General features: G+C 39.6%; 5 protein-coding genes, 4 long non-coding RNA genes, 1 other non-coding gene and 3 pseudogenes across 14 annotated transcripts; 6 read left to right on the forward strand and 7 right to left on the reverse strand.

The window, feature by feature from the left end:
* Nucleotides 1–19378: 19378 nt before the first annotated feature.
* LOC105498963 (putative synaptogyrin-2 like protein) lies at nt 19379–20044 on the forward strand (annotated as a pseudogene).
* Nucleotides 20045–27275: 7231 nt separating this feature from the next.
* Nucleotides 27276–75651, forward strand: LOC139358296 (uncharacterized). Its single transcript, XR_011613035.1, has 3 exons — nt 27276–27362; nt 74196–74324; nt 75462–75651. It is a non-coding gene; the product is annotated as an uncharacterized lncRNA (long non-coding RNA).
* Nucleotides 75652–127367: 51716 nt separating this feature from the next.
* On the forward strand, nt 127368–448783 carry LOC105498714 (G protein subunit alpha q). Its single transcript, XM_011770985.3, has 7 exons — nt 127368–127807; nt 244551–244735; nt 351212–351366; nt 368710–368838; nt 371764–371893; nt 437575–437728; nt 444595–448783. Exons 1-7 carry the CDS (start codon nt 127672–127674, stop codon nt 444783–444785), a joined length of 1080 nt encoding a protein of 359 aa, XP_011769287.1. The 5' UTR covers nt 127368–127671; the 3' UTR covers nt 444786–448783.
* On the forward strand, nt 127814–174165 carry LOC139358101 (uncharacterized). Its single transcript, XR_011612427.1, has 2 exons — nt 127814–143841; nt 145046–174165. It is a non-coding gene; the product is annotated as an uncharacterized lncRNA (long non-coding RNA).
* LOC139358100 (uncharacterized) lies at nt 391922–424342 on the reverse strand. The gene is made up of 3 exons (XR_011612426.1): nt 424269–424342; nt 422307–422436; nt 391922–391956 (listed from the first exon to the last, which is right to left on the reverse strand). It is a non-coding gene; the product is annotated as an uncharacterized lncRNA (long non-coding RNA).
* Nucleotides 440982–495185, reverse strand: LOC105498715 (uncharacterized). Of its 2 annotated transcripts, none has more exons than XR_011612425.1 (4): nt 495066–495185; nt 491132–491252; nt 488278–488410; nt 440982–441111 (listed from the first exon to the last, which is right to left on the reverse strand). It is a non-coding gene; the product is annotated as an uncharacterized lncRNA (long non-coding RNA). The 2 variants fall into 2 exon arrangements; XR_011612424.1 differs by lacking the exon at nt 440982–441111 and adding an exon at nt 454629–454766.
* Nucleotides 495186–504755: 9570 nt separating this feature from the next.
* Nucleotides 504756–726440, forward strand: LOC105498712 (G protein subunit alpha 14). The gene is made up of 7 exons (XM_011770984.2): nt 504756–506022; nt 625788–625972; nt 715259–715413; nt 718293–718421; nt 720783–720912; nt 723799–723952; nt 725364–726440. Exons 1-7 carry the CDS (start codon nt 505899–505901, stop codon nt 725552–725554), a joined length of 1068 nt encoding a protein of 355 aa, XP_011769286.2. The 5' UTR covers nt 504756–505898; the 3' UTR covers nt 725555–726440.
* Nucleotides 572577–572970, reverse strand: LOC139358102 (nuclear transport factor 2 pseudogene; annotated as a pseudogene).
* Nucleotides 726441–727981: 1541 nt separating the features above from the next.
* LOC105498962 (vacuolar protein sorting 13 homolog A) lies at nt 727982–974952 on the reverse strand. 4 transcript variants are annotated; one of them, XM_071077637.1, is made up of 72 exons: nt 974723–974951; nt 949750–949793; nt 948329–948371; nt 944320–944415; nt 943658–943759; nt 940214–940323; nt 939037–939096; nt 936898–936957; nt 936615–936695; nt 935539–935596; nt 929819–929946; nt 929517–929623; nt 928531–928702; nt 923555–923617; nt 922948–923080; nt 922062–922156; nt 920971–921113; nt 904633–904822; nt 904438–904552; nt 895380–895516; nt 892537–892669; nt 890402–890519; nt 882800–882938; nt 870142–870226; nt 867529–867683; nt 866939–867095; nt 863257–863336; nt 861575–861634; nt 861219–861372; nt 860010–860126; nt 859827–859930; nt 850009–850176; nt 847651–847955; nt 840166–840313; nt 836556–836709; nt 831567–831694; nt 831013–831182; nt 830223–830440; nt 829285–829517; nt 828010–828102; nt 827159–827515; nt 826110–826211; nt 824518–824676; nt 824094–824349; nt 822621–822781; nt 813650–813753; nt 808548–808830; nt 806176–806571; nt 805805–805909; nt 805533–805679; nt 801802–801930; nt 801211–801344; nt 794658–794787; nt 792437–792669; nt 789051–789204; nt 788093–788239; nt 787499–787580; nt 786542–786611; nt 785307–785412; nt 780019–780132; nt 778656–778801; nt 777398–777479; nt 776121–776234; nt 775208–775283; nt 774957–775120; nt 774602–774647; nt 774372–774495; nt 765979–766090; nt 745705–745790; nt 742720–742843; nt 741134–741208; nt 727982–733476 (listed from the first exon to the last, which is right to left on the reverse strand). In XM_071077637.1, the coding sequence occupies exons 1-72, from the start codon at nt 974820–974822 to the stop codon at nt 733426–733428; spliced, it is 9525 nt and encodes a 3174-aa protein (XP_070933738.1). In that variant the 5' UTR covers nt 974823–974951; the 3' UTR covers nt 727982–733425. The 4 variants fall into 4 exon arrangements, 3 of the variants coding, with proteins under 3 accessions (XP_070933738.1, XP_070933739.1, XP_070933740.1); XR_011612428.1 differs by lacking the exons at nt 727982–733476; nt 741134–741208 and adding an exon at nt 758173–758268 and having other exon boundaries at nt 742820–742843; nt 974723–974952; XM_071077638.1 differs by lacking the exons at nt 727982–733476; nt 741134–741208; nt 742720–742843; nt 745705–745790 and adding an exon at nt 762884–763471 and having other exon boundaries at nt 974723–974952.
* A 57839-nt stretch (nt 974953–1032791) lies between these two features.
* Nucleotides 1032792–1033358, forward strand: LOC105498961 (small ribosomal subunit protein uS9-like). The gene has a single exon (XM_071078863.1). It carries the CDS (start codon nt 1032972–1032974, stop codon nt 1033290–1033292), a length of 321 nt encoding a protein of 106 aa, XP_070934964.1. The 5' UTR covers nt 1032792–1032971; the 3' UTR covers nt 1033293–1033358.
* Nucleotides 1033359–1046340: 12982 nt separating this feature from the next.
* LOC112423011 (U6 spliceosomal RNA) lies at nt 1046341–1046447 on the reverse strand. Its single transcript, XR_003013459.2, has one exon. It is a non-coding gene; the product is annotated as a U6 spliceosomal RNA (small nuclear RNA).
* Nucleotides 1046448–1091227: 44780 nt separating this feature from the next.
* LOC105498710 (ATP synthase subunit f, mitochondrial pseudogene) lies at nt 1091228–1091489 on the reverse strand (annotated as a pseudogene).
* Nucleotides 1091490–1108887: 17398 nt separating this feature from the next.
* On the reverse strand, nt 1108888–1111622 carry LOC105498709 (forkhead box B2). The gene has a single exon (XM_011770982.2). It carries the CDS (start codon nt 1111589–1111591, stop codon nt 1110296–1110298), a length of 1296 nt encoding a protein of 431 aa, XP_011769284.1. The 5' UTR covers nt 1111592–1111622; the 3' UTR covers nt 1108888–1110295.
* Between the last annotated feature and the right edge of the window lie 4330 nt (nt 1111623–1115952).

Below are 1115952 nucleotides of genomic sequence, written 5' to 3' on the forward strand. Positions count from 1 at the left end.
ACGCCTATAATCCCAGCAGTTTGGGAGGCCAAAGTGGGCAGATCACCTGAGGTCAGGAGTTTGACACCAGCCTGGCCAACATGACAAAACCCTGTCTCTACTAAACATACAAAAAATTAGCCAGGAGTGGTGGCAGGTGCTTATAATCCCAGTTACTCAGGAGGCTGAGGCAGGAAAATCACTTGCACCTGGAAGGCAGAGGTTGCAGTGAGCCGAGATCACGCCACTGCACTCCAGCCTGGGGAATAGAGCAAGACTCTGTCTCTAAATAAATAAATAAATACATAAATGTCCTTTTCTCTGGGAACTTCCAGATCCCTGGTGAACACCTGCTCCCTTGAGTATTGAGAATAGATTTGAAAAGAGTGAGGGGCCGGGCGCGGTGGCTCAAGCCTGTAATCCCAGCACTTTGGGAGGCCGAGACGGGTGGATCACGAGGTCAGGAGATCGAGACTATCCTGGCTAACACGGTGAAACCCCGTCTCTACTAAAAAATACAAAAAACTAGCCGGGCGAGGTGGCAGGCGCCTGTAGTCCCAGCTACTCGGGAGGCTGAGGCAGGAGAATGGCGTGAACCCGGGAGGCGGAGCTTGCAGTGAGCTGAGATCCGGCCACTGCACTCCAGCCTGGGCGACAGAGCGAGACTCCGTCTCAAAAAAAAAAAAAAAAAAAAAAAAAAAAAGAAAAACAAAAAAATAGTGCATCAAGTATAAGCCTGATTACTTCTCCAAAACTGGCTGGACAGATTCCAAGTCAGATCACCGGGGTAGGGCTTCCAGGTGTGCTAACAGGCTGCGGCTCCTCTGACTATGTCAATAGAAGAACTTCAGGATTCCAACAGCCACCTGGCAACACCAGTGTTTTCTCTGGAGTAATCTGATCCTGCCATAACACAAGTAAGTAGCAACAATAACTAAAGCCAATGCAGATACAAAGACTCTGGAAGGAGACACAGCAAAATGTTAACTATTGTTTTCTCTAAGAATTAGAACTAAGAAGGAGTTTTGCTTCTTTTGTTCGTAAAACTTTCTGAATTGTATGACTTTTTTCTTTTTCTTTTCTTTTTTGTTTGTTTTTTTTTTTGAACAATAATAGGTTTCTATTTTAAATCAGACAAATAAAGGGGTCTCAAATTTGTAAGGCAACCACTGTCACCCAACTCAATGTAGAGAATGGGTAATATGATGATTTAGCTTAACCAGAAAGAAAATTTCTTGATTAGCTGGTAAATAAAAACAAAATAGAAAAGTGGGCATTTATCTGCCCATTTTACTAGCATTGATTATTAGATTGCTGTGTTCATTACAAGGCTGCAGACTATAAGCTTATCATGGATATACTGAAAAGTTTCTATGGTTCAAGGTGCAGAACATATGACTAAAATGGCTTAAATCATAGAGGTTTATTCTCACATAACCAGAATGTGCAGGTAAGGAGCACTAGCTTCAGCTTCTCTGCTATTCTTTTGGCCTTTCCTGATGGCCTCAAGCTCCCCACCTTGCTGGGGGTCCTGCTGGGGCACACGTCTGCCCTCCTGCAGGGTGCCCAGTCCTCAGCACACTCCTTGTTCAGAGTCTGTGCAAACATTGGGTCCCTCCGCATCACCCAGTTGTGGGAAGGAGGCTCCCTCTGCCTGGTCGTGGTCTGGACTGTTGTCCTCTGCCTTTTGTAGATACCTGGATAACGTGGTCAATGTGACGAGCTGATGGGTGCAGCAAACCAACGTGGCACATGTATACATATGTAACAAATCTGCACATTGTGTGCTTGTACCCTAGAACAACTACTGTGGTCGTTCCAAGCCTTATGCTTTTGTCAGGGAAAAAAGCAAGAAGAAGGGGAGGGCTTCTACATTATTGAAGAAGAAAATCGTTCCTAGAAGCTTTCCTAGCACATTCCTCTCAGTTCTTATTGGCCAGAATTGGGTCACTTGCCCATTCTCTGACAGCAAGGGATGCTGGGAAACAATATCTGGCATCTTCCGTCTGTGGTAAAAAGCAGTCTCTTCCCACTAAGGGGCATCATGAGCACAAAGAGCAGAGAACTTGGAGGAGGGAATCCAGAGATAAATATACCCACAAGTATTAAGTCCTTTATAAAATCTTTTATAAGCATCTGAAATGTCTTAGCCTGAGTAAAAGAAAACTAAAGATCAGATTAATAACATGCTTCAACGGTTTGACATTTTTATATCATAGTTATCTGCCCACTATCATATGCAAAGGATGATTCTTAATGCTTTAAAAAAATATGAAAGTGTGAATAAGGGAAGGAAAAATAGCTACTACATGCTCACCCTAAGTCAGGCACTGTCGCAGGTGATTTAAATATTTTATTTCAGTGACTCCTTTAAAGGAGCTACTGGATTTATTTTATAGATGAGGAAATGGAAGCCTCAGGGAACTAGAGCATTTTTGCCACGTTCCCTTCCTGGGACTTTACACCTCCTACCAATTCTACAACTAGCAAGACCTCTTCTAGGAAAAAACGCAACCAGATTACACAGGTATACATAGAATATGACTAAGTAAAACTGTGAGTTTATGCATTGATAAAAGATAGTGGAGGTAAATATGAATGATCTCAAAGCTGGTTAGGCTTTGATTATTCTCCCTTTAAATATTCTCAATCCAGGCCGGGCATGGTGACTTCAGGCCTGTAATCCCAGCACTTTGGGAGGCTGAGGCAGGTGAATCACTTGGAGTCAAGAGTTCGAGACCAGCCTGGCCAACATGGTGAAACCCTGTCTCTACTAAAAATAGAAACAAACAAAAAATCAGCCAGTCATCATGGCACCTGTAATCCCAACTACTTAGGAGGCTGAGGCAGGAGAATCACTTGAACCCAGAAAGCAGAGGTTGCAGTGAGCCAAGATCACACCACTGCACTCCAGACTGGGTGACAGAGTGAGACTCCATCTCATAAATAAATAAATAAATATTCTTAATCTTAATGATGTTTTAAGAACTTGTCTGGAGGTTCTAGCAAGGGAGTACAGCTACTCCCTTGACAGAAGCTATACCCTTGACAGTAGTACCTAGACAGTAGAGCTATACCCTTAACAGAAGAATGGTCCTCCTCCATAGAGGATCAAAGCCCTGATCAATCCCAGGGCTGTGGTTGGGAGGCAGCTGGAGCAGTAGAAATGGGACACCCACCTAGCTAGCCAGATCAGCTGAATCAACCCTGGCAATCAATGAGGTGACAGATGTCACAACCAGATTGCCCTCACATCCCTTAATGGTGTTTTGAAAGTTGAAAGAACTTTTGGAAGTTTTTGTATAGGTCCAAGCTAAGTTGTAAAAGCACTGGAATACTATGCAGCCATAAAAAAGATGAGTTCATGTCCTTTGCAGGGACATGGATGAAGCTGGAAACCATCATTCTCGGCAAACTATCACAAGTACAGAAAACCAAACACTGTATGTTCTCACTCATAGGTGGGAATTGAACAATGAGAACGCAGGGCAGGGAACATCACATACCAGGGCCTGTCGGGAGGTGGGGGCTGGGGGAGGGATAGCATTAGGAGAAATACCTAATGTAAATGACGAGTTGATGGGTGCAGCAAACCAACATGGCACATGTATACCTATGTATCAAACCTGCACATTGTGCACTTATACCCTAGAACTTAAAGTATAATAATTTTTTTAAAAAAGACGTAAAAGCACTGTGCTTGGCTAACTTGAATAGTTTATTTCCATATTTACGTTGTTTCAATGATTTAAAAATAGGAGTTGTTACCTTATATACATTATGTTCTTATATTCATTAGCATATGATACATCCCATTATTAATACTTTAAATTAGTTTGATGAACAGTTTAAATATATACTTTTTGCCCAGATAAGTAAAATACAGTTGTTTAAAAGGTTGAAGTATGTTATTTTTCCTCTTAAAAATGTATTCATGTAAATTATAGAAACTTTTGCAATTAGAAAGAAAAAAAATCATCCATTTCTTACATGATATGAAGATACTGAATTTATCCAGAATTTTATTTTTAGTTTTTTATAAAAGACTGTTTACTTTTTTAATAAAATAAAACATCTATAATGTTTATAAAAACAGCCATCTACTCCCCACACTTCTACTTCCCAATTTTTGTTCCCCAGGTGCAATTCTTCTAAATTTAACTTTTTGTCTTCTATTTTAAAAGAAAGGTTAGATATTATCTGTTGACTTTCTCCTATGGAAGACAAAAGCTCACACTTTTGTTTCTTTCCTGCTCCTTGCCTCCCAAATATGCACTTCTCCTCCCTCAATTATCCCAACAGAATTATATCACAGGTCAATATGTATATTCCATATGTATATTATTATGATTGTGCAAATATATTCACAACTAAGCCATGAAATTAACTTTGATTACATTTTCTTTATTGTACAACTTTTTGTATTACACAGTGTAAATATTTTCCTTGATTTTCTGCTTGCTTCATGTTCTATGTTATCATTAAAAATTTATTCTTAAATTATCTGAAAGAAGCATAATCTGAATTTAATTAATTACAGCAGGAAAATCTGTCCACTTCTTTTCCTTTACTCTTTTCTTTTCCTTATTTTGTTGTTTTTGGAGTCACTCTTCCTGAAGCCCTTTGTCCTCCACCTCCAATCTAGACTCCCTGGTCTCCTTTCAACTGATATTTGGAATGGGTATAAAATTCTAGGTTGAAAAGTCACTTTTCCTTAGAATTTTGAAGACACAGTTTTATTATTTTCTGGCTGCCTTCTAATTCCCATTTGTATGTATGGACCTGATTTTTCTCTCTGAAAGCTTTTAGAATTGTAGTTCTACCCCTGATAATCTAAAACTTTGTGATGATATCTTTTGATGTGGAACATATTTTTCATCTGAACCCCCCAGTTTGCTGGGCACCCCCCAGTTTGCCCTTTCACTCTGAATTTCTATCCTTCAATTCTGGAAATTCTTATTTGGATAATTCCTTAATAATTTTCTCCTCTTTACTTTCTCTGTTCTCTCTTTCTAGAATGTCTGTTAGATGTCGAATGTCCTGTCTGATCTTCTAATTTTCTTATCTTTTCTCTTCATTTCTGTCTCATTGTCTTTCTGTCCTAATTTCTAGAAGATATCCTCACTTTTTCTGCAGCCATTCTATTGACTTTTACATATCAGCTATTGTTTTTTGTTTTGTTTTGTTTTGTTTTGTTTTTTGAGACGGAGTCTCGCTCTGTAGCCCAGGCTGGAGTGCAATGGCCGGATCTCAGCTCACTGCAAGCTCCGCCTCCCGGGTTCACGCCATTCTCCGGCCTCAGCCTCCCGAGTAGCTGGGACTACAGGCGCCCGCCACCTCGCCCGGCTAGTTTTTTGTATTTCTTAGTAGAGACGGGGTTTCACCGTGTTAGCCAGGATGGTCTCGATTTCCTGACCTCGTGATCCGCCCGTCTCGGCCTCCCAAAGTGCTGGGACTACAGGCGTGAGCCACCGCGCCCGGCCCATATCAGCTATTGTATCTTTAAATTCAGTACAGCAACCTGACCCCATTTTGAATGTAATAACTTTTCTCCTATCTCTGAGGATATTAATGATTTGGAGTCTTCTTCTGGTTTTGGAATTGACTACTTTTGGTATTTCTTTTTATTCGCATTTGAGCTGGTCTCTATGCTTAACTGCAGGGGTTGTTGTCAAATGGCTGGTGATTCTTGGTTTTCCAAACATGTTAATATGTGAAGGTCTCAAAAGCTGACTGGAAGCTCTTTGTGAAAGTGGGTGATGGGCTTTCCTAGAAGACAGCCTGGCTATTCTGTGAGGGAATCTCCACTTGTCAATATCTTAGGCCTTTTTTCATAAGCCAGAATAGAGAGGAATTCAGCCTTCAGTCTTAAAAAAGTATATGATCTGACAAGCTGTGTTCTTGGAGATAAGTAGAAGAAAATAGAACAGGAGTGCTCTTTCAGTCACTTAATAGCTCTCTTTTTCCACTATGGCCCATTTGATAAATTATCTGAATACCTTGACTTCCTCTAGTTTAACTTTCTTCTCAATAAATCTTGTCTTGTACTAGGGATTGTCTCCTGACTATGAAGGTAGCAAGGATACATAAAGGGTCTAAATGTTTTTAAAATAGACTTTTAAGCAATTCTGAACCTCTGCCATCAAAGATGATCAGCTTTATCAATTCCTCAGCCTTTATAGAGTGTGGAGGCATGAACTGGCCTCCTTATTTCTCCCTTATTTCCTCAGCTTTCTCTGGTTTTTCAATTCAGTTACCCTATCTGCTTTCCAGAATCTAAAATTTAAATAAAGTCTCTCATCTTCTAGCGTCTCTAACCACATTTTCTTTGACCTCTTGGTTTATTGTTTGTTTGTTTTTAAACAACTATTTTATTGTTATTTTAGTCTGGTTTCAAGAGGCAGCAGGAAAATGCTCGCGTTCAGTTTATAATATTTAACCAGAAATCTCATCTAATATTCCATATGCTTTTGAGTTTGGTTTACACAGTTTTAATCATATCGAGGAATACAATTTAGTATCCTGCTTTTAAAATGTATCATTTATCATGAGCATTTCCCAAGATAATGTGTCAATACTTTTTGAATGCTAGGATGACATAGGATATTTATAAAATTCCTTCTTATTTCAAGTATATAGCTAGTCTAGTCTCTAATAAGCCACTGTGTTCTTCTCTCTCTCTCTCTCTCTCTCTCTCTCTCTTTCTCTCTGGGAGTGTGTGTGTGTGTCTGTGTGTTAGATATGCACAATGGTGTGAGTAATGCTACCAAATCATTTGAATATGGCCAATGAGTTACAGAATATCAAATAATAATCTCCCGTCTGTCGTATAGTATCATGGAAATAATGTTCATGTTCCTTGAAGAGGGAGAAATGAATTTCAGTTCATTAAGCATTAGGGAAAAAAGTGATCTCTTGGCCGGGCGCGGTGGCTCACGCCTGTAATCCCAGCACTTTGGGAGGCCGAGACGGGCGGATCACGAGGTCAGGAGATCGAGACCATCCTGGCTAACACGGTGAAACCCCGTCTCTACTAAGAAATACAAAAAACTAGCCGGGCGAGGTGGCGGGCGCCTGTAGTCCCAGCTACTCGGGAGGCTGAGGCCGGAGAATGGCGTGAACCCGGGAGGCGGAGCTTGCAGTGAGCTGAGATGCGGCCACCGCACTCCAGCCTGGGTGACAGAGCGAGACTCCGTCTCAAAAAAAAAAAAAAAAAAAGTGATCTCTTATCTAAGAAAAAAACCTCACACTCAGTAATTAAAAGCAACCATGAACTTGCCCTTAATGATACGGGAGTGGTGAAACCTACTAATTTCACTACTTTGCTCAAACACATGGAGAACTTTCTATACATTGAACATATTTCTGAGTTTGAGCAAAAAAAAAATCGAAAGACAGACTAAAGGTCCTGTTTGGCTTTTAAAATATCCAAATTAGCACACAGGTTGCTTAAATATCAGTATCAATTATGTGTGTGTGGCAAGAGGTGTAAAGGTTTCTGGTCTTAGGCTCTTTTGTAAAATAAACTCTGTATTTTTGTACCCACTTTAGTTTTCTGCTCTGACTGCTCTCTGTGCACCAATCTTCCAATCGGCCTGTTAGCATTTGGTCCTTTCACATTTGATATATAGGACACACACAACCAGATACTTTTTAATGCAGATGTATACAGTCCTTTTCTATAAACGTCATATACATTCCCAGGAGTCAATATGTGTCTGATATAAAATTATGGTCATGGAACATCTAATACAGCTTTCAAATCATTAAGACTCACAAAATTCTAATCAACAATAGAAGCATGGACCCTGTTTATATTTACCAGATGCCTGAAAACAACTGCTTCCACTCCTGTTTTCCTCCATTTACATGAACAAACCATCTTTCCTAAAGTCTGAGACTTTTTCCTCCTAATCAAAGAGGTGGTGGCTGTTGGCAGTGTTGCCTGTATTTTGCTGCCTTACGCTTGCCACGTAATATAATAAAGGGCAAGAGTTCTGAGGAAAATAACAGACAATCTTTATTCAACTGTGTCTTCAATGATGACACATTGCTATCTAGAAAGAGCTTTATTCCATACTAAAGCTATTTACATATGTCTGTTCCGTCAGTCAACATCAGTAAAATGAATTCAGAAGTCATTTGGATGAAATTAAACAAAGACACAAATAGGGTGAATGTTATAAGAGAATATATTTTACAAACTGCCTCAAAAATGCTTCCCTCATGCAGATTACAAAATTGGACTAGAAACAAGGTATAAAAACGATGGGGAGCTTCTCGCCGAGCAGACACATGTCTGTTCAATGTCCCATTCTTCTAAAAACAGAGCACTGGCAAATTCTGCCCTGTTGATCACTTTCTTTCAAAGTGGGCTGTGGAAGAAATGAGGGGAAAGACTAACTTGGACCTAATTCTTAAGAACAAGGAAAAAATTATCATGAAGTAGAATGATAGAATTCTGAGTACTATCAATGTGAAGAGTATCAGGATGGAGGACGGGAAAGCTGAGAAATAATCATGCATATCCCTTAAGACTATAAGAAAGTAGTTTAAAAAGATAGAAAAAGCTGGGCGCAGTGGCGCACGCCTGTAATGCCAGCACTTTGGGAGGCCAAGACGGGCAGATCACGAGGTCAGGAGATTGAGACTATCCTGGCTAACATGGTGAAACCCCGTCTCTACTAAAAATACAAAAAATTAGCCAGGTGCGGTGGTGGGCGCCTGTAGTCCCAGCTACACAGGAGGCTGAGGCAGGAGAATGGCGTGAACCCGGGAGGCAGAGCTTGCAGTGAGCCGAGATTGCACCACTGCGCTCCAGCCTGGGTGACAGAGCGAGACTCCGTCTCAAAAAAAAAAAAAAAAAAAAAGACAGAAAAAAAGATAATCAAATGCCCAAGGAATAAGGGATTCTATAAATAATTTTTTTTCCTGTCGAATCTGGAATGTTTTTAATGCAAAAGAAAGTTCTTAAATATACTTGATGGTATAGAAAGCCAATTGTGAGTTTATACTTTAAAAGAATATGTAGAGAAGTTATTTCCCTTATAATGCTTGAATTCCAGGAAGGTGAGACATAGATTAGTACACAATTGCAACAGTCACACTTCTTACGTTAGGAGTTTTTACTAGTTATTAAAATATCCTCCTCATTTTTTTTTCCGGCCATGAGGCACTAAGAGTCTGCAGTTAACCTCTCACCACAAAAAACTAGGAAGAGGAATGAAATTTAGGAAATACCTATATTCAGACATTCAACAAAAGTAGCAATGAATTTTGATTCCTGAAAAAAGAGAAATAAAAGAAGTGAACCCTACCACTGCCTAGATTTTTGTTTGTTTGTTTTTTGTTTTTGAGACAGAGCCTCACTCCGTCCCCCCGGCTGGAGTGGGTGACGATCTCAGCTCACTGCAAGCTCCACCTCCCGGGTTCATGCCATTCTCTCGCCTCAGCCTCCTGAGTAGCTGGGACTACAGGCGCCTGCCACCACGCCTGGCTAATTTTTTTTTCTTTTTTTTTTTTTTTTTTTTTTTTAGTAGAAATGGGGTTTCACCGTGTTAGCCAGGATGGTCTTGATCTCCTGACCTTGTGATCTGTCTGCCTCGGCCTCCCAGCACTGCCTAGGTTTTTTCTCTCCTTGAACTGTGACACAGAAAGAGTTTGGCAATCTTCATTAATTAAGGAGACAGAGATTATATTTCAGGCAACTAGAATTTGTTGGGCAGAGTACCCAAGAGAACAGATATACAGAGAGAATAAACTCTATAAATTCACGTAGATGTTTCCTCACATTTTGACAAAATATTTATCTGCAAATGTATATGATGAGACCCCATGGAGCCAGGAAAGAACAGCTCTGGAGGAAGAAATAATTACTGGGGAACAGTAAGATGAACAATCCCCAGACTCACGCATAAATTATTAGTGTTTCTTACAACCAAACTGGAGAGACACCGTTGAGTACGTTTAGTACCACTCAGATACACCTCAGAAATGGGATGAAAGAAATTAGTTCCAGAAAAAGGCTCTTCTAGACCCCCTCTGAAAGAGTGGATCTTAAAACAACCTCAAAAAGTTAAAGCCACATTGCCAATAACCTATCTATCAGAAAGAAAATATTCAACATTTTTAAAGGAATACAACATTCAGCCTTAACTATATAAAATTTACAACGTCCAGCATCCAATCAAAATTACTAGACATACAAGGAAGCCCAAAAATGGGAACTGTGTAACCAGGAGAAAAATTATTTACTAAAAATAGACTCATAAATGGTAGAGATAATATAATTAACAGAGTAGAAGATTAAAATAGCTATTAAAAATGATCAATGTTAAAAAAGGTAACATACAAACATGATTAGGAGAGAAATTGATAATATATAAAAATAAATTAGTCCGGGCGCTATGGCTCCCACCTGTAATCCCGGCACTTTGGGAGGCTAAGGCTGGCGGATCATCTGAGGTCTGGTTTGAGACCAGCCTAACCAACATGGAGAAACCCCATCTCTACTAAAAATACCAAATTAGCTGGGCGTGGTGGCACATACCTGTAATCCCAGTTACTCGGGAGGCTGAGGCAAGAGAATTGCTTGAAGACAGAAGACAGAGGTTGCAGTGAGCTGAGATCATGCCATTATACTCTAGCCTGGGCAACAAAAGTGAAGCTCCATCTCAAAAAATAAATAAATAAATGAAACAACTATAAATAAAATCAAAGCAAAAATCACATTGAAAAATATATTAGATAAAATTAACGGATTATAGACATTGCAGAAGAAAAAAATCAGTAAACTTGAATGCAGGCAAGTTTTTTGGAGCACAGAGAGTACAGAGAAGACAAAAGTACCAGGAAAAAAAATGCACAGAGCATCAATGAGCCCTGGGAAATATAAAAAGACTAGCATATATATAACTGGATTCCAAAAAGAAGAGGAATGGAAAAGGAAGAAAAAATATTGAAAGAAACTTTAGTCAAAATATTTCCAAACTCTGTAAAAACTAAAAACTATAGTTTTAATAAAATCAATGGACAGCAAACAGAATAAAAAAAACTACCATGAGGCACATCAGAATCAAATTGCTGGAAACAATTGATAAAGAAAAAAATCCAAAAAGCTGCTTGAGAAAAAAAGACTCTGTATGTACCAAGGATCAAAGATCAGAATGACCTCAGATATTTCTTCATATGTTCTGCAAGCCAGGAAACACTGTAGCAACATATTTAAAACAAGTAAAACACTGTCAACTGAGATTCTATAACCAATGAAAATATCTTTCCAAAATGAAAACAAAATAAAGGAAGTTTCAGAAAAGCAAACGCTGAGAGAATTCACTGCCATTCGTGAGGCTCTTGCTATATGCAGGAAGTTGTATGATATTTGAAGGTAAAATGTGACAAGATAAATATTTTATCGTAAACCCTAGAACAACCCTAAAAACATAAAACAACATGTTATGTTTAATAATCCAATAGTGGAAATAAAGTGGAATCATAAAAATACTAAACAAAAATGTGCTGCCAAGAGAAGGCTGGAAAAGAGGGAAGAAATAAGGAACATATTTAAAGAGAACACAAATAACAAGATGGTAGATTCAGATGCAATCATATAATCAAATGTAAATGATTTTAAAACTTCAGTTGCAAATCAGAGATTTTAGACTCCATAAAACAAATCATAGGTATCTACATAAAAACTACTTTAAGTATAAATATACAAATAAGTTAAAGGCAAAAATTTGGCAAAAGATAAACCATATAAACACTACTGAAAAGAAATTTGGAGTGGCTATATTAATATGAAAGTACATTTCCAAGCAAAGATAATTCTGCGGATAGGAAGCAACATTTTATAATGATAAAGGGATCAAATCAACATAAATACTTAGTAATATTAATGACTATGCACCTACAATTAGAGACTTAAACTATGTGAACAAGAAACTGACAGACCTGAAAGAAAAATAAACAAATCCACAATTCTATTGGATGTTTTCATAATTAAGTAATAAAACAAGTAAAATATCAAAAAGGCTATAGGGGAACACTGTTAACAACTTGACCTAATTGACATTCATAGACTATTCTACTCAATGACAGGAGTAGAATGTTCAAATCAGATGGAACATTCACCAGGAAATAACATTTCCTGGGCCATGACGCAGGCTTAAAATTTTTCTAAAGATTGAAATAATACAGTGCATATTCTCTGACTACAAAGCACTAAACTAGAAATCAATAAAAGAATGATAGCTTAAAACAACACCCTTTTACTAACCTATGGTTCAAAGAAGAAATCACAAGGGAAATTAGCAAATATCCTGAACTGAACATTAACAGACGCAACATAGCAAAATGTATGCAATACAGTTAAAACCCTGTTAAAGGAAAATTTTAGCATGAAATATTGATATTAGAATAGAAAAAAAGGTAACATCAATTATTGAAGCCTCTATTTAAAGAAACTAGAGAAAGAAGAGCAAATGAAACCTGAAGAAGGTTAAGAAATAATAATGAGAAAAAAACAAATGAACTAGAAGACAGAAAAATAATAGAAAAATTGAACTAAACCAAAAGTCGATTCTTTGAAAATATCGGTGAAATAAACATCTAGCCAGACTAACCAGAAAGAGAGAAACCACAATTGTTCAATATCACAGATGAAAAAAGGGACATCCCTACAGATGCTAACAACCTTACAATGATATCAAAGGAATATTGTGAATAATTTTATGCCAATAAATTAAATATCTTAGATGAAATGTACAAATCATTTGAAACACACAATTGCTAAAGCTCACTCAAGAAAAAAAAGAATAACTTCAGTAGCCCAATATTAATTGAAGATATTAAATTTATAGTTTAAAAATCTTCATACAAAGAAAACTTCAGCCCCAAATTGCTTTACTGGTAAATTCTACCTAACACTTTCATTAAAAATTTCACCAATCCTACCCTAACTATTCCAAAAACTAGAAGGCACACTTCCCAACTCATTTTATCAGGCTAGCATCTGTTATCCAAACTAGACTGCAGTATTACTAGAAAAGAAAACTACAGTCCAGTATTCCTCATGATCATTCCCTAACAAAATATTAGCAAACTAAATTTTAAAAAGGAAAAATAATAGTTCATTACCAAATGAGGTTTATTCCAGGAATGCAAGGTTTGTTTGATGTTTGACAATCAACCAATGTAGTTTACCAGGTTAATATATTTCAAAACTCATGTAATTACCTTAAGATATACAGAGAAAGTATTTGACAAAACTCAACACCCTTCATGGTAAAAACTGTCAGCTAACTAGGAGTAGAAGGGAACTTCCTCAACCTGAAAAAGGACATCTTAAAAACACCTATAGCTAATATTACATCTAGTGGCAAAAACTGAAAGCTTTGCACCCAAGACTGGAGAAAGGTAGAGATGTCTGCTTTTACCATTTTAATTCAATTTGGTTTTGGAAGTCTTAATGCCATAAAACAAGAAAAAGAAAGAAAAGCCATACAACTTGGAAGGAAAGAATAAAACTGTCATTATTTGCAAATATTATCATGCTCCTAAGGAATCTTAAAAATTAAGAAAATATATTACTTAATATAAAGTATGATTTTATGTTGTAAATTACAATTTATAATTGTCATATATGAGCAAAACATCATATATTACATTATAAAATTAATGTTAAATAATTATAAAAATATAAATAATTATAATTAAAATTAATAATAGGAAATTCTTTTTCTTTACTTTTATTTTAGGTTCGAGGGTACATGTGCATGTTTCTTAGATAAGTAAACTTGTGTCACAGGGGTTTGTTGTACAGATTATTTCATCACCCAGATACTAAACCTGTATACCTAACAGTTACGTTTTCTACTCCTCTTCCTCCTCCCACCCTCCACCCTCAAGTAGGCCCCAGAGTCTGTTGTTCCCTTCTGTGTGTTCATGAGATCTCATCATTTAGTTCCCACTTATAAGTGGGAGAGCACACAGTATTTGGATTCTGTTCCTGTGTTAGTTTGCTAACGATAATGGTCTCCAACTCCATCCATGTTACCACAAAAGACATGATCTTGCTCTTTTATATGGCTATATGGTATTCCATGGTGTGTATGTACCACATTTTCTTTATTCAATCTGTCATTGGTGAGCATTTAGGTTGATGTTATGTCTTTGCTGTTGTGAACAGGGCTGTAATGAACTTTCATGTGCATATGTCTTTATGGTAGAATGATTTATATTCCTCTGGGTATACACCCATTAATGGGATTGTTGGGTTGAATGGTAGTTCTGTTTTCAGCTCTTTGAGGAATCACCATACTGTTTTCCATAATGGTTGAATTAATTTACTTCCGCCAACAGTACTTTTCTCCACAGCCTCACCAACATCTATTTTTTTTTTTTTTACTTTTTAATAATAGCATTCTGACTGGTGATAGATGGTATCTCACTGTGGTCTTGATTTGCATTTCTCTAATGATCAGTGATATTGAACTTTTTTCATGTTTGTTGGCTATATGTATACCTTCTTTAGAAAAGTATCTGTTCATGTCCTTTGCCCACTTTTTAATGGGGTTGTTTATTTTTTCTTGTAAATTTGTTTAAGGTCCTTACAGATGCTGGATATTAGACCTTTGTGAGATGCATAGTTTGCAAATATTTTCTCCCATTCTGTACATTGTCTCTTTGCTCTATTAATAGTTTCTTTTGCTGTGCAGAAGCTCTTAAGTCTAATTAGATCCCATTTGTCAATTTTTGCTTTAGTTGCAATTGCTTTTGGCATTTTCATCATGAAATCTTTGCCCATTCCTATGTACAGGATAGTATTGTCTAGGTTGTCTTCCAGGGTTTTTATCATTTTGGTTTTATATTTAAGTCTTTAATCCATCTTGAGTTGATTTTTGTATATAGTTAAGGAAGGGGTCCAGTTTCAATCTTCTGCATATGGCTAGCCAGTTATCCCAGCACCATTTATTGAATAGGGAGGTGTTTTTTTCCCCCACAATGCTTGTTTTTATCAGCTTTGTTGAAGATCAGATGGTCACAGGTGTGCAGCATTAGTTCTGGCCTCTCAGTTCCATTGGTCTGTATGACTGTTTTTGTACCAGTACCGTGCCATTTTGCTTACTGTAGCCCTGTAGTAAGTTTGAAATCAGGTAACATGATGGGCCCAACTTTGTTCTTTTTGCTTAGGATTGCCTTGGCTATTCAGGCTCCTTGTTTGACTCCATATGAATTTTTAAATGTTTTCGTTTTCTAGTTCTGTGAAGAATGTCACTGGTAATTTGAGAGGAATAGCATTGAATCTATAAATTGCTTTGGGCAATGTGGACTTTTTAATGATATTGATTGTTCCTATCCGTGAGCATAGAGTGTTTTTCCATTTCTTTGTGATATCCCTGACTTCACTGAGCAGTGCTTTGTAAGTCTCATTGTAGAGGTCTTTCACCTTCCTGATTAGCTGTAATCCTAGGTATTTTATTCTTTTTGTGGCAATTGTGAATGGGATTGTGTTCCAGATTTGGCTCTCAGCTTGGCTGTTGTGGATGTATAGAAAGGTTATGACTTTTGTACGCTGATTTTGTATCCTGAAACTTTGCTGAAGTTGTTTATCACCCGAAGAAGCTTTTGGGCTGAGACTGTGGGGTTTTCTAGACATAGAATCATGTTGTCCACAAACAGGGATAGTTTAAGAAAAAAATTGTAAACGCACCAAAACGTATGAGTTTCACAAGGTTAATATGTGAAAATCAATATTATTTCAACATAAGATCAATGAGCAATTAGAAATGGAAATTTCTTTAAAAATAGCATTAACTATAGCGCAAAAAACATGAAATACTTAAAGTTAAATGTAATAAAATATGTTAAAACCCATATAAAACTTGATTCTTTGAAAAGATCAATGAAATAAATATCTAGCCAGACTGATCAAAAAGAGAGAAAGCACAATTTTTCAGTATTACAGATGAAAAAGGAGACATCACTACAGGTGCTAATTACCTTAAAATTATAATAAGGGAATATTATGAATACCTTTATACCAATAAATTTAAAATGACAAAAAATTACTAAGTTAAGAGACCTAAGGAAAAGGGGAGATATACTATGTTCATGAATCAGAAGACTCAGTATTATTAAGATGCCAATTTTCCCTAAAGTGATCAATAGATTATCTCCAAACACAATAAAAACAGCAGTAAAATTTTTGGTAGGGATATTAAGCTGGATCTAAATCTTATATGGAAACACAAGAAACAGAATAAGCAAAAACGATTTTGAAAAAGAACAAAGTTGGAGATATATTACCTGGCTTAAGGCTTACTATAAAGCTTCAGTAACCAAGACAATGTGGTATTGGCATAAGGATAGACATTTGTATATGTCTAAATATTTATATCTGTATCTATCTATAGCTATACATCTTCACAGAACAGAATACATACCTGTCAATCGATGTCTATCTACCTACCTACCTACCTGTCTACCTAGTTATCTATCTATCTAACTATTCATAGAACAGAATAGAAACTCCAGAAATAGACCTATACAATTGATTTTGGGGGGGGGGGCAAATGTTCTAAGGTAATTCAATGGGAAAAGTATAGTTTTTCAACAAGTAGTAATAATAATTGGGTCCAAAAAACGAGCTTCAACCCTTATCCTCACACCATATACCAAAAATAATTCTATATAGATCATGGAGCTAAATGTTAGAACTAAAATTATGAATATAGGCTGGGTGCAGTGGCTCATGCCTGTAATCCCAGCACTTTTGGAGCCCAAAGCAGGTGGATCACTTGAGGCCAGGAGTTTGAGACCAGCCTGGCCAACATGGTGAAACCCTGCCTCTACTAAAAAATACAAAAATTAGTCAGATGTGGTGGTGCATGCCTGTAATCCCAGCTACTCAGGAGGCTGAGGCATGAGAATCACTTGAACCCAGGAAGCAAAGGTTACAGTGAGCCTTGATCATGCCACTGCACTACAGCCTGGGTGACAGAGCAAGACTCTGTGTCAAAAAATAAATAAATAAAATAAAATTATAAATATTCTTGAATAAACTACAGAGGGAGATTTTGTGATTTGGGGCTAGGCAAAGATTTTTGGTAGGACACAAAAAGCATAAACTTTATAAGAAAAAATGGATAAGTTGGACTTTTAAATGTTTGCTTCTCAAAAGACTTTGTTAAATACATGGAACGACATACCACAAACAGGCATGAAATCTTTACAAAATATATATGTGATAAAGAATCTGTATCCAGAATTATGCAGGACTCTTACTATTCAATAACAAGAAGAAACTAGTTCAATTTTTTTTAATGTACAGAAGATTTGAACATACGCATCACAAAAGCTATACAAATAACAAATGAAAAGACACTCAATTTCTTCAGTTATTAGAGAAATATCAACTAAAACCATAATGAAATACCATTACATATTCATTATAATGACTAATTTTTTTTTGAGACAGAGTGTAGGGAAAAGAAAGCACTCAGACTGTTTCTGTGTCTATATAGACAGAAGTAGACATAACAGACTCCATTTTGTTCTGTATTTGAGATGCTGTTAATCTGCAACCCTACCCCCAACCCTGTCCTTGCAAGAGACATGTGCTGTGGTGACTCAAGGTTTAACGGATTTGGGGCTGTGCAGGATGTGCTTTGTTAAACAAATGCCTGAAGGCAGCTTGCTGGTTAAAAGTCATCACCATTCTCTTAATCTCAAGTACCCAGGGACACATACACTGCAGAAGGTCACCGGGACCTCTGCCTAGGAAAGCTAGGTATTGTCCAAGGTTTCTCCCCATGTGATAGTCTGAAATATGGCCTCGTGGGAAGGGAAAGACCTGATCGTCCCCCAGCCTGACACCCGTGAAGGGTCTGTGCTGAGGAGGACTAGTATAAGAGGAAAGAAGGTCTCTTGGCAGTTGAGATAGAGAAAAGCATCTGTCTCCTGCCTGTCCCTGGGCAATGGAACATCTCGGTGTAAAAACCCGATTGTATGTTCTATTTACTGAGAAAGGAGAAAACTGCCTTAGGGCCGAAGGTGGGACATGCTAGCGGCAATGCTGCTCTTTATGCACTAAAAAGGTTTATGGAGATGTTTGCATATGCATATCAAGGCACAGCACTTTTCCTTAAACTTATTCATGTCACAGAGATCTTTATTGATGTCTTACTGCTGACCTTCTCCCTGCGATGATTCTATTATCCTGCCACTTCCCTTTTTCTAAGATGGTAACGATAATGATCAATAAATACTGAGGGAATTCAGAGACCGGTGCCGGCGCGGGTCCTCTGTATGCTGAGGGCCGGTCCCCTGGGCCCACTTTTTCTTTCTCTATACTTTGTCTCTGTGTCTCATTTCTTTTCTCAAGTCTCTCGTTCCACCTAACGAGAAATGCCCACAGGTGTGGGGGGGCAGGCCACCCCTTCAACGGAGTCTCTATCTCTGTCTTTCAGGCTGGAGTGCAGTGGCGCAATCTAGGCTCACTGCAAGCTCTGTCTCCCAGGTTCAAGCCATTCTCCTGCCTCAGTCTCCTGAGTGGCTGGGACCACAGGCGCCCACCACCATACCCTGCTAATTTTTTGTATTTTTAGTAGAGAAGGGGTTTCACCATGTTAGCCAGGATGGCCTGGATCTCCTGACCTCGTGATCTGCCGGCCTCGGCCTCCCAAAGTGCTGGGATTACAGGCATGAGCCACGGCGCCCAGCCAATAATGACTAAAATTTAAAAGGCTGACAATAACAGCATAGGCAGGAATATGGTGCAATTGGAGTTCTCAGACATGGCTGGTGGAAATGCAAAGCCACTTCAGAAAACAGATTGGTCATTTCTCATATATTTAAACATATGCTTACTACATCACCCAGCAATTTCACTATTAGGTATTGACCTGACTTAAATGCATACAGATGTTCATACAAAGAATGTAAAGCTTCACAATGGGCTTTATTCATAGTAGCTCCAAACTAGAAGCACCCCAAATGTCCAACAGGCTTAATGAACAAACAAATCTTGATTATTCACAAAATGGAATACTAGTAAAGAACAATAAAAAACAATATGATTTATGCATAAACATAAATAAATCTCAAAACCATTAAGCGCAGTAAAAGAAGCCAGACTCAAGAGACTATCTACCTTATGATTCATTTTTATGACATTCTAGAAAAGGTTAAACTATGGTGACAGAAATCAGATCAGTGGTTGCCGAAGAGTGGAGGTGTGAGAACAGAGTCGAATGTTATGTGACAGAAGGCAATTATAGTGAGTGATTAACATATGCTATACCTTGACTGTGGTGGTGGCTACATGACTACATGCATTTGTCAAAACTCATCAAACAGTACATTTAAAAAACATGAATTTGGCGGCGGCGACGGCGACATGGAGAGCGGGGTCTACTGTGTGGCCAACGCGGGCGGCTCCTTCCACCTGCGGCGCTTCCTGACGCAACCGCAGGTGGCGGCGCGCGCCCTGTGCAGGATCTTTGCCTTGATCGTGTTCTCCTGCATCTATGGCGAGGACTACAGCAAGTCTAAGCAGATGTACTGCGTGTTCAACCACAACGAGGACGCCTGCCGCTACGGCAGTGCCATTGGGGTGCTGGCCTTCGAGGCCTCGGCCTTCTTGGTGGCCGACGCGTATTTCCCCCAGATCAGCAACGCCACTGACCGCAAGTACCTGGTCATTGGTGACCTGCTCTTCTCAGCTCTCTGAACCTTCCTGTGGTTTGTTGATTTCGGCTTCCTTACTAACCAGTGGGTGGCCACCCAACCGGAGGACGTGCCGCTGGGGGCCAACTCCACGCGGACAGCCATCACTTTCAGCTTATTTTCCATCTTCTCCTGGGGCGTGCTGGCCTTCCTGGCCTATCGGCGCTGCAAGGCTGGCGTGGAGGACTTCATCCAGAACTACATCGACTCCACCCCAGACCTCAACACTGCCTATGCCTCCTACCCAGGTGCATCTGTGGACAACTACCAGCAGCTGCCCTTCACCCAGAATGCGGAGACCACCGAGGGCTACCAGCCGCCCCTGTGTACTGAGTGACGTTCGGGGTGGGAAGGGGGGCAGAGAGGACCCTCCCCTCTGCCCTGGACTTTCCCACGAGCCTCCTGGAACTGCCAGTCCCCCTCCTTCGCCTGTCCCATCCTGTGCAACTCAACACACAGCTAAGGAGCCTCCCAGCCTGGAGGGCTGGCAGAGCCACAGTGCTTGCACCCAGGGGGCTTTAGTCAGACACACTCTTCCAGGGCACTTTTAGGAAAGGGTGTTTAGCTAGTGTTTCTCCTTGCTTTTAATGACCCCAGCCCTTCCTGGAGTGGCTAGAAGCCAGCAGGCACCCATGTGCTACTGACAAGTGCCGCTGCTTCCCCCCAGCCCAGGTCAGGCTGTGGGAGGCGCTGTTTTCTGCCAAAGACGCGAGGGAGCCCTCACACCTGCCCTGTGCAGTGGGGCAGGACCAGGCTCCTGTGTCCTCACTCAGGTTTGCTCCCCCTGTCCCCACTGCTGTATGATCTGGGGGCCACCCTGTACCAGTGCTCTCTGGTCTGCCTCCCATGGCGTGGGGGTGGGGCTCGAGACCACAACACTTCCTCCTTGCTCCCTCTCCTGGCAGTAGGGAAGGGCTTTGCCTGACAACACCCAGCTTTATGTAAATAGTCTGCAGTTGTTACTTAGGAAGCCTGGGGAGGGCAGGTGCGCCCCATGGCTTCCAGACTCTGTCTGTGCCCAGTGTATTATAAAGCCTTGGAGGAGATGCCCGGCCCTGGGATGCTGTTTGAAGATGGAATAAACGTTTCCTCATTCAAAAAAAAAAAAAAAAAAAAGAACAAAAACATGAATTTTATGTTTTGTAAGTTATACCCAATAAAGCTGATTAAAATTTCTAAAAATATTCTGTTCATTTCTACCTTTTACTCCCTCACATTCTGTAGTAGTTATTAGTGCTGTTCATCAAAGATTCCCAGCTCCCACTTTCCAAGCACATAATAGGTTTGTACTTCTTGGTTCTCTTCTGATTGGATGGGGCCATGTAACTAATTAGGGCCATTGAGTTGTGAGAGGAGTAATATCACTTCCCTATGGGAAAGCTTATATGACCATGCAACAAGTTCCAGGACCCTCCCTCTCCCCAGGCCAACAACCAGCAATTTTGAGATTATGGCTGCTCTATCAGCATGGGCTTTGATAGACTCCAAAGACAAAGTTTCCTCCTGAGCTAAATAGATATGAAACATGAATAGGAAATAAATTCTTGTTGTTTGAAGCCACTGAGATTTTAGGATTGTTTGATGCCACTGTATAACTTTTCTTTTCCAGGATGATAAAGAAAATGGTACCCAGAATTGCTGGGGGTGCAATTTAAAGAATTATATACAAGTGTACATATGTAGATAGATACTACTTATATACATGCTTAGGAGAGGCAAAGAATTTTTTTCCAGTATGGGAGAATGCTTTCCAGATTTATGTGAGGGGGAAATATATGTTTAACTGTTACCTAAGATAACTTGGAAGGTAGATTTGTGTTCTGAATTAGTTCATAGGCCTGGGGAAGAGGTTGAAAAACAGAAAGCACTTGTTAATTATTGTTATTATTATTATTTTTATTTGAGATGGAGTTTCACTCTTGTCGCCCAGGCTAGAGTGCAATGGTGCGATCTCGGCTCACTGCAACCTCCGCTTCCCAGGTTCAAGCAATTCTCTTGCCTCAGCCTCACCAGCAGGTGGGATTACAGGTGCCTGCCATATTAATTATTATTAAATTAATTTGAGAAAACATTAAAATAAAGGCAAGAGTTCAGTTTATTAGAAGAATAAAAGAGAATAGAGAGAGTTCAGAAATTCAGGGACTCGCAGATTTTGAAAAAGTAACTCTTTCTCATCTGCAATTGGCGAAAGAAGAAAGCGGGAAGACCTTTGGGTGAAAGTCCAAACAAAAATTTGACACCTCAGTTTCTTTTAACTGAATAATAAGGCTCAGGAAAAAGATAATGAAAGCATGACTTTCCCACCAGAGCCTGACAGACTCATGTACCCACAAGCAAATTGAGAGAGTTACGAGAATGAGAAAGCCTAGGAATATTGCAAATGTAACATGCATGTCTAGAAAATAACTTGAGTGTGGCTACTGGCACATTGGTGTTGATAGGAGTCAAAAAGATAAATAGTTTGCTACACTTTTGGAAGCATCATGAAGCAACAATTTGGTTAGGGACTTGTTCTTCACATAGAGGGCACATGGAACACTGATGTAGTAGACACTTTGGAGTATGCCTGTTAGGGCAGTTCTATCATATGGCCACACATTTTTTGACCCTCTTTTTATCTGTGCTTGTTACTGCTTCGACCAATAAAGCACAGCAGAAGTGACACTATGTTCCTTGTTCACTGGAATACTCATTTTTAGAGCCCTGAGCTGCCGTGTAAGAGGTCCATCTTACCTGAAGAAGCCCAAGTCAAGGAGAGGCTACTCATCTAGCTGTTAGGTCGACAGTGCCATCTAAGCACATCCTGCAGCCATTTCAGCCCAAGCATAGAATATATGAGTGAAGAAACCATCTCAGAAGTGAATCCTGCAACCCAGCTCTTTATCAGCACCCCGTCATTCCATCCATCCCAGTCCATCCCAGTCCATCCCAGCTGAGACCCAGACATCATGGAGCAGAGAAAAGACTGGCACACAGTGCTCTTTCTGGACTTCCGACCTACAGAAACCATGAGCAGAGTGAAATTTTGTATTTTACACCATTTGTTGAAGTGATTTGTTAGGTAACAATAGATGTTATGGGCTGAAAAGTGTGTCCCTTAAATTTATATGTTGAAGCCCCTAGTACCTCTGACTGTAACTGTATTTGGAGATAGGGCCTCTATAGAGGTAATTAAGTCAAAATGAGGCCATTTGGGTGGGCCCTAATCCAATTTGACTGGTGTCCTTATAAGAAGGAAAGATTAGGGTGCGCAGAGAGGCACCAGAGATGAGTGAATACAGAAGAAAGAGCATGTGAGGACACATTGAGAAGGCTCCCATCTGCACGCCAAGGAAAGAGGCCTCAGATGAAACCAAACCTGCCAACGCTTTGATCTTGGACTTTCATATAGTTTGGATATTTATCACCTCCAAATTGCATTTTGAAGTTTGATGCCCAGCCAGCCAGCATACTTGTACTTGACTTATACTTGTAATCCCAGCACTTTGGGAAGCCAAGGCGGGAGGATTGCTTGAGGCCAGGAGTTTGAGACCAGAGTGAGCAGCATGGCAAGATACCATCTTTAGAGAAAAATTTAAAAATTAGCTGGTCATGGTACCATGCACTTGTAGTCCTAGCTACTTGGGAGGCTAAGGTGGGAGGATGCTTGACGCCAGGAGTTCAAGACTTCAGTGAGCTACGATTGCACCACCACACTCTAGCCTGTGTGACAGAGCAACACCCTGTCTCAAAAAATAAAAAGAAAGAAATGCAGCCAGGTGCAGTGGCTCACGCCTGTAATCCTAACACTTAGGAGGCTGAGGCGGGTGGATCACTTGAGGTCAGGAGGAGTTCAAGTCTAGCCTGACGAATATGGTGAAACCCCATCTCTACTAAAAACACAAAAATTAGCCAGTCATGGTGGCATGCACCTGTAATCCCAGCTACCTGGGAGGCTGAGACACCAGAATCACTTGAACCCAAGAGGCAGAGGTTGCAGTGAACTGAGATCGTGCACCACTGCACTTCAGACTGGGCAACAGAGCGAGACTCTATCTCAAAAGAAAACAAAATTTTTCCTCAATATGTGAGGTCACGATGAATGGCTTGGTTCCGTTCTTGTGGGATTGAGTCCTTATTCTTAGTTCCTGTAAGAGATAGCTACTAGAAGGAGCCTGGCATCTCCTTCTCTCATTCCCTCCCTTGCTTCCTTCCTCTTACCATGTGATGTCGGCTCCCCTTCACCTTCTGCCGTGAGTGGAAACTCCCTGAGGCCCTCACCAGAAGCACATGCTTCCCGTACAGCCTGCAGAACCATGAGTCAAATAAATTCATTTTCTTTATAAATCATCCAGCCTCAGGTATTCCTTTATAGCAACACAAAAAGACTAAGACAGACTTCTAGCCTCCAAACTGTGAAAAACAAATTTCTGATATTTAAGTCACTCAGTCTGTGATACTTTGTTATGGCAGCCCTAGCAAACTAACATATACAGATAAGTGGAACCACTGCCAAGCTCAAGAAAAATATTTTCTCCCCCATTTCCAGCCAACTCTGCCAAAAACACAGAGACTCCCGTATCCTTTCTTTTTAAAACTGTGACCTTCATCCTTAACATTTACTTAAAATCTAGGCTTGGGCTCATTACTAAAGCCTAAAGAATGGGATCCTCTCAGATGGAAATTGGTTTTAGGATTCAGAGAGAACTAGGGAATTTCCTCACTGTGGGCCCAGGAGTAGAAAAATCAGAGGTGAGCTCACGGAGCAGACGCTAAGGAATAAGCAGGTAAAACTGACTGGGCAAGTTCTGTAAGATTTTTCCATTTTCTAATCTAGAAGAACTTTTTTGAGGGGCAGCTATATTCAGTCTCTTCTGAGAGATAGCCGAGCGTCCTTATTGTAAACTCTCAATCTTGATTAAGTTAGCTCAAGTTGGTTTCTATGACTTGCAGTCAGGAAATCCTAAATAATCCAAGTGCCAGTTTGAGCCCAATAACTGTGGACATCCTTGGGATGGAGGCCTGGACAGAAGCATGTGAGGGGACCCCTATTCCCAGCTTTCAACTCACCCCTAACATGCCCAGAAATGACTGGAGAGACCTTTGGGGAGGTCAAGAGGTCTTACATGAGCACTTGGGCAAGATGGGTCAGACAAATATCAGTTATTACGGTAAATGTGACCTTATCCTCACAGCCTTCAGAGGCCTGAGGAAATTTGAGTTACAGAGAGATAGACGAAAACAATTGCAGAAATCTGTGACAAGAGTGCCAGGCAGACCAAAACCCAGAATGAGCTGTGGTTTCCAAAAAGTGCTGAAGAAAAAAAAGTCACTTCAGGAAGAAACACAAGGCAAATTGAATCCTCTGGCAGTGTACTATGAAATGGCTGACCACAACGAAAAATAAATCAATCAATCAAAAAGTTTTTCAGGAAGAAGCTTCATGAGCCAAAAAGGAAGGCCTCTGATCCAGCTGCTAATAGGAGAGGAAAAGGAAGCAGACCACAATTATTCTTTGTCAAGCCTGACCTAAGGCTGGTCAGGCTACAGCAGGCCCAGACTCCACAATGGATTGGTTCTGTGATGGGATGAGGAGAAGGAGAAATGCTGGAAAGCCTGGCTTGGAGAGAATCCAGGAGGTCAATACACTAGTCAGCAATTCAGTCCTAGTCAATGACTCAGAAGCTTCTTGTCCCTATGCAGTGACACATATATCCTGATAGAGAAGCAAACATGTCCTGATAGGCACATAGACCCTGATAAAGAGCTACATATTTCCTGATATCAACAACACATATGGTAAATTTAATGATCATCCCTGAATACTCACATCCTAAAGAGGACAATATTTTTCTGCACCACTGATTCCAGGCCAATCCATGAGATTAGCTCTGGCCAGTGAAGTGTAAGCAGAAGTGGCATGCGTCATTTACAGACAGTCACTTTTAGACCTGGTGTGTGATTTGCTATTTCTCCCTTTTCTCAACCACAAGACTGGTAGTGTTCTAGATAAAGGCCTATCCATCAGCCTGTGTCCCAGGGTGAAAGGAATATGAGCAGAGCTGCAATGATTTGTAATAATCATGAAATGTAATGAGAAATAAATCTTTGTAACAAGGCATTGCAATTTGGGGGATTATTTGTTACTGAAGCATAACCTTGTGTATTAGTCCACTTTCACACTGCTATAAAGATACTACCTGAGACTGGGTAATGTACAAGTAAAAGAGGTTTAATTGACTCACAGTTCCTCATGGCTGGGGAGACCTCAGAAAACTTAAAATCATGGCAGAAGGCAAAGGAGAAGCAAGTGCCTTCTTCACAAGGCGGCAGGAGGAGAGAGAGTACAGGGGAAATGCCAGACACTTATCAAACAACCAGCTCTCGTGAGAACTCACTCACTATCGTAAGAACAGCATGGAGGAAACTGTCCCCATGATCCAATCACCTCCCACCAGGTTCCTCCCTCAACATGTGGGGATTAAAATTCAAGATGAGATTTGGTTGGGGACACAGTCAAACCATATCACCTAGCCTCTCCTGCTCTTACAACCTGCGAAATCAATAGCATAGCACGGTGATGAGAATAGAGCATTTCTCATTACCGAGAGGAATCTGCAGGCTTCAGGGGATGGCAGGAAAATTGTATTACAGGAAGTACTGGGGCAGCCCATCAGAAGTTCAGGAATAAGATACACGTGAGAATTTGTTTGTAAAAGCACAGCATCAGAAATCCCCTGAATAGCAAATATATTATTTATTTTTACTCCAACTGGAAAAATAATGGGCTGATGAAGTCGAATAAAACAGAGGTTATATTGTATTACTGAAAAGGATTTTGTTTGTTTTGCTTTGTTTTTTAGCTAGGTTTCAGGCCAAAAGGAGATAAAGTAAAGATTAACCTTACTTAATTGAGGAAGAAGCTAAATGGTGACAGATTATGAGAAACAAACTCACCCGTTTAAAACCAAAGAATGGACTCAGAGACCCAGAGAACAGTGAAAGTAAGACTTTTAATGACAGTTTTGCAAGACTGGGTGTTTGATGGGCAGGCACACCCAGCACATTTTTTTCGTTTTTTTGTTTTTTTGTTTTTTTTTTTTTGAGATGGAGTCTGGCCCTGTTTGCCCAGACTGGAGTGCAGTGGCGCAATCTTGGCTCACTGCAAGCTCTTCCCCACCCACCCCGGGTTCACGCCATTCTCCTGCCTCAGCCTCCCGAGTAGCTGGGACTACAGGCGCCCGCCAGCACGCCCGGCTAATTTTTTTGTATTTTTAGTAGAGACGGGGTTTCGCCGTGTTCGCCGGGATGGTCTCGGTCTGGATCTCCTGACCTCATGATCCGCCCGCCTCGGCCTCCCAAAGTGCTGGGATTACAGGCGTGAGCCACCGCCCCCGGCCCAGCACAGTTTTAACAAGCACTTTATCCCCTAGTGTGCAAGTCCCTCCCCCAGTGCCTTATAGGCTGAGTACTATGGGGTCACAATCCTCCCGGATGTTGCCTATTGATTGTTGGGTAGGGGCTTTAGGTATTTTCTTTAGGGTTGTCTTGCTGCATTTTGTTGCAGCCCACAATGCATTGTGATCCTAGTTAGCTCAGAGGCTCTTTAAGTGTTTGACTTACACCTAAGTAGCTGGGCAGGCTGATAAGAACAGAAAAAGTGAGCTATTTTGCAGGTTAGTAAACTTTATCTTAGACTAAACTGTTTTGGTTTGGGTGACAGCAACCAAGGTGGGGGCTGGGAGCTGACAAGCAGGCATTGGCTAGCCGAGCAGGGGCCTAGTATATCTTGTTTCCTCTGTAGTTTGCTGACTTAAATTGATTTAAGGCACTTTGTCTTGGAAATGGACCGCTGTATGCATTGTTTCCTTCACAGATGTACCCACAATCCCTATAACTACTGTTGGTTTTGGATATAGTCTTTTGGATGTAGGACTCAGGTAGTCCATTGGGTGTGACTCCTTTTCACATACAGTTTCTGTCTCCATTATCAAAAAGCCAGTTCTGGTTCCCTATTTATTTTTCTATTCTTCACAGCAGACTTACCTTGCTTTAGGCTGCTCCCTTTCTGAGGACAGGAAATGTGTCCCTGAACCTTTGCTTGGGGGCAAGATCCCAATTTCCCTGGGTCCAAATGTCCCTTTGCTGTCTAGCTGCCTCTTGGATTCTGATGTCCCACATCTGGCTTACTGCCCACTTGTGAAGACACCAGTACCATCTTGGAACCTTCTGTCTTCCATCTCCTTGCTGGCCCTTTGCCTGGAATGAAACAGAAACGGTTGGGACCCTAGGTCACCATTCTTTCCTTGCTAACCTGAGACTCTGTATTTGTCTCAACATTCAATCTCCTCTGTGTTGCTCCTACCCAGTAGTAACTCTTGTTTCCAGCTCTTCTCTACCACTATGAAGCTGTGCTTGTCACAAATCAGAATGACAGCTGATCTAAATTAATGGGAGACTCAATCTTTAAAATGACCTCAACTCGTTTTCATAAGTTATCTAAACCAATAGAAAAGAAAAGACTCCAACAGGAAAGTTTACCTTTTTTTTTTTTTAAGAGATGAGGTCTCACTATGTTGCCCAGGCTGGGCTCTAACTCCTGGATAGAAGTGGTCCTCCCATCTCAGCCTCCCCAGTAACTGAAACTACAGGCTTGAGCCACCACATCCAGCAATGAGGAAGGTTTTGTAGGCACACTCAAAAGTGGAATGCCATGACTCCACGATGGGGAAGATCCGGCCTATCTGTTGTTCATAAGAAATGGGCCTGAGGTATAATTGGATTGACCACAGGAACCAGTTGTGTAGCTGCCAAAAAGCTTTCCAAAGAAAACAGGAATTCATCTGTCTTTAAAATATTTTTGCCTATGTCTGGAGGAGGCTGTAGGCTCTTACTTATGAGGTTGAGGTTGGTCAGAATGGCTCGATTAAAACATTGAGACCAGTCATGGTGGCTCATGCCTGTAATCCTAGTACCTTGGGAGGCCGAGGCACCAGATTGCCTGAGCCCAGGAGTTTGAGACCAGCCTGGGCAACATAGTGAAGCCCGGTCTCTGCTAAAAATACAAAAAATTAGCTGGGCATGGTGGTGCACGCCTGTACTCCCAGCTACTCAGAAGGTATGAGAATCGCTTGAATCCAGGAGGCAGAGGTTGCAGTAAGCCGAGACTGCACCACCGAACTCCAGCCAGGGCGACAGAGTAAGACCCTGTCTCCAAAAACCAGAAATAAAAAATAAACATTAACTTGAGCAATGCCATAAAATTCACATAAAGTTGGAGGAACTATTCTAGATTAAAGAGTCATGAAAAACAAATGCAAATGTGAGATCCTTTATTTGATTCTAGATTTAAAAAATAGCAGAAAGCATTATTTGCATAATAGAAAAATTGTATATGGTCTGTACCTTATATATTATTAAGTGTATTAAATTACTGTTAATCTTCTTAAGTGAGATAATGATATTGTGGTTTTGAAGACAATGTCCTTGTTCTTAGAAGACACACACTGATGTGATTTAGCATGAAATGGCATGATGTTAGCAATTTACTTTCAAATGATTCAGCAAACATTTTATATATGTATCTTATATATGTATAAAATCTAGGTGAAGGGTATATAGGTGCTCATTGTACTAGCCTTCACATTTTTTGGCAGGTTTGCAAATTTTAAAGGGAAAATTTTATCTTGAGAAACCGTTAAGAGATAATTTTTGCTTAAAGAAATGAAGAATGGAAGAAGTTAAGATTGCTCTGTTTAATTATGTGGGGAACTACATCAGAAAAAAAGGGATGAGATTTCAGAATGTCTCCAGAGAGCAGAGGTAGCATCTAGGCACGGGAGAAACCAGAAAGTAGATTTCGGCTCAAAAGAAAGAAAATGATGTAATAAGACTCTTGCTCCTTGGCTACAGCCAGGCACTCTAGTAGCAGAAGAGAAGACATAATTTTAAAGTGAGAATGTGTTTGTCACTAAATATGATCTTTGCATTTTTATTACCCAAGAATGACCAGAAAAATCATGGGAGCTGCCTGATAATTAAGGGAATAATTTCCCCACTGAATAAGTTAAAGAAGCAGTGAATATTTGATATGGTTTGGTTGTGTCCCCACCCAAATCTCATCTTGGATTGTAATCCCCTAATCCCCATGTGTCAAGGGAGGGACCTGATAGGAGGTGATTGGATCATGGGGACTGCTTCCGCCATGCTGTTCTTGTGAAATTGAGTGAGTTCTCACAAGATCCGATGGTTTTATAAGGGGCTCTTCCCCCTTTGCTTTCTCTTCTCTCTCCTGCTGCCATGTAAGACATACCTTGCTTCCCCCTCACCATCCACCATGATTGGAAGTTTCCTGAGGCTTCCCCAGCCATGCAAAACTGTGAGTCAGTTAAACCTCTTTGGTTTATAATTTACCCAGTCTCAGGTGAAAGTGTAAAAATGAACTAATACAATATTCTAAAAAATATTCTTGAGTAGAGCTTGTTCAAAATACTGAAAGCTTTTGTTCATAATTTAATTATTATACACTACATTAACTGATTTTCAAATGTTAAGACAACATTGCATTTATGGGATAAATGCACTTAATCATGATGTATAATCACTTTTATATGTTGCTGAGACTCATTTTCTAATATTTTGCTAAGAATTTTTCCACCTATATGCGTGAGAGATATTGATCTATTGCTTTATTTTCTTGTCTTTATATACATACCACTTTTTGAGTTGGAAACAATATTATATATGTGCACCTTGAGATCAGGAATACAACAGTGAATACCATAGACCTGGTTCCTACCCTCAAGAAGTTTACAGTCTTTTGGGGAAAGTCAGAAATAACAAAAGAAAATAAATGTATGTATTTGTACATTTGCAATTACAGTTGTGATAATAGTATAAAAGAAATAAATGATGTTATATGATTTTTAAAGTGATGGAACCAAGTAGGGAGGGGTAGGGGGACTCTCTTAAAGGGATGATAAAGAAGATCTCCCCAAAGGAAACTAAAGAATGGGTCAGCTGGGGCCAGGCATGGAGGCTCACGCCTATAATCCCAGCACTTTGGGAGGCTGAGGCGGTGGATCACTTGAGGTCAGGAGTTCAAGACCAGCCTGGCCAACATGGTGAAACCCCATCTCTACTAAACATACAAAAAATTAGCCAGATGAGGTAGTGGGTGCCTGTAACTCAGCTACTTGGAAGACTGAGGCAGGAGAATTGCTTGAACCCAGGAGGCAAAGGTTGCAGTGAGCTAAGATCACACTACTGCCCTCCGGCCTGAGTGACAGAGTGAGATGCTGTCAAAAAAAAAAAAAAAAAAAAAAGAATGGGTCAGCTGGAAAAGGAAAAGGAAGTAGGGGTGTGAAGTGTTTCAAACAGAGGTAACAAAAGGTACAAAGGCCCCAGGCAGGAAAAACCTTGCAAATTAGAGAAACTGGAAAAGATGTGTTTAGACCTTAAGACAGATAGAGAAGGAAAGACAGACAGCTCAGGAAGGACATTCTAGGCCACAAAGGATTTTATATTTTATTCTAAGTGTTATGGGAATCCATCAGTGAATTCAGAACAGGAATGCGGTTGGCAGAGTAGGTTTAATTATTTTCATCTTACAGATTATGTTACTGAGTCTCAGAGAGGTTGACTCATTCAGGATCATAGAGTAAGTGGCTGAAAACAAAAATAATTCAACTCCTAATGCAACACTCTTTGGACTATTACATTTTGATTATTGTTCTTTTTTTTTTTTTTTTTTTTTTGACAGAGTCTCGCTCTGTCGCCCAGGCTGGAGTGCAGTGGTGCGATCTCAGCTCACTGCAAGCTCCGCCTCCCAGGTTCAGGTCGTTCTCCTGCCTCAGCCTCCCGAGTAGCTGGGACTACAGGTGCCTGCCACTGCGCCTGGCTAAATTTTTTTGTATTTTTAGTAGAGACGGGGTTTCACCATGTTAGCCAGGATGGTCTCGATCTCCTGACCTCGTGATCCTCCCACCTTGGCCTCCCAAAGTGCTGGGATTACAGGCGTGAGCCACCGTGCCCGGCCTGATTATTGGTCTTAATGATGACCTCCACTTGATGCTGGGGACTCAAACTCGAATTTGTCATATCTGCCACTTGTGAGCCATTTGCTTAAAAGGCCCACATAGAGAGGAGCCTGAAAGCTGGTTACAGTGAGCCTTGGCATCGTCTGTAGATTTCACTTATCCATTCTGCCCCCAGAATACAGAACTAAGCACTTTTCAGGAAAAGATATAGATGGATGAAGGAGATGATCTTTATAAAAATTAATAATAAAATACAATTTTTCCTTTAATGGTGAAATCAACTTAAGATTTATTTTCCAAAATGGTAATCCAGCACCAACATAGGAAGATAGAATTTTGAGTATTGCAGGCATAAGTGTATTAAGGGCTGTGTGAGTTTATGGGGACTGTTAGGGGCAAGACTTGGGAAGATGAGCTATTTTTCAGACCTAAAGATTAAAAAGCTCTTTATTGAGGGCACAAGAAGAGAAAACTGGATTTTGCACTTAGGAAATTTAGACTTTGTCAAATACCACAGGAATGCTATGAGGGACCTAGAAGGAAGGCACCATGGTGGCATTATCAGAAAAGTGGTGATTTGCTTCTTGGGAGGCTACAGCTTTCTCAAGAGACTGCAGGTGAAACGCTACTGGACCAAAGGTCAGAAAACCAGGAGTCCGAGTAACCCTTCCACCAACCAACTGTGTCACCTCGGGCGAGTTTTCTGGTCTTGGCTTTCTCATTTGTAAAGCCAGAGTTTCAAAATAGTAGGTCTTTGAAGATTTTTTCAGGTCTAATATACTACAATTTAGAACTTAGAATTCAGTTTTCTAGCCTGTATATTCAAACCATACTGTCAAGTCTAATTTTTTTTTTTTTTTTTTTTTGAGATGGAGTCTTGCTCTGTCACCCAGGCTGGAGTGCAGTGGCGCGATCTCGGCTCACTGGCAGCTCCGCCTCCTGGGTTCATGCCATTCTCCTGCCTCAGCTTCCCGAGTTGCTGGTACTACAGGCACGCGCCACCACGTAATTTTTTGTATTTTTAGTAGTAACGGGGTTTCACCATGTTAGCCAAGATGGTCTTGATCTCCTGACCTCGTGATCTGCCCACCTCCACCTCCCAAAGTGCTGGGATTACAGGCATGAGCCACCGCGCCTGACCTGTCAAGTCTAATTTTTCAAACAATAGAAGAATTCAATAATTATCTAGTGATTTTGAGCATAACTAGCTAACCCAAATAAATGATGGCAAAATGATTGATTGAATGTTTCAGACTGCCACTAATGCTTGCTCAAGTCCCGGTATTACTTTAGCTAAATAGTAAGTTTCAACTCAATTCAACCCCAAATCTTCAATGTTATCCTTTGTTTCTTCTTCTTCTTGCAAGGTCATCCCAACTTCTATAACTATTTCATTTGTAGAGAATAGAAATGGAATTGGAAATATCTGTGGGAATTTAAAAATAGAAGTGGCACTTTGGTTTCCTTTATTTTCACATTATTTAAGACACAAATATTTACTGCAACCCCTTCCAAAACACACAAAACATACATCTATATACACACGCATTGACCAACACCTAGATCTCTTCATATTTAGTAAAACTTAACCTGTTCAGTGGTCATTAAAAGATTTCAGAGCCAGAGACATGAATGATTAACGATTGGCCTAGAGGGGATATTCGACTGAAAGTTTGAAAGGCCCTACTTTATATTCTAAAAGGTATTGAATTTTGCCCTGAGCAAAATGAAAGTGCTAACTGAAGAAGTCAAATGGTTTCCTGGATGGAAAGATAACTTCCTATCCTGTCTCCTATGTCACTGTGTGGTTCTTAGAGGCCAAATGAGATGACACATTGACAAACATTGAGACTGATCTGACCAAAAGTGACTTAACAGATTTTTCAAACATCATACACACTTAAGCCCAAATAAGGGAAGCCTGCCCACTACTATTTGCTGGAAATTCTTGTATAAATAGTTCAGTGTGGCTTTTATTCTTTGATGCTTCTAAGGGTTTTCCTGGCACTTGAGGAGTTACATACCCATTCATCTGTCAAAACTGTAAGAGGAACATTATTCAAGAGAGTGTTCACATGTCTGAATAAATGCAGCAACATAAGACAAGTGAAAAATGGCTCAGTCCTAAATGCCCTAAGCATTCTGGGAAGCGTGTGTACATTTTAAAACTGATTGCTTTTTTAATTTTCTGTGTATCATGTTCATGGCTTTTTAAAAAATTTACTGATTTTCTTGATGAAGAGTTTAGCAAATGCAGAAATTGAATCTTACTTTCCAAATGCTTTGATTGCTTCTAATTGCCTTTAGTTTTTTTATGTGTGTTAGTTTAATACCACAGAAAGCTTTAGAATCATTAGCTCTAGAAACATAAGCCTGCCACTTAATCACACAATGAGTGAATCACTGGCATCCAGGCTGACCAGAGAGCCAGACCTGGAGCTGTCTGTTCTAAGGCTCAACTGGGAGATTCACCTGTCTTAGACTGCTCAAATCACCTCTTGTCTTAGTGGAAATTTTCAGAATGCCCTCAGAGCTATAGATTTCCAACATGGTATAGAAATTCATTAGCCTACCACAACTGACTATTCTAGGGAGTGGAAGAAGTTTTAGTTATATTCATTTTCTGAAACAAAAAGAACTCTTAATGGCCTCATGTCTATCTATCTCCTCTCCTTTGCTACCCTACCCAAGAGCAGCAATGGTATAATGCGAAGATAGCCCCCAAAATTACATGTACCAAAGATTATGAATTAGTCTCGTCTTAAGAGCACAAACCTCAAAATTAGACCTGGATTCAAATCCAGCCTCCCCACTTTTAGTTGTGGGCCCTAGGAAAAGTTGTTGACTCTCTGTTAGCCTCAGTTTCTTCATCTACGTAATGGAGGAAATAATCTCCACTTCAAGTGGTTGGTATAAGAATCAGATAAGATAATATATAAAAAACAGACAGCTCCTGGCAGGGACTAAGTGCTTTTTTATTTATTTATTTTTTTTCTTTCGAGACAGGATCTCGTTCTTTTGCCCAGGCTGGAGTTCAGTGGCATGATCACAGCTCCCTGCAGCCTTGACTTCCTGAGCTCAAGGCATCCTCCCACTTCAGTCTCCCTAGTAGCTAGGACTATAGGCACGCATTACCATGCCCAGATAATTTTTGTATTTTTTGTAAAGACGGGGTTTCTCCACATTGCCCAGGCTTATCTTGAATTCCTGAGCTCAAGCAATCTGCCACCTCAGCCTCCCAAAGTCCTGGGATTATAGGCATGAGCCACTGCGCCCGGCCATAAATGCTTATTTAATGGGAAATATTAATGTTGTTGATGTTGTTGCTATGGTTGTTGCTAAGTTCTACCTGCGAATTATTCTACACTCCCAACAATCAATGCAAGTCTTTGAATCTTATCAGTGGAAAGGAGTTTAAAAATCTTATCCCCCCAATCCACTTAATTAACAGATCAAGAAACTCATGTTTCTGTAAAATATTCAAGAGGCCACACACTTGTCCAAGGTCACATAGAATGACCTGCAGGATGGCAAAGTCTCTTGATTTCCAGACCACAGTTTATTCTGCATGCAGTGCTCATGTATGATACTTTGATTGTTCTTTGGTACATGCAGTATTATTTCTCCTACTTTCATATCTTTCTGATCACTTGCAGTTTTAGTTCCAGCTTGCTATTATGTGGAATCTTAGACCAATATATGCATCTGAAAAAATTTGAAAACAGTGCAAAATAATTAGAAGGCAGAAAACCTAATCAGAAGAGAAACATTTTGAAAATAGTGTGTAAACAGTGCAAAATAATTTAGAATACCTATCCAAAGAACTGTTGTAGGAGAATAATGACTTTGTTATGAATAATGATAAACGGTTTTCTTTTAGATTTTCTAAAGAAATATTTCCAGGAAAAATGGTGTTAGATGCAAAGTCTAATATACATTCTCCATACACGTATCTTTGTATATATTACCAAAAAAAAAACTATTTTTAAAGTTTCATTTTTTCTTCTAAACGTTTCAGCTAAACAAGAATGAAGGTTTTGGAGAGAGGAAGGAAGAGAAAGGGACCTAGTGTTATTTTTCTCCTGCTACAGGAGGGAATTTACCAAGAGATAGAAAATAGATGGCTTATTATTGGATTCTGGCTAAATAGTTCTCATTGCTGGAAGGACTTCCACTGAAGCCCAAAGCAGAAGAGGGAATTAAGTAAGTGATTCTTGCTTAAGCTGAATCTCAAGTATCTTGCTGGTAGCTAGAACATTAAAGAGGGAGTCGAGGAGAAGCTATGACTCCACGCTCCTCTCTTGTGCTAGCACTGGCTCAACTTTGTTCTCTTTGGCTGGCAGCCTCCTGCCCTCAGTGCCTCTAACCCACCCCTGCCCTGGGAGAAGGGGCATTGCCGAGGATCTCTTTTAGCCTATAGGTGCCCCCTAGGAAACCTTACTGGACACAGGACAACAGTCATAATACCGCTATGGTTCCTGGATTCTATTAAGAAAGATTCCTTTTATTCTTATTCATACAGCAAAATGTGCTTGTCATAAATAATATAAATAATGTGAAACATGTTATAGAGAGTAGAAAGCTAAGTACTCTTTGGCCACAGTACTTAATGTTTGCTTTTTTTCACTTGACGTATGTCTTGGAACCCTGTTCCATAGTCAATAGAAATCTACCTCATTTTTAAAATAATTTTTTTCAATACTTACTTTCAATATAGTATTCCATAATATAAATGTGCAATAATTCATTTAGTCCTTTCCTGATTGAGACAAATTTCTGTTCCATTCTTATTTTTCTTTACTAAAAATAAAGCTGCAATGACCATCCATGTTTATTTACTTTACAAACATGTGTGAATATTTAAAATTCTTAGAAATGGAATTTAAGGACTTGAAGGATATGCTTATTTTAAATTTAGATAGATATTTCTAAATTATTGTTTTAAAAAGCTTGATTTACACTCTTGGAAGCTGTGTGTGAAACTGCCCATTTCCACCTGATAATACTGGTAGCAATCTATTGGATTTTTAATGAACTGATTAGTTGGTAATAAAGTGTATCTCACTGTTTATTTTGCATTTTCTTTATCACTTTTGAAATTAAGCATCTTTTCATATTTTATTTCTTAATTTTTTGTGAATTGTCTCTTCGTTTCTTATGCTAATTTTATATTTTTATATCTTTTCATGATAATTTTAGGTGCCTTTAGTATATTTTGTATATTATATTTGGTTTCCTATATATTACAAAGACTTTCACGGTGACCTTTTATTTTGGTGTCTTTTGTCATGCAGATCTTTGCATTTTTTTTGGCATGAAATCTGTTGGTCTTTTACCAGTGGCTCCTGGAATTTGTGTCTTTCTTAGGACAGCCTTTATCAACCCCCAACATTATAAAAACTGATGTGCAGTATCTTACTCTGGTTCCTTTCTGCTGTGTGTGTGTTTTTTTTTAATTTGATGTTTAGAATTTAATTCATTTGGATTTTTGCATATGATATGATATAGGTATCTATTTTTTTTTTTTCAGTATCTACAAAGTTCTCAATATTTTGTGTGGTTTTTTTACTGCTGTTGTTTGTTTGAGACACAGTCTCACTCTGTCGCCCGGGCTAGAGTGCAGCCACATGATCATGGCTCACTTCAGCCTTGACCTCCCAGGTTTAAGCGATGCTCCCCTCTCAGCCTCTCAAGTAGCTGGGATTATAGGTGCGAGCCACCACACCCAGCTAATTTTGGATTTTTTGTAGAGAGAGTTTCCCTGTCTCTATATGCCCCAGGCTGGTCTGGAACTTTTGGGCTCAGGCGATCCACCCACCTCATCTCAAAGTGCTGGGATTACAGGCGTGAACCAACATGCCTGGTCTCAGTATGGTTTTTGAACCGTCTGTCCTTTCCATGCTGAGTTGAAATGCTATCTTTTTATATTCTAAGTGTTCCTTTATGCATAGCTTTGTTCCTGAATTGCTTTTTTGGTTCCATTTGTCCATGTCTTTATTCTGAGCCAATAAAATATTGTTTAATTAATAAAACTGTATATTTTGATAACTGAAAAGTCAGGTTTTCCCTTGTTTTTCTTTTCTTTTTGTAAATTTGGTTGCTTGTTCTGAGGTATTCTCCGTTTTGAACTCTAAAATCAGCTTTTCAAATTCTATAACTCTCCTGGTTAAGATTTTTATTAGGATTGCATTGAATTTATGGATTAATTTGAAAAGGTGACATCTTAGGAATATTCACTCTTTCATCTGGAAACATATGTAGCTTTCTGCCTTTTCAGGTCTTCTTTTATGTCTTTGATAAGATTTTATAGTTTTCTTCATGCAGACCTTGCACAGTTCTAGGAGATTGTTTTTTAAGTCTCTATTGCCATTGGGAATGAGATCTGTAGAATTTATTTTTCTGAAGAGAAAGGGGTAAAAGAAGAAAAAGAAAGCAGGAGTTGAAAGAATATGATAGAGAAGAAAAGAGAAAGAAAAATCAAAAGGGGAAGATGGAATGGTACAAAAAAGGAAAGAGGAGAAAATTTTATTTTTATTGAGTATCTATTATGTGACACACAATGTGTTAGAGGTGTTCACGTGCATCATCTTGTGTGTACTTTCAACCAGCTGGCTTGTTTGACAAAACTGAAGTTTAGAAAGATCAGCAAGGGATTAGGGAACAGGAAATGGAAAGAGAACAGGTTTGGAATGAGACCTGGGAACGGATCCCAGATTCTGCTCTCACCAGCTGTGTGATCTTGCTCCCTTTACCTAATTACATTCCACATTTGTAAAACTTGGATAATAGCTGCTGAGGTGACTGTGAGGACCAAGTGAAACAGTGTATCTAAAGTGCCTGCCACATAAGGAACTCACCATAAATGCTGGTTCCCACCCATCAATCATCTCTTCTGACCCTGTGGCCTTTCTGCCCCTTGCACCAGCCTGCCATGGAAATCCAAGTCTGCCCAGGACAACATGGAGCCTTAATATAAATGTGCTATGAGATGTTGATTCCATGAGTGCGTAACACCCAGGAACACATACCAGCAGTTCTTAAGAAACACGATAGGAAAGACAGTTGTTACGAGTTGTGATTTGATTTGAAAAAAAGTCACATAAGCCTGAAAAAAATAAATCACCCATTACAAAAGAAGGCATTGTTGAAATGTGGATCCTTATTTGAGCCTAAATCCCCATTGAGAAACACCCTCTATTTCTACTCAAACAATAGTTTCTTGTTTGGGAGACAATGCTGGCTGCATAGTCCTGGAAAGCATCAAATCCCCATGGCAATGGCAATGGTCTCTCCTGCAACACTGAAACAGTGTCTGGAGGAGCAACTGCACCACCTGGCCGGGACCTCAGCCATTGGACAGAGGCTCCAGTCTCAGCCTGAGCTGCAGGAACACAGAACTGGCCCAGACATCTTGGCTACACCTTATATTTGCTGCAGGGATCTGACCATCCAGAGGAGTTGTGCTCATGAAATGGGAGCATGAAGTAGAAAGAAAGATAAAAATAAGACATAACTGAAATGCCCCACATGAATGTTCTCTTGGAAGCATGTACATTTGTTCCCAACACCTCTTGATCATGAAGACAATTCATGAGCCAGCCTGGATTTAAATCCTCCCCCTCTGCAGCTGGAGGCTCTTGAGGAAATTTGCTCACCTCTCCAAACCTCATTTACTTCATCTGAAAAATGGGGTTAATAACACAAACTGCAGAGAATTGCTGTGAGAATTAAATCATACAAATATAAAAATGCGCTCTATAAAACCAGAATTGTTCTTTCATCATATAGGGAATTGCATTCAGAGCCTATGAATGTCTTCAATGCTTCTGGGTTTCACTTTTCAGGGAGAAATTTGATTTCTTTAGTAGCCAAATGCCATATGATCCTAGGACTAGTAAATGATGTATGTGATAAAATGTTTTTAATTTTTTTTAAAGAAGTGAACTCTCTTAAATACTGAGCCTGGTTTCCATACATGACTTGTAGCCTGATATTGACCCATTTGGATCAAATTGTATCCAGAACCTAATCACTTCTCACCACCTCTTCTGCTACCACCTGGTCATATCAAAGCCATCACCATCATATTTTTCCTGGATTATTGAAAGTAGTACCCTAACTGATTTCCCTACTTCTACTCTTGCCAGAAACATATTTTGAGCAATGGCAGTATCCTTGGAATAAATGTATCATCTCCCCAGAGGAGAGCCTTGGTCATCATTGATTGAGTGTTTATCTATTCAACAAATATTTATGGAGCCTCAACCAGATGCCAGCACTGTTCAGGCTCTGGAAAAAAAATACAGCAGGAATCGCAACAGGCACATTGTGGAGCCTTATGGAGCATACATTCTTTTTTTTTTTTTTTTTTTTTTGAGACGGAGTCTCGCTCTGCCGCCCAGGCTGGAGTGCAGTGGCCGGATCTCAGCTCACTGCAAGCTCCGCCTCCCGGGTTCCCGCCATTCTCCTGCCTCAGCCTCCCGAGTAGCTGGGACTACAGGCGCCCGCCACCTCGCCCGGCTAGTTTTTTGTATTTTTTAGTAGAGACGGGGTTTCACCATGTTAGCCAGGATGGTCTCGATCTCCCGACCTCGTGATCCGCCCGTCTCGGCCTCCCAAAGTGCTGGGATTACAGGCTTGAGCCACCGCGCCCGGCCGGAGCATACATTCTTGAAGGGTGCAATGACCAATAAACAGACAAACAAGAAAAGCATACCCTGTGCCAGATGGTGATGCGTGATGTAGAGGAAAATCATGCGGAGTAAAGGGAGGAGAGGGGCACAGGCACAGTGAGTGGGAAGTAGGGACTGTCATTTTAAGTATAGTAGCTGGAGAAAGCCCCCTCTAACAAGCTGACATTTGAGTAGAGACCAGAAGGAGAGGAGGGAGTGAGCCCTGTGGTCAGGTGGGAGGAGGGAGAGGGGAAGGTGTTGTAGACAGAGGAAACAGCAGGTGCAAAGGCCCGGAGGCAAAACGAAGGGGCCGGAATGGCTGAGGCACAGTGAGTGAAGGGAGAATAGAGAGAAAGGGGCTTACACAAATGGGAAAGGGATCAAGGTGGGCCCTGCAGGCCATCACAAAGACTCAGGATCTTACTGAAATGAGTTGGTAAAGGCACTGGGAAATTTTGAGGGGAGAAATGACCATGATCTGATTGACTTTTTAAAAGAATTATTTGGCCACTCTATAGAGCAGAGGTTCGCAGACTTGAGCATGCATCGGGACCATATTGGAGGTCTTATTACAACACAGATTGCTGGACCCCAGAGTTTCTGATAGACTAGATCAGGAGTGGTCCAGGAGAATTTGCATTTCTAGCAAGTTCCCGGATGATGCTGATGCTGCTGGTCTGGTGCCACCCTGTAAAGACCACTGGTGTAGATAATCATTTGTAAGGGGCAATCGTAGAAGCAGGGAAACCACTTAGGGGGCTATTTGAGATAATCCAGATGATGATGGCTTTGATCGACCAAGTGGTAGCAGAGGAGGTGGTGAGAAGTGACTGGATTTGGAACACAATTTAAATATAGAGCCAATGAGATTTGCCAAATGATCAAATGTGGGGCATTATGAGACAAAGAAATGAATCAAGAATTCTAGATTATGCAACTAGATGAATAGAATTGCCATTTAGTGAGATAGGCAAGAAAGATGGTTGGGGTGTGGAGGAAGAATTTAGGAGTTTAGTTTGGGAAATGTTAAATTTGTTATGCCTGTTAAAGATACCCAAATGGAGGTGTCAAGTAAGCCTTTCTTTAAAGGAGTCTGGAATTCAGGGGAGAGTCCTGGTCTGGAGATAGAAATGCAGAGATCGTCAGCATACAGATGGTATCAGAAAGCCTGAGCTCATCTCTGGAGGGAATGAAGGTAGAGAAAAGGTTCAAGACTGAACTCTACGACAATCCAATGGTTAGAAGTCCGGGTGATGAAAGGAACCAGTAATGAGAGAGAAGTGGCCAGAAAAGTTAGAGGAAATCCTGGACAATGTGATGCCCTGGATGTCAAGGGAAGCAAGTATTTCAACAAGTTCAGGCTTCTTTGCTACAAAGCCATCCTGGCATAACAATTACCACCAAGAATCCACTGTGAAGGAGGCACTACTGGCTGTGATAAGCTATGCTACATTTTGACCTTATGAAGAAACAATTCTAACCAGAAAAGACGGTCACTAAGATAGAGATTTATTTTCTTTTTCTTATATACTTTTGAGCTGATTTCATTTTGGCAACCAAAAAATACAGCATTGACCCAATTTAATCACTGAAATAGACTGGACTCTTCTTTCACCTTCAAGTGTTCTTTGTAATTGACATTTTTCCTTGAAGCAAATACTCCAATTCTGAGAGATGGAGCTATAAATCTGAGTGGTTATATTTGTGGTCAGACTGCTGGGAATTTGTATGGGTAAATTTGATAAATGCTTCCAGAGGTACAGTGCAGGCACTGTTTTTCCTACCCTTCTCCTTTTATTCTCTGACAGTGGTTCTTGGAATTCTCTGTTTATTCAACAGTAAAAACAAATTAATATTTCAAATTGCTCATTCATTATCTCTGTGCAATCTGGTCTTTAATTTCTTACTTTTTCTAAACAGGTTAGGAGCAGCCATGCCTGTAATGGCTGGGGAAGACTAGAGGTGGAGCCTGGATGGGATTTGGGGTTGGTGACAATAGGTGGGAAGAACAGGATCTGGATTTCTTTTGGAAGCCTGAAGCTTTGGGAGCAATCTACTATCAGGGTTGAGATGGGTTCTGCCATCTATCCATGTGGGTTGGTCTAGCCAAGTAGAGGACATGAAGAACACATGGCCCAGAGCCCCATGCTGCTCATCCCGATGAGATACAACTATAAGCACATCAGCTTTGCTCTCCACACTGAGGCCCCAGCGTTCTCACCACAAAGAACTGTCAGGCTTGCTTCTTGTGAAAAATACAATTGCTGGCAACTCAAGATGCACAAAGCAGGACCATTTATTGCATCTCTTATCAAGGCATATCTGATGACAAGTCAGCCTTACTCAGCAAAATCTCATTACAGAAAATTCATCTCACACAATTTTACACTCCTTCATTTTGTGAGTTACAACTTCAGGGGACACATCTTTAAATTTAAGTAGTATATAAAAACATACACCACAGACCATGTATTGCTTCTCACTGTAAGGAAAAATACCACTTGTTAAGTCAGCTTTGTTTCCCCCAAGTAAATTAGGTAAATAAGACAATGCCCAAATCTGTGCATTGCAACTCTGCAGGTGATACAACTGCTGGGGACTTGACTTCAGAAGAAGGGGATGAGGACAGCACATTGCTGTATGCTGTTTCTCTGGGGAACGGTAGGTGCTGGTATTCGGCACCGCTGCATATAGAAGCTGCACAAGCACAGGCTTCATGGAGCTATAGTTTGCTTCTCTATAAGGAGAAAACAACTGTTTGTTATTCAGGTTTTCTTCTGAAATGAGTTATTGAAATACTTACGGCTTGACATGCAATCTCTCCATGTCTTGTTCGTTCAACAGGCAATTCTTTTACATGTCAGACACTGATCTATGTATTTGGAATATGTTACAGAAACATAGAAAGATACAAAAATTCTTGCTGCCTTGGAGTTCACGTTGGGGGAGAAAAAGTAATTAAAAATGTAATAAATAGTTAAATTATATAACATGTTGGAAAGCCATAAAACACCATGGGAAAAGTGAAGCGTGATAAGAAGTTTGGAAGTACAGAGAGAGCAACAGGTTGCAATTTGAAGTAGAGGAGACAGAGTAGCTTCATTGAGAGGGTGACTTTCAAGAAAAGATTTGTAGGAGGTGAAGTAGTAAGCTAGGTGGATTTCTTGGGGAAAATGCTCCAGGCAGATGAAAGAGCCAGGGCAGAAACAAGTTAGGCACATGTTAAGAAGAGCATGGAGACCAGTATAGCTAGAGTGGAGTGAATGAGGGAGAGAATAACAGGAGTTGAGGTCAGAGAGGTGATGGGGCCCTGCTTGTAGAGGGCCTTGCTGGCCATCTGAGGGACTTGGCATTTAGTTTGAGTGAAATGGGAAGCCTTGGAAAGATTTTAGGCAGAGAGATGATATGATCTGAGTTACATTTTAAGAAGATCATTCTGGTTTCTATGTTAGAAATAGTCTCTTGGAGCACAAGTTTGACAGCAAAAAGACTAAAAGGAGGTGGTAGCAATACTCTAGGTGAGACAGGGTGATGACTTAACCCAGGGTGGGAGTGGAGGCAAGTGGTACGAGTGAGAGGGAGGTCAACAATGACACCAAGGATTTTTAGTATGAGCAATTCGGAGCTTCTGTCATCTGAAGTGGGAAAAGCCTCTAATAGAGTAGATTTGTGGGAGAAGATGAGAACCCCATTTTTGGACATGTTAAGTTTAAGGGGTCTCGGAGAAATCTCAGTGGACATATCAAGTAGGCAACTACATATATGAGTCAGGGATTCAGGAAAGATGTTGGTTACAATATAAGAAATTGGAGTTCACTGGCATATTGACAAAGGAGTTTATTAAGAAAGTGAGTACGGGGTAAAAAGAAAACCAAGGACTGATTCTTGGGGCAATCCAAACGAACTGATCTGGGAGAAGAGGGAACTACAATGAAGACCAAGAAGGAAGAATCAGTGAGATATGAGGTAAATAAGAAAGAGTGTGATGTCCTGGGAGCCAAGTAAAAAAAAAAATGTATTAAGGAAGAGGGTGATCAGTCATGCCACTGGATTTGCAGATATATATCCTCCTCTATAAAATTTAGGTCCCATGTTATTTGGATATTGGGGTACCCTGTTTAAATAATTTCCAATTAAAAGCTTTTTATTCATTAAAAAATAAAATAAAGGCTGGGCACAATGCCTGACACCTGTAATCCCAGCACTTTGGGAGGCCGAGGAGGGCAGATCACCTGTCAGGTGTTCAAGACCAGCCTGGTCAACATGGTGAAACCCCATCTCTACTAAAAATACAAAATTAGCCAGGCATGGTGGTGGGCACCTGTAATCCCAGCTACTCGGCAGGCTGAGTGAGGCAGGACAATTGCTTGAACCTGGAAGGTGGAGATTGCAGTGAGCCGAGATTGTGTCATAGCACTCCAGCCTGGGCAACAAGAGTGAAACCCCGTCTCAAAAATAAAAATAAAGTAAAATAAAATGCAGGTAGTGATAGTGTCTGCCTGATAGGCTTAAATAAGATACTGTATGTGAATTGCCAATCACAATACCTAATGCTAGTATGGGCTAAACTATACCATTTATTATTTTTATTCCTAACATCTCCGAGAAATCACTTATCACTATAAGGCTGTTCACTTGCCAAGCTAGCCCCAAGAGGGCGCTCAAAGCCTTTCCTTCTTCCCCATTACTTTTCTTACAAAAGAGAACTCAAATTTAGATGTAGGACAAAATGGACTCTCATTGGCAACTGAACAGTTTTGCAGCAAAGACTGGAAAACACAATGCAGCAAGTGTCAAACTTCAGTGTGGATAAGAGTTACTCGAGGAGCTTGTTAAAATGCAAGTCCACGGCAGGCCCAACAGATCAAATAAATCGGAAGGGAACTTGTTTTCCCACCCCAGATAATTCAAATATATGTATTCTCCTGATGCTCTAGTATGGGGCGGGGGGTGGGGGTGGTAAAAATAATAACTAGCCTGGAGTAAAACTTCTCTTCCTCTTTTCTTCTTGGGACCTTGAAATGAGTTTTGCTCCTCCTTTTTTTCCTCTCTTCCATGTAGCCAGTGAGATAAGCCATCCCTGGTGCTTCCTTGGACTGGGAGGTCCTAGCAGGACCAAGATGTTTCTACAAAAAGCATACATGGAGAGGGCGGCTTGGGCTAGCTTTTGGGTTATCGCCATCAGAGGACACAAAGTGATGCCTGCCAGTCCACATCTGGCCCCCAGATCTGTTTTATTTGACTTGAACAGAATTGGCCCATCTTTAATAAAATTTGAATTTGTTTACAACATTTAAAACTCAGGAGATTTCACATACAAACCTAGATTTCCTGCTTCTCTGGAACAAGAAGAAGATGTGAAACCTGGCCCCGTGTTCCTACATGGCAAAGCTGCTTCCTTTAGATGGCCCTGGGCTCTGGAATCTGCTGCCATCCCCTTCATTCCTTATTGTTCTCCCCAAAGTCAGGTGTCAGTTACTATTTATCATCATACGTACACTCCTTTTTTCCTTAAAGTTGGAGAAAAAGAAACATTTCTTTAGAAAATGAGGATATAACAAGAGGAGCTAGTGTTTTCAAAAATAAATCTTCTTATACCAGACTCCTTCTCTTGTTTACGTTATTGGCCTGGCTTCTCTAGGCATTTAAGTTTGCTATCTCAAGTCTAGCTCTTAATCCAGAGTTGAAAAGGTGTCCTTATATTAAAGAATGATGTGGAATACTACAACAGTAAAAAGGAGCAGAACTAGTAATGCACAGCAAAATTAATGAATCCCAAAAGTTAGGCTGAGCAAAAGAAGTCAGACACAAAAGCATAATACTATATAATTCCATTTAGATGAAAAATTCTAGAAAAGTTGAAACTAAGCTATAGTAACAGAAAGCAGAGCAATGGTTTCCTAGGACAGAGGTTGGCTGCAAAGGGCATGAGAAAAAGTTTCTGGGATGATGGAAGTGCTCTATCACCTAATGGTAGTGGGGCTTATATACAGAGATATATATTTGTTAAATCTCATCGATGTGCACTTTATATTATATTATTATTATTTTTTTTTAGATAGTTTCTCTCCTGTTGCCCAGGCTAGAGTGCAATGGCCCGATCTCAGCTCACTGCAACCTCCGCCTCCTGGGTTCAAGCAATTCTCCTGCCTCAGCCTCCCGAGTAGCTGGGATTACAGGCATGTGCCACCATACCCAGCTAATTTTGTATTTTTAGTAGAGACTGGGTTTCTCCATGTTGGTCAGGCTGATCTTGAACTCCTGACCTCAGGGAATCCGCCCACCTTGGCCTCCCAAAGTGCTGGGATTACAGGCGTGAGCCACCGCGCCCGGCCTGATGTACATTTTAAATAAATGTTTTTCTTGCACGCCCATTATACCTAATAAAGTTGATTTTTTTGTTACCTGATAGAATTGCCCAAGGAAAGAGATGAAATAAAATGGGCCCTTGCCTAGGGCTCTCTTTTGCATATTGCTGTCCGGAATTTACTATAATAGGTGGCAGGACATGATTCAGAATTTCAAGATTCATAGGCATTGTGACCAATATTTATGTCTCCTGGAGATGTAAATAACATTTGGCAGAAGGCAGCTGACCCAGTTGAGAGTTGAGTTGGTAGAGGAGGTATGGATTGCGGCACAAGTTCCCCGGAGACTTTAAACTGCTGCAAGACCTGCTATTCAGCCTCCTTCCAAGTGAAGAGAGCCTCCCGGTGGCCCTGGAAGAGGAGCTAGTAAGCTGGATGAGGTGCTGGCAGAAATGTGGGGGCTTTTCTTTGTTCCCTTCTTTTCTTCCTCCTACTCCTTCTTTGATAAACTCACACTCCGGAACCTCAATCCACAAAGGCATCTTTTATTCGTAGTGGGCGACATTCCTTTGTGAGAGCAAAATCCGGTCTGGGCAACCCTGGACATCCTCCTGGAGGACCAGGGCAGGCTCACCTCCAAATACACAGGGCTTTGGGGTGTAAGCTTTTGGCTTGGTTGTATCTGACATTGCAGGCAAATGCCCCATCTTTCCTCCTTTCTTGTGTTTCTTAGTCAGGATTGAGAAACTGACTTGCACTGTAAAAAATGCAAAGCAATAGAATTTTTATGGTTGACTTGGCCAACTTACAAGAACTTGACAGAGCTCTCAGTAAATTCAGAACTGAAGAACTCATTACGTGGGAGTATTAACAGATGCTATGGGTACCCCACCCATATTCTCTTGCCCTTACCACTTCCTCTTAAGCTGTTTGCTTTTCTTTGCCTGCATTTCTTTGCCTGAGGGTTTTCCAATGTGGTTGTACCATTGTGCATTCCCACGAACAATATCTGAGAGTTCCAGTTGCCCCTCTTCTTCAACAGCACTTGATATTATTGTCAGGTTCTTTTTTAAAGTTATTCTAGTAAGTGTAGCATTGTCTCATCATGGTTTTAATTTGCATTTCCATAATGACTAATGATGTTGAGCACCTTCCATGTTTATTGGCTACCAATATATCTCCTCTAGTGAAGTATCTGTTCAAAACTTTGCTATTTAAAAAAAAAAACAAAAAAACTTGGTCTTTTTTCTTGAGTTTTGATAGTTCTTCAAGTCTTCTGGCTTCAAGTTTGTTGTCAGATGAGTGATTTACAAGTATTTTCTCTCGTCTGTGGCTTTTCTTTTCTTTTTCTTTTTCTTTTTTGCGTTTTCTTTTTTTTTCTTTTTCTTTTGTTTTTGAGACAGGGTCTCACTCTGTCTCCCAGGCTGAAGTGCAGTGGCTCAGTCTCGGCTCACTGCAACCTCCACCTCCCAGGTTCAAATGATTCTCCTGCCTCAGCCTCCTGGGTAGCTGGGACTACAGGCACATGCCACCACACTCAGCTAATTTTTGTATTTTTAGTAAAGACAGTGTTTTGCCATGTTGGCCAAGCTGGTATCAAGCTCCTGAGCTCAAGTGATGTACCTGCCTCAGCCTCCCAGGGTGCTGGAATTACAAGTGGGAGCTACCATGCCTGGCCCATCATTTTGTAACGTCTTTCATAGAGCAAAAGTTTTGCATTTTGATGAAGTTCAACTTATTGATTGTTTTCTTTTATGGCTGTGCTTTAGGTATCAGATCTGAAACTATTTGCTTAATCCAAGCTCACATCCAGATTCAACACCTGTTTTGGATTCATTTTGAGTTAATTTTTGTACATGGTGTGAGAAATGAATCAAAATTCATTTATTTGCCTAATTCTTCCAGTTATTTATTGATTATATATTTCATATAAGTTCTTTTTCCACCATTACTCCACTTGTTTCTCCTTTCTTTGCTCCCCAGGCATAACCAGTCTCAAGAATTTTATGCATATCCTTCTGATGCAGCTTTTACATATTTGGGTATAAATATGTGTCACTAAATACATATAACATAGTATTTATTTTTACATGTTTTAGCTCTATTCATCTTGATACACATAGATCTAGTTTATTCCTTTTAACTGCCATATAATATTGCATCATATGAGTGTACCACTTCCATCTCTTTATTGATGGACATTAAGGTAGAATCAATTTTTCACGAGTACAAATGCTGCTACAATAATCATCCTTGTACATGTTCCTTGTGCTCATGTAAGAGTTTGTCTAGGATATATAATGGAAATTCAGTGGCTAAGTGCTAGGATGTGGGTTTTTACTAAAACGGCTGAACCAACTGGCAATCCCACAGCACAGTATGATTTATAGTTCCACAGCTTCACCAGATCACAAGACTCTGAAATCACTGCCAGTACAATAGGTATGAAATAGGTTTTTTAAGAAACTGGCATTCATCTGATTACTAGTGAGATCAAGCATCCTTTTAAGTGTTTATTGTTCATTTCTGAATTGGCCTTTTCTGTAAGTTTCTTTCTCACGTAAGTTTTTAATTTTGGTAGATATTTCTCAGTATTTTTCTATATAGAACTTTGTATATCTTGTTTAAGCAATACTTTTCTACTCTGAGCTCATAAACAGATTTTCTTATTTTTTCCATATATAATTTTTCAGTTGAGTAATTGCCCCCAAAGTTGTCTACTGAGATAAATCTTCATACAGTGAAATACACAAACCTTAATTACAAAGTTTTGTCAGTTTTGACAAATATATACTTATGTAATCCATACCTCACTCAAAATATAGAACATTTTCATCACTCTAGAAATTTTCCTTGTGCCCCCTCCCAGTAACCCCATTCTCTGAAGCCACAACTGTTCTGATATTTTTCTAACATATATGCCTATTCCAGAAATTAATGTTTAGAATCATATAATATCTACTATTTTGTGTCTGGTCCAGCTTTTTTCACTCAATGCAATAGTTTTGAGATGTATTCATATTGATGCATGTATCAGTATTTTATTCTTTATTGCTAAGTAAATGTATAGATGTATTAGTTTGTCCTGCTGATGGACATTTGGGCTGATTCCAGTTTGAGGCTGTTATGAATAAATTTACTATGAACATTCCCATACAAGGTTTCTTGTGGACTTAGTTTTTTTCTTCCCTTACATAAATATTTAGGAGTGAAATTGCTTGGTAGCCACTTGCATTTTAAGTTCACAGGTGATGGTCACTGGGCAAATGGCTTTGACTGATAGCACTTGGTAAATAAAAACCAAGAAGTTTTCCTCTCTTTTTCTCTTCATTTTTTTCTGCCTATTCCTGTCTCAGACTCCCTCCCCTCCAAGGCCAACAGCTATAACAGCAATGTGATTCTAGATTATAAGACATTTATTGGAGTCTGGGAACACTACTTCAACTTGGAAAACACTGTTTTATAAGGCAACAGTTTTCAAAGTTTTGCAAAGGGAGTGAAACCTGTTTTCCAAATGAAATCTTCTGAGGAGCCCCAATATTTAAAAAATGCTTTGTAAATACGGGGCTACTTTAGTTTTGGGGGGATGCCACTCTGCTTGTACCTACCATACCATCCTTGTTAAGCAACTCCTTAATTTCTATAGAACATATTTTGAAACACTTTGATCTAAAGAAATTCATACTTAGGCTGTGGCTAATTTTGTGTTGTCTGAATTTTATGGGTGTGGGTTGTTATGATATTTTATGTGTTCAGCTGATACTGTGAACGTTTAGAAAAGTGACATACATGAGAGAATTAAAATTGGAATTCTCTAACTCTGGAGATTCTGAAAGAGCGACTTGTTTCTAATGGAAGTTTCCCCTGGCTACAGCTGCTCAAATAAGAGAATTCGGTGTTTAAGTGGGACTCCTCTGGATTTTGTAAAACTTTAAATTTTCTATGATAAAGAGAAATGGAATCGTCAATGAGATGTATGTGTGGGTGTGTTACTGAGTTATCTTAATGCTGTAACATCATACTCATGAAGACAATATATTGTTTTGCTGTAAAACCTAATCAAGTAATTTTTTTGTTATGCTTAGTAGATGGGAAAGAGACTGGAAGGGCCTCTTTTGTTTAGTGCATAACATGACTTAAAGTCCATAATGTGACTTGAAGTGAATCACATTCGAGAGCATATTTCAGATACATTAAAGCCTCATTCACATATGGATTTGACAGCCTGAGTTGTCCAAGTCGCCGGTCTCAGATAAACAAGAAGACTGATGGTACAGGTTAAAAAAAGCTGTTCTCTTTTGACATTCAGCTGATATTCCTTTGTGAGGTAGTAGCAACCATGTCAACTCTGGTTGGTCTACAGTGCAGCTGGGTTAGTCCAGGAAAGATCAAAATAGAGGGAATATTAGCGCCACATGCAAACCCCTAGGGAGCACTGAAAGTTTTATATCTTCCCTCACCACCTCATTATCCCCTCTAGGGGGGGATATAGGTCAAGGACAAAATATAGGTGGATATAGGTCAAGGATAAAATGGACACCAAGGATGAATTTAAGTCACTGTACTAGGGAACAGAGTTCTAGTGGGAGGAGAAAAGGGATTATAAATAAAATAGAAGTGAGGCAAACACACTCTTGGACCTCTTTGGGAGTGTTTTACCTTAGAACTCATAAAGATACATGGTCCTTAAGCTCCTTTTTATGCTTGAAAAGAAGTGCCCCACCTTTGAAACATGGTCTGCCTATGCGCCCACTTGGCTCCCATTCAGTTCAGCTTTTTGCCTAGGGTTTGTCCTTTTCTGTTTGTCTTATTCCTTGTTCCTGCTCTTTGCTCACTTATCTTGATTTCCCTGACATTCCTCTACATTCTTGACGACTCAAGTTTGGGTTCACTCTTCTGAACCTCTCCTTTCCTTGTCAACTCAGGAAGCAGCTTCAATTCTACTTTGTTCCCCTCTCCCTGACCTCAGACACTGGCATTAATGCACCTGCATAAATGCCTCACTTGCCTGACTCTTCTTGATTTAGACACCAATAGGGACTTCAAATTCCATGAATACTTGTAGCAAATTTTGAAAAATAAGCACTGTCATTGCCCTTAAAGGATTACAATAAAATACCAAAATAAAAGATTGAGTGTGACATCAGCAAAATCATGTAAAGCAATTCTTTCTTTTTTTTTTTTTTTCCTTTTTCATGAAACCCTGCTCTAGCACAGGTAAAGCAATTCTTATTCAGGGTAAATCTAACCTGGTTCACTAATCCTAGAGTTATCTGAATTCATTTATTGCCTTGGACTCATAAGATAGCTAAAATTAATTAAATACTTAAGTAAACTGGCATTGTGGTAGCATTTATTCGAAAAAAAAATTTGATCTGTAATTTCAACACATAAAAAAAGTTAAATTAGAGTTATAGCTGTATAGCAGAAAGGATTCTTTGAAAACACTTTTAAGGAAAAGGTAATTCTCAAATTTAGATTTAAATCAACAGAGGATGTATATCAGCATTCAATTATTAATTTAACGAAATGACAAATATAATATTATTTGGGTTTTGTGGGGTTTTTTTGTTTGTTTGTTTTGTTTGTTATTGTTTTTGGTAGGGACAGGGTCTCACTATGTTGCCCAGGCTGATTTTGAACTCCTGGCCTCAAGTGATCTTACCTCGGCCTCCCAAAGTATTGGGATTACAGGCATGAGCCACCACATCTGGCAGATAATATTATTTGTGATTATTATTGTGGGATCAAAAAAATTTATCAAATTCATCTAGCCCTTAGATGAATCTCTTAGCCCTTACAACAGACGTTGGTAATTACATGACACACTTTGTCAAATTGAAGCTTGAACACAGGTTCTCCTCCTAAAACCAGGAAAATTAGAGCTACTAATATGGTCTGTGATGATTATTTACACAACTAGGTGCAATGAAATGAGAGAAAACCATTTGGAACTAAATTTACCGATTATTTTCGAGATGCCATCTAGCAAGTTATATTTCTCCTCCCCCTTTAGTTTCACCTAAATTAACATGCATTCTGAATTTTCGATAAAATCTTCTAACGATTTTCTGTAGGCCCAACTAAATAATGATAACTAACTCCAAATATGTTATTTAAGGTGCAATATAGACTGGGTGCAATGGATCTCACCTGTAATCCTAGCATTTTGGGAGGCCGAGGTAGGCGGATCACTTAAGGCCAGGAGTTTGAGACCAGCCTGGCCAACATGCTGAAACCCTGTCTCCACGAAAGATACAAAAATTAGCCTAGTATGGTGGTGCATGCCTGTAATCCCAGCTACATGGGTGGCTGAGGCACAAGAATCAAGTGAGGTGAGAGAATCACTTGAACCAGGAGGTGGAGGTTGCAGTGAGCTTGAGAATGCACCACTGCACTCTAGCCTGGGCAACAGAGCACAGACCCTGTCTCAAAAAAAAAAAAAAAAAAAAAGGTGCAATATATTTGCTCCCAGGATACTACTAGAAGATCAGAGAGTTGAATCACAGCCTTATGTCTAATTCCTGAACTGTTTCAAGTCAAAAGAATTCTAGCAGCCTATCAACCCAGTTTCAACTGGTTTATACCAGGTTATCTCGGAAAAATCTCTTCTCTATTCAGTTCTTGTTCAAAAAGACTCCTAAATAATGATTCAAGCTCAGTTTGAGGAGGAACACCATGACCATCTGGACTGGTTTTCCGTTCAAACCCTCATTTAATTTCATCTTCTCCCTCACATGCTGCAGGACCTTTATTAGCTAACCAAATAGACTTTAAGCTGTTGAACAAACATGAGGTTTCAAGTATCATAAAAGATAAATCAAGTGCTCGAAACCACAGCATTCAATAATTTTTGCAAGCACACATTAGAAAAAACAATACACTTGCTTGTTTTTCTTTCCCATGTATTTTTTCATGAACTGTCTCTTTCACCATTCATAGAAATTTGCTTATCAACTTTGATTCTAGTTAGAACAATTTGTCTAAAATTTGTCTAATCTTTTTACATCTGCAGTGTCAACCACCCCTATTTTTCTTATAGTTCAAACATTATAAAAGATACTAGCATGTGTTATCTAATTTCCTGATCTTTCTCATTGTGACATCCTGTAATAATTGCAAAATCATAGCTAAATACCAATATTATGATGCCATTTATTGCTTTACAGTTTGTTAACTTGGTGGTACAAAAAACATTTCCAAAAAAATATATCTACCTACAAAGTTAAAGAGCAGTCACAGGGGTGTAGAATTTTAAAGTAAGACAAGACCTTACAAAGAGCAGTGAGTCCAACATCCGCATTTTACAGATGAGAAAAATGAACAGAAAGTGTAAATGACTGGTTGAAGATCTTTCAACAGTCTTCAAAATATTCTTTATTGTATCCAAGAAAGTTATAGCAGCATCTCAACATAGCCCAGCTCACTCCTTAGTTTCAGCATCTCCCCATGCCTAAGATTTAATCCATCATTAGATCTTACTCATTTCACCTATTGATATCTCCCAAATCTGTCTCTTTTTTCCATTTTCAACATCACTATTACATTTTAGGTCATCATTGGCTTCAAGATAATGTCTACACTGCTTACCTTAGTAGGAGCCTTTTGTGGGCTTATTCTTGTCAATCTCTCTACTTTTATGTCTTCACCTCCCTCTTTCATTCTATACCCCCAAAAATGATTAACTACTTACAGTTCTTTGAGTAGGCCATATCTTTTTCATTTTAGTTCCTTGTACTTGTTTTTTCAACATACAGTTGCTTCATCATCTTCTTTCATCCATTTATCGTTTTGGTCTTAGCTGAGATATCTCTACCATTCAACCTATTCTCATTTGAGGCCCTTTTTATGTATTCTCATGACACCTGTATTTTTCCCTCTTACAGTATTCAGGACAGTGTATTGTAATGATCAGGTAGCTTATCAGATCTACATTTAGACAAGGACAGATTACATCTTGTGAGTTGTTATGCCTTCAGAATCTAACCTAACCAAAAACAAGTAGATATTCAGTAAAGAATAATAGCAACCACATCAATAACAATAGCTAATTTTTATTATTTATTTCCTGTGTAAGACACTGTAGGAAACTTGCTACCTGCATTATCAGTACTGCTTTCATGATGGTTAATTTTATGTGTATAGTTGGCTGAGCCATGGTGCCCATATATTTGGTCAAACACATCTGAATGTTGCTGGAAGGTATTTTTTAGATGAGATTAACGTTTAAATCAGTAGACTTTGAGTAACAAATGTGGGTTGGCCTCTACAACATGTGTTGGCCTCATCTACAGTTGAAGGCCTTAGGAAAAAGATTGATCTACCCCTAGGTAGAACTGCAACATCCAGTTCTTCCATGAGTCTCCAGCCAGCTGGACTACCCTGTAGAGCTTGGACTTTCCCAACCCCATGATCATGAGAGTGAATTCCCTAATATAAATCTCTCTCTGTCTCTCTCTGCCTCTCTCTATGTCCTCTCTCTCTCATTCTCTTTTCATGTGTATATACACACACACTACATATATACATCCTTTTGATTATCTAGAGAAATCTAATAGACATTTCCATAGCCCTGTGATGAAGATAATATTATTGTTTTCATTTAGAAATGAGAAAACAGAGCCACAAATAGGTCAATAATTTAATTTTCCAAGGTCATTTATCTAGTGTGTGGAGAAACCAAGACCTGAATCAAAGTCTATTTGACCATAAAATTAATGATCTTATCTACAGTATGCTAGGAATAAATGAATTATTAAATGAATGAATCAAACGCTAAATGATACTAGCTAATTACTCATGTCAACTTCATAAGTAGTTAAAAGTAATATTTCTAATTGCTGTAATGATTCACAATCTTCTATCTGAAATATATCTACAAAAAATCATCTAGCCACTCAATCTGTTGTTTTACTGATGAGAAAACTGAGGCACACTGTTGCTATCCAGTTAGTGAGTTTCTTGAGAGTTATAAATTACAGGTCTCTTGAGGGTCAATACTAGAATCTTTCTATTAGGTCAACACAACCTCTTGCATAATAACATTTGGTCATCAACTCCAATTTTCTATGAGAAATCGATGATGTAAGCAGATGTTTTTGGAGCAGGATCCTGGGGCCACCATGCTGCTCAAATCCAGGGAGCACCATTTCTTCTCGTCTCTCCAAAAACAACCAAACCAGAGATCTAATACATGAGAATTCCAACGTAGCCAAGGCATCCCTCAAACCACATTATGGTTTAACATCTGGGGCAAAACAATGGTGTAAAGAGGAAGAAACTTCACAATACAAAATTGGACTCACTGAATTCTTCACCCACAGTTGATAGCTTCCCTTGTTCATTTTCCACAGACCTTAGAACAGAACTCTGAAATTTTATCCATCACAAAGGCTTTTCATCTTTTGTTGACCATTAGTGTAATGGTGCTTAATGGTGCCTGTGACATTTTCAGTCTTCACAAAATATACACTCAGTGAATATTTATTCAACAAATGCCTATTCGGAAATGATGGTTGAGCCTATTTGACTGATGGAGGTTTCAATACAGCAGGTAGTTTCACCTTGACTCCCCAAACATGTTTTTTCTCTCACAGCCATCAACATGAGTGCCTTAAAGCTGCCCAAATATTAAGGAGAACTCATGAAGATATGCCAGGAGGGGCATCTTCTCTGCCTTCTAGAAAAACACATTGCGATATTTTCTTCCTTGATTATTCATTACAGTGCTCTTTTCTATAGTATAATGAGATCTCTGGTCTTTGTGTTTAAGAGATAATGTAAGTGTGGTGGGAACAATGAGATGCAGTTACGAGAAGAGGAAAACTGATAGCAGTTTGAACTCTGGGGAGAGAAACAGGAACTATCTCAGGGGAAATTTTATCTTTCCTTTAGAAAGATGCTTCCATGTTTCTGTTGGTGGTGAAAGAGACTAGCAGGGATGGAGATATTCCTGAGCATAAAGAGGAGGCTCAATTCCTCTCCATGATAAGATAATAGTGAAATCCAGATGGGCTCCTGGTACTTTGAGAGAAATAATTGGGACAAAGGCTTACAGCAGAAATGATAGGTTCCCAGCCTGAGTAACATGGCAAAAGCCCGTCTCTATGAAAAAATACAAAAATTAGCCAGGTGTGGTGGTGCCTACCTGTAGTCCTAGCTACTCCGGAGGCTGAGGTGGGAGGAATGCTTGAGCCCAGGAGGTCAAGGTTGCAGTGAACCATGATTGTGTCACTGCACTCCAGCCTAGGCGACAGAGCAAGACCCTGTCTCAAAAAAAAAAAAAAAAAAAAAAAGAAAGAAAAAAAAAAAGGAAAGAAAAGAAAAAGAGAAAGAGAAAGAAAGAAGAAATGATAGTTCCCAACGCATAGCCAACATAGCAGTTGACAGAGATATGAAAAGTGGCAGCCTGAAAGAGATTCTCTCTGTCAGAGAAGGGCAAGGATTTTAAGACCAGTGATATCCACTCTCCACTGTTGGTTGTTTCTTATCCTGAGGTATAATTCATCTCCATTATCCCTACCCTTAATAAAACCTGAAGCACACAGAGTATTGTGATAGTTGTGCTTCAGGGCCTGATGGAGAGGGAATGAAAGAACGTGGAAACACAGAGCTGCCCAGAAGCAAGCAGAGGGCATGAAAGGGAGGCCAGAACATCATCTCAGAAGGCAATGTGAGTGCATCACCCTGGTAATCACTCTCCAGAATTCACAGGAGGTGTGGGACATTTCACCATTACCCAGGAGAGCTCAAGTATAAATAAGGGTTACTCGAGCTGCCTGGAGACCTTGAGGACTTTCTATCTAGATACCACAAAGTATCAGTTAAGATGGCTGTATTAGTTCATTCTCACACTGCTATAAAGACATACCTGAGACTGGGTAATTTATGGAGAAAACAGGTTTAACTGACTCACAGTTCCACAGGCTGTACAGGAGGCATGGCTGGGGAGGCCTCAGGAAACTTACAATCAGGGCAGAAGGCAAAGGGGAAGTAGGCATGGCAAGAGCAAGAGAGAGAGAGAAAGTGAAGGGGGAGGTGCTGCACAACTTTCTTTTCTTTCTTTCTTTCTTTCTTTTTTTTTTTTTTGAAATGGAGTCATGCACTGTCACCTGAGCTGGAGTTTAATGGCATGATCTCGGCTCACTGCAACCTCTACCTCCCTGGTTCAAGTGATTCTCCTGCCTCAGTCTCCCAAGTAGCTGGGATTACAGGTGCTCGCCACCACACCCAGCTAATTTATTGTACTTTTAGTAGAGACAGAGTTTCATTATGTTGGCCAGGCTGGTCTCAAACTCCTGACCTCGTGATCTGCCCGCTGCGGCCTCCCAAAGTGCTGGGATTACAGGCATGAGCCACCACGCCCAGCCACAACTTTCAAACCACCAGATCTCATGATAACTCTACCTTGAGAACAGAAAGGGGGAACTCCACCCCCATGATTCAATCACCTCCCACCAAGCCCCTCCATCAACACTGATAATTCTGATTCAACACGAGATTCGGGGTGGGGACACAGAGATAAATTGTATCAACGACTATTGCAATTTAAGGCAGAATTCTGGGTAATTATTTACTTGTCTCACTCCACAGCAGTGAAAAAAAAAAAATCCTTCCACTGAGAAATAGAGAAACAGGCAGAGACTCGCAGAGAGAGACAGCTAGGGAGAGAGAATATTCCCTCTTAGGGAGCTTGGGGGTCTCTCTTGCCATAGGAGAAACAGGGATTCCTTTCTGCCCATGGCCCTCACTTTCTACTTAATAACCAGAAAACTTCTCATCTTTCTCTCCTATAAGAGAATGATAATACCTAAGTGCAAGATTGTTGAAAGAATTAGAGCTAAAATACTTTTCATAATGTTTGGTACAAATAGATACTCAATGAGTGCTATCTAATGTATTTTCTAGTACCATTTCTAAATAAAATAATAAAAAAATAGCAGTCTGGCCTTCTGAGCATGAAGAGAGCTGAAGGAATAAGAAAAAAATATTTCTTTGCTTGTTTCTGGAACCTCTTTTTGTCCTTTGGAACAATTAAGGAAAATAACAAAGAAAGGGACGGGGTGGAGGGGAGGCACTCTAGAGTATTAGGTATAGTGAGTTTAGATTCTAGTTTCCAGGAGTTGCTGTGAAATACTTCTGTCCTGGGTTCACACCATCAGTCTCATATTCACTAGGCCAGATCATCTCAGTTTACATAGGCATTATTCTTTTGTATTTCTGCTCTACTTCTCTCCTTGTTGGGGTTGTAATGCTGGCCAACATTTTCAATTAGCTTGAACAGCTATTAAAACTCATCCATTAAAATTCACTTCCCCACAGAGCTAAAGAGTAATTTTCTGCATAAGCTTCTTAGGGTTGTTACAAGGATCAAATTAAAGAAAGTGTGAAGAAGCCTTGTGCAGGCTGTTCTACTGAGAGGGCAGAGAAGTAGAACATGACCTTTAGAATCAGAACTCCTTTATTCAAAGCCTTCTGATTGCTTCCTTTGTAGTCTATTCCTTGATTTTCTTGCTTAAAAAAATAATGATAACTACCATTTATTGGATGGCTTCCATCCCATTGATTAAATTCTGATCACGCTATATGGGTCAGATATATCATTTGGCACTCACACTCTTCCTAAGAAGCATGGTTCTAATACTTTTTTAGGTTTACAAATGAAGAACTGATGGTCAGAGAGGTTAGATAACACTTAAAATCACATAGCTATTGATACAGCCATGAGTCCAACTTTGATTTAGCTGGACTTCAAAAAGTCGTGTTGCTTAGTCCGCTGTTGTAAAGACCAAGTGAAATAATGTATGTGAAAGGCCATTTTAACCCGCAAAACTTTATGGCCTTGCTAGCAATTATTATTCTAGTTGAAAAAGCTTATCCTCAAGTGAAACAAGGTATTCAGAATCAGCCCTGCATAGGCAGAAGGAAGAAAGAAAATTCAAACTAAAAGGTCCTGTGCCTTAAGTTAGTTTATATAAAAAACAGAAGAACTCTGTCTTGCTGTAAGCAGGTACACTTTTTAAAAGTCATAGATTCATTATTATCCCATTGAATGAATATTCACTGTGCCGCACACTGTATGAGATAGTGTAGGAAATGGGATCTAGTTAGGAGAGAGGACAAGCAAATAGGAAAAACACAGGGATCTGCAAAACAAAGCAAATTTTCATAACACAATGCTAAGGCACACACAGTGAGGCCAACTTTGGAGGATTAATAACGATGTCTTATGGAAAATTCTGGAAGGTTTTGAACAAGGAAGGTTCAGTGTGGGAAATTGTGGACATGGCATTGGGCACACAAAATGGCCCATGTCCCAACACCGGGAAGATGAAGGGATGGAAGAAGGGAGCTGATATATAAGAGCAGCTAGGATGAGTTAAACATTGTAATGTTTGCTTTATTTGTGTTGTCTCATATATATTTCATGACCACCCAGGAGGCAAATGTGTTCATTAATTCATCCATTTTCCTAACAATTATTTATTAATGTCTATTATATGCCAGGATTTGTGTGAAGTATCAAAATATATAAGATGGATAAGAAACAACTTCAAGAAACAGCAAATCTAAACACATAAGATTTATTTTGATATCTCCATTTTGATTTTCTCCATTTCCAACGAGGAAATTGAGGCTCAGGGAAGTTATATAATTTGCCCAAGTTCACCCAATACTGTAAATTATTGCCCGAACTAGGATTAGAACTGATGCTCACATCTTCATTTTCATGAACTTAATGTGAGCAAGAACTTATGCCATGGTAAAAGGTGAGGTGCCTGCCACTTGCTTAATGGGGCGAAGTGTGAGGATTCAGCAACACTTGGTGGTGGTAAAACAAGTATTCCTTCCTTATTCCCAATAATTGTGCTCTGAAAGGTTACATAATGAAGAAGATATTTTTAAAAGTCTACTTGGTAACCTCAAGTACAACCTGGAAATATTGCCTTGATATCATGGATCAAGTGAGTTAATATCACCAGACATCTGCTGTTTAAAATAAGGAAAGCATTCGGTTTCTGTTTCTGAGAGAGGATCTAGAATGATATGGCTTTAGATTGACTAGACTTAGAGTAGTTTCCTGAATGGAATGAAAAACTTGTGATCATGGGCTCTGTGGTGAAACGAGTTCCACTGAATGCAAGTGACAGAAACTCATTTCAACATACATTAAGCAAAAAATGAAAGATTATTTGCACACATACTGGGACATTAGAGTGAATCCAGGGACTCACCTGATGTTCTCAGGACTATTTTTCTTCTCTTCTCTAGTTGGCTTTAATTTCTCAATCTAATTTTTACACAGCAGGATTTCTCTAGAATGGGGAAAATGGCTGCCAGCTTTCCCAGGTTTTCATCATCACAGCTCTATATCCACATATCAAATCTACTGATTGGCTATGCTAGGATCGTATGCTTTCCCTTGGATCAATCACTATTATCCAAGCAATGTAGCACCATAGTTGATCAGGCCTGGACATCATGCCCACTACTGTGACCATTGGTGATTGAGAGCCTCACCAAAATTTCATGGAGATCTTGTCCCAAAGAAAGAAATGATGGGAAGGAAAATGAACAAAACAAAACAAAAAAATCTATTAAAAAATCTCTCTTCAAATACTATGGCCTTTGAGGCCGAGCACTGTGGCTCACACCTGTAATCCCAGTGCTTTGGGAGGTCGAGGCGGGCAGACCATGAAGTCAGGAGATCTGGACCGTCCTGGCCAACACGGCCCCCTCTCTACTAAAATTACAAAAATTAACTGGACATGGTGGCGCGTGCCTGTACTCCCAGTTACTCGGGAAGCTGAGGCAGGAGAATCACTTGAACCTGGGAGGCAGAGGTTGCAGTGAGCTGAGATCAGCCACTGCACTCCAGCCTGGAGGCAGAGTGAGACTCCATCTCAAAAAAACAAACAGGCTGGGCACCGGGGCTCACGCCTGTAATCCCAGCACTTTGGGAGGCCGAGACGGGCGGATCATGAGGTCAGGAGATGGAGACCATCCCGGCTAACACGGTGAAACCCCCTATCTACTAAAAAAATACAAAAAACTAGGCGGGTGAGGCGGCGGGCGCCTGTAGTCCCAGCTACTCGGGAGGCTGAAGCAGGAGAATGGCGGGAACCCGGGAGGTGGAGCTTGCAGTGAGCCGGGATCCGGCCACTGAACTCCAGCCTGGGCGACAGAGCGAGACTCCGTCTCAAAAACAAACAAACAAACAAACAAAAAACGATGGCCTTTGAAAGTTTGATTTAGCTAAAGGTGAGAGAAAGACTTCGGTGACTTGAGATTTGCTGATTTTTAAAAATTTTGTAATGTTTATGAACTGTAGGAGGGAAACTGCTATACAACTCAGGGGCACCATTCACATGATCTGCAATGAGTTATATGTTGACTAACACGTGATTTGTGTCCCCTGAAGTTACGCAGTGTGATGGACCTGAACTAGAACAAAGTGATTAGAAATGGGTCCAATTGAGGTTTGAATCTTTGTTTAGCTGCTTGCATATACACATAAACTAAACATGCTATTTGTAGCTTTAGTGCATTTGATTGGTTGTTGACAATAGTGTTTACATCCTGAGAGAGCAGAAGAGCAAATTGTTGCATAAATTGCTGTCAAGTCTGACTTATTCTAGCAGCCGAGTTATTTATTGACTATAAAAAAATCTTGCTATTTCCATCTGGTTATGTCTGCTTGATGAAACATATTTCCAAATAAAATGTAAGCAGAGGAAAATCCCTTTTGTTCCACCTAAAAAACATCATTGGCTTCTAGAACATAAATACTACGCTCACGTGTAAACCTGCTCCAAGGGATACATCTGAAGATGGTTATTTAATAGCTTTAGCTTTAGAAGAACGATTAGGGTGGCCAATAGTTTTCAATATTTCAAGCACAACTCTTTTAAATAGGTATCAATCTCAAAGCAATGTAGAAACTACCCATTTTCTTGAACTTTTGTCTCAATCAATGCTGTTTAAAGTATTTTAAAAAATAAATTTCATAGAATATGAATTAAGTATTAAGTCAAATGATTTGCAGGGCATGAAGGACTTTTATGCATTTAATAATTTGCTAAGATGAGACTATGATTTACTTGGTAAAAAAAAATTATAGCCCACGAATCATTGGGTTACCATTCGCAAGTTATTATTGACTGTGTTAGGATAGTATTTCACAGAAGAAAAATATCATGACTTTCACAGTAAAGTAAGCATTACAGTAAGAATGACAATTTGTTCATGAAAACTAGTAGCAGAATTGAAAAGGGCCTCTGGGGCAATTGAGTTTCTCCCCAAATTTGTTGACTGAACAGCTGCCATTATTCTTCAGGGCTTTCTCAACTGGTGGCTGTCAGATCTAGGTCTGCATGCTATTTCTGACAGCATTTCTTCAACATCAGCCAGCATCAGGCCCCATTATCTTTAAATCTTTATAAACTTTCTTTCCTTCAGCTTCAAAATTTCTTGCATTAGTTCATAGTCTTTCTTGCTTTTACAGGAAAATTCCAGATATCTCTTTTTCCATATCAAATTGGATCTGTTGATAACATATAGCATGTACATATTTAGAATGTCATCTTCCCCTTGCAGACTTTCAGTAAATATTTTATTGTTAAGGTTTGCCCACAGTTACACCTATCCAAATCTGATTAATCGACTTGCTGAATGGTACGCACTATGAAAACTTGGTCCTGAATGTTGAGTCTTTAAAAAAAAATTGTCTAGTTATTTGCCCATTGATTCACCCCTGCATTCTCTCACACACACTCAGAAACTGGCACACAAACTGCATACACAGTTTCTAGAGGCTTGGAGGAAGCATCAGTTAGAGCCTGCTCCCCAGAACTGCCTTATGTTGTGATGGAGACACACATCAAGTTTAGAATCAAGAATGTTAGAGCTGAAAGTAGCCAATGGAAAGCTAAGGTCCAGACCTGTTACTGTGATGTGCCTGAGCCATGGTCACGTTGAGTGAAATCACGTTGAGTGCACCTCACCTTCTAGGTTAGTGCTTTGTCTTTCTGCTCCCCTTGTTTTCCTATGTGAATTTGATCTTGAAACTTAGCTATGTGTGAAGCAAGCCTAAATCAACCCTCCTCTGTAAAATAGACAAGGTGAATTCAAGATTACTGTGGCTCAGCTCTTAAATTCTGTCATTTAATGATCAACATTTCTGTGAAGTAAATAATTACTCCTTAATTCATATTCTTCTTCTTTTTTTTTTTTTTTTGAGATGGAATCTTGCTCTGTTGCCAGGCTGGAGTAAAGTGATGCGATCTCAGCTCACTGTAACCTCCACTTCCTGGGTTCAAGCTATTCTCCCGCTTCAGCCTCCCAAGTAGCTGGGCACTACAGGCATGCTCCACCACACCTGGCTAATTTTTGTATTTTTACTAGAAAGGGGTTTTCACTATGTTGGTCAGGATGGTCTCGATCTCCTGACCTCGTGATCCACCCGCCTCGGCCTCCCAAAGTGCTGGGATTACAGATGTGAGCCATGTATTCTTTTTTAAAAAATAGAATTGTAGTTTAGAACATCTTTCAATGTACTTAAGTTTTGCAAAGATAGTACGGAGTTCTCATACACCCCACACCCAATTTATTCTATTACTAACATCTTTTCCTGTGGTATATTTGTCACAATTAAGAAGTCAATGTTGATATATTATTATTAATTTTATCTTATTTTGTAACATTATAGTTTGGATTTACATTAAGGGAGATGTGCTATCATTTTTGAAGGGAAGGTATAGTCTTATCTGATATGTTAAATGAAAAGTATCAGCAAGTCATTATTATTTAACATTATTCTTCATATTTCTGACCTTGTGTCCTTTTTTCCAATGTACAAAGCTTTCATCTATTTGTTAATCAAATACTTATGTTGTGTTTACTGTGCATCAGACACTGTTGTAGGTCCTCTATAAACAGTAAACATTTAATCCTCATAACATACCTACGTATTATTATCATCCTCAGTTTGCAGATGGGAAACTGATGCTCAGAGAAGTAACTTGCTCAAGGTCACATGGTGCAATCTAGCTCCAGAGTCATGTTCTTCATCTCACATGTGCTCCTATGCTTCTTCTCTAGGGGACAGAATCCAGCCTTACCTTGTTTATTTCTATAACCCTTTGCCAACTCCTGCACCATAACTTGCAAGTGGTATGGTAGATGTATTACTCCACTCAAGCTGCTGAAACAGAAAGCCACATGCTGGGTAGCTTACACAATAGAAATGTACTTTCTCACAGTCTTAGAAGCTGGAAGTCCAAAATCAAGGTGCCAGCAGGGCTTGTTTCTGGGAAGACCTTTTTTCCTGGCTTGGAGATGGCTACCTCCTCTCCATGTCCTCACAGGGCCTTTCCTCTGTGCGTGATGACTCCTGATATCTCTTCCTGTTCCTGTAAAAATGCCAGTCCAAGGCTGGGCACAGTGACTGACACCTGTAATCCCAGCACTTTGGGAGGCCGAGGTGGGCGGATCACAAGGTCAGGAGTTTGAGACCAGCCTGGCCAACATAGTGAAACCCCATCTCTACTAAAAATACAAAAATTAGCTGGGCATAGTGGCACATGCCTGTAGTCCCAGCTACTTGGGAGGCTGAGGCAGGAGAATCGCTTGAACCCAGGAGGCAGAGGTTGTGGTGAGCCGAGGTCACGCCACTGCACTCCAGCATGGTCAACAGAGCAAGACTCTGTCTCAAAAAAAAAAAAAAAAAAAAAAGAAAAGAAAAGAAAAGAAAAAGAGAAGACAGTCCTTTTAAAATAGGACCCTATACTTGAGCTCTCATTCAACCTTAATTACCTTTTTAAAGGCCCTATCTCCAAACAGTCACACTGAGGGTTAGGATTTAGGGCTTTAACATGGATTTTGGAGGTGGGAGATGGGGGTTGGAACATAATTCAGTCCATAAAAATAGGCAATCACAAATGTCTGCTAAATTGAATTTACATTTTGAAGCAATGCACCCAATATCCAGTAAAGCAGGCAGTTTTTGTTGTTGTTGTTTTAGTTTCTTTTGAGACAGCGTCCCACTCTGTCACCCAGAGTGAGGCACATATCACTATGCCCAGCTAATTGTTGTTTCTTTTTTGTAGAAACAAGGTCTCCTTATGTTGCCCAGGCTAGTCTTGAATTCCTAGGCTTAAACCGTCCTCCCACTTCAGCCTTCCAAACTGCTGTGATTACAGGCATGAGCCACTGTGCCCAGCTAGTTGTTTTTGTTTTTAATCACCTCAGATCCGTATTTGCAATAATATTACAGTTATATCCCAAGTCTTTTATTCTGCACACCATCATCTTCATAGTTTATCTCTTATTCTTCCCAAGTCGTTTCCAATAAACAAGACATTTGCTATTGAAATTATTGTTACAACCATGTGCATTTGTAATATTTTTCCCCATAAGCTTTTGTAAACACATCATAGTGAGATCAAGGCAGTTAATTTATCATTATAAAAAAAAAATCGCTGGGTGCAGTGACTCATGCCTGTACTCCCGGCACTTTGGGAAGCCAAGGCAAGTGGATCACCTGAGGTTGGGAGTTCAAGATCAGCCTGACCAATATGGTGAAACCCACTCTCTACTAAAAATACAAAAATTAGCTGGGCTGTGGTGGTGCATGCCTGTTATCCCAGCTACTTAGGAGGCTGAGGTGGGAGAATCACTTGGACCTGGGAGGTGAAGGTTGCAGTGAGCACCACTGCACTCCAGCCTGGGGAACAAGAGCTAAACTCTGTCTCAAAAAACAACAACAACAACAACAAAAATCATTATACTGTCATTTAAAGCAATTCACTTTTGTATTTTAGATGCTAACTGATGATTTATTTACTTATTATCTTTAGGAGCCATCTTTACATTTCAAAGGTAATGAATTGCAAACAACTCAGACAATACAGAAAAATGTAAAATAAAATATGTCATCCTTCCTCATTGTCTCCATCCCACCCTTACCAAATTTTCTCCCCTATTTTAACCACTATTAACAATTGGGTGGCATTCTTCCAGATTTTTCTATGCATGCTACATAGATAGAGAGATACATACATACATACATACATATAGTTTTATTTTTAATCTTTTTTAAATGGTCATACTACACTTGTTGCTCTATCATTTATTAATCAATGATACGTCAAAGCAATGGTCCCTGTCATCACGTAAAGATCTGTAGAGCAGGTTATCTGAACCAGCCCTAAGCACATGTCTGTGGATTCTATTGACCACACATTTCTTTTCCAAACCAGAATGTCAGGATCTGTAAGGTAGGTAAAAAAAACTCTTAGAGATTAAGGTCCCTACAGACTTAAAATCAAATTTGTTGCTTTATCCTGCTCCCCGACACCTCTTCCAAATTTTTCATGTATTTAATTATTTGTGGCTTATGTATATATGTGTGTGTATTTAAGTTTCACTTGCTTCACAAATGATTTTTATGAAGCTTGTTCTCACTTATCATGGAGAGCAGACTAATTCCAGCTTCCAGAGCAATTTCACCTTCCGCACTGTGTACTGCCACAGAAGGAGGTGCAATACGGAGCAATAGGAACCAAAAAGCATTTAATTATCACAACAATATACCTCTTAATTTGACTGCTGCACAGCTGTCAAAGAAATTGCCTAGAAAAATAGGAAACAAATTTAGCGTAGATAGAAAGCTGAAAGGCATGAACAGATCAGGGCATCTCTTTTCTGCTTAACAGCAAGACAATGAGTCATTAGCGGCAATAACCAGCCAGTTCTCTCTCTCTTTTTCCCTGCCTGATGCTCACAAACCCCCTTTCTTGTGGAAATGCAGATGTAAGGCAAATTCACGGAAGAGGAACTGATGAATAGAAATGAAAGTGGCAGCCTCCAAAAAGCAGAATACTGCCATCAACTTTGGAGTAGATGGTTATGGATTAGCAAATTGTATAGCTTATGATATTCTATGAATCTACTCCAAGGTGGTGATATCAAGCCATCCACACTCTTTTGAATGATTCTTCCGCTCTGCCAGGGGTGTATTGTGCTCTTAGACCTTGTGTTTTTTTTCTACTGCAGTTCCTCTTCCCCTGTAAGTTTCCACAAAGTTCAACATTCTGTTAGAGTCTGTGTGCTTCAACTCCGCTCCATCTGATGGAGGTATCTCTGTTTTCCAGATTCATAGCATAAGTTACCTATACCAATCACTTGCCAAGTATGTAAGCATTTTTTGACATATATAGTTGTCTTGTAATGGGATTTAAATTTTACCAGTTTTACTTAATTCCCTAACTATGAAATGAACTTTCTTAAGGCTTTGCACTGTGTGTTTTAGAAACTTCTGACGGTTTCCAGCGGGCTTCCTCGAGGACCAGCTCAAAAAGTATATTTTCTGTGAAGACTTGCTCAAGCAGTATGGTGAGATTCATGGCTTCCCATTTCACCAGTGTGAGCTTGAACAGTCCTTCTGAAGTAGGAAATGAGAAATAATTGTATTTTTCTTAAATGCTTAAAGATGTCAAAGTTTAAAGTTGGCAAAGTAGAATGATTCTTGGCTGCCATTTAAGGCTAACACCTAGTGAAAGCATGTAGTAAATGAGAAATTCTGATTTAATGGGCAGCTAGTCAATGAAACACACAGACTTGCAGACTCGGAAGCGGGAGATAAAGATAGAACCAATGTGTTCCATTAGTACACAGGTGGCATCCACTAAAAGAAGATCCTGCTGTTTATCTTAGGACCATGTTTCCATGAACAGTAGTCCACTTACAATTAGATACCATAATAGAGTTGGGCCGTATCTCAGCTAATGCGGTAGAATTTTCTCCAGTTTTGATCCCTTCCTATTTCTTCATGGTACATAAATATATGAGCTTAGAAGTGTCCCCCCACACACATACTTGCATACTTACACGAATACACATATATATTCTAAATGGTCATCCTGTAACTTAATCAAATTGAGTCATTTTCTCCCGTTGTTTGACAATTTACCTTGTCTGATTACATAATTTCAATGATTTTCTTTTATCTCTGAAAATATGAACAATTTTATAGCTTTTTAATATGCAGCTCTCATGTAGAGTAATTCTGTATATATCATAGGCACACTAAGATAAAAGAAAGCATCCTAGATCATTTACCCTCTAAATTATGGTTTTGTTTTGTTTTATTTTGTTTTGAGATGGAGTCTAGCTCTATTGCTCAATCTAGAGTGCAGTGGTGCAATCTCAGCTCACTGCAACCTCTGCCTCCTAGATTCAAGCGATTCTCCTGCCTCAGCCTCCCATGTAGCTGGGACTACAGGCACATGCCACCACGCCCGGCTAATTTTTGTATTTGTAGTAGAGACAGGGTTTCTCCATGTTGGCCAGGATGGTCTTGAACTCCTGACCTCAGGTGATACGCCTGCCTCGGCCTCCCAAAGCGCTAGGATTACAGGTGTGAGCCACGGCGCCCAGCATTACATCATGTTTTTTAAAACTTCTTGTTTAAAACAAATCACAAAGAAAATCAAGTGTCCCTCCTCTGAGAGCATACTGCTGAATTACACTTACTGAATTATAGTTCACAGGATTTAGTAGACCCTCAGTATTCAAGAACATTAACATTTGTGGTTCTAAATACTTACAAGCTTTGGGAGGTTGAGGCAGGTGGGTCACCTGGGGTAAGGAGTTCAAGACCAGCCTGGTCAACCTGGTGAAATCCCGTCTCTACCAAAAATACAAAAATTAGCCGCACATGGTGGCTTACACCTATAATCCCAGCTTCTCGGGAGCCTGAGGCAGGAGGATCACTTGAACCTGGGAGGCAGAGGTTGCAGTGAGCCCAGATGGCACCATTGCACTCTAGCCTGGGTGACAGAGTGAGAATCCATCTCAAACAAACAAACAAACAAAAACTTACAAACAACCCTGAACCCTGAAAGTCTGTGACCTGTAACTATTTATCATTTTATCTGACACACAATTTTGACTTTTGAGAGTGATGAGCCTGGCACCCAGAATCAAATTATTTAGGTAATCAGTGAGATTAACCAACACTCAACACTGTTGTTTCCACATGACCTCATGGTTTTCTACTTAGTACAATTGCCCTGTGTGATTATTCCTTTCAAGTAGGTGTCTTTGTTCATTCTGGCTGCTATAAAAAAAAAAAATGCCATAGACTCATAGCGTATAAACAACAGAAATTTATTTCTTACAGTTCTAGAGGCTAAGAAGTCTAACATCAAGGCGGTGGCAGACTCAGTGTCTGGTGAGGGCCCTCTTCCTGGTTCATAGATGGGCCATGTTTTTGCTGTGTTCCCACATAGTGGAAGGGGCAAGGGCTCTCTCTGGTGTCTCGTTTGTAAGGGCACTAATCCCATTCATGAGGGCTCCACTTTTCATGTAATCACTTCCCAAAGACCTCATCTCCTAATACCATCCCACCGGGGATTAGGCTTTAACATGTGAATTTAGGGGAACACAAACATTCAATCTAGAGCAGTGGAGTAATGATACTTCCAAAGTCTAGGACATCTTAAATTCCAAGGCTCTCTTATTTCTCTTGTTACTGGAAGGTAAGTTCCTTTAATGTAAATGTATTAGGCTTTAGCACTACGGGAACCCCTGGTGCTTAGGACACTGCCTGGAATATACGTGTTGGAAAACTAACCTCAGCTTCCAAAAGACACACAGTGGTGCTCACATGCACATTTGTGCACACACACACTCCCACATAATCCGTATATAATAGAACCATGATTTCAAAATAAGCTGCTCTTTTGGAATCTATGTGCCTCTGCTTTATTCCATTAGGATGGACTATTGAGAATTGATTTAACATTGCCAGGTATGATTATTTGCATTGCTCAGCATGTTGTTATAAGGCAGTGGTTCTCAAACATGGCTGTATGTTGGTGCTACCTAGGAAGTTTTATAAAAATCAAGTGTTTAGGCTGTACCCCAGATCAAATAGTCAACTTCTCTGGGGACATGACCCAGACATTAGTATTTTTAATGCTTTCCAGGTGATTCCAATATGCTGCCAACATTGATCACTGCTATAGTAGAGATTCTTTCATAACAAGTGGAAAGAAACGTAAAGGCAACATCTGGAGTGCTGGAAAGAATGCTGAAGAGAAGCTGGATCTAAGCTCCAACTCTACTGACAAGCTGCACGACATTAGGCAGTGATCCAGCTGCCTGCTCCAGTGTAAAAACTACCCCCAAAATCAGTCAAGTAAAACAACAACCATCTCATTATGCTCAGAAATCCCATGGTTGGGAATTCAAATAGTTCACTGTAGGCATGGCTTGTCTCTGCTCCAGAATATCTAAGGTCTTGGTTGGGAAAACATAAATAGCTGGGACTGGAATCATCTAGAGGCTTCTTCACTTACTTGCTGGCTACCTGGGCTGGGACTCAACTGGGGCTTTATACTGGTTCCTCAATGGCTTGGGCTTCCTTATGGCATGGCAGCCTCAGGATAACTGGACTTTGTACATGGCAGCTCAGGGTTTCAAAAATCAGTACTATTTCTTTCTTTCCTTCCTTCCTTCTTTCCTTCCTTCCTTCCTCCCTCCCTCCCTCTCTTTCTTTGCTTCTTTCTCTCTTTTTCCCTTCTCTCTCTCTCTCTTTCATTTTTTATTTTTTTGACAAGGTCTTGCTCTGTCACCCAAGCACAGTCATGGCTCACTGCAACCTCAACCTCCCAGGCTCAAGTGATCCTCTCCTCTCAGCCTCCTGAGAAGCTGGGACCACAGGCGCACACCACCACACCGAGGTAATTTTTTTGTTAGTCTTATTTTTTGTTGAGATGAGGTCTCATTACATTGCCCAGGCTGGTCTCAAACTCCTGCACTCAAACAATCCTCCTGCCTCGGCCTCCCAAAGTGCTGGGATTACAGGCAAAAGCCAATATGCCCAGGCCAAAAGTGAGTATTTCAATCAAGGTAGAAGCTGAATGGCCTCCTACAACTCAGCCTTGGAAGTCATATAGCATCACTTCCAGGATAACCTATTGATGAAAGTAATAAAATGCCTGCCCAGATGCAAATAAAGGGGACATAGAACTCACTCCTGGATGGCAAGAGTGTCAAAGAATTTTTGGCCATGTTTTAATATTTCCACAGATAGTTTACACTCTGCCTCAGTTTATCTCTGGTATTCGTTATCTATTGCTGCAAAACAAATTGCCACAAATTTACACATTTGTTAGATGTTTATGAAACAATACACACTTATTATCGTGTAGTTTCTTTGGGTCATGAATCTAGGCAGGACTTAGATGGCTTCTGTACTTCAGGGTCTCCCACAAGCTGTAATCAAGTATTTGGCTGGGCTGTAGTCATCTCAAGGTTTCACTGGAGAAGGATCCACTTCTACGCTCACATGGTTTTTGGTAGCATTCAGTTCCCGGTCATGAGGACCTCCCCAACACGGTAGCTTGCTTCCTGCAAGAATGCAAGCTGAGAAGCAATGAAGAGAATCTGCTTCTAAGACAGAAAGCACAGTCTTTTCTAATCTAATCATCAAAGGGACATGCAATCACCTTTGCTATATTCTTTTCATTAGGTATAAGTCCCTAGGTCCAGCCCACACTCAAGGGGACATAATTACACAAGGACATAAATGCCAAAAAGTGGGCATCCCTGGGGGGACAATCTGAGAAGCTGACATGCCAAACCCCTCTATAAAATGCAATATTAACCCTGGGCCTGCCCAACTCACGGGGTTTTTCTGGGAATCCAGTAAGCTGGTATGTTTGACAGTGCTTTTCAGCACGTGTGTCACTATAGAAAAGTGAGTACTTTTCAACAGAGAATAGATTGTGACTGTCTCACATCAGCCTTTCATCAGACGGGGAGGGAGTCTCTCAGTGTGAACTGGCACAGTCAAAGAGTGGGAAGGGGATTTAAGTTCTGTTTTAATCAGTGATTTCTGTGTGATTTTCTTTTTACTTATAGCTACCTAACATTGTTCTATTAAAGAATATGACCTCTTATCCCCAGGAGAAATGGAATTTATTTTTTATTAAAAGTATTTACTAATGCTAAGATCCATCATATCTTGTACATTTCCAAAGCAAACTTAGCGAAAGGTCAATGTAAATGTTCCTATGAATCAAATTCTAACATGTTCACATCCTATAAAGGCCAATCTGGAGATAAAATGCCGAGAAATTCTTGTTTTAAAAAGTGGGCCTTTCTAGTTCTTAAGCTAGAGAGAATTTCTGAGGTCCAGAAAATATTGACTAGTATGTTTATGTGTGGATACCTATTTTTAAAAGGTAAATAAATTCTTCATTTTTTTTTTACTCAATAGCTCTATTTGCAGATGTCAAATGCCATTAATAAAATGTTATGCAGTGTGTAAACTGAAGCCTAAAAGTCAATCTTTAAATTTTTTTTTTTTTTTTTTTTTTGAGATGGAGTCTTATTCTGTTGCCCAGGGTGGAATGCAGCGGCACGATCTCGGCTCACTACAACCTCCGCCTCTCAGATTCAACAGATTCTTCTGCCTCAGCCTCCCAAATAGCTAGCATTACAGGCATGCGCCACCATGCCCCACTAATTTTTGTATTTTTAGTAGAGATGGGGTTTCACCATATTGACCAGGCTGGTCTTGAACTCCTCACCTCAGGTGATCCGCCCACCTCGGCCTCCAAAAGGGCTGGGATTACAAGCGTGAGCCACCATGCCTGGCCTAAAAAAATTTTTAAGTGAAAATCAGAGATGATAAGGTATAAAAACAAAGTTCTGCATTAAGATATACCACATGATTCTAGTATTTTACAAAAAGTAGATTTAACTTCTATCTATACATAGGCAAGATAGACACCAAAATGCTAAAAGTGATTATCTCTAAATACTATAATAAGGTGTTGGAATATTTTTATTTTATTCTCTTTGTCTTTTTGTGACTTTTCTACAAGAAACACTTTTATTTTTATAGACACAGAAAAACTGTAAAAAATTAAATGGAAAAGAATCTATATGTTTCCAATTCTAAAGTAATCGTGTCTGGTCAGAGCAGTATGGTTACAGAATGATGCAGTTTCCCCCATGGTGATGGAAAGAGGAGTAGGCTTTAGGCCCAGGGCACTCCTGCCCTCCAGAAGGCCTGGGGGACCCTGGCTGTAGCCTTGGGATGCTTCTCAGCATGGGTTAGAGCCCTGTGCAGGCAAACCAGAGCTAATAAGACTGAAAAATACCACCCCCGTCCCTTTTTTGATTCTGATTTGGAAGTAGACTTCTGAAAGCACTACCACGGAAAGAACTACCTCTTGAGCCACTTCTGGTTAATACTTAAAACTCTGAGTTGCATTCATTTCAAACATCTCTGAAGTTGAAAACGGGTAAGATAGGTTTACTCCGGGTGGCTGCTGTTCCTTCTCTAGTATCTATAGGGATAAGGTGATTTGTTTCACATCTACTCCAAAATCAGGCCACAGCAAAGCCTAGCCCCCTCTTAAGGTTACTCCTTGCTACTGTATGGTAACTGCCTTGTTAATTTTGTTTCCCCAAAGGACAGCTCTAGATTTGAGAGGTGAGAGAGCAGAATGTGTCTGCTTCATAGAACAGGATCAACTGTCTCTCAACACCAATGAGCCGTTCTCCGCCACAGATATCTCTCCCAGGCCATGACTCTCCACCAGGTTAGTCATTCTCCTCTTTCTTCCCAGCTGCCCTAGCACAACCCCCAAACGTCTATTTATTGTTTCATATAAAGCAGTGTCACCCCCAACTACCTCACTGCCCTAGCAGCACCCCTGAGTCCAAATTGGTTTTCAGGCCCACATTTGCACATTCGAAAGCATTGTAACATACCAAGAGTCACTTGCTCTCTGTCCCCATCCTTAGCCGTACAAAGAACCCAGAATAGCTTTGAAATTAGTGGGGCATCCTTTTACTTAATTCACTTTGGGTTTTTGCTGGCTTGTTTGTTTTAATTTTCTTTGAGATTTTTTTCACCCCAATAATGTATATACCTGGATCAAATTTGCACACAGACCTCCCATCCCATCCTGACAAAGAATAGATCCCAGTGGTGAGGGTTTCTCATCACTGTATAAGCTTTGCTTTCTTTCCATTGCATGAGCTCTTTCTGATGTGACTAGTAAGTCAAAAACCTTTAAATAATAATAACTACAACAAATATTTTTTGAGCATTTACAATGTGCTAGGAATTGTGCTAATCCTGAAAATGACCCTAGAGGTTAGACATTACTACTTTGGGTTTCCAGATGAGGAAAACGAGAACAGAGAAGTCAATGGACTTTCTAAACCACAGAGATTCAGTAAGAAAACTTGAATCCTGGATTGTCTAACTTCAAAGCCATCACTCTTCTATGACATCAAATTTAATCAGAAAGTAATTATGGGATTGAGGGTCCAAATTGAATTCCTTTCTTCCTTCCAACCACATCTTACTGAGAGGATGTGAACCTTCTCCCTAAACCTCTCTACAGCTAATTAAACCTGTAGAACTCCACTCTTGGTGCATAAAAGATTATCCTATGGTTTCAGTCACCAGCATGAACCCTGTACCACATCAATTAATTACCATGAGATCCTGCTCAGCATAGCCGTGTGGAATCCTGGGTTAAACTCTAGAGCTAGTTTCAAGATGATTCCTTCAGGGATAATACCTTAGGATACTCAGTTAAGCGACTTGCACCTTGAGTTCCTCATCTGTAAAGCCGGGTTTCCGGATAATGTCTAAGAACTCTAGTTGGTCTTGATTTTGTGCATTTCATTTGCATAATAAGTAGTTATTCATTCTGTTTCCCAAGGTCATTGTTGTGAGAGAATTCTATGTACCCCTGGGGGTACTTCGCAAGAAAGACTTCACAAGAAAGAAATACTTTCAATTTAAAACCCAACAGGATGATATTGAGCGGTCCCCTTCCAATGGGACGGACAATAAAGAAAACAAGGAGCTCAGGCACTGTTCACAACAGTTAAAATACTAAATGTGTTAGATTAAACTATATTATATTGCTGATAGTCATTTTTTATTTACAAAAGTAGCAATTTCATACAGCTCAACCTAATAGTGAGATAATCATATCAACAATGATAATCATAATAGCTTATGTTTGCTAAGGGCTTACCATGTTCTAGACTGTGCTGGGAGGGTGAATTCCAGCAAGCCTGAAATCGCCGTGACTTGTATTACTGAAATAGGAAATACACTTGCACAATGCTAATGCCTGCCCCAGGCATGAGTTGTTTTTTTGTTTTTTGTAACTATGGGTCTGAGGAATTTGGGGGCTGGCTTGTCAGTATTGTTTATTGCTAATAATGAGATAGATTATTTGCATCTAATCTTGGTGAGATACCCACCCTATCCTGCTCACCACCACTGTAATACACTGATTTGCATTTCTCTGATGACCAGTGATGATGAGCATTTTTTCATATGTCTGCTGGCTGCATAAATGTCTTCTTTTGAGAAGCGTCTATTCATATCCTTTGCCCACTTTTTGATGGGATTGTTTGAAATTTTTCTTGGAAATTTGTTTAAGTTCTTTATAGATTCTGGATACTAGCCCTTTGTCAGTCCATTTTCACACTGCTATAAAGACATACCCAGGACTGAGTAATTTATTTAATTAATTATTTATTTATTTTTATTATACTTTAAGTTCTAGGGCACATATGCACAATGTGCAAGTTTGTTGCATATGTATACATGTGTCATGTTGGTTTGCTGCACCCATTAACTCATCATTTACATTAGGTATTTCTCCTAACACTATCCCTCCCCCAGCCTCCCACCCCACGACAGGCCAGAGTATGTGATGTTCTCTGCCCTGTGTCCAAGTGTTTTCATTGTTCAACTGCCACCTATGAGTGAGAACATGAGGTGTTTGGTTTTCTGTCCTTGCGATAGTTTGCAGAGAATGATTGTTTTCAGCTTCATCCATGTCCCCACAAAGGACCTGAGCTCATCCTTTTTATGGCTGCATAGTATTCCATGGTATATGTGTGCCACATTTTCTTAATCCTGTCTATCATTGATAGACATTTGGGTTGGTTCCGAGTCTTTGCTATTGTGAATAGTGCCACAGTAAACATACATGTGCATGTGTCCTTATAGTAGCATGATTTATAATCCTTTGGGTACATACCCAGTAATGGGATCACTGGGTCAAATGGTATTTTTCTAGTTCTAGATCCTTGAGGAATCACCACACTGTCTTCCACAATGGTTGAACTAGTTTACAGTCCCACCAAGAGTGTAAAAGCGTTCCTATTTCTCCACATCCTCTCCAGCACCTGTTGTTTCCTGACTTTTTAATGATCGCCATTCTAACTGGTGTGAGATGGTATCTCGTTGTGGTTTTGATTTGCATTTCTCTGATGGCCAGTGATGATGAGCATTTTTTCATGCATCTGTTGGCTGCATAGATGTCTTCTTTTGAGAAGTGTCTGTTCATATCTTTTGCCCACTTTTTGATGGGGTCTTTTGATTTTTTCTGGTAAATTTGTTTAAGTTCTTTGTAGATTCTGGATATTAGCCCCTTGTCAGATGGGTAGATTGTAAAAATTTTCTCCCATTCTGTAGGCTGCCTGTTCACTCTGATGGCAGCTTCTTTTGCTGTGCAGTAGCTCTTTAGTTTAATTAGATCTCATTTGTCTATTTTGGCTTTTGTTGCCATTGCTTTTGCTGTTTTAGTCCTGAAGTCCTTGCCCATGCCTATGTCCTGAATGGTATTGCCTGGGTTTTCTTCTAGGGTTTTTTTTTTTTTTTGAGACGGAGTCTTGCTCTGTCACCCAGGCTGGAGTGCAGTGGCCGGATCTCAGCTCACTGCAAGCTCCGCCTCCCAGGTTTACGCCATTCTCCTGCCTCAGCCTCCCGAGTAGCTGGGACTACAGGCGCCCGCCACCGCGCCCGGCTAGTTTTTTTTTTTTGTATTTTTAGTAGAGATGGGGTTTCACCGTGTTAGCCAGGATGGTCTCGATCTCCTGACCTCGTGATCCGCCCGCCTCGGCTTCCCAAAGTGCTGGGATTACAGGCTTGAGCCACCGCGCCCGGCCTCTTCTAGGGTTTTTATGGTTTTAGGTCTAACATTTAAGTCTTTAATCCATCTTGAATTAATTTTTGTATAAAGTGTAAGGAAGGGATCCAGTTTCAGCTTTCTACATATGGCTAGCCAGTTTTCCCAGCACCATTTATTAAATAGGGAATCCTTTGCCCATTTCTTGCTTTTGTCAGGTTTGTCAAAGATCAGATGGTTGTAGATGTGTGGTGTTATTTCTGAGGCCTCTGTTCTGTTCCATTGGTCTATATCTCTGTTTTGGTACCAGTACCATGCTGTTTTGGTTACTGTAGCCTTGTAGTATAGTTTGAAGTCAGGTAGTGTGATGTCTCCAGCTTTGTTCTTTTTGCTTAGGATTGTCTTGGCAATGCAGGCTCTTTTTTGATTCCATATGAAATTTAAAGTAGTTTTTTCCAATTCTGTGAAGAGAGTCATTGGTAGCTTGATGGGGATGGCATTGAATCTATAAATTACCTTGAGCAGTATGGCCATTTTCATGATATTGATTCTTCCTATCCATGAGCATGGAAAGTTCTTCCATTTGTTTGTGTCTTCTTTCATTTCATAGAGCAGTGGTTTGTAGTTCACCTTGAAGAGGTCCTTCGCATCCCTTGTAAGTTGAATTCCTAGGTATTTTATTCTCTTTGTAGCAATTGTGAATGGGAGTTCACTCATGATTTGGCTCTCTGTTTGTCTGTTATTGGTGTATAGGAATGCCTGTGATTTTTGCACATTGATTTTATCCTGAGACTTTGATGAAGTTGCTTATCAGCTTAAGGAGATTTTGGGCTGAAACAATGGGGTTTTCTAAGTATACAATCATGTCATCTGCAAACAAGTTCAATTTGACTTCTTTTTTTCCTAATTTAATACCCTTTATTTTTTTCTCTTGCCTGATTGCCCTGGTCAGAACTTCCAACACTATGCTGAATAGGAGTGGAGAGAGAGGGCATCCCTGTCTTGTGCCAGTTTTCAAACGGAATGCTTCCAGTTTTTGCCCATTCAGTGTGATAATGGCTGTGGATTTGTCATCAATAGCTCTTATTATTTTGAGATATATTCCATCAATACCTAGTTTATTGGGAGTTTTTAGCATGAAGGGCTGTTGAATTTTGTCAAAGGCCTTTTTTGTGTCTATTGAGACAATCATGTGGTTTTTGTCTTTGGTTCTGTTTATGTGACGGATTATGTTTATTGATTTGCATATGTTGAACCAGCCTTGCATCCCAGGGATGAAGCTGACTTGATCTTGGTGGATAAACTTTTTGATGTGCTGCTAGATTCGTTTGCCAGTATTTTATTGACGATTTTTGCATCGATGTTCATCAGGGATATTGGCCTAAAATTCTCTTTTTGTGTGTGTGTCTCTGCCAGGCTTTGGTATCAGCATGATGTTGGCCTCATAAAATGAGTTAGGGAGGATTCCCTCTTTTTCTATTGATTAGAATAGTTCCAGAAGGAGTGGAACCAGCTCCTCTTTGTACCTCCGGTAGAGTTTGGCTGTGAATTCATCTGGTTCTGGACTTTTTTTGGTTGGTGGGCTATTAATTATTGCCTCAATTTCAGAGCCTGTTATTGGTCTACTCAGAGATTCAACTTCTTCCTTTTTTAGTCTTGGGAGGGTGTATGTGTCCAGGTATTTATCCATTTCTTCTAGACTTTCTAGGTTAGTTGCATAGAGGTGTTTATCGTATTCTCTGATGGTAGTTTGTATTTCTGTGGTATCAGTGGTGATATCCCCTTTATCATATATTATTGCGTCAGTTTGATTCTTCTGTCTTTTCTTCTTTATTAGTCTTGCTAGCTATCTATCAATTTTGTTGATCTTTTCAAAAAACCAGCTCCTGGATTCACTGATTTTTTTGAAGGGTTTTTTGTGTCTCTATCTCCTTCAGTTCTGCTTTGATATTAGTTATTTCTTGCCTTCTGCTGGCTTTTGAATGTGTTTTCTCTTGCTTCTCTAGTTCTTTTAATTGTGATGTTAGGGTGTCGATTTTAGATCTTTCTTGCTTTCTCTTGTGGGCATTTAGTGCTATAAATTTCCCTCTACACACTTCTTTAAATGTGTCTCAGAGATTCTGATATGTTGTGTCTTGGTTCTCATTGGTTTCAAAAAACATCTTTATTTCTGCCTTCATTTTGTTATTTACCCAGTAGTCATTCAGGAGCAGGTTGTTCAGTTTCCATTTATTTGTGCAGTTTTGAGTGAGTTTCTTAATCCTGAGTTCTAATTTGATTGTACTGTGGTCTGAGAGACAGTTTGTTGTGATTTCTGTTCTTTTACATTTGCTGAGGAGTGCTTTACTTCCAACTATGTGGTCAATTTTGGAATAAGTGTGATGTGGTGCTGAGAAGAATGTATATTCTGTTGATTTGGGGTGGAGAGTTCTGTAGATGTCTATTAGGTCTGCTTGATGCAGAGCTGAGTTCAAGTCCTGGAAATCCTTGTTAACCCTTTGTCCTGTTGATTTGTCTAATATTGACAGTGGGGTCTTAAAGTCTGCCATTATTATTGTGTTGGGGTGTAGGTCTCTTTGTAAGTCTCTAAGGACTTGCTTTATGAATCTGGGTGCTCCTGTACTGGGTGCATATATATTTAGGATAGTTAGCTCTTCTCGTTGAATTGATCCCTTTACCATTATGTAATGGCCTTCTTCGTCTCTTTTGATCTTTGTTGGTTTAAAGTCTGTTTTATCAGAGACCAGGACTGCAACCCCTGCTTTTTTTTGTTTCCATTTGCTTGGTAGATCTTCCTCCATCCCTTTATTTGGGCCTATGTGTGTCTCTGCATGTGAGATGAGTCTCCTGAATACAGCACACTGATGGGTCTTGACTCTTTATCCAACTTACCATCTGTGTCATTTAATTGGGGCATTTAGCCCATTTACATTAAAGGTTAATATTGTTATGTGTGAATTTGATCCTGTCATTATGATATTAGCTGGTTATTTTGCCCATTAATTGATGCAGTTTCTTCATAGTGTCAAAAGTCTTTACAATTTGGCATGTTTTTGCAGTGGCTGGTACCGGTTGTTCCTTTCCATGTTTAGTGCTTCCTTCAGGAGCTCTTGTAAGGCAGGCCTCGTGGTGACATAATCTCTCAGCATTTGCTTGTCTGTAAGGGATTTTATTTCTCCTTCACTTATGAAGGTTAGTTTGGCTGGATATGAGATTCTGGGTTGAAAATTCTTTTCTTTAAGAAAGTTGAATATTGGCCCCCACTCTCTTCTGGCTTGTAGGGTTTCTGCTGAGAGATCTGCTGTTAGTCTGATGGGCTTCCCTTTGTGGGTAACCTGACCTTTCTCTCTGGCTGCTCTTAACAGTTTTTCCTTCTTTTCAACCTTGGTGAATTTGACAATTATGTGTCTTGGGGTTGCTGTTCTCAAGGAGTATCTTTGTGGTGTTCTCTGTATTTCCTGAATTTGAATGTTGGCCTGCATTGCTATGCTGGGGAAGTTCTCCTGGATAATATCCTGAAGAGTGTTTTCCAGCTTGGTTCCGTTCTCCCCATCACTTTCAGGTACACCAATCAGATGTAGATTTGGTATTTCATATAGTCCCAAACTTCTTGGAGGCTTCGTTCATTTCTTTTTACTCTTTTTTCTCTCAACTTCTCACTTCATTTCATTAATTTGATCTTCAATCATTGATACCCTTTCTTCCACTTGATCGAATAGGCTACTGAAGCTTGTGCATGTGTCACGTAGTTCTCGTGCCGTGGTTTTCTGCTCCATCAGGTCATTTAAGGTCTTCTCTATACTGTTTATTCTAGTTAGCCATTCATCTATCCTTTTTTCAAGGTTTTTAGCTTCCTTGCAATGGGTTTGAACATCCTCCTTTAGCTCAGAGAAGTTTGTTATTACTGATCTTCTGAAGCCTACTTCTGTCAACTCGTCAAACTCATTCTCCATCCAGTTTTGTTCCATTGCTGGCGAGGAGGTGTGATCCTTTGGAGAAGAAGGGGCTCTCTGGATTTTAGAATTTTCAGCTTTTCTGCTCTGGTTTCTCCCCATCTTTGTGGTTTTATCTACCTTTGGTCTTCGATGATGGTGACCTACAGATGGGGTTTTGGTGTAGATGTCCTTTTTGTTGATGTTGATGCTATTCCTTTTGGTTTGTTAGTTTTCCTTCTAACAGGTCCCTCAGCTGCAGATCTGTTGGAGTTTGCTGGAGGTCCACTCCAGACCCTGTTTGCCTGGGTATCACCAGCAGAGGCTGCAGAACAGCAAATATTGCAGAACAGCAAATATTGCTGACTGATCCTTCCTCTGGAAGCTTCGTCTCAGAGGGATACCCAGTTGTATGAGGTATTGGTCGGCGCCTACTGGGAGATGTCTCCAGTTAGGCTACATGGGGGTCAGGGACCCACTTGAGAGGGCAGACTGTCCATTCTCAGAGCTCAAACACTGTGCTGGGAGAACCACTGCTCTCTTCAGACCTGTCGGACAGTGACGTTTAAGTCTGCAGAAGTTTCTGCTGCCTTTTGTTCAGCTATGCCCTGCCTACTGACGTGGAGTCTATACAGGCAGTAGGCCTTGCTGAGCTGTGGTGGGTTCCACCCAGTTCGAGCTTCCCAGCTGGTTTTTTTTTTTTTTTAGTAGAGATTTTTTTTTTTTTTTTAACCTATTCAAGCCTTTTTTTTTTTTTCTTTTTTTAAAGTAGAGACGGGGTTTTGCCATGTTGGTCAGGCTGGTCTTGAACTCCTGACCTCAAGTGATCCACCTGCCTTGGCCTCCCAAAGTGGTGGGATTACAGGCATGAGCCAGTGCACTCAGCCATATGTGCAATTTTTATAAGTCGTTTTTTAAAAAAGGAATTCCCCAGTGAGATTCCACATCAGTTGGCCATAGTGCAACCTGTTACATAGTCTGCCTTTTTTTTTTTTTTTTTTTTTGGCTTCATTCCCTTAACTGTCTCACTTTCACACTCCCTTACTGATGGATCCTGGAATCACCTCAAACAGACTACCTGAACTCACATCCCATGACAGCACTTTTTCTGGGAGAGAAAAAACCTAAAATAGAAAACTAAAGGAACAAAATGCTCCCGCCAATGGGTGTAGCAAATCGTGTCTAAGGCACCGGCCTAGAGAAGGGACGCTTAGCAAAATTTTGCTTACAAGTTTGAAAAATATACTCAGCACTAAATAGATGCTCCCACAACTGACGTGGCTGCCTGTTGCAGCCAGTAGTCCTCTATTTTACAGCCACATCAGTTGCCTTGGATTATGTCATCTGTGGTGATAGAGGCTGCAGCCATTAGGTTATGCTGTCCATGTGGCTTAACTAAGGTAAAGGGATCCAAGTCCCAGGCCATTGCTGTCTGGCTAAATTTTTGTTTTTGATCGAAAATTGTTCTGAAACAAAAGACAAAGACCAGCAAAGGAAATAAGATAACAAACAGTTATGTGGTTTTTTGTGACAGGAAGAGGGCAAAAGTGTCTTTGAAAGGAAGATTCAAAGCATGATTCATATCTCTAAGCTAAGTAGATGATGCAGCTCCTGGCAAATGCTTTCCATTTAGGACAACTCCACGAATGTTTGCTGAGTGAGTGAATGAATGGATGAGGGGATGTGTGAATTCATAAATAAGTGAATGGATGTTTGCTCTGCCAAAGAATCCCTCTTATTGCCCATTCCTGGAAGATGAAGGAAGGAGGAAAGAGCATGGTTACCTTCACAGTTAAAGTCATGTAGGAGGCTTTATGATGTATCTCAGGGCAGGGTAGAGTTGAAAGCTCTCTCTCATCTTGATAAGGCCAGGGTCGATGTTCACAGAGTATAGAACCAAACTTCTGAGAATAAAAAAAAAAGTTGAAAACGTAAACCTGACTCGACATGGGAACAAGTTGTAAGAAAACCTTGAGTAATGAGCAGTGCATGACTTCAGATGTTCTAGAGGAAACTTTATGGACTTCTGGACAGTGAAGAGCTGTAACTGGAGAAATAATCTTTTTGATCCTCTGATGCTACCTGTAGAGAAACCAGCCTCACAGATTACACTTAAAATAGTTTTCATCTCCCAACCTAAACTATTTCTCCCCACTTTTCCTCCCTCCCTGCTTCCCACCCAGCTTCCTTCTTTCCCTCCCTACTTCCTTCCACCTTTTGTTGCAGTTCCCCTCTTACCATCCGCCCTCCTTTCTTCCTTCCTTCCTGCAAATAGTTAAATTACAGTTAAGAAAAGTGGCTGTTGACTTAAATGAGATGTCAAAAGAAGAAGAAACCGTGCTTTCGAGAGGAGCAGTAGATTAGGAAAGAACAATTTATAGAAAAGTCATTTGAGGGGATCATCAAATAAAAGTTCTAAAGGGAGGACCGAGGAAGGGAATTACAGAAGGAAGTGCTGAGTGTGCAAAGGAATGGAGGAGCTGTCCAGGCACAGGCTGCTCCACGTGGTGAGAGTAAACAATGAGCGTGGGTAGGTGCACAGGATGATGTCAGAGAGTTGACAGGAGCCAGATTTTTAAAAGGCTCACGCCTGACACCATCAATAGCTGTTCCCAAATGTGAACAACTCCTGATCCACTCCCCACCAAATTCCCTTGTAAGTGTACAAACACATGGACTGGCACACCCTTTTATCCATATGACCGATACAAATTCATATACTATTCCTGATGTCAGGGCACCTTGGATTTTGCCATCTATGGTGACTGAGGCTGTAGCCATTAAGTGATGCTGTCCATGTAGCTTAACTAATGTAAAGGGATCCATATCCCAGACTATGACCCAGCAATGCCCCTCGGGTCACATGTTTATGTGTCAGGGAGGAAGGGCCATGGAATGTCTCTCCATTGGGGTGGGGTTGGCCTTTTGATCCATCTATTGTCCCTTGTAATTTCTGGCAGTGACATCAAAGATCAGCAGCTCAGTCAATGGAAGGATTTTATACAGGAATTTGATGTAATCAGATTTGCATTCTAGACAGAAAATTTAAGACAGTTGAGAGAACAGCAACTTTAGTTTAATTTACGCTCAGACTTTAGAACTGAATCCCCTTGTAATATGTGACTTCTTAAACCGCAACAAGAAAGAAAAAAATCTCCTGGCATGTATTAAAGGTACAGAGGTTTAATATTAATGAAACCAAATAAACACTTTGGAACGCCCCACCCATTTGCCATCAACACACAAGAATCGATAGTCATCTTAAAGCTAGCCTGGCATGACCACTCGGACATATGGACTTTCTTTTCTTCCTGCTTTGATGTTAGCTCAGCGGTTCTCAAACTTTCGTGTTTAGTTAGATTGTATATGCAAAACCATATATGCTGTGCTAGATGGGAAATGTTTGAGTCATTTTGACTCTTTGAGACCTTTGCATTATATACTCTCTAGCCTCTCCCCTAAGTTTAAGTTTCTCGTCTCTAGTCTTGAGCAATGGTCCAGGAAAGAGATAAGAAGAGCAGAACTCAAGGCAATGGCTGCAGGAATGTGAAAAACATCTATTCAGGAAACTGGAGCTTTGCTTCCTAACTCTGTCTCCTGCTCTCTAGTTTCATCAGTCCCACTTCTTGCTTTTGACCTACATTCCCTGTGCCTTCACTCTGCCCCACACTTGCTAGCTGTTGGGTTAGATAACGAGCCCTGATGTGGATACACATTCATTTTTCTGTCCCTTCTCTCTGTAGAAACCCGATGCCTATGGCAAATTCCTGACCTCAGTGGGTTGACTCATCTCACACAGATTAAACTAAACTGGAATGGATCTCCCACAATAAGTATAATCTTTTTAAAATTTCTTTTCCAATTTCCTCATTGATGAGCTGGGCATAATAATAATAGAGACTTCGTGGTTGTCAAAGGATTAAACTGCATGATGAAAAGTAACATTTTTGGCATACTAACCAGATAGTAAGTTCTCAATACATCTTCGCTACTTCTTCTGTCCTAATGTCTAGGAGTTTTTACAGAATAATATGCTTATTATTTTTTATTTAAAATTTTTGTAGATATGTAGTAGTCACACTGCACTTATCTTTAAGTTTATGCAGAAGAGTAATATTTTCAGATAGTGAATATAGATACACTTATGTTGACTTCTGCCTTGATATTCTGCCAAAATTTGCTCTTTGGCTCTGGTTTCAATCTTTGTCTTTGGAAAGCTGAAAAGCCGATTGCTCTTTTCACTCTCATTCCTCATATTTTTAAACTTGTCAATGACCAATGATCATATATTCAGGTACTTCACCATCACACATAACCAGCATAACAACTTCAGTTATTCCAATAAGACCTGCCACTCAGATTTTTTTTATGACTATCTAAATATTTTCTTTCATTCAACATGTAACTTAAAGTGAAAAGTACCCTTATGTGCTTTATATATTGGAATTTTATTAGTTGAAATAAATGCATATTTATTACAGTAAGTTAACATGCTATGAGAATTAAAGACAACTGTTAAAGTCACTAAAATTATGTACCAAAGTACAAAACAATTTTTAAATACTTAGATGAACAGGAATATAGACTGATATTTAAGAATATTAAGAGAGGAAAATAGCTGGAAACATTCAAGAAGAGTATCATACTTTTTGAGCCAACATATCTTATAAAAATTTAAATAATAAAGAGTATAATATTCAAGATTAGATTAGACCATAATTCAACATATGATTCTTGTTTGAATCTGAACCAATGCCTTTGAGATTATCATGGAATTTTAATATAAACTTAGTGTAACATAGCATTAAATATCATTGTTAATTCTGCAAAATTGTTTGATATACTTTCATTTATAACTTTACAGAAAATAACCTTAAGTTATTACATTCTTAAATTCTTGAGAATTGGATGTAATCCAATCCATTTTCATTTGGGCCATGAATATATACAGGGAGATTCTTGCTTATGAATTCTTCTCATCTTACGGGGGAAACTAAAAGTAGAATACTGACTTTACACTTCAACATTTCACAGATAAGAACATTTTAAAATTATATATAATTACACCCATGATGAGCCAACTTTAATTCCAGAGGTAATAAAGAATATAAAGAAGAAGGCCGGGCATGGTGGTTCACACCTGTAATCCCAGCACATTGGGAGGCCGAGGCAGGTGGACCACCTGAGGTCATGAGTTAGAGACTAGCCTGGCCAACATGGTGAAACCCCGTCTCTATTAAAAATACAAAGCCGGATGTGGTGGCAGGCGCCTATAATCCCAGCTACTCAGGAGGCTGAGGCAGGCGAATCACTTAAACCCAGGAGGTGGAGGTTGCAGAGAGCCAAGATCGTGCCATTGCACTCCAGCCTGGGCAACAAGAGTGAAACTCTATCTCAAAAAACAAAAAAGAATATTAAGAAGAGAAGAAAGCAGCAGAGAAAATGCCTATTTACAGATCCCCCACAGTGAATGGCACTACCTAGTATTGTGTAGTGTATAACCTGTGCAACTGTATATGGTGGTCATATATGTTCAGAGTCAAAAATGCAGACTAGTGACAGGCTGGCAGTGCTGAGAAACTTTCATGCCTACACTGTGATGTCAAACATTTTGATTACTAAGATTGTTTAAAACAAAATTTTCATAATAATGACTTTTAAGTTAATATTTTTGGATTTATTTTTAGAGGCCAGAGGTTCATCCTGAACTATGATTGCTGTCCTCAGCAGAATATCTATTTCACCTCATGGCCATTTGGCAATTAGCCAAAATGTGTATTCAGCATACCTCTAACAACATGAGGATTTATTTTCTGTATTCTTTTTCTTGTTACCATGATGATAATCATACTTCATCTTAATGTAATACTTATGTGCAAAAATGTGATTCTTTATTTTTCTCCAATCAAACTGAGCCCAGCTCATATGAGCTTTGATTACTTCTAATAGAAGAAAAGGTAAACTGACCAGTTCAAAGCAAACACAACTTCTTCTAGGTTAAAATTTCAGCTTCTTCCAAGAAAGTAATTAGTCCAGTTGCAGGCTTCTATACTCTCACCTCTTCTTTTCTTCCTAGGAAAGAGCTGAGATCTAGAGTACCATTTGGCAATGCTCAGGATTAGCCAATTGTCCACACTAGGACTCAGGGTTGCCCGGTCATCTCACATAATGAGAGAAGGTGGTGATCTAGAATTTTATATAAAAATGCTTACAGCTGGGTGTGGTGGCTCACGTTTGTAATCTCAGCACTTTGGGAGGCTGAGGCAGGTAGATCACCTGAAGTCAGGAGTTTGAGACCAGCCTGACCAATATGGTGAAACCCTGTCTCTGCTAAAAATACAAAAATTAGCCAGGCACTGTGGCGGGTGCCTGTAGTTCCAGCTATTCGAGGGGCTGAGACAGGAGAACTGCTTGAACCTGGGAGGCAGAGGTTGCAGTGAGCTGAGATCGTGCCTTTGCACTACAGCCTGGGCAACAGAGCGAGACTCCGTCTCAAACAAAACAAAACTTGCATTTGTAATTCTGGATCAGTTTCTGCTCCAGCTCTGTGTCGGGAGGCTGGCTTTTAGGGATGGCATCAATGGACTTCTTTGCCTGCTGGTTTCCTGTTGGGCTCCTCCTGTGGGAGTCATCAGTCATGAGTCATGCAAAGGTAGAGGACACTGAAGCAGGACCCTCTCTGCAAGGCATTGGGTTGGACTGGGCTGGCCATGACTATCTCCTCTACCATAGTCTTCTGTCCAAAGCCCTTCCAGACATGGGGGTTGTGATTGCTCTTGGCAGTTACAAGCACCAAAGCATTTTTGCCATACTTTGCTGTCTTCTCTTAACTCTGTTCATACCTTTAGGAAGAGCTTGTTTGAGAGTGTCATCTGTTTCCTACCAAAACCCAGACTGATTCACAGACTACTTACTATTTTCTTTTCTTTTCTTTTTTTTTCCACTCTATGGGTCAAATAACACATAAAAAACTGGGTGGGCCAAGTAAAACCATGTCTATAGATCAGATTTAGCCCATGGATTATAAATATTTTATTTAGAGCACCTCCTAAGACATATTCTTGCCTTAAAAATTAATCTGAATTCAGTCAGAATGTACATCTACCTTCCAGTTTAGGGGAAATAAGAGAGAGAGAGGAACAAGTTAAGTGACATCTGGAATATGGGACATTGCTCTACAGGGCAAATGACTCCGCTTCTCCAACAAACCCAGGACATGGGAAAAGGAAAGTTGGGCAAGAATAAAATATAGAATAAAAGACATTTCAGCGACAAAACTACCAAAATCAACATGTGATTCTTGTTTGAATCTGAACCAATGCCTTTGAGATTATCATGGAATTTTAATATAAACTTAGTGTAACATAACATTAAATATTATTGTTAATTCTTCAACTTACTTACCAATTAGAGATACTTAATAAAGAACCAGCTAGAGATGTGTGATGAAGAATGTGAAATGCCTGATGTATGCTGTGACCTTTAAAATACCCCAGCAAGAATAATAGATGAAAAAGTAGGCGCAGGATAAATGAAAGAAGAATGGCAGAATTGTGACAATTGTTGAAGTGAGGTAATGATACATGAGGGGTTATCATTTTCTTCTCCCTACTGTTCTGAGTGTTTGAAAAATTTCAAAATAAAATGTTTTTGGAAATGGGAAACAAAGATTTATTTGTTTGTACTCAAGCAAAATTCCGCTAGAGAACAATGTCATAATCCACACTCTGTTCCAGCTTTCACTCTTTGTAAGAAAGGTCCCTGTGTGCCCCACAGCTCAGGGAAGCCTATTCTCCTTCCATGCAGCTTCCATTCAAAATTTGCTCCCTCAGCTCTGATGTCCCATATCATATTCTTTTGTTTGCTACCTTGCTTTCACTTCTCTGCCCAACTCACTGAACTGACCTTTCTCTCTGTCTGGCTTGATTCTGGGCTTATCCCTAGATATTGGGTCTTCCTACACCTTGACCTCTACTATTTGGGGCAGGAGTTGGAAAATACCATGTAACCTAAAAGGCTATCAAGTTAGCAGGAAGCTACCAAGTTAGCAGGAAGCCATCAAGTTAGCAGGAAGCCATCAAGTCTTTTCTTTCTGGGATGATGGAGACTTCCCCATCGATTTTTATGACACATTCATTTTCTTGTATTAGCGTGCAAAAATCAGTATCATCTTCATTTTATAATTGGAAAAATGATAAATATAGCAAAAAAATAATAAAAAGCTTGACTGAAGACAACAAATAAATCTTTGGAAATGTTGACGTAAGTCAAGATGCTTTAACCATCAGGCATTATTTATAATCCGATTTTAAAAATCAGTAAAAGCCAAGATCTACTCCTTAAGGGCACTGCCCAGTAAAATTTAAAGCTGCACAGTTTTATACACACATGATACACACACACATGCATGCACACACAGATGCACGCACACACACACACACACACACACATACACACACATATCTTTTACCCTCCCTTCTAGTTCAAGTAGCCTTTTTAAGAATATATTTTTACTCTTTGAAATATACCATTTTAAAATTTTCTATACAAAGGTCATGTTATTCATAAAATATTATTTCTACAAAGGCAACCTGATATAGTTTGGCTTTGTGTTCCCACCCAAATCTCATGTCAAATTGTAAACCCCAATGTTGGGGGAGGAACCTGGTGGGAGGTGATTGGATCATGGGAGCAAATTTCCCCCTCACTGTTCTCATGACAGTGAGTTCTCACAAGATCTATTATTTGAAAGTTTGTAGAGCTTCCACTCCCACTCCCGACTGCTGGCCATGTGAAGATGTGCCTGCTTCCTTTTTGCCTTCTGCCATGATTGTAAGTTTCCTGGGGCCTCCCCAAAAGTAGAAGCCTGTATAGCTCTCAAAACTGTGAGTCGATTTAACCTATTTTCTTTATAGATTACTAAGTCTCGGGTAGTTCTTTATAGCAACGTAAGAATGAACTAGTACAGAAAATTGGTACCCGGAGAGTGGGGCATTGCTATAAAGATACCCGAAAATCTGGAAGCAGCTTTGGAACTGGGTAATGGACAGAGGTTGGAACAGTTTGGAGGGCTCAGAGGAAGACAGGAAGATAAGAGAAAGTTTTGAACTTCCTCGAGACTTGTTGAATGTTTGTGACTATTGACCCAAAATATCTCACATGGGTCTCAGTCAATTTAGAAGGTTTATTTTGCCAAAGTTAAGGACGCTCCTGTGACACAGTCTCAGGAGGTCCTGATGACATGTGTTCAATGTTGTCAGAGCACAGCTTGGTTTTATACATTTTAGGGAGACATGAGACATTAATCAATATATGTAAGATATGCATTAGTTTGGGCCAGAAAGGCAGGACAACTCGAAGTCGGGAGGGGGGTTTCAGGACATAGGTAGATAAGAGACAAACAGTTGCATTGTTTTGAGATTCTGATTAGCCTTTCCAAAGGAAGCAATCAGATATGCATTTATCTCAGTGATCAGAGAGATGACTTTAAATAGAATGGGAGGCAGGTTTGCCCTAAGCAGTTCCCAGCTTGACTTTTGTGTTTAGCTTAGTGATTTTGGGGTCCCAAGATTTATTTGCCTTTCACATGACCAAAATGCTGATAGTGATATGGACAGTGAAGTCCAGGCTGAGGAGGTCTCAGATGGAGATGAGGAACTTAATAGGAACTGGAATGAAGGTCACTCTTTACTATGCTTTAGCAAAGAGACTGACTGCATTGTGCCCCTACTCTAGAGATCTCTGGAACTTTGAACTTGAGATGATTTAGGGTATCTGGCAGAAGAAATTTTTAAGTAGCAAAGCATTCAAGATGTGGCCTGGCTCCTTCTAACATGTAAGCTCATGTGTGTTCAAAGAGATTATCTGAAACTGGAACTTATCTTTAAAAGGCAAGCAGAGCATAAAAGTTTGGAAAATTTGCAGCCTGATCATGTGGTAGAAAAGAAAAATCCATTTTCTGGGGAGGAATTCAAGCCAGCTGCAGAAATTTGCATAAGTAAAGAGGAGTTGAATGTTAATAGCCACGACAATGGGGAAAATGCCTCCAAGGCGTTTCCGAGAACTTTGTGGCAGTCCCTCCCATTACAGGCCTGGAGGCCTAGGAGGGATGAATGGTTCTGTGCATCAGGTCCAGGGCCCTGCTGCTCTGTATAGCCTTGGGACATGTGGCTATAAAGGGCCAATGAATAGCTCAGGCTATGGCTTCAGAGGGTGCAAGTCCCAGGCGTTGGTGGCTTCCATGTGGTGTTAAGCCTGTGGGCAGAGGGCAAGAGTTGAGGCTTAGTGGCCTCTGCCTAGATTTCAGAGAAGTATGGAAATGCCCTGATGTCCAAGCAGAAGTCTGCTGCAGGGGCAGAGCCCTTTTGGAAAACCTCTGCTAGGGCAGCATCAAGGGGGCATGTAGGGGACTATGCTCTCTGGATTTAGCCATGCTTTGCCACATTACTATATTTGATGACACTCTACAAAAGTCATTTGACTTGGGTCAGAAGAATTCAAGCTTTGGTTTTGCTGATTAGCAAATATGAAATACCCACGCCTATGATATGACATTGGGCATGTTCTTTGACCAATTTTTCTTAGTTTCTACATCTATAAAATGCAAGTATAATATAATATGTCCAACATTTAGTTAAAACACAAAAGGTGTTTGGCGCTTTGGAAACACTCTCCTGTGTAACTCTTAGCTATTATTATATATCTATGAGTTAGTCTTTTCTTTGAATCTCACTTTTCATCATGGCAATGAAGACAACACCTCCTTTACTTGTTAAGAACTAAATGAAATAACACATAGGAAAGTATGCCATAAACTATATTTGCTCTGAAAATGTGGGTTATCATTTTGATCACATGCCAAGATTCATGCCCAAACATGTCTTTGACAGTATTTTCTGCTCTGAGGAAAGAGAGATAGAGAAATTGAGAAGGAGGATTTTTTAACCAAACACTCAAAACACCTTTTGTAAACCAAGCCTAAAAAATGACCAGCCATGTTGTCTCTTAAGTGATGAGTGTTTCTAAAGCAATGCCTTGCTGGAAGATACATATATATACATGCATACAAGGGAGATGTGGACTGGTTTTGGTGGGGAAGGGTTGAGTTGGTCTGTCTGAGTCAAAGAGTTTACAGAGGAAGTAAGTGAGCCCATTGATAACATCAACATCTGCTTTGAATATGTACATTCAACATGACTCTTTGAATTGCAAGTGGCACAAGCCTACCTAGCTCAAATTGGCTTCAACAACAGGAATTTTTATTGGCTTATGTAACTGAAAAAGGCTACGGTTAGCTTATCTGTAAGCATGACTAAATCAATAGAGAATAGTTTCCTCGAGGAAAATCAGCAATCTGGGCACCAGAAGATTGATGAACAAACACTGGGGAGCCAAAGCAATATATGTCCATGACAATAAGAATTCCAGAAATGGTTTAGAATGAGAACAGTGGAACTCCTACTCTATCAATATATTTGATGGACACACTGATATTTAAGTCTTGAAGCCCTATCAAAGTTCTCATGAGGACGTAGATTCCATGATGATATCATTGGGACAACTTTTATTTTAGAAGACACAAATATTCTCAGGATAATAAGTACAAATTGCCTAGTACAAGACTTGGTGCATCATTATATAATAGTATATTTTCTTCCTTTCTCACCCTCTTCTATGCTCACTGGAAACAGATTTGCTTTAATAATAAAAAAAAAAGTCAAAGACAATACTTTTGGTTACAAGCATCAGAAAACCAACATGGCTAAAGATAATTGTGCCACAGCTCGCAATAATTTTCATCTTCTCAACTCAAGAGGCCAATTCAGTTCTGAAATGGAAATTTCAGCCCCAATTCCAAATGACCAGGAAAGCCTCCGACTGGCTGTGTAAGTACAGAAGCTAACAACAATCCACCAAGCAGTGATGGCCAGGGAGACTGGGTCACATGCTATGAAAATGACACACATGCCCACCTTTAGGCCCCTAAGTGGAAAAGAGCAGATATATTCAGAGAAGTGGAAATCATTGTGAGAGGGAAACACACGCAAAAGTGTCTGTGGGAGACTATTTTTAAATGCTAATGAGAGACTCCTCTAATGAGGCCCTGTCCCTTTAATACTTCGGACATATCAATGGATTCAAAACAGGGACTGGCAAGGATACCATCAGCATTTCTCCTCCATTTAGCTACGGAAATCTTCAGGCTGTGAATTGGCCTAGGAGAGTTAGCAATCTGCCATATCCAGGAAGGCAGCCAATTCACTGGTCAAAGGCAACTGAATGCCAAAGAGTCAGAGAGACAACATGGCAAGAGAAAACATAGCGTTGTATCCAGGGGACCTGTAAATACTCCATCTGCTGTACCCAGAAACTCTTTTACTGCAGTGACCAATCTTATAACCTAGAAATAGATGACAAATAACCTCTTTTTTACTGAGTAAAGGGCAAAATAATATAAAAACAAATGGAAAGCAAAAGCGAATCACCTCCTTTCCTAAGTCCTAGCTTTTAAAAATTGAATTATTTGTTTTAGAATAGTTTTAGATGGATGAAGCTGGAAACCACCATTCTCAGCAAACTAACACAAGAACAGAAAATTAAACACTGCATGTTCTCACTCATAAGTAGGGGTTGAACAATGAGAACACACGGACACGGGGAGGGGAACATCACACACTGGGGCCTGTTGCGGGATGCGGGACTAGGGGAGGGATAGCATTAGGAGAAATACCTAATGTAGGTGACAGGTTGATGGGTGCAGCAAACCACTATAGCACGTGTATACCTATGTAACAAAACTTCACATTCTGCACATGTACCCCAGAATTTAAAGTATAATAAAAAAATTTTAACTTCAAAAATAAAAAAGAATCATTTAAATGTACAGAAAAATTGAAAAATAATAGATAATTTTCATGTACTCTGTATCCAGTTTCTCTTATTTTTAATGTCTTACATTAGGATGCTATGTACTGAATGAAGTCCATATTTTATTCACATTTCCTTAATTTTTACTTCATGTTATTTGTCTTAGAATCCCACCAAGGATACCACATTACATTTACTTGTCACATTTTCTTAAGGTTTCCAAGACTGACAGTTTTTCCAACTTTCCTTATTTTTGATAACTTTGACAGTCTTGAGAAGTTCTGGTCACAGATGATGTAGGATGTCTATTTTGTGGTTTGTCTGATGTTTTTCTCATGGTTAAGATGAGGTTAGGGTTTGGGAGAGGAACACCACAGAGGTAATGTACCATTCTTATCACATCATATCAAGAGTTCATACTATCAACGTGGCTTATCACTCATGATATGAAACTTGCTCATGTGGCTGAAGTAGTGTCTGTCAGGTGTCTCTACTGTAAAGTTACTCTTTTTTGCCTCTTTTTTCTTCACTTTTTGGGAGGGTGTCTCCCTGTGCAGCCGATACTAAAGGGATGGAGAATTAAGCTATCCTTTCTTGAAGGGGCAGTATCTACATAAATTATTGGGGATTCTTCTGTACAAGAGATTTAATTATTCTCCTTATTTGTTTATTCATTCATTCAAACATTTATTTTGATGAGTATGGATTCCTGGGTATTTATTTTATAGTCTGGGTTGGATTGTGTCATAATCCAACACTACCTTATTTATTTTGTTGGACAAATTGTTTCAGCCTTGGCTATTGGGAGTTCTTTCAGTTGGCTTCTATGTTCCTTTGACATACCCCCATCATTTTGGTATTGTTTTTGGCACTTTGTTACTTTCTGGCACTGCAAGATGCTCCAGGCTTATCTTGTGTATTCTCTGCCCCAGCCCAAAATCAGTAATTTCTCCAAGGAGCCCTGGTTATTGGAAAATGGTATTAGAAACCACGACCTGGGTAGTAGATGTGCTGGTTGCTGTTGGGGTGTTATTTCTAGGCCCTTCAAGTGAACAGAGCTTGAAAATACGTATGTTTGTCCTAACTTGTGTATATACACATATCTGTAGTTACTTCTGTATTTAGCCATCTGTACGTTATACTAAGCTAAATGTGAGTTCATGCTGATGTCTTCAACTCTAATTCAATACCATATGGTTTGTGCTAGCCTCCTCTGTGTGAGATGCCTCGCTACCACTATTTATTCTTCATTTACTTATTGTTTAATCCCAAGTTCACATTTGAAAATTAAAAATAAATAAATATACACTCAGATGGGAGATGAATATTGGCTCAAATAGGCCTCAGAAGTCTGTCCTGAGGAAGGAAGTTTATTTGTTCTCATTCTTACTGCTTAATCTGAAATTTTCACAGTTCTTTTTTTTTTTTTTTTTTTTTTTGAGATGGAGTCTCACTCTGTCACCCAGGCTGGAGTGCAGTGGCATGATCTCATCTCACTGCAACCTCTGCCTCCTGGGTTCAAGTGATTCTCCTGCCTCAGCCTCCCAAGTAGCTGGGATTACAGGCATGTGCCACCACGCCTGGCTGATTTTTGTATTTTTAGTAGAGATGGGGTTTCACCGTGTTAGTCAGGCTGGTCCTGAACTCCTGACCTCAGGTGATCTGCCTGCCTCGGCCTCCCAAAGTGCTAGGATTACAGGCATGTGTGACGGCGCCTAGCCAGAAATTTTCATAATTCTTGACCTTCCAAAATGTGTTGTGGAAACAAATTCTTAATCAGAGGGCAACTGGTTATCTGATGACACTCTTAGTTTTTAACTGGAATAGAGTTGAAATTGAGCATATTTACTTCTTTTTGTTTTGTTTTGTTTGTTGCTGTTGTTGTTCTGAGACAGGGTCTTGCTCTGTCACCCAGGCTGGAGTGCAGTGGTGTGATCATGGCTCAGTGCAGCCTCAATCCTGGATTCAAGCAATCCTCCCACCTCAGCCTTCTGAGTAGCTGATACTACAGACACGCACCACCACACCCAGCTAATTTTTGTATTTTATATTTTTATTTTTGGTAGAGATGGAGTTTCGCCATGTTGTCCATGGTGGTCTTGAACTCCTGGGATCAAGTGATCCACCTGTCTCAGCCTAACAAATTGCTGGGATTACAGGCATGAGCCACTGTGAACAGCTCATATTTACTTCTAATTGGACCTCACAGGGCAGCCAGGAAATCAGTAAATGTGCATTCTAGAGATATCTTGGTCACTACTTACATGACTATGATAGTCACTTTACCTGCCTAGGCCTTAGTTTTTGCATCTGTAATTCATTCACTTAACAGACATTTATTAGGTGACTATTCTTAGTCATTAACTGTGTAAGAAGCTCTGCAGAGAAATGTAATGGAAGGCCCAGTAACGTGGCACTCAAAAGGTTTAAGCTAGGAAATTGCCGTTTTAATCTTGTTAGCAAAAATATTGAAAAGGTAATGTCCCGTGAACCCAGCAATTTCACTTGAAAGTATCTGCCCTAGAGAAGCTCTTCAAGGACGTTCACTGCAGAATTGGTTGTAAGAGAAAAAAAAATCGAAACAATGTAATTATTTATTGTTAAAGTACCAGATAAACAGACGTTTAATTGTGCAGTAGAATACTATACAGGAGGTAAAATGAATGAAATATATAGATATATATGAACATGGCTATATCTTAAAAACATAAAGTTGAAAGGAAAAAGCCATTTTCAGAACAATACATACAGCATAATGCTATTTCTGTAAATGATAAAACACATAGAACACCACTATAGATGGTTTATGAAATAATTCATTTGTCGTAAAAGTATAAAACTCTGGATAGGGAGAATACAGATCAAGTCCAGCTCAGTGGTTACCTCTGGGGAGAGAGGAGAATGAATTCAGGAAAGAGAACAGAGGGCTTCTCACTAGCTCTGTAAAAAGGTATATATTAAAAAGAGTAAAGTTCAGAATAATACAGAATTAGATGTTGATAGCTGTTACTTCTGGGTTGTGCACGTACATGTATATTTAGTGCTGTTCTCTACACTTTATTCATTTGCTATGTTGAAATATTATTTTCCAAAAAGTATCATACAGTTTGCTTCAAGAAATGGGAATTCAAGTCACCATGGAGACGATTTTTTGTGAACATCTGAAGTCAGCCGTGAAGATCATCTCATTGTCCCTTCATCTCAAGAAGTGCCCATTTTCTGCCACCTGTTTGGCTCGTCTCTCTGGACTCTCCTATCTGCTCCCTCTTCCTCAAGAGCCAAAAACAAATTTCCCTTCCTTTTTCTTTTTTTTTTCTTTATTATACTTTAAGTTCTAGAGTACATGTGCACAATATGCAGGTTTGTTACGTAGGTATACATGTGCCATGTTGGTTTGCTGCACCCATCAACTTGTCATTTACATTAGGTACTTCTCCTAATACTATCCCTCCCCCAGCCCCCCACCCCTTGACAGGCCCGGGTGTGTGATGTTCCCCACCCTGTGTCCACGTGTTCTCATAGTTCAACTCCCACCTATGAGTGAGAACGTGCCGTGTTTGGTTTTCTGTCCTTGTGATAGTTTGCTGAAAATGATGGTTTCCAGCTTCATCCATGCCCCTACAAAGTATATGAACTCATCCTTTTTTATGACTGCGTAGTATTCCATGGTGTATATGTGCCACATTTTCTTAATCCTGTCTATCATTGATGGACATTTGGGTTGGTTCCAAGTCTTTGCTATTGCGAATAGTGCCACAATAAACATACGTGTGCATGCGTCTTTATAGTAGCATGATTTATAATCCTTTGGGTACATACTCAGTAATGGGATTGCTGGGTCAAATTTCTAGTTCTAACTCCTTGAGGAATTGCCACACTATCTTCCACAATGGTTGAACTAATTTACACTCCCACCAACAGTGTAAAAGCATTCCTATTTCTCCACATCCTCACCAGCATCTGTTGTTTCCTGACTTTTTAATGATCATCATTCTAACTGGCGTGAGATGGTATCTCATTGTGGTTTTGATTTGCATTTCTCTGATTACCAGGGATAATGAGCATTTTTTCATGTGTCTGTTGCTGCATAAATGTCTTCTTTTGAGAAGTATCTGTTCATATACTTTGCCCACTTTTTGATGGTGTTGTTTGTTTTTTTCTTATAACTTTGTTTAAGTTCTTTGTAGATTCTGGATATTAGCCCTTTGTCAGATGGATAGATTGAAAAAATTTTCTCCCATTCTGTAGGCTGCCTGTTCACTCTCATGATAGTTTCTTTTGCTATGCAGAAGCTCTTTAGTTTAATTAGATCCCATTTGTCTATTTTGGCTTTTGTTGCCATTGCTTTTGGTGCTTTAGTCATGAAGTCTTTGACCATGCCTATGTCCTGAATGGTATTGCCTAGGTTTTCTTCTAGGGTTTTTATGGGTTTAGGTTGTACATTTAAGTCTTTAATCCATCTGGAGTTAATTTTTGTATAAAGTGTAAGGAAGGGATCCAGTTTCAGCTTTCTGCATATGGCTAGCCAGTTTTCCCAGCACCATTTATTAAATAGGGAATCCTTTCCCCATTTCTTGTTTTTGTCAGGTTTGTCAAAGATCAGATGGTTATGGATGTGTGGTGTTATTTCTGAGGCCTCTGTTCTGTTCCATTGTCTATATATCTGTTTTGGCATCAGTACCATGCTGTTTTGGTTACTGTAGCCTTGTAGTATAAGTATAGTTTGAAGTCAGGTAGCGTGATGCCTTCAGCTTTGTTTTTGTACTTAGGATTGTCTTGGCAATGCAGGTTCTTTTTTGGTTCCATATGAAATTTAAATTAGTTTTTTCCAATTTTGTGAAGAAAGTCATTGGTAGCTTGATGAGGATGGCATTGAATCTATAAATTGCCATGGGCAGTATGGCCATTTTCATGATATTGATTCTTCCTCTCCATGAGCATGGAATATTTTTCCATTTGTTTGTGTCCTCTCTTATTTCCTTGAGCAGTGGTTTGTAGTTCTCCTTGAAGAGGTCCTTCACATCCCTTGTAAGTTGAATTCCTATTTTATTCTCTTTGTAGCAATTGTGAATGGGAGTTTACTCATGATTTGGCTCTCTGTTTGTGTGTTATTGGTGTATAGGAATGCTTGATTTTTGCACATTGATTTTGTATCCTGAGACTTTGCTGAAGTTGCTTATCAGCTTAAGGAGATTTGGGGCTGAAACGATGGGTTTCTCTAAATATACAATCATGTCATCTGCAAACAGGGACAATTTGACTTCTCTTTTTTCTAATTTAATACCCTTTATTTCTTTCTCTTGCCTGATTGCCCTGGCCAGAACTTCCAACACTATGTTGAATAGGAGTGGTGAGAGGGTATCCTTGTCTCGTGCCAATTTTCAAAGGTAATGCTTCCAGTTTTTGCCCATTCAGTATGATATTGGCGGTATGTTTGTCATAAATAGCTCTTAATATTTTGAGATACATTCCGTCAATACCTAGTTTATTGAGAGTTTTTAGCATGAAAGCGCTGCTGAATTTTGTCATGGGCCTGTTCTGCATCTATTGTGATAATCATGTGGTTTTTGTCATTGGTTCTGTTTATGTGATGGATTATGTTTATTGATTTCTGTATGTTGAATGAACCTTGCATCCGAGGGATAAAGCTGACTTGATCTTGGTGGATAAGCTTTTTGATGTGCTGGGGGATTTGGTTTGCCAGTATTTCATTGAGGATTTTTGCATCAATGTTCATCAGGGATATTGGTCTAAAATTCTCTTTTTCTGTTGTGTGTCTGCCAGGCTTTGGTGTCAGGATGATGCCAGTTTCATAAAATGAGTTAGGGAGGATTTCCTCTTTTTCAATTGATCGGAATAGTTTCAGACAGAATGGTACCAGCTCCTCCTTGTACTTCTGGTAGAATTCAGCTGTGAATCTCTCTGGTCTTGGACTTTTTTGATTGGTAGGCTATTAATTATTTCCTCAATTTCAGAACCTGTTATTGTTCTATTCAGAGATTCAACTTCTTCCTGGTTTCGTCTTGAGGGGGTGTATGTGTCCAGGAATGTATCCATTTCTTTTAGATTTTCTAGTTTATTTCCGTAGAGGTGTTTATAATATTCTCTTATGGTAGTTTGTATTTCTGTGGGATCGGTGGTGATATCCCCTTTATCATTTTTTATTGCATCTATGTGATTCTTCTCTCTTTTCTTCTTTATTAGTCTTGCTAGCAGTCTATCAATTTTGCTGATCTTTTCAAAAAACCAGCTCCTGGATTCATTGATTTTTTGAAGGGTTTTTTGTGTCTCTATTTCCTTCAGTTCTGCTCTGATCTTAGTTATTTCTTGCCTTCTGCTAGCTTCTGGATTTGTTTGCTCTTGATTCTCTAGTTCTTTTAATTGTGATGTTACGGTGTCGATTTTAGATCTTTCCTGCTTTTTCTTGTGGGCATTTAGTGCTATAAAATTCCCTCTACACACTGCATTAAATGTGTCCCAGAGATTCTGGTACATTGGGGCTTTGTTCTCATTGGTTTCAAAGAACATATTTATTTCTGCCTTCATTTCATTATTTACCCAGTAGTCATTCATTCAGGAGCAAGTTGTTCAGTTTCCATGTAGTTGTGCAGTTTTGAGTGATTTTCTTTATCCTGAGTTCTAATTTGATTGTACTGTGGTCTGAGAGAGAGTTTGTTGTGATTTCTGTTATTCTGCATTTGCTGAGGAGTGTTTTACTTCCAATTATGTAGTCAATTTTAGAATCACTGTGATGCAGTGCTGAGAAGAATGTATGTTCTGTTGATTTGGGGTGGAGAGTTCTGTAGATGTCTACTAGGTCTACTTGATGCAGAGCTGAGTTCAAGTCTTAGAAATCCTTGTTAACCCTTTGTCCCATCGATCTGTCTAATATTGACGGTGGGGTCTTAAAGTCTGCCATTATTATTGTGTTGGGGTCTAGTTCTCTTTGTAGGTCTCTAAGGACTTGCTTTATGAATCTGGGTGCTCCTGTATTGGGTGCATATATATTTAGGATAGTTAGCTCTTCTTGTTGAATTAATCCCTTTACCATTATGTAATGGCCTTCTTCGTCTCTTTTGATCTTTGTTGGTTTAGTGTCTGTTTTATCAGAGACCAGGATTGCAACCCCTGCTTTTTTTTGTTTTCCATTTGCTTGGTAGATCTTCCTCCATCCCTTTATTTTGAGCCTATGTGTGTCTCTGCATGTGAGATGAGTCTCCTGATACAGCACACTGATGGGTCTTGACTCTTTATCCAACTTACCATCTGTGTCATTTAATTGGGGCATTTAGCCCATTTACATTAAAGGTTAATATTGTTATGTGTGAATTTGATCCTGTCATTACGATGTTAGCTGGTTATTTTGCCCATTGATTGATGCAGTTTCTTCATAGTGTCAAAGGTTTTTACAATTTGGCATGTTTTTGCAGTGACTGGTAGTGGTTTTTCCTTTCCATATTTAAGTGCTTCCTTCAGGAGCTCTTGTGAGACACACCTGGTGGTGACAGAATCTCTCTGCATTTGCTTGTCTGTAAAAGATTTTATTTCTCCTTCACTTATGAAGGTTAGTTTGGCTGGATATGAGATTCTGGGTTGAAAATTCTTTTCTTTAAGAAAGTTGAATATTGGCTCCTACTCTCTTCTGGCTTGTAGGGTTTCTGCCGAGAGATCCGCTGTTAGTCTGATGGGCTTCCCTTTGTAGGTAACTCAACCTTTCTCTCTGGCTGCCCTTAACATTTTTTCCTTCATTTCAATCTTGGTGAATTTGACAATTATGTGTCTTGGGGTTGCTCCACTCAAGGAGTATCTTTGTGGTGTTCTCTGTATTTCCTGAATTTGAATGTTGGCCTGCCTTGCTAGATTGGGAAGTTCTCCTAGATAATATCCTGAAGAGTGTTTTCTAACTTGGTTCCATTCTCCCCATCACTTTCAGGTACACCAATCAGATGTAGATTTGGTCTTCTCACATAGTCCCACATTTCTTGAAGGCTTTGTTCATTTCTTTTCAGTCTTTTTTCTCTCCTCTTGTCTGCTCACTTTATTTCATTAATTTGATCTTCAATCACTGATATCCTTTCTTCCACTTGACCGAATCGGCTACTGAAGCTTGTGCTTGTGTCATGAAGTTCTCATGCTGTGGTTTTCAGCTCCATCAGGTTAGTTAAGGTATTCTCTACACTGTTTATTCTAGTTCGCCATGTGTGTATCTTTTTTCAAGGTTTTTTAGCTTCCTTGTGATGTGTTAGAACATGCTCCTTTAGCTTGGAGAAGTTATTACTGACCTTCTGAAGCCTAATTCTGTCAACTCATCAAGCTCATTCTCTATCCCGTTTTGTTCCATTGTTGGTGAGGAGCTGCAGTCCTTTTGAGGAGAAGAAGCTCTCTGGTGTTTGGAATTTTCCACTTTTCTGCTCTGGTTTCTCCCCATCTTTGTGGTTTTTATCTACCTTTGGTCTTTGATGTTGGTGACCTACAGATGAGGTTTTGGTGTGGATGTCCTTTTTGTTGATGTTGATGCTATTCCTGTTTGTCAGCTTTCCGTCTAACAGGCCCCTCAGGTGCCGGTCTGTTGGAGTTTGCTGGAGGTCCACTCCAGACCCTGTTTGCCTGGGTGTCACCAGTGGAGGCTACAGAAGAGCAAATATTGCAGAACAGCAAATATTGCTGCCTGATCCTTCCTCTGGAAGTTGTGTCCCAGAGGGGCACCCGCCTTTATGCGGTGTCTGTTGACCCCTACTGGGAGGTGTCTCCCAGTCAGGCTACATGGTGGTAAGGGACACACTTGAGGAGGCAGTCTGTCTGTTCTCAGAGCTCGAACGCCATGCTGGGAGAACCACTGCTCTCTTCAGAGCTGTCAGACAGGGATGTTTAAGTCTGCAGAAGTTTCTGCTGCCTTTTGTTCAGCTATGCCCTGCCCACTGAGGTGGAGTCTATACAGGCAGTAGGCCTTGCTGAGCTGTGGTGGGCTCCGCCCAGTTCGAGCTTCCTGGCCACTTTGTTTACCTACTCAAGCCTCAGCAATGGCAGACCCCCTTCCCCACCAGGCTACGGCCTCACAGGTCGATCTCAGACTGCTGCACTAGCAGTGACCAAGGTTCTGTGTGTATGGGACCTGCCAAGCCAGGCATAGGAGGGAATTCTCTGGTCTGCCAGTTGCTAAGACTATGGGAAAAGTGTTGTATTTCGGTGAAAGTGTACCATTTCTCCAGATACAGTCTGTCACGGCTTCCCTTGGCTAGGAAAGGGAAATCCCCTGACCCCTCGTGCTTCCCAGGTGAGGTGATGCCCCACCCTCCTTGGCTCACCCTCCATGGGCTGTACCCACTGTCCAACCAGTTGGAGATGAACCAGGTACCTCAGTTGGAAATGCAGAAATCACCTGTCTTCTGTGTTGATCTCGCTGGGAGCTGCAGACCGGAGCTGTTCCTATTCGGCCATCTTCTCTCTCCTTTTTCATGCCCTGCAATTCAGCCATCTCCTGTGTACCCTTGACACCAGCTCTCAGTGTCTCACCATTAACCCAACAGATTTTCATCAGATTTTTCCATGACAATTTCCTCCTATGAGGAATTTTGGTCCAAATTGTGAAATAATAAATATTTTACCAGCTTTGCATTTGCATAAGAAAATTCATCAGAAGGAGCACTTTTTAATATGTAGGTGTGCATACAATCACTGCTCAGGGAGAAGGAAATATCCAGAACTGTTCTGCCATAGCAAGTGCCCCAGGTGGCAGCTCATAGAGAGAGGGAGCTGTGGTAGCCATGATGAGGCACTACCCAGTCCTTCTTCAAGGAAAGACTTGCTGCTCAGCTTCTGAGAGTACTGTTGTCAGTGTTCTGCTGTCAGCTTCTTCAAAGACTGCATCAGCTGCAAAAAGCCACCTCACCCAAGGTCACACCCTTTCTGAAGCAGCTCTCTCACCCACTGACTGATAATGGCAAGTGTATAAAGGCCTGGTCACTTGGCCGAATGTGGAACATTACTTATGACCCATTTTATCTCTAGAGCTCCCATGAAGACAGCTGAGACTGTTGTCAGGCTGGCATTTTAGTTTCACCTTTTTCCCACACCCAATCCTGCTTCCTTATCTCCTATCCACAAGTGTTGATCCCAAGGGAACTCTAATAAGCATCTTGCACACAAGACTTCATCAGGTACCTTCCTCTCTTTCCTCCATACTCACTAGTTATAGAGTGCATTGGTCAGCTATTGCTCCACTAGTGTTGAATAACAAACAACTCCAAACATCTCAGTGGCATATAACAAGAGACATTTATTGACTGTCATCAGTCTGGAGATCAATTTGCCTTTGCTGGGATTGTTGATCTTGATTGGGTTTAGCTGGACTTGGTTCCAGGACACCATTCAGTTTCAAGTCTAGTCCACTGATCTTTCATTCTAAAAGCTAACCTAAAGGAGTAACAGCTACTTAGGGCATGTCCTTCTTGTGAATGGATGGCAGAGCTGTTGGAGGAGTCATAAGATATCAGCTCAGGCTGGGCGTGGTGACTCACACCTGTAATCCCAGCACTTTGGGAGGCCAAGCCAGGAGGATCACTTGAGGTCAGGAGTCAGAGACTAGCCTGGCCAACATGGCAAAATCTCATCTCGACTGAAAATACAAAAATTGGCCAGGCATGGTGACATGTGCCTGTAGTCCCAGCTACTTGGGAGACTGAGTCAGGAGAATCACTTGAACCCGGGAGGCTGAGATTGCAGTGACCTGTGGCACTATACTCCAGCCTGGGCAACAGAGAAAGACTCTAAAAACAAAACAAAACAAAAAAAACCTCAGCTCAGAGCTGAAACTGTCACTACTATTATTTTTGTTCCATTGGCCAAAACAAGTATGGCCAAGCTCACCATCCTTAAGGATGGGGAGATATACTCCACACTTAGCAAAGGAAGGCAGGAACAAAGGACTGTGAGCAAAGAATGCTGTCTACCACAAGGAACCTGAGAGATGGGCAGATTTTCCTAAAACCAAGGAGCTTTCTGGGAAAAGAGGGGTTGCGAGTCAGGCTTCTTTACTTGGAAGATTCAGAATTACTAAAGCACTATGGGAATGAACTGGGATGGTCCTAACGAAGGCCAGGTGAAAGAAGGGGCAAAAAGTCTCCTTATATAAAAGACCATAAGAATAGAAATAGATGAGATTAGTGGAAGCTAATTCTATGTACACATTTGGCCACTACTAGAACACTTCCTGAACATCTTGGGGGGAATGGTTCTTTCTATGTGTATAAACTGTCCCTAAAGTACCTTTCACATCGGGAGTCCCAGCCCATCTTCTGCATCCCAGCACCTGTGGAGAACCAGGCAAGGCTAGTATGATTAATGGTGATGTGGGTATCTTGTACCCTCGGTGACACCACTAGGCAATGAAAAGACCCACAGAGATCTGGCTGATTTTCCCTTTCTACTTTTTGAGGCAATAGTAAGCTAAATTGACCCCTTAGCATAGTAAGCACCACAACCCTAGAGTCTTTGGCCTTAGCATGAAGGACTTGGGGAGCAAAGACATGCTTGCAAAACAAGAGACTTTCCTTCTCAGAGGGGTTACAGTGTAAAGAGTATAAATTATTTTGCATGACAAGTACAAAGAAGCAAGTCATATTGATTAGGTTAAAATAAATAAGACATTTTCCCTACCCTCTAGAATTTTAGAGTCTTTATAGAAAATAAGAGTGCAAGTATATACATTTAGCATCTCTTCCAGCTCCACGATTCTATAATCTTAAGATATGCTGCATCTTCTCTGTATAATACTTGTTTAGCAGGCCAAATGTGCGGCGGAGTGCCAAATTTAACAAGCTGTTTCATGCCAATGTCAGCACTCCCTATAGGATAAAGATTTGAGTATCTACTGATCTAAAACATCAACTACCTGATTGCAACATCCAACAGCAAGCTGGAAGGCTTGCCAACTTCTATGAAAAAGTACCTGACATTTCAAAATGTATAGCTCTGGGCAAGGCTGAATCCAAGGTCTGACATCTAATGGGATTAATTGCTCTTATGACAGTAGACAAGTCCCTGTTTTACTCTATCGACTGAATTAGTATTTTAACACCAGAAAAAGAGATGTGTGAAAACAAAGGCAATATTATTATCAGTCCTCTGCTTCTTGGCATTGTCAAGGCTCAGTCAGTCCCTCAGTCGTTTGGGAGCACAGCAGTGAATTCACTACAATCTCCATCCATGTCAAAAGTGGGCCCACGAGCTACTGTGTTTGCTCTACAGAAAGGTCTGACTTTCCATTACTTTGATTACTTGATTCCTCTCTAGGTCCTCTGAGGGGACTTAGGTCTTAGGCTTAAGTCCATGCCATTTGCTTGGTCCCCAGCTCTGTCCAGCTTCCTTTCTTCAAAAGTTAGTTCCAACTGTCGTAGTTCCCGGTGATGAATAATATTCTGCTGAAATTCAGAAGCTTCGTCAGCCCATGTATCTTTGAGTAATAGTGCTGCAAGGATGTGCCTTCTGTAATATTCTTCTACTACCTGAGCAGATCCCTTGGAGGGAGAAAGTCTGAATCAATACTGAATTAGCCACATCACTCTTGACTCTTCTATCCAATAATAGGGGCAAACAGTATGAATAGCAGAGTCCTTCCTAGTCCCGGGGCCAATACTGAAGTCCCAACATGCTTCCAAGCAGACCCATTCAAGTTGGGAAAACCACATCAGTGTGTGTCTTCACAAAGAAAAATAAATATACTCATGTTAAATACATACAATGCCATTGGCATCTTATTTTTTCTTTTTCCTAATGCTGTGTTAGCATCAGAAATGACAGCCCTCTTAAGATTTATGCATGTGACTGTTTTTGCCCCTGGATTCTACTGAAACATTTATTAGAATCTTGAGAAGTTAGATCCCCAAATTGCATATGGATTATTTATTAGGATGGTGAAATTATTTAATCAAAATGTAAAAATGATGAGACTTGGGACTCTTACTGAATCAGTGATCAAATTACTGTTACATAATATGAAAATTATCTGCTTGAAAATTTCTAGAGGTTGCTGTCAGGCACTTCATGCAGCATGAAGAAACCAAGGGGTAATTGTGGAAATGAACATTTCAAAAGCGGAACTATGGCTGGGAACAATGACCTTTGTTTTGGTTAATAAATCTATTTTTTCTGTGTTTTAAAAATAAGCCAATAGCTGGGCACAGTGGCTCACACCTGTAATCCCAGCACTTCGGGAGGCCGAGGTGGGTGGATCACTTGAGGTCAGGAGTTTGAGACCAGTCTGGCCAACATGGTGAAACCCCGCTTCTACTAAAAATACAATATTAGCTGGGTGTGGTGGCAGGCGCCTGTAGTCCTAGCTACTTGGGAGGCTGAGGCAGGAGAATCGCTTGAACCCAGGAGATGGAGGTTGCAGTGAGCCAAGATTGCAGCTACTGCACTCCAGACTGGGTGACAGAGCAAGACTCTGTCTTAAAAAAAAAAAAAAAAGAAAGAAAAAAGCTAACATTGATATAGCATTATTAACTAAAGTCAATAGCTTACATTAGGGCTCATTCTTTGTATTGCACATTTTGTGGGTTTTGACAAATGTATAATGATATGTTTCTCCATCCTTACAGTATCATACAGAAAATTACATTAACCTAAAAATACCCTGTGCTCCACCCATTCATCCCTCCCTTCCTCCCCTGAACCCCTGGCAGCCACTGATCTTTTTACTATCTCCATGGTGCTGACTTTTCTGGAATGCCATATACTTGGAATCATATAGTATGTAGCCTTTCAGGTTGGCTTCTTTCACTTAACAATATGCATTTAAATTTCCTTCATGTCTTTTCATGGCTTCATAGCTCATTTCTTCTTAGTGCTGAATAATATTCTATTGTCTGGAGGTACCAGAGTTTGTTTATCCATTCACCTGCTGAAGGACATCTTGCTCACTTCCAAGTTCTGGCAGTTATGAACAAGGCTGCTGTAAACATTCGTGTGCAGGTTTTTGTGTGTACGTAACTTCTCAACTCATTTGGATAAATACCAACAAGAGCAATTGCTGGATCATATAGTAAGACTATTGTTAGTTTTGTAAGAAACTGCCAAGCTGCCTTCCAAAGTGACTGGACCATTTTGTGTTCCCACCAGCAATGAATTAGTTTCTATTACTCCACATCCTCGCCAGCATTTGGCGTTGTCAGCATTCTGGATTTTGGCCATTCTAATAGGTGTGTAGCATCTCATTGTTTTATTGTGCGTTTTTCTGTTGACATAGGATGTGGAGCTTCATTTCATATGCTTGTTTGTATCTATATATCTTCTTTGGTAAAGCGTCTGTTCAGATCTTTTGCCCAGAGTTCTCTTTTTGCTTATTCTTAAGAGTTCTTTATATATTTTTGGATACCAGTCCTTTATCAGATATGTGTTTTGTAAATGCTTTCTTTCAATTTGTGGTTTGTCTTTTCTTTCTTTGTTTTTTAACTTTTTGAGACGAAGTCTCGCCCTGTCTCCCAGGCTGGGGTGCAGTGGCGTGATCCCAGCTCACTAAATCCCTGCCTCCTGGGTTCAAGTGATTCTCATGTCTCAGCCTCCCAAGTCGATAGGATTACAGATGTGTGCCACCATGCCCAGCTAATTTTTTGTATTTTTAGTAGAGACGGGGTTTCACCATATGGGCCAGGCTGGTCTCAAACTCCCAACTTCAGTTGATTCACCTGCCTCGGCCTCCCAAAGTGCTGGGATTACAGGCTTGAGCCACTGTGCCTGGCCCGTGGTTTGTCTTTTCATCTCTCAACAGTGTCTTCTTCAGAGCAGAAGTTTTTAATTTTAGTGAAGTCCAACTTTTTCTTTCATGGACCACACTTTTGGTTTTGTATCTAAAAAATAATTGCCAAACCCAATGAGGTCACTTAGATTTTCTAATAAATGTCTTTTTATTGTGATAAAATATACATGAATGGTTACCATTTTAACCATTTTTAAATGTACAGTTCCATGGCATTGAGTGCGCTCACCTTACTGTGCATCTAATAAATGTTGGGTTTTTTTGTTTGTTTGTTTTTGTTTTTTGAGATGGAGTCTCGCTCTGTCACCCAGGCTGGAGTGCAGTGGCATGATCTTGGCTCACTGCAACTTCTGCCTCCTGGGTTCAAGCAATTCTCTGCCTCAGCCTCCTAAGTAGCTGGGACTATAGGCACGTGCCCAGCAAATTTTTTGTATTTTTAGTAGAGACAAGTTTCACCGTGTTAGCCAGGATGGTCTCAATCTCCTGACCTCGTGATCCGCCTGCCTCAGGCTCCCAAAGTGCTGGGATTACAGGCGTGAGCCACCGTGCCTGGCCAAATGTATTTTTAAAAATTTATTTGGCGGAGGGGGCAGGTGTGGTGGCTCACACCTGGAATCCCAGCAGTTTGGGAGGCCAAGATGGGGGGATCACCTGAGGTCAGGAGTTCGAGACCAGCCTGGCCAAAATGGCCAAATCCTGTGTCTACTAAAAATACAAAAATTAACTGGGTGTGGTGGCATGCGCCTGTAATTCCAGCTACTTGGGAGCCTGAGGCAGAAGAATTGTTTGAACCCATGAGGCAGAGGTTGCAGTGAGCCTAGATCGCACCACTGCACATCAGCCTGGGTGACAGAGTGGGACTCCATCTCAAAAAAAAAAAAAAAAAAAAAAAAATATATATATATATATATATATAGGGGTATTTTTCAAATTTCAAAAGTAAAATGGTTTTATTTTGAACAAAAAATACAGATGAGCAAAAAATATAAAGTAAAAATTAGCCACAATCACCCTCCTGAGAAATACAGCTGCTGATATTTGATGCACAGCCATCTAAGCACATGTACATACTCCTATTATGTATATGTGTATATGCAAATTTTTAGAACATAATTAGGATCATCCTTTCACATCATTTGATACCTACTTTTTTATTTAACAAAGAATTTTATCTGACATTACTTTTTCCACTATTGTTAGGTATTTTTTATCTGGCATGATAATTCATGGTTACTTCATATTCCATCGTATGGATATGGTATAATGTATTTAGCTAATTCTTTAATATTTGACTCCTGGGTTGTTTCCATATTTTGTGTAATCTGTTTTAATTGTGATAAACACTCCACAAATAAATATTTGTTCACATCCTGTTTATATCCTTCAGATAAATTTCTAGAAATGTCATTGGTAGGTCAATGGGTATGTGTATTTTTCAGGCTTTATTTTTCTGTTGCCAAATTTCTCTCCAGAAAAGGAATGCCAATTTATAAGATAAGATGATGCCCATTTCTTCATACTGTCACTAATACTTGACAATTAATTTAAAAAGAAAAATAAATCTCCACCAAAGATTATGAATTAATACAGTTTGCAAGATGAGAATAGGAGGGCGGGGGGTTATATCCAGGAACCGGGAGATCAAAATTAAAATAATCATCTTCTAAAAGCACCAAAAAAATGGAAGAAATTAAAAACCTCAGCTGAAAATATGCGAAATAAGAACTATCCCCTTTAAATAAGAAGATATTTTTAAGGAAAGCCTTACTGCATCAGTCTTTTAAATGTACTCAATTTTTGATTTCTTGGCTATAATTAGCCCGTATTTTAAAATCTCCAATGTTTTAAGCTGTATCTTTTTCGACAAAGCACTGAGCCATTAAAATACAGAGCCATGGGAAATGTTATGCCTTTTGAGTTTGTTGATGCTCCTAACTACAACTACATTCTCAATGAATTGGGCATAAGAGTGTGACACAAAACAAGATTTCATTGTCTCCAATTTTGCAACAATTACTATGAGATGGCTGTGTCATCATTTTCAGTCCCTGCTTGAGAAGAAATGATGCCAGAATTGCTTTTCTAGTATGAACAATATTTGTTACATGAAGATAGAATGTCAGCAAAATAAATTATAAAGTATAAGACTTTCTACTTTTGGTCAAATTAACTGAATTGACCATTGACAAGTAGAAAAAGGCCTCTGAGGGCATTTTTTTTTCCCCCTTTTAAAGACTTCCTAAGATTTGCAAGAAATTCATCACAAAGTTTTTCTGGAAATACATTTGTATTTCTTCAAATTTTTAATAAATGTCAAATATTTTATTTTTATCATACACATCTTCTTTTGAAAGAATAAAATTTATAACAGTTCTTGTAGCTGAGCAAGAAAGGGAATTAAATGTTTTAAAGAACAAAGTACATTTCTAGGGCTCTTCATTTTCTCACACTTTGTTAAAATATGCAAACACTTATTACTTGGCTCACAGTTATTTAAATGATCCCATGCAGACAGAAATTGAACCACATACTTACTTTGGTCAAGCAGTTCACCACAATCTATTCAAGAAATAAGTGAAGTGTTGACCATGAAGCCTGTTTTCATAACCCTAACCTTTTGCAAATCAGTTAAGAAGCCTGACTTGTAGACTGTTAATTAGCCAAAATATATCCCATGTTGGAGAATGTTTCTAGCTCATACTTTCTGCTGGCACTGACATGACATTTGCACGGTGCTACAGTAAAATAAATAATTCCTGCAGAATTTACTTGCTTCTTTCCCTCCCCTCTCTTTAGATTGGTTGAACTACATCTAAGTTAGAAATCTCTTCATTTAGAAAAGCTTATTATGGAGAGAAAAGCCACACGCTTCTTTCCTGTTAACATGCATGTGAAACCAGCATTTTTCTGAAACTTTCTAAGATCCTCCAAATTTGAACTATGTTTAAAATAAATGTCTTGGTAAGTGAGCACTTACTTTCTCTTGTCATTTTGCTGGTATGACTGCATCATTGCTGAAGGTCAGGAGCTGCACCCTGCACAGTCCCAGGAGCACAGCAGATGCCCTACAAATACTTAGGCATTATAAAGTGCCCAAGAAGCCCCTCCAGAAACTAAGAGTCTGTCATTTTGTCCACCAGGAGGAGATGACAGGGTGGCTTTTTACTTACCTTACTTAAAACTAAATTTCCCAAATTCATCTGAGATAAACATGCCGTTTGATATCATTCAGCTGTTTGACATTATTACGTATTTGAATGCACACAGATGCCTTTATCCCCCCAGGAGAGCTAAATTGTAATAACTCTGCTTGGGGAGTGTCAGTTTGCCAACAAGTATCTAAAAGTATGAATTTGAAGAAGGGTACGAATTTGAAGAAAAGTACAAATTTGAAGAGAGGTAAGATGACCACCCTAACAGCCAGGGCATGCTTAGAATTCCTTGGATTCAGTCATGAGCTTAAGGTGCCACTGCTGTGGAGCTTCTGTAACGACACCATCCCACAGAATCAGCCCTGTCATGTCCATGCTCCTCCTTCTCAAGCTCTCAGTTGGAACAGGACTGCTAGTCTGCTGAAGATTAAGCCCCATCAGAATTTCCAGAGAAATAGAAGCTTGGACTCCAGGTGAAGTTATAGTTAAATGCCTTGAATTTTCTCCCCTTGACAGCATCTCCTCTTTAGAATTTAGCATTTGTCATTACCTGGTAGCCACTGCTAATGCTCACGGAAATTCTCATTTCTCCTGTTTCCAGTCACATGGTCCACTGAAGTTAAGCATGGCCATGTGACTTGCTTTGGCCAAGGAAATGTGAGCAGAAGTGAATGCATCCCTCCCAACTAGAGCATTTAAGTGTCGGTGCTGCACTGTCCAGTTCTCTCTTTGCCCCCTGCCTCAACTATAGATGATGTAGATCATTAACCTGGGATTCCAGGGTGAGGACAATGTGGTTTGGAACCCTCCTGTGACATGCGGTGACCAGGCAGTGGAGGAAGAAGTATAATTTTGTTGTAAGCTATTTAGATTTCAGGGTTATTTATTACCGCAGCATAGCCTAACCCAATCTAACTGACATGCCTCCCCCTAACTGGGATTTGTACTCCAGATCATTTCTTCATTTATGTGAGCCCCAAGTCAGCACTTTTTCTCATTCTGTAAGAGTGGGCCCAGGCCTAAACCTGTTTCTTTGCTTCCTTGTCTAACTCTAGCCACTTCCTGTTTGTACAGGCTGGCTCCCTGCTTCTGAACTCTAGTCTGAGCTAACCCTATGGACGATCTTATGTGTAATTCTTGTCTACCTATTCCCTCCAGAGTACTCATTCTGGATTCCACCCAGCCAGCTCCTTCCATATGCTAGAGCAATGCTACCTTTATTTATGCTCCTGTTCCTTCCCATAGCCCTGTACGGTCACAGCTCCTGCTGTGCCCGGGGGATGCTGAATCTGATCATAGCTGTGCCTTTATGCTCAGTCATGCAGCTGGAACGGCTCCTGCAATGCACACCTAGTGTCCTTTAGTGGTTGCAGGTCTGGGCCTTGGCTTCCTCTGCTGTTTGCCCTATGCTACCAGGTGGCATTTCTTCCAGAGTAAACACCGTAAGTGTGGCAGTGGCCAGGCGGGAGGAGAAGACCAACACAGCAGGCTGTGGCAGACGGTAAGAATCACGGAGTTTGTTTAAGATGAAGAAACAGGACTATCTCCTCTATTTTGGTAAATTTCCAGTTTTGAAATAAGTCTATAAAAGTATTCTTTGTTATGATGAGAATCCCCTGTCCTACTCATTACAGTTCTGACTGGAATATCAATTCAGGGATGCTCACAAAGATTTAAGACAAGGGGCTGGGTGCAGTGGCTCACACCTGTAATATCAACACTTTGGAAGACTGAGCCAAAAGGTTGACTTCAGCCCAGGTGTTTGAAGCCACCTGGGCAACATAGTGAACCCCCACCTCTACAAAAACTAAAAAAATCTAGCTAGGCATGGCGTATTCCTATAGTCCCAGCTACTCTGGAGGCTGAGGTGGGAGGATAGCCTGAGCCCAGGAGGCCAAGGCTACAGTAAACTGTAATTGAGCCACTGCACTCCAGCCTGTGTGAGGTAGCAAGACCCTGTCTCAAAAAAAAAAAGATTTTAGACAAAAGATATCCGTGATAGTGTGTGCTACTTATAATAGTGAGAAGAGGAAGGGCATGGCGACTCGCACCTGTAATCCCAGCACTTTGGGATGCTGAGGTGGGGGGACCACCTGAGGTCAGGAGTTTGAGACCAGCCTCAACAACACGATGAAACCCTGTCTCTAATAAAAATACAAAATTAGCCAGGCGTGGTGGTGAATGCCTGTAATCCCGGCTACTTGGGAGGCTGAGGCAGGAGAATCGCTTGAAACTGGGAGGCGGCGGTTGCGGTGAGCCAAGATCACGCCATTGCACTCCAGCCTGGGCAACAAGAGTGAAACTCCGTCTCAAAAAAAAAAAAAAAAAAAAAAGTGAGAAGAATAAGTCAATGTGCACCAAAGGGAGAAAGGTGAATATAGATTATTAAATGCTCATACGATGAAATAACATCATGTTATAAAATATGGATAAGAAAAAAACATGTTAGATTACTAAGTAAAAAGAGCAGAAATTCAAAATATGTATTTAATTATATTTTTAAAAATTCATGTTTACTTTGTAAGCATATAACAAGAATAAGATAGACAAGTGATATATATAGCAAAATACTGACCATGGTGGTCTTCAGTGTATTTCATTTTCCTCCTTAATACTTTTTGTATTTCCCAAATTTTGTATAATTAGCATGTGCCATTTCTAATCAGAAAATCCTGTTATGCAATATGATAGGAAACATGGTATTTACTTTGGATATGGTCTCCACTATTATGCTGAGACTTACTCCCCATCTGCCCTTCCTTTACAATCAAGTATCATCAGATATTCTAACAGGTTCCTTTCCTTGTGTGTGTGTGTGTGTGTGTGTGTGTGTGTGTGTGTTGTTCCACTTTTCATAAGAAAATTTTAAAAAATTACTATATACTAACAATTACCATACATAATAAAATATGGAGAGTTCCAGAAATGTTTTTCTGGGGTTGAATTTTATATCCTGGAAGCAATATTAATACTTTTGAAACTTCATGTTTTTTTTTTTTTTTTTTTTTTAAACTCACCTATAAGTAAAGCTTTGGAACAATACATCCATTTGGGTTTGGTACCTTTTTAGCCCAGAAATGTCTTTATTTGGAGAAAAACCAAAAGGTGAGGACCAGGCGTGGTGGCTTATGACTGTAATCCCAGCACTTTGGGAGTCAGAGGCAGGTGGATCACTTGAGGTCGGGAGTTTGACACCAGCCTGGCCAACATGGTGAAGCCCTGTCTCTACTAAAAATACAAAAAGTAGCTGGGCATGGTGGCACATGCCTGTAGTCTCAGCTACTCAGGAGGCTGAGGCAGGAGAACCCCGAATCCCTTGAACCCAGGAGGTGGAGATTGCAGTGAGCCGAGATCGCACCACTGCATACCAGCCTGGGCAACAGAGTGAGATTTCGTCTCAAAAAAAAAAAAAAAGAAGTATAAATGTTTAATATTGAAGAAATCTAAAGTCTTTGGAAACTTGTTTTAAGTCAATCCAGAACTAGTACTTACTAAGCTGACCGTGCTTGGAAAGGGAAGAAAAGAATTGTCAGGCACAGGTCCTTCTGCCAGCTTCCTCCAAACAGCACATGGGGCCATTTGGTGCCCAGTGCAGGTATGGCCCATCTCCAGCTCCCAGGACCAATTCAGGACTGTCTGACTCTAGTCCTGTTTTCTGGGGATCAGCATCAGATTCACTGTGATGAATCTCAACTCTGAGGTAGTGCACCAGATTTGGCCCCTACCTGTTAGTTCTATTCTGCTAACCTGCCCTGCCTTGTGGCCAACTTTTTTTTTTTTTTTTTGAGACAGAGTCTCACTCTGTTGCCCAGGCTGAAGTGCAGTGGCGTGATCTCAGCTTAATGCAAGCTCCGCCTCCTCAGTTCACGCTATTCTCCTGCTTCAGCCTCCCAAGTAGCTGGGACAACAGGTGCCTGCCACCACGCCTGGCTAATTTTTTGTATTTTTAGTAGAGATGTGGTTTCACCATGTTAACCAGGATGGTCTCGATCTCCTGACCTCCTGATCCACCTGCCTCAGACTCTCAAAGTGCTGGGATTATAGGTGTTAGCCACCACGCCCAACCATGCTCAACTTTCTTGATACTGACTTGAGTCCTTCCGATCACAGACTTCTTCCTCTGAATAAAACGACTTCATACATCCATGAATAAAAAGAATGAATGGGGTTATTGGAGCTGTAAGCTCATATGGTTGTAATCCTTACACACTGTGTAACACTGAACTGCTGTGGGCAGAATCTAGAGCAGGATCTATCTTGTCAGGCCTCAGTGGGCAAAGTAGCATGATCCTCGACTGCTGTTGAACTCTCTCCCATTATCTTGATACTAAGTCTACTGGGTCCTAGTAATCCCATAGTTAGGTCAAGGAGTTTGAGGTTTCTTTGCAAAGAAATGTCTATTTTAGTCTAAGTTGACAGATGTGGCCTAAGAATAAATAACATTAAATCATTTGAATATGCTGCATTGGGGAGACACAAGTTATTTCCATTTTACCAATATTCAGCCTTGTATATAGTCAGGGCACCAACCTCCTGCAGATCGATCTGACATTGAGGTATTTCTCACGGAGAAGAGAAGAGAATGATCCTGGAATCCTCAGATAACCTTTCTTTTTCTACTCCTGCCTTGAAGAAGTTTAGAATCTGTAGTCCTGGAATTGCAGTTAGTGGAATTGGCAGCCTTGCACCTATCCCTGTAGAAAGATGTACACTGAAATAAATACCTTTGGCACAATGACATGGCTTAGATGGCATTTCAGAGCTAACAACAGGCATCTCAGCAATCTGCCATCTCATTGACATTCCACCACATGCCTCAAAATTCTTCAGGCAGGCCCTACTAAAAAATCTTGCAAGGCATGTACTTCAGGTAAATTCTAACCATAATTTAGGTGCATTTGAGTGATTCCAGATCTTCAGATATTCATCACTTGGCAGGACAAAGAGTCCAAAAGAAATAGTGTGTGATGACTTTTAAAAGACTTGAACAATGAATGGTCAGGAAGAGTTCTCAGGAAATTGCTTTACTCTTACTTAATCCAGCTCTTAGTTTTTAAAATTAATTCAAATGTACTATATTTGAAGATTTCCTCTACAAGTACAGTAGTAGCAAATGCACAGCATGTAACCTGTGACATAACAAGATAGATACTAAAAAGGACTCTATATCTTCCTGGGGAGCAATTTTTCCCCCAAGTAATTGGTAACATCCTTTTCTTGATCTCTGCAAAATGTCACCATTGAGATCTAATCTTCACGAAGCTGAGCACTTTTCTTGAATTCCCTGTGAATGAATGAAAGGGAAGGTTTAGCCAGTAGAATTTTTATTCGCTTTGGGCAAGCTACATTCCTAGATGCAAAGAGTTAAAAGGGTATGTGGGGCATCTGCAGAATAAAGTTTTGGAAATGCCTATAGAACAAGATCAAGGTTTTCTTAAACTATAGGGTCTGGTGGATTTGCATTAAAAGGAAGCCTGGAATATTTTGGATTGTACTGTCAAGCAGACTTTTCACTGAATTATGGGTTTTATTAGAACGCCCCAAAATAAAGAGCAGCTCGTTCTTTAGACTTCCAGCTTTTAAAAACTCAGCTTATGGTTTACAATTTAGTTATAATAAAATCCTGGTTACAATGATTTGTAGATAGACACATAGATTTATAAAAGTCTCCGAAATTATTAAAGCCTCAGAGTAGTTTATAATGATGGAAAAACCTCCCAAAATTAGTTAGAAAAAAATCACCAGCATTTTGACACAAACCCATTCATAATTTTAAAATCAGTACTTGTGTTTTAGCAAAGATGGGGGAATGAGACTTTTTATATGTTGCTGGTGGGTATAAATTGCTACCAACTTTCTGGAGAAAAATTGGCACTATATATCAAAAGCTTTAAAAAAGTGCATGTTCTTTGGCCCAATAATTCTACTCTGTGGAATTTATTTTAGGGACATGAAGATACACACACAGATTGATATACAAGTATTATTCATTGCAGCATCATTCATAATGAAAAAGAATTGAAACAACATAAATGTCTAACAAGACAGTATTGTTTGAACAGATTATTATAAATTCAAGCAATGGAACACCAAGCAGGCACTAAAATAATCTTGGAAGCATATTTAATAAATAAAAAAATCAGGGGAAGAACAAAGGACTAAATGCATAAATATTTATTATAGAAGTAATACTCGAAACAAATATCTATCAATAATGGACTGGTTGGGTCCCGAAGTTTGAGGCTTGAGCCCAAGGGTTCGAGACTACAGTGAGTTACAGTTGTGCCACTGCACTCCAGCCTAGGAAAAAGAGCAAGACCTTGTCTTAATAATAATAATAATAATAATGGACTGCTTAAGAAATTGTGGGGAATCTGTAATAGAATGCTATGCAGTGTCAAAAAGAAAGAGTATATGATAGGGACCCATCTCTGATACATTGTGAGTAGAACAGTAAATTACAGAATAGGTTGCATAGTATGCAACCATTTGTGTAACAAAAATATACATTTATGTCTGTCTATGCACAGGAATTTCTGGAAGTCTGCCAAAGAAACTAGTCACACTGGCTGCCTCTGGGGAAGTGAGAGGTGTGTTGGGGGTGGGAGGGAGACTTACTTCTTGTGTAAAATTGAAAAAAAAAATTGAAGAAAATGATGCAGGGGGAAAAGCACATAAAAAATGTCTCAAGGTCTAATGGGACAGCAGGTGAGGAAGGAGAGCTAGCTTGGTTCTAGTGAGCACTGAGCCTAGTACTGGCCTAGTCCTAAACGGGACTGCCTTTACTTCCCTGTCTGGATGTGTAATTATGGCTACATCATCCACTTACTGGCTGAGGCTTGCACATGTAATTAGTTTTATTGCTGTAACTCAGTTGTTCTCAATCTTGCTTGCATATTGGAATACCTGGAGGCATAAAAAAATATAAAAACATACCAAGCTCCACCCCAGACCAATTAAATCCAAGTATCTGGGGTAAGAATCTGGCATCCAGTATGGTTTAAAGGCTCCCCAGGTGATGCTAATGTGCAGCCAGGGGTCAGAATCATTGTTTTAATCTGGGGCCTTGATTTGATTGAAAATGCAAATGCTCCTACAAGGTCTCTGTAATTTACTATCAGTAAGTTATGGACTTCCTGAGAATAGGTAAAAGGTTAAATGAACACTGATCCTTTCAAAAAGATGAACACAAATGTTGAGGTCAGGAAAGGTGGAGACCAAGGAAGGGGAATCAGGAAAAGAAAATTCAGAGTGAGATAACCCATGTCCTAGTCTGGCGTCTGGCACTTCTTTTTATTTTTAATTTTTTCGAGACAAGGTCTCACTCTGTCACCCAGGCTGGAGTGTAGTGGTGTGATCTCAGCTCCCTGCAGCCTTGACCTCTCAAGTTCAAGCAATCCTCTCACCTCAGCCTCCCGAGGAGTTGGGACTACAGGCACACGCCACCATGCCTGGCTGATCTAAAATTTTTTTTTTTTTTTTTTGTAGAGGAGAGGTTTCACTATGTTTCCCAGGCTGATCTCAAACTCCTGGGCTTAAGGGATCCTCCCACCTCAGCCTCCCAAAGTGCTGAGATTACAGGTGTGAGCCACCACACCCAGCCTCTGCCACTTCTTGGCTGCACGGCCTAGATCAATTTATAGACCCTCTCAGTGTGATCCTCTGTGGCAACTGTATTAGTGCAGAGGTTTTGAAAATGGCCTCAGAGAAGAGGAAAGAGGAAAGACGTGGGGATTCCATGTCACCTTTACCCTTTTGTAGACTGGCTTTTCAGTACACTTTACTTTTAATAAATGATTGCCAGATTTAAAAAAATTCCTAAATCACATAGCATCTGATGTCTCTTTAGTCTAAGATCTTTGCTTCTAAATGTAAGCCAAATAGTGAGCCTAAATGTAATGCTTTCTGTATTTTTCTCATCATTTTGAGTGTTGGAGAGACTGTGGAAACTTCTACTGCTTTCATTTGGACAACCAATGGCTTTTCAACCAAGTTCTTTTGTTCTAGTTCCATAGACAGCAATAATATATATTTTTAAGCGGTAAAGAATAAATAGCCCCCCACTGCTCATTCCTTCCCTAGAGTGAGAAGTTCTCCAGTTTGTAGGCCAACTCATGCATAACTTCTATACCAGAGCTGGGACCGGGTGAGGCATTTGCCTTGGGTGCAAAATATAAGTAGCATCAAAAATCTCAGTAATCAGGATAGGTAATATTTTAATGTAATACTTTAAAAATCTATATTAATGCAAAAACCCCATGATAAACAAATAATCAACATTTTATTTATTTGTCTTTTGAGACAGGGTCTCTACCTGCCCAGGCTGGAGGCGGGATCTCGGCTGTCTGCAACCTCTGCCTCCTAGGCTCAAGCAATCCTACTGCCTCAGGCTCCAGAGTAGCTGGGACTACAGACATGTGCCACTACGCCTGACTAATTTTTAAATTTTCTGTAGAGACAGGGTTTCACTATGTTGCCCAGGCTGGTCTTGAACTCCTAGGCTCACATGATCCACCTACCTCAGCCTCCCAACATGCAGGGATTACAGGCGTGAACCACTGTGCCCAGCCCAACATTTTAAATAGAGACAAGATCACTAACAGTTCTGTGCCGTAACAGACAAAGCCTAAGCCAACCAACCAACCAACCAACCAAACAAAAAATCTTCACTCATCTCATCTTCTTCCAGACCCGATTCCATATTGTCCAATGCACTCACCTCAAAGCTAACATTTAGGAATTTGTATAAGAATGTATAGCTGGAAAACATTAACAAGTTTGGAAGAAGTATTCGGAAATTTTGTGGCTCAAATAGATTTTGGTAGGCCGAAGAGAGAGAAAAAGACAAGAGAAAAAATAAAGCAATAGAGAACACTTTGGTATCTAAATTTGTGGTTAGGAGAAGATATTTTATATTTATCTAAAATTTAAAAGCGATTACCTTTTTTAACATCTTGATAAAATTCAGAATGGGAGGTTGAAAAATTTAGGAGGATAACAAACTGAAAAATTCATATTAAGACCATTTCAATCATTGAGAAGGCGGAACAGGCACTTTAATTACTTATGTGTTTTCCATCAGCACGTGCTGTGTTTCATTAATTTATCACACACTGAGCAATTAACAACTCTGACTATGTATCTTGTCAAGATCTTCAATGTATAACCTGCATGTGGTCTGAAATGAATTGGTGATAGGAATATCAACTTTCCTACAAAGTTGATTTAGGTGGAATTAATATAGGCTTTCATCTGGGTTTTGAACAAAAATATTGCTTCCCAACTTTCTGAATACTCTAGTGATGGCTAATTTTCCTTGGTGAACTCATTGGAGGCAAGATTTTGAAGCACAGGGTGGAAGAACATTTTACAGAGGGAGACAAGCTTTGGTGCACACCATCTGGCTAAGAAAAAAAAAAAAGAGAGAGACAGACTGTCATGTGGCCAACATGTGGCTTCTTTTACTGGACGATCTAATTTTCATTCATTTAACAAATGTTTATTAAGCATCTATTATACTACTGGCATTGTTCTAGGTGCTGGATTCAGGAGTGAACAAAACAGACAAAAATCTTAGCCTTATTGAGCTTTACATGAGAAATCATCAAAAGGAGATGAACGTAATGGGATAAATGATTATTTGATTTAGAAACATACAACAAAAACTGAGAAATAAATCAATTCCCTTGATCAACCTGACATGAGTAATGCCCAAATCCAGTCCTCTTCCAGCTCACTGTTTTAGGTCAGAGGCCCACTTCCAATGTCCACAGGTATGGCATGTTACTAAAAGCAGAGTATAAATTGATCTAAGTGGTGCTGAAATGGGAAGTAAATTAGGCTGGTGGGAAGCACTGTCATTGGAATACAAGCCTGGGCTTGCTAGATCATGACCAATAACTTCAGATTTTTATGTGAATCTCTTGACATTTTTGTGCTGGCAGCTAATTAAAAAACCTCAATAGTACCACTGAATCAAAAACAACACTTCTGCAGGCTAAAGACCACGAGTTTACACTCTTGGTCTTAGGTTTGAGTTCAGCAAAGCCGGAAAGTCTTCAAGGATAGGGGGGGTCCAATTTGTAGTAAGTGCAGGGCAGTTAAGAAAACTCCTAAACTAGCTAAATCATCCTTGATCTGCTGGGTCCCAAATAGATGTTTTTTAAAATTTTTAAATAAAAAGAGTCCCACTGTCATCCAGCCTGGAGTGCACTGGCACGATCTTGGCTCACTATAGGCTCTGCCTCCCGGGTTCAAGCTATTCTCCCACCTCAGCCTCATGAGTAGCTGGGATTACAGGTGTGCGCCACCACACCTGGCTAATTTTTGTATTTTTAGTAGAGACAGGGTTTCACCATGCTGGCCAGACTGGTCTCAAACTTCTGATCTCAAGTGATCAGCCTGCCTTGGCCTCCCAAAGTGTTGGGATTACCCACCACACCTGGCCCCAAATAGATTTAGATCATGATTTTGGGTGACCTGACATCTTACTCTCTGATTTTAGTACATATTCATTCATTTGTTTATTCATTCATCAAACATTAGCTTCTCTGGCTGAAACACTATTCTACTCAACTTAAAATGAGCTCCCATCTGACAAGCCTCTTAGAGTCTTCCAGTCTCCTGGGACTTTGGTGGCCCTTCAAACTGTAAAGTACAGTGCTTCCCTTGATATTGCCAACCCTGGATAAGCACAAGATAGATATATTTGATTGGAATAAGAGTATTACCCAGGTGCATTTTCTGAGCTTGGTAAAGGAAAGATGTCATTGAGGTACTATGCTTCATTTAGATTCTAGAATATCTGCTACATGACTTGTAATGTGGATATTTTCTCTTTTAGAAGATGCTTCATCCTAGTTTTTCATCTTCAACATGTTGGCCCTGCTCTTCTTTCCACTGGACAGTTCCACTTAAGAATCTCAGTTTTTCTGCTGTTACAAGAATGTTCCTGTAGGTGGTGCCATTTGCAGCTCTCAGCGTCTCCCTGTGTCGGCTTCTCTTTCTTTCCCAGGAGCAAATCCACTTTATTACTTGGCCAGACAGCTCTTTCCCAGCTCTTGTAGGGTCTACAATGCTCTTCAGGCTGATTTCTAAATGGTCTTCTGGGTGACCAGCGTGTGTCTCCTCATACTTTGGGCTAATTTGAATGGCAGCTTAGGGAACTGCTTCTCTTGAACTCTGCTAGCAATCCATTTTCCGTACTGTATGTTAGCAACGAGTGCTTCTCATTTTGTATTGTTTATTCTTTGAAGCGCATGGCCCGTCTCACCAAATAGATTATAAAGCCTTTAAGGGCTTTGTATGCCTCAGGCATCTGGGATAATACACTGCCTGGGACAGGCAGTCTGCAAGTGTGTGTTTGTTGACGATGTAGGTGGTAGCATTCTTTTGTTTATTCATTATTTACTGAGTAGCTGTTCTAGGCTAGGCTCTCTTTCTGGTGCCTTGCAAACAGTTATGAAAAACAAGGTCCCTGCTCTCAAGAAGCTCCTAATTCAGAGGGGGAGAGGGCAGAGAGAAAGAGAACACTAGAGAATGACAGTGAGATGGTGCATATGAAGCAGCCATGCTAAGTGACTGGGAACAAGAGAGGTACTGTATATTGCCTGTGTCTGATTACCTCTATGGGCCTTTCCTTCCCCAGGAGATCCTTTTAGAAGAGCACAGCCTTTTCATTCTTTGACTGCAGAACCACTCCTTAAAACTAAACTATGCCTTTTACTGTTTTTCTTTTCCAATCCCCAAAGGACAGGGTGATACGATCGTGGGGTTGGAGATCCATCTCAGGATACCATAGAAAAGGTGACAGTCTTCCTATTTTTCTCTGAAGTTCAATGTTCCTTGGGTATTGCAATTTGCTTTTCAGCTCATTAGTCCTTGAATTCTCAAAATGGTTTATCATCTTACTGTCTGTGTGAGGTGACATGGAATTGCTGATTTACTTTAAGGTGATGTAGGTACCTATTTATTGAAAACCTTTTCATTCTTTAACATGCATCTCAATGCCCCTTTTCCTGCCATATCTTTTCCAGTTCTCCCCTTCCTTTTTATACCTTTATATTGTTACTTGTATCCCAAATTTTATACAAATTTTTAGTCTTTCATTATAGCTGCTTAGAGCCTCATTCTAAGACTATAAGCCTATGGAGGGTAAGGACTGTATTTTATTCATTTTAGTATCACTCTTATCCTGCACCTTCACCTGTTATTTACACATAGTAGGCAATGAATAAATGCTTGTTGTCTGAATGAACTGGGATTTTGTAACGTGATCCTGTTTAGTTGCATGTTTTAGAGTATGTGCTTGTAGAACATGGTCAACTGTCAGTTGTTTCTGCATGGGTTCTATTTGTTTGACTTAGTCTGTAGGAATATTTGCTTGGCAAATGCTCTCCAGATAATATGAAAAGGTTTTTGGATAGATCTGGGCTCAGACTTGGAATTTCTTTTCCTGTTTCCTTCTTGACACCCATATATGGCTTTATCACTGTAGCATGCTGGTTTTTCTTACTTCCTGATTTCTCCCCAGTATTTGAAACATTCTCCTATTGATTCATTGTATCCATTCAAGTATCTAAGTGCCAGGGAGTGTTTCTGATGTTGGGGGGAAACAGGGGGAACAAAACAGACTCTGACTGTATCTACAGCCTGCTGAAACAGGCAAATTCATCAAATAATAGGACAATTCAGTAAAAACAGATGACCTGATAGCCTGATGACTCATTTTAAAAGACATTTTTGAAAGTCTCAGAGGATCCTTGGGTAGGAAACCAGACACTTGAAGCTTTCTGTCACTTGGTTTTTCATTGTTTTGTGTCTCTCCAAAGCTCATATACAGACATATATTAGGAGGATGCAAACTTAAAATTTTTTCTCCTGAAGCTACTATTTTTGCACACTGAATTTCAATCTTTAATTTCTTTAGTCACTTGATTTTAAATTTTAATTTCATTGCAAGTCTAGCTGTTCTTTGTAGGCATTCACATACAAGGGTTGAGGTTTGCCCTCTCTGCTCTCCAGGCCAAGGTGAAATTTAATTATTTTCTAGGTTTTAAAGAGAGAACCTAAAATGTACATTTTGTATCTTGACTTGCTTGATTTAAATTCTGGTTTAGAGTGTGTGTATGTGTGTGAAAGGGTGGAGTAATGGCAAATGAAAGAAAGAAGGAAGTTACACACCTGTTGTCTAAGAACCCTATATGAATTCTTGATCTGTAGCAAAAGCAAAGTCATGACCATACCTTACACTCTGGATCAGCAGGTTGCACCAGGGACACTTCAGAGAACACATGAAACGTGAAAAAGCGGTTCTCGTCATAAAAGACAATTTTCTTTGAAGATCTCAGGTTCCTTTAAGGCAGGAAGCAGTATGAGTTTCACCTCCTGGACCTGATTGAACGAGATTATTTTCGTGTGCTATTTATCAGCAGACGATCACAATGAAATATGCACACGACACTTAACTGCCTCAATCAAATATTGCAAACCAAAAAAACTAGAATGCCACTTTGCTGGGGCCACCTTAGTTTCTCTTCTATTTCATTGTTTCCTTTCCGTTTATTTCATATTATTTAACATTTTCCCATAAGTCATCCATAATTCAATCTCAGTCTAGAAGGGTAAATTCGATTACTCGGCGGTTAAACATTGTGTGCCTTGAAACAAGAGAACTTGTGAAACAAAAACAAAAACAACTTAAAAAAAACAGAAACAACCAACAACCACCAAAAAAACAAAGGCATGAAAAGTTGGAACCTATCGGGAGGCTGCTGGAAACTTGGGCAGCTTCCTTTCTCTGCTCAGGATTTAGATTTCTATCTCTCGTTACTTTGCGGACAGCTTCGCCTGTGAATCTCCCCCTGTGCCTCCGGGCACCGGTGCCAATTCCTTCCCTTCCCCAGTTGCCCCCCACAGTATAGAGGATCTTATTTTCTAAGACTGCACCGGGGTCAGAGGTGACACGAGAGTTTCTAACCGAATGGCGTTTTAGAAATAGGAACGGGAAACACAGAAGCGGCTGAGGGGCGTCCCCGCGGAGCACACAGGCACAGCGCGGGAGCCGCGGACGCCAGCGCCGGCGCCGCAGGGAGCGCGTGCGGGGCTCCGCGGGGCCGCCTCCCGCGACTTCAGCAGGGGCCGCGGCCGCGCTCCCGGGCCGGTGGGCTGAGGCAGGCAGAGACCGCCATTTTCCCGCCTCACCACGCCCGGCCGGACGGCAGCCTCAGGTCGGCGGCGGTCCTAGCACGCAGCGGCGACCGCCGGCTCGGGCTGCACGTCGGCGGCCGGGGGCGGCCGTGACCGCGGCGCCAGCGGGCTCTGCCGAGGGTACGGGAGCAGTGGGCGTCCGCAGAGCCCGAGAGAGCCGGCCCAGCCCGGGAGCCGCGCGGGCGAGGCGAGAGCCGCACTGGGAGGCGCGCCGCGGCGGCCGCGAGCCCAGGAAAGCCTTCCAGGAGGGGCCGGGCGGCACCGCCTCCCGGCTCCCCTCCTCCCGCGCCCGTCCCCTCCGCCTCCTCCCCTCCTCCTTTCGCCGCCGCCTCCTCCCTCCCGGATCTGTGCTCCAGTTCAGAGAAAGAAGAAAATGTGTGTGTGTGGCGAGGGGGAGGGCGCGCACTGAGCAGCCGCTCCGCGCCTGGCAATCGGGGCAGGGGGTGGGCGTCTGGCGGGGGCGGAGGCGGAGGCGGAGGCGGAGGAGCGCGCGGTTGCCGGGCGGGCCGGGAACCGGGTCTGCGCGCGAGCCGGGCGGTGGGCGCGGACAGGGCCGAAGGCGCCCGGGAGCCGTGTCAGGCGGCGGCGAGGAGCGGGCGCGCCGGGCGCGGGGAGCCGTCGGCGGCCGCTCGCTGCGGGGACACCCCGGTGGATGAGCTCTCGCCGCCAGGCGCACGGCGTAGGGGAGCCTCGCAGGCGGCGGCGGCGGCGGCGGCGGCTCGGGGGGCGAGGCGGGCCGCCCGTTCCTGGGGAAGGAGGCGCGGGCGTCTGAGCGAGGCCGGGCGCGGCGGCCTTCTCTCACGCGCCCCCCGAGCCAGCGCCCGCCTCCCGCGCCCGCCTCCCGCGCCCGCCTCGCTTCTCCCGTCGGCCCAGGCCATCCGCTCCCACCGCGCCCCCGGCCCACCTGGTGGCTCCGGCTCCGGCCGCTGCCCCCGCAGCGGTTCCCGGAGCTCGTCCCGGCCGCGCGCCCGGGCGGCGGGGGCTCGGCGGCCACCGCTGCCTCGGGGGAGCGAGGGCGGGAGGGTGTGTGTGCGCGCTGTGAGCAGGGGGTGCCGGCGGGGCTACAGCGGAGGCACTTTGGAAGAATGACTCTGGAGTCCATCATGGCGTGCTGCCTGAGCGAGGAGGCCAAGGAAGCCCGGCGGATCAACGACGAGATCGAGCGGCAGCTCCGCAGGGACAAGCGGGACGCCCGCCGGGAGCTCAAGCTGCTGCTGCTCGGTGAGTACCGCCCGGGGCCCCGCCGGGCCTCTGCGCCCCCAGCCCACCATCCTTGGCCCTGCGGGACAGCTGCCCTCTCGGCGTCCCCCGCCCCCCGGCGCCCCAGGCTAGCCCCTACCCTCCCGGGCGCGCCCCCGGCCACTGCCTTCACCCGCGCGGGCGCGCGGGCGCGTTACACACACACACACACACACACACCCAGATACTCACACTCAGGCGCGTTACACACACACACACACACACACACACACACCCAGATACACACCCAGATACACACACGCAGCAGAGGGGTCGCGGCTGCCCTGCCGGGTGTCTCGGCTTTTTTCTTTTTGGGTCCCTGAGGGCTGTGCCTTATCTGCTGTGCATCTGCTAAATGGCAGATCACTCCGGCCAGAGGCGCGGGGGTGGAAAGGTGGGCAGAGGGGTTGAACTTCCAGTGTCGTGGCCGCGGCATCCCATGGGGTGGTGGCGCGGGGAGCCGTGTGTGTGGCCCAGCGGGTGGCGAGCGGAGCTGGGGCACGTTGGGAGATGGCCTGCGGTGGGGTGGCCGGTGTGCATCCATTATCAGTGCCCTCTGGGGTCAGGAGGGAATGGGGGAACGGTGGGCAGATTCGCAACTGGATTCCCGGAGCACTGATGATGAGGAAGCCAAGTGGTTGGCCCTCCAAGGAAAGGGCCTGTGTATTGGGGGCGGGGCGGGAGGGCGAGCCCAAATGTGTCACAGAAGTGCTGTTCTCTAGCCACCAGACGATCGAAAGAAGGGAGCCTAGAAGAGTTTCTTGGCTAGTGGATGGTGACAGGCGTGATTCTCGTCTGCACCATTGCTTCTAGATAAAGATGAGGGTAGGGGAGTGTTGTGCTGTGTGGTTGTTGACAGCGACCGGTATCTTTTGTTTAATGAGGCAACCCAGATGTAGGCCTGAATTCACAATAGTTACTGCCGAAAACCAGTGCAGTCTCTCAGTTACTCTCTTGGCAACAAATAGAAACCTTTTGTTTAAAACACATAGCATTTTAATATCTTTGGAATCTGGGCTAGAAGGAAAACGGGAAGCATACAGGAAAAATTTTCCTCTAGTCTTGAAAAAAAATTCTGCTTTAGCTCTAAGTTAGCAAGAAAATGCCATTTCTCAAATAGAAATTTATTGATGGTTATCTCAGAGAGGATGTTCAGAATCAAGCGATCAGGATTCACATACAAGCCACAGTGACAGAACCCTGAGCTATTGTGGTGGGAAGAGCAAACAGCTTTGCAGTAACAGGCCTGAAAAATGTCTTGTGTTCTGGATATTTGCATGTATAATAAATGTGTTTCTCAAACATTTCTGTAAGAAAAGAATATTGTACTGTCAGTTGGTGTTTGAGAAGCATGCATTTTCTTTCTTATCTTGAGCATTCCATTTGCTGGCTCAAGGAACCAATTGCCTTTGGGAATGAACTGCTTATGTACTGGATCATTTACAAGCAGGAACAAAATATACTGATCACACACATAGTTACTAATAGTTAATTCACATGACATGCTTTATGTCTTCATTTTGAAACTCAGATAAATGGGCACATGTTTATAAAGAACTGAAGGTGAAACACTAGATGAAAGAGGTGGGCTTAGGGGAATGAAGCCAGGGAGGAGGCAAACTGCAGTTGGAAAGTAAAGATTTTTTTTTTTTTTTTAATTCTCATTTTGAGCTACTTCTAATGGCTGAAAACAGGCAGTTGAATGTTTTCTGAGTTCTCAAGATTGAGAAGAAAATAAAGAACAAAAGAAATATGTAGAGTGTTTAAGTGCATGATTAAGGGGAAAAGCACGTATTTTAGAGAGACTTGTTTTAAGAATTGTTTTGTTTCTTCTGTTGCCCTGTTGACAGTCTTTGTTTCTGTTTAACTGTGAACTGGGCAGTTGAGGTCTCTCCAGCCAACCCTGTTTGCCTGAAAAGTGACAGCTCTGAGTTTCCCAGCAGCTAAGAGTTGAAGCCCGGGGAACCGGTTTGTCAATGGGCCTAGGTTTGAATGTTTAAGGGAAATACACTTACATGGATGCTTAATTCCATACTGTGTGTTTAAATAACACTGTGCTTTTAAAAATGAACTTGGAGATAATTTTCTGAGAAAAAGTGTAAACCAGTTTTACTGCTAAAGTGGTGGTAGTGTGGAGAACTTTTTTTTCCTCTTATTCGCGGAACATCATGCAAGTATTGTTACTGCTTCATGTTCTTGGTATGTTGCCTTTGCAACATAAATACCACAATACACTATATAGTAATGTACGCTAAATGTGGATTTGTGCGTGCATGTGTGTGTATGAGTGTGATTTCAGGAGTTTTTGAATCCAGGATGGTTGATTTCAACAAGGAAGATATTAGGGAAGGATTTCATTTGAGGAATTCCTGATTTGCTGCTTTGATGAGTAGACTGAATGTTCTGGTTCCTTCTATCATTTAAACAAAACCTGTCCAGAGGAGATTATAGAATGTATCCATTCACAGTTTAAAGATCTACTAATATTTTTAACCAGTTTATGGAGGAATAACTGTATTTTGAAATGAAATTCAGTATAAAATTGTTTTCAAAGTAAATTTTAGTTCAAGACTTGATGCCATGTTAATGGAAAAGGATTTGTTTGACAGGGATAAAAGTGGGTACCCTTGCATTTGCTCATACAATTATTTACTTTTGTATATTAATAATATGGAGACATTTAAAAAGGCAAGTAGTAGGTACCTGACTAGATGAAAGTATGGCAGTAAAATTTGGGCTATTTTGATTTATATTCGGCAACTGTGCTAATCTTCCAAATTTATTCCATATGCTTATATATTATATATTTTATTTTAACTTTAGAAATGTGAACCCTGAAATCTACCACTATAAGAATATTACATTAAATTTTGAATTATTTTCTTGTTGTCTTTTAACTTACTCATTCTTTGAATTCATTTATATTAGTGTTTATTTTGACACTCAAAACTTAGTCTCTGCATTCAATGTAGATACACAAGAGCATACTTCATTTTTACTTGGTTAATGTTTTTGTGTATTTTGTAGGTGTAAAGCACATATTTCCTTTAATTGATTAATTTTCATGAATATTCACTAAATATTTCTATTGGTGGTACGTAGATAACCTCATTTAATGTAATTTGTCTGTAAGTCTGTGTAATACAAATGGCCTTGAATGCCTGCTTCATGTTACATATAGTTATCCTGAAATTTTTTTCAGTTCCTAGAAGAAACATTTTTTTCCTGTTAACCTGTTCTTATTTTACATGTTTTTGAAGTCTTTTACTCTTTAGATCTTAATTATCAAATAGGATTTAGCAAACCCCCTTTAATTGATTGAATTATCGCTATTGAAACAGGCAAAGTTTAGGCCAGTCTTTTTTTTTTTTTTTTTGAGATGGAGTTTTGCTCTTGTTGCCCAGGCAGGAGTGCAATGGCTTGACCTCAGCTCACTGCAACTTCTGCCTCCCAGGTACAAGCGATTCTCCTGTCTCAGCCTCCCGAGTAGCTTGGATTACAGGCATACGCCACCACGCCTAGCTATTTGTTTTTTATATTTAGTAGAGCTGGGGTTTTACCATGTTAGGCTGGTCGCGATAGGCCAGTCTTAAATGGAAGACCTTAAATGCTCTTGGAATTCTGAACTGAATTTTGTATATGAGCATAGATTTTCTTCCTGTTGTACACTGCAGACATATGAGAGTATGAGTTGTGTCTGTTTTACTCACTATTAAATCCCAGCTTCAAGCACAATATCTAACTCGTAGAATGTTCTCAATAAATATTGGCTGAGTAAATGAATTTATTTATTACCATCCTGCTGGAAATTAGAACAGACAATAATGAATACATTTATAGCAACATAGGAATATATAGTGTTTTTATCTGTGGCAGATATAATCAGGATCTTAAAAAAATTGTGCGTAACTCTTTGAGCCAATTGATTATAAATGCATTCCAGGATAGGAAGTGTTAATGTAAGATGTTGCATCACACATTAAATCAGTGTATTACAGTTCTGTACTGGATGCATTTGAGAATGGTAACAGTCATGCTTAAAGCATGAAAGTTTAAAGAAAAGAAAAGCCGTTCTATATTTTTATTACTTTTTATCGTGTAGAGGCTAGTTTAACCCTCTCATCTTTTTACCATACAGTTTTCTCCATGGTACAGGGCTCAGTGAAGTTTTAATATTCTGTAGACCACAGGTGATGCCTAACTGAGTGTGTGTGATTGACCTATACAATAACATGAGCAAACCCACCATAATTAAATACAGAATTTCAGGAATTGCAGTTAAAACATTTTTAATATGAAGGATATGCATTTGTACTGAAAGCTGTACAGTTTTAGACCAAGAAAGGGCTTGGAAGGCTGGAAATGCTGTAGCGAATTTAAACTGTATGGGGAGTTAATTTCTAAACATCTGGAAAAGAGCACGCTTTCCACTACCCCTCAGTAAAGTTCACTGGAGTGGGTGTGTTGATTGCCTGGATTAACCTAGAGGTCAGTGCCATCTAGGATGGTGACTTAGAATCGTTGAATGAAAGCCTTGGTCTAAGTAGCCTCAATAACAACAGCTCCCTAGAAATAGCAAAATAATGGTGTTTATGAGACTGCTTTAAGGACTAACAGGTTTTATTTTTTGCTACTCTTTTAGTTTCCAAGTGTTGAATATGTTTCTGAATGTCAGGATTTATTTGGATACAGTTCCCTTTTTTTGTTGTTGTTGAAACAAAGTACTTATAGTTTATATCAGAAGAGCAAAGTGGGAATATCCTCCATAAAAATCAAAACTGTGGCTCTGACTGTGTAACAAAGCCTTCAGAGTAAGATTTTTGCATTGAACTATGTAGATTCATTGTCTGGATCTCCATATAATGTCCCATCCTGTACCCCTATATGCTATTTCTTCATATGGCAAATCTGGCACAAATTAAAACCCTGCTGAACAGTGAAAATATTGCAGGTTTATCTATTCACATATTTTAAAGTAAGTTTAGAAAGGAGAACCAGAAGACTAATTCAGTAGCTATTTTGTTTAATACAAATAAATTTGATATAATCTTTTTCATTAAAAAAGAAAACCAACTCAGCTCTACTTTAGGAGAAATGGCTTATGTTCAATTTTCAGAAGTGCCTATTGAAAACAGTTACGATTTTTATTACAGATGAATTTTTTAGGACCTGAAACAGGCTTTGCAGTTGTGAGGCTGCGTGCTATGCTAAACTTAGCAGAAAAAAGGAACAGATTTTTCTTTATGATCCAGGCAAACTTAACTTGAAAAGAAATTAACAAGATTTTCTAAGAAAGGTTTTGATTCCAGCATTCATATTAATTTTTCCTTAAGGGGAGTTATTCGTTCCGTTAATATTAGTGGAAATGTTGATTGGATGTTGTAGAGGGAAAATAGGGAGCTCAAAGGGTACATCTTGGAAGAGAGAGAAGCCATTTTATAAGGAGGTTAGGATTGCTTTCTCCCTGAGAAGGTGGAGGGAATCTGTTTCCTCTGTATTGGGTTGAGGAAAATACAAGTATGTGAAGCAACAAATTTAAAAGTCGAATTTCCTGGTTGGAGCGGGAGGCAGTCACATTTTTCAAAGGAAAACTTTTGTAATGCCTTTTAAGTCATGTTAAGATCTCTGTAGACTTAATCCTAGGGAAGTGTGAAATAGCACTAGAAGGTAAAATGTGCGATTGTTGGTAATTAAATCTGTGGCAATAACTGACTACAGTAAACCGTGAACGTTTACTCTTGTTCTGCCAAATGGAGTAACATTAAAGAAAGAGCTCCCCTCAGACCCAAACACAATTTTGTGTGAATAGCTGTTACTAATAAAATTATAGGAAGTTGTTCAACAAGCACCTTTGATTTGTTACATTACCGATATGTAAAAATCTGTCTGATTTCTCATCTAACATGTAGTAAAAAGGACCTAGGCATACTGACGAAATTAGTTAACACATCCTAGGTGGTCATCAATGTAGGCTTTACAAACAAAAATAAATGTCCATATTGCGGTGCCGAGAATCCCAAATTGGATTCACTATGCAGCTGTGTTGTTAACGTTTATACATAGCCATAATCAGTGCAGAATATTTTGTTAAAAACCTTTATGGTTAATTTTAAAGAACAAAATTAGTATTATTTAAAAATCAAATTATGAAGATATTTCATATCCATTTTTTCAACATAACACTTGTCAGTTATTAAAAAATATTTCTTCTAATTTTTTTTTTTTTTACCAGGCATAACTTAACAGTTTCATGACAGAATGCTAGTCAAAGGAACAAATATGAGCACCTAGTATGTGCCAAATAATGTGCTGTATGAAATGCTCCTTATGTCTTATTTGCCAACAGGAAAGACTAAGCACTTTGCACAGTTCTTGTTTTGTAGCTGATGTCCTCATACTGACATGCCCTTCTGACTTTTATCCTTCCTGGCTTTGGCTTTTCTATTGGCATACACAGAAAAAGACAGAATAGTCTGAAGGCCATTGTAGGAGCTTCCTGGGGATCACAGGACTGGGGAATGCGGATGATCTTGAGAATCTGAACTCTGTCCTTTGGAATGTATCATTTTTTGCCTTTATGCATGAGAAACTGCTTATGACCACTTACCTTGTGTTTCTAAGTGGATTGGAAGCTCCATGAAGGCAAAGATCCTTGTTCCTGTATCTTTATCTCAGTTGCTGATGATTCTATTATCAGTAACTAGGGATGTGTGTGGAAAACTGGATTTCAAAACGAATGGAGGGTAATCGGAGGAAGTGAATTTAAATTCCCTGCTTTCTTCTAATAGGCATCATCCATATGTTCTCCATTTTCCACTCCTCTTTGCTGTTTTGTGGGCCACTGGGGGCACAGTAAAAGGAATTCTGTTTTAAAGATGGAATAGTTTTTGTCTTCTTGCCTGCCTCTCATTTGTTCTCTAGGGACAACGTTTCAGTTGAACATTCTCAGTGTTTCCAGTTAAAAGCCAATAGCAATTGATCCAGCTGTTTCAATGGAAAGCTGTTACACACACAAGTGTTTTGAAATTTGACAATCCGTGCACCTAATTTTATTACAGGATTAATCATGGATTGTGAACTATATGTCTGCTTTAGAAATAAAGTAGTTGTTTTCAAGGAAGTGTGTAATGGATTGTGGTGCAGTTGGAAAAGAAAATGTTACTAATGCCGTTATATTGTGTGTGTGTGTGTACACATAATAATTGACCCACAAATTAAAGAAAAAGAGATCTAGCCAGACTTTCTGGTTCTGATACCAAAAGCGAACAGTGATGTTTAGAAACATAGTTATATGTATTTCTAGGAGATAGCCTCATGTTTTTTCCCTTTGGAAAACTAAAATCATGAATTAATTGTGCTTTCCAAGAACCCGACTTTTTTTTTTTTTTTTTTTTTTTTGATCAGCATCACTTTCTAAAAAATAGAAATAGAATTTTTGTTTCTTTTATGTTGAAAGTTTTTTTTTTTTTCATTTTTATTGTTTCTTTTCTATATTTTCTTTTACTGTAGGGGCAACAGGGTGATTGGTGACATCTTCTACCGGCATGTAGTTACTGATAACTGCAGGCATCTAGTTGCTTCTAAAGAGGACTGCTTCTGTGATTTACCCACTTACTTTTCAGTCTGCCAGTGATTTCTGTAGCCCCCCTACCCATCCCTTCCATGTGAATACCATCCACCCATTTAATTCCTCATCAGATCTTTCTTAAATAAATGCTAAAGAGATTCCTCAGATTCTCTGACTGGCACATTTCCTTATGATTTAGAGAACTTCCAAGTTAGTGCTTCTGTGAGACATCATGTGGCTGTGAGCTGGTGAGAGGGGAAGTTGGGTGCTTTAATACATTTCAAAGGAAGGAATTTGTGAATGTGTGTTTAGGAGATGATTAACTTTCTTTTGCAATACTTACTCTGGTCTGCAAAGCAAAAATAAATTGTTACTGAACACAATGTAAAATTCTCCTTCCTTTTCCAGAGGGCAGGGACTTGAGATTGGTTCATGATTATCAACACAGAGTTAGTGAGCCCGTGCTGGATAATCTATCACAGGCCAGTGGGTTTCAGAATTGGATGCAGTGCATATGCTGGAAGAGGGGAGAAGGTGCTGTAGGCATGTGTAGGCATCTTTCTCATTTAATGATTTGAAAATCCTTTTCTCATATTTTCCTGATTATATTTCCATACAGGTAGTTAAGGGTGATGGCAGTAGCAGTGGCCTTTACTTTCGTTATTCCCAATCAGCCTGAGCACATTTTTGGGATGGGTTTGTTTTGATATTTTCTTGCCATGTGAATTGATATTTAGGACCTGCGCTTTGCAGAGCTCCTTCATTATAGTATGCGTTCTTTCTGCAGATGGCAAATGCAATTTTCCCCTTGTCCTAGAGAGATGACCCATTTCCTGTGACTTGTTCTAATAATACAAGATGACTTTAATTCTTGTTCAGTTTGCCTTTAAAAGATTGCCAGGTTTAACTCTCTTGTCTCCGTAACTCTTGTGATACATTTTTGAGCATTGGTAAGTCATGCAATAATTTAAAAACGATGGCAGACTGGTTTTGTGAAAGTTTTTTATGTTTAATTTTTGGCTAAATAAGCACCTTCTATGGCTGTGCATTTTGGATTTGTTACATACATCTTTTCTAAAATCTGTGACTGAAAGTGGGGTGAAGTATTCCTACCCTGCTTATGGAATCTTTTTTTCCCACAGAACTAACCTCAGGGTATTTTGATCATTTGCTTTTTCTATAGAAACCTGTAGATGAAGAGATTTCACCAGATGATCTCTAAGGACCATTTGAACTTTGAAGCTTTTTCTCCTTCTCCTTTGCGGCTTTGGCGTCTCGGCCGCTTTCTGCCCAAACTCACCCCTGGAGGAGGGGTCTGAGCTTGCTGCCGTCTCCAGCGGTGATGGGCTCTACCAGGAGGCATTGCCAGGTCTGGTGGCTCCTTCAGACTGGCCTGGCTCTTCTCTTTGCCCTCTGTAATAACTCCGAGTGCCCTGCAGTGGGGATCACTTTGACGGGGGCCTGTGAATGAAGCCTTAGTGAGTCTGTGCGGAGCTCCCCTGGTGCCGCCTGGCGTGCTGCTGATAGTTGCAATGTCTTCACAAGAACCGGTATCAGAAACCTCCTGTCATATCAGCATGGGTCTCTTGCTTCCTGCGGGAAGGGCGATATCCTGGGAGGCACAGAGGTGGAGCCCAAGAGACGCAGTGTTCCATCGCTGCTCGGCTCAGGACTGGGTCTTTTCTTCCGTATCCTCACGCAGCTTCCTTTGACTTACTACTGCTTTTTGTTTGTTTTTTTTCTTCATTGGTCATTAAGCATTGCTTCTCTTTAGTGTATGTGTGACAGAAGCCAAGCACAACATTGCTTTTCCTTTGCCTACAAATAATCTTGTTGCCCAAGCCCATCTCTGCCATTTTCAGTGATAGCTGGTTGGCCAGTGAGCCTGAGCGCTGGGAATGCCCAATAGGGCACATCTAGGGGGCAGCTTTATAGTTGGAGCTAGCAGGTCTCTTTTCTAGGAATTTCTAGGAAAGATTTAGAATTAAACATTGGATGGATCTTGTGTGTTCATTTCTTTTTCCATCACTGTGCCCTTAACTTTCTTGGGGCTTTCATTAAAACCAGAAAAAAAATAATGGTAGAAACATCTATAGCATGCATTCAAAGAAGTAAAGGATTTTTATAATTTTTTGCTTTAAAATATATCTAATGCTATGGCCTCTGAGCCATCCTCCGTTGGCATGACCATGATCAGAGAAACCTTAAGAAATCAGCTTTGCCAGGTGTGATGGTTCACGCGTGTAATCCCAACACTTTGGGAAGCCAAGGCAGTGAGATCGCTTGAGCCCAAGAGTTCAAGACCAGCCTCGGCAACATGGTAAGACCTGGTCTTTGCCAAAAATACAAAAATTAGCAGGGCGTGGGTGCTTATGCCTGTGGTCCCAGTTACTTAGGAGTCCGGATGGTCAAGGCTGCGGTGAGCTGTGATCGTGCCACTGCACTCCAGCTTAGGTAACAGAGTGAGACCTTGTCTTTTAAAAAAAAAAAAAAAAAAAAGAGGCAGCTTTCTGTGTCCCTCATTTGCATTCTGGACAAAGACTCTGTGGCCAAAGAAAGAGCAGCTGGACTCTCATGCTAGTTCTGGAGAAACTGTAAGAAAAGCTTAATTCCGCTGGAGGTGCCAGGCAGGCAATTGGCATTCCTAGGCCCACTTTACTCCTGGCCGAGGGCCTTCTCCTCATCATCTTATCAGCGTTGGGCTTCCTTACCTTGATCTCACATTAGCAGTTGAATGGGTGCCAGGGAAAGGAACAGGCTTAGATAGGGTAGAGTAATAGGCAGTCCCATGGGGCTTGGAAGGGCAGAGGGTGTTGATGCCAATAGGGGTAGCGCTGTTGTGTCTTTGCTGGGCTCTGGAGAGGAGAGAAGAGCAAAGGAGAGGTGCCTCATGCCTTGGATTGATGTTCTCAGTCAGGAAGAGCCAGACCAATGCTGCCTCTTCTGGCCGCCTCCACCATCCTACCACGTGTTTTCATCCTCATTGTCAAATCCACTGTGCCCTTCCTCACCCAGATGGTGGGTTGGGAGAGGAGCAAGTAAGTGTAGAAGCCTTGGTGGGATGGGAGTAGTTTGTGTTGCATGTACTCATTCCTGTCCTTTTGTTCCCAGAGGTGGTTAAATAGGTAAGTGTAGAACTCTCAGTAAGCTGTGTCCTGAGAAAAACCGGTGACAGAGTATAAAGAAAATTTGCAACATGTTTCTTCCATTTTTTTTTTTTTTTTTTCTGTCAGCTGTTTCAGGTGATAGAAATGCATCTATTACTGTTCTGAGAACTCTGCTAATCCTGTGATGGGTTATGAGATGTCTCTTGAGACATCCTTGCACAGGAAATCTGCTTTTGCTTGACTTGCATCTCCTATAGTAAAATAGCTTTCAGTTGCCCACGGCAATAAATAAATAAGCAATATCATGAGATATTCTTGCCAGGTAGAGTCATGCAAAGTGGAGGCATATAATGTAGAAATAACACCTTTTAGCTGAGAAAAGGCACCTATCAATTGAATGTATGCTCTTGTGTCTTGTTCATATTCTGGGCCATTACATCCAAGCCTAAGAGTAGACTTTTTCCCTAGGATTTTTAAAGGTTCCTAAAGTCTCTTTCTTTTCTTTCTTTCTTTCTTTCTTTTTTGAGTTGGAGTCTCACTCTGTCACCCAGGCTGGAGTGCAGTGGTGCGATCTTGGCTCACTGCACCCTCCGCCTCCTAGGTTCAAGTGATTCTCCTTCCTCAGCCTCCCAAGTAGTTGGGATTACAGGCGCCCGCCACCACACCTGGCTAATTTTTTGTATTTTTAGTAGAGATGGGATTTCACCATGTTAGTCAGGCTGGTCTTGAACTCCTGGTCTCAGGTGATCCACCTGCCTTGGCCTCCCAAAGTGTTGGGATTACAGGCATGAGCACCGTGCCTCGCCTAAAGGTTCCTAAAGTCTCTTTCTAATTATGACTGATATTCAAAATGAAGCTGCATATATTTTGGACAATTTGAATAATTTTTTATAATTTGAGAGAAAAACTCGGTAATGCAGAAACAAAAGGTACTTGAAATGAAACTTTATATTTTTATTTATCAATTACTTCCTAATGGTCCAAGAATTAATGAATTGCCAAGCATTATCTCCTTTTGGAGTCAAGTTTGGCTCTGACATGGAGTATGGAGATGGAAGGTTCTTGCTGTCTTCAAGGGCTAATGAATGGATGTCCTCAGAACATTCTACTTTCTCCTATTTTGCCGTGGGTTACCATCTAAGATGTTATCCAAATCACATTAGAAACGATTACAAATTTTGTGCACATACCACTTCTTGTAGTGATGAGTCCCATGCATTTTCTCATCTTATATGGGAGAAAATACCTGTATGTTGCTTTATCATTTTCAGAGAAACAGTTTGTGTTTCCTTATCCAATACATCTTGGTAAAGAATGGCATTGTAATGGAGGAAATTATAGGACTTCATCAATATTTTGTTAGGGAAATCCTGATTCCAAGTATATTTTCATCAAAATCACTAGCTCTGTCCTTTGAGAAATGTATTTTCTGTAGGGCTTTCTACTCTAGGCCATGCTTCTTAGGGGAACAGATTCTTCTGTAGTAGGTGGGAAGATGTTTCTAAACCCCTGGAGTCTACCTGTGAATTGCTACTCAAATTACAGTGTATCCATCTCAGAATTAATTAATGTGTTGTTCATCCCTAGTCCTTAATTGTGGGTTGACACAATGATTTCTATTAAAAATATTCTTTATGTTTTATACTATAATGTATCTTTAAGCAGTATGCTATGGCCTGAATTTACGTTGTCTTTTATTCTCTTTTTGGAATGACGTAAGAGCACCTGAGATACTGTCCTTTGGTGGTTTGGTTGTTTGTTAAAATAGTAAGAAAAAAAAGTTTAGTAAGGAGAAAAACTATTGTGCTTAATAGACAGTCCAAGTTTGAGTTGAGAAGAAATGTTTATTTTCTTCCACTTAAGAATTTTCTGATGTTCTTAAGAAATACATTATGTTGTTTTCATGCTAGTCTTTGAAAGAATGACAACCCACATTCTGTTATTTAATTACATTTTTTATAGCCTGTTTTTCAGTGATTTTGAAATTTTACAAGTAATGCAAATTTTTTGCACAAAATTTAATAAAGCGTTTTAAAATGTATTCATAAATTTATCAAAAATATACCAGTCTAACCTAAGAACCGTGCTCTCTTTTTGCACATTCCTTTATAGTCTGTTTTATTTTTCTGTTTTTTTTACATAGATGTGATCAATTTAACATTAGGTTGTAAGCATTTTTTATGTGACTATGTAGACTTCATATTAGCATTTGAAAGGACTGTATAAGATTCTTTTGAGAAGATATGTATTGTTTACTCTTTTTTTTTTTTGTACATTTAGGTTTCTCCCAATGATTTCGTTTTAAAAATAATGCTGTGATGAAGTTCTTGGTGGAGATAGCTTTTTAAAACATGCACTCAGACAATTTTGTTAGAATAGATTCATAGAAATGTTATTTCTAGGTCTGAGGATATGAAAAATTTTACAACCTTGGTTATACATACCCAAAACATGTTCTGAAATGATTTTATACAGTTTGCAGCATCATGAACAATATTATTAGAATACTAGTAAGTTAGTAGGCAAAAATGGTACATAGTTCTAAATTTTGCATTGATTTGATCATTTTCCTGTATGTTTGTTTCTAGTTGAATTGCTTCTTTTATGAATTGTTTCATTTCCTTTGCCTATTTTTGAGCTCCAGACCTAGAAATGAAATTAGCCTTTTGTCATTTTTATTGCCAAAAACGTAACGCCAGTCTGTTGTTTTTCCTTTTCTTTGTTTTGTATTATTTGATACAGAAGTTTTTAACTACTATAAGCCAAAACTGTTGATCTTTTGCTATTCTGTTTTAAAATAAAAATCATGATCTGCTTTAGATATTCCATGAAAGCTAGATTTACTGCCATTGTTATGGGCAAAACTAGGTTGAATGTAGTGTGTTATACGTCACTGATGTATGGTTCTTTTTCTTTCAAAATAAAGATGAAATGTACATATAAGTTTCAGTGTCACAGATGACACAGCGTAAGCTGTTCTATGTGTAATAGGATTTTTTCATTCAGTAATACGTAGAATGTCTTGCCATGTTAATATAAATATTTTGGATCCTATTTATGGCTTTTTAGTGTTTCCATGCATTTTGAATCATACAGTGGTGTGATGCAGCTAGTTTGTACCTGCTCACAAAAGCCAGTTTTGAACATTTTTCTGTCTCAACTCTACATTTAGTGAACGAACTTTGGTAGCTTGAAATCAGACAAGGTGCTAGGGTTTACAACACAGAAATTGGCAGATAGAGATTAGGGCTTACTCCCGTCTCTGGAAGACCTCATTGTTAAATACCAGCACACTGCCATTTATACCTGATACCTTTTAATGAATATTTACTTTGATTCTATTAAGAAAATGTTATAATCAGTGCTACAGTGAACATTGTTGGGTATTTTTGCATGCTTGTATGATTGTTTTCATGCACATTTTTTAGAGTTTGATTATCAGCTGTTTTGGTCCATAACATAACATAACGTAACATAACACAACGTAACATAACACAAATAAATAACAGTTTTAGCTGTCATTGGATTATGTCAATTTAATGGGTAAAAAAAAAGACATCTCGTGTTTATTTGCATTTTATTGAATCAATATTCATTTTACAGTTTTTTCTAAACTGCGTACAAAATATACTAACAAAATCACAAAATATGCCTACAAAAATAATTAACAGATGCCTCAACTTATCATTTGAATTAGATTTTCTGTCACTTTTAGCTTTCACTTTTTTTCTATATTTCTTTTTTTTTTTTTTTTTTTTGAGACGGAATCTTGCTCTGTCGCCCAGCCTGGAGTGCGGTGGCGCAATCTTACCTCACTGCAACCTCTGTCTCCCAGGTTCAAGTGATTCTTCTGCCTCAGCCCTCCCGAGTAGCTGGGACGACAGGCACCTGCCACCACGCCTAGCTAATTTTTTGTATTTTTAGTAGAGAGGGGGTTTTGCTGTGTTAGCCAAGATGGTCTCAATCTCCTGGCCTCATGATCCGCCCACCTCAGCCTCCCAGAAGTGCTGGGATTACAGGTGTGAGCCACTGTGCCCGGCCTAATTTATGTATTTCTAAAAATTTGATGGTTTTCTTTATGGAAGGATGGAGTGCCCTAGGACAAATGTCTCCAAGGGGGAAAAAAACAGAACTGATAAGATTAGATGATAGATTTGGCTATATGCAGAATTGTTCTGAAGCACAACAGTTTTAAATGGTGATGAAGTCCAGTTTATCTACTTTGTAAGACTTGCTTCTGTTTTTTGGTCTCATATGGAAGAAACCATTGGAAAAATCCAAGGTCACAAAAATTTACCTCTCTTTTCTAAGAGTTTGTAGTTTTAGGTCTTACACTTTGAGTTGATTTTTGTATATGGTGTGATGTGAAGTTTCAACATAATCCTTTGCGTGTGAATATCCAGTTGTCCTATGTTGAAACAAACGTATTCTTTTCTCATTGAGTTGTCTTGGTATTCTTGTTGTTAATTAATTTTTCTTATCTTTATTACTTTTTTCTTGCAGTTTTTCTGGATTTATTTTTTACTTTTTCTTGAATTAAAGTTCTTAGATTTTTTTTTTTTCGAGACGGAGTCTCACTCTGTCACCCAGGCTGGAGCGCAGTGGCGGAGCGATCTCAGCTCACTGCAAGCTCTGCCTGCCGGTTCACACCATTCTCCTGCCTCAGCCTCCCGAGTAGCTGGGACTACAAGAGCCCGCCACCATGCCCGGCTAATTTTTTATATTTTTAGTAGAGACGGGGTTTCACCATGTTAGCCAGGATGGTCTCCGTCTCCTGACCTCATGATCCACCCGCCTTGGCCTCCCAAAGTGCTGGGATTATAGGTGTGAGCCACCGCACCCGGCCAATTCTTAGATTATTTTAAAAAATACTTTCTCAATTTGAATTAGTAATGTTTAAGGCTTTGTGTTTTTTTACATGTCTCTGTGTAGCATTCTTATCCTTTTACAGATATTCTAAAATTACAATTTCTATTTTTATTTTTGAACCAGGATTGTTTAATATATTTTAAATTTTTCAAGTGGTTGTGATTTTTTTTCAACCTTTGTTATTTATTCTGAGGTCATTTTGATAGAATATGGTCTGTACTGTTTTTAATTTTTGAAATTTATTGTAGTCTAATATATATAGTCAAGTTTTATTTCATGGGTACATAAAATGCATACGTGTGTATGTCTTAAAACCATAAATATATGTGTATTATATAATTTTATTACTTAGATTTGCTGCTAATCTCCTTTATATTGTGTGTGAATCTGCCGAGTACTGAGAATTCTGCAGAAGTCTTTCATGACTCTCGTGTTTGTGGCATTTTCTCCTATTTCCAGAAATTTTGCTCTATGTAAGTACAGTTACGCGTTGCTTAACAATGGGGATACCTTCTGAGAAATTTGTGGCCAGGTGTGAGCCTTCTAGAGTGTACTTACACAAATCTAAATTGTATAGCCTACAACACACATATAGGCTGTGTGGTAAAGCCTATTGCTCCTAGACTGCAAACCTGTAAAGCATGTTATTGTACTGAACACTGCAGGCTTTTGTAGCACAGTGGTAAGTATTTGTGTGTCCAAACATATCTTAACATAGAAGAGGTTCGGTAATAAAAGATAAAATATGGTATACATAGATTGCACTTACCATGAATGGAGCTTGCCGGCTGGAAATTACTCTGGGTGTCAGTGAGTGGTGAGTGAATGTGAGGGTCTAGGACATGACTGTACACTTTTGTGCAACTGGCAGCTCGGTAGGTTTGTTGCACAAGCATTACCACAAACACGTGAGTAATGTGTTGTATGATAGCTACGATGTCACTAGGCGATAGGAATTTTTCAGCTCCATTATAATCTTGTGGGACCACAGTTATTTATGTGGTCTGTTATTGACTGAAACATTGTTATGTGGTGTATGACTGTATTCTTATCAGGAACATAAAAAAATCGATGATAATTAAAAGTTTGTCATGACCACATTACCTTTTATGTAAGTTAATGCTATTATATCTTGAACTCAGCATTGTTGAGTATTATTATTGTTCTTTTGTTTGCATTTACTTGTTGTATGTCTCTCATTTATTTTCAACTATTCTTTGTTTTTGCTACCCTCAAAAGTTTGTTTTTTTTTTTTTTTTTTGAGACTGAATTTGGTTCTGTTGCCCAGGCTGGAGTGCAGTGGCGTGATCTCGGCTCACTGCAATCTCTGCTTCCCGGGTTCAAGCAATTCTCCTGCCTCAGCCTCCTGAGTAGCTGGGATTATAGGCATGTGCCACCACACCTAGCTAATTTTTGTATTTTTAGTAGAAGCAGGGTTTCACCATGTTGGCCAGATTGGTCTTGTGATCCGCCTGCCTCGGCCTCCCAAAGTGTTGGGATTACAAGAGTGAGCCACCACGCCCGGCCTAAAGTTTTTGTTTTTTTAAACCTCAGCTTGAGTGAGTCTTTTCCTAAAATAGTTGAGTTTATTCTTCTTACACTTGATGTATGATGAATATGGTTAGGGTTTATTGGCATCTGATTTCTGTTTTCTGATTCTTTTTTGATTTCTTGCAGCTACCCCTATTCCTCTTTCTCCATTGTTTCCTTTTGTCTTTCTCCTTTGGGATTTGTATTGGGTTTGTTGTGCTTTCCACGCTGATAATTTGAAAGGTATGTACTCTGCTTTTAATTTTACTATTGGTAGCCTATATAACTTTCAGTAGTCATATTCAATCTACGTTTCTCAGTTTATCATCTTCAGAGACCAAATGGTATTATATGTCCCTCCCCTGCATGGGAGGGAAATTTTTTTTACCCGTACCGGGGATCATCAGCAAACTTTAAGGGTTAGATAGTAAATATTTTTGGCTTTTGGGCTATATGGCCTCTATTAGAACTACTCAACTCTGCCACAAACAGTTTGTTAATAAATGAGTATGATTATGTTCAAATGCAATTTTTTTTACAAAAACAAACAGAAGCTGGATTTGGCATTCTGGCAGGTATTTGCCAACCTCTGATTACTCCATTTTCCGTTTTTTCTGGTATTTTATTTTCATGTATTAACTTTTTTGTTCCTGTCTGTTATAGACAAATTCGCAATACCAGCCTTAGAATGGTTCTCTAAATCTTCGTGGTAATAACATCAACACATTTTATTTTATATATTTCTTTAACAGTCTTCTCAGAGGCAACATTGGATATATCAGATGATAAAAGTCTTGTAAGAAAAACAAAATTGTCAGTGGCTAAGGGCGTCTTTCTGAAGTCTAGGATTTATTGATGGTTATTAAAAGGCTAAACATAAAATTGAAATTACCTTAATTTGAATATAATATGGGTATTTGTGTCAGATGGAAGGAGAGGTGTTTATGGTGTTCAGATCACTTCCACATTCATTGCTCTAATTTACATTTCCTTTATTCTGTTCTTCCTCCTGATTATAGATTCCTAACTATTCCCCTACATCTGCCCTCTTAATCCTGCAGTAATTTGCTCTTCTTTCCACTTACGCCGCCTTTCTTCACTCTTTGTTCATCTTTGCTGGCATCAAGTTAACATTTGATCTTGCAGCCAATGTGATCTTTAATGTTTTGAAAGTGATTCTGTAGTAGTCTCAAATTTCATACCTAGAGTTTATTTATTTTCACACTTTCTAAAACTCTTAATCCTCTGATTTCATACTGAATATGTGGGATGATCACAGGGAATCATAATTAAACCTAAGGAACCTCATTTAAGTATATTGTTATTTATCGCTTTTTTATTCTGTTTTCTTTCAGAAATTGTGTACATATATGTGTGTATATATATATTTGTGTCTGCAATTAAGATGCATATTTAGCATTAGTTCTGTGTTTAAATGCTTATCATCAAATATTTCTTCTCTCAATTTAATTATATGCTTTTATTTATTTTTATTCATCTATGAGTTGGCTAGATTATACCTTCAGATAGGTTTTTAAATGATGGGTCCATGGGTGATATATTTCCTGAATTCTTGGGTATTTGAAAATTCCTTTCTGAGGCCAGGTGAGGTGGCTTACACCTGTGATCCTAGCACTTTGGGAGGCCGAAGCAGGTTGGATTACGAGGTCAGGAGTACCAATCTGGCCAACGTGGTGAAACTCCGTCTCTACTAAAGATACAGAAAAATTAGCCAAGTTTGATGGTGTGCATCTGTAATCCCAGCTACTTGGGAGGCTGAGGCAGGAGAATCACTTGAACCCGGGAGGCGGAGGTTACAGTGAGCTGAGATCGTGCCATTGCACTCCAGCCTGGGTGACAGGGTGAGACTCTGTCTCAAAAAAACAGAAAATGCCTTTCTGTGGCATGCATATATTAATAACAACTTGCATGGGTATAGAATTCTTGGATTAGATCTCTTCTTTACCTACCGTGCTTGCCCTGTAGTAGATTTTTCTCTGTTGTTTCTCAGCAGATAGATTTGATAAGTCTCTGGCCAGCCTGAATATTTTTTCTTCGTGATTTGCTTTTTTAAAAATTTGGTTATTTGTTTCTTTGTTTCCATAACATGAAAGCTTAACAACTACTCCAGGTCATGCTTCAGTGTTTTATAGTTTTTGTTATTTATCTTGAAGCACTGAACCCACTCCATCTCTATGATATTCTTTCATTTCAAGAATCTTCCCCGTTTTATCATTGAATATTTTTTTTATATTCCACAGGAATTGTTTTTCTTTTTCTTTTTTTTTTTTTTTTGTGAGACGGAGTCTGGCTCTGTCGCCCGAGCTGGAGTGCAGTGGCCAGATCTCAGCTCACTGCAAGCTCCGCCTCCCGGGTTTACGCCATTCTCCTGCCTCAGCCTCCCGAGTAGCTGGGACTACAGGCGCCGCCACCTCACCCGGCTAGTTTTTTGTATTTTTAGTAGAGACAGGGTTTCACCGTGTTAGCCAGGATGGTCTCAATCTCCTGACCTCGTGATCCGCCCGTCTCGGCCTCCCAAAGTGCTGGGATTACAGGCTTGAGCCACCGCGCCCGGCCGTTTTTCTTCTTTAGGTACACCAATCATTCATAATTGAATTTTTGTTGTTTCTCTGCCAAAGCTGTCAGCTTCCCTCTAATTGCTGTATCTCTCCATTATTTGTATGGTTTGCCCAAATCTTGTGTCTGCAATGCTGATTTGGCACTGTTTGGAATATAAATGTCAAGTGCCAGTAAGTAGGTATCAAATGAATGAAGTGCCTGCTGTATCTTTGATGCTTCAGATTCATTTTTAAGTTCTGCAGTATTGTTTTTTCTCATTTCCTTTCTTAGCTCTGATAATTTTTGTTTCACCTTATTTTCTAGAATGTCCTATTTCAACAATGCACATTTTGTTACATTTTCTTGATATAGTGCAAAGCAATTATAGTCCATTTTTTTCTTCTGTTTTCTAGAGTAAACCTTTCAGAGCGTTCTCTTCATTTTTCTTTTGCATGTCCTTCGCCTTGTCTTCATTTGTGCTTAGGAATGCTCCAAATTTTGTCTGGCCCTCGTATTTGTCCAAAAATAGGGTGGGTGGAATCTCATTGACTTCCTTCCCTATTTGTCTTGGGTCTGTTTGTATCTTTCCCTTAGCACCTGAGCTGGAGGACTGGAAGATGATGGTATATATTCTATTTTTAGCTGTTCAGTTGTCTGAGTAGAGTGGTAGGGAGGGCTCTCTGGCAGTGGCTACTATGAACTTTGCTTCATCTCACAACTGATTCTGTTTGTTCCTTCTCTTTTGAGTGAGCCAGCCACTTTGATGAGAAGTCATTCAGAATGGAGCCTTGCTGTTTTGGGGATTGTTTTTGCTATGCATCTATAGGGTCTTTTTCTCTGCATTTCTAGACCACTTTACAAAGTAGTCTTGATTTTGGCCCTCACCTTTTCCAGTAAATAAGTCAGGTCAGAGGGGAAAACAGATCTGTTGGCTATGTTGTTCCTCTTTAGCCCCTTCATGGCTAGAATAGGTTGGCATGTGAGTTCTAATGAGACACTACTTGTTCCTTGAAGTTGGGGGACATAGGGAGTCTTTGAGAACCTTTGCCACTTATTTCCCTCAACACTGTACTGTTTTTACAAGCAGAAGAGCTCTGTGTAGACTCCCAGCCGCTTCTGTTTGGTCCATTTGTATTACTTCTGGTTGATAGGTCCATTGCTATTGTTAATGTAGATGAGGTTTTTCCTTATACTTTTTTTTTTTTTTCTTTTTGTTCATCTTGAGGGGTAGAAAGGAAGTTTCTGTTTTTAGAGGGCTGCCATCTTTCCAGGAAGTGTGCTTTATGAGTCTTGATGACTGTAATTAACACATGTGAAGTCTTTCATAGAGAGTTATAATTATAGAATCTCAGGTAAGAATGTGCTTTAAAGTCCAAGCATGCACCCCATACTTGAGTGGCTTCTGTAACATCCCCAATTTGTCATTAAGTCTGTTCCCCTCTACATTCAATGATGAGAACATTACCCCCCAATTAATTCCATCTTCAGTTATCTGTGTTTATTAGAAATCTTTCATTGAGCTGAAATCTGTGGGTTCTGTTCCTGGGGAACACGGAGAGACTGGAACCCACTGGAACACATCTTTTTCTCCCAGTAATTGAAGTTGGCCTCATGACACCCTTGGGGATAGCTTTTTTCCTTTTATGAACCATCATGAGTTCTTGCCATCATTTCTCATAAAGCAGGAATAAAATCTTGTTCCTTAATACCCTGATTGTTCTTATCTTTTAAAAATTACCTATAATGAAACCCAACACTTGATGTGTGCCTTGATGAAGTCAGAGTAGATATTTCTGTCTTTCCTCCCTGAGATTCGTGTGACTCTTGAAATCTTTGTCTTTTTGTCTAAATAAGTAATCCCAAGAATTACAGCAATTTTTGTGCAAAGGGCACTCAATAACTTTCTCTACCAGTACCAGTTCATGTTTGTTTCATTTTTCTTGATACAACATTGCACTGCTAGTCCTGTTTTTGATCTGTGGTCATCTGTGATGTGTACATAGTCTTCTGCATTTTTCCTTTTCCCTTTATCATGTATTTGCATGGAATTGTTTTCAATTCTGAGAGTTCTTATTCCTATTGAATTTCGTACTGATTCTGTGGGGACATCCTTCCAAGATCAGATTCATTTACACTTTATTCTCAATTTCTAGCATTTGTAATTCTACCCAGTTCATTCTCTAAAGGAAAGTAGAGGGAGCTATTACAATAAGATTCGTAGTTACATCGGGGAAAAACAAGTATTTTTGTTAATACTGTCAGTAAAGATATGGAAGTTTTTAGATTTCAAGAGGGATTGCCATAGTCTGTCATTCCGTATCAATCTCCAGTTGATTCCAAGGCTTTGTTTGTTACTTTGTTGTTCACTTAATAGGCATGAAGCCAACAATAGGTTACCCACATTTGACTTTGCCACTTAACTTGTCTTGGTATAAAAGAGAATAGAGAAATCAAGAGAGAGGGACGTCTGCTCTTGGCTGTGGCACAGTCTCCTGTTGTAGGAGGAAATCAGATTGGCCTTCTGGAGTGGGCTTGTTACATGTCACAGCTGTGGTGGTAGTGGTGGTGGTGGCAGGTGAAGGGGTGGCACCCTTGGCAGTGCACATTGTTGGTGAACTGTTTTAGTCTCTCCTGATAACCTGAAGTTTAGGTTGCCAGCCAGTTGATAATAGCCATTATTGTTAAGGAAGGAAGAAGTATTTTCTTTTTCCTTGTTTTCTGTGAATATTAATTTCCATGTAGAAGAAAAAGAATATTTAGGAAAAGCGAACTTCGTTTGGTGCCTATTTACTTTACAGCTAAATAGATTTAATCTCCCTTTATCCTCCTCTTCCTAAGGCAAGTGATTCTTAAAGAGAGAAAGCCAGCTTAGAAATCTGTATACTTTATTTGACAGTATGCCCACATTTTTAGCAATAACATTAGCTAGTGTCAATGTTTAAATTTCTCCTTTAAGAAATTCGATAATTGGCTGGGCGCAGTGGCTCACACCTGTAATCCCAAAACTTTGGGAAGCCGAGGCGGGCGAGTCATGAGGTCAGGAAATCTGGACCATCCTGGCTAACACTGAAACACTGTCTCTACTAAAAATACAAAAAATTAGCCGGGTGTTGTGGCACACACCTGTAGTCCCAGCTTCTTGGGAGGCTGAGGTAGGAGAATCGCTTCAACCTGGGTAGCGGAGGTTGCGGTGAGCTGAAATCGTGCCACTGCATTCCAGCCTGGGCAACAGAGCAAGACTCCGTCTCAAAAAAAAAAAAAAAAAAAAAAATTCAATAGCTAAGTGAAAGTTGTATTATTCAGTGTATACGTATGATTATTTAACAAAATTGAGAAAGGATCTTGCCCTCCCTCCTTTTACCCCATTCCCTTGACCCCATCTCTTAATTGAGTCTGACCTGAGCCCATGTGGCTGGCCACCACAGGTGGAAGGACCTTCTTCACAGCAGATGTATGATGATTCCTGGACAGTGGTCAGGATATTGCTTTTTTGTGGAACTTTTAACAGAAAAGGTGCCTGGGTGAAGGTTTGAGCATGTCCCCTTTACAGGGGCCATCTTTCCTCCACCTGTGTAGATGTACGTGGGTCTTCCGAAGGCTCAAACAACACACCTGAGTGTCGTTGAGTCTCACCTTGTTGTGAGTGTTGCTTGTAAGCAGTGTTGTCACTAAATTTATTTCTTCTTTAATTTGGTAATTTACCAGAATATCTTCTTTTCTAGCCTCAATGATTATTATAGCTCATTGAAATGCCTGAAGTCATTTTTGTTTTCTTCTCTCTCGCTCACGAGAATTATTCCAAAAAAAATTTTGGCCTTCACACCAGTGTTTAAAAATTGTTCTGTACCTTGGTTTATAGTGGGGGTACACCGTCTTAAATCTAGTTATGGTTAACAAGATTTATTTTCTTTTCTGGAGAGTTCAGTCTTGGAAGCCAAACCTGAGTTTTTAAAATGTGCTGACTGCATGTGGATAAATTATTGCCCCGTTCCCAGATGTCTGGGATCTCACAAGATGGGGATTGGATGGAGAAGTATCCCTGATTTGTCAAAGTGCTAGTCTAAGAGAGCTGCCTTTGTTGTAAGTGTGCTGCTTGTGTAATTTCAATGATCAAGATTCCCTTTGAGAAAAAATGTGGTTGTACTGACATTTACTTTGAGCAAATGAAGCATAATTCATATCTGTTGAAATTGAAATTAATAATGCATGGCTATGGCTATGTGAGTACTTTTTTCAACCTTCTTTGTATGTTCTTGCATATAAATTTTTAGAACCCGTGGTAAATCAGATGGTGTAGAGGCTGTTTGATTTTTTTTTTTTCCTTCCTTGTTTTCTAGGGGGTGACTTGCTTGAGCAAGGGAATGCAGTGAATAAGTTTATCAGCATTAGAATCTGTGTTTATGAAGTTATATCACTTATTAAAAATTAAATATTTTAGTCAAGGTTTTTTTTTTTTTTTTTTTTTGAGACAGAGTCAAGGTTTTTAAGTGTCCTTTGCAAAAAAAAAAAAAAAAGCTTTTAGATTGCTCTTTACTTGTTCTTTCCCAGCTGAAAAGGAAAGGTAAGGGACAAATATTAGTATCAATTCTTTTATTTGCATGCGTTTTCTCTAATGGTTGTTCCTTGCCTTTTAGTCCTTGTGTGATGAATACGTTAGAGGCAAATCTCACCTATCTTGAAACCATAAAGACTTAGTTTCTGTACTACTGCTTTTTAGGTACAAGTGCAGTCTGACTTCTGAATGTAGAACCAGTCATCAGAATAGCCCTGGATTGCACAGTGGGAAGAATCTGCATTGGCTAAGTACTCTGGTGAAGCTGAACAATTCCAGGTTGCAAAGAGTACTTGGCTTGTCTCTCATTTTCATGAGGACTAACATCACACACAATGCTAAACTTCACTAGAAAAGAAGTGAAATGTACTCCTGACAGGCCAAGAAATGCATCCAGTAACCTCAAGTGATCTTTTACCCCATCAAGCCAAGGCCATATCTCTGAGGTTAAGAAAATTGTGCATTACATTGCAAAATCTTGTATTTGTGAGTTAGAAGTCTCAAACCCGACTTTGTTACGTTTAGACAGTTCTAAGTTAGCACACATATGTAAATGACTCAATTTTCATCATAACTTTGCAGTAAATTTCCAAAAGGCATATTTCAGGAGACCTTAAGATAAGCATTGTTTCTGAAAGCATGATCAAATAAAGGAAAAGAAGGAACAAACACTATCCTAGTTTCAATGATGCTTGGAAATGTTTTAGTCCTGGGATTTCAGATGATTTAGTAGTACCAATTAGGCATATGCTGAGAATGGGGGAAAGCAACAGTAGGTTTACTTCTTATTGCCTTGTCGAGTATTTTTCTCTAGGATTTTTTTGGTGTGTGTTTACAAAACAATGTTTTTGGTTGGTTCTGTGTCTCAGTTGAAGACAGTCCTACTGAACTGAGATCTTATGGGTCAGGGGGCAGTATATTTCCTTTTTATTGACATAATTGCAGCCAGATAGAAATAGGTAATTATATTTCTTATCACACACATAATGGATTTGTTTCATATTGTGTTATTCTCTGAAATTAACTGACAGATTAGAACAGATTGTATGTATATTTCACATACCCAACCTGTACTAACTCCCTCAGATTCCTATTTATGACAGTTTACCTCTGGGAATTAGCTATAGCATTGAAATCAATAGCAGGATTAAAACTCAAGGTCCAGGAATCCGTTTATGACCCTGTACAGGAAAGAGTTAACATAGTAAACCTGCATGCAATAACTTCCCTGGAAGACATTTCATGTTTATTGTCACAACTGGTTGTTGGCAGCATTAAGTGTGACCCTACTTGGAGAGGACTCATGGAAGCTTGTGTCTGGTTTCTTCCAGACTTCACCCCATATCCTTTTCAGTTTGCTGATTTTGCTTTCTTGTAATACATTGTAGCCATGATAAGACTATATACTGAGACTGGTGAGTCTTCCAAGTGAATCATTGAGCCTGGGGGAGTGGTCTTGGGGACGCCTAACACATGCCCATCATCAACTGCTGAAGGCCTCCACTTGGTTAAGGTGGAGTGCTCTGGGCACTGCAGCCTTGACCCATGCACTGCTGCACCAAGTTTGTTGGGAGGAGCACATGGGATGGTGTTGGTAAAAGCTCCTTGAAAACACCACATCACTATCCAGATGCACAGTGATGTGATTATTATTTTGCTTCTTCCATGATATGTTTTGGTAACGGCTGTGAGTAAGACATTATTATGCACACATAGAACACTCAGTTGTTTACCCTTCGGTTAGTATTGGGCCTCCTCCTTCACATGAGGCCGGGCAAACTCCCACTTCCCCAGACAATAGGGAGCACTCTAGACACTAATTCCCCACCCTTCCTACATTTTTCATGTTGCTCTCTGGTTACTTTTCTTAACCTACGTTAATTACAGTTGGCTGGGTACAGTGGCACATGCCTGTAATCCCAGCATTTTGGGAGGCCGAGGCGGGCAGATTGCTTGAGCCCAGGAGTTCAAGACCAGCCTGGGCAACATGAAGAACCCCATCTCTACAAAAAATACAAAAATTAGCTGGGTGTGGTGGTGCACACCTGTTGTCCCAGCTACGTGGGATGTGGGAGGATCGCTTGAGCCTATGAGGTGAAGGCTGCAGTGAGTCGTGATCACTCCACTGCACTCCAGCCTGGGTGATAGAGCAAGAGCCTGTCTCAGAAAAAGAGAAAAATTGTGGTTTTGTCATCTGTCTAAACCATTAATTACTTTGCGTTCGTTGTGAAATAAAGGCCAGATATCTTTATCTGTCAGTCAAGTTTGTCTGATCCTACCCCGCCGTCTAGCCTTATTTCTTACTGCTTGCCTTCAGGTATTTGACACTTTGGCTGAACTAGGGCACTAACCCTTTTCCTTCCCCTCCTCACATATTTGTTGCTTTCCTCTCTTCTTTCCCACCCCTAGGATGCTTTTTCCTCCTTCGCTCCCTGTGCAAATCCTACCATGTTTCAAAACCCATGTTAAATGGTGCGTCTTTCTCATTGTCTTTTCTGATCCCTCTAGTGGTCAAAGTTTCTGTTGACTCCTATGACGTTTTATGTTTGTTTATGTCTGAGTTTTTTTGATATGTGCAGGAGGTGTTGGTGTGCAAGTGGAGAAGTGAGATAACTAAGGGAAGGCAGCCAATAAAGGTGCATTATTAAACCACTAATGGCCTTGGACTGTTGGAGGTCAAGCCTGGGGAGAAGCTCTGGGAGATGATGTCATGCAGGACTTCTCAAACTTCCATGTTCATGAGAATCTAATGCAGGTTCAGACTCAGGTCTGGGGTGAAACCTGAGAGTCTGAATTTCTCGTGAGCACCTGGTGATAATGTTGCTGTTGGCATGGGTCCAGAGACCCCGCTTTGGGGAACGGTGATGCTATAAAGTTGTCCCACCTGAAGGGTAAGGTAGCTGGAGCATTTAACTTAATTTAATTATTATTATTATTATTATTATTATTTTTTGAGACAGAATCTTACTCTATCACCCAGGTTGGAGTGCAGTGGCTCAGTCATAGCCAGCCGGAGTATTGGTATACCAACCTTGGATGGTCGTTAGTTGGGGACTCTTTGGGGGCTATCAATTCCTGCCACCTTTGGCTTCTCAGGTGGCCATCCCTACCTTGGAGAAAAGTCCTCAGGCAGAGAGGTGCAGATATCTGTAGTTGGAGGTCAGCTTTGGGTGGTTTGGGCAAATTCAGCCCCATCTTGTAATTGTGATGATTTATAGACATTTGTTCCTCCATAGCAATCTATCAGATCCCTGAAGGCAGGATATGTAATTTGTCTTGTGTTGTAATAGCATTTAGCACATATTATGCTTTTTTTGTGTTTGCTCAGTGAGTGAGTTGATTGTTGGTGCTTTCGACTTTGGCAAAGTGTTACAAGTGCAGCTTATGGTACAGTTCAGACTCCAGCTTTTTTTTTTTTTTTTTTTTTGGAGACAGTCTTGCTCTACAGCCCAGACTGGGGTGCAATGACGCTATCTAGGCTCACTGCAACCTCTGCGTCCCCGGTTCAAGTGATTCTCATGCCTCAGCCTCCCCAGTAGCTGGGATTACAGGCGTGCATTACCACACCCGGTTGATTTTTTGTATTTTTAGTAAAGAAGGGGTTTCGCCATGTTGCCCAGGCTGGTCTTGAACTCCAGGTCTCAAGTGATCTGCCCGTCTCGGCCTCTCAAAATGCTGGGATTACAGGTGTGAGCCACTGTGTCCGGCCGTAGCTTGTCATTTTTAGTCTCAGTGTCCAAGATAAAGATTCTACAACACAAAAGCCTTCTTCCTGGTTCGTCATCTCTAAAGGTATCAGTGGCCTTGTCCTCACTGGTCAGTGCTAACAGGTACAAGAGAGAAGAATACCATGGAAGAAAGCAAAAATTCACCCTTCAAGGACTTCTGGGTTCTGTTTATTTTTAAGGTGAAGATAGAGAATGTGACTCAAGAGAAAGAATTCTGGTGAGAAACTTTGGGGATAGCTAGTGCTCTCCGAATTTTCCCTCTTGAAGGCACTTTTCATTCCTTGAGGGATTTCTGTTCTTTCTTTTTTATTTTTGGATGTGTTCCTTTATATTTGGATGGATTTCCCATACTATAGACACAAATTTGATTTTCTAATTATAAGGCTAAAACAAATCTTTTAACTTGGTTGCTGAATTTCCTCTACCTTATCAAAGCTCTTTTTATTTTGAGTACCCTTTTCCAAATTTCATTTTTTCTTTGACTCATAAAATCTAGTGTTTTAAAAATTTCTTACATGGAGCTTTCCTTTGATGTTTTATATGAAATAACTACTATGTATTTATTTGAGACCTCCTGTGTATCTAGTTCTGTACTAGGTGCTGTGATAGACTGAAAGGAAATGTGACGTTTTCTACCGGCCCTCAAAGAATTAGTCATTTAGGTGGGGAGAAAAGGTAGTTGATATGATGATAGAAAACCAATTGTAAGTGTTAAGGGATATCCAATGACAGTTGGATGTCTTTGAATTTTTTTCCATTCAGTCCTAATTTCATGTATTCCTTCATGCTGTCATACTGTTTAAGTTGTGGGTTCAGATCCTAGTTGAAAAGATGCAGTCCCTGTCAGATGTAGAAACTTACCTGCGGGTAAGATTGTGGGTCAGTGTGGTTAGGGAGTATCACAGAGAATGTACAGTTTTCTAGGTCATCCTTTGAAAAGTCAGCTGACTTAGAAAAGGCCACGCGGAGATCAAGGACCTTGTAGCCATTGTTCGGCTCTGTACCCAAGGGCTGGTTTGGTGTCCGGAGGGGCCCTGAAGTTAGTGGGAGAGGCCACTGTCTGCTAGGAAAACCAGCAACCAGATGAGAATTCTTGATTCTTTTTCAGCGTATCTTTCTAGTGGTTGTGTGTCTCAGTGTGTGGGTGCGTTCTTCTCTTTGTGTCTGTAAATATTTTAAATATTAATTTCACAATCCTATTGACTTTGACTCCTTTCAATCTTTGACAACTGGTATAATCTCTGTGCATAGATTCTTTCTGTGAGGTGGCTTAGGGGAGTAAATGATAAGGGGGTTATTTCTCAGTTCACTTGGGGAGGAAATGTGCCTTCCTCTGATTAATTCACATCACTTAACTGAATAATGTGTGGAATGGTTGACTGCTAACGTCAAAGGAATGTAAAGAAAAAAGTGCACATCACAGAAAAATGGTATCAAGTTTCTTCATTCATGGCCTTATATTGGCAAATCTTTATCTTCTGGATGAATTTACAACCCTTTTACTTTATGACGCCCTTTCACAAGTGTGACTTCATTTGAAATAGAAAATAGTGATGAAATAAGCATACAGTCCTCATCTAAAGTGACCTGGAGAGGTTGTATGAGCTTGTGTAGTAGAATCTTCCTAGTTGAAATCTTAGTGCTATTACTTATCAATCTTGGAATGTTGGTTAAATTTAAGGCCTTGAAACATAGCTTCTTTATTTGTAAACTAAGGAAAAATAATACCTTCTTTTATGGGTTGTAAAAAATAAGACAGTGAGGCTGAACTCATGAGAGGGTCTCAGTAAACATTCCTTCTCCTCTGGTCTAAGATTCCAAGTACTAGAATCTGAGGCCAGAGGAAATCGGCGTTTAACTCAGTCCGTGACTTCTTAAAAAAAAAAAAAAGTACCAAGAGGTATGAAAATTCAAAGTAACATTTACTTTTATAATTCTGCTGACTGAGAGTATCTTGTGATCATTGGTAGAATCTCTACTTATTAAATGCATTCTAATGATCCACCATTTGGGGATATATCTTGGTGCTGTAGCCAAACTTAGGGGCACTACTTCCTATTTCTTTTTTTTTGAAACGGAGTCTCGCTCTGTCACCCAGGCTGGAGTGTGCAGTGGTGTGATCTCAGCTTGCTACAGCCTCTACCTCCCAGGTTCAAGCAATCCTCCCACCTCAGCCTCCTGAGTAGCTAGGATTACAGGCATGCACTACCACACCTGGCAATTTTTTTTTTTTGTATTTTTGGTAGAGATGGGGTTTCACATGTTGGCCAGGATGGTCTCTAACTCCTGACCTCAAGTGATCTGCCTGCCTCGACCTCCCAAAGTGCTAGGATTTACAGGCGTGTGCCACGGTACCCGGCCTTTCTATTTCTTACCAAAACCCAAGGCCCTTAGTTCCTTGTTTTATAGAAATTGTTGTCAAGACAGAAATGCCTTTGTTTAATTTCTTTATTTGCTGTTTTCTGTGAGATTTGCGTGCTGCTCTGATACCTAGCTAGTCACAAGGTTACTGCAAAGTTATGTTTTTGATTTTTAATCTTGTGTTTATTATGATTGGTTAGTGCATTTGTTCTGATTGGAAGATGTGTACTGTTTGTTTATTAAATATTTTGAATCTCACTGGGTATTACATATTTTTAAACATTTTTTTTCTTTGAGGGTTTTTGGATGTGCCTTTTAAGAGAGAAGGTTATTTTAGTAAGTTCTACCAAATTAAAAGATGAATGTAAGAATTTTCTAGTATCCTGTTTATGGCTGAATCTGAGCAAGCGTTTACAGTTATTATCTAAAATAATCTTGAGTTAATGTTAATGGAACTATGTATTATCAGTCCCACACTGGAAAGCTAATTATCGGTATGTAATCTTAGCAGAATTATTATGCTTGTTGGTGTAATCCATGTCAGCAAGGTGACACATTATAATTATGTATTCATTTTCCGCTTACTTTTCTCATCTTCTGCATGTATCATCAGACAAGCTTTCTTTATTACAGATGTGGTTATTTTAGGGGCAACCATTTTCACTTGAATTGACATAAAAACCATCCCTCATCTCTGGGCCACATGGTCTTTCCTGAGACATAAATGTGATGTAGTATCTGCCACATAATCTTTCTTAATGATATGTGTGTAGACACCCGAATTCGCTCCTTTTGTTTCTGTGTCTGAACTGTTAGGTCATCAGCCTGCTTACCAGAGGACTGACATGTTTCTTCAGGTTCTGCTGGCATTAACATTTGGGGCCTATTTTTCACCGCTCTACATTTGATTTCCCTATAGTTTTCAATTCAGGAAAAAAAAATTTGAATTTTTGATGCTAATTACCCTCTTTTTAATTCTATCATTTGTAATTTAAGCTGATATATTAGATTTTGGACATTTATAGTTTATGTTCTCTAATATTTGAAACTATTAGATGGTTTTCGGTAACAAGTGTCTCATGCAAGTACATTTCTCTTTTAATGTGTGGTTTTAGTACTTTCTGTGCATATTAACTTCGTATTTTCTTAAGTTATGATCTAAAACTGATGAGAAATTAACCTGTTTTGGCTCAGAGAAGCCTAGATACTCACTAAATGTTACCCTAAATTAAAGCTTTAATAACATTTTTTCCTGCTAGGGTACTAGCACTGTTACAGGAGGTTATTATTTCCTCATTTTTATTGGCCTCCAGGTTTCCATATTTGGTGATTTTTGGCAGGGTAATATATGAAATTTGATTTTAGTGTTGGCTTAGAGCTTCAGTAAGAACAAATCATTTCTTTGTTAATCCTGTTCATCCATATATCGTCAGCTCCTAGCACAGTCCTAGGCCCAGCATAGATGGTCAGTAAATGTTTGTTGAAATAAGTAGCTTCCCAGAAGCTTGCTTGAATCTTTCCCTTGTTCAGTCACCTGGGAAGAGAATGAGATCTTTATACTGATTTTATCTTAGGAGGCCTAATTCCTTAGTTCTTGTGCAGATCGGCATTATGTAATTTTTCCACTATTAGATAACATTTTCTGTGACAGCTGACTCCTTTGGGTGAATGAATTTCTCTATCAGATGTTGAAGTACTGAGTTTGGGTTTAGAAAAATGCAGAAACATTTGTCCATCAAGCCTAAAGAGATTGTTTAGCACAAGAGAGGGGAAGTATTTAAATTATAAAAATTTGCTTTCTATTTCAGATTCTTCTTAACCCTCCAGGCTGGCCGTAACTTGCTGGATGGAGTAAATTCTTTTGTTAGATGACTAGAATTGAATCGTATAAGCCAAAATTATTTTGCATGCTGATTCTGTTTGAATTTTATAAGAGAGGATAATTCTAAACATTTATGGGTAATCTATAGTTGTGCCAGATTGACTCTCTATTACAAATTCAACTTTTTCTTTAAGTCTTTTTTTTGTTTGTTTGTTTTTGAGACAGAATTTCGCTCTTGTCGCCCAGGCTGGAGTGCAGTGGCATGATCTCAGCTCACTGCAGCCTCCGCCTCCTGGGTTCAAGTGATTCTCCTGCCTCAGCCTCCCGAAGTAGCTGGGATCGTAGGTGCCCGCCACCACACCTGGCTAATTTTTTTGTAGTTTTAGTAGAGGTGGGGTTTCACCACGTTGGTCAGGCTGGTCTTGAACTCCTGACCTCAGGTGATCCACCCGCCTTGGCCTTCCAAAGTGCTGGGATTATAAGCTTGAGCCACCGTTCCCGGCCCTTTAAGTCTTATTGCAGTGGTTATTAAATACAGTTGGTAAATATGTTTGTCTTTGGTTTCACATAGTATAAAAAAAATACTAATAGTTTTATTCATCAGTAGTTCTGTGAACCTCATTAATATTTTGGTTTATTTTATCTTATGTAGTGTGTACTTTCTGTTCATAGATATTGAAGCAATGGGAAATAATTTCTAAGTAACTGCATTCATTAGGTAATTTGAAGACTTATTGATAATGGAAGTGGTATATGTGCACCTTTTATAAAATCAGATTCAGCTGTTTGCAGTGACAGTCCAGATGTGAAGTAAAATGGAACATGGAGAACAGGGATGTTGTTACCTTTTTCTTGCATAAGAACTGGAGCATAGATTTAGGAAGAATCGAGGGGTGCTGTTCAGCATTAGGCAATGGTTTATGCAGTTCATGATTTGGGTATTTCATAGAAACCAAATTCTCACTTCAAATCTGTTTGAAAAAGTAGGTATCATGTAAATTATATTTTTTAAAATGCTGCAGACAAAAAAGGCAGTATGAGAGATGCTGTTGCCCTATCTCTCCTCATTTGTTGTCTGCTCTCGCCAGTGAACTGTGAGTGTATCCTGCTCAGTTAGTGGGAACGCCTGAGGCGAATTTCAACAGGAAGCTGAGCAGCTTGACCCTGCCCTTCCTGCACATGGGCATTGGAGGGCTTGGTGCTCTGGTCCTGGACCCTCGCCAGCGTGTGTGTGTGTGTGTGTGTGTGTGAGAAGTGGGGAAGAAAGGAGGAGGAGAGAGAGCAGTTGATGGATTGATTCTGCTGGCTGTTGTCAGTGCCTTCAGTTAAGGAAATACAGCAGTTCTTTCTTTCCGCCAGCTCCTTGGCCCAAGGCACCTGATGTGGCTCATCCTCTTTCTGATGAAGTCACTAACCATATTTATTAGTAGTGTAATGATCATTTACATGAAACTCTGCAAACTCTCTTGAGATGCCCTTTGGGACGAGACACAGTGGTGCCTAGGGACTGCCCTTGCCCGCTGGGTGCCCGTGATTAATGGCTTGGAATGATAACACTGCGAATCTGGGTCTCCAGGGAGGATCTAGGCCAGTTCCAGCCTTGAGCTGCAGACTGCTCCTTCAGGTCCTACATTTATTGATGTGGCAGAGCAGCCTCCTGCTTGGGGCCCTTGTACAGAGAATCAGGCTGGCGTGGCTCTTGACCACAGGAAGGGGATCCTTTTCTGAGCACCTCACCTGACTTACCTGCACCTATACCTGACTTTACTTGCACCTGTACCTTACCTGCTAAGGTGTAGATGCCAAGCCCTGATGGGGAAAAAGCACAGCAGCATCAGGTAGAGAGCAAGAGGCAATTGGAGACAGAAAATTCGATGGCAGAGGAAGTTGGAGCTGGAGGTCACAGAGCAGCAGTTAAGCCCTGAAGAATCTCTGGAGATATGAGAGTGGGTGGGAGGGCAGGCATGCTGATTGAATGTAGGAGGGGGCCGAAGGCCTTCTAATTGACATTTTATAGAAAAGGGTGACTGTACAATATGGAGGCCTTGAGGATACTCATATAAGTTACCTCCGTGTTACTGTTAACATGCTTGCTGGGGCAGCTCATAAATTATGTTTTAGGATGAAAGAAGCATGATGGCTAAAGCTATGGGCGCATGCATCACCTAACCTGGGTTTGAATCTTGACTTCAACATTGTCGTCTCTGTAATAAAAGATAAAAGTCACTTTCCAAGCTCAGCTGCCTTATCTGTAACATGGGAGGTAAATCACAGTGATTGTTACAAAGAATAAATGAGGTAATACATATTGAATATTTTGCACAGGGCCTAGGAGTAGTAAATACTCAGTAAAAGCTAGCGGTTGTTGATCTTTAATGCTATGTATGTCTGACTAATGTCCATAGAAGGGAAGAACCAGTAACAATTGTGGCAGACACTGCTTATTTGTTAGTTTAATGAGATCAGAACAGTGTGGACTTCAGCCTGGATCCTGTGGAATATAAGGGTTGCAAAATTAAATTTTGTGTGTGTAAGCAAAGAAAAAGACATCTTAAAATCTTAATTTATCTGACCCTTGCATTGTTTTTTTTCTTTTTTCTTTTTTTTTTTTTTTTGAGACGGAGTCTCGCTCTGTTGCTCTGGCTGGAATGCAGTGGCATGATCTCGGCTCACTGCAAGCTCCACCTCCCGGGTGCAAATGATTCTTCTGCCTCAGCCTCCTGAGTAGCTGGGATTACAGGCATGTGCCACTATGCCCGGCTAATTTCTGTATTTTTAGTAGAGATAGGGTTTCACCATGTTGATCAGGCTGGTCTCGAACTCCTGACCTCGTGATCCACCCGCCTCGGCCTCCCAAAGTGCTGGGATTACAGGCGTAAGCTACCGCACCTGGCCAATTGCATATTTTTGATAGCTGACAATACCTGTGCTTGTCATCAAGTTTGTTGTGAAAACCAGTGCATTTTTGCTTATAGTACACTCCCATCAAGTTGTAAACTTATCAAAAGATGAAGTTAAATAAAACAAAGCTCTAAGCCACCTCTAGCCCCAGTTAATTCAAGATAAGTAGGTAGAAAGTGGTTCTGGGAAGAGCAAAGCATTTTTAGGTGCATGTTGAGGAGCTCTCATGTCCTACCTCCCAAGTTCTGCAGCCTCCCAAGCCCTGTGTACTCTGCTTCTCTGAATGGTGCCATTTTATATGGGTTCCTGATTCTGTGGTGATAGAGGAATTGCTAGATGTGCATAAGGGGACACCCCTCCTTTATAAGTAAGTTCTTTCTATACACAGTCTTTCTATATGCAAACAGTATGTATGGCAAAGACTTGGCTTCATATATTCCTTAGTTTTTTACTTCCAGGGAATTTAATTTATCAAATTGTATCTTCTAAATGAAAACAAATTTTCATTCTGTGAAACTGAAGTGTCTAATGAATTCTAAAAATGAAAATTCTCTGTAGCCTGACAAGTTTAGGCCTTTATATAAGAATGTTACTTTGGACCAGGCGTGGTCATGCTTGTAATCCCAGCACCTTGGGAGGCTGAGATGGGAACATGCTTGAGCCAGGAGTTTGAGACCAGCTTGGGCAGCATAGTGAGACCCCATCTCTACAAAAAGTTTTAAAAAATTAGCTGAGTAGGTAGCTCCCAGTTACTTGGGAGGTTAAGGTGGAAGGATCACTTGAGTCCAGGAGTTTGAGGCTGTGGTGAGCTGTGATCCCACCACTGCACTCAAGCCTGGGCAAAAGGACACCTGTCTGGAAGAAAAAAAAAATATGTTAATGCTTCTGCCCTCACCGTCTCACCTTAATATCCTACCCTGAATTGCTGAAGATTTTTTTTGATGCCTTTCCTCAGCCTCTTCCCTCACCTCTATCCCCAGTTGTACCAGTCGTAATTCTTGGTCATTAATACTGTTTGTATTGTAAAAATTAAGAGAAGTACTGTAAGACAGTGGTTAAGAGTGTGGACCCTAGAGTCATAGAACCAGAGTTTGAATGTGAGTTTGCCGTTTAATAGCTGTAGCATCTTTGAGGCTTCAAGGCTTCTCTTTGCCCCAATTTCTTCATCTGTAAATGGGGGTATTATTATTAATAGTGCTATCTCATACAGTCATATATGTAGAGTACGTAGAGTACTTAGAATTTGTTTGGCACATGGTAAGGATTATGTAAATGTTCTATTTTAGAGCATTGTAATAGGGTAATATGAGCTGCTATAACACACATACCCCATATGACTTAATTCACTAGATTATTTCTCACTTTATAAAGTGTAAAAGTGATGTTCTCGACAGGTGGGTACTTACCAACCCAAGTGACACTTTTTACTATTAAGATGTTACAATATCTACCTAGAAAGTGGAGAAATTTAAGATAATTTGAGCTAATCCTAGCATTAGTCATATGTGGCCCATATTTAGGCCAAGAACAGAAAAGCTGCTCATAATGATTTATAATATAGGAATGTTTTGAATTTTCAAGTAGAGGTTTAGGCTTTATAGGAGGTAACTAATTATTTTTAATGGGGCAAATGAAGTAAAAGTAAGCTCAGATGCAGCAGAAACATAGAAGTAACTCAGGCTAGATAGGAAGGGAAAATTGGTTCATGTTAAGCACAGGAAGAAAGAAGACCTTTGAGTGTGGAGCATTGTTAGTGATTGAGGTGGATCATAAGTGAATACAGCAGTAGGAGTTGATGAAAGTTAATATGGCCGCCGGAAACCAGTAACACATCATGAAATGGATGAATCTGAGATACTAGTAACCCAGTAGGAAGGATGGATGAAGTGTTCCACAAAGTTCTGAAGGAATAGTAACAGATTCCTAAAGCAGATAGAATGATAGGGCTAATTAAAGAACATTCACATATTCCTGGTGTTAAGAAATAACTATAGATATATCTTGTTTGTTTAGAACACATGTGGCTAGATGAGGTGACTCACGCTTGTTATCCCAGCACTTTGGGAGGCCAAGGTGGGAGAATCACTTGAGCCCAGGAGTTAGAGACCAGCCTGGGCAACATAGTGACACCCATCTCCACAAAACATTTTAAAAGAATTAGCTTGGCAAAAAAAATTAGCCAGGCATGGTGATGTGCGCCTGTAGTCCCAGCTACTCTGGAGGCTGAGATGGGAGGATCACTTGAGCCCAGGAGATCACAGCTGCAGTGAGCTGTGATCATGCCACTACACTCCAGTCTGGGCAACAGAGTAAGACCTTGTCTCAAAAACAGACAAACAAAAAACCAAAAACCCCTCAATATATTTGGGTTTACAGAAAATTATGAAATGGTTTTTCATTTCTTAAGGATTTTACTGTAGATTTTTTTATACCTCACTAGTTAAAACATGATTTTATTACCTATTTTAGCTCTATATAAATCATTTCAAAATGATATTTTACAGTTATATGTTCATGTATCTAAAGTAGTCTTGAAATGTCATTTTTTAATTTTTCCTTTTGGAAGGTTTCAAGCACTATTGTGAGTACCTTTATAATAAATTATAATTTATCTGCACCTTTTTTTTTCTTTCTTCCCCCGAGATGGAGTCTTGCTCTGTTGCCCAGGCTGGAGTGCAGTGGCCCGATCTTGGCTCGTTGCAACCTCCGCCTCCTGGGTTTCAGCAGTTCTCCTGCCTCAGCCTCCGGAGTAACTGGGGTTACAGGCGCGTGTCACCACACCTGGCTAATTTGTTTTGTATTTTTGGTAGAGATAGGATTTCACCTTTGTTGGCCAGGCTGGTCTCGAACTTCTGACCTCGTGATCTGCCCGCCTTGGCCTCCCAAAGTGTTGGGATTATAGGCGTGAGCCACCACGTCTGGCCTATCTGCACTTTTATATTCTTTTTTCTTCTTCGATTAATGCACATAAATCAACAGTGTGTTTATATTCCATTTGTTTGCTTTTTTTACTTATACTGAAGACAAATGCTAAAATATCTGATAGAGTCTCTATGTATTATGTATCAACTGTTAATATTTTCTGACAGCTAATTAAAAAATTGAATACCAAAGCATATTTCTCCATTAAAGAGAAGGCATACCATAAATTTTGTGGTTTAGACCTTTAGAGCCTATTTAGAGCTGAATGAAGTGGACTTGCACTGAATTTAATTAGTTTCAAATCCAGAACAAAGGCACTGTGTTTTATGTATAAGGTTGCCATTAAGATAGCCAGGTATTTTAGCTAACATTATTGGAATGTGTTTTGTAGAGGATAGGGAATGTTTTGATATTAGAATAGAAAAATAATAAAAATGAATTCCTCCTAATATCTATATTTTTCCTTTTTTTTTGTTTTTTGTTTTTTGAGCTGGAGTCTCGCTCCTGTTGCACAGGCTGGAGAATAGTGGCTTGATCTCGGCTGACTGCAACCTCCACCTCCCGGATTCAAACGACTCTCCTTCCTCAGCGTCCCGAGTAGCTGGGATTACAGGCATGTGCCACCACGCCTGGCTAACTTTTGTATTTTTAGTAGAGAAGGGTTTTCGCCATGTTGGCCAGGCTGGTCTCAAACTCTTGACTTCAGGTGATCCACCTGCCCTCAGCCTCCCAAAGTGCAAGGATTACAGGCGTGAGCCACCGTGCCCGGACATCTTTCCTCTTTTGTTTCAAATCTGCTAGCTTTTCAGAAATTATGTAGAAAAAATAAGTTATTTCATACCCTTTGTAGAGGTTACTTGGATCAAGAATTTTCTGTCTTTATTTTTGAGGAATTTTTTTTTTTTTTTTTTACATTTTTGGTCCTTTAGAGAGATCCCTGTCCTTCTGTCTCTCAAAAGTCCAAGAAGCTTTAAAAAATTAAAAAAAAAATTTCCGTATTTTGTGTTCCTTCTTTTCAGAATAAAAATCCTGCATATAAGGCATTATAACACTTGGTGACCTTAATCTTTCCAGTCCACGGTTAACTTGCAAGTGATGTAAATGCCAAAAGTTGAATCAAAACGTTTCTGTTACGGAAATTAAGGTAATTGGCTAGCCAATTTTAAATGTTTCTTGCATGGTTCCACTTACAGGGAAATTATAGAAAAATGTGAAGAGAGAGGTAAAACAAGAGGGAACACTCTGAAACACTGCCAGTGGGAAGGTAAACTAGTACAACCACTGTGGAAAACAGTATGGAGATTTCTTAGAGAACTGAAAGTAGAACTACCATTCGATCCAGCAATCCCACTACTGGGTGTCTACCCAAAGGAAGAGACGTCACTGTATGAAAAAGATGCGTGCACATGCATGTTTATAGCCACACGATTTGCAATTGCAAAAATATGGAACTAGCCTTAATGCCCATTAGCTAGCAAGTAGATAAAGAAAATGTGGCATATATACCCCATGGGATACTACTCAGCCATAAAATGGAACAAAGTAACAGCCTTTGCAGCAACTTGGATGGAGCTGGAGGCCATTATTCTAAGTGAAGTAACTCAGGAATGGAAAACTAAGTATCATATGTTCTCACTTTTAAGTGAGAACTAAGCTGTGAGGATGCAGAGGTATAAAAATTATGTAATGAACTTAGGGGGCTTGGAGGGAAGCATAGGAGGGGGGTGAGGGATAAAAGACTGGGTACAGTGTATACTACTTGGGTGATGGGTGCACCAAAATCTCAGAAATCACCTCTGAAGAACTTAACTACATCACCAAAAACCACCTGTAGCCCCAAAACTATTGAAATTAAAAAAAGATTGTTAAGAAGGAGGGAGGGGAATACTGAAAGGAGTTGAAAAGGGAATGAGCAGGGCTGTGGAGATGTGGAGGTAGAATATTAGAAAAGACAATCTCGTAGTCTTCCTGTTTCCTGGTGTGGGTTAGCATACTGGTTCTAATTAAGGACTGTGGTATTGTTGAAATGTGACTAACGTTAGGGCTTTTCTGGTATTTGTGGCCATTCCACGGTGGTTTCTATCTCTTAAGTACATTCTATGTGCTAAGGTGAAGAACATCACCGAAAGGACACTAATAAAGCAGAAATAGGTCAACTGATAGTGCTGGATCAGTTTAGTTTGAAGTTACCACATGAGCCTCTGAACATCTAAATTCCTTTTAAACCCACCTGCTTTGCTTTGAAGGGTTCTCTGAGTGAACAAATGATATGTCAGTTGTCAATGGCAAATACGCTCAAACTGGTGTAGAAGCAGTTTTGTCACTAAGGTTTATTGTTTCACTTTGTGCACCTTGTGTCATGGATACTTGAAACTTGAAAGCAATTGCTGTAGTTGGAATATATAAGTTGCCTTGAAATCCGAAATTAATGTGACACTATTAAATACATTTCGAAGAAATTTTATTTGGCATTGAGATAAGTGACTCCAGTAGAGAGTCAACACAGAGTTACCCAAGGAATGCATTCTTAGGTCATGTGCATCTGAGAGAGCAGGCAAATAAACATCTCCTTGTGTGCTGAGAGGGAGAAACTGCTCTTTATTGGCTTACCATAACTACACTCAACTTTTATGAAACCATTTTATAGGAAAGCAGTCTTAATGAAATGGTTAGGCCAAATTTTTGATTCCAACACTCTTTTTTTATACTTAAGCTATTGTCTCTGATAACATTAGATTCACATACATGTGTGCTTGTATATATACACACATACACATACATATATTCAAATTTGCACACATATCCACCCCAAAGGGTTCTTGAGATACTAACGGAGGGTAAAGTGTGAAAAGCCTGGAGCCTTTGACAAGAACTCTGGAAAAGGCCTAAAAGAGGTTGGATGTAGTGGCTCAGGCCTATAATCCCAGCACTTGGAGAGGTTGAGGCGTGAGGATCACTTGAGCCGAGGAGTTCAAGACTTATTCCAGCCAACATAGTGAGACCTGTCTCTACAAAAAAAAAAAAATTAAAAATTAATGGGCCGTGATGGCATGCTCATTTCGTGGCCCAGCTACTTAGGAGGCTAAGGCAGGAAGATTGAACCCAGGAGTTCAAGGCTGCTATTATTGTGCCACTGCACTCCAGCCTGGGTGACAGAGTGAGAGCATGTCTCTAAAAAATTAAAGAAAGAAATAAAATAAAGATCAATTTTTAACAAGAATCCTCCAATTCCATGAAGCACTGAATACTTACAGAATGAAAGCACAGGTCAGAGGTTGCAATAAATCTTTCCAGCCTTCTTATTATCGGAATACTATGGGCTTATGTAGTCATGGAGTTTTCTTTAGCTTTTGTAAATAACTACAAAACCAGAGTAGATGTAAGTTTAATAAAAATGAAGATATTAGTTTTTAAAAATCTCAGACTTTACTCAGTTCATTTATGAAATTTAAAAGTGATTTTTCAGAAGGGAATATGTATTATACTTATCAAAAGAAGTAAATAAGAGGGGAAAGGTCATCTGTTTATTCATTTGTGCAAATGTGATGTCATTTATCAAAATAAATTTTCAACTGTAATACTGGATTAAAAGAAATTAATAATCATCTATGAAACAGTGTTTCAACAGGCTGCTGGTAGCAGAAACACCGGATTCTAATTGGTTTCAGCAAGAAGGAAATGCATTCCTTCATGTAAGGAGCAGTCCAGTGGTAGGGAAGGCTCCAGATGTCAGCTCAGGGCCCTGTCCCTCTTTGGGATTCTGTTGCCTTAGGCCCTTAGCAAGCTCGCCACAGGGCTTCCAGCTTCATAGCCATATGCAGTCAGACTAGAGACAAAAAGGTCTCTCACTTGCAGTGTTTCCTTCTTGGAAGCAAGGAAAACTTCCCCAAAGCCCTTCTAACAGGCTGCCAATATCACATGGCCACCTCCAATATCAGTTCTTCCCTGAGTCTCACAGTCAGAACTGCTGTAGGCTCAGCTCAGTCACTAGGGGATTTGGACTTGCAGTGATGGTTCAATTCAGGATTCAACATTCAAGTCTGAACTGAGGGCAGGGACGCCATCCTTTGATATACGTGAGGGGATGGGTGCCTAACTGATTTGGGCCTTTGCTGGCAAGTGTTTAATGAAGACGGGATGTTGGGTAGGCAGCCAGAGGTATTTGCTTTTATAAACAGAAAATGATGGATGAGAATGGATTTTTGAAAAGAATATGAAACATGTCTATCAAATAAAATACTTGGTTTTCAAGATTTTTAAAAAACATTTGATTTCTGTAAAGACAATGTTGCTAATAAGAACTAAAGAGAATTTTACTAAAAAAATGTTTTAACAGAGAATTTATTTAGAAAAATAAAGTAGTTATCCAGGAATTCTTGTGTAATCTCTGGCATAGGGCTTGAATTGAACAGCGTTTTATCTTTATCACTAGGAGTATTGGAGTTCTAAGTCCATAGCTGACACTGATCTCTGATCTTCTTAGGAGTTACTGCCATCCTTACTAAATCTTATGAAGTAATAGTCTGATGAAATATGAGTATTTAGACTTGCATTAGCTTTCAAAAAAGTCCCCAGTATTTGAAGAGGGTATTTCCTGTGGTTGGTTTGGCAGTTGAGATTAGTAAATGAGGAAGATGCTACTGTCTTCATTGACCTTATAACATGTGTTTGACAAAAGCCTTGAGTCTTCTATAATAACAACAATGGTAATAGCCATTCTTTGTCACTTGCATACTCTGCCAGGCCCTATGCTTAATGGGTAGTATGTTAATCATATTTATTTATTTTAAAGGGAAGACATAATGTGTACCATGCTTCCCATCCCATAAGTGGTGCAAGATGAGATTTGGAACCAGATCTGTCTGCCCCCTGAATCCTGTTTTCGATATACTTCTTCAAAAGAAGAAAGATGAGAAGGCAGCAATTATGTGCTTCATTGATGGAAGATAACAGATCAAATGCTTTGGCAGATTATCAGCCTAATCCCATATCCCTTTAGGTTGCAGTGTAGGACCCAACCTATACTATTTCCAGTGTAGCAAGTACTAGAGGAAGTTCTGGTGTGCAGCCATTTTCCTGGTATTCTTTCTGCAGCAGTCAGTTATCCTGCTAAAGCATAAAGCAACTATGTTGTTATTCTGTGGAGAACCTTGGATCTGTCTCTGAGTTGAAGCTAAAATTGTAGAGGGCCTGCTGGCCCTGTACTTTCTCTTGCTGTTTCCTTCCATTCTCTGACATCATCTCCTTCTGCTCTTCTCTTTATTGACTCCACTCTCTGCTCTGTCCTTGCTGTTCCTTGAATCTACTAACCTCTTTTTTTGTCTCAGGGACTTTGACCTTGAGGTGCGACTGTCTGGTTTGCTTTCCCCACCAGGAATCAGCATGGCTCATTCCCGCCTCTCTTTTCAGCCTTGACTTAAGTTGTCTCAGTGAGGACTTCCTGACCACAACAGCATCCCCCACTCATGGGATGCTCTAACTTCTTTCTTCTTCTTTTCTTCCTAGATGTTTTTAGTATTTTCTTTCTTTTTTAGAGATGGGGGTGTCACTGTGCTGCCCACGCTGGACTTGAATGCCTGGGCTTAAGTGATCCTCCTGCCTCAGCCACCCAAATAGCTGGGACTGCAGGTTGATGCCACTGTGCCCAACTGGTTTCCATATTTTATATACTGTACATTTATTTTCCTAATACTAGAAGCTCCCTGAGAGATTTTGTCTATATTGTGTATTGCCAGATCCTAAGTACCTAGAACGGGACCTGGTACGATGTTGCTTAGTAAATATTGCTGACCGGATGAATGAGTGAATGACTCATGCATAGATTAGAACTCTGGCTGTGATCAAGCAGGTGGACTGCCGAGAGATATTCACAAGGACATAGTGTTACTTAATTGCAAAACTGCTTAGATGCTTCAATTAGATTAGTGGTGTCCAGTCCTTTTCTGTCATCAAAAGAGTGAATCAGAGTGTCTGGTTTTATTCAGCCTGTGTTACTCTGATATGCCTCAAAACATGGGAATTATATATAATTCTCAACCACAAGGATTTTTTTTTTTTGGTCTAACTGACTCCTACCATTTCAGAAGTCCTTGAAAGCAAGCACCCAGAGGCTTTCATGTGCCAACAACTCTGCAGACCCAAAGAGATACTCGAGATAATATTGACACTTTAATAGTCTGCATGGTGCTGCTTGCAGATGATAAGCCTACATGCCATAAAGCAGAACTTCATATGGAATTAGTATTGTTTTTGCTTTCCCAACAGCATGATGACAGGCAAAGAAAAGAAAACGAAGGAAGAACAAGTGGTCCTCACATGCCAGACCAGAATGAAGGTGCATGTAGTGATGGTAGTAACCAGTTTGCACCTTTAAGATCTTGGATTAATTCCATCCCTTAGGAACCATGTCCTTCATATGTATGATGTGCAGGTGCTGTGCTAGGCCTTATCAATAGAATGATAAATGAAAGAATAAAATCTTTATCGTCATAGAGTTTCCAAACAAGTAGAGAACAGTTACTAATACACTCATATGTAAATATTTTAAAAACCCTTATCAAAACTCTGAAGAAACGGTTTAAAAAGAAAAGAAAAGAAAAGAAAAAAAAAAAGGGCCAGGTGCCATGGCTCACTCTTGTAATCCCAGCACTTTGGGAGGCCAAAGTGAGAAGATTGTTTGAGCCCCAAAGTTTGAGAGCAGCCTGGGCAACATAGTGAGACCCTCATCTCTACAGAAATAAAAAAAGTTAGCTGGATGTGTTGATGCATACCTGTAGTCCAGCTACTTGGGAGGCTGAGGAGGAAGGATCATTTGAGCCCAGTATGTCGAGGCTACAGTGAGCTGTGATCGCGCCACTGTACTCTAGCCTAGGTGACAGAATGGGACCTTGTCTCAGAACAAAGAAACAAACAAAAACTCAACAGGCACTGTGAGAAAGAATGATGATAGGAGGAGCCAGGGTAGACATCTCTTAGAAACTGACACTTAAGATTTGAGCTTTGATTACATTTGAGGGTTGCTGCTTTTATAGAGATTATTTTGTTGTTACATTAGCAGCAGTCACAGTTAACCTCAAATGTCAAATCCAAATCTCTGGACCAGGGTGCACAATAATGTGAAACTCAGTAAGATTCAAAGGTTACTTAGAAAGAGAATGGCTGTTTCTGTTAGGTTAATAGTGTTGCTTAGAGCAACGTGATTCTGTTGGATGGGAAATCTGTATGTAAACAGCAGGTATGAGTCGGATATCTTGCAGCAGCTATGTGGCAAGGCAAAGGTGGTGGTGGCTATAATCTGCATGGCTGAAGAATAAGCAAATATTGATGTGGGACTTTAAACTATGGCAATGCTAGGAAATTCTAGGAAGAAGCAGCAACAGTAGAGGTGGATTGTACTTTCTAGTTTGGGTATCTTTCTGACTGCTTCAAATATTAAGGCTGTATACAGTCAAACTGTCCAGAAAAAGGAAAAGAAAAGTCTTTGTGTCAAGAAGATCAAAGTTCATTTAAATTTGAATGACAGCTAGTTTTAAAAAATCATACTTAGGCCAGTTGCGGTGGCTCGTGCCTGTAATCCCAGCACTTTGGGAGCCGAAGTGGTGGATCACCTAAGGTCAGGAGTTGGAGATCAGCCTCACCAACACGGTGAAACCCTGTCTCTACTAAAAATCCAAAAAATTAGCCGGGCATGGTGGTGCATGCCTGTAATCCCAGCTACTCAGGAGGCTGAGGCAGGAGAATCACTTGAACCCGGGAGGCGGAGGTTGCAGTGAGCCGAGATCACGACACTGCACTCCAGCCTGAGCCACAGAGCGAGACTCTGTCTCAAAAAAAAAAAAAAAAGTTGTACTAATCTAAAAACACACAATCAGTTACTATATTTTAAGCTGGGAAGCTTAACACCTTGTACTTTGTTAGGGTATGTAATATTTAAATGACATACAACTTTATCCTCTACTTGGGGAACAGGAATTTCTGCAACAGTGACTGCTCACAATTAATGTCTTCAGTCTCTTCCTTTATGATGTGATGTGGATCCCCGTAAGAGGAAAAACAAAACAAAACAAAACTCCACAAACTCTTTTGTTTGTTTGTTTGTTTTTCTGAGATGGAGTCTTTCTCTGTCACCCAGGCTGGAGTGCAGTGGTGCGATCTCCGCTCACTGCAAGCTCTGCCTCCTGAGTTCACGCCATTCTTTTGCCTCAGCCTCCCATCCTGTAGCTGGGACTACAGGCAGCCACCACCATGCCTGGCTAATTTTTTGTATTTTTAGTAGAGATGGGGTTTCACCGTGTTAGCCAGGATGGTCTTGATCTCCTGACCTTGTGATCTGCCCGCCTCGGCCTCCCAAAGTACTGGGATTACAGGCATGAGCCACCACCACCCCGGCCCACAAACTCTTTAGAAAACCACGTAGGAGGAACTAGTGTGTGTCCATGCCATAGAATTGCCGTTTCCTTGCCATAGTATTGGAATCCTCAAATAGTAGTCCATTTTGATTTTGTAATTCTCTGCTTTTCTCCTCTCAGCTCTTAAATACCTGAATAGATGTTGGAGGATTGCTCCATTCTTCACTTGGGAGCCTGGTCCCTTTGTCAATGATAATAAGCGAATCAGGGAGTTTCTCTCTCTGGCTGTGCTCTGTGCATTGTAAAGCAGAGTTTCTCAAAATGTGGAATGAACCCCTGCATTAGAGCACCTGCACTGAATTGCTGGGGACACTTCTCTTAAAACTGCAGGTTTCTGGTTGTATAATGTTTTATGAAGGGAATTTTTACAAAGATAATGTTTAAAAAAGATCCTTCAAGACAATAAGGAGCTATTTGTTTGTACAAGAGTTCTACAGAAACCAAAAATTATGTGAATTCATACTTTTGGGAATTTTATCTTTTCCAAGGACTTTGTTAATTATTTCATCAACTCTAAGGCAGTTAAGAATAAACACAGTTAAACAGGTACTTCAGGCTGAACGTGGTGGCTCACGCCTGTAATCCCAGCACTTTGGGAGGCTGAATTGCTTGAGTCCAGGAGTTCAAGACCAGCCTGGGCAACATGGCAAGACCCCATCTCTACAAAGAATACCAAAAATTAGCCACGTGGTAGTACATGCCAGTAGTCCCAACTACTCAGGAGGCTGAGGTGGGAGGATCACTTGAGCCCAGGAGGTCGAGGCTGCAGTGAGTCGAGATCATGCTATCGCACTCTAGCCTGGGTGACAGTGAGACCCTGTCTCAAAAAGAAAAAATAGCAAAAAAAATCTCAAAAAGCTACATACTTCAACTAAAATTCAAAAACTTTCTGCTTGTGCCCTACCTGCCTAGATGACCAACTTCATCTTAGGTGAAAATTTTTTTTTTTTTGTCTCCAAAATTCTACTTGCATATGCAGCAAAAATCCAGAATGACTTTCGAGGAGAGAGAGAGAGTCTTTGAATAAAAGCACAGAGTGTTAGAACTTTTATTTCTGTATCCCTCAGTTCTGAGCAAAATGACCACACGGTGGGATCTCAGTAAATCTTCCTGTCTGTTGGAGTGGACTTCCTTTAGGATACAGCAAGTTCTGACTGTGACTTCCTAGGAAAGAGTCCTCCCCACTAAAAGAGTGGAATAGAGTCAGTGGTCATTTCAGTCACTAAATTCTCTGGCTGGTGATGCCAAAGCCAAGGCTAGATCTGCTAGTGATGCTGATTTTAAGGGCACGAGTCACTGTTACTTTGCTGTGTTTCCATAAATGCCAGAAAATGAGTTGCTCAGCCAAACCCTGTGCCACACAGTAAGGGGAACCTTGAAAGAAAGAAGCAAAAGGCACATACACCAACTATGAGGAATAAGGCAAATGGCTCTTTGAAGAGGCTTAAGGCCATACTAGTCCTCTCGGTCCCAGAGGAGTCATCTCCCAGCAGGGTGAGAACCAAAAGGTTGGTGAGATACTAAGGCTACCCATGGAGGAATTTGGGAGGGAATAAACAGCTACATCCAAACAAGTCCTTTAGAAGATTTTTAGCAGCAAGAGCTGGCTACTAGTAGGCCAGCCCTCTCTTAGCTAACATGATGCAGTTGCTTTCTGTGAAAGTATGATTTTGATGTTCAGCACTCCACAGATACGTACTGTGTAAATGTTATCGCCATGCACGAGTTCATACTGTTGCATAGAACGAGCTGGCAAGTGAGAAAGTGCCAGTTTCTATGTAGGCAGTCTTTCCACAGTCACTCCAGCCCTGTCTACCCCAGGACAGCAGAATTCTGGGTAGTGTAAATAATTGACGAATTCAAGTGTTGGTACATTATATAGGGGCCAGTTAGAGACCCATGTAGGTATTTTCTCTGTTACACTTCTAAAAAGATTTTTATCTTGTTAATACTTACTGGTTTTGACTTAAAAAAAAAAAAAAATATGGAATCAAAAGTTGGACACAGGTAGAGGATTCATTAATGAGAATGCATCTTTCACTACTGTGCAATGAATATTTGATGGCATTTTTATTCCCCCAGAATGTTCAGGTGCTGTAAATACTTCTGAAAAAGCTTTTCAGTGAGTTCACATTACGTCTCAGAATAGGCTAGTGTTGGTTTGTATCATAATTCTAAGATAGGACTGTGGTCTCCCCGTCCCCCATGTTGTCTGTCTCTCTCACATAATCTGACAACCCCGGAGGAAAGCTGTAGAGAGATTCTCCATGTGGAAGATTCCTATGAGGTTTCAGAAGCCCATAACACTATTCCCATAATTGATTGGTCTTTAACTTGCCATTCTTAGGTGAGAGGATTCAATTAAAAAAAAATTTTTTTTTTTAAATTTTGCCAACATCAGTGATCAAGTGTTTCTCTCATTTGTTTTGAACTGTGTGTCAGGAGTGGAATTTGAGCCCACACCTCCCTACAAAGACCAGAATCATTTCTTTTTTATAAAACTGAGAATAGTGATACTGCTTTGCCAAAAATGAAAAGACTTTCTGTAAGCACATAGACAAACATGATGACTGGGTATGAAATGCTTACCAGTAATGGTGATCACAAGTTGTGTAATCTTTCTGTGCTAAGAGTTACCAGTAGGTTGGCTAGTCATTGGCCTGGGATGGCTTGATGTGACCCAGCTTTCAGGTAAGAACCTGAATCAGATATCAAGAGACTTTTCTACCTCAGGAACCTAAACACAGAACAGAGCACCCTCCTCAAATCTGTCAAGTCAGTTAATTGTTAAATTCATAATTCCACAGTTCATAATCACTCTTATGGATGGTTAGGCAGTTAACTAGCCATATGGAAATGATAAGGAATTCCAATCAAGGTAAAATTGGGCAGCAGAGTGAAAATGCAGCAGCTTTCTGGTTTTTATTCTATATGAGAAAATGAGTTCTGGAGCTGCGAAGAACACCTGGTTATTCAGTTCTTGAGACATGCCTAATAGCTTTTCCCTGAGGCTAGGGACAGGAGAAATAATCATGGAATTTGAGAGAAAGGAGATTTAAGATAAGGTTGTCAAAAGGGATGAGTATTTTAAAGCCACCTCAGCCCACTGGACTTTTGGTTGCATACAAAACAGAATATACACCCTGAGAGTTGACAGCCAGCTATGAACTTCCTGATTCACAGTGAATGTTATTTTTTGCCTCTGCATGCACCTCCCTCGCTCTGACTTGCCCTGCCATGCTGTGGCCATCCACACCTTCTGCATGACTGGACTTTGCCTTCATTGTCTTCAGATGGCCTGTAGGGCACAGCCTCTTGCAAAGGAAGTGCTCAGAAGGTATACTTAGAAATGAATTTCCTAAACAGTTGAAAGTATCCTTCATAAGCAAAAGGACTGATTATATTTTTTCCTCTCTTTTTTTTTGATGATTAAAAGCATTTTAAATACTATTTTTTTTTTGTCCCAATTGATTAAAGGAAATACTATCTATGGCAGAATATTGGCAGTGAGTAGAAATACAAAGCAGGCTTAATATTGACCTTATGGAGAGACGGGGAAAGGCCAATGAAATAATGAAAGTAAAGGCTTACATAATATTGTATACTAATGTAATTAAATGTGGAAAAATTCATGTATTTAAATGGGGGGTCTAAATCTAACACCTCACCACTCACTTTCTAATAGAAGCTATTTTTGTAAGTGTGTAGGAGTCTGGCAATATCCTTTTGGATAGAAATCGTTGTAGGTTTAAATCACTGATATAGCATGGATTAAGCAGATGAAAGCAATGAAGGAAGAAACTGTTTAGATTCCAGAGAATAAAATTCATAGAACTGTGAGAGGTGGAGCTTGAAATACTGCCACAGTTTTGAAGTTGTTTTAGTGACATCATGTTTCTATGCATGATTCTTACATATGTATCAAAGTGTGGGAGTATTCATCTTCCAGAAGTCTAGAATTCATGATTTTGCAATCTAGGCTATCAAGTGATTCATATACAAAGCCTTTCTTTTTTCCTGAGCTGTTGAATTTGGATAAATTGTGAATTGTGGGTTTTTTTAAACTAGTAAAGTGCTATCTTTTGGAATTGCTTCTTAATTGTCTATGGTAAGGCATGAGGCTTGTTGCATGTTGCTTGTCAAAATAGCTTGATATGATAAGGTACAGTTCAGAATTGTAATAAAAGAAGGGGCTATTTTTAATATCCCAGAGCGTTTAATTATAAAATAATTCTGTAGTAACATGATCTTTGACCAAATTTCTGTCTATCATTGTAGATCTTCATTTTGTGTATTTTCTTTAGTTTTATGACAAGAATAATAATACTCGTCCCCCTCCCTGTATTTTCTTAGGACCTGAATAAGTATTACAGCTTGATGCTCAGTCCTCCCTTATTATGGCTAATTTGAGAGACACTTGATACTGAAATGCAAAATCTGGTGTTATTCAGCACTGGTTTATGAGCATCAGGGACTATGCTTTTTGCTGTATACACATCATGGTTTGCCTTCATAGTATCCCTACAGGGGAGCTGGTATTGTGCCTGTTGTACAGGTTAAGAAACAAAGGTTCAACTTCAGTAACTCTTTGAGGGCTTGAAGTCACATCACAAAGAGAGTAGTTTATCCAGGATTTGAATTCAGCATTCTCTTACCCCACAGCCATTGCTCTTTCTGTTGAGAAGCATTTTTTCTTTTGTAACTTTGTGTATTTTCATAAATTATCTCTAGGAACAAGCAGCTTTCTCTCTTCTAGATGTTATGACCTATTTTCTGTCTAATAACATGGCCAAGTACATAATTTGAGACTGTGTTTTTTATTGTTTGTCTTACATTGTTTTTCAGCAAATAAACATTAACCAAAATCAGGTAGCCAAGATGCCAAATCATGTAGCAAACCTACACATAGGGGGAACAAAGAAAAACTGAACATGCTAAGTGAGCATCTTTTCACCTAGCATCTTAATTGTAAGGCATATGTTGCACGTTGCTTGTGAAAATATCTTAGTATCATAAGATGCAGTTCAGAATTGTAATCAAAGAAGGGGCTACTTTTTAATCTTCGAGAGAGTTCAGTTTCCGCGCTTGGGCATGCACCTTGGGGCTTTGGGATCTCAGAGGTTCTTTTTATTAGCTTAATTGTTTAGCTCAATAACTGTTCCCTTGTGCTTTCCTAGTAATGGGCACTTCCCTACTCCGGATAGTATTCAGGTCATATGAGTGTAGTTTTGATTGAAAAAAACCAAGAACAACATGTTCATAAATATTGGCCATGACAGGTAGATATCAAATAGTGGTTTCATATATTTATTTTAATTTTAATTTTTTAAATTTTTTTTTTTTTTGAGACAGAGTCTTGCTCTTGTTGCCCAGGCTGGAGTGCAATGGCGTGATCTCGGCTCACTGCAACCTCTACCTCCTGTGTTCAAGCGATTCTCCTGTAATCAAACGATTACTCCCAGCCTCAGCCTCCTGAGTAGCCGGGATTACAGCCCCCCGCCACCATACCTGGTTAATTTTTGGATTTTTAGTAGAGACAGGGTTTCACCATGATGGCCAGGCTGGTCTCGAACTTCTGACCTCAGGTGATCTGCCCACCTCGGCCTCCCAAAGCTCTGGGTTTACAGGCGTGAGCCACTACTCCCCGCCAAGTTTTTATTTTTGAGATAGAGTCTCACTCTGTCACTCAGGCTGGAGTGCAGTGGCACAATCTAGGCTCACTGCAACCTCTGCCTCCCAGGTTCAAGTGATTCTCATGACTCAGTCTCCTGAGTAGCTGAGATTACAGGCCTGTGCCAGGACGCCCAGCTGATTTTTGTGTTTTTAGTAGAGATGTGGTTTTACCATGTTGTCCAGCTGGTCTTGAACTCCTGACCTCAATTGATCTGCTCACCTCGCCTCCCAAAGTGCTGGGATTATAGGCATGAGCCACTGCACCTGGCCCATTTTTTTTAAAAGTAAAAAAGCAAACTAAAGTGTGGTATAGTTTTGAACATTTAGTGGAGTGTAAGAAAAGAGAACCCATTTGACTCTTTGAGGTTCACTGATAGAGGGTTCTGTTTCCTTTTCTAGGAGCTGAGCATTGCTCTTGGTTTTGTGGGAGGTAATATTTACAGTTATACCGTTGTGGATGTAGCTAAATAGTGTATTGGTTAATCCCCACACAAGACAGGAAAGATGTAATTATAACTACAGAGAGAAAACAATCACCAAGGTTTTAAAATCTAGCAATGTGAAGGGAGTGGAAGAGCAGACAGAAGCCTGAGACTAGAAGGCAGGAAAAGTGGCAGGAGAGAGAGGGATCTCGGTACTCATATTCTTCTCTTACATGGTGGGATGTAGAGAAATACCATGTAATGCTGCTGAAACAGGAAACAGAGCTAACCAATTGAAGAACTAAAAATAGTATAATCAAGAAAAGTAGATACAAAATAGAAGTGAAGTAAGTGTGAATGAGTTAGATATGGGGAACGCAGTAAGTCCAGTAGATACTGTCGAGGTTGACAAATCAGGGATAGAGGCCTATCATTTAGTTAAGCTGATCACCATAGAAGGACTGTAAAAGCAATAATGGAAGGGAGTGGAAATGGGGAATATGGGCTCAGAGACACTTACTTTCCACTTTTTACCGTGGTTCTGTTTAGGACAACTTATCTGCACGTATATTACTTTTCATATAATTTAAGAAAAAGGAAGAATTTCAGCAAATTGTAGATGTACAGTGTCAGGAATAATTTTCCATGCATACTTGTGACATTACTGTTATTACTAGGGTACTAGGGACTGCTATTGCCACTGGTGGAGGGTTCTGGTTTCCAAAGAATCAGGACAAGGGTTAAGTTGGGGCAAGGTGACAGTAACTACACCCATGATCCCATTCAAGTATTCAACTGGTTTCATGGTTGGATCCTGATGAAAATATGGCAGAAGTCTTTAGATACAAGAAACATAAAGGAAAGAACCCCACTAGCCTTCTTCAAACGTGCACAGTGAACAGGTTCCTCCTATCAGGGGCTGCTGGGGAAGCCCAGCACCCTGGCTAATGCTCCAGGGCTGCAGGACCCTGCTTCCTGTTCTGGGATGCCGTGGCCATTCTGGAGAGTGCATGTCTGCGTTGCCTTTGTTTTCTCTGGTCTGAGGAGTGGCTGAGCTTCAGGGCACTGACTTCCTCCCAGGAACTTCCTGAAAGAGGAAATTTCGACTTTGCTGTATGAACACTGAATGCCTGTGGGTTGAAACAATGGCAGCTGCCGTTTTTTTCAAGAGGGAGCTCAGTTTTGTTTTGACCTTGGAAAGTGTGGATAGTTGTGTTCATGGCGCCTCCAGGTGGGCAGTCAAGGAAGAGAATCTTGGGGTAGGAGCCTTTGGAGAATGAAGACTTGAGTGTTTGATTTTTGCTTTTGGCCTTAATCTGTGTTGTGGTGGAGACAGCAGTACTGAGATGGGGTTAGGGTGGGGAATGGAGTGTGAGAAGGGCCAGGGAAGGAGCTAACTAGAGAGTGAGTGCCAATAGCTGAAGGAAGCACTCTGCCTTAGGAGGCTTTATAAATAGATGCCTTTATCCAGTGTGTCTCATTTTGCCTCTCTCAGGCCTAATTTCTAAATAATCCCATTTTTCAAGATAAAGGAGATAAAAAGGGGTACTCTGAGATTCTCCCAGCAGGTGTGAAATCCTGCCTAATAATTGTAGCTGCAGATTTCTCTATCAGGAATTGATTTGCTGTTAATGTAGTCTAGTGTTTGCAAAGTCATATTTGGGATTCAGGCAGGTGGTTTTAAATGAGTGACACTGGGTGGGACCTCTGGCCAACTAAAACCTTACGGCTCATTGAAGCTGTTGTTCAGCTTTGAATGTTGCCATGTATGGAGAGCAGGTTTTTAGGGTGGCCAGAGCTTCCAGTTTTTCCAGATAAATAAAGTATCTGCTTTTTATGTGAAATCTCTTGGATTTTAAATGTTGCCAACTAATTGAAAAGCTTAAAAACTATTGTCTAGAGTTAAAAAACAAGCCTGGGCCGGCCGCGGTGGCTCACACCTGTAATCCCAGCACTTTGGGAGGCCGAGGTGGGTGGATCACGAGGTCAGGAGTTCGAGACCAGTCTGGCCAATATGATGACACCCCGTCTCTACTAAAAAGACAAAAATTAGCCAGTGTGGCGGTGTGTGCCTGTAATCGCAGCTACTTGGGAGGCTGAGGCAGGAGAATCACTTGAACCTGGAAGGCGGAGGTTGCAGTGAGCTGAGATCGTGCCACTGCACTCCAGCCTGGGCGATAGAGCGAGACTCTGTCTCAAAACAAAACAAAACAAAAAAGAAAACCCCAAGCCTTTTGGGTGGATAGTTTCTGGCTGCCAATTTTTACCACTGGTTAGGACTCTTTAACACCTGACCCCAATTGTTCTTCAGCCTAGATTGTTGAAAATGAGCTGAACATTTACTGGGCACTTTGTTTGTGTTCTACCTTTTTCTAAAAGCATTTAAAGATGCTTTGTTAAATATAAACTAATACATTAAAATTAGAAGCAGGTGGAAGACAAAAAGTTAAAACAACTGCAGGATAGTAAATGGAATCAGAATGAAATGATACATACACATAATGTCAGCGGACCTCAAACTGGGCATGGAGCTTGCTGGCAATTGGCATAACACAGAAGCCTCATCAGTTATACCACTTGTAGTATCTTTAAAACAAACTGTTTAACAGTGACACAGCTCTTCCTGATGCCAGGATCAGAAGGACACCTCTCAGAAGGGTCTTCAAAAGAACACACTGAATCCTATGACTCTCACTACAGTGAGAGCTTTATAGGATTGTTCTTCCTGTTGCTCTCCATTAAAAGGCTGATAGTGGGGCTGGGGGCGGTGGCTCACGCCTGTAATCCCAGCACTTTGGGAGGCTGAGGCGGGCGGATCACGAGGTCAAGAGATCGACTATCCTGGCCAACATGGTGAAACCCCGTCTCTACTAAAAATACAGAAGTTAGTTGGGCGTGGTGGCGGGTGCTTGTAATCCCAACTACTCGGGAAGCTGAGGCAGGAGAGTTGCTTGAACCTGGGAGGCGGAGGTTGCAGTGAGCTGAGATCGCGCCACTGCCCTCCAGCCTGCTGACGGAGCGAGACCTCGTCTCAAAAAAAAAAAAAAAAAAAAAAAGGCTGATAACAGTAAAAGTGCAGTCTGGGAAATGAGATACTAGCAGTGGGACCTTTGGTAAGTTGCCCTATTTTTCTAAACCTGTTTCCTTATCTGTGTAATGAAGATAATTATATTAATATAAAGCAAACACTCTCAAAGGACCGTTGTGAGGCTTAACTGGTACAGTTTGAATAAAGCACTTACTGCAGTTCTTGGTATCCAGTAAGCATTCTGTAAAAGTTGGCTGTGGTGAGTTAGAGAATTGCTAGCAGTGAGAGCTTATTTGTCAGAATGATTTAAATGTGACTGTCCAAGATTTATTTACGGCACTTTAATGTTTTCGTTTGCCACAATGCAGTTTTTTATTCCACTTAATCTCTGGTCACCAAGAAAGTGTTGAGTTACTTATGTACAGAAGATTTTGCAAGGCTCTAGGGGATGGGCCCTGCAGGAAACTAGGTAAAGACACAACACAAGACAGGGAGCACCAAGGGCCATCTGAGCAAGGCTGAGTCGATCCATTGAGGGGTTGTCACAGTGGGCTGATACCAAACTAAGACTTCACAGTGATCCACTTTATTATTTGGCAGGTAGAATTTTATAGTTTGAATCATTCCAAACACTGTACAAGAATATTTCAAGCTATGCAACAAAGTAAAATGAGGATTTACCTGAGTATTTTTTATGAATCATTATAGGAGCGAGGTGAACAGCAACAATTAGTCATGCTTTGCAATTTGTATTAATTAAACCTTAGAACGTGGGGTAGTTAGGTTGAGCCATCCTTTGCATATTTTTTCATTACAGAGAGTCTTCTCAGCTGGCCTTGGGGCATACAGAGAGATGGAGATCTGCGTAAGCAGGTACAGCACTAGGCAGCCTTGCATCCTGGGTGTTGAAAGTGCAGGCCATTATCCTCCACTCTGACCTCCAGGATGTTAGGTGGCCTTTCTGTGCCTCAATTTTATCATCTGTAAATTGGGTGTGATTATACTAGTGCTTAGTACATAAGGAGTGCTGCAAAGATTACATGAGTGTCTTTAAAGTCCTTACAACAGTATCTCACACATAGTAAGCATGGCATATGTTAGTTACTATCATTAGTCCCTCTTGGAGCAATGTATATTAAAAATTTAAAGACAGCTCTCTGGTCAGGATTGGACATGCAGTCTGTAGTTTCAGAACAGAATGCAGCTGACTGTGTACATGGGGATAACTTGATGATGCTCTGGACCTCATTAGCTCATGGCTGTGGAATGGATGGGGGCATCTGGAGGGTCCCTGTTTCAGACCCAGAAATTGAAAGCTCAGCCCCAGCCTCAGCTCCAGCTCACTTGCTCTGTTGATATATGGCGAGTTCTTCAGTGTCTTAAAGTTTCTTTGTGCTTATAAAACAGGCTTAACCCTTCCATTCTTGGTGTACGCTAAATTTTCATAAGAAATTCAGGAATATAATGGTTGGATGAATGAGTTATATTTTAAAGATTCTGTTAAAAATTAAAGGAGATGCAAATGTAACAACTAAATATTATTGCTTTGACTTCTAGGTTTTTGTAGGAATCTAAATATATGGTACTCACCATATGAGAAAATTAAGTTTTGCCTAATTATATAATAACACAATAAGGTCTTTAATTGTTCAATTAAAAAAAAAATTTCCTGGAAATCTTTAAGATTGAGCATGAAGACCCAGAAAATGACTTCATTGCCCCCTATGTTGAATCTTACTCTGTTGCCCAGGCTGGAGTACAGTGGCACAGTCTCAGCTCACTGCAGCCTCTGCCTCCTATATCCAAGTGATTCTCCTGCCTCAGCCTCCCAGGTGGCTGGGATCATAGGCACACACTACCATGCCTGGCTAATTTTTGTATTTTTAGTAGAGGCAGGGTTTCATCATGTTGGCCAGGCTGGTCTTGAACTCCTGACTGCAAGTGATCTGCCTGCCTTGGCCTCCCAAAGTGCTGGGATTACAGGTGTGAGCCACCGCACCTGGCCATTGCTCCCTATTTCTATGTTTTTCTCAAAGAATTGACTTGAATCTCAGTGTGGTTGTGAACTCTTCCTAATCAATTTCTGCTCCTTGTGCTGACAGCATTTTCCATACACGTTAGACCTGCTTTTTTGGGAGAGTTGCTCTGAAGTGAGTGGTTCACAGAGGTGAGGGCATACACCGGCTGCGTGTCAAAATATGCCCCTGCCCTTACTGCTGCACATGCAGGGACAGGGATTGGGGAGCCTTGCAGTAGAGCCAGGTGCTCAGCCTACTTGTGTCTAAAGATGTGGGGCTGATGTCGTGAGTTCTGTTTAGGAGTAGTTCATTTCATGTTCTCCTTAAAGGATAATTCTTGGCCATTTTCACACATTTATTTTTCACATAATATTAAGAATCATTTGTTAACCTCTAAAAAACCCCATTGGTTTTGAATGTGATTGCAATAAACATATAGATTAATTTTGGGGAAATTTATACTTAAAGTCCAGTAATGTGGTATGTCTTGCTTTTTTTTTTTTTTTTTTTTCTTTTTAAATGTCTTCTCTCTTTTACCTCAGTAAAGGAATTATTATTATTTTTTTTTTTGAAATGGAGTCTCGCTGTTGTCTCCTGAGCTGGAGTGCAATAGTGCGATCTCTGCTCACTGCAGACTCCACCACCCAGATTCCAGCAATTGTCCTGCCTCAACCTCTTGAGTAGCTGAGATTACAGGTGCCCACCACCATGCCCGGCTAATTTTTGTATTTTTAGTAGAGATGGGGTTTCACTATGTTGGCCAGGCTGGTCTCGAACTCTTGACCTCAGGTGATCCACCTGCCTCGGCCTCCCAAAGTGCTGTGATTACAGGCGTGAGCCACCGTGCCTGGCCAGTAAATGAAATATTGTCCTTTTATTTATATGGGTCCTACATTTCCTGTTAAATTTATTCCTAGATATTTTATATTTTGTTTTTGATTGCTGTAGTGAATAGACTGTTCTCAAATTGTATCTTGTAACTAGTATTTACTTATTATAGAAAAGCTGTTGGTTTTCTTACATTTATTAGTGGGCTTATGAAGCCCATTTACTGAATTGCCTCAAAATGGAACTGATGTTACCTGCATTTGTTTTGTGAACAAGGGAAAAAAAAACAGTATGAGAAACGTATATTGTAATTTTATTCTCTGTTAGACTCTAAAGTACATCCTGGGTCCCTCTTTTTTTTCATTTTTGTGTCCCTAGTACCTGCTTCAGGATTTGCCATGGTGCATGCACAATTAATATTTGTAGAATGTTTCTTAACTTTCTTAATTCCATAATAGCTTTTTCTCTTGGCTTTTTTAGAGAAAAGCAATTATATCATTCCCCAATACTAATGATTTTGTTTTCTTTCTAGTATTTTTTTCATTTTAATTGTTATTAGTTTGGCTAGAACTTTCTGTGTAATATTCAATGATAGTCACCGTACGTAGACATCCTTATTCAGTCCTGATTTTAATGGGAATAACTTTAATGTTTTACTCTTTAATGTTTAATGTTTATAACTTGTTTCTCCATATCTTCTAGTATTTTCTTCAATTGCTAGAAAAATCCCTGTTATTCTGGTAATCTGTTACTGAATTTAATTTCTGTTTTTCTTATGATTTTGTTTGTACTCACATTTTCTTTATTATTTTTTGTTTATGCTAGCCTGATAAAGTGAATTTAAAATTTTTCCATTTTTTTTCAAAGAGTATAAATCATGTAGGAATTATCTGGATGGTCCTTGAAGGTTTCGCAGAACTTACCTATAAAACTGGCATGACTGGCAGCCTTTTATTTATTCTTCCTTCTTTCTTACTATTTAATGCTGTACAAGTATTATAGGAAGAAAATTTAGAATGTGGCAGATGACTAGTAAGTAGACAGATTACCTGAATTTCGACTCCCCTATGAAAAACACTTATGAACATTTTGATTTATGTCCTTCTAAGCATTTTCCCCATTCATGAATACACATAAATAAATATATAAATTATATTTTTTATAATTTTTAAAAGATTATATTTTTATAATATAAAAATTGTATATATATTTATATATATAAAAATTTATATAAATTATATTTTTTATAATTTATATATTAAATTACATAGGTTGTCTTAAAGAATGTTATTCTATGTTATGCGTTATTTTGTAACATTTTGAACATCTTTCTACATCAGTTAAAATAAGTCTACATCATTTTTATGGGCTGCATAGTATTTCATTACATAAATATGTAATGTATTTAGCTAGTTTTCTCTTAATGAGTATTTTGTTTCCAGTTTGCTTTACTACATAAAAACTTGAGTGATTGTTTTTATTTAGACATTTTTTGCTTAATTTATCTGATTTTCTTATGGCATAGTGCTACAATTATAATTACTGGATCAAAAGGTAACGAATATTTTAAAGTACATTTGGCAAATTGCTTTCTAGAAATGTTACATTTACAGGTATCAATTACAGGGTATCAAGGTATCATTTACCTTTAACTGTCACTGAAAGATTTCTAAAAGAAAATTATCTTTATTTTTAGAAATAAAGATTTCTAAAAAGAAAATGATAATTTGACATGTGATTGCAGCGGGGCTCATTTTCCTGACTGGGATGGGTGAGGAAAACCTGGAGTATTGCAGGCACTGATATTCACCGTGTTAGTCTAATTAAGTACATTGCACTTAGGCAGGTTTCAGAGGCTTATGGACTGGTTGCCAGTTCCACACTCTTTTCCCTTTTGTCTGAACAAGGGCTAAGAACCCACATTTATTGTATCTCTCTTGCCACCCTCCCTGCCCTGAGAATGCCAGAAGGAAAAGCCAAAACTTTGGAGTAACACTTTAAAAATTCTAGGTTGAGTATCCCTTATCTGAAATGCTTGGGAACAGAAGTGGTTAGGATTTTGAATTTTAGATTTTGGAAAATTTCTTTACATACTTACCAATTGAACATGTCTAACCCGAAAATCTGAAATCCAAAAGGCTCCACTGAAGATTTCCTTTGAGCATCATGTGGGTGCCCAAAAAGTTTTGGATTTCTGAGCATTTTGGATTTTATGTTCAAACTATTTTTTTTAATATCAAAATAAAATGTATTACATGTGAAAAAAAAGTTCAAGGAGTACAAAGGCAAAACAGAGATGGAAAATTTCAACTCCAGTTTCTAGAAACAAACTACCATTTGCAATTTGTTTTCTACCATTCCAGGCCTAGGTGGCTGGTTGCTTTTGTTGGCTGGCTGCTTTCTCCTCAGGAGCATCAATTGGGGAAGTGTCATTTTATCTTTGTATCTATGTTGCCATTGACAGCAGGGGAACTAACAGGGACTGAAAAAAAAGGCTTTGTTTACTTTGTTGTATTTAATTTCATAACATTTCTCCTACTAACATGCTATTTTACATTTGGAGAAATGGGAAAGAGTTTAAATAGCTTATGTAAGGTGGATAGATAATAAGTGGCACAGTTGGGATTTGAACCTAGTTTGTTTTCATGATACTTGTTCCACTATCAGGAGCCTCGTTTGCCCAAACTTTTGCTAATATGGTAACCACTAGGCACATGTAGTAGTTTAAATTTAAAGCAACTAAAATTAAATAAAACTTAAAAATTCAGTTCCTCAATTGCACTGCATTTCAAATGCCCAATAGATACATGTGACTAGTTACTATTAAATAACATAGATAAAGACCAGATAGATAAAGAATATTTGCATTATTTGGAAAGTTCTATTTGACAAAGATGGATTCACTAAAATCTGAAAAACACGGATATGATAAAAATCATGGCTCTTTTTAAAAATTTAAGCTCTATGCTAGCACATTTAGGAGATCTGTATGTTCTATATTTAGAAAGATAGTTCTGAAAAACCTAGTTGTTCTAGAAATGGGCAAACCTGCTAGGTCCAAAATTTGTTTAATTTTTAAATTTTTCCACACATTTTCTTTTATTCAATATTCTTTATATTTGAAGTGGATTTCTTGTAGAGAGCATATAGTTGGCTCTTGTTTTTTGATCCATCTGATAATTTGTCTTTTAATTGGTTTATTCAGTCCATTGATGTTCAAAGTGATTTTTTATATAATTGGATTACTAGCTTCATATTTATTACTAGTTTCTATTTGTTGTGCTTGTTTGCTTCGTATTTTTTTGTCTTCCACTGTTTTTCTGGCTATTGTGATTTTAATTGAGCAGCTTATCTGCTGTTTTCTCTATTAGCATATTATATTTCTTTTATTACTTTTTTTTTATTATACTTTACATTCTGGGTTACATGCGCAGAATGTACAATTTTGTGACATAGGTATACACGTGCCATGGTGGTTTGATGCACCCATCAACCCATCACCTATATTAGATATTTCTCCTAATGTTATCTCTCCCCTAGCCCCCCACACCCCAGAGACCCCAGTGTGTGATGTTCCCCACCCTGTGTCCATGTGTTCTAATTGTTCAACTCCCACTTAGGAGTGAGAACATGCAGTGTTTGGTTTTCTGATCTAGTGATAGTTTGCTGAGAATGATGGTTTCCAGCTTCATCCATGTCCCTGCAAAGGGCGTGAACTCATCCTTTTTCATGGCTGCATAGTATTCCATGGTGTGTATGTGCCACATTTTCTTAATCCAGTCTATCATTGATGGACATTTGTGTTGGTTCTAAGTCTTTGCTATTGTGAATAGTGCCACAGTAAACATATGTGTGCATGTGTCTTTATCGTAGAATGATTTATAATCCTTTGGGAATATGCCCAGTGATGGGATTGCTGGGTCAAATGATATTTCTACTTTAGATCCTTGGAGGAATCACCACACTATCTTCCACAATGGTTGAACTAATTTACACTCCCCCCAGCCGCGTAAAAGCGTTCCTATTTTTCCACAGCCTCTCCAGCATCTGTTGTTTCCTGACTTTTTAATGATCATCATTCTAACTGGCATGAGATGGTATCTCATTGTGGTATTGATTTACATTTCTCTAATGACCAGTGATGAGCATTTATTCATATGTCTCGTTGGCTGCATAAATGTCTTCTTTTGAGAAGTGTCTGTTCATATACTTTGCCCACTTTCTGTTGGGGTTGTTTGCTTTTTTCTTGTAAGTTTGTTTAAGTTCTTTGTAGATTCTGGATATTCGGCCTTTGTCAGATGGATAGATAGCAAAATTTTTCTCACATTCTTTAGGTTGCCTGTTCACTCTGATGATAGTTTCTTTTGCTGTGCAGGAGCTCTTTAGTTTAATTAGATCCCATTTGTCAATTTTGGCTTTTGATGCCATTGCTTTTGGTGTTTTAGACATGAAGTCTTTGCCCATGCCTATGTCCTAAATGGTATTTCCTAGGTTTTCTTCTAGGATTTTTATGGTCCTAGGTCTTACGTTTAAGTCTTTAATCCATCTTGAGTTGATTTTTGTATGAGGTGTAAGGAAGGGGTCCAGTTTCAGTTTTCTGCATATGGCTAGCCAGTTTTCCCAACACCATTTATGAAATAGGGAATCTTTTCCCCATTGCTTCTGTGTGTAAGGTTTGTCAAAGATCAGATGGTGGTAGATGTGTGGTGTTATTTCTGAGGCCTCTGTTCTGTTCCATTGGTCTATATATCTGATTTGATACCAGTACCATGCTGTTTTGGTCGCTGTAACCTTGTAGTGTAGTTTGAAGTCAGGGAGCATGATGCCTCCAACTTTGTTCTTCTGGCCCAGGATTGTCTTGGCTATGTGAGCTCTTTTTTGGTTCCATATGAAGTTTAAAGTACTTTTTTCCTGTTCTGTGAAGAAAGTCATTGGTAGCTTGATGGAAATAGCATTGAGTCTATAAATTACTTTAGGCAGTATGGCCATTTTCATGATATTGATTCTTCCTATCCATGAGCATGGAATGTTTTTCCATTTGTTTAAGTCCTCTCCTATTTCCTTGAGCAGTGGTTTGTAGTTCTCCTTGAAGAGGTCTTTCACATCCTTTGTAAGTTGTATTACTAAGTATTTTATTCACTTAGTAGCGGTTGTGAATGGGAGTTCACTCATGATTTGACTGTCATTGTTGTATAGGAATGCTTGTGATTTTTGCACATTGATTTTGTATCCTGAGACTTTGCTGAAGTTGCTTATCAGCTTAAGGAGATTTGGGGCTGAGATGATGGGAGATTTGGGGCTGAGATGATGGGGTTTTCTAAATGTACGATCATGTCATCTGCAAACAGAGACAATTTGACTTCCTCTTTTCCCTATTTGGATACCCTTTATTTCTTTCTCTTGCCTGATTGCCCTGGTCAGAACTTCCAATACTGTGTTGAATAGGAGTGGTGAGAGAGGGCGTTCTTGTGTTGTGCCGGTTTTCAAAGGGAATGCTTCCAGTTTTTGCCCATTCAGTATGATATTGGCGGTGGGTCTGTCATAAATAGCTCTTATTATTTTGAGATACGTTCCATCGATACCTAGTTTATTGACAGTTTTTAGCATGAAACGCTGTTGAATTTTGTTGAAGGCCTTTTCTGCATCTATTGAGATACTCATGTGGTTTTTGTTGTTGATTTTGTTTATGTGATGGATTACGTTTATTGATTTTTGTATATGTTGAATCAGCCTTGCATCCCAGGGATGAAGCTGGTTTAATTGTGGTGGATAAGCTTTTTGATGCGCTGTTGGATTCGGTTTGCCAGTATTTTATTGAGGATTTTTGTGTCGATGTTCATCAGGGATATTGGCCTAAAATTCTCTTTTTGTTGTGTTTCTCCCAGGCTTTGGTATCAGGATGATGCCGGCCTCATAAAATGAGTTCAGGAGGATTCCCTCTTTTTCTATTGATTGAAACAGTTTCAGAAGGAATGGTACCAATTCCTCTTTGTACCTCTGGTAGAATTTGGCTGTGAAACCATGTAGTCCTGGACTTTTTGATTGGTATGCTATTAATTATTGCCTCAATTTCAGAACCTGTTACTGGTCTATTCAGAGATTCACCTTCTTCCTGGTTTAGTCTTGGGAGGGTGTATGTGTCCAGGAATTTATCCATTTCTTTTCGACTTTCTAGTTTATTTGTGTAGAGGGGATTATAGTATTCTCTGATGGTAGTTTGTATTTCTGTGGGATTGGTGGCGATATCCCCTTTACCATTTTTTATTGCATCTATTTGATTCTTCTGTCTTTTCTTCATTAGTCTTGCTAACGGTCTATCAATTTTGTTGAAAAATCAGCTCCTGGATTCACTGATTTTTTTTTTTTTGAAGGGTTTTTTGTGTCTCTATCTCCTTCAGTTCTGCTCTGATCTTAATTATTTCTTGTCTTCTGCTAGCTTTTGAATTTATTTGCTCTTGATTCTGTAGTTCTTTTAATTGTGATGTTACGGTGTCGATTTTAGATCTTTCCTGCTTTCTCTTGTGGGCATTTAGTGCTATAAATTTCCCTCTATACACTGCATTAAATGTGTCCCAGAGATTCTGGTACATTGGGGCTTTGTTCTCATTGGTTTCAAAGACATCTTTATTTCTGCCTTTATTTTGTTGTTTACCCAGTAGTCATTCAGGATCAGGTTGTTCAGTTTCCATGTAGTTGTGTGGTTTTGAGTGAGTTTCTTCATCCTGAGTTCTAATTTGATTGTACTGTGGTCTGAGAGACAGCTTGTTGTGATTTCTGTTCTTTTACATTTGCTGAGGAGTGTTTTAATTATGTTGTCATTTTAGAATAAGTGCGATGTGGTGCTGAGAAGAATGTATATTCTGTTGATTTGGGGTGGAGAGTTCTTTAGATGTCTATTAGGTCCACTTGGGCCAAAGCTGAGTTCAAGTCCTGGATATCCTTGTTAATTTTCTGTCTCGTTGATCTGTTTATTACTGACAGTGGGGTGTTAAAGTCTCTATTATTGTGTGGGAATCTAAGTCTCTTTGTATGTCTCTAAGAACTTGCTTTATGAATCTGGGTGCTCCTGTATTGGGTGCATATATATTTAGGATAGTTAGCTCTTCTTGTTGAATTGATTCCTTTATCATTATGTGATGGCTTTCTTTTTCTCTTTGATCTTTGTTGGCTGTTTTATCAGAGACCAGGATTGCAACCCCTGCTTTTTTTTTTTTTGCTTTCCATTTGCTTGGTAGATCTTCCCCCATCCCTTTATGTTGAGCCTATATGTGTCTTTGCATGTGAGGCAGGTCTCCTGAATACAGCAATCCGATGTGTCTTGACTCTTTATCCATTTTGCCAGTCTGTGTCTTTTAATTGGGGCATTTAGCTGATTTACATTTAAGGTTAATATTGTTTTGTGTGAATTTGATTCTGTCATTATGATGCTTGCTGGTTATTTCGCCCATTGATTGATGCAGTTTCTTCATAGCGTCAATGGTCTTTACAATTTGGCATGTTTTTGCAGTGCCTGGTACCGGTTGTTCCTTTCCATGTTTAGTGCTTCCTTCAGGAGCTCCTGTAAGGCAGTCCTGGTGGTGACAGAATCTCTCAGCATTTGCTTGTCTATAAAGGATTTTATTTCTCCTTCACTTATGAAGCTTAGTTTGGCTGGATATGAGATTCTGGGTTGAAAATTCTTTCCTTTAAGAATGTTGAATATTGGCCCCCACTCTCTTCTGGCTTGTAGGGTTTCTGCTGAGAGATCTGCTGTTAGTCTGATGGGCTTCCCTTTGTGGGTAACCCAACCTTTCTCTCTCACTGCTCTTAACATTTTTTCCTTCATTTCAACCTTGGTGAATCTGACAATTATGTGTCTTGGGGTTGCTCTTCTCGAGGAGTATCTTTGTGGTGTTCTCTGTATTTCTTGAATTTGAATGTTGACCTACCTTGTTAGGTTGAGGAAGTTCTCCTGGATAATATCCTGAAGAGTGTTTTCTAACTTGGTTCCATTCTCCCTGTCACTTTCAGGTACACCAATCAAACGTAGATTTGGTCTTCTCACATAGTCTCATATTTCTTGAAGGCTTTGTCTGTTTCTTTTTACTCTGTTTTCTCGACTCTTGTCTGCTCACTTTATGTCATTAATTTATCTTCAATCACTGATAACCCTTTCTTCCACTTGATCGAATCAGTTGTTGAAGCTTGTGTATGCTTCATAAAGTTTTCATACTATGGTTTTCAGCTCCATTAGGTCATTTAAGGTCTTCTCTACACTGATTATTCTAGTTAGCCATTTGTCTAACCTTTTTTCAAGGTTTTTAGATTCCTTGAGATGGGTTTGAACACACTCCTTTAGCTCGGAGAAGTTTGTTATTACCGACCTTCTGAATCCTGCTTCTGTCAACACGTCAAACTCATTCTCCGTCCAATTTTGTTCCCTCGCTGGCGAGGAGTTGTGTTCCTTTGGAGAAGAAGAGGCGTTCTGGTTTTTGGAATTTTCAACCTTTCTGCTCTGGTTTCTCCCTGTCTTTGTGGTTTTGTCTCCCTTTGGTCTTTGATGTTGGTGACCTTTGGATGAGTTTTTGGTGTGGATGTGCTTTTTGTTGATGTTGATGCTGTTCCTGTTTGTTAGTTTTCCTTATAACAGACCAGCCCCTCAGCTCTAGGTCTGTTGGAGTTTGCTGGAGGTCCACTCCAGACCCTGTTTGCCTGGGTATCACCAGCGGAGGCTGCAGAACAGCAAATATTGCTGCCTGATCCTTCCTCTGGAAGCTTCGTCCCAGAGGGGCACCTGCCTGTATGAGGTGTCAGTCGGCCCCTACTGGGCAGTGTCTCCCAGTCAGGATACCCGGGTGTCAGGGACCCACTTGAGGAGGCAGTCTGTTTATTCTTGGAGCTTGAACGCCGTGCTGGGAGAACCACTACTCTCTTAAGAGCTGTCAGGCAGAGAGATGTAAGTCTAGAGAAACTGTCTGCTGCCTTTTGTTCACATGTCCTGCCCCCAGAGGTGGAGTCTAGAGAGGCAGTAGGTTTTGCTGAGCTGCGGTGGGCTCCATCCAGTTTGAGCTTCTCTGCTGTTTTGTTTACATTGTGAGCGTAGAACCGCCTACTCAAACCTCAGCAATGGCGGACGCCCCTCCCCCCACCACACTTCAGAGTCCCAGGTGGATCTCAAGGCTCTGTGGGCCTGGGACCTGCAGAGCCAGGCATGGGAGGGAATCTCCTGGTCTGCCAGTTGCAAAGACCATGGGAAAAGCTCAGTTTTTGAACAGGAGTGTATCGCTCCTCCAGGTACAGTCACTCATGGCTTCCCTGGGCTAGGAAAGAGAAATCCCCTGACCCCTTTGCTTCCTGGGTGAGGCGATGCCCCGCCCTGCTTTGGCTTGCCCTCTGTATGCTGCACCCACTGTCCAACTAGTCTCAGTGAGATGAACCAGGTAACTCAGTTGGAAATGCAGAAATCACCCGTCTTCTGCGTCGATCTCACTGGGAGCTGTCGACTGGAGCTGTTCCTATTGGCTACCTTGGAAGTGACCCCTTGGTCCAAAATTTAAAGTGAATTAATTATTGATCACCTGTTTTTATCCCAGTGGGATTGGGATACACATGTTTTAAGGAACATGTTCACTGGAAAGTTTGGACAAATCTGTAAGTGGGACATCCAGAGCAAGAATGTCCCCTTTTATCTTTATTTTCCCTGAAAAAAGTAAAGGTGATATATATTAATATTTTCCCTACTGTATGTATATAGCCTCTTAACCAAGTGTTAATCTGTGTTTTTAAAGGTAATGTTTTAAGGGTGAATTGGCATAATGGGAAGACTGCCTCTGCCTTCAACCCCAGGTTTTGTTTATAGCCCACACTACTACCTTTGAAAAGCCCTAAGTGCCTCTCTTCCTGATGTGTGTGTGCAGTTGGACTGTTGGGTAACTTTTGATAACGCTGAATCAAGTTGGGGAAGAAAACTTGTGTCCAGGGCTGATGTGATGCAGGTTTGCGTCGTGGAACTGAGCATGAGCATGGGGCAGAGTAGAGAGGAGGAGTTTGTGACTCAGTCAGCTTTCTTTTTTTTCTTTTTTTTTTTTTTTTTGTGGAAACAAAGTCTCACCCTGTCGTCCAGGCTGGAGTGCAGTGGCATAAATCTGGGCTCACTGCAACCTCCGTCTCCTGGATTCAAGTGATTCTCCTGTCTCAGCCTCCCGAGTAGCTGGAATTACAGGCATGTGCCACCACACCTGGCTAATTTTTGTATTTTTGGTAGAGACAGGGTTTTACCATGTTGGCCAGGTTGGTCTCAAACTCCTAACCTCAGGTGATCTGCCTGCCTCGGCCTCCCAAAGTGCTGGGATTACAGGTGTGAGCCATCACCTTCATAGCAAGGTTCAGATCCTTGGCTTATGAAGTTGCTCATGAAGAATTTGGTGGTGAGTTAGAGAAACGGGTACTGGTCTCTGTGTCTACAGAATGCATGCCTGAGACTAAGAAAACACTTGGCTCCTTTTGCCTTACATTTAGTAGTCATGTATTACATGCCTGATGAATATATGAATCTGATGCCTTTACATATTTAAAGAAGGAACTGCCCCCAATTTCCTGGAAAATCCATAGTGTTGAACTGTTGATGCGGCTAGAAAGTAACCTGGGTTGTTTTCCAGTGCTCTTCAAACTACTGAAAATTTTGCTGTGCAATATTTAAAACTGTTAGTGCTATTAGTAAAATTCATAGTATGTACTAATATATATATAACATACATTAGTATAATCTATATTATATATAGATTAGTGTAATCCCTCTTCCATCATCTGCATTTTATGACTTTTTATTTCTAAGTTGGCCTTAATTGTATTCTTCCATGTCAGGAAATGTTAAATTGGCTGTCACATCAGGCTAATTGTATAGGGAGGCAAGATGTTGGGCAGTAAACAAGATAATTCCTGAGTTTAAATTGGAAACGTTGATGATTGCATTAACTTTCAGTCCAGCAAAAATTCTTAAATTGATGCTTTAGGGTGCTGGATGATAATTCGGGTGTGTTAGAAAATTACAGGGAATCACAGGAATGTGAAATCATTAAGAAAACCACAGTTGTATTTACCACCTGCCAGGTGGCAAGGCCAGAGGGAGAACTGGGGTGTTGAATAAGACTGAATGGGCCGCTTGGCTGTGTTATGAAGGAGTTACTGTATCTCCCTGGGTTAGAAATAACAGACCTAGGGGTGCATGCAGACCAAGGGCAAACCTCAAAGAGTAAATATACTTTAATTTCTTCAGGGAGAAAGTGAAGTCCTACCATGACTGGTTGAAAATATTTTTATCTGGACTAAGCTTTTGGCTCTGCCATCACACATCACTAGGGAGAGGAGCACTGTCCATTAAGGTGCCCTCACCTGGGTGCATTTGCTGGTGGCATCACTTCCCCCAGACTCTCTGGGAGCAGAATCAGCTTGCCACAGGAGGTGATTTCCCATAAAATCCCCATACTTAGGGATTACTTTGCCAGTGAATGCTGGCTTTGGTGTTCTCTCTGAGTTCCTCTTTAAGAGCCCTGGCATAATTGTGTCTCTGTTTTGGCAAATGACACTATCTTGCCTTTGGTTTGGTACACTTACGAAAATTAATTTGGAATGAAATGTAATTGAAGGCCATTTACATCTGATGGCCAGATCTATTAGAACAGAGCAGTGTTGTGGATTGGGAAATGGAAAGCATTTGAGATAGTGCTTTCCACTATTGAAATACATTCAATGCATAGAATGTCCCTGCCTTGTCTAATAGCCTAATTTAAATTACTTTTTTGCTTTGCTATTGCATTAGGTTGTTCCAGGTAAACTGTAGTTCAAGAGGAAGAAAACTGATGGTAAATAGTTAGGTATCCTGATACATCTATTATCATTTGTATAAGAATTGGAAAACACTTTAATGAAATTTGTAGTTTTTGATTCCTCTGATGAAAAAAGAGGACTATAATTCACCTTTTGAATTTATTGGTTCATTTAGCCTGTAGGGATTTAATTTCATCTAAAGTGGTCCTAAAATATTTTATTCTAAGCAGACAACATCCTTGGTGTTTTTATTTCTGCCTTTCTACAGTTTCAGTTCTTTATCTTTAAAAACAAATTTGAGATATAATTTACATAACATAAAATTCACCATTTTAAGTATACTCAGTGATTTAAGTATACTAATCACTGAATTATAAAGTGATTGTAATATATACAATTCAGTGGATAGTATACTCACAGTGTTGTGCAACCATTACCACCATCTAATTGCAGAATATTCCTATCATCCCAAAGGGAAACCTAAACAGTTTATTTTCTTTGTTTATTATTATTGTTTTTTTAGATGGAGTTTCATTCTTGTTGCCCAGGCTGGAGTGCAATGGTGCGATCTTGGTTCACTGCAACCTCCACCTCCCAAGTTCAAGCGATTCTCCTGCCTCAGCCTCCCAAGTAGCTGGGATTACAGGCATGTGCCACCATGCCCAGCTAAGTTTGTATTTTTAGTAGAGATGGGGTTTCACCATGTTGGCCAGGCTGGTTTCAAACTCCTGACCTCAGGTGATCCACCCGCCTCAGCCTCCCAAAATGCTGGGATTACAGGTGAGAGCCACTGTGCCCAGCAGACCTGAACATTTTAACAGTCACTCCCCATTCTTCCTTCCCCCACCCCTGATAACAACTAATCTACCTAATATGCCTATAGATTTGCGAGTTTTGGACTTCTCAAATAAATGAAATCATACAATATGTGGCATTTTGTGGCTGACTTCCTTGAGTTACCATGATATTTTTAAGGGTTATCCATGTTGTAGCATGTGTCAATACTTGAATTCCTTTCATTGGTCTTCCAGTGGCTAAGGAGGGAAAACTGAGCACAAGAAGAGGGCGCTTTGAGCACAGAGAAAGCTGGACCCAAAATCTACCAACAAGAGCAGAACCTAAATCTTGATGGAGAGTGGCTGATTCTAGGCACAGCAGGTGGCAGAAGCCTAATAGTTGTGCAGGTGATTTTATAATGTTAAAAGCATGGAGTGACCACGGTTGGATCTGACCTTGGGAACTGAATCTTTTCCTCCATGTGAGAGCTGTTGTCAGCCCACCAGGGGTATAAATGTACCTGGCACAGGGCAGCTTTCCATTCTGCAATAGTGCATGATATCGTTTTCCTGAGATGCGTTCAGGATTAAAGAAGATAGTTCACCTACACGTTAGATTTCTCATGGAGATGAAAAGTCCAAGTTTTGAAAAGCAGAAGGAGTTCTAAAAAGAAGTGAAAAACAGCCATGGGGAGAGTGATGAAATGAGTTTCTGAGAAAGACTGTGAAGAGTGGGTCAAAGCGGCAGCTGATGGACTGCCCGAACCTAGGCCAACAAAAGACCTGGGGCAAGAATTGATGTTGACGGTGGCAGAGGCGGTGGACCTGGTGGGCAGCACAGAGGAAAAGGAAAAGGCCTTTGGCTTGCTGAGAAAGCTCTTCCAGAGACTGAACAAGAGCATGGTTTGTTGGAGAATGGAGAGGTTCACAGTCCATGTCCTGTGCCAAGGATTAGTATTTCATTTCAAGAAGCAATTTGGTAGTCATAGACTGAATATTATTATTTTACACAAATTCATTGCCTCTTTCCCCTCATGGGTATCTTAGCATTGAATTTCCTGACTTTATGATGAATAAACTTTGTTTTAGTGTTTATTAATGCCCTGTTTACTTTCCCCTGGGTGAAGTTTTGGCTAGTAATAAGATTCCGTGTCTCTGCTGTAGTGAGGCGTTGCTGTAGTAAGCCAGATCTAAGAAAAATGAATTTTGTTCCTTTGGGGAAGCATAATTACCTTTAAAAAGTTTAAAGTGTGGTTTTCAACTTAGTAAAATCCTATTATAAAGAAAAACGTATATAGCAAAAATTTTGCTTGTAGGTAATACGATCCTAGTAAAATAGAATTTAGATTGTCCCTTATAGTTTGTTGTAATAACATTTTGTAATAGCAGTTTTTTTGCAATGTAATTGATGCCCAGTAAGTGGCACATATTTAATATGTAGAATTTGATGTTTTGTCACTTATATGCGTCTGTGAAATCATCACCACCATGAAGGTAACGAATATATTCATCAAACCTGAAGGTTGCCTGTGCTTCTTTGTTATCCTCCCTCCCACCTATCTCCCCCTCCGAACACTGATCTGATTCCTGTCACTGCAGACTAATTTGTATTTAAGTTTTACACCTAAGGGACCATACAGTATGTCCACTTTGGCCTGCCTTTTTCCACTCAGTCAAGTTATTTTTATATTCATTTATGTTATTGCATGTCAATAGTTTGCTCCTTTTTGCTGAGACATATTTTGTTGTATGAATGTACTACATTTTCTTTATCCATTCATCTACTGATGCAGACTTGGATTGTTTCCAGCTTTAGGCTACAACAAATAAAGCTGCTGTAAACATTCATGCATAGGTCATTGATAGATATGTGCCTTTTTTTCCTCGGAGTAAATCCAAGGACTGGAATGGCTGGAACACATGGTAGGGGTATGTTTTACTTTTTAAGAAACTGCCAAGCTGTTTTCCAAAGTGATTTTTAATATTGTACACTGTATGAGAGTTCCATATCCTTGCTAGCACTTGGTATAGTCTTTTAAAAAAAAATTTTGCCATTTTAAATGGGTGTGAAGTATCTAATTGTGGTTTTAATTTGCCTAATGACTGATGTTGAGTAATTTCTCATGTGCTTTGCCATCTGTATAACTTTTTTGATTAAGTGTGAAACCTTTTACTGATTTTTTTCCTTTGGATTACTTGATTTCTTATTTTTTTCCATATTAATATTTTCTGGGTACCTGTCTATATGTATGCTTTGCAAGTATTTTCTCCTTGTCTGTGGTTTGTCTTTTTATTCTTCTTTCAGTGTCTTTTGACAAGCAGCTTTTAATTTTGATGAAATCCAATTTTGGTGTTAATTTGATGGATAGCAGAGTATGATGGGCTGGTGGTCGTAGCTGATTTTAATAGTATGGGAAGTTGAATGATTTTTGAGGGTGAGGAGACAGGGTTGATTCATGAGGATTCTGTGGGTGGGGGTGCTTTATATAATTATGGGTGTTGATTGGTGGTAGTTGCTGGTTGAGCATTGTTTATTGGTGTTTATGTTGTGATTGAAATTACTCAGGGTAACAGGTTAGATAATTAAGAGTAAAGTAAAAAAAGGGTGGAATAAAAAAAGAGGACATAAAATTTAATTAGGCCTTTTTGAGTAGTTACAGTAGTGGAGGCTGTGATCTGGGTTTGTGAAATTGTTTTTGGTATAGACTTTTCTAGTCATATTAGGTCTAATAGAAGTGATACCAGGTTTTGGCTTGTGGATAGACTTGAGTGAGGGGTTGTACAGTGTATTGTAATTGCGTAAAAGCCCAGTATATTAGAGAAGTTGAACACTTGTAATGGGTATTTTATCTTAAGATTATTAGTTATAAAAATGAGTTCTGTATTTTTAAATACAGGTGTCTGGTACCTGTTTCCCTCTAAGTACAATGTCAGTGGTATTTCACACTTAATATGTTGTTTTCATTGTTACTTAGTTTCTAATACTTTCTAATTTCTCTTTTGATTTTTTTCTTACATGTTACTTAGAAGTGGTTTTTCTTGTTGTTTTTGTTTGTGTTATTTTTAGTTTGCAGATATTTGGAGATTTTTCTAGATATCTTTCTGTTACTCATTTCTAATTCCATTGTAGTCTGAGACCATATTTTATATGACTCTTCTAAAATTTATTGAGACTGGTTTTATAGCCCAGAATATAGTTTATCTTGATAAATGCTTCATGTGCACTTGAAAATAACGTTTTTCGGCCGGGCGCGGTGGCTCAAGCCTGTAATCCCAGCACTTTGGGAGGCCGAGGCGGGCGGATCACAAGGTCAGGAGATCGAGACCACAGTGAAACCCCGTCTCTACTAAAAATACAAAAAATTAGCCGGGCGCGGTGGCGGGCGCCTGTAGTCCCAGCTACTCAGGAGGCTGAGGCAGGAGAATGGCGGGAACCCGGGAGGCGGAGCTTGCAGTGAGCCGAGATCGCGCCACTGCACTCCAGCCTGGGCAACAGCGTGAGACTCCGTCTCAAAAAAAAAAAAAAAAAAAAAAGAAAATAACGTTTTTCATTCTTGTTGAAAGCAGCCTATGTCAGTTTGGTGAAGTGGTTAACAGGGTTGTTAAAGTGCTCTATATCTTTGATGCATTTCTCTCTACTTGGTCTATTGCTTTTCTTTCTACTTGACCTATTAAGTATTGAGAAAGGGGTATTAAAATCTCTGAGTATGATTGTAAACTTGTCTGTTTCTCTCTGCAGTTCTATCGTTGTTTGCTTGTCATATTTTGAAGCTTTGTTATTGGATACATAAACATTTAGGATTGTTACGTCCTTTTGATAAGTTAACCAGTTTATCATTATGAAATGATTGTTTTTATTTCTGGTAATATTATTTGCCTTAAAATCTACTGTTATTAATATGAGATGACTTCAGAAATTTTGTGGAAATATTGGTTAAAAGATAAAAAGTATTAACTTTATTTCCCAACATAAGCCCCATCAAGTTTGAAACACTTTTGTAAGCAATGATACTAGCCACGTAGTGCATCTCTAAAGAACTGAGGGTCCTGATGATTTAACCATGTCAAGGCAGTCTTTTTTACATTATTAACTGTAGAAAAATGGGTGCCTTTTAAATATTTTTTTTAAGATTAGAAAACAGAAATAAGTCAGAAGAAGCCAAATCAGGACCATAAGGTGGATGCCTAATAATTTTCTGTAAAAATTCTCACAGAATTGTCCTTTTTTTGATGAGAGGGAACAAGTAGGAACATTGTTGTGGTGAAGCTTTCCCAGGCATTTTGCTGTTAAACTTTTGACTAACTTTCTCAAACCACTCTCACAATAAGCAGGCGTTGGTGTTCTTTGGCCCTTCAGAAAGTCAGTGAGCAAAATGCCTTCAGTGTCCCCAAAACCTTTTGTCATGACCTTTGCTCTTGACCCTTCTGCTGCATTTGCTTTGATTTCCACCTGTTGGTAGCCATTGCTTTGATTGTGCTTTTTTTTCAGGATTGTACTGGTAAAGCCATGTTTCATTTCTTGTTATTCAAATAAATGCTTCAGGCTCTTGATCCTACTTGTTTAAAATTTCCACGGAAAGCTCCACTCTTGACTGTAGCTGACCTGGGCACCCACTGAGTGAAAAGTTTGCTAAACTTTAATTTTTCAGTCAGAATTATGTAAGTTGAACCAATCGAGATTTCTGTGGTGGTGACTGTTTCTACTGTTAATTGTCAGTGCTTTTCAATTAGGGCAAGATTAATTTTTTCCCACAGATTGATGTGGATGGTCTGCTGTTGTGGGCCTTATCTTCAGCATCATTTCATCCCTTCTTAAAATGAGATATATCCACTTATAAACTGCTGATTTCTTTGGGGCATTGTCCTCATAAACTTTTCATAAAGCATCAGTGATTTCACCATTCTTCCATGCAAGTTTCACTATAAACTTGGCCTTTGTTCTTGCTTCAATTTTAGCAGAATTCATGTTGCTCTGATAGTGGAATTTTTCAAACCAGTATCTTATTCTTCTTAGTGCCTCAAACTAGATCCTGTTCAGATATGTTATAACAAGTCTGTATGAGTTTATTTTTGGTACAAACATTTTTGAAATCCATGCATAGTTTTTTCATAATACACATTTTCCATGCACTCCATGCACCCAGGCTGGAGTGCAATGGCGTGATCTTGGCTCACCGCAATCTCTGCCTCCCAGGTTCAAGTGATTCTCTTGCCTCAGCCTCCCAAGTGGCTGGGATTACAGGTACCCGCCACCACACCTGGCTAACTTTTTGTATTTTTTTAGTAGAGATGGGGTTTCACAATATTGACCGGGCTGGCCTCACACTCCTGACCTCAAGTGATCCGCCTGCCTCGGCCTCCCAAAGTTCTGGGATTACAGGTGTGAGTTTCCGTGCCTGGCCTTCCATGCACTTTTTGAAGACCTCTTGTATATATCCACTATAATTTTCTTCTGATTAGTGTTAGCATGGTGTATCTTTTCCCATGCTTTTATTTTTAAGCCATTTTAATTTTCATATTGAAAGTGTGTTTTGTAAGCAGTAAATAGTTGTGTCTTTCCATGTAAAGTGTCTTTTTCTCTCTGGCTGCTTTTAGGATTTTCTCTCTGTTACTGGTTTTCAGCAGGATGATTATGAACTGCCTCGTGTGATTTTCTTTGTTTCTTCTGCTTGATGTTTGTTGAGGGTCTTAGATTGGTAGTGTTATAACTTTCATTTGATTTGGAAGATTTTCAGATATTGTTTCTTCAAATATTTTTCATTTTACATTCCTGCCTTTCTCTCTTCTCCTTCTAGTACTCAAATTCCAAGTATATTAGATAACTTGATTTTGTTCCACACTGAGACTGCTCTTTTTTTTTTAATCTTTTTTTCCCGTTGTGCTTAATTTTTGATAATTTCTATTTCTGTGTCATCAGGTTCACATATGTTTTCTTTTCAGTCTCATCTGCTCTTATTTCCATCTGTTGTATCTTTCATTTTAGATACTGTATTTTTAATTGCCAGAAGTTCATTTGGGACTTTAAAAATATGTTCCTTTCTCTTTTCATCATGTTTATGTTTTCCTCTACATTCTTGAAGTGGTGGAACTTAATTAGTACTGCTTTTTAAAAAAACATCCTTGTCTTCTGGGTCTAAATTTATTGAGTTTTCTTGGAGTTATGGGTCACCTTTTCCTGTTTCTTTATTTGCCTGATAGTTTTAGATAAGATGCCAGACATTGTGAATCTTACATTGTTGATTGCTGGATATTTTGGATTCCTTTGAAAAGTGGTGGACTTTTTTCTGTCGTGCAGCTAATTTACTTGGGATCACCTCAATAATTTTTAGTCTTGCTTTTAGGCTTTGTTAGGGTAAGTTTAGAGCAGCCTCTCTTCTATAGTTACTTAAACTTCACTATTACGTTGATACCTTTATGAAAACTCACTGCTTCCTTCTTTGTGGTGCACATGAACCTGTGTGAACCTTTGGAATTGTTCAGACTGCATTTTCCTGTGTTTCTTTCTCAAGTCCCCTGGAGATTCACCCCACTCACGTGTAGATCGTTATTATTGAGCTTCACGTTCGAGGGCACCCTTCTGCACATCTCAAGAGCTTTCTCTCTGTTCAGCTCTCTCCTTTCCAGCATTCTGTCATGCACATTTTAGGCTTCTAAGCCTTTCTCAATTCTGATCTCTGTTTTTTCAACCCAGTTTAGAGCACTGGGTTCTTTTTGGGGTCCTCCTTGCCGTGTTGTTGTGTGGAAACTGAAGCCGCGTGGTTATGTGGAGACAGTCCTAGGATTTACCTTGTTTGTATGCCTGTGCTCCCTGTTGTCCAATGTGTTAAAACAATTGTATATTTTATTTGATTTCCTGGGCTTTTTCCCTCATTTTATAAGTGAATGAGTATAAATTCAAAGTCTGGTAATATCCATTAGGTTCTTTCCCCCCATTTTATAAGTGAATGAGTATAAATTCAAGTCTGATAATATCCATTAGGTTCTAAAAGCATCTACTTTTGTTATTTTAATTTTAAATACAAAAGTGTTGCCAGACATTACTTTTAAAGGGAAGAGTAAATGGTTAGAATTTGAACTGTTCTGTTTGTTGGAATCCAAACTATGTGTTTCAAATAATGAAATGTATTAAGGATATGTCATACAGGGAGTGATCTCATATATCATTTATGAAATGGTTGCTTGTGCAGAGTGATTTCCAGGCCCCCTGTGCTCGTTAGTATTTTATTTAAAAGATAGCCATGAAAAATACAGGAAAGGATGTAAACTCTTAAGTGTCTGATTTTTCTGTTTATTCTAGTGCTAGTGAATAGATCATTTTTTTACAGTTAAAATGATATTTTAGATTATTTGTGGTCTTAATTTAGCTAGTTTTTTGCATCTTTTATAAATGATATTTTGTATTGACTGTATTTTCTTATTTTCTGTATTCTCGATGATCCGGCATTTGGGGCTTTGCTAATCCTGAAGACTCTGCCCTCTCTGGGCTAGCTAATTCCTAGAGTTAACAAGTGACTCCCTGCAGTGCGCCTTTCCTATGCAAACCAATCAGTCCAGAGCACACACCCACCAACCACTTCCTTTAACTCTCAGAGATTGACCTGGGCTCTCTCTTCTGTAATATCACTCCAGGGCCGGGGTAACAGGGCAACTAAGGACAATCCCTACATACCATAGTGCACTGAAAATATTCAAATTAACTAGTTCTAATACTGCGGACCTTGCTTTGCCTGTTTCTTTCTGAAAAAACTACAATAAAGGCCCTGATCCATGCCTTCCCCTCTCTCCCTCTGCCTCCTGACCCGTTCTGGTATCATGACCAGCCAATATCAGTCCTTTTGTCAATTTCTTACTTTCTGAGGTGGCTGGAAGAGAAGGAAATAAAGATAGTAGAAAAAATACAATACAAAAATAAAATACAATAAAAGAAAGATGAGCAGGGTGATTCCAGTGAGCATAGAATTAAAGCTTCCTTACCCCTAGTAACAAAACTAAAGCTGTACCCGTTCTCTTGGTTAAAGAAAATTATATGAATAAAAAAGAAAATAAATGGTATTGAGTGAAAAGGCAAGGAATCCATTTATCATCTACTGTCATCCTGTTTTCAGAGGATAGAGGTGACATAGCAGGTCCAACTTAGCCTCCACGATTTGGATTTTACAATCCAAGGGGCTGAGGCATGGGTGGAACATGCAGGATTCCTAGAATTGTGGTGCCACCTTTTTGGGGGGCCTGAATCTTGACATCCTAAGTTTCAAAAATTTTGCTGTAGAAAAACTGATTAGCATATAGATTTGCAGCAGTTGTTTGGCAAGGAGACTCTTCTGATTTTTTTTTATACTTTACTTTGAATAATGGTAAAATATCAAATATTGTGCAAGGTAGGAAGAGAAAAACTCAATGATTTTTAGCAATTAAAGAGATAAAAATAATTGAAGGAATAAAACAGTGAGTGAACGAAATATACTGTGCTACAATGTTTTGATAAAAATATTCAAAACTGACTTATGTTTTTCCTCAAAAACATACTTTCATGCAGATTGAAATTTGCAAATGATAGTTTAGAAAATTTATCTACAGAACTATTTCTATAAAATCCTGACTTGCAATGGCAGTCTGTTTTTATTTAAAGATTTATTTGTGTTTTATGGAGATTTAGAATATCACACATTTACTACTTATAAATTTCACATTATTTCTGAGTATGAAGGATGAACTAAAACATATAAAAATAAAAGTTATATGTGGAAAATAAGATAAAACAGTTGATTGCAAACTAATGATTCTTTGGATTAGAATACACCAGAAGAAAAGAAAATATTTTATCATAGACTGAAAGTTGGGATATGTAAATGAAGCAAGAGACTTTGGAATGACAGGACAATGTGAGTAGAACAGAAAAACTTTACAAGGTAAATTAATTATTTTAGGGAGAAATGCGTTCTCTTTAATGCGTGAAGAATCACCTGGAAGCTTACTAAATATTGAACTCTGGGGCCCTCTCCCTGCATGATTCTGATGGAGATGTTTATACACCACACCTTTCAAATGGGCCACACCTTTGAAGAACAGTGATATTGAAGCTTATATGCACAATAAAATGCTCGTTTCTTTCGTTATCTCCTTTTCAATGAATTGTCTTAGTAATTATACTAGTATCAGTTTGGAGTACCTCTGAGTTGGGAAAAGGGAAAAATCATGAAAGAATTGAGGAGTTTGTCAAGGGTTGCAAACTGCTAGTTTTGGGGTTGAAATCAGTCTGCAAATGTATTTTGTTTTGCATAGCTGGTGGTCCCCCCTCCTCCATTGCATTTGCTTGGCCACAGTCCATACTACTCCCTGCTACCCTACACTGCACCCATGGCTTCATGTATTTCCTTCACCTGCCTGGTTGTTAATGGTATTAAATTGTGGCTGACCATAGAGGACCTCAGTGACAGACATCTTGGCAAGGAAATGATGGCCCAGTTAAAATAATGTGTCCCTAACCTTAGCAAATAATTTAACCTAAACTGGTTTCTTGAAAAATATTTGTCAGTTTTATGTATAACCATTCTTACATTCTGTCAATTTTCTAACTTTCAAAAGAAATCCTAAATTTTCCCATTAGTGAATAGGACAGAGCAATTCACAATATTGAAGAATATGAAAAGTCATTTATTGTTATTTTAGCAGTGCATTTCATGGCTGGCAGCTATAGATGTACTTTTCTAGTTACTTTTTTTTTTCCTTTTCTGGTCAATTTTTAAAACTAATCTTTATTCTGTTCATATTACCTGTCGGATACAGTGGAGACACAGCCCATAACTGATCATGGAAAAAGTACAGCTATATGTAGAGTTTTAAGTTCCAGTCCTTGAAGGGATTTTGAGAAATAATGAAAAATAGAAAGCAAAGCCAGCATTTACTGATAATTTACATCATTCCAGACACCAAACTGAACACAGTATTTGTGTTTTAACCCTCCCAACAGATTTATCAGTTAATAGCTACTCTACTATTCCTGTAGATGAGGAAACTAATGCTCAGAAATGTTAAGTAATTTGTCCACATTGCCTTTGTAAAGGCAAAATTTGTCTTTTAAGAAACATTTGTAAAGGTGACCATAGACGAATAATACAGTATTTGATCTTGTAAGAAAAATGCCTGCCTGCCATTTAAAATGTGGCTTATCTTTAAGTTGCCACACTATGTAAGTTGCCAGGAGATGGACATATCACATAGGCCAGCAGAAATTGTAGCAGGACGAGCTGCAGACAAAACTCCTCAGACACTGAGTTAAAGATTATTCGGCCGGGGGCATCGGCGATTAGTAGCGAGAAGCACGTGCCTAAACATGCCCTGCCCTCTCGCTTTCTGACTGGACTTTGCCCCTGCACTTCCACAGTTCCCTCCCTCCAGCAGGTGCAGAATGGCCTGTTCCTCCTTCATCCTATGATGCTAGTGACCTTCATCCTATGATGCTAAATAAGATGGGCTCCCTTTTGCCTGTAGCCTCCTCTTTCCTTACTTCTTCAGCTTGCAGATATATCTGACCTTTCTTTCACTCAAATTACTCATGAAATCCCATTGCCTCCGTGAATCTGACCTAGTTGGAAAAAAAAAGCAAATTCCCCTTGCTTTTCTCCTGCTGTCAGAGTGTTCACTTCTCATCAGTTGCTTGTCATGCAAAGGTGATTCTGTGCCTTCCTTTGTGTAGTGCAAAGTTACATGATGAATGCCTCTAGGGACTGGGCAAGCAAGGGCTGTAACTGATGTGGATATTATTATTAATGTTTTTTTGTTTTGTTTTGTTTTGTTTTGAGACTGAGTCTTGCACTGTTGCCTGGGCTGGAGTGCAATGGCGCAATCTCGGCTCACTGCAACCTTCACCTCTCGGATTCATGCAATTCTCATGTCTCAGCCTCCTGAGTAGCTGGGATTACAGGCACACACCACCACACCTGGCTAATTTTTTGTGTTTTTAGTAGAACTTCTGACCTTGTGACCGCCTGCCTTGGCCTCCCCAAGTGCTGGGTTTACAGCCGTGAGCCACCACACCCAGCCTACTATTAAGTTTTTACATTGCCAGCATTTATTTCTATCATTCTGTTCCCAGCTGTACTCTTAAATGAGACTACTTTATTAGTTATCCTAAGTACTGCTTCAGAATATTCTTACATGGTCCCTTTGCTTGTCCATCTGGGTCACCTAGACACATTACTATTTCAAACCCCAAATAAATGATGCTTCCTTGAATTTGGCTTTTTGTATTATTCAGGTGTTACAGAACTGTCTCACCTGCTGTCTTTAAGGAAAGAGACAGTGTGTCCCTGGAGCCCCGCAGTGCACAGGAAGGGCTCTCACTCAATGTTGAGTACATATTGCATATGCAGAGGAAATGGTCCCCTCCACCTCCATGCCCCTGCAGTTAGTTTACTCAAGTTCTCTTCCTTTAGCTGAGTTGGGAGCAGGTGTTTTCCCTCCTCCCGCTTCCTGGGGCTCTGAACTCACCATTGAGGAGAGGCTATATATTAGAATTTGGAATACTAAGAAGAGACTCCATGACTGAGGCAGTGCTAATCCAAGAGGGTTGCATTGTCTGCCCCGGGATTCATGTTCCTTCCCTTAGGATATATGGCTTTGAAAGTGAGGGATTCTACACTAAAAGGGTAATACTAGTGTTCTGGATTTGGAAGCCATTTTCCCAGCTCTTCCTGCATTCCAAGGACATGAAAAAGGAAGCTGGGCATTTGTAGTGAGTAACAGGATCGTGACAGGGTCATAACAAGATAGCTAGGAATCTTAAATTTGTACAAATAATCAAGAATTGTTTTTCTAGTGGTTCCCTTCATATTCCCCCTCTTTAGGGCCTGTACATTTTAGCTTCAATTTTGGGGTCTAATTAGTGTTAAGATGAAATGATACTGGATTTCTATGTAAAATAGTAGTATTACCTAACTTGATAAGGTTCTAGGGGGGGTTATATTAATTAACATATATAAAACACTTTGGAATAAGTCCTGGTAAATAGAAAGTGCTCAGTATACATATTATTGCTATTACTATTTAATAACAGAAAAGATAATATTTCTTTAAAAAACTTAATCAAAAATGTTTCAGATGTAGGTTTTGATTTATTATGTATGTGCCCTATTCATAGACCCACTAAGATAACCAAGAAATTGCCGTGGCAGGAATTGCCATCGGAAGAGAAACATCACCTCTTGGTCTTGAATGGAAATAAGTGATTCCTGTCATCAGTGTGTCAGACAGCTTTATGTGATAATGATTTTGGACAGACCTAATGCAAGAAGTCTGCTGAATATTTAGTCAGTTACTACTAGAGAGCACTTTAAGTCCTGTAAATCTAAAGGTTTAGACTTAATGTTCCTGTAAAGCTAAAGGTTTATAATAGCTATAAAAAGAGTTTAGATTAATTCATAAAATTAATCTACTAAGTGATTTGAAGTAGGCAAATTAAATACTTATTTTGATCTTTTCATATTTATACTAGTCAAAATTTAATGAATTGATTTGAGCTTTTTGAGAATTACTGAACAAAATTCTTGGTTTACCAAATTTTGCATTAATAGAACTCTTAATGTTACTATCACTGAAATTTGTTTTGCGTAGGAGTAGAAACCAAGTATAGCATTATGTATAAAAAGTGCTTAAATGCAGTTATATAACTTTCTTATTTTCTTTCATGATTTCAGTCAGGAGTAAAGATTCTTGGCCGGGCACAGTGGCTCACACCTGTAATCCCAGCACTTCGGGAGGCCAAGGCAAGTGGATCACAGGGTCAGGAGTTTAAAACCAGCCTGGCCAAGATAGTGAAACCCCTTCTCTACTAAAAATAAAAAAATTAGCCGGGCATGGTGGCGTGAGCCTGTAATTCCAGCTACTAGGGAGGCTGAGGCAGGAGAATTGCTTGAACCTGGGCGGTAGAGGTTGCAGTGAGCCAAGATAGTGCCACTGTACTCCGGCCTGGGCGACAGAGTGAGTCTCTATCTCAAAAAATATATAAATAAATAAAAATAAAAGAAAGAAAATAAAAGATTCTTGAAAGCCTCCCCACTCCCACTTATCTTGGAGCAACTGCTGTGGAGTTCAAACATTCTTAGCTTTGCCAATGTAAGCATGTCATACCTGCATCTTTAAACTACTTCAGGCTTATGATCTGGCCAGCTATTATTTGATGGTTATGCAGGAGAGACCTGGTTTAACAGAAATCATGCAGTGGTCAGGAACAAATTTAATGAAAATTGAACATGTTACCCAGAGTGCTAATATGGCATTTTCTCTGGTCACCAGTATTGCCTTCCTCAGAAGGTTTCTGTTATTGTATTGGTGGTTAACACAGCAATGACTGGTGACGTTTTGTCAGCTTAATAGCACCTTTGCAAGATTCAAGAGACCCTTTTGCCAGGCCATTAGCCAGCTCGAGGATGTAGTCTGATCTCTTAATAGCTCTGTGCCTTAGCTTATGTCTTTAATAAATGAGGAATTCAGGTAGAGGAACTTGAAGGCCTTTTGCAGCTCTGGAATCTCAATTTTGTGTCATTAAACTCTAACATTCTTTGAAATATAGCATGCTTTGTTGAGTGCTGATCTGAATTAATTAGGATTTGATGTTAAACTGGCCAGGAAATTCTGAGGCATGGAGGAGGTGACACAGAGGGTGTGCCCAACAGCATGATTCTTTGTATCATTCTCCTGTTTTGTCAAGCATCAAGATGCTTCTGAAACACAAATCTAAAAATTGTAGTGCTCTCAGTTCTTCTCTTCCTTAAGCCCTACTATGGTGGCGCTGTGCCTAGGTTGACAATGTACTAGCACACCTTCCTTTGCTTTGACACTTACTATGTGAAAGGAAGATGACTTTCCCTTAACAGAAATTCTCTGACACCATTTGGCACATGGTTGAGCTGAACAAATTGGGAAGGAAAAATAGTCCAAAATATTCCAGAGAGCATAGTAATCTTGTTACAGTGCCTCTTGCAGTGAAACGCAGCTGAATGCTGTGTACGTGATGCCATTACTTACTTCCCGGTATCAAATGTGAGCAAAGGGTGAAATTGGACTTTTCAGGATCACATGATAAATGGAGATGATAAGGAAGTGAAACAGTTTTCATGGTGGAGTTTCATCTTAAACCTTTTTCTGGAAGAAAATACAATGTTTTTATGCCACTTGGTAAAGTGGGATACAAAATATTTGTGACTTGATTTTTTAATTTGATAGGAATAGATAATTAAATATTTGATCAATGAAGGAAGATAACAGTGTTGGGGATGACAAATTCTAGGGGCCAAATTGTCTGTGCTGCAGCATGTCGGCAGAAGGCTGGGTCACCTGTGCAGAGTTCTTTGTAATTGTTACTTGGTTCTCTTTGCCAACCAGCTGTATTTGATTTACTTCCTTAGTTTTGATAGCCACAACATTTATGATCTGTTCAAATGCTGGCAGATTAAATACCACAAGAGGATTACTTAACAGAGCAGTCACAGATGAAGTATCTGTTCATATTTTGTTTTTGTGTTAAGAAAGGCGGCCTGCCACTAGGTTTGGGTGTGCAGGGATTCATTGCCTGGTGTGCATGTTGGGAGACCTTCGCCGGGCCCTTGAAGCCATTTCTAATTCCGGCTCATCCCTTTCACATATGTATACAGCAGGGCTTGCCTTCATTAGATTTTGTTCTGGGAAAGGTCCAAGAGGAAAACACACCTCTCCTCCATGCAATTTTGTAATCCAATTTACACCAATGTTTGGATATTGACTTAAAGACACTGAATGATTTTCAAAGCATACAAATCATTTTCTTTATTTCATAAACATGAAAATAACATAAACACCCAGAGATGATTTTGTTGAGAGACATGAACTAATTAGGGGTTCTTGCACTTAAATGCACTTTCATATCATCTCAAGAACTTGTGTAAATAGACCTGTTCCTACATCTCCTGGGATGGGCTGTGCTGAGGTCACCTTTCAGATAGGCTGGGTGTAACTCCCAGACCAGCAGCTTAGCAGCACTTGGCCTTACCTAACCTCTTGGGACCTCTGTTTCTCCACGTCCAAATGGTTAGCAACGATTTCCAGCTGGTAGGCTTCCCAGAGATGCTGTACTTGGAACTGAACAAAACATGATACTTTATTGGATTGTATTATTTTATCCATAATGTAGCTTGAAAACAAGTTTTCTGTGTTTATCAAAACCTCTGTATAGTGAATTAACAACAACAATTGCTGATGTTTATAGGATTCTCAAAAACATACCTAATATTTGTCTGCTTTCTTTTTTGGAAGTGTTTTTCATGTTTTCCCAGTTTCATTCTTGTCTTTTGATATGAGTCACTAGCATGAAACCTGATATTTTGTTTTATTGTTTATTAATGGGCTTCTTAGACACTTACCAATGAATAATTAAACAATACAAGGAGTGAAAGAGATGTTGGGTTTAGTAGTCAACTGACACTTTCTGATTTATCATGGTAAACTGAATTTGGAAGATGGTGGATAAACACCTAATGACTATTTTGCATTGAAATTTAATAACGAGTAACTTTATGAAAGCTAAAACTTAACTTTTTTCTGCAATTCTTATTTTTTCTTCATTTCTTAACTGTTCTAAGGCAATCATTTGAAAACAAAATGTAATAAACTTAAGAATAAAGTTTGGAATAACAGCACAGTTGGATACTGCTAACATATTTAATTACTTTTTTATTATTTGTGTGTCATAAATATTTTTGTTATAGAATGACTAAAAGTTGGAAGATAGAAGTGACAACTTCTTGTAAAACAAGTATTCTTTGTACTGTTTTTATATTAATTTTGATTTTGACATATGCAGGGAAAAGTTTTGAAAGTACAATGAAAAAGGTTTCTTCCATTTCTTCTCTTTTGTAGAACTGTTGGGTCATACTCCACTCCTGTGTGACTTTAGAACAACAACAACAAAAATGTTATTTTAAATATAAAAACTGAGTATATTTCCTGCTTTGAGTCAACCCACCTTTGAGCGTATTTTCTCACTTTGTTAAGTGGGTTAGAGAAATAGAAAATACAGATACTACCTAAACCTCAATTTCAGGCTTCCCAGGAAATGTTTTTTAACAACAGGGAATTGAATGTGAGTTTTGTCTATTTGCCCACTCATGATTATCCTGCTGGTCATCAGAATGCCTTTCGGCTGAAGCTAGACGGAATGAGTGTAAGGAGCAGACATTCCCTATAGTTGAAGGCCTGAGATTCGTGGGAATGAATGCTGTGTGCCTTGTCCTAGGTCTGTAGACCTGCTTTGCGTCACATGCACTAATCCTAGGGACAGAGTGAACGTTGAAGAAGCTTATTTAGGAAAATTTGAAATGTGAATTTTGAGATCATTCACATCTCTTGGATCTGATAACTCATTGAGATGACCCCCTTCACCACCTTCCCACAAATGGAACAGAGAGAATCATAAGGTTAGGTGGTAGAGAGGCCTTGGAGCTCATCTATGCAGCCTCTCCTCCTTAAAGTAACCCCTTCTCTGGTGTTCAGATTGAGGGACCTATTCCAACCATGGACTGAGAACAAATCAGACTTTACAAAAAGAAGTTGACGATATACATGATTACATTTTTAGGTACACAGCTAAGTAAATAAACTATAAAGTTGACTAATTTGTCTTGTAAAAACAAACCAAATAAGTAAATAAACTATAAAGCTTGACTGATTTTCACAAATACCCGTGAAGGTGTTTGTGAAAGATGAGTCCAAACATGTCTTTAGCAATGGCCAATTTATTAAAATAAGTGAATGGGCTGGATGAAGTGGCTCATGCCTGTAATCTCAGCACTTTGGGAGGCCAAGGTGGGCAGATCCCTTGAGGCCAGGAGTTCAAGACCACCCTGGCCAATATGGAGAAACCCCGTCTCTACTGAAAATACAAAAATTAGCTGGGCATGGTTGCGTGAGCCTGTAATTCCAGCCATCTACTAGGGAGGTTGAGGCAGGAGAATCACTTGAACCCAGGAGGCAGAGGTTACAGTGAGCCGAGATCAAGCCACTGCACTCCAGCCTGGGTGACAGAGTAAGACTCTGTCTCAAAAACAAACAAAAAAAAAACCACTTGACTGTGTTCAGTATTCATATTTTATAAATGTGCCCTAAACAAAGTATACTGGGGTGAAGATACAGGATGTACATCTTGGCCTCATAGTGTTTTTAATCTTAAGAATGTAGCTTTTTTTAAATTAAAAAGTTATTTTATAACCTTTTAAAATATATTATAGATGTTTGCAATGACAATATAGTATTTTTAGCAGGTCCCCAGTATTATGTTTTATAGATGTATTCTTATTTATTATATCAAGGCGCTATGTATTGATTGATTTAGGTGTTTCCGGTTTCTACCTATAATTTTTTACCCTGTTTTTCCTCCAGTCATGAGAACATTGTAGTGATTATCCTTGTACCTATGTTTTTTACACTAATTAACTGGTTTCTTTCGTAAAAAGTGTTTAGTGAAAAACAAATGCTGTACATGCTCATTAAAATTTCAGATGGCACAGAACTGTATGAAATGAGAAGTGAAACTTCCTTCCCTTTCCCCATTTCCTCCCTAAAGATAACTACCTGTAAACATTTTCTTGTTTATCAGTACAGATGTTTTTTTTTATCATACATGAGAAAGCAGATATTGGAACTTCAGTAGATGGGCAATAAGGTGCAGAAACGGGTGTGGGAAAGTAGCTGTATGCTGAATGGGAAAGGCTTGTGGGAGCAAACGGCTGCTGGTGTGTGTGGAGTTGAAGGATGGGACAAAAATGTGTTACAACGTGTTTTCCTGCATCAGGTAGTGACAGCCATGTAGTGTGGAGGCACAGAAGCACTGAGAAGTGAGCAAGCTTAATAACGTACTGCAGCTAGAAAATGAGTTACTTCCCCCAAATGGGAAATTCTCTTTGTAAGGAATTGAGAATTTGGTGATGAGTTTAGAGCTGACCAGCCCATGGATATGAGCTTAATGGAATCATTTCCAGTTGCCTCCAGAGAAGCAGAGTTTCAGGAAGGGAACCTGGTAAGAACATTATAGTAAGTAGTTTAACCCAGATATGGTAAGTTTTTTGATAAGAAAAGAGTCAGGGTAAATAGGAAGGTTCATCTGTAAGACATAAAGTACAGGAAGAGAGAATGGAGCTGGGGGAGTGGGGGCATTATGTGAGGGTTGTTTTACACCAGATAGGGCAAGACGTGGCCACGTGAATCTGGAATCTTTTTTGAGGATAGCTTCCTCCAAGAATTCAAGACAAAAATCAGATTGCAGGAAATTCGAGGGGGAATTGGAGAGTAGGATTCTGAACCAAAGTGGAGCTTTCATTGAGTTGGAATATGAGTAAAGATATGGAAAATATGGAAAAGTTTCCTGCCCACGAGGAGAAAGCGCGTGTGAATCTCTCATGTTTCCCTTTAAAAATAAAATGAAGCTCCCAGCTCTGGTAGACCTGGTGTTAGCCCCACGTCTTTTCCTGCAGACAGAGCAATAGGTCTTTCCCTTCCCCTAGCTCACCTATGGCAATTTTCCAGAGCTGTTGGGGCTAGGGCTGAGATACTGGTTGTGGCTCTGCCCCAGCTGCTGCTGTTCCCTCATGGCTGCAACCAAGGGCTTTAGGACTTGCGTGGCCAGTACTGCTGCTCACTCGTGGTGGGGACCATGCTAACCAAGTTCATCTCTGCTGGGAGCCCTCTCTAAGCCCCAGGAGCATTCCTAAGCCCCCCTCCCTCCCAAGAGATTCAGAATTTGAATTCTGCTTTGGTTCCCATTGTGGGATACTGCTGTAACAGTCTGTCTCACCCCTCAGTGGCCTCTGAACCTTGTGTTCCCACCACACTCATTTCTGCCCCTAAGGACTGAAGTTCCATCCTTTAACTTGCCTCTGCACCAGGGCTGAGCTGTCTTTGCTTCTGGCCTCATGGTGTGTGGCTGTTGCTCTGTGGCCTGGTGGTTTCCTGGGTTCGCATACCAGTTTTGCCAGTTAGTATTTCTTTGGGTTCAGGCCAGGTATTTAACCTCTTAGTGTCAGTTTCCTCATTTTCTATTTTAATAATATGAATTTTCTGTCATAAGAAGAAGCTGCTTCAGTAAATGCAAGGGAATTGATTGAACACAGGCCTCGAGGCGTGTGTGAGATCCTCTTGGGGAAATCCTGGGGTCCCTGAAAGGAGTTACAGTCCTGTGAGAGAAGTGGGCTGTGTGTATCAAGACATTGTAGGCAGAGGAATCAACACCAAGTTCCAATGTGACTCCCAAATGGAAAGTATCTAGGGGCAGCTGCTTCACACGGAGCTGTTGGTTCTTGGTCAGGTGTTTGCCTGTTCATGTCCTGAGGGTCCAGGTTCAGTGGCTGTAGGAATATTCATTTTAAAAGGGTAATAAATCTCCTAAACAATGCTAGGGAGTCTTCCCAGGCTGCAGAATCAGGAAAATAAAGTGTACCTCACAGGGTTATTTATAGGACGAATGGCATGATTTGGGCCTGACGAATAATGGATGTTCGGTCAACAGTAGTGGTCGTTCTTTCTGCTGTGCTCTGCCCGCTTCTTAGGACCCTGTGTTAAGTCTTGCATGCACAGGCCTAGGCTGCCCTCCTGGCTGAACCCCACAGTCATCGGCCCCCACTCTGTGTCCTCCTTCATCCATGTCCTCCTCCATCCCTACCTCTAGGTCCCCCACCTTCTGAGTAGTCCTGTGTCAGGCCTCAGTCTCCCTTTCTTTGCTGGAAAAGGGTAAAAGGCCATCTCTGGCTGATGAGTGCCAGCAGTTTGTGTCCTGTGTTGGGATAGTGAACCTGCAGTCCAGTGAGGTTTCTGCGAGGAGCAAGATTTGGATGCAATTCTTCATCGGTTTAAAATGACTATAGTTTTAAATATTATCTGTCTTTTACTACAGTTAGGTCCTCTGAGGATTTAAAATAGGTACTATTTTGTTAATTGTTCATACTATCTTATAAACATGTTAATTTATTCACAAATAACATTTTATTCAAAAGCTTTAATTTATGCTGTTTTGAATTGTTCCTTTGTATGATAGGTTCAGGAGATATTCAGAAATAAATATTAATAACAGTAGTTAACACCTGTCTAGCACTTTCTTGTGCCACATATTCTTCTAGCTAACTTCACACATGTTCATTCATTTAATCCTCAAGAACCACCCTGTGAAGTAGGTGCTCCTATTTTCTCCTTTTTATGGGTGGTGGGAAAAGAGGCCCAGAGATTTTAAGGAAGTTACTCTAAGTCACACAGCTGTTAAGTAGCTGGGCTGTGAACAGAGGCCTTACGCTCTGACACCTGTGCTCTGAGACCCGGCTACTTCCATGGCGCCAAAGTGTTGGCATCACCTGGCCCCTGGTTAGACATGCAGAATCTCACGCTCCATCCCAGAACTGCGGAATCAGAATGTGTGTTTTAATAATGTTCCCAGGAGATTCGAATGCACAGTCAAGCTTCAGAAGCACTGCTCTAAACCACTCTGCCTACTTACTGTCTCTCCGCCATGAGAATTTCATTGTCGTGGGGGAAATAAGGAGACATGTGTGGGTAATAGCTGCCCTTCTGACATTTTGGTGAAACAGATTGAACACCAGTTGAGTGCTTTAGACATTTCAGATTCCTTCCCAGATAGCCTCGTGTCACACACTTTTGTTTCTTGTACCCACACATGGATACACAGCCAGTCACACATGGCTTTTGTGAAGTTTAGTGAATTTAGAGACAACATGGGATGGCACTGGCATAGGGCAGAGTCATGCTTGTGGTGTTTTGAAAACTTGTCCTCTCTTCCTTTTAGGTTGGGGCCCTTCCCACAGCCTGTGCCCCTGGGAAGTACAGCCCAGCCCAGGGCTCACTGCTTGCCTCTTCGTGGAAATAGCTTGGATAGGCTGGTCCTCGCCCTTCCCCCTCATTCCAGTAAATAAATGTCTGTCTCATTACATAAGTAATTATAATCCAAATGTAATCACATAATAGACATAGAAGGAGCAGCCAGCCTGCCTCTGGGGAGTTGGCCAACTTAAAGGACAAGAATGAGGGAGGTTTTGCCCGGCAGAGAAGGATATTTGGGGAAAGGGAAGTAAAAACCCTGAAGGTCTGAAAGAACATAGCTTGTTACTTGGGAGAGTTGGTCGTAGCCTGGAGAGGACAGATGAGGCTTTATTGTGAATGGCTTTATTTGTCATAATAAGTTACAGCATTTATTTTGCGGCAGTCACTGCTAAGGGCTCTACCTGTATTTTTTGCAAACAAACCCTGTGAGCTAGGCATCATTATCCTCATTTTGCAGATGAAGAAAAGAAAGTGACAGGTTCCTTAACTTGCGCAAAGCTACCTAGCTAGTAGTAGTACCTGAATCTGAAACCCTGGGCTTTAACTCATGTGTTACTGTTGATCAGTATAGCAACTGCTGTAAGGCATCATAAATACAGGTACTGTGTAAAACAAAGACTGCCATTAACAACAATGCAGAGAAGGTTTTATTTTATTTTATTTTTGTTTTATTCTGCATTGCCTATTTGAAGAGACTGGTTTTTCCAGCTGTCAGTGGTGGAGCATATGACTGCTGGGTCATCCGCCCAGGCTTTGCACATTGGTTTGCAGGCTGCAGGCACTGACTGACTAGTTCTAAGATGTATGTGCTTTTGATGGAGTTTCCTTTGCCTAGGTGTTTTTGGGGTTTTTGGAAATGTGGAATCTTAAGAGGATGAAAACACATTATTTGTAGAGCTGGAAAATGTTCTGTTTATTCTCAATCCTTTATTGACATAGTGGTTACTCTGCTGTTTTGGTTGGCGGTGTGATTCTATCTTAGTTTCAGCAAAAATTTCTTTTGTCAACAGGTAGATTACTAATAAGGATATTTTACTCACCATGAAATTCCTAGGAACCTTTTTTCTGGACACATCAGACTTCACAAAATGTTTCTGTTTTCTTTAGTTCCTGTTGCTTCTCTCTTCTTGCAGTATCAGCTAGCAGCCTGGTGGTTGTTCTGTAGGTAGTGATGTTACCATCTCACCATTTGGTCCTCTCTCCTCTGCATCAGTTAACTTCCCATCTAATATTTGCTTCTGTGAACTATTCCAGGAATGATTATCAAGCCCTCGTCCTCCACTTAAAGTAGCAAGGCATGCTAGCATTTTCTGTTTAGGACTGAAGAAATGCCTGCAATTCAGGAAGTGTGGCAACCTTATAAGTAGTGGGAAAGTTAGAGGATGTAAACGTGGGTGATTCGCATAACTTCAGTAGACCTCAGTTTCCTCATTTATAAACAAGAAGGCAGTCAAGAGCCTTTAGATGAGGCCTTTAAGTGTCCCTTGGATGAGGTGTAAAGTTCATGTTCTCAGGGATCTTCACCACTAGTACTTGGCTGCGTTTAATAGGTCTTAAAACTTCTGTAAATTTAACTATATTATCCCTTTGCCCATTTACAATTTATTAATAGCTTTAATGAATTGTGAATGACAGTTTAATTAGATCATCCATGTATAATTAGGGCAACCGGGTTTTTTTCCCCTAAGAGGTGTATTTTTCATCCGTGAGTATGTAGCTTACCTCTAACCTAGGTAATTAAGCGTTTTAAGGCGTTTTCCAAAATAAGAAGGCTTTTTATGTTTTCCTGATAAACACTTTATTGAAAAGACACATGCATAAAATATGGAGGGCAGTTTTGGTCTAGGTTTTGCGTGTAATCATAACCCAGACAGACACAACCTGAGGCAATACATTTAGTTTAGTGGTAACAAAGCAGTGTGGAATTTAAGAAATCTCTCTCTCTCTCTCTGTCTCTCTATCTCTCTCTCGCTCGCTCGCTCCTCGCTCTTTTTTTTTTTCTTAAACTACTTGTTTTCTTGCTTTTTGAGTAAAGCAACTTTACAGATACTTCATATCTGTTTCAAGTGCTAAATTTTCAAAGCTGGCAAATAGATTTTTAAAGTGTTATCTCTTTTGTGAAGGTGCCACATTAAACACATAAAGAACATCAGCCTTATCTGATGGATGATCCCCAATTAATAGCCCAAGAACCAATTTGTATTTGGCTTTGTGATGTGTTTTTCTACTTACATTTGAGTATGGGTGTGCCTGATATTCTCGGAATTTACAGTACTTCAAACAAATAAGGAAGTTGCCCTGTGAAGACAGACTCAAAAGGAACTGGAAAGCTGACAGATAGACCTTTGTGCTTCCCCAGCCGCCTTGCTAAGTTCTCTGGGGTGGGCTGAGGCCCCTGGTGTTCTGGGATGGGACAGCCCACATTAGCAGAGTGGCTCTCCCTTGTTTCCTTTGCTCTCTGGATTTATACCCTTCCAGAACTAGATGTTTCATAAAGTATTTAGACTCTGAATACTTGAATTATTCAGATCTTCTTGTCACTCCAATCACAAACAGGTAATTATGGAATCACAGCTGCTTTAAAGAGGCAGTGTGTCATCTTGTGTTCCTTGAGTATTTGTACTTCACACAGTTAATTTCACACTGGGCAAGCTAAGTTAGTGTCAAAGTGGCAGACCAGATTTGTCTTGCGTTACAATGAGTGACAGAGGTTGGAGCAATGCCTCAGTGGAAGAGATGGTGGTTCAGAGTTATGCGAAGGGCGCCATGAACTTCCACCTGCTCCCAAACATATTTTCTACTGGGCCTGACCAGAGGGGCCTCCGAGGTTGTTGAATGCTAAGTTTGGTGGAGGAGGGAATAGGAATGGTTTGGTTTCTGGTCTAAAGAGGATATATGGGGTGAGGTGGCTTGATGGTGCATGAATGATTGAGTGTTTTTAATGAATGGTTTAAGTGACAACCTGCATCTTGTATACACAGCTTCATGAAACAGGCTCTTACTGGTTGGTTGATAGAGCCAGATGATCTGTTATGGCTGAAGATTTGTGAGCCCCATTGGAATAATTCTAAAATGCTTTTATTATAGTTTTTGATTATGAAAGTAATTTATTTTCAAAATGTACCAAGTTTTTAAAATACAGAAAAGATTAAGAAAAAAAGTACTAGTATTGCCATTAGCTAGATATCCTATTGTTAATATTATATGTGTATTCTGAATGAATCAGTAGATTTTGAACAGGTATCATTCGTTCATACTGCCTACCTGTTTTCTCCTCTAATATATGAGGAACATATTTTCTCACTATTAAATGTTCTTCTAAAGCAGTATTCAGGTAGTTGCCTAACACCACATGGGACAATTTTAAAGAAGTTAGTCACTGGCCATGCACTGTGGCTCAAGCCTGTAATCCCAGCACCTTGGGAGGCTGAGGTGGGTGGATCACTTGAGGTAGGGAGTTGGAGACCAGCCTGGCCATCATGGCAAAACCACATCTCTACTAAAAATACAAAAATTATCCAGGTATGGTGGTGTGTCCCTGTAATCCCAGCTACTCTTGGGAGGCTGAGGCAGGAGAATTGCTTGAACCCGGGAGGCAAAGGTTGCAGTGAGCCAAGATCACGCCACTGCACTCCAGCCTGGGCAACAGAGCAAGACTTCGTCTCAAAAAAAAAAAAAAAAAAAGTTACTTCCAGGATAAAGGTACTTTATTTTTTTTTCCAATTTGCATAGTAGAGGAAATCAGACTTTAATTAAGGGTGGTCTCACATGAATGTGCATACTAGAGATTTATATCATTATAGAAAGAGAAGATACTTTTGAGTTTATCCAGTCTGACTCTCTTGTAAATATGGGAGAATTGTGACCCATATTTTTCCTGGACTACTGAAAGTCAAAACATTTTAATTGCAGAAAAGGGACTAACATTCCCAATGTTCTTACCCGTGTCATGTTATATTTGAGAAATCTGATGTAACATATTTTTCCATTTCTCAAGACACGTTGAACATGTGTCAGTATATACTGTAGTTAATATCTCTTAAGTTTCTTTTGTGGTTTGTAGCTTGGCTTTAAATTGATCTTGAGGCTCAAATTTGGCTCATGAACCAAAACCCCTGAGGGGAGCCCTTCCCTTGGTTCCCTGGGTTAGAATAATCTTCAAATCTATGTTGACCTGAGAGCTTTTGAGGTTAGAAATGGGTTCTGCAATGCCCAGTATCTGCCATGTGAGGTTATTAGTCTTATGTGCTAACTGGGACTAGTGGAACTTCTAAAAATAGTATTTTTTTTTTTCACGGATTTTGTTTCTATCCATTAAGAAGTCATCACTCCCACCCTATTTGATGATAAATGAAACCCAGAAAGGTAAATTCACTCATTTACAGTCACATAACCAGTTGGTTAGTTATTGGATCCAAGTGCAGCAGATTTGCAAGGATTGCAAAGATTGCTTAAAATTTAATTTAATAAATGCTTGTTAGAAATTTGTAAAATACAGACAAAAAGATCATATAACTTGTATTTTTACAAGCCAGACACAGCTATTGATCACATTTTGGTAGATTTCAAGTGTCTTTATTTTTCAAAGTTTTCTACGCACGGATATTTGAAGGGGTGCAATTGAGATAATTATGTATTACCCTTTTTTCTTTGAGCCTCTACTGTGTTTAGGGTCCTGAGGTCAAGGACTAAGAGGAATATATGTAGTGGGGGTTGATTGATTTTCTACTTTTTGGTGAGTTTCCCAGTAAATCCATTGGGAGTGCCCTATTTTTTGTTTCCATTGATTAGGACAAGGGTTACTAACGTAAAGACTGTGGTTTTCATCTAGCACGCCAGTTCTGTTTCTGCTCTGTCCAGCCAGCCATTTTGCAAATATATCATAGTACTTACAAAGCAGAGTGATGGATGGATCACTGCAGAATTAAGAAAAACAACTCAACCCAAAACATGTTCTGTTAATGGCTCACTAGTAAAATCATTCCATTATATAATATTCAAATTCCTTTATATAATACTTGACCACTCTCTGACATTTTCTTATATATTTTATCTCAGTTTTATTGTCACAAGGTTGGTCTTAGAGGAATTCCAAGTACAGCCCCAAACCACCTCACCTTAGACATCTTCTGACTTAAAGAACATGATCTTTTAGCTCTATTACCAGTTTTGTTACATCTTTGACATAAAGTTCTTGTAAGGGGATTTAATTTTTTTTTTCCAGTTTCTTAGCAACTGTTTTATTTTTACAAAATATACCATTTTAATTTGTTAAATTGGGAAAATATAAGTTAGCAATAGGAAAAAGAGAAGTTATTCATCCTACCATCCAGAAATAATCACTTTCAACACACATAAATTTTTCTACCCTACCTCTTTCTATATATTTTGTGTTTGTGTGTGTGTGTGTGTGTGTATGTGTATAAGTATGTGTGTATGTAAGTGCACATTTTCGAGAACTAATATAAGGTTTACATATGAATCTGCAGTCCACTCTTTCCATCTGGCAATATATTATCCACAGTTTTATTTAGTTAAATGTAATAAAACACTTTTTATTTAGTTAAATGTAATAAAACGTTATTTCTCATAGTTGCATAGTCTCCCATCATATGAATGGACTATCATTTATGTTCCCCATTCCTTATTGTTGAATGTTTAGGTTTTGATTTTTTGATGTTTTTAATCAACTATGAATACACGTCCTATAGCTAATATTTGCAACATACATGAGCATTTCCTTGGGGAGAGTTGCTAAGAGTGGAATCACTGGAGCAGAAACGTATACAATATTTTAAGATATGGTAGCTATTGGCCGGGCACAGTGGCTCACGCCTGTAATCCCAGCACTTTGGGAGGCCGAGGAGGGTGGACGAGGTCAGGAGATGGAGACCATCCTGGCTAACACGGTGAAACCCCATCTCTACTAAAAATACAGAAAATTAGCCGGGCGTGGTGTTGGGCACCTGTAGTCCCAGCTACTCAGGAGGCTGAGGCAGGAGAGTGGCATGAACCTGGGAGGTAGAACTTGCAGTGAGCCAAGATCGTGCCACTGCACTCCAGCCTGGGCGACAGAGCGAGACTCCATCTCAAAAAAAAAAAAAAAAAAAGATATGGTAACTATTGTTGAGTTTTTGCAGAAAGCTTTGTGGCTGTTTGTATTTCCCACATTGGTGTATAGAATTCCAGTTTTGCCTTAGATTTCCACATCCTGAATATGAGCATTTAAAAGCATCTTTGCCAGTTTACTACTTGAAAAATATTATGTCATTGCCATTTGAATTTGTTAATTCTTTTAATACTTGTGAGGCTAAATTATTTTTCAGTTGTTACTTTTTTTCCAGTTGCCCTTTTCTTTATTGGGAGATTAAAAAAAATATGACTTGCAAATTTTTAAATACATTTCACTATTGACTCTTCGTACTATTTTACAGATATTTTCTCCCAGTGCGTTAGATCCTTTTTAAAATTTAATTTAATTTTTCTGTTTTAAGAGATGGGGTCTCTGTCACTCAGGCTGGAATGCAGTAGTGTGATCTCTGCTCACTGCATCCTTGACCTCCCAGGCTCAAGTGATCCTCTCCCCTCAGCCGTCCAAGAAGCTAGGATGCCCACCATGCCCAGCTAATTTTTTAATTTTTTTGTAGAGATGGGGCTTTGCCGTGTTGCCCAAGCTGGTCTCAAACTCCAGAGCTTAGGCAATCCACTCACTTTGGCCTCCCAAAAGTGCTGGGACTACAGGTGTGAGCCACTGTGCCCAACCTAGGTCCTATTTTTAAAGGATTGTTTGTTATGGGAGTTCATACACTTTTTATAATCTGTAATATGTACTGTAAGGGGTATTAGGACTATGTACTCCTGCTAATATTCAGATTTTTTTCCATGCCCTATATTCTTCACCTTTATAACTTCTCTTCAGCTTTTTAAATGCTCTTTTACAACCTTCTTCTATTCTAGAATACTTTTAATAGGATCATATGTATGTCCCAGTTTGCCTAGGACTATTGTGGTTTACACATATTGTCCTAGTATAATTTTTAATAGTACCCCTTTTACTCTTAGAAATTATCCTTTTAGGATGATAAATTATATGGTCACCCTAATCATTAAGTGTCAGGACATCAGCGAGTACATAACTGTGAGGTAATTCAATCAGAATCACTTTCTTGGATTTGGTTAAAAAGGGGAGGCTGCAGAAATCAGGTTTGGCACACAGTCTTGTATTCTTAATATGCAAAAGAGTTCAATGGCCATGTTTCAAAACATGCAACATTTTATGATTATAAAATATTCTCTATATGGCATTGTCTGTTTGATTCTTACTGATTCTTGGACAGAATAATTACTTACTCTAAAATTAGGTTGAAATCAAAGTTCCAGAATGAGTTTTTTCACCCAATTGATTATCTGTTATGGCTATTGACTTGTGGTTTGTATTTTTTCTATTTTTTTCTTCGCTTTCTGTGTTACTCATTTCTGGAGATGAGTTGGGAGAGAAAAGGGGGGAACTTATTTAGTATTTTAGAATTATTCATGCTTTATGCTATCTCAAGGTGGTGAAATTTATGAGTTTATAGTCAGCAATAGGTTGGAACATCAGCTGTACTCTTCAATTTTTAATAAATTAATTTTCAGTAAGGTGACTAAAATATTCCTAGTGAGTTTTGAGTAAACATATTTAGTTCTTCATGATGCAGTATCAGAATTTTCGTATCAAACTGAAGGCACATGACTCATGCCTAGCCGTTGCATGTATTAACAGAATTTGGAAATTTACTTCTGGCCCAGTGGAGGCTCTGAGGTAGAGTTTCATGGCCATTGCCATAAAAGACTTGTAAATGTGTGTATTTATTCAACATTTCTAGAACCTTCCTTGCCCCTTATTCCATATCCTTAGGAAGGTCATGGGGACACACCTGATATAAGAGAACAGTGAGAAAAAGGTGACACTGGAAGGTGGGATAAACTTGATTTTGTACCCGTGTCTCTCCCAGGTCAGCCTGGGCAGACCCTCACCCACAGAGAACCCTCAAAGCTGCCCTCTCCTCCTTCATGCAGCCATTTGCTACATTGCAGAGGAGCAGGGGGCCCTCTCAGTCCCGTCTGTCAAGTTCCACTGGTCCTCCCACCAGATCTGAAACCTTGCATCAACCAGTATCCAGATTATTTTGTTTCCTGCTTTGAATATTCAGCTGTGCATGCTTAGCAGCGTTTCCCTTCCAATGCCACAGGAAGAAACTTTCCAGAATTGAGATTCTAGCCTCTACGACCTGGAAATGCATTAGACAATGTAACACAGCTAAAAGTGGCCTATCAACTTCACCCTTCACCAGTTTTCCTTCTGGACCCCCCGGTGGTGCTAAAGGCGCTCCCATTTTCTTGGACTCCCAGGTTCAAGCCGTGCTTCTTTCTTGGTCTCCTCTTTCTCTCACTGCGGCACAGACTACAGCCACAACCTGCCTGTTCTATCTTTTCAATATTAAGTCCTTCCTTCTTGCCCATTTTCACCACACAATTTCAGGCTCTTACCTCCTACGTGGGCCTTGCGGTAACTTTCTTTGGTCCCATTTCTTTGTTGTGTTTCTTCCCTGTAAAATTGAACTCTGTTTGTGCCATGCCACTGTCTTCTTCATGAGTCCTATGATGAAGTTCCTACCTGCTCAGAACTTTTCAATAGCATCTCGTAGGCTACTGGATCAGATCCAGACTCTGTCATGTGTTACACAGAAAAAGAACAAAGCAGTTAGATCAGAGCCCCCATACAAATATATATAGTTGGCCTCCTGAATCCATGGGCTGTGTGGATTCAACCAACCTCGGATGCAAAATACTTAAAAATAAGTAACAATAAAAAATAACATAAGTAACTACAGTATAACAACTATTCACATACCATTTACATTGCATTAGGTATTGTAAGTAATGGAGAGATCATTTAATGTATACAGGAGGATGTGTGTAGTTTGTATGCAGATGCTATACCATTTTATGTATTAAGCATCTGCAGATTTTGGTATCCATGGCAGGTGTGAGGTTTGTCCTGGAACCAATCCCCTTGATACCAAGGGACAACTGTACTTGAAAGCCAGAATAAGAAGGAATGCATTTAGCAGCAAGCTTTTCTATCTCTTTTTAAATTTTATGTATTTATTTATTTTTGAGACAGAGTTTCACTCTTGTTGCCCAGGCTGGAGTGCAGTGGCGTGATCTCAGCTCACCGCAACCTCCACCCCCCAGGTTCAAAGGATTCTCCTGCCTTAGCCTCCCTAGTAGCTAGGATTACAGGCACACGCCACCACACCTGGCTAATTTTGTAATTTTAGTAGAGATAGGGTTTCACCATGTTGGTCAGACTGATCTCAAACTCCCGACCTCTGGTGATCCACCTGCCTCGGCCTCCCAAAGTGCTGGAATTACAGGCGTGAGCCACTGCGCCCAGCCAAATTTTTCTATCTAAGTAGTGTGATGTTTTGAGTACTTAGGTATTTGACAACTCCTTAAAAGTCTCATTACCCAAATGAAAATGTTCTAAAATGGCTTGTGGTGATGCTTGCACATATCTGTATATATACTAAAAATCATTGAACTCTACATTTTATTTTATTTTATTTTATTTTATTTTTGAGATGTAGTATCTCTCTGTCTCCCAGGCTGGGATGCAGTGGCGCAATCTTGGCTCCCAGCAACCTCCTCATCCTGGGTTCAAGCGATTCTCCTGCCTCAGCCTCCCAAGTAGCTGGGATTACAGGCATGCACCATCACGCCCAGCTAATTTTTGTATTTTTGGTAGAGACGGGATTTCACCACATTGGCCAGGCTGGTCTGGAACTCCTGACCTCAAGTGATCTGCCCGCTTCAGCCTCCCAAAGTGCTAGGATTATAGGTGTGAGCCACCACGTCCAGCCAGAACTCTACATTTTAAATGGCTGAGTTGTAGGGTATATATGTGATATCAATAAAGCTGTTATTTAGAAAAAAGTTAATTACCTGTACTTTATAAAATTCCTGTGGCATCTGTTATAGTACAAAACAAGCAATAAGTAATGACTTAATTGTCTCAGCAGTAATATTTATTAAGAAGAATATGTGGAAAAGAAAGAAGAATACTTCATCATTGGAAATTTTCCCACCTCTATATTCTCAACTCTAGTTTGTGGAAGATCTAGAATATTGTAGCAGTCATTTCATTTAGTATGTAGTGTATTGACAGGCTCTAAAAAAAGAGTTGATGGTTAGTATACTTGGGAAAGCCTAAGTACACAGCAGGATAAGAAAGGAATCATTCTGGGGTCAGCATTAGGCTGCAGCTTTTGGTTTTTGAAGCCCTGCCCCAACTCGTGTGTGGGTGTGAGTACGGGGGTATGGGTGTGATTTCACAAACTCCTGGAAATATCACCCAACTTAGTGATGCCTAGTGATTCAATATTTTCTTTTTTTGATTTGTTAAAGTGTTTTGCATTTAGTTGATTTAATTTCTGTTAACTTCCTTAATGGTTCAAGTAAGCAGGTATAGTCTATGTGAGCCACTGTTTTCATTAGATGCCTTAGTGACTTTTTTATCTTTTCTATGATGAAACATTTCAGGGGAAAGGTTGCATAAAAGACAACTGGTTTCTGATTGTTTTTGAAAAAACAGAAACCATGTTTATTATGCTTCCTCCAATGTTATTTTTATGTAGTATTGGGTCAGTGTATTAAAAATAATGTCTGAGTATATACTGCTATAATTCAGATAGCATTTGTTGGGTCATGAGGCCTAAAACAAGAACTATTCCAAGAGCCATACATTATATCTTGGATTATGATGTCTCTTCCCCTTTAACTCTAGTTTCTGTTTCTTGGATCACTTCCATGGGTTGTGGAGCAAGAGGAGAGGCTCAGTTTAAATTAAGAGGCTAATTGGTTTCACTTCCTCATTTTTCAGGCAAATGGTAGGAAGTCATCATATGTGCAGGCTTTACTAAACATTAATAAAATGCACCATTGTATTTTCTTTAATTTTACTTTCTCAAGGAGTAATTCTGGTTGTAAGAGTGTCCTTTCTTCTTTCCTGCCTGCTTGTTATACATTTCAAGGTGTGGTACTTCCGAGCAAAGAGATCCTTCGCTTTGCAGGAAGAAGGCATATTTCCATGTGCAATTTATTTAACAGTAAGGAAACCCGCATTTATTTATTTTAGGCTCAGGTTGACTATTGCTATTTCTGAAGAAATTGAAGGGGAAAGATGGGAAGAGAGACTCTTGCTCTGTTACCATTTTGTTGCATATCTGTTCCTGTCACTGGATTGAATACTGGAGGAACATGTGGCCTTCAGGTGAAATAAATTAGAGGACAAAATTTAAATTAATGAAACAGACCATAGTGTACCTTTTTTAACTGACTGGTGAAATTGTCTTGACATCAAAATTGATGGTGCCAGACGTTTCACCTCTCTTTTGGACAGCACATGTGAACACACAAGAAGCATCATTGGACTGCTTTGGAGTAATTACAACCTAAAAGAACAGGGACATTTCATGTACCTATCTTCGAAGTCCTCTGAGCATTCACTACCAAGGGGCAACTTCTTATCTCCAATGGCAGATGTTTCGGCTTTTTACAAAAGCTGAATCTTAAAAATTTTTTTGTTTTAGGAGAAGTGAGAACCCAAATGATTTCCTAATGCATCTCTTTATGACGTAGTTGGATTCTGCCAAGTAGCCATTTGGAAATGATTACTTTCAAGAGTCCTTGCTGAGTGGTTTAATGCCAATAATGAGACCCCCAGCAGGTACTGTGGTTTTTGATCAACATCAACATTTCCCCCCAAGAGAGAATTTTAAACTTTAAAATGTGAACAATGCACAGATTTGGCTTGCTTGTACGTGTGTGTTTTAATCATGTTCTTTTTCTTCCTTTAAGAAAAGGGAAATATTTCTTTGAGTATAATTTTCCTTTTCTTTCTTTTTTTTTTTTTTTTTTGGAGACAGTGTCTCACTGTGTCGTCCAGGTTGGAGTGCAGTGGTACGATCTTGGCTCACTGCAACCTCTGCCTCCCGGGTTCAAGTGATTCTCCTGCCTCAGCCTCCCGAGTAGCTGGCACGACAGGCCCATGCCACCATGCCTGGCTAATTTTTGTATTTTTAGTAGAGACGCGGTTTCACCATGTTGGTCAGGCTGGTCTTGAACTCCTGCCCTCATGATCCACCTGCCTTGGCCTCCCAAAGTGCTGGGATTACAGGTGTGAGCCACCGCGCCCAGCCCTCATTTTCTTTTTAACTGACTGTTAGATGCCACATGAACAGTGGACTTCTAAAAGTCCTTAAAGGTCAGTAACTGCTCTGCATGTGCAGATTCAGTAGCTTTTGTTTTCCATGATACTTTCTGTCTTCCAGATCCTTTTGTGGTTTTATGCGTATTAGGCACACTTGGAACATATATAAGTCTTTCTTAGTATTCTCAATGTCATTATTCGAAATTACTGGGATAATATTAGCCCAGAAAGCATGCCATGTTCTGCACTCTGAAAATCTGCGTATTTTTTGAGACTTCACAGATCATTGCTTCTCTTAACTGGGGCAGTACTTGGCTGGCTCCCTCTAGCACCTTAATTCCCCTACCTCGAAAGATAATTATTTTTAGAGGCTCAGAGTGAAGAGCCACGTGAGTAAAAGAAAAAAAAAATCTTGACATATTAACCTTGAAAGACTACTGTAGTTTTTAGTCAACTTATTTGGATTATTATTTGAACATATACTAAATATGAGGTGATATTCTTGTGAGAAATTTAATAGTTTTTAATGCTGTATAACAATATACAGAGAGGGAAAATGATCATAAAATCCAACGCTGGAGAGAACCCTTGAGGTTATCCAGGCCAATTTGCTCATCCTCAGCTCTCATTGGCCAAGTGGCTATGTGCGGATCCTTGTCTCCTGAGGGCAGGGCTGGGGGGTCCCCTGACTTCAGCTGGTGTTCTTTCTGTGCCACACCTCTGCCTGTAGTGATATCTTGATGAATATGCAATAAGGTGGAAAATGGCATTTCAAATCCATCTTAGGCCTTTTCCTCTGTTATAAATGAAATTCGTTGTTCTCTTTTGAGGAGGGCCACATGAGCCGTTCTATCCTGAGGAAGTATTTGCAGGGTTAATAAGGACTTCAGAGTGCTTTTCAAAAGTGAGTCTCATAATTTCCCAGCCACTGCATTTTTAAAGTGTGCAGTTTATCTTTATGTGTGACCTAACAATCTGGATTGCGTGTGTCATATTTTTTTATTATCTGCAAAAAAAAATGTTAAATTCTGTGGGTGGTGTATTAAGTTTGAAGGGTTCTTGCTGCTTAAAATCTGTTATTAGTATGACTTTATATTTTTATATCTTCCTGCTTCCCAAATAATGTACAGTGAAGTCCCAGTTTTCTCTAAAAGAAGCGTGCATGTAGCAATGGTGCCACTTTTTTTTTTTGAGACAGGGTCATCCTCTGTCACGCAGGAGTGCAGTGGTGCAATCTCAGGTCACTGCAACCTCTGCCTCCAGGGCTCAGGTGATCCACCTCAGCCTCCGGAGTATCTGGGACCACAGGCGTGCACCACCCCGTCTGGCTAATTTTTGTATTTTTAGTAGAGATGGGGTTTCACCATGGGCTGATCTCTAACAATTCACCCACCTTGGCCTCTCAAAGTGCTGGGATTATAGGCATGAGCCACCGCTCCCGGCCAGATGACTTTTTAAATGTGTGTGTGTGTGTGTGTGTGTGTGTGTGTGTGTTAAGTGTAACTTTAGAGACCAACAAGTTTCTTACCTTTTCTTTAGCTATGGAGATTTATCTCATAGGAAGTGAAATTGCAACCCAGGTTTTGCAGCCTGCTCTGACTCACACATTAGCAGATGTTCAGTCATGTCTGTGTCCTTGCCTTTGAGGCCCAGAGAATGTAGGAAACAAATCGCATCCTCTGTTTCATCCTACGTGGGTAGCCTCCACGTCGATGCAGTGAATCTTCTAGGTGTACAAGAGTGCTTTTTATTGGGATGAACACACATTTCAAACTTAACGTCCTCTCGTTGCAAACCCTTTCCTCCACAGGCTTCTCTAAGAAGCTAGTGCCTCCATCCATCAAGCCAGACATCAACGAGTTCTCCCTATGCCGTCTCCACCCTTTTTCACTTCATCCATCTCCAAACTATCCCTCCCCTTGTCAGCCCCACACACACTTTTTTAAGGATTATTTTTGTTTGTTTGGGTTGTTGGAATACCCTATTAACTTGTTCTTAACAGTCATCCATTCTTTATTTAGCATAAATCAAGGCCTATTACTTCCCTGGTTCATACTTTCCAAAGCTGTCCAGTGCACTTAGAATAAAATCCAACTTGTTTCGTGAAATATAATGCTCCAGGTGACTTGGCTGTTGCTTCTGTAGCCTGTGCTCCCGCCTTGCCCCCTACCTCTGCCATCCACAACCACACTGACCCTCTTGTTGTACCTGCAACATGCCAGCTAAATATGTTCCCACCTCAGCCTCCAGATCAGCTGGTTAACTGCTTGAAATGCTGTTTCCTTCTAATTTTCTTGTTGCTGGTTGTTGATTATTAGCTTTAATGTACCTTCTTAAGAGGGTCTCTCAAAGCGGCAGTCAGGTCAGTCTGTATTTCATTGTCGTTTAATTCTTTAATGCATAGCAGCCATCTCCATTAGATACTTTATTATTCATCTATCAGTGAATCATCTGCTCACACTTGCGTGTTACCTTTGTGACAGTAATGACTGTCTCTGTCCTGTATCCTTGATACTGGAAGAATGTCTGATATGCAGTCTATATCCAACAAAATTAAGAATAAACAAGCTAAAAAATCTCCAAACACTGTGAATGTAAGTACTGAAATGCTGGTGATGGTTATCTCAGTTATTTTGAGAATGGAGAATTTGAGTCAGGGCTGAGACTAGATAAGGTGAAAAAAAGCACTTGCCACTGGATCAAAACCAAAGGCAGCTTCTCAGTTGCCAATATGGTGCAGCATAGTACTGTTAATGATCCTGTCTTTATTTTGTTCTTTGTGGATTTGGGGTATTAATTTTGACTTTTAAAAAATTACATTAAAATATTATTTCTCTTGACTACTGAGGTTTTGTTGTCCCCCCACCCAACCCTGCCCTATAGCCTTTTATCAGACTATTCTCTCATTTTTGCACTTGACCTTGCATTGTAAATTATAGCTAACATTTATTATCTATTTCCTACCAGGCACTGCTTTACTTGGATTAGCTAATTGAAAACTCAGAGCAGAGCTGTGAACTAGGTGATGGTATTTGCAGACCAGGAAACAGGCTTAGAGAGGACAGGTAATTTACCCAAGTCCACAGGGCTATTAAGAGGAGGAACTGGAGTAGGTAGCGTATGCATAACATGTAAGTAGGAATAGATGTATAAAGTGGAAGAGAGTATTTAACATCCTGGAATATTTTCACTACTGTTCTTGAGAGTTCTTTTTTTGTGTGTGTGTGTTGGAGTCTCGCTCTGTCACCCATGCTGGAGTGCAGTGGCGCGATCTCAGCTCACTGCACACTCCGCCTCCTGGGCTCATGCCGTTCTCCTGCCTCAGCCTCCCGAGTAGCTGGGCCCACAGGTGCCTGCCACCATGCCTGGCTAACTTTTTGTATTTTTAGTAGAAACGACGGGGTTTCACTGTGTTAGCCAGGATGGTCTCGATCTCCTGACCTCATGATCTGCCCGCCCCAGTCTCCCCAAGTGCTGGGATTACAGGCGTGAGCCACCGCGCCCGGCCAGAGTTCTTTAAATAAATTGGCAGTGAGCAAAAATCTAATGCTTAGGGATGGAAATGCGGACCTGCTGGTTGTGTAAGGAAGAGAAGGAGGGAACAGAATGAATGTCATTGAGATGCTTGTAGGACAGTGGTCCCCTATCATTTTGGTACCAGAGACCAGTTTTGTGGGCAATTTTTCTAGGGATGGGGGTCGGGCTCGGGGGTTGGTTTCGGAATGAAACTGTTCTACCTCAAATCATCAGGCATTAAATTCTCATAAGGAACGTGTAACCTAGATCCTTCGCATGCACAGTTCACAGTAGGGTTCGTGCTCCTATGAGAATCTAATGCACAGGAGGCATAGTTCAGGCAGTAGTGCTCACTTTCCTGCCACTCACTTGCTGTGCAGCCCGGTTCCTAACAGGCTGGTGACTGGTGCTGGTCTGTGGCCCTGGGGGTTGGGATACTCAATATGCTTCATATATTTTTTTGATCACCATTTAGGGGCACATTAGAGGATATGAAAAAAATTCCTGTTGAGGCCAGACACTCCTGAGACCATGTGACCTTAAAGTATGTAATGACTTTGAGAAAAAGTTTTTTAGTAAAAAAAAAAATCACTGCATACCACACATCAAAATATGTGTTTTTATTTTGTTAGTTAATTGTAAAAGGTAAAACCTTGAAAGCTAGAATAAAATATATATGTTTGAGCCCTTTTTAAGACATAAATGAAAGAAATCACTAAAGGAAAGCTTAGATGAATGACTGTAATCATTTCTTTCATAGTGCAAATTTATGCATCAGTTTTGTCAACAATGAAAATAAAATGACAAATTGGGGAAATATTTGTAAATGAGCATTAATTTTGTGTTTAAAAACTACATTGTTTTAAAAAACGAATAGGAAAAACAGCAAGTCCTGAAATGAAAAGGGCAAGTTCATAGAAGAAATAAAAATGAACAAGAAAAGTATGAAGCATGTTTCTTCTCAAAAGTAAAGATGTAAATTAAATTTAGTTCTGTCTCTCAGATTTGTAGGAGTTAAAAAATACAGTATTTTCAAAAGTGGGATGGGGGATGGGTCTGTGCTTGAGTCAGCTGGTACAGTTACAGGACTGCCAGATCCTTCACAAAGATTACATCCTTGGGCTAATACATTTCTATGATACTCTCCTAAGGAAGTAGAGATTGAGGCAGAGATTTTTGTTTAGGGATGTTTACCAGAGCATTATTCACAAAAGCAAAAAATTAGAAACGCTCAAAATGTGTTATGACGGGGTAATTTTTAAATGATCACACATCTTTATGATTTTTTTTTCAGATAATTATTAACCATTTCTGAAGAATAATTAGTATCAGAGAATAATTGTCACAGTATATTAAGTGAAAAATAACAAAGTACTGTTGCAGGTTTAAAAAAAAATGTTTTTTTGTAACAGGGTCTTGCTTTGTCACCCAGGTTGGAGCGCAGTGACTCGATCTCTGCTCACTGCAGCTTTCGCCGCTTGGGTTCAAGCGATTCTCCCCCCTCAGCCTCACAAAGACACTACAGGCGCACATCACCACACCGGGCTAATTTTTTTTTTTGTATTTTTAGTAAAGACAGGGTTTCACTATGTTGCCCAGGCTGGTCTCGACCTGACCTCAAATGTCCCACCTGCCTCGGTGTCTCTCAGTGCTGGGATTATTGGCATGAGCCACCACGCCCAGCCTGTTGCAGTTTTATTTTAGAACTAGAACAGGAATAAGTACATTTACCTAGAAAAAAAAAAAAGACTGGAAAGAAATACATCAAAATGTTCAAATTTTAAAATAATATTCTATAACAAATACTTGTAAGTTTTATTAATAGGAAAAATGTTTAGTGTATGAGGACACAAGATCAGGAGCTCTGGACAGATAAGAGACCTTGGTAGGTTCCAGTCTTATCTTCTCCCTCATTAGCTGTCAACCAGCAGAATCTGTGAATGAGTCAGTTCCCTCCTTTATAAAATCAGTGGGTTCAGGGCTTCTCAAACCTTTTGTCCAAAATACATCCAGAGGCAGAGCAGGTGAACATGTACTCTTAGGGGGAAAGAATGGGAATAAGTTGAGCAGATTGGCTCAAAGTAACTTGCTGAACAAGTTTTAGCATGAAAACTCATGTAATCTTCCTGTTCTCCAAATTATACTGATGCTAGTTTTAAAAAATTTAAAACTTGAGATATGTATATACAGTAATTTACCATTTTATTTTTATTTATTAGAGACAGAGTCTCACTCTTGCCCAGGATGAAGTGCAGTGGTGCGATCTCAGCTCACTGCAACATTCACCTCCCTGATTCAAGCGATTCTCCTGCCTCAACCTCCCGAGTAGCTGAGATTATAGGCGCCTCACCACGTCTGGCTAATTTTTATATTTTTAGTAGAGACGGGGTTTCACCATGTGGGCCAGGCTGGTCTTGAACTCCTGACCTCAAGTGATCCGCCCACCTCAGCCTCCCAAAGTACTGGGATTACAGGCGTGAGCTACTGCGCCGGGCCTAAAACTTACCATTTTAAATGTACAAATTTATGTTTTTTAGTATATTCAGGAAGTTCTGCAATCAACTGATGTTAGTTTTTAATACACAAATGTTTACTACCGGCACTGCAAGAAAATGCTCTCATACCTTTGAGTAACCTTGGATGATCAGGTGACTCTTCTGGGAGGATTGTACCACACTGAGAAGTCCAGGACTACATGACCTTCTGATACATTCAGTAAATGAATTTTCAGTGTGTTTTGCCTATCTTTTCCTTTAAAACAACTTAACTGGATTAATTATCATTAATAGTCCTGGTTACTACTAAATTAATGTCCAGTTTCCACTTGTAGTTGGTTATACTAAATTCAGTTCTGTTCTGTGTTACATTTTAGAAATTGTCTCGGATCTTCTGCAAGACCATGGTGGGGACAAATGGTTAACTGTACTCAACTCTTGCCCTCAACAGACAGTCATTAAAAGATGGGAAGTTATGGCGACTTTAGTCTTAGAGCTGCTGTGTTTCAAATGCAGGTTTTTAATCTAAGTGGAGGAAAATGTGCAGAAAACAGAATACAGATATTTTAAAGGAGATATAGCCTGGAATGTGGACAACACATGGATTGAGTTTTGACTCAGTGCTATTGAATACTTTTATCTTTGCAGATGTGGATTGATGATGTGCTTATTGGTAGAAAATTTCTCCTTGAAATTTCTAGTTCTGCTTTTTCCGAGTGTATGTGAAAGTAGCCCAAGTTCAGATGAGGTGGTGCTGAGATTTCATGTTTCAAACTGTTAGCTTAAACCAGTGGACCTGAAGTACAGTTACTCTATAATTCAGCTCTGTGAGTCTTGGGTTTTGTTCTTGGCTGTTGTTTATCTGGGTACTGGCCAGTTAAGAGAGTGGGGCGGGGACATTTGTCCTGAGCTTCCCATTCATTAAGGTCTTCAGATTAAACTTCTGATAGTTTGACAATATATTCAGATATAGTCATGAAAGGCCCTGGCAGTGTGAAATAAATACATTCATTGTATAGCTTTAAATGCCACCGTTTTGGTAACTGTTTTGGCATAACAGAGACCCTTGGAAAAAAAAAGTAGAAGTGGTACAGGCTTCCCTCAGTCTGTGAGAGGCCCTGGTAAAGTGTGTTTTCTGCCCCCACCCCCTTTTTTTATTCTTCAGAATAAAGATGATGAACCATGTAGACCCTTGAAGTTCCTGGTAGTATTCAGTGATTGTTTTCAGGGCCCTTGTATGGAAATGGGCACCAACATCCTTCAGAGCAGTGGCAGTAATAACTGACATTTTTTAAGCATTGAGCAATGCTTCTGCATATGTGGTTTGGCCTTGGCAGCTCTTTTGATAACATAATAGCCCAAGCTTGAAGCTAGTTCAAGTGAGAGAAAGAACCAATAAGTCCGTGCTTTCAACAATAAATGCTAATTTATTACCGTTAAGAAGGTAACATGTAATTGGATTTAAAATGGTCATTTTTGACAACTATTTGCAGACTACATCATGCAAATAGGCAAAATTATCAGTGTTAACATATATATGGTTTATGTGAATCAGACACATAGAGTAAATACAGATTTGTGGCAGAACTTGTATGTGGGAATCCTGTTGTGTTGAAAAGATCTTGGGGGGATTAAAAAAGGCCTAAAATGGAAGCATCAGATTGTGTGAGAGGGTGTGTGCCTAATGTGATGTATTCTTTTTTTTTTTTTTTTTTTTTTTGAGAAGGAGTCTTGCTCTGTCGCCCAGGCTGGAGTGCAGTGGCACAATCTCCACTCACTGCAAGCTCCGCCTCCCGGGTTCATGCCATTCTTCTGCCTCAGCCTCCCGTGTAGCTGGGAATACAGGCGCCTGCCACCGCGCCCGGCTAATTTTTGTATTTTTAGTAGAGACGGAGTTTCACCGTGTTAGCCAGGATAGTCTCGATCTCCTGACCTCGTGATCCACCCATCTCGGCCTCCCAAAGTGCTGGGATTACAGGCATGAGCCACCACGCCTGGCCCTAATGTGATGTATTCTAACAGTTTACAAAGTGATACACTGTATCACAGTATATTGAGTTTGTGTTTGATGTTTGTTCTGATGGAAGGAGATATGAAATGAACTGGGGATTGCTGTCTGTGCTTTATCCTGATCTGGCGAGTAGGGAAGAAAAATTAGTATTCCTTACAGCCAATTATGCACACTGGATGAAGTGGCCTTTTTCATAGCATGGTTCTTAAATAGTCTTATTTCTGGGTAATCTCATTTCTGGGTATTTAGATGAGCTGGGATAAGGAAAGGCAGAGTACTTGCCTGAAGGTACAAATAACGTTTATGGGGATATTTTCAAGTCATATTTATATAGACCATTGAAAGAAAGAGCAGGGTTTTTCCTGGGACTCACACCCTTGTGTGTGTTCATTTGCTTGTTAAAGTTATTAAATAACTTGATAGGGGATATATTTAAACTAGCAAAAATGGGATCCTTATCCCTCCGCCAGACTTTTTATGTAAGGGCTTGTCGCTAGATTTTATAGTACCAGTGGTCTTGGAAACAGAATCATATTTCTTTAGATTGGTCAGAGTTATTTGTGCTTTTCATTGCCCTATGCTGTGAAAAGACGTTAGTCATCACTGCATTCTTGAAATAATCTACTAGTAGAAAAGTCTGCTTTTTTTCATTCAGAGATAGAGAATTGTGAAGTCTCTTATACTTTTCCTTTTCATGTGGCCTTAGGAAACAACATAATTTTATGTAATTTGGGAACAGCTGTTTTTTTATTATACCAAAATTTTTCATACTAATCAGGACTAGATTGTTAAAATGTCCATTTCAAACTCAGAGTATTGTATAATTCTATAAAAATAGGAGAATGACACATGAAATTTGGCTTATACATTTGTTAAGAATAATTCATTTATCTGTCATAGAACTGTATGGAACAAAGAAGCTGAGATTTTTTCTTTGTTGATGTTTTAGTCCATATGCATTTGGCCTTCCCTATTTGCGGGTTCCATATCCGTGGATTCAACCAATGTTGGATAGAAAATATTGTATAAAAACCATAAAAACAATACAACAGTAAAAATAATACAAATGACAATACAGTATGACAGCTATTTACATAGCATTTACATTGTATTAGGTATTACAATTTAGAGATATTTTAAAGTGTATGGGGGATGTGTATAGGTTATATGCAAATATTATACCATTTTATATCAGGGACTTGAGCACCCTTGGGTTTTGGTGTCCAAAGAGGGGAATTCTGAAACCAATCCCTTGTGGATACCAATGTATGACTGTGCTTTTTGGCTGAATTCTGTTCTAGTGCCAAATAATACCTTAATTTCCTACTTGTATTACTCTACCTACAATATGTGCATCATGCAGATTTTTCTTACGCGAAGGTTTGCCTTCACTTTGAATTCACAACATTTGTATAATAAAATCAAAGTGTAAACATTAAGTTCTTGAGTGAAATTTACCTGGAACTTAGGGCTGGTCAATTGGAAGATGGCACCAAGATTCAAAATGGGTTCCTTTAATTGAAATAGTATTCAGAAATTCGAAATTAGCTTAAAGGGAGAAAAAAATGGGTTTAGTCAAAGCCCGGATGAGATATTTTTAAATTGTGGGCAATAGAAGTGAATTATCCTGGATTTAGGATAGTTGTGAAAATCATGCCCAGCCCTGTTTCTTTATCATGATTGGCTTCCAGAAGTGTGTCATGAGAATGAGTTACTGAATAGAAAACACTTTGTAAATAAAAGATTTATAGAGAACAGGACAGAGGAGAAAGAGAGGATGCCCTCCATTCCCTTGTATTCCTTGTCCTTCATCTGATTGGTATTTGTACTAGTCAGAGTTCCAGAAGGAAGCGGATGGCACACTCCAGTGTGGGGATTGAGGAGTGGAGTAGGTGTAAGTAACTTGTATGAGCTGGTGCAGTTACCTGGGGCCAAGCAATAGCTGGACAAGGCAGCAGTTGTTGGAACCCAGAGAGAGCAGCGGTATGGAGAGGGCCACCCAGCAGGAGCTGGAACCTCTTGAAGTCAACATAGCACACCTGTGCTTACTGCAGAGCGGAAGCTAGGAGAATAAATGCCCTTTCCTTTTTCTCCTGCTCTCTGGTTTCCTGTTGGCTAAACCCAAGCAGAAGGCAGAGTATAACAAAGCTGTTGAAATCCCTATTGGTCAGCCTCCTGGGGGTACCCAGCAAGATGAGATGGTGGAGAAAGGATCCCTGGGCGTGTTTCTGGCAACAGGAAAATATCTTAGGGTTGATTGTTTGATTGTTTTTTCTTTTCTTTTAATTTCTCCTAATTCACTTATCAGTCACATGTTTGGCCCCTACTTGGAGTCTACATTAGTGTGATATCCAGTGTGTGGACAGTGCCCAGGGACTTGGTGACTAGATCCAAAGAAGTGCCAAATGTTGACTGCTCTTGCCCAAAGTGATTTCAATTAACCACATACCAGTGTGCTTATACTTCATGTGATACTTTCTCTTTTTTTGTGGGGGTAGGGTAGTTACAAGTATATGCAGGTGACCAGGAGAAAAAAGGTCCTGTTGCCTGATATTAACCTCACAAATCAGGATTTCTTCTGTTTTTATTGTGAATTAATGGTTGTTTACACTTAGGCCCTCAGAGCAAGCCTTTGGCTGTGGGATCGTGATAATAAAGAAGCAATCTATGGGAGAGTAAATATACTAGTTTCTCTAGTATATGACTAGCAAATCATTGGTTGATAATGAGAAACAATTTTAGTAGCTTCATTTCTATTAGAGAAATGGTAGGTTTCAGCCACTTTATGTTTTTGTCCACTATTCATGGTTGGAATTATAAAATACTCATTTTAAACTTTCTGAATTAATCCTGTTAAATTGGGGTGATAGCATTCACATTACAGCTGTTAATTTATATTTCTACAAGTTCCAGATCACTTTACTAAAAGTAATAGGGAAATTATTATAAAGGAATCAGCCACTGCAGGACTCTATGGCTAGAAATACCTTTCATTGTAACTGTGTGAGGGCTATGTATTTACCAAGACATCTGCAGTCATTTAAGAGGCTTCTATGAAAACTGTAATACTTAATTGAAATTTTGTGATTGTTTATAAAGATAGTAATGAAATCCAACCATCAGAAAAACAAAATGAATTTAGGACAGATGGCGTATTACTAGCTTTTATTTTTTTTCTCCCTCCTTCCTTCCTTCTCTCTCTTCCTCCTTTCCTTCCTTTCTCTCTCTCTTCCTTTCCTTCCCTTTCTTTCTTTGTTTTTCTCAGCTTTGTAGTGAGGAAATGGCATTAAGGACCCTGGTGATAATGGCCATTGTGTGTTTCATTCTGTTATTCCGTCTTTAATATCCAAATTGGCACTTTTATTTTCTTCATATTTTTGGGGTAAGATAAAGACTGTTACTGTTTTGGAGATCTCAAGGAAATTTGAGAGGGAGTGAGAAACAGGCCCTGAGAAAGGACACATGAAAATGACCACTTACATTTAGAAAAATGAAGTTTTTCGATTTGGATTCATTGTAGAAGAAATATGCTGTCATTTTGTGAAGTGATCCCATTTTTCTGTCTTGTCTTCTTCCCAGCGACATGCATAGCTCTGTTAGGGATTACCTTCAGGCTTATGGTAACAGAAAAGTAATATTGAAGATGTGAAAAAGGAGATAGCACAGAAGGAAAAAAAGCTAATCACAATAAAAAGAAGGAAAAAAAGCTAATCACAATACATTTCTATATAATGTTACTAGTCAAGAATGGGGAGAGAGAAGAAGAACCACCGTTGCTTTCCTGAATTAGGTGATTCCTTGGAATAACTCAGTCAACCAGCCCCCTACCAGAAATAAATTCAGGGGATATGTGGTATCTAGAAAAATGATTCTTCTTCTTGCCTTACCAGGATACTGTGTTCTTATGCCTCATTTTAATATTGGAGAAAATGGGCTGGGTGTTGGGAGGCAAGGCTGGTGCACCCCTTGAGGCTAGGAGTTCACAGCCAGCCCAGTCAACCTAGTGAGAACCTGTCTCTACAGAAATTAAAAAAAAAAAAAAAAAAAAAAAAAATTAGCTGGGCATGGTAGTGCATGCTTGTAGTTCCAGCTACTTGGGAGGCTGAGGTGGGAGGATCAAGAGACTGAGATGCGATTTCTTTATCTTAGGAGTTCAAGGCTGCAGTAAGCTATGATCACACCACTGCGTTCCAGCCTGCGTTACAGAGCAAGACCCTGTGTCTAAAAAAAATAAAATAGATAACGTGTCTAGAAATTTTTAGGCCTTTTTTTTCTTGTCTCTGTCTGAATACCTTTTGTGTAAGTGCACTGTCATTTCCAGATTCAAATCCTGGCTAATCAACCCAGTGTCCTGGAAGCGTTTCAGATATTCTCCAGGGAACAGAGCTTTATCAGGTTTTACCATGTTCAAAAGATGCTGTTGTCATTGTTTCTTGCAAGATACATGGTTACAAATGACTATCAAAATTCAGTGCTGAGTGGTTTCCAAAGAGGTGACAGGTTTGGGTTTTTTGTTGTTGTTGTTGGAGGTCATCTGCCTTTGAAATATACTCTCTCCCTCTAATTTTGCTGAATGTTCACCATAGGTAGCGTTTCCAATTCTAGAATTGCTCCTCTCAGCAGGCCATCTGGGGATGCTAAACCAAGGCATGGTATTTGGTTTAGTTATCTGAGAGACTGAGATGGCGCTGTGGTCTGATAAGCTGCTATTGTTCCTCTTTCAGGGACAGGAGAGAGTGGCAAGAGTACGTTTATCAAGCAGATGAGAATCATCCATGGGTCAGGATACTCTGATGAAGATAAAAGGGGCTTCACCAAGCTGGTGTATCAGAACATCTTCACGGCCATGCAGGCCATGATCAGAGCCATGGACACACTCAAGATCCCGTACAAGTATGAGCACAATAAGGTAGGTGCGACTCTTCATCGGAGCAGTCGGCTGAATGGTCCAGGTGTTCACAATAGTGTGACAACACGAGTAGTGTCTTCACATGTCTGGAGTGCATAGGGGGATTTGGAAATATACATTTTCCATCCCATCATAAATGAGACTTTTAATAGATAATAAGTTTTTGATAAATGTCTTTTTCCTAAACCTCTAGAGTTACACCTATAAAAAACAGATTTTTATTTTTAGTGATGTCAATGAAAGGCATATTTGGATGTTCAGCAATAAATATTTTCAGGTTTAAAATTTGGGGAAGCACATTATGTTAAGGAGACAGTTTGTTAAGTATCATAAATTGGCCAAAGTCAGGGATTTCAAAGAGGTGGTGGTGGCCTTGCTTTTTAACAAATTGAAAAAAGAATGAAAACAACTTAAAACCATTCAGTCTGGTTTAACTTTGAATTTTGTGATTTTCTTTCAGTAGTACCACAGGCTTCATTTGATTTCAAAATAGGCCCATCGATCACTTCCAATAACCTTTCCAACACATTTCCCTGCCATTGTGTTAAAGTAACAGAAACTTCTAAAACCACTTGAAAAAGGATTGGGGGAAAAACCCCTCAAAGTTTAGCTTTTTAGAAAATAAGCACACTTCCAGTATCCTCTAGCATTATTTCTTGGTTGAAGTAAAATACCATCCCCCTTCTCCCCAACATGAAAATAAATGCTATAATTGCTCATCCTCTAAATATTAAAGAGATGTAATACCAAACAAGATTGGTATATCTGAGGGTTGCCCATGTTTGAATTTATGCTGCAGTTGTCCTGCATAAAGCTCGTAGGCAGGACCTGGACCTGCACCCAGGGTGTGACTGTCTGTGCTGAGGCCCCCAGCCCGAGGGAAGGGATATCCATTTGGAATTTGTTAGAAATGTCTTTGTTGTCTTCAGAAGTCTTCATTGCCTTCCTGTTAATCAATACATCCCCCATAGGTGCAGTCTTTGCTCCTCAGGGATTTTAGGTATGCTGATCCTGTAAGTAAGCCTTGCCTTTTGTTGATAAAACCCTGCATTTATACCTGTAATTATTTTAGAGTCTTCAATAAGAAATTTTCATTCTCTCAGTACTTTTGATAAATCTACTGTGAAGGATGTTTCCATGTACCAAGATAAGTAGGCAATAGCAAGAAGTTGGGATGTCCAGTGGGACTCATAGATTTAACTCACAAAATGAACCCACAGCTAAAATAAGGCAGTTCTGTATACCTTTGCCTCTGTTACCATCCAAAGGCTTCTATAATAAAGTACCAAATCATCTGAAAATCAGGCATTTGTTTTTCGTAGATGGTTCCTTGAAATTAACACTGGTTTCTTACCTAACTGATACTTTCATACCTGGTTTTCCAGTGGCAACAGGAATCTTTCCACAAATAGCAAAGAGACCTACCACAAATAATTCCTCCTGCTTTTATTTTCAAGAGTGAAAAAGAACTGGGCAAGTTTTTGAGCCCAGGAACATGGTAATTGAGCCAGAGTAAGCTGCATGGATACATCTAAGTAGTCTGAATTTGAGAGAATCAGGGTTCTCCCTGCCCCAAGAAATCTCAGTGGTTTTTGAAATCGTTAGCATGCTTGTTTCCTTGTAGTTGTAATTGTGTTTATTTTGTTTGTTGTTTATTTTTTTAATACCAGCGAGTTTTCCAGTTTACAGTCAGTTGGTAATACGATGATCTTATGAATTCTGCCTGACTTACCGTATGTGTGCTGTTGTTTTTTATATATACACACCATAGTGCCAGTTTACACACTAAAATATAATCTCCCTGAATTTTATCCCCCAAAATCTTATTTCTTAGATGTTCCAGAAGAATCCTTCAGGACCTTGCCCTGTTGGTAGATTTTCATATGAAGATCATTTATTATACAGTCATGTAGATGTTAAAGATGGGGTGGAATTTATGCCTTATTCACGTAACACATTGAAGAATATTTAACACTGTGTGTTATTTGAACTTTTCATGTCAATTTTTTTTTTTTTTTTTGGGACGGAGTCTTGCTTTGTCATCAGGCTGGAGTGCAGTGGCACGATCTCAGCTCACTGCAACTTCCGCCTCTCAGGTTCAAGTGATTCTCCTGCCTCAGCCTCCCAAGTAGCTGGGACTACAGGCGCGCACCACCACACCCAGCTAATTTTTGTATTTTTAGTAGAAACGGGGTTTCACCATGTTGACCAGCATGGTCTTGATCTCTTGACCTTGTGATCTGCCTGCCTCGGCCTCCCAAAGTGTTGGGATTGCAGGCATGAGCCACCGCGCCCGGCCTCATGTCAGTTCTAATTGAATAGACATTACTGTGTTGAATAGTATTTCAGTTATAAATTGACATCATAAAAAGTTACAATATATGAGTTTTCCTCGGATACCATAATTATCCTCATAAATCCTCCTACATATCATGACTTTAGTGTTTGATGACCTCCCAATTTCCCATGTTTAACCCCCTTTCATTCATGATACAAATGACTTTCACCTTTGTTTCTTTTTCTTTATATCATATACATGTTCTAAAGTGTCACTCTCCCCTTGCTTCATCCATTAACTTTCTGAACTCTGCCCACTCCTTGCCTTTGTTTATGCTTGTTAAGGACATCATGTCTACTCCTTCCTGTTCAGCATAGCGACCTCTTCTTCCTAGAGTTCTGTAATCACCTGCCAACCCCTCATAGTGTTAAGTAATCCTACCCTTCTTTAGCATATCCATAGTGAAGTGTTGGTAATTGCCTAGCTTGTATTGATTATGGTGACTTGGGTGTTGATCTTATTTTCATCACTAGATTCTGAGCTCCTTGAAAGTCAGTCTTCATCAGTTCCATCTTTGCATTCTTCATTGTCCCTGGCATTATATCTTGTACATAGTAGGTGCTCAAAAAATACTTCTTTTTGAATAGGTAAATTATTTGTGGCCAGGTATGGTGACTCACGCCTGTAATCCTAGCACTTTTGGAGGCTAAGGCGGGCGGATCACCTGAGGTCAGGAGTTTGAGACCAGCCTGGCTAACATGGTAACCCCGTCTCTACTAAAAGTACAAAAATTAGCCAGGCGTTTTGGCACATGCCTGTAATCCCAGCTGCTTGGGAGGCTGAGGCAGGAGAATTGCTTGAACCCTGGAGGCGGAGGTTGCAGTGAGCTGAGATCATGCCACTACACTGCAGCCTGGGCAACAGAGCAAGACTCCATCTCAAAAAAAAAAAAAATTATTTGTGAGCTTAACAATTGAGAGTCTCTTCGTCTGCCCCAAAGTTGTCAAAATGATTATTCAAATCAACAAATAACTCTTGACATCTCTATGCATAAGGGAATAAAGGCTATATACTGTCAGGGATGCAGAAAAGTTCCATCAGGGCTGGACAGAAATTTACAATCCAGAAAGGGAGAAGGGCAGATCTGAGGGAGGGACACATTGGGGAGAAGGAATGGCTATAGTAAATGATCAGAAGGGATTTGCATGTGATGTAGATATCTGCCAATTTAGCTTGAGTGGAATTCTTATAGAGGAGGACTAGAAAATGGTTTAGGATGTTTCATGAACGATTTTGCATCTGGGCTAAATTTGGCTTTTATTTTCTGTGTTTATTATCTTAATAATAATATTTTATGTTTTGGTTAGAATTTTCTGTAGAAATTTCTGTTTACAAAGGTATATTATAATTTATAAATAGTCTAAGGAATTTGGTGTATATTTGATTAACAGTTACATGGAGGTATCACATTCTGATTTATATTATTGTGACACTAAAGATATAAAATAAATAACTATTTTGGAAATTTGGCTTTAAAACAACCATTTGATTTTTTTAGTAAAGCTTCTCTGCACCCACCATCACGTTGGCCATAATCTATAGTAGCATAAATGAAGATACTTTCTAACATTGTCCAGCATAACTTTGTACTTGGCTTTTGAGCTCCTGTATTTTATAAAGCAAAGCATGGCCTATACATTATATGAGCTCTTCTGAACTGGGGAAGTGTTCAGTTTTGTTTGCTGTGACATTGGTTCTGACTTTAGGAATGCCACCCCAGAGTAACTGAGGTTTCATTTGCTCCTGCTTCCTTGTTATTGCTTGAACTGATAGTCCTGCCTGGTTAGCTGGCCGGAGGATGCTGTGGTCAGGGGGAGTCCAATCCACAGTCTCTGGACAAAATGGTGTGACATTGCATGCCCTTTGTCAACAGATTGCAGAATTAGTAAGGAGCTTGTAATTGCACACTTTACCAAAAGAAATATGAATTCTTCCCCGAGTGTGTATCGGTTGTCCTGTTCTTGTACTTTTTTTTTTTTTTTTGCCAAACAAGCACTGTTTATAGGTGAGCTGCTTGGACTCAGCCCAGGTGAGAGAAGACATACATCTTAGGACTTCTGAATAGTCTGTGAACTAGGGCTTTTTTATTCCTAAATATTATTTTGCATTTTCCCTGAACACAAATATTGATAACTAGTGATAAAAAGGGATTAAGTATTTGTCACTCAGTCAAATCAAAAGCCATATTTAAGGCTCCATTAGGTGCAGGGCATTTGACTGTGAGATAACTCTGTCATTTCTTAGTTTCCAAAAGAAATAATTTTTATCCCTGTTATTTTATGGCTTCCTTTTTTTTTTTTTTTTTTTTAAGTTTATTATTTGAGAACTTTTTACTTTAGGTTCAGGGGCACATGTGCAGGTTTGTTAAATAGGTAAGCTTGTGTCACGGGGGTTTGTTGTACAGAATATTTTGTTACCCAGGTACTAAGTCTAGTACCCAATAGTTATTTTTCTTCTTCCCCGCAACCGCCTTCTACCCTCTTTATACCGATGTGCTTTTCTGATGAATGTTTGCTTTGGTATTGAAATCAGCTCTTAATTAAAAAGGGAAGGACATTAAGTGCCTGTGTTTATATGGCTAAGGAACTGTCTTGAGTTACAGCTGAGGGAGTGGATCTCAGGGTTTGGAATCCCTGATTTTTTACTGTCTGCACCTGGCAGTTGGGGTGCTTCCTGTGTTGCCTGTTATTAGTTATTTCACATTTTTTTACCTTATTTTCTCAATCAGATTGAAAATTATCTTACACTAAGCAAGCTTCTTCCTTTATAATTCTTTATCTCCTCCATAACATGCCAGATATGTTGTAGAAGCTTTTGTTTATTGAGTGAATTACTCCAGATAGCGGATCATAGTATCCTTTGATAGTTGGCTTATAATCTCTGTGAACTGTGAAATAAGGGTGGTATTGTGGCAATTTGAAAGTATTGATAGGCCATTGCTCCCTTTGCCAGTCCTGGGAAGAGAAAAGAATCTGATACAATGCTTCTTCATGTAGTGAATTTTAAGACAGTTGTCCAGGAGAACTCAGCCTCACCTTTGTTGAATGTTGAGTGGACAGTTGCACCTTTTTTTTCATAAACCAGTTTTTCCTTTTAGACTTGAAAGTCCTGATAACCAGGGCTCATTTAGCACTTCAGCTGCAGCTGTCTCTGACTAAATAGCCAGGCGTTTTGAGGCCTGACACCTGTGTTTCCCTTTCGCCTAGCATGGAGGGGATATGAGACGATGTATTGCTACAGTGCCTTTTGTCCTCTCTGAGCAATTCTGAGAAAGAACTTGTCACAGGAAAGTACCTCGTTAAACACATTTGGCACTTTCTGAATTTTCTGTACTTCTTGAATAATCCAATGTCCCAGAAGCCATTTTTCATTTTTCTGAAGAAAAATGTAGCTAAGATTCTGGAGAATTTGCCAACTTATTGTTGCCCTTGATCCAGGAATAAAACATTAGTACTTTGTTCAACATGAGTGAATTTTCTTAGCTTACAAAATGCCAATAGGCTGATTTCATTTTAATATTTCCCGCCTATGTAATAGATACATAATAGAGGCAGAATTAATAAATACATATTCTTATCTACCCCTCTGAAGAGCTGTATCAGTTAAGGTTCTCTGCTTGCAAGCAACAGAAACCAACACTGGCTAACTTAAGTAGAAAATGAATTTATCTGAAAATGGACTCACTGGGAGAAAGGAGTAGAAGCTGAAGGATGTGCTCTTAGAAACTAGGGCAGGCTCAGGGAACTCATCTGTGAAATGGATGAATTCTGACCATTTCCAATCTTCTGTCGCCCACCCAAGATTCAGATTTCTGGGAAAAAGTGCCGATTTGGAGCAGCCTGGATTCTTTGCTAACTCTTTAAACAGGGGAAGGCTCAACAATATGATTGACAGCCCCTGAGGGAAATACCGGTACAGTTGGTGGAAGAAGGGGAATGATGGTGGCACAAATTACAAATCTTCACTGTGAAAATACACAGCTTGAAAAATCAAATGACACATGAATTCTTCATAGAAGCAAGCCCTCTGATTTTACTTAGCATTTGCTAAGTCTTTGCTAAAATAAATACTCTGGATGGAAAGAAGTAAAGGGGTTAGTGACTTAGTTATATACAAAGTAGCTAGCTGAATTTGACCCTAAGGATTGAATATAATAACCTTGGGATTATTCCATTCCCCCTCAGCCTCAGTTGTTTTAACTCTCTAAGCCTTGAATTTCTCCATCTGTAGAATGGGACAAATAATAATAGGATTATTTCAAGGGTTAAATAGATAATGTATGTGAAAATGTCTCATAAATGATTTTTGAAAGTTTGGAAGTTATAAAAGGAATTGTCATTGCGTAGAGAATGAATACTACTAACCTTCCATCTTTTTAAAGAATAAAACAAAAAAAACAATGTGACCAGATTTAGGAGGTATTTAAGGAAAACCTCAGAGTCACTTCAGAGTGACAGTCATTGAAATGGGATACCAAAAGAGGTACAGAAATCTCCTTTTCTGACTGTGTTCAAAATAGAATGTATTTTTAACATGTGAATTTCTTTAAAGCACTTTTGCTAAAATAAAGCTAGGAATGTAGTAGACAACCTCTAAAATTCTTCTCAACACTGTTTTTCTTCATGTTGATTTTCTAATTCTAAATCTCTAAAAAAGAGATGAAGCTGTTATTAAAATTATTTTCTTATATTTTGAAGCTTCTGCCTTTCTTGAACTTTGTCCCTTCTATAGCACCTATGAAAAATTTTTAAAAAGACAATAAACAACAGATTTGCTTTGACAATGGTCTCCAGCCCAATAGAGATTTTTTTCTTTGTATCTAAATCCCATACGTGATTGCGTGATTGCAGTGATTACATCTACGTTGATTTTTTTTTTAAGTGTTCAAAAGTTCAATATCAGATTTTTTTTTTTTTCAGTGTTTAGACATTCAATATCAGATGAAGGTTTTTGTGGGTGACAGTGATTTTAATTGGATTGTTGGCCACAGGGTACCAAAACAGCCTGTGCCTTTTCATAGGGAAACTTTCTACTCCTGCTTCTGTGAATCTTTGAGAGTTTTCTCATCTTTTTTTGTTTTTGGAGATGGAATTTCGCTCTTGTTGCACAGGCTGGAGTGCAATGGCGTGATCCCGGCTCACCACAACCTCCACCTCCTGGGTTCAAGCGATTCTCCTGCCTCAGCCTCCCAAGTAGCTGGGATTACAGGCATATGCCACCACGCCTGTCTAATTTTTTGTATTTTTGGTAGAGACGGGGTTTCTCCATGTTGGTCAGGCTGATCTCGAGCTCCCGACCTCAGGTGATCCGCCCGCCTCAGCCTCCCAAAGTGCTGGGATTACAGGGGTGAGCCACTGCGCCCGGCCTCTTGGCTTTTTAATAGTCTAAAGGAATCTATGGACTTTTCATGGCCAATTTGAAGAGTCAGCCACCTCTTTTTCTAAGATTGGTTTACTGCTTTCTCCCTTCTTTCCAGGACTCTTGGGAGTTGAATCACCATGGAGTCTCTGGTAACTATATCAACTTTCAAAATCCCTTTCAATAATTTCTTTTCTCTTTTAATATCTTGCAGATACTTCCTAGCCACATTTTCTTCTCCTTTATCTTTGCAGTTCTTTATTCATTTTATACCCATGATGGCCATGTAAAAATAGCAGATGAATATGAGATTTTTAAAATTATTTGTTTTCTTGGCTAAAGTTAATCCGTAATCCCAAAGCATGCCATATTGCCTATCTAGGATGTACATCTAAGTTCATTTTCATCAGAGGAGGACTCTGAAACAAAAGAAGACTTCAGCAGTAGACTGAGACTGATTTTTTAAAAATTTTTGATAATAAAAAGATTTCAGAAAGATACAGAAGAGTTGCACACATCATCAGTATTGAGTCTCGTGTGTTTTTCCGTTGTCAATACATGTGTATCTAGATTTTTTGATCTGGATCAATATGACCATAACCTCAGAAGACTCTTCACGCTCCCTTCCAGTCAATACTCCCAAGTTCTGAAGGATGACCACTATCCTGACTTCTAGTAACATAGATTAGTTTTGTTAGTGTTTGATCTTGGTATGAATAGAGGCATACAAAATATATATTCCTTTGTCTCTGGTTTATTTTACTCAACATTGTGTTTGTGGAATTCACCCACTTTGTTAACTTGTAATTCCTTTATTCTCGTTGCTATGTAATAGCAATGCCTGACAGAACTTTCTATGGTGATTAAAATGCTTTCTATCTCTTCTGTCCAATACAGTAGCCACTAGCTACATGTGACTATTGAGTTGTGAAATGTGCCTAGTATAACTGAGGAACTGAATTTTTACTTTTATTTAATCTTATTAATTTACATTTAAATTTACATGTGACCAGCAGCTACTGTACTGGACAGTACAGTTGTATGACATTTCATTTTATAAATATACTATAATTTGTTTTATATATATATATATAAAATTATATCCTATTATAAATTTGGGCATTTCTGGCTGATAAAAATACTGCAAATATAAACATTCCTGTAGCTGTCTTTGGTGAACATAAGTATGCATTTCTTTGGAGTATGTATCTAGCATTTGGAATTCCTGAGTCAGAAAGTATGCATATAATCAGTTTTAGTACGTAGATACTGCCAAAGAGTTTTCCAGGGTGATTGTACTACTTTACATTTCCACAAACTGTGAGAGTTCTAGTTGCTCCACATCCTTGACAACAACATTTGATATTATTATTTTTGTTTTAGTTATTCTCATGGCTGGTATTACTAGTTTTGGTTTGTTTTTGAGACTGGGTGTCAGCTATGTTGCCCAGGCTGGTCGAGAACTCCTGGGCTCAAGCAGTCCTCCCACCACAGCTGGGATTACAGGGGTATACCACCTCACCCAGTAGTCTTTTTAATTTAGCTATTCTGATGACTGGATAGTGGTATCACATTGTTGTTTGAATTTGCATTTCTTTGATAACTAAGTGTCCTGAGCACTTTTTAAAAATATGTTTACTGACTATTTGGTTATCTCTTATAAAATTAATTTTTTACCCTTTTTCCATTGGCTTGTCTGATTTCTCATCATTGTTTTGTAGGAGTTTCTTTTATATTAAGGACATACATCTTTGTTGAGTAAATGGATTACAAATGTCTATTTTGTAGCTTTTTATTTTCTTAATGGTTCTTTAAGTGAAAGTTCTCAATGGTAAGATTGCCCAGTTTATAATTTTTTCCTCTTCTAATAATTACTTTTTTGTGTCCTTTTAAAGTAATCTTTGCCTACTTAAGGTCATGTAGATAATTTGCTGGATTTTCTTCTAAGTTCTTTATTGTTTTACATTTTACATTCAGACCTAAAATCCATTTCAGGTGGATTATAGAGTATGGTATGAGGTAAAGGTCAAGTTTTTGTGTTTTTTATCTGGATATCTAACCCAATTCATTTATTGAAATGACCAACCTTTACCCACGGCAATACGGTGTCACCTTTGTCACAAATCAAGTGAATGTATATGTATGAGTTTGTTTCTGGACTCTCCATTCTGTTCCATTGGTCTATTTTGTATATCTTTGTGCCACTACTCTATTAATGTGCTCTATTAATGCCTAAGCCTTGCAATGTTTTAATATTGGGCAGCAGTAGAAGTCATTCAGCATTGTTTTCCTTCTTTGGGATTGCACAAGAGCTGAATTTATTCCTGTGTACTTTTAAGGAAGAGCATTTTTTTAAACTGGCAGGTAGATTTCCTAGGGTTAATCCAAATGTATTAATTGTTCTCTCTAATGCAAACATCTTCCTTTTTCTTGAGGCCTCAGTTTATTTCCTTATCCAGACTGTGTTAGCTGCATAGCTCAGTAAAAGGACTTTTATTTCTCCTAGTTTGATAATATGGTTTTCTTTCTTAGATCAGTGTCCTTATTGATGAAGGGTGATGGTGGCTTCATTATTATTCAGTGATGTTCTTTCTCACTTTAAACATTTCCTCTAACAAGAGTTGGAACTGGACACTGAGTGCAGTGGAGTTCTACAAATTCCCCTTCCACTAATCACTTTTTGGGCCAGCATGGCTCTACAGCACCAGATTTTGCATCAGAATCCCTTCAAGTTTCCTATCTTCACCATCTGTAGCATTTAGATTGAAAAGGCTTACCTGGGTTTTCTTTTTTTGTATTTTGTGATCTCAAGCTATTGGAAGTAGACCAATTCGTGTGGCTCAATATGAGTGCTAAAGTTACATTAGAAGGTAATGAAAACTGATTTTGCCATTTTATTTGCTATAGTATTTTAATCCTGGTATGTAAAATTGTTATTCATTTGTGCCTAATGCTGATAATGGGAAGCAGCTCACTGTGGTAAGAGTAGGGGCATTAAGCACAGGTGCAACTGTAAACATATGTATCCACATACACACGTGTGTACACAAACTCATGAATGCCAGCAATGACCTTTGGACACTACATTGTATATATATCTAGGAATAAAACTGATGGAAGTCCAGTATTATCAGTAAATTGTACACATGCAATGACTGTCTTTGCATAATGTTCCCCCAGCTTATGCTTGGTGGCTTATCTGCATTGTTATTCATCTCATCTCAAAGTAACCTAGCTCAGCTTGTCTTCAGTTCATTCACAGCTTCCACATCCACAGCTCAGTTCATCTTCAGCTAATCCACATCGTTTAAAATTGGATGAAAGGAAGAGAATTAATACTTGAGGGCAGAGATTGGGCCTTAATTACTTAAACCTAGTTCAGTATTTGACATATGGTTCTACTCTGTTGGATGAATTAATGAGTGAACATTTGTTGACTGTGATGGGTTTTGTGTACTTTGTGGTATACACACAAGAGCACAACTACTGGAGTCACACACGACTTGGTTTGAAACATACTCTACAACAAAACCATTGTGTGGTATTAAGCAAATTAATGTCTCTGAATTCCAGTTTTCTTATTTGTAAAATAGTGGTGATTCTAATGCCTGTTTCACAATGTGTTTTGAGAATTACGTAGTCTGGAAAAGTTGAAAGTGTTGTCCATTGTTAAATGGAGATGATGTTCTTTAGTCATTCAACAAATGTTTGCTAAGTACTTCCTATGTTGTAGTTAACAGAAACTGATATGGCTGATCTTAAAAAAAAAAAAAAAAAAAAAAAAAAAGCACTCCAAGGAACATTACTGATCAGTCCAAACACATGAGCGAACTCTGCGTTAGCAGTCTGGCTCTAAACTGCTCTCAGCTGCTTAGGCTAACCTGCGCAGAATGACCAGGAATTGACAGCCACCATATAAAACACATGTGGCATAGTTTAATGCATTTTAGTAGGAAGTTGTGAAGCTGGTCATTTGGCTGTTCTTGGTTAACTCCTGGCAAAGCATCAGATGGATACTTTTCTTGTTCTTTTAAACCAAATAATGTATTGTTTTCCCTTGTTAATTTTAAAACAATGCATCTATTTTCAACTAGAGGCAGAATATATTTGTTGGAGCCAAGGAAAGTGAATGCCTGAATAGAGGTCGAGGGAGGGTGTGAGAAATGCTGGGGCATTTCCTTCTCATTTTTACGCCACTGGAGAAGTCATCTCAGTGGTGCACTTAGTTTTTGCTATTGTAGAAAATTAGGGTAGTGCTTACTTAATATTTAGTGAAGCAGTAGTTTCCTTCATTTTAATAACATGTATCAAAACTTAAAACTCTTGTTGCTTCTCAAATTGTAGTCTTATTCTTTATTATATTGTTTTACCCTAAATTACTTAAACCTGCTATGCAATTATGTTTTTAAATAGTATGTTGTTTACCTACTCATGATTTTCATTAGTACAAGCGTGTATATCCAAACATGAATATCAGCAATAAATGCACTTTAAAAAGTGACTTTTTATGTCATTTCATGTTATATTATGCTTTTCCTTTCAAGAGAGAAAAAGCTCTTCATTAATAGCTACAGTTACTCATTTTGGCTATTCTCATATAAATTTATGCTTTTACTACCTTTATTTTCCTGATTTTATGTTTCTTAAAGTGAATTTAAGAAGATACCTTTAAGTTATTGCTACCACTTTGTAAGATGTATATGCAATTTTGTTTGTTTGTTTGTTTTTTTAACTGTCTTGTGTTACTTGTTAAAACTGAAATGTAACAGAGAGGACTGGCATATATCAAGAAATGTGATATCCCTGCTGAGATGAGCAGTAGTATTAGATTGGCTGGTAGGTTATCTGCTTCTGTCAATGTGCACACTTCCTTTGTGGTTAAAAAAAAAGTATAACGGTTTTGAACTAAAAAGAAGACTGTACCGAGTGTTGTCGACATTGGCCTGTCTGTGAGGTGGTGAAAATTCCTTAAAGACAGTGCTTCTGTGGAAAGAGTTCATCTAATTAGGTGATTGTGTATGCATTCTCAAAAGCACTAGCCTAGTCTTTGGTCTCTTGACCGTCTTTAAGCCATTTTACTACCAGGCAGCTGGTGGATTGCAACAGGATGAGATTGTATAGCTGTTTGATCGTATTAATGGAACACTGCAGTCAACGTACCTCACTAAAGTTGGGGATTAAAATACTTCCAGATTCACTTGTCTTTTAGTTGACCTTGATCCTTGGCATAAAATAATCAATACCATATGCTTTGTGGGTGGCCTGCATCAGTGTTGTGCAGTTTTTTGCCAGCCATGGAGGAGAATGGTGGCCCAGAGGAAGGGGTGCCTTTTTCTCTCGACAGCACTCTCTTTTTGCCAGACTGTATACACAGAAAGTGGAGAGGTGGGTACATTATTCTAATATGCATAGAAGTGCCACATACTCCAGTGACAGCTTTGGGTCTTCCTAACTGAATGTGAGGTTGAGAAGAGTGATTTTGTGTTCTAGAGTAGTTCTTATCGAACTTGAATATGTGTAAAAGTCATGTGAGGCTCTCATTAAAATGTCTCTCTGTATTTCAGTGGATCTGGGGTGGGCCTGAGAGTCTGCTCTCCTCACAAGCGGCCCGAAGTAGTGGCCTCTTGGAAATAACTGACTCTCTGCCACCAGAGGCAATATGAAATCAGTAGGCTACCTTTTATAGAGAAGATCCCAGAAATTATACTTCAATAGGATTTTGGCCATGAGACATTCAGCAATTTATTTAAACTCTCTATGCTATGCCTTCCTTGTAGGAAATGTGAGGAGATAATAGTGTTCACTTTGTATGGTTAGTGGGAGCGTTAATGGCAATATATAGTTGCAAAACTTTTGGGACAGTAACATCAACATAGTCAGTATCTACTAAATGGTTGTTGAATTCTTCCCGGAAAGTGCTAGGTCAGGAGAGATATGTATCTGTTTGAAGAAAGTGCACAATATTTGAGAAGAAATTGCTTATTGTTTAAAGACATAGAAGAAGCTATGATCCAAGAATGAGACTTGGGTTCCCATGATCAGGTGCAGCAGTGGTTTCTTGGGAGCAGCGGCTGGCCTCTGGTCGGATTTAAGGCATCAGAATGTAGATGAAACTAGGGGCCCTTCTGAAGGGGTTCATCGATTTCTGTCACTGCTGAGATAAAGGAGTCTTCACTTTTCTCTAACCGTCGAAGTGTCTTGTTCTCTTGACTTCAGGGTGTTTGTAGGGTAAGGAAGGAGGCAGACAGTTGAATAACGAAAAAGGCAAAGGGACAGAAGAAAAAGGGGGAGAAATAACTTTAGCCAACCACTTCTGGGCCTTTTTTATTTAATGTGCTTCAAAATGTGAGGTAGGTAGTAGTATTCTAATTCTACAGATGAAAAATGTTTAAAATACATGCCCCAAATAACTCAATTTGTAAGTGTATGGGACTGGATTAAGCCCAGCCCAGAATTAGGCTTAATTCCCTAAAGGCAGCTCATACACTTGACTCCTTAAACACCTTTGGCACCTATGACACATGTATTTAATTTTCTTGTGCAAAAGAGTAAATGGAGTTACCTGTGGCTACTCCGGCTCTCTTTCCACCACTTCAGCCAGCTAAAGTTACTGCTGTTTCCCCAGGACCTAGCAAAGGGCCTGACCCACAGTTGGGCTCAGTAAATACTATGGAATTAATGAGTCCGTATTTAATCAGAGAGCTGTTCACATGATACCACTACTATTATGGATCTTTTAAACTTTTAACTCTGATAACCACCTATTTGATTTCCACTTCTTGACTGTACACCCTTTTTACTTGTTCTTTATGTTTTTTATTAATCCACACACTTCATATCTACTTAAATAATTTTTAAAATCCCACCAAGTATTTTTTCATTTCTCTTCGAGCCAGAGGAAGTGTAAGATGTGTACTTTGCTTATGGGGATTTGCAGTCTCATTGGAGAGGCAAGATACTTAACAAAATTATTTAGTTCTTTAATGTACAGTCAAGGCAGAGTTTCTATAGGAAAGCTCATATATTCTTTCTTTCTTTCCTTATTTCCCTTTCTTTGTCCCCCTTTCTGCTATTCTGGATTTGGTGCATGTAGTGATGCATCTGGCAGCGCTGGGGGTTTGTCCATTTTCTGACCATTTCCCACAACGGTATCTTTGTTAGGAGCCAGGGAAGGCATCTTAATTACTGCTGCAATCTTGGGATCATGAAATGCGCAACTCTATGAAAAACTTGGTCACAAATCAAGAAAGTGATTGGAAAGCTTATGCAGCAGAAAAATAACTTGCCCATGAATTATTAAACACCTCTGGTATGAGAACATAGCTGTAATACTTGAAATTAAGAAGCTTGTTTCCATAAATACTAGACCCATTTTCCTTTTTCTCAAATAGAAAAACATTTTTATAAATATAAAGATAAATGTGTTCATTGTGAAAATTCAGATAACATAGAAAAGCAAAAGAAGAAGGTAAAAATCACTTGTAATCTCACTGTGTGAGAAAGTGACTGGATTTTATGGTATATTCACATACTGAGATTTAACTGCACGTATAAATGTAGGTTCACTATCCCGCATCTAAAACTTCTTGGGACAGTTTTCTTAGATTGTAGAAAGATAATGTGAGAAAACCCCCACTGAGGTTTGGAGTTGTACTGTGTAATCAAATACATTAACATTTCAGCAGCAAAGTATGTTAATATTTGCAATTAGTGGAATAAATGAAGATTGTAAATAGCTTTGCAGCAAGTCACGTTTCCCATAAAGTAATTACAAAAAAAAGTCTTTTCAGTTCTTGGAAATTTGGGGATTTCAGCTAATAAGTAAGGGAGTATGGACTTATATACAAAATATTGACTTTTTTGTATCAAGTATGCATCACGAGTACTTTTTTCTGACTTGTTTTCTCACATATGCCATAATGAACATCATTGCAGGATAAACTGCTGGTAATGGAATTGCTGGATCAGAACATGCACACATTTTTGAGGCTTTTGATAAAGATTATGACATTGCCATCCAGAAAGATCATACCAAATTACAGTGTGGGATCTGAACTTGCCTGTTTTTACCACGTCTTTACCAACTCAGTTTTATTAGTGTTTTAGGTGTTTCCAATCTAATTGGTGAAAGTGATACTTTAATCTACATTTTTGAATATTGATGATGTACTCCATTTCATAAATGTTTGGCTGTAAAATTTCCTCTAGATTCATTCCAGAGATTAAGATATTTTCAAATCATTAAACTGGGGCTATTATCTTAGGTTGTTTTGGAGATGCTAATTACATGTCAGGTAATAGCAATTGCATTGGTTATTTTATCTAGAAATTCATGTATTTTAACTTTAAGTTCCAGGATACATGTGCAGAAAGTGCAGGTTTGTTACACAGGTATACATGTGCCATGGCGGTTTGCTGCACCAGTCAGCCTATCATCTAGGTTTTAAGCCCTGCATGCATTAGGTATTTGTCCTAATGCTCTTCCTCCCCCTAATAGCTCCCAGTATGTGATGTTCCCCTTCCTGTGTCCGTGTGTTCTCATTGTTCAACTCCCACTTACGAGTGAGAACATGTGGTATTTGGTTTTCTGTTCCTGTGCTAGTTTGCTGAGAATGATGGCTTCCAGCTTAGAAAGTAAGTTTTGATGAAGAGCAAATGTTTCCGTAAGTGCCGGCAATCCTGAAGGACTCTTCCAAGAATCATTTGGACAGAATTTTTCTGAATATGAAAGCAGTATTTAATGGCATTGACAGCTAAAGGCTTCAGCTTGAATTATCTCCAAGTGTATGATCAACTTTTAGGTGAGAATAAGCAAGTTTATACCTCATGTTCCTGTGCAGTTATCTCATGCAGTTTTCTGACAATGTAAAAATATTACAACCCCCACTGCATGCTTTAAAAGAGAAATTTTGAAGTTTTATTCTTTCATTTTGTAGAGTCTGAAAAGTTTTCCCCTAAGCCTGAATCTGTGGAAAGCTTTGGAATCACCTGGGGGGCTTAATTATCATGCAGACACCTGAGCTGAGCCACCAGAGACTCTAATCCAGTAAACCTTAGACAGTCTTTTGAGAAAGGTAGCTCAGCTCTGATTTTAATCAGATTATTAGAACAATAGTAATACTCATAGGAGTGGTTTTATAGTTGTAAAAACAGGAATTGTGGCCGGGCGCGGTGGCTCACGCCTGTAATCCCAGCGCTTTGGGAGGCCGAGGCGGGCGGATCACAAGGTCAGGAGATCGAGACCACGGTGAAACCCCGTCTCTACTAAAAATACAAAAAATTAGCCGGGCGCGGTTGTGGGCGCCTGTAGTCCCAGCTACTCGGGAGGCTAAGGCAGGAGAATGGCGTGAACCCGGGAGGCGGAGCTTGCAGTGAGCCGAGATCGTGCCACTGCACTCCAGCCTGGGCGACAGAGCGAGACTCCGTCTCAAAAAAAAAAAAACAAAAAAAAAACAGGAATTGTTACTATAATAGCAGTACTAATAATTGTAAAAATTTCTATTAGTGGTAATATTATGAATCTTTTAAGTATATCTGATAACTCAGTGATGTTCATATTACTATCCACATTCAATGAATGAGCAACTTTCGGATTCATCTTTCTTAACATCTAACTTAATTTCATTTCTTGGTAATAGAGAATGAGTACTTGAAATAAGGGCCATTCTTAACTTTTGAACACAGAGAAAACTTTTTTTTATCACAAAAAGGCATTTTGGGAGGGAGAAATTAATTTTCTTTAGTTGAACAATAGACTATTACAGACAAACCAGAAATTTTCTTATTGCCATTATGTCACTTTTGTATAATTTATTATGTTTTGTATTTCCTTCCTCTGTGTGTGTGTGTGTGTGTGTGTGTGTGTGTGTGTTTCTTCGTGTGTCTTCTTTTAAAATGATCCTGTATAGAATCTAGCTGTTTTAAGCATTGTTCTGACCAATTTATACAAAAAATAACAGCTGCATCATTTTCAAACATGTTGATGTGGTTTAGCATTCTGGAGTCAAAGAAACTGAAAAGAATGTTAGGCTACACCAGCTTTAATTTCGATCAACCCAGAAGACCTGCTAATGATTTTATCTAAGCACTGATTATTTTGTGAACCTTATTCTTAAAACATAAGCAGGTGTGAACTTCTGTTAACTCCACTGCCCATATCTCTTTTGTTCTAGAAATTGATTATTTACAGTCTCCACGTCAGCTTTTTGCTAAAGTAAAAGTGTAAGTATCCCAAAATGTTGTACAAGAGAGCAGGCTTATCATCCAAGTAGAAGCAGGATAGATCATTAATCTTCCACACACTTGCTCCAGCACGTGTTCAGCCTACCAGGCAAAAGGGCTGGGCTGTATCTAAGATCAGCAAGTCTGATCCAGCTTGCCAGAAAGCCAGATTATCCAAGGTGATATGGAAATTCCAAAAGGCATCCCATCATGTCCTTATAAGGGCATTTACATTTTGCCTAATTTGAGAGTGATTTCATAAGATTTTTTTGTGTGTTTTGTTTTAGGGTTTCCCTAAAATATGGAAGGTAGCCTGGCTGTCAGGCATGAGGAAACAGAGGCGTGGATTTTAGGTGACCTCCCAGAAGTCACACACAACCCTGGAGTGGCAGTTAGAAAACTGGGAGTTCACTTCTGAGCATTTTCTTTCTTTCCATTAAAAATAAGGTGTGTATATATGTGTGTTTGTGTGTGTGTGTATATATAATATATATATGTATAAAATTATGATATATATTATGATATATACACACACACACACACACTTGTGCTTTAACGAAAGCTTTGGGCTAGAAATGCTAGTGTCAGAAATTATTTTGCTTTTCACCCTTTTTAATCCCAACTTCCCACAAGAGTGTCACTTGCCTGCCTATCAACCAGATAGAGCCTGCCTGGAAGAGTCACCTTTAGCCCCTGGGGAAAGGAAGGGAATTATCATTTAGTGAGAACTTCACCCTTGCTGGGCTGTCCGTTCCCCTTGAGATGTTCTAGGATCTTCCTTTAAACACTTAAACATTTTCCATTTTCCTCCTTACAGTCCCTGCTACTATTCTCTCCCTTCCATAAGTGAGGAAACTGAGGCTTTGTGAGGTGAAATACAATTCAGGTTGCAGAGTGAGGATGAGGCATCTCTAACATCCAACACCCAGGCTGCCTTCCCTAGGGAATAGCTTCCATCGGGCAGCTGGGCATTCAGGTCCATCCTTGCGGCATGAGTCTGTGACCAAGTCCACTTATGGAGTAGGACCTGGGGCTCCTCAAACTTTAATCTTGTATATCTAGTCTACTTCTCCTCCACAAGTTCTGATCCTGCCATTCTGGGCTGACCTCTCTTCTAATGACCTGTGTTGCTCATGAGATCTTCCCGCCCCTGCCCTGATTAGCTGAGATACCAGGCACTCCTTCCAGGCTTTGCTCACCTCTTCATCTAACAGATCATTGACACCTGCTTGGAGATTGGTGACAGCTACAAATTTTACTTACTCCTAAGGTTATAAGTTGCCTGTGATACTAAGACCTGGCCCAAATTGCAAAATTATTAAAGCAGAAACTCCAACTTGCATGTTGAAGGGATAAGTGAAGTGAAAGAAAGCTGTGAAATAGGCTAACTCAGTTACCCTGGCTTATGGTTAAGGAAGCTGCACCAGCTGATTGGGAAGCAGTTGCACACTCTCTAGGACCATTAATGTCATACTTGGGTGAAGTTTTGCAGTCTCCATTCAAATTTATCCTGTTTTGTCCAAAAACAAATTGGCGTTCATTTTTCTAACTTGGGTTAGGTTTTGTAAACCCTGTTCTGAAGACTAAGATCAGAACTCATTATCCATAACAGTTTGTGGATTCCTGATTTTATGAAAACCATCTTGATCTTTCTTCCTTTATTATTTTTAGCATTCTTGTTTTCCTTTTTAGTATTTTAAAACTAAACATTTTAGCTGATATTCCATGTCAAACCAAGTATCTCATCTTGTGATGTTGTAATCTGTTAAGACATTCCTCTCAACTTTGTAAGCAAGGCTTTTATTATGTAAGTCAGCAACAAAGGTGGGATTTTAGATTAAGGAGGATGCTAGTGCTAATTGCCAAAGTAATCATATTGAAAAGCATTCTTGTTGAAACTTAGACATATACCACAAGTATGAGAAAATGGTATTCTTCATCAGATGAAATATTTGGAAATTAATTATGATGATAACAAATGAAAAGCAAATAAAGTACTCCTTACAAATATATTTTTACAAATTTATATCTTGTTTAAGGTGTAAGAACATTCTGAAAGTGTCATTTTGCATCATCCAGTGAGTTTTAATGTAATGCTAGGACATGGAGGTATTGGTAACCCTATTTATGATAAATATAAATTCAGAAGAGTTAGGTAACTTGTTATGGTCTGAATGTGTGTCCCATCAAAATTGGTATGTTGAGATCCTAACCCCTAAGGTGATGGTATTGGGAGGGAGGGCCTTTGGGAGGTGATTCAGTCATGAAGGTGGAGCCCTCAGGAATGGGATTAGTCGTCCTACAAAACAGGCCCAAGGAAGCTTGTTCCCTCCTACCCAGTGAGGGCACAGCAAGAAGCTGCCATCAGTTGATTAGGAAACTGGCTCTCAGCAGACGCTGAGTGTGCCTGTGCCTTGATCATGAACTTCCCAGCCTCCAGGACTGAGAGAAATAAATGTTTGTTGTTTATAAGCCACACAGTTTATGGAATTTTAAAATAGCAACCCAGAAGGACTGAGACTGTAACTAGACTGAAACTGTAGAAGTATAGGATGGTAGTGTTCACACCACGATTTCTGGGGTAGCTGTGTGAGGAGTGCAGAGGTGAGTGAGGTTCTTTGCCCCCAAGGTATGTGCCATTTTGTGAGGGACACAGACACTTACAAGACATTGAGGGAGCCTAAAAGGAAGAGTAGCTCCAGCTCTGCCTAAGGAGGAAGAGGCAGGATGGCTCTGCCAGGTGATGATATCTGTACTGCTCTTGAAGGTGGAAGGGTTTGGACAGATGAATGGGAGCGGAGTGAAGGCAGAGAGTAAGAAAGTACAGGAACAGTCCCAGGAAAGTTGAGTAATTTAGGGACTAAATACACCAGATGGGCCAGGTTTTGTGGTGAGAGAGAAGGCTGTAAAGGTGTAGTAGGGGAATTGGATTGTAAAGAGCCTCCAGTTCCACATCCTGGAGGTTGATTCTTACCACTGTGGGGGCTGCCCAAGAGCCATTGGGCAGGAAAAGGAGGCGATGGGAGTTTGTGTTTTTGGAATACAGGTGGCATGAGAGTGTGACAGTGTGGTACTACTATCTGGTACTACCCAGGTGGTACGAGGGTGTGGTACTGTCTGGAAACAAGATCCTGACCAGGACTGAGGAGCTGGAGTGAAAGGATGGACATGGAGGAGAAATGGCAGCTTGAGGATTCAAATAAGTGCTTTTATTTTGGTTTGCTTGTTTGGTTCTTTAACCTCAGTAGAGAACCGAGTGTGTTTGTTGGTCAGTGGAAATTTGCTGGTAAAGAGGGAAACTGTTTGACAGTATACAAACAATATAAAATATAAAGATCTGGAGAAGCAGGACATTCATTGCTTTGAAACTGTTGGGAGCAAGCAGAGAATTGGTGAAGTTTGAAGTTTTGAGAAGAAGGCAGCTTTTAACAGTGCTAGTCAATTGTGTCTGAACTGGTAGGGTCTTCTGCCAAGAAAGAGGGGTAAGTGGAGTATGGGAGTAAGGATTGTGGGAAAACATGAAGGAAAAAACTGCATGGAGAAGCCAGGTGTTGTAGCACACACCTGTAATCCCAATACTTTGTGAAGCTGAGGCAGGAGGATAGTTTGATCCTAGAAATTGGAGTCCAGCCTGGGCAACATAGCAAGGCCCCATCTCCACTGCATGGAATGTAGATAATTGGGAATTAGTGAAAGGGAGTGAACCTGAGATGAATAAAAGAATTGACTGTGTATCCAGTATCTAACCACAGGTAGATATTATCAGCCTGCCTTACTGGCTAGTGAGATTCTGTATAGTTATCCCACAGTTTTCCATGATAGTGGAGAACATGTATAACATGAATAATTAAAATCTCTAGATGAGCTCTAAATCTCATTTTAGCAATAAGCTTCTATTGCAATAAAGTGTCTTAGTGTCTCCTGATGGAGTGCCAGAAGGATCTTTTTTGACTGTGTTATTCATACATGTGGTTCTGTTAGAATGTGGAATACCTCTGGCCTCCACATTCTGAATTTCCTACTTATTGAAACTTAGACATATACCACAAGTATGAGACATACACCACAAGTGTGAGAACAGCTCAGCAGTCTTAGATATCTCAAAGACCCAAGGATTACTGATTGACTTACTAAATAACTGTATCGGGCCAAGGAAGCCTGATTGAGTCAAGAAATAGCTTTGAGTACTCTGTTAACTTGGTGAACAGGTGGACTCTGGAAGGGCTGAGTACATTCCAGAGTGGACAGGTTGGCACCAGGTAACAAAATGTAAAGGGCATATTCTCTTTCAGGTAGCAGTTCCACCCTGAAGAATTTGCTCTGCTAGAATGCAAGCTTTGAGGCTGCAGGGATCATGTCTTTGTTCTTGCTCAATCAGCAGCACCTAGCACAGTGCTGTACATTTGATATGTGCTTAATACATATTTGTTAAATATGTGATTGAAACACTCACAAAAGTGCAGAGATACCATTCTCTACCCGGGTTCTCTGAGGTGCAGCCAGATGGTCTTTTGCCTCTGACCTCTGCTGTCTTTCCTCCTGCACTGCCTTTGCCCAGGCCACCGACCTCTTCATTCTTCCAGGTTCTTTTATGAGATACTTTCATATGATTATATTCCTTTTTTCTCCTAGTCGTGTTGACCATTTTTTGATTATATTTTTGTTAATGTGATTCTTTAAATAATGCCTGTCTCTCTCATTAAGTGTGGGATAGTATCCACTCACTCTTATATCCCTAGAACAGGGCCTGGTAAAAAGCAGAGTATACACACACACATACACACATGCACGCACACATTAGTGAATGAGACCGGGCTCGGTAGCTCACACCTGTAGTCCCAGCACTTTGGGAGGCTGAGGCAGGCAGATCGCTTGAGGCCAGGAGTTTGAGACCAACCTTGCCAAGATGGTGAAACCCCATCTCTACTAAAAATAAAAAAAATTGGCTGGGTGTGGTGGTGCATGCCTATAATCCTAGCTACTTGGGAAGCTGAGGCAGGAGAATAGCTTGAACCTGGGAGGTGGAGGCTGCAGTGAGCCCAGATTGCACTACAACACTCCAGCCTGGGCGACAGAGCAAGATCTTGTCTCAAAATCAAAAAACAAAACAATTAAACAGGTAAGTGAGATTTGGTACAGCATTGTTTATAATAGTGAAAATTTGGAAATAAGCCAAATGTCTATCAATAAGGAAGTAAATTATAGTACAGCTACTCTTTGGAATTCTTTTCAGCTGAAATAAACAATGAAGTAGAACTATATGTCCTAATCTAGAAAGTAATGCATGATATATTAGGTCTTTTATAAAGCACGTTGCAAACTATCAGGTATAGTGTAATCCTGTTTTAATAACAATATATGCAAGAAAGAACCTCAAAATGTATATGTTGTAAAAAATACTAGATGGATATAATAAACTCTTAATAGCAGTTTATTTCCGGGTTGTAGAATCAAGGATCAGTTTTTATTTTGTTTCCCATTTGTTTGAAAAAAACTCACTTTTTCCTGCTATAAATTGTATTCTCTACTCTTTTCACTTGTTCTTCCATCTATCCGTCCGTCCGTCCATCCATCCATCCGTCCATCCATCCATCCATCCATCCATTTTTTCATTCATTCTTCATCCATTCATTCCAGATATTTAAGGAGCACCCATGTGCCATGCATTGTGCTAAGCAATACATCTATAACTAACAGATAGGTTACTCTTGAATTGCCAACCTGCTAGCTGGGGTACAAGCAAGTCCATAGGCAATTTATAATACAGTGCAGTAAGTGTTACGGTAGGAGAAACTATAGCATACTCTGAACAGGCGATAGCCTAGAGGGGAGGGACAGAGAGGCTCCTTAGGACTTACTATTTTTATTATTTTAGCTAAAAATGATATTTATTGAGTGTCTACTCTGTCAAAGCTTTGGGTTGATTTAAGCCCAGTCACTTTCGCCTAAGAGCCCAAAAGCTGTTGGAGAGGGATGATGGCAAGCTGGTAATGTATTATGCCTTTTATTAGCATTAAGTAACAGCAATGCACAGCATGTGGGATAATGACTTCAGATTGTAGAGAAAGAGGGAGAAAAGCCTGGATTATCCAGTGACAGAACAGTTGCCCTCTTGGTAATTAAGAATGGTTCCATTGTTTCTACAGATATTACTTGTCCATAGACTAAGGGTATGTGATAATTCTGAATAAATTTTATCATCCCACTTTCTTGGCCCTTCTTACAATTCACTTTATTTTAAATGAAGTATTTCTTGCATTGCTTTTTTTTTTTTTTTTTTTCTTCTTCAGGGAAAGGCTTTTAAAAGTTAGTAAACAAAAGTTCACTAACTTTTGTTGTTGTTGATAATAGTAATTTCTGAACTAAAATAATGGGTTTGAATGACTGACGTGGGGGAACAGGGAGTGGGGCAGGGGAAGCCCCAGCACCTTCCAGCCTCACATTGTGGCCCCTGGCCATCTTGGCACTTGCAGCAGCTGCTCAGATCCTGAGTGGCCTCTCTTCTCTCAAACGTACGTTTTTTTGGTGTTTCAGTTTGTAGACTATAAACCAGGAGCATAAGAAGGAGACCGTCTTAATGAGAATCTTAGGGGACACCCCCACCCGAAGTTTTGCCCGGGTCCTACTGTGGAGGCTCATCAGCCTGTGGCAGGAACCCAGTGCTGAAGGGCAAGCTGGGCGAGGGCAGGCCAGGGAGAAGCTGCATCCTATGAAAGCAGAGGCCGTTCCAGCATTGTGCTGCCCCTGGTGGCTTCACTGTGAGATTAAATTGAATTTGCCATTCGAAGTTGGCCAACTCTCACTTTTTTTTCTATAGCCCTGACAGTCCTTGCTGGTTACAAAAAGCCCTGGCTCCCTCACCGTGCTCTCAGCAAAGATTTAATAGCTGTGCTGTGCTGCAGCGAGGTTTCATGTTACTAAGACTTCATTATTATTACAAAACATTCAATAGAGCTTCATCATAAATAATTTTAAAACCCCTGACAAAGAAGATGAGCTGAGCACATTCTGTGATCCAGGAAACTGATTTTCCCCTGCATCATAGTCGTCTGTTAGCCTACTAATTCCCCAAACTCCATAATTAACAGTGGGCAGCTCTGTTCTGCAGAGAATTACCCTGGTTTGGCACGGGTGCCTCCTTTGTAATGGGGCAAAGGGGTGGGTTGGCAGGGTTCCTACCAGTCTCTCAAATAGGACTTAAGTGTGTTTCCCATTATAATTAAGTATCATTGTAATAACAGACATGGTTAGTCCTTAGTAGTGTAGATAACTTCTGGAGGACAAAACACAGCTGCCCATGCAATGTGTCATATGTTGTGATTTTCCTCTTTTATGACGAATAGTAAGGGAACAGAAATAAGTATTTGAAGCTAGAAGGTGTCAGCTTGATCCACTATGTTCTGATGTGCATAGTAAATAATTAGGGGCATGAAATGAATAAAAATGTTTGCAAAATTGAGCTAGTACCTTCATGGAGCTAATGGCTTGATAAAAAGGGGAAGTTGAGGAGGAGCTGTTCTTTGTTAAAATCTAGAAGAGACAAAATGTTGTTAGTGCATGTCCTTTGTTTGTATCCTGATTTGAACAAAGAAACAAGAAAAAAGAAAAGAAAGATAATTTTTAGGTAATCGGTGAAATTTGAATATGGACCAGGCTTGATACCAATAAATTATTCTTTCTTTTGTTAGGCATGACAGTGGCATTGTGGTGGTTTAAGAAAATGTCTTTCTATTTTATTGTTCATATTAAAGCAGGTAGGGATGAGGGACAGCTTTACGACAAATAGGACTTCCTCTGAAATACTTCAGCAAAACAGTTTTAAAACGTAGAATAAGTGAAGCAAATAGTGTAGTATGGTAAAATCTTAGTGATTTTTGAAAGGTTTATGGGAGTTTATTTTACAATTCTCCAAACTTTGATGTATGTTTGAAATTATTCCTGCTGAGTGTTTTAAAGTGACTGAGTTCTAGAAGGAAATAGCGACTGAAGTTTGTTAAGTAATTCACAAGTGTTCCAGTTTTGCTTCTTTTGTTTTAAGTTTCTACTTTTAAAAATGGAAATCGTGTATTAACTAGATAAGTGCTAGTAAACTGCCCTCCTCCCCACAAGATTTGAAAGAAAATCTGTGAGTAGGTTTATATCCAGCATGTCTTCTACCACTTTGTAACTAAACGCAAAATTTTAGGTATTTTCTAATTTAGGAATTGTATTAGTCCATTTTCATGCTGCTGATAAAGACATACCCGAGACTGGGCAATTTACAAAAGAAAGAGCTTTTGTTGGACTCAGTTCCACATGGCTGGGGAGGCCTCACAATTATGGTGGAAGGCAAGGAGTAGCAAGTCCTATCTTTCGTGGATGGCGGCAGGCAAAAGAGAACTTGTGCAGAGCAACTCCCGTTTTTTAAAACGGTCGGATCTCATGAGACCCATTCACTATAATGAGAACAACACTGGAAAGATCCACCCTCATACTTCAGTCATCTCCCACCAGGTCCCTCCTGCAACACATGGGGATTATGGGGGCTACAAGATGAGATTTGGTTGGGACACCAAGCCAAACCGTATCAGGAATGTTCTGTTTGCGTTTTCCAGTCTGTTTCTTGTATCTCTCACAAGGAGGAAGAGAGGGTATCAAGAGCTGTACTCCAACTTAAAGGCCATGTTGGACTCTTCTGAGGGCCTCAAACCCTGCAGACCAAGAGGAGGTTCTCTGTAGGGTGTCTCCACCTCCCTCCTCAGCTCTAAGGCTTCCTCTAACCATCTGTGTAATTAGAGTCAGTTCCCTCAATTAGCAGCAGGATAGTACAGAGCCTAACACTGCAGTCAGAGTCCCTTCACCAAGACTGGACCTCAGCACCACCACTGAGTAGCTGTGATCTTGGGCAGATCACTTCCATTCTGTGTGCTTCGTATTCTCCGCTATTAAAGGGGAATGATGAAAATAAATAGGTAAGTCACAGGGTGGGTATTAAATGAACTAATACCTGTGAAGCAATGACCAGAGTGCCTTGCACAGAGTTGATGTTTGCTGCCATTCTTTTTTTTTTTGAGATGGAGTCTCGCCCTGTCACCCAGGATGGAGTGCAGTGGCGTGGTCTTGGTTCACTGCAAACTCCGCCTCCCGGGTTCATACCATTCTCCTGCCTCAGCCTCCCAAGTAGCTGGAACTACAGGTGCCCGCCACCACGCCTGGCTAATTTCTTTTTTATTTTTATTTATTTATTTATTTATTTATTTATTTTTAGTAGAGACGGGGTTTCACTATGTTAGCCAGGATGGTCTCAATCTCCTGACCTCGTGATCTGCCTGCCTTGGCCTCCCAAAGTGCTGAGATTACAGACGTGAGCGCCTGGCCGCTGCCATTCTTTTTTTAGTTGATTGTTATTTTACTTAAGAAAAAATATTTTATTGAGGTATAATTAACATTCTTCTTAAGTTTATTATATAAATAAACACTTCTGGAAAATAATGCTCTTGATCAATGAAAACAATAATAGTTATTTATTCTCACCATCTTATCACAAGCAAATCCATTAAAAAATATTCTATTAAAGGCTGGGGGCAGTGGGTCACGCTTGTAATCCCAGCACTTTGGGAGGCTGAGGTGAACGGATCACAAGGTCAAGGGATCGAGACCATCCTGGCCAACATGATGAAACCCTGTCTCTACTAAAAATACAAAAATTAGCTGGGCATGGTGACGCGCACCTGTAGTTCCAGCTTCTCAGGAGACTGAGGCAGGAGAATTGGTTGAACCTAGGAGGCAGATGTTGCAGTGAGCCTAGATCGCGCCACTGCACTCCAGTCTGGCGACAGAGCAAGACCTTGTCTCCAAAAATATATGTATGTATTTTTTTCTATTAAATATATATATATAATATATTCTATTAAAACTGTATTATTAGCAATACTGCTTCTTTTATGACTTAAATGAAACCTTTTAAAATTTAATTATATTTTAGGAATACTGTAGTACCCTTATCTGTGTAGTACAGATAACAGAGAAATAGCATGAAAGACATGGCATTCTGGAAAGAAGAGTTTACAAACCAGACATCTTGATTGGAATGCTAGCTTTGTTACTTATTTGCCATGTGAGATAATTTCTCTAGGCCACATTTTCCTCACCTCTAAAATGGGGGACACTGGAAGAGCCCTGAAGTCCTCAAGCAGTGCCTGGTATGCCGGAGCCGTTCTGAAAACATATCAGAGAAAATGTATTTCAAGAGTTCAGCATGGTGTCCGCAGGTGAGAGTGGGGAGGAAAAAAGGTGTCAGACAAGACTGGGGCTCCTGCGGGGAGAGCAGACTTCACCTCTGATGGATGCTGAGGCTGTGCCCTCTAATGGCTTAGTTGCAAGGACCTGATTTCCTTGAATTCTTCTTAAGGTGCCAAATAGACAAAAATCCATAAATTTACTTAAAGCTTGTACTTTAAGTACTTGTATGACCTACTAGTTCATCTCTTTTCCTTACAACTGAGCTTTTCTTCATTGTTACCAGAAAGGGGTCCCCATCCAGACCCCAAGAGAGGGTTCTTGGAGCTCGAGCAAGAAGGAATTCAGAGTGAGTCCACAGAATAAAGAGAAAGCAAATTTATTAAGAAAGTAAAGGCATAAAGAATGACTACTCCATAGGCAGAGCAGCAGCACGGGCTGCTCATCTGAGTATGCTTATAGTTGTTTCTTGATTCTATGCTAAACAAGGGGTGGATTGTTTATGAGTTTTCTGGGAAAGGGGTGGGCAATTCCCAGAACTGAGGGGTTCTCCCCTTTTCAGACCATTTAAGTTAACTTCTGGACGTTGCCATGGCATCTGTAAACTGTCATGATGCTGGTGGGAGTGTCTTTTAGCATGTTAATGTATGATAATTGAGCATTGAGGATGATCAGAGCTCAATTTCGTGGACATCGTAGTTTTGGTGGGTTTTGGCTGGCTTCTTTACCACAACCTGCTTTATCAACAAGGTCTTTATGACCTATATCTCGTGCTGACCTACTATCTCATCCTGTGACTTAGAATGTCTAATCTGGGAATGCAGCCCAGTAGGTCTCAGCCTCATTTTACCCAGCGACTTCAAGATGGAGTTGCTCTGGTTTGAAACCCTGTGGCATCATGACCCTGCTGGAGCTTTCCAAGCCTAGTAGATTATCCATAAAGTGAGCAGTTTACCCTTAGATAATTAGGTAATGGACGGAACAATAAAACCCTTTGACATTTTGATAGAGTTATCTTATCTACTACATTCAAATATGCATATATTCCCCCATTCTTTTTAAATTTTATTCCTATTCAAGAGGTGAAGGAAAAACTTTGAGGAGCCTCTTGTTTACAAAACATGACAAGGGATTTTCTTTCTTTTCAAAGTATGTATTATTTACTAGTTTCCAAAAAGGACCATTCAGTGTTTTTAATCTCACAGATTCTTATCTGTGCCCTATAAATGAAGCTTTATTCCAGTGAGAATGAGTAGCATATGTTTGATTTCCACATCATTTATGCCACAGAATAAAGCCCAGGTCATGTTAATATTCAATAATGCTCTTCAGCTTCTATTTTTAACAAAACGTTGCTAATGACTATTGTTAAAGATCACTCGCAGCACCGAGGGCTTCACTTCTCTGAACGGACTGTTTTTATGAAATTCACTCTTGTAAGATAGAACTTTATTTATGTATTCTGAACACTGTCCATGTAAGTGGGCATTGACCTGGAAGAATCCAGTGTGCGTGTGATAGAAATCAGTATTGAACCCATGAGAAATCCAAGACAGTGTCCTTCTTTGTGTTTATTTTGTGTTTGATGATCAGTTGCAGTGGTTGTGGGCGGAGCTGGGAGCCTACTTAATGCATTTACATGGCATAGGGAGTGATAGGAGGTACATGTGAAGGGGAAAGAGCTGCAGAGGAGTGAGGAGGGTGGGTTCCACATTAGGGCTGAAAAGCCTCATGAAGGCAAAAGCAGGGGAGAGAGGCCTGAGTGTGACAGATAATGTTTCAGAAGAGCTCAGTGAACTCAAAATCCATATGCTAGGCTAGAGTTAAGAATCCCTAGATGCCACAGAAGGACAACTGAAACTAGAACCTAGTATGTTTTAAAATAATAATATAATTTGCTGCTCAAGACCTATTAGCAAACAAACAAAAAACCTGGGGGTTGCTTTCTGGTTATAGAATCTTGGCTTTTGAAAAAAGGCAGGGTTTGGTGAGATTAGTATTTAAAGGCTTATTTCTCATCTTGTTTCATGCCTGGGGCGATGACCTGGCTTCAAAGCTGTAGTTCAAAGGGGTTTGTCCACAAGGATCAGTTGCTTAGAGTCTAAAATGTACTTGAAGGGGAAAAAGAAAAAGCTGAGACACTAAAGGGAATACACGCTAATGAAATCACACTGGAAGAGTGAACAGCAAGCACTGCTCACAGTTGTCTGGTTTGTGTTATTGGTATGGAGGCCTAGCTAATGAGAACTAGTATGCCTTTCAAAGCTCTGACGTTACATATCCAATAGGGCAAGCAAAATGGGAAGACAAGCTATACTTGGGGCAGTGAGTGGGCCTCAAAGAAATGGCAGAGGCAGGGCCCTGAGGCTGGGGTGTTGATGAAGTCCTTGATGACAATCATATAATATATTCATATAAAGACAGAGCAATAGCAACATGTCCTTAGCCTTACAAAAGGAACTTAAACGTGAAGTTTTCTTCCAAATTATGTGGTGGCAAGGTTAGTAAATTGCTTTATTTTTAAGATGTAAAATTAAAATAACCATTTCCCGATCTCCTACTTCCTCCCCTCCCCAAAAAACAACCTATTTTAGGTAAAGGAAGTAATTCAACAAAAATATACAGAAACCCTTTAAACGTGCAGAGAAAAGATAAGAACTGCTGCTACAGAAGAGAGCAAGAGATGGAGAGAGAACGTGTGATGGGGCTGGCTACTGAGAATAGGCAAGAAAAGAATAATTTAGATGAGAATATGTATGAGGATATATAAATGCCTAAATGGATACAGTAAAAAAATCAAAATAAGGAAAACTAAAGGTTCTCATTTTTGCTTAAGTGCTGACTTCAGTGCATTTTATCTTTGAATATTATGTTAATGAATTAGAAAGTTAAGCTCTGAAACAAGGATACATAAAGTAAGAAACAGATTATGGAAATTTAAAACACTCTCTTGTTATACCATATCTTTTGCATTTCTTCCTTCTCCTACTCCTCCAGGGAGACAGGGTCTCACTAGCTTGCCCATGTTGGTTTAGAACTCCTGGCCTCAAGTGATTCTCCTGTCTTCGCCTCCCAAAGTACTGGGATTATAGCCATGAGCAACCGTGCCCCACCTATACCATGACTTTTGAATAAGATACTCCCATTTGACCAGTCTCTGGGCAAATGATTGAAAACTGAGTATCCCGGTCATGTCTCCTCAATGCATTTTTGATGGAATTTTTGTTACTACAGCTATGCTGTGGTTTTTTTAGACGGAGTTTCACTCTTGTTGCCCAGCATGGAGTGCAATGGTGCGATCTCGGCTCACCGCAACCTCCGCCTACTGGGTTCAAGTGATTCTCCTGCCTCAGCCTCCCGAGTAGCTGGGATTACAGGCATGCGCCACCATGCCCGGCTAATTTTGTATTTTTAGTAGAGACGGGGTTTCTCCGTGTTGGTCAGGCTAATCTTGAGCTCCCGACCTCAGGTGGTCCTCCCATCTCGGCCTCCCAAAGTGCTAGGATTACAGGCATGAGCCACTGTGCCTGGCCCTGCAGTGCTGTTTTATGACATGTTTCTAATTCTGATATTTCTATGCCCCCTCTATTTTCAGGATGAAATAAGAACATTTAGAAAATGACTGCTACTAAAGCTTTCTTAGGCACAGCTTAAGTAATGCCAGATGGCTTTGATAAATTTATGAAATCTTTCAGTCAAACTCTCAAGTTCTTTAGGGGTCTGAAAGAAGTACTATGGAAGATTCTCGGAGTATGGTATGCCTACCCAAATAACCAATACAAAGAAATGCGCAAATCGACAATTACATTGGGAACAGAGTTAAGATACATTATAACTAACATAAATTATTTCAAAATTTAAACTAATTTTTTAATAAAGTAGAAAACCTACAAACCCATGTCTATTTGGAGGATTAGTTACTATGTGTTTTGTAAGCAAGTAGATAAAAGGAACAACTAATTTGTAGTTTTACTTGTTTTTAGTATGCATGCTTTATAATGTCTGCATGTAAAATTAATACAATTTGACTTTGACAAACATTTCTGATAACTGGAAAGATCAAGGCAAACGCTTCATTTGGGATGAAATGTCAGTTTATTAAAATTTCTAGGCCATGATAATTTAAGAGTTTGGTTAAAAAACACAAAAGAACAGCTATAAAGATAGTTGTGCATTTGGTTAGAAATAAGCAGTGACGTATTTTGACAAAGAGAAGCAAACTAATTGAATGCAGTGGACAGGACTCATTAGAGACTGTGATAATAAAGGGAAGAGAAAAAGCAAGAAACATTTCTGCCTGATATCAAGGACTTAACACAGACAGCAAATTGGAAATGAACTTGCCGCAGCACTGGGGATCTGGATCAACATGTGTCCAATAAGCATTGGATAGTTGATCCTTCTTTGAGAATATTCTGAAAACCCTGCAATTTACAGACAAAAGCAAGATACTAGAAACAGATCAGAAATGGATAAACATCATAGTGAGACATTAAATGGATGAAGGATTTTTTTTTTTTTTTGAGACAGGGTCTGGCTTTGTCGCCCAGGCTGGAATGCAGAGGCAGGATCTTGACTCACTGCACCCTGTGCCTCCCAGGCTCATGCAATCCTCCCACCTCAACCTCCTGATGAGTAGCTGGGACTACAGGCACGTACCACCACACTGGGCTAATTTTTTTTTTTTTTAAAGATGGGAGTTTGCCATGTTGCCCAGGCTGGTCTAATTCCTGAGCTCAAGCAATCCTCCTGCCTTGGCCTCCCAAAGTGCTGGGATTACAGGTGTGAGCCACCATGCCCAGCCTCAGGATTGAGGAATTTTTTGAAATGTTTAATTCGGTATGTATGGCATGACTAAGTAAAGTGAAGGAATCAAAAGTTGTTTTGAGGTGTATTTAAAAGATGATATATGGTGATTCAAAGGAAACTGGGCATTCAAGATGTAGAATGACAAAGGGGAGTTCAAGCTTATGGGAAGAATGAAAAATTTTTTGATTTTCTAATTTGATTCTAAATGTCATGCTGAAAATGGAATCTCTTCCATGTCCTCTCCTCTACTCTGAGGGAGCAAGTGGCTTTAGTGCTTTGATGCGTCAGACACTCAAGGGACTTTGCTGAACTAGTTGTTAGTGAATAATCCAGAGGCTTCCATTCTGCTGCTCTGATTTACAGCAATGATTATTTTCCTCATCTTTCTCATAAACCTCACTTTTTTCCAAAAGCTGACACTCCTCTCAGCCAGTGTTCCACGTGAAGAATAAACAGACTCAGTATGGATTTTTCAAGACTCAGAGTACTTTTTTTAAGGCAAGCAGAACTCCAACCTTAGGAAAACCCAAAATAAGATTTAAATGGTAAAGATTCATCTTGTCCTGAGGCATTAGGGGATTGTGACAATGAATAGACATTTTAAATATTTTCACTCTTACAGCAAGCCACTTTTCTCCTGCATTTACCCCGCTCTACTCAGGAAAGTTGTTTAGTGAGCTATTACTGCTGTACTTTCCTATTTAGGTGTTTTCTCTTTGAACACTAATTTTGAAGGCCGAGAATTCCAGAAGTCGTTCAAGGATTAGTATTCTGAAATCTGTGTGGTAGCAGGAGGAATTATTGCCAGTGATCTGGAATGAGGATTCTCAAGTGTTTCAATCTTAGCACCTCTTTACACACTTAAAAAATTATCATAGATTCCAATTATGAGCTTTTATTTGTATTTATTTTATTTTAATGTCTATTGATATTTACGTTATTGGAAATTAAAATTGGGATTCCAGCAAAACAAGTGTGTGCAAACACCCATTCCATTAGCCATCAGAAGGATGGCATCATTGCATGTCTGGAAACCCCATTGCACAGCCATGAGAGAATGTGAGCAGTAAAGGCACAAAATGTCTTAGTGTTAGTGTGAAAGTAATTAGGCCTCCCATACCCCCTTCAAGGGTCTTGGCAATCTCTAGGAGCATCCCAACTTTGAGAACTACTGATCTAGAATAATTGCTAAAAGAATTATTCATGTGCCAGTACTCGGCTCATAATGTCTTTAGTAAATATTTATTGAAAGGGTGTGGACAAAATGATAAAAGTAAGAGTGCAACAGAAGCCTTGGAGAATAATAGTATGTGTATATATGTATATTAAAAACTTATGTTATATATTATACATTAATATGACATCTAATATATGATTTATACTTTTAATATTTCTAAGAATATATGATAGAACAATAATATGAACATTCTACTTTAACTGGGGGGATTAGAAGATTAATATTCTCTGAATCACAAGCAGGGACTGCTGGAAGTTCGCTAATAGCGCACTCCAGCAAAATGCCTACAGTTTATCTGGTGTTCCTTACCTATGTCCATAGACACAAAACTACATATAGAACTGCAGAAACTCTTACTGTCTTTTGAGATAGAAATGTATGGAGTAAAGCAAGCAAATAGTAAAGCAAGCCTAATAGGCTGGGGCTTGGCCCTAAAAACTGTTTCCTTATTTTCTTTGATAAATGAAGGTAAAAGGCGTATTAAATCCATTTTGGGTTTAAAATTATAGACTAAAAGAATAGGTAAATTTGCTTTACTATCTTCACCCTGAAGTATATAAAACGAGTCTTCGGTTTTTAGTAACATTGAATGTATCTGCCATTGTTCAGGAATTGTGATTCCTTAAATCATCAGTCAAAGCAAGCTCAGAGCTATTTCCCAAACATGGGAGACCCTGCTCAGCCTCTCTAAGCAACTGCATATGTTATGTTATGTTATGTTATGTTATGTTATGTTATGTTATGTTATGTTAGAGACAGAGTCTCTCTGTGTCATCCAGGCTGAACTGCAGTGGCGCGAACTTGGCTCACTGCAACTTCCACCTCCCAGGTTCAAGCGATTCTCCTGCCTCAGCCTCCGAAGTAGCTGGGAGTATAGGCACCGGGCACCATGCCCAGCTATTTTTTGTTTGTTTGTTTGCTTTAGTAGAGATGGGGTTTCACTATGTTGGCCAAGCTGGTCTTGAACTCCTGACCTTGTGATCCCCCTGCCTCAGCCTCCCAAAGTGCTGGGATTACTGGCATAAGCCACCATGCCGGGCCCCATATTTTATTTTTTTGAATGGCTAACGTGCTAAGCGCTATCCATAGCTTGAGCCAGATAGTTAAAAGGTTCATGGGCTGGTAGCTTTTCTTTACAGTGTTTTTTTTGTTTATTTGTTTGATTGCTTTTATTGTTGTGATTGTACAGCCAAAGATGATATTCAGTTCACAATAAAGTTTATTTTACATCATTTACTCTTTCATTTGTCTTGTAAATACTGTATTGTCAGATGATAGAAATTTGACTGTCCTACTAACCAAAATATTTCCTGCTAACTAGCTGCCTTTGTTTTAATCCAATAGAATCCTCTTTTTTAAAAAAATCAGAGCTCATTCCAGGAGTCTGTGGGGCATTCTTTTTGAACTATAGCTCCCACTTTCTGGGGAGAAATGGTTGGAACACTAGAGATTAACCACTAAGATGGTTTTTTTTTTTTTTTTTTCTTGAAGAGCATAGTCACTGCTCTAAACTTAAGAAATCAATTTAATAAATCAATTTAATAAAATTGTGTAAATATATTTTCTGACAGATTTCTCCAGATTTGTTTAATTTTACAAGTTAAAAAATGGCTGTGACCGGGCGTGGTGGCTCACACCTGTAACCCCAGCACTTTGGGAGGCCAAGGCAGGTGGATCACCTGAGGTTCAGAGTTCAAGACCAGCCTGGCCACCATGGTGAAACCCCATCTCTACTAAAACTACAAAAATTAGCCAGGCAGGTGCCTGTAATCCCAGCTACTCAGGAGGCTGAGGCAGGAGAATCACTTGAACCCAGGAGGTGGAGCTTGCAGTGAGCTGAGATCACGCCACTGCACTCTAGCCTGGGTAACAGAGCAAGACTCTGTCTCAAAAAAAAAAAAAAAAAAGGCCCTGCCTTTCTTTTTAAATGCTGGGGAGACTGTATTAGAGCATTTTAATAGATCACTAAATTATATTAGAATTTTAAACCTTAAGGGGAAGGCTTTTATTTTAATATCAGCGTTTATTGAATTTGAATGTAGTTTCACCAAAAGACAAATTTTTCACGTTGATAATAACACTTCCTTTTTTTTTTGGTTCTTGTCCTTGTTCTTTCTCTTCCTAGTTTTCTCTTTCATTCTCATTAACAAAAAAGAAGTTTTAGGAAAGTGTAAGTTGTCCAAAATTATGAGTGATTTTTAGTTAATTCGGAAAGAGGCTTTTCTTTCCATCCCTACTGAGACGGTAACCTCAGATTTGGGGCCTGGTGTTTCAAAATCATAAAAGCAAGGGATTGTTTTTGTGGGCTATAAATGTAGAATGCTGTAGCTACTGGGAAAGTTAAACAGAAATCCCATTTATACTTTTTTTTTGTCTTTTCTCCCTTTCTGAACTCAGTTGCTAAAGCACAGTTAACTCTCGGATAGTTGTGCTGGACAGGGATGACCATGTTGCTGTGTGTTTGCTTTTTTCTCCCCTTAACAAACAGAAAATAGTTCATTAAACTCTACTGGACCCTCACTTTTCAGCAGAGCTCACTTAGAATTCCACTTTGTTCTTGGGGTTTTGCCTGCATCCTAATTTTCACCTGGCTGTGTACCTGGCTGGGCTCAGCCTTCCCTAGCTCCTTGAGCTTGCTGACTTCCTGAGCTTGAGTAGAGTTACACTTCCGTCAGGGTACTCCTGCGTGATGAGGCACTGGGAGGTTCCGAAAAAGACCACGACTTTGGGCACATTTCTTCATCACCCTTACCTTTGGTTTTCTTAGCTATAAAATGAAGATGTGGGACAAATATCTGTAAAACCCATCCCAGCTCTGTTATTACTGTAACCGTAATAGTCCCTCACTTTGGACAGCTTGGTATAGGCTAGGAATCTGTGTAGCCTTATTTAGTCTTTAGAAACCCAGCAGGTGGGTTCCATTATTTTCTCCATTTTACAGATAAAGCTTTGAGAAATGGGTGTATTTCCCCAAGATCACAAAGCTACAAAGGAGAGTAGTACTTTCTTTTCAAAATCTCCCTCTCTGAACTCTGACACCTACTACAAGCGATTGCTGATTCTCGACCAGTTTCTTAACTCACAGTGCTCTTGGGGCATTGACCTCTCCCAGGTAAAAGGAGACATTTATAGTTAGGGGAATGCTGATTGAAATTTAGACTATGATGGGGTGGATGGGTGTACTGAGATGCAAACTATACTTCACGAGCGAACAGCCACAGCCTGTTCTGCTCAGGAAAGAAACCTTATTAGAGCAGCCACCAATGATGACAACAGGTATAGGTGTAGTTTTAGCTTCAGTTTGAGGGGGGTGGGGTGGAGAACTTATTCTCCAGGCATCTCTGGCTTTGCAGCTAGGATTCCTGGCTCAGATTCCTAACTCCTTACTCACCATTATGGGAAGTCGCACTTTTGTTGCAGCTTGCTTCGTTCATTGTTTTCTTTCAAGCTTTAAAAATTTTTCCTGCTTGAAATAAGCCTTCTTTTGGTTTCCTAATAATCATTTGCCTTTTCTCTTCCTCTGAAATGTAGCAGAACAGAGAAGTCAGGCAAAATGGCCAGCAGACCGATTACAGACAACTGGCACATAGTGGTCCTCAAGGCAGCTGGCTCAGCAGGCAGATTGGATTAGAACAAGCCTTCACACCCCCACAGGGGCTTGCCAGAAGCAAGTGCTGGAGGAGAGGAGTCACCTACACAGCTTCACAGAGAATCTTTTTTCCCCTCCCAGTTCCAACCCTGAAAGTGTTTCTAAAGCTACAGAAACGCTAGTAGCTCTGAGCATCTTCTTGGGCTGGCTGTCTCTTTTTGTCAGTTGTTGCATTATTTGCTTCTCACCCAGAGCAGCCACCCATCCTGAGATTTTATCTGCAGTTAGAGAATTCTCCCTCCATTTCTGTTTTGAGAGCATACTTGTTGGTCAAAGACATCTTCTTGTCTTCAGTTAAACCTGTTTTTCTGAAATACCAAAATCTTGAGAAGAATTTGAAAGCCCATGATAGTGTTAAATCAACTTGGCAGTTTCTATTGGATGAATTATCAAAACTACTTTGGTGGGGAATGGACAGGGAGCAGGAACTAGACAGTTTGGATTTGGAGTAAGTGGAGGAAGGAAAGATAGGGTGTGACCACATGGAACAGAGCACATTTTCCTAGAGATCAAAAACTCTGATTGTACCCTGGTTCACAGACTCAGTGCAGAAGCAGGTATATTAAAACCCAAGCCTTATAGTAGACACTGGGAATGCCAAAAGCGAGGAGGGTGGGTGCGGGGCAAGGGTTGAAAAATTACCTATAGATTCAATGTTCACTAGTTGGGGAATGGATACACTAGAAGCCCGATCCCCGCCAGTGTGCCATATACCCATGTAAAAACATGCACATGTACTCCCTGAGACTAAAATTAAAACAACAACACAGAACTAAGGCTTTGAAGAAAAAAAAATAAAACTACCCCCTTCTTTCTCTATAAGAAGCAACCACTGTTCCTCAGCCTACATAGAAAAGCAGTCTGTTCTGATTCATGGTTTCTTTTCTCTAAATCAGGCAATGAGAATGAAGGTGCATGAGGTGTCTGGATGTTTTCGATGCTGCTGTCACCATCTGGAGACTCCCATATAGGGCCCAGTGTCACTTCCCTGGCTGCTGGCGGAGGCTACGCTAGCTGGGGACACACTGGAGAGAGTCAGGGTAAAGACTGTTATTTACAGAGAGAAATGGAGAGATGGGACATCAGTTATATTTCAGTTCACCGCTGGAACACGTCCCTACTTAAACTTCCAACGACTGTGTTTTTCCCAGTGACTTAAACAGTTTCTTTCACTAATCACATCTGTTCTCTTGTAAGATGGTTTCTAGGGTTAGTAAGCTGTGAACTGAAGTGTTTACATTTTGATTTTAAGAATTTGATTTTTTTCTCAGAAGGGAGCTAACCCTGTTTGATATGGCTTTGATATATGTGTATGGTAACAACAGTAGACTTATTGGTATGGCAATCATGGGAATAAGTTAAGTGCTCAGATAGTTTCACTCAGAATCAGTAACATATTCCTGTGTATCTCATCTGCACAAGGGCACTTTAAAAATAGTTTATTACAAAAATAATTTAGAAAACATAGACAAGTGAAAAAGAAAAAAAAATCCCATCAAGTGTCATTTCTTGATAGGCTTATGAATACTTCTAAAATAGCGTCTTTCTAGTTTTTTTTTCCTGTGCTTTTTTTCTGTCTCACCAAAAATTGGATCTCAGCACATCATTTTCATGAGCCTCGTAGTGAATACCTTTCCATGTCATTTGGCCGTCTTCTCTAGCCCTGTGTTAGTGACTGTGGACTTTCCCATTGTATATCTTTAAACAGCTTTCATAGTCAACCCAGGTTGTTGGACATTTGGATTACCTCTGGTTGTTCACTGGTATAAGCAGTAATGCAGTGGAATTCTTGAAAACCTTTTATCTTGCTTGTTTGCAACCTTTAGTTAAATTCCTAGAAGTGTAATTTTCTGGGTCAAAGGTTTTGCCAAACTGCTGTCCAGATGGCTTATTTTTTTAAGATTCTGGGTTCAATTTGGGTTATTTAAATACAAGATCTGGAACAGTAATTCTCATCTCCCATTTTATGTACCACTTTTCTATGTTTGGGGAAACAGAAAGGACCTCAGATCAACTCATATATCAGCAGGGTCTTCTGGTTTTCATAGAATTATGTATAAAGCTATGACCATAAACTCATACTGCCATTTTTTTGTTTGTTTGTTTTTTGTTTGTTTGCTTGAGGGGGAGGGAGTCTCGCTCTGTCTACCAGGCTGGAGTGCAGTGGCTCGATCTCAGCTCACTGCAACCTGTGCCTCCCGGGTTTAAGCAGTTCTCCTGCTGCAGCCTCCCAAGTAACTGGGACTACAGGCATCCGCCACCATGCCCAGATAATTTTTGTATTTTTAGTAGAGACGGGGTTTTACCATGTTGACCGGGATGGTCTCGAACTCCTGACCTCAAGTGATCTGCCCGCCTCAGCCTCCCAAAGTACTGGGATTATGGGTGTGGGCCACCATGCCTGGCCCATGGTGCCATTTAAAAGAATTCTTGGCAACTGATTCAGTCAGCAGCAGTTTTCAGACTTTGATCCTCTGTACACCTTTGGTTAATACCCATAAAAACTCAATGAAGGACCAGAATTGGGCAGAACACAGGTTGACTGAAAGGGTCAACCAGCTGTTCTGTTAAAAAATAATCAGCCAGCCAGGCATGGTGGCTCATGCCTGTAATCCCAGTGCTTCGGGAGGCCAAGGTTGAGGGACAGATTGAAGTCAGGAGTTTGAGGCCAGCCTGGGCAACATACTATAGCAAACCCCTGTCTCTACAAAGAACAGAACAATTAGCTGAGCATAGTGGCATGTGCCTGTAGTCCCAGCTACTTGGGAGTCTGAGGTGGGAGGATCACTCAAGCCCAGGAATTCAAGACTGCAGTGAGCTATGATAGCTTGCTGTACTCCAGTATGGGCAACACAGCAAGACCTTGTCTCTTAAAATAATAATGATAATATTCAACCAATGGGACACTTTTCATTCATTCACCAATGAGCTTTTGGCCCTGGCCATGTGCCAGGCAGTGTTTGGGGTGCTTGGGATACGTCAGTGAACAAACCAGACAGTGGCTGCCTGCCCTTGTGCAGCTGACATTGTAATGTGTGTCTGTGTAGATGTGAATATATTGCCCCGGGGCAGGGAGGGGCGGCATAAAATAAATGATAAATATAATTTGTGTAGTATGTTAGAAAAAGGTCTATATTATGGGAACAAAATAGATAGCAGTGTCAGGGGCTTGGGACATATACAGAATGAAGTAAGATTTCAGCCTCACTGAGATACTAGCATTTGGGCCAAGACTTCCAGTTGGTAGAGAGGGAGCATGCTAACTCATATGGTGAGGCTGGCAGGGACGTGCTGTGGTCCAGAACTTCAAGGTCTTCAAGCTATTTTTGCATACTCATAAGCATAAGCCCCAAAAATATTCAGTCCCAGTTCCTTCATTGCTCATGGTCCTCTAAAGCACTGTCTTCAGCCTCAAACCTGTCATGCAGGGACAGACCTTGGGAAGCATGTCCTTTTCATGCAGTGAAAAGTGCAAAACACACTCCAGGCATAACCTGTATCAACAGGGGCAAACTAACAGAAAATGAATTGGTTCCAGAAGGAACAAAACATACTTTGTGATGACTGAAAATTGTTTTTCACACTTAGCTAAATAGAATTTGGGATGTGGGGTGCCATGTGCAATTAATGAAGTAGGCTTTCTCAAATGAAAATATGCCATCCTGGGCAATATAATGAGACCCTGTCTCAAAAAAAAAAAAAAAAAAAACATCCTGGTGTGGGGCACATATCTGTAGTCCCAGCCATTCAGGAGGCTGAGGTGGAAGGGTCGCTTGATCTCAGGAGTTCAAGGCTAAAGTGAACTAGGATCACAACACTGCACTCCACCCTTCCAGTTTGGGTGACAGAGTGAGACTGTTTCCAAAAAAGAAAAGAAAATATGGTCCAGCAAGATACCTTGACTTACTGGCTGTCTTACCTGTGTGAGAAAAGGTATAAATAATTCCACTGGAGAGTGGAACTACAAACATTGTTACAAATTCCTAAATGCTAAAGGATCAGACAGGACATGTTTCTGAACTCTCTCCTTTTTTATGGTGGGGAAACTAAGGCCCAGGCAGTTTAGTGAACAGTTCAGCTGTTTCTCACACCAGGTCCCTCCTGGGGCCATGGTGTTGCCATCAAGCTTCCTTGTTCATTAGAAGAGCTGATTGATTAATACTTTTCTAAATACCATCAGTTATGAGATAATTTCCTATCACCTTTCTTTGATGTGATAATTGACTTTCTGCTCACTAATGTGCTGTGTGGCATGCTTGGACACTAAATAGATTACTGAACTTTGTAATTTTCTTGAAGGAAATGTAATGCACACATAATGAAAACCAGACAGGGACTGTAAAATAGAGCTAACTGGGATTTTCAAGCCTCGCCACATTTCAGAACCAAAAGGGCAGAATTTACCTTTAACCTTAGTGAACTGGTTAGGTGAGATTTTTCAGATATGGTCTGTTTTGTTTCTAGCCAAAATCTAAGTCTTTCTGTTGAATCTCACTGTATCATATCTGCCTCTGAAGGGGCTACTTTGCAATACAAAGGCATTAAGTATAATTTTAAAAATATTTTAGGCCTTATTCACAAATATCCATTAGATATCAAGTGATTGTCAAGAAAATAATCAACAAAAGTAGAAGATATGCCCTTATAGTAAGTCTGGACAGATATTACTCATACATCCAGTAAGAAAAATCCAGCGTCGGCTGGGCGTGGTGGCTCATGCCTGTAATCCCAGGACTTTGGGAAGCCAAGGTAGGCAGATCACTTGAGGTCAGGAGTTCGAGGCCAACATGGTGAAACCCCGTCTCTATTAAAAATACAAAGCCAGACATGGTGGTGGGTGCCTCTAATCCCAGCTACACTGGAGGCTGGGGCAGGAGAATCACTTGAACCCGGGAGACAGAGGTTGCTTAGATGGCACCACTGCATTCCAGCCTGGGCAACAGAGCAAAGACTCCATCTCAAACAAGAAAAAAATTAAAAAAGAAAAATCCAGCATCCAGTAAGAACAATTTCAGGGTGACAGACAATTCTTAAAAAATAGTCCTTTTTAAAATTATAATTAAAACTAGTCTTTTCCTGTATTTTTTTCTATTTTTCAGATGCTCTTAGTTCATTATTACTTTCCATTCTCATCATTATCCTTATCTTATTTTTTTTATTTTTTGGTTTTTTAAATTTGTTTATTTTGTTTTTTTGAGACACAGTCTTGCTCTGTCACCCAGGCTGGAGTGCAGTGGTACAATCTCGGCTCACTGCAACTTCCTCCTCCTGGGTTCAAGCGATTCTCTTGCCTCAGCCTCTTGAGTGCCACCACACTCGCTAATTTTTGTATTTTGGGTAGAGACGGGGTTTCGTCATGTAGGCTAGGCTGGTCTCGAACTCCTGACCTCAAGTGATCCACCCACCTTGGCCTCTCAAAGTGCTGGGATTACAGTTGTGAGCCACCCTGCCTGGCCATTTTCTTCATCTTATCCCAAATATCTTACCTTTAAAATGTCTGTCTCAAATATTTAGTTTAAAAGCACCAAAACACATCTTAATTTTTACCCTCTTTTTTTTTTTTTCATGAACCTTATTACCCGAATTTCTTTAAATCAAATAATTAAAGGTTGAAAATGCACCAACATACTAGGTGCATTTTATGGCCCAGGAAGTGCATTGGCATTTTATATACAATGCATTCAATTTCAAAAATCGTGCTTATTAGGTGTTACTAGGTGATATGATCATCTTAGAGATGAAGAATCCAGCCCAAGAAGATGAAATTGCCCAAGTCACAGATGTGTAAGGCACAGAGGTGGCATGTAAACCTTGGCTATTTTGAATTCAATCCTTTCTCCTGCCCTTTCTGCCATTACCCTGGGCCATTTTCCCTAAACTGAGTTTTAAATTTTTGAGTTGGATTGTAGGTTTTTTGTGTTTGGAAGCGTTCCCCCCCCCCCCAAAAAAAAAAAAAAAAGACACCAAATGCCTTTTCCACTTCTTTGCGTAACTCCTACCAGAGAGCCATCTGATATTCCTGGGAACTGGCAGTCAAGGTAGAGACTAAACAAAAACAGTAATTCATTCAACAATTACTTGTTGAACATAATGCAACTAAAAACTCTGCCGGTTGCCAGCAGTATGAGACCTATCGTGTTCTATCTTCATGGAGCACGCAGGCTAGTGGGAAAGAGGGACATGGTAATTGAAAGTGTGGTGGACAGTTCAAAGGGGAAGTAAATGGTGTTAGGGAAGAGGGCTAGACATTAGGTTTTAGTCAGTGGAGTGGACTGAAAATGGACTGGGCATTCGGGAATGGAAGTAGTTGGGGCAAACTTGTTGGAGGTACTAGAACTTGAATGGCAGGGCCATCAATAATTACAATAACAGAGAAATGAGCATTGCAGATGGGGCTGCATTGTTTGCCATGCAATTTAAACCTATTTTCTCCTGCCCTTGTCTCATAAAAGTGGGTCATTCCTGTTAGCCAAGAAGAGATTATACTATTCAATCAAAATCTTTTGAATTTGTTATTTTAAGTACAGAATGGGATCATATACTTGTATGTGAAAATCAGTAATTGTAAGTAGGTTATAGTAATTGTTTTCATACTCCTCCTCAAAAAGCATAATTTGGTGGAAGATATACATTTATTACCCACCTATATTTTTTCCCTAATTTGAAAAATAAATACAAGAGTCTCAATAAATGTGCAGAATCCGTGTTTGAAAATATGTGAACTTGTCTGTCAGCAATTCAGCTTCGATTTTCAAGTGTTCTTGAAAAAAACTGATGAGTTTTTACCTATTCTCATCATTACATGGGGTGGTGAAGAAGCTATTTCTGTCTCTGAGACTATTGTACTTAGTATTTATAATGCTAATACAAAGTTCATGAAAACCAATAATACCCTTATAATGATAGTTTCTATGACATGGAATAGGGAATATAAACAAATTATATGAGTACAGAATCTTTGAATATTCTTTGGGGAGAGTTGGTTTACAAGACAAGCATTGGAGGCATTATTAGGTGTAGAAAAATGTGACAGAGTAATTGCAGTTACCCATTCATTCGTAGGACTTTCTAATCATTCTTGGGAACATCCCTATTGAAAATGGATAGTCTCAAATGATTCCAAGTATGAGTTTTTTGGTTACTGTGTTGAAAATCTAGTTGAATGATTTGTTACATTACATTTAATTGATGATAATAATAGATATGGCCATCTGTTTTAACTGATTTTTCCTCAGTTACTCTGTGTGGAGAATTTTGACCTTTTAAGGTTCTATTTTGTGGCTAAGAGGTAATGAAAGTCAAATTGAGACTATCACTGTTGTAGATAGCTCACACTCCTACAGCTCTCCACAGTTTTTAAATGCTTTCTCAGAGACTGGAGTTGAAGCCAGCTCACTGATTTATTACTGAGTGACCTGGGGCAAGTCGCACTTTCTTCTTTTGTAAGTAGGGATCCTAATAATACTTACCATATAGGGTTATTGAGAGGCTCAAAGAGATAAGGATCAAATGAGAATTAATGTCCAGTGCTTAGCATAATGCCTAGCACCTAGGAAGCAAATCCCTTAATAAACAGTGGCTAAAAACAGTGGGTTTAGGGCGATCCGGTGAAGGAGATATGTTTGCTTATCTTCATTTGAGGGTTAAAACAGCAGCAACAACAATTATAATAGGTCCCTTTCATCCAGCAGGTAAAGTGCTAAGTGCTCCATGTACATTACTGTATTTCATTTGCTCTCTACAACTACTGTAAAAAGGAAATTTGTTGTCATTCAGTGGAATAGAGTGATTAAGCAACTTGCCTAAACTCCCCCAGACAGGGATGCGGTTGGTGCTAGAAAGTTAACCCAGGTCTGGCTGACAAGGCCTCTTTCTCCATCAGCCAGTCAAAGGAACAGGAGCCCTGCATCCTGTCCTGCTCAGTAGGGGAGGAAAGGAGACAACTCCTCCTGGGAATTTAGAGGAATTTGCGTTCTCTGCCTGAGCTGGCTTGGGGCCAACTTTGTGGAATCCTGGTGCCAGTTCTTTTTCTGTTTCAGGGGCTTTAAAAAAAAAAAAAATCAATAGTTACATTTTATGTTTACCAATAGATTTATATAGCAAATGATATTTGTTTTTTATTTAAAGCCATAATATCAAGTGTCTTTTTAAAATATAAGGTAAATAATAATCCTCATGGTATGCAGATGTAGCAGAAAATTGTGCAGGCGGTATGTGGGCAACTGGATTTTGGGAAATGCTGCTGCATGTCGTGCACCTCTCCATATGTAGGTTTTTCTTCTTTATTTTCTCCCTCTTTTCAGCAAAACTCTCCCCTCTACTTTCCCACTGAAAAATAGCAATGGTGAGTTAAACTAGTTAGTCTGATCATGGTGTGGGCAATGGGTGGGTGAAGATTCTTACTTCATTTGATTTGTCCATCAAGGCCGTCTTGTTATATCACTGACTTTGAGTGATTCCCATTGGGTGCATGATTGAAGTATAAAGGGATGCCTTTAGCATTGTGGCTTCTGTGATTCTCCTAATTTCCAGGAAAAGGGCGACCAACTCATGAGCTCAAATTCTGAAGCTCTTTAGTGGCATTAAACCTGGCTCTGATCTATGAAAGTGGACGTTCCCAAGGCGTTTTTCCCATTCCTGAGAGCTCCGTGGAGATCATATTTGCGGGAAGCAAATCCATAAAGTCATTAGCAGATAAGTAGATGGACCTGCCTGTGGTGAACACCCAGGCTTTCAACCTAATAGTTTGTTGGCCTGGTTCATGGTTCCTGCTGAAAATCTTTGGGGATAATTGGCACAGCTGACTGTTGCTGAGCCAGGTAAAAAGTTAAATTATATTTATGTTTACACTTATTCCAGTGGCAAAGATACGGACTCATGTAACTTCTTGCCTTTGACTAAAGAGGTTCATTTAGTTTGTGTAAAGGATTTAATTTCTTAAAAAATCGTGGTGTTTAATTTCATTCTAGTAGTTCTAAGATGCAGGGTAACCAGCATCTTTAGATTTGAGGAGTATGAGGGAAGTTAGTTACCAGAAGCAACGATGAAGTCATCTCTGACATTCTCCTTTGCATTTAGCGTGCTGTTTACTCAAGCCTAACCAGAGAATTGGGTTTTCAGAATCTTAGTGGGTCAAATAAATTACACTGAACCCGATAGAGGTGGGAGGGTTCTTCACTATCTCATCACCACCCCCAACCACTTCCACTTGGTCATGACCTTTCCTTCATCTGAGAGGGTTATTTTAAACTTTAGGTAAAAATGTGTGAGGTGGTTCACATGTGTAATCCTAGCACTTTAGGTGGCCAAGGCAGGAACATTGCTTGAGTGCAGGAATTCAAGCCTAGCCTGCCCAACATGACGAAACCTCTACTAAAAATTCAAAAAATTAGGCATGGTGGCACACACCTGTATTCCCAGCTACTTGGGAGGCTGTGGTGGGAGAATCACTTAAGCCTGGGTGGTGGAGGTTGCGGTGAGCCAAGATCGCGCCATGACACTCCAACCTAGATGACAGAGTGAGACCGTGTCTCAGAAAAAGAAAAAAAAACTTCAGTTGAGTTGCTTAGCTTAATCATCCTGAATGTAAGTAGACATGGCAGCTTCCAGAATTCAAGGGACTTTGAGGGACATGGGGAAGGATTGTTGCCCCAAATTCTCTCTCCAGACTCCTTGAAATGACCAGTTCCTTTCTTTTGAAGCTCCTGGTATCTAATTTTATCAGCAAATTCTTAGGCTAGTGGGTTATAATAGAACAGATTGAGATGGGGTGGGAGATATAAGGATGTGGAAGGAAGAATATCTTGGAACGTGGACCAGTGCCCCAAGAGTTCATGCCTAGGCCGGAAATAGGTAGGAGATTCCACAGAAGACAAGTGGGACCAGGAGGAAAGACTCGTGTGCCTTTTTTATGGACTTACCCAAGGGACGCCCAAGCCTAATAAGCTGTGTGAAGTACCCATCACGGACTACCTGTGTTCTATACTTACGAAAAAGGAATGCCAAGAAGACTTTAGATATATTTTTTTCCTTTCTTCTTTTTTTCTTTTTCTTTTTTTTTTTTTTTTTGAGATGGAGTTTCACTCTTGTTGCCCAGGTGTAGTTCTATGGTGCGATCTCGGCTCACGGCAACCTCTACCTCCCAGTTCAAGTGATACTCCTACCTCAGCCTCCCGAGTAGCTGGGATTACAGGCATGCACCACCACACCTGGCTAATTTTGTATTTTCAGTAGAGACGGGGTTTCTCCATGTTGGCCAGGCTGGTCTCCAACTCCCAACCTCAGGTGATCCCCCTGCCTTGGCCTCCCAAAGTGCCGTGATTACAGGCATGAGCCACTGCGAAGGCATTAGATATATTAATGAGAACTACCATGATCATGAAATCTGAATGCAAACGCAATAGATGTTTCATTTATGTCCTTAATTCACTCATTGCCTATGCACAGAGCTGCTTTTGGATATCTTGCTTCCCCTCGTTGCCTGGCCCAGAAGCAGTGTTGTGGCCAACTTTTGCTGTCTTTCTCCAGGTATCATTTATTCTTCCCTGGCTACGCACTGCCAGTCTTTCCCACCCCTTCCTCCCCCTTTCTACTTCTTGCTACCCCTTCCTTATTATTATTTCTCAGGAGATGTCACTGAAACAAGGACACCTGCCCACAAATGCCTAAATACATTATTTACAGTACGGAGATCAGCTTAGTGATTGGGTTCCTATATATACTTTCATGCGGGGTCAAATTTTCAACTCCTGAGAGCACTGCAAGTAAATACAAAACAAATAGGCATCTTTGCTATTAGCCCTATTAGAGAATACGTAAGCATTTATTTCCCTTGGGAATAAAGCTAAGCCTAAAAAAGGATAATAAATATAATAATGTAATAAGGTTCATTTCCTTTTTGTGCCCAACCACCTAGTAGGTATTGGCTGTTCTATCTTGCATGTGCAAACAGAAAAAGATATTTCATTGTGCTAGTAAACATCTGTTTGCCACCGTTATTACAATTCTGTTTCTATTCTTCAGCTAGCTTCGGCTAAGTGGAGTGTTTGAATGTTGTAACATCTTGAAGATTAGACCCCAGGGGATGAATACAAAATCTTATTGTATTATACTTTCCAATACATTCTTCTTTCCAGCGAAACAAATTTGCTTGCTATTCCTTCCCTCTAGTGTCTTTGTGGGAACATTCTCATGACCTAGAATATCCTCTTATTTTCCTCCAAGCTAGATCTTCCTTCTGCCAGACTCCACCTTGGACTTTCTGTTTTTCCTTTCAAATTGGTCCTTACCCAGGGAGAGTGCACTATCAGTTTGTAAAACCTTCAGGTGTATTGTGTTGGTTTCTATGTGTACTTAAGCCCCTTTCTTGTGTCTGTGTATTGTATCCCTGAAGAGGCTGGTATGCTATTAAAAATACAGAAACAGGAGTCAGAAACCCTGAGAGTCTTGGTGTGTGAATTTGGACTTTGTCTTTGTTTCTCTGGGCTTCAGCGTTTAAATCTGTGAAATGGAAGATAATCTCTTCCATGCCAGTCACACACATTCGTAGTCAAGAACTAAGTGTGCTGAGATGTGTTAAAATGTGCTTTATATTCTATACCCTGTTATGAAATATATGTTTGTATTGTGGGTTTCTTGAAGGCAGGAGCAGTTTTTTATACAGTAGAGCTGTATATTATAAATTTATATGTATATTAATTATAATTTAGCACATGGTAAATTCAGTTTACACATTGTGTTTCCTCTGAAGCTAAACCTTGGCTTCCATTGCCCCAGGGAAGAGAAAGCTACAGTTGAGATGCTAACAGAAACAAAAGAAATGATTATTTTTTGTCTTTTAAGCTTCCAAGAACTCAGATCCTAGTAGTTTAATGGTAATTTGACAGTGATGTTAGGAATTTTCACATGGTAATTTGACCATATGTAATTTTTAAGTGCTGCTTTACAACCAAACCACAATGCATTTGCACTGCATATTGCATAGTTGCAATTACTTACCTCAGTGCTGAGTGGATGTTCAAGAAATATTGGAGAGCATATAATAAAATATGGTAGAAAGTTATAAGAATTTAACAAACAAATGATAGCATTTGCCATTCAGGAAATTTTGGATGCACATGCTACCTATTATTTGATTTGGAAAAACTGCTAAAACATTTATCTTATTAGCCCTGGAATAAGAGTCTGAATTCCATGTACATGAGATAATAATTTAGGGCATAGCAATGTTTTGTCCAAAGTTTCGGTCTCTTCCCTTATGCCCTTGCATATGGTCATTTATGAAACCATACCTCTCCCTCACCCCATGAAAATCCAAGTGCTGCACAATCAAAAGAATATTAAGTTGTCGTATAGGAAGATTTTTCTGTTATGCCACTTGTCCACTTAGGAAGTAAAATTCTGCAATTCTATTAAAAATCAGAAAAGAGTGATGTTTTTATAGTACACTTTGAGCAACTGACACATCCTTATTGCTCCATCTGGGAGCTGCTGGTGGAACAAAGCAAAGTAAGGATATGGGGAGGAAGCCACCAAAAGACAGCATTTAAATCCCTGGCCTTTGAAGAACATATTGAAAGGGATCAGAAAAGCCCACCACTGTTGAGGATCTCTCTGAGATTTCATAAGAAATCATCCCACCTTCCTACCCCTAAAATACAAAACACAAACCATGTCTGTGATTTAGAGAAGCAAGGAGTAATTTAAACCAGTCTGGGTGTTTTGAAAATAACCTTTCTCAGCTTTATATTTAATCTGTCTCACCTGAGTAGACTGGTGGGCTGGCTACTCTTATCCCTGGATCCTAAGTAATGAGTACTAATTGTGATTTGGAAAGACAGTGCTGGGTAAAGGAGTATTTATCTTCCAGAGAATCCAGAGGACTATACCTTAAGAAAATAGTCCCATAGACTACATCTTAAGAAAATTGCCAACTAGATTTTAGTTTCTTTAGCTACCATGTGTAATTGTAATATGGATTATGTTGGAGGCAGAGTCATAACCTTTAAAAAATGTTTAATTGACTTTATTTGAAATATAATTTGCATTCAATAAAATATTGCCTTTTCCGGTGTACAATGTGAGGTGTTATGACAAATGTATGAACCATGCACCCACCACTACCATTAGCATGTAGAACATTTCTATAACCCTGAAAAGTTCCCGTGTACATTGCAATTAGTCTCCTCTCCCTAGACAACTAATTGCTTTCTGTGATGACAGATTCATTTTGCCTGTTCTCAAATTCCATAGGAATGGAATCTCATAGTATCTATCATTTGTGTTTGGCTTCTTATATTCAACACAGTGTTTTTGAGGGTTTTTTTTTTTTTAATGTGCTTGTATCAGTTTATTATCCTTTTTTATTGGTTAGTAGATATTTTATTTGGAATGTACCACAGTTTATCCATTCACCTCTTGATGGACATTTGAATTGTTTGTCATTTTTGACAAAACAAGTGTTTATCTCAAGAGGAACGTGACTGGAGTGAGACCTAGCCATTGGTGGGTAAAAAGCTAGCACCAAAAAAAGGCGTCAAGCTTTCTTGAGGTTTCAAACTGCTTCCTGTAACCTCATTTATATGTAACAAGTGTGTTTATCAATATCACATAACTAAATTATCCCCAAAAGAAATTACTCAAAGATTCTCTATTAGCTGATAAAGCTCCCATAGCCTTCTCAATGTAGAAGATCACTTTGTGTCCCAGTCTTGAAAACTGTCAGATCAGCGTACTCGTTTATTACCTTAAAGATTTATTTAAAAGAACCAGGTGATAGATGGAAGCAGTTATTTTTCCTATTATTCTGGCTGTATTTCTGATTGCAGGTGATTCAAAGACCTTAAAGAGAAAGTCCCTATTATGAAGACGTTATCTAGAAGAGAATCTATGTCTATACGCATGTAGATATAAACATTATAAAATTTTCACATACTTATCCATTTACCTATCAAATTAAAAATTCTAAATGTTGCCAGAGTTCAGTGTAGCTGCAGGGCAAGAAAAGGCTAGTAGCAAAGGAGACCTTGTCAGGCCTTGAGGACTGGGGAGTGGGGAGGGCATTCCCAGGAGATGGATTTGACTACAGGCAGGGCAGTGAGGACCACTTAGAGGAGAGTAAATCAGGGCAGCAGATCGTAAAATTATGTAGGCAGGAAGTGGCCAAATTAAGGAGTATTTTATAGGCTGCATTTTAAAGTTTGGATTTTATCCTAGAAGCATTTGAGAGCAGCTACGAATTTTTCTAGAGAATAATGATGTCATTAGAGTAGTATTTAGGAAGGTCTCATTCCTGTCTTCATCTTTACTTTTTTATATAGCAAATATGGTTGTTTACCAATTCTGGTGACTAAATTATCCCAAGAAGGAATAATTCAAAATTCTGCATAAGCTGATTGCATTTATTTAACCTTTTTAACACAAAAGATTGTTTTATTATACACCCAGTAAGCGTAGCTTAGTATGACTTATTAATTTCATCAATATTCTTCTGACATTTTCTTCTTATGCACTGGGGTTGGGGCTAGTTTTTTCCACTGAAATGAAAATGGCTCAAAATTGAAGAAGTGGAGAAAACATAGGTTTTTATTTCTTTCAATCAGTTTTGTCCTATTAATTAGACAGCTAAATTTCCCCTCTACAATGTCAATTTTTTTTTTTCCTATTGAAATGATGATAGAATGAATAATTACTTACATGATTAGTTTATGTAGAAATCAAAATTTTATGTAAATATTGACAAAGACAGTGGAGAGACAATTGAAATAATGTTGTTTATAATATGAAATATATTGACTGAGTCCCTAAATTTAACTTGTCCCCTGGTATTTAGCATTTATATTTCTTCCCCTCTTCCCGCCGCAAGACAGAGTCTTACTATGTTGCCCAGGCTGGAGTGCAGTGGAATGATCTCGGCTCACTGCAACTTCCGCCTGCTGGGTTCAAGCAATTCTCCTGCCTCAACCTCCCGAGTAACTGGGATTACAGGCATGCGCCACCATGCCTGGCTGATTTTTGTTTGTTTGTTTGTTTTTTCTTTTTTGGTTTTTTGTTTGTTTTGAGACGGAGTCTCGCTCTGTCACCAGGCTAGAGTGCAGTGGCCCGATCTCGGCTCACCACAACCTCTGCCTCCCGGGTTCAAGTGATCCTTCTGCCTCAGCCTCCTGAATAGCTAGATTACAGGCACGTGCCACCGCACCCAGTTTATTTTTGTATTTTTAGTAAAGATGGGATTTCACTATGTTGGCTAGGATGGTCTTGATCTCTTGACCTCCTGATCTGCCCGCCTCTGCCTCCCAAAGTGCTGGGATTACAGGTGTGAGCCACTGCTCCCGGCCAAGCATTGGTATTTCTCAAAGAGTTAAATTTTATATTTAAAGCTGATTTTGGGAAATGTCATCATTCCAGGAGAAATTTAATAAACTGCTTCCTTATTAAAGGTAAGTCCATTAATTAAACTATGCCACAAATTGTTAAGTATCCTCTGATTCATGATTGATAATGTTTGGTCTATTTCTACAAGGGTTGGCCTTTTGCTTGGAAAGGTTTATTGCACATGTACAAAAGTGACCATTAATATTGAACACCAAGAATGTTTGGATTGGATGGAGTAGGTTATTTTGAAAAGTGTAACCATTTGCTATTATTTCTATTACTAAGTATATGTCTGTTTAGCATACACAGAGGAATACTGTATTCATATGCTATATGCTGTGATATACACATGTACTTATAAAGTCTAAAGTATATGCCAGTATATACTGATGCTTCTCCTTATTGCATCTATGACAAGGGATGATCATAGATGCATATAATTGACCACCCTTAAGCAAAATCGGCTTTACTTAGGTCAAGGAGGGCTGATATTTATGCTGGTGGGCTGGTAAATTTTACATTGCAAAGCTAAATTGTTTGCCAAGTTTGATAAGTTGTTTATGCTCATAGCATATTTGATTTCTTCGAAAGGGGCTTAATGATGATGTGGCCTTTGAAAAGCTTTATTCCTGCATGTCTTTTTATACCTGTCTCTAGTCCTCTTCCATAATACCATGGTTTGGAATAATCCATATTAGATGGGCCAGCTCTTAATGGCATGCAGCCTCACTTCTTAGAAAGGACTGCAGTTGAGAATCCAGATTGTTTTCCTGCACATATGTACTTGCATGTGATGCTTCCATACACAGTTACTGTTGCTCTTCCTGAGGGCTGCATACGGAAGGATTGGCGCCTAGGTTTAAGCCTAAGCATGCTCTCCCTCTTTGTGACTTTACTCAATTCACACACTTTGGAGTTTGTTTCAGATGAATATATAATCTTAATAAATTATGATTTGACTGCAGAATTTTAAATCAATCACTTAATATTATAATAATGTTATAATAATCACTTATAATGTAAGACTCTACCATATATTTAGGGCACAGCCCTGGTCCTTTTTGGAGATCTTTAATTTTGTTTTTATACTTTGCCTTGATCTAAGAGGATTTTAAGTAGTTTATAAGGAGCAATGTAAGTTGGAAGTATTATAGTTTAGAAAAGGAAAGCAGTAATTTGGGGATCTGGTTCAGGCTTCTATAGAATTTTTCGTTTACTTGAGGAAATACAAATTAATTTTTCAAACAATAAAAAATCCTTCTGTGTTGATTGGCTCCAGTGAGTTAGCACAGTGAGCACTCTTTGAGAGTCCAAGAGAGTTCCCAAGGCGGTGGAAAGTGGGGGCCAGGGGCATTGTAGCTGGGATGCTCAGGCAAGGAGATGGGGTTTGAGCTGCGTCTTGCAGTGAAGGGTAGGGAAGATGATGCAGTCGATCTCTGAACAGTGATAAATGTAGAAAGGATGTTCAGAACACACTCTGTCTTACTAAAGGAGCTCTGTTTTCAACTGGTACATTTTTCAAGCTCAGTAACTACCTACTTTAAAATTCAGTAGGGAAGCATCTTTTAATTCTCAGCTTAAGATGCAAAGCATAAATATATTTCTTTAAAGACAGTACATTAATTAACTGTAGAAAATAATAAACTCCAGATGACGATTACCTTTTAATAAAACTCATAACTTTATATACCTTCATTTTAAAAGGTGTATTTTAATTTAGACAAAATATTGTCTAAATTTTATAACAGCTAATTTCCAAGCTTATTTTCATTTTCAACTCAAGATAGTGCTGTTTAGTTTACATTTCAAGAATACTCAGTTTTTATTTTTATATTTTTTTATAACTCATTGCTGTATGCATCTAAAGTTACTGTGTTAAATTTCTAGAGAACTACTCCTGATTGGGTTATTTTGTCCATCAATATGATTAGTACATGTGACTGATAATTTGGTAATTTGCTCAGCTATAGCTTTTGTTAAAGACTGACAAGATATCACAAGTAACCCACTTAGCTGTGATGATTTGGTTTAGTTTTAATTTTTAATTTATTATTTATTTATTTATTGAGACAGTACTGGGCTCACTGCAACCTCTGCCTCCTGGGTTCCAGCCATTCTCTTGCCTCAGCCTCCCAAGTAGCTGAGATTACAGGCACCTGCCACCATGCCCAGCTAATTTTTGTATTTTAATAGAGACGGGGTTTCACCACGTTGGCCAGGCTGGTCTCGAACTCCTGACCTCAAATGATCTGCCCACTTTGGCCTCCGAAAGTGCTGGGATTACAGGTGTGAGCCACCACACCCAGCCTTAATTTTTATTTTTTTAAAATCACTGCTCAACTTTAATTTTACCAGCTAGTGATAAATATTATGAAGCAGAATTCATCAAGTATGGTTGCTTCCTTCTTTCTAGGAATATTAGAATGAAACACAATTGTCTGAGTCCTAACTGAACTTCTGTAAACATCGATTATAGCAACTTTCACAGTTTAATATATATTCCTCTTCTAAACAGTAAGCTCTTCAAGGGTAGGGATACTGTATCTTAATCATTAGGTATCTTAATCATTATATTCCTAGCACTGGAAACTGTAGCCAACATAGAGTAAATCTTTAGTAACCATTGACTCAGTGAAAGCTTTAATGAGCATTGCTACAACTAATTATAATCAGCCTCACCCAACTCCATATTACCATTTTGCAGCACTTGCCAACTCAGTACTTCATAGACTCATACAACACGAGAGATGGAGTGATTTTTAAGGTGACCTAATTTCCTTTTTTAAGGATGGAAGAAAGCTGAGATCCAGAGAAAAGATTGACTTGCCATGGGACAGACAGCCTGCGACTGGCTGAGCTGAGCCTGGAATTCTGGGCACCTTGTGGTCAGGCCTGTCCTTATGCCACTCCTTGCTACTGCTTACTGACCATTCAGCCACCTTTCTCCAGCAGTTAAACTTGTCACATGGTCGGTGACGCTGCTCTTTACACATAACAGCTCCACGGACTTTGCTCTTTGGTATTTACAGTGTTTAATTGGGTTGCTTTGAAATAACATTTTTCTGACAAAGGCTGATATCTAACCTAGTCAGAAATTTCCTAAAGTTTCAGGATACAGATTATATGATGCAGATAGCTTTCTTACTGCATGAGTTTAGTAATTTCATAAAAATCACATAGGTAAGGAAGAAGAATGACCCTTTATTCCCGTAATACTATAAGTCACATGTAGTTTCTTGAAATGATATTCTGAAAAAAGTGTGCCCCAAATGCCATCATTTCGAACTGACTTTATACTGACTCTTGATTTGATGATTGGCCTTGATGGCCTTTTAGGTAGGAAAAGAAGTATGGAAGAGCAGAGTGAGCTGTTTGTTAAGTTCAAAGAAATTCATAGATTACTAACAAATGTGGAGGCATTCTAGGTTTTAATAAATTTGGCTCCATTTGCAGCTTAGGATGAAAGGGGTTAATTTTCTTTTAGTAGGTGAAAAGGTGTTAATTTTTTTTTTGATGGGGAAAAAGCCAAATGATAACGTAGGAGGGATACGTGATTCCAAATTCCAACAAGGGCACACTCAAAGTACCCTAGAGTAGGGTTTATTTGTAAAGAGGCTGTCTACAAAGGCATGGGTACGGGAACTACCAAGGAGATTTCATGATGTGGTACAAGACAGTTTGTTTCCTCCCCAGGCCTGAAAGGAGAACAATGAACAGAACCAGAAAAGAGTGTGTTCATTTCCTATTCTTGCTGTAACACATTACCACAAGTTTAGTAACTTAAACCATTGGAGACTTCTGGAGGTCAGAAGTATGAACTGGTCTTACTGGCCAAAACCCAAGTGTCACTGGGGCTACATTCTTTTTTGGAGGCTCTAGGGGAGTGTCCATTTTCTTGTCTCTTCCAGGATGGTCCCACATGCATTCCTTGGCTTGTGTCCTGTTACTCCATCCTCCCAGGCAGCAGCAAGAGTCAGGTCCATCTCACTTTGCATCACTCTGACCCCCTCTGCCTCCTTCTTCCACTTTAAGGATGCTTATGATTACATTGGGCCCACTTGGATAATCCAGGTTAACCTCCTTATCATAAAGTCAGATGATCAGCGACAGTAATTTCATCTGCAACCTTCCCTTTGCTATGTAAAGTAACTTCTATGGTTTGGATATGGTTTCATTGCCCTTGCCAAGTCTCATGTTGAAATTTGATCCCAAGTGTTGAGGTGGAGCCTCATGGGAGGTGTCTGGGTCATGGGGGCGGATCCCTTATGAATGGCTTGGTTTCCTCCTCTGGTAATGAGTGCATTCTCTGTTAGTCCCTGAGAGAACTAATTGTTTAACAACAACAACAACAACAACAACAAAAACCTGCCACCTTCCTCCCCTCTTTCTGCCTTCTTCTCTTGCCGTGTGGTGCCTGCTTCCCTTTGCCTTCTGCCATGAGTGGAAGCAGCCTGAGGTCCTCCCCAGATGCAGATGTGGTGCCATGCTTCTTGTACAGTCTGCAGAACTATGAGCCAAATAAACCTCTTTTCTTTATAAGTTACCCAGTGATATGGTTTGGCTGTGTCCCCACCCAAATCTCATCTTGAATTCCCATGTGTTGTGGGAGGGACCCAGTGGTAGGTAATTGAATCACAGCAGCAGGTCTTTCCCATGCTGTTCTCGTGATTATGAATAAATCTCATGAGATCTGATGGTTTTAAACACGGGAGTTTCCCTGCATAAACTCTCTCTCTTTGCCTGCTGCCAGCCATGTAAGACATGATTTGCTCCTCCTTGCCTTCCATCATGATTATGAGGCCTCCCCAGCCACGTGGAACTATAAGTCCATTAAACCTTTCTTTTATAAATGGCCAAGTCTCGAATATGTCTTTATCAGCAGTGTGAAATGAACTAATACAGTAAATTGGCACCAATAGAGTGGGGCACTGCTGAAAAGATACCCAAAAATGTGACAGCGACTTTGGAACTGGGTAACAGGCAGAGGTAAGAACAGTTTGGAGGGGTCAGAAGAAGACAGGAGAATGTGGGAAAGTTTGGAACTCCCTAGAGACTTGTTGAATGACGTTGACCAAAATGCGGATAATTATATGGACAGTGAAATCCAGGCGGAGGTGGTCTCAGATGGAGATGAGGAACTTGTTGGGAACCGGAGCAAAGATTACTCTTGTTATGTTTTAACAAAGAGCCTGACAGCGTTTTGCCCCTGCCCTAGAGATTTGTGGAACTTTGAACTTGAGAGAGATGATTTAGAGTATCTGGTGGAAGAAATTTCTTTCTTTCTTCTTCTTCTGCTTCTTTTTTTTTTTTTTTTTTTTTTTTTTGATATGGAGTTTCGCTCTTGCTGCCCAGGCTAGAGTACAATGGTACAATGTCAGCTCACTGCAACCTCCACCTCCTGGGTTCAAGCAGTTCTTCTGCCTCAGCCTCCTGAGTAGCTGGGATTACAGGCATACACCATCACACCCAGCTAATTTTGTGTTTTTAGTAGATGGAGTTTCTCCATGTTGGTCAGGCTCACCTCAGGCCCATCTCAGATCAGGAGTGGGCCCAATGGAATCACAAGAAATTCTAAGAAATTTCTAAGCAGCAAAGCCTTCAAGAGGTGACTTGGATCCTATTAAAGGCATTCAGTTTTATAAGGGAAGCAGAACATAAAAGTTCAGAAAATTTGTAGTCTGACAATGATAGAAAAGAAAATTCCATTTTATGAGGAGAAATTCAAGCCAGCTGCAGAAATTTGCCTAAGTAACGAGGAACCAAATGTTAATCCCCAAGACAGTGGGGAAAATGTTTCCAGAGCATGTCAGAGACCTTCTCAGTACCCCTCCTATAACAAACCTGGAGGTTTAGGAGGGAAAAATGGTTTCATGGGCCTGACCCAGGGTCCCTCTGCTGTTTGCACCCTAGGAACTTGGTGCCCTGTGGCCCAGCTACTCCACTAGTAGCTGAAAGGGGCCAAGGTACAGCTTGGGACGTGGCATCAGAGGGTGGCAGCCTCAAACCTTGGCAGCTTCTGCATAGTGTTAGCCTGCGTGTGCACAGAAGTCAAGAATTGAGGTTTGGGAACCTCCACCTAGATTTCAGAGGATGTATGGAAATGCCTGGAACCAAGGCAGAAGTTTGCTGCAGGGGTGGGGCCCTCATGGAGAACCTCTCCTAGGGCAGGGCAGAAGGGAAATGTGGGGTCTGAGCCCCCACATAGAGTCCTTCCTGGGGCATCGCCTAGTGGAGCTGTGAGAAGAGACCCTAGTGGAGTGACAAGAGATCCTCTAGATCCCAGAATGGTAGATCCATCAAGAGCTTGCACCATGCACCTGGAAAAGCTACAGACACTCAACATGTGCCTGTGAAAGCAGCCAGGAGGGGGGTATACCCTGCAAAGCCACAGGGGCAGAGCTGCCCAAGACTGTGGGAGTCCATGTCTTTTTTTTTTTTCCCAGACAGAGTCTCGCTCTGTCCCCTAGGCTGGAGTACAGTGGCCTGATTGCAGCTCACTGCAACCTCCGCCTCCCAGGTTCAAGCAGTTCTCTTGCCTCAGCCTCCTGAGTAGCTGGGATTACAGGTGTGTGCCATGCCACCATGCCCGGCTACTTTTTGTATTTTTAGTAGGGACAGGGTTTCACCATGTTCGCCAGGCTGTTCTCGAACTCCTGACCTCGTGACCCCCTGCCTCAGCCTCCCAAAGTGCAGGGATTATAGGCATGAGCCACTGCGCCTGATGTCATGCATCATGTGTCAGCATGACCAGGATGTGAGACATGGAGTCAAAGGAGATCATTTTGGACCTTTAAGATTTCACTGCCTTACTGAATTTTGGTCTTGTATGGGGCCCGTAACCCTTTGTTTTGGCCAATTTCTCCCATTTGGAACAGCTGTATTTACCCAATGCCTGTACCCACGTTGTATCTCGGAAGTAACTAACTTGGTTTTGATTTTACAGGCTCATAGGCGGAAGTGACATGCCTTGTCTCAGATGAGACTTTGGACTATGGACTTCTGAGTTAATGCTGAAATGAGTTAAGACTTTGGGGGACTGTTGGGAGGGGATGATGGGTTTTTAAATATGAGGACATGAGATTTGGGAGTGGCAAGGGGCAGAATGATATGGTTTGGCTGTTTCCCCACCCAAATCTCACCTTGAATTCCCACGTGTTGTGGGAGGGACCCAGCCAGAGGTAGCTGAATCATGGGGGCAGTTCTTTACCGGGCTGTTCTTGTGATAGTGAATAAGACTCATGAGAACTGATGGTTTTAAACACTGGAGTTTCCCTGCTCACGCTCTCTCTCTTTGCCTGCTGCCATCCATGTAAGACATGACTTGCTCCTCCTTGCCTTCCATCATGATTGTGAGGCCTCCCCAGCCACATGGAACTGTAAGTCCGTTAAACGTCTTTCTTTTGTAAATTGCCAAGTCTTGGGTATGTCTTCATCAGCAGCATGAAAATGGACTAATATATCCAGCCTCAGGTATTCTTTTATAGCAGTGAAAGTTGGCTTAAGACAGTAATATGTTCACAAATTCTGGGGAGTAGTATAGTGGATATCTTTGAGGGGCTGTTATCCTGCTTACCACTGAGAATGAGAGATGAGGAGAGTTTGTTGCCTTAAGTGGAGTCATGAACTTCAGCTGGGAGTACATCTAGCCTGAGGCAACCTCCACGGAAAAGCCAGGGAAATAAATGCTCTGCCTTCCAGTCCTGTGGGGACTGTTCAGTGTGTTATAGAACGGGTTGCCAGCACCCCAGGCCATGGACCAGTGAGCTGTGGGTGAACTAGCACTCACTACCTGAGTATTACTGCCTGAACTTCGCCTCCTGTCAGATCAGTGGCGGCATTAGATTCTCATAAAGTGCAAACCCTATTGTGAATTGTGCATGCGTGGGATCTAGGTTGCACACTCCTTATGAGAATATAACTAATGCTTGATTATTGGAAGTATAACAGTTTCATCCCCAAATCATCTCCCCGCCCACCTCACCTACTCAGTGTCTGTAGCATTCCACAGTCTTTGTAGCAACAGAATACCCGCTGGGGTGGGGTGGTGCAGTCAGCCTTTTTTTGAGAACTGCTTGCAGTGAGATGGGGTCATCTTTAGAGTCAGACCAACCTCCTCAGGGCATTGTCTGGCAGGGAAACTAGTCAGAAAGGTGGGCTGTCTGAACAGGCCTAAGAGAGCACAGAGAAACCAAACACTAGTGAGCTACCTTCACTCTCTAACTCAGCCATGAGCTCCAGCTAACCCCCACTCAGACGCCTGTAGCTGCCCAGGTGGCCATGGGCCATGCTACTAAGAAGTAGCAAGTCTGCTGTAGGGAAGCTTTAATATGAAATCTCAGTCTAGGAATATTTTATGGCTTCTATTAAATGGAGACATTAGACTCCTTTGAAAAATTTTGCATGAAACACACTGAATCATTTCTTTCCTTTCTGTTATAAATTATAGATGTCTGTGCATTTATTTTATTTTATTTTATTTTTATTTATTTATTTATTTTTTTTTTTTGAGACGGAGTCTCGCTCTGTCGCCCGGGCTGGAGTGCAGTGGCCGGATCTCAGCTCACTGCAAGCTCCGCCTCCCGGGTTTACGCCATTCTCCTGCCTCAGCATCCCGAATAGCTGGGACTACAGGCGCCCGCCACCTCGTCCGGCTAGTTTTTTGTATTTTTTTTTAGTAGAGACGGGGTTTCACCGTGTTAGCCAGGATGGTCTCGATCTCCTGACCTCGTGATCCGCCCGCGTCGGCCTCCCAGAGTGCTGGGATTACAGGCTTGAGCCACCGCGCCTGGCTGTCTGTGCATTTATGTAGGGACTTTTTTCTTTGCCCAAGAAGAACTTAAACATTTTTGTCACTAAATTTTTTTACTAAATCCAGCGCAAAAAGTTATAATTTTGCTAGCTTACTAGTAGCTTGCCAGGACTGATGGGAGCTTCATTTTTTTGAGACCAAGAGGAACTGTAAGGTAGGTTCAAGCAATTACTCTTCATCCTACATAGCCAGCCTCATATTTTACTGCATTCTCTATGGCTGGTGCTAGTCTAAAGGTACTTTAAAATACCATGTTAAAATCGTGGCTTCCACTGAAAAGCTGCTGTTATGCAGTCTGTCCAAATCTATAAACAAATGAACATCCTAAATGGAGCTAATTTTCTTGAGCTTCAGATCTTCTTATAACTCTGGGTCTTATGGTTACCAAGGCTTAGAGTTGGTGTGTTTAAGTTGAAAGGCAACCGTTGTTTCTTTAAAGCAAAAATTCCAGTTTATACTAGTGGAGATAATTCTTTTTAAATCATATTTTCAGGTTTCATACTAATGACTTATTAAGCTTGATATGCTTTTTACTATACATAGTGTATCCAAACAGATAAATGGATCTAAGTGTAGGATTGATTTAATGAAATTATTAAATTTATCATTATTTCACATCTATCTCCTTCTGTAGTCAAAGCAAAACAAATCCATTAAGGAAGTGAATAGGATAACTCTTCTAAATGTACTGTAAGAATATACTTTCATTAGCTCTTCGTTTCTGGGTTTCATTTTGTTACTCATCAGCAGCGTACGAGGTGTCACAATTACATTATAGAACAGTGCTGGAAAGAATAGAGGCCTAGCATTCAAGGAGACCAGAGAAAATTTACAGGAGTTAGCGCTTAGAGCAGGTACTTGTACTCCCATAGGCCATGTGAAATTGGGGATATCAACATGGGAAGATCATTTTAGGTAGGAACAGGCAGGACTCTGCTGCTGTGTTTGATGTGTTAGGCAAAGAAGTAAAAACAGTCCAAGAAGCTGACATTTATAGCTACTGTGGTGTGGCCTAAGTATGGAGATGGAAAGACACGAATGGAAACAGGAAAATACAGAGGCGCCAAGGAAAGGAGTGAATTGAGGTGAGATGCCTGCAGACCATTACAAAACTCAAGTGTTTTGAAGAGGACCTGAGTTAGGGAAGGAAGAGACTTGGCTGTTACTTGTGTACAGGTGATAGCTGCAGCTCAGAGAATTGCCAAGATGCTCAGTGGATTAGTATGAAGAGAAAAGTAGTGGGCTGGGCATGGAATTCTGGTAGATGGTTGCACATGGGATCAGTAAAAGGAAAGAAAGCAGCCAAGCAGAGAAAGGAAGCATGGCTGGAGAGGCTGGTGGATAACTAGGCAGCATTTCCAAGAAAGGGGTGACTGATGGTGTCAGACACTACAGAGTAGGGTGAAGACTGAGAAGAAACCACACGTAGACATTTGGAGACCTCTGAAAGAGTTGTTTCCATGTCATTGAGAGCAGAAGATTGAGAGAGAGTGATTAAGGTGATTAAGAGAATAGGGAGAAGTGAAGACAACAACTCACGATCTGGCGTGAAATGAAGGTAGATATTGGTCTCTCTAAATGGTTGAGGGGGGCTGATGGGGGCAACAGAAAACCCTGCCTTCTTTGATTCGCTCATTCCTATGGATTTAGAGCAATGGTCTTCAACTAGGTCAGGCTACGTATTGTATTGAAAAGATCTCCCAGGTTATGTGGTCAAAGTCCTGTCTCTGGGTTGGAATCCCAGTGCTGGAGGATGAAGCACAGAACCCACACTGCTGCTGGGTTTGGAGACTGAATCTCATGATTGCGCCAGTGCTGAAAACCATCTCCTGCCCTGAAATCCTAGATACTCCTCATGCCAGGGTTGGGGTGAGCAGAGAGAGCTGCTGTGGAAAGCAGGAAGGGGAGATTGAAAAGCAGGGTTTGTAATGGAAATGCTGCAGTAACTTTCCCACTTGGTACTTGCTCTCATCCATGGGCTCTTTGTAAATCAGGGACTGGAACAAACAGAGCTGACAGCTCTGTTTAAAAAAGCTTTTGGGGAGTTTGCAAAGAAATAAAAAGAAGCCTGATGCTATGTGAAACATGTAACTTCAATTCAGAACTGGAAAGAAAAAAACCTTTATTGCCTTCTCAAAATGTTTTACCTATAAATTGTTTTTTCATTAAGTTAAACAGGAGAAAAGAAAATGGCCTTGAAAAAAAAAAAGAGTATAAAAGTCTTTCCTCTTATTATTAACAGGCATTAACATTCAGAGCAGAAATTTAGGTAGACTCCTTCCTCCCTTCCCTGTTTTCCTTTCTCTCCTTCCCCTCCTTCCCCTCTTTCCCTCCTTCCTTTTCTTCCCCACCTTCCTCTCCTTTCCTTCCCTACCCTCCTCTCCCTTCTACCCTTCCCTCCCTCCCTCACTCCCTTCCTTCCTTCTTTGCTTCCTCTCTTCCTCTCTTTCCCTTCCTTCCCTTCCTGCTCCCTCCCTGTCCTTTTAGATTGGAATACAGTGTGTACTACATATGATCTGGATCCCTGCAGGTTAAACGAAGATCTAGGTAAGAAGTGTAATGTTAAAAATGGTATTTCAGGGAGCTGTACGCCACCGATCTTAACAAAGCTAAGAGATGTAGGTCGAGCTCTAGATGCCTGTTGAAAGTGATTGAATTTCACAACAGAGTAATCCATGTTTGGTAAAGAAATGGGCCCGCGGTTGCAAGATGCTAATACCAGCAGTGATGAAGAGAATCTGGTCAATGCCATGTTTGGGTTTTTCACCCACTTGAGACTTGACAGGTCTGAATTTCACTCCACTGCTTTGCCTAGCATGTCTTGCTGAACCTTTCAGCTTTTCTGTAGTTTTAGAGGTGATGGTGATCAGAATGCTAAGAAAGTCAGCTCACAGTTTTCCTTGAGGAAGAGGAGGGCATGGTGACAGAGGGAATTTGGAAGAGTGGGTCCAGATGGCACTAACACCTCTTGGTTTCACAGACTATTTCCACCCTCTTTACAAATTCCCTTTCAGCTAAACAAATATTTAAGAGAACTGCTGGTACCAGGTCATGTTAAATATTTCTCTTATTTATTTCATGATACTGCTTTGCAAGGTTAAACAATGAAAAGTAATAAAGGCTTAATACAGCCTAACTAATTTTTCCTGGAGGAATCATTAATTTCCTGCTAAGCAGATGCATTTAGAAAGTATGCACAGTATATATTATAAAAATAATTTTAAAGTAATTACTTATAAAGAAGTCTCCTTAAATTTGGTAGTCTTTCTCAGTCTTTCCTCTTCTGCTATAGTCATGTTGAAAGTCTAAAGTTCGGGGCAAGGCTTAGTCTCCTTAAGAGGGTCTCCATCAGAAAAGAATCACTTAGATGTTACCTGCTGCCAATTGTAAATTATTGTGTATGAAATACTGATATTATTCACTTACTCTAGAAGAAAATCCTAGTTTCCCCAGTTTATTAAAAAGTTAATTCACTTGTAATAGTTAAAAACACACCCACCCCATCCCTTCCTTCCTATAGAAATATATATGTATTTTGAAATTTTCCAATTCTTTCTATATATAATACATCAATCATTGGCATATAAAATGTTCGTCGCCCCTGCTCTGGGGTATTGCTCTTGGCTTTCCTAGGAACCGGCTAAGTCTGAAATCACAAGATTGAGAACCTGGATGCTGCTTCAGTTCCTCCAGAGCTGGAGAGAATCACTTACAGGGTAAACCACACCCATAAATCACAGCCTCTGCCCCCATCAGTCAGATAATGAAAGTATGTGTGTAGGCCCAAGAAGGCCTTTCATTGAAAAGCCAGCACTACCCATGCCAAAATATGAAACACATATAAATGATGTGTACATTATTATTCATTCAGCAAATAGTTGGTAAGCAAGATCTGTAAGCTGAGCCCTATGTCAGCAATTTAGCTATCGTCTGTGTTATGTTTCTTGTTCTTTTGACTAGAAGGTTTGTTGTGTTATGTGCATATATAGATACATATACATTAACCAGTGTGTATAAAATATAAGAACTAAATTAAAATATTCTTAATGCAATTATAAAGTGACAATAGATGCTTCTGTTAGAGTCACTTTTAGTTATCATATTATAGCCAGTCATGACATTTATAGCAAATGGCAGAGGCCTTTTTTTTTTAAGAGTTCATTTTGTTGCATTTTTATTGGTAGGTAGTGAAACTGACTTTAACTAGGAAATTAAATCTCAGCATCTTTTCCCTGAAATACTTTAATACATTAACATTGAGTGATGGCATTTGTTTTCTTACTGTGGGTAATCATATTTATTTCTGCATGTTTAATTATAGGGTTTTTATTCCATCATAGACATGGGCTATGTTTTCATATAAAACAGACCTTATTTCGAAGAGCTGAAAGAGGGTGAAAAAAAGATGATACACTTGGGCTAATTGTATAGATATACTGTGCAAAATCAAACTATAAACCTGCAAAGTCATTTTTTGGGGAACTGCGATTTAAAACACAGCTTAATATCTCTAGCCAGGAAGCCACGGGTTCTTTTGTTTGCTTTTATTGATTTTTATTTTTTACAAATGGGGACTTTAAAAAAAATAACTGCTTATTGGCCTTTAACTAGGATCTCTGCATTTCTTTTAATTTATTTATATCCTCTGTAATTAGTTTTCCTTTCTTTATCCTAATTTTTCTTGATTCCACTCCATTACACCAATTTTCATGTCTCCTCTTGTTTCCCTTCTAAATTTTCATTTATGTTTTCAGATAAATTTATTCACTATGATGCCATCTGACCATTCTTGTGATACAAGGTAGTGCAATTTCTTTCAGGCTTGAAACAAGGGCACACTAGGGCACACTATTGATACTGTCATATGTTGCCACTGACGTCATTTCTGGGATAAGAGACAGTAGTAACCAGTAAAATATCTGCAGAGCTTTATTAAATATTCTCTTTTCCTACTTTTTAAGTACCCATTTCCCAGAAAAACTGGTTATTTGTTCTATGAAAATGTAAGCTTTTTTCAATTAAACTTTTCCATCCCACACAAAACCCTGAACTTCTAGGTAAGCAAATCTTATTGTAATTATACTCTCTTAATAGAAAAGCAGGATCGATACCATTGTCCTGCATAGCATGCCAATCTATAAATTATACTGTGTGCCCCTTGGTCTCTGTAGATTGCATTAGGTACACTGCTCCAGGAGAGTTTGAACTTCATGGTTGTGCTGGTTATAGTATATGGAGAGAGGAAATAAGCTTGCCTCGGCCTTATCTTCTTGAAAGGCATTCACACATTTGTTTATGAATGAATAGGGCAGTCCAGGGCAGAGAAAATAGGACATTTATACCTCTTGCTGATTTGTTTCTGGCTTCAGGGGCCATTTAAAGAGAAAGAGTAAGCATGAACAGATCAAACCTGAAGCAGTTAATGAGCAGATAACTTCCCAAGCATGAGCATCACTGCCACTTAACCTGTGTTTAGTCTTTCCTCATGACAAATCTTTCCTTTCTTTTTAACATTTTCTGACAATAGCACGTATTTTCAGAATTCTGATTTTGAAATTGATGTGACCTGTAATTCCTAAGCAATAAGTAGGGGTATCAATTGCTTTAGGTCAAACCTCAAAGTTGATTGATTCTTATTTCTCATGAGACATTGTTCTTTAGCCATTGTATCTTTAATAGTCTTTTAAACACATTCATCTCTGGGCTAAAAATGCTTTTTAAAAAAACCAAAAATTAGTACTTTTCCAGAAGCAAACTTCATTGTCCTCTATATTATGTACTTATGGATCTTCATGTTAGAGTTATAAAAATATACAGGATGTAAGACATGCATGTGACCCATATGAAATAATGGATCTATATTTGGGTTGTAGGATAAAAATCAGAGATTCTTCCAACTTAGGTTCAAAAATAGTTTGAGCCCCAAACTCATTTTTTCCTATAGCAATGGCTTATCGTCATATCAACAGATTTCAGAAACCTCTGTCCTCTTGCCTGGAGGCGCTTCAAAATTCATTTAGGTGGTTTATGTAATAGTGGAAAGATTCTTAGAAATGGGACAGGGTGGATATAAGGTAATTGCTTTTTTTTTTTTCTGATGAAAAAGTGCCTGTGGGTTTTTTTTTTGTTTTTTTTTTTTTGGTAGTAATTTCACAAAGATCCTAAATTGAAATTCGATGGAATAATAGGACACACAGGAGTAGCCGCTGTTCTCTATTGCATACAACATGACTGTATCTGTGACCTATGGTTGTGCATATTGTAGGTTTATTTTTCTAACTGCCAGTTAAGATTTCCCAGAGTTTGACACAAAATGTACAATCACTGAGCCTCTACTGATACATTTTTATTGTCAGGAAGGCTGTTGAGTACTTGGTCAAATGAATGGCTTCCATGATTTTCTTTCATAGTGAATGGTTTTGGAAATAAAATTGTATGCTCATACTTACTGAGGTCAGAATCCTGAAATTTCATCCAGTAGTATAAATAATAATAATATGTCACAAGGTATATTAACCCTTTACTTTGTACTAGGCCCTGTTACTACTATTTATATACATCATTTCACATAGCCCTGTAACATCCCGTTTGAGATAACTACTCTTACATCCTTATTTTCAGATGAGGAACTAAGAAGTTAAAAATATGCCCAAAGAGCCACATAGTAGCATTAACTCCAGCTCAGAGCTGACTCTTGGCAGCTGCCAACAAATTCTCTTTGTTCTTCTGGGTGGAAGACCATGAAACAGGAAAGTATTAACAACATGTAGGGTACTCTTTTTTTTTTTTTTTTGAGACAGAGTCTCGCTCTGCCGCCCACGCTGGAGTGCAGTGGCGTGATCTTGGCTCACTGCAAGCTCCGCCTCCCGGGTTCACGCCATTCTCCTGCCTCAGCCTCCTGAGTAGCTGGGACTACAGGCGCCCGCCACCTCGCCCGGCTAGTTTTTTTGTATTTTTTAGTAGAGACGGGGTTTCACTGTGTCAGCCAGGATGGTCTCGATCTCCTGACCTCGTGATCCGCCCGTCTCGGCCTCCCAAAGTGCTGGGATTACAGGCTTGAGCCACCGCGCCCGGCCTAGGGTACTCTTTTCTAAAATGTTCTTCCCGTTAACATAGTTTGGTTGGTAACAATTTTTACCCACTTTTATCTGTCTCTTTTACTTTTCTAAAATACCATCCATTTTTATAGAAAGAGACAAAGGAAAAATGTCTCCGTCTGGACATTCTTGAAGGTATATGCTGAGAGAACCATTATTCTGTAGTGTGCCTTACCACTGACAGCCTGGGTATATGTTCTTCAGCCTTATTTTGTTTGTTTCTCTACTGGAAGAATGAAGATGAAATCACTGTGCCTTGCTATCAAAGTAGGGATGGACTAATGTCCTTCATAATTACAGACAGTATAATTATAAATAGTAGGCCAGGGACATAATTGTAAATATAAAAATATGAGGTTTCCTCATGAGATATTGAGTTATCCGAGCAGCCTGCAAAAGGTGCTGTGTGTCAAAGGACGTAGAACAGTGGGAGGAGAAAGAGCAATGAGCGATCACATAGTCCCAAAGCTGAGCAGGGATGCTTTCAGGAGAAGCGTACCTGGAAAGAGGATGTAAATTCACCTTGCTGTGAAGGACTGGAGGAGCCAACCTTTTAAATCCTGCGGCTAGTGGAGGGTCTTCAGTGTGCCTTTGGGGCATGAAAGCCAGGAGCCAGCACACCCTGTTTAGCAGACATGTGGCTCCAGGGCCTTGGCAGGCAGAACAGGTTGATTATGCATTGCCATGGTTATTCTGCCACTGAACAGTTATACTCCAGCCCCTTTCTTCATTGCTCTGCCAAAGCACTTATGCCTTGGAGCTCTGAGTCCAGGCATAGAAGGGACTGTCCTTAGTGGGTGAAGTGGTCAGGATGTCACTGCAGGCACTGGGAATTTATTAAAATGAGGATGAAGCAGAATGGAGGGTTTTCTTCTCTGTATTTGTGAGAGCTTTCTTCCAGTGCAAGAAGGAAACCCCGTCTAGTTTCATGAAAACATGAACCTTCCCTGACCAACGTGGCTTCAGGCAAACCAACCCTGCCCCCGTGTTTTGAAATTTGGGCTCTTTCCTCTTTCATGTTCTTTTTCATCAAGTGTGAACTCCTGATTCTGTGTCAGCAGTTGATCCCCATTACAAATAATCTTCAGCAGAATCTTGTTTTCCATATCCTATTGACTTTGGCACCTGCTTTGTTTACTTAAGCTCTCAATTGATAAGAACTGGAATCTTTGCTGATTTTTACCTAGAGCTAGAAGAGAAAGCCTTTCAAGCCAGCAAAAATAACCTTCCTCTGAAACAATACATCAAAGGAGTGGTGCCAGCTCAGTTGGTATTAGGTTGTGCATTGCATGGGTTGAAAACGATGGAGTGTAAAGAAAGGGGGTCTTTGCAGCAGGAAGAAGTAAAGCAACAACAATTAAAGTAAACAGAGCAAACTTTCCACAACATACTGCCGCCAGCATTTATAATAACCCCCAGGATAGGACCCTACTGGAAGACGGGTTGGCCAGTGGGTTGGCCAGTGGGAAACGGACAGGAGGGATCAGGAGGGAGGAAGCAGGACATGGTTACTACAGCAGAGATACATGATAAAGGCTTGGAGATAGAAACAAAAGCAAAACATTTAGAATGGTTGACACTCACTTGATGTCACTTACCTATCCCAGTGAATTTGGGTTCTTTTCAGTGCCCTCTGTAAGGACAAGAATGACATCAGAGCATACGTCCCGCTGTACTTTCTAAGGAGCCACAGATCTTGGATCTTCACACAGGAATACTCAGAATATCCAGATAATGACACATATCAGAAACCTTATCACTGAACATTTTAAATTCCATGCTGGGGAAGGAAGCATGTCCTACACAATAGGCATCCTGTTTTGGGGGAGGTTTATCACGAAAACTTTTTATTGATCACTGAGGGGAAAAAAATGGGGTTTTCATCTGAAACCGTGGGTGTCTCAGTCTTTTTCTGTCAGATTTTGGGGTAGCCGTATAACTAAGTTGGATTTACTGTCTCCATTTTCGGTGGAAGAAATGACCTTGTTAGGTAAAACAAGTATGTTAAGTGTCGATTCATAAACACAGGTTTGTATGGAAAGAGAGGATATGAAATTAGACATACCTGTGAAGATCTGGAGATGGGTGACATCCTTTTTTTCCCCAGTAAACATGTATTGATCCTTTATGAGGTACCAAGCACTTTAGTAAGAGCTGGGGAGAGGAGAAAAGAGCAATGGGGATCCTTGTTCCCCAGGAGCTCTCAGACCCTGTGTGAGACAGACGTGGGGGTAGAGATGTGCCATGGCGGTGAGCAAGCAGGAGTGATGGTGCCTGGGAAGAGGCAGGCGAGGGTCACGAGAGCCTGCAGAGAAAAGGAGGAATTTCAGTCGGTCGTGAAGGACATACAGCAGTTTTTACAGCTGGACAAAGGACATGAAGGCAAAGGAGAACCTCATAGAGAGAAAGTACGGACATCTGGATGGGTTTACCAGGTCTGGGGAACTGAAAGGAGGTCTGAGTAGCTACTAAGATAAAAACAAAGAGTGGGAGGTGAGGAGGCTAGGAAGTTCTAGAGGGTTCAAATCAGAAATGCTTTGTCCTGTAAATCATGTGGAGCTGTGGGAGAGCTTTAAGCAGGTGAGTGATGTGATTAGGTTTATGTTCACGAGAAATCGTTCCATCACACTGTGGAGAATGGACTGGAAAAAGATCTTCCTGGGTGCAGAAGATGAGCATAGACACTGTTGCTGTGGCCCGAGCAGGAGAGAATGAGGCCCAGATCCAGGGCAGTAGAGGTGGAGTTGGAGAGGAGGGACACAGTGAGAGAGGGATGGAGGAGACTGAAGAACACTGAGTGAGTAAACTGGAAGTGGTGGATGCAGGAGACCAGGAGGAGCCAGGGTTGTCCAGGATTTCTGGCAGAGGTGACTTGGTGAGTGAGGGCATTATTGACTTTGACAGATAAATGAGAAGAAAATCAGCTTTTGAGGGGTAGTGGAAGCAGATAGGGGCATGTGGGGCATGTTGGGACGTGTTGGGGCATGCTGAGATTGAAGGGGCCTGCGGCCATCAGGTGAAGTGTGTAGCTGACATTTGGAAGTACTGGCCTAGAGCTTAGGTGAAAGCCTGGCTGGAAAGGTAAGGTGCCACGGGTATCATAGAATGAGGAGAAAGTAGTATCAGAAAATCACAGAAGAATGTGGTTTTAGACAGAGTGGTCAGTACAGCATTATCAAATACTGCCAAGGGCTGGGCAAGGTGGCTCATGCGTGTAATCCCAGCACTTTTGGGAGGCCAGGAATTTGAGACCAACCTGGGCAACATGACGAGACTCCATCTCTACAAAAAATTTAAAAATTAGCCAGGCATGGTGGCACGCCGGTAGTCCCCAGCCACTCAGGAGGCTGAGGTGAGAGGATCGCTTGAGCCTAGGAGGTCAAGGTTGTAGTGAGCCATGATCGTGCCACTGCTCTTCAGCCTGGGCATCAGAGAAGGCAAGTAAGAGAAGAGCTGAAAGGGGTCCATTGGATTTGATCATCTCCCGCCAACTCTTGCTTTGTGGAATTGTTGTGAAGGTGGAAAATAGATTACAACAGGCTGGAGGCGGCAGGGTGGGACGCAGGTTGATAAGCCAGTACGGATAACCAGATGACCATTTTCCTTCAGTTTAGCTGGGAGAGGATTCAGAAAGTCCTGGCAGGTAAGGGACCCAGGGGGTCAGGTTTAAACAGTCATTCTAGTTGTAGACACCATATGGCTCCACGTTGAACTCCTGACCCCACTCCAATATCAAGGCTTTGTCTCAGTATTGTCTGTGGCTGAGAAGTAGTGCACTACCAGCTCTATATAATCTCTGGTTACAAACAACTCTTATTATTTCTATTTTTTAGATAGTTTTAGGATGCTTGAGAGTCATGTTTTAATTTCCCCATCCCTGCAGTGAGATGTTCAGTTCCTTTCTGGAAAACCTTTGGGAGTCATCAGTTATCCTCTTCCACAATTAAATAATCGATGTCCTTTGCTGTTGGCTGGAGCAGGGGATGCTGTCCTGTGACTCATGTGTTCTCATTCACAGCATGTTGAGCAATGCACTTGGTGCTAGTGCCTAATAAAGCATGCTGAGGATGTTGTCACTGAGCTCGAACTTTCCTCAATGGGGCTGGATTTCTGTCACCACACATTTTTCTTCATGCTACGCTCTGACACTTCTCAATGAAACATTTGTCCTTTTTTCCTTTATTATGTCTAGAATGGTGTCTTCTCTAACTTAGCATTGCATTTTGCTGTCAGGTTTTTATCTCTGATTCTGAATTGTATTTTTAATGTTGCTTGTATTCTTTCCTTTTTCTTTTTCCCAAACAAAGAACTTCTTGGAAGGTCTTCCATCCCTGTCTCCCTCCAGACTACCTTAAGGAAGCAGAGCCATACACAGTGAGAATTATGATGTGGACACTGGCTCTGATGAGAGGCCAATGCCACAGCCCTCAGAAGGGCAAAGGCTCGGCTCCCTGGATAGACCACGCCTTGTTCCCACCACACTAATTAATTGTCATCTCAGAAGGCAATGAGACCAATTGTTCCGGCATTGACCTGGCCAAGCCAACTCTGGAAGAGGCAGCGAGCTGCCAGCTTTTCTGCTGTTGGCCAAGAATCTGTATCCCAGCAATCTGTTAGGGGAAACAAGCCAATTTGGGGTTTGAAATGCTGTCTTAGAGATGCCAGCAGTGGGGTTGCTTGTTAAGAGAGTTGCACCCTAAGACTCTAGTGAAATAGCTTGAAGATCTGTGAGAGTGGTTTGAATTCCGACACATGAAAGTATGTGCTTTGCTTGGGAAGTGGAAATTTCCCTATTCAAGTGGGCTAAGTCCCCTTTGCCACTTAGCTTGTCACTGAACTTAAAATCTTTGTTCTTTACTTTCAACTTTACTGAGGGGGAAGAATGTGGTGTTAATAGATGTGAAAGCTGTGTAGGAGATATTACTGGGCACATCAGAGAAAGAACTGTGATTTTTAGATTCTTGGCAGTGGCTTCACAATGGCCCTAAGGAGACAGGGGCAGGTGGGACTGTTCTCATTGATCCTGATAGAGAAAGTGAAGCAGAAAACCACTTACATGATTTGTCTAAGGTCCTGCCTAGCTGACTGAAGTCCAGAGCATCCAGCACGACGACATCACCTGACACCTAAAATGGCATGGCCTTGAAGGGACAGAAACTGAAATGGACAGATACTCAATTGCAGGGCTGCTGCTATCATAGAGTGCCTTTGTGCAAATGGAAAAGGAATCTCTAGGCCCCATGGGCAGGCAAGTTACACAAAAGTGCTTCTTACTGACTAACCAAGGCACATAGCTTGGTGAGCAGAATGGCTGGTTCCAGGCCCCAGGCTGATCTCCACCACGTCCCTTTGCGCAAGGCCCAAAATGCACAACCATACAGGGAGGCCCTGCATAGACGTTTGCCTTGACAGTGGACTAATTCATAGATATTTGTAGCCAGTTGACCAAATCCTTACTTTATCTCCCCAGTTTTCATTCCCAAGGTAAAAAATAAAGTTCATCTATTAAAAAACTAATTGTAAGTGCCCCACCTTAACAGTATTCTTAAGGAACTCTATTTTTTAAACCACTTTTCTTTCCCCGTAAATTATACTACCCACCCTTCCTTTTTGATATCTGCTGCAGCAAATTGTAAGGCAGCACTCTGCCCACAGGACGTGGTCTTTAAAGGAGTCATTTCCTCTTCCATCTCCTCCAGGCCATTCCCATCGTGTTTTTCGTGGCACTGGCAACAGGAAGGCACACTGAATAGCAGCGATGAAAAAGCACTTTGTTGTTTATGTTATTACTGTGGGTTTGTCTCTGCCTAATAATTAGTGTTTCCGGCTTTCTGAGTTTATTTGCCAAAATATTTGCAGGACTTTCGTGAACAAATAAGGGATGTTTCTTGACATAACTGACCACTGCCTTGCAAGGCTGAGCAAGGGATATTTCTAGGCATAATAGACCACTCACTGCCTTGCAAGGCTGAGCAAACTTCTGGCTGTCAGAGTGTTTTTAGATGAATTTGCTCAGGGAAAGATTATCCTAGTAAGGGAAACACCTTCTCAATCACTAATCTGGCATTGATGCTATCTCAGCGACCACAGTTCAGGAAGGTTGAAGTATTCCAGTGTTCCTTTCAGGACAGGGTAGGTCATTACTGAGGGGTGGCAACTTCTTGGGTCCCAGGGGCAAAGGCCTAGTCCTGTCTGAATTCCCTCCCAGTGAAGTTCGTGAGCCTCAGCTTCCTCATATGCAATGTGAGATAATCGTATTTGTCTGGTCTGGCTCAGAATTGCGGTTGAGGGTTAAATGAAAGAAAATGTATGTAGAAGTGCTTTGCTAACTCTAAAACATTACAAAAATGTTATTTATATTAGACTCTAAGGATACTGTTCTCTGAGGGAGGATGAACCAAGGAGAGAGCCTTATTCACTATATTTAGGTTAAAAGGGACGTGCTTCACTCTCGCTGCATTTTCTCCTCATGTAAAGGAGAAAATAAGATGATAAACAGTTCGGCCATCTCCCTGGCCCCTTCCTGACCTACCTTACCCATCTAACTGATTCCTTCTCTGCCTTGTTCTTTTGAAGAGGTCTTCTTGGCCTACCAGGATTGCCCACGTTTCTTTGGAACCATTGCACACCCATATGGACCACCCCCTTCATTCTTCTTTTATCCTATCATAATCAGCCTCTCCTAACCAGCTTGTTTTTCTAGCTGGGCAACAGTAACTCAAATCCCTACAAGTGTGCAGGTGAATGGAGCAGGCAGGGTGAGGAATTGATGGGATTGAAGCAGGCAAAAAGTGCTTGCCCCTCCCAAGGGGCAGCTGCAGCTTGGCTGCAGCCAGCTCTTGCCTTGTGGAATTGAAGGTGCTGACTTGCCACACATCTCTTGATTTTTCAAGAGAAGGCAGAAATTAGGATTTTTAAGGGAAATTTCCTCATTTTTAATGTTGGAAGCTATTTCAGTATTTTTAAAATTATATTATGCAAATCAACAGAGTGTGGCCAAACAGCATGTTTGTGAATTGTGTTTTGCCCACAGACGGCTGGTTTGTGACCATCTTCAGGTCTTTGAGCACAAGTGTGCCTCGTTTCCTCAAAGTTAATACACGTGGATGCAGTGCTCAGCTAGAGCATCGCCTCCTGGCCTACCTCTGACTCTCTCTAGTTTCACTTGGTCACATTTCTCTTTGATCTGCTGTGACATGACTCTCACTTTAAGCAACAACTCTTTCTTTAGTTGATGGTGACATTTTTTAGGACCCTCTTATCTATACTAGCCTTGGCCTTTCTGCCCTCGGTCCCTGTGCTAGACCCTCCAAGATACCACCCTTTTTTCAAGCTGGGTGATGATTGCCCATGTCAGTCACTCTCCATCTGTTGCAGATTGTTTATACTGTGTAAATCTTTACAGTAAGTGTCTTTGCTTCTTTCAGTGTTTCTGGATGAGATGGTCGTCTTTCTTTTTATAAAGAGATGGTTGTGAGACTCTGAGGAAGGATAGATATAAGCCCTTATAGTGAGCTTGGAATTGTGTTCTTTATGTACATATGGAATTGTGTTCTTTAAAGTAACTTTGGGGGTTCATATGAGAATATAACCTTGCTCAGAAGAAATTACTTTTAAAATAATATCCACAAAGGAACTGGTTAGATTTTCTAATGTGTTCTGCAGATATTTACCAGTGTAACCTACATTTTTTTTTTGATGCCATATAGATTGTAAGGAATTTCCATTATTCCATCTCAAGTTTATAATGAAATAATACACTGAAGCAATTCACCACCAAGAGTTTTGTTTAAAAAAGGAAGTTCCAGCTCCAACTTAGGTTCAACAATTGATTCTGACACTTGCCAGTGGCTCACTATAAGAAACAAACAATAGACATTACCAGTGGAGAGAGAAATGCAATACCATTTTAGATTTTCTGACAAGAAGTGGAGCCAAGGACTCCTTCAAAATGGATTGTTTTTAAAATCTCCAGTTCTTTGAGTTATATTTCCAATGAGTTACAGTTTTGAAATGCTTTAAAAAAAAAAAAAGTAATTTCCTGTTAGAGTAGTACTTTGCAGTTTAGAAACTTTCATATATATTATTTAATTTCATCCCCATAGTTTTGTAATAAGTAAGATGGTTTTTTAAAAGGTTTCTAATTTTGTTTTATACATTAAAAATAGGCAGATTCCCAGTTCTTCAGGAGGCTGAGGCAGGCAGATCACCTGAGGTCAGGAGTTCAAGACCAGCCTGGCCAATGTGGTGAAACTCTGTCTCTACGAAAAATACAAAAAATTAGCTGGGCGTAGTGGCAGGCGCCTGTAATCCCAGCTACTCGGGAGGCTGAGGTGGAATAATCACTTGAACCCGGGAGGTACAGGTTGCAGTAAGCCGAGGTCGTGCCATTGCACTCCAACCTTGGTGACAAGTGAAACTCCATCTCAAAAAAAAAAAAAAATAAAAAAATAAATTTTAAAATAAATAAATAATTTAAAAAGCAAGGACACACAGCAGGTAGTCTATTGAAATTCTGATTCACATCTTCCATTTTTAATTTCTTCCTACAATTTGTGGTTTTCAATATCTTAGGGATCCATCTTGGCAGCTGGTTGAAGCCTGGAATCTTCTGATCAGAATTTATTCTGATGGTTTATTTTATTCCTATGCATTTGTCTCTGGTTATATAGAGAAATAATATAAAGAAAAATCCTTTAAGCCAATATGGATTTTTCATTTCTAAACATGATTTTAATGGAGGAATGGCCCAGAGTGGATGGGGTTGTTGAGGAAGAGAACAGTGGGCCCCTTCGTGGCCTCTTTCAATTTGACGTGGTCTTGTCCTCTTGCCCAGGAGTAGGATCATTATTTTAGAGGTAAAACCCTTGGTAGTTTCCATTGTTTTCTGCCAGATGAAGGCTTAAAGGGACCAATTAGTGCACCACAACCCTCTGGGAAATAGCCTGTCGTGATAACTTGAGATTAGTGTTCTGTTTCAAATCCCAGGATCTCCACACCTGGAATTTTGTAAGTTACCCCAAAAAGAAATTGAGGCCAATCCTGGGAGACGTGTCCTTTACTGTTTCCGTGGCAGATTGCATTAGAGTAATTTGGCACCTATTGGATTCTGCCAGAATTGTGGGGTGTGGTCAGGATAAGAAGTTTCTGAGTTATAAGGACCTGATATGATAATGAACCCAGACACAACCCTCTGAGTCATAGACCCTTCCAGGCCCTCAATTAAGGGCCTTGAGATGGAACTGCAAATGGAAGCTAAGGGTTTTAGGTGGCTTAGTCTGATGAGTAAGCCATGACTGACCCCATGCAGAAAACATGCCCAGGAATAGCTGTTTAAATTGTGTTACAAAGAAATTACATCCCCATGTTTGTGTGTGAATTGTATTTCCAAACAGACCTTTAGGTTCCCTGTAGACTTCCTTTTACTTCTACCTCAAAAACCAACTTCAGAATAAATGGTTCACCTGACACCAGTTTCCTCTGACTTCCTAGGGCAAATGTGCCAAACTACTCTATCCAAGGGGTCAGCGTCCATCCCACCCATGCCTCTGCACAAAGCAGAAGTTAGTGGTTCTTATCTAGGAAGACTGACAGCTGGCGCGTCCTCCATAAACAACAAATCATCACTCAATTATCTGGAATCACTTTGGTGGGCTCTGTGGAAGGAATAAAGAAATTATTTGGCCTTGACCAGTAAAACCAGGCCAGCTCTGAAAGGGCTGTATCTCTCACCTTAGCACTCTACCACTCACTCCCTCTGTCCCTGCCTCTGCAGCCTCCTTGCTGTCCCGCCTAATGCTCTGCCCATCTGCCTGTCTTCCCCCAGATATCTGCATGGCTCAAGGTGGAAGAAGCAGGCCAGCAGGAGGAGCAGGGAGATGATCACATGTTTTGTTTCAGTGCCACATTAATGTTTAAGGATGGGTTAGATTGATCTTAGATAATGATATCTAACTTTTGTAAGATCCAGTTAAGTCTTTCAAATTGTATTATTAAGAAGGCAATAATGCATTAAATAAAATATGATCAGATTACACATACCTTAGTCTGTGTGTGCTTTTATTTCTGTATATTTCTTTCTGCAGATATCCAAAATAAAAGGTTTGAGCTCAAAGACTTTATGGTCTATCATTTGAGCCCCTTCAGTAGGGATGGAAGGACTGGGATTGAGGGACTGTGGATCTTTTGGTGCCTCTCTTAATGGGTATCTTTGCATTGAGATTATATGTAGAATTTTAGGAGCCTGGCAGAAGGTACATATACCCATTGGAGCCTTGTTGAAGATGCATATGCTCATCAAAGTATCCCAAGGTTCCAAAGTCATCTCTGCTTGGGTTGGGCCATGTGCCTGGAGGTCCCTGATGGATGCTGCAGAGGTGCTATTCATCCAAGACTGAGAGAATCCCAGCATGGGAAACCAGGGGAATCTCTCAGTGTCTCAGCATCCTCAGCCTTGGAAAGCATGCTGTAAGCAAGATGACCTGTATTTCTCCACAATTCTGTTTCTCTAGGCAGTCTTCAACAAAGCGCCTCCAAAACATAGCAAATATAAATCAGAATTCAACAAGTATCTTTTCTCTAAAACAAGTTTGTTTTTCATTCCTAAATATTGAGGTTCCCTCTACATTCCACCCAATAGCATGTCTGAACTGGTTTTAATGAAAACCGATTTATTTTCTCAGCCAAGGAATGTTGTTTGCCAATTCTGTGCCCTTCTGCTCACATGGTACTGTCAGGATTGATCAGACCATAAAGAGGGAGCCTGGTTGATGGTTTCAGTTCAGCTTTTCTTACTACAGTTAGAGCCTTGAAGCCCAAGTGGTAGTTCCCATCCCAGTGCAAGGCAGTAGCTACTCCCATCCTTTCCTACTAATAGCTAGGATTAGAGGAAAGCCAGAATAGGGGATGGGAGTTGTAGCTCTGATGACAGCTCTCTGTGAGGGGAAGACAGTCAAGGAGTTCACCTTAATATAATTTCTTAAGGCAGAGAACTCCCCCTAGAGGGATTTGATTTATTGAAAACTAAACTTCTAGGTCACATAGTTATTAACTAATTTCTAAGCTATACACTTGCGGAGGAGTGAAAAGGCTATTCTCATTTTTAATATTTTGGCATAGATCATACAAAGTTTTGTGATAACCAAAACGGAAGCCATGCTTTTGGGCAGTAGAGGGCACTCCCAACTTGAAGACACAGAATAGAAGCACTTTACCTTACCAAGAAACCACTGAGCCTTCCTACTAAGAACTTACTTATGACTCAGTTTCTCCTTGTTTTTAAGAATAAAACTTGAGTATTAAGTATGGTGCCTAGTCAGAGCCTTCCATATAATGAAGGTGGTCCTGTGTCAGAGGACTTTGACCAGTGCCAAACTGTGTCTTAAATCGTTTCCATATTATTTGTTTTACTTACTCATGTATATATTTACGTATAATAGTTGGGCACAACCCTTGATAAATCTAAAATAATAATGATTCTTGTAGCTTCATTTTATATAAAAATTCTAGGATGCAGCTAATTTGGAGGAAAGGGGGAACAAGAACCTTAGAATAAAATATAATGTGTACTTGGAGAAATACACCTGAAAGGAACATTTATACCAAATTGCAGTGATTTCGTCCAATTTATTGTGAGAAAATTGCCGAATACTGATTGTTCCATTGCCAATCATTTCTCTGTGGCCGTGCTGGTTTAAATATATACCAAGAGCTTTGGGCTTTTTTCCTCCCATTTGCCCTTGCAGGAAATGTCAATGTAAAATTTGACTCCAGTGTGAGATGCTGGATAATTTTTTATTTAAATGCTTCCAATGTCTATTTTTAATGCCAGCCTCTCACCACAAAGCAGTTAAGAAAGCTTTTCTAATATACGTGTTATACATTCAAAGTTTTCCCTTTTTTTTTCATTTATAGGTAAGCATAAACTCCCATGGGGGCAGACAAATATTACTGAAAATTCTTTGTGTTTGTCTGTGCTTCAATACAATTTGCTTTTGCTGTTTTTTTTTTTTTTTTTTTTTAACATGAATACACGAGGCATGATATCTGGGCTTCATGTGTAACAGCTTGAGCTCAGCAGTGACTGGTAGAGGGAGTGCTGTTTCTTCTACCACGTGTCCTCCCCGGAGTCCGGTTAATACTCCTTGTATAGTGCTCAGGAGTGGCCTATCGGTCTGCTTTCCCTACCTGTGTCCTTTTCATCTCTCTCCAGTGCTCTCCCTGAAGGGAAGAGTATGAATTGTGACCCTGGGCCCAGATAAAGGAACTGCCCCACCAACTCAAGGTCTATGCCCAAATCATCATCTTCTCACCGCTTCTCTGGAGACAAACACATTGTCATGACCTAGACTATAAAATCAACAATGGAAGACTGAAAATTCATTTATTCTTTTTTTCTTTTTTGTTTTAAAGTATTTGGTTCAGGTGTAAGACCAAACATGTTATGTATGTTATGAAACAATCAAATGCAGCCAGGTGCGGTGGCTCACTCCTGTAATCCCAGCACTTTGGGAGGCCAAGGCGGGTGGATCACCTGAGGTCAGGAGTTCCAGACCAGCCTGGCCAACATGATGAAACCCCGTCTCTACTAAAAATACAAAAGTTAGCTGGGCGTAGTGGCGCTGGCCTGTAATCCCAGCTACTTGGGAGGTTGAGGCAGGGGAATTGCTTGAACCTGGGAGACAGACGTTGCAGTGAATTGAGATTATGCCACTGTACTCTGACTCCATCTAAAAAAAAATTAAAAATAAAAAAAACAAATGCACACATCTGCACCAATACCCATTTAAGAATGAGAACAGAGATAATAAGCTTGCACATACCTACATGCTAATTCATTCATTGTTTTTTGAAGGAGGTAGTGTTCTATTTAGAAGTATACAAATTATTTCATATCACCAGACTATGTCTTTAGAAAAGCTATTATTCAATCACCATTTACTGAATATGCATCCAAAATGGCAGAGGAAGAATTGTAACATTTTCTTAAAAAATGAAACATGTACTTTGGAGCATTTGCAGAGGAAAACGTCCCGGTTCCCAGACAGGAAAAATGAATTAAAGATGAATCACTGAGTCATTTGGAAAGGTTATACTCTCCATTTGCCTGTGAAGCAAATAAAACAGTCAAAAGTTGAACTTGGCTCTCAGAAATCTCAGAAGTGTTAAGAAACAGAGCTCTCTGTCATCATAACTTGGCACAGGAATGCTAAAGTATTAGGGAAGGCATTTTTGGGTTAATGTTCTAATTAGATACATAGTTCTTGTGTATTTTTCAGCACTTGACCCACTATGGAGTAAGGTACTTATTCTTAAAAAGAAAGCTTCCACCCACCTAAATTGAATCCAGTGTTTCCTCCAAGTTAAAGTATAGCCACTCTAGTGATCAACCCATACCTTCTTGCCCTTCTGGTTATCTCCAGTTCTTGGAGCCTTGTTCAAGTTATGGCCCATGTGATGCTTCAGGGCAGGCAGCACATGCTGCTGCTCTATCGCTGGCGGTGCCACGAGGATTTCAGTACCACAGGGAAGCACATACTGGAATGCAGAACGTTACCTTTTTTTGGGAAACCCGTATTTAAAATCAAATGAGGAATCTGAAGGCTGTAATTTGGAAGTTTGAAATCTCTTACCCTTCTCTCCCCAGTATACTTAGCCCAGGACTTTTGGTTCCTGGTACCAGTCTCTGGGTAAAGTTGAGAGATGTAATGATTTATGGATAGTGGAAATTATCATATCAACCCTACTTTAATTATCTTAGTCTCAAACAAGCTAATGAGGGATTGTCTGAAATAAAGCAGTTGTTGAATGGCCATCCCATTTTACTGTAAAAATTGAAGCTCTTGATCAGTCAAGTCTGACTTCTAGTTTTGGTTAACACATGATTCAGTAAGAACTTTGATTATTCACCAGCTGCTGTAGCAGCTAACAACATATTGCTGTTCACCACGAGGCCTGGGAGAAAAAGAGAGATGGAGTCTGAGAACTAGAAGTGAAGGTTCTACTAGAGGCATCAGGGAAGGGAAAGAGGCAGTCCCCAGCCCAGCCAGTATGGACCCCAGAGAAGATGGTGAAGAGGGTACCAGATGAGTACTCTTCTCCTCATGAAGAGTCAGCTCTCAGAAATTAAAGTTTTGGGATTTTTTTTAACAGTAGAATTTTTTTTTCCTCATAGGAGTCACAAAGACTATCTAGAAATCATCTTCTCTTCAGAATTGCCACTAAAAATCTCACCAGCACCCAAGTGATAATTGTTAGGGGTCTCTTTTTAATGTATACATTTATATGTATATTAAGTTACACAAGTAATGTAGCTCTTTGTAGACAAATCAGAAAATGCTGCAGCAAGTATCAATTTAAAAATTCTTCTGGCCCTCACGCCTGTAATCCCAGCAGTTTATGAGGCCGAGGTGGGTGGATCACCTGAGGTCAGGAGTTCGAGACCAGCCTGGCTAACATGGTGAAACCCCATTTCTACCCTGTTTCTACGTGGTGGTGCATGTCTATAATCCCAGCTACTCGGAAGGCTGAGGCAGGAGAATCACTTGAACCAAGGAGGTGGAGGTTGCAGTGACTCAAGATTGCGCCATTGCACTCCAGCTTGGGCAACAAGAGTGAAACTCCGTCTCAAAATAAATAAATAAATGCCTGTAATCCCAGCACTTTGGAAGGCCGAGGTTGGTGGATCAACTGAGGTCAGGAGTTCAGGACCAGCCTGGCCAACATGGTGAAACCCTGTCTCTTCTAAAAATTAGCTGGGTGTGGTGGTGCATGCCTGTAGTTCCAGCTACTCGGGAGGCTGAGGCAGGAGGATCACTTGAACTTGAGAGGCAGAGGTTGCAGTGGTTGCAGTGAGCCGAGATCGCACCATTGCACTCCAGCCTGGGCAACAGAGCAAAACTCGGTCTCAAAAAAAAAAAAAAAAAAAAAATTAAAATCAGTGTCTCGCTGGGTATAATCACTCTTAATATTTTGCTATATTTCTTTTAGGAATTTATGCATGTAGATTTAAAAATAAAAGCAGTGTTTTATAATCTACTTTTTAGTTCCAGTATTCATTTTAGCATCTTTTCATGCCAATATATTTAGAAGTCATTTTGATATTTTTTTAGAATAATTGTATTCCCTTTTTGGAAAATGGTACACTGTTGGTTTTTAAAAAAAATCAATCATATGATGAAACAGCATTTTTTTAATCTATTTATTTTTTGAGACGGAATCTCAATCTGTCACCCAGGCTAGAGAGCAGTGGCATAATCTTGGCTCACTGCAACCTCCACCTCCTGGGTTCAGGCGATTCTCCTGCGTCAGCCTCCTAAGTAACTGGGATTACAGGTTAGCACCACCTCACCCGGCTAATTTTTTGTATTTCTACTAGAGACAGGGTCTCACCATGATGGTCAGCCTGGTCTTGAACTCCTGACCTCAAGTGATCCACCTGCCTCGACCTCCCAAAGTGCTGGGATTAGAGGCGTGAGCCACCATGCCTGCCAGAAACAGCTTTTATAAGTCATTCAGAATTCCACTTCTGAGAAACAGCTGTCATCAGCATTAGGCTAATATCATTCTAGATGAATAGAGAGAAAGACTGATTAACTTATGTCTTTCCATGTAAATATATGTATGTTACTTAATTTTACTTGAACTAAGAAGTAATAGAAATTCAGGAGACCCTGAAGAAAAGCCACTGAATTTTGTATGTCCATTTATTCTCACAGGAAATTAATTCCTAAAAGTTCCTCCTACAAGATAAAAGAGAACATACTTAATTTTGAAATTATTTCTTTAAACCATACATTTCAGCTGAAGCCTCATTTATTTACTCGCTGCCATGAAAGATAGAAAAATGGAAAACTTTTATGTCCTATCTCTCCTCCACCTGTGCTTCAGTATATGATAGTTAATATTAATATTTTTACACTGTCAACTATTTAAACATAATTTTCACAATTTAATTTTAGTTGTATAGATACAGGATTTAATACTAATTTAAATGGATATAGTTTAATAGTAGTAATTATCTATAATATAAATATATGATAGTTTGCATACTACTAGATTCAGCAGATACAGGATTTCCTACTATTCATTTCTCCATTTTTAAACATCTTGTAGTTGTGTTTTTGTTGTTTTGAGAATGGTTGATGCCTTCTTGCCTGTTGAGAATCTTTGCTGAATTCCCTCCTTCCTTGTACTCCAGTGTCTTCCAGCATTGGTAATTAGAAGATGAGGGGCAATAAGATTTTTCTTCCGTAGAACCTGGTTTGCTTTTATGCCTAGAGGTTTGTTGTATAATTTAAAGGAAGAAATAGATTTTTCAAAGAATAAGATTGCCTAAACAATGGTGTATTTTCTGCTCTAAAGAATCTTTTGCAAGCATATCTGCATTTCCAGACTTGAACGTTCACTTGCTAAGGAAAGAAATCCTACAACTTTCTTACGCCTGCTGGGAATTTGACCAAGTAGCACAGTTAGGGAATACCTGAAAGGATATTGGATTTCTTGGAATTGGAGGAGAGAGCTTTGACAGATCCAGGGGGCTTTCCATCATAGGGAGTAGGAAATAAGGGCATTTTCAGGGGAAATAATTAGGAGAAGGTTTGCAGGCCTCATTTACTACACCCCATGACTTCCATCCAGTCCATGTCTTCAGTCATAGTTTCTCAAGTTTACCTGTCTAGATTGGTTATTTTGGCCATAAGTTTAGTGCATGTTCAGTGAGTAGTGAATGTTCAAATTTCGGATTTTTTTCTTCTTCGCTTTTCTCAACACCTTAAAATCATCTTACTAGAAAACCTATTTTGCAGTCACTTTCGGAAACGTTCTCACTATACCAATAACCTAGAATTACTATCTTCAGCTTTTTAATACAAAAAACATACACAAATAACTTTTGCTGTGTCTCCATTATTGGTGTATCATTACGAGGTAGGCACTGTGGAGCCAGCCTTACTGGGGTAAATCTTGGCTCTGTCATTCCTAGGCAAGTTATTTATCAATCTTCCTGTGCCCCACTTCAGTTTTCTGAGCTATAAATGGGTCTAATAGTAGTATCTACCTTATATGGTGACTGTATAGATTAAATGCATACTCTGTGCTAACTGCTTAGAATGGTGCCTGCATGGTATACAGTCCATGCTCAATCAAAGATAGCTATTTTTTCTGTCTTTATATGATTTTACATATATGATTTTATGCTACATAAAATTTTTCTCTCTACTTGGTTCAAGATGGCCCTGTGAAAGTTATATTCTTATCCAAGTATTATTAAATCATTAGATTTAAAGTATTAGATTTCCTCTCCTCACTAGCCTTTCCTTTCTAGTCTGAAGAGTTAGTAGCAGCTGCATAAATTTATAAGGTCATTATTTTTTGTCTTGGTTGAAGTTTAGCCGTTACTTAACAACTTGAAAAAGAAATACCACCACCCCAAACAGTAGATACCCCTTATCTGTGGTTTCTCTCTCCATTATTTCGGTGACTCGTGGTCAAACATGGTCCAAACATATTAAATGGAAAAATCCAGAAATAAGCGGTTTATAAGTTTTAGATTGCATGCTGTTCTGTGTATTGTGATAAAATCTTGCCCTATCCCACCTCACCCTGCCCGGGGTGTGAATCAGCCCTTTGCCCAGTGTGTCCATGCTGCACAGTTATGTATGTATAGGAAGAAACGTATACTAGGATTCAGTACTGTCTGTGGTTTCAGGTATCCACTGGGGGCCTTGAAACGCATCTCCCTCAGGTAAAGGGGGAAGTACTGGAATATGTTATGCTGACCAAAAGTTGAAAACTCAGCCAGTATGATGACAGCCCTTGGCTATGTACTTCTCTTGAAACTCATTGAATTCAGAGACCTGAAAGTAGATCTTCACTATTTTCCTTTCCATAATTTTTTTAAAAAGACATATTGGGAGTGGGGCATACGGTTTTATCTCTTTGGAGAACTGTTCTTACTGCCATGTACACAGGAAGAAGGTTCTTGATAATCTTATGGAAATGTCAGAAGTCACTATCTTTCTGGTACCTACAGGCAGCTCTTGCTCCCACCAGCATCTACACTGGGAATCTGATTGCTTCAGGATATTTTAAACAACTGTGGGCAAGGCTTTGTCCTCAAGTAAGGTTTGTAGTTCCTTCTAAAATCAACCAAGATTACAGAATATGATGCATCAAATTTGGCTAACTATGTAGAATTCCGAAGTATTCTGTTAAAAAAGTAAAGAATAGTGTATTTGAAAGAACAGTCCCCAATTTTAAGAATTCTTTAACAAAAACCATTCAAACCATACAGTCTCAATTCAAGTTGGCCTAAAGATACAAAATCATATCTACTCAGACTCACAAACCTTAAACAAATGAGTAAAAAAGCAATATGCTACTTCATTTAGCAGTTCATGTTGTTTGTCATAATTAATCTCTCTAACCAGGGTTTCTTGAAAATGGTTGTAAACTACAAGAGAACAAAGATGAGGAAGTGTAAAATATTGTAACTGAGCTTCCTCCATCAAAGCCCACCTGCTGTGCATTTAAGGGCCAAGACTAAAATCTCAAACTGCTGTATTTCAGCATTCACAAATACATAGTTGTGGTGTGACACTGAATCATTATTGTATAATTATTATTACTTATTTCCTGTTTTAATACTGTGAGAAATTTAGACATTGAATTTCTAAAACTGTTACTATTTATTGGTACACAATCAATTTCTAACTGTATGATTACATATTTAAAAAATTTTTTCTCTATGTTAGAAAAAAATTCAACACCATTTTCCATGTGGTTTTAATTTTATCAAACTGTAGGAATTTTGGAAACTGTCTTTGCCTACATGTTGGAAGAAAATATTTTTTCTGGAATAGCCAAATCTTTCATACTTTAACTATTGGATCAGCTTCTTCTTGTGTAGAGTGTGTATTTCTACAAAAGAAAGGGTGGCAACTGTAAGATTTACATAAAACATTTACAGTTTGCCTTATTGAGCAATTTGCCTGCTTAGCAATAGAATGCAGGTTTAAAAATAGATGTATGTCATGGCACGTATATACCTATGTAACAAAACTTAAACATTCTGCACATGTACCCCAGAGCATAAAGTATACTAATAAACAAAAGGTGTGTATATGACCAGACTAATTTCTCAGAGAGCAAGTGGAGCATGCTTGCTTCCTTGCTCTCCAAGGCCACTCTTAATATGCAAGAAGTTTTACAGGAAAACTTGTCAATTCTCACTTTATCTTCAGCACAAGCGTCTGAACAAGTGGAAACTAAACTTTAAGCCTAGGATACGTTTGTCTTTTCAAGAATGGTTTAGTGTCTACACATAGCCAAAGGCAGCGATATGAACTGGACAACTCTAGAAAGTAACAAGAAGTTTTTCCAACTCACCCTGGAGACTTGTCATTAACCTAAAGTGACTGAGTGCCAACTTACCAGTTGCTTACTTTGTACTTTGGAGCCACACTGGTACCTGAAACACGGGCATTCAGAACTAGCTAAGGGAGTCCATTTAGAGAATTGGACTGCCCAAGGTAGAGAGGTGCTACTACCCTTTGGGGAAAGTCTAGCTAGTAGATGATATTTTAAAAAATAAAATGGGCCAGGTGCAGTGGCTCACGCCTGTAATTCCAGCACTTTGGGAGGCTGAGGTGGGTGGATCACTTGAGGTCAGGAGTTCGAGATCAGCCTGGCCAACATGGTGAAACCCTGTCTCTACAAAAAATACAAAAATTGGGTGTGGTGGTGCATGCCTGTAGTCCCAACTACTTGGGAACCTGAGGCAGGAGAATCGCTTGAACCCGGGAGGTGGAGGTTGCAGTGAGCCGAGATCATGCCTTTGCACTCCAGCCTGGGAGATAGAGTGAGACTCCATCTCAGTAAAAAATAAAATAAAAATAAAGCAAGAACAGCACAAGGCAGTATATAATGAGCTGTTCAGTTATGTAGCACATGCTGCAAATGCTGTTCAAAGTCAGGGAAGAGAAGTGTTTCTGAGCTGGTACAGTTAGTGCCTTTCCTTCAGTCCTGCACTTAGTCTGAGCAGTGTCTTGCTGTGAAATTGAAAAGGCCAACCTGTGAGTGGACACAGCTTGTGTGTGTCTGGCCAGTAGCCTGCAGCTGTAAATGTAGCTCCCCCTCTCTCTTGGATTAGGGCCTTGTGCAGTGAATAATTTGACAACCATACAACATAACCACACTAACCTAGCTTCCTTCTCTGAGCTTCCTTCTCTGCCTCAGAGATTTAAGTGTTCAGATGGACATGTGAATAGCTCCCAGAAGGATTTGCATAGATCCCTGGTATATACATTTTGGAGGATACCTTTTAATTGAACCCATCTTTGTCCATGTCCTTCCTTTTGTTTTTGTTTTCCCATCTTTCCAACCATTTTTGGTATCTCCTAATGTGCCAGTCACAGTGCTGTGCACAAACTAGGTGCTTAGATAGGTATTAAATAAAGTATTTCACATACAATAACCCATAAATGATGAAGAGAATAACGTTAAAGGATATTTTATTACACTGGGAAATATGCATTCAGTTAACCTTAATGAGAAGGGGGACAGATGATACTTGTTGTAGATTTGAGTACTACCAAGGTCATGTTTTAGGGATTTCTTTGGTGCTTTTCTAAATACACAATGTAATGTTAACTTTATGGATGCTGTGTTTTCTCACCCAGATAAAATACTATGCTGCCATACACTTTGACTCCAAGCATCTCCTGCCTCAATCCTCTTCCAAGTGCACCACATCAGTTTCTTCCCACCCTGTAGTGTAGCACCTCAGCATAGTACATGTAGCTTTACAGAGCTGGGTATCTAGTTTGTATCATAACATTCAAACCAGACCACTTTGTGAATAACTGAAGCAAGAGTTTTGTTACTGGACATCTGGATTTAAGGAAAAATAAAGTGTCCCTGTAGTTGAAACTTAGCCTGGATTTACTTTTTTCATTTTCCAGCTCCTCTCCGTTATCAAGTAGCAAGCAGGGAGCAAGTCATTTCCAGTACAATGGGTAGAGGAGTTGTGATGGGTACAGTATGGAAAACATTAAAATCATGATACTTGGTTTTACTTTTTATTTTCTGTCTGAATTTTCATTCAGATTTTTGTGCCCCATATTGAAAAACAGAAAAGTGTTGGAAAAGCCAAAAAAAAAAAAAAAAAAAGTGCTCTAATCTCTCCAAAGGATGTCTGTGACCTACATGTGCTATACCCTGAGAGTTACCCAGAGCAGAGGCACCTCAGGTGAGAGGAGCACATGACACAGAGCCAGTGGAGGATTCTTCTGCTGGTTAATGCATTATGAGAAGGAGCTGGCCAGGGCAATTACATACAACCAGTTTAGGTCACATGAGACTCTGACAGTCTTAGAAAACTGAAGGGCAGGTATATAGATACATAAAAGTGTTCATGAATACTTATTACCTGCAGCTCATCCATTTTCCATAAAGATTTTCATTTAAGGGTAAAATTTCACAAAATCATGAACAGTATTTCTGTGATCAGATAAGATGTATTCTCTATATACCAGTGTCCATTATATCACATGGGCATTTTTACAGGCACAGTAATATTAAGGTCAAGATGTTTAGTGATTCCAGCAACAAAACCAAATATTAATACACGGAGTATGAAACAGATAATTCTGTCACATTGAAAGCATATGTCATCTGGTCCTCAGAATGCTGTCTAGTAGTTTTCCACTGTACTATATTTAACAGAGGCTTTTTATAAATACAATGATACCAATTAATAATTTTTCCACTTCTGGTGGGTGACCATCATAGATACTAGAACACATTATCAATGATATGAATGATGGTTTTATATTGCATGGGTGGAAATTGATCCTCCTGATTTTGGTGTAGGATACTACTGAATACCCAGGGTAGACTGCCTGTTAAACTGCATGTGGTCCTAACTTTTAAAATCATGCACCTCATCAATAAAAGTTAGTTTGGCTTTTATTAAAGTTCTATGTGATGAAAATTTTTAATCCTTTGTGATATAAAACATTTTAATTTTTTTAATTGATTAATCATTTGTGACACTTTAATCCAGTGGTCTGGTAGTAAGTTCAGCTTAAGTCAGGCCTTAACTTTGAATGCCTCATAAATAAAAGGACATCACACAAGATATGTAGTTATAAATGGAAAGAGTTATTAACTCTGCTTACTACATCATGATTCTTTTTCAGTGTTATTCACCAATTATGCAAAGGGTTTTAATTGAAATTTTGCTAGTAAATGTCCATCCTCACTGTTGTCAGCTGTTCTTTCAAACTAACTGAAAGATGTTGCATTATTCATGTTTAACAAATGAGTTTAAAACCCCACTGAAACTCTTTCTTTAAAGGACTTTTTCTCACGTTTTACAAGTTTATACATAGATGTGTGTGTGGGGGGGGGGGGTATAACACCTTAACAGTGGTTTTGACAGCAAAATCACACCACAGTGGAAACATATTCAAATATCCATTTTCAAAATGCTTTTTTTGCAGCACAAGTTTTCTAGCAATTGCTTTCACACTCATTGTTGAAATGCTCTTTGGCCTTGAAGGGATAGATGAAATGTGTTCATACAAAAATCTCTGCCAGATAGGCTGCCACTTCAGCCCCTTGTCATGACAACAACAAAAAAGGTCAGCATATTTGGAAGACTACCATTTTGTAAAAGAAAAATGTGTTTTTAAGTTATCTTTAAGTTATTCAGGTCTTTCAAAACATAAAAAATCTCTTATGTTTTAACAAAGATACTTAGTAATGACTCCTTAGAACTCCTGGACATGACCACATGTCCCTGTGATGACCACACAGGGACATCAGACAAGTCCTGGCACCATTGTTACTCTGAGCATTAAATATGACAAAACGTACGATCTTTGTCATCCTCAGATTATACACATAGGTTTTGATAGTTTCTCTCTGTGCCCCGTGGATGATGTGTGCCCCATACTTCAGATACCAAGGTCTCTACCAGTGTAGACCACTTAGGGGGGCATTAAAAAACCTTGGCCAGGCCAACCACAGTGGCTCACACCTATAATCCCAGCACTTTGAGAGACCAAGGCAGAAGGATGACTTGAGCCTGGGAATTCAAGACCAGCCTGGGAATCTAGATCTTGTCTCCACAGAAAAATTCAGAAATTAGCCAAGCATTAGCGTATGCTTGTAGTCCCAGCTACTCGGAAGGCTAAGATGGGAAGATCACCTGAACCCTGGAGATCAAGGCTGTAGTGAGCTATGATCATGCTGTGTACTCACTTCAGCGTGGGCAAAAGGGTAAGACCCTGTCTCAAAGAAAAAAAATTGGTCACGTCTCAGACCAATTAAATCATAATGTTCAATGGTGAGATCTAGACATCAGAGTCTTTTTTTTAAGCTCCCCAGGTTTTGCTGATGTTCAACCCAGTTTGAGAAGCACTGATCAGCACTTTCCAAACCTTAATCTGCACACACATCACCTGGGAATATTGTTAACCTGGAGATCCCTATACAGTGGATCTGCGGAGAGGCCTAGAGGTCTGCGTTTCTTACAAGCTCTAAGGCGATGCAGAAACTGCTCATGGGTGGACCACTTTGAGTCCAAGAGCTACGCCAGCCCTCCCCTCTGTTCTCTGATTCATTCTCTCGGACTCTCAAGGCTGCGGGTGGGCCATGAAGCTGCAGCTGTGTCGAGAGGAGCCTCAAGCTGCAGTCATTGCTGCTTCATGCCACAGGGAATTTTATTGTGAACACTAAATAACATCTTTCTCATCTGTAAAAGCAGGATAGCAGTCATATGTGTCCTTGGCTTTTCCACTTTATTTATTGAAGAAAGCAGGGAACATAGTATGGTTTTGGGCTCCTTTTTGTGAGATGAGTTTAACACTACTATGGAGAAGCCAGGAATTGTTACTTGGCTGCCTCAAAAAATGTTGAATTATAAGGATGTGAAGAAGAACAATCAAAAAGATCATTGATAGCATTGATGGGAATTTGTTTTTATTTTCAGATCTTTAAGCATTCGTACCTTTCACATAAAAATAAAAACTTTCAAATAAAGTAACACTTATGACTCTAAGGTGTTACTTATATGTTGGGTTAGTATTCAGCCCCTACTATTGATAACACCATACCTGTGTTAAAATGTTTTAAAAAGTATAATAATATAGCTGCTTTCCCAAGTTCCATGAATGGCCCCAGCAGCTCTGGTCCCACCCCAGGACATCCTGGCCTTTTTGTGATCCAGCACCTAAAAGGCTGATGTGAGGCATGACAAGGAAAGTCCGGGGCCTTGCTCTGTTCTATTTGACCGGTACCAATACCATACCACTGGTTAAATATTTTAATTTCACTTTAGCCATGTTTGAATGTGTAATCATAAACGCAAGGCATCTCAGCCATTATATAAAGGTTAAGAGACTGGTCCTAGACCATAATAGAGGCTCCACCAGGCCTTCCAACTGCTTTCTCTGTCCTGTACTGGTTATTGTATCATCTTTTCCTCAGTCTTGTTAGATCACATTTCTGGACAAATATATAAGAGGGCAAGACAGCACAGCTCCATTGTAGAAATATTTATTGATCTAACATGAAAATTGTATTAGACTGCAAGAAATATTAGACAGTCTCTGACCTAATTTACTGCATTGTTGGAAATCCTTTATGTACAAAACATGATCAGTTGAAAAGCAATGACAGCCACGATATAGCTTGGTGCCTGACAGTTGTGCTGTGAAGATTGTGAATGGCCCAAAAGAAAAAAATAATCAGGAAAGGCTTAATTACAGGAGGATGGATAGGATTCTGGAAAGTCTGAGGCCCTACTACACATCCATTCTTCACCAGATCTATAGGTTAGCACTTCCTGTGCAATGTTTACTGGCAACCCACTCAGATTGTTTCTGCTTAAAATTTTGAATATATTACTTGAAATTGCCCTTTTTTACAAAAAAAATTTTATTGCTATATAATTCATCTATCTTAAATCTGCTATTAATGAATAGAAAATAGAATAATATTTTCATGAAATGATAATTAACCCAGGTAAAGGATTCAGAAATTTCTGTCTATATATGCAGTGGTTTATCACCTCATACCACCATATCAGCTCTGTTTTCACTGCCCCTTCTTTTCTTTTCTTTTCTTTTCTTTTTTTTTTTTTTTTTTTTGGGTGGGGGAGATGGAGCCTCACTCTGTCAGCCAGGCTGGAGTGCAGTAGCGCCATCTCAGCTCACTGCAAGCTCCGTCTCCCAAGTTCATGCCATTCTCCTGCCTTAGCCTCCTGAGTAGCTGGGACTACAGATGCCTGCCACCACGTCCGGCTAATTTTTTGTATTTTTAGTAGACACGGGGTTTGTTTTCTTTCTCCTGAGTCTTCTGCCTTAGGTTAAAAGAGATTAATTTCTTCCTCTAACTCATATATTTTTTAACAAGAGATTGGTTTAATAAAAAATGTTGATGCTCTGGAAAGATCGATATTTCTACCAACAAGTGAAGGGAATTTTTAAATATTTAAAATGTACGTAAGTGGTGCCCCTAGAAATGAGAGAGAAGAATGAAGCGGTCATTATATTCTATCCATATACACTCCTTGTTTGCAAACACAGAAGAGGTTAGTGAGAGGTTATCTTTCCTCTGAGAGGCAGTTTCTGTATAGGTTCCTCCAAGTGAAGATCAGAATGTTATCAGACACTGGCTGTAGCTCAGATGACACAGTAAAAAGGAAGTAGGGGTTAAATTTAGAAATTACATGAAAGCGTTTCAAAAATAGATGTATAGCTAAGAACACATAAAAGAAGCAATATGCATTTTTATCTTCTTGAAAAAACAATGCAAGTTGCTAAGTTTTTGTTTTTGTTTTTGTTTTTGTTTTGAGTTATTTAAACATGGATTTGGTTTGATTTCATGACCACTGCTGCATCACCAATCACTTTAGCTTTTCATGGGAAGCTCATCAGAATTCAACGGGAAGAGCATGCGTGGATATACTCTCTGGTAAAGTCTTCATGCACATATATTTCCATATCTTAAACAAGGTTTTGTTCAGGTTGTGGTCTTTGCCTGTTTTATTCAACGTTGAGATGCATGCAATGTAATAAAATTTGGCCTTTTCTGTAGAGAAAAAAAAACTGTTTCTATGTCACTTTAAGTCAACGTGCTTCCAGTTGCAGAACAATTACAACTGTAAAATAGTCACTGTAATTATTATATGTAACCCGTATCTTGAGAATTTAAAATGGCATTTTCTTAAACTAATAGTGCTGCAGCATGTTGGTAAAAACCATAGAAATGATTATTTTTGTAACAGATGCCCAAAAGATCTTACACTCAAAAGGATTGTTTTACTGAATACAAAAAAAGGGTTGTGTGAGGACATTTCAGTATCATTCCTCCTGAGTCATATCTGACGTACAAACCAAGGATTGTTTCTGTTTACTGACCCATTAATGTGTGCCTATTACTATACTGTTTTGTATATATTATTACATTTAATCGTTACAACAGTGCTGTGACATAGTTATCATTACCTCATTGGAGGGATAAGGAAATTGAGGCTTGGAGAGATCCCAAAGCAAGGAAATGGGAACATGGTTTGATTCCATGTGTTTGACTCCAAAGCCATAGACCCTTATCCACGTGCATATGACCACCCTTGACAACCCAAACCATGTGGTACCATTTGGCACTTAAGGCATGCCTTAGTTGCCTTGTTCAGATTTGTGTGTGTTGGAACTCATAGCACAAGCATCTAGGGCATAAATTAAAGGGCTGGTGGGGAAAGAACATTAGATGATCCCAGGTGCACATTTTTTAACTGATTCTAGCCAGGAAGCTGAGAAAATGCCCACTCGTAGGAGTCAGATTCAGCATAATTCTCAGTTCTATTGAGAGTTCATAAGCTTCCTCATCTCATGACACAACAACGACACCAGACTTATGGGGAGTTGGGCATGGGGGTAGGGTGCAAACTCATTATTTCAGGGTCAGGCAGGTAATGAGAAGCTGGCCAGGTTCTATTATTTGCCACAGCATTGTTTGTTTTTGCATTATAGAACATAGAATATTTTTCACCTTTATAAAAATTTATGTACTCTCTCATTATTCTTGACAATAGTGGGAAGCTATTGGCAGTCTTCTTAGCTACAGCCTGTTGTCCTCTTGGAATATGGTGCAGTGTTGCTGGGACTTCTAATCTGTCAAGAGAATTAGGACATCTGTTTTTTGGGTGTGTTTTTTGTTTTTGTCGTTTTTAATGCTAATGCTCTCAATTTTAGATACTGACCCCTTTACAAAATTTTGCTGTATCAGGTAGATGTGCAGACCGTTATCTCACATTTAGGCCTCTTATATCTTGCTCAAGTCTTCCCCATGGATAGGTTGATCGTAAGTCCTAGTTTGCCTGAGATACTTGTGTTTACACCTGTTGTCCCTGCCTCCCACCTGTTTAGCATTTATTCCAGTTTTTTTTATTTTTTAATGAAGCTTTCTTATTAATAGCTGCATTAAAATAATCCAGGATGTATTTAACAGACATCCACTTTGTATTTCTAGATTCTGCCTTTGCAATTAAACAGATTTCTCACTTTACACTTGGTTGAATCTGATATCCCTTCCCAGATGCATTGTAACTGCATCTCTCTTTCAAAGACACTATGTGGGCATTCCTGCTAATATGGAGTAAGCTGGGACAAAAGTGACTAGGGACAGCCAAACTCTTCCAGTACTTGTATCCATCAATCATGGTCTGGTGTGTAGGCTGCCAGGTCCACGAAGACACCACACTTCTATGAGAAGGGTCAGTGGGCAGTTGCTAGGTATATGTGAAATGTGTGTGGAAAATGAAGGCTGAAGCAGTCTTACTGTGGAGGTGTGAAAGATTTTGCAGTATCATTTACTGTTTGATGTAAATCTGTTTTATTGTTTCATAATGCTTTTATTTTGCAACATATCTTTTTGGCCATAATTTTTTTTCAAAACTTGAAAATGCGTGTTTAAGAAAAAATTAAGTACTGTATTTTTGTTTCTCAAGAAAGTCGATAATGTGTAATTCATATAAAATTATTTATCAATACTTAACATCCACCATTGTAGCCATGAATATAATCAACCACACAAAATACAAAAGACACAAGTCTTCAGAAAGAGTATCAACATCTATTTCAAGAGTTTGCTGTTATTTTCAGAACACTGTGCCCAAAGATGACATTGTAGCTTGTGCAGCAGCAGAGAATGCATTTTTATATCACTCTGAGAAGCATGACTTTTCTTTTAGATCAAATGACTTTCTTTCCAAGTTAATTTAGTTCATTATTTTCCAGGTTTTCTTATGCATGTACAAAAAAATGAAGCAATAGCAATTAATCTGTTAATTCTCTTAGCAGAAGAAAAACTTTGCAGGTAATTGATGGTTTGGTTTTTTCCTTCATTAATTCATGGAATCAAGATGAAGCTTTTAGAAGTTCATGCTGATAAAGTGAAATATCCAACATGGTTTTGATTGCTATAGTAAATGCTTTTTGCTTCTTTAAAAAATTTTAAAAGTCAGTGTTCAAAGTAATGTATTTTGTGGTACTGATATGAGTGTAGTTTTTCATGGAGCATAGTGTCATGGTAAAATACTGTATATATTAAATTAATAAACCAATGGACCAGAAATATTCTTAGAATAGTTATGGCTTACGTCAGTCACAGTTGTATCCAAACAAGCTGCAATAATCTGTTTATGAGTTTCATCTCCTAAACGTATTTGTGAAATAATAGTATTCTGAACTAATACCAAAATATAGTTCTATGAAAATATTTGAATTGAAATATTTGTCCCTCCATTTGAAAAACATAATAGAGTGAGATTACTTACCATTCAGCAGACCTTGTTCAAAGCTTACCAAGTATCTTAGCCAACAAGAGAGACTGTTTCTGAATTAAAACTATTAAGGTCTACCAACAAGAGCATGATTGAAAATGTCAACAGTTTCAAATTTATTGACCTAAAATGGTTAAGGCAATTTTTAAGAATGTTACACACAATTCTATGAAATAGTTAAATATATAATATGTCAATATTGAAAAAATACAGTTATCTGAAGGATGTTAGGGACATGATATTAGAAAGAGATATGGCTAAGAACATGACTAAAGTACATGAAGTACATAAAGTACAAGAAAAATATTTCTGCTCATTTTTTACTTTAAAGTCTATATTGATATATCAAAAGTTTATATTTTAGGAAGAATTTTATATTTGAAAAAAAATTTTTAATGCACACACTTCCTTGAATAATATCAATGTAATAACATAGATTTGCCAGTCAATAAATACTTTAAAGACATACAACATTGTTATGGTTTGGCTCTGTGTCCCCACCCAAATCTCACCTTAAATTGTAATCCCCACTTGTCGGGGGAAGGGCCTCGTGGGAAGTGATTGGATTGTGGGGACAGATTTCCCCTTTGCTGTTCTCATGATAGTGTAGTGAGTGAGTTCTCACGAGATCTGATCGTTTAAAAGTGTGTGGCACCTCCCACTTCTCTCTCTCTCTCCTGCTCCACCATGGTAAGACGTGCTTGCTTCCCCCTCACCTTCCACCATGATTGTAAGTTTCCTGAGGCCTCCCATTCATGCTTCCTATACAGCCTGCAGAACCATGAGTCAGTTAACCTCTTTTCTTCATAAATTATCCAGTCTCAGGTAGTTCTTTATAGCAGTTCTTTATAGAACAGGCTAATACAAACATTAACTAGTTTGGTAGCTTTTTTATACTCAAAAGTGTATAGTAGACTAGAACTATTTTATTATACTCTCAACGGAAAGTTAACAGTTTCTCAACACTGGTCCAGGTAACTTTTTACACTTCTTATCTATAATATTTTCAAACTTTGGGTCTTTATTTAAAGTGACAAATTATATAATTTGTTACCAAAAAAACCATGCCTTGTAGAATGTGAGTTATTTTCCTTCCCTTCTTCCTACTTAAATTCTAGGCCGGGCGTGGTGCCTGTAATGCCAGCACTTTGCGAGGCCGAGGCAGATGGATCACGAGGTCAGGAGATCGAGACCATCCTGGCTAACATAGTGAAACCCCATCTCTACTAAAAATACAAAAAATTAGCCTGGCATTGTGGTGGGCACCTGTAGTCCCAGCTACTCAGGAAGCTGAGGCAGGAGAATGGCATGAACCCAGGAGGCAGAGCTTGCAGTTAGCCGAGATAATGCCACTGCACTCCAGCCTGGGTGACAGAGCAAGACTCTGTCTCAAAAAAAAAAAAATTCTGACTGCTTCATTACTCTTTTTCATAGGATAAAGAGGTATTGCTTTTGTTTCTTTCTGTATTTTTATTAATAGAACAGTTTCTTGCTCGTTAAAGGGGCATTTAAGCAAGGTATTTTAAAAGTTCCATTCCTTCCCCAAGATTCTGGGAAAGTGAGCCTTTCACTTTCAGTTTTTCCCAACACAGTTTCTTGAATGTCTGAAGCTTCAGTGGTCAGATTTCACATGGGATGTTCCAGAAAGATATTTCCTGTGTAAGACTTTGAAATTCTTGGGAGCATTTGGGCCTTTTTTTAATCGAAGAGCTTGTTCTTTTTATTTTTTCACCTGTCTAATTCTACCAACTGAACAGGGAAATCTTCTTTATCTGTTTTTCCTGTTGTCAAATAAAATAAAATTCCAAACCAGCAGCAACATACTCCTCTGGTTAATAACATTGTAGGAGCACAGACATTACAAAAGACTAAAATGATTAGGCTTTTTCTGAGATGTAATATCAGGAAATGAACCACATAACAATTATGTGATCTCAGAAATGAAGATGATATGAATCTATAAAGCAGGCATTTACCTGTTATGCCAAAATGGGGAGAAATTAGTCAATCAGTTGTTTCGTTTGTGTAAAATCAACCTATAGTTGGTTGTTAGGAGTCTCAGTCTCTAGTCAGTGTTTTCAAAACATGGTTTAATACACCACCAGTCTCGTCAACAGATCTGGAGGCAAAAAAAGCTTCCATGGTCAAACAAGTTTGGAAAATCCAATAATATCCCCAATGCTAGGCTCATGGATTTAAGCCTTTCTAGGTAAGGGCTATTGCTTTATTGTAACTCCTGTGTTCTGCAGCACAGACATCTGTTTGACTGTTTATAACCATTATTCTCTCCATTCTCTTACTTTGGCTTCAGAACCCATTTGTCAAATAAATAACTATTAACATTCCAATTAACTTAATTTTCCATTAACATAATTAATGTTCCTCAAATACTCTTTGAAAGTAGCCATACAGACCATACCCTAATTGTTTTGAATTTTAATGAATATGCATATCTTTAAAGTAATCGCTCCTCAATTTTTTAAAATCAACTGTGACTTTGTATAAACTCTCTGAAGATAAACTAGTTTTTTTGGTGATATTAATAATGCACACACACACACACGCACACAACACCCATACTAGGATACTACAGCATCATAATTATGAAGATAATAGTAGAACTTCAGAGAGTGCAAAATTTTACATTGTACCCCAAGATTTTATAGACCTGAAGGCAATATTCTTTGTAATGGGATCATGTAATTATATCAATCAACATACTCTGGAAGTGTTTGATGTAGGTTTTGTCATGCTGCATCAAGCATCTGACCTACAATGTCATTGATACTGATAATTACGACATTACAGACAAACATGAAAAAGGAAAATGTTAAAGAACCAAATAGGAGAATATTTACACGGAAAATGGTAGTGGTAGGGCCAAGAAAGAGATTGAGTTCTCTGAAAAGAAAAAAAAAGAATTTTAAACAATAAAGGAGGAGTATTTCCTCTACCCAAGAAGGAATCCCCATTCTATGTTGGAATGTGCAAATAAAGCCTATAGGCCAGCAAAACCAAAAGGAGAATCATAGTTCCAGCAAATATTTTTTGGGAAAGACGGTAGTCTTTGATTGCCTTGGTGACCATAATGAAGATTAAAAATAAAAATCTAATGATAGAAGAAACAAACTTAATAATGAGTTAATAAATCAATTTGTGAAGTCTTAAAGAAAGGATATGTGGCAGTTTAATAAACTTTCTTCTTTAACATTGTAATCTAGAACATTGTATTTAACATACATTCTCTATTGGTGTCTTGTATATTGCCTAACACGTGAGTGACAAATATTTGTTGAAATAGTTAATTGTTAATGGTACTTTTGAGATACCAGAAGATTTCATAGTAATTACAATATTTGTACTAGGCATTTTAGAAACATCTCTTTTACTTTTCCTAACAGCCCTACAACAAATTGTTCCATCTTATAGATGAGGAAACTGAGGTTCAGGAAGGTTGAGTGACTTGTCTAAAGATACAGGGCTGGTACATGACAGAGTTATTATTGAAACCTGATTTGGTGTCAGGCTGTTGTTCAAGTTCTTCCTCTTTGCTACTGTGGTTCCCAGAATTACTAATTTGAGATTCAGTAGTTTCCATCTAATACGAAGTTTAAGAAGGATGTGGAAGCTTAGCAAAGAAGAAACAGTGGATCCTTACCACTTAAAGACTCCACACAGAAGATCTTTCGTTTTCATGAGGAGCTTCAAAAGGCTGTGTCATGTAGTAATTTCTAATTTTGCTGAGCCACATGTTGAATCATAAATGTGGAGAGGCTGTTTTATGGGAGTGAGTCACTCACAATGAGAACCCAGCCAGCAGCAGTTCAGTATGACTTTGCTGTTCTTTGTCATTTATGCAGTAATGCTCAGAAAAAGATACAGCAACAACTGTCACTCTGCATATAATGTGCCTGAAAGAAGGTCAGCTGTTCAGGTTCTAATGAAGTCAGAAAATGTGAAACAGTCTGATAAATACAGTTCATGTCCAAGTTTTCTGCAGGAGATTTTATGCTAAGCAGTATTTGCAAATTTGAGAACTCAGAGATCTATTATCCAGTAAGGGCCTCCAGACTGTAATTTCACATTTGAGCAAATTTAGGCTTGAATGACTTTCCCAGTGTCACAAGAATCTAGTGGGTATTTGTACCATGGTTTATATTTTTTGTACTATTTTTCCTTTTTTTTTTTTTTTGGCATTTTAAGTGACTAGTAGCCTCAGGTGTCTGGCTCTTCCTTCAAGTATTTTATATGTGTTCTGTAATTTAACCCTCTAAAATAAGTGCTATTATTACCTTCATTTAATGAGTTATGAGAGGGAGGTAATTAGGAAGCAGAGGTTGAGGATGTTAACTTGTACAAGATCACAGTCAGCTAGTACTGTTGGAAGTGGATTTACAACACAGTCAGTCTTGTCTCAGCATCCATCATTTCACTCTGTACTTTCTTTGAGCAGAAGAAAACAAAACCAAAAAGGCTGAGGCTGGTTTTTTTTTTTTTTTTCACAGTTCATTTAAGAGTTTATGATTTTTTTCTTTAGAGTCAAATGCCAAAAGGAAATAAGCACTTAGAAAAAAAGTAGGAAGATGTGTGCTGCAGTTCAGAATTGAGATGAACTCTGATGCTGGCTTGTACTTTTTCTGATTTTGAGGTCGTCTGTGTGTGTTGGGCATCCCTTCAGACAGAGCAGGCCTAATAAGCTGGATATTTGTGTCTAAGAGCTTCCACAAATGTGGAAGTTACCATTTGACTTTCTACTTCTGGGTAGGTGTGACATTCCAGTCTAAAGCCGCCTTCAAGCTGTTAATGAGATTTTGAAAATTCTTCCAAAGTGACTATGAGATCTTTTTCATTTCACCTAAAGGCTTGGCCTGCTGTGGGCAGGGTAAGACCCACTGTGGTAGGACCTCAGTTCCTTCTTCCGTTTGCAGAAGCAAACATGGAAACATCAACACATCTAAGATTTACCTGAATTTTATGACGACTGAATTCTGAAAACAAGACATTACCACATTGGCACATCTTGCGGTTTCCATGTGGTCTTTCCCTAGAATTCTGCCAGAGTTTCTGAGAGTAGCTACTTAGTTCTCACAATGTTCCCTCTAAGCCTTGCCACCAGCTTGCTAAGAATTATGAAAGCTAGCATTCATCATTAAATATTTCCACCCAGTATATTTTAACTGTAACTTAAAATGAAATAAAATTATATTTTACATTTTGTTTATGTGATTCATTAAATCATACTAGGAATTTTTTTTTTTTGTAGTGATGGTATTTCTCTCTGTTACCTAGGCTGGAATGCAGTGGCGTGATCATAGCTCACTGTAACCTTGAACTCCTGGGCTCAAGTGATGATCCTGCTGCCTTAGCCTCCCAAGTAGCTGGGACTACAGGCACATACCACCACGCTTGGCTAATTTTTGTATTTTTAATAGAGATGGGGTATTGCCATGTTGCCCAGGCTGGTCTTGAACTCCTGGCCTCAAGTGATCCTTCTGCCTCAGCCTCCCAAAGTGCTAGGATTACAGGCATGAGCCAGCACGGCTGGCCCTCCCTTGCTTTTCTGTGCACAATGTTCAAAATAAACAGGATAGTCTATTGTAATTGACTTGTTATTTGTAATATTTGAGTTGAGTTTTTTCCTTTTCATCAGTCTTTTTCATTAATAATTGTTTAATTTAGCATAACTACTTACAATTTTTACTACTATTTCACATTTGACATTTGGACAAATAGAAAAAAGGGTCTCATTTATCTTCCTATTCTAACATAGCTAAAAAAAATACTGTTTCCACATACAGAAGTTTTTTTTTTTTTTTTTTTTTTTTTAAACAAGAAATTGAGAGTATTGCCTTTCCATTGGGAACGTTTATATGCACAATTTAAAAAATCTGTATGTATTTTGTAAAATGCTGTCATACTTTTAAATAACTTAGAGAATCTGAGATGAAAGCTCTTACATAAATGCAAATTATGGTTGATTATATTTGAATGTCATTTTCCAAAACAGCAAGGATGGAATGAAATAACAAAGCTTAGGAGGCAGTAAAAGTGACTTAGAAATTCCAACCTGGGTGAAGGCAACATGGTGATTGCTCTGTTTTTGAAGGCAATATTCTCTCTTAGTTTTGATGGAGGTTGACTTCTGAGTAATGGGTTTATAGCAGAGACAAAAGCTTACAGTGTAGAGGTTAATTTGAATTCAGAGTCAACATGAAACTTTCTCACAAGACAATTTTTTTTTTTTTTTGGCAGTCAAAAGAAGGTAGCCTCTTTTAACTGTGAACAGTGGTCACAGTTTTTTTAAAGTGCCATGTTTATTTTTTCCATGCTGCTTTTGCTTGGAGGGGTCATTCATCTTCATCTTTACCTGCCAGCTAAATCCTATCTTCTCTCTGACACCTTGTTTGTCCTCCTCAGTCCATACACAGTTGCACTTATGCCACCCCCCTGCAGCATCGCTCATGTGCATATGTAACTGCATTCTGTCCTGTATTGTGTGATACAGTTATTGTGTAATATAGTAAGTTCATGTTTTGCTCAGGGCTACTGGGTGCTCCCAGAGGGACAGTGTCTTAACATTTTGGTGCTCTATGCATTGTAGATGTATTCATTATATATTTACAATCATACAGCTTGTGGCTAGATGAGCTCTTTGGTGATTTGGTTCAATTGCCTTTTCTTATGAACACAGAAAATTAAGTTATAAAGAGGAAAAGTAGTTTCTCCTAAAGGTTATGACCAGTGTTATGGGTAAAGCCTGAATTAGAAGTTAGAATTCCTAATTTCTAGTGTAGTTCAGTTCTTCCCTCCCTCCTTCCCTCCCTCCCTCCCTCCCTCCCTCCTTTCCTCCCTCCCTTCCTCTCTCCCCTTCCCTCCTTCCCTTCCTTCCTTCTTTCCTTCTTTCCTTCCAACCAACCAACAAATATTTGTTGAACATCTACCACTTGCCAGGCACCTTGCTAGGCCCTGATTATGCGGTGTTGAGCCTGTCTTGGAACTTGGAACTTAAACCATGATTAAAGAGAAAGATAACAAATATTACACTGCCTAAGAGGTAGAGCACAGCAGTGGGGATTCATTGAGGAGCCAGTGATGCTCTGTTTTCAAAGGGAGAGTCTCAGAGGGGAACGGTAATGGAGGTGGGCCCCACCTGGCATGGGACTCAGGAACAGGACTCCAGGCTGGTAAGATCGTAGGTGGGATAACATGGAAGACTGCCTACACAGGGACTCAGGACAGAAAGCAGCTACAGGGATTCATTTTCCAAAATCAGAATACCAGCAAGTGCTAGGGCTTCTCAGTTACTAGATCCAGTTGTCACAGAACAGAACAAATAAGAAAGGTGATTTCTTCAGTCTCAGTGTGTTGAGCTTCCTAAAACCTTAAGTCAAGATTAGTCTATTGGCATGGGGCTATTCCCACACAAGAGAAGAGAAGGAAGGTAAAGATTGGGAACCAGACGGGGCCTAACTGGATTACATTTATTAACATTCTGTCTGCTTAATATTCTGTGAAATAAATAGTTTGGCCATGATGTCATCATGATAGCCATTCACTAACCTTGTTTAGAAGTTTGTATTTCTGCACAATATCAGTACTGTTTCAGTAATTATCAACCGTCTGCCTCCAGTGTCCAACACAATTAGTTATTTGTGTTCAGTTGCATATTTTTATATGTATACTTTGTGTATATATATTGCATTCCATAAACCCTAGTTTAATTTTGATTGTTAGGCAGTGGTGTATTCCGGCTAATTTGAGGGTTGATCATAAAATATTTTCATTGCAATCTTATTTAAAAAATTTTTAGTCTCTTTATCTCCTTCCTGCTAAATGAATATAACCAAGTTCTTTTACATTGTTAAAAGATTGAATGGGGGTACTCAATCTGATAATGTAGATAAGACAGATAAAAAACAAATATTTTGAAAGTTTGGGTGCATAAGAGTGGAGAGGTAATTGTCATTGTTGTCCAGATTAAATTACTGCTATTAATTGTTCTTCTAATGGTTTTACACCCTATTCTAAAAGTGAACTAGAGAAGCTAATCCTGATTAGTTCAGGATTCTGATTGAGTTTTTGCTTAGACATACAACACCCATACGCTGGCTATATTATGTGTTAGATTATAATAAACTATAAACATAGAGGAATAATTACTCCTGCCTCCTTTTCTTTTAATATTATTTTAGGATTATGATAATATGTAAAAATAGTGGTCCGTGTAAGCATAACATTCTCATTGTTCTGATGGGAGAGCCGAATATGCCACCTTCCTCTAGTTTCCTCTAATCAAATCTAAGTAACATCAAAGTTTACTCTAGAGGGAAAGATTTGGGACTGAGTTCTCGCTAAGAAAAACAAAAAATATGGAACATGACTTTATTTTAAACCAGTTTAAAGACCAGTATATGAAGGAAGTTGTTACCTGAATTGTATGTAATGTAATATGCAAAGCAAAGAAAATTTGGAAAGTAGTAGATTATTAAAACTGCCTTTTTTTTTTTTTATTTAAACAGGCTCATGCACAATTAGTTCGAGAAGTTGATGTGGAGAAGGTGTCTGCTTTTGAGAATCCATATGTAGATGCAATAAAGAGTTTATGGAATGATCCTGGAATCCAGGAATGCTATGATAGACGACGAGAATATCAATTATCTGACTCTACCAAATAGTGAGTATCTTTCCAGGAGGCCCTATGGGTTTTTCTCTTTACTTCCATTTGGAGGTTTTGTGATTATCATAACTTCTTTATTCTGTCCTGTGTATGTCATACACGATTCAAACTTCAAAAGTTAGGGAGCATAGATATTGAACTTATGCCAACCTCATAAATCTAAATTAGATTATCAGGGACTAGTATCATGAGTCAGGGAGAATATTTCTTTTACTGTTTTCTGTTTTCTGTTTGAAAAACAAACTGAAGACTCTAGGAATCTGATTTCACCAACCTATCTCCTCCCCCAAATTGCAAACTAGCAATTCTCACATATGCCATTGTGATTTGAAATCTTGTAATAATAATTTTTGATACAAAATTCAGTCGTATTCATGTGCTAGAAAACACCTACACACATTAGCAACTGCAAACAAAAAATATGTTTGATTATGGCTTCTTAAAACATCAGACTTCCTGGTTTCCAGTTTTCAGATCCAGAACTTGACTGCTTTCTGGGAGCCACTATTATGTTGATGGATAGGTTTTCCTTTGCATGAAAATTTCATGTGAGTCTAATTTCTAATTCCAGAATTATTTTGTGAGCTGTCATTCAAACTCATGTCCTGGGAAAGATTTGCATCCTAGAAATCTGTTACTTCTCTGCAATAAATCTCACCTAACAGAAAGGAAGTAAAGATTTGGCAATCATTGGATTAATGTGATCAATGTAGTAAGCAATGTAGATAACCAGGCACCTGAATAGTGAGTTTTCTTTTGGTAGTATTTAGCCAGGTTTCTGTCTACATTAGTTATATTAATACAGCATCTGCCTCTTGTTTTTTGGTTCTGGGAAGACAGAAGAATGGGTAGAAAATAATCAGCAGCCTTATGCCAGTTCATATGATAAAGTGATCCACTGGATGAGAGCGGGTCCCTGGGGAAAATAAGAGGCCCTGATAGTAGGCTGCTTGACATCACTCAGAAGTGCATGGAAGATTCTAAGAGCTATATGACTCTGTTTTTTCAGTAAAATTGTCATGCTTTTACTCTTAATTCCAGGCATTTATATAAGATATGATTCACATCAGCCACAGAAATGTTGCCTGATCAAACTATTTTTTGTATTCTTATGGTAGATTTGAATTAGGCCATTCTGAAGTGTGGCACAATGCTCGTGAGCACCATATTTGTAGTAGTTAATATTTTAACTAGCATTAACCCCCTTGCGAGCCTCTGAAATGTGTACTTTCTTCATTCTTCCTTTCATCGTCCTTCCACACCTTCATATAGTTCTTCTCATTTCTGGTCTTTCTCTTCTGCTTTCCTGCCTGCCTGCCTTCCATTTGGCTCTTCTCCCTCCCTCTGTCCTTTGTCCCTTTGTTCCTTCCTCCTGGGCTCCCACTGTATAAGTTTCTGTGAGTACAGAGATGAAAAAGATGCATTCAGCTCTTGTCTGTTCTAAATTCTGCCCCCTCAACCTTTGACCAGCTGTCTTTTTTACTCCTGCCCCCTCTGTCCTTCTGTTTCTTTTGCCATTTCAAATTCCATCTATCTCCCCATGTTGCTGCTGTATCTCATCCATCATTCCCTGTTCCCATTCATTGTGTCTCTTCTGTCTGCTTATTTACCCTCCACCCTCAGCTCTGAATCTCTCTGGCTCTCTCTTAACTCCTCTCTGTTTCTCACTTTGCTACTGTGATGTCTTGCCCTAGCCTTTAAGACTAACTCATCATCCATTATAAAGTTACATTTACTGATAAATTCTTCACCTTGCATCATTTTTCTTCTAACCTCTATCTTTTAACTTTTAGTTTCAGTCTTATCTTTTCCCCTCCCTACCTGTTGTATTCTTTACCTGTCATCTGTAACTGTTCTCCCTGCAGAGAGTCCGCTACTGGGCCGTCAGAGCCCCCCAAGTTACATTTACTGATAAATTCTTCACCTTGCATCATTTTTCTTCTACGCTCTATCTTTTTACTTTCAGTCTTATCTCCTCCCCTCCCTACCTGGTCTACTCTTTACCTGTCATCTGTAACTGTTCTCCCTACAGAGAGTCCTGCTACTGGGCAGTCAGAGGCCCCCAGTATCTAGTAATTATGTGCTTACTAGGGTTACATCTCTCCCCTTAGGGTTTGCCTCCTCCTCCTGGGTTGGACCTTCTGAGAGCCTCTTTGCACCTAGGACACCTCTATTGGACTATGGATATGTTCTTGAGACAAGACTTCATCATATCTCTGATGACATACCCTCAGTTTAGATTTGTGAATTTCTAGACATGGAACCATTAGTTAGTATGAGAACTGGATGCTGCCACATCTAACTTGCTTAGGGCAGGAGCTCTCCTAGACAGTTTCTCCAGACCTGTCCATGCCGTGATCCTGGGAAAAGCTGCTGTCCTAGAGTTCTGTCAGTGCAGGCTTAGTCTACCGTAGAAACGGGCACATTCCTTATGATAAAGCAAGACTAAAACATGGGGCCATCTAGCACAGGCTGATCTAAACTCCTTCAAATGATTGTTCTTTAAATAGTTCTACATTCCCCTAGTGGGAATGAGGATAAATTGATTTTCTAAATTATATATATGTGGGCCAGGCACGGTGGCTCACACCTGTAATCCCAGCACTTTGGGAGACCAAGGTGGGTGGATCACCTGAGGTCAGGAGTTTGAGACCAGCCTGACCAATATGGTGAAACCCCGTCTCTACTAAAAATACAAAAGAAGTAGCCAGGCGTGGTGGGGTGCGCCTGTAGTCCCAGCTACTCGGGAGGCTGAAACAGGAGAACTGGTTGAACCCAGGAGGGGGAGGTTGCCGTGAGCCACGATTGAGATCGGTCACACCACTGCACTCCAACCTGGGCGACAGAGGAAGACTCCATCTCCAAAAATAAAAATAAAAAATAAAAGTAAATTATATACATATGTAGACATACATAACCTAAATCTTTTTTAACCACACTTTATGCTGAAGTAATAAAGTGAATTCTAACAACATGTACTTATATCCTTAGATGTATCAGTATGTATCTCTTTTTTAAAAAAACTAGGACATTTTCCTACCTAAATAATAATACATTATTATACCTAAAATTAATTAACTTCTTTTTATCATTCTGTACCCAGTTCATATTCAGATTTCCCAAATTCTTCCAAAATGTCCTCTAGAGGTGGTTGATTTCAGGACTTCACATTGCATCTGGTTGTTATGTCCCTTAAGGTTCTTTTAATCTAGTAGAGACCCATTTTGCATTTCACTGGCATATTCAAGAGATTGGCCTAGATTTGCCTGATTGCTTCTCATAGTATGATTTAGTTTGCTCCTGTATCTCATGGATTTACTATAAATTAGAAGTTACATTTAAAGTCTTTATTAGATTCAAGTTAAACATTGTGACTAGAATGTATTATAAGTGATGTTGTACCCATGGTGGATGAAGTTAAGATTTACCACAGTATCAGGGTAGTGGCACTCTCCATTATAAAGTTGTATTTTACTTGTCTCTCGTCGTGTTAGTTTGTCACTGAGCAATCTCTAGTTCTTCATCAGCTCTTCATCTGATAGTTTTACTTCCAACTGATAATTCTTGCCAGATTTAATAATTCCATTGGGATTCGTAAAATAATTATTTTCCTCTTTTATCAGTTGGTGTATCAGTTGGTCTACATTGGCATTCTTCTGCATAGAAGATTTTATCTCTTCAACTATTTGATTAATCATCTGAACCAGGACACATTGAGAAAGAGGAGGCTCTATTAATAATTATAGTGAAATAGCAGGCATAAACTGAGATTCTCCAGGACAGGCAGGGACGTTTGGTCACCTTAGCTAAGTGAAACTGAGAGAAGGAGGTTTGTTTTTTTCGTTTTCTGTAGAATACTCTCTTTACTTCAAAGGGAGTAGAATCAATTTATTCCTGCCAGTTATGTAAGGGGTTGTCTGTATAAACCAGAGTTAACTGGACCCACTTTCAGGTCTCCTCCTGGCATGTTTTGGTACCACCTATACATCAGTGCCCAAGCAGCCTGTCTGATTTGCCTTAATCCCACTGTGCCAGGAGGCCTGAGTGTTAGTTACTTTATTCTTCACCATCTTAGTAGTGGGCACTTTACATTTTCCTTAGCCAGGTAAACCTCTCAACAGAAATAGGACCCGGGTGTGATAGAGTCACTCATTTGCTGCTGTGTTCCACATGTTTCTCCAGTGTAGTCACAACAGATGCTCCAGGAACTGCAAAGATGACAGCACTGGCAAAGATGTAGGTCCCATATATTAAACATTGCTGATTTCCCAGTACTAAAAATCATGTTCACGAATAACTCAGAATAATTTTTCTCTGTGTTTGAGATAATTGTTATCCCTTTTCCTTTCTGACTTTTTTGTGTATATTACCCTAGTACATCTTCAGTATATTATCTTGCCTCCTTTTCTTCATATAGGGTTTCTATGTTGTTCCTATCTTTATAATTGAAACATACTTCATCGTTATTCTGGACCTAATTTCTTATTCAGAATATCACCACCTTACAGAAATATTTCTGAACTTAGGACCAACTTCTTTTGGTGCTGCCTGTCTCTAGTGGCAGGTCTTCAGAGTAGATTTAGGGAATACATAACATCTAAGTTTCTGGTATTAGAAGACTCTCCCTGCCACACACACCTGCTTAAAGGTTGTCATGTAATAGCAGTTCTGTCCACAACTCTGGTGGTTGTGAGATTCAGTGCAAGCAACTTACAAAAAATACTGGGAGCAGAGGCCAAGCATGCCTGTCTTCTTTTCTCTCTAATGAACTCCTATTCATCCTTTAAGACCCGACTCAAGAGTCACCCTTTCTGAAAGCCTTGCCCAACACCAGTGACAGTAAGTCACTATGTCATCTGTCTTAACACTGTGTACATATCTCTTTTATTTCCATCATCACGTTTACTAAAGTGCCTCTCTCCTCTACCCTCAGTTCCTGACAGCAGTGCTCATGTTTGACTTTCACAAGTGATTATTTCATGAAATAATAGATGGGTAATTTCTACTATTTTAATGACCTTGGTATAGGCACCATCTCTCTTTGGCTGTTAAAGATTATGAAGGTTCAGAACCGAAGGCATTCAAGTCTTGTTTCCTGCTGTTGTTGAAGGTCTAGGATCTGAAAAGCCTTATCAAAGACAATAATAGCTGCTATTTACTGAATATTTACTATATGTTAGATTCTGTGCTTAGTCATTTACATGTGTTATTTCATTTAATCCTCAAAGTCACCTGCAATGGTAGATAGTTATTAGCATCCCCATCTAACAGAAGAGGAAACTAGGATTCAGACTGAATAATTTGTTCAAGGCCACATACTCAGTAAGTGAATGCAGTAGGATTTGAATTCAAATTTGCTTATTCCAGAGCCCAAGCTTTTAACCACTGAACTACAACCTCACATAGGATGGATGGATGGTTGGATGGATGGATGGATGGATGGATGGATGGATGGATGGATGGATGATTGATAGATAGATAGGTGATTGACAGTTTTTAGATAAGATAGATGGATAGGTAGACAGATGAATCAGTAGATAAATACCTATGATTAGGTGTTTTATAAGTCACTTACCATGAAGAACAAATTATTAATCTTTATCAATATTGTCTACAGATAGTTTCATATTTATAAAGTCAAGAAGGAAAATTATATAAAATTGACTGGAAAACAAACCCAACAGGTTTTTGGTTATCATTATGAAAAGTTAGCCATGTTTAGATAAGCAGCAGTTATCCGTACTAACATGGAAGATGTTCTAAGTCACAGATAATTCAGGAATGTTATTTCTTTGTTTTAACCTACAGTCTTTATCTCTCAACCCCTCTTCCCCAAAATCCAGCCAATCACTTTTACTGGAACCAGTGAGAAGGACACAATAAAATGATTTGAGCTTCCCTTCTACTTTGATTAGCCAACTTGCCTATCATAGTAAGTAATCAGATGACTCAAAGGACAGGCGGCAATGCTAGAACCAAGGAGATGGGAAATTCCAGATAATGGATAAGCAGTTGTGGATACATTTGCAATTGGCCTTAATTTGGTGAATTCTTCCAATTCTATTTAATGAAAGAATAAAAAGCATTCAAAGATCCTAGGGAGTTTTGTAGATTACTTTATTAACTTTTTCGTTATTGATAAAAAGCCTGAAGGCTCTGAAAATGATTAAAGAGCACAAAAAACAGATGGTTGTAAGTTCACTTTTTTCCCCCTAGATTTCACCACCTACTTTAATACACTGAGACATCAGGTCAAATGAGTTCACTGCCTACACTACCAAAATCTCCCTGACATTAGCCAGAGGACACAAGTCTCAATCACATTGGCATTTAGTGAGAAAAGGCCTCATATGCAGGCTTTGGCTAGTCTACTGTAGCTGTGTTTGCCTTAAGAGACCAAATAATTTCTAATCTTACTTCACTGAATTCCCCTCCAGGGAGTTGGGTAGATCAGACACCTTCTTGAAATTTCCACATGATCCGGAGCCCATAAAGAACATGAGTAGATTGGCTTTTTGGCATAAGTCAACATTGGAGTTTCACCTTCTAAACGCATGCTTACATTTTTTGAGTCTGATTATGAACTTGCACCAGTATATTATGTGCCATGTTGAATTTAACAAAAGGCATTTCAAGGATAGGGTAACACACATCCACCTGACTTAGGGCCAGTCCTTCTTGAAGAGGAAGTACCTTGCTAAAAAGTTGCTGACTGAAGAGTCAAACAGTTGTATTCCAGGGTATATTGGTTTGGCTGTTGTATCCATCCACATTTTCCTCTGACAGTTTTTTTGAAAAAGTTTAAGCCTACTCCAGGCTTTTGAAGGCAGATAAGACCATTGTATGGTGTGAATATTAGGTCAAGGTCCAGCTGGAATTCCCTCTGCTACTCACTACCTCGGGAGCATTGACTAAGCCTCACTTTCCTCAGACATGGATTACATGTGATATGTAATCCTTAAATTCTCCTCCTAAATTCTCAAGTCCTTTGATTCTGTTGCAGTAGATTCCCTTTATCTGAGAAGTCATTATCCTATGCAGTCAAATGAAAACCTGGCACCTTAAAATTTACCTGGAAATGTAATGAACAGAGAAATTATTCTCTACATGATTAAATTACTAAAAATGCTATGTTTAGCCAGGTCAGAAGAGGGCATTGACCTTGCATATGTTTGCTCTTTTTTAGAGTGACAATAATAACAAAAGTGTCGTTCTTTTCACTTGAGTGACATATTTAATTCTCTTCATGTTTTGTTATCTAGTGGGCCACATTTTCCAATCTTTAGTAAAACAACAAACAAAAAGCCCTGCATTTGTCTTCCTCAGTGAATGCTGATGATTCTAAGATGTGGTCTTTATTATTCCCTTCTCAGAATGCTCTTAGAGGTAAAAAGATAAGGCTTAGATATGCTTAACTCTCCTCTAACCTTTATTACAGAGAAGGAACAGGAAAAAGGGCTGGGATTAGCCCCAGTTTATCATTTGTTCACTCTGCCTAAAGGGCAGAGTGGATGTGGGCAAGTCAGTTTGCTGTTTGCTCACATTTTAGTGGGACGTTTGTTTGGACTTTGAGTAGTTTGGCCTCTTCTTTGTAGGCCTTTCTACAGTCTTTAATCAGGATGATGATGTGCCTAGTAGAACAGGGATTAGCGTGCCTATTTTTATAAATAAAGTTTGGTTGGAACATAGCCATGCTCATTTGTTTATGAATTGTGTATAGCTGCCTTGGACCCAACAGGAGAGTCAGATAGTTGTAACAGAGATCATATGGTCCAAAAGTCCTAAAATACTTATATTTACTATCTGATTTTCGTTCTCTCACACACACAAATTCAAACCCCTCTTAGAGGTGAAGAATGACTATTAAAATGCAGTAGCATTCTGCTTATGCCCTTTAGATAAAACCTAGTTTAAGACTCTGATGCTCTGAATTAACCCAGAGATATCTTTTAGAGTACTGAGTGAAGCGATGGCCTACATTCCTTCAGCAGTCCTCTAGAAATACTGCTTTGCACAATGAGACATTTGGTAGGAAGTGAGCAACAGAAAGTTCTAGATAATATTTCCTGGAAGTACCACTAAATGCCACACAAAGCATGTCTAGCACTAAAAATGGCATGAATGACCAGAAATGTTCATTGAGTTGATTTGGCTTCTGAGTGCAAGGATTGTGTGTCATATGTGCTTGACTTGTAGTATCTGGTATGGTATGGTGGTATGTTGCAGCTGATGAGAGGGTTTCATAGGATTTAGCAATCAATTGAAGCAGAGATAGGAGTGACAGTCTTTTGTAAGAGGGCTAATAGAACATGCACATGACTAGAAGACAACCCCATCCCACTTCCAATCACAGGGAACCAAAGAATCCTGCTGTCTTCATGTAACCCATAAGGTCATTCAGCACCTTTTTTGACTCCCCACTTCCCAAGAAGCCTTGCTGACTCTGGTATTCTTGAGTTCATTACCAGGTTAAAGTCTTTTCGGTTTAAAATAATGAATTGAATTTTGATTTATAATTAGTTTACGCTAACTCATGTTAGCATGACCAGCTCTCCAGACCTGATCATCCTTGTCAAAACGAAAGTTCTGATCTCACAGAACCAGTATCCAAATTAAGGTGACATAACTGACATGACCACGGGAGACCCACTTACATCAGTATGACCTATTGCTCATTGCTCTTGGCTGCAATCACTGGAACTTCTCTTTTGACCCACATTACATCTGCATTGTAGTATGGTTATTTATAACATGTTTATCTTCATTGCCAGACTATAATCTCCTTGAGGACATGATTTGTGTCTTTTTTCCTTTGTAGTTCACGCTCAGCCTAAGCATAGGGCCTAGCTTATTGTAGACCTTCCATAAAAGTTGTTGAATGAATGATAGAGGAAAAAGGAAATTCTGTACCTTTCGTAATTTCTTCTCATCTCTCCTTTTCTGCCTGTTCAAATCCCATTCTGTCTGTACAGGGTAACCCATCCCCCACCTCTACTGCACACTATTCTCCAGTGACTACAGTTCATAATCATCTCTCCCTTCCTGTTGCATTCATCATTAGCAGCTCACAATTTGGCACTTAATTGTTTCTTAATTGATTCATCGGTGCTCTCTTTGCTTCACAGGTAGACTGAAATCCCTAAAGGCAAAGAAGGTATTTTAACATATTTTGTACCAGTTCTCTGTGCCAGTCTCCCTCCATCTAACACACTGCATTAGAGTTTAATGTATAACAGATTCCCAATAAATATGTGTAATTTAACTGAAGTAAGTAAGCATCGTCACCCAATTGCAAGGCAGGCAGACCAGAATTAAAAAGTAATCTTCAGCTATTTCTTGATATGTTTTAGAATTGTATCAAAATCAATAGCTTTGACAGTTGTCATATATAAAAGGTGAATAAATTAACAAAGCCAAATAGGCAAATTGAAAAAGACTTCCTTCTTTCTTTTCTCTCTTTCTCTCTCATTGCTATTGTTTTGTTTTCGTTTTCAATTACAAAGTTGATTTATTTTTTTGAGCACTACCCCTGAGAATCTGTTGCTGGGAGCCCAGCCCTGGCCCTGGCATCTGGCAGACACTTAGATGTCTGGCCCTTTCCCTATTTGGCACTAGTGTTCTCTTTACATCAGACTTCAGATTCATAAGATAATGAAACTATTTACCAAATGCAGTGATAGAATCTTTTTAGGAGATATTTAATTTAGTTTTTAAAATGTTATTTTTCTAGATTGGGTTAGTTCTTTGGTAGAGGGAAATTGAAATGCATAATCTCGAAGACTTCTCTTTTATCCTCCAGAATGGTCTCCCTTGAACAGCTTTCAAAAATGGTAGGATTATAACCCACCTGATACCACTGAGTGATCTTTGTTTTGAACCTGCAACTTTGTATTAAAAGCAAACTGCTTGGCCGGGTGCAATGGCTCATGCCTGTAATCCCAGCACTTTGGGAGGCCGAGGTGGGCGGATGACGAGGTCAGGAGTTCGAGACCAGCCTGACCAACAAGGTGAAACCCTGTCTCTACTAAAAATACAAAAATTAGCCAGGCATAGTGCTGCGTACATGTAATCCCAGCTACTTGGGAGGCTGAGGCAGGAGAAATCACTTGATCCCAGGAGGCAGAGGTTGCAGTAAGCCGAGATCGCGCCACTGCACTGCAGCTTAGGCGACAGAGCGAGATTGTGTCTCAAAAAAAAAAAAAAGTAAACTTCTTATGAACAGAATGCCTATTAATAAATGCTGCACATCTTTGAACTCTAACATGTATGCCAGGTATCAAAAAGGAAAAAGGAAAGTTGATTCGTTCTCTGCAAAATGAGCTTTTTAGGAGATGGAAGTGTTTGTGGAGTGAGCAATCTTCTGCTGCTAACCATCCTAACCAGACTACCAGCCAGGCTCCTGTCTGCCACAGGATTTGCCATATGAGGAAGGGACTAGCGTATGTCATGCAACCAAAATCTCTCCTTGACTGTCCCCTCAGGATAGCAGTTTTGCAAAACTGTTACTTCTTCCTTTGTTTTTGCAGGTCACTGTACAATTTTTTTTTCACTTTTTTCCTTTGGACCTTTGTGGTCATACAGCAACTGCACGATAATTGTGTGTTTCTGATTTCTCTTTAGCTTCCAGTGCTTTTGACAGTGTCAGACACCATCTCATGGCATGATCTAGCTTTCAACTCCCCAAAGACTGTTCCTCTCGCAATGAGGTCTTCTTAATTTTTTTAAATGAAGTCGACCTCATTTTTCTAACCTTCTTTTCAATAATTAAAAATGTGAAGACCTACCCAGAATCATTTTCTGTGCCGTGACTTAATCTTAGTGTTTGATGTGAACTGCAAATTTGTTACAAATGCAGCCTCTCCATGGGAGGCCCTTACATAGGGGTTAAAGAGCTCCCCAGCCTCCAACACACACCCCATGTCATGCTACATCGAATGCCCCAAGATGCTGTTTCGTTTATCTTATTGTGTCTGGTCTGATTTGTATGAAATTTCAGAGATTTCTGTTCATACTTAACTACCCACAGGTACTTTTTGCCTTTTGGTGTAATTACTGAGGGTTGTGTGCCTCTAACTTTAATATATGTATTTAGAGTCAGGGTCTTACTATGTTGCCCGGGCTGGAGTGCAGTGGTTACACCCTGAAACTCGTGGGTTTAAGCAATCTTTCTGCCTCACAGCCTTCCAAGTACTTGGGACTGTAGGCAAATGCCACCACACCTGGCTTATAAAATTTATTAATTCTAGCTGTAATGTGATATGTTTTACCTGCCAGCTCATATCTCTAAGTTTTAATTTTTTGTTTCCTTCATTTAAGAGAAAACAAAAGCACTTGAATTTTTAATTTCTCTGCTATTCTTCGTCTAGATTTTCAGTTACTCTTGCAGTCATAGGTGGGGGGGTGGTTCTTTTTAATTTTAAAAAGGATACTTTTTAAAATCAGTTTTCATTCATGTCAAATGGGAGCATAAATTAATTTGAAGTTCAACTCAAAACTGTTATTGATAAAATGTTGTTAAAATTAAGGAACAATTGGAATATTTTTTTAAACATATACAAGAGAGAAAGTGTTATATATAATATTGATTTGGGCATATTATTTTAGAGAAGTTGAAGCTTCTGTCATATATTTTAATCATTTAAAGTAGTGGATTATGTCCTGTCTGTGAATTTATTTTTCTTCAGCCAGAGATTATCCTGAAGTTCAGCATGTAAAGAATTTATCTGTTACAAGCTATAAACTAATGGGCATGATTTCTGTGAAGTCTTTCATGCAGTGCAGCCATACTACACAAAAGAATGTTTTGAGGATTATCATCAAGGACTAGAGATTGTTCGAACAGGTTCCCAGAAAGTGACTGTATCCAAAATATATAAAGGTTCATTTCATCTCTGTAAATCTCACCATTCTTATTTTTATGTAACCCTTATTTCTCCACAAGTTGATAAACTCCGTGCAGGTAAGGATCATATCCAATAAATCTTTCTATCTGTAGCATCTACCATAATGTCGTTGCCAAAATATGTTGTTTAATTCCAGATGACTCTGCATTTTGCTTATGGTCAGAAAGGAATCATTGAAACATTAATACACAAGTGTCTTTGTTCCCTCACTTTTCATTGAAAACCATCAAAAACCTCTTTTTTCCATCAAGAAGATTGTGTCAGAAATGTCTGGTTGATAAAGTCCCATCTCCTCAGTTTGCACTGTATTAGACAGAATGCTAAGGCCTGAAAGCTTGAAACAGATATAAAATGGACATACACATTGCGTCATTCTCTAGCCAGGACCTAAAGAATAGCAGGAAGCAAATCTACTAAATGAAGTTAAATAATGCTTTTTCTTTCTCTGTTGTCTTTATCAAGAGACATTTTTATTCAGAACTTGGTTATGACATCACGCAGGCCAGTAATAGCCAAGAGAAGTAATTTCGTAAGGATGGATAGCTAACAACCTCTTCTCTCCTGTGTTTTTGCCTTTCTAACCACTACAGCACTTCCCATAAAATAGTTTTAATTTGGGTCCATGCTGAGCACCTGCAGTGCTCCAGGCCCTTGGCTAAGTGTTGTTGATACAGCCATGGACGAAGGCACTTGTGGGTCCTCACCACCGAGTGTGAAGGGCAAACATGTGGAAGAATATTGAGTTCGGGGTTTATTTTTTTAAGTAAAATTATAAATTAATAATTTATAATGTCTCAGCACAGTGAAAAGTCATTAAATCCCCATGGAGGGTTTGGAGTAAGGTGGGTTTAAGAAGCTAAATCTCCCATTTTCTAACATGAATAGCTTGTCTCCTAGATACTTAACAAACCTGATGTAAAACATGGGAGCTTCCTCTCCCTGACATCAGGAGAGAGTCACTGCCAGATACTTGTTACACATACATTGCCTTGGAAATGTACCTGTGCCTGGCACCATGGCAACACCCTTGAGAATGACCTCGACAGCCACTCAGAATCATTCCTACAAAACAAATTATGGCTATAATTAACTCTCTGAATTTACTCTACAGTATAAATTTGTTCAGACCTTGGTTGTTTTTTGTTGTTGTTTTTTTAGGGTTGAATGAATGGAATAATTTAACAAGAACCCATCCCTCATATTCCACCAGATTTTTTTTTCAGAATAGAAAATGCTTCAATGGAAAGTACAATTCAGTTAAGAGATTATTTTATTACCTTTTCTCAGTATGTGACGAGGACCATCAAATGAGGATGTTCTACTCTTATCATGCTGGAACTCTAGTTCTAGGGGAACAAAGTGCCTTTTTTCTCTAGCAAATGTGAGATACAGAGAGTGCTGAGTCCTGTGAGCCCATAGTGAGGGGAGTTGCATGGGATTGGGGGTTATGCGGGCAGCAGCTCTTTGGTCCCTTCTTGGCAATGAAAAATGCGGGGTTTTTTTGTTTTTTTGTTTTTGTTTTTTTGAGACAGAGCCTCACTCTGTTGCCCAGGCTGGAGCGCAGTGGTACAATGGTGGCTCACTGCAACCTCTGCCTCCCGGCTTCAAGCGATTCTCATGCCTAAGCCTCCCATGTAGCTGGGATTTCAGGCATGCATCACCACACCTGGCTAGTTTTTATATTTTTAATAGAGATGGGGTTTCGCCGTGTTGGCCTCGCTGGTCTCAAACTCCTGGCCTCAAGTGATCTGGGCCTCCCCAAGTGCTAGGATTACAGGTATGAGCCACTGCGCCCAACCAAAAATGCGGTTCGTGGTCTATACATTTTACCTGCTTCATAAATTGTCTGTAACATATCTTCACTCCTGGGTAGCTTCTCAACTCCCCAGATTTTACTCTAGGAGAAAATAGTTTGTATGTCTTTTGTTTAGTTGGAGGTTTTGTTGTTTTTCTTTGCCTTGTTTTAGGTTTTGGTTTGGTTTGGTTTTTGGTTCTAGATGATGTGTTGCAACTAGCAGAGCTAGATACAGTTCCTCTTAGTCTTTTCTTCTGTTAAGATAGATTAATTTAACTCTTTTACCCCAAGCAAAGTGAGCCTTCCTCTCTGTCATTCAACTGAGGCAAAGCAAAAATAATGGCAAGCAAAAACTGTAGCTTCCTTTTAAGTTAACCAGAAATTTATGAAGCATCTTTAATGGCTGTTTCTTTGCTGTGATCTGTGTTGATACCTGGGCAATGAACAGACAGAACAGAGCCTGGCAGGCAGCAGGTGCTCAGTGTTAGTTGTTGTTATGCTGTTGTTGTCATTCTCTGTGATCTATACTGCCATTGAAAAGATGAAGAGGAAAAAGTATTCTTGCAAGTATGAATGTCTTGGATATTCAGTTCAGTACCTTGAACTTAGGAGTGATACCACTGACAATTTTTTTAGGGTAGCCTTTAACGCCTTTAAGTGGAAAGTTTTCTAGTGGCAGGTATGTGCCTGATTCCATCTTATCCAAGCAATGTGACAGGTAATTTCCCACTTCATGTACTGGTTCCTTAAATTACCTTGTGCTAACACTCATCTGTGCTTTAGTATGGAGTGGCAATGAGTAATCTGTTAGGTTTATCTTCAGAAAACAGAAAACCACACTTTCCCTTTACCTCAGGAACAGCACAGCACCTTCCATTACAAGAATCAACAGCCGTCTGTTCTGACCTCTGTGTGTGGTGTTAAGTGAGTAGAGATGGTTTATCGGGCAATATATTTCTGAGCAGCCTTGCCAGTGGAAATTTCAAGTTATTTGATTCCTCTGAAATAAATTTTTGTATACAGTAGTTAAATGGTGAACTTATAGATTTCAAAGTGTACATTCAGGTTTTTCAAATCAAGAAGCTGATAAATTAGAAAACTCCATCCATACAGAGTAGCTATCTGATTTTTTGTTTATGATATAATGAGCTGGTTTATCAGTAGAGTGAAATACAGATCACTTCCTGGAACATGTGCTCGTTAACTCTATCAGACGACTCCATGATCATGGCAAGATATTTACTAAAATTCTGGGTCTGGTTCATTTTTACATTTCCTTTCTGTCTTTCACACCAGTATTCTCCCAGCCTCCCTCTATTTGTCTTCCAACCAGTTTTATAATAGTTGGAGATATCAGACTGGTTCTGTTACTCCATAGAGAGCTGATTGCCCGCTAGAGAATCATCAGTGTATCAGGTAAAAGGGCCCTGGAATACTAATTAGTTGATTTGCAGTAGGAATTTCTGGGCTGATACTTTTTTGTCTTAAAGAATTGATAACACACCTCCAAAGAGGCAGTAATTTTATTTCTTTGTTAAAGTCAGACTTAACTCTTTGTTAAAGTCAGATTTAATCCTCCTACTTTATGATTCCATGAATCTTGTAGATTTAACTTTTTTTTACATTCAGTTTCCAATTTAAGGGTATCATTCATACAGAAATACCACTAGTAAGAATGCTATTTAAATAATGCTAAAACTAAATCTCAGCATAGGAAATCATCAGTCCATCCAACATATATTCATTAAGTACTATTTACCTGGAATTATTTTTAGGTACTAAGGCAGAAATAAAGATGGGTAAGTCAGAGTCCCTACCCTGAGTAGGTCATGTCCACTGAGTATTTGTTATTGCTCGGTTGTGATATGCTATGCACAAGGCATTCATTGTTGTGTATCTCAGAACTCACTTCTTGTTTGTGGGTATAAAGAGTTGAAGATCTAACCCCTTCCCTTTCTATTAAGGGTCCCACCTTTTCTTTAATCTGGTTCATAAGTTAGTTACTTTGTGCATATACTCTGTAGTTGTCTGTTTTGAAACCATGTCTGTGCCCCATCCTTTCCAGGACAAAGGAGAACACAGTTACTCTTTGAAATCATGAAGATACCACTCAATTCTATCAAATTGTGTCATTCTCAACATTTCAGATTATTTTTTACACTTTGAGAAAATGAAACATGAATAGAATAAAAGATTCTTGACATGGCAGAATTATACTGATGAAGAGCATATGTGTGACTGCCAGGGGTGAATGGAATAAAAGATTCTTGACATGGCAAAATTACACTGATGAAGAACATATGTATGACTGCCAGGGGTAACACAGGTAGTGATAGAACAATTCTGTGTCCTGATTGTGGTGGTATTACACAAATCTCTACATATAAAATCTCATAGAAATAGATACCCCCCATAATATGGTCAGCCCTCTGTATCTGTGGGTTCTGCGTTTGTGAACTCAACAACCTATGGATCAAAAATATTCAGAAAAATATTGTATCTTTACTGAACACGTACAGACTTTTCCCCGTCATTGTTCTCTACACACTACAATATAACAACTATTCACATAGCATTTACATTTTAAGTAACCTAGAGGTGATTTAAAGTACAGGAGAGGACTATGCATATGCATACATTATATGCAGATACTGTTCCATTTGATATAGAGGACTTGAGCCTCCAGGGATTTTGGTATGTGCAGGAGGTCCTGGGTCCAGTCGCTCACAGATACTGAGGGATGACTGTATACACATATACAATATATAGCATGTGAGTATGTAACAACGGATGAAATTCGTAAGGGCTGTAGTTTTGTTAATAGTATTGTATCAGTGTCATTTTCCTGGTTTTGATAATGTACTATGGTTATGTAAGATGTTATTGTTTGGGGAAGCTGGGTAAAGGGTACAGGGAAATGCTCTGTAATATTTTTGCAACTTCTTGTGAGTCTAAAGTTATTTCAAAAGAAAAAAAATTTTTAAGGGAAGGGAAAAGTATCAAGTATCATAAAACCAGGTAAATGTGAAGTTAAGGTGTGGTGACTCCAAACATCGGGAATATCTGACCTTAAGACACATTATTACTGCAGTAATTAGAAATGTCATGGCTTCACATTAATCATGAATGACTTAGGCTCTGGACAGAATTTAGGACACTGTAGCATGCTGTCTTCTCTTAGGGGAATAATGAAATTCATTCCAGGAAGACTCTGACGTTCTGCAAAAAAAAAAAAAAAAAAAAAAAAAAAAAGAGGCATTCTGACCTTATGTGCAACTCTGTTATCTTAAAAACTGTTTTAATCTTCTGCTTTGGCAACCAAGCCTACTAAACAAGTAGAGAATAGGAAACTAATTTGAATTTCTTTGTCTCCCACCCCCTGCCTCTGGGGAGTATGAGTTCTAATTGATAATAAGAGAATAAATGAGAACTATGGTGTGTATGTAATCCATAGATGGATAACCTTCCAGTAATGGAAGGTTGACTTTATCTTTCTTTTCCACAGACTTCTCTACCACTTTCTGATATTTTTCTTTCTCTTCTTTACTTCTCTGTTAGGGCTCATTTTTGTCCTTCCCTTTCCGTAGACAGCTTTGGTGTGATGGTGTCACTGACATTCTCATTGTGTCTTCCCTCCTCTAGCTATCTTAATGACTTGGACCGCGTAGCTGACCCTGCCTACCTGCCTACGCAACAAGATGTGCTTAGAGTTCGAGTCCCCACCACAGGGATCATCGAATACCCCTTTGACTTACAAAGTGTCATTTTCAGGTAGTAATTGAGTCCATAAAACCTATTTCCCAGCTTTTTATGCCTTGAGTACATTTGGTAAACTCTATAAATACTGGAATCATGTATAGGCTTTAAAACAAGATAGCCTTTTTACCAATTATTATTAGTTACACAAATAAAATGACATATTCCTGAAGGAGGAAACAACAGAAAGATGTACTGGAGGCCGGGCGCGGTGGCTCACGCCTGTAATCCCAGCCCTTTGGGAGGACAAGGTGGGTGGATCACCTGAGGTCAGGAGTTTGAGACCAGCCAGGCCAACATGGTGAAATTCCTTCTCTACTAAAAATACAAAAATTAGCTGGGCGTGCTGGCGGGCGCCTGTAATCCCAGCTGCTTGGGAGGCTGAGGTGAGAGAATCACTTGAACCCAGGAGGCAATGAGACGACATTGCACCACTGCATTCCAACCTGGGTTACAAAGTGAGACTCCATATCAAAAAAAAAAAAGAAAAAAAAGGAGAAAGGTGTACTGTCTTGGAACATTTGGCATTTCAATTTAAATCACTAAGAAATCAATAAAAATCTTAGTTTTGCTTGTGGTTGAGTAAAATCGGTTAATAAACCATTGGTCTTAACTGTAATTTCTTGGGCAATCATTTTAACTGTAAGGACAATGGATATGTTTTTAGAATTATGTAAGCTATGAATGATCTTATGGTGTTGTCAAGCACAAATTATATAGTGTCAGAAGTTTTCATGCTGGTGTTTTCCCCGGGTCCTCTGGTACCAATGCAAAATTTTTCAGTAGCAAGAATAATATGTGATATTTTGTGTTCATAAAATATGTTGCTTAAAAAATTTTGAAATACATGATTTTGAAAATGGGTTAATTAACCTAGTGTACATTTACCTAGCAAAATAGAATGAAATTTATTACCTCATCTCTCACTGCTGCTGTTCTGTCTAGATAATACTTCAACAGAAGCATTCTGTTGTTTTGTGTTTAGGATGAGAAAAAATAAACAATACTGATGTACTTTCATTCGATCTCTTATTATGCAATCACTCAGTTCTACTTTTAGTTAGAATACAAACTACATGGTGCTTTGAGAAATGAGAATGTGTCTTGGAGTGTGGAGAGTTGATTTTCTAGGAGCGCCCACCTCGTTGAAGATGGATGTGTGCAATATTGGTTATGAAGTAGAAGTTATTATCTCCTGTGTCACTCTGCCAAGTGATTCTGATTAGCAGGCCCACCTTCATTCCTTGCCGTGACACTGTGTTTTCTTCTAATCGGCCTCTGTACCTGAGGTCAAATCTGGCTGCCATACATTGCTCTAATAGATATTGCCACAAAGCAGGTGGCATTTTGAAACTGTTTCTGAGCCTCAGTTTTTTAATCTATAAAATGGTTGTATTGCATTAGATGATCCCCAGGGTTCCTTGTAGCTCCAGCATTCTATATTACTTACGTTTTAAGTTTATAGTATATAGATTTAGAAATCTTTAATTTGAGACACCCAGATCTCCTTCCTCCATGTTACAAAATATTTTTAGAAAACATTGCATTTCATGGGGATTTTCATCTACTTATTGCTTCGCAATTAGTGGATTCTGAAACCAGATTACAATTACATGTTGTTTTTTCCATGGTTTGTACACTAGCTTTTGAAGTACGTTTTTTTGCCACTACAGTAAAAGTAATGGCTTAGAAGTTTAATTTTCCACCACCATCAGAAGCATCTTTTAGGGCCCAGTGTGACAGAGTTTCATAGAATGAGGATTTCATGTAAATTAGTAGCATATTATTCACGCCTTGGCATTGGGGAAGACCCAGCATTTTAATACTTCTGAAGATCTAAGAATTTTGACTTCGATGTCCATAGTACGTGGATCTCCCTGGATTCGTTGTTTTGCCCCTTAGATGTGTCTCCTGTGCCTTACTAGGCTTACAAGCAGTCACTTAGAAGATCCTTGAGTTCTTAGTTTAGGTTAATGCCAGGAGGCAGGAAAACACCAGGAGCGACTGCAGTTTTAAACAAATGTTTAAAGAGCCCTACTTTCAAATTTTTGTACCTAAACCGCTCATTCTCTGAGACTATTTTTTTCCTGTGAACATTGTGTACAGTTCATCCAAGATACAGATTCAACAATTTGGACAAACTTTGACTCAGTGCCAAGCATTGCTAGATATTTTCACACATACATTGTCACTCAAATTAATTGATGTCAGAGTTGGTTTCTGAGCAATAATTTAGCACAGAATTGATGTGTTAAAAACAAATGACTGAAATGGTTCACATGATGGCTTCCATCTTGTACCTTGTAGTATCTTCATTCACTCACACTTCATTTCCAGTAAGTGACCTGACATGGCTAGACCTGTGCCAGATTCTTATCAATATTGGGAAGAAAAAATTGCCCAAAATGCCTACTCTGCTAATGAAGGCTGAGTGGGGTCATATCTGCATTTAGTGGAAGCATCATAGCACACATATTGAAATGTATAGCAAGTCACATATTTTAAGTGTACTTGTAGTCATATCTAGCATCCATAAAAAATACATGAGGATCTGTTTTCCGATTTTATAGGAAAAGAAACTGAAGTTCAGTATTTGCCAGTAGGGCTTAACACAAAACTCATTCAGTTTTGGACTCTTCAGTTCTTCATTAAATAAAATACCATTTTGCTTGGCACAGATAAGGATTTTTTTTACAGTGTTACAGTTTTCGTACACACTGATAACTTTCTTAAAACCATCATGATGTCTTACCCAGAATGTCTTGACTTTGAATATTAGGTAATAGGAAATTAGTAATTATTCAATAAGTATTAATTGAATTGACTTGGATGATCATTGTGATTCAAGAGAATATTTTCCCCAAGTTTGTAAGTAGTGCTATATTTATGTTGACTTTTTAGTTTTACATGTTATTAATATGAGTATTGTTAACCTTGCAGAATGGTCGATGTAGGGGGCCAAAGGTCAGAGAGAAGAAAATGGATACACTGCTTTGAAAATGTCACCTCTATCATGTTTCTAGTAGCGCTTAGTGAATATGATCAAGTTCTCGTGGAGTCAGACAATGAGGTAAGTGTTCTTTAGACAGGCAATGGATTATCATTTTATTATCTGATACAAGTAAACGATAGGAAGTAGGGTATGGGGAATGGAGTGAACTGACTTCTTTGCTTTCTTGAAATTTGATTTTAAGACTTTTAAAATAACCAAAAATAATCCTGTTACCACATGGTACACTCAAAGTGGCAAGCTCTTCTGTCAGATGTATGAGCAGGTCTGTGTGTTCAAATCTATTTAGAGCCTATTTGATACTTTTTAACACTATGCAGAGGTTCTAAAAATGAAAATAACATGGAAATCCTAGGCTAATCATCAGATCATTTTATAGTCTTCCTCCTACAGGATAGAACTGGGAGTGTTGGAGTGAGTCATCCTGTTTTGTTTTGTTTTCATTTTGTTTAAATCATTGTTTGTGTGATGGGTGTGTCCCAAAGAGTACTCAAAATCTCTCTTGGCAAATGTGAATGACTTTGCAGCTGGGCTCTAAATCAGTTCATTATGAGCCATGGAATGTCTTGGTGAGGCGGCCTTTCTGCTCTTATAGAATTCTCTAGGCTGCTGCATAATTTTGTCTCTATTAAGCAGAGAGCAGTTGAAGAAGTGTCCTTAATATGCCTGTCTGGAGAACGAATTCAGTATTGCTATCTCCTCCCATTTACAGGGAAACTTAATAGGTGTAAATGTGGATTTTGAGGATGGTAAAGACCTGACTATGAATCAGTTGATTATGGAAGATAATTAAGGGATGTAGAAATCCGTGCTTCTGAGCTGTAGTTGTGTGCTTGTGTGTGTGTGTGTGTGTGTGTGTGTGTGTGTTGGGGGAACAGAGAAGACACCATTGATACCCTGTTAGAGGCAGAGTTTGCAGTGTGATAGGTTAATAATAAATATTAAATATCCTAATAATAGGGTAGAAAAAAAGAATGAAGTGAGAGATCCCCATTTGCTGACTAAAATAGGATCTAGCATATTATGCTTTTAATACAGTACGTTTTTTAGGTACACAAGAATTCCTGACTTGTTCTTTTAAATATTATTTCTGCCAATATTAATATCTCCATTAAAATACATATCCAAGCTTCTATAGTATTTCTTTTATGTATAGGATTGATAAAGTTTCCATGAACCAACGTCTCATATAGAACCGAGAGTTACCTGTTGATGCATTTCAGAATCACTCCTGAGTTGCGAGTATATCGGCTTTGGAGTCAACCAAATAACTTCTGTTTAAGAATGAGGCTTCTTTATCAATCAGTTGCCCCCAATAACTATAAAGCAAAGTGCCTAAAAGCATGCTACAATATACGACAGTAAGTTACCACGGTATTAGGCAGTTACTGTCAGAATTTTAGCTATGATATCTCTATCTGTATATCTTTATGTCTGTGCTTGTTTGTTGTTACATAATTCCTGGATGTAGTATTTTAAACGTACTGCATATTTTGGGAGCAGATCTATTCTAACACTTCTGATTTTTTTTAATGTTGTATCAAGACAAAAAAATATTCTGAGGGCTTCCCTACTATATGCTGGGTACCAGAGTATCTAAAAAGACACAAAAATGGAGAAAAAAAATCAACTCTCCACTAAAAGACCTTATAAACTAGACCTTATAAACTAAATATAAACTATTTTGGTCAAAATAAGCCATATGGGGAAAGGTAAGCCTTTGCTATGTAGGTTGTCATATCTCTTCTTTAATTTGCCATCCAATAAAATAAAATTTGCATTTATCAATTACACAAGAGATATAAGAAGCAAATGTGAACTTATTTCTGATGTTTACATTATAGCTAGAGGAGGATAAGTGTTTATCAACACACATTTTACACAAGATAAATGTATTATATATATGAAGAAATAATATGTCATGATTTAATACTTAGCAATTTACCACTTTAAAATTATCAAAATGGAAAAGAAAGTAGATTCCTTTGGCAGCTCATAAACTAATTCAGTTCAACCGAATTGAATCTGGTTCTTCAGTTACCTGAACATTACAGATCATTTATTCCATTTTTCATCAGACATAGCTAATAGTGACTAGATTTTTATATAAAAGTATATTATGTTAATTAGAATAAAATGGCATAGTTTTTATTATCATGTGTCATAATTTAAGTTCCCACAGTAACTTGACATTCAATGTACAGGTACTAAGAACGTCTAAAAATATTGCCCCAGTTCCTTTGATTCCTATGGTGATGCCTTATGCTCCTTTTGAATAGTTACAAATTAAAATAATAAAGCTATCATTTTTTCATTTGGACTCCCTTATTACTTGTGAATCTTTTGAAAGTCTAGGTAATTCTATAAGATAAAAGTCAACTTATATGTTGTTCCTTTCTGAGCCCTCTAGTCAAGCCTGATGATAGTATGGGATCATGAGAAAAGTACTATTCATTAATTGCTTCATCCATGTTAGCCACAGCTGTCACCGTCTATAATTAGGAAGTACTGTCAAAAATATTTTTTAATGTTGGCATGTAGTCGCATTATCCCTTTTTTTCCCCCAGTTGTACTAATGTATGATAATATCATTGCCTCTCAGCTTCCTTAATCATTAAGAAAATTCAGAACTACAGAATTCTAGTTTCCCCAAATTTTTTGGTTTTGGTAAGACAAAACGAAATAAGCTCCAGAAACATTTTGTTCTTGGTTTAGAAGTCTAATGTTCATAACTTTAATCCAAAACAGACTTTGTTGTGCCTCCCTCCCTTGGTATATATTTGTGAGAAAAACCTAGGAATGGATTCTGACAGCTTTTCTTTCTATCCCAGGAAACTGGAAAATGCATTGCAGACCACAGACAAAAGCAGCTAAGGGAAGCATTTTAGATTATTGCTTTTGCTTTTTAATATTTCTAAAACCTTATATATTAATCTTCATAATTTTATGTAGGTCTTTTTTCTGCCTAGATTCTCAGCCTTTCTATTGTTGGGGGAATGAATGTCTTTTTTCCTTCAAAGAAGGAAATATATTATCAAATAGTGGCTAGAATACCCAGGGTGGTAGAACTTTGTTCATCTGTGTATTCCCTTTGCTGTCTTATTTTTCCTGTGATAACACACCAGCATGGAGTCCACTATTCTGCTGTAATCCTTTCATGGGTACATGATTTCAGTGCTCCTGAAAGCCCAAAGCACACACTAAGACATGCTTGTAACATATTTTAGTTTATCAGTGTGTATACAAACACTGCCTTTTAGTCTTTATTTTTCTGATTTTCTGTTTCACGAATAGCTGAGCACTACTGCAAAGATGTTTTCTCAGACATTGTCTCAATGACCGTCTTCCAGGCGAAGCTCTTTGTAGAATCACAAAGACTGAGATCTTTTTCTCCTCCATGTCCTTTTTGAATGTGAGCTTTGAATTTATTAATCATCTTGAAATGGTCATGAGGAATTATGTTATCATTTTATTAAAACTCAAGATAGTTCTCCCTACCCTAGGCCCTCCTTTGATCAAGGTGGATTCCCTGACCTTGGTTCCCATAAACATTTACTCATCCTTCAAACCTGATTTTTGAAGTTGCTCAATTGATAAAGTAAAAGGAGAGCGTAGACGTTTATAATACCTTAGCACTTTATACCCAAAACTTGCTGAAGCTATTACTCATCGGAATCTACCAGCTGACCTCCCCATGGAGGGGACAAATCAGGTTTGATGATGTGCGTCATAATGATGAGGTTACAGGAATGGAGAGATGGCCTGTGGCCGAGGTCACTCAAGGCCAGGTCCCCTGCCCTTCCAGACCAGGTCCCCTGCCCTTCCAGACCAGCTTTCTTTTCCCTCCCTCACAGTGTCTTCTAGATGTTAGAGACAAACTTAAAGAAAAAGCAAGAGGAGCTATAAGGCAGCAAAGAGGGTGGAAGTAGAATGAAAATCCTGCCCTTTCGTGAAGGAGTTGAAGTAACTCTCCTCTACCTCTAAGTTCTTCTTACACAGATTGGTAGTAAGACAAGCCAGCGATCCTTTACCAGTAATTTAGAGTTCCTGTATTGCTCATTTGATTTTGAACTATCTTAAAACAGTTAGTCTAAAATGTGCATTTCCTTTGGATATGTCTCTTCTAGTAGGTTTTTAAATGAAGCCATTTTGAAGTTACTCAGATGCAATCAAAATTTGAACATTTTCTTTAAAAAGTGTGAAACATGTACTTTGTTCTGCTCTAAAAATTGTTGAGTGAGCTTTTGGGAATTTTTTTCAAATGACATTCAGCTTTTGGGGGGAAAACCTGACTAAAAATTGAGGAGAAAAAAACTCAAACCCCAAAGGAAAGACCTAAAGAACATTTATAAGTAGTTAAAAGTAAAAGCTTAGGTTAAGATACCTGGTCTCTGATCGTTAATTGAATTGAATCAAGCCCGCCTTTATCGAATCTTAATCAAATTAGGCCTTTGGTACACTTGGCTCAGATTCATGACCTGATTCATAAGGCTATTCCTGAAAGACACCCAGCTTTTATATTTAACCTCTTTCCTGTTTCCTCATTACTTTGTTCATTTTCAGTCACTTGTCCCTTTTTTAAACTCCTCCTCTCACCTTTCATTCTTTGGCTTTTTTCTTTCCTCATTATTGTACTCCTTCTTCAACTCTTTGTTCTCCTTGCTTCCCTTATGCGAGAAGGAAGTTTTCTGATTACCCAATTATGAGTTTGAATCAGAGACCTGGACTTAGTGCTGCTCAGGGTATAGGAAGCAGACACACATGAATGCTTTTTGTATGCATAAAATTTGGAAAGGTTTTAAAGAATTTACATTGAATTTATACAGTATAATCTATGCAGTAGCTTTTTTTTAAAGATGAATTATGTTATGTGAAAAAGGCCGATTGTGGAATAGTATATTTAATATAATGCAAGATTTGTAATTACAACTAATTATGAATATAAAATTATTATGTGGATGATTATTCACCCCTTTGCAAAAAGGAAAGGAATTTGGAAGATTTTCTACCAAGGCTAAGGTGTACACAGTGATTGTCATTGTCACTAGGTAATAGCATTAGCAATAATAATTTAAATGATACTTTTTTAAAAAAGGTAAAATAAAGTAAGACTTCAATTTGAGAATTGTAGCTCTACCATTTACCAACTTTGTCCGTTTTTCCTTTGGGTTATCTTTTTCTTACTAATTTATAGGAGTTTCTTATTTTCTTTGGATGTGAGCCTTTTGTGCATGTATTACAAGTATCTTCTTCCACTTTGTAGCTTGCCATTTATTCTCCTCATGGTATCTTTTGATGAACTGAAGTTATAAGTTTTAAGGTAATTAAATTTTTATGGTTATATGTTATTTTGTGTGTAGCCATATATTCCATGCCCAGTGGGATAAAATAAATCACATGAAAAATCTGGATGAAAGGGCAGTAAGGATTGGATGGTGAGATTAAGAATTAAAATATGAATCACACAATTGTGTACCTTTCCTAAAGGTAGGCCACAGATTTAATCAAGCATCTCTTAGCAACCAATGAAAGGAGATAATCAAGGCCTGTTACAAGAGTCACTGTGTCATTAACATAAAAAGCAAATAGTTACTCAAATTAACTTCTTCAGTACTGAGACACAGGTGACTTCTGCAGCTTGAGGAGGAGATGCCATGGAAGGAAGTAAATCAGATTCAGGATAATATCCCTCGAGGGAACCAAATGTTAGAATTCATAAGGGCTGTTTCTTTAGCTTCCCTCAATGACAGTGCCATAACATGAAAGTGTGTGATGGGCTAATATGTGTGGTCTAAATACACACCTTGATACAAGCATGAAACTTAGAATAGCACAGAAAATGGGTTTTGTTTACTTCTATTTCCATAAACTGAGTGAGAGAAGAGAGTATATAATTATAGAGAACTTAAAATTTTGACCTACCTGCTTGCAGTCTTCATCTTTCACACAAGTAAAATGATACAGATAAAATTAAAGACCATGTGTAGCCCTCCCTCATTCATTGTTCCTCTTCCCCAGAAGCCCCTGGCCTCATGTTGGCATTTATCATTCCTAGCCATAGTTTTTCACTCTTTTACTACATGCGTATGTGTCACTGAGCGATACTGGATTCTAAATATTATGCATGATTATACATTTTATTAAAATGGTTTCATTTTGCAGTTTGGTATTTTTTCACTTAGAATTGTTGTTGAGTTTTTTTTTCATGTTACTACACGTGACTCTGTTTCATTTATTTAAACTACCATATCACCCTGTTACGTGAATATTCCCTGCTGTGTTTCACATGCTCCTCAGGCAGTTGGGTTGTTTGTAATACACATTACCTTTTCTTAGTCTTGCTTGGTCTCCCTCTCACCCCAACCCGTAATGGAGTTGTCTTTTTGTTTTTTATATATACACAATTGAAAATGTCTTCTGGAAATACTGTTACACATACGGAAATTATCTGTCACTACATGGTTTGTCTTTTTCATTTTGTTTATTTTTCAGAAGGGCTTGGGGTTTGTTTTGTCTTGTTTTTTGAGACGGAGTTTTACTCTTGTCGCCCAGGCTGGAATGCAATGGTGTGATCTTGTCTCACTGCAACCTCCGCCTCCCGGGTTCAAGCGACTCTCCTGTCTCAGCCTCTCGAGTAGCTGGGATTACAGGCATGCGCCACCATTCCTGGCTAATTTTTGTGTGTTTAGTAGAGGCAGGGTTTCACCATGTTGGCCAGGCTGGTCTTGAACACCTGACCTCAGGTCATCCACCCGCCTCTGCCTACCAAAGTGCTGGGATAACAGGCATGAGCCACTGCGCATGGTCAGCAGAAGGGTTTTAATTTAATGTGATCAACTCACTCATTTCTTTATTGGTTATATTTTTGTATTTTCTTCAAGAATTCTTTTTCTTCCCTAAGAATATGAAGATATAATCTCTCATTTTCTAGTAAAATTTATAAGGTTGTGCTTTTCATAGGCTTCCTGCATACATATAATTGATTTTATGCATGGCAGGAAGTAAGGATTTAATACTTCCTTGCTGTTCTTCTATCAGTTGTGCCAATACCATTTATTGAATGGGAAGTTGATCCATCTTTTCTCCACTTTTTTTACCTTTTTAATTGTGAAATACACACACATAAAGAAGAGTACACACAAAATATACAGCAGTGGTTTATCACAAAAGCAAACATCTGTTTAACACCCCTGTCAAGAAATAGAACTTTGCCAAGACCATTGATGCTTGCAGGTGCCCTCTCCTACCAGGTAGCCACTATTCACTCAGGTAATTATTTTCCTTTTCTTGTTAGTTTTTCCCCCTCCCCCTTCTTTTCAGTTTTAACACTTAAGTGTGCTTCCCTAAATACCATAGTTTAGTTTTAACTTGTGTTTAACTTTTATACAAAGAGAATCAAGTAGTGTATTTTTTTAACCTTGTATAGACAGTATATTATTTTAAACTTTTATATAAAGGATAGCAAAGAGTGTATTTTCTTTTGTGTTTGGATTCTTTTGCTCAATATTATGTCTGTAAGGTATATGCATTCTATGTAATTCACTCATTTATACTGTCATCTAGTATTCTAGTGCATGAAAATTGCACAATTTATTTACCCATTTTACTATTGATGGACTTTCTGGGTGTTTTTCCAGTTTGGAGCTATTACAAATAATGCTGATGTGAATACTCAGTTATGTGTCTCTTGTTGCACATAGGTGTACATTTCTGGTGGATATGTACCTAGTCGTAGTATTACAAGCACATAGAGTAAGCATACCTCCAGATTTAATAGATAAAACCAAAGTATTTTCCACAATAAATGAACAAATTTACCCTCTCAGCAATGTCTGAAAGTTCCTGTCATTTCACATCTTTGTCAACCCTTGGCATTATCAGTCTGTTCCATTAGCCTTCTGGTGACTAGGTAGCTGAGCTGTAGTCCGTACCTGTGCCTGTTTACTCAGGCATATCTTCCTGGTGAATAGCCGTAGTGCAATGCAAAGATGCTTCACTAGAGTCCCATCCCTTCAGCCTCTCAGCTGCTACTTCCAGAATCAGCAAATACCTCCATGGGAAAATTGACCCCAAATGCTGGGCTCACTTCTCTAGACCTATTCTTTCCCAAACCTTGGCCTGGTAATTCTTCACTACCTTTTAGTTCTCTGGGGCCTTTAAGCAGATGTATTTTTAAATTTGTTAACTCTTTTTTTTTTTTTTTTTTGAGACGGAGTCTCGCTCTGTCCCCCTGGCTGGAGTGCAGTGGCGTCATCTTGGCTCACTGCAACCTCCACCTCCCAAGTTCACACCGTTCCCCTGCCTCAGCCTCCCGTGTAGCTGGGACTACAGGTGCCCACCACCACGTCCGCCTAATTTTTTTGTATTTTTAGTAGAGATGGGGTTTCACCGTGTTAGCCAGGATGGTCTCGATCTCCTGACCTCATGATCCGCCTGTCTCGGCCTCCCAAAGTGCTGGGATTACAGGCGTGAGCCACAGTGCCCGGCTTGTTAACTGTTCTAATTGTGCTCCTTCCCATTGATATTAATGATACATGTGACATGTATCAAGCTTTATTATGCGCACAAGTCTTTTTCTGGGCTGTTTGGTTGATCTGCTTCTGCTATGCCAATATAAAAGTTATCAAATCACTAGTTATAATAATCTTAATATCTAGTAATTGAAATCTGTCCATCTTGTTCTTTGGAGTTTTCTTGGTTGTCTGTCCTTTACTCTTCTATTTGAATTTTAAGATCAGCCCATCAAATAAGTACTTCACAAGTGCTTCAGATTGTGATTTCACATTTTGGGGTACAGTTCTGTATTATGTCTTTTATAACAAACTAATTGGATTATTTAAATTTTAATTTCTTGTCTGCATGATCAGTTAACTGACAGGAACTGTCAGATACTGACAGTTATTTTTAGTTTTTAATGTTTTTATTGGCATATACATGTATAGAAAAGTATACAGATTGTAAGTATTCAGCTTGATGAATTGTCACAAAGTGAACACATCCATGTAGTTACCATCCACAAGAAATAGATATTATCAGCAGCTCCCTGCGATGGTTCACAGGGAATACATATGTTCAACTGTGGTAGATACTGCCTGTGTTAGCTTCCTAGGACTCTTGAAACAAAGCACCGCAAACTCAGTGGGTTACAACAGAAACTTACTCTCCCCAGTTCTGGAGGTTAGAAGTCTGAAATCAAGGTGTTGGCGGGGCTAAAATTCCTCCAAAGGCTCTAGAGGAGAATCTCTTCTTTTTCTCTTCCAGCTTCTGGTGACTGTTGGCATTCCTTGTGGCTGCACAACTCCTATCTCTGACTCTGTCTTCACATGGCCTTCTCTGTATTCACCTTCTCCTCTTCCGTGTCTTCTAAGGACTTGTCCTATAAATGTGGGTGGGATTTAAGGCCCACCCACATAATCTGAGATGATTTCATCTCAAGATCCTTACAGCAAAGACCCTCTTGACAAATAAGATTGCATTCACAAGTTCTGGGGTTAGGGCATAGACATACCTTTCTGAGAGTCACTATTCAGCCCAACGACACTGCCAAACAGTTTAAACATTAGAAGAGTTGGCACTCCCACCAACAGTGTGTATGTGTTCTATTTGATCCATACCTTAGACAGTGTAGATCAGTTTTTAAATTTCAGACATTCAGTTGGGTGTATAATAGCATATCATTGTGGTGTGAATTTGTCTTTCCCTATTTAAAATCAGATTGAGTACTTTGCCATGGGAAATATTTTTGAAGTGCTTATTCTATGTCAGTGTTCAATTGATCTGCCTTTTTTATTATTAACATAGAGGAATTCTTTATAAATCAGTGATGCACGTCCGTTGTTAAGTTCACTTTTCAAATAACTTCTGCTCCTTCATGACTTGCCCTTTCACTACATTGAATTTATCAGTCTTTTAAAGTTTGTCTTTTATCATGTCCTTCTTAAGGAATCTTTCCCCCCAATTGTAGTGTATAACATTTATATTTTATAAGTAGATATTTTAGCATACCGATTTTTTGTTTTTCAGTTATATTATCTGCATAGTTTCACATTTTATAAATTTTGTCAATTCTGAATACACTGAAAAAATACTATTAATAAAAACATTGTAACATCATAAACGTTTGTACCTAACCACTGACATAAAATTTTTTTGTCAATACTGAGATCATTTGGGTAGAAATTACCCATTTATGTAATTTGGGAACTCTAGGGAAAATAGAAATATATTAAACTTTTATTTTAAGATACACATTTATCTTAAATAGAATAAAATAAAAATATATGTAAAATATAAATTGTATACACTGTGTGATATAATGTCAAATTACCTTCCAAATCTTGTGTCATGAAAGTATTTTGTACAGCTTGGTTGGCTCATAAAAGTATACCAAAATGGATCTCTGGCAGGGGAGAAAAGGAAGAACTATCCACTCACTTTTTTGTAGAAAAAAAAATAAAGCCCTCTGAAAAACAAAATGTGCATTTGTTTTCCCCTCAATGACTTATTTTCAGATCTCCAACTGTAATTGTAAACTTATGTATTTCTTCTTTTAATTCCATACTTCTACTCTATTTTTGAGGCTTCTTTATTATGTGTGTTATTAGTTTGAAATTTTTATATGTTTCTGATAATTTATTCCTTTTGCCGTCAAGAATTTTTTTTAAGAGACAGAGTCTTGCTATGTTGCCCACATTGTCCTTAAACTCCTGGGCTCCAACGATCCTCTCACCTCAGCTTCCAAGTAGCTGGGAGCTGGGATTACAGCCATGAGCCACCATATCTGGCTCACAAATAATGCTTTTTTAAATTCATAAGTTCTCTGTGCCAAAATAATGCAGTTATACAGGAAGCAAACTAGAAGTGCTAGTATCCTGCCTCTCAGCCCTGGGTTAGAAGACAGAACAAGATCTGTGTTTTCCTAAGTAGTGAGAACTGAGCAGTGGGAAGGTAGGCAGTGGCAGCAGCAAGGTCAGAGCAGCAGTGGGAGACCACACAAGCAGGCGGTGACTTGAAGAGGTTGGGACCAACGTGAGAAGGAAAGACGAAGTGAAAGAAACAGAGTCTGTAGAGACAGAACAGCCAGCTATAAAGGAAGTACAAAATATTAAATTGAGTTTTAAAAACATAACAGCTTATTGAGGTATATTCATATACCAAAAAATGTACCATTTTAAAATGTACAATTCAGTGACTTTCCTATGTTCACGGAACTGTACAGTCATTACCGCTATTTAATTTTGTATACACACAGTTTATGTTTTAGAGGAATTTTAGGTTCACAGCAAAATTGAACAGGAAGTACAGAGATTTTCCCCTATATCCTCTACCCCACATGCAGGAATAGCCTTCCCCACTATCAGCATCTGGAACCAGAGTGACAAATTGTTACAATCAATGAAACAACATATATACATCATTGTCACCCAGTTTACATTAGGATTTACCCTTTAGGTGTATGATTGATGGGTTTTGACAAATGTAAAATGTTATATATTTACCATTATAGTGTTATACAAAATTGTTTCACTGCCCTAAAAATGCTCTGTGCTCTATTTATTCCTCCCTTCCTCCTGCTGTTTGGCAACCACTGATCTTTCTACTGTCTTCATAGTTTTCCCTTTTCTAGAATGCTAGTAGTTGGAATCACACAGTTTGTAGCCTTTTCAGATTGGCTTCTTCCATCTGGCTTCTCCTGATATGCTTTTGAAGTTCCTCCATGTCTTTTCATGGCTTCATCATTACTTTTTAGTACTGAATAATAGTTCATTGTCTAGATGTAACACAGTGTATCCATTCACCTGCTGAAGGACATCTTGGTTGCTTCCAAGTTTTGGCAGTTTTGTGAATGAAGCTATAAACATTTGTGTGCATGTTTTTGTGTGTACATGTTTTCAGCTCCTTTGGTTAAATACCAAGGAGCACGATTGCTGGATTATATGGTAAGAGTATGTTTAGTTTTTTTAAGGGAAACTGCCAAACTGTCTTCCAAAGTGGCTGTACGAGTTTTCATTCCCACCAGTGATGAATGAGAGTTCTCTTGCTCTACATGCCCACCAGCATCTGATGTGGTCGGTGTTTGGGATTTTGGCCATCCTAATAGGTGTGTAGTGGTATTTCATTGTGTTTTTTATTTGCATTTCCCTAATGGCATATGATACAGAACATCTTTTTATGTTTATTTGCCTTCTACATATCTACTTTAGTGAGGTGAACAGATGTACATATCTTCGGCACATTAGAAAATTTTAGAGCATTTTTAATTGAGTTGTTCATTTTTTATTTGTTACATTTTAACATTACTAGTTTAACATTTAACATTATTAATGGTACATTTTAACATTATTCTTCATATATTTTGAATAATAATCTGGCTATAATCACTTAATATTTCCAGGAGTTTTTAAGTTAGCTTTTTTCAGATGAGAACAGAGACAGTTTTCTTCCTTCTCAATCTGTGTACCTTTTATTTCCTTTTCTTATTTTATTACATTTGCTAGGACTTCCAGTTCAGTGCTGAAAAGGAGTGTTAAGAGGAGACATCCTCACCTTGTTCCTGATCTTAGAGAGAAAGCTTCTAGTTTCTCACCATTAAATGTATTAGCTGTAGATTTTTTCATAGATGTTCTTTATGAAGTTGAGGAAGTTCCCTTCTATTCCTAATTTCCTGCAAGTTTTTATCATGAATGGGTATTGGATTTTGTCAAACATTTCTTCTGCATCTGTTGATATGACCCTATAATTTTTTTCATAGCCTATTGGCCTGTGGATTACATTAATTGATTTCCAAATGTTGTACCTAGGTATCCCATTGCATACCTAGGATAAATCCCACTTGGCTATGGTGTATAATTATTTTTATACATTGTTATATGTGGTTTGCTAATATTTTATTGGGAATTTTATATCTGTATTTATCAGAGATATTGGTCTATAGCTCTCTCAGAATGACTTTGTCTGGTTTTGGTATTAATGCTGGCCTCATAGAATGAGTTAGGAGGTATTCCCTCTGCTTCTATCTTCTGAAAAGAATTGTAGACAATTGCTAAGATTTCTTTCTTAAATCTTTGATAGAAGTCACAGTAGCTTCCATGTCTATAGCCAACTGATTTTTGACAATGTTCCAAGAACACACATTGGGGAAAGGACAGTCTTTTCAATAAATGGTGTTGTGAAAGCTAGATATCCACATCCAAAAAATGAAACTAGACCCCCACGTCCCACCCTTTACAAAAATCAATGCAACATGGATCAAAGACCTAAATATAAGACACAAAACTACTAAAGGAAAACACAGGGGAAAACATCAGGACATAGGTCTGGGAAAAGCAAAAATAAATGAGATTATATCAAACTAAAGAGTTTCTGTGCAGCATTGGAAACAACAGTAGAAAGAACCTACTGGATAGGAGAAAATATCTGTATTCATCCAACAGGGGGTTAATATACATGTAGAATACACAAGGAATTCAAACATCTCAACAGCAAAAAAAAAAACAAAAAAAAAAAAAACAAACCAATTAATGCATGAGCAAATGATCTGAAGAGACATTTCTCGAAGGAAGACACACAGTCAACAAATACATGAAAAAATACTCAACATTACTAATCATCACGCAAATGCAAATTAAAACCACAATAAAGTATCATCTCACTCCAGTTAGGAAGGCCATTATCAAATAGACAAAAAATAGCAAATGCTGGTGAGAATGCGGAAGAAAAGGAACTCTTGTACACTGTTGGTGAGAACGTAAACTAATATAGCTGCTGTGGAGAACAGTACGAAGATTCCTCAAAAAACTACAAATAGAACCACCATATAGTCCAGCAATCTCACTATGGGGCCTTTATCCATAGGAAAGAGAAGTTATTATATCCGAGAGATCTGTACCCCCATGTTGATTGCAGCACTATTCACAGTAGCCAATGTAACAACTTAGGTGCCTATCAACAGATGAATAGATAAAGAAAACATAGTGTGTGTATATACACAGTGGAGTACTGTCCAGCCATTTAAAAAAAAAAAAAATGAAATCCTATCATTTGCAGCAACATGGATAGAATTGGAGGATATTACATTAAGTGGAATAAGCCAGGAACAGAAAGCTAAACACTGCATATGCTTATATATGAAAAAAATATTGTAGATCTTATAGAAGTAAAAAGTGGAACAGGGGGTACTAAAGGCTGAGAAGGGTACGGGGAGGGAGAGATAGGGAGAGATTTGTTAAATGATACAAAATTACAGGTAGATAGGTAGAATAAGTTCTAATGTCCTATAGCACTATTTTATTGTAGTTCACCATAAAATGTTATATATTTTGAAATACCTAGGAGGATATGTTCCCAACACAAAGAAGTGATATACGTTTGAGATGATGGATATGCTGATTACTCTCATCTGATCACTATGCATTATACATACTACTATATTACTATGTACCCATAAATAGGTGTGATTATTATGTGCCAATTTTAAAAAATTGTTTTAAAGAAAAAAAGAGATCACCAGTGACTCCATCTGGGCCTGCTGTTTACTGTTCGGGAAGGTTATTAATTGTTCCATTTCAGTTACTGAATATAGGCCTATTCAGATTGTCTGCTTTATTTTATAGGAGTTTTGGCAAATTGTGTTTCAAAGAATTGGTCTATTTTATCTAGGGTGTCAAATTTGGGCCTAGAGTTTTTCTAGTGTTCCTTCATTATCCTTTTAATGTCCATGTCATCTATAGTGATCACTCTTTCATTTCTGATACTAGTAATTTGTGCCTTCTCTCTTTTTTTTTGTTTCTTAGTTAACCTGGCTAGAGTCGTATTTGTTTTGTTGATCTTTTCAAAGAATCAGCTTTGGTTTCATTAATTTTCCTCTGTTGATTTCCTGTTTTCAATTTCATAGATTTCTGCTCTAAATTACTTATTTTCTTGTGCATGTTTGGATTTATTTTGCTCTTCTATTTCTAGTTTTCTGAGGTGGAAATTTAGATACTGATTTTAGACCTTTCTTCTTTTCTAATATTTGCATTTAATACTATAAATTTCTCTCTAAGCATGGATTTTGTTGTATTCTGCAGATTTTGATGTTGTATTTTAATTTTTCATTTAGTTCAAAACACTTCTTAAATTCTTTGACTACTCATGTGTTATGTAGAAGTGTATTGTTTAATTTCCATGTATTTGGGGATTTCCAGCTATCTTTGGTTGTTTCTGGTTTTATTTCATTGTGGTATGAAAACAGACGTCGAATAATTTCCATTCTTTTAAATTTGTTAAGGTGTCTTTTATGGCCCATAATGTGGTCTGTCTTGGTGATTATTATGTGTGAGCTTGAGAAGAATGTGCATTCTGCTGTTGTTGGATAAAGTAATCAACAGCTGGCCATTATATCTAACTGATTGATGGCATCGTTGAATTCAGCTATGTTCTTGATTTTCTGCCTGCTGGATCTGTTCATTTCTGATAGATGGATGTTGAAGTTTCTAACTGTAATAGTGGATTTATCTGTTTCTCCTTGATGTTCTATCAGTTTTTGCCTCATGTATTGTGATGCTCTTTTGTTAGGGACATACACATTAAGGATTGTTATAGTTTTCTGGAGAATTGATCCCATTATCATTATGTAAGGCCTAATAACTTTCCTTACTTTGAAACCTGCTCTGAAATTAATATAGCTACTTGTCTTTTCATTAGTGTTAGCATCATGTATATTCCTTCATTCATTTGTTTTTTATTCTATTTATATCTTTATGTTAAAGTGGGTTTATTATAGACAAGGTATGTGGTTGTGGTTTTTTGATCCATTCTGGCCATCTCTTTTAATTGGTGTGTGTAGACCATTGACATTTAAAGTGTTTAGTGATACGTTGCAATAATATCTACCATCCCCATTATTGTTTTCTAGTTTGCCCTTGTTCTTTATTCCTATTTTTGTCTTCCATTCTCTTTCTACCTCTTGTGGTTTTAACTGACCATTTTATAAAATTTCATTTTCTCTCCTTTCTTAGCATATTCGTTATACTTCTTTTATTTATTTTAGTTGTTGCCCTTGAGTTTGCAATATACATTTACAACTAACCCAGGTCCACACTCAAAGAATACTATACTGCTTCATGGATAGCACAAGTACCTTGTAATAACAAAATACTTTTAATTCCTTCTTTCCATCCCTTGTATCATTGCTGTCATTCATTTCCCTTATATAGAGGAATACGTGTGTGTGTGTAAACATGTATAAAAGTATGTATATATAAAAACACACATAATTGAACATTGTTGCTATTAGAACTGTTATCTGTTAGATAAATAAGAGAAAAAATAAAAGTTTTTATTTACCTTCACTTATTGATGGATACTTGAGTTGATTATACTTTTTGGCTATTACAAATAATGTTGCTGTGAACATTCATGTACAGTTTTTTCTGCGAACATACAATTCAAATTATTCAAATGATTTTCTCTTCTCTTGGATGTATTCCTAGGAATAGAATTCCTGGATCATTTGGTAATTCTATGATTAATATTTTCAGGACCCACCAAACTGTTCTTTATGTGGCTATACCATTTTACAATCCTACCAGCAATGTGTTAGGGTTCCAGTTTCTCTTTATGCTAGCCAACACTTGTTACTGTTTTTCTTTTTTCTTTTAGTCATCCTAGTGGTTATAAGATGGTATCTCATTGTGATTTTTATTTCCTTAAAGACTAATGGGGTTTTCAGGTTTTATTAGGCATTTGTGTATCTTCTTTGGAGAAATGTCTGTTTAGATGCTCTGCCTATTTTTAATAGACTTGTGTTTTTATTGTTGAGTTGTCAGAGTTCTTTATAAGGAGACTAGACTTTTATCAGAAATACAATTTGCAAATATATTATATTCTATAGGGATTTCACTTTCTTTATAGTGTCCTTTGAAGCACAAAGGCTTTTGATTTTGGTGAAGTTAAGGTTATCTATTTTTTCTTTGGTTCTTGTGCCTTAGGTGTTATATCTAAGAAACTTGCCTAATCCAGGGTGACAAAGATTTACACCTGTGTTTTCTCCCAATAGTTTTGTAGTTTTAGCTCTTACATTTTAGTATATTGTTCATTTTGAGTTGGTTTTTATAAGATGCTCTTTGATTTACAATGAGATTATAGTTTCTAATGAATATATATTGCATTTCCACTATCATAATGTTGAAAAATCTTAAAGTGAACCATTGTAAGTCAGGACCGTCTTCATATGGTGTAAGAAAAGGCCCAACTTTATTCTTTTGCATGTGGTTTTCCAGTTGTCCCAGAACCATTTACTATAAGACTGTTCTTTCCGCATTGGATTGTCTTGGCCCCCATGTTGAAAACCAGGTGATCATGAACATAAAGGTTTCTTTCTGGACTCTCAGTTCTATTACACTGATGCACATGTCTATTTTTAAGTCAATACCACACTGTCTTTTGTAGTAAGTTTTAAAATTAGAAAGTGTGGGTCCTTCACGTATATTCTTCTTTAAGATTGTTTTGACGATTTGGGTCGTTTACATTTCCACATAAATTTTAAGATCAGCTTGTCAGTTTCTGCAAAAACAAAACAAAACAAACAAACAAACAAAAAAAAACAAGGCACCTGGGATTTGATAGGGATGATGTTGACTATGTAGATCAGTTTGGGGAGTACTGCCACCTGAACATGCGAGATGATGTATATTCTGTTGTTGTTCAGTAGCGTGTTCTGTTGTTACATGTTAGTTGTAGTTGGATTACAGTATTTTTCATCTTGTTTTGTGGATATTCTGCCTTTTTGTTCTATACATTATTGAAAGTGAATCTTGAAGTCTCAAACTATTGTTGAATTGTCTGTTTCTTCTTTCAGTTTTGTCAATTTTTGCTTCATGTATTTTGGGGCTCTGTTCAGTGCACACATTGTTATTGCACTGTTATTGCACATAAGCATACAATTGTTATGCCTACTTGATTGACTTAACCTTTATTATATGTACGTATTTCTCTCTAGTAATAATTTTTACCCTGAAGTCTGTCTTATCTGATATTAGTCTAGCTCTCTTTTGGTTACTGTTTGCATGGTATGTCTTCTTCTGTCCTTTTTCTTTCAACCCATTTAATGTGTCTTTTAATCTAAATTGTGTCTCTTATAGCCAGCATGTAGTTTGGTCATTTTCTAATTCATTTTGCCAATCTCTGCCTATTGACTGATGCATTTAGTTCATTTACATTTAATATGTTACTTTTGGTTTTCACAGCTACTGTGGCTGAGAAGCTGTTGGTTTTCTAGGCTATTGCAGAGCTGGAAAAGGGAGATGGGAGGAACACAAGTAGCACAGAACAAGCTGTTGTCACCTAGATTCAGCTGTTTTTCTTGAATAAATGTTATGTTGTTGCAAGCCTGTGGTTAATTTCCAGATATCTGAAAAAGTTGATATTGACAATTTTTGCCACTTTTGTGGAAAGGTAGATTTTTAAAGGTCCTTCTTCCACCATTCCATAAGTTTGTCTCTAAATTAAATTTTTTTGTTTTTCTTTTATTTTATATATTTTTGATACAGAGTCTTGCTCTGTCACCCAGGTTGGAGTGCAGTGGCACATTCTCGGCTCACTGCCGGTTCCACCTGCTGGGTTCAAGTGATTCTCGTGCCTCAGCCCCCCAAGTATCTAAACTGAATTTGAAAGGTAAATCTCAGCATACCATAATTACGGAAACACAGTTGATGAGTGAAAGTGCCTTTTTATTTGATAGAATGGCAAAGATAAAAAGAGGGATGAAGAGAAGTGAACATTCTTAGATACTGCTAATAGGATAAATTGGTACAATCTGCCAATAGTATGACAATATATAAAATCTTTTGAGGTGTTTATATCCTTTGATCCAGTAATGCCACTGCTAGAAATGTTATTGCTAATTGTAGTTAGTAGGTTACATGTCCCAAAGACAACATTGCTCAAAGTTGTTAATAATGAAAATAATTAAATTATCCAATTGTAGGAAATCTATTAAAAAATTCAGAGTACACCTAAAAAATAAAATACATTGCAGATGCTAAAAATGGTAATATAGATATATAATATTGGATGGAAAGTTGCTCATGATATATTGATGTAAATAAATAATTTCAAAATAGCATGCATCTGATTTTTAAAGACATATAATACAGATATTTATTATAGGTGCATACCTAAATGTCTGGAAGATTAATTCAGACTGTTAGGGATTTCTTCTGAATAGTTGGGGTAAAGGTCATTTTGTTTTTGTGTTTTATTTATTTTACTTACCTGCATTTTTAAATTTTTACATGAACAAATCCATTTTACATGGATTAAAGAAATAATGATTATCTTAAAAGATAAATTAAGAAATCATAAAGATTAAAATCTAATTAAATAAAAGTAAGCTGAGCTGGGCATGGTGGCTCAAACCTGTAATGCCAGCACTTTTGGAGGCCAAGGCAGAAAGATGACTTCAGGCTAGGAGTTGGAGTCCAGCCTGGACAACATGGTGAGATCCTGTCTCTACAAAAAATATAAAGAAAGTTGCTGGGCATGGTGGCACACACCTGTAGTCTTAGCTACTCAGGAGGCCAAAACCAGAGGGTCCCTTGAGCCCAGGACTTTGAGGCTACAGTGAGCTCTGATTGTGCCATTGCACTCCAGCCCGGGACAGAGCAAGAACCTGTCTCTCTCTTTTTTCTTTTCTTTTCTTTTTTTTTTAAAGGCATTGTAGGCAACTCTGTTTTTCTTGTTGGTTTCAGAAAGATAAGATGCAGTTACAAGCAAATGGAGAAATTAAGTACAAATGTCTGTTAAAAAGAAGCTTAGCAAACGTAACAGTATTAGAAAACATCCATTTTCTGTCAGTTTACCGAAAATATCTTCAAAACTGATACATCTTTTAGAAGTAATACAAATTGAAGAGTTCATTGAAATAAAGGAGATAGTTTTATGACACCAAGATTTATCTCCACACTTGTTCCTTCATCTTAGATGGAACAAATGCAGAGAGTTTAAAGCTTAAAATAGCTATATGCTCTACATCGTAGATGATCAAATGAAAATGCTGTGGTCTCAGAGCCAGAGGAATGTGGACCACTTTGGTGGCCAAATTTAACCGACTGAGGTCTTTCTTGAGTACCATCTGATTGTTCCTTTAAAAAAAAAAGGAGAGAAGAATTTGTCTTTTAGCAGGGAATCTACATTTTATAAAATTTAAAATCATTAGCTGCGGCTTTGTTATTCTATAGAAAAAAAAGCACATTGGTTGGGACACCAAGCTCAATAATTAATAAAGGGTCTGGATTTCATGAAATGTTCTTCAGAGAGCCTAGATTAAGATCCAGGGGCAGGATGATATATCTGGCATTCTTCAGCTCTTATTCTGCCTCAGTTAATCTGCTACAGTAACATCTTCTAACATGTTTTCACACGGGAACCTATGAAGAAAAGCAGTATATTTTTGAATTGCCAATGAATATAATGTGAATCGTCACTTTAAAATGGGAACAAGAAAAAAGGGTAATGTCTTTTGTGGAACATTAGACAACTGTGATGTACAAATGCAAGGCAGTCCCTGAAGAGACAACAGGGAAATAGAATCAGACTATCTTGGATTAAATCACAGCTTCACCCATTTCAGGCTGGTTAATCTTGCCCAAGTTAATATCACTGTGCCTCCCTTATAATGTGAAGAATGAGGATATTATTACTCTTAAAGTGTTGTGAGGATTACTAAAATAGATAACATACAAACTTTCTGGAACACACAGATATTCAGTAAATTATAGTTCATATTATCAATTTTAAGGTGCTGTTATTACTATTGGTGCTAAGTTACTGTTATAACTTTCATTTTGAAACATTATCATCTATGGCTAATTGTCTTAAGAGAACTCTTTGATTTGACATTTATGCCTCACAGCCGGAGTCATAAGCTTAATCATTATTTGTTAAATAAGATTAAAATATGGGGAAAAGTATTATTTGTATAAGTTCTGAAAAATAAGGAAGCTTTGGTTTAAGAAAATTTGTTTTATAATAGGATGAAAAGGTTTAACATGCCCCAGAAAAGGGACTGAAAACAATATTTTTAAGATACAGCTACTAATATCTATAACAAGCTTGTCCAACCCGTAGCCTGTGGGCCTCACGTGGCCCAGGACGGCTTTGAATGCAGCCCAACACAAATTTGTAAACTTTCTTAAAACATGAGGTTTTTTTTGCATGTTTCTGTGGTTTTTTTGTTTTTGTTTAGCTCATCAGCTATCTTTAGTGTTAGCGTATTTTACATGTGGCCCAAGACAGTTGCCTCTCTTCCATTGTGGCCCAGGGAAGTCCAGAGATTGGACACCCCTGATCTGTAACATATATTTGTTATCTGTTTACATGTTTTATTACAGTGTTTGTATTAGTCATGGCTTTGTTGTTGAAAAAAGACAAAAATTCTCACAGACTAGCTGATGTAACCAGGAAGAACCAGGGTGAAGATGCTTTATTGGTACCTTGAACCAGGAGATTGGTTGGGAATCTCTTTCTCTCTTCTGATTTTTGTTTTGTTTCTCCTCAAACAGTCCTGAATTGCACCTGCTCAGCCTTGCAACCCAAGAGAAAAGGGAGTTTCTATTCCACTCCAAAATGAAAAATCCCAGGAAAGGGGGATGTAGTACTGGGTTGGCCTCAGTGTAAATTAATATTGACCCCAGTGGTCAGAGGCAGAATGTATTCGAGGAAGACTGGGGGCAGGGAGCAGAGCACGCTTGGTGGAGAAAAACAATGGCCAGGTATCAATCTTTTTCAACCTGGGAGTTTCCGCACAGCAGTGAATTCCATATGATGGGGTCATGAGCAGCATCTTTAAAAAAGTGAAATAAATACATTTAAATGAAATTGAATAGAAAATATTAAAGGATATCACAGGTGAATTATTATTTCATGAAACTTTCATTTCCATTATATTTACATGTGTGTGGGTGGGGGGACTAGGTACAATATAAAACATAGTTGTTAATATGGGTCATAATTTTTAGTTTACAGGTCTACACTGTACAGTGCTCTTCAGTTGTAAACTACTGTTGTAAATGGGAAGGTAATCTGCTTGCTACTAGGATCTTATTCTTCACTCCAATCCAGGCATTGGGCGGAAGAGTGAGTGCAGAGTGGCACACAGCAGCAGATGGGAAGTAGGTGGCTCCTCAACCTTACAGGGTGGGTTTTTTGTTGTTGTTTTTGATTGGAGAGTCACGTGGGTAGTTGCTGTTTTTCCCCCTTTCTGTGACTCAATTTAAGGTAAAGTAATTTTCAGAAACAACCATAGCCATAAATGCAGCTCTATTTGTATGTTTCAGTATACAACATTTCTTCCACTAACAAGGCCAGCTTCACAGACAGGCAGCCTCATGCAGTTCCACAGGGCCCTGCACTTGGTTTAATACTCTGCTGTCTGTGGCTATCTTAAACAAGGACCCCACATTTTTATTTTGCACTGGGACCTGCAGATTGTGTAGCCAGTCCTGTCCACTGAACAGTAAAATGAGAGATTGGTAGTCCAGAATCATTTTTTCCCCAGGCCCAGAGAGCAGCAGACATCCTTGTCTTTGCCTGTGCTCACAGAGCACATGACACTTACAGGAGGAAGGTATCTCTCATTCTCTGTTAAATTTAGTTTCACCTGATGCCTCTTAATTTTAATTCTCTTTTAGAAAATGACACTAAACGTGCTCTTCCTGATTAATTTGCAGCATGTTAATACATACTCTAATTAGCAGCTGATTTCCTGCCTCACTTCCCCAGTGGTGCCAGGATGATGTGCCCAGTGAGGGCATTCACAACTAATCATTGAATCCATGGCAGCCCAAACTTATAGTTTAATATATGCCCCACTTTTCCCATCCCCATATGGCCCCCACATCCCTTAAATAGACTGTCAACTTACTAAAAGGAAAGAGCATAGAATTTAAAAGAGCTTGCATTCAGGTTATGTTTTCATTAAACTGAGTTTCTAAAGTAGGTGTTAGTGATGCCAGTGATTCCTCTTCTTCTCATCTTAGAGTTGCCCATTGAACTGGGATAATGGATAGACCCACTTACCCTCCAAAAACCGACTTACTAAAAACTATGTAAGAACTGGGTGAAATGTTTTATTTTTCATGATCTGAAAAATAAAAATCTTAAGCAGTGTTTGCTTAAGATCTTTGCTTCATGATTAAATTTCCAAATCGCCTGGTGCCCATTAAGAATTTCTGTGGCACAGATACAGAACATATATAATCTTTTTATTTTGTTTTGTTTTAATTCAGCACTCACTAAAGTGACCAGAGGTCCATGATGGTCAATTTTTCTCCCGCTGAATAGCAAGGTCTTGCCTGAGTTCTTGCTCTGGGACTAGTTAAGCCAAAAGGAAAAGCTGATAAAATGTTTGAGCTAATTTAGGGCAGTCCGAGCCATCTGACTAAATGATTCACAGGTTGGAATTTCAGATGCTAGTTCACACAGAAGTAGAGCTTCTTCTGAAGGGAAAGACAGTAATGAGCAAACACTAGTGGGAGGATCTTTTCTGACAAAGGCCTGTTGTTGACACTAATAATAAGCTCCCTGTGTCTTGTTGTTTTTATTCTGGCAGGCACTGGTCTCGAGTTTTCTGGTTTCAGCTGAGATTGTGTTTTTTTGGGTCTTGGGATGGGAAGTGAAGTCTTTACCTGTCTTTCCACAAATCCTGCAAGCACTGGGCACATTATAAACTAACCAGCATCTAATTGGATAAAGGTTCTCTTCATTATCAGACAATGAATAAATGTTCATCATTACATGTTATATTCTTTCACTTCTTACCCACAGAGAAAAAATCCTAAAATTGTAAACCTAACTTTGTTGAATTATATATACATACATATACCACTTTAAACCCTGAAATTCATTTATTTAGACTTCTTAATATCCTAGAACATATGCTAAATTCCCAAACCTGAAATTTCTCAAGTTATACCAATCATTTCACTAATTATTCAGTACCATTCACCAGTGTGCATCATTCTGAGGAAAAGCTACTACTTGTTGTTATATCATTACCCAAATACACAATCCCCATTAAGAGTTCTTGTCTTGGCCGGGCGCGGTAGCTCATGTCTGTAATCCCAGCACTTTGGGAGGCCGAGGCAGGTGGATCATGAGGTCAGGAGATGGAAACCATCCTGGCTAACATGGTGAAACCCCGTCTCTACTAAAAATACAGAAAGAATTAGCTGGGCGTGGTGGCGGGCGCCTGTAGTCCCAGCTACTCAGGAAGCTGAAGCAGGGGAATGGCGTGAACCCGGGAGGCAGAGCTTGCAGTGAGCCGAGATGGCACCACTGCACTCCAGCCTGGGCGACAGAGCGAGTTCTTGTCTTTTCCACTAAAGAAAAGGGTCATTCTGGGTCATTCTTGTTGGAATTACTATGATCTGCATTCATTTTCTTTTCAACCGAGTAGCATAGTCTTGGTAGATAAGAAACACGTGCATTCTTACCTCACCTTCTTCCTGCCTGTGATACAGAATTATGTGAATATTGAATGGAGTTTGCAGTTCCCATTTCTTTACTCCAGCAGCTGTGCCCACCCTTTCAATAATGTTTGGCAGATTTGTTCTTCCTTTTTTTTTTTTTCTAAGGTAGTCTCGCACTCCTCCCACCTCAGCCTCCCAAGTAGCTGGGATTACAGGCACACGCCACCACACCTGGCTAATATTTTTATGTTTTGATAGAGAGGGGATTCACCATGTTGGCCAGGCTGGTCTCAAACTCCTGACCTCAAGTAGTCCACCCGCCTCAGCCTCCCAAAGTGCTGGGATTACAGGCACGAGTCGCCACATCAGGCCGATTTGTTTTTCTAACAGTTGCTTAGCTGTTTAACATGAGGTACTACTTCAGTGGGGTTCAAGGATCAAAGGTTTACCTTGCCCTCTGTCTTCCCAGGCAACACAGTTCCTCCGTTTATTATTAGTGTCTGCATATCACTGGCAGAATTAAGGAATTCTCAGTGCTAGCCATCTCATTCTACTTTGTTATCAGAGTGAATTTATTCAGAATTTACTACTCAGTCAGAAACTCCACTCAGAACATTTTTGGAGTCATAATTAATCTTACAAGAGTAGTCTTTATGATGCCAACACCAAGAGTTTCAGAGTGCCCTGGAACATCCTCAGTAGCCCAGTCTAAGACTACTGCTAACTGAGAGGTCTCTCCAAGCTTCAAAATCCACCCGGCTGCTTTAGGACTCCTGAGTGGTTTAGCAGTGTTGAAGTAGAACCTGTAGAAGAACGAGTTCTTAAACAAGTCCCAAGACAGAGTTCTTCAGAAAACACCTCTCAAAATAAAGGGATGCTTCACCTGCTTTTCTGCTTGCCGTTAAAATTAACCAGTCCATTGTATTAGAGTGAAACTGAAGATGGTAATGCATCTTGTGGCAAGAAGGGGAAAGCCTTTGAACCCATGCTTTCAAGTCCCAAGCTCAGTGTTTCTTCCACAATATCTCACTTGAACATCAAGTTTAGGTGGAGACATTCCTGTCTCTGAGTTGAACATCACATGGCAGATAATTCTAGGGCCAAATATTTATTGAGCATTTATCATGATCTAGGCACAGAAATGGTCTTTATAAATCAAGTTCAGTCATCTTTTACAGTTGAGAGAATTGAGGCCCAAAGAGATTAGAGTATTTGGGGTTATTCAGAGTTAACTTCCCATTAGCAATTTTAGCAAAAATGCATAGAATTCTTCTAAAAGGCGGTTTTGTGTGGTGGTTAAGAGCTCAGACTCTACAGCCAGACTGCATGGATGCAAATCCCAGACCTGCCACTGTCTAGCTGTTTGACTTTGAGGCTCTCAGCGCCTTAGTTTTATCACTTGTCTTTGGGTTATTGTAAGGATTCAATAACTTAATATATGTGAAATATTTAGAACAGTCCCTGACACATAGTAAATGCATGATTATTTTAATAATATAATGATTTCGAATCCAAAAGTCTACATATAATTTCCTTTGATAATTTGCTACTTATTTGGGGCTCAGACCATAAATGCTACAACCTCAAAACATTAAAACTCAGTAAACTCCTTGTATGTGGAGGGTATATTAGGGTACCCTTGCAGAAGAGGCAGGTTGTAGGTGGGCACCATGACTTCAAGATTTACTTAAGTGTCAGGATGGGCTGAGGGGACATAAATGTGGAGGAGGATGTGCATATAAAATCCTACGAAAACAGACCAAATTGAGATCTAAATTATTCTTTAAGTAGTTTCATCAGCTTTTAAGAGTTTTTTTTTTTTTTACAAGAGGCTTTGCTTTAGGTATCAATAGTCTCATTTATCAAATTGCACTAGGAGCTTCTTGTAGAAATCTAAAAAGTTACACTCATTGTTTGCACTTTCAAGTGCTTAATCTTATACCCTGGCTTATATTACTTGCTGATAATTTCAGTGTAGATCTGAGTGCCTTAGTGAGATTATAAGCTCCTTGACAAGAGTAGCTAGTGATGCATACTACCAGAGCAGCTGACTGTCCACCCACATGGTATGTTTAGAGCAGTGGTTCTCAGCAGAGTTAGGGGGAGGCTAATTTGTCCCCCCATCCTGCCCCTCAATGTCTGGAGACATTTGGGTTCTCACAATTTGGGGGTGCTACTGGCATCTAATAGGAGAGGTTCAGGATGCTTCTGAACATCTTGCAGCATGCAGGACAGCCCCTCACAACACATAATCATCCAGCCCAAATGTCAGTAGTGTCAACGTTGAAAAACCCTGCTTTGGGGGAACCTAGAGGGCCACCATATCTTTCTCCCAACCCTTCCCCTTGCCAACTCATCGACATCAAGACTTATGAAGTTAGAGGTTCATTTATTTGGTTTATGACAGTCCGTTTTAAAGTACCAGTACACACTAAACTTTGCCTGACATTTATGTGTTAGGGTAATTTAGTTTGTCCAAAATCTCTTTCCAAAGGTAGGTTTTATAGAGATTAAGTACAGGAGGTCAGAGAGTATTTCATAAGGCAAAAAAAGCACTGGAGAGGGCTTATTAAAACCTAAAGTTAATTAATTTCTGCTAAGGACAGCCACACCTTTTCTAACCCCCCAGGCAGGTCCCACATAGCCACCTTGTTCAAAACAAGAGCAAAGGGCATTCACTCAGAACCAATCTTTCCTTGTAGAGTGTTCTTCCCTTCTGGCAAAGGCAGCTCCAGTTGTCACTAGTTTAACACCCACACTTGGACTGCAGACTATGGTAGCAAAAAACAGTGCATAACAGCACCCCAGGCATCTGACATCCCCAGCCTCCCAGCCTACACCCCCACCACACTCCTCCTGCCCCGGTGTTGAGCCCAGCCTGGAATGGAGCAAACATCTTCACTTAAAATAAGCTCATTTCTGTTCTGGATCAAACTCAAAATCAGAGACACCCAGAAGTCTCATCAAATATGCATTATTTATTAGTCAAAAATCACAAGGGACAAAGGAGTTTCTTTCTCCTGGATTCTTAAAAATACACATTCCCCTTCTGAAAGTATTTCAGAAGTTATCAAGAACAATTCACTCTTTTGGCTGGGCATGGTGGCTCAAGCCTGTAATCCCAGCACTTTGGGAGGCCGAGACGGGCAGATCACGAGGTCAGGAGATCGAGACCATCCTGGCCGGGCGAGGTGGCGGGCAACTGTAGTCCCAGCTACTCGGGAGGCTGAGGCAGGAGAATGGCGTAAACCTGGGAGGCGGAGCTTGCGGTGAGCTGAGATCCGGCCACTGCACTCCAGCCTGGGCTACAGAGCGAGACTCCGTCTCAAAAACAAAAACAAACAAACAAACAAAATTCACTCTTTCTAATATATACTTTATAAGCTAATTATTACATGTGAACTATAAATCACTGAAAAATAAGGAAACAATGAAACAGAATTTCAATGAAACGAGCTTTCTCTAAAAACAGACTTCATTTTATACTTCACACTGATATGTTTTTTATTGTAAAATATACATATATAAAATTTACAATTTTTGTGTTAGGTACAGTTCAGTGATACTAAAAGCATTCACATTATTGTGCAGCTATCACCACATGGATCTTCAGAACTTCCATCTTCTCAAACTGAAACTCCATACCCATTACACAGTAATTCTGTCCATCCCCCACAACCACCATTCAATCTCTATGAATTTGACTACTCTGTGTACCTCATATAAATGGAGTCATACAGTATTTGTTCTTTTTTTGACTGGCTTATTTTACTTAGCATAACGTCATCAAGGTTTATTCATGTAGCATGCATGTGTCAAGATTTCATTCCTTTTCAAGGTTGAATAATATTCCATTGTATGTATAAACCACAGTTTATTTATCCAGTCATCCACCCATGGACACCTGGGTTGCTTCCACCTTTGGCTGTCGTGAACTGTGCCACTCAAATCCCTGCTTTCAGTTCTGTTGGGTATACACCCAGAAGTGGAATTGCTGGAGCATATGGTGATTGTATTTTTCACTTTTTGGTGCATTGCCATACTGTTTTGCATAGCGGCTGTATCTTTTTATGTTCCCACCAGCAATGTACAAGAGTTCCAGTTTCTCTACATCCTTGCCAACACTTATTTCCTGGTTTTCTTTTAAAAATAGCCATTCTGATGAACGTGGTGTCTCATCGTGGTTTGATTTTCTCTAATGATTAGTTATGTCAAACGGCTTTTCATGTGCTCATTGGCCATTTATATAACTTCCTTGAAGAAATGTCTATTCATGTCCTTTGCCCATTTTTGATTCAGGTAGTTTTGTTGTTGTTGTTATTGAGTTGTAGGAGTTCTTTATATATTCTGGATATTAAACCCTTACGAGATATGTAATTTTCAGATATTTTCTTCCATTCCATAGGTGATACCACTTTTTAAATTATTTTCTTTAGTTTACCAAGTAATGGCATTCAGTCTTAATAAGAAGATAGATTCTCATATGTTGAATAATAGTTATTTTTTGGCCCTTCCTCAATTCATGGAGAATGTCCGTTAGATTTCCTTTCCGTTCTGATTTTTGTTTTTTAATAAGTTCTTTTTTTTTTTTTTTTTTTTTGAGATGGAGTCTCGCTCTGCCGCCCAGGCTGAAGTGCAGTGGCCGGATCTCAGCTCACTGCAAGCTCCGCCTCCCGGGTTCACGCCATTCTCCTGCCTCAGCCTCCCGAGTAGTTGGGACTACAGGCGCCCGCCACCGCGCCCGGCTAGTTTTTTGTATTTTTTAGTAGAGATGGGGTTTCACCGTGTTAGCCAGGATGGTCTCGATCTCTTGACCTCGTGATCCGCCCGTCTCGGCCTCCCAAAGTGCTGGGATTACAGGCTTGAGCCACCGCGCCCGGCCTTTAATGTTCTTTCCAGCACTTCTATAAACTGAACTTTTTACTATTCTTAACTGCTCAAGTTAGCCAAATGTCCACTAGGTGGTACTCTCACTATGGCATGAAGTACTTGCATAAAACTTAAGGCAAATTCCCAAGTTATCCCGACAGGCTTTTTACTTCACAAAAATATGAGGTGTATGTTAATTTGAACAAATTAATCACATTTATAGAATGTTAACATGGAAGAGTCTGTTGGTTTCAACCTTCTCCTTGTAAAATGAGAAAACTGTGATCCAATGAGGGCAAATGACTTGCCCAAGATCACACACTGGTTGCTGATGGAGCCAGGATTTGATGCAGGGGTTTTATTCCTCATGTGGTTCTTGATTTGCATGTTGCCACTGCTTAACTATTAACAAGTCTTTTCAGAGAATCATAGAGTATGCTAGAGCCCAGCTTAGTGTAGCTTTATCCACGATACAGGAAACTGCAGATGTAGGCAAGATATTATATTGCTCTTGTGAAAGATCTTTGGATTACAGATTAGGAAAACAAAATTTCAGTAATCTACCCATTGACCTTAGGGAAATAAGTTAATATTTGTGACTTGGTGCCTTTATCTTTAAATTAAGAGATTGCATTCAGAGATGATCCCTAAGTTCATAGTATCATGTAGAAATTCAGTCCTTCAACCCTGAGACTGGAAGCCTGAAATTTGCCTGACTCAATCTCACTTTCTTATTTAGGAGTATAGGTTTGTATTTCGTTTTTGATCATAAAATGAATGGAACTTCCTATTAACCTTTTGTCATGGCAAGGGATAAAATCTGTCTACCAGCTCACTGCTTTAAAACTTTTTGCAACTCTTTCACTATTGTTAGTACTAAACATTCCCCCAAATCCAAGCCTTCGATGAAAACAAAACAACTAACAAAACACAACTATTTTGTAGCCATGTAATGCTGAAAGAATAAGAAAAGCTCTTTTGTGGGATATTTATAGAAGCTTCCTAGAGCAGCCTGCCATGCTAATCATTTACAGACTTTCACACACTGTTTCTCACCTGTCTTCTCCCTGAGTAAACTGCCTCTGCATTACCAATGTGCTTTGCTTCTTACTCCATGTTTGTTTACAGAATCATCCCACCAGACAGGACATTTTTGACTTTGTGTTTGTACAGCTCGGTCGTATTCACAGTAACAGTTTTTATTTACTCTTGTAATGAATGTAAATAATATCTCTTCACACTTGATCCATTTCAATACAATAATCCCTCACCAAACTCATAGTTATCTTCCTGAAAAGTACAGCAGTTAGCAAAATCGCAAATGGCAAGATCTTTGTCTCACAGAAAACAGGGGTGGGGTGAGGACAATTGAAAAGGCTTTACACTTATACTATTAATTATTTTTGTGGAGATGGAGGTCTTGCTATGTTGCCCAGCTGGTCTTGAATTCTTGGCCTCAAGTGATCCTCCAGTCTTGATCTCCCAAAGTGCTGGGATTACAGGCATGAGCCACCACACCTGGCTTTACACAAAAAAATATTATCACAACATGTAATAGTTGTGGAAGGCAAAGTGATGATAAAATCATGCTCCCTTTTCATGGGTTACCGTAACAGTACACACATTGCAATCTTGAGATTTGTTTTACAGATCATATCCTTTAAAAATTTTCCAGCCAGCTTCTGGGCCTCTGGCACTTACCTTTTCCTTTGTTTTTATTATTTCAGATATCAGCAGAATATCTCTGTTCTTGTCTGGCCTTGTTCACAAGTTATCTGGGGTTTAGGGCATAGTTTCCTAGGTTATGTATTGAAGGAGGAGAGCATAAGTCAGTCCAAACGCTGAACTGTGCCATAGACCTGCCACATGGTCTGCAGTAGAGGGAGCGATAATTACAGTCACGTGCTGTAGTTGTTGATGAAGGAAATCAAATTGGTTTTTAAATGTTTGGCATATAAGTAGAAAAACATATTATCTCACAACTCTGCTTGGCAAAGGATTATCCCGTTTTTGTTTCCAGAAAAAAAATGCCTGATGTAAAATCATTTTGATATGATTGAATGTAGCAAAAACATAAAAAAAAGATTTTGGATTTGTCATGTTCATTTAACATCCAACTGTTTTATAATTCTTAAATGAAAGACAAAAATAATAGTTTGCTAAAATGTTTAAGGATATTAGAGAACTATAACATTATTTTTGCATTGAGTAGTATTATAATGGCATTCAGTTCAGGTTAACAATATTGATAGTCACAATTTGCCAGGGTGGTTTGGAATGCCATTTTTACATTGCTTATGGTGATCTGTGAAATCAGAAATATTTCTTTTCAGATGAGTCTACAGAAATTCTGCTAAGAAACTGTGTCTTTAGAGACTCATACATATTCAAATTGTTTAATATCCTAAGGATACTCTATTGAGTTCATTTGTTTATTCTTATCGGTATGTTTAGTTTAATAGACTGCTTTTAATTTTTATAAACAGGATGATTTATTTGTTTTTTTAATTAAGCATACAGCAGACTCTTGAGAATAAGTTTGGATTATCTTTCAAATTTTTAAATATACATGTTATTTGCCTTTGCATTTGTACTTATTTGTGTACATTTGTACAAAAACTTATGTGCAGAGATGGAAAACACTAGAAAAAACAAAATGAACATCAAGATGACTGATTCAGAAAATTACTCAAGCTCTTTAAAAATATATGAGCTACCTTTACATGTGCTGACATAGAACAGTTTTAAAAGCATATTAAGTGAAAAAAGCAAAGTATAGTCAATACATGTGCTACCATTTATCTAAAATTGTATGTACATAAATACATATATGTTTATTTGTAAATTAAATTTTTCTGAAATGACACAGGAGAAAATAGGAAACATGGATCTGAGGCAGAAGGTATTCCTACTTTGTATATATTTTGATGTTGAAATTTTCTACTATATACATGCATTTTTCATTTTTTTAATTATTATACTTTAAATTCTAGGGTACATGTGCACAACATGCAGGTTTGTTACATATGTATACATGTGCCATGTTGGTGTGCTGCACCCATTAACTCGTCATTTACATTAGGTATTTCTCCTAATGCTATCCCTCCCCCGTCCCCCCTCCCCACAATATGCCACAGTGTGTGATGTTCCCTTTCCTGTGTCCAAGTGATTTCATTGTTCATTTCCCACCTATGAGTGAGAACATGTGGTGTTTGGTTTTCTCTTGCGATAGTTTGCTGAGAATGATGGTTTCCAGCTGCATTCATGTCCCTACAAAGGACACGAACTCATCTTTTTTTATGGCTGCATAGTATTCTATGGTGTATATGTGCCACATTTTCTTAATCCAGTCTGTCACTGATGGACATTTGGGCTGACTCCAAGTCTTTGCTATTGTGAATAGTGCCGCAATAAACATACGTGTGCATGCGTCTCTGTAGCAGCATGATTTATAATCTTTTGGGTATATACCCAGTAATGGGATGGGTGTGGGTCAAATGGTATTTCTAGTTCTAGATCCTTGAGGAATTGCCACACTGTTTTCCACAATGGTTGAACTAGTTTACAATCCCACCAACAGTGTAAAAGTGTTCCTATTTCTCCACATCCTCTCCAGCACCTGTTGTTTCCTGATTTTTTAATGATTGCCATTCTAACTGGTGTGAGATGGTATCTCATTGTGGTTTTGATTTGCATTTCTCTGATGGCCAGTGATGATGAGTGAGCATTTTTTCATGTGTCTGTTGGCTGTATGAATGTCTTCTTTTGAGAGGTGTCTGTTCATATCCTTTGCCCACTTTTTGATGGGGTTGTTTTTTTCTTGTAAATTTGTTTGAGTTCTTTGTAGGTTCTGGATATTAGTCCTCTGTCAGATGAGTAGATTGCAAAAATTTTCTCCCATTCTGCAGGTTGCCTGTTCACTCTCATGGTAGTTTCTTTTGCTGTGCAGAAGCTTTTTAGTTTAATTAGATCCCATTTGTGAATTTTGGCTTTTGTTGCCGTTGCTTTTGGTGTTTTAGACATGAAGTCCTTGCCCATGCCTATGTCCTGAATGGTATTACCTAGGTTTTCTTCTAGGGTTTTTATGGTTTTAGGTCTAACATTTAAGTCTCTAATCCATCTTGAGTTAATTTTTGTATAAGAAGTAAGGAAAGGATCCAGTTTCAGCTTTCTACTCATGGCTAGCCAATTTTCCCAGCACTATTTATTAAATAGGGAATCCTTTCCCCATTTCTTGTTTTTGTCAGGTTTGTCAAAGATCAGATGGCTGTAGATGTGCGGTATTATTTCTTAGAGCTCTATTCTGTTCCATTGGTCTATATCTCTGTTTTGGTACCAGTACCATGCTGTTTTGGTTACTGTAGCCTTGTAGTAGAGTTTGAAGTCAGGTAGCGTGATGCCTCCAGCTTTGTTCTTTTGGCTTAGGATTGCCTTGGCAATGCGGGGTCTTTTTTGGTTCCATATGAACTTTAAAGCAGTTTTTTCCAATTCTGTGAAGAAAGTCATTGGTAGCTTCATGGGGATGGCATTGAATCTATAAATTACCTTGGGCAGTATGGCCATTTTCACAATATTGATTCTTCCTATTCATGAGCATGGTATGTTCTTCCATTTGTTTGTGTCCTCTTTTATTTCACTGAGCAGTGGTTTGTAGTTCTCCTTGAAGAGGTCCTTTACATCCCTTGTAAGTTGGATTCCTAGGAATGTTATTCTCTTTGAAGCTACTGTGAATGGGAGTTCATTCATGATTTGACTGTTTGTCTGTTACTGGTGTACAAGAATGCTTGTGATTTTTGCACATTGATTTTGTATCGTGAGACTTTGCTGAAGTTGCTTATCAGCTTAAGGAGATTTGGGGCTGAGACAATGAGGTTTTCTAAATATACAATCGTGTCATCTGCAAACAGGGACAATTTGACTTCTTCTTTTCCTAACTGAATACCCTTTATTTCTTTCTCTTGCCTTATTGCCCTAGCCAGAATTTCCAACACTATGTTGAATAGGAGTGGTGAGAGAGGGCATCCCTGTCTTGTGCCAGTTTTCAAAGGGAATGCTTCCAGTTTCTGCCCATTCAGTATGATATTGGCTGTGGGTTTGTCATAAATAGCTCTTATTATTTTGAGATATGTTCCATCAATACTGAATTTATTGAGAGGTTTTAGCATGAAGGGCTGTTGAACTTTGTCAGAAGCCTTTTCTGCATCTATTGAGATACTCATGTGGTTTTTGTCTTTGATTCTGTTTATATGCTGGATTACATTTATTGATTTGCGTATGTTGAACCAGCCTTGCATCCCAGGGATGAAGCCCACTTGATCATGGTGAATAAGCTTTTTGATGTGCTGCTGGATTCGGTTTGCCAGTATTTTATTGAGGGTTTTTGCATCGTGTTCATCAGGGATATTGGTCTAAAATTCTCTTTTTTTGTTGTGTCTCTGCCAGGCTTTGGTATCAGGATGATGTTGGCCTCATAAAATGAGTTAGGGAGGATTCCCTCTTTTTCTATTGATTGGAATAGTTTCAGAAGGAATGGTACCAGCTCCTCCTTGTACCTCTGGTAGAGTTCGGCTGTGAATCCGTCTGGTCCTGGACTTTTTTTGGTTGGTAAGCTATTAATTATTGCCTCAATTTCAGAGCCTGCTATTGGTCTATTCAGGGATTCAATTTCCTCTAGATTTTCTAGTTTATTTGCATAGAGGTGTTTATAGTATTCTCTGATGGTAGTTTGTATTTCTGTGGGGTCAGTGGTGCTATCCCCGTTATCATTTTTTATTGCATCTATTTGATTCTTCTCTCTTTTCTTCTTCATTAGTCTTGCTAGCGGTCTATTTTGTTGATCTTTTCAAAAACCAGCTCCTGGATTCATTGTTTTTTTTTGGAGTGTTTTTTGTGTCTCTATCTCTTTCAGTTCTGCTCTGATCTTAGTTATTTCTTGCCTTCTGCTAGCTTTTGAATGTGTTTGTTCTTGCTTCTCTAGTTCTTTTAATTGTGATGTTAGGGTGTCAATTTTAGATCTTTCCTCCTTTCGCTTGTGGGGATTTAGTGCTATAAATTTCCCTCTATACACTGCTTTAAATGTGTCCCAGAGATTCCAGTATGTTGTATCTTTGTTCTCATTGATTTCAAAGAACATCTTTATTTCTGCCTTCATTTCATTATATACCCAGTAGTCATTCAGGAGCAGGTTGTTCAATTTCCATGTAGTTGAGTGGTTTTGATTGAGTTTCTTAGTCCTGAGTTCTAGTTTGATTGCACTGTGGTCTGAGAGACAGTTTGTTATAATTTCTGTTCTTTTATATTTGCTGAGGAGTGCTTTGCTTCCAACTATGTGGTCAATTTTGGAATAAATGCAGTGTGGTGCTGAGAAGAATGTATATTCTGTTCATTTGGGGTAGAGAGTTCTGTAGATGTCTATTAGTTCCACTTGGTGCAGAGTTGAGTTCAATTCCTGGATATCCTTGTTAACTTTCTGTCTTGTTGATCTGTCTAATATTGACAGTGGGGTGTTAAAGTCTGCCATTATTATTGTATGGGAGTCTGAGTCTCTTTGTAAGTCTCTAAGGACTTGCTTTATGAATCTGGGTGCTCCTGTATTGGGTGCATATATATTTAGGATAGTTAGCTCTTCTCGTTGAATTGATCCCTTTACCATTATGTAATGGCCTTCTTTGTCTCTTTTGATCTTTGATGGTTTAAAGTCTGTTTTATCAGAGACTAGGATTGCAACCTCTGCTTTTTTTTGTTTTCCATTTGCTTGGTAGATTTTCCTCTATACCTTTATTTTGAGCCTATGTGTGTCTCTGCATGTGAGATGGGTCTCCTGAATACAGCAAACTAATGGGTCTTGACTCTTTATCCAATTTGCCAGTCTGTGTCTTTTAATTGGACCATTTAGTCCATTTACATTTAAGGTTAATATTGTTATGTGTGAACTTGATCCTGTCATCATGATATTAGCTGGTTGTTTTGCTCGTTAGTTGATGCAGTTTCTTCCTAGCATTGATGGACTTTACATTTTGACATGTCTTTGCAATGGCTGGTACCTGTTGTTCCTTTCCATGCTTAGTGCTTCCCTCAGGATCTCTTGTAGGGCAGGCCTGGTGGTGACAAAATCTCTAAGCATTTGCTTGTCTGCAAAGGATTTTATTTTTCCTTCACTTATGAAACTTAGTTTGGCTGGATATGAAATTCTGGGTTGAAAATTCTTTTCTTTAAGAATGTTGAATATTGGCCCCCACTCTCTTCTGGCTTGTAGAGTTTCTGCTGAGAGATCTGCTGTTAGTCTGATGCGCTTCCCTTTGTGTGTAACCCGACCTTTCTCTCTGGCTGCCCTTAACATTTTTTCATTCATTTCAACTTTGGCAAATCTGACAATTATGTGTCTTGGAGTTGCTCTTCTCGCGGAGCATCTTTGTGGCATTCTCTGTATTTCCTGAATTTGAATGTTGGCCTGCCTTACTAGGTTGGGGAAGTTCTCCTGGATGATATCCTGCAGAGTGTTTTCCAACTTGGTTCCATTTTCCCCGTCACTTTCAGGCACACCAATCAGACGTAGATTTGGTCTTTTCACATAATCCCATATTTCTTGGAGGCTTTGTTCATTTCTTTTCACTCTTTTTTCTCTACACTTCTCTTCTCACTTCATTTCATTCATTTGACCTTCAGTCACTGATACTCTTTCTTCCAGTTGATCGAGTCGGTTACTGAAGCTTGTGCATTTGTCACGTAGTTCTCGTGTCATGGTTTTCGTCTCTATTAGTTCTTTTAAGGTCTTCTCTGCATTGATTATTCTAGTTATCCATTCATCCATTCTTTTTTCAAGGTTTTTAGTTTCTTTGCACTGGTTACATAGTTCCTCCTTTAGCTCTGAGAAGTTTGATCTACTGAAGCCTTCTTTCAACTCGTTAAAGTCATTCTCCATCCAGCTTTGTTCCGTTGCTGGCGATGAGCTGCATTCCTTTGGAGGGGGAGATGCACTCTGAGTTTTTGAATTTCCAGCTTTTCTGCACTGCTTTTTCCCCATCTTTGTGGTTTTATCTGCCTTTGGTCTTTGATGATGGTGACATACTGATGGGGTTTTGGTGTGGGTGTCCTTTCCGTTTGTTGGTTTTCCTTCTAACAGTCAGGACTCTCAGCTGCAGGTCTGCTGGAGTTTGTTTGAGGTCCACTCCAGATCCTGTTTGCCTGGGTATCAGCAGCAGAGGCTGCAGAAGATAGAATATTGCTGAACAGCGAGTGTTGCTGTCTGATTCTTGCTCTGAGAGCTTCGTCTCTGGGGTGTACCCAGCCGTGTGAGGTGTGAGGTATCGGTCTGCACCTAGTCGGGGATGTCTCCCAGTTAGGCTACTCAGAGGTCAGGGACCCACTTGAGCAGGCAGTCTGTCTGTTCTCAGATCTCAACCTCCATGTTGGGAGAACCACTGCTCTCTTCAAAGCTGTCAGACAGGGACATTTACATCTGCAGAGGTTTCTGCTGCTTTTTGTTTAGCTATGTCCTGTCCCCAGAGGTGGAGTCTACAGAGGCAGGCAGGCCTCCTTGAGCTGTGGTGGGCTCCACCGAATTCGAGCTTCCCAGTGGCTTTGTTTACCTACTTAAGCCTCAGCAGTGGCGGACACCCCTCCCCCAGCCTCGCTGCTACCTTGCAGTTATATCTCAGACTCCTGTGCTAGCAATGAGGGAGGCTCCGTAGGCGTGGGACCCTCCAGGCCGGGTGTGGGGTATAATCTTCTGGTGTGCCGTTTGCTAAGACCCTTGGTAAAGCGCAGTATTAGGGTGGAAGTTACCCGATTTTCCAGGTGTTGTGTGTCTCAATTTCCCTTGGCTAGGAAAAGGAATTCCCTTCCCCTTGTGCTTCCCAGGTGAGGCGATGCCTCGCCCTGCTTCAGCTCTCGCTGGTTGGGCTGCACCTGTGGACCAGCACTGACTGTCCGACATGCCCCAGTGAGATGAACCTGGTACCTCAGTTGAAAATGCAGAAATCACCCATCTTCTGTGTCGTTTACACTGGGAGATGGAGGCTGGAGCTGTTTCTATTCCCATTTTTCATTTTTAAAATTAGCAATTTAGTTCAGAAATTAGTAACCACTAAAACACAGGTATGTCAAATGGCATTTGTGCCATTTAAATATACATCTAGTTTTTCTTATTAATACTGTGTCAATGTATTATTTGAGGTTGTTTTAGAATATTTGTGATATTGTACAAGGCTTTCAATTTAGTTGTTGTTTCAGCCCTTATATGTTGATGCCTGTGTTGAGTAACCTTGAGGAAAATCATGTCAAAAACACATACAGCCTGTATTCAAAGGTTAATTTGAGGAAAAACTAATTTGAAAATGGGTAAAAATAGGCCGGGCGCGGTGGCTCAAGCCTGTAATCCCAGCACTTTGGGAGGCCGAGACGGGCGGATCACGACGTCAGGAGTTCGAGACCATCCTGGCTAACACGGTGAAACCCCGTCTCTACTAAAAAATACAAAAAACTAGCCAGGCAAGGTGGTGGGCGCCTGTAGTCCCAGCTACTCGGGAGGCTGAGGCAGGAGAATGGCGTAAAAACCCGGGAGGCGGAGCTTGCAATGAGCTGAGATCCGGCCACTGCACTCCAGCCTGGGCAACACAGCAAGACTCCGTCTCAAAAAAAAAAAAAAAAAAATGGGTAAAAATAAAACAGAAAGCAAATGTAGGACAAATGTCTTTGCATGGCACAGCACACAGAGAGTTAAAGATGGCCCCACCACTGGAGAAAGCAATCCTTTGTACTTGAGGTTTCCAGATAAACTTTTTTCTGACTTAAACTTAGCTTAAATTCATATAATATTTTTAGACTTTAGTGTTTAATCAAGAAGCATTATATTAATAGTTGGGATGATTGATGTACCTGTTAGAATTTTCTTTTTGCTTTCAGGAGCATATCTGGATTTAGCAGGCTTTAAAATTTCAAAGCAGTTAAAATGTGCATGATATTCATATGTTGGGGAGGAGTTAAATTCTCTCAATTGGGAGAAACTAAAGAAGGACTTTCCGTGTTGCTAGAACTGGATATTGGACTGCTGAAAATTGAAAGACCAATTGATATACCAATGGGAGGTTTGTGTGCAGTCAGTGAAACTGGAGAAATTTATGTTATTAATGGACTTACATAGCTATTGGAAGCCAGAAAGTTATGGTAGATGTGGTTCTTACAGAGTTGATAGGCAAGACATATTATATTGGGAGCACTATCGTGATAGCTGATGGTTTGGTAACATTAATAATAGTAAAAACATGTTATAGTGGGTGTTTTTTATGTTAGCACGAATTGGAGACCTGAGCCAGTAAAAGCAGATACTGGGCTCTAAGAGATACCGATGTGAAAGACATATTCGTAGTTTTCTTTCTAACAGGAAGCATTAATAAGCTAGGGGGAAGAAGGAGGGAGAAAGAGAATGACTTAGTCAATTTGAGCATAATGGTGGAAGTACAGGTGGAGATTTTTAAGCTAGTACAAAGTTAATGATTATTTGCAGATCTGGTGAAGGTTAGATATGAGGCTAGCTGAAAGTGAGATAAATGAGTATAGTCATCATAGGTTTTTAAGGATGGTTGCCTTGCTGGTTTAGAAAAAATAAAAAAGTTGGGGTCTTGTTTGTAGTGCTTATGGGGATAGATTCTTATCTATTTGGAAGACAGTTATAACAAATTTTCAGCAGTTTATGTTTTAATACAAGCAGGACTTAATTCGAAAGTTCTAGTTCGCAGGAATAATTTCATGAGACGTCTTTTCCTTTCCAGAATCTCATCAACTGAGGTAGGCACCTGAACTTTCAAATATGAACTCAATCCTTTAATTTAAGGATTTGATCCCTAGTAAATGCCAAAAGCTCCAAGTAGAGATAACAAGCTGTTATCAGTGTAAATGAAAGCTATGGAAGGCACAATGAAAGCAAACCTGAAGGAACAGAGTGCTGATTAGGGTGGGGTTGGAAAGGTCTCCCATCTCCATAGTGGCTGTGCTGATTTACATTCCTACCAATAGTGCACGAGGGTTCTCCACAACCTCACCAGCATTTGTTATTGCCTATGTTTATGGGCCTCTTAAGGTAATGTCCTTGGCAGGTCTTGAAACCACCTTTCCTATTAATGACTCCTCTTGATCCCCAACTCCTCTTGATCCCCAACTCCTAGTGCAGAACACTTATATAACAAAATATTACCTGGTTATGACAGGATCGCATTATAACTGCTCAGGACCACATTATATCTGTCATGAGGTTCTGTTAATACACCTAGGGCTGGGAGTGTGATTATGACAGAACAAGGGAATCTGCAGCTCATAAATGCCTTTTTGCTCTGTTTACTGGAATCATTAAAAGAAACATAGCTGTTATGATGTGGGAACTTGTTATGAGTGTTAAATGAGGTAATACATATAAAACACCTACTTACTTTGTCAAGAAGTACAGATGGAGTGTCCCAGGAACTATGTTAGATGCTTGGGATGCTAGTGAGCAGGGTATTTTCCCTGTTCTTAAGAAGCCCCTGGCCCACTCAGGGAGACACTAAAGTGGCAGCCAGAATGCAGTGTGACAGGAAGGCGTTTTCATAGCAGTAAGTACAGGTGCTGTGGGGACAGAAACCTGTCTTGGGAGAGAACCAGTCTTGAGGAAGACCTGCCTATGTGATGCCTACAGTAGCAACAAAGAGACTCTAAGGTGCCATCCACACTGAGGCTAACTCAGAGGGGCCTTGAGTGCTCCTTTTAATTTGGTTTCTTTACACTTCTCCAGCATCACTTTCAACAGTCCTGTCATCAAAGCTTACAGGGAAAAGACTCAGATTTTGCTTTCAAAAGAAGTTTTTTCCCTCAACTTTATCCCAACACACAAACAAGAGAAAGTGATTTTAAAGATGCCATCCTGACAGGCAAGCAAGTACACAGAGTAATTTAATATCGTTAAATATTCCACTGTCTTATGAGCTTTTTAATTAATTCAAGTATATGGGTTTTTCAAGGGAGACTAGCCAGTGCCTTTTCTGTTGTTCATATTGTGCAATAATGGGCTTAGGTAGCATGCTGGAGAATAATACTCATGATCCACAGATAGATACCAAATTAGTATTTCGAGATCTTTCTAGGGAAAATGGAGAAATTTTTTTACATCGTGTTATTTATCATGCTATACTTCCTCTGTCACCCTCAATCATATCAACACATGCCTGAGGATTCTTAGGAATATGTTTATGGGCCTAATAGACATCCTTGACTCTGTGAAAGGTTATCTGTTCACTAACTAAAAAGAAGCTCTTAGTCTTACTCTTCATCAGTCCAAAGGCAATGGTATCCATAGAGCTATCTGGAAGGAAAGCAAGCATGACTGACTACTTCACAAAAGGACTGTTTATCATCTTAAACCTCAGAAAACATGTTAGATGCTGATAGACGTAAATGCTAAGATGTGCCTTCTGTAGCTATTTCATATCTTACCCTGAACCTTTTTCTTCAGGGTGTGTGTGCGCGTGCGTGCGCGTGTGTGTGTGTGTGTGTGTGTGTTTGTGAATGAGTATACCACCTCCCGATGATCATACTGAAGAACATTTGCCTCGGGTATGTGTCTGAGCCATGTGTCTTCGAAATTGAACTTATATCCCATTTATGAAAAAACTCAATGAAGCCAACTAAATCTTTTTTTTTTTTTTTTTGAGACGGAGTCTTGCTCTGTCACCCAGGCTGGAGTGCTGTGGCGTGATCTCGGCTCACTGCAAGCTCTGCTTCCTGGGTTCATGCCATTCTCCTGCCTCAGCCTCCCGAGTAGCTGGAACTACAGGTGCCCGCCACCACGCTCGGCTACTTTTTTTGTATTTTTAGTAGAAACGGGGTTTCACCATGTTAGCCAGGATGGTCTCAATCTCCTGACCTCGCGATCTGCCCGCCTCGGCCTCCCAAAGTGCTGGGATTGAAGCCAACTAAATCTTTATCAAAAAGAATGTTAATTTTGAAATTGCTCCAAATTTAAAGTCACTTGGGGAGAAATAAAATTCACAGGCATACAGAATAACGTCTGTAGAAACCCAGTGACATTGCACAAATACTTCAGTGTTAAGAGGTGTAGTAACAGACACAGGCATTTCCATCTAAGAACACAAGGAAACAAAAGAGCCTTGGAATGAAGGTTGAGAAAACCGAGTTCTAGTCTTGGCTTCACCAGAAATACTTTGTGGGTTTGGGAACAAGTTACTTAACCTGTGCAGGTTGCAGTTAGATCAGCTGTAAAAAGAGGAGATTGGATTTGAATGAACTCCACATTCCCTTCTAGCTTCATTCCTGAGTGCTTGAGGGGGAGTGTGAAGCACGCATTCAGTACCTACTCTACCTCCCAGTGCAAGTTACTGCAGCACGTGAATGAGACACTTTTTAGTCAGTGTAGACTCAGAGTAGTCACTTCCTAATAAGGATCTAAATGAAACATTAGAACTCATCTTAACCTTTACAGATTTTCAAGTTTTCAAATTTCTGTAATACTTTGGAATACTCCTGCCATGTTTACTGAGGTACATTAACTGCAGTTTTGCCTAGAGACCTCTCTACACCATGTTTATTTTGTTTTATTATCTGTTTGACAATTCAACTGCAAACAGAAATACTTGTCAGAGTGATTAACTTAAAGTGACTACAGGTTTTAAAAAATGAAGTTTTCCTTCCCACTGTGTGCTTACTGAGATAAAGTTGTTTTGTCATCCAGTTCCAAGGGAAGCATTTTGATAGATGAGTCTATCACACAGCCTGAACATGAGCACTGTGTACCTGCAACCATCATTTTTCAGGACAATGGCACCTCATTTTAGATGCATTTTTACATTTCCCTTGGCAGGGCCACAGTTCTTGTGTTCCTATTAGAAGTTAGAATTAATATAATAACTTCACTTCAGTAACCTGTTTTTTTCTATTTTTTGTTTTGTTTTGTTTTTGTTTTTTTGGAGGTCTCTCTGTTCCTTGCCTCATTTCCTAGTTGTCCTAGCAACAGCTATCAAATTGAAATTACAGGAAGTGGAAGGTCTTACTACTAAGGAGAAGGAAGAGCTGTTGACTCAGATACAGATTCTAATTTTTGGTATCCACATGGGGGCAGCATTGCTTTAAGTGAGGTTGTAGCTCTTTCCGTGTCTCTGTCTGTCCCCAGCCCACCTGCCCACCCCATTATAAAATTTCTGTCTGCTTCTAGGCTAACCACACTTATTCATGTCTTTTCTCTACTGGGCTTCCTGAAGTACACTCAACTATCTGAAGAGATTGCATACGAATTTATTACATGAAAATTACAGCATCTGCTTTTCATTTTACTGGTTACATGCCAGATATGTATGTAGAGTTAGTTTCAATACAGGAGTATTTCAGGCCCATGTATTCAATTAAGGAACCCACCCAGCCCATTCTAGGATATTTTTATTCTTTTAGCAATACTTTCAGAGAAAATGTGAAATTCTTGCAGATCTTAGCAAGGCAAGACCACAAAGCAAGTTCAGCAAAATCTTCCAAAAATCAAGGCATTAGGCAGTGGTTTGAGGGAAAAGGCAGGCCATTCCTAATTTCCCATGCCTGGAATAATATTGAAAGCAGATGCCTAACAGCCCTTGTAATCACCTTTATTGCTAAAATGGGATTCACTGACTTAACATGATAGATGCTATTTACTCTACAAAGCGGGGAAGGATTTGTGAAGGAATACACCAAAAGGGAAAAACTTGAAAAGGCAAAGCAATGCTGGGTCTCCACTTAGTAGACTCGTGAGTTGGTATGTATTTAAAGCACTGTACAGTAGCACTGTCTTCACAGGTTAGATAAATGCCTATTTTCACTGTTGTTCAGAATGTTCATTTCAACCACCAAAAATTTATTGATCACCTACCACAGCAAGGTGATGTTTGGGCGTTGGGAGAGAATAGAGAAATAAGCAAGACACAGCCTTGAGCTCCAGGAAGCTCAAAGTCAGTCAGGGTTGGTATAAAACTTACATGAACAATTACAAAGAAAAGCCCAGAGAGGTTAATAGAGCAAGTGTTCTTAACAAGCCATACGTGATTTCAGGGGAGGGAGGGATTCATTTCCAGCTTGATTACTGGGAAGACTTCAAGAAAGAGTTAGAAATAAAAGTAATAAAACAAAAAATATATAAGCATATTCAGGAAGGTTGAGCTGCGCCATTTGGCTGGAGTAGGAGTTATGAGGTCAGCTTCTGTATACCATCTTGAAAATGACTTTCACTGACTCATAAATTTTCTAAATTACATAATGATGATAACATGATCATTACTAGTGGGATTATATTATCACAAAAACCTCTTACATTTAAAATGTTCTTATTAAGGCCCCATCTGTATTTGCTAATTAAGTAAAACTGTATTATGATTAAAACTGCAGGGAAGAGGCAGAATGCTTTGTTTGCTTTGTTTTCATATTTTACATTTAAGAAAGATTGAATATCAAAAACATCTGTTTCTGATAATCCTATAACAAAGTTTTTAGTCCATGCATTAGAAATCTTTTGGTATTGGTAGAAAGGAATTGTAAGATTTCTTCTTTAATATTAATTTGGTATTTATAAAAGAAAATACATTTATAGCTGATTTTCAGTGGAAATAATATTTTTTAAAGATGTACCTTATGTGACTAATGAAATGTTCTTTGCCAGTCTGCACATCTGCAACCAGATTTCAAAACTATATATTCATTGGCCACAGAGACTTTGTAGCCCAATCTTGCAAAATATTTGCTATTGTAGTATAATTGAGAATACAATAGTCTAAATTAGTGAAGAAATACAGAATGTGAACAATTACAATGTATGAAAGAATGTACACTTTTTTTTTCATCACATCGAAACCCATTTACTGGGTCATAAAATCAATGTAATAGGTCTTGTTAGCATATTTTTTATAGGGAGGATGGGATGGAATTGAGGAGAATAGCGTACATTGCATATTGTAAGGAAAGGTATGGTTTCACGAAATTATCTGTGCTTCTGTGTGTGAATATACTGAATTGCTGTGTAAACTGTATTTCTTACTGTGGATTGTTATCATTAGTTTGAAAACATTATTTTAGAGACATGTCAATTTGTGCATAGTACGTGGAATTAACCCAGCACCTACTGGCCTGGAAGACCCATCCAAGTCCCATTATTAGCAACTAGAGAAAAATTATATGCATTTAGTATATTATTTATGGAAATAAATGTTTCTGAAATCCTCAGTTCTCAGCAAAATCTTACTCCTGTACAAGACATTCTTGGGAAACCTAAACAAAGAGAAAAGAATGGATAGAAGGATCTCCTGACATATTCAAAGCCTTCTGCCTGTTTTCCTGAATAACATTCTACCACCAGGTTAAGGGTGTTTATTTATAGCAAGGTGTACACGGGGGTGAAATGCCCAAGACCCCTCACTTTATAAGGTCTTAACTGGCATCAGCTCATTGCTTCTGTATAGTGGAGCCTCATTCCTTACAAGGTATTGGTTAGAGTGCGATGTTTTGACTTAGACCCAAAGCAAGAATGGGGCCATGGCAGTCAGGGAGAGAGAGAAAATGCCAAAACTATGGAAAGGATAGAGAACCTGGCGACAGTGAAGAGTGAAGATCCTGCAGCCTTCCCAAATGCTGAGGTCAAGAACATGGGGCAGGGAGATAGTCTAGAGCCAAAGCTTGAAGCCAGAAGTGTTGGATATAGTCAACCACTGGAAATCTGTCAGAAGCCAGGGTCCCGGCCAGAAATATGGCCTTCCTTCAGAACTCCCCCTTTCCCTTTCCTGCCCTGAGGAGTCATTCCATCCCTGTGTTCAACTTTTTTATACTGGTGGGATCTGGCTTATAATAACAGGACCAGTCTGATACAACATCTGGACTGGCTCCAGTACCTGGGTCATACCTCACTGGGCCAAAATCCACTTATTAAACACTTGTCATTTATATTTACTTTGTAATTTATTAAACATTTGTCATATTCATGCTGTGCTACCTATTTTCATATTCTATCTGACAATAACAGTTGACATTTTCTCTCAAGAAGTAGGGATAGCTGACCGGGCGCAGTGGCTCACGTCTGTAATCCCAGCACTTCCGGAGGCCAAGATGGGCAGATCATGAGGTCAGGAGATCGAGACCATCCTAGCTAACACGGTCAAACCCCGTCTCTACTAAAAATACAAAAAGTTAGCCGGCGTGGTGGCGGGCGCCTGTAGTCCCAGCTACACGGGAGGCTGAGGCAGGAGAATGGTGTGAACCCGGAAAGTGGAGCTTGCAGTGAGCCGAGATCACACAACTGCACTCTAGCCTGGGTGACAGAGCGAGACTCCGTCTCAAAAAAAAAAAAGTAGGGAGAGCTGGAAAATTCAGCAAAGAAGGGTTAAATAACTTTTCCTATTAGCCAGTGCTTTCAAAGATGCCCCAACCCTAGAATTACAGATTTTACCACTTAGGCTACTAAGCTAGGCTGTTGTTTGAAACTGACCTGTCACCCAGGCTGGACAAGTGTTTAATAAGTTACATTTAAAATATAAAATAAATATTATTAATTTCTTATAATATATTTATTATTTTAATAACTAGGTAATATATGTTCATTATTTAAAATTCCACATACATAGAAGGCTACAAAAGAGAGTGAAAACTCTCCCGTATTTCCACTCTACCTCCCCCATTTTTAAATTTGGGTAACTACCACCAGCAGTTTCATATGTATCTTCCCAGAACTTTTATACCTGAAACAGTATATCTTTTTTTAAGTTTAAAAATCAGTTTGTATTTTTATCAAATAATGGTTTACAAAGCCAAATAACTAAAAAAGACATAAAAATTTTAAAACAGCACTTTCTCAGTCACCATCACCACCACCCTCTGATAACCAGGGGACTGCCCTTAACTCCTAACTCTTAGTTTCTGTTACTGTCTTCATGTCTCAAAATGGTGTGCTTTTACTCTTTTTTGCTTGTTTTGTCGATTTTATTATCTTCTCTTACGGTAGATAAAAATCATGCTGTCTTAACATTCCCACATTTTTCTCCCATCCTTTCAACAGTTATATAACCCAATTTTTTGATAATTTACTGTTTACACTATTTGACAATGTAAATGTTGTTCATTGATGAGCTAAGTAGTAAGCTGTAATTTCATTTTTTTATTAACTTTTTTTCCCATGAGTTAATTGCCTTACATTTTAATTTTCTTTGTGTGTATCTCTAGCTGATTCTTTTCTAACTCATTGACAGATCTGTGAAATCTTTCAAAACATGGTCAACATATAAGATAATATATCAGTTTCTTTTTTTCATTTTAAATCAGAGATCTCCCTTTTGGCTTTGTCTTTTCTAATCAGGACTGGTTGTTCCCTTGCATTTTATACAGTTGTCATCCTGGGACCTTGCTTCACTGTTGCCCCAGGAGTTCATTTACATCTTTCCTGTGTTGAGTTCCCTGTTTCTGGATCCTACGTTGTTTTCTTCCTTGGCTTATTTCCTTATTTTACTAGGACATATCCTTCTGTAGCTTTCTGAGTAAGGATCCAAGGAACCCTTGGAATAATTTTTAAATTCCATTCATGTCTAAAAATATCCCTATTCTGCCCTCTAACTTAACTGATATTTTGGCTGGGTATAGAATCTCAGATATAAATCATTCTGAAAACACTATTTCATAGTCTGCCAATGATCCCTTTCAAAAATCCACGGCTCTTCAGCTTCCTTATTCTTTATATATAGTGACCTATTTTCTATGAAAAGTTTTTAGATTCTTTTATTTATCTAAGATAAAATTCTGAAATTTAAGGAAGGATCTGTTTTAGCATAGGTATTCTTTCTTCTTCTTCCACCCCCAGCCCTTCTGGGGCCCTTTAACCTAGAGATTTAATTACAAGAAATGTTCATTTAGTATTCATTTGAAAGTTTCTTCCTCTCCATTTTCTCTTGTGTTCTGTTACTATAACTTCTTTTAGCTGAAGAGGAAACTACTTTTACTAATTCTTTTTTTAGTTTTCTGAACTTTTCTCTCCAGTTTTCTATTGCTTTTTCTGCTTCCTGAGAAATTTTCTAGAATTGTCTTTCAAATTATCTTTGTTTTTGGCTTTCATAGATTTTCTTTTTTTTTTTTTTTTTTTTTTTGTTCATGACCTGCTGAATCAGAGATTTTTTTTTTTTTTGAAACCCTAAGAGATCTTTTTATTCTCCAAATGTTTTCTTTCTGAAGTATCAGTATCCTATTTTTCTTTCAGAAAGAGCTGAGGATTTTTTTTCCACTTTAAAGTATTTTAAGTTTTCTGCATTGCTCTCTTTACACTGATCTCTGTTTACTTCTCCCCCTTCCCTACTCACTGCCGGTGTGTTTGCTAGGTCTCAGTATTTTCTGCTGGAGATTTTCTTCAAAGGTTTGGTATTCCTAGGTGTTTTACAGCAGTGAAGCACTAAACAGCTTTTCTCCCTGCCTCCTCTCCAGGCAGTTCCCTGGGTTAGGAGTCTGGGTGTTGGAGAGTGTAAAGATGGCAGAACCCAGATGTTTCTCCCGTCTGTCCTGCCTCTTCTTCAGCCCAGTTACAGAAGTAGGTGCCTACTGGGCTTTTCCCTGCCTCTCGCGGAACTGAACCAGTTCGGTCCTCCACTCCTCTGTGTTAATAAGCATTATCACTTAAGTGTTTCCAGAGCCTATCGTTTACTCACACAAATCTCAGCCTGATTGAAATATGGAAAGGTGATTTTTTTTTTTGAGGGTAAAACCATTTTTATTTTATTTATTTATTTATTTTATTATTATTATACTTTAAGTTCTAGGGTACATGTGCATAACGTGCAGGTTTGTTACATATGTATACTTGTGCCATGTTGCTGTGCTGCACCCATCAACTCGTCAGCACCCATCAACTCGTCATTTACATCAGGTATAACTCCCAATGCAATCCCTCCCCCCTCCCCATGATAGGCCCCGGTGTGTGATGTTCCCCTTCCCGAGTCCAAGTGATCTCATTGTTCAGTTCCCACCTATGAGTGAGAACATGCGGTGTTTGGTTTTCTGTTCTTGCGATAGTTTGCTAAGAATGATGGTTTCCGGAAAGGTGATTAATAGTATTCAGCATCCTTTCTGGGTTCACTGCAGATACCACATATTTGGCTAACATCCTTCCACATCTGTGTCTTGAATTATTTCCCAGTTTCTTCATTAGGTTTTGTTGTTGCTATTGTTATTTCATTTTATTGGGGTTTCGGGGAACAGAATGAAGTAAATAGTTTTTTCCTGGAAGTTCCTGGAGATTTTTATTCAAATATAAGTTGCCCTGGGCATTTTTCAGAAGTGTTGAGTCATTTTCAGTTTTTACCTTTAGTTATTTAACAAGTTTTGAGTACCTACTAATAGTAGCATACAAGTTATTCTTACAAGTTATTATATTACCTAATTATCCTTGATTATGTAATTTTCTTCATAATCCTCCACCCACCCCATTTTGTCCTTTTAAAAGTTTAAATCATTGGAAAGCTTCCTCTGTAGTCACAGTGATTTTGGAAATTCCCTTTCACCTTCATCAGAATGCATTGGATTAAGCAAACCAAATAATCTCTTTCAGTCTGTCTCAATCTTTTAGGACTGGTGTTACTTTTAGAGACACATGCTATGTAATTACACTGGAGAGTTGCATTGCTGATTGGTAAGAATATAGTTGTAAGTGCCCAGGAAAAAGGGGTTGGGGGAGAATTAAGAGAGAGTTAATTATCCAAAAGGCTCGGGCTGCCTTCATGAAATGAAGGCAAGCAGTCAAATAATGTGATGGAGAAATCGGATCTGTTGTTCCCACAGTTGGTCCTGGTTCCTGGATGCCTCATGTAGTGTGAGAACTTCTCAGTGCAAAATGCAAGCCTAGTTCAGTGACACTAATTCTTGTTCAACAAGGCCCCTAACTACAAACACAAGACAAAACCAAACTTCATCCTTCACTACAGTAACTATAACTTTCCTGCCACTCAGAGAATGGCAGTCTGCATTCGAAACATGGAATGGCAAGATGGTCTCATGGTCACCATGGGGTGCATTCAAAATGTACTTTTTAAGGGCAGTTTAGACTATGTATGATTCCTTCCTTGCACTCTGATCCAAATTGCTATTAAATTACATTCCTAAAGTCAGAGGAAATACATAAATCTGTGTACCTTTTATTTTATCACAGCTGTCATGAGCACATGGTCACTGCCAGAATTTCTTCTGCTTTCAGTTTCTGACTTCCTCTGGGAAGCTGAGAGTTAGACCAGGAGCAGCAGTTCCTTAATCACTTATTCAAACCTTAAGGAAGATATTGGTGGAGGGTGGCAGAAACAGTTTGGGGAATTTCAGATGTTTTTGTAGTTGAATAAAACCTTACAGCTTATAAACTTACAAAACCTCAGAAATGTACTATTCAACAAATATGGCATATCTATCAGTCAGTTAAAAAAAAAAAAAAAAAAAAAAAGATCAGCCAATCCAAGTGGATATTAGCCATAAACTGAATGTCAGCCAGCTCATAATACACATTCTTCCTCAGTAGTTGAACTCTTACTGCCTCACTCTGTCTCTGTGGCAGCTTTGAGATCTTCAGTACTCATTTCCCTCATCTGGTCTATTTCAGCAGTAGAATTGGTTCTGATCCCTTCTCCCTTTATCCTTATTTAAATACTCTAGTTTTCAAGACACTTGTAGGTTCAAAAATGTTCCCACTTATTTCTATTCTCTGGATACCTGAAGAGTTACCTCACCCCAGAGGTTTTAAGTGTGCTCTACTCTTTCATGGTTCTGTGCCAGCTGTGGGCCCTCTCTTGCTGATATATATATATATCATATATATATATGATATATATATATACATATATATGATATATATATATACACATATATATATATATATTTTTTTTTTTTTTTTTTTTGAGACAGAGTCTCACTCCGTCACCAGGCTGGAGTGCAGTGGCATGATCTTGGCTCACTGCAACCTCTGCCTCCTGGGTTCAAGCAATTCTCCTGCGTCAGCCTCCTGAGTAGCTGGGGCTACAGGCGTGCGCCACCACGCCCAGCTAATTTTTGTATTTTTAGTACAGACAGGGTTTCACCATATTGGCCAGGGTGGTCTCAATCTCTTGACCTTGTGATCCACCCGCCTCAGCCTCCCAAAGTTCTGGGATTACAGGCGTGAGCCACCGTGCCCGGTCTCCTGCTGATCTTTGTAGTAGCACCTGCTATAGTCTGTGATTCTGTGCTGGTGACTGTGGAACAGCTCTCCCTCATCTTTTACCCAGCATTTTTTCCCAACTGAATCACTGGCATTTGTTCATGTATTCATCTCTCTAGGTTTTCCCTCAGGTCTTTCAACGTTGTCTGCTTTCTTCATGATGCTTGAATGATCTTCCATTCCACCCCACAATCCTTCACTGTAGAAGGAGCTTGATTGTCTGATTTGTATGTTTCTGTTAGTTGTATTTAAAGGTGTGTTTTTGTGTTGGATCTATCACCCATCACACTTGTTTAACAGCTTCTGGAAGAGATCTCTTAACTTCTTAACACAGTACAATTTTCTTACCTAGTGGAACATTGGGGTTTTTTTTTTTTTTTCTCTCTTTTCTTTTTTGATTGGGGCAAAATACTGAAACCTTAAACCTTAACACTTTACAACCATTTCTCAATTTTTCATGGGTGTAATTAATGCCTTTTGTCAAAAAATATGTAGTTCTTCCTAAATTTTATACCATTTTCACATTCTATATTAATTAGTCACATGTACATTATATGGAATGCTGGGTTTAAAAAGGAGGTACAGAGAAAAAGCTCATTTTTTTCTCAAAGCTTGTTAGTGCAAAGCTAATTGAGCACTTTACAGTTTGCAGGGAAGGGGGGCCTTTTCAGTAAACCCACATGTATTTGAGTGAATTTGTTGTACCTACAAGTAAGTCAAGATGATGACACTGATTTTTCAAGCAGACAGTAAACATTGCTTTTAAAGGTGCCAGGGGTCTTGCTCTAGTGTGCACTGTCAGAGGCACTGGTAATAGAACATGGATAAAACAAATCATTGAAGTCTACAGATAATGTAAATATGTAACAAGATTTTAGCCAAGAGTTTACCCAAAAAAATCTCATAATCGTACCTTTTAGTAGATACAGAAACCAAAGCTGAGTGATGTATCGTCCCTGCCCTCCTTCACTTGTCAGTCATTCTCCTGGAAGAATCAAGAGGAAAAGCGGGGATGGAGTAAATCCACATGCAGATTATTATTAGTCTCTCATTAACAAAGAATGTTTATAGAATTTTTTTAAGCTGCTTAAAGTATTATGAAAAGTTTACCTATGTCTTCAAATGAGGACTGTTTTACAGTAATTTTACGGGTTTAAAATGCCAAATATATGGCATTAAAACATCTGGAAAGCCATTTTTTACATGTGTGCAACATCTGGCTAAATATAATGCCCTAACACTAAAAGTTAAGTGAATGAATTAAAACACTGATTGTCTTTCCTATGTTGCATCCTCTGTGCCATGGGAAGAAATAAAATGGATGCTTTTTGGGGGGAGAAAAAGCAAAGAAAGAGACCTAATATCTAACCAAGAATTACGGGGAAAAAAAGACAAGGAGAAAATTAAGGCTCAAAGATACAATGACAGATTTATCAGGGGAGACCTTACTTTTGCTTTTATTTCCATATATGTGCTTTGTTGTACATAATAAATTGTACAAACATAAGTAAATATGGCCAGACTTTTAAAACGTATATAAAAATTGGAATGTTGCTACTAATTCAAGTAGCTGTGATAAATATTTACCTTCCTTCTACGTGTGTTACTCAACTTCCTTTTTATCAGTCTTCTCATGCCATACAAGTATTCAACGCTGTTATACAACAAGAGTCAGTAAACTCTATGGCCCACAGGCCAGATCCAGCCACTGTCTGTTATTGTACACTTAGCAAACTAAAATTGGTTTTTACATTTTAAAATGGTTGAAAAAAATCAAAGTAAGAATTTTTATGACACATGAAAATTACTTGAAATTTAAATTTCAGCATCCAAACAAAGTTTTATTGGAACCCAGCCACACTCATTTGTTGCATATTGTCTAGAGGTGCTTTCCTGCTACATGGGCAGAGTTGAGTAGTTATGACAGAGACAGTATGGCCAACAAGCTAGAATATTTACTATCTGACCCTTTATAGAAATGCTTGCCAATGTCTTTTACACACTAAAATGCTCTTAGCATTGTCTAGTGTATATGTGCACTAAACAATGCTAGTTATTAACATTGAGCTTCATATAAAATAATAACATTTATATAGCCAAAAATACATATCAGAGTCTAAAAAATTTCATCCTGTATTGTTCCTGAAAAGACTAAAAAGAAAACCAACTATTAATTATATAACAAATTCATTATTATTTAAAAATAATGTAACATGGTCTTAAGGAATATAATATGCTAAGCTCATTTTAAAAGGACTTATATTCAGAATATTTTATGTATTTTGTATGAAAAAATTTTTAAGCCAGCAAGTTACACCTGCTTTTTGTCATTTGATCAATGGATCTGCTTATTGCTGTTCTTCAGTTCCAAACTCACTCTGATTGCCTATGTTATTTCTCTTTTTTACCTACTGTCTGATTTTCCTTAATGGGAACACTCGCCATATGCTTACAGTCTTTGGTGGGTAGACAAAGGGGAGAGAAAAAACTTAGAAACCAAAAGATAAAGAAAAGAACTTCAGTGTGGACATAGTCATGGGCACATCAGGACAGTGGCAACTCACTGAGCAGGGCTCAGGTGTCATACAAGTCCTTTAAACTTACCTCTTTGAACACAAGGCAGACCAAATTCTTATCCACTGATACCACCCTATCATGTTGGCCAAAGAATCAGGCAACCACGTGTTTCTGGGCCAGACTGACCCATCCCTAAAAATATTTTGAGACAATTAAGGAAATATTTTACTGAATTGTTTTGGGTTATTTATTTCATCTCTGTGTCCCCCAAATGTAGACTTTCCTGGCCTAACACGCTGAGAATTTGTTCAGATTCTGTCTGATGTACTGATACGTGCCTTGTTGGTTTATTAGCTAGAACAAATCTTCCTGGTACGTTACCAAGGTATTTAGTGTTTCTTTGCTCAGTTGTATCATCTAAGCCTGCTTTCTGTTTAGTCTCTTATTTCTGCATCCTCACAGTGTAGTTCCACTTCTCTTTATCCAAAGTCTCCTGTAATTTGGCCAAGTCACTATTTATCAACTGCAAGATCAGAAAGTGGACAAGTGCAATGAAGGAAACTGACATCCAAACACACTTTGCTCCTGCGAACAGCTCTCCTAACAATTTGCAAAATGCTATTTCAGGATGAGCAATGGCTTATATTCAGCAAGTTAGGTAGTGCCATAAACTGAGCTGACTTTAAGGAAAGGACCCATTGGGAAATTGACATTTGATTTTTGTAAAAGTAGAACTGTTTTCTAAGCTGGGAAAGGTCAATCTTAGAAATATCAAAGCTGTTTTAATCTTATTTCAAACATTCTCCTAATAACTTCTTTGAAACACTCAAAATTCAAAATAACAAGTTGGTAAGAAACATTAAAATCATGGTTAATGACTTCAGTATATAAAGACTGCATTCAAATTTATAACAAAACAGTAAGAGCAAAAAAATCTGAGCAGACTGATTTTCATGGACAAAAAGACAGGAGGAGACAATTCTCAAAAAGAGAAAATACTACATGTTAGTAAGTAATCTGTTGGAAAATCTTCAACCTCACTGCTATTCAAAGAAATTCCAACCAAGACAGCAAGCTATCATTTTTTCACCTTGATGTGTCATTTCATGCCACATGTAATTTGATATGAAAAAGATTCTAAAAGGGTAGATCTCCCGCTTAAGAGGAAACAATCAAATGAGTAAGTTCACACATCACTACGAGATGAATAAGTTTGTTCACCTGCCTGCGGAAAGCTATTTGGTAGCCTGTAACCAAGAGCCTCAAAATTTGCAATATGCTTTGATAGGCTATTACATAGAAAATTTTAACCATGAAAATTTCTGTGTACAAAGTTATAAATTGTAGTGCTGTTTATAATAGTACCCAAAAAACTATTTTACAGTAGAAGTACAGTTAAGCCCACTATAACTTAAGAATTTGACCAAAAAAATGTTTAGACTATAATGTTGAGAGCAAAATACAGAACATAAGATTTACATCAGAGGGTCACAGTCCTTTAAAACTGCACTAATATAGTAGCTGCAGACCCCATGTTACTTTAACTTTTAATTTTAGTTAGTTGAAGTTAAATAAATTTAAAAATCATTTTTTCGGTTGCATTAGCCACATTTTAAGTGCTCGGTAGCCACATGTAGCTAGTGGCTTCTGAGTGAGACAACAATTGTACAAAAATGGCTTTTCATTATCTCATAAAGTTATTTTGGATATACTGATATAAAATAAGCTCCAAAATTATGCATAGCTCAAAGACTAGAAGAAAACAAAAATTAACAAAAATACAATAGTTTTATGTGGGCAATTCAACCATGGGAATTTTCTTTTCCTACTGTTATTTTTAAAGTGTTCTATCATAACCACATATTCATTTTATAATAGAAAAAAATTGAATTATTTCAAATAATTTTTAATGTAGAAATGAATACAAGTATAGCTTGGGAAAAACCAGTTAAAATTTACTCTCTACAGTTGAGTGTACATGTGTGTGGTTTGTAGCATGCTATTATCATTCAGGTTGTATCAGAACTTCAGAAACTCACATTCTTAGGGAATGGAGCACTATGGAATTGGAAAGCACTCTTGCAGGTGTTAGCACACAACCATGTATACATGCAAATACATTCTACATGTTACAAATGGAATAAAAACTGACTATAGTATATTTACATTAAATTTAAAATGACCACACCACTGCATCCTCTGTTTACTGTTCTTCACAATTCCAAAGAGATAGGTTACAAATACATTCTTTTGGCCTTCACTTGTGCCCTGGAGCCAACATTAAATGCTCACTGTGCCTCACTAGTGATACTCAAGAAAAAAAAGAGTCATTAGTGTCTACAGGAATAATCTGTGTTGTCTGTTTTAAGTTCATTTGTGTCTACTTCTGGCTAAATCTGGCAAAGAGATACTAAGCGAACCTGAGCAAATGAGCTATTGCTACAAGCAAATGACCTAGGATGCAATGGGAACAGATACCTGTTCAGCCAAGTTGTACCTTTGTGCTCTTGACACAGTGCTAATGGATCCATTGAAGTTCAAAATTAGGGTCCACCCATTCAAGTAGCCACTTACTATAGGTCTGTCTAGTAGTCTTCTTGGCTCTTTTGATGACTGGCTTGATGCAGTATCCCAAGACCACTCTGTTGGTTATTGCTGAAATATTGTTTTATATGAATGGGGACATAACCCAAGGAGTTGGAATAGGTTGGGATGCTGAATAAGTTATTGTTCTGACTGAAGTGTGAAGGTAAATCTATATCTTAATTATGCAAAAAAAAAAAAAATGACTTTTCCAGTAGCTCATGGGAAACAAATTATAGCCGTCAACTTAGACAAGTTTGTAAAGTAGGAAGCATTGGTCATCATGAGATTCAGGCTGGAAGGAATGCCTGTTACACCAGCTAATGACAATTACCCATCTCCTAGATACTTAGTAGAGGGAAACGTCACTTACAACATCACTTACAATGACAGTGACAACACATAGGATTTGAGTTTGCAGTGCAATAGAGCAGTGTTTAAAAGGCAGTGATGGCAGTTGCTTTGGCCATCAGACATTACATCAGAGAGCAAGGAGAAGGGAGTCTCTCTTGAGCTGTTGGTGGCACTGCCACAAGATGATAGCACAGAATAATGGGTATGGAGAGTACTGGAAGGAGGAGGGAAAGTTCAGTGAATTGAAAAGTCAGTGTCATGAATACACAAATCGTTAAATACCTGACTCAGCTCAGTAAGTAACCCTTATGAGAAAAGGAAAGGAAAGAGTTAAGGATAGACTGTATATAAGTCACGGATAGTCTTCGGATCCCTGACATCAAAGCATAAAGTATGGCACATGGGATACTTGCTAAATAGAAAGATCAGTGTGCTGTGCAGTAGACTCTGAAAGGATGTGGTTGGTCACTTAACTGAAATAGTAGAAAATACTAATCTGTTCATCTCTGTTAGTCCTGCCTCTGTAAGTTCTAAGACTGCAGGCTTCCACGTCGGAAAGGGTTACACATTTGTCCTGTTTTCTGTTACTCATGTTCTGGCTCTCCACTCTCCTTTGTTTCTCCTTGATCCCCAGTCTCTCATTCTGTCCTCCTTTTTTCCTCCTCCACTTGTCTCCTGCAACACACTCTGGTTTGCGGCAGTTCACTTTACAAGGGCCTCACATGTGACCGTATCTCATTGCTTAGTAACCTTAGACCTGGAGGTAATAGGCAAATATGTTCTATTTCTTTTCTTCTCCAAACATCCTATGCAGGTAGAATACATTGATGCATATGCAGAAACTATAATATTAAAACCGTCAGGAAGCCTGGAGAGTATGCCAAATTTGATCTCAAATAATTGCTTGCAAAGATTTGCCTAGACTAAGAAAATTATCAAGGAAATAATATCTATTCAGCTGAGTTTGACATTCTTATCATTTCTATCCTGGCTGTATGATTTGGATGCAAAAGTGCAATGCCTAGGAACCTGTCTTTAATTATTTCTCACTCCACCTACTCCGTTTGTAGATTGTATCTGTTGTTTTCTTGGTTTGCTCTGGGGTTGAGCATATTGAGCATCTTTAGAGATTTTGAAGATCCTCCCCTTTAACAGGTGGAGAATCTTAGGAAGAAACATTCTTTACGTAAGGGAAATTGGCAGAAACCTGGATGGCTTTCCAGTTCTCTATAAATCAGATGTGCCTGGATTTGATAACATGGATGAATTAACTATGTGTGGTTCCAGGGAAAGGAAAGATTTCACTGGGTTTACAGTTTGGTCAGAGATTTGAGAGAAGCAAATTGCCTCACCAGGAGGTTCTTATGTAGCAATTTTGCCATCAGTGATAGAGGCTACTGTGTGCTCAGGCCACAGCTAGGGGCTTGGCATGCATTGTCTCATCTATCCTCACAAACCCTGGGAGATACATGAAGAGACCAAGGCTCAGAGATGTTTAGCCACTTGCCCGAGGACACGGAGAGTCTTTGAAAGAGAGCCATGTTTCCACTGAGGTCCGCAGCTCACAGCCCTGGCCTGTCACCACTGGGCCACATTGCCATGTCAGTGTACTCTCCTTGCCAGATCGTCTGGAGCACATTTCCATACAGCAGATTCATGTGAATTCCTGTACTTTTTTCCTCTTCCTACCTCCCTCCCCAACAGCCAGAGTTTGGCACAGAATGTGTTTTGAATTCTCACAGCGTTGACATCAGATAGGACACATAACAATGTGATCCTGCTGGAGATACAAAGTCAAACACAGCAAGCTTTTCCCTAAACAATCAAGGGAGGAAAGAAGTATGTAGAAGACTAGGCTTGCAAATTTTTTTTTCATACAGCTTTGGAGTTATCTGTCTTCTGGGTTGTTGCATTTATTTACCCAGTAGACACAGACAAATGAGATAAATACCTGAAAGAGTATGTTCAGATTTTTCAAATTGTTCAATATTTGGTAAGCTACAAATGATAATATTGATTGAAATTTTACATTATGGATCATTACATAGAAAGTAAATCAACTGGTCTTGCTTTTTTAAAGTAATAATGACCTTTAATAAAGTAATCTATAAGGGTGTTCTTTAGTGAGTTATGTCTTACAAGAAATAGTCAAGCTGTTACAGCAATTAAAAGTGAAGAGTATGGGTTTGAAATGTCTTATTTAAAAAAGACAGTGAAGATTGTTATTTAAAACAGTCTTATATGAATTCTGGAGCATAAAACTCCTATATTCTGACAGTCTTATCAATTTCATAAGCAGAAGTGGTGCCAATAAAAATGGTACCTTGTATCAGCGTGTTTTGTCATGTACAGTGTACGGAATGAGGCCCTGTGAGCTACTTGGTATAAAAATTTAGAGTGTAGATGTACCCAGCAGATGTTGTCTTAACCTGTAACTCTGAAGATCTGTGTTAAAAAATATCATAAGGTAACAAACTGTGTGTTTTCCCCTTTTACTGAGCAGTCGACTTTATAGACATGCTCGTGTATTCGTTCTGTGTCTGTATATCTGGACTTCACTCATTGAAGTAGAGGGCATGATGGCTCTGGCCTTCTTTTTCAGCAGAAAGCTTAGGGGATACATAAGCACAGAATTGTGAACACAGAAATTATCATCACAGAATCACAGTCACCTGACTGGTTCCTGGCATCAATTAGTGAGTCTGTAGATCACTCGAGGTCACTGAACACCCTGTGTGTCTCCCTGAGACTCATCACTCAGCACCCTGTGTCTCCCTGAGACTCAAGAGCATCTGCACCCTGGAAATCTTCATCCCATTTTCTCTGGGGTCTATCCTACCTCAGGTCAGCTGAGAACAGCTCATAGATGACTGTCAGGCCCTCAGTGATGATTGTTATGAATGCCCTCATGACATTCTGCATGCTTATTTCTTAACAGTCTTGTTTTGCATTTAAGGATGCATTTCAGACTTTATGGGAAATGTAATTCAATGTGGTTTATCAATGTACTGATAGAAGAAAAAAATACCACCAGGGAGACAGGTGGATAACTTGTATCAGGTAAAAGAATTACGGGTCTTAGTCTAAATTTGTCTTTGCTAAGAAAATAAGTGCGTTTTGTGAGAATATGTTCTTATTGGCAAGATAATGAGGAGTTGCAAAAGTTATTGAAACAGATACTCAAATCTCTAGTTTAATGCTGACTTTTGACAGAGGGAAGCACCAATTTGGTGGAGAGGGATAAGGAAAGACAGTGTGCTAAGCACATGTTGACTTTGGTGACAGCAGGGATGCAAAGTGTATAGACACAAAATACTGTTCCTTTAGGCCCTTTGGTAATCGTTATGCAGAGATTTGTGCCAGACTGTAGCCTGAAGAAAGCCAGCTTCCAGCTGGGGTCTTGGGCCATGCCCACTGGATCCAACCTTTTCCTTAATCAGAGGGATGTTTGCTTTCTTTTCCTCCTTGCAAGCTCCAATTCATTTATAAAGATTCAGTTTGAAACTACCTTTCCTTTTAAACCTTCCCTGATCCACTGCACAGTCAAATCTTTCCTTCCTGTGTCACCCCAGCCTCCCCTACTTCTCACTGCTTTGGGCCCACCATGTGGGCCTGTGAGGATGCATTGCATGCTTGTCTTCTTTAGTCTTCCAGGACAAGGGCTGTGTCTACAGCATGCTCATGCCCTGCATCTCAGAAGCTCTCATATGTGTCCACTGAACCATTGGCACACTAGGGATAGGACACCCTGTGCTGGGGATGGGAGGAAGAAGCAAGCCCAGTGGGGCTTGGGGAAGAACTGCTTGGGGAAGTTGGGTTGACCTGGATATTGAAGGATAAGAAGTGGGGACAGCATTGTGGGTCACAGGTCAGGAACATGCAGTCATGTGGCAGTGGTGACATGGAATCTGTTTATCAGGAAAAAAGACCATTTGTATAGGGGCTCAGATTAAAGACAGTGCCAAGCTGTGATTGCCAGATCGGAACTTGTAGCTTCACCCTGTAGGCAGCCTTAGTCAATTACATGTTAACAGGGAAATGCATTAAAAAGCAATGTGTTCAGGATATCAGAGATCTACATAATTTGATTTGAGATGTTAAATATTAGAGGTATAAGACCTTTTGTTGATGGCTCAAACAGGACTTTCGCCGATGACTGGTCATGGTGGAACACTCAGGGGTCACACCATCCTGCTTGCAATTACAAAGCAGGGAGCAGGTACCCTATCCTTTTCCCTCAGGGCCAAGGATTGGGGTGAATGCTTCCCAGTTTAGTACTCTACCCTTTGGCTGGTTCCAGCCCATAGGAGGAATGACTTACCTATCAGTGTGGTCTAGGCGAGTCTGACATTTCCATGGCCTCATGTACCTGAAGCAGAGACCAACCAGGACACACACCATGGTCACTTGCTTACAGCCTGTCCTCAGCCTTTATGGCCTCTTTGGTCCTCCCTTCTCTGTGGAAGTGGAGCCCAGGCAGGACCTACTTCTGGCAGCACACCCTGTCCTTGTTCTCCCTGATCCAGTTCTCTCACCTGCACCAAAGCCACCCTTCATTGGGAGGGACAGTTGTTTCCAGCTCAAGAGAAGTGGTGGGTGAGGACAATTGGCAGTTGGAAGGCTCCTAGAGCCTCACACAGTCTAGGCCCAACCTGTTAACAAGGAGCTCTGTGTTTGGGATAGTAAAACCTTTACTAGTATCCTGCAGGGTGTGGTGGCTTATGCCTGTAATCCCAGCACTTTGGGAGGCCAAGGCAGGCAGATCACTTGAGGTCAGGAGTTCATGACCAGCCTGGCCAACATGGTGAAACCCTGTCTCTACTAAAAATACAAAAATTAGCCAGGTGTGGTGGCGGGCACCCTGTAATCCCAGCTGCTCCAGAGGCTGAGGCAGGAGAATCGCTTGAACCCAGGAGGCAGAGGTTGCAATAAGCTGAGATCACACCACTGAGCTCCAGCCTAGGCAACAGAGTGAAACTCCATCTCAGTGGGGTTGAGCGGGGAGGGGGACCTTTACTAGTATCTTCTGCATGCATTTCCCAACTGGTTAAAACCCCAAGATAAAGAGGGCATGATTAACACCACCCCCCAGACTGCCTTTAAACCTGTCTTCAGAGTAAACAAAACCTCCTTGTTTTATATTATGGGTCATACACGTGGCTCGCACATCGATCCCTCTTGAAACGTCATGCTCTGGCAGATTACTGCAAAGCAGGTGCCACAAAGTCTCCTGGGACGTGCTGTTCCCTCATAGATTTCAATTTTTACTGAGCAAAGTGGATTATGCCTCACACTCTGCACGTTCCACTACCTTATGAGTCATTGTGAAAATCTCATTTAGTCCATTTAGGATTTAGTCCAGGGCTTTGATACAGAGCATGTTGGTTTGTAACTGTTATTCCATAAAGGAAAAGTCAAGGCATAAGGAATTTTTACTATGCAGTGGAAAACATCATATAGCATAGCATAAAGAATCTTAATTGGGTGGAAAAAAAAAAGTCTGCCCAGAATCAGACGCTCAGCTGTATTTGACTTGCACTTCTTATCATGAAAATGGGATACAGCATCGCCTCCCTTGTTGTCCCGGGCTCGGCAAGCTTTCTTCTGTACCTTCCAGCTCAGTGCGGTCTTGTTAGAAATGCAGACCCTCGGGCTCCACCCCGTGCTGAAGCAGAAGCCTTGTTTTAAGAACACCCCATGTGATTCATAGCAACACTAACTTGAATGTGCATTCACATCACCTAGAGGGCTTGTAAGAAGCAGATTCCTGGCATCTCCCCTTGGAGATTCAATTGGCAGGCCTGATTGAAAGCTGATCTCATCTGCCAGTCATCTGTGCATTTTAGCCTTCCCCTGAGCTAGAAGCGCGGGCTTCAGTCCACCTGGCACCTGGTGAATGGAGGTATGTCCTTGAGCAGCCGCAGACTGCATGCATGGTGAGCTGCCTCCAGAGCAGCCCCAGTGAGGCAGTACTGGGTACAGATGGCCAGCACCCTGGGCAAGTTGTCTCTGGAACACAATGCTGGGCTTAGTCACTCTCCTCTCCACTGCCCAGCAGGCTGGCACAAGGCTCTGTCTTAGCAGACTCCACTGGGGCTCCAGTCCAGTCTGGAAATTAAAGATTTCCAGCCTAGTCTGGAAGTTAAACAGAGAGACATGGTACACCTTCTTCTATATCAATGCAAAGTCAGGCTCACCTTTCCTGTCTCTGCCCATGGTCTAGTCACTTCCCCTTGAAAGTCTCCACCCAGAAAAGGCTCAACTAGGACCCATTCCCTTGGGAACCCATCACGCCCCTTCTGAGGAATGCTAAATTTAATAAGGCTTTCTAATGGAGACTTGCTGGGTTGATGCCCAGGTGTACATACCTTTAGATGGGGAGTCTCTGAATACCATAGCATGACTTTCTAGAATTTCTCTAGCTATAAGTAACAGGGGTTTAAAAACAAACAAACAAAACACCACGCTCCCATCAGGGGTGTCACTAACTTTCTTTAAATTTTTTTAAAAAATTATTTGTTCTTATTAAAGCCTTTGTCTTCAGTCCTGAAACACTCAGCCTATAAAATCTCAAGCTACAAGATATCATTTCTCAGTGTTATTTCCAGGGCTTAAAATCTTATCACTGGCTACGAGAACCCTTAAAAGGCCTGTAGACAGTAAAGATATGTTTAAAGATATGTCTGTCCTATCATTTATATAAAAGAGAAATGTATGCAGTGAGATAAACACTGTCTTTTGAACCATGAAGTTATCTTTCATTATATCAGCCCACATAGTTCATTAATTTTAATTATCTATGCAATTGTTGGCACAAAATTAACAGGTTGAAGAGATTGGGGACAATGGACTTTGCCTGATTTGACAAAGATCTCCTTTGGAAAAGTGTGCCTTATCACTTAATTTGAATTGGCACACTTTACAGAAGAAAGGAAGAAGACGTATTCAGGATCCAGATTATTGTACTTGGTAAAAGCTGAGGTCCCTGGAGGTTTCCAGAACACCAGTCAAGGGCTAACGCAGAGGAGCAATACATGGCCTTTGTAACTCTTCACTGAAATTCCAGGAGCATCCTACCGCAGGCAGGCAAAAGCTGAGCAGAAGGTGTTCATAGCCAGTCTATTCAGTCATTCTCGTTCACTTCCTTGTATAAGTTTGGAGGGGAGGATATATCCAGGTTTACCAACTGGAAGTATTTTGTATAATAAAAACCAGAAAAATATAGCCCCAACTAGTTGAAAAAATAAAAGGTTCTTTTGACTGATGTTCCTGACAAATCTAAAGGCATGACCAAGCTTAGCCCTGGTTGGAGCAAGAGGTTAAAAACCAGGTGAGCAGGACCCAATTTGTTTTTCGCTCACTTTTCAAGATGGCTGCTAAAAGCTCCTGAGGCTCCATGATTCCTCTTCCAAACTCTGCACGAAAGCAAGGTTCTCTGTTCCAGAGTTCCCAGCAAAAGTCCTCAAGTTAATTGGCCTAGTTGAGATGCTTGGCTAAACTGATTACCATAAATGAGGGGAGGGAAGCTCCAAGTGATTTGGGCCTGGATCAGACCCCAGCCCCAAGCCAGCTCACATGGCAGGAAACTAGGATGCTCTGCTGTAAATCACCAAGCCTCCTCTTAGCAGCGGAGGTGGGCACAATCCCAGGCAGCCCTTTCCATTGCCACAAACCCAGCCATAACAGGGAGAAGTAAGAAGGGAGGTTGGAAAGTGTGTGCAGGATGAAGCATGCCCATGCATCCTGGCTTTTATCTCCTCAGGGGAAGGAGAATTCCCAAATCTGCTGCCTTCCTCTATAACCCAAGTGTGGGAATGATTTAGAGAGGGGAGTCTATGGGAGAAGGAATGGTAAGGAGCAACGAAAGAAGCTCTGAGGCCCTCTAGCTTTTGGCTGATAAGTATGTTTTTTTCAGAGGAATGATTTGACTCAGGAACAGCCTCAAATAGCATCTTCATTTATAGTAGCAAGCTGACTAATTTTCTTGAGAATCCATTTAGGGTTTCTGTTACCAAGGTAGGCTTGAAAGTGTAGCTTCAGGTGAGAACACTTACTCACAGATGCTGAAAGTGAGAAATATTACATTTTTATCTCCACATAATTACTATGTGTATCTCCACAATTCTCTATTAATAGTATAGTGAAGCATAGGGAGAAAGCATGCACTCAGGAACAGGAAATGTATGATCTTACAACATTTTCCATGTGTTTATAAAGGGTGTGTGTGTGTGTGTGTGTGTGTGTGTGTGTGTGTGTGTGTAGAGTAGTAACTCTAGAAAACATCTAGAAATATAGATATGCTTTTGACAAAGTAACTGTTTTGATTGCTTAGAATAGAGTTAATTGTGAGGCCCCAAATAAATATAGCTTAAGAAATACAAAATGAAGTCATATCTAGTCCTTAGTTCACATCTCAAGTATTTAGTCATTAATGAATGATTTTTGGTGGGAATTTGTGACAGTGTGCCAGATTCACAACATGATTCTCTAGGCTTTCAATTATTTTCTCTTTCAACCGTAGGAGCTATTTTAGCTGATTTTTATTATTATTACTCCCTTCTGCTTGTCAACCTGAGAGTTTGCATAATGAAAACAGCCAATGCATATCATGAATCATTTGCATATAAATCCTGACAAATCCAACACAGGGCTACAAAAACTGGTTGTTTACAAAAGATGGGTTGGACTTATAAAATAAACACAATTCACAAATTAAGTAATCATGTAATTCACTCCTTATTTTTTCTGATTTTTTTTTTCCCCAGAACCGAATGGAGGAAAGCAAGGCTCTGTTTAGAACAATTATCACATATCCCTGGTTCCAGAATTCCTCGGTTATTCTGTTCCTAAACAAGAAAGATCTTCTAGAGGAGAAAATCATGTATTCCCATCTAGTTGACTACTTCCCAGAATATGATGGTAAGTCAGCATTCATGCAACAGCTCAGTAGCTGTAAATAGGTTTTGTCTCCAAACCCCAGTGTGGGAGTTAACGCACTACAGTGCACCGTTGCTGCCCTTGCCCTGTGCAGCCTGCATGTTGGGACTGATACAGTAGGAATTATTGTTTGCCCGGTCTTTTAGTGACACAAAACATTTCATTCCTTAACAATGCTAAAAGTCATAGAAAAAGAAACTCATGGCCTGGCGCAGTGGCAAGCTCCTGTAATCTCAACACTTTGGGGGGCTGAGGTAGGTGGATCACAAGGTCAAGAGATCGAGACCATCCTGGTCAACATGGTGAAACCCCGTCTCTACTAAAAATACAAAAATTAGCTGGGCATGGTGGTGCGTGCCTGTAATCCCAGCTGCTCGGGAGGCTGAGGCAGGAGAATGGCTTGAACCCGAGAGGCGGAGGTTGCAGTGAGTCGAGATCGCGCCATGGCACTCCAGCCTGGCAACAGAGTGAGACTGTGTCTCAAAAAAAAAAAAGAAACAAACAAACTCATCTGCTTTGAAATAGCAGATCAGAAAAAGGAACACTCCAGTAGTTTTGACCAATTATGTATTAACCCTTATAGTCTCCTCTGTCTCTCCTTTTCATTCGGTTACAGTCCACCTCTGCCTCTCTTCTCTCTGGGGAGAGAACACAATTTTGAAGTCAAGAGCCCACCACCGAAATCAGTCTACCCAGGTTCAGATCCCAGTTCTGACACTTACTATTTGTAGAACTACCATCAAGTCACTTGATTTTTCTGGGCCTTAGGACAAACTCATAGGATGTTTTGTACATTGTAGTGTATAACATATGTGTATATTTAGCATGATGCCTGACACGTAGGGCACTTACTGAATACTCAGGAAATACTTCCTTTTGAAACATCATAGCCCAATGAAGTCCCACCACCATTAGTAATAGTAACCCAGTTTTAAACTCTTTGTGCAGCACTTAGAATCTATAGCATCCACTTCACTACTCCTATGGCTTTGCATTATTTGCTTTGTTCTTAGAAAAGAATCTTACCCTCCCCAACTAAACTGTGAAATCCTGGACAACTAGACACCCAACCCATTCTGAGAAACACTTGAACACTTGGTGATTGGTAACAAAATGCATCCACATGTAGCCACTCTGTAAAACAAGTGAGAGTCATGACTGCTGCCCTATAAGAGCTGATGTGGCCAGGTGTGGTGATTCACACCTGTAATCCCAGCACTTTGGGAGACTGAGGTGAGAGGATCGCTTGAGCACAGAAATTCAAGCCCAGCCTGAGCCATGTAACGAGACCTCTGTCTACAAAAAATGAGGCAGGAGGTGGGAGGCAAGAGGTCAAGGCTGCAATAAGCCGTGATCCTGCCACTGTACTCTGCCCGGGTGATGGGAGACCCTGTCTCAAAAAAATTTAAAAAAAGTTTATTTGGCAAGATAATCACATCTCTCCTTGATGGCCCACCACCTGGTTTTATGAATAAAGTTTTATTGAGACATTGCCACACCCATTCATTATACACTGTCTATGGCTGCTTTCACACTATAACAGTAGAATTGGGTAATTGTGACAGAGATAAAATAGTCTGCACAGCCTAAAATATTCTGTGGCCCTTTACAGAGAAAGTTTGCCAAGCCGTGGCCTAGAGAGTTAAGAGCACGAGCTCTGAAAAGTTCTACTTTGCCACTCATTGGCTGTGTTGCCTCAGACAAATTTATTTAGCTACTCAATTTATCCCTGGGCAAAAAAGAATTGAATGGAGTCATATGTAGATCACATAGCAGAAACCCAAAAGTATCTACCACAGAGGTGATGTAACAACAAGAGAAGAGACTAGTTTTAAAATTACATTGTCAACATATGATGTCCAGGATGGATATTGTGCCACAGTGTTTTGGTACTTCTAAAAGCTCCCTCAGAAAAGTACTTTAAAAACCAATATTAAATTTAGCTTCATAGCTTTCTATGATGATACGAACACATCAGGGATGGAGGTTTAGTCACCTTTTCATCCCACATGGATGTGGTACAGTCCTGGCTTGTGAAAGGGAAATGTTACATGTTTAATGAATTTATGTTCCCTTCTCACATACATGGAAGATCCTGAAGATTGGTGAATTGAAAATATAAACATTTGGGGATTGTTACCAGATGTTAGAAATGGTACCCTTTTTTGTTAGCAGTGTGTTTATATCCTCTCTTCAAGTACATTTTCCTTTGTGCTTTGCTGTTCTTTTAAAAACACTTTATCAGTCTAAACAATGTTTTCTCTTTCACTCCTTTTAATTTGCACTAACCTGGAAACATCATCAGTGTCTGAGACTGCACTTCTCAGTGTTGCTCAGAAAACTATGGAAGGAAGTGACTGTGTGGGCAGTTAACTTGCTTTCCTACCTCAACAGGCTTCAAAAACATGTCTACCTGAATACAGTAGGCATGAAGCATCTGGCTTAGATCTAAACACACTTGCCTGCCACACACACACAGACACACACACACATACACACGAGATTCTTCTTAATTTTTCTTGAAACTTGGTAAGAATCAGCGTGTGAGAAATTGCCACACCATAAACAACACCCCATCTTGTGGGCTGGCACGTTCTCATGATGTGCTTGCATAAGGGAGGATGCAGATAGAGCATGGTGCCCACGGAGCTGAACCCTTCTGAGGGGTTCATTCAAACTTCTCGGATGCAGTAGACCTAGCCACACTTCACAGTTGCTGATTTTTCCGCAGTAAAAGACTTAGTCTGTGATCAGTGTTTGCAGTGCTGTTTTTTGATCTCTTCACATACCTCCTTTCTCCAGTAATTTCCCCAGATTCCCCACTACTACAAGCATTTTCCTTCCAACATGTGTCCGTTGTGAATAATCTGAAATCTGAAGATTTTTTTTCGGTTTTACTGTTACCATACCCCAGTATACATATAATGCACAGAGGAAACTTGGGCACAGAAAAAGAAAAAAGGCATTGATTTTGTTACTTACAAAGCCAGTGCAGCTGTCATTACATGGAACTCCAAGCCCTTGTAAGATGAGCAAAGACTGAAAAAATTGAGGCCCACTCTGCAGTGATGTCTTTGTAATAAACATGTTTATAATATTATAAACTTCACACTTCCACATTTCTGTACTTACAAGGTCTTAATCATAATGAATGCCATTTCTGTGTTTCTCTTCAAGAAAGGAAATTACCATTTCCACATGGACTTGAATTGCAAGAGTGTTCATAGAGACTGTGGAATTCTGCTCCTGCTGTGATGGCTGTAATGATTTCTTTGTAGTGTATGTTTATTCAAATAACAATTTATGCTTAAAAACATAACACCTTTCAAGTGCACTTCAGTGAACTTGGATCTAGTTCTTATATTCTGTAGGGTAAATAAAACAGAAAAAAACAAAAAAAGGTATAGTCCCTTCTTTCCCAAATAGAGTAAGTACAAAATCATACAGAAGTTCATTCATAAGCCAGAAATATAATGTTCTTTTTATGAAGTGAGAGACTTCTCCAGCTCTGGGAATCTGTCAGTTTCTGGTTTTGAATATTTTTTATTACTTCTCTTGAGTTAATAAGTTCATAGTACATTGAAAAAGATGGAACATTAATTATATATTTGCTTGTATATGTATTTTACATATTATTTTTAATTGTACTTTTTATTTATTAAATATGATGCCAGCCATCTTAGTCATTTAAAAAAATTGAATTCTGGGCACCTACGTCAAAAATTAAACATTACTTTTTTAAATTGTACAAATGAGGATAGTCTACATGTTTTTATAATTCTTTCCTCCCATCTTCTGGCATTATCAGATATAAGTTTATTGGAGTAATCTCCAATTTATAAAAAGGTTGATTTGAGAATAATTCAAGTCAGCCGTCTGAAGCTCAGGGTGCATTTTGTTAGAAATGGTGGTCAAGCCCTCAACAGAGTTCTCCAAGATCTCTTTATCCCTACTAGTAGGTAAAAAGAATATTGATAGAAAAAGACCTGCTGGGTGCAAAAATTAGCTGGGCGTGGTGGTGCAAGCCTGTAGTCCCAGCTACTCACGAAGCTGAGGCAGGAGATTCACTTGAACCCAGGAGGTGGAGGTTGCAGTGAGCCAAGATCATGCCACTGCACTCCAGCCTGGGTGACACAGTGAGACTCTGTCTCAAGAAAAAAAAAAAAGTTTCTTATGGCTTGGTATAGAGCTAACTTGAAAAAATGGAGGAAATGTATACATAAAGCGATACAAAGACAAATATATGATAGGTATCCAATACTTGAAATGTGATGGTGTTTTGATGTTATTAATTTACACTAAGTTTTAAATCAATGTATCTATCAGTACCTATTAAATATACTTTTAAAACAGCTTTGAGATTTATATACCATGTAATTCACTTAAAGTGTACAATTCAGTGGGTTTTGATATATTACATTATTAATTTTTTATTATAAAATATATATAAAATTTACCATTTTAACTGCAAAATTCACTGGTATCAATTACACACACAATACTGTACAGCCATCACCAATATTTTCAAAATATTTTCACCACCCCAATTAAGCAACAACACCCCATTTCCTTCCGTCCCCTAACCCTTGGAAACCTCTAATCTACTTTCTGTCTTTATGAATTTACCGATTCTAAGTACCTCATATGTGTGCAAGCATACAATATTTGTTGTTTTATGTTGGGTTTATTATAATGTTCTCATAGTTCATGCATATTACAGCATCTATCAGAGCTTTACTCTTTTTTATGGCTGAATAATCTGTTTCTGATATTCTAATATTCTGTTTGGTTCTATTTGTTTTGTTTCTCCATTTATCTGTTGATGGACACTTGGATTGTTTTTGCCTTTTGGCTGTTGTTAACAATGCTGCTATTAACATTGATGTACATTGCTTCTCGCCCTTTTGGCTAAGATGAAGTGTCTGTCAGAGCCCCTGCTCTCAGTTCCTTTGGAAATATACATTGGAGTAGACTAGCAGGGTCAGTCATGTGGTTATTCTATGTTTAGCTTTTTGAGGAACCACCAAACTGTTTTCACAACAGCTGCACCTTTGTACATTCCCACCAACAGTGCACAGGAGTACAAATCTCTCCACATTTTCCCCAACCCTTGTTATTTCACACTTTTTTATAGCCATTCTAGATGTGGAGGGGTATCTCATTGTGGTTTTGATTTGCATTTTTCTAAATGATTACTGGTGTTGAGCATCTTTTCCTGTGCTTATTGACCATTTGTATATCTTCTTTAGAGAAATGTCTGTTCAAGTCTTTTGCCTATTTTTTAATTGGGTTTTTTGTGTGTGTGTTATTGAATTGTAGGAGCTCTTTGTATATTCTGGATACTAAACTCTTATCAGATGACATGATTTGCAAATATTTTCTCCCATTCTATAGATTGACTTTTCACTTTCTTAATAATGGCGTTGGCCAGGTGTGGTGGCTCATGCTTATAATCCCAGCACTTTGGGAGCCTGAGGTGGGAGGATTGCTTGAGGCCAGAAGTTCAAGAACAGCCTAGACAACATAGTGAGGCCCCATCTTTACAAAAAATTTAAAAATTTGCCACGCTTGGTGGCACCTGTAGTTCCAGCTATTCAGGAGGCTGAGGCAAGAGGATCACTTGAGCCCAGAAGGTTGAGGCTGCAGTGAGCCATGATCATGCCACTACACTGTAGCCTGGGTAGCAGAGCAAGACCCTGTCAAAAAAAAAAAAAATAGTCCTTGGATACATAAGGTTTTTAATTTTGATGAAGTCCAATTTATTTTTTCTTTTGTGAAAAATATGACCTGGCTGTGGTGTCATATCTAAGAATCCATTGCAAAATTACGTTTTTAGTTTATCTTGCTAGATATATCACAATTCTTTTTCAAAGCATCTAGGACAATTCCTGGTACATAAGAGACTCCTTCTTAAATCAATGTGAGAAAATATAGGCCGAGTGCAGTGGCTGACACCTGTAATCCCAGCACTTTGGGAGGCCAAGGCGAGTGGATCACCTGAGATTAGGAGTTTGAGAACAGCCTGGCCAACATGGCAAAACCTTGTCTCTACTAAAAATACAAAAATTTAGCTAAGCATGATGGCAGGCACCTGTAATCCCAGCTGCTCAGCAGACTGAGGCAAGAGAATCGCTTGAACCTGGGAGGCAGAGGTTGCAGTGAGCCAAGATCTCATCGCTGCACTCTTGCCTGGGCAACATGGTGAGACTGTATCTCAAAAAAAGATAAACCAATTGTTTTATCATCACAAATGAACTGAATGCTACACAAATGTAGTGTGCTCATAAATACCAGAAATCTATGGAAGTGAGACTACCGAGGCCCACTGTAGACAGAGCTGACCTTACAAACAGGTGTTCTATTCTAAGAGGGATTGTCAGTCTGGAAGATGTAAAATGATCCATAATGTTGAGTCGTTTGGAGGACAGATTGACAGGAGAGCCCAAGGAGGCTGTGTCTTTGTGCACACTTATTAAATAGCTGAAACAAGCATAATTAACTCAGTTGAACAGAAGTAAGCTATCACTCCCCTGATGAAGAGCCTACAGTGGCTCCCAGTCACTCAGGGAATCAGAGTGAAGGCCAAGCTAAGAAATAGACTTAACCTTGGCCTTCAAGTCATCTGTCTGCTTTCACCTATACACAATCTGTGAATGGGTGGGTACGTGGGTGGGTGGGTGGATGGTCAGACATAGTAGTGTTAGGGAAAATGATTATAACAGATCAAATCTGCAGTGCAGATGTAGGCTTCATGAGCAATGACACAGTAAGTATTTATTGAACGAATGATAATTGAATACATTAGCAGATTAGGTAACAAAGTGTCCCTCTTGTCTCTTGGCCAAAAGGACCCCAGAGAGATGCCCAGGCAGCCCGAGAATTCATTCTGAAGATGTTCGTGGACCTGAACCCAGACAGTGACAAAATTATCTACTCCCACTTCACATGCGCGACAGACACCGAGAACATCCGCTTTGTCTTTGCTGCCGTCAAGGACACCATCCTCCAGTTGAACCTGAAGGAGTACAATCTGGTCTAATTGTGCCTCCTAGACACCCGCCCTGCCCTTCCCTGGTGGGCTATTGAAGATACACAAGAGGGACTGTATTTCTGTGGAAAACAATTTGCATAATACTAATTTATTGCCGTCCTGGACTCTGTGTGAGCGTGTCCACAGAGTTTGTAGTAAATATTATGATTTTATTTAAACTATTCAGAGGAAAAACAGAGGATGCTGAAGTACAGTCCCAGCACATTTCCTCTCTATCTTTTTTTTAGGCAAAACCTTGTGACTCAATGTATTTTAAATTCTCAGTCATGCACTCACAAAGATAAGACTTGTTTCTTTTCTCTCTTTCTCTCTTTTTCTTTTCTATGGAGCAAAACAAAGCTGATTTCCTTTTTTTTTCCCCCCCCTAATTTATACTTCCCTCCTGATTTTTTCCCCAGGATACAATGACCTTTATCCTAGTTCCATTCTTGGTCAAGTTTTTCTCTCAAATGATACAGTCAGGACACATCGTTCGATTTAAGCCATCATCAGCTTAATTTAAGTTTGTAGTTTTTGCTGAAGGATTACATGTATTAATACTATGGTTTTAAATGTGTTGCTCTGTATACATACATAGTTTCTTTTTTAATAGAATGTACTGTCTTGTCTCACTTTGGACTGGGACAATGGATGCCCGTCTAACAGTAAGTGTCATTTCTTTTAGATGTTTACCTTCAGCCATAGCTTGATTGCTCAGAGAAATGTGCAGAAGGCAGGATCAAAGACACACAGGAGTCCTTTCTTTTGAAATGCTACGTGCCATTGTCTTTCCTCCCTTCTTTGCTTCTTTGTCTTTTTTTCACCCTCTCTTTCAATTGCAGATGCCAAAAAAGATGCCAACAGACACTACATTACCCTAATGGCTGCTACCCAGAACCTTTTTATAGGTTGTTCTTAATTTTTTGTTGTTGTTGTTTAAGCTTTTCCTTCTTTTTTTTTCTTAGTGTTTGGGGGCCACAATTTTAAAATGACTTTTATTATGGGAATGTGTTGCCAAAGCTGGCTTTTTTTCAAATAAAATGAATAAGAACTCAAAAAATAAAAGCTGGTATCTTAAAATGTAAGAGAGTAAGACTGTGAAGCCTAAAATGACTGGCTGAGAATGAACCAGAAATGCCAGTTGCCAAACAGTTGGTAACTGTAAATTTGATTCTCACGGTCCATTCTTTTATTTGTCCTTAAGATGACATTGTTAGTGTTCACGTCCCATGTTCAGTGTCCAAACCGGCAATGTAAAAAGTATCCTGTGTGGTTTAACAGGAAATCTGTTTATGTCTCTTTATTTGAAACCAGTTTTACTCTCAATGGTTCTTTAAGTTCAATTAAGTCTGCCAGGAACATTGGTTGATAGTATTATTCTGACACCTTTAATTTCCAAAATCTGAAGTTCCTGCTGGTTAACCACCTTCAAGATCTTCTTGAACTGGTAACTGATTAGGTTGAACTTACAGAAGATTTGTGGACTTAACTCAAAAGTAACCTCTCAGTGTTCTATAGAACATGTATTTGTGTAACTGAACCTACTAGGAGAAATGTTTGGAATTCTATATGTGCAATTTTTCAGCAAATGCAAAAAAATACAGCACATGTATTGACGAGCTTCTGTCAAGCAGCTTGAGTTGAAATTTAAGAAAATAAATCACGATTGTTTAAAGCTGCTGGGACGTTAGAATTAGGCCATGAGACTGGTCTCATTTTAACTATAGTGGTATTTGGCACTAGTCTAAACTTCCATATAAATCACTCTTTTGGAACAACAAAGGGGGAGGGAGAAAACTAACGGCCTGTTAGATGAGTACCAAAGCCACCAAACAGTAATGAAATATTCTCATTCTTGATTCTCCCAGCCTCAAACAACACAGGTTACTTTTTTTCCCTTGCTCAGAAAGCACCTGTAATGTAACAAGCAGACTGCCTGTAGGTATAGTGCAATTACAAATGCTCTAATCATTGTACATACATCTCTCTTGATATTGCAGCATCCATACTGGCTTTGTAATCATTAATTTTTTGGCAGATTGAATGTGCTGTATTGATATGTATCTATGTAATTGTATTGTATGTCTATAGCTAATTCACATTTTGAATAATGTTATTTTATTTACTTTTTTAAGAGAGGAGAATGTAAATTTGTCAGTTTATTTCTGACTAGGGATATTTTCTTTCCATTTAGAAAAGAAGAAAAAAAAAAAACCTTACTGTCGTACAGAGCGGTACTAGCGTCGTGCTGTATAAAATCATTTGCACATTCCTGAGTAGAGGTATACTGATTATAAGACCCAAAGGTAATTTCATAGCAAAATACATAAAATCAGTCAGAGCTTTTATACAAACATGGAAACCAACTTTGTAGAACTTTTGCCATTTGATCTAGGATTGGAATATGAGCTTTTATACAATTCATATTCTTATTTGGCAAATGCACAGTTTAGTATTACCTCTCTGATGGCCTTTACTAGAAAGGCAGTTTTAGAAGCTATTGTGATCCACTAAGGAAATGTTTTAACAGCTAGAGACCACTGCTTGCCTGAAAGGGCGTTCTTAAATTTGGTGCAGCAAAAAAAAAAAAAAAAAAAAAAAAAAGGAAAAACAACAACATTTGAAGGCCTACAGTGTGTATAGAGAAAACCTCATCACAAGATCATAAGTGTTACAGTTTTAGGGAATCAAGATATTCTATTTAATAGAGCTATAGTAGATGTAGTCAATCAAACCTGATCTCAAAGCTTGAAGAAGCTGAGCAAAACAGGGAAAGATTGTTATATTTGTCTTTATGAAATTGGGATGGAATTTGCTATGCAGAATTGAGGTTTGTGGCTTCACTGTTCCTGTAGGGTGCATGACAAGATCCCTTCTCTTGAGAAAGGAAAAAATTGATCACCCTAGCAGCAGTGATGCATAGAAACCTAATTTTAGCCACACTAGTCAATCGAAGCTAAAGGATTTTCTTTTTTGTTTCTTTGGGGTTTTATTGAAGGGGCTAAGGGCGGGACGGGATTCTTTTCAGTTTTGTATAAAACAAAGTTTACTCATGCTTTATATTATATTGTGATTGCAAGCGTTATAAGCGTGTGCCACTGGCCTCCTATTGTTGATGCTTAGGTAATGGAGGCCTGTGGTGAGTTTTATGGTGACTTGGGCATGTCTTATTCAAAAACAAAAACATAAAACACAGAAACCTTTCTTCAGCATACCAAGGCAAGCAGCCATTTCATGACTCACTTAACACATTGCAGTGTACCAGTTTACAGATGATTTTTCCCTTTTTGCGTGACATGGCAGTTCCAACCCCCAGAGAATTCCTTATTTGTAAATTGGAAGTTTCTACTATGCCTTACAGAGCTTAAATTCAGAAGTTTGTGCCTCATATCTGAAACAAAGGGAAACAACACACGTATTCACAAGTAAATAAATCTCCTAGATGTTTTTGTTTTTAATATTTCCACATAAAGAGCTCTGTTGAATGTCATGAATAGACTGGAAAAAAAAAATCTTAGGAACCTGCATATGTTGTTTACTAGCAGATGACAACTACAAAAGGAATTTGAAGAACATGTGAAACTTGTTTTTTTTTTTTTTTTTTGGTAGATTAGCAGGTCTATTTTAAAAAGGTAATTCAGCTAAAGGGCAATTTACTTTTTTGTACTTCAGACTATCTTGATTGTCAAAGTGTACGAACTGTAATTTTAAAATTTATACTGCCACATGATTGTAAATTTTAGTTGTCTTAAGTTAGGAATTGGTGAAAAGCTATTTATGCTGGATTTGGGTCAAAATGACTTATTTGCAAAAAAAATAAATAAATAATGGGAAGAAAGGGCTGTATAATGAAATACTGCAAGACTCACCTATTGGTTGGAAATTTCCCTCAAATCACCTACCGATTACCCTTGATTTCCCTTTGTTTTCAGTTTCTCAAAACGAATGAAATGAAATATAGCAGAATGTTAACCCATATAAAAATAAAGTGTACCCAAATATTGTAATGTATATTGCTGCTCTTCTTCAAATTAAATAAGGGTTTAAAACCACTTAATTGGTAATCAACATCTCAATTGATACAAATAAGGTGTGCTTGGTATACATTAATATTTTCTTCCAAAGATACGTCTTTGGTCAGAAACACAAAAAAATAAAACTAGTAACATAGTATGTTTATCTATCTCTACATATTTCCAGCATATGTAGCGCTAATAGATCTGTCCTGGTAACTGTGTCTTTGGGATTTCATTTTGATGCCATCAAATTAGGAGAAGAAATGGCTTAGTTGTATATGATTAGCTAGAGATTTTTGGAGCCAGACACCTGCTGTTTATTAGATAACTTAGTACAGAGTCTAAACTTGTCATTTGTTTTTCTCACAGAATAGCCATTTCCTGCTGTCTTCCCAATGACCACTGCCCTTTCAATAACACTCTTGCCTCTAGAATCATATGTTGAAAGTATGAATACACACCTAGCACATAGTAGGTGCTCAAATATTAATTTCCTCCTTGCCTTCCTTATCTACCCTGTGTCCTCCTTTTCCCCGTATGATTCCAACCCAATAGCAAAGGACATTTACATGTGATGAAAACATCTATTGGGTAAAATCAGATCTTGGATAAAGAAATTCTGACTTTTATATAAGCTGTTGGTAAACAGAAAAAACAGGAAGGTATTCGTCGGTAGAACATTTTTAAGTGCAGGAAAGAAAGCTGGAATAATACTATGTAACTTTGTCCAGGTTACTTTGACTGAAACACGTTTTTGGTGGATTTCTTTTCCTCAAAGAACTCTCTAAATGCAACTCCTTGCTGGATTCCTCACCCATCATCCTGTTGGAAACCCTTACTAGACCTATGGATTTAGGGAGTTTTGTCAGAAAACATTTTTAACTTGCAGTATTTAAAAGAATATTTACTGTTCCTAAAATGTCATTCAAATGCATGTATTGTCTATTGTTTGGGGATGGGAACTAGTTTTGCAAAAAACACCTAATGTTGTATAATAATGCCCCAATGATCTTGCTGGTTAAAAATACAGTATTTTTGGCCATAATTTTGTACTATAGTATTCTTCATTGTTGAGTTTTGCTTCCGTTGAAGTTGCCCAAGCCCCTCTCAGAATGTTTTGTATTAGCAGGAGTATTGAAATACATCTTTCCTTCCTTAACACACCTTTTTGTGCACACTGCATTTTCCAAAATAAACAAGTTTAATGGTTTCAAAAAAAAAAAAGAAACACCAAAAAACCTTTTTCCTTCTGTGTATAATCAGAAATATCAGTCTCCTGTAGTGGAAATATACATATTGGTAGCATTTATCAAATGTGCTCTTTTAAAAAACTTGCCTTAATTTAGGTTATAACTAACGGTTAAAAAATGTGAATAAGTGTCCAATAAAGACTTGAAAGGAGCCAGCAATCTTCAACCTGAGGCAGTTTTCTAATCCGTAAGGAGAATCCACACGTCTGCCCTGGCTTGCCGGGCAGCACACTGGACTCCGGCCGATGCCTGGCTTCAGAGTTTTGCCCATTTGAACACTGGCGGTGATACAGGTAGACTCCACATGGGAAAAATGGCCTGTCACAGGTGTCCTCTGTGACTTTTAGAAACACACATCTAGGGTTTCGAGATCAGCTAAAAACCAGCTGCTTCTAGGAGTATTATTAAGTGGAGGTGATGGTGGCAAGTGGCTTTCTGGAAAACAGGTACTTTTGTGGGGACTTCACAGCAAAAGCAAAACCTGTTACTGTTACTTGTGATTCCGTCATTCCAACTGGCAGCCAGCCCTTGCCTATGGATTTTTGTTTTTCAGAATATGTCCCCTCTAAATACTTAGAGATGAGAGTGTCATTTTTGCTTAAAGGCCTTTAGCTCTCCTTGTGGGATTCAGAGACCATTTCCAGTAGATGGTGTCCTCTCTGTCTTACTGCTCAAGGAATGGTGTGGCACTGACTGTCATCTAGCACAGGCCTGGAGTAATGGTTCCCACACCCTAGTTCTGCAGACACTGGAGTGTTAAGCTACACGGGAGCGCTCCCCTCTCTTTGGCCTTCTAACCTGAGTTTGACCCCTTTAGGACCAGGATTTATTGTACCATCATTCCAAAGACCCCCACCCAGAGGGAAAAACACAAACTCACTGAACATTCATTGGGCCAAATATTGTAACTTGACTTTTTGGCTCATAGAGCAAACCCACGCCATCAGATTGTTTTCTGTCCTGTCTTTCTGGAAACGACAAAATAGTTGGCTTGAAAGCTTCTCTGCTTTATTCCCCATCTTTCCTGCCTTCTCCCATTTTTCTCTCCGGTTGTGATACCAAGTCCTGCCTCTTGAGAGACAAACCATAGCAAAAAGGTGGAACTTGATGCTAAGGAACAACCAGGTACACTGGATAATGTGTGCAGAGCAATTTCAGATGGTAAACTAGCCAGTTTCTTGCTTTTTTGTCTAATTTCAAATGATGATCATACTCATGAGTTTCTCCATATTTAAAACCCTTATTGAAATGTGATCGTGGGTGAAGAGTGAAAGGCAGTGGTTAGAAGTGACTTTCTGGCTGATTTCGTTTTAAATTACACAGTATCATTCTTTTTGTTGTTGTTTCATTGCCGTGGCTAACTAAAACATGGATCCAGCTCTTACAAGCAGCTATACCCAGTCTGTTTTAAGGGAGTCCCATAGGTTCCTGCCAAACAAGCCCCTGGTTATAAAATGTAGGTCTCTCTAAAATCTAAGATGCATGGAGAGTACTGAAAAGATGATTTTCCCTTTGAATTCTTATGCCTCAAGACTATCGAAATTTAATCTCTGTTGATTTTTCTCTCTTCCTGTTTTCCTCAAGAATGCAAAGGCCAGAATATTTTTCTGTCTCATAAGCCTGTGGATAAAATAAGGCAATTTACCCTCTTTAATTAAGAGTAATCATACTGTACCATACTAACAGAGAGCTGGAAAGCAGGGCTCCCAGGGTTCAGCCCTTTTGTAGCCCGAGAGGAGAGGTTTGTGCAGCTCAGGAGACTAGGCCCGTCCCATAGAGACAGACTGCTGACAAGGCCCTGGGGACTCTCCATCTGTTTCCAGTTTGCTCCGTATGCTTATATGTTGCGTCTTAAAAGCATCTTAAAAGGACCGGGAAGAGACAAGATCTGTAAATGGATTCCACACCGTGTCCAGCTGCCAGGACGCTAATGTAGCTGCTGCTAAGACTGTCTGCCCTGAGGCAGACCTCACCTAGGAGGGCATATCTGTTAGGAATCCTGGCACTACCTGCCAACATACTGTCCAGTCAGGGCACCAGCCCAGACATGCCTGAGGGACAGGTGCCATGTCAGGGGTTATAGCATCAATGATGATATTCTAGGAATCTGTGCAGTCTTAGCAAAAGGGGTCAGCTTGCTTTTGTCACTGAACTTGGAGTTGAGAAGAGATGCTGACACCTGGCTCTCAAAGTGCCCTGCATGCCACCCTCAGGTGCTTTAAGTGATGCCTTTCTGTAAACCCGGAGAGTCAGCAGGACAGGCCACCCTGGCTTACAGCACCAGAAGCATATGCATTCCCTCCCCTGTGACTCAGACCCAATGACCAAAAAGCAAACTGGCCCCCTGCCCATGATGGGCTCTGACAAGTGGTGGCTCTGCTAGAAATACAAAATATTTAAACTCAAAAGGAATCAGTTTGGGCAGCAAATTTAACTAACGTGTGTGTGTGTGTGTGTGTGTGTGTGTGTGTGTGTGTGTGTGTGTGTGTGTTTAATGTCTCAGCATCTCCAACCAACTCAATCATTGCTGAATAAAGAGGAAAAGCCCACACAAATGTTTATGTCAATTGGGTAAAATCAATCCTAATATTTTTAAAAACATAGTCTCTACACATATGTGAGTACACATGTAAAATCTCAAAATGGTTTTATCTTGTTGACGCTGTGTACACAGATACACATGTACAAATATCAGCACATCTATACAGTGAGGCTTCCTTATCCCTATGGTTATAAGCATTTTATCTCATGGAAGGTAATTCTTCATATGGACATGATTGGGACTAAAAGTATCATAAAATCCACAGCTCACGTTTTCTTTTTTAAAAAACTTTTCTCTCCCCGCTTTTTCCAGGTGCCATCTTTTCAAAGCTCCACCTTAATCTAGGAAAGAATACCTAATTATTGTACACTTTTTTAAAGAAATTGTTTAAGGAGAGTTGAACTTAAACTGGGGCTTCACTGCCTCTGAGCAATGAGGGGATGTAGTTCCAGCAGACAGGGAGGAAGAGTCTCAGAGCAGGTACAAAAGCTGGATGAAATGTCTGTCTCATTACGAAAGCCACACTTTAGACGCACATTCCTGTAGATGTTATCGTTTCCATTCCTGAGTTGTCTTCTCTGTGTAGATTGCTCACTTCTTACTAGAGATGATGAATTGCCAGAACACCAGGCACATACCACACAGCTTGTACAGAACTACAAACTCAGAGTTTGGGGACTGTGTTCTTCTGTCATTATTCTTCAACCTGCTAGAGGTGCCTCGCTGCACTTTCCATACCCCCTGGTCCACCCAGGTGATTGCTGCAGGCAGTTCAAGGCAGGAGCCCCCTGCACCCTTCTATCATTCCCTGGTCACCAGCCAAAAACCAGGAGTTGATGCCTCAGGAGTGACATGACCAGTGAGGGACAGGAGTCCATGGATACACACTTCTGCTGTTGGCCCTCAGTAGGTAAATCTGAGGTTCATCCTACAGGTCTCTCTAGGGCCCCCAGAGCAGGACTCAGCCCCAGCTGCTGTCAGTGAAACTTGCTCGCGAATGTACCCTTTACTGGCTTTTCTCTCCCGTTGGTCTCACTTGTTTACTCTCTTGTGGTGCTTTATGACATCACTTCTCAAACTCCTTGCACCCAAACTCCTTACGCAGGACCTACTCTGGGGGAAATCTCAACTAAGACAGTGAGGATCAACGGATGGCTTTCATTGTCAAGGACAATGGAATAATCAATAGGCCGTAACTGAGACTAGTAAACACTTTGCCTTGAATGGACCACCAGCTGCAGCTGATGGTTGAGGTTCAAGATTAGCACCTGGAACCCTAGCATAACACGAATTTGCCACAAAGGCCCACAGTGGGAGATTTTGTGGAGAGAGATATATAGATCCATACACACACACACATCTGTACTGATATAATCTATGCGATATACAACAACCTATTCAATACAAATTTATACAATAATAATATATTTATGAAAAAAGTTATGTTTCTTAGAAGTTATATGTAGAGACCAGGCACGGTGACTCACGCCTGTAATACCAGCACTTTGGGAGGCCAAGGTGGGTGGATCGCTTGAGGTCAGAAGTTCGAGATGAGCCTGGCCAACAGGGTGAAACCTTGTCTCTACTAAAAATACAAAATTAGCCAGGCGTGGTGGCTCACGCCTGTAATCCCTGCTACTAGGGAGGCTAAAGTAGGAGAATCGCTTGAACCCCAGAGGCAGAGGTTACATTAAGCCAAGATTGCGCCACTGCACTCCACTCCAGCCTGGGCGACAGAGTGAGACTCTGTCTCAAAAAAAGAAAAAAAAAAAAAGGTTACTTCTACAGCATTTTAAAAGATAAGTTAATAGTTAATAATCATTATTTTAGAGGTGGAGTTGGGGGGGTCTTACTACATTGCCCAGGCTGGTCTTGAACTCCTGGCCTCAAGCAATCTCTCCAGGAACTTGGTCTCCCCAGTAGCTGGGACTACAAGCATGCACCACCTCACCCAACAAATAGTAGCTTTTAACTGTTGAAGAAAAGTGACTTAGACATTTTTACTTTCATCTGTCGAGAGGGACCCTGTACTCCCTTCCTCCACCTGCCCAGCACTGGCCATTGACTCCCAGGATGAGCGCCCACACCAGCCCTGAGTAATTGATTCCAGATGCTCAGATCGGCTGCCTCCTGGGAGACACCTATGGACTTTTATTCTTGCTCCTCAGGCCAGAGGATGGTGCTGACATAGGGGCAGAAAGGAAAGAGGAAAGAATCTTCCATCAGAGAACTGGCACATATGGTGACATTTAATCATTGGGAGAAAATCAGAGAAGAGAGAACATATATTTAAAACTATCACAAAAGTGGCCGGGCGCGGTGGCTCACGCCTGTAATCCCAGCACTTTGGGAGGCTGAGGCGGGCGGATCATGAGGTCAGGAGATCGAGACCATCTTGGCTAACACGGTGAAACCCCATCTCTACTAAAAATACAAAAAATTAGCTGGGCGAGGTGGCGGGCGCCTGTAGTCCCAGCTACTCGGGAGGCTGAGGCAGGAGAAGGGCGTGAACCCGGGAGGCAGAGCTTGCAGTGAGCCGAGACCGTGCCACTGCACTCCAGCCTGGGCGACAGAGCGAGACTCCATCTCAAAAAATAAAAAAAAATAAAAAACTATCACAAAAGTAAAGGAGTATTATCTTGGGCCATGTTCTGAGAAAGAATATCTGCCTTCAGAGAAGGAGGTGGAGGGGGAGGAGAAGGAGGTGGAGGTGGAGGGGGAGGAGAAGGAGGAGGAGAAGGAGGTGGAGGGGGAGGAGAAGGAGGAGGAGAAGGAGGTGGAGGGGGAGGAGAAGGAGGTGGAGGGGGAGGAGAAGGAGGGGGAGGGGGAGGAGAAGGAGGGGGAGGGGGAGGAGAAGGAGGGGGAGAAGGAGGTGGAGGGGGAGGAGAAGGAGGTGGAGGGGGAGGAGAAGGAGGTGGAGGGGAAGGAGAAGGAGGAGGAGAAGGAGGTGGAGGGGGAGGAGAAGGGGGAGGAGAAGGAGGGGGAGGGGGAGGAGAAGGAGGGGGAGGGGGAGGAGAAGGAGGGGGAGGGGGAGGAGAAGGAGGAGGAGAAGGAGGTGGAGGGGGAGGAGAAGGGGGAGGAGAAGGAGGTGGAGGGGGAGGAGAAGGAGGGGGAGGGGGAGGAGAAGGAGGGGGAGGGGGAGGAGAAGGAGGAGGAGTAGGAGGGGGAGGGGGAGAAGGAAGGGGAGGGGTAGAAGGGGGACGGAGGAGCCGGGGAGCGGGAGGGAGAAGAAGAAAGAAGACAAAACTTTCTCTAATTTTTTATGGCTGGGGAGTGGGAAGGGGAGGGGAAGGAGGGGGAGGGGAAGGAGGGGGTGGGGGAGGGGAAGGTGGGGGAGGGGAAGGTGGGGGAGGGGAAGGAGGGGGAGGGGAAGGAGGGGGAGGGGAAGGAGGGGGAGGGGAAGGAGGGGGAGGGGAAGGAGGGGGAGGGGAAGGAGGAGGAAGGGGAGGAGGGGGAAGGGAAGGAGGGGGAAGGGGAGGAGGGGGAAGGGGAGGAGGGGGAAGGGGGGGAGGAGGAGGAGGAGGGAGAAGAAGGAAGAAGAAAAACTTTCTCTAATTTTTTATGGCTGGTAAAAGATATCCTTAGGAAAAATAAATTAAGGAGGCTATGTTGCAAAGCTTGATGAAACAGGACTTTAGAAACAGCTCTTTAGAATGAGAAGCTCTCTGCCAATGCAAAAGAAAAAAAACTATTAGTACACTATTTTGTTAGTACTAATGTCTGAATATATTGTTCTAAAATATGTCGTAATGTACTGAAATTGTATTTAACTGTCTAATTTATTAACTAAGTTCTTTGACTACATGGCAAAGGAATGAGTTTTTGAGTGGGGATTGCATGTTTGTGTATTTTGAGATGATCCACAGCTAAATAAAACTGTATTCAAACCCAAATTGTATTCAAAACCAAATGCTGCCCTTGAGAGAAACTGTTTTCCTAGATCCTAACCTATTGGGATTTTATCAGAGTCTAATCAACCTATGGGAAAGGAAATACTCAACTCCAGCTCTCTCTAGCTTTCCCCAGGGGAGAAGGGAAGTACCAAATACCAGTCTCCTCCAGCCATCTTGTCCCATGTAAGGCAGGAAAAAACAGAGCCGCTTGTGAAATTCACAGTCCAGGGACACAGGCCTATTACAAGACTGAGGCTTAATCACAGGACTGTAGAATATTTTCCCTCCCTCAGACTTTACCACTAATTATTGAAGGCCTGTTTACTGGATTTCCCTTCATCCAGTACATCATATCCAGCTTTAAAAATTATAAGGCATACTAAAAGGCAAAACAAAACAAAAAAAATGCAGTTTGAAGAGACAGAGCAAGCATCAGATCCAGACTCAGATATGGCAGGGATGCTGGAATTTTTACAGCAGGAATTTAAAACAGTTATTATTAATATGCTACAAGCTCTAATGGAAAAAGTAGAACAAATGGGCAATGAAAGCAGAGAGGGAGAAATTCTAAGAAAAAAGAAAAGGAATAATAGAGATCAAAAACACTGTAATAGAAATTAAATATGCCTTTGATGGCCTCGTTAGTAGACTGGACATGGCTGAGGAAAGAATCTCTGAGCCTGAAGATATGTCAGTAGAAACTTCCAAAACTGAAAAGCAGAGAGAAAAAAACGCTAAAAAAACAAAACAAAGGGTTTCATTTTGGGGTGATAAAAATCCTTAAACTCATATAGTAGTGACTTCTGCTTTCTGGTCTGGTATATAAGGAGCTTGGCAGTTACAACTCCACCCTAAGAAGAACTAAAGAGCGGAACAAACTGAAAAACCCATAACTCTTCTTAGATCCCTCAGAGAAGTGAAGTCACAGTGCAAACCATTGTCCCCAAACTGGAGAGAGAGATAAATACAGAGAAATCACTACTTACTGAAGCAGAAACCCAGGAGAAAAAGCCTCTACCAAAACCAGTGCCAGGATACAAAAACCTAAACAGTAATTGACACATTTTGGAGGTTCAATGTGTACAACTCTGAGAGCTGAAACTCCAAACTACCCAGTGATGGGAGACACTCATACTTCGGCAAGTTTTAATTCCAGGAGCTCAAGCAGGCTCTCACAGTGAGTATCAGAGGAAAATCGCCTCATTGCCCCAGGAGGGGAAATGGAGCATTCTGAAATGCGCCAGACCATCCTGTTTGTCTTAACAAGGCCTGTCCTCAAGAGAAACTTCTTTTTTTTGAGACGGACTCTCACTCTGTCACCCAGGCTGGAGTGCAGTACCATGATCTCTGCTCACTGCAAGCTCTGCCTCCCAGATTCATGCCATTCTCCTGCCTCAGCCTCCCGAGTAGCTGGGACTACAGGTGCCCGCCACCACATCCGGCTAATTTTTTTGTGTGTTTTTAGTAGAGACAGGGTGTCACCGTGTTAGCCAGGATGGTCTCGATCTCCTGACCTCATGTGATCCGCCCACCTTGGCCTCCCAAAGTGCTGGGATTACAGGTGTGAGCCACTGCACCCAGCCAAGAGAAACTTTTTATCAGATCCTAAACTACTGGGGCTTTACCAGAGTCTAACCAACCTAGAGGAGGGGAAATACCTAACTACAGCACACACTGGCCATCCTGTCCTGCTGAAGAGGGGGAAGACTGAGAAGCATGTGTAAAGTTCAGAGTCCAGAGGTACAGACTCTCTATAAGACTGACACTTAATCATAGGAACATAAAAAGCCTCCTTTTTCCCCATGTTACTAAAGGCCTCTATGCAGCAGTTCCTTTCATGCACTGCACCATGAACAGATATCAAGAAAAAAATTACAAGGCATACTAGAAGACAAAAAACACACAGTAGAAAGTGACAGAGCAAGCAAGATGAGACTCAAATATGTCAGGCATGTTGGAGTTTTCAGAGTAGAAATTTAAAACAACTCTGACTCATATGCTAAGGGCTCTAGTGGATACAGTAGAGAGTGTGCAAGAACAGATGGGAAATGTAGGCAGAGAGACTGAAGTTCTGAGAAAGAATGAAAAGTAAATGATAGAGATAAAAAGCACTTTAACAGAAATAAAGAAAGCCTTTGAGTAGTAGGCCGGACACAGATAAGGAAAAAGATGCAGAGTTTGAGAATATCTCAATAGAAACTTCCAAAACTGAAAGAAAGAAAAAAAAAAGACTAAGAAAAAAAGAACAGAATATCCTATAACTATGGGGCAACTACAAAATTATAATAGGCATAATGGGGATACCACAAGGAAATAAAGAGAAAGAAACAGAAAAAGGTTTTGAAGTAATAATGACTGATATTTCCCCATTTTCTGCAAATTAATGTTAGACACCAAACCACATATCTAACAAGCTCAGAGAACACCAAGCAGGATAAATGCAAAAAAAAAAAAAAAAAACACAACTTCACATACACATATGATATTCAAATCGTGAAAAATCAAAGGTAAAGAAAAATCTTGCATCCAGTGGAAAAAAAATGTTACCTATAGAGTAGCAAGAATTGTCCCTTAGTTTGAATCTTCTGCAGAATGATTTGTGTTTCGTAAACAGCTCAAGATTTTCAAAAGAAGGCACTTAAAATCACGAGTTCTCCAAGAAATAGATGTGTTTTGAGAAAATAAGATTATGTGGACAGCAAACTATGCGAAGCACATTCTTCAAGCATTAGTGCAGTCGAGTGATGATGAAATATCAAATGGACCAAGTGTACACTGACTTCTACTTACTGGCTTCCTGCCCCACCATGACACAGGCCTTGCTTAAAGCTAAGACTGCAAGCTGCTCTTGTAACTCTATCCTTCCTGATATTGATTAGCCCATAAAATAATACTCAAGTGGATAGCAAAATTAATACCTTCCTTTCGTGGACATATTGTTTCTACCCTGTGTTGTCTCTCGGAATCAGTCAGCCTGAATACAAATATTAAAGATTTTGTTCCTCAGTCATTCCCTTAGCTCACAAAGCCAACAATCTAACTATTTGGCAGGGAAATCTTAGCCCAGTGAACTAAATTTTTCCAAATTTCTCCACTTCCTACTGTGCAGAAAGTTGGACTTTTATGATTGCAAATTTTGCACTGAACATGTGTTCAACACATGCGACTCAAATATCAAATTCCCAAACCAAGTTCTATCTAGGGGGCATGTGGAGGCTGGGGAAAAGGTAAAAGGAGTCTGGGACATACTTATGGTGATGGCAAGGGGTCCTTCATCTTAACTCCTCTCTTTTCTAAAGAAAGCCATCCAGCATAGACAGAGAACACCTACATAGCACTGGGGATTTGGGAGTGGAAAGCAGAAAGACCACTGGGGAAGCTGGAAACTAGAATGTAGATATGTTTGTTTCCTGTCCAAAACAAATCTTTTCCCATATTTGTTTCACATAGGTTATATCTTCAAAGGCATGATCCTCTCCTCTTGTGAATGCAAAATTTAAGATTAAATGCGTTTGTGGTTAAAATTCTTCCTTATAACCAATTCTGAGGCATTTAGAAAACTTGAGGGAACTCTGTGATCCCTTCAGTCCACAGATAGCAGAATAGACCCTCTGGGATGAACCAAGGGTTCTTGTGAGTTTGGGGAACAGATCTTATGGCATATATCACTTTTCTCTGCCAGCGAAGCTGGTACAAATCTTACATATGACTTTACATCATGATAACAGGAAGAAGTCACATTTCCAGCAATGTCAGTTATACAGAACACAGTCTCAAATTTGGAAGAGAAATCGCTGAAGCCATAAGAAAAGTCACAAAGGAAACGCACTAAAGCTTGAGTTTTTAGGGTTCTCAATCCTATTGACTCTTACGCTACATACATCTAACATGCCTAATTGCATGGTGAAGAGCTTTGACTGCAGTCACACAATGCAAGATTGGATTCCTGGCTCTGCTTCTAATTAATCACCAACCAGGGTAAGTATGTGCAGCCTCTCTAAACCTCTACTTAACTGTAAAATGGGGATGATCATGGTACCAACATATTAAGATCAAACGAGATATAAGAAAAGATGTGTTTAGTACAGTGTGTGGCCCATGGTAATTGCTCAATAAATATTTCCAGTTATTATTAAAGAAATGAAGAAGAAAAATAATGAAAGAACTAAAAGGCCACAGCAGACTGAGGCATTTATTACAGCAGGAATATCTCTCATGGTCCTGTGACCACCGATAAAATTAATGTATTGGCACAAAAGACAATAATCAGCTTCCATGAGGAGAATCGGGGTTATTAAGAAAAATGTAGATGATCTTCAAGACAATTTTTTTAAGATGACAGAAATGTTAGAAAATTTCTTCAATGTATTATTTTTCTTATCAAAAAATAAACTCAATTATAATAAAAGAAAACATCCTTGAAGTTTAATAAAAATCTACTTAATTAGATATTTGTTTATGGGAAGATGGAATATCCAACTTTTTCCCTGTTCTCAACAAGGACAATTAAAAACACTGCACCTTATATACAGAATAAACAGAAGAATCTGAGAGGTGGAGAGAAAGCAGACTGCCTAGACTTCAGGCCCTGAGAAATGATGCAGTGCTGAATTCCCTCAATTTCTTTTTGCTCCATATAACCCAAGCTTGGAGCTAAAGAAGCTGGCAACCCATAAATACCAACAAGTGCAGATTTAAAGCCCTAACAAAAGTTCGTTCTCTCTAGCTAAAGGGCCAAGAAAGGGGAAGCTAGCAAACTTTCAGACAGTAACTTCTCTACTTCAGCCAAACACCCTAGACAAACTGTGGCCCAGCTCCCGCTCATACCAGCAAATGTCAAGTGGGAATCCCAGATTTCCACCCTCATGAGGCTGTGATGCGTTGCCCCAGCACCCCTGGTATGGTGGTATCAGAGAGGCCAAGTAGGGAGCTAGGACTTTTATCCTTGCTGGCTGGTAGTCAGTCCTTTCCAACCCTCACAGGTTCAGTGGAAAGCACATGGCGGGTTTAGACTGCCATCTCCACCCAGAGTAACAAAATGCCTCTCCCTCTCCCCGCAAGGGCGGTATCAGAGGAGGAGCCCTGGAGAGTCGGGACTTTCATTACTGTCCAACAGTAATGAGGACACCCCCAACAGAGTGTCAGTTATGATCATATGGGGAGTCAGAACTCCCACTTTTGTCCAGCAGTAAGGAGAAGTCTGCATCCTTGGGTGTCAACAAAGGAGCAGCGGAGAACCGGGACTTCTACCTGCACCTAGAAGGAACAAGATGGTACCTCCTTACCCTGCCAGAGTTGTGTGAGACCCAGCTAACACTGATTTAGATAATATTCCAAAGTTGCCTAGCAAAATATGAACATGTCCAGATTTCACTTAAAAATCACTCATTATAGTTCATGTCCTCTGCAGGGACATGGATGAAGCTGGAAACCATCATTCTCAGCAAACTAACACAGGAACAGAAAACCAAACATGGCATGTTCTCACTCATAAGTGGGAGCTGAACAGTAAGAACACATGGACACAGGGAGGGGAACGTCACACATCAGGGCCTGTTGCGGGGTGGGAGGCTGGGGGAGGGGTAGCATTAGGAGAAACACCTAATGTAGATGATGGGTTGATGGGTGCAGCAAACCACCATGGCACATGTATACCTATGTAACAAACCTGCATGTTCTCCACATGTATCCCAGAACTTAAAGTATAATAATAATAATAATAAACGGTCAAAGCAAGAAAAGAACTAAAAAAAACCACTCATCATGCTAAGAACTAGGAAGATGTCAAAATAATTTTAAAATAACAATCAATAGATGCTAACACTAAGATGCTAGAGATATTAGGATTATCTGACTACAATTTTATGTATATTTTAGGGGGTGCTTTCATGTTTTTTAAATTTTATTTTAAGTTCTGGGGTACATGTGCAGGTTGTGCGGGTTTGTTAGATAGGTAAATGTGCACCATGGTGGTTTGCTGCAACTGTCAACCCATCACCAAGGTATTAAGCCCCGCATGCATTAACTATTTATCCTGATGCTCCCCCTCCCCCACTCCCCCAATAGGCCCCAGTGTGTGTTGTTACCCTCACTATGTCCATGTGTCTGACAAAAATTTTAAAGCAACAAAAATGAAAATGCTCAGTGAGCAATTATGAACCTGCTTGAAACGAATGAAAAGATCAAGTCTCAGGAATAAAATTAAATGTCTTAGTAAATAAATATAACATATATGGAACAAATAAAAATTTTACAACTGAAAACTATGAGAAATGCACTAAACAATGTAATGGATGAACTCAACAGCAGAATAAAAGGGGTGGAAGAAAGAATAAAGGAACTAGAAGAAAGAGCAATGGTAATAACCCATCTGAACAACAAAAAGAAGACAGACTGGAAAAAAAAAGAACAGAGCCTCAAGGGCCTATGGCAATATAACAAAAGATCTAACATTTATGTCATTAAAGTCCTAGAAAGAGAGAAGAAAGAGAGTGGGACTGAAAAAGTATTCAAAGAAATAATAGGTGAAAACTTTCCATGTTTGGAAAGACATAAACATACAGATTGAAGAAGTTCTGTGAACTCCAAAAATGATAAACCCAAAGAAACATATGCCAAGATACATCATAATTAAACTTCTGAAAACTAAAGACAGAGAAAATCTTGAAAACAGCCAAAGAAAAATGATACCTTACCTATAGGGGAAAAACATTTATATTGACCCTGGATTTCTCATCCAGAAACCATGGAAACCAGAGAGAATTAGCACAGTATTTTTCAATTGCCAAAGTAAATGTCAATTCAGAATCCTGTATCCAGTGAAAATATCCTTGAGGAATGAAGGCAAAATTCAGACATTCTCAGATGAGGAAACACTGAGAGCCCATCAGCAACAGACCTGCCCCAAAATAATGTATAAAGGACGTTCTGTAAGCAGAAAGAATGTCAAAGAGAAGGTTTAAAAGGAGGAATCTTGGGACATCAGGAAGAAAGAAAGAACATGGTAAGCAAAAAATAAGATAAATAAAATAGACTTTTCTTCACCACTTCAGGTTTTTAATGTTTCTTTGATGGTGAAGCAAAAATGATAACATTGTTTCATCTTGGTTCTAAATGGATCTAGAGAAACTATTTAAGATAACTGTATTTTAAATGGGGAAGAGTAAAGGGATATAATGGAAGGTATGGTTTTTATTCTTCACTCAAACTGTAAACTGATGACACCAATAGAATGGGATAAATTACACACACACATCCACGCACAGACACACACACAAACACATACATACACACACCCAAACACACACCCACACACATCCACACACACACACACATCCAGACACACACATCCACACGCACATCCATACACACATCCATACACACACATATCCACACACACACATCCACAAATAGACACACACATATCCACACACACACACAGTGCCACCTACAGCAACCACTGAAAAAGCTATTCAAAGAGATATACTCAAAAAAAATATAGACAAATAAAAATGTAATTCTAAACCATGCTAAGTAATCCATAAGAATGCAAAGGAAAGTCCAGGCGCAGTGGCTCACACCTGCAATCCCAGCACCTTTGGAGGCTGAGGCAGGCAGATCACTTGAGGTCACGAGTTTGACACCAATCTGGCCAACATGGTGAAACCCCATTTCTACTAAAAATACAAAAATTAGCCAGGCATGGTGGTGGGTGCCTGAAATTCCAGCTACTGGGGAGGCTGAGGCAGGAAAATCACTTGAACCCGGGAGGCAGATATTACAGTGGGCTGAGATCACGCCACCGCACTCCAGCCTGGGTGACAAAGAGAGATTCCATTTAAAAAAAGCAACAGCAACAACAGCAACAACAAAAAATAAAGAATGCAGAGAAATAAAAACCAAAGAGAATAAACAGAAAACAAAAAAATGGCACACTTAAATCCTAACATATCGATAATGATATTAAATGTAAATAGTCTAAAATATACTAAGAAAAAAAGAAAACAGATACTGGCAGAGTGGATTAAAAAGCATGACCCAATCATATACTCTCCACAAGAAACAAATTTCAAACATAATGATGTAGACACGTTAAAAGTTAAAAGATGGAAAAAGATACACTATACAAACATTAATCAAAAGAAAGCAGGAGTAACTGTATTAACATTAGACTCAGTAGACTTCAGAGCAAAGAAAATTACTATAGATATATAGGGACACAATATAATGATAAAGGAACAATTCACTAAGAAGACATAGCAGTCCTAAATGTGTATGTACCAAACAAAGCTGCAAAATATGTGAGGCAAAAACAGAACTGAAAGGAGAAATGGGCAAATCCACAAGTATAATTGGAGATATCAAAAACCTTCTCTCAACAATTGGTACAAAAACGAGACAGAAAATCGTCCGGGCATGGTGGCGCACACCTATCACTTGAGGTCAGGAGTTCGAGACCAGCTTGGCCAACGTGGTGAAACCGTCTCCACTAAAAATGCAAAAATTAGTTGGGCATGGTGGTGCGTGCCTGTAATCCCAGATTCTCAGAAGGCTGAGGCAGGAGAATCGCTTTAGGCAGGAAAATCGCTTTAACCCAGGAGGCAGAGGTTGCAGTGAGCCAAGATTGCGTCACTGCACTCTAGCCTCAAGAGTGCAGCGTCAAGACTCCGTCTCAAAAACAAACAACAACAACAACAAAAAAACAAAAACTAGACAGAAAATCAGCAAGGATGTATAAGAAATCAACAATACCTATCAACAACAGGATCTTAACGTTTTAACATTTACAGAATATTTTCACCCAATAACAGTAGAACACATTCTTTTCCAAGTATCTACAGAACATATACCAAGAGAGACCATATCCTGGGCAATAAAGTAAATCCATGGATCAAAGACGAAGCCACAAAGAAAATTTCAAAATACATTGCATTGAGTGAAAACAGAAATACAGCCTATCGAAATGCATGAGTGCTGAAAGTAAAATTCGTAACATTAAACACATACATTAGAAAACAGGAAAAGTCTCAAGTCAACGATTTAACCTTCCACCTTAAGTGCTGAGGAGAAAAAAAGAGCAAAAGAAACCCAAAGCTAGTAGAAGGATGGAAATAATGATGATTAAAAGCAGAAATAAATTAAATTGAAGAGAGAAAAACAAAAGAGAAAAATCAATGAAACAAAGAACTGGTTCTCTGAAAAGACTGATAAAATCAACAAACCTGCAACCAGGATAAGCCAGACAGAAATATTAAACATAAAAAAATAAGAATTTTTTTTAAAAAATCAACAAACCTCTAGCAAGACAAAAAAGACAGAGAGAGAGAGAGAACGAGAAGACAGAGATTTCCAATATCAGGGGTGTGACTGGGAATATCACTACAGACATCAAAATATAATAAGGCAGAGGAGGGGTAGAGCAAGATGGCCAAATAGAAGACTCCACTGATCATCACTCTACACAAGAGCACCAAATTTAACAACTATCTGCATTTTTAAAAAGTCTTCATAAGAACAAAAAAAAACAGGTGAGCACTCACATCACCTGATCTTAACTTCATATCACTGAAAAAGGCACTGAATGGGGTGGGAAAGACAATCTTGAATTGCCAATGTCACCCTTCCCTCACCCCTGGCAGCAGCCGTGTGGCATGGAGAATCTGTGTACTTGGGAGAGGGAGGGCATAGCAATTGTGAGACTTGGCATTGAACTAAGTGCTGCCCTGTCACAGTAGAAAGCAAAATCAGGCTAAATTCAGCTGATGCCCGCCCACAGAGGGAGCATTTACACCAGCCCTAGCCAGAGGAGAATTGCCCACTCCAACAGTTGGAACTTGAGTTTTGGCAAGCCTCACCACCACAGACTAAAGTGCTCTGGGGCCCTAAATAAACTTAAAAGGCAGTTGAGGCCTTTTAAGGGGTACTGCAACTCCTAGGCAAGTGCTGGTGCTGAGCTGGGCTTGGAGACAGTGAACTTGGAGGGCCATACGATTTACTGAGACACAAGCTGGGGCAGCTAAGGGAGTGCTTGTGCCACTCCTCCTACAACCCCAGGCAGCACAGCTTGTGGTTCTAAAATGGACCCCTTCCTTCTGCTTGAGAAGAGGAGAGGGACAAAGAGGTCTTTGTCTTACATCATAGATACCAGCTCAGTCACAGTAGGATAGGGCACCAGGCAGAGTAATGAGGACCTCATTCCAGGCCCTAGCTCCCAGATAACATTTCTAGACACATCTAGGGCCAGAGGGAACCTGCCACCTTGAAGGGAAGGACCCAGTCCTAGAAGGATCCATCACTTGCTGTCTAAAGAGCCCTTGGGCCTGGAGAAATCTACCTGGTATTCTATTCTGCTGTGGCTGAGATGGCACTCAAACCACGAGATGTGATTCCCAGGTAGTACACCGTGGGCCTTGGGTGGGACTCGGAGACATGCTGGCTTCAGGTGAGATTCAGAACATTCCCAGTTGTGGTGGCTATGATGAGAAACTCCTTCTGCTTGAGAAAAGCAGAGAGAAAGCAAAGGAGACTTTGTCTTGCACTCTAGCTACCACATCAGTCACAGGGAAGTAGAGCAGCAAGTGGGCTCTTGGAGGTTCCCAATTCCAGGCCTTGGCTCTTGAACAGGATTTCTGGACCTGCGCTGGGCCAGAGGGAAGCCCACTGTCCTGAAAGTAAGTCCCAGGCCTGGCAGCATTCACCACAAGCTAACTGAAGAGCCTTTGGGAGCTTAAGTGAACATTGTTGGTAACTTGGCAGTACTCCCCGTGGGCCTACGGTGGTGGTGGCTACAGGGTGAGGCTCCTCTACCTGTAGAAAAGGGAGGAAGGAGTGGGAAAGACTGCATCTCATGGTTTGAGTGCCATCTCAGCCACAGTAGAATGGAATAGCAGGTAGATTTCTAAGGTTGTTGACTCTAGTTTCTGGATCCTGGATAACATCTCTGGACCTGACTGTTGACCTGAGGGAACTGCTGCCCTGAAAGAAAGAACACAAGCCTGGCTGGCTTCACCACCTGCTGACTGCAGAGCCCTAGGGCCTTGAGCAAACCTAGGCAGCAGCCAGGTAGTGCTTTAGTGGGCCTTGGGCAAGACCCAGTGCTGTACTGGCTTCAAGTCTGACCCAGCACAGTCCCAGTGGTGGTGGCCATGGGGTGCTTTTCTCACCCCCTCCCCAGCTCCAGGCAGCTCAGCACAGAGAGGCTCCATTTGTTTGGGAGAAAGTAAGGGAAGAGAACAAGAGTCTCTGCCTGGTAATCCAGAGAATTCTTCCAGATCTTATCCAAGACCACAAACGCAGTGCCTCTACAAGTCTGCAAGAACCACAGTGTTAGTAGCCTTGAGGTGCCCCTTAATACACATATGGCTTACATCAGAACTCAAGTCCTTTCAAACACCTGACAAGCCTTCCCAAGAAGGATGGACAAACAAGCCCAGACTGAAGATTACAATAAATACCTAACTTGTCAATGTATAGACACCAACAAACATCCTCAAGCATCACGATCATCCAGGAAAACATGGTATCACCAAATGAACTAAACAAGGCACCAGGGACCAATCCTGGAGAAACAGAGATATGTGATCTTTCTGACACAGAATTCAAAATAGCTATTTTGAGGAAACTCAAAGAAAGAAATTCAAGATCATACAGAGAAAAAATGCAGAATTCCATCTGATAAATTTAACAAAGAAATTGACATTTTTAAAAAGAATCAAGCAGAAATTCTGGATTTCAAAATGCAATAGGGATATTGAAAAATGCATCAGAATCTCTTAATAGTGGAATTGATCAAGCAGAAGAAAGAATAAGTGAGCTTCAAGACAGGCTATTTGAAAATACATAGTGAGAGGAGACAAAAGAATAAATAATAAAAAAGAATGGAGCATGCTTACAAGATTTAGAAAATAGCATAAAAGGGGGCAAATCTAAGAGTTATTGGCCTTCAGGTAGAGGTAGAAAAAAAGATAGGAGTACAAAGTTTATTAAGAACGGAGAACTTCCAAAACCTAGAGAAAGATATCAATATCCAAGCACAAAAAGGTTATACACTAAGCAGATTTAACCCAAAGAAGACTACCTCAAGGCATTTAATAATCAAACTCCCAAAGGTCAAATATAAAGAAAGAATCCTAAAAGCATCAAGAGAAAAGAAGCACATAACATACAATGGAACTCCAATATGCCTGGTGGTAGACTTTTTAGAGAAAAATCTCACAGGCCAGGAGAGAATGGCATGACATATTTAAAGTTCTGAAAGAAGAAAACTTTTACCCTAGAATAGTATATCTGGCAAAAATATCCATCAAACATGAAGGAGAAATAAAGACTTTCCTAGACAAACAAAAGCTGAGGGATTTTATCAACACCAGTCCTACAAGAAATGCAAAAGGAGGTACTTCAATCAAAAAGGAAAGGAAATTAAGAGCAACAGGAAATCATCTGAAGGTATAAAACTCACTGGTGATAGTAAGTACACAGAAAAACAGAATATTATAATACTGTAACTGTGGTGTGTAAACTACTGTTATCTTAAGTACAAAGACTAAAAGATGAACCAATCAAAAATAATAACTACAAAAACTTTTCAAGACATAGACAATGCAATAAGATATAACTAAAAATAACAAAAAGTTTAAAAGTAGGGGGGGATGAAGTTAAAGTACAGTTTTTACCAATTTTCTTTTTGCTTGTTTGTTTATGCAAGCAGTGTTAAGTTGTTATCAGCTTAAAAATAATGGGTTATAAAATAGTATTTGCAACCCTCACAGTAACCTCAAATCAAAAAACATACGATACACAAAAAATAAAAAGCAAGAAACTAAGTCATACCACCAGAGAAAATCCCCTTCACTAAAAGGAAGACAGGAAGGAAGAAAAGAAGGAAGAGAAAACCACAAAACAACCAGAAAATAAATAACAAAATGACAGAAGTAAGCCCTTACTTTTCAATAATATTGAATGTAAATGGACTAAACTCTCCAATCAAAGAGAGAGTTGCTGAATGGATTTTTTTAAAAAAGACTCAGTGATTTGTTGCCTAAAAGAAACACACTGCACTGCACTTATAATGACACAGATAGACTGTAAATAAAGGGATGGAAAAGTTACTCAATGCCAATGGAAACCAAAAAAAAAAAGCAGGAGTAGTTATATCAGACAAAATAAATTTCAAGGAAAAAAACTATGAGAAGAGACAAAGAAGGTCATATAATGATAAAGGGGTCATTTCAGCAAGAGGATATAATAATTGTAAATATATATGTACCTAACACTGTAGCACCCGGATATAGAAAGCAAATGTTACTACAGCTAAAGACTGAAAAGCCTTTCTTCTAAGATCCAGAACACAACAAAGATGCCCACTGTCACCACTGTTATTCAACATAGTATTGGAAGTTTCAGCAAAGAATAACCCCAGACCCAATGGCTTCACAGCTGAATTTACCAAACCTTTAAATAAGACCTAACATAAATTCTACTCAAACTATTATGAAAAATATAGGAGGAGAGAATACTTCCAAACTTATCTATGAGGCCAGTATTACCCTGATACCAAAACCAGAAAAAGACATATCTAAAAAAGAAAGCTACAGGCCAATATCTCTGATGAATACTGGTGAAAAAATTCTCAACAAAACATCAGCAAACTGAATTCACAACACATGAAAAAGATCATTCATCATGACCAAGTGGGACTGATTCCTGGGATGCAAAGACAATTTAACATATGCAAAGCAATGTGATGTATCATATCAACAAAATGAAGGACAAAAACTTTAGGATCATCTCAAATGATACTGAAAAAGCATTTGATAAAATTCAACATCCTTTCATAATAAAAAAAACTGTCAAAAAACTGAATATAGAAGAAATATACCTCAACATAATAAAAGCCATATATGACACATCCTCAGTTAGCATCATAATGAGGGAGGAACACTGAAAGCCTTACCTCTAAGATTTGGATTAAGATAAAGATGCCCATTTTCACCAGTGTTATTGGAAGTCCTAGCTAGAGCAATCAGACAAGACAAAAAAATAAAAAATAAAGGGCATTCAAATTGGAAAGGAAGAAGTCAAATTATCCTTGTTTGAAGATACTATATTGGAAAAACCTAAAGACTCCACAAAACAACTATTAGAGCTGATCAAAAAATTCAGTAAAATTGTGGGACCAACATGCAAAAATCAGTAGCATTTTTATATTTATATTTATAAATATACTTATAAATATACTTATAAATATAAATATACTTTATAAATATACTTATAAATATACTTATATACTTATATACTTATATTTATAAATATACTTATAAATATATTTATATTTATATTTATATATTTATATTTATATATATTTATATATATTTATATTTATATAAATATATTTATATTTATATTTATAAGTAACAAGGAATAGAATGTTAATCCCCAAGACAATGGGGAAAATGTCTCCAGGGCATGTCAGAAGTCTTCATGGTAGCCCCTCCCATCACAGACTCAGAGACCTAGAAGGAAAAAATTATTTCATGGGCCAGGTCCAGGGTCCTCGTGCTGTGTGCAGTGTAGGGACTTGGCGCCGTACATCCCAGCCACTCCAGCTGTGGCTGAAAGGGGCCAATGTAGAGCTTGGGCTGTGGCTTCAGAGGGTGCAAGCCCCAAGCCTTGGCAGCTTCCTGTTAAGCCTGTGAGTGCACAGAAGTCAAGAACTGAGGTTTGGGAACCTCCACCTAGATTTCAGAGGATGTATGAAAATGCCTGGATGCCCAGGGAGAGGTTTGCTGCAGGGACGGGGCCTTATGGAGAACCTCTGCTAGGGCAGTGCAGAAGGGAAATGTGGAATTCGAGCCCCTACACAGAGTCCCTACTGAGGCACCACCTAGTGGAGCTGTGAGAAAAGGACCATTGTCCTCCAGACCCCAGAATGGTAGATCCACTGACATCTTGACGAATGTGCCCAAAAAGCCACAGACACTCAACACCAGTCCATGAAGGCAGCCAGGAGAGGCTGTACCCTGCAAAGTCACAGGGGCGGAGCTGCCCAAGACCACGGGAGCCTACCTCTTGCATCAGCATGACCTGGATGTGAGACATGGAGTCAAAGGAGATCATTTTGGAGCTTTAAGATTTGACTGCCTTGCTGGATTTCAGACTTGCATGGAGCCTCCTAGCCCCTTTGTTTTGGCCAATTTCTCCCATTTGCAACACCTGTATTTATCCAATGCCTGTATCCTCATTGTATCTAGGAAGTAACTAACTTGCTTTTGATTTTACAGGCTCATAGGCAGAAGGGACTTTCCTTGTCTCAGATGAGACTTTGGACTGTGGACTTTTGAGTTAATGCTGAAATGAGTTAAGACTTTGGGAGACTGAGAAAGGCATGATTGGTTTTGAAATGTGAAGACATGAGATTTGAGAGGGGCCAAGGGTGGAATGATATGGTTTGGCCCTATGTCCCGACCCAAGTCTCATTTTGTAGCTTCCATAAAATTCCCACATGTTGTGGGAGGGACCCAGTGGGAGATCATTGAATCATGGAGGCAGCTCTTTCCCATGCTGTTCTCATGATGGTGAATAAGTCCCATGAAATCTGATGGTTTTAAAAACGAGGGTTTCCCCTGCACAAGCTCTCTCTTTGCCTGCTGCCATCCGTGTAAGACATGACTTGCTCCTCCTTGCCCTCCACTATGATTGTAAGGCCTCCCCAGCCATGTGGAATTGTAAGTCCATTAAACTTCTCTCTCTTTTCTAAATTGCCCAGTCTTAGGTATGTCTTTATCAGCAGTGTAAAAATGGACTAATACAGTACATTCACTACATACCCACAAAAATTAAAAATAAAAAAGTTATTTAAAAACACACACACACATAAAATAAGGCAACTTTGAGTAATGCTACACATATAAATTTAACCTCTTAGATAAAATGGATCACTTTCTCAAGAACCACAAATTACCACCACTCATCCAATACAAAACAGAGAATTTAAATAGCTCTATAACTAGTAAGGAAATTGAAATTCATAATTTAAAACTATCTAAAAAATATCTCACCCCACATTGTTTCACTGGACAATTCTCCATATGTTTAAGGAAGAATTAACCCAATTCTATACAACATCTTGCAGAAAACAGAAGAGCATGTCCCAGTTCAATATATGAAGGCATTATTACCTTGATACTAAAATCAAAGACAGCACAAAAAGAAAACTACAGAACAATATCCTTCGTGAATATAAATGCAAAAATTCTTTAAAAAATACTGGTAAATGGAAATCAGCAATATTTTAAAAAATCATTCATTATGACCCAGCAATGATCCCAGTTTATTCCAGGGATACAAACTAGATTCATTATTTAGACATCAATCAGTCTAATATACCCTATTTATAGGTTAAAAAAGAAAAATTACAAGCTCATATCAATCAATTCAGTAAAAGCACTTGACAACATTGAGAATTCACTCACGATAATAGCTCTCAGAGCCAGGCATGGTGGCTCACGCCTGTAATTCCAGCATTTGGGGAGGCCAAGGCAGGCGGATCACGAGGTCAGGAGATCAAGACCATCCTGGCTAACACGGTGAAACCTGGTCTCTACTAAAAATACAAAAAACTAGCCAGGTGTGGTGGTGGGCGCCTGTAGTCCCAGCTACTTGGGAGGCTGAGGTAGGAGAATGGCATGAACCCAGGAGGTGGACCTTGCAGTGAGCTGAGATTGCACCACTGCACTCCAGGCTGGGCAACAGAGTGAGACTCCATCTCAAAAAGAAAAATATTAAAAAAAAAAAAAAAAGATAATAGCTCTCAGAAAAACAGGAATAGAGGACAACTTCCTCAACTTGATAAAAAGTAGCTATAGGCGACTCACACCTGTAATCCCAGCACTCTGGGAGGCTGAGGCAGGTGGATCACGAGGTCAAGATATCGAAACCATCCTGGCCAACATGCTGAAACCCCGTCTCTACTAAAAATACAAAAATTAGCTGGGCATGGTGGCATATGCCTGTAGTCCCAGCTACTCAGGAGGCTGAGGCCAGAGAATTGCTTGAACCTGGGAGGTGGAGGTTGCAGTGAGCCGAGATCACGCTACTGCACTCCAGACTGGCAACAGAGTGAGAGTCCATCTCAGAAAAAAAAAAAAAAAGTAGCTATAAAAACCTACAGCTAATATTTTACCTGCCCTCTAAGATTGGAAAAAAATGCAAAGATGTCCATTGTCACTACTCTTATTCAACATATCCTGGAGGCTGGGTGTGGTGGCTTATGCCTATCATCCTAGCACTTTGGGAGGCCAAGGTGGGCAGATTGCTTGAGCTCACGAGTTCAAGATAAGCCTGGGCAACATGGCAAAAAATCTCTCTTTACAAAAAATATAAAAATTAGCCAGCCATGGTGGCATGTGCCTGTAGTCCCAGCTACTTGGGAGGCTGAGGTAGAAGGTTGGTTTAAACTTGGGAAGTGGAGGTTGCATGAACTGAGATCTCACCACTGCACTCCAGCCTGGGTGACAGAGCTAGGACCTGTCTCAAACAAAACATACTACTAGAAATTCTAACCAATGCATTGCAAAAAGGAAATAGACAACGAAGTAAAAAAGAGGTATAGAGACAATAAATTAAAAAAAGAAAACTGTTCATATTTGCAGATGATATCATTTCTATGTATCCCAAGGTATCTACCAAAAACCTTGTAGAACGAATTAGTTCATTGAATTCTCAGTATTTGAAAGTATGTATTTCTATATACTAGCAATGGATACCAACATTTAAAATACAATACCACTTGTAATTGAGAGAGAGAGAGAGAAAACGATTTAGGTGTAAATCTAACAAAAAATGTACAGGACTTATATGCAGGAAACTACAAAATTCTGATAAAAGAAATAAAAGATCTAAATAAATGGAGAGACACACAACATTCATAACTTGGAAGACTCAACATAGTAAAGATGTCAATTCTTCTGAAAGTGATATGCAGATTTAACATAATTCCTATCAAAATTCCAGTAAGACTTTTTGGGTAGATATAAAGATTATTCTATATGGATTGATAAAATAGCAAAGAAAAGGCAAAGAAAATGAAATAGCTTAAATAATTTTGAAAAAGAAAAATAAAGTGGAAGGAATCAGTCTACCAGATTTCAAGACATTATACAGCTACAGTAATCAAGATTATGTGTTATTCATTGAGGAACAGACACATAGATCAACGGAACAGAGCAGAAAATCCAGAAATAGACCCACACAAATACATATCACTAAATTTTTACAAAGAAGGCCAAAGAAATTCAATGGAGGAAAGACAGCCTTTTCAACAAATGGTGCTGAAGCAATTGGCTATCCATAGGCAAGAAAATAAACTTCTATCTATAAGTCTCATACCTTATACTAAAATTAACTCAAAATGAATTACAGACTTACACGTAAAACTATGAAATGTTTCAAAAATAACACAGGACAAAATCTGCAAGATCTCAGCAAAGACTTCTTAAGCTTGACACCCAAAAGCATGACCCATAAAAGAAAAAATTGATAAATTCAACTTCATCAAGTCTTCACTTTCAGAAAGATTTTGTTAAGGGCATGAAAAGACTGGGAGAAAATATTTACAAGCAACATATCTCACAAAGTATTAGCATCTAGAATATATTCTTAAAGTCTCAAAACTCCACAGTAAAAATGCAAACAATCCTATTAGCAAATGGCCAAAAGATATTGATATGGTTTGCTTGTATTGCCACCCAAATCTCATCTTAAATTGTGGCTCTCATAATACCCACATGTCGTGGGAAGAACATGATAGGAGGTAATTGAATCATGCAGGCAGGTTTTCTTGTGCTGTTCCCGTGATAGTTAATAAGTCTCACAAGAGCTGATGATTTTATAAAGGGCAGTTTCCTTGCACACGCTCTCTTGTCTGCCACCATGTAAGACGTGCCTTTGCTCCTCCTTTGCCTTCTGCCATGATTGTGAGGCCTCTCCAGCCACGTGGGATTGTGAGTTCATTAAACCTTTTTCTTTTTCTTTTTCTTTTTTTTTTTTGAGACAGAGTTTTGCTCTCGTTGCCCAGGCTGGAGTGCAATGGTGCGATCTCAGCTCACTACAACCTTTGCCTCCCAGGATCAAGCAATTCTCCTGCCTCAGCTTCCTGAGTAGCTGGGATTACAGGTACCTGCACCCACACTCAGCTAATTTTTTTGTATTTTTAGTAGAGACAGGGTTTCACCATGTTGACCAAGCTGGTCTTGAACTCCTGACCTCACGTGATCCACCTGCCTCAGTCTCCCAAAGTGCTGGGATTACAGGCATGAGCCACAATGCCCAGCCTAAACTTCTTTTTCTTTACAAATTACCCAGTCTCAGGAATTTGTTCATAGCAGTATGAAAATGGACTAATACAGACATGAAGAGATATTTCACCAAAGAAGATTTATAGGATGCAAAATAAACACGTGAAAAGATGTTTGACATCAATAGCTATTAGGGAAACGCAAATTAAAATCACAGTGAGACAGCCCTCTACAGCTATTAGAATGGCTAGAATAAAAAAATTGCCAACTCCAAAGGCTAGGGGAAATGTGGAGGAACTGGAACACTCCTACATTGCTGGTGGCAATGTAAAATGGTACAGCAGCCAATGTGGAAGATAGTTTGGCAGTTCCTTAGAAAACTAAACATATAACTACCATACTACCCAGAAATTGCACTCCTGGGCATTTATCCTAGAGAAATGAAAATGTAGGTTCACACAAAAATGTGTTGATAGTAGGTTTCTATTATTAGAATGCTTTATAAGATGTTTATAGCAGCTTTATTTGTAAAAGCCCCAAACTGGAAACAACTCAGATGTCTCTTCTCATGAGTGAATGGTTACACAAACTGTGGTATAACCATACCACGGGATATTAATCAACAATAAGAGGGAATGAACTGTTGAAACATGCAACAAACTGGATGAAACCCCTGAAAATTATGCTGAGTGAAAAAAGCCAATCTCAAAAGGTTACGTATGGTATGATTCCACTTACGCTGTTCTCTATGAGAACAGCTTTGTGATTGCCTGGGGTTACCAAGAGAGTAGGAGAGGCAGGTAGCAGATGTAACCTTAGAAAGCCAACATGAGGGAACCTTAAGGTGATGGATATATTCTGTGTCTAGATTGTGTCCATGTCAGTATCCAGGTTGTGATATTATACTAGAAATGTGCAAGAGGTTGCCATTGGGGAAAACTTAGTAAAGGGTACAGGGGATTTCTTCGTATTTTTTTTTTTTTTTTTTTTTTTGGAAATGGAGTCTCACTCTGTCACCCAGGCTGGAGTGCAGTGGCATGATCTTGGCTCACTGCAACGTCTGCCTCCTGGGTTCAAGTGATTCTTCTGCCTCGGCCTCTTGAGTAGTTGGGATTACAGGCATGCACCACCACGCCCAGCTAATTTTTGTATTTTCAGTACAGACGAGGTTTCACCATGTTGGTCAGGCTGGTCTTGAACCCCTGACCTCAGGTGACCTGGCCACCTTGGCCTCCCAAAGTGCTGGGATTACAGGTGTGAGCCACTGTGCCCGGCCCCTTTGTATTATTTCTTAGAACTGTAGATGAATCTGATTATTTCAAAATAAAAATTTTATTAAAAATACTTATTTTTTGAAAGCCTCTTGATAATTCAAGGCAGTGCTGTCCAATAGACATAGAAAGTCACACATTGAAACTTTATATTTTCTAGCTAGCAAAGTCAAAACAAAAAGGTGAAATTATAATTATACTGTTTATGTAACCCAATATATCCAAAAAATTATCTCAACATGAAATCAGTATAAAAATTATTAGCGAGATATTTTACATTCTGTCTTAGCTCAGGCTGATATAACAAAAATACCACAAACTGGGTGGCTTAAACAGCAAACATTTATTTCTCACACTTCTGGAGGCTGGGAAGTCCAAGATCAAGGTGCCAGCAGATTCTGTGTCTGGTGAGGGCTCTCTGCCTGGTTTGCAGAAGGCCAGCTTCTTGCTGTGCTTTCACATGGCAAAGAGACCTCATTCTAGCCTTTTCTCTTCTTATAAAGACACTAATCCCAGCATGGGGTCTCCACCACCTAAACCCAATCACCTCCCAAAGGCCTCACTTACTTTGTGAGGTATTATGGGACAGTATTCAACACATGAACTTTGACGGGATACTAACATGCAGTCCAGAACAACTTTTTGTTTTCCGTACAAAATCGTCGACATCTGCCGTGTACTTTATACTTGCTGCACATCTCTGTTTGGACTAGCTGAATGTGAAGTGTGGCTAGTAGTTACTATGTTGGGCAGTGCAGCTTAACGGGATGCATTTGTGTTATGGGGAAGTTTCATCATTTCTGCAAATCAGGATGCCAAAAGAGCAAGCTGTTATAGAACCTGGAAAATCCCCAGAAATATTTCTCCTTGCCATGGGGGCTTGAGCGGGAAGGAGGAAAAAAAAAAAAAAATGGATCTCAGCGGTCTCTGAGGAAGAACTTGCATCCTCAACTTAAATTTCTTTCTCAGAATTTCTACCGTGGGAGCAATGACCTGGGGGTTGCATTATTACTCAACCTATAAACTAAGTACATCTTCCAAGAACAAACATTTATTTTTTCACTCTGGTCTAAATCCAGTGGGTCTTCATTACTGGGCAAAAAGGTTTTTAAATTCCTTCACATGGTAAGAGAATTCATAAAGGGCCATCTTTACCCTCAAAGCCATCATTTTGATTTTTGATACCTAGGGAAAGATGCCATTATGTTTGCTCTCTCCAGTGGCCCCCATCTGATAGGAGAGGGCAAGGATCTCCTTTTGTTGCAGCGGCCTCCCCTGAGTGACTATGTTTCAGCAACCACAGTTGTGAATTTGTTCAAATGTCTTTTCCCAGGCAGGGAAGTGCTGTTTGCCAGCATAGGGGTGAGATGAACACAGCACTTGCCCTGATTCATAGCTGTCCAGCTGCAGAGGCATGAAGTTGTCTCAGAGCCCAGGGGCAAAGGTGACTCTTCACAAACCTGACCATTTTGAGCCAGTGGTACATCAGGTTCTATCTTCAGCAGACAAAGTGCATAAAAGAGCTGCCACCTTTGATTATGGTCTTTCTGAGTCTCAGGGATGGACTCCTGATGTATCAGTCACGTATTTAATAGACTGACCCACAGGATAAAGTGCTGCTTCTAATGTTTTTTCATTATAGTCTAAGCTACTGTATGGAGTGTCAATGCATTACTTTAGAGACTGCTGAAAAAGAACTCCTTTTATAGAATTCTAGGAGATAACATGACATAGTGGATAAGATCACACAAGGACTTTAGAGCCTGACTGCCTTGGTTTGATTCCAGGTGGTGTGATCTTGGCAAGTTATTTATTTATTTATTTAGAGACTGAATTTTGTTCTTGTCTCCCGGGCTGGAATGCAATGGCATGATCTTGGCTCACTGAAACCTCTGCCTCCTGGGTTCAAACGATTCTCCTGCTTCAGCCTCCCGAGTAGCTGGGATTATAGGCACCCACCACCACACCCAGCTGATTTTTTCATTTTTAGTAGAGACAGGGTTTCACCATGTTGGCCAGGCTGGTCTTGAACTCCTGACCTCATGTGATCCGCCTGCCTCAGCCTCCCAAAGTGCTGGGATTACAGGCGTCAGCTACCATGCCCAGCCTTGGCAAGCTATTTAATGTCTGTCTGCCTCAGTAACTTCATCTGTAAATGGGCATAATAATAGCACTACCTCATAAGGTTATTCTGAGCACTAAATGACTTGATATATTAAAGTACTTGGAATGATGCTATGGCACATAATGAAGACTATATTGGCTAAGATTTTATTATATACTCAGAGTGGGACAGAGGAAGTGACATTTTCCCATGCTTCCCAATCTCCTATCTTATGCAACAGCCATTGCTTAGTGATCGTTTCTGTCACTGTCACTAGAAAAAAATCTAGTCCAGGAAATACTTGCTCTGTCTTATTGCATACAAGTCAGAGTAAGATATCTTAAGAGTTGGGGACAAGCAGAGAGAGCCATCATCTGGTGGGTGGATTTCTGGGGCTGATCCAAAAGGCACGTCTTAAGACAAAGGCAAATTCAATATTGTGACCATTTTATGTAAATGTCTACTCACTGTAAAGGGCTTACCAGAGAGGAAGATTTCAGGTAGCCATCAGTAACACAGGCACTGGCATGATCTGCTGGGAGAAGAGGAGCGGAGCCAGAGAATCCCCGCACTCCCGAGCTGCTGCCTGCTCTACCATTCCTTTGTGTACCCTGAACCTTGGGAGGAGTGGGTGCCTTAAGGTGACCCCCAACTGGGCATACCTTTGGAGAACCCCCTCGCCTTAAATGCTGATAAAACCCATGGCTTGCTTCTAACCAATAGAATATAGCAAGAGTGATGGGATGTCACTCCCATGATGATGTTACTGTTCTACTGGTTTTGAAGAAGTAAAATGTCATATTGTGGGCCACATGGCAAAGAATTATGAGCAGCTTCTAGATACTGAGAGCAGGCTCTCTCCAATATTAGATGAAAAGCCAGGGCCCTCAATCATATAGCTTCAGGGAAATCAACTTTTTATTATATACTCAGAGTGGGGCAGAGGAAGTGATAACCTGAATAACCTGAATGAGCTTGGAAGCAGATTTTTTCCTAATCAAGCCTCCAGAGGAGAACCAGACCTGTTGACATCCTGGATTCTTAGCTTTATAAGACTCTGAGCAACACTTTGGGAGGCCGAGGAGGGCAGATCCCCTGAGGTCAGGAGTTCAAGACCAGCCTGGCCAATGTGGTGAAATCCCGTCTCTACTAAAATACAAAAATTAGCCAGGCATGGTGGCATGTGCCTATAATCCCAATTACTTGGGAGGCTGCAGCAGGATAATTGCTTGAGCCCAGGAGGCGGAGGTTGCAGTGAGCTGAGATCGCGCCATTGCACTCCAGCCTGGGCGACAAGAGCGAAACTCCACCTCAAAAAAAAAAAACAAAAAAAAAAAAAAAAAAAAAAACTCTGAGCAAAAGACCCAATTCAACAATGCCCTGATCCCCAGAAACTGTGAGCTAATAAATCTGTTATCTTAAAGCACTAGTATGTAGTAATTTGTTACACAGCAATAGAAAACAAATACAGATGGGGATAGAATTAAGAGAAATCAAAACACAGAATCTACATGGATTCCAGGGGTTGCAGCCTCACATGTTACCAGTTTTAAGGCCAATGGAAAAGGTTAATCTTCCTCTCTCCCTAGAATCCCCCAGTAAAAGTCTCACTGCTTCTCACTGGGATTGATCCGGTCACATTCTCATCCATAAACCAGTGGTATAGACCAACATAATGTGGTACCTGACTGGCAAAGGCTGAATCACATGCCCACTGCAGAGCTGGAAGTTGAATTAACTCCACTTGAAACGCAAAGGCTGAGAGTGAGGGAGGAGGCATTCCCTGGGGGAAGTGATGGTAGACTGTTTCCAAAGATGAAGGGGAAACATTCCTCTCCAGCCCCCCTGCAATGTGACTTTGCTGCTCCTCCCATCCAAAGGTAGAGTTTATTTTCCCTCCCCTTTTATCTGGGCTGGTCTTGTAAGTTGCTGGATTAATCCAGGTTGTCTAAGAAACAGTTGCCAAGGCAAGACTAAATGTGTAAGGATTTTATTAGAGCCTGTGTGAAAGAAACTAAGAAGCAAATTTGGGAGACCCAGGCTGAGCACGGTGGCTCATGCCTGGAATCCCAGCACTTTGGGAGGCTGAGGCAGGTGGATCACTTGAGGCCAGAAGTTTGAGACCAGCCTGGCCAACATGGCAAAAACCTGTCTCTACTAAAAATACAAAAATTACCTGGCATGCACCTGTAATCACAGCAACTGGGGAGGCTGAGGTAGGAGGATCACTTGAACCCAGGAGGTGGAGGTTGCAGTGAGCCGAGATTGCGACGCTGCACTCCAGCCTATGTAACAGAGTGAGGCTCTGTCTCAAAAAAAAAAAAAAGAAAAAAAAAAAAGAAAAGAAATGGGAGAGCCATCAGGCCATGATGCAAGTTTGATCCTGTGTGAAGGTGAGAGAAAGGAAAAGAAAGTTGGGCAGAAGTGTCTAAGAAAAATACAGCGAAACCATTGGGGAAGCCTTGAGCCAAAATTGGCTAAAAAAGGAGTCCCATTCCTCCCAGGAAAAGATCTGCCTCAGTATCCAGTCTGTGGGCTCTGCACAAACCTCAGAATGAACTTCACAACACAGTCGCTGGGGCCCTCAATCAGCTACATGTCCTGTAGCGGAAGGTCTGGCAGATGCATTCTATTAGCCACCATATTTGCTTTGATCAACAACATGCAGAAGTGAAGTTACATGATTTCCAAGGTTTGGCCTTAAGAGAATTTATGGCTCCACTTTTCTTTTCTTGGAATGTTCACCTGAACTGCCTGCCATTCAAGGAAGCTGGTGTAGCTGCTAAAGATGCCATGCCATGTGAATAGGCATCGAGGCCACCCAGCCAATAGCCAACACCAACTGTAGATGTGTGACTGAGGCTGTCTTGTGTCTTTAAGCCCAGCTGAATGCAACCATGTGAGAGAACCCAGGCAAAGTCAGCAGAGGAATCACCCAACCAACCCACAGAATCATGAGAAATAATAGTCACTGTTTTAAACCACTAAATTTTAGAGCAATTTCTTATGTAGCAATAGTTAATTAAGACAAAAGTAGAGGTGGCCAGTACTTAGATGTCCCAAACTCAGCCCATGGCCAATATGGCACTACCGTGTATAAACACTAACAAAGAGAATCTGCAGTGCAAGAAGGGACAAGGCCCTGTTTTTAACAGCAGCACTAAGAAACTTTAGAGAGAAAAGCCCGGTTAGCCTTAAGAATTTGGGGACAGGCTACGTCTATCATTCTTTCAGTGGGCCCATACTAGGTTTATCTAGAGCCACGGTTCTCAACTTTGCGTACACATTGGGACCATCTTGAAAACACTGATGAAATCAGCCTGGGCTGTGGCCTGGTCATTCAGGTGTTTTAAATCTTCCCAACGTGATTTTAAAAGTGCTGCCAAGGTGGAGAGCCACGAACTTAAATGCTTCTTTGACCTTTTTATATTTTCTACCATCTCATCTTTTGAGACTAAGTGACAGCCAATATGTGGGATCCCAGAGACCTTGTTGACATCTACCTGACCTGCTCTTTACTCCTCCTGTGCCACTCTGAGGCTGCTGCCAAGCCTTCTTTCTTGGTCCCCACTTCTTACTGTGAACATTGAACACAATTGCCTCCCTTTATTATCCAAGGCCCCTGCACAAATGCCTGTATTGATTGGTCTGAGTGTTGATCCACTTTAGGTGGCATTTAAAAAAAAAGACCAAGTTCACTCCATATGGGAATTTGGTCATCAGTCACACAATCAAATGAATTATGACGCCCTCTCTGCGGCCAGTCTTGATTTTTTCAACCTTAGGCAAGTCACTTCACTTTTCTTGGTTGCAGTTTCTTCACCTCTAAAATAAAAAGCACTCTATCATTCTGTAATTCCACTAGTTTCCTATATTTATCATCTGGTATCTTTTATTGGGTACTTGTTTTGGTTTCTACGATAGAAAAGAAAACGACAATATTAAAATGCCAATTTACTTGGCTTTATGGGAATAGCAGAGAATGAAAAGCCATTCGTATCGAAATTCTACATGGATATTAAACACATTCCTGGTTGGATTTATTGTCAACCTCAGTGAACATGTGGCAATTTAAAATGTTTGTTCAGTGCCAGGACAAGATGGAAACACAATCATGTGGGCAGTTTGTTTGAAACACTGTTCTCAGAATCCCTCCACTGTCGATTTGCAAATGACTTCACTCTCGAAAGAGCAATGGTCTATATTCTTATGCCTATTTATCTACATCAAAGGCAGTTTTCGTTTAGCTCATTGAAACATGTAATCCCAGGGGATAAACAACATGGTACATGTTAAACATCTAGTGTTTTCAAGAAGTCATGTTCACATGGAAACATACTAGAGAGTAAGTAATAAAGTGTAAGTATGAATGGTCTGTCTGGAAAGATCCACTATACCAAATAGTTTGATTGTCAACAAGTGGCAGAGAGGGCTGTTATTCAATGATATCAAATATTTCAAACTTCCTAGCTCCCATCCTCCCCTACCCCCTGCCCACCCTGATGCCACTCTTCAAATCTTTGACTGAGCAACTAGTGCTGCAACAAACTGTCTTTTATTTATTTATTTGAGACAGTTTTGCTCTTGTTGCCCAGGCTGGAGTGCAATGGTGTGATCTTGGCTCACTGCAACCTCCATCTCCAAGGTTCAAGCGATTCTCCTGCCTCAGCCTCCCGAGTAGCTGAAACTACAGGGGTGCGCCACCACGCCTGGCTAATTTTTGTATTTTTAGTCGAGACAGGGCTTCACCATGTTGGTCAGGCTGGTCTCGAACTTCTGACCTCAAGTGATCCACCCGCCTTAGCCTCCCAAAGGGCTGGGATTATAGGCGTGAGCCACCGCGCCTGGCCATGAGCTTTCTTTATTCAGCAACTAGTGAGTGACTTACATCTGAGAGGCTTCCCTGTTGGTGGACACTGGCTGGGTCTCTCTGCCCTTTTCTGGGTCACTAAGGTAGATACTTAATATAAAATAAAAAAGCTCCTGAATTTCTCGGTTCAAGTCCATTTTATCTCCTGGCTCAGCTTGCCCTCTCTCTTTCTCTCAGAGGATGCTAGATTGCTATTGCTGGCAGCAGTGAGGCAAGGAAAGACTGAAGGCATGCACAGGAAATGAGCTTGCCTTCAAAAAACCACCATGCCTGAAAATGAACGCACAGATGAATGAAAATGCTGATGCTGAAAGGGTCAAGTGGGTTTCTCCACCCTGGCAAAAATGATGTAGGGTTTAAGAGTCTCTGGTGCATGTTGGCAGCGGGTTTCACTCCGTCAATGTGTTTGGTGTTGAAGTTCAAGAAAGAATGGTTGAAACATAGTCCAAATAATCACCGTCAAGTTTATGTAACAGAAAAAAAGGACCAGCTGAGATCCATCTATGAAGTGTAATTGGAAATCTGCTGGGAGAGAGACAGAGAATTGTATTGACAAATGTGGGGAGAGTTAACGCAGTTTTTACTTTCCGCCAAATAGTATCTCTTATATTCTGTGAATCCATGTCTCCATTATGAAAGAAAAAAAAAGAGAACAAGCACATATAAATGTACACTGCAAGGGAAACTTTCTAGTGATTTCCAATTCAGCTTGTCTTTGAAGTACTGGAGAAAATTCTGAGGGTCTTCAATGTAGGCAGAGGCTGGACAAAGTGTTCAATTAAAAAAGGTCTTAGAACACAAATTTATCCAGACTGGGTGCCCAGAGCCATGAGCTCAGGTGACCCACAAGTCTGCAGTCTGGCTTCCAGATGAAAACACTAGACAAGTGAACTGAGTTTTAAAAACTGGCAGGCACTGGGGTGGGGGAGGGGGTTATATCATTCCATCCCCTTAGTCTCTAGTTACCCACAAGGAAAGCCTTTGATAAAGAAGTTGTAGCAGACACAACAAATAACTGCTTCATCAAGACGTACATTTCAGGGTATTTCAGAAAACAAGACGTTTCTATTTTCACTAAGCCGTCTTTACCATGCATACAATAACTACCACATTAATAATCAAATAATTCGCCACATTTTTAAGCCCCAGCTTTTGGGATCAGATAGGTCTGAATTTGATCCCCAGCTATACAACCTCCTAGGTAGCTGTGTAATGTTGAGCAAGTGCTATAATGTCTTGGAGCCTCAGTTACTTCATCTGTAGAATGAGATAATTACTAACATTGACATAACAGTATTGTTGGGAGAATTCAATACAGTTCTCCTTCAGTATCCTTACGAGTTTGGTTCTAGGACTGCTCCCCCACCCCTACCCCATGGATACCAAGATCTATAGATGCCCGAGTCCCTGATATAAAATGGTGTAGTATTTTCATACCACCTGTGGGCCTTCTCTTGTATACTTTCAAATCATCTCCAGATTATTTATAACACCTAATACAATGTAAATGCTAAATAGTTGTTATTCTGTTATTTTTTCCATTTATTTGTATTGCTTTTATTGTTGTATTATTTATTTTTCAAATATTTTCCATCTGCAGTTGAATGAATTCATCAATGTGGAACCCATAGATACAGAGGGCTGACTGTAACATGATGCATATATAAGATGTTAGTGTCACGACTAACATTGTTGATATTAAATAAGAGTTATCTGTGTTTTCTATTAACATGAGAAGGTAGAGTTATAAAATAGAGAACAGTAATGGTTCCTATGAGTTGTTTTTTAGAACAGTTTTGTTGAGATATCATTTACATAGCATAACATTTACTTGCTGAAAGTGCACAGTTCAGTTGTTTTTCGCATTTACAGAGTTGTACAACCATCACCATAATCTAATCTTAGAACATTTGATCACTCCCCAAAGAAACCCAAACCTATTAGATGTCATTTCTCATTCTCTACCCCCAGCCCCTGGCAAGCATGAATCTACTTTCTGTCCCTCTGGATTTGCTGATTCTGGACTTTTCATGTAAATGGAATCATACATGTGGTCTTTTGTGACTGGTGCTACACCTACTCCTCAACTTATTTTTACATGAACAATAGAAAGTGGAAATCAAAAGGATTCTCTGTTAGATTATCTCATAGGTTGAATTTTAAAGGATTCACATAGGATTTGGGAAGGGAATGGTTAAATGCCACACGACTTTTCAGCAGCCATTAAGCAAATAAATCATGCCGTTTGATTACATTAATGCATAACAGCTTTTCCTTGTTCATTTCTTTTCTCTGGATCCCATTCTCAGCATTTGGCTCCATCATGAAGAGGCTCCTTCCAACCCTGAGAATATCCTTGACTCTGGCCAAGGCCTGACAACACTTGTTTCTACAGCAAAGCCTATGGCTGCACTGCATGGGCCCCTCCATGAGGCTGTACACCTAATAGGGATGCAGGAGATCTGGTCCAGCCCTCTGCCACTAGCCTTAGGTGTTGAGGGAATCAAAGGAGATCACAAACCTGAAGGGCTCTGGAAAATCCTCATATGTTAGTCAGGACTTTTGGGTCGAGTGTACCAGAGCACAATTGTCTCACTCAAGGTTCCAATGGGAAACAGGTGTCACTCACATGGATTAACCAAGGAGAGTTTAATCAAGGGATTTTTTTTTTTAAGTGTGGGAAAATCAGAACCACCCTTAAACCATGCCTTTCCCTGAGTCCCACTCTAGCTACCCTCCTTACTGAGGAGAAGTCATGGGGTCAAGGGGATAAAGACCATGCTTCAAACATCCATGCCTTCAACTTTCCTGTCCACTTCCTGGGTTCATTCCCTGGTTCCTGAGGGTGGAGGGCACCACATGTGTGTGACTCCCCTGCACCCCGACTCCAGGGCAGAGGATGGACAAGGGATGCTGTCTGTAAAGAATGTACAGACTGTGAGCCCCCATGGTGCAGGATGGAGCTGGGATGGATGGGCAGGTGGGCAAGCCAAGGGCCTAGGAGCCTCCATGTATACTCTTGCTTTGGGCCTACCAACCTTAGGGGTGGACCTAGATGAGATAGTGGTAAACTAAGAGGAGATAGTACAGTACTCCCAGGCGAGCAGTATAGGAGCAGTTATCAACCTGAGGCCTGAAGGGCCAAGGAAAGAAGGCAGCTTCCAGAACCCAGCTATGGGAGCAGGCCACAAACAGGTGCTCCAGTCTTTGGTTCAGGACCAGAACCAACCCCAGAGAAGCCACAAGGAGGGAGCCAGAGTTATTCAGGCCTGCTTCATTCTTCTCTAGCTCATTGAAATCTTGACAGGGCTCTCCCATGGCCAATCCTAACCAGAAGCATGAGGGCAAAGGAACACACGAAAGCACTCCACAAAGGCCAGGCAACCCCCACAAAGCGCAGGGGAGGAGTGGAGCCTGGATCTGGAGCATTCAATACAAAGCATCAACCACTCCACTCAAAAAAGGAAATTTATCTTATGAATGCAGGAGCTAGGTCATCATTTGTCCAGGAGCCAAATTGTACCTCAGCACTGAAAAAAACCATCGGTACCAACTCTTTCTGGATGTTTACCTTCAATCTCTCTCTCTCTCCTTCCCTCTCTCCTAAGTTTCTCTCCTTGACCAAACTCTACTCAGATTTCCCTGAACTCTCTTCTCAACTAAGCCCTGATCTTAGGCATCTGTGTTTATGTCTGCATTGTCCCATTTTAGCAAGAATCCTGCTAGGTCATTTTAACCAAAATCCCTCACCCTCTATCACTGAACAGGCTCCTTATCCTCCCCCCAACCCCCCACCCACTAGGTGATGTGTGAGCACCCTGACCTGTCTTCAGCAAGAATCCTGTTAAGTCAGTTCAGCAAGAATGTCTCCTTACCCTGCTGTTTCCTCTTAGTAAGTTTCCATCCACTGACCCTCTACCCTATGCTTTGGCTACAAACCCCCACTTTTCCTTGTTGAATTCTCAGTTGAGCCCAATCTCTCTCCCCAACTGCAGACCCCCCTGCAGTGGTCCCTACACCTATGGTGATGGCCCCGAATAGGATGCCTTACCATTCTTTAGTAAGTGTCATTTTTCTTTTAACATTCCCTCCCCAGGTCAGATTTTTGCATTTTGCAGATTTTGCATTTTGCATATGTCCAATGATGAAATGCATTTTCCTCTCAGCTCCTAAATTGACATATTGCAGTTCTAGGTCCTTCCAAGGACTGACACCTTTACCTTGCTCACAACTCCAAATTCTTGGAAAAGGGAAACTGCTCACCTCAGTCTGTATCAAGTGCTGACTCCTAATGCAGTCACCTCTGCTCAGAAATGTGGGATATCGTAGTCCGAACAAGGCTGAATGTGGATCCCTTGGTATCTCAAATCTACCATGCCGCTTACATCTCAGGTCACTAAAGAAACAGTATATATGACCTTTAAACGTAGGGAAACAGGTACAGCTTACATACAATCAACTCGCACAAATTAAAACAACTGGATACCACTTTCTACCAAATAGGTTGAGAAAGATTTAAAATCTGATAGTGCTCAGGGCCAGTGGCAGGGGCAGGAGAGCTCACATGTGGCTCAAGGAGTGTAAATTGGTTCAACCTTTCAGGAGGGTGACCTGGCAACATTTTTCAAAATTTTACATGTAAATACTACCTATCAGTTTAGCAAACAGGACTATACCTAGAGGGAACAAATATATAAAAATATAGGTACAGGTTTTAACTTCCATGTTTATTTTAGAAACAATCAACATTGGATTTGATTTAAAATTATGGTGCCATGTAACAGACATCCCTATGGACCTCCTAATCTAAAATTTTTTTAAAAATCATCCATTAACAAAGGATTATGTTAATCTATATTTAACACAGAAAGACATCTACAACATATCATTGAGAAAATCTAATTTAAAATTTTTGTGAATAAGTCATTCTGCTTTTCTTTCCTTTTTAAAAGTGGTTTTGTTTTTGTTTTGAGATGGAGTCTTGCTCTGTCGCCCAGGCTGGAGTGCAGTGGTGCAGTCTTGGCTCACTGCAACCTCCACCTCCCGGGTTCAAGCAATTCTCCTACCTCAGCCTCCCAAGTAGCTGGGGTTACAGACGCCCGGCTAATTTTTGTATTTTTAGTAGAGACAGGGTGTTGCCATGTTGGCCAGGCAGGTCTCAAACTCCTAGCCTCAAGTGATCTGCCCACCTCACTCTCCCAAACTGCTGGGATTACAGGCATGAGCCACAGCGCATGGCCAGAAGTGTTTCTTATTGTAAACATATATTTATATATATATTTATATAAATATATATATAAAACGTAAGATTTGCCATTGTAACCACTTTTCATTGTACAATTCACTGGCATTAATTACATTCATAATGTTGTGCAACTATCATTCTATTTCCAAAACTTTTTCATCTTAAACAGAAACTCTGTACTCATTAAACAATAACTCTGCATTTGTCTCTCTCCCCAACCCAACCCATGGTAACCTCTAATGTACTTTCTTCCTCTATGAATTTGCCTATTTTAGATATTTCATATATGTGAAATCATGCAATATTTGTCCTTCTGCGTAGTGTCTGGCTTATTTCATTTAGAATAATGTTTTCAAGGTTCATCCGTGTTGTAACATGTATTAGTCAGGGTTCTTCCAACAGACCAATAATAGGTAAGTAGACAGATAGATATAGATGATAGATAGATATAGATGATAGCTAGATATAGATGATAGATGTAGATGATAGATATAGATGATAGATAGATAGATATAGATGATAGATAAACTCCATGATAGGCCTTCTGTAAGTTTTTACCATTTTAAATGGTTTTATAAGCCCCTACATAATATACTCAGTTTTGCCTCTTGACATATGCAGTCTAAAATATTTATCATCTTGCCCTTTAGAAGAAAAGTTTGCCAATCTCTGTGGCCAGGTGCAATCCTTGCAAATAGAATGCTTAATAAATGTTTAACAGATAGATTCATTCAGCAAATATTTATGAAACTTCTACTGAATACAAGGCACTTACCAAAGTATTATGGGGAGAGGCAGGGGTTTCAAAGTTAAATGAGAACTCATCAAAGCCCTTATTGAACTTACCACATCTAAGCAGCAATTAATTATACCTAGCTGTAAAGAAGTCAAATATTGAGGACTGAAAATTCTTCTGTACATAGGTCAGTCTTGAATAGTGACAAAAACTGAGACATAAGAACTAGCTCAATTGTTTTTAGAGTAAGATGCATCATAAATTTGGAAAGATGCATGCCATAATGTGCACACGCATGCACACAAACACATCTCCTTTTCTTTGGTCAATTCTAAAGAAATTAATAGAGATCATGAGCCACTAACGGCAACTGTCACAGGAGAAGGAAAAGCATTTGCAACAGAGTGAGTCTTCGTTCACCCCTTTTTGCTAATAAAGGTTGGCTTGCATAGGCAGCAAAGAATGCTCACAATCTGTGGATCCAAGAATTTAAATTAAAATGCTCTTGCGGCAAGAATCTGTCTTCCTCATGACAGACCTCTGGAAGAGACCCACCCAGTTGTCCCTGTTTACAAATGGAGAAGGAATACTTTTTACATTTCAGCCTCTCTTAGTGGAAAAAAATTATAAAACCATGCAAAATTGAGAAAGAATCTCAATTTTTCTCCCTTTATACTTTGGACTCTGTATGAGTGGTTCCCCAAAATCTCTGTCAAGAAATCCCCCCCTCCTCTTTTTTTTTTAAGACAGAATCTTGCTCTGTGACCAAGGCTGGACTGCAGTGGCACAGTCATAGCTCACTGCAACCTCGACCTCCTAGGCTCCAGTGATCCCCAACCTCAGTCTCTTGAGTAGCTAGGACTACAGGTGTGTGCAACCACACCCAGATAATTTTTTTAAAAGTTTTATTTTTGTAGAAATGGGGATCTCACTATGTTGCCCAGGCTGGTCTCCAACTCCTGGCCTCAAGCAATCCTTCCTCCCACCTCTGCCTCCCAAAGTGCTAGGTTTATAGGCATGCGCCACCACACCTAGCCAAGAAATCCTTTGGATAGTGTATCAGTTGGGGATTGAGTCTGACTACAAGGAACAGATACTCAATTCAACAATAACTTAAACTGAAGGCTTCATTTTACCTGCGTAAGTGAGGTCTGGACGTAGGCAGTTGGGAGCTGCTTTGAACTCCTTCTGTACAGCTATCCTCAGCGTGTGGTTTGATGTCTCAGGGTCACAAAAAGCTCTTCCATCTCCACATGTCTATGTACCAAGAAGAAGGAAGGGGAAGGGCAAAACTCTCACATGCACGTGAATCACCTGAGAATCTCATTAAAATGCAGATTTTGATTCAATAAATCTGCAGCTTTGTATTTCTAAGGTCTGCTGACCACACTTTGAATAGCATGTGCCAGGTGCATCTGTGCTCTTTTCTAGAACCTCCCCCCCGCCGCCCCGCCGTGGCCTTTATTTCCATCTTATTAGCTAGACTGTCACATGGCAACTCTTAATTCAAAAAAGATTGAAAATGTAGCTTTGTAGTTAAATACAAATTGGAGACTTCTAAGTTGGGAAAAAGAGAAAATGGATATTGTATCCTAAGAGTGTTTGCCGCAAGTAACCATTTAATTTGGAAAAACCAGTGCCAGGCACCCATCCTCTAGTTACTATCTTAAATTGGTACTTGGCAAACTCTCACAATCACCTGAATCACCTGAGGATCTTGTTAAAATGCATATTTTGATTCAATAAATCTGCAGTTTAGTATTTCTAAGGTCTGCTGACCACACTTTGAATAGTAAATTCTTCAATCACTGGATCTTCTAATCAATCAGAAAAGAAATCAGTTGATTTGTTTTTGATACTTTTTTTTTTTTTTTTGAGACAGAGTCTTGTTCTGTTGCCCAGGCTGGAGTGCAGTGGCATGCTCTCAGCTCACTGCAAACCCCACCTCCCAGATTCTCCTGCCTCAGCCTCCCAAGCACCTGGGATTACAAGCGTGTGCCACTACACCAGCTAATTTTTGTATTTTTAGTAGAGACGGGGTTTCACCATGTTGGCCAAGCTGGTCTGGCACTCCTGACCTCAGGTGATCTGCCTCAGCCTTCCAAAGTGCTGGGATTACAGGCTTGAGCCACCACACCTGGCCTTTGATAGTCTTAATGTGTGATTTAAAATTTTTATCACACGATAAAATAAAAAGCCCAAATGACCCTTAATATTCTTATAAATATTTAAAAACTGGAAGCAAATACGGAAGAAACCATCAAATAAATAGAAACTGTGGGATATTGTACAAGCAGTCTGAATGTGTCAAAAAAAAATCAATGGCATGACAAACAACGAAAGGCAGGAGGACTGTTCTAGATTAGAGACTGAGAACAACCAAATCCAGCGCACAAACCTTGACCATATCCTAGATTAAAATAATAAACAGCCATGAAAGATATTTTTGAGACAACTTGGTGTATCTGAATATGGATTGTACGTTACATTATGGGATTTTACATTTCTCAGTGTAATAATAATATCGTGTGTTTATAAGAGAATGTACTTATTTTAGACAGTGTTGGTTGAATTATTTAGAGGAGAAGAGTTATGATGTTTGCAACTTACTTTCAAATAGTTTAGTGAATTCATATTTTCAGAGAGTAAAAAGATAAAGCAAACATGGGGGGAAGTTAACAGCTGGTGAATCCAGGTAAAGAGTTTACAACTGTTCATTATACCATTATTGCAAATTATCTGTATGTTTGAAAAACCTCCAGATAAAAAAAAGAGAAAATCTTAGTCATAGAGTTACAGCACATAGAGCTGAGAAACTGATTTTTTTCTTTACTTTTTTAGAAGTATTTTGAGAAATGACCGTTAACCACAACAGAACAAGACTCTGTCTCAAAAGTATCAAAAACAAATCAGCTGATTTCTTTTCTGATTGATTAGAAGATCCAGTAATTGAAGAATTTACTATTCAAAGTGTGGTTACTGAGGAAGAGTGTTACACACAAGCATACTCATCAATAAAATGTCTCCAATAGAGAGAATACTCTGTATTGCAAAGAGCTTCCCTTCTCTATGATCCCTGAGCCTGTGGGGCACATCACAGCACTATTAGGCTGTATCGTTATAAGTGTATTGATAGACCTGTCTCCCTGGCAGGACTGGAAGTTCCATCAGAAAAGAGTCCAAGTCCTACCCATCTCTCTGACCCCAGCTGTAGATTCTAATAAACATTTGTGAAAGATGGAAAGAAGGTATGGTTGATTGACAGCAGTTGCCAGGGTAGTATGGAAGACAGCCTTAAAACCAAACTCAGTATGTGAAATCAGAAATAATCCTGGACTTGGTTGCATGCCACTGGAGAAGAGATTGTGCCCGCCTGGCCGGCTCAGCTGCCTTTATGCTCGGTGGGGTCATTAAACTTGTCAGACTTGTTTGCACTGGCAAGCAGGTCATTGGAGCCAGTTCCTCACAGGGCACTCAGCGACTTCAGGGTCCCATTGCAGTACATTACACACAAAATGAACAAAGAGCCAAAGAAAATAAAGACAGTGGCCAGAGGGAAACTATGTCACTCTTTTAAATAATCATTCCAAACAGAAACAAAAATCTCTGACACTGAAAAGCCCTCTTTTAGTTTGATTATGTAATCATTCACCAAGATCTCTTTGCTCTCCAAATTTTACCAAGCAAGCACTAGAATGTTCGACTTTATTAGCAGGATCCTTATTTTTTCCATTTTTTTTTTTTTCAGATTCAACTAAATAATCTTGATACAGATACAGGTTTTTCTGACACGTTGGCCCTCAATAATCAACTGATGCCATATCAAAGAGAGACAGTTTATAAAAAGAACTGGTTCAGGAGAACTTTAACATAAAGATTCTTCTATGTCCTCACAAAATTTTGTAAGTTTGCTGCACCTAAATAGTTTATGAATACAAGCATTAAAAAAAAAAAAAAAAAACCTATTTGACCACGGATCCTTAAATAGTAACTGAAGACACAATCAAGATCATCTGGGAAGGAAAGATTTGGCAGAATGTCAGGCCAAAACAGGATCCCCACGTTGCTGAAAAGACCCATTTGCTTATTTATATTAAGTGTAATTACTGCCTGGTCCATGTTTAGCTTATTCTTGTGACAAACTAGGAAGAATCTGATGGCCATTTACCATTATCCTTCCTTGTAGAAGTTGATAAAGTAGGTATTGAAATATCAGGTCACTGTAAAATAATCATAACTAGGCCCCAGGGTATTATATTTGTCCTACCCACTAACACTAACTTCTTCATTTCTCATGGGTCAGGTTCATTAGCCATGATTTTTTTTTTTTTTTTTTTGAGACAGAGTCTCCCTCTGTCACCCAGGCTAGAGTGCAATGGCACGATCTCGGTTCACTGCAGCCTCCACCTCCCAGGTTCAAGCAATTCTCCTGCCTCAGCCTCCCAAGTAGCTGGGATTACAGGCATGTGCCACCACTCTCGGCTAATTTTGTATTTTTAGTAGAGACAGGGTTTCTCCATATTGGTCAGGCTGGTCTTGAACTCCCGACCTCAGGTGGTCTGCCCACCTCAGTCTCCCAAAGTGCTGGGATTACAGGCGTGAGCCACTAAACCTGACCGGAGTTGGATGTTTAATATGAATAGAAGATTCATTAGAAGTGTTAATTTTGTTGTTGCAATTTGGAGACAGGGTCTTGCTTTGTGCTTTGTCCCCAGGTTGGAGTGCAGTGGCACGATACTGGCTCACTGCAGCCTTGACTTCCCAGGTTTAAACATCCTCCCGCTTCAGCCTCCTGAGTAGCTGTGACTACAGGCACACTCCACCATGCCTAGCTAATTTTTTTTTTTTTTTTTTTTTTTTTTTGGTAGAGACAGGGTTTCACCATATTGCCCAGGCTGGTCTTGAACTCCTGGACTCAAGCAATCTGCCCACCTTGGCCTCCCAAAGTGATGGGATTACAGGCGTGTGCCACTGAATCTGAATGTTAATTTTGAACAAATAATAATAACATTTTGGATATATTGGGTTAAATAAAATAGATTTAAAATAGATTGCTAAAATTAATTTCACCCTTAAGGGGCAGAGATATCCCAGCCTGGTCAGTCGGAATATTCTGTTCACTCGGCCATAATGAATCAGTTCAGGGAGGGAGCTTTGTTAATTAGGGTCAGTCTTAGAATTTTTGCTGGAATGTTGGGAAGGGGAAGTTCTCTTTCTGCAGAGGTTGCCAGCAGATACGAATAAGGGTGGAGCCTCTGGCAGCCATCTTGCCATGAGGCTGGGAGACACCCACCTGAGATGAGCGTTCAGAGGAAAGCCCACCCCGAACACGAAGAGAGATGGCTTCCCTATTAGTCTATGAGACAGGAAATGCAAGTTGCTAGTCTTTTACGGCTTCCCTATTAGTCCGTGAGTCAGGAAATGGAAGTTGCTAGTCTTTCATGGCTTCCCTATTAATCCGTGAGACAGGAAATGGAAGTTGCTAGTCTTTCATGGCTTCCCTATTAATTCGTGAGACAGGAAATGGAAGTTGCTAGACTTTTATGGCTTCCCTATTAATCCGTGAGACAGGAAATGGAAGTTGCTGGTCTTTTAAGGCCTGGACTTGGGAACAGACACAGCATCATTTCCACTATAGTCCATCCGCCAAAACAGCCACATAGCTTGCCCAGTTTCAAGAGGAGGAAACATATGCCTCACCTCACAAAGGAAAGAGTATCCAAGAATTTCTGGCCATCTTTAATCCACCACAATGACATTAAAAGGGGGGCAAGTGGGCTTCTATGTGTCTAATGGGCCATCAAGGGGTGACTCAGACACTTACGAAGATAGAAGGCAACTGTGTGTGTGTACTTTTCAGCTCTACGTTTCCAAGTGGCATTTACTAAGTTTATAGATTTTAAAATCATAAAAGAAAATTTTAAATGTCTATAGTGTTTAGGAGAGGAGAGCTTGGAGTATCCTCCGATGTGTGCTTCATTCATAATGGCCTTTTAAAAACTGCATATTTGACTCAGACACTTAAAACCAACAAACCAACATTTATTTCCAACAGGACTCAATGGGCCCAGACAGGCCATGCTAGGTGTTCATGCACTTTTCTTACCCTGCTGGGAAGCCTCAGAACATGATTTCTGGCTGTTGTTGCTCCTGGATGGTCAGAATTATTCAAACTGCACAGTGTGGACTCTTCCTTCTCCCATGGTGCAGTGGAACCATAAATGTATTCCTTGTGTTGAAAATGAAGTTTCTGATGTGATGATAAGAGTAATACAAAAATAATACTACCTACTCCTACTAAGTGTTGACTAGCTCCGGGCAAGGAGATAGAGGCTTTAAATACATACACTCTATCTTGTAATCTTCACAATAACCCAATGAGATAAGCATTACCCATTTATTCATTCAAAAATGTCTATTGAGCACTAGAGGGGTGCCTTCCTTTTTTTTTTTTTTTTTGAAACAGAGTCTCGCCCTGTCACCCAGGATGGAGTCCAATGGGGCTATCTCTGCTCACTGCAACCTCCGCCTCCTGGGTTCAAGCAATTCTCCTGCCTCAGCCTTGAGCACATGAATTCTGCAGAGCTTAAAACCAAGACCATCCCTGAACTTCTCATTCCCAAGAACCAATAAATTCCATTTTAAACTTAAGTCAGTTTATACTCAGTCTCTGTTACTTGGAGTCAATGTATCCTGGGAAACACAGGCAGCATCTTATCCCCACAAATCAGTGTTGTCAGGGATTTTTTTTTTTTTTCCTGGCTATGATATAATATAGTATAAAACAGGTAAATAGAAAATCACAAATCCCATATTAGTAACTTTTCTGAGAGTTAACTTACTGTTGAGAATTGGTCCTGAACAGTTTGGTGGTACAATTTTAGGATCATGTGGCCTCCCCTGATCTAGGCCCTAGGGATACAGTTGTGAATAAGATAATCACAGTTCTTCCTCTAATGAAAATTACCTTATTTTTCTGGTGGAGGATGATAAAGAAAGAAGGAAGAAAACAAGAGGAATCAGATAGTGACAAATGCTACAATGAAAATACAAGAGTATTTTCTGGATAATAATATTGAGTTGATGAGGAATGGCTACTTTAGGCCAAGTGGTCAGGGGACCCCACACCTAGGAAGTCACCAGTAAGTCACATTTATGTTGAGACCTACATGACAAGTAAAAACCAAACATTTCACCATCTGGAGAAAGCATGATTCAGGTAGCCAAGCAGGTAGTGTAAAGGTCCTGAGAGGTATTCAAGGAAAAAAGATTCAAGTATGACTGGAGTACCTTTGAATGAGAGGGTGAGTGTTGGGATATGAAGTTAGGTAGGAAACAGCCCTATCATATAGGGCCTCACAGTCTAGAATAAGGAGGGTTTTGTTTTTAATTCTCTGATAAAATCTATGGGATAATTTTGTTTTAACTTTAGTTTTTGTTTTTGTTTTTTTTTTTTTTTGGAGACAGGGTCTTGCTCTGTCACCCAGGCTGGAGTGCAGTGACGTGGTCATAGCTCACTGCAGTCTTGATCTCCCGGGCTCAAGTGATCGTTCCACCTCAGCCTCCAGAGTAGCTGGAACTACAGGTGCACATCACCACACTTGGCTAACTTAAAAAATTTTTTTGGAAGAGACAAGTTCTTACATGTTGCCCAGGCTGGTCTCAAACTCCTGGGCTCAAGGGATCCTCCTGCCTCAGCCTCCTAAAGTGCTGGGATTACAAATGCTTGGCCTATATGAGAATTTTAATCTAGGTAATTATGGGCTATGTTTGGGGATTTTCAAAGCTCATTCTGGGCATCCTGTCCTATGATGGGTAGATTTTAGAGGGTCAAAACAAAAATATTGTTTTAGTCCAGGTCAGACATGCTGGTGGCTTTTTCAGAAGTGGTGGCAGCAAAAACAGGAATGAACATACCTGAGAAGCCACATATGACATAGCAAGAGACAACTCAGGAACCCTCAAAACTGAAATGTGCATGACATCCCCAGAGTTGCTCAGTGCAAAAGCTGCATGCAATGGTTCCAGAATAAATTCAGGATGCTGTTTAAAGGAAGAGTCCATAATTGCTAGATGAGGTGGGGAGGTGGGGCAGAGAGGCAATTGATTAGGTGTGGGTGGTGCTGAGATGGAAAAGCCAGCTGAAAGTTTTAGAAAACAAATGCAGAGTTTTGCTTTGCACTTGCTCCATTGAGGTGCCCATTAGACATCTAAGGCAACATGTCAGAAAGGTAATTGAAGTTAGAGTTAAAGTTAAGATTTGAAATTGAGGGAAGAAGTCATTATTAAGTGATATTGTTTGTCATGGAAGAATAAATGTCTGAACACATCTAAGAGTTTGTATCACTGAGAGGTGATATGTCCTATCAGACATCAAAACATTCCACAAAATCTCTGCTTTAAGATAGTATTGATAGAAGACTAGATAATACCTCAGTGGAACCATACTCAAGGAAATGTATCTCAGTCAGTATGAAAATGTAATATATGGCAAAAATTGAAATTTAATCAGGAAAATGGATGGAATGTTCAATAAATGATGTTGGCACAAGTGGTTACCCATCTGGAAGAAAAGAAAATTTGTTTTATACATTCTATAAAAATGAACAGATTAGATAATTAAATGTGAAAAACAAAATAATAAAAGTGCTTGCATCCAGGCATGGTGGTTCACGCCTGTAATCCCAGCACTTTGGGAGGCCAAGGTGGGCGGATCACCTGAGGTTGGGAGTTCAAGACCAGCCTGACCAACATGGAAAAACCCCGTCTCTACTAAAAATACAAAAAATTAGACGGGTGTGGTGGCGTATGCCTGTAATCCCAGCTACTCGGAAGGCTGAGGCAGGAGAATCGCTTGAACCTGGGAGGCGGAGGTTATGGTGAGCCGAGATCACGCTATTACACTCCTGCCCGGGCAATAAGAATGAAACTCCATCTCAAAAAAAAAAAAAAAAGTGCTTGCAAGAAAATCTGTGCTACTGCTTGTACAACCTAGAAATAGGGAGACCTTTTAAAGACTGAAACTCCAGAAGCTATGCAAGAAAATAGAGGTATTTGGCTATGTAAAAGTAAAATCTTTTGTCTGGCAAAGATTTCATTAAAAATGATAGAGGACAAACAGTATATTGGAAAGTCTGTAATTCAAATGACAAACAGTGGATTTATAATGTTGAAGAGCTCTTTCAGATTGTCAAGAAAAAGACAAATGACCCAATTTTTAAAATGAGCAAGGGATGTGAATAGACAATTCCTAGGGTAGCAGATACAAATGCTGACAAGCATATGAAGAGATGAACAAATTCATAGGTAGTCAGGGAAATGCAAAGTAAAACAACACTTTATTGTTATTTTATTCTCTTCAGGCTGCCAAAATTAATGAGCAAAAATATTACTTGTGGGGATATAGGGAGATGGGTGCTCATATTTGTAGCAGAAATGGGATTGCTTCAGTCTTTTGCAAGGGAATCTGGCCACATCTATTAAAATGAAAAATGTATTTATCCTTCAACCCAGCAATCTCTTTCCTGGGAATCTATCTTACAGAAATAAAAATGCTAGCATATGAAGATTTATATACAAAGATGCTTTTACAACTTTGTTTTTAGTGTCCCCAAACTGGAAGCAAAAATGAGTACCTTTCAAAGGGAAAAGTTGAATAATATATGGTCCTTTCAATCATCTAGTATTATGTAGTCACTAAAAAGAATAAATCAGAGGTAAAACAGTTTACTTAGATTTCACAAAGTATTCTTGGATGAGAAAAACAAAATACAGAGTTCATGTAATGTAGCTTCGTTTTAAAATTAATGATGACAAACTTCCTCTGTGTATATTTATACATGTCTATGAAATTATTTACTCATATATAGGATTATCAGAGCACAAAGAAGTGAAGAATACATCCTAGGTTATTAACATGGTGTAAATGTAAATGGAGGGGGAAATTTAAGCAAAAAGGAAAAGAAAACAAGCCAAATAATCACTTCCAAACTTCTCATTTTAAAGAGTTCGGTTTCTTCTTGAGATTCCCCAACTTCCATGAAAAGTCACATTCAAAAACAAACAATACCAATTCCTGCCTACTCACAGTCATGTGTGCTTAAAGGCAGACTTCATTGTCTACCATCCCAGTGTTTTCAGTAACAGTTACATAATAAACAATTTCTGGTCTTCAGACAGAGAGTATTGTAGAGCAACATGTTGACATGTTGATTGTTTTAGAAAAACAGATGTTGAGAACAAGCAGCCACTAGCATCAATATCACACATCCATCTAAATATCCATCAGTTGGGAATAATAGATACAGGGGACTCCAATAGTGGGGAGTGGGGGCAAGGGGTGAAAAATTACCTATTGGTTACTATGTTCACTACTGGGGTGACAGGTTCAATTAAAGGCCAAACCTCAGCATCACAAAATATACCCATGTAACTAACCTGCACATGTACCCACTGAATCTAAATTTAAAAAAAAAATCAATCAATCAATCATTATCCATCATTGCTCCATCAACTCTCACCTACCAAACTAGAGCTAATGGGTGGGGTGGGGAGTAAAAGTGACAAGTAAGAAGGACCGAAAACATTTTAGAAAATACATTGAACTCAAATTGAAAAAAAAAAAAAGAACATGTTGGATTCAGAAAAATGAATTAGAAAATTTGGAATCGGCCGGGCGCGGTGGCTCAAGCCTGTAATCCCAGCACTTTGGGAGGCCGAGACGGGCGGATCACGAGGTCAGGAGATCGAGACCATCCTGGCTAATACGGTGAAACCCCGTCTCTACTAAAAATACAAAAAACTAGCCGGGTGAGGTGGCGGGCGCCTGTGGTCCCAGCTACTCGGGAGGCTGAGGCAGGAGAATGGCGGGAACCCGGGAGGCGGAGCTTGCAGTGAGCTGAGGTCCGGCCACTGCACTCCAGCCCGGCGACAGAGCGAGACTCTGTCTCAAAAAAAAAAAAAAAAAAAAAAAAAAGAAAATTTGGAATCATTTATACCAACACATTCAGGAGATGGACAAGCAAACTCCCACTGATGATTGAGCTCCTTAAGAGTTGATACTTACACGTACAATTAAAACTAAAGTTTTTCTCACTGAACTCTGGGTATTTTGTTTAAAAATAAAATAAAACTAAAGATGTGGTGGCTTATGTCTGTAATCTCAGTACTTCAGGAGGCTGAGGCAGGGGAGACTCTATGAAGCCAGTAGTTCGAGACAAGCCTGGGTAATATAGTGAGACCCTGCGTTTACAAAATATAAGAATAAAAAAATAGCTGGACATGGTGGCATGAGCTTGTAGTCCTAGCTACTTGGGAGGCTGAAATGGGAGAACTGCTTGAGCCTAGGAGTTCAAGGCTGCAATGAGCTATAATCACGCCATTGCACTCCAGCTTGAGTGACAGAGTGACACTCTGGCTCTAAAAAAAAAAAAACCAAAAGTTAAGAAAACATTTTATTTAATAATAATACATAAAGCAACCTTGATATTGGCTCTTTATATTGTATTCTTTTTCTTAAGAAAAAATATTGGCCACACCCTAGGAAGGAGTCACAACTGCAGTTTGAAAAATGCTGACATTTTTCAGCAAAGGTACATGGGTATTAGTGCTTTGTGAACTTCCTCAAGGTCATATTTTTACTCTATGTTACTCGTTAAGCTCGTAGATAATACATTTGCAAAAGTGAACAGCATCTTTCCAGCCCTCTACTTGCACATTTCCTTGGCGTTCTGAATTAGAAACAGGGCAGTCATTCTCTCTAAGAGGGCCAGTGGCAGGTGGGGGCAGCTCACATATACGAGTTCTTCCTAAGTTACACATTCATTTGTTTTGGACTTGCTTATTGGTTGTCACTGTCTTCCACCACAAGAACCTTCTTTTCTTGCATCTCAGACTAATTCTTCTTGGTTTCAGTATTTATTCAGTCAGCTGAAAGTTGCTAATTTAGGAATACCAGGATAAGCAAGAGAAACTTTTTACCTGTGTGTAACTCATGGATTAGAAGAAACAGACAGGTATAACAGAGTGAGATGCTGACAGTGTTCCAGCAGTAGCGAAAGATGGGTCTACCTGACAAGGGGTGGAGATGCTTCCTTAGAAGAGATGCATTTGAAAAAGAAATGACCTAATTTTGCCTAGGGTGAGAGACGGCATTCCTGGAAGATGGAACAGCATGCACAAAGGCATGGAGGCAGGAGGTAGGGAGAACACAAAATTCCATTTGTCTGGAGTTCCAGGAGAGTGATGCGAGACGAGGCTGCTATGCACATCTGTAGGCCTGGGGAGCCCCCCAGGTGACTCTGTGCTCTCACTCTTCTCTGTAAGGAAGCAGGAAGGGGTAGGTTCATATTTCAGGGTCTCAGTTTTACTTCTTTCTACTAGACTACAGCTCTACCGAAAGTCTGGAATTGTCTCATTATCTGAATCCTCACTGCCTGATACAGGGGCTGGTATGGACCCAATAGACATTCAGAGGAATATCAGACAATTAGTTCACCCTTGTAGCCACACTTGGCAGATATCTGAAACTCAGGTCCAGTCTGCACTCTTGTCTTCAAGATGAATAAAATAAAATTGCAGCTTTTTTGAAATAACTTAGGAAGATAAATATTCTCTCTTATTAAGAACTCTTTTCAAAACTACCCCTTCCTGGAAAGATATTTCAAATGGATTAATATCTTAAAATTATTATTATTTTACCTCCCAGATTCTACAGATAAGGAAGATAGAGATGAATACAACATAGAAGTATAAAAACGATTGACTTGTGATATCCCAGTTTTCTATTTCTTACCAGTGGCTGATGCTCAATAACAACTTTAGGATTTTGATTATTTTAAAATAAATTTATTTTGGATAAGTGTGAATGTCATCAAAGAAATAATTGCATGTTAGAGTCGGGTGATCCTTTTGAGCTTATTCTGGCTTATCCCTCTCATCTTATAGTTAAGGAAAGTGGAGCCTAAATAAGTTTACGTAAGTTGCCCCAAATTTTCTTTACCTTTTTTTTTTTTTTTTTTTTTGAGACAGGGTTTGGCTCTTGTTGCCCAGGCTGGAGTGCAATGGCGCAATCTCGGCTCACCACAACCTCCGCCTTCCGGGTTCAAGTGATTCTCCTGCCTCAGCCTCCCAAGTAGCTGGGATTACAGGCATGCGCCACCACGCCCAGCTAATTTTGTATTTTTAGTAGAGACGGGGTTTCTCCATGTTGGTCAGGCTGGCTGGTCTCGAACTCCCGACCTCAGGTGATCTGCCCTCCTCGGCCTCCCAAAGTGCTGAGATTACAGACGTGAGCCACTGTACCCGGCCCAAATTTTCTAATAGACAATGAAAATCAACCAAACAGCCATGACTCAGAGCAAGTTACCTTTTTGATGTGTGTCCCTTTAGTCTCTTAAAAATGTGTATGTGTATTCTCATACTAAAACTTATCATACTCTTTATATTTTTGGATCTTGCCTTTTTCATTCAATGTACTTTGAGGATTTTCTCCAAATTTATTCACATGTCTATTACTCACATATCCACATATTTCATGGCTCCAAAATATCTCATTGTATGGATGAACCATAATTTAAGTTGACCTCTTCCCTGCTGTTAGGTATTTAGGTTGTGAGTTTTTGTTGTTGTATTGGCAATAAAACCTTTGCATAAATCACGAGGCTTCTTTCTAGTTATTTCTTAAGGGAGAAATTACTGGTTCGACCAAAGGGGATGGACATGTCTAAGGCTTCAGATATATACTGCCAAGCTGACTAGCCCAGGGAAGTTGTACAAATTTGCCATAATCAATATGTTTCATAACATTTTAAAAATCTTAGCAACTTTAAACCTAATAGGTCAGTATCAGTAATTCCAGTTAATGTAAGAGTTCAAATTTGCCCTAGTTTTAATCATTTTAAAAAATTTATAATCTTAAAATGATAATAATTATGATGCAACCATGACTTTGAGAAGCCAAGAGATCTTATTCTCAAATTGTAAATGAATCCGTAAGCGCTAAGAGAGAAGAAACAGGCTATTAAATGGCCAAAGATCAAATTTGAAATGTCCAGGAGTTTTCCTGTAGGGGTCACTGTTACCGTCAATTTATGCCTGCAAGAAAACTAAAATAGTCACACATTAAAGAATGTACGCACATTTTTAATATCTGATTCCTCTACATTTCTTAAACTGCAAAATAATAAGAACATGCAGCCAGATAGCATCGCGATACCAACTTCTTTGTATAATGACACATACCATTCCACTCAATGTGCTCCTCAGTTTGAGTTGATAAAATACTTGCTACTCAAATGAAAGGCACTTATGCCTGCTCTTAGTAGAGGAAGCATTATCTAATTGCCTAACGCTCCATTAGCATATAGCCTATACTGACTTGAGAAGGAAAGAACGTTCATTGCTGTGGCCAATAGGATCCCCTCTCTCCACCTTCCCTTTTCTGCATCAAAATCTACACAGACAAAAGTCAGATGTTGTAATATGCATTTTATTGTGCCACTTAAGTACAAGAAGTGCTTTTTAATTTTAAGTTTTTATTAATGCTGCTCAAACTTGACCCTGATGTTCCAGGATCCTGGCCAAGGTGTCAGTGAGGACACAATCGCAAGGCGGCTGTTAGGTTTCGGGGCTGGGCAGGAAACTTGCCAGGTGCTACCAGGAACGTGTCAGCCCTTTCTACAAAGCAGGTGTCTTTCCCATCATAAAATGCAAAGCAATCAGCCGTTCCCTTTCTCCCCAGCCCCCTCGTCCGGAGGCCGAGAGGATATTTACCCTGGGCTCTTGCAGTTCTCTTATAATTGAACCCAGCGGCGGCTCCTTCTCCGAGCTCAGAGCCACCAGGCTCGGCCCAGCCACACTTTACAGGCAAATTGCCGAGCTGACCAAGCTGGGCCAAGGCCAAGCTGGGCCCGGGCGTCCAGGAAGCGGAAGGAGCCCGTCTAGGAAACCCGGGTGTGCGTGGTGGTGAAGCTGGTGGGCAAGCTTCCACTTCAGGTCCGGGTAGAACCTCGGGGCTTTGCGTCTCGCAGCAGACGCTTGGCGCCGCTCCTCTTCCAGCCTGCTGCCGCCTTCTCCGAGCGAGTGAGTTGGCGAAACTCACTCACCTGTCAGAACCCGGGGCCTGGCTGCCAGAGCGCGCAGGTTACAGCAAACTTCTGCCGGGACGCCACAGCCAGGGAGGCGAGTGTGGGGGCTGCTCCCTGAGAAGCCAGCTCCCACCCCCTGCTCCGCGCCCCCTGCTGGTCCCCTTTCACTTCCAGGCGCCTTCGGTTTGGGGTGCCTAGAAGGCCAAGTCCAGCAGACGCCAGGGCTGCAGGTTCCAGATGCTCCGCCTCCTCCTGCCACTTAGAGCCACAAGCGCTAGCGGGAACTTTTCCACTTGGTCTTAGTCTGCGGTCACTGCTGAGGTTTTCAGAACTTTCCAGGCAAAGGCCAGCCAGGTCCTTTGCCTCCAACCCACTCCGCGCGTACCTCCCGCCTGGGGACACCCCTAGGCCCAGAATATCCTATTCCCCCCGGAGCACCGACGTTCCAACTGTCGTCTGCGCCCCCTGACTGCTGTCCGGCTCCTGTGCCAAGGGGCGCTCGCATCTTCCCGGGGCCAGCAACACTGCCAACTTCTCGACTCGCCCTCCTTCTCCCCAGAGCGAGAGTGGGGCAGGCTGAGCCCGGATCCGGGGTGCACTCGAGTGTTCCCAGCACTCGGGATTCGCCCCCGCCTCAGAGCCGACTTTCGAGGGGGAATTGAGCCTCGGAGGTCCAGGCCTGTTAGTCCAAAGCTCAAATCGGCCCGGGTCTTTCCACACCCCTGTGCCCGTCGCGTGCTGGCCGGGTGAGTGGCTGGGCCGAAGATTCGAGTGCTCGGGGCCGCGTCGCCCCGTCGGGTGCTGAGCTGAGCCCACCATGGCTGGCTGCTGCTGCCTGTCCGCAGAGGAGAAGGAGTCGCAGCGCATCAGTGCGGAGATCGAGCGGCAGCTTCGTCGGGACAAGAAGGACGCGCGCCGCGAGCTCAAGCTGCTGCTGTTGGGTGAGTGGCTGCGTCTCCGACCCTCGCGAGCCAGGCGTTCCCCTCCCGAGCCTTCCCGGCAGCTCTACTGGCCCGGACCCGCGCGGCCCTGGAGCCCACCGGAGTGCAGGACGGCTTCCTCCTCCTCCACCTTGGAGCTCATGGATGCCAGCAACTTCGGGCCTTAGGGCGTCTGTTCTTTATATCTCTGGCTGGGCGACATGAAAACGCACCCCCTTCCCGTGCCCCCAAACGGGACAGGGACCTGTAACACTTGACCTCTTGACCGCTGTACCCTATGTGTTTCGGTGTGCCCCTCTCCCCAAAACCCCCTCCACTCCTCCGCCCGCAGCACACCCAGCTTGGGGTCTATGGTGACCCACATCTTGGGTTCAGGGCTAGCTCTGACCCGCACGCTTTCAGTTCTAGATGAAGCGTCTTGAGAATTTACCATGTGCCAGACCGTGCTAAGTTCTTACGGGCATCATCACCTGGTGATGCGGGCAGGTGATATCTCTATTCTAGAGAATTAAAACATGGAGGCCTGGAGAACTGACCAACTTGCCCTGATTGAGAAAAGGCAAAACCGATGCTAGGTCAGCTGTGGGGGTGAAGCCCATGTCGTTGCTGCTCCTCTGACCGTGAGCTCCTACGCCTGCCCCCCATGGGTCCCTTTGGCCAGGCCTTTGTGTTTGCAGCAGACCCAAACCTCCCTTGCTCATCTTGACTCGGTGGGTCCACGCCCTAGGATTTAGGTTGGCTGCCCTGGTGCCTCTGGCCGGTCTTCATCCAGCTCCTTTGGTCTCTCTGCAAAGGTCTGGGTAGGACACGCACTTTCAAACACAGAAAGAAAACAGTTGAAGGTTTGCCCAAGTTATGCCATGAGGTGAGGATCCCACCTCCTCAGACTTTCTAGAACGCTGTCAACATATTTGCTGTTTGAGGAACATTTTACCTTTTTTTTCAGACCATGGTATCAGCTGTCAATTTTTCCACAAAGATTTCAGCTTTTTTGCTTTCATCCCTTTTGAACAGGAATCTTCTCTTATACCATCTGTTTGTTCATCTTTATTCCTTGTATAGGTGTCACCCTCCCAGAAAGCTTCAAGGAAAGAAAAAGTTGATCTAGTTAGTGTAGTATAGAGAAGGCTCTCAGCCAGTACGGCCTTCAGACCTGGGCGGAAGAACCCCCTTACCCTTATCCCCTGGGTTTAAAGGGCCCAGTCTGGCCTTCTGGGGGTTGCGGGGGGTGTGCCCCTTCCCATAGACCTGGAAGTCTGTAGGTCCAAGGGGGCTGGCTACCCAGAGATCATGCTGCCCCCTCCCTCCCAAGACCTGGATGGAATACCCAGCCCAAAGGGCCCCATACCAGCTTCTAAGGCCTGAGCCCTAGAAAGGGCAGGCCTGATCCCTGGAGAGCTCACATAGGGGCAGCTGTTTGCTGGGGCATAAAAGAGTTTGGAAATGTGGGCTGGATAGGAGAGGAGGGAGTCCCTGTGGGTGCCCAAGAGGCCCCCCTAGGAGAGAGGGAGCTTGGGTGGGGAAGGGAAGGGGCTCTGTTCATGGGCCAGGTCTGCTATTTCTGTGTCTGGCCCATAACTCTGAAGGGTCTGAAAATTCTAAATTGTCCCTGGCCTTCTAGGCTGCTATAAAGCTACTGTTGTCAAGGGAGGAGGAATACATGACAGTTTGCTAGCTTGGTTAACACTAGAAAATAACTAGGAGGGGGACTTTTGTACTTTTGCCCTGAACCCCACAAACCAGAGGGGTCTAGTTGCATATGTACTTTTTTTAAGGGCAGGCTGAACCCTATTTCATTTTGCAATGCTTTGATTTGTCAACATGTGAAGTACAGTGTCCAGAATATACCAGGAACTTGACAAATGCTGGCTCTCTGTATGAAAAATTGTGCAGTCAGCTGAGCCATACTGTATTGGTAATAAGCCTGTTTGTTTGATGTAAAATGCTTGCATTGACACACAAAATAGGGGAGGAATGTTTGTAGGTAAATTGTTTGCCCTGAAAGTCACATTAATCAGGGTGACCCAGGGTCTTCTTCATTTCCCCAGGCCCTTGCTCCAGTCCTCCTCCTACCGCCTTGCGGCACTGTCTGACCTCTGGACACCATTTTCATCTTGCCGAGTTGTGACTAGTACATCCCCTTAGTGAAAACTTTCCTGTGAAAAATAGTTTCCAAAGTACACGGAGCTGTTCAGAACTCCAAGGATGGACTTCAAAACCTCTGATTTATTTCAATCTGTACAGTCCTGGGGCACAGCTCCATTTCTTCTCAAGGAAGAGCCAGTGACTCAGGAGAGAGGAATTTTAGGGGAGGGTAGGCACTGTTTTGTCTGAAGTCATGCAATTTGAGTGAAAAATTCACCCATCTCTGGTAGGTGGATTAGAGCATCCACTGTTCAGGTGTCTCAGTTAAAAACCCCACTTTGCAAATGGGAGTTTGGAATCCTTTTGTGGAGCATGGGATGACCTCCAAAGCCACCATCTCTTTCAAAATAAAGCATGCTTTTGCAACAAAATGATTTTAGGATGTATCCGAAGTGCAGTATTCCTGTTTCTGCTTAATAAAAGCATGGGTTAGCGTCTACTAGGGAAAGATAAAAGCTGTTGTTTGGTTAAGGCTAATAATTGCAAGATGTTAGTGTGACGCCTTCTCATCAGAAAGAGAAGGAGAAAATAAAGGAGATGGTTGAATTTAGTAGAAAGAAATTTCTTACCAGTTCCTTGCATAAAAGTAGGACAAAAAAGAGTTCTGATAAGAACATTGGTGAGTACTCATCAGCATAGGGAGAAAGTGTCAGGACAATAGCTATTAAATAAGGGAAAATGAGATCTTTTATTGATTTTCCTGTTAAACGCAGATTGGTGAAGTATGGCTTGTTAATTGGGTTGAGTGTTTTAATTCTGGATGCAGACCTCACCTTGGAGCTCTCTGGAAGGAAGAGGAATTGGTATTTAACAGATACTGGCTAAATTAGTTTGCTAGGGCTGCCATAACAAAATACCACAGACTTGGGAGGCTTAAGCAAAGGAAATTAATTTTCTCACAGTTGTGGAGCTGGAAGTCTAAGAGCAAGGTGTTGGCTCGGCAGGTTTGGTTTTTCTGGAGGCCTCTTTCCTTGGCTTGCAGACAGCTGCCTTCTCCCTGTGGCCTCACATGGCCTTTCTTCTGGGCATGCACATCCCTGTCTTTTTCTTTTCTTTCTTTTTCTTTTTTTTTTTTTTTTTTTTTTTGACACTCTTTAGGTTGGAGTTCAGTAGTATAGTCATGGCTTCCTACAGCCTTGACCTCCTGGACTCAAGCAATCTTCCCACAGCCTCCCTAGTAATTGGGATTACAGGTGTGAGCCACCATGCTGGGCTTATTTTTCTTTTTCTTAGCTTTTGTTGCCTAGGCTGGTCTCAAACTCCTGGGCTCAAATGATCCCTCTGCCTCAACTTCTCAAAGTGTTGGGATTACAGGCGTGAGCCACTGTGCCAGGCCACTTCGTTTTATAAGGACGCCAGTTCCTATTGTATTAGGGCTCCACTCATTTTAATCACCTCTTTAAAGACATTATCTTCAAATACGGTTACATTCTGAGGTATTAGTGGTTGGGATTTCAACATATAAGCTTTGGCGGGAGGACTAAGTTCAGCCAGAAACAATAGTGTAGAGATGAAGAATGTAGATTCTTAGGCCAATCTGCCTGGGTTTGAACCCTAGCCTTATAGTGTCTTAGCTGTGGACTAACTTCTCCAGGCTTTGGATGGCAGTGAGTGGTCGGTGTCGGCTATCATCACTGTTTTTGAATATCTTCAGGTCCTAGAGAGGTGTCGTTTTCCATTTTTAGTTGACCAACTATGGGTTGCATAGAAGTTTGTATAAATTGTTCTGGTAGTGCTTTAACAGAAATGTTTTGCTTTGAGTTTCCCTTAGTGTTTTCTGAGCTTAAAATCTCTCTTCCTACTTACACCAAAAAGTTGAAAATCTGGTCCCAAAAAGTTTGACTGGATTGATTATAACAAGATCCCATTTTAGAATTAGCTATCATGTTCCTGGGCAGGAAGTCCATTCCAGAAAATGGTGCAAATAATGTGAGTTTCAACATAGAAAGTGACAACACTGGCTGGGTGCAGTGGCTCACCCTGTAATCCCAGCACTTTGGGAGGCTGAGGCGGGTGGATCACCTGAGATCGGGAGTTCGAGACCAGCCTGATCAACATGGAGAAACCCCGTCTCTACTAAAAATACAAAATTAGCCGGGCATGGTGGCATATGCCTGTAATCCCAGCTTCTCAGGAGGTTGAGGCAAGAGAATTGCTTGAACCTGGGAGGCAGAGGTTGCAGTGAGCCGAGTTCGTGCCATTGCACTCCAGCCTGGGCAATAAGAGCAAAACTCTGTCTCAGAAAAAGAAAGGAAAGAGACAGAAAGAGAAAGAGGAAGAAAGAAAAAATGACAACACCTTCCTACTCTGTGAATTCCCATTCTGTGAAGGAGAAAAGGAATGAAATGGTAAATATGCCCGCGTTCCTTTATCTGAGCTTAGTTCAATGCAACATCCTTTTCCAAGGTGCCAGCCACAGTGCAGGGATTCCTTCCCAAGGGCTGAGTTGGAGAAGGACAGTTCACAAATAGCTGTTATGAGGAAGATGGACATAAAAGCTTAGATTAAGAGGTGGAACAGGCAGAGCATAAAGGGGGAACCTCTGGAGGAGGCATCATCTGAGTAGGCCCTGAACTATGGGGAGGGTAAGATGCAAACTATTGTCTGCGCGTGGGGGCTTGGGAGAGACATGCAAAAACTCTCCTCACCATCTAGGGAAATTTCTGAGGACAGTAAATGGTGTTCTAAGGATCTGGGATCATATGAAGGATCCCTTGGGGGCCAGATTTCATTGAGTTTTTGTGTTTTGTTTTATTTTTTGTTTGTTTTTGAGACAGTCATGCTCTGTTGCCCAGGCTGGAATGCAGTGGCATGATCATGGCTCCCTGGAACCTCACAGAATCACAGGTTCAAGTGATTCTCCTGCCTCAGCCTCACAAGTAGCTGGGATTACAGGCATCCACTACCATGCCCAGCTAAGTTTTTAATTTTTTTTTTTTTTGGTAGAGACAGGGTTTCACCATGTTGGCCAGGCTGGTCTCAAACTCCTGACTTCAAGTGATCCGCCTGCCTCAGCCTCCCAAAGTGCTGGGATTACAGGCATGAGCCACAGTGCCTGGCCTGTGTTTTATTTTAACCAGTTATGGGAGTATTGTGTTCACTCTAAAATAGACATTAATACAAAAATGCTGCTTTTTTGCCATAATATGCTTCAGAAAGGAGGATTGTGTGGTTTTGTCTGTGGCTTCTGTTCATCCTGGCTGGAGCAAACCAATCTCACCAGATAGCTTGCTTCCATCCATAACACAGCAGTTCCTGAGGCCTTTCAAGAGGCAAATGCACGTACCCCTTCTTCTGTCTGCCTTTAAAGGAATATAGAATCTTTTGAAATACTGGACTTTTACCCTTTGTACCTTTGCAAATCATCTTTATTGAATACAGTAAGTCAGCAGCCTCAAGTGTACACTTTGAGATTTGACAAATGTATGATCACAACCTAGAAACCCTTCCATCATCCCAGAAAGTTCCCTGTGCCTTTGCAGTCAATCTTTTTCTTTTTTTTTACTTTTTATTTGGAACTGATTTAAAATTTATAAAGAATTTGCAGGAATAAGAATAGCACAAACAACACAGGTATGCCCTTTTCCCTTGGCAATGTTTGAGGGTAAATTATATGTATTGTGGCCTTTTTTCCCCTAAACACTTCAGTGTGTTTTTCTAAAAATAGGGATAATCTCTTACATAAGCGCAGTACACTTATGAAATGTCAGTACATTTCACTTTGATGCAATATTTGTGTCCAATCTATTATCCATATCCCAGTTTTGTAGGTTGACCCAGTAATGTCCTTAGTGGTGTTCCCCCACCTCCAGTACAAGGTCCAGGGGAGGCTCAGGGATTGCATTTGGTTCTCGTTCCTTTTAGTTTCTTTAATCTGAACTTTTCCACAAAGTCATTGCTTCTACGATTTGAATTTTTGAAAAATACAGTCCCCTCTCCCTTTTTTAACAGACAGTTTCTCATTTGGGATTTAACTGGTGATTTTCTTGCAATTAGAGATCCCAACTGTGCTTTTCTGGCTGGAACACTGGATACGTGCTGTTGTGTCCTTCTCGAGGGTGGCATCTGGAGGCACACCATGTCCATCTGCCCCTCTGTGGTGGTGATAACTCTGATGACCTGGTTAAGATGTTGTCTGTTTTATCCACTGTATCATAATTTTGTGGAGAGACACTGTATAAGGTCATGTAAATACCCTGCTTCTTATCAAAATTTAGGAGTCATTGATGGTTTCCACCTGATCCAATGTATAACATGGTGTCTGCAGAATGATTTTCCAACTCCAGCACTCTCCACATTTACCAGTTGGCACTTGACATTCTACTGCAACAGCCTTACCTTTGCCCTTCCTTCCTTCCCTCCCTGCCTCCCTCCCTCCGTGCCTCCCTCCCTGCCTCCCTCCCCATGCAAATTCATGAATCCCTAGGTTTTTTTCCCTCAATGATTTTTACTTCATTACTGTTCTTAATCATTTTGGTGCTCTAATTGTATCCGATTCGTGCAATGAGATCCCCTTCAAGCTGACTCCTGTGTCACTGTGACATGCCTCTGTCTTTTTTTTTTTTTTTTTGAGCATTTCATTGTTTTCTGGCATAACAACATGCCCCAGGCTCATCTTGTACCAATTCTTCTGCAGCTGGGGAAGAACTCAGCCATTTCTCAGAGGGGCTGTGGTTCCTTTTAGTGGAGAACTAGATCTTTTTAAAAAATGTTTAAGCCATTTGAAACAAAGCTATCAAGTCCCTAATTCAGATCAATTACTAGTACAGTATCCAAATACCAAAAGAATCAAGGTGCTAAATCATGTCATTAGAGGATGAAAGTTTTGAGGCTTTAATAAGTCTTAAGCAGTGGGCAGATATAAAGTGGAAAAATCTGACAGTGGAGTTTGGCAAAAAGCAATGTAAATAAAGTCTTCATCCTCAAATGTTTTTTTTGTTTTTCTCTTTTTTGTTTTTCTTTTTAAAAGATGCCTTCTAGTCTATGTCATCTCTTGCTTTCTCATTTCCCATGATACTTAAACCACAAGGGGAAAATACCACTGTAACAACTCCCATCTGTAGGGCTATATGAAGCGAGGTCATGATATTGGGGAGTAGGAGAGGGATTTTCAGTGAATTATTGCAGCAAAGCTAAGATGATACTAAAGACGGTTGAAATTTAAAGAGAAGACATTTATCGGAGGGATTGTCACCAGGGCATCTCATGGAATTCAAAGAGGATTTGAATAGTAGAGAAAGACCAAGTGCCAGGGCAGTTGGGTTAGGGGACTCTTCTCTAGGCATAGCCATCAACACGACTTGACGCCATCCCCTTCCAAGCTTGAGAGCCCTCTCCGCCAACCTTTAGCCAGGTTGTGGCATCAGGGTGCACTCCTGGATCAATCAGTTCTGGCCAGGTGACGTGCATCATGGACATGACTATCACCTGAGTGCAGATGGCCGGGGACTGGGATCCCTGTGAGCCAGGTAGCCACAGCTGCAAATACTGTTAGAGGAAGAAAATATACTAGCGTGAATCCAAGGGCTGTAAAGTTGGAAGGGACCACAAAAGCCTCTGCAAGAGCTCTCACATTCATTATGAAGATTGGCTCTCTGCTGATGGGTAAATTAGCCATACTGGCCAAGATTCTTGATTGTAGACCATGTAAGCAGAGTAATAATTTATTAGAGTGGAAGCAGGAAATAGAATTAGTGGAAATTGGATAGGAGGCTCAGCAAAAGGGCAGGATTTAAAGGACTCTGGACATAACAAACACTAGTACCAGACAAGGCTGTTAAGGACACAGTCAGTGGACTCCACCGCCCTGCCAGTCACTGCTGCTGCTCGACACTTACATTCACAGCAGAGCTGCAAATCACCTGTGACCATCTTCTGCACCCTGGTGTCACTTTTCAAAACCTCCATCTGTCTGATTGTGCTGAACTACCACGTTGTTGGGGAGAGGCAGTGTGACATCGCGGTTAGGAGAATGTTCCTTGGAGCCAGGCTTGCTGGGTTTAAAATATAGGCTCTTCCACTGATAAGCTGTGTGCATCCTTGAATGTACATTAGTTTTTGTCTGTTAAAGGGGAATAACAACCCAATGAGGTAGATACTATTATGAGAATTAAATGAGTCGTCATTTTTAGAGCATTTAGATTAGTGCCTGGCACATAGTGCTATTTATTTTAGGTGTGTGTTAAATAAAATTCTGCCAGCCTTAGCTTTCTACCATAGGGAAAGGGGGTGGGCTGCTGCCTCCTACCTTTCTTGAAACCCTTCCCCCAGAAGATAAGTGCTCAGTTGCTGGGCAGCCCCAAATTACAAAGATCCACAACAAAAATGTGAGATTTTCCATAAAATAGCTTTTCCTAAATGGATTGGTAAAGGCAGACTCAAAGAAAAACTAAATGTAAGCTTTCAGACAATGGAATCATGAAAAGAAAAGGAGGTAGATGTCTTTAAATATTAAGATGTATTTAATATTGCTCCAGTTAATTTCTTGAATTTGTTTTTTAAAATCATGCCTTTATTCTACAGGGCTATGAAAATTTCACACATGTATCCTATTATCCCGGGAACCTCTCACAGCCCATCTGCCAGCATTGTCTCTGGTGTTAAACATTTGCCAAATCTCACCCCTTCATCCCTTATCCAAAGCTGCAATTCACCTGCGTTATTGCAGTGTCCTCTTGATTTCCCACCCCGCATTTGCCCTTCTTTGGTCCATTTAAAAACTTAGATTGTATTATTACCTTACTTAAATTCAGTGTCTTTTACTTACACTTGGAATAAATGCCAAATGCCTTCCTACTTCTCAGAATGTACACAGGGTCATTCTCCCACTGGTTCGCTGGGCTGAAGCCACACTCACCTTCTTTGTGTTCTTCAGACGCACATTTGTTACCTCTGGGTCTTTAAGCTTGCTCTTTTTTCTGCCTGGAACATTCTTTTCTGTTCCCCACTCTTGTTCCATGTACATGGCTATTTCTTCCTTATCTTCACGTCTCAGCTCAAAAGTTCTTCTCTTGACAAGCCCTTTCCAGATCATACTACCTGAAATCGTCCTTGCACCATTTACTCTTAGTTATCTGGTTCTATAACTTGGCTTTATTTCTTCATAGCTGTTAATCTTGGAATTTACCTGATATTCTTATTTGCTTACTTGTTGGCTCATCTGCCCCCCAATAGATTGCAAGCTCCGTGAGAGTGGGGCTGTGCTGTCTTGTTCCTGTATCCTGGCACCTGAACCAGTTTTGTGGCTGGTGCAATGTTTCAATAATGACTGGACGGTACAGTGTGAGCACTGAAAGCCAGAATGATACTTGACCAATCTGAAATGAGACAGGCTAGTTGACTATCAAATATGAAATATTCTTCCATGAATACATGTTGATATACCCATGTTACAGAACAAGCAAGTGCTCTTGATCATTCAGAGTCCTGTTAATTACTTCATTATAAGACTACATTTGAGGCCGGGCGCGGTGGCTCACGCCTGTAATCCCAGCACTTCGGGAGGCCGAGGCGGGCGGATCACAAGGTCAGGAGATCGAGACCACGGTGAAACCCCGTCTCTACTAAAAATACAAAAAATTAGCCGGGCGCGGTGGCGGGCGCCTGTAGTCCCAGCTACTCAGGAGGCTGAGGCAGGAGAATGGCATGAACCCGGGAGGTGGAGCTTGCAGTGAGCCGAGATCGCGCCACTGCACTCCAGCCTGGGCAACAGAGCGAGACTCCGTCTCAAAAAAAAAAAAAAAAAAAAAAAAAAAAAAAAAAAAAAAAAAAAAAAGACTACATTTGATATTTAATATATTGATCTTCCAGTATTTTTTCAGAATAAACTTGCGCATATAAAACCAGATAGTAGCAATAAAAGCTAAAGTTTTCTAGAATATGAACACAAAAGTATTACCTATGTGATATGCCTCCTCCTGGTACTCAGTATTAACAACAAAAATAATTTTTCTTTTCATGGTTTACTAAAGCCCTGACCTCCTGGGCTCAAGCAATCCTTCTACCTCCGCCTCCCAAGTAGCTGGGACTACAGGCATGCCACCACAGCCGGCTAAGTTTTAAATATTTCTTGGGAGATGGGGTCTTGCTATTGCCCAGGCTGGTTTTGAACTCCTAGTATCAAGCGACCCTCTTACCTCAGTCTCCAGCATCATTGGAATTATAGGCATGAGCCACTGCACCCGGCTCAACAATTTTAACAATAGAATAGATAAGTTAAAATATACTTAAGAAAATTACTTATGAGGTTGCTGATAGGATACAGAAATTCATTCCATATGTGGTTTGAATTGTGCAAAATTTAAATTTTCTGTGAAGTTGATGGATGAGGTGAGGTCAATATCTACTCAATTAATGGCCACTGCAGGTTTCAGGGCCTGGTCTCTTGTTTTTTTCCTTTTTCAGTGTGTGCTTCTTAGGTCTAAAGAGTCCATTACAGCAAGAGTCAAGGTAAAGGAGACAGTGCTATTCTTGGAATTGTGGAACAGAAAGGAAATTAATAGCAAAGAACAGTGAAAAGTGGTAAAACTTAGGAAGTTGAAAGTTCAAGCCAGCAGAGATCTGATTAGTTCATGACCTAGTACCTCTTAATGGGAACTATTTTTTTTCTTCAAGAAGTTAGTACTCCAGGAGCTGTAAACACCACCAGTAAACGTGTTTTGAGTCCATAACTCTTCTCCCACCTCCCCTTTCCCCAGATCCAAGAAGTAGTGCCCATTGCACTGCCAAATCTGCTATCTGGGCTCAGGTCATTCATCTACCATTGTGAGGTCCTGACGGAACTACCATGTACATCCCAGAGGGCATGTGCAGAAGACAGTCAACAGCACGAAGACCCTGCTGGCGCTCCTTCTCAGAGTGGCGACCTGATGTGTGGCCAGAACTTGGCACCATGAGATGAGCAGTATGTTTAGGCTCTGGGAACCGAGTTTCTTTTTTTGGTGAGGGGAGGCTCTGAGTTATTGGGTGTATAACCAGGAGCAAGACATTTCCTCTGAAACCCAGGGTCCTTACCTGTAAAATGAAAAGGTTGGACCAGATGACCTCTGGGGTCTTTCAAATTCTGTCATCAGATGTTTTCTACCGGTGGTTCTCAAAGTGTGTTCCCAGGATCTGCAGCATTGGCATCAGCACCTCCTGGGACCTTGTTAGCACTGCAGACTCTTAAGTCCCCATCTTAGCTGTCTGAAGCAGAACTTCTGGAGTGGAGCCAGCAATCTGCAGTTTAATAAGCTCTCCAGGTGATCCTAATACACACTCAAGTTTGAGAACCTCTATTTTATGGCATTGGCCTGGAACTCAGGAGCTGGTCAGCCTCTGATTGTCACACTGGGCTTTCAACAGACTTCCAGGATGCACCTGAGACTAATCTGTCTAGGGAATACTTTGTTGCTTGCAGGTGAAGAAATCTCTCCCTCATCAATTTGATGAAGGGACTTTAAGGGCTAAGCTGGGTAATTTGTAGGGGTCTTTTTGCATTTGTCCCAAAGTGCCAGGCTGGTGGACAAAGAGGAAGAGCAAGCACATAGGTATGTTTTACGTTGGCAAGAATTATTTCAAAAAGTAGCAAATGTTCATGTTTGCATAGATCCTTGTACTTGCATGTACTCTTCAAAAAGTTGTGCTTCTAAAAACTGCAATGATCTTATGGCTAATAACCATTAGGTAGTTATATTTCTATTAATGAACTTAGTTGTGCTGAGGAGCCATATTCCAGTAAGAGCCATCATGTATCAGTCTTCTCATTGAAAATTCACTCTCCGTGGAACATTGGCTGGTGCTGTGGTTTGAATGTTCATCTCCTTCAGATCTCATGTTGAAATTTGATCCCCAGTGTTGGAGGTGGGACCTCCTGTGAGGTGTTTAGGTCGTGGGATTGGATCCCTCAAGAACAGATTAGTGCCCTTTCTTGGGAGTGAGTTCTCACTCTATTAATTCTTGAGAGAGCTGGTTGTTCAAAAGAGCCTGGCACTTCCCCACCTCTCTCTTGCTTCCTCTCTTACCCTGTGATCTTCCTCCCTCCCTCCCTTCCTTCCTTCCTTTGTATTTGTGAGACAGGGTCTCACTCTGTTGCCTAGGCTGGAGTGCGGTGGTGTGATCAACTTCTGTCTCAAAGTTTTGGGTTCAAGGGATCCTCCCACTTCAGCCTCCTGAGTAGCTGGGACTACAGGTGCATCAATATGCCCAGCTTGCTTATCTATCTATCTATCTATCTATCTATCTATCTATCTATCTATCTATCTATCTATCTATCTATTGTAGAGACAAGGTCTCCCTGTGTTGCCCAGGCTGGTCTTGAACTGCTGGCCTCAAGCAATCCTCCTGCCTCAGCCTCCCATAGCACTGAAGATTATAGGCATGAGCCAGCCCATTGTCTTGTATTTTCAAAACTTTTCCTAGTAACTATACATGGTAAGATTTTGATATGTAACCAAAACTACAGTTGAGAAATTTGTAAACTGTTCTTTATTGTTGCTTTACTCTGAAACACTTCACTCGCCAGAATCCAGGGTCTTTTTCCATTCTTTTTATGTTATACCTAACACTAATAATGGAAAAGGCACTATTAAAGTGTAACATTTATACATTCAGTCATTATTCTAGGTACTTTAATGAGTGGTTTTGTTTATTCCTCATCATGTTTGAGGTAGAGGCAGTAGTATCCTCTCCTTTCTACAGATGGGAAAATTGACGCCTATCCCATGGCAAGATTCACTGGCCAGAGTGGTGCCAGGGTTTGAATCCAGGTGGTCTGACGCCAGAGTCTTGGTTCTTAATCACAGTTCTGCTTCTGTCTCCCAGAGCCAGACAGCTCACCCAAATCTACCCCATGGGGGCAAATCTCTGCTGTGCCCACTTCTTGCCATCCTCTCTGCCATTCTGTTCTCCCCCATCTCCTATCTGAATTGCTAAAAGTATCTACCATTCCCTAGCCCCAAATTCACTCTTCACTCTGCTAGCCAGAGTGACCTTTTAAAAATGTAAATTGAATTGTTTTTCTGCTCAGAACCTTTCTGTGTCTTGGGTGCAAATTTAAATCTGTGCATGGCCTGTGAGACCCTCTATCTGTCCCCTAATGACCCTCTGCCATTATTCTCCATGATTACTTAGTTTTGGCCACAGGACCATCTTTTAGAATCTTCAGTGGGCCAGACTCATCCTACTTAGGCCTCTGCACATGCCAATCTGTCTGCCTACAACACTCGTTTCTGCTGGTCTTCTAGTGAACTGATACTCATTTTGAGATGCATCTTAAATATCTCTTCCTCCTGGAAGCCTTTGCTGACTCCCCAGTCCAAATTAAGTTCCTCAGAATATTTCTGCCATAGCACCTTCTACGTTTCTTTTTAAAAATAGTGCTTATCCTAGTTTGAAATTGTACTTACCATCCTTCTTCTCTGCTAGCCTCTAAGTTGTATGAGTGTAGAGACTATTGTGACATGAGAATCCTCAGCATCTTGTATAGTGCCTGGGTGTTTCATAACATTTGCTAAACGGAGAAATACGTGACTGTTACAGGATCTCTGGGGTATTGTTTTTCTGTCTGGAAACCTCTGTGGCTGGTGGTGCCTTTGACTGAATTTTGCTAAGGCCCCCTGAGCTTGTTTTGCTCATTTGGCCTGGCAAACTGAGCTTGGCTCACGCTACCAGCCTGGGTCCCACACCTGCCAAGGAGAGTCAGGCATCGAATGGCGAGGGGTGTGTGAGCGAGTGTGGGATGTGGCCACTGCACACAGTCAGACATGCCTTTTACTGTAGCAGAGTGGGCACTTCCAGGTGCCAGCAAAGGCACCAGCTCTCTGTGAGGCTGCAGCCAGACCAGGTACACCACAAGCAGCTTCCACAGCTGGCACTGGGGAACAAGGTGGCATCCAGAAGCTTGGAGACTCCAGGAACTGTAGGGCCCCAAAGAGGGAGTCACAGCCCTGGCTCAGGGAGCTCCCAGGTCTGGGGTCCCCAAAGGGCCACAGCTCTTCTCTCCTGTTTGTCCACAATGTGGCAAGCAAGGGGCATATTTCAGCCCTGTTTGTGTTACAGCTCTTTTAGCCCCTACATTTGATGGGTCCCAAGTTCTTGTCCTGTGGCCAGGAAGAATGAGGTATGCAGACAAGTGGAAGGTGAGAAAGACAGAGGAGCTTTATTGAGCAACAGAACAGCTCAGTCTCCCGCAGGGGGAAGTTCCTTTTCTGCAACCAGGGTGTCCCATGAGTGTTCAGCTCCTAGCAGAGAGGAGACCCTGGACAGGGAAGCTCCTCTCTGCAGGCAGGTCACCCTATTGTCTCTGCAACTCTCAGCAGAGAGGAGGCTCCAAAGTGGGTTGCTCCTCTCTGCAGCTGGTTGTCCTGACATCTGCTTGAGTATCCGCAGAGAGGAGGCCCTAGAATGGGTAGTTCCTCTCTGCAGCTGGTCATCCTGACATCTGCCACGCTCTGGTTAAGCCTGGGGCTTTTATGGGCTGCAGAGGGGAGAAAGTATGCACCGATTGGTCCATGGGTGGCTATGGGTAGGCCTGGAAAAGGCACCACAAGTTCCCATTCTGGTCCACAGGACTGGCAGCCCAGTCCCCAGCCTTCAGGCCCTCACTAGGGACCCACCTCCTTCTGTCCAGGAGCCTGTCTGCCTGCCGCTGCTGTTCATGGCACCCATGGCACCCAGGATGCTTATGCCAAGGGGTGCCTGTGGGCCAACACCAAGCTTCCCTCAGTGCCCCCCTTGGCTTCCTATGGCCCCAACTTTGCTCTGAGATTGGAGCGGGTGCCAACAGCAGGGAGAAGCCAGGCAGCAGGAGCAGGCACTTCCAAGCCTGCAAGGGCAGGGGGGGGCCTTCCTGGCCCAAGGTATAGGGATGCCTGGGTCTGCAGCTGTGGTTTTGGCAGCTGCAGTGGTGGCCGGCAGGGTAGGGCTCCTGCTTGCTCCTGAGCCCTGAGAGTACAGGGACGGCTGGGTCTGCAGCTGCAGTTTGGATGGCTGCGGCAGCACCCAGGCAGCTTCCACCCCAACTCAGAAGGGGCGAGGATCCTGCTTATCCCTGCCTCTTACTGGCTCCGCCCAGCCACGCTTCACTGCTGCAGCCACTCCAGGTGGCCCACCACTGCCATCATTACCATTTAGTATCAACATTATTGCACAAAGAAAGAATATTTGAACTTCAAATAATAGAAGGGCTTAATGGAAGATAACACCTTAAATTGAATAAACTTAAATGTATGATGAACTCATTATGTGTTTTTTGAAAAATTTTACTTTTTGCTAATGAAAACTTCACTAGATACTGACATTGTACTATGGGCCAATGTTCTAGAGCCAATGATTTATTGTATGCATCTTATGTGCTTCCTAAACTTTCAGATATTCTTTATGCACAAATGTGATAGATACTCTTGATGGTTTTTACCTTTTTTTTTTTTTTTTTAACATAAAAAGTGGCATATTTGTGTCAGAGACTGCTAGCAGTCTCCTGAATACAGATTCTCTGTAATACAAGATGTTTTATCTGGGCACATGGACACACAGCTAAATACTATATTTCTTAGCTTCTCTGCTGCTAATTGTGGCCATGTGATGAAGTGATAGCCAATGGGATGTAAATTGAAGTGATATAGCAATTTCTGAGTTATGATCTGAAAAGGAAAGGAGGCTTTCTTCCCTCCTAGAGGAAGATGTAACCTGATGGTAGGAGCGGCAGCAGGCGTATTTTACCATGAGATGGAAATAAGGTGTTAAGGATGAGAAAGCAACATGATAGCAAAGATCTATGTCTCTAAGACCACAAAGGTGTCATATTAACCTTGAACTGTAAATGATTAGACCCTTTTTAAATGGAAGTTAACCTGGTATCCTAGCTAATAAAATAATATACACTGCTTTGCTCTTAGCCTCTTGATAACAATATATCTGGAAATTCTTTCCAAATCTTATGCAATCCTAAGGCAGAAAAATTAGACTCTATTGTGGTGGAAAGGGTATAGGATGATGCTGTGGGCCAGCTAGTGAGCAGTGCTCTGTTGATGCCTCTCATCCTCCCATCTTCATCAGTATTGTAGTGGGATACAACTGTTTTCTGTGCAGCTGAGTTTTCAAATATTTGATAGGGTCTTTCGGTGTGCAAAGAGACATTTGTAGCTGCATGTTTTAGTTGATACTGACTTTAGTAGAGTGGAATATAAACTTTAAAAACTAGTTTTTCTTAGGTTTTAATGTTCATTTTAATTTTTATAAATCTAGTACTTTTTTGCATATAAAAATTAAAGGGATGTTTCTTAATCCTTTGATTAGTTTTCAATTTACTGCTGTTTGCTTCACTTATTAATTCAGCTAGTTAAATTATTACATTTTCTTTAAACATTTTTAAACCTATTTACACATTTTAAAAACCCAGGTATCCTCAAATATTTTAAACCTCTGAAAAAGCTGGCAAGCAAAATCTAAGCAGTTAAGTGATTCTGGTAGATGGACTAAATAAATCTTACTCTCTTGGCCAGGTATGGTGGCTCACGTCTATAGTCCTAGCACTTTAGGAGGCCAGGGAGGGAAGATTGCTTGAGACCAGGAGTTTGAGACCAGCTTGGGAAGCATAGAGAAACCCCATCTCTACAAAAAGTACAAAAATTAGCTGGGCATGGTAGCACACATTTGTAGTCCCAGCTACTCGGGAGGCGGAAGTGGGAAGATCACTTGAGCTCAGGAAGTTGAAGCTGCAGTAAGCCTCAGCATTTTGCTAATCAAGCCACTGCACTCCAACCTGGGTGACAGAGTGAAACTTCATCTAAAAAAAAAAAAAAAAAAAAAAAAAACCCACAAGACCATACTCTCTTAATTCTAAACATTCTAATATTGTTTCTAAATGTAATCAAATAATCACATTTATACTGTTAAATCATAAACTGATCACAACTCTGATAAATTATTTAATATCAGACTTAAATACCATAAATAAGGACAAGATTTTAAAAATTCAATGCTGACTCATGTTTACTATACTTAAGTTCAACTCGAGAGGATTTTTTTTTTAAATACTTTAGGTTCTAGGGTACATGTGCAGAACGTGCAGGTTTGTTACATAGGTATACACGTGCCATGGTGGTATGCTGCACCCATCAACCCATCATCTACATTAAGTATTTCTTCTAATGCTATCCCTTCCTTAGCCCCCTAACCACTGACAGACCCTGGTATATGATGTTCCCCTCCCTGTGTCCATGTGTTCTCATTATTCAATTCCCACTTATGAGTGAGAACAGGCGGTGCTTGGATTTCTGTTCCTCTGTTAGTTTGCTGAGAATGATGATTTCCAGCTTCATCCATGTCCCTACAAAAGACATGCACTCATCCTTTTATGGCTGCATAGTATTCCATGGTGTATATGTGCTACATTTTCTTTATCCAGTCTATCATTGATGGGCATTTGGGTTGGTTCCAAGTCTTGGCTGTTGTGAATAGTTCCTGCAATAAACATACCTGTGCATGTGTCTTTATAGTAGAATGATTTATAATCCTTTGGGTATATACCCAGTAATGGGATTGCTGGGTCAAATAGTATTTCTGGTTCTAGACACTTGAGGAATCGCCATACTGTCTTCCACAATGGTTGAACTAATTTACACTCCCACCAACAGTGTAAAAGCATTCCTATTTCTCCACATCCTCTCCAGTATCTGTTGTTTCCTGACTTTTTAATGATCGTCATTCTAACTGGTGTGAGATGGTATCTCATTGTGGTTTTGATTTGCATTTCTCTAATGACCAGTGATGATGAGCTTTTTTTCATATGTTTGTTGGCCACATCAATATCTTGAAGTGTCTGTTCATATCCTTTGGCCACTTTTTGATGGGGTTGTTGTTTTCTTGTAAATGTGTTTAAATTCCTTATAGATTCTGGATATGAGCCCTTTGTCAGATGGATAGATTGCAAAAATTCTCTCCCATTCTGTAGCTTGCCTGTTCACTCTGATGATAGTTTTTTGTTGTGTAGAAGCTCTTTAGTTTAATTTGATCCCATTTGTCAATTTTGACTTTTGTTGCCATTGCTTTTAGTGCTTTAGTCATGAAATCTTTGCCCATGTCCATGTTCTACATGGTATTGCCTAGGTTTTCTTCTAGGGTTTTTATGATTTTAGATCTTACGTTTAAGTCTTTTTTTTTTTTTTTTTTTTTTTTGAGACGGAGTCTTGCTCTGTCGCCTGAGCTGTAGTGCAGTGGCCAGATCTCAGCTCACTGCAAGCTCTGCCTCCCGGGTTTAGCCATTCTCCTGCCTCAGCCTCCCGAGTAGCTGGGACTACAGGCGCCTGCCACCTCGCCTGGCCAGTTTTTTGTATTTTTTAGTAGAGATGGGGTTTCACCGTGTTAGCCAGGATGGTCTCGATCTCCTGACCTCGTGATCTGCCCGTCTCAGCCTCCCAAAGTGCTGGGATTACAGGCTTGAGCCACCGCGCCTGGCCACGTTTAAGTCTTTAATCCATCTTGAGTTAATTTTTGTATAAGGTGTAAGGAAGGGGTCCAGTTTCAGTTTTCTGCATATGGCTAACCAGTTTTCCCAACACCATTTATTAAATAGGGAATTCTTACCCCATTGCTTGTTTTTGTCAGGTTGGTCAAAGATCAGATGCTTGTGGATGTGCAGTGTTATTCCTGAGGCCTCTGTTCTGTTCCATTGATCTATATATCTGTTTTGGTACCAGTACCATGCTGTTTTGGTTACTGTAGCCTTGTAGTAGAGTTTGAAGTCAGGTAGTGTGATGCCTCTAGCTTTGTTCTTTTTGCTTAGGATTGTCTTGGCTATACAGGCTCTTTTTTGCTTCCATATGAAATTTAAAGTAGTTTTTTCTAAGTGCGTGAAGAAAGTCAATGGTAGCTTGATGGGGATGACATTGAATCTATAAATTACTTTGAGCAATATGGCAATTTTCACAATATTGGTTCTTTTTTTAAATTATACTTTAAGTTCTAGGGTACATGTGCACAATGTGCAGGTTTGTTACATATGTATACATGTGCCATGTTGGTGTGCTGCACCCATTAACTCATCATTTACATTAGGTATTTCTCCTAATGCTCTCCCTCCCCCGTCCCCTCACCCCACTACAGGCCCCGGTGTGTGATGTTCCCCACCCTGTGTCCAAGTGTTCTCATTGTTCATTCCCATCTGTGAGTGAGAACATGCGGTGTTTGGTTTTCTGTCCTTGGGACAGTTTGCTCAGAATGATGGTTTCCAGCTTCATCCATGTCCCTACAAAGAACATGAACTCATCCTTTTTTATGGCTGCATAGTATTCCATGGTGTGTATGTGCCACATTTTCTTAATCCAGTCTATCATTGATGGACATTTGGGTTGGTTCCAAGTCTTTGGTTCTTCCTATCCATGAGCATGGAATGTCTTTCCATTTGTTTGTGTCCTCTCTTACTCCCTTGAGCAGTGGTTTGTAGTTCTCCCTGAAGAGGTCCTTCACATCCCTTGTAGGTTGTATTCCTAGGTATTTTATTCTCTTTGTAGCAATTGTGAATGGGAGTTCACTCATGATTTGGTTTTCTGTTTGTATATTACTGGTATATAGGAATGCTTGTGATTTTTGCACATTGATTTTGTATCCTGAGACTGCCAAAGTTGCTAATCAGCTTAAGGAGATTTTGGGCTGAGGCATTGGGGTTTTCTAAATATATAATCATGTCATCTGCAAACAGGGACAGTTTGACTTCCTCTCTTCCTATTTGAATACCCTTTCTTTCTTTCTCTTGCCTGATTGCCCTGGCTAGAATTTCCAATAGGATGTTGAATAGGAGTGGTGAGAGAGGGCATCCTTGTCTTGTGCTGGTTTTTAAAAGGAATGCTTCCAGCTTTTGCCCATTCAGTATGATATTGGCTGTGGGTTTGTCATAAATAGCTCTTATTATTTTGAGATACGTTCCATCAATACCTAGCTTATTGAGAGTTTTTAGCATGAAGGGGTGTTGAGTTTTATTGAAGGCCTTTTCTGCATCTATTGAGATAATCATGTGGTTTTTGTCTTTGGTTCTGTTTATGTGATGGATTACATTTATTAATTTGCATATGTTGAACCAGCCTTGTATCCTGGGGTGAAGCCAACTTGGATCATGGTGGATAAGCTTTTTGATGTGCTGCTGGATTTGGTTTGCCAGTATTTTGTTGAAGATTTTTGCATTGATGTTCATCAGGGATATTGACCTAAAATTCTCTTTTTGTGTTGTGTCTCTGCCAGGTTTTGGTATCAGGATGATGCTGGCCTTGTAAAATGAGTTAAGGAGGAGTCCCTCTTTTTCTGTTTTTTGGAATAGTTTCAGAAGGAATGGTATCAGCTCCTTTTTGTACCTCTGGTAGAATTTGGCTGTGAATCCATCTGGTATTGGCCTTTTTTTTTAGTTGGTAGGCTATTAATTACTGCCTCAATTTCAGAACGTGTTATTAGTCTATTCAGGGATTCAACTTTTTCTGGTTTAGTCTTGGGAGGGTGTATGTGTCCAGAAATTTATGAATTTCTTCTAGATTTTCTAGTTTATTTGTGTAAAGGTGTTTATAGTATTCTCTGATGGTAGTTTGTATTTCTGTGGGATCAGTGGTGATATCCCCTTTATCATTTTTTATTGTGTCTATTTGATTCTTCTCTCTTTTCTTCTTTATTAGTCTGGATAGCAATCTATCTATTTTGTTAATCTTTTCAAAAAACCAGCTCCTGGATTCATTGATTTTTTTTTGAAGGGTTGTTCATGTCTCTATCTCCTTTAGTTCTGCTCTGATCTTAGTTGTTTCTTGTCTTCTGCTCACTTTTGAGTTTGTTTGCTCTTGCTTCTCTAGTTCTTTTCATCATGATGTTAGTGTGTCAATTTTAGATCTTTCCCACTTTCTCCTGTGGGCATTTAGTGCCATAAATTTACCTCTAAACACTGCTTTAGCTGTGCCACAGAGATTCTGGTACATTGTGTGTGTGTTCTCATTGCTTTCAAATAACTTATTTATTTCTGCTTTAATTTCGTTATTTACCTAGTAGTCATTCAGGAGGAGATTGTTCAGTTTCCATGTAGTTGTGTGATTTTGAGTGAATTTCTTAATCCTGAGTTCACAGTGATTGCACTGTGATCTGAGAGACTGTTTGTTATGATTTCAGTTCTTTTGCATTTGCTGAGGAGTGTTTTACTTCCAATTAAGCGGTCAATTTTAAACTAAATGCAATGTGGTGCTGAGAAGAATGTATATTCTGTTGATTTGGGGTGGAGGGTTTGGTAGATGTCTATTAGGTCTGCTTTGTCCAGAGCTGAGTTCAAGTCCTGAATATCATTGTTAATTTTCTGTCTCATTGATCTAATATTGACAGTGGGGTGTTAAAGTCTCCCACTATTATTGTGTGGGAGTCTAAGGCTCTTTGTAGGTCTCTAAGAACTTGCTTTATGAATCTGGTGCTCCTGTATTGGGTGCATATATATTTAGGATAGTTAGCTCTTCTTTTTGCAGTGATCCCTTTATCATTATGTAATGCCCTTATTTGTCTCTTTTGATCTTTGTTGGTTTAAGGTCTGTTTTATCAGAGACTAGGATTGCAACCCCTGCTATTTTTTGCTTTCCATTTACTTGGTAAATATTCCTCCATCCCTTTATTTTGAGCCTATGTGTGTTTTCACACGTGAGATGGGTCTCCTGAATACGGCACACCAATGGGTCTTGGCTCTTTATCCAGTTGGCCAGTCTGTGTCTTTTAATTGGGACATTTAGCCAGTTTACATTTAAGGTTAATATTGTTATGTGTGAATTTGATCCTGTTATTATGATGCTATCTGGTTAGTTTGCTCATTCATTAGTTGGTGCAGTTTCTTCATAGTGTCGATGGTCTTTACAATTTGGTATGTTTTTGCAGTGGTTGGTACTGGTTTTTCCTTTCTGTATTTAGTGCTTCCTTCAGGAGCTCTTCTAAGGCAGGCCTGGTGGTGATAAAATCAGCATTTGCTTGTCTGTAAAGGATTTTATTTCTCCTTCACTTATGAAGCTTAGTTTGGCTGGATATGAAATTCTGAGTTGAAAATTCTTTAAGAATGTTGAATATTGGTCCCCACTGTCTTCTGGCTTGTAGGCTTTCTGCAGAGAGTTTCACTGTTAGTCTGATGGGCTTCCCTTTGTGGGTAACCCGACCTTTCTCTCTGCCTGCCCTTAACATTTTTTTTCTTCATTTCAACCTTGGTGAATCTGACAATTGTGTGTCTTGGGGTTGCTCTTCTTCAGGAGTATCTTTGTGGTGTTCTCTGTATTTCCTGAATTTGAATGTTGGCCTGTCTTGCTAGGTTGGGGAAATTCTCCTGGATAATATCCTGAAGAGTGTTTTCCAATTTAGTTCCATTCTCCCTGTCACTTTTAGGTACACCAATCAAATGTAGGTTTGGTCTTTTCATGTAGTCCCATATTTCTTGGAGGCTTTGTTCGTTCCTTTTCATTCTTTTTTCTCTAATCTTGTCTTCATGCTTTATTTTGTCAAGTTGATCTTCAATCTCTGATATCCTTTCTTCCGCTTGATTGATTTGGCTATTGATACTTGTGTATGCTGCACGAAGTTCTCGTGCTGTGTTTCTCAGCTCCATCAGGTCATTTATGTTCTTCTCTAAACTGTTTATTCTAGTTAGCAAATCATCTAACCTTTTTTTCAAAGTTCTTGCTTCCTTGCATTGGGTTAGAACATGTTCTTTTAACTCAGAGGAGTTTGTTATTACCCACCTTCTGAAGCCTACTTCTGTCAATTCGTCAAACTCATCCATCCAATTTTGTTCCCTTGCTGGCAAGGAGTTGTGATCCTTTGGAGGAGAAGAGGCATTCTGATTTTTGGAATTTTCAGCCATTTTGTGCTGGTTTTTCCTCATCTTCATGAATTTATCTACCTTTTGTCTTTGATGTTGGTGACCTTTGGATGGGGTCTCTGAGTGGACATGCTATTCCTTTCTGTTAGTTTTCCTTCTAACACTCAGGTCCCTCTGCTGCAGGTCTGCTGGAGTTTGCTGGAGGTCCACTCCAGACCCTGTTTGCCTGGGTATCACCAGCCGAGGCTGCAGAACATCAAAGATTGCAGCTTGTTCCTTCCTCTGGAAGCTTTTTCCCAGAGGGGCACCCACCAGATGCCAGCTGGAGCTCTCCTGTATGAGGTGTCTGTCGACCACTGCTGGGAGGTGTCTCCCAGTCAAGAGGCATGGGGGTCAGGGACCCACTTGAGGAGGCAGTCTGTCGCTTAGCAGAGCTTGAGTGCTGTGCTGGGAGATCCGCTGCCCTCTTCAGAGCTGGCAGGCAGGAACATTTAAGTTTGCTGAAGCTGCACCCACAGCCGCCCCTTCCCCCAGGTGCTCTGTCCCAGGGAGATGGGAATTTTACCTATAAGCCCCTGACTGGGGCTGCTGCCTTTCTTTCAGAGATGCCCTGTCCAGAGAGGAGGAATCTAGAGAGGCAATCTGGCCACAGCGGCTTTGCAGCACTGTGGTGGGCTCTGCCCTGTTGGAACTTCCCTGCTGCTTTGTTTACACTGTGAGGGGGAAGTCTCTACTCAAACCTCAGTAATGTTGGACGCCCCTCCCCACCTCCAAGCTTGAGTGTCCCAGGTCAACCTCAGACTGTGCTGGCAGTGAGAATTTCAAGACAGTGGATCTTAGCTTGCTGGGCTCCGTGGGGGTGGGTTCCTCTGAGTTAGACCACTTGGCTCCCTGGCTTCAGCCCCCTTTCCAGGGGAGTGAGTGGTTCTGTCTCGCTGGCGTTCCAGGCGCCACTGAGGTATGAAAAAAACTCCTGCATTTAACTCAGTGTCTGCCCAAACAACTGCCCAGTTTTGTGCTTCAAACCCATGGCCCTGGTGCTGTAGGCACCCGAGGGAATCTCCTGGTCTGTGGGTTCTGAAGACCATGGGAAAAGTGTAGTATGGGGCTGGAATGCACCGTTCCTCATGGCACAGTCCCTCAGGGCTTCCCTTGGCTAGGGGAGGGAGTTCCCCAACTCCTTGCACTTCTCGGGTGAGGGAATGCCCCACACTGCTTTGGCTCACCCTCCGTGGGCTGCACCCACTCTAACCAGTCCCAATGAGATGAGCCAGGGACCTCGGTTTGAAATGCAGAAATTAGCTGCCTTCTGCATTGATCTTACTAGGAACTGCAGACTGGAGCTGTTCCTATTCGGCCATCTTACCAGCCACTGCAAGAGTATTATTAATATGTTTTGATTTACTTATTCTTATTCCTTCTCCTTTATGGGGCTTGCAAAATTCAACCCAATTAGGAAGAGATTTACAATCTCAGCCCAAGAGTTAGGATGATTCTTCAAGTTCATACTTTTTCTTACAGCCCAAAGCATCACTTATTTTTTTTATTCCAGTTTTTACTATTTCAATTTTTTCTCTTTTTTTTTTTTTTTTGAGACAGTGTCTCACTCTTTTTCCCATGCTGGAGTGCAGTGGTGCTGTCTTGGTTCACTGCAACCTCTGCCTCCCCAGTTCAAGTGATTCTTCTGCCCTCAGCCTCCTGAGTAGCTGGAACTATAGGGGCGCACCACCACACCTGGCTAATTTTGTATTTTTAGTAGAGTCGGGGTTTCACCATGTTGGCCAGGTTGGCCTTAAACTCCTGATCTCAGGTGATCCGCTCATCTTGGCCTTCCAAAGTGCTGGGTTTACAGTCATGAGCCACCTGTGCCCCACCTGAAACTGAAACAATTCTTTTTCTTTTGAGACAGAGTCTTACTCTGTTGCCCCAGGCTAGAGTGCAGTGGCGCTATCTTGGCTCACTACAAGCTACAAGCTCTGCCTCCTGGGTTCATGCCATTCTCCTGCCTCAGCCTCTCAAGTAGCTGGGACTACAGGCGCCTGCCACCATGCCCGGCTAATTTTTCTTTTTTTTTTTCTTTTCTTTTTTAGTAGGGACAGGGTTTCACCATGTTAGCCAGGATGGTCTCAATCTCCTGACCTTGTGATCCGTCTGCCTCAGCCTCCCAAAGTGCTGGGATTACGGGCGTCAGTGTTTTTGTATTTTTAGTAGAGACAGGGTTTCACCATTTTAGCCAGGATGATCTCGATCTCCTGACCCCATGATCCACCCGCCTCGGCCTCCCAAAGTGCTGGGATTACAGGCATGAGCCACCGCGCCCGTCCGAAAAAAATGTTTTTAATCATCTAATTTAATGATTCCATTCTGTACTCACACCCATCTACAATGGCAACTAGTTTCTTTGTTGTCTAACTTGTGTTGAAGGGGTTCTACACTTTCTAAGTTCTTTTAGCTGCCTCACAACCAATATTTCTTGTTCTTTTGCTGTTCCTTAAATTCGAAGAAGAGAAAAATGAGATCTCGGTTTCAAGAGGTAAGAGATATGAGGTCATTTCTTTTTCGTTGTTGTTGTTACTTTCAAAGACTGTGCACATGAGGTCATTTCTTAATGCTTGTCCGTATTCTGATTTGCATATTCTGTATTCAAACTCATCAGTCTAATATTGTTTACACATGTTTCTTCTCTTTCTTTTAAACATTTAAGCTATTTAAGAATTAATTAGGACTGGTGTAGTGGCTCATGCCTGTAATCCCAGAACTTTGGGATGCTGAGGTGGGAGAATTGCTTGAGGCAAGGGATTCAAGGTTGCAATGAGCTATGATCACACCATTGCACTCTAGCCTGGGCGACAGAGTGAGACCCTGTCTTAATAAAAAGAAAATGAATTAACGAGCAATATGAAATAGAGCAAATGAAATATAAAGCGCTAGTCATACACAATAGGCCTATCAACTCCACAGGCTGGCAGCCTTCAAAGCAAGTATTTGTGTTTAAATGCTGCTTCTTTGTTCTAAAATGCCTAAAAGTCAACGAAATCATCCCTTTTAATATCTCTCTGCTTTTTTTGTTTGTTTGTTTATATGGAATTGCAGATGGTCTACAGGTAGCTCCTGTGTCCGAAAACTGCTTAAGCTTCCCCTAACCATCTTCAAATTGCCATTCATTTAGGGTAATGATGAAGTCTCTCTCTTGCCTAATAATTTAATTTGTGTCCATATTAGCAGGCGGGGCAGGTGGAGGAAATGAGAAAGAGGCTTTAATTTGTTTTACGTAAGCCAGCCAGGATAAGATTGAACACTAAACATAGTGTCTATCAATTAGGCATGGTCTGGTGAAGCCAATTTATTCTGTGTGTGTGTGTGCATGCACTTGCATGCACACTTACCCATACACACCACCAGATAATTTGAAATTAGCACTTAAAAGGCAATTTGAATTTGCCATTAGGCTAACTAAACCAGTTCTGTCTACAATGTAATTATATCTTGGTGCAAACCAGAAAATGACCAAAAATTTATCATCCAAGAAAATTAACTTCATTTGTTTAAAGTGTTCATTTTGAGCATCCAAAATTTCTGTTTAAAGTCATCTTTGCTGGGCGCAGTGGCTCACACCTGTAATCACAGCACATTGGGAGGCTGAGGCAGGCAGATTGCTTGAGTCCAGGAGTTTGAGACCAGCCTGGTCAACATGGCAAAACTCCATCTCTACAAAAAGTATAAAAATTGGCTGAACATGGTGGCATGCTCCTGTGGTCCCAGCTACATGGGAAGCTGAGGTGGGAGGGTCACTTGAGCTTGGGAGGTGGCGATTGTAGTGAGCTGAGATCGTGCCATTGCACTCCAGCCTAGGTGATGGGAGTGAGACCCTGTCTCAAAAAAAAAAAAAGTCATTTTTAAAAATTGTATTTAAGGAGAATCATGTTGGCCAAACAGAAAGGGTTTTTTTTTTTTTTTTTTTTTTTTTGAGACAGAGTCTCCCTCTGTTGCCCAGGCTGGAGTGCAGTGAGTGGCGCAATCTCGGCTCACTGCAATCTCCACCTCCCGGGTTCAAGCCAATTCTCCTGTCTCAGCCTCTGGAGTAGCTGGGACTGCAGGTGCGCACCACCATGCCCAGTTAATTTTTGTGTTTTTAGTAGAGACAGGAGTTCACCATGCTGGCCAGGCTGGTCTTGAACTCCTGATCTCATGATCCACCTGCCTCAGCCTCCCAAAGTGCTGGGATTACAAGCGTGAACCACCGTGCCCAGCAACGGATTTGTTTTTAATTATTAGGATGGTTAGGAAAACTTAAGGAATATGTTAATTATATTATGATATTTGCTAGAGCTCTAATTAGAAATATTGTTCCTAATTTGTATTTTATCCGGAATTCTAAGCATTCCTTATTATACTTGCTGCATCATCTGTTTGATGAATTCTTTTCCCTTTAATACTTTTAAACTTTCAGTCACCTGGAAAAGCTGGATGTTGTCTAAAGCCTTGTGGATGAGTTGCCAGAAATCTTTGGTATAAATCCCAGTATGGCTTCTAATGTGCATGGTGACCTTCAACAAGTCACAAAGTCACAGAAGCTCCTCATCAGTAAAGTGAAAAGGCTGGATTTGGCAATCTCTAAATTCTTCCAGCCCTGAGTTTCCGTGGTAACTCTTCAAGTTACCTTGATCGTTCAAGGCAGACAGACTGTGTGTGTGTGCGTGTGCGTGTGCACGTAGTGTGCCTCCAGTGTAACTCAGGAAATAATATCTAGTTGCTGCTTGACTTGGTTACAAATGGTAGAAATAGATTTCTTTATATTTCTTTGTTCTCTGTGTTTGAATTTTTATGTAACAAGAGGCTTTACATGTGCAGTAATCTCAGTGTATTAAAACAGGTTTGTCAGGGACAGAAATGAATTAGTAGTCTGACTGGTACTTCTAATTGCAGAATTATCTAGTAGCATGAAAATGACTCATGGACTGACACATTGTCACTAGCTAAAAATCTAGATTCAGTGTACTCTAAAATATATGACCATTTAATCCTAATAATAGCAATAACATTATGTAGTGCTGACTATATGCCAGACACCATTCTGAGGGTTTCAGTTCATTTCATCCTTACAAGTTGTTGTGGTATGCACTATACTTTCTCCATTTTACTGATGAGGAAACTGAGCTAAAGAAAGATGCAATGAGCCACTCCATGTCACACAGTACTAAATGTGGAGCTGGGTTCCAAGTATTTCTTGCTCTTACTGTTCCCCTCTGTTGCCCTTAACTGGGTGTGGTGGCGCACGCCTGTAATCCCAGCTACTCAGGAGGCTGAGGCAGGAGAATCTGCTTGAACCCAGGAGGCGGAGGTTGCAGTGAGCCGAGATTACTCCATTGCACTCCAGCCTGGGCAAAAAGAGCTAAACTCTGTCTCAAAACAAACAAACAACAACAAAAAAGCTCGTTATAGGAATCCCTGGCTGGGTTGATGTCTGAGTGGAAGCAAGGGTCTGGTATGTGCTCTTGTGTCTTCCCTTATAGTTCATTGGAACTTTGTACAAGTCATGTCATCTCTCCAAACCAGGGCTATCCAATGGAAATAGAATGTGAGATGCAAATATGAGCCACACATGTAATTTTAAACTTCCCAGTAGCCATATTTGAATAAAGTAAAATGAAATAGGTAAAATTATTGTTAATATATGTCTTATTAAGTATACTATTTACATATATCCAAATGTAATTCAGCATATAATCAACAATGAAAATTTTCAGTGAGATACCTTATATTCATTCACTATCCACATTTTAAGTGCGCAATAGCTGCACGTAACTGCTGGGTACCGTATTAGACAGCACAGCGCCAAACCCTGGAGAGCTACTTAAAATGAGACCGTAGCAATGGATCATCACTAAAACCTTAGATCTGAAATTCTAGACATCTATCATAGGAGGCACTTGTACTCCTTAAGTAGTTTACCTTTATGAGATCACTTGTTTCTTGCCTGCTTCAGTAGCATGGAGAAAGCATTTTAAGATACTAATTCAACAATGAAATGATCCTTTAAGAATCACAAAGGCAAAGTAGTGTCAAGAGAGTGTGTGCTATGAGAGAAGATTTTCAGAAAGCAACCATGCTTTAGTGGGTTTTAAAAAAAAAATCAATTAGTCCTTCAAATATCTGAGAGCTTTCTGTGGGCTAGGTCCTATTCTAGGCCTCAGGGACTTGGAAGAGAACAATTCAAAGCCCCTGCTCTTATGGTGCCTCTACTGTGATTTAACAGTAAATAGACATGAAGGATGCTTTTGGGCTAGGTAAGTACTATGAATAAAGCAGAATGAGATTAAAGAGTGGAGGCTGTGGAGACCTGGGAACTGGAGGGCCTAATTTTGCCAGGAGTACTTCCTCTGAAGGGTGACAATGGAGGGGAGACTGGATTAAGAGATGGTGTAAACTATATGAAGACCCAGGGAACAATGTACCAGGAAGTGACTGGGCATTCTAGGCTGGGGAGACAGCCTGAGGTGGAAATGGGCTTGGTGGGTTTGAGGAAGAACAGGAAGGCATTGTGTTTGGACTTCAGCAAGAGAGGAAGTGATAGGCAGCATGGCTGGGAAGTAGGAGTTTGGATTTTAAGTGTTAGGGGAGGCCAAAAAGAGTCATGATTGGCATGGAGAAGTGATTCGATGGTTAAAAAAGAAAGCTCTGACTGCTGGACAGTTAGCATGTGGTAATGATGGAGGCAGGAAGACCAGTCGAGATGTCATGGAATGTCCAGGTGACCTGTCATGGTGACTTGGACTAGCATAAAAATGAAGGGGGTTGATGAAATTGGTTAGATTTGATATATGTTCTGAAGGTAGAGTTGATTGGATGTATTGGTAGATGGCCCAGGAGTATGCAAGGATGTCATCAGGATGACTCCTGGGTTTTTGGCTTGAGCAACTGGATCCTTGGTAGTGTCACTTACTGAGATGGGTGAGGGAGGGCGGAGAATGGATTTGGTGGGGGAGGGGGTGGAGATAGACAGGAACAAACAGTTCTGTTTTTAGACTTTTCAGGTTCCTACATCTTTATAATTGTGAATATCACATTGAAATTGTGGCTAGCAGCCGGGCGCAGTGGTTCACGCCTGTAATCCCAGCACTTTGGGAGGCCAGGGCGGGCGGATCATGAGGTCAGGAGATTGAGACCATCTTGGCTAACATGGTGAAACCCCGTCTCTACTAGAAGTACAAAAAAATTAACCAGGCGTGATGGTGGGCACCTGTATTCCCAGCCACTCAGGAGGCTGAGGCAAGAGAATGGCGTGGACCCGGGAGGCGGAGCTTGCAGTGAGCTGAGATCGTGCCACTGCACTCCACCCTAGGTGACAGAGAGAGACTGTCTCAAAAAAAAAAAAAAAAAAAAGTCATAGCTAGAGGGATTTAGCATCTTTATCTTACATATTTGGAGAAGGGACTTTGCCCTAACACAGAGAGCTGGAGGTCGAGTTATTGTTTCCTCTAGGCATGGACTCAGGATAAGGATGAGGCCTTTATGATGCTTTTCTTTGGATAGTGATGTTAGTGACAGAAGCAGGAATTATGACTTAGAGTAAATAAAAACTTTACTGCTGAGAGGTCTTGTTTCTGTGCTTAGGAAAGAGCTGTTTCCAAGTCTTGTAATCAGCTGCTGAGCATCAGCACGCCTGTACCTGGTGTGTAATATTCCTGTGTCTCTCGGTAAATAGCCACTGCCCCTGAGTGCCCCCATCTTCCTGCTGCCGACTTAGCCATCAGAGCCTTGCTTCTGGGGGTACTCCTGACATCCCTCTACTCAGCACATAATAAGTAAAATACCTTGCACAGCAGTTAGCTTCCTTGGCTTTGTTCCAGCCACTAGAGTGGAACAGCATCCGTTCTGACCAGTCAGTGTCCATGCCATGCCATTTGCATTGTCAAATCTTTTGAGTGTCACCAATGGTTCTACCCATGGGTAGGGTCATGACTAAGCAATGTGAAGTTGAAAAGAGTAATCTCATGAACCAGCCACTTACAAATAGTCAAGAATGTTGATGTCCTTGATCTCTTGAATGAATTTTACGTTTCCATTCTGCTTTACCATTCTGTGAATACTGCACAATGTGTGCAACAGTAGCCAGCGTCTGGGTTGACAAGGCCTCTCATGCTTTACTTGTATCCCAACATAAATGCGATAGATCGGGCATTCCTCTTCCTATCCTATTGCAAAGAACTCTGAGATTTCAGACAAACCCTACATGTATAGCATAAACTGTGGGCCAAGACCAAGATATGAAGTATTTGAGTGACCATAATGCAACAACAATAACAACAACAAAAATCTTGCTCTTTCTTTTTGACTCTATGTTATCTACTTTGGGATTTCTCCAAAAAAACAAAAAACACAAAAACACAAAAAACACAAAAACAAAAACCAAAGGAACTGATGATTCTGTTGGACTTGGCAGGTTCGCATGCAAAGTGAAGTGGTGCGTATGGTAAAATTATTCACTGATTATTTAAACGTGTGTGTGTGTGTATTTCATTTTCAACCACCAGCAGTGGGTTGGGATGGTCTACGCACAGAAAGGTGTATGATGATACACATGCTGATGAAGAGACAAAAAGCCTTTGGTCTTGGGCAGGGAGGAGTGTGGGTTTGGACCCTGCTTGGTCATTCTGCTCTGATGGAGGCTTCTATCTCCTTGATGATCTGAAACAGAAGGATGTACATGCTGAATGTTGGGTAAGGGGAGAGCAGACTGGGCTTGAACAACTTTTCCTGGAGGTGATGGGAACTCCTTAGGACCTTGACAAATAGGTGGCACTGAGCTAACCAGAAGAAAGAAGGTGCTTCAAATATTCCATAATGTAAATAAATGTCCCTTACGATTGGTTTACCTTTAGTGGCTAAAAAAAGCATTGTTTCCTGAAACCCCAATTTGGGATAATTTCTGGGAGGTGCTGGGAGAGTTTCTTCTCTGAGAAATTAATGGCTAATTTGGAGATTGAGGGAATCAAGTGACTGGTTAGTTACATTTCTTCCTGTGTAAAAGTTCCATGACAGTGCTGCTGTTACATTTGTTTTAACAACTAAACCATGTGCCTTGATTCCACAGGCAATGGAGAACTTTCTCTCTGTGCCAAGAACTGTGGGTACAGAGAAAAGCAAGACTGACAAACATAAGTGGATTTTCAGTGAAATTAGACTTTTAAACCCCCCTGGTCTTTCCAAGTTCATAACCCTTCAGGAGGCAAGCTGGCTTCTACTGCCTTAAATATGTTTGGCATTTACAGTAAATTATGACTGTGGGAGTATTTGCAATCTACCACGCCTGACGATTTCTTTGAGGAAAAGATTCTTTCTCACTAGGTCAGCCCGTAGGCTCTTCATGGGGAGAATCTAGGCAGTGCATGATGCAGAGAAAATGCTAATGAACTGAGGGAGGCCAAGTTAATCTATTAATATAATACACAGCTGAAGTGGGGAGGAAGAAAGGCAGAATAACCATGAGGCTGTATGGCAGGGGGTTTTTTGGAGGGAGTGTTGAGACTAGGAGAATTTTGGGGAGCATTTTCTCTCTGTGTGGAAGATACTAGGAGGGACAGGGATAAAGAGAATATTTTAAGGATGCATTTTGAAAACGAAGAATCCATCTCCCCTTTGGTATTTCATAAAGACTGAGAAAGGATTGGGGAATTAAGTACATGTTCATTGCCTGACTGTGCTTATTTGAATTAATACAGTGGCAAAATTATGCTGCATGGGGCCCTAGGATTTATGGAGAAAACATTGAAAACACTAAATTGGGGGACTGTCAGATACCCCAAAAACTGAGGACTCAGGGTGGTTAGGCTGACTCTGTGTAACAGAGACAGTGAGATGGAAGGAGCATGTGTCTAGTTTTGGTCACTGGGATGTGGGTGGAAGTGATATGTATCTTTTCTGGGACTGACCCATAATAAATCTCCTATTCACAATCCTCTTTGTCTCGGTCTAGAGTCATCTTTGAGGCCTTTGGCTAGAGAAGGCAGAGCTACAAGAGAAAAATGGCTTGTGCTCTGAGTCACTGCATGGAGGAAAGCTGGCCAACCATGAACATGTACATTGAACTCTGTGCAGGAGTGAAAAATAAGTTTTAATTGTGTTAAATCATTGAGATCTTGGGAATTCTTTGTTACTGCAACAGAGCCTAGCAGATTCTGACTAATACATTATATTTCCAAACAAGAAGTATAGTTGTAACCTCTCTGCCATTCTGACTAACTCCACTGCTAGCTGCTGTTTCTTCCCTTACATTTGGGAGAAACAGCTGCTAATCCTTAATAAACATGATCCTCTCATTTCCAACAGGATTAAAATGTTGGCAAGGAAGAGGAAAGTATTGGAGTCACTTAGTTGTAAATCATTAGCACATTGCATGTTATGGTGGGATTTTCCTGCATTAGTTCATGTTCCACAAGATTAGCTCATGAATAAATGAGTCTTTTTAAAAACCACTTTATTGATTGACATGTATGATTGACGCATAGAAAGCTGTACATATTTAACAAATACAACTTGACAAGTTTGGAGAAAAGTAGACACCTGTGTAACCATCGTCACCATCAAGGCCAAAAACATTCTTCACCTCCCCAAATTTCCTTCTGCCTTTTTTGTTATTATTAGAGATAACACACCTAAGATCTACCCTTTTAGCAAATTTTAAGGGTACAATGTAGTATTGTTATAGGCACCATGCTGTATAGTCTCCAGAACTTATTTATCTTGTGTAACTGAAACTTTATATCCTTTAACTGTCACTTCCTCATTTTCCCCTTGTCCTACCCCCTGGAACTGCCATTCTACTCTTTGCTTCTATGAGTTTGAACTCTTTCAGATTCCACCTCTAAGCGAGATCTCAAATTTAGCTTTAAGTTTGTGAGTGTAGAGAAGCATATTATGGAATAAAAGTTTGTGTCTCTCTTAAAATTTATGTGTTAAAACCCTAATTCTCAATGTGATGGTATTTGGAGGTGGGGCCTTTGGGAGGTAAATAGGTTAGATGATGCCATGAAGATGGGGCCCTGGTCCAGTGGAATGAGTGTCTTTTTCTCTCTGGCTTATTTCACTTACCATAACGTCCTCCAAGTCCATCCAGTTGTGCAAAATGGCAGGATTTCCTTCTTTTTTAAGGCTGAATAATATTTCGTGTATGTTTATGTCACATATTCTTTATCCATTCATCCATCAATGGACATTTATCCATAACTTGGCTATTATGAATAATGCTGCAATGGGAGCATTATACATGGAGTGCAGGGATCTCATTCAGATCCTGCTTTCATTGCCTTTGGATAAATACTCAGAAGTTGGATTTCTGGATCATACACTGGTTCTATTTTTAAATTTTTTAACTGCCAAGTCCAATATTTTGAGAAACCTCCATACTGCTTTTCACAAAGATTATACAAATTTACATTCCCACCAACAGTGTACCAGACTTCCCTTTTCTCCACATCCTCACCAATACTTATCTTTTTTTTTTTTAAATAATAGCCATTGTAACAGATATGAGGTGATATCGCACTGTGGTTTTGATTTGCATTCTTTTGATGGTTAGTGATATTGAGCAGGAGTGAGTCTTTGTCTTTCTTTTGCTCTTGTGAGCAGCTATTGTCTGAACTCTCTGCTTTGCACCTTCATAGCTATTGTTAGGAGGTAATTCCTCATACGCATCTCACGTTTCTAGTGTCTTGCAAGTAAGGCTCTAAATGTTCTTCTTAGGGACTCTCCTTTCAAAGATATTAGGATAGCAAACAGTCTTGGAAGACAGAGACAATGTCTTTCTCCAGAGTAAAGGACAGACATGCTTACTGCCCACTATAAAAGATTTAGTTTCCTATGCTCAGAGTTCCTCTCCTGTAACACAACCATTGAGCATTCAGGCATCCATCTGGGCCTGCCCATGTAGCTCCCTTGGGATGCTGGAGCAGAACTGATGCAAATATGCAGATACTCATGTTACTTTCTATGCAATGAATAATAAAGCCCTTTGTCTCATGCCTTCTACCAGAATCCATGTCATGCTAACTTGGGAGCTTGCAAGTAAGGTAAAATCTCCAGCCCTTCTTAGTTCTTAATAGCCACTATCTTGGCTACCAGTCTTCTAGCTGCCTTAAAACCACTTGAGAATAAGGTAATGTAAAACAAATGTAACTAGAATGAAGCTCAGACTAGATCCAGTCTCAGAGTATGTCCTTACCTACTTACTTCCTATCTTTCTACCCCTCCTCCTTTCCTACTCATTCTGCATTGTTAAAACCCCAATTTGGCAAGGGCAAAAGCATCTTTGAAGTGCAAGGGAGAAGAAAAACTTAAGGAGTGAAAGCAGAGTTCCCTTTCACACAAATGAGAGAGGGAAAGTTGCTGACATTCTTATGTTAATCCTCTCTGTCCCATTATAAGCCAGATCCAGTCTTACATTTTACAAATGTTTGCTACAGGTAATTCTTGTTCTTCTCTCCTCTAGTCTATAACAGAAATATGTATCAGAAATAGCTTATTTGGTTGCTATCATTTGATCAAACTCATAGATATTGGCATTAATGTATAAATGGCTTATTTAGCTTTAAGTTTGTGAGTGTAGAGATGCATATTATGGAATAAAAGTTTGTGTCTCTCTTAAAATGTATATGTTAAAATGCTAATTCTCAGTGTGATGATATTTGAAAGTGGGGCCTTTAGGAGGTAAATAGGTTAGATGAAGTCATGGAGATGAGGCCATGGTCCAATGGAATTAGTGCCCTTATAAAAAGAGACAACAGAGATTTTGCTCTCTGTTTCTTCAACGTTTAGGTGTAGGGACAGAAGGAACTTTCCACCCCATGAAGATTTAATAATTTGATTTTGTAAAACAAACTGACAATAGACATATTAACAAGAGAAAAGGCAAACATGTTTGTTAGTGTACAAGCACACAGGAGCCACACAAAATAGGAAACTCAAAGAAGGGCCAGAAGGCTAACGTTCAAATACTCTATAGAGGAGAGGGAGATGGGGAATGTAGGTAATTTTAGAGAAAGAGTACATGATTTTTAGGAGAAATAAATGAAATAAATGAATCCAAAGAACAGACGACAGCTTAGGACAAAGTTCCTCTGGGAAGGTGAGGGGTGGAACTAAACTGTAAACAAAGTTTGTGTTATTATTCAGATAAAGCCTCTCAGGTAATAAAAGTTGTTTTGGAGCAGCCTCCAGAAGAATAAGTGATAGCCAGTCTGGGTGTGGTGTTGACTTTTAATATCTTCTGCAGTGATTAATCTTCCCTGGTTGTTTGATGAGATTCCTAAAGAGGTGGATCAAGACAATTGTAATCCTTTTGGAAAATCTTCCCTTGGTCAGGTACATGAACCTCCCAGCATTTCAAAAAGGAAAGAAGTGGCCGGGCGCGGTGGCTCAAGCCTGTAATCCTAGCACTTTGGGAGGCCGAGACGGGCGGATCACGAGGTCAGGAGATGGAGACCATCCTGGCTAACACGGTGAAACCCCCTCTCTACTAAAAAATACAAAAAAAACTAGCCGGGCGAGGTGGTGGGCGCCTGTAGTCCCAGCTACTCGGGAGGCTGAGGCAGGAGAATGGCATGAACCCCGGAAGCGGAGCTTGCAGTGAGCTGAGATCCGGCCACTGCACTCCAACCTGGGCGACGGAGCGAGACTCCGTCTCAAAAAAAAAACAAAAACAAAAACAAAAAAAAAAAACAAAAAGGAAAGAAGTGTTGGCGGGCTGGATCAGGAGAAGATCAGAGAGGGACTTTGGTTGTGAGGCTTTTAAATTTCATTTGTTCAAAGCACTCAGCATGCCAAAGAGCCATAGTTTGAGGATTTTCTTTCTGAACCCCAACAGAGGATATGGCAAGAAGGCATGATGGCTGCCTGAAAAAATCAGGATGTGTTTTCTCACCAGGAATCAAATCAACCAGCACCTTGATCTTGGACTTCTCAGCCTACAAACTGTGAGAAATAAATTTCTGTTGTCTAAGACACCTAGACTGGTATTTTGTTAGGAGTATTTTACTTTGGTACCAAGGCTATTTGCTGCTGTAAGCAAATATCTAAAAATGTGGAAGTGGCTTTGGAACTGGATAATGGGTTGAGGATGGAAGAGTTTTGAGGTGTGTGCTAGAAATCTGGATGTTAAAGGCAATTTTGGTGAGGGCTTAGAAAGAAAAGGGGAGAGCTGGAGAGAAAATCACCATCTTTGTAGAGAATACATAAGTCATCATGAATGGAATGTTGGTAGAAATATGGACATTAAAAGCGGTTCTGGTGAGTTCTCAGAAGGAAATGAGAAACAGGTTATTAGAAACTGGAGGAAACTGCTATTTTATTTTAAAGTGACAAAGCACCAGATTGCACTGTGTTTGTGTTCCAGTGCAAGAAGTGAAGTTGATATTTAGTTGAGGAAATGTCTAAGCAAAGTATCGAAGGAGTACCTTGGTTCTTCCTGACTGCTTCTAGTGAAATGGAGAAGAAAGAAATGAATTTAAGAAGGAATTCCTATGCAAAAAGGAACCAGAACTTGAAGGCTTGGAAAATTCTCAGGCTATCCAAATTGCAAAGAATGAGAAAGATGATTCTGAAGAGAACACTAAGGGTGTGTCTGAACACTGTTTGATAAGGAGATAGTATGGATGTGAATGAAGGATTTAATCAGCTATCTCAACAGAAGCCAGGAATAGAGATGGGATTATACCAATAGAAATGTTGCCAGCTGGGACTAAAGGGGGCAGAAATAAACAGGAGTGACTGAAAGAAGGATGTTGGGCCAGCGCCAAGGTGCTGTGGGAAATTAAAGTAACAAAATTAGAAAAAAAATTAAAAAATAAAATCATTAGAAAAGCAAAAAAAAAGGATGTTGGGCTTCTTACATTGTCAGGACAGGATAGGATGATAGGGCCATTTGGCTGTGAACATGCTTTATTTTTCAAGAAAAGGGAAGAATAATCACAAAGGCAATTTGGAGACCATCAGAGCTGCCACTGTCGCCACAGGTCCAGGGGGCAGGGCTGGTTCCTCCTCTGTTTCAAAGGGTGGGGTTGCCTTTCTAGTTTTTGCAGGCCAGGATGCCTCTGCCCATGACTTTATTCTCCCTTAGAGAATCACACAGGGTGGGCCTTTCCAGAGAGCCAGGAGACTGGGCTTTCACAGAGAAGAACTCATTCCAGATTTAACTCCAAAGTCTCATCTAAATATCATCTAAATTAGGTATGGGTGATACGCAAGGTACGATTCATCCTGAAGCAAAATTCCTCTCCATATGTGAACCTGTGAACCTGTGAAACCAGACAAATTATGTACATTCAAAATCCATTGATGATGCAAGCATAGGTTATATAGATATTCTCATTCTAAAAGGGAGAAATCAGAAAGAAAAAAAGAGATGACATGTTCCAAGCAAGTCCAAAACCTAGCAAAGAAAATTTGATTAGATACTAAGGCTTGAGAATAATCTTCTTTGGTTCAGTACTCTGCCTTCTGACCACATTAAGGTAGCAGTATCACGCCGTTGGCTCTGGGGCGGTCTTACCCCCAAGGCTTTTTGTGAGAGCCCCACCACCTTTGCATTCAAGATGGACATGAATTTTGGGAGCCCAGGTGGGAAATATTATGGCCTGAATGTTCCCCCTACCCCAAATTCAGATGTTTTGAAGCCTTAACCCTCAATGTGATGCTAGGAGATGGGGCCTTTAGGAAGTAATTAGGGTTAAGTGAGGTCAGGAGGGTGGGGTCCTGGTCCAATGAGATTAGCACCCTTATGAGAAAAGACACTAGAGTTATTTTTTTTCTCTCTCTCCACCATGTGAGGACACAGTAAGAAGGCCAGTTCCTGCAAGCCAGGAATCAGGCCCTAACCAGGAATTAAACTGGCCAAAATCTTGATCTTGGACTTACTAGCCTTCAGAACTGTGAGAAATAAATTTCTGTTTTTAAGCCACCCAGCCCTAAGAAACAAATACAGAGCAGCAAGCAGGTACTGAAAAGACATTCAGCACTTTAAAAAGTTTGCAAAGTTCTTAGAGTTGATTCCCTTGGAAACCTTTTTGGTATTACAGCCTTTCTTTATTTCATCAATGTTCAGGTGTGTGAAATGCAGATGAAAGTTATCTGCATAAGACACATATAATGTTAGACCTAGCATGCCTTCCTTAAGAACCTTCCTACAGCCGCTCCAACTCCCGTACATACTTGAATCATCTGACTCAAACAGTGGTTCCATCAAGCCTCTCTTCCTGCGCACTGACTTATGGTGGCTTCTGCTTTTAGGATTCATCAGCAATCACTTATTCTGATTTCTTACATATGCCTTCTCAGCATGTCACTTGGCATCTCTTGTCTGTGTGAGCCAGTGATTAACTTGAAACTCTCTAATTCTATGGTAACTGTTCTATTTATTATTACAGACTGTTGAAGCTCTCAGAAAATCTCAAATCATTCTGTGCAAATCTATTATTTTACAGATAAGAAGAGAAAAATGTCTTAATCAGCTTGGGCTGCTGTAACAGAATACCATAGACTGTGTGGCTTAAATAACAAGCATTTATTTCTTATAGTTTCAGAGGCTGGGAAGTCTGAGAGCAGAGTGCCACCATATTCAGGTTCTGGTGAGGGCCCTCTCCCTGGCTTGTATTGCCTGCATTTTATTGTGTCCTCACATGGCAGAGAGAAATTCTGGTGTCTCTTCCTATTCTTATAAGAAGAGAAATCCCAACATGGGGGCTGCAACCTCATGACTTCATCTAAACCTTCTTACCTCCCAAAGGCCTCATCATCTTATACCATTGCATTATGGGTTAGGGCTTCAACACATGACCTTTGGGAGGGACATAAACATTCCATTCATAACAGAAAGTTTAAGGAGGTTGAAGATGTTGGGCTTTACAGCATTTTTTCCTTTCACATCTACCCATAAAACTACTTCCCCAGGAACCCCAAATAATGAAACCCTTTACAACCCATTTGGTGGCAGCATTCATGAAAGGATTCCCTTCTGAGCCTTTGATAAGTTGCACTGAGCGTACCAGTATGCATGAGACATAGCATCTGAAAACAGACTTCAGTTTCAATATTCCTTTTACTTGTTTCGGTGATAATGGCCATTCACCTCCTGAAAAGGCAGGGCTATGCATATTAATGAAGAAGAATCCTAGAGGGTGAGATTCTGGTTTTGTATAATCATAGGACAATATTCATTAACTAATTCCAAAAATAACAACCAACTTAATGAATTTGTAGGGAGAAATGTTGCTTGACTTTAAGGAGATTTGGAAATACTTACATTTAAAAGATGAGAAAGGAGTAAGCATGAGGTTTATTATCCTAGTAGCTGGAAACATAACCTTCTTAGAATTTATTTTTTGGTAGGAGATGGCTTTTTTTCTTTCCTTTTTGGAAAACAATAACTTTTAATTGCTGATAATTTCTCCTGGGTCAAGGCTTTAAAAGGACAGAATAGTTTACTTCCTTCTGCTAGAGTAATAAGGCATTTAAAATGTTTCTGTTTCATTTCACAGCTGCCCACCTAAGAATCTAGTTCATCTTGCTCTGGTAAACATTTCCTGAATCACTTCATTGTTTGAATTTTTTCCCTCCATTAACAGGAAAGGGAGATATCTCTCAACAGAATGTATTAAACTTATCAGGAATTACTCTCTGCCAATGGATAGTCTCTTATCTAGTTTTGTTTTGGAGTGGAAAAATAATGCTGTTTATAATAGGATCTTAGAACTCAAAAGGAATTTAGAAATCATAGAATTCAACTTCATAATTTCAAGCTGAGGTCACTGAGACTAAGGGAAGAAACTTGTTAACTAGAGAAGATTCAGTACTAGATCTAAGGTTCTTTGCCTCTCAGCTCAGGGCAGTTTCTGGCCTGTAATACTGGTCTCCTTTCTAATTGGATAGGTCTTTGTCGGCTGTATTTCTCTTTCTGTGCCTGGCTTATTTCACTTAACATAAAGTCCTCCTGGCTCATCCATGTTGTCACAGATGACAGGATTTCCTTCTTTTTAAAGACTGAATAGTATTTCACTGTGTTAATGTACCACATTTTCTTTATCCTTTCATGTGAAGGTCTTATGACCTGGTTTAGAGGAGGGTCGGGAAGTCTTTCCCAGGTTGTATGACGTGTTAAAGGGAGAAAGGTGGGAGGAAGGTGAGAGTGACCTTCCTTCCTCTGTCATTTTCTGAAATGCCAACATGCCATATTGTAGGGTAGCACATCCTGAACCCCATCACCGGGGTGGCTGGGATGTCATCTCTGTATAGAGATCTTATTCCAAGCACTTAGGGGTTGAAGTAAAGAGCTCGTGTTTGCATCTTTCACCCATGGATTGGTCATCTCTGATCAAGATGTGAGGTCCAGGATGAGCTGTTTCCCACAGAAACTTTGATATCTGTGTGGACAATAAAGGAGCACTGCTTCCTTTATTCACCATAGCTCAGCTGGATTTATAGATTTAAATCTTTTAATGAAAAAGTTCATGTTGAGGTATTTATTTTTTAGAGGGTTAAATACCAAGTTACAGTGACATTTAAACCATGTGTCCAGAACCTGAGGGCAAAGAGTTTGCTATTCGGAGGTAAATTTTATCAGTGTTTGAAAGGTGAAGCATTTGCTCATGAAATGTTGAATGAATTTCTGTGAGATGGCACGAGGGTGGTAAGAAAAAGTGGAAACTCAAAGATGTATTTTCGCCTCATCCATCAGAGGACTAGAATGTTGGGGGATGCTGAATCAGTGAGCAAAGGAGAAAGAATGATAGAATCATTGGTAGCATCTTGGGTTTTACATAGTGCTTCTGTCTATTTAGTTTGGTCCTTACAACAACCCTGTAGGTGGTCAGGTATTGTTTCTGTTTTACATGTGCAGAAACGCAGACACATTGAGCCAATGGTGGAGCCATGAGTTGATCTCAGGCCTCTGGGCTCTAGATTATGTGATTTTGCTTCCATGTCATTCTGCTTCCTTGGTAAGGACTGAAAGGTGGATGGTCAGGATTACCAGGTGCTTAGCAATGAGAAGTCAGCCAGACGAGTTTATCTTACTGTGTTTTCAGACAGTATCCATGGAAATGTGGACTTGAGTGACCAACCTGTCCATTGCTCATGTGGCCAGGTTCACTCAGAGGATTAGTGACAGCATGTGTAAGGAACATGACCAACACTGAATCCCACCCTACTCTGCTGACTTCAGACTTCCACTTAGGGCTTTACCAAAGTGAGAGAGACTCAACCTCAGCCTTTGATGCTTGACATTTTTATAGGTTCTGGGAACCTCCATCTCCACCAGATAGTTGATTTTCCGTAAATACAAAGCATAGGACTGTCAGTCTATGAGACCTTGTCTTATTTGGCTGTGGTTTGGGGTGTAGCAGAACAGAGCATTGAAAACTTGTTGACTGAAGTGTTTTTAGTAGCATAGAAGGATGAAAGAGGAACATGTGGGCAGGAGCTCAAGCAATGACATCTCAGATGAAATAGCTCTGAAGTCTTTTTTTGTTTATTGTTTTTTTTTTTTTTGAGATGAAGTCTCCCTCTGTTGCCCAGGCTGGAGTGCAGTGGCACGATCTCAGCTCACTGCAAGCTCCGCCTCCCAGGTTCATGCCATTCTCCTGCCTCAGCCTCCTGAGTAGCTGGGACTACAGGCACCTGCCACCATGCCTGGCAAATTTTTTGTATTTTGAAGTCTTATATTTACAAAAATTTGTGGGAATTTTACATTATGCTCTAAAATATTTATTACCGTACTAAAAGAAATGTTCCAGATTAATTGTAATGAGTGATAGTGACTCTTTAGATTTTTCTCAGAGGTGGTTTTTTTTTTTTTTTTTTTGAAATGGAGTCTCCCTCTGTCTCTCAGGCTGTAGTGCAGTGGTGCAATCCTGGCTCACTGCAAGCTCCACCTTCTGGGTTCATGCCATTCTCCCACCTCAGCTTCCTTAGTAGCTGGGACTATAGGCACTTGCCACCATGCCTGGCTAATTATTTTTTGTATTTTTAGTAGAGACGGGGTTTCAGCATAGCCAGGATAGTCTCAATCTCCTGACCTCGTCATCGGCCCAACTCAGCCTCCCAAAGTGCTGGGATTACAGGCGTGAGTCACCACGCCCAGCCTCTCAGAGGTTTTGACTCCCCTGACACACTGCTGGCTGCCCTTGGGTTCCTCTTCTCAGTTTAACCTAGAACTTGAGCTCCTCCTGACCCTTGATGCCAGATAAAACAAGTAAGTGTGGTTGGGGGGTTTGCATCAGTGGCTCTTAGGCATTTACAGCCATCAGACCAAACATTTCACACACAAAAGCTATCACAATGGCTAAGAGAAAGGGCATTGGTTTTGGAACAGTAGGAGATGATCTCTGGTTTTAATATAAACATAATTGTTCATGAAAGAAGAATATGCAACAGTCATCATTATGAGCCAGCCAACTGTGTGAAGAGCTTTGTGGGCCAAACTTTGGGAGCCACTGATTTGTTGGAAGCCTGCTACAACCAGATGTTTGCCCTACTTTAAAGAAGGCAATAAAGAGTTGGCACCAAGGAAATGTAATCTAGGACATTTATGTGTTGGGTGGCAGATTAAATGTGTACAGCACAGGCTACATACGTTGCGGGGTCAGTGCAAAATGAAAATGTAGGGTCCTTGGGCAAAAGTGATGGAGAATTTCAAAATAGTAACAGCAGAGCGTTAAACAAAGCACAGGGCCCTTCAAAGCATGAAGTTCTGTGCAGTTGCACAGATCACATGCCCATGAGGCTGGCCCTGATAAAGTTTCTTAAATTGGGAAAGTTGTGGGTGTACTTTGAGTGTGAAGAAAATAAATAAATAAATACAAAGGTAATAAAGGAGAACAAAGGGAAGGCGAATCCCATGAGGAACACGGTTACCTTGTAAGTGAAGTGTGGAAAAGCCATGGCCTATGCTGGAGAGGAGGAGAGAGGAGAATGCTACAGGCTGGAGAGAATGACCCAGAGATCTGATGTTACAAACCAGGTCTTTCCTAGGGGCGAGTCAGGAGGGCTAGCAGGTAATATTCTAGTGGACAGAATAACATCTATATAAGGCACAAAATTGATTGGTTAAATAGTTGTAGGATTCTCTTTTACACCATTCATTGAAACCCATTGGTAGTTGCATTTGCTATGGGGTCAGAAAATGGTGAACGAGTTATTACTATTTGTTTTGTTCATCTTGGGAAAAGAATTTACTCTATAGTGTGGAGGAGTTTCAGATAATTCACCTCTGAATTCATGGATAGTGATTCCAATATCTTTTTAAAAGATGGAAACTTGAACCTCAGTGAAATATAAAGGCTATGAGCATAATTCAAGCTTTACGGCAGTCAGCAATCAAACACAGTACTCATTTATTCATTCTGGCAATATCATTCTTGGTGCAAGAGGCCAGTTTCAAATATAAACAGGACCAGGCAGGGAAGACGTATGTGTGAGGACAATGAGGACCAGTGGTGACTAAGGCAAGCCAGAGAGCACGTGGTCTGTTGAAAAATGCTCAGAATCAAATAATTCTAAAACATGCAGGACTGAGCACAATCTGTCTGGAGATTAGGTTTAATTGGCTATCAGTTTGCATCCCCTGATAGATGAGTCACTGGGAAAAAGCAGACCCATTGGTGGCCCTGGAGAGCATTGAAGTAAAACATTGTTACCAAGAGTGGAGGGCTTAAGAGACAAACAGTATCATCCAATGAATGAAACCTTTCCAACTAGGAGCCAGGCACCAGCCGGCTTCCATCAGATGGGACTGCCCAGGACCTATGTTGTCCCAGACAACAAGGTGGCTTATGTATTCTTTCTTCAATAGGCCACTTTGGTGAGCTACTAGGGTTTAATGACTAATTAGGAAATTATTTTACTGCTCTTCCTAAACTCACTTGATTTTCATTACATTTCCTCTTTCAGGAGAGCTACCTACTCCTGCAAATGATGTCTCTTTCTATGCAGAGTAGAAAGAAAAGAATTTCTATTGTTACACAAATATGCATTGTTTTCCCAATATGAAAATACTGGAACTCAGGCCGGGCGTGGTGGCTCACGCCTGTAATCCCAGCACTTTGGGAGGCCGAGGCGGGCGGATCACAAGGTCAGGAGACCGCGACCACGGTGAAACCCCGTCTCTACTAAAAATACAAAAAATGAGCCGGGCGCGGTGGCGGGCGCCTGTAGTCCCAGCTACTGGGGAGGCTGGGGAAGGAGAATGGCGTGAACCCAGGAGGCGGAGCTTGCAGTGAGCCAGGATCGTGCCACTGCACTCCAGCTTGGGCGACAGAGCAAGACTCCGTCTCAAAAAAAAAAAAAAAAAAAAAAAAAAGAAAATACTGGAACTCTTCATTCCTAGAACATGTAAGGTCAGAGAGCTTTATTAAAAGAACGTGTATTCAGCCAGGCGTGGAGGCTGTCACGCCTGTAATCCCAGCACTTTGGGAGGCTGAGGCGGGCGGATCACAAGGTCAGGAGATCGCGACCACGGTGAAACCCCGTCTCTACTAAAAATACAAAAAATGAGCCGGCCGCGGTGGCGGGCGCCTGTAGTCCCAGCTACTCGGGAGGCTGAGGCAGGAGAATGGCGTGAACCCCGGAGGCGGAGCTTGTAGTGAGCCGAGATCGCGCCACTGCATTCCGGCCTGGGCGACAGAACGAGACTCTGTCGCAAAAACAAGAAACAAAAAACAAATAACATGTGTTCTATTAGTGTAAATGAGGCTTTTGTCTGTGAACGCTGATGTTAGTGTCTGCTTAATTTTGAGTAAAATATTATTTCTTTCACTTCTCTTTCCTGGCCAGAGAACACTAGATCTTTTTGCTCCTTAGTTCAGCTAAATCTGGGTTTTTGTGTCACGACCAGGAAAAGTTAGGCACGCAGACACATTGAAGGGTGAGGGGAATGGAATTTATTGGGCAAAAGGAAAAAAGAAAAAAAAAAAACAAAAATCCTCTCAGCAAAGCAGGAGAGGTTCCCGCCGACGGGTTCCCACCTCACAGATTGAATACCAGGCCACCACACACAAGCTGAAGAGCCCAGGCTCCTCCCCCTGCCCAAGGCACGAACTTCCGGTAGCTCCACCCCCTTTTTCCCAGTGCGCAGGCGCGTCGGAGATTCTCCGACGACCCTTTAATTATCTGCGTCCTATGTCTATCAATTTCTTCACTCCTAATCTGTTTTTTGTTTTCTTTTGTTTTTGAGACGAAGTTTCGCTCTTGTTGCCCGGGCTGGAGTGCAATGGCGCAATCTTGGCTCACTGCAACCTCTGCCTCCCGGGTTCAAGCGATTCTCCTGCCTCAGCCTCCCCAGTAGCTGGGATTGCAAGCACACGCCACCACGTCCTGCTAATTTTTGTATTTTTAGTAGAGATGGTGTTTCGCCATGTTGGCCAGGCTGGTCTCGAACTCCTGACCTCAGGTGATCCACCCACCTCAGCCTCCCAAAGTGCTGGGATTACAGGCATGAGCCACTGCACCCGGCCCTAATCGTTTTTTCACACTCTCATTCCTCGTTTGCTCTCTGGACTACCATTAGTTTCTTAAAGGAAACTGACCAAGTGTGGTTTTACCAACCCTGGGGTGCCATGTGACACGCATTAGAGAATTTGTATCTTTTGGGTCTGTGCAGGAAAGATTGGAGACTACAAGTTTCCCGCCTGTGCCAAGGAGAATATTCATTCATCCCTGTGTACTCCAGGTGGCAGTTAAAGGAGAAATCAGTTGCTCTCACAGTTTCACAAGAAAAAATGGTTTAAAAAATTGTCTTTACTGATGAAAACTCTTTCTTGATAAGAATGCTTGAGCTCTATTGTCAAAACAGGGACGTGGCTGTCTTTAAAAATAGCTGATTTGGGGAAAAAAATTACTGGTGCGAATTGCACGGAAGAAAAGTGGGGTGTACTTCGGCTTTCCTCTCTCCTTTAATTGCGCTAGGTAGATACAGAGTTCACATATCAGAATCAAATCTGGACCTCCAAAATATTTTTAACCAGAGAGTTGTGAAAAGGCCCCCAAACAAGGACATTCATAACTGTTTATAGCTGACTTTTGTTATTATTATTTATTTTAGTTGACAAAAATCACACATATGGTGTACAACATGATGTTATAAAGTATGTATGCATTGTAGAATGGCTAAATCAAGTTATTTATACATGCAGATAGCTGACTTCTAATCGAAAAAGGAAATATTGTTACCTTGCTTTTAAAATTGAGATACTTTATGATGTCACTGCATACTCTATAGTTACAATTTTTTGTTTTGCTAGATTTTAGAATTTAATTGTCATTATTCCTGTCACTAGCCACCTTGTCCTGGAAGAGGGACACCTATAATCTTAAACCTCAGTGTAACTTGGTATGATAGAGAACAGAAGGGACTTCTCACTAGGAGAAATGCCATAGATTGAAGAAGGCCTGATGGCACGTCAGTGCACTGCCCAGCACACCGTCCCAATGCATCTGTACTTGACCAAGCCATTCCTGGAAGCAGATCCTGCAGGCTCCCTGGGGCTGGCACGTGCTTATCCTAAATTACAAAAGCGGCATTTGTCTCTACTCGACCCTGTTTTCTGTATGACTATCAAATTATTTACTGACAAAGTCACAATGAGCTTTCATACTCCCTTTGTGGGAACTGGAAAAAGGTTACTGCTCAGAATAAATCCACTGGGCCGGGTTCAGTCCTCACTTACTACCTTCTGTGTAGCATGAACGGCCCATTGTCCCTTACAGGGATGCTCAGAATCCCAGCAGAGGTGCCTTGCCATTCTCCTTCCCCCTATTCAAAAATTCTCCGTTCTGTGGCTTTTTCTTCCTGGGTCTTTATTTTACCGAATGACCTAATAACTTGATGAATAAATTCAAACAACAAAGATGTTAACAGCAGTGCTTGTTCCAGCCATGCTATTATGTTGCCAATGTTATCCTCATTGTCTAGGGTACTGTTTCCTTGCTTTACATCTGGTAAAAAATCCCATTCATTTTGCAAAACTTAACTCTAATTTCAATTACTCTGAAAAATTTCCTGGCCCTTTCAAGTAAGTTATTTCCCTCTCGGAATGCTTGTAGTAGAGTGTTTATATATTTTCCTATTTCTTACATTGCTTAATAAATATTTACATGTCAGTCTCCCCCGATGTCCTGTAATCCTTTGAGATCAGAGGCAGTGGTGTTCTTGTTTGTATCTCCAGCTTATGGTTTATTATTTTGACATAATAGGTGCTCAACAAATAAATAATGACTGGATCATGGTATTGAATGAACTGGTCAATCAAACTTAGTACTTACCATGGTGCTTTTCCCTTAATTAGGGGGCTCCTAAAGATGACTCATTAAAGCAGGCGATAGGAGTGTAGACAGCTGGAAGGACTGCACCCTCCTGGCTCTTTTCCCAGAACCCAGCTGCTATTTTGCCTTCCAGTCATGGTTAGATCAGGAATTACTAAGAACTCTGTGAAGAATGGCTTGGCCCTAGTTCCCTGCTTTTTACTTGAGTTTCCGGAGCAATGGGAATCTCCAGATATATGCTAGTAAATCCTCTGCTTTTCTGGATTTGAGGGAAATTTGCATCTTATGTTTTGTCTGATGTGTTCATGAGCAGAGATCACTGTCTTTGAGGCAGAATACCAGGTGCTGTAAGAGATACAAAGGAGTACCCCAAACCAGTTCTGAGGAGATAATTTATAACTGGGTCAGAAATCACCGCAGACTTTGGTGATTAGAGAAGTCTTCATGGGAGTAGATTTGGAGCTGGACCTGGAATGATAAATTGGATTTCTCTGTGTTCATTCAATTGACAAATATTTGTCTAGTGTACCCCATTCTTCCCTAGGTGTGGGAATACAGAGTGCTCAGTCAGAAGTATACCTGTGTGAGCTCCAAACTTTTTGGGTGATAGAGTCCCTAAAAGTAATAGAGTTCCTTGTCCAACCCCATAACTTACTGCCAAATTAGCACAAAAAGTCTAAATGGACTAAGGAATATACCAGTCAGGTTTTAGTATAGATGAAAGGAAAGAGGTTCCATATGTTGAGAAAAACGTTTTTTGCTTTTTCTGTTGTTTTTGAGATGGATTCTTGCTCTGTTGCCCAGGCTGGAGTGCAGTGGCATAATCTCTGCTCACTGCAACCTCCACCTCCCAGATTCAAACGATTCTTCTGTCTCAGCCTCCCAAGTAGCTGGGATTACGGGCACATACCACCACGCCCAGCTAATTTTTGTATTTTTTTGTGGAGATGGGATTTCACCGTGTTGGCCAGGCTGGTCTTGAACTTCTGACCTCAAGTGATCTGCTCACCTCAGCCTCCCAAAGTGGTGGGATGGATTATAGGCATAAGCCACCATGCCCGGCCTAAAAGTTTTTTAACCGAAAATTTTACTGGAGAAATGTTATGGGAGAATTTTATCAAATATCTTATTTTTCTGTCTTCTTGGAAAAGATTCTATTCATTTAGTGCAAAAGTAATTGTGGGGTTTGCCATTTTTTTAAAAGTATGGCAAAAACCACAATTACTTTTGCACCAACCTAATACCAAGAGGAGCACCAAGGATAGAACCATAGGCAAGACTGATATTTTAAAAACTTACTGAAGAAAATGGGTCAGAAAAAGAATCATTTGAATTGAGGCAGAAGCTGTTCATCAAGTTCCTCAACATGATTGAGCATGGTGTCTGGTTTTGTTTTCAAAACTCAGTTTTGTCTTTAATGTTATACTGTGTCCACTCAAGGCTGATTAATTACAGCCCCTTTTGCTACATTTGTTCATCATTTCTCCAGAGACTCTCAGGCTGTGAGACCAAAAGGGTTTTACATGGTACAAATGCTACATCTCTAGAAGGAACTAAAAGGGCAAGATGTATGGTTTGTCAGAGCAGTTCTGATGGGTCGAGTTGGGTCCTGAGGAATGTTGTTTGTTGGGAGTGCTGCCAATAGCTGTAACATTGTTCAACAAACTCCACCAGGCTTGACATTCAAGACTTGAAATAAGATAGTAAAATGCCCAAATTTCTGTGAACCCAGAAAATCTAAGACAGATCTCAGTTAATTTAGAAAGTTTATTTTGCCAAGGTTGAGGATGCATACCATGACACAGCCTCAGGAGGTTCTGATGACATGTGCCCAAGGTGCTCAGAGCACAGTTTTGTTTTATACATTCTAGGGAGTCATGAGACATCAATCAAATATGCAAGATGAACATTGGTTCCGTCTGGAAAGATGGGACAACTCGAAGCAAAGGTGGGACAATTTGAAGCGGGGAGGGGGCTTCCAAGTCGTAGGTAGACAAATGGTTGCTTTCTTTAGAGTTTCTGATTAACCTCTCCAATGAGGCAATCAGATATGCGTTTATCTCAGTGAGCAGAGGGGTGACTGAATGGAATGGGAGGCAGCTTGGCCCTAAGCAGTTCCCAGCTTGACTTTTCCCTATAGCTTAGTGATTTGGGGACCCAAGATTTATTTTCTTTTCACACTTTTTTCTCCTTTCTGGATTATTTTAGGATCAGTATAATCTCTTCTTCCTATTCGTTTCCCCGCATGTTGTCACCTGACATATGCCCCCAACAGGCATATAGTCTATGCCATATCACACCACAGCATCAGAGGCACTCATTATGGGATGCAGGAGGGAGAAGGTGTAGGAGAGGAGGGGTAGGGGAGAGCAAGAACCTTTGTTAAAAGGTAGTTTTTATGATTTCTCAGTCAGACCTCTGTTTCTAATCCTAGGTAAAACAATCAACAAAAATCAGTTGTGCAATACAATGTTATATGCAATAAGTTTCTTTCTAGAAGCAAATCAGTGTAAAACACTGTCATCCTTTGATAGTTGTTATATTCAGCTCAATAAACATGACTTAATTTCAATCACTCAAAAAATTTTATATTTTTATTAATCTCAGTATTTATGTTTCTACTTGATACAGTCAATGACATTCGTTTATTGACCTCTATAAATGATGAGCTTAGGTGTAACTGGCATTCAGAGAGAAGGCTGTCATATTGCAGAAAAATATGAAGTGGCCTTTATTTTTATGTTCTGAAACGTGTGATGCCAGATGTTTTTCATGTGCAGTGCACTTAGAAATGCATTTGTGAACTCCAGACCTGCAGGGGAGATACCAGCTCCCTCCCTGCAGGTCTGAGGGATCCCCAGTGTGGCATCTTTATTCTCCTTATCCTGGGAGATAAATGTAGCCCTGTGCTTGGGCAGTCTTCCAAAGGACTCATATCTTGTTTTTGCTTTTAAAAAAATTAGCCCAGTCTATGAAGAGATGCTTGTTTTTTGAAAACATCCCTAACTGCCTTGAGTGCTTCTTTTCTGTCTCTCTCTTGAGAGAATACAATGGTTGCAATTTGAATTCTGCTATGGTAAAATTCATTTCCTGCCTGTGGAGCTGCCCAGATTTACTTTATCCTATTCACGTGCCTGTCAAGTGATAGCGTGGGTTAGTTGAGAGCAGCAGGAAGGGAAAGGAAATGAGAAGCGCAATGTTTTATAATCACACAATCAGCATCTTGCTTTGAGAACAACGGTTCGGAAGGGAGTAGTATGATGAGCTGGATAAAAACGGGCTTTGAGGCCAAAACCCACTGGTGCCCCTTCCTAACTGTATGCAAAGGGTTCAGAGAAGTTAAATAACCACTGGTTTCCTCTTCTACAGGATGAGGTGTGTGTATGTTGCACTCAGCGCAGCAGCCCTCAATAAATGGTGGTTCTCAATATTCACACAGAGCTGGAAAGAAATATTGAAGGCATTTGTCATGAAGAATCATCTTCTGTGCTCATGAAGCTATGATGGCCTCTTTGGTGTTGAGCAGGCACATTCCCATTTATAATTTATCTACTTAGTCTCCTCAATTCCTTGATGAGCTAAGGCAAGGAATAAATCCAAACATTAACTTAACAAATATTCACCGAGCATCAGCTGTGTACTGCTGGACTGTGCCAAGTGATGTGGAGAACACAAATATAAAAGATGTGGCAACAGCAGCAAATAGTCTAAGATGAGCTTGAAACATGGCAAACAGCTTCCCCCTATAGCATTCTGTAAGCAGTGCCAAGCAAGGGGTGGAAAGTGGGACTGTTTGGAAGTGGTCAGAGATGGTTTCTTGTAAAAGGTGAAATGAGCTGGGCATTGAAGAGAGGTGAGACTGCTGGGAAATGGCATTTCAGGCAGAGTGAGGCAACAGGAAAGGCTTCGTTTAATTCCCCACACTTATACACAGAATACTGCTCACTTATTTCCTGCTCCCAAGGGCCCCCAGTGTTCTTAGACCACATGAGTCTCTCCTTGCTTGAAACAAAAACAGGTATTTGCAGTGAGCATGGGCTTATTCAGTGTGGGTTGCTCTCCCATGCACACGGAGAAGGCACTATCATTGCCCAGAAACTTGAGCAAATCTGGTAGGGCCATGGCCACGTCTAACGTCTTCCACTCTAAGAAAGAGTTGCTAGTCATAAACTCAGGAGACGGCTTCTCATTATGCTTGATAAGTCCTTCAAGTCCTTTCACCTTTTAGAGACAATAGTCAAACCATTACACTTTCAAACCATGGGACCCCTTTCACAATGGAGAGAGACTAGGAAAAAGGACATTTTTCCGACTGACAAGCTTGATAGCTTCGAGTGTCACCTCAGCTCAAGTTCTTCAGAACTCAGCAGACTACCTGTCAATACTTGACACTTTGGGTGTAAAATGCATTTTGATTTGTTTTTTGGTGCTTGTTCTATTTAGGGCCAGCTGGAGACCAGAGCAGTAGATAGTTCATGGAAACTTGGCTTTTCCTTCCACACTCGGAGCTGATGTGGAGTGGCTGGAGAGTGCTGGTGGGCTTTTGAAGTGTCTGCCCTGGCAGAGAAGGCAGAGGCAGACCTGGTTTCCATCTTGGACTAGAAATGCTGACTATCTGGAAAAACAAGAGCCTAGATTCAAAGAATGGGCCTCCCAGCTCTCTACTCAAGACTTTTTGAGTCTGTTGCTCCAATGCGTTGCTGCTGACTTATTTCCTTATCCCTGTAACTGTTTTCAATTTATTCACTCTGTGCCAAGATGGAATTTCACCCCTCCCTGCCCAACCACATCACCTCCCCTATGCTACAGAGAATCCAGCAGATGAGTCCTTGCTTGTGAACTGGCTTCTTAGATTCTGATGCATTAGGCAAAAAGGAAGCAGTTCAACAAAGTACTTTCTAAATGGTGAATCATTCATTGTACAATATAAGGCAGCTCCAGCATGATCAGACTCTCGTGTGCTCACTAGGAGGGAAGAGTAAAAAGAACACTTTCAAGCAAGCTTGTAAAACTACATGCACATTTGACTTCTATTTGTTTTTCTTTCAGCCTTTCTCTGCATTGTCAGTGTGTCCTTGGACAGCATAGCTGAAAAGGAGAATATGTTGGAAAGAGAGCGATTGTGATTCTTTGCAGGATGTGTTGTGACAGGCCTGATCAGAGCTTAGATGGTGCAGATTGACAGGTTGCTATCAGACTCCTAGCTCAGAGCAGCTGGCTGCCCTGCCTCCAGGAGGCCTTGCATCTCCTTCAGCCTTCAAAAGTCAGGAACAGGCCAGGCACGGTGGCTCACGCCTGTAATTCCAACCCTTTGGGAGACTGAGGTGGGTGGATTACCCCAGTCAGGAGTTCGAGACCAGCCTGGCCAACATGGTGAAACCCCATCTCTACTAAAATTTAAAATTAGCCTGGCATGGTAGTACGTACCTGTAATCCCAGTTACTTGAACCCGGGAGGCGGAGGTTACAGTGAGCCAAGATCACACCATTGCACTCCAACCTGGGCAACAGAGTGAGACGCCATCTCAAAAAAAAAAAAAAAAAAAAAAGGAATGTTAGGGAGGGTATTTGATCATGCAGACTACAGCTTGAGCTTTCATTTCTCTAAGTGGAGGTAATAACACTGCCTTGCTACTCATGGTTTTTGTGTGATTCTAAGGGAATAATGTCTCTGACAACACACAGAACAAAATTAAGTGCTAACCAAGTGTAGAGTTATAACACATCTCTTATTAGAGTATCAAATAATTGTTTTTCCTGCAAATGAATCGAGAACAAAATTTGAAATTGAGTACTGGGCTATTAAAAGTGCAACTCCTTCTCCCCTGCAAGTAGACCTTCCCCCTGCCCTCTACCCCGGCTCCCTTAATGCCTTTTCCTAGGAATAATTGATCATTGAAACAGCGCAGCCCAGCAAGAAAACCCTGCGTACTTTGTGAGCTGTGACTTTCCCATGATTAGATACCTGCTTTTTGTTCAGTTAAAAGCGTTAATCAAATGCCTACTTGTATCTGGTGCTAAACCAGGCACAGTCCAGTTATAGGTTCTGTGTCAAGTGATCTGACCTTCAGGAAGAGCAATGAAGCAAGAAGATAAAGGATCACACAACCAGGAGACCAGTGATATATGGAGCTAAAAAAGAGGAAGAAAAAATATTTTTAATACAGAAAAATCAAGAAAGAATTTATGAAGGGTTGAGAATCTGTAAGATTTAGATTGAAGATTACAAACTCGAATGTTTAGAGAGGAAGCAGGGAATAACTTCAAGTGTCATTCAGGCTGGTGTGGTACTATAGGGAGTGGTGGTGACTGGGGTAAACTGGAGAAAGCTTGTCTCTACCCAGGCAAATTTAATGTTACTACCTGGGAGCATAGACCCAAAGTGGCCAGATCTTACACAGATCTTTTATACTATGAGAATCTAGAAATCTACTTTTCAGTGAAATTTCCCAATTTCTGACAACTAATAAAAGCAAGCCTTATCGCTTAGAGCAAGTTAACATGGTCATTTACTGTCCTTCACTTATACCATCAGGGTTAACACATGCACGTGTGTGCGCACACACACACACACAACACACAATTACACAGTTATTGGTTTACAACCTCCTACTTAATTAGATGTTAGGAATGGATTCAGGCACCCCAGGCTGACGGAGCAAAATGCTGAACATGAACAAGAAAACTCAAGTGGTTCACAGAGAGCTAGGCTGTTAGGTGCATGAGAAGTATTATGGGAAATCTATCTAGAAAGCAGGTCAGAGGACCTTGAGTGCCAGACAGGATGTTTAAAATTATCCTGTTAGAATGGAGAGCTAATAAAGATTTTTGAGCAGGGAGTGGATTTACCAGATAGAACAATAATCTGGACTACTCCAAGAGACATGTTTGATCAAAGAGAGTCAGGCACTATGCTACCATGTGACATGCTACTGTACTGAATGTTTTCCATGCAGCATGCTTCTCACCCTAATAAACCAAGGTAGAGGTAGGTGTTGTTAATTATCTTCATTCGACACCTGAGGAAATTGAGGCTAATGGGAGTCCCCTAAGATCATACAGCTAGAGAGGGAGGGACCAGAATTTGAGTCCAGGGACATTTGATTCTAAGGCCTGGATAGTTGGCCCCTCTGGTGTACCCAGATTTAAAAGAGGGAGAGAGAACGGGAGATAAATCTATTCTTTTTTAAAAATCCTACTACTCTATCTTCCTGTAACTTCACACCAGATACTCTAAGATCTGTTGGCAAGAATGGAGCCTTCAACTCAACCAAGACAGGTTGATATTAAGAAGTTTGATGTAGGCTGGGTGTGGTGGCTCATGCCTGTAATCCTGGCGCTTTGGGAGGCCAGTGCAGTAGGGAAAACGCCTGCTCTAGGAAAGGTATGATCAGGATGATTCTACTTGGAAACAGTGGGTGATTGTCTTGAAAATGCAGTATTTCAGTGCAATGTCTGCCTTCCTGGAGGGCAAGAGGAAATTAACATGGCCATTCACCATCTATCACTAAAAATGAGATGACTAAGTTTGCCGAGTCTTTCAAGGTTGTGACCCATGGTTCTTTACTCCTAGAGAAGAATGTGGAATCTTTTGCCCCACAAAAAGAGGTCTGGTGTGTTATTTATGCTCTGGCCTGTGGTAATAGCATTTTAAAATAAAAATTCGTCTAATGAGTGCGACATGTCATCCTTACCTATTTGGATGCTCGGCCTGTGGTTTTCTAATTGGAAAAGTGAATAAGATAAAGTTTAAGATCCACTTCAATTCTAGAATTTCTTAATTCTCTGAAAATTTGCTCATATGTGGGATGCTTATATTGATTAGCAGTATTATCTTCCTAATAACTTTGTCATAATCTTTTTTTTTTTAATGTGTGACCTAAGTATTACCTTTGTTTGTCCCATGAGTGAATAGGTCTTCAAAAGGTTACTTCTCTTGCCCCATGCTACACCACATCTGCCCCTCATTCTGAAGCAGACACTGGTTCACACGGCTTGGACAAGAGTGAGCAGATGTGGGGGACAACAGGAAGGAATACAAGAAATCAGGGCTGTCCTGGAATATGTGGGATGCCTGGTAGCCATGCCATGCCATTTTCCCATCAGATAAGCAAAGAGGAAGAAGAATTCTGTGGCACATAGGAAATGTGAAATTCTGCTCAGCATGTATGTCTGTAGGTTGGTTGTGCTGGTTTTGTTGTGAATCTTGCCTGCGTTCCCTCGAGAATGTGAACACATCAGTTCCCTTCAGTGCAAAGCCCTAGTCTAGAAACTTTATTTTATAGGAAGAAATTTCTTAGGACTTGATCACAAAGGTTAGGAAAATGATGGGGAGTTTTGCTGAGCTTAAAACTGACTTGGGGCCGGGCGTGGTGGCTCATGCCTGTAATCCCAGCACTTTGGGAGGCCGAGGTGGGCGTGGATCACCTGAAGTCAGGACTTAGAGACCAGCCTGGCCAACGTAGTGAAACTCCATCTCTACTAAAAATACAAAAATTGGCCGGGCGCGGTGGCTCAAGCCTGTAATCCCAGCACTTTGGGAGGCCGAGACGGGCGGATCACAAGGTCAGGAGATCGAGACCATCCTGGCTAACCCGCTGAAACCCCGTCTCTAGTAAAAAATACAAAAAATAGCCAGGCGAGGTGGCGGGCGCCTGTAGTCCCAGCTACTGGGGAGGCTGAGACAGGAGAATGGCGTGAACCCGGGAGGTGGAGCTTGCAGTGAGCTGAGATCCGGCCACTGCACTCCAGCCTGGGCGACAGAGCAAGACTCCGTCTCAAAAAAAAAAAAAAAAAAAATTAGCTGGACATGGTGGCAGGCACCTATAGTTCCAGCAACTTGGGAGGCTGAGGCAGGAGAATAGCTTGAACCTGGGAGGCCGAGGTTGCAGTGAGCCGATATTGCGCCATTGCACTCCAGTCTTGGCAACAGAGCAAGACTGTATCTCAAAACAAAACACAACACAACAAACCTGACTTTGTACTGGTTTCCTTATCCTTTTAGGGGAGAAGAGGCATTGATTTTACTCATATTTAATGTTTCCCTTGTTATAAAAGACGTAGTTTGTAGCGCGTTGTTTTAGGAAGTCAAGGTCTTGGTTCCGAAGGCAGTGACTCTGGATGGTCATAATTAAAATCCAGCCTCGCCATCCAAACGACAATGTGCTTTTGTCCAAACGACAATGTGCTTTTGCAGGCAACTCTGGCTATCATGGTTGCTTTAGGCAACCTGCGGTTCACCCACTGTGTACTGACTGTAGGCCATACCCCGAGGGTGGAGGAAAAAGGCAATATCCAACAAGTCTCAGAGGTTTCTCCACCCTGGATGAGCAAACAACCCTCTCCCCTTTCAACAAACACAGTCGCTGTAAAGACAGGGCTGACTCATGCGATGGCTTTTGAGGATGAAATATAAGTGATGTCTGAACTCTAAGGTGACACATTAAACAAAGAGTGTTCTCCACTCTTCCAGGAACCCTGACTTCCTAAAATATATATATTTAAAAAAAAAAAACAAACTCCATTTTGCATGAATAAAATTTCTAGGTCAAAGTCAAATGAATTGCTAATACTCACAATTTGTTTGAGGCAGAAAGTCAAATAGCTTCCTCCTTAAGAGGCTCCGGGAAATGAAGTGGCCTGGCCCATCAGAGAGCTAGAATGACCCTGCAAGTGAGCATTTATTTGCCTGTCAGGCCTGTTTGGCTTGTAAGAAATGCACCTGTGAAAACCAATGCCAGATTTTGGTAAACTGGTCCTAAAAGTTACTGAGCTAAAATAGATTCCTGGGGCATACAAAAGTGCTGTGATTCCAAGTTTGATTTTTAAAAATATATTGAAGGGGCTGTATGAAATGGAATAAAATAAAGATGGCTTTGAATGCTAATATCTAAAGCAAACAAACAGTTCTTTTTAGCTGTGCTGGCCCGTGGCTTTTAAAGATGTGGTTAGCATGTGAACCCCCAATGTGTCCCAGGCACTTTTAGACAGTGGCAAATCCTTCTTTTGAAGAATTTTCTGCGACTGCATTTGTTCAGAGCAACACAGTAAGCACCTGGTATATATCTGTGGAACAGAGAAAGCTGTTAATTCTGTCTGGGAACATCAGAAGGACTTCCTGGGGCTGAGGTGTCCTCTGACTCAGATTCAGGCTTGACAGTAGGAGGGTGTCACCTGACAAAGAAGGATGATTAGCAACTTTTATGCTATGTGTGCTAACCTGCCTTCTAACTTAGATTTTTATATGAAATACATTTTCCTGCTTCCTTGCTCCTCTCTGTTCAGTCTTATCCCTGCTTCTATATCCTCTGATTAAAGGCTTTAAACTTTCCTTCTCTTCTCACCCTATGATTCATTCAGCTGTTAGACGCTTCCTAAGCATCTGCTCTCCAGGCTTCCTTGCTCCTGGGGAAGGCATTGTGCTAAATGTGAAATTCCTGCAGCTCTCCTTAGTCATTCTCCATTAGGATCAAGAAATCACCAAGTCCTGCTTGTTACTTTCACATTCATTCATTCATTGAAAACACAGTGCTGAAAAACAGGAAGTATTTAATCAATTACTGTTCTGTGGTTGCAAGCAACAGACACCGGCTAACTGAAGGAAGAAAAGGAGTTCATTGAAGGGATGTCAGGGTGTGGCGGATGGAGTGATAGCCCCTCAGATATGTCCACCTCCAAATCGCTGAAAACTGTGACTATGTTACCTGACATGGCAAAAGGGACTTTGCAGATGGGATTAGGATCTTGAAATCGGGAGAGTGTTTTGACTATTCAGGTAGAACCAACGTAATACAAGGGTCCTTATAAAAGGAATGTAGGAGGGCCAGAACCAGCGAAGACGATGTGATGACTGAAGCAGACATCGCTGAGACAGGAATTTGAAGTTACTGCAGGCTTTGAAGATGGAGGAAGGGGCCAAAGCCAAGGAAGGCAGATGGCCTCTAGAAGCCGGAAAAAGGCACGGAATGAAGCCTCCCCTAGAACCTCCAGAAGGAATAGAGCCCTCCAACCCCTAGGTTTTAGGACTTTTGAAATCCACAACTATGAGAGAATAAATTCGTGTGTATATGTGTATGCTCATGTGCGTGTGTTTCAATTGCAGTGAAATTCACTAAAGCAACCATTTTAAAGCAAACAATTAAACGGCATTTAGTACATTCACAGTATTATGCAAACACTCTATCTAGGTCCAAAACATTTTCATCAGCCCAGAAAGAAACTCCATACGTATTAGGCAGTCGCTGCCCATCTGTCTGTCCCACCTCCCCCAGGTAACCACCAATCTGTGTTCTGTCACTACGGATATTTCATAGAAATCGAATCTTATAATATGTGACATTTTGCGTCTGGCTTCTTTTGCTTAGCAAATATTTGAAAGTTCACCCATGTTGTAGCATGTGTCAGTACCTCATTCCTTTTATGGCTGAATAATATTCCATTGTATATAAATACCACAATAACTTTAGCTATTCATCAATTGATAGATATTTGGACTGTTTCTACATTTTGGCTATTGTGAATAGTGCTGCTATGAACCTGTGTGTATAGATACTAATTTGAGTACCTGCTTTCCGAATTGGGGGTATAGATGCTTAGAAGTAGAATTGCTGGGTCATGTGGTAATTCTATGTTTGACTTTTTGAGAAACTGCCAAACTATTTTCCATAACAGCTGACCATTTTACATTCCCACCAAATAACTGGAATGTGTAAGGTTTCCAATTCTCCATGTCCTCATCAACACTTCTTTTCTTTTTCTTTAAGTATAGCTATCCAAATGATACAGGAGCTAGAAATTATTTAGGCAGAGAGTGAGGGTAAGAGAGTCCTTAGTAAGGTTTTCCTTTTAATAAAAAGCAGTCGCCAAATCATTTCTTTTCTAAAAACAAAACAAAACAGCCTGTAAAATTGAGCTGCAGACATGGATAAGCCAGTTGGAAGCTTGCATGGGTGAATGTGTGCAGCTGTGCCAATAGGAAAGTGCTACCTGGGGACCAGGCATGTTCAACATGGAGGCTCCATCTTCCTTTTTCTGTCAACTACGGGTACAGTAAAGGAACAGGCAACATGGCGCTGGCCAGGTAGAGAATCCATCTGCATAATAAAAGGTTAGGGTGGGGTGGTCAGCTTCTTCATGCACTATGTAAATGACACACCTGGTCCAACTAATTTTATGTAAATCAGACATTGCCTCCTCAAGCTCATCTATAATACCCGGTGCACTTTGTCACCGACTAGAAGGCCCACTCGGGCACCCCTCTCTCTCTGCAGGAGAGAGAGCTGTTCTCTTTCTTTTGCCTATTAAGCCTCTGCTCTTAAACTCACTTTTTGTGTGTCCGTGTCCTTGATTCCCTTGGTGTGGGACAATGAACCTCAGGTATTTACCCCAGACAACGATGCCACTTCATTAGCGGGAGTGACGTAGCACCTCACTCTGAATTGTATTTGCATTTCTCTGATGACTAATGATGTCAAGCATGTTTTCATGTGCTTGTTGACTATATATATATATATCTTTTTTGAGGAAATCTCCATTTTTTGACCATTTTTTAAAAATTGGGCTGGTTATCTTTTTGTTGTTGTGAGAGATCTTTATATGTTATGGATATATATGAAAAAAAAAAGCTCTTTATATATTTTGGATGCTAGACTCCTAATTGGTGTTCTTTTAAGCCACTGAGTTTGTGGTAATTTGTTATAGCAACAATGGGAAACTGATACTGGGGAGCTCCTGGAATTGAAAGAAAAGTTGAACAACCAATTTGTGGGAAAGATGCTCTGGGGTTCTGGATACCAGGAGTGAGTGATGTATCTGTTCCAGTTGCTTTCAATTCTTGTGTCCTGATTTCAGAGGGGAGCGCAGCTGTTGTAGCCTGGGGAGTGTTTGGTGAACACTCAGAACACTCAGGTCGGAACAAGGCAAGCCACTTGATTGTTAGCACCACTAAGACTGCCTGGAAAATAAATAGAGATACTGTTACAGACAGAAGGGCAAACATTTTGGGAAGGCAAAAACAAGAATACACTACAGGCATGAGAAGGTAATACTAAAGAATAATAAATGAAATCTAACGACATAAAGGTTTAAAAACCTCCCACAGCCCAAGAGGGAAATCTGGAATTATAAATGAGGATGATGTAGCGGAGGACAAGCACCAATAAAAACATTCAGGGGATGTATTGGATAGACATCACAGGCTACATTAGTAGAGGTAAACTGTCTGAGAAAAGGGAGGTGATAATCCTGTGCTGTTCTGTGCTGGTCATACCACACTTGAGGTGAGGAATTCCATTTTGTGCTCCATACCTTCAGAGGCATATAGGCAAAGCAGGTCACATTCAGAGATGAGAGGCCAGGAGGCTGGAATCATGTCATTGGAGTTATGGTCAGAGAAATGGTTACAAGGGTGTTGGGGGAAGTCCAGTTATGGGGAGCTACCCAGGAAAAGCAAGGTAAAGAAGGGTAAGGTTTGTTATGCAGCTTTAAGTTGTGCCTTCTTCATTGATAAGAGACTATAGTGAGTCATCCTTCTCTTCCTGGTACAGAGAGGGAGACACCCTTATGAACGGATATTTTCTTTGTAGATACAAATTTCCCTTACAAAAGGAAACTTCGACTCTATGTTCGGAACTTCTGTGTCTGTAGTTTCTCAAAATAATCAGCTTAAAATAATTCTTATGCCTAAAAGGCATATTTTGGGATGGAATATTCTGGTCTCCTACGGTCATATTTTGGGGTGGCATATTCTGGTCTCGTAAGCACTCTTCCCTCTTTAAGATTCTGTGATCCCTCTGTCAGAGACGTGTGAACCAGAACGACTCCATCTTGAATAGGAGCTGGGTGAAATGAGGCTGAAACCTACTGGGCTGCATTCCCAGATGGTTTGGCATTGTAAGTCATAGGATGACATAGGAGGCTGGCACAAGATACAGGTCATAAAGACCTTGCTGATAAAACAAGTTGCAGTAAAGAAGCCGGCTAAATCCCACCAAAATCAAGACAGCCATGAGTGACCTGTGATCCTTCTCATGGCTACACTCCCACCAGCTCCATGACAGTTTACAAATGCCATGGCAACATCAGGAAGTTACCCTGTATGGTCTGAAAAGGGGAGGCATGGATAATTCACCCCTTATTTAGTATATAATCAAGAAATAACCATAAAAATGGGCAACCAGCAGCCCTCGAGGCTGCTCTGTCTGTGGAGTAGCCATTCTTTCGTTCCTTTACTTTCTTAATAAACTTGCTTTCGCTTTACTCTATGCACTCACCCTGAATTCTTTCTTGCATGAGATCCAAGAACCCTTTCTTGGGGTCTGGATCTGGACCACTTTCTTGTAACACCTCCCTGCCCCTTGCAGTCATCTGAGTTTGGGCTTGCTGGCTCTTCCTGCTACTGCTTCAGCTGAAATATTGGTTGGGGTGGTGGGGGTTGGGAGGGTAGGTCACAGGACTGGAGACAGGGTGAGTTGGGAGAGTGGAGGCTAGGGATTTTATTCTCCGGTGCAAGGAAAGGCAAGCTGGTAGTATAGAACAGTGGTCTCCAAACTTGGATTGCACACCCCATCAGTCAAATAATGTTTGCATATGTACTCTTCAAATTAGGGATTATTACTTCAAAATCATAAGCATATACTATTTTCAGATACAATATACTACCAAGGTCATCATTAAAGATGACTATAAGCCCATATTCCAAATAATCTTTATTATTTTGAACTACTAGACCACCTTTGATTGGTGGAGGTAGATTCTTAATATTACCTTTTCCAGTTTCTTGGCACTGTTTAAGCAGAAAGCTGAATGGGAATGAACAAGTGAGTCCACTGCTGTCTACTGCTGTGAGTTGCAGAATTTTATTTTTGCCCTTGTCTCAGTATTCTTTTTCACATAATCTCTGTTGGGAGGTCATCTGACAGACCAAATGATGTTAGTTAGCTGTGTTTGTTGAGATTTTATAGTTTTAGATAAATGTAACATGAAATTCAAATACTTTATTCCTGCAGATCAATGGAGCACCGTGTTTGTCCCTTGGGTGATGTCTTTTGGGTCCACCAGTGGAGGGGTAGAACTTTGCTACTCTAGGAGTGGTCCTCTGACCTGAGGCAATGGCTTTGGCTGGGGGCCTGTTAGAAATGCTGACTTGCAGACCACACCCCGGATGTTCTGAGTCAGACTCTGTATTTTTAACAAGATCCCCAGGTGGTATGCACAGAAAAGTTTTAGAAACATTAGTTTAGGGGCTAATCAAGGATTTTCGGGAGTAGGGGAGTCTGTTAGAGGGCTGAAAGCTTGGAGAGGAGATGATGGGGATCTCATCTCAAGCTTGTAGACACAGAAGTTAGGCTGTTTAGCATCGCTCACACATACACTCAGAAGTAGGTCAGTAAAGAGTCAAACAGAAATCATCTGAAAAGAGTTTTTAAAAGTCCTAACCTCTTAATCAAGGAGAACATAAAACAAGTAAAATTCCAAACAAAGTTTTACTGGAACTTCATGAACTTGCAGAGAAGTCCTTTGTTTTGGAATCTGGAGTTAGAGGAGTCCAGATTCCTTGAATTGGGGTTTTCTGTTGCCAGAGCTTTTCCACATTTCCCAGCTGCCTGCTATTTATCTGCCTTTTTAGCTGAAGCCCTGATGACCTCGGGTGTAAATTTAATGCTTTCTTGTCTTCCTTGATTGTTTTCTTCTCTGCTCCCAGCCCCTTAAACCCGAACTCAGTCTTTAATGTCTGGCTTGCATTTCCTTATCAGATTCACAAAACAAAGACTGCGTTGTGGCATCATTTGTTTGGGAGAATTAGCCCAATTAGAGATAGGGTGAAGTTCTTGTGCATATCCCAAGACTTCTGAGCTTCACAGCAGTGAGTGCTGCTGGGAAGTCTCTGAGCACTGCCTTCTGTTATATTTGCAGTTTGACCAACGATTTCAGATGCTAGCACTGCATTCATCAGTGGGGATCTTGATTTAACATAGCTGGGTACAGATGTGAAAACCTAGCCTTGCCAGTCAGAGAGTGAGGTTTCCATCAGTCAGTCAATGGTTTTTGAGTGTCTCCTGGAGACTTCCCAGTTGCCTGAGCAGAGAAAGATGAGCAAGACCAGGCCCTTGACTTTACGGAGCTCGATGTCTTGTGGCAAATACAGATATACAGACCCATGGTAGGCAACCACAGATACATGTGTAACAACAGGAGGTGTTGCACAATGTATCTGTGATTACCTGCTATCAGTCTGTATATCAGACCAATGACAGGAGGTGTCAAGTCATATGACTGTAATAAATGACTAAATATTGTGGCAGCTGGGATGAGGGAGTGAAGGGGGTTGTGTTTGAAAAGTTCAGAAATATTTATCTGGTGGACTGGAGAGAAGTGAAAACACTTATGCAAAATGGGCATGCAAATTGTCATTGAGTGATAGCAAACTATCAGTTCAAGGTAATGGACAAGATCTCAGGGGAGGCAGATGGACAGCAGTTAAGGAGATTGGACTCTATCCTGGTGGTCAGTGTCTCTGAAACAGTGTTTACATGCCTGGTGGAAAGCAGTAGGGGATGGGGAGAGGTTGGTAAAGTTGTGGAGGACAGGAATGAAGGTGGAAGGCTAGTGAGTTAGACCACAGAAAGGAAAGCACACCACTGAGAGCCCACTGAAGTTGTAAACTATAACTGAGTAGCAGCATAAACCTAAAATATTCTGCAGTTTCTTTGGGGTTTTCTTGTGCCAAGTGGGATCAATCCAGGATTGGAAGCTTTCATGCCTTGGGTGGACAGACACTGGGAGGTGAAAGTAAAGTGTTGCTGAAAGGGCATTACAATGATAGGGCACGTGATCCAGGCTGTGGAGGAAAGAAAATGAAGACGGAGAAAAAATAATTTGTGAAACAACGGAGGCTTCAAGGAGCCCAAGGTATTTATGAGCTTCAGGGAGCTGGATTGATCTGACGCTGTGATTGAAGAGAAGGATGTTACAATTTAAGAGTTCAGAAGAGGAAGGTTCCTGTTGATGTCAAGGTTCTGAGGTTCCAGATTTTTCATGCACCTCTTCCTCTGTGAATGAAGCTTGGCCCGTCCTTCCTGTATGTATTTAAGGTGGCAAAGGAGAGCTACCAACAGATGAAGTTGGATGACAAGAGATGATAAGAAGCATCCACAGGAGTGTGGAATGGATGATTGTTTCTTCTGGGCACTCAACTACCCTGGGTCCTAAGGATTCTGTGACTTGGCCAAACTTGAGATACAACTTCAGTGACCTGCCTTGTTTATCACACATTTACTTCCTAAAAGGATCCAATTGGGGTAATTTTGCCAATGTCTGAACCAGAGTCTTTTGCACCAAAATTCCCTTGAAAGTTGACCTGCCTTGTATCCAGCCACTGTGTAGTTGTCTTGGACTTGGATCTGAATTCAGGGCAATCATTTGTGGCAGAAAACATGTCATAGCAGTTTTGATGTGCCAGGTACATTGACTCATGTTATCTTTACAACAACCACATGAAGCAGGTACTGTGATTATCTTCATTTTACATATGAGGAAACCAAGGCACAGAGAGGTTAGATGACTTGCCCACAGCTAGGAAATGGTAGAGCCAACAGGTCTGGCTATGGAGTGTATGCTGTCAACCTCTCTGTTAGCTCCCTCTGAAAAGAACTGATTCCAAACATGATTCTTAAAAAATGGCAGCAAGCTTCATGGTTTCCTCTTGCAGCCTGTCTCAGCCTAGCACATAACTAAGGTTTCATGTGGTCTCTGCAAATGGGACTCCTTCCACTCCCACATCCCCCCCGCTTCACCCATAAACACACCCTGCATAAAGTCTATGAGAATTGCAGATAGATCTAGTTATCTTTAGGGTGACCAAGTCATTTATAATTCAAACTGAGATCGTCTGAGTAAAAGTGGGCACTATGTGTGTGTGTGTGTGTGTGTGTGTGTGTGTGGCTTTAATGTATCTTTAAGCATTGAAACTTCTGAAGAAATCAATGTCTGGGCAGTGAGGCAGCTGCTTTCTCCTTCACTTCTTTGGGTTACTAGAGCAACTCGTCAGTAGATTCTTTTAAAAGACAACCTTTGATATTACTTGCATGCACGTGTATTACTGAGGAATGCACTGGTACAATACAAATTTCTCTCATCAGGTGCAACTAGTCTAGCATCCAAACATCATGCACAACACCTTGGTGGCAGCAGCACACTGTGCGCACTCCCATTGTGGCCCTGCTCATTTGTGTATGATATTTGGAGCATGTGGAGGAGTGAGAATAGTATTGGGAAGAGGAGTGAGGAGGAAACAGTGTGAGTGCCTGGGTGACAGGAGGTCAGCCAAAGTTGAGCAGGGCAAGCCTGAACATGTCATTGGTGCAAACCCAAGCTTCACTGATATTCTTTAATAGGAACATGAGTGACATCTGGTGGAACCCGGTGATGGGGTCTTCATCTACCTTAAGCTCACCCACAACCAGGCTGATGATGCAGCTATCTGATGTGGGCTAATGGTCCTGTTCCTGTGATGCTGTACTGGACTTTCTGGAACAGAAGGCTACACAACTTCTCCACAATGGCAGTTTTCCCCTGGAATTGCTGTCCTTCCCACATAAGGCATGATGCATCAATGTAAATTGTACCTACTTGGGTTCTATCTTTATCAAATAACTGGTAGTAATGTTGAATGAAGCTGGATTCAGTCTGCTCCCAAATCAGCTTATCTCCCATTCTGGAGCATCACCTGGCCTTGCAGAGACCCAGGGGGCTGGCACTATGGCGGCAGTGGCAGTGGCAGTGGCAACCGAGAGTGGTCTATGACCCAAGTAGGCACTATTGAGATCTATGCTTGCATAACAGGCACAAACTAGGACTGTTCCAGGCAAACTAGGACATATGGTCACCCTAGTTATGTGCTATATATTAAATGAGAATGGAAGAAGCTACAAGTGGGCCTGGAATATTTCCAGCCCACCTAAAAATTGTCAGAAGAAGACAAAAATTCCCAAAGCCCTGGTTCGTAATAGGTTCTCAATAGATTTTGAATGAATAAATGACTAGATTAAAGTGTGCCCCCAAGAGGAATTGGAGAAGGATAGAAATGAATCACCTAGCAAGGGGATTGGTGGCAAGGAAGGGGCATCACTGGAAAGTGTAGAAACATCACTGTTATAATAGCAGTAATTTCTGTCCAAGCACTTCACAATGGAACAAGTTAGGACTTGCCATTGACTTAAATAAATGAGTCAGCAGACCTAAAGGAAACATAAAATTGAGCCTATTTTTGCATCTTGGTGAGACTGTCACTGAAATGTCTATCTGGGGGAAAATATAGCATCTAGTTGTAGAAAGTAACCTTAAATGGCTGAAGGAAGAACAATGGGTCTTTGAAAAGCCCAAGACCAGGGACTTGCAGACATCAAAATTTCCTTTGAATTTGCAAAGTTAACATCACTTTATAAAACTGGAGAAACTAGATTTTGGGGAAATTAAAAGAATGTGCCTCAAGGTCATTGATCGATCATGAAACCAGAACCAGTATCAGTTCGGACAAGCAGCTGGTCTCTGGTTCCAAATCTTTGTCTATTGTTGGGGAAGGGCAGGACTTGAGGCAACCCCTTCCCTATACACACCTGCCCTGCAGAGAGGTCTATTCCCAGTAGCTTGTGGGTATGGGAGAATAGTTGAGGTGTTTGTTGGCAGTGTCTTCTCATCTGAAGACAGTTGTCAACTCCACCTGCTCTGCTCCTTTGCATTCAGTTGTGCCCAGCCTTAGTGTGAAGACCTCTTATTTGTTCTCAGTGCCTGAGGGCCAGTCACATGCTCCAGTATTCCAACTTTATAGGCATGACATAGGGTGGGACTGATGCCCTAGATCTCAGAGATCCTGGGTAGAGACATCCTCATCCCATCTCGGGCAGCTCACTGCCAGCCTCCCAGGGCTAAATGGCCTGGAGAATAGGGCACAGGCAGTGGCCCAGCAGTTGCCCAGGCATCATAGCCAGTGTCACCCTATAGTCCTAGATAAGGGCCACAGCATTGTTTAGGTCCACATGTCTGTGTTTTGGATGCCCATCAAGTGGAAGTCCTTATTGTTTTTTTTTTTTGTTTTTTTTTTTGTTTTTTTTTTGAGACGGAGTCTCGCTCTGTCGCCCAGGCTGGAGTGCAGTGGCGCTATCTCGGCTCACTGCAAGCTCCGCCTCCCGGGTTTACGCCATTCTCCTGCCTCAGCCTCCCGAGTAGCTGGGACTACAGGCGCCCGCCACCTCGCCCGGCTAATTTTTTTGTATTTTTAGTAGAGACGGGGTTTCATTGTGTTAGCCAGGATGGTCTCGATCTCCTGACCTCGTGATCCGCCCGTCTCGGCCTCCCAAAGTGCTGGGATTACAGGCTTGAGCCACCGCGCCCGGCCGGAAGTCCTTATTGTTAATGAAGACTGGATCTCAGTATTCTAGGTGCACTTACAGTGTCTGCCCTTCTTACCCAGCTGGTTAATTCCCTTTTCTGGTAATGAATCCTCTTTGTATTTGAAGCCTACTTCTTCATAGGGACAATATTTGTGCAGAAATGAGGTTTCAACCAAACTACAATATGGGAAATATGAGGATAAGATTTTAAGTTGGATAAATGTTGCAAGGACAGTCTGTAAACCGAGGCTATGAAAAGATTTGCATGAAAATATTCTTTATCTTCATTCAATTTTTTAAATTTTATGAGTTTTAAGACATATGGTGCTCATCTATATCTCAAGGTTGTAGCAACCTGTGACTAAACATGTCCTTTTCTAGTTCCAGATTGATATTTTTCACTATTGTATCTATTCCAATAGTTGACTCATACTGGAAGCACAATATCAAGCAAGTTCTAAACGCGTTTTCAAGCAGTATAAAACTGTCATTGGCCCTAGATGTAATAAGAGTTTTCTAGAGTTATGTGAGAGACTGAAATCACAGGGCCACTGATGCAGGGCAGGCCCAATGATCCTCAGATAAAAGGCAAGCAAGACTTAATCTTTTTGTTTGTTTTTGTTTTGTTTGAGATGGAGTCTCACTCTGTCACCAGGGTGGCGTGCAGTGGCGTGATCTCAGCTCACTGCAACCTCCGCCTCCTGGGTTCAAGCAATTCTACTGCCACTGCCTTCTGAGTAGCTGGGACTACAGGCGTGTGCCACCACACCCAGCTAATTTTGGTATTTTTTTTTAGTAGAGACGGGGTTTCACCATGTTGGCTAGGATGGTCTCAATCTCTTGACCTCGTGATCTGCCCGCCTCAGCCTCCCAAGGTGCTAGGATTACAGGCATGCGCCACCACTCCTGGCCAAGACTTGTTGCCATGATTATTCAAGGTTTCACTCGACAACCCTTGACCTATTGTCTGTGGTTTCTGATGATGAGTATCTTCATACTGCAGTAATACTAACTCTTAAATGGTGAGAGAGGAGTATTTGATTTCTTTGTTCACTTCCATAAAAAATGCATGACTACTGGGAGAACAAGTTTTGAGGTCATTTGATGGGAAGAGCAATTCCAAAGTACCTCCTGTGACTCCTTCTGTCATCCTGCTTCTCCATTCTACAGAGCCCTCATTGAAAGTGGTCAGTAAACAGGAAGGTTCTTAGAGTGTTTAATCTGCAGATGGGGAATATCAGAAGTTTAAGGAGGCTAAGCTAAAATGATTCTCCATGTGTTGATGGTAAACTGGCTCTTGAAAGCCTCTTTGGTGAATAGAAGTCATGTCTCACTGATGACAGTCCTAGAGGGAGGGCTGCCCCACCCTTGTAGGATGATCAGATGTGTTTGTTTTTGAAAGCATCTTGACCTGAATCCACTAAGACTTGAGTTTATGAGACCCACTTGTTAAATATTGATATAGATGGAGGATAAAGCAAGGTCTGAGAACTGAACTCTATTTTATTGTTATACTAACCAAATTGGTAAAGTTCTGAACTTTCATTTAGGGGAACATAGAATTTATCTGGAATTCTTTCTTTGGAATGTACACTATTTAAGAAAATATAGGGCAGTAACTTACTCTTCTTTCCCCCAAAGCAGTAAATTCAGGTGTCCAAGCTCATTTAGCTTGGTAATAAGTAAAATGAGTTCTTGAGTAATTTTAATTTAAAATGAGAGACATTTTTCCCCACTAACTCTTCAAACAGCCTGTGGATCTGCATATTAGCAAGCACCTCTGGTGTCTAGCCTAAAGCCCTTAATTTTTAATTGCTTGCAGAAAACAGGAGTATAACTGTTTCAAAGGGTGTTTCCGTGTGTTTTACTAGATTTCTGTCCATGCACATACTACTACCTCATGGAAAATGCTAGAGGTTAGCAAGGAAGAGGCATAAATTTCTGAGCTATTTGCTGATAAGGTGGGGTTCAAATATTTGACATTTTCAGGTTAGCATATGAGGCTCATATTTTCATAATGTCATATGTCATTTACCCCGGAAAATATTTGCTCTGTTTCTGAGAACAGTCATAAATTGGGAAAGGTGTATAGCATTCTTTTTTTTTTTAACCTTTTAACCCTTTGTTACCAAGTCATTGCTGGATGAATCATGGAACATAGAGCATCTCTGTAAAATTTGAGGAAATGAGCATAGATTTTCAGACCTGAAATAAAAAATTACTGACTGGGCAACTTAATTGTGATAATGATGTACGGAATGTGGAGGGAAAGGTGGGAAACATTAACCTCCTGGCCATATCTAATGATTAGAGTTCCCTGACACCATGTTAACCCATTTTTTATGAAGCTACACAAATGCATCAACTGAAACTCTTCAGTGGTAGTATTGTTACATAGCATAAAATGAAGATGTTACTCTTGAAATAGGCTTTTCCTCAAAAAAGCCACTCTATATTCTTAGAAAAATAAAACAATAAACATCATGCTTTCGAGTTTTAGATGGGATGTAAAAATTTAGATATTTTTAAAAATTAAAAATATTCAGTATTCAGTACACTATCATCAACTAAAAATAAAAATATGTGGATTTGCCAAGAGCACAAGCCATAACTATCTTTATTTTTGCCCTATCTGATCACTAGACAAACAGCAAATTACCCTCTCTTTCAACATCTTTCTCTTCTCCTTGCCCCTCCCTCACCATATCCGTCAATCTCTCTCCCTTAACAAGCCATGATATTGAATTGAAAATCCATAGGAATGTCATTCTGTGATTAGCAGTAGATTTACATCTCTCAATTTAAAAAATGCAACTGTAGAGGATTTTATATTTTAATACTTTAAACAATAAGTGCTCACCATGGTTACTAATAATAAAATTCATTGCAACACCATTTCAGCACCATGGATAGCACCAACGGTGCAGATTCTACCCCCTTCTCCCAAAACCCCATTTTGGTCATGCCACCTCTGGTCTGGTGAGGGGATTTAGGGATGGCTGTGTTGACACAAAATGGCAGTTCTTATAGTTGGCTTCTTGTTAAAATCACATGAAGAACTTTAAATATCCCCAAGTCCAGCCCCCCACAACTCAATCAATTAAATCAGAATATCTGAGGTGGGTCTTAGGCACTCATACTTTTTAAAGTTTTTTAGACTTAAAATCAATAGAAAGTGGTAATTTGTAGGAGATGAGATGGATTTACATCTGAAATAGAACCTCTCAACCTTAACTGCTTTTAAGAATTACCCAGCTTCTTAAAAAAAATAATAATTGTTTGGGCTTGTCTTTAGACATTATAACTCAATTGGCCTGAAATAGGAGATCGATATCAATAGTTTTAAAAAAAATCTTCAAGCAATTTTTAATTTACAAGAGTTAATAAACATTTACTGTCAAGCAAGACCTGGAAGTAAATTTTTTTTCATGTGAAAAGTTTAGGCAAATTTGATATCTCAATAAGAGTCTTTCATTCTAGAAGGAAGTAATATGTAATGTCTAGTTTTCTTTTTCTTTCTTTCTTTTGTTTTTGAGATGGAGTTTCACTCTTATAGCCCAGGCTGGAGTGCTATGGCACAATCTCAGCTCACTGCAACATCCGCCTTCCAGGTTCAAGCTATTCTCCTGCCTCAGTGTCCAAGTAACTGGGATTACAGGCATGCACCACCATGCCTGGCTAATGTCCAGTTTTCATGACATTGGAGTTGAAGTTGAGAAACTTGTATTCTAGCCAGATATGAAGTCAAATGGGGCCATACCAGCTACCTGCCACTCCTTGTCTGGGCCAGAGCCCCAACTCTGGACACTGAGTAAGGATATGAAGCGTGAAACCATTATCTTGTGTCTCCAGCTATGCTTAGTGATTTCAAACTATCCTCCTCTAGAAAAGTTTTCTTGGCAACCTTATTTACTTCCCCCCTATAGGGTGGATATCTGGCTGATTTACTCTTCTATAGGAAGTTGGGTGTGAAGCAGCTAACAGTTAGTACTTGCCAAGTTTTCCCACCTCCCTTGCACTTATTTTAGAGTCATGTGACTCTGAGGAGAGAGTCTTATCTGGGTCAAGGCACATAAGACTCCCCTGTTTTTCTTTTGTTGTAGCAATATTGGAGGCCACATGTCACAGATAGCATAGCTGCAGCATGGAGGAAGGTTGCCTGCCTGCAAATAAACAAGAAAAATATTATATTAAGTACGTAGATTCCAGAGCTTGCCTGATGTGATGGCTACTGTTAATTATACCTAATGAGACTCTCAAAGATGAACAAATATTCCTGATAGTGTCAATTGATGAGAATCCTTGTTTCTACCCATTTCAAGTGAAAAAAAGAAATATACTTACATTAATCCTCATATGCCTACACATTTAAAATGCAAGGAGAAACGGTATATGTAATATATGAATTTCAAGTTGTAGAAATATTTTTTTCTTCCATTGGTCATCATTAGCTGTAAACTACTGCCTGTATTTAATCACATCACCTCTCCAGACCCATGGCAGTCCGGGAAGGCAGGAAACACAAACCTTCATTGGCTTTGAAATTACCAAACAACTTTTTAATTTGGAAGTAAACCACTGAAAGTAATGATCTCTCTAGACTTTACTTTGCCTTTTTCTTCAAACTTTAAATATCGTCGAGGTGTAGCTTGATTGTCCTATTGCTGAGACTGGTTTCAGTGTCATGCTCTTGCTTATGTTCAGTGGCAGCTTGCCTGTGTTTCCTGTAGGTTCTCTCTCTCTCTCTCTCTCTCTCTCTCTCTCTCTCTCTCTCTCTCTCATTTTTCGAGACAGAGTCTCGCTCTGTCACACAGGCTGGAGTGCAGTGATGCGATCTCAGCTCACTGCAAGCTCTGCCTCCCAGGTCATGCCATCCTCCTGCCTCAGCCTCCCGAGTAGCTGGGACTACAGGTGCACACCGCCACACCTGGCTAATTTTTTGTATTTTTAGTAGAGATGGAGTTTCACCATGTTCACCAGGATGGTCTCAATCTCTTGACCTTGTGATCCGCCCGCCTCAGCCTCCCAAAGTGCTGGGATTACAGGTGTGAGCCACCGCACCCGGCCGGTCCTCTCTCTTTTTTGCTTAATTTTAATTTTAGGGACAGGCTTTTGCTATGTTGCCCAGGCTGGTCTTGAACTCATGGCACAAGTGATCCTTTCTCCTCAACCTCCCAAAATACTGGAATTACAGGTACATGGCATGATACCCATATCTTTTTTTAAACATAAATTTTGTTGTGGATATTTGAGGTTTACAATGTGAGGTTATGGGATGTATAGAGATACATAGATACTTGTAGATATATATGAATAGTACAATGATTACTCTTTTTCTAAGCTCCTTATATGCTGCCTTCTCTCCTGACCCTCTTCTTCTCTGAAGTGGAGTTAGTCACATGCCAACACCAAAGTTTCCCCTAACCTCTGGTCTATTAACCACAGAGAAGCAGACAGAAGTTATAAAAACAAAGGGTAGTGCTTAAGTGGTATGAAAGTCTAATTGCATTTGGCCACTGTCTTTGAACTTTGTGATGATTCTTGACCCATGTCTAGCATCCTAGCCCATGGTTAGAGATTTTGGTGCAAGATTTCCCCTCAGTGTATTGCTCATCCCTTGCCTACCCTCCTTCCACTATCACACCGTCATGGAGCCTGCAGATGCCCTGGAGAAATTGAGCCAGCTTATCCCTTTAGCACAGATCAGTTGTATCCCAGTGGAAGCTGAAACCTAGATGATTTTTTTTTTTTTTTTGAGGTGGAATCTCGCTCTGTTGCCCAGGCTGGAGTGCAGTGGTGCAATCTCGGCTCACTGCAATCTCCACCTCCCAGGTTCAGGTGATTATCCTGCCTCAGCTTCCTGAGTAGCTGGAATTACAGGTGCCTGCCACTGCGTCTGGCTAATTTTTGTATTTTTAGTAAAGATAGGGTTTCACTATGTTGGCCAGGCTGGTCTCAAACTCCTGACCTCAGGTGATCCACCTGCCTCAGCCTCCCAAAGTGTTAGGATTACAGGGGTGAGCCACCGCACCCTGCCTGAAACCTAGATCTGTACTTTTAATGCTCCCCTCTCCTGCAACCCAACATCTATGATGCAGAAAATTTAAGAGATTATTCTCTGAAAGCATTCAAGGATTGATAAAAATAACTTTCAAGCAGAGTATTAAAGTGAACTATAATCTCATTTTAGCTGAGATAATATCACTAAGTATTTATTTAGCATTGATAGTGTATTGTTGGCTTACTATTCATAGTTTATTTCTGCAAATCCTAATCAGCTAGTTCTATAGACCTATGCTATCTACCTGTAATATTATCTCCATGAAGCCACAATGGAACATTTAGTAAATTATTGCTGTAACTCATTAAACTATAACCCCAAAGCATTCAGAGCATCCTAATTGGATCTGGCCTGACCTCATTTAAAAATGTACAGAGTCCCCAGGAGGCATACAGACACCAAGTTTTTGCAAGATTTTCAAGGCATGCTTAATATATTTAATTTCTTTGATAAACTTGATTACTTTGGCTAATTCAAACTAATTTATTTTATTTGTTGCTAGTTAATTTTAGTTTCTAATTGCAGATTGTGATTCTGACATAAATATTTTTAAAAACTGGATCACAGGTCACACATCAGTTTATTACACATTGAAACAAAGCCTCTCTTCTAAAATACCTTTTGCGGCCAACTTGGAATTTGTGTCTTTTTATGTATTCTATAAAACTATGATAGATACATGATATTTCCTTTCATCTTATGAAAGAAAGGAGGAAAAAGAAATGTCTAAAGGTAGGACTGACCCAAGAAAGAGGAAGAATGGAAGATTTGTCTGGATAACTTATCTGCATAGCATCATTATCCATAGTAGTCAAAGAGTGGAAACAACCCAAATGTCTATCATCTGATGAAAAAATAAACAAAATGTGGAATAGCCATAATAGAATATTATTTGGCAATTAAAAAAAATGAAGTACTGATGCATGCTACCAGATAAATAAACCTAAAAAATTATGTGAATAAAGGAAGCCAATTATACACACACACACACAAGAACACATATATTGCATGATTCCACATATGAAATGCCCAGAATAGGCAAATCTAAAGAGACAAAGTAGATTAGTGTTGCCTGGGCTGCAGTGGTGGGGGCAAGGAGTCGCTGCTAATGGGTACAAAGTTTCTTTTGGGGTTTCTTTCTTTAAAACATGATAAGATGTTCTAAAATGAGATTATGGTGATGATTGCACAACTCAGTAAATATACTAAAAACCATTGAATTGTACACATTAAATGGGTAAATTTATAGTATGTTGATTGTATTTCAATAAAGCTGTTAAAATTGGGGGAAATGCTGTTAGAATTAAGTAAATATATATATTTATTTGTTTGCTTTAAAGATAAGCAACTTCCTCCAAGCAAACAATAATGACAAAAATCAATCCAAATAAAATTCTTGGTCCTAAAATGTATGGACATTTTCCTCTCTGTGATTTTTGTGTGGTGGCTCGTGCCTGTAATCCCAGCACTTTGGGAGGCCAAGGCAAGCAGATCACGAGGTCAGGAGTTCGAGACCAGCCTGACCAACATGGTGAAACCCCATCTCTACTAAAAATACAAAAATTGGCCGGGCATGGTGCCACGCACCTGTAATCCCAGCTACTTGGGAGGCTGAGGCAGAAGAATTGCTTGAAACTGGAAGGCAGACGTTGCAGTGAGCCGAGATTGCGCCACGGCATTCCTGCCTGGGTGAAAGAGCGAAACTCCGTCTTAAAAAAAAGAAAAGAAAAAAGAAAAACATATATCCCCCACTACCCTCCTCCAAGAGGACATGGCACTCTTTTTCGCTTTAGGGGGCCAGACACAGCCCTTGAAGTACTGAACCCAGGGGAGAAACCAAAGCCCCCAGATAGCCTGGGTCCTTCATTCCTTCCACCTTAATTCCTCCCTGGAGCAGCCCCTGTCGGCAGAACTCACTATATGAGTGGTCTCCTGTGCAGTTGTCTCCTGCTGACCGTTCTGTAAGCTCCTGGGGAGCAGGAGCTGTGTCCTTGTCGTTCACAGCCGTTTCACAGTTCCCAACACATAGTAGGCGCTCAGGAAACTTGTTGGGCAGGACAGTTCTGGCCCCTCCAGCACTGGAGAGGAGTAGCTGCAGCACACCAGCAGTAGGTATTTTCCTTCTTGAGTGCCCATGTTCGGCCAAATGCCAATGATCTCTGCCTATGCTGCTGTGCTAATAGGACTGCATCCCCCTGGCTGCCTTGCTAGTTACCACGTCACAACCAGGATCAAGGGAAGAGCATGCTTGAAACATATATTAATAGCAATAGTAAGTTCAACCCACCTTCTGTGGGGAGGGAACCTTTTTTCCCCAACCCCATTAGAAAAAAAAAGGCAAAAGAGATTCATGGGGCTGGAGATTCAGTTTAAAATGCATCTGGGGTGGTGGAGCCTTTTAACAGAATAAGAGAAGGAACATAGGGGACTTGGGTTTCTCGTCAAAGCTGGGCTAAATAGAAGGCTCTTTCTGCCTGGGCATTGAAAAACGTGTCTGATTTGGAGATCCACCTGAAAGTATTGAGTAGCAGAGACTCCTGCTGATCTCAGAAGTGGCATCACAGTCGCTTTCCAAATTGCATCCCCCTAGGGGTTTCTGAAGTGCGCCTTTGCTGTTTCAATTGTGTCTTTGCTCCCTCCACAAGACCAGCTAAAGGGGGTTTGCTGAAGGCAGCCCCATCTCCTCTGCAGCCTGCTCCTCAGCTCTGTGGCCCATGAGCAGGACAAACCCAGGGAGCTCCCCGCCTGTAAATTCTGAGAGACTTCGCCATCCTGCCCCACCTCTTGCACCTAGGAAAGCCCAGTCAGCCTTTCCTCCTCAGGTTAACTGTTGTGAAGGGCTCTGCCCTCCCCACCAGCAGATTCCATGCCACAGATTTGCCAGATCCGAATTTGCATTTCTGAATCAAAATTTGGATTTAACTTGTATATATTTTTACCTTGGTAACTTTTTTAATAGTTAACAACTTAATTTTCTTCCTTCCTTCCTTCCTTTCCTTCCTTCCTTCCTTCCTTCCTTTCCTTCCTTCCTTTCCTTCCTTCCTTCCTTCCTCCCTTCCTTCCTTCCTTTCCTTCCTTCCTTCCCTTCCTTCCTTCCTTCCTCCCTTCCTTCCTTCCTTTCCTTCCTTCCTTCCTTTCCTTCCTCTTCCCCCCTCCCTTCCTTTCCTTCCCCTCCCTCCCTCCCTCCCTCCCTCCCTCTTTTCTTCTCTTTTCTCTTTTCTTTTCTTTCCTCTTTCTCTCTCTTTCTCTCTTTCTTTCTTTCTTTCTATGGAGTCTCGCTCTGTCACCCAGGCTGGAGTGCAGTGGCATGATCCCTGCTCACTGCAACCTCTGCCTCCTGGGTTCAAGTGATTCTCATGCCTCAGCCTCCCGAGTAGCTGGGATTACAGGCGTGTGCCACCACCCCTGGCTAATTTTGTATTTTTAGTAGAGTGAGATTCTATATTCCCACTGGAAATATCTGAGCCCCCACATTTTTAGTTTCACCATGTTGGCCAGGCTGGTCTTTGAACTCCTGACCTCAAGTGATCCACCCACCTCGGCCTGCCAAAGTGCTGGGATTACAGGTATGAGCCACTGCGCCTGGCCAGTTAACATTCTTTCAGCAGTATTTGAGCTATGCTAGGTGAGCCAGGACCTGCTCTGGGAGCTGCAGGTAAAGTGATAAACAAGAAAGACCACTCTGTCTCAGGGAGCTTACCGCCCAGCCCACCTCCTTCTTTCTAATCTTCCTTCCTCCTCTTCCTCCCTACCTCCATAGAACAAATTATTTAGAATCTTTTAGGCCAAAAATAGGAAAGTCAATAAATATCATTTTAGAGCAAGATATTTTGAGAGCAATAAATATCATTTTAGAGCAATAAATATCATTTAGAGCAAGAACATTATCACAAACTTTTGCTGGCCATAATGGAATACTTGTTTCTTTGTTTTTGAGATGGAGTCTCACTCTGTCACCCAGGCTGGAGTCCAGTGGTGCAATCTTGGCTCACTGAAACCTCTGCCTCCCGGGTTCAAGCGATTCTCCTGCCTTAGCCTCCCGAGTAGTTGGTTCTATAGGCGCTCACCACCATGGCCGGCTAATTTTTGAATTTTTAGTAGAGACAGGATTTTGCCATGTTGGCCAGGCTGGTCTCGAACTCCTGACCTAGGTGATCCACCCGCCTTGGCCTCCCAAAGTGCTGGGATTACAGGTGTGAGCCAACCACGCCCGGCCAGAATAACTTTGCTCTGGAAAACTGCCCCCCAAACATGTTTTTTTAAAACTCGTAGGAGAAAATGGTGACTAGTTACAATTAACTGTAATTATTTGTAGCTCTCATCTCATTTTGCCTGCTATAATGCATACTGAGAATGAATTCAGGATTCAGATTCACTCCAGGATGATTGTTAAAGTTAGTTCTTTATTGGAAGTTCACAGCAGAGGAAGCTGATAAGGGTTGGAATTTACCTAAAGAGCTTATGGCTGTAGAGTATCTTACATTGATATGTCATTAAAAAACCCTGGAACAGCCGGGCGCAGTGGCTCATGCCTGTAATCCCAGCACTCTGGGAGGCCGAGGTAGGCGGATCACGAGGTCAGGAGATCGAGACTATCCTGGCCAACACAGTGAAACCCTGTCTCTACTAAAAAATACAAAAAAATTAGCCAGGTGTGGGCGCCTGTAGTCCCAGCTACTTGGGAGGCTGAGGCAGGAGAATGGTGTGAACCCAGGAAGCAGAGCTTGCAGTGAGCCGAGATCGCGCCACTGCACTCCAGCCTAAAAAGAAAAACAAAACAACCCTGCAACACGAATCATGTTAGCAAAAATTTGCATTTTTGTAAACATGGAAATTGAAAATTGGAGAAGGTTGATAATCTTGCTTCCTAAAGACTAGGTAAAATGTAAACATATGGGAGCAATACATTTTACATAAAGTGTACCTCCAGGTTTGCATAACAGATTTAGATTTATAACGTATTTGTACTTGCTGATTTGTTTGGCAGGATCATCTCTAAATAATAAATATGTAGTATGTTTGAGAACAGACACTGGGCCCAGGCACACGACTTGTGTTATCAGTTACTACACATGAAGGTTATTCCAAGGGCAATATTTTTGGGAAAATAGAGCTTTAGGGCCCTGGGTATATGACAAATACAAATAATAATTCTTATTTTTAATTAGTGTAGCATTTGAGATTGTTGAAGTTCACTCTCCTAAGATTCAAATTTTGGCCACAGTTGTAAAGCAGAGAGATATACTAGTCAGTTAGTTATAAATTAACAATGCCAGGACCCAAAGTGAGTTATGTTTTGGGATCATGAAAGACATTTCATAAAAGGGTGAGGACAGATTAAAACTTCCAAATATTACTTAAAACTCTAGGACTTAGAGTTGTATTGTCATTCCTGCTGGTGGTTGTAGGAACTTATAATATTTAGTGGACATTTTGAAGCCTTTCAAACTTTTCCAGCTGGATTTATTTACTTTTTCTTTAAAGATTAATTTGAATATTCTCTTGTCCTGCTGATGGGAGGTGACACTGGCATATCCACTCTGAAGGGCAGTTTGGTGTTGTGTATGAACATTTCAAAAGCACAGACAATTCCATGACTTAAGATCTACCTTTAAGAAGCACTGCTGGCTGGGCACAGTGGCTCACGCCTATAATCCCAGCACTTTGGGAGGCTGAGGCAGGCGGATCACTTGAGGCCAGGGGTTCGAGACCAGCTTGACCAACATGGCGAGACCCTGTCTCTACTAAAAATACAAAAATTAGCCAGGCATGGTGGCACACGCCTGTAATCCCAGCTACTCAGGAGTCTGAGGCTTAAGAATCGCTTGGACCTGGGAGGCAGAGGTTGCAGTGAGCCGAGACTGCACCACCACACTCCAGCCTGGGCGACAGAGTGAGACCCTGTCCAAAAAAAAAAAAAAATAGAAGCACTCCCACACGTGGACAAGGATTTATACTTAACTGGGTTTCTCAACCTCAACCTCAGCACTGGTGATATTTGGGGCCAGCCAGTTCTTTGCTTTGGGAGACTGTCCTGTGCATTGCCAGATGTTTAGCAGCAACCCTGGCCTCTACTCAGTAAGTGCCAGTTACCCCTCTAAGTTGTGGCCAGAGTGTTTCTTTACCAGATAGCATCCCATTGGGAACAACTGATGTATCGTAATGTCCACTGTGGCACTTATTTTCTTGTGATTTCAGATGAACTGTAAGAAGCCTAAATGCCCATTATTTGGTGCAGACTCATTCAATAGAAATACAGTGTTAGCCACATCAGTAATTTCATATTTTCAAATCATTGCATTTAAAAAGTAAAAAGTGCTGGGCGTGGTGGCTCACGCCTCTAATCCCAGCACTTTGAGAGGCCAAGGCAGGAGGATCACTCGAGGCAGGGAGTTTGAGACCAGCCTGGCCAACATGGTGAAATCCTGTCTCTTATAAAAATGCAAAAATTAGCCGGGCATGGTGGTGGATGCCTGTAATCCCAGCTACTTGGGAGACTGAGGCACAAGAATCACTTGAACCCAGGAGGCAGAGGTTGTAGTGAGACGAGATTGTGCCACTACACTGTAGCCTGGGCAACAGAGTGAGACTCTGTCTCAAAAATAAAATTTAAAAAAAGGTAAAAAGAAACAGGTGAAATTGATTTAAATATTATATTTTATTTGATCCAATATATGAAACATATTATTGCTTCAACATGTAATCAATATAAAACATTATTAATGAGGCATTTTACATTCTTTTCCTCCTAGTATTAAGTTTTCAAAATCTGGTCTGTATTTTACACTTTAGCTCATCTCAATTCATACCAGTCTCATTCAAATACTCAGTAACCACGTTTAGCTGGTGGCTAGTATACTGGACAGCAGAGATTTACAGGAATGGCATTTTAAAAGAAATACTTTCATTTACAAGAAATGCTTTCAAGTACTACATGGTATGCAAATGCCATATAGTAGTTGAAAGTAATAAAACAGAGAACTATGACATGGAAAGCACTCAAAGGCATACTGTTAGGTGAAAACAGCAGCAGAACAATATGCATAGTAGGAAACATGTTAAAATTATTTTGAAAAATGAAATGTATTTGTATTTTCATTTATGTGTATATTCACCAGTATATCTATGAGTATGTATGTATGTAAATGAACAGAATGAGTCCTGGAAGAATGTCCCGGGATTGGAAGCAGGGCAGGTGGCCAAAGAAGGATTTAATTGTAATGTCTTAACTTATTTTTTTTTTAAAGACAGATTCTTGCTTCGTCATCCAGGCTGGAGTGCAGTGGCACAATCTTGGCTCACTGCAATCTCCGCCTCTTAGGTTCAAGTGATTCTCATGTCTCAGCCTCCCAAGTAGCTGGGATTAGGGACGCATACCGCCATGCCCAGCTAATATTTGTATTTTTAGTAGAGACAGGGTTTTGTCATGTTGGCCAGGCTGGTCTTCAACTCCTGACCTCAAGTGATCTGCCCTCCTCTACCTCCCAAAGGGAGGACTGGGACTCCAGGCATGAGCCACCATGCCCAGCCATATTTTAACTTTTTAAATAAGAAGAAATGTATTCATATATAACTTGTATAATAAATGCTTTAAAAGAGTGAGCTCATTAGCCCTAACCATCCTGGTAGTCTCTGGGTATCAATGGTTCTCATCCTGGGCAGTGCCTCAGAACCACTAGAGAAGCTTTTTTAAAGTATGCAGCCTGACACTGCACTCTAGCCCAGGCGACAGAGGGATCCCCTGTCTCTTAAAATTTTTTTTTCTTCTTTAAAAAAATTGCACTGCCTGGACTTTTCTCCAGACCAATTGAATCAAAATCTCTGGAGACTTCCATCTTAAGCTCCTCAGAGGATTCAAAAGTGTGGCCAGGATTAAGAACCACACATGTGGAGAAAGGAAGAGACTATGTCCTTCAAACAATTACCAGTGGACTCACAAAGAGAATTTGATAAAGATCCGATGGAAGGTCCTTTGAGGCATTTTGTCTGGTGAGAGTTTTCTGTTATTGACTAAGGGAAGATCCATATATTAAAGTTAAAATAGATCAAATGAGCTGAAGGATGGAGTTGACATCTTTTTGCAAAAATGGTGGTACCAGACAAGACTTCCTAATCCATTGCCATCCAACTTTATAACAAGTTTAGTCAAGAGAGCTGTAAAAGTAGTGCTGGCCTTCCAGATAAACTCTAACAAACAGGTAATGCCTCAAGACCCCAAACTGCACTCCATAGAAAGTTTTCTAATAGGGAGTCCACAAAAGAATTCTAGACTTAAAAAGTTATTCACTTAGATTGTTGGGTTCATTGTTACCATTTGAAAGCATGAGATTAACTGTCCTTGGTATTTAGAAAGCAACACTTCAATTGAACTGAAAGGAAAAAAAAACTTGTTTAAAAAAAAAAAAAAAAAAAAAGCCCAGTTTCTCCTATTGCTATGTTCTGCTTGAATTCATGGCAATTACAGTGTTAGTGCCATCTGAGGTGAAGCCAGCGTAATTTTATTTTACACGATAAGCCCCATTAAGAATCAGGACTGTTTTATACTTGTTCTAAGGTCAGTATTGGTTCGGAATGCAGTTCTCTTACATTTCTCCATCATTGACCTCTGTACTTAAAAATGAAACAAATCAGTGTTTGGCAAGACTTACAGCCATTATCTGTCTTTTCCTAAGCTTTGAAAATAACCAGAAATTGCCTGATTCCATGAATGCTTCATTCATTTGTCCTGGAGTTTAAAGACCCACTCTCTTGTCACCATGGAAACAGATTCAGATCCTAAGGCAAAAGATTCAGTACCTACCTCCTAATGATGATATACAGCATGAGCTCTGGAGAGAAAAATGGATCTGCCTTAGGCTTCATTGTTGAGCCTATGGTGTTCCCTGGCTCGATGAATCTCTTTCTCATTTGGTTTTAGCTCCTGGGTTTACATTTGCTGTGCAGCAGTGCATGCTGAGGGGTTTTGAGCCTTTAATCCTCTGCCACTGAATTACTGCATTTGTGTGAACAATACAAATGCCAGATTGGTTTCATACAGACTCTAAAGTTGCTGGAAATTTAATAACGGGTACCTATGTTTGCTCCCACAAATTGATAAATCTGGTATTGGGATCTAATGGTGGCTGGGGCTGGAATAAACTAATGAAGACCTGTAGGAGGCCCCATGATCTGAAGATGATCTATTCAGGGAAAAGGCCACTTACAGTGAGTTGGCTTAGAATGGGACCCAGCATTTCATAGTAAATACTAGGGATTAGGGTAGAGGATGACTTAATGGGAATTTCATTTTGAAAAATAAAATTCTAAACATAAAGTTCTTTGATCTTACCATGTTCAAACTTTTAGGTTATAATATCAAGAAGGTTGAAAATATAGGCTAAATCTAAGTATGAAACAAGTATTAATTTTTTTTTTTTTTTTTGGAGACGGAGTCTCGCTCTGTCGCCCAGGCTGGAGTGCAGTGGCTGGATCTCAGCTCACTGCAAGCTCCGCCTCCCGGGTTTACGCCATTCTCTTGCCTCAGCCTCCCTAGTAGCTGGGACTACAGGGGCCCACCACCTCGCCTGGCTAGTTTTTTGTATTTTTTAGTAGAGACAGACCATGTTAGCCAGGATGGTCTTGATCTCCTGACCTCGTGTTCTGCCCGTCTCAGCCTCTCAAAGTGCTGGGATTACAGGCTTGAGCCACTGCGCCCGGCCAAGTATTAATTTTTTTGTTGTAAATTTTCCAGCAAAATTCAGTAACTAATAGGTGCTTTCCAGCCTATGGGACTTTTACCACATATGAGTAGACCCTTTTTCAATCATTGAAACCATTTCAATCATTGAATCATTGAAACCACTTCCTCTTCACCACATAGATTAGTGAGTCAGCCTCTCTTTTTCATGTTACTTCCTACTTCCTAGAATAAGTCCCTACTCTAACTTGGTGGCTCTCCTTTATGTCCCTTCCCTGCCCCATACGTGATCATTTTTTTTGGGTTCTGTCCCTCTCTAAGTGTTCTCCAAATACCCTCCTTGCTCTCAGTCCTCAATTCCTCATCTACATTAGCTGTTCCATCCCTGTTAAGATGATGCGGACTCTACTCTTTCTTTCTCCCCAGACTTTCCATAGCACTGATCTGTTCTGCTCAAACATGATCATATACTACTTCCTAACTTTATTTAGATCACAGATCATTATATGCCTTGCTGACTCATGATTTCCGTGAGAGAAGGGCTGGTATATCTTCAGGCCTGTAGTATAAAGGCATTCATGCTACTCATCTGAGTATCCCATTGTTGAGTTGTGTGAAAGTGATTCCTGAGTTTTCTTAATCCCTATTTTGAACCTATGATGCTCCTTTCAGGCTTTGACACTTCAAAGAAAGTCAGTGGTAGATTATTTGGGCTTTATCCCTAAAAAGAGAGAAAGCGAAGTGAAGAAAAGAGGAGAGATTTCCTAAGACTGTTTTTAATACCTGATTTGACTGGTAGAAATTAGATGGCCAGGAAAAGAGGAAACAGAATTTTTGTATGTTGATGTAGTAATTAGTCGGCTGAAGGAAAATGTCATCAATTTCTAGCTTCCTAGGTTTTGCACTAACAACATAACAAAATTTACCCTCTTAGCCATTTTTAAGTGTAGAATTCAGTGGCATCAAGTGCATTTACAGTGTTGTGCAACCATCACTACTGTCCATTTCCAGAAATTTTTTTGTCATTCCAAGGAGCAACTCATTAAATCCATTAAATAAGAACTCTCCATTCCCCTCATATAATATTTGCCCTTTTGCATCTGACTTATTTCATTTAGCAAATATTTTCAAGCTTCATCCGTAGTGTAGCATCTGTGAGAATTTCCTTCCTTTTTAAGGCTGGATAAAATTCTATTGTATGTACATACCACATTATGCTTATCTAGTCATCTGTTAATGGATAAAAACAATGAAACTGAACTCCTGACATTACTTGTACGGCATTTTATAGTGGCTTTTCTGATTCTCACTCTTCTTTTTAAAAATATTTCTTATCCTTTATTTGGCCTCTAAAGATGGATTTGTTCATTTGAGGGAACAAATTAGTTTGACTGGTTTGGGAAGGTATTTTGACCCACAGAATGGAATGTATAAAACCGGGCATGATAGATAAACTTAGCCATACCCCATCCTCATTGCCTGGCTCAGCCTTGTAGGGGTCTGTAGAGATCTAGAGGGGACACTGTAATGCATTTTAATAGGTACCTGGTGACACCTTAATTGTGAAGCCTGATTCAATTCCTATATAAAAGTCGTTTTTAAAATTCTGACCTGAGTTAGTGTTTGTAGTGAAAACACTGGGACTGTTCAAACATTTGAGAATTATGATTATGGCCAAGAGAGTTGTCTGAAGAGGGTCTTATATTGTCTACATTTCCATTTAGCTAGGAATCAGCTAGAAAAGTGAAGCTTAGGAAGTCAGGAGGAATGGGTCTATTCTTCTCAAAAAAGTTAAGGAGACTTTTGTTTGGGTGAAGGCATGAAGGATTCTATTTTTTTTCCACCATTCCCTTAACTTGGGGAAAATAGAAAATTAGTAACTCCTTATTTAAGACATTAGGCATTGTCTTTCTGCAAAGTTCTGTGCTTTGGCTACTCAAGATACAAAGGAAGCTAGCTGAATCCATTGTTGGAGTAGCTATTGGAACCAGGGTAAGGTGATATTACCCTGAATAAAATTGGTGAGGAAAGTTGAAACATCCTCCTTTTAAGATTGGGGAGGAGGCTAAGCACAGTGGCTCATGCCTACAATCCCAGCATTTTGGGAGGCCAAGGCAGGCGGACTCCCTGAGCTCAGGAGTTCAAGACCAGCCTGAGCAATATGGGAAAACCCTGTCTCTACAAACAAAACAAAACAAACAAACAACAAAAAATACCATAATTAGCCAGGTCTAGTGTCGTGCACCTGTGGTCCCAGCTACTTGGGAGGCTGAGGTGGGAGGATCACTTGAGCCTGGGAGGTGGAGGCTGCAGTGAGCCAAGATCGTGCCACTGCACTCCAGCCTTGGTGACTGAGTAAGACCCCCACCTCAAAAAAAAAAAAAAAAAAAAAAAAAAAAAAAAAAAAGACTGGGGAGGAAAAAAAATTAATTAAACTATTGAGTAATTAATTTTGTCTAAGTAACTTATTTCTGCTTTAACGTATATATTTTCCTTAAATATAGTGCGGCTTATTCTTTTATTCATAGTTTGTAAAAAATGAAAAGTGTGAAAAAATTATAATACTTTCCCAGTAATTCTCAAACCTGAATAATTGAATAGCCATGGACATTTCTAGGGGCAAGCCCTGGCATCACATAGTTTTTTTAAAGCTCTCTACGTAATTCTCATGGGTAGCCATGGGTGAGGATTACATACCTAATATTTTCAGAATCAACTTCTGGTCTAAAGTCAATGGTGTATGTTACATAACAAGGGTAAACTCACCACCGCCTGGTTGAAGTATTTTCTATCTGTAGGTTTAGTTCAACAGTTTAAAAGCTGAGCCTGAAAATGTAAACCTATTAAACCATGACTGTGCCCCTAAAGAAAGGGGATGGAAGGACCATTTGTTTATGTGGCGCTATTCATTAGGTAATTCGGGAGAGGGGAATGCACATATATCAGGTTGTTTCTTAAGTGGTGCTTTCTTTTGAATAAACCTGAAGAGGAGAAATAGCCAAGGAAATTGTTTTTGTTGTACTAACCTCTGCTTTCACTTTACCAAGCTCAGATCTAAAGAATATCTTCCCAGCACATGTACCCTAGAGCTTAAAGTATAATAAAAAATTAAAAAAAAAAAACTTCCCTTAATGCCAGCTTGCACATGTTTGCACACACATGCTTGCCATCACTCTGTGACATGCACTTTCTTTTCTGCATGCCCTGTGGAACGCTGTGCCCTTCTCCTGGAGCACGCCCTTTTCATCTCCCCCATCAAAGTGTCAGGATGTAGACGCCCTGGCCCTTCTTCCCTATGTCCTCTGGCCCAGAAGGGATGCCCTGTCCTTTGTCTTCAGCTTCCCCAGTCCTTTATCTCACTTGCACCTTTATTGTCTGAGCTTCCCCATGTTTGGCAAGCACAGTGAGCTACTTCCCAGCCAGAGCCCTTCCAGGAGCTGTGCTGGTTGTCACAGGTGGAGCTTGGGACCAAGTTCCAAGGAGATGCCTCTGGGAAGTTGGACTCCATTCTGAGCAGTTGGACTTTGAACAGTGAATTGATGGGAATCAAGAAGCAAGAGGCATTTCTTAATAGTAATAAGAAATTTGTGGTGTCACAGGTAAGAATCCAGAGAAAAGATAGGTCCTCTGGTTTATGTCAACGTGGTGAAAGCAACAGCCTTTAAATCATCCTCAAAGGGAAGAGGAAAATCAAAGCCAGCCAACAATGGAGAAGACCCAAATATTTAGACCCGTCCTGCTTAGGTTCTTAGGGGAGGTTTTTTTTTCTTCACCTTTTTTCAGTAATGGTACTTGCTAGGGGAGATACAACTCTGAATCAGGTGTTTTGAAATTGTTTCTTTAGAATACGGAAGTAAACAAAGGCAGTAGCAGTCTTTCTTGGGAAATCATTATCATCTGTCATACTTTTTCAGAGGCTTCTTCCAACTTTATACGGAAGGCAGACCCCAGTCTCTACCCTACCCTAGCTTTCTATGGGAAGAATGGCACACAGGGACACCTGGGAAGAGTGGCACACAGGGACACCTGGGAAGAGTGGCACACAGGGACACCTGGGTCCAAGGTGTCTTCATCATACCTAATGGAGACCTCATCTGGTTTCTACCATTTCCTAGATACATTTTCTAGAAGTGATTTTGCTGTCATTGGGGTTAGATGTACAATCCGGGAGCTCCATAAATCTCCCTCCTTTGGAAGTCTGGCTTTGCTGTGTCATACGGGGTATCTGAGCAGCTGGGTACACAGATCTAAGACTACTACTTAAACTTTGAAATGCTTTAAAAGAGTGATTTTCAAAAATGTATCTATATTCTCTTATTCTTATTATGAAAAATCTTAAAAATAAAGGTTTGAAGCAACAGTATAATGAACTCCCCTTCTCTGCCATCTAAACTCAGTAATTGTCAACATTTTGCCATATTTGCTTATCTATCTATCTATCTATCTATCTATCTATCTATCTATCTATCTAATCTATCTGTTCTGTTTTGCTGGACAATGTAAAAGTGTAGACTTCATGGCATGGCACCTCCAAATGCTTCTTTGTTAAGAACCCTTCTACATAAACAAAATACTTGTCACATCTAAGAATATTAATAACATTTCCATTATATATTATCCAATCTATATTTAAATAGCCTCAGTTGTCTTATGAATTATTTTTTTAAATATGTTTATGTTTTCCAACTGAATCCCCAGAAAGCTGGGAGACTGAGACAGATTTCAGAGGACAGAGTTCCATTTGTAAAAACGGGGCTGGGATCCTTCCAGGGTTGTGGTTCTAAATGGCTCTGAGGCCTGAGAAAAGTCATTTAGCCATTCTGAACTCATTGGCAAAATGAGGGGGTTGGATAAGGTAATCCCTAAGGGCTGCTCCAATTCCCTCTTCAAAAATATGATCATAAATTGCTAATATGAAAACATTATGCAAATGATCCCCTGTTTTTTGAGGAAGTGTCTTTTTCCTCTTCATTCCTGATTAGGGAAATCTAGTCATGAATGCTAAAGGTTACTTAATCTTCTATGGTGTCATTTGCTCCCATGAATTAATCATCTATTAACCACCGCACTCCTTGTTCCACTGGAGCACAACAGTTTTACACTTACCTTTCTTCCTTGTACCATTTTTCCAGACCCTGTCTTGTTTTTCTATCATATTTTTGTTAGTTATTGAAAAGAGAGTTACATCCTCTGCCAGAAAGTTTCCCAAGCGTGGGCCATTCATATCCCCAGCTAACCAGTATGTTGTTCTTAATGAAATATTGTTCGAGTAATTAGAATGAGAGTGCACAGCAAAATGTCTATACTTGCCCTAGAACATAAAAACACTGGAAAAAGCAAGGTGGTCTTGACTGATTTCACTGAGATTTTGTTGATGCACACTGCGTTCTGGTTACTTTCCCACTGGAACATAACTGCTCATGGGAATAATAAATTTGGGAGATGTGTCTGGCTCTGGCAATTCACCGTAGTCTCACGGAGTCAGCTGCTTCTCTCTCCTAATCTTTTTCTTTCCATTTCCCTCTCTTGTCCCTTTCTCTTTCTCCCATTCTCCTTTCTTTCTCATTCACTTATTCATTCATTCATTTATTCCGTATGTGCATGCAGTGCATGCCTCCTTGGTGTCAGCCCAGGGCAAGGCTGCTGTGGAGGGGCACCCCTAGACCCCTGAGTTTATTCTTAGTTTGCCCATAGCTCACTTCAAAATGAAGGGCTGCAAGAGGGTCATTGCCTGGATGAGAATGATTTCTTCTTAACCATGGCAACCCACGCTGTGTGGGGTGGAAAATGTCTTTTCTTGTATAAATGTGTTTCCTGTTCGTACTGATTCTTGTAACTTCTAAATGTAAAATTATTAGTATCTTTAAAGTGCTGGAGGCTCTCAAAGAAGTTGTCCCCAAAAAGAAAGTGCATCCTCCCCAAACGGCTGAAGTTGTATCTGCCAAAGATACATTCTTAACTGTACCTTAACTCTAACCCCATGCTGGGTTACCATGATTAAGAAGAAAAGGGGCTGGGGGAGGTGTGTGTGTCTGGGGGCCGGGGGGCGGTGGTAGGGCACATTAGTGAGTGGCACAAGGCAGTTTCCAAGCAAGCTTCTGATTTGGGAAACTTGGGGTTGGTTAGGAGTGAGAGAGGAGAGGGAGAGCTCTGAGCACACGGTTGTGAGTGGCCTGGGCTGTGAGGAAGAGGAAGGCTGGGTTCTGGGACTTGCTAACACACATGGAGATGTATTGTCATGTCCTGGTGGTGGCCTGGAATGATTCAGCTTTATAATGAATGCATTTTATTCCTTTCTAAAACATTTGATCCAGTAAGTTAAAACTCAAAAATAAAGCCTTTTCCAGCTGCAGTGCTCAGGAATGGATTGCTTTCATCAGTATCATCTGTCATGGCCCCTCTTTTTCCCTTATGATACCTGCCCCCACCCCGTTAGCATCTACCTCCGTATATCTGCCATGATGTGTTTGAATCCACTCTCCACATCTTTCATAGATATGCAACTGTGAAACAACGCATTTTATGTGTGCTTTATTTATTTTTATTTTTATGTTTTGAGATGGAGTCTCACTCTGTTGCCCAGACTATAGTGCAATGGAGGGATCTCAGCTCACTGCAACCTTTGCCTCCTGAGTTCAAGCAATTCTCCCGTCTCAGCCTCCAGAGTAGCTGGGACTACAGGCACCCACCATCATGCCCGGCTACTTTTTGTATTTTTGTAGAGATGAGGTTTCACCATGTTGGCCAAGCTGGTCTTGAACTCCTGACCTCAGGTGATCTGCCCGCCTCAGCCTCCCAAACTGCTGAGATTACAGGCATGAGCCACCGTGCCTGGTCTTATGTGTGCTTTAAAATGAATGTTTAAGTAAATGGTATTATGAGACTCGTTAGGCAACCTACATTCAGGTATTTATTTTTTCACTCAGCACTGCTTTCCAAGATCCATCTATGCTGTTATGCTGTAGATTCAGTACACTCCTTTTCATTGCTGTAAAATATTTCCTCCAACAAATACACATTTTTTTCAGGCATTTGGTCAATATCCAGTAATTCACAGTTATTAATGGTGCAGTGGACATTGTTGTGCATGTTACCTTGTGGACATGAGGCCATGCCACTTTTTTCTCCAAGTCTTTAATTCTGAAATTTTTTAAACCTGCAGGAAAGTTGAAAGAACACAATAATCATCTGCTTGCCTTTTACCTAAATTATCCAAAAATTTAATCTTGCCATATACGCTTTTTCTCTAGATAGACACACACTCAGGCATACATGTGGGGATTTTTCTCTCTTTTTGAGATTGGGTCTCACTCTCACCCAGGTTGGAGGCAGTGGTGCAGTCTCAGTTCGTTGCAACTTAGGCCTTCAGGCTCAAGTGTTCCTCCCACCTGAGCCTCATGAGTAGCTGGGAACGGCCCATGCCACCACGCCCAGCTAATTTTTTGTACTTTTGGTAGATACTGAGTTTGGCCATGTTGGTCAGGCTGGTTTCAAACTCCTGAGCTCAAATGATCCACCCACCTTAGCCTCCCTAAGTGCTGGGATTACAGGCGTGAGTCACTGTGCCCAGCCATGTGTGTTTATTTTTTACTGAACCTTTTAAAGTTTTAGACTTTACTCCCTAAGTAGTCCATCACTGATTCCCTGATAATAATCATTCTCTAATGTAACCACAGTAAAATTATCATGCCTAATAAAACCACAATAATTCCGTAGTATCGTCTAATAACCGATCTAAAATGTGCATATTTTCATTTTTAAAAAAATGCTGCCAAATTCTCTTCAAAGCATCTGCACTAACTTATTGTTCCCAACAGCAATGCCTGAACATTTCTATTTCCCCACACGTCCACCAACGTTTTGTTATCTGACTTTATTTTTTGCTAGTCAGATGGAGGAAAAGTATCACTTTTACATTTGCATTTAAAAAAAGTAAAGTCAGCTACAAAAACATGCAACTCTAGTACAGGATTTTATCTTTAATTCTCGAAGTAGAAATGAGATCCCCATTTGGCTTCCAGCACAGGGTAATAAACGCCGTGTCAGTGAGCGATTTGGAACAGACAGGAGGCGTTTTTCTGAAGATTTAGAAAGGAATTACAGTGCAGCTCAGTTCTTCATTTTTATAAACACAGACCTTTGTCGGAGAATGTTTTGACACAGTTATCTTGGGGATCCAAAATTGTTTTGATGAAGTATTAATAGTATTTTTAAATGTATATAAAGTGGATGACTTTAGTATCAAAATAGCTAACAGAATATGAATTCCTCACATTGAAAATAGAGAGGAAGCAGAACAGACAGCATCTCTGCTCTTGCTCACAGTCAAACTTATACTAAAACTTTGAAGAAAATTTTAGCAAAAATGCTTAGGTTTGAACTATGACAACGAATAGACATGACAGGCTTATAACCAAGAGGGGATAGAATTGTGTTTACTTTCTTGTGCATAAATAATAAAACACTGTATCCCTATCACTCAGTAATTACCACTATTAAGTTTTGGTGACTATAATTCCAACTTACAAATGTGTGTGTATGCGTGTGCAAGCATAAAAATCATCCAAATCATCTTCACCTGAAAGTAACAGACACTTTTAAGGGCTTGCTGTGGGCTGAGCACTGGCTGAGTGCTTGCAGTATTATAATTCCCATTTCCCAGATGAGGCCAATTGAGAGCCTGTTCACGGTGAGGCAGCAGGTAAGTGGCAGACTGGGAATTTGAGCACAGGCAGCCCCTCTTAACCTTTACTCCCTCCTGGCCAGGTAGGTTTTTTTCATTCCTTTCTCATTTACTATATGGTAGACAGCATTTCATGTCAGTCAATATTCATCTGCATTGATTTTCTTGGCCATATATTTCCATTGTGGAGAGTTAACATAACTAATTGGTCTCCTATCACTACGCATTTATTTTTTTCTCATTTTTGTTATTGTGTATCACACTGTGATTACTTTCCCATTACATAGGTAGTTGGCCACTTGTCCAATGATTTCTTTAGATTGTATATCCTAGAATTGGAATTTTTGGATGATAACATCCCACCTTGAATGATGGGTGATGCAAGCTGTCATATTATCCTTCATCTTGCTGTGCACACAAATAAATGGGAATGGGTGTCTGTTTTCTGATATGCCCATTAACACTGGATTTTTTTTTTTTTTGTCAATTTTGCCCCTCTTGCAAAAAAAATATGGTATGGCATGATTTTCATTTGCACTCCATGATAATCAGGACAAATAGTTTTCATAGGCCTAGTTGTATTCTCTTCTTGTGAATTGCCTTTATGTACTTTCCCTGTTTTTTTTCTATTGATGCTGTTTTAAAAAAACTGATCATTGAAGTTTTTTGCATATAAATCATTGACTCACCTGGGATTGATTTTGATGTGCCATATAGGTCTGATCTTGTTTCAGTGTGGTTAAGATCTAGTCCCAGCAGTACTTTGAGATGCCATTTATGAAGATGGTAGGTGTAGTGCCTGGCACACATGGTTTCTCCATAAACATTCCTTCCCTTACTCTCTCTCTGTCTCTTGCATAGTCTTAGGGAGAGGTACTAAGGAAGGAGCCCAGGTATATCCGAGAGCTGGGCTGGGGGAGTAGAAAAGAACATGGTTAATTATTGAGATTTCACCCTTCCATGAATAATCAATATTTATGAAGCTCCTCTGAGAGACATATGAGAATAGTTAGTTTCCATAAGGTTAGTCTGGGACTTTGATGTGCCTTTTTTCCTGGGATATGTTTTTCCAGCAGGTCACGTCATCATTAGGTAAATAGAGTGGTCCTCATTCATATTGTCATGTTGATGCAGCAGATGCAGTTTTCAGAAAACCCTCATTGAGTTATGTTCACTTGTCTCCTGGCAGCCTGCAGTACAGTGTTCTGTTGGTTGGCACAGTTTCCGCTGCTTAATGCTGGATGGAAAATAAGTTAGAATCTGATAGTTATGGGCATTTCAATTGTGATGTTTAATAGCACTAATTGTATTTGGCTACAAGAACCCAAAAATGCTTGGGCATTAAAAAGAAACTAAGGTAAAATAATAATGATATTAAAATTTATTCTCGTTTCTCTGATGTCATGAAGGCTACAATGGTAAGTCCTTCCAGAAGAGGTTGCTCTGCTCCCTTGCTGAGTGAATTGGGTCTTTTGTAACATTTGTTTCCTTTATTATGTCAGAGTAATGATTCTTGGTGAGGTGATCTTGAAATTCTTAAAAGAGCAGAATGCAATTGTTATAAATAATATATCGTAACAAAAAAGAGAATAAAATTCACCAGTTGGTGTAACTTGGGACATATCACAGAATATAGGACCAAGAAAAGTTTCAGTTTTCAATTCTGTTAGGAAACCTATTCAGCAAATCTATTCTTTCCAGAAACCAAAGCTATGAAAACCCAAAAAATGCTTGGAGTATCTTATCTCTCATTATTTTCATTTCCAAATCATTTTCTCAGATTTGCTCATCTCTCAGCCTCTCAAAGCCTCCACTGTCCTTCACCTTTCACCACCAACTCCCCACCAAAAGAAAAAAAAACAAATAATATCCCAGAATCTGGATATTATAGATTCAATTTTATTTTAAAACTTTTGGGAATAATTGATTACTTGTATTGAATTTCTTTCTTTCTTTCTCTTTCTTTCTTTCTCTCTTTCTTTCTTTTTTCTTTTTTCCTTTCCTCCTCTTTCCTCTCCTTCTTTTCTTTCCTCTTTCCTCCCCTTTCCTCCTGTTTCTTTCCTTCCTTCCTTCCTTCTTTTCTTTCTTTCTTTCTCTCTCTCTCTTTCTCTCTCTTTCTTTCTTTCTTTCTTTCTTTCTTTCTTTCTTTCTTTCTTTCTTTCTTTCTTTCTCTTTCTTTCTTTCTTTCTTTCTTTCTTTCTTTCTTTCTTTCTTTCTTTCTTTCTTTCTTTCTTTCTTTCTTTCTTTCTTTCTTTCTTTCTTTCTCCCTTCCCTTCCCTTCCCTTCCCTTCCCTCCCCTTCCCTCCCCTCCCCTCCCCTCCCCTCCCCTCCCCTTCCCTCCCCTTCCCTCCCCTTCCCTCCCCTTCCCTCCCCTTCCCATCCCATCGTTTCTTGACAGAGTTTTGCTCCTGTTGGCAATAGGTATACCTTGGCTCACTGCAACCTCCGCCTCCCGGGTTCCAGTGATTCTCCTGCCTCAGCCTCCCAAATAGCTGGGATTCCAGGCACCCATCACCACACTTGGCTAATTTTTGTATTTTTAGTAGAGATGGGATTTCACCACATTGGCCAGGCTGGTCTCGAACTCCTGACCTCAGGTGATCCGCCTGCCTTGCCCTCCCAAAGTGCTGGGATTACAGGCATGAGCTACTGCGCCCGGCCGCATTTCTTTATATTAAGGCTGTATTTGCAAATACTGGCCTTCTAAAATCACTGAAGATGATTTCTGCCAAATGAACCATGAAGAATGAAAAGGATTATTTTTTTAAAAAGCCAAGAGCATGGCCCTAACTCTTTTTCTTATTGTTTCTTGTTGCCCAAAGATGCTGCTCAGATCCAGTAGGAGAATAATCCTTCCTATTTTTCACTATATTTCTTCCTAGGGGCTGGAATTGAGCAGACTTTAGGAGCAGGGAAGGGTCCCATGAAAGAGGGCTTCAGCTTCAGTCTGGAGGCAGCTTCAGAACTTGATGACCCAGTGATTTGGGGTCACTTGAAGGGTGGGTGGGTGAGTGTCTGAGCATGTATATGATGAGGTCCTGCTTTTTCTAGTCCCTTGACTAGTTTTCTGCCTGCCGCAGGATGTACTTCATGGGGGCTTAAGGTCAGGCTGGCATGGATGGAGATGAGTTTATGCCAGTGGTTGACCACATAAAGGAAGTCTAAAGACCCTGCTATCTGCAGGACAGAGTTTGAGTTGTCAGCATTAGTAGATGAGTAGAAACTGAAGATTCAAAATTTGAAAAAGGATGAGGAGGGAGAGGAGGAAAAGAACAGCTAAAGAATGTATAATATATCAAACTGTGTCAAAGCATGCTAGCCAAAGATGCTTGATTTACATTGCTTGTTGATTTGCAGGCACATACATTGTGTATAGAGTATAATGAAAGTTTTCAGCTAATCTGCCAAAAAGGTTGAAAATTTTCCCTTTGAACCTGTGATGGAAAACAATTGAGCAATGTCTGTTTTGAGGGCAGGGGTAGGGGAAGACCAAGCAGACTGCCTGAAGATATTCCTTATCAGGAAAATCAGAGCTGAATTTTCATTTCCATACTGAATTTAAAACAGGAGCTGGGCCCGCAATAGCATAACCAGTAAGGAAAAATCTGAAGTCTGATCTGAGTCCTAGCATAGCTAAATTTCCAGTGTTTGAGAGCGAATACGAAGGTGACCATTTTAATTTGCACACTTTACCCTGTGACTAATTTTGTTGCCCCTGTGGACAACCTGACCTTAACAAAGCCTTGTCAAGCCCATCTCATTTCCATCTCCCATTTGATTCTCTTTGAACTTCCATGTGTAAACAATGGTTGGATTATAGAATAGATAAAGTGAGATTTAACAGCTGCTTTGAAGATAGTTTAAATGTACTTTTAATTAGTATTGTTGAATTGATTTCATGCTGTAGTGCCTAACTTGAGTGTATTTTATGATAATGCTTGTGTTTTGAACCTAGATGCGCACTGCAATGGTATTTCAGGGTGGATATTGATATGCATGTGACCACATGACATTACTCCCAATTGTCCTGGATGTTATGTCTGCTCCAGAAACTCTGGCTGACTCAGAGGAATCTTAGCACCCTTGGCTAATAATATGTACCAATTGTACATGCTTGCAAAGTTTCTTTCACTTCTTAAAAACCCTCAGTGAAGATGAAGGCTGTCTCTGTATTTAGTCTACCATTCTTTTAGCAAACAATTCTAAGTCAGATCTTTCTTTACCAAGTAGATCTATACCAAAATATACCGAGGCTGAAAGAGCATATCCTGGATAAAAGTTGGAAATGAGATAATATTGCCATTGATAGTTACCGTTTTAACCCCTGAGTGCATGTTGAGCCAGGGAGGCACCATACATTTGCAGGGCGCAGGCAGGATTACCAGTGGAAGCCCCTGGTTGGTGTTCCCTTCTCTGTACCCCCTCCCACCCACAGTGCAAAAGACTTTACAGACGCCCTGGCTAGTACATCCAGGCTTTGTCAACACACCCTTGCAAACATCTGTCCCCTGGTTACCTTGAGATGTAGTGACGTGTACACCAATGGCATATTCACCCCCAAGAGGATGGACTGGGGAGGGCCCATGCAAGCCCTAGAAGTGGGTCTGGGGTCATTTGGGTGGAGAAAATTCCAGAGTCCCAAGTGCTTGGAATGAGGAAGCTGGGAAGAGGACATGGGCTACAAATAGGCACGGTCCCTTGGGCCTATGTTCTCATTGCTGCCTTGGGTGGGGAGAAGGTGAAAGAGGGCCGAAATGAGGTCCTTCAAAGTTGGGGCTCCTTTCCCCAACTCTGAGGGTGATGCCAAGAGCCCCAGAATAGCAGAGCCATTGTAGGACATTGTCTCACTGGCCTTTTGTTTTCTGCCAGCAAGCATTTGAACGTTCTGTGCAGATTGTCAGGCTAGGTGTTGTGGGAGGATACAAAATACGAAGCTATTTTTAATCTAGTTGTGGGGGAGACAAAAGCTGGACTGAGAAACATTTCAAAACAACTGAATAATAAGGGAAAATGGCTGGCCCTTCAGTGACAAGTGAGGGAATTTTGGGTGAAATGGAGTCAAGTGATAGTTCTAGCTTGAAAAGGAGGGCTGGTTTCAGGGCCACAAGGTGTTAGAAATCATGGAGTTCATGGGTGGCAAACTTAAGCTTTCAGGGCTCCAACAGGTACCGTAAATGTGCCAGTGGATCTGCTATCAGACCACAGGGACAAGGGATAGCACGTGGGAGGGCTTGTGTTGAACTAGAGACTACATGCTCTATTGAAAGACTTTCTCTCAATAGGGTGAGAAATCAGGTGGGTGCGGTGGCTCACACCTGTAATCCCAGCACTTTGGGAAGCCGAGGTGGGCAGATCATGAGGTCCGGAGATCAAGACCATTCTGGCCAACATGGTGAAACCCCATCTCTACTAAACATACAAAAATTAACTGGGCTTGGTGGCATGTGCCTGTAATCCCAGCTACTTGGGAGGCTGAGGCAGGAGAATTGCTTGAACCCAGGAGACGGAGGTTGCAGTGAGCCCAGATTGTGCCACTGTACTCCAGCCTGGCAACAGAGTGATACTCCATCTCAGAAAAAAAAAATAAAAAAGACTTTCTCATTAAATAGTAAAGAGTTGAGCCATGTATTTACAATATTAAATGGGAAAGGTCCACACTTCTGGGGTGGTTGAGGATGAAGTTAAAGTGGTGCTGCCACATTGGTGCAGAAGCTTAATAATATGATTGTTTATGCACATTTACTCCTAATCAAACAACTTGAGTTAAAGAAGTAGCTGCAAGTAGAAAATAACGTGAGGGGAAAAGTTGTAAAGAAGAAACTCTTTAACATGCTGCTTAATGCTGGATGGTGGGTAAGACAAATGAGAACAATGAAGAGCCCCTTCCCCTTTCGTGTAAGAGGTTAAAAAAATTTGCTATATTTAGAAAATGTGCATGAATCCCTATTATTCTTTTCATTTCTGTAAAAGTCCTCCTAGAGAAACTGTGTCATGTCCAATTTCAGAGTGTTGACCCTGTGGTCGCTGCTCCCAAACAGGCACTGAGCTGGGTTGAATCATGTGCCCCCCACTCCAATTTGTGATGAATTTGGAACCTGTGAATGTGACCTTATTTGGAAATAGGGTCTCTGTAGATGTATTCAAGTCAAGCTGTGGTCATAGTGGATTTGAGTGGGTCCTAAATTCATTGTGGCTGGTGTCTTTAAGAAGACTGAACATTGGACACAGACACACCAGAGGAAAGAGGGCCATGTGAAGGCAAAGGCACAGGTTGGAGTTACGCTGCCACAAGCAAAGAACATCAAGCATTGTCCACAACCACCAGGAGCTGGGAGAGGAGCATGGAGTACAGTCCCCCTCAGAGGCTCTGTGAGAGCATGTGTTTCCCTGGATTTAAGCCAGCCAGCGCGTGGTACTTTGTTACAGCAGCCTAAGAAACTGATGCAGGCACCGTTTTCCAACTTTCTCCTTGTTAATAGAAATGCCACTAAGTTCACCAATGTCTCAAATATTATGATTCCCATCTCCAACCTTGTCTTCCAAATGCATTGAGTTTTCCAAATCATGGCATTTGCTTCTTCCTCTCCATTTCCACAGGTATCACCCTTATCACTTATCATAATAATGTTTGAATACTGCTTTCTACAATTAATGTAATTTTCATTCTCACAACAAATGATGATGTGTTATATTCATTTATATTATACTCATTTACTTGATATATTATACTTATTTATTTATTATACTCATTTACTTGATGAGGAAACTGAGGGTCAAAGGGTTGAAGTAATTTGTTTAATGTCATACAGTTAACTAGTATGCCAGAAATCTGGGATTCCAGCAAGGATAGGCTCTTTAGTTCCGAGAAAAAGAATAATAAATCCCAAATGGACTGCCTTGTTGTAATTATTGTGCCATCCCACCTTTTCCATCATTCCAGTGAAAAAACCACAGGACACATCTGTATCACTGGGGTAAAACGAAAGGAAGCCATAGATTGTTCTCTTTTGCCTCCTTACACCTTGGAGGAATAACTTTCGTTATTATGACAGCAAAGGCATCCCACTAATTGATAGAACAAAAAAAGAGCTCATTTTACATCTTTTTTTTCTTATAACAACAGAATTTCTTTTTATATGTTTAATTACAGCCTTTGAAGATACATCAAATAGGATTCTGGTGGAAAGATATTTTTCCCATAAGTAGGTCATTGGAGATATAATTAACACAGATAATAGCTATCTCATCTATGGATGGCATTTTAGTTGAAATGACCTTTTTCACTTATGTTTCCCCACTGTCTGTAATGAAGCAGAGAGTTGGGTTATGTTGTTCGCTGGTTTTATAGCAAGGGCAAAAAGTACATCCTCCCAATATAAGAAACATCCAACTCCCACAATTTTCTTACTGAAAATCTCAGTTATTTTTTAAGATAGAGGTTGTATGAAAAGGAAAAGCTGGTTACTTATGGATTTTCTTATTTTGGAATGTGTGTTTTAGAAGTGAATTAGAGTTGCAATACCAGAGGAGGCTATAAAGCCTCCCCACCCCCAATAAGACAGAGTTATACGTAGGATGACCATGTACATTATTGTTTGGAACAGGATACTTTGGATAATGCAAAGGATGCTATCAATAATTACCTCAGGACAATGGTTATAAACCCAGGTTGCCCTGGGCAACCAGAAGATATGGTCATCCTGGCTATTTTAACCCATCCTGGAGAGAAGAATCCAGCCTGTTTTTGATTACATCTCCCCACAAATAGACATCTTGATGAATGGGGCTGGAGGTGATTACTAGTCATGAATCATTGGGCTGCCCCTTGGAAATTAAATGTAGATATTTAAGGAACATTTTTTGGCTACCAGTGAGAGATACATTGAAAAATTCTTACCCAAATGTGTTGGTCTTAGTCATGGAGAGTTTGGGGCTCAAAGGGCTTTTGGCCTAGAGGGAAAAATCTGGGGAATTGACCTTTCCAACAGGGGTGTAAACTCAAGCCTAGATAGTGCCCAGCTAGGCGATCAATGGATGCTTACTAAAGAATGATTGGAGGCCGGGCACGGTGGCTCATGCTTGTAATCCCAGCACTTTGGGAGGCCGAGGCGGGTGGATCACGAGGTCAGGAGATCGAGACCATCCTGGCTAACACGGTGAAACCCTGTCTCTACTAAAAACACAAAAAATTAGCCAGGCATGGTGGCGGGCACCTGTAGTCCCACCTACTCAGAAGGCTGAGGCAGGAGAATGGCATGAACCCAGGAGGCAGAGCTTGCAGTGAGCCGAGATCGCGCCACTGCACTCCAGCCTGGCGACAGAGCAATCTCAAAAAAAAAAAGGAAAAAAAAAATGATTGGAATGACTCTAAGCACCTCCTGATTCACAGCTGTACACCAGAAAAGAAATTTCTCTCTTTCAGAGAGAGATGTCATAATACAGACCTCTTGATGAGAACTCAAAAAGTTGAGGAGGCACAAACTTGTTTGTTGATTTGGACAATGAGAGGAGATTTACAAGGGGAGGGTATATTTCATTTATACTGGGAGAGGCCTCTCTGAATTAAATGCTAAGAAAAAGCCCAAGGCTCTATGGTGATTAGATAAGGAGTGCGGATTAGATAATTCTTTTTTTTTTTTTTTTTGAGACAGAGTCTCACTCTGTCACCCAGGCTGGAGTGCAGTGGTGTGACCTCGGCTCACTGCAACCTCCGCCTCCCTGGTTCAAGCGATTCTCCTGCCTCAGCCTCCCGTGTAACTGGGATTACAGGCACCTGCCACTATGCCCGGCTATGTTTTGTATTTTTAGTAGAGTCAGGGTTTCACCATGTTGGCCAGGCTGGTCTCGAACTCCTCACCTCAGGTGATCCACCAGCCTTAGCCTCCCAAAGTGTGTATTAGATAATTCTTAAATTATTCAGACATTTCTTGAGCATTTACTCTTACAGCCGGGTGTTGTCAGGTGCTGGGGTTCAAAAGGGAGAAGATAGTTGCTGATTGCAGGGAACTCATAGACTAATGAGAAGAGATATAAAGATCATGGCAAATGCATGGCCTCATGGGGTGCAAGCCTCAAGCCTTGGCAGCTTCCTTGTGGTGTTGAGCCTGCAGGTGCACAGAAGCCAAGAATTGGAGTTTGGGAACCTCTGCGTAGATTTCAGAAGATGTATGGAAATGTCTGGATTTCAGAAGATGTATGGAAATGTCTGTCTGCCTACACAGAAGTTTGCTGCAGGAGTGGGGCCCTCATGGAGAACCTCTGCGAGGGCAGTACGGAAGGGAAATGCAGGGTTGGAGCCCCCACACAGAGTCCCTGTTAGGGTACCACCTAGTGAAGCTGTGAGAAGAGGGCCACTGTCCTCCAGACCTCAGAATGGTAGCGATCCACTGGCAGCTTACACTTTTCACCTAGAAAAGACACAAACACTCAATGCCAGCCCGTGAAAGCAGCCGGGAGACAGGCTGTACCCTGTGAAGTCATGGGGGTGGAGCTTCCCAGGACCATGGGAACCCATCTCTTATATCAATATAACTTGAATATGAGATATGGAGTCAAAGGAGATCATTTTGGAGCTTTAAGATTTGACTGCCCCGCTGGATTTCGGACTTGCATGGGGCCTGTAGCTTCTTTGTTCTGTCCAGTTTATCCCCTTTATATTTACCTAATGCCTGTACCCTCATTGTATCTAGGAAGTAACTAACTTGCTTTTGATTTTACAGGCTTGTAGGCAGAAGGGACTTACCTTGTCTCAGATGAGACTTGGGACTGTGGACTTTTGAGTTAATGCTGAAATTAGTTAAGACTTGCAGGGACTGTTGGGAAGGCACGATTGGTTTTGAAATGTGAAAACATGAGATTTGGGAGGGGCCAGGGTTGGAATGTTATGGTTTGGCTGTGGCCCCACCCAAATCTCATCTTGAATTGCCACGTGCTGTGGGAGGGACCCAGAGGGAGGTAATTGAATCATGGGGGAGGTCTTTCCCATTTCTTGTGATAATGAACAAATTTCACGAGATCAGATGGTTCTATAATGGGGAGTTTCCTTGCACTAACTCTCTCTTTGCCTGCTGCCACCCATGTAAGATGTGACTTTTTCCTCCTTGCCTTCTGCCGTGATTGTGAGGCCTCCCCAGCCACATGGAACTGTAAATCCATTAAACCCTTCTTCCTGTTAAAAAAAAAAAAAAAAAAAAAATCATGGCAAATGCAACAATAATGGTATGTAAAGCTATAGTAGTAACAGGAAGAAGAGCATGAGACTTTCTTCTTGGGAACTTAGGAGAATTTATAGGAAAAGTAATGCGGAACAGTTTGAGGATGAGCTGGACACCCTGGCCAAGGATTCAGCCGGCCTATAGGGATAGATAAAGGAAGGTGAAAATGGTAAGGCCTGAGTTTTAAGTGGTTGATGTTATGTTTCCAATATCCTGTTGTTACTTTGACCATGCATTCATAAACTGGACCTTTCAAGGCCAAATTTGCATATTTTCATTCACAATGGTGGGCTAAAAAATACTGTATACCTATTCGTATATATATTTCCATCTGAATAAAACTAATCTCATATTCTGACACAGTTCTGAGAAGGACTTCAAGAGAATGATGTCTTAGCTTTCCAAGGTGAATGGTAGTGCATTATATTTTTAAAGACATACAGTATTGGAATTCCCGTGTTTTCATTTTTAACTTGATTCTGTATTTAATTGTACTGGTAGCTCCTCTTCTTTAGCATTTGTTTTTAAATTTATCTTTAGAAGTGGAGGAGAGAATAGGAAGGTGGGTTAGGTATTCTAGTTACTGGTGTTTCAGCAAAATGTTGTAGTGCTTTAAGATGGTTGCTTCATCTTTGTGCCTGCCTGATTGAGGCTTAAGGATTTTAAGTCTATTGGCTCTTTCTAGAGCTTCTTCCTTTTCCTTTAAGTAATTTTTGTCTTTACCCTTTCTTTTTCAACATAAGCAAAACCAAACTTCTGGACAGTCATAATTGTGCAAGGAGAAGTTCAGACTTCAGGCTCATTCTTGTGTTAACCGCTGTAGTGTTAGATTACTTCTCATATTCTTTTAAAGTCTGAGAGGCTAAAGTCTTACCACGGCCCTGGTGTTATGATTTCTTAGTTAATGTTTCTGCAAGAATGAGGAAAATGTTAATTTTCAGAAGCAGCAGTGAGTTGAAGATCCATTAATGAATATGCTTACAATTTGCCTTTTTAAGGAAGTAAAACAATTATGAGTCATTCTCTTAGAGATGACAGTGAGCTCATGAATCTTTTTTTTTTTTTTTTGAGATGCAGTAGCATGATCTTGGCTCACTACAACCTCTGCCTCCCGGTTCAAGCGATTCTCGTGCTTTAGCCTCCTGAGTAGCTGCGTCTACAGGCACATGCCACCACACCCGGCTAATTTTTGTATTTTTAGTAGATACATGGTTTCGTCATGTTGGCCAGGCTGGTCTTGAACTCCTGACCTCAAGTGATCTGCCTGCCTCAACCTCCCAAAGTGCTGAGATTACAGGCATGAGACACCATGCCCAACTTACCCTTCTTACAAGTGAAATGAGATGTACTTCTAAGAGAATCACTAATATTTTATCTACAAGCCACAGAGTTTATTTGAAGAGATTTTTTTTCCTTTATACTTTGTGTGGTTTAGTTATTTTTAGGGAAAAGTAATTGATGTCAAGAGGGTTTTCTAAAACAGAGTTTTGTCCCTAATAAGCATTTGATTCTTAAGATTCTCTATATTTAAGATTCTCTGTATTTTGTTACATTTCTGGAATCTTATACATGTGAGCTATTGACCTAGAATGAGCACAATTGTGTAACTCTTTGTGGAAGCATCAGTTATGTTTTGGCACATCTCAAAGATGTCTAGATTATGTGACTACATACAAAAGATTAATATAAATCAATGCCAATCATTTCCTGAAATAAGGCATTCAACACTAAGTGAAACATTTGTATTGATTTTTTAAGGAATACCATATTTACAATAAGTTATAAAAATTTGATTGTATGAATAGCTGAAATTAACTTAGAGTAAAAATTAGCCTTGTAGCCTCATTGCATTTGAACTTTTAAATGCACTTATGGGAAGGAGGCAAGATGACCAACTAGATGCAGAGGAACACACCTCTTCCATGGAGAGGAACCAAAACAGCAAGTAGATATTCACACTTTAAATACATCATGTAAGAGAGAACACTGGCATTCAACAGAAAAGTGATGGGAAGCACCGAAAGCAAAGGAGGAGAGGGAAGCAAGGTAGCCTGCTTGGCCAGGATTGGCTGGGAGCTGGAAGAAGCTCCCAAACATGAGGAAAAGGTAAATGGGTGACCTCCTCAGGGCTCCACATTCCTGCAAGGTATTTCTACCAGTGAGAGGTCCTTAACCCTTGCAGGCCTTGAGACTTGCATAGAGAGCTACAGAGATTGTGCAGTGACATTGCTCCAAAGGGAGCCCAAGCTTAGTCCCACAGGCTCCTGAAACCCGAGGAGCTACAATATGGCACCATTCTGAGAAATCAACTGGCAAAGGACTGTGTTCCCTGGAGCTGATGCCACTGCAGCTATGGTAGACCAAAGAGGAACAGAGGAGGCCTGGCCCTTTTCACACATCTTGAGGACAAATCCCACTGCAGCTGCAGCTATTGTGGGACTAAGACGTGAGAAAGCCATAAGCCCCACAGCTGCCTGCCTATGCTGCTCCCATTGAAAATGACCCTGCCCTCCCTGGTGGCATGCCCATAGTGGGCACCAGCCTGAGAGCACAATTCTCAAAGGACTGTGTCCTGCCCTGAAGCCAACACCACTTCTGCTGCTGCCAGGCCAAGAAGGAAGAGGAGAGGCCAGGCACTTTCACATGCCCCAAAGACAAATAGCATTGCTGCTGCTGCAGGCTGCTGTGGGACCAAGGTGCCAGCAAAAACTGTAAGCCTTACAGTTCCCTAAGCAGCTCCCACTGAGTGGCCTCATCCTCTTTGGAGGCAGGCCTGTAGTACAGCCAAGGCTGCCCCTACCTGAACATTCTGCCAGTGGCCTGTGGACTGCTTGGCCTCTGCCTATCAGCATCATTGCCTGAACTCACTACCAGGGGCCCTGAGGACATATCCACCAACCTAGTTCTCTTCCCCCTTTACTTTAGTCTGCCATCAGGGGCCTGGGATCAACCAACCCAGTCCAACACCATTGACACTTGAACATTCCTCCCAGGGGCTGAGGTTGGGCTCACCCAACCTGCTCATACCACCACAGCTGGCAACCACCTGCACAAGCCACCTGAAGTCCAGGGGACTGGCCCTCCTAGACTTTTGCAGACACCAGGAACAACAGCATGGACTATTTGGTTCCAGTGGGCTGCCCCATCACTGCTACTGCCATTGGCCACATCATACCTGCTGCCAAGTGGTCTGAGCACCTGCCCACATGCCTGGCCCACTGCTGCCACCACCAGCATCTGAGCAAGCCAACTGGAAGCCCTAGAATTGGCCAACCTAGACCCACTAACACCAGAGCCAACATATACTGTGGCTTTAGGGACAGGCATGCTCAGTTTACTGCTGTCACCACTAGGGCCTGCAGACTGGCCATTAGGCGTCATAGTCCCCAGTAAAACTTCAATACAGACTCACTAATAACTGCACCCTAAGCCACTGAGGAAATCACAGACACCATTGACACTGTTTACAGCTGAAGAAATCATATAAGTACTAACTGCATGCACCCGAAATCGAAGCCAAAGTGCTGTATATATATATCTTGTCATGAAGAATTATATGTACATATCTTATATCTTCTGGAAAAAGTCCTCCCCTATGAAAGCAAATTCAAAAAGTTTGACTGTTATACCAGATATCAACATAAAAACACAGGAAACAGGAAAAAGCAAGGTAATAGGACACCTCCAAAGGAACACAATAATTCTCCAGAAACAGATTGCAATCAGAGAGAAATTCACAAAATCTCAAAGATTTCAAAATACTGATTTTAAAGAAGCTCAGTGAGATTCAAGAGAATTCTGAAAAACAGAAGAGTAGAAAAACAAATCAGGATATGAATGAGAAATTTTCCAAAAAGAGATATTTTTTTAAAAGAATCAAACGGAGATTCTGGAACTAAAGAATTTATTAAATGAAATTTAAAATACATTTGAAAGCTTTAACAATAGACTTGCTCAAGTAGAAGAAAGAATCTCAACTTGAATATAGGTCTTTTAATGTAATCAAGTCAGACAAAAAAGAAAAAGAAAAAAGAATAAAAAAGAAAGAGCAAAGCCTTTGTGATATTTGGGACAACATAAAGCAACCAAAATTTAAATTATCAGTGTCCTCAAGGGTAGAGAGAGAATGAAAGTGTTAGAAAACATACTAATGAAATAATAGATGAAAACTTTCCATGTTTAGAAAAGACTTAGACATCCAGATACAGGGGGCTCAAAGATGCTCAAACAGATACAATGCAAAAAGGTCTTCTCCACAGCATATTATAGTCAAATTCTCTGAAGTTAATGACAATGAGAGGATTCTAACAGCACATGAAAAGTTTATAGTCACCTATAAAGGAACCCCTATCTGACTAACAGCAGATTTCTCATTAGAAACCTTACAGGCCAGAAGAGAATGGGATGGCATGTGAAAAGTACTGAATGAAAAAAGCTTCCACTCAGGGATACTATATCCAGCAAAATTATTCTTCATAAGTAAAAAATAAAGTATTTCCCAGACAAGCAAATGCTGAGAGAATTTATAACTTCTAGACTGGCCCTACAAGAAAGGCACAAAGAAGTGCTAAACCTGGAAGTGAAAGGACAACATTTACCACCATGAAAACACATGAAAATATAAAACCCATTGGTTAATGAAACACACAATGAAGAAGAGAAAGGACTCAAGTGGTACTACTACATAAAATTACCAAACCACAATGACAAACAAGAGAAAAAGAAATGAACAAAGGAACCAGAAAACAACTATATGGAAAAAAAAAAAAAAAAAAAAACTTCACATATCAATAATAACCTTGAATGTAAACGGATTAAATTATCCACTTAAAAGATGTAGATTGGATGAATGATCTAACTATATGCTGCCTACAAGAAACCCACTTTACTTGCAAAGATACACATAAATTCACAGTAAAGGGATAGAGAAAGATATTACATGCAAACAGAAACCCAAAGCAAGCAGGAATAACTATACTTATGTCAGATAAAACATACTTCAAAAGACAAAAAATGTCAGTGTATAATAATAAAAGGATCAATTCAGCAAGAGGAAATAACAATTTTAAATATACATGCTTCCAAAACTGGAGCACTCAGATTCATAAGCAAATATTACTATATCTAAAGAGAGAGCTAGACTCCAGTACACTAATAGTTGGGGACTTCAACACTCCACTCTCATCAATAGACAGACCATGTAGACAGAAAATCAACAAAGAAACATTGGATTTAATCTGGACTTTAGATCAAATTGACCAGACATTTAGAGAACATTTTATCCAACAATGATAGAACATACATTCTTATCAGCACATGGAACATTCTTTATAATAGACCATATTTTAGGCTACAAGACAAGTCTCAAACATTTTTAAAAATCAAAATTATACTGTTTATTTTCTCAGACCACAATGGAATAAAACTAGGAATCAATACCAAGAGGAATTTTGGAAACTATGCAAATACATGGTAATTAAACAACATATTCTTGAATCATTATTTGGTCAATGAAGAAATTAAGATGGAAATTTAAAACATTTTTGAAATAAATGATAAATGGAAACACAATCTACCAAAACAGTGAAGGGACTGTTAAGAGGGAATTTTATAGCAATAAATGTCTATATCAAAAACAAATAGCCTAATGGTGTACCCCAAAGAAGTAAATATAAGAACAAACCAAACCTAACATTAGCAAAAGGAAAGAAATAATAAAGATCAGAGCAAAACTAAATGAAATAGAGACTAAAAAAAATTATAAAAGATCAATGAAATGAAAAGTTGGTTATTTGAAAAGATAAACAAAATTGATAAACCACTAGCTAGACTAACCAAGAAGACAGAAAATCCAAATAAACATAATCAGAAATGAAAAAGGAGACATTACAATGAATACTACAGAAGCACAAAAGATCATCAGACACTATTATGAACAAATATACACTGATAAGCTGAAAACCTAGAGGAAATGAATAAATTCCTGTAAATATACAACCAACCAAGCTTGAATCAAGAAGAAATAGAGAACCTAAACCAATTAATTACAACTACTGAGATTGAATCAGTAATAAAAATGTCTCCCAACAAAGAAAAAGCAGGACCAAATTGATTCACAGCCAAATTCTACCAAATGTATAATGAAGAACTAATACCAATCTTCCTGAAACTATTCCAAAAGATTGAAGAGGAGGGAAGTCTCCCTAACTCATTCTACAAGATCAGCATTGCCCTGGTATCAAAATCAGGCAAGGACACAACAGAAAAAGAAAACAACAGGCAAATATCCCTGATGAACATAGATGCAAAAAATCCTCGACTAAATACTAGCAAACCAAATCCAACAGCACATCGCGAACATAATGCACCATGACCAAGTAGAATTTATACCAGGGATACAAGAATGGTGCAACATATACAAATCAATAAACATGATATATCCCATCAATAGAATGAAGGACAAAAACTATGTTATTACCTCAATAAATGGAGAAAGAGCATTTGACAAAATTCAACATCCCTTCATGATAAAAACTCACCAAACTAGAAATAGAAGGAACATACCTTGAAATAATAAAAGCCATCTATGAAGACCTCACAGCTAACATCATACTGAACGGGGACAAGGTGAAACTCTTTCTTCTGAGGTCTGGAACAAGACAAGGATACGCACTTTCACCACTCCTATTCAACATGGTACTGGGAGTCCTAGCCAGAGTAGTCAGGCAAAAGAAAAAAATCAAAGGCATCCAAATTGGAAAAGAGGAAGTCAAATTGTACCTCTTTGCTGATGATATAACCTTTTTTTTTCCTGAATGTGCCTGAAGGAGACACATTTTATTAGACATTTGAAATGTTATATAAACAAGATGATATGATCTCATATCTAGAAAAACCTAAAGACCACCAAAATAAACTCCTAGAGTTGATAAATAAATTCCATAAAGTTACAGAACACAAAATCAACATACAAAATTAGTACCATTTCTATACACCAATTGTGAACCAGCTGAAAAAGAAATCAAGAAAGCAATGCTATTTACAATAGCTATAAAGAAATAAAATACCTAGGGATAAATTTAATCAATGAGGTGAAAGATCTCTGCAAAGAAAACTACAAAATGCTACTGAAATAAATTGAAAAGGAAACAAAGAAGTGGAATTAGACATCCATGCTCATGGATTGAAAGAATTAATATAATTAAAATGACCATATTTCCAAAAGTAATCCACAGGTTCAATGCAATCCTTATCAGAATACCAACATCATATTTCACGGCATGAGAAAAAAAAAAAATCCTAAAGTTCATGTGGAAGCAAAAAAGAGCCTGAATAGCCAAAGCAAAGCAATCCTGAGCAAAAAGGACAGGTCAGAAGCAATGCCTCACACCTGTAACCCCAACAAGTTTGGAGGCCAGGGCAGGAAGATCAGTTGAGGCCAGGATTTCAAGACCAGCCTGGACAACACAGTGAAATGCTGTCTCTATTAAAAAAAAATTTTTTTTTAATTAGCTGGGTGTGGTGGCATGCACCTGTAGTCCCAGCTACTTGGGAGACTGAGGAAGGAGGATCACTTGAGCCCAGGAATTTGTGGCTGCAGTAAGCTAGGATTACTCTGCACTCTGACCTGGGCAACAGAATGAGACCCTGTCTCAAAAAAAAAAAAAAAAAAAAAAAAAAAAAAAAAAAAGCTTCTGTGCAGCAAAGGAAACAGTCAACAGAGTGAATAAAACCACTTGTTGAATGGGAGACAATATTTGCAAACTATTAATCAACAAGGGATTAATATCCAGGATATATAAGGAACTCAAATAACTCAACAATTAAATAATTCCATTAAGAAGTGGGCTAAGAATATGAATACGATTTTTTTAAAAGAAGACATACAATATGTGAAAAAATGCTCAACATCACTGATTGTCAGGAAATGCAAGTCAAAACCATAATGAGATACCACCGTTCCCTAGTTAGAATAGCTACTATTAAAAAGACAAAAAATAACATGCTGGCAAGGATGCAGAGAAAAAGGAACTCATACACTGTTGGTGGGAATGTAAACTAATACAACCACTATGGAAAACAGTATGGAGAATCCTCCAACAACTCAAAATAGACTTACCATACAATCCAGCAATCCTACTACTAGGTATTTATCCAAAGAAAAAAGAAATCTGTATATCACAGGAATACCTGCACTCGCATGTTTATCACAGCCCGATTCACAGTAGCAAAGATAAGGAATCAACATAAGTGTCTATTGATGGACAGATGGATAAAGAAAGTGTGGTATATATACACAGTGAGATACTATTCAGCCATAGAAAAAGAATGAATCATGTCATTTGCAGCAACATGGATGGAAATGGAGGTCATTATGTTAAGTGGGATACGCCAGGCACAGCAAGACAGATACTACACGTTCTCACTCATTGGTGGGAGATAAAACACTTGGTCTTGTGGATCTGAGAATAGAATAATAAATACCAAAGGCCAGGAAGGGGGTGTGGGTGGGAGGGGAGGATGAAGGGAGGTTGATTAGCGGGAACAAGCATACAGTTAGATAGAAGAAATAAGCCCAATATTTGATAGCAAAGTAGAGTGACCATAGTTAGCAACAGTGTATTGTACACTCAAAGTAGCTAGAAGAGAGGACTTGAAATGTTACTGATACATAGACATAAATACTAAAGGTGATGGATACTCCAAATACACTACACTGGTTTGATTTTATGCATGTAACAGATACTCATAGGTACCCTATAAATATGTAAAATACTTTGTATCAGTAAAAAAGATGCATGCAGATGTAAAAAAAAGTGCACATATGGCAAATAGGAGAAATATAATTTTGATATCTCAAATTAGAAAAAGAATTATTCAAAAATTCTCTGTGATTAAAACTTGTTAGCATGACCCATTGACTTCATCTGATATAAGAGGTACTCACAAATCAAGTTAGGACTTGAAAATTATTTCTTTATCAAAATGAGATCCAAAGATGGTAGAAAGTAGCAGGAAATGTTTGGAATTGCTGCTGCTCTTGGTTAAGCAATAAAGATGGTTTTGCAGATTAAAGAATCAACAAAACTAACAAGGCTGGGCGTGGTGTCTTACACCTGTAATCCAGCACTTTGGGAGGTGGAGGTGGGAGGAACGCTTGAGGCCAGGAGTTCGAGACCAACCTGGCCAACATGGTGAAACCCCGTCTCTACTAAAAATACAAAAATTAGCCGGGCGTGGTGGTGCACGCTTGTAATCCCAGCTACTCAGGAGGCTGAGGCAGAAGAATCGCTTGAACTCGGGAGGCGGAGGTTGCAGTGAACTGAGACTGTGCCACTGCACTCCAGCCTGGGTGACAGAGCGATACTCTGTCTCAAAAAACAAACAAAAAACCTAACAAAAATAATACAACGTATTTTGAATTCTGCTCCATTGTTCTGCCGTTTTTTCATCTTAAACTGTGTATTGAACCTCATCACTTAGTTTCTTTCAACTTCCCTTTTTTATTTCGAAAGCCTTGTACTAACCTCTTTTGTTGACAGAGCAGCCGTGAACCCTGTCTCCAATTGTTTCCAGTTCTGTGTTTCCTAGAATTATTGCTACTTCTCATTTTATGGGGAAAAATAGCACCTCCTCTATTTGCAAGTACAGAAGCTAGGAGAGTGACCTGCCTGTGAAGGTGATGTAGGGAGTGGACAGAAACTGGCAGGAGTAACTTGAAGAAGTGAATCTTATTGGCACTTTAAAAATGTTTTCCCCCTGGAAATTGAAAACCAGAGCTCTGGAGGGGATACTTTATCATGCAGAAATAAAATTGGAACCTGCTTGAAAAAAAAAATCAACTAAACTGAATGTAATGTAATAGCTTGAGCACTCCAGTCCCAGGCATATTCTATTAATACAGGTTCCCCTTTGAAGGGCCCCAGAGAAGTGTTTCCCAACCAGCCTGTGGATAGGGTGCATCCAAACCCCTGGAATGCTGGTGAAAAATGCATATTTTCAAACCTGTCAAAATTATTAGACCTGGCAAGGGGTCCAAGAATCTGCATTTTTAATGAGCATCCCTGTCCATCATTGGATGCTGTCCTGCACTTAGGTAGGGAGTCATTTGGAATTTCTCCCAGCATTAGCTGATGCTCTCATAAATCAGTATCTTTTTCGTGTTTTTGTTTTTGTTTTTTTTCCTAGAAGGAGTCTTGCATGTAGCGCAGGCTGGAGTGCAGTGGCGTGATCTCGGCTCACTGCAATCTCCGCCTCCCGGGTTCACGCCATTCTCCTGCCTCAGCCTCCCGAGTAGCTGGGACTACAGGCGCCCGTCACCACGCCCAGCTAATTTTTTGTGTTTTTAGTAGAGACGGAGGTTTCACGTGTTAGCCAGGATGGTCTCGGTCTCCTGACCTCGTGATCAGCCCGCCTTGGCCTCCCAAAGTGCTGGGATTACGGGCGTGAGCCACTGCGCCCGGCCCATAAATCAGTATCTTTTACAAGCCCCAGGATTGCAGTACACACATGTACAGAAACTCCTGCTGCATGGGTAGCTACTGCCCAAGGTCAGCTATGAGTTCTCTGGGGCCAAGCAGAGTGCCCCCAAAGGCCTGGCACCATCCTCTGGGCAGGCCTCTTTGCTGCTGAGAACCGTTCCTTCCTAAAGATTACAAAAGGAATTTCTTAAGTCCTTTATCCCCCCATTAAAAAGCCCTGAAATGGAACCTGAGCCTCCCAGTGTGCTGGCACCTGGTCACAAGTGTCTTCATCAGAGGCCTGCTCACTGGTGAGGTTGCTTTGCGTGCACAACAGACTCACCTACTCTGAGCGGGAAATCCACTTCCTTGTTGCTTTTCAAAACAGAAGCCATCCTGGCTGTCTACAGCCAATAAACACCCATTCATGAATATTTTATTAGGCTCTTACTCTGTGTTCTTTTAGGCTCCAAAGATACCAGGAAATGAGAAAAAAAAAAAAAGGTCCCTGTCCTTAGAGAGCCAACCTGCTGGCCACATCCGTTATGCGCATGTCCGTCTTCCGCCTGTTGGGCACATAGATGATTTAGACAGCATGAGCACATCCAGAGCTGTGTCCTCATTCTTGTTCTGACTTCTTTTGTTCTATTTACGTTGCCTTATGCAAAACTGAGCTAAAAACAGTGGCTTCTCACGATGGTTTCGGAACACATCATAGACAATTGGGAGATGATGCTTCCTATCTAGGAAGCTTTATCAGCCTGCTTGGGCTCTCTGGGAGGCAGTCTCTCTGAATTTTATGTAAACATTAGAACAATTGACTTTCTGTTTTGATGTCCTTGGACTATCACTTAGGAAAGATTTATGTTGCTTTGGCCTCTGTTTCCTCCTGCTTCCTAAAGGCCTTTTGTACTGACATGAGTTTCAATCCTTGGTTATTTTGTGTTGGGATGAGGTTCACGGGTAGAATTGCAGAAGACTCTAGAGAGAAGAGTGGGGGAATCTCCTTTAGGCATGAAAAGTAAACGGGTAAATTTCACATAAAGAAATGATAATTCATATGTATGATTTTCCCAATGTGGTTCCCGGATCACTGGTGATAGACAGGATGTTTTTATTTGAAATATTGCTGAAGTCATTTATTTTGTTACATTTAGTTTGATCGTGGCAAATAATACTGGTCTTTTACTTATGACAGGTTTCCTTTCGTTACAAGTTTGTTGAAATAATAAAGCTAAATATTAAATAATCACATAGGTGACATATGGGTATGAGAAAAATCACAAGGTTGGTACACAAATAATTGAGGCTTGGGAAGTGCTAGACGAGTGGAAGGCCAGGAGCAAGTGTCTTGTAGGAAAACTCCCAACCTGCAAGGTCAAAGGCTCCCAGCTCTCACCCACAGTAAGCAGGAAGCCGGTAGAGGTGAGTTTTAATTTCAGATGGAAAAGAAATTATCTGTATGTGCCAACTAGCAAGGTCTCTATGTTCAGTTTAACCAGTAATTGAGTGTCTACCCTGGAAAAGGAAATATCCCAAGTTTAGGGGGAGAGGGGAGGCAGAGGATCCAAGGCAAACCTGTATAGCAGGAGACTTGGGAGATTATGAGAGCCTTAGATCAGGAGCAGTTTTATTGCCTGCTGAGAGGTCAGAGAGGATCAATGTAGAGAAAGGGACATTAAGTCTTCTAGTGAATCTGCTACTGGCCAGGGTGCCTTCCCCAGAAGTTTGCCACTGATTTTATGACAAAAGACAGTTGCAGATGGATGATGGTGAGCAACTATCTCAAATACAGCAAGCGCCAGGCCAAGCATGGTGGCTCACGTCTGTAATCCTTGCACTTTGAGAGGCCGAGGCAGGAAGATGGCCTGAGCTCAGGAGTTTGAGAGCAGCCTGGGCAACATGGCGAAACCCTGTCTCTACTAAAAATACAAAAATTAGCCAGGTGTGGTGGCGCACATCTGTAATCCCAGCTACTGGCGAGGCTGAGGCATGAGAATTGCTTGAACCCAGAGGTAGAGGTTGCATGCAGTGAGCTGAGATCACGTCACTGAACTCCAGCCTGAGCAACAGAGCAAGACTCTGTCTCCAAAATATATATGTGGCAGGCTCTAGATGATGCTGAAAGTTTAAAAGTACTTATTACCATTGTTGGATTTTATTTTCAAATATGAAAACAGAGAAAACAGAGAAAAACTAAATGGAGAAGAGCCATTTCCCCTAATTATATTTGAAACAGTCTAGAGATGGAATTGTAATTTTATTCCTTCTTTCACTCTGTGATTTTATGGATTGGGTCCAGGATTGCAAGCCCTCTGGGCTGTGACCCCTCCACTCCTAGCCCCATTACGTCTAAGTGAATCCCTTTGGAACCAGACACCAAAATTCACCTTTCAGTTAAAAGACCTCCCAGTCCTTGTAAACCAAAAAGCTGCTGCCAGGGTGAGGGTTCCTGTTCTCTTCGCTGTGTGTAGCTGTTCAGGCTGCAGAGGACCCTCCACCTAGCACATGCATTTTGTAGGGGTGCAGGTGAGAAATTCCTCACGAAGAGATAAGAAACAAGGCAGAGCGGACCCATGCTACTGAAATAAACCACACATTCTAACAGGTACTTAGGTAGGATGTAGAATCTAAGTCGCCTAAGTCACCCAGTCCTCTAATCACCAATAATTTTCAGTCTAAAAATCATACCCTTTGGATTTTTCTTTTGCTTTTTGTGAATAAATGAACAGTCTTACACTTGATGTCTGAGTGTTGAGTTTCTGTTTAGAACAAGTGAGGAAACTCAACTGAGATCCTTAGCTTGAGTTTAACTCGTCCCTGTGGTCCTGGTCACCGCTGTCATTATAGAGAGAATGATGCCATCATCTACCTTCCCGTGCACTCACCTGCTGCTGGGACCACTTATTTACAGCAGATCTCTGTAGGCTAAAAGGTAAAGTTTCAAGGGTTGGAATCTCTGTACCAGGTGAAGGCTGCACGTAAGTTGATAGGAACGATGGATGAGACCATGTACTTGGGGGAAATATGCAGTGTAAAACTAGCTCATAACTAGGGGTGCTGTCCTATGAAGTGCATATACCAACACAAACCTGCATTTGGACCCAGGACACAACACTTCCAAACTGAGTGACCTTGGACAACCAATTTAAAATCTGATTTTCAATTTCCCTCCTGGAAAAAAAACAAAAAACAAAACAAAACAAAAACTGGGTGATGCTGAGGCTTAAATGAAAGAAGAGGACCTCCACGCAGTGAGTCTCTTTGCTCTCTCAACCTTAGCCCTCAGTGCTGTGTCTTTCAGTCTCTTTTCTTTGCCTTTATCCTGCCCCTTTTTTGCCCCAAATTTGGTTTTTTAATTCTTTGAACAGCCACAATTTAAAACTAAAGTATATTTTAAAATATGGGTATTTATCAAATACATCTATATCTTCTCTTGTATGAACCCTTAAAATCACTTTTAACATTTACTTTTTGAAATACTCCATGTCTGAAAGCAAAAATCAGTGGCTTTTAAAATGGGTTTGTGTGTTTGGGGCTGGTGGTGGGGTTAGCTTTAACTATTAATAACACTGTAAGTGAATGACTCTTATTAGCAAAAAGATTCTCTTAGTTTAGATTTTGGGATGTGTCTTGAGTGATTTTTCTGGCATGAGGACCATAAACCACAGCCTGCCTTGGGGTGATTACATAATCTCTGCATTCATATCAGCTTCACAACGTGTAAATGTAGCCATATTAATGTTTGCTTGGGGTAATCTAGCACTGGATTGGACTCAGCTCTGCTGGGTGGAATAAGAGAAGACATGGCAGTATCATAGTCACACGCAGGGACTCTAAGATGCTGCAGGAGTAGAGAGCTAATCTGACTTGAGACTTTGAACCAAGCCTGGACAGTATAAGGTCTTTCTACAGGTTCTCACTTCTCATATAGGGTTTGTGCAGCCAAGAGTCATTACGAAATGGTGGTTCCCAGGGGCACATGGTCGCATCACAGTTTATCCTTGTTCAATTCATGCCTCATTTTTCTGAGGTTGTCTATGATGTAAGACCTATGGAGGAACCTGCTGACTTCTCATGTTTGTTCCATTCAGTCCTTCATTGACCATTTCTTTGAGTGCTCTCTATAAAGCAGGCACATTGTTCATGGTACCCAAATGTGTGAATTCCGGGCCCTGCCTTTCCTGGATGAAAGGTGTGGTGAGAGATGTATCTGCAAGCAAGCATTTAGGCTATGTGCTGCTTCTGGGTATCCAAGGCACTTTGAGGGCTTTAAGCAGGTAGGGCTAACTATTGGTGGCACACAGGAGAAGGAAATCCTTTTTAAGGTATGTGACATCTGTGGTGAATGTTGAAGGCCAAGGCGTTGACACCTGACTTCCAGCCCTGCAAGTCTGCATCTGCACCCAACCTTGGCTCATCCCCTAATTGCCAGTTTTCTGGTGTCTGAAATGGGAGGACAGTGTCTACCTATCCTGTCTCTGGAGGCTGAAGCAAGGCCAGTGAGACAGTGTGGACACTTCCCTGTCTGGGGGTTCTCCCATGTGCCCCAGCAACCTGAGCCTGCAAGACAGTGGGTTGGCTGAGGTTTGAGGTTCAGTGTGTGACTGTGAACTTCAGGTGTGTCCCCTTTAGATCAGACCAAGACATTCTTCTCTAATCGAGTTTGTCATTGTAGTTCAATTCTGAGTAAATCCTAGTTCTTTCTCTTGCCGACTGTGAGCTTGCAGAGATTATTTAACCAATTAGAATCTTAGGTTTCTTATCTGCAAAATGAAGATGATAATTGTATTCGCCTGTTTTCACATTGCTATGAAGAAATCCCTGAGACTGGGTAATTTATAAAGAAAAGAGGTTGAATTGGCTCACGGTTCCACAAGCTGTACAGGAAGCATGATGCTGGCATCTGCTCAGCTTCTGGGGAGGCCTCAGGAAACTTACAATCATGGTGGAAGGTAAAGGGGGAGCAGGCACTTCACGTGGCCAGAGAAGGAGCAAGAGTGAGGGGGAGGGGTGCCATACATTTTTAAACAACCAGATCTTCCTAGAACTCTCACGAGAACAGCACCAAGGTGAGGGTGCTAAACCATTCATGAGAAATCACTCCCATGATCCAATCACCTCCCACCAGGCCCCACCTCCAACACTGGGGATTACAATTCAACATGAGATTTGGGTAGGGACACAGATCTGAACTGTATCAGCAATAGCAAATTCTTCATCAAGTGGTTGTGAGGAGCCATGAGTAGGACCCATCATGTTCCAAACATGGTAAAGGGGTGTCATATGATAAATTATCAAAGAAAATATTAGCAAATATTTTAATTCTATTGTCTAAATTTCTGTCACTTATACTGCAACTTTTACTACCTTTTCAAGCAAACTCTCAATCTAATATGAATATAGAGTTTTGATGTTATATTTCACATATGTTCTATCTGGACCTGTAATGCACATTTAAGAACAACAGGGATGGCTTCATACTCTAACGTGTTCCTTGGCTGCTATGTGCAAGTGTTGTGAGTTTCGAGGACCTCCTGAACTGCATGTTGAGACATGAAAAGAAGCAAGCACATAGACACTTGGCACCACTGGGAAACGGTGCTTTCTTGTGCAGGGATGAAGAATGTTTGTTTATCTGAAAGGAAGGAGTTGACTGATTCATGAACCATTTTCTCTCCTCCAAATGTTCTATGGCTCAAATCCTCCCTGCACTCTGAAGCAGCCCTATCACGGCCCCTGCCATCTTCTCAGTGACAAAGCCCTCAAATGCTCAGGTCTTTCAGACATGGTTGCCTGTTCTTTCAAGGACTTAGGGCAAGGATGTGGGGAAGCATTTCCCTGGACTGAGGGTGGCACTTGCCCGAGGCTTAGGCTGGCACTGCTCTGTAGCCTAAAACTGCATAACCATTTGGCAGTCCCTTCCAAATCCAACCCATCAACCTATTAATTGGGATGGGGATTAATACTGCCAGGAGGTCCTCTGTTTCTCCGTGTGTTCCTTTGGAAGTCTGATGACAGCGTTTTCCACTTGTTTTGTCTCATAGGAACTGGTGAAAGTGGGAAAAGCACCTTTATCAAGCAGATGAGAATTATCCATGGGTCTGGTTACAGCGATGAAGACAGAAAGGGTTTCACGAAGCTGGTTTACCAAAACATATTCACCGCCATGCAAGCCATGATCAGAGCGATGGACATGCTAAGGATACAATATGTGTGTGAGCAGAATAAGGTAACGTGCTTAGCGGGTACTTGCCCTATTTGTGAATGTGTGCCTGCCCACTCTGGTTAGCACAAAGATTCCCTGAGTGCTTTGGTCAGATGCCAGAAGAAGCTCTTGATCCCTGGGGTGGCATCGAGAGGAGTTTGAGGAATTTAGTTACCCCCTGGTCTTCTTTCTGCAGGACTTCTCTCATGGTGCTAGCATGAGGCTACCCAGCATGCAGGGATTCCAAAGTTTGGGCTGTTATTTAGGTTGCTTATTTCCGGCACAGAGAAAAGGAAGTCATACATTTTCTCTTTCTGCCTAGAGACCCAGTTAATTTCTTCACTGGAGCCATGGGGACATTGGGTTTACAGTGGCCAGCGTTTCAAGAATTCCCAGTCTCAGGAAATGTTTTCACTAATTGGTGCAGACTACTGAGAAATCAGTGGGTTTTGTTTGTTTGTGTTGGGAGTTCACCCATCTTGGGAACTAAGCGAAGGCTCATGAGAACAATGCTAACGGCTCAGCCAGCAATGTGCTTCCGTAAAGTGCTGGTGTCAAGCTGCCGTTTGCTTTCCCCTCACCACCAGTTATTTAAAATAAAAATCTGCTGAACACTGGAGGAAAATAATGAGGCAGGAATGAGAGAGAAGGAAAATAAAATTTTATATGGTACACTGGAATGCAAATCCAAAGGAGAATAATACTGTGTCTGAGTTCATTAAGCAACTATATTAGAAATCAGAGTTTATTTAAAATAATTGATACCAAATTACAACATGACATGATGATAAAGAGAAAAATTCTGTGTCAGATGGGTCTCTCGTGGGTCTGTGAAAAAGGAATTTAGCTAGTAAAATGCCAGAATTGCATGGGCTTTAATATGGACCCCTAAGGACAACTTTATTATGAACTTGTGGCACCTACACTCATATATATATGATTAAAAAGACTGGACGTAGTGGCTCACACCTGTAATCCCAGCACTTTGGGAGGCCAAGGCGGGCCGATCACGAGATCAGGAGATTGAGACCATCCTGGCTAACACAGTAAAACCTCATCTCTACTAAAAACTACAAAAAATTGGCCGGGTGTGGTGGCAGGTGCCTGTAGTCCCAGCTGCTCAGGAGGCTGAGGCAGGAGAATGGTGTGAACCCAGGAGGCGGAGCTTGCAGTGAGCCAATATCACACCATTGCACTCCAGCCTGGGCCACAGAACGAGACTCCGTCTCAAAGGGGAAAAAAAAAAGTTTTAAAGCAATCAATTTAAATTTTTATGGGATTACATAGTAAAACACAGTAGGCCCCAAATTTTAGACTTACCTTTACCTCATCTCTACAATCTATGTCTTTACCATCATGTCCTTGCAGCCCTGAAGAAATGAAGGAACACATCTTGCCTACAATTTCACCCTGCAACAGAGTTATGCTAAAAATTGTGTGGGGTGGACTGGGCACGGTGGCTCACGCCTGTAATCCCAGCACTTTGGGAGGCTGAGGCAGGTGGATCATCTGAGGTCAGGAGTTCGAGACCAGCCTGGCCAACATAGCGAAACCCCGTCTCTACTAAAATTACAAAACATTAGCTGGGCATGGTGGTGGGCACCTGTAATCCCAGCTACTAGGGAGGCTGAGGCAGGAGAATCACTTGAACCCAGGAGGTGGAGGTTGCAGTGAACCGAGATTGTGCCATCGCACTCCAGCCTGGGCAACAAGAGTGAAACTCCATCTCAAAAAACAAAACAAAACAAAACAAAAAAATTGTGTGGGGTGAATTAACCTACAGCAAGGGTATCCAATCTTCTGGCTTCCCTGGGCCACACTGGAAGAATTGTTTTGAGCCACACGTAAAATACACTAACGCTCACAATAGCTGATGAGCTTAAAAAAAAATTGCAAAAAATCTCATTCTGTTTTAAGAAATCTCATTCTGTTTTATGAATTTGTGTTGTGCTGCATTTAAAACTGTCCTGGGCTGCATGTGGCCCAGGGGCCATGGGTTGGACAAGCTTGGCCTACCGTATATCTGGTGTGAAGTAAGGTGAGAGGCACACACTGAGCCACTAGGAGATTCTAGAAGTGACTGAGATGATTCCTTTATACATTGCTGTATCTTTTTGAAAAGGTACAGTTCTTTTTTTACTTACCCTTTCTAATGTACTCTCAAAATTAGGCTTTCTGTGGAGATTTAAGATTACTTCAGAGAAGTGGCATGGCAGGAATGTTCTTGGGGGTGATTTCAGTTCATCTGTTTTCCTCTGTTGTAAAATGCGTTTTGTTTACCAGTCGTGGTGAGGTGACTGGGCGAAGCTTGGAATTCAAGGATGGGTTTGTAAACAGACCCACTGGGGAGAAAAGGCTCATGTGTAAGCCACTTCTGCTTACGTTGGCAGCAGCGTTTGTAAAACCTAATCAGCTTAGTTATCAAGGCTCTAGGTTTTTGCTTTTGTTTTGTTTTTCCTCTTGATCTTCTAGACGTACTTAGTTTATATTTTAAACAAAATGGTTTTATGTGGTTTGACATCTACCACTGTCTCCTTTTCTCTTGACCTTAATTCTTTTGTCTAGGCCATCTCCGTTTGCCCGCTAATCTGTATTAGTTTCCTAGGGCTGTTATAACAAAGTACTTAAGATTGGATGGCTTAAGACAGAAATTTATTGTTTTTACAGTTCTGCAAGCTAAAGGGCCAAAACCAAGGTTGATTGGTTCTGACTGGAGGCTCTGAGAGAATCTGTTGCCGGCTTTTTCCCTGGCTTCTGGTGGTGGCTGGAAATCCTTGCTGTCCGTTAGCTTGTAGACACTTGCCTCCAACCTCTGCCTCTGCCTTCGTCTGGCATTCTCCCCCGTGTCTGTGTGTCCACGGCACTGTCCTCTCTGGGTCTGTGTCCAAATTTCCCTTTTCTTATAAGGACACCAGTCGCTGGATTACGGTCCACCCTAATCCAGTATGACCTTATCTTATCTTGCTTGCATCTACAGAGACCCTCTTTCCAAATAAGGTTACACACTCTGAAGTTTTGGGTCAGCATGAGCTTCGGGGGAACACAATTCAACTCCTCTGGCTCCCCAAGATTCATGTCCATCCCATGTGCAACATACATCCACTCCATCCCAACATCCCTAAAAGTCAACCCATTCCAGCATCAACTCTAAGACCCTAATTCTAATCCAAATATCAACTCAAAAAGTCCCAAATCAGGCTGGGCACAGTGGGTTTTGCCTGTAATCCCAGCACTTTGAGAGGCAGAGGCGAGTGGCCATCTCTTGAGCCCAGGGTTTTGAGACCAGCCTGGGCAACATGGTGAAACCCCATCTCTAAAAAAAAAAAATACAAAAATTAGCCGGGTGTGATAGTGCATGCTTGTAATCCCAGCTACTCGGGAGGCTGAGGTGGGAGGATCCACTGAGCTTGCGAAGCCGAGGTTGCAGTGAGCTGAGAATGGTGCCTCTGCACTCCAGCCTGGGGACAGAGTGAAACTCTGTTTAAAAACAAACAAACAAACAAACAAAAAATCCCAAATCTCATTGTCTAAATTAGATATGGGTGAGATTCTGGGTACAAACCATCCCGGGCAGGATTCCTCTCCATCCATGACTGTGAAACTAGGATATAAGTCCATTGTACCTCCTGTCTCCTCCTTACTTGCCATGTCTGGCTCAAGTATCTCAATTCCTGTTGTATAAACTTTCTCAGACACCTGAGATGAACTGAATGCTAAAATGGCTTAAGGAGAGGCAGAAGGTGGAATGGAAAGAACACTGGATTGGCTCTAAAAAATCTGGGCTTTGCTCATGGTTCCACTGTGGGTCTAGGGCTGGAGTCTGCAAACTTTTCTGTAAAGGGCCAGGGAGTCAATATTTGTGGGCTATATGATCTCTGTTGGAACTACCTAGTTCTGCTGTTGTAGTGCAGAAAGCAGATATAGGCAATATCTAATAAGTAAACAAATAAGTGTGGCTCAGTTATAAACTCTACTTACAGAATTTATAGTAAGAATAGTAAGTTAAGAATACAGTTGAGAATAGTAAGAACTATTTTTGACTCATGGGCCATGCAAAAAATCCACAGTCCATGAATGGATTTAATCAATGGGCTGTACTTTGCTGACCCTGGTCCTGGGGAAGCTGTACTGTTTCTGTTTTTCTGTTTTCTTATCTGTTGAATGAGACATGCTCTGTCTACTTTATAAGCCAATATGAGCAAAAGGAAGTGATTTACAAATTAAATGACCCTCGAGAAACACAAGGTTATTATTGGGGCAGGTTCAAAAATCAGAAATAGGCTCATTTTCTTTTTATTACTTGTTTAGGTCATTTTCATCAATTTATTCTCTATCATTTTCCTGTGGCTATTATTTCTAATCATTTTTTCTCAGGGCTAGTCTTGATTCCAAACATGAAACTGTAACAAAGTACCATGCTTAGGTCATAAAATGATAAAATGATTAGTGGTTCAGTCGTATTCAGTGATAGTTTAGGAGGCATGCTATATGTTATCTTCTTTACAAAGTATTGTATAACTTGAAACAATTGATTAGTTATGGCAGGGATGAACAAAACTTTAGCTTTTATTTTCACAGTGGTGCAGTCTTCTCCTCATTTCTTATTGCTGAGTATTTCTGTATTATCTGCTGTTTTTTTCCGTTTGTTTCTGTTTCTGTTTCAGAGCTACATTTTCTTATGTATGTAGAAGAGAATTAAAAGTGGTTTTAGAGGGTTTTATTTTAATTGTTAGTGAGATTATTGCTCAGCTAGGCTGTTGAAAGTCTTTGCCTATTACTTGCAGGCCACTTATTAAAGGAAATTTATCAGAAATTTAGTTCCGCATTTGTTTTTTTTAACTAACATGTTTTTTCAATTAAGACATAGCCTTGAAGATTTTTTCTTATACCTTGCTTGCTTATTTTATTAAGAAAGAAATGATTCATATGTATTTGCTCACTCTGTTGATAAACCTTAATTTTTATGAATGTTTCTCAAGAGTGTTTTATGGGCACAATTCAAATTTATGACTTCTTGAATAAATATTACAAAGGCATTTGCTCAGTGGCAGGGTTCCTAAGTCTTGTTAGTTTATAATTCATGTTTACTTGTGATGATTTCACAGAAGCCTGAAAAGCATCATAATTTTTGCTGTTTGCAGTCTCTTGAACTTGGGAAATTCTCATTCTAGTCCTGTCCCACAGTGAAGGAAAAAAATATGAACCCCTTAAAGGTTCTGTAGTATCTGTTCACATGATGTAGATACAGAATTTCCCAAGGGCAAAGGTCAGCGCTACCTGACATCTCAAAAACGCGTTAGTTCCATATTCAGTAATCACTAGAAAAAAAGAAGGCCTACGGGCTCTTCACAGGTGACCCTAGCTCCCTTGCTGCCCTTCTGCTCTGCTTATAGGAGTGCTAAACTACACTGGGGTCATGTCATATTTGCAAGGGACTTTAATTGTAAGGGCAATCATGACAAGAACCAAAACAAATTTTTAAAAGAAGAGTTAATAGTTGATATGGTTTGGATCTGTGTCTCTGCCCAAATCTCATGTTGAATTGTAATCCCCACTGTTGGAGGTGGGGCCTGTTGGGAGGTGATTGGAGCATGAGGGTGGTTTCTCATGAATGGTTTAGCACCATCCCCTTGGTGCTGTCCTCATGACAGTGAGTGAGTTCTCATGAAATCTGGTTGTTTGAAAGTGTGTGGCACCCCCTCCCTCCCCTGCCTTGTTCCTGCTCTGGCCATGTGATGTGCCTGCTCCGGTCATGTGATGTGCCTGCTCCCCCTTCACCTTCCACCATGATTGTAAGTTTCCTGAGGCCTCCCCAGAAGTCGAGCAGATGCCAGCACCCTGCTTCCTGTACAGCTTCCAGAACCATGAGCCAATTAAACCTATTTTCTTTATAAATTGCCCAGTGTCAGGTATTTCTGCTTAGCAATGCAAGAATGGACAAATACAATAATGAAACAGTAAGGGGATTATTTTGCCTGCCATTCCACTCTAAGTATCTAATTTAGAAGGCAATGTTGCTAGAAGTGTGAGGACTGGATTTGTCTTCAGAAAGCATTTTGCTCTTCCATTAGAAGCTTTTGCTGCATTCAAAATTCAGTTGAGACTATGGACTTGAGCCGTCCGGTCAACCACCACTCTTGAAAGGTTGAATGTTTTTATTTGAATTGACTCACAAGGCCTCTGCTAATTTTGTTTGAAATTTTTGCAGGTCCCACATTTGGGTAAGGGGATGCCTTTATCACTCAGTCCCTTGAAGTTCCTCTTCTTCCTACTGCTGGGTTTATCAGGCACTAGAACATCCCAAACAATGATTCTCAGTCTTGGCTGCACATTGGAATCACCTGTGGGGCTGTTAGGCCAAGGCCAAGAGTATCATCCCCACAGACTCAAGAGTTCATGCTCTGGAAGGCAGCCTGAGCATGTGGATTGAGTTGTAGGTCCCTCCCAGGTGATTCTGATTGAGCAGCCAGGGTCGAGAACCACTGATAAATATGTGTCTTGACATAATTTGAAGGGGTTCAATTTGGATTCTGCTTTCCTGTTAACCTTTCCACAGCAGGGAGGGAGATTTCTGGCAGTCTTTTCCATGGAATGACCTAATTAATCTCCACCCAAAAGCAAATGCTGTTTGTTTCCTTTGAGTCTTTCAGGGACAGAGCACAGCATCATGCCCAGAGCTCCAGCTCTGAGATGTGGACGGGGGCAGAGGAAGAAGCTGCACCTCATTCTCTCAAAATCACATCAGTGGCGCCTTCTCGCCTTCCTTCTCCTACTGTTGCTACCTAGAAAGCGTAATTTCCTTTTGATAGATAAGGCAATCAGAGATGCAGATTGTGTTAATAACAGGTTGAAGGTGTAGGTTTTGTTTATAATAAAAATACCGTATGGGCCACGTCTGTAATCCCAGCACTTTGGGGGCTGAGGCAGGCAGATTGCCTGAGGTCAGAAGTTCAAGACCAGCCTGGCCAACATGGTGAAACCCTGTCTCTACTAAAAAACATATAAAAATTAGCCAGGCACGGTGGCACATGCCTGTAGTCCCAGCTAGTCTGCAGGCTGAGGCAGGAGGATCGCTTGAACCCTGGAGACGGTGGTTGCAGTGAGCCGAGATCGCGCCATTGCACCCCAGCCTGGGTGACAGAGTGAGACTCCATCTCAAAAATGTATATATACCATATGATTTTGCTTGTGAGTAAATAAAGACATTATATTAGGAAATTAAATAGTTTGTATTTTTACTAATCATTAATACATATTTTGATTTACTGAGATAATTCATCAAGTAAAAAACATAAGCATCAAATATCTAACTTCACATTTAAGCAATCAAGTGTGGTATTTTGGGGGTGGGATCATGGGAGAGTATATTTCTAACACCAGAAAGCCCTTCGATAAAATCTCACATGTATGCATAAATAACTCCTCCAGATTTACTTTCCATTCTCAGAAAGTGGAAGGCTGAATTTCCAGGAGAATTTCAGGAGAATTTCTTAAAGACGCATGTGAGGAAATCAGGCAAAGTTCAGTGAAAATGGTCAATTTCTGTCACTTTTTTATTGGAGAGTTTCTCGGGGCTGGGAGTATTTTAAGAGGCTTTTATGTTCTACTTTTTAAAACATCTGTTTAAATATATTTTTCCATCCCACTTCCTCATCCAATCTGAAAAATTCAGATTCTGCCTGAACCTTTGGGAACACAGAGGCCGATGTTCCAACTTTGGCCGTAGCCCAGGGTTTGCTGGTTCTCTGGCGAATGTTAAACTCAGGCCGTGCTTCCCACGTCCTGGTGGGTATTAAAAATCACATGGTCCATTTTTCTTCTTACCATGTACTCCGTTGAGCTCTACCTGTTGTCACACCACCACCAACAAACAACAAATTCTCCACCAAAACTCTAGGCAGGAGCTTCTCCATTTATCCCAACAGTTTTCTGATTAATCAATGCTTGGTTTAGTGTGAAAACTGCTGTAATCAGAGCTTGAAATATAAGAGTGTGGAAAATGGGAAAGAATAAGATGGAAAGAAACTGAATTTTCTTCTTGATTGCCATCACAGTTAAACCACCCACTCCCCTTTAAGCCTGAACTGGGATAGGAGGAATTTTGGGAGCCAGTGATGAGTAATAACATTGATTTGACCATTGAAATGTTAATAAATTCTTCCCCTACCTCAAAACTGAGTATGAACCTACCACATCCAAAGAAATGCTTTTAAAACCTAATGAAAAAGGGAGATCCTGCAAAGTTACAAACAATCCGGAAACTAGTGAGGCCATCATTCTATTTGAACACTTATGCATCCATCCAACACATGTGAAATATTTTTCTGAGTCTTTTAAATTGCAAGCACAGGAGGCTGAGGCAGGAGAATCGCTTGAACCCAGGAGGTGGAGGTTGCAGTAAGCCAAGATGGCACCATTGCACTCCAGTCTAGGCAACAGAGCAAGACTCCATCTCAAATGAATAAATGAATGAATGAATGAATGAATGAATGAATAAAAATAGCATTCAACTTTATATTGCTCTCCTAAAATATAAAGGGGAACATGTGAAACACTGTCATAATTCACACCTTTTGTGAATGTTAGAATCATTATCAGTGATGCTAGGAACATGCTCATAGATCCAAAATTCTTCAGAATGTGCTTTCCCACAGCAGAGCTGTGCCCCAGTTCTTTGGCGGTAAAAAGGCGACAGAGGTGTGTCTGTGCTGTTCTCCTTTCAGAAGTGCCTTTTCTGAACATCCAGTTACTTCACTGATCAATGAATGCCTCAAACATGTACCAAGAGGTAAATTCCCCTCCTGGGGTTGTTTCGGAGTCCTGCCAAGGGATTCGGGTGTTCATCTGGTATTGGTGAATTTAGGGGCAGATTTGCTTATTAACTGGTTAATAAGCTCTGCAACAGTATCCTAAGCAAAATATTCTAGAAAGCATCCCCTCTGTATTAAAAGTTTAAAAAAAAAATAAATTTGAGGGGTAAAAATGCAGTTTTATTGCATGGCTATGTCGCATAGTGGTGAAGTCTGGGCTTTCATTTTTTTATTTTTATTTTTTTGAGATGGAATCTCACTCTGTTGCCCAGGCTGAAGCATAGTGGCACCATCTCAGCTCACTAGAACCTCCACCTCCGGGTTCAAGTGATTCTCCTGCCTCGGTCTCCCAAGTAGCTGGGATTACAGGCACCCACCACCACGCCCGGCTAATTTTTGTATTTTTAGTAGAGATGGGGTTTCGCCATGTTGGCCAGGCTGATCTGGAACTCTTGATCTCAGGTGATTCACCCACCTCGGCCTCCCAAAGTGCGGGGATTACAGGCGTGAGTTACCACGCCTGGTCTGGGCTTTTAGTGTGACCATCACCAAGTAGTCTACATTGTACCCATTAAGTAATTTCTCCTCCCTCACCACCTCCCACCCTTCCTAGTCTCCAGTGTCTATTCTTTCATACTCTGTGTCCATGTATACACATTATTTAGCTCCCACTTATAAGTGAGAACACGAATTATTTAACTTTGTTTAAAAGCTTTTTTTAAAAAAAGTTGGTGGTAGGGAAGGGGACATGTGTTTCAAACAAAATACATGAACTAATCTGATAGAAACAAATTGTTAAAAGGTTTTTGGCTTTGGTTTTGTTTTAATTTTTTTTTTTTTCTTTTTTTGAGACAGAGTCGTGCTGTGTCACCCAGGCTGGAGTGCAGTGGCGCAATCTCAGCTCACTGCAACCTCCGCCTCCCAGGTTCAAGTGATTCTACTTACTGCCTCAGCCTCCCGAATAGCTGAGAATACAGGTGCCCGCCACCACACCCAGCTAATTTTTGTATTTTTAGTAGAAATAAGGTTTCACCATGTTGGCCACGCTGCTTTCGAACTTCTGACCTCAGGTGATCCACCCCCTTGGCCTCCCAAAGTTTTGAGATTACAGGTGTGAGCCACCTCGCCCGGCCTCTGTTTTTGTTTTATCAGTAAACCTGCCTTTAGAGTAAAAAGCATATTCATTAGAAGCTAAGACAGTTTGCTTTTTTAACTGATGCTTCTTTTTAGCAGCTACAATGTTTTCAGGGAGCTTTGTGACATTGTATCTTGTGTGCTTAACCTTGATTTCTGACACCAAAACACTGTCGGGTTTAATTTAAGATGAGCTAAAACTGATGTAAAATACCTTTCACATTTAACTTTGTATTTTCCCTAAATCAAATTTTAAAATAATGGCACTTTTTTTTTTTTAAATGATACTTTCTATCTATCTGTAATTAGAAGTAAAGATATGAGCTGGTTTATGTAACTTGGCCATTTATATGACCTGGTTAGGAAGTTATTTGCCTCTGTGTGTGGGTATACAATTCATTAAGAATAAGAAGATGACTGACATTTCTAAATTTTCTTTTAAGAAAACACCACTAGTGTTCTAGTCATTTGCAGAGTTAAGTTGTGGTTAATTGTAAAAAGGTTGAAGACGACAGGAATAACTCTACGTGTATTTTGAGTGCCTCTAAGTTACCTGCCTTCCTTTTATCCTGAAGGCAGTAGAAGTGGTTGAAAGATGGCATGTGGGAGACCATTATGATTGAGTAGTGGTGGCCCCCAGTTCTCCCCAAGGCTCTGTACTGGTAGTAGGGAAAGTGACATGTGTTTCAAACAGAATGCATGCACTAATCCGATAGAAACAGATTGTTAAAAGGTTTTTGGCTTTGGTTTTGTTTTATTTATTTTTTTCTTTTTTTGAGACAGTCTTGCTGTGTCACCCAGGCTGGAGTGCAGTGGCACAATCTCAGCTCACTGCAACCTCCGCCTCCCAGGTTCAAGTGATTCTACTACCTCAGCCTCCCGAATGCTGGGAATACAGGCACCCGCCACCACACCCAGCTAATTTTTGTATTTTTAGTAGAGATAGGGTTTCACCATGTTGGCCAGGCGGCTCTCAAACTTCTGACCTCAGGTGATCCACCCGCCTTGGCGTCCCAAAGTTTTGAGATTACAGGTGTGAGCCACCTCGCTGTATCCCAGTGGCTGTGATCCCGCCCACTGGATCTCTGCTTTGTGTTGATCTAGAATGTCTTCCCAGGTAGGTTATGTAGAGATTTGCCTTTGCTTTTGGGTTTTATCACCATGATGGTCATTATTTGGAGTCCATGATGACTGGAGCCCTCCACAATGTTAGTAATTACTCCAAATGAGGAAGTCTTCCTTCTGAAGGCCAGGTTAGCTCTTGGTGTGCTAGAAGGGGACAACAGCCGGCCTGAAGTGAAATTCCTGCCCTGTCATTTTTATCCTCAACAGTTTTGGGCAGCTCCCCAAAAGTCTCCGTGTTTTTATTCCCTTCCTCCATGGAAGGCTATGTTGGCTCCTGGTGACATTACAAAATTTAAATGTGTGAGTAACCTACCTTTAGAAGCAAAAAATCACATTCTGCTGTGTCCTGAACAGGCTACCTTTTTCACCAAAGCTTCTTTGATTGGGCTTCCTAGTTAATAAGACACGGCATTAAGTACAATGTTATGTATAATATGTCAATACAAGCTGTTTTACTTCATATAATACAAGAGTTCTTTTCAGACATATTTAAAAAGTACGAGGATATGGCCAGGCATGGTGGCTCACACTTGTAATCCTAATGCTTTGGGAGGCTGAGGCAGGTGGATTGCTTGAGCCCAAGAGTTCAAGACCAGCCTGGGCAACATGGCAATACCCTGTTTCTACAAAAAATACAAAAATTATCCGAGTGTGATATGCATCTGTAGTCCCAGCTACTCAAGAGGCTGAGGTGGGAGAATCACCTGAGCCTGGGGAGGTCGCGGCTGCAGTGAACCGTGATTACACCACTGCACTCTGGCCTGGGTGACAGAGTGATACCCTGTCTCAAAAAAAACAGTACCAGGATAAGCACTAGAAGTACACATACACAGACTTGCAGTGAAGAACCTGTGTTGTCCAATGTGTGTGGCTTACAGGTGCATCCTCACTGTCTTCCTGTTGATGATACCTCTTTTTTGGCTCTTTATACCTATTTTTGAAATAATGAATTAATGGGTGGCCCCTTGCTCACTATTTTTGAATGAATGAATGAATGAATGAGTGGCCCCTGCCTGTGGACCTGGGCATCCACATCTGCACTCCTACCCCGCTCCACACCACAAGAACAAGCACCTATGGATAGGAAAGTACTCACAGAGAGCTCAGGTCAGAAGGGCAGGAAGATGAAGAATTCCCATGATATTTTTCAGGTTGCTTGATTTCTGTTAAATTTGGCGATGAGAGGGTTAAAGGACTGGGGGGAAATGTTCACAGAGAGCTCAGGTCAGAAGGGCAGGAAGATGAAGAATTCCCATGATATTTTTCAGGTTGCTTGATTTCTGTTAAATTTGGCGATGAGAGGGTTAAAGGACTGGGGGGAAATGTTCCCTAACCAACGTGCCATTTCTGTGATTCCTCTACTCTCTCACTAGCAGAGAAAGGTCCAAACTGCACCAGGCACTTGGCTGTCTCTGGCTGTTCACACGTCTGAGTCCACCCAACAGTGGGCTCTGTGTTAAGGGAAATCAAGAGCCTGTTCTTTTCAACCATGATCCTCACTTTGCCATCTTTAAGAGACAGGTTGTCATTAATGTCGTGAGAATGGTTTGTTTTTATTTTCTATATTTGGGCAGAGATTACTCTTGTCACTGTCCACAAAAGTGTAACTTGATGTCCTTCCTAACCCCCATGCCAGGTCAAGACCTGTGTTACTTCCCCCTGCCCCCCTACCATTCCCCACCCCCAATGGGGTCTCACTTTGTCACCCAGGCTGGAGTGCAGTGGTGCCATCTCAGCTAACTGCGACCTCCGCCTCCTAGATTCAAGTGATTCTGTCACCTCAGCTTCCGGAGTAGCCAGGACTACAGGCGCACACCACCACACCCGGCTAATTTTTGTATTTTTAGTAGAGACACGTTTCACCATGTTGGCCAGGCTGGTCTCGAACTCCTGGCCTCAAGTGATCGGCTGCCTTGGCCTCCCAAAGTGCTGGGATTACAGGCGTGATTCACCGTACCCGGCTGACCTGTTACTTGGATTATGAACGCCCATCTATGACAGTTTTGCTTCCCTGCCTCCTAGTGGGTGGTATCTCTGCCACTAAAGGTTGATGTGAATGGTGAATGGCTGATAATGCTAAATAATAATTTTCACCTAGGAAACTTAGACAAGGAGACCTAACCCATAGCAATAGCAGACGTTTGACAAATATATGTTATACGAATGTAATGAATAGCGCAAGCTAAGAGTGCTTTCTAAAGATTCGGCCCAAGACGAGATAAAATGGGCAACTAGTCTGGTATTACAGAGCTTCAAGGATTTAATGGTCCATTGCCTTGAAGAGGAGATCCTTGAGTAAAGGTTTCCTGGAGACCTCTAAGTCTTCAGTGACTCTCTCTGCTTGCAGGTCATGTACCACCTGCCCCTGTCAGTGCCCATCTCTCCCCATAGTGTGAAACTCTGTTACATGTCTGTGTCTTCTAGCTTTTTTTTTTTTTTTTTTTTTTTTGGTACAAGGTCTTGCTGTATTGCCCAGGTTGAGTGCCGTGGCATGATCATAGCTCACTGCAGCCTCAACCTCCCAGGCTTAAGCCGTCCTCCCACTTCAGCCTCCTAACTGGGACTGCAGGTGCAAACAACCATGCCTGGCTAATTTTTTATTTTTTTTGCAAAGATGGGGTCTCACTGTGTTTCCCAGGCTGGTCTTGAACTCCTAGACACAAGTGATCCTCCTACCTTGGCCTTTCAAAGTATTGGGATTACTGACGTGAACCACGGAAACTGGCACCAGCTCACTCTTGAATTCCTCAAGAGCAATGCTTTATTCATGTCCATTTCCTCCAGCTCTCAGACAAAGGCAATGTATAAACAAACAAACAAATACCTTTTGAATTCCAGATGAACACCATTAGAAATCTCAACTTATTACATCATAGTTTTGGCATTTTAAGGGCGAGGAACCCAATAGCAGATCAACAGGCTCTCTTTTATTATTTTTGCAAGCATTGTGGTTTTGGGCAGCAGCATCTGCCTGGCTCTGCCATATGCTCATTCAGCTTCAACCACAGTGACCTCCTTTCTTTTGGTCCCTGTATTCACAATGCTCCTTCAAGCCCAGGACTTTTCCACATGCTCCTCTCTCTACTTCGTTTTTCTCTTTGCCCGCCCAAGTCTTTCTTGTCCTCCACTAGAATGGAAAATGCATGAAGGCCAAGGTCTATGCCTACTTTTCCCCACCTTTGTAGCACAGTGCCTGACATGGGTGCAGGCCAGTTTGCCAAAAGCCTACCTACTGAAGAACCCATTCCTGGGGCAAAGGAATATGATTTTTCTATGAGCCCATGCCGGTGACCTTAAGGCCACATTCTGGCTTTTCTTGAACCTTTCGCAGTGTCTAGCCTCATTTCCTCTCCCTATTGGATTGTGGTTTCCTGCTTCTCCCAGGCCTCACTGTCATCTCATGTTCTCCATCTCCCGGAACGACCTGAAACTGATTTCCTTTGCACTCATAAATAGCTAACTTCATGTATTGGTCTTAAATAAGATATCTGATAATCACAGAAGACTTTCTTTGACACCTTCTTCCGCCCACCCTCCCTTGGGTTAGATACTCTTTCCAGTGTACCTGTAATGCCCAGCATCCTTCGTATTACATTATAATTCTTAATTTATGCATCTCTTCCACTTCAGACCAAGTGGAATCATGTCGGGTTCACCTCTGCATCCCTTCGGGCTAAATAAACGTGAAGTCAATGACATTAAAACCCTGTGTGAAGACAATATTATCAACTCAAATGTATCCATAGTATCCGCAACCTCAGAGGACATGCTCAGCTGTTCTCCCATGGGATAGATTTTTGCCTCCTTGACTTTGGGTCTGTGGTATTGGGCAAAAAGCAACAGGGGTCCACATGGCCATATTTGTCTTTTTCCAAAGAAATATTTGGCCATTAGAAATACTGCTTCTGAGTTGCAAGATAACCAAAAAGCCTTGCATGGGGCCCTAAATCTAGTTTGGGAAGCTTGGGATTGGCCATGCTTAGCCCTTGGGATGTGTTTGTCGAGCTGCAAATGTACCCTTCCAGGGAAAGTTAAGTTTGACGATGACTTCTCAAGCAGAGTCACCAGACAGCTGTTTTAGAATCCCTGAGAGCCAAAAAAAAAAAAAAAAAAAAAAAAAAAAAAAACACAGCGCTGAAGGGAACAATGGTTTGCTTATGAACTAGGAGAGATATTCAATAGATAATACCCTTTTCATCAACCAAGTTTTAAAGAAATTGAGGATAAGACCAAAAAGCAAAGCATAAGGTGACCAAAATGTATTGTGGTTAATGCTAAAGTATAGAGAGCATGGCTCATAACTGGATTGAGGACTTTCCAGTCCTGAACCCAGAATGTGGTAGACTTAGCTATAAGGTCGCCATGTGTTCGGGAAGACTCAGGCCTCACCCAGCAGGGCAGTCCTCTAATGACATGGAAGAGTGGTATGAAAGAGAGGAAGGGGCAGAGGCCAGGACTGTCATGCAATTGCTGTGCCTCCTCACGGAATTATTGAGTGTGTCCGCTGTGTCGTAGACCCATCACAGTTGTCTCTTCCAGTACTTCATGAGCTCCCTAAGGGCAGGGACTGTGTATACTCCTGGGCACTAAAATGAGTGTGAATCCATGCCAGGCACTCTATGCCAGTCTTTATTGGAAATATATCATTTTATCTTTAATGTAGGTACTATTACTTGCCCCGACTTTAGAGATACAGGCACTAAGGTTTGTGGAGGTAAATAACTTTCCCAAGATCATGCAAGTAGCACATGTCAGAGTGGGAAACTGAGCCCAGGAGGCCTGATGTCCCAGGCAGAGCTACTAATTATTATTCTGTATGCCTCTTGATGGGTGATTCAAGGCCTTGTAGAGTGTTAGGGTATCATTTAATGATCTGATTATGAAAGTACTAAATGAGGAGATTGGGGGATTCTCTGTCTTGAATTCTCTGCTCCTGGCCTTTCATAAATTCCTTTCTCCCTGGCTAGGATCTAGCTGGCCTACACAACTGTCAGTATAATCTCTATCAATATTTACACAAGGGGTCATGCCATCAAAGAAACCAGAGATATATCAGGATTGGTGCTTTCACTGGATGAAGTTTGAGGATTGAAGAACCTTCTGTTGACTGGATTTGAAATAGTTGCATAGAAAATATTTTTTTATTTTCCTAGAAGAGAAGTAAACAAGCCAGAGATTATTTCACATTTATTTTGCTAATTGAAACAATCAAAGCATGACAGTGACCTTCAAACCAGTGCCAGTAAAAATCAAATAAAACCTGGATAGTATATTCTGAGAGTGGTCTAAATGGGATGCCTTTTAGCAGGGATTTGTTCAAATGCTTAAATTTTTAAAAACAATGAGGTAAAGCTATGTTTATTGATATAAAAAGATTATCAATATATAACAGGCATGAGAGAAGTGAGGTATAGAAAGAAGTTTGTGTGTTTATGAATATCCCTTTGTGTGTATGAGATACCTTTGATAAAGAATACATAAATAGTTACAGATATGTTACTTTTTCAAGAAATAAGAAACTGTAAAAATGATTACGTTTGAATGGAGTGGGAAAAGATAATTTCCCTGTTAATTTTTCTGTTATATTCAATTTACTTTTAAAAATGTGGATAGAGATTATCTCTACAGAATAAGATTATCTCTGCAGAGATAAGTCATCTTAGTTTTCTCCTTTTTACTTCTCTTTATTAAAAAATAAACATTAAAAAACCCAAATGCTACATTTTAATTAAAAATAAATATTAGCAGTTTAAAATTGACATATGAGTAGTAACTCTGAGAAGAGTGACTAAAACTCCTCTAGTCCCTTTAACACTGACTTCAAATCCACATGAAGTTATCCTGGGGCTGTGGAGTGTATAATTTATGTTATTACAGATTTTTGTTTAAAAAAATGCTATGTTTGTGTTCTGGAAATATTTTTGTGTACATGCCTGTGCTTCTGGGTCTGGATTTGTGTGGTTGGAAAGAAACACTGGGCAAAGTGAGAGGGACAGTGGGGTCCCAGCAGACAGTGGGGGCTCTGTCACCTTGAGCCATTTCCTTCTTGGAGAGAAACCTTGAGGCAGGCTCCAGGGTAGGGCCAGGAGGCAGCCAATATGGAGCCCACGCCAGCACAGGCATGAGGTTATTCATTCATCAAACAGTTGTCAAGGGTCTACCTTGTGCCTTTGGGGAGTATCTGTAACATTCTGTGCCAAATTAGAGGCCTTCTGGTTGACCAGACCCTTAAAACACAAGTTCCAAGTTCGTTTTGATTGCTTCTCCAGGGCTCCATGTGAATTGCATCAGTCACATCAGCAGCTCACGGAGGCCACAGGAATAGACTGTTTTGTTGACAGAGGCAGACATGGAGATGGGGATAGACGTGGAGGAGGAGGGAGCAGGCCCAGAAGACAGGCCTCTGATGAATGAGGACTCTGAGGGCGTGTGGTCTGTGCCCACTTGGGATTCTGCCTGGATTATGTTACAGATTTCAACTCTTTTCACCTGTAAGCTGTTCAGACTCCCAGATTTGCTCATGAGTTTGGTTTCATTCAGATGGGAAAAACACAAGAGGAAGAAGGGGGATGCGTACATTGTCTCTCCCATCTCTGCAGGACACACACGTGTGTTACGCTTCCCATTCTCCAACTCAGTGAGGAATAGGCCTCATCCCCAGGGCCTCATCCCCAGAGCCTTGAAATTGCAGGAAGCTGAAGAATGGGGCCCATAGGGAGCAGAGCTGTCCTGTTTTCTGTGCAGCTTTAAGAACCCTTTGACGGACACTCTTGGAGTCTAACAGCAAGGTCTGTCCCAGGGAGCAAAGTGGGAATTGAAATTGTACCTTTGTGGCTAATTAGCTGTGTGACCCAGAGGAACTTGACCAGGTGATCTTTAGTTTCTGAACTAGAGGGCGGATGGAGAAGCTGTCTTAGAATTGGAGAATAATAAAATGAGGATATTCTGGGATTTCATAAGATGATGGTCACTTTGGGAAGGTTCTCTTAACCTCTACTCCCCTCTGTATTTAAAAAAATAACTTTTTTTTTTTTTTTTGCAATGAGAAAATGCATGGTGTCCTATAATCCAGGAGCTTGAAATCCAACTCTAACTGGGCAACTCTAATATGGAGAGAAACTGGTGCCTCCCTCACCCAGCTAGTTCTGAGAGCATCTCTCCTCCCCCACCAAGGGCTGGGCTGCTTCATCACTTATCAAATCATCTTAGACTCATAAATGTCTCCAGGCAATCGGCCTCTTCCCTCCTCTCCCCTTTCTCTGCATGGAAACTTTCCAGCCTAACTCCCTACACATCTGCTCTGGGAGCTGCCTCCTAATTATATCCTAGGGGCCTGATATAAAAAGGGCCAAAGGGAACATTCCATCACTTCTCCCAGGGGCATGTTGGGTCAGGGGTGGAGGCTTGCTCCTTGGTGAGACAGCCAGAGGCCATTGACTGGGAACAAAACCTAACAGCCGCAGAACCCATCTGAGGGTAACGTGCTTTGGCAGGAAGGACTACAGGGTATTCCCATGATGTTCAGACTCATCTGACTCATCTGTTTAACGCTTCTTCCGTAATATTGAAATAAAGTCCTCATTGCAACTCATCTCTACTAAAAAAATACAAAAATTAGCCGGGCATGGTGGCGGGTGCCTATAATCCCAGCTACTCAGGTCGCTAAGGTGGGAGAATCGCTTGAACCCAGGAGGCGGAGGTTGCAGTGAGCCAAGATTGCACCACTGCACTGCAGCCTGTGTGACACAGTGAGACTGTCTCAAAAATAATAAAGTGTGCAATGTCCATGTACTGGAACATTATTCGAAAATAAAAGACGCTGACACAAGCTAGAACATGCATGAACCTTGAAAACCTATGTTAAATGAAAGAAGCTAGTCACATAAGACCAGATATTGTATAGTGCTATTGATCTGAAATTTCCAGAATAGGCAAATCAATATAGACAAAAAGAAGATTCGTGAGTGTCTAGAGCTGGGGGAGTTGGAAGGAAATGAGGGTTGACTGCTAGTGGATATATGGTTTCTTCTGAGGATGATTGAAAATGCTCTAAAAATTATTTTGGTGGTTGCACAGCCCTGTGAATATACTAAAAATCATTGAATTGTACACTTTAAATTGTAAATATGGAAAGTGAATTCTATCACAAGAAAACTGTTATTAAAAAACAAAGACTACTATGTGGTGATGTGTCCTTCCCACCAGACACTTTAAGAGGCACTTTTTGCCAGTTTGTCCCACTGTTGCTGATGCTAAGTTTTGGTCACTTGGATAACGTGGTTTCCACCAGATCTTGCCATTGCATTACATTGGTGACTAAGAGTCCTGGGATAGGTGGAGGAAAGTAAACCAAAGTAATTGTGGTTTTTGTCATTACTTTGTCACCAACCTGTACAAGAATCTTTGTCTTATGATTAATAAGTAATATGAAGGGTGGCATTCACCACTCTGTGTACATCCCGTTCTCCACCCATTAGCATCCACTGGTAATCCTTGCCAGTAAGATCTATTAAATAAATGGGTACAATATAATAGTTTTTAAAATGATCAGATTTTTAGCATTTATCTAGTAATTTTCTGGAGAGAACGTGTTCCTTCTCCCTCTTTTTAAAAAACTCACTGGGTCTCAAAAAATTAAACATAGAATTACCACTTCTGGGTGTAAACCCAAAATAATTTGGAAGCAGGGTCTCAAAGAGCTTTTTGCATTCCGATGTTCATAGCAGCATTATTCACAATAGCCAAGTGGTGTAAACAACCCACATGTCTGTCAGTGGATGAATGGGTAAACAAAATGTGGTATGTACTTGCAATGGAATATGATTCGGCCTCAAAAAGAAATGAAATTCTGACACATGCCACAGCACGAGTGAACCTTGAAAATATGCTCAGTGATGTAAGCCAGACAGAAAAAGACAAATATTATATGATTTCCCTTACATGAGGTACCTAGAGTAGTTAAGTTCATAGAGACAGAAAGTAGAATTGTGGTTGCCAGGGGCTGAGCGTGAGGAGGGGCCAATAGGGAGTTCTTGCCAAATGAGTACAGAGTTTCAGTTTGCAATGATGAAAAAGTTCTGGAGAGGGATGGTGTTAAGCTTTATGTTAGGTATATTTTACCACAAAAATACCCTCACTAGGTTCTCAATTCTTCCTTTTCATTTTAATATGTTACCGGAAATTATACTCTTTGATGCTGGAAATTGGCCAATAGGAGCCCCTTAAAGCTACGTCTGTAGCTCTCCTTATCCTCCCAGTATATTCTTGTTTTCTGGTGCAAGATGTTTAAGGTCGACTTTTATTTCCCCTGACCCAGTCTTGGACACAGCCATTTCTCCAAGGAGGCCTGGTTCCTTCTCCTGGGGAACTGTAGTCAGAAACAAGATCGAGTTGCTTGGGGAGCTCATTGCCACATATTTGGTGGTTATATGCGTCTCACCCTTTCAGTGAACAGAGCTAGGGAAACATAAACATACACTCACACACACATATACACACGTGCTGCGGTAGTGACTAGCCCCATGTGGTTGTTCAGAAATAAGATTTCCAGCAAGACATGTACACAAACATGCATGCATACAAATGCACACAGACATTTTCATCAGTCGTCTCCAGTTTTAATCCAACACCACCTTTCTCCACCCCACCTCATCACAGTCTGTATTTCTCTCTCTCCTTCCATCGTGACAGCTCTGGTTCTCAAGCATCTCAACATATTTACTCATTTGTTCTGTCCTTCACTAAATAACTCGTGTGATGTATCACACCAATGCCACAAATCATTTTTTAAAATGAAAGGAACAAAATTTACATCTTCTGATGCATAGTAGGTCTAAATGCATTTTCTAGATGTATTTTCTTTCTTAGTGGGTAGAAAGGGTGGGATTAAAGCAATAGTAGAAGTAGTGACTACAGTAGAGAATTAAAACAAGAAATACAAAGGGGAGGATAGAGAATGAGAGAGAGCAGGGAAGCAGGCAGAATAGTAGAGAGTTTCTTCAACACTGAAAACTTTCACATGACTAAACCCATTAATAAGAGTGAGCTGAGGCTGGCGTGGTGGCTCACGCCTGTCATCCCAGCACTTTGGGAGGCCGAGGCGGGTGGATCACCTGAGGTCAGGAGTTTGAGACCAGCCTGACCAATATGATAACATTTTCTCTACTGAAAACATAAAAATTTAGCTGGGCGAGATGGTGGGCGTGGTGGTGAGCGCCTGTAATCCCAGCTACTCCGGAGGCTGAGGCAAGAGAATCGCTTAGGAGGTGGAGACTGCCGTGAGCCAAGATTGCACCACTGCCCTCCACTGGACTCTTTCACTTGGGTAACAGAGCAAGACTACATCTCGAAAAAAAGAGTGAGCTGAACAAGAGGTAGAAATGAGGAAAAGAGGAGCCACTAAAAACAAACATCTGTTTTTCCGATTATTGGAGTAATGCTTTGTGTGTTTACTTGAGAAATAGCACACGAGGTTAGACTCAGTGAAAATAGAGGGAAAGACAGCTGGTTTTTGTTGTTGTTGTTGTTGTTGTTGTTTTTTTAAATGAATTCCAATAAGATTTGTGCCGCTCGGGGGGATTCAGTTGCTGTTCTTGGCTTTGACGGTGACATTTTCTCAGCCATGGCATTGGATCCAGCATCCATGATCTACATGTTTGTTCTTAAAAATGAGGATTGATTGATTGATTTTTAAAAGGATTTCCTGCCTTTGGAAGGGAACCAACTATCTTTCAAGTTGGGGAAATAACTTCCTTTTGCGACCTGACCTCTTCCTCACCCCAATGAGCCATTTGAACTTCTATGTAGGAATTGGGTAAGCATATTGAAGCAAGAGATTCTTTCTCTTCATTACTTAACTCCCAAACAAGCTGAGTTTTTTCCTGCTCTGAAATGTTCTGATTTCTAGGAGAGATGGTGAGATGGAGGCAAAGGGATGTTGAAATGAGTGTCCTAAAACCTAGGCTGTAGTTGTGGCCTGAAGACTTACTAGCTGTGTGACTATAGGTATCTTGTGGATCTGAACTTACTTTCAACTGGGAAATGTGGATAAAATCTGCTATGTTCTTTTTCCATTTAGAATTTTTATTCTATACACTTCCAAATAAGATTTCTAGTGACTTATAAGAAACAAGATATCTCAAACCACTCTGATAATGTGAGGATAAATGATTAAGAGTCCTGGGATAGGTGGAGGAAAGTAATGGTACCAGAAACCCAAATGAAAAGTGGTTGCTGCAAATGAACACTAATTTGTTTTCTAACTCTTTGCTGTCCAGTATGGTAGTGACTAGCCCCATATGGCTGTTCAGTCTTTGAAATGTGGATGGTTTGAATGAAGATGTGCTGTGAGTATGAAATATACACTGGATTTCAATGACTTAGTATAAATAACATAAAATATCTCATGAATAATTTTTTTTTTCCAAGACTGAGTCTCGCTCTGTTGCCAGGGTGGAGTATAGTGGCGTGATCTCGGCTCACTGCAACCTCCGCCTCCTGGGTTCAAGTGATTCTCCTGTTTCAGCCTCCCAAGCAGATGGGACTACAGACGTGTGCCACCACGCCCAGCTAATTTTGTATTTTTAGTAGAGATGGGGTTTCACCACATTGGCCAGGATGGTCTCGATCTCTTGACCTCGTGATCTGCCCACCTTGGTCTCCCAAAGTGCTGGGATTACAGGTGTGAGCCACCGCACCCGGCCACTCATGAATAATTTTTTTACATTGATTGCATGTTGAAATGATAATGTTTTGGATATATTGACTTAAAATAGTTGATTAAAATTAGTTTCTCATTTTTTTTTAAGAGACAGGGTCTCACTCTGTTGCTTAAGCTGGAGTGCAGTGGTGTGATCATAACCCACTGCAGCCTCCACCTCCTGAGCTCAAGCAATCCTCCCACCTCAGCCTCCCAAGTAGCTGGGACTACAGGCATGTACCACCATGCCTGGCTAATTTTGTTTATTTATTTAATTATTATTATTATTAGTTTTAGAGATGGGGTCTCGCTGTGTGATCCAGACTAATCTTGAACTCCTGGCCTCAAGTGATCCTCCCACCTCGGCCTTCCAAAGTGCTGAGCTTACAGGCATGAGCCACCATACCCAGCCTCTTTTTACATTTTTAATGACTTCTAAAAAGTTTTAAATTTCATAAGTGGCTCTCATATTTCTATCAGATAGTGCTGATCTAACCTATTTTCACCTAAGGCCCCCTGCCAACCAAAAAAAGGGAAAATATATTTATCATGCATCTGTTACCTGATTAAAAGAAGGATGCTGTCCCACACATTTATATAGAGCCACATACTTCAAAGCTTTATTTAAAAATAAGGCAGAAATGATGGTGCCTTGCTCCAGCTGTAGTCCTTCCTCTCTGCTGGAAAATCACATCTTGGTTTTTGTCCTTCTTTGTCATATCTGAAAATTTCTGACTTAACAAACAGCATGCGACTCAAAATCTGCTAATTTATTCCTCCTTAGTTTGTTCATTCATTCACCCATGCATTTATTCATTTCCTGAGTTTTGTTCAGACACTGCTGTGTCCTCAAGAGCAAAAATGAATTACAACTCATCCTGCCATTAAGGACTTCCAGTCTGCAGGGAAATGGAGGAAAGAGTCAGCCACATAGACCAGTAATTTACAATACAGCACCGTGAACACCAGTCTGGAGCACTGTGCAAAGTGTAACCGGGAAGGGAGAAAGGCAACTAACGCTGGCTTGACTTTGGGGTAATTCATAATTTGATTATTCATGCTATTATTCAAAGAGCCTTTGCAAGTTTATTTAAAGAAATTGAAAGATAACAAGTACAGACATTAAAAATAGTTTCTTATTCAGCGTATGCTCTCAAAAGTGCTGTATTATAAATATATATTATTTATTCACCAGGCTGTTTCTACTTAGGCTCTCAAATTTAGCCTGTCCCCTAAACTGTATCCTTGGCCAGACTTACTCTTTGCAAAAGCAGACATGGGTTATTTATTCATCAGTTCTCCAGTTGAAATTCATATCTCTAATTCTACATTCTCCCAGGCAAGGGGGAGTACAAATGATTAGGGACTTTTAACTTTGGAAGATGCAGTGAATTACAATTTAAAGTCAACTAGAGGCCAGACACGGTGGCTCACATGCGTGTAATCCCAGCACTTTGGGAGGCTGAGGCGGGTGGATCATGAGATCAGGATTTTGAGACCATCCTGCCCAACATGATGAAACCCTGTCTCTACTAAAAATACAAAAATTAGCCGGGTGTGGTGGCATGCACCTGTAGTCCCAGCTACTCAGGAGGCTGAGGCAGGAGTATCACTTGAACCTGGGAGACAGAGGTTGCAGTGAACTGAGATCAGCCTGGGCGACAGAGCGAGACTCTGTCTCCAAAAAAAAAAAAAAAAAAAAAAAAGTCGACCAGCAGACTTCTAGAACCATAGCTCAACAGAGTCCATGGCTTCCCCAACAGAGGATGCAGCCAGTTGGAATGAATGGGGACTTGTTTCTCTCTCTCTCTCTCTCTCTTTTTTTTTTCTTTTTAAGAAAGGGAGATCATATTTTTTCAGGCCGTTTCTTTTGGTGAGGAGCACGCTGAAAACTGGGTTATGTTAATGAGTCTTCTGAGGAGCTTTTTCCTCTTCAAACATTTCTGGCTTCTGGCCTTCAGAAGAGTGTCCTGGGTGGTGTGATGTGGTTGCCCTACAGGCTAAACCCCTGTAGACGGCAGATTCCCTGTGAGAGCAGGTCTTGTGAAATGAAGAACTGGTTTGTATAGTCACAAGCAAGAAATCAAATATTTAAGGCTTAGAAAAAAAGATTGTGTTTATAAGGGCCCTTGAAAAGAATTTCTCATGGAAGTTGGTGAAAACGATTTGTTTCCATTACTCATAGGTTAAGTTGGCTATGATGGGAGTTATTTAAATTCTCACTTCTCAGATGGAAACTTAACAAAAGTAGGTGATAAAACTGTTGGAATAGGTAATTTGGGGACATCTTAAGTTGAGAGGTGATAGGGTCTCACTGGAGGCCACTTTGCTTCCCTGTTTTTAAACACATTCCATCTGTTGCCTTCTTCATCAGAATCCTGAAATTTGGGGTCAGGCATGGTGGCTCACGCCTGTAATCCTAGCCCTTTGGGAGGCCGAGGCGGGTGGATTACTTGAGGTCAGGGGTTCAAAACCAGCCTGGCTAACATGGTAAAACCCCATCTCTACTGCAAATACGTAGTGAAACCCCATCTCTAATAAAAATACAAAAAAATTAGCTGGGCGTGGTGGTGGGCACCTATAATCCCAGCTATTCAGGAGGATGAGGCTTGAACTCAAGAGGCAGAGGCTGCAGTGAGCCGAGATTGCACCACTGCGCTCCAGCCTGGGCCACAGAGCAAGAGCAAGACTCGTCTCAAAAAAAAAAAAAAATCCTGAAATTGGATGTAAATTTCTTAGTCAGGTATTAGTTGTATTTTCCCATAGAGCATTTGAGCATTTTTAGAAATCAGTACAAGCACAGGGCTCACATTCATGCAAAGGAATGGGAAGTTTGGAGAGGGAGAGAAATGAACATCACATAGTTTTTGAAGTCATTTTTCATTTAACAAGTTCTTCCATACTTCTATGGGAAGCTCAGTTGAAGTTTTTGAAATCACTGGCATTTGTACATCATTGGTTCATTATGAAAGCATTTATTGGGTGCCTCCCATCTAGGATCTTTACCTTTTACATTCTTATCTCTCCTTAAAACGCCTTGAGGATCAACCCATAAGGACTGATACTCATTACCGCTGCCCCACAGTGGGCACAGTTGATCATCCATGAGGACTGGTGTTCAGAACAGGTGATGTTCTATTTGAGAATTAAAACGATAGGGGAACCCCCATTTCTGGAAACATAGACATACTTTTCGTGATTCTTCCTGCTAACAACTACAACTAAAAATCCTTGACATTATATTTAAAACACACCTAAGAAGACTCTGAAGGGTGGAAATAATAAGGAAGATGAACAGGGACCTCAGGACCCAAGGAAAGGACATGGTGTTGAGTTGCCTGGGTTTCCTTATTGCCTCACATATTCCAGACTTGGAGCTGAAGATGCCAGTAACTTGGAAACAGCAAAGGGTGCAGACAAAGCTCCAACAAAGGCCTGCTCCCTGTGACTGAAGCACCAAGAAAGGACAAAGTAGAAGTCAGACAAGGTTTAAGCAATAGCCACCTTGCTGTAGCCGAACACCACAGAAAAACACTGTGGGCCCACCTACACCCATGCCAGCAAAGACTCAGAGGGAAGTCTAGCCTCCCACTCTCACCCAACCCCCCTTCTCGGGCAGTGTCAGAGAAAGCTGGGACTCGCATTCCCACGAAGAAGGAACCAGGAGACCTCTCCCTCTCCTGCTGGGTTGCTTTCACAGGAGGCCTAGTGGAGAGGCGGGACTTTCACCACTGGCCAACATTAACAAGGCCACCCCCAACCAAGGCACAGGGAGAGATCACATGGGGAGCAGCCATGAGGCTCTCCTACCTCTCCTAGCAGGGAGGTCTCAGTGGAGGCCAGGGGGAACCAGATCTCCCAGCCCTCACCCAGCAGGATCGAGGAGCCCCTGCAGTATAGCAAGGCAGCTCCCCTGCCTTCCCCTCCCTTCCCCTTTCCGACTTCCCCTGCCAGAGCAGGGTCAGAGTAAGACCACTGAAACAGAATAAGATTCAGTCTCATAATATTCAAAATATCCAAGTTAATGGAAAGTGACTATACCAAGTATCAGGAATATCTCAAATTGAATGAAAAGGACAATCGAGATATGCCAATCACAAGGTGACAGGGATGTTAGTATTGTCTGACAAATATTTTAAAGATGCCATGATAAAAATGTTTCAGTGAGCAATTATGAACAGGTTAGAAACAGGAAAAAATAGAAAGTCTCAACAAAGAAACAAGACATATAAAGAGGAACAAAGTGGAAATTTTAGAATTAAAAAATGTAATAACCAAAACAATATACTCAATGGATTGACTGAGCAACTGAATGGAGAAAGATAGAGAAAGAATCAGTGAGCTGGAAGACAGAACAATAGAAATTACCCAATCTGAACAACAACAACAAAAATCAACTGTAAGATTATATTAAAAGGATGAAAAGACAAGCTACAAACTGGGAGAAAATATTTCCAAGCCATCTATCCAACAAAGAACTAGATTTAGAATATTTTTAAAATTTCAAAAAAAATCAACTATAAAAAAAATGATCCACAAATGATCCAAATAGAAAATGGCCGGCCGGGCGCGGTGGCTCACGCCTGTAATCCCAGCACTTTGGGAGGCCGAGGCGGGTGGATCACAAGGTCAGGAGATCAAGACCACAGTGAAACCCCGTCTCTACTAAAAATACAAAAAATTAGCCGGGCGTGGTGGCGGGTGCCTGTAGTCCCAGCTACTCAGGAGGCTGAGGCAGGAGAATGGCGTAAACCCAGGAGGCGGAGCTTGCAGTGAGCCGAGATTGCGCCACTGCACTCCAACCTGGGCGACAGCGTGAGACTCCGTCTCAAAAAAAAAAAAGAAAATGGCCAAAAGACATGAAGCAACATTTTGGTGAAGAAGATATACAGATGGCAAATCCATGAAATGATGCTCAATATCATTAGCCGTTAGGGAAATGCAAATTAAAATCACAATGAGGTATTATCTATACCTATCAGAATGGTTAAAATAAAAAATAATGACAACACCAAATGCTGGGGGAAATGTGGAGGAACTAAGCCATTCATGTTGCTGGCAGGAATGTAAAATGGTACAGTGACTCTGGAAGACAGTTGGCAGTTTCTTACATTAAGAGTGCAGCTGGGCATGCGGTGGCACACACCTGTAATCCCAGTGCTTAGGGAGGCTGAGGCAGGTGGATCACTTGAGATCAGGAGTTCGAAACCAGCCCGGCCAACATGGTGAAACCCCATCTCTACTAAAAGTACAAAAATTAGCCAGGCATGGTGGCAGGTGCCTGTAGTCCCAGCTACTTGGGAGGCTGAGGCAGGAGAAAGGTGTGAACCCAGGAGGCGGAGCTTGCAGTGAGCCAAGATCGCGCCACTGCACTCCAGCCTGGGCGACAGAGCGAGACTCTGTCTCAAAAAAACAGACAAAAACAAATGGAAAAAAAAAAAACAAAACAGTGCAACTGCCATCCAACCCAGCTACTCCTGGACATTTGTCCCAGAGAAGTGAAGACTATATTCACACAAAATCCTGTACACAAATGTTTATAACCACTTTATTTGTAATAGCCAAAAACTGGGAACACTTTGAATATCTTTCTCACAGGTGAGTGGTTAACTGTGGTACCCCCATGCCTTTGTTACCACTCAGCAATAAATGGGAATAAACTATTGACACATGCAACAACCTGGATGAATCTTCACAGACTTATGCTGAGTGAATAAAGCCAGTCCCACAAGGTTACATATTATGTGATTTCAATTGTATATATTAGGAACAGCAAAATTACAGAAATGGAGAGTAGATTAGTGGTTGCCAGGAGTTAAGGACTCAGTGGGGCTGGGGCTGGGAGGGAAGTGGTTATGGTTATGGAGCAATACGAAGGATTCTGTGAAGGCAGACACGTTCTATATCTTGACTGTACTCGTGTCAATATCCTGGTTGTGATGTTGTAACATAGCTTGGTAATATGTTACCATTGGAGGAAATTGGGTAGATGTTATACAGGATCTCTCTGTACTATTTTTTACAACCTCATGTGAATCTATAGTTATATCAGAGTTAAAATTTAAAAATAGTTATATATTCTTTGCCTAGGTAAGTTCACTCCCAAAATTTTACCCTATTGGCCAGGCGCCATGGCCCATGGCTGTGATCCCAGCACTCTGGGAGGCCGAGGCAGGTGGATCACTTGAGGTCAGAAGTTCAAGACCAGCCTGTTCACCATGGTGAAACCCTGTATCTACTAAAAATAAAAAAATTAGACAGGAGTAGTGGTGCATGCCTGTAATCCCTGCTAACTTGGGAGGCTGAGGCATGAGAATCGCTTGAACCCAGGAGGTGGAGGTTGCAGTGAGCTGAGATCGTGCCATTGCACTCCAGCCTGAGTGACAAGAGTGAAACTCCATTTCAAAAAAGAGAAGAAAAGAAAAGAAATTATCAGAGATTTGTACCAAGATCCCAAATCCTAAATATTTAATGGGGGAAGGCTAAATTATGACATCCCCATGTGTTTAAATGCTATATAGTCCTCAGAAAGAATCATACTCCAGGGTGTTCATTTTACTGTTTTTATCCTTATTTATTTATGTATTTATTGAGACAGAGTCTTGCCCTGTCACCCAGACTGGAGTGCAGTGGCATGATCTCAGCCCACTGCAACCTCCGCCTTCCAGGTTCTAGTGATTTTCCTGCCTCAGCCTCCTGAGTAGCTGAGACTACAGGCGCACGCCGCCATGCCTGGCTAATTTTTGTATTTTTAATAGAGAGGAAGTTTCCCATGTTGGCCAGGCTGGTCTTGAGCTCCTGGCCTCAGGTGATCCACCCACCTCGGCCTCCCAAAATACTGGTATTACAGGCATGAGCCACTGTGCCCGGCCATTCTTACTTTTAAAGGTTTACATATGCTCTGTGGCCTTTTTGTATGTATACCTAACTTTACAGTAGATTAAAAAATCAAAATGTTGAAGTCTTTTTAATAATATACTAAGATGTACACAATGTAGATGGAAAAGGTACCATATTCAATTCTTTGCAATATGGTCACAAGTTTGTTTTTTTTTTTTGAAGAAATTTGTAAATTATAAAGTACTAAAGGAGATTTACCAACAGTGATGAATCTGGTGGCAGTAAAGTTTCCATATTTCTTAATCATTCTGCTGGTATTTTCCAGAATTCTACAGTGAACTTTCATAATCATGAAAAATGAAATGAGCTTTTGAGATCAAGAAGAATTACAAATGTTACTTAAAAGAGCAGGGGTTTGAAGGGGGTGCTTAAAGGTGAAGGCTAAAGGGTTATGAGGAACCACCTGGCTAAATTACTTAGCCTTTCCTTAATAACATCTTACGTTTCTAATGTTTGTGGAATTCTCCACGTAGTAGCATTTTGCCCATTGTTCTCGCAAATCCGGAACATGCTTGACATTTGCTTCCCACCCCACATATCAGGCCAAGTGTCAGAAAATTCCACCAATGTAATTCCCTCACAGCTGTTACCATTTCTTAACCAGTGTGTGGATTTAGCGGGATACTTTTATGCCCAGGAACCTTTATAGAATGGAAAGGTGGAGGAATACAGGGGCAGACACCCACTGCCTGGGGTGTAGGTTTTTTCATCGCATTACCCAAACACCTGTACCCTGCAAAGCCAGGAGGGCTGGAGACGCCCATCAGTGGCTCTGAAACTGGTCATCACGCAGTGGGCAAAGCCAAACTCATGGCATCCTCAGTGGGGGGAGCTCTGGGGGCTGGACGATCAAAATCAAGACTGACTGACTGGATGGCATTCCCCCAAGAATGAACTACTAATGAAAATCATTATTTTCATGAACTACTAATGAAAATCATTATTTTAAAGATGTCTAAGTGCGTCCTGTGCCCACTGTGTGCCAGGCATCATGTTGAGCACTGGAATACACATTAAATCACACAATCCCTACTGTAACCCTAGGAGATGGCTGTTAGGAGCCATCCATCCAGTCACTAACTATATAGTATATTGAGTAGCTCCTATGGGCTTGGCCCTGTTAAAAGCATGTTGTTAAATTAATGAATAAAACAGACCCAAATCCTTGCCCTGGTGCAGCTTATTTTCTTTCTTTCTTTTGTTGTTTTTTTTTTTTTGAGACCGAGTTTCACTCTTGTTGCCTAGACTGGAGTGCAATGGCGCGATCTCGGCTCACCACAACCTCCGCCTCCTGGGTTCAAGCGATTCTCCTGCCTCAGCCTCCCGAGTAGCTGGGATTACAGGCATGCGCCACCACGCCCGGCTAATTTTGTATTTTTAGTAGAGACAGAGTTTCTCCATATTGGTCAGGCTGGTCTCAAACTCCTGACCCCAAGTGGTCCACCCGCCTCGGCCTCCCAAAGTGCTGGGATTACAGGTGTGAGCCACCGTGCCTGGTGCAGCTCGTTTTCATTTGGGTTAATTTACAGATGAGAAACTAAGAAACAGGTCAATTAATTTGCAGTGACAAGCAAATGGCAGTGCCTGGATTTGACCCTAGATAGTTCAGTTTTAGAGGCTGAGGACTCGGTCACTATTATAGTAGCATCTCCAGAGGCAGCAATACAAGCATTAATGCTAAGATGGGGTGGTACTGGCTACTAATGTCATTTATGCTAATTTGTGTTGCCAAATGAGAATTACACTGGTAGTTGTTTGTATGTTTTATAGGTCATGAAGTACATATGTATATAAATGTTAGCTCATAAATATATTTATGTTTCATCAGCTTAATTCAGTATTTATTGAACACCTATTACATGTGAGGGACATGGTCTCTATGCTCAGGAAGTTCAGAAGTAAGTGGAGAAGGCATCAGTCAGTAATTATTACATAGTTGTGAAATGTGCCAATAGTGGTCAGTTCAAGGTGCCAAGGAGGCATAGGGAAGGCACACAGACTCAGCCCTGCTAGGTCTGAAGCTCAGGGATGTGGTGTCTTCATTTTACAGGTAAATCAAGGGTGTCCGTGAGGCTGTGTCCTGAGTGGTCACATTGCTAGGATCTGGAGGAATTATGGCTGGAAACAGGATATCTGACGATGGTCTAGTGTGGTCACCATCTCCCCAGAGATGCAATGTCTGGAGTGTCCACTTCAGGCCCAGATCAGCTTCTACACAAATGGAAGAGCCAGAAGGCAGATCACATCTAGCTCTTTGTTTTCTCCACCTCTTGTGTTCCAGCTGGAGTTAGGGCCAAGGCCAGTAGGCTTTGTTACCTATACCACCTGCACTCCAGTGGAGTCCTGGGTGGAGAATTCTTCTAAGGTATGGAAAGGACAAATAGTGTCCGAGCACCTCTGCCGTGGAGGGGAGTGAGAAGTAGAGGATACAGATTCCAAATCAGAAAAACAAGTGCCCTTCTCAAGACAGTGCTTATATTACCTCTGGAGGGAAAGAGGAATACGAAATGGAGGGTGGTGGAGGAAACTTCTATGTGATCTACAGACCTAAAGCAAATGCTGTTTAATGTTGCGATTTCACAAAGCAGGATAATGGGTACAAAAACATTTGTTATATTCTTCTGTATGCCTTTGTTTGAAATACTCCATTAAAATCACAAAGCATATCATGAGTGAAGCATAAAATTTGATTAAACCCAACCCCCAGTAAGCACTTTACTGATTTTCAATAACCTTGACCTTTCCGGAAAAGGTACATTGTTAATCTAAGGTTGAGTTCAAATGTCACTTCCTCCATGCAGACATCTCTGATTCCCCTTCTTGGCTGAAAGAATGTACCTAGGAATTCCTGTCATACAGATTAGTGCTGCTTTTTTGGCAGATCCAGATCACAGCTCTCCCGTTTCATTGTCTCGTTTAACTCTGCGCACCCAGCGACCCACAGCCCTGGACCTTGCAGTCAGACGGGAGAGCCCTGTGCCTGCCCTCAGAGCCACTTCTGTATCTGGGCTGCAGAAGGTACTTGTGCCATCTGAGGGGTTTATGCTGTCCTTAAAATTTTGTGAATCTTGAATCTGAATGAACAGGGCATTCTAGGGCAAAGCTCTTCTTGAAGGGACTTAGTAACAAGGAGTTAAAGAATTCCTATTTTATGTCCTGTGAAAACTTGGCTTTTGTACTTGAGGCTTTAGATGAATCAATCAAGGTGGAAGTAACCTGGGTAGTGTTAATACTTCCCCCACATGGGCAGGTTACATAAAAATTTCCTAAAAGACAATTGTTTCAGAAACAGTACTTTTCCACTCTCATGATTTGAAATGTCATTATTTGCCAAAGGAAGGAAAAACAGTAAATTCCTTCCCTATTTACTCATCTTCAGAGGATACAGTAAAAGTTTCCAAGGACAATGTAGATAGACTACCTCCCCCGGTGCATTTCCCAGTGTGGAACATGTCACGGACATCACTCCTGCTTGCCTTGGGATCCATTCCTTGCAAGCAAGTCTAGGGTCTCCCTGGGATCGTACACACTCCCTATTCCTCTCATGAAACATTATCCTTTCTGGGAAGAAAGCCGACCAATTAAGGAACATGATTTTACTTGATTAATAGAGCAAGTAGCCTTTCTTTAGTGTTTGGCTATGTTAGCTCAGAACAACTTGTTTTTAAAGAAACAGAGCATTACAAAACAGTGGAAGCCCTTAGTATATACTTTTTCCTTCTCATTTGCTTCCTTCTTTAAACTATGTGTGTAGTGAATTTCTCTGGGTTCCTGAAGGCATGGAGCATTCTGGTTTCTTATTATAAAATATTTTAAGCATACAGTAAACTTTAGAGAATGTAATCAATGCCTTTGTACCTATCACTCAGTTTTGTCAAAACCATTTATCTGTATTTGCTAGTCAAGATAATATCAGTTGCTGTAACAAAAGTCCATACATCTCGGTGCCGCAACACAAGAGAAGCTCATTTCGTATTCATAGAATGTCGATGAACCTGGTCCGGCAGCTTTCCACCAAACAGTCACTTAGGGATCCAGGCGACATTCCTGTTGTGCATCTGCCCGTCTTCAACATGTTATCTCCAACTTACCATGACTGAGAGGGCTAATTAGCCAAGAAGAAACTCCCATCACCAACTCTATACTAAGGTAGGTGAGACAAATTCATCCTTAGCGAGTTAGCTACTAATTAGCTACATTTCAGGGTATTTTGGAAAAAGAAGTCCCCCCCCCCCCCACTCCTCTAAGACAGCCCATTTGCTGCGTATCAGCCTGGCATCTTACCGAGTTCTTCCTTTGGTCTAACCTAAGTCTGAGCTCTATTTCCTCAGGTTTACTCTTGAAATGATGCAAGAGTTTCCAATATTGATAAAACTCTTGGCTGGGGGCAGTGGCTCATGCCTATAATCCCAGCACTTTGGGAGGCCGAGGTGGGCGGATCACCTGAGGTCAGGAGTTTGAGACCAGCCTGGCCAACATGGCAAAACCCCGTCTCCACTAAAAATACAAAAATTAGCTAGGTATTGTGGGGCACACTTGTAATCTCAGTTACTCGGAAGGCTGAGGCAGGAGAATCACTTGAACCCGGAGACAGAGGTTGCAGTGAGCCAGGATCACACCACTGCACTCCAGCCTGAGCAACAGAGTGAGACTCTGTCTCAAAAACAACAACAAAAAAAAAGCCAGGCACAGTGGCTCATACCTGTAATCCTAGCACTTTGGGAGGCTGAGGCGGGCAGATCACCTGAGGTCGGGAGTTTGAGACCAGCCTAACGAACACAGAGAAACCCGGTCTTTACTAAAAATACAAAATTAGCTGGGCATGGTGGCGCATGCCTGTAATCCCAGCTACGTGAGGGGCTGAGGCAGGAGAATCGCTTGAATCTGGGAGACAGAGGTTGCGGTGAGCTGAGATTATTGTGCCACTGCACTCCAGCCTGAGCAACAAGAGCGAAATTCCATCTCAAAAAAAACCAAAAACAAAAAAAACAATGACCACAAAGTTAATACTATCAAATCATTACTGATGCCTTTTGCATTAACAGTATTTGGAGGGTAGGTGGAGAAAATATGGAACAGAATAGGGACGTTTGAAACTGTATTTTGGCTGGGCACAGTGGCTTACGCCTGTGATCCTAGCACTTTGGGAGGCTGAGGCAGGCAGATAGCCTGAGCTCAGGAGTTCGAGATCAGCCTGGGCAACGTGGTGAAACCTCATCTCTACTAAATATACAAAAAAAATTAGCCGGGCACGGTGGTGTGTGCCTGTAATCCAAGCTACTCAGGAAGCTGAGGCACGAGAATCACTTGAACCTGGGAGGCAGAAGCTGCAGTGAGCCGAGATTGTGTCACTGCACTTCAGTCTGGATGACAGAGTGAGACTCTGTCAAATGACAACAACCACCATTATATTTTATCCAGACTTTATCTTTTTGCTAAATCTTGTGCACTCTAAAAGATGTATTCAAGATAGTTGTAAAGATATTCAGCTAAAGTCATACTTCAAAGATGTTAAAAAACCTTCTACCAATGATATGGCATTGCACATCCTTCCATCCCATCTGTTTACAAAATTAAATAATAACCCAATGAGCTTTTCTCAGAAAAAGAGTTAGTTAAAAAGGAGAATATTGACAGAGAATTAGTAATAGTGACCAGAATAAGAAATCAGTATAACCAAGAAAGATACATAATTATTCAACATAATTTGATATGGATAGATCAATATAACTCACCCAATACGTGGACAGCATTGTGAGGGGAGTGGGTAACATGATCCACGGTCCTGTTTGTAAATTCATATAATCTTACTTCAATCAAACTGTAAAGTAAAGCACTATTAACATTATAACATTTTACAGTAATATAAAAAGCAAATCACTATTGGTACTTTATGATTAGAGCACACAGTATAGACAAAACAGGCACCTTCATTGTAATTTTTTTGAATAAATAAAAGCACATTAACAAAAAAGGAAGGTAAGCAGCACCTAAAGCCTTTGACATTTGTAACTAAATGGCTATATCCAAATGGTCTAGCTGGAGAAGTTGCACTAAGGAGGCACAAAAAAGGAGCCGTTTTTGACTTAACATGTTCATTCTAGTAGAGATAAGAAGAACTTTGTGTGGGCTTACAGTCCTTCACCTAATGGTGAGTAGCATATCAGTCTTTCTAATGTCCTGTGCACCACGGTGCCCCCATACCCACACAACCACTGTTAGTGAGTGCCAGGTCTGCTGGCTCCACTGCTGCCATGTTCCTCTGAGCATCTCCCAAGTATATACATTTTTTTTTTGAGATGGCATCTTGCTCTGTCACCCAGGCTGGAGTGCAGTGGCGTGATCTCAGCTCACTGCAACCTCCGCCTCCCAGGTTCAGGCAATTCTCCTGCCTCAGCCTCCCGAGTAGCTGGGATTACAGGTGTGCACCACCATGCCTGGGTAATTTTTATATTTTTAGCTGAGACAGGGTTTCATTATATTGGCCAGGCTGGTTCCAACTCCTGACCTCAATTGATCCACCTGCCTCAGCCTCCCAAAGTGCTGGGATTACAGGCATGAGCCACCATGCCTGGCCCCAAATATTTTTGCTAATATATTTTTCCTGTAAAGAAGGATTGGTAGAGGGTTCTGGGAAATGCATTTTAAGATGCTATATATTGCGTTAGGGTTTTCTATTTCTTCATATGTCATTCTTGGTAGGTTGGATGTGTCCAGGAATGTATCCTTTCTTTCTAGGTTTTCCAATTTGTTGGAGTGTAGCTGTTTGTAATAGTCTCTAATGATTCTTTGTATTTCTGGGATGTCAGTTGTTATGTCTCCTTTTTTGTTTCAGATTTTATTTATTTGGATCTTCTCTCTCTCTTTTTTTTCTTAATCTAACTAAAGGTTTGCCGATTTTATGTTTTCAAACAAATCAACTTTTCATTATGTTGACCTATATTTTTTTAGTGTCAATTTTATTTATTTATATTCTGATCTTCATTCTTTCTACTAATTTGGGTTTGGCTTTGCTGCTGCTTTGAGGTGCATCACTAGATTGTTTATGCAAAGTCTTTCTAGTTTTTTAATACAGGCATTTATTGCTATAAATGTGCTTCTTAGTACTGCTTTTGCTATATGCTTTTGCTGTATCACATAGATTTTGGTATGTTGTATTTCCATTTTCATTTGTTTTAAGAAATTTTTAAATTTCCTTCTTAATTTCCTCATTGACCCATTGGTCATTCAGGAACATATTGTTTAATATCCAAATATTTGTGGATTTAATATCCAAATATTAGTGGATAATAGAAAAATCTATTATCAAAAATATTTTCCAGTGTAGAAACCCTGAGGTTCTTCCCATTATCAATTCCTAGTTTTATTCCATCATGGTCAGAAAAGATGCTTTATATGATTTTTACTCTTTTAATTTGTTGAGAGTTGTTTTATAGCCTAAGACATGGTTTATTCTGGTGATGAAAAGAATGTGTATTCTACAGCAGTTGGGTGAAATGTTCTGTAAATGTCAGTTAGGCCTATTTGGTCTAATGTGTAGTTTAACTCCAATGTTTCTTTGTTGATTTTCTGTCTGGATCATCTGTCCATTACTGACAGTAGGATGTTGAAGTCCCCTACTATTATTGTATTGCAATCTGTCTCTCCCTTTAGATGGATTAATGTTTGCTTTAAATGCTTGAGAGTTCCAATGTTGGGTGGGTAGATATTTATATAACTGTTATATCCTCTTGCCAAATTGACCCCTTTATCATTATATAATGAATTATTTGTTTCTTTTTACAGTCTTTGATTTGTAGTCTATTTTATCTGATACAAGTATAGCTACTCCTGCTCTTTTTCAGTTTTCATTTGCATAGAATATCTTTTCCCACTCCTTTACTTTCCATCTACATGTGCCTTTATAAGTAAAGCAGGTTTTTGTAGGCAGCATATAGTTGGGTCTTGTTTCTTTATCCATTAAGCCACTCTATGCCTTTTAATTGGAGAACTTAGTCAATTTACACCACAACTACAGTATTATTTTGCATTTGTCCATGTACTTAATTTTATCAGTGGATTTTATACCTTCAAATGTTTCCTTTTTGCATGTTAGCATTTTTAAATTTCTGACTGAAGAACTTCTTTAGCATTTCTTTTAAGATGAGTCTGCTGAATTCTCTCAGCTTTTGTTTGTCTGGTAAAGACTTTATCTTTCTTTCATATTTAAATGATAGCTTTGATAGATACAGTATTCTTGGATGGCAGAGTTTTATTTTTCCAACAATTTGAAAATGTCATTCCACTACCTCCTGGACTGTATGGTTTCCATTGAGAAGTCTGTTGCCAGAAAAAATGTGGCTCCTTTATATTTTATTTGCTGCTTTTCTCTTGCTGCTTTTCGGATTCTCTCCTTGTCCTTTACTTTTGAAAGTTTGATTATTTTATGCCTTGGGGTAGTCATATTTGGGTTGAATCTGTTTGGTGTTCACTGATCTTCCTGTTCTGATATTTATCTCTTTCTCAAGTTTTGGAGTTTTCTATTATTTTTTTAAATAATCTTTGTACCCCTTCCTCTTGCACAACTTCCTGTTGAACAATAATTCTTAGATTCTGTCTTTTGTGGTAATTCTGTATCTTGTAGGCAACCTTTATTCCTTTTCATTATTTTCTTTATTTCCCCTCTGACTGTATTTTCACACCACCTATCTTTGGGCTCATTCATTCTTTCCTCTGCTGGATTCATTCTGTTGTTGAGAACCTTTAATGAGTCTTTCAGTTCTGCAAATGTATTGTTCAGTTCCATGATGTGTTTGATTCTTTAAATTATTATCTTAATCTCTGTGTTAAATTTATCTGATAAACTTCTGAATTGTTTCTGTATTATCTTAGAGATCACTGAGTGTCTTTAAAACTGCCATTTTGAATTCTTGGTCAGACAGTTTGTATATTGCCATCTCATTAGGGTCAGTTGCAGATTTCTTGCTTTGTCAATTTCAGGAGGCCATGGTTTCCTGTTTGCTGTTGTTTCTTGTGGATGTATGTCTGTTTCTTGGCATTGAAGGATTAGTTACTAATTCCAGTCTTCTCTGTCTGGCTTGTTTTATTTTTTATTAGATGTGTTTGCTTAAAGAGTCTTTGTAACTTACCTTTTTATTATCTTTTTCCTCACACTAGATCACTGCCTCCTTTTTGGCACTAGAAGGTGCCTTAAGCCCAAGCTTTTCTCAATTCTAGTAAAATCCAGAGTGCTGCCCATCTGAATGGGTGAGGTCCCAAATGGGATTCTTAGTAGTGTGGGAAGGCTGTCTAGGTGTTTGTGCCTAGAGAACCTGTGGAATGTACGTCCTACAGAGTGACGCTGCTGAACACTCTGATTTGGCATCAACTTTGGCTGAGTTACAGAGTTTCCAGGGTGGGAGATAGAAGTCCTGCCTCCCTGCTTTGTTTCTGGCTGTCCTCAGTGATATTTATCTGTCCAGGAGCTCACGATGCTTCCCATGGATTGAGGAAAGGACAAGTCTCCTGCTAGGGAACCCAAGAAGGTGGGGAGGCTAGTTATCCACCTCGATTTTACTTTTTCCAGTGTAGAAACCCTGAGTCAGGTGGAAATTTTCCATGCACTTGGTGCCAGGCAGATTGGAGATAGCAGAATCAAGGATATGGAAGTTCAGTTATCTTACCACCTCTTCACAGTTTTTAAAATTTCTCTGTGCCCCTAGGAAATATCTCCTCCTTGTATGTGAGTTGGAAGATACTGCTGGCTCTATATTTTTTGTTCTCTGTCACGTGGAGTGAAGGCAGCTTGCTTCTAAAACTCCTATTTTGGACTGTACATTGCTTTAAGTGTTTTTTTTTTCTCTTCTCTCTGAATCTTCCACATTATCAATGATCCTTTTAGATGATGGTCCTGTTATCAAATGTGATGTCAACTGGGTTTTTCAGCTGAGTATAAACTGGCTCCAGTGCCCAGCATGGTATGTTTAGCACGCTGATGTTCCTAATAACAACTCTCTGAGACAGTGAGATCTGAGCGAGATGGTGAGACCTGGAAGTGTCTACTGAAACTCTAAAAAGGGGCTAGATCATGCTCAGGATGGCTTCAGTGGTGGATACTTCTAATTCCTTCAAAATCTGTAATTCATAAATGGTTAATATTGTTACTGCTATTTACCCACAATTTTTAATGAACCAAAACATCCTAGGTTTCAGCTGCGAATGTGGTGTGTGTATGTGTGTGTTACATATGACTTGTGTTGGGTTAGGACTCAGTAGTGCCTGACTGTGTTTTTAGTATAACTAAAACAGCAACATGGTTCTCCTGTTCACATTTTTATATCTCTTGGATTTAGCTTTATCATTTATAAAGTGCTTTACATACTGGCTTATTTGACAATTACAAAAATACTATAAGATAACATTCCTATTTTACAGATAAGAAAGAGGAGATGATGAAATGTCAATTGACTAGTTAAAGCTGCCTCAGCTGCTTACTTTTTTCTTTTTAATCAAAGTAACACTGGTACATAATATTTTTTAAAATTCTGTACAGTAGTTCCCCTTCTCCATGGTCTCACTTTCTTGGTTTCAGTTAACCATAGTCAACTGCAGTTCAAAAATAAATGGAAAATTCCAGAAAGAAACAACTTTAAATTGCACACCATTCTGAGTAGCATGATGTAATCTCATACTGTCTGAAGGGGTGACCTGCCCCTCCACACCTGTGGGCGTTTCTCCTTAGGTGGAACAAGAGACATGAGAAAAGAAATGAGACACAGAGACAAAGTATAGAGAAAGAAAAAATGGGCCCAGGGGACCAGCACTCAGCATACAGTGGACCTGCGCCGGCACCGGTCTCTGAGTTCCCTCAGTATTTATTGATCATTATCTTTACCATCTTAGAGAAAGGGAAGTGGCAGGATTATAGGATCATCGCAGGGAGAAGGTCAGCAGTAAGACATATGAATAAAGATCTCTGTGACGTGAATAAGTTTAAGGAAAAGTGTTGTGCCTTGATATGCATATGCAAACATTTCCATAAACCTTTTTAGTGCATAAAGAGCAGCATTGCTGCCAGCACGTCCCACCTTCAGCCCTAAGGCGGTTTTCTCCTTTCTCAGTAAATAGAACATACAATCAGGTTTTACACCGAGATGTTCCATTGCCCAGGGACAGGCAGGAGACAGATGCTTTTCTCTATTTCAACTGCCAAGAGGCCTTCTTTCCTCTTATACTATTCCTCCTCAGCACAGACCCTTCATGGGTGTCAGGGTGGGGGACGATCAGGTCTTTCCCTTCCCACGAGGCCATATTTCAGACTATCACATGGGGAGAAACCTTGGACAATACCTAGCTTTCCTAGGCAGAGGTCCCGGCGACCTTTGGCAGTGTACGTGTCCCTGGGTACTTGAGATTAAGAGAATGGTGATGACTTTTCACAAGCATACTGCCTTCAGGCACTTGTTTAACAAAGCACACCCTGCACAGCCCAAAATCATTAAACCTTGAGTCACCACAGCACGTGTCTCTTGCAAGGACAAGGTTGGGGGTAGGGTTACAGATTAACAGCATCTCAAATACAGAACAAAATGGAGTCTTTTATGTCTACTTCTTTCTATATAGACACAGTAACAGTCTGATCTCTCTTTCTTTTCCCCACACTTTCCAGCTCCATCCTACCTGGGCCATGAATCATCCCTTCATCCAGTGTGTTCATGCTGTATATGCTCTCTGCCTACTAGTCACTTAGTAGCTGTTTCAGTTATCAGATGAAAAAACATAATGCAAGCATACCTCATTCTATGGTGCTTCACTTTATTGCAATTTATAGATATTGCCCTTTTTTAATAAATTGAAGGTTTATGGTAATACTACATTGAGCAAGTCTATTGGGTTCATTTTTCCAACAGCATATGCTCACTTCATGTCTCTGTGGGACGTTTTGGTAATTCTCCCAATATTTCAAACCTTGTCACTATTATTATATCCATTATGATGATCTGTGATCAGGGATCTTTTATTTTTCTAATGTAATTATTTGGGGGCACCACAAACATGCTCATTTAAGATGACAATCAATAAACATTATGTATGTATGTTCTGACTGCTCCACCCACTGGCCACTCCTCGTCTCTCTCCCTCTCCTTAAAGCCTCCCTGTTACCTGAAACACAATAGTATTGAAATTAGGCCAATTAATAACCCTACAATGGTCTCAAAGTGTTCAAGTGAAAAGAGAAGTCACACATCTCTCACTTTAAATCAAAAGCTAGAAATGATTAAGCTTAGTGAGGAAGGCATGTTAAAAGCTGAGACAGCCCAAAAGCTAGGCCTCTTGCACCAAATAGCCAAGTTGTAAATGCAAAAGAAGAGTTCTTAAAAGAAATTGGCAGTGCTACTCTAGTGAATACACAAATGATAAGAAAGTGAAATAGACTTATTGCTGATATGGAGAAAGTTTTAGTGGTCTGGATGGAAGATCAAACAGCTATAACATTGCCTTGGCCAAATCATTTCCAGAGCAAGGCCCTAACTCTCTTTGATTCTATGAAAACTGAGAGGTAAGGAAGCTGCACAATAAAAGTTGGAAGTGAGAAGAGGTTGGTTCATGAGGTTTACAGAAAGAAGCCATCTTTGTAACATAACAGTGCAAGGTGAAACAGCAGGTGCTGATGGAGAAGCTGCAGCAAGTTATCCAGAAGATCTAGCTAAGATAATTGATGAAAGTGGCTACACTAAACCACAGATTTTCAATATAGATGAAACAGCCTTCTATTGGAAGATGCCATGTAGGACTTTCATAGCAAGTGAGGAGAAGTCAATGCCTGGGTTCAGGGCTTCAAAGGACAGGCTGACTATCTTGTTAGGGGCTAATGCAGCTGGAGACGTTAAGTTGGAACTAATGCTAATTTGCCATTCCAAAACCCTAGGGCCCTTAAGAATGATGCAAAATCTACTCTACCTGTGCTCTATAAATGGAACAACAAAGCCTGGATGACAGCCCATCAGTAGACAGAATGATTTACTGAATATTTTAAGCCCACTGTTAAGACCTACTGCTCAACAAAAAAGATTCCTTTCAAAATATTACTACTCATTGACAATGCACCTGGTCACCTAAGAGCTCTGATGTACAAGGAGATTAATGTGGTTTCTTTTTAATGGTTGCTAACACAACATTGTTCTGAAGGCCATCGATCAAGGAGTAATTTTGACTTCCAAGTCTTATTATTTACGAAATGCATTTTATAAGGCTATAGCTGTCATAGATAGTGACTTCTCTGATTGATCTGGGCAAAGTAAATTGAAAGCCTTCTGGGAAGGATTCACCCTTCTAGGTGCCATGAAGAACATTTGCAATTCATGAGAGGAAGTCAAATTATTAACCGGTGTTTGGTATAAGTTGATTGCAACTCTCATGGATGACTTTGAAGGTTCAGGACTTCAGTGGAGGAAATAATTGCAGATGTGGTAGAAGTACAAGAGAACTGGAATTAGAAGTGGAGCCTGAAGATGTAACTGAATTGCTGCAATCTCATTATAAAACTTGAATAAATGAAGAGTTCCTTTTTATGGATGAGCAAAGAAAGTAGTTTCTTGAGGTGGAAACTACTCCTGTGGAGATGCTGTGAACATTTGTGAAATGACAACAAAAGATTTAGAGTATTACATAGGTTTAGTTGATAAAACAGTGGCAGGATTCTAGAGGATTAACTTAAATTCTACCGTGGGTAAAATACTATCAAACAGCATCACATGATACAAAGAAGTTTTTTATGAAAGGAAGAGTCAATCAATGCGGCAAACTTCATTGCTGTCTTAAGAAATTGCCACAATCACCCCAACCTTTAGCAACCACCATCCTTAGCAGCCATCAACATAAGGAAAGACCCTCCATGAGCAAAAAGATTATAACGTGATGTATGCTCAGATGATCATTAGCATTTTTAAAAAATATTTTTCAAGTAAGGTATGTACATTGTTTTTTAAACATAATGCTATTGCACACTTAATAGACTACAATAGAGTATAAACCTAATTTTTGTATGTACTAGGAAACCAAAATTTGTGTGACTCACTTTATTGTAATTTTTACTTCATTATAGTGGCCTGGAACCAAATTTATAATATCTCTGAGGTAGGCCAATATATATAGCGTTTGGTATTATCCATGGTTCTGGGTGTCCACTGAAGGTCTTAGAACATACCCTCCATGGATAAAAGGGACAACTGTAGTACAAGATATAAAATGAAAAAGAGCAGTCCCCTGCCTCATCCTTGATTCATACTACCAAAAAGGGTAGTACTCTTATTTACTTTCTAATGGAAACAATTTTATTTCCCTGCCTATAGCACCCACACCCACCCACCCACACTTGTATTCCTTACATTGTTATATAACAATTTGCGATGAAATAATTTATCACTGTTATGATTATATAAATATTGTTCACAGTTGAGCCATTTTTAACCATGATCACAATTCTCTTTTTGAACACGTTTTAATTTTTTCCAAGAAGGTTGTTTTATGTGCCCATTACTAGTTTATTCCTAAACTTTCAGGCAGAATTATAAAATTCCTCTTAAGACAAACTATATTTATAAATTCCATTTTTTCTCTTGGATATGTTTCATTTTAAGCTCTTTATCCTCCTGTTCTGAGCTAGATTGGTTGTTCTTTTAATTGATTGCAAGTTCTGATTATGAGACTTCCATTTACATCTTTACTGGGTTCCAGTTGTTATTTCTTCTTCTTTCTGATTCTGTGTTTACTTGGAGCACATCCTTTCATGTCCTCCAAAGAAAAGGGACATGGGAGAGAATTTCTTTTGTATTCTTGAATATCTTAAATGTCTTATTCTGCCCTTACACTTGATCAATATTTGTCTGGGTATTGAATTCTAGGTTGAAAGTCATTCTCAGTCTGATTTTGAAAACATTACCATCTTTTAGTTTGTATTTGTTTTGTGAAAAATCCAATGCCATTCTAATTCTTCATTCTGTATATATTATCTTTTTCTCAAAGAATTTCATATCTTCATTTTATCCCTACTGTTACTGAGGTAGGTATTTCCCATTCATTATACTGGGTCCTCCAGAGCTCTTTCTGTCCAAAGATTTATGTGCTTTAGTTCTGGGAATTTTCATATGAGACTCCTTTAAAAAGGTCTCTCATTCTATTTTCTCTGTTCTTGCTTTCTAAACTCCCATCAGACTGATATTACACTGCCTGGATAGTTCTTTAATTTTCTTCTTATTTTATTTCTATGTTCTACGTCTTTCTCTTTTTATTCTGTATGTGAAGGAATTTTTTCATTTTTCCCCACCTGTCTATTGAACTTTTAAAATGTTCTCTTTGTTCTCCAATTGTTCCTTTTTTATGGGACTCTTCTTGTTTCCAAGATTTTTCTCTGATTCTTGGAGATAATAATTGTAAGTTTTATAACATTGTTCTTCCCTTTTCTACACTGTCACTGCTTCCCGCAAATAGCTTCATTTTCTTTGTTTCTTTCTTTCTGTTTTATGTGGGAGGTTGTCTTTAACTGCCTGCTAACCTTGACTATTCCTTCTTTCTTAGAAGCAAGGCACTATAAAAGAAGATAGGAAATTCTGTGCTATGGTGGGTGATTAGATGGTGGCCTATTATGGGGCTTCAAATGCCTGTAATTATTAGGCTTTTTCTCCTAACCAGGTCTGTTTTTGAGGAATGTTCTGCTCTCAACTCTGGCTGCCATATTCTGAGTGGGAAAAAGAGGCTGGAGGGCTTAGGATTCAACACATGGACTTTTACTTAACATACCTGTTTTCTTTTACTTTTTTCTTTTTCTGAGACACGGTCTTGCTCTGTCACCCAGGCTGGAGTGCAGTTGCAAATCAGTTCTCAGTTCACTGCAACCTTTGCCTTTTGGGCTCAAGCAATTCTCCCACCACAGCCTCCCGAGTACTGGTGCACACCACCACACCTGGCTAATTTCTGTATTTTTAGTACAGACAGGGTTTTGCCATGCTGCCCAGTCTGGTCTCGAGCTGCTGGCCTCAAGCAATCCACCTGCCTTGGCCTCCGAAAGTGCTGAGATTACACATGAGAGCTACCGTGCCTGGCCCATACCTGGTTTCAAAATGCACCTATCTCCTTAAGCTATACTTGGTGGCTGCATGTCTCCTGGCTGAGGGAGCAAGTTATAGAATCCTGACAAGGTGGAATGATTGTGGAGGGTGGAAACCCAGCTATTGCTCATGCAGTCTTTCCCTGAGCCAACCCCACTGCCTTCAGGAACACCACCACCTTTCTAAATGGTGGACCTTTCGCCCAGGAGGAGCCTTGAAATGTCCCCAGGTATGAACCCACTGACTTCTTTTGGGTTTCTCCCCGAGAGATACAAGGTTTCAGCTTTCTCTCCTGTTAAGTGCTATGCACTCACTTATCTGCATCTCTTTTCCATTTTCTCAAATTTTCTTGTTACTCCCCCGCAATATTTCCAATGCATTTTGTCCTTTTCAGTGTATAGGACCTGCCTTTAAACAAACAAACTCCTATCCTATCATTTTATTAAGACTTCAGGAGAGAGCACATGTGTGGAAGTCACCACGTTTAAGAGGCAGTCTGGCCCTTATTCTTTTCACATTGCCTCTTTGACACAAATAATCTTCAATTATGCAGCAAGTGTTTCTAGATGTGGACCCTGTACACTCTTGTGTGGGAGCTTTACGATTCTCTGTGTGAACTGGTATTCTGATTCTGTTCATTCAAAAGACAGCCATGAGCCAGCTGCTCTGCTGTGCTCTGTGGGCTCCCCAGAGATGAAGATGTTATTTCCTGCTCTCAGGGCACCTCCCCTTCATTACCTAGAGATGGCGATGCCGGTTTTCAGTACTCTGATATTCTGTGCTATTTTAACGTACCAAGAGAGGCAGTCTTGTTGGTATGATTTTGTCATTTCAGTATTTTAGAAAATCTAAAATGTGAATCATTTTCCCAGGAAGTTGGGTGGTACTTTAAGGAACACATTCTTTCATTTCTAGAGCATTCTGACCACTTCCCTCCCCTTTTTAAACCCATCTAAGCTAAGTTATTATTGTTGTTAGAATTCCAATTTCCCAAATTACTTATAATGCAGAGCATCTCTTTTTGCATTTCTTAGTCATATGTATTTCTGCCAAGCCAATTTAGTCATCAGAAGTCCAAGCTCAAGGGCACGCTTAGGCCTGCTTCTGCTGTGTCCTACCTACTGAGGTGACGATTTTAAGGGGTTAAGGGGATATCCCACCATGCCTGCATCCCTCTATCTCTGGGTACCCCAGAACCCCAGCACCCCTAACCCACAGCACCGAGCAGCTTCTAGAGCCCATGTAGGTCTCCTTTCCCGATGTGTCTGGTGAGGAAGGGCAGCATGTGCACTCCTAGGCCCATGGGGTTTGTGCAGAGACCCGAGAATGCATGTTCTGTCCCCTGAAGTTTTGTGCCCCAGATGATTGCTTATCTCAACCTGATCCTTTCTCTCAGAGGATGCTCTAGAAAGAACGAAGAGGAGTGGTGAGATTTAGAGGAGAGGGGAGCAAGGAGGGAAGGAAGGATCCATGCTCAGTTCTCAGACCCTCCTCTGGAGCCAGACCACTTGCTGCCTTCACAGCCAGATTCCCCCAGCTCTCTCTACTGTTTTACTGAAGGGCCAGAGCTATTCTCCTAGGACCTGAGCCCCCATCCCCAGGATACATTTTAGGTAATGTACAATAAAAACTCAAGGACAGGTGTTGCCATTTTGCTTTAGCGTCACAAGCACTATCATCCAACTAAGCCTTTTCAAGTTCTGATCCTAGTGACCAGGTTTTCTTAACCATAGCAACAATTTCTGCTTGTCATTATACACCCATAGCCTGACTGTGGGTGTAGGTGATTATCAGTTGAGCAAATTCCCTTGCATAGCCACACTGGAGAAGAGGGTTTATATCAATACTTTGTCTTCCATGTCAGACCTGTTCTCATTGTGACATTCCATTATTATAATGTGAATTTCCTTCACTGAGTGACGGAAGCAATATAGATAAGTTGTCTCTTCATTGCTTCTGGGCTTGATTCAGCACAAACAGCTGCCAGCCAACTTGGGTGTGGATCACAAAATTTTATGTCCCCCATAAAAGAAACCTTGGACCCATTAAGCCATCATGGTCCTATTTCCATGACCTCCCAGTCCTAGGTGACAACTAATCCAGTTTATGTCTGTATGAATTTGACCATTCTGGACATTTCATATAAATGGAATCATATCATATGTAGCCATTTGTGACTGGATTTTTTCACTTAGCATAATGTTCTTAAGGCTTATCTACTTTGTAACCTGTATCGGTACTTCATTTACTTTTTTAATTGCCAAATCATATTTCAGTGTGATTCAACAATCATGTTTTGTTTATCCATTCATCAGTATGGGTATTGTGTTGTTTCCACTTTTTGGCTGTTATGAATAATGCTGCAGTGAAAATTCATGAACAGGTTTTTGTGTAGACATTTGTCTTCAGTTCTCTTGGGCATATGCCTAGGAGTGGAACTGCTGGGCCATTTAGTAATTATGCTTAACTAGGTGAGGAAATGTCAAACTATTTTTCAAAGTGGCCACATGATTTTATAGTCCCACCCATGTATGAGGGTTACAGTTTCTCCACATCCTCACCAATACTTGTTATTGTCTATCTTTTTGGTGACAGTAATCCTAATGTGTATAGTTGGTACCTCTTTGTGGTTTTGATTTGTGTCTCCTGGATGGATAATGAGGCTGAGCATCATTTCAAGTGCTTGTCAGCCATTTGTGTATCTTCTTTGCAGAAATGTCTATGCAAATATTTTGTTCATTTTAAAATTGCATTCTTATTCTTTTATTAATGAGTTGTAAGTGTTCTTCATTCTGAATAGAAGTCCCCTATTAAATACATGATTTACAAATGTTGTCTCCCATCTATAGGTTGTCTTTTAACTTTTTTTTGACAAGTATGCCTTAAAGTACAAAAGTTTTTAATTTTGATGTATTCCAACTTACCTGTTTTTTCTTTTGTTGCTTCCCTTTTGGTGTCGTATCTCAGAATTCATTGCCTAACCAAAGGTCAAAACGATTTATGCCTATGTTTCTTCTAAGAGTTTTATAGTTTTAGCTCTTCCATTTAGATAAATGATCTATTTTGAGTTATTTTTTGTATATTGTATGAGATAGGGATCCAGTTTAATTCTTTTGCATGTGAATATCCAGTTGCCCCAGTACAATTCAATGGAACAATCTTTCCGCATTGAATTATCTTGGCACCTATGTAATAAAATCAGTTGACTATAAATTTGAGGGCTTATTTCTGGGCTCTCAATTCCATTATCCTAAATGTCTATCCTTATGCTAGTACCACACTGTTTTGATTACAATAGCTTCGTAGTAAGCTTTAAAATCAGGGAGTGTGAGTCCCCCAACTTTGTCTTTCTTTTTCAAGGTTGTTTTGGCTATTCTGGTTTTCTTACATTCCTGTATGGATTTTAAGATTAGCTTGTCAATTTCTGCAAAAAAAAGAAAATCCAGGTGAAATTTTAATAGAGATTGTATTGAATATGTAGATCAGGTTGGGGATCATTACCATCTTAAGAATATTAAGTCTCTAGATTTATGAATGTGGGATATTTTTCCATTCATTTAGATCTTCTTTAATTTCCTTTGTTTTTGTTTATGTTTTGAGACAGGGTCAGGCTCTGTCATTCAGGCTTGAGTGCAGTGGCATGATCTTGATTCACTGCAACCTTCACCTCCTGGGATTAAGCCATCCTCCCACTTTAGCCTCTGAAGTAGCTGGGACAACAGGGGCACACTGCCACACCCAGCTAATTTTTGTATTTTTTTGTAGAGATGGGTTTTTCCATGTTGCCCAGGCTGGTCTTGAAGTTCTGAGCTCAAGCCATCTGCCCGCCTCAGCCTCCCAAAGTGCTGGGATTATGGGAATGAGCCATTGTGCTCAGTCCTAGATCTTCTTTAATTTCTTCCAACAATTTTTTGTAGTTTTCAGTGTACACGTCGTACAAGACTTCTTTTGTTAAGTTTATTCCTAAGTATTTTATTCCTCTTTGATGCTGTTCTAAATGGAATTGTTTTCTTAATTTCATTTTTGGAATGTTGATTACTAGTTGTTTTAGTCAGTTCAGGTTGCTATAGCAAAATGTCATTAACTGGGTGGCTTACACAACAGACATTTATTTTTCACAGTTCTGGAGGCTGGGAAGTCCAAGATCAAGTTACCAGAAGATTCTGTTCTTGGTGAGGGCCCTCTTCCTGGCTTACAGATGGTTCACATGACTTCTTTGTGTGTGGGCTTGGAGAAGAGAGAGAGAAAAAAAGAGAGAGAGAGAGAGAGGTCGTGTCATGTCTCTTCCTCTTATAAGGGAACTAATCCCATCATGATGGCACCACCCTCCACGACCTCATCCAAACCTAACTGCCTCTCAAAGGCTTACCTCCAAAAGCATCACATTAGGGCTTAGGGCTTCAACATTTTAATTTTAGGGTGACACAAACAATAACAGTAGTGTTTAAAACTACAATTGATTCTTATATTGATCTTGTATCCTGTGTCTTTGCTGAGCTTATTTATTAGTTCCGATATTTCAAAAATAAATTTCTAAGGATTTTCTATATGCTGGACCACCTATTCTGCAAATACAGATCGTTTTAATTCTTCCCTTTTTCTCTGGATGCCTTTTATTTCTTTTTATTACCTAATTGTCCTGGCTAGAACCTTCAGGACAATATTTCTTTTTGGAAGATAAGGGCTCAGAAATGCAGTTTTCCATCACATCATTGAGTCTGTGCCATGAAAGATTCAGGAAACAGAGAGGGGTTTTTTTGAAAGTGATAGTATCATAGTTCTGCTTAACACACCTTCCCCTGATGACATGTTAAAACATCTTAGCAAAGAAAGTGCTGATATGCTGTCATCCATTTTCCAAAGTAATGACACTTTATCAGTAGAAGTCCTAGTGCATGGATTTCCAAGGGTATTTTATCTGTAAATCATTTTGGGGACTGAATGACAGAGCTGGTGTAAAGCTGTATGGAGTTGGTTTTACTTGGACAAGCACTGCGAGATTCAGCACTTTGTCAAATTCCAGAAAAAGACAAATATAACTCCAAGAGAATTAGCCTATAGTAATATTATTAATGTGGTGATTCCATGGGGAAACAGACTCCAAAAAAACACAATAGGCTGCTTCTTACTTACTGATGCAGTTGATACATATTTTATCTTTTGTATATTTGTTTATTCCTGCTCATAATAATGTTCTGGGTGTTGGCCGGGCGCGGTGGCTCAAGCCTGTAATCCCAGCACTTTGGGAGGCCGAGACGGGCGGATCACGAGGTCGGGAGATCGAGACCATCCTGGCTAACACGGTGAAACCCCGTCTCTACTAAAAAGTACAAAAAACTAGCCGGGCGAGGTGGCGGGCGCCTGTAGTCCCAGCTACTCGGGAGGCTGAGGCAGGAGAATGGCGTGAACCCGGGAGGCGGAGCTTGCAGTGAGCTGAGATCCGGCCACTGCACTCCAGTCTGGGCGGCAGAGTGAGACTCCGTCTCAATAATGTTCTGGGTGTGTACCTTCCGCTCCCATTATATTTGAGGACAAACAACTTTTTATGACCTTTACAAGTCCTTAAACACCAGGTGCGGTATCATGCATAGACTGTCTGGATAGTTCATTCTGACTCCTGCACGACTGTTGCGAGTGACTTTGGTGATTGCTTTCCAGTCTCAAGCCTAGCACTTACTTTTCTCCTACGTTCTCAACTACCCGTCTGAGTATCTCCCCTAAAATGTATCCCAGGCACCCCAAGCACAATATGTAGCAAGCTCATCCCCCACTGTCCCTGCTCAAACTGCTCTTCCTCTGTGATTTTCACCTTCTCATAATGATGCTGTTATCTCTCCTATCAGTCTTTCAAGTTTATTTAATGTTTTACTTCCTTTATCCAGTCTTTAATGGGTCATGTTGAGTCCACTTGTTTTGCTCCTCTCAAGTGTGCTCACACTTCCCAGCCCCTGAATTCTTGGGCTGTCCACCCACAGAGAGTGCCCAGATTTTAGGGTGGACCATATTCATCAATTTCTTTGATGTTAATTTGTTGCAAGACCAACCTTCAAGCACTGTCCTGATCTCATCACTTCCCTGCCCATACAACCTCAATAGCTCCACGTTACTTTTAAAATTGAGCCCAAATTCCATAGCAAGCAAAGTTCTCCTTAATTGGCCCCAGGGTTTCTTTTCCATGTAATTTCTTGCAGGGGCTGAACCTAATACCTTCCGGTATTGTCCCTTCACTTTCTTACTCCCAGATCTTTGCTTATCTATCTCTCCAGTTTTGAACAGCCCAACCCATCTCAGCTTTCATCCTATTCTCTTAACTCATCTCAAAGGTGACTGATATGGTTTGGTTCTGTGTCCCCACCCAAATCTCATATTGAATTGTAATTCCCAGTGTTGGGGAGGGACCTGGTGGGAGGTGACTGGATCATGGCAGCAGATTTCTCCCTTGCTGTTCTCGTGATAGCAAGTCAATTCTCATGAGATCTGATGGTTTAAAAGTGTGTGGCACTTCTCCCTTGGTTCTCTCTTTCTCTCCTGCTGCCATGGTAAAATGCATTTGCTTCCCCTTCTCTTTCTGCCATGATTGTAAGTCTCCTGAGGCCTCCCAGTCATGCTTCCTGTACGGCCTGTAGAACTCTGAGTCAATTAAACCTCTTTTCTTTACAAATTACCCAGTCTCATGTAGTTCTTCATAGCTACGAGAGAACAGACTAATACAGTGACCTTCTCTTTGAAACCTTTCCTGATCTTTCCAATTATAGTATTCTCATGTACTTTCTAATCCTCTGTAGCACTTTAGCTATAGCTTTCACAGGCATTCACCACTTTCTATCTTACAAATTAGTCATATTTGTGGATGTGTGAATACCCCAATCTCCTATAAGCTCTTTGCAAGGAAACAGATGTTGACTGAATCCCTGACAGAGTATTGTACAGCCACCATGGTTCACATTGCTGCTGGATTGGATCAGACCCTGATCATTTCTCACCTGTGCTATTATAGTCACCTTTATTTATCTCCCAGACTCCTATTCTTCTCTTCCTGTTGTTTTCTAACTGGAGATACTCTCTAGAGTCACCTGATGAGGTGCTTCTTTTCCTGGTATGACCTGGTGTCAGCCCATGTCCTCAGGACTCCATCCAGATTCCTTAGCCCCACAGGCTACTTTCTCTCCACCCTAGTCCTCCCCACCCAGAGGTTCAGTGAACTTCCTGAACATGCCCTGACTATTCTGTACCAGTGAGCATTCTCCGCCTCCAGAGTACGGGGAGGTTACTGGATGCCCTGATGACTCCTTGCTGTCCAAAACATAAGTATTTCATCTTTAAGCATATTCTGTACTCCTCCTTTTCCCTGATGTCACTATGAGTCCATGCAGACCTGCTTCCTCAACATCACTCATACAGCCTCCTAAACATACCAAAGCACAGTTTTGCTTTCCTACAAAATTATGTATGCACATGTTCATCATTCCCAAAGGTTGTGACCTTCCTGAAGAGCAGAGGCTTTCTTTTTATAACATTAGCATCTAGTCATCTGGTAGGTGTTCAATACATGTTTGAATGAATGAAAACAAAACACAGGAATGCTGAAAACTGATGAGTGAACCAGAACCAACCATGTCAAGACTGTCTCTTTACAGCCTTCTGTGAAAGAAAAATTGTCCAAACCTGGTCTGCAGTAGAGCTTTCTGCATGATGTAATGCACAGTCTCTTTCTGGGAAGTAATTTACATTCCTGATTAAATGCTTGAGCGATTTTTTGATACTCCTAAATGGTTAAGAACTTCTGGGAAGTTAGGGTTGTCCACCCAACGGACTGATGAATCTAATAATCTTTAACCAGACTTTTTTTCTTTTTTGGTTGTCAGTCTTTTCTTGCAGAGAGTATAAAACTTTGATACATTCTTGTAAGTAGTTTGTCTGGAAACTTCTTTTGTTTTGTAACAACACAGTTTATCCTAGGACTATTTCTGGGCCCTCCCTCTTGCAAAACAATTTATATATGAATGCAATATTTCATTTATTCTCCGTCTTCACCCCACCCTCCTCTCCCAGCTTTCCTTGTCCCTAAGAATAGGGCACATGCTAAGTCTGGATGGATGAATGGTAGGTCTCATAAGAAGGAAGAGAGGGAACTGTTAGTACTTATGGGGGTGGGAGCCTCATGCAGCTCCATATAACAAAAGAGGAAATGAGGAGGTAAAGCATCCTACAGGGTCCTGAGACTAACAGGTTGGGAGGGCCCAAATAATGCAGCACCTTGTGGACTTGCTAAGGAAGGTAGATCTTATACACACATCAAAAGATGAAACTGACTTTAGCTAAGGGCCACTGAAATTCACAAAAATGTGCTGCATGTGTTGAGAGTTTTAAGAACAGCATTCTTACTGGTTGAGATAGGCTAGGATATGCCAGAGACGCAAGCAATACTCAAGTCTCAGTGACCTAGAACAACTAAGATTTATTTCTTGCTCATGCAACACGTCCAGGTAGAGGGGTGAGGGCTGTGCTTCACACAGTTACCATGCAGGACCTGGGATAACAAAGATGTTCCCATTTTATGCTCATCACAAGGCTCCAGGATTTGTTGCAACAGAGGAGAGAAGATAGAGAAGGATGCAGCAGCAATTAAATGATTCTGCTTGGAAGTGACAAACTTCTCACATTACGTCGACCAAATCAGATCACATAGTCACACCAACTTCAAGAAGCACAGAGGAAGATAATCTTCCCACATTCCTGGAAAGAGAGAAACTCTTGAAATATTAATAAATATTAGAAATGCCTACTCTGTGTAGCAAACACAACACAAGGACAGAAAGGACACTTCAGATCTTGAAGGATGTTTTAGACAGTGACTGAAAAGAGAATTAGATTGACCATCTGTATGTCTGATTAAAAGGAAAGATTTCAGATCTTCAGAATGGCAGTGTGAGGGTTTTGGTAGACCCTCTCCAGTGAAACAGCCATTTAACTGGCAAAAATTATAATCAAACAACAATTCAAAGCCTCTAGAAATTGTCTTAAAAGCATATAGCAAATGGAAAAACATGTATGCAAGAAAATCTATATGCCAGTAAGAGCATTAAGAGTTGGTAGCATTTGAGCTGTGACTCATTCTCATGCCCCTGCCCCCATGTCCATGTGATAGAAGCTCTATCCAGGAAGATGTAGCCAAGAAGATGGGGGCTGCTTCTGTCCACTCCCCAGCTCCTAGTCTAGGACCCCTCTGAGAGGGGCAGGCTGCCAGTGTATCTCATACCCTCTAGCCCTGAGTTGTGGAAGTGCTATTTTAGGCAAGTGTGGCTGAGAAGATCTTTTCCCCACTTAGAGCTTACTTGTGGATCAAGGGCTTTGATTCAGACATGATAGGTCAAGACATCTGGGGCCCCTCAGTATGCCTAATGGATGAAGACTTTATGCCAAGAGGGGCAAGAAAAGAAAACCAAGGACTATCAACTTTTTCCCTCCACCACCCTAACACACAGTGCCCACTTGTAGAACAGAAGTTTCACTGCAGAAATGGGCCATTGTCCCCGCTCCCAGCTTTGGTGTAGTGGCATGGGTGTTCTATCTAAAGGGAGATGCAGGTTGTCATAAGAATGGGAATGGAGAGCTCCATTGCACTTGACTAGTCTTTAAAAAAAAAAAATGGAGAGCTCCGCAGTTCTGCCAGAGGAGTAACTTTATTGGAAAGCAACACGAAGCAGTTCTTGCCTAAGTTCATCCACAAAGCAGTAGACATGTTGGTGGTGAGCAATTAAGGGGTGGGGGCTGGTAGCTCCATGAATCTAGTAGCCACATGCAACATGGCAGATTGGAAAGAGACAGGCCAGAATACCCTTCCTAAGGTGATGTTCCCCCCAAGGGCTCCAGAAGCATGGTGTATACAAGGCTATATTCACTCAGGAACAATCAGAGAGGGTCATGGGTTAGACTGGAAAGCATTCTCCAAGCCACATAGATCCATTAGTAACATGCAGATTTATTGGAAAACTTGCGGGAAGACTCAAAGGGCATAAGCACAACCTCAGAGCAAACCCCAGCTCAGCAAGCTGCTCTGACCCAGAGGTGACTCCTAGGAATCCAGACTTTAAAAAATTACACTCATCCTGGTGATCTGAATAGCTGGGCACCTGCCCAACTCTGCACCCCCTGAGGAGTGCCCAGTAAGAGACCCTCTGAGCTACTAGTCCCTGGCTGAACATGGAGCAAAACTGTAAACTCCCTGAAATTTGAAAGCAGTCTCCAAGACACACACACACACACACACACACACACACACACACACACACACACAGAGTGGTAAAAGGCAAAAAAGAATCTCTAACTGGCTGAGAGGGTTTAAGCACAATCTTTGACCAAAAAGTGGTTTATGTTGACTCAGGGGCCAGCCTCTAGGAAGCCAAGGGGAGAAACACCCGAGCAGAGACTTCAGAGGCTCCATGTGGTAGGGAAAATAGACATCACAGAGTTAGTCACGCATAGTCCCTAAACGAACAAACAAATGACCAAACAACAAACCCAGAGGGGAGGGAGAAGAGGGGAGGGAAGGATCAGTACAGAGAGTTGCTACCATGTATTATCTAAAGTGTCCAGTTCTCAACAAAAAGCTATAAGTCATGCAAACAAATAACAAACTGTGACCTACGCCCAGCAAAGGGAAACAAACCAACCAACAAACAAAAAACAGGCTTGGAAGGCCCCAGAGGTTGAACTTTGCAAACAAAAACTTCAAAGCAGCTATTATGAATATGTTCAAGAACTAAAGAAAACCATATTTAAAGAATTAAGCAACAGAATGACAACAATGACTGAACACATAGAAATTATAAAAATGAACCAAATGGAAATTTTGAAGTTGAAATGTACAATCTCTGAAATGAAAAACTTGCTAGAGTGGCTCAGTAGTAGATTTGAGCTAACAGAAGAAAAGATCAGTGTGAACTTAAAGAGAGATCCCGAGAGATTATGCATTCTAAAGATTAGAAAGAAGAAAGAAAAGGAAGCAGGGCCTCAGATCGATGTGGGGCACCATTTAGCACCCCAATATTTGCATATGGAATGCAGGACAAGACCAGAGAAAGGAATAGAAAAAAATATTCTGTCATAGTGGCTGAAAACTTGCCAGATTTGATGAAAAACACTAACTGAAGCATCCAAGGACCTCCATGAACTCTTAAGTGGGAGCAATGCAAAGAGAGCCATATGCATTCACCCAGACACATTATAGTCAAACTGCTGAAAGTCCAAGTGAAAGAGAAATCTTGAAAGAAGCAAGAGATAAACTCATTATGCACAAGGGAACCCTAATCAAATTAATAGCAGAATTCCCATTAGAAAAATAGAAGCCAGAGGCAATGAAAAAAGTCAATCAACAATCCTGTATTACCCCGCCTAGTGGCACATGCCTGTAATTGCAGCATTTTGGGAGGCCAAGGTGGGAGAATTGCTTGAGCCCAGGAGTTCAAGACCAGCCTGGGTAACATGGCAAAACCCTGTCTGTATAAAACATTTTAACAATTGGCCTGGTGTGGTGGCATGCACCTGTGTTCCCAGCTACTTGGGAGGCTGAGGTGGGAGGATTGCTTGAGCTTAGAAAGTTGAGGCCTCAAAAAAAAAAAAAGCCTATATCAAGCAAAGGTAGAAAGCTATGTTTCAAAAATGAAGGCAACCCTCATACATTGGTGGTGGGAATAAAAAATGGGGCAACTGCTTTAGAATACAGTTTGTCAGTCCTTTCAAAAACTTCAACATAGAATTACCCAGCTATTCTACTCCTAGGCTTATACCCAAGAGAAATGAACGCACACATCCGCACAAAAACTTGTATATGAATGCTCATGGCCAAAAAGTGTAAAAAAAGTCCAAATGGCCTCAACAAAGGAAGAGATAAATAAGCGTGGTATTTTCCTACAATGGAATATTATTTGGCAATAAAAAGAGATGAAGTACGTGCTCTACAGCAGGGAGGAACCTGGAAAACCTTAAGCTTAGGGCGAGAAGCCAATCCCGGTGGATTACATATTGTGTGGTTTCCGACATAGAAAATATCCACAATAGGTGAATTCATAGAGACAGAGGTTGTCTTATTGGCTACCCAGGGCTAGGAAAAGGGGGAGGAAATGGGGAGTATCTGGCTGCTATCACAAAGGACCACAAGTTAGGTGGCTTAAAACAACAGAAATGTAATCTTTCATAGTTCTGGAAGCTAGAAGTCCAAAATCAAGGTGTTGACAGAGCCATCCTCCCTCTAAAGCCTCTAGGAGAAGATTCTTCCCTCCCTCTTTCCACTTCTGGCATCCCAGGAGTTTCCTGGCTTTTAACTCCAATCTCTGCCTCCGTCTTCCCTCTGTGTCTGTGTCTGACTTCACATGGCATTCACCTCTCTGTGTGTCCGTGTCCAAGTTTCTCCCTTCTTATAAAGACACTGCTTATATGAGAATAAGGGCTACCCAAGTGACCTCATCTGAACTTGATTACATCTGAAAAGATCCTATTTCCAAATAAGGTCACGTTCACCAGTACTGGGGATTCAGATTTCAACATATAGAATCCTAAATAGGTGTGGAGGTTTTCTGGAGGGGTGATCAAAATGTTCTAACATTGATCATAATGATGGTGGCATGACTTGTTGGATATTCTAAAAACCATTGACTTGTGTGTTTTGAATGGATGAATTGTGTGGTATGGGAATTGTATCTCAAAAACATTGTTTTTAAAAATGAAAGAGAAATAAGAATATCCCTAGAATAAGAAAGAAAGAAAGAAAGAAAAAAAAAAAAAACGGACTTTGTGGCTAGAAGCCCATCTTAAAAAGAAATACATAAAGATGGTCTTCAGGTTAAAAGTTAGTGATGCTAAAAGGTAATTCAAATCCACATTTAAACACACACACATACACACACACACACACACACACACACACACACACACACGGCTGGGCATGGTGGCTCATACCTATAATCCCAGGACTTTGGGAGCCTGAGGTAGGTGAATTGCCTGAGGCCGGGAGTTTGAGACCAGCTTGGACAAGATGGCAAGACCCCATCTCCACAAAACATACAAAAATTAGCCAGACTTGGTGGCAAGGACCTATAGTCCCAGCTGTTCTGGAGGCTGAGGTAGGGCAATGACTTGAGCCCAGGAAGCTGAAGTTGCAGTGACCTGAGATTACACCACTTCACTCCAACCTGGGCAACAAAGCGAGACCCTGCCTCAAAAACACCAAAAACAACAGCAACAAACCAGTTCCAGCAAAGGTAATTATGTAAGTAATGATAAAAGGCACTATAACTATATATTTCTCTTTCTTTTCTTTGCTGATGTAAAAAGCAATTATATAAAAGAGGGGAAGCCATACATTCACTTTCACCCACATAAAGCCAGACAGCCCCAGGATTCCTTCTAAATTTCAGCCATCAGACTGGTTCTGTCCAACTTCCAAGCTGCTCTCCTATCCCAATATTTCCTGTCCTTGGTGGGGGTTCCTGGGGTATTGACCTATTGAAATTAGCATGATTCTACCAGCACCCACTCCTGAAATGGAAGCCAAACAATTATTTTTTGGGGCATTTCTCATTGCTACTGATATTGGTTGAGAAACTACATGCGTTCTTTGCTGAAGGAACAAAAACACCTATCTGAAAGTTAATCACACTTTCTAAATGACAGAAATGTTTGGCTGGAGTTAAAAACTAAAGGTTAAGGATAAAGGTCCATTTTCTTAGATTTAATCCCTTTGGCCTTGGTCCTACCCCAGGCCAGGAGATTTTTAAAAGCAAAGGTTAGCATCTGTCTGAGAACTGACTGGTCCACATATAATACAACATTTGTTTTTTTCTTTTTTTAAGTGACATCCACTGATTCCAAGTTTTTTATGAGCAGCTCTGGTTCTTGGCTGTCTTGAGTAGAGAATTATTATTGGCATTGCCTAAAGTGTGTCAGTTGTTTGAGATGCACTGTTGCCGTATCTGATTACAATGGGGACTCCTAGTATCTTTCCTCATCCAGAGAGCAAAGGAGGTTACTTACTGGTGTGGGAGTTTTAAGATTCCCACGTTCCGCTGTCACTTTTGCTCTGAAATCCCATGGGGATCCAGTAGGACTCTGTATTTGGAAATGGTGCGTTTTGCATTCACAGCAGAGGATCAAGATCAGAGCTTAGTGATCCGACAACCCCTCTCCTAATCTGTGCTGCCAACCCAAGTTGTTTATTACCCTTGGGTTGGAGACTTACCTTAGAAGAGAGAGCTCCCATGGGTTACTCCTCTGCTGGAGAGGCACGGAGCCCCCCGGGGAAGACCAAGTGCAGCAGCTCTGGTGGAGGAACTTGGTGACTGCGCATCTGAGGACCCTGGGGGGTTTAAAGCTGCCAGTTCTCCCTGAACCTGAAAAGGTGAGGCAGGGGTGGTGGTGAGAGGGGATGACAGAGTCAGGGGTCGAGGGGCAGAAAGGATGAGCTGAGTCTTTCCTTTTTTTTACCCTCTCCGCGAGATGGAGTCTCACTGTGTTGCCCGGGCTGGAGTGCAGTGGCTCCGTCTCGACTCACTGCAACCTCCATCTCCCGGGTTGAAGCGATTCTTCTGCCTCAGCCTCCTGGGTTGCTGGGATTACAGGCACCCACCACAATGCCCAGCTAATTTTTGTATTTTTAGTAGAGATGGGGTTTCACCAGGTTGGCCAGGCTGGTCTTAGACTCCTGACCTCGTGATCCACCCACCTCGGCCTCCCAAAGTGCTGGGATTACAGGCATGAGCCACTGTGCCCGGCCTGAGCTTGAGTCATTTCTAACCAAAGTTGGGAGAATGGAGAAAGGACCACGAATGGGGGAGGGTACAGTCAGCCTCCCACGCAAGAGACACTGCGCCTGTGACCACAGCAGGACACCCCCTTCACTGGTATTCCAGCAACGCGCCCTGAGCCCCGGGGAGCTCCCAGAGGAAAATAACTGCCTGTCTGAGAGTCACAGCTGCCGAGTCTGGCTGAACACATGCCCAGGGACAAAGAGCTGCAGGGCAAAGACTGGTGAACATCTGATTAAAATGTCATGTTTCTAGATAAAATTTACTTCTCGGTAGTTATTTAAGAGAAATCTTACTCATGCTGCTAAGCTCATGTTCATACTCAGAAAATCCTGTGTATGCAGGCTGGACAAGTGGTCTCAGCCTAAAAGCCCTCAGTAGCAACCATGTGATTTAATACACCCACCTCTTGCCTTGACCCCCAATAGAAGTTTCTCAACAACAACAAAAAAGCATGTAGAAAGCAATCATGTAAGAGAGGAATCCATACATTCTTAAAGCACACAATAAGGTGTGTGCTTATTATACATTGTGTGCCAAGAATTAAAAAGCACACAATATATACTTTCTTTGGCTTTTACGCTTGCTCAGGAGAATATCAGAAAGCGCTGGGCCTTTCTTAGGGAAAGATGGTTTGCTGGGATGCTTTTATTTGTTCAAGGAATTCTAACATGGAAATGCATACTGATTTAAAAGAAGCATGTTTAGGGAGTATATATTGTCAATACCTTAAAATAAACATCAGTATAAAGCTACAAGGACTGTATCCCTCATGATTTACTTCCTAACTGATCCTTATGACATAGGATCATGATATAGGATCCCCATGTTGTCATCTACCCCTTCTGATAAAGATGATGAGCAAGGCTAAGAAGATGAGTTTGGAATCAAAAATGGAATCCCACCCAATTGCTTACAAGCTGTGTGACATCAGGCAAGTTGCCCAAGCTTTCTGAGCCCCATTTTTTACTTTTTAGAATATAATAATTTTGTTCCAGAGGGATGTTGTAAGAATTACCTTTGAGGCCAAGCCCATGTTTTATTCCAGAGCTTCTCAATGTTACCATGCAAATGAACTACCTGGGATCTTGCTAAGAGGCAGCTTTGGAGTCATTATCTGTTGGGGGCTGAAATTCTGCATTGTTAGCAAACTCCCTTGCTCCCGTGCTGGTGCGCTGTGGCTGGTGAGGGGTTCACTTTGGACAGCCAAGTTTTGCAGCATTCACAGTGCAGATGCTACCCCCTGCAGCCCTCCGTGGGGGCCTGGTGAGAGCCTGCTGGGGACCCACCTGGGACTCATGAAGGCCCATCATTCAGTGACTGATTGGCACAAGTGAAGGCTGGATATCTGCCACTTAGCACAGCTAATGGAACTGTCTCCCTTAGATGAATTGAGTTAGAGAACAGCTTTCAGGTTAACAAATTAACTTTATACTTTATTTTCTGAGCCCTTGACGTCTGTGATCCCACTGGGTTGATTTGGTGTGGTTTTGTGGTGAGACCTGTAAGGGAGAGGTGCTATAAATAAATCCAATTTACAAAAAAACAAAGTCAACGACACCGGATCTGGCCCCTGTTCTTCCGTCCACGCCCCACAGTCTGTGCTGGTGATAATGCACTTCGTTCTTTTCATTCTTGGGCATACCCTTTCCATCCCCCATAGCCTAGGCATAGTCAGGGGGCAGGTCTGGCTAAAGATGGTTTTTGGCCCCTTCATTTCTTTCCCTTTCCTCCCTGTGTCCTCGTCCCCAGACCCCTTTCTTTCCTAGGAGCTCCCGTGAGGACCTGTAGGGACTCCAGTCCGTCACAGTTGCTTGTAGACACCCTCCCAGCCAAGGCTGGGTCATTGGTCCCCGTCTGTCCAGAGTTTTGCCAATTGGTTTATGTACTAATTTCCTGGAGCTGTCTTAACAAACTGGGTGGCTCGGAGGTCAGGAGGCCAGCAGTCAGAAATCAAGGTGTTGGAAGGGCTGGTTCCCTCTGGAGCCTCCGAGGGAGAATCTTTCCCGTGCCTCTCTCCTAGCCCTGCTGGTCGCCAGCAACCCTTGGCATTCCTCGACTCGCAGACACAACACTGCAGTCTCTGCTTCCATCCTCACATCGGCCTCTGCCCGGTGTCTCCCTCTGTCCTCTTCTGTCTCTTATAGACACTCTCATCAGATTTAGAGTCCACCTTAATACAGTGTGACCTCATCTCGATCCTTACTTCAATGACTTCAGTGAAGACCCTCTTTCCAACAATTCTGAGGTTCCAGGAGGACATAATTTGACGGAGACACGATTCGGCTCACTAGAGTTTGGAAGAATTTTTCTGATGGGAGGTTTGGAGGATGGGAGAAAAAGAACAGGAAAACCAAAGCAGAGAAGGAAATGAACTTGTCCATGAGAAGTGCATGGAGCTATAGGGGATCCACGAGACCCATTGGTGCCCGCACCAGGACACAAACTGGTCTCCTCTGTCCGGCTACTGTGGGGTAGCGGGATGGGCAGGGCACAGAATGCCTGGCAGATGATGGGCGAGAGATGCCAGGAGGATAAAAGGCACTTTCTAGGCCCCATGGGCTGTGAGAAAGCTTTGTACCTGGAAGTCAGGGGAGTTTGGGGTCAAATAAGGACACATTATTATGCTTGGCTACTGAGAAGCTCATTTGACATTTGGAAAATAAAAAATGAAATTGTTGAGAGATCAGGCATTGCTAATATAAATAGCAGAAATTAGGGGCCCAGCCTCCCCTGCAAGTGGGACTGACAGACGAGAGCTCAGGAAAGAGCTTGCGGGTAGGACTTTGGAGATGAGGGCCTCAGAGCAGTGGGGTCTCCTGAGGCGAGAGGCGGTGCCTGGGGCCGGATGTGGGGGCGGAAGTTGCAAAGAGAGACATCCTGGGTCTGCACACAGCTCACGAAGGAACACATGAGGGCAGACAGGAGGCGAGGCCAGGCGTCATTTTGCCTGGATTCCTCAGGCAGGAAGACACTGCAGAAGACTTTGAGATGAGGGCAGGCCAGGCTTGGGCTGAGCTGCAGGCAGTCTTACAGTAAGACAATCCCCCTGCTCCATATGTTTAATTGTGGTAAAATATACCTAACATCAAATTTGCCATTTTAGCCTTTTTTCTTTTTTCTTTTTTTCTTTATTTTTTTTTCCTGAGACTGGATCTCACTCTGTCGCCCAACCTGGAGGGCAGTGGCATGATCGCAGCTCACTGCTACCTCCACCTCCCGGGTTCAAGTGATTCTTGTGCCTCAGTCTCCTAACTGGGGTTACAGGTGTGTGCCACCACGCCCGGCCACTTCAGCCATTTTTAAGTGTACAATTCAGTGGCATGAAGTACATTCACATTGTCGTGTATGTCTCTTACCTTTTTAACATGAGTGAGGGACGGAGGTTGATGACAGTGGGGAGGACCTGTTGTTGGTGACAGAGTGCCATGAGGAGGTGGGGCTAGAGTTTTGGGTAAGGGGGAGAAGAGGGCAACCCCCCCCCCCCCCCCAGCTTGTGATAAAAGGAGCTTAGGTTCTGCAGAGAGGTGAACTTTGTGGAAGTCTGGAAAGCACAGTGGAGATACTGTTCAGGAATAAAGGGGCGCTGATTGCTGCTGTGTCCCCTCAAGATGTAGCCCTGCTAATGCCAAATTTGCTTTGAAAGCCAGAGAAGGCTGGGCGCGGTGGCTCACGCCTGTAATCCCAGCACTTTGGGAGGCCGAGGCGGGTGGATCACAAGGTCAGGAGATCGAGACCACGGTGAAACCCCGTCTCTACTAAAAATACAAAAAAAAAAAATTAGCCGGGCGCGGTTGTGGGCGCCTGTAGTCCCAGCTACTCGGGAGGCTGAGGCAGGAGAATGGCGTGAACCCGGGAGGCGGAGCTTGCAGTGAGCCGAGATCGCGCCACTGCACTCCAGCCTGGGCTGGGCGACAGAGCGAGACTCCGTCTCAAAAAAAAAAAAAAAAAAAAAAAAAAAAAGAAAGAAAGCCAGAGAAAAGCCCTCGATATTGATAAACAATCTCTGATACAAAAGTGCACAGATATTTTTAGTATCTCTACTCTAGGAAAACAGTACAGTAAATTGAGAAGAGACTTCAGTGCAAGTTCTCTTCAAATACGTGGGGCATCCTTATACTAAAAAAGCGTTTGCTGTTTATCCAAAATCCAAATTTAACTGGTATCCTGTATTTTTATTTGGCAACCATATTCTGATGAGACTTTGATATCTGGGCTAACTAAATCCAGAACTTTTACTAACTGTGCCCCACTGTGATGGGGTCTTCTCACCAGTCGCTAATCCATCAGAAGCACACGGCAGGTTCAGGCGCACGTGGCCAGCCCATTCCTAGCCCGCCACACTGCTACCCAGACAGAACATCCACTGCTTCCACATTCCCCCCAGGCTGCAGGGAGTTCCCAGGAGACTTTCTTTTCCTCTTCAAATCTGTGCACTTGGGCCTGGTTTCACCTGCAGAGAAGTGGGTAATGGCTGATAGAGGAAGATACAGGTCCCTGAGACAGTCGCCTCTGCTCCACAGTGCCATCTAGAGGAAAGCCAGGATATATGCTCTGAGGATCGCAAGGCTGGGGTGTTAATAACGAGGCCCTTAGGAATTCTGGGGTGCCCTATTCTCCTCATTATGATCCCGATCCCAGGCAGAAATGCCTGTGGGCTATCACTGCAAAAGGAAAACAACAACAAAAATTGCATCCAGGATTAAAACCACTATTTTGAAAGCACATCATTAAAGCAAGCTGTGACCCAAATATTTGTTGTGGTGTGCTTAAGAGTTTTTCAAGCAATTGAAAAGAGTGGAAAAAGTGAAACACCAAGAAAAAAGAAAAAGTAAAAAAAAGCAGAGTAAGGAATGTTGTTGGATGATTCTCTGCGAGCCAAGGACGACTTTTTTATTTAAAAATATGTAAGCTTTGGTGTTGAGGGAGAACTACTGCAAAACTAGACTTGAATTACCATCGCAGCAGGATTTTGAAAATTTATGAAGAGTGGCAGTCTGGGCGTGAGGGTGTCTATAGCCTGGATGAAGGTGCTTATGAAATAAAAGGCATGTCAATGGGAAATGTGGCCTCTGGAAACATGAAGTTAAATTCAGTGCAAAGAGTAGGACAACCTCACATGTGTCCTTGTGTGCAAGGGAAATCAGCTGCCCTCTTGGCTGCTTTCTCACACTCCGATAGGGCATTGCCACTCCATCACACAGCTGTCTATAAGACATTGATGGAGTACTATGGAAAGCTCAGGGGCATGCACAATGGGTCTTAGTCCCTTTACCACTCATTTGCTTTATAATTAGTGGAAGCAACTTAAGTTCTCCTGTCAGTTTTTATGCACTTCAAAGGACTACTAATAAAATTTGAATTTATAGAACATAGTCCCCCAAGGGGCATTTTGTGTTGGTGATAATATTCTACTAACTTGAAAAGTTGCAGCAAAGATGCGCCTTCCACTAAACTCTCTCTTTTTCTCTCTCCTTCTCTCTCTCTCTCTCTCTCTCTCTCTCCCCCCTTCTCTCTCTCTCTCTCTCTCTCTCTCTCTCTCTCTCTCTCTCTCCCCCCCCCTCTCTCTCTCTCTCTCTCTCTCACTCTTGCTCTCACTCTCTCAAAGGGTCAGAATGCCTGGGTTCTTACCTTCATATTAGCTCTGAAATAGACTTCAAGATAAAACCTAGCTACATCGTTCTGGCTGAAACTTTATAGGTGTTAGGTATAAAGTAAGCACCCTGGGTCTTGCTTCTGTTAATGGACTTGCAATTGTCGAAGCTGCCACTACGTGGCGTCGTGAGTCACAGTGAATCCTAGTGAGTCGTAGGCATGAAACCTAAGTCCTGGCTGTCCCTAGTCAAGGCTATTTATGGTCCTAGGTAAGTACGTAAACTAGTCAGCTGTGTTTATGTTTTCATAAACATCACATTGATATTGATATGGATGCAAACCTCTGACAATAATTATTAGCTGATTTATTTTTTAAATATTGTATTTTTACTATAATAAACATTTATTTTCCAATAACTATATTATATTTATTGTATAAATAATATCCTTTGGAGTAAGGGTTAAAGAATGTGGGCTGGCATCGGTGATGTGCCTTCAGAATGTGTCTTATCAACTCTAGTTTTTCATACTCTGTTTTAGAAAGAACATACTTTACTCCTCAGTTCCACGGTGAATATTCAAGAGTCTTCTATATGGAAACTGTCACATCGTGCTTGTGTCTTGGTGTCAGATATTCTCTAACACCTGTTTATAACTCACCAAGGAAAATGCTTACTTACTTGTTTCCAAGCCCTTCTTCTATTTCTGAAAGCCCCTTTTCTACTTTCAAGCAGGGCTTAGCTCTTATCAAATTCCACACTTTGTTTTAGGTTGTAGAAGAGTACTTACCAGGCAAGGTGTGCAGAAAACAATTCTTCTGGTCTTTACAATATGTGTGATGGTCTCTTTCGATCTGGAGAGTTTCATAGGCAGCCAACTATCCTCACTCTTTCCTCCCTTTAAAATGTAAATGTATTTAAATCAATAGAGTGTGATGGTTAACAGCCTAGGCTCTGTGGTCAGGCACGCTTGGACTTGCATGGTTGTTCTGATACTATCTCTTCTTTTCTCTAGGCCTCATCTGTTTCCTCATCTATTAAATAAGGATATTAAAGTATCTTGTTTCCTAGAGTGGTTGTAAAGATCAAATGTGGTAATGCTTATACTAGGTGGTCATAATAATGGCTCTGTTGAGATTAGCTATTATTATTATTTTATTTCATTTTTATGTATACTCTATTTCCTTATACAACACATTAGAGGCTACTTACAAGACTATCTACCTTAAAATAGTAGTCAGTGCCAGAAGAGTTTTGAATTAAAATGAAAGAGTGAGGCTGGGCAGGGGCTTGTGGGGGATGAAACACAGGTATTGTAAGATACAAGTACTCATAAACTTCACTCAGTTACTTAGAATTAGCCACATATTTGTTTCTGAGCTTCCCACTAGCTACAGTGAAGAGAATCAGGTTCACTCATGTGATTCCTATGGACCACAAGGCAAAACCTACCAGTCTCTCAGCGAAGTTTAATGGGTCTTGGTTCTTAATTCCAAGAATATATATTCCTTATGTGGGGCATCATGTGAACAGAGACAGTAATCCTAACAATAGCCCTATATGAGGTATCATATACACTTTAAAAATATAAGCCAAGGGAATGGTTAAGAGGTAGTTCTGCTCCCCAGAGAACTGGGAACAAGACCATGTGCTGGGCAGAATTCTGAGATTCACACCCCCTGGTGTACACATCCTGCATAATCTCTTCCCCTTTGGGTGTGGGCAGGACAGTGTTGGCTGTCACTCCGATTAGATTATGGAATATACAAAGTGAAGTCCCGATGTAATGAAGTCCCTAATCAGTGGCTTTAAGTAATCAAAAGGAGATGATCCTGGCTGTTCTGACCTAATCAGCCCATTAAAGAAGATCTAAAGTTCAAGGAGAGTCTCTGCTAGCCTTGAAGAAGGATGCTGCCATGCTGTGAGAGAGCCACATGGCCAGGAACTGAGGGCAGCCTCTAGGAGCTGAGAGAGACCTTCAGGTGTGACAGCTGATGAGGCAACAGGGACCTCAGTCCTACAATCCTGAGGACTTGGATCCTGCCATCAGCCTGAATGAGCTTGGAGCAAGATCCTGAGCTCTGGATGAGAGCACAGCCAGCAAATATCTTGATTTCAGCCTTGTGAGACCTTGCACAGAGAACCCAGTTATACCATTGCCTGGACTTCGGACCTACAGAAACTTTGAGATCATCGAAAAGGTATTGTTTCAAGCTGCTGAGTTTGAGGCAATTTGTTGCACAGCAATAGAAAACTAATGCAAACCATATGGCTGGAATCCATAGACTTTGAGTAGATTCAGAAATAAAAATCCAGAACATCTAGGGCATTTCCCAAACTAAACTTAACATTCATGGGAGATGCTAATAGATGTGTCATGTTAAAAGCAAAACAACTTTTTTGGTAGACCCTGACTCTTCTCATTAGAAAGGCCTTTGCTCTACTGGTGGGGCAAAGAGTCAGGTTCCTGGGTTGTAAGCAACAGAAATAAACTGACTCACATTTGCAGAACAGAGTTTTTGGAAAGGCTATAGTGAGGTCATGGAATCAAGAAGCAGGCTGAAGAAACAGTCTCAGAATGAACAGGAACCTGAAAACTCCTGGGGTCTCACTATCGAAAAAAAAAATCCTGATGACCCCATAGCCACCAAAATAAAAGAATTTCATCTGTTCCTTTTCCCTGTCCCCACTGTTATCAGATAAATCCCCTCAAGGTTCAACAGCTCAGCAAAGTCTGAGTGGCCTGGCACTTAGCCACAAGAGAGCAGGAAACTTGAATTAACAGGTGTGCCAAGATGCACATATTGAGCGAAAGGTCATTCTCCCAAGCTCAGCCATAACCCAAAGGAGAGGGAATGGATGATGGGCCACCCAAAAACAAAGGGGGTTCACAAAAGTAGATCGGACTTGCAAATTTAGGGGTAGAATCTGAGACTTCCTCCTTTATGTCTGAGTGAAAGGGGAAGTCACTCTTGTAAGCAACGGTGAAGATTTTGGAGCCACCAAATCCAAAGCTTCAGGAGAAGTAGAGGGAGGGAGCGGGGGACGTGGGTGGGACTATGGAGGCAGTGGAAGGCTGGGCAATGTGGCTCTTCCTTGTGAAATCCAAGATTTTGAACAGATCGGATGCTGCACGGAGTGGGTGAGGAGCCTGAGCTCTGTGCCTGTGCAAATGAGAAGAGATACTGAACCATGAGGCTTTCACTTCTGAGCATTAGCAGAAACTGCAGCAAGATTTCTGACTTTCACAAGCTATGGAATCTGCTGGAGTCTCAGCAATTTTACCCTGTAAGAAAATGGATCCCCGGCTGCCACTGAAACTATATGTATTTGGCAAGTAGTGTATCCTAAAGCCGCTCTTTGGAAACTCATCATAAAACTAGCATATCCAAAGCTCTGTGCTATGTTTGGGCCTCCCCAGTCCGTGTTGCTGTATTTGTCGTCGTGGCTGCAGGCTTATGATTGCTCAGGTTTGCTCAGTTCCATAAATTCTCACTAAATGCTGCATTTGTTGAAGGAGTCCTGTGGTAGCTTCAGGGCTGTTTTTGCTGTTGTTTTTCAACCATACACATGTGCATTATCTTTCTAAGTGACTGAATGGTTAAGAGTTTGGTGTGCATAGTTGCACATTTTCATGAACTGTTGCATTTTGTTAATGCATATTACTCCTTGACTTCAATGTATTTTATCTGTATTGATTGAATGTAAAGATTTTCAGAAAGATTCATTTATTCATTCAAAGAGTATTGATGTGCCAGCCACCATTCTAGGAACGTGGGAGTACATTAATGAAGAAAAGAGACTAAGATCTGTCTTAGTCTATTCAGGCTGCTCTAACAGAATACCTTAGGCTGGGTAATTTATAAACAGTCGTGTTTACTGCTCACAGTTCTGGGGGTCGGGAAGTCCGCAGAAGTCTAAGATGAAGGCATTAGCAGATCCAGTGTCTGGTGAGAGTCTGCTCCTCAGAGATGGCTGCTTCTTGGTGTCTTCACATGGCAGAAGGGGCACACAAGCTCCCTCAGGCCTCTTTTTATTTTTTCAGGAACAGCGTCTTGCCCTGTTGCCCAGGCTAGATTGCAGTAGTGCGATCATAGCTCACTGTAACCTCGAACCCTTGGACTGACGCCATCCTCCTGCCTCAGCCTCTCAAGCAGCTGGGACTGCAGGTGCACATACCACCCGGCTGGTTATTTGTTTATTCGTTTTTATGAATGAGGGAGTGTCACTATGTTGTCCAGGCTAGTCTTGAACTCCTGGCCTCAAGCAGTCCTACCTCAGCCTCCCGTGTCCTTGGGCTTACAGGCATGACCCAATGTGCCCAGCTCAGACCTCTTTTATAAGGGCACGAATTCTATTCGTGAGGACTCCACCTTCATGACCTAGTCACCACTCACAAGCCCCGCTTCTTAATACCTCCACGTTGGGGATTAGAGTTCAATGTATGAATTTTGGAGAGACACAAACTTTCAGACCATAGCAGATCCCTACCCTGAGGGGTACATGTACCCCCGCCACACACACAACACACACACAGCACACACCACACACACACACATATACATACACACACTCACCACACATATATACCCCACACGCATATACATAAACACACCATACATACATACACACCACACAACACACATACACATACCACACACATAAACACACATCACACAACACACATACACACATACTGCACGTACACACACACCACACACACATACACACACCACACACATACACCACACACATACACAGACACATACACCACACACATGTACACACCACACACACCACACATACACATACACACACCACAAATACACATATACACACCACACACACATACACCACACACATACCACACATATGCACCACACACGTACACACACACCGCACACACACCACATACACACACCACACATTCACACATCACACATCACACACAGACACACCACACACACACACCACATACACATACACACCACACACACACACACCACACACACACATACACACACACCACACACACACCTCCACACACATACACACCTCCACACACACACACACCACACACACATATACACACACCACACACACACATACACACACACACACTTGTGTGCCGTTCTGCAGTTAAGTAAAAATCTTGGGTAACTTTTTCAGACTTTGTCCTAAACTAATTTGATCAAGGAACTTTTTTTAAGGATACGTACCACGTTTTGTAGAGTAGTGTTGTGTTTAATATGCCACTCTGGAAATGCTTATACAGGCATCGCTGGGCTGTGTGTACTTCAGGAAAGTCATCCATAGACACCATTTGTTTCCAAATTTGATAAGAGTTAGGCAGCAGAGAGACTAAATTCTCCACCAAGATCTGGAGTGCAGATATCCTTGTTGCCACTTAAAGGCAAATCTGTATGCCTCACACGTCTCATGAGTAGGGGTGACTTTGGTGAATCCTGAGGCCGTACTGGAGCTTGTCACTTGGCTAGACATCTATCTCAGACCTGCTGACAGGACCAGTGTATTTCTACAGGGTTCTGGATCAAGCAGTCCAGCCTCTTACTGCATCGTGTCTCTCAAGTCAGCCTCTGTGGAGTTACATCCGCTTCCCCCGGATGCGGTGCGAGACCAGCACATAGTGAGCCTGGAGCTCACTAGATTGAGTGGAATGTTCCTAGGCTATGGGGACTTCACGAGACCACATCTAATTTTTGCACAAATATCTGTCACTCACCACCTACCTGTGCTCGGCTGGTTGCTTGGTTGGGATTTTTTGACAGGAAGTAGGAGACTTGGTTAAATGTCTGTATAACTTCGAGCTGCTTAAAGAGAGAGACACTTTGTACTAACCCCAACAGGTTTCCTTACGCACCTGATTACGACAAAGAATCTCGGGTTCTTGCTTCGGAGAGTGGCTGAGCAGCTTTGCTGCACGTTGGCTTGTTACCTGAGCTGGAAAAACCTGCGGTCCAGAGCCCCAGGGTGACTCATGAACATGTGTGTGACGAGAGAGAAAACGGTTTGGGGCAATATTATTTTTTTGGGAATAACTGCCTTTGAGGCTGTCTTCCTGGTTATTTTGAGGATGTGTGATTCACAGAAGAGAGAGGGACCTACACATTGGTCATCCTCAAGGTTTTCAGGGCCATCCTAGAATAGTGTTCACCCTGGATCCCAGGAACAGACCTCTTTATCAATGGTGGCATTCCTTTACATCCTCAGCTAAGTATAGTTATGATTGCTTTAGAGCACTCGAAAAAGAGTGACTACAGTGGCTGCGTTTGCCTTTATACTTTGAAAGAATGTCCACAACAATAAATATTTATGAAGCTTTATAATTAAAAAATACATTCTTTAGAGAATGCTAATGATGAAAAGACTACCCCCACCTCCCCTACTCATTTTACCAATGAGGAAATTGAGGCTCTGCGGTCAGATAAATTCATTGAAAGCTCCCTAGTAGGGGATGACCTGAGATTATATCTTGAGTCCTCTTGAAGGAAGCCAGTCTGACACATGTATGTCCCCCATAGGGCCATCACATTCTTAGGGTCACACTATACTCTAGTGCCATATTAGTCCATTCTCATGCTGCTATAAGGACAAACCCAAGACTGGGTAATTTACAGAGGAGAGAGGTTTAATGGACTCACAGTTCCATATGACTGGAGAGGCCTCACAATCATGGCGGAAGGTGAAGGAGGAGCAAAGGCACATCTTACATGGCAGCAGGAAAGACTGTGTGTGCAGGGGAACTGCCCTTTATAAAACCATCAGATCTTGTGAGACTTATTCACTATCAAGAGAACAGCACGGGAAAAACCCACCCCCATGATTCAATCACTTCCCATCAGTTCCCTCCCACGACATATGGGGATTAAGGGAACTACAATTCAAGATGTGATTAGGCTGAGCACACAGCCAAACCATATCAAGTGCTATCTTAGCAAAATCACCACCAAAAAAAGCATGAAAATTCCAAACACAGGCCACTAGATAGACCATAGGAAGAACAATTTTTACAGCACCAGAACTAATTCGATCTCAGATGGAAACATGTGCATCAGGTGACGTAGATTTTTTGCTGCTCTGTACATGGTGGAGAATGACTGTGAACGTGCCATCAGTTTGATTTGGAGGTGACAAGTAGGTTTTAGCAAGTAGGTGAATTCGCAAATATGGAATCATGAACAATGAGAATTGGCAAGTTTCTTCATTCCTCTGAGGTGGCATGTAAGCCCCCAGGCACTTAGGAAGGTGGGAGGGAGATGGATGAAGATGAGGATTATGGTCTCTGCCCTTTATTAAGAGCCTCCTGTGCATCGGTAAGGCTGATCACTGGATGTTTTACTGGGGCTGACCACAAGCCCCAGGGAGCAGAAGGGTATAGACACAGGCAGAACCCCCTCTTCTTGCTTTGGTGTATCCCGTTTTGTAAATCAAGAGTCAAGACCATGACCATGAAGAATTCAGGGTGGAGACAGAAAAGGGCAATTTATTTAGTCCCACCAGCCGAGAACCAGAATGCCAAAGCTCCAGAATCCTGCAGCCCTGGGACAAATGCTCTAAGGATGCAGAAGCCCACGGGATCCCAGAATTCCAAATGTCCTTCGGCCCAGCTCCAGCTTCCAGTCTGTCTGGTACCATGAACTACTGCCAATGCCTCATGTTCTCTTTGTTTCTAAAGTTCTTGTGTGAGCAGGGAGGTGGTAGGGGTCTGAAGGAGGCCTGGGCCTAAGAGGGGTTCTCAAGAGGGAGATTATGCTCCGGTGTGTTGCCATCAAAGAACTTTGTTTCCTAACATTTATTCTTCAGCTCAGCCTCAGCTGTACCTGCCTAGCTGGCGTTAAACTAATGAATCTAACATTCCCTTCCCTTTGCATTGGGGTTTGAGTATGAAACCTGTTTGACAGAGAATTGGGGGAAAATTTGTTTGGATTTGCCTTGATGAGGCCTTTTTCAAAGACTGGGGAGGCCACTGGTTTCTCTTAAAAGTCGGCAGCGCCCCAGGGAGGATGTAGGGACTGTCCTTCCACGCTTGTCTTAGATTTCCGCCTCTCTGGAAACGTCTGGCCACTGGTTGATTGACATGGCGTATACTTGGTAAAAATAAACAATGCAATATTGTACCTCAGGGGAACTAGCACATGATAACATGGCTTGCTTAAGGAAGTTATAAAGAAGAAAAAAGAAACTGGGAAAATTCTGTTACTTCTGTTAATTCTGTTAATGGGAATCAGAACAATTCTAAGATTTTCCATTGGGTGGCATTTTATTTAATGTTACTACGTACAGTCACGCATCGCTTAACAACAGGGATACCCTCTGAGAAATGTGAAGTTAGGCGATTTCATTATTGTGTGAACATCATGGAGTGCACTTACACAAACCCATATGGTCTAGCCTACTACGCACCTGGGCTACCAGGTCTAGGTACCTGGGTTACCTTTTGCTCCTAAGGTACAAACCTGTACTGCATGTTGCTGTACTGAACACTGTAGGCAGTTGTAACACAGTGGTATTTGTGTATCTAACTGTATTTTAACATAGAAAAGATACAGTAAAAATGCTGCATTATAGTCTTACATCCTATCATACCATTATCATATACGCAGTCTGTTGTTGGCTGAAATATCATTATGCGGTGGGTTGACTATACATGCTTCCAGTCGGGGCAGGTCCACAATCTAAATTATTTCTGGGAATTGCCCTTTAAAACTTCTGAAGAGTGGGGAAATTTGCTGAGGTGGGATTCTCTTGCTTTTTGCACTAATTAAATACATTTTTAAAAGGTTGCTTCTCCACACTCTGCACACCTCTTACCATCATTCTTATAAAGACTAGAAGTTTGAGCATAAAGACAATTTTTTTTCATAGTTGCATACTTCTACCTCGAATAAGCCTGGCAAAGAGTTTATGGGTGCTGCATACACGCACGCTTGATGAATGAATGCATTAGGAATTACGGCTACAGCAGTGTGCTACTTGGATGCATTTAATTAGAATTATCAGTCTATACAGATGCTCCTAGACTTATGACGGGATCATGCCCTGATAAACCCATCATAAATGGAAAATATCAAAAGTCAAAAATGCATCTAATTTACCTAAACTGCCAAACAGCATAGCTTAGCCTGGCCTGCTAAATGCACTCAGAACACATTAGCCTACAGTTGGGCAACATCATCTAACACAAAACCTGTTTTATAATGAAGAATTGAATATTTCATGCAACTTATTGAACACTGACCTGAAAATGAAAACCAGAATGGTTGTATGGATACTCAAAGTATGGTTTCTACTGAATGGTTACTGCTTTCACACCATCGTAAGTCAGATAATTGTTCAGTCAAACCATCATAAGTTGGGGACTGTTTGTAGAAGGTGTCAGCAAACATTTTCTGTAAATGGCTAGATAATAAGTGATTTAGCCTTGGTGGACCATACCGGCTTTGTCTCAACAGCTTGACGCTGCTGTTGCAGGTTTGAAAGCAGGCAGACAATAGCACAATATCACAAGGCATAGCTGTCTTCCCATAGAACTTTATTAGCAAAAACAGGCAGTCTGCTGGATGTGGCCCATCAGCTGCAGTTTACCCTGATCTGCGTGAAAGCATACACTGGCATCATACAAATGTTAGAAACCAATGTGGTAAAAGAGAAAGAGATTTTAAGACTCTGTGAGCGGTAGAGAGCATGCTCTGCGTTCACCAAATCCCATTCCACCTTCCATCTGAACACATGGGAAGAACATATTTCCCAGCCTCCCTTGCACTTAGCAGGAGTCTTGTGACTAATTGGCCAATGAGCTGTGTCCAGAGGTTAAGTCCACCATGTCCCATAAGACTTCCTGAACACTGCTCCATGCTCTCTTCCCTCCCCTGCAGACTGGGTGCAAATAATCTAGTGAAGGACTTCAGGGCCCTTCAAGTTGGTGTACTCACTTGCTGGAGCAAGCCTAGATCTCTGAATAACTCTGTGGAGGAGAGTCCTCCCCACCCCTACCATGACCTCATAATGGACTGTGAAGGGTTGTAAAATACACCTGTGCTGTTAAGGCACTGAAATTCCGGGGTCATCAGCCTGTCCTCTCTAATCATACCATATCTGGGCTCAGATCTGGATAAAGGAAATAAACTGAAAAATAAATAGAGTTCTCTCCAGGGCTAACAGCCTCCTGTCTGGCGTACCTGCAGTTTTTGATTGGGGAAGAGAGGAACGAGGAGGTTTTGGTGCTCGCAGTCTTGGAAAGTTTATGCATAAGAAGTAGTACTGTAGTTTGGGTCTGAGAAACGGGACCTTGAAGAGAGAGTCACTGTGAGGTAGGGTGGCAGAAAGGAGCAGATAACACATAAGTAGCTTTTACAAAAATTGTACATTGAGGCTGGGCATGGTGGCTCACACCTGTAATCCCAGCACTTTGAGAGGACGAGGTCAGCAGATCACTTGAGGTCAGGAGTTGGAGACCAGCCTGGCCAACATGGTGAAACCCAGTCTCTACTAAAAATACAAAGATTAGCCGGGCATGGTGGTATGTGCTTGTAATCCCAGCTACTTGGGAGGCTGAGGCAGGAGAATTGCTTGAACCTGGGAGGCAGAGGTTGCAGTGAGCCAAGATCACGCCATTGCACTCCAGCCTGGGCAACAGAGCAAGACTCTGTTTCAAAAAAAAAAAAAAAGTACATGTACTGCACCAAAACTTATAGCGAGGATTTATACTTGGTGTGATAGTTCATCTCTGCACTGGTTAAAATGGAATTCTTTAAGAACCTCCCATGCTAACATCATTTCTCTCTCTCTTTGGCTGTATGCAGTAAAATTTACTAAAGTTAAAATAATAAACCAGTACCACAAACTCAGTGGCTTAGCAAAATGAAGTTGATTTTGTAGTCACATCCATGTCAATTCAATATAAGTTGGTGGGAGTGTGGTGCTTGGGCTCCGCTCCCCACAGTCATTCAAAATCCAGATCCCCATCACCTTGAGCGTCTCCCCACACCCGTTCTCCCTCACTCTCTCTCAGCTAAGAAATGGGAAAAGAAAGATGGAGGGGGATTGCATGGGAGGTTTTGGAGGTCAGGCCTGGTCATGGCATGCATTGCTTCAGCCTGAATTCCCTCACTCAGAACTCAGTTACACGGGCCCACCTGACTGCCAGGAAGGCTGGGAGACACAGCATGACTTGCGAGCCCAGGAAGAAAGGAAAATAGGATGTGCTGGACCCGTAGCCATCCTGGCTTAGTGGGAAAATACTTTCAGCTACCAATAACCAAGTGTACAAGTAAGTTTCTGAAACCAACCTGTTCTTAAATGGAAGCCTTGCTGGTGTTTTGTTGAATTACTGTGAGCCTTTAGTACTGCTTCCTTGTCTGGAAGGGCTGTGAACATAATCCAACACCAGAAAGAGAATGAGATTTCTCACAGCTGGTTGTGCCGCTGCAGGAAGCCTACAGGTGGGGCAAAGCATTTGTTACTTTCTCTGTGGCGGGGCCTTTTGGTCTGAGAGCTCCCTGAGCCCTGCCGCTCTGGTCACTCACCTTTTCTGCCCTCTGCCTTTCCCTGCAGAGTCCCAGCCTTTTCCCCAGCAGGACACTGGTCACTGGAAAATTGGGAGCAAACCCTGCCGTCCTCCCAGCAGCAGGCTCCGCAGATTCTGAAGATAAGATAGGCACAGACAAAAGAGATCTTCCTCTTGATAAATTGGACTGTCGGTGATAAAACAATTTTTATGTGCTAAAGAACTAAAAGAACTCTCTCAACTAGAGGAGGAAGGGAAGGAACAAGATAGTGAACAGGATGGTGACAGGGCCAGAAAACTCTTATCTTCCCACATAACATGACCATATCTAATGGCCCCTGGGCACATACAATTAACTGGCCCAAAACAAATATGTATTTTTTAAAGATGGGGTCTCGCTGCTACCCAGGCTGGAGTGCAGTGGCGTGATCATAGCTCACTCCAGCCTCCAACTCCTAGGCTCAAGTGATCCTTCTGCCTCAGCCGCTGAGTAGCTGGGACTACAGGCGCCTACCACCACGCCTGGCTACTTTTTTTTCCTTTTTGTTTTTCTTTTTAGAGACAGGTCTCACTTTGCTGCCCAGGGTGGTTTTGGACTTCTGGCTTCAAGTGATCCTTCCGCCTTGACCTCCTAACGTGTTGGGATTACAGGCATGAGCCACCTTGCTGGGCCCCAAAGCCATTTTCTGAGAAGCAGCCCCACTGACCAAATACACGCATTCCTTGTTTGGAGGGTGTTGAGGGAGTTGGGCTACCAGATGCTGTTTGGAAAATTTCACTTGATTTTGTTTCACTGAGGGTTTAGGCGCTTTCCAGAGCATCTTAGGGAAAGGCATGTTATGTGAAATGCAATGTAGCAAAGGCTGGTCTGGTCCCCCTTCCATACCCCCGCTCCATTCACAGTACCACCTTTGGCAAGCACAGGCAGGAAGCCACGTTCTTGGCAGCAAGAAGGGAAGATGTAGCACCTTCTCCTCCCCCCGCATCAGGCCACCTCTAGTGGGAAGTAGTCGTTAGCCCGCCTCTTCACTCATCCCCAGTTGAAAGGTCTCCTTTCCTTTGAGCTCAGCATTTGTGTGGGGTCTGTTGTCATTCCTACTCAGAAGGACAGCTGTAATTCTGCAATCCTCAAGGTTAGGGCCTATTTCTATTCCCAGCAGCTAGCCCTGGATCTGGCGTGGAGCAGGGGCGTGACGCTGTGCACTGAGTGGTGAACGAGTCTGCCTGCTGGTGCCCAGCTGAGTGTGGGATGTTGATGGCACCCCAACTGAACCCTAACTACCTCCCCCTGGACCTAAGGTGATCGGGGATTTTTGCCCCTACATAGAATTGAGCGGACCGTAACGGAAGCTCTTGTGTGTCAGGGAGTCGGAGCTGCAGAGTGCTGGGAAACGATGGGCTCATGATGGGGACTGAACTACGTTAGCTGCTGGAGCTGTGAAGAAGACACTGGAAGGCTATTGCTGCTGCGTGTCTTGGGGGTGCCTGAGGCCGCTATAGGTCAGCAGGGCTGGCAGTCAGGGAGAAAATGGGGATGTGACCCACAAAAGCCAAGTGGATTCTGGGGGGATGAACTGGAACCTGCACAGGTGTCACCATCCTGATGGTGCAGGTAAGTTGTGGAAGAAGCTGGCACCGTTGGCCATGGATCTGCACATGTGCCTGCCCCGGGATGTGAAGAAGCTGAAGGAGAAGATCCAGGCAGGAGTTAAATGTGCTGAGAGCACCTATGAGGTTGACCAGAAGATCAGCTGGGTTGTTTTTAAGCAGAAGCAGGCCTCTGAACTCCAGACCCAGATGGTGGCTCCATCCTTCTGCCTTGCAAGTCTCTTTCCGTTTCTTCTGTGGCCAGCTGTAACCCAGAACCAAACATGGTGGGGCATTCCGGGAAACATCAATAGGTTCAGCTAAGCTGGCACGGTGCAAGGCCACGCATACCATCTCTCAACTGCATTATTCACACTCACGTAGCTACAGGTGTTTAAGTATTTATGTATTTATCACAGGAGCCTTGGGAAAGAGCCTTTTTAGTGAAACACACTGAAGTTGCTGTTTTTTCAGAGACAGAGTCTTGTTCTCTTGCTCAGGCTGGAGGGCAGTAGCACAGTCATAGCTTACTCTAGCCTCCAACACCTGTGTTCAAATGATCCTCCTGCCACAGCCTCCAGAGTAGCTGGGACTACAGGCATGCATCACCATGCTCAACTAATTTATTTTTTATTATTTTATTTTTAGAGATGTGCGTCTTGTTTTGTTGCCTACGCTGGTCTCAAACTTCTGGCTTTAAGTGATCCTCCCACTTTGGCTTCCCAAATTGCTGGGATTAATTACGGTGCCCAGCCCCGACTGAAGTTTTGACTGTTAAGAGAAGATAAAGTAACTAACTTGGCCCCTCAAGCCAACACTTTGTGGCCAGTAAATTCTGTTATTTATTTTTGTTGTTGGAGAAAAGAGGAAGCGAAAGAGAAGGATGAAGATTGTAGTAGAAATAAAGATTTCTGTTGAATCTTGAATTGGGTTTACAAAGCTTGCTTCCATTCTGAGTGCACGAGAGATTGGAGAAGCCTAGCTGCCTTTAGCTCCGTGTTTAATATTGAAGTGTCTGCGGAGTGGATGGAGTGAGCTTGCAGGGACAGGAGGGAGGGGCGCGAGTCCCTGCTGAGCTTAGAGTTTCCAGAGAAGATGAAAATTGATCAAAAGAAGCTGGAAAACCAATTTTTTTTACATGAAGTCTTAGTAATTAAATATTCTACATATGCTTTTAAAAGTGTATTTATAAATATACATTTATATAATATATTTATAAATATACAATATATTTATAAATATACATTTATACACTATAGGTGTGCTTTAAAAAAGTATATATTCTACGTTATTTTGAATGCATCAAAATGTATCCATAAGTTGAAATTTGTTGATCATAATGTTTGTCTATATTTTTCCCGAGATTTTTGTCTGTTTACACTATCAGTTAGAGAGGTATGTTCAAATCTCTATACGATGAAGATTTGTCCATTTCTCCATTTCCACCTGTGAAATTTTGCTCCATAGATTTTGATCCTATGTTAATAGCTACATAAAACTTTAGAGCTGCTATGTTTTTCCAAATCTTTTTGTTATTCGAAATATGCCTCTCTTCTAGCTCTAGCTCTGCTTTTCGCCTTGAAGTCTGCTTTTATCTTAGTAGAGAGACTCCAGTTTCCTCTGGGTTAGTGTTTGCACGGCAGATCTTTTGCCATCTTTTTATTTGTCATCTGTCTTTGCAGTTGTCCCATCTTCTTAGGCTTGATTATTTTGGGTGGAGCCCTGGATACATATTTGAAAAAATAATTTGAGGATGAGGAAGGTCTCTCAAATTCCAAAAGGGAGTTTCCTTGTCTTCTGCCAGTTGTCTGGAGATACTTGATATCTGAGATTGTCATGATTCCAAGCTGAGTTGCAAACCCCTCAAGGCTGCCCTGTGGAATCCTAGCGCAGAGCCAGAGGCTGTGTGAGGGCCTTTTGCTCTTGCAGAGCCTTAACCTCAATCCTTGTCACTCTAGCCCTGTGATGTTGGAAAAAGAGCTGCTTAACCATCAGCTGTCCCTTCCAGAGTTGACAGAAGCCCCAGGAGTAAAACATCCTCATTGTAGGGCTCATCTGCTTGGGCACTGTCTTCCCCTATGTAGTGGCTTAGCAGTTATTAACTATTGCATCATTGCATTAGCTTTCTTTCTTTTTTTTGAGACATATCTCACTCTGTTGCCCAAGTTGGAGTGCAATTGTGTGATCTCAGCTCACTGCAACCTCCACCTCCCAGGTTCAAGTGATGCCCCGCCTCAGCCTCCTGAGTATCTGGGATTATAGGCATGTACCACACGCCCAGCTGATTTTTTGTATTTTTAGTAGAGATGGGGTTTCACAATGTTGGCCAGTCTGGTCTCGAACTGCTGGCCTCAAGTGATCCATCTGCCCCGGCTACCCAGACTTCTGGGATTATAGGCATGAGCTACTGCGCTGGGCCTGCGTTAGCGTTCTAATACTTTCAAGCATATTTGCAAAATATTTTGTCTGCCATTTCTAGCTGCCCTTAGTGGGACAGTTGATTCAAATTTCCTAGTCATCCTCCTTTACCAGAATCAGAAGTTCCTTGTTTATTTTCTATAGGAAAAACTCCTTTCTCTGCCATAGTTAACTGGCATTTTCTTTATGATGTAATATTTTGCTTCAAAAGCTGATGGTTATGGAATATTAAAATTTTACTTCAAAATTTTTGTTTAATAGAACACATAGTGTAATTCTGGACATGGAAAACACAGAGTATAATTCTGTAGTTGTTAAAGAGGGGTGATTTTACAAAAGTTGGAAATATGCTACAAAGAGTTCTCATATTTAATAATATATTTTATCTTAATCTCACTTGTGTTTACAAAGCTTATAGATACTGTACATCACAGTAGACACTTGAAATAGTAAGTTTTTATTATCTATGATACGTGTATTAGTCCATTCTCACATTGCTATAAAGACATACTGGAGACTGGGTAATTTATAAAGGAAAGAGGTTTAATTGACTCACAGGTCCACATGGCTGAGGACGCCTCAGGAAACTTACAACCATGGCAGAGGGGGAAGCAGGCACCTTCTTCACAGGCAGCAGGAGAGAGCGTGAGCTTGTGAAGAGGGAACTGTCAAACACTTATGAAACCATCACATCTCATGAGAACTCACTTGCTATCACGAGAACAGCATGGGAGAGACTGCCCCATCATCCAATCACCTCCCACAAGGTCCCTCCCTTGACACGTGGGGATTATGGGAATTACAATTCAGGATGACATTTGGGTGGGGACACAGAGCCAAACCATATCAATACGTTAACAATTATTTTAACAAAAAGGTTAGACAGGAGCAATTCGCTCAAGAGATCTATGGTGTATCATGGTGACTAAGTTAATAATAATATATAGTATATTTGAAAACTGCAGGCTGGGCACGGTGGCTCATGCCTGTAGTCCCAGCACTTTGGGTAGCCAAGGTGGGCAGATCACTTGAGGTCAGGAGTTCAGGACCAGCCTGGCCAACATAGTGAAACCCCATCTCTACTAAAAATACAAAAATTAGTCGGGCATGGTGGTGGGCACCTGTAATCCCACTACTCAGGAGGATGAGGCAGGAGAATTGCTTGAACCCAGTGGGGCGGAGGTTGCATTGAGCTGAGATCATGCCACTGCACTCCAGCCTGGGGACAGCAAGATGGTGTCTCAAAAAAAGAAAAAAAAAAAAAAGAGTGCTAAGGGAGTAGATTTTAAGTGTTCTCACCACAAAACAACAAGCATGTAAGGTAATACAAATGTTAAACAGCTTGTTTTAGCCACTCCACAATGTATACATGTATCAGAACACAGCTTGTAAGTCATACATATATACAATTTTGTCAATTAAAATACAAGTAAATAGAAATTAAAAATATAAAATTTAACCAAAATGCTTAATGATCTGACAAAGGAACAAGGACTCTAGCTTAATTGGGAAAGTCGATCTTGAACAGAGAGCTCGGAGCCCTGCTGTCCTGGGGCATTCATAGGGCAGGAAGCCCTGCGTGGGGAGGATCTGGTGGAGATGGGGCAGCCTGCTGGGCTCTGGGTCCCAGCCAGAGGGCCTCACCGCACTCGACAGGGACTGTCACCGGCAGCCGCGGATCCCTGCGTGAAACCGGCAGGGCGCCACTTCAGCAGCAGCTTCTGTTACTGTTAGCCTGGGAATTTCTGAATGAAACACACATGGAGGACATCTGCTGTCCAGGTTCCCCTGTCAGAGCAGTGAATATGGTGATTTTGTTTGAGAAAGGAAAAAGAGAAAGCCAGATATGAGCTCGATTTTGAGAGCCTGGTCGTGTTTCTGTATCACTGAGTTTGCTCCTAGAATATTTACTCCTTTGGGAGTGATTTTTTTTTCAATTAAATGAATGTGTTAGGCAATTTCAACTCATGATGTTTCTCTAGCCTAGGACTCTCCGTGAACCACAGGCAGACCCATTTTATCCATCTGCCTTTTAGACATCTCCAGTTAGATGCTGTCCTCCACCTCAGACTCAGCATGTGCCCCACCCAAGTCACATCTCCCCTAACCCTCATCCTCTTCCGACTCTTGTCCTCTCTTTCCCTGAGATGAAGCTAGCCTTCAATGCTTTCCCCACAGTGCAGGAGAGCCTCTTGTGCTCAGAATGCAGGTGCCGTGGAGGCTGTTTGAACAGGCCCATCCAAGTACCCACACACCTGTGGATGAGCTGCTTGCCAAACCAGAGTTATGCACAAAACTCCATTCTTTTGGGTCATTATCATTGCTTATTTGCAACAGTATCTCTTTCACTCAGGCTGAAGTGCGGTGGCACGATCTTGGCTCATTGCAGCCTTGACCTCCCAGGCTCAAGCAATTCTCCCACCTCAGCCTCCCGAGTAGCTGGAACTACAGGCACAACTACCACGCCCAGATAATTTTTGTATTTTTTGTAGAGATGGGGTCTCACTATGTTGCCCAGCTGGACTTGAATTCCTAGGCTCAAGCGATCCTCCCACCTTGGCCTCCCAAAGTAGTGGGATTACAGGTGTGAGCCACCGCACTCAGCCAAGTCCACTCTTATAATACACAGACAGACATTGTTAAGGGTCTACAGAAAGTCATTCATTTCATATTCCATATTCCAATTAAAAATTGTATTTAAATAAAGTTTACAGGGTACTCCCTTCCTCATTCCTCCCTGCCCTTCCTCATACTTGTCCCTGGAACATTCTCCGGGGCCTCAGCTGCCACTCTCTCCACCAGCCATCCTCATAATGACTTGTGACAAAAGAACAGACCCTTGCTGGGCCGTTCTCATTCAGAGGGACAAAAATGACTTCTCTGACCAAGAACTTTTCCAGATAAATGGAGACTAACGGAACACAACCACTAAATGCAACATATGATCCTACACTGGGCTCCAGACCAGATAAAGGACATTCCTGAAACAACCGGCAAACTTGGGACAAGGCCTGAAGATTAATACTCTTTAATAATAATAATAATGGTGTGTCCATGCTCATTTCCTGATGCTGATCATCATGCTGTGATTATGCAAGATGATGTCCTTGTTTTTAGGAAATCACACTAAGTCTCTAGAGATAAGGCAGCATTGTGCCTGCAACTTACTCTCAAATGTTTCAGGAAAAGAGTAAATGTGTGTGTTGGCCCACATGGGTGTGAAGTGTGTGTGTTTGCACACACATGGAGGGAGAAAGGATGAATGATAAAGCAAAGTAGTTAATTGTTCACATTTGGCCAATCTTGAACGGCATAGAACTCTTTGTACCATTTTCCCCACATTTTCGCAAGTCTTATATTATTTCAAAATAAGAGTTAAAAAAATCGGCTAGGCACAGTGGCTCATGCCTGTAATTCCAGCACTTTGGGAAGCTGAGGTGGGCGGATCACCTAAGGTCAGGGGTTTGCGACCAGCCTGTCCAACATGGTGAAACCCTGTCTCTACTGAAAATACAGAAATTAGCCAGTGGTGGTGGTGGGTGCCTGTAGTCCCAGCTACTCAGGAGGCTGAGGCAGGAGAATTGCTTGAACCCGGTGGGGCGGAGGTTGCATTGAGCTGAGATCATACCATTGTGCTCCAGCCTGGGAGACAGAGTGAGCCTCTACCTTTAAAAAAATAAAAATAAATAAAAAATAAATCTCCACACTTGGAGTACTTCTGGGCCTCTTGGGCGCAGTCTGCTCCAAATTCAAGTTCTACTGTTGGGTTTCCAAAGAGGCTGAGCTCTCTGCTTCTTTCAAGCCAGATTCTCCAAATTCTCCTCACCTGGCTAAACAGACAATATGTCTTCCTGTCCTGGTGAGGTCTCCCGGTGACCTGACAGGTCATATCTATATCTACTCCCTATTTTTCATGTAGAAGCTTGCTTTCCTCTTTGATATCTCACTGGGTTCCACTTTTTCTCTCTATTACAAGAGCCAAAGGCTGGGTTTATCCGTTGCAACGTGTATCAGTCAGGATCTGTGCAGTAGGTCATGCCGCACTAACAAATTGCCCAAAGTTCAGCTTACTTAACTTTGTTGATAACTTGTGAGTTGATTTCTCACTCATGCCACATATCCAGCATGGCAAGTGAGGGCATGCCTGTGTTCACTGTAGTCACTTAGGAGCCCTGGGCGATGGAGGCTCCGTCTTGTCTCATGCTTCCAAAATCACCACAGCAGATGAAAATGAGTGTGGTGCATTACTCACTGACTCTGAAAAGTTTTTCCTTTCCTTTTTCCTGTCCTTTCCTGTCCTCTCCTTCTCCTTCCTTCCTGTCTGTCTCTCTCTTTCTTTCTTTCTCTTTCTTATGCAGGGTCTCGTTCTGTTGCCTATGCTGGAGTGCAGTAGCTCCGTCTCACTGCAACCTCTGCCCCCCGGGTTCAAGTGATTCTCCTGCCTCAGCCTCCCGAGTAACTGGGATCACAGGCATGCACCACCAAACCTGGCTAATTTTTGTATTTTTAGTAGAGACAGTGTTTCACCATGTTGGACAGGCTGGTCTTGAACTCCTGGCCGCAGTTGATCCGTCTCCCTCAGCCTCCCAAAGTGATGGGATTACAGGTGTGAGCCACTGCGCTCGGTCATAGCGTTTATTTTCAAAAGAGACGAGTGATTTCCACTCATATTTCATTCACCCTAAAGTTCAGTCCTACATTGTGTTTGTGAGAAGGAGAAATAGAAATGCATTTGTCACAGCCCTGATGATTGTCGCAGTACTAACGCTCAGCAGTTAACCTGATTTTGAAAGTGAAACTTAGCAGTGCAGCAAAAGAGGCATGCCTATAAGAAGCAAGAACGCTGAGGGCCACCAGAGCCCAAGTTAGAATTACAGATTGGCCAAGCGTCGCCTGAGCGTCTCCTCCTCTGAGAGGCTGCCCTGACCTGCTCTGTGCTCCCACCATGACCTGCACGGACTTCTGTCTTCCCACCCTAGCATGCTTTCACTCTTCATTTTCTCATGATTTTCTGCCTTGTTAGGTAGATGAATTTTACATGCACCACAGATGTTTACTGCACGCACCTATCAATAGAAGGCACCTATTATTTGCAATAGAAGGCACTGCACTAGGTTCTGGGATATAAGAACAAATAAGACATGGGTTCTGCCCTCGTGGCATTTCCTGGCCTACCATGAAGACAGAGAGGAAAACAGACATTTTACGTTGAGAGGGTAGACCTCAGCGCAGCTGACCTATTTGGGAAGCAAGAGGGTGGCGAGGGGAGGGGAGGACGTGGGAGAGAGCTGCTCTGCACCACACTGGACAATCACCATCCAGGTTCTCCGTCCGTCATTCTCGCCGGTCAGGAAGAGGGCCCATGATGTGCAGCATGCCGGTGGTGAGATTAGTAGTCAGGGTTTAGAGGCTACGGATGTATCCTGTTTTTGCAAACAAGAAATACTTATTAGACATCTGCTACAATAGTAAAGGCTAATTCTACTTACATTTAAGTAACACTTTATAATTCAGGTGCCCGTGGAAATCATGGCTCATTTGACAAATGAGGACACTAAGGCAGGTAACTTGTTGGGGTCCTTAAAAGTCCCAATTACACCATTTAGAGCTCAGGGTCCTGATTCCCAGTCCAGCACACTTTCCAGTAATCCATCCTGCCTGGACCTTGTTTGAGACCCTACCTGCCTCTGAACGTCCTACAGTCTCCAGAAGAGTTTCCGTTCACTTTCATGATAGGTGTGGGGAAGAGTCACATCGATTTAATCACAGTCCTTGGTTAGGATGAGCCAAGTGGATGTGTAAGATCCTCCTTTTCTCTGGCTTGCTGTTGGATAATTATAAGGATGAATGACGCACGATAAAAGTGACTTTTCAGGGGGTACCATCTACACTTGACATCCCAGCTACCAAGCAGATGCTTGCTGACTCACAGCTGCCAGTGTAGCCAGCCCTGCATGGTGATGTAATTGCTGTGGGATACAGGAAGATGGGAGGGGGAAGAAGAGCCTGGGGTCCTGCTTCTCTTGCCAGGATTCATTTGTCTGCTACAACTTGCAGCCAAGGAAAGGATGCTGAGTCTCTGGGGCCAACACGTGGAAATGCTGTGGCTGCAGGCCAACCTTATCTTTTCCATTTTCTGAGGTTTGGAAAGATTTCTGGCTCATGCTAGCCTCCCATTGATTAAATGAGATAATGTATGTAGAGGCCTTGGCACATAGTACATGGCCAATAAATGGTAATCTGTGGTAATAGTAATAATTACAGTAATAATGGCCTTAATTCCCATAGTAATAGATAAATAATTATTTAATAATCATAGTAATAATAAATATGATAATATTATAATAATCAGTGGTGTGGGGAGAGTAGTGCATTGGGAGGGAGGCTCCCAGTGGGAAAGAGCTGTATCAGTGATGCAAGAAAATAAAAAGCAAATTGTGTGGGAATGCGTTGTACTCTTCCCACAATTTTGCTGGCAAGCTAAAACTGCTCTAAAAAGTAAAGTCAATTATTATATATACATATATTTTATTTTATTTTATTTTTTGAGACAGAGTTTCACTCTGTCGCCCAGGCTGGAGTGTGGTAGAGTGATCTCAGCTCACCGCAAGCTCCGCCTCCCATGTTCACACCATTCTCCTGCTTCAGCCTCCCGAGTAGCTGGACTACAGGCGCCTGCCACCACACCCGACTAATTTTTTGTATTTTTAGTAGAGACGGGGTTTCACCGTGTTAGCCAGGGATGGTCTCGATCTCCTGACCTCATGATCCGCCCATCTCAGCCTCCAAAAGTGTAATTGTTTTTTTTTTTTTTTTTTTTTTTTTTTGAGACGGAGTCTCGCCCTGTCGCCAGGCTGGAGTGCAGTGGTGCCATTTCGGCTCACTGCAACCTCTGCCTCCCAGGTTCAAGCGATTCTCCCTCCTCAGCCTCCTGAGTAGCTGGGATTACAGGTGCCCGCCACCACACCTGGCTAATTTTTGTATTTTTAGTAGAGACGGGGTTTCACCATGTTGGCCACGCTGGTCTTGAACTTTTGACCTTGTGATCTGCCCACCTCAGCCTTCCAAAGTGCTGGGATTACAGGTGTGAGCCACCGCACCTGGCCAGCTTTTTTTTTTTTTAAATGAAAGAACAAAATCCCAGACTGATGATTAGTTGGTATTATTGTGTTTCAGTTCTCTAAAAACAATGCACCTCCTTTTTGCGTGTACCAGGTGGACCAGCTTCCACCATTTTTAAATGGCCTCATTGGCTGTGCAGATACTCAAATGAGTCATATGTTAAGGAAGAAGTAAAATTTGCTGGTAGGATGGTAGCTCCAGTGTCTCTTTTATTTACCACTGGGTGTTGAATGCTGGTGAAACTGACCCAGGACATGGCTGGGCACAGAAGCTGTAGGTCTTGGGCTCTCTGTGGTCTCTCCACAGAGCTAAGCAGCCACATCATCTCCACTCAGCATGGCTGCAGTGGGTATCTTGGCTGCGAGCAGCCCCTGGGAGGGTGCCCACCATGCCTCATGCCTAGTGAGAGCTCTCCAAATCCACAGACCAGGGCAAGTCTTGTCCAGACATTGCCAATGGGTTGGCTTCCTTTCCTTTGCCTGATGCAAGGTTCTCTTTTCTTTGAGTAGGAAAATGCCCAGATAATCAGAGAAGTGGAAGTGGACAAGGTCTCCATGCTCTCCGGGGAGCAGGTGGAGGCCATCAAGCAGCTCTGGCAAGATCCAGGCATCCAGGAGTGTTATGACAGGAGGAGGGAGTACCAGCTGTCGGACTCTGCCAAATAGTGAGTACAGAGCCCAGCCTGGCTGCCCGCGGTGCTTTCAGGCAAGCTCGGCCACACTTCAAAGAAGCTTCTCGCTGAACGCTGCTGAAATGCGGTGCACAGCGGCAGCGCTACCTGCCTCCGCTTTTCCGTATCCCACCTGACCTCTTGGTGCCATCTCTCACCACCTCCTAAAGCCGTCAGTCACTCTGTGGATCGCAGACCTCTCTTCCTGCCGACGCCCACCTGCTCTCTCTGTGTTCTAAGCCTGTCGTTTCCAGTGAGAGACTCAATCAAATCTGAGGTCCCTTAAGTGGGACTGATCTCCTTTGGAGTGCTTAAATTACCTGATATAAACAAGAAATACCCTTGCTTTTGGCTTCGACTTTCCTCCTCTCTATATTCCTCTGCCTTTCGGGTTTCCCCATCAGAAGACAGCCGGTCCAACTGCCCTAAAATCCTAAGTCAAGTTTAGAGCAGCGGGGCCATTGACCCATCAGCAGCTGATCTGGTGCTGCCCTCTAGTGGCACAGGCAGGCTGTGCTCCCAGCACACACAGGAAGCTCAATCCTTTGTTTATTGGCTGCCTGTGACGGCCTACACACTGTATTTTGGACCCATACAGCTCAACTTTTAATTCATTAATCCTTGAAGGTAAGAAGATTTCTATTTAGATGTCCCGGCATGCAAGCTGTCCCATACAGATGACAGATTTTCACTTTCGTGGGCATTTCCTGTTCACATCTGTAATCCCAGGGACTTGGAAGGCAGAGGTGGGAGGATCGCTTGAAACCAGGAATTCGAGACTAGCCTGGGCAGCAGAGCAGACCCCGTCTCTGCAAAAAATACAAAAAGTAGCTGGGCGTGGTGGCCTGTGCCTGTAATCCCAGCTACTCGGGAGGCTGAGGCGGGAGGATGTCTTGAACCTAGGAGATTGAGGTTACAGTGAGCCTTGATTGCACCACTGCAATATAGCCTGAGTGACAGAGTGAGACTCTGTCTCAAAAAAAGGAAAATTTAAATAAATAAATAAATAATATCCCAGGGCAATGCCTCCTCAGTCTGGCCACTGGGCAACAGTTTGATATGGGTCCTTCTTAAAGTGGCAATAACTCCTGCTTCTGCAGCTCAGCTTTCTCACGTGTCCCATATCATCTTCCATCCCCTGAGGCTCAGGAATCCCTTCCCCAGATTTGCCTCCTTCCCTTTGGGTACCACTGTCACCCTCGGAGCAGGCATTGAGCTGGACAAGGCATTGGGCAGGAGAGGAAGCCTGAAGTGTCACCTCCTGTGGTTTCAATGGCCTTTCTTTGGTGTTTATCCCGGGCTGAGAGTTTAATGTCATTAATCCAGGTTGGCACAACTAATCTAAGTACAGGAATGTTTAGGTGCAAAAAAGCCTCAAGGCAGGAAAATAAACCCCAATAAGGTGTTAGATCAGCATAGGGAGGTGGAAGAAGGAAAGAAAGGGCCACGGAGGAGGGTTTGCCTTTGACACCTCAAGGAGCCAGGGATGGGCACGACGTTCCTGAGCCATAGCTGAGGTGGCCTGAGTTAGCTGCCTCTGTGAAGTCCTGGGGATTGGCTAGGGCTCTTGATATAGATCCATTTGGGGAAGACCCACCAGACCTGCTACACAGTTCAATGTAACCCTGCAAACCACGGGGGCGAGGCCACTGACATGGACGAGGGGCATGGCTAGGGTGGTGGGCAGAGCTGTCACAGAGAAAACAGCCTCTCCTAAACCCAGTTGCCCAACCTTCCAAACCGGCAGGACTCAAGGCACTTGCTCATTTTCTCCATCTGAGCCAGCGGTTTTCAATCCCTTGGCTAGAGAGGTCTGCTTGCGATGCGCCAGGCACTGTGGTAAGGGCTGCAGGTAGTAAACAACCAATGCTCTCTGCTCTCAGAGAATGTACAGTCTGGTGGAGCAAGTCAGGTATAAATCAAATAATCACACATCAAAGTACAGCAAAAACAGTGATAAGCCCTGGGACTGTATCTGGGTAGGGAGGTGGATTGTGGAAGGCTGCCCCAGTGCTTTGCTTCTGGAGCTGAAGGCATGTGGTGAACAGGGTTTGCCTGTGACCTCTTGGTTAGCCTCCATGTGAACCTGCTCAGCCCCTGATCCTGTGCTGGGACAGGGCAGGGCTGGTCTCAGCTTGCAGGGGGCTCTAGCTCTGCATCTCCAACTCTTTTGTTAGCTAGGGCCTGAGTTACAGTTATTTTACCTAAAAATGTCTTTTAGAAAGGCCTTAAAGTTGTTGTTGTTTTTTTTTTAAAGGATTCTCTTATTTTACTACAGAAAAAAAATATATATGTTTTAAGCTCAGGGCTTCAATATATGGCCAAAAATAAGTGAAGGCAAGTTTTGGGTTATTTTAGGAGATGTATAGTTTCCCAGTGTCTTCAACAGGAAAACTTTTTCTTGTTGCTGTTGTTTTGAATTTCTCCTCGGCCTGTTTTACGTCTGTGTATTTTCTTAGAAACTCTATTTAGTTCATTGAGCAAAGCTTTGGAGAACAGCATCTCCATTATATAATGTTCTTGGACAAGGGTGAGTGGGAGGGAGAAGGGCCTCTGGAGGGAGCATGACAGATGGGGCGTTGGAGACAGCCATTTCCAACATCCTGGTCCCTCCAGCCCCACTGTCTCCCTCGCTGGTCAAATAGAAGCAATGGAGCTTAGAACCCAGGAGCCAGAGACGGAGTGCTCTGCAGATGTCCCAGAAGGCTCATGAAAGTCCTTCTGACCCATATTGTCTTCAAAACAGTCGTAGGAAGGATGGAGAAGCCTGGCCTGGGGCTGGCTCTTAGGAAAGTCATTGATGGAATTCATGTGTCTGTGTGGGGCTCACTGTGAGTGGGGGGTGACTCAGTTCCTCGTTCTCTGATATACAGTTACCTGACTGACATCGACCGCATCGCTACACCATCATTTGTGCCGACACAACAAGACGTGCTTCGCGTCCGAGTGCCCACCACCGGCATCATCGAGTATCCATTTGACTTGGAAAACATCATCTTTCGGTAAGTCCGTCCCCCTGATGGAGCATGAAGAATCCGCCCAGGCGTGGAAGTCCCCAGATGGATTCTTGAACGTGTTATTGCTAAGCAGGGATTATATCTCTTAGGACAGAGTGACCCTCTCTGCTCGGGGTATTTAGAACTGTGGTAGATCTCAACCCTAGAATGGAGAGGAAGTCACCTTCCTATTACCCTTGGAGAAGAAGGGTTTCCTTACTGGAACCTGGAATGGTTCTTATGTGTAACTCACACACACACACACACACACACACACACACAAATGTATATACTTCTGTATCCCACAAATTGAATATAGTGATTATCGATGTCTTCTCTTTAAAGGTGAATAATATTTCCTTTCTCCTCTATTTTCTCCTCCAAGATTTATCCTTAGAAAATTAAGAATTTATACAAAAATGTGTATTAAAACTATGAAGAATAATATATAAAAACTAACAGCTGTGTAAAAATGTATGCATTTCTACTTACAAATATAGGGAATACTTTTAGGATGACTTCAGTGAATCTTCACTGCATTTAGTTATGGTAAAAAGTGAATAATATAGGGCATATACGTAGCACTGCACATTTCAAAGCACTTTTATATCCACTATTTCCCTTGTTCTTCCTAAAAATTATCGCACATGATTTTCTAGTTGAGACAACACACCAGTCCTCCCACATCCGGGTCCTGTCTGATCCCCAGTTATAGCTCAGTGCTTCTCTATCCAGAATTGCTGTGTTTGGGGAGCCCTCGGGTCCAGCCCCTCAAAAATGTCCCCCATCTATATTAGCATATCCCTGATTTTAATAGTAGCCCCCTGTGCGCCCATGAATTTCTCTAGGCATTTTCACAATTAACTGCTTTTTGCCATGTCCAAAACCTCTTAGAGAGAGGCTCCCAAGGATTTTTTTTGTTTTGTTTTAGAAAAGACTTTTATTTCTTCTAAGTTTATCCTTCTTGGACTGTGAAGAATGGGTTTTGCATTACTTTCTAGAGTCTGCTGAATGGGTTTAACATCCTTCACCAGTGAAATCTATTGCTTTACAACTCAGAGCACCTCTCCCAGTGGGATATTTCTGGCTGAAAAATTCTGACCTTTGAAATTGAGGCCTTTATAGAATGGCTTCTTCAAGCTCAGCCTTTTGACAGTTGCAATGTCCTGTTTCCAGATGGTTCCCTGCTGTGATAGCCAGCCACGAACACGTCATTGTGGGAGTGGTCGCACCTCCAGGACATGGTTCAAGGAGAGGATTGAATTTTTCGTTTTCCTTCCTGCACTTTTCTGGACAACAGTTCTGGGTGGTTGGCCTGTGGGCCACCTAAGCACATCGACCCAGGGTCTTCAGGGACTGGTGTGTGTGTGGTGGGGCGGTGAGGTAGGGGTGGGTGAGGGTGACTTGGCAGCTGTATCTGGTCCATTATGTGTTTTCTTTGGCTCACTCGGTATTATTAAAAATCGTTTGAGCTAACACATTGGATACCTTGTTTCTCCTGAAAGGCAGAGGCTGTGGTCATGGCAAGCCTGCGTTTTGTTCTGCAGAGCTTGGCTGCAGGTACACGGCAGGTTTCCCTGCAGACAGGGCCCCCGGCTGTTGTGCCGTGTATGTTTTTATACTTTGGGGAACCCACTTGCCTCATTCCCATAAACTGCCTGATTTGCGGCAGGTTTCCCTGCAGACAGGGCCCCCGGCTGTTGTGCCGTGTATGTTTTTATACTTTGGGGAACCCACTTGCCTCATTCCCATAAACTGCCTGATTCCTGGAGCATTTGAGCTCGTGATCCCTGGGCTGCGAGTTGCTGAAATTTTCCCCAGAGACACAGATAGAGGCTTTGGATTTCTGTGCTGGACAGAGGACACTTGTAGGTTTTTATAGGGAACAAGAGGTGGCATCCAGAGAATGCAGAAAGGATTTACGGTAAAATAGAGGAGCCACGAAAACAGAATAGGCTCAGGTCCTGAGTCCAGCGTGGGGGACCCGGAAGACAGCTGGCTACTCTGTCCCTCTTGTGTCTGGTATCCAGGGACTCTGCAGTGGTCACCACAGGACCCAAGTGGATGTTTGCGTTTTCTGCCTGGACACTGGTTAGCTTCCTAACCAGCAGGCTCCCCAAGTCACCTCTGCATGTCTTCAGAAATGTCATTTACATTCTCTGCCTTCTTTGCCAGGAAACATCCAGTGGTCCCTCATTGCTTAAAGCAGCAGCATCAAACATTTTAAAACTTAGGACCTCTTTTCTGTCTTAGAAATTATTGAGGACCCCAAAGAGCGCTGGTTTCCATGCTGTAATAATTCATGTCCTTTTCCCCCAAAGTGTCATGTATTCCAACCTTTGAAGGATCTGTGTTTCTACACAACAGGATGGTGGATGTTGGTGGCCAACGATCGGAAAGACGGAAATGGATTCACTGCTTTGAGAGTGTCACCTCCATTATTTTCTTGGTTGCTCTGAGCGAATATGACCAGGTCCTGGCTGAGTGTGACAATGAGGTACGCTAGGCGGGAAGTTTGGGTAGCTGTGGAAGCCAGAGCCCTATTCTGTGGTTTCTAAGAAGGCAACCAGGTCAGGAAATAGACCCTCGTCATTAGGTTCAACAGTCTTGCTACTCAAAGTGTGACCTGTGGACCAGTGGCACAGGCATCACTGGGATGGCTTGTTAGAAATGCAATCTTACTGAATCAACCCCAACCAACTACATCAGAATCTACATTTTAACAAGACCCCAGGTAATTCAAATATGTATGAAAGGCTGAGAATCATGGGCCTGGAACCCGGGTTCTAAACTTGAATGCACACTGGAGTTCGCTGAGGGACTTAATGAAAACCTGGTGCCTGAGTCCAACCCCAGAGATTCTGATTGAATTGGTGGTGAAGGGGGCCTGAGTGGGGGGAATTTTAAAAAGCACCCCAGGTGAATCCACTGCGCTGTGAAGGTTGGAACCTATTCAAAAGCCTAGGTTCTCATCCTTGGTGGCATAGTGGAATCTCTTGGCAAGCGTTTTACAAATGCCATCTCTTGGACCGAACACTAAAATTTCATATTTACTGAGTTTAGGTTGAGGCTTCTTTCGAGAGTCCACTAGGGATTCTACTGCACCGCCAACGCTGAGCAGCACTATCTCTAAAACACTTTACCCGGGCACACAGGCTTCCTAACCTCCATAGGCCCATGGTGCTCCCAAATTAGATCCCTACTGGAACTGGGGTGGGCAGTGGTGCTGGATGCTTGGAGCTGTTCTGGGGCTGCCCAGGATTGCATCTGCCTTCACGTCTCCTGGGAGGGACCCCCTCAGGGCAGCTGGGATGGATCCAGCCTGGTCAGGCACACATTGTCCCCTCAGAGCGGCCATAGCACTGGCTGCATCCAATTCCATCAGTGGGAGCTGCCCTGAGAGTGAAGAGGACCCTCAGACCCTCACAGCCACCTCTCTGTCAGGTTGGGGACAGTTGCGGTGGAACACTCATGTCCTCCTTATCATCTTTTCCCCTGAACTTGCATTAAGACCTCTTGACCTTTTAGAAAAATGTCTTTTGTTTCCAAGGCATGAAAGTAAATCAGTAAAGGACTCAGTCCAGGATTAGGCAATAACTGAACAAATTGTATCTTGTATTTCTTGAGAGCAGACTTTTCTCTGAGGAGCATAGCTTATATTACCTAATTAGTGGAGGATTAACCCATTTAATTGTGTCATTGTGCAAAGAACAGAAATCTTGGCTGCCGCCCAGCTCTCTCAACTGGAGATTTTTTTGTTGTTAAGACAAGACATTCAGTTATCAATATAAAAAAATGGCTCCAAATTTGTTTCAGGAATTATTTGTGATGTTCCTCAGGAAACTCAAAAGATTAGTAAGGTGCACAAGGGACCAGTATCTCAGCCCAAAGTGCTTAGAAATTAACACTTTCTCCTCTCTTAAAAATCACAAAATATTTGAGAAAAATTAAGTGGTTGCCACTCCAGACTTTCCCCTCCTGGTTGTAGATCTGTGTTATATCCACTCTGTATACTGTCTGGGAATTTTTCATATACTTTATTTCCTTGGAGATCATTATCAATAAGATCATAATAAATTTTAAAGCTTTAATACATTCCAGATCGTAATTCCCCCAGAGCGTGCGGAGTGGCAGAAGGAGCCTGGGTGTCTGGAAGGTGTGAGGAAAGAGTGACTGATGGCATGGCCCTCTTGAGTGTGTGTGCCGAGCTTGGATGTTTTTCACTCTGATCCCTTCCTTCCCTACAGGAAAGTTCTTATTTCTTTCCTCTTAGAAATACTTGAGAAAGAACGGAATGCTATCTAGAACAATTATTGTCACAGATAAGATTTGTTTGTGCCCTGTCTGCTCTCAGTAAATTAGGAGCATTTAGTATCTTCTTGCCAATGTCTGACATTTAGAAATTATCACTGTCTTTCTACGTAACCTTCCCCAGGTCCCACTATTACAGGGGCTCGGGAAAGTTATGTAAATATTCCAGATAAGGCCAGGCACGGTGGCTCACGCCTGTAATCTCAGCATTTTGGGAGGCCGAGGCAGGCAGATCACGAGGTCAGGAGATTGAGACCATCCTGGTTAACACAGTGAAACGCTGTCACTACTAAAAATACAAAAAATTAGCCGGGCGTGGTGGTACACACCTGTTGTCCCAGCTACTCGGGAGGCTGAGGCAGGAGAATCGCTTGAACCCAGGAGCTGGAGGTTGCAGTGAGCCGAGATCGTGCCACTGCACTCTAGCCTGGGCAACAGAGTGAGACTCCATCTCAAAAAAAACAAAAAACAAAAAACAAAAAAGGACGTTCTGAACAACAGTATGCTCACCCATCAAACGGGCCACTGCTCTGCTTATAAAGTGTGGCACAGGGTGGGTTCACAGTAGCACTGCCTCCCGTCTCTGCCAATGTCTAGCATTCCTAGGGGCAGTGGCCTTGCTGGAAGAGCCTTGTCATTTGACTGCTGAGGCCCAGTCTGGAAGCCCATAACCAACTGAGGAGGCCGTGTCATGTCTGAAGTTGGCACTTCCCTACTTGGTAATCCCAATGATCACGACACAGGAAATTTGTCAAATGTGGGTAGGAACCTTCCTTCTCCAAGTTGCACCAAAGCCTTTCTTATTTCCTCCCTGTGAGTTTTGGGCTGGAGAAGAGCTGGGATGCAACAGGAGAGGTGACCCAGAAGGGGAAGGTTGGTAAGAGGCTTGGGGAGGGGCAAACAGAAGTAGGAGGCCTGTTGCCTTGGGCTCCACATGCTCACCAGCTTCAGCAGACAGTGGTCCAGAGACTGCGACAGGGCAAGGGAAGAGATGGATGGACTGGCAATGTCCCATGTTGTTTCCAAAATATTTCCTTTCTACTTCATCCCAAGTCCCTTGTTTTTCACTTAGAACCGCATGGAAGAGAGCAAAGCCTTATTTAAAACCATCATCACCTACCCCTGGTTTCTGAATTCGTCTGTGATCTTATTCTTGAACAAGAAGGATCTTTTGGAAGAGAAAATCATGTACTCTCATCTAATTAGCTATTTCCCAGAATACACAGGTAAGTGTCTATCTTGTGGACGGTATTTCTGTGTTGATCTCGTCTACCTCCTGGGCATCAGTCTAGAGTTACCACAGCAAAAAGGGTCTCCCTGGTCTGCCTAGAACACCCTCTGTCCCTATTCCCACCTTCAAACAGAAGCTCTAGTTGCACCATTGTGTGTTTTCACCGAAGCACCTCCACACACGCTTCCCTCCGTGCTGGGAATATCCTTGCCAACTCCCTTCACTGCCTCCACGTTGTTCTCCAAAACCCAGCAAAGGCCTCCCCTTCTCTGGGAGCATTTATGGCCTCCCCTGCCCATCCGGTCTGCAGTAGGGGTGCCTCCTCCTTTCTGCTCCCTTGGCAGCCTGATCCCCGCTTGCTCTCTTGGCCACATCACGCTATGTCGTATCCTCTGCTCACTCAGCTTTCTTCCCAGTTGGCTCCGTGAGGGCAGAGATCTGCTTGATTTATCTGTGCATTCCTCGTGCCAGTTGGAGTACCTGGTGCTTCTTATGTGTATGTTAGACTGTGGCATCCCTTTTCCCAGCAACATGGCGGACTCTGAAGCTCTTTTTACATAACATGTCCAAGGTAGGAGAGTCTCATGCCCTGTTGCTAATTGTTTCTGGTACAGGAGATCTCAAACATTCAGTTTGACACTGATATTTAGTGGATTCATGTTTCAGCTCTCTTCTTTCCCCTTTTACTAACCGTACTGGCTGTGCAGTATAGCACCCTCGAGCTTTAAAATCAGCCTGATAATGTTAGTTCCCACATTCTTCCTTTTATCTCTCCTAGACCAGAGCTGTCTGTCCATATGTGTTAGCAAGGATTACTTCTCTTCAAAAGTGGTCCAAATCAGACAAATTGGGTCACTATGTTTAAACAAATCGCCATAAAGTACAATTTTTAGATACCAGAGGACATTTTAAAATATGACTATTTTATGGGTTCATGATGAGATACCATAAAAATAATGCTGCAGGTAAACTGTTCCCTAGAAATAAAGATCAAAGCAGGATCTCAAATAAGAACAAGAGTACATTAAAAAATGGTTCTTGGGGCCAGGCACAGTGGCTTATGCCTGTAATCCCAGCACTTTGGGAGGCCAAGGTGGGTGGATCACCTGAGGTCAGGAGTTCAAGACCAGTGTGGCCAACATGGTAAAACCCCGTCTCTACTAAAAATACAAAATCGCTGCATGTAGTGGCACGCATCTGTAATCCCAGCTACTTGGGAGGCTGAGGAAGGAGAATTGCTTGAACCCCAAAAGTGGAGGTTGCAGTGAGCTGAGATTGCGCCACTGTACTCCAACCTGGGCTACAGAGCAAGACTCTGTCTCAAAAAACAAACAAACAAAAATGGTTCTTGGGAGGACATGGTGTTAAGTCTGTGTCTTTATTCCCCTAATTGCACTTGTGACTAGGACCAAAGCAGGATGTCAAAGCTGCCAGAGACTTTATCCTGAAGCTTTACCAAGATCAGAATCCTGACAAAGAGAAAGTCATCTACTCTCACTTCACGTGTGCTACAGATACAGACAACATTCGCTTTGTGTTTGCTGCTGTCAAAGACACAATTCTACAGCTAAACCTAAGGGAATTCAACCTTGTTTAAAAGCTGCTGCCCACTCCTCCCCCATAACAGAAGATGTGATTTGCAAACTCCTTGTTTTATTTGCAAGTGCTTCTGACATCTCCAGAGCCAGCCCCGTGCCAGGCACTAAGGACGCCACGCAGATCATGGAGACAGAGATGGGTGATGGAACTTGGAAGACATTTGAGTTTACCAAAATACTTTAAAAGTCCTTGTATCCCAAATTGTTTTAATAATTATTTTCTTGACTTTTGGCTGTAATATTTTGTGTAATTTTTGAATTTGGTGTTTTCTAGAATTTTTAAAGGCCACTTTGATTTAGTTTTAAATTTCAAATATGTTTAAAAATAGCAATTAAAATTATGTAAGCAAGGAGCCTGTTTATAGATCATGCCTTGAAACCTCTAGAACTAATCTGGGTGACTTTTTAAAAAATGCTAATGAGTCTGAAGCTTTTTATTAAATCTTGTAATTTAGAGACATTTTTAATTTTCACCTCATGCTGAAGGCTGACTCCTTTAACTTGCCACCAAAGATTTTTTTTTGAACACTTAGTTCTTTTTGTGTGTTAATTTTCTAAGCCAAATTAATAGATATACAAGTATATCTAACTTAGCTTTGCCACAATTTGATCACCATGAAGCCAAAGCTGGCATAGAGTAATGGGCTCTAGATAGCATGTATGTTGTATTGGTGAAAAATGTGTGTGTGTGTATATATACATTTTTATCCCCAATGTATAGTATATGACTAGGTCTTGTAAACGTATGAAATGGCTAAAAGCCCACACTGTTTGACAAATGTTATGTAACCCTGCCAAAGTTCTGATGGCCACCACAGATTTGCTGTTTGAATTATGTATGCTGTGCCTTTCTGAGGAGGCTAAGAATATACCATTCTGCTATTATCATTGGGTTATGTTGTGTTTCTTAGAGCTCATGGTTGACTGATGGTTCTGCTCCTAAACAGGAAAATGCTGTGGCCTTAATAGTAACTCGGAAACTTTCTTAAGATTCCTCCTTTCAAGGCCAGTCTGTACGCATCATCGTGGCATGCTGCAGTTCCCTCAGTAGCTGGCTGGGTCAAGCAGAAGGAGAATCCTCTGGGAAGTAAGAGTGCTCCACACTAAAGGCCCAAGATGGTTTTATGCATGTGTGCACACACGCCTGCGCACACACACACCATTTGGGGATATAAGGTATGAAGTGTCTATCTCAAATCAGTCTATAAAATGCACCTCGTTTGGCTAACATACTTTATGGAACCATGCGTCCCCATTCTGTGGGAACAATTCCAAGTGCTGAAAAAGACAAATTATTCTGATATGTAGCGATTCTACAATAGCAACATCTAACTTTAAAAAAATGAATCCTTACTCAAGAGATCAATGCAATAACAACAACTTTTGTGGAAGTTCACAGATTGATGTTAAAATTTATCTAGAACAGTAAAGGTCCAGAAATAGCCGAGACAATTTTGCACGAGAACAGAGAGAGGGGAGTGGAGCTCTTTAGGATATCTAGAAGCACAAACAAAATACAAGACAATCCCCCTCCCCACCCATGATGGGCTAGAGGCTATGGACTGGGTTTCACTAGCCAATTAACATAAAAAGGGTTCAACAGAATCCAGTAATGGGGAAATTAAACAATGAAGAATTCCATTTCTTATTTCAAGCACTTTCTAGCATTGAGTTTTTGTTAATTTATAGTTGGCTGACCACTTAAAGCATACAAGAAAATGATGGCTTTCCATATTCTAGTTGTAGGAGGGCTGTTAAATAAGTCATTCAAAGGGTGGTAACAATATTTTCTTAAGGCGTGGAAAGGCTAGACTCTCAATATCAGAGGTGAATTACCTCTGCCAATGTTGATTCTGCCAGTAGAAAATTCCCTCCTGGCCCTTCATTCAATATACTCATTACTTACTGGGGAAATGAGTCATGCGGAGTTTTCTAAGGTTAAGAGGCAGAATGTCGGTGGTTAAGAATTCACTAGGTTGAGACCATCCTGGCCAACACGGTGAAACCCCATCTCTACTAAAACTAAAAAATACAAAAATTAGCTGGGTGTGGTGGTGCGCACCTGTAGTCCCAGCGACTCAGGAGGCTGAGGCAGGAAAATCGCTTGAACCTGGGAGATGGAGGTTGCAGTGAGCCAAGATTGTGCCACTGCACTCCAGCCTGGTGACAGAGCAAGACTCTGTCTCAAAAAAAAAAAAAAAAAAAATAGATTTCACTAGGTACTATACCATACCACCCCCAAGCTTTTAGTCAGCAATGATCATGCAGGGCTGGAATGTCGCCTGCTTTGACTGAAAAATCAGGGCCTTGGACAATCTGTTACTCACATTTATTTAAGCCCCAAAGAGGGTGGAATTTATATAGGCAAGGGTAAGCTATTGATAATGTTTCCAGTTCTATCAAAAAACTAAAAACAGAAGCAGACCAAAGATCAGAAATCTTTATTTGACAAAGGTATACATGGTGAAAATGGACAGTCATCTTACCATGCAATCCAAATCTACCAATACCAAGAAATGATTATTGTTAAGAAAGTCATTAGTGAGCATGGCCAACCAATTTTTAGAGAAAGGAATAAAAGAATAAGATTAGTTTCAAAAGGAAGAACTTCACTGTAAACATCTGTGTTTATAAATTATCTTAGAATACACAAAACCAAGGCAGAGACTGTGTAACAGGCAACTGAGCCAAGCACACATAAAAGAGGAATGAGGAACAGAAAAGTGTAGGAAATCCTGCAGCGATGCAGAAATAGATATTTTTAAAACGATCATGATCAATGACCATATTTTCATTAAAGAATAAACATTCCAAAGCAGCACAGGCTATTTGATCAATTAAAAAAACTAGCAAGAGAATATTTTTAAAGTGCACCTTTCCTGAAAAAATCATTTTTATATGTAATACACAGTCATATACAGAGATAATTATTTTTAAAAGTCTGTAACAATCTATCTGACCTTGTAACAAGTCCCAGATACCATTCCTAATAGTTTGTGAGTGTGGCTATTAAATCATCGATATTGAAAATATTTCAGTGTAATCTATGCTACATTTTTACTTGAATGCTTTTCAGCCCGAGAATTGGGAACTTTTGAGTAATGAACTGAACACCGGAGGTACGATGGCATAACAGGAAATGTTGGGATTTTCCAACATGTTCTACTTTAATTATACTTCTGATTATTAGATATCTCATTATACCAATCTCACAGGGTTTCTTGTTACAAGGACTTCATTAGAAGGAGCACATTATTGAGGTATCAGAGTAACACTAAATGAATAGTTCAATGACTGACAGGGATTTTTCTATCATAACAGTGTGATATCTATCATCATAGCAGGTGTTAAACTATAATTTGTATTTGTATAAAGTAATAAAAACTTTAAAAAATACCCATATCAGCCTAAAAAAATTGAAGTTATATTTCTTGTATAGCTTTTTGGGTAACCAAAATTTTTTTTTTTAAATGCCATAATGCTTTAAAAAAGAACTCATCTGTAATTCTAAAGTAAAAAATTTTTTAAACGACATGGAAAAATTTACTTTACAAAAGAGGAAATATAAAGTAGAAAAAGGTTTCAATCAAAGAAACATGAGTAAGATGTGTAATAGAGTAGGATTCTGTATCTTCTCAATGTGCCGGCTTTGCTTTTCGGATAGTCCTGAAACAAATACTACTTGAGACCAATTGTGACAGTGGAGAAAAGTTTGCTCTAACAGTCGGAGTGGCCAAAAATGGACAGTACAGATTACAAGAATCGCAATTTTAACTGACGAATCCTAGCTTGATTAGGTTGCCATTAATGATAAGGAATAACTTCAAAAGTATATTTCAAAGGACTAAGCAGGAGAGTGAATGGGGTTCCTTTTAGAGTTGTGCTATACTGAATAGCACCAAAGAAAATCAGATTGACTAAGTCTGTATTGAGTCCTGCATATGGAATGTGAGTTATTTACCTTTTCTCCTTGGATCTTAAAGCAATGAGGAAATCCACTGTTTTTAGTAAAAAGGCATTGATATTTGCATAGTGAATATTTTGGCCCCACCAGAATGTGCCCTACATATTAGCTCCGCATTTTTAAAGGCCTTTGCCACCTGTATGGTCAATCAGCCAAAAGGAAGATGGTGCAAATTCAACGGACTCCAAAGGACAATGTCTGTCCCCAATTCTATGATAGTAAAATGCCTAGTGGTAAAGAGGTTAAAGTACATCTAGGTAAACAAAAGACTGCTGTGGCCTTTTGTGGGTGCTGTTTGTGGATCTGATTTTTCTATGCTTTTTCTGGTTCCACTGGATCATACGAGGTGCCTGATACACAGCAGAGAAGAAAAATGTTTCAGAAACCAAACGAGTGATTCCATCTTCTCACTCAAAAGAGAAAGTGCTGAGCCTCTCTAGACTTCCTGAGCTGTGGATCTGCTGCTCCTTATCTAAGGTCAGGCTCCACACAATCCAGACTCTTCCAACAGTCACTGGATGGCCCATGCCTCCTGCAGAGTCTTTCAAGCTTTCTTTTTTTCAATTGCATTTCATAATAGGAAACACTTTATCTTGTGACCCCGTATACACAGTAAATAGAAGATTTCGCTGAAACAGGAACCAATACTTAACCATTTTACATGCTCTATTGTTCCTCTATTTTTTATTTCACTTTTAAAATATACTGGTCTTGAGCTGTTGAGTTGATTTCATGACCCACTAATGAGTTAGGACTTAGTGTGGAAAAACAGCATCCCTGAGGATTTGGGTTGATCCTGACAAAAGGTAACAAGCAATAGCCCTGGAACCCGAAAAGATTTCTCTGATCTGTGTTGGCTGAGCCACCAAAGCATCCACTGTCAATGTATTTGGCACATACTTTGAGCTTCTACAAGCAAACTAATCAAGTATATTGTCCCAATCTTTTTAATACAGGGGCCTACGTGAAGGGGCACTTGACATAGCCTGAGGGATCAACGAATACTGGCAAGTGATAACTGGATAATTTAGGTGCAGGAAATTCAGCACTGTGTAGAGTCCTTTTAATTTAATCTTACTTTTTACCAGACAGTAATACGATGCTACTGTGTGGGATGTTTCTATGAGATGAGCTAGGTGCACAGATATTCACTGGAACAATATATTACTGCTATTACCATCAGAAGAAATGAGAGAGAGAATTATTATAGAAAAGATCATGTAAGTCTAAGAAAGACTGATTCATTTGGAGGCCACAGGATAGTTGCCTCCAAATGGATTAGGATTGTGGAGGAGAGGGGTAGGTAAGAACTGCCTCAGGTGGTAATGATTATTTAGAGTCCAGATAACAACTCAGCCACACTAAACTGACCTTGGGATTTTTGCAAACAGTAGAGGAAAAGCAGCAAATATATACACTCTACAAGGGAAGACACTGGAGAAGTGTACGTGCCTTTTGGCTCAGAGAGTATTTTCTAAATGTGAAGAAATCAAAGTTGCTCTTTCCAATGACTTATGATTTTCTGGTGGAGAGTTGGCAGGGAACTCTGTCTTGGTCCTCACATAATTATCATAGACCAGAAGACATGCTATGCTGGAATTAAGGGCCTAATAATAGAGTTAGCAAATAATACATGGAAGGGGCACAAGACTGAACACCTCATTCCATAGCCACCACCAAACAACTTAAGACAAGCTTAAATTTCTCCAGCAGAGAGCCATTTATTGTAGTTAAATGTAATTTAGGGCAGATGGTTTTCAAATACAAGACGATTGTATATTCTAACCTTCAAGAAAAATGGGCTATAGAATCAAACAAAAACTAAATTGTAAAATGTGATGCTAAAAACACTGACTCGTTATCTAGTGATCTACTGATGTTCTTAGTGTTTTTGTTTAGATGAAGACAAGCTTCTAAAACAAATGATACGATGTGGCTCTTGAAAGAAGTGTGGGTCCCTCTAGAGACAAGGAAGCCATGGGAGGAGGTGACGTGTAAACCAGTGGCAGGGAAAGAAGAAGAAGAGATATTTCATGATTCTTATGGCAAGGGAACAAGAAAGACAGGCACTATCCTTTCTATGTGGACTAGTTACAAGACCCACTCCTGCTGGCTGCCAGAGGACACCAGAATTTCTATGTTTACTATTTGTGTAAGGCTTTTCTGCTTCACGACACTACACCCAGGGAGGCAGGGGGCTGTAATTTTTCTGAGACTGGTGAAATCATAACATTGGAATGGGTAATGAAGTATTTTGTTTTGGATGAGGACAATCTGATGCAAGCTCTCTGACTACCTCTACTCTTAGGTTTAATTCTGACAAAAGCAAAACTGGAGGAGCTTAGCAACAGAGAAAATACGCACTTTTTTTTCTTTTTTTTATAAAAAGGTCAACATGGAAACACACTTTCATGTGGTTTGAAACGTGTGGTTTGATTCAATTTAAGTTCAGCAGAGCAAAAAGCATTTTGGGAGAAACTACTGAGAATAAACAATGTGTTTTAGTCATCAGAGAGAAATCAGAAGCATTAAGTAGATTTGGTCAGCAAGAAATAACAATTACAATATAGCATGCTGTTTATTTTAGCTTTTACAACAAAGCAAGGGTTTTAGGAGCCTGAGAAGAATTTCACAACCATTGACTATACAGAGTCTTCAATTCCAAAAACAGTTTATAATAACTTGGTGGCACATACAACATGCATTGAATACTCTGTATTATTCAGTATCTAAATAGGATCCTGCATCATTCTCTTCATAGTTCACAATCATACATTCATTCCCTTTTACCTGAAACAATCCATTAATATTAAGGTGCAAAGATCTTGGACAAAAATCAAGAAAGAAAACCTCATGTCCTTATTTTTACTAATGTATAGCTGATGATTTCTGTGATAAGCTGTAAATTTAGAAGAGTGACTCTCATTTGAATAACTGTAGAGAAAGCAAACCAGAAATTCTCAATCTGTTGGCAACAGGACAGCTTATTGGGCTAGATTTCAGGGTACATACACTTATGAGAAGGACTGTCTGTTGGAAGCATAATTCACTGTATCTAAGATGTTGGGAATTTTGTATATTCCATGTTAACAGTGAATGGAAAGTAGGCATTGTTAAGGCTTTAGATATTCTCCTTTAATATTAGCAGTCTATTAAAAACATGACTTGGATAAACCAAGTAGATCTCATGAAATACGCTTGAGGAAATATTTCAAAGTCCCTAAAGTTCTCAGAGACTTCCTTTTTTGAGTAGCATACTAATTTCTTTAAGTTTTCTTAAGGGGAGGCTTCAATCTATGTTATAAATTGTATTTTAAAAGATTGTTTTAAATAATCATACTATGCATTTTAAGTATAATTCAAACCTATCCTTTATATTAAAAATAAGGAAAATAATATCAAAATATTTGTCTATAAAAAGAACTTCATGATTCTAAAGAAACCACCACCAAAGTTCTCTTGATACCACTGAGGCAATGTTTGATTTGATTGTTTACCCATCACTCAGGGAGTCTGAAATAAGCATGATGGAAGTTCAAAATGTGAACTAGAAACATTAAACTTGGCTCCATGTGGAGATGAATTACAGGCAGCCTCTCCACCTTTACAGAGAAAAACTTGGAGCAAATATTTAAGATTCATAATTTTTTCTTCTTTTACAAAATAATTATAATTATAAATAGATGCATGATTCAAGTTAGAAAACCAGGTAATTGCTGAAGAGTTGAAATATTTTAATCACATAGCTGTTTTACCTGATTCTGTTTTTTGTTTTTTTTTTTTAATCATCCAAAATACAGGGTACTTGAAATTATTTCTGTAATATGCTTCCCAAACAGGTTTTGAAAGGTACAGTCTAGGAGCTGTAATTCCTTATTGCTGTGTGTCTTCAGGCAGTGTTCTCTGTCAGAGGCTTGGAGAAGGTTCTCTTGCTTCTTCTAGCTTTGTAAGGATCCACTGCGGTGGGAAAATAAAGGAACATTTGCTTACTTCAGTGAACTTGCAATGAAACAAAATGTAATGAGGTTTAGAAGTTAGCTTTATAGTTTAGTTAGGTATATACTGACAGCCAATACATAAAATTCATCCTGCAAAAGAGATCATTCACTTCAATGGCCCAGATGACTCAGGGACAATGGTACTTGGTTTAATAGTAGGAATGCGGTTTTTCTAAGGTCTTTGGGTATTCATCTTCAGAATAAGTGAAATGAGCCAGCCTGAGAGAAAAACATTACTTCCAATCTGTGCTGATTTTATATCATGAACTTCCATGAATCCAGATATAGGATTCTACTAATGGAGTAGAAATAAGTACAATTCCAGAGAGGGTAGTAGAAGCGACATTCTTGAGCATTTTAGGTGCCTTTACAATATATTTTCTATTCTAAAATAATTTGAAATAACAAAAATAAAATGTAAATGTAATACACAAACTTTCTACCAGTAATGTCTATTATTATTGTGTATGTATGACAGATCAAGGCCACGGAGGTGATACAGGGCTTATTCTAATATACAAATATTTCACAGAGATGTTTGTGCCTCTTTAACTTAAGAAGAGCCTAGGTTCCTGAGCAAGATGGCCAAACAGGAACAGCTCCAGCCTCCAGCTTCCAGTGCGAGCGACACAGAAGACGGGTGATTTCTGCATTTTCAACTGAGGTACTGGGTTTATCTCACTGGGGAGTGCCGGACAATCAGTGCTGGTCAGCTGGTACAGCCCGACAAGCGAGAGCTGAAGCAGGGCGAGGCATTGCCTCACCTGGGAAGCACAAAGGGGAAGGGAATCCCTTTTCCTAGCCAAGGGAAACTGAGACACACAACACCTGGAAAATTGGGTAACTCCCAACCTAATAGTGCACTTTACCAAGGGTCTTAGCAAACGGCACACCAGGAGATTGTATCCCACACCTGGTCCAGAGGGTCCCACGCCCATGGAGCCTCCCTCATTGCTAGCACAGCAGTCTGAGATCTAACTGCAAGGTGGCAGTGAGGCTGGGGGAGGGGCACCCGCCACTGCTAAGGCTTAAGTAGATAAAGCTGTGGGAAGCTTGAACTGGGTGGAGCCTACCGCAGCTCAAGGAGGCCTGCCTGCCTCTAAAGACTCCCCCTCTGGGGACAGGGCATAGCTAAACAAAAAACAGCAGAAACCTCTGCAGATGTAAATGACCCTGTCTGACAGCTTTGAAGAGAGCAGTGGGTCTCAGCACAGACGTTGAGATCTGAGAATGGACAGACTGCCTGGCTCAAGTGGGTCCCTGACCCCTAAGTAGCCTAACTGGGAGACATCCCCAACTAGGTGCATACTGACACCTCACACCTCACATGGCTGGTGTGAAACGAAGTTTCCAGAGCAAGAATCCGACAGCAACACTTGCTATTCAGCAATATTCTATCTTCTGCAGCCTCCACTGCTGATACCCAGGCAAACAGGGTCTGGAGTGGTCCTCAAGCAAACTCCAACAGATCTGCAGCTGAGCCTCCTGACTGTTAGAAGGAAAACTAACAAACAGAAAGGACACCCACACCAAAACCCCATCAGTATGTCACCAGCATCAAAGACCAAAGGCAGATAAAACCACAAAGATGGGGAAAACGCAGGGCAGAAAAGCTGGAAATTCAAAAAATCAGAGCGCATCTCCCCCTCCAAAGAAACGCAGCTCATCGCCAGCAACGGAACAAAGCTGTATGGAGAATGATTTTGACAAGTTGAGAGAAGAAGGCTTCAGTTGATCAAACTTCTCAGACCTAAAGGAGGAACTACGTAACCAGCACAAAGAAAGAAAAGATGTTAAGGGCAGCCAGAGAGAAAGGTTGGGTTACACACAAAGGGAAGCCCATCAGACTAACAGCAGATCTCTCGGCAGAAACTCTACACGCCAGAAGAGAGTGGGGGCCAATATTCAACATTCTTAAAGAAAAGAATTTTCAACCCAGAATTTCATATCCAGCCAAACTAAGTTGCATAAGTGAAGGAGAAATAAAATCCTTTACAGACAAGCAAATGCTTAGAGATTTTGTCACCACCAGGCCTGCCCTTCAAGAGACCCTGAAAGGAAGCACTAACCATGGAAAGGAACAACCAGTACCAGCCATTGCAAAAACATGCCAAAATGTAAAGACCATCGATGCTAGGAAAAAACTACATCAACTAACGAGCAAAATAACCAGCTAATATCACAGTGACAGGATCAAGTCCACATATAACAATATTAACCTTAAATGTAAATGGACTAAATGGTCCAATTAAAAGACACAGACTGGCAAATTGGATAGAGTCAAGACCCATCAGTTTGCTGGATTCAGGAGACCCATCTCACATGCAGAGACACACATAGGCTCAAAATAAAGGGATGGAGGAAGATATACCAAGCATATGGAAACCAAAAAAAGCAGGGGTTGCAATCCTAGTCTCTGATAAAACAGACTTTAAACCATCAAAGATCAAAAGCGACAAAGAAGGCCATTACATAATGGTAAAGGGATCAATTCAACAGGAAGTGCTAACTATCCTAAATATATATGCACCCAATACAGGAGCACCCAGATTCATAAAGCAAGTCCTTAGAGACTTACAAAGAGACTTAGACTCCCATACAATAATAATGGGAGACTTTAACACCCCACTGTCAACATTAGACAGATCAATGAGACAGAAAGTTAACAAGGATATCCAGGAATTGAACTCAACTCTGCACCAAGTGGACCTAATAGACATCTACAGAACTCTCCACCCTAAATCAACAGAATATACATTCTTCTCAGCACCACATCGCACTTATTCCAAAATTAACCACATAGTTGGAAGTAAAGCACTCCTCAGCAAATGTAAAAGAACAGAAATTATAACAAACTCTCTCAGACCACAGTGCAATCAAACTAGAACTCAGGACTAAGAAACTCAATCAAAACCGCTCAACTACATGGAAACTGAACAACCTGCTCCTGAATGACTATTGGGTACATAATGAAATGAAGGCAGAAATAAAGATGTTCTTTGAAATCAATGAGAACAAAGATACAACATACCAGAATCTCTGGGACACATTTAAAGCAGTGTGTAGAGGGAAATTTATAGCACTAAATGCCCACAAGAGAAAGCTGGAAAGATCTAAAACTGACACCCTAACATCACAATTAAAAGAACTAGAGAAGCAAGAGCACACATTCAAAAGCTAGCAGAAGGCAAGAAATAACTAAGATCAGAGCAGAACTGAAGGAGATAGAGACACAAAAAACCCTCCAAAAAAATCAATGAATCTAGGAGCTGGTTTTTTGAAAAGATCAACAAAATTGATAGACCACTAGCAAGACTAATAAAAAAGAAAAGAGAGAAGAATCAAATAGATGCAATAAAAAATGATAAAGGGAATATCACCACCGACTCCACAGAAATACAAGCTACCATCAGAGAATACTATAAACACCTCTATGCAAATAAACTAGAAAACCTAGAAGAAATGGATAAGTTCCTGGACACTTACACTCTCCCAAGACTAAACCAGGAAGAAGTTGAATCCCTGAATAGACCAATAGCAGGTTCTGAAATTGAGGCAATAATTAATAGCCTACCAACCAAAAAAAGTCCAGGACCAGATGGATTCACAGCCGAATTCTACCAAAGGTACAAGCAGGAGCTGGTGCCATTCCTTCTGAAACTATTCCAATCAACAGAAAAAGAGGGAATCCTCCCTAACTCATTTTATGAGGCCAACATCATCCTGATACCAAAGCCTGGCAGAGACACAACAAAAAAAAGAGAATTTTAGACCATATCCCTGATGAACATCGATGCAAAAATCCTCAATAAAATACTGGCAAACCGAATCTAGCAGCACATCAAAAAGCTTATCCACCATGATCAAGTGGGCTTCATCCCTGGGATGCAAGGCTGGTTCAACATACGCAAATCGATAAACAGAACCAAAGACAAAAACCACATGATTATCTCAATAGATGCAGAAAAGACCTTTGACAAAATTCAACGGCCCTTCATGCTAAAACTCTCAATAAATTCGGTATTGATGGAACGTATCTCAAAATAGTAAGAGCTATTTATGACAAACCTACAGCCAATATTATACTGAATGGGCAAAAACTGGAAGCATTTCCTTTGAAAACTGGCACAAGATAGGGATGCCCTCTCTCACCACTCCTATTCAACATAGTGTTGGAAGTTCTGGCTAGGGCAATCAGGCAAGAGAAAGAAAGGGCATTCAGTTAGGAAAAGAAGAAGTCAAATTGTCCCTGTTTGCAGATGACATGATTGTATATTTAGAAAACCCCATTGTCTCAGCCCAAAATCTCCTTAAGCTGATAAGCAACTTCAGCAAAGTTTCAGGATACAAAATTAATGTGCAAAAATCACAAGCATTTCTCAAAAGAAGACATTCATACAGCCAACAGACACATGAAAAAATGCTCATCATCACTGGCCATCAGAGAAATGCAAATCAAAACCACAATGAGATACCATCTCACACCAGTTAGAATGGCAATCATTAAAAAGTCAGGAAACAACAGGTGCTGGAGAGGATGTGGAGAAATAGGAACACTTTTACACTGTTGGTGGGATTGTAAACTAGTTCAACCATTATGGAAAACAGTATGGTGATTCCTCAAAGATCTAGAACTAGATGTACCATATGATCCAGCCATCCCATTACTGGGTATATACCCAAAGGATTATAAATCATGCTGCTATAAAGACACATGGACACGTATGTTTATTGCGGCACTATTCACAATAGCAAAGACTTGGAATCAACCCAAATGTCCATCAGTGACAGACTGGATTAAGAAAATGTGGCACATATACACCATGGCATACTATGCAGCCATAAAAAAGGATGAGTTCGTGTCCTTTGTAGGGACATGGATGCAGCTGGAAACCATCATTCTTAGCAAACTATCACAAGAACAGAAAACCAAACACCGCATGTTCTCACTCATAGGTGGGAACTGAACAATGAGATCACTTGGACTCGGGAAGGGGAACATCACACACCGGGGCCTATCATGGGGAGGGGGGAGGGGGGAGGGATTGCATTGGGAGTTATACCTGACGTAAATGACGAGTTCATGGGTGCTGACGAGTTGATGGGTGCAGCACACCAAATGGCACAAGTATACATATGTAACAAACCTGCACGTTATGCACATGTACCCTAGAACTTAAAGTATAATAATAATAAAAAAAAATCAGAAGCATTCTTATACACCAGTAACAGACAAACAGCCAAATCATGAATGAACTCCCATTCACAATAGCTTCAAAGAGAATAAAATACCTAGGAATCCAACTTACAAGGGATATAAAGGACCTCTTCAAGGAGAACTACAAACCACTGCTCAGTGAAATAAAAAAGGACACAAACAAATGGAAGAACATACCATGCTCATGGATAGGAAGAATCAATATTGTGAAAATGGCCATACTGCCCAAGGTAATTTATAGATTCAATGCCATCCCCATTAACCTACCAATGACTTTCTTCACAGGATTGGAAAAGAACTGCTTTAAAGTTCATATGGAACCAAAAAAGAGCCTGCATTGCCAAGACAATCCTAAGCCAAAAGAGCAAAGCTGGAGGCATCACGCTACCTGACTTCAAACTATACTACAAGGCTACAGTAGCCAAAACAGCATGCTACTGGTACCAAAACAGAGATACAGACCAATGGAACAGAACACATCCCTCAGAAATAATACCACACATCTACAGCCATCTGATCTTTGACAAACCTGACAAAAACAAGAAATGGGGAAAGGATTCCCTATTTAATAAATGGTGCTGGGAAAATTGGCTAGCCATAAGTAGAAAGCTGAAGCTGGATCTTTTCCTTACTCCTTATACGAAAATTAATTCAAGATGGATTAGAGACTTAAATGTTAGACCTAATACCATAAAAACCCTAGAAGAAAACCTAGGTAGTACCATTCAGGACATACGCATGGGCAAGGACTTCATGTCTAAAACACCAAAAGCACCGGCAACAAAAGCCAAAATGACAAATGGGATCTAATTAAACTAAAGAGCTTCTGCACAGCAAAATAAGCTACCATCAGAGTGAACAGGCAACCTACAGAATGGGAGAAAATTTTTGCAATCTACTCATCTGACAAAGGGCTAATATCCAGAACCTACAAAGAACTCAAACAAATTTACAAGAAAAAAACAAACGACCCCATTAAAAAGTAGGCAAAGGATATGAACAGACATTTCTCAAAAGAAGACATTCATACAGCCAATAGACACATGAAAAAATGCTCATCATCACTGGCCATCAGAGAAATGCAAATCAAAACCACAATGAGATACCATCTCACACCAGTTAGAATGGCAATCATTAAAAAGTCAGAAATAACAGATGCTGGAGAGGATGTGAAGAAACAGGAACATTTTTACACTGTTGGTGGGATTGTAAACTAGTTCAACCATTGTGGAAAACAGTATGGCAATTCCTCAAGGATCTAGAACTAGAAATACCATAGGACCCAGCCATCCCATTACTGGGTATATACCCAAAGGATTATAAATCATGCTGCTATAAAGACACATGCACATGTATGTTTACTGCGGCACTATTCACAATAGCAAAGACTTGGAATCAACCCAAATGTCCATCAGTGACAGACTGGATTAAGAAAATGTGGCACATATACACCATGGCATACTATGCAGCCATAAAAAAGGATGAGTTTGTGTCCTTTGTAGGGACATGGATGCAGCTGGAAACCATCATTCTTAGCAAACTATCGCAAGAACAGAAAACCAAACACCGCATGTTCTCACTCATAGGTGGGAATTGAACAATGAGATCACTTGGACACGGGAAGGGGAACATCACACACCGGGGCCTATTGTGGGGAGGGGGGAAGGGGGAGGGAGGAGGGATGGCATTGGGAGTTATACCTGATGTAAATGACGAGTTGATGGGTGCAGCACACCCACATGGCACATGCATACATATGTAACAAACCTGCACATTGGGCACATGTACCCTAGAACCGAAAGTATAATTAAAAAAAAAAAAAACTGATTTAAGCCCCCCCCCCACCAAAACAAAAGAAGAGCCTACTAAGATAGCCCTAAGATAGGGAAAGATAACTGAATCCAGTAGCCTTCTCTGGATGTCCAAGATTCTATAGTCAAGAAGGACAGAATCAGTATTCAAACTTGGATTTTCTGTCACGCTTGGCTCCTTTTGGTCTGTGTCATGCTATGGCAATTTTTTAAAAAATCACGGTAGCTATGCAGCAGAAAAATCAACAATGTGGGGTTATACTTTCCTGCTGGAGCTGATGGATTAACACTAAAAATAATTTTTGTTTGTTGACTTTTTTAATTAAAAAATTATAGTTAGCATTTAAAGTAAGATGGAATATTCTGGTTTGAAAAGCAAGCGGGTATGCTGAATTGAATCCAGTAAAAAAAAAAAAAAAAAAAGGGAAAATATTACCTGGTTACATATACTAAAATCTGTCAAAACACAAAAGCAAAACAAACAAAAATTCTGAAACAAAATGTATCTACCTTAAAAAATAGTGCACTTACATGGTTTTGGAGTGAGCAGCTCCTACCTTTTTAAATAAAAGATTTATTATATTTACCCTGGCATCCTCTGGGGTCTTGAAGTTAATTATTTTTCCAAACTCTCTGGCATGAAATACAGACTTCACTCGTTCCTATAAACAGAATATATTAATTCATTAAAAAGAAAATCTGGTTGTAAAAATCCATAAAGAAATGCCACAGGCCAGGCATGGTGGCTCACGCCTGTAATCTCAGCACTTTGGGAAGTTGAGGTGGGCAGATCATGAAGTCAGGAGATCGAGACTATCCTGGCTAACACGGTGAAACCCTGTCTCTACTAAAGATACAAAAAAATTAGCTGGGCGTGGTGGCAGGCGCTGTAGTCCCAGCTACTCGGGAGGCTGAGGCAGGAGAAAGGCGTGAACCCAGGAGGCGGAGCTTGCAGTGAGCTGATATCGTGCCACTGCACTCCAGCCTGGGCGACAGACTGAGACTCCATCTCAAAAAAAAGAAAGAAATGCCACAAAGCTTTATTACTGCATGCCTAAAGTATTCATCCACACAAATCATGCACTTTAAAAAAGACAAGAATGAAGAACCAAGAAGAATAAAAACCAATAGAAAAAAAGACTACATTCTATTAATAACACAACCATTATCACTAAACCTAAGTTAAAAAGCTTAAGGTGATATTTCAATTGCTAAAGCCATAAAGGGTTGACATAAAGGATGGGAAGGAGGTAAGTCGGGGAGTAGTGCCACTGTTTTTCCTCTCCACACACAGTTTTGTCTTATACAGTTATTATCTGGCCATAGAATCATGAGTGAATCCAGCTTAAAAATATACACACATGCTAGTCTAACATGTTCTATAAGTAATTCAACTATCCATGCAAATATGGACACTAGAAGAAATTAGCTTCTTCTAATTTAAAAAAAAAAGGATAAGGCTGGGCGCAGTGGCTCATGTCTATAATCACAGCACTTTGGGAGGCTGAGGCAGGCAGATCGCTTGGACCCAGGAATTCAAGACCAGACTGGCCAACCTGGTGAAACACTATCTGTACTAAAAATACAAAAATTAGTCTGGCATGGTGGCACATGCCTGTAGTCCCAGCTACTCAGGAGGCTGAGGCAGGAGAATCACTTGAATCTGGGAGGCGGAGGTTGCAGTGAGCCAAGAGCGCCACTGCGCTCCAGCCTGGGCAACAGGGCGAGGGACTGTCTCAAAAAACAGAATGATTGCAGAATTGTAGATATGAGGTCTCATGAAGAGGTGGAAAGGGAAGAAATCAAAGAGATAAGAGAGTATTAATGTTAGAAAGGGAAAAATAAAAAGCCAGGAAAGCAATATGGACTGGAGTACAGGCTAATAGCCACTACCCATTATTTCATATGTGGGAAGGTGGGGTTCTGTTACTGAACATACAACGAGGGCCCAGGAATGTTATTATCAGTGCAATAGCACAGAAAGCACAGTTTTTCTTGGCCTAGTTTTTTTTTTTTTCTTTAAGCCTGGGTAAGATAGCAGGTATTAAAGGAAAGCCATACCAAGAGAAGGTGACATCTATAAAAGAGGTAGAGCACTGTACAAATAAAAAGGACGATTTCAAAGCATTATTTTCAGTTCCAAGTTTTCAACAAATAAATCTATTCAATATACCTTTGCTTCAATGCGCAATCTTCTCCCATGAACAATGAATGGCTCTTTGGTAAACTCATCAAAGCTATACTGCCACTCACACGTGAGCTGTCCAAATGTTCCCTTTGTTACAAACAATACACCACTGCAAAAACAAAAACAAAAAAACAGAATTCGCTTTAAAATTGAGGCACTTATAGCCGATAACAACAGGATACGAATGAATCTCAAGTGCAAATGCAATATTCATCAACATAGACTATATTCTATATTCTTAATGAATTTAAAAGAACTGAGGGGCCGGGCGCACAGGCTCATGCCTGTAATCCCAGCACTTTGGGAGGCTGAGGCGGGCAAATCACAAGGTCAGGAGATCGAGACCAGCCTGGCTAACATGGTGAAACCCTGTCTCTACCAAAAATACAAAAAAATTAGCCGGGCATGGTGGTGGGAGCCTGTATAGTCCCAGCTACTCGGGAGGCTGAGGCAAGAGAATGGAGAACGGTGTGAATCCAGGAGGCAGAGCTTGCAGTGAGCTGACATCGCACCACTGCACTCGAGCCTGGGCGACAGAGAAAGACTCTGCCTCAAAATAAAATAAAATAAAATTTTAAAAAAGTAAAAAAATAAAAAATAAAAAGAACTGAAACCATAAAGTGTGTTCTCAGATCATAACAGAACTAAACTAGAAACCAAAACAAAAAGATAACAATAGTATTTATAAATGCTTAAAAGTAACACTTCCAAATAATCCAGGGGTCAAAGAATCTCAAAGGAAATTAGAAAATATTTTGAACAGAATGAGAATGAAAATACAACATAAAATTTGTGGGATGCAGCTAACATAATGCTCAATGGGAAATTTATAGCACAACATATTTAGAAAAACTGAAGCACTTATAAAATCAAATATGTAAGGCACGTCATAAGAAACAGGATACATTTACAGAACCAATTATCAGCCAGTATTTGGAGAAATTTTCATATAATTAATGCATTAGAATAAATACTTTCATTTCTAAGGCTCCATGTAATGTATTTCCCAATTACATCAGACAGAAGCTTTTCTAACCATGTTGAACAGAATCATCATACTGAGGGCCTTGGGATGTTCACAAGTAAAATCAAGTCCCATTACTGCCAATTTTAGAGGAAGACTTCAAAAAGCATCATTCTAATTTTTAAATAAATTCTTGTTTTCCCATTTTGAAGAAAGAAACCAAGAAATGAAAATACCTTCTGTCTATAAGAAGTCTATTTAATCCTTCCTTCAAATGTTTTTCTTCTTAATTTTTCTTTCTGATTGAAACATCAATAGTAGGTGCAACCAGAGATTTCTATTAAATTGAGTTAAAGAAACATCTGGCTCCTGGCTAGGATGGAAAAGGAGAAAGCTAGCCAGGATTTATATCTCTCACTTCCATCTTCTGTCCCTGTTCCCCTCCTTTACCAATCCTGGATTACAGGAGCTGATGGAGCAAACCCAGTGGTGCTCCAGGACATCTCCAACCATGCGAAAAATCACAGACAACTGGCCAATGTAGTAGCTATTCCCAGTCCTCATTCAAAGATCCTTTTATCCTCAAACCCGAAACTTGGAAAGGGAATCCCAAGTATAACCATCATGTTTTATTCAACTACAACTAATTCACTTCCCTTACTCTGTCAAGGCACTGTGGCCTCATCTAAAGGAGGTCCACGGCATTGAGGAAAAAAAAGCTTTTAAAATGTTGCAAGATTTGGAACCAAACTTTGCAACTGATTTTGCTTAATGCTGATTAGTTACTTTTCCTTTAGTCAATGGGAAAGTGAGTTACTAAAAACATGATGGAAAATTTTTATGAGCAAAAATGATTGCCAAAGCAATGTCTGCAATTACAAAACTCTAGAAACAAGTTACAGGTAAATTAGTACACATTCCTAAATAAATATTAGGCAGGAATTTACAAATTAAGAAAGATCTCCATATGTTGACATGTAATAACCTTCAAAATATAGATCTCAAGTGAAAAATTAACACTAAGTACATAATGCTATGTATAAGAAACTTTCATCTGCATTAAAATATGTGTGTATGTCTACCTGTAGAGGCACAGACTATTTCAAGAAGGATACAAACGAAACAAGTAAAAAATGGGCTGCCTCTTGGAACTAATATCTGGGGTGGAATGAAGACTTACTTTTTACAGGTATAATTTCTAATATTGTGGAAGTTTTCTACTTGGTGTTACTTTTTAAATAAGAAAATTAAAATAGGGCTATACATTTTAGATTCAGAAATTGAGATTACAACATTAAAAGTGACTGCTTCGTAGTCACCTTGAACCAACACAATGTTCATATAACTTTACCTTTCAATAGTGAACAAAACCATAGATTGACAATTCATTTCTATTTAGCTCTAACTTCTCCCCACTGGCCGTATTTTCACTCTCCACCACCCAGAGACTGCCATCTTACTAATGCACTTGCTCATTCCTTCCCTAGTTTAACAATGACTCCTGTACACTTGCCCCCTGAGGCTATGCCACTGTGTATTTTTGCATGTACCCCTCCACTGTCTATTTGAAGAAGTCGCTGTAGTATCCATCTAAAATTTTATCTGCTTCTACCAGTATATCCACTTACGTTAATCTATATGTATTCTAACAAACAGATACTATCAGAGGACTGCTGACTTCTGGGATAACCTAAAATTGTACACTTTTTCAGCGAGAAGAAAGCTTACTTTTAAGAGGACAGTTTTATGGAATTTCTGCATCCGTTTGAATTGGCTGAAAGAAATACGAAAATATTTGTGTCTGTGCATGACTGTGTTTATCTGTATGCATGCACAAAGCTATGCAGGACATTTATGTAACGTTTAGGGAGTTAGGCTTGTGGAGCGAGAGGACCCAAGAATCATTGTGGCTATATGGAACAAAAGATGAATAACAGATCTTCACCGCATGAGTGGCTGCCAGTTAACCCCTTATCAAATTACATAAGAGAAAGAAAGGAAGTTACCGTCTGGTTATCATTAGCATATCTGTCTTATTGATCATGACGTGGGTAAAATATTTGTATTTTGCAAATCTTCCATTTTCCATGACCTAAAAGAAAAAAGTGAGAGACAATGAGAAAATTGGTAATATTCCTACTGTAATGCAAACAATGTCTTATAGTCCTCTAAGAACCATTTCTCAATGGGGCAAACCATGGACATACAGAAAATGGATTTCATTATTTGTAAAATCACTGCTGTTTCCTTTTTAAAAGCATCGACTTGCACTACTTTATTTAAGATTACTCGGTTGCAGCAATGCCAACCTTTACTGCTAGACTTTTAGAAGCTGATGTTATCTTACAAAGTTTAAATTCAATCTAATGAGGTATTTAACTATTACAGTGACTTTATATTGGAAAATATATTAGTATTTAATATTTGTACAAAAACACATGTAAATACTAACACATATATAAACATATGCATCACATAAATTACTTATTAGCTTCTGCCTTGCCCTAGACATTCCGTATATATCTTACAAACATGCTTTTCTTTGTCCATCTCACAACTCGTTAAAAAATAAAGAGCAGAGAGTTTCTAGACAAACAGGGACCCCAAGGCTTACTTAGCCTTTGAAACAATCTTTATTTTCAAGACTGTTGAAACACTGTCTATCCATGACACTGTTTATTAACAATTGTTTGCTTCAAAAATGTAAATATAACCATATGAAGAAAACAGAGTTATCATTTTAAATTCTATTTTCAGTAATATTTGCTCTGAGGATGGAGTTACTTTAGCTATTTAAAGTATATAGCAGGCTAGCCTACTATTTTTACAGGCAAGGCAAGCAATGTAATTATGACTAAGATCCCTCAAGAAGAGGCATGTTATGAATTTAGCCAAAATGTGAAAAACCATGAAGAAATCCAAGAGAGGATATAAAGGTTTTAGAAAATTGTGTTCCTTGAAGCTGTACCAAAAAACTAAAGTGATTTAGCTTAGAAGAAAGCTAAGAAGCAACTTCATGATGATCTTGGTATAAAAAGTTGGTATTTTCATTTTTATCTGAGAAAGAAGTTAAAAAAAAAAAAAACTAAAATAGCAGGATGAGTCATACAGATTAATTGCATGGAAGAAGTTTCTAAATTCAGTGATTATAAAATATTGAGGAAAAGAATATCTTTACTATTTACTGTAGTAGGTAGGGCAAATAAACACAAATACTTTGTATTACAAATGAAAAAGGGACATAAATACAGATTCAGAAAACAATTAACATGAATTACAGTTGTTCCCCCTTATCTGCAGGGGGATATGTTCCTAGACCTCCAGTGGGTACCTGAAACCACAGACAGCACTGAGCCCTACATATATTCTATGGTTTCTCCTATATACATACCTATGATAAAGTTTAATTTATAAATTAGGCACAGTAAGAGACTAATAACCAATAATAAAATAGAACAATTATACTGTAATAAAAGGTATGTGAAGGTTTATTTCTGAAATTTTCCATTTAATATTTTCAAACCATGGTTGGCCAAGGGTAACTGAAACTGCAGAAAGCAATTGTGGATATGATAGGACTACTGTATTAGATAATTTATAAATTATGCAAGTAATTTTGAAAACTTAGATGAAATGAACTATGTTTTAAGCAATATAAATTATTAAGAGGAAGAAGCATCATGAGTAGAAATTATTTGTGAATGACAGTACATTTGGAAAAGCCAAGCACACAAAACCCAGTAATCAATTTGGAAATGGAAGAGAAACAAATCCTGTTTACAAGGGTAATAAAAAAGATAAATATTTACCCATAAGTTTAGTAAATAATGTGCAGAATACAGGTGATAAAAGCCATACCACTGTATTCAGGGGAGTAAAAGAAATTTTGAAAATGGAAATCCATATCTTATTCTTGGACATAAAAAATTATCATAATAAAGATGTTATTGACTCCTAATTTTCTCACACATACACACACACACACACACACACACTTCATGTGATCCCAAGATGGTGGTTTTTGGAGCACGGGGTAGGAGGTAAAATGTGATTTGTCAAAATTATACTAAAACTTATCTAGGAAAAATATGTGGTAATATCCAGTAAATTATGAAAGAAGAATGAGAAGAGCTACTCTAGCAGACATTAACGCAATTTATAAAGCTGCAGTAGTGAAACAGTTTGGTGCTGGTAAAGTATATGCAGACATATCAAAGGAAAAAATACAGATTGCAGAAACTGACCATATGCATATAGGACATTATAAAATCCTATCCAATTACAGAAATTTATTAAATCAAGACAGCACTTCAAATCAGTGGGTAAATACATGCATTATCAAATAAATGGTGTTTTAAGTAACTCATTGGCTAAAGCTGTATCCTTCTCTCTATATACCCGATCAATTCTACATGGATCAATGATTTAAGTATACAAAACAACTATAAAAGTACTAGAAAAAATAATATTTTAATAATCTTGAAGTGGGAAAGGCCAAAATATAGCAAAGTCCATAAAACACAACATAAAAAATTGTTAAGTACATAGAACTTAATCACTACTGAATGGCAAAACGATAAGCAAATAAACAGTAATTAAGTAAAATAACACAAAACTCAAAGGACAATTTAGGAAAATATTTGTCAATACAGAGAGAGTGAGTCAATTTCAAAATAGACAATTCTAGCAATTTGAAGAAACCGACAGAAAATGAGTAAAGCAGTAGAAAAATGTGTGAAGAATATGAACAGGTAGTTCAGCAAAAAACAAACAATATCTGACTGATAAACATGAGAAAATATTCACTATAACTCAAAATCAGGAAAATGCAAATCAATTAAACATACCATCTGAGTTAGCAATTCCACTGCTAGAATTTATCTTAGGCAAAAGTATGCCAAAATAGACATATAAAAATATTCACAGCAATATTGTATTAAAAGTACAAAATCTAAATATTCATTAATAGGGTATTAGTTAAATTCATGTACAGCCATACAATGGGGCATTATGAAGTCATAAAAAAGAGAAATGAAGACCTGTGCATACTGACATAGATGTATAAGATATATAGTAAATAAAATTATACTACAAAAGAGAATGTATAGAATGAAAAGTAGAAATGCATACATGTACATATACTTGTACATATATAAGAAACTTCTAGAAGGTATACATCAATCTATTAACAGCAATGATCTCTGGGCTTTTGAAGCATAATGGTGGAGGTAGAAGTTAAGCTTTTTTTAAAAATTTTTACATTCTTTTATTGTTTCAGTTTTTTGATATCTGAAAAGAAACTGGCTTACAAAGATTCATTTTCTTTTGTTCCATGTGGCCAAGTTTAAAAATCAAGAATACAAATGTTGACCTCCTCAAGAATACCACAGCTAATAGAATTCAAGAGCCTACATGCACCATTAATAGATCCTAACCTTCAAATAATTTAAAAGCTATGGTTTATTCCAAGAACCTAACTTTTATTTCCATATTATGCTAAGTTTGGGCATTGTAATTAAGCCTACCTCTCATCACTTTCTACTTTTCAGACCCAACTTAAATCAAATCTAATCTGTGCATATAAGCAGTTAAACCAGTTTCGATAGTCACAACAGCATCTGGTATAAGTAAGAAATAAAGAAAATCCAAAGAAAGTAATTCATATAATGCTTTCCATCCAAAACCTTAAATGTAACACTTGAAAGATGAATGAGCTTACGGTCATAGTAGTCTGCTTTGAAACGTAATCAACTGTATCCTTTGTTATTAGAGTGACTGTAGTTGAATAAATGTCAAAGATAACTCATCACACGGCAAAATCTTGCTGCTCAGTGTTCATTATAAACATGAGAATACGGAATGAGAACATTATAAACAGGATCCAAAACTTTGAAACTGAATCCACAGAAGTTATGGGAGAGAACATCACACTGCAAAAAGTCTACAAATGTCACATTGTAGTCACAAATTCCTGCCTGACTTTATAAATGCATTATATATTAAGCTTTAGACTTCTCAAAACATCATTTTTTTTAGGGAAAAAACCCCAGAATTTTAGACCTGAAAAACTCCTATTGTTCATCCAAACCAATCTCTTCCTTTTACACACAAAGAAACTGAGGATCAGGAAGTGTCTAATGAATCTTCTAAATCTAAATTTTCACCATCTTGTGTAATTAGGTAAGAGGACATCTAAGTGACTTGCTTGGCAAAGGTGCAAAACTGGGCTCAGAAAACTGGATTCTTCACTTCTAATTCCAGTGCATTTCACTATACCAAACATATCATGATGTTTCCTCCTTATGGTATCAGTCATACTTTCCTCATGGTACCTCAAAAAATATCTCTGATATCCTGGATACTGACAGTTGCCGAGGTAGGCTGCTAATTTTTTACAGGTCGACAGTATTCAAATAATTTAGTATCAAAAATCCTATCTTCCTCCATCCCAAACAGATGCTAGGTATACATGGTTCTACTAAAATAATTTGATAGCCTTTAAAATTAAGGAAGGAAGAATTAGCAAAATCAGGGTTTAGGAATTATCATGTAGGGCCTTTACATAAAGACGAAGATTTGGCTGAAATATGAAGGAATTAACAATGCCAGTACTTTAGACATGTTAGCCTCATTTATACGCTTAAATGTGAAAGGAAAAACTTTTTTTGCCTTATTCATTAGGAAGTATATATACAAATTACCTATCATCGTTTAAGAATTACTGAAAGAAATAAACAAAAACACAATGGAAACTGCATTCATTATATACAATTGTCAGAATCTATAGGTAATAATTAAAAAATATGTTTACTGGTAAACATGTCCTTTTGCATTTAGAAAAGATGAGTACATAAACCATACTTTATTAGACATACATAAATTCAAACCAAATTAATGATACATTTGGAAACATAAAAAAAGTGGAACTTGAAGGACAGAGCCATGGTAACAGAGACATTTCTAACACTCTCAAATCATCCAAATGTTAGGAAGAAACAGAATCCCTTAACAAAATACTTCTGAGAAATGCAAAATATGAAAAGATTAAAAATAGGAATAAATCACTAAAATAAAAGGCCTTAAGCCCCAAAGAATGTGTTAATCATTAATGGGAAATATATTTAAGAAAATTTGTTAAAGGACAAGAACATGTTGTTCAGCAAAATAAAAAACCCAAATCTAATCAACCTCTGACTCATTTGGAAGACAAGTGTTGCAAATAGGTATGAATGAGAGTTTTAAAAATACATAGCAAAAATCGGGGGGATTAAAAACATGATATTTGGCCGGCCATGGTGGCTCACGCCTGTAATCCCAGCACTTTGGGAGGCTGAGGCAGGCAGATCCCCTGAGGCCAAGAGTTTGAGACCAGCCTGGCCAACATGGTGAGACCCCGTCTCCACTAAAAATACAAAAAATTAGCTGGGTGTGGTGGCAGGTGCCTGTAATCCCAGCTACTTGGGAGGCTGAGGCAGGGAGAATCATTTGAACCTGGGAGGCAGAGGTTGCAGTGAGCTGAGATCGCACCATTGCACTCCAGCCTGGGCAACAGAGCAAGACTCCATCACAAAAACAAAAAATAAAAAACAAAAAAACATGAAATTCATTCAGATGAAAGATAAAAATGAATACTACCTAGCAAGAAAATATACTAGATAACAAATAAATGGCCTTATAGATTGGTTAATTTGAGGGTTCAGGAGAGGAGTGGGAAAGAGGAAGCATTTATGAATAGATTCTACTTAAAATGGTAAATACTGCCATTTTAAAACTAAGAAGTAAATAGACAAATTGTTCAAAACAATCTTATCTTTAGAGAAAACTCAGTCAATAAGTATAACTTCCTTAGAGTTATATGATGAATGTTTAGGGATAAAGAAGGTTTTACTAATTCACTTCAAACCTCAGACTTAAGTGCCATGGCCAGGAAAAAGAAAGTATTCAAGCGAGCTTCATAATCAAATATGGTAGAAATTTATGACATCAAAACTTAATGATTTCATATCCTTGAATGAGAATAAATATAAACAAGAATAAAGAACTGACACGTAGCTTACCTTGTGAGGTAAGTTGGTTTTCAGAAAATAAAATCTTATTGATTATATCGTCAAATCTGAAGAGCAACCAGTACTTATTTTATCCCTCATACCTTCATCTTCTCTCATGCTAATATGCTATCTTGACTGTTAGCAAAACCATATGTATAGACTATACTGAAAGCTTAGACAGGGCAGGAAAGCTGAGCATAACCTTTGACATAAAATCAACTGAAAGAAACTACTATATCTTAAGAGATATGAATTGTTGTCATCAACTAGTACCACCAAAAGCCTGGAGAAGGAAAACAACTATGCTCACGAAATAGTTATGTGTACTGACAACAGCAGACCATCAATTAACATACTTAATATATTCTAGGAGAAGGGCCAGAGTGGGGGCATCAAGGGTAATGCAGGTGCACAGTAACAAAAGTCTCACTAAAGCAGTTCAGCAGAACCTCTACTGGATCAACATTTATGGGTCCACCATATTATATATCCCTGGAAGCAGCAGTAACATGTCTTTTAAAATACTGTATAATTCAGAGCAGTTCAAATCACTGAGGTTTTACTGTTTCAACTGCTTGCCAATTAGTATGTGGAAAACTGTCATGGTATTTTAACTACTGAATTAACCTTGAAAGGAAAAAAATACTCTTTTTAAAATTCTTAAAATCTCTTCTTTTAAATTCTTAAAATCTCTTCTTTTAAATTCTTAAAATCTATTCTTTTAAGTTCTTAAAATCTACTCTTAAATAGAATAGATTCTTTTATCTTGGCAAAGAGGAGAAAAATGAGGAATTTATATAATGATGACTAAGAACTTGCATAAACTGGTATTCATCTGGAATAATAAAAATATAATGAGTTATTATTAGGCACCATGCTAATAATTACTGGCATATCTAATTTTATTATACTCCACTTTATTGTATTTCCCAGATATTGTGTTTTTTACAAATTGAAGGTTTATGGAAGCTCTGCATCAAGCAAGTCTACAGGCACCATTTGTCCAGCAGCATGTACTCATTTCTTGTCTCTATGTCACATTTTGGTAATTCTTTACAATATTTCAAACTTTTTTATCATGATTGTATCTGTTATGGTGATCTGTGATCACTGATCTTTGATACTATTTTATAGTCCTTTTTGAGGTGCCATAAACTACACCCATAGTGAACTTAATCTATAAATGTGTGTGTTCTGACTGCCCCACCGACTGGACGTTTCCCAAATCCTCTCCCTCTCCTTGAGTCTATTACCTGAGTAACAATATTGAAATTAGGCCAATTAACAGCCCTACAATGACCCTTAGGTGTTCAAGTGAAATGAAGAGTTACATGTCCATCACTTTAAATCAAAAGCTAGAAACGACCAAGCTTAGTGAGAAAGGCATGTCAAAAGCTGAGTTAGGCTGAAAGGTAGTACCTCTTGTACCAAACAGCTAATTTTGAATGCAAAGGGAAAGTTCTTGAAGGGAAGTATTATGAAAGTGTTACTCCAGTGAACACAAGAATTATAAGAAAGCAAAACAGCCTGACTGCTGATATGGAGAAAGTTTTAGTGGTCTGGATAGAAGATAAACCAGCCACAACATTTCTTCAAGCCAAAGCCTAATCCAGAGCAAGGCCCTAACTCTCTTCAATTATATGAAGGCTGAGAGAGGTGAGGAAACTGCAGAAGAAAAGTTAAAGCTAGTAGAGGTTGGTTCATGAGGTTTAAGGAAAGAATTCATCTACGTAGCACAAAAAGCACAAGGTGAAGCAGCAAGTGCTGATGGAGTAGCTGCAGCAGGTTATCCAGAAGATCTAGTTAAGATTACTGATGACAGTGGCTTCACTAAACTACAGATTTTCAACATAGATGAGACAGACTTCTATTGAAAGATGCTATCCAGGACTTTTCATAGCTAGAGAGGTCAATGCCTGGCTTTAAAGCTTCAAAGGACAGTTGGATTCTCTTTTTAGGGGCTAGTGAAGCTGGTGACTTCATTTTCTTTAGAGACATGGTCTTGCTATGTTGCCCAACCTGGACTCGAACTTCTGGGCTCAAGGGATCCTCTTGCCTCAGCCTCCCAAATAGCTGGGACAACAGGTGGGTGCTACCATGCCTGGTGCAGTTGGTGACTTTAAGTTGAAGCCAATGTTCCATTCTAAAAATCCTAGGGCCCTGGCCAGGTGAGGTGGCTCACGTGTGTAATTCCAGCACTTTGGGAGGCCATGGCGGGTGGATCACTTGAGCATAAGAGTTCAGGACTAGCTTGGGCAACATGGTGAAACCCCATCTCTACAAAAAAATTTTTAAAAAATTAGCCAGTTGTGGTGGCACATGCCTGTAGTCTCAGCTACTCAAGAGGCTGAGGTGTGAGGATCAACTAAGCCTGGGAGTTTGAGGCTGCAGTGAGCCAAGACCGTATCACTGCACTCCCGCCTGGGAGACAGAGCAAGACTCTATCAAATAAATAAATAAATAAATAAATAAATAAATAAATAAAGTGCCGGGTGTGGTGGCTCATGCCTGTAATCCTAGCACTTTGGGAGGCCGAGGTGGGTGGATCACCTGAGGTCTGGAGATTGTCACCAGGCTGGCCAACATGGTGAAACCCCATCTCTACTAAAGCCCGTGTGGTGGCAGGCGCCTGTAATCCCAGCTACTCAGGAGGCCCAGACAGGAGAACTGCTTGAACCCAGGAGGTGGAGGTTGCAGTGAGCCGAGATTGCACTATTGCACTCCACCTGGGCGACAAAGCAAGACTCTGTCTCAAAAGAAAAAGAAAAAGAGAAAAAGAAAAAAAAGAAAAAAATCCTAGGGTCCTTAAGAATTACACTAGAGCTATTCTGCCTATGCTGTATAAATGCAACAACAAAGCCCAGATGACAGCACATTTGTTTACAGCATGATTTACTGAATATTTTAAGCCCACTGTTGAGAGCTATCACTCAAAAAAGTATTACAGCTCATTGACTATGCACCTTGTCACTCAAGAGCTCTGATGAAGATATACAAGATTAATGTCATTTTCATGCCTGCTAACACAACCATCCATTCCACAGCCCCCATGGATCAAAGAGTAATTTCAACTTCCAAGCCTTAGTATTTAAGAAATACATTTTGTAAGGCTATAGCTGCCATGGGGAGTGATTCTTCTGATGGATCTGGTCAAAGTATATTGAAAACTTATGGAAAAGATTCACTATTCTAGGTGCCATTAAAAACATCTGTGATTCACAAAACAAGGTCAAAATGTCAATAGTAACAGGAGTTTGGAAAAAGTGGATTCCAGCCATCATGGATGACTTTGAGGGTTCAAGACTTCAGTGGAGGAAGTAATTGCAGATATGGTGCAAATAGCAAGGGGATTAGAAGTGCAGCATGAAGAGGTAACTGAATTGTTACAATCTCATGATAAAACTTGAACAAATGAGAAACTGCTTCTTATGGATGAGCAAAGAAAATGGTTTCTTGAGATGGAATCTATTCTCAGGGAAGATTCTATGATTGTTTAAATGACAACAAAGGATTTAGATTATTCCGTAAAAATAACTGATAAAGCAGCAGTAGGGTTTGAGAGGACTGACTCCAATTTTGAAAGAAGTTCTATTGTGGGTAAAATGCTACCAAACAGCATCAAATACTACAGATAAATCTTTCATGAAAGGAAGAGCCAATCAATGTGGCAAACTTCATCTTAAGATATTACCACAGCTACCCCGACCTTCAGGAATCCCTATCCTAATCAGTCAGCAACCATCAACATCAGGCATGCAAAAAGATGGACTCACTGAATGCTTTAGATGATCATCAGGATTTTTTTTTTTTTTTAGCAATTATGTATTTTTAAATTAAGGTGTATATATATATATTTTTAACCACATAATGTTATTGCATACATAATAGCCTACATTGTAAACAATTTTTATATGCACTGGAGAACAAATATATTCAAGTGACTTGCTTTGTTGCCGTATTTGCTTTATTCTGGCGGTCTGGAACTGAACTTGCAATATCTCTGAGCTATGACTGTATATACATTACCTCATTTGTTCTAACCCCAGCACCACCACCAAGATAGGCACTACAATTATCTCTATTTTACAACCTGGAAACTGAGGTCAGATAAGCATAATAAAAAATAATAACTCTAGTAAAAGAAAAAGGCTACAATTGAACTCAGGTTTACTTGGCTCCAGAATCCAGGCCCTTAGCCACAGGGTATTGCTATATCTCAAAAAAAATTTTATTAACAAAATGAATTAGCACAGAAGAACTATATATATTCCAGTAGACTCAGTGGGATCTCATTTTAACAGTTCATTGGTATATGGATTTAGATATCTCACAAACTGTATCATGTCTCTTGCAATGCTTCTAGTTCATGTAATACCTAGGGATCATTATCTCTGTGGAAGATGGGTCATATCTTAGGTGTCTTTGATTCCTAATGTTCTTCAGAGCCTTGCATATAGCAGCTGCACAACAAACAGGAACGAGACTGTGAAGATCTGACATTACAGGGTTGGCCTCTAACGTGGCATGTGTTTTATGCCCCATAAAGCTCACTACAATTATAAGCTCATGAGAGATGAGCAAGAACCTTCAATACTCTCTTCAGGGCTATAACTCTACTATCTACAAGAGTGTCTGAATACATAATAAACAGAAGTATAACAAAGACTTGTAGAAGAAATGAATACATGGCATTAAATCTTTTCTTTGTATTCATATAAACTATGCTACCAAATAAAGCCAGCAAAAATTCAAATACATATATATCTATATGAATATAGATATATATATATGACCATGCATTTTATTCTTTTGGCAACTTATTCCAGAAAGATTAACTTCACATGAAATGTTCAGTCTCCCACATTTGTATTCCAACACTGCATCTTCATAAGATCTCTAACTCAAACTATTTTAGACTTGAAGTATCACAGAAATGTCTAAATGTATATTTCTTTACAGTGCTTCCATAGGGTTCTTTACAGTGATAAATTTTCACCAAAAAATTACCATTACAATTCATTAGAGTCATCATTAGAAGTGACTAGGATATCAATTTCATTTGAATTTAAAACGAAAGATTCTTAACCGACAAAAACAAACAGAACACCAAAAAACACGATGCTTCCTTTAATAGATGACATTAAATTTTGTTTTCAGATGAGCGAAGAGGCCTCTAATTTGATTTTGCGTAACTGTTTCATTTGGCAAGTGAATGTATCCTTTCACAGAACATTTGGCCAATAAAAAATAGACTCTTCATAACGTATACTAGTTTTCTAACAATGTTGTTACAGCACCCATGTACACACACACAAATATTTCTGAATGAGCTTTACCAAACTCACCTTATGCTGAGAATCTTTGTGTCTATCCAAGGTAACTAGGGGAAGTTACTAGGTAGAGCTCTATCACATCAGTAGAGAAATCATGAGTTGAGTCCTGTATCAGAATTTAGCAACTGTAGCTTAATTAAGGCTGCAGACCTTCTGGCTAATACTTAGTGCACTTTTAGCTGTATTGACAGATCTTTGGTTAAAAAGATGTAAGACTCAAATTGAACCTACCTGGGCTTAACATTTGAGGATTTCTTTTAATGTTATAATGTATTGAATTTTCTATTACAGTAGCATTTATCCTTTCTTATTTACAAATTTAAGGGATGCAATGATGACAAACTGAAAGATCTAGAAATCAAACTCATCTCACTTAAGTTCCTGAATTAAAAAAAGAGAATTAGGCCAGGTGCAGTGGCTCGTGTCTATAAACCCAGCTACTTGGGAGGCTGAGGTCAGAGGATCACTTGAGCCTAGGTGTTTAAGGCTGCAGTGAGCTATGATTGCACCACTGCACTCCAGCTTGGGCAAGAGTGAGACCTTGTCTCAACAACAAATAACAACAACAGAAAGAGAGGGACAGGCCGGGGGTGGGGTGTTGGGGGCGGTGGGAAATGAATAAATTTTACACTTGAGATGAAAGAAAAAACCTGAACCTCCACGAAGTGGAATCATCGCCACCAGAGGAAGACATAATTTATTTCAAAATCTTATTCAAAAATTATTTTTATATAACACTGGAAGGTTCTAAGTGGGGTTCGTTACTCTATTTTGGACTCTACTGGTCCAAAATATAGTGGTACACACTATTAAATGTTCAATATTTCGGCCTTTGAAAATAATGTGACAAAGTCTCTCCAAGAGATTCCTGCTAAACTAGTAAGATATGATAACTGTATCCAAAAATCCATGGAAATCTTTTCCATGGAATCTGCTTTATTTGAGATGCTAAGAATTCTCATTTGCCTGAATAACACAATTTGGCTCTCTTCAGTGTTCTCATCCCATTCAGAAGTATCCTTCTGGAGAGGAAGAGCTATAAAATGAAGAGTGAAGTCCAATAGCCTTTGTCTCCTAGTTCTTGTCCACTTACTCAAATTTTCAGATGAAGCCAGGAAGTGTCGGCACTACTCTGGTGATCTGCCTGCTATAGTAAGCCCTTCCTTCCAGATTAGTAGTCATTCTCCTCCTGAAGTAAAAGGAAAGACCACGTCGGCTGAAGGCAGTTATCTTCCAATTGCTATTAAGGCAGTGTTTGAAGCTAATTATAAACATCTGTAATTTCTGAAAGAAAAGAAAGAAACAAGACACAAAAACAGCCTCCCTTCTGTAACAACTTCCATGATGGCAGTTATAGTATTTCTGTAAAGGATTCAAAGACAACATAGATAAATTCAAAAATACCTGAAATGTTTAAGAACACACTATACTACACCCACAGGACAACTCAGCTGTCAACATTCAGACACAATGAAGGACACAGGAATTTTATACACACACATACCCAGGCATACACATTTTAAAAGATTTATTTAAAGGGAAGAAACATTTTTTTAAAAGTATAGAGTCAAAAGGTAGAAATGTTTAACGAAAAAGAAAAAAGCTTCTACATTAGGGATACAAACAAAAAACCCAGAGCAATGGATCACGTCTGAAATCCCAACACTTTGGGAGGCTGAAGTGGTAGGATCGCTTGAGCTCAGGAGTTCAAGGCCAGCCCGGGCCAGATAGCAAGATCCTGTCTCTACAAAACATTTTTAAAAATTAGCCTGGCATCGTGGTGCATGCCTGTAGTCCCAGCTACTTGGGAGGGTGAAGCAGGAGGACTACTTGGGTCCAGAGTTTGAGGATACAGTGAACTTATTCAAGCCACTGCACTCCAGCATGGGGAACAGAGTGAAACTCTTGTCTCCAAAAAAAAAAAAAAAAAAAAAAAAAAAAGAGTTCTGCTAGGTCTTTACGTGCTCCATAAATAAAGACTAGGTTTCCAACTGGGGATATTTCTAGGAGCGGTATGCTTTTTTTAATCTTTAGAAGTTAATGCTGCTGCTTATAAAAATATGTAGTAAAACATAAAATAGCAATGTATACTTTTGGGTCATAACCAGGTGAATAAAAAATTTAAAAAGGAAATATACCATAAATGGTGAGGAGAAAGGATTTTTTTTTCTTTTCTATAATTTCCTGCTTTTCTCTATGAGCATACTTTAATGAATAAAATAATCTACTTAATGTAGAAAATAACTAATGTTGAAAAATTTCCTATCTTTATAAAATACTAAAGTCAACTGAGAATCAATGTCAGCAAATGGATTCACAGGAAGTTTTTAGCTTTTTCCATGGAAATGCAGGTCTGTAAAATTTTTAATTCATAGAAATGCCAAGTTTTATTGAATATACTCAGAAAACCTTTGTAGACATAATGTAGTTAACAGATTACTGATAAATGATAATTTATAGAAGAAAAATATAACATGCTCAATTAAGATAAATTGAATATACTTAGCTAAATCTCTGACTATCCTGGTTATGTTTTTAAAAAACAAAAATAATGCCTATAATATTTTCAGTGGTCATATATTTGAGGATCTCTAAGATCCAGAAGAATGGCATAATGCAATTCAGTAGAAATCTTTACAATTTCATTGCTTAAAACATGTGTAAGCAATGAAGAAGATTCATCAAAAGCCAGTTTCATAACATTGTTAAACGTGTGTTTTAAAATTGATATTTGGAGGTAGATTGTTGCTATATATTGGTTGCTATGGAATAACTGCTAAATAATAATACTTATGGAGAATGATAAATATTCTGCCATGTTAAAACAAACCAGACAATAAATCCCTATGAAAATAATAAATTATTCTAATTAGTTCTCTTAACACAGACCTATCTGAAATTGTTTTACTTTCCTTTGATGCAGGACTTTCTGTTTTGTATAATGCTGGCTGTACTGACTGTACTTTATGAATTCACAAATTCATTCACTAATATTAATGATTAACAGCATAAGCATTTTTAATTGATCTCCATTTATTCCAAAGGTGCTGGAATAAATAAAATTAACATTTTCACATATCCATCACAATTATTATTTGAGCTAAATAATGTGTGTACACTTAATGTCACCTGATTTAGATCCATAAGACTCTTTACTATTTTGCAAGGAAATCTCGGAAACAAAAAGCTGAAGTTTGAAGATGCAGTAGAAAATACTCAGTAACAGTTGGGATGGCTGTTTCTGGTCCTTCTCCCACCACCATAAAAAAGCTGATTGCAAAATTTCATTACAAGACTTAAATCAGACAAACTAGTAGCTACTATAGCAGTCATTTATCATCTTGAGACACAGAAACAACAGAGTATTTTTCATATTGAATATTGATGTCTTCGTCATAAGTATGCAATGGCTCCAGCTGTACATTTAAATAACCTGAACTTAAAATCAACATCCAACACTGCATCAGTGATATGTGTTTTGAATAGTTTCAAAAACTAAAATTTATAAAATATTGATTATTTTAAATAAACAAATTAAACATTGACTTCCTTTTCTATAATACTGAAAACTGGCAATATTATTCTGAATTTACATTTGTTTTATCTATATCCAATGTGAGTACTAATTAATTTCATTTACAGGCTTAGATTATTTATCCATGGTTATGAGTGTCCACAATTACAGATTTTTTACAAATTTTTCTTCCTGCCAGTTTTCAATATGTTACTCAAGTGTCAGGCAGACACAAAGCAAAATAAGGAACCTCTAGGGTAATCACTCCCTTAGGGAAGAGAACCTTCCTTCCCATTTTCTATACATAAGCAATTATCGTGCAGAAATCTGGAACATAAATGAAGTTAAAGCATATGGAAAGGTGTGGCATTACATAATCAATTTTCAAACATAGCTTTCTCACTAGACTTTCCTGTTAGATACCACCATTTTAAAAGTTCTAGCTAATTATAGAGCCACTGATAAACAAAAGAAGAGTTCATCTTATTAAAATCCAAATATAATTTCATTTTCTATATATTTGATAAGAATTAAGTATATTTTTGTCTAGATCCTCTATCTCCATCAAGAGAACAATGGTGTAAAACAAAAGAGCAATTCTGTCTTGAATTTTTCTCTGGTAAAAGCAAAAAAAAAAAAAAAGTTTTTTTTTCAAAACTGGAACACAATTAATACCTGCCCTCAAAGAGGCTTGAAAAGATAATTTCACGGTGGCAGAAAAACCAGGGCAATTACACTGTTAAAGAGCACATTTCATCTCTAAGGGCTAAAAACTGAAGAATGATGAAACTCTAATACCACATGAGCAATGTTTACTAGTTACTAGAATAATATCTAAAATATTTTTACTGTTGAAGATATCTTAAATAAACGTAATCCTACCTCCGATTTTCTTTTCATGAAAACGGTAAATCACTGCTAACCACAACTTTTTTTTCCGATAAATTCTTAAGGAATGAAAGGTTAAGATCATCTTTATGAATCCCATTCCATGAAATTGTCACAGGCCAAACACAGTAAATTTGGGAAATGTCTTGCAAACAAGTTAGTTCCACAGTCTCTTTTACAAAGGCCTTGTGCCTAGCAAAGTTGGAATGTAAGAAGACAATGACGAAACTTCCAGACTCTTCCTTCCTTAGGTATACACAAAATACAAAACTAGGCAGTATTCTTTCTAGATTTTAGAAGGAGCAGTAAGTTTTGTTTGATTCTGGCCCAGGGTGAGAGAGGAGTGGGTGTGCAACAAATACAAAGTCGGTATCCGATACTAGTAGTGACTATTTTAATGGTCACTATTTTTATTTACTTATTCTAAAAAGATAAAAATACTACAGCGATTAAAACAATAATTGAATTTTTGATGTTTACATAATAGTTTTCAAAAAGAACTTTTTGATGTTTACATATTAGTAAGTTTGTTTTCAAACAAATTTTACATACGTAACCTTGATTTCTATTTAATTTGAATGAATTCTGCATAGGAAGAAATTTCAAAACAGCTGATTTTTTTTCAGTTTTTTTTTTGCAGTAATCTCAATATTTTCAAATTTAAAGTAGTCACTTTCAAAAAACACAGCGAATGATTTATAGAAATAAAACTTGATAAACCTAAGAATTAGAGGAGACTAAGAAATCATGTGCTGAATCAGTTAAATTAAATTACCAGTTGCTTATACTGAGCTTCCGCTGTAGTAGGCCAGCTACCTACTACAGCGGAAGCTCAGTATAAGCAACACGATTAGCAGAAGTCTAGATAAATGTTCCTTTGTTGATCCGAAAGCACAGCAGTCATAGGGATTAAACATTCTAACTACCAATGATCATTTACATAGAATTTTTTTAATGTACATCTGATATATTAGAGAAACAGGACAGTTTCATCTATGTTGAAATTTTTTAAAAAACCTTTATTACACAAAACATAAAATAGATTTACTAATGGATCTTTCAGAGATATATGTAACATTTTCCCTAACATTACACAGAAAAAATATATATAGTTTACGATAGAAGTTTCCAAATATTCTGAATTCATAATAGAAATACAGTAGATGCATATACAAATTAATAAGTGACTATAAGGACTATTAAAACCAACTTTATTGTTTCACAAAAAATAAGTGAAACAAAACAATAAAGAGTAAAGCAAAGACATGAAAGAACGGCTTTTTTTTATTCTCAGACTATAAATTATTTTACTATCTAACCTTCCATGAGAGGCCATGACTGTTTTTTTATAATAGTAGTTCAATCTATATGATTTGGGTATAGAACAACAAATTCACACTGCTTTAGATTGCATATGTTTATTATTATTAAAAGAAATTTGACAAAAATATCTTTAAAATAATAAATATAAAACATTAAATGACTATTACTATTTTCTTCCTTTTTTTTTCACACAGTGGCATTACATTAAAACCCAGAAAATTTACAGAGACCATTAAAAAAAGGCATTTTGCTAACAAGTAAGAAGGTAATCTAAAATAAAACCAGTGAACATCAAAATTATATTTAAGTCTAACTTGAAATCTTAAAGACAAACTATGTAACACAAAGCTATAAGCAAATCTATAATATGTTGGATGCGCTACTTTGGATGTAAGATACATTTTTTTTCTGTGCTTAAAGAATACAATTATTTTGCTTTATGAAGATGTGTAGGAAAACATTTGAAAAGAAAATGTGTTTTACCTCCCTCTAAATGGACATATGGGCATTATGGTATAAGTCATACAAAACATGGTAATGAAACATTCCAAGTAAAATAAAGAACATATGAATTTTAACGGTTTAGATCTGACTCATCATCATCACCATCATCATCATCACTACTGCTACTGTGAGTCATAATCCACTCCCTGCAGAACTGAATTTTCTGTAAGCATGGCAAAGGAAAGAAGAAGCACAAAGGTTAGTAAAGTATGGCAAATTGCTTGAAAACATGTAAGATTATGAAATGTTCAAAGAGTGAGAATAATTTTAAAGCAGATTTTTTCAGCTATGACTCAGGCTGTAATTATGGATATAATATTCCATAACTTAATAGACCTAAGACAATTCCACTAGTTGGTACAAACTCAATGTATAAATTGGTTTGATGATATCAATAAGGTATTCTGTGACTATATTAAAATTACCATTCTATTTCTCTAATAGGCAACTTTGACCAGCAGGAAACACTGTAATAATGTACTACCTTCTAGATAGAAAGGTGCACAATAAAAGAATGTATTTTACATTTAATCATTATATGAGTGTATACAATTTAGTGAATACACCTTTTTTGGAAAATAAGAAAATAACATGAGAAACATTTGAAAGTATCAAATATTTTAAGGCACCTTCATTATATCACTTACATAAAATCTAGGCAGATGAGATGGATTTTAAATCCAGTTTATGTGTCAGCTAATTATTTTCCATAGTACTGGTATTTACATATTTTTAAAGTGTTTGCTAATAATATACTAGAGCTTTGATTTAAAAAAAAAAAAACAAAAAAACCCACTACCACCAAAATAACAATCCACTTTTTATACCTGTAAGAAAAAAATGCTAACTGCAACATCCCAAGGTACTTGGTGAATCCAAATATTTCAGCTAATACTGTGTAAATGCTTGCTGAAAAACAAGTAATGGCTAACAAGCGCTGTGGTTTTTAGTCATTTAAATAGCTCTTTTAGCGATTAATGATGAGACTGACCTATTAAAAATAAATATGTATCTTTAAAAGTACATAGTCAAAAGTCATGTTTTTACATCTCAAAGTTTAAACCTTCAGAAAACAATGGGAAGGTATGTACTTGTCACTGAAATCAAATTATCAGCCATGAGAAATTATTGGTATCTCATGGCTTCCTTGTGGGTTATTATAACGAGCTCACTTATAATGAGGATATATTCCTAAACTCTCCTCAATACTCATCCTTACTTCATACTATATCTGATTTTTAGTCTAGTAAAATGTTAGTAAGTTGTTAATTGTGTTCTAACAAGGGAAGGTAGGTATTGGGTAGAAATACACGTTTCGACTGTATCAGTCACAAGTGACTTCTGCAAATTTACTACCTTCCAAAGAACGATACACTGTCATTGTGGAGACTGTACAATCTGTCCATTAGAGCACAACCTCTTAATAGATTACCAGTTCTATCCCAATACACAATTATTTTGATGCTTTAAAAACATTTTAAATACAGTATAAAATCACTTTACTAAATATTGCATATTAACTCTACGGTTACATTTTAACATATTAGATAGAAGCCTCAGAGAAAGAGTTAGAAGTATATTTCATGCAATACTATATGTCCTACAATAGGTAAAATACTGAAGTTTAAATCTTTACTCTGATCACATTAAATATCACAGTATTTAAAATATTAAAACTGTAAACGAAACTTCATATTCCAATAGTTTATTGCTACCATGAGTATCCGCAACCCTACATAACATAATGATTCCTTGTTTTTTTTCAAACAAATGATTTAGTATTCCACCTCTAAACCACAGAAACAACATGACACTGGTATAGCCTATATATGATTACTAGTTATCTACAGTATAATCCAGGTTTTAAAAAGTCAAATTTACCAAGTAAGAAAGTTGTCTAAACAGATTCTACCTTCAAAGTATCTATTGTTCCAGAAGCTACTTTTTATTATTAAAAGATACTGGTTTGCATGTGAACTGCTTATTAAATCCCACAAGTTTTATACAGACTACACTAGAATAAAGCAGGAAGAGGGTCACGGCCATTTAAGCATTTTCAAAGGCAAAGCACAAGAATCCAACAGTAATTCACAATAGCAGTGTTCCTGAGTTTTGTTTTTCCTTCTGCTTGTGTAATTGGATATAAGGATTATATATCTAGTATAAAAGCTACCAGTGGTTTAATAACCCCACAACAGAAATGGTTTCATTGGTTAAGTAAGTACCACCAATGATGAGGATATATAAGGTACAAAGGCTTTCAACAAATCTAGCAAATCCAGTGCAGAACTAAGAATACCCTATAAAAAAACCAGATTCATTAAAATTCCTATTAAAAGTTACCAATACAAAAGGTTTTTCTTTGTATTCAAAATACTGAAACAGCTGTACGTAGTTTGTAAATTTTAAGACTAAAATCTACTGTTGGCTTTCACTTGCAAAGTCATGCATTAACTTTTCATATCAAACTTTTTGATGCCTGTAAAAAAGAAAAAAAAATCTTATAGTAAATAAATGTACTTTAAAATCTAAGTAAATATAAGAAACTTATAAGTGGAATTAAGTAAAACAGATAAAAGCCCAAATAATTTAATATATATTAAATGGCTACTTAAAAAAAATCTAACTTGACTAAATTAATCTTAATTTATAAGACAGTTCTTAATTTACCTGTAACATCTGATTTCCAGTACCATCCCTCAACCTGTACGGTCTGATAACTCCATCTTCATTGAAGAACCGAGGAGGTCGCAGACTCTCCACTTCAGAAGTCTCTGTAGCTCTAGAGGAAAAAAAAAGGACTTGATTTTAAAAATTATTCAAAAACTTGTAAATAAACTTTAAATGCAATTACTAAAAACAATCTTATTTTAGATTAAATAAAAATATTACAACATTTTCTAATTTTAAATTGTTTTTGTAACATAAATAGTATAAGTTCTCTAGAAAAATACAGAACTGTAGAGAAGTTTAAGTCTCTTGAACTTTCTTTGTGATAATAATCACAGTATTAGCAATTGTTGCTTTTTCTTTTCCTATTACGTTGTCTAGTTTCTTTAGTTCAATGCTAGAAACAAAAAGGGATTGCAAGCATCCTTGTCTCATTCCTGACTATAGGGAAAGCTTCTAAGAGTTTTCTGTCAAGTATAGTTATCAGCAACTTTTGTTTTTTAAAGCACCCCTTATCGAGTCAAGAAAGTTAATTGCTACTTTTAGTTTACCAACAGTTCTTTTTTGTTATTGTTTTTGAAAATCTTAAATAGGCAATGAATTTTAAATAAGAATTTCTTTTCTGGCATTGTTTTGATCCCATGGTATATTTTCCTTAATCTATTAATGTTATAAATCACATTATATAGTTTTCTAATGTTCAAATACTCTCACAGTTCTCACATTCCTACTGGGCTTGATGTGTATTACTGTAAACACATACCCCAATCCTGGGCAACATACCCCGCTCTACAAAAAATAAAAAACTAGTCAGACATGGTGGTGTGCACTAGAAGTGCCAGACACTCAGGAGGCTGAGGTGGGAGGATAGTTTGAGACCCAAGCTACTGCACTCCAATCAGGATGCCAGAGTGAGACCCTGTCTAAAAAAAAAACAAAAAAACAAAAAACACATACTATATACTGCTTATGGTAGTATTAGATTTAACATTTTTGCTTATTTGGTCATAAGTGACCACTCAATTTGTTCACTCAACAAGTATCACATATTCAACAAATATTTATTAAGAGGTCCCCAGCCCCTGGGACTTGAACCAGTACTGGTTCGTGGCCTGTTAGGAACTGAGTAGCGCAGCAGAAGGTGAGTAGTGGCGAGCAAGCTTCACTGCCTGAGCTCCACCTCCTGTCAGATCAGCAGCAGCATCAAATACTCATAAGAAGGCAAACCCTATTGTCAACTCCCCATGTGAGGGATATAGGTACACACTCCTTATGAGAATCTAACTAAAGCCTGATGATCTGAGGTGGAAGAGTTACATCCTCAAACTATCCCTCCTCTCTGGTTTGTGGAAAAATTGTCTTCCACAAAACCACACCTTGATGCCCAAAAGGCTGGGGACCGTTAACATAATGTATACACATGCATGAGCATATACATATGAATAAATTCTCCAACTGAAAACAGAATAGGGCCAGGCGTGGTGGCTCACGTCTGTAATCCCAGCACTTTGGGAGGCTGAGGTGGATGGATCACGAGGTCAGGAGTTCGAGACCAGCCTGGCCAATATGGTGAAACCCCGTATCTACTAAAAATACAAAAATTAGCGGGGCGTGGCGGCATGTGCCTGTAGTCTCACCTACTTGGGAGGCTGAGGCAGAAGAATCGCTTGAACCTGGGAGGCGGAGGATGCAGTGAGCCGAGATCACGCCACTGCACTCCAGCCTGGGTGACAGAGCGAGACTCCATCTCAAAAAATAAATAAGTAAAAAAATAAAAACAGAATAGATTTAAAAATATGACCTAACAATACACTATCCACAGGAGACTTGGTTTGGAGTCAAAGACACAAACTGGTTGCAACTAAAAAGGAAAAAACATATGCAAAGTGAACAGTAACTAAAAGAAAGCTGGAGTGGCTATGCTAATGTCAGAAAAAAACAGCCTTTAAAAAAATTCTTGTTAGACACAAAGAAGGGCATTTTATAATGAAAAAGGGTCAATCCATCAAAAAGATAAAAAATTATAAACATATAAGCAGTTAACAAAAAAGGACCCAAATACATGAAACAAAAACTAAGAATTTAAAAGACAAAAAGGCAATACCACCATAATAGTGGAAGATTTCAGCACCCTATTTTCAAAAATGGATACCAACTAGATAAAAGATCAACAAGGAAAAAAGAGAACTTGAACAATATAATCCACTAGACCTAACAGACGTCTATAGAACATTCAAACCAATAACAGCAGAATATATATTCTTCTCAAGTGGAATGGAACATTATTCAGTATTAGCTATAGATTAGGTCATAAAACATGTCTCAATAACACAAAATTAGCACTTGCTTCTTGGCCTTTTGGCTAACATTGAATGTAAATATAAAACTACTGAAAACAGGCCAGGCATAGCGGCTCACGCCTGTAATCCCAGCACTCTGGGAGGCCCAGGTGGGCAGATCACTTGAGGTCAGGAGTTCAAGACCAGCCTGGCCAACATGGTGAAACCTCATCTCTACTAAAAATACAAAAATGGCCAGGCGCTGTGGCTCATGCCTGTAATCCCAACATTTTGGGAGGCTGAGGCGGGTGGATCACCTGAGGTCAGGAGTTCGAGACCAGTCTGACCAACATGGAAAAACCCCATCTCTATTAAAAATACAAAATTAGCCAGGTGTGGTGGCACATGCCTGAAATCCCAGCTACTAGGGAGGCTGAGGCAGGAGAATCGCTTGAACCTGGGAGGCAGAAGTTGCGGTGAGCTGAGATCGCACCATTGCACTCCAGCCTGGGCAACAAGAGTGAAACTCTGTCTCAAAAAACAAAAAAACAAAAAACAAAAAAAAAAAACTAGCTGGGTATGGTGTGTGCCTTTTGCTACTCAGGAGGCTCAGGCAGGAGAATCGCTTGAACCTGGGGGGCAGAAGTTGTAGTGAGCCAAAATCACGCCACTGCACTCCAGCCTGGGCAACAGAGTGAGACTCTATCTCAAAAAAAAAAAGGAAAAAAAAAAGTACTGAAAATATACAAGTATGATATCTGACCACACATAAGAAAACTAGAAATGTGTAAATAAGAGAAATTTATGAAATTTAAAAGTGTGTGAAAATTAAAATATAGAAGCATAAATAACAAAATGTCAAAGAAAAAAATCACAAGAGAAATTCACTACTTTGAAACAAATAAAAGCAAAAATACAATATACCAAAACTTATAAGATGCAGCAAAGACAGTGCTCAGAGGGAAATTTATAAATGTGAATGTCTACATTAAAAAAGAAGGTCTGAAATCAATAATATAACTTCACAAGTTGAGAAGTAGAAAAAGCAAACTAAACCTAAAGCTAGCAGAAGGAAGAAAATAATAAAAATTAGAGCAGAGATAAAAGAAATAGAGAATAGAAAAAATATAATCAATGAAACTAAAAACTGGTTCTTTGAAAAGGACAACAAAAATGACAAGCCATCAACTAAACAGATAAAGAAAAAAAAGAAGACCCAAATTATTAATAACAGGAATTAAAGAGGGAATACTACTACCAATCTTACAGAAACAAAAAATAATTACAAGGGAATACTAGGAATAAATACTACATAAGGGAAAAATAATTATATGAGAATACTAGTAAATACTTACTATGATCAATAAATATATATCAACAAATTAGATCATCTAGATGAACTGAACAAATTCCTATAAAAACTACTGACAATGACTCAAGAAACAGCCTAACTAGGCCTTTACCAAGTAAAGAGAGTGAATTTGTAATTTTAAAACTCACCAGAAATAAAAGTAAGAGGCAGATGGTTTCACTGATCAATTCTCCTAATTTTTTTTAATTAACATCAATGCTCCACAAAGTCTTCCAAAAATTTGAAGAGGAGGGAACACTTCCTGAATCATTCTGTGAGGACAATATTACCCTGATACCCCAATCAGGCAAAGACATCACAAGAAAACCACAGACCAATATCCCTTATAAATATGCACACAAAAATCTTCGACCAAATACTATCAAACCAAGTCCAGTAAAATACAAAAATGATTAGACATTATGTCCAAATGGGACTTATCCCAGGTGTGCAATACTGGTTTAAGATCAGACTCAAATAATGTATTATACTGCATTAATAAAACAAAGGAAAACACAATTATCAACTTAATGATACAGAAAAAGCATTTGATAACATCTAACATCTTTCCATGATAAAGACACAAAAACCTATAGCTAACATCCACTTAATGGCAAACATCTGAAAGCTTTCCCCCTAAGATTAGAAGCAATATAGGCATGTCTATTCTCTCAGCATTTCTAGTTCACATTGTACTAGAGGTTCTAGCCAGGACAACTAGGCAAGAAAAAAAGCATCCAGATCAGAAAGGAAGAAGTAAAGTTACCTTAGTTCTCAGATGATACACTCTTTCATATAGAAACCCCAAAAGAACCTACAAAACCATTAGAGCTAATAAACAAGTTTAGTAAGATTGTAGAAACTCAGATAAATATTAAAAAAAAAAAAAGTTAGATTCAACACACCAGCAATAAACAATCCAAAAATAAAATTAAGAAAACAATTCCATTTAAAACAGCATCAAAAATAAAATAGGAATAAGTTTTTAAAAAGAAGTATAAGACTTGCACATTACAAACTGTAAAACATTATTGAAAGCAATTCAAGAAGACCTAAATAAATGGAAAGATGTTGCATTTTCATGGAATAAAAGATAATACTGTTAAGATAGCTACACTCCCCAAATGGAACTACAGATTCAATGCCATCTGCATCAAAAACCCAGCTACCTTTTTTGTAGAAATTGACAACATTTTTTAGGTAACTTAATGACCATTTCTTTTTAGTCTCCTTTTCTGGGTCTTCCTCATTTCCCCAACTTCTAAGAGATGGTGTGCCTAAAAGCCAAGTTCTTGGACCTTATTTTTCTCTTTTCAGTCTCATTCCCTTGGTGATCCAATCTCATGGTTTCAAACACCTTATTATAGGCTCACAAATCTTGAATTTTTACCTCTAGCTTGGATCTTTCCCTTATACTTCAAACTCCTCTACTCAACAATGACGTGATGTCTCCATTTGGATGTCTAAGAGATATTGTAAGCTTAATATATTCAAAAGGAAATGTCTAATACCCTCTCTTTCCCTAAAAAGAATGACAACCTCACCCTTCCAGTGCTACACATAAAAACTTCAGAATTATTCTTCACGATTCTCTTTCCTTCATATCCTGCATCCAATTTATCAACCAATCCTATTAACACTACCTTTAAAATACACGCAGAACATAACCTCTAGTACTGTAATAGTCGAATCACCATTATCACTCGAATCACCATTATCACTCACGTGGATTACTGCAAAAGCCTTTTAAGTGTTGTTTCCACCCTAGTCCCCTGTGGTTAGGCCTCAAGGCAGCAGCCAGCTCACATTTCTCTGGCTCAAAACCTTTCAATGGCCTCTCATCTTAAGCACAAGCCTAAGTCCTTACAGAGGCTTGCCAAGTTCTACGTGATGTGATCCCCTGCATGTTCCCTGGTAACGTCTTTGTCAACTTTCCCCGTTCCTCACTCTACTCCAGGCACACTAGTTTTGCTGTTTCTCAAATAGGCCAAGCATGTTCCTGCATCAGGGCTTTTTAACTGCTGTTACTTCTGCCTGGGACATTCTTCTCACATGGCTCACCCTTTACTTCTTTCAGGTCTCTCCTCAAATATAATCTTACGAGTTAAGCATCCCTGATCACTGAATATGTAAAACAGCAACCCTCCTCCCTACCATTTTGCATCTCCCTACTTCCTTTAATCTGCTTTATTTTTCACCATTTAGCATATCATATATTTATCAGTTGCTTATTTTTGTCTACTCCTCTCCCACTAGAATGTAAGCTGTACAAACACAGGACCATTGCCAGTTGTGTTCATTGCTGGCCCCTCAAATGATCAGAAGTGTCTATATCATAGACAACGCTCCCTAAAATGTGCTGAATCATTATTTACATTTGTATTAGGTAGCTTGTTAACTGTATTCAGATAAAATTTACTTACTTTCATTTTGTCTTCCTGATCTATCAATTATTGAGAAAAATATTAAGTTCTTCCACGATTATTGTACATTTGAAAAGTTCTTACAGTTTTGTCAAGTTGTGCTTTTAAAAATTAAGGCAATTTTACGAACTGAGTAGAAGTTTGAAATTGTTACTATCTTCCTACTTAGTAGTTCTTTTTATCATTACCTAATTACCTTATTTATCCCAAATAATGCTTTTATTGCCTTAATGTCTGTTTCATCTAATATTAGTAAGTACATCCTCTTTACAAATGACAATATTTAATGCCAATCATTCTCTCCCCAAACTGCATTTTATTATTTTTTAATAATTTGTTTCCAATGTTGCTTTCATGTAGCTCAATTAGATTTTCCAATTTATATTTTTACATTTCAATCTTGTAAGCCATTCCTCCTTTTATTTTCAGTGTCTTTTTTCACAAGTACATCCTTTAATAGTTCTTAGTCTTTATTATTTTTTCTAAAAATGTGTCATTATGCCCTCAATCCCTAAAGGTAATACAGTTGGGTATAGAATTATAAGGTTTTAGATAAATGGAAGGTAATTCTAGTAGCTTTTGGCGGAAGCCTTTACATGGTTCAAATTCCTTATGTTTCATTGACTTTTGAGCTTCTCTGACGACTACGACTCAACACATTATATTTATGAAACTAAAGTTACAGGTACAGGAGAATGATTCCTTTTTTCCCCATCTTAATTCTAAATGCCAAAACCAGAAACACTCAATTATGGTAACCAGTATGAAATACTGGCTTAAGAGGAATAGCTCATATGATGACAATACATATCCCTATAGAGCAGAAAGCAAGAGAAAACACAAAGGAAAAAGATTAGGAAGATAGCCACCCACCTAACTTTCTGAGATAGGTCTCATTAACATTAATTTTATCATCTGTTATATGTGTTACAAATTTCTAGGACAGAGGTAACAATAATGAAACTACTAAATTTCAGCCTTACACTAAATTAAATTTGGAGGAAAAAAGAATATGTATTAAAATTACCTGCATAAAGGAAGAGAAAGGGAATGCATATACACTAGTACCCACTTATCCACAGTTCTGCTTTCTGCAGTGTCAGTTATCCATGGTCAACTGTGGTCCAAAAATATTAAATGGAAAATTCCAGAAATAAACAATCCCTAAGTTTTAAATTGCATGCCATTCTGAATAGCGTGATAAAATTTCTTGCCACCCTGCTTTGTCCTTCCTGGGATATGAATCATCCCTCTGTCCAGCATATGCATGCTTTATACACCACCAGTCCATTAGTGACACAGTAGCCGTCTCAGTTAGTTATCAGAATGACTATTGCAGTATCACAGTGCTTGTGTTCAAGTAACATTTATTTTATTTTATTACAGTATATTGTTATAATTGTCTGATTTTATTATTGTTAATCTCTTACTGAGCCTAATTTTAAATTAAATTTCATCATGGATGTGTATGTATAGGAGAAAGCACAGTATATATAGGGCTCGGTACTATCCAAGGTTTCAGGCATCCACTGCAGATCCCTGCAGATCAAGAAGGACTACTATAACAACTTATAACAAAATAAGATAATAAAGGAAGGATGAAGACAAACTTAGTTTGAACCAAGAAATACAAAATGCCATTCTTCATTTCATAAAAAGGATATAGATTATATTTGCTAATTTTATAATTGATATGTATAGCATTAATGTATTTAAACTAAGATAACTGAGTTTGCTTAACTTGCCAAACTGCTCCTGTAAGCATGCTAGGAATGAATGAAAAATAAAGGGGAACTCCATAGGGTTGAAACAATGCAATGGCAGCAACTTAAAAAATATCAAAAAGAATTAGGAAGACCATATGCAACCTGCCATATTGTAGTGCTGATGACTGCTATGGATTGAATGTGCCCCCTCAAGGATTAAGTTGGAAACTTAATCCCCAGTCAGGAGGTGGGGCCTAATTAGAAGAAATTAGGCCATGAGGATCTGCCCCCATGAATGGATTAATACTGTTGCTGTGGGAGTGGGTTCCTTATAAAAGGGTGACTTTGGTTCCCTTTTTTTTTCTTGCCCTCTCTTTGTCCTTCTGCCATGGGATGACACAGTAAAAAGGCCATGGCCAGATGCGGCCTCTCAACCTTGGACTTTTAACTTCCAGAACTGTCAGCCAATAAATTTCTGTTCATTATAAATTACCCAGTCTGCAATATTATGTGGTACGTTATAGCAGCACAAAACAAAGACAATAACTAAATGCCTGAAGCCAAAAAGCAGGTAAGTTTCATTTCTCATGGCTTAAGCATTTTAACGTATATCTTAACACCAAAGAGGATTTACCTTTTTATTCCCTGAAATGTACTGCTAGCCATGTCTATGATGCCTCCAGTTGGCCTTGCTACTGCTCCCACTAAACCTTTCCCAACACCTTTAAAGAAACCAGCTGCTCCTTCTTTTTGAGCTCCTGGAAAAAAAAAAAGAGTTTCTGACAATCGCATCCAAGAATGAAAACAGAATAAACTTAGAAAGACTTGGTAATATACATCACGCAAAGGAACTACTATACTTACCTTTGATTGGTTTTGTAACAATTCCTGTTATGCCACTAACAAATCCCTAGAAGGAAAACACAATTGAAAATTTATAATACTTTTTTATGATGCCTAGAAGAACCAAGTTTGGCTTACGCAAAAAATACAGAGTTCTGCTTTTTATATATCAAAAGAATTAACAGATCTCCTAAGTATTTTATTTAAACAGAATGTTTTTGGAGGCTACTGACATGTTTTATATGCTACCACCCACTGCTCTTAAAATATCCAAATAATAATTTAAGGAGTGAGAATCATGTCTATTTCCTTATTCACAAAATGTAGGTTTAAAAGATATTTCCCCAACTCTTCACAACCCTGTGAAATTTCTTACAGAAACTAAGCCTTTTCCTCCACGAGTGATGCCTTCTCTAAAACCAGCTGGTTGCTTATTCATGGCTTCTCTTCTCTTCTGTTGGTAGTCTTCATCCATGGTCATAGCTGCTACCCCTTTAGCCATAGCACCGGTGATTTTGGAGGCAGCACCCGCTAATCCACCTAACAGAAATTATTTTATCTTTAGTAAAAGTAATGATACCATTACTTTCTAGCACAAAAATATTTGGTAGATATTCTGTTTCTTACCAACAGCTCCACCAACTAGTGCCTTAAGTCCTAGTGCCATTCCCTCCACAAACTCTTCAGGTCCCTGGATGGCTCCCTAAAGGGCCAAATAATAAATAAATGAGTGAGTGAGTTATATACACTTTTAAAGATGAGCTTACAGATATATACGAGGAAAGAGGTAGTAACAAAAATGGATAATTTTGTCCCAGAGGAAGTGATATCAGCAAAAAGTTTCACATTAAAAGGATTCCTAGGGATATTTCTGGATACTGAAAGTGTGAAGGATATATGTTAGAGGCTGACCCTTAGAAAGGAGTATGACAACTCAACAAAGACAGAAAGATGCTTGATCCATATTGCAAGTTTATGAGGAAAATGCAAGCACAGTTCAAACTACTCTTGATAAAAATTTCAAATAAATAAAACACTTTAAAATTCTTAATGCTTTTAATGTTTTTAATTACAGTATACAAAATCAATATTAATTTTACTTTATCTTTTATTCTCCTATACATTTAAAAGTGAAAGTAGGAGGCTTTTTGAGAAAAAGTTTTAAAGGACATAGAACAATCATACTTTTTCCCATTGATTTTTAAGATTGCTTGGCCTGGTGTCAGTCTGCATGATTATTTTTACAGTTCCACACTACTGTGCAAAGCAAGACATGGTGATCTTCTTTCTACTTTATCCACCTTTTATATTCCAAGAGAACACTTACAATTCAGCATAGCTTAACAAAACCTTAAGTTTAAATTTTGAGGAAAAAGGTAAAAATGTCCCCCAAAACCTCTTACCATTGTTTGCTGCAAAATAATGTCCTTTTGTATGTGTGTTCCAAAATGTTTGCACTTATTAACTCAACAACAGAAATGTATTATCTATTCAAAAGTATCAGTGACATATTGCACAACCACAAAAATAACTATTTTACCTGGTAAGGTTCATAAAAGAATGCTTCTACACCTTCAGAAAATTCTCTAATTAAGCCAAATGGATTTCCCAAAACATCAAGTCCAAGAATGAGTACATACATCTGCTTAATGGCCTAAAAATAAAACATGAACATTAATCAATTCAGATGATTAGATCTATTTTTTTTCTTATAGGTTATTTAAAACACACACCCAGTTTTCTCAGGCTAACACCTTTAATGCCAACATCAACTCCTAAATCATCTCATTTTATTAATCACTACTCTTTTTTTTTCTCTTTTTGAGACAGTCTTGTTCTTTTGCCCAGGGCTGGAGTGCAGCGGCGCCATCTCAGCTCACTGCAATCTCTGTCTCACGGGTTCAAGCAATTCTTGTGCCTCCCCCTCTCAAGCTGGGACTACAGGCATACACCACCAGGCCTGGCTAATTTTTGTGATTTTAGTAGAGATGGGGTTTCATCATGTTGGCCAGGGTGGTCTCGAACTCCTGGCCTCAAGTGATCCGCCAGCCTCAGCCTCCCAAAGTGTTGGGATTACAGGCGTGAGCCACCATGCCAGGCCTATTGATTGCTATTCTTAGGTTTTAAAAAGTAATTTGGTATTATAGTATTAAAAATAATATGACATTATACTCATGTAAAGCTCTAGAATATTTAAAATACTTTCACTTTTATAATTATCTGTGATCATTGTCATTACTACCACCATTTTACAGATTGGAGAAACATACAAGTCAGATGATACCCAGGGGTCACATAGTGGGTATATGGCAAAAGTAGGATAAATCCAAATCTCCTGAGTCATGTTCAGTGATCTGTCATACCATAGCTCTATCAGATACTCTGTAAGTTATATCCTAAAACACAAGAGTCTCTCTAGAAGTGGAAAAACATCTGTTAAAAAAATATATCTGGCTGACTTAACTAGTTACGCTAAAAATATCCCATGTTCATCAGTTAGTTACTAATAGTTTCCTTGAACCCATTTTTACTTAAGTGTGATAAATTAGTTAATATTTTATTTAAAGATTTATTTATTTCCAGTCCATGCTGATCCAGAAAAAATTTCTGTCAGTGGCTAAAAAATATAAGGACAAAAAATTCAAATAGTGGTTGAGCTCAATTTCTTTTTACAATTCTGAGGAAAATACGCATGCTTTAATAATTTGAAAATGGCTACTTAGTTCCTCGACAATTCTACATTATATATGTAGAGACACAAAAGGTTTTACTAGTCTGCGTCACTCTGTCGCTTCTGTAAGATAATCTTAGACAAACCTGTTTTGAATAGTGTCTTATGACTTCAGACTGTAGGTCAGATGTTGTATGGAACTGATAGTTGAGTTCAAAAAATGCAAGCCTGAAAAAAGCATAAAAATATATTGTCTGTACATGTGTATGGAGAAAGTATTTTTAATATTAATGAATGGCTTTATTTTCTTTAGAATCCTTCTAGTACATTTTCCCATGCCAATCAGGAAATCTACTTTTTATATACATCTCTGCATATTCTAATCAAAGAACCCTCTAAGAATCTGATAAAAGACATGGATCTTATCTTCAGAAAAGTCACCAGTACACATAAATTTTCATGTAATTTAGAAAATTCTGAGATCCTCTGAATCCCACTCATGTACTACAATGGGATTTCACTAGAACTTTATTTCACCATTCTGTCCTATCATGGCCCACATAGAAAATGTCTGACACACTGATAAAGAGGTTGCTCAAGAATGGCCAGGTTCAGTTACAGCAGGTTTTGCCTGCTTACTTACAACCCCATTCACAGAATATATATTCTAAGATTAGCTTACTTATAACCCATCCATAGTATATACCTGATACAGTAACTGAAAAGCTCTATGCTTCTTGTTGCTAAGTGGAATCCTATTTCTGCTAACGTCATACCTGTGTACTTTTATTTGACACTAACTTAACTTTATCTAGGTTCAGTGTTACCTTGTGTTGGACTTGTTAATTCTTACAACTGTTCTTAATAATCAATTCTAGATGCTACTTGAAATGGTTATTCTCTTCTAAAGTCTCAACTCAGACACTCTGAATCTCTTTGGTCAGCCACTCTATGAGCTTCATTATGACTCACATTAAAATATAAATTCCTGGTTACAACATTTAAAATTGATCCTTTCATTTCCCCTATTATTGCATTCATTCTGTTCTAGTTGCATATGCTTTGAAGAGGCTTATTCCTATTAGCTTTAAAGCCATACATTTCAGACACCATATCTTCGGGCATACACATCCTATCCTTCCCTAAGCCAGAAAGATCTTTCAAAACGTACAACTTGCATGGCCTATGTCTCTTTTTCTTAAGGAAATTATTTAATAATTCTGTAATTAGGGGTGAGCAAACCATACGTTCTGTGTTATTCAGATTGTACCTCACTTAAATAGAAAACCTCATTTTGCCTATGATCTGTAATGTACTTTACACACTTTTTCATTTATGAAATTTTTAGGTACATATAAAATAGAAATATTTTCATCAATTTACAGATTTGAATATTAAACATACTTAAAAACGACATCTTGTACATCTGTCAGTGTGGCACCAATACTCTTCAGCAAAAGATTTAAAGAATGAACTGGAATCAGTCCTCCATTTTGTTTTGAATCTTTAGCTTCTTCTCCGCCCGAACTCAGTGAAACACTTAAATGTAACTAAAAAGATAAAGAGATATATATTTAAAAGTATTTTCTTCATATTGACAATTTTAACTCTTAAAAAACAGTTTAATTTTAAATTCACTACACCATAAATAAGATTTCAAAGTTATCTGGATTATGTTAAAATTACTAAGTAGAAATATGAAGAAATTTAAAATCTAACATAGCTCTATTTAAATCTTCAATTCAACAATTTAAGATTGCATAATATTTAATCCTATCCCATTCTTTTGGTAAACCTAAGAAAATACTAATTTTTATATATTTGTTAATAACATTAAAAATCTAAAAGTTGAAGCTGTTGAAAATGATGCAAATACATATGGTCCCAACTTATGATGGGGACCATATGTATATGAATTATGTCTGACTTATGATTTTTCAAGTTTACAATGCTGTAAAAGCAATACACCTTCAGTGGAAACTGCACTTTGAATTTTGATTCAAAATTCTTTATAATAACTTTATTAGAAAATAGGTTTTGTGTTAGATGACTGTGCCCAGTTGTTTTGAGCATGTGTAAGAGGCTAGGCTAAGCTTTAATGTTCAGTAGGTTAGGTGTATTAAATGCATTTCTGACTTAAAAGATTTTCAACTTATGATGGTTTTACTGAGACGTAACTCTGTCATAAGTTGAAAGGCATTTGTATTTCCAAAAGTGTATGTTTCAATTATTTCACAAGTTAATAGCCAGTTAAAAAACACTTCTGTATTGTATTGCACATACATATATTAACCATATATGTCGAGTATATGCAATACTCTTATTGTATTGCATATACTCGACATATATGGTTAATAATTTTCTTCAATTATTTGTATAATTAGCTTATAGGAATTTTGCATTAAAAACTAACTTAGATTTGATACCATTCAATCTTCAGTTCTTAGGGCTGCTTTAAAAATTACTTTAAAACTAATACACAAATCATCATATGCAAAATTTTGAAAACTGTCACCTAACAGCTTAACAGAAAATCAAGGTAAAATAATGTTAGGTCAAATTATAAACATAAATACATGCTGTAGGTGACTCCACATGATAAAAAATTATTTAAAAATAAATAAAAATGTAAAAGGGTAATTCCTTTGTTAATTAGTTTAATTGTAGATTTACCGATTTTATGTGTTACTAAAGAACACAATATAAATGCTACATCAATTTGCTATTACCTAGATTATCAAGGACAATAAAAACGACTTTCTCCTACCTTGAGAGGAGATATATGAAAATATTCATAGAGGCTGACTTGTGATTGATCTACTAATGAGGCTGTTTTATATTCTTCTTTGAAAGCTTCTATATCTTTATGAAAAAGCTCAACCTATAAAAGGAACACAAAATACTAAAACTAAATGGAACTACCTGCATGAGATATTTAAGCAAATAGCAGACACACTGCCAAAACTCTTCTATAAGATCTAGACTCACTTAACATTGCTTATGATTGCCTTAGAAGGGAAAGTAACATCTCTATCATTAGGATAGTTCTGTCTGCCACTGACAAACTGACAAGCATTATCTTCTATATTTCTACCCAAACCATTAAGACACTAAGCTTTTCTCCATGTGACTATAAATCTTATCCCAAAATGACACTAATCCATACCATCAACACTCTCTTGGGTATATTCGTTTTTTTAAACATAATCATACAGTCGACTTGTATTTTGTAGTCTACTTGTAATTGCTTTAATGCAACCTACACAGACCAGTAATATAATAAAATAAAGAAGGTGTTGAAAATAATTTTGTATTAATTGATTAGTGGTTTCATTATTGATATTCATCAGTACTTCTCTATATGCTCAGACTGAAGTAACTTCAATATGTTGAAAAATGGGCTCCCAGATTATTTTAACATATTCATAAAAACATAAAAACGATAGCCTTATAAAAAGTATATTTGGAAATCAATTTCTGAGATGACAGTATGGGAAGCTCTCCAAACCAGCACCCCAGCTAAACTGATAAAATTTAAACAACAACAACAACAACAGCAGCAGCAACAAATTTAAGGCCTCTAGGAATGGTTGCAAGGTCATAAGCAAATGAAGAAACATCTATTTAAGAAAACCTAAAAAATTTGGTAAGAAAAGTGAACCTGTGGTATTTTAACAAAGGCCATTCCCTCTGTCCCCTCTCCCAGACTAATGAGCCAGAATTCTACTCTAGACTACTATACCCAAGAACACAGAGCTCCTTTTTGGCCCAGTTGTCAATTGGAGGATTTTCTTCCTGGGAAGAACAGGATGTCAGCATTTTTCATCCTGTTCCCAGCTACCTGCTGCTGAGGTTAAGTTATGGTTGAGTGCAATTGTGAGGTGGGGGCTTCCTTTATGGTTTTTTGTTTGTTTTGTTTTGTTTTGAGACGGAGTTTCGCTCTGTCACCCAGGCTGGAAATGCAGTGGCACGATCTCAGCTCACTGCAACTTGAGCCTCCTGGGTTCAAGCAATTCTCCTGCCTCAGCCTCCTGAGCAGCTGGGATTACAGGCACCTGCCACCACGTCTGGTTAATTTTTGTATTTTTAGTAGAGATGGGGTTTCACTATGTTGCCGGGGTGGTCTCGAACTCCTGACCTCAAGCGATCTGCCTGCCTTGGCCTCCCGAAGTGCTGGGATTACAGGCGTGAGCCACCGCACCTGGCGGGGCTTCCTTTCTCTGTCCAGCCTCTGTGCATGGTAAAAAAGCTCTGCCTTGGGTACAGAACCACTGAGAATACTAGAGTTGTGATCACCCTTGCCCAGGCCTGTAACGTGCTGGTTCCATGCTAGCCGAGGCAGGCTGAGATCATCTCAGTCCGCTGCTCCTCTTACCCCACCACACATAGTGCTCAGCTCCTAAACTGGGGTGTTACTCAAATAGAAGGGTGTCACAACTGTCCCCACCGCCAGCTTCAGAGGCCTGGGTTAGAGGTTTTTGCTGATGCGGAAAGTAGGTTTTAAAACAGATCACTATTAATCTCTTCCCAAAGGAACTAATTTCATTTATAACACAGAGTGCAGTTCGAGCCTAAGGGTGCTCTCAGAAACAGCCGATGTGGTGAAAGACAACTAAAAGGAAAGTCATTGATTTATAGAAGATACTGGCTAATCTGTAGACCTACTAGTTTGCAGGAGAAAATCAGAGAAAGTGACAAATAGAAGGGGTTTTCCTGGAGTCAGAATGAAAAACACAGAAACATGGTGAAACCCTGTCTCTACTAAAATTACAAAAATTAGCTGGGCATGGTGGCACATGCCTGTAATCCCAGCTACTTGGGAGGCTGAAAAACGAGAATTGCATGAACCCAGGAGGCGGAGGTTGTAGTGAGCTGAGATTGCTTTTGCAGCACTGCACTCCAGCCTGGGCAATAGAGCGAGACTAGGTCTCAAAAAAAAAAAAAAAAAAAAAAATCAATTAATGTAATAAAACATATCAATAGAAAACCCAAAAATTGTACAATCATCTCCATAGATGCAGAAAAAAGAACAACAAAATATATAATCATAATTTAAAAAACACTCAACCAACTAAGAAAAGAACTTCCTGAACCTGAAAAAGGATGTCTAAGAAAAACCCAGCGTCAACATCATACTGAAAGACTGAAAATTTACCCTCTAAGATCAGAGGCAAAACAAGAATGTCTGCTCTTGGCATTTCTGTTCAACGTGTCACCAGTTTCTAGCCACAACAACTACCGAAGAAGAAGAAACAAAGGCATTCAGATCAGACAGAATGAAGTAAAACTACCTCTCCTCTCAGATGACATGATCTTACGTATAGAAATCCCAAAAGAATATACGGAACAACAATTAGAGCTAACAATTCAGTATGGTTGCAAAATACAAGATCAATATAAAAAAACAACTGTATTTTTATACAGTAGCAATAAACAATCCAAAAATGGAATTAAAAAATCAATTTTATTCATAATACTATAAGAAGAATATAATACATAGGAATAAATTTAACGAAAAAAGTGTAAAACTTATACTCTGAAAAAAAAATTAAAAATCTACATAAATGGATAAACATGTCCTGTTCAAGGACTGAAAGACCTAATACTGTTAGGATGGCAATACTTCCCAAATTGATTTACAGATTCAGTGCAGTCTCTATCAGATGTCCAGCTGACTTCTTTGAAGAACCTGACAAGTTGATTCTAAAATTCATATGAAATTCCAAAGGACTCAGAACAGCCAAACCCATCTTGAAAAAGAAGGACAAAGCAGGAAGATTCATATGTCCCAATTTCAAAACTTAATACAAAACGATAACTAAGACAGTGTGCAGTGCACAAGGACAGATGCATAGATCGATGGAATAAAATCATGTGTGTATTCTTAACTGATTTTCAACTAGGGTGTCAAGACCATTCAAAGAACAAATAGTCTTTTAAAGAAATGGTAATAGGACAACTGGATAGCAACATGCCAAAGAATAATTCGGATCCTTATACATCATATACAAAAATGAGCTCAAAATTGATCAAAGACCTAATCATAAGAGCTAGATCTTTAAAACTCTTAAAACGTTAAGACTAAATATTCCTGACCTTGGATTTAGCTAAGGATTCTTAGAAACAACACCAAAAGCATGAGCAACAAACGAAAAAATAATTTGAACTCCATTAACTTTAACTTTTGATCCTCAATAGACAACATCAAGAAAGTGAAAAAGCAACACATAGAATGAGAAAAAATATTTGAAAATTATATATCTGATAAGAGATCTGTATCGAGAATATACAAAGAACTTTTATAATAAAAAAGACAACCCATTAAATAATAAGCAAAGGATCTGAATGGACATTTCTCCACAGAAGATATGCAAATTAACTAATCAACATATTAAAGATAATCAGCATATCAAAGATGCTCAACTTCATTAGTCATCAGGTAATTACATGTCAAAACCACAGTGAAAAACTATTTCACATTCACCCACTATGATTGCTAGAATCAAAGACAGATAATAACAAGTGTTGGAGATAATATGGAAAAATCAGACCCCTTATACGCTCTGGTAAGAATGTAAAATGGTAGAGGCACTTTACACAACTGTCTAACAGTCCCAAATGATTAAATATAAGGTTACTATGTGATTGAGCAATTCCACTCCTAATAAATTTTATTTCTTTTGGCTATATACCTAGGAGTGGAATTGCTTAATCACATGGTGATTAAGTTTAAATAAAGTTTCATTTAAGACTTTAGAGTTTTTGTCCAATAAAAACTTGTACACAAGTATTCATTACATTATCCATAATAGCCAAAATGTGTAAACAAACAACCCAAATGTCCATTAACAGATAAATGGATAAACAAAAAGTGGCCCATCCACTTTTTGATATGAAAAAAGTGACATAACGGAGTATCACTTGACCATAAAAAGGAATGAAGTACTGATATATGCTACAACATAGGTGAACCTTGAAAGTATCATGCTAAGTCAAAGAAGCCCTTCACAAAAGACTACACAGTGTATGACTCTATTTGTATGAAATATTCAGAACAGGCAAACCTACAGACACAAAGTGTATCAGTGGCTGCATAGGCAGTTACTTTTGGGGATGATGAAAGTGTTCCGTAATGGGAGAGCGATGATGATTGTACAACTTTGTGAATATATTAAAAGTCATTGAACCCTATCCTTTAAATGGGTGAAATGTATGGTATGTGATCTACACCTCAATAAACTCTTATTAATTTGCTCTTTCTCCACCCATGAATCTATGAGGGCAAGTAAAAAAGAGACTATATCTGACCTACTTTATAACTATGATTTTATGGTCTTCCAGTCACCAAGATGATACCACCTTTTAATTTTCCTATCTTTTCGCTCATTAAATATCCTGGACATACCCTAAATTTCTAAATTATTAATGAAAGTGAAAGCAAAGCCAAAGTAATCCAGGGAAATAAAAGAGGAAAAAAGTGATGTGAACATAATAAATTATCCTTTTCTACCTGGTATTCACCCCAAGCCTTTCCTTCTGTTTGCTGATTTTCTGTCATCAGAAAACAAGATTTCTAAAAAGGTGGCCGGGCGCGGTGGCTCAAGCCTGTAATCCCAGCACTTTGGGAGGCCAAGACGGGCGGATCACGAGGTCAGGAGATCGAGACCATCCTGGCTGACACAGTGAAACCCTGTCTCTACTAAAAAAAAATAATACAAAAAACTAGCCGGGCGAGGTGGCGGGCGCCTGTAGTCCCAGCTACTCAGGAGGCTGAGGCAGGAGAATGGCGTGAACCCGGGAGGCAGAGCTTGCAGTGAGCCGAGATCTGGCCACTGCACTCCAGCCTGGGCGGCAGAGCGAGACTCCGTCTCAAAAAAAAAAAAAAAAAGATTTCTAAAAAGGTATGTACCACAAGAGAGTAATAAAATTTGTTTAACTGTATTTTTTAAATGGGACAAAATCATTTTAATGTCTTTAAAAATTTATAATAACCTTTTTTTTTAAAGTTCTCCTTCCCTAATCCTTTCCATCAAATGTTATTATTTTAAGTCTTACCTCTGTATTTTCAGTTACCTCAGCTTCTGTCATAAGGTCTGTTAAAGCATAGATAAACCCAAGATCTAACCTGAGATCCATTTCTTGAATCAATACTTTGAAATACCTATATTACAAAGAAGAAAAGATGTTTTAAAAATCATCAATTAACAACTGTATTACAAAAATTAGATGAGAAAAAAATATGAGATCAATATTACAACTCTGAAACTTAGGACTACTTAGTTGACTAAATTTTAAAAAATCATGGAACACTGTTAATAACAGCAACAAAGTCAAAATATGAAAATGGCCATAAAGAGGAAATGGATAAGTAAACTGCCATACGGAGTCATAAAGCAGAATATTACACATTAGTGATAATGAATAAACTATGGCTACATACAACAAAATGAATAAATTTTAATAAAAATGTTGAATGAACAAAAGCAAGTCCCAACATTTATTTCCAGTCTGAAACAATTTTCTAAAAATTAAAAAATTAAAACTAAAAGGCATAATGTTTAGGTACACATGCACAATAAAACTATATTTTAAACAGCAAGGAAATAGAGTTTATCTTGATGATAAGGAAGGGGAAACTAGATAGACATTATTACATAGATGTTTCAGTCCATCCTCCATTTCTTGGAATGGGTAGTGAGTGAAGATGAAAATATTATTGTTTTCCTTTTTCAAAACAATATATGATTATAGACAACCGCAAACAAAAAACAAATACATATACAAGAGAATAAATATTCAAAATCCAGAAACGACGACTGGAAATACCTAGATGCATTTCATCCAGAGCCCCCCTCCTTTTTTTTTTTTTTTTTTTTTGAGACAGTCTCGTTCTGTCACCCAGGCTGGAGTGCAGTGGTACGATCTCAGCTCACTGCAACATCTGCCTCCTGAGTTCAAGCGATTCTTGTGCCTCAGCCTCCTGAGTAGTTGGGACTCCAGGCACGTGCCACCACACCTGGCTAATTTTTGTATTTCTAGTAGAGATGGGGTTTCACTGTGTTGGCCAGGCTGGTCTCGAACTCCTGACCTCAAGTGATCCGCCCGTCTAGGTCTCCCAAAGTGCTGGGATTACAGGCGTGAGCCACAACATTATAATAGATTTTTTTATTTGACCTTTATAATTAATATGCTTAAATCTTTGACTTGTCTAACATTTAAAGAGTATAAACAATTCATATATTTAAATCAAACATTAAATAAATATACAAGAACTGTATTAAGACACTTACTTAATACGTGATATCTGGGAATGTCCTGCAGATCTCATGACAATACTGACATCTGTAAAGGGCTTTGGTGCTGTAAAGGTTATAAACATAATTTCTCCCGTGATGCTTTAAGTAAAAAGTAGGCATTTTCTTCCAATATACACCACAATGGAAAATCATTTACTAAATAATAAATATCAGTTAAAATTACTGATATTGGCAAGATCTATTACAATCTTAATTTCAGACTCCAGCATTGTTTTTAAAACTATCTATAGTCACTCTGAAGATAACTAATTCTACAATTAGCGGTTTAGAAGTATGCATTAGAATCACCAGGGAAACTGTGAAAACAGATTCTGGGGACTTGCTCCGGACCTCTAGGTGGAAGGGCTTAGGCATTATACTGGCCAAAAAGCTTTTGAGCGAGTTATAAAGAGTATTCCCCGCGAGATACTTTAGAGGTAGTGGTGTGGGGTGGAGGTAGGAAAGCAAGGGGAGAAGCAAGTTAAGTAGGGTGGTGAGGAGGGAAGAGAAAGTAGGGGGAAGAGGGATATGCAGGAAAGAAGAAAGGCAAAGGGAAAGAAAAGGGTAGAAAGGACTTGTCAGTTATTCTTATTTGGAGAACATAGGACAGTTTCTGCTGTTAGAAAACACTCTAGATTTGAACTTCCTTATTGTTCATTCAAAGGTTTTAAAGGATTTTACATCACAGGTTTACAGATTATCTGCTTTTTAAATTAACGTTTCTAAAAATTTCAATATATGTTTCTAATGAATCTTTTCTTCAAGATTTACTCAAAATCTTATCAAAGTTAGTTGTGTACAGTACTTGCTGGTCCTTTTTCAAGCAGTTTAATTTTCCAATGATCCTATAAAAATTAAACCCAAGAATGGTTTCACTTCATATTTTTATAGTAAAGTAAATCAAACAGCTAATACAACTGCTTTTATGGAAATCTAAAAATAAAAACAAACCTGAATCCATGGTGACCGACTTTGGAGGTTTAACAGGATAAAACACAAAGGGAAATACAGCACCATGTATCTGATTTTGGATCTAAGAAAATAAAAACATGTCAGTATATTAATATGTCAATTATACAACCTGACCAGAATAACAGGATTTAAAAAATAAAAAGAATCACAAAGTCTACCTAGCCCTGGCCAAGCGCGGTGGCTCATGCCTGTAATTCCAGCACTTCGGGAGGCCGAGGCGGGTGGATCATCTGGGGTCAGGAGTTTGAGACCAGCCTGGCCCACATGGTGAAACCCCATCTCTACTAAAAATACAAAAATTAGGCAGCCGTGGTGGCGCACACCTGTAATCCCAGCTACTTAGGAGGCTGAGGCAGGAGAACTGCTTGAACCTGGCAGGCAGAGTTTGCAGTGAGCTGAGATTCTGCCACTGTACTCTAGCCTGGGCAACAGAGGGAGACTGTCTCAAAAAAAAAAAAAGTCTAGCACAACACTGAAACTGAATACTAGATAAAGCAGACTGTGGGAATAGATCTGGTTTCTCATTGTGTTCCTTTAGAATACAATTTTGCCTATATTTCCAGAAAGACTTGCCTGTATTCTGTAGATTTGAATTCTAAATGATGATTGATGTGCAGATGTGTTATATTCCACTTTTAATGCTGGAAGATAATTTCTTCGTAGAGCTATTACACGTGGCTGCAGAATTTTCATGTTATGACCAGTAGGTGTTAAGCGAACCTGAAAAATATATCCCCCCAAGTGAAAACATTAATTTATCTATAAATGACTACAATTAGAAATTCATACCAAAAACTCACAGTAAGCTAAATCTTTGTATTGGTTTAGACTTAGATCTTAATAACCCATGTCCATAAAATTCACATATTCATATAATTCTTACAATGCTTCGCTGTATCACTTTTTACATAAATGTACTAAAATTTATACAATAAAAATGAATAAAGGAAAAATAAAATACTTAAAGAAAGTACATTGAAAAAACAAAACATTTTTAAGTTTCCTGCTAACCCAAAGAGCAGACCATTAGCATCTAGCATCTTAAAAGAATGTTTTCTTTTCTTTTTTTTTTTTTTGAGACAGAGTCTTGCTGTGTCACCCAGGCTGGAGCGCAGTGGGGCCATCTCAGTTCACTGCAACCTCCGCCTCCCGGGTTCAAGGGATTCTCATGCCTCAGCCTCCTGAGTAGCTGGGATTACAGGTGCCTGCCACCATGCCTGGCTAATTTTTGTATTTTTAGTAGAGACAGGGTTTGCCATGTTGGCAAGGCTGGTCTTGAACTCCTGACCTCAAGTAATCTGCCTTCCTTGGTCTCCCAAAATGCTGGGATTACAGGTGTGAGCCACTGCACCCAGCCTGATTTCTTAATATAGATAACCACCTCTTTAAAACATTTTATACAAGGTATGTATGACATGATTGATTATTTTGTTTTATAAGGAAGCCAAACTTCCCTTACATTTCACTAGTGATTCACCAAACTACAACAGATACAAAATTAAAACTTCACATCAGTACTTAAAAATATTACCGGAATGTTAGTGTCCAACTCAATAACCTTATCTTCTGAAGGTGAAGATTCAGTATATTCCTTAAATTCTCTCTCTAACTTCTCAGTGTGCTTTACACTCATTGGCTTCCATCTTGCCTTCTTCTTGGGCTTTGTCTCCCAAACCACATCAGAACTTATATAAGAAAGCAAAGATCATAGTATTTAATACTAACTTATTAACATATTTATTTTAACTGGTGTATTACATGAATTACAATACCTTCAGTAAAATTTTACAATAGCCTCAGTTACAAGTGAGCATGTTACAAATTTAAAAACATGAATTCATTCAACTACTACCTATTAAGCTACTACTCACGCACTATTCTAGGGGTTAGGGCTGTCTGTATCAGTGAACATCTCTGTCATTCTGGAGCTTCATTTTCATTGGGGAATGAAAATGAATAGTAAACAAAATAAATTAGTAAAATTTAATATGTAGGAGGTGAAAATGCTTTTGAAAGAAGAAAATGTAGACAGGGCAAGGGGGATCTGGAGAACTGGAATATGTAAAGTGGTGGGGTCTGCAATATTACAACAGAGTGGCCAACGGGGGACTCACTGAGAAAGTGAGATTTTGGCAACCTTAAAAGAGCTGAGAGAATTATCCAGCAGACAAGAGGAGGAAAACATTTCAGGTAGAGAGGCCTGCTAAAGCAAAGAACCTTAAGCAGGAGGCACACTTGCAGTATATGAAGAAGAGCAAGGAGGCTGGCATGTCAGAAACGCATTAGGAATAGAAAATAAAGTAAGACTTACAGTGGGGGAGCAAATAATGTAAGGCCTTGTAGACCACTGGAAAGACTCTGAGTTTTATTCTGAGTGATATGAGATACCACTGATCGGTTATAAGACAACTAGCAACATAATCTGACTTACATTTTGCTAAGAATATACTCTGTGTTGAAGTGGATGGAAAAAAAAGAGTGGAGTCAAGACTAGAAGCGGGAAAACTTGTTAGTTTACTACAGTAAACCAAATGAAAAATGGTGATGGCCCTGATGAGGCTACTGACAGTGACATATTAGAAAAGTGGACACATCTATGTGCCCTTTGAAGGTAGAACTAGCACAGAACTTCTTGATGAACTAGGTCTGGGGTGCAAGATAAAGAGAGGAATCAAAGACAATTTCAATATTTTTGGGCTGCATAACTAGAAGGAACTATTTTTGATTAACTCTGATTGGAAAGCAGGTTTTGGTAGAAGGAGAAAATAAAAAGTTTGGTATATACATATGAAGTTTAAGAAGCCTCTTAAATATCTGAACAGAGATTTTGCATGCACAGTTGGATATACGAAGTCTCAAGGTCAGATGACAGGTGGTGACAGAAGACATACATAAGAGAGATATTCTGGGCAGTATTTGAAATCATAAAACTGAAATCCACAAGAGAAAAAGACCAGGCCTAAGAGCCTCAAGGCATTTGGCCAATGTAAGCAGTTGAGGGAAGACAAGGAACCAATGAATGAGACTGGATAGGAAGAAAAACCAAGACAGTGAGGTATTCTGGAAGTCAAGTGAAAGACACTACATCAAGGAGGGCTCTGTGTTAAATGCTATGAGGTAAAGACCGATAATTCTACACTGGATATGGCATTACGGAGGTCACTGATAATGCTGACAAAACCAGTTTCATGGTGTTTTGAAAGCAAAATCCTGTTTGGAGTGGTTAAAGAGGAAAATGGATGAAAAAGAATTGGAGAACACAGGATATGTTAAGTTCCTTTGAAACAGACAGTACATTTGAGGAGTTTGGTTATAAATGCAAACAAAGAAATGAGCAACAGGTAGCAAGGAAAGTAGGTTCAAGAGAATTTTTTATGTTGAGAGAAGTAACACTGAAACAATTCAGTAGACAGCCAAAAGCTGTTGACTTAGGAGAGATGAAGAAAAGGCCTGCTGGAACAATGTCCTCAGGTAGGTAGGAGGAAATCAAGTACAGTGCAAAAGTAGAGAAAAATCTGTTTAAACGGGAGCACATATATCTACTGCAAACTGTTGGGAGTATGTCAGTACAGCAAGTAGTATGCAAATGCCAGTAGATAGGAAGCTGTGATACTAGGGGGTGAGATGGGTCTCTGGATGTTTGCTTTTGACTGCTTCAATTTTTTCAGTGAAGTGGGATGCAAGGTAGTAAGCTGAGAGAATGGGGGTTTGAGGGGAGACAAAGTATAAAATAGTTATTTAGGATACAGAGTGTGAATGGAAGAAATCTAGTTGTACTGAAATTAAAATGCTGCAAGGCCTATAGACTTTATTCTGTTTAAATATTTAAGTTGTTTAATTTTATTTAAGCATTCTATTTGTTTATTCCTTATAGAACTTATATTCATTTAATAAATAGAAAGGTAGAGACCACATATTATTCATCTTTGCATTAACATCACTTAGCTTAGAAGATAACACATAATAGGTCTAAAGGTCTTAAAAATCTATGGTGTATTTTATCTATTTAAATAGTAAAAACATTTTTTGAGAATAAAAATCCTTAAGAAAATAGATTTTAATATTCCTTTTAAGATGGCATTGATTAGATTCAATAAGAGGTCAGGGGCACATATAGATTAATGTACACAGAAAACTAAATTTACATCTGTATCATATACGTTTATATATATTCAAGAATTTAACTCAAGTAAAGGATTAAAATTACATTATCCTGGTTATATAGAAGAAATATTCTCACATTAAGCACTAATATATGTAAATTAATTTAAACTTAACTGTTTATGAATAGGAATAATAAGGACATAAGGGAGAGACAAAAGATTTAATGGTGATGTCTTATATGAGAAATGATAAATACAGTGATTATTATTAGATCTTATTAGATCTTAAAGTGCCAAGGTCAAATTAGAAAGTGATTGTCTTTATGTTAATCCTCCAAAAGCTACAGCATATGTACCCTGAACTGTGCTGGATGGTAATGGAAAATGAACTAAGCATTTTGTATGATATGCAAAACATACTTTTGGTAAGTTGAATAAATATAACTTTTTAGATAAGTGGAAGGATTAACATAAGGAGTTTATAAATTTGATTTCTGCCATATCTTTATTTCAAAAGGCAAAACATTCCCTCAAGCACAGTTAAAATTAGCATTACCACAGTGTCAATGAATAGTCAAAGCACAAAACTGAAACGAAATCATTTTAGATTTTACAACAACAGTTGATGGGTGCAGCACGCCAACATGGCACAAATATACATATGTAACAAACCTGCACGTTATGCTCATGTACCCTAGAACTTAAAGTATAATAATAAAAAAAAATAACAATAAAAAAAAAGATTTTACAACAACAATTTCTTAACAATTAGAAACTGATCATTTAAATGTATCCAAAATTTAATGCATCTAACCTTGTGATGCCTATATAGGCTACTTCTTGCTTCGTGTAATTGTTGACAAGAGAAATTCCAACATCTTGTAATGCCACTGCAATTTCTTGCTCTGCTAACTCTGCTTTCTCACTTTCATATGTTACTTTAAATACCTTTGGATCTTCAGTGAATAAAATAATGCGTTGTAAACCTTCAAAGAATGAAACTAAATAAATAGTCTTTTTCCCCAAATCTATAGGCATCATCATATCCTAGAACAAAACCACCAAAAAACAAAAACAAAAACAAAAAATTAGAATTTGGTCCCAAAGAACATGAAATTTAGATTTTACATTTATAAAATGAGACTATTAATGGCACCTACTTCATGGGGTTAGTGGCAACTAAGTGAATTAATATTTGTAGAATACTTGCAAATTTACATTACTGAAATCATTTGATGTTATCTGATATAAAGTTATTACTCATAAAACAGGCCAGTTGTTTATTTTTTAAATTTAAACATTTTAATAAAATTGAATCTTCCCGTGTAGGCTAATCAGTAACACAAAGTATTTTTTTCTGCTTTATTCTAAGACTACAGCAATTCTAAGACTAAGAATACAGATATGTATTAAAAGTTGTTTCAGTCTGAAATTCACATTTCCTTTCATAGCTGAATCAAACAGGATAAAAAAAATCTTATTTCTCAATTGCATATTCTACAAAGCATGTATATTCATCATGAGGCTATTTCTGCAGGAATCTCACATAAATGTGCTGATATCAGGGTTTTGAGGGTCAATGACACGATAAACATAGCAAACTGTCATAATTAATATTCAGCCATTAATTTCTAGTTAATATTCTGATTTTCAGAAAATTTTACTGTATAGCATACATTCACATTACAATATACAGAAATTAAAAACTGTGAGTTGTTACCATAAAATAATTATCTAGGTATACTTACGTTACTTATAATACTTTCTAAGTATATATATGTATATCACTAAAACCACACTGAGAATCAAGAAAACTAACTTATTTCACTAGTCTTTCTAGTATTTTACAGTGAATGTCTGATTTATCTTTATAAGCTTCAAACTATCACTATGATATAAATATGCAAAGTACTAATCAATAGATGAAATGAATAAGACTATTTTTATATCAAAGTACAATTTTTTTTCCTGAATAAATCTAATAGTCATGAATTTTTAAAACTTAAAGTTAGGCCACTTATAGGCAATCCTCTTAAATACAATGTAAACAATACCCACACCAGACTCCTCAACAGCAGCACTGAAAGACAATGAGAAAATACCACCTACTGATAGGCAGGAAGAAAAAATCACTAGTGGTGAGGAAAAAAAAAAAAAATCAGGAGTCAAATTAAGATGAATTTTGAAGGACAAAAAACTTTAAAAAATGTTCTGGAAGTATTTAAAATGTTACTGGAAAATAGATGCGCATAACATGATCATCATAGCTTGCCACCCAGAAATAAATTTGTTTTAGTTCACTCAGTGGATCCTTAAATGTTCCTTCTAGAAGCTAAATCTACCTAGTATGATTGTCAAGGCAGAGAACATATTTGCTTTTCAGGTGAATGCTGAAAGCACTTCTCTAAACACAACTTTACTCTTTATAACACAGTAGAAGCAAATGATGTAAACAAAATAAGACTATTTCTGTTTTGAAACATTTTTGGTTAAGTCAATACTTAAATACTATTTTGAAGATTTTTGGCAGCTTTTTAGAAGCGTGGCCACAAACAGTCCTTAAAACTAGGAAGGCTGAAAATCAAATACCATTTTTTTTTTTTTTTTTTTTTTTGAGATGGAGTCTCGCTCTGTCACCAGGCTGGAGTGCAGTGGTGCAACCTTGGCTCACTGCAACCTCCGCCTCCAGGGTTCAACTGATTCTTCTGCCTCAGCCTCCTTAGTAGTTGGGACTACAGGCACCTGCTACCATACCCAGTTAATTTTTGTATTTTTAGTAGAGATGGGGTTTTACCATGTTGGCCAGGCTGGTCACAAACTCCTGACCTGGTGATCTGCTTGCCTTGGCCTCCCAAAGTTAATTTTTGTATTTTTAGGAGAGACAGGGTTTCACCATATTGGCCAGGCTGATCTCGAACTCATGGTTCACCTCGGCCTCCCCAAAGTGCTGAGATTACAGGCGTGAGCCACCACGCCCAGCCCAAATACCTTTTTTAAAAAAGGCTGCTGGGAACCCATAATAACCCAATACTTACATCCTTTTGTGTTACTTCACCATGGCTTTTTCTACATCTCCACTTCAGCCTTCTAGAGCCCACTGGATCAGCCCATGTATAAAACACTGCTTTTCCAGGAGGGAGGGAATCTTCTATTTCACTGAGAGAACTGACATAAGTCACAAAAATATGCATTAAATTAAATGCAAGTACATTAATAGATTTTTAAAAACCTAAAATAATACTTAATTCTTAGTTCACTAATTGAGATCTGTGATAGTTTTGATTAAAACAAGGCTGAAATTTTTACCTTATACAATTAGAAAAGGGTTCACCAATGAATATTTCTCATTATTTTCCCACTTAGAAAATACATGTTCTACTTAGGAAATAAAGGTCTTCAAGTCTTTAAAACTGTTTTGTCAATTTTTTAATACCAATTAATTATGGAAAATTATTTCCAACTACTTTACTCTATTTATACCAATTCTAAGAGAATTTAATTGGTAACTCTTTCCTAAGTCTTACTAGAGCAAAAACAAAGTAACTAAATTAGTCTTTAAAATCACAAAACGTGAAATACACATCTAAGAAATTCAACTGACTCAAAAACGATGCTCAGAAAGAAAAAAAAATTAACAAAAGTTATACACCAAACAAGTAATAAAATACAGCTCTTCTGAGCAGAAGAAGGAATTAAATCTGCAGATTAAAAGACTTCACTGGGCCAGGCGCGGTGGCTCACGCCTGTAATCCCACCATTTTGGGAGGCTGAGGCGGGCAGATCACAAGGTCAGGAGATCGAGACCCTCCTGGCTAACACGGTGAAACCCCGTCTCTACTAAAAATAGAAAAAATTAGCCAGGTGTGGTGGCGGGCACCTGTAGTCCCAGATACTCGGGAGGCTGAGGCAGGAGAATGGTGTGAAACCAGAAGGCAGAGCTTGCAGTGAGCCGAGATGGCGCCACTGTACTCCAGCCTGGGCAACAGAGTGAGACTCCGTCTCAGAAAAAAAAAAAAAAAAAAAGACTTCACTGGGTATCAGACATTAATGAAAACAGTATCATTCTAGACATATATTTGTAAGAAAATGGGGGAAAAAAAACCCTAACACGTAACTAAGAAAATCACAGTCACTCGCAAGAAAATAAAAATGCCCCTTTCACAGTTCAATGACGCTTAATGTCAAAAAGCAATGGCACACTATCTACACAATTTTGAGAAAAATGTTATCACTTAAAATTTTATGTCAAATTGTCATAAATTTGTAAGAATAAGACATTTCAAACAAGCAATAGCATAACACTACCCACAAATCTTTACTAAAAAAAAAAAAAAAAACTCAAGACTTTTTCCAACCAAGCTAGAGACAAACTCAAAATAACATTTTAACAACTAGGATATAGAAATATTGAAGAACCCATAGTGAACAACTAAACCAGTTTAAGAAAGTCTTTTTTTGTTAAAACATTAAAATCAATGCAAATACCAAAAGGGCCTTGAATCAAATAATACATATTTTGAAAAGCTAACCATTTTATATTAATCTGGTTGAAAAAATCCCAAATTACATTCACAAGAAAGTAAGAATTTGGAAAGAGGTTGAAGAAAAGGTAAAAAAGCATTACAATTTTTTATGGTTAAGCTAGCAGATACTGTTTCAATCTTAAAATTGATTTTAAATGTATCAAAACCTTCAATAACAAAAAAAGGAATTATCCATAACTGAAACAGAATATGTATTTTCAAAAAAATCATTAGAAGAAAATATACTACAAAAAATATGGTAAGGAATTATAAATTAGTTTTTACAATGATTACAAATGGGTTGAAGATCATTATTAGAAGATAAACTGAGCTGGGCACGGTGGCTCATGCCTGTAATCCCAGCACTTTGGGAAGTCGCGGCAGGCGGATCACCTGAGGTCCGGTGTTCGAGACCAGCCAGCCAACACGGCGAAACCCTGTCTCTACTATAAATACGAAAATTAGCCAGGCACAGTGGCGCACACCTGTAATCCCAGCTACTTAGGAGGCTGAGGCAGTAGAATTGCTCAAACCTGGGAGGCAGAGGTTTCAGTGAGCTGAGATCGCACCTCTGCACTCCAGACTGGGCAAAAGGGCAAAATTCCATCTCAGAAAGCAAACAAACAAAAAAAGAAGATAAACTGATTCTAAAATTATAAAAGTTGAAATAAAAATTCTGAACAATTAAGTATTATTTAACTGTAGAGCATCTAAATGATGGAATATCATTCATTCAGTAAAAATCATGCTTTGCAGCCTACTTGAGGGTGGAGAGTAAAAGGAGGCTGAGAATCGAAAAACTACCTATTGGGTACCATGCTTATTACCTGGGTAACGAAACAATCTGTATACCAAAACCCCGTGACATGCAATTTACCCACGTAACAAACCTGCACATATATCCCCCGAACCTATAATAAAAGTTAGAAAGAAAAAAAAATTGTGCTTTGAAACAAATTTATATGCTCACAATAGCTGTCAAATATGAGAGATACATAAGGAAGGAAGAAAGGGAGGGAGGGAGAGAACAAAGGAGGAAGGAAAGGAGAGGAAAAGGAATGAACCAAAATGTTGACAGTATTAGGATTTCAGGGATTAAATGGTCCTCTTTCACATTTTTTTCTCTAGTATTTTTTTAAATAGTAATTTAACAACTATTACTTTTATATGCAGGAAATAATATCTATATTTTTTAAAAAGCCAAGAGACAGAAATGTGGAGGAGAAAACAAAATCACAGTCTTCATTTCTCCATGAAAAAAAAAAATCAAATGTAAATGTGTTGATTAGCAAATAAATTTGGTTTAAAAATACTTAAAACTGCTTTTAATTCACACAAATTTTAATCTGTTTAATTCATTGCAGAGTATTCCTTATGCAAAAATGTACTGGGCTATCTGGGACAGGCAATGAAAATTCCAAGAAAAGGGAAACTAACCATAGTTTAGTAGACTATTAACTATCTGTGTGTACACATCTCAAACTCACAAGAAAATAACACAATGTGATGAATGCTGTAATCTACATATGTAAAGGTGCTATCAAAAACTGGGGTACTTAGATCAAGGTGGCAAGGGAAGGGATCACATAGAATGGCATTTTTCTTTTTTTTTTTTTTTTTAAGTTCCAGAATACGTGTACAGAACGTGCAGGCTTGTTACATAGGTAAATGTATTCCATGGTGGTTTGCTGCACCTACCAACCCATCACCTAGGTATTAAGCCCCACATGCATTAGCTATTTATCCTGATGCTCTCCCTTCTGCCGTGACCCCAACAGGCCCCAGTGTGTGTTGTTCCCCTCCCTGTGTCCATGTGTTCTCATTGTTCAGCTCCCACTTATAAGTGGGAATGGTTTTCTGTTCTTGTTGCTGAGGATAATGGCTTCTAGCTCCATCCATATCCCTGCAAAGGAATAATCTCGTTCCTTTTTATGGCTGCATAGTATCCATGGTGTATATGTACAACATTTTCCTTATCCAGTCTATCAGTGATGGGCATTTGGGTTGATTCTATGTCTTTGCTATTGTGAATAGTGCTGCAAGGAACATGTGCGTGCATCTATCTTTATAAGAGAATGATTTCTATTCCTTTGAGTACATACCCAGTAATGGGACTGACTGCTGGGTCAAATGGTATTTCGGATTCTAGGTCTTTGAGGAATCACCACACTGTCGTCCACAATGGTTGAACTAATTTACATTTCCAGCAACAGTGTAAAAGCGTTCCTATTTCTCCACAGCCTTGCCATCATCTGTTGTTTCTTGACTTTTAAATAATTACAGAATGGCATTTTTCTAGCTGAAAGAAACACCTATTCAGGTAAAAACCCACGGAAAGACCTAGAGCACTGAGGAAACAAAAACTTCACTTTGTATAGGGTAAGATTTAGGCCACAGAAAGACAAATTTTTAGAAAGGCAGCCTAGAAGTATATTTTTAAAGAAATGGGTAAAAAAAGAAAAATTTGAAAGAGAGATATGATTATATTTCTTATTTTAGAAAATTCATTCTAGTAGAAAGTGGGAGATTTACTAGAGATAAGACTAGATATATAGAGATAGATCAAAAATCTACTCAAATATAGCTGGGTATGGTGGCACATGCCTGTAAACCCAGCTACTTGGGAGGCTGAGGCATGAAAATCAGTTGAGCCGGAAGGTGGAGGTTCCAGTGAGCCTGGATCACACCACTGCACTCCAGCCTGGGCAATAGACTGAGACAGTGTCTCAAAACAAAAAACACAAAACTCTACTCAAATAAAACAAAACAAAACAATACACAAAAAATCTACTCAAATACATAAGAAATGGAGGGTTACTGAACTAGGATAATGACAGCGGAGATTACATAAGAAGGGAATATTTATTTAAAAGTTAAAGTTTAACAAACAAATGGAAACACATCTCATGCTCATGGAGGGGTAGACTCAATATTGTGAAAATGACCATACTGCCATAAGCAATCTACAGATTCAATGCAATTCCCATCAAAATACCATCATCATTCTTCACAGAACTAGAAAAAAAATCCTAAAATTCATATGGAACCATAAAAGGAGCCCTCATAACCAAAGCAGTACTAAGCAAAAAGGACAAACCTGGGGGCATCACATTATACGACTTCAAAGTATACTACAATGCCTATAGTCACCAAAACAGCATGGTACTGCTATAAAAACAGGCATGTAGACCAACGGAACAGAATAGAGAAACCAGAAATAAAGTTAAATACTTAGAGCCAATTATCTTCAACAAAACAAACAAAAACACAAAGTAGGGAAAGGACACCCTATTATAGTGAAGGGACTAGATGTGAAGGGACCAGTCTGGTCAGGGCCTAAGATAGAGTTGACTTAATAGTTTACAGACAAGGCTCATTCTTCATTCTTGTTCTTTTTGTTTCCAGATTCTTTTGTCCAGTCTTCTTTCTGGTACCTTGACTATCTCCTACTCTGGGAGATCATTAAGTGCTAGGATCGTGGGCAAGCCACATGTAGAAGAATAAAATTGGGTTCTCATCTCTCACCTTATACAAAAATCAACTCAAGATGGATCAAAGACTTAAATGTAGGACCTGAAACCATAAAAATTCCAGAAGATAATTTTGGAAAAACTCTTCTAGACATTGGCTTTGGCAAAGAGTTCATGACCAAGAACCCAAAAGCAAATGCAACAAAATAAAAATAGATGGGACCTAATTAAACTAAAAACCTTCTGCACAGCAAAAAAAATAATCAGCAGAGTAAAGAGACAACCCACAGAATGGGAGAATATCTGCAAACTATGCATCTGACAAAGGACTAATATCCAGAATCTATAAGGATCTCAAACAAATCAGCAAGGAAAAAAAAAAAAAAACATACAATAATCCCATCAAAAAGTGGGCTAAGGTCATGAATAGACAATTCTCTAAAGAAGATACACAAATGGCCAACAAACATATATAAAAAAGCTCAGCATCACTAATTATGAGGGAAATGCAAATTAAAACCACAATGAGATACCACCTTACTCCTGCAAGAATGATCATAATTTAAAAAAAAAAAAAAGATGTTGACATGGATGTGGTGAAAAGGGAACACTTTCACACTGCTGGTGGGAAGGTAAACTAGCACAACCACTATGAAAAACAGTATGGAGATTCCTTAAAAAACTAAAAGTAGAACTACCATTTGATCCAGCAATCCCAGTACCGGGTATCCACTCAAAGGAAAAGAAGTTATTATACCAAAAAGACACTTGCACACACATGGTTAGAAACAATTTATCATTTTTATAACGTGGATAATTAAGAAAACAGGCATTCCTCTTTCTTAACATCTTAAATAGATGAGAGAATGCTACCCAAAACGACTTTTAGGTACTTGCTAGTCCAGCCCTGTGGTCTTTACGCAATGTCTGTTTGATTTTAATCAATGATAAGAAGTTGTACAGTTAGCAGTGGAAAGAAAGTGTAAGTGCAATGATAAATATGTGCTTGTTGAAAAGTAACAGGTGAAAATACAGAAAGAAAGCAAACAAACTAAATTCAAGACAACCTGGAACTACTAAGTACAGGATCAGAAACTTGCATAAGCTGTAGTAGCACTAAGAAGATATGATATCACAGCAAATTAAAATGAATGATGTTTAAGAGTAGTCCTAAACCACGAAGATTCAATTATAGCCTTTAAGGAAGCAGTCCTTTCCCCCAGACACCTCAACAAGAAGGTACCTGTTTGAAAAAAGAAAATCTGAAATTTTACATATTTACACTATATTGAATAGACAAAATTCAGACTCACAACAAACTCTGACAGTCCTCATCAGAGTCAACAATGAACAAGCTTTTGCCACACTTGCTTCACCTCTTCCATTTTTCTTTCTTTGAAGCATTTCAAAATAAACTGTAGACATCAAGTCAGTTTTACCCCTACATACTTCAAATACATTTTTTAATGGAACATCGTTTTATATAGCTACAATGCTATTATCAGTGTTTATATTCTTAAGAAATTATCATAAAAACCATGCCTCATCATCTAGACTTACACCATCAAGAGTTACTGTATTTGTGACAATCTTACCTTTGATTGTATTGAACAAGTTCATTCTTTGTGTGATTTATTAAGAGGAATGCAGCTGCTCCATCATGATAATCTAAAAATGTAATAACTGTAGAATGCTCAGCCAAATTCACTTCTGCTATAATACCTCCAAGCTAGAAGAAAGAAAAAGAAAACATTTTTAATATAATCATTTTCCCAAGAATATTAACTAATAACATCTAAGAACAGACTACTCATAACTTGATAATTTAATTTTTGGGATGATTGAGAAAACAATTCAGAATTTTGTATTGCATTTCTGGAAATCTATAATCTCAATCACTGTATTACAGACAGATGACATTCCAGATGTTGTATATTCTAGTATTTCAGGCATTCCAACTAACTTTTGATATAACAATTAAATTATCTTAGATCTCTGTTTCCTTTTACAAAAAGAAATGTTTGTTCATTTTTGGGGAAAGAGGAAAAATCAACAGAAGTAATTATTTGATACAAAAAAATAAATAAAATACCAGTCAGTATATTTTAGCTTTTCTAATGATATATGCCAAAAACACATACCACACACACACAAAAACAAACAAACAAACAAACAAAACCACTTACCTCGTTATCCAGACGCAATAGAATACAGTTTTCTTGCTTGTTAAAATATATCCTTTTGGGAGGATCTTCACTCCCTTCAACTTGAATAAGAAGTTTACTAGAAGCATCCTCAGGCCAAAAGGGGATACACTAAAATATACATTATATATGTTTATAAAAATAAACAGATTTCACCATAAATACACAAATCATCTTAATATTCCCATCAGAGTACACTTAAACTTTAAAAAATCTCTTTTAACACTGCTCTAGTTATTGGGTTGCTTAAACAGCTGTAAACTTTCAACTTGAAGATGGGTTGTCACTTGTCAGCACTATGCACTCAAGAAGCAGTGGATAGCAAATTGAAGAACTATGGAAAGTGAACTGCTGGCGAGAAAAGAGACTTTAATGTGGTCGTGATCTTACAGAGAAGGGTTGAAAAATCAGCAAGAAACCTGAGCTGAGAACTGGGACACAGATCAGGTTTAAAACAAGTGTACATTCAGTTACTAAAAATCAAAATCAGGTATGAACGTTGGAAATTAGGCAGAAGTCAAAGTACACAAAAATGGTAAGTCAGAACATATATTAAATCTAGCATCTGGTTGTCAAATAAGGGTAAAAAAGTAAAAGTAGTATTCAAAGTTCAGAGTAGGAAGGAAGTTCGGAATTTTACGAAATAACTTCAACATGAGTGATCTGGAAACCAAACTAAAAGAACAGGAGATATTCAAGGTACCAGAAAGAAGACTGGACAAAAGAATCTAGAAATTGAGCTAAAAGAACAAGAATGAAGAACAGCCTTGTCTGTAAGCTATTAAGTCAACTCCTGACCAGACTGATCCTTTCATATATTTCAGTGAGACTGCTCATGTGTGATACCTGATCATCATTACATGACTTGAGGACAATGTAGCAGAACCTGGTTGTTATAGCTAAGTATCTTAGCTTGTTAAAGACAGTTTTATTCAACCATAAAATGGAATTAATGGAACGAGATATGAGACATGCTTAGGAATATAACCTGACTGTGCACAGCCAGGGCACTGCAGTCTTAAGGATTCAAGCAACCCTGTCCCAAAGCTTTTACCCATGTCTGCATGCCTAGCCCAGGCCCTTCATTTGGAGGCTCTTTATGAGAGCTTTGCGGCAGAGGCCTTCCTTGGGAGCTCCTGCAGGACCTCTTTATCAGGGAGACAGGTAGAGAACTGGGACACAGATGATCAGTTTAAAACAAGGGTATGGTCACTTCACAAAAAGTGAAGACACTTTTTGTCTACTCTCAGTGCTCATTCCTAGCTCCTCCCCTTTGTCCTACTCCATTCCCCAGGTCCATAAAACTGCTGGACACTGTTCAAGGTTTCATAGACAGTGAGACAAGCCCCATGTCTTGTGCTGATCCACTTGACCCTTGTCCAATGCCATTCCAGAATAGGTGGTAACTGTGCTTTCTCTGATTTGGCCTCCTGCTTACACAGGTTGAGTATCCCCTGTTCGAGATGCTTGGTACCAGAAGTGTTTCAGATTCTGGACTTCTTTTGGATTTTGGAATATTTGCATATATATAATGAGATATCTTGGGGATGGTACCTAAGTCTAAACATAAAATTCATTTATGTTTCACATTCACCTTATACACATAGCCCAAAAGTAATTTTATACTATATTTAAATAATTTTGTGCATGAAACAAAGTTTGTACATATTGTACCATCAGAAAGAGAATGTGTCACTATCTTAACCACCCATGTTGACAATCTATGGCTGTGTGGCATCACCATCATTCCTGACTCTCAATTTGTGTTACCAATAAACAATCATTTTCTTACACTTACTCACACATAAGTACCTAACAGTTAAAAAAAAATGACAGTTAAGAAAGTGAAAAAAATAAAGTGTATTTATTTTTTCACTTGTGGCATCATGTTGGCACTTGAAAAGTTCTGGATTTTGGAATATTTCTAACTTTGGAGCATTTTTGATTTCATATTTTCAGATTAAGGATGCTCAATCTTTACTATCACAGTAAGTGATTAAAGGTTTGACTGTTACTTTCATTGTGGCTTGTCTTAATCAGCTACTCCAACACCTGGCAGCTCAGCTCTCTCCTCCTCAGCTGAGCTCTTGACAATTGCTAACTTTCTCATTTCCTCGAAGTCATTGTTCAAATGTGACTCCAATGAGTCCCATCCTAACCACCTTACATAAAATTAGAGACCACCCCTGGCTCTCGAACTCTTAATATCCCTTATCCTACATTAGACTTTCCCACATTAGACTTGTCACTTTGAAACATACTATACACTAATTGATTATGGTATTATTAATGTTTCCCCCTTACACCCACTGAAATGTAAACTACATAAAGATGGGGACTTGTGCCTTTAAATAGTATATTGCAAGTCACATAAAAATAAACAATATTTGTTGAAAGAATGAATAGACTTGAAAAAAGGTGAAATTTCTGGGAATAAGAACTATAATTATTCAAATACTCAGCTGAAGACTTACATAGTAGTTCAGACACAGCAAAAGTAAAAAAAATTGAAAGATGTATATGTAGAACTTACCCAGAATGAAGCAAAGAGAGTTGGAAAATATAAAAGAGCTATTAAGAGACATGGAGGATAGAGTATGAAAGTCCAACATGTTTGATTTAAAGGCTTAGATGGAAAAAATGGAAGAACGGAGGAGAGGCAATATTTAAAGAGACAGTAGTAGCAAATTTTACAGAAAGCATGAAATACTTTAATCCACAGATCTAGGAGTAAAGCACCTCAAGCAGGGTAAATAAAAGGAAACCACATACAGACATATAGCAGCGTGACCGCAGAACATCAAAGACAAAGAGAAGAAAGACTGTGAAGGCAGCCAGAGAGATCGATCGATCTATCTATCGATCTATCGATCGATCGATCTATCTATTTTCTCCTCTTCTCTTCTTCTCTCTTTCTTTTGCAATTGCAAGATTTAATAGAATGAAAACAGAGCTCCCATAAAATGGGAGGGGACCCGAAGGGGGTTGCCATTGCCCCATGGAACGCCTGGGTTTATATCCCGATCACTGTCCCTCTCGCTGTGCTCCAGCCAGAGAGATTTTTCTAGAGACACTTATGGTATTTACCTTCAAAACCAGCCCTAAAGGAAATGCTAAAGAATATACTTCAAGAATAATCCCAAAAAGGATGGTTTTATATGCAAAAAGGAATAATGAATAGAAACAGCAACACTTCTCTAATCCTAACTTTTAGAATAAAAGTTCTTCAAAAATAAAATATTCCATCAACCTCTGTCAGTCATTCAGAAAACTCTTATCCAAAGGTTTAATGATGGCACAGAATCAACATTTCTTCTAAGTTACTACTCTCCTCAAGTAACTAGAGAAGAGTCTGGCTTAACCTACTCTCTGAAGGCATTCCTAATAGCTTCCTAGAGAGAATAAATAATTTCCGTCTCTTTGATGCATTTACACCTTATCTAGTCTTTGGCTGCTGTATTTAACCAAAGTGGTTAGTAATTGTTAAACGTCTACCTCCCTTAACAAGCTGGGCATTCCTAGTTATCTAATTATTAAAAATTGAACCTTGCCATCTATCTAGAGCCGGGTACAAATATTCAATGAAGATTTATGAAACTAAAACAACATTGGAGTAACAGGAGAGTTAAAACATTACATGGTGACTTTAGGTATCTAACATTAAGGAGAAAATAGAATCCAAAGAGGTATATTTCTGAAATTCATCTACCCACCTGCTCCAAATCAAGAGAGAGCCATTTATCAGTTCCTTCTTCAGCCACTGATATACGGTATTTGCTTTTGTTTTTAATCATATAAAAAGGGGTAAATGTCACAATTCTAGTAATGTTAAAACTGCTCAGGTCTATAGTGACACCAACCTAAGAAAAATAAAATTAACAGCTCAAAAACTGTTACGTATCATAACATCCTTATAAAATTTAATTAAGTAGTTAATAAAACATTTAAAATAAACAGTTTCTTGATAAGCACAGAATGAACTCACTTGATAGTCCATTTTCAGGCCTTTACATTTAACAGCTCCATGACTACCAACAGTATCAATTGAAAACTGATCGGACAATTCACTATCAGTTACCATAAGTTGAACCTAGGAAAAAATATTTCAAATACATCACAATTTAGGTACCCTTAAAAATTCCTGCTTAAACTGATAAAAATTAGTTTTTAGCATAAACAAAATATTACATTGTTAATGCACTAAACCTTTATAATATTAAATTCCAATCTTTTTGGCCTCAAATATTTAACAAGTTATTTCTATCCAAGTTTCATAATATTTATTCCTCAGAACTTTAAAACTAAAAATCGACAAGCAAATAAAGACAAGGGAAAAACAGAATAAACAATGCATACCTTATTGTTATTAAAAAAGTGATTTGGCTGAAAAGAAAAGAGAACTGGCTTTTTATAATTAGGTGGATGCTTTCGATGAATTCCGTCTGCTTTGTACTGTAACATGCGACCAGTTTTGTTGACCATCCAATAAGGACTATGAAATGCCACAACTGTCTGACCAGTATTATAAGTCATATGGACAGCAATATCTAAATCAGTCTTTTCCATTTCTGTAATACAGGTAAAATTGACAAAACTAATGTCTTGCTGATTAGGCTTTATGTGATATTCACTTTTCCAATCGTGATTGAGATAGTCAAGTAATTTTAAACGTAGCCTGGCTTTATCCAACTGTACAGTACAAATCTGGGCTGAATGTCCTTCACTTAGAGTAAAAACTGAATTTTCAATTCCCTGTAATAAAAAAAAAAATTTAAATGTTGCAGAATAATATGCCTCAAAATTCTATTTATCTATTCCAAATGCTGCACAAAATGCTTCTGAAGCACCTATCAGAACAAGTCAGAAGACTTACATTCAAGTTCTAACTTTGTCAACTGTGTAAATCTCTACACAGGATTTAATCTGAGATTTGAGCTACTGTATTTGTAAAATGTTCTAAATGACTTACTTCAAAGGACAAACTGTGAAGATTAGATTAAATAACATAATGGGAAACTCCCCTGGAAATTATAAACATAAAACACTACAATTGGTAAAACAACAACAAAAAGACAATCTTAACCACTAGTGATTTTTGTTTTGAAAACAACAAAACAAAGTAAAATGTGGGCAAAAACTGATGGTAATCCAAAATAAGCAATCCCTACTACCTCCACAATCCCTCATCACCCATTTCCAATCACTGTTTATATTATTACATCATATGTATCTCTCTAAGCTGCTCATTTCCCTCGACCCACCCTTCTATTATCTTAGTTCATGTCACTATATGACCTCTCAGTTTAAGAGTCTCCTAACCGCTCTTGTCCCCTCTAGTCCCTTCCCCATACCATGGCTCAATTGTCTTTCTAAAGACTGATCATATCCTTTGGAAACTGCCAGACAGAATGTGATCACTAAAAGCATCCAATTAAAAGTTCTATGAGAATAGAAACATAAATTGACAGTATATCTGAATATCTCACCAGTTTTTCCAGCATCTCTATCTTGTTCTCTTCCTATTATTATAATATAGGAATCTCTTCATCTCATGATTTTAAATTAATTAAAGCAAAAGTAAGGAGTTCTTGATTTTTTACAAGTTAAATAATATTCCACAAAATAACAATGGTGGTGGTAGTGCTAGAGTGATAAATAAATGGCAACCCTTGTCTGTCAGGCACTGTACCAAATCTTTTACATATACAATCTAATTTGATTTCCCCCATGTCTTAACCAAGCAAATTTTATTATTCTTATTTTATAGACTACAACAAAAGATTTACAAAAGCAATAAAGCCCGCTTAAGAACATACAGCTAGCAAGTGACAGAGCTAGGATGCAATTTCAAATCTGACAGCAAAGTACAAATTCTTAACCATTATGATAATTTGTTACTCAATATGGAAATACACATTTAAAACCATAAATATGTTAACTTTTTCCTCCAAAAGAGACATGTATCAGAAAAGTGTAAACTGCTGGGTGTACTGGCTCGCGCCTGTAATTCCAGCACTTTGGGAGGCCAAAGCGGGAGGATCACTTGAGCCCAAGAGCTCAAGACAAGCCACAGTGAGTCCCTGTCCCTACAAAATTAAAAATTAAAAAAAGTTATCCAGGCATGGCATGCATCTGTAGTCCCAGCTACTCGGGGGGCTGAGGAGGAAGGATCACGTGAGCCTAGAAATTTGAGGCTACAGTGAGCTATGCACTCCAGTCTGAGCAACAGAGAGAAAGCAAAAAGTTTGTTTTTTTAAAAAGCAAACAAATGGTAATTCTAAAGGTAAAATAAACCTATAATAGATGACAATGAAGAACTACTTTCTTCCATTTGATAAGCCTCGCAAATGAAATATTCACATAAAACCTTAAGATGTACGGATTCCTATGTTATAACAACAGGAAGAAACCACACCATCTGTTAAAACAGAGTATGTAAGAAAAAAAGCAACTTTACCAAGTATATAATCTTTTAAGAAAATCAGTGCTAAAAGAATACAATATAATGTAGCAGGCTTTTTTTGTCACTGAAGTCTAGTTCTTAAATGTTATTTCAATAATAATTCTCATACTTGTTGCAAAAGAATATCTGCATTACCTGTTCTTTACTAGTATTCTAGTATTCTAATTTTTATTAGATCTTTAAAATAGTTTTTATTGTTCTTAATCTTAAAAAACTGAAACTACAAAATCAAAAACAGGAAAGCACTAAAACAATTTGCCGATACCTCTATATAATAAGCAATTTTGTAAGGAAGAAGATTTCGGAGCAGGATAGGTGGCCACAAATGCATTATGTATGGTAAATCCCAACCATCTTCTGAATACACTGATAGAGACGTTAAATTATCTTTTTCTGGAACAATATTAATGAGAAATGATTTCTTGGAAGGGTTTTGAGATCTACATTTCTTCTTTAGAAGAGCACCATCATTTTTCACAATCTCTTCAAAGTCAATTCCTTCACACCTTTGATAGTCCTCATCTTCTGGCTTCAGAAAAAGGAATGATCTGCATGAGATTAAATGATACAGTTTAAAATGCTTTAAAGGAAAACATATTAAAGTATATAATCACAGCTTTAGAATAACAAACTTACCTCCTTTCACAATATTGTAATAAATTTTTATATTTTCATATACCTTTTAGATATAAGTAAGATAGATAAATAGATATCACCTTAACTTTCTGGAAGCTCATCAAGTTGTCTGACTTTTAAGAGGAGAATATTTTTCTTACAAACTTACTATCTTAAAAGTACACTTATAAGATAAATGGTTTCATATAAAAATACATAAATCGTATCAGTTATATATGCAAAGCAAACCACATAGAATCATCTGTGACTTGTACATATAACTGCAAGAATTTGGCTTTTCTGGATATGTGGGCCTAAAAGGAAATAAATGCCATGACTGAATTCATAAACTAAAAAAATTACTATTGAAAAAATAATCACAAGCTTTCCAACATTAATCAAATGAAAGTTTTCAATCGATATTTAACTTTATTAAAATGTGGGCCATAGATGCAGAAGAGTGTTTTTCTTTGTTTGTTTTTACAGCAGTATGATATTGTACTTTATTTTTTTTTTTCTGCTTTAGCGTTTTTTTTTTTTTTAATTATACTTTAGGTTCTGGGATACATGTGCAGAACGTGCAGGTTTGTTACAGAGGCATACACATGCCACAGTGGTTTGCTGCACCCATCAACTGATCATCTACATTAAGTATTTCTCCTAATGCTCTCCCTCCCCTTGCTCCCCAACTCCCAACAGGCCCCAGTGAGTGATGTTCTCTTCCCTGTGTCCATGAGTTCTCATTGTTAAACTCCCACTTATGATTGAGGACATGCAGTGTTTGGTTTTTTTGGTTCCTGTGTTAGTTTGCTGAGAATGATGGTTTCCAGCTTCACTCGTGTCCCTGCAAAGGACATGAACTCACTCTATTTTATGGCTGCATAGTATTTCATGCTGTATACGTGCCACATTTTCTTTATCCAGTCTATCACTGATGGGCATTTGGGTTGGTTCCAAGTCTTTGCTACTGGGAACAGTACTGCAATAAACATATGTGTGTATCTGTCTTTATAGTAGAATGATTTATTGTAGTTCTTTCGTATACAGCCAGTAATGGGATTGCTGGGTCAAATGGTATTTCTGGTTCTAGATCCTTGAGGAATCACCACACCGTCTTCCACAATGGTTGAACTAATTTATACTCCCACCAACAGTGTAAAAGCATTCCTATTTCTCCACATCCTCTTCAGCATCTGCTGTGTCCTGACTTTTTAATGATTACCATTTTAATTGGCATGAGATGGTATCTCATTGTTGTTTTGATTTGCATTTCTCTAATCACCAGTAATGATGAGCTTTTTTTCACACGTTTGTTGGCCGCATATGTCTTCTTCTGAGAAGTGTCTGTTCATATCCTTCACCCACTTTTTGATGGGGTTGTTTTTTTCTTATAAATTTTTTTCAGTTCTTTGTAGATTCTGGATATTAGTCCTTTGTCAGATGGACAGACTGCAAAAATTTTCCCCCTTTCTGTAGGTTGCCCGTTCACTCTGATGGTAGTTTCTTTTGCTGAGCAGAAGCTCTTTAGTTTAATTAGATCCCATTTGTCAATTTTGGCTTTTGTTGGCATTGCAGAAGAGTGGTTTAAGAAAATGATGACAAAATTATTGGTTGTCACATAATCTTTATATTTGAATATTACATTGTTTACATTTCAGCAATATTTTACACTTAATAATTTTTGAACCGACACTGTAGCCAAGAACAAACATTTCAGAAATATTTTTATATTTGTAAAAATTATTAGCTATAATTATGACACTGTCCTTTATAGATGAACAACAGTCAACACTATCTCCAACCCTGATTATTTTCCTAAGTTCTACTCCTAAAATGTTAAATATCTATGATGTATTTCTGTAATAATTTCTGATGGCACCTTAAATTTGCTAGACTGAACACTGAACCACTCTACCCACTTTTCTGCATGTCCTTTTTCAGTGACTTCCAGCTACTGGCACCCTGGACTTTGACACAATATTAGACTTCCTTCTTCCCTGACTGAAGCATACAAATTATTTGTCAAAAGAGTTAACAGATATAGCCTATTCTACTTCTACTTCCTTCTATAATTTTCATTCTATTTTCCACTCTTACTTCTAACACTTAAAGGTAAAACCTTATTTTTTTCCAAATTAAACTAATGGTAATACACTTACCCAGTTTATCAAAACATTTATTGGACCTATTATGTACCAACAAGGCAAAATTGAAAACAAACAAATGAGTAAGATCATAATCAGGTGGGAAATGTAATGTTAAAAGAGAACTACTGCATTGTGATAGGTACCAAAACACATGTATAGAGTAGACTGAGGGCAGAGTGGTTGGCCCTTTCTAGACAGACTGCAAGGTGTTTGCAGAAGTGACAATTTTCCCAAAAAGGGTGTTCTGAAGAGAAGATCCAAGTAAGAGAAATATAAAAGGTCAAAGGAAAGTTCAAGGAATGAATGAAGAAAACAGGAAAGAAAGATAATCAATGACAGGAGGTTTTAAATGAGAAGATAGAGTGAATGGTCTTGAAACAGAACATCAAATGATCTGAGACAAGAAGAAAAAAACAGATCAAACTAATAGACGGAGATAAAATTTATAAAAATGGAGCAAGAAAATCAGAGAGCAACCATCTAACTGTGAACTTAAATTATCTTTCAAATTTTATCTTCCAACATGTACTCTACATTCCAATGAATTCCCAACTATTCCTTATAACACTATGCTTTCATGCTTCCTTATCTTTGTTCATGCACACCTTCTTCTTAGCCTTTTCCATCTAATCTCCATATTACTATATTACATGTTACTGTACTTCATGTATCTTGCCCAGGAGTCAGTCATTAATCCCTTTTATGTTTTCCATAGTTTTTGGCAACTGTAACACTTTCTATAACTCTCCAAAACCCACTGTTTCCTACTTCATACATTTATGTAATATATCCATCTTTTGATGGCAAAAGTCACATGCAATTCTTCTTGGTATTGAGTGTCTCATCCACAGAAAACCTTGATAAATATTTGTTAAATTAATAAAAGAATCAGTATATTTAAATTCTATTTAAATATTTTAATAAAATATAAATTGTTTTCCTATATTTATCTGCATCTATACTTATCTGTACCATTAATCTAAGAATAGAAACAGAATAGAGAAAGATAACTGTTTGTTAAGACCTCACATCTTAAATATACGTGCACCTACACTGAAGTACTAGATTAAAAGAATACCTAGATCGTGAGTTCGAGACCAGCCTGACCAAAATGGAGAAATCCCGTCTCTGCTAAAAATACAAAATTAGCTGCGCATGGTGGTGCATGCCTGTAATCCCAGCTATTTAGGAGGCTGAGGCAGGAGAATTGCTTGAATCTGGGAGCTGAGATCCCGCCATTGCACTCCAGCCTGGGCAACAAGAGCGAAACTCTATCTCCAAAAAAAAAAAAAAAAAAAAAAAAAAAAAGGCCTAATGAAAACTCCAAGCTGGTTAGTCACTAATAGTTCTAGTTAAGATGAAGTACTTAATCAGTAACAATTCTCATTAAGATGAATTAATCACTACTAATTCTCATTAAGACAGATTAACTATCATGTAACAAATTAACATTCAGCCTTGGAAAAAAGTATAAAGGCACTGTTTCCTCTACTACGGAGAGAGACACAAAATATATACCAGAAATGTATTAAAAAGTAGAGTATCATTAACTTTTATTATCCAAGAAGAAAATGAAAGTTCTTCACAGAAATTTTTAAATATATCTTACATGTCATATTTAATCTAGTCTTGTAACCCACCCCAAATCACCTCTAGAGCAAGATCAGATATTGTAAATGACTATTTTGTTGTTCTCTCAACAATACAATTCTTTCCCTCAGCAAGTCTGAACTAAGCAATAAAACACTCATTAGATTTAGCAGGTCGATCTATGTGAAAATACGTGCCTAAAACTGCTAGACTGTCTTCAGAGCATTGAGGATCCCATTCTGAACTTCTGGACAAGGGAACAGGTAAGCACTGTTTGCAGTTCTGCCTCTATCCTTCTGTAGCACTGAGGTAAGTATCTATTTCTAGTGTGTATTCTAAAATGGTATTTAAACAAACTACAATGCTTAATTCTGAGGAAAGTTTTATTCTCCAACAGGGTTAAATTTCCATATAAGAGATTATTTTCAATTCCAGATTACATATCTTGACTAATATTTACTTGTTACGATATAAATCTGTAAGACTAGCTCATATTTTGTTATAATTTTAATATTTTCTTAAAACATATCTTGTATCAAATTTAATTACTTTAAAAATTTAAAATTAATGTAGTATATACTTCTATTTACAACTCCATCCCTGAACAATGAACACATATGAAAAGGATAAAATATTCTGTTTACTAAAAGAATGTCAAAAAAATTGTATTATAAAACCTTTGAGAAGTAAAATTTACTTCATAATAGTATAAATTCAGAAACCATCAGGCATCATCTATTAGACATTTTTAAAACTCTTAATCATATGACTATGCTTATGATGCTTATATTGCAACAAAAATATATTTAAGAGAAAAGTATATATAATATGCTTGCTATAAGTTATTACAATAAATTAAATAATACTTCTTTTTTAAGATCTAAGTGCACTGAAACCTACATGAGTTAGATGAGCTATTAGCAGGATGGATTTGATCAAAGTTATCCATGTGAAATCAGAAACTAAAAAGTCTACAAGAGATCTCAGAGTAAATAAAATGATAAAGAAAAAATACCGGTAAGATCCTAATGGTATGTTGAATTCATTTTCAGGTGAGGCAGTTCCCAATAAGGTATCCCCTTCGTAAACAGACAGTGGGACTGAAAAATGATTTCTTATCTGGGAAAGAAAAACAAATAATATTTAGTATCATTAATCTAAGAATCTACAGATGTGTAAAAAAAAGTCCATGTAAATATCTTAACAAAGGAACTATCAGGCAATATTCATCTTGCTTATGTAAATTAGAAAAGAAACAAACATATTATTTATCCTAAAACAGACAAGAAAAATTTCTACAGTTTTATATAAAAGGAATCTCAAAAACAGACTTTAAGTATCCTACAGGGGAATAAGATAATATCACCTTCACTTTAGGATAAAGACTAATTTGTTTAGAGATACGTTTTTGTTTAGACAAAAATAGTAGAAAAAAATTCATAGAAAAAAATCAAAATTTTAAATATTTGTATGGTAAAAGTGACAATCTACAGGCTGGCAAATATCTGTAATATACTTGACAAAGGGTTTATAACCACTACATACTCAAAAATCCTAAAAATCATTAAGAAAGTTGCAATCAAGAGGAAAACAGGAACAGAATGTAAACAGGTGATTCACAGAATGGAAAAACTGACCAATAAAGAAGAAAAGATACTTGACATTACTAGTAATCAAGAAAATACAAATTACATTCATAGAATATCTTTTAATACCAACAAACTGCAAAAATATCAGAAGTATGGTAATATCAACAGTTGAAAATGATGCGAACAGGAACTCATATACACTAGTGGTAGAATGTATATTGATAAAATAACTCTGAAGAATAATTCGACAAAAACTTAGTAAAAATGAAAATGTACTTTCTTCTTAGCAATTCTGCTCCTAGTGCCATACCTAGAGAAATGTTTACACATGTGTATTCATTTATTGTTTACTACACTCACTCAAGACACCGATGTTCACTACACCACTGATTTTATTATAAAAAAATGAAAATGAAAACAATCTCAACAATGGAAAAATAAGAAAATTTTCTTCAAATTGATATAATCATGTAACATCATTAAAATAATGACCTATGTATCAGTATATGGTTACACTTATATTATGTATCAGTATATGGTTACACAAATATTTGAATGAAAACAGAACATAGCATAACAAGGTGAAACAGTGTAACATTTCTGTAAGACACTAAAAACACAAGTATGTACTTTCTGGACAGGAAGTAGTTTTTAAAATATGGTACTAGAAATATACACAACATATCACCAAATTGATATTGCCTCAAGGAAGAAGGAAGGAGTGAATGTGGACTAAGGAGGGAAACCAAACAGTTGGCTTCAACTTCATGCATTTTTTTTAAATTTAAGGGAACCATTTTTAAACGTCAATATTTTTAAAACTCCATGGTGTGGATGGAGACATCTGTATTATAATAAACTTCAAAGTCCACTATCAAACCAATAACCAACATCCAGAGCATTCCACAACAGACATTAACTATAAGTTTTCCAACATATTTTCTGATTATAAATATAATTCCAAATAAATTTCACATTCAACTTATCACTGATGTAAATGGAGCCTATTAAGAAACACATGCTTCTAAATGGTGCCTGTTTGGAATGTGAAGTTACTTATCAAAGTCTGATATTGCTTCCTTTGTTTTCCCTTTCAGATTTAGTGTGGAAAAAGTTGGTTGGAAGCTGACAATAAACTAGCAGTTGAAATTTCAAGGAAAGATCAAAGGTCTGGAAAACGGAATGAGCATAAGCTTGAAAAGTCTAAGGGAGCAGAGGAAAAGGGAACATCCGTCTGTATAAAAGTGGGTGGGCACAGTGGCTCACACCTATTATAATTCCAGCACTTTGGGTGGCTGAGGCAGGAGGATCACTTGACCTCAGGAGTTCGAGACCAGTCTAGGCAATATGGTGAGACCCTGTCTCTACAAAATATTGAAAAATTAGCCAGGTATGGTGGTATACACATGTAGTCCGAGCTACTGGAGAGGCTGAGGTGAGAGGATTATTGAGCCTGGGAAGTCAAGGTTGCAGTGAGCATTGATCATGCCACTGCACTCCTGGGCGATTAGAACCCTGTCTCTCAAAAATTACAAAGATAAGAAAGAAACAAAAGCATGTTGCAGGTAAGCTATCTTGCTGGAACAATTCCTAAAGTTTATGATTATGCAACAGCAATATGATAGCAGAATGAACATAGATGTTAAAGTGAAACAAACCTGAGATAAATACTGGCAGTGCTAATTACTAGCTGTGTAACTGTGGGCAAATTTTATTTTGAATAATACCATTTCTCCTGACTATCAAAAGTAGTAAATTCATATATACGCATACCTTGTTTTATATGTTTTGCTTTATTGTGCATTGCAGATATTTCATTTTTTACAAATTAAAGGTTTATGGCAATCCTGTATCAAGCAAGTCTATTGGTGCCATTTTTCTAACAACATGTGCTCACGTAGTGCCTCGGTGTCATATTCTGGTAACTCTCACGATATTTCAATCTTTTCGTTATAATTATATGTGCTATAATTAATAAATGTGTGTGTTCTCACTGCTCCACAAATTGGACATTTTCCCCACTTTCTCCCTCTTCTTCAGACTTCTCTATTCTCTGAGACACAATACTATTGAAAATAGGACAATTAATAACCCTCCAATGACCTCTTTCAAATGAAAAGAAGAGGCACATGTCTCTCACTTTTAAATCAAAAGCAAAAGCTAGAAATGATTAATGTTAAAGAGAAGTGCATGTCAAAACCAGAGATGGGCTAAAAGGTAAGCCTCTTGCATCAAACAGCCAAGTTGTGAATGCAAAGGAAAAGTTTTTGAAGAAAATTAAAAGTCCTAACCCAGTGAACACGCAAATGACAAGAAAGTGGAACAGCCTTATTGCTAACAGGAAGAATATTCTAGTGGTCTGGATATGACATGATTTGACTACGTCCCCCACCCAAATCTCATCTTGAATTGTAATCCCCATAACCCATGTGTCAAGGGAGGAATCAGGTGGAGGTAACTGGATCATGGGGACAGTTTCCCCATGCTGTTCTCATGATGGTGAATGAGTTCTCACGAGATCTGATGGTCTTATAAGTGTGTGGTAGTTCTTCCTGCATTCACTTCTCTTTCCTGCTGCCTTGTGAAGAAGGTGCCTTGCTTTCCATTTGCTTTCTGCCATGATTATAAGTTTCCTGAGGTCTCCCCAGCCATGCTGCACTATGAGACAATTAAACCTCTTTCCTTTATAAATTACTAAGTCCTGGGCAGTTCTTTACAGCAGTATGAAAACAGCCTAATACAGGATAGAAGATCAAATCAGCTGCAACATTCCCCTAAGAAAGGCCCTAACTCTCTTCAATCGTATGAAGGCTGAGAGATGTGAGGAAGTAGCAGAAAAAAAGTTGGAAGCAGAGGTTTGTTCACGAGGTTTAAGGGAAGAAACTACCTGTATAACATACAAGTGCAAAGTGAAGCGGCAAGTGGCTGCAGCAAGTTATCCAGAAGGTCTAGCTAAGATCACTGATGAAGATGGCTACACTAAACAACAGATTTCCAAACTAGACAAAACACCCTTCTATTGGAAGAACACGACATTTAAGACTCTCATAGCTAGAGAAGAGAAGTCAATGCTTAGCTTCAGAGCTTCGAAGGACAGTCTGAATCTCTTGTTAAAGGGATAATGAAGCAAGTGACCTGAAGTTACGCCAATGTTCATTTACCATTATGAAAATCCTAGGGCCTTTAAGAATATGCTAACTCTACTTTGTGCTCTATACATGGAAAAACAAAGCCTGAATTTGAAAGCACATCTGTTTACAGCATGGTTTACCGAATTTTTAAAGCCCACTACTGAGACCTATTCTCAGGAAAAAAAATCCTTTCAAAATGCTATTGCTCATTGGCTATGCACATTGTCACTCGAGTTCTGATGGAGATGTACAGGAGATTAATGCTGTCTTCATGCCTGCTAACACAACATCTATTCTGTAGCAAATGGATCAAGGAGTAATTTCAACTTCTTAATATTATATGTAATATTGTATATTTGACTTAAATAATATTAGTCTCATTATTTAAGAAATACATTTTTTAAGGCAACAGCTCCCATAGACAATGATTCCTCTGATGGATCCAGGCAAAGTAAATTGAAAATCTTCTGGAAAGGATTCATCATCCAGATGTCATTAATAACATTTGTGATTCATGAGAGGAGGTCAAAATAACAACATTACCAGCTGGTTCCAACCCTCATGGATGACTTTGAGGAATTCAGGACTTCAATGGAGCAAGTCACTGCAGATATGGTGGATACAGCAAGAGAACTAGAATTAGAATTGGGGCCTGAAGAGGTGACTGAATTGTTGCAACTTTCTTTAGAGAGAAAAGTATGAAGAGTATCTCATCCAGTGAGTGGCAAAAAATGGTATCTCATCCAGTGAGTAGCAAAAAATGGTCAGGCAAAAATGTATTATTCTGACTAATATATACATAATAATCAGAAAACCTCCAAATACTCATATTTATCTTTGGAATAGATAATAACAAATTGTTTAGTAAAACAATTTTCTCATAATTTTTCTATATCTTACCAAATTCTACTTTAAAAACATCATAGCAGCATATGAAACATGAGAACTAAGAATTTGATAAATGAATAATCTTAACTGTACTCTATTTTTAATTCTAGAAAAACTATTTGCTCTATACATTTGAAGCAATAGAAATATGTCTATACAAAGTACCTGTAAGAAATTCAAAATTCACGTTCAACTATTTAACTAAATGGCAAAATAATCAACAGTAATGAGTGCGGCTGTTAGTCACCTTTTAAAATAGTTACCTAAATAAAAAGTGAAAGAGAAGGGATATCTGTTTTCAGCCATGCTAGAATAACAGGGACCAGATATAGCTTCCCACCCTAATCAACTAAAAAGCAGGAAACAAACAACAAACATCAAACCACAGTTTCAGATAAGGCACAATAGGCAGCACAAGGGAAAAACAAAAACAAAAACGAAAAAGCTACAGAAGCTATGACTACTCAGCTTGCTGTCTGGAGAGTGAGTTTCTAGTCTGCTGTGTGAGAAGCAGGCAGCCAAGTTGAAGAGACAAGATCTGAAAATCTGGGGAAGCCAATGTGACTGAAATTCACAGCATATTGTACTGGAGGGGAGAGACCTGCATGGAGAGGCAAAAGCTGTACAGACAGAATTCTGGAAAACTGAGTGTCCCCTCCACGTCAAAACTTCAGCTGAGTCATGACCAGGACATGTGCAGATTATCTACGGCTCAGTAAAGATCCGCCTAAAAGAAACAGGAAGAACAAAGTCTGGTTCTGATATATACAGTAGTTTTAGGTAACCAATAAAAAATTATCAGGTACATTAAAGGAATGAAAAAAATACCATAATGAAAAGAAACATCAATAAAATGAAACAAACCTAAAATGACACGTAATAGAATTGGTAAACATTAAAACATTTATTAAAATTATATCCAATATCACTAAAAACTTAGAAGACTAAGTATGCTAAAAAGAGACACTGGAAAATAAAAAACCAAAAAAATTCATAGTACTATTGAGAAAAATATATCAGATGGCGTCAACAGCAGATTGGCCACTGAAAAAGAAAAGGGAAACTGAAAACAAGAGAAACTATCAAAAAAGAAATGGGTAAAAAGCTGAAAGGAAAAACAAACAGAGCATTACTGAGCTGTGGGGCAAGTTCAAACACCCTAATATATACCTAACTGGAACCTAAAGGAGAGAAGAGAGGGCGAAGACAGAAAAAATTTTAGAAACAATGGCAAAAAGTTTTCTAAAGTTGATCAAAACTAGAAATCCATGATTTTAAGGTCAGTAAACCCCAAATACAAGGAACATGAAGAAAACTACACTAAGATTCATCACAACCAAATTGCTTAAAACCAATGATAAAGAAAAAAGAAATCTCAAAAGCAGCTAAAGAAAAGGTTGACACATTTTGTAGAAGAGCAAATACAGGAAAAAAAGCAGACTTCCGATCAGAAACAATGCAATACAGTAGACAGCAGAACAACATTTTTAAAGTATGGGGAAAAAACTCTGCCAATCTAGATCTCTAGGCCCAGTGAAAATATCTGTAACACATATATGTGAAATAAAAACTGAAAGAATTCATCATCAGCAGATCCACGCTGTGAGATTACTGAAAGAAAAAAAGTGATAATAAATATCAAATACAGTTTGTATTTTAAACCAATTTAAAACATAATTCATTAAAGAAAAATAGTAACTTGTATTATGGGGTTTTGGCTAACATACATAGACACGAAAATGTATGAACATAATTATCCAAATGTGGGAGATGAGAAGTGGAAGTATACTGGTCTAAAGTTTTGATTCTGTATGTGAAGCAGCAAAGTACTACTTGAAGGTAGACTAATACAATATGTACGTAATAAAGCCCTAAAGTAATAACAACAACAACAACAAAAAAGGCAAGGAAGTATAAAGAGATACAGCCAATAACCAACAAGGAAATAAAATGAATTCATAACAAAAATGCTCAATTAATTAAAAAAAAAAGAGAAAGAGAAAACAAAAGGAAGATGGATGTAAAGAACAAATGAGACAAATAGAAAAAAAAAAATAGCAAGTTTAAGCCCAACCATATCAATAACAACTTTTAAATATAAGTGGTTTAATTATCCTTGTTAAAAGGCACAGATTTTCAGATTAGGTTAAATAAAAAAACAAAACAAAACAAAACAAAACATAAGGTCCAACTACGTGGTGCCTACAGAAACCCCACGTTAAACACACTTTAATACACAGGTCCCCAGCCCTTCACCCATGGGCTGGTACCAGTCTGTGGCCTGTTAGGAAGTGGGCTGCACGGCAGGAAGTGAGCAGCAGGCTTGAGAGCATTACCGCCTGAGCTCTGCCTCCTGTCAGATCAGCCACAGCGTTAGATTCTCATAGGAGGGTGAACCCTATTGTGAACTGTGCGTGCACGGGATCTAGGTTATATGCTCCTCATGAGAATTTAACTAATGCCTGATGATCTGAGGTTAAATCCAGTATTGTGAGTGCTTGCCTGATTTTTGTTTCTTATGGTGTTTTTTTCTGTGTAGATAGTTGTTAATTTGGTGTCCCTGCAGGGGACAGGGACACATATGGGTGGAGCTTTCTGTTCTTGAGAAAGGAATCCTGAGACCATATGCCCCAGCCCCCAACCTGTGGAAAAACTGTCTTCCATGAAACAGGCCCCTGGTGTCAAAAAGGTTGGGGACTGCTGCTTTAATGAGTTAAAAAGTTAAACAATGAGAGGTGGAGCAAGATGGGGGAATAGGTGTGGTGGTGTGCACCTGCAGTCCTAGCTGCTCGGGAGGCTGAGATAGAAGAATTGCTTAAACCCAGGAGAATGTGGCTCCAGTGAGCCATGATGGCACCACTGCACTCCAACCTTGGGCACAGAGCAAGACTCAAGAAAAGAAAGGAAGAGAGAAAGACAGACATTAAAACTCTAGACCAATATCCCTCATGAATATAAATGCAAAATCCAACAACATACTAAAAGGTTAGTAAGACGTCATGATTATGTGAGATTAATCCTAGGAATGCAAGTTGATCTAACATTTAAAAAAATCAATGAATGTAATTCATCATACTAACAATTGAAAAAATGTATCCTCCTCTCGCACAGAAAAGGCATCTGACAAAATACAAAAATCGACTCTGATAAAAACTCTCAGCACACTAGGAATAGACAGGAATGTTTTCAATGTAAGAAAAGGCATCTACAAAACTACAACACAAATCATGTTTAATGGTGAAAGAATGGACAAGGCAAAAACATAAGACGTCACCACTTCTACTCGAATTGTATTCTAGCCAGTGTAATAGGCAATATAAACAAGATAAAACACATCCAGATTGGAAAGGAAAAAGTACAAATGTCTTCATTTGCAACTATCGTAACTATCTAAATCTACACAAATCTACTAGAATACGTGAGTCTAGTTAAGACTGCAAATAGAGGTTAATATAATCTGTATTTCTAAACACTACCAATGAGTAATCAGGATTTAAAACATTAAAAGACAAGCCAATTTTATCCAGATTTTTGACAAAATTGATAACCTGATTCTCAAGTTTAAAGAAAAATGAGAAGGAACTAGAATCCTCTGGAAAAAAATCCACATGGTGAAAAAAAAAACAAAATCTCAATTCTTAACCTCACACTGTATACCAAGGTTCACTCAAAATGGATATGTGGCATATCCATATAAAGATGACTACTGAGAAACAACATGTAACTGCATGTAACAACATGGATACACATGAGTTGACACACACACACAAAATTTTTCTGAATGAAAGTCAAACTCCATCTGTACTGTATTCAACTTATGTAAAGTCCTAGGCCATATAACTAATGTACAATGAGGACAGATCAGTGGATGCCTGGGAATGGGAAAGTGGGGAAATAGAAAATTTTTCTAAGAAATAAATGTGTTCATTACCTTGACTGTGATGAAGGTTTCAAAGGTGGATTTTTGTGTCAAAAGTCATCAACTTCAAATATATGTAGTTTATTGTACATACCTCAACAAAGCTGTAAAATTTTTTTTATTTCTCTAAGAATTATCTAATCAAATAGAAAGGATATAAATACATTACAAAGACCTAAAGCAAAACACTGATGAGTATTTATAAAAAATACCCTAAGAAGATTTTACAAAATATTCCTATTAAAAAATTATAAGAAGTATATCAAACAAATTCCTACCACTGGTCATATCTGAGTAGTGCAACTGCTGGTAGTGACTCTTCTTTTGATATCAGTTGTATTTCTCTTACGGTTTATATTCTTTCAGTAATAATTTGCTTTGGTGTTTTTCTCTTTTTTAAATTTTATTAGCACACAGATATGCATAACAGGACATCCCCCAAAATTGATCATTTCATACCTGCACTGGGGAGCGAATTGTGACCTTCTTACTTCCTTCCACTGTATCAATTTGACAAACAATAGATCTTTCAACTCCAGACTCTCTGTGTCTTACAGTGTACAGACGTCGTCCCACTTTTGTTAAAGGAATCTTATCAGCAGTAGAATGGTTAACAGGTGCTAAATTAAATAAGTATGTTTAAAAGTTTTTATTATAATTCATTAAAAATTAATTTTACATGTTATATATTAGAAATTTCAGATGATTCTTAAACTTATAAATAATAGTCACTAAAGTCTTCGGATATAGTCCGTAAAAGGGATATTTTAAGAAGCCACCATATATTTCCACAGCATTCATTAAAAAATCCCATTCAGGAGTTTAACCCAAGACAACAAGAGCAAACCTTTCCAAAATGAGTAACGAGAGCAAGTACTATAAAATACAAGAATATTGATCTCTGGCTTGCTGTAAGAATAACCAGAGCATAATAGCTTTTGGTAGACACTGGTAAATATCAAGGTGACTACAATTTTTGTTTTTAATTTTTCCAACAACTTGTGTCACTTTTCCTTTTGTATCTTGGACTTGATTACACAAAATTTTATATATATTTACCTAAAACACATGTTGTATTGGGGATGAAATTACTTGCATAAATTTCATTTACCATCCCATTCATAAAAATGTAAAAAAAAAGAGGTAAAATTTATGAGAACATTAAGTACAACGTTATGACAATACCTGAAACACCTGTTACATGTTATTTTCTAACTAGAAACACAAGCAATTTTAGTAGCCTACCCTCCCATGTCTAATTAATCTTCTAAATGATGCCCTCCTCAATAACTACTTAAATGCCAGAGTATCAAAAAGTGGTGTAGGTGAGGCTTTGGGACTATTTAACTTCACAATGACTACATATTATGATAATTTAAGAATGTATATATTTCACCTCCAATAAAAATGAAAAACTTCTAGGAAGCAGAAAAGACAAAGGAAAAAACCTTCATCTCAATAGGCAGAACATTAAAAAAAAACTATTTACAAATCCTAAAACCATTAAAAATTGCCATTTGCATGAATTCAAACTTTGAAGTCATTCAGTTGCAAAACTAGTGGAATGCCATCAAGTGATACCAAATGTGAATAAAAGAATCCCCACAAACATTAAACATCTATGGTCTATAAAAGCTGAACGAGGGCGAGATCTAATACTGTTCCTCCCAACAACAAAGCAGTAAATTGCCATGCTCTGAATAATGCAGTGGATAAAGAAAAAGTCTGGAATACAAAGTTTTAGTAATGACACACTGCAACCAAGACACTGCAAAGACAAAAAACAGCTCGTGACCTATTAGAAAGGAGAGTTTAAAAAACAAAACAAAACAAAACAAAAACCTTGCTAAGATTCTACAAAAGAGTAAAATAACATGTAAATTGTAATTTAAAACAAAAAAGCCCCAGGAAGGTAATACAGCAACTACTTACTAAGAAGAATGAAGAAGAGTTTGCTGCTTAGGCTGGTCATTGCATTGAAATGATCATTGTCCTTGGTTCGGACATAATCCATACTTAAACTTTCTTCATTTTTCAATACATATGATTTTGCCATAGGAATGTTGAGTACACTAAAAGAATCACTTGGCGAAACAGAGATAGTAAGTCCAAGGGAATTTAAAATTATAAATGGTGCCAGATCCTTTACGAAGTCAGCTGAAGATCCAGTGGCAGCTTCTGTAAATGCCTAATAAGAAAGAGTTATCTTAAATAAAATGAAATGTGTAAAATTAAATGACAAGGAGAACAGTAGAGGACAAACGACAAATAACTAAGTCATTAAACTTCTTATTCAACAGACAGATCAACTCAGACAAGTATCTCAATATTTAAAATTCCAAATTTCTTTACTTACCTTGGCTAAATTATTTAACATTACAAGACCACATTTGGATAATGTAATGTTTAATTGGTCTTTTGAATGGAAACTAATGACAGTTTTATATTCTGGCACTTTGTAGTTTTCTTCTTCAGGATCTGACTCAACAATGGCCTTTTTGGCTTTCTTTTTCATCTAAAATGATAAATCACAGAAATACAAGAAAAAATTATTTCTAGGAACACAACATAACTAGACAAATCTCAATAACAACATTAGAGAGATCAGTACATTTTATCTTTTCTAATTTCAGTAAGTTCTACGGCCTTACTGAAATTACTTGGACATCAGCCAACTAAGGTCACACAGGACAGAAATATTAGAGAAAATAAATCCTGTCATCCTCAGTGACAGTAAACTGGCAGATATAATTCAGAAGGAATAATAAAGACCTAGAATTACTATGTGTACCTGGCATCTGAATATAAAAGCACATACTTCAAAGCAACATAAAAACTCAGAAAACAGTAACTTAACGTATTGGTCATGCTAATAATAAAGAACAGAAACATGGAGACTTACAAAGGCAGGCAATAGCAGCAGAACAGTGTTATAAACCTAGAGCTCATAAGAATCAATACCCTTTACCATTTTTTAGGAGTCACAGATCCACTGACCATGTGTATTCTAACCTAAAAACCATCAAGGAATTCCTTTTAAAATCCTTCATCTAAAATATCTGGAAAATAAAATTAAATGATCTAATACGAAAAGAGCTCAGCATGCTAAGCTAGCCACCTCTGCTCTTACTTTAACTGGCTTTAAGCCACTGAAAATCTGTCTGCAGGTTGACCAAGTCATTATTAGGTAGGAAATACGTGAGTAATTCTGCAGTCTCTTACTTCAGAAGCAAAATTTCATCCATCTAAAGGCCCCGATTCTCATGATTATATAAACACACAATATATTTCCAACATATAATATACATTCTTGCACACACACGCACACATACACACCTCCCGAGAGGATGAAGGAAACTCAGGATAGACAACAACTTACAAGAAGATGACAGAGGCGTTATAGCACAGTGGTTTAGAGTGGATTTCACCCCTCTGCAGCTGGATTTGCATCCTATCTCTTCCACTCTGTAGCTTATTACCTCAAGAAGTCTCTTAACCTCCCTGGTCTCAGTCCCTTCACAAGTCAAACTAGGGATAAAAACTCTATTTTCCTCCAAGAGTTGCTGTATCTGGCACATAATACTTGTTACATAATCGTATTAGAAGCATAGGAAACATTGGCCTGAGATTTGAAAATTACATTAAGAGGGCAAACAAGGAAGCATGTGGGCAAGGCCCATGATGACACAATCTGGACTTTGTTGTGATTAAAATAAAGTGTCTAATATGGCATAAACATTCTCAATTTTGGAAAATTTTTTCAGACTTCAAATATACACTGATGAGGGAATGTTAATAAAGGAGGAAGCTATACATGTGCAGAAATAGGGGGTATATGGGAAATCTCTGTTCCTTCTTCTCAATTTTGCTGTGAACCTAAATCTGTTCTTAAAAAAAGTAGTCTTTTAAAATACATACATACATATATACACACACACATATATATACCTTGATACCAAGATTCCATGGTCTAAAATCCTCAGTCTGATCAATTTCTAAGGGTTCAAGCAAAGGCTCCCATACACCAAACATTTCATTATAATAATGCACCTATAGAGAGAATTTTTTAAATTAAAAATGATTTACTATCCTGCTTCCCACCATGTTTTTTAGCCCTGTTATTTCTTCTATACGAAAACCAGTTTACATGCCATTCAGTAGCTTCCTATAAACACTCCCTCAGCATTTTCCTCACCTGGCTAACTTCATAGTACATATTCGCTCTTCACAATTTAGTCCAGATAAAACCCCCTTTAAAGCATCTTTGCTTGATTCTACATTATATAAAAGTATAAGGCATATCTTTCTAACTCTTTATATTTCTATCAGAAGAGATTATTATCCACATATTCAGAAATTCTGTCTATATCCTCAAAAAAAAAAAAAAAGATAATACTTTAACTCTTTTTTTTTGAGGCTGGGTCTCACTATGTCCCCCAGCCTGGAGTGCAGTGGCACGATTTCAGCTCACCGCAGCCTTGATTTCCCAGCTATTCTCAAGTGAGCCTCCCACCTCAGTCTCTTGAATAGCTGAGACTACAGGTGTGAGCCACCACCATTAGCTAATTTTTTGTATTTTTAGTAGAGACAAGGTTTCACCATGTTGCCCAGGCTGATCTTGAACTCCTGGGCTCAAGCGATCCTTCTGCTTTGGCCTCCCGAAGTGCTGGGATTACAGGTGTGAGTCACTGGGCCTGGCCTCAACTTTAACTCTTAAAAAAAAGAATTCTCAATCTAATCAACAACTGTTGAATAACATATTACCTTTAAGTTGATAAAATCAGTTGAAATACAAACTTAATGTGGAGATGTACTTTAAAAGTGAAAGGACTGTATACATAAAAGCAATTATTCAAGGGCAAAATTTGAAAACTTTTTTCTAAAAGTTTTTGACCCAACATCATATTTACAATAAGCTTAATTTAAATAGCTACGTAAGATTCCATAATATTCCATATGTATCATTATCTGTTATAAAACTGGAAAAATATGCTTACTTCTAGCTCAAGCTGACAGTGCAGATTTATTAGGGAACTCCAGTTTTTGCCTTCCCCTGAAAAACGTGACTTTGCCAGAAGCATAGGCACTGTTCTATGACCAATTCCAGCCTCAAGAACTATAAAAATAGAATCAATGTTCATTTTTATCATCTCGCCTTTGGGTATCAATTCAGTTGTGGGAGCTATTTTTTCAGTTTCATTTGATTCTTCAAGAAACCACATTTTTAAAGTCTTTGTATCCTTCTTTTCCCATAACTGTGCAGTAGAAGAAGCTGTTTCTTCTGGGATGGTTTCCTTAGTTGTATACAGTGCTGAAGTTATGGTAATCATAGTATTTATAATAACTGGTGAAACCTAAATGGAAAAAAAACTAATGATAAATCTATACAAAATACTTTGAAACATACTACTTCAAGAAATATTAAATACACTTGCTGAAGGATTATGAGAAATTAAATATTGAATTAACATTACTACCACAAATAGTATAAACTATTGTTTATACAATTTTTTAAATTACCATAACTAATTGTGACTTGTTAAAATATTTACATGAATCTTGTAGATATTATTAAACTGATGAAGTATAAAATAATTTCAGTAATATTTATTAGGGATATTAGATATTAACCTCACAAACGTATTTAATAAAATACAGAATAACATTCATCATAAAATGTGTATTAAATAATGTTACTTTGTAAATATCTCATAAAAATATATTTTCAAAAACACAGATACATCTATTTTGTTTGCCTAACAATGAAAAGACTTGCTATAATAACTTTCTAGGCTTTTCTACTTTTTAAAAATGCACTGAATATTCAAACGATTATATTTTAATTTACCTTTAGTGTCAGGGATTTTACTGACATATCGATCACTTGTGGATCTGTACCTGCCTGAGTAGTTTGATAAAACAAGTCACAGGGCTGCAAAACCTATGAGAGAAAAATCAATACCACTAAATTAATGTTTAAATATAAAAATATTTCTATTTAAAGACTTTCCTAGTAATAGGTATGTCAAATAAACGAGTTAATAAAAATAACTATTTAAAAAGTTACTACTTAATACACTCCTTAATTGTCCCATAGGAAGGACCTCTAGAACCTAATATCTGTTGTATTCTTCCACAGTAATATAAGTTTTATCTGAGCAGAAGGTAGCTCGGAAAAAAATACCACATTCTCCAACCTTTATTGCAGCAAAGTGTGGTCATATAGCTATGTTCAAGCCAAAAAAGATGTGAACAGAAGAAATATATATGTAAAACTTCTAAGTCAAAATTTAAGAGAGAATTGGTATACCCTCCATTTTCTATTCTCTCTCTTTGCTTAGTGGAGGGCCAACTGTCTTGTAAATTTGGGCAACAGTTTATCTTACATCCTAACTAATATACATATATTCATTGTATCAAAATTACATCTTATATTTATATGGTGACAATGTTTAGAACATTTATGCTTCTGTAGACGCATACCAAGCATCAGGAACAAAATACAAAGAAACAAACAAAAACATATGTTTCTATTACTCCTTTAGAAGTTCAAATATTTTTGTAAGTATTTGCTGGGAGTCAGCCAGTTCACTTGAAAAGATGTCTGTAAAGGAATGATTTTTAAGTAGAGTTATAAAGAGGAGGAAGGCCAAGAGGTTACTAGAGAGTAAAGTATCAACGTGAACTATGTCAAAGCAAATGGCCGAAAGTTCAAATGACATTACATGAAGACAAGGAAAAACGCATTATTTGAGCAAAAACATCCAAATGGGAGAAAAAAGTTAAAACAATAAAACTGAAACAACACAGCAAACAACTGGCAGAAAGTCTTAAAAGTCCAAAGAGCTATTTGGAATTGACATGATTAGAAAGTCAAAGTAAGATCTTAACTGAAAAGTGTCAAGATGAACCCAACTTTTTACTGAGAATATTCCCACAAATACTAACAATAATGAGCAACATCTGGAAGAATGAAAGAGTTTCAAAGCTGGTCAATAACATTCTAAGCTAAGCTCTCTAAGCAGAGAGAAGACATTTTACAGAGCAAGTTTGGAAAACATGTAGGTAGTTTTTGTTTCCTAAATAGTTTACAATTAAGCAGATGATCAGATAGTTAACTCACAGTAGTGACTTTGCCTTTTCTCTTGATTGGAAGAAACGGGCAGGCTCTCACTTGGAGATCTTTAATAGCAGCAGTCATTGTGCTATTTTCAAGGTTACCTTTATAGCAAATTTCACATTGTGTTGTAATGACTAAGGCAGGAGCATCATTTTTTGTCATGTCAGCCACAAACACAATTTCAGGATTTTTAATAATAACATTAATTTCCCACTTCTCTAATTCCTGTGTAGGTACTAAAACAAATAAAAATAAATTAATAAATTAAAATATTTGCTATATATTATGAATAATTTATTATTTATAAGAAAATAATAAAATGAAATAATAGTAAAAAGTAAAATAAAAGAATCTTAGATTCCAAAGGAATCAACTACAACCCTTAGTGAAGATTTGAAGAAGCTATAGACATAAGAACATTTTTAAATGAGGGGGAAATCTCCACTATTTAATTGGAAAGCCTAGACCCTAATCTAGTTTCCAATTCTCAACTTGATACTCTTTCTACTATACCACAGTAAATGACATATTACAAAAAGATAACAGAGAAACCATATATTAAAAGCTAGGAATAAATACAAGAAAAATAAATGAGTGTTTTAAATTGAAATATTATCTTAATTGTGAAAAGGTATGGTTGGTTGATTATTCGCTCGCTTATTTTTTTCCATTAGGCAAATTCCTTCATGTTACTGCCTGAAGTACAATTACTTATTCTAATATAGGTTTCATAATTTTTAAATGCAATATATATTCACACCTTTAAAAAATGCAAACTATACAACCTCCCAGAAAACACATTAAGGTTTTCCTTCTACTCTGAAAAATAAAATTTTAATTTCTTAAAGTATTTACCTTGATGATCTAAAAGGCTAATCAAGGTAAGTCCTGTTGTAGCACTTCAATAAAACAAATATTAAATATTTTAGCCAATAACTAACCTTCTTCCTTAGCAGTCCATGTTTGCACACTGGTTTCTACAGCAGTGCCTGTGGTGTAGGCCTCCAGAAAGACATTTGCAACAGTCTGCAGAAATTCTACACTTGCACAAATATACATTTCTTGAAAGACTGCATCAGTCACACAGCCATCTCTGACTTTCCTGTACTTTATATCCATCATGTCTTTTTTGTCAAAACCAACAGTCAGTCCTATCATTCTGGAAAACACAGTAACAATTCCTTACATGAGTAACTTAGAAGTAACATACGAGTAAAACTTAAAGACTTCTTATCTCTTTCACTGACTAAAAAAAAAAAAAGCATTCTGAAGTCATGTCTCTTGGGAAGATCCATAAAGTGTTCCAAATAACAAATTTACAAATTTCTGAAACACAAATGTATCATAAATTAGGAAGTGTATGTTCAATAAATTATGAGTCTGAATCTCAGGATATTTTTTCTTTTCAATTTTTCATGTACTTCCCATTGCAATTAGCATGGATTAACAATAATTTATATTAGAGAATGTAATTTAAATAATGTAAAAACCAATTTAATTGCACTGATTATTTCTATTTACTCAACCAATCTATCAATTATTCAGTAAGAATAGCACATAACAGAACCAGGACATTTTAAATGTTAACTGAGTACTACGAGTTGACTGAACTGAAGCTTTAAGGAACCTAGGATGCACTCAGAAAATGAACGTGCAACTCTGGAAATGAATTCTGTAAAATATATCAACAATTTTTCAAGTAAAACCTTAGAACATCATTACAATACATACCGAGGAGTTGCTTTCTTGACATGAGGCCTTTTATCATCTAAAATACAGTTTTTTAATGAGAAGGAAGAAAATGTTGAGTCATCTGTATACATTTTTAAAGTACTTATAATATTCTCCAATTTAAATTCAGCAAGTTTCAGAGAAGGATCCCGAACATCTGTAAAGGAAGCCTATGAAAGGAGAAATCAATACAAAATTACACAGAAACACAAGTCTAACGTGTATTTTATGATATGAACTACTACAAAGTATTGCCTCTGCTTATAACAAACCTCAAAATTCTCTGTCTCCAAAGGGCTCTAATGAAAAGCCAAAAATATATACATATCACTTCAATTTTACAATTTATTTTTCACATTATTAGCTACATGATAGATAACTCATTTAAAAGGGAAATGGTTACAATTATTATTAGAGTAAAAAGATCAACCACTTTTCTCGGAGGGACAGATACTACAAAATACATGTTAAGTATTAACATTTTTTACTTTAAAAACATCTACCTATGCAAATTTCGCAAGTGAAAATACATTTTCTTTTCTTCCTGGACTTACTTGTTTAGGACCTGGACTATACAGCACCATGGTGAGATAATCAGTTTTGAAGCTCACGTTTAGTGTTGTCTTAACTAGTGAGGCACGTGAATGTACTTCTACCACGGCAGCTGTCACCACAGTTGCTCCTTGAAAAAATTAAAGTTATTTAATAAAAGAAAATATATTAAAAATTAGCTCATTAAAATACCCCTGAAATAGATTTAATAGAACTATTAATTAAACAGGTATAGTAAAATGACATTCAAGAAAATAAAATACTAGGAAATTCACATGTAAAACTCAGTTTCTGGCTTAGGACTCTTTCCATAATAATTTGGGAATATTAATTGAACACTTGGTGTTTCTCTTTCCTTTTGATGCTTCTGTTTCCACTACTGTTCTGTTCCAAGGAAAAATAGACCTAATCACTGAATATGTTTTGGGGATTAAGTAAAATAGCACATGTAAAATGCATACTACAGTACCTGGCACATAATTTAGTATTCAAATTTTACTTTAAAAAACTAAAACCAAGAGACATTTAAAAAATTTTTCTACTTATGAGAAGAATCCAAAATTTGTTTTCTACATTTAAATTTTGAATCAGGACATTATATGCACATATTAAATGAGCTTAAAATTAAAACACACCACTTTCTAATTCTCATTATATCTAACTTCAGAGAAAAGTACCATCATGCCAGGTAATATATTTTCAATTGTGATAGAAATTTACATACAATGAAATATACGTATCTTACATGAACTATTTGATGAAATTTGGTAAGTGTATATATCCACATAACCACCACTTCAATTAAGATACTGAACACTTATATCCCTCTAGAAAGTTCCCTCTTAACACTTGCTAGCCAATCCTCAACCTCTCTACCATTCTAATTTCAATCATCATAGATGAGTTTTGTATATTTTTAAATTCCATATAAATGGAGTCATACAGATTGTAAAATTTTCTGTGTGGCTTCTTTCAGTCAACATAATGTTTTCGAGGTTCAACCGTGTTGTTCCATGTACAAGTAGTTCACTCTTACAGCTACTCATGCACTCTATGAAAAGAGTTTATCCTCCTATTGATGAAGATTTGAGTTGTTTCCAGATTTGGGCTACTATAAGTAAACCTGCTATACGTATTCCTAAATGAGTCATTTTGTGTATATATGTACTTATTTTGGGGTGCGGTGGGAGTAAATACCTAGGTCTGGAATTGCTCTGTTAAAGGTAGGTATATGTTAACTGCCAAACTCTTTGCCAAAGTGGTTATACTATTTCACATTCCTATCAGTAGTCCATGAGAATTGCAACTGTTCCACATTCTCATCAACCTTTGGTGTTGTCAGTCTTCTACAACTTAACTCATCTGGTGAAATGTGAAATTTTCCTGATAAATAATGGTATGAACGACCGGGCACAGTGGCTCACGCCTGTAATCCCAGCACTTTGGAAGGCCGAGGCAGACAGATCACGAAGTCAGAAGATCGAGACTATCCTGGCTAACACGGTAAAACCCCGCCTCTACTAAAAATACAAAAAATTAGCCGGTCATGGTGGCAGGCGCCTGTAGTCCCAGCTACTCGGGAGGCTGAGGCAGGACGTCAACCCAGGAGGTGGAGCTTGCAGTAAGCTGAGATGGCACCACTGCAGCCTGGGTGACAGAACGAGAGAATGTAAACATTCCAGGAACAACTTAAAGACAAAAATGTATTCTGCAAGTGAGTGTAACATTATATTACATTAATTATGTCAAGTTTGTTGCCATATCTTATCATTTACCAGGAGTGGTGTGTTCAAATCGCCAACTATGATTCTGTATATGTGTATTTTCTTCTTTAGTTCTGTCAATTTTGCTGCAGATATTTTACAGTTCTGTTATTAGGTATATACACATTTAGGATTGTTGCATCTTCTTTGTGAATTGACACTTTTATCATTATTTGAAAAAAAACAAACCTTGTAATGAGTCATTCAGGAGAAAGATGAACCCTAAGGGGATATTTTCATGGTCTCAAGGAATCACGGCTAATTTTTAGGGTGATGACGTTACTATATTTAAAAAGTAACGTCCTTATTGCTTATGGAAAAATAGCAATCAATGGTATAATATCTGGGATTTGCTTTAAAATATCTTATAGGCTGGAGGAAGAAGGGGGAAGAGCAGAGTGAGGGCAGTAACAAAGCAGCCACATGATATTAATGAGTGAAAGTGGGTGATGAATACATGTGGGTTCATTACCTTATTCCTTCTACTTTGGTATATGTGTAAAAATTTCCAGAAGAAAACAATTAAAATAACATACTCAAACATCTGTTTCTTGTTACATCAACTGCAGACATTATCTCTCACTCTTTAAGCCCTTACTATTTGTTTCCCCTGAACCATCTTCCTCTTTACAGCTTTGTTTAGTAATGTCCTTACTTCTAAGTTATCACGGTTCATAACATTTACTTTTTTATTTACATAAGAAGTCTTTGACGTGTTGTTTAACTATGACCATGTAGTATTTTTCAATGAGACTTACACTAATACTGCCTCTGCTGCTATACTGTCACAATGAGTGCACCTCTGAAAAATAAGAGGTTCTCTTCTCACATTCTAACAATGGCTCAAAATTATGCAAAATTTAGTCCACTTCTGCACCAGGGTATAGAAATTTCTTTCTTAAGAACAGAAAACACTTTCCTCTCTATATCAGTTATATAATATAGCTAACTCTGTATCCTACATACTATGTGGAATTCATGCTATTTTTCTTCTATAAGACATTCTTCCACATGGCTTTTTTTTTCTTAAAGCATTCTCATTTACTTTTTAATGAAAGCTAATTACCTTCTAGCCTATTCACACAGATAATTTGGAGATTCCTTTTCAATGCACTCCTGGGTAGGCCTAGGTTTTTTTAACCCCATATTTTCCTCTTTCCTAGATTCCCTGACTTGCTGAAATACATTTTCAGACTAATTTCTTTTACGAATGGGTATGAAGAACTCTGTCACAGGAAATCTGAGAATTATTTTCTTTTCACATTTTGGGTATTGGCTTGGCTGTGTATAGAATCTGAGCTTCAAAAACCACTTTCCTTAGAATTTTGAATACATTTCTCCATTGTTTTCCACCATCCAGGGATTCTATTCCATCATGTTTTATTGATAAATAAAAACAACAAAAATCAATCATGCAATCATTTTTTTCTAAGTCCCTGACAGGCAGCCTGTTTTTTTCTGAAACTTCAAAAAATCTTAGCTTTACCATTCTGACATCTCATGAAAATGTGTTTGCATGTGGAATCTTAGTTTATCCAATCTGCTGGAAACTCAGTAGATTCATTATAGCCAAGAGCTTCCTTCAATATTTACTTAGGTCTGGACAGTTTACAGCAGTTCTCCCTTACCCGCACTTTCAATTACCTGCAGTCAGGTCAACTGGGGTCTGAAAATATTAAGATACTTTGAGAGACAGACCACATTCACATAACTTTTATTAGAGTATATTGTTAAAATTGTTCTAATAGTTGTTCAACTCTTAGTGTGCCTAATTTATAAATTAAACTTTATCACACATATGTATGTACAGGAAAAAACATAGTTTGGGTACTATCCAAACATAGGTAATACCCAAAGTTTCAGGCATCAACTGGGGTCTTGGAACATATTCCCTGCAGATAAAACGAGAGTACTATCTTCTTTAAAGAATTACCTTCCATTTCCTCAATTATTTCTTCTGTAACACTTATTCTGGAATTGGACTTTCTGAACTAAAACATCACTCTTTAAGTTTGATCACATTTTCCATCCCTGTGCTTTTTTCTTCTCTGTCATGGGAGATTGCCTCAACCAAATATTCCAACTCAATACTTCTAATTCCATGTTTAGTGTTTTTGTTTTAAATTTTTAGCAATAATATTTAGATTTCCAGCAACTCTCCAATGCTTGGGTGAGCTGGTGGTGCTAGTGGGATCCATTTCTTATACTATCTTCTCAAAATCCTCTTAGAATGTCAGAGTTTGTTTTTTGTCTGCTTCCTTTTCTGTCACCTCAACTATCTGTTTCCTTCAGAAAACACTATTCTCTTTATCTTAGTTTCATTCATGCTTGGGTTTTTTACAAGTTTCTTCATATCTGACCATTCATATTTAACAATAAAGGACTGGTTTCATTATTCCAGCTAGTAAGGGTGGGGTTTCCTACAATGCTGTAAATGTAAAGCTGTTTTTCTGTTAGGATTCTCTGAGTAAAAATGCTGTGTAATACCTCAGGGCTTTGCAAAGGTGAGTCTTGTGAACTAGCAGGTTTCATTTTGAGGTAGGTAAGTCTGAGGATCCCCTATAATGCCAGAATGAAAACTTTATGCTTATGCAGCAAAGTCATCCCAGCACTAACTAACCCTCTGTATGTGCTGGTGCTGAACTCAGAAACCAGCCACCTTCCATGGAGCACACTGGATCTAACATTAGATGAAGCCTCTCTCTGAGTTCTGCTTCCTTCTACTCCATTCCATCCATCTCCCAAACATTTGTTAAACTCCACCATCTACTAATGATGAGCCAGCCTCTCTCTGCACCTCTAATACTCTGATATTCCTAATATCAATATAAAAGATTTGTTTGGGATATAGACCACACTAGGGATAGGGAGAAGATGGGGGAAGGAGAGAAAAATGGAAAATGAGGAGCTACAAGGAAGTCAGGAAAACATGAATATAGATTGAGGAATTTTGTTACAATAGGACTAGGAACTTTCATTCAAAGAAAAAAAATCAACACAGTGACTAATGGACAATTTAGAGATGTCTGAATGGAATTAGCTGATTAGAAAGAGACCTACAAATCTTATTTTGCCCAAACTAAAGAAAAAGAAGGAAACAAAGAAGGAAAGGAGGAAGAAAGAGGGGAGGAAGGAGGGAAAAGATAGAGGGAAGGAGAGGGAAGAAGACAGAAGAAAAAGAGAGAAAGAGAGGAAAACAGGAAGAAATTTGAAGTTTTAAAAACATACCTCCTGAATGGTGTGAAGCATTAGTAGTAACTCCACTAGTGGCACTGTATTGGTCTTTTGTTACAGCAGGTGAGGCACTACCATCTTTTTCATACCATATATTGCCATGCAATGTTTTAAAAATAGTTGTTATATCTTCTTGACTAAGAATGAACTGTTAAACAAAAAATATTTGCTCTTTTTAGCACTGCTACTTCACTGAAGAATTTAACTACAGTTAAAATTCTCAGAAGAGAAAAATGAAAGACTATTTCAATCCTCTACCACATCAATTAAACATTTTTACAAACTGAATATTCAGTTTTCTAAATGACCATGTGCTCTTTAGTAGCTTGTGAAATATAGAACTAAATTAGGTGCTAACGCCAATGAAGTTATGAATAAAGAACTATTCGTTATTAATGTACCAAATAATCTAGTAATTTTAAACCTTTAAAATGAACTTTAAGTAGTTATCTATCTACTTTGGATTTTTTTAGTTAGTAAGCACCTCATTTTACAAATGTAGAATAATCAAAAATGATACATTTGGTTAATCAAAAATTTTAGAGTTCACAATGTGTTTTACATGAACTATTTTATTTGAACCTCAAAAACGTCCTAGGTATATGGAATATAATCCTGAAATTTATTTATTTTTAGTTAGGTAGTTAGTGACTGGGTCTCATTCTGTCACCCAGGCTGGCATGCAGTCATGCAATCCTAGCTCACTGCAGCCTCAAACTCCTGGGCTCAACCTCCGACATCAGCCTCCCAAGAAGCTGGGATTACAACCATGCACCAACGATGCAATCCTGATATTTATATTTATAAGACACTGAACCTAAATGGTTAATATGCTTAGGTCCACACATAAACTAGGAACTAACTCAGAGCTAGTAATTTCAGGCCAGATGCAGTGGGTCACGCCTGTAAGCCCAGCACTCTGGGAGGCCCAGGTGGGCAGATCACTTGAGGCCAGGAGTTAGAGAACAGCTGGGCCAACATGGTGAAACTCTGACTCTACCGAAAATACAAAAATTAGCCGGGTATAGTGCACACCTGTAATCCCAGCTACTCAGGTGGCTGACGCAGAATTGTTTGAACCTTGGAGGCAGAGGTTGCAGTGAGCCTAGATCGTGCCACTGCCCTCCAGCCTGGGCAACAGAGACTCTGTCTCAAAAATAAATAAATAAATAAATAAAGATCCAATTTCAAATCCTAGCTGTTACAAATTTAGTCCCAAATCAACAGCATAAGACCTGCCTTAATAGCTGTGATGGTTACTTTTGTACGTCACTTTGGCTTGGTCACAGTACCTAGGTACGTGGTCAAACATTAAATGTTTCTGTGAAAATATTTTTTAGATGAAATTAATATTTAAATCACTAGACTCTAGGTAAATCAGATTACACTCCATAATGCATGTGGACCTCATCCAATCACTTTGTATTGAAGTTGGAGGCCTTTAATAGAAAAAGACTGACCTCCTCCAAGCAAGAATTCTGCCAGCAGACTGCCTTCAGACTTGAGCTCCAACACTACCTCTTCCCTGGGTATCCTTCCTGCTGGCCTACCCCGCAGATTTTGAACTTGGTGGCATCCTCAATCATGTACACCAACTCCTTAAAATAAGTCTCTCCCTTTTCCCTCTCTCTTTACATACACACACACTCTCTGTCTCTCTCTGGAGAACCCTAACACAACAGCAATAATGTAAAAAAGATCTTTGAGTTTGGCTCACTTCTAAGTTTGTCAAAACAACAAAAAGGATTAGATATATTTTTAGCTGTTATGGCCCCAAGGAGATAATTTGAATCACACAATATTTAATAAGTTTTACTTGTGCCAAGCTTTCTTTGACTGCATTTCAAAGATGATACACTAACTTAGTGTTTTAAAATTAAGTCCATGTGTACCTTATACATACTACTAATGTTTTGGGTTTTTTAAGCTTTCATTCCTTCATTCATTTATTCATGATGCTTATTTTGTAACTATGTAGCAGGCACTGCAAAAATAATTCATATAATAAGCAGAAATTAAATATTACAATTTCTAAACCATGTCTTCCAGTTAGTATTTGTCTATCGCATGCACCTCAAATACTGATTGTTAACCGGCACTCTTCCTTCACTTTTGCCAGGAGCTCAGTGGAGGAAGTTCAAAGAACTGTAAGGATCCCAGGGCTGCTGATGTGCAGTATCTACATGTCAGGACAGGCTGTGTATGCAACCACCGAAAATGTGACAAGTCAGAAATCACAAGCTGCTCCACTTGGTCTGGATGGGTTAGACTAATCGATTTCACAACCGATTCTAGCCTCTCCCTGACACAGAAGATGAGGCCCAGGAGGGAACAAATATCTGGGCTCTGGGGTGAGCTGCAACAGCAGCTAACCAACTACTCAAGTGAATTAGAGTAAGGGAAGCACCAACTTTATCCTAGAGGGTTGGCCTCAAAAGGCAGCTGGGCACTTGCAGATTGTCTGCAGCATCACCTGGACATTCTGTATGGATTCCACCTGGGAAGAGCACGGGACAGCAGTGTCTTTGCTGCCCCACACAAATACGCCTAATAACTGGGCCCAGTGGGGTGGCAATGGCCCCAGCATGCTGGGTGGAACACACTATTTATGTTTTACAAGTTTCTATCTGTTATCTCACCAATATAAATAGACTTCAAATACTTATCTTAAGAAGATAACTTCCATCTCCTACCCTATAAGTTAAAGCAGCCATTATTATCTTACACACTAAGATTTTCATAAAGCTATCATGTTTTATGCTCTGAATATACATTTGACTTAAAAGTCTGAAATCCCTAAAATGATGGTTTTCTCTTAATAAATAAAATTTTTACAGAAAGAAATAGGGAAACTGGGAGGTGGGGAGAAGGATTTGTTAAGTAGGTTTCTTAAAGAAATCTCCCAGAGTGTACGTTGCTATCACTTCGGCAAAGCATGTGACACACTTTTGACCTTCATCCAGTCAAGGGAAAAAACTATGAACTTGTGGGCAGTTCCATGAGAGATCTCTGAAGCAATGTCAACCAACAAGAAGGTAAAACTAAGGTGGTGACACATTTGCCATTTTCATTTTCGACTTACGAATTCTTCTAATACTTTCTCTTCCTTTGTATAGATTATTTCATATATTTCCACGGCTTTAAATGCCATCTATATGCTGATGACTCCAAAATTAGTATTTCTAATCTAGATCTTTCCAATAAATTATCTATTAACATATCTAATTGACTACAACACCATGCCTATTATTTGTGTTCTTCATTATATTTACCACAATTTATAACTATTTTAATTATGTGTCAGATTACTTTTTTTACTATCTAACTACTACTATACCTTCCAGATCACCATCACCACCAACCTCTGCATTAAACTGGCAAGTTCCATGAAGTCAGAGACAATGTCATCGCTTCCTTGCCATTTTATCTCCAGTAATAAATGGAGACCATTTTTAAATGAATTCTAATTTAATATAATCACTACTTCAATTCTGACCAAGGTGATTATATATATACAAATTCCACTCAAATGATGCCTTATGTCCCCAAGCAATATTTTTGAACAAGCAAAACAAAAATTGTTAAGTATCCAAAAAAAAGTTACCTCCATTGGTTTCAGCTGAGCATTTACATTAAAACAAGGAACTTCCTGGTACCACTCCCAGCATAAATTTCGTTCAACCACCACCTCCAGATTTAATGGCAGTAGTAGATCCAGTACTTCCTGGTATGCATCATTAATAAATTGAGATCTATAAGTAAAGATAACATTCTTTTAAATTGGCTCATATACATTCGGGTAGTTAAAAAAAGATTAACTTAAATGTATCCTTTTATATGCAAATAGCAGAAATCAATAATTTGTTGGGTATAAAGGGAAAAAAATCTATCAGGCTTTTTTTTTTTTATCTGTCAAAATGAGTTGAGTGATGTTCTATCCCACTAAAAACCTAGGTGACTTACACTAAGCTGAGTGTTCCATATTATACAGAAATAGAGCCAGGTACAGTAGCTTACACCTGTAATCCCAGAACTCTGGGAGGCTGAGGTGGGCAGATCACTTGAGGTCAGGAGTTTGAGACCAGCCTGGCCAACATGGTGAAACCCAATCTCTACTAAAAATACAAAAATTAGCTGGGTGTGGTGGCACGCGCCTGTAGTCCCAGCTTCTCAGGAGGCTGAGGTGGGAGAATTGCTTGAACCGGGGAGGTGGAGATTGCAGTGAGCCAAGATTGCACCACTGCACTCCAGCCTGGTCAACAGAGCGAGACTCTGTCTCAAAAAAAAAAAAAGGGAAGGGGGGAGAAATATGTATTTTTAAATACAATTTTGTAATATAGTAAAAACTGCAAAAGTATAAAAGTTGTATAGCAAACCATTAAAATAAGAATTATCTCTACGTAGGCCAGGAGCGGTGGCTCACACTTGTAATCCCAGCACCTTGGGAGGCCGAAGCAGGTGGATCACCTAAGATCAGGAGTTCGAGAGCAGCCTGGTCAACATGGTGAAATCCTGTCTGTACTAAAAATACAAAAATTAGCCAGGTGTGGTGGTGTGCATCTGTAATCCCAGCTACTTGGGAGGTTGAGGCAGGAGATTCGCTTGAACCCAGGAGGCGGAGGCTGCATTGAACTGAGATTGCACCATTGCTCTCCAGCCTGGGCAACAAGAGTGAAACTCTGTCTCAAAAAAAAAAACAAACAAAAAACAACAAAACAAAACAAAAACACTCCATGTAATTTGTAAACAAACATTATATAAGACATCGTTATAAAAACATTTGAATTCACTGATTTAGATAAGTAACAAAATATCACATATTCCCTTACTTTATTAAAAATAAGCAGCACCATATGAAATTTCTATTTCTATGAGTTAAAATAGCTGAATACATACAATTTCATATTAAGTTGAACTATATTTTCCTTTCCAAGCACTTATAAAGGTAAGACTGATACTCAGGAATGAAGAAAAATGTAGTAGGTCAATTGAACCCCTTCAAGTAACAATGTGGCCATAGAAGCCTCCCACTGTACCTCAAAGTGACAATCTCAAAGTGTTACTCCTCAATAATGTACTTATATTTTAATTAGCAGCAAATCCTTAAACTAAGGTATAACATCATGACTGTAGAATTTTGGCAACCATTTAATCAACAGGAGAGAAATATGAGAGTTCATCAGGATCTCCCAAAAAGCCTGGTACCAAGCCATTTAATGAATGAATGACAGAGTGACACCAAACTTACATATGCCTGCATGCTTGCAGTCTCCACTTAACAGTAATAGGTTAAGGAATCTAAAAGCCCCACAGGGAATGCTGCACACATACGTTTTCTTTTCTTTTTTTCAGTTATCCTCTGATATGCATATGCAATTATATATGCATCCTATCATAGGCTAGGATGCATATATAATTTTAATGGCCTTATTAGAATAAATGGCTATAAGTATTTTAATTACCCTTCTATTATTAAAATTTCAGTTTCCAATTCTTCACCCTAATACTTGGATTATTCTCTCTCTCTCTCCATATATATGTGTGTGTATGTATATATATACGTGTGTATATATATAGAGACATGTGTATATACATACATACACACATATATACATACTTATGTGTACATATATACACATACATATATACACACGTGTGTATATATATACATACACACACACATATATGTGTATATATATATCTTTGAGTAAATTTCTGTCCTTTGGACAAACCGTGAGAAAGAAAACTGCTACGTGAAAAGATTACTTCCTCAGGAAAAACTTTTCTTATCAGTACTACCCAATATATGGATTAAATAAACCTTTCCTATGTGCTCCCACATGCACCTTACACTTTTTCCATCACTGCATTTAACATATTGCATTTCAATAGTTTATTATGTCCTCTGTATTTTCAATTAGAATGAAAGCTTCATGAGGGCAGGAACTATGTTCATCTTATTCTCCGCTTTTTGTCAGTACTTAGATGATTGGCATGTGCCATATAGCGAATAAATATTTGCTAAATTGCAGTCAAATTGGATTAATGTATAAAGAACCTAGTCACAAACATGAATTCCCATTTTTTTTAATGCGCTTTCTAATACATTGTAACTAAACTGCATTTTCTGGGGTTTTGTTTGTTTTTTTGAGGCAGTCTCACTTCGTCATCCAGGCCGGAGTGCAGTGGCATTAACACACATCATCGCAGCCTCAACCTTCTAGACTCAAGCAATCCTCCTGCCTCAGTCCCATAAGTATCTGGGAGTACAGGCACACGTCATCACACCCAGATAATCTTCATATTTTCTGTAGAAATGGGGTTTCACCGTGTTGCCCAGGCTGGTCTCAAACTCCTGAGCTCAAGCAATCTGCCATCCTCAGCCTCCCAAAGTGCTGGGTTTACAGGCGTGAGCCAACATGCCCAGCAACTGCATTTCCAATTACCAATTATTTTACAATTATTTCAGGAAAAATTGGTTATACTTTATAACTGAGTAATTCTATTTCTAGGAACTCATCCTAAGGAAATGAATTATCCCAAAGAAATGAGTAGACAATTACATAAGTACTGATGTAATAAAGATATCAATCATCAATATAGTGTTACTTATAACAGCAAAAATTATATATATTAGAATCAAATTTATAACAAAAGGCAGATTTAGATTTTCTAAAAACTGATGAATAAAATATTTGGAAAAATTTATGCACTCAAAATAAAGACATGGAAAATTTATAGCATATTTTTAAGAAAAAAAGCTATTTGCAACACAAAACGCAATTCTAATTTTTTTTTTTAAATACTTTAAGTTCTGGGATACATGTGCAGAATGTGCAGGTTTGTTACATAGGTATATGTGTGCCATGGTGGTTTGCTGCACCCATCAACCCATCATCTAGATTTTAAGCCCCACATGCATTAATTAGTTAATTAATTAGTATTAGTTATTTCTACTAAATAACTAATTAGTATTAGTTATTTGTCCTAATGCTATCCTTCCCCTTGCCCCCCACCCACGACATGCCCCGGTGTGTGATGTTCCCCTCCTTGTGCCTATATGTTCTCACTGTTGGGCTCCCACTTATGAGTGAGAACATGTGATGTTTGGTTTCCTGTTCCTGTGTTAGTTTGCTGAGAATGATGGTTTCCAGCTTCATCCACATCCCTGCAAAGGACACAAACTCATTCTTTTTTATGGCTGCATAGTATTCCATGGTGTATATGTGCAACATTTTCTTTATCCAGTCTATCACTGATGGGCATTTGGGTTGGTTCCAAGTCTTTGCTATTGTGAATAGTGCCGCAATAAACATACGTGTGCATGTGCCTTTATAGAAGAATGATTTATAATCCTTTGGGTATATATCCAGTAATGGGATTGCTGGGTCAAATGGTATTTCTGGTTCTAGATCCTTGAGGAATTGCCACACTGTTTTCCACAATGGTTGAACTAATTTACACTCCCATCAACAGTGTAAAAGCGTTCCTGTTTCTCCACATCCTCTCCAACATCTGTTGTTTCCTGACTTTTTAATGATCGCCATTCTAACTGGTGTGAGATGGTATCTCATTGAGGTAAATGGCCGTACTGCCCAAAGTAATTTATAGATTCAGCGCTATTCACATCAAGCTACCATTGACTTTCTTCACAGAATAAGAAAAAATTACTTCAAATTTTATATGGAACCAAAAAAGAGCCCATATAGCCAAGATAATCCTAAGCAAAAAGAACAAAGCTGGAGGCATCACACTACCTGACTTCAAACTATACTACAAGGCTATAGTAACCAAAACAGCATGGTGTTTGTACCAAAACAGATATATAGACCAATGGAAAAGAACAGAAGCCTCAGAAATAACACCACACATCTACAACCATCTGATCTTTGACAAAACTGACAAAAATAAGCAACGGGGAAAGGATTCCCTATTTAATAAATGGTATTGGGAAAATTGGCTAGCCATTTGCAGAAAACTGAAACTGGATCCCTTCCTCACAAGCATGGCAGAAAGCAAAGGAGACATGGAGGCACGTCTTTACATGGTGGCAGGCAAAAAGAGGATGAGAGCCAAGCAAAAGGAGTTTCCCCTTATAAACCCATCAGATCTTGTGAGACTTATTAACTACCATGAGAACAGTATGGGGGAACCACCCCCATGATTCAATTATCTCCCACTGGGTCCCTCCCACAACATGTGGGAATTACGGGAGCTACAATTCAAGATGAGATTTGGGTGTGGACATAGCCAAATCATATCATCTCTCTATTATCCATCAACATGATTCTCAATCATTAAAATCCTGTTCCACTACCTTTGGTCACACTTGCTTGGCAAAAATTCAGTTTTGTCTCAATCCAACTGACTGTTGGATTCCAAACACAAAATACCAAGTACTGCATGAAAAAAAAAAAACAAACAGTATTAATTCATGGTTAACAATATCAGCAGGACCCTCAATGCTGCCTCAATACATTTTCCTGGTTTCTCATCTCTCTGCTCCTTCTTAGTCTCTTTTGAGGGTTCCTTTTTCTGCCAATTCTTTAAATACTGGTATTCCTCAGCATTCTTCCTCATATGTCCCACTCTACAAGCTTTCTTGTGACTGTGTTCATTCCAATGGCTTCAGTGACTAGCACAAATTATTACTAAGAACTCCTAAACCTAGAAGTCTAAACAACGTCACCTATATGCATCACCTAGGCACAAATATTCCACTGCCTTCTGGATTTCTTTCAAGATCTCTCCATGTAGAAGTCATGCAATCACTTTCAGGCTACTTTGCCTATTACGGAAATAATTACTCTCTGTATTCTACTGGGTTTTTCTGCATTATTCTGTCTTATCTCAGTGAAGTGCATCATCATCAAACACTGATTTCCAAGCCTGCAACTTAAAGTGAATTTTAATTTCTCCTCTCCTTTAACTCCCACACCCATTCAATCATCAGTTACTATAAATTCTGGTTAGCTCTCCACTACTTCATTCCCCTACCTTAGACTAAGTCACCTATAATTCTTATGTGAGTTACTGCAATAGTTACCAAACTATCCTTCCAACCTCTAGTTTTGTCTCCTTTGGACCTAATTTCTAGAACCTTTTCAAAATATGATCCCATTTTTATGCACCAGCCCACTATATTTATTAAACAGTACCTACCACAACAACCCAATGAGGTAGGGTTTGTTAATCCCTTGTAAATATTGCTTACTATTATATTTCTTATTCTTAGCACAATGCCTGGGATATATTTGGTGCTTAATAAGTGCTCAAGTGACAGAAATTTCTCCTTCCATCTAAGATGATGTAACATGAATGGGTTTACACTCCTGCTTGAAATAACCCTGCTCTCCAAAAAAAAAAAAAAAAAAAAAGACAAAATTTATTTAAAATAGTTTTCAAGATACAAGACATCAAAAATGGATAATGACTCCAAAGAGTTGGGGAAAAAAATGAGGTGAGCCCTACGACTGTCTCAGTTTACTACTGTTTTGCAATAATTAACAGGCCATGGTACAGGGAGGGGGAACCCAGGAGAAGGCCAGGAAAGCCCCAGAGTAGAGAAGGTAAGAGATGAGAATCCAAGAGAAACCAAGGTAGCTAGAGTTATATAATAAAATACCAGAGAGAAGAGAGCTACACAGGATTGTAGAGTAACTTAAAATTTATAGCACAATATAAGTACTCCAATTTACAGCACTATATCATATATTAGAAATGTTTCAAATCAATAATCTTAGCTACCACCTAAAAAAACTTATAAAAAGAGCAAAATTGAGCCCAAAGCAGAAAGAAATAATAAATTTTGAATTAGAAATCAACGAACGAGAAAACACAAAAACAATAGAAAAAACAATAAAACCAAAACCTGCTTCTTAAGATCAATAAAACGTATAAATCTCTAATCAGATTCATCAGTACAAAGGCAGAAATTATAAATATCAGGAATGAGGCAGGAGACACCATTACAGATTATCAATAAATAAAGAGCATTATGAAAAATTTTATGCCATTAAATTTTACAACTTAGATGAAATGCAAAAAATCTTTTAAAAAACTAGGGAGGATCGCTCGAGAAAAAATAACTTGAATAGCCAGCCCCAAATTTATTAAAGAAATAAAAACTGTGATTTAGAAACCTCCCACAAGCAAACTCTAGGACCAGATGGCTTCACTGGTAAATTCTACCTAATACTTAAGGAAGAAATAATACAACTGTACAAAAACTGTCAGAAACGTACGCATATCAAAACTTATCAAATGGTATAATATTAAAGATATGCAACTTGTTCTGTGTCAATTATGTCTCAATGAAGCTGCTTTAAAAATATTCAATTGGTCAAAGTGCAGGAGGGAAAGACAGACTCATCGGAAGCTAAAGAGAAGTAGAGAATGGGAGTTCAGTAAAAAATGAAACAAAAATAAGGTGAAGAGACAAGCAAGAGAATGATATCAAAGAAAAATGACAGAAAGAAGGAAGAGGGCAGTTGAGAAGTATAAACAGAGAAGGATCCAAGTTGGAAAATAGGACATAAATTCAGAATGGGGATTAGAAACAGCACAGAAACACAGAGGACGCAGCATAAAAGCTCTGGAACTATTTGAACATTTGTTTATCCCCCTACTTCCCAACCCCATGGTTAACGAATACATAAGGTTGCATGCTACTGTTTGTTTGTTTAAATTACAGCATCAGAGCCATAGCACACAACTGACAGAGAAGATAAGGTGATACTGTATTTGCAAAGTGAATAAACATATTACGTTAGAAATTCCTCATTTATTCCATAGCCCTGTAACTTATAATGAACTACAAAGAAGCACAAATATATTTCCTCCGATAATAAATTTTGTAGTTTTCCTTATTACCTAAGAAGAAAGTTTCAAACACTTTCTAGGTTTTTTAAAATGTAAAGACTATAATTGATTTTGCCAAAATATACTTAAGGAAGAGAGAATCACTAAATTACGTATAATTAATAAAATAAAACTCACTGTAAACAGACTACTCAAGACATTAAAGTCTTTAACGTAAAAAGTTAGAAAAATATTGCATTCCACACAAATATACTCGTGAAAAGCTTACCTGTATAGTCGCATTTCACTCAGCTTTATTGTTATCAAATCAATAACAGGTGGGGGAGAGCTCTGGCTCTCTGTTATCATATGAAAGGTATTTGTCATTGTAATTAGCCCAAAATCAGCAACAAAAACATTTTCAGAAACTGGAGACTGCGGGATGACCACAACTGGGGCTTTGATGTTAATATCCAGTGCCATTCTGGAACTCCTTCGTGCCAGTTCTTTTACACCAGTAGCAGCCATTCCAGCTGCCTGAACAGTTGCCTCAGCCAAGGCTTGTTTAGCTGCCTGAAAATTATCTATAAAATCCTGTAACATAACAGAATTATATTCTTAAGGTTATTAATAAATAAGACATTAAATATATATTGATATTTCTGGTTTCACCTCCATTAAAAAAAAAAAAACTTTTACTTGATATAACCAAACATTATTTATTCAAAGTCTTACTGTCTATATTAAATCTTAATTTTCTGCCACAAAAACTGAGAAACACAAAGACAACATATAAAATAAAAATCTAGTCCTCAGAACAAAGCTAAATGGGATCGTTGGAATGTCTTACAAATAGCTATTTCCCTTATCTCACTTTCCCTAAAGGGAACAACGCTATTTCTCTATACAACCTCAGTGGACAGAGAGCTCATTTATGTTTGTAAGGTAAAAATAAATAAATAAAATATGTTTAAGAAGTTTCAAAATAATTTTCCAATTTCCAAATTCCAAAAAAATACTTCAATGACATAAAATATAATTACCTAGATTTATACTCTTATACTTAATTTTCATGTTCAAAGAAAACCTAACATTTTAGTAATTTCTAAGTATAAGTACAAGAGGGTTCAAGTGACATGATTTTTTTGGTTATAAAAATAAATTAGCTACTCAAGAGGCTGAGGTAGGAGGATAACATGAGGCCAGCAGTTCTAGACCAGTTTACGCAATATGGCGAGATCCTGTCTCCAAAAAAAAATTAAAAATAAAAAATTAGCAGGGACCTCTTGTCCCTGCTAATTTAATCTATTTGGGAGGGTGAGGTGGGATCTGCACGAGTTTGAGGCTGCAGTGAGCTAGAAGCACGCCCCTGTATTCCAGCCTGGGGTGCAGAGCAAGACCCCAACTTTAATTTTTTTTTTTTTAAGAGAAGAAATTCAACAAGGAATACTTGTTTATCTTTACATTTTTGTATGCAAAATGATTTTATGGCTATAGAAAAACTGCATGATAACCTAAATTTAAAAGATCACAAAACAGCAACATTATATGGAATTAACCTAGAATTCTGAAATAACAAAAGAGGGCTCCACGTTCCCAAATACATTCAAATGAATACACAAATACTTTTCTTGCTTGTAAGAATTGCCACACTTGGCCTATTTATTCCACTACAACCTTAGATTTGATTACCTAGTTCACACACTAAAACACAGAGACAGCATTTTAAAAGAATGAATAGTGATGTCATGGAGACAGGTATGACACCCACAGGAAAAAATATCAGCTGACAGCAAGGGAAAAACAAAAACCGAAACAAGAAAAGCATAAATAAGAATCGAAATGCCTTAGGGTGGAGTCATATAGGGGTTAAATCTAACTCCTTAAAGTCCCTGATATTCACAGAATGACAATGCAATCGAAAATATGATTTTCTTGTGTCGGACATAATGCCTGTAATCTCAGTGCTTTGGGAGGCCAAAGCAGGAGGATCACTTGAGGCCAGGAGTTCAAGATCAGACTGGGCAACAGAGCAAGACTCCATCTCTATAAACACTTGAAGAGAAAAAAAAAAAAACTTGGTGGTATGTGCATGGTGGTATGTGCCTGTAGTCTCAGCTACTCAGGAGGTTGGGGCGGGAGGATCACTTGAATCCAGGAGTTCAAGGTTACAAAGAGCTATGATCATGCCACTGCACTCCAGCCTGGGTGACAGAGCAACACCTTGTCTCTAGAAAATTAAAAGAACCTTTTCTTAATGATGACTTGAGACCAAAACAAACTTCAATTTATATATTCAGTATTTTAAAATTATAGTTGCAAGTCAGGCAAAACGAAGACTTAGGCCAATGACATATAAATGAAGGTTCTAATTAATATATAAAATATATATGATATACAATGTACATATACTTAATGTTAATATATAAAATATGTATTTCAATTAATTGGAATATTCCCATGTCAAAATGATGTTATATAAAGAAGGAACTACACATTTCAGTCATTATGTATAATAAATGGTACCCAGAAAATTATTTTAAAAATCAGAAAAAATTTCAAGCAGGGAATTCTTATTAGTTTTCATCCATAGTTGACATACAGCAATTTCCAACTAGTGTAAAATAAAAAATAATTTAATACTTACCAATATAGAACATAGAAATTTTGTGACAAAAACTACTTCAATGCAACCAACTACTAAATTAACCTGAATGTCAACCACATTCATATCTGTGTATGCAGAACCAGCAGTTGCATCCATGTAAGAAACCATTTTGAAGCTGAAAACTTCTTTTCCAGTGATATAAACAGCCTTAATAAGAGAAAATTTAATTATCACAATCGATTTTTGAAATGAAGTGTTTTCAGTACAAAATAAAACAGTAAAAAATAACAAAACATAGTCAGAAAATCTCTCAAGTATTCACAAGCCAAGCACAAATGAGGCAACAATTCGATTACAACAGCTTTATTGGAACCTACACTACAAAGTTTTACAAATTGGTGGTGGCTATTCCCTTTGTGGGTCATAAAATCAAGGTAGTAGTTCTGGCTCCAGCTTTTTTCCTTTTTTCTTTTTTTTAATGGAGAAGAGAAGAAGAAGTATCTGAATATGTATTTTCAGTCTGCAAGTATACTTTTGTAATGAGAACAACTATGTATTTCTTGATTCACTGACAAAAATTTGAAAAACACTGTACATCTACACCTTACTGAAATCTATTCTTGATTTGAGGTATGTGAATAGATTTTTCTGGATTCTCCAAAGGAGTCTCCTCCTATTGCTATACTTCTGTTCCTTATCAGGTTGTAAAGGGCCATCTTAATTGCCAACCAGAAATCACCTCAGTGGTTAAAAATCTCAAGCTCTGCAACAACAGTTAAAAATGGTGGAGACAACAGGAGATGTAAAATGTTAAAAAAAATTTTGGAAGAGGGACAGAGCACTAAGCTCACAGCTTTCTCAATTCTCCTAAATGCTAGCGGCAAGCAAGAACAGGGAGCTGAAGAGCCATCAACAAGCACATCAGTTACAACTACAGAACAAAGAATCCTCCAGAACCAGATGTATAAGTGACCTCCGAAGGCTGAGGTACGAGACAGGGCTGAAAAGAAGTCTACAGTCCTGCTTCTGCCTAGGGTGCACAAAGCTGGAATGAGGGCCCCTCCAAACCTTAAAAAAAGGAAAAAAAAAAAAACACAGATAAACTATGGTATCACAACTTTCTTAAAACTATTAGCAATCTGAGGTCACAGGACAACAAAGGTCCCTAAAAATCTAAGGACAAACAGGTACCTTCAGGGAGAGACAGAAAATAAGCACCAGTTCACTTGTGGTAGAGAGGAGAAAGAGCTATCAGATACTATACAATATAGGTAAGAATAATTCAGCTAAAATGATAAAGGATAAGTGTGGACTAATGTGAGATGCAGAATCCCTGGGAGCCACACACGTGAGGAGCTCTTGAGAAAGATGGGGGCGGGGTGCAAGTGGGAAACAAGAGAAAGAACTCCACTGCAGAAAAGGCCCAAAGCACCACCAAAATTATCATCTTCTCAAAACAATAGCCATAAGAAACTAGTAAACCTTGTTGCCCTCAGGGCACAGGTGAAAAAACAGTATCCTAGGGACAACAGTAAAATATAACTCTGTATCTAGGGGAAGAACAAGAACTCTCCTGGGGCCAGATGATTAGCGGCCTCCCTCTGCTAGGGGAAGGGAAGGACAGTCAATCCCACATAGGAAATATGAGAGAGATCAATCAGACACCATGAGGAGGAGGGACAGGATGGTCAAGAATACTCCATTTCTGAGACTCATAGAAACAGCCCTGGCTAGGACTGAAAATGGACCAGGACACTAACAAGCCTATCCAAACCACTTTGCCTTCTCCCCAAATATGCACCACCAAGCTCACAAGCACTAAGAAACAAGCAGCAGGAGCCTCTAACATCTAGGACAGAGCTAAGAATGTGGAAAGCAAATTTTCTGAGGTACAAGAGTAGAAGAAAGGTCAAAGGCTCAGCACAGAGCAAAATCTGAGCAACACAGCCTCCAACCACCCTAAGCACAAGCTACAACTAAAGGAAACTAAAGCAGTAATGTCGTGAAGGAAATCATATTAATCTAAAATTCAAACCAAGCTAAGCTCAACCCCCAACCCCAAGCTAATAGCTTAGCAGAAAAGAGGCATCCCCATTTCCAGACATAAATACTACGATATTTACATCAGTCTCTATTATCCTATACATCAGTGGTCCCCAGCCTTTTTGGGAACAGGGAGCTGTTTTGTGAAAGACAATTTTTCCACAAGAGTGGGGCTCGGGGGTTGGAGGGTGGGGAGATGGCCTGGGGATGAAACTGTTCCACCTCAGAGCATCAGGCATTAGATTCTCATAAGGAGCATGCAACCCAGATCCCGCGTATGCATAATTCACAATAGGGTTCACCCTTCTATGAGAATCTAATGGCCCCGCTGACCTGACAGGAGGCGGAGCTCAGGCAATAATGCTCCCTCGCCCACCACTCAACTCCTGCTGTCTGGCCCAGTTCCCAACAGGCCACAGACCGGTACCATTCCACAGCCCAGGGGCTGGGGACCCCTGCTATACATGATATGATGTCTGACATTCAATCAGTAATTATGAGATGCCCAATAAAAGCAAGGGAAAAAATTCAAACAAATAATAAAGGAATCAACAGAATCAGACTCATCTATAACAACCATGTTAAAACTAAAATTTTTAATTTTAATTAGTACGATTAATATGGTAAAGGCTTCTAGTGGAAAAGGAAAATATGCATGAATAGATGGTGAATATTATTATAGCAGAGAAAATGGAAAAAAGAAGAGTCAAAAGGATATATTAAAGGTTAAAAAACACGGCAACATAAGTGAAAAATACCTTCAGCGGGTTTGTCAGTACTTTCATCAGAGCCAAGGACAAAATCAGTAGATTTGAAAATAGGTCAAGATAAATTATTTGAATTAAAATGCACTAAGAAAACAATGGGAAAAAAACTTGAACAGAACATCCAAAGGCTGTGAGACTAAAAACAGAAATCTAGTAAGAATTTTAGGAATTCAAGAAGAGGAACAGGGAACAAGTGGAGGGGGACAAAACAGGGGAGCCGGGGGGTGGGGGAGACAGAGGGAGACAGAGGCAGAGAAACTATTTGAAGAAAACATGAAAAATAATGAAAGCCATCAAAGTAGCTCAGAAAAGCCCAAACAGGACAAATATCAAAACACAATTAAACTCATCTAGACACACTATATATAAATCCTGAAAGCAGTCAAAAAAGATGACAAGTTATGTACAAAGGAACAAAAATAAGAAATGTCACAGACTTCTCATCAAAACTATGTGTAAACAAAGAACAATGAAATCACATCTTTTAACAGCTGGAAAGGGGGAAAATACTATCAACCCAGCAAAAATGTCACTCAGAAAAATTAGGGTAAAATAAAGGTTTTTCCTACCTCCCTTCTCATCTATACCCCAAAAGCTGAGAGAATTCGTTACCAGCAGACCTGCATTATAAGAAATGGGAAAGTGCCAGATGCGGTGGCTCATGCCTATAATCCCAGCACTTTGGGGGGCCGAGGCGGGTGGATCACCTGAGGTCAAAGAGTTCAAGACCAGCCTGGCCAACATGGTGAAACCCCATCTCTACTAAAAATGCAAATATTAGCCAGGTGCAGTGGCGCGCATCTGTAATCCCAGCTACTTGGGAGGTTGAGGCAGGAGAATTGCTTGAACCCAGGAGGCAGAGGTTGCAGTGAGCTGAGATTGTACCACTGCACTCCAACCTGGGCAACAAAGCAAGACTCTATCTCAAAAAAAAAAAAAAAAAAAAAAAAGAGAGAAAGTATTTCAGAGAGAAATACAAACAATAGACAGAAACTACATGAAGTAGTTACAGAAAGAGTTGCAATGAAGAAAAATGTAAAACATCTTTAGAAAACTAATTGCTCCAAAGAAAACTGACTAAACCAAATCCAGTAGGTACACATTGTGAGTTTTCAACATGTACCAAAATAAAGCAAATTATGATGATACCAAGAAAGATAGGAAACAGGAATTGGAAGTATGGTATTGTAAGATTCTTACACTATATGTACAACAATAAAATATTATTGGAAGATAGACTATGATTAAAGATATATACATTGTAAAACCCAAGAGAAACCATAAAATAAGTGATAATTAATCAAAATTCAGGCCAAAAGAAGGAATACAAAGAATAGGATAAGCAAAATTGGAACAATCAGAGATATCAGATTACAATCCAATCATATCAATAGTTTTATAAAATAGTCTAAACACAAATTAGAAGCCAAGAGGTTGTCAGATTAGATAAAAAAAGATCTAAATATACACTGTCTATAAGAAACCCATTTTAAGCCAGATGTGGTGGCATGCACATATAATCCCAGTTACAGGGCTGAGGTGAGCTTAAACACAGGAGTTCAAGAATACCCTGGGCAACACAGTGAGACTCTGCCTCAAAAAAACGCAAGCTCACTTTAAACAAGAAGACATCCATTAAAAGCTAAAGGATAGAAAAAGATAGACCATGCAAATCTAACCAAAGAAACCTGGAATGGCTATATTACTACCAAAGTAGACTTCAGAACAAGCACAGTTACCACAGATAAAGAGACACATTACATATTCACAAAGGGGGCATAAAATTCATATATATTTATATGTACTTAACAAGAGATCGCCAAAACATATAAAGCAAAAAATTGAAAGAACTGAAAGGAGAAATAGGCAAGTCAATGATTGTAATCAGAAGCTTCAACACAACCAGTAAACAGAAAATCAGTAGCCTGAATAATTATATCCACCAACCTACTTGCCCAAATGGAACATTCAACCCAGCAATTGCTAAAAACACATATTAATTGCAAATACATTTGAAACGTTCACCAAGATTAATCATATATGTTCTGGGCCATAAAACAAACATCAACAAATTTAAAGGAACTGAAACGGTTTCTCCTCTGACCATAATGAATTTAAACTAGAAATCAGTAACAGAAAGGGATCTGCAAATCTCAAAATATTTAGAAGTTAAATAACATACTTCTAAATAGACAATGGGTAAAAGAAAGTCAGAAGAGAAATTAGAAAATACTTTGAATTGAATGAAAATTAAAAAAACAATATATCAAAACTTACAGGATGCAGCTAAAGCAGTGCTTAAAGGAATACTTATAGCAGCAAATGCTTATAATAGAAAATAAAGACGTTCTCAAATCAATAATTTAAACTTCCACCTTAAGAAGAGCATATTAAATCCAAAGCAGGCAGAAGGAAGGAATTTTAAAAGAGCAGAAATAAAATTAAAAACAGAGAACATTCAATTGAAACAAATGCTAGTTCTTTCAAAGTATCAATAAAATTGATAAATCTCTAACCAGACTGATCAAGACATAAAGAGAAAAGACAAAAATTACAATCTCACATGCTAAGAAAAAAAAAAAAAAACACATGTGAAAGACTACATAACTGCATGATTCCATTTATAGGATACTTTGGAAACTGCAAAACTATAGGAACAAAAACCAGTGCAGTGATTCCAAGGTGCTGGGATGGGGAGAAGGGCTAACCTCAAAGGGCAGTAGTGAATTTTTAGGGGTGGCAGACCCATTGTATATGCTGAAAGTAAGTTACACACCAGTATTTGTCAAAACTCACAGAATTACAACTAAAAAAGGTAAGTTTTACTGTAGGTAAATTGTCTCAATAAATCTGACTTTAAAAAGTAAAAACTAAACCAAAACAGAAACTAATAAATAATTCTATCCAAAGGTTACTGAGGCCCCTACAACCTCCCAAAATATATCAAGCATCTTCCTGCTACAAGGCTTCTATAATTGCTCTTTCCTCCACCTGGAATGCTCTTTTGACAGAGCTCAAATCCACAGTTCAGATTTTTTGTCGAATGTTTCTACTGTAAAAAAGCATTTCTTGATAATCGTAATACGTGAATTACCCTGTCACATTACCCTGCTTTCTTGGTTTTCAAAGCACATATCACTCTCTAATATTGTTTTATATTACTGATTAACTACTATTTATTCCACGTGGAGAAAGGCTTTTTATCTTCTGCTGACTATAATATCTCAAATAGGCCAGGCGCAGTGGCACATGTCTGTAATCACAGCACTTTGGAAGACTGAGGCAGGTGGATCGCCTGAGCTCAGGAGGTTTCAGGGCAGCCTGAGCAAAATGATGAAACCCCATCTCTACAAAAATCAACTGGGTGTGGTGGCGTGCACCTGTAGTCCTAGCTACTTGGGGGACTTGAGATGGGAAGATCACCTGGGCCAGGGAAGGTTGAGGCTGCAGTGAGCCGTGATTGTGTAATTGGAGAGTGAAAGAGAGAGAAAATTTTATCTATATATATTATGATTATATAATATATAAATTAGTTTTTTCTTAATTTACTTACCAGTATTTATACATATATAATTTACATATAAATGTATAAATTCTATATATATAAAAATACTGATAAATTAGTTAACAAAAAATTGAATATCCTCTGCAAGTTATATGAGTAGGGCTATATGACTGTTCCTCTCTGAGTTCAATAGAACAGATTTGCTCAAGACAGAGTTTAGAGCAGAAAGGCTGTGGTCTAGGAGACTTCAGGTACAGAAAAACGGTTAATAAAACACCATATCAAAAAATCGGTATTTTAAGTAAAAATCTATAAATGATGCGGCCTCCACTTCTTTCAACCAATTGGCTCCTGGAATCTAGGCTGTCAGGCTTATACTTACACTATTTTTCTCAAAGGAAACTGACTAGCCTCAGAGCAAGAGATGCTCTCAATTTGAGAAGCCATAAAATTGCTAAACCAGTTCCTGACCATCTACTGTGATGCCTGTCCAAAGTCCCTACATAAAGCTTCAAATTAGCTTTGAATATCTGGGAAAAAATGGCAAAGTTCTTAGAAGCGAAAGAAAGTCAAACTGTCATCAGAACTGTCAACACCAATAGGAGGCCGTAAGACATGAAGTAACGTGTTAAGATCATCTAGAAAAGAAAATTCAAGTCAAGGATTTAAAATCCACTCAAACTACCCTGCAAATATAAATGTCAAGGATTATTGTTCCTAAGAGCTCTGCCTAAGAAATCTACTGGAGAATAAACTTTCGAAAAGTCAAAATGATTGGTGATGCTGGCATAAAGACTAGTGAACTCTCCCATTTAATAAATGAAGAAATGTCCCTACTGCCTCCAGACTTCCCGTCAGCCTCCCTGGTGGGCACCCTTCGAAGGTGTTTTGTTGTGTTGTCTCCCCAGTGTTCCATCTGACCAACATGCCTGCAGCTAGAAAGTGGCTATTTTGGCTTAAGGCCACTCTCCAGACACACACCTCAAGACCAAATTACAGGAAATAACGACAAATAGCTTCTAACATCAAAAAAAGAAAGATACCCCAAGACAGTGCAAAACAGAAAAGAAAAAAAAGACAGCTACACACTATGTGCCTCCTTTACAAATACACACCACTAACTATGAAGTATCTTGCCAACCCCTACTCCCAAACCCTGAATCTCACTGCGCCCTGAGATTTAAATATTGATTTAAGGAAACACAGGAGACAGTAACATGTTAAATAGCATGAAAACATAATCAGCAAGATAGAGGCTATGGAAAATTGTTCAGAATAAGATAGCAAAAAATGGCACACACAAGGGCAGAGAAGAAACTAAAGGAAATTCATAAACTATAACAGACTTAAGTGGTATATCAATTAAACGCAGTGAATGGATCTCCTTTGGATACTGAGTGCCATATGGAAAACAAAGTGAATCCCAGTCTCAACTATACACGAAAAATATTATCACTGATAATTCCATCAAACATTTAAGGAAGTAATAATGCAAATTCTATATAAATTTTTCAGAAAACAGAGGAGGAAAGCATTTCCCAACTCATCTTATGAAGCAAGTATTGGCCTAATAACAAGGCCAGAAAAGTTGAGAATAATTAGAAAGACTTGTATACCCATTACCAAGAATTAAGCATTAAAACTGGATTTTTTTAAACCTTTACTTTCAAAATATTTTTTATGAAGAAGATATCAGAAACTAATTTACTATGATATGTTTTCATGAGACTATCAGGTCAGCCAGAATCCTTTTTACCTTATGGCATATATAAATAAAAAGAGTATTTGTCCAGTGGTGCTACGGTAAATGGAGGATGCTGCTCCAAGACAAATGGGCTGGGGGCGCCAACCTTTAAAGTTGAGGGGCTCAATGTTTCAGTATACTTAAAACTGACACAATAGTATATATCACTGTACAAGGCTTATGAAACTGATTCATAATCAGGTCTGATTTCATAAGGGCAAAAACCTTATGCCTCTCTGGTTCTTTGACACGTGGAAAGTTACTAAACAAGGCAGTTTGTTTAAATACCATGTACAATGGAATCAAAGTCAAGAAATAGGGAAACGGAAATGAAAATCGGGCAAGAAGACAAGAGAGAAAGATTTTTTTAATTTTGTAACTTTTTGTAAACTGAATTTTTAACCATGTAGATATATTAAAAATAAAATTACAGGCCAGGCACAGTGGCTCACGCCTGTAATACCAACATTTTGGGAGGCCGGGGCAGGCAGATCACTTGAGGCCAGGAGTTTGAGACAAGCCTGGCCAAACACAGTTAAACTCTGTCTCTACTAAAACTATAAAAATTAGCTGGGTGTGGTAATATGCACCCATAATCCCAGCTACTCAGGAGGCTGAGGCACGAGAATCACTTGAACCCAGGAGGTGGAGGTTTCAGTGAGCCAAGATTGCACCACTGCACTCCAGCCTGGGTGACAGAGCAAGACTGTCTCAAAAAAATAAAATAATATAAAATAAAAAATAAATATAAAATTACGAGACAAAAACAATGGGTTGGATCATGCTCTCAGTTCTGCATAACTTTTCACAGATACTTTATTTCTGTGAGCTTTACTTTCTAGACAGGGAAAATAAAATGGATAATCTATTTCTTAAATACTCTGATACTGTGATTTTTAAAATAAAAATAATAGAAACAAATAAAATCATGGCTTCTGGAAAATTTCTTGCTCCTTATTGCTATGAGTCATTTCTCTTTGATGTTGGAACTGTTTTGCTATCCCACGAAACAAGCCATAACAAGAAGATATCAGAAATAAGAATTTTTTAAACATAAAAATCAGGTCATCACTATATCATTAGTATTACTGGCAAAATCTACTTATCTATTTCCTTTCTTCTTGACATATTCCAAATACTGACTTCCTGACTCAACAAGTACTTCAGCTTTTCCTGATCCTACTATCTGATATTCCTTTAACCTCCTTAAATACATAATCCTACCTGCCTCAGGTAGGATGTTGCTGTTCAACTCTGTAACAGGAACCTTACTGTTTTATAACCAGTAACAAATTACCTAACCTTCAACAACTCATCATCCAATTCAAAGGACTCTCTTAACATTATTAAAACAACTATACTAGTGATCATTGATGAGAATAAGTTTTATTTAAAAAGCTCACTTCCTCAGACTTCAGACCCTCAAATGTATCTAAGATGCATTATGAGATTCAGAGTACATAAAGAGAACAACCAAAAAAAAAGTGAAAAAGGTATTTACTACATTCTCTCCCAAAACTTTGTTCCTGGAGCATTATTTATACTTATCTCATTTATGAGATACTGCAATCCTCATTTGACAAATAAAGAAACAGAATCCAAGATTAGGTAACCTGCTAATGGTCACACAGCTACTAAGGAGTAGAGCTAAGAACCCAATCACGCCTGACTCCAAAACCCACACACATAATAAGCGACATTACTCAATTCTGACAACTCTCTAAATGATACCTATGACCACTCCTAAAGGACAATCCTATTTAATGATGTACTATTACTTAATTTAAAAAATTCTTACCTTTTTGTATATAGCTGTTATATCAGAATCTAAAACAATTATATTCCTTAGCTTTGCATTTATTTCAGTTTCTGAAGGCCTCATAATCATCTCAGAATCAAGCCCTAAGGGAACAAAAGAATTATTAACTGCCTTTTCTTTCATTTAATGTATTTTAATTTGCTTTTTGTGAAATTTTATTACCTTCAATCTTAATTTCAGAAATGTTACGTTTCTGATCTTGAATAAAGATCTGTAAACATGATAATTCTGCTAAAATCTGCAAAGTAATGATATCTTCATTCGTGGATAGTTTTAAAGCTGCAAAAAAAAATTCATATGGTAAAACATGAGGAAAAATGTTTAGCAGTTACCTTACTATACTTATAAAGTAACTGAAATATCACCACAAATAGTGATATTAGAGAAAACCTGATCTGCAATTCAGCTGAAAGCAAGGTATAATATGCCCTATTGAATTGAAAATTCTAAAAAACAATCAAATCTAATGAAAACAAAAGGAAATAGACAAAACATTGTTTCTAGAAGAAACTAAACATTTGAAACTAAAACACTGTAACTATAAATTTCAAAATTTTTTGAGAGCCAGTAATTACTAGGTGGTACCTGTCATTATCAAAATTGCAACTTTTCACCGCTTCGAAAGTATTATACTCTGATTTTAAAATATGCTCTGATACTCTTTTTTGTTTTTTGGGTTTTTTTTCGAGACAGAGTCTCACTCTGTTACCCAGGATGGAGTGCAGTGGTGCAATCGTAGCTCGTAGCTCGTTGCAATCTTGAATTCCTGGGCTCCAGTGATTCTCCCGTGTCAGTCTCCCAAGTAAACTGGGTCTATAGACATACACCACCATGCCCAACTAATTTTTAAAATTTTGTTGGAGACAGGGTCTTGCTATGTTGCCCAGGCTAGTTTCGAACTCCTGGCTTCAAGCGATCCTCCAGTCTCAACCCTCACAACACTCGCCTCCCTGCACTGGGATCACAAGCACAAGCCACTGCACCCAGCTGACATTACTCAAATTTTGTTAGTCATATTTGTCTAATCTAAAATAATGTTATGAAATGCATTAAATTTTAATTTGAATCTAATCCTCCTACTGGGATCGAGGTGGAAGAAAAAAATTTTTTTAATCTAACACTCCTACAGTATAATCTTAAACTAAAACCAATTATTATATATGATAAACAAAAGCAACACTTTCTTCAGCAGTAGTTTCCTTTATTTTCTAAAATTATCCTAGCATATAATGAATCCTTCTAGATATTAACCTAGGCAACAGAATTCTGAAGCCAATATTTGAAGTTAATGATAAAGTCAGAGTCTAGATTTCTTGACCTACATGGTTAAAAAAGGAAAAAACGTTGATGCTAAATTTTTAAAAAACATACCTAATTTTTTTATGACATCTCCTTTGTCTTCAGTCTCTGTAGTGGACACTGGGGCTGATTTTTCCTCTGATTGCGGAAGGATATTATGAAGATAATTTATTGTATTCAGAAGTGCTTCAGTGTGTAAATGAATATCCAAAGAGGAAAAATTTACCTAAAGAACAAAGCTGATTTTAGTGATAGGTCAATAAATATTTGCTTGCCAGCTGTCTACAAGGCACTACGCTTTGTGGCATAAAGGATACAATTTATAATATTTTCTTATCTTTAAGGATCTTACAATTCCAGTTAGAAAATAATTTCCATAAGAAATAGAAATACAGTATATAATTAAAAAATAAATTATCTACTCATACCTTAATCAATTGTAAAACATTGTTATAGGTACTTTTCAAGTTGGGTACATTCTTTTCAGCCTATCCAAAGAGAAAACAAATCTGTTAGAACATGGTAGGAAGACATACAAATACAATTACATTATAGTCCTAATACACATTTATATAATTTTCCAGCTGTTCATATACATATATATATATATACATATACACACACATATAATTACCTAAATAAGCAACTGCTTCACCAGAACAAAAGAAAATGTAAGTATGGGACTCTTTGGCACATAACAAGTATTCAATAAACGTTACGTACTATCATTCTTATTATCAAGAGAGGAAATGTTGGATATTATCAAGTGTGGAGAATAATCATTCGGTCATCAACAACTCTGTACGGTTCTTCCTAATTCTTCCTGTATTTAAAAACAAAATTTGTGACAGAATTGTCCACCAAGTATCCAAATACTCTGTGTTTTCTTTTTCTTTTTAAAAAATTTAATATTTTTGATTGACAAATCATAATTATATACACTTATAGAGTACAATGTGATGTTCTGACATATGTACACAATGTTAAATGATTAAATTAAGCTAACTAACATATCTATCACCTCACTTTCCTATCTTTTTTTGTGGTGAGACATTTGAAATTCACTTTCTTGGTCGTTTTGAAATAAACAACACATTATTATTGACTACAGTCCCCCGCTGTATAACAGATCTCAAAAATTATTCCTCCTGTCTATCTGGAACTTTGTACCATTTGATTGACAACTCTCTATTCCCTCTCCTTCCCTCCCGCCCATCCCTGCTACCCTCTGGTAACCATCACTCTGCTCTCTACTTCTATGAGTTCAGTTTTATTAGATTCCACACATAAAGAAGATCATGAGGTATTTGTCTTTCTGTGCTTGGCTTATTTTGCTTAGCATAATGTCCTCCACATTCATCTATGTTGACACAAATGACAGGATTCCCCCCCTCTTAAAGGCCGAATAGTGTTCTGTTTTGTGTATATATCATATTTTCTTCATCCATTTTCTTTAGGTCTAGAACATTGTTATATAAAAGCTATATAATGCAAATACTACAACAAAAATCCTAAAATATCTAGTCAATAATGGATAGCACAAGTGGTTTTAAAAGTGATTAAATGCTTTCTGCATTATTATTATAAAGTAATTATTAAAATAGTCTGACACATATAAAAAGAAGTCAGCAGAAACATAGAAAAATTAGAAATATACCATAGTACATAGAAAAGCTTAACAGATGATAAAATGAATATCATAAAACAATAAAAAAGGAATGGAGTTATTGACCCTAGGAATATCAGGTAACTTCACAAAACAGTGGAAAATAATGGGAAAGCATCATCTTGTATCACATATAACAATATACTCTATCAAGACTAAAAAGTGTGTTTCTTTCTCAGTACCCCTGTTGAGAGAAAAAAAAATCAAACTCCAGGTCATTTCTACTTAGAATATAATCTTCTTATTTTGCTATATGAAGTATTTATAAATCACAGCTATTTAATACAAGATGACAAAATCAAAAAAACCTTAGTATTAGGAGTTACAGAGATTATGTTAGAGTGAATGTTAGACAAACTGAATAATACCAAACTTACAAAACGTGATTATAACATTTCAGCTGCATACTTACCATATTAAGCAGATATAAATGAAACTGCTTACCTTTACATATTCCAGCGTTAACAGGTCTTCCATTGTGTTATCCAGCGTTGTAACCAAATAAACTGGTTTCCTGTTTTCATCTAAAAATAATTTTTTAAAAATTATCTTTTCATAGGAAAGGTAACGAAAATAAATTCAAGCAATCTTATTAATTATGTAATTGCAAAAGAAGGCTTTCCTGTATGAGTTCTGGACCTTGGATTCTACCTTACTCAAGTCAAATAAATTCTTTGTTCTTTAAACTCTAAAAATGTAATTTCTCCTCACAATTCCCTTACCTCCTCATGTGCCACAACACTGAAGTCTCATACCCTTCTAAACCTAGATAGGAGGTAAGGTAAGAAAAATAGGAATCAATTAAAGAGAAACCAGAATGGTTTTTAGGAAGAATGAAAGGGCAGGAAGAGATATCTGGCCCTGGATCATTGAAATAACTAAAAAGGAAATCATCAGAGTCCTTGAAAACCCAGCTGTTCAGAAGACAGAACAGGAATGAGATGAAACAAAGTTTTCTGTATATTAGTTTAGATTAAAATAAACCCTATTACCATGTAATCAGTCTTTATTAGTTATACTGATATGGACAGGAGACAGGGAAATACTGGGTAGAAAAGGGCAGTTTCCCAGCAAAGGCCCCACCCTCAAGCCTAAAGACCGGAGGCCCTAAGTGAGAACAAGCATTTCTGTTTTTGCCCCTGAGAAGTTGCCTTTTGGCCCACCATACCCACCATCCTGTGCCCATATAAGCCCAAGGCCTTAGTGGGCACAGATACACGCATCTGAGCATTGAGAAGAGCAGAGGAACAGAGTGGTGGATAGTGGCAGAGAGTGGCGGGGTAGCATGGCAGAGAAAGAGAGAAGAGGAAGGACATCTGGATGCCGAGGGGAGTTCAGCCAGGGGCAGTCAGAGAAGAGTCCATCTGCTGGACGGCCCAACCTTAGTGGGAAGACCACCTTCCCACTCCATCCCCCACTTCCAGCTCCTCATCCATCTTGCTGAGAGCCACCTCCACCATTCAATAAAACCTTGCACTCATCCTTCCAGCCCACATGTCATCCGATTCTTCTGGTACACTGGGCAAGAATTCAGGCCATCACACTGGCCCCCTGCCCTTGTGATAAGGAAGACAGTCTATTGAACTGATTAACAAAAGCCATCTGCAGATGGCAAAGTTGAAAGAGCATACTGTTAACACAGCCCCTTGGGCTTTAGGAGTTGTAGACATCTACCCCTAGATGCTGCCCTGGGGCCGGAGCCCAAAAGCACTCCCCACAGCCTCTGCACCTGCACATGTGCATGCTCCCCCTAGAGATGTGCACACCCCTGTGGCACGTCCTGCGAGGGGGATTAAAGGAACTCTCCCATTTTAATATTACTGTTTCTGCTCAAAATGTGCTATACTAAGAAAACCACTGTAGAAGAGAATTTCTAAAAAGCCTTTAAAACTGTCATCACCAAATGACTTATGGTTGCTAGAAAATTAGTATCTAAAGACTGGAAGAAAGGACTACAAACTAATCATACAATTCCTGAGGAAAAAAATGCCACAAATTGCACAGAGTCCTCCAAACCCAATGCTTAGCACATAAATCTGTTTTCTACTGCAAGAGCTAGCCACACTTGAAGCCTTAAAAAAGTTCCCACTTTGTTTACACATTTATTCATTCATTGAACAAGCATTTACTGATCATTTACTTTGTGCAAGAAACTGCTATTCACTCCCTCTGAGAAAACAGAAACAAAAATATTACAGAAATAAGCACAATAATAACTGTATACTCTTTTTTCTGTTTGCAAGGGTTTTTTAATCCTTTGTTCTTGGGAAAACAAACATAAGAATAAACATAAAAATTAGTAACTGCTATAAAGTTCCTGGGTTATTAGGGAACACTGTCACATTGGTTTACTCTTCTTTCCAATTACTAGAGCAAACTGTTTCTTGATGATTTAGCAATCATGTTCCTTGGTATTTACCCAATGAAACTGAAAATTTATGTCTACACAAAAACTTGCATTCAAATGTTCACAGCAGCTTTATTAACAATTGGCAAACCTTGGAAGCAACCAAGATATCCTTCAGCACATGAATGGATAAATAAACTGTGGTACATCCAGACAAGAGAATATCATTCATTGCTAAAAGAGAAATGGGCTACCCAGTTATGCAAAGACATGGAGGTAACTTCAGTATGTATTACTAAGTGAAATAAGTCAATCTGAAAAGGATATATATGATTCCAATTATGTAACATGCTGGAAAAACTATGGAGACACTAAAAGGATCAGCAGTTGCCAGGGGTTACAGTGGGAGGGAGGGACAAATAGGTGGAGCACAGAGTATTTCTAGGGCAGGGAAACTACTCCACATGAGAAGGTAATGGTAGATGCATGTCATTATACATGTCCAAACAGAAAGTATAACAGCAACAGTGAACTTTAAATTGTGGACTCCTGGTAATAATGATGTGTCAGTGTAGGTTTATCATTTGTAACAAATGTACCACTCTGGTGGAGGATGTTGATAATGAAAAAGCCTATGCAGGTAGGGGTACGAGTATATGGAAAACTTCTGTACCTTCTGCTCAATTGTCCCATGAATCTAAAACTGCTCTAAAAAATAAAGTCTATTTAAAAAATTTTAATTCCACCTCTGCTCATACGTAATATTACTATGCTACAAAGGAGTTCAATGAAATGAAACTGGTGTCCTAATAATTCCCTCTACTGTTCACAAATATCTTTCAAGAAAAAATCCAAAAAATAGAAATGAAGAAATATAAATACAATCCTCCTAATTACCTAACATAGGAAACAGAACACTTCCTTAGGGATCATATATCCATTATGATTCTGGAACACAAAAGGTTTGCAGTAAACAGAACACTGCCCTCTGCCCCCAACAAAGATACCTACACTCTAATCCCCCGGAATCTGAGAATATGTTAACTCATACGGCAAAAGGGACTTGGAAGACGTGATTAAGGTTAAGGTTTAAGGTATATTATCCTGGATTATTGAGGTGTGTCCAATCTAATCACTGGAGTTTGAGGAGTGGAAGCAAAAGGCAGAAGACGAGGTTAGAGATATGGCAACATGAGGAGTATCCGATGCCTTGTAGTGGTTAGCTGCTACATGCAAAAAGCAACAGATGCCTAAGGGCAGCCATCTGCTAACAGGCAACAAGAAAACATAGACTTAAAGCATGTGTAAATGAATTTTGCCAACACCTGACTGAACAATGAAATGGACCCTCCTCTAGTGCCTCCTAAAAGGAAATCCTACTGACACCTTGAGTTTTGCCCAGTGAGACGTGTGTCAGACTTCTGCCATACAGAACTTTAAGATAATAAATTTGTGTTGTTTTTAAGCACACTAAGTTTGTGGTAAATTGTTAGAGCAACAATAGGAAACTAATTCAGTGTTCCAATAATCAGTTAAGTAGATTTCAAATTCAACCATTACCATCTGATTTTCCATAATGAATAAAATTATCTTCATTTTATCTCCGGTGTACCCACCAGATTACCAACTATAAAAGTTAAAGATTAACTAAAAAAGGAATGGTTCTCTGAGAATATTTTGGCAACTGTACTGATTCGGAGCCTAAAGAATTGAAAACTCTCTAGCAGGTAGTCAAACAATGAAATCAATTTATTTATTTTAAAAAATAAAGATTCTCACCCAAGTATTCTGGGCATTTTAAGCAGAACTCTTTCAAAAAGGCATTTGCTTTCAAATCGTATGTTCTAATCTCAATTTCTGTGCCCAATCCTAAAACATGAATTTCTACCACAGATAGTTCACAATCTCCAACAAGGTGATAAAACTCGATCAAAACCTGGAGAAGAAAGAAAAAAGAAACTACCAGTACATAAAACAAAAACATGTTTAGTGCATAGTGGTTACATGTGAATATATGAGGTATACATACAATTGATATATTATTATCTAAAATTTAGGAGAGATTTTATACTCACACAGACATACAATACACACACAACATAAATAACTGTTTTCACAAAAACATGTATTGAATACCCACAATATATCATTTAAACCCCTCGCTCTTGATTAAGGAAGTTAATCTTATAAAAAAAAAAAAAAGGAGTGAAGAAGAATCACACAGCCAAGTCTGGATTTAGTTTAATTAGGGTGAAAAAGATAGTGGGATGAAAAAGATAGTGCTTATTAACAATGAGACTGTATCATAATCTGTAAATAGTAGAAACAGCAAACAAATTAAGCCATGTCAATTTCACCATAGTACCTACCTTTGGTACTTCAAATCGTATTTTAAACGTAGTCATATTTACTGAACAATCCTGCTTTTGTAACTTTCTGGTTCGAATACTTTTAACTCCAGTTGGGAACTGAAGAGGTTCGTCCAAGGGACTACATGGTGCATCAAAAAATTCCTCCTCTGAATCTAAATTTCACAGAACATTATTTAAGTCAATAATTAAAATGATCAATTTAACAGTATTTCAATATTTTTCTGAAATAAATAGGAACACAAAAACACTAAGGCTCTCTTTTAAATATAAAATATAAACATCAGAACAAAAATAAATTGAAAATAATATAGACATTACTGTACTTTTTTATTGTCAATTTTAAACAAAGGGATACTGTACTTTTAAATAACATTCTTGGCGACTAAGCAGCATGGAACATTATAAGATGTAATCTTTAGCCTAAGAAGCCCATCTTTTGAAATCATTAGTCTATTTTAAAATCGCTTAAATTTTACAGGAAATGTCAATGCCAATGATATACACACCATGAATACTCAAAGTAATGTGTTAATATGCTCACTCTACCTGGATAGTGTAACACAACTTAGGTATAAACTCTGCAATGTTAGCAGCAGAGTTTGAATGAAGTAAACTGAGATCAAGCACTGCTTTGTATACGTATATACATACAAATATAGTATATGTATATACATGTTGATGTACATACACACATATATTGATATTAAAAAGGACTAAAAAGCATTAGATAACTTAGTAAAACCAATAAAACAAGGTTTAAATGAAACAATCAGAAGTATATCCCTAATAAACTAAGATTGAAATTAAAGTAGATGATCTCACAAACAACTTCTCTCCGGTGACTATAAATAAATAAATAAATAAATAAATAAATAAATAAATAAATTGTTCTCTAAGAAACCAAGAATCGGCCAGGCATGGTGGCTCATGCCTGTAATCCCAGCTCTTAGGGAGGCTGAGGTGGGCGGATCATGAGGTCAGGAGATCGAGACCATCCTGGCTAATACGGTGAAAACCCGTCTCTACCAAAAATACAAAAAATTAGTCAGGCGAGGTGGTGGGCACCCGTAGTCCCAGCTACTCGGGAGGCTGAGGTAGGAGTATGGCGTGAACCCAGGAGACGGAGCTTGCAGTGAGTCAAGACAGTGCCACTGCACTCCAGCCTGGGCAACAGAGCAAGACTCCGTCTCAAAAAAAAGAAAGAAACCAAGAATCGACATGGCAATTTCTGTTATTTAACATTTATCAATTTTTAAAGTCTTAAAAATACAGACATACACCTTTTCTTTCTAATATGGTCATTAAAAAGCAGGTATTTGGCATCAGAATAGTTACAAGTTTTTATATGTAAATGTAGGTAATTATTAAGATGATTCTCCTTTAATAATATTTTTAAAAATGTTTTAAATATACTATAGCAAAATTTTCCAAATAACTAAAAAACACATTAGAAATTAGGACATCTATGAAGTTTTGTGGCATTTTTTAACTCACAGCCAAATAAAGATAATTAACTTATTAGTGGTCCCTGTCACTTTTTTTTTTTTTTTTGATTCCGACTCTCGCTCTGTCGCCAGGCTGGAGGGCAGCAGCACGATCTCTGCTCACCGCAACCTCCGCCTCCTGGGTTCAAGCGATTCTGCTGCTTCAGCTTCCCGAGTCGCTGGGACTACAGGTGTGCGTCACCACGCCAGCTAATTTTTGTACTTTTAGTAGAGACGGGGTTTCACCATGTTGGCTAGAATCGTCTCAATCTCTTGACCTTGTGATCCACCGGCCTTGGCCTACCAAAGTGCTGGGATTACAGGCATGAGCCACTGTGCCCGGCTGGTCCTTGTCATTTTGAGTTCAACTTTATACCAAAAAAATCCCATTGCAAAAACAACTTTAAGGAATTGTGCTATTTTAAGTAAATTTTAGTTAAAATTTCCTGAAAATATACAAATATTTGCTATTGCCTGAAATTTCTTATATGACTATTGAAGACCAAAATATGCCACTCAAAAACATGACTTTTTGGCATAAGGATTATTATACTGAGTCAATTATTTTGAGAAACAGCAGACAGGAAAAGCTCTGAAGACAGATCCTAAGTTTCCCTTTTGTAAGAGAAATTAACATTAATAAGAGAAATCTACCCTGTAAAGTTATCTTCCTTTCTGTTCCAGGGAAGATGACTCTTACTCACAAGACATTCTTATCAAAAGAGAAAATACTGACAAATCTGCGTAAGAAACTTTACCCTTGTGCACCATACGTTTTCTGGTCGCCTTCCCATATACCTTGCCTCCCCAGCAACCCCTATCCCTGAAGCTCAAAACCTCTTTTCCTTTGTTTAAGCCCAAACTGATATATAAACCCAAATTTTAATCACCACCTTGAGTTACTCATCCCTGAGTTTCTCGCATGTACCCGTGAAATACGAATGCCAGTAAATCTGCTTGTTTTCTCATGTTAATCTGTCTTTCCTTCCTAGAACCTCAACCAATAACCTAGATTTTAAAAGGAAAAGGTATTTCCCTTCCTCTATGTGGTCCTTTGAGAAAAATATGCCTCAAAACAGAAATTTTAATAAAGTAAGAAAAATATCCTTAAGCAGTTTCATTTTACCATCTTCAGAAACAGACGGAAGTTCCAAGAGAGGAATTATTTTCTGTGAAATCTGTGATGTTCCCAAAGAAGTAGATGTTTGAATCTAAAAGAAAAGTAATTCACTGTTGATTAGCACAAAAATGTTTATTCACCGCTTATTCCAAAGATGTTTATTCACCGCTTATTCCAAAGATGTTTATTCAAAGTTCTACAACAGTTTTGACAAAAAGCTATCCAATTTGAATTAACTGAGAACATATCAGGTCTAAATTAGAAAAATACATTATAAAACACAGATTTTAAAGAAGTAGTTTTACAATTTTAAGGCTAAATAAAAATTGTAGAACTGTTGTAATAATGTCCTTGATGAAGGCTTTGAGTAGAAAGAGATCTTATATTTTAACTCAACGTAATATTAAATCAGGACATCTGTGAGGAACACACAAGTCACAATACGTAAAGCCCCTAGAATTGGGGAATTTAGTTTTATTTTTAATCTCAGAAAGGTATTTCAGGAAATTTACTTTTTTACAGTTTGGGGAAATAGAGCATATATAAAAACAAATCTTACAGTTTAAAAAATTATAATAAAAAACCCATCTGAATTTTCCAACCCAGCCAAGCAATAAAACATTACCATATCCTGACCTAGAAGCACCTTCTTATGTGTTCCTCCTGGATCTCGTTCCTCCTGGATCTCATTCCTCCTTGTCACGCTCCCTACCTCTCATCATGATCTTGCTTTTATTTAGTTGTTTGTACTACAGCACCTATGAATGATTATCTAAATAATACATCACTTACTCCTGCCTCTTTCCAAACTGTAGCATATATGACATACATTTTCCCGTGACTTCCTTCTTTTACAAAACAATGTTTAAATTTTAGCCACACTCATAGTTTACTGAACTTTACTGTGACACTGCATTGCACTGATGAATAAACCACTACTTATTTGTCCACTATACTGTTGGTGAGCATCTGTGTTGCTTACAGAGTTTTGCTTTTGCTTGTATGCTTCTCATATATTCTAGATACAAGACTGGACTTGTAAAAATATTTTAGCAAATATTTTTCCCAAGTGGATGGTTAGATGGTTTGCCTTTTCACCTTTTTTTAACAAGTCTTTCAAAGAGCAGAAAAATTTAATTTTTATGAAGTCCAATTTATTTTTTTTCCTCCTGATATAGGTGCTTGTGGCTAAAACTTCACCAAAGAGTAAAATTATATATGTTCACCTTATTGAGCACTATCAAACCATTTTCATAAGTGGTGATAAGACATTACACTAACACCAGCAGCACAGTTTCAGTATCTCCATGTCCTCACAATGCTTAGGGTGTTCAAAGATTTTAAATTATATCAGTCTCACTGGCCATGTCATCCTAGTTTTAATTATAATTTCACAAATGCATAATGGTTACATATCATATCAAACACAAACAGCTTCCTTGGTTATTTGTATTTCCCCTTCTGTGAAATTCTGCTCATTTTGGAAAGCAGCAGCAGCATTTTTTTTTTTTTTGAAGTACATTATAATCTACTGCACAAAGTACATAAACTCTAAAGTCCTCAATACATTTTCAGAAAGTAAACACACTCAACCGACCAACTACCCAGGTCCAGTACGAAACATTACAAGCAACTCATAAGCCTCCCTTAAGCTCCTTGCAATCATTAGGCATCCCCCCAAAAGTAACAACTATGTTACCTTAATTTCAACTTTTAATGTTTTGAAATTTTTGTATCTTACATTTATTAGTGAAACTGGGCTATTATTTTCCTCTTCTGTAATGTAGTTGTTAGGTTTTAGAATACAAGTTTTGTTAAGCTCTTAAAGGAATTTGCAAGTAATCCTGCATTCTATTCCCTAAAATACCCTGGAGTCTTGAGGGAAGCTCCCCCCATTCTCAATCACTGCCCATCACTGTTACATGTACAAGTATTTTTTTTCCTGAGTAGTATTCTACTGTATGAATATACTATTTTTTCTTATCCATTCACTTCTGGATAGACAATTGGGTTTTATGCAACTGTTTACTATTATGAATAACCCTACTATGAGTATTCTAGTTCAAGTCTTTTGATGGGCATATGACTTCATTTCTCTTGGGTAAAAACCTAGGAGTAGAATTCCCAAGTTATATGGTACGTATATACTTAACCTTATTTTTTAAATCTACCAAACTATTACAAAGGGTTATGCTATTTTCAAGTTTCACAAGTAACGTGTGAGACTTTTAAATCCTTGTCATGGCAATACCTTGACATGGTATTATCTTTCTTCTTACTTTTAGCCATTCTAACCATTGTGCAGTAGTATTTCTATGTGGCTTTGATTTGCATTTTTCTGGTGAGTAACAAAGTCGAACATCTTTTCATGTTATCTGTTTAGTCATTTATTATTGAGCTGTTAGTCTTCTCATATATTCTAGATACAAGACTGGACTTGTAAAAATATTTTTGCAAATATTTTTCCCAAGCGGATGGTTAGATGGTTTGCCTTTTCACCTTTTTTTACAATGTCTTTCAAAGAGCAGAAAAATTTAATGTTCATAAAGTCCAAATTTTTTTTTTTCTCCTGTTATATTTGCACTTTTTATATCCTAAGATCTCTTTACCTACCGCAAGGATTCAAACATATTCTCCAACATTTTTTGTTCCAGAAACTATACTTGTGGACTTTATACTTAGGTCTATGTTTCATTTCAAGTTAAATTCCGCATATGATATAAGATAAGGGTTGAAATTAATTTACTTTCCACATGGAAATCCGGTTGTTTCAGCACCATATGTTGAAAAGTTGATCCTTCCCCCACTTAGCTAGGCTGGCATCTTTGCAATAAATCAAATACATATTAACCATATATTGTACAATTATTATTATTATTTTTTTGAGACAGATTCTCCTTCTGTCACCCAGGCTGGAGTGTAGTGGCACAATCTCGGCTCACTGCAACCTCCACCTCCCAGGTTCAAGTGATTCTCGTGCACAGCCTTCTGAGTAGCTGGGACTATAGGTGTGCACCACCACGCTAATTTTTATATTTTTAGTAGAGACGAGATTTCATCATGTTGGCCAGGCTGGTCTTGAACTCCTGGCCTCAAGTGATTTGACCAGCTGCAAGGAGAAAGAAGACTGTGCCTTCAACATTTTACTTAAAAATCTCCACAGCTAAATATCCAAGTTCATCACTAGAACATAATTTAACCAAGATCTTTGCCACTTTATAACAAGGACCACATTCCCTTCAATGTCAAATAACACGTTCCTCATTTCCACTTGAGGTCTCACCAGAAACAGCTTGAACGTCCATATTTTATATCAACAATTTATTCAGCGATAGAATCTAGGTTTTTTTCTAACATATACCTCAAAATTCTTCCAGTCTCCACACATTACCCAGTTCTAAAACCACTTCCACATTTCTAAGTGCTTGTTAAGCAACAACTCACTGCTTGGTACCAAAATCTATATGAGATAGGTAGAGCTGCCATAACAAAATACCACAGACTGGGTAACTTACACAACAGAAACCTATGTTCTCAGTTCTGGAGGCTACCTCTATCATTAGCTTACAGATGACCTCCTTTCTGTGTCCTCACATGGGCTTTCCTCAGTGTGCATGCATCTCTGGTGTCTCTTTGTGAGATCAAATTTCCTTTTCTTATAAAGACACCAGTCAAACCACTCTAGTGGTCTCATTTTAACTTAATCACTGCTGTAAAGAATCTATCTGTAAATACAGTCACAATGTGAAATAGCAGAGTTAGGGTTCAGTATATAAATTTTGAGGGATACAATTCAGCCCATACACTACGTACAAATTTAACAACATATATTAAACGAACAGAAGCTACAAATCACCAATTTTTAAAAACTTAAAAAGACCTAAGCAAATGGAAAGATACACCATGTTAATGAATTGAAAGACTCAATACTGCTAAAATGTTAATTCTCCCAAATTCAAGACACAATTTCTATCCAAATCTCAGCAGGAATTTTTGTGGAAATTGATAAGTTGATTCTAAGAGGCAAAAGAATCAGTCGAAAACATTTTGGAAATACAAAAAGTTGGAGGACTAACCTTTCTGGATTTCAACACATTAAGCTATAGTATAATTAAGACAGTACGATATCAACAAAAGGACAGAAACAGATGGAAATGGTAGACACAGAAATCACTGGAAAAGAACAGTCTGAAATAGACTTACACAGTCTATTTATAGTCTGTGTCATATATAGTCAACTCAACAGTAAAAGAATGGTCTTTTTAACAAATAAAACGGAAATAACTATAAATGCAGATGTAAAACTAGAAAGAGGATCCCATCACATGCACCACATAGAAAAATTAAATGGATGCGAGACCTAAGTATAAAACCTAACTCTAAGAAATTTCCAGAATAAAGACATAGGGAAAAATCTTCTTGACCTTAAATTAGGCAAAAATTGCAGGGATGTGATACAAAAAGTTCAATATCTGGAGAAAATATTGCTAAATTCAATAGTATTAAAATTAAGCTTTTGCTCTCCAAAAAACAGTTAAAGAAACAAAAAAACTCACCAACAGACTAGGAAAAGAATATTGCAAAACACTAAAGTGAACACTAAAGTGTTCAGGAGTAATGGGACATTAACTTACTTTTTTTTTGAGACAGAGTCTCGCTCTGTCGCCCAGGTTCGAGTGCAGTTACTCAATCTCGGCTCACTGCAACCTCTGCCTCCAGAGTTCAAGTGATTCTCCTGTCTCAGCCTCCTGAGCAGTTGGGATTACAGGCGCCCACCACCATGCCTGGCTAATTTTTGTATTTTTAGTAGAGACGGGATTCCACCATGTTGGCCAGCCTGGTCTCGATCTCCTGACCTCAAATGATCTGCCTGCCTCTGGCTCCCTAAGTGCTGGGATTACAGATGTGAGCCACCACACCCAGCTAGTAAGGTACTCTCTAACAGACTGAGGATAAAACTTGTTTACACTGGTGGCTGGCAAGATGGCTGAATATGAACAGCTCCAACCTGCAGCTCCAGGCAACATCAATACAGAAGGCTGGTGATTTCTGCATTTCAAACTGAGGTACCCAGCTCATCTCATTGGGACTGGTTAGACAGTGGATGCAACCAACGGAGGGTGAGCTGAAGCAGAGTGGGGCTTTGCCTCATCCAGGGAGTGCAAGGGGTCAGGAACTCCCTCCCACAGCCAAGGGAAGCCCTGAGGGACTGTGTCATGAGGAATGGTGCACTCTAGCCCAGATACTACACTTTTCCCATGTTCTTTGCAACCCACAGACCAAGAGATTCCCTCAGGTGCCTACACCAACAGGGCCCAGGGTTTCAAGCACATTTGGGCAAACACCAAGATAGCTGAAGGAGCTTGTTTTCATACCCCAGTGGCACCTGGAATGCCAGCGAGACAACCATTCACTCCCTTGGGAAGGAGGCTAAAGCCAGTCTTGCTCAGAGGATCCCACTCCCATGGAGCCCAGCAAGCCAAGATCCACTGGCTTGAAATTCTCACTGCCAGCACAGCAGTCTGAAGTCAACCTGGGATGCTCGAGCTTGGTGGGGGACGGGGCATCCCCACTGCCAAGGCTTGAATAGACGGCTTTTCTCTCACAGTGTAAAAAAAGCCATCTGGAAGTTCAAATTGGGCGGAGCCCACCACAGCTCAGCAAAGCCCCTGTAGACAGACTGCCTCTCTAGACTCCTCCTCTTTGGACAGGGCATCTCTTAAAGAAAGGTAGCAGCCCCAGTCAGGGGCTTATAGATAAAGCTCCCATCTCCCTGGGACAGAGCACCTGGAGGAAGGGGCAGCTGTGGGTGCAGCTTCTGCAGACTTAAACATTCCTGCTTGCCAGCTCTGAAGAGAGCAGCGGATCTCCCAGCACAGGGCTTGAGCTCTGCTAAGAGACAGACTGCCTTCTCAAGTGGGTCCCTGACCCCCATGCCTCCTGACTGGGAGACACCTCCCAGCAGGGGTCGACAGACACCTCACACAGGACAGCTCTGGCTGGCATCTGGCGGGTGCCCCTCTGGGGCAAAGCTTCTGGAGGAAGGAACAGGCAGCAATCTTCGCTGTTCTGCAGCCTCCAGTGGTGACACGCAGGGAAAGAGGGTCTGGAGTGGACCTCCAGCAAACTCCAGCAGACCTGCAGCAAAGTGGCCTGACTGTTAGAAGGAAAGCTAACAAACAGAAAGGAACAGCATGAACATCAACAAAAAGGACATCCACACAGAAACGCCATCCAAAGGTCACCAACATCAAAGACTCAAGGCAGATAAATCCACAAAGATTAGGGAAAAACCAGCACAGAAAGATTGAAAATTCCAAAAACCAGAATGCTTCTTCTCCTCCAAAGGATCACAACTCCTTCCAGCAAGGGAACAAAACTGCACAGGGAATGAGTTTGCAGAATTGACAGAAATAGGCTTCAGAAGGTGGGTAATAACAAACTCCTCTGAGCTAAAGGAGCATGTTCTAATCCAGTGCAAGGAACCTAAGAACCTTGAAAAAAGGTTAGAGGAATTGCTAACTAGAATAACCAGTTTAGAGAAGAACATAAATGACCTGATAGAGTGGAAAAACACAGCATGAGAACTTTGTGAAGCATATACAAATATCAACAGCCAAATCGATCAAGCGGAAGAAAGGATATCAGAGACTGAAGATCAACTTAATGAAATAAAGCATGAAGACAAGATTAGAGAAAAAAGAATGAAAATGAACAAAGCCTCCAAGAAATATGGGACTATGTGCAAAGACCAAACCTACATTTGATTGGTATACCTGAAAGTGGTGGGGAGAATGGAACCAAGTTGGAAAACATTCTTCAGGATATTATCCAGGAGAACTTCCCCAACCTAGCAAGACAGGCCAATATTCAAATTCAGGAAATACAGAGAACACCACTAAGATACTCCTCAAGAAGAGTAACCCCAAGACACACAATTGTCAGATTCACCAAGGTTGAAATGAAGGAAAAAATGTTAAGGGCAGCCACAGAGAAAGATTGGTTTACCTAAAAAGGGAAGCCCATCAGACTAACAGTGGATCTCTCTGCAGAAACCCTACAAGCCAGAAGACAGTGGGGGCCAGTATTCAACATTCTTAAAGAATAAAGCAAGTTCTTAGAGACCTACAAAGAGTCTTAGACTCCCACACAATAATAGCAGGAGACTTTAACACCCCACTGTTAATATAAGACAGATCAACATGACAGAAAACTAACAAGGATATTCAGAACTTGAACTCAGCTCTGGACCAAGCGGACCTAATAGACATCTACAGAACTCTCCACCCCAAATCAACAGAATATACATTCTTCTCAGCACCACTTCGCACTTATTCTAAAATTAACCACGTAATTGCAGGTAAAACAAGCCTCAGCAAATGCAAAAGAATGGCAATTATAACAGTCCCTCAGGCCACACTGCAATCAAATTAGAACTCAGGATTAAGAAATTCACTCAAAACCACACAACTACATGGAAACTGAACAACCTGCTCCTGAATGACTACTGGGTAAATACTGAAATTAGGGCAGAAATAAGTAAGTTCTTTGAAACAATGAGAACAAAGACACAACATACCAGAATCTCTGGGACACAGCTAAAGCAGTGTTTAGATGAAAATTTATAGCACTAAATGCCCACAGGAGAAAGCGGGAAAGACCTAAAATTGACACCCTAACATCACAATTAAAGAACAAGAGAAGCAAGAACAAATTCAAAAGCTAGCAGAAGACAAGAAATAACTAAGACTGGAGCAGAACTGAAGGAGACAAGAGACATGAAAAACCCTTCAAAAATATCAATGAATCCAGGAGCTGGTTTTTTAAAAAGATTAACAAAATACATAGACCACTAGCCAGACTAATAAAGAAGAAAAGAGAGAAGAATCAAACAGACACAACTAAAAAATGCTAAAGGGGATCTCACCACTGATTCCATGATTCCACAGAACTACGAACTACTATCAGAGAATACTATAAACACCTCTAGACAAATAAACTAGAAAAATCTAGAAGAAATGGATAAATTCCTGGACACATACACTCGCTCAAGACTAAACCAGGAAGAAGTCGAATCCCTGAATAGACCAATAACAAGTTCCAAAATTGACGCAGTAATTAATAGCCTACCAATTAAAAAAAGCCCATGAGCAGAAAGATTCACAGCAAATTCTACCAGAGGCACAAAGAGAAGCTGGTACCATTCCTTCTGAAACTACTCCAAACAATGGAAAAAGTGGGAGGGATTCCTCCCTAACTTATTTCATGAGGCCAGCCTCATCCTGCTACCAAAACCTGGCAGAGACACACACAAAAAAGAAAATTTCAGGCTAATATCCCTGATGAACATCAATGTGAAAATCCTCAATAAAATACTGGCAAACAAAATCCAGCAGCACATCAAAAAGCTTAATCAACCACAATTAAGGTTGGCTTCATCCCTGAGATGCAAGGCTGGTTCAACATACGCAAATAAATAAACGTAATCCATCACATAAACTGAACCAATGACAAAAACCACACGATTACCTCAATAGATTCAGAAAAAGCCTTTGATAAAATTCAACACCCCTTCAAGCTAAAAATTCTCAATAAACTAGGTATTCAAGGAATGTATCTCAAAATACTAAGAGCTATTTATGACAAAGCAACAGACAATATCATACTGAATGGGCAAAACCTGGAAGCATTCCCTCTGAAAACTGGTACAAGACAAGACTGCCCTCTCTCACCACACCTATTCAACATAGTATTAGAAGTTTTGGCCAGGGAAATCAGGCAAGAGAAAGAAAGGGTATTGAAAAAGGAAGAAAGGAAATCGAATCGTCTCTGTTTGCAGATGACATGACTGTATATTTAGAAAACCCCAATGCCTCAGCCCAAAATTTCCTTAAGCTGATAAGCAACTTCAGCAAAGTCTCACGATACAAAATCAATGTGCAAAAATCACAAGCATTTCTATACACCAATAACAGACAAACAGAGAGCCAAATAATCAGTGAACTCCCATTCACAATTGCTACAAAGAGAATAAAATACCTAGGAATTCAACTTACAAGGGATGTGAAGGACCTCTTCAAGGAGAACTACAAACCACTGCTCAAGGAAATAAGAGACAACACAAACAAATGGAAAAACATTCCATGCTCATGAATAGGAAGAATCAATATTGTGAAAACGGCCATACTGCCCCAAGTAATTTATAGATTCAATGCTATCCCCATCAAATTATCATTGACTTTCTTCGCAGAATTTGAAAAAACTACTTTAAATTTCATATGGAACCAAAAAAGAGCCCATATAGCCAAGACAATCCTAAGCAAAGGAACAAAGCTGGAGGCATCACACTACCTAACTTCAAACCATACTACAAGGCTACAGTAACCAAAACAGCATGGCACTGGTACCAAAACAGAGATATAGACCAATGGAACAGAACGGGGGCCTCAGAAATAACCCCACACATCTACAACCATCCGATCTTTGACAAACCTGACAAAAACAAGCAATGGGGGAAGGATTCCCTATTTAATAAATGGTGCTGGGACAATTGGCTAGCCATATGCAGAAAACTGAAACTGGACCACCTCCTTAGACCTTATACAAAAATTAATTCAAGATGGATTAAAGACGTAAATGTAAGACCTAAAACCATAAAAACTCTAGAAGGAAACCTAGACAATACCATTCAGGACACAGGAATAGGCAAAGACTTCATGACTAAAACACCAAAAGCAATGGCAACAAAAGCCAAAATTGATAAATGGGATCTAATTAAACTAAAGAGCTTCTGCATAGCGAAAGGAACTATCATCAGAGTGAACAGGCAACCTACAGAATGGGAGAAAATTTTTGCAATCTATCCATCTGACAAAGGGCTAATATCTAGAATCTACAAAGAACCGAAAGAAAATTTACAAGTAAGAAACCAACAACCCCATCAAAAACTGGGTGAAAGATACGAACAGACACTTCTCAAAAGAAGATATTTATGCGGCCAACAAACATATGAAAAAAAGGTCATCATCACTGGTCATTAGAGAAATGCAAATCAAAACAGCAATGAGATACCATCTCATGCCAGTTAGAATGTCGGTCATTAAAAAGTCGGGGAACAACAGATGCTGGAGAGGATGTGGCAAAACAGTAATGCTTTTACACTGTTGGTGGGAGTGTAAATTAGTTCAACCATTGTGGAAGACAGTATGGTGATTCCTCAAGGATCTAGAACCAGAAATACCATTTGACACAGCAATCCCATTACTGGGTATATACCCAAAGGATTATAAATCATTCTACTATAAAGACACATGCACATGTATGTTTAATGCAGCACTGTTCACAACAGCAAAGACTTGGAACCAACCCAAATGCCCATCAATAACAGACTGGATTAAGAAAATGTGACACATATACAACATGGAATACTATGCAACCATAAAAAAGGATGAATTCATGTCCTTTGCAGGGACATGGATGAAGCTGGAAACCATCATTCTCAGCAAAGTAACACAGGAACAGAAAACCAAACACTGCAAGTTCTCACTCATAAGTGGGAGTTGAACAATGAGAACACATGAAAACAGGGAAGGGAATATCACACACCGGGGCCTGTTGAGCGGTGGGGGGCTAGGGGAGAGATAGCATTAGGAGAAATACCTAACGTAGATGCTGGGTTGATGGGTGCAGTAAACCACTATGGCACATGTATACCTATGTAACAAACCTGCATGTTATGCACATGTATACCATAACTTAAAGTATAATTTAAAAAAAAAGTTATTAACACTATTTTTGGAATGTTCCAAGTTTGAAACCACTTCAAAAGAAAAGCATTTAAACATGAGTAAAGAACTCTCTGTACCCCCCAAAAATGGAGAGAAATGTGAATATATTTTTTTCTTTCTGAAATTCTCTCAGAAAGGGAAAAGTCACATGATACAAATCTAGAAATCATGAAGGAAAAAAAAAGTGACTATGTAAAAAATAAAATGCTTTTGCCTGGCAAAAATAAATTTATATATGAGATAAAAATCAAACAACAAAATGAGGAAAAAACAGGAATTTTAAATGACAAACAGGTTATTTCCTTAATTAGACAACCATAACCCAACAGAAAAAAGGTATTAACAGCAGTTTCCAAAAACAGAAATTAAATTAGTAAATTTAGGAAAGTATGTTCTACTCATTTAAAAAAGCATATCAAAACCAGAAGATAACATTTTTCACTTCAAATAAAATTTTAACATTTGCTAATACTCAGTAATGAAACCAGAGAAAGATATTCATTTACTGTTAGCAAACTATAAGTTAAGCAAATTTGGGCTGGGCACAGTGGCTCACACCTGTAATCTCTGTACTTTGGGAGCCCAACGCAGGCAGATCACTTGAGGTCAGGCTTTTAAGACCTGCCTGGCCAACATGGGGAAACCCTAACTCTGCTAAAAATACAAAAATCAGCTAAGTGTAGCGGCACGCACTTGTAGTCCCAGCTACTTGGGAGGCTGAGGTGGCACAACTGCTGGAACCTGGGAGATGGAGGTTGCAGTGAGCCAAGATTGCGCCACTGTACTACAGCCTGAGCAAATGAGGGAGACCTCGTCCCAAAAAAAAATGTTTTTGGCAAAATAATCAAAATTCAAAAATCACATACTCTTTTATTCAACAATTCCATTTCTAGAAATTTATTCTATGAATAAAAGTATAAGCAAATATATATATATATCAGTATATATATATATATATGAGGAAGTTCAAAGCAGTATTTTTCATAACTATAAACGCTCATAATGTGACTATCCATCAAAAGGAGATATATTAAGCAAAAGATGGTATATGCAGAAAATGAAATACTATATCACCATAAACAAATGAGGTAGATCTGTATGTGCTAACATAAACGTTTATTTAAGGCATATATGATAATAATGGTAAAAATAATACAGATTCAGAATAGTGAGTATAATGATTTCATTTAATTTTAAAAATATAAGAATACAGGCCGGGCACAGTGGCTCACACCTGTAATCCCAGCACTTTGGGAAGCTGAGGCGGGTGGATCACAAGGTCAGGAGTTCAAGACCAGCCTGGCCAAGATGGTGAAACCCCGTCTCTACTAAAAATGCAAAAAAAAATGAGCCGGGCGTGGTGGCAGGCACCTGTAATCCCAGCTACTCAGGAGGCCGAGGCAGAGAATTGCTTGAACCCAAGAGGCAGAGGTTGCAGTGAGCCAAGATTGCACCACTGCACTCCAGCCTGGGCGACAGAGGGAGGCTCTGTTTCAGAAAAAAAAAAAAGAATATATACATGCATGTGTACATACACATACTGCATACACACACACATGCATATGCATGTTCTTGTGCATGTCTGTACTAGTATATGCCATAAATATTTTTTGAAAAACTAGAGAAGCAGTAGTTAACAGTGTTATCGCTCAGGAAAGGGATTGGAGGCAGCAAAAATTAGGAAAGTCGATTTATTATTTTATATCTTTCTTAACTATAATTTTTACCATTTCAGTTTCTCTCTTAAAATGTAATTTTCTTAATGTCTATTCAAAACAAATTGCAAACTGTCTTACATAAAATTCCTGTGATTGTTTCAAATACTATTAGTGGACTTTCCTAATTCATGCTTATATTAATTTTGAAAATCACATTACCTGGAATGATTTGACAGGGGCAGATACTTCAGTTACTGGTTCAGGTTTTGGAATGCTTTCAACCAATTCCATAATCCCTTGTAGTTTTTTATCTGAGATTCGTAAAGAAATAAGAGGTAACTTTCCAAAAATCTTGAATCTGTTTTGAAAAGATAAAAATAAGTAATTATAAAGGAATTATTCTGATTTAAGTGCACTAATTAAAAAGACTGTTCTCAAATTATATGAATCAAATGTGATTTTAAACACTAAAAATCTCTACTCCAATTTCTGTCTTACCTTATTAACCAGTCTCATTAGATGGGCTAACCTCATTATTTTTCAGAAGTTTATGTTTTTATTTCATGTAATGTTCTTCTACTGTTTACTGTATACAATTGACAATTACTACTAATCAAGTGTTTCTCATGTGACAGGCATTGAGGAAAGCACTTTACATGCATCATTGTAAACAGTCCTCACAATCTATGAGGCAGACAACCTATTTTTGCTCTCTATTTATTTTAAGTTCCTATATGTATATGGTTCCTATAAGAAAACTAAGGTTTGGCAGTGCAAATAGCCTGCTCACGAGACTATATAGCAAAGATCAAGGGACAAAATCACATCAGAGTGCTTTATTATTCTTTTAATTGCCTTGACAGTCTCCTTTGAGAAAGAGAGAAAGAGAAAGTTTTCACTAACAGAGAAAGAGAGAAAGTTTTCACTCCCCATTTTTATCCCTGCATTTTCCCTAAAAATTACTTTTTCCATGTATGCACACTGATTACTTACGTTATCTTTCTAAAACTGTACTGGAGTCCTACAGAAAATTACAAGCTTTCTTTTATTTCCAATACCCTAAATATTTGTAATTAATCACAAGCAGAGTAGTTTAGCTTCATTAAACATTATGAATCGATCCTCTTAATGCACTTAAACTTATTTTCACTTTCTTGAAAAATCTGCAAGTTGTGCAATCTAAAGATGCTGGGTACCAAAACAGTACCTACCAAATAGCAAGTATCTTTTTATTTGCCTTCAAATTAATGCAGCTCAATTTTCAAGGGAATGTTCTGACACTCGTGAAGTTCCAGGATTTAACATATCATATCCACTTTATATTGCTCACAATATTATAAAATAGAAACCAAATAAATTCTAAGATTTCATCTTTGTAAGTTAAGCCATTATCATTTCTGGCCTGTATTTTAATTATACTAACCTATAAGCTGGTCCGAATCTATAACCATTATCAATCTTTATTACATTATTATAGATATATTATTATAATCAGCTATTTTAATTCCTGCTATGCTATACATATTCCCTGCATCACAAGACTTAAATTCTTCCTAATCATATATTGATAGAGCAAGTCCAAACGAAGATAAAAGTTGCACTTTTCTCCCCTCAGAGAAAGATCACCTACTTTTTCCGGTACCCTGTAACTTACCAAGAAGGAAAGTATTTAAACTATGCTTAAAAATGTCAATTCATAGTCATATGTTTACAACAAGAAAACACACAGATCTTTAATCTTTATCATCACAGAATGAAAAACTTCACAAGAATAGTAGAAAAGAGTAAACAAGCAGGGGACATAAGGAGGGAGGAATGAAAAGACTTAAGCCTTTTCTCTAAAATTGAACCATATCTAAAGCTAGATTTGAAAAAAACAAGGGAATACACAGCATGGTTTTCTTTCCTTCTGTCTCTTAAACCAAATTCCAGGCATTCCTCTTCCGCAAGACTCTCAGTGCATGCTTTGATTTTCTAAGAAAAGAAAATCTAGGAGAGTAAGATTTAGGGCCCTGGACAATGCTTGTTATAGAGTCACTATGAGGTAAAGGTCAACAAAAAAGGGTGTGGGTCTCTCCCTTTTACATGTTAAGTATAGTAAGTATTAAAAACAATGTCCATACCATGTGCCATACAGGAAAAGGCCAGAGTCTCTCTAATTCCCTCTATTCTTCCTGGTACACTTTAACTAGGCATGAAGCCTTCTCATGTAGCCTTGCTAGTAGCAACTCTCCTGGAAGTGTTTGGATGTTAGATGAGAAAAGCCTTTAGTTAAATTTTAAAATAGATCTGTGCCTGAGGTTTGAATATTTGTAAGGGAGAAAAAAAGGTGCTGTTATAAGGAAGAAGTTAAATGGCTACCTACAGTCTAAAACTATTTAGAAATAAATCATCTAAATGGCCCAGTCTTAGTTCAAGAGACTTCTCTACTTAGGATCTCAGGCACATAGCTTCAGCTAACAATGAAATATAATAATCCCAGTAAACATAAATACATGGACAAATATAAAGCAAATGTTATTAGAATTTTGGTTTATAACTCTACTATTTATTTTCTACATAAGTTAAAAGACAAATGCATAAGAAATAATTATAATTCTTTGTTAATGGGTATAGAATATATAAAAATATAATCTGGGACATCAATAAGATAAACTGGAGCGGGCAAAACAGGAAACAAGTAGAGTTTTTGCATGCAATTGAACCTAACTTGGTATCAACTTTATTTTTCACTTTTTAAACTTTGTGTCACCCAGGCTGGAGTGCAGTGGCATAATCACAACCCACTATAGCCTCAACCATCTAGGCTCAAACTATCCTCCCACCTCAACTTCCCAAGTAGCTAGGACTAAAGGCATGCACCACTACGCCCAGCTAATTTTATTTAATTATTTATTTACTTATTGTAGAGACAGGGTCTTCCTATGTTGCCCAGGCTGGTCTAAAACTCCTGGCCTCAAGCAATCCTACCAGCTTGGCCTCTCAAAGTGCTGGGATTACAGGCATAAGACTATGCAACCTGCCTCAATCTTAAATAGACTGTTATAGCCTGGGCAACACAGCAAGACCCACCTCTACAAAAAAATTTAAAAATTAGCTGAGTGTAGTGGTGTGTGCCTGTAGCCCCAGCTACTCAGGAGGACAAGGCAGGAGGATCACTTGAGCACAGGAGTTCCAGGCTGTAGTGAGCTACAACCACAACACTAGCCTAGGCGACAGAGCAAGACCCTGTCTAAAAAAACAAAGAAATAATAAATAGATTGTTATAACTTGAGGATATGATACATAATCTCCATGGTAATCACAAAGAAAACATTTGTAAAATGTACAAAACTGGAAATGATAGAGGAATCAAAGCATGTCACACACAAAAATCCACTGAACACAAAGGGCAGCATTAAAGGAGGAAACGAGGAATTTAAAAAGCTATAAGACATACAGAAAGCAAATAACAATATGACAAAAGTAAGTCCTCCCCTTCTGTATTTACTTTAAATGTAAATATATTTTTTCTCAATTAAAAACTTAAAGTGACAAAATGGATTAAAAAACAGGATGCAAGTACATACTGTCTACAAGAGATCACGTTAAATCACAGAAAACACACAGGTTAAAAGTAAAAAAAAAATGAAGAAAGACATTCCATGCAAATAATCACCAAAAGAGAGCAGGGATGCCTATAACAAAAACAGCCAAAGTAGACTGCAAGTCAAAAACTGTTACAAGCAATAAAGAAGGACATTATATAATGATAATGAAAGTATAACTTCACCAAGAAGACATAACAATTATAAACATGTATGTGCCAAACATCAGAGTTCGAAAATATATAAAGCAAGCACTGACAGAATTAAGAGGAAGAAACAGACAGTTCCATGATAATAATGGGAGACTTCAATATCTCACTGTCAATACTGAATAGAACCACCAGGTAGCAGATTAATAAGGAAACAGGGGACTGGACCAATAAAATTGACTAACTGGACCAAAATGATGTATACAGAACACTCCATCCAGCAAAATAGACATTTTTCTCAAGTGCATATGAAACATTCTCCAGGACAGATTATATGTCAGGTAAAAAAATGAGTGTCAAAAAATGTCTAAACAGTGAAATCATAAGAAGTATCTTTTCCAATAATGATGAAATGAGTCTAGAATGCAAAAGACGTAGAACTCACAAGTGTGTAGAAATTTAAAAACGGACGGTTAAACAAGCAATGAGATCAAAGAAATCACGCGGGAAATTAGAAAATAACTCAAGACAAATGAAAATGAAAATACAACATACCAAAATTCATAGGATGCAGCAAAAGTCTGCCAAAAGGGGATTTTATAGCTGTAAACACCTACATTAATAAAGAAGAAAGACCTAAAATCAATAGCCTAACTTTACACCTTAAGGAACTAGAAAAAGAACAGCAAACTAAACCTAAAGCTAGCAGAAATTAAAAACAAACAAACAAAAAAAAAACAAACAACAAAAAAAAAACAGATGGAAGCAGAGATAAATAAAATAAAGTACAGAAAAACAATAGAGGAAAAAATCAACAAAAATGTGAGTTGGTTCTTCAAAATGATCAAGATTGAAAACCTTTAGTTAGATTGAGAAAAAAAGAGAAAAGACAATTTAAATCAGAAATGAAAGTGGTTAACATTATTACTCATTTTACAAAACAAAAAGGGTTGTAAGAGAGAGACGATTATAAACAATTTTACACCAACAAATTGGATAATCTAAATGAAACAAATTCCAAGAAACACAAATCTACCAACACTGAATTATGAAGAAACAAAATCTGGATAAACTACTATGGAGATTGAATCAGTAATCAAAAACCTCCCAACAAAGAAAATCTCCCATGATCTTCAATAGTGAATTCTACCAAACAATCAAAAACCGAAGAGGCAGGAATACTTTCTAATTCATTTTATAAAGACAGCGTTACCCTGATATCAAAGCCAGACAAAGATACTACAAGAAAATAAATCTGCAGTCTAATATATCCAAAAAATATTAATGCAAAACTCAACAAAAGCACAAGCAAACCTAAATCAATAGCCCATTAAATGGTTTATATATCATTTACTCTTGGAATTTATTTATTCCTGGAATAAGAGGATTTATTCCTAGAATAAAAGGATTTTTTGCTGGACACAAGAAATATGATTTAATATATAGAGAGCAATCAAGGTAATATACCCCATTAAGAGAATGAAGGAAAAAAAAAATCATCTTGATCATTTTTCACATGATCACATGGTCATCTCAAAGCAGAGAAAGGATTTGAAAAAATTCAACACATTTTCGTAACAAAAAGTTAGCAAACTAGGAACAGAAGGAAACTACCTCAACATAATAAAGGTCATCCATAAAAACCCCACAGCTGACCTCATACTCAATGGTGAAATACTGAAAGCTTTTCCTCGGGGCTCAGGATTAAGGTGAGGATGCCAACCTAAACCACTTCTACTCAAGAGAGTGTTAAAACATTCTAGACAGACCAATTAGGCAAGAAAGAGAAAAAAAGGCACCCATATCAGAAAGGGAAAAAAACTACCTCTGTACACAGATGATAGGATCTTATATGTAGAAAATCTTAAATCTGTTAGAACTCTAGAATCCTAAAACTTAGAACTGTAAACAAATTCACAAAGTTGCAGGACATAAAAATCAGTTAAGTTCCCATACACTAACAATAAACAATCCAAAAAAAATTTTTTTAATTCATTTACAATAGCATCAGAAAGAATAAATTTAAGAAATGAGGCAAAAGACTTTAGTACTGAGACCTAGAAAATGCTGTTGAAATCAAAGAAGACACAAATAAACAGAAAGATATTCCATGTTCATGGACTGTAACAGTCAATATTATTAAGATGTCAATACTATTCAAAGGGATCTACAGGTTTGATACACTCTTTATCAGAATCTCTATAACATTTTTTGCAAGAAAAGAAAACTCCATCCTAAGATTCATATGGGATATCAAAGGATCCTGAATAGCCAAGACAATCTTGAAAAAGAACAAAGTTAAACAACTCACATGTTCTGATTTCAAAACTTCCTGCAAAGCTACAGTAATCTAAACAGTGTGGTACAGGAAAATAAAGACAGAGATCAATGGAATAAAACAGAAAGCCCAAAAATAAGCTCTTGCATATATGGACAAATGATTTTCAACTAGGGTACCATGGCCACTCAATGAGAAAAGGACAGTCTTTTCAACAAATTATATTGAGAAAATGAGGTATTTGCATGCAAAAGAATAAAGGTGGGTCCTTATTCTACATACCACATACAAAAATTAACTCAAATGAATCAAAGATCTAAATAAAAGAAGCTAAAACTATTAAAACTCTTTAAGGTAAACAAAGAAGAAAAGCTTTATGACATTGGATTTCGTAATAATTTCTTGGATAGGACACCAACACATAGACAAGATAAACTGGACAATAAAAATTTTAAACTTTTAGACATCAAAGGCCACAATCAACAGAGTGATAAGGAAACCCAGAGTGAGAAAAAATATTTGCAAATCACATATCTGACAAAGAATTAATATCCAAAATATACTTTAAAACTCTCACAACTCAGGCCGGCGCGGCAGCTCATGCCTGTAATCTCAGTATTTTGGGAGGCTGAGGTGGGTGGATCACAAGGTCAGGAGATCGAGCCCACCCTGGCTAACACGGTGAAACCCCGTCCCTACCAAAAATACAAAAAATTAGCCGGGCGTGGTGGCACACGCTTGTAGTCCCAGCTACTCAGGAGGCTGAGGCAGGAGAATCACTTGAACCCATGAAGTGGAGATAGCAGTGAGCCAAGATCGCACCACTGCACTCCAGCCTGGGCAACAGAGCGAGACTTCATCTCAAAAAAAAAGAAAAAAATAAATATCCACATTAAAAGATGGGCAAAGATCTTGAATACATATTTCTCCAAATAAATACATGAACGGTCAACAAACACAAGAACAGATGTTCAACATCACTAAGCATTAAGAAAATGACATCACTTCACACCTATTAGGATGACTATTAAAATAAAAAAATAAAAAAAAATAAAAAAATAAAAAACAGAAAATACCAAGTATTGTAGAGGCAGTGAAGAAATTCAAACCCTTGTGCTGGTAGGAAAGTAAAATGGTGTAACTGCTATAAAAAACAGAACAGCACTCCTCTAAAACTTAAACATCGAACTACAATATAATCCAGCAATTCTACTTCTGAGTATATACCCGAAAATACTGAAATCGGGGACTTAAGCAGATATTTTGTACCTCAGCATTATTACAACAGCCAAACAGCATTAACAACACAAATGTCCATTGAAGGATGAATAAATAAAACATAGTGTATACATATAAGGAATATTAATCAGCCTTAAAAATACATGAAATTCTGACATATGCTCCAACATGGTGAATCTTGAAGACATTATACTAAGTGAAGAAACCCAGGCACACAAAATCTAATTTTCTATGATTCTACTTATATGACGTACCTAAAATAGTCAAATTCATAAAGACAGAAGGTATAATGGTTGTTGTCAGGGGCTGGGTGCAGGGCGAATGGGGTGTTATTGCTTAATTGGGTATAGAGTTTCAGTTTGGAAGAGAAACAGTTCTGGAAATGAACGGTGGTGATGGTTGCATAACAGCAGCATGTGTGAATCTACTGACAATGAAGTATACTCTTAAAAATTGTCAAAATGGTAAATTTTATATACATTTTACCACACACACATTAAGTATGGTATTTCCCTAGCTACAGAATTACCCAGAAAATCCACAGTCACACGCAACAAACAATACATACTTGGGCATCCTTACATCCATGAAAACCATGGCCTTAGACAGTTCCAAATTGAAGTGCATGGGTACCAAAATATGCTGGGTAGATACATTGAGTTTTCGTGCTTCTCTCCAATTATCACCTAAGTACAGAAAATGGTTCATATTTAATAACATATTTAATGAAACTATAATATGAAAAACACACAAAACCTAAAATTACTATTAATACTTTATAGTCACATATTCCATTATATAAGAAAATTTCCCCACATCTAGGTAATCTTAATGTCACAATCTCAGGTACACACAATCAGTAGGTTATCATCAAATCTACTGTACACCCACTGACAATCACTACACCAACCACATACCTTACCCAAAAAAGTAACATGGCAATAAGGCAGTAATGCAAAAGGTAGTAAAAAGTGACGTTCTTTAACAGTAACTAATAAAAGCTACCATTTATTAATTTATAATTTCTACTCTTCTAGGCAATGTTTAAACGTTAATTCTCAAAATGATATATAATAATCCCACTTTAGAAAACTGAGACTCAAAAGAATTTATAACTTGCCTGTGATCAATCTGCTAGTGATAAAATTGAGATCTACTAACATGTGACCCCCCCCGGCAACAATCACTGCAGAGTTACAAGCCTAAATGTTCCATAAGGGAATGGTTAAATAACTGAGACCATAGCCACATAGCATAATATAGACAATAAAAACCATGAGTTCAAGTGACCAAAATATTACTGGTAAAAGAAAAAATATCTGCATATAAAACTGTATAAATTATGTAAAAAAAATACATTCACAAATACTTCCAATATAAACACCAAACAAGCACATCCCACATATTCACAGGCACATACACTGAAAAATATACTAAAAGAATATGCAACAAAATATCAATGGTGTTCTTGCCTAAGCAGTAACATAAAGGTTTATCTTTTTGGTTTCTGAATTGTTCAGATTTTCTAAAATAGGTATAATCAGAAAGAAATAACTTTAAAAATTCATAACAAGATTAATGGGATCTCAGTCATATAATGCATTTTCATATATACTATCTCATTTGAACCCAATAATTCTATGAGTCATTAAATTCCAGTCAAGGAAAACCAAACCCAGTAATTTATTCCCTGAAAAGAATTTATGGACTTTAAAAATAATGTACTTTTGCCACCCACTATACCTTTGGGTTTCCTCTACCACAATTAGAATATGATAAAAATACAAACTATGTTCACTATCCTGAAGCAAATATAATTAAAGAAATAAAATGTTTCAGTCCCATACAAATTAACAATTTTGATAATAACTACTTTGGATTCTCATTGTTTCTCCTTTTATTGGTTAGCTCAGGTAATTAAAATCTGACCACATACAAACACACAGATCTCTACATATGGATCTCTTCAACAGATCAAACTTTATTGAATTATCTGCATGTTCACTAACACTCTAGGGATTCAAAAGCAGTATAACAGAATGAAAAGAAAGCTGAATGAGTCTGGGGTCTCTTCCTAACTACTTAAAAGGCTCTTGTCATGTGAATTTCTGGCTTTGACTTCATCTTAAAAACTAGCTCTAAATCAGAGACTCCTGACTGGTACACCACAGTGAATGAGATACAAGTATGCCAAGGAGAGTGACCCTCGTCAGTCTTTGTATGGCTGTCCATGACTGTCAGAATCCCCAGGCTGCTTACTTCTGGTCCTGAGCAATACCTTCTGGTTATCCAGCTGTGTAGTAATACCAATATCATTTTCAATATGGGCCAACTTTGGTCAAAGGCTGAAAAACACTGATATAGATCAGGATTTCTCGACCTCGGCACTACTGATATTTGTCATGAGGGACTGGCTTGTATATTGTAGGATGCTTAGTAGTATCCCTCACCTTCACCCACTAGATGCTAGGAGTGCCACACACCCTCTACCTGTAACAACCAAAGATGTCTCCAGATATCAACAAATGTCTCTTGGGGGGCAAGACTGCTCCTGGTGAGAACAGCTAACCAATATTTACTATCATTTCTAATTCAAAAACATAGAAGTTCTAACACATTTAGGAGGAAGGTCTTCAAAGTGCCTAAAAACCTAATTAATCACTTCAACAAAATCAATCAACAGATAATGCATTTTATACTCACCAACTCTACTGTAAAGCAGCTGTATGCTTGTAAGTTGAATATCAAAGGAATCATAAGCTATATCCATTATCTCTTTAAGATTGGCCTCACCTTGTTTCACATCTGGTAATTCAGAACGACTTTTACTTGTCACCTTCAAGTTAATTTTAATAGTTTAGACTATGCAAAATACTTCAAAATGTAAGTATAAAGTTTTAATTTTTAGACCTATAATATAAAATGTTAATATGAGAAGATAAATTCACAAGTAAGCATACATAATAAGGCTATTAGAAAGGTCCTCATCCATGAGGTATATAATGAGAGAGAGAAAATAAATTTTTACATATTAGGATATATTTCCCATTTACTTACATTAAAAGAAGAAACCAAGATGGTCCTGAAGAATAATACGTGTACAAATTTTTTAAATGTGATAAGAGGCCTTCTCATTAAGAGCAAGATCAAGAGACAAATTTAGCTTATAAAATGTTTCTACAGTATGACAAATACTGATACAGCTTTACAATAAGAAGTAAAACAGTCCAGAATTAAATAGGATAGCTGAATTTTAGTTCCAACTCTGCCATTTATGCAACTCCAGGCAAGTTATATTTGCATCTCTCCTTTCTTGGCATACTGTGCATATTACTTTTCTCACTTAAACATCCTGGAGATGACTCCACAATAGTACATAAAGCTCTTACTCATAAAAATACATGTGTGTACACATATATTTTTTAACTTTTTTCCCCTCTATATAGCTCATGTGAAGTAAATCCTCAAAAAAAGATTATCTCTGTTTGAAAAGTAATCAATTTTAGGTAACAGGTTAAGCAAATTGCCTAAAATCACAAAATTAGATATCCTTACTCCTAACTTTATGCTCTTTTATACCACACTGCCCTTGAAACAACTGAAAATTCAAATGTGAATAACAAGCTGTATAAATTTTATTATAAATATATACCCAGTGGGTGTTTACACAATTAACAAATGCAGAATTTTAAAAAATAGGATAAGGGAAGATGTCAGTACCAAGGACAGGCACGTATTTTTGTTAGGTGGCCAGAAACAGCATTCTAATATTATCCACCTCTCTTGGTTCTTTAAATTGTGATAGATATTCCTCTATATTTAATGATTTACAGCAATGCTGTCTAATAGAACTTCTACAATAACGGAAATGTTCTATATCAATGCTTTCAAATACAGGCCGGGCACAGTGGCTCACACCTGTAATCCCAACACTTTGGGAGATCAATGACAGGGGATAACTTGAGGTCAGGGGCTCAAGACCAGCCTGACCAACATGGTGAAACCCCATCTCTACTAAAAATACAAAAATTGGCTGGGCATGGTGGTGCACACCTGAAATCCCAGCTACTTGGGAGGCTGAGGCAGAAGAATCACTTGAACTCGGGGGCAGAGGTTTCAGTGAGCCGAAATCATGCCACTGCACTCCAGCTTGGACAACAGAGTGAGACTATGTCTCAAAAACAAAAACAAAAAATACAGTAGCCACTAGCCACTTCTGACTATTAAACTCTTAAATGTGGCTAATATGACTAAGAAACTGAACTAATTTTATTTAATTCTAATTAATTTAAATAACCACATGTGGCTGGTCAGTGGGTACTATAGTGAAGAGTACAGATCTAGAATACCACAAAAAAATGTATTCTCCACTGAAAATTTGGAAAGAAAAAAGTATATAATTAGGAAAAAAGGGCCAGGCACGGTGGCTCATGCTTGTAATCCCAGCACTTTGGGAGGCCAAGGTGGGCGGATCACGAGGTCAGGAAATCAAGACCATCCTGGCTAACACAGTGAAACTCTATCTCTACTGAAAAATACAAAAAAGTTAGCCAGGTATGGTGGAGGGGGCCTGTAGTCCCAGCTACTTGGGAGGCTGGGGCAAGAGAATGGCATGAACCCGGGAGGCGGAGCTTGCAGTGAGCTGAAATCGCGCCACTGCACTCCAGCCTGGGCCACAGAGCCAGACTCTGTCTCAAAAAAAAAAAAAAAGAAAAAAGAAAAAAAGGGAGATGACTTAGGTAAACAGAGGAAGGCCATTTCTCAATTCAGAATTATTTAATACAAATATTAAAATGTCCATATATATATAATTTTACATACAAAAAATTTCAGAAAGATGAAGATGTATTTGATTGTTTCCAGAATTCTCTCTCATTCTATATACTTTAAGTAATCAAGTAATAGATCTAAATTGAGAAAGAAATAAGCTTCTCAAGCATGACTCTCAAATACTATAAATATAAATCTTAGATTTGGGCCAGGTGTGGGGGCTCACGCCAGTAATCCCAGCACTTAGGGAGGCCAATTCAAGTGGATCACTTTAGTACAGGAGTTCGAGACCAGTCTGGGCAATATAGTGAAATTCTGTCTCTACTAAAAATACAAAAATTAGGCGGGGGTGGTGGCGGGCACATGTAGTCCCAGATAGGAGGCTGAGGCCTGAGAATCACCTGAACCTAGGAGGCACAGGTTACAGTAAGCCAAGGTCACAGTACTGTATTCCAGCCTGGGCGACAGAGCAAGACTGTGTCTCAAATCAATCAATCAATCAATCAGTCAATCAATCAATCAATCAGTCAATCAATCTTAGATTCTAACCTAACCCTACAGAGTTTAATTGGTCATTTTGTTTTCATAAGTGTAGGAAAACTACCTAATTGAGACTTCACTTTATTTACCAGAAAGGAAGATTTCTCAAATCTTACTTATCTACCACAAATACAGGAAAAAAACCAACAAATCAAACTGTCTAAAAAACAAAATACATTTTAAACAAAGAAACACCCTAAATGCTATATCATAAATCAAATATTATTAGTATATACCTTAAGATGACCAAGGTCCAAAAGAAGCAGATTTGATGTAGGACTAAAAATTCCATCTTGTGGGACAATAATATATGAAGCCTTCAAATTAATTCTGAGATCAAGAACTTTCTGTGTTTCAATAATATACAGTAGACCTAGAAAAAATGTAAATATTTTCTATGAATACTTTTCACAAATTACTCGAGAAATACAGAATCACTAAATATATGAACTGATAAAACAATCTTAATGTAAAATTAGTATTAATTTTAAAATGACCTCAGCAAAATACTTCCAATATAAAATTTAAAATATCTGCCAATGCGTGCACTCCTATTTAAATATAGCTGAGTACAAAATTGGAGTAATTCCTCAAAAAAAAATTTTTAACCTATAAACTCAATTTTGGTAAAATTGGGAAGAAAGATATAGACCAAAAAAAACAAAAAAGTTTCAGTGGCATAAAACATTTATTCACAACAACTCTTAGAATCTACATAGATACTTCTCAAATCATAAACTTCATAGAGCTACACTTACCATACTGAACAATAATACTTGATCTTAGTATTATTCTGAGAATATAAAAAATCCTGGATTATCAAATCATCTTCAATAAAAATCATATGTAAACCAGAAAAGGCAACAAACCAGAGTTTCCCATTCCCTAGGTCCTTCATTCACTTGGAGTTTTTTAGTTTAATAAATTTAATTCATTCACTTGCATGTGATTAGTATACCAAAGTCATCTATTTTATGTCCCTAAGTCCAGCATCAGCTTTTAAATCTAAACAAATTATTTTCTATGAGATGAGAACCCTTTCTTAAAATAAAAAATTATATGAGCAGCCATCAAATCAGTTTGAGTAAATAAAAGATATTTGACTTACAAAGTTTAAAAAGATCTGACACTCAAACAAAAAGGCACAGTTTTTCACACACACACACAAAAAACGTAGGCAGGTCGGAACCTTTTAATATAACCTTTAAAGTTAAGAATTTATCATTAAAGAATACATGTTCAAATTAAAGAATATGTCAATAATTTTAATGTACTTAAAATTACAAATAAATATATATACACAATTACAAAGCTTAAAAGCAGACACCGAACAAGTGTCAAGTGCCAACACATAATCAGCTTGATATACAAGCCAACAGAAAGGAAAATGAATAAATTAAAAGAAATTAAAATATCTTCTGTTTTAAATATCTATTTAAATTAAAATAGAAAATAAGTAATCTAAGTCTGTGCTACAGTTTGGTGTTTCACCCCTCCAAAACTCATGCTGACACCTGATTTTTAATGTTGAAGGTGGGACCCTAATAAGAGCTGTCTGAGTCACGGGGGCAGAGTCCTCACAAGCAGCTTGGTGTTGTCCTCATGGTAACGACTGAGTCCTTGCTCTGTGAGTTAGAGCTTGTTGTTTAAAAGAGCCTGGCACCTCCTTCCTTTCCCTTGCCATGTGATCTCTGCACATGTGGGCTCGCTAACCCTTTCTGCCATGAGTGGAAGCATTCTGAAACCCTTACCAAAAGGAGATGCTGGAGTCATGCTTCTTGTACAGCCTGTAGAACCATGAAACAAATAAACCTCTTTTCTCCACAAATTACACTGCCTCCAGTATTCTTTATAAAAATAACACTAATAAATTATATCTGGGACGGCTCTTCCTTGAAATATGAGAAACTATAATCAAAACTGTGTCATCTTTAAGGGATTCCAGTGGCCTTGCCCAGGCAGCCCAAGCAAGACTCTAGTAGAGAGAGGAAGAAAAAACCTTGGCATTTCCCATAGCCTGTAAGAAGCAAATTCAAGTGAAATCTCTTAAAATGAGGATGGGAGGTGAGATGAGATAGAGGTTTGAAAACAGACTGACAGATCATCAAAAATTCTGAAGATCATCCAATTAGCCTGAAACTTAAGAGCAGAATTGACTCAAACAGTTATTCATTCTTTTTCCCCAAATGATTTGGATTCAAACACAGATGGCATGATTTTACTAAAGCAACAAGCAGCATCCAGAAGGGTCAATCTGACATTCAAGATTCTCCAGAGTCTGTCTGTTAAGCATTTCTCTATCTTCATTTCCATCTCTAGTCTAAGGATTCCTCGTGTATTCTGGCCTCTACAAATCAAAGTTCTGGTACTCCTTGGAAGTTCTACCGTAAGCCTTAGTTTCAACAAAGCCTTTCTTGATGCCAGGACACAATGATTTCTCTAAGTTATTTTTAATGGAAGAGAGTGGAGAGTATTTTATTTTGAGCTTAAGTGTATTGGGTCTCTCCCCTATTTTCCATTGCACTTACAACAAAATCTTAACTGCTTAATATGATTTTCATTTTTGCATAATCAAGAGTATGCATCTTTAACATCCCTCTGCTCTCCCCTCACTCATTACATTAGAACCAGTTCAGCTTTCCACAACTTCCAAATTCACCCATCTGTTTGCTAAGTTAAGCTCTTCACAGTTGACCGTGACCTTGAAGGCTCTTTCTTATACCCTTTAGCAGTGTGGATCCTACAAATATATCTGGTCTTAATGTTGAATTTTCAGAGATCTTCTCTGACACTACCACCAAAACTAAATTGGGGCATCTATCATTCTCATTTCCTTAACAGCATTTGGGCTGATTATAGAATTGTTTCCTCACTCAGCTCCAAATTCACCCACTTGTCTGCTCTGTGAAAGTAGATCTGAGTTGCTTAAATGATTTTTCTTTGCCAACTAGCACTGAAATAGATAACGAGCACAGGAGAGACACTGCAGGAGAAAAGAGTTTGCTTCCTGGTTCCAGTACACTCATTTAGCAATATCCTGCAACACTGCGCCTTCCTCCAACACAACGCATGCCGTGCACAAGGGCCGACAGCACTCAAAAGCCAGTATTCTGCCCCTAGAAGCCTCCTCAGGTGGTTTCACAGCAGAACGAGGGCAGTGAGACGTTGCCCCATGAATATTTTTCCCTTTTCACCTCAGAGGATGGATTTCCAGAGAGTTTTAGAGAGCAGGTTACCAGAAAGACACCAGCATGGCTTTTCTGACATTCAGTGACTCACAGAGGTTCCTTCTCCAACAAGATGTGGATTTCAATTCTCAGGGAAGACAGAGACCTCTTCCTAGGGAACACTGTCTCAATTCTATATTCCTTATAACTACTCTTCTTAAATACATGTATTTTTGGAGACAGCATCTCACTCTGTCACTTAGGCTGCAATGCAGGAGTTGCTATCATAGCTCACTGCAGTCCTGACCTCCTGGGCTCAAGCAATCCTCCAGTCTCTGGCCTGCCAAGTAGCTGGGACAATAGGTACACGCCACCAAACCTGACAAATTTTGTAATTTTTTGTAGAGACAGGGTCTTACTATGTTTTCCGGGCTGGTCTCCAACTCCTGACCTCAAGTGTTCCTCCCCGCTTGGACACCAAAAGCTCTGGGATTACAAGTATGAGCCACAGCACTTGGCCCCTTGCTATATTCTTTAAATTTACTCTTTGGAGTAACAAAACAATCCTTCATTACAGTTAATAATTCATTACATTAAATATACCCATCAAAATTACTGTGTGGTTTTACTCTCCTGATTGGACCCATACGGCATTAATCAAAATTTTCCAGTAGATTGCTCTTAGTTTTATATTTGTCCTATCCATAAAAGTGTAACATCCATCAATAGGCAAGAACTACATCCATTCTGGTCATTGCTATGTTCCCTAAAACCTAGCACAGCGTCTGACATATAGATTAGACTCTTTATATATATTTAAATGAGTAAATAAATGAAATAACTGAAAGAAAATGATTTGCTATGATCCTATCAGAGAACCTTGTACTCTGAAAGAAGAGTTTTAGCAAATGATCACATCTGTTTTCCTGCCAGAGACAAAAGATAACTAGTTGAGCAGGTTCTGTAAGCTCGTGCCATACTCGACAACAAAAAGACCTGAAAGACCTTGAGTTCCTAGAAAGGAAGGGGGGAAATAACAAGCTGAGCATCCCTAATCTGAAAATCCAAAATCAAAATGCTTCAGGATCTAAAACTTTTTCAGCACCACAATAACATGATGCTCAAAGATCATATTCACAGAAAATGCTTCTTAGAACACTCTGAATTTCATATTTCCCAATTAAGGATGTTCAACAAGTAAGTAAAATGCAAATATTCCAATATCCAAAGAAATCTGAAATATTTCTGATCCCAAACATTTCTGCTAAGGGATATTCAACCTATAATACAACAAAGAAACCAGGATATTAATAGAGGAGAATGTAACAAAATAAAAGGAAGAAAGGAGGAAAATGAGGGAAGGAAAGAACCTAAGTAACCTGAGTCATTATAACATATATGAGTCCCTTCACAAATAGGATAATTTTAACTTTCTAGAAAAAATCCAAAATACATTAAATTTAAAAAATTAAGCACAAAAACCTATCATAGAAGCTTTCCATTTTTTTCATAGAATTAGCATTTTTATACTATTGGTGTAGAAAAGAAAACAAAGTTGGAAGAACAGACTTCAAATTTTAGAGGTTATTATGTACAGAAGCTAAAATACTGAAGACTTCCACTTTCTAAAACATGTTTCTGTAACATGTGAACTTTATATTGTGGATATTTACTGTTTGGTAATTTTTTTAAGTAATAAAGTTTAGGAATACAAATCTTAAGAAATAAAAATATCTCAAAATCTGGATGTCTGTAGTGTGTTTCCAATATGATTAATTTGTATTTATGAGTTTCTATCAATCAAGAACAACTGACTAGAAGTAGCCTGATCTTATGCTTTGGTTTCTACTCAGTATATAATATACCAATATACAGAATGTGAACTAGAAATGGAATTCCCAGATTTTAACAAAGAATACAGGAATAAATGCAAACCCTACAATTTCTAGAGGTAAGGTATTCACGTACGATCTAATTTAAAACATTCGGATATAAAAATAGTAGAGAAAAATGAGCAAAAGCCAGAGAAGAAAGACACATATATTTTGAAGAATATAACACATACTTTTCCGTGAAAAAAAAGAAAAATTAATAATGAATCAAGATGCATATTACAATATAGCCTAACAAAAGACAACTAGTTAGACATTTCCTGAAGGTCTTATCAAAATGTGAAGTGATTTCTTGACTCACTTATCTAAATTATTTTATCTTAGGAGAGAGAACAAAGGAAAATGACAGATAGTACACCTCATATCTACCAACAAGGATAAAGTGAATATAATAAAAATGGCAAGAGAAAAACTATAATTTCATGCCAGATTTTATAGCCACCAAAATGGGACAAATTCTGAGTTCAATTAGAAGTGTACTCCAGACTTAACAAAACCAGAATTTTAAAACTTTGACAATGAAATTGGATCTTACTCCAATGAGAATTTCAGCCTCTCAGAACAGAGGAAACAGAAGACAAAGATGGAGAGTCTAGCAAGAGTTCTCCTCACAAATCTGAAACATTAAAGGACACTCACTCAAAGAAAGAATAATCCTGAAATTAAACCTTCCTCTCCCTAAAACATACTCACAGGGGGATGCAAACAAAGGCCCTGAGAAAAATTAGAAGAAAAAGGTAATACCTCTGTGAATTGTAACTATGATACATTCCTCAAGGAGGTATGTAGCCCAACAATTCTTTGGCAGTCCAGAATGTCTTAAGCAATGAATTTAGTTATGCCACCAACATACCCAAGGTACCTGGCAGAAGAAATATAAATCTTCCCTGAATGAAGGCTCAGTTATCTCAGGCTTCAGAAAATTCTCCCAAATAATATTCTAAGGAAAATGAGCAGATTACAATGAAAAATTACCAAGCATAAAAAGACACACATTACCATGAGTAAGAATCAAAAGAAACAAAAGACAGAAGATAGGAAAAAGAGAACCACAAAAGCCTTCACATAACGGACTATCTGAAGAGAGAGAACTAACTGGTAAGACAGAATATAAAATACTGTACTTATGATCTCTAAAAAAAAAAAAAAAAAAAAAAAAAAAAAAAAAGACGACAAGTGTAAAGATATCCATGGGAAATACAAAACCAAAAAAGAATGACAACACAGATTTTAAATTTAACCAAACAGAATTCCTAAAGGGAAAAATATAATCACTGAAATTAAACTTAATGAAGAGATTTGATACCACGTTGGACATGGCTAAAAAAGGACTCAGTAAACTAAAAGATAAATTAGAAGAAATGACCCAGCATGTAACACAGAGAAGAACAGATGGAAACAAAGCAGGATACAGAAGTTAAGGAGAATGGAAGATGGAGTAAGAAAGGCTAAAATTCATTTAGCCAGAATTCCAGAAGAGAATATATGTAAAGAGTTAGTGGCTAATAATTTTCCAGACAGATTTTCTAGAAATCATTACAATTCATTAAAAATCCCAGTACTCAGATTCATGAAATCCAATGAATCCCAAAAAGGATATATAAAGCAAATCTATAGCTGGATACACCAAATTGCAACAACAGAATACAAAAGATAAAAAGTTCTTGAATGTAAAAGGGTAGATAATGTACAAAAAAACAGCAGACACACTGACACCTGAATTCTCAACATCAGTAATGAAAACCTAAAGACAGAATGGCCTCTTCAATGTGTTAAGGAGAAAATGAACATCAACCTTTAATTCTATATGCAGTAGTGTCATGCCAAACTAATATACAATGGGGCATGGTGGCTCATGCCTGTAATCCCAGCACTTTGGGAGGCTGAGGGAGATGGATCACCTGAGGATAGGAGGTCCAGACCAGCCTGGCCAACATGGTGAAACCCCATCTCTAGCAAAAACACAAAAATTAACTGGGCATGGAGGCATACCCCTGTAATTCCAGCTACTCAGAAGGCTGAGGCAAAAGAAGTGCTTGAACCCAGGAGGCAGAGGTTGCAGTGAGCCGAGATTATGTCACTGCACCCCAGCCTGGCCGACAGAGCAAGACTCTGTATCAAAAAAAAAAAAAAAAAAAAAAAAAAAAAAAGCACAGATTTGCCACCAGCAGATTCTTACAAGATAAAATATTTACAAGGGAAGTTTACAAAAGAACTTCCAGGCCAGGCACGGTGCCTCACTCCTGTAATCCCAGCACTTTGGGAGGTCGAGGCAGATGGATCACCTGAGGTCAGGAGTTTGAGAGCAGCCTGGCCAACATGGTGAAATCCCATCTCTATTAAAAATCTTTTTAAAAAATAGCCAGACATTGTGGTGGGTGACTGTAATCCCAGCTAGTCAGGAGGCTGAGGCAGGAGAATTGCTAGAACCCAGGAGACGGAGTTTGGAAAAAGAAAAAAAAAAGATGAACTTCCAACAGAAAGAAAATAAAATCAGATAAAAAGTGTAGGTGTAAGAAAAATGAAGAGCAAAGAAGGTAGTAAATGCATAAGTAATTCTAAACTACCATGAACTATACGCATATAGTCCAATAAAGTTTTTTTTAAGTACAAAAATTAGTATATGGGGATAGTATATAAAGTTCAACAGTACTAAAGTCCATATAATGACTAGGAGAATATAAAATTATTCATTATATTTATATTTTTATAAAAATGTATACTGTAATTTCTAAAATAAAAAGAGATAGAGAATATTTAACTTCCCGATCGAATGTAGGGAAGGGGGAAGAAAGGCATCCTAGAATTTATCCAAAGGAAGGCAAGAAAAATAAAACAAGGAAAAACAAATTCAAAAGCACAAAATAGGTTGTTAGACATAAGCCTAAATACATTAATTAAATGCAAACAGTAGATATAAATAAAAAATAAGGATCATAAATTTAGATTGGAAAAAATCCTATTACCTGTTGTTGACTTGACACATCTGAAAACATATAGGGAAAAAGTAAAAATAAAAGAAAAAACATACACCAGGTAAATTCTAACGAAAAGAAACTTTGTACTTCATACTGATATCAGATCAAAAATAAAATAAAGTAAAAAAGTGCAAAGGGAAAAAAATTAAAGCATTAAAAATATAGGCGGTCAACTTTACACAGATAAAATATTTGGTTTATAGGAGGAAAAAATAATTTACTCCTGCATGTACTTAATGACAGCCTTAAAATTTATTTTTTTTAATTTTTATTATTATTATGTTGTGTGTGTGTGGCAGAGTGTCGCTCCGTTGCCCAGGCTGGTGAAACCCGCTCTCTATTAAAACCCCATCTCTATTATGGTTTTGCCATGTTGGCCAGGCTGGTCTCAAACTCTGACCTCAGGTAATCCAACCGCCTCGGCTTCCCAAAGTGCTGGGATTACAGGCGTGAGCCACCATGCCCAGCCAAATTTATTTTTTTAAACAAACTGACAGATCTATTAGAAATAGAAAAATCCACAATTGATAACGAGGCATTTTTCATGTATTTCTCTTAATAACTGTTAGAACAAGGTGACAAAAGGATACAAAAAACTTGAAGTACATGATTAACAATCCATACCTAATGAATAGGTACAGATATGAAAAGACAGGCTTTTCAGCATATGAGGAACATTTTTTTTTAGCATCATATATTGAGTTAGAAAACAAGTCCTAACCAATTACAAAGCATTAAAATCATACAGATAATCTCTATGGTCAACTATTTAATTAAAAAGTTCAATCTGTAATCTTAAATTTTCCTACAAAGAAATCTCCAAAACCAAGTGGTTTTACTGTTAAGCTCTGCCAAATATTTAAGGAAGAAATAATACCTGACCTTATTCAAACTCTCCTAGAGAATAAAAAAGGATAGAACTTTTTTCCCTGAGGCTGATATATCAAAATCTGGAACACATTCTAAGAAAGGAAAACGAGAGGCCAGTTTTTGTCATAAATAGTGGTCCAAGTATCCTAAGCAAAATTCTGCAACTAACTTAAACGTGGTTACTAGGTATCAACTTTCTGAGTGTAAAAAACGATTATGGTTTTATCTGCCTTTAAACATAAAAGTACTAAATTAGTTTCTGTTAACTAAAACCAGTCTAGAAATATCATAAATTTAAAATAAACTTTACTAAAAATATTCTACCATAAATAAAAGTTTAATATAGGATACAGTATTTAATTCATCAACATTAATATTGACATTTACCTGTTGCTGTCTTATTGCGAAATTCTTCCAGTTTTGTCAAAGTTGCTGAAGTGAGCTGTGCTAGATGTACCTCTTTTGGAGGTCTGAAGAATTCCACTATACTATTCACTGTCCTCTGTTAAAATAAACATCATTATCACAAACTCAAAGCAAACTAAATTATATTAAAACTTAGTAATTTAAAAACATGCTTACTGCATCATATATGATTTCTAAAGGTTCAGCTTCTATGATACACCTCTGAGTAACAGTTTCATCTAATGGATTTATCTCAAATGTAATTTGGAAGAGTGACATTGCATCATCCAATGAAGACAGGAGGCGGGGTTTTTCTGAATTATCTGGTAAGCCAGTAATATGAAATGAATCTATTTTAGTTTCAAATCTGCATTTAAAAAAAAAAAGAACAAAAGTTAGTAATCAGTAAAACTGTAAAGGATTTTTACAATTGAAAATGATTTAAAATATTAATGAAGACAACTTCACTTTGCGTTTCTGACTCCAGTCCATTCCCATCAAAGAAGATATACAATGGTTCCTCTAAATTGACATAGATTAATTCACAAAGAATCCTATTTGTGTTGATTTCTATGTAACAAAGTTATAATAAGCTAAAATTAAAATGACAGTAAATCTACAATGCTTAATGTAAAACTGAAAAGTTTTGCACATACAACACAACTCCACACACGTTTTATTCTAAAAATAAAAATAAACATTTAAAGGCCAGACATGTGGCTCACAGCCGTAATCCCAGTGTTTTGGGAGTTTGAAACAGGCGGATAACTTGAGGTCAAGAGTTCGAGACCAAACTGGCCAACATGGTGAAACCCCGTCTCTACTAAAAATACAAAAGTTAGCCAGGCGTGGGGGCGTTTGCCTGTAGTCCCAGCTACTCAGGAGGCTGAGGCAGGAAAATCGCTTGAACCAGGGAGGTAGAGGTTGCAGTGAGCCAAGGTCATGTCACTGCCCTCCAGCCTGGGCAACAGAGTAAGATTCTGTCTCAAAAAAATAAAACAATAAAATAAACATTTAAAAACCAAGGATGAGGCAGGACTTGGAGAATGACTATGTGAGGAGCTCAGCAACTCTTCTCCCCAGCAAACCAAACAGGGAAAGAACAAGTGAAAATTATAAAATCTCTGGAAATTGATCTAAGCGCATACAGCAAACAGAAAAACTTTTATTCAAGAAAATCTAGGCTGGGCACAGTGGCTCACGCCTGTAATCTCAGCACTTTGGGAGGCCAAGGCAAGGGGATCACGAGGTCAAGAGATCGAGACCATCCTGGCCAACATGGTGTAACTCCGTCTCTACTAAAAATACAAAAATTAGCTGGGAGTGGTGGTACCTGCCTGTAATCCCAGCTACTCAGGAACCTGAGGCAGGAGAATCTCTTGAACTCAGGAGGCAGAGTGAGCTGAGATTGTGCCACTGCACTCCAGCCTGGCGACAGAGTACACTCCATCTCAAAACAAACAAACAAAAATCTGCTGAAATTTGATAAGGACAGGGAGAGCTTGTGGCATCTGAGCTATGATCATCTTCCACCTCTAATCCCCACACCACATTACAGAAAATCTACATTAATATGGGTGCAGCTAAGAAGATATCGTCACACGGCATTCTCCTCTTTATGTCTATCTTCAAATTGTCTTCTCTAGTCTGTCTTATTTTCCGAGTCTGTGTCCAAATTTCTCTTTTCTTTGAAGAGCACACATCATTCAGTTAGAGCAAACACTAATACAGCATGAACTAATTTTAACTTGATTACATCTGCAAAGACTATTTCCAAATAAGGCTGTATTTGCAGGTACTGGGAATTAGAAATTGACATACTGTTTTGGATGACACAATTCTACCCACTACAGTAGGTAGACAAATGGAAAACTACATCTTCAACAATCAACAACAAACCACAGAGGGGGGAAATCTAATTTCCACAGTTACCACATTATACCACTCAAAACATCAAGTTTTAAACAGAAAATGTACAAAGCATACACAGAAAAGAGAAGACTAGACATTATGTTCACTAAGCCAACATGTTAAATAAGCTGTCTTACACTCAAAAACTAAAGAAAACCAGGAAAACAACATTTGAGCACAGAATACAAATCAACAGAAATTATTACAAAGAACCAAATAGAAATTTTGAAGGTGGGAAGTACAACAGCCAATATGAAAAATTCACTACACATGTTCCTTGATTTATAATGGGGTAATGTCCCAATAAAATCATTGTAAGTTGAATATGTCATAAGTTTAAAATGCACTTGACACACCTAGCCTACCAAGCATCATAGCCTAGCCTACCCTACCTTAAATGTACTCAGAATAGTTATATTAGCCTACAGTTGGGAAAAATCATCTAACACAAGGCCTATTTTACAATAAAATGTTAAATAGCTTATGGAATTTATTCAGTACTGTACTGAAAAGTGAAAAACAAAGGTTGTATGGATACTCAAAGTAAGATGTCTACTAAATATGGATCACTTTTGCACCATTCTAAAATCAAAAAATCGTAAGCTAAACAATCATGATTTGGGAACCATCTGCAGAGAGGTTTAACAGAGGATGTAAGCAGCCCAAAGAAAGAACCATCAAACTTGAATACAGGACAACTGAAATGATTGAGTCTGAGGAGCATAAAGAACAATGAAGAACAATGAACAGTGCCTAAAGTGGGAGACCATCAAGTGGAACAACATATACACTACGGGACTCTCCAAAGGACATGAGAAAAAGAAAAGATACTAAAAATACTGCGAGAAGTAATGGCCAGAAACTTCTCAAATTTGATAAAGAACACAAATTTATAAATCCAAGAAGCTCAAAGACCTCCAATTAGGATAAACTCAGAGACTCACAAGGAGACATATTATAACCCAACTGTCAAAAGCCAAAAAAGGAAAACCTTGAAAGCAGCAAGAGAGAAGCAACTCATCACATATATGAGATACTTAATAGATTAACAGCTAATTTCTCCTCAGAAACTATGCAGTCCAAATGGCAGCAAGATCATGTACTTAAAGTGCTAAATGAAAAAAAAAAATGTCAACCAAGAAATCTATATATCACAAAACTATCCTTCTAAAATGAAGGAAAAATGAACACATTTCCAGATGAACAAAAACTGAGTCTGTCATTAGTAGACTTGCCCTACGAGAAAGGCTAAAGGGAGTCCTAAAGGCTGCAATGAGAGGATACTCGATAGTAATTTGAAGCCATACAAATAAATAAAAAACTCTTGTAATGGTAACTACATAAGCAAAGAAAAAAGCCAGTAATTGCATTTTTGGTTTTTAACTCCTCTTTTTAATTCCTCTATGATTTAAAGACAAACACATAAAAATAAATATAAACCTAGGCTAATGAATACACGTATGTAAAACAGTAATTTGTGAAAATGATAACATAAAGATGAAGAATGGAGCTGCATAAGAGTAGAGTTTTTATACACTATTAAAGTTAAGTTAGCATCAATTCAAATTTGACTGTCTTAAATTCGGAACGTTAATTGTAATCCCTACGGTAGCCCTGAACAAAATGACTAAAATATGTTTGGAAAAAGAAATGAGGAAGAAATAGAAATATATACTCAAAAAAATTAACAAACACTAAGAAGACAGTATTGACGGTGAAACCCCGTCTCTCTTAAAAAAAAATACAAAAAACTAGCCGGGCGAGGTGGTGGGCACCTGTAGTCCCAGCTACTCGGGAGGCTGAGGCAGGAGAATGGCGTGAACCCGGGAGGTGGAGCTTGCAGTGAGCCGAGATCCGGCCACTGCACTCCAGCCTGGGTGACAGAGCCAGACTCCGTCTCAAAAAAAAAAAAAGAAAAAAAGAAAAAAAAGAAGACAGTACTGAGGAATTGAAGGGACAGAAGGTATAAGACATACAATAAACCAATAGCAAAATGGCAGAACTTCTTGCCTACCAGTAAACACGTTAAATGTAAATGAAATTAAACTAATCAAAGGAAAGACAGAGACTGGCAGATTGGATGAAAAAAACATGATACAACAATACAGATGCTCCTCAACTTATGACTGATTATTTCCCAATAAACCCATCAAAAATATTCCAAGTCAAAAATGTATTTAATATACCTAGCCTAAGTCAGGGACCATAGGCATACTGCCTTAAAGAGACACATTTTACAGCCAAAGACACATACGGGTTGAAAGTGAAAGGACAAAAAAAGATATTGCATGTAACTCGTAACCAAAAGAGAGCTGGGTGGTTATACTAACATATAAAATAATCTTTAGCCAGGTATGGTGGCTCACACCTTTAATCCCAGCTACTCGAGAGGCTGTGGTGGGAAGATCACTTGAGCCCAGGAATTCAAGGCTGCAGTAAGGCTATGACTACACCATTGCACTCAAGCCTGGGTGGCAAAGCAAGACCCTGTATCTAAATTAATTAATTAACTTAAATATCTTTCAATAGAAAACTGTGACAAGAAAAAAAAGGTCATTATATTTTGATTAAGAGGCTCAATTCATCAAAGATACAATAATAACAAACATGTATACACCAAACAAAGTCCCCAAAATATATGAATCACACCTTGAAAGAATTAAAGGGAGAAATAGCTCACAATAACACTTAGAAATTTCAAGCTCCCACTTCCATTAAATGAGGAACATTTAGGCAGAGGAACAATCAAGTAATAGAGAACCCAAACAACATTATAAACCAACCACATGTAACAGACAAATATGGACTACTCTACCCAACAACAGCAAGATACATTCTTCTCAAGTGCAAGCACATGGAACATTCTCCAGAACAGACCAAACGTTAGGTCACAAAACAAATCACAATAAGTTTAATAAGAAAATACACCAAGCATCTTCTCCAACCATAATGGAATCAAATTAGAACTGAACAGAAGAAAAACTGAAACATTCACAATTATGTGGAAATTAAACATGCTTAAAGAAGGAACAGGTTAAAAAAAAAAAAAACACAACAGAAATCAGAAAATATGTTGAAATGGATGCAAATCAAACACAATATTACAAAACATACAAGATGTATCCAAAGCAGTTTTCATAGGGAAATTTTTGTCTGCAAATGCCTACATTAAAAAAGAAAGACTATCAAACCAAAAACCTCACTTTACACTTTGAAGAACTACAAAGAGCAGGGGGACGTGCCCAAGATGGCTGAATAGGAACAGCTCCAGCCTCCAGCTCCCAGCATGAGCAACACAGAAGACGGGTGATTTCTGCATTTTCAACTGAGGTACCGGGTTCATTTCACTGGGGCGTGTCGTGTGGGACAGTTGGCGCTGGTCCAAGGGTGCAGCCCAACCAGTGAGAGCTGAAGTGGAGGAAGCACCGCCTTACCTGGGAAGCGCAAGGGGGAAGGGAATTGGGAATCCTTTTCCTAGCCAAAGGAAATTGAGACACACAACACCTGGAAAATCCCACCCTAATACTAGGGTGGTATTAGGGTGGGTAACTCCAACCCTAATACTACGCTTTACCAAGGGTCTTAGCAAACGGCACACCAGGAGATTATATCCCACACCTGGCCCAGAGGGCCCCACACCCACGGAGCCTCCCTCATTGCCAGAACAGCAGTATGAGATCTAACTGCAAGGTGGCAGCGAGGCTGCGGGGGGGCGCCCGCCATTGCTGAGGCTTAAGTAGGTAAACAAAGCCCCTGGGAAGCTCGAATTGGGTTGAGCCCACCATAGCTCAAGGAGGCTGGCCTGCCTCTATAGACTCCTCCTCTGGGGACAGGTCATAGCTAAACGAAAAACAGTAGAAACCTCGGCAGAGGTAAATGCCCCCATCTGACAGCTTTGAAGAGAACAGTGGATCTCCCAGCATGGAGGTTGAGATATGAGAACGGACAGACTGCCTGCTCAAGTGGGTCCCTGATCCCTGAGTTGCCTAACTGGGAGACATCCCCCACTAGGTGCAGATCGACACCTCACACCTCATACGGGGGGTACACCCCTGAGACGAAGCTTCCAGAGGAAGAATCAGACAGCAACACTCGCTGTTCAGCAATATTCTATCTTCTGCAGCCTCCGCTGCTGATACCCAGGCAAACAGGTCCTGGAGTGGACCTCAAGCAAACTCCAACAGACCTGCAGCTGAGAGTCCTGATTGTTAGAAGGAAAACTAACAAACAGAAAGGACACCCACACCAAAACCCCATCAGTACATCAACATCATCAAAGACCAAAGGCAGATAAAACCACAAAGATGGGGAAAAAGCAGTGCAGAAAAGCTGGAAATTCAAAAAATCAGAGCGCATCTCCCCCTCCAAAGGAACGCAGCTCATCGCCAGCAACACAACAAACTGGACGGAGAATGACTTTGACAGGTCGACAGAAGAAGGCTTCAGTCGATCAAACTTTTCAGAGCTAAAGGAGGAACTATGTAACCAGTGCAAAGAAACTAAAAACCATGAAAAAAGTTTGACAAACGGCTAACTAGAATAACCAATGTAGAGAAGTCCTTAAAAAAACTGATAGAGATGAAAACCATAATACGAGAACCACATGACAAATGTACAAGCTTCAGTAACCGACTCGATCATCTGGAAGAAAGACTATCAGTGATTGAAGATCAAATGAATGAAATGAAGCGAGAAGTGTAGAGAAAAAAGAGTAACAAGAAATGAACAAAGCTTCCAAAAAATATGGGATTACGTGAAAAGACCAAATCTATGTCTGATTGGTGTGCCTGAAAGTGACGGGGAAAATGGAACCAAGTTGGAAAACACTCTGCAGGATATCATCCAGGAGAACTTCCCCAACCTAGCAAGGCAGGCCAACATTCAAATTCAGGAAATACAGAGAACGCCACAAAGATATTCCTCGAGAAGAGTAACTCCAAGACACATAATTATCAGATTCACCAAAGTTGAAATGAAGGAAAAATGTTAAGGGCAGCCAGAGAGAAAGGTCGGGTTACCCACAAAGGGAAGCCCATCAGACTAACAGCAGATCTCTCGGCAGAAACTCTCCAAGCCAGAAGACAGTGGGGGCCAATATTCAACATTCTTAAAGAATTTTCAACCCAGAATTTCACATCCAGTCAAACTAAGTTTCATAAGTGAAGGAGAAATAAAATCCTATACGGACAAGCAAATGCTTCAATAGTTTGACATCACCAGGCCTGCCCTACAAGAGATCCTGAAGGAAGCACTAAACATGGAAAGGAACAACAGGTACCAGCCATTGCAAAAACATGTCAAAATGTAAAGTCCATCGATGCTAGGAAGAAACTGAATCAACTAGCGAGCAAAATAACCAGCTAACATCACAATGACAGGATCAAGTTCACACATAACAATATTAACCTTAAATGTAAATGGACTAAATGGTCCAATTGAAAGACACAGACTGGCAAATTGGATAAAGAGTCAAGACACATCAGTTTGCTGTATTCAGGAGACCCATCTCACATGCAGAGACACACATAGGCTCAAAATAAAGGGATGGAGGAAGATATACCAAGCAAATGGAAAGCGAAAAAAAGCAGGGGTTGCAATCCTAGTCTCTGATAAAACGGACTTTAAACCATTACAGATCAAAAGAGACAAAGAAGGCCATTACATAATGGTAAAGGGATCAATTCATCAGGAAGAGCTAACTATCCTAAATATATATGCACCCAATACAGGAGCACCCAGATTCACAAAGCAAGTCCTTAGAGACTTACAAAGAGACTTAGACTCCCGTACAATAATAATGGGAGACTTTAACACCCCATTGTCAACATTAGACAGATCAATGAGACAGAAAGTCAACAAGGATATCCAGGAATTGAACTCAACTCTGCACCAAGTGGACCTAATAGACATCTACAGAACTCTCCACCTCAAATCAACAGAATATACATTCTTCTCAGCACCACATCACACTTATCCCAAAGTTACTGAGGAGTAAAGCACTCCTCAGCAAATGTAAAAGAACAGAAATTATAACAAACTGTCACTCAGACCACAGTGCAATCAAACTAGAACTCAGGACTAAGAAACTCAATCAAAACCACTCAACTACATGGAAACTGAACAACCTTCTCCTGAATGACTACTGAGTACATAATGAAATGAAGGCAGAAATAAAGATGTTCTTTGGAATCCATGAGAACAAAGATATAACATACCAGAATCTCTGAGACACATTTAAAGCAGTGTGTAGAGGGAAATTTATAGCACTAAATGTCCACAAGAGAAAACTGGAAAGATCTAAAATTGACACCCTAACATCACAATTAAAAGAACTAGAGAAGAAAGAGCAAACACATTCAAAAGCTAGCAGAAGGCAAGAAATAACTAAGATCAGAGCAGAACTGAAGGAGATAGACACACAAAAAACCCTCCAAAAAAATCAATGAATTCAGGAGCTGGTTTTTTGAAAAGATCAACAAAATTGATAGACCACTAGCAAGACTAATAAAGAAGAAAAGAGAGAAGAAACAAATAGACACAATAAAAATGATAAAGGGGATATCACCACCGACCCCACAGAAATACAAACTATCATCAGAGAATACTATAAACACCTCTATGCAAATAAACTAGAAAACCTAGAAGAAATGGATAATTTCCTGGACACTTACACTCTCCCAAGACTAAACCAGGAAGAAGCTGAATCCCTGAATAGACCAATAGCAGGCTCTGAAATTGAGGCAATAATTAATAGCCTACCAACCAAAAAAAGTCCAAGACCAGACAGATTCACAGCCAAATTCTACCAGAGGTACAAGGAGTTGGTACCATTCCTTCTGAAACTATTCCAATCAATAGAAAAAGAGGGAATCCTCCCTAACTCATTTTACGAGGCCAACGTCATCCTGATACCAAAGCCTGGCAGAGATACAACAAAAAAAGAGAATTTTAGACCAATATCCCTGATGAACATCGATGCAAAAATCCTCAATAAAATACTGGCAAACCGAATCCAGCAGCACATCAAAAAGCTTATCCACCATGATCAAGTGGGCTTCATTCCTGGGATGCAAGGCTGGTTCAACATATACACAAATCAATAAATGTAATCCAGCATATAAACAGAACCAAAGACAAAAACCACATGATTATCTCAATAGATGCAGAAAAGGCCTTTGACAAAATTCAACAGCCCTTCATGCTAAAAACTCTCCATAAATTCGGTATTGATGGAACGTATCTCAAAATAATAAGAGCTATTTATGACAAACCCACAGCCGATATTATACTGAATGGGCAAAAACTGGAAGCATTCCCTTTGAAAACTGGCACAAGACAGGGATGCCCTCTCTCACCACTCCTATTCAACATAGTGTTGGAAGTTCTGGCTAGGGCAATCAGGCAAGAGAAAGAAATCAAGGGTATTCAGTTAGGAAAAGAAGAAGTCAAATTGTCCCTGTTTGCAGATGACATGATTGTATATTTAGAAAACCCCATTGTCTCAGCCCAAAATCTCCTTAAGCTGATAAGCAACTTCAGCAAAGTCTCACGATACAAAATCAATGTGCAAAAATCACAAGCATTCTTATACACCAGCAACAGACAAACAGAGAGCCAAATCATGAATGAACTCCCATTCACAATAGCTTCAAAGAATAAAATACCTAGGAATCCAACTTACAAGGGATGTAAAGGACCTCTTCAAGGAGAACTACAAACCACTGCTCAGTGAAATAAAAAAGGACACAAACAAATGGAAGAACATACCATGCTCATGGATAGGAAGAATCAATATTGTGAAAATGGCCATACTGCCCAAGGTAATTTATAGATTCAATGCCATCCCCATTAAGCTACCAATGACTTTCTTCACAGAATTGGAAAAAAACTGCTTTAAATTTCATATGGAACCAAAAAAGAGCCCGCATTGCCAAGACAATCCCTAAGCCAAAAGAGCAAAGGTGGAGGCATCACATTACCTGACTTCAAACTATACTACAAGGCTACAGTAACCAAAACAGCATGGTATTGGTACCAAAACAGAGATACAGCCCAATGGAGCAGAACAGAGCCCTCAGAAATAATACCACACATCTACAGCCATCTGATCTTTGACAAACCTGACAAAAGCAAGAAATGGGGAAAGGATTCCCTATTTAATAAATGGTGCTGGGAAAATTGGCTAGCCATAGGTAGAAAGCTGAAACTGGATCCTTTCCTTACTCCTTACACGAAAATTAATTCAAGATGGATTAGAGACTTAAATGTTAGACCTAAAACCATAAAAACCCTAGAAGAAAACCTAGGTAATACCATTCAGGACATAGGCATGGGCAAGGACGAAATGTCTAAAACACCAAAAGCAACAGCAACAAAAGCCAAAATTGACAAATGGGATCTAATTAAACTAAAGAGCTTCTGCACAGCAAAAGAAACTACCATCAGAGTGAACAGGCAACCTACAGAATGGGAGAAAATTTTTGCAATCTACTCATCTGACAAAGGGCTAATATCCAGAACCTATAAAGAACTCAATCAAATGTACAAGAAAACAACAAACAACCCCATCAAAAAGTGGGCAAAGGATATGAACAGACACTTCTCAAAAGAAGACATTCATATAGCCAACAGACACATGAAAAAATGCTCATCATCACTCGCCATCGGAGAAATGCAAATCAAAACCACAATGAGATACCATCTCACACCTGTTAGAATGGCAATCATTAATAAATCAGGAAACAACAGGTGCTGGAGAGGATGTGGAGAAATAGGAACACTTTTACACTATTAGTGGGACTGTAAACTAGTTCAACCATTGTGGAAAACAGTGTGGCAATTCCTCAAGGATCTAGAACTAGAAATACCATTTGATCTAGCCATCTCATTACTGGGTATATACCCAAAGGATTATCAGTCATGCTGCTATAAAGATACATGCACACATATGTTTATCGTGGCACTATTCACAATAGCAAAGACTTGGAATCAACCCAAATGTCCATCAGTGACAGACTGGATTAAGAAAATGTGGCACATATACACCATGGAATACTATGCAGCCATAAAAAAGGATGAGTTCGTGTCCTTTGTAGGGACATGGATGCAGGTGGAAACCATCATTCTCAGCAAACTATCGCAAGAACAGAAAACCAAACACCGCATGTTCTCACTCATAGGTGGGAAGTGAACAATGAGATCACTTGGATACAGGAAGGGGAATATCACACACCGGGCCCTATTGTGGGGAGGGGGAAGGGAGGAGGGATAGCGTTAGTAGATATACATAATGTAAATGATGAGTTAATGGATGCAGCACACCAACATGGCTCATGTATACATATGTAACAAACCTGCACGTTGTGCATATGTACCCTAGAACTTAAAGTATAAAAAAAAAAAAGAACTACAAAGAGAAGAGCAAATTAAACCCAAAGCTCACAGTATGAATAAAATAATACATATCAGAGTGGAGACAAATTAAATAGATAAAACAAAAACACCAGAGAGAATGAAAAAAATCAAAGTTGCCACTTTGAAAAGGACAACATACTTAACAAACCTGTACCTAAAATAGGACAAAAAAAACACTAAAGATGCAAATATCTATAACTAGAAATGAAAGTGGAGGCATTATGACACACCATAGAAGAATAAAAAGTACTACAAACAAGTACTGCAAAAAAATAGTACCAGCAAAACAAAGAAATGAACAAATTCCTAGAAATATACAAATTACAAAAACTGCCTTAAGAAGAAATAGAAAATCAGATAACTAATAGGAAGTAAAACCTTTATATAACCTTAAAAACCTATAGTAAAATTACTGTAACTTACAGATCCTACTTATAAACCTATAAAAACTATCAGTAAAACTTTACAATAAACTTTAGTATACTAAAACTTACTATAATCTTTTAAACTTACTTATAGTAAAACCTATAACTAGTTAGGAGTAAATCAGTAATCAAAAACTCTCAACAAAGAAGAATTCAGCTGACACGGTTTGGCTGTGTCCCCACCCAAATCTCATCTTGAATTTTAGCTCCCATAATTCCCCCATGTCGTGGGAGAGATCTGATGGTAGGCAACTGAATCAAGAGGGTAGGTCTTTCCGGTGCTGTTCTCATGATAGTGAATAAGTCTCACAAGGTGTGATGGTTTTATAAAGGGAGCTCCCCTGCACAAGCTCTCTTGCCTGCCTCCACGTGAGACATGACTTTGCTCCTCATTTGCCTTCTGCCATGACTGTGAGGCTGCCCCAGCCATACCGAACTATGAGTCAATTAAACCTCTCTCCTTTATAAATTACCCAGTCTCAGGTATCTCTTTATTAGAAGCATGAAACAGACTAATACAAGGACAAAATGGCTTCATTTTGTGAAGTGAATTCTACAAAATATTTAAAGATTAATAACAATCCTTCTGAAATTCTTCATAAAAACAGAAAAAGCATCTATTTAGCATTTATTTAAATGGAAAGATATCCTATGTTCACAGAAGACTTAATATTGTTATTATGGCAAGACTACCAAAAGCAATCTACATACTGAATGCAATCGCTATCAAATTTCAAAGAGATACTTTCCAGAAATGGAAAAGTGAATCCTCAAATTCGTAAGCTCTTGCAAGCAACCCTTAAACAGCTAAAACATTCTTGAAAGAGTAGAACAAAATAAGGAAGACACTTCCCAATTTCAAAACTTACTAAAAATCTGCAGTCATCAAAACAGTACAATATTGGTATAATGATAATCACAGTGAAAGTCTAGAATAAAAATGAGATAGAATTGAAGTCCAAAAATAAAGTCATACATCTATGGCTAATTGATTTTCAACAATGGTACCAGGAGTGTTCATTGAGGAAAGAACAGTGTCTTCAACAAGTGTGAGGGGACACCGGGATATCCACATGCAAATTAAATGAGTTGTACCAATGCCTTATGCCATTTACAAAAATTAACTCAACATAGGTCATAAACTTATATGTAAGAGACAGAAGTATAAAACTCTTAGAAGAAAATATTGGAGTAGACTTTCACAACCTTGGCTTAGGTGAACCTTCTGAGATAAGACATCAAAAGTGTGAACAACAAAATATAAAACCAGATAAAGTGAGCTTCAAAAGTAAAAACTTTTGTACATCAAAGAACAGTGTCAATGAAGTGAAACAACAAAATAAAGAATAGAAGGAAATATTTGCAATCATGTACCTGGTGAAGGTTTAGTATCCAGAATACAAAAGAATTCTTACAACTCAACAACAAATGAAAAATATTTAAAAATAGACCCAATGAATTTACACAAAGGGCCAATATCCACATGAAAAGATGCTCAACATCATTAGTCATTAAAGAAATTCAAATCAAAACCACAATATGATACTATACTTAACACCCATAAGGATGGCTACACTTTAAAATAAAAATTAAAAACAAACAAACAAACAAAAAACAGAAAATAACAAGTGTTGGAATGCTTTGGAAAACTATGAATCCATGTATATTGCTGGTGGGATTGTAAAATGATGCAGACCACACCTAACTCACATCTAACATAATGGTGAAAGGATGAACACTTCCTTCTAAGAACAGAAACAAGAAGAGAAGCCCACTCTCATCATTTCTATTTAAAATACTACTGGAGGTTCTAGCCAGGGCAATTAGGCAAGAAAATAAAAGAAAGGGCATCCACACTGGAATGGAAGAAGTAAAACTGTATTTGCAGATTATACGATCATGTATATAAAAAATCCTAAGGAATCAACTAAAAAAAACTCGTGGAACTAATGAAACAAGTTCATCAAGGTTGCAGGGTACAAGTGCAGTATACAAAACTCAATTGTATGTCTATACACATATAATAATCCAAAATGAAATTAAGGAAACAATTCTTTTATAATACTATCAAAAACAATAAAATACTTGCAAATAAATTTAACATAAGAGGTGTACTGTATCTGAAAACTACAAAACACTGTTCAAATTTTTTAAATATCTAAATAAATGAAAAGACATCCAATGTGCATGGATTGGAAGACTTAATATTGTTTAGATGAGTAGTTGAATAATTTGTGCTGAATAATTTGTTCAGTACACCCAAAATTGATCCACAAAATTCAATGCAATCTTTATCAAATCTAAGCTTATATTTTTGCAGAAATGGAAAACAATCTTAAAATTTATACAGAAGTTTAAGGAAATCAGGACAGCTAAAACAAAAAATACTGGAAGAGTCATACTTTCTGATTACAAGTTCTACTATAAAGCCACCATAATTAAGACAGCAGGGTACCGACATAAGGCTAGACATATAGATCAATGGGATTAGAATTAAGAGTCTAGAAATAAATCCTTACATTTATGATCAACTCATAAATTTTGACAAGGCTGCCAAGATTATTCAATGGGGAAAGAATAGTTTTTTCAACAAATGGTGCTAGGACAACTGAATAATCTCATGAAAAAGAATGAAGCTGAACCCCCCCCCATCTCACACCATCCAATAACATTAACTCAAAATGGATCATAACCCTACATTTGAGAGGAAATAGTATAAAATTCTTACAAGAATATATAGGAGTATATATTTGTACCACTGGAGTAGGCAAAGATTTCTGAGGTATAATGAAAAGCATGTGTAAAAAAAGAAAATATAAATTTGACTTCACCATTAAGAAAAATACAAAGAAAACAGTGGGAGAAAATAACTGAAAATTGTTTATCTAATAAGAGATTTGTATCAAGAATATATAAAGAACTCTTGCAACTCAAAAATAAAAAGACAACCCAATATAAAATAGGAAAATAAATTTAACAGACATTTCTCCAAAGAAGACATGCACATAAAGTGGCCAATAAGCACACACACAAAAAAAGCTCAAAATCCTTAGCCATCAGGAAAAAGGAAATCAAAACCACAGTGAGATACCATTTCATGCTGTAATCAAAAGAACAGATAATAACAAATACTGATGAAGATATGAAGAAATTGGAAACATCATACACTGTTCATGGAAATGTAAAATGGTGAGGCTGCTTTGGGAAACAGTCTGGAAGTTCCTCAAAAGGTTAAATAGAATTAGCATATGAGACAGCAATTCCACCCCAGGTATACACCCAAGAAATTTAAAACCCACCTCCAAAGAAAATATTACTCATGAGTATTCGTAGCTGCAATACTCAGAATAGCCAAAAAGAAGGAACAATCTAAATATCCTCAACAGTTAAATCGATAAACACAATGTGACATATCCATAATAGAGACTACTAGGCAACAAAAACAATGTACTAATTCACGCTACAACAGGATGAACCTTGAAAACGTCACGCTAAGTGAAAAAAGCCAAACAGAAAAGACCACTATGTATGACTACATTCATATGAATTGTCCAAAATGGACAAATCCTTTCAAATAGAAAGTAAATTAGTTGTTGCCAGGGGCTGGGTAAGGCGGCACTTGGGAGTGACTGCTAATGGTTACAGGGTTTCTTTGGGAGTTGTTAAAATATTCTGGAATGAGCCAGGCTTGCACCTGTAATTCCAGCACTTCAAGAGGCTGAGGCTGGTGAACTGCTTTGAGCCAACAAGCTCTAGACCAGCCTGGACAACATGGTGAAACCCCATCTCTACAAAAATTCCAAAAATTAGCAAGGTGTTGGTGGCTCACACCTACAGTCACGGCTACTCAGAAGGCTGAAGCTGGAGATTAGCCTGAGCCCAGGAAGCAGAGATTGCAGTGAGCCAAGATCCTGACACTATACTCCAGCCTGGGCAACAGAGTGAAACCCTCTCTCCAAAAAAATAAAGTTCTGGAATTAGACAGTAGTTGATATGGCTTGGCTCTGTGTCCCCACCCAAATCTCACCTTGAATTATACTCCTATAATTCCCATGTGTTGTGGGAGGGACCTGGTGGGAGGTAATCTGAATCATGGGGGTGGCTTCCCCATACTGTTCTCATGGTAGTGAATAAGTCTCATGAGATCTGATGGTTTTAGCAGGGGTTTCTGCTTTTGCATCTTCCTCATTTTCTCTTGCCGCCACCATGAAAGAGGCCTCCCGCCATGATTCTGAGGCCTCCCCAGCCATGTGGAGCCGTTGGCCCAATTAAACCTCTTTTTCTTCCCAGTCTTGGGTATGTCTTCATTAGCAGCATGAAAATGGACTAATACAGTGGTGGTGGTTGTGCAACTTTGTAAATATACCAATGTGAAATTACTATATAATACAGTTGTGAAAAATCAACGAATCATATGCCTTAAATGAATTGCAGGGTATGTGAATTACATCTCAAAGCTATTAAAAAAAAATAAAACTAAACACTCTCAGATAAAAACCACATTGTTAATACTGTTTCTTTTTGTGGGGTGTAGTTGCTGATCATTTTTGTATTATTCTTTAATGCCCTGTGTTTCACTGGAATGTGGTTTTCTACTGAACGTGTATTATTTTAACAATTAAAAAAAAACCTTAAGTTTCCTGAAACCACAAAAGGATATATTAAACTATAGTGCTCTTTACAAAAGACTAGGATTGTGACCTAATGTCTAAGAACACAGTGAAGTTTTTTCATATATGATAAAAGAAAATAAATTAATACTTACTTTACTGCTTGCGCTCCTGGTCTTTGCACAATTAAGGTGCTAAATTCTTCTATTACAATATCTATCAGCTCAGGTTTTTGATGATTTTCTCTTAGAACAACAGACATACTTTTCAAGTGGACAAAAAACTTCAAGGCTTCAAACTAAGGTATATTCAGAAGAATAAAATGAAAACATATATATATATATTAAAAAAACACAACAAATACTCTTATTCTTACAGTACATTCATTTCAAAAACCACCAAATATTTTAAGAACATTTTATCTCTTCAAGAATCATCAAAATAACACCAAAAAAAGAGACAATATTTATCCCTACCTTAGAAATTAAAATAAATGGGCCGGGCGCGGTGGCTCAAGCCTGTAATCCCAGCACTTTGGGAGGCCGAGACGGGCGGATCACGAGGTCAGGAGATCGAGACCATCCTGGTTAACACGGTGAAACCCCGTCTCTACTAAAAAATACAAAAAATTAGCCGGGCGCGGTGGTGGGCGCCTGTAGTCCCAGCTACTCGGGAGGCTGAGGCAGGAGAATGGTGTGAACCCGGGAGGCAGAGCTTGCAGTGAGCTGAGATCCGGCCACTGCACTCCAGCCCGGGCGACAGAGCGAGACTCTGTCTCAAAAAAAAAAAAAAAAAAAAGAAATTAAAATAAATGCAATTATAGACCCAGAAAAAGGATTACAGAACAAGTCAGTAACATATATTTTCGAAAGGATTAAAAATAGATACATGTAACATTAAATTCCAAAGCATAAGGTCAGGCGCAGTGGTTCACGCCTATAATCCCAGCATTTTGGGAAGTTGAGGCAGGCGGATTGCTTGAGCTCAGAAGCTGAAAACCAGCCTGAGCAACATGGCAAAACCCTATCTCTATCAAAAAAAAAAAAAAAAAAAAAAATTAGCCAGCATGATGGCGCATGCCTGTGACTCCAGCTATTCAAGAGGCTGAGGTGGGAGGATTGCTTGAGGCCAGGTTAAGGCTGGCAGCAGAGATCACACCACTGCAGTCCAGCCTGGGCAACAGAGTGACACCCTGTCTCTAAATAAATAAATAAATTCTAAGGTATAAGGCAAGAAAACATCTTACTGTTTTTGGCAAAGTTGGATCAACTGCTGTTTCACTATAGCCAATTGCTTCATAGAGTAAAGCTTTTTCTTCAGGTGTCAACATTTCTTCAAGAACTACAAATTATAAAGAAGTGCTTTATGTTCTTAAATAAAAACAATAAAATTAACACAATTTATCTGCCTTTAATAAACAGCATGTGAAATTTACTTTCTTGAATGCTCTTAAGAAATTATAAACACTGAATGTTTGAATGGGGCTGGCAATTTTACAAGTAATTATCCAAAATATAAACTGCTAAATATGTAAGTTTAGCAACATTAATTTATGATATTTCTATTAAGCAAGAGCTCAAAAATGGCTAACTATATTAAACAATTAATAGCACTGTGCTAATCAACACATTTAGTATAAAAAGTAGGTAGTATTAATATTGTAATTTCCTCCCACGTTATAGATGATAAAACTGAGGTTTAGTGCACTTAAATAACGTGCCAGAGACACACTGCTAATAAGTGATAGATCTAAAACATGTACCTAAGTCTCTAAACCTCCAAAGCTATACTCTTAAGCTGTTAGTTAAAAATCAAAAATCTTTCCAAGAAACAACTTCAATAAAAATTTACAATGGAGACCACTTTGGAATTTTTATTTATTTATTACTGTGCTATATGCATTCACTAAATCTCTGGGCATAAAGCTCCTTTGTAAGCACTAGTAAGATTTTTAAAACTATTTTTTATTTTTAAACTAACATACATTTTCAATGTTTTAATAGTTTTATTTGTAATAACTTTATATATAATTACATAAATATACTTCAATGTCTATTTACTTTAATTAGGCAAAAATGGCAAAACTTTATTTTGACACCCAGTGATTATGCTGTAAAATGAAATGGACATACTTCCAGGTTTAACATCTGGTTGTTGTTCATTAGTATTTTGTTCTGACCAAGACCATAGCCAGCTAAACCACCCTTTATTATCCTCTGGATCTTTTACTCCTTCTTTGTAAATTTTGTATCCAGCTTTCTTTACCTAAAATGAACAAATTTTCAAATAAATGACATATTATCCTTTAGCAACTGAAACAAATATAAGCAAGACATTCTGAGAACTTATCTTCTTGAGCAAAATGAATGTAAACAATATACACATTAACAACAGAACACAGTAACTGCAACATTAGTCAAACATAAGAATTTAGGAGTACCACGTAGTTTTTCCACCATCCTATAAGAAATGATGATTGAAAAAAAATAAATTGGCTTTTAACCTTCATAACTGAATATTTGAAAAGCCCAATTATTTAGAAAGACTTTTTCCCATAGAAAGCTGTCTGATTTAAATGGATGTGCCAAAAAATATTAAATAATTTTCTTACAATACTAAAAATCAAACTGAACCATTTTTTGGAAATAGTATGTTACAGTACAAGATTAATAATATCACATCTGTCACATCTATATGGAATTTAAAATTATTTTTACTAATTGAAAAGCCAAGAATTACCTCAACTTCTGCCTGCTGTCTAGCTATAGTTATATTAAGGACATCCAAGGTTTTTTCCAACTCCTGAAAAATATAAACAAAAATGTGTTAACTTTACAAAAATAACTTTACATAAATAACTTAATAAGCACATAATCTATCAAACTGCTGCACTAAAGAAAAGATATAATAGGAAGCAAACAACAGAACACTCATCAATATAATACATACGTTAAATTCTTGGAAGCAATGCTTGAACACATATCAGCATGGAAATTAGTAAATTAGAGAGTAATATTTTGAAAAATGAAATCATACATATTATGCATAAAAGAGTTCCAAACTCTTCAAGTAATAAACACATATTAAAATATGTACATGCATTGTTTAAAATGATTTTATTTGGGTTTAAACTACAGATAAGGGTAAACATATTAGCGACATTTTCAACTAAAAATATAATTACAAGGCCAAGCACAGTGGCTCATGCCTGTATTCCCAACACTCTGGGAGGCTGAGGCAGGCGAATCACTTGAACCCAGGAGTTCCAGACCAGCCTGGGCAACATGGCAAAACCTCTACAAAACATACAAAAATTAGCTAAACATGGTGGCACATGCCTGTAGTCCCAGCTACGTAGGAGGCTGAGATGAGAGGACAGCTTAAGTCTGAGGGGTCATGGTGCCACTGCACTCCAACCTGGGTGACAAAGTGAGACCCTGTCTCAAAAAAAACTACACATAGATATATAACCATAAATCCTTCATATTACGTGTACAGCCTGTATGTTATCATTAAGATACAGGCATACCTCAGAGATATTGCAGATTCAGTTCCAGACCACCACAGTAAGGCAAGAGTCAGACAAATGTTTTGGTTTTCCAGTGCATATAAAAGTTATGTTCGGCTGGGCGCGGTGGCTCAAGCCTGTAATCCCAGCACTTTGGGAGGCCGAGACGGGTGGATCACGAGGTCAGGAGATCAAGACCATCCTGGCTAACACGGTGAAACCCCGTCTCTATTAAAAAATACAAAAATCTAGCCGGGCGAGGTGACGGGCGCCTGTAGTCCCAGCTACTCGGGAGGCTGAGGCAGGAGAATGGAGTAAACCTGGGAGGCGGAGCTTGCAGTGAGCTGAGATCCAGCCACTGCACTCCAGCCTGGGCGACCGAGTGAGACTCCGTCTCAAAAAAAAAAAAAAAAAAAAAAGTTATGTTCATACTACATTGTAATCTATTAAGGGTACAATGGCATTGTCTTAAGAAAAAATAAATACCTTAATTTTAAAATACTTTAAAAATTTATTGCTAAATTTTTATTGCTAAAAAATGCTAACAATCATCTGAGCCATCAATAACAATAAGTTGTAATCTTTTGCTGGTGGAGGATCTTGCCTCAATGTTGATAGCTGCTGACTCATCAGGGTGGTGACTGCTGAAGGTTGGGGTGACTATTACAATTTCTTAACCGAAGTTTGCCCCATCAATTGACTCTTCACAAATGATTTCTCTGTAGCGTACAATGCTGTTTGATAGCATTTTACTAACAGAATTTCCTTCAAAATTGAAGTCAATCCTCTCAAACCACACTGCTGCTTTATCAACTAATTTTCTGTAAATTTCTAATTGTCATTTCAACAATGTTCTCATCTTCACCAGGAGTATATTTCATCTCAAGAAACCACTTTATTTGTTCTTCTATAAGAAGCAACTCCTCATTGGTTAAAGTTTTATCATGAGCTTGTAGCGATTTAGTCATATCTTCAGGCTCCACTTCTAGTTCTCTTGGTATTTCCACCACATCTGCGTGACTTTCTCCACTGAAATCTTGAGCCTCTCAAGGTCTTCCATGAGGTTTGGAATCAACTTCCAAACACCTGTCAATGTTCATATTTTGACCTCCACCCATGATTCACAAATATTCTTAATGGCATATAGAATGGCAAATCCTTTCCAGAAGGTTTTCAATTTACTTCGCCCAGATCCATCAGAGGAATAACTACCTATTTCATAAGGCAGCTATCACCTTACAAAATGTACTTCTTAAATAATAAGACTTGAAAATTAAAATTACTCTTCAATCCATTGGTGGCAGAACAGATGTAGTGTTAGCAGGCATGAAAACAACATTCATCTCCTTGTATTTCTCTATCAGAGGTTTGGTGACTAGGTGCATTGTCTATTAGCAATAACATTTTGAAAAAAATATTTTTTACTGAGCAGTAGGCCTGAGCTTAGGTTTAAAATGTTGTAAACAGATATGGTGTCATGCAGGCTTTGCTGTTCCTTGTATAGAGCATAGGCAGAACAGAGTTAGCATATTCTTAAGGGCCCTAGGATTTTCAGAATGGCAAAGAAGCACTGGCTTCAACCTGAAGTCACTAGCTACATCAGCACCTAGCAAGGGAGTCAGCCTGTCCTTTGAAGCTTTGAGGCCAGGCATTAACTTATTCACTCATGGTATGAGAGTTCAGATGGATCCTCTCCCAGTAAAAGGCTGTTTCATCTATACTGAAAATCTGTTTAATACAGCCACCTTCATCAACGATCTTAGCTAGATCTTCAGGATCACTTGCTGCAGCTTCTCCATCAGCACTTTCTTCTTCACTTTACACTTTTATGTTATAGAGACAGCTTCTTCCCTTAAACTTCAGGAACCAATCTCTGCTATCTTCAAACTTTTCTTCTGCAGCTTCCTCACCTCTCTCAGTCTTTATGGTATTGAAGAGAATATGTTTAGGGCCTTGCACTGGATAAGGCTTAGAGGAATGCTGTAGCTGATTTCATCTATCTAGACCACTAAAATATTCTCCACGTCAGTAAACAGGCTGTGTCACTTTCTTATGTGTTCCCTGGAACAGCACTTTCAATTTTCTTCAGGACTCAGCTAACCATTGGGCACAAGCAGCCTAGCTTTTGGCCTGTCTCTGCTTTCAACATGCCTTCCTCACTAAGCTTAATAATTTCCAGCTTTCAATTTAAAGTGAGAGACGTATGATTCTTCCTTATATTTGAACACTTAGAGTCCTTTGTAGGGTTATTAATCGGCCTAATTTCACTATTTTATCTCAGGGAATAAGGAGGCCCAAGGAGAGGGAGTCAGGAAAACAGCCAGTCAGTAGAACAGTCAGAACACGCACAACATTTATTAAGTTTGCTGTGTTAGAATAAAAACTTCAGCAGAATTAAATTTAAGAGTTTAATTGAACAATGAACAATTCACAAAGTGGGCAGCCTCCAGAGCCAGAAGAGGCTCAGAGACTCTGGTGTAGCCACGCAATGGAAGAAGATTTATGGACAGAAAAAGGAAAGTGACATAGAGAAAATGGAAGCAACGTACAGAAACAGCTGGTTTGGTTATAGCTTAGTGTTCACCTTATTTGAACACGGTTTGAACAACTGGCCACATGTGATTGGCCAAAACTTGGTGATTGGCACAAGAGTAGACTAGAGTCTGTTTACACTTCCATTTAAGCTATAGTTCATGGCATACAGAGAAACCTTTTGGCTGAACTTAAAATATGTAGGGAGATGCAGCTTTAGTCTAAACTTAACGGCTGTCTTATATGAATGCAGTTTGTGGCACCTGAAAACAGTTACAACAGTAACAGCAAAGATCACTGATCACAGATCATCGTAACAAATATAATAATAATGAAAGAGTTTGAAATATTTTGGGAATTACCAAAATGTGACACACAGACATGAATAAATGCTGTTGGAAAAATGGCGCTGACAGATTTGCTAGACACGGGGTTGCCACAAACCTTCAATTTGTAAAAAACACAATTTGTACAAAAGCAAAGCACAATAAAGCAAAGTATGCCTATATTTCAAGTAGACCCAGACACACTTAAAACTTGTTTTTAATACTTAACACTTTTCATAGTTGTCATAGCTATTGAAATAAGCTGAGATTAGCTAAATCTTTCATCATAGCTATCTTTACATACCCATAATTACTTTTGAGAATTTCATGCTCAAACTATTTTTCCCCCAAGAGAAGTAACTACAACCTATTATTATTTCAGAATAATTTATTCAGGGTTCTCCTATCCAGACTTGGAGGATTCAGGTTACGATTCCAGACTAAGAAAACCTGAACCCATTCCCCAAAAGACTCTAAGCCCAGGCATTCCTAATAGCCCTAGGTCTTCAGAAAGTCTCCCGCATTGAAAATAAAAGTAAAACTCAATCTAATCTATGATTTAGAAATTCATTCTGGATTCAGAATGTTTATATTAACTTCAAGAGACTAACTTCCCTTAATCTCTGTAACTATAGTTCACCAATTTGTAAAAGAGTCCCTCTTGAAACATGTCATAATGCTAAGACAAGATTAATACAAAAATAATATCTCAAGATAGATAATTAAATGTAAAATTACTGGTAGAGACTAGAAATACCACAAAAATTAAGAGAAAAAGGGCTCTGTATAAGCAGAAAATTCAGAGATGTTCATGCCAGCACTAAGACTTAAGTAGAACTTCAGGGATGAGCAGAATTGAGTGGGTAGAGAGACAAAGGCAGGTAGCATTTATGAGCACAGGTGTGGCTATAAGAATGAGCATTAAATATACAGAGGACAGGAAACATTAAATTAGTGCATAGTCAGATGGTAACACAGGGGAAAAATGCAGTGGTGACACATAAAAGGCTTTGAAACCAACACAGAGAAGTTGGAATCAATGTAGCAAACACTATTTAGACTTTTGAGGTTAAAAATGACATAATCAATAGAGGTTTCAAGTTACTATTTGCATGAACCCAAATTCCTTCAGTTTGAGAATAATCTCAAATTTTAAAAGCTCACAGGAGAATTTCAACAAATCTTGTATTATCCAGCTGAAGTTCAGAACAGAAGTACAAAAAAGTCTAAGTAAAAGAGATGAAAAGGTCAATAAAAATTGGAGTGAAAGGTAGGGAGTATTAGTCACTGAAGACCAATAAGGAGTTATGTAGTATAAAACATTCAATAATTTATTTTTAAATGCTAACCTCCAAAGACACGAGAAGTTCACCAGGTGGCTTCTTACTTGTTAACTTTTTTTTATACAGTTCTTTATATTGCTTCATTTTTCCCCTATGTTTTCTAATATGCTTCCATGACCACATCCGTAACCTGGGGCAAACATTTACTTCAAGAACACCATGTATAGCATAAGCCCACCTAGTTAAAAAAACAAAAACATTTAACACCCTCAAGTCAATAGTATGAAACGTAATTGACATTGCTTCCACTCTAACAACATACATAACTATAATACAAAGATTAGGAAAATGATATATTATCTGAGTACTTCCTTTTTACCCAACCCTGTTTGCATCAATAATCCATTTAATATTAATCTTTCCTCTTTCTTAAGTGAAAATAAGCAAAATCATTCCATTTTGTTAAATATGGTTCTACAGAAGAACTATTAAGGCATTAATTGGCAAATAACATTTAGTCATCTGAATAATAACTGAAATAGTCAACTAAAAGAGTAATTGTAACTTCTAGAAACTAGGGAATAGCTTAAAAACTGGAATAACAAGACTTTTGAGTTTTAAAATGGGATTATCTTGCATAGACTCCGTAACATTTTTAGGTTTTAAAATACAGGTTTAATAATATTGGTTCAGTGTATCTGATAGGGGAGTTGAGGTCGGGGTTGGGGAGAGAAAAATGCAAGAAAACAAACCAGGATTTGTTTTTGTAATAGTTCTAAATACACTGACCCATCTATAGTAAATGAAAACTATGGTATTTGAGTATCTCAAGTTGTAAACTGTGTTAGGAAGAATCCCTTAAATCAGTTTCATTAACTCAATAAGCTAAAGCGGCTACATACATTTCTAGCTATAAATCAATTATGGTTTGTATCAGACCTTAAAAATGGTATATTTTAAACATTACTCTTGAAGTCGAGAAATTTATCTGTATGTCGTATTTTTAAAATCTAAAAAAAAAAAAAAAAAAAAAAAAACTCAAGGCATTTTACCATTCTCTGGCATGGTGGTGAAGAGGCACGTCAGGTCTGAACTTCCTATATGGCATATTTTGTGTCATCATATCAACTGATTCAAGAAGCTCCATAATACTGAAATACTAAAGAATGGAAAATTAAAGCTCTTAAATGTATCACATTTTTTTGTTCAATTGCTGAAGATCAAAGTTACATTACTGACTTTTTAGGGAAATGTTACCATATAACATCATGAATTTTAGTGAAACATTTAAAATCTTAGTTTTGCTTTCATCAAACAATAATTCACAGCTGAAAATTGTATTAAAGAAAATCACCTGTGGTTTATTAAATTCAATTGCTATGTTATGTAACTCAACATCCAAGTTTATTTTGGGGGCAGAAAAGTCAAAATCAGATCGGCGATTCATCACAAGTTTGGCATTAGCAGATATGGGACGAAACACTGAAAAACAATACAAATGGAAAAAAAAATAAAACTGAGTTATATTTCCAAAGTCTCAAGGCAGTAAAGTGATGAAGTTGAAAACACTGATTTCCATTTATTTTATACCCTTTCTACAATTCCCAGATGTTCACACTGCCATGGTTCAGTCAGATGAACTGTTCCTTAATTAGTGGAGAAGATTCTTCATCTTTTTCCTACTTATAATTCACTGTCTTCCATAAATACAATAAAGGCAAATTGAACTCCCCTTCAAAACACCAATATGATACTTAAAAGCAGAAACATTTTAAGAAAAATAATTCAATAAAATAGTTTTAATACAAGTACACAGTTTTATAGAATGAATGAACATTAGAAATGCTAAGAGGATTAACACTGGTTTCCATTATATAATTTCTGAATTTCTGAATTTCTGATCAGCTTCTCTAGATCCATCTGTGTTCTTCCTTTTAATTGGTAAAAGGAGAGAAATGAAAGGGAAAGTTTGCCCAGGATTACCTGCTTGGCTCAACCCATAATCTATGATAAATTCCTCTCAATTCTTTGTGTTTGGTGCCAAAAAGAATAAGAACCACTCAGAGGAAAACCAATAATAGCAGAATCTACACAAAGACCCATCATTAAATTATAAGCTAATTTGTATATAAAGATGATATATTCCTTTTATTTTAATCATCGATACAGACTAACATTTAATTTCTTAAACATTAAACATTCAAGAATATGTTTGAATATAAACAAATGCTTAAAGATATTGTTCTTTCTTCTGTATTCCTTCTTACACTGGAAAAAAAAAAAAAAAAAAAAAAGCAATAAATAAATCTAGTGGCTGGTGATGGTGATAGATGCTACCCTGGACCTACAATTCATTGATTCTCCAACCTTTTTCTCTGCCCTACACCTCTGCTTCACATCCTCAGTCCATCCCCACGCTACTGAAGTTCCATCATCAGTTATTTTAATCATTCCTTTGCATAGACTCCTTAACCTCTCACTTCGTCAGTGTGGAGTAACCTGCTTAACTCCACAGTGCCCCTAAGGAGCTGAACACGGTCGGGGGTAAAAACATACTGCTGGGTCTCACTTTAATGTCATAAATCTCAAGTGCATCCTTAATGCTGCTGAGCAATCACACAGCAGTCCTTGAGTCCAAGAATCATCCAAATCCATGCTACAGCCTATTTTTATAGAGCCAGTGAGCCAAAAATGCTTTATACACTTCTAGAGTTGTTTAAAAGAAACAAAGAGGAATGTGTCAGGAACTGTATACGGACGGCAAAATGTAAAATATTTAACTTACTACATGTCCCTTTCCCCCGCCCCCCAAAAAAAGGCAATGTTCTCAAAGTATGGTTTGAACCCTATTCTACCTGAGTGGGTCTCAAACTTCAGTATTCATTAGAATCACCTGGAGAGATTATTAAAACATCAAACTGTACAACGGGAGAAAATAGCTGCAAACTATCCATCAATCATACAGGGGACTAATATCCAGAGTTTACAAGAAACTCAAACAGCAACAACAAAAAACTCAACTCCATTAAAAAGTGGGCAAGGGGCTGGGCGCGGTGGCTCATGCATGTAATCCCAGCACTTTGGGAGGCCAAGGTAGGCAGATCATGAGGTCAGGAGATCGAGACCATCCTGGCTAACATGGTGAAATCCCATCTCTATTAAAAGTACAAAAAAGTAGCTGGGCTTGGTGGTGGGCGCCTGTAGTCCCAGCTACTCGGGAGGCTGAGGCAGGAGAATGGCATGAACCCGGGAGGCGGAGCTTGCAGTGAACCAAGATTGCACCACTGCACTCCAGTCTGGGAGACAGAGCGAGACTCCATCTCAAAAACAAACAAACAAAAAAAGTCGGCAAAGAACATAAATAGACATTTTTCAAAAGAAGATATACAAATGGCCAACATGCATATGAAAAATTGCTCAACATCACTCATCATCCAAGAAATGAAAATTAAAACCACAATGTCTTTTTTATTAAAAAGACAAAAAAATGACAGATTTTGGTGAGGATGTGGAGAAAAGGGATTACTGTTGGTGGGAATGTAAATCAGTACAACCTCTGTGGAAAACAGTATGGATATTTCTCAAAGAACTAAAAACAGAACTACTATTCGATCCAGCAATTCCACTACTGGGTATCTACCCGAAAGAAAAGAAATCATTATATCCAAAAAAAAAAAAAAAAAAAGCGCTTATATGTTTACCACAGCACTATTCACAATAGCAAAGATATGGCAGCAACCAAAGTGTCCATCAACAGGTAACCAGACAAAGAAAATGTGGTACATAAACATCACAGAATACTTTTCAGCCAAAAAAAGAAGAAAATCCCATTTTTTGCAGCAACATGGATGGAACTAGAGGCCATCGTCTTAAGTGAAACAACACAGAAACAGAACAACAAATACTGCATGTTCTCACTTGTAAGTGGGAGCTAAGTAATGTGTATATACGGACATAGAGCATGGAATGACAGTCACTGGAGACTCAGAAAGGTAGAGAAATGGGAGAGTGGTGGATGATAAGAAATTACTTAATGGGTACAATGTACATTATTCAGGTGATGGATACACTGAAAGCCTAGACTTCACTACTATGCAATAGATCCATGTAAAGACTGTACTCCACAATTTTATATAAATAAAAAATTAAATACAAAAACATTAAATGCTGAGCTTCACCTCCAGAGGTTCTGATTCAGGAGGTCTGGGAAAGGCCCTAGAAATCTGCATGTCTAAATGATGCTGCTAGTTTGAACCACACTTTGAGAATATTGGCCCTAGTCAATTCACTCTCTCACTCCCCTAGCATTCCTATTTCATCCTCTCTTTTCCCTCCAAAAACCTCCAACACCCCATGTAATGGTTAATATTGACTGTCAACTCAATTGTATTGAAAGATGCAAGTATCGTTCCTGGGTGTGTCTGTGATGGTGTTGTCAAAGGAGATTAACATTTGAGTCAGTGGACTGGGAAGGGCAGACCCACCCTCAATCTGGGTGGGTGCAATCTAATCAGCTGCCAGTGTGGCCAGAATAAAAGCAGGCAGAAGAACATGGAAAGACTAGACTGGCTTAGCCTCTGAACCTACATCTTTCTCCTGTGCTGGATGCTTCCCGCCCTCAAACATTCAAATTCTTCTTCTCAAACTCCAAATTCTTCAGCTTTGGGACTTGGACTGGCTTCCTTGCTCCTCAGCTTGCAGATGGCCTATTAAGGGATCTCACCTTGTGATCATGTGAGTGAATACTAATAATAAACTCATCTTTATATATACATCTGTCCTATTAGTTCTGTCCCTCAAGAGAACCCTAACACACCTCAGATACTTATTTTTTAATTGAAGAGCTCAGAGGAGAATTTCCATCAACTCTTATCACCATATCTACTCATCTACTCAGTATGAGGACTTCTCTCACAACTAAACTCTATCATATAAATAAACTAACTACGCTCCTATCTGCAGCAAATCTCTCCACTTGCGTACTAGACACCATCCTCTTTCACCTATATCAATCCAGAAACTGTCCCCCGTTTCTCCTGCATCATCAATTTGTCATGTTCTACTGGATCATTCCCATCTCAGCCTATAAACAAGCTGTCATCTTCCCGATTAAATATAAAAATAAACAAAAAGAAAACCTTCATTCCCCCTTCCCTCTCCAACAGATATGCCAGTTATCAATTTATTACTTCTGAGCTCCAAACATCTCCTTCATAGCCTGCTCTGAAAAATGATTTGGGGGTCTTTAAATATGTTTCTTTTGAAGGCAGAGAATGTAGAGAAAAAAAAATTTTTTTTTTATTTTTCCAGCTGGCATAATGTTAAGCTTTATCAGCAGAGGACACTGGAGAGACACTGCAGGAGGAAAGAGTTATGCTGCCTGTTCCAGTATGTTCACTCAATAGGCTCCTGCACGAACATGGCTTCTCTCACACTCAGCTCCTACAGAACCGGCAGCTTCTGCAGCGTCTGGTTCCTCCAGCATGGAGTTCTTCAGCACTGGCCTTGTGTAGTACATGGCAGCTAGAAGCAGCCAGATGCCAGCAACTTCCCCCAGCACCTTGCTAAGGCAGTTTTGTACTGGAGTGCATTCAGAGAGATACCCCTCCATGAGGCTCCCTAGAGGTAGATTTCCAGAAAGTTCCAGAGAGTGAAGTACCAACAGGTTTTGCTGGCACAGCACCACAGAGAATTTCCTGCCATTCAATAAGCCACACTATGTCCTCCAACAAGGTCTACAGCTCAGTCCTGAGGTAGGGGAACATTCTCTTTTGGGCACCCCATCCTAGCCCTAGGGTAGGGGATGTTTCTTCTGTCTATATTCTTTAGCATTTTTATGAGACAGTCCCTTGTTACTCCAGTCTCCTCTTATACTTAGTAATTCTTTATATTACATTTGTTCTCTTCAAATTACTCAGTACTTTCTCTCCCCTCATTGAACTCTCATACAGCAGGAAATGACTTCAGGGCAAAGAAGAAATCAGTCGACTTTACCACAATGGATTTGAAAATCATAAACACAGATAACTCATCTGTTCTGAATATGTCCTATAAGAAGAGAATCAAGAAAATGAAACCAAATTCAAACCAATAAAAATAATTATTTTAAGAGTGGGCACAAAAAAAGTCACTTGAGTAATCATGAAGGTATATAATACAGACAGAAAAGTATCACTGAGCCAAGAAAGGAAATACTTTCAGGAAGGATATTCTACAGTTAATGACATCAGACATGCAGATTCAAGAATCAAGTTATCCATCACCAACTTTTATTAAGTGCCCTCATGGTAGAAGAAACAGCACTTTTTTTGTTGTTTTTGTAGAGACGGAGTCTCACTCTGTCACCCAGGCTGGAGCGTGGGGGCACGATCTCGGCTCACTGCAACCTCTACCTCCCGGGTTCCCAGGTGGCTCACACCTGTAATCCTAGCATTTTGGGAGGCCGAGGCAGGCAGATTGCCTGAACTCAGGAGTTCGAGACCAGCCTGGGCAACATGGTGAAACCCCGTCTCTACTAATACAAAAGAAATTAGCTAGGCGTGGCAGTGTTTGCCTGTAGTCCCAGCTACTCGGGAAGCTGAGAAACAGCACTGATTTTTTCTTTCTGTTTTAGTAATTCATTTCTGATTGGAAAAGTAATGCATGCTCATTTTAGAAAATTTGGAAAACACAGAAAAGTATAAATCAAAAAAATTTTAAATGTAGCATGATCTTACTATTTTTAGAAAGGCTGTACTAGCTAGCCTTATTAAATTACATTTGCCATTTTGAAATGTCTTTATAAATATTACCCTAATGCTTATTGAATAATCCTTAGAGGTTTATCATAATTTGTTAACATCTTTTGTTGGACATTTTTCCCTACAGTTTTGAAATATAGTCAAAAGCTTCATAACAATAAAATATATGTTAATAAAAAATATAATATTATTTAGTTTTGTATATACATTATAAATACATTTAACTATATAGAAGGAAATTTAATATGAACTAGCACAGTGATAGCAACAATGTTAATTTAAAATTTATACCAATTACTTTAACTACTTTTTTTATCTTATAAAATGTACTTACCAAAGTCATAACCTTCTGGAACAATATTTTCATTGACAATGCCATTCCTCAAGTCGTCCTATTAAGAGACAAATTGCTTTTATTTATATTCATGCCAATATGTCTTTTTTTGAGACGGAATCTCCCTCTGTTGCCTAGGCTGGAGTGCAGTGGCACAATCTCAACTCACTACAACCCCTGTCTCATGGGCTCATGTGATTCTCCTTCCTCAGCCTCCTAAGTGGCTGGGATTACAGGCATGCAGCACTGTGTCTGGCTAATTTTTGTATTTTTTGTATTTTAACACTTTGGCTATGCTGGTCTTGAACTCCTAACCTCAAGTGATTCACCCGCCTCGGCCTCCCAAAGTGCTGGGATTACAGGCGTGCGCTACCACGCCTAGCCATATTCATGCTAATATGTCTTTATCCTAAAAAATCCTATTATCTGCAAAAGAAAAATGTTTAAAAACAATTCTAAAAAACAATTCAAACTTAGGAGGACTCAGCTATGGCAAAATATTAAGGTAGTAGTTAAACAATATCTCACCAAACTACTCTTATAAAAGGATGTTCTAAGAACTATTTAGATTTGCAGGTATCACTGGGCGCAGTGGCTCACACCTGTAATCCCAACACTTTGGAAGGCTGAGCTGGGAGGATTGCTTGAGGCCAGGAGTTTGAGACAAACTTGGGCAACAAAAAGTGAGACCTTGTCTCTACCAAAAAATTAAAATATTAGCTGGGCATTGTGGCATGTGCCTATAGTTCTCGCTACTCAAGAGGCTGAGGCAGGAAGGAGGATCGCTTGAGCCCAAGAGTTAGAAGCTGCAGTGAGCTATAATCGTGCCACTGCACTTCAGCCTGGGCAACAGAGCAGACCCTGTCTCCAAAAAAAAAAAAAAAAAAAAGAGATGGGGGTATGTATTCATGCTTGTGCATAGTTACATACATCTTCACCTGTATCTGTAAATTCTACTAATAGATTGTGCCTAGAAAAAAATACTGACTACAGTATGTTAAATGACAATGAATTAAACCTCATTCAAAATATGACACCAACAAATATATACATGCATATCAAAAAAATTTACTTACCAAGGAGTCATCATAATCATTAAGATAAAACATCTGAGACTTCACATTCCAATAGGCAAAAAGGTTATCCAATCGGATTAACTGAAAATAAAATTTATTAGATGTCTCATTTTCTTAGAATTTTTAACATATACTATTTTTAGAAGTCTCAAATAAGTAAGTGAGCCATATCACAGAGTTAAACAAATAAGCACAATTTACATACATCCTTATCTATATATTATCATTTGGCTTTCCAAAATTCTCTTAAGTCCATGAGTTGACAAATACAGTATTTATTTACCTTACGAACTAGTTTCTCAGTTTCATCATGTAAACATGGAACCCAGTATTGATCAGTTGTCTGAAAAGGAAAAAAAAGAATGGCAGTAAAAAGGTCATTCCATTTGAAATGGCAGAGTGATAAATCACTATCTATCATACCCTAGACCAATGTCCCATGAAAATGCCTTTAAAGACATATCACTCCATCAAAAAATACTAACTGACCACAGTAAAGTATCTTCTTTCAAGGAAGGAGCTCATTGCAGGTCAGAAAAGCAAACAAAGAAACAGGCAATTTCCAACAGGTAAGTGCCACAGTAGAAGTTAAACACACAGTTCATTGAGAGGACATGGCAGGAGCATCCAATTCAGGGGTGTGATGGATAAAGAGATGTTATATATAACCTAATATAGAACATGTAACTAAAAATTATTGATTCTAAGGTCGACAAGGAATATGATTCACATCAGGCAGAGCCCAAAGGTACATAAATATAGGACACATTCCGGCAACTGAAGTAGCTCAGTATGAGAGAGAATATAATGCAAAACAGAGAAAAAAGGTAAAACCAGGTATATTGCCTGAGGTCGGTTTAAAAAGAGTTTATAAGTTGTTTAAGGACAAAACTAAGAGCAATGAAAAACCACTGAGAGGAACAAAGTGATCAGATCTGTATTTTAGAAAGATGGTTTTCATTTCTATGTGGAGAACTGAATGGATAATTAGAATAGTAGTTCTCAAAGGTTAGCATGCATTAGGATCCCCAACCTTTTTGGTACCAAGAGCAGTGGTCCTCAACCTTTTTGGCACCAAGGACCAGTTTCATGGAAGATAACTTTTCCATCGGGGCACAACCTAGATCCCTGGCATGCGCAGTTCACAATAAGATTTGCAAGGATCCTGTGAGAATCGAATGCCACCACTGATCTCACAGAGCTCAGGCGGTAATGCTCACTCCCAGCCCTTACCTCCCGTTCTGCGACCCAGGAACCCTGACCTAGAGGGCTTTGTAAAACACAGATTGCTGCATCCAAATCCTAGAGTTTCTAACTGAATAGGTCTAGGCTGGCAGACAAGTTTCTAAAGGTGATGATAAGTAACCACTGTTATCATGGTTACCAATGACCTTCCCACTGCCCAATCCAATGGCTAATTCTCCATTCTTATTTTTCAACTTAATGATAGTATTTGAATAACTTTTTGGAGGCCATTTTTTCTTTTTTCCTTGCAGTGGGGCCACATTTTAAAAAGAAATTGTGGAGTCTCTCTGAGCCTGCTCTGGCTTGGGAGGCTGCTCAATTTTAAAATAATAATAAAAAAGAAATCATACACAAAACCCAATAGATGTAACAAATAAAATAATGTAATGAAATATGATACAGCAGTTAAACTGAATTTTGTTAAGTGTGGCAACACAGATAAACGTCAAAAACACTGGAAAGTGCAAAAAGGAACTTATAGAAGAGTCATATAAAACGTGTGTAAACTTTTAAAATCCTACATTTTTAATAGATATATTAAATAAAAGTTTTAAAACTTAGGATATTTATCTCTGGGGAATGAGGGGTGGGTGGAAGTAGAGAACAAAAGGGATTTAAACTTTATCCAAAACAGCTTATTCCTATAAAAATATTTAAGACTTTAAGCAAATAGGTTATGTTAACAGGCTCTTAATTTAACAGCCATCCATTCTGGAGGCAAGCAAGCTTCAAAATTCTCTATGTGCTCTTATATTTTTAAAATTCCTTGATTTCAAAAATTAAACAGGAAAACACTATGCTACAATATTAATAATGATATTGAGAAAAACTGATGATTTATGTTTTTGAAGGCTTATAGAAGTTTCAGATATGAATATTTATTACTTGTATTTGGTACTTACTCATTACAAACTTAGAAATGGATTTTTTAAAGTAAGCAAAAGTATCTAACATCATAATTACCAAGAATAATAGGACCTCATATTTCTGAATTTGATTTTCAACCATTTTTTGAAATATGAATCTACAAACCCTCGATTCCAATCCAATCAAGGTCCTTTCTGCACCCGTTCTACATAGACACCTATTTCTGATGCTGGCATATACAAAGAGCAGTAGTTTAATTAACTATGTTGCACAATTAAATATGGCTAGGATTCTTGTATAAACAAAATACCTGCATGCTGAGATTTTGAAGGGAAATACCAAATGACAGCGGTTTGTCCCGATTTGTGATCTAAAGAGGAAAGAAAGTAAAATTTACTCAGATTTTTAGTAGTTGGACAAAATTCACTTTATAGAAAAAATTGTCCATGTGCAGTGCCTCCCGCCTGTAATCCCAGCACTCTGGAAGGCCAAGGCAGGAGGATTGCTTGAGCCCTGGAGACCAGCCTGGATAACATAGTGAGACCCTGCCTCTACAAAAAAATGTAAGAAAATTAGCCAGGCCTGGTGGGGTGCAACTGTAGTCCCAGCTACTGCAGGATGGGTGGGTGGGGGTAAGGTGGGAGGATCACTTGAGCAAGGAAGGTCAAGCTTGCAGTGAGTCATGGTCGGGCAACTGCACTCCAGCCTGGCGACAGATGAGGCCGGAAAAGGAAAAGGAAAAGGAAAAGGAAAAGGAAAGGAAAGGAAGAAAAAAAAGAAAAGAAAAGAGAAAGAGAGAGGGAAGGAAGAAAAGACAAGACAAGAAAAGAGAAAGAGAGAGAGGGAAGGAGAGAGGGAAGGAGAGAGGGAGGGAGGGAGGGAGGGAGGGGTAACTTTTTGGGAAGTAACTTATTTCAAACATCCAAAAACATTTTATTACTTTCCAGAAAAACTATTATTCCTATATTTTTCCTAAAACAAATAAAATATTAATTATTAACATATTTGTGTTACACGGGAATATTAAACTGCATGTTTTCCAGTTTACAAAAAAATTATTAAAAAAGACTAACAAAATAGGATTATAAAGCAAATAATTATGTGGTTAAGAGAAAACAAATGACTTACTCAGTATCAAGGAATTATTTAAGGCTAGCTCCACTAATTGCTAGACCAGTACTCTATCCAGGAGGTAAACACAGCATACTTTAAATTATTTTTAAAATACATAACTGCTAAATTCACAACTCCCAAGGCATTTCCTTCATGATCTAATGTCTGAACATTTTGGGAAAGTGTAAAATCAAGCACTCAATACTAAGGACTGCAAATTACAACTATAATTATAGAAAAGAAGGATTACATCATCTTTAGCTCTGTATACTCTTGGTATTTAATAGGTTGGCCATTAAAAAGCAGGTGTCAATAAATAGTAAAATAACTTACATATAAATATAAAAACAAATATCACATATTAAAATACTTACATCATCTTCATAACGAATATGGATACTGGAAATTTTCACTTGAAGATTTTTTATGATCTGTGTAACTAATTTTTCTGCAAAAGTGTCCTGTTTTTCCGGCAGATGTTGTTCTACAATTGCAAATATTCTTTTTTTTAACTTGAATGAAAAATATATTCTATAAAAATCCACATATTGAAGTAACATACTTATGCTGCCTTGCGGAAACATACATATATATATGTAAATAGAACACTAATAGCTTGCTTTCCAAAAGTCTTTCAAAAGCAACTAAACATTTTTCAAAAGCTAGTTTATTGTGCCATGAGACTAAAGCAGACCATGTAGAATTTGCTGACATTAAATTTTATAATTTGCTAACCTATGCCTGAGTACAAAAACATATTTAAAAAATGAAGATTAGTAGGTAAGAATTATAATAGATTTAAATGAGAAAATCCACTAACAACAGCAAAACAGAAAGCTCTCTCAAAATTAGTGATACCACCATTAAGCTGTCTGTGTACAGATGTGTAAAACAGTTGAATATCCTCCTCCCCCAGTAAATACAAAATAGGAAATAAGATCTTCTTCCTCTCCATTTGAACAAGGATGAAAGAAGTTCATCATCTATTTCATGTTCAGAAAACAGTATTAAGTATCTCAAGTTCCATTACTTTTCAGAGAAATAGAAAGAATCAAGAATTGGAGGAACAAGGTGGCTCACACCTGTAATACCAGCATGCTGGGAGGCCAAGGCGGGCAGATCATCTGAGGATAGGAGTCTGAGACCAACCTGGCCAATATGGCAAAACCCTGTCTCTATTAAAAATATAAAAATTAGCCAGGCATGGTGGTCTATGCCAGCTACTTGGGAGGCTGAGGCAGGAGAATCATTTGAACCAGGGAGGTGGAGGCTGCAGTGAGCCAAGATCACACCACTGCATTCCAGCCTGGGAGACAAAGTGAGACTTTGTCTCAAAAAAAGAAAAGAAAGAATAAAGAAGAATAAAGAATTGAGGTTCCTAATTTTTTTGAAATATGCCTTTGATAACCATAGTTATTATCTTTTTTCTCCCTTTAAATACACCAGTGAAAGCTATATTATTTTTTATTTGTAGTTCTGTTCCTCTTTTCATATTTCTAGTACTATATAGAAATAATATATATAAATCTATCTTTTCCTCTAATTGCCTACTACTCTCTAATTCAGCTGGCCCAGGAGGCCTTAGATAAAGGAAAGTTGAAGATATTAATAATATGTACCTCAAATACACCAGAATTAAATCAATATATACACATATAAATAGATTATAGAATTAAGTAGACAATAGAATACAAGCTCTTTAAAGACAGAGGATCATATTTTAATCTTTGACTCTCACCACTACCTAATAAAATCTTTTCTTTCATAAATTCATTTAGTCATTCAATTAAATGTTAAGTCTTTCTTTCTCTACCCACTACTTCCTCCTGACTTCCTTATGCAGCTCAGATTCCATGATGCATTATTTTACTAACACCTTAAATTCCTTTGCTCTTTTTTCTCATATTACTCTGTCAATAAAGCACCAATCCTGAATAAAACCAACTATCCATTTTACCTGAAAAGCATGCCAATGCCTATGTCTTGCAGGGTAACAAAACGGAACACAAGATGAGTTTAAAACAACCACCACCACCAAAAAACCAAGTCACAGAACCCTGGAAAGATACAGGAACTGGAAACCCACCAAACAAAAAATAGCAAACAGGGAACATAGTGGAGAGAGAGGAAGATCACACAAGAACTGATTTAAATCTGCATAATGAGCAGTTAAGTTAGGTCTCCTCCCTCTCCCAGCCCAATATCCAGGCAACATCCCTTTCCCACCCTAGTAAGAACACAAGGGTTTATTTTAGAGAAAATGGCCCTAATAGGATCCAAATTTTGTACATGGGAGAACAGGGAGAGCCCAATAACAAAACAGGGAGGTTAAGTAAAAGCCTACAAAATAAACAGTCATACTCAAAGCCACTTTTATTTATTCACATATAAATAAAACATTTATATATAGTCATGATACTATAAACAATGAATTCTGATTTAACCAAAAAGGTGATAAAACTATACAGAGAAGATGAAAAAATAGGGTCAATCTTCATAGTACATCATAAAAGGATGCGTGTGTATATATACATATTACACGTGTTATATATTATATGTCATATATATGCCAATGAAACACAAGATGAGTTTAAAATATGTAACGTCATTAATTATATGTTATAAAATATATTATAGAAAATATGCATGTTATGTTATATATAACATGTTTTTTATATATAAATAATATCTAAATAAATCAAGAAACAGAGGTGTAAGCACCATATTTAGCAATATAGGTGCGGACCTGGGCCAGGAACAGTTTTTTTTTTTTTAATATGGATACTATAATACTGCTTAGCTTTTAAAGCTATGCATATATATTATCTTGATAAAATAAAAATAATTTTTAAAAAGAAAAGGCCTAGGAGACTTAGGAAAGAGGACTGGAGGTAAGGATAAATGACTACACATAATATAAAGTAACTGTTACAAAGAAAAAACAGAATTACAAGAGATGTTGTGAAGAATTACATGTTAACTCTCTATTAATGTTTGCCAACAAGTAAAACATTTATTATTGAAGCTTATTTTTTATTAAAAGAAAATCAATGCGTTTCAGAGACAGTGAAGTCAGTAAACTTTTTTTTTAATTTTAAGATGTTTAACCATTAAACGAATGACAGAGGAGAAGAAGATAAACAGATGACTAGGTTAAGAAAATGACTTCATGTTTCAAGATAAACAACAGAATATTTACATGCCAAGGCAAAAAAACCCACTAGGTGAGAGTATAAAAAGTAGCTGGCAATAAGGATCAGAGAACAGGTGAAAAGGAGTTAGATTTCTGCAGGACACTGCTTCCAATAATGAAAAAGAGGTTGCAGTAATGGAACAAATGGTCTAAGTTTAATTGGAAAATATGTGAAGCCAGAGGGTAAATAAACAGATAGAGGCAAATAGAAATATATCAAGAAACTAAGTATCTCCAAAAGGGTGAAGAATTGATATAAGGAGAATATGAAAGCAAAGGCTAGAAAATTAATATGCTCGATAAAATTAATCGCTATCATTAAAAACTGAACTTACCTAGTATGTATGTGTATATGTGTGTGTGTATATATATATTTAAAATATGTAAACCTAATAATAATAATAAGCTAGACATATTATTTGCCTTAAGATAAATTTCCATAAGGTAAAATTTCTGTACACATAACAAAGCATACAAACTACATTAAAATTCCCCATGCAATGAGACTCTCTCATATTTGTTAAATAATCTCAGCATCTCCAGAGAAAAATAATATTCAATTATGATAAATATTTAGGTCTTTTCCACTTCTCTTATTAGCATTGTTATTTACTGTTTTCTTTACCTTGATCAACTACTTTTTGTTTTGCTTCTTCTATTCTTTTCAGTTCCTGTTGCTTTGCTTCCATGAGTTGTTTCTCTTCTTTTATAGGATCATATTTTATTCCTACAGGAAGATTAAAAAGGAAGAATCATAATTACCTTAAAAATACAGTTATTCCAAAAAAATCCTTACAAATAATCATTAATTGGCCGGGCACAGCGGCTCATGCCTGTAATCCCAGCACTTTGGGAGGCTGAGGCAGGCGAATCATGAGGTCAGGAGTTCAAAACCAGCCTGGACAACATGGTGAAACCCCGTCTCTACTAAAGATACAAAAAATTAGCTGGGCATGGTGGCGGGCCCCTATAATCCCAGCTACTCAGGAGGCTGAGGCAGGAGAATTACTTGAACCCAGGAGGCAGAGTGTGAGCTGAGATGGTGCCACTGTACTCCAGCCCAGGTGACAGTACGAGACTCTATCTTTAAAAATAATAATAATAATAAATAATCATTAATTCAAAATCTCCAAAAATGTAGGGTAAAAACCAATTTAATTTGAATTAACAAATATCAAATTTAAATATTAAAATCTCAAAAAATTCCCAAAAGTATTTTGAATATAAAGATTTTTCCATCCATAAAAAAGAAAAACTTAAATTATAATTTTTTTAAATTTAACTTACTAGAAGAAGGCACTATGAGTAAATAAATTTCTTCCAATACAGCTTCAACAGGTTGAGAATAAAGGTTTTTCCATGGAATTATAAGTTTAAGATTACCTACATTTTTTTGAAAAGAAAAAAAAAGGGACAAAAAATATTACTCATTCAACCTACATTTAGGGTTAGTCTATTTTCTGTCAGATATTAGAAGAGATCCGCTTAATCACTTTATTGAAAGCTATTTTACAACCAAAAACAACAAGTGTTTGTTGTAATGATGTGAAATTATTGTATTTATACCAATATTGTTGGAAAACCTAGATTATATTCGAAATATTTATACAAGCTTCTATTTGCAGTTCTCTGTACCATAAACAAACCAATATTCTTCCCTTAATCAACAATCGTTAATATCATAACTTTGAATTTCCCCAATCCTTACTCTAAACCTTCATATATATTTTTTTTTAATGCTTTAAGATGGTAGATTAGGCCAGGCGCGGTGGCTAACACCTGGAATCCTAGCACTTTGGGAGCCTAAGGCAGATGGATTACTTGAACCCAGGAGTTCTAAGACCAGCCTAAGCAACATGGCGAAACCCTGTCTCTATGAATAAAAACTAAAAAAATTCTCCAAGCATGACGGTGTGTGCCTGTAGTCCCAGCTACTTGGGAGGCTGAGGTGAGAGGATCTTGAGCTCAGGAGGTCGGGGCTACAGTGAGGCATGATCATGCCACCGCACTCCAGCCTGGGTGATAGAGTGAGACCTTTAACTCCCCCCAATAAAAGGTAGATTACATACTTTAAATAAGTGTGTGCATATATATTTTTCATTATGTGTATGTGTGTTACATACATATATATGTACGTATGTACAGGAATTTTTATATACACATATGGTAATAATCATACATATAAACTATATATGTGAAAAACTACACATATAGTAATAATAAAACATTCTGGGTAATATCTGAAAATTATGCAAACTAATGAAAACAGCCTAAGACAATCAAATAGCAACGAATTTTTTTTTTAAGCATAAGGGTTACAAAAGCATAAGGAACTACAAAAACACTATGTATGGGGTTTCTTAAACTACTCACTCTAGTTTTGTATCTTGAGAATATTTTCGTAATACAGAGTTTTAAAATATTTTAAAATTGTTTAAATGGTATGAGTGTCTAGATTTATAAACAGTTGCCATAATTGTGTAAGGAATAGATTATTAAATATACAATGTTGCTAAAACTGGTTAGTGATTGGGAAATTTTTTTAAATCCACTTAGATCCATCTCATGATACTTTATAAACTCCGTGTTTAGAAAACTTCAAACTGAGAAAAAGATTTCATCATACAATATCACTTCAGAGAAAAACGAACTCTCTGATTTCTTTTTTATACTTTTTGTGGAGTCAGAGTCTCACTATTTTGCCCAGACTTGTCTCAAACTCCTGGCCTCAAGCAATCCTCTTGCCTCTGCCTCGTAAAGTACTGGGATTACGGGTATTAGCTACCCTGCCCAGCCTCTAAACTATCTGATTTCTAAAACGGGAATAACTTTCTAAGTTTTTAAATCAGAGAACATGGTGATCATTTCAAATTTCTGTACAGGCCAAAAATATAACCAAAATGAAATCAGACTGGGAAAAAAACTGTAACAAATTTGACACGGTTAGTTTATTTATAAATGTACCAACAGACTGCTTAAAATATATACAGTAATACTTCAAAAACAGTAAATGAACAAAAGGACAAAGAGCAATGACAAAACTGTATAAATAATAAACGCATATTAACAGTGTGCCATTTTCACCACCAAATCTTTTTTTTAAAAAGTCAAACTTGACCAGGTGCAGTGGCTCACATTGGTAATTCCAGCCCTTTGGTGGGCTGTGGTAGGAGGATCACTCGAGTCCAGGAGTTCAAGATGAGCCTGGGCAACATGGCAAAACCCTATCTCTAAAAAACTACAAAACTCAGCCAGGCATGGTGGCATACACCTGCAGTCCCAGCTACTCGGGGGCTGAGGTGGGAGGGTTACTTGAGCCAGGAAGGCATAGGCTGCAATGAGCCAAGATCGCACCACTGCACTCCAGCCTGGGCAACAGAGCGAGACGCTGTCTCAAAAAACAAACAAACCAACCTTTTCTTCCTTCTCTTATAAAATGTAGACTCCTTGTAGAAAATTTGGCAAATTTCGAAAAATATACAGATGTAATTCCAAAAGCCTTCCACAGAAGACAACCTCTTTTATAATATGTACATGTGTATTTATAGCTGATATACCTGTAATTCTGCATTCTAAATGAGGAAAACTTTGAAAGATCAATACCTAATAATAGCAAGGGGACAATACATTCCTATAAAACTGATTGTGCTACTGTATCATTTATTTGGAAACATGTACTACTTTCATACAACAAATTGTGCCCCTAATATATATGCCAGGTAATGTGCTAAATGGTGAGGATACACTAAAAATTAAACCCACTTCTCAAGAAACTCGATGTCTAGTAGAAGGGGGGAAAAATAATGACAGTTTTAAAAGACAGGTGCTATGATAGAGGTACACAACACTTTAAATGATTCTCAAAATTATCTTGGGTTAAGTTCAGTGTACTTTCTACTATCTTATATTATCATTGAAAATTACCTTATTATCATTTTTAAACAAAATTAGGCAAGAAAAGAGAAGGCAGGCAGATTCTAAGGAAAACAGGTCTATCTACTTTATTGATATATTTTTTTGACTGTTCTTGAATTGAGGTTAAATTTACATACACTGAAATATAATAATCATCACTGTAAAATTCAATGACCTTTGGTAAAAGTTTAAAAGTTATATAAAAATATGCATTGTAATATTTTTGTACCAATGGAAAAATAAAATCATTCTACAATATCCAAATATGCATGCACTGGATTATTATGGTACAGAATACATGAGATCAAATCAACTCAGATTATGAGAAATCCTTTTTACATGCTAATAAAAAAATTATAAAATTGTAAAAATAGCATAATTACAAGTATTTCAATACGTACAAACTTGTAAGTATTTAAAATGTACACACGTAAATAATCAGAAATATGAAAAAATTAAAATGTTAAGTAGATAAAAATGGGTGACATTCTCCCCCTCTTACTCATGCTAAATAGTCTTTAAAAGGTAGGGGCAGAGAGGATAGAATTCTACTGTCAGTAACATATGATGATGAAAGCTTTCTATGGTATGCAGTCTAATACCAACCATAAGTACACATAATTATGAAGACCTTTATCATGTAATTTAGGTAAGCTTTCAAAATACTTTGTTCCCCAAGCGACAACCGTATAGCTTCAATAACAATGTATACATCCTACTACAAAAACTATCTGTATAACAAAAATATCTCAAAGTCCCAATTAAAGACACTATTATCTTGCACAATATTTAAACCAGTAAAACTGTAACACAAGAAACATGACAGACAAGTTTTTATTAAACCTGTTAAAACCTCAAATTCCAACCATTTACTGCTCAACCAGTATATTTATGATATAAACAGTAAACACTGGTAAAAATAATACCAAACAAGAAAAAGCAGAGTATTTTCTGAAAACATACAAAAACTTGCAGAGCAGAAATTAGTTTTCAAATTGGCCCCTAGTCACAGAGCCTGGATGACCCAGAACCTATTCTTTACACAACATATCCAACATTAATCAAAACAGCAGTGGTAACTAGTCAGAAACCTAGGAAACTGAAACAGCTAAGCTCTCCATTAGAGGTAATCCTTTGAATTAACTCAATTTACCACCTAAAGAGATATGTAATGTATTAGGTTATCAAATACTAGGCAAGAGATATATGAATCGAACAATATTTTTAAGTTGCACAACGAAGCTCAACTGAGACAAAAACATATAATTATTTTTAATTGATGCTCAGAAACATGAAAAATATCACATAACAGAGATATCAGGCAAATTATTCTGGCTGCATGTCCAGGAAGGAGGATATCCCAGTAATAAATATGGCTTACCTATGTGACCAACTTTAACTTTAAATGGTACATCCAGTTGACTCTACAGAAAAAATTTATATATATACAAAACATTAGTAGATACAGAGTTTAACAACACAAATGAATATTGTTTACTTCCAAAAATTATTTCAAGGGATTTTTTTAATAAACTTATGCATTTCCTTACCATCAACATTTATTTACATCTATAAAGATATAATTGCGATATTATTATCAAATTCATAAAATTCAGGGAAGCTGCTCTTTTTATAATAATTGGGGATAAAGGTCTACAGTAAAAATGACCACAAAATCTACTCATATCAAATCATTACCAATTTTATATTATTTTAAGAAAAAGAAGTGGCAATTACAATGCCCTTTTATGCTTTTAGGGAGATTAAAACTCTATTTTGCAAAATACACATTTTGTAAAAAATACTTTCAAAACATTCTCCCCATTCAAAGGACAGTCTTTTAAATAAATGGTGCTAGGAAAACTAGATATCCGCTCGCAAAAACATGAAACTGAACCCTTATCCTATACCATATACAAAAATTAACTCAAAATGGATCAAAGATCTAAACCTAAGAGCTACAACTATAAAACTCTTAGAAGAAAACCTAAGGGAAAATCTTCATGACATCAGATTCGGTAATGACTTCTTGGATATGACAATAAGAGCACAAGCAATTAAAAGAATAAATGAACCAGTCTTTACCAAATTAAAAACTTTTCAGCTACTCAGGAGGCTGATGGGGGAAGACACCTTGAGCCTGGGAGCTGAAGGCTACAGTAAGCTATCATCACACCACTGAACTGCAGCCTGGGGTGACAGAGCATGAGCCTGTCTTAAAAAAAAAAAAATCAGAAAACAAGTTAAAAATTCAAAATAAAAACATCTGTATTTTTGTACGTTTGTTTTTGTTTTGTTTGGTTTTGAGACAGAGTCTCACTCTGTCGCCCAGGCTGCAGTACAGCAGCACGATCTCTACTCACTACAACCTCCACCTCCCAGGTTCAAGCGATTCTCCTGCCTCATCCTCCCTAGCAGCTGGGATTACTGGCATCCGCCACCATGCCTGGCAAAGCTTTTTTCATTTTCAGTAGACAGGGTTTCACCATGTTGGCCAGGCTAGTCTCGAACTATTGACCTCAAATAATCACCTGCCTTGGCCTCCCAAAGTGCTGGGATTATAGGTGTGAGCCACCATGCCCAGCCTAAAACAATATTTATTTTTAAATAGGAAAAAAATCACACTGTCCATTTGTGCTTTGAAGGAGAGTAAAACTCCATATTGCAAAATTTGCATTTTGCAAAAATTATTTACAAAAAACTTTCTCAAATTTAAATAACTGAAGGTGGCAAACTGAATCAGGAAGAAGTATACATAATTAAATGCAATAACTTTACAAATTTTTCATAGTCAAAACCTACCAGGGCATTTTCTTTAATTTGAAGATTCTTGAGGGCCACAGCTCCTAAAAGAGATTAAAAAAAAGATTCAAACAATCAAATATTTTTCATTTTAAAAAGTTAATAAGTATGCTTCATTCCTGTCATACTCAGGAAAAATACATAAATAATGTGCATAACAGATAATAAAATCTAACTATAATCTTATTATCTCACCTTCATTCTCCTACATAGTCTAAGAGAGTATGCTTAACCAAATCTTCACTTACTGTAACTTTTGACCTCTGCAATTGTAGCTCAATGTTAACATATACAACATTTTAATTAGAATTACACAAATAACATGAGTCTAACAAAGTAGCATGATACAAGATTAATATGCAAAAAGTAAACTACATTTAAATATACTTGCAATAAACCATTGGGAAAAAATTATTTAATGCAAAATCAGTGAGCCCCAAGATACAGAAATAAAGACTTCCCAATTCAAAGCCAATAAAAAAAGAAAATGAGAAAAATAATAGAACAGAATGTCCAAGAACTATAAGACAATTGCAAAATGGGATTAACCAAAGTTTAAAATACACTGCTATAACACTAGGATGTTACATGTAATCCCATCGTAACCACAAAGAAAATATCTTTAGAACAAACACAAAAGTCACCCAGGCATGGTGGCAGGCATGTGCAGTCCCAGCTACTTGAGGAAGCTGAGATGGGAGGATCACATAAGCCTAGAAGTCCAGCTTGGGCAACATAGCGACACCTCATTGCTATGATGATAACATTAATTATGTTATTAGTTAATTAAACACAAATGGAATCAAATTTGCAACAAAAAATTAAACCAAAGGAAAGGCAGTAAAACAGAAAGGAGAAATGCTGTAAGACATATAGAAAGTAATTAGCAAAATGGCAATACTAAGTCCTTCCCTATCTGTAACCACTTGAAATATAAATGGCTTAACTCCCCCATAAAAAGACAGATTGGCAGAATGGATTAAAACAAACAGGATCCTGGCCGGGAGCAGTGGTTCACGTCTGTAATCCTAGCACTTTGGGAGGCTGAGGCAGGTGGATCACATGAAGTCAGGAGTTCGAGGCCAGCCTGACCAAAATGGTGAAATCCCATCTCTACTAAAAGTACAAAATTAGCCAGGTGTGGTGGTGCATGTCTGTAATCCCAGCTACTTGGGAGGCTGAGGCAGGAGAATCACTTGAACCAAGGAGGTGGAGGTTGCGGTGAGCCGACATCACGCCATTGCACTCCAGCCTGGGCAACAGTGAGATGCCATCTCGAAATAAATAGAGAGAGAGCGAGAGAGAGAGAAAGAGAGAGAGGGAGAGGGAGAGAGAGAGAGAGAAAATAAAAGTACGTGGTCTACAGGAAACTCACTTTGGCTCTAAGAACACTCATAGGTTAAAAGCAAAGAAACAAAAAAAGTAAACCCATGCAAAAATAACCAAAAGAGCAAAGGTACCTACATAACCTGGGCATCACTAAACCAAAACTCCAAAATCGGAAACTTTCTGAGTGCTGACACGATACCACAAGTGGATGATGAAGATGAAGATGATGATGTTACCAATGCAAAAAGGTATCTATAGACCACGTGGTGAAAATGTGTGATGGGCTTATTAAAGGACTGGAGCAGCATGCCTTCATAACAGAACAAGAAATTATGACAGTTTATAAAATCAGAGACTTCTCAGACAAAAAAACAGTTAGTGAGGCAGATGGTTCTGGAGGAAACATTTTAAAAAGCCATCTAGCAAAATGCCTCCTCATCCCTTGAGGATCCAATTCCTGGCCCCTCAACTGCTTCTAATGTTTCTTCTCACTTAAAAAAAAAAAAAAATACATTCTACAGTTACCTTTTAATCAAAACACAGCATTGTAGGTGGAGACTGAAAGCCTGCCTGCCACTGTTTGTTGTTGCTGCTGTTTAACAGTGGATACAGATATTCCCTACTGTGCTGCTTACTCACCCTAAACACATTATATTTTCACTGAACTAATGGTACCTCATATTTCTTACTGTTAAGAACTTATGTGTGAACAATGTAAGAAAATGATTGCTTATCAGCATATAAATTCAGTCAGGAATAATGATGATGCCAAACGACCACAGACTGTCTACACCGGTGGCTGAGATAGTGACACCTTTCCTTTCTGATGGTTGAAGGTACATAAGCTTTGTTTCATGCAGAAAATTATTCAAAATATGGTATAAAATTATCTTTGGGCTATGTGTACAATGTATATTTGAAACATAAATGAATTTTGTGTTAGACTTGGGTCTCATCCCCAAGATATCTCATTATGTATATGTACATATTCTAAAATCTGAAGGAAAAAAAATTCAAAATCCAAATCACTTCAAGCATTTCAGATAAGGTATATTCAGCCTATATACTAATATTAGACATATAAACTTTAAGTCAAAATCTGTTACAAAAAACAAAGAAGGGCATTATATAATGATAAAACCAACACTTCACTAAAAAGATGTAACAATTATAAACATGTATGCACCACACATCAGACCAGCAAAACATATGAAGCAAACACTGACAGAATTGAAGAGAGAAATAGATAGTACTATATTAATAGTAGAAGGCTTCAATACCCCACTTTCAGTAATGGATGGAACAAACACACAGAAGATAATAAGGAAAAATAGGACATAACACTATTGACCAACTGGACCAAAAGACATAGACAGAACACTTTACCCAACAATAGCAGAATACACATTTTTCTCAAGTGCACATGGGACATTCTTCAGGATATATGTGAGGTCACAAAACAAGTGTCAACATTTTTGTAAAGAGAAAACATACAAATGGTCAACAGGTATATATATGAGAAAAGGCTCAACATCACCAATCATCAGATAATAAAAATCAAAACCACAAGAAGATATTACCTCAATCTATTAGAATGGCTATCATCAAAAAGACAAAAAAATAACAAATGCTGGTGTGACTGTGGAGAAAGGGAAACTCTTACACACTGTTTTTGGGAATATAAATTAGTACAGCCATTATAAAACACAGTACAGAAGTTCTTCAAAAAATTTAAAAATAAAATTACCATATGATCCATCAATCCCACTAATGTATAAATATCCCAAAGAAATGAAATCAGTTTGTTGAAAAGAAACCTGCACTTTATGTTTATTGCAGCACTTTTCACAAAAGCCAAGATATGAAATCAATCAAGTGTCTACCAACAGATGCACTGGTAAAGAAAATGTGATACACACACACACACACACACACACACACACACAATGAAATACTATTCCCCATTAAAAAGAAAAAGAATAAAATCTTGTCCTTTGCGGGAACACAGATGCTCCTGGAGGACATAATGCTAAGGGAAATAAGCCAGGCACAGAAAGACAAATACTGCATGATCTCTCACCAATGTGAAATCTAAAAAAGTTGACATCATAGAAGTAGTGTATAGAATAGTGGTTGCCAGAGGCTGGGGAATATTGGCGAGAGGGGAAATAGGTAAAGATGGGTCAATGAGAACAAAGTTACAGTAAGAAGGGAAGAATAAGTTCTGGTGTTCTATAGCACAGCAGAGTGACTACAATTAACAATACTGTATTGCATGTTTTAACATACCTAGAAGGAGGATTTTGAATGTCCTCACAAGGAAATGATAAATGTATAAGGTGATGGATATTCCAAATACCAATTTGATTTTTATACAATGTAGACATGTATTGAAATATCATCCTGTACCCAATAAATATGCACAATTAATACATGTCAATTAAAAACAAAATTGTAAAATTATAGAAGACTGACATCATGCAGAGTATCTTTTCTAATAATAATAAATAAAATAAACAAGGAAATAAATAACAGATGAAAACAGAACAATGCACAAATGTATGGAAATTAAGCACTCTTAAACAAGAAATGGGTCAAAAAGGTAATCTCAAGAAAAATTAGAAAATATCTTGAGATGAAAATAAAAACAGACTGTACCATCATAATTAGTATGATACAGCAAAAGCAGTGCTAGAAGGGAACATAAAGCTGTAAATGCTTATGTTTAAAAAGAAAAAACATCCCAAATCAATAACCTAAATCTATTCCTTAATAGGGAAAAAAATACAAAATCCAAACCTAGCAAAAGGGAGAATATAATAAACATTAGAGCAAAGATAAGTGAAAGAGAATGGAAAAAAAATTAAAAAAAAAAACACAAACAAGCATTAGTTTTCTTTTCTTTTTTTTTTTTTTTTTTTTTTTTTGAGACGGAGTCTTGCTGTGCCACCCAGGCTGGAGTGCAGTGGCACGATCTTGGCTCACTGCAACCTCCGTCTCCTGGAATCAGCGATTCTCCTGCCTCAGCCTCCTGAGTAGCTGGGATTACAGGGGCCTGCCACCATGCCCAGCTAATTTTTGTATTTTTAGTAGAGACGGGGTTTTGTCATGTTGGCCAAGCTGGTCTCAAACTGCTGACCTCAGGTGATCCACCCGCCTCAGCCTTCCAAAACGCTAGGATTACAGGCGTGAGCCACTGCACCTGGCCACCGACCATTCGTTTTCTAAAAAGATCAATAGGCTGGGCACGGTGGCTCATGCCTATGTAATGCCAGCACTCTGTGAGGCCAAGGCGGGTGGATCATGAGGTCAGGAGATTGAGACCATCCTGACTAACACGGTGAAAACTCCATCTCTACTAAAAATTCAAAAAATTAGCCGGGCGTGGTGGCAGGCGCCTGTAGTCCCAGCTACTCAGGAGGCTGAGGCAGAAGAATGGCATGAACCTGGGAGATGGCGCTTCCAGTGAGCTGAGATCACACCACTGCACTCCAGCCTGGGTGACAGAGCGAGACTCCGTCTCAAAAAAAAAAAAAAAAAAAAAAAAAGAATCAATAAAATTGATAAGGCTTTAACTAGTTTGACTAAGGAAAAAAAGAGAGGAAAGTCAAATAACTAAAATCAGAAATGACCGAGATATTACTATCTATTTTACAGAAATAAGGATTATGAAAGTACTACGAACAAAAAATTAGATAAACTATAAAAATGAATGAATTCCTAGAAATACACAACATACTAAGACTGAATCTTGATAAAACAGATTCTCTGAACATACCTATAACCATTAAGGAAACTGAATCAGTAATCAAAAAATCCTAAAAATCACAACAAAAAAAGCCTAGGACCAAATGGTTTTACTGGCGAATTCTACCAAACATTTAAAACAAGAATTAACACCAATCCGCCTCAAACTCTTCCAAAAAATTGAAGAGAAGGGAACACTTCCAAACTCATCCTGTCAGGCAGACATTACTCTGATACCAAAGCCTGACAGAGACTACAAGAAAGCTACAGACCAATATCCTTAATGAATATTGACGCAAAAATCCTCAACAAAATACTAGCAAACAAAATTCAATAGCATCTTAAAAGGAATATATAATATAACCCAATAGTATTTATTTCCAGAATACAAGAATGATTCAACATACAAAAAAATCAACATAATATTCCACGTTAACAAAATGAAGGAAAAAAACACAATCATCTCAATGCAGAAAAGGATTTGAAAAAGTTCACAACATTTTCATGATTAAAAAACACTCAAAAAAAAAAAAAAAGCAAATAAAAGGAAACTACCTCAACACAATAAAGGTCATGTATAAACAGCCCACAGCTAACATTCTCAATACTGAAAGACTGAAATACTTTCTCTAAGATCAGGAACAAGATAAAGATGTCCACGTTTGTCACTCACTGGAAGACCTATCCATAGCAATTTGGCATTAAAAAGAAATAAAAGGTATCCAAAATGGGAAGGAAAAAGTAAAAGTATCTCTGTTCGCAGATGGCATGAATTTATACGTAGAAAAACCTAAATATTCCACCAAACTGTTAGAATTAAGGAATGTTTCTTGATATAAAAATCAACACCAAAAAATCAGTATCTATAAACTAACATAGAACAATACAAAAAAGAAATAAGAAAACAATTCTATTTACAACAGCAACACAAATAATAAAAGTGTTAAGGAGTAAACTTAACCAAGGAAACTAATGATGCATACAGTGAAGGCCATAAAATGTTGCTGAAAGATAGTAAAGAAAGAAAGAAATGTTAAGACATCCCATGTTCATGGATTGGGACACTTAATACTGTTAAAATGTCAATACTACCAGTACCCTAAACAATCTATAAATTATTTGCAATCCATATCAGAATCCTGGAAAAATCCAACACTTATATCCACATCAACTCTCAAGGAATCCTAAATATCTAAAACAATCTTGAAAAAGGGGAAGAAGCTTACAAGTCTCACACTTTCTGATTTTAAAACTTACTAAAAGCCACATTAATCAAAACAGTGTGGTACAGACACATAGAGCTGTGGTACAGAACAGAAAGCTCAAAAATAAGATCTCACATATATAGTCAAATAATTGTCTTCAAGGATGCCAAGGATATTCAATTTGAAAAGGACAGTATTTTCAACAACTTTTCAACAAAAGTTGAAATCCACAACATCCACAAGCAAAAGAATGAAACTAGAACCTTATATCATGTTCAAAAATTAACTCAAAACGGATCTAAGAGCTAAATGTAAAACCTAAAACTATAAAACTTAGAATAAAGCATAGGGGAAAGTTCTACAACACCGCATTTTGCAATGATTTCTTGGATGTGACACCAAAAGCATAGGCAGCAAAAGAAAAAAAAATAGGTGAATTGGACTTCATCAAATGTTAAAACTTTTATTCCTCACATGACACGATATACGATGAACAGACAACACAGAAGAGTCAGGGTGGCCAAGCAGACACAGAGTCAGCAAAAAGACCAGCACACTCTGAGCAGATCTTTGGAAGGAAGGCACCGAGAGCGGACAGAAGGAGGATGCAGATACTGGGCTGAAGGAGAAGAAAGTTGGGAACCCTACAGGGACTTCCCCGAGCACCATGACTCATTCTGACCCCAAATGCTCCTGGGGAAAGGATGAGTTAAACAGGCATGGAGTAGCCTATTCTTGCCATGGACCTCTAGAATCCTAGCTGAAGGAGGCTCCATGACTCCCACAGACATTTGAGGTTGCAAAGACAGCTGCTTGGGAACTTGGCAGAAACAGGACTCCAGTCTGCATGGAGCCCAGAGGGCCTGGTGTGAGAATGGCTGCAGTGGAGCATGGCCAGGAATGTCCATCTCCCAAAGCTCACCACACACCTCTAGGTAGCTTTGGTCTTTGTTGACTATTGGACTTGGACAGAACAGGACTATCTTGCCCATGGGACAGGGCTTGTCTGATTTGAGTGCCCCCCGCCCCCCATCCCTGGCTGCCGGTCTGTTCCACAGTCCCTCCCTGGACACATCTAATTGGAACATATGCTGATGCCCAACCACAGCACTTCCCGGCAGCCACCACTATAGCTCCTTTGCTGGCAAGCCCCAGCTAACCATCAGAAAGTACTTGCACATGGGCCTCCATCAGCATGCGCCCACCCACAGTTTCCCCCCACTGTTTTGCCAGGACACAGTCACCCACAGCCTCCCCCCACAGCTTTTCCAAAGCATGTGCAGGCCTCACACCCCACTGCCACTGCCCCAACCAAGCACTTTTGCCGGCCCCACCATCAGAGTGTTGCTGCCCAGCAGACCAGGAACACCTTGGCCCCACAAGTGCAAGAGGTGCTTAACCTCGAGGGGACAGAGAACAAAGCCATGTGCCTAGTCCTAACACACCAGGGTTATAGCATGCAAGCCAGGAGTGCTGAGCTGAGCCTTGGCACCCAGAAATCATCAAGAAACTATGCCAGTCAACTAAACTCAATTTACATTACAGTCAAACCCTCAGGGCATCCAAGAACATAAAAGCAAAAAGCCTCATCCAAAGGATAGCAACTGGAGAGATTAAAGGAACATCAGCCCACAGAGATGAAAAAGAACTAGGGCAAGAACTCTAGTACCTCTATAAGCCTGAGTGTCTTCTTACCTTAAAATGACTGCAGTAGCTCCCCAGCAATGGTTCTTATTTTATTTATTTACTTTTTTAAAGACAGAGTTTTGCTCTGTCGCCTAGGCTGGAGTACAGTGGCACAATTGCGGCTCACTGCAACCTCCACCTTCCAGGTTCAAGTGATTCTCCTGCCTCAGCTTCCTGGGTAACTGGGATTACAGGTGCCCACCACCACACCCAGCTAATTTCTATATTTTAATTAGAGACGGGGTTTCACCATGTTGGCCAGGCTGGTCTTGAACGCCTGACCTCAAGTGATCCACCCGCCTCAGCCTACCAAACTGCTTGGATTACAGGTGTGAGCCACTGCACCCAGCCTAGCGATGGTTCTTAACCAGACTGAAATGATGGGCATAAAATTCAGAAGATACTGAAATTCAGGAGAAACCCAATCTAAGGAATTTAAGGAATCCGGTAAAATGAGTCAAGAGCTGAAAAACGAAAGTCATTTTAAGAAACAACCAAACTGATCTGACAGCGCTAAAAAACCCACTACAAGAACTTCACAATATCATTGGAAGTGTTAACAGCAGAACAGATTAAGCTGAGGAAGGAATCTCAAGAACTTGAAGACTGGTTCTCCAAGTAAGACAAAAACAAGGGAAAAATAACTTTTTAATGGAAAAAATCTCCCAAAAACATGAGATTATGTGAAAAGATCAAATCTATAACTCACTGTTGTCCCTGAAAGAGAGGAAGAGAAAACAAGCAACTTGGAAAACATATTTGAGGATACTGTCCACAAAAATTTCCCCATCCTAGCTAGAGAGGTTGACATGAAAATTCAGGAAATTCATAGAAACCCTGCAAGATACTATGCAAGATGACCATCCCCAAGACACATAATCATCAGATTCTCCAAGGTCAATGTGAAAGAAAAAATATTAAAAGGAGCTAGAGATAAGAGGCAGGTCTACTACAAAGGGAACCCCATCAGGCTAACATCAGACCCTTCAGCAGAAATCCTACAAGCCAGAAGAGATTGGGGACCTAATTCAGCATCCTTAAAGCAAAGAAATTCCAACCAAAATATCATATCCAACCAAACTAAGCTTCATAAGTGAAGGAGAAATAAAATCCTTTTCAGACAAGTAAATGCTAAGTAAACTCACTGCCACCAGACTTGCCTTTTAAGAGGTCCTTAAGGGAGTGCTAACCATGGAAATGAAAGACCGTTACTGGCCACCACAGAAACACACCTAAATACAGAGACCACTAACCCTATAAAGCAACTATACAATCAAGTCTACATAATGACCAGCTAACAACACGATGACAGGATGAAATCTGCACATGCCAATATTCATCTTGAATGTAAACAGGCTAAACATCCCACTTCAAAGGCACAGAACGACAATTCATATAAAGAACCAAGAACCAACTGTATGTTGTCTTTATGAAACACATTTCATATGCAATGCCACCCACAGGCTCAAAGTAAAGGAATAAGAAAGATTTATCAAGCTAATGGAAAACAAAAAAGAGCAGGTATGGGTAACTTATTTCAGACAAAACAGACTTGAAACCAACAACAATCATAAAGGACAAAGAAGGGCGTTACAAAATGATAAAAGGTTCAATTCAACAAGAAGACTTAACTATCCTAAATATGTATATACCCAACACTAGAGCATCTAGATTCATAAAACAAGCTCTAAGAGACCTACGGAGACTTACACAACCACAAAATAAAAGTGGGAGACTTCAATAATCCACTGACAGTATTAAACAGACTTCAAGTCAACACTTCACCAAATGGACATGAGTGCTACAGAACACCTCACCCAACAAAAACAGAATATACATCATTCTCATATGCACATGGCACCTATCTAAAATTAACCACATGCTCAACCATAAAGCAATTCTCAACAAATTAAAAATCCCACAATCATACCATCATACCAACCATGTTCTCAAGATGACAGTGTAATAAAAACAGATATCAATACCAAGAAGATCTCTCAAAACCATACAATTCCATGGAAATTAAATTGCTCCTGAATGACTTTTGGGTAAACAATGGAATCCTAATTTCTCTGAAATCAAGAAATTCTTTGGGCCAGGCACGGTGGCTCATGCCTGTAATCCCAGTACTTTGCAAGGCTTAGGTGCGGGGATCACTTGAGCCCAGGAGTTCAGACCAGCCTGGTCAACATGGTGAAACATTGGCTCTGCAAAACACACACAAAAAAATTAGCCAGGTGTGGGAGTGCACACCTGTAGTCCCAGCTACTCAGGAGGCTGAGAGGTGGGAGGACTGCTTGAGCCTGGAAGGTTGAGGCTGCAGTGAGCCGTGTTCATGCCACTCCACTCCAGCCTTGGCAACAGGGCAAGACCCTGGCTCAAAAAAAAAAACAAAAAAACACAAAGGAATTATTTGAAACTAATGAAAACAAAGATACAATATACCAGAATCTCTGGGACACAGCTAACATAGTCTTAAGAGGAAAGTTTATAGTGCTAAATGCCCACATCAAAATGTTAGAAAGATTTAAAGTTAACAACTAACATCAAGCCTAAAGGAACTAAAAAATGAGCAAACCCCAAAAAAACCCCAAAGCTAGCCACAGAAAAGAAATAACCAAAATTAGAGTTGAACTGAACAAAAAAAATACAAAAGTTCCTTGAAAGAATACATAAGATAGATTGCCAGCCTGACTAACAAAGAAAAAACAGAGAGAGAGGAGATCCAAATAAACACAATTAGAAATGGCAAAGGGGACATTACCACTGACCCAGAGAAATACAAAAAAAATCCTTAAAGGCTTTTATGAACATCTCTATGCACACAAACTAGAAAATCTACAAGAAATGGATGAATTCCTGGAAACATACAACTTCCCAAGATTGAACCAGGAAGAAACTGAATAGCTGAACAGACCAAGAATGAGTTCTGAAATTGTATAAAATGTCTACCAACCAGAAAAAGCCCTGGACCAGACGGATTCATAACCAAATTCTATCGGACATATAAAGAAGAGCTGGTACCAATCCTATTGAAACTATTCCAAAAAAATCGAGAAGGCCCTCTCTAATTAATTTTATTTTATGAGGCCAGCATCATTCTGATAACAAAACCTGGCAGAGACATAACGAAAACAGGACACTTCAGGCCAATATCCCTGATTAACACAAACGCACAAATGCAAAAATCTTCAACAAAACAGTAAACCAAATCCAGCATCTACCATGATCAAGTAGACTTTATTCCTGGTATGCAAAGTTGGTTCAATATACACAAATCAATAAGTGTGATTCATTATAAACAGAACTAACAACAAAAACCACATGATCATCTTGATAGATTCAGGAAAGACTTTTGATAAAATTCAACATCCCTTCATGTTAAAAACCCTCAAAAGACTAAGCATCAAAGGAATATATCTGGAAATAATAAGAGCCATCTATGAAAAACCCACAGCTAACATCACACTGAATGGGCAAAAGTTGGAAGCATTCCCCTTGAGAACCAGGACAACATAATGATCCCTACTTACTCCTATTCAACATAGTTCTGGAAGTCCTAGCCAGAGCAATCAGGAAAGAGAAAGAAATAAAAGGCATCCAAATAGGAAAAGAGGAAGTCAAATCATCCCTGTTTGCAGACGATATGATTTTATACCTAGAAAACTCCACAGTCTCTGCCCATAGGTTCCTAGAACTAATAACTTCAGCCAAGTTTCAGGATACAAAATCAACGTACAAAAATCAGTAGTATTTCCATATACCAATAACATCCAAGCTGAAAGCCAAATCAAGAATTCAATCCCATTCACAATAGCCACAAAAAGAATAAAATGCCTAGGAATTGAGCTAACCAGAGAGGTAAAAGATCTCTACAATGAGAATTACAAAACACTGCTCAAAGAAATCAGAGACAACACAAACAAATGGAAAAACATTCCATTTACATAGACAGGAAGAATCAAAATTGTTAAAATGTCCATACTGCCCAAAGCAATTTACAGATTCAGTGCTATTCCTATCAAACTGCCAATGTTATTTCTCACAGAATTAGAAAAAACTATTTTAAAAATCATATGGGCCCAAAAAAAGAGCTTGAATAGCCAAAGCAACCCTAAACAAAAAGAACAAAGCCTGAGGCATCACACTACCTGACTTCAAACTATACTACAAGGCTACAATAACCAAAACAACATGGCACTGATAAAAAACAGAAATGTAGACCAATGGAACATGTTAGAGAACCCAGAAATAAAGTCAGACACCTACAACCATCTAATTTTAACAAAACTGACAAGCAATGAGAAAAGGACTCCCTATTCAATAAATGGTGTGGGGATAACGGCCAGCCATATGCAGAAGACTGAAACTGGATCCTGCCTTTCACCATATACAAAAATCAACTCAAGACAGGTTAAAGACTTAAATGTAACCTAAAACTATAAAAACCCTAGAAGAAAACTTAGGGAATACCACGCTGGACATAAGCCCTGGCAAAGATTTCATGATGAAAATCCCAGAACTGCAAAAAAACACAAAATTGGCAAGTGGGACCCAATTAAAACTAAAGAGCTCTTGCACAGAAAATGAAACTGTCCACAGAGTAAACACATGACCTACAAAATGGGAGGAAATATTTGCAAGCTATACATCCAACAAAGGTCTAATTATCCAGAATCGATTAGGAACTTAAATGAACAGGCAAAAAACAACCCCATTTAAAAAATGGGCAATGGACATGAACAGACACCTCTCAAAAGACACACGTGGCCAAGAAACACGGCAAAAAAAAAAAAAAAAACTCAACATCACTAATCATTAGAGGAAAGCAAATGAAAAGCAATGAGATACCATCCTACACCAGTCAGAATGGCTATTACTAAAAAGTCAAAAATAACAGATGCTGATGAGGTTGCAGAGAAAAGGGAACACTTACACACTGCTGGTGGGAATGTAAATTAGTTCAGCCACTTTGGAATGTAGTTTGGAGATTTAAGAACTAAGAACTACCAAAGAATTAAGAACTACCATTATAACCAGCAATCCCATTACTGGGTATATACCCAAAGGACTGTAAACTGTCCTACCATAAGGACACATGCATGCGTATGTTCATCACAGCACTACCTCACAATAGCAAAGACATAGAATCAAAATAAATGTCTGTCAACAATGGACTGGATAAAGAAAACGCAGTATATATTCACGATGGACTACCACACAGCCATAAAAAGGAACAAAATTATGTCCTTTGCAGCAACATGGATGCCACTGGAGACCATTATCCTAAGCGAGTTATCACAGGAAAAGAAAACCAAATATCGCATATTCTCACTTACAAGAGGGTGTTAAACCTTGAAGTACTGTGTTAGTCCATTGTTGTGTTGCTATAAAGAAATACCTGAGCCTGGGTAATTTACAAAGAAAAGAGGTTTAACTGGCTCATGGTTCTGCAAGCTGTACAGGAAGCATGGCACCAGCATCTATCTGCCCAGATGCTGGGGAGGACGCAGGAAGCTTTCAATCATGACAGAAGGCAAAAGGGGGGCCAGAATGTCACATGGCCACAGCAGGAGCAAGAGGGGGAGTGCACAGGGAGGTGTCACACACTTAACCAGATCTTGCAAGAACTACTGCAAGGACAGCACCAAGCCATGAAAGATCCACTCCCATGACCCAACTGTCTCCCACCAGTCCCCACCTCCAACAATAGGGATTACAATTAAATATGAGACTTGGTGGGGACAGGTATTCAAACTCTATCCAGCTCCCACCAGTCCCCACCTCCAACAATGGGGATTACAATTAAATATGAGACTTGGTGGGGACATGTATTCAAATTCTATCCAGCTCCCACCAGTCCCCACCTCCAACAATGGGGATTACAATTAAATATGAGACTTGGTGGGGACATGTATTCAAACTCTATCCAGTACACATGGACACAAGGAAACAACAAACACCGAGGCCTACTTGAGGGTGGAGGGTGTGGGGAGGATGAGGATCAAAAAACTATCTATCGGGTACTATATTCTCTATCTGGGTGACAAAATAATTTATACATCAAACCCTAGTGACACATAATTTACCCACAAAACAAACCTGCACATGTACCCCATGAACCTGAAATAAAAGTTAGCAGGGAAAAAAAAGGAAGAAAAGGTAACACACAAAATGGGAAATATTTGCAAATCATATATCTGATAAGGAGCTAATATCTAATATGTGTGTGTATATATATACAGTATATATGTATGCATGTTACATATATGTGTATATTACACTGTCTACATATATACATATATACTGCATGTATACATATATACATATATACTGTATACATACATATATGTATATATACCCACTATATAGATACACTATATATACACACACACACTCTGGATATTAGCTCCAGTGTACAGCTGTACAGCTTGCAGAACCATGAGCCAATTAAACCTCTTTTCTTTGTAAATTATATACACACATATGTATACATACATATACTATATATGTATACAGTACATATATAAACATATAAACTCTTACAACTCAAAAAACAACCTGATTAAAAGATGAACAAAGGACTTAAATAGATATTTCTCCAATTAAGATATACAAATGGTCAATAAGCCCATGAAAAGATGTTCAACATTAATAACTAGAGAAATGTAAATGAAAACTACAAGATACCACCTCATATCCATTCGGATAACTACTATCAAAAAAAGAGAAAATACATGTTGGTAAGGATGTGGAGAAATTGCGACCCTTGTACACTGTTGGTAGGAATGTAAAATGGTACAGCCACTATGGAAAGTAGTATGATGGTTCCTCAAAAAAATTGATAATAGAATTATCATGTGATCCAGTAAATCTCCTTCTGGGTATGTAACCCAAAAATCTGACAGCAGAGTTAAGCTCAAAGAAAAATGTCCATGTTCATAACACCATTATTCACAACAACCAAAAGATGGAAGCTGCCCAACTTTTCATCAACAGATGAATGGAGAAACAAAATGCAGTATATACATACAATGGGATACTATTTAGCCTGAAAATTTATGAAATTCTGACATTTACTACAACATGGATGCACCTTGAGGATACATGCTAAGTAAAAGAAACCAGTAACAAATGGCAAACACTGTATAATTCCACTTATACTTCAAGTATTCGAATTCACAGAGATCAAAAGTAGAATGAAGGTTACTGGGGTCTAGGAAGAGGGTGGAATGGGTAGTCACTGCTTAACGGGTATGGTGGTTCAGTTTTGCAAGATGAAGAATTCAGGAGATGAATGGTGGTGATGGTTGCACAACAATGTAAGTGTACCTATTACATGACGTGTACACTTAAAATAGTTAAGACAGGCCGGGAGTGGTGGCTCACACCTGTAATCCCAGCACTTTGGGAGGCCCAGGTGGGCAGATTATGAGGTTAAGAGATCGAGACCATCCCGGCCAACATAGTGAAACACCGTCTCTACTAAAAATACAAAAATTAGCTGGGCAGGGTGGTGTGCGTCTGTAGTCCCAGCTACTCAGGAGGCTGAGGCAGAAGAATTGCTTGAACCCGGGAGGCGGAGGTTGCAGTAACCGGAGATCACGCCACTGCACTCCAGGCTGGGCAACAGAGCGGGACTCCATCTCAAAAATAAAAATAAATAAACATAAATAAAGGAGTTCTTCAGAAAGAAAGAAAATGATTTAAACCAAAAACTCAGATTTACAGGAGCATTAGAGAATTAAGAGATGAAGGTAAATTAAGTCTTTTCTTCCTTATTCTTAAATTAACAGAAAAATGATGTCCAAAATACTAACAGCAGCAATTCACTGGATTATTATAGCTTATGGATAAATGAAAATAATGACAACAATATTATAATGGGCAGAAGGGAGGAATCTGTATACTCTATTGTAAGACAGAGTATTATGTATACTACCTCCATTTTACATGAAGTAGTACAGTGGGATTTTTTTGGTTTTGTTTTTTTTTGAGACGGAGTTTCACACTGCGGCCCAGGCTGGAGGGCAGTGGTACAATCTCTGCTCACTGCCTCCCAGTTCAAGCAATTCTCATACCCCAGCCTCCTGAGTAGCTGAGACTACAGGCCCACATTACCATGCCCAGCTAATTTTTTGTATTTCTAGCAGAGACAGGGTTTCACCATGTTGATCAGGCAGGTCTCGAACTTTTTTCTTAAGTGATCCGCTGGTCTCAGTCCCCCAAAGTGCTGGAATTACAGACGTGAGCCACTGTGCCTGACCTATAATGTTATTTGGATGCGGACTTGGAGTAGTTTTAGGTGAACAGCGCAAACTGTAAGACAACCACTTAAACAAATTAAGAAGTATAACTGGTATGCTAAGACAGGAGAAAAAAATTAAATCATATCAAAAGATCAATTAAAACCAGAGACGGCAAAAGAGGAGGGGAAGACTGTTTAAAACGGAAACAAGTAAAACAAACAGAAAACAGCTATAAATATGACACTGTCAAAGGAAAATAAAGTTTTTTCTCTCTACTCTCACATTCAACACAGAACCCTTCTGTAACCAGATGTATGAAGTTTTTCCCTACCATCCCTAAAGAGTTCTTGAACAGACACCAACTATAATTCAATTAAATAATGATACTATCTACCTAGAGATAGTGTTATATCCGGCCGGGCGCGGTGGCTCACGCCTGTAATTCCAGCACTTTGGGAGGCCAAGGCGGGTGGTTCACAAGGTCAAGAGATCGAGGCCATCCTGGTCAACGTGGTGAAACTCCATCTCTACCAAAAATACAAAAATTAGCCTGGTGTGGTGGCAGGTGCCTGTAGTCCCAGCTACTCGGCTGAGGCAGGAGAATCACTTGAACCTCAAAGGCGGAGGTTGCAGTGAGCCGAAATTGCACCATTGCACTCCAGCCTGGCAAAAGAGCAAGACTCTGTCTCACAAAAAAAAAAAAAAAGAAAAAAGAAAAAGAAAAAGACAAAAGAGATACTGTCATAACCCACACGGTAAGGGCTCAGTTCCATAAGACTGCCCCTCACTTCAGATGCCAGTCACAAGCCCCAGGCTGTGATCTGTGCTTCTGACTGACCAGCTATAAATCAGGGTTCGCACAACTTTTTAATTTGGTTTGATAATTTGCTGGGATAACTCACAAAACTCAGGGAAATACTTATATTTTAACAGTTTATCATAAAGGATATTACAAAGGATACAGATAAAGAGATGGACAGGGCAAAGTAAGGTGGTGGAGAGCTTCCATGCCCCCCCTGTTGCGGACTTTGGTATCTGCATAGGTCTCGGAACCAATCCCCTGAAGATACTGAGGGCTAAATGCATACATCATGACCAAATGGGATTTATTCTAGGTATGCAAGGCTAGTTCAACATTCAAAGATCAATCACTGTAATCTATCACACCAACAGGTTAAAGAAGAAAAAAATCCTATAATAGTAATAGATGCAGAAAAAAACATTTGACAAAATCCAGTATTCTTTTGTTTTTGTTGTTTTGAGATGGAGTCTTGCTCTGTCACCTAGGCCGGAGTGCAGTGGCACAATCTCGGCTCACTGCAACCTCCACCTACTGTGTTCGAGCGATTCTCATGCCTCATCCTCCCAAGTAGCTGGGACTACAGGTGCCCGCTACCATACCCAGCTAATGTTTGTATTTTTAGTAGAGACAGGGTCTCACCATGTTGGCAAGGCTGGTCTCGAACTCCTGGCCTCAACTGATCTGGCCACTTCAGCTTCCCAAAGTGCTGAAATTACAGGCATGAGCCACCATGCCCGGCCCCAACATTCTTGAAGGAAAAGAAAACACTCAGCAAAGCAGGAATAGATGTGTATGTATGACAGAAAAAAAAAAAAAATTCAGAGTATTTGTTGCCTCTGAAGATAAGGGTAGAAATAGATCAGGGAAGATCAGGAAAAAGACTTTCTGGGGTGATGGTCATGTTCTATATCTTGACTGGGTTTGAGTTACACATGTGTATGTATTTGTCAAAACTCAGTCAATGTACACTTAAGATTTGCATATTTTCTTCTATATACATTTTACCTCAAAAGGAAAAAATAAGCAAATACTAAACTCTAATTAATGATACACATGCTAAAGTATTTAGGAGGAAATGAACTCATCTCTATAACTTACTCTGAAATACATTTAATAATATGAATTGATGCATGGATAGAGAAATGATCAATGGATAGGTATGTGACAAAACGTGTGGTTAAGTATTAATGGTATTCCGTTACACGGATATGCCAGTTTATCCAATCACCTGTTGGTGGATACTTGGATTGTTTCCCATTTGGGGCTATTAAAAATAAAGCTGCTGTGAACATTTGTGTGCAAATCTTTGCATGAACATATGCTTTCATTTCTCTTGGGTAAACATGCAGAAGTGCAATGGCTTGATAATATGGTAGATGTATGTTTAAAGAAATTGCCAAATTGTTTTCCCAAGTTGTAACATTTTACATCCCCAGGAGAGATATAATAGAGATTTCCAGCTTTTCCACATCCTCACCACCACTTGCTATGGTCAGCAATAAAAAGGAATAAATTATTGATTGTACTACTATATGGATGAATCTCAAAATAATTATGCTGAAATAAGCCAGACTGAAAGAATACAAACTGTACAATCCCATTTATACAAGTCTAGAAATCTCAATATGCAGTAACAGAAAGCAAATCAGCAAAAACCTGAGGACAAGAAGGGTAAAAGGGACAAGGAGGGTTAGAAGATGTGGTTTACAAAAAGGCACAAGGAAACTTTAAGGTATGATATATATGTTCATTATCATGTTATGATTGTTACCTGCATGCATATATACACTAAAACTTATCAAATTGTAGACTTTAACATACATTTTACCTGATGTAAATTATACCTCAATAAACCTGTTAATACATAATACTAATGACAGAATCTAGATAATGGGTATATGCAGAGGTACTATAAAATCTCATAACACTTTTCATAATAAAATGTTTCATAGTCTTTAAAGTTCTATTAAAATATCTTAGAACATAAATACAAAAACAATATGTAAGGAATTAGAATTGGTCATTAACACCAGACTGTAAGAATCATTTGTTTGGCTCCCTAGTGTATTCTGGGCACAGAAGAATGACTCCTTAAAATAAAAAACTGTATCCTAACTGAATCTTCATTTTCCTGTACTGCTGCTGGTATAATGGGGATATGCAGTTAAGTGGCCACTAAACACATGATTCTATTATAAAGGGAAAACTGGGAGATTAACATTTCAAAAACAGAATATGTATGTTAGTTAATAGACAAGAAATCTGAACTTCTAATGTTACATGAAGATGTTAGGCATTATCAAAAAAAATTACAAATTTGTCCAAGTATCATGATTTTGGAGCAAACAAAATAGTGACAAAGGAGGCTAACTTAAGAAGGGGCTACAAAGCACAGGTACTTCCTGTGTTACAAATGATAATTCTATCACACAAGCCACCTTTACTACTGCTTTTGTCTATTTAAAATTCTAATATTTTTCTCCTTAATGTTCTCTTAAAATGTACCCAACTGTGCATCACAGTCCCCAGTGTCATTTGTTTAAAAAAAGATTCTGATGTCCTATTCCAGATACATAATTTATAATCTCTGGGGGCAGGTTCAAAAATTAGTATTCATAACAAGCACCTATGGCTGATTCTGATGCAGCCTAGCTCTTAAAGAAAATATGTGACATGGCCAGACGCTGTGGCTCACACCTGTAATCCCAGCACTCTGGGAGGTCAAGGCGGGCAGAACACTTGAGGTCAGGCATTCGAGACCAGCCTGGTTGACATGGTGAAACCCCGTCCCTACTAAAAATACGAAAATTAGCCATGCATGGTGGTGGGCACCTTTAATCCCAGCTACTTGGGAGGCTGAGGCAGGAGAATCACTTGAGGCTATGAGACAGAGGTTGCAGTGAGCCGAGATCACATCACTGCACTCCCACCTGGGTGACAGAACGAGACTCCGTCTCAAATAAAATAAAAAAAAAAGAAAAAGAAAAAGAAAACATGTGAAATGCTACGTTGCTTGAGAAAGGTGGGAGGATAAATTTCAGATGAGTCTATGAAATATTACCACCTCTCTAGATGATATATGGGAAGGGAGAATTATAAATAGAAGTGTATAAAAAGTATACCTTACCCACATCAAAATTTGCCAAGAGTTAGTCCTGGAATGAAGCTCAATTCCTTTTTCCTTCCCTGTCAGACAGATTCTTCTAGCAGTGAGTCTACTTACTATATTGAACCCAGTACCGCAGCACTCTTCTGCTGCATTATAGTTAAATGCAGGTTTTTGGAAAACTCATAATTCATATATAAGAATGCTTCCATGGGAAAATGCATTCTGATTTCCAAAGAATCCATCTCAGCAACAAATTTTCAGATCACCATCGATTATTAGTAATGACTGAATACTAATTGATATTATTATACTAACACGCTAATATTGAAATTTGCTGGATTATTACACAGAAGCCTAGCAAAAGCACACATTTACAACTACCAATAGGTCCTTTGTGTTAGACCATAAAATATTATCTTAAAATTTTCCTATGCAGCATCTAGTTTCTGTCTTTTTATTTTTATTTTATTTTATTTTATTTTTTGAGGCAGGGTCTCGCTCTGTCACCCAGGCTAGAAGGTAGTGGCGCTATCTTAGCTCACTGCAACCTATGTCTCCCAGCTTCAAGCAATTCTCCTTCCTCAATCTCCTGAGTAGCTGGGATTACAGGCGAGCGCCACAGTACCCAGCTAATTTTTGGATCTTATTTTTTTAGTAGAGGTGAGGTTTCACCACATTGGCCAGGCTGGTCTGAAGTGATCCACCCTCCTCAGTCTCCCAAAGTGCTGGGATTACAGGCATGAGCCGCTACGTCTGGCCATCTAGTTTCTATTACAGAAATTTTCAAACAATGTTTTTTAAAAATCCTCCAAATTTGTCAAATTACTACTTTTGAAATTCTCAAAGAATATTTAAAAAAAAAACTCCAGCTATTATTTAAAGTTTCATCTATCAAAACATAACCAATTTCTACAAATAAAACACTGACATTTTATTTTATTTTGAGACAGAGTCTCGCTGTCTGTTGCCTCGGTTGGAATGCAGTGGCATGATCAGAGCTCACTGTAATCTCAAACTTCTATGCTCAAGCCATCTTCCTGCCTCAGCCTCCCAAAGTGCTGGGATTACAGGAATGAGCACCACACCTGGACAATGACTTGTTTTTAATTATTTGATAAAGACTAAAGTTAGAGGGATCATACTACCTGATTTCTAGACTAACTACAAAGACACAGTTATCAAGACAGTGTAGTATTGGTGAAATGACAGACGCATAGATTGTTGAGACAGACTAAATCCACACAGTATTAAGTCTACTGATTTTTTTTTTTTTACAAAATGCAAAGATAATGCAACAGAGAAAGGATCGTCTTTTTTAGCAAGTGGTGCTGAACAATTGGATATTTGCATCCACATGCAAACAAATGAACCTCAACCTTTAACACATATCTTATACCTTGCACAAAAAGAGATCCAAAACCTAAAACTACTTCCATAAGACAACGTAGGAGAACATCTTTGACTTTGGGTTGGGAAAAGATTTCTTAGATATGAATACCAAAAGCCATGATTCATAAAAGAAATGTTTTATAAACTGGGCTTTATCTAAAATTTAAAATGTATGCTCTACAAAAGACAAAATGGGAAAAGACTGAGAAAATATTTTCAAATTACATAGCTGATGAAGAACTGGTATGCTTAATATTTAAAGAACTCTCAAAACTCAACAATAAGAAAACAAACACTTTGGAAAAAGAGTTTGGCTGTTCCTCAAAAGGTTACACAAAGAGTCAGCATATGACCAAGCAATTCCACTTCTAAGTATATATGCAAGAGAATTTAAAACATACATCCACAAAAAAACTTGAACATGAATGCTCAGTGGCATTATTCATAATATCCAAAAGGTGGATGTTTAGGAATAATCTAAATATCCAACAACTGGTGAATATACATAAATTGTGGTCTATGAATACAATGGAATATTATTCAACCAAAGAGCAAATGAAATAGTCATACATCCTTCAGCATGGTGGAACCTTGAAAATACATTAGGTTAAAGAAGCCAGAAACAAAAGGCCATATATTATATAATTCCATTTAAATGAAACGTCCAGAATTACCAAATCCATAAAGACCGAAAGAGGTTAGTGGTTGCCAGAGGTGCAGTAGTGAGAAGTGGGAGGAAATTGGGAGTCACTCCTAATGGGCATGAGGTTTAATTTTGGGGTGCCGAAATGTTCTGGAACGAGAGAATGGTGATGGTTGTACACTTTTGTGACTATACTAAAAAACACTGAATTGTACATATTAAAAGGGTGAAATTTGTGGTATATGAATTACATCTCAATCAAAAACAAAAACAAAAAAACCGTACAACCCAATTTAAAATGACCCTGCAATCCCACTCTTAGGTATTTATCCAAGAGAAATAACAATTATGTTCACACAAACACCTGTACATGAATGTTTATGACAGCTTTATTCATAACCTCCAAAAACTGAAATATCCTTCAACCATCAAACAGATAAATACTTAAAGTTAGGCGGGCACAGTGGCTCATGCCTGTAATCCCAGCCCTTTAGGAGGCAGCGGCAGGCAGATCGCTTGAGGTCAGGAGTTTGAGACCAGCCTGGCCAACATGGCAAAACCCCGTCTCTACTGAAAATACAAAAATTAGCGGGGCGGGGTGGCACGCCCGTAGTCCCAGCTATCCATGAGGCTGAGGCACGAGAATCACTTGAACCTGAGAGGCGGAGGTTGCAGTGAGCAAAGATTGTGCCCCTGCACTCCAGCCTGAGCGACAGAGTGAGACTCTCTCTCAAAACCAAACAAACATACAGTCCATCCACAGAATGAAACACTACTCAAAAATACAGAAATGAAATTCACTAATGTATGCGATAAATGGACGAATTAAACCCAGAACCAAAAGGCTACATACCATATAATTCCATTTATATGCACTCTGGAAAAGATAAAACTAGAGGGATGGGGCTGGGTGCGGTGGCTCACGTCTGTAATCCCAGCACTTTGGGAGGCCGAGGCGGGCGCATCACGAGGTCAGGAGATGGAGACATCCTGGCTAACACAGTAAAACCCAGTCTCTACTAAAAATACAAAAAATTAGCCGGGCATGGTGGCACGCGCCTGTAGTCCCAGCTACTCGGGAGGCTGAGACACGAGAATTGCTTGAACCCGAGAGGTGGAGGTTGCAGTGAGCTCAAATCGCGCCACTGCAGCCTGGGCGACAGGGCGAGACTCGTCTCAAAAAACAAAAAAAACAAAAAACAAAAAAAAACAGAGGGATAGAAACGGACGACTGGTTGCCAGGAGGCGGCGTGAGGTCAACTACAAAGGAGCAGCTGAGAGAATTCGGGAGGCTTGATGAAACTTTATGTGTCATTGTGGTGGTAGATACATGCCTCTTAGCATTTGTCAAGAACTGTATCACAAGAGTGAATTTTACTGCATGTAAATTTTAAATAAATAAGTTGATTAGTCACACTCTAAACAAACCTCCACCCTGAGTGCAGAAGCAAGGTTCCACTACAGATCAAAGTTCACCTCAAGTATTCTTAAGGCTTCCTTCTGAGGTAGATGGGAGACAAATTTCATTTTCACTTTGCAACTAAGAAGCTGCATAAACAGTCTGCAAGTTTCTCGTACTAATCAAACAGGCTGAGCAGCTATCGCTATGACCCTAGTTTTTGTAGTCCACTCACTCTCCATCATGACACTAGGTCCCCACCGTAGTAACATTCTTTAAAATCAAACTAAATTACCTGTTTACATCATCTCATAAACGACAAGAGTCGAGATAAGCATTTTAGAAGAAGGCTGGAAGTGTGTGCATAGACAAGAATAGTTAAAATTACTTTAAATATATATTTAAACACACTATTCACACACAAAATTAACCCTCACTGTAGCCTGGGAAATTCATTTCATAAAGGAGTCTAATGTCTAGCGGGTGTTTAAAATAAACAAGAGAATAATACAAAAACAGATGGAAACATTAAAAATGAGGCTCTCAGTAAGGCAGAACCCCAAACTAAACGGACACAAGGAAAGCTCGGTCCTTCACCACCTAGGCAGCGTAGGGCCCTGCTCAGTCCGGTCTTTTGCAGGTCTGAGACGTTGCACCGCACGCCTTGGTTTTTCTTTAAAATTCGGCAATTCACTCTGACCCACATATCCTGAAGCCTTGAAAATGTGACACATTCCTGGGTCAGGCTGTTAACTGTAACCACACAAACAACTTTCTGAGTTACTCTACACGTGAGTTTCCTTTTTGTTATCGGCCGAACCCAGGCGAGAGAGCCGCCGTCCGGGTCCTACGGCCGGAAGCGGGAGAGCATAAAGCACCACGGGTCTAGCCAGGAACGGAGCCTGGGGAAGCTAGGAAGCGGGCGTCCCAGGTCACAGCGCCCTGCCTTCACGTGCGAGGCAGCATGCAACACGCGGGGGCTTTCTGGGGCCTCCCTCATAACCCCAGGGGGGCAAAGGACAGGGATGGGACCCAGCCTAGGAGGGCGTCGTCTCGATTCCTCGCCCCGCGCGGCTAAAGCTGGCCCGCGCGGGGCCAAGGGTAGAGAAGGGCCCCTCGCCAGGACTTGAACGCCAGACCCACGGAGCCCACTGCAGGTTCGCTCCGCTCAGAAAATACAAACCTTTTCATTCCGCACTCGTGACCCTCTCCTTCCCCGCAAAATATAAACAACTCGAGGGGGGAGGCCCGGGAACTGCCGCCCGGCTTTACGTAACTTGACCCGGAGGCTGGCGGCGGCAGGTGGCTGCACCCAGCGACCAAGGTGCTCGAAGCCCCGAGAACGCCGGAGCCCGCTCGGGCAGAGAAATGGCCCGGAGGCAGGAGAGGCCGGGGAGCGGCGGCGGCCTCTTTACCTTTCCAGATGCCCAGAGAGAGCTGGGACGTGTCCAGGTCCACCACATAGTCACCCAAGAACCGGTTCAATACGTCCACGACCACCGACTCGAAAACCATGCTCCTCAGCCGTGGTGGGCACGGCGGCCGGCCCGTGCGCTCCTCCTCCCGCCGCCTTCCCCACGCCCCTCCCTTGAGGCCGTTCGGTTCACCGGCTCCGGGGCGGCTCCCGCTGCGGCGCCCCCACTGGCCAGACGCGCAGCCCCAGCGCGAGCTCAGCGAGGGACGGAGGCGGCCGCTCTCACGACGCGTGCGCAAGTCTGTGCTCGACTGGAGGCGGAGCGCGGCGCAGACCTGGGCGCGCAGCCCCGAGAGGGAGGAAAGGCGGCTGCGCGGCCGCAGCTCTGGAGGGTGCCCTTTTCGCGCCGAGCACGGCTCCTCTTTCCTGTCGGCCCCGCCTCCTCCCCATTGCCTGGCAACCGGACACCGGCCTGGAGCTACCGGATTTTTCCGACCCCGCCCCCTCCTGCAGATCAGAGTCCCCAACGGCCCCCCGGAACGGGGCGGGTGCGGGGCGGTTACGCCGGACGGGAACGCCCCTCCCCCTAGAAGGTGGTGGCCGCCTCCAAGCGTACGGGAGGGCTCGCCGCTGAGTAAGAGTGGGCAGATCCCAGCCCAGTTGCCGGAGGCTTCCAGGGGGCTGTCCCAGGGAGCATCTCCCCCCATTATTACAGGCTGGGAGGGTCCAGTAAGCCTGGGTGTCTCGGCGCTGTAACCTCCCGCCTGGCCTTTAGGAGGACTTAACTTCCTGCTGCGAGTCGAGGATGGAATTACATAGTCCCTGCCCCGCATCTGAGATGAGCACCCATTTTTAGTCAAGTCTTTTATGCGGAGCCGTCTTTCATTCCAAAGAGTGACACGCTTCCCTGCAAATAAGAGTTAGAGTCAGCCGGTCTGGAAACTGCTGAACACCCTCCAAGAAATACTGGGAGTGCTGGACCCCTGACCCCTAAGCCTCCACCGAACCACTGACCTAAAATAAATTACAATTACAGCTCTTTCGACCCGTTTGGTCTTATTTAGAAGTAATCCCAAAGGCCTGAGGTCACAGAGATGCTAAATGTGAGGTTTAGAGAATTGTAATTAATCATCTTCAGGACCGAAAAAGTGTACATTGAGCGTTTTCTCTTTGCACATTAAATGAATAATGATTGATTTCTATTAATTCCTGTGTCATTTTACGACTTTTTGTGCATAGTCACCAGATTTTTCAAAATTAAATGTTTAAGGTGTGCCTTTGCAAGTAGAATGCCTGACAAAAACTATAAATTTTGACATGAGTTTATGAATGATTTTCATATAATTTTATATTTGAAGGACCTTTATGAGGTCTCCAACCTCTTAGTCTTAAATATAATGAAACTGAAATGTTAGGGATGTGTGCAAGGTCACACAACCAATGTTCTGTGGAAGAACTGGAACCTGACCCTTCTGATTGGCCGCCACCCCTCCTGCTTCTCTTGCATTCAGCTAACAATCTACTTCAGAACACCTGCATGGAGAAACTAATAGAGGCTAAAATACCTAGGAAAGGGAAGAGCTGTACATAATGAGGCATTTTGCGCTGTTAATAAGAAGCCAGATACACAGAAGCTGTAAAATTCCACTGTTATATCTAGCACTACAAATTCAAAGTTAAAAGAATTTCCAGAACTCCAAAAATACATCTTAAGTATCTTGCAAACGCTTTCATATTAGTTTTCTACAATCTAGGAAAATTTTATGGAAGTGAGGAAGGGGAAGGGATGTTGCTGAAAAGTTAGAGGTATAAGCATAAAGCAATGAAAAAAATTCTGCTGAGGAAGTGTTAGAAATAAGTGGATGCATACTGTAACCGAATTCTTATCTAGTGTTAGATGTACATGAACTTGCTTCGTAAATACTGAAAGACAATATTTTGCATTCAGTCTTTGTATTGCTTAATCCATCTAAGGAAGTTTGTAAGCAAAAATATATTAACATCACCATGTAAAAGGTATGCTCATTAAACCAACAAACCAAATTTCTGTTGTACCTTGAAAAATAAGCCCAAGGACTACTATAAAGCTCGAGTTTCAAATTAGGACGTATGTCAGTGTAAGTTATTCTTTCTCTAGATCACAATTAAAATGCTATACTGCATTCTTTGATCAAATGAGAAACAAAAAAAGGGGGAGAGCATCTGAATGACCCCAAATTGCAATTATCATCTAACTTTATAATAAATCTCTAACTTTGCAAGTAGGATTTGCAGTTTTATGTATAGTTTCCATGCCACCGCTCTTCGTCTTTAAAATTTTGGCATGCTGCTAGTAATCTTGGAATTTTTTTTTCCTCCTGATCTTAATTCTTTTGTCCACAAGTAAATGTCATTTGTGTGCTGCTTGTCTTTATCATTCCCCATGGGCATTGTGGGAGCAGGCTAGATGGCCAGATAACAAAGCTGTTGAAGCAGACCACAAAGTTGTTGAAGCAGGTGTCCTGGAGGAACAGGTGTAGAAGATGGCCATTTTATAGGTATGGGACTTTTACTAATCTAACTTCACAGAGCCCTGTGCTCCATCTGTTTATGCTTTAAATTTTAAAATTTTTAAACAATAAAAAGTTATTTGGAGCCTGGCATGATGGCACATGCCTGTAGTCCCAGCTACTCGAAGGGTGACAGAGAGGATCTCTTGAGCCCAGTAGTTCAGGGCTGCAGTAAACTATGATGGTGCCACTGCACACTGGGTGACACAGTGAAAAAATAAATAGTAAATAAATAAATTTATTTGGACTATGTGTTCCAATCCTTAATAAAAAGAGAAAAAATCACTGGAAGGGGAATACAAGCAAAAAGGTAAAAACCTTGTAAGAATCTTAAGGCCAGGCACAGTGGCTCACGCCTGTAATCCCAGCACTTTGGGAGACCGGGGCAGGTGGATCACCTTAAGTGAGGAGTTTGAGACCAGCCTGGTCAACATGGTGAAAACCTCGTCTCTACTAAAAATAAAAAAATAAAAATAAAAAAATTAACCAGGCATGGTGGCAGGCACCTGTAATCCCAGCTAGTCAGGAGGCTGAGGCAGGAGAATTGCTTGAACCCAGGAGGCAGAGGTTGCAGTGAGCCAAGATCACACCATTGCACTCCAGCCTGGACAACAAGAGCAAAATTCCATCTCAGAAAAACAAACAAACAAACAAAAGAAAAACTTAAGCTGGGCAGAGGAAAATGTAAATTGACACAACCTTTCTAAAAGGCAGTTCCTAAACATTTACAAACTGACACAGTACATATGTGTATATATATCAGTGTACATATGTACATGTATATATGACCAATTCCGATTCAGCAATCCCACTTCTGCAGATTTACCATAAGAAAATAATTATAAAAATCAAAAAAGTTACTCCCATAAGAACTTTTTTTTTTTTTTTTTTTGAGACAGAGTCTCGCTCTTGTCACCCAGGCTGGAGTGCAATGGTGCAATCTTGATTCACTGCACCCTCCGCTCCCAGGAGGGTTTAAGTGATTCTCCTGCCTCAGCCTCCAAGTAGCTGGAATTACAGTCGAGGGCCACCACGCCCAGCTAATTTTTGTATTTTTAGTAGAGACGGGGTTTCCCCATGTTGGCCAGGCTGGTCTCCAGCGCCTGACCTCAAGTGATCCACCCACCTTGGCCTCCCAAAGTGCTGGGATTACAGGCGTAAGCCACCACACCCAGCCAAGAACATTATTTAAAGCATTGTTTATAATAGCAAAAAGAAATGGAAACGACCTAAATATCTGTTAATAGGGAAACTAGTTAAGTAAACATACACACATAGTGGGTTACTATACAGGCATTAAGATGATAATGAAAATCTATACTAGTGTGGAAGGATGTCGATAATATATGCTTATGAGAAACAAGGTGCAGAATAGTATCCCACTAATTATATAAATTGATGAGTTTTTAAGTGTGCAGAGCATTTACATACAGAAAGAAATCTAGAAGTATGCTCACCAAATATTAACAGTGGTTATCTCTATATGGTGAGACTTTTGGCGATGTGTATTTTTTCTGTTCTTTCAAGTTTAATTTTTTATAGTGAGCATGTATTATTTTGCCCTTCTAAACTGGTGAAGAATGATGTATCAGAAATGCTATTATGTTGTGTGTTATAACTCTCTGGGAAAACTATGTATGCACATTGTTGAATTGCTGTGAGCAGGATCTGAACCTTACTGGATAATTGATAGACATGGATGTGAACTCTCAAAAGCCTACCAAAGGATATGAGCAGACATTTCCTGAAGAGTATATACAGATGGAAATAAGCACATGAAAACATGTGCAACATCATTACCATTGGAGAAATGAAAAGTAAAACCACAATGAGATGTCAGAATATCTTATCATATTATACCTATCAGAATGGTTGTAAAAAAAATAGTGACAAAACCAAGGCTGGTTAGGATACTGAGAAACTGGATCATTTATTCACTGGAGGTGGGATTGTGAAATAGTTAAGCGCTCTGGAGAACAACTGTGGCAGTTGCCACAAAAACTAAACATGCATTTACTATATGACCCAGCAATTGCACTCCCAGACATTTATCCCAGAGAAATGAAATCTTATAGATCTCACAAAAACCTATACATGAATAGCCAAAACTTGGAAACAGCCCAAATTGTTCTCAACTGGTGAATGGTTAAACTGTGGTATGTCCACACTGTGGAATACTCAGCAATAAAAAAGGTGAACTATGGATACATGCAATAACTTGGATGGATCTCAGGGGAATCACGCTGAGTGAAAACCTGTATGATTGTATTTGTGAAACATTCTTGAAGTAACAAATTTATAGAGATGGAGAACAAATTAGTTGTTGCCAGAGGTTAGGTATAAGTAGGATGGATAGGTGTGGCTACATATGGAGAGCAGGAAGGAGCCTTATGTTTATGATACACTTCTGTATCTTGATTGTGTCAGTGGTTATATAAAATTGCATTAAACTACACACACACACACACACACACACGTAAGTGCATATAAAAGTGGAGAAATCTGAACAAGCTCCATGGATAGTACCAATATCTTTATTTTTTCTTATTGTGATATTGCATTATAGTTATATAAGATGTTACCACTCAGGAAAACTGGGGGAAGGGTATATGGGACCTCCCCATAGATTTTTTTCCAACTTTCTATCAAACTATAATTATTTTTAAAATAATTTTTAAAGGGTTTGCTGAGACGAAGTCAACTAGGGGGTGCCCCAGAGGATGAGATAAGCCTAAGAGTTAAGAGCTTCTACATGATAATTTAATATCCCTGCACAGGGTGCTTGGTAAAAATATTCAAGAAAGAAAAGTATCTGAATACCTTACCAGCATGTACTAAAATATCGATTATGCTGTGATCCCAGTAAAATACTAGAAAGAGGGATGTACAATAAGGGACTCTCAAGCACCTTCCTCTGACTCTAAATACTTAAAACAGCTGAGCTCTTCCCAGAAAAAGAGGGTACCAAATACTGATGTCCATCAGTGCTTTTGATCTCAGATTTTAACATGGCTGATATTAAAAGCTGATTCCTTGTTATTCAGTTTTGTGCCCAGATATCACCTCATCATAGAGGTGAGGTCTTGCCTGACCTCTCAGTCTCAGGTAGCCAGCAGTTATGCTCTGCCATATCACTTTAATAGCACCTTAATCTGGCTTGCATTCTTTCCAACACTTCAGAATCAGCATTACCTCACCATCTTAAAACAGTCAGAACCAACCTCATTGTTCTCCATTCTTAGAAGTTTGCTTCTCAGAACTCAGAGTCACAGGGGCCAGTCAAGCATCCCCTCGCCTCAGAAGTCTGAGTTTCAGTTTGAGGGCCCCTCTTCTAAATTTCCAAGTCTGTCCCTTTGCTCACTCAAACCTTGGGGTTGTATCTGCTTTTTGCGGTAACTGCCTCCTCAGTACCTTAGAATTCTCTCTTTACCTTTTCACTACTTAATTACTTATCTAGTTAACAGTTCTGTATGTACCTATATCTATAAAAGGGGAGTTGGGGCCTGCAGCTGAGTCTGTAGCAAGGGAGATGTTTGGCTGAGAGAGGGAAGCCATGTCATCAAAGGGAGTAAATTCAAATTATGACTGAGGAGGGAAGCCAGGCTCAGGGCCAGAGAGCTGCTTAAGTGTCAGGACAGGCAACAACTGCCAGTCTATAAATAGATAATGAGTCCAAGGGTCAAAGGTTCAGATAATCAAGAACAGGTCAGGCAGTGAAGTGTGAAGTAGGTCCAGGTGAAGGATGGAGAAGTTGGGCTGTGCGTGTGACGTGCTGAGAGTCTGTTCTTAATTGTCCTGTGGCACGGGGCAGTGGGGTTAGGTAGCTCACTCTGAACCGAATCCACTGATACCACTGCCCCTCCTTGTTTGTTCAGCCCAACTTCTCCATTTGTGAGCCAATATTGATTTAGACAGGATGTGAAAGACCTTCCAGAAATGAACTCTCTTCCTCTCTGGACTTTCAAATATTGACCCTGATCTTGATTTCCTGCCTCTGATTTCTTTCCCTCCTTTGTGAACCATTGACTCAACTGGAAGCTGTGTGACCATGTGTGTGTTGCTATTTCTGTTAAGCCCTTCCCCAGAGCCTGGACCACACGTCAATGTGCAGTTCTAAGGCCAGCCACTGTCACTCTGCCTCACCTACCCTCCCCTACTTATCTGTTAATGCAAGTGAAATAAAACATACAAGTGGGAAGCACTGACCAGGATGGGGTGGGGTGAGAAAGTCCCAGAGTTAAAGAGCTGCGAAAAGTCCATTACGGAGATTTAGGCAGGAGGTAATTAGAGATCTCAACTAGGCCAACGCAATTCAAATGAATAGAAAGACAGTGATGTGATGGAGGTCATAAACGTGGAATTTAGAGCCTTCAAAATTGATTAACTGTGGTAGATGAGGTAAATATAATAAGGTTGTGTCATATAGAGCAACTGAAACATGAAAACAAGACATTGGTTTTATAGGAGATGATAAAGAGTTTTAGTTTTAGGTTCTATGAGATTTGAAATCTAGGGGAAAATATTCGGGACAGAGTGTAAATAGTCACCCAGGAGGAAATGTCTAGTGTTAGTTAGAAATTAAGGAATGGGGTTCCAATGAGAGTCTAGAATAAGAGATGACTGCTTGAGGCTCCCTACACAGAAGCAACCATTGATACTCAATGTATGGATGACACTTTGGAGTAAAGAATTGTAAAGAAAAGCAGAAGAATAAGGACTAAACTGTGAGGAAACCATCCATTTAGGGAGGAACAAAATGAACTTGAGAAAAGAGACCTACAACAAAAGCCAGTATACCTGGAGTGGGCTGACAGAGAAATCCAAGAGGACTTACAGGAAGAAAGGGAGGTCAGCAATAACAAAAGTGTAGGGATTTCAAGAAAGATAAAAACCCAGAAAACGGCCGGGCACAGTGGCTCACACCTGTAATCCCAGCACTTTGGGAGACCGAGGCAGGCAGATCACCTGTGGTCGGGAGTTCGAGACCAGCCTGACCAATATGGAGAAACCCTGTCTCTACTAAAAACACAAAATTAGCTGGGCGTGGTGGCACAAGCCTGTAATCCCAGCTACTTGGGAGGCTGAGGCAGGAGAATTGCTTGAACCTGGGAGGCGGAGGGTGCAGTGAGCCGAGATCGTGCCATTGCACTCCAGTCTGGGCAATAAGAGTGAAACACCATCTCAAAAAAAAAAAAAAAAAAAGTGAATTTTGCTATTACTGAGTGTAAGCAAGTTCTCTTGATTCACCTAAGAGATGTCTACCCAGGGTCATTTCAAAAGTCACAAATAGAGAATATATTTCAATAACAAAAAAGGTTACTAGCAAATTTGAACCTCATGTTTACACTTTTGTTTAGAAAATTAAGTTGACATCAACACTTACCAAGTACTTAAATGCACACTGTTCCTTCAATATTAATATAGAGATTCACTGTCAAAGGAGATGCATTAGCTTGATAAACATACACAGCATTTTTTGTATTTCTACGATATCTAAACTCTTCTTGTTCTAGTATATGCTTTTATCATCACAATATAACATCATTCCCAGTAAGAATCTTAACTAATGCATAAGTAAACCAAGTACTCACTTTCAAATATCCTATTTCCTGACTGTTTTAATCACAGTTTATATCTCAGCATTCTTTTTTTTTGAGACCAAGTCTCACCCTGTCGCCCAGGCTGGAGTGCAGTGACACGATCTAAGCTCACTGCAGCCTCCACCTCCCAGGTTCCAGCAATTGTTCTGCCTTAGCCTCCCGGGTAGGTGGGATTACAGGCACGTGCCACCATGCCCAGCTAATTTTTGTATTTTTAGTAGAGATGTGGTTTCACCATGTTAGCCATGCCGGTCTTGAACTCCTGACCTCAGGTGATCTGCCCGCCTCAGCCACTGTGCCCGGACAGCATTTTTGTTTTTTCTTTTTCAGATGGAGTCTCGCTCTGTTGCCCAGGCTGGAGTGCAGTGGCATGATCTCGGCTCACTGCAACCTCCGCCTCCCAGGTTCAAGTGATTCCCCTGCCTCAGCCTCCTGAGTAGCTGGGATTGCAGGTGTACACTACCACGCCCAGCTACTTTTTGTATTTTTAGTAGAGACAGGGTTTCACCCTGTTGGTCCGGGTAGTCTCGAACTCCTGATGTCATGATCCTCCTGCCTCAGCCTCCCAAAGTGCTGGGATTACAGGCGTGAGCCACCGTGCCTGGCCAACATTCTTTATTTAATAACTATTTGCCTGGAAATATGCTAGTCTACAAAGAGCTGTTTTATGAACTATATATAAAACTGTTTTCTAAGTTTATGTACTTCTATATATCCTGATAAGACATACCATTACTGACATAATAAACATGTATGTGAGGTTATAAGAAAACAACAAATCCCTTGTTCCCTGGTATGTACACACATGCACACACAGACATGTGTAGAGGTTGTAATATGATCCAGCACTTATTAATAAATAATATTTTCTACATCATGGAGAGCTAGCTTAAGTACTTTATATAGAGAGAATTTACATACAATATCACAGACAGAAACAGATTTGTAATTACAGAAAAGGCTATTGGTACATTTAAGCCTCATGTATAACAGTAGTATGTTTCTTTTTTGAGATAAAGTCTCGCTCTGTTGCCCAGGCTGGAGTGCAGTGGCATGATCTAGGCTCATTGCAAGCTCCGCCTCCTGGATTCATGCCATTCTCCTGCCTCAGCCTCCTGAGTAGCTGGGACTACAGTAGGCACCCACCACCACGCCTGGCTAATTTTTTTTATTTTTTAGTAGAGACAGGATGTCACCGTGTTAGCCAGGATGGTCTCGATCTCCTGACCTCATGATCCGCCCACCTCGGCCTCCCAAAGTGCTGGGTTTACAGGCGTGAGCCACCACGCCCAGCCCTAACAGAAGTATGTTTCTAATTAAATTATTTAGTTCAATTCAACAATTACTAAGTTGAACCTGATAATGTCTAAAGTTTTCCAATGTTCATATTTTATAAAACCTTACTTCCCAAACAGCATGGACATAAATGTTCCCAGAATCTCTTCTTTGAAAGAAATCATGGTGTTTTTCCACTGCTAAGAAGACTAGGCCAGGCGTGGTGACTCACATCTGTTTCCTAGCACTCTGGGAGGCCGAGGCAGGCAGATCAGCTGGAGGTCAGGAGTTTGAGACCAACCTTGGCCAACATGGTGAAACCCCCGTCTCTACTAAAAATACAAAGATTAACCATGCGTGGTGGTGGGCACCTGTAATCTCAGCTACCAGGGAGGCTGAGGCAAGAGAATCACTTGAACCCAGGAGGCAGAGGTTGCAGTGAGCCGACATCGTGCCATTGTACTCCAGCCTGGGCAACAGGAGCAAAACTCCATCTAAAAAAAAAAAAAAAGAAGAGTAATCTCTGTCAATTATCACATTTATACTGTTCTTAGATTATACACTCTGCTTTTTATATCCAAGGAAATTCTGAGTCAGATGCACCAGTTTGCTTTCATTAATGTTAAAGTAGCTGATTCCAGCATCAGTTAGAGATTCAAATGGCCTCAACTTTCCCTTCCAGAAAGTTAAAAGAGCACCATCTAGTGGGATTTTTGATACAAAATCCTTTCAAATTGGTATTCAAATTGAACTACTGTAATAATCGGTTTTAAAAGAAAACTTTCATTTTAAATGACAGTGATTATAAATCAATTATATATTTTATAAAATGAATCCTAAGCATCCTTTCAACTAAACTTCAGATTTGAAAATCAAACTTAGTAATGTTAGCTTATGACATTTTTAACCACATATTTTTACTACTGAATTGATTTCTCTTCCATTTGAATGTTAATTATGGCATACTAAAGATTTTCTTGCTTTTCATATCCTTTTAAGAAAGACTCAGTTGATTGCAGCTTTGTGGTATTGAATACAAGTTTGGCTTTGTTTTTTTCTCAACATTATACGGTTAATGGACGAATTCCTAAACAAAGAAGGTTTAATTCTACTCACTGGCTATGTCAGACATTTGAGCTGGTCTCTGAGGAAGTATAGAATTTGAATTTGTCCTTTAGTGGCCGTGGTCAGTACAAACTGACTTTTTCTCTAATTGCATAAAATTCATCAAAGCATTTGGAATGAAAAGAATAACATGAGGACTGCCTCAGCACTAACTACTGATACCTCATCATCAGACTAGCGGGTCTGTAGACAATGTGAGCAGAAAAATTAAGTCAGTGTCTCTCCGCATTCCTGCAAATGCATTTAACAAATGGATAGCAGTGGTCAGGCAACCATATGGGCTGATGCGAGTACAAGTTCATAGCTTCCAGCTAGGTTGTCTTTTCACTCGTGTTTATTCTCTTCATTATTTTTCTATTTTGTTCCTTTTAGCTTTTATTCCTCAAATTCCCCCAAATGATCCCTCCTCACATTGAGATCTCTCTTCAAATACCTCCTAATGGAAGCAGCTTCCCTTAACAATATTATGAAAAATAACATTATCCCTCTATTCCTCCTCCACTCCTTATTTTTCTTTTTCTACTCTGCTTATTTCTTACAGTACTTATCACTACTTATTTGCTTGTTTTCTGTCTCCCTCTGTAATAATTTCACCATTGATTCCATTAATTTACCTCTCTCTGTATCTGGTCATTTAACTTTGCAGCATTCCCCTATTGTGAGGGGGCATTCCGCCTCACTCTTTGACTCTGCGTTCATTCATGTGACTTGCTTAGGCCAATAACACTTTAGCTGCTATGATGCAAGCAGAGCTTGGACAGCACTCGCACGGTTAGGCGTACTGTCTCGCTCTGGGCCATTGCAATGGAAACATGCCTGGCCTAGGCTGCTAGGCAATGAACAATACATGGAGCAGTGCCAAGTCACCAAGGTTGCCTCAGTCTCTTTGATTGGCCTAACCTGCCCCTTATGTTTTAAGAATTCTAATAATGAGTTGTTTTTTTTTTTTAAGGACCCTGCATTTGGGGGTGGTTTGTTATATAGCAATAACTCGTTAGTATACCCTCTCATAGAATACAAACTCCCTGAGTGCTGGGAATTTGTATTTTCTTTATTGCTACATCCCTAGCACCAAGCACCGTGCCTGAAGTAGATATATGTTGAATAAATGAATCGGGTGAGGCAGGTAAGCCATATATTAGAGCTTAAGTAATAATGTTTCTGACCGTCTGTCTTTTTATAGGGATAGATACATTAACATGGAGAGAAATGGGTAGGCTACTTATCCAACAGGCAATTCTCCAAAAATAATTTTTTTTATCTCAATCAAGCTTTTGATAAGTATTAAGGGGTAGTGAGTTCAAGGTTACATATTTTACCAAGTGTTTTAAGTGTAACTATTTAAAGCACACAGCAAATTGCTGTAATGATCAACTCTAATGAGATGGCATTACAACTGGCTTCCTTTTTATGATCACTGAGTAGTCCGACAATGAAATATAAGAAAGCCAGTTCACCTCCATATAGAGGTGGGCTCAGGTATGCCTTCTGACCAAGAGGTCATTTTGAGGTAGTTCTGAATTCAAGATGATGAGTAAGTTAGACATCAAAGTTCTATGTCAAAGAGCATGGCAACAATATTTTTTAGATTGAAATTAACAGAAAAAAATGTTGCCTTAGTCAATTTTCTGCAGCTATAACAGAATACCACAGACTGGGTAATTTATAAAGAACAGAAGATCATTTGACTCACAGTTCTAGAGGCAGAGAAGTCCAAGAGCAAGGCACCAACATCTGATGAAGGTCAACCCATGGCGGAAGGCATCACGTAGCAAGTGAGTACACCAGACAGAAAGATAAAACAAAGATAAATAAAATAAAAAATAAAACAAACTAATAGGGTCGACACTTAATCCTTTTGTCCGGAGCCCTTTCTCAAGATAACTTACCCACTCTCTCAATAACAGCATTAATCCATTCTGAGAGCTCTGCCCTCATGACCCAATCACCACTCAAAGGTCTCACCTTTCAATCTGTCACGAATGGCAATTAAATTTCAACATGAGTTTCAAACAGGATATTCAAGCCATAGCAGAGGTATTACCAAATTGTCACACAAGTTGGTTTTTTAAAATGTAGTAAAAAGAACTGACTAGGCACAGTAGCTCACGGATGTAATCCCAGCACTTTGGGAGGCCAAGGCGGGTGGATGGCTTGAGGCCAGGAGTTCGAGGCCAGCCTGGCCAGCCTGGTAAGACCCTGTCTTTACTACTAAAAATACAAAAATTAGCCAGGTGTGGTGGCACACACCTGTAATCCCAGCTACTTGGGAGGATGAGGCACAAGAATCACTCGAATCTGGAAGGTGAAGGTTGCAGTGAGCCGAGGTCATGCCACTGCATTCCATCCTGGGCGACTGACTGAGACTTTGTCTAAAAAAAAAGAAAAAAAGAAAGGAAAGAAAAGAAATTTAATTGCCATTGTAAAAGCATTAGGAGGTGAGGCTGTCTTTAAGAGGGCTGCCTTTAAGAGACCATGAGGGCTCCACCTTCATGAGTAGGTTTAATGCTTTAATAAAAAGTCTTTCAATTGGGTTCTCTCTCTCTCATATGCCCTCTGACCTTCCACCATAAGTTGACACAAGAAGCAGACCCTCACCAGATGCTAGTATCTTGATATTGGACTTTCCAGCCTTCAAAACTGTGAGCCAATAAATTTGTGTTCATTATAAATTACCCAGGCTGTGGCATTCTGTTATGGCAGCACAAAATGAACCAAGGCACCACCCAACGATGATTAGCTTAGAGAAGTGTTTCTCAACTAGGAGTGATTTTGCTCTTCATGGGACATTTGCCAATGTCTTCAGACATTCGGTAGAGGCTAGACATGCTGTTAAACATTCTACAACACACAGGAAATCCTCCTACAGCAAAGAATTAACCGGCCCCAAATGTTAATAGATCGATGTTGAGAAGCCCTGGCTTAAGACCTAATAATTATGTAGTACAAGGGAATACATTTTACTTAACTTGAATTAGGGGACAACAATTCTTAAAATTGGATATTTAGTCTCTCTCAGTAGCTGGGATTACCGGCGCACACTACCATGCCTGGCTAATTTTTGTAATTTTAGTAAAGACAGCATTTTGCCATGTTGGCCAGGCTGGTCTCAAACTCCTGGCCTCAAGTGATCTGCCTACCTCAGCTTCCCAAAGTGCTGGGATTACTGGCATGAGCCATGGCTCCTGGCCTGAAAGAAAGATCTTCAAAGTTATGATGTTATTAAAATACAGGATACTCTTAAATTTTTAAAAGAACTCAGTAGAAAGATGTGCAATCAATTTGAATAGACAATTCATGAGAGAAATAAATACATAATAGATGTATAAGAATATGTCAAGTTTCCTGCTAATAAATTATATCCAAATAAAAAACAAGAAAGCACTTCTCACCTATAAAATCGACAAAGGTTTAAAAAATTGATAGTACCCAGAGTTCTGAAGGAAATGGTAAATGGGCAATCTCCAACCCTACTGATAGCAGTAGAAATTGGTATAATTTTTCTGGATGTCCATTTGACAGTATTTGTAAATAGCTTTTAGATTGTGCTTAACCTTCAACAAATTAGTCTATTTTTAGTAAATTATTTTAAAGAAAAATAATCATTTATTGAATTCTACCTCTGAGCCAGGCTCTGTAGTGCCACTTTATACACATAAATATTTAATCCTTACAACAACTTTGTAAGCAGATATTATTACCAACTGTTACAATTGAGGAAACTAATGCACAGAAAGTTTTAGCAATAAGCCAGATATCAAACTGCTGGAATAGTTTATACACAAATCTGTCTTCTTTTTAGGAAAAATGGACATATGTGCACATCTGTAGGAATGAGGATGTTTATTGCATAGTTTATAATAAAGAAAAGTAGAAAATGAAGCTTATTATCCATTAATAGAGGAATTATTCTGTAAATTGCATTCATTCAAATGATCATATACATTTTGAAAGAAAATGTATTTAGAATATCTTAAGTCCAAAGGATTGGTTAAAAATGGAAGAGTGTTAATAGCCAACCTTTTTTTTTTTTTTTTTTGATACAGAATTTCACTCTGTCACCCAGGCTGGAGTGCAGTGATGTGATCTTGGCTCACTGCAACCTCTGCCTCCTGAGTTCAAGACTCTCGTGCCTCAGCCTCCCAAGTAGCTGGGCTACAGGCATGTGCCACCATGCACAGCTATCTTTTGTATTTTTAGTAGAGACAGGGTTTCACCATGTCAGCCACGCTGGTCTCAAACTCCTGACCTCAAGTGATCTGCCTGCCTTGGCCTCCCAAAGTGCTGGGATTACAGGCGTAAGCCAATACATCCGTCCAACAGCCGACTTTTTTTGAGTCCTTGCTATGTGCTAAGAGTTCCAGATATTTGTTCAGCTTGGTGGGTATTTGCATAGAAAATAATCTGGAAGAACTTATACTAGGATGTAATAGTGATTGTCTTCAGGTGGTGAAATCAGGGATAAGTTCTGAGTTTCTTTTATGTTTTGATGATCACTGAATTTATTTCACTGGGTATGTATTCCTTTTGTAATCAGAAAAAAACACCCTTTAAAACTAAGAGGGAGGGAGAGAGGGAGACGGAAGGAGAGAGAAAAAAGTGGAGAAATCTTGCAAGTTGTATGTGAAGAAACAAGTGAGTGGAGCTTATTCATATTGTTTTGATACACACACGAGCCAGGAGAGTGTGCTATGCTTCCATCTTCCTAAATCTTCTACTTTTAAAGTAGTGTACTACAATTTCAAACGTGATAATCATATCTTTATTGTAGATTATTTGTACATAAAATAAAATATTTATAGTCAAGATTTAGTTTTCAAAGTGTTTAAAATTTTTCAGAAAACCATAAAATGAAACAAAAGCAGTCAAACAGGAGGTTTCTGATTTCTCTAATAGATTTCCACATATAATCCATGAATCTTCATTTTTCTCCTTCCTGGAGTATGAATATAACTCAAAGGATAATGACAATGACAGTAGTCTCTCTCTCTCTCTCTCCTTTTTTTTTTTTTTTTTTTTTTGAGACAGTCTCACTCTGTTGACCAGGCTGGAGTGCAGTGGCATGATCTCGGCTCACTGCAACCTCTGCCTCCCAGGCTCAGGCGATACGCCTGCCTCAGCCTCCCGAGTAGCTGGAGTTACAGGCTGGCACCACCACATCCAGTCAATTTTTGTATTTATAGTAGAGACGGGGTTTCACAGTGTTGGCCAGGCTGGTCTCAAACTCCTGGCCTCAAGTGATCTGCCTGCCTTGGTCTCCCAAAGTGCTGGAATTACAGGTGTGAACCACCATGTCCGGCTGACAGTCGTCTCTTTTGGACCCGCTCTTGTTAAATCTCTATATCCCAACACTTCTGCACCTCTGTAACCGAACATAATCCTGGATGGTCAAGCTCGCTCCTCAACAATGCTGACGTCTCTGCACTGAGCCTATCTCCTGCCCCTTGCTTTGCCTGCCACTGTCTGCAGGATGTAGATGCTGGTGACAGAAATGTCTGAGATTCATGAGTGAGCCATGCTTGACTTTGCTACTATGACGTGGTCACTTCAAGGAGATCAGTGGAATTCTCGACAGTTTTCTTTCAAGGGATCACAGCAGCTGCTTTGCTCCATTAAACACAAGTGGAGGATTAATTCTTTTTAAATAAGGAGATCTTGCTGCTTTTTCTTCTTTTCCTCCTTCTCACCCCCCTTTTTCTTCCTCTTCCTAGTTTTCTTCCTTTTTTCTTCCTTCCTTTTCTTTGCTAGTAAAGTTTGTTGTAAAACAAATTATAATTGCCAAAACTAGTAAAATAGAAAATCGAAATATATATACACACCTACATATGCATACGTTTTGCATGTTTTTTTTACAAAGTCCTTAATGTCACAACATTAATTCTTAGTTTTTTCCTCACCTTTGTTCTTTAGAATGGAAACAGAAGGCAGCCCTCTGACATCATCTAGTTCCCTAGCAAAACACATCCACCAAATGATAATCTGCATTTCTCTTTGTTTTAGGATATTTTACCTTTACCTTTGTAATCATGGTAATTTACTGCTAGTTTGCATGTTGGACGAAACCCAAGTGATACTTTTGTTGCAAAGATGACAACAAAAACTGAGTTATGTGGAAACTTTTCAGTTCTAAGAAGAAGGTGTCAAAAGCTTACGAGAAGATTAGATGATACCCCTGGAGGTGTTAGATGCATTGACAAGTTCACATCTCCCATCTTCCTCGACATTTTTAGGTTGAGCCATATGATATTGCTAGGTGTCCTCATCTAAAATAGTTGATTATCGTCAGTTTCACATCGTTCAACTTAAAGTAATGAACTGTGGATTGTTATGGCAAAATGAGGAAAGATGACCTGAACAGAATAGCTGAAGTGTTGCAATTTTTTTAAAAAAGTTTTATTGACTTCTATCAGTCTTAGTTAACATATATCCCCTTAACCCATTTCCCATTTGCCCTGAGAATACTGCACTGGCAGTGAGCTGCACATTTGTTTTCTAAACAGGGAATGGGTTAAGGATGGGTTGGACATATCCAACCTTCTCTCAAAATACTGACAGACATATTGAGGTTCATATATCCTCCTTGTAGCTAGTAAGTCAGATCAATTTCTACCTTAATGAATATTTACTAAGCACCAATTTTGTCAGGTTATAATAGATATGGAGACACACTCTTTCTTCAAGGAACATTGCATCTATGGGAAGGAAAGCACATGACCAGTTGTGATGGTTAATATTCAGTGTCGACTTGATTGGATTGAAGGATGCAAGGTATTGTTTCTGGGTGTATCTGGGTGTTTCTGGGTGTTGCCAGAAGAGATTAACATTTGAGCCAGTGGACTGGGAGAGGAAGACCCACCCTCAGAAAGACTCACCCACAATATGGGTGGGCATCATCCAATCAGATGCCAGCACAGCTAGAAAAAGCAGGTAGAAGGTGGAGGGTGCTGACTTACTGTGTCTTCCAGCCTACATCTTTCTCCTGTGCTGATGCTTCCTGTCCTTGAACATCAGACTCCAAGTTCTTCAACTTTTTGACTCTTGGACTTACCAGTGGGTTTGCCAAGGGCTTTTGGGCCTTTGGCCACAAGCTGCACTGTCAGCTTCCCTACTTTTTTTTTGAAATGGAGTCTTGCTCTTGTTGCCCAGGCTGGAGTGCAAAGCGGCCATCTTCGCTCACTGCAACCTCCACCTCCTGAGTTCAAGCAATTCTCCTGCCTCAGCCTCCCGAGTAGCTGGGATTACAGGCACATGCCACCACCCCCAGCTAATTTCCATAGAGATGGGGTTTCGCCATGTTGGCCAGGCTGGTCTTGAACTCCTGACCTCAGGTGATCAGCCCACCTCAGCCTCCCAAAATGCTGGGATTACAGGCGTGAGCCACTGCGCCTGGCCATTTCCTACTTTTGAGGTTTTGAGACTCGTACTGGCTTCCTGGCTCCTCAGCTTGTATACAGCCTATCATGGGATTTCACCTTGTGATTATGTGAGTCAATACTCCTTAATAAACTCCCTTTCATATACACGTCTGTCCTACTAATTCTGTTCCTCTAGAAAATCCTGACTGATAAACCAATTATGCTATAATATACTAATTTTCATGAAGGATGCATGTTCAATCTACAACAGAAATCTGGAAGAAGTACCCACGACTGCTCGGGGGAAACAGGAAGCCTTCACAAAAGTGGATCAAAGTCAATTCAGATTATGGAAACACAAATAAATAAAGATCATTTCTATAGAATTTTCTCACAAGATACTTGGCCAGAATTGGGTATTTTTCAAGATGACAGGAATCATAAATAGCTGATGTTGCTGGAAGTTGTATCATGAGTAGGTAGAATGGCAAGAAGGAACTTGATTCCTGCCAAAGGAAACACTAAAGGACATTGCTGGGATTCCAGTCATGAGATTGCAGCAGTGAGATATCCTGCCTAGACAGGGGAGAAAACTGCCCTGAACCTTAAGAAATCGTGTTGGATGTAAAAGACAGGGCCTTAAAAAAATAATAATAAAGCAAGCTCTATCTACTGGATTAAATTAACCGAGGTGACTCAAGCATCTCTTGATGAAAGGACTTCTTTTGCCCCTGCTTGAATATATCTTTCTTTCAGAATTTTTTTTTTTTTTTTTTTTTTTTTTGAGACGGAGTCTCGCTGTGTCTCCCAGGCTGGAGTGCAGTGGCGTGATCTCGGCTCACTGCAAGCTCCGCCTCCCGGGTTCACGCCATTCTCCCGCCTCAGCCTCCCAAGTAGCTGAGACTACAGGCGCCCGCCACCACGCCCGGCTAGTTTTTTTTTGTATTTTTAGTAGAGACGGGGTTTCACCATGTTAGCCAGGATAGTCTCGATCTCCTGACATCGTGATCCACCCGCCTCGGCCTCCCAAAGTGCTGGGATTACAGGCTTGAGCCACCGCGCCCGGCCTCTTTCAGAAATATTTAAGGAACATTCCTTTGGGGGTAAGGCTTTTAGTCTTAAAATAGAAAGTCTTCCTGATGCTCATTTCAGTTCCTTGTACTCTGTATGTTCCTCAGCTATCTCATTAGCCATCCTTGCTTCAGGCTTCCACAGCCTCTCCCACCACGATCTCCTATGAGACATTTCAAAGTATAGCTGATTTCACTATCCATCCGTTTATTTGTTCAATAAATAATTCTTTCTTTTTTTTTTTTTTTGAGGTGGAATCTCATTCAGCCACCGAGGTTGAAGTGCAGTGGCGTGATCTCAGCTCACCATAACCACCATTTCCCGGGTTCAAGTGATTCTCCCTTCTCAGCCTCCCAAGTAGCTAGGATTACAGGCACCCGCCATCATGCCTGGCTAATTTTTGTATTTAGTAGAGACAAGGTTTCACCATGTTGGTCAGGCTGGTCTTGAACTCCTGACCTTAGGTGATCCGCCCGCCTCGGCCTCCCAAAGGGCTGGGATTACAGGCGTGAGCCACCGCGCCCGGCCAGAAATAATTATTTATGGCCGGACACAGTGGCTCACGCCTGTAATCCCAGCCCTTTGGGAGGCCGAGACGGGCAGATCACGAGGTCAGGAGATCGAGACCATCCTGGCTAATATGGTGAAACCCCGTCTCTACTAAAAAATACAAAAAACTAGCCAGGCGAGGTGGTGGGCGCCTGTAGTCCCAGCTACTCGGGAGGCTGAGGCAGGAGAATGGCGTAAACCCGGGAGGCGGAGCTTGCAGTGAGCTGAGATCCGGCCACTGCACTCCAGCCTGGGCGACAAAGTGAGACTCCGTCTCAAAAAAAAAAAAAAAAAAATTATTTCTGTTTACTACTATGTGCCAGAAACTGTTCTAGGTGCTGAGGACACAATCAAAGTGCCTGCTTCTCAGGGAGCACTTTCATTCAATTCTATGAGGTGCACTATCCTGACTTTGCCTAGTCAGGTGAGATATGCAATTGACTTATTATAAAATCAATAATCCTTGCACACTTCACTTTCATCCATTTCTATATATTGGTTAACACATAGAGGAACCAATAAGGATAAAACATGCAGTCAGAATTATGATGATTTTAATACATCTCCACCAATCTGGACATTTTTTTCCACAAGAATTTCAGTCAACACCATGCAAATCTGAGGAAGTGTTTATACCCAGTTGACATAAAGAAAAGATTTAGCTGGGTTTATTTTGGTCTTACTAGAGCCCAATCCTTTTAAAGAATTAAATAGTATGTGTTTAGTTTGGATACATATGGTTTAATATACAGATAATTTTGAAATTTCCCTTTTCAATATTATTTAAGAAACTGGGTAATCACCTCAGTGCAATCATAATTTCCTTTCAACCGCTACATTTCTATTTTTCCAAATGAGCTACTTTAAAGGTTTATTTTCAGCATCACAGAAGACACTAAACAAGTCTATCTACTCAGGCACAGAAAGAGCATTAGGTGGGACCAGCAGAAAATATGGATATATTCCCATGCCATGATTTTAAGTCAATGAACTAACGTGGATCTGTAATTAACACCCATATGGGGAACAAGCTTACCTTGGTTAAGAAAACAAGCTACTTCAGTTAACTCTGGCCTCAAAACTAATGAAAGTCCATCGCAATTTTTATCTTGAAACCAGAATCATGAGGACAGCTGGATGACAGAGCAGCTGAGAGCCACTGCAATGAATGCCAGGGCAGCTCTGTGCCAGTCATCACTGATAGGAGGTGAGGGACATGTTAAGGAACAGGAGGGTCTTATGGGAACTGCAGGAGGCAATAGGGAGGCACCTGCCTTGAAAAAAAAGACCTACTTCCTTTTCCCTGATTACTGAGTATTACTGACATCTGTCTGCCTGTAACACCTGCCCGTCCAAATACAATACTTGGAATGATCTTTGCTTACTCACTCCTATAGTCATTACTCCTTTCACCTAAAGGGACAGAACACATTGAACTTATTACTTAATTTGATTGTTCACAGACGCTAATCCTGGTAATAGTGTAAATCTGTTCTGTCTTTGATCCAAGAACACACAACAAAGAGCCAGGAATATTTTTAGTTCTGACTCATTGAGATACGAAAGTTGCTATAATAAGAGCAATATATAAAAGTTTAAATACATTAATTATACCTTGATATGTATATAGTTAGGGTATAAGCAGGAGCAGGAGGAGGAGGAGGCTGTAGGGCCCTATCCAGCTTCCTTTCAGGACCAAAACTCACCGCCTTCCCCCCACCCCCCAGCTTCTGAAAGTTGCTGGTGGTTTACAGCTGTGTTCCTCTCTGTTGCCCTGGGAAGAAGACAGCTGACTCCCCCAAGCCCAATTCCCCTCCCCAGGAGCAGCCCACATCTAATGACTGGTTAACGAAGGGGTAGAAGGACTCGGCTCCTTTGTCTAGATATAGGACAACTTTTGAAAGCTGTCCCAACTCCAGAAATTTTTTTTTCTTTTTATTATACTTAAAATTCTAGGGTACATGTGCACAACATGCAGGTTTGTTTTATATGTATATATATATATATACACACACACGTGCCGTGTTGGTTTGCTGCACCCATCAACTCGTCGTTTACATTAGGTTTTTCTCCTAATGCTATCCCTCCCCCAGTCCCCCACTCCCTGACAGGCCCCGGTGTGTGATGTTCCCCGCCCTATGTCCAAGTGTTCTCATTGTTCAATTCCCACCTGTGAGTGAGAACATGCAGTGTTTGTTTTTTTGTCCTCGCAATAGTTTGCTCAGAATGATGGTTTCCAGCTTCATCCATGTCCCTACAAAGGACACGAACGCATCCTTTTTTATGGCTGCATAGTATTCCATGGTGTATATGTGCCACATTTTCTTAATCCAGTCTATCATTGATGGACATTTTGGTTGGTTCCAAGTCTTTGCTATTGTGAATAGTGCTTTATTAAACATACATGTGCATGTGTCTTTATAGTGGCATGATTTATAATCCTTTGGGTATATACCCAGTAATGGGATCACTGGGTCAAATGGTATTTCTAGTTCTAGATCCTTGAGGAATCGCCACACTGTCTTCCACAATGGTTGAACTAGTTTACACTCCCACAACAGTGTAAAAGCGTTCCTATTTTTCCACATCCTCTCCAGCACCTGTTGTTTCCTGACTTTTTAAAAGTCAGAAATGTTCATAGGCTCAGCTGAGGCCTCTGTTGCAACTCCTCTGCCACTTGAATTCTCCCTCTCCCTAGCCCTGCTTCCCTCATTCCCCTACAGGGGTTATTCCCAAGAATACTCCCTGTAAACCACAGAGAATCTGTGATTGTAAAGACATTTACTCTGAAAAAGTAATTAGAAACAGCAGCCAGCAACCCCTCCAAAGCACTGCTGCCCAAGGAATCCCCACCTACCCTCCAAAGCATTTCGCCCACAGCAGCCCCTCTGGAGTGCTTCTCTTTGTGGCCTTCCATTGTCTCACCAGAGCCCTATCATCCCCAGCACCCAATGGAGTTCTCTTGCCAGTGGTCTGGGAGCACCTTGGTTCCCCCAGGCCATCCAGTGGTCAACCACAAGAGACCAGAGAACAAAGCCACAGGCCCAGTTGCAACCACCTAGGGTTAGAGCACTCAGCCCAGGAGTGTGGAGCTGAGCCTTGGCCCTCTGAAAGCATCCAGAAATGAAACCATTCATCTATACCTACATCGCACCACAGTCAAACCCTCAAACATGAAATTATAAAGCCAAAGGACAGCAGCTTAAAAGGAAGGAAGGACGTCAGCCTTCGCAGATGAGAAAGAACCAGCATAAGAACTCTAGCAGCTCTAAAAGCCAGTGTCTTCTTACCCCCAAATGATCACATTAGCTCCCTGGCAGTGCTGCTTAACCAGATGGAGATAGCCGAAATCTTCGAAACAGGATTCAATGTTTGTGTGGCAAGGAAACTCATCAGGAAACAAAAGAAGGTTGAAACCCAATCCAAGTAAAGCTGTAAAACAACCCAAGGTGAAAGATGACATAACTATTTCAAGAAAGAACCCAACTCCACTTCTGCGAGTAAAAAAATTCCTACAGGAATTTCAAAATGCAATCGGAAGCATTAACGGTAGAAGAGGCCAAGCTGAGGAAAGAAGCTCTGACATTGAAGACTGCTCCATCAAGGAAAATCAAGCAGACAAAAATAGAAAAAAAATGTTTAATGATCGAACCTCTAAGAAAGATGGGATTGTGTAAAGAGAACAAAACAACAACTCAGTAGCAATCCTGAAAGATGAGAAGACAGAACGCCCAATTTGGAGAACATATTTTAAGATATTGCCCACAGAAACTTCCCCAGTCTGCCTAGAGAGGTGAGCATGCAAATTCAAGAAATTCACAGAACCCCTGTCAGATGCTATACCCGATGACCATCCCCAAGACACATTTGGTTCTCCAAGGTCGACACAGAAGAAAAAATCTTACAGGCAGCTAGAGAGCAGGGCCCGGTTACTGTGAAAGGAACCCCAACAGGCTAAAAGCAGACCTTTCAGCAGAAACTTTACAAGCCAGAAGGGACTGGGGGCCTATTTTGAACATTCTTAAAGAAAAGAAATTCCAACCAAGAATTTCATGTCCCACCAAAGTAAGCTTTGTAAGCAAGGGAGAAATTAAATCCTTTTCATTTGAAATACAAACCTTGAATGTAAATGGTCTAAACGCTCTGCTGAAGAAACATAGGGTGGCAAATTGGATAAAGACGCAAGTCCCAACTGTCTGCAAGAGACTTGTCTCATAATATTAACACCCATTGGCCCAAAGGAAAAGGATGGAGAAAGATCTATTGGGTGAACAGAGAACAAAACAAAGAGCTGGGGTTCCTCTTCTTACATAAGATAAAACAGACTTTAAACCATCAACAATCAGAAATGACAAAGAAGGGAATTATATAATGATAAAGGACTCAATCCAACAAGAAGAGTTAACTATCCTAAGTATATACTCTCACCCAACCTGGAGCACGAAGATGTATAAGTTCTTAGAGATGTACAAAGAGATTTAGACAACCACATAATTACAGTGGGAGAGGTCGACCCTGCACTTACAGTGCTAGACAGATCAAACTCAACATGTGACCAATTGTACCTAATAGACAGCTACAGAAAACTTCGCCCAACAAAAATATAATATATTAATACATCCTTCTCATTAGCACATGGCACATACTCTAAGATCAACCACATGCGTGGCCATAAAGCAAGTCTCAGCAGATTCAAAAAAGCAAAATCATACCAACCACACTCTCAGGTGACTGCTCAATGAAAACAGAAATCAATGCCAAGAAGATATATCAAAACCATGCAATTACATGGAAGTTAAATAACCTGCTTCTGAATGACTTTCGGATAAAGAGTGAAATTAAGACAGAAATAAAAAATTCTATGAAAATAATGGAAATAGAGACACAACATAGCAGACTCTGGGACATAGCTAAAGCAATGTAAAGAGGAAAGTTTATAGTGCTTACTGCCTACATATGTAGTTAGAAAATTTTCAAATTAAGAACCAATATCGCACCTGAGGAATTAGAAAAACAAGAGCAAACCAACCACAAAGCTACCTGAATAAAAGAAATATCCCAGATCAGAGCTGAAGTGAATGAATTTGAGATGCAAAAATTCACATAAAAGATTAACAAAACTGGTAATTGATTTTTTTGCAAGAATAAACAAAATTGACAGAAGAAAATTCTAGGCATGGTATCTTATCATGCCTGGGGTCCCTAAGTAATTAGACTTAAATTCTAGAAAAATCACCCAGAATAAAGGAATGATAACAGGTTGTGTGGGGATGAGGCTGGAGACAGGGAGACTAATAAGAAAGTTGATTCAGAAACTATTTTTTAAGGCCGGGCGTGGTGGCTCACGCCTGTAATCTCAGCACTTTGGGAGGCTGAGGGAGGCAGATCAGGAGGTCAAGAGATCAAGACCATCCTGACCAATACGGTGAAACCCCATCTCTACTAAAAATACAAAAATTAGCCGGGTGTGGTGGCACGTGCCTGTAATCCCAGCTGCTCAGGAGGCTGAGGCAGAAGAATAGCATGAACCCAGGAGGCAGAGGTTGCAGTGAGCTGAGATCATGCCATTGCACTCCAGCCTGGGTAATAAGTGAGACTTCATCTCAAAAAAAAAAAAAAGAAAGAAAGAAAGAAAGAAAGAAATACAAAGAAATAGACTTCATCCTTGTACAAAGTTATACATTTTTATAAGAATGTATAACTATTTTTTCTTGAAAGACACGGGCTTCCCAGTCTGCCTCTCTTTGTCCCAGTTTTGTTAAAGTTGTGATTTATCAGGTAAGATTGAATTCAGCTGTTTTTAACAGACAACCCAAATATATGGCTTAAATAAGATAAGGATTGATTTTTTTTTCTCTCAAGGAGGAAGAAGGAGGAGGAGGAGGAAGAGAAGGAGGAGGAGGAGGAAGAGAAGAAGAAGGAGGTCCATTGGAGATAGTACAAAGCTGGCATATTGGCTCCGTGGTTATCAGAGATTTGGGTTTGTTCTATCTTCTTCACCATGTTGAGCCCTTGACCTCCATCCTCAGGTCAGTGTAGGATCCAAAATAGCTACTGAAGCCCCTGCTATCATGTCTGCTCTTTATTTAGGAGGTAATGGAAGGAAGGGAAAAAAAAAGAATGCTTGTGGCTTAGTCAGCCATTTTAAAAGAATCTTCCCTGATGTCCTGCCCATAAACTTCCACATATATATCGTTGGTCATTACTATCTACAAGGGATAAAGGAAAATAAAAGTTTTAATTGGGTCCATGCCATCCCCTGATAAAAGAGATGTCAGTCACTAACAAGAAAAGAGGAGAGTGCAAGAGCAGGCATCTAGTAGGCTCTGTCTCACATAGGTTAAAAGAAAAGTCTCTCTCTCTACATGTGTATATATATGTGTATATATATATGTGTATACACACACACACATACACACACACACACATATATATGGCAAAGATGGTTAATGACAACTGACCCTCTGGCTTTGTGTAGGGAGATAACAGGAAGTGATGGGAACTGTGCTGAGCAGGGAAGCCCATATCTCACCTAATAGGCTCAGCCATATTCTGCCCCAGCAATGTGGGAATGGAGCCCGCTGTGTTCTGAAGTTCCCATTTTCCAAGAGAAGCAATGAGCTGTTCTACATCGGCTCCTCACTCTGCTTCAGCCACACTATCCTACTGCTGTCCTTTGAACATGCGCCTGTCCTTCCACTACAGGGCTTTCGTACTGTCTGTTCCATCTGCTGAGAATGCTCCTCTTCCATATATCAGCATGAACCCTTCAAGTCTTTGGTCAAACTACAAAAAACATAATCTGAGGCATAATTCAGATTTTTGTGCCAACTCTTGTATTATTTTATATTTTATATTTTTATTTTGAAACAGAGTCTCTCTGTCGCCCAGGCTGGAGTGCAGCGGTGCAATCTCAGCTCACTGCAACCCCCCGCACCATCCTGGGTTCAAGCAATTCTCCTGCCTCAGCCTCCCAAGTAGCTGGGATCACAGGCATGCATCACCACGCCCTGCTGATTTTTGTATTTTTAGTAGAGACAAGGTTTCTCCATGTTGGCCAGGCTGGTCTTGAACTCCTGGTCTCAAGAGATCCATCTGCCTTGGCCTCCGAAAGTGCTGGGATTACAGGTGTGAGCCACCGTGCCTAGCCTTTCCTTATTTTAAAATCAACGCCCACATATTTCAAAATTCTGTGTCTGAATGTTGCAATTCGTACCTAACCTCCAACCACTGACCAAGGAGAGACAGTTTTCCTTGAGGCAATATTTTAGGAAATGTTATGCCACACAATAAGAAATGAACTCTTTTGCTTTGCTATCCAGGGTAAGGAAGGGGGAGCTTGAAATGAAGGTGCCCGTCACCAGACTCTTAGACCGTGGCAAATACTTATTACCCCGGGGACAGATACCCACCAACCATCTACCCTCTTCTTTCCTTTGCTAGTCAGAAGGTGCTGGCTCTGAAGCTGGGGTGGACAGTATTTCTAAAAGGACGATTCTGGATAAATTAACTCCTCCCTGCCCTATATAAATGCTCTGGCACTAACCTGATCCAACTCCCTCCACACAGCGGTCCATTCCTTGCAGCTTTCTGTTTAGGCCAGCAGATGGCAGCAAGTATTGGATGAACCAGGAAACCAACTTACACCTTCAGAGTTGATGTCCTTTTTGATGCATTTTCTTTGATTTGTGCCAATAAAAGCAATAAAAGGAATTTACATTTGCCTCACTCATTACTTCTCACACTGAGAAACAGGAAGGTTAATCTATTTTACACCTGACTTACCGTTTTGAAAGGGTGATCATGGAAGTCTGAATATGTGAAATGGGGCAAAAGTCTTAATTTGTTCTTTAGTAACAAGACATACAATTTAATATATAATACCAAACAGAAATTATTTATTTAATCTTCACTCCAATGGTTGTTCTTAATAAAAAACTACAAATATTTGTTAAGTTTCTAAGTAAAGGTACAATAACTTCAGGACATGTGCAAAATGGTAAACAGTGGTGTTGTTATTTTCTGAATAACTTCCACATTTGTCCAAATCTATCCTTTAAAATGTACTACATCCTTTTAATCACTTGGAGATGAAAATAATGAAATATATGTGGGGAAAAGTTACTAGGAAAAACTTCTACATATCATGAAAGTGAACTCTTGTTTTATTACTATCTTTTGCAGAGTAGCAATATAAAATTCCTTCCTTTGTATCTCTGGATATATTTCTCTGGCCTCTGCTTGATTGCATCCACCAGTTCAGAGCTTTTGAAATTTTATTGTAAAGATTTTATTTTATTATTGTATTTTTTTGAGACAGAGTCTTGCTCTGTTGCCCAGGCTGGAGTGCAATGATGTAATCATGGCTCACTGCTGCCTCAATCTCGTGGGCTCAAGTGATCTTCTCACCTCAGCCTCTAGAGTAGCTGGGGGTACAGGTGTACACCACCATGCCCAGCTAATTTTCAAGTTTTTTGTTATTTGTTTGTTTGTTTGTTTGTTTTTGGAAAGACAGGGTCTCCCTGTGTCGCCCAGCCTGGTCTCAAACTCCTGGGCCCAAGTAGTCCTCTCACCTTGACTTCCAAAAGTGCTGGCATTCCAGGCATGAGTGACCACAACCAGCCAAGGTTCCTAAACATTTCTATTTTGGATCACAGACAGCTTTGTGAGACTTGTGAAAGTATGAACCCTCAATCTAGAGAGATGCGTTCCCTAAACTCATTCATGGAGTTCAGGTGAAGCTTCCCTACTCTAAGGAAAATAAAGCCTTTCTACACAACAATTCTTCAAGTATTTTTTAAAAGCATCATGTTCTTAAAACAACCTCACTCATTTCACTGACTTTTTTCCTTTCTCTGTTCCTTCATCCACTTTTTGAAAACAAGCATATACTAAGCACCCTTTCTGTTTCACACACTCTAGACACTTGAGACACTCAGATGAATAAGACGCCATTCCTGTCGTTCACAGCTTATCTGGAGAGAAAAATCACCGACATTAGGTCAGGGAAGCGATATTTGAATTGAGTATGGTCTTCATTTGGATTCAGTCTAGGTTCAAATCCCAGCTTTACCACGTAAGTGTCACCTTTGGAAAGATACTTAACCTCTTGAGTCCTCAGTTTGCTCATATGTGAAATAGGCATTTGTGTGCTATTGCTGTTATTATCGTCGTTTGCCAAATAAGAAATCTGGACTTTATTATGTAGGCTTTCATAATCCACCAGCCCTTTAAGAAGGGGAGTGGCAGACATGATTTGATTTTTTTCTTTTTTACACATTTTATTTTAAGGCAAATCATTCTACTTTGGAAGATTGTGAATAAACTGGACCAAGGAGAGATGGAAAGGAGGGAGACCAGATTGGAGACCTGCAATTGTAGAGGGAAGAATGGTGAGAACTTGAGCTAAGGCAGGGGTAACAGGGATGGAGAGTTGTTAAGAGATATTTTTGAGGTATAAATTATAGGACTTGGTGGTCAGTTGACATGGAGAAGACCAAGTTAAGTTGGTCTTACATGTTTCTACCTTAGAAAACTGGTTGGATAGTGATTTCATTAACTTGGATTGTAATTACAGTAGAAAAAACATTGAGAGAAGATAATAAATGTTAGATGCCTTTCAGATACCTTCAGCTTTGGAAATATGAATCCAGAATTTGGGACAAAATCCTCCACTAGAAAGAATAGACTTAGGGTTTCTTTTTGTCTTTGGTGGTCAGTCATGAGAATGGATAAGATCACCCAGGAGAGCAGGTAGAGTGTGAAGAAAATGGAAGACAACCAACAAAAGAATCAAGGCAGGCCAGATGAGGTGGCTCGACTGTAATCCCAGCACTTTGGGAGGCCGAGGTGGGCAGATCACGAGGTCAAGAGATCGAGACCATCCTGGCCAACATGGTGGAACCCCATCTCTACTAAATATACAAAATTAGCTGGGCATGGTGGCGGGTGCCTGTAGTCCCAGCTACTTGGGAGGCTGAGGCAGGAGAATTGCTTGAACCCAGGAGGTGGAGGTTGCAGTGAGCCAAGATCGTGCCACTGCACTCCAGCCTGGCAACAGAGCAAGACTCTGTCTCAAAATAAAATAAAATAAAATAAAAATAAAAATAAAAGAAAGAAAGAATCGAGGCAAACACAAACATTTAACAAAAGGTGGGGGAGGAGGAAGAGGAAGAGAAGGCCCAGCTAATGAAGGCAGCTGACAGTAGAAAGTTAGAAAAGTAGAACTTAAGGGACTGTTTTTTCTAAGCAGTTGCTCTCTTAAACCAAAAATCTGAATGCCCAATAAGTATCAGGCACTCTGCTAACCGTTCATCTTAATTCCCCTTCATGTAGGTAGCCCATTGCACAATGCCATCCTACCCATCGATCTATGGCCAACCCTAGCATAAACCAAAGTTTCACCTATGCTTGGATCTGTTTCTGTGCTCTTTACTATGCTGTGTCATTCTAGATATCCATCTCTGCACCAATGCCAAAACCTTTTAATTACTCAATTATACAACTTGACGAACACCCTTCCTCCCTCCATTCCAAGGCAAATATAAATTATTGCCATGTTTCACATGAACAAAGTTGTAGGCATGTTTTCAGTAATATTACATATACTGATGATGTAGAAACTCTTTCTCTGACACTACCTTTAAAATGAAATTACAGAGTTAACATACCATAAGGTGCAATCTCTCTCTTTCTTCATTTGATCCACATAAATCACATTCCCTTAGACAGTGATTCCCAAACCTGACTGAGTATCATAATCACCTGGGGAGCTTTTTAAAAATGTAAATTCTTTTTTTTTTTTTTTAAATGGAGTCTCGCTCTGTTGCCCAGGCTGGAGTGCGGTGGCACGATCTTGGCTCACTGCAACCTCTACCTCCCAGGTTCAAGCAATTCTCTTGCCTCAGCCTCCCAGGCACCTGGGATTACAGGTGCCTGCCACCACACCTGACTAATTTTTTGTATTTTTGTAGAGACAGGGTTCCACCATGGTGGCCAGGCTGGTCTCGAACTCTTGACTTCAGGTGATCCACCCACCTCTGCTTCCCAAAGTGCTGGGATTACAGGCATGAGCCACCACGCTGGGCCCATATCAGTCACATTAGAATGCTACTTTGCCATCAACTTTCAGAAATTAAGCACTTTATTGGGAGGCTGAGGCGGGCGGATCACAAGGTCAAGAGATCAAGACCATCCTGGCCAATGTGGTGAAACCTCGTCTCTACTAAAAATACAAAAATTAGCTGGGCGTGATGGCATGTGCCTGTAGTCCCAGTTACTTAGAAGGCTGAGGCAGGAGAATTGCCTGAACCCAGGAGGTGGAGGTTGCAGTGAGCCGAGATGGCACCACTGCACTCCAGCCTGGGGACAGGACGAGACTCTGTCTCAAAAGAAGAAGAAAAAAAAAAAGGAAATTTTGCATTTTATTAACTTATTGTTTTTTGTTCTTTCGAGAAGTAAGTGTTGTTATAAAAAATTACAAACCTTGCAGAAATGAACAGAATGTAATACAATCCAACAGTTTCTCCTTTAATAAAGGACGTTAACAGTTTGGCCAACACTCTGTATTTTTTCTTATGCACTTAGTAAGATAATTCTTTTAAAATTGGATCGTTTATACTTTGGGAATCTGGACTTTGAGAATCTACATAAGACTTGGCCTTGGGAGCACAGTAAGTCCCATGCACCATGTGGAAAGCCTGGACATGTGAGCCAGGAGCATCCGCTTTTCAGACACAGCTCTGTCTTTTATGAGCAATTTTGGGCAATTTATTTAACCTCCCTAAGTCTCAGATTTCCTCATCTGCAGATAAAAATACTACCTATGTAATAAAATTATTGTGAGAATTAAATGAGATAATGCTTATAAAGGGATTAGCACGACATGAAAAATCAGTTCTTGGCAGGATGTGGTGGCTTACACCTGGAATCCCAGCACTTTGGGAGGCTGAGGTGAGTGGATCTCTGAGTACAGGATTTTGAGAGCAGTCTGGACAACATAGAGAGATCCTGTCTCCAAAAAAAAAAAATAAAAAATTAGCTGGGTGTGATGGTGTACACCTGTAGTCCCAGCTACTCTGGAGGCTAAGGTGGGAGGATCGCTTGAGCCAGAGAAGTTGAGGCTGCAGTGAGCCGTGATCATACTACTGGATAAATGTTAATTTTAAAAAATTGTCAGTAAGCCTTATTTTTTAAGATCAGTTTTAGGTTCACAGCAAAATTCAGTGGAAAGTACAGAGAGTTCCCATGTTCCTTCCCCTACAATGTTCCCCACTATCAAGATCCCGCACCAGAGTGGTACATTGTTACAGTCCATGATTCTACATTGCTATATCCTTCTTACCCCAAATCCATATATACATTAGGGTTCACTCTTGATGTCATAGGTTCTGTGGGTTTTAACAAGTGTATAATGACAAGTATCCACCATTGCAGATCCAGCTCTGTACATTGAGATACAAGATAGAATGCAGATACAAGATACATTATATCTTATATCTTATACATATATCAAGATACAATGTAGATGTACTTGTATCCAAGTGTCCATAATGGATAATTTCACTGCCCTAAAAATCCTCTGTTCTCTGCCTATTCACCTCTCCCTTTCCCCCAACCTCTGGCAACAACTGATTTATTTATTTATTTATTTATTTTATTTTTATTTTTATTATTATTTTTTTTTGAGACGGAGTCTCGCTCTGTCGCCCAGGCTGGAGTGCAGTGGCCGGATCTCGGCTCATTGCAAGCTCTGCCTCCCGGGTTCCCGCCATTCTCCTGCCTCAGTCTCCCGAGTAGCTGGGACTACAGGCGCCTGCCACCTCGCCCGGCTAGTTTTTTGTATTTTTTTTTTAGTAGAGACGGGGTTTCACTGTGTTAGCCAGAATGGTCTCGAACTCCTGACCTCGTGATCCGCCCGCCTCGGCCTCCCAAAGTGCTGGGATTACAGGCTTGAGCCACCGCGCCCGGCCAACTGATTTATTTTTTTACTGTCTTCGTAGTTTTGCTATTTCCAGAATGTCATATAGTTGGAATCATACCATATTAACTTTCTATTATGCTCATTATTATTATTACTACTACTACTATAATAGCCATCGTGAATGTAGGGACTGAAGATCTATTCTGGATAGAAGTGGAAGGGTGCGTCTAGAAACAGGCAGGATGGAGTCCTGATTTTCAGGATATTGGCATAGTTTGATGAATAACACACTACTTGGTTTACAAAGCGAAGGCATAGGTATTAGTTCCAACTTTGCCAATTTTCCTTTAAGTCTCAGATTCTATATCTGTAAAATAAAGTATTCAAAGAATGAGATAATCAATTTTGGAAAACACTATAAATTTTTTTTTTTTTTTTTTTTTTTTTTTGGTGAGCTGAGATCCGGCCACTGCACTCCAGCTTGGGTGACAGAGCAAGACTCCATCTCAAAAAAAAAAAAAAAAAAAAAACCAACCAAACAAAAAAACACAGTAAATTTTATAGTGAGCACAAGAAAACTCATGAGAACTTGGCAGTCATTAATGAAATATTAATATTTTATTTATTTACTTGTATATTGTAGACACAATTGACAATCTTGTTCTCAGTTATATCCCTTAAAGAGTCCCATGACTGAACTTTGACTAGGTAATGCAGATTTTAGATGACACAAACTGATTCGATCCCTGTGAATTATTCGTACATGCTACCAATAAAAGATTGATTGCATAATATAAATATGATTCACCTGACTTACTGACATGTGCTTAATGATCTGTTCCTGTGAATTATAAATAATGTTTGGAAATGCCAAATGTATGGGAAGTTATCTTCTTCTTGAAAAGAGAAGTACATACCACATGTGAACATAGGGTTCAGAGTTAAGATACATTTTCTACAACAAACTCTTCCAGGGTTGATTGTAATTTACTGAACATTTATAATATAAACATGTTGATCATTTATTAATCCTATGGAGTTTTGCTTTTTTTTTTCTCATTTCCAATTCATTGTCTTCCTTCAATGTTCTCTTGCCCTACCTAGCGAAGTTTCAGGTGGTCTCGATTAGTTTATTTGACCTCATCTGTGACATTTCACTGGCATCAACTACAGATTATTTTTCATCCACAGATAAAGCAGTTTTATAAGTACAACTTTAAAGCTTTAAAATGTTTGATTGACTTTGCAAATGCTTTGAAGGTTTTGTTGTTCACTAAGTAAGTGGTCAGAAGTTCAGGCAGTCTTCGTAAAGGCTTTTGGCACTCTATTAAGCTTTATATGTTACAAAAATTCTGAGTTTAATTTTAGAACGCTTACTCAAACAAATGCTCAGAACTCATACAATCCTGACCTCACTATATATGCCACCTATCAGTGTCAACATTTAAGAAATGCAACTTGATAGTCATCTGTGGCTGGAGTGACAAAGTGCTATATATATATATATATGTGTATATATATATATGTATATATATGTATATCTTTTTTTTTGAGAGAGAGAGTCTTGCTCTGTTGCCCAGGCTGGAGTGCAATGGTGTGATCTCAGCTCACTGCAACTCCTGCCTCCCGGATTCAAGCGATTCTCAGCCTCCTGAGTAGCTGGGATTACAGGCACGTGCCACCATGCCTGGCTAATTTTTGTGTATTTAGTAGAGATGGGGCTTCCCTATGTTGGCCAGGCTGGTCTTGGACTCCTCACCTCAGGTGATCCACCTGTCTTGGCATCCCAAAATGCTGGGATTACAGGTGTGAGCCAACAGACCCATCATATATATATTTCTAGTAATAGATAATGGGGACAGAAATAGCAGTTGTAGTAGTGAAAACAATCTTGAATACCCTGTAGAAACTGAGGACCAAGACATTGTTTATTTGTCCCAAATGGTTACATCAAATCTCACCCTAGGCATTTTATCACCAAAAAACAATATTCTCCTAAAAAATCTGCAACTGAAGAATTATCTATGTCAATTACAAGCCACATTTATTACTTAGGGCAAATACATGTTTTACATCCTCAAGGGACTCTTCTCATAAAAATTTATTTTATTTTTTAGCATTTAAACAATATGACATTGACAGACCACCCGTCTTAATACCAGTGGATGTACAGCTCATATTTTTATGTGTTATTTAAAAAGTACTAATTTTACACACATACACCAACACAGACACACCATAATCAAATAACATAATGTTAAGTGATTTCTTTTCAAGGAAATGACTGAAATCCCTACATGAACAACATGAGGCGATTCTCTACCCTCTCCACCTTCTCTCCTCGGGGGTTCATCTCTGTTAGAGACTATTAGCAGCACTGCCTATATCACAAATAATTGACAAATAATTGTGTGTGTGTATATGTGTGTGTGTGTGTGTATATATATATATGTATTTTTTTAGACAGAGTCTCGCTCTGTCACCCAGGCTAGAATGCAGTGGCATGACCTCAGCTCAATAAACCTCCACCTTTCAGGCTCAAGTGACCCTCCCACCTCTGCCTCCTGAGTAGCTGGAATTACAGGTGTGTGCCACCGTGCCCGGATAATATTTGTATTTTTTGTAAAGATGGGCTTTCACCATGTTGCTTAAACTGGTCTCAAACTCCTGAGCTCAAGTGATCCACCTGCCTTGGCCTCCCACTGTGCTGGGATTACAGGCATGAGCCACTGCGCCCAACCAATTATATATAAATTTTTTTTTTTTTTTAAGATGGAGTCTCACTCTGTTGCCAGGCTGGAGTGCAATGGCATGATCTCAGCTCACTGCAACCTCTGCCTCCCAGGTTCAAGTGATTCTCCGGCCTCAGCCTCCCGAGTAGCTGGGACTACAGGCATGCATCACCACACCCAGCTAATTTTTGTATTTTTAGTAGAGACGGGGTTTCAGCATGTTGGCCAGAATGGTCTCGATCTCTTGACCTTGTGATCCGCCTGCCTTGGCCTCCCAAAGTGCTGGGATTACAGGCGTGAGCCATCATGCCCATCCCAATTATACATAAATTGAAAAAACATACATAAGCATACATCTACAATGCAGCATGACGTCAGTATCTTCCTCTTTGTTCTTATGCACATTTTTATCTTCTGGGCTTGAAGTAATTCATGTTTTCTTAAAACACCATATCTATGCTGTCTACCATCTTTCATGATTCCCATATCAGGAACCATTCTACTTCCCATTTTCCTATACGTACTCTTAGTTGTAATTAAACTAATTTTCTTAATGTTAAACAAACAAATTCCAAAGAACAAAAACCCAATCATTTTATCTTCATTTTTACTTTGCATACTTATCAGCTATGAGTTGCATGATATTGGGCAAGCCAGTGTATCTGGACATCAGCTTCTCATCTGTAAAACAATTGAACGTTGCTGAAACACTTCATCTGATTGGGAAATGTTATGTTTTCCCCCATATATCCCCTAAACCTTGGGAGTCTATCTTGGAACACTTCATAAAATAGGATTACTACACCTTCAGATTTTCATGGTTTCTATTTGAACTTTTTATCTTTAACTGACTTCCATTCCAATTCTCAACCTCTTACTGCTAATGCTTTTGCTGTCTGACCATTAGGTTTGTTTTATTGATGGCTTTGTTCTGCTCCCCTAGCTCTAACTCCGATTTCCCTTGAAGTGATCATCACCCCTGTGTTACTTTGTTGTGGCCTCTATGAGGAAGAGCTTTATCCTGGCCACCAGTTGGTATTTGGACCTTGTATCTTTGGCAGAGGCATTTGAGGCTGATGTTCTTCCCTGGTTCCTCCTGCCGTGAGTGGGACCTTGGCACTACAATTCTATGTTTCTCATATGCTATGGTTCGAGAAACCACAGCACAAAACTCATGTTAAGACTTGTCCTCAGTATAAGTGTGTTGGCAAGTGGTGACTTTAAGAAGTGATTGGGGCTGGGCGTGGTGGCTCAGGCCTGTAATCCTAGCACTTTGGGAGGCGCAGGTGGGCAGATCACGAGGTCAGGAGTTGGAGACCAGCCTAGCCAACACGGTGAAACCCCATCTCTACTAAATATACAAAAATTAGCAGAGCATGGTGGTGCGTGCCTGCAATTCCAGTTACTCAAGAGGCTGAGGCAGGAGATTGAACCTGGTGGGGGAGCTTGCAGTGAGCCGAGATCGCACCATGCACTCCAGCCTGGGTGACAGAGCGAGACTCCCTCTCAAAAAAAAAAAAAGGAAGTGACTAGGTCATTAAGATCATTAAGATGGGTTAATGTCTTCCTCAAAAGACTGGGTAGTTGTTGTGGAAACGGATAGTTCCTGCAGGAGCAGGTTGTTATAAAGCAAGGTTGCCTCTCCTATTTTCCTTTTGTGTTCATGCCCAGTTCCCATTCCATTTCTCCGTGTGTGTGTGTGTATGTGTGTGTGTATGTGTGTGTGTTTTTGTTGTTGTTGTTTGCTTGTTTTCTTTTCTTTTTTTTTTTTTCTGTCACCCAGGCTAGAGTGCAGTGGCACAGCCTCGGCTTACTGCAACCTCTGCCTCCCAGGTTTAAGCAATTCTACTGCTTCAGCTTCTTGAGTAGCTGAGACTGCAGGTGCACACCACCATGCCCAACTAATTTTTGTATTTTTAGTAGAGATAGGGTTTTACTGTGTTGGCCAGGCTCGTCTTGAACTCCTGACCTCAGGTGATCAGCCCACCTCAGCCTCCCAAAGTGCTAGGATTACAGTCATGAGCCATAGTGCCCGGCCTCTCTACCATGTTTTGATGCAGCACAAGACTCTTACCAGAAACTGTCAAGTAAGGTTGCCCAATCTTGAATTTCCCAGCCTGCAGAACTGTGAGCTAAATAAACCTGTTTTCTTTATAAATCATCCCTTCTCAGGTATTCTGTTATAACAACAGAAAATGGACTAAGACATCTTGCCTACAATTTTTTTGCTTCTTACACAAGTGCTGTCCATTCCTCAAGGCTCAGCTCAAGTCCTTATGATTCTATGAAAATTCCATCCTAGACTAGGTGTGGTGGCCCACACCTGTAATCCCAGCACTTTGTGAGGTTATGGTGGGCAGATTGCTTGAGGCCAGGAGTTAATACCAGCCTGGCCAATGTGGTAAAACTGTGTCTCTACTAAAAATACAAAAATTAGCTGGGTGTAGTGGCATACACTTGAAATCCCAGCTACTCAAGAGGCTGAGGCACGAGAATCTCATGAACCCGAGAGGCAGAGGTTACAGTGAGCCAAGATCACACACTGCACTCCAGCCTGAGTGAGACTCCATCTGAAAAAGAAAGAGAAAAAGAGAAAAGAAAATTCCATTCTTAATCAGCTATTACTGAGCTTTCTCATTTTGGACTCTTACAGCACCCACCTGCATTGCATCTGGTACTAGATTACAAGATAAAATATTTCGAGTAATCTGGCCAGGTGCAATGGCTCACACCTGTAATCCCAGCACTTTGGGAGGCTGAGACAGGCAGATCACGGGGTCAGGAGTTTGAGACCAGCCTGGCCAACACGGTAAAACCCTGTCTCTACTAAAAATACAAAAATTAGCCAGGCATGGTGGCACGTGCCTGTAATTCCAGCTACTCTGGATGCTGAGGCAGAAGAATCGCTTGAACCTGGGAGGTGGAGGTTGTAGTGAGCTGAGAGCATGTCACTGCACTCCAGCCTGGGTGACAGAGCAAGACTCCTTCTCAAAAAAAGAAAAAAATATTATAAGTAATGTTAGAGGTCACTTAATAAAATTATACCATGCAAGATTCCACTCTCTCCTATTCCTCACAAAACTTTAGTGTAGATAATTCTGCTACTTAGAAAAGTAGACATTCCGGACCGAGTGCAGTGGCTCATGCCTGTAATCCCAGCACCGTGGGAGGCCGAGGTGGGTGGATCACCTTAAGTTAAGATTTCGAGATCAGCCTGGCCAACACGGTGAAATCCCGTCTCTACTAAAAATACAAAAATTAGCTAGATGTGGTGGCGTATGCCTGTAATCCAAGCTACTCTGGAGGCTGAGACTGTAGAATCACTTGAATCCGGGAAGCAGAGGTTGCAGTGAGCTGAGATTATGCCACTGCACTCCAGACCAGGCGACAGAGCGAGACTCTGTCTCAAAAAAAAAAAAAAAAAAAAAAGAAAGAAAAACAGACATTCTATTTGTGGATCAACCAATATATCTCAGATATTTTCTTCTCAGGACCTATTGACTCTGGGATATTACCAAGGAATGTATATTAACACTTTTGAGAAAATGTAAAATGAGTTCCCAGGAGAGATAAAAAAAAAAAATCCTGGTATTCAGTACACACAAGCTTGTCAGCCTTAGGTAAAGGCCGTGGTGTAGAGGATTCAGAGGAAGGGGTAGGGGTGGTCTGTGGTCCCCCCGTGGAGGATAGTAGAAGTGAAAATGCCTGATACCTTATTTTTCAGAGTGAAACGTGTACCTGGACAGATCTCTGTTTTTCTAGTAAATAGTTGATGATGACAACAGTGAGAATAATGATCTTGATAATGATAATGATGCTGTTATATAAATGGGTTAAAAATGGCTCCTTATATTGACGCCTATGTTGTTTATTTCTTCACAGCAGAGTAGGACTGTTAGCTCAAAGGCCACTGATGCCAAACTCAAATTTTTATACATCTATTTGCTTTAGATATAGGCCAGATAAGCATATTTTTAGCCATTCAGTCTACTTGCTTTGCATACCCCCTCACAACTGCACTTAACCTCTGCTAGCCATACAGAAGACAAACCCCGTAGTTTAAATGACCCTGAACTGCTGCTGCCCTTCAGAGCTCTCTGACCCAATTCCCCGCCTTGCTGCTGAGTGACATTGCTTAGATGCATGAACCCCCTCTATAATTCCTCTCTCCCTTGACAGTCCCCTTGCCCTCTTCTCCTTCTGGGTGGTGGTCCCATACCATTGTCTCTGGAAGGTCTACTCCATGCGGGACTTCCTCTCTTATGCAACCCTGTTCTAGCAGTGCCCAGTAAAGCTTGTTGTGCCATACTATAGTCTCATGGTCCTGAGTTTTACTTGATCAGCCCAGACATCCTCAAACTCACCATAGATGTAGATGGTAAAAGTTAAACACAGGGTGTGGTGGCTCATGCCCGTAATCCCAGTACTTTAGGATGCTGAGGTTTGTGGATTGCTTGAGCTTGGGAGTTCAAGACCAGCCTGGGCGACATGGCAAAACCCTGTTTCTATGAAAAGTACAAAAAAATTAGCCAGATGTGGTAGTCCCAGCTACTCAGGAGGCTGAGATGGAGTATGGCTTGAGCCCGTGAGGCAGAGGTTGCAGTAAGCCGAGATCACATCACTGCACTCCATCCTGCATGACACAGCCAGCCCTTGTCTCATAAATAAATAAATAAAGGAGTGCAAAATAGACTGTGTGACTGAGGTTTCACCTCAGACCCCTAGTCGCACTGTCTCCAGATAAATATCATCAGCTGTTTCTTGAGTATACACCCAAAAATATTCTGCATACATATATGCATATACACGTTGTATTAGGTTGCTGTTACTGCCATAACAGCATACCATAGTCTGGGGGGTGTAAACAAAGCAATATATATATTTTTCACAGTTCTGGAAGGTACAAATCCAAGATCAAGGTTTGGCAGGTTTGGCTTCTCCTGCATCGTCTCTCCTTGGCTTGCAGATGGCCACTTTCTTGCTGTGCTCTCACACGGCCTTTCCTCTGTATGTGTGTGTCCCTGATGTCTCTCCATGTGTCCTAGTCTCTTCTTAGAAGGACATGAGTTAGATTAGATAGGTTCTACCCTAATGGCCTCATTCTAACTGAATCACCTCTTTAAAGATCCTATTTCCAAATACAATCTATTCTGAGTCACTAGGGGTTAGAAACTCAACACACAGCTTTTGAGAGACACAGTTCAGCCAATAACACATGTGCTATATATTTCCTTTAGAAAATGACTAATGAATCTTACTAGGCACACTGTCCTTTGCTTTTTTCATTCACTGTATCTTGATGGTTGCTGTGGTTTGAATACTTGTTCCCTCCAAAGCTCAAATTGAAACTTAATCCTCAATGTGGCAATATTGACAGGTTGGGGTGGGGGGGCGGGGCGAGAATGGTGGCTCATGCCTATAATCCCAGCACTATGGGAGACTGAGGCAGGAAGATCACTTGAGCTCAGGAGTTGGAGACTAGCCTGGGAAACATGGCGAAACACTGTCTTTACAAAAAGTACAAAAATTAGCCAGGCATGGTGGCATGCAACTGTAGTCCTCATCTACTGGGGAGGCTGAGGTGGGAGGATCACCTGAGCCCAGTAGGTCAAGGCTGCAGTGAACTGAGATCATGCTGCTGCACTCCAGCCTGGGTGACAGAATGAGATCCTGTCTAAAAAAAAAAAAAGAGAGAGAGAGAGAGAGAGAGAGATGCAGTTTTGCAGGTTATTTGATCATGAGGGTCTGGTCCTCATGAATGGACTAGTCCATTAGCGGATTAATGGATTATCATGGGAGGGGAACTGGTGACTACAAGAAGTGTAAAAGAGACTAAGATATCACACTAGCATGCCCAACCCCTCACCATGAGATACCCTATGCCATTATGGGACTCTTCAGAGGGTCCCCACCAGCATAAAGGCTCTCACTAGATGTAGCCCCTCACCTTTGGGCTTATCAGCTTCTATAACTATAAGAAATGAATTAGTTTTTAAAATAAATTACCCATTTTCAGGTATTCTTCTATAAGCAATAGAAAATAAACTAAGGCAATGGCTTTTCACATCAATAAATGGCTTTTCATATATCTACCTCATTCTTTTAATGGCTGTGTAGTATTTTGTTATCTGGATATTTTGAATTTTATTTGTCAATAATCCAATGGTTGAACAATTTGGCTACTTCCACTTTTTATTTATTTTATAAACAATGCTACTATAAATATCTTCATAATTATACTTTCTTACATAGGTGGAGAGGTAGCTGCAAAATACATTTTTAGAATGGAGACTGCTCAGTCAAGAGGTATGTTAGTATTTCTTCTGATTTGCCTGTTCAAGTTATTTGTCCATATTTTCCCCATTGGATCATTGTTATTCCCTTAGTGATATATTTGTCAGAGATTTACATAGAAGAAAGGAATGAGTCTCTTGTCATGTGTGCTTTTATAGGATAAAAGGTTGTAACATTGGCCTGGAACTCTTAGGTCTTCTTGAGGCTTTTACTAAGCAAACGGTTTCTAGGACCAAGTCATCTTAGTCATGGTAATGCAGCCACAGATAGGAGGCAGGTTTCCATCCCCATACTTTATAATCTCTTATAATGATCATGATAATACCAAAAAACTGAGAAAATTCAGATACTGAACATATTTAGTTGATTCCATGTCAGATCATATCAGTCTGTTTTCACACTGCCGTAAAGAAATACCTGAGACTGGGTAATTTATAAAGAAAAGAAGTTTAATTGACTCACAGTTCCACGTGGCTGGGAAAGCCGTGGGAAAACTTACAATCATGGTGGAAGGTGAAAGGGAAGCAGACACCTTCTTCCCAAGGTGGCAGGAGAGAGAGAGAGAGAGAGAGAGAGAGAGAGAGAGAGAGAGAGAGAGAGAGAGGAAGTGCTACACTTTTAAACTGTCAGATCTCATGAGAACCCACTCACTATCACGAGAACAGCATGGGGAAAACTGCCCCATGATCCAATCACTTCCCACCAGGTCCCTCTTTAACATGTGGGGATTACAATTCAAGATGAGATTTGGGTGGGGACACAGAGCCAAACCATATCACAGACATTTTCCAGAACTTTAATTTTCCTACTAACCATATGATTTAGTAAACAATGCGTGTTACAAATTAAGGAATTGAGCTCATAACACATTTTTTTCCACCAAACAAAAATCTCAATTTCAATCAGGAGGCCGGGCGCGGTGGCTCAAGCCTGTAATCCCAGCACTTTGGGAGGCCGAGACGGGCGGATCACGAGGTCAGGAGATCGAGACCATCCTGGCTAATATGGTGAAACCCCGTCTCTACTAAAAATACAAAAAACTAGCCGGGCGAGGTGGTGGGCGCCTGTAGTCCCAGCTACTTGGGAGGCTGAGGCAGGAGAATGGTGTAAACCCGGGAGGCAGAGCTTGCAGTGAGCTGAGATCCGTCCACTGCATTCCAGCCTGGGCGACAAAGCGAGACTCCGTCTCAAAAAAAAAAAAAAAAAAAAAAATTTCAATCAGGAAACCTGCTAGGCAGGTGGGATCATCTTGTTATTCATATTGTTGGGATCATATCTCCAAACCTCAGTGGCCTATTCACTCACTTGAAAGGACCATATACCACTGGCCATTGGTCATAGAACATTTTTCCTCCCTGAAATATATTTTTCCTTTCACAACTCAGCTTAAATGTCCTTCCCTCAGAAAAACCTTGCCTGACGTTTACCTATTCCCAAGCCTAACATACATCGTTCCTGCTAGACTCTCGCAAAGTACTTTGCTCTTTCCTTAATAGCATTGAACATAACTGGTAATCATACATGTATCTGTTTAGCACAATGTCTGAAACATGTTAGACACACAGTAAAGATGTGAATGTATAAAACATAAATTCCTTTAGGTCCTAACATTACACAGTTTTATGAAATGTGAAATTCCAAGGAAGTCATAGATATTTTCGTATCTTATAATTCATGATGTTTCTGTAAACACTACAACAAAAACATACATGTCTGGACAAAACTCAGCTTTCCTTATTCATTTCCACCTATGTTCTTGGGAAAACAAAGTATCTTCTACATCCCTGACTCCTATCCTACTGACTCCATAGCAACTCTTCTCCATTTTGAACTTTTCATAAGTCTTACCTTATTACTTAGATTGAAGAACGTGTAAGAGAAACCAGTTAATATATCCAGAGCTCTGCTCCAGTGTGCAGGTACAGGTTAGATGTCTTTTTTATTTTTATCATTACAACAGAGTTTATGACTGCAATAAAAATGTGAGTAGTTTCTTCAAAGATAAACATCTGAAAGAGAGAGGCGGGTTACATTCTAATAGCCTGTGGCTGCTGTCAGAAATAATTTAATGCTTAGTGCTTCGTTGGCTGACCCAAGTCCTTTGAAGAAGTGAAGCATGCTACTTACACCATCATGGCTGCCCAGAATCCACTCATTTATGTGAGGTGCTCTGTAGTGCTGCTCAATGAAGGCAAGAAGCCTGAACTTGATAATTGAGAATGAATGTCAAGTAGTGTCAAGACGCCTCAATTCATAAGGCTGATAACTCCTTCTGTGATTGCATTTCCATTTTTACAGCTGCTTCAGTGGCCAAGTTTGCCAGTCTTGTTTGGGAAAGTATATATATTACAGGACTCTTGGTACTGCCTGAGAAGAAACTAGCATTTTTGATTCATTTCTAAGGGTTGTGGAATTTTCCAAGTATTATAGAGGTCAATTTTATACAATTTATGAAGAGACAGAAAGAAAGGAAGTTACATCTTTTAAGAGACAAGAAATAAGAGGAAGACAGCACTTATCTTTGCACTATTATTCTAGTAATGACAAATTTTAAGTTATTTACATTGGTGATACGTTTCTTGGGGAGGAAGAAACTTTTTTAAATGACATGAAAATATATAAATGACTAAACAATGATGAGGAAGAAATTAAATTACTAAAATGTTTTGCAACTATAGCTGCTTAAATTTAATAATATATACATTGTTCTTAGCACAGAGTCTAGCCCAGGGATCAGTAACTTTTTCTGTAAAGAGCCAGATAGTAAATTATTTAAGGCTTTACAGCCCAGATGGTGTCTGCTAAAACTACTCTACCTTACTCTACTCTGGCATTATGCAAAAGCAGCCATACACGATGTATAATTGAATGGGTGTGGCTGTGTCCCAGCAAAACTTTATATATGGATACTGAAATTTGAATTTTTAAATATTTTATGTGTCATGAGCATTACTTTTCTTTTGATCTGTTTAACTATTTAGAAATTGAAAAACCTGACACAGTTTGGATATTTGTCCCCACCCAAATCTCATGTTGAAATGTAATCCCCAATGTTGGAGGTGGGGCCTGGTGAGAAGTGATTGAATCATGGCGGCAGAACCTTCATGAATGGCTTAGCACCATTTCCCTGGTGCTGTTCTCATGATAGTTAATTCTTGAGAGATCCGGTTGTTTAAAAGTGTGTGACCTCTCTTCCTCTACTATCTCTCTCTTGCTCCTTCTTCTGCCACGTGACATGCCTGCTCCCCTTTGCCTTCTGCCATTTTTATAAGCTTCTTGAGGCCTCCCCAGAAGCCGAACAGATGCCAGCCTCATGCTTCCTATAAAGCTTGCAAACCATGAGCCAATTAAACATCTTTTTAAAAATAAACTACCTGGTCTCAGGTATTTCTTTATAGCAATGCAGGAACAGCCTAATACAGAAAATTGATACTGAGAGTGGGATATTGCTAGAAAGATACCTGAAACTTTGGAAGCAGCTTTGGAACTGGGTAATGGGTAGAGGTTGGAAGTGTTTGAGGGCTCAGAAGAAGATAAGAAGACGAAGGAAAGTTTGGAACTCCCTAGAGACTGGTTAAATTATTGTGACCAAAATGCTGATAGTAATATGGACAGTGAAGTCCAGGTTGAGGAGGTCTCAGATGAAAATGAGAAACTTGCCAGGCATGGTGGCTCACACCTATAATCCTAGCACTTTGGGAGACCGAGGTGGGTGGATCACCTGAGGTCAGGAGTTCGCAACCAGCCTAACCAACATAGGGAAACTCCATCTCTACTGAAAATACAAAATTAGCTGAGTGTCATGGCTTATGCCTGTAATCCCAGCTACTCGGGAGGCTGAGACAGGAGATTCACTGGAATCCTGGAAGTGGAGGCTGCAGTGAGCTGAGATTGCACCACTGCAGTCCAGCCTAGGTGAGACAGAGTGAGACTCCGTCTCAAAAAAAAGAAAATGAGAAACTTCCTGGGAACTGCAACGAAGGTCACATGTGTTATACCTTAGCAAAGAACTTGGCTGCAATGTGCTCCTGTCCTAGGGATCTGTGGAAATTTCAACTTGAGAGTGATGACCTAGGGTATCTGGCAAAAGAAATTTCTAAGCAGCAAAGTGTTCAAGAAGTGACCTAGCTGCTTCTAACAGCATATACTCAGATGCAGGAGCAAAGAACTGACTTAAAGCTAGAACTTATATTTAAAAGGAAAGCAGGCCAGGTGTGGTGGCTCACACCTGTAATCCCAGCAATTTGGGAGGCTGAGGCAGGCAGATCCCCTGAGGTCAGGAGTTCAGGACCAGCCTAACCAACATGGAGAAACCCTGTCTCTACTAAAACTACAAAATTAGCCAGGCATGGTGGCACATGCCTGTAATCCCAGCTACTTGGGAGGCTGAGGCAGGAGAATCGCTTGAACCTGGGAGGTGGAGGTTGTGGTGAGCCGAGATTGTGCCATTGCACTCCAGCCTGGGCAACAAGAGTAAAACTCTGTCTCAAAAGAAAAAAAAAAGGAAGCAGAGGAGGCCAGATGCAGTGGCTCATGCCTGTAATCCCAGGACTTTGGGAGGCAGAGGCAGGCAGATCACCTGAGGTCAGGAGTTTGAGACTAGCCTGACCAACATGGGGAAACCCCATCTCTACTGAAAATACAAAAAATTAGCCGGGCGTGGTAGTGCATGCCTGTAATCCCAGCTACTTGGGAGGCTGAGGCAGCAGAATTGCTTGAACCCAGGAGGTGGAGGTTGCAGTGAGCTGAGATTGTGCCATTGCACTCCAGCCTGGGCAACAAGAGCAAAACTCTGTATCGAAAATAAATAAATAAATAAACAAACAATAAAAGGGAAGCAGAGCATAAATGTTTGGAAAATTTGCAGCTTGGTCATATGGTAAAAAAGAAAACCTCGTGTTCAGAAGAATTCAAGCAGGCTGTGGAGTAACTGCTTGCTAGAGAGATTTGCATAACTAAAAAACAGCCAAGTGCTAACAGCAAAGCCAATGGGAAAAAGGGCTTGAAAGCATTTCAGAGACCTTCACAGCAGGCCCTCCCAACATGGGCCCAGATGCCAAGGAGGGAAGAACAGTTTCGTGGGCCAAACCCAGGGCCCTGCTGCCTTGTGCAGCCTTGGGACGCCGCTGCCCACATCCCAGCTGCTCTAGCTCCAGCTTCTGCTGTGGCTCAAAGGGGCCCAGATACAGCTCAGGCTTCTGTCCCAGCTCCAAAATGTCCAAGCCATAAGCCTTGGCAGCTTCCATGTGGTATTAAGCCTGCAGGCACACAGAGTCCAAGAATGAAGAAAGCTTAGGAGCCTCTGCATGAATTTCAGAAGATGTATGAGAAAGCCTGGGTGCCCAGGCAGAAGCCTGCTGCAGAGGCAGAGCCCTCACAGAGAAGCTCTACCTGGGCCGTGTCAAGGGGAAATGTGAGGTTGAAGCAGACAGAGGGCACTGCCTATTGGAGCTGTGGAAAGGGGGCCACCATTCTCCAGACCCCAGACCCCAAAATAGCTCTAGTTTTGTCTTATTGTTATACAAATTGTCGTGATTAGTAGACAATATGGAAATCAGCCCCCAAAATATAGTAAAATATATCGAATAATTATCTTTTCCTCCCTGAGACTTTATACTAGTAGCAATAAAATTAGAAATACAAAAGAAGGTGGGGTTTAGTGGCACACCTGTGGTCCCAGCTACTCAGGACTGTTTGAGCCCAGGAGTTCAAGGCCAGCCTAGACAATACAGTGGGACCCCATCTCAAAAAAAAAAAAAAAATTGAAGTCATATTCACAAAGTCAATTCGAGTACCTACTTTGTGAGACTGAAGCTGCTTTAAACATGAACCATTTTAGCCGGGCATGGTGGCTCAAGCCTGTAATCCCAGCACTTTGGGAGGCTGAGACGGGCGGATCACAAGGTCAGGAGATCGAGACCATCCTGGCTAACACGGTGAAACCCCGTCTCTACTAAAAAATACAAAAAACTAGCCGGGCGAGGTGGCGGGCGCCTGTGGTCCCAGCTACTCGGGAGGCTGAGGCAGGAGAATGGCGTGAACCCGGGAGGCGGAGCTTGCAGTGAGCTGAGATCCGGCCACTGCACCCCAGCCTGGGCGACAGAGCCAGACTCAGTCTCAAAAAAAAAAAAAAAAACATGAACCATTTTAAACCTTTTGTTTTGTGCTGATTGCATACAAAATAAATGGTAACAATGAAAATCAAATTTACTGCATTGTGAGATAGACTGTGTAAGAAAGGGGATTAATGTGTAAAGCATGTACAAAATTGGATCTGATATTCAAGGGCAAATGCCACATTTACAAACTGAATTTTAATAGTTTAAGGAAGCAGCTTCAGATTTGATATGGGTAATAATTCAGAAAATAATTCTGAGAGGCAGTATATAACTGTTATAATTTTCTTAGACATTTGTCTTACATCTTGGAAAGCAAGTGACAAAGGCCATATTTGTCTTCACAGCATTTAATGTGCTTTGGGAGGTCCAGCTGAAACTATATTAAGGATTTAGACAAAAGTTTCAGGCACTTATTTACATATTTCCAATCACCGATTCAGTTAATTAACTAGATTTTTCCTAGTAACAAATATCCTGATAATTGAGGAGGTCTTTGGTTTTTACTTGGATGTCAAGCATTGTCCAGGTGCCTGAGACTACTTAGCATTTCTATGACACTTTAGAGATGCTTTCAGACGTTGGGTGGCTAACAAGCTGTGTTTTGTACAAGACTAAGGATCTTAATCTGATCAAATGGTGGTGCTGAAAAGCTCCCTTGGTTTTTAATATGATGATCTAATGCTAGGAAATTGCAGTCCCTTGTCATTATACATAGATCAAGACATTCCATTCTGGCCGTGGACTGTAACCTCTGTAGACCTTATTTTCTTACCAAAGATCAGAGGATCTTGGGGCCACCGGAGCAAATTTAAATGACTTAATTTTGTCCACAAGTATTCCTTCTTTCCAATTCTCTCGCTCTACACATTTTAGTCCAAAGCATAGCCTTCCTAGAAAAATGAATGGCTCAAGTGGTATATAGTTACAAATCACATTATCACTGGATAACCAAGCCGTTCCTTATGAACAACATGAGCTAGATCTATCTTTAAATGCTGTTTTATTTACAAGTTTTCCGTTTACCTCAGCTTTTTAAATATTCTTTACCTTAAGATATTGAGATCAGAACTCATCATAGTGGATCTCCATAGTCTAGATTAGAAAAATTTCATTAGTCCTCTGAATGTCACGTAATTTAGATGAAACAGTCAGCATTTGGTAAGCCCCTGAAGTGCTTCCATGAGCTTCTTTGTAGGTTTAATGCTTCTTTGCCCATTCCTTCCAGTCACTGTTAGCAGTTCTTGTCATCATGTACTTTTATTTTCAAATAGGTTCCTGCTTCTGGTTATTGGAAAAACTATTTTACAGTATCCATCATCTGGTTGATAAATACAATACCATACTTTATTTTACCTCAATGGCATTAGGTTAGTTAGATTCAGGGGAGTACTATTATGTCTTATCATAGTCGTGAATATTGTCAACCTTTCTGAAAAACAACATATCTGAGGGAACAGCTAAGTATGTCCTAATTTCAACAAATGAAATGCAAAGGTTTTGATCTGGGTGGAGCTAACAACTAGCTCCTCCCTTTCTTCAAAGCTTATTTTCTTTTTCAATCATGTAGTAGATTCTTTGGTGATTTTTAAAAACTTTCTTGGTTTGCCAGATACAAAAGGAAATTTTTCCTTAAAAAGAGCTTAAACTTAGTATCTCCAAGAAATTAAATGTGTTTTGCCTTTTCATTGTATCTTTTAGATGGTTTGGAATATTTTTTTAAAATCCTCATATGCTTGTTATTTAAATGTAAGCTTTCTCTTTTGGGCCCCCAAATACTACAGTTAATGCAGAAGAAATACACAAGCTTAGTTATAATATGGGCTCAATTACTCAGGTAGCTCTTGGGTGCTAAAGACAAGTCTTCTTTCTCTTCCCTTTTTCTTTTCTGTCGTGTGTGTGTGTGTGTGTGTGTGTGTGTGTGTGTGTGTGTGTCTGTGTGTGTGTAACAAAGAGAAAGAGAACTTAAGTAAAAATTGGAGTATGCTGCAGCTGTTAAAAGCTCTCTGAAGCCCATTGAGTAAGAACAGGGCTGTTGAATAATGCAGACAAGATAATGAACAGCAGACAAATGATCCCAGGGGGCTCCCTGCTGGGTAAAGGGAGTGTGTACTTAGAGGGTAGATTTATTATCCTAACATCTTTTGTGGTGACCTCCAATTTATTGGAAATATCTGAGACATTTATAAACTCCGAGTTTGTCTCCAACCAAAGCCTAACTTGCTTATCATCTCTACCTCAGCTTCCTGAAGCCACATGGCAAAGTTGCAAAACCCAAAATTTCCTCTTCGAAAGAAGATACTGAGAATTAACTAACCATGTAAAGAGAAAAGAACCAAGAAAGCAACCTTGTGGTCGATTTATTAGTTGAAGTACAAATGTTGTTCCCTAGGCTACAGGAAAGCATTCTAGATACAAAGCTTTCTTGTTTACTAGAAATAGCCAGGAAAGTTTAAACCTGAAGTGACCAGATTTAATCATGCAGCGCTTGATTTAGAGGTACAATCTATTCCCAGACAAAACTGGGCCATTTCGTAACAAATGCAAAATGGCAGGATCCACAGTATTATGGAATTGTAAATTGCCTTTGTTTTAAAATGAGCATTCTTATAAGACAGCTTTTGATGCAAGACTTACTGTTTGAATGTAATTAGTCAGACATTATCTTACACAACCTCGCAGTCAAATTCAGTGAGAACTTCAATTTGGGACTAAAGAAATTACTCCATAAAGGAAGAGAAACTTTCAAAGCCATGAGTGAAACAGTTTTGGAAACCTTTGAAATATCTCATGCACTTCTAAGATACCTGGTCTATTTTTTCTTTAATTCCACAAAGCTGGTTTCTCAATTGCTTAGGAAAAACAAAACCAAGGAAACTCTACCTAACTGTATAGCTCAGTTATTCTGACCTACCTGGCAATTTACCTTATTGAGGTTTTAGAGATTAACAAATGTTAATTATGTCACTATGTTAAGATAAAATCCTGAAGATCTTTGTTGCTTGAGAGGTATTGAATTCTAAGTGTTTGTTCATATTATATTTGTCATTTCAGTCATGTTAAGAAAAAAGAGTTTGGAAATATTTAACTTAGTGAAGTGGCAATTCTGAAATCATCAAAAATCTTTTTTGTGCTTGCATATGTGAATACATGAAATGGAAGGGCTTTAATTTACAAAAGCGATTAAAATGAGTGAGATTGAATATAAACTCAGAATAATTGGAAGCATTTTTTCCCCATTCTCCTAAGAAAGTCTAAAAAGAAGAAAGTCATAATAGAGCTTTGCAGAAGGCTAGTGGAGGGAGTGGGATTCTTAACAATTAGATGAATTAAACAGCATATTTGACATACGATGTGCTCCATTATACTGTGGTAGGTGCTGAAATATTAATAGCACCTAAATGGCTCAAGTAAGTAAGCATATGAGTTTAAATGCCCAACAATTCTATAAAGTAACTAAGTCTGTGTATATATGGTGAGTCTATTTGTTCTTTCTTCTTTTTTCTTTTATTGATTCCTGTAGTAATTAAATTCTGAGTTCTTGGCCAGTTGCTGTCTAACTATTTGAATCATGTGAATGAACTGCTTGCATTGACTAGGGTCACTGAGGGTATCTCCAATAATTTCTAAATAATCAGACTGACAATATGCATAAATTGAATCGTAGACACTGAATAACAAATTTCATGAGTGAATATAAGTCTCTAGAAGTCTGTTATGTATAATGTGTATATTCTGCTAATTAAATAGCAAAATATAACAAAAATGTGAAATATATGTGGCCAAGCTTACAAACTTATAAAAATTCATCTATTCATTCATTCTTCACCTATTTGTTTGCACCTACTATGAACAGATATTGTTCTAGGCAACAGGAATCTGTAGTCAACAATATCTGCAAGATCCCTGATCTCATGAAACTTATGATTTAGAAGGAAAGATCAATGTATATGTACCTATTAAATGGACATTTATTCATTAAATCAACAAGCATTTATTATATAACCACTCTGTGCTGCGCACTGGAGATAGAAGGGAGAATAAAATAACATTACTGCTCTTGAGGAGTTCAAATTATAGATTCCAGCTATAATCCCAGCCAAGAGGGGAGGATCACTTGAGGTCAGGAGTTTGAGACTAGCCTGCCCAACATGGTAAAACCCTGTCTCTACTGAAAATACAAAAATTAGCTAGGCATGATGGCACACACCTGTAATACCAGCTACTAGGGAGGCTGAGGCAAGAGAATTGCTTGAACCCAGGAGATGGAGGTTGCAGTGAGCCGAGGCTGCACCACTGCGCTCCACCCTGGGTGACAGAGTGAGACACTGTCTCAAAAACCAAACAATTCCCCACCAACAAACAAACAAACAGAAACCAGGCTTATATATAATTTGTTTGGTAGGTGATAAAGTATATGCTTGTGAATATGACACTGGAATAAAACAGAGTCAAAATTTTATCTTTCATTATAGGATGTCAATGGATAATATCTAAAGGCTGAAATATTAGAAGAAAGAGCTAAAGAAATGTACAACTGGGTAATCACTGGGGAAGGCCACCTGTTGCTGTGATCCATACAAGTCTATTCCTGGGACCCAGGTAGCAAAGCAGAGAAGGACAGGGAGTGAGTCTGAAAGGGCAAAGAGAAGAAGATATTCAGTTTAGGAAGTTCCAGAGAAAATGAGAAAGCTCACAAAGAAGTGGATCATAAAGAAAAAAAATGTTAAAATAATTATAATTCTTTTTTGTTTATTTTTTATAATCATAATTCTTAATCCTAGATGACAAAATGATTGCAATAACTGAACAAAATAATTCCAGAACACAAAACTTATAGGCTGGAAAAGAGCTATTTGATGTGAGTTTTAAAAAATATCCTGGAATATAATGAAACAGACTCTAACTGTAGATTAGATAGCATGACAGCCTACATGCCAGCAGGACATGTTAAACACTTGAGTAATTCCTAGGAAAGGTTTTGGGCCTTTTCTCATGATATTGATAGATTTCTCTGCATTATAGAAATCTTTCCCTTTTTAAAGGCAAGAGGGATGAACCTTTTGCCTTTGAGTCATTTGTAATATTATTAGAAGTTGTATTAGTGTTCTATTGTTGTGTAATAAATAACTGCAAACTTAGTGGCTTCAGACAACACATATTTATTAAGAGACAGTTTCCATTGGTCAGGAGTCTGGACATAGCATAGTTGGGTTTCAGTGAAGGGCCTCGTAAGCCCGCAGTCAACGTGTCAGATGGGCTGTGTTCTCATCTAGAAGCTCAACTGGGGAAGAATGTGCTTCCAAGCTCATTCAGGTGTTACTAGAATTTATTTACTTGTGGCTATCTGGCTGAGGGCCCCAGCATTTTGTCTGCTTTTTACTTGAAGTTTGCTCGCAAACCCTAGGAGCTGACTGAAGTTTCTTGCCATGGGAACTTCCTCAGAATTCCTGCTTAATTTCATCAAGCTAGCAAGGAAACTCACTCACTTTAGTCTGCTGGGACGGAGTCAAGTATATAACACCAAATAATCACATGGGTGATAGTCTATCATGTTTGGCATAACCCACTTGTTAGAAGCAAGTCAGAGATCCTGCCTGCACTCAAGGGGAGGAGATTACACAAAGGCATGGAAACAAAGGTGGGAAAACATTGGGGTCACCCTAGGTCTATCTGTCACATGAGTGAATGAAAAATATAGAAATAGCTAAGATTTGCTAAAGCTGGTGTACAAACATGGTGTTTAACATAATAGTTTCTCTACTCATACATATTTCAAATATTTTTAAATTTTTAAAGTTTAAAAGCAGTTTTTTGAGAAAACAACTTGTAACTCCACTTTGCTGTCTTCATCATCTATTTGAGTTACAGTGCAAAGAAACTCAATTCAATGGTTGTGCATGGTATTCGTCTGATTTCCCATGCCTAGCACAGTGCCTGACTCATAGAAGCTGATTCATGAATGATGGATGATCAAATGAATTGCCCAAAATGATTCAAAATTTCAAAAATCAGTTATACATCCAAAAATTGTACCCCAGCTTTACTGGAATCAGGACCTGCCAGATAGTTCATGATTGTTACTGTCACTCAGCTACAGAATAACAATGAAAACTAAAATGTATTGAGTGTTTACCCTGTCCCAGACATTGGTCAAAGTGCTGTACACGTTTTAAGTATTTAATTCTCCCAGCACCTCTGAGAAGGTAATTCTATATTTTAAGAACAGTGAACTCCTCTAAAAATCCTATGGTGATAAGGTTTTTTTGCTTTGTTTTTATTTCTTTTCTTTTTTCTTTATTTTAAAGATGGGATCTCACTCTGTCACCCAGGCTGGAGTGCAGTGGCACAATCATAGCTCATTGCAGCCTCAAACTCCTGGGCTAGAGCGATCCTCCCACCTCAGACTCTCAAGATGCTGGGATTACAGGTGTGAGCCACAGTGCCTGGCCAGTGACAAATTTCATAGTCAGTAGCGATGAGATTTAAACCTAACATTTATTCTCTTACAAATTCATTACCGTAGACACTTTTTTTTCTTTGTAAGACAATGGTTGCCTAAGCAAATTCTGACATTAGCATTAAAATGTCTTTTTTCTTTGACCTCAAGGTGTTCAACAGGTCTTTGCTCTTTACACGAAAGTAGGCTTTCATATTTAAACCAGGAATGATTCTTTATGCAGCTCTTAAAATGTATTTATAAATAATCATGCATTCAAACATAATAAGTCATTTAGGACTGTAATTAGTCATTGTCAAGTCCTGGCAAACAGCAGGATTCTAATTGGAAAGCAGTGTTTGCCCTACTTGTGCCTCAATGAAACTTTCAGAGAAGGGCATCATGTGCTTCTTAATCTGTTTTTCTAACAGCTAGTAGCAAATCAATGAAGATGAGGCTGGTGGCTATGACAAATTAATATGCACACTGACAACTTATAACCATGCAATTGCTTAGGGAATTACTATGCGACTATATCCAAGTAATTATATGTTTTAAATGATTTATCTCAATTTGTTAACAATACACTACTAAAATGGAAATAAAAAGAGAGAAAATGCAAATAGCATGTTATACCAACTTTACGTTGAACTTATTAAGAGGTTGCCCTTTTAATGAAGAATTTGATGAATTAAGAGGTTTGTTATGAATAAGCATTCTTACTACTTGTTAAGTATTTGTCACCACAGACCTGTCATAGTCATTCTAATTATGATTAATACCTTATCTTGAATTCCATCTTCATTCACATTCCAGTAACAAATATAACTTCTATTATATGATCAAGGTTCATGAAAACAGGATGATTTGCCTATGACCTTATATTTTATTCATTTTTACATTCATATTTAACAGATTTCTCTGAAATGAAAGTTAACCTTATGAATCTTTTAATTTTTAAAGTGCATTTTATCCTTGACATGCCTTGCAACCCTTTATACTGTTTCAAATCATGGTTGTGTATTCAAGATAAATGAAAATCCTAACATTTTGATTACCCTCATATACAACTAGAAACTGCTACTTTGAGACATTCTTTAAAAATATGTTTTGTCTACTATGGAAAGAGCTAGTTTGATTCTCTCAAGCACTACTAATACTCTCAATATGGAAGACACAGGTTTATGAAGTTCAAAAAATTATGCAAGAGTACAGGGTCAGATTTTTCAGTGCAGTCTGTACATAAATTGTGGTAAATATGAAGGTTTTTGTTGTTTTTTTAAAAAATGATATAATACACACTCCATATCACAGTATCTTATGTTATATATCCCTTCCTTTGTAGTTCTATCTTTTCTAAGGAAGAATCCATTTACCTCTTCAACTTACTTTTTCTCTCTTTTCTTCTGCTTTATCTTCCTGTTCCCACTTTACTCCCCCCTCTGCTAATCTTTGCTGCATCTTTATTTTACTGCCTTCTCCTCTGCAATTCTCCTTTGTCCCCATTCTCTATGGATATACTTTATATTCTGACCATTTCCATGCACCTCTGTCCTGTTTCTCTCTCACACTTTCTCCTCTACCTCATTCATCTGCCCCAAGGGAATTTGTATTCTTCACCTGCATAAAAAGCAGGCTGTAAGCATTTGATTTTGTGGTTTTAAGAGTCCTTGATTATTTATATTACCAAGTGTTAAAAGCTCTGAAAGGAAATAAAAATAATATTACTTCTTTTTTTCTGCCCTTTTTATTAGACTGTCTAAGAGAGGCTCTCTATGAGAGCTGAAAGGGCTATATTAACTAATACGCTCACCAAGAAAATTAAGCCAATTAATTTTTGGCAATAATAATAATAGTGATAGTAACAAGAAAACCAGATCATTTATCAAACATGAAGTCTGCTCTCTGAAGGGCTAGATATCAATGAAGGGCAGCTTCTTTAAGGGAAGAAGCCCTCTGGTCCCCAGAGCCACTGGATCCTTCTCAATCTCTGGTGTTGATGAGGAACACTCCACACACAACATCATCAAGGCGTTTGTGGTAAGCCAGGTAGCATGAGCGAAGTGTATGCAAATCAGAGAAATGAACCCTCTCCTGAGGTCTTCCAAATCACTCAATTCTTAAAGCAATTAGCAGGTAGTCTATTTCCCCTTAAACTAGATGCATTTACATTTTCTTCATCATTTGAAGCATGTCTTCACACATTTCAGGTTCTCCATTATATGCAGAGATAAGTACTATGCACTTATTTTCAAATCCAGTGGAATAAAGTCAAACACTTGTGGTATGCAATATTCTAATGTCGTAAAGATTTGATGAGTTTTTCCTTAAAAAAAAAAACACCACAAAACAGACTACATTTTAATTACATTTTCTTAGAGGTATCTGGGGGAAGACGGGCCATGTGTTTAAGAGTGTTTAATGTACTTAAAAATTATATCCTCTAGCAGTCTCCAGTACTGATTTAATAGGTCTGATCTTTTGAAATGAATCCTATATCATATTTATGATGATGTTTTATTCGAGAATGAAACTAAATCTAATGAGAGGCAATTCCTTTGATGAGAGTGACAATTACATCACTGGAACCAACACATGCACAGATATCTCTCCTATTGACAATAAACTAGTAGCTTTGGAAATAAATTTAATGTTTAATCTCAGGCTTTTGGTTGTCATTTGTGAAGAAGCCAGAACTAACTTAGGTGTCCCCCAAATCATGCATAGCAAAGAGGAAACAGAAAATCCAGAGCCAGAGATAAACTAGACTTTTTCAATAATCATCATTTTCAACTTCTCTAACACCAAATCTTTCCTCTAAATTCAAGTAAGTGAACAGAAGTAGTAAATATGGAGCCTGTGGTCCATGGCAGACTATCTTACAACTTACTTCCTTTTTTTCCACCTGCAGTCCCATGCATGATCTCCACTTTTAAAATCATCTTGATACTTCTATAAATCCTTTGTAGCAAGAGCTAATAAGTATTGAAATGGCGAATGTTCCAAAGGCAAGAAGACATGGCAAAGCCCTAAATAAATTAACATGCATAACTGGGAATAGATTATGTATAATATGAATAAATGTGAATATATAATAAGTAAAAAGCCTACATTGGAATAAATCAATTCCAACTTGAGTTACAAGAATGACTCAGGTAAACACAAGCATTATTTTTTTTTTAAATTGCTCATTATACGGCAAAACTTTCTTAGTTGGTTTCTTCTTTTTTCCTATTAGAATAAAAATTAGAATTTCATTAATTTTCATTCTTCTTTCAGGATAAAACCGGATTTAATGCTGCGTAGTCTAGGTCTTTGAATGCTTAATAATTTAAAAACTTAAAAGAGATACTCTTTTTTTGAGCAAAAGGTAATAGGAAACATAATTGGCAACTCCAGCTTTGCTAAGCTGACACGGCACAACACCATCAGAGTTGGTAAAATACGTATTGGCCAATAAATAATGTTAAGACCACTGGCCTAGCAAATGTTAAGACAAATCTAAATCCTTACCTAATTTCTAATATTACTATAAATTCTAGATGAATATGATGACTTACGACAACAAAAATATGTTCCCCTAGCTCTTACGTACTTTTATTTGGAAATAGAGTTTCAAACCATCTTTTAAAAAAAATTCTATAAGGATTTTAATAAAAATGCAGAAAACATTAAGATAAAAGATGGCTTATATCTCATCCAAATACAAACTAGACTTTGCTCGTTCATCTACGTAAACAATAGACAATGCAGATGTATATTTTGGCAAATTTTACTCAGCCTATAAACGTTTTAGCAGAGGAAACAAAAAGCTCTTACCTGTTAAATCACCTGCATATCTTCTCATGACTCTGCTAAAAGGGAGTGTGATTTACTTACTTCTGATACTGAGGCCTTAATCATGAAAGCTTTTGGTTCTTTGCCATTTTTCTGAAAACCCATAGAAGCCCTTAATAAGATTTCGACTTTATAGAATGGGAGGGGCCAGCCTCCTGAGACTAGAACATACAAGATGGTTACCATTGTTGCTGACTATTTAAAAGATGCTCTCTTTTCCGGTTGCAGCGCCGCGCGGTTAGGTTCTCTCGTCCACGCTCGCAGCCAAGCCGTCCAAGGGCTCGCTGCAGTCGGTGCAGGTCTTCGGACGCAAGAAGACAGCCACAGCTGTGGCGCACTGCAAACGCGGCAATGGTCTCATCAAGGTGAACGGGCGGCCCCTGGAGATGATTGAGCCGCGCACGCTACAATACAAGCTGCTGGAGCCAGGTCTGCTTCTCGGCAAGGAGCGATTTGCTGGTGTGGACATCCGTGTCCGTGTGAAGGGTGGTGGTCACGTGGCCCAGATTTATGCTATCCGTCAGTCCATCTCCAAAGCCCTGGTGGCCTATTACCAGAAATACGTGGATGAAGCTTCCAAGAAGGAGATCAAAGACATCCTCATCCAGTATGACCAGACCCTGCTGGTAGCTGATCCCCGTCGCTGGGAGTCCAAAAAGTTTGGAGGCCCTGGTGCCGGTGCTCGCTACCAGAAATCCTACCGATAAGCCCATCAGGACTATCAAAATTCACCTGTATAATAAACAGTTTTTGAGGGATTTTAAAGTTAAAAAAAAAAAATGCTCAAATGTTGGCCTGCCAAAAAATCAGATTTTCAAAGTGTGGGACAAAAAGAATGTCCTTCTCTAGTTTGAAAATATGTTGAAGATGAACATTGAGTATAGGATTACAGTATAGTAAAAATTTATTTGCTGTTTCTCCAAAACTGGTTGAATTATCTTTGAAGAGGTCATAGGGAACCTAGAAAAGAATGAACTGATCATTTGATCACCTGATTGTTTGATACTATGTGTAGGTTGTGACAAAAACTCATATAGTAAGAAAAAGCTCATTTTTGGGGACAAGACTGTTTTAGAACTCAAAAAATTGCCACCAGAAAAAACAGAGTCTTTTAAATTACTTTACTAAAACTTTAACTTGCTTGGCATCTACTTTCTTATTTTTATTTTAAAATATTTAATTGAAAAATAGTATATATATATTTAAGGTTTACAACATGGTAACTTGATATATGTACACATTTTTGTAATTATCACAATCAAAGTAATTAACACACCCTCACCACCCATGCCGTACATTAGATTCCCAGAACCTGCTCATCTTATAACTGAAAGTTTGTACCCTTTGATCAACATCTTCCCATTTCCCCCACCACCTACTGCCTGGCAACCGTGGTTGTACCCTCTGTTTCTGTGTTTGACTTTTTTAGATTCAACATATAAGTGAGATCAGACAGTATTTATCTTTCTGTGTCTCGTTTATTTCACTTAGCATAATGTCCTCTAGTTTATCCCTGTTGTCACAAATGGCAAGGCTTTCTTCTTTTTTATGGTTAAATAATATTCCATTGTGTGTATATGCCACGTTTTTTTCATCCATTAATCCACTGATGGATGCTTATGTTGTCTCCGTATGTTAGCTACTATGAGTAACGTTGCAATGAACATGGGGATGCAGATGTCTCCTTGAGGTACTGACTTCCTTTCCTTGGGATATATACTCAGAAGTGGGGTTGCTGGATCATAAGGTATTTTTAATTTTTTGAGAAACTGCCATGCCGTTTTCTATAATGGTTGTACCAATTTACATTCCTGCCAATAGTGTATAAGGGCTCTTTTTCTCTCCAGACCCTCTCCAACACTTATCTCTTTTTGATACTAGCCATCCTAACAGGTGTGAGGTGATAACCCATTATGGTTTTGATTTGCATTTCCCTGATGATTAGTGATGTTGAGTACCTTTTCATACACCTCTTGGCTGTTTGTATATCTTCTGTGGAAAAATGTCTATTTAAGTCCTTTGACCATTTTTAAATTAGGTTATTTGGGATTTTTGTTGTTGAATTATGTGCTATCCCGATATATTTATTTTATTTTGTTTTGTTTTGTTTTATTTTATTTTATTTTACTTTATTTTATTTTATTTTATTTTATTTTATTTTACTTTATTGAGATGGAGTTTTGCTCTTGTTGCCCAGGCTGGAATGCAAAGGCACGATTTTGGCTCGTTGCATCCTCCGCCTCCCGGGTTCAAGCAATTCTCCTGCCTCAGCCTCCCAAGTAGCTGGGCTTACACGTGCCTGCCACTACGCCCGGTTAATTTTTGCACTTTTAGTAGAGATGGGGTTTCACCGTGTTGGTCAGGCTGGTCTGGAAGTCCTGACCTCAGGTGATCCGCCTGCCTTGGCCTGCCAAAGTGCTGGGATTACAGGCATGAGCCACCATACCCGGCCTCCTGATATATTTTTGACATTAACCCCTTGTGAGATATACAGTTTTCAAATATTTTCTCCCATTTGGCAGGTTGTCTTTTTGTTTCGTTGATTGTTTCCTTTGCCGTGTAAAAGCTTTTTAGATTGATGTCAAATCTACTTTCAATTTTGCAAGTTCAAAAATTTTCCCTGAGAGACACTTAACTAATCACGACATTTAATGTGAGTGTTTGAAAATTGTGGACATTTTAGACATGGATAGCCTATAATGATGAAGTTACAGATGCAAAGCACCTGCCTGATGATGAGCTGGTGTACCAGAACGAGCCTGTGGATGCAGAACAGATGGGCATTTTTAGAGCACCACAGGTCCAAATTCTGCTGTTGCCAGTAAGTAATATCCTGAGTATTTCATGTGAAATGAACACAGGCATTTTTGTTGAGAGGATAGCTAGCTTAATTGACATCACATTGGACTGACACCAGGAATCACTGTAATATGGATTTGATAAAAGCAGAACTGCAAGTCAAACTGAATTTTACTTTTGCCTGTATTCAGCTTTACTATTCCATAAAAGAAAATACAGGGCCAGGTGCGGTGGCTCACTCCTGTAACCCCAGCACTTTGGGAGGCCAAGGCAAGCGGATCACCTGAGGTCAGGAGTAAAAATACAAAAATTAGCCAGGCGTGGTGGCTCAAGCCTGTAATCTCAGCTACCGGGGAGGCTGAGGCAGGAAACTCGCTTGAACCCAGGAGGTGGAGGTTGCAGTGAGCAGAGACCATGTCACTGCACTCCAGCCTGGGCAACAGAGCAAGATTCCATCTCAAAAAAATAATAATAATAATAAAAAGAATTTATAAAAATATAACCTGAAATACTGAAAAATCCAATAAAGCATTTAAAAAGAGTTCAAATAAATGGCTGTATCAGAAGACAGAAACATCGCAAAATATTGCTATATTTTCTCACACATATTGTTTATTTAATTAATCCTACTATTAATCACTTCTAACTGCCACTGCTATCTAGGCTTACTGTTGTCTTGTTTAAATAATAGCATTTATTTAACATAAAAGTAAGTAGTACAGAACATACAATTTCAGATAAATACCATTTTTCATATTTTATGTTAAAGTAATAACACATTTGAGTACTTATTCATAATCTAATATGTATTAGATTATTATGTTTGGGTTTATTTTTTTTTTAATTCAGTATAGTTGTGCCCACGCTGGCCCTCAGAAAAGTTGGCCACTCTTAGTAGCCAGGGTTCTTAGCTGTCAGTTCAGGGCTCCCAAAGTGCATGTCCCAACAGACAAAGATTCAGGGGGAAGCTGGATATCCTTTTAAGATCTCAGCTCGGAAATTACATATCATCGCTCCCACCATATGCTATTCACTAGAAGCTACTCACTAAGTGTGGCCCGCACTGAATGGAAGAAGAATTCGACTCCACTTTTTGATGAGGGAAATGTCACAATATAGGTATACTTTAAAACTACTTCGAATAATGAAGATCACAGTGACTCCCATGCACTTTTGCTAGGCAAACTGGTATACACTTTTTGGAGGGCAACTTGGAACTATCAAAATAACAAACAATTAGGAGTTTAGGGTATAGACATACTTGCAAAAAAAAAAAAAAAAAAAAAAGCCAAACACACCATTTAAAGCTTCCCCCACCCCTCATTCTGAAAATGTTCAAAACTGTAGAAACCTACAGTGGCGGAGTAGAGATGGTCATAAGTTATTTTACGCTCTTCTCTTTGAGATGTGGGGTCCCTTATTTTCTTGGATCTGAACTACTGTGACTTCTTGAGCAATCTAAAATGGCAGAAGATTTTAGATTGCTCTAAAATCTAACTCAGAACTCTGTGATAGTTCTGGACCTAGCTTTCAAGAAGACTGGCTTTTCTGGGGGGTCTCCTGAATCTCTGAGCCGCCACGTAAGCTCCACTACCCTGGCGAAGAGACTGATGAGAGGTCCCAAGACTACACAGAGATGGAAAGCTAAATTCAACCATCTCCACCAAAGCACCAGGCATGCTTTGGATTCTCTGAACCAGTTGTCCATCAGCTGTGTGAATATCCAGTCACCAAGTGACTCTAGGTAATGCCACCTAGAGCAGAACCATCATCCAGTGAAAGTCCTCCCAAATTCCTGATCCATAAAATGGTAAAATATAATGAAAGAATGTTTTTTAAGCCATTAAGCTTTGGGGTAGTTTGGTATGCAGCCACATACAACCACAATGCCTCCATACCCTTCACCCATATCCATCAGCTGTTAACATTGTGCCACATTTGTGCCCCCGCCCTCTCTCTCTGTTGTGCTGAATAATTTGAAAGTAACTTGCCAATACCATGATGCTTCACCTTTAAATTCTTCAGTATGTATTCCTCACAGTCGCAATGCCATTATCACTCCCAAGATACTTAAGATTGACACAATAATGTTCTCTCTTTTCTTTTTTTTATGAGACAGGGTCTTGCTGTGTCACCCAGGCTGGAATGCAGTGCTGCAATTATGGCCTACTGCAGCCTCAACTGCCCGGGTTCAAGCAATCCTCCCATCTTCCATCCCAGCCTCTGGAGTAGCTGGGACCACAGGTGCATGCCACCATTCCCAGATAAAATTTCTTTTTATTATTTGTAGAAGTGAGGTCTCACTATGTTGCCCAGGCTGGTCTCAAACTCCTGGGCTCAAGTAATCCACCTCAGCTTCTCAAAGTGCTGAGATTACAGGTGTGAGTCACTGTGCCCAGCCGGTATAGTAATATTATCCAAAGTGTAATTCACATTCAAATTCCACCAATTACTCCAATCATGTATTTGTATAGTTTTTGTTTTAAAATCCAGAGACCAATCAAGGATTCTGCAGAGGATTATTTAGTTGTCATGTCTCCTCAAGCTTGTTGAAATCTAGTACAATAAGCCCCTGCTTTTTTTGACTTTCATGTTATCGATATTTTTGAGGAGTTCAGAGCAGTTGTCTTGTAGAATGTCACGTCATTTGGATTTGTTAAATTATATCCTCAAAAATTATATTAGGGTTAAGTATTTTTAATGTATTTTTAAATTTTTAATTAGTATGGACACATAATAGTTTGTATCTATTTACAGGGTACATATGATATTTTGATACAAGCATACAATGTGTAATGATAAAATACAGGTAACTGAGAGATCCATCACCTCAAACATTTATCATGTCTTTGGGTTGGGAACATTCCAAATCTTCTCTTCTAGTTATTTTGAAGTATACAATAAATTATTGTAACTATAATCACCCTACTGTGCTGCTGAACACTAGATCTTATTCCTTCTACCTATTTTTGTATAGCGTTAAGCATTTTTGGTAAGAGAATACTACATGGCTGCCAACGTAGGTACTTTCCATTGCTTAGGAGAAGAGGCACATAACGTCAGGTTGTCTCATTATTGATAATGTCAAGTTTGATCATTTGATTAAGGTAGTGTGCACACGTTTCTATGTCGTGAAGATATACCTTTTTCTCCAAAATTAGCGAGGACCCTATAGTCTTTCAGACTGTGTGGATATCCTGTTTGGAGATTACCTTTCACCACATTGCTTTTAGAATTCATAGATGATCCTTGCCTGACTCAATCATTATGTAGTGGTGATACGTTGGTGATTTTGGTTTGCTAATTCTGCGTTTCTTTCTACATTTGTTAGCTGGCATTTTCTCTAAAGAATTTTTTCACTGCCTATCTCTTCTTTTCGCTTAATTTTTTTTTTTTTTTTTTTTGGGACGGAGTCTCGCTCTGTCACCCAGGCTGGAGTGCAGTGGCCGGATCTCAGCTCACTGCAAGCTCCATCTTTTCGCTTATTATAATAAACTAAAAGATTCATTTTTAAATGGTTGGCTTTGATGCTCAAATTGTCCCATATTTGGTCAATTGGTTCCTGTGTTCCCTTGAGTTTTAGTGCACTTCCTTCCTTTCAGGCTTAAGATATTCCAGGTTCCCTCTGTAATTCTCCCACCTCACACCTGGAACTAACAATTTCCATAAAGAACCCTGGTTCTTTTTGTAAGAAAGGTATGTAGAAGCCACATTCTGGGCTCTAGGTATGCTAATTGCTCCTGGGACTCAATTTATACTGATACTGCAATTCAAATCCAACATCACAGGATCCCTCACATTCCTCTATTCCACAAGTGTATCTCCCCTTCCCCACAGCAAGGGACTTGGTTTACCAAAGAACAAATTCATTTGCTCATTTGCCCTATCTTACATATACACAGAAAGTTCCAGAATTATTCTACTAAGACAACTAACAACCGAGTCAAGCTTCTTTGTTTTTTTTCTACCTTCAAAATATTTGAAGGATTTTCAACTAGACTTCCATGTATAAAAGTTACTTGAATTAATTCTTTCTTCTGTTTAGCTATATTATCAACTTTATGCACAGTCAAGTTCTATTTGTTTTCAATGTTAGTAATCTTTTTCCCATTTTAAAAATTTCATTTGATTTTAAAATAATATGTAAACCACTTACATGGATCAAATGTCAAAATTATATAAAAAGATAATATTGAAAAACTCTCTCCTATCTCTATTCATTCCATTTATTCCCAATTAGCACCTATAAACATTTTCATCAGTTTTTGTCTTATCTTTTCTTTATTTCTTTTTATAAAAACCAAGAAAATGTATTGCCCCTTTATTTTTACACAAAATGTAGTAAAATAAACTTCTTTTTTATTCATTGCTTTTTTTTTCTTTTACTTAATGTATCTGGGAAATCACTCCACCTTAATTGACAAATATCTTATTCATTCTTTTTTTGTGGCTAGTTGCTAAGTATTTTATAGTAACTAAAACCAAAACCAGTAAAAACAAAATGTTTTTTTGAGACAGGGTCTTGCTCTGTTACCCAGGCTGGAGCACCGTGGCAGCATCGACCTCCTGGGCTCAATTGATCCTCCCACCTCAGCCTCCCAAGTAGCTGGGAACACATGCATACCCCACCACACCCAGCTAATTTTTTTTTTATATAGAGATGAGGTCTCACTGTGATGCCCAGGCTGGTATCGAATTCCTGAGCTCAAGCAATCCACCACCTTGTCCTCCCAAAATGCTAGGATTACAGGTGTGAGCCACTGCACCCAGCTGAGCTAAGGATTTTTAAAAGTGAGAATGAAAGAAGGGAATAAAATATAAAATATATCATAAAGTTAAAATGATTTAATCTTTGTGAACTGATATCCAAGAAAAGACAGATCATTGGTAAAGAAAAACTAGTTGATAAATATATCCTGGTATATTGTAGGAGTGAAGAGAATTTTTCCCTCCCCCTCTGAAGGTTTGAGTCTGTTGAAATGAACTGACGATTGACAGATTAATGGGAGAAAAGACATACAAATGTATTATTGTGTGTAAGCATGGGAGCCATACGAAATATGAGAATCAAAGAGGGTCAGATAGCTGAAGCCTAAATAACACCCTCCTCAGGGGAAAGAGGAAAATGGAGGATGTGGGCAATCAGGAGGGGTAGTAAATAATTTTCAAGGGAAAGAAATGGGCCCAAAGAGCAGACAACAGTTTGTAAATGATTCTCTTGGGAAACTAAATAAGCCCAGCAAATTATAGGAAGGTAAGGGGCAGAACTACGTTGTAAACAAAGGTTGTTTTGTTATGCTGTTGTTTCTCTCCAGCTGCTTTCAAGATTTTTGTTTGTTAGTTTTTAGTTTCCAGAAGTTTAATTATGATGTGTGTTGACTTGAATTTCTTTGGGTTTATCCTGTTTAATATTCACTTAAATTGTTGAATCTGTAAGTTTATATCTCTGGTCAAATTTGTGAAGTTTTCAGCTATTATCTTTTCAGGTATTTTTCCAGCCCTCCCCTCTTCCTTCACTTCTTCCAGAACTCTGACGAAATGATGGTAGATTTTTAGTTTTGTTACTTAACCTCTGTTCATTTTTTTCAGTCTATTTTTTCTCTCAGTTCTTCAGAGCAATTTCCATTATTCTATTTTTCCATTCACTGACTTTTTCCCTGTGTTCCCACCATTCTGGTGTTGATCCTATTCACTGAACTTTTAAATTCAGCTACAGTATTTTTTATTTCTAAAATTTCCATTTGGTTCTTCTATTTATCTTCTATTTCTCTGCTGAAGCTGCCTATTACTTAATTTGTTTCAAGCATGTATAATTCCATCTCTGTTGGCATCTATTGATTGTCTTTTTTTCTTTAACTTTTATATTAAGTTCAGGGGTGCATGTACAAGTTTGTTACATAGGTAAACATAGGGTCATGTGGGTTTGTTGTACAGATTATTTCATCTTAATACCCAGATATTAACCCTAGTATGCATCAGTTATTTTTTCTGATCCATTTCCTCCTCCCACCTTCCCTCATCTGATAGGCCCCAGTGTGTGTTGTTCCTTTCTATGTGTCCATGTATTTGCTTCATTTAGCTCCTACTTACAAGTCAGAGCATGTGATATTTCATTTTCTATACCTATGTTAGTTTGCTAAGGATAATGGCCTCTAGCTCCGTTCATGTCCCTGCAAACAACATTATCTCATTCTTTTTTATGGCTGCATAGTATTCCATGGTGTATATGTACTACATTCTCTTTATCCTGTCTATAATTGATGGGCATTTAGGTTTATTTCATGTCTTTGCTATTGTCAATAGTGCTGCAGTGAACATATGTGTGCATGTGTCTTTATAATAGCATGATTTATATTCCTTTGGGTATCTAACCAGTAATGGAGTTGCTGGGTTGAATGGTATTTCTGTCATTAGGTCTTTGAGGAATTGCTACACTGTCTTCCACAGCAGTTGAACGAATTTACACTCCCACCAACAGTGGGATTCCTTTTTCTCATTCCTTTTTCTCCACAACCTCACCAGCATCTGTTATTTTTCAGCTTTTTAATAACAGCCATTTTGACTGGTGTGAGATGATATCTTATTGTGGTTTTGATTTGCATTTCTCTAATAACCAGTGATACTGAGATTTTTATTTTCATATGCTTGTTGGCCACATGTATATCTTCTTTTGAAAAATGTTTGTTCATGTGCTTTTCCAACTTTTTAATGTTTTTTTCTTGTAAATTTGTTTAAGTTTTTATAGATGCTGAATATTAGACAGATGAGTATTTGTCAGACGCATAGTTTGCAAATATTTTCTCCTATTCTGTAGGTTGTCTGTTTACTCTGATGATAGTTTCTTTTGCAGTGCAGAAGCTCTTTAGTTTAATTAGATCCCATTTGTCAATGTTTGCTTATGTTGCAATTGCTTTTGGCATGTTCATCATGAAATCTTTGCCTGTGCCTGTGTCCTAAATGCTATTGCCTAGATTGTCTTCCAGGATTTTTATAGTTTTGGGTTGCACATTTAAGTCTTTAACCCATCTCGAGTCCGTGCTTGTATATGGTGTAGGGAAGAGATCCAGTTTCAGTCTTCTGCATATGGCTAGCCAGTTATCCCAGCACCATTTATTGAATAGGGAATCCTTTCCCTATTGCTCGTTTATGTCAGGTTTGTCAAAGTTCAGATGGTTGTAGGTGTGTAGTCATATTTCTGGGTTCTCTATTCTGTTCCATTGGTCTATGTGTTTGTTTTTGTACCAGTAGCATGCTGTTTTGCTTACTGTAGCCTGTAGTATAGTTGAAATGGAATAGCATGATGCCTCCAGCATTGTTCTTTTTGCTTAGGATTGCCTTGGCTATTCAAGCTCTTTTTTGGCTCCATATGAATTTTAAAATAGTTTTTTCTAATTCTGTGAAGAATGTCAGTGGTAGCTTGATAGGCATAGCATTGAACCTATAAATTGCTTTGGGCAGTATGACCATTTTAACAATATTGATTTTTCCTATCCATGAGCATGGAATGTTTTTCCATTTGTTTGTGTCATCTCTGGTTTCTTTGAGCAGTGGTTTGTAGTTCTCCTTCTTGAGACCTTTCACATCCCTAGTTAGCTGTATTCCTGGGTATTTTATTCTTTTTGTGCCAAATGAGAATGGGAGTTTGTTTCTGATTTGGCTCTCAGCTTGACTGTTTTTGGAGTACAGGATTGCAATGATTTTTGCACATTGATTTTGTATCTCGAGACTCTGCTGAAGTTGCTTATCAGCTTAAGCTTTTGGGCTGAGACTAAGGAGTTTTCTAGATATAGGATCATGTCATCTGCAAACAGGGATAGAAATTCCTATTTGGATGCCCTTTATTTCTTTCCGTTGCCTGACTGCCCTGGCCAGGACTTCCAACAGTATGTTGAAAAGGAGTGGTGAAAGAAGGCATCCTTATCTTGTGCCAGTTTTCAAGAGGAATGCTTCCAGTTTTTGCCCATTCAGTATGTTGGGTGTGGGTTTCTCATATATGGCTCTTATTATTTTAAGGTGTGCTCCTTCAATACTTATTTTACTGAGAGTTTTTAACATGAATGGAGTTAAATTTTATCAAAAGCCTTTTCTGCATCTATTGAGATAATCGTATGGGTTTTGTCTTTAGTTCTGTTTATGTGATGAGTCACATTTATTGATTTGCATATGTTGAACCTGGCATCCTAGGGATAAAGCCTACTTGATCGTGGTGGATAAACTTTTTGATGTGCTGCTGGATTCAGTTTGCCAGTATTTTTTGAGGATTTTTGCACTGATGTTTATCAAGGATATTGGCCTAAAGTTTTCTTTTATTGTATCTCTGCCAGGTTTTGATATCAGGATGATGCTGGCCTCTTAGAATGGGTTAGGGAGGACTCTCTCCTCCTTAATTTTCTGGAACAGTTTCAGTAGAAATGATACTAGCTCTTCGTACATCTGGTAGAATTCAACTGTAAATCCATCTGATCCTGGCCTTTTTTTGGTTGGAAGGCTATTTATTACTCCCTAAATTTCAGAGTTCATTATTGTTCTGTTCAGGGATTCATTTCCTTCCTGGTTCACTCTAGGGAGAGTGTATATGTCCAAGAATTTATCTATTTCTTCCAGATTTTCTAGTTTACGTGCATAGAGTAGAGTTGTTCATAGTATTATCTGATGGTTGTTTGTATTTTTGTGGGGTCAGTGGTAATATTTCCCTTATTGTTTCTGATTGCATTTATTTGAATCTTCTCTTTTTTCTTCTTTGTTAGACTAGCTAGCAGTCTATTTTACTAATTTTTCCAAAAAACCAGCTCCTGGGTTTATTGATCTTGTGAAAGATTTTTTATGTCTCAATCTCCTTCAGTTCAGTATTGCTTTTGGTTATTTCTTGTCCTGATAGCTTTGGGATTGGTTTTCCCTTGGTTTTCTAGTACTTTCAGTTGTGATGTTAGGTTGTTGAGATCTTTCTAACTTTTTGATGTGAGCATTCAGGACTATAAAATTCACTCTTCACACTCCCTTAACTGTGTCCCAGAGATTCTGGTATGTTGTATCTTTGTTCTCATTAGTTTCAAAGAACTTCTTGATTTCTGCCTTAATTTTACTATTTACACAAAAGTCATTCAAGAGTAGTTATTCAATTTCCATGTAATTGTATGGTTTTAAGTGAATTTCTTAGTCTTAATTTATAATTTGATTGCACCATAACCCTAGAGACTGTTCTAATTTCAGTTATTTTGCATTTGCTGAGGAGTGTTTTACTTACAATTATGTGATTGATTTTAGAGTAAATGCCATGTGGCAATGGGAAGAATGTATATTCTGTTGTTTTGGGGTGAAGAGTTCTGTAGTGGTCTATCAAGTCCATTTGATTTAGAGCTGAGTTCAGGTCCCAAATATCTTTGTTAATTTTCTATCTCAGTGACCTGCCAATGTTGTCAATGGGGTGTTAAAGTCTCCCACTATTATTGTGTGGGAGTCTGAGTCTCTTTGCAGGTCTCTAAGAACTTGCTTTATGAATCTGTATGCTCCAGTGTTGGGTGTGTATATATTTAGGATAGTTAGATCTTCTTATTGAATTGAACCCTTTACCATTATATAATGCCTTTCTCTGTCTTTTTTTAATCTTTGGTGGTTTAAAGTCTGCTTTGTCAGAAACTAGGATTGCAACCATGGCTTTTTTCTGTTTTCCATCTTCTTGGTAGGTTTTTCTTCATCCCTTTATTTTGAGCCTATGTGTGTCGCTGCATGTGAGATGGGTCTTTTGAAGACAGTATACCAGTGGGTCTTGGTTCCTTATCCAGCTTGCCACTCCATGTCTTTTAATTGGGGCATGTAGCCCCTTTACATTTATTTATTTATTTATTTTATTTTTTTATTTTTTATTTTTTATTTATTTTTTTTTTGAGACGGAGTCTTGCTCTGTCACCCAGGCTGGAGTGCAGTGGCCGGATCTCAGCTCACTGCAAGCTCCGCCTCCCGGGTTTACGCCGTTCTCCTGCCTCAGCCTCCTGAGTAGCTGGGACTACAGGCGCCCGCCACCTCGCCCGGCTAGTTTTTTTGTATTTTTTAGTAGAGACGGGGTTTCACCGTGTTAGCCGGGATCGTCTCTCGATCTCCTGGCCTCGTGATCCGCCCGTCTCGGCCTCCCAAAGTGCTGGGATTACAGGCTTGAGCCACCGCGCCCGGCCACATTTATTTATTTTTTTAGATGGAGCCTTGCTGTGTCACCCATGCTAGAGTGTCATGGCACCATCTCAGCTCACTGCAACCTCTGCCTTTTAGGTTCAAGTTATTCTCCTGCCTCAGCCTCCCGGGTAGCTGGGATTACAGGCACCTGCCACAATGCCCAGCTAATTTCTGTACGTTTAGTAGAGACGGGTTTTCACCATGTTGGCCAGGCTGCTCTCAAACTCCTGGCCTCAAGTGAGCCAAGCCTCCCTTGGCCTCCCAAAGTGTTGGGATTACCAGCATGAGCTACCACACCTGGTCCCATTTACATTTAAGGTTAGTATTGATATGTGTGGATTTGATCCAGTCATCATGATGTTAGCTGGTTATTATGAAGACTTGTTTATGTGGTTGCTTTATATTGTCACTGGTCTGTGTACTTCAATGTGTTTTTGCAGTTGCTGGTAATGGTCTTTCTTTTCTATATTTAGTGCTTCCTTCAGGAGCTCTTGTAAGGCACTTGTTTGTCTGAAAAGGATTTTATTTCTCCTTTGCTTATGAAGCTTGGTTTGGCCAGATATAAAATTCTGGGTTGGAATTTCTTTTCTTTAAGAAAGTTGAATATTGGCCCCCAATCTCTTCTGGCTTTTATGGTTTCAGCTGAGAAGTCTGCTATTAGTCTGATGGGCTTCCCTTTGTAGGTGACCTGACCTTTCTCTCTAGCTGTTTTCAACATTTTTTCTTTTATTTTGACTGTGGAGAATCTGATGATTATGTGTCTTGGGGATGATTTTCTTGGGCAGCATTACAAAAGATGAAATGCTTTAGAATTTGCATGTCATCCTTGTGCAGGAGCCCTGCTAATCATCTCTGTATTGTTCCAATTTTAGTGTATGTGCTGCCGAAGAGAGCACTGTCTTTTTTCAAACAGGTTGAGCTCTTCCTGGTTCTTGGTATTATGAGTGATTTTCAGTTGCAACCTAGACATTTTCATACTATGCTATGAGACTCTGGGTCTTATTTAAACTATTTTATCTGGCTTTCTTTGACATTACTCTGGTATACTGGAGGGGCATATTGCCTCATTATTGACAAGTGGAGGTAGAAGTCCAGTTCTCCCAGTCAGCCTTTGTTGATACCTGAGTTGTAACAGGTTCTTGTTACCACTGGGAGTGGGAATTCTAGAAGAATTCCACGGACACAACTGTGGAAAGCCCTGACTCTTTGCTACTGCCTTCTGACACCACCACACTGGGGAAGGAATGGGCTTCTTATTGTTGCCATGCGGAGGTGCAAGTCCAGGTTCCCCATTTGGTTTTCACTGACATGATAGAGGTGTGGGAAAGGTCTTGTTACCAGCAATGGGCATGAAAGTCCCAGTTCCCTATTTGCCTTCTCTGATACCATCATGGTGTGGCGTGGTGTTGAGCTTCCTTGGTACAGCCTCTGATGGCTGGAAATCTAGGCTACCCACACAGTCTTCGCTGGTGGGGACAAGAATAGGTCACAGTCTTTTCTTTGGTGCTTGGTCAGAGTAGAGCAAGTAGGTTATTGGCTAAAAGTTTTTTGTTTTGCTATGCTGTCCCTTTCTTGTTCCTTTGGTTACAGAGAGCAAAATTTCATGGTGTTTTTTTTTTTTTTTTTTTTTTTTTTTTTTTTTTTTTTTTTTTTTTTCTTGTCTGTGCCTATTGGTGTTTTGAGGTTGCTGTTTCCTTCAGCTCTAAGTCTGGGATGTTGAAGTAAAAAGAAAACCCAGGAAACTTACCACCACATCATTCCTTGGGTCCCAAGATCCTTAGCCAGTCTGGATTCTTCTCTCCACCTTTCAGAGTCTTCTTATGTTTATTTAATACATAATGTCCCAGGCCAGGTGTGGTGGCTCACACCTGTTATCCCAACACTTTGGGAGGCCAAGGTGGGTGGATCCCCTGAGGTTAGGAGTTTGAGACCAGCCTGGCCAACATGGTAAAACCCTGTCTCTACTAAAAATATAAAAATTAGCCTGGCATGGTGGAAGGCGCCTGTAATCCCAGCTACTTGGGAGGCTGAGGCAGGAGAATTGCTTGAACCTGGGAGGCAGAGTTTGCATTGAGCTGAGATCGCGCCATTGAACTCCAGCCTGGGTGACAGAGAGAGACTCGGTCTCAAAAATATATATATATATACATATAAAAATATATATTCCAAAGTTTTTAATTCTACTTTGTGAGAGAAATATGTTTATTGCATGTTGCTGAAAGCAGAAGTTCTCTGGTGTTGAATTTTTATCAGAAGATTTTTTGAAATCTCTTAAGATGATCTTTCTTTTTTGACTTTTTAATATGTTGATTTAAGCTGTTGTGTTATTGCTCATTGTGTTAATCCATTCTCACAATACTATAAAGAACTCCCTGAAACTGGGTAATTTATAAAGAAAAGAGGCTTAATTGACTCACAGTTCTGCAGGCTGTACAGGAGACATGGCTGGGAGGCCTCAGGAAGCTTACAAGCGTGACAGAAGGTGAAGGGGAAGCCAGCACATCTTACATGGTTGGAGCAGGAAGAAGAGAGAGCGAAAAGGGCAAGGGTTACACACTTTTAAAACAACCAGGTCTCATGAGAACTCATTCACTATCATGAGAACAGCAAGGGGGAAATCTGCCCCCATGATTCAGTCACCTCTTACCAGGACTCTTCTCCAACGTGTGGGGATTACAGTTCGACATGAAATTTAGGTAGGGACACAGAATCAAACCATATTACTCATTAACAGATGTTCTAAAATAAATATATAGTATTACAGTTTTTTTTAAGATGTATGTAATAGATTATTAGAACATTTGTATGCAAATTAGGTAAACATTTTTTAAAAAGAAAACTTGTATATTTAAACGTGTAATTGTACTGGGCATGTAATCCTAGCACTTTAGGAGGCTTCAATGGGAGGATTGCTTGAGCCCAGGAATTCAAGACCAGCTTGGGCAACATAGCAAGATTCCATCTTGACAAAACAAAAATTAAAGATTAAAAAAAGGGTAAGCTGGGTGCAGCAGCTCACACTTGTAATCCCAGCACTTTGGGAGGCCAAGGCAGGCGGATCACCTGAGGTCAGGAGTTCAACACCAGCCTGGTCAACATGGTGAAACCCCGTCTCTACTAAAAATACAAAAAAAAAAAAATTAGCTGGGCATGGTGGTAGGCTCCTACAGTCCCAGATACTTGGAAGGCTGAGCCAGGAGAATTGTTTGAACCTGAGAGGCAGAGGTTGCAGTGAGCCGAGGTCATGCCACTGCACTCCAGCCTAGCTGACAAAGAAGCCATCTCAAAAAAAAAAATTATCAGTAATTATCAGTTGTGTACAAAATAACTTATATAAAACCTTATTCTCCAGTTTTAAAAAATCATTCACATTTATTTTAAAGAGGATTACTTATTATTGAATTTTCATGTCCAATGATGTCCATTTTCTTTTTCTCTTTTTTTCCCTATCAGTATAAAATTGAATTTAAAATTAAATTGAGAAAAATAGTGCCCAGAATATTTTAACACTTGGTTCATTTTTGCTTACATAAGGTCCTTATTAAAATGGCAACCTGATTCTTAAAGTTGCTTAGAGAAAAAGTTTTGGGGTTCTCGATTCTTCTTTTTCTCTGCCTGGTTATCTCTTTAACTGTATATCCATATACCCTCTTTAAAAAAAAAAAAAAAAAAAAAAAAAGGCAGGGTCTTTTTCTGTTGCCCAGGCTGGAGTGAAGTGGCACAATCATGGCTCATTGCAGCCTCAACCTCCTGGGCTCAAGTGATCCTCCCACCTCTTACTCCTGAGTAGCTGGGATTACAGTTGCACACCATCATATCTGGCTACTTAAAAAAAAATTTTGTAGAGATGGTGTCTCATTATGTTCCTCAGATTGGTCTCAAATTCCTGGCCTCAAGCAGTCTCCAGCCTCGGCCTCCCAAAGTGCTAGGATTACAGGCCTGAGCCAGCATGCCTGGCCCATCCATGTATCTTGATCTCACTTTCTTTAAGTCTTCTCTGACCCCTTTTCACTACCATCTCCTCCTTACATAAAATAAAACTCCCATATCTGCTTTTCCTTTCTTCCTTACTTTGCTTTATCTTTTTTTTCTTTATTTATCCCTACCTGGTATGTCCTGTATTTGCTTATTTATGTACACTATAAGCTCTGTCAGAGCAGAGAAGTTGTTTCTTTCAGTCCTTTATCCTAGATCCCAGAATGATACCTGGCATGCTGTAGAGATTCAATAAATATTTCTTGGATGAATGGCTTGATTTTAAAAAGTGGAGATTATGGTGTCTACGTGGCTTTTAGTGAAGATGGCTTGCCTCTGTACTATTCATTGTAATTTGTCATTTGTATTTCTTATTATTGCTTCATCTTGATGTTATGAAGCCAAAACTTCTGCTTTAAGGTATAAAATTAAATTCCCTAATAACAGAGATAGATGCTTATATGTGTAACAATCTACCAAAATGAAGGTTTATCTCCACCCTGGTATGATATGTATTATGGACCATAATTATGGTACATACTATGGGCAGTATGCTAATGAAGGACATGGCAAAGAATGCGTGGGGAGTTTAATTGCAAGTCACCACTGCAGTTGAGTCCAACCTTTCTGCATAGAGCCATTCATCATGAGTGACAGGCAAGAGAGGAGGAGAAGCAGCAGATTCTTCCACGGATCACCCTCTCCCCTACTTGCCTCACCCTGTCATTCCGTTTACAGTCCTCTCTGTCTGCTGCAATCATTCCCAGAGGACGTATTTATCACCATGAAAAAAACTCGAATGACATCAGCAGCAGCACTTACAACTCTGCGCTGTGATCCAGTAAATAATGTGTGCTCAGCATGTGGAAGTGGGGAAGCAGCCCTTAATATTATCAAAAACCAGGCAGGGATCTCAAGCCTTGGCCTTACCCAGGAGCTGGTTAGGCACGCAGAATCTCAAGCTCCACCCCAGACCTGCGTTTTAATGAGACTGCCGGTGATCTGTGTGGACACTGAAGTTTAAAAAGCACTAGTCTGTAGACTTGACTAATACCCAAAGCCATCATCTCTTTAAGACGTGATTTGAAACCATTGTGTCACAAATAGAATCCAACTAAAGTGAGAAAATAAAGCTTTTCCTGTCTCACCCCAGGGATGAAGTAGAAACAGAAGTTGAATTAACACGTTGAATTAACCCATGTGAGTTCATGGTTTCCAAAGCTCTTATGCGTAAATATCTTCCTGTTCCCTGTAAGATGAGCATGATCATTCCCGTTTTCTGTGGAGTAAACTGATGTTCAGAAAAATGAACTGATTCTCCCAAGGTGACCCGGTCAGTAAATGGAAATAAGATGGCCAGAACCAATCCTCCCCCAACCCCACAACCCCCTAATCCCACTCTCTTCTACCTCATCACAACATGTTGAAGTTTTTAAAAAATCTCTTCTTTCTGTCTTTCACTCCTTCCTTTTCTCTCTTTCTCTTTTAAAAGGTGAAACATAGCTAGTCAAGGCATATTGTTTTTCCTTTTATGACTGAATCCCACATTTATTTAATGAAGTGCAGCTCTGAATAGAAGATCAATTTTTGATGATTCTTTGCAAATCATTTGTTTGAATCTACCTGAAATGCCTCTGCTTCTGGAGAATGTTCATTACCGCAATCTGGTTTATGTTGTGTAGCTATAAATTAGATATAATTACATATAGACAGATGTAGATAGTTATTATAATATAGATACATTATATCTATATAAATTATATATAATCAGTATAAATCATATTGGCGTATAGTTTATATAGACAGAAATTAAGTGCATATTTGGATCAGCCGAATGAGTCCACAGCATTGTAGCAATCAGTAAAGCCATTCCCAGTGAAGCAATACCACTCAGCTCTGGCTTGTTTCTTAAATATGTATTAATGTTTAGGAACATTTTTGCCTCTAGAAAGAAAACAAAATTTTTATAATTTTGGGAGAAGAAATAAATTGTGAGGATTTGAGATGAGTGGGGGACACATGCAGGGGTTCCCAAAACCCGTCTTAAAAAGATACACAAAAAAGTAGAAAGTATCTGTATTTTGACTTAATATGTGTGTGGGGGGGTGGGAGGAGCCCACTCTGTGGTTATGCACATGCACACACGTAATTTGATCCTAGTACCTACTTTAAAATCTTTCCTTAGAGCCTTTTAGGACAGATCCTATGCACTTTAGCTAATATCTTTGCAGAATCTGTAGAAGACTGACAATAACAGCGCTGAGTGGATTATACTCCTGTAAACAAAATTGTCAGTGATTAAGATAGAGTATACTTATGGCCGGGCGCAGTGGCTCATGCCTGTAATCCTAACACTTTGGGAGGCTGAGGCGAGCAGATCATGAGATCAAGAGGTCAAGATCATCCTGGCCAACATGCTGAAACCCCATCTCTACTAAAAATACAAAAATTAGCTGGGCTTGGTGGTGTGCGCCTGTAGTCCCAGCTACTCAGGAGGCTGAGGCAGGAGAATTGATTGAACACAGGAGGCGGAGGTTGCAGTGAGCCCAGATTGTGGCACTGCACTCCAGCCTGGCAACAGAGTGAGACTCCGTTTCAAAAAAAAAAAAGAGTATACTTAGATGAGCTCCAGAATGTCATCAAAGCTTGCATTTTAAAACTCTTCCAGCTCTTTTCTGTAGATTCTTTGGTAAAAGTAATGAAAGGAAGAGCTGAAAGTTTTAACTTTTTACTTCTCTACAAACCTCACATTAAATAGCCCGTTGGCGGGGGGTGGGGTGGGGGGGGAAATAAAATATTAAATGTAACAGACTTACAGAGTTTGTTTATTTTAAGTGTCAAAAAACAGTTCTGTTTGGGAATCAGAAATCTAGTTTTGAGAGAACACAACTTGGGTAGCCCCTGTTCTCACATCAACATACCAGAGGGCTGTAAGTTATAAAAATATGGCTCAAGAAATAATAGTTGATATTCTGTACATGCACTAGGAGGTCTCGAGGGCCCGAGAAATGTGTACGGTCTACACTAATAAGGTAAATCATGTGAGTTGTCTATACAGCCAGCTATTTTCACCAGCAATCGTTTAATTAAACATTGGAGCACTTAGAAGGTTCATAGCTTATTGCCATTATTTAATATTTGTTTTATGACCCGCAAGGAAGGACTTGTGGGGACCAGCAATTTTTCTCTTGGGAAATAGATACAATCAGAACCATCAACCCCAAGCATACATAAAACAGGATCTAAATCACATTTATCTCCCGCCAGAGAACCAGAAAGGCAAAGACTGTGTCTCCAGAATTAAAAATTAATAGCCGTAAAAGGAATATAAAAGGGGTGAAAAGGATGTAGGTTTTGTAACAACACGTAGGGAGCACCTAGAGGACCATTTATTTGCATTTTGAAACTGGAGAGTTACAAAGATGGTCAATTCTGTTGAACAGCTTTTAAACCTAAAAGGCTTCTTTGCAAAAACCGACTTGAATGCAGTTAAAGTGTTTTTAGCCTGAATTTGTAGAGCAGCTGACAGAAAAATGCAAACAGCAGTTGCAAAATCTCTTTATTTTGTAATGCTTGAATACAACTTTATTGTAATAATATTACTTTTTGTTCCAATTTTATGGTTATTTGTGAAATCAAATATTGACTCTGAGGGCAAAGAACCACTTGGATGTTAAGATGAAAATAATGCAATCATAATATTTTCTAATTTATTTCATAATATGTTAGCACAAAGTAATTTATTTACTCATCCAGGGGTATTGTCAGCATGTTCTTTTTTTTTTCCTTTTTTTTGAGATGGAATAGTCTCTCTCTGCTGCCCACGCTGCCGTGCAGTGGCGTGATCTCGGCTCACTGGAACCTCCACCTCCCAGATTCAAGCAATTCTCCTGCCTCAGCCTCCTGAGTAGCTGGGATTACAGGCACGCACCACCAGGCTTGGCTAATTTTTGTATTTTTTAGTAGAGACGGAGTTTCACCATATTGGCCCGGCTGGTCTCGAACTCCTGATGTTGTGGTCCGCCTGCCTCCACCGCGCCCGGCCAGTATGTTACATTTTTAAAGAAAAAGGCTAGGAATTACGTCCACTATATTCAACAGGACAATTGATATTCTGTGCTAGTCACAGTACAATTAATGGTATTTCACTAAATACAATTTCTTCTTAAGCTGTATGTGAAAGGATTATACTTTATATTTATACATAATTATATTTTATTCTTATTTATTTATTTATTTTGAGACAGAGTCTCACTCTGTTGCCCAGGCTGGAGTGCAGTGGTGTGATCTTGGCTCACTGCAACCTCCCCCTTCCGGGTTCAAGCAATTCTCATGCCTCAGTCTTCCAAGGAGCTGGATTATAGGCACATGTCACCACACCTGGCTAATTTTTCTATTTTTCATAGAAGGTTTCACCATGTTGGCCAGGCTGGTCTGGAACTGCTGACCTCAAGTGATCCGCCCACCTTGGCCTCCCAAAGTGCTGGAATTACAGGCATGAACCACCACGCCTGGCCTATACATACTTATATTGATATCATACATTTTCTAAGAATTCCTATACTTTGGGATTTTAGGACATTTGTTGAATGAATAGTCTTCGTATATTGCTCTCCTAGGCAACTGAAGGCAATAGGGTTAATATACTAGTCATCCTAATTAGCAGATGAAGAGTATGAGGAAAGACAGGCTGGATGCTTGCTGACATACTACGCTTAAACCATGTGACCTATCTTCTGGCTCCTGGGAAGAAACATGAAGTGGAGAGGTCTAGAAGATTCCCTAGAACCTGACTGTGGCTCATCTTTGCCTAGAAGAGTGGGGAAGCCACTTCTTACCCCAGTCAGCAACGAACTGAATATTTCTGCAGAGTGACTGTTGAGTCTATTAGAAATTGCCTTTAGTTTTACACTTTTCTCTCACAGGTCAAAGTTATTTTTTAAAACAAACAAACAAATTATGGCTGAATCTTTCTTGCTCCAGATAAGATTATTGTTTCTGAAAGAATTTTGACCAGATATGATGGCTCACACCTATAATCCCAGCACTTTGGGAGGCCGAGGTGCGCAGATCACGAGGTCAAGAGATTGAGACCATCCTGGCCAACATGGTGAAACCCGTCTTTACTAAAAATACAAAAATTATCTGGGTGCGGTGGCATGTGCCTGCAGTCCCAGCTACTCTGGAGGCTGAGGCAGGAGAATTGCTTGAACCCGGGAGGAGGAGGTTGCAGTGAGCCGAGATCACGCCACTGCACTCCAGTCTGAATACAGACCGAGACTCCATCTCAATAAATCAATAAATAAAGACAGAAAGAACTTTGCAAAAACTATTTTATGAAGATTCAAGAATTTACAGAGTTCAAGAGTCAGGTCTGAAACCTAACTATGTGGTTTACCAGCCGTATACCCTTAGAAAAATTACAAACCTCTATGTGCCTCAGTTTTTTCATCTGCAAAATGGCAATAAGAAAAGCTCCTCAACCACAGGTTGTGGGAATTAACTGGGCTAATTCTTATAAAGAACATAGAATAGTGCTTTTCACATGTAACACATAACAAATGTTAACTATTTTTCATATTTCTCCTGACTTTGCTTGGTTACCCTTACTTTTTTTCTTTTGAAATAGGGTCTTGCTCTGTTACCCAGGCTGGAGTGCAGTGGTGCAATTATGTCTCACTACAGCCTTGATCTCCTGGGCTCCAGTGGTCCTCCCAACTTAGCCTTCCAAATAACTAGGACTACAAGTATGAGCCACCAAGCAGGCTAATTTTAAAATTTTGTTATGGGGATGGGGTCTTGCTATGTTACCCAATCTGGTCTCAAACTCTTGGGCTCAAGCAATCCTCCTGCCTTGGTCTCCCAAAGTGCTGGGATTACAAGTCTGAGCCACTGTGCCTGACTCCTGTTCTTACTTTTGTTGTACTTTTTTTTTTTTTAATTTGAAAATAAATATAATTGACAAGTTAAAATGTTCTGTTATGTTTTATTTTTCATAGGCTATAATATTCAGAATTTTTTAAAATTTCCTCTAAAACTAGCATTATAAAGCAAGGATTTTGTTTGTATTTATTTCATTCCTGTTTTTGTTATATGCATCCATGTTTCTACACAGTTGAAACAACAAATCCACATAAAAAACAACTATCATATTTGTATTCTGCTTTTGTCCCCACTTATCATTATCTATACACATTTTATACATTTCTATAGGCTTAGTAATAATCTTGCTTAATGGATACAAAATATTTCATTTTTTCTACTTTTCTTTTCTTTTGAGATGGAGTCTCACTCTGTTGCCCAGGCTGGAATGTGATGGCAGGATCTTGGCTCACTGCAACCTCCACCTCCTGGGTTCAAGTGATTCTCCTGCCTGAGCCTCCCCAGTAGCTGGGACTACAGGCGCACGCCACCATACCCAGCTAATTTTTGTATTTTTAGTAGAGACGGGGTTTCACCATATTGGCCAGGATGGTCTCAATCTCTAGACCTCGTGATCTGCCTGCCTTGGCCTCCTAAAGTGCTGGGATTACAGGCGTAAGCCACTGCACCCAGTCTTCATTTTTTGTACTTTCACAGATAACATTGTAATAGACAGTTTTGCTCTGTTAAAATATTTTCACAGAATAAATTCTCAGGCCGGGCACAGTGGCTCAACGCCTGTAATGCCAGCACTTTGGGAGGCCTAGGCGGGTGGATCTCCTGAGATCAGGAGTTCGAGACCAGCCTGGCCAAGATGGTGAAACCCCATCTCTACTAAAAATACAAAAATCAGCCGGGTGTGGTGGTGCACACTTGTAGTCCCAGCTACTAGGGAGGCTGAGGCAGAAGACTTGCTTGAATTCAGGAGGCGGAGGTTTCAGTAAGCCGAGATCCTGCCATTGCATTCTAGCCTGGATGACAGAGTGAGACTCCATCTCAAAAAAAATAAATAAATAAATAAAAATTAAAAAATAAATAAATAAATACAATAAAAATAAAAAACATTTAAAAAAAAGAATAAATTATCAAGAATGAAACAACTTATAACAACAGCAACAACAACAATTACCTATGTCTGTATTTCTTCCTTGATTTCTACTCAGAGATTCTTGTGTTCTTACCCTCTGTAGCACCCCCCACTCCTACCAATACCTCAAAAGACCGAAGGATCTTCATAGTCTTCTGGGTGCGTGCCTGATGGGACAGAGTAGTATTCAGGGTTGGAAGCAACAAGGATGCATATACTGGTCAACCATCTCTCTGGAAAACATGAACTCTGACTTGTAGAATTTGCTGACTTGTGTGGTGTAAGTACTCCCACCATGGCTGATTCCAAGCTAACAACTGACTTGTCAAATTCCTGAAAATTTAACTGGCTCTCGGGAGCCAGTATAATAAGCTGGCTCTGGCACAGCAGTGGAAATGGAGTTGAAGCCTTTTGGAATGTTGTACAGCAAAGACATTCAATGAACCCGTAACCCAAGGAACCACACTGTTAAGTCTATGACCTATGCTTTTGTGATTCAAAGCGTGGTCTGAGGATCAGTGAGCCAGATAGAAAAGAAGAATCATGGGCCCTACCCCAGATCTACTGAACCAGAATCTGTATTTTTACAAGATGCTTCCTTGATTTGTGAGCACATTAAAGTTTGAGAAGCACTGCTCGAGCTAGAACAGTGGCATTCCACCTACACCTGAAAGGACTCAGTGCTTCCGAGAGCTCATCAATCCAGGAATACACAGTGTAGTGATCTATACTTGTGTTTTATTGCAAGAAAGATAAACACTTACTTCAATGAAAGAAAATAGTAAGAATTAACCTATTTGCTAACACTCTGAAATGTGAAGGCTGGTGTCCTACTTACTTTCTAGTAAGAAAATTACATGTATGAACACTTCTCTAGAAACACATATTTGTCAAACGCCTTATGTAAAATTAGGACAGTTTATAGCCCCTAACCTCAGTCTACACTCCAATAACCGTAATTTAAGACATAGGTGTTGCATTTGCTGTGCACGTCCTACGTGCATCTCCTCACAGATACCTCCAACTGCCAGCACTTGCATTTCTTTGCCAGAGAGTACACTGAACACTTTGGCAAGCCAACATTGAGGAATTACATTGCTCTCACCTCTAATAAATCCTCTAGATCCCTTGCTTCTCTGGTAGCATAACACTGAAGATTTATACTGGTTTCTTAAGTTACTCAACCTGATCAAGCTCCCAGTGCCCACAGTGGTAACTTAGTAAACAATGAACATTTTATTGGCTGCTTTCCCTTCCTTTTTTTTCACACCACTTCTTCCCTACTCTTCTACCAGTATTGCCTGAGATCATCTCTCACAAATACTCTTTGCCTTTGCATCCCTGTCTCAGAGTCTGCTTTTGGGGAAGCCTAAACTAAGACCCTGTGTTGTATAGTATGGAAGACGCAAAGTGCTACTGTAGCCTGAGGAAGAGAAATTACTCTCAGCTGAGTTATCCATTGAGTTGGCTCTAAAAAGCCTGCCAGCATTTCCAGAAGTGAAGATTAAGGAGAAGGAGCCTCACGTTTGAAGGAGAAGGAGGAATGGCCCAATATATGTTTAGAAAATAAGGAGAAACCTGAGCAATATTTTTCAAAAAGAAGTTTAAAATTCAACCAAATATGGATTTTGGGGCAAGCTACTCAAAGACTTGTGGTGGTCCTCCAACTGTCTGGTAGAAATCTAAGAAAGATATGTATAGAAATTAAATTAAGAAAGTTTCATCGGGAGCGGTGGCTCACACCTGTAATCCCAGCACTTTGGGGCGCCAAGACGGGTGGATAACGAGGTCAGGAGATGGAGACTATCCTGGCTAACACAGTGAAACCCCATCTCTACTAAAAATACAAAAAATTAGCCTGGCATGGTGGCACGTGCCTGTAGTCCCAGCTACTTGGGAGGTTGAGGCAGGAGAATTGCTTAAACCCAGGAGGCAGAGGTTGCAGTGAGCCGAGAATGCACCACTGCTCTCCAGCCTGGGTGACACAGTGGGACTGTCTCAAAAAAAAAAAAAAAAAAAAAAAAAAAAGAAAAGAAAGGAAAAGAAAAAGAAACTTTCATAGCAGATTAATATATTTGTGACATTTTTATTGTATTTTTAAAAATTTCAGTCCACAATGGATTGGGATATTCAACAAGCATGTTAAGAATATACAATAAGAACAGGATAGTCTCTTCAATACATGGTGGTGAAAAACTGGATATCCCCATGTGGAAGAATGAAATTAGACCCTTACTTCACACCATGTACAAAAAACCCAAAATGGATTAAAGACTTTAGTATAAGACCAGAAAATGTAAAATGACTAAAAGAAAACATAGGGGAAAACTCTATGACATTGGTCTGGGCAATGATTTTTTTGGATTGGATCCCAAAGCTCAGACAACAAAAGCAAAAATAGACAGATGAATTACATCAAACTAAGACACGGCAGCATTGGAGACTATTATTCTAAAGTAACTCAGGAATGGAAAACCAAGCATCATATGTTCTCACTCATAAGTGGGAGCTAAGCTATGAGAACACAAAGGCATAAGAACGATACAGTGGGCCAGGTGCGGTGGCTCACGCCTGTAATCCCAGCACTTTGGGAGGCCAAGGCAGGTGGATCATGAGGTCAGGAGATGGAAACAATCCTGGTCAACATGGCGAAACCCTGTCTCTACTAAAAAATACAAAAATTAGCTGGGCATGGTGGTACGTGCCTGTAATCCCAGCTATTTGGGAGGCTGAGGCAGGAGAATCACTTGAACCAGGGAGTTGGAGGTTGTAGTGAGCCAAGATCACGTCACTGCACTCCAACCTGGTGACACAGCAAGCTCCTAAACAAAACAAAACAAAACAAAACAAAACTACACATTGGGTACAGTGTACACTGTTTGGGTGATGAGTGCACCAAAATCTCAGAAATCGCCACTAAAGAACTTATTCGTGTGACCAAATACCATCTTTTCCCAAGACTTAGGATCCAAGACTCTTCATGATTGAGATCCTATTCATCTGTACAAATGTCAGATGAATGTGCTCAGTATAGAGGACTACACCAAGGGGAGGACGTGATGTGGAAAGGTGACTCGCTGTTTTGTTTCCTGTTGAAACGAAAGAAAGGAAAAAAGGAACAGAAGCAAACAAAAGAGAAGTGGCAGCACAGCAAAGGAAGCAATTAACAGCATGCAGAGACAACCTACAGATTGGGAGAAAATATTTGCAAGCCATGTACCCAATAAGGGGTTAATATTCAAAATATGTAAGGAGCTCATACAATTCAATAGCAAGAAAACAAAAAATCAAATTAAAAATGGGCAAAGAACTTAAACAGACACATTTCTCAAAAGAAGACATACAGACGGCCATCAGATATGTGGAAAAAAATGCTCAACATTATCAATCATTAAGGAAATGCAAATTAAAACCACAATGAGATATCACCTCATGCCTGTCAGAATGGCTATTAACAAAAAGACTAAAGATAACAAGTGTTGGCAAGGATTTGGAGAAAAAGTAACCCTTGTACACTGTTGGTGGGAATGTAAGTCAGTACTGCCATTACAGAAAATTGTTTGGAGGTTCGTCAAAGAAACTAAAAATAACTGGGTGTGGTGGCTCACACCTGTAATCCCAGCACTTTGGGAGGCCAAGGCAGGTGGATCACCTGAGGTCAGGAGTTCAAGACCAGCCTGGCTAACATGGTGAAACCCCTTCTCTACTAAAAATACAAAAAAAATTAGCCGAGTGTGGTAGTACATGCCTGTAGTCTCAGCTACTCGAGAGGCTGAGGCAGGAGAATCACTTGAACCCAGAAGGCAGAGGTTGCAATGAGCCGATATCATACCACTGCACTCCAACCTGGGCGAGAGAGTGAGACTCTGTCTCAAAAAAACAAAACAAAACCAAAACCTAAAAATGGAATTATCGTATGATCCAGCAATCCTACTTCTGGATATTTACAGAACAGATTTGAAATCAGTTTGTCGAAGTTCATTACAACACTATTCACAATAGCCAAATTAGGAAATCATCCTAAATGCCCATCAACAGATGAATGGATAAAGAAAATGTGGTATGTATCTACAATGAAATAGTGCCCAGCCTTAAAAAGGAAAGAAATTCTGTCATTTGTGACAACATGAATGGAATTGGAGAACATTATGCTATGTGAAATAAGCCAGGCACAGAAAGGCAAATACAGTACCAAATATTCTTACTTATTTATGAAATCTAAATTAATTGAGCTCACAGAAGTAGAGTAGAATGGTGGCCACCAGAGGCTGGAGAAATAGGTGGAAATGGGAAGATGATAATCAAGGGGCACACAAAATCTCAGTTAGACAAGAGGAGTATGGGTTTCTCTTTGTTCCACCGCCCGGCTTGGTGAATATAGCTAATAATAGAGTGTTGGAAATTTCAAAAATGCTGAGAGTAAATCTCAAATGTTCTTACCACAAAAATAATTACATATTTGAGGTGATAGATATGTTGATCAGCTTGGTTGACTTATTTCACATTGTATTCATAAATCATAACATCACTTTGTACTCCATAAATATATACAATTAAAAATGATCTGCTGGGCGCAGTGGTTCACACCTGTAATCCCAGCACTCTGGGAGGCCCAGGCGGGCGGATCACAGGGTCAGGAGATTGAGACCATGCTGGTTAACACGGTGAAACCCCATCTCCACTAAAAATACAAACCAATTAGCTGGGCGCGGTGGCGGGCGCCTTTAGTCCTAGTTACTCAGGAGGCTGAGGCAGGAGAATGGCGTGAACCTGGGAGGCGGAACTTGCAGTGAGCAGAGATCGTGCCACAGCACTCTAGCCTGGGCGACAGAGCAAGATTCTGTCTCTAAATAAATAAATAAATAAATAAATAAATAAATAAATAAAAATGATTAATTTACCAGTAAAAAAACAACAACAAGAAAGCATGGACCTTCACTACAGATTATTTGAGAAACACAGCTCTACAGATTTGAATGCGAAAAAAATATAGATTATTCTCTGATAATTAAACTATAAAATGATTTTATGGTGAGTATTCAGAGTAAGGCAAAGTCCCCCTAGAAAGACTGATGCTTACCCAGGCTTTACTGATAGCATAGTATTAACATAACTAAGGAAAGAATGTGTCTAAGCTCCATCCTAGAAGGAACCTCAGCTCAGTCGTTATAGCGTGGAGGAATATCTGGAAGAGTTCCTTAAAAATGCACAAGATCTGACTCCCTCAGCTCTGGGTCCACGTTCACCAAACAACCTTTGAGCTCTAACTGGGCTTCCTGTGCAGATCACCCACATGGAACCCAGGCTAGTCACTCAGTGAGTCACCTTGTCTATGTCACACTGGTATTTCCCCTGCTTTGGTTTTATACCTCAGGCTTCAGAGTTTGGTTAAGTAAAAGTGGACTTGAAGTCTCCCACATTTCTTTCTTTCTTCTTCTTCTTCCTTTTTTTTTTTTTTTTTTTTTTTTTTTTTTTGAGACAGAGTCTCACTCTGTTGCCCAGGCTGGAGTGCAGTGGCGCAATCTTGGCTCGCTGCAATCTCTACCTCCTGGGTTCAAGCAATTTTCCTGCCTCAGCCTCCCGAGTAGCTGGGATTACAGATGCATGCCACCATACCTGGCTAATTTTGTATTTTTAGTAGAGATGGGGGGCTTTCACCGTGTTGGCCAGGCTGGTCTCGAACTCCTGACCTCAGAAGATCTGCCCCCGCCTTGGCCTCCCAAAGTGCTGGGATTACAGGCATGAGCCACCACACCCAGCCTCGTCTTAAATTTCTACAGGTGAACAGGATGTCAATCACGAAGGGTCTTGAATCCTAAGTCAACTTGTTTAATGAACACATTCAGTATCTACAGAAAACCAAAATGTAAAATATAGATGTTACCACGGTTCCATAGCTACTTAGTACAAAGACACGGACTACAACCCAAATCCCTGAACATCTTGTCTAACTGCTCAGAGGATTGAATCAGATTCTGTGACAGCATCACTCCTAGCATCAAAAATCTTTAATAATAGTAATTATTGAATGCTTACTGGTGCAAGCACAGGACTAATCATTTTATGTAGTATTGTTTAATGCTTTGAAATGGTAACTTTATTACTTCCATCATACAGAAGATGACAGAAGAAACAGAGAGAATAATTTGTCCAAGGCCACAAAGTAAGTTTGTTTTGAGGGCAAAATTCAAACCTAGGCTCTCTGACATACCCCAGCTTTTAACTGCTGTTCTGTTCTGCTCTGCTTTTTTGTTTTTCAATACTAGTTATTTCCGTTTAACCAGAAAAAATGAGGATCATAAGTTTTTGCCTCTTAGAACCAAATCCAGATGGCATTAAAAATGGAAACCCCATCCTTTAAGTGTGTTGCAAGGTATTTTTGGACTCTAAGAAAATACAGAGAAAAGCTATTTTGATTTCAAAATCAAATTTTGGTTTGATTTTGAGTTTTGTGGTTTAAATTTATTTTAAATTGGCATTACATATTAGGGGAGTACCATGATGTTTTCAATGTTTGGGGCACTGAAGTCCTTAAGTCATCTCTGAATCTAACTCATTCTTTTTAATGGCCACATCCGTTTCACAGAAGTTAACCAGTCCCTAATAAGGGGCATTTACATTATTTCCCACTTATAATTACAAATAATATCATAATAAACATCTGCTCTGTTTCTGTTTATCTTTGTTTACCTGTAGGCATGTATCTGTATATATGGGTATCAATTCCTACTAACCCAATCTCCAGTTTTTAATTCTGACATTTCCTTGTCAATTCTAGCACTTTCTGGTAGAAAGAAGAGAAAATAGAATTTCTGAGATCACAATATTAATTAAGGTTCTAGAGAGAGGAGATAGTTTCTTCTTTCATTGCCCTACAATTTAACTCCAGGAAATCTTATTGGGAGAACACATCTCCTTGTACTTAGAGAATAAGTGTGGGAGTCTTTCACACAGGTATAGTTGGAGAAGTTTGGAGTCCTCCAGGGCATCTGACTCATCTGTAGATACTATCATTACACACTTTCCATTCTGCCTGCTTTTTTCTTTTCTCTCCACACAAGTAGTGCACAGATGCTAGCAAATAAGGGGGAAGGGCAAGATTCCCCATCAGGTATTTTTATTACAATAGACCTGGTGAGATACATTGGCTTTTCACTAGGATGTGGAAGGGACCGTTAATTTCGAGCCCTAAGTCGTAGGACAGCCTTAGAAGTGAGAGTCCCTTTACATTGTTATGAGATTCTTTTAGACGCTCACGGAACAGGGCCCATTCAAGACTGCTGCTTATGCATTGAATTCTACTTTAGAACAAATATTCATGTTAATACAAGAGCCTATTGTGCTCTATAAGCAAGAACAAATCTTTTCCTTAGAGAACACACCACTATATTAACCAATTTGGATATACACAGCAGAGGGCAGAACTTGGCTTGGAGTAATTAATTTGTAATTAGTCAGCTAAGGGTGTGTGAGTATGAATGCACATGTGCAAATATACTGGCCTTCAAACATTCACCCCGAGCCTCCCGCGTAGATGACACTACCCCGGTTGTGTAGAAAAGATGAACTCTTCGAATTCTGGAACGCAGAATTTCCATGTCACTGTCTTTTCTTAACCTCAAAAGAATGTTTTTTCTCCAGAAATTAAATCTACTTTATATCCACTCCTATTTTCAAAACTGGATAGCCATGTTGGAACCTCATGTTTCTTGGAGAATTTACTGTTTCAACAGAGCTCTGATCTCTGATGGCTTTGTAAAGAGTGACAACTCGACGACTCGGGTCTTTAGCACATGCAGCTTACCTGATTAGTTGCCATTAAAGCTAATGTAAGACAAATACTCATCCGGTAAGGAGAGTGCCTGTAACTTTAATAATGCCTGAGGGAGTATGTATGATCTCACACCTCCACCCCAGACATTGTTGAACCATACCCCACAACTTGTGAATTTCAATTATTTGTTCAGAGGAGCCATTCATAATTGCCTGGTGTAAGCCTGCCTTTAGGATGCAAAGCAGAAGACAATGAAAATGCTACCCGAGCGAATTAGGGCAGCAGCACTTAAACATATAAATGAACTAGGCCTCTTTTCACAGCTCCCCCTTTCTATTCTGAGAGGTCTCAGTCTGGTGACATCAAAGACAGGATTATGGGAGAAGATAAAAACTTGATCTAATGTCCATGTTTGAAGTCATGAAAGTCCTCCTCTCTCCATGGCAAAATAACCCTCTTCATAACACACACACACACACAAAAACCGGGGTCCAGGTGCAAAGGGGTTGGGGGTAGGATGAGGATGGGGAAGGCCACAAGAAGGCCCCCGGCTTCCTGAGGCCGTAGGAATAACTAAGTGTTAAAGCCCCGTGTTGCCAAATGTGCTAATAGATTGTTTGTAGGCTTGAGCTGGCTTTGTTCTGCAAATTCATATGTTAAGTCTTTCTTTTAAGCTTGTGTGATGTTGGCATGGTTCTTTAATGAGATTTTAACTACATTTCCTTTACTATCTGCAAAGACTAGAACAGATTTTTTTTTTTAATGTGAAAGAAGAGTGATCTCTGACTTCAATGCCATTAACCAGTATTTCCTTTCATGTTATTTGTCAGTCAAATTTCTCGTCCTGTAGCAAACTATAGTATTTGTGTCCGCTCTGAACCAATGGGATATGAAGCATATGTATTTACATTAAAGCAATAGGCTTAAAAGTTGTATAATAAATAGTTTTCTGGGGGGGACAAAAGCTTGCAGGAGGAAAGTACACATAATTTGAAGGTATCGCCTTACTTTGTAATTCATAGAAATTGTTTGAGATGAATACAACCCTTGGTCCTCAAAACCTAAGTGCAGCTGCATTGCCTGGCCGCACGGCAGGAAGGTTTATTTTCAAAACTCTGTAAGCTACAGGCCCATGATTTTTAAAGTCTTTAGTCCTTTAAGCACTAAATCAGCATTCAAGTGGCTGGTTAATCTCCCAAGGGCCGAAATGAAGCGCTCTGACCTAGATTATAACAGACTGACTGTTAGAAAACTCTTTCTGTAACACCCAACCTAGGAAGCATGAAGTGCAAACAGAGCCTGCAGACAAAAATCGCCGTATTGGAGTCCTTCGTCACCTTCTCCTTGTCTCCTTTGAAGACTCCTGTGGACTTCAATCAAAAAAAATAAAATAAAATGAAGTCTTTTATGATGGGAAGTTGGTACCAAGTATTTCAATGTTGTCTGACAAACTCAGTTTTTTAGGTTCAACAACCATGAAAAGCCCTTAGCTCCTGTGTGAATTCTCAGCCTTTTCTGCTTGGAGATCTCATGGATTCTGTATTACTGCTCTCTGTACTTTTGCTCGTCTATATTATCAGCACACATTCAAAGGGAGAAGGCCACACATCAGTGCAATCCATCACACCAAGGGATACACTCCATTGTGAACAATGGCTCTGCCTAACAGTTGAAGAGGCCTTTAATCTCCTTGTATTTATCTAAGTTTACGGAAAAATTAAACCTCCTAGTTGACCCAAAAGGTGGGCCTTGGCTATGTGTGGATCTTACTGTTTTCTAGAAAAGTCAGATTCTAAGAAGTATAGATGTGACAGAATCTTTTCTTTTCTCTCTGGAGGTTCAATATTTGAGTCTTAAAAATAACTCGACAGCCAGGCACGGTGGCTCACACCTGTAATCCCAGCACTTTGGGATGCCAAGGCAGGCAGATTACCTGAGGTCAGGAGTTCGAGACCAGCCTTACCAGCATGGTGAAACCCCGTCTCACTAAAAATACAAAAAAATTAGCCAGGCGTGGTGGCGGACACCTGTAATCCCAGCTACCCAGGAGGCTGAGGCAGGAGAATCTCTTGAACTCGGGAGGCGGAGGTTGCAGTGAGCCAAGATCATGCCACTGCACTCCAGCCTGGGCAACAGAGCAAGACTCTGTTTCGGGGGGAAAAAAAGAAAAAGAAATAAATAAACTCAATAGTAGAAACATTAACAGGACAAAGTCATTATTTATTATGTGCATACACAGGGGACCCGCAAAGTTTGAGACTCAAAGAAGGCCAGATGGGTTCAAGCTTAAATCGTATTTTGAGCTACAGAAAGTAAAAGGAGCTGGGGGCTCCTGGACGGTGATGACAACAAGCTACAGGAGGGTGAGGAGAGGAACCGCAGTGCCAACAAAGGTTGTCTTAATGTACAGATAAACTCTCCCAGGTAGCAGCCCTCAGAAGAACAAGTGAAAAGTCTGTCTGGATGTGGTGTCCTGGGTATAGACTGTTAGTCTCTTTTCCTGAGATATGAGTTACTCTTTCCTGGTTAATGTGGATTCCAGGGAGGGGGTTCATAACAATCTCATTCCTTCTGGAAATGCTTCCCTTAGTCAGGTAAGGGAACTTCAAAGAAAGCCCCTCCCTGCATTTCAGAAGAGGCAGAGGTCAAGAAATGGGGACAGGAGGTCAGAGAGACCTTGATTCTGAGGCTGCTGCTTTAGTTCAAAGCACACAGCATACTTTGGGGTGTCATTTTTTGAGTTCCAACAGAAGGAAGCCTAAGAAGCCCAATGCTCAGAAGTCTGAACAACCACAGATAACTTACACCAACATCAGTTTTGTTGTTGTTGTTTTGTTTTGTTTTGTTTTGTTGTTTTGTTTTGTTTGTGAGACGGAGTCTCACTCTATCACCCAAGCTGGAGTGCAGTGGCGCCATCTTGGCTCACTGCAACCTCCACCTCCCAGGTTCAAGTGATTCTCCTACCTCAGCCTCCCGAGTAGCTGGGACTACAGGCATGTGCCACCATTCCTGGCTAATTTTTGTAGTTTTAGTAGAGACGGGGTTTCACCATGTTGGCCGGGCTGGTCTCGAATTCCTGACCTTAGGTGATCCGCCCACCTTGGCCTCCCAAAGTGCTAGGATTATAGGTGTGAGCCACCGCGTCCAGCTTACCAACACCAGTTCTATCTCTCCACACATTCCCTCTATTTTATGTTTATGTATTTACCTTACAAGTTATTTGATTAAATATGATAAAGGTCATTTATTTATTTATCCTGTTGAAAAAAAATGTGTCAGCCTTCTGATTTCTACTTTCAAAGACATTTAAGAAAGTTAGGACATTCAATGCTTGAAAACTCATGCAAATAAGTTATAAAAATGGTCTGCAATGAGTTTTCAGAGTATAAGTCACATACTAGAAACCAGTAAAACACTCTTCTGTCTAAGAAATAGTCAAGAAACTTGCCCTTTTGCGCTTATATTCACAGTTTTCCAACTTTCATCTTCAAAATCTTTACAGTTTTGGACTGGTCAGTCAAAGTGCAGTGTATAATAGGAATATAATGTTTATTCCTTTTCCTCAAAAATTCTCCGTGGCTGGTATACCATATGAATTACCATGCCTTGAGCGTTGCCTATCTGGTGGCCTCAGGTAAATCTTTGTAATAAATTCTTGTGGGGTCCCACGGAGCTGTGGTGTTTGCCTGCATGCCCCATTGCCAAATGACAACGGTGGGTCAGGCATTCTTTCCCAGGTGACTCAAACCAACACACACGTGGCTGGGTGCAGTGGCTCATGCTTGTAATCCCAGCACTTTGGGAGGCCGAGGTGGGTGAATCACCTGAGGTTGGGAGTTCGAGACCACACTGACCAACATGGTGAAACCCCGTCTCTACTAAAAAATACAAAATTAACCGGGCGTGGTGGCGCATGCCTGTAATCCCAGCTACTCAGGAGGCTGAGTGGGGAGAATCGCTTGAACCCGGGAGGTGGAGGTTCTGGTGAGCCGAGGTCGCACCACTGCACTCCAGCCTGGGCAACAGAGCGAAACTCCGACTCAAAACAAAACAAAACAAAACAAAACAAAACAACCCAACATCCACACTCTGACAATATTTCTTCCAGGCCTGGTGCTTGGTTGTTGCTAGTCAGTGGGAACACAAAAAAGAAAGTGGGTCATGATTTCTTTATATTTCCTAATTGATTGCAACCACTCCGAGACGTAACAACTTGAACCAGAGTGAATTAGAGAGCAAATTTGGTCTTCCTTCAGAAGATAGAAGCAGAAGGAACACTTCCTAACTTATTCTATGAGGCAAGCATTATCCTAATACCAAGCAAAAAACAATTACAAGAAAAAACTACAGACCAATCTCTCTCATGAACATAGATGAAAAAATCCTCAAAAAATTGAGCAAATCAAATTCAATAATGACTAAAAAAATATTATACATCACGATGAAATGAGTTTTATTTCAGGTATGCAAGGCTGATTCAACATTAGAAAATCAATTAATATAATCCATCACATCAACAGGCTAAAAAGGAAAAATCACATGATTATGTCAATAGATGCTGAAAAAGCATTCGACAAAATTCAGCTCACGTTTGTAATAAGAACTCTCAGCAAACTGGGAATAGAGGACTTTAAAAATCTGATAATAAACGTCTACAAAAAAATACAGCTAATGCAAAAGACAAGAAAAGGAAATAAAATATATATAAATTAGAAGGAAGAAATGAAACTATCTTTGTTCTTGGATGACATGATTGTCTAAGCAGATCATCCAAAAGAATTAGCAAAAATACTCCTAGAACTAATACATGTTACAGCAAGGGTGCAGGATACAAGTTTAATATACAAAAGTCAATTACTTTCCTATATGCCAGCAATGAACAAGTAGAATTTGAAATTAAAAACACAATACTATTTACATCAACATCCCCCAAAATGAAATACAGTGTACCCTAAAACAGCATAGATTTGAACTTGTCAGGTCTACCTGTTTGGGGATTTTCTTCTGCTTCTGCTACCCCTGAGACAGAAAGACCAAACCCTCTTCTTCCTCTGTCTCTTCAGCCTACTTGACATAAAGAACATGATGATGACTTTCATGATGATCCACTTCCACTTGATAAATAGTAAATATATTTTTGTCTTCCTTATGATTGTTTTAATAACATTTTCTTTTCTGTGGCTTATTTTGTGGGAGGAGTACAGTACAGTTGACCCTTGAATAATGCAGGGACATTGACCCTCCACACACTTGAAAATCCAAGTATAACTTTTGGCTCCTCAAAAGCTTACCTACAAATAGCCTTCTGTTGATTAGAAGCCATACTGATAATATAAAGTCAATTAACACCTAAAGGTGTGCTGAAAAATCACTGACATGAGACAGATTGATTAATAGGAGAAAAGACATACACTTTTTTTTTTTTTTTTTTGAGACAGAGTCTCGCTCTGACGCCCAGGCTGGAGTGCAGTGGTGCGATCTCAGCTCGCTGCAACCTCCACCTCCCAGACTCAACCGATTCTCGTGCCTCAGCCTCCCCAGTAGCTAGGATTACAGGCATGTGCCACCACACCCAGCTGATTTTTATATTTTTAGTAGAGATGGGGTTTCGCCACGTTGGCCAGGCTGGTCTGGAACTCCTTACCTCAAGTGATCTGCCTGCCTCGGCCTCCCAAACTGCTGGGATTACAGGCACGAGCCACCATGCCTGGCCCAGAAAAATCTTAATGAAGAGAAAATACATTTACAGTTCTGTACAGCAACTGTAAGTAGCTGGAAGGCTGTAAGTAGGCTGGAAGGCAGTGGCACAATCTTAGCTCACTGCAACCTCCACCACCCAGGTTCAAGTGATTCTCCTGCCTCAGCCTCCTGAGTAGCTGGGACTGCAACTGTAGCCCATTACTCCTGGCTAACTTTTGTATTTTTAGTAGAGACAGGGTTTTGCCACGTTGGCCAGGCTGGTCTCGAATTCCTGACCTCAAGTGATCCACCCGCCTCAGCCTCCTGAAGTGCTGAGATTACAGGCATGAGGCACAGCACCCAGGCTACATGGTCTGTTTACAAGACAAATCATCTGTCTGAAATGGCGGGCAACCACAGCTGCAGACCTCAATCTGAAGTACGTATCAAGCAATGAACGTTTTCTTGCAATGTCATGACTTTTCTTTGCTTCTTGGGAGTACTTCCAACATCACTAGTGGCACTATGTGTGGCTCCCATAGTGTTATTCAAGGTTTATAGTATTGCACTAAACATGATGAATAACTATGTAAGATCTGCAAGAAATCACTTTTACTGTGATGCAAAATGTACTAGAGAGATGAACTGCTCATGTGGAGACGATTAGTTAGCATCACATGGTGTTTTAAGCAGATACTTGAAATACTTGACCTCATCACAATAGCTTGAAGAGGTGGTTACAAAATTATTACGGTGCAGTATGTACTACAGTATATTTTATGCAGTTATGATTTAACACCTCATCTTTATATTTGTTTACATTCTGTTGACTGTGAATGGTGCCATGTGTGGTCTGTAAATGCTGGTAGGCATAAACTTTGATAAATTTTACCTTTTTATGATAGGCTTTTGTTTATTTTATGGTAGTAAATGATAACATAGACTAGTATCTACATATATTTTATGCATTCATGACAAAGCTATTTCCTATTTTTTTCATTATTTCTAGGCTACACGGTTCATCCATGAATTTTTTCAAGTTGTTTCAAATCTCAAAAAATTTTTCCAATATGTTTATGAAAAAAATCTTCGTAGGCCAGGGGCAGTGGCTCATGCCTGTAATCTCTGCACTTTGGGAGGCTAAGGTGGGCGGATCTCCTGAGGTCAGGAGTTCGAGACTAGCCTGGCCAACGTGGTGAAACCCCGTCTCTACTAAAAATACAAAAAAAAAAAAAAAAAACCCAAAAAACAAAAAACCAGGCACGGTGGGGGGCACCTGTAATCCCCATTACTCGGGAGGCTGAGGCAGGAGAATCGCTCGAGCCTGGGAAGCAGAGGTTGCAGTGAGCCGAGATCATGCCATTGCACTCTAGCCTGCACTACAAGAGCAAGACTCCATCTCAGAAAACAAAAAAAAAAAAAAAGAAAAGAAAAAAATCTTTGTGTAAGTGGACCCACACTCTTCAAAGCCATGTTGCTCAAGTGTCAACTATATATAACACATACATAGTTTGATATATATACAAAATGTGTGCTAATTTACTGCTTATGTTATCAGTACAGCTTCTGGTCAGTTGTAGGCTATTAGTGGTTAAGTTTTTGGGGAGTCAAAAGTTATACTTGGATCTTCAACTGCATGGGGGTTCAGCACCCCTAATCCCCTCATTGTTCAAGAGTTAACATAGCAATAACTTTAACAAACTATGTACAAGTTCTATATACGAAACACTGATAGTAAAAGAAACAAAGAACTAAATTAATGAAGATATATTTCACATTAATGGAGGGGAAGACTCAATATTGTTAAAATGTCAATTCTTCCCCATGTGATCAATAGATTCAACACAATCCTAATCAAAATTCTAGCAAGTTATTTTGTGAATGTCAACAAACTGATTCTAAAAATTATACGAAGATGCAGAAGATCCAGAATAGGCAACAAAATATTGAATGAAAAGAACAAAGTCAGAAGACTAAAAAGAAGCCAGAGGGCCAATTCTTTCCAACTTCAAAGTTTACTATAGACAGGGCGCGGTGGTGCATGCCTGTAATCCCAGCACTTTGGGAGGCCGAGACATGCAGATCACGAGGCCAAGAGATCAAAACCATCCCGGCCAACATGGTGAAACCCTGTCTTTACTAAAAATAAGAAAATTAGCTGGGTGTGGTGGCATGTGCCTGTAGTCCCAGCTACTTGGGAGGCTGAGGCAGGAGGAATTGCTTGAACGTGAGAGGTGGAGGTTGCAGTGAACTGAGATCACGCCACTGCACTGGCGACAAAGCAAGAGTCAGTCTCATGAAAGAAAAACAAAACAAAACAAAAAAAACATTTACTGTAAAGCTTCAGTCATCAAACAGTGCGGCACTAGTTAAAAGAACAGATAAATAGAGCAATGGAAAAGAATAGAGAGACCAGATACAGACTTACACAAATATGGTCAACTGATCTTTCACAAAGGAGCAAAGGCAAAGCAATGGAGAAAAGATAATCTTCTCAACAAAATGATATTGGAACAACTGGGCCTTTTTTAATTTTAAAAAAATTAATCCAGACACAGACTTTATACCTTTCTCAAAAATGAACTCAAAATGAATCATACACATAAATGCAAAATGAAAAACCGTAAAACTTTTAGAATATAACATAAGAGCCGGGCGCGGTGGCTCAAGCCTGTAATCCCAGCACTTTGGGAGGCCGAGACGGGCGGATCACGAGGTCGGGAGATCGAGACCATCCTGGCTAACACGGTGAAACCCCGTCTCTACTAAAAAAATACAAAAAACTAGCCGGGCGAGGTGGCGGGCGCCTGTAGTCCCAGCTACTCGGGAGGCTGAGGCAGGAGAATGGCGTGAACCTGGGAGGCGGAGCTTGCAGTGAGCTGAGATCCGGCCACTGCACTCCAGCCTGGGCGACAGAGCGAGACTCCGTCTCAAAAAAAAAAAAAAAAAAAAAGAATATAACATAAGAGAAAATTTAAGTGAGTTTTTAGATACAATATTAAAGGCACCATCCATAACAGAAGTAACTTATAAGTTAAACTTCATTAAAATTAAAAACTTTTGCTCTGCAAAAGACTCTGTCAAAAGAATGTAAAATAAGACACAAAATGGGAGGAAATATTTACAAAATACATAACTGATAAAGGATTGTTTTCCAAAATATACAAAGGACTCTTAAAACTCAACAACAAGAAAATGAACAGTCCAATTTTAAAAGGGGTCAAAAATCTTAACATACCTCATCAAAGAAGATATACAGATGGCAATGTCAAGTAAGCACAGAAAAACATGCTCAACATCATGTCGTTAGGGAATTGCAAATTAAAACAGCAATGAAATACCACCATATACATATTAGAATGGCCAAAATCCAAAAATCTGACAATACCAAATTCTGGGGAAAATGTGAAACAACAGGGACTCTCATTCACTGCTGATAAAAATGCAAACTGACACAGCCACTTTGAAAGACAGTCTGGCAGTTTCTTGTAAAACTAAACATACTTTTAGTTTATGATCCAGCAATCACACTCTTTAGTATTTACCCAAATAAGTTGAAAACTTATTGTCCACATAAAAACCTGCACATGCGTGTTTATGGTAGCTTTATTCATAATTGCCCAAACTTGCAAGCAACCAAGATTTTCTTCAGCAGGTGAATGGATAAAGAAACTGTGGTATGTCCAATTAGTTAGTACTCAAAGAAATGAGCTATAAAGATATAAAAACACATGGAGGACACTTAAATGCATATCAGTAAGTAAAAGAAGCCATTCTGAAGAGGCTACATAGTCCAACTATATGACATTTTGGAAAAGGCAAAACTATGGAGACAGCAAAAAGATCAACGTTTGTCAGGGGTTAGGGAGAAGGAAAGGATGAATAGGTGGAGCATAGAGGATTTTCAGGCATGGAAACTACTCTGTATGATGCTACAATGCTGGATACATGTCATCGTACATTTTTAAAGCCATAGAATGCATAGTGTAGGTGGTATGTATGTGGTTGGGGGAATTTGGGTATATGAGAATTCTCTACACTTTCTGCTTAATTTGCCTATAAACCTAAAAGTGCTTAAAAATAAAGCCTTTTCTTTCTTTCTCTTTCCTTCTCTCTCTCTCTCTCTCTTTCTTTCTTTCTTTTTTTTTTTTTTTTCCTGAGACAGAGTCTTGCTCTATTACCCAGGCTGGAGTGCAGTGGCACAATCTCAGCTCACTGCACCTCCGCCTCCCAGGTTCAAGCAATTTTCATGCCTCAGCTTCCCAAGCGGCTGGAATTACAGGTGCTGGCCACCACACTGGCTAATTTTTATGTTTTGGCAGAATTGGGGTTTCACCACGTAGGCCAGGCTGGTCTTGAACTCCTGGCTTCAAGTGATCCACCCACCTCGGCCTCCCAAAGTGCTGGGATTATAGGCATGAGCTACTGTGCCCAGCCCCTACTAAACTTTTATATGTTGAAAAGCACAAAATTTCTGGTATTTACTAGTGCAAGAATTTGAGATCAGCCTGGTCAAAGACGTGGTGAAAGCCCGTCTCTACTAAAAATACAGAAAATTAGTGGTGGTGGAAGCCTGTTATCCCAGCTACTCGGGAGGCAGGAGAATCACTTAAACCCAGGAGGCAGAGGTTGCAGTGAGCCAAGATCGCGCCACTGCACTCCAACCTGGGTGACAGAGCGAGACTCCATCTCAAAACACATACAAAGAAACAAACAAACAAAAGTACATTGTATTTAGGGTCTAGCGCAGATGGCTCATGCTTGTAATCTCAGCACTTTGGGAGGCCAAGGCAGGTGGATTACCTGAGGTCAGTAGTTCGAGACCAGCCTGGCCAACATGGTGTAACCCCTTCTCTACTAAAAATACAAAAAATTAGCCAGGTGTGGTGGCGGGCGCCTGTAATCCCAGCTACTTGGGAGGCTGAAGCAGGAGAATTGCTTGAACCTGGGAGGCGGAGGTTGCAGTGAGCCGAGATCATGCCACTGCACTTCAGCCAGGACAACAAGAAAGAAACTATCTCAAAAAAAAAAAAAAAAAAAAAAAAAGGTATATTGTGTTTAAACCCTTACTTCACCTCTTCCTAGTTGTGCGACATTGATAACCTCTCTAGATCTCCTTTTCTTCATCTGTAAAATAGGGTAAGTGCACCTGTCTCAAAGGGTTGATGTGATAAAAATATTTCATTATCCAGATGAAATATTTAGTACAGTGTTATTGTGTCGTAAATGCTTAAGAAATGTTAACAGCTGTTATTATATTTTATTTTATCTTCCAGATTTGGAGATCTCATTGTTTTTGATAGTATGCTGCTTTTGCTAACTAGGGAAGCAGCTGTGTGATGTTTGCAATTTACCTAATACCTTTCTGTCCAATGGAACTCAGAAGACCCACGCTGGAGGTAAACGTGAGCTATCTCACTTGTTTAGAGAACTTGAAAAATTCTTTCTATATGAAATATTAATGTGGTTTTTTTGTTCTTCAGAAAGCTACTATGCCTCAAGGCTTCAGGTGTTTCTTCTGTTTAGATCAACAGGTTTTGAGTATTCAAGCTTCAGTGGGGTTAAAACTGAGATCAATGTTTTGAAAGTATAGTGCATTTTATTCAGTGAGTGGGTGAAGCTGGATTATTTACATTGCCTTAATACTTGTTGCTGTGTTCTCTGCCATGAGTTCTACAATCCGTGGGAAAGACAACAAGCGCTTGTACCACTTAAAATCTTCACAGTGAGCCCAGGCGCGGTGGCTCACTCCTGTGAGCACTTTGGGAGGCCGAAGCAGGTGGATCACCTGAGGTCGGGAGTTCGAGACCAGCCTGACCAAATGGAGAAACCCTGTCTCTACTAAAAATACAAAAGTAGCAGGGCGTAGTGGCGCATGCCTGCAGTCCCAGCTACTCTGGAGGCTGAGGCAGGAGAATCGCTTCAACCGGGAGGCGGAGATTGCGGTCGCGCAATGTTGCAAGATCACGCCATTGCACTCCAGCCTGGGCAACGAGAACGAAACTCCATCTCAAAACAAAACAAAAAAAGGCTTTACAGTGTACCAGGACACTTTGGATTCCAAATGATCCTCATTGCCTTTTGACATCTAGATTACTTTGTTTTTTGCGATGCAAAATTTGAATGAAAACAAAGAACAAGAGAAAGTGAATACAAAATAAACATCAGTTGCCCAGGTGCCTCCAGTCGTCTAGTGTAATTTGTTCCGTATGTCACACAAAAATGTGGACTTCGTTTCCAAATGTCAAGTGTAATGCAGTGCTTTGTGAAAAACAACTACATTATTGATGGCACTCTCTGATGATTCATGTTTATCAAATTTATGATACTTTATACTGGGAGAAAAATTAGCAGAGCTTTGAAAAACATACATTTGGGAGAGGAGGCAGCTCTAAACTTGATAGAATTTCTGACACTATTTCTGACACAGTTTTTATTTTAGCCCAGCTCTGCGAGTTGAGCTGATTAGAACTCGAGAAGATTTGCAAGATGAGGCAAAGAGATCAATTAAAAGACTATTAAAGAGATAATGGAGGGATTTATAACATGGTCTTGTTCTTGAAGATTTTGCCAAGCCATGGATAGTCAAGAAACCCTCCCTAGAGGGCAAGTAGAATTTCAACACTGAATTATTTCAGGAGGGTTTCCCATGCACAATTCTTAGCACACAGTAGGAGTTTAACAAACATTAACTGAATTGGAATCTAAACTTGTAATGATCACCTTCCTGACAAAAATATAGCACCTAGACTCATTATTATGGCTTAATTTTTAGTGGTCATAGATACAGCCTACCTTACCAAGTAACTGTGGATATAAATTCCTAATGACCTTCTGCTACTTCTCACTAAACAGAGTTCAATACTGTTCTCTCCCCTCCTTCCCTGTTCCCCCGTTGTTCTCTCCTTTCATCTATCTATTTCTTTCTCTTCCTTTCATTTAGGGTGGTAAGTGACACACATGGGAACTTTGTCCTTGTGGATAAGACTCAGCATCAGAGAGTTTACTGATCCGTTGGTCATTGGATAATGGAGTTGGGGGATGACGCCTATGTTGGGGTGATTTCAGAAGCTGTGGAAGCCTTAAGCTGCTACCTCATCCACTGACGAGGCAGTGTCACATACAATTAAAAGTCAATTATGTTTAACAATTTAGGTACCACTAGAAGATAAACTTTATAATTTACCAACAATCAATATTCTGGAATACTTGCTATCAACAAGATCATGTACTAAGCCCTCTGAAGACTACAAAAATGAATAAGACAAGAGGAATGACTGGTCATATTTGTAGTGTAATAAGATCATTTTAGTTGGATTGCAGAAGACAGATTCTGATTGAGAAAAAGAAGGAATTAGTACTTAGGATATTGGCTTAGTTATTTTAACAGAAGCCAAATAACAGGAATTCCAAAAAGAAAAAAAGTTCATTTCTCTGTCATATAAAAGATTGAGATGACAAGCAGTTGGAGAGGACAAGATTCCTTTTATCTTGTAGCTCTTCAATCCCCTATTGTGCTCCCTTTACCTGTAAAGTTGAACCTGATTCACCACCATCTCATCTACATAACCAAACTGCAGCAAAGTTGCCAAAGGAGGAAAGAGGAGGAGCATCAAAGGTGCTCATATCACGCCCACTCTCAGACTGTTGACCAGAACAATGTCAGGTGATGGGTGATGTTGTAACTTGGTCACATAGGGCTGCTAGGGAGACTGGGAAATGTGGCCTCTAACTGGGAGGCATGGGGCTCAGTTCTAGTAGCAAAAGAAGAAGGGAGAATGGGCCTTGGGTGTAACTATAAGTCTCTGCGACAGGGGGCAAGGTGAGATCAACTAAAAGACTATTAAAGAGATAATGGTGGCCTGAACTAGGTTAGTGACCATAATAATGAGAAGAATTGAAGCAATATTTAGAAAGAAGAATTGACAGGACTTGGCGATTTGCTGAATGCAAGGAATAAGAGAGAGTAAGGAGTAATTAATTTATCCATTAAATATGTATCATGTTCCTACAATGTGCCAAGTGTTGCCCCACGGTGCTGGATATACAGTGATGAACAAACAGATACTATACTTGCCTTAAGGTACTTGGAGACTAGTGTGTGATGCCCAGGGTTCTCTTGAGGCAAATTGTATTGCTAGACATTGAAATGTCGAATGCAGAAGAAGGAGCAGGTCTGGGAGAAAGTGGTAAGTGCAAGGTACATAATAAACTTGAGGTGCTTGTGAGACAACCAATTGGTTATACCCAGGAGGCGGCAGAATGTGTAGGTCTGACTCTCAAGAGGGATATTTGAGTTTGAGATACTTATACACCGAGGACCATCAACACAGATGGTAATTTGCAGCTCTGAGAGTAGATAGGATTGCACAGAGAGTGTATTATTTTATGTAGGAAAAAAATGTTCAGTGACAGTGTTTCACTCTGTCACCCAGACTGGAGTGCAGTGGTGTGATAGTTCCTTGCAGCCTCAAATTCCTGGGCTCAAGCGATCCTCCTTCCTCAGCCTCCCAAGTAGCTGGGACCACAGGTGTGTGCCACCATGCCCAGCTAATGCTCAGAGTGCAGAGAGGAAGAAGAGATAGACCAAACACAACACCATCATTTAAGGAGAAGCCCACGTTTAAGGAGAAGGAGTAATTGGAGAGGTTAAAGAAAAGCTAGGTGAACACAATATCATGACAACAAAGGGAAGAGAATGCTTTAAGAAGGATCAAATACTTTCATTATATTAAAAAACAGAGCCAGACAGAGATGGAGAGGGAGTAGGGCAGAGAAGATACGGGACTGCAAGGGATGTTTGTGTGACTGCAAGGGAGTATCTTTGTTTTGCCCTAAAGGTGGGAGAGATTTGGGCATGTTTAAATGCCAACAGGGAGGAACGAGTACAGAGGAAGACACTGATGATAAAGGAGAGAAGGTCCAATTCCCGAAGGTGGTGGTTGGAGTGGAAATGGAGATGGAGTTTATATAACAAGTAGCCCTATAGTAAGGGGACAATTTCTCCCATTATGATTTGAGAACATCAAGAGAGAGTAAGTATAGATTCAGCTGTGTTCATGAATTCACACCGGGAATTACATTAGGCCTCTTCTGGAGCCTTCTTTTCTTGTCTGTAAAAGCAAGGTCATCTGCTGACAGCAAGGGTGTGGGCAGGTTGCAAGTTGGAAATCTAGGGAAACTTAGAAGAATTGCTTGATACTAGAAAGGAAATGAATTGTTCATAAGAGCCTTAATACAAATTTATGGTTGTACTGACAGAGGCGTTTGAACCAGAGTGACTCCATCTTGAATAGGGGCTGGTTAAAATAAGGCTGAGAGCTACTGGGCTGTGTTCCCAAGAGTTTAGGCATTCTAAGTCACAGGATGAGACTGGAGTCCAGCACAAGATACAGGTCACAAAGACCTTGCTGATAAAATGGCACGTGGGAAAGAAGCTGGCCAAAACCCACCAAAACCAAGATGGCGACAAAAGTGACCTCTGCTCATTTTCACTGCTCATTATATGCTAATTGTAATGCATTATCATGCTAAAAGACACTCCCACCAGCACCATGACAGCTTACAGATGTCATGGCAATGTCTGGAAGTTACCTTATATGGTCTAAAATGGGGAGGAACTCTCAGTTCCAGGAATTGCCTACCCCTTTCCCAGTAAACTTATGAATAATCCACCCCTTGTTTAGCACATAATCATGAAATAACCATAAAAATAGCTATCCAGCAGCCCATGCCGCTGCTCTGCCTATGGAGTAGCCATTCTTTTATTCCTTTACTTTCTTAAACTTACTTTCACTTTACTCTATGGACTGGTCCCGAATCCTTTCTTGCATGAGGTCCAAGAACCCTCCTTTGGGGTCTGGATCAGGACCCCTTTCCAATAACAGTACCACACAGTTGTTCTCTTCATAGTGTGAATTTCTCCAGCAGTGTTTATAAGCCTAGATAAAATCTTAGAGGTGGTAGATGATTGGCTTAATGTAGGGTTAGATTTTGTTAGACAATTGTTTTATTGTGGGGGTGTGGGGAATGGGGTCTCACTGTGTCACCCAGGCTGGAATGCAGTGGTGCAATCTCGGCTCACCACAGCCTCCGCCTCCCTGGTCCAAGCCATTCTCCTGCCTCAGCCTCCCAAGTAGCTGGGATTACAGATGTGCACTACCACACCCAGCTAATTTTTGTATTTTTAGTAGGGATGGGGGTTTTTCCATGTTGTCCAGTCTAGTCTCATACTCCTGGGCTCAATCGATCTGCCCAACTCAACCTCCCAAAGTGCTGGGATTACAGGCGTGAGCCAATGTGCCCGATCTCGCTAGACAATTGCAATAGAAGGACTGAAAAACAAAGAGGTTGAAAATATTGACAAGAATGTTGTTGAAATGATGGGTAAGGAAGAAAGGGAAGATGGGAGGGATGCTGATAGGGAAAACAGATGAAACGTAGAAACTGGAGACCCAAAATTTGTTTAGGAGAGGATAAGAGAGTGTGATAACTACAAGGACAAGAGGTTCCAGTCAGGATAGCTCAATGTGGAATAATGCCAAAAGCTAGTATTTGAGGTTCACAAAATTTTACAGGATTTCAGAGTCTGAAGATTTTTTGAGAATAAGCAAAGCCTTTACACATGGAGAAAGTGACATCTAAACTGGACCATAAATAATTGGTAAATTGAAATAGAATAGATGAAAATAGAATGGCAAATTATGACTGAAAGCAAATAATACTATTTTAGTCTAAGCAGGTAAATTGGACACCAGTTATGGAAGTCCCTCAAAGTCATAATAGAAATAATAATAATGGCAATAATAATGGTCACTGATTTTTGTGTACTGTACTCCAGGAAAACTAGGCATTTTACACATTAGATCAATTTCTTCCTGTCATCTCCACTTGAATTACTCAAAGGAACAAAATTTCAACATAGCCAAAAGTGAACTTTTTTTTTTAATTGTCAGACTTGGTTTAAAAAAGACAACAAAGGCCGGGCGCGGTGGCTCAAGCCTGTAATCCCAGCACTTTGGGAGGCCGAGACGGGCGGATCACGAGGTCAGGAGATCGAGACCATCCTGGCTAACACGGTGAAACCCCGTCTCTACTAAAAAGTACAAAAAACTAGCCGGGCGAGGTGGTGAGCGCCTGTAGTCCCAGCTACTCGGGAGGCTGAGCCAGGAGAATGGCGTAAACCCGGGAGGCGGAGCTTGCAGTGAGCAGAGATCCGGCCACCGCACTCCAGCCTGGGTGTCAGAGTGAGACTCCGTCTCAAAAAAAATAAAAAATAAAAAAATAAAAATAAATAAAAAAAAATAAAAAAGACAACAAAATCCAATAACATTCTGCTTATAGCGGATACATCTAAAAATATACAGAAAAATGGCAAGTAAAGGAGTGCAAAAATACATCATTTTAAAACATTTTTTATTATACTTTAAGTTCTGGGATACATGTGCAGAACGTGCAGGTTTGTTACATAGGTATACACATGCCACGGTGGTTTGCTCTCCCCATCAACCCATCATCTACATTAGGTATTTCTCCTAATGCTATCCTTCTCCTACCCCCGGACCCCCTGACAAGCCTCAGTGTGTGATGTTCCCCTCCCTGTGTCCATGTGTTCTCATTGTTCAACTCCTACTTATGAGTGAGAACATGCGGTGTTTGGTTTTCTGTCTTTGTGCTAGTTTGCTCAGAATGATGGTATCCAGCTTCATCCATTTCCCTGCAAAGGACATGAACTCATCCTTTTTATGGCTGCATAGTATTCCATGGTGTATATGTGCCACATTTACTTTATCCGGTCTATCACTGATGGGCATTTGGGATGGTTCCAAGTCTTTGCTATTGTGAACAGTACCACAATAAACATACATGTGCATGTGTCCAAAAGTAAATTATTGATCTTCCTCCCATATCCCAAGCCTGGTTTTCTTACAGAGTTAATTTCAGGGAATAATGTACTATTCATTCACTTAGGCAAGCCAAAAATGTAGCAGCAATTCTTGACACCTCCCTTTTCCTAACACCCTATATCCCATTTCCCATTAAGTACTATTAATTTTACCTTTTAAGTACCATTCTTCATCTTATCTTTCTGTACACCTACTTCAACCAAACTCATCAGTTGATCTACTCCAATGGCCTCTTGATTGGTATATTTGATATTACTCTTCCCTACTAATGGATTCTCTTCACTGCAACCTGGGAGATCTTTTTAAAACACAAGTCAGATCATATCATTCCCTTTATTTAGAACCTAAGAGATCTCCATTAAGATCTTCCTTTCATTGTTGGGATGAAGACCAAAATTCTGAACACGGCCTGCAAGGTTGATGTTTAATCTCCCTCTTATACACCACTACTGTGACTTTCTTTGAGTCCTTCTACTTGAAGATGTCCTTCCCAGCACAGAGACTGTTTCTTTTTTCTTTTCTTCTTCTTCTTCTTTTTTTTTTTTTTTTTTTTTTTTGACAGAGTCTTGCTCTGTGGTCCAGGCTCTAGTGCAGTGGTACAATCTTGGCTCACAGAAACCTCCGCCTCCTGGGTTCAAACAATTATCCTGTCCCAGCCTCCCAAGTAGCTGGGATTACAGGCGCCTGACACTATACCCGGCTAATTTTTTTGTATTTTTCGTAGAGACAAGGTTTCACCATCTTGGCCGGGCTGGTCTCGAAATCCTGACCTCAGGTGATCTACCCGCCTCGGCCTCCCAAAGTGCTGGGATTACAGGCGTGAGCCACCGCGCCAGGCCTGCTTCTTTTCTGAAATCATTTCCCTCAGCCCCCGTCATGTGTGAATTCTTCCTCTACCTTCACGTCTCTGATGAATTGTTTTGCGTTAGGAACACCTTCCCTAGCTCTCATGACTAAGGCAACACCCTCCTTGCAAGAACCCTCAAGGGCAGACATTTTGTCCCCATTTCACAGATAAGAAAACTGCTGTTTGCTTGAGGCCAGGCATTCGAGGCTGCGGTGAGCTGTGATTGTGCCACTGAACTCCAGCCTGGGTGACAGAGTGTGATCCTGACTCTAAAAAAAGAAAAAGAAGGCATGCTCAGAGAAGATCAGTAATAGCCCCATGGTTACATGATAGAGTTGAGGCTATAGTATCTGATCCTAAATCCTGTGCTCTTGCCATTACCTCATATTTGCTTCAGCTACATCCCTGAACAGTATTCAATAATAATGTTATATTAATGAACACGTACAGTTTAACCTTCTTTTGTAAGAAAGTTCAGATTCCTGGGAAGGTAGAGAGAACAAGACTCCATTACTAAAAAGTAACCTTTTCTTTTCTTTCTTTTTTTTTTTTTTTTGAGATGGAGTCTCGCTCTGTCGCCCAGACTGGAGTGAAGTGGTGCTATCTCAGCTCACTGCAATCTCCATCTCCTGGATTCAAGCAATTTTCCTGCCTCCGCCTCCTGAGTAGCTGGGACTGCAGGCGTGTGCTACCATGCTTGGCTAATTTTTTGTATTTTTAGTAGAGACGGGGTTTCACTGTGTTAGCCAGGATGGTCTCGATCTCCTGACCTCGTGATCTGCCCGCCTCGGCCTCCCAAATTACTGGGATTACAGGTATGAGCCACCACACCTGGCCTTAAAAGTAACCTTTTCTTATGTACCTAAGGGGTCTCCTTCACCTACTCCAGCAACCCCTATCCTGCCTACATAAGTAATTAAAGTAGGACTGCAGCAGAGATATTTATCTGTCACCAAATATTCATGTGGTCTGACACTTCCCAGCTCCCACTGATGAGCAAGGCCATGTAACTAGTTCTAACCAATGGCTATTAAGCGGAAGTGATGTATGTCACTTCTGGGCTCAAGCATTTAAGTGCAGCCTTCCAGCTCTCCCTTCCTCTGCTGTGGCAACTTGGAAGTCACATGTTCCAGATGACATAATTAAAAAATGATAAATGCTTAGATCCCTGACTCACCACTTGGATGGGAGCTGCCCTGGAAAGAGGCCATACTCCAGCAGATTTTGTTGGGGAGAAAAAAATGGCTCTATGTGTGTTACCCACTCTGAGTTCAGAATCTGCTTGTTAGAGCAGTATACCTTAGCCTATTTTCACTACTACAGGCTCTGTAACTAGAGAGCGCTCTGGCCATTCAAAATCCACACTCGGTTTGTTTTCTGAATCAGTAGAAACTGTATTCCATTAGCCATAGTCCTGCCCTTGGTGTCAGAAGCTGCCATTTGACGTATTATTGTTTAACATTAATTATGTTCCCAGATTTCTTCTCTTACCTTTGTTCTGTTACATGACTTTAGGCAGTCACCTAATGGGTTTTCCCAGGCTGGAATGCAATAGCACAATCTCAGCCCACTGCAACATCCACCTCTTGATTTCAAGGGATTCTCCTGCCTCAGCCTCCCAAGTAGCTGGGATTACAGGCATGCACCACCATGCCCAGTTAATTTTTTGTATTTGACAGAGATGGGGTTTTACCATGTTGGTCAGGCTGGTCTCAAACTACTGACCTCAAGTGACTCACCTGCCGTGGCCTCTGAAAGTGCTGAGATTACAGGTGTGAGCCACCACACCCGGTGACTTCGACATTTATTTCTGGGTAAGTCTCACCCTCCCTGTCCTTACTGCAGTTCTTTCTGGTGAACACTAGAGTAGGTCAGCCAGGTTCTTTGCTCCTCGCTGTACATTCTCCATCCTTTTCCACCCTGCTTCCTTCCACAGGAGGTGAACCTATGTGGATTTCACAAACCGATTCTCTTGCCTTATGGTGTTCTGTTGGGTTTGGCCAGTAGGAGCCTTACCAGGAGACAAGAGGGAAGGAGAAAAGCAAGGTGAGAATATTTCGTTCATTTCTCCTCTTCCTTCAGGGAAAGGAAAAGTAAGGAGGCTGGGCACGGTGGCTCACACCTGGAATCCCAGCACTTTGCGAGGCAGAGGCAGGAGGATCACTTGACACCAGGAGTTCAAGACCAGCCTGTGCAACATGGCAAAATGCTGTCTCCACAAGAAATATAAAAAATTGGCCATGTGTGGCATTTTTATATGCCAATATAAAAAACTGGCATGTACCTGCAGTCCCAGCTATCCAGGAGCCTGAGGTGGGAGAATCACTTGAGCCCAGGAGGTTGAGGCTTCAGTGAGGTGTGACTGCACCACTGTACTTTAGCCTTGGTGACAGGGCAAGACCTTGTCTCAAAAAAAAAAAAAAAAAAAAAAAAAAGAACCAGGATAAATTTTAGACTACCTTATGAGATAAAGAAATAAAGGAGTAAAGATCACGTCACTTGGCTAAAGTCACATACCTAATTACAAGACAAGCAAAAATTAATCTATGGTTTGTTCACTAATTTTTTTTTTCGTATAACAAACATTTATTTCACCAGCACAACTGAGATAACAAAAGGCCAATTAATTTGGCCAAGTTTATACTAATGGTTAGAGCCACAGTGAGAGCTGAACAAACAAACGGCAATGACAACGAAAACAACCACAAAACAAAGCAATGACAACAAAAACAACCACAAAACAAAACAACCTGTTCAGCTGTCTTGCCCCTCATCCCGCTACCCGTGGTGCAGCATAGCCCTCAGAATCCCCAGCTTGGATTTTAATCAGCTCCTTGTCTAGTCTCTTTTGGAAAACCCACCCACATCATCTGTGGGGTTTGTGATATTACATTTGGTGCTTAGATCTCAGTTTTTGGCTGATATGCAAAAATGAAAAAGAGCAAGGAATTCCCCCAGAGACTCCACAGCTGTGCATCTGGAAAGAACACAAATCTCTTTCAACCAAGATCTAGCAAACAAACAAAACAAACAAACAAACAAACAAAAAACAAGCCTGCAAAGTAATTTATGCTCCAAGATTTCCCTTAGGATCCCCATTTTCTGAAAGTCTCAGATGATGTGTTTGTGTGTGTGTGTGCTAGCTTCATTCTCCTCGGTCAAACTATCCATGCCTGGGAGTGCAGAAGTCCTGCTGTTTGGGGAATTGTCTCTGCCAGGGAGGGCAACATCTCAGTATATCCTCATTTAACTGTGAAGGCAGCTGTAAGCCCTTTAAATTCATAAGTGAAATTAAATCACAGAATTCTGTAGGTGGGTTTGATGCCGTCCAAAGATTCCCCAAGTGAAGAGCTAATCCATGAGTTAAAAAGTAGCAAATCTAAATATTCCATCCAGGATGCAGACTTAACCAAATAATTAAATAAAACAAAACCTGTTGATAATCAAGCCTGGATCAACATGGGACACAACATAGTGCACAGTTGAAATAATTTTCCAGTAATTCATGTTTGAAACAATGTCTTAGAGGATAAAAAGACAATTTTTTTAAGGTTTTAAATCTATAGTCAATAATAAAAATGTGCTCTGCTTTAGGAAGGGAAGTTGGTATATTTTTCATGGTTCTGGCTGGAAGTCAAAAATCCTGTGTCTGTTCCCAGTGCTATCATTGCCTGTTGGTGTTTTAGGGTCACTTATTCTCTTGTGCCTCAGTTTCTCTATTATCCTCTATTATTGAAACAATGTATAATCTATGTATGCGCTGCTTTTAGCATACACATACCAATTTATTTACATAATGGGGAGTCTGGGAATATTATTATTCAATTTGAGTTACAAAAATGTAATTTGTATTTCAGGAACACAATTATGGAGGCAAATGAAGTATACCATCCCATTATTGGCAAGATATTTAAAATTGTTTGGGGGAAAAACTATTTGGAATTCAAAACACTTTCTCCGTATGAAAACAATGGAAAATGGAGCTTTATGTTAACTTTTATATGAGCAGATCTATATTACTCGAGCACATGTCATAAATCCTTTGAAAATACAGTGACATCCTGCACAATTTTTAAAAAGTTGAAGTTTGCCTTATTTCTGACAGATGCCTGCTCCTGTCCTATGGTTTGTAAAGGAGTCACCAGATATTATCATTTGAACTTCTGAAATTTACATTTAGTATCAATGACTGAGAATCAACTCTTCCAAATAAACACACACACACACACACACACACACACACACACACACACAATTCTACTGTTTTCCTCTTCTTTGAGAGAGGAAATGTGAAGCTCCTCATATATTACAAGCCATATAAACCTCTGCCTTTTCACTGAGGTCCAGCAACCCTTAAATGTTTTTCCCTTTTCATGCTGTTTCTTTGCATGTCAATACTTAGGGGGTGAATCCAAGGTTCTCAAACCCACATCAATTGTTGAAGTCAGATTCCTCCCCATCCCTACATCCCCTTTCCCAACCCCAGCCTTGTTTCTAAATATTGGAAGGATCTGCCGGGCACGGTGGCTCACGCCTGTAATCCCAGCACTTTGGGAGGCTGAGGTGGGCTGATCACCTGAGGTCAGGAATTCGAGACCAGTCTGACCAACATGAAGAAACCCTGTCTCTACTAAAAATAAAAAATTAGCTGGGCATGGTGGCAGGTGCCTGTAATCCCAGCTACTTGGGAGGCTGAGGCAGGAGAATCACTTGAACTTGGGAGGTGGCGGCTGCGGTGAGCCGAGATCACGCATTGCACTCCAGCCTGGGCAACAAGAGCGAAACTCTGCCTCAAAATAAAATTGTATATATATATGAAGGATCCTTATCTTCAAAGTGAAAGTAATCCTCACTTCAAAGTGAAAAATGGAGGTTTCTCTGGTGGTACAATTTGCATTTTCTTAACCAGATTAAGTATTTCCAGCCGGGCGCAGTGGCTCAAGCCTGTAATCGGAGCTACTCCAGAGGCAGAGGCGGGTGGATCGCTTGAGGCCAGGAGTTCAAGACCAGCCTGAGCAACATAGCAAGACCTCCACAAACATCTCCCTATTCCCCCACTTACTACCCCCAGCTCCATCTCTGAAAAAATTAAAAACTTAGCTGGGAGTAGTGGGATGGTCCTGTAGCCCCAGTTACTCAGGAGGCTGAGTGGGGAAGATTGCTTGAGCTCAGGAGTTTGAGGCTACAGTGAGCTATGATTGCACCACTGCACTCCAGCCTGGGTGACAGACCCTATCTCTAAAATTTATTTTTTCAATAAGAAATTAAATCACAGAATTCTGTAGGTGGGTTTGATGCTGTCCAAAGATTCCCCAAGTGCAGAGTTAATCCATGAGTTAAAAAGTAGCAAACTTAATACTCCATCTAGGATGGAGACTTAACCAAATAATAAAACAAAACAAAACCTGTTGATAATCAGGCCTGGGTCAATATCGGACACAACAAAGTGCACAGTTGAAATAATTTTAACTCATTCTTTTTTAACTGCAAAATATTTGACCAAACACCTTAATTAAAAAGACATAAACATGGCCAGTAAGCATATGAAAAGATGCTAAACATCATCAGTTACTAGGGAAATTTTACAAAAAAAAAAGAAAAATTTTTTGAGATGGAGTCTTGCTCTGTTGCCCAGGCTGGAGTGCAGTGGTGCAATCTTGCCTCACTGCAACCTCTGCCTCCCGGGTTCAAGCAATTCTCCTGCCTCAACCTCCCAAGTAGCTGGGATTATAGGCACCCCCCACCCCCACCACGCCCAGCTAATTTTTTTGGTATTTTTAGTAGACACAGGGTTTCACTATGTTGGCCAGGCTGATCTGAAACACCTGACCACAGGTGATGCATCCGCCTCAGCCTCCCTCCCAAAGCGCTGGGATTACGGGCGTGAGCCACTGCACCCAACCTACTTCAGTTTTTCAACACAGGCTGACTCCTGTTAGCTTTGCGTGTGTCTTTAATTAAAGAGATGGAGATAGAAGGCAAGCAACAGATTTCTTTGGATGTAAAATCATCTTGCCTTCAATTAATCTGTGAGATTTATTGTGAGACTTCTTTATTTGTTACTTTTCTTTGATTCAATTCTTTCCTGCCCCATAATCTTGAATGTCAGGTGCTCTAGTTGGAGTTCTCCATAGAGTTTACTGTGATGAACATCTTGATTAGATGTGAAATCAAATGTTATTTTACCTTTTTCATGTAGTAGAACATCTAGATAAGGTCTACAAAAGCCCCATATTAATGAGTGACTCATCTGGTGTGGTAGACATAATAATGTCCCTTCCCACCCAAGATACCCACTTCCTAATTCTCTGAACTTGAAAACATTAATTTGTATAACAAAAAAAAGGCTTTGTAAATGTGATTAAAGAACTATCTTATAACACGGAGATTATCTTGCAGGCCCTAAGCGTTACGGTAAGTGTTTTTACAAGAGGAAGGCAAAGGCAAATGTGGGGGACAGGAAATCTCTTCCTTACCCATCACTAGGATCATGGCTGAGGCCCCATCAAAAGATAGATTGACAGAGGAAAGCATACACATTTACTCAATACGTTTTATGTGACATGGGAGCCCTCATAAGGAAATGAAGGCCCTGGCTGGGCGCGGTGACTCACACCTGTAATCCCAGCACTTTGGGAGGCCAAGGCAGGCGGATCACCTAGGCCAGAAGTTCAAGACCAGCCTGGCCAACATGGAGAAATCCCGTCACTACTAAAAATTCAAACTTAGCCAGGCATGGTGGCGCATGCCTGTAATCCCAGCTACTCTGAAGGCTGAGGCAGGAGAGTCACTTGAACTCAGGAGGTGGAGGTTGTGGTGAGCCAAGATCGTGCCATTACACTCCAGCCTGAGCAACAAGAGCGAAACTCCATCTCAAAAACAACAACAACAACAACAACAACAACAACAACAACAGAAATAAAGGCCCAATGGAAGAGGGAAACCCATGTATTTTTGTGCTTAGGTTTAATAAAGAGTGGACAGTCATGCAGAAGTATGATTGGATAAAAGGGGTCTGATCTGATCGAATGGTAATAAACTGAGGGGAACTCAGCGAGGCCTGTTTGTTCAGTTTCTTCTTGGCATCTCTGTCTTAGCTCTTTTCCTTCAGGTATAGGGAGGGCATCTCTTTAGTAAGAATCTTGTGACATGCTTCAGGGGAAGATCAGAAAATTCTTCCTAGGTTTTATGATTTGCATTATGGAGGAAGGGTGGTGAAAGGTGAAGTGACCTTCCTGGTTCTGCTATTTTCTCAAATGCCAAGGTGCTATATTTTGGGGTGGCGTGCCCTGAACCCCATCAAAGATTTGACTACAGAAGATGAGAAAGTGGGTCGGGCACGGTGGCTCACACCTGTAATCCTAGCACTTTGGGAGGCCAAGGCAGACAGATCACAAGGTCAGGAGTTTGAGACCAGCCTGGCCAATATGACGAAACCCCGTCTCTACTAATAAAAACACAAAAATTAGCTGGGCGTGGTGGTGCATGCCTGTAGTCCCAGCTACTTGGGAGGCTGAGGCAGGAGAATCACTTAAACCCGGGAGGCGGAGGTTGCAGTGAGCTGAGATCAGGCCACTGCATTCCAGCCTGGGCAACAGAGTGAGACTCTGTCTCAAAAAAAAAAAAAAAAAAAATAGAAGAAGAAGATGATTGAGAAGGTGATGTGATGATGGAAGCATACTTTGAAGATGAAGCAGGATGTCACAAACCAAGGAATACAGAGGACCACTAGAAACTAGAAAAGGCAAGAAAATGAATTATCCCTTCAGAGCCTCCAGAAGAAGCCAGTCCTGCCAACACTTTGACTTTAGCCTCGGCAACTAATTTTTGGACTTCTGACCTCCAAAACTGTAAGAATAAATCGCGTTGTTTTAAGCCACTAGGTTTATGGTAATTTATTACAGCAGCAACAGAAAATGCACACATCTAACAAAGCATTTGAATTGGCATCTATCCAAATAATTTTTAACTTTTATTTATTTAATTAATTTATTTATTTTGAGACAGAATTTCACTCTGTCGCCCAGGCTGGAATGCAGTGGCACAACCTCGGCTCACTGCAGCCTCCACCTCCTGGATTCAAATGATTCTCCTGCCTCTCAACCTCTGGAGTAGCGGGGACTACTGGCGCAGCCACCACACCTGGCTAATTTTTGTATTTTTTGATATAGACGGGATTTCACCGTGTTGGCCCAGCAGGTCTCAAACTCCTGTCCTCAAGTGATCCGCCCATCTCGGCCTCCCAAAGTGCTGGGATTACAGGCGTGGGCCACCATGCCTGGTCTTAACTCATATATATACACATACACACAGACACACACACACACACGTATATAAAAATATATATATTTTACCTGTCATCTTTTATTTGGAGGTTACTTCCCATTAGGATATGAAAGGATTCAGCAACGATCGAGATTGTGTTCCTCATGGAGGGGCTTGGGCCAAGAAGGTCATGGTGGGGAGTGCAGAGCTTGTCCTCTTCTTCAGTGGTACTTGCGTAGCCGCTCGTGCTTGAGCTCCTTGTAGGAAAGGCAGTAAAGAGCACGTAGCCTGCCAGCACCATGGTCAGCCCCGCGATGCTCCCCTTCTTCACGTTGATGTACTTCTTGTAGCACCGGTAGTAACCTCTTTGAATCGCTCCGGCAATGCACTAGGGGTAAAGTCCTGCATCAAGGTCCAACTTGGCAGCTCCCCTAGTTTGACCTCTGGATGTTTCTTGTCCTTCGCTGGTACGACTGACGCCATCTTGGAGTCCTGGTGTCAGCTTTGCCTAATTTAGATTCTTACCGGACTGTATCCACAAGGACCAATCATTTAAAAAGTGAAACAGACATTGGGCTATACGGTCTTTTAAGTCTTGGCTTTAGTATGAATATGAGCTATATATAAAATTTAGAAATTCAGAAATCTCAAGTATGTTTATTTTAGAATGATAGTTTAATGACTTTGAGATTGTTTTAGAAGCCGTATCAACATGTTGTAACATTTTTACAACATGTGTAAAAAAGAGAGAACAATAATATTTTCTAAATCCTAGATTTTAGTATTATTTGACTCAAGGAACAAACTAGTAGTGAGTGTCAAGTGTCTCATTTTTATCTTTTATACCAGAGAGTGCTCAGTGTACTAAAAATAATGCCTGCTGTCTGGAGGGGCATGTAATCAGTTCTGGGATTCTTTTTTTTAATTTATATTTATTTTTAATTTATTTTTATTTTTATTTATTTATTTTTGAGATGGAGTCTTGCTCTGTCCCCAGGCCGGAGTGCAGTGGTGCAATCTCAGCTCACCGCAAGCTCCAGCTCCCAGGTTCAAGTGATTCTCTTGCCTCAGCCTCCAGAGTAACTGGGATTACAGGCACACACCACCACGCCCGGCTAATTTTTGTATTTTTGGTAGAGACGAGGTTTCACCATGTTGGCCAGGATGGTCTCGATCTCTTGATCTCGTGATCCACCCGCCTTGGCCTCCCAAAGTGCTGAGATTACAGGTGTGAGCCACTGCACCCGGCCTTGGGATTGTTATTTTTAGTGAGATGCTCTGAAAAAATTACAACCTGTAAATTTCATTTGGCAGCTTCGAGGATTATAAATAATTCAGTAGGCTCTTAGATATCTGAGTTTCTGTCTAACTCTGGCTAGCACATTACAAAATGTGTCAAGAAGAATGTTAATGTTGCATGTGAAAGAGAGAGCCCAGGAATCTGATCTTGAGAACTTGAACATAATGTTGATGTATGTGCTATAGGCTTATAGGCTCCCTGCAGCAACCTTCTATTAGATCAATGCAAAAAGAAAAGGTCTATCATTTCCTACTCCATTTCCATGCCCATAAAAGTTTTGTTTGCCCCTTTGAAATCTGCAATGAATCTAGAGCAGTAGCATCAATACTTTCCTGACACTGGATAGATACTATTCACAGCATCCCCCCTGCTCATCGTCACCGGCATCACTATCCTCATTACCACCATCCCCATCACTAGCATCTGTAGCACACTTAGTCTACAAAGAGCTTTCATTTGCCTGACCTTCTTAGAACAAGATAATTATCAACTTTTGGTGATGGACAGAGTGTTTGGACACTTCATCTTGCAATGATTTTGTGGGGGTAAATAGGGCAGCATTATTATACTCCTTTGCACAACTCCCAACAACACAGTGTTTGCTGCATAAGGAATGCTTGATAAATATAAAATTGATTAATGTAAATAGGAAACTAAAACTCAAGAGAAGTTCTGTTGTTTTCTCAGTATCAGGAAAAAAGGGAATTGCAGACACTAGTACTCAGGTCTTCCAATTTATAGCATGGGAAACAAACAAAAAAGCTTGTGTAAACCCTTGGAAATGGCTCTATGTTGTCTTAGTTGAATAATAAGGGGAAGATCAAAAGATCAAAAAGGCCATTGTGATTCATCAAAAGTACTCATTCATTGGCTTTATCTCACCTGATAGGAAAAGAGAAAACAAGAAATGAAAATTGATGATACACCACTTTAAAACAAAATCAACATCATAGTATTGTCACTGAATGTTGATCGTTTGTTGTGGAAAGGAGAAAGGGATTTAGCAATGTGGCTATAGGTCATTTGTACTTTCTTCGTCCATTCTTCCTCTCTGTGGGGAGTAGGAGTACATTTCCTCTCCTTTGTATAAACTAAAGACAATTTCCCTTTCTAGACTTAAGTTTTCCTTGCCCCAAGTTAATACACAGCTAACCCTGCTCAGATTGATACATATGTAAATTTACACAATTGTTTCTATTTGTAAAGGGAAAAGCTATAGTCAACAAAATGTGAGAAGTGCTCTTTTAAAAGTCCTCAATCACTCACAGCAAAGGTGTTTAAATTGCTAAGGACCAGCGAAGGCATTTCTGAAGCCTGCTCTCTGTAGGAGACTCAAATCTGCAACCAGGAAGCACCTGGGTCATTGGGAGGCCTATAATTACTTGGAAAAACAGAGGATGAAATTCAGGGCATTACCTATAATGTTCACTTATTTCTACCAAAGTCTTGATTCAAATTGATTTAGCAATTCCACAGTTTCAGGTGAAAGGAAGCTAATATTTATTGTGTTGCTACTCCAACCACCCACCCAGTGAGGTAGAAATTATTTGTTCAATTTTTAAGATAAGAAAACTGAGAAATAAGTTATGGAACTTATGAAGCTATATAAAATTGAGGTTAAGAGCTGGGGCTTGAGTTTCATTGCCTTGAGTTCCAATCCTGACACAATCATTAACTAGCTGATCTTGGAAGGAAAATGGACTCTCTAAGCCTCAGTTTCTTTACCTATGAAATGCGAGTGGGAATGGGGAATAGGATCTACTGCAAACAGTTGTTTTGAGGATTCATGTCAGACTAGAAATACTCAATTATTCTCATCAAAGTGAATAAGGTATAAATTTCAGAGATGGAATTCAAACCTCAAGCTCATCTCATTTCACCGTATTGCCCTTTAGATGATGTTCACAAAGGCCGGCATTTTTCTTGGTCAGGTGTCTAGAATTAGAACTTTAAAATGATCCTTCTGGTCAATTTAAATCTGCTGTGGAGCCAGTTGCCCACCTACGGATAAAGCGCCTGTTATGTGTTAAATTGAAAGATGACAATGGCTGCAAGAATTTGGGAGGGAGGCCCTCAGTCCCATATAATTTCATGTTGCAGGACATGGAATGTGTACAAGAAGATACAAATAGAGTTGGACAAGAAAGACTTTACCTATCTCTGGAGGAATCGGCTTTGAGGAGACCTGCAAAGGGTGAATCTGTTACACACACACACACACACACACACACACACACACACACACAGTGGGAAACACCATGCAGTCAGGAATATGAAGATTTCCATAAAAGTGAAGGTCATACTATTCCCCAGTTCCATTTTGTCAGGAGAGCCAGTGACATGTCCAGTCCAAATCAAAGCATGCTGTGCCACGGTTTTCACCACGTGTTTTAAGAATGAGGAGGCGGGTGCGATGGCTCACGCCTGTAATCCCAGCACTTTGGGAGGCGAAGGCAGGCGGATCACGAGTTCAAAAGATCAAGACCATCCTGGCCAACATAGTGAAACCCCGTGTCTACGGGGTTGAACCTGGGAGGCAGAGCTTGCAGTGAGCTAAGATCATGCCACTGCACTCCAGCCTGGACAACAAGAGTGAAACTTCCTCTCAAGAAAGAAAAAGAAAATGTGTATTCAACCAAGATGATGAGTACCTACTTGCCATATAAATCACAACTGCTCTCAACACCCCAGGTCTCTCTCTCTCTCTCTCTCTCTCTCTCTTTCTCTCTCTCTCTCCCCCTGACACACACCCCAAGGAAGTTGATTCTTTCTGTATCCAACTACTGAATTTAGCCTTCCTTCAAAGCCCAACTTAAAAGCAAACTCCTACCTGATATATTGTAGGATGTATGAGCACAAATGTTTCCTTTCTTTCTTCCAAAAAGTCATCTCAATTTTCCTCCATTGTCCTCTACTTCTCTGTTCATAATCTCCCCTTTCTCTTTTTTTTTTTTTTCTGATGGAGTCTCACTCTGTCCCCAGGCTGAAGTGCAGTGGCGTGATCTTGGCTCACTGCAACCTCTGCCTCCCGGGTTCAAGCTATTCTCCTGCCTCAGCCTCCCGAGTAGCTGGGACTGCAGGCGTGAGCCACCATGCCCAGCTAATTTTTGTATTTTTAGTAGAGACTGAGTTTCTCCATGTTGGTCAGGCTGGTCGCGAACTCCCGACCTTAGGTGATCCACCTGCCTCAGCCTCTCAAAGTGCTGGGATTACAGGCGTGAGCCACCGTGCCCGCCCAATGTTTCTTTTAATATGCTTTTAATGTTTTTGAAACAAAGAAAATTGACGTTAAAGTAAGTACCATATAATGCCAAAATTAATTTTAAAGCCAGGAAATTGTTTCTATAACTATGATTTTAAAGTCTTCATTACAGCTCTGAAAAGTTGTAAGAAATACTGTATGGATCTAGTTTTTAAAATGTTGTCCAAAACAATCTCCTTGTTTCATCTGGCATCCTTTACTAAATCATATTAATTTTAAGACAGTTTTTTCAATCTGTCTCCAATTACTAAGAAATGTTGAAAATATGAATTTCAGTTTTAATTGTCAACATGCTTGACTTTATTTATTGAGTAAATCAAATCTATTTAGGTAGGCATTGTTTTTTCAGTTTTACAGATGTGAAAACTAAGAGACAGAGAGAAGAGACTATTTAAAGCAGTTGAACACTGGATAAGAGCTGGATTTGAGTTTGACAGCCCTGAGTTCCAATCCTGGTTCCATCACACGCTCGCTAAATGACTTTGGCAAAGTAGTTGACTCTGTGAATCTCTCTTAAGGCCATTCAGGCTAACTAGGATTTAGTTACCTAAGTTTTAAAAATTAACCATGTAGGCAGAGAGCCCACGCACTTGAATATTCATTAAATCATAATGGAGACATGAATTGACCAAATTCTTCTTTTCTTCAACAAATCTTTATTAAAAATGCATCATGGGTCAGGTATTATCCTAGGTAATGAAGAGACAAAGATGAAAAGGATATCTCAAGAAACATTGAAAAAGTTTCCATAAATATTAATATCAAACCAGTGAAATAATACATAGTGTGTCAGCTTGTTGTCATTTAAATTAAATCTTGCATGGACCTCATAATTCTCGAATTTCTCTTGAGTTCCTTCATTTGGTGTTTGATTTGAAAAGCACTTGAATACTATTTCAAAATCACTATTCTAAACATGGCTTTGCTGATCTAATAGGAAACTATGTAAACGTCCTTGAAGTATGTTTATTCCAACTTGCTATTATTTTATGTAACACTCTTAAAGAGCTTAAGGTAAATCAGTATCCCTCCTGGTGAAGAGCTCTGGCTTTATATCAGACAAGCCTGGGTTCTTATTCTCACCCACTTACTGGTTGGATGGTCTTGGAAAATCTCCCTGAACTGTTTTTGCCTCAGTTCTCTCATCTGTAAATAAAGGATAATGAAAGCACCTAAATTAAAGAGTTGTTATGAGTTTATATGGGATTTGAAATGTAAAGCATTTAACTCACAAAAGCTCAATAAATTATTGACTGTTGTAAGTAGACTTCAATATGTAATCTTCAATATATAATCATCAATATATAATGATGAAATCATATATAAAATCTTCAATATATAATCATCCCTTGGTATTTATGGGGGATTGGTTCTAGGAACTCCCTTGGATATCAAAATCCAAAGTTGTTATTTGGACAATGGTTATACTAAAAGCTCAGATTTCAAACTACAAAATATATTCGTGTAACAAAATTGTACTTGCTGTACCCCTTAAATTTGTACAAAAAATCAGAGGATGCTCAAGTCTCTGATACAAAATGGTACAGTGTTTGCATATAACCTATGCACATCCTTCTGTATGCTTTAATTTATCTCTAGGTTACTTATAATACCTAATACCCTGTAAATGCTATGTAAATAGTTGTTACACCGCATTGTTTAGGGAATAGTGACAAGAGAAATCTGTATATATTCAGTGCAGACATAATGTTTTTGAATATTTTTGATCTGCAGTTGGTTGAATCCATGAATGTAGAATCCACAAATATGGAGGGCTCACTGTACTTATGTTTTGTCAAAATCAGAAACATTCTATTTATCTTTAACCCATTTGATTTGTTTTGCTTTGTTCTCAATGTTGAAGTTTTCACCACTTTGCTCTCTAGTCTCCTGCCTTCTCAGGGAGAATTGAGTTTTTTGTTCATTTATTATTGAAGGACAGAAGCTAAATAGTGTGGTCTGGAGTAGCATCACCCTGGCAAATTGTTCCTGGACTGAGTCTGTCAGACTGAGATTGCAGAATCTATCTGTACAAAGATTCAATTTTTCTTTCTCTCTTTTTCTTTTTTTGTTTTTTGAGACGGAGTTTTGCTCTGTCACCCAGGCTGAAGTGCAGTGGTGTGATCTCAGCCCACGGCAACCTCCGCCTCCCAAATTCAAGCGATTCTTCTGCCTCAGCCTCCCGAGTAGCTGAGACTATAGGCGCACTCCACCACACCCAGCTAATTTTTATATTTTTAGTAGAGACAGGGCTTCACCATATTGGCCAGGCTGGTCTTGAACTCCTGACCTCGTGATCTGCCTGCCTTGGCCTCCCGAAATGTTGGGATTACAGGCATGAACCATCGCACCTTGCCCAAGATTCAATTTTTCAAAGCCAAGTTGCAAGAAAGTCACACAGAAAAGACACAAGGTTATGCCAGGCTTTAACAGTTATTTTTAAAGAGTACACTTTATTATTCACAAAAGTGAAGAAATTCTACAATATTTTCCTTGATTGGTATGTGTGATCATATCTATATCTACACCAGGATAAATCTGAACTTTAACTTTCTCATCCATGTTCTCCTGTACTTCCTTTGACATACACCTTTCTCGGAAGAGACAGTCTTCTGCTTCAGACTAGCAGGTCTTTGACGACAGATGTATCAAATTCTGGCCAGGAGACAAAAACCTCTCCAGTTATTTTTACTGACAGAATTTAATATAATGGATTAACTAGGTGTAAAGGTGTAAACAACTGAAAGGGTAAAAAGAGCGGTCTAATGTATCACAGATGTAGCAACTGTAAAAAGCAGCAACTATCCATCCCTAGGGCAGAGAGTACAAAAGGAAGAAGCTGGAGTTATTAACATTTAGAAAGTTAGAGGAGGCCCCATTGGAGCTAAGCCTCAAAACCTCAGGGGCACCTGCTGACTGGTGCTGTTTTCTCTGAGATGGGGGCATGATAAATCTAGTTCTCTAAGTATTGGCAGACTTCCACCTGAGTTCACCTGCTGCTATGGGAAGGAGCTGCTTTTGCCAGGGTGAAGAAACATTGCCAGTGTGATGCTTCCAGGAATTGCAAGCAGAAGGAAGCTCCAGAGGAAACAAACAGAAAGGAGCAAGTTTCTTCCTTCTTTGCACTCGTTGGCTCCCACTTGAGCCCTGTATTACCAGAATCTAATACACAGCAAGCTGGCAAAGCAGAAATGTAGTTTGCAGAGTCCTAGTCACAGCATCTTAGGGTAGGAAAGGGCGGGGAGGAGTTGCAAGTGAGAGGCAATAGCTTAATAATTGGCACAATAGAAAACATGTTTTATTGTCAGCCTCTGGCATGGTTCCAGAACTACAGTCGTGGCTTTGGGCTAAGTGTGGTGGCTCAAGCCTGTAACTTCAGCACCTTGGGAGGCTGAAGCGGGCAGATCACCTGAGGTCGGGAGTTCAAGACCTGCCTGGCCAACATGGTGAAACTCCCATCTCTATCAAAAATACAAAAATTAGCTGGGTGTGTTGCCTGTAGTCCCAGCTACTTGGGAGGCTGAGGCATGAGAATCACTTAAACCCAGGAGGTGGAGGTTGCAGTGAGCCGAGATCGCACCACTGCACTCTGGCCTGGGCAACAGAGTGAGACTCTGCCTCCAGATAGATAGATAGATAGATAGATAGATAGATAGATAGATAGATAGATAGATAGACAGATAAATAAATGCGTTGGAATGGATATGCGTCTACACTTATATTTTTCAATTGTGATTTCAATGGTGAAAACTTCAGTTTCTCTTATAAAAAGAGCTATCTTTTTTAGGAAAATGGAGTGCTTTATTGTAGAGGTGAAGTCCCAATGTTAAGGTCTTAAGGAATTAGAGGAAAAGAGATAGAATTAAACTGCCCTTATAATAATAATAGAAAAAGAATTAAACTGCCCTTAATCAGGAGTTAGCAGAAGTTGAAGGGGAATAGGGTAATGGACAAAGTTAGTGGCTGAAAAGGAAAGGGAAGATCAAACAGTCAAACAAGAGCACCAGGGCCACACAACCTGTGAGATTAGGGTGGATGATGAAAAAGAACCAGTCAGAAATTCTTGGTAGAAGGATGACACAGGATTTTTAAAATAGAAAGGATAAATATTTGACTTTGGCTGGGCATGGTGGCTCACGCCTAATAAGCACTTTGGGAGGCTGAGGCGTGCAGATCACTTGAGGCCAGGAGTTCAAGACCAGCCTGGCCAACATGGTGAAACCCCATTTCCATTAAAAATACAAAAATTAGTCAGGCATGGTGGTGCACAGCTGTAATCTCAGCTACTTGGGAGGCTGAGGCAGGAAAATAATTTGAACCCGGGAGGCAGAGGTTGCTGTGAGCTGAGATTGAGCCACTGCACTCCAGCCTGGGAGACAGAGGGAGAATCTGTCTCAAAAGAAGGAACAAAGGAAGGAAGGAAGGAAGGAAAGAAGGAAGGAAGGAAGGAAGGAAGGAAGGAAGGAAGGAAGGAAGGAAGGAAGGAAGGAAGGAAGGAGAGAGGCTTGACTTTATGACTATGGCTTTAAAGGTAAACTCAAATCTTCAAGGCACTGACATTTGCTACTTGCACTGGTTTATTTATGGGTAAAGGACAGTACGCTTTAGACACTGAGATGATCCACATGTTGAACCAACTCTGTGAGAGCTAGAGCTATAAGACATAGGTAAGTAGCAGAAACAAGACCTCTACACCTTCTTTGCCCCTGGCGAAGAAGAGTTCGGGATGACCTAAACTCTGCTCCACATGATCACTCATCCTTTTGTCCTCCTGGCAGTGGCAGGGGCCTGCGGGAGGAAACGGAACCATGCAAGATTCTTGAAATATAACCTAAGAGCTGGCACGCTGTAACCTCTTCCTCATTCTATTGGCTGAGCTGCAAGTAACAAGACTGGCACAGGTCAAGGGTGGGGAGAAAATAATCACTTCTGGATGTGAAGATCTACAAAGTGACATTGTAGGGGGCAAGAATGCAGGGAAGACTGAAAATCTGAGGCTGCAGTTGTCATTGACCTACCGTAGATAGATCTGTTTTTGTTCTGTCCGGATCCCCAGTCAATAGGATGGTGCCCGCCCACATCGAGGGTAGGTCTTCCCCACTTAGTCCACTCAGACTCACATGCCAATCTCCTCTGGAGACAACTTCATAGACACACCCCAAAATAATGCTTTACCAGGCCTGTCAGTATTTTTTTCCTAATCCAGTCAAGTGGACACCTGAAATTAGCCATCACAGCACAGAACTTCTCAAAGTATGGTCTGGGTTCCAGCAACATCAGCCTCACCTGAGCGCTTGCTAGAAGGGCACAGTCTCAGGCACCACTCCACATCTGCTGAGTCAGAGTCTTGGAAGGTGGGGCCCAGAACACTGTTTTAAAACCTCTCCAGATGATTCATATGCACTTAAAATTTGAAAGGCAATTAACAGACCTAATAGACCTCAATTTTTCTTTAAAAGGTGGGCATAACTAGGCCTGAGTCAGCCTCTGGAGTTCTCTGACAAGGAAGACATTTCTAGGAGTAACTGGAAAGAAAAAGCAACTTTTTTTGTATATTAAAGAAATACAATCAGGCCGGGCTCTGTGGCTCACACCTGTAATCCCAGTACTTAGGGAGGCTGAGGCGGGCAGATCACCTGAGGGTGGGGGTTTGAGACCAGCCTGACTACAACTCATGTTGTAGTGAGCCGAGATCACACCATTGCACTCCAGCCTGGGCAAAAAGAGTGAAACTCTGTCTCACAAGAGAAAGAAAGAAAGAAAGAAAGAAAGAAAGAAAGAAAGAAAGAAAGAAAGAAAGAAAGAAAGAAAGAAAGAAAGAAAGAAAGAAAGAAAGAAAGAAAGAAAGAAAGAAAGAAAGAAAGAAAGAGAAAGAAGGAAGGAAGGAAGGAAGATCTATTTTATATTTCAAGCTAGTAAAACAATTTTATAGCTTATTTTTTTTTAGATGGAGTTTCGTTCTTGTTGCCCAGGCTGCAGTACAATGGCGCAGTCTCAGCTCACTGCAACCTCTGCCTCATAGATTGAAGTGATTCTCCTGCCTCAGCCTCCCAAGTAGTGGAGATTACAGGTGCCCACCACCACACCCAGCTAATTTTTGTATTTTTAGTAGAGATGGGGTTTCACCATGTTGGCCAGGCTAGTCTCAAACTCCTGATCTCAGGTAATCTCCCCACCTTGGCCTCCCAAAGTGCTGGGATTACAGGTGTGAGCCACTGTACCTGGTCAAAGCGGATATATTTGGTTTTACTTTGATTCTCTTTTTCCTTTGGGTTAGAAATTCAGTCTTATAATTTCAACAGTTTTAGTTCTCCAGTGAAACTTATTTGAAAATCCATGTCTCAATTATCTGTGACCCTTTTTAATAAGTCATCAGGCTTCTGGCATAAAAGTTGGGAGATGTTCACCCTTCTGAAATATGCAATAATCTGAGTAGCTATAGCTTTTTTGAATTTTTTTTTTCAAAAACAAACAATTTTGGCATAGATAGGGAAGACACAATACAGGTTTAATCAAAGTAATAGAAATAGTATCTAAAACTTTTCCCCTTGAAAACCTTGCCATTCCACAGAAAGAGTTGCCAGCTAGAATTAGTAAAAATTACATTACTATTTTGGAAGACTGTATATTATTTTTCATTTGGAAGGAAATGCCTAACCTGGTAGAACGTAGAACTTTGTGTCAATTGTCTTCTTAATTTCAAAAAGGGTTTAAGGCTACTAAAAATTCATGAAACACAAAAGGTGAAAAGAGACGAAGCCAGCAGAAGTAATACGATAACGTGACTTTTACTCTTCAGCAAGCCCCAAGCCCTTTGGGGCCTCACCGGCAAAGACTCTGACTCAGCAGGTGTGAGTGGTGCCTGGGACTGTGCCCTTCTGGCAAGTGCTCAGGTGAGGCTGATGTGCTGGAACCCAGACCATGCTCTGAGACGTTCTGTGCTGTGATAGTTAATTTTAGGTGTCTACTTGCGTGGATTAGGGGATAAATACTGAGAGACTTGCTAAAGCATTACTTTAGGGTGTGTCTGTGAGGGTGTCTCCAGAGGAGATTGGCAGGTGAATCTGAGTGGATTAAGTGGGGAAGACCCACCCTCAGTGTGGGTGGGCACCATCCAGTTGGCTGGGGGCCTGGATATTACAAAATAAAAGGACAGGCAAAATTGGTCTTTCTCTCCTGGAGCTCGATTTTAACCCCTTAACATTTCTTAATTCCAGCTCTATGTGACAGTGACTCTCAGAAAATTCCTGAAGTAAAGGGGTAGCCTCATTTTCTTCCTGAAGGGCCTGCTGCAACGGGGGCCGTGGTCCAAGGCATGGCGGCAGAGAGCAAGCTGTGCAGGGTTCCACGTGTCTTTGCTGCTGTTTGCATTTATATTTCAATCAGTCAGCTCTGCACCCATCCCCCTAGACTTAAACTACTACATTTAAAAATGAGTGAAGTGGCTCACACCTGTAATCCCAGCACTTTGGGAGGCCGAGGTGGGTGGATCACCTGAGGTCAGGATTTCAAGACCAGCCTCGCCAACACGGTGAAACCTCGTCTCTACTAAAATACAAAAATTAGCCGGGAATGGCGGCAGGCACCTATAATCCCAGCTACTCGGGAGGCTGAGGAAGGAGAATTGCTTGAACCCCAGAGGCAGAGGTTGCAGTAAGCCGAGATCATGCCACTGCACTCTAGCCTGGGCAACAGAGTGAGACTCTGTCTAAAATAATAATAATAATAATAATCATATAAGATTAAAATTAAAAACTTTAAAAAAGATCTACATTTTGTTAAAATAGCAGTCATATTGGCTGAATAGATTTTTGAGTAATTATTTTCCTAATTCTAAAGTAAAACCTAATTGGTGCAGATAATCTAAAACAATCTAGAACATATGGAAAGCACACACAAAAATGTCATTTCACTAACTTAAAGCTATTACTGTTAGTATTTGGTGTAGTGCTGTTTAGTATCTTTTCAATATATGTTATGGGGCTCTAGTTTTTCTTCAACGGGATTTCTTAATCTTTTTTTTTTTTTTTTTTTTGAGACTGAGTCTTGCTCTGTCACCAGGCTGGAGGCTGGGGTGCAGTGGTGCGATCTCGGCTCACTGCAAACTAGGCCTCCTGAGTTCAAGTGATTCCCCTACCTCAGCCTCCCTAGTAGCTGAGGCTACAGGCGTGTGCCACCATGCCCGGCTAATTTTTTGTATTTTGGTAGAGACAAGGTTTCACCATGTTGCTCAGGACAGTCTCGATCTGACCTGGTGATCTGCCTGCTTCGGCCTCCCAAAGTGCTGGGATTACAGGTGTGAGCCACTAAGCCCGGTCTTTTTTTTTTTTTTTCCATAATCATTTTCTACTAGGAGTAAATTTTCATAAACATTACTTATAATGGCTGTGTGATATTCCATAGTGTGCAAATAGCATAATTTATTTAAACATTTCCCTAGGGGGATTTAGGTTAATTCCTGTAAAATAAATTACAACAAAGTTAATGTCACAAAATCCTCATCCTGATGAATTCTTAGGCAGACTAAAGCCTCATCTTTTTAGGCAATAAATGAGCCTGAGAGTTACATAGTTTACTCTCTTTAGTGTCAATAGATTCAGTCGTATACATTGAAATAACTGATCTATAGCTTCCTGAGAGAAAACCAAAACAATGGCATTAGGTTAGAAAATTATAATTAAATTTTGTTTTTGCTTTGTTAGTATTGGATGCACACTTCTGCCTCTCCCTCCTTCCCTCTTTCCTTCCTTTTTTTTTTTTTTTTTTTTTTTTTTTTTTTGAGACGGAGTCTCGCTGTGTCTCCCAGGCTGGAGTGCAGTGGCGTGATCTCGGCTCACTGCAAGCTCCACCTCCCGGGTTCACGCCATTCTCCCGCCTCAGCCTCCCAAGTAGCTGAGACTACAGGCGCCCGCCACCACGCCCGGCTGGTTTTTTGTATTTTTAGTAGAGACGGGGTTTCACCATGTTAGCCAGGATAGTCTCGATCTCCTGACCTCGTGATCCACCCGCCTCGGCCTCCCAAAGTGCTGGGATTACAGGCTTGAGCCACCGCGCCCGGCCTCCTTCCTTTTTTTTATCTGTGTGTTTCAGCTTTGTGAAATCTTTCTGGAATAAATCTAGTTTAGATGGTCCTGGACCTCAGCTCCCTAGCTCCTTTCTTCCCTGGTATCCCTCTGCAGTAACAGTAGAAACATGCTGTCCAGGAAGGTGTTGACAGGACTGGCAGTGTCTCAGATCGGATAGCAAATCTTAACTCCTTTTAAAAATGATGCTGCAGTTGATAATTTTATAACATCCTTTTTAATGTGGCATCCAGTGTGGCTCTTCAGTCTAAAGAAATGTTACTATAGGCCGGGCGCGGTGGCTCAAGCCTGTAATCCCAGCACTTTGGGAGGCCGAGACGGGCGGATCACGAGGTCAGGAGATCGAGACCATCCTGGCTAACACGGTGAAACCCCGTCTCTACTAAAAAATACAAAAAAAAAAAAAAAACTAGCCGGGCGAGGCGGCGGGTGCCTGTAGTCCCAGCTACTCGGGAGGCTGAGGCAGGAGAATGGTGTGAACCCGGGAGGCGGAGCTTGCAGTGAGCTGAGATCCGGCCACTGCACTCCAGCCTGGGCGACAGAGTGAGACTCCGTCTCAAAAAAAAAAAAAAAAAAAAAAGAAATGTTACTATAATCATATAACTATAGTTCTTAGATGCTTTATTTTCTGCTTAATGATATATGTGCATATCATGTGACTGAATATAGATCATCTGAATATATTATGGCTTAAAACTCAGAATTTGAATGTCATGGACCGTGCTAAAATTCAATAAAACTACATTTGGATGCAAGGGGGAAAGAGAAACATGTGGCTTGAATTTTCCTTAAAACACACGGGTAATAGTTAAAGGGAAAAGTACTTGGGACAGAGTATAGCTGGAGTTTTGCCAGACTCATACCATTTAAACAATGGTTTAAGACTGAATTAAAATCCCAAGCGGATCTCTTTAATCTCCCCCAAAGGGTATAAGGTAGCTTTTCAACTTTGAAAGATAAAGTTAATGTAAATACTTAGAGTGAGCAAAATGGGGAACCCTGGACTCGAAGAAGTTGTTTTTGTCCTCTGAAATTCAAGGTCTTCCCACCTACACTTGGATTCCTGCTCTGCCTTTAAACCCCAAAAGAGGTTAGGTTATGCCTGGCTTTTGCAACCATTTCTTTAGTTTTCCATTTTCAACGCCAGCTCCACCCTGCTCTTGCACCCCTACGCAGAATCACAGACACATAATCTGGTTAACACAAATACCACTTCAAGCCCTTGCCACATCCTCCAAGCCTGAACATGCCCCCAGGCTATCCTTTCTTCCCATTTCATAGTTAGGTACAATGAAAAATGAAATGGCATTGGAATGAAATGGAATGAAAATGGCAATTTTGTCAGATGAATGGAATTTGAGGGGAATCAGTGACTTTAATGACTAGTGTTGCTTCTCCTAAGGCACTCTGTTTCCACACTCAGCTGGAGTCTTCCTGTACTAGTGCCAAGCAGGCAAATGTCACCTGTGAAACCCAGGGGGAGATGTGTTGATCAGCCTTCCAAACTGCTCAATGCAAAGATGCTTGGAATTCAGCAGTGCCACTTCCAGCTAACTGGCTCTGATTCCTACGGATGCAACTAGTCCTCCTCCCTGGCTGGACTAATGCCAGTCTACTTAAGGAGATAATTGACCACAAGCCAGCCTGACTGACAGGCTTCCTAAGTGCCAGATGCCAACTGTGCCAGTCCCAGCCCTTGTGGGAGGGCCTGTTCTCCTTGGGATGATAGCTAAAGTAGCTTCATCCTAACCTTGGTCCTTAACTCTGTTCTCAACTTCCCTCCAAAATATAATCAAGTGGTTCATTCCAAGTTGTTTTCTTTCTACTTTTATTTTAAGAATATCAACACCTCCCTCCTTCCTCATTACTTCTCTTCATCTTTCTCAGGGTTCACTTAAGTGGGATACAGGCTAAACAACTACAGCCTTTTCTATCATCCTGGAAACTAGGAGCATGATTTCATGTTGAGAGGGTTACCAAAATATCACCATTAATTTATTATTCCTCTTATACAGGTTTTAGTGCTTATCTATAAACTTCCATTATTGCCAAACCAATACTTTATCAATGGCTGGATCCCCATTAGCATGTTTAAAATAAGCACTAAACCTGGCTCCAATGTGGATTTGTTTTGGCACTTGGGTATATAGATCTGATTCTGGTGACAGCAGTGAGCCTGGGCCTGTGGGGTTCTCCCAGTCCTGGTGTCCCAAAGGTCTGTCAAGACTATTCCTTGCTAGGTTCCCGGCTTGGCAACGCTGTAGTAGGTGCTACTGGGGATGAAGCCCTCACAATACAGTTAGGGTTCAACGACAGGCGCCATCTTAGTGAAGAAGGGTCTTCAGGGCGGTGTCCAGGGCTTTAACCGGGGTCTCCGTTGGGATCAGGGCCTTGACAGAAAAGCGCCCCCGCCTTGTTTATTTGCACGAATCCCCCTGTTCTCCAGTCTCCACTTGGCGCACAGCTTCCTTTGGGAACCAAGGTTCCCTTATGGATGAAAACTGTGCCTTCTCATCTCTGCTCTTTCTTTCCTTACTGTAAAAAACAAACCAAACCACTGTGTTTATCTCACTGATGCAGGAGGAGGTTCCACGGCAGGAGCTGGGTGCCGGGAGGCTTCATAGTCCATAGCTTCCTCTCTTTCTGCAGAGGCTGACACTTGAGCCAGCCCACCCGGCGCTGCAGGTCGGTTTGGGCCTCACCTCTCTCCTGAAAGCAGGACCGAGGGCGCCCCTAAAAAGCACACTGGGCCTTTCAGGCAGGTGAGAAAGAAAGAGGAGGTGTTTTGAAGAAACCCCTGGGATCCCAGGCCCTTCTGACCGGGTAACTTGATGCTGCTAAACTAGGTTCGGGGCCGGGGCTTCAGACTCACCTGGAGATGGACAGAGAAGCCAGACCCCAAACTTCCCCCAGATTTATAACTCCCATGTCATGGTTCCCTCCGCCTTCTTTCTTTTTTTCTCTTTCAATAGTCCCAGAATAACGGAGAGGAAAACCTCACAGGAAACCTGGCAGTCTCAAGCTGGAAGAATGGGATATACTCCCGAATTGTTTGAGCCCCCAAAACAAAACTTCTGGCCTGAGAAGAGTCTCCCAGGCGAAGTCAAAACTTTGAGGCACCCCGCAATGGGATTTGTAAATAAGGGATTCGTGGAAACACCTATTTTTAAGATGTAACCTAACTTCCTCCCCATTCCTGCCCCTGCCATTGTCATTCTGTGCATGGGTCGTCTTTTGGCTTTTTATTCTGATGAAAGGTCAGAGGTGACTTTCGTTGGGCCTGGCTGGGCAGACGGAAGCTGATTCAAAGTAGACCCCTGCTAAAGGGTGGAGGGCGGAGGCCGGGTCGCGGCTTCCCAGGCCCCAGCGGAGGCGCCGCACCCGGCCGGGGCCTCCTGGCCCACTCCGGTAGCCGCTCTGCCTCCGCTCTGCAGCCGCCGCTGCCCACAGGTTCCCTTCCTGCAGCTCTCGCAGCGTGGCTGCTGGCCTTCACCCACCAAGAGATCTCCGGGCCCAAGCCCCATGCTGCGACCTCCCGCGAGGCGCGGTGCCCGCGCGCAACAGGTCTTCTAGGCGGCGGTGGCTGGGCGCGCTTACCTAGTTAATGCGGCGGCAACGCCAGTGTCCCGGCGCCAACCCCGCTGCCTCCGTCCAGCACCTCAGACTTAAGGGGGCGCCGTCGGGCACCCATCCCGCTGACACCGAGTTCCTGGCCTTAGACGGTAGTCGAGGACCTCAAAATGGGAGAGAGGTGACGGATAGTGGTGACAGGAAAAACGCACTGTTGCGGATTTTTGCTAATTCAGTCTCTACCATGGTGGTGGACTTAAGTTCAATTAGGAAACCGGCATATTAAAAATAGGTGGTGGCCAGGCGCGATGGCTCACGCCTGTAATCCTAGCACTTTGGGAGGCCCAGATGGGAGGACTGTTTGAGCTCAGGAGTTCGAGACCAGCATGGTAAACGTAGTGAGATCTCGTCTCTCAAATACTACCGCTAATAATAAATAGATAGTAAAAGAGATGATGGTGTCAAAGGCTGAAAGGAGCAATGGAGGAAATCGGTGCCTACTGGTGGCTCGCCAGTGAATTCACCACTTTGAAGTTCTGAAGTTAAGAAATAAGAGGGAGGGGAAGGATTCGCAAAGCAACCTAACCTAACTGTGGGCACTCACCACGGCCTCATCCCTGGAGAACTGAAACACCTTCACACGGAGCCAGCATAGATATCCAGAGAGAAGCTTTAATAGAGAACACCGCGTACAACAACAGCAGACATAAACAAAGTCACAACCCGAACGCGGCGCGGACACGAGGCGGAGGTGACTTAGAGCCAAAGGGCAAAGCGGTTTCTCCCCATTCTACCCCCCTCCATTCCCAAAAGTGTGTCGCGAGTAAAGTGCTATTCCTGGGGCTCAAGAGGGGGGAAGGGCAACAGCGACAAGGCAAGTTTCTTTCCCATTCACGAATTGAAACTGAAGAATTAATTCGCCTGAAAGACGTAAGCGCCCAAACAGCACACGGAATACCAAAACAGCCGCAGCGTGCAAAGGTGACGGGGTGGTCCCCTCGCTTGCGTCCGAGGAGACTGGAAGGGAACAGCCATGAAACGCTCCTGCAAGCGTTAAGAGCAATATTGTTGAGTGATGTGCCGAGTTTTTCCTGCATTCATAAGTTAGGGGAACAAAATCCCGCGATACAAGTGATTTGTTTCCTTAAAATTCCAAATAGAACAGATCGTGGGAATTGACATTATTCTTGGGCTCTCATCCGATTGATACACAAACGAGTTGCAGGTGGAAAGTCGCCTGTATTGTCTCTCTTTGGTTGTGTTTCCCAACTTTTGGAATTTGGGGCTTTACCCTTTAAGCTGCTGCCATTCTCTTTTGTGCAAACTAATTGCTCTAGCGGTTCCTCCTATCCTTTTTGACCCCCGGGTCAGAGCCAAGAAACTTAGCTGTTTCTCAAAGATATTTCGTGGGTTTCCCGCTACCTCCTCTCCTCCCCTTCCCCCTCCAAAGCGACTTTATTCGTGACACCGTTTCCTTGCCCATTTAGCTGACCAGGAAAATAACGGTATCAAACGTTTCCTCTTTTCCTTCTCAAATAAAACGAGATTTCCTTAGTGGACAGCAGTTTTGTCTTGAATGTTCACGAGAGGCGACCGCCGAGGATGCGACCAGCAGAGAGAAATGTGGTGGCTGAGATCCGTTTCAGCGTCACTCTCTGTTGGATTCTTCCCGGGAGGTTTAGCTCTGCCAGCTTCTGCTCCCAGGAATAAGGGTCGGAATCCACTTCCAATTTACCAGCGAATGAGGCTTTCCTAACCTCCTTCGTTCCCTCCCCCCATAACTTATCGATTTATATTAATTACAATAGAAACTCTTACCTGAAAACTGGCTTTCATTAATCTGATTGTACAACATAGTATAAATACAGACACCTGGAGGGTTATATTTATTTAGACCACCGGAGAATCCACTTTTTGGGGTTGTTCGTCTATTTAAATATCTTCCTTTCCAACAAAGGCTGACTGGCCAGCTCTGCCCAACCTGGCCAGGGCGCCCTCTCCCCGTCGGGTGGTTTGTGCGGTTCCAGGCCGGGCGTCTCTCACCGCGCTGGTCTCCCCTCGCCGGCCGGGTCCCCTAGGAGTGCACTAGCACCGAGTGCAAGGAGCCGCCCTTGTTCTCCGCCGCAGTAGGGGCTGTGGGCTCCAGCAGAGAGGCAACCGGCGAGGCCGCGGCCGCGGAGCACACGGTGGATGGCGCCGGAGGCTGCTGCGAAGCCGCGGGGACAGTGAGCCCCGGCTGCAGCGCGGACACGGGCGGCAGCGCAGGCGTGGGCTTGATGGGCACCGGCACGGCAGGCAGGCTCTGGCTTGCCGAGTGGCACAGGGCCTTGACCGGGACCCCGAAGGCCCCATACTCCGGGCCTACTGGGACTCCGGCTGCGGCTGCGGCGGCCGCGGCGGCGGCCACTGAATCCATGACGCCAACGTGCGGCCACACTGAGCTGACGACGTTGCCGAGCTGGCCGGGCACGGGGTAGCCCAGGTGATGCATGACGGACGCCAAGGGCAGCCCTCCAGCCTGCAGCACGCCCTTGTAGTCCCGGCCAATAATGTTCTCAATGGCAAAGGGGTGCTTGAAGCCTGATGTGGACGCCGCGGCCGCGGCGGCAGCGGCGGCGGCCGAGCCCAGCCCATAAGGTGGGAACTGAGACAGGCGTCCCACACTGCCCACCGCGGCTGCCGCGGCCGCCGCCGCTGCCGCCGCCACGGCCGCCGCCTCCTGCATCTTGCCGGGATGAGACGGCTGCTGAGGCTGCGACTGCTGGGGCGGTTGCTGCGGGGGCTGCGACGGGAGATGCGGAGGCGGCTGCGGAGCAGTAGGCGGTTGCTGGTGGAAATAGTGCACCATGTGCGGCGGCGGCGGGGGCGGCGGCGGCGGCTGGGGTGGGTGGTGGTGATGGTGGTGGTGCGCGGCAGCGTGGTGATGATGGTGGTGATGGGGGTGGTGGTGGTGATGGGGGTGAAGGTGCCCTCCCGGCCCGGCGCCTGGCGCGCCCTTGGTGCTTCCCGCGTGCAGGTGAGTATGGTCGGCGCGCAGCACCTTGAAGCGCTTGCGACGCCGCAGGAAGCTGCCGTTCTCGAACATGTCACCGCAGTCGGGGTGCAGCGCCCAGAAGCTACCCTTGCCAGGCTGGTCGGGTCGCCGCGGAATCTTGATGAAGCAGTCGTTGAAGGAGAGGTTGTGGCGCAGGCTGTTCTGCCAGCGCTGTGTGTGCTCGCGGTAGTAGGGGAAGCGCTCCATGATAAACTTGTAGATGTCGCTCAGAGGCAGCATCTTCTCTGCCGAGTGCTGGATTGCCATGGCAGTCAGCGAGATGTAAGAGTAGGGCGGCTTTTGGTCGCTGTACGAGTTCTTCCCCGGCCGCGGCATCGCCCCCGGCTCCTCCACCGCCCTCCGGCCCGCACTGGGCCACAGAGTCTCTCCGCACTCCGCTCCTGGGGCCTGGCTGACCCCACTAATTCCCACTCCGCCCCTCCCGTCCTGCCACTTTGCCCTCTCGCCCTCCAGGCCCTCTCTGCTTCTCTCCCCGGCTTTCTCCGAATTGCCTGGTATCTCCGACCTTGGCCTTTCGGGCCTACTCAGCTCTCAGAAGCTGGCAACTTCTGGCCCCGACGGTTGTCGACTGGCGCGCACAGTCGCGGGCGGGGCGCGCCAGGTTTACCGCCGCCTTCTCTGCGTCTTCCCCCGGGTGGCCAAAGACTGAGTGCTGGAGCTGGCTGCAGAGGAGAGTGGCGAGGGGCCGTGTTTCCTCCCGGCCTCTTTGCTTTTTCTAGGTCGGAGGGAAACGCAGACCAAGCCGGCTGGGAGGAAGGTCTGGGCAGTAGAGACTCTGGCCCTTTAAATCTGAGTTTGCGCCTGCTGTCCTGGAGGCCAGTGACAGCAGGACTTCCAGTGCCCTGGAAGCAGTCCCCTGGCCAGGCACTTAGCCAGACCGCGCTGGAGTTCTCCTTTTCCTGGAGGGAAAAATCAGGGTAAGGAGAGAGAATATTGACTTCTAGCAGCCTGCGAGTCTCTTCCCCGAAGCTCGCAGCGGCGCCGGGGTTAGAAGAGACGCCGATCCCTAGGCTGTCGCCGAGGGGGAAAAAAGTTTGGTGGTTTCTGAAGCGGCGGCGCCCGCAGGCTCTGCTGAGGAGCGGGGGGCGCAGGATGCTGGGCGCGAGCGGCGGGCTGGAGAAGGTGTCTGCGAATGACGGGTAAGTGCTGGCAGGGGAAACCCAGCCGTCTGCGCCGCAGCTGCCGCCTTTCTCCCGGGCTTGTCTTGAGGAGGAGAGGCGGCGGCAGTGGCAGCGACGCGCTCTCCTGGCTGCGTTTTGTAATGGTCCCCGAGACGCCGAGACCCCCGCAGCTAGCGCTTCGAGACTATCACATGACCGAGGCTGAGGGACTCAGCCGCCGCCGCCGCGTCTACAGCTGAAGAAGGGGCAAGAAGGCGCCGTGCCTGGCCCCCGCCCCCTTTTCCACCTCGTTTCGGGCGCTCTCCACCCATCGGGTACACCACTCGCTCGGCAGCCCCCAGCCACGGCCGGGTGCGGCGGGTGGCGCAGGCTGTTCGCTGGGAGGGGGCCCAGCTCCATGTGCGGTTCCCTCTGCTGCGCCCCACCCGGGCCACCACGCACGGTAGAGGGGGACAGGACACTGCTTTCTTGCTTGTCTTCTCTCTGGCATCTCCCTCTTCCGACCCCTTCCTTTTACCCTTCCCTGTTTTCATCTACTCGCTCTGAGCTTCTCTATCCTTAAAAACCCTTTTTCCTAGGCTAGCCACTCCGGGTCAAGTTCAGAGTATCGTGTCCTCAAGGCCTCTTCTTGAGCCCCCAGTGACCAGAGGGCTGGAGGGAAAAACTCATGGGGAGGAAAGCATGGGGTGTTTTCGCCAAATGCCAAATTCATCTCAATTTTATTGCGCGCCAATTGCATGTGAGGCTCCAGGTGCAGAGAGACAGGAGACAGTATCCCAGCTCCACTATCGCGGTATGGAGGGCGAGAAGGACAGTAACTAGGAAATCACGAATAGAATATACACTAAGGGCTTGGCAGATGGAGGCTCCACACTTTCCTGGAGCGAGTGAGTTGGACAAGTTGAGGTTTCTCTGAGACGGCAATGTCTGAGCTGGGGCCAGAAGTAAGATTTGGGGGTTCAGGGGTCCCATCACCTGTGTGTGCTAGAAGGAAGTCTTTGCTATTCTTAGCATAGGGGTGTGGGGCCGGGGCTAGGCAGGAGGTGGAATGGAGATAATTAAATAGGAAGCAAAAATTATCAGTCCACAAAATCCTGGTGTGACCTGCGAGGGAGAGGTGAATGAACCCAGGCGTAAGGTCCTTCTGCTTGGAGGTTCCTGCTCTGCACTCATCCAAACACCCAGCAGGAAACCCCAGTTTACTGCAGGGAGAACCTGAAGTTGTGTACTCGTTTTGGCTACCTTTGCCCTTTGGCTGGGAGGAAAAGCAGAGTTTAGAAACAAGTATGCTCTCCGTTTCTGGGCCTGTTTCATTATTTGTAAAACAGGGGGGTTGAAGTTGGACATTTCATGGATCCTTTCCGGTTAGGCGATTTGAGGAGAAAAGGGCATTTGGACACTATGGCTTACTCGATTTTCCCACGCCTAAACTCGAAGAAAGTCATCGGCCCAGCGGCTTGGGGGGCTGCCCCCTCACTAGCAACCTTGGTGACACCAGATCGGGTGTTTTCAGCTTCTGGCTTTTGGCGAGCTGCACGGTGGGAGCACGTCTGTCCGCGGGGTGGCTTAGCCAGGTCGCAGGAGTGCCTTGAGCGGGTCAGGCTCATAATTTCCATCTTTAGCCAGGAGCTAAATCTCTGGCTAGCTCTATGTGGCCAGTTTGTCCTAGGCCAGGAGACGTCTGAGAATAGATGTTACAACTGAAGCTTGCAAGAAGGCCTGGGGGAAAGAGCAACTTCTTGGTCCTAAGCCCTTTTCAGAGGAGGATGTTTTCTCTTTCACTGTATGCCAGAAGCGTTCCTCCTGCCATAGGAGTTTCTGCGGGATTTTTGTCCGCTGAGACACTTCAGAGAGCCGAGCAGCGGACAGCCTCTTGGCCTCAGGAAGCCACAGAATTCCACGGACGCTCACAGTTTGACAAGAGCCCGCTGGAGTCAGGTGGCTCCTTTTCCTTGGAACAAGACGGGGCGACAACAGCCCTGTCCCAGCCCAGGAAGCTGGGGTCTCCTGCACCGCTGTCAGGCCTCTGCTGAGGAGCTCTGCGTGTCGCGCGCGTAAGGGCTCTCCAGACTTCGACCCCACACGCAGCTCGAGCAAAGGGATCTTTTGTTGGTACCTCGGATAGCATCTCTTCCGCGGGTTGCTGGAACAGCAGAGTCTTCTTTTGGGGAGCAGCTCTGGGACCGTGCCCGTTGGTCACTTGCGGCGCCTGGGAACAAATCGAGGGGAGGGGCCCTTTAAAGACTCCCGGGACAAATCTTGGGCGCATAACACGAACCCTGAACACAAAAAATGAGCCAGGCGCTCACGAGGTGAGCTTGCTACAGGCTGCAGACCCGCCACCACAACCTCGGGTTCAGCGCCAAGGGACGCCAGGGGCTTGGCCAGTGTCTTCGGCCTCGGCAAGCAGAGTTCAGTTGGCCGGGTTCCACGCAACCTGGGACAAAACAGTCGCGGAGGCTGAGCGAAGCGCCCCGAGCCTCACGCTTCCACATTCAGGTTGTGCTTGGTAAGGGTAGAAAGTGCTCCCCACCACCGAGGCCACAGTCGTACGCGGCGGCCCAGGCCACAATGCGGCCTAGAGCGCAGACAGGGAGCTCGGGTCGCGTGTCTGTTTTGGCGAGTGGCGGGCCGCGGCCGCCGCGGAGGATCCTGGGGGATTCCAAGCGCTGCGCGGGGCAGGGCTGTAGAGCTGGGGCCGCGGTGGGGGAGCGCGCTCTCCTCTTCCCCTACTTCCCGGGAGGTTAATTCCGCGACAAGTTTTGCAGGCGCGCAGTGGCACCGGCGGGGGCAGGAAGGCGCGCGCTCCAGCTGCCTGCAGACCCCCGCTCAAAAACAGATCGTGTAACCACCCTGGCACCAACCAGTCGGTTTCAAGTTTCCGCGAGTAATTTTTTTCTTTGTTTTTAAACAACTACTGCACTATCCAAATATTGGCTGGCGCTCAGGACGCTGGCAGGCAAATCATTGCCCCGGGCTTAGTGTAATTATCTCAGGCGTATTTGGTTTACCCCTTAGGCAATTGTTGGCGACGCTATGCTAGGAAGAGGGGTTCCATGCAAGCTTTTATTGCGTTTAATTGGCTCTATGGAGGGGAGTAAAAAACGATGTGGAACTTTAGGAGAGGTTATTTATTCATTCTCCTCCATGCCCCCAGTCCCTGGAGGGTCTCACGCGCTCCTTGCGCTGGATCGAGGCCAGGCCTTCCCACGGCTTCTGCGGACAGCTGTGCCCAGGGCGAGGAGGAACACAAGTTACCGATAGGGCTAGGACGACGTGCAGGGCTAGAAAGAAGGCAAAGGTTTACGCGCACATCTCAATTTCCATGGGTTCTCCCTTTACCCACTGACTTCTGACGTGCGGAAGGTTGCCTGGGTTAGTTACGTTTGGGGTCATCCCAGGAGCCTTCCTTGTCACGCTAGCCTGGCACTTGCCTGACCTTCGGCTGACTTCTCGGCGCATACTTTTCCCAGACGAAACTCCTAAAGTGGATTTGAAGAGGGTGGGAGAAAGCCAGCCCCGGAGCTCAGAAACGTGGCTTCCAGCTCGAGTCCA

This window comes from Macaca nemestrina, chromosome 14, assembly GCF_043159975.1.
Source record: "Macaca nemestrina isolate mMacNem1 chromosome 14, mMacNem.hap1, whole genome shotgun sequence".
Taxonomy (NCBI): Eukaryota; Metazoa; Chordata; class Mammalia; order Primates; family Cercopithecidae; genus Macaca; species Macaca nemestrina.

Coding starts and splice junctions, on each gene's coding strand:
- LOC105498709 (XM_011770982.2), bottom strand. CDS start 1,111,591: ATGCCGCGGCCGGGGAAGAACTCGTACAGCGACCAAAAGCCGCCCTAC.
- LOC105498714 (XM_011770985.3), top strand. CDS start 127,672: ATGACTCTGGAGTCCATCATGGCGTGCTGCCTGAGCGAGGAGGCCAAG. Junction 244,736..351,211: donor ACAAGTATGAGCACAATAAG/GTAGGTGCGACT, acceptor TTATTTAAACAG/GCTCATGCACAATTAGTTCG. Junction 437,729..444,594: donor CTACTTCCCAGAATATGATG/GTAAGTCAGCAT, acceptor CTTGGCCAAAAG/GACCCCAGAGAGATGCCCAG.
- LOC105498961 (XM_071078863.1), top strand. CDS start 1,032,972: ATGATTGAGCCGCGCACGCTACAATACAAGCTGCTGGAGCCAGGTCTG.
- LOC105498962 (XM_071077637.1), bottom strand. CDS start 974,822: ATGGTTTTCGAGTCGGTGGTCGTGGACGTATTGAACCGGTTCTTGGGT. Junction 808,831..813,649: donor ATACCATTAGGATCTTACCG/GTATTTTTTCTT, acceptor AATCTCATGCAG/ATCATTCCTTTTTCTGAAGC. Junction 805,680..805,804: donor GCCTGAAAATGGACTATCAA/GTGAGTTCATTC, acceptor TATTTTTCTTAG/GTTGGTGTCACTATAGACCT.
- LOC105498712 (XM_011770984.2), top strand. CDS start 505,899: ATGGCTGGCTGCTGCTGCCTGTCCGCAGAGGAGAAGGAGTCGCAGCGC. Junction 625,973..715,258: donor ATGTGTGTGAGCAGAATAAG/GTAACGTGCTTA, acceptor TTCTTTGAGTAG/GAAAATGCCCAGATAATCAG. Junction 723,953..725,363: donor CTATTTCCCAGAATACACAG/GTAAGTGTCTAT, acceptor ACTTGTGACTAG/GACCAAAGCAGGATGTCAAA.